Source organism: Microplitis mediator, chromosome 3 (genome assembly GCF_029852145.1).
Source record: "Microplitis mediator isolate UGA2020A chromosome 3, iyMicMedi2.1, whole genome shotgun sequence".
In the NCBI taxonomy this organism is placed as follows: domain Eukaryota; kingdom Metazoa; phylum Arthropoda; class Insecta; order Hymenoptera; family Braconidae; genus Microplitis; species Microplitis mediator.
Window position 1 is genome coordinate 6,307,354 of NC_079971.1, and position 1,021,812 is coordinate 7,329,165.

A 1,021,812-nucleotide genomic window follows, 5' to 3' on the forward strand; every position below is an offset into this window, starting at 1 on the left:
CCAACATTTCTCCCTACTTCCATTCCCATCCGAGATACTTTGTATTTATATATCTATATATATGTTTTTTCTTTTACCCTCTACTCTACTCTCTATATACTATTCTCGTTTCGCTTGCGCGACTTTGCCTTTTCTCTTACCGACACTATAAATGTTGCATGCCTGACCTGATGTGTACATATATGTACAGATACACTTGCGTATATCCATACATACATACATATATGTATTTAAAAAAATATTTTTAACAAAAATTTAGATGTCAAAAAAAAAACTAATGTCAGAGGACAATAACGTATTAATTAAAAAAATATTCGAGTTTGAATGGATCGTTTACGTCGGAATAGATGTTGCAGTGATCATAGACCGAAATTACTCTGTATACATATATATGTGATGCGAATCTTTCCCTCACATTTGTGATTATGCTGGTGTTGGTGTAGTATGAGTATTGGGTCGTATATACATGTATGTATGTATAGGTATAATAGTAATAGTATGTATATAGTACGTGTATATATAAGTATAGTAGGGTCGGGTCGAGGACTATGGGTGGGTCCGAGAGATGAGGGTTCATGCTGGGATGCTCGTAATCTCGTCGGATCGCATATAGCACAGACCTTACGAGTACGGCCGGCAATAGGGACGACTTGAAGAGGCGTTACCATGGTGACTGTTGAGTACTGACTACTCTCTCGCACTCAAAGAGATACCCTGTTCTATATATCCCCCTTGTGATCATGATGCTTACTATTCCCTTGGGCCCAGTACTTCTTGATTCTTCTTAAAATTATTTTTATTAGTGACGTATATGATATTAATGTGGAAATTTTAATAAATTACACTTCTTTTTACTTTTATTCTGATTCATTTAACGTTTCTTTTTTTTACTGAGAATTTTACTCTGTACCACTTTTTTGTATTTGTTATGTATTGTTACTATTAATTTGCAGATTAAAATTTAATGGTAATTTTTTAGTTGCATTGTGAAAAATATTATATTATTTAAACTGAAAATATATTTAAATGAAATTTTATGTGAATAATTATTGTCTGATTACATTTGGATTTGATCAACAACCCAGCAGAGCAGTCCAATTATTTTGTATTCTCTTTACATACTTTCACCATTGTTCTAACTGGCTCGAAGCAATGTCTACATAATTGAAATGTAATGCAGTCATGAGCGAGATGAAAAGCAAAACTGATTGGTTATTACCGCGTTGAATATCATGTTGAAAAAATTTACGATTTTTAAAATATAAATCTGGTTGTTTTATTGCATTGAAACGCCGATACAATAACGAATTTTTTTATAAATACAAGGGAGGCTGAGGTGAAATGTGACACCATATTTTTGCTAAGTGTCAAAGGTTAATAAAACACGATTTTTTAAATAAAAAATAATTACTTTTTGGTTCAAGTTATTGATTACATACAGAAAATAATGGGGCAAATTGATCAGCCGAAATAGTGCCAGCAATTCAAAATTTTAATCAATTTTTTTTTTAATGATTCTATTTAAAACTAGAAATTGCTTTGAGGTAAAATGGGTCACTATTAAAATTTTGTTGATTCGTTAATTTAATTAACTTTAATTGCAACGGATCGAATTTAAAAAATTCAAGCAAATAAATTTTTTAAATTTTTCAATAGTGGCCCATTTTGCCTCAGATTCAGTTTTTTTGGTCTTCAATCGAAAAATTTCATAGACATTAAAAAAAAAAATTTTACTAAAAATTTTGAGTTCCATCGCCTCGGCTAATCAATTTGCCCCGTTTTTTTCTGCAAAACGTAACGAAATTTGAAAAAAAAAAAAAAAGTTTTTTTGTCTAAAAAATAATGTCGCATTTTGCCCTGGTCTCTTTTCTATGGAAATATAATAATTTAAAAGAAATATTAGAGAGACGTCAGCTGACGGATTTAAAATTTAAATTGATCAGACCCTTGAAAAGTTCATTTTAATATTGAACTAGTCAACTATAAAAACATTTATTTAACAAGCAATTAATTTTATTTTTTTTTACAAATAAACCGTTTCTATATTCGTACATACTCTCAGGCTGAATGGCTAGCATAAGTTGTTGAAATTTTATTTTTTTCAACCACTGGAAAAAGCCAGAGAATATTTTAACCGAATAAATTAATATGAATACAACCCGCATTTATTGAGAAAAAAAAGTAAAATGAATAATAGAAAAAATACTGCGGGTTTATTTGTAAACTGAGACAGATAGAAATGTACTAATAAATTTAATATGTCAATTTAAGGATAAGAATAAAAGTTTAAAATGTTGGCGTTTAGTGTAGAAAAAGATACATGAGGTGCATTTACGTGATAAAGAAAAAACGAATTTAAAAAGACTACTGAATTAGAATTCTCGTACACGCGCTTATTCTCTATCCTTGCAAAAATTTTATTTTCTTCTTATCGTCTGAACAAATGCTCGGGTGGAAATCCTAAGAGAAAAGACGGTGGTAATTTGATTACTCGAGTTGAACTTTACTTGTATATTCAGAGAGATGAAGATCATTCACAAGTGAACTAACTTATAAGCACAACTTGTTCACTTCTAGATTCTATTTAAAGTTAACTTTATTTAATAATTTCATTATTCATATAAACATATGTATAAAGATATACTGTATTTATATATGTTAAATATTGTTCATTAAAATTTATTTTATTAAAATATAAATTTTTTATCCTATTCACGTTTCCATACAAAATTTTTCTATAAACATACACCGGAAAAATGAATTTCTTGACGCAAAAAATTTTTACTCGCCCCAAGAAATTTTTTGCATCATGAATTCAAAACGAAAATTTTCTTGATGCAGGAAACCCTTTTTTCCTGTGTACCAAATATGCTATTGTTCAATAGAGTGAATGCGAAACAATATTTTGAGTAAAAAAAGAGGATGCGCTTCCTAAGAAAAAATTGCTACATAAAAAAAGGATTTCTTGGATCAAAAAATTTTAGCTCGACTCAAGAAAATTTTCACTGGCCTCAAAAAAATTTATGAACGATGAATTAAAAACGAAAATTTTCTTGGGGCAAGAAAACATTTTCTTGACGCAGGAAATTCTTTTTTTTTTATGTACCAACTATGCTATTGTTCAATAAAGTGATAGCTAAACAATATTTCGAGTAGAAAAAGGGGATGATCTTCCTGAGAAAAAATTTCTATAAAAAAAAAGGATTTCTTGGTTCAAAAAACTTTTACTTGACTCAAGAAAATTTTCACTGGTCTCAAAAAAATTTTTACTCGCCCCAAAAAATTTTTTGAATGATGAATTAAAAACGAAAATTTTCTTGGGGCAAGAAAACATTTTCTTGACGCAGGAAATTCTTTTTTTTTTATGTACCAAATATGCTATTGTTCAATAGAGTGAATGATAAACGATATTTCGAGTTTAAAAGAGGGATGAACTTCCTAAGAAAAACTTGCTGCAGCAATTTACTTTATTAGTAAAATTACAACATCATATTAGTATAGTAATATGACGTTTTAAAATTATTTCGACTTTTCTTTGACGATCAATAGTAATATTGCTCAGCAATTATAGAGTAAAAATTTAGAATGGAAAAATTGGATTCTTAAAAAATAATTAATTGAAGAAAACAAAAATTTTTTCTAAAATAAGATGTTTAAAAAAAAATAGTTGAGGCTTTTCTGAACGTCACTTTGAATGCCTGTATGTCATCAGTTAGTTAACGAGATGTTGATCATTAAAATAAAAAATGTGATTTTGTCTTTGATAAATTTTAGCTTCGTGAAAAATAAATAAAACGTAGAGCTCTTTGGCTAATGTAATTGGAAGGAAAAACATATCAATGAGGAAGTATTCCGTGAAAAAAAATTAATACAAAAATGTTTTCTTACAGACTTGAAAAAAATTAAAATAAAATTTTAAAAATACCCTCCGATATTTTACCTCGAATGTCAATTATTCGATTTTTAGATTCCAAAATATTTTTCATAATTAGTTTTCATTTTTAAAAATTCTACCATTCAATTTAATTGACAAAATTAAGGCCCAAGTTTTTTTTCTCAAATTTTATTCCATAAAAAAATACCCCCCCCCCCGCCCTTAGTATTTTTTTTTTTTGAAAAATTTCAATACCAATATATTGATAAAAAAAAAAAATTAATCTATAGATTGAATATTAAAAATAAAATTTCTCGTATTGATTAATCCAAATATTGGTCACTGATTAAACCAATTAATTAAATTTTTTTCAGTAGAAGGAAATTTTTTTTAGCTTTGTTTAGTTAACAAGAATAAACTGGTAGCCAACACACCGTAAACATGATACGTTTACGCACCAGTGGTCGCGAATCATTAACGAGTGACATGGACCACGTGCACTCGGTCTCTCGTCTTTCCTGCTACTGTAAATGAAACTTAAAGAGTACGGTACGGTAAGTTTCGTCATCTTTATACTCAACAACTCTGTATATTTTTTCTTATGACTCTCCAGATTCACCGGCTGCTTCTGGACCGAAATTTATGAGAGCTTCCATGCATAAACATGTCTTCCAGTAATTTCTCACAGAAAAAATTTAAAAATTTCAGTACTCAGAAGTCTCCTAACCGACAAAAAAAGTTATGAGAAGAATAAGAAAAAAAAAGTAATAATAAATCTCACTAAATTAATAAAGTCGCATAATATTTTTCTCAATAATAAAAGTTAAAAAGTTAATATTATGTCGAAAAAAAATCTCATAAATGTTGGCTACTTGCCAGGAAACTTAAAAAACTAATTCACCATTTGAACGCATCTGGCATTGGTCAAATTCCATTTTCTATTGCTCATTCTTACTTTGAAACACGATTCTATTTTAAAACATTCCTATCTACTTTATAACTCCAGTAAAAGCTTCTCTGGACATTGGAAACTTGAAATTAAGAGAAATAAAAATAAGTTGTTAAAATCAAATAAAAAATACTTAGCGAGTTACGATCTGTTGGTATCTGGAAGCTTTTAAAATCTATATTAACTTTGTTCTTTACTCAGTATTGCAATAACTTTCTTTGATTACCAAAATACATAAATATATAGACGGTTTATTATTATTATTATTATTATTATTATTATTATTTTACTGTCCAGACCACTGATTAATTCAAAAGTATCTAGAGCATACTGAGTTGAGTAAATAAATATTAAATTGGATGAGTGCTCGTTGATATAGAAAGACTGGGGCATGATGGGATATTCAAAAAAATTTTTATTGTTTTATCATTTTTTTTTTTTTACTCTACATTATTTTATTTCACTTGCACAGAAAAGGATTTGGCGCACAAAAATTTGATTTGACTCAGGAAAATTTTTACTTGTCCCAATAAATTTTTTGAATCATGAATTAAAAACAAAAATTCTCTTGGGATGAGAAAATTCATTCTCGCCTTAAGAAAATTTTTGCTTTCAATTCATAATGCAAAGAATTTCTTGGGGTAATAAAAAATTTCCTTGGGGCGAGTAAAAATTTTTAGTGTCGAAAAATTCTTTTTTTCTGTCTAGTTACAATTTTGCTGGGATATAGATTTAAAAAAAAATTACTTGCAGTTGATATCAATTAGGAGTTGAACGAAATTTGGAAAATAAATTTCAGTAAAATTTTTATCTCAATTTTATAATTCGAGTTTTCAAATTTTGTAGGCTAAAATTTATATACCAAATTTTGTTTGACTCCTAATTGTAAGTAATTTTTATTTAAAATCGATATCAGAAAAATTGTAACTACTTTATCTTTTTTTTCAATTAATGTTTTATTTTTTCTAAGTAATTAATTAATTAATTGAATGTGAATACGGCTACGACTCTTTAAAATAATTAAATATTTTTAAAAAGTGGGGTGGGGGGTAGAGAATACTTTGAAATATCAATTCTTATAAAAATTTTTTTTAAATCGATACTAATCAAGTTATAAAAATTTACATTTTGAAATATATGAAATATATAAGTAAATTTTGTTGATAACAATCAAAACTTTTCGAATTAATTTATGTAAAAATTAACGCTGGCCGATAGGGGAGACAAAAAAACTTTATATTATTTTCATTTAATATTTAATTTAAAATTAATTAATTATTTTTCTTATCCACATATATAATTTCCAAATTTTCATATTTTATTAATGTATTTCTGACATTTCGCACATAAGAATTTAGAAAAAATTCTTATCATAATGGCCCATAGTTGGGACAATTCGAGTAAAATTCAAAAAGTCGATAAAGTCTAATTTTTTTTTAATTTTTGGAAATCTCATTGTACCCCAGTCTTAATTTTCCCATAAATAAACGATAAATCTAATGAATACTCAAAATTCATAAATATAAATTGTTTTCCCGGGCAAATCACTGATTAATTCAAAAGTATCAAAAGCATACTGAGTTGAGTAAATAAACCCTAAATTAAATTGTAAGCTCTTCGATATATGAATGTCCATATATATGAAATAATAAACAATAAATATCTATTATCAGCCATATAAATGATTTAAATTGGGAAATAAACAATTAATATAACCGACCACGACGCTGTTTATTTTACACAACGTCCAGTTTACGTTCAATCGGATCGTAAATAATATTTTACGATAATACGGCTTTCAATTAAAATTAAACAAAACAAATACTGAGAAAAAAAAATTCGACATGTGATAATTCATAGTCGTATTTACTCGCAATAAAAAATGGAGAAAATTTTATATGTCCCGCCAGTCATGTAGGCTACGATACTACCGGAAGTTGAGCTTCGGTCCATCTACAAAACAATTGTAGGTAAATTTTGTTCAAAGACGTCGCCATTACCGACAGTAGATATTGACGCCACTAGATGGTACTGAACTTTGAAATTCAAATTTACCGACAGTGGCGCCGCTGTCGGCTGCTGAGTAAATCCATAAAAATGGAGTCGAATTTTTTAAAATATTTTGGCCTTTTTGTTGCATTAATTAGTGAGAGAAAAATAATTCCTATTGATTAATGACATTAATTATTAATGCCGTATCGATTCTATTGACATTCAGACGACATGCGTGGATTATTTTTAAATATATGTAAATTAAATTATTTTATTTAAACTAGGAAAAATGTCGAGCAAACAATGACGATTGTTAACTAGAGCTTTGATTTTTGTAATTCGAATTTACGGAGACATACCCATATTTCGGCTTCCAGCTGCTTCCATTCGTAGTTCAATTCGCTATTCATCATTAAATTACGTTTTTTTACAAAAGAAATAAATGGTGTGCGGGTATATAATGTAACATTTGATGAGTAACCGGCGATACTGGCCATACGTGCAGTCATGTTGCTGCTATGAGACGTTATGATCTTTGAATTTTTTCGACCGCTCAATTCGCTACTAAAAGGAGTGGGGGAAGGTGACGCCATTTTGACCGCCAAAATTTTTTGAATTAAAATATTTTTAATTGTTTATCTTTTCTATATATATTGATACTATTAGAAAAACTTGTTCTAATTTTTTTCTGTTAGAAAATTAGAAAATTTGAATATTGAAAAAAATATTATTTTTTTTAAGTAATAAATTTAATTTTTTAAAAATAAATCTTCGTTTATTTATTTTTTTTTTTTTTTTGAGGTTGGCCAGAGTGCTCAGTACGATTGTTTTTTTGTAGTTGAAAATTATCGAAGATAAAATTAAAATTTTGATTTCAATAAAATAAAAACTTGAAAATTAAAAAAAAAAAATATATAAAAAAAGTTTTGTTATTTTTTTAAGAGGCACATTTTGCCCCTAACTTACAATTTTTTTTTTTTATTGGCTGAGTAAAATTTTATTGATAATTTATTGAGATGAGTATGAAGTTAGCAGACAATTAAGAAATTTTAGATTTTATTTTAATAAATCAATTAAGAAAAAAAAAATACTAAAAATATGCGCGTGTAGAAAATTAAAAAAGCTACAGGTGCAATTTTTTAAATATTTTTTTTTTTCATAACTTATGTTTTTATAAAAATTCAAAAATTATTAGACGTCGGCTAACTTCAGTAGGGAAGGCATCAAATGCCTACAATATTTTTTCGTACATAATAAATGCATACTGCTCAGTTTCTTACTGCTCAGTTGCCTACCAAATTTTATTGCCTACAGTTCTATTGCTTACAAAAATAAAAAATATATATTCTAATTGCATAAAAAATTTATTGCAGACTGTTCTATTGCCTACTGAAAAAATATTTTATGATGTCCAATTGATTACTATTCAACTGTGTACCCATCAGAGAAGTACCTGATTAATGTAGATAAGCTTCTGATTTAAATCAAGTACTTATTGATGAGAAATGATGAATGTTCAGGACCGATCATTTAAAAAAAAAAAAGCTCAGATGATCTGAAAAATATCAGAACCATGGTAGTTTCCACAATATTAACTGGAAACCTCATTAAGTTTTCTATCAGATTAAAAATTAATTAACATTGTTAATGATTGAAAATATATTTATTTATATGTTTATATTTTTTATTTATGTAGGCAATAAAGTTTGGTAGGCAACTGAGCAGTAAGAAACTGAGCAGTATGCATTTACTATGTACGAAAAAATATTGTCGGCATTTGATACAATCGGCAAAAAATTGTAGGCAACTGATGCCTTCCCTTTCAGTATTATATCATTGGGTAACTAAAAAAAAGTATTAATAATTTTTAAAAAATTTCATGGTCTGGAAGTTAACAGACAATCAACAATTTCTGGATTTTTTTTTCACTAAATGAATTATAGAAAAAAAAAAACTAAAAATATGCGCACGTAGAAAATTAAAAGAGCTACAGGTGCAATTGTTTGAATATTTGTTTTTTGGAACTTATTGTTTTTATAAAAATTCAAAAATTATTAGAAGTCGGCTAACTTCAGTATCATAAAATTTTATCTCTAATATTCAATTTTTTATCCATTTAACTCAAAATATTTAATTTTATCTAAAATATTTTTTCTACTATATAATTATTAGTAAAAAACAAAAATTTTTATTTTTTCATCATAAATTAATTAAAAAAAAAAAAAATTCATTTAAAAAATTCATCATCAAAAAAATATTTTTATATGGTGACTTTTATCAATAATTAAATTCTTCTATAAAAAATCCAGTTCAATTGTCTGGAATATTCAAATATATAAATCAATATTTATTTTTGTTTTATGCACCAGTGATTTAAATGTCAAAGTTTTTTTTTAATTTTAAATTTTACCGCCGATAAAAATTCATGAATTGACCGTTCAATTTATTAATTAAAAAAATAAATAAGTGAGTAATTACACTTGTTTTTACCAATAGTTTATTTCTTTTTTTTTTTTTTTTTTTTTTTTTTTTTTTTCAAGTTAAAAGTCAATTTCATTTATTTTCCCATAATACAGTGAAGAAAAAAAAAGCACAAAACGAATCATTGGGTCGTGTTGGGATTCTCGACAAATATTGTCCGAGAAAATCGAAACTTTTTCCTATTTCTCTACTCAACAATTTCTATCCAAGCTAAAGTACATGACTACTTCGCTATATTGTATACTTATATACTTCTGTCTCTTTACACACTAAAGCACAATAAGAATGTATACAAAAGCACGATAAATCTCCGAGGGTTCAAAGAGTCGATTGAACAAAATTGCTATCCACATATATTTATATAAACACATGTGTAATAAAGTTTGCACTAAATTAGACCATTTTACTTTATATTCAATTCTTAGCATATAAATTTATGTGACATCTGATACATTCTAAAAAATCAGGAGTGAATTTGAAGTTACGTATTTTATTTAAATCCGAATCCACTCCGTCACTCGGAGTTTAAAAAAAATCACTCTGCATACGGAGTAAATGGAGAGTTCGTATTTACAGCGGAGTGATTTCGGAATGATCTGGATTTTATTTAAATCCGCATTCACTCAAATTTTAAATTTTATTATTAAAATTCTGCCTTTAGAAGATGATCTGAAGTTAACTGACGTTCAATAATTTTTTGATTTTTTTCAAAACTACACGGAGAGAATTTTCTGATAAAATTTACTCTACACTTTACAAACCCTGGGCCGAAACAAAATAAATATGAAAAGAATAAAAACTGATTCCTTTTGTTTTAATTTTTACTCTTTTTTATTTAAAAGATACTCGAAATTAGGTTTTTCTACCCCATAATTGAACAGTATCAAGAAACAGAAGAGTACCTATTAGTCCAGGTCCAGTTTTACTCAAAATTAACGAGTAAAATTTATCGGATATTTCTTTTCGTGTATAAATTATAAAGAAAAATATATTTTTAAAATTTGCACCTACAGTTTTTTTGATTTTTTACATGTGCATATTTTTATTTTTTTTGTAATCGATTTGTGGAAAAAGAAATCCGAAAATTGTTAATTGTCTGTTAATTTCAGTAGTAAATTTCACTCCGGACTGAAGTTTCAGTATTAAAATAAACTCCTCTTCGAGTGAATTTTACTCCAAGAAGTTAAAATAACTACGCAGTCATCTACTACGCATTCACTCCGGATTTAATCCGCGTTTTTTCTGCAAATTTTTTACAGACGGAAAAAAAATATGATTCTGAAGTTAGTCGACATCTAATAATTTTTGGAAGTTTTCAAAACCGTAAATTATAAAAAAATTATAGTTTTTAAAATTTTCTACATGTGCATTTTTTTAGTTTTTTTAATTTTTGTAATTAACTAGTTGAAAATAGCATTCAAAAATTTTAAATTGTCTGCTAAATTCAGGATCATAAAAAAATAAACTTTGAAAATTGACGTTTGAAATTACAAACCGGAGCCTGGGTGTCAATATAGGGAACTTTGCATTCCAAACAATAAATTTTATAATACGTGTCATAAATTTTAAATGTTCAAGTTACGATTTTCAAAGTTCAAACATTAATTTTTCCTGCATAGACAATAAAATTTAATATTTATCCTGCAATTATTTACATTTGAATTATAAATTAAATGACTATTGAGAATAATAATGTTTACTGATCTCCTTATCATTATATTACTTGTCGTTTCTAGATTTCCATGGATAATTTTTTTCCGCGCAGTATATAAATACAGATAAGTAGAGTAACAAATGAAAAAAAAATCGATTTAATTCTGAATAAATTTGAAAATGTCTAAAAATATTATAATACATCACAGATATTCGCGAATAAGCCGAGATATTTTTTTAGTTCCCTTGAGAATATGAGAGAAAGAGATGATAGCGAATGAGTAAAGAGATATTGCTAGGCATTCCAGTTGCTCGTTCTCATCTTGCCCTCAAGAACGATTCGTACCTGTCTAATTCAAGATCGAGAAGCTGGGCCACGAGATACTGGAGAAAATTCCACGTAGTAATAAGGGCCAATGAAAAATATTGCCTCTGGGAATTTAAATCATCATCTTGATGAAAAAATTCTCTCTTCTTTTGTCATCGAAAATCTTTGGAATTTTCAATATTTTGTAATAGAAATAAAAATTATTTTAAATGGTGTCAAGCATCTGTAGATTCCGAATAAGGCTAAAAAATCTCTATCGCCATTAAAGGCCAGTTTACTCTTGTTAACCTCGTGCGTTATTTTTTAAAGTAGAACACTTCTATTTCATTTTCGTTACGTTTAAGTTAACTATGGCTACTAGTTTCATTTTTTTTATATATATTCTACTCTTTATGTTTTAAAAAAATAGAGGAAAGGGTAAACGTGGCTTCTAAAAAGGAAATGTCAACAGCGTAAGTTTTTTTTCTTAGTCCCTAAATAAGTAATCGGTATTAATAAGACATGACTACTGGAAAAAATTTTAAATGTGAGGCAAAATAGACCGTTCTAAATTAAAAACTATCATTTCAATCTGAATTTCTTCTTTACTCGAAGTTCCGGAGTTTAAAAACAAAATCCGCATGCGGAGTAAACAAGAATTTTTTTTGAGTGGAGTGATTTCGGAGTGACGCGGATTTTATTTAAATCCGCGAAGTGTTACGATTTCACTTTGGAGTTTTTTTACAATTTCATATTTTTCATGATTTCCTTTCGGAATAAAATTCACTGCGAAGGAGAGTGAATACATAAAAAATTCACTCCACGTTTACTCAGAAATTTTTTTTCAGTAGATTGAACCTCTAGTAGAATCAAGAGAATTTTAATTTAATTGTGTGAATGATAGTTTCCTATGCTGATTTCTGAGTTAATAGTATATTACACACCTAGGGAAGTAAAGTAAGAAATGTCTCAGATCACATGTAATCAACAAACATGTGATCTGAGGCTTTCTTATTGACTTCCCGAGGAGTGTAATATACTATTTGTAAGCAATTTTGAGTAGTCGAATTACCCCAAGACGCTGTGTTGCCTCTATGTGTATTTTTTGAAAAGTGTGTCCGGGTCATTTTGCGTCTTACTGTAACTAATAAAAAATTTTAGTTGGTTCGTTTTGTCATACAAAGTCCGTTCTACCCCTTCTGTCCCTAAATTAAAATGATTCTGAAGTTAGTAGACAATTAACAATTTTTGGATTTTATTTCCAACAAATCGAGTACAAAAAAAAAACTAAAAATATGTACGTGTAGAGAATTTAATGAACTAAAAGTACAATTTTTTTTTTCCATAATTCATCGTTTTGAATAAATTCAAAAAATTATGAGACGTCGACTAACTTCAGTATCATAAATTAAAAACAAATAATCATTAAATTAAATAAAATCATTATCAGAAAATAATTATTCCTATTTAACAAAACGATTTATTTTTTTGTACAAATCTTCCTCCAAAATTATAATTTGCATTCTAAATAATCTTCAATTAATTTAATTGAAGTGCAAAGTATATTTATTATTTTACAATACACATAATAATTTTTCTTTTCTTATTTATAACTGATAAGAATAAAAGTAAGAAAAATAAAGGGAAGATACAGAATAAAAATAGACATGAGTGATAGTCTTATAAAAGTTTTGTCAAGGAAATATTTATAAAAGAATGATATAAAAAAAGAAAAAAGTTTGTGGAAAACTAATGAACAATGATCAATGACGAAGGATGGACAAAGAAGAGGTTAATTGTTGACGGGAAAAAAACGAATGGTGACAAAAGGCTGACAAATAATGCCTGACGAATGATGACTAGATGAAAGAAAGAACCAAATCACCTTTGGAATATAGAGAAAAAGAAGTAGAAAAAGTCGATGTTGAGTAAGACGGATGAGTACCATCGAGGATTGTATCTAAATAAGAACCGACAAAATTGGCTATAAATATTCCAGAAGTAAAATTAATTCTCTGAATAACGAGGGATATTTTACAGTATTGTATAAATGTAAATATAGACTTCTGCATAATTAATTTTTAATTGATTACAAACATTTGTTTTAAAAATAAAATAAGAGACTCAATTAGCGTCAAATAATCACCATTAATTTGAGTTTAATTTGATTACAATATCTTGTAAATATTTTAGAACAAATTAAGACGGTGGAGATCGGGATAGAAAAATCATAGAATAAAATTTTTTGTCTTATTTTAACCCAAATTTACTCGCTTTGCGTCTAAATTTATAATAAACTTTGAATCACAAAAGAACTTTTGATGAATAAATTTTTTTTTTTTTTTGAACAGAGAAAAATATTGGGTCAATCATCATAATTTGTGTGATAGAAACGGGACACACAAAATTTGAATGAATTATGTTGAATTTAAACACTAAATTTATGTCAAAATCAACACAAAGTAACACTTAATAAATGTAATTTATTTTCATTGTGTTAAATAGTAGATCGATTTAGAATTTTCAAGTTTTTTAATTGTGCAAAATTTTGGGGATGGAAAATTTTTTATTGAACAAATTTTTCAGATCGGCAAAATTTCCCATCAGGTTCAAAGTTATATTGAGAACAAAATGTTATTGGTTTTGTATAAATATCTCTGTAATTATTGAATAGCAAGCATAGTATATTACACACCTAGGGCAGTAAAGTAAGAAAGCCTCAGATCACATGTTTGTTGACCTCGGCTTCTCCTCGGCCAACAATTACATGTGCTCTGAGACTTTTCTTATTTTACTGGGTTAGGTGTGTAATATACTATTTCATGATACCAGTATCGAAACTTGAAGTTTCAGTGTCTCTACAGCCCGTCGAAACAAGCGAATTTCAAGCAGATGCTGCAAACAACTGCTAGCGAATTCGTAATTCAAGAATACCTTCATGCAGCGGGCAGAAACATGCGTGTTTCTTCCCAAGGGAGGAAACACAATTGTTTCTACCCGGTGTCAGTAATATTCAATGTTCATTTGCAGCCTAATTACTCTCATTTATTTACTTGTCACTTCCATTTACTCATTTAATTTTTAAAGTGACTGTTTTAATTAACCAAATAAAATTAATAAAAAATGAGTGAAAATAATATTTTTGTCTGATTTACTATTTAACAAGTGACTGTAAATCACATATTTCTCATTCTCTAACAGTTTTCCTTATCATCGGCTTGAAATTAACTTGTTTCTTACTGGCTGCTGACACTGAATCTTCAAGTTCCGATGCAGGTAATCATGAAAAATATAGTGCGTGACTCAGGATAAAACACGATTTCAGATTGCGGGTGATGTCAGTCAACCTCACCCTAGTCTGAAATCGTCTTGTTTCATCCCTTCTCACACAATATACTATTACAACCCGGGTCGAAAAATTTGATCTGTTTCAAGTCAAATAAAAATTTTAAGTCATTTCTACTCAATTTCACTTTTTATTTGTATTTAATTAACGTGAAATTTAATCGATTTTTACCCAGACTATTCCAAATTTAGACTATTTTTAGAGTTCAATAATTTTTAGTCTGGTTTTGGTCGCCTCTAGATCGAAATTAGACTTTTATCTCATAATTAGGGTCAGGATTTTGGCTTTAATTTAAAAATAATAATCAATATTTAATGGTGTGAAATTTTTGATATTACGGCAAAAATATTGGTCGCATAAAAAATTTTTTTGAACAAAAGTTGTAGGAAATTTAATTTTATAAAAAAAATGTCTCTTATAATTTTTTTTTAGGACTAATAAAAAAGCCGTAATTTCAAAATTCAGATTTTTTGTAATAATCAAAAATTTGAATCATTCATTATGAACCTTAATTTCAGAATTACGGTGAAAATATTGGTCGTTTAAAAAAATCATATGAGATTTTTTTTAGAAAATTAAATTTCCCACAACTTTTGTTTGAAAACTTTTATGATAAAACAAATATTTTCGCGGCAATATCAAACATTTGAATAATTCATTTAAAAATTAAGGCAAAAATCTTGTCCCTACTCATAATCTATTGTCTTCTCTTATTTTTCCCCAGACCAAAATCTGACTTTTACTGCCTGTTATTTATATTAGTCTGTTTTTAATCGTCTATAGATAAAAAACAGCTTGAAATTTTGATGAAAATTTAAAGGCAGACCAATTAGTCCAAATATAATCTAGTCAGACTAAAATCAGATCAAATTTTCCGACCCGGGAAAAAGGTATCTTTTGCTTTTTTTCAAACCTAAATAGTTATTGAGATATTTGGAGTTTAAAATTCCAAGACCCAAGCATAGAAATCTGTAATTAAAAATTGCTTGTGGTTTTCGGTGCGCCATGGGAATGCTTAGAGTTAAAAAAAATACGTAGAGTATTAAAATTTATTGAATTTCGAGACAGTTAATTGAATTTTATTTTTATAAAACGGCTCGTATTATCCGAATATTTCATGTCAGTTTTACATGGGATCCATTTAATAACTTTTTAATTAAAATCTGAAATTTTTTTAAGGTAAAACGGTAACTCATTAAAATAAATATGTGTCCAAATATTATTTAAAATACAATGGCGATATTCTGAGGCATGTGTATGAAAAAATATATTTCGTTGAAATATTTAGTCATGAATGATAATATCAAATATAATATAATATAATATAGTAATTAATTTTTTTTCGCAGGGTAGCTAAATTTTTTTAACAATTTTTTTTACAGCTTAATGAGAGAATTAAATGTACGTTCGTAGAGTATTCGGATTAGTTGGCGAGTTAAAAATGCTTGTAAAATATTTTTAAAACTTGGAAGAGTAAAATGAGGGGAAAGAGAACATAGACGTAGAAATTACGTAAATTTGCGGTAGTAGGATTTTCGATTCCACGAGAATTATACCGACTAAATATTTACCTCGTTTCTCTTTAAAATGCTGTCCGCAAACAACACGATATTTCTCTTCCTGTTTTCTCTTTCCTCCAGTCCACTGGCTTAAATCACTCCACTAAAGGATCAGGAATCTTGTGACGTTAATAATGCTCCAGTTTTTTAATATTTTTTTTCCAGACTCCTTTTTTCTGTAACTAAAAAAATTAATTAGTTAAAATTATTATTTTTATAAAAATATATTATAAGGGTTTATTTAAACTTAATCCATTTTTAAGATGAATGTTATCGTTATTTTTGTAAAAAAAATCTGGAAACCGCCTGACCCTGAGGGCCAGTCCCAAAGCTTCCCCCTGTTTTCGAGCTCTTGAGCTCGAAAATACACAGTAAAAAAGGATTCGTCAAAATCAACACTCATCATGTGTAAAACGAACATTTTACACTTATTTATATGTTGTTTTAACATGTTGTGAGTGTTAAAAAAAATTACGCACGTATATGTTAAAAGTAAAAATTTTCCAATAATTCTTTTGTAATGGTCGACATTATTTTTAACATTTTGTGTGTTGATTTAACAGTAACATATGAAAAGTGTTACTTTCGAATAAAATAACATTTTTGTGTGTTGAAAAATCAATCGATTGCGGCAGTTCAAACAAGATAAATACTGTGTGTTAAATTGACACACAAAAGTGTTGAATATTCAACAAAATTTTAACACACGCTTTTTTTTACACTTTGACGATTCGTTTTTAACTGTGTACTATTGTCAATACATTTTTGAACTTTTCAAGCTCGAAAATAGTAATGTCGCACCTTCCATTGCAAAAATTTAAGTAATGAATAATGCCAAAAAAAAAAAAATAATCAAGTAAATCGTTATCTTTTAATTTTATATCAGCAATATCTTTGGAAGTAATGAACCGATTTCGACATTCAAAAAGACATTTGACGCAGTTTTTTGATCTCTAACATTAAAAAAAAATTTTTGAACCATTTGATAAATAATATTATGAATTATTCGGGGAAAATGAAGTACATCGTTATTTTTTTTATTTTTAATCACCAATATCTTTTGAAATAATGAACCGAGTCTGATATTAAGGGTGACATTCAACGCAGTTTCTTCACCACTGACGTTCAAAGAAAAACTTTCAGCAATTAGCCCAACAATTCGAATTTTATTAGAAAAAAACACTTTTTCGCAATTCTTCCAACAACGGTTTCTCTGGAACAAATGAACCGATTTTAATAATTAAGCCAGTATTCGATGCAGCTTATAAAGTTTTAGAGCTGGATAAATTCTAGAATCAATCCATCGAGTAGATTACAAGTTACCCGAAAAGAACGTTTTTGAAAAAATTTTATTTTTGGACCATCTCTGAATATACTGTACCGATTTTGCTCAATTTCTCTCAAATTGTTGAAATTAATGAGCCGCTTCAAACGCGACTTCAAAAAGTGAAATCGGTTCATTCGTTCAAAAGTTACAATATTTACATACATACGTACGTACGTACACACACGGAGAAAAATTTTGACTCGTAACCTACCAATTTTTATTATGCTATCGACCAAACTTGAAACAGGAAGGGAAGCATCCAAAAAATTATTATGCTCATACGAAAAATCATTATGCTGTATCATAATACTTACTATGCGCGAGACACTTATCGATAAGATTTAATAATATATACTTTCATACATTATAATAATTGTGATGCGGCATAATAATTTTTGATTTTAACGTAATAATTTTTTGGATGCTTCCCTTCCTGTTTCAAGTTTGGTTGACAGCATAATAAAAATTTGTAGGTTTCGAACCAACATTTTTCTCCATGCACATACATACTCTCGGACATCTTAAAAATGATCAATATTTTCCTCGGACCTCAAAACGTCATCTGTTGAAAACTCGGTTTTTGAAAACCAGACTGAAACCAATAACTTCCCTTTTTTTTGAAATTTTCAATTTTCTTAGCGGGAAGTTTAAAAATTTTTGTTTTCTGTTTATCTGTTGATTATTTCTTTTTTTTTCGCAAGAAAAATTTCGTGTAATAATTTGCTTATACATATATATTTATAAAGGGGAAAGAAACTCGTGAAAGTATTTTCGCGAATAAAAGAGATAGGATATAAGATAGGTTGTAGGGTTGAGGTACATGTCTTAGCAACCCCTTTTCTTCCTCGTTCAATCGGGGTCGAACGAACGAGCAGCCGTTAAAATCGAGGAGCGTTTACATCTACGTGACGCGCTCGATTAATCGCTCAGACGATAAAACCCATAGGACAGGCATGAAGTAGAGATGAGAGAGGAATGTAAAAGGATTTTCACTAAGAAATGAAATTACTGTGAGAGATTAAAACTAAATTACACTTCATTTTTTATGTTTAGTCGTCTCAATTACAAAATTAAATATCTGTACCTCCATTAACATTTTACTTTTATATTTAATCAACTTTTTTACAATTAAATACCGAGTCAAATTTAATTGAATTCCATTCAATCATCATAACTTTTTTAATTTAATTTCATAATCATGTGAAAATGTTAATTGAATTTTTAATAGACAAACTTTTATTCATTTTTATAATTTCGTCTATTAAAAAAAATTTCACAGGTTATAGATATTCCGTTTTACCCCCGACTTTTTTAATAATTTAAATTAATTAGAAAAATTTTTTTTTACATATATTCGTCTCCACATATGTATATATATATTAGGGTGTGTCATTTTAAGGCTATAATTTTTTTTTTACTCCTACGCCAGAAAATCTGGTAGTATATAGAAAATAAAAAATTGTGCCGCTGGGCTAAAGGGTTTAAGTCCAATAGCGGCTTAGCTCATCAAAAAATTCGATTTCCCATTTAAATAACACGGGAAATTTTTTTTTTCATCTTTGAGTATTTTTAACTCGTGAACAAATCGATGGATCGAATTGACTAATATATATTTTCGTAGGAAATTGAACGCTCTACAAAAAAGGTCTTTTATCATTTTTTGATAAATCCATCTGTTCGAAAGTTCTTAGAGCTCGAAGTAAAGTTGGAGATCTTTTCACTTTTCCGGCGAAACTATGAGGCTTATCATAAAATGTTGTAGGGTATTTTTTGTTGACAATTTTATTCTCTACAAATTATTATCAGCAAAGTTTTTTCAAATTCCGCATTGTTTTCTAGTTATTTTCATTTCAATGTCGAGCTCTTGAAATAGATCAGAACACTACTTTTTTAAGAGCTTGAAATTAAAATGAAAATAACTAGAAAACAATGCGGAATTTGAACAAACTTTAGTGACAATTATTTGTAGAGAATATAATTGTCAACAAAAAAGACTCTACAACATTTTATGATAAGTCTGATAGTTTCGCCGGAAAAGTGAAAAGATCTCCAACTTTACTTCGAGCTCTAATAACTTTCCAACAGATGGATTTATCAAAAAATGCCAAGAGGCCTTTTTTGTAGAGCGTTCAATTTCCTACAAAAATATAAACTAGTCAATTCGATCTACCGATTTGTTCACGAGTTAAAAATACTCAAAGTTAAAAAAAAAAAATTTCCCGCGTTATTTAAATGGGAAATCGAATTTTTTGATGAGCTAAGCCGCTATTGGACTTAAACCCTTTAGCCCAACGGCACAATTTTTTATTTTCTATATACTACCAGATTTTCTGGTATAGCAGTAAAAAAAAAATATAGCCTTAAAATGACACACCCTAATATATATACGTATCATATCATCATATTTCAACAGTATTAACCGACATGAAATATTCATTTTCAATAAGACAATTCTTTCGAGTCAACTGATCTTTTCACTTAACAGAAATAGAAGAGAGTGGACGTGACGTGGTTGACTCGCGACTGCCGGACGCGATTCGAGAATTTCATTTCCGCGGGACGCCGTGCTTGAAACTTCTTAAATTAAATTTCTGAATTACAGCCAATCATCTTAGTAAAAGACGTGAAGGGTATAGAGAAACGAAAATGTATATACATCTATATAAGAGAGAAAGACAAAGACAATGACTGAGAAAGACAGAGAAGCACAAAAAAACAGAATGAATGAGAGTACGACTTGTGCGTTTAACGACATCGACGTGAGAGCTTTTTTTTCTCTCTTAATCTTTTATTCTCGTTAAATTTTCTCTTATGTTTCAACATGAAGGACGATATAGCAGGAGGCTGAATTAGGTTCGATCGTAAATTCTTCGGAAATTTCTGGGACCTTAATGAAACCTCTAAGTTTAGTTCTCGTAGTAGTATAGTAACTTTAACTTGTAACTAAACGATATATATATGTATATGTATATATATATGGCAAGCAAGCGAACGAGCGAAGAAATATGAAACAAAACAAATGACTATTTCCAGGCGGGTGCAAGAATTGTACGAGTTTTAATACCATTGGATTGTATTCGTTGTTATAGCCCAGGATTTGATGATAAATCGGCAGGAAAAGAAAGCTGGAATCGAGTAAAATTGTCGAATTTAATGCGAGTCATTGACTTAAATTTATCGTGAGAAGTCTTTGGTGAGTACGCGAACGCGAATTTCGTTCGTCGAGGTCACTCGCTAGGAAATAATTTGAATTTACCGTTACCGCTGTGCTTAAAGCTATTTTTTGTTATTTTAAATAAATAACTGAAATAGCTATCGCGACAGACGAATTTCAATTAAATTGATACCATTTACATTTTATTATAACGATACTTTTTTAAATATTTTCAATTGTCAAACATATTGTTTTTAATATTAAAAAGAATTCATTTCCGTATAAGTCAAAGTGACAGAAAATAAAAAATATTTAAAACTATTTTTTACAAGATACATTGTTTCCATGAGGGTATCAATATATCATTGACATTTCAATCAATATGTCATATTCAGCTCTGCGTTGTTGTAATTTAATTTTTTTTTACAACTTTTTTTTTCTCTTATATATTATACTGGTGTTTAGCGGGTATAGGTAAAAATATGTAATATATGTCTACACAATTGTAGCACGTACCTCATCTCGAAAATTGCGCAATGACAAAACCTCAATCGATAGGCCTCCGTTAGGTCAACTAATTTTTTCGATGGGTCTCCTTTCGTTTTTTTTTTTTTTTAAATATCCCATAGAAAAATTTACTATTTAGCGCCGCATTCATTATAGAGCTGTCATTTTTCATCATATTTAGTGATGCGGAATGACCGTCATTTTGAGTTTTGGTCACAAGACGGTCCGCTGACGGTTTGTGACCGACGGACCTAAATGACGAGCCTGTTCGAATGCGAAATGACCGTCACAAATTTTTTGGTCAGCGTCCGTCATTTCGGACCGTAAATAGTAGTTTATCTATCGAGTGCGAGCGTCTTAGACTCAATTGTACTAGATAAATACATTAGTTTTTGTGACAGATATTTGAAATTTACTACATTTAGTGCCTATAAATGGCAGATTATAAATCCGCGTTTATTTATTTGGTAAGATTGTTTTGAGAATTTGTTGAAAATTAGAGAGAAGTCGGTAAGTGGACGAATTAAAATGATGATAAATTTTGTCACAAGATGGCTCGTTAAGTTACTTCGATATTTTTTGGTCGTTTGCTATCGCACATGTAACCAAAAAATATTTTTTGATCCGATGATGACGTCACTATTAGAACGATTAGGTATTTTTTTTACCAGCTGTATCTTATCTAATATTTTTAGCTGCCGGCTATAGGCGCTAAATGTCGTAGATTTCAAGTGTCTGTCACAAAAAAAATTTTTTGTCACAAATTTGGTCAGTCGCATCTAGCTAGATGATTTGTGACCCTCATTAAATTTTTGATCACAAATTTCGGCTTGGTCACAAATTAACGCTTAATAAAGAATTTTGTCAGTCACAACCAGCTAGATGATTGGACGCAACCTTTTTTTGTAAATGATTGAAAAATTTATTTTTCCCTTCGTATTCTTATCTCGTGGTATTTTTAAGAAAATGGCGGTTTCAAAATTTGAATTTGCATAAAAGTTATGATGGCTTTTGTAAGATGTCGCCACAACTGTGACGGTCCGTCATTTTATGAACGGGCCGCCGACGGTCTTGTGACCATGACGTGGCGGTCAAAAAATGACCTGACGGTCAGCTTCACATCACTAATCATATTCTATTTTTGTTATGGTTAGGTCAGTATTGGTCAATCATTTTGATCATCATATTCTTTGTTTTAAATATTCAATTAATAATTATAAATTAATTAAAACTCGTGCATAAGCATGTTACAGAAGTCGCAAAATTATGAATTTCTTGATGTACACGCAAAAAAATAAACGATAAATTTTATTCGGATTTTCAATTGATTTTTATTGTTTGAACAATAAACCCGCATCAAAGAAGGTAATTCATAAATAATATAATATTGAAAGCGAAAAAGTATAAGAATGATTCTCTAAAATATATTGATATGAAAAAAAAATAGTCATTCTTGGTCTATAAATTTTATTGTTTGAAATGGTAAAATACGTCATCTTGCCATATAGATATAGCCGCGCATCAGTAATACTTTAGGTTAATTCTTTCACATACATTAAAAGCTTACAAGCACAAGTAAAATTTCGTTGTTTCAAACTATAAAAACTGATGCGCTTAAGATATACTTTTTGACAATTTCAAGAAAGTAATAATTATATACCGTTGTACATAAAATCAATTGTTCGACATTGAAAATTTTATTTATCATACTGAACGTTTTTTTACTTTTTTACTATAAACTTAAATGTTCCAAACATCGAATGTTGAAGCTGAAACGTTAAATTATTATAATTTCATTTTTTTATCTACCAAACAGTAATGTCTATTACTTGTAACATGATTTATTTACATATAAACTTTAAATTTCAATATTTAAATTAACATTATTATAATATATTCATTAAAACCACGAAATTACTGTTTGAAATGATATTAAATTGTGACCACATTTTTAATTTTTAGTTATCGATTACTAATTTTTATAATTCATTTTTTTGCGTGTACTCTCTCTAAACATGAATTAGTGAAATAAGGGAATATTCACTAATCCAGAGTGCAAATCGTACCACTAATTCCACAAAGTGGAACGATTGGCACTTTGAAGTAGTGAATATTCACTACTTATTTCACTAATTCATGTTTAGAAAGTAGAGATCATACGGAATCAATTACTTTTTATTAAAATGATCGAAATCATGGGTCGTTTTGTTCGAAATTTCATGCTCTACAACCCTAGACTAACTTAGAACGTTCAGAACCCCTCAGAGTTTCACAAATCGCACCTAAAGTTCCAGAAGATGCAAATTTATAATTTTTTTGACTTTGAGATCACACGAGAACTCCGATTCTTCACAACACATCACCTTGATATAATATAGCAGCTTCAATTTTACCTCAAATTTATATGTTATTTTACACGTTCAAGAGAGCTAAAAAATTGAACTGAAATAATTTCAAAACTGACGTAGAAGTAATTCCAAAAAATGCATTTTTTCTGTAGTCTCCATTTGTAGCGGCCCTCCTCGATAAGTTCGCATAAGAATAATTACCATCATTATTTCGGATTTATATCGATTACTATTATTATTTTGAAATCGAAAGTCGAACTTTTTAAGAAATTAATAATCATAGAACTGCATACTCCAGACTTTTTATAATTTTTGTTACTTAGAAGAAGATATAAAAAAGACTTTTCGTTTTCTCGGTCACATTTCATCCCTCTTGGAAAAATAGGAAGGAGATAGACATGAAGGAAGAAGACGATGCTGGAAGAATGATTTATTATCCCGACGGCCTCGACCTGGAACAGCTTTTCACCCACTTCTTCATCTCTCGTTCCAATGTATACTCTCATCGAATACATTATGGTCCATCTTTATTTATTAAGAAAATGAAAAAATATTTCATTATCTGAGAGATTCTAAGTTGGACAATAATTGTACTCCATCATTATTTAATAAGACCACACTGAGAAAAGAAATGTTATTTTTCTTCTGAAAGCCGTCATTTGGTTGTCGAGAATGTAACCAATGAAATACTTTCTATTCCAAACAAATCCTATTCTTGAAATTCAAATAACTTGGAATTTGCCGCTCAAAAATTCAAACCTCAAAACCGAATTTCAGGCGTCGTTGAAATAACGACGAGTATTTTTGGCATTAGGTATATATTTTTGACACCACATATATAATTATGTAACTCAATTCTATTGGATATACGAGGATACGTCTGGAAACATTTTCAACAAAACTACACAAAATTTATTTCTGTGCCACGAGTTATTCAAAGAGTTCATTAGTGATCGATTTTTTATCATCAAAGAGATTTATGCAGAAATGCTTTATATCAATTTAAAAAATTCTATTCAATTTATTAGAACTAATGAGGTATCAAATTTTTAAAAATGAAAAAAAAAACTCATTTTATTTTATTTATTCATTTATATTAATAAATAGAAAAAGTATACTTAATAATTTTAAAACATGAATATATATTTAAAAAAAGGATTTGAATTCGCTGAATAATGCTCATGACACGTGATACCTATTAGTGAATAATAAATTTTATTCATTAAAATTAATTAGCGGAAAGAGATAATAAAATGAAACGGAAGACATGATTAATTATTTTCCTCATATATTATGGATTACTAATAATTTAAATAACTAAATAATGATAATAATGTAAAAAACTATCTGATTACGTGTCACATATATTGTTTAAAACCATACTTTAGAATATATTTTCATCATCTAATAGAGTCTACACGGAAAAAACAATATAGTAGTGGTTACTCTCTGGGATAGTACTGAGTACTTTCTGTAAAAAAGAATTCAGACAGTACTGTATACTATCTAGACTGTATCCACTAATGTCCGGGATAGTACTCAGTACTCTCTGGATAGTATTCAGTACTCTCTGGATAGTACTGTGAACAAATTCAAACAGTACTGTATGCTATCTAGACTGTATCCACTACTATCTAGACTATATCTACTCAGTACTATCCAGAGAGTAGTGGATACAGTCTAGATCGCATACAGTACTGTCTGAAATTTTTTTTTTTACAGAAAGTACTCAGTACTTTCCTAGAGAGTCGCCACTACTATATTATTTTTTCCATGTACCATAAAAATCCACGGCATGTAATTGATCTTTCGGCTGTAACTGTTTTAGTTTTTTCAATTCTAATTTGTGATTTGCTCCGAGTGATATACTGATGGTTGTCATGATTATGTATTAGACGGTTACAAAGGTATTCAGGTGTTATATCATTTCTGATCTTATTTATTACGCAACAATTATAATACAATCTTTGTTTTATTGATATCGATCCTGTATACAGTGTCTAACATTAGTTTTATTAATGTATTTACACCAAACACAATCCTCTTTGCTCTATTTTGAAGTTTATAATAATACATAGTTGAAAATTTTGTGTTCTTGTCTATAAAAATTCAATGATTAAATATTTAGTGTTAATTATTGGACACCATCAATCGTACATTTTACTAAAGTTTAATGTGTTGTCTGATTTCAACAAGTTTTAAGCCTGTATTATTGTTTGACACAAATATAATGTGTTAAATTAACACAAAAAATTGAGTGGACCGTTTGGGACATGTGATTTGTGTTAAATTAAACACAAATTTTTTAACTGTGTAATAATGATTTTTCGTTCAAATTTACTTTAGAATGAATATTTTTTTTGAAAACTTGAAATGTGTATAAAAAAAAAAATTAGTTTCCATCGTCCATTGTTGAATAAGATTTTCAGTCAGCTCATAGTTTCTATCACAAATCCGTTTGGTGAACACCAAAATGAGAAGGAGAGTCACGAGCGTCGCTTGAAATAACTCGTGCGTTGGTAATTAGAACGAATAAATGCATGAGTAATGAGAGAACCAGTCTGCGGTACTTTATGGAGCTTTTGGCAAGTGGACGAAGATAAAAAAAATTCTTTTGAGAGACTGGGCAACAGTTTCATATATATACATATATATATAAAAGAGAAAACTTGTAACTGACTGATAAATCCAAAGAAAATAAACCAGTTGATGCTTTTAAACTATTTTCCTAAAAAGTATTCTCTTTTAAAAAATTTTGATTAACTTTCAAATGAATAAAACCTCAGAACTTTTTTTGAATTAATGCACATAAAAAAAAAAAAAAATAAATAGCCATACATAAACTCATAAAATCAAAATATTTCTTTAAAACTTTGCGTGCTCCACTCGAGTGCACAAAGTGCAGATAGGAAAATGTGATTTTTCTAGTGACGATAAAAGACAGTGAAGAAAATAAAAATTGAATAAAAGAGGTTAGTACGTAAAAGGAAAAAAGGCAGAAACGGAAAAGCAAAAGAGAATTTGTTATTAAAACTTGTTTTTTTCTCTTCATAATTAAGCGGAATAAATTCATGGGAGCTGTATTCGTTCATTAAAAAAAAAGGATCAAATGAAAATATTTTCATCGGAATACAATAATAGAGCATCAAAAAACACGATTAAAATTGACTAAAATTTGATAATTTAACCTACTAGCGATTTTAGTATATTTTAAAAATAAAATAAACGAAAAAAAAACAAAGTTAAATAACTAGAACGAGTAAATAATACGAAGGAACGAATGCTGATGATCCGTTGAGCTGGTAGAACATTTTGATGAACGTCCAATCGGATTAAATGGACGTGGATCGATTCATGCCACAGCGATATATTGGAAAATGGCTTAATTAAAAAAAACAAAGTGATCACTTTGGTCTTTGAACCGTTCGGAAATTCTCATAGTGAACAAAAAAATTTAAAAATAGATAATCACTTCGTTCGATAGGTATAGACACGTAGTTATCGAACTGTAAAACAATTTTATTGGACAAACGAGTCACAATGTGTATAGATTGATAAAGGGGTAAGTGAATAATTTACTATCCTAACGATTTGGGATATAAAGTCTGTATGGGATAGAAAACAATAATTTGTGTTGGTTGAACACCAAAATGCAGGATCATTAATTAGTAATCGTAATTTACTTTAAACCTAACGCCAGTGTGTATTATATGTATATATGTATATATGTAATCGATGAATTGATAAATAGTTAATTGATCTGGATGTTCATTACCGTTGTATTTTAATTAAAAATCATTAATGCGGGCAACGGAATTATACTGTACATATATTTATGTCTACCTATTGTTTTCGCAACACCGATCATTTTTATTTACAACGCTTGAGTTTATGCCCGGATGTTGCCAGCATCAATTTTATTCACAAGCCAGAAAAGGTATAAGAAAAAAGAACAGTGGGTTTTTTAAAAAAATTTAAAATAAAATATATAACTACATACATATGCCTGTGGCTACGTAGCATTACCAAGATTACATGAGATTTTTTTTTGAATACAGTTTCACGTAAAATAAAAACCTCGAGAATTATACTACCAGTTTTTCAATATATCTCGATGTTTGTAGGCAACATATATCTGTATTTATATGGATACTTTTAAACGAAGAGATTAAGTTTGTGGTTGAAAAAAAGGAAAAGGGAAACGTTCATTTACTACCAATACTTCATTTTATTTTTCATTCCTGTTTGTGTGTATTTAAAGCGATTTATTTTTAAATTTTATTCATATTTTTCACTCAAAGTATTTTAATAGTAAATGGGGTACAAAAAGTTATTTTTTTTGTAGATTAAAGGCTATAGAGTTTAATTGTATTAAGAGATATCGGACAATAGGACAATCTAATTATTGGTGAAGACTTGAGCAGTCGTCACAGTTCAACTTCGTTTTTGTCATCATAAATATACCGAACAAAAAAAATATGAAAAACGGTTGACCCTGTGGGCCAACCCTATAACTTCCCGCTGTTTTTCCGTACGAAAAAAATGTATATCCAGGATATATACGGGCAAAATTGAATATATGTCTCATATATGCGGCATATATTCAGATTTGCCCGAATATGTACGGATATATACTTTTTCCGTGCGGGATTCGAGCTCAGAAAGCTCGAAAACGTTACTGTTTGAAAATTTTGGGGCTCTTCGAAGTCAAAAAATAAATTTTCTTTATCGTAAAAACCGTGAGGTTATGATCGAAAATAACCATATATCAGTGAACTATTACTGTTGGTAAAACAAATATTGTCAGCTTACATTATAATGCTTGCTGTAGAGTATGTGCGAGAACAATAGTTAATATCAGTGATTGTTATCGATGGCATATCATGATAATTTGAAAATAACTACCATATAATAACCATTATGTGAAATTATTGATAACAATAATAACTGAAATTTCCAGCGTATATTAAATATTTAATGATCGTTATAGTACTGCCTATATAATAAAGAGAAACAGCGCAAAAAATATACTATTTTTGAGAAAAAATATTTTTCACTATTACTATGGCGAAAGTTTGAATTCCTGCCCTGTTTAGAGGGAAGAAAGTTGTTCCTTTTTTATTTTTTTTGGAGAAAACACATGATAAAAATTAGTGCATGCGCCATTCTTCCCGAAAACAGAGGCAAAAATTTAAACTTTCAGGTGCAGGCCTGGTGAAAAGTAGTATACTAACCACCGAGGAAAGTAGGGCGTCCTAATTCGTGTTTGCCACCCTGGCCTTCGGATCTGGCAATCGCACGCGCGTGTAAAAATGTCCTACTTTTCTCCCATGGTGTGTAATATACTATTATTCAACGCAGGTCTGATTTGCGCGCTTTATGACGTCTGCGTTGCGAACCCTAAACGGCTGTTTATCGACCGGTGCAAAGTAGTTGAGTAAAGTCAAAGTAGATGTCCTCGACTTCCACAGGCGTTGTGAAACGTGAGTGTTAAAATGACATTTCGCCACGCGTCTTAAGATTTTTAACTGAGCTCCAGGCCTCAGTTCGTGCATGTGACCCTACGACTTGTGCTGAAAACATTGCACTCACCACACACGGAAAGATTGGAACCCGACTGGTTACTGTTCTGCACCGTACTGAGTCGGGTGCAGAACAGTAACCAGCCAGGTTCTAATCTTTCCGTGCATTAAGACTATCTTAGTAACCTAACTATGCAATATACTATTATGGTTTCTGTTTAATCATAAATTGCAAGTGACTATTTACGTTTACGCTACTAGTTGATCACACCATTGGTCTTAAATTAACTTGTTTCTGATTGGTATCTGACATTGAAACTTTAAGGTCCAATGCAGGTTATCATGAAAAATATTGTGTATGACACAGGATGAAACAGGATTTCAGACTGCGGGTGATGTCAACCCTCGGGCAGTCAATTTCACTCTGGTCTGAAATCGTCTTATTGTATCTCTTGTCACACAATGTACTATTACTGTATCTAGGGCGAGGGCGGCTTCTTTTAAATATCTTCAATAAACATTTGTAAGTAAAAAAAAAAAAATTTTACTTTGCAAAATTTATGAAATAAAATTCTTTCATTAAACTAAATCTGTATTAATAATTTAGAAACAGCACAAGATTTACGATAAATGAGATTACTAAATTTTTTTAATTTTTATTGCTCAATTACCGTTGAATTTAAGTTGACATTTTCACTATCAAATACATGTCTAGTTAACGGGACAATTATTTTGCATTAATTGACGAACGATTCAATTAATTTTCCTCGACAATAATTACAAAAAAAAAATAAAAACTTTACATCAATAAAAATGAAGTTAGTGTATGATAAATGTTGTAACAATTAAAAAAAAAGCATGTGAAATTGTCAAAAATGTTAAAGCTTGTAAGAAAAATATTGATGCGAGTACAGGTGCACAAAGAAGTAGAACGTGGAGGGGTGCAGAGACCAAAGTTAGACAGGAACATAAATTACGTCGATAAATAATTGATGAGCGTCACGCTAAGTTCGTTGTACGCGATCGTAAACACTAGGAAGCATACACATACATAAAGTGACGGAGCAACTTTTTTTCTTTATCAAACTTTCCTTCCGCCTTGCTTTCTCTCCTTTTATCGCTGTCGTTTCTTTTCACCCCGACTCTCCATATATGTACTAGTACTATTACTATATACTATAATACACATGAGTCTCTGCCAGAATCGATGAGAGTGCGACCACTCTATCGAGATGCAATTATCGTCTGTTGTGTGTGTTTATACTTTGACATAAAAGCCAAAAAATCAAATAATAATTCTACTTTGTGTTATTACGCAACTTAACTCATTTACTATTATTTATATTTTAAACATATTTGCGTACACAAAATTTCATTTATTAACAAAAAAGAGAGTGGGTTTAGATGATCAACGTCATTTATTTTCTTCCAATGTATTGCTCTAATTATTTCAAGTAATTTCATGTTTTTCTATCGATAGAAGCATCTTATAATCTAAAGAGCAAAATGGCCATCTCAAAATCATTAGTAAAAATAGGGGATCAGAAATGGCGAGTCGGCCCCAGAAAAATATTGCGCACCTCGAATGCAAAGCGGAGAGCTTGGACTCGACTATCGACCTGTCAAGGTCACGCGATTCATTCGCATTAACTTGTGTTGATTATTTTTATAGCGCGGTAACGTTATGAAAACACATTAATCAGAAAAAACACTAATTAACAAGCCTACTTCTTTTGTCAAGTTCTGCAAAACGTATTATTATGAAAAAAATTCTAATACGAGAATTTTATCACTGCTACAGTACGTAGTTCATAGTTCAAAAATAGGGTACCGTCACTTATTATTCGAAGACAAAAGATCCGTGACAAAATATCCGAATACATTTTATCCGATAGACAAAATATCCCCGGACTAAATACTCGATAGATAAAATATCCCCGACAAAATATCTTATAATATAAATACTTTTCATATAAATAGTACAGTACCCTTTTATCAGAAATGTTTAATATATATTTGCACATAAAATTTGAGTGTGTGATATTAAAAATAGATCAACACATATGCTTGAAATCGTACTGTGCCCTTTTTCACAGATTTTGGATGGGTATTATTTTGGAAATAGGCTTGGAATGGTACGGTACTCGTTTATCGAAAACCATTCATTATTTTTTCACTTAAAATATATTTTTCTGAATAAGATTTATCGACAGGATATTTTGTCATGAATATTTAGTCCGGGGATACTTTGTCTATCGGATAAAATGTCTTCGGATATTTTGTCGGGGATATTTTATCCGCGAACTACAAGTCGTGCTACCAAAAATAGTGTGTAAGCAAGATATTTCGAAAACGACTTGACGAAACGGACTCATTTCTTTTTTACCATATTCAGAATCATGGAGAGTTGGTTCCTGCAGAAGATTACTTCTGTAGTTCTTTTCATTTTTTTCGACAAATCAATTCAGTCAATTTTGATAGTAGTTTGAAACTTTCGAAAACTTTGTATTTTACTGTACCTACAGACTCTTAATCCCGAGGTCGACTAAACATTCCGACTCTCCGATTTTCATTCAAATCTTGGGGTAATTATTTTGCTTTGCTAAACTATAAAAACGACTGGGTCGAAAAATTTGATCTGATTTTAGTTTAACTAGATTGTATTTGGACTAATTGGTCAGTCTTTAAATTTTTATTCAAGTTTTAAGCTGTTTTTGATCTACAGACGATCAGAAGCAGACTAGTAAAAATAATAGGCAGTAAAAGTCTGATTTTGGTCTGGATAAAAACAAAATGAGGCAATAAATTATGAGAAAAAAGACAGATTTTGGTCGCCCTTAGATCAAAATCAGACTAAAAATTTTTGAAAACAAATCTGACAATAGATCTTTTGATTTAAAACAGATCAAATTTTTCGACCCGGGTAATCAAATATTGCACGCCTCATAACACGAAGCGTTTGAGGTAGTGCATTACTCTCAACATGTCCAAGTCAAGCAATTTTCCGGACTTAAATTGCCTGTGGATAGAAATACATTCAATTATATAAAATAAGTAGAAAAACTTACACTAGGAAAAAAAATCTTTCGCTAACAATTTTAGGGTGGCAATTTTGTCCCAATTTCCCTATGTGTTAACAAAACTAAATTTACCACAGCTCTCTAAAAACGAATTAGTGAAATTCATTGCGAATTAGTGAATATTCACTGGGAACCAGCTACAAGTGTACCGTTGGTTGAATTAGTGGTATACATATAGCTGGAGAAATAGTGACTATCCATTGATTCCCAGTGAATTTCACTAATTCATTTTTGGAGAGTAAGCAAATAATTAATGATCTTTAAAAAACAGTTAAAAATTTTAATTCAGTGCTTAAAAATAATTAAGTACTGGTTGAATTTCCATAAAGTGTATAGATATATATATATATATATAAAAAATGTCTAAATAATCAGGGGATTTATTTTAACAAAAGTAAATGAGGACGTTTTTAAACCGCGAAGGATAGAGAAATATAAAGAGAAGAATCATTAGTCACCATAAATTGTTGTACTATTTTATTTTTCATTTTATAATTTTTTATTTTTTTAATTTTCAACAGTTGAGACTTCCAGTTGCTCGATAATGAGGCGGTATCGACTGTAGTGAAGCGAGTGCGGAAATACGAAAGGTCAAATGGTGGAGTATTTAAATTTTAAAGTTTTAAAACTCTACCGAGTTTTTTAAAATTATTTATTTTTTGTTTATTGAAGTAAAAAAAAAATAACAGAAAATGAAGTGAAGAAGAACGAAATAAATGGAATGAGTGTGAACGGTGAGATAATTGAAAATAAGGCAAGCCGATCCTTTGCGATTGTGCTCAACAAATTGCTGATTTTACCCTCAATCTACCCTTGCTCAGGAATGAGAAATTTACCCGGGTAATTTTATCCACCAGTGATTTCTTATTTCATTCAATTCCTTCAATTTTTATTCTAAATAACGTCTTGAATAATTTATACTTTTTTTCCGAAAATAATTATTTTTATTGAATCAACTCTAGCAAAATTATTATTATTATTCATGCCGATGACGTTGTAATTTTTATATCCTTATATTTAATTAGTTTACAAGTTCCGACAGCGCTTCCATATGGAGATTTTCGGGTTTAAACGCATTTATAAAACGAACTCTGTCATCACTTGATTTCGGCATAACAGATATTTTGTAATTCGGATGCTTAGTTTCGGTGACCCTTTTAAGGAAGAGAGAATTTCCATAATTAACAATGCAAATTTGATTAATAGATATGGCTACTTCAGGGTCTTGGAGTGTAAATTGGCCATTATTATTAATTTTGCATCCTATTCCCGGGTCAACGTTACCCAAAAATGACACAAGTTTAGTAGTCATTACAGTTTTTCATCCCCGGACCGAAAAATTTGATCTGATTTTAGTCTAATTGGACTATTTGATTTTTTTTTATCTTTTATACAAATTTTGAGCTGTTTTTAATCTGTTGTTTTAAAAAACGATTGCATTACGGGTAGACAAAACTAGATTAATTTTTGAACTTTAAAAAATTTTAGTTCTGAAAAGTTGCGAGGACTAAAAGAGATTAAATCATGGACTTGTAATATTTTGATTTATGAGCAATATTTATAAAAAAATATATTAAGTTACAGAATTGATTGTGTTTTGTTTACTATTTATTTAGTGTCTTTTGTTTAAGAATGTCGAGAGTCAATGAAAGTTTGACAGCTTTGTTTTAATTGTCTTGAATGAATATTTATAGTATTGAATAAAAGTAATAAAATAATTCTTCATTGTCAAGAAATTTTCCTTATTTACTGGATAAAATCGAAAATATTTTGGCATTAGAAACCATAAAAATTCCTGTGACATCTTATTACAGAAGCGCATTAGCATGTTTCAAATATCAAGAAAATTTAAATAAATTTATAAATCTATATTATTATTATTATCTATATTTGTAAAAAGTCCTGTTTTTGATCTAAAAGCGATTAAAAACAGACTAAAAATTATAGTAAATAAAGTCTGTTTTTGTCCTTAAAAACAATTGAACAAGACCATGAATTATAATAAAAGTCGGTTTTTAGTCTAAACGCGATTTAAAACAGACTAAATATCATACGAAAATAAGTCTGATATTGGCTTGGATAAGGAATAGTACGGGCAAAAACAGATTAAATTCTTATATAAAATAAATACGATTTATAAACTCAAATTCAAGAAAAAATGTTTGAATTTATCATTTATTTTAAAATAGATCTAATTTTTTGACCCGGGTCAAAAGTTGACTTACAAAACTACAATTTCAACTTTAAGCTTCTGTTAGTCTCGAAAATATCAAATTGAGGTCCATTTCTTAGGTAAATTTTTCAAAACTCTAGCTGCTGTATTCGTCCCCATTGTGGGTTTGTTGAGAAATTTTGTCATAATCTATCAAAATTAGTCAAGTAGGTTTTAAAAATACTATTGGTTCAAAAACTTTATATATATATGAGCATTCGTGTTCAAATTTTCCCGGGTTCAATTGAATTATGGGCGCGTCGTAGTGGTAAAACCGAATCGGTATTTCGTATTAAATATTTAAATTTATAAATAATTAATTTATTTTTTAATTCGTAGCTAAATATATATGTAGTTATAATGACTTCTCATACTATTAATTTTTTATCAGCACTCTATGCAAGGGAAACTTAATGAAAAAGAACATGCACAGTAAAATGGCCCATAAAGGGGACATCTAACTTAATATTCTTTACACACGCATTACATCACTTTGCAATCAGATCTTTTCCATCGGGCGACAACAAAAGTCATAAAATATGAATTTATATCAATAAGTTATGTAAAAGATATTATTTTTTTTTATTGAGTCAAACTCACGTGGATAAATCGAAAGTTTTATTGACAAGATAACCTTCTATTTTAATTATCAAGGAGGAATCGGTTATGACTTTGAATATAACAAATGGGGGAATGTTAAATTATAGGTTCAAATTACCCCGACATACTATACGTAAGTTATGTTTCGTATAATGGTAATTTAAACTTTAAATTAATAATTGTGGAAGTAAAGTTCTCTTTCACTTGTTACGTCTTCTCAATATTTGATCAAGACAAAGATAATTAATTAATTTTCAATTAATTACACAGCTTACTTATACAGAGAAATTATATTTTCATACACAGAAAAAAATGGATTTCTTGGCGCCAAAAATTTTTACTCGCCCCAAGAAAATTTTTACTTGGCCTAAAAAATTTTTTGCGTTTGAATTGAAAACGATAATTTTCTTAGGACGAGAAAAAAATTTCTTGAGCCAAGACAAAAATTTTATACCAAGAAATCTTTTTCTTCTGTGTAGGCTATTTAAAACTTCGTAATTCGTTACGTTAGTTAAATAGTTGTTGTAAAATTCATCCAAGGGTTTTTATTCAAACTTAGTTTTATACATGTTTGTGAAATAATTATTCAAGCTTCATTACAAATGTAAATTTTAAAGTTCTGGTAATAAATTAAATTGATAAAATAAACTTAAATTCAAATTATAATCTATAAACGACCATGCACTTATGGAAATTGGCTTTAGATAAAATCTGCTGAATTTTTGATATGTTCTAGTCTATATAATGCTGATCGTATCGTTAAAGTATTATGGTCACAACTGCAAGAAAATAGGCCTTTAGTCTATAAAGATTTTTTGTACACAGAAAAAAAAAGATTTCTTGATGCAAAAAATTTTTACTTGCCTTAAGAAATTTTTTGCATTGTGAGTTAAAAAAAAGTTTTCTTGGGGCGAGAAAAAATTTCCTTATTGGCGCAAGAAATTTTTCTAGTGATAAGAAAATTTTTGTCCCTATTTTAAAATGAAAAATTTTTAGCGCTAAGAAATCCTTTTTTAGCTATAGTACACGGAGAGAAATTTATGGTAATAATTACAATATATTATGGGAATGGTTCCCATAATACATGGTAACCGGTTTTTTTGAAATGTTAATTATAGGAACGGCACCCATATATACTATAGTTATCATTACTATAATATTATAATAATCGTTACCATAATATTATGGTAACCATTACCATAATATGTAGTAACCATTACTGTAATATATAGTAAAGGTTACCATAACATTATGGTAACCTTTACCATAATATACGGCAATAGTTACCATATATTATGGTAATGGCTACCATAATATTATAGGAATCATTACTATAACATTATGGTAACCATAACTATAATATTATAGTAATCGTTACCATAATTCCTTCACATGCGATATGGGAACTGTTCCCATACTTACAGGAACTTTTCCCAGAAAGTATGGGCCTATATCCCATAAATTAATGTAACCATTACCATAACGGTAAGGGACGATATTTCATAAACGTACTAGAAACGGTGACCATAAATTTCTCTCTGTGTACATGCTCAAAATGAAGGCCATTAACTACTTAACGTTGGTCTCATAAACTTTTTCATTAAACACTGATGATTTTTGATTGGTCAGATGCAGTGTTTAATTTTTCTTCACGCACTAATGCATCCCCTCTACCTCTAAATGTGACGAAAATAGGCGTGATATATCCCTACTCTAAAATCCAAGTTATCCAAATGTTAAAGCTGCAGCACTAACAAAAACAAATTCTCTAGAACGCACCATTTATTTAAAAAAATGAAATAAAAAATATTAAATTACTCAGTTGCGTTTATATAAACATATATATTTTATTTCAATAGTCGCATGAAACTGGCTTTGTACTACTTCACAAGTAGCGAAAATATATCAGGCATGCAAACTACTGTGTGGTGGAAAAATTTTAACAAAAAAAAAAAAAAACCAATGCCGTTTATTGTTTATCGTACTCACTGTTAATTTTATTATGCGCTACATTCTTGGTCTATTACACTTAATGAAAAATGTAATTCATTTTTAAATATTTAACAGCGTTCACATCGATTCAACATTAAATTCATTAAATTATTTCCGTAATTTAAACGCCAAGCCAGCTCGAAAATATATATTTAATTACAAACCGTTCTACCATAAAGTCGTCCAATAAATTTAACCGGGTTACTTTTTATTTTTAATATTATTTTTTATAACAAAAATATAAAATGAACATCGAAACGAATAAATAAACAACAAAACACGTTTTATTTCTGAAAAATAAATATATACCGTTTTGACAATGACAAACTCACTAGACAACAAATAATATAATTAACTTCAGCGTGGTAACGTACGTGTCGGTTTTATAAAATATCTACTACCGAACAAAAGAATAAAATTTTAAAAAATTAATGGAAATCACGAGGGCTGACAACTGTATTTTTATGAAAGTTTACTTTTTTTATTTTTATTAAATTATATCTTATTAATAATTATAAGTATCAAAATATATATAGCTTAATAAGTTTTGAATAAGTAGAGAAAATTTTTAACGTTATTATGCCTTATAAATTTATAAATAATACTTATTTACCTCGAAAACTTTATAAAGCTATAGGGAGGTGGAAAATGGGTAGTTTACCCCATCTCAAGTGTGTTAAGTATTAGTTTGGTACTTGATTTTATATTAGCTTTCCCTGCAGCTAATAATACATGAAAAGATAATAAAGCTATATTATATTCATAGCTTTCATTACCGATAAAAATTTTAATGATATTAACAGCACAATAAGCTTATTATGTGCTTTTCAATTTACTTAAAACTTGGATCGGTTTTTTATTCAAGCCTTTGTAGTTTATAATGAGACGTAAAATATTTTCAAATTTTTAATAAGTTTTGAGCTTTGCACGAGGAAATTCTGGACTCTAATAAGAACGCTAAAAAAATAATATATGTTTCATCTTGAGAATATGAACTTATTATTAAAGATATATTTTGATGACTTTTTTGGCGCTATCACTCGACTAGAAATTACTTTGGGATCGCCCAGTGTATGTATCTGGACCTCATTGGGCTCCAATGGGGCATTCCCAATATGGAAATACTTATGAGGGCCCAATCAGAACCCAATCGGGAAATCTCAAACAAAAATAAAATAACTCATGGTCAGTATTTCTCAACTGGGTCCTAAGTGGGGCTTAAGTAGGAAATCCCAATGTAAAAATAAAAAATTATCGTCAATATTTCACAATTGGGACAATGGGGCCCAAAAATATCTAGTCGGGCATATAGATAACACCAAAAAATTTGGATTTTCATAGTAACTAAATTTTTATTTAAAATCTTGTAGTCAATAAAAAACAAAATCAGAAGAAATCCATAAAAGTATGGTTTCATTATATAGTCCTGTAAAACCCCGTTATAAGCAATCTCATGACTCGTATTTTTTTCTATTGTGTTTTTTGTAACAACTTTGAAGCTCCCCTACTTTTTTCGAGCACTTAAATTTCATGTCTTGACGCTCGCTGAAAGCATCAGCGATTCCGACTATTCACGATAGAATAAACAAATGTAATTTTTCACGTCGATGCTCATGTTTATGTTGGGCAAAATGTACCAACAGCTAACAAAAGTAAAATTCCGGCATGATTATGGAAAGCTATCGGATTCGGCAAAAATATATTAATTATAAATAAACAAAGAGGTATGCAGTAGTGATATTCTGCAGAATTTCATTGTTCGAAAATCTGAATATATAGAAAAAAGAATGACTATTCATCAAACATTTCGCGAGTTATCGTATTTATTCATACTCATGCTCATCCATATATGGACGGACTATCAAACGGCAATAAAAAACATTTTCTGATGGGATTGTTCTTTATGATAATTCGTATCGAGTAATTTTAGACTATCAAAAATTTAAATGCAACAGAACCCGTGTAAAAAAATAATCGTTTTCAGAAGATTTCGAAATCGGTCCACGTTTGTCTGAAATTGACAGACTAGAACTTTAAGTTGGACTTTTTTGGAAATGATCAATTTTAATGAGTAAAAATGATGGTTGGTCAAAAATTTTATGTAAACGTATTATGAGTCAGATGACGTCTTTTGAATATTATTCTCAACAAATGCATTTCTACACTTTCCCTTTGTTACTTAAAAGTTACAAAATCTCCAATTTTAATCTTTTAAGCAAACATTTTTCAAAGCTATTGAAAAGATTTTTTACTTCAATAGGAACAATTTTTTGTCCGGTCATAAAATATTCAAAATTTGATATTTTTGAACTTTTTATGAGCGTAAAGCAATTATTGTTTGAACGCTTATTTATAATTTCTTCTCATTTGTAAAATATCATTTTTATCTTGTAGTGAACAAACTAAAATCTGACGTTCCCAGAACAGTCTAAATATGTTCAAATCGTACTAAAAAAATATTTCTAACATAAAATAAAAAAAACTCACTCAAAGTTCAAAATTTGAGAATGGGGAACATTTAACATACTGGGGAAAAATCAAGAAATGCATTTTTGTTAATAATTTTCCAAAAACCTTCTAATTGATTCAAAACTAGCCTAATTAAAATTCTATATCAATAATCATTTTTGCTTTTCAGAGCTTAAAAGTTTGAAAAAGGTCTAAATAGTTTCAAATTTATAACTTTACTTTTCGCGCGTTTTTAAAATTTTATTGGAATTAATGTTTCAACGGTCCATAATTATCAATAACTATTAAATTCTTAGGAAATAGGACCAGAAAATAAATGAATTACTATAAATAAATTGAACGTTTCGTCATTTATTTATGACTTCCCTTCATAACAATAAGTCCGATTATGGCAATAATTTTAAAGTATAAGGGCTTTCTCCATAGTTTCTATGAAATAGACAATTGAATTATGTTAATAAGGTAAACAATCTAACCTAATATATTAAATTATTACATCAATTGTCATGTGCTTACAAATTGTTTGTTTTTTGGATTTTGATTTTAGTTGCTGAGGAAGTCATAAATAAATGACGAAACGTTCAATTTATTTATAGTAATTCATTTATTCCCTGGTCCTATTTCCTAAGAATTTATAGTTATTGGAATTAATTTTTATGATACTGGTACATAATTTTGTACTAATGAACAGTTAATAACATTAGCTATTAAATCTCATAACTTGGTATTATTAAATTTGAAATCTTATTATTGTATATTTGATACTAAACATTTTTAATAGCACTCTTGTGTTCTAATTAAAGAGAAGACCGAGGTTAAATAACAATTAATCATATTACTTAATTATATAACAGCTACTTTACCCATGCTAATTTGATTCTAATAATATAATAACCACGTTTATTCGAGGATGTTATACTAAATATACATTATGCCTCTTAAAATAATTATATATTAATTGTGATAATATTTAACATTGTTTCATGTACTAAATAAATACTCATTACTAACAGAATATAGCAAAGCCTATTCATTTATTTTATCATAAATTATAAATCATATTTAGTATGACGGTAGCGTTAAGTCATCACCGTTAATTTATTTTATTAAAAAGTCATAAAATGTGAATTGTTACTCGTAATCCGTGTATTTTCATATTAATTGTTAAATTGATTTTGTTTTTTTATGTCGACTATGAATACATTGATTTTATTTGACCTTTTGGAATATATGATAATTATGTATTGTTAGTATTTGTCACAAATAAATCAGACTTTATTTTATCCTTTTTTTACGCGATCAGAACTTTTATTACTTTTTTTTCAATTATGAAAATGTTTAATTAATCGGCGCATTCATTATTTTTTAACTGAAAAATGAAATGCCCTAAATTATTTTAATCAGACAAAACAACTATTGCTTAATAGAAAAAAAGATCATTCGGCATCCAAAATGGAAGTAGATTTCTCACTTCAATCAAACCGTTAAAGATAAATGTACCCATTACAACGTTATTTAGAAAAAAATAACACAGAAAACAAGATTTTTTATTCATTACAAAATTTCAAATTGCCACTATTTCTAGAATGCTCAACTGATTTTTATAAAGTTTCAAACTTGATCAAGATAATTACCTAAAGAATAAGTATATATAATTTAATAATCACCCATCAAAAATTTTCAAAGATATAAACAATGGCATTGTCACCATGACACATGAGTCAATTATGTGACTTTGAACCCTTATTAAAAGCAGAACAATTATCGTAAAACAAAAAATAAAGAAAGGAAAATATAGCTTTTTCTATCGGCTATCAAGTTCTTTGTACATAATAAGGATAGATATACCCGTTAAAAAGTTATTTACGAAACAAGCCGAAAAAGTAGGATTTGTCGTTATTTTTGGAATTTCAAATGTCCACCATTTCTAAACTAGTTGACCGATTTTGCTTATAACCTACTCGATGAATTATGATGGATTATGGCAAAATTCTTTGAAAATTCTACCATGAGGACAAATGCAAAAGATAGATTTCTATGAAATCAACTAAAAATCCGGAAATAGTCAGAATAGTTTCTGAATACATTAAAACGTTGAGATCTGATGTACCCGAAAATCGGAACGTTTTTCACGGAACGCAAATAGAAAAACGAAATAAAAAGTAAAAAATTTACTGGATGTCAGCCAAAAATTGTAGTCACCCACAATTACATAAATTTTTTAATTTTCGTTGCGCGAAAAACGTTACGATTTTCAGGTAAATGAGATCTGATGTCAACTCGATTTTTGATCCACCTGAAAATCGGAACGTTTTTCGCACAACGAAAATGAAAAACGTTAAGGGGTAACTGGGGGTGGTCCGCAATTTTCAGCTGACATACTAGCAGTAAATTTTCCACTTTTCATTTCGTTCCGCGAAAAACGTATCGATTTTCAGGTCCATGATTTTCGAAAATCGGGCCGACACCGAAACTTTCTTGGAAATTTTCAATTTTCATAGCGTGAAGTTAAAAATTTTTTTCTAATGATCGACAGATGGAGCAATTTTCGAAGAGTTCTATTACGGGCCCATTATAAATTAAATTATATAGAGTAATTGAGAAATGAACAATTGAAATACATAACAACTTATTATTTATCCTGAAAAAATTAAATAAAATAGGAAAATAAATTGTTGAGATTAAAAATAATTCAACACAAGATTTAATTTACTTTCCACAACAATTCTACTGGATAAAGGTGTCAAACCCAGAAACATAAGTTCGCCTGACCGGCTTTCTGTTAGCATTCTCAGAGAATCGGGCAAGTTGGTTTCTGGTCGCGAAGGCAAACAAATGGAATTGCCATCCAGTTATAAAGAGGATATAAAACCGAATGATGAAAAAAAAACTATTAAATAAATAAGACGTTGATACTTGAGTGTATGTTCGAAGCGTCGATTAAGAATGAAAAATCAATCATCTGAAAGTTAATTCAATACCCGATGCAACAAGGATTTACAGAGCATTTTACCTTAAGTTTCGCCAACAATAAGCAATAACAATAACAGCCCCAGTATTTGAGGAAAACCCTACAAAAAATTGTTTCAGTTTCAATCCAATTGTGTCGGCACGTTTTTATTTTCTCGCACGAGTGAATAAATGTTCGTTCTAACGATCACAAACGAAAATTTTTAGACTGACTAAAGAAAGACGAAAACTTGTTTGTATTCTTTATCATTTTAACTCTTTCTTACTTCCCCTCATATTTGTTGTTTTTTTTTCCATTCAAAATTTCGTATTTTTTTTATTACTCTTTTATTCAAGACAACATCTCAGCACATCAGGGTACTTTATATCCAGCTTTGCGAAGGTAACGCAAAATCGTCGAAAAGGATATAGACGGCAACGAAACGAGAAAAGAGAAAACGTTTTCCGTAACGGCTGCTATTGTTCCGTGAAACTGTGCGACTTTTTTCACTCTTTTGTCTTGTACATTTTTTCTCCCCCTGTTATTTTTATTCCAACATTTTCGTCGTTTTCAAATGCACTCATTCCTTTATTGTACATATGTATATGAGTGTTGCTATAAATGTATTCTACCGCAAATCTCTCAATATGTCGACTTTACACTCACTACAAATTGTCTTTTCTAGCGCACCCTTCTCACTCAAAAGGTTTTCTTCCCCTATTTTCGCGTGTCTTTTAGTTGTAAAATAAGACTAAAAAAATAATAATTTTAAGTGCAGAGACAATGTGCAATAAAAATAATGAGTGTAAGTAAAATATGAATAAAAATTGAGTTTTTGGTTCAGCTTTGACTCAACTGCTGTGATTCCGTGTGTTGAAATTATGTAAAAATGGATTCGATAACGACAATCGATAGTTTGACGTTATTTATTTTTATTGTAATGCAAGCAAGAAATATGAAGAGAATATAAAATTGAGGTAGACACTTTTGAAATAAGAATACTAAACAAGAATAAAATTTTACATTCCAGACATCACGTTGAGCAACTGACAATTCCATAACGCTGGAAATTCACTTTTGAAATAAAAAACTTGTAGTGTACAAGAAAATAAAAACTAAAAGAACTATTCAGTAGATAGACAGATACAATTAAAGAATTTTATTTAAAATCATACAATTGAAATCGAAAAAATGTTTTTGTGGCAGACCCTTGAAATGTACGACATTTAGCGCCTATAGTCGGCAGCTAAAAATATTAAATAAGATACAGCTAGTAAAAAAGATACCTAAGCGTTTTAATAGCGACGTCATCAACGGATCAAAAAATATTTTTTGGTTACATGTGCGATAGCAAACGAACAAAAAATATCGAAGTAACCCTGCTTAAAAAATACGATAGATTCTTATAGCTGTATGTATAAAGCCCTATACTTAGCTATAGCACTTTTCCTAGAACTCATTCATTCTCATAAAATCTCTGTGGGAATTTATGAGGATCTATTGGATTCTGTGAGATTTTCTAAACAGGGAACTTAACGAGCCATCTTGTGACAAAATTTATCATCATTTTAATTCGTACACTTACCGACTTCTCTCTCATTTTCAACAAATACTCAAAACAATCTTACCAAATAAAGAAACGCGGGTTTATAACCTGCCATTTATAGGCACTGAATGTAGTACATTCCAAATATCTGCCCTCTGGTTAAAAATATTGTAACGAATGTGAAACTGATCTTTAAAATATTTGAATAGCTAGAAAACAAATGCCTTCTTCTCTTGTTTTATAGATGCGCGACTAAAGTCAGTCAGTCTTATATTGACAGTTTAACAGCAAACATTGTATTTCAATAAACTATATATTGCTCTTGCTTTCTTTTACTGCTGTTAATTGTGGTGTTGTTATTTCTAATATAAGTGTGTTATTATTGTAGTGTATAAGTAATATTTTATAAGATACCAGTTACTACAATATTGATTGAAAAGAATTGAGAAGCGGTCACTCCGGTGTGATCACATGTGATCACAAAAACTAATGTATTTATCTCGTACAATCGAGTCTAAGACGCTCGTGTGTTGGTACCCTCACCTTCGGCTCGGGCACCAATCTTCACACCTCGCGTCTTAAACACGATCACACTCAATAGATAAACTACTATTATATTTTCAAAAATTTAACAACTGGAATTCTGATAATTTATGAAAATATTGTATTTCTCGTGTTTTGTGACGAAACGAAATGGGGCATAATGGGATACCTCACAAATTTTGTAAAAATTATTTCATTAAATTCAAGTGAAATAACAATATATAAAGTAATTAAAACCAGCAAAAAAATTTTAATAATTTACTTAGAGTGTACCATTGTGCCCCGGATGGTTTTTCTTTAAAGTTAATTTCTTGTAAAGTGATTGATTAATAATACAAAGCTAACTGGTGACGTTACTTTCAAAATCTCACCCTTTTTTAGGGGAACTGTTATCTCACCCTATCGACGGCGACACCCTTGATTGAAAAATATAATCAAGTGACGACTAGGGGTGGACATTTACCGAAGGTAAGTGCAAAAAACTCACCCTAATGACATCTAGTATCTAATTATAACCACCACGAGTCCATACCCTGGGTCGAACACTTTTTCCATCTCAGGAAATAAAGAGAGTCTGGAAGAAGTGGAATGGGAGAAGCCCGCCCGTGGCACCAGTTCACTGTACTGGTCAACAGGCCACCGAGACAAAATGGCAATACCCCTGATTAAAAGAAATGGTTCAAAATAATTCAATTTTAATAATATAGTGCAGCACAATAATTTTTCGGCAACCCAATTTCCTGTTTCAAGTTTCGTCGACAGCATGATAAAAATTCGTATACGGTAAGAAATGCTTGGCGTTCAACACCATGCTGGTATGGTCTCAAGACAGATACTAAAATAGTATGTGAAATATTCCAAGACAATGTTGTAACGAGTCTCAGAAGTATGGCCTTATTTACTATACTGTATAGTACTGGAGCTATTGTATTGCTCACACGTATGCACAGCAGGCACGGCGAAACAGCATGATCCTGAGACCCGTACTACAATGCCGAGGGCACAATGCTACTAGTTTTTCCCGCCATAATTTCTGGCGTGTCAATCAATGTATACTTTCGTACTACCACCAAAACTATATAGATGTTGTTAGACTAGATTTATCGGCCAGAAGCAATGTGGATACGGCAATACAGTAAGGGCCTGACGGCCATACTGACACTGCGGCGTCCGCGACAACTATTGCCAATGTTACTATTCCCGCAATGGTTGAATCATCTGTGCATACAATTTTATAACCTATAAAAATTTTCGATTCCATACAGTACACCGTAAGAAATTTTTTGCGGATATCACTATGCCAGTATGGGCGTGAACGCCATACTGCATGATATCGAAGATATTTATAGGTTATAAAATTGTATGCATAGATGATTCAACCATTGCGGGAATAGTAACATTGGCAATAGTTGTCGCGGATGCCGCAGTGTCAGTATGGCCGTCAGGCCCTTACTGTATTGCCGTATCCACATTGCTTCTGGCCGATAAACCTAGTCTAACGACATCTATATAGTTTTGGTGGTAATACGATAGTATACATTGATTGACACGCCAGAAATTATGGCGGGAAAAACTAGTAGTATTGTGCCCTCGGCATTGTAGTATGGGTCTCAGGGCCATGCTGTTTCGTCGTGCCTGCTATGCATACGTGTGAGCAATACAATAGCTCCAGTACTATACAGTATAGTAAATAAGGCCATACTTCTGGGACTCGTTACAATACTGTCTTGGAATATTTTACATACTATTTTAGTATCTGTCTTGAGACCATACTAGCATGGTGTTGAACGCCATGCATTTCTTACCATGTATGGCGTTCACGCCCATACTGACATAGTGATATCCTCAAAATATTTCTTACTGTGTAGCTTTCTTAAGCCCATTTTTCTCTATGTGAACATCACCGGTACAAAAATATAATGTACAGTTAAAATTTTTTTTGTGTCACAACTGACATCTTATAAGTGTTGATTTTACTTCTAATACTTCCTAAATTTCGTATTCGAATTTCAATTCTAATTTAGCAGTAAAATTAAACAAAAATTTTGTGTGAATTGTTTCCAACACAAATTGCATCCATTGTAACACAACACTTTTTTCTATATATCCTGGATTCTGTAAAGAACTACAGCACTAGTCTCACGCTTTATTTTTACAGAGATTCGAGATGCTGCCATGTCTCTTAATTGACTAATTGAATTACTTTTCTTCCCTTATTGTTGTCGATGACTTGTGTTTCTATTTATTTACTCATTTTTGTTGTAACAACTGTATTTGCATACAGAAATTTATTAGCTTGGCAACTATTGGTTTCGCTCGGTTGAGTGGCAGTCAGTAGAAAGAATGGTACAGAGCAAAGAGGAAAAGGAAGAGATGGCAAAGCTTTGTCCACATCAGCAACTCTCTACTGTTCATTTGCCTCTGACAGAATGGATTAAAGGGATTCGTTGGTCGTCGTAGTTCTCTTCGCGGTGTTCATATATATGTATGTATAAATATAAAAATATATAAGCTTGCTGGCAAGAAATAAAGAAAGATCTATATAGAATATAAAAGAGCTAGACAGGGTGAGCGGAACGAAAACTTCAACAGACAAGAGTGAAAGAGGAACATTCTTTTTGCTTTTCACTTCTACCCGCGTTGTTTGTGGCAACCGCGACGGAATAAAACGAACTTGGTACAGGGTATGTAGACATGAACAAATGGAACCAACCTTTATGCAGACATCCATACCATTCACGCTTCCCTCTTTTCCTCTTGACACTTTTTTCTGTTATTATTATTTTTTATTCTTTTTTTAATTACAATATTTTTTTCTCTTCATTTTTTACGTTCCATCTTCTCTCTCTCTCTCTCACTCTTTTATTTTTTTTTTTAAACACTTTAATGGATACAGGATGTGACACAAGGGTTGTTTCCCCTGTTTATCAGATTATGTACGAATGAACGCGTTTTGTTTTTATTATCTGTTGATTTAATAAATATGGCCATAAATAACGAGAAAAATATTTGACTATTATATTTGTCAATGTGTTCATAAAATAATTTAATTTATTCAAAATGTTTCACACAGAACGGAACTTGGCGGGATACCTGAATGAGCAATTAATTCTTGTAAATTTCTGAGCACCTCGAGTCGAAATCTAAGGCATAATTTAACCTAAATTAGCATTGAAAACCTACATTAGACTTTTTGAGACATAATCATTGTAAAAACTTGAACGGAACCAACTTAGACTTGCAGAGGCTTGAATTGAAGTTACTTATGGAGGTATGAAATAGACCTACAAAGACATATATCGTGGAACGAACAAACTCTGAATTTTTTAAACTAACTCTCTGTTGGCCCCAGGCTGCTAGATGTCATTATTCTACTGGTAAAATCGCTGGATCACTTGCAGCAATTTTTTACTAGCCTTAGAATTTTTTAAATCGAACCTCTGTTAGTCCCAGGCTGCCTGTGGGACCCTACGCACGGAAAAAGTATCTATCCGTATATATTCGGGCAAATCTGAATATATGCCGCATATATGAGATATATATTCAATTTTGGATCACTTGCATCAGTTCTCCAGTAGTCCGCGAATTTAACAATTTTACTTTTTTGTAGTATTCCTTGCAAGTCCTTGTTAAGTCTAGTTGCGTTCGTTTCACGATTTGTGTCTATGTAGGTCTAATTCATGCCTCCACAAGTCTGAGTAAGTTCGATTCAAGCCTTTGTAAGTCTAAGTTGGTTCATTTCAAATTTTTACAATGATTATGCCCTAAAAAGTCGAAGGTAGATTTTCAATGCTCATCTAGGTTCGAAATATGCCTTAGATTTCGACTCGGGTTATTGATATTAATATAATAAAATGTATCAAGTTTTGGTTATTGAAGTGTCCTGTTGATGTTAGTAAGCTGTTAGTGGCATACAACTACGATATAAAATTTATGGAAATTATTCAAGATGATTTTTTAATTTTTATGAAAATTCTAAGCTGTTTTTGATCTAAAGACAATCAAAAACAGACTACCCGTACAGAAAAAGTATATATTCGGGCAAATCTGAATATATGCCGCATATATCAGACATAAATTCAATTTTGTCCGTATATATCCTGGATATATACTTTTTTCGTACGGGTAAAACAATAATAATACGCAGGAAAAGTGTAATTTTGGTCTGAATTAAAGCAAAAGAAGGCAAAATATTTTGAGAAAAGGGTGTGATTTTGATCTACAGGCGACCAAAACTAGACTAAAAATTATTGAAAACAGGTCTGCAAATAGTTTAAATAAGAAATAGTCCAGGCACAATTCAATTAAATTTCATGTACCTCAAGTTCGGAACATTTTCCGTGGAGCAAAAATCAAAGAGCGAAATGAAAAGTAAGAAAACTACTGGATCTAGAATTCTGAAATGTTTCGTACATGCGCTAGTATGTCATCGGAAAATTGCAGGCCACCCCCAACTACCCCTTAAGCAGTCAAATTATATAAATTTTTCATTTTCCTTGCGCGAAAAACGTTTCGATCTTCAGGTACACTAAATTTCCCATGTTAATTAAATAAAAATAAAAAGTAAAATTGAATAGAAATAACTTAAATTTTCATTTTATTTTAAACCGATCAAATTTTTCGACCCGGGCCGCTTGGTTTTAAACGTGTAATTCATCTTTATTCTAACAATACTTTACGATACGTCAATTTCAAAACGACTAGATGTGTTCTGCTAACGCTTACTCGGTCTCTAAAAAAACTTGTGATGTCCGTCATTTTTTTTTAAATTCAAAAATAAATTAATAGCGCCAATGTCTGTTTTTTTAAATATTTAACTATACGTCATTCAACTAAATTTATTTTTAAAAAACGCGACTCACATAAAATGAGAACAAAACAATTAATTGTAATATTTAATGTGTATTTTAAAATTTAATTTACAACTGAGGATCGGCGAGTCTGCAGCTCATTCATTATTTTATTTATCTCGCAGGGACGTTTTTCGACGTCGTTATACCGTCTGTATGGTGGATTTCCCTCACAGACGGTTTCTCTTACTCGTGCGCATATTCGTTTTCTCTCGTCCAGTTTCATACAATATATTCTCTTCAATTTGTATAGAGAATCAGAGGGTGAAAGGAGTGAGTGAAAGAGAAAGTTGAGAATATATGTTGCTATTTATTGATACATTATGTCTAAAGTAAAATAGAGATGGCAGTTCATATATTCTGTATTATGTTCTCGAGATTGCTGCATTTTTCCATATACTATTTATTCACGTTGTATGAACATGTTCGATGAGAGATAAGGATATTTGACGTTAAGTTGATTATAATAAATCAGTTTTAGTTTATATAAATTTTTAATTATTTAGGAAGATACATTATTCCTGATTTAATCCGTCATATATTTGAGACTACTAATGCAGTAATCGATCACTGCCAATAGTAAAATATTCATCAATGAAAATACTTCTCACTAATTTATCCCGGGTCGAAAAATTTGATGGGTTTTAAATAAAATCAAAATTTCAAGTTATTTCTATTTAATGTTACTTTTTATTTTTATTTTATTAACATGGGAAATTTAATAACATTTTCCCCGTACTATTCCTTATTTAGACTATTTTCAGACTTGTTCTCAATAATTTTCAGTCTAGTTTTGATGGCCTGTAGATCAAAATCATACTTTTTTCTCAAAATATTTTGCCTTCTTTTGTTTTTATTCAGACCAAAATTAGACTTTTTCTGCGTATTAAATTTTTTTAGTTTATTTTTGATTATCTTCAGATAAAAAACAGCTTAGAATTTTCATTAAAATTTAAAAATAGATCAACTAGTTCAAATACTGACCAATTAGTCCAAATGCAGTCCAGTTACACTCAAATCAGATCTAATTTCTTGACCCGGGTATTTCAATAGAACAGTCAGGACGGTTTTAGAAATTTTTTCAGGAGCAAGAAATTATTCATGAAATTTATTAATTATGTTAATATCGCGTTACTAATTCCAAAAGAACACATTTTCACATGCCCTTTAGGCTTTCGGAAGCTCCCTAAAGCCCAAGGGGCATATACTTTTTTTTTATTACAAATCGTTTTGGAAACTTAGGGGCCGTTCTTAAAATATATCACGCAAAATTTAATTTTTTTAGTCCCCCTCTTCCCTTCGTCACGCTGTCACATTTTCTGTGATTCCTTCGATCATTATTGCGTCACAAATGATAGACCCCCCTCCCTAAGTGCGAACGTATTTTATGAACGGCCTCTTATTTTGAAGCTTAATCTTGAAAAAAATTTTTGAAAGCCAAAAAGGCATGTAATCAAAGCCATGTGCCTTTTAGGTTTTCAAATTTTATTCTTTAATTTTACCTTCAAAATAAGTCTACCAGTGACATAGCAACGAAATAAAAATCATACGCCCTTTTAGCTTTAAAAAGCTCCCTGAAGCCAAAAGGGCGAATAAAAATATGAGTACTTTCGGAATTAGCAACGCGATGTATATATGTATATATATATATATATATATATATATATATATATAGAAGGATTGAAGAAGGAACATTAAATTAATATAAAAATGGAATAAAGCCATAAGAACATCGTCTAAGACTCATAACTTTTAGTACCTCAAAAGTGAGTTACTACTTTTCCGCTTAGCACGGGAGTATTGTGAGGGTGGATCACACGTGTGCGTAATCCAGAACTAAGCGAACACAGCGGTATAGAAAGAGGCAGGAGTTAAATACCCCGAATGTCCTGCTGTGCTGTGTACTGTAGTGTTGTGCAGAGTGTCATTAATTGTGGCGAGCATTAAATCCGCGTACGTCGATAGGGGATATCCAGCAGGTGCACTCCAGACCTCACGTGATCCTCGATGTAGCCGTCTCTTGGTATCCCCCGGCTTTGACTGACCCTAAGTGCATGCAGAGACCAAACCTCCGACAATTAGTATGCGTCAAAGATTCTGTTTGAGACAGCGCACATCAAGAGAGCTATAGTACGTTAGATAGCTCTGAGAGCTAGATGTATTGTTGTGAGACCTTTCTGTAATAGATTTGCGTAAATCTAATTTGTTCTATTTTGGAGACCTACGCAGGTATACATGCGCTGTAAAAAATTTTTGGTACGAAAATGGTTCTCGATGACTTTACACGGTGTGAAATTTTCTTGGTGTGAAATATTAAACGATGTCTTTTTAACACTGTACGTAAAAAATTAATGGAACAGAAAAATTTTAGAAATTTAGCTGAGATATCGATGGTCGAAGGCAAAAGGATCCTTTTTAGTTTGAAAGCTGATATCTCTGGGACAAATTGTCGTACAGGGCTAAAAATGAAAATTGATGCTGAATAAATTTGCTAACTGACCTATGAATTGGTTATGCTGAAAAAATTTTCCTCAGCCCGTGAACTTTTGAAAGAAAAAAAAATTTCGAAAATTTTTGTCTCACGATATTTCTCATGATTGCGCAATAACTGTAGCTCTGAAAAAATTTTGATCAAAAGATACTGAAACTGAAGATTTTATGGTTTAAAATGCTTTTATTTATTCTTGATACGATTATTTTTCACAAAGTTACTGCCTTTCAAAAATCTCTAAAAAATTTCTGAAATTTTTCTGTTCCTTTAATTTTTTGCAGTGTTTAACCTGTAGTTAAAAATTATCAAATGACGCATAGCCAACAACTTATAACAACTTTGTTTAAAGGTAATATTTTTTATTAATAGAAATAATAGTATTTGTGACGCTATAAAATAGCCTTCATTATTTTTATCATAATTACCTGTATAATTAGATATTAAACGCCGGTATATAAAATATTAAATTCTATGTCTTTCCTAGTTAACATTCCGATCGTCGTAACGAGAACATCAAGCTACACATTAGGGAAGAAATATTGTAAAATGTTATTTCTCATAGCTGCTGGTCTTTTAAACGTCACTGTAAATCATATGTTAGGATATAATGTACCAGTCAGTAATCGGGTTGAAAAATGTGCTCGGAATGCAGAATATGTAAGTCTTAATTGATAAAATTGATTTAAAAAAAGTTTAAAGGAACCTGGGGTAACTTGGGACTATAAAATTTTCAACTGTCTGGCGTTTGATGAGATACAATTTTGAAAAAATAAAGATAGTTTTCATCAACGAAATATTTATTTAGGGAAGGATGGGGCTAAAAGTTCATATTTTAAGTAAATGCAAAATATTCCTGGAAAATAAATCATAACTTAATAAATGAATAATCAATTTCAATGATAAATTTATTATATTTCATAATTTTTTGACTTTACAACTTTTATTTCTTTTAAAACTGAAGTTGTCTATGGCAAATAAAAATGGAACTTTTAACCCCAGCACAGGGCTAGCTGTCCCTGCGTAAAGGCGAATTGTTCTTCATTGGAGAAAGTTTTTGAAGTAAACATATGATAAAATTCAAATTTGACTAAAAAGGCAGACAAAGTTGCGCGATTGATTCAAATATTAACATGCGTTGCAAAAATATTTTCATCTTTTTTCGTTTTGGACATAAAATAGTTGGAAAATCTTACCCCCAGAACTTTTAGCACCAAAAGTGGGTAGAGTAAGTTGTTCATAAAAATAATACGATCAAATTTTGTTATCGATGTGTTCTTTATTAGTGTTACTTTCTTAAATTAAGGATGAAACAAAACGGATCTTCGGGGTGTAATGAATTACTTAAATGAAAATCGTTTTTTGATAAGAATTTCAGTGTGACCGCACTGCCCGGATGGTGATCTTACGCTGCCCTAACTTAGAATACAAGTTTTTGAACAAAATTAAAAAAAATTTGTTATTTTTCTTAAAATGATGTCTCATTTTACCCCTGGTATCGACGTAGTTTTTGTGATAATTTAAACGATTTAATTATTTTTGTTAGTGTGATAATACTTTTAAACAACCATGTTGCAATTTATTAGAGTCATGTAAGCCAACACTTTGGCAAGACTACAAGAAATGTGTAAAAGAAGGTATGAATTTAAAATAATTCTATGTATAATTATATTTCTCTCAGATTTCAATTCTCATGTTAATTTATTTTATTTTTGATGATTAAATTACAGCGGTGTTGGGAGCCGCTTGTGAAAGACATGAAGATTGCTTTGAAATATTAAATGCAGAGTGTTCTTTAGAAAAAGTATGTGTTTGTCCACCAAATTATGTTGTGTCAAACAACAAAACATGCTCACCACTTCTAGGTGCATTTTGTTGGAGCGATGAGCCTTGTATGACCAAAAATTCTCATTGTCATGATTTTAGTTGTCGATGTAAACCAGGTTTTAAATCATGTTTTGATCATATTGATTGTATACCTTTTCAATAAATATTTTTTAATAATGAATTGTATCCTAATCGTTCAAAAAAATTGTGAGAATTATCATCAAAATGTAATGAGTATCTTAGGAAAATCATGCAGACGTTTTTGAAACTACATAAAATACAAAAAACAAATTTCTCTAGAAAGTTCCCTAATGATGTTAACTACAGTTAATGCGTAAAATTCAAAAATTATCAGAAGTTATACTGCAGACATTGATTGTTTTGAATTTTTATAGATATCGAAGAATTGTAATAGAGTTTATCTATCAAGTGCGATCGTGTTGAAGACGCGAGGTGTGAAGATTGGTGCCCGAGCCGAAGGCGAGCGTCTTAGACTCGATTGTATTAGATAAATACGTTAGTTTTTGTGACAGATATTTGAAATTTACTACATTTAGTGCCTATAAATGGCAGGTTATAAACCCGTGTTTATTTATTTGGTAAGATTGTTTTGAGTATTTGTTGAAAATGAGAGAGAAGTTGGTAAGTGTACAAATTAATATGATGATAAATTTTGTCACAAGATGGCTCGTTAAGTTACTTCGATATTTTTGGGTCGTTTGCTATCGCACATGTAACCAAAAAATATTTTCTGCCCTCCGGCCGGAAAGTGGCAACTTTCGGGCCGCTGCCCTAAACGAAGTTGCAACTTTCCGGCTTCGTCGAGCAGAAAAATAGTATACGCACCTTGGCCAGTAAAAAAGAAAGCCTCAGACCACATCGCGTGCCAAATGCCAAAAGGGCGTATTACAGCAGTTAAATGGGGTTCCATGCCAAAAAGGCGTATAAAAAATTTTTTTTGCCATTCTTTTTAGAATCGCTCGAAACGTAAAGGTCTGCAGAAAACAAATTTTACTAACGCCGAAAGGGCGTATCTAAAGATATACGCCCTTTTGGCTTTGGAAATTTTTTTTTTATTTTTAGGCTTAGAACATGTTTACAAAACGATTGGCACCAAAAACAAAAAAATTATACGCCCTTTTGGTTCTTCAAAGCCAAAAGGACGTATAACTTTTATACGCCCTTTTGGCATTTGGCACGCGACATGTTTGTCAGCCTCGGCTTCGCCTCGGCCAACAATTACATGTGCTCTGAGACTTTTCTTATTTTACTGGCCTAGGTATGTAATATACTATTTTTGATCCGTTGATGACGTCGCTATTAGAACGATTAGGTATCTTTTATATCAGCTGTATCTTATCTAATATTTTTAGCTGCCGGCTGTAGGCGCTAAATGACGTACATTTCAAAATCAAATTACCAGAATTGAGCTACTAGTTTATATTTAATAGTTATTTAAAAATAATCTAATGAAAGTTAAATGAACTTCCATCGGATTATTTTCAAATGACTATTAAATATAATTCTTAATTTTACTTATCTTCGAATTTGACCAAAGTACACTGTAAAAAATCGAGAGTGAATAACGATTTTATTCAACTCCAAATTCAGTCCGCCACTCAGAATTTAGAAGTTTGTAGTCACTCGGAATTTAAGGAATAAATAGGGAGTTTGTCTTTTCAGCGGAGTGGTCTGGAATTTTTTTTCAATCCGCATTTACACTAATATTAAAATCAACTCCGAATTTCACTCCGACAGTCATCTTCTCCGCGTTCACTCCGAAAATTTTTTACAGTATTCTTTCAAAAGAGAAAGAAAGTTTGTATTTTCATCGCAATTCATAAAAATTGTGAGTTTAATTCATTTGATAAGCCGCGATAACGCACATATATGTGTGTATATACAAATCGGTATTTCCGGAACCTACAAAAATAATTAGGATATTAAAGTAAATTCCGTAAAAATTTCACCATTAAAACAAATAGAATATCGAGGTTTCGAGAAAATCCACTGAAAAATATTTAAATAAATCTATCTCGTGTAATTATTTTCATTTTTAGACTCGTTTTTGTAGATATAAATGTATGGAACATAATCCTCCAGTAATTGATGAGTACACAAAAAATGATTGCAAAAAAAAGGATACAGTAGAATCGAGAAAAGTTAAGCTTTCAATAATTATATCTAAAGGGTTATAATCCCTCGGAGAGTATAAAAACAAATTTTAATAGTATTACATCGTACTTATTGTTAGTACACAAAGTCTCATTAAAATAGTATTTTGTATTTTTTTTTTGTTTTGAAAAATATTTAAGTGAATGTAAAAAAAAAACAGCAATGAAAAAACCGATGGAAGGGTTGTTTCAGCCTTAGTGGTACACAAAGTACAGTAGCTTTAACGATGTTTGTCGGTAGCTTCCACGAGAATACCGTAATATCGTATACTATACTAACTCACGGTGGCTTCGTTCCGATAATGGTATCGTGGCTTTGTGACCCATCGGCTAATTGGAGTCAAACGAGTGCTGCTGTAACTACACAACCCTTACTAATATAAGTAAATATATAACCCAGTGCCACTCCTTTTACTCATAAATTTATACATATATATTTTTAGAAGGGTTAATAGTGTCTTACTAGAGTACCATTTAAGTTTTTGAAGATAATCTTACCAGGCTTTAAAACCTGTTGAAAAAGTCAATTTTAATTCGATTGGCAATGAAAAATAAACTTTATAAATATAAATATACCCCTATGAAAAAATCCATATAAAAATACAGCCAAGATTCCTCAGTGGGTTCTCACATGTCGTTTTCGGATGGATTCCCATATGGTTTCCTATAGGAATTTTAATCTGTTCTTTCATTCGTAGGCCTATCAATAGACGATAGACATAGAAATCTAGATACCTCGGATTCTATAGAAATGACTTATATAGAAACCCAGATTCCTATAAGAATTTCCCACAAAGAAATTCATGTAAGGTACCCGCGGGTAATAAGGCTTGTCGGGTAATAAGGCCTAAGTGACAGAAATGATATTTAAAATAACCGCCTCCGCTAAAGGCTACTCTAGTAGAAGAGTCTTGCATAAAGATGTTACGACAAGTTTATAGAGTCCCGATACCACGTTCCCTGTCTTCTATATTTCATCATCCGTCATATGATGTCGTAGCGCAGAAGAAATTATAAAAATCAATCTAGTCTTCTGACTCTTAAAAAGGATACTGATAGTTTCAAGTGCTGTTGAACAAAACAATCTAGTCTTCTGTCTTTGAAAAAGTAGTGCTGCTAAATTTAAGTGATGATTCATCTCTAATACCAATTTTATTAAGTACAATTAAACTATTGCAGTTTGTTTAACCCGTAGGCCTTATTACCCTACTGTAGTAGAATAAGGCCTATTTGTATGGTTTTTGTAAAAGTTTAATTTTTTGTTTGTTTGTAGTATAAATTACCATTACTTCATTATATTTTATAGTTAATGTATTGAAATAAAGATTAATGATACATTGCGATAATTAAATGCAATATTTTTGATTCTATTCAAAATCTCCCTTAGCTAGGTCTTATTACCCGCCAGTACCTTATTCAAGTTTCTTATGTCAAGTTCTTATATGGGAAACCAGATACTCACAGTTTCCTATGTAAGTTTCCTATATGGGAATCCAGGTATACCCATAATTTCCTATGTGGACTTTCCATGGGGAAATCCAGATACCCATAGATTTCTATAAAAATCCATACACTACTACATTAATTCCTGTAAATTCTTACATAAATCCATACTTTTCTATATGGATTCCTATGGGTTTCCACGCAATCCCACGAGGATTTTTTTGATAGGGACGAAAACACAAAAATTTTTTGAGGTGAGAAAAAATTCTTACACCAAGAAAATTTCTCCAGTCCTAAGAAAATTTTCGTCTTTAATTCATAGTGCAGATATTTCTTGCACCAAAAAATCCTTTTTTCTGTTTACATTAAAAGTTAAATATCAAGAAGTAAAGAATATAAGTAAAAAAAAAAAGGTACAAGAATAGCGAGAGTTGGATTTGAACCTGAACTTCGATTTTTCATAAAGCTTGCTAGACATCTGGGATTATTTGTCTTACTAGATTCCTCTTTGTTATGTACTCAAGTTACTCGAGTACTACAAAAGATAGGCGAGGAGTGTACAAATGTATAACGATGATGTTAAGAATGATTGAAGAAAGATAGGGAGTGAATGCGAAGGGAAGCATTACCAGGAAGTGTCCGGAACACGCAAAGTTCCATGGAAACTCTGACTGTCTAGAACGTACGTCAAGCCGGAAATACCTCTGAAAAGAAAGGGAAAGAGTCAAGTAACTCTAGTCTTCTCTAGTCCGCCATCTAATCACGGCCTTAGAATACATGCATTGGGGTTTTAAAGGATAGAGTTTAGAGTATGCAGTAGTACGCATAAGCTCGATATGACTTGGGAGGAAACAGGTGGAAATGCCACTACTGAGCTAGGAATATTTGTTCCCTAGGCAACTCAAGTTACTATTCCGAATTATGTGTTCTTTGTTAATATTCTCGAGTGCTGCTACATTCGCAAGCCTGTAAATGTTTGTGACGGTTTTCAACACAATTTAGTATGTAATTATAATCATGTCGGACTTTGGATTAAATTCTATACGGAAATTTCTGGGTCATTGTAATAAACGTGAGTTGATTGAAGTTAATAGTTGTACAAATTGATTATATTATATTGTTAAGTCAAAATCTGTGATGTGAACAGAAACTTTATACATTTCATTGTTGATTTAATGATCTTAATATTCCCACATGGAAAAGCTATATATTGTTAGAAATATATAAAAATATATATAGCGAATATGTGATAAATATATGGCGGCTAAAATATATATATTTATGAATATGTTTTTTACATATATTGGATTATATATTTTTAATAATATATTTCTTTTCATATAATGTTTTATATTCCTCTATATATATTATCTCATATAATGCTCAATATATTTTTGTCATATATGGATGGTATATATGTAATTTATTAAGTATAATATAATAAAATTTATATATATTTTGACTCATATAATTAGTGATATATTGTCTGTATATAATTGATCATACATGGAAGAACTTATATGTTTAAATCTATGGTTTGCGGTATATTGAAGTTATATTTTTCCAATATATTAAAAAATATACTTTTCTCGATATATTGAAAATTATAGTCTTCATATACATATATTTATTGAAAAGCTGCCCGATAGCATAGAAATGAAAATTACAAACTAAAACGCATGGTTTTTATTATGTAACATACCATAGTACGAAAAATATATGGAGTACCATACATTTTGCAATATACTGGAAAATTTATATAAAAAATATACATCATGCTGTATATTAATAAATACACTACTTTCAATACAATATATAAATATATAGTGAAATATACCGAGATATATATGCTAAACATACATAAAAAAGTTATATTGATAAATATATAATTAATATATTGTAGCAATATATATTTTTTCAATATATTATCATATATTAATACGGCAAAAATATAAATATTGTTTTATATATTGTACAATATATTACATTATAATATTCATATATTCTAAAGTATATTTTTTCACGTATTAAGATTTTTCATGCGGGTTACGGCACTTTTTTTTAGACAGGCTCGGGCATGAAGGAGTGATTTTTAAATTTGATAAAAAATGAATTTTATTCGTCTGGTTTCTATAAAATTCATGTATACTTCAAGTTTCAGAGCAACTTAAAGTACTGAAGGCATAAGAAAGTTTCTCAAAAAATGTATGAAAATAAAAAAACTTATATGAGACAAATGACATTAATAGGAACTTAGTCTGTAATAAAATGTTTATTTTTCAGCACATTTTTAAAAATTAATGAAAAATTGAAAGTTATCAATAATTTCAATTGTTTGCCAGATAATTTTGTCAGAAAAATTGATATTTATATGGTAATTTTATTATTGACAAGCAAATTCTTTTATGGTCAATATAATTTATCATAAACAAAAAGAATGTTGTTTTGGGAAACAGCAAAAACCGCAAACTAAATCTTGTAGGTATTTTATTATTTTCTCTTGATTTTATAACATTCTGTGAAGAAAATGAAAAAGAGCCATCTTACAGTTGTTTAGTATATAGTAGCATTTCTTGTTGGATCAAAGAGAATCTCCGAAAGTAACTCAACTTCCTTTATAACCCCTTGAGAAGTTTGGCCCTTTAGCCACAATATTCTTGTAAGCTGAGACTATTTACTAAGTCAAAACTTCGCATTAATCTTGAATACTAAAGATTTTGTTCTATAATAAACAGCGAACTTACATGTTAACATAAATTTCTTTGTTAGTTTTTTAAATATATTTATATAATATCCCTATTAAAAAAATCCACGTGGGATTGCATGGGAACTCATAGGAATCCATATAGGAAAGTATGGATTTATGTGAGAATCCATGCATACAAATGAATATAGAAGTGTAATTCAAGGTTGAAGTTGAGTCAAAACGACTTTAATAACCAGAATAACTTTCGAAGGAGTGAATTTAGCAAAAAATGTTAAGAGACCTTTTTTGTAGAGCATTAAATTTCCTCTAAGAATATGTATCTTGACTAAAAAAATTTTTAATATTTCTAGTAGTTACAAAAATCCAAAATAGAAACAAGGGATTCAAAATCAAATCAATGTTTAAGGCACGGTTACAAGGAAACGGCTCGTTTTACGTCAATTTACTAAGAGATATTTTTTGTAGTGAATTCAGTTTCCTTTAAGACTAGACATTGCTCAAATTTTTCAGATATATGATTTCCGAGTTTCAGGTAAAAAATGAAATTTCCGTCAAAAAACTAATAGTCGTAACGATACACCTCTTAATATCAATATTAAGGGCTCAAACTTGCACAATAATTTTTTTTGGTCATCAGGAGTAATATTTTTACAATATCGAAAAAAAAAAAAAAATAGCCGATTTTTTTGGCCCAGTCTAGTATAGATACATATAAGAATCCATGGGTATCTGGATTCCCATGTAGGAAATCGACATCAAAAACTGTGGGGATCTATTTTCTTAACAAATGAACCAATTTTGATGGTTGAGGTGGCATTCGACGTGGCTTATAAACGGCTGCCCAATTTTAAAACACAGTAACTGACAAAAATGAAATTTTTGAAATATGAATTTAATCATATTCATACGACTCCACTCGAACTGAAAATACTAAAAAATTAATTTTGAAAAATTTGTCCCCTACTGTGTTTTGAAATTGGGCAGAAGTCGTAAAGTTTCAAAGTTCATTAGATTTTGGAATCGATCCATCGAGTACATTACAAGTTATCCGAAAAAAAAATTTATTCTTTGAATATATCTCCGAATACTCCACCAATTATGCTCACTTTCTCACAAATACTATTAATACATATAATTTAAAATTCATGAAAAATAATATATTCGTTATATACATGGAACACTTAAAAAGTATCACATATAAGTATTTCAACACATATAATTTAATATTTAGTATTCATATAAATTAACACATATATACCTAAGTACTTTTAGGTATATGAATATAAAGTTCAATATATGGAAAATCATATATTTAAAAATATAGTTCAATTGGGCACATATATTGTCTCATACTCTATATTTTTACCATATATGGTATTTTCGCACGGGTAATAATTGCTTTCAACAAACATAATTTTATAAAAAATATGTTTTAATAGTATTCTCTAAAAGTTGTGGAAATGAGTATATTATACTCAAAAGCAAAGTTATGAACACACGCCGCAGGCAAGTAATACCAACCAAGTCTGAATTGAATACAAATAATTGAATATGTTTCAATTAATTACTAACTCTGCAATTAATTTATTAAAGTGTCATAGTAAATATTAAGTGAAAAAGATAATAAAAAATATATACATGAATATATTGTGTGGTTAATTAAAATTGATGCAATTGATCAATCGTAATTACGTTCATAGTAATTAATTATTGGTCATATTGGTACCCACCAATATGCCGCATTAATTCACAAATACACTTTCATATATATGTATGTATATATTTATTCGCTTGCTCATCTCTTTCTCGTAATAATTAATAACAAATTCATTCCACTTGATATTTTTTACGCTTTTGTGAATATTGCTACTGCTATTATTTTATGATTAAATACAGTTTATAATAAAACAATTTATTTTGAAACAAGTGAACCATATTTATGCATAATTAGGTATAAAATATTTGCATCGAAAGCTTTTTAAAAGCATTCACTATTAATGTATAATGTAAATTGAAGTTATTTCAGATGTATTCTACGAGAGCGGAGATAATTTCTCTCAATTTATTTCAAGTACATTAATTACACGTTAATTTATATAACTGAGAATGTATGTAATTTATCGGAAAACTCATAGTTTTTGTTGAAATATCAAAAAGTTTTATTTTAAATTATTAGCTCTACAAATGAACTATTTATTAGTAGAGAGAATGGAGTATGACGGTTTACTTAAGCTAGCAATTTCTTGCTCTTTGAAAGTGAATTAGCGAAAATCATTAGCAAATAGTGAAGATGCGCTAATTTTCACTAGTTCAGTTTTAAAAGCAGTGGCTTCGATCAACAAATACAAAATTTTTTCATATATTTTGAATAAATTCAACATTGCTTACAATAATTTTAATATTTTTTTTTTTTGAGGCACGACGACTCACTCCTAAAAATTAAAAAAAAAAGTATTGGATGATTTTTCTAAACGAATTTTCGATAATGTATTAAAATTTTTGCATAAAACATTTTTTTCCAGGCTACGGTAAGATCTACTCAAAAAAAATTAAAAAATAATTTCATTTTTTGAGATCGAGGTGTCTCATTTTACCCCAGATATTCTATTCTACTCCAAAATGTCTAATAAATTTTAAATTACAATCGAACTTTTGATACATGAAATTTCTTCTTAACCAAATTTTCGGGGTAAGCCGGACTCCCGTCTCCCCTAATTATAATTTTATTGGTCGTTATTCGTTACTTGAACATTCAATACTTCAATAATATGCGACCAAATTTACACGACGTATTAATAGATGTATGGTACGTTTAAATTAATTTATTATTGAAATATGTTAATTTCCTGTCGTTTCTGGCTATTAATTATCGAGAAATTATTATTCAAAATTAATTTATAATATATATAAAATTAATTGCCTATAGAATGCTATCGAATAGTAAATTTGATAACTTGAACAAATTTATTTAACAATCGTCGATAAAATTATCTGAATTATTGGATTTTATCTGCGACATCAAATTTTTCGAGTAACTAAATGGATGATTGGAAAATGTCCGATCTTAAATTTACTCATATACTAAGAATTCACAATTTATTGCTCTTACATTTATTTCAATAAAATCACTAATTAGTTTGATAAAATATAATCTAATTGATTAAAATTCGTGACTAAATTTCATTATTTATGAAATTTAATGCCCATAATTATAAGAAACAAATATTTGTTATATGAGATTTATTTTGATAAAACTAGACCTGCGCAATTTTGAATAACGAAACTATATATTTTAGACCGTCTTAATATAATGAAAAATTGAACTGATATTTGAAATCATAAAGAAAATATTAATATCCAATTGTATGAAACCATAAGTTTTCAAAGAAGAAAAGGACGCAAAAAAAATAATTTAGAAACTCGTATATTATTCTTGTTTCCTGTTTTCTTCTATTTTGGGCACTGCTTACTCCAACTATAACTCTACTTTCAGCTCTGGTACTAGTCAAGAATAAGTAAAGCAAAGCAAACCTCTTACGTTTCCATTACCCGACGGTTTTCGCTGGTCCGCCTCGCTCCTTAATTTTCCTTGGCGTTTTCTTACGGCCTTTCCATTACTATCCAAGAACCTTCGGATATCCTACCCCACTTATTATTCCGTTGACGTTTACTCTCGAATCACCAACGCATTTTCACTCAATTTTTTTTTCTTCCTTATTGGTTTTATCAATAAACCGATAAACCATCAACTTCAATTCATTATATTATGAACGCTATTGATTTTAATTAAAAATTTATTTAATATAACAATTAATAACTGTGGATATATATTTTTTAATGCTATATAATATTGTCAATAGGAAAAAAAAAGAATAGTAGAAGAAGTTTCAATCGTATTTGAAAAAAAATCTTCTTATAGTTTCACTGCCTGTTGAACTAATTCTAGAACATTGCAATTTATCTTATTGAAAATCATAAGTTTCTTCCCTAGGGTAAAAAACGTCTAGTTTCCGTTTTCTAAGTTAGTTCTGACTTCATTTCAGCTTTGTCAGGATCGGATTTATTTATTGTAAACCTCTGAATAACGATATTTCATTAAAACTAAACAAGTGGGCAATTGAATTTGAACATGAGCTATTGGTTTTGAATTGTCTCGTTTCGATTGGCTTCAGACGTTTGAACTTCAAGTGTAAATTTAATTAAAACTAATGATTTTCCATCCACGATATCTTTAAAACTAATTGTCTAATTAGAGAAATATCTTCGGCGATCGAAAGATCTCCTTAAAATAAGAGAAATTACATTTAGAAACTAATCAAATCTAAGTCACTGAATAGAAGAAAAAAAAACCGGTTAATTTTCCGATCCATCAGCTCTAGATCAAAATCAGATTTTTTCTTCATAACCTATTGCCTTCTTTTGTTTTTATCCAGACCAAAATCAGATTTCTACTGTCTAATATGTTTTCATGATACCAGCATCGAAACTTAAAGTTTCAGTGTCTCTACAGCCCGTCGAAACAAGCTAATTTCAAGCCGATGCTGCAAACAACTGCTAGCAAATTCGTAATTCAAAAATACCTTCATACAGCAGGCAGAAACATATGTGTTTCTTCCCAAGGGAAGAAACACAATTGTTTCTGCCCGATGTCAGTCATATTTAATGTTCATTTGCAGCCTAATTACTCTCATTTGTTTACTTGTCACTTCAGTTTACTTATTTCATTTTATAAGTGCCAGTTTTAATTAACCAAATAAAATTACTAAAAAATAAGTGAAAATAATATTTTTGTCTCATTTACTATTTAAGAAGTAACTGTAAATCCAGGACCAGATTTAAACTTAATGCCGCCCCTGGGCACCGGAAAAAATCTGCCCCAATACTGGAATTTTACTTAAACTTATAGTTCATATATTTAATTTTTCAAAATTTTGCCGCCCTAAAAAATTTGCCGCCCTGGACACTTGCCCCGACTGCCCCTAGTATTAATCCACCACTGTGTAAATCACATATTTCTCATTCTCTAACAGTTCTCCTTATCATCGGCTTGAAATTAACTTGTTTCTGGCTGCTGACACTGAATCTTGAAGCTCCAATGCAGGTAATCATGAAAAATATAGTGTGTGACTCAGGATAAAACACGATTTCAGACTGCGGGTGATGTCATCCCTCGCCTGCGGCTAGAGCAGCCAAACTTACCCTAGTATGAAATCGTCTTGTTTCATCATTTGGCACACAATATACTATTATTAGTTTGTTTTTGATCGTCTTTAGACCAAAAACAGCTTAAAATTTTTTTTTAAATTTAAAGACAAATCAATTAGTCCAAATACAAACTAGTTAGGTCAAAATCAGATCAAATTTTACGACCCGGGTTTTGATTAAAACAAAGAATTTAAGGAATTTTCATTGTAATTCAATTTTACAAATCATTTTATTTAAATTTTCAGTGTCCAAAACTGGCCCTGAGGAGGCCAAAAACGCTACTTCTACGCTATTCGTTACAATGCACATTATCAATTCTGTTCGATGTATTTAAAAAGTTTCTATATTATCGCTTATTTTCACTGTAATCCCATACTGCCCTCATACTATGACTATAATACTTTGTCCATAAGTATTTATATAAAAAAATACCGCGAAATTGTCTGAATGTCAAAACGTATCAATGATTGAATTTTAATGCGTTATTCAAAATTTAGTGTATGATCCGATTGTAATAATACACCAGTAAAATTATTTTCGTGTATTTATTGATGAAAAAAATTCAATGGGGATTAACAATTGATACATATGAAACGTTTATTAATTAAATTTTTAATGATTGACGTAAAATCCGGGTAAAATTGGCAAGTATGATGTGATGCGAAAATCATAAATTGCAACTACGGATTTGTGTAAATGGACGAGAGAGAAAATAAAATAGAAAAGGAGAGAAAAAGAGGATGAGAAATGGTGGATGTCCACTAGGATGTTAACATACGGACATCACATTTATTAAAGCTTTCAGTTATCGCTTGACGCTAATTGCTAATTAGATAATCTTGTTGCTCGACATTATTTTATTACCATGTATTACTAAGCAATCTGAAAACTTTTGATCCTACTTAAGTCTTATTTTAAATTAACTTTACGTAACATGATATTAATTAATTGATCAGCAGTATCATTAATAACAGTTTGCTATCAAAGAGAATCAATTAAAAATTTTTAATGGATATAATAAAAAATGTTTTTATCGTTAATTATAATTTATAATTAGCAGATTATTTGATAAATTGAGTTATAAATTAGGGACTTAATTATGTAAATATTTAGTTCTGTTGAAATGTAACGTCAATTATTTTAACGGAATACATCAAAGCACGAAATAATTCAAACGTGATTCACCTGCTTTGAGATAGTTTGTACGAGATATGAAAAGAGGGTGAAAGAGGAGGAAAAACTAAAAGAGAGAGAGTGAAAGGTCGCTTATATAAACTCTATATAATATATACACATAAATATGGAGATAAAGTTTTTTAATTTAACCACTTTATAAACAAACTCGACTTGCAGTAATTTTAATTTAGTTTTTAATATATATATGTATATATAATTAATATTCTACGAATAGAAAAATAATTGAGGAAAAATGTATGCAATTTTAAGCTAGTGATATTTATATTGACTAGAACATTAAAATTTTTGAAACTTCAAAGAGTATAGGAAGATAGTAATAGTAAAAACGGTTTGAGTGAACATTATATTAAATTTTTTAGGAATAAAATACCAGTGTATGTAGTGCACTGTAAAAAATTAGCGCAGTGAACGAGAAAGTAAATCAGGTGTGAATACGGAGCGGATGACTGTTTGTTAATTTAATACCTTCGAAGTGAAATTCACCCCCTAGAGAAGTTTATTTTAATACTAAAACTCCAAACAGAAGTGAATCGGGATTGAAGTAACATCCGAATCATTCCGAAATCACTCCGCTAAAAAAAATCTCCCTATTTAGGGTAAGAGCACCAGTATCCAGCCTTAAACCAGTAGCCAGTCACTTCATGTTAAATTACATCTATATATATTTTGAGTAGATATTGAAGTATATCCCGGTTCGTAAAATTTGATATGATTTTAGTCTAATTGAACTATTTGAGCTGTTTCTGATTTTTTATAAAAATTGCGTTAAGAAATTTGTTCCAGTCTTCAGAAAATTTTTGTCTTCAATTTCTTATGCAAAATATTTCTTGCGCCAAGAAATAGTTTTTTTTCAGTCTATAAATCGAGAAATTACTAATTCAAAAATAAGGTGACATCAAATTTTTTTTACTTAAGTTAATGACCCCATTATTAATTATCTATCGATTAAGAACACTGGTATTGTATTACCCGGGTCGAAAAATTTCATCTGATTTTAGTCTAACTGGACTATTTGATCTGTTTTTGATCTTTTATAAAAATTTTAAGCTGTTTTTGATCTGATGTTTTAAAAAACAATTGCGTTACGGGCAGACAAAACTAGATTCATTCTTGAACTTTAAAAAATTTCAGTTCTGAAAATTTGCAAGGACTAAACTAGATTAAATCATAGATTTGTAATATTTTTATTTATGGGCAATATTTATAAAAAATATATCAAGTTACAGAATTGATTATGTTTTGTTTACTATTTATTTAGTGTCTTTTGTTTAAAAATGTCAACTGTTAATGAAAGTTTGACAGCTTTATGTTCTAGTTGTCTTGACTGAATATTTATAGTATTGAATAAAAGTAATAAAATAACTCTTAAAATATCAAGAAATTTTCCTTATTTACTGGATAAAATCGAAAATATTTTGGCATTAGAAACCATCAAAATTCTTGTGACATCTTATTACGGAAGCGCATTAGCATGTTTTAATTATCAAGAAAATTAAAATAAATTTATGAATCTATATTATTATTTATATTTGCAAAAAGTCCTTTTTTTTATCTAAAAGCAATTAAAAACAGACTAAAAATTATAGTAAATAAAGTCTGTTTTTGTCCTTAAAAACAATTGAACACAGACCAATAATTATAATAAGAAAGTCTGTTTTTAGTCCAAACGCGATTTAAAACAGACTAAATATCATACGAAAATAAGTCTGACATTGGCCTGGATAAGGAATAGTACGGTCAAAAACAGATTAAATTCTTATATAAAATAAATACGACTTATAAACTTAAATTGAAGAAAAAATATTTGAATTTATCATTTATTTTAAAACAGATTTAATTTTTTGACCCGGGTATGACCTACTCCGTTTGCGGAGTGACTTTTTTTAAAGCTCCGGAACTCCGAGTCACGGAGCGAATTCGGATTTGAATATTTAAATAAAAAAGCAATCACTTCGAATTCACTTCCGTTTTTAAAGTTAACTACTTTATAACGCGATCGAATTATACGAGTTAAAATATGTATTTTAATCGTATTATCTAGAGTGTTAATTACGAAGGAATTAAAACCGAATTTGATCATAGGAGAGTCTTGGGTCATAGCTTCCAGAATTCTTCACTTTAATAACTTTGACTATGTTGCCTGTAAATTCCAAAACTATCTTCCATCCAAAACTTTGTATATAATATATACATATGTATATATAGCGGAACCCGAAGCCTAATGAGATACCATTTTTGAGCCAGAAACATTTTTTTTTTTTTTTTTAATTTAAAAACGATTTATTACGATTTTTAGAAAGGGTTCAACCCAAGTTAGATTATTCTCGAAAATTTAATTACTGACAATTACTGTTTTGCAGTGAAGTGTGTCATTAATTTCAAAAACTGGTACAAATCGCACTATGAAGAAGTAGAAATCCGATGAGCTCGGAAGAGTACAGCCAATTAAAAATTGTAAGTAATTTTTTTTTTGTTTCAAATGCTGGTTACTTGAATTCTTTACTTGAAAACTGGGAAAAATTGAGTCTTTGGTAAAATGGACCACGATTGTAAACAAAATGTTTACAAATAAATATATAGATATATATAGAAAGAACTGAAGTTTTGTGTTTACACGGTAACTCGTTCCGACCAAATTTCAATCACGTTTTGTGTGCCCATTTATCAGGTCATCATTTCAATTAAATCTTTGTAAATAAAGAAAATCGATTGACCAGTTCGAAATTGTCGGTTATTGTAATCTAACGAGAATTTTTTTTTTTTAATCTACTCTCTATTTGCAACCAAAGTAAAATATATTGATTTTATGCATTGCTTTTTTATTCAACTAGAAATAATGAACCGCAAATAGTTATGCTCGAACAAATATATTGAAGTATATTCGCGTTGTATGGATTAAATTAATGCGCTGTTAATTAATTTAAACAAGATTAATTAAATCACTATAATTAATTGAAAATGCTATTAAATATTCACATATAATATTAGTATGTTTTTTTTTTTATCAAGATAAATAAAAATAATTGTATTTTATTTTCATTGAAAGTCTGAAGACCGACATTCAAAATTATCAACAGTTTTTAGTATCATTTATAAAATTTTTATCATGTGGTCGTTCTGCTCTACACAATAAAAAAATTGAGGAGTGAATGCGACTTGAATTCGGAGTGAATGCGGATTGAAATAAAATGCAAATCACTCCACTGAGAAAAAACCCTTACTCATGCCCTATGCGAAATAATTTCTTTTGATTTCGAGATCTGGAACCCTAACTGACGGAGTGAATTCAGGTTGAAATAAATCCGTATATTCGTTTCGAATTCATTCCAAATTTTTTCCAGAGTAAGCCGTCGATTTGCATGATCTAAAAAAAAAAAGTAGATCTCCCTCTACTTATTGATATATTTTTTGTACAATTTCTTGAGTTATTAAGTATATCCGAAAAATACAATATCAGTGTTATTGATTGATAGTTAATTAATGATCAGGTCATTTACTTTAGTGAAAATTATTTGATGTCACCTTATTAATGAATCAGTAATTCCTCGATTTATGTACAAAAAAAAAAAGTATATCTTGGCGCAAGAAATATTTTGCATAATGAATTGAAGACAAAAATTTTCTAAGGACTAGAACAAATTTCTTCACGCACACTGAGAGAAAAGTGCATGGTTGTGGTAACTAAAAAGGGATGGCTTTGAAAAAATAGTCACCTTAACTAATATTTCTAGTTTCTTGAACTATATCATAGTGCCCGAACTCTTTGAAATTAGTAGTTTTAACTAAGCATTTGTTTTGTTGTGGTAAATATTTAATATTAGTTCTCAGAACTTATGCTTCAGCACTCTTTAAACATAAGTAAGTGAATATTCACTAATTCTGAGTGTTAACCGAGCCACTTTTTGAAATTAGTGGTTCGATTTACACTTGGAATTAGTGAATATTCACTTATTTTCACTAATTCATGTTTAGAGAGCAGAATCACAAATGTTTCAGCAATTGTACGATTATAATTTCATTAATATAGCATCGTTTAAGTCGTCGACGAATATCGCGTTACTGATGCCATATGAGCGTATCCCGAAAAAAATACCCTTGAAAAGGCATAAGGGCGTTCAAAAATTTTTTTCCGGGAATCGACGTAGTTATGCCTGAAACGGGCAGAAATGCAAAATAAAGTGGGTACCCCGGGTGCCATAAGGGCGTACCAAAAAATTTCAAATTTGAAAAAAATGTTTTTTCGTCATTTCTACGAATTTCAAGTAAAAATACGTTGTTTCCCGAAAAAAAAATTTTTGGTACGCCCTTATAGCACCCGGGTGCCATAAGGGCGTATAATAGGCTGATACGCCCTTATGGCATTTGTAACGCGATATAATTAAGGATTTTTCTTCATTATTTTTTTGTAGTAAGAATACTATTTTTTACTTAGTTACGTTCACTATTGTCATTGTTCATTGAACTATAACACAGTTAAAACAACTATGACATCATCGTACATTTTACAACTATATATTAGTTATCTGAACTGAGGGTAATAGTGGAGGCTTCATTGAACTATGTTTTTTATGGTTCAGAAAACCAGTTTTTTCTCTCAGTGCAAGAAATTGTTTTTCATCCCACAAAAAATTTTTGTTTTCATTGATAATAAAAAAAATTTTTTGAGTCAAGTAAAAATTATTTGCGCCAAGAAATCCTTATTTTCTGTAAATACTCTATCAAATTTCTTGACTAAAACCAAAATTTTTATCAGTCATTATTAAAATGAGCTAAAATTATAATTATAATATATAAGTTATACAAATATAATAAATAGTTAAGGAGTGAAAAATGACTAGTAAATTAGACTGTTGAGTATTTCACCCAAGATACGATGAATATTCATATCTTCTTTGTTCTACATAACGCAATTGGGCTAACTCGTTAAATTGATTTCCGTTCTGTTGGGTGACGAAAATTGAATTTCCCTCGCAATCTACCAGACAACGAAAACTGACATTTACTCATTGGACATTGTGTTGTCCTTTTCTTATGAATGACAGTAGACATTTTAGTTTATAATTTGAGATACCAGATACGATTATAAACTGTGACAGCAAATTAAAATTTGTGATAAATACAATTGCAACAACATGATAAATTGAATACATGAATGATTAAAAGTGTGACAATTTAAACCAAGTTCATAACAATGTATAATTGTAGTTATTGTTATCGCCGTGTAACTTCTAAGCAAACATATTCCAGAGAGACAAAGTCACGGAGGGAGGTCGTTACAATCGTTAACGATTTAACGATTGGGATATACGAGCTGAGAACAAATAAGTTAAGGCAAATACTCTGTGTATAGAGAAGTTATATTCTGCTCAACATTGACCTGTCGCTCTCGTTGCATAAAATTAGTAACTCGGTATAGTGTGACGTCAAGCTTACATTAGTTACGGGGTAGAACATAAGGGAGAAAGTTGCCTACAATAAGTTCAGAACTTCCTTTCGTGCAAAATATACACGCGCGGATCTTGTGTATTCTAATAGCTACCATTATGCAATTATACTGTAGATAATCTAGACTGAAGAAATAATCATAGATATCATTATATAATATTCGATTAAGATTTCTATGGTTATTCGCAACATGCGTTATTTTATTAATTAATAATAAAGGTGTGCAGATCGTATTTGAATCGAATTATCCGATTCGAATCTGAAATTCGGATCAGCTTTCGAATATACAGTTTTTGGTAAAAAGGTTAGTTTTTTAAAGTCACTAAAAGTAATTATCTCGTAGATTCGTGTCTGAGTTCTATTTACCGTGGACGAAATAAATTATTGGAAAAAATATTACAACTTTAAATCATTCAAAAGAAAATTTTCGAGTAATTCGAAAGGTTTCGGGTTACTCGAAAATTAACGAATACTTCGAAAGGTTTTGAATTGCACGAAAAATTACAAACTACTGGAAAATTTAGGGATATTTAAAATATGTACGAACTACTGGAAAATTAACGAATATTTCGAAAGGTTTCGAATCACTTGAATATTCACGAATAATTTGAAAGGTTTCGAATTAAACGAAAATTTACTAACTACTGGAAAATTAACGAATACTTCTAAAGGTTTCGAATTATACGAAAAATTACAAACTTCTGGAAAATTTAGGAATACTTCAAAAATGTACGAACTACTGGAAAATTTACGAATACTTCGAAAGATTTCGAATCACTTGAATATTCAAGAATTTGAAAGGTTTCGAATTATAGGAAAGTTTACAAACTACTGGAAAATTTTCAAATACTTCGAATTACTTGAAAATTTCGAAAACTTTTAACGTTAAAATAAAATTCCCGAAAGTTGATGATATGAATTTTATTTTCCATACAGTTTTTTAAAAAATTCTCAAGGGTCTCATATGTATTTTTAAAACTATATTTTATGATAAATCTCCTACAGTTAATTCCACCCCCCAAAGGTTATTTTACCCCTCTTCTTCCCCCTTCCCTTACATTTATTTAAAAGTAGCCTGTGTAATAATAGATAAACAAATTTAAACATGAATAAAGTTTTCACAAAACAAAGGGAAATAAGTAAATCTGCTATCAGACAGTAGTATTTTCTGGTAAATGGCCTTGAGACTAAAAGCTTTATCGTAACTTCAGACGCAGAAAGTTGTACTCACAATAATTTATTTTTAAACTCAATCAGCCAAATGATTCCTAGTAAAACTCATCATCCTAAATGTTGGTATTAAAATTTAAACGGTTAAAATAATCAATAGTCATATAAGATTTAGATATAGATTTAAACTGAGGCTTAAACAGAATCCGTAATTATAATTATCGGAGTCCATAATAAATCCGAAACTCGATTTAAAGAGTTAAAGTAGGAAGTGGGATGAGTGAGTGCAATTATGGGGGCAAAAGTGAGTGAGAGAGAGGAGAGAATAGAAAGCTTGGCATCCTCGAGATTGCACCACGTCGGGGAGCCGTGGTATCCCATTGAAATTCCACGTGGCGACGAGCATTCGCAGCAAATCCGACATTCCCCTGGACTAATTTCATTTTCTCTTATATCCTTTATCCAACCCAGGTGAAAAGTCGGGATAGTTTTCATTGTGAGAACAAAAAAAAAATAATAATGAAAGCTGTAGATGAAATAGAAGGAAAAAAAAATCTTAAAAGAAGAAGAAAAAAATAAAAATGATAATAAAATAGGGAAGTGAAGTGGTTTGAATTAATTTTCCAACTGAAAAAGTTTCACCCTCGACAAATAAATTCCTAAATGGATGATTGCTATTCAATTATTTGATTTACCTCGTCGTGTTATTTTTGTTTATTTAGATATTTTTTTTTCTGTGTTTGTTTTTGTAAAAATAAAAGTTTTAAAAGAATGAGTTTGGTTTTTTCTTTAGATTGTTAATTAAAACAAAGCGTGTTAGTCGGTTACTCACCTCACGAATTCACAATGTTCTCAAACTCACTGTGAGGGGAAGTTTGTAGCGGAAGTAAATAGGTACGTAGATAGGTATGTCGTTGTCACCGACAATATAAAGAGGGTGGCTTGCTCGATTGTCGTTTTACAAATCTAAAACAGAAAATAAAACGAGGGTTACTCTTGTGTCGTGACTATTAAGTTCTTATTCGTGATTACCATTTACTTTGCTCAGGAAATGAAACAAAATAAGAATCAAATATTTCGATTTTTTTATTAATACATTATATGAAAATTGCGGAGTGAACCCTGATTAAATCAGGAAAGAATGACTGTTTATATATTCGATCTCGGAGTAAAATTTACTCCGGAGAGTTTATTTTAATATTAAAAGTCCGAATCAGAGTAAACGCGGATGGAAATACACTGCAAAAAATCAGGGGTGAATTCGGATTTTACTTGAATCCGGATTCGCTCCGTCATTCGGAGTTTCGAAGTTTAAAAAAAAATCACTGCGTATGTGAAGTAAAGAGAGAGTTTATTTTTCAGCGGAGTGATTTCGGAGTGATCTGGATATTTTTTAAATCTGTACTCACTTGGGTTCAGTGTTTTAATATAAAAATAAACTCCCGTTAGAAGTTAATTTAACTGCGAACCGGAGTTTCAAAATTATAATAAGCTTCCCTTCGGAGTGAATTTTACTCCAAGGGAATTAATTAAATACGCAGTCATTCGCTCCACATTCACTCCGGATTCACGCCGTCACTCGCCCGTGTCAAAAAAATTCGTTCCAAAAAGATTCCAAAAAAGTTTCGCATGTGGAACTTCTAAACATGAGACAGATTAGAACTTCGAATAGATCTTTTTCGACACGTTAGTAATTTCGATGGTACACGGAAAGAAAATTATGGGAAGTTTTGCTATGCATTATGGGAATGGTTCCCATAATGGTATGGGAATAGTACCTATACTACTATAGGGATGGTTCCCATATATTATGGGAACCATTCCCATAATAGTATGAGAATTGTTCCCATACCATTATGGGAATGGTTCCCATAATGATATGGGAATGGTTCCCATACCATTATGGGAATGGTTCCCATAATATTATGGGAACCATCCCTATAATATCATAAAAATTTTTTTTTGCACAATAGTGTAGAAATTTCCCAAAATTTGAATTTTCTTGAATGTTTTGTGCTGACAAAAAATTCTTGTTAAAAATTTTAATGATTTTTTGCCAAATACGATTTTTTTTTTCAATGTTTAAATTTTTGTTTTTATGTTTAATAATATTTCTGTGTATTGTAGAAGTGATTACCACACTTCTTGAAATTAATTTTTTCATGATAATATGGGAATCATTCCCATAATATTATGGGAATAGTTCCCATACTATTATAGGAATCATTCCCATAATAGTATGGGAATGGTTCCTATAATATTATAGAAAGTATTCCTATAAATTATAGGAACCATTCCTATAATTATAAGAATCATTTCTATAGTGTTATGGGTATCATTCCCATAATTATAGGAACTATTCCTATAATTATGGGAAACATTCCTATAATTATAGGAACCGCTCCCATAATTTATGGTCGTAATTCCTATGATGGTATAGGAAAAAATTTCACAAAATTATGGGAACCGCTGCCATAATTTTCTTTCCGTGTAGAAAAAAAGTTGTTATGAGCAAATTTAGAGTCAAAAAAGGACGTTTTGGGAACTTTTGTGGAATTTTATATGGAAATTCCTAAAAAGTTACAGAATTACCACTTTTGACTTTTTTATGGACTAAAAAAGACATTCCAAAATCACTACTTTTGCATCTTTTGTAGACTAAAGACGTTCTCGAAACATGCTAAAATAGTTCAAAAATCACTACTTGGAATTTTTTATAAAACTAAAAAAAAACGTCCATAAAAAATTCCAAAAAAGTTCCAAAAACCTCCTTTTCTTACTCTAAATTTGCTCATAAAAACTTTTTTTTTACCATCAGAATTACTAATGTTCCAAAAAAGTTCCATTCGAAGTTCTAATCTGTCTCATTTTTAGAAGCTCCACATGCAGAACTTTTTTAGAATCTTTTTGGGACAAATTTTTTTTACATGGATGGAGCTTCGAAGTTATAGAAAAAATCACTTCGCATACGGAGTAAATATGGAGTTTCTTTCTCTAGCTGGGTAACTTCGGAGTGTTCTGGATTTTTTTTAAATCTGCACTCACTCTGGTTTGATGTTTCAAGGTTTAAAATAAACTCTTCTTCGGAGTAAATTTTACTTTAAGGGAATTAAGCAATTACGCAGTCATTCGCTCAAAAATTTTTCACATAGTAAAATCTAGATCACTCCGAAATCATTCCGCTAAAAAATAGACTCCTCATTTATTCCGTATGCGGAGTGATTTTTACAAATACTCCGGAACTTCGACGGAGTTAATTCGGATCTAAATAAAATCCGTAATCACTCCCATTTTTTTAGTCTAAACATTTAACAATAGCGTTTATATTTATTATTATTATTGTCTGAGAACGAAATATTCTAAAAAAAGAAAATTAACCTTGACTATTATGCTGAAAATATGAATAAAAGTATATAAAGGTTTGAATATTCCCGAGTATATTTTGCATAGCTCTCTTCTAAATATTAAATAGAGTCAATATTTCCTTAATTAAAAAAATAAAAAAACATTGTTTTAGCAGAAAATTAATAAATTAATTTTAAATTCAAAAGAAAATTATTTCATTAAATGAAAACAATTTTTTTTCTTTATTACACAAAGTCTTTCAAGTATTTATTAAAGTCTTGAAATTAATTTTGTGACCTCAATATCCTGATGAAAAAAGCTACGTAAGTATTTTCTCCAGAGACAAAGACAAAGGAGTATGAATTTTTTTTATTTTACTTTATTTCATTTCTCTCTTCTCTGTTTTTTCTTTTCATTGAACATGTCGATAGTTTCTAAAAAAAAGACTTATTGGTCTAACGTCCTAACGTCAACGTTCAATCTATTTTTTATTAGACAGAGTCACAGCCTCAATTTTAGCCTTTCTAGTGACAAAGGATCGAAGAAGAAGTGACGCCATCGATTACACCTGAGAATTTTAACGCCAATCATTTCACTAATCTTTTAGAGGAAATCCAGAAGGAAATTTCCTTTATTAGTGCGATAACGAAGACCGATAGACTAATTACGATGTAGAAGATTAATCGGTTTATAATTACATTAAATCATAAACTGAAAAATTATTGTTAGTTTATATTTTAACGAATATTATAGGGACTTTGCTTCATATTTTGTGTTAAATTTAACACAAATCGTGTGTTGCAGTCAGTCTACACAATCTTTAGTGTTAATTCAACACAGTGCTTTTGTGTTGATCTTTAACACAAATTTTATGTTAAATAATTGAACACAAAATTTGTTATTTTTACTCTCTTAATTTGAATCAGTGGAATTCCACTGGTTCGCCAGTGAAATCTCACTGGTTAACTAGTAAAACTCACTGATCCAACCAGTGGTCTTGGCGGCCATTTAATCCCACTGGTTACTCAGTGAACTTCACTGGTAAATCAGTGAATTTTAATGGCGGACATAAAAGTCACTGATTTATCAGTGAGAATTTCCACTGATTCACCAGTGAGTTTCACTGATTTAACAGTGAGCTGATATAACTTTCATCATAACCCAACTTATACATATAGGGCATGATTATTTACGTAAAATGAATAAATTAAAAAGATATTCACGCAAATTTACTGTATCCAACTTTCATTACATTAACCGTATTAAAATTATTCAAATTAATGTGGAAAAAAGAAATTGCATTCGAACTTTCTTTGAAATTTTACAAATATAATGGTCGATTAAATTATACAAATTATCAAGGCTTGGAGGATAGCTTAAATTAAAAACATAATATAATTTATGTAAAATAGAAAATGCAATAATAGGGTCACAATTTAACTTGAAATGTATTAATTAATTCAATCGACATTAATAAACAAACATCGGGTTATACAAATCATAGGTCGCTGTTGACAACGGACACTCGAGGTACTTAAATTTTTCACTGGTTTGAATCAGTGAACCCAATACTCACTGCATGGTTTACCAGTGAACAACTTTGAATCTCACTGATTCACCAGTGACTTTTTTACTCACTGAATGAACCAGTGGATTTATCACTGATTCAAATTAAGAGAGTACAGAAAATTTTTGTAAATTAAACACTTTTCGTGTTAAAATTAACTAATAAATATAAGCACATAATCTAACCAACTCAAGTATACTGATCTACCGTTAGTACAACTGATGTCAATTTAGCAAGCAATTAGTTCGATTTTCAGTGATTTTTCTAAAAAGCGGAGTTATGAATTATTCTCGCGTAAAATGAGAATAAAAAAATCATTGAACCTGATCATGGAAATATTTAAGTTATCTATGATTATATTTAATTGTAAATCAATTATAATCCAAGTTTCCTTACAGACAATGCTGGTACAATGCTTTGCTTAGTTGTAGTAATGAAGAAATGCGCGGGAATGTTTAGCTAAACACCACAAATTTCGTGTTAATTTTCAAATAACACAAGAAATTTGTTACATTACAGATTTTCTAATCATTTAACATAAAAAATCAGTTAAAGTAAAATAACACAATCGGTTTGTGTTGAATTAACAGATTTCCGAGTTGAAAATCACCACAAAAAATTAAACCAAATAATTTTTTAACATAAATACACAAAATTTCTAACCGTGTAGTATCAATATTGATTATTCCCGGAGTGCCTAAAGATAAGTAGAATTAGTGTAAAAAATATAGTATATTCCAATTGAAAACAGTAGAATAAAATGTCTTACAAAATACCCATAGCGTTCGTATAAAGGAATGATAAAGTATATAGGAATAATAAAAAATTAAGTCGGCAAGTATGTTGGATATGTCAATAGGACAATGAGGCCATAAACTTTTGTGGATAATAAAAAAGAAAGAAAGGACAATAAAAAGGAAGAGTGATTCCCCAAAGAGTAGGCAAGTGACTTGGAAACATCCAAGGGATGTTATATAAAACCTAAAGTACATGAGCACCAGAGTCTGAACTCTCGATCAGTGTCGACACCATCTGGTACCCACCAGATCATGTCCCCGTCACACCGCCGCCTCTCTATCGGGTTTATTACTCCAAGACAAGGTTCCATCGCAAGAACAACCCTTTAGAATAATTACCAAGTACCATTGCCATGTTGGCTCTTAGTCTCAGATACTCTCCAAAAAATTATTATTCATCACTTTAATTGTTTTTCTCTTTCTAAATTTAAATTTGAATATCTGCATTCAGAAATAGTTTATCTCACGTACTCAGCAATAATTTTTAGAAATCACATACTATTTCTATTCGTTGGAAAATGTAGTGTGTAATTCAGGATGAAACACGATTTGTCAGCCAACTTCACTCTGGTCTGAAATCGTTTTGTTTCATTCCTCGTCACACAACCCGCATGAAAATACCATATATGATAAATATATATGGAAAAATATGTAATCAATATGGAACCATATAAGTGGCCTAAAACGATATATATTTTCTTACATACAACAGAGCAAGTTTTGATATAATTAATTATATGCGTAAGTTTATAAGTTAATGCATGTATTATATATATTTATAATCATATATGTAAATTTGTAAGCTAGCACACATATATATATATATATATATATATATATATATTCTGAACACAATGTTTGAATCTTATAACAGAGAGAGGAAGACAGAAAAGAATAGATTTTATTTATTCTTACATATATGGGGTGACTTCTATGGTTCTATTTATCGAGCCATATAATGATGAATTATATATATTATTATATGTATTCTTATTTGTTTCCATATATAAATAACATTTATTTTTGAATATATTAAAATTATAAGTTTTCAAATATATAAATAATATATTGAAGTTATACGGAAATATATGAAATCATATGAGGGAAAACATATATAAAAATATAATAAAATCAGCCAAAATCTATATATAGTTCTATATAAGATTTCATGTATTGTCACATATATATTTATATCTGTAACATATATTTTTTAATATATGTTTACCATGTATGATATTTTCATGCGGGAATAAACTATTAAAAATTATAAGCAGCAGATAATGAAAATTTTTACGCTTATGAATTTAAAGAAATAGACTTTTCATTTTGACAAACTGTCATACACGAAAAAAAAAACTTTAAAAATTACTATTTGAAATTATAACCCGGAACCCGGTTGTCAATATGGGGAATTTTAACATTCAAGTAGTAAATTTTATGATACGTGTCGTCTATTTTCTAAGTATCAGTTACGATTTTTAAAGTTCAAATAGCAATTTTTCTCACATAGACAATAAATTCTCATACTTATTCTGTAATTACTCACGTTTAAATTATAAACGAAAAAATTACTATTTAGAATGATGGTATTTACTGATCACTTTGTCATTATATTTCTTGTCATTCTCAATTTATATAGTTCATTTTTTTTCGTGTAACTTTTATCAACCCTACCACGAGATAACGTTTTATGTTGTACCGAAATATCAAATATTCCCATAAAAACTATGTCACGGAGTAAATAGGGAGATTCTCTTTTCAGTAGAGTGATTTCGGAGTGCTCTAGATTTTAATTAAGTCCACAATCACTCTGATTCGGAGTTTAAATATTAAAATAAACTCCCATTCGGAGTAAATTTCACTCCGGGGGATTAAATAAATAAACAGTCATCCGCTCCACATTCACTCTGGATTTAATCCGCGTCCACTACGCAAATTTTTTGTAATCTACCTGAATCAATTATTCTTCAAAATGAATACATTTTACATAAAAGAGTTATTTCTATTAAATAAATGTTTTTTCAAGTATTAAAACTCTGGACCAGAGTAAATACGAATTGAAATAAAATCAGCGTCAATCCGAAATCACTCCGGTCACAAAAAATCCCAATTAACCCTCGATTTTTAGAGGGTAGTGATGTTAAAAAATAAAAGTTATTCAAAATCTTTATTTTTTCCAACACAATAAAGAGGTGATTTCATCGTAAGGGTCATAGTAGGTGCGATAACAGGCAATAGAGAACCGGAAACCAAGTTGAGAAAGTGGATAAAGGATAACGACCTTTTTTGAGACACAAGACTTCCCTAAAGATCACAATATAAGTTTGTATGTACAAGTACTGGGGTGAGTTCTTTGAGTATATCTAGAGGCAACCTGAAGGTTTAATTTACTCAGAAATAATGTCTTGGTGCCAGGATCGATATCCCGGACATGGTCCTACTTCTTTCTGAACCCTCACCCTTCTCGTCCATCTTCCCTCTTACTCTTCAAACAGCCCTCGAGTCGAGAAAGTTATTCAGACTGTGGTCATGGGTCTGTTTATTTGCAGGATATATTTATACCCGGGCACACAAAAGCTTTAATGGACTATGCTACTCGTAAATTGTTTCGCTCAAATAATCTGCGGATTCGTCAGTTTTTTAAATCTTTAGTTAACAACCTGGACAAATGTCATAGTTTATTTCTTCATTTGTTAAAAATCTGACAGAAAATATTTTTCTTATAATCATTTTCTTTTTTTTTTCACAACAAATTTACGAATCAATTTTGAATATTAAAAATAAAATTTATGAAGAACCAAAGCCTTAATTTAAGTATTGATAAAAAAAACTTCTGCAGAGTTTAAATAATTTCAAATGTATGAAAATAATGGTGGGTTAAAGAAGAAGAAGGCAAAATGGGTCGTCTAATAAGTAAGAGAGGACCCAAAAATTTTTTGTAAAATAAAATTTTAAAAGAGCACATGGAAATGTAGGGTAACTTGGGTAGTTTTTTTTTTTGTTCATAAATTTGATTGTTAATTGAGCAGTGATTGATTTGAATTTTTAAAAAATTATTTATTTTTATAATGCTCGGCAAAAAAAAATTACTTAAGATAAAAAATTTGAAAAAAATATTTTGAAACGTATAATTTTTAGTTACTTGTATTTTTCTTGAAAATAATATATTTTTTAGTCATTAGAGATTTTAAAAAAATACACGGAGAGAAAAAAATAGTTCTGATTCCTATGCTAGAATGGTAACCATTACTATGTTAATAGCAACGAAGATTTTTGTGAAAATCCTGTGTTTAAAATCGGATTCCGCGCGGCTGCTGTCACATTGGCACGTTGAGGTTAGAGTAAGACAGCAGCCGCGCGGAATCTGATTTTAAACATAAAATAAAAATTATTGTTTATGGAGCTAAAGTTTCGGGAGTCGAGACTTTTTTGCAGAAATTTCCTCCTCTTTAAAGATCTTTTATAGATATTCGATATCGCTTATAGTTATAGAGTTATTAACAAAAAGCTAAGATTCTTTATTTTGTTTATGTTTTTTGGAATTAAAAAATTGAAATTTTGATGAATAAAAAAAATAAAAAATACATCTTGCTCGACATTTGATTCCGCATCGAATGAGCTACCACTCATGTTTTTGCCACAATTCCAAAGATTTTTTTCAGCAAATTCACACAGTAATAGTTACCATTCTAGCATCGGAATCAGAACTATTTTCAGGTAGATTCCTTCAGAAATCGGACTATTGCAATGGGTCTCATGATCACTTTATTGAAGTAACTAATTTTGAACCACTGTCGGTTACTAATTATAAATGAATGTTAGCTGGGGAATTGAGTGTCAAGTTCTCAAGGATTAATTTAGGATTGAGTTTATATATATTTGAAGGGTCGTGTCTCACCTATAAAATGACGTCTGATGTCGTAACGAGTTATATCGAATTACCGAGACGCCATGTCACGATATTATGATCCGGCTGATCTTCCTACTCTACTCTACTCAGCTTTCCGGATTCGCCACACGTTATTATACTTTATATTACTATATATCTATATCTTAATATATAGATATATATATTCATCGAGTTCAGCATGTTCTCTTCTCGTACATCCCTTTACTCACCATCAAGCTACTAGAAAGGCGGGTGATAGTCGTTGAGGTAAGGAAACAGCGAAGATGGGGGTTAATCTCGCTAGGAGTCTCGTTATCCGCGATCTTCTCAGTTATTGCACGTGAACTCATAGAATCCTCGTCTAGAAGACCAGGCAATTTCGAAGACGATGAATAGAAAAGAATAAATGAGATCTTTATGATAATATATATGTATATATACTTTGGCTTCCAATTAAAAAACAAAATTTTTTTATGATTTCAAGATTTCAGTCATGGAATATTGCAATTAAAAGATCTAGATAATAAAAACTACTTGAAGATTTGGGTTAACTCTGTTTTTAATGCCAAGATGGGATTATAAAGTTTCTAAAATGAATTTTAATCTTACTGATAAAAATTAGAAAAAATGTCTTTTATTTTTTGTCATTCTCTTCATTTACCGGTGGACGAATTTTGTTAGATGTAATCAGGTTAGAAAAAGCCTATTAATTTTTTTGTTCGTTTTTTTTGTGACTATTCTTTATAGCAGGTGCTATAAATGATTTTATCTAGTCGTTCATTACGTGGAAAATAACATTAAGGTGTAACTATATTCATAAACCTATATTGATTGTAATCATAATAAGTATAATAAAGATCAATTTATTGTGGAAAATAAAATGAAGATTGAAATACAAGATTGACAAGTTAATAAGTGACATTTTATACATCAAAATATCATATAGGGGAAGGGGGTGGGCAAAACGGGGTAGGGTGGGTAACACGGGGTACCCCCAAAATTTTATAAAAAAAGTTATATTTTTTTAATGTTCTTTAAATTGATCAATTCCAAAAAAAATTTTGTAAATATAATTAAGCATTATTTTGAATTTTTTTGTTAAACTTTTTCAAAAATCGACTGTCAGTCGGAAAATATTAATGACTTATGTTTTATGATAAAAACTGTCGGAAAGTTTTTCTTCTTCCTTTGCATACAATAATTGTATAAAATGTCATTGTTCTTCATATAGGGTAGAGGTACCATTTTTGGCCACGGCTCAATTTTTGGACATTTGATGTTTTATTTTAATTGATGAAAAAGTATCAAATGAAATTTCCAGTTTCATAGCGGGTTAAAAGAATCTTTGAATACATTTAAAAAATTTATTTTGTCATTGCACCTTTTACAAATTCATTTATTCAAATTTTTCAAGTGTCCAAAACTGACCCTAAAGTGGCCAAAAATGGTACCTATACTCTAAATTACTTACATAAGAATTTATTCAAATTAATTTAATATCCAGAAATTTTTTTTTTACTTTTTTTTTTTATCGCAACTGAAAATTTCTTCTACTTACTTTAGATATCATTAAGAAAAAAAATATTTAGCGTATTTGGGTCTTCAAAAACTTAGTATTTCTTTAAGTACCCCGTTTTGCCCCTTACTCCCCTACAGTCGGACCTCGTTATAAGACTAGTTCGGAGCTGTAGGGAAAAAAATCTTAGAATCGAGGTTTTCCACTGTCGTGCTTGACGATGTGGAGCCCTAGCCTCACTATAAGACTATTGCCGTTTTGCGTTTTATGTGCATCTATTTTATGTATAATCATAAAAAAAGAGAATTTTTTCGTTCTTTTCCCTTAATCAATTATATGAAACCACGAAATTGTAAGTATTCTTTATGAAAATAAATTTCTTAATCTACAATCTATATGTCCGTACATTTTACCTCAACTTTCATCGTACTGTTCGTTAGTCTTATAGCGAGGTTTCGGCGCAAAATTTTATTGAGTTATTGGTGGGAGAAGTGTTCCGAGCGACTTTCCAAAAATTGAGGGGAAGAGTCTTATAACGCATAGTCTTATAACGAGGTCCGACTGTAGTGTTATTATGGAGAGTTAAAGATAATAAAGAAAAAAAATAAAATAATTGTCAGATGGTTTATTTTGAGCTAAAAAATCTTAATCTTAATGTTCATAGCGATTTCCTTAAATTTTCAAGAATAATCGCGATTCTGACAATCGAAAAATGTAATATATATTTTTTAAAGAAATAAAATGAGACTTAAACACAACAAAAGGATATAAATTGTCAAAATATCTTAACGAAAAATCAAAAAACGCCTTAAAAGGATAAATAACCTAATCTCGATCTAGGAATAAAATTTAAGCACGAGAACGAGCAATTTTTCAATCGTTTTAAGTTCATAAATTATCGTATTTCTGTTCGTATCTATCTACAGACACAATTTAAAACAGCTCATTTTTTACCCCAAAGAATGTGTGTAAAAAAAAGGAAATAAAAAATGCGGACAAGCGTCAGCGAAAAAATTTCGTCTCTTGCTTTCAGAGTTCCAACAAAGTTGTCTAAGTGGATCGCTAACCGATTTCGATTTCCCACCGGAAATTCGCTCTGCCTCTTGCTTGGGGCGCTGGAAACGGATTAAAGATTCAGGCCGAATTGTGGCGTAGGTTTTGTGTCGTAAGTGAAGAGTAAAAGGAAACGAATTGGGTAGGGTACAGTATCACCCGCGTCTACGGAGTTTATCGCACAAGGGAAACATGTGGGAAATGTATCTGCTTTCTCTCACGACAGACGAGTCCCTTGAAACATCCTGAAACTTGCGAGTATCAGTAGTTGAGGTAAAGCAGTGTAGAGTATGCAGTATAACCAGAGAATAGAAGAAGGAGAAATGCAAACTGAAGAAAAGAATAACGGACCTCAAGGGATTTTATTCACGTTAACCTCTTTGCTGGCGATTTTCGATACCCCACAGCTCCCATAAACTGCGCAGAGAAATTATAGCCACCCGGTGCACTTTTAAATCCAATGGAATATCGAGATATCGCATGATAAAAAATTCAAAGTAAAAAAGATTAAACTATTTTTCATTTTTTCAAACTTTCCATCAAATAAACGAACGTGACAATGGATTAATGAATAATTTTCCAATCATAATTGAACGATTTCACTATTTGCTTTATGAATAACTAATCTTTGATATTTAATTTCGAATTCCGATGAGCGGGCATTCAAATCTATTTTAAAAACAAAAAGATGATGAAGAAATAAATGTTTTATTGATTTGAATAAAATTAATTAGGCTGAAAGCGGTCGGTTGAATTCATTTGTCGTTGTATGAATAATATGTATATCCATCAAACAAACGAACTAAGGATCTTTGAGACAACTTTAGCTATTAGTCCAGTAAGTTATCACAGAGTTACGGTCTTACGATCCTTGTTAACTTGTGCTAAGGACATACTAATATGTATATGTGATGGAAAGGCTTCCATATGGATCTTTAGATGTAGCATCCCAGAGCAGGAATTCTAAACCGAGCGATACATCACTGTATGTTTTCGAGTAAGATTGAAACCCCTGAATCGAGTAACACTAGAGGAGCACTGAAGAGCTGTATTACCAGGGTCTATATGATAGTAGCTATATCTTAAATATCCTATAGGGAGCAATTCTTAGGCGCCTTAGACAATTAGGTCAATACGTAAGAGCATCATCCAACGTTTGTCAGACATCAAGTGAACCAGAAAGCATTGTCTCCTCTCTATATCCTATTTCCTCAAACGAAAATTACACAGAATCAATTCTCGTCTAGGGATTCACGACATTCCGGTTTAATAATATTATTGTCTACATTCCAGATATTAATAGCGTCTGTTACGAAAATAGTTAATGGAAAATATTGTTTTTTAATTTACGAAGACAATGTTTTTTTTTGTATAGAAGAATTATTCGCGTAGAAATATTTGAAATAAAATTTTTTCAGTAATGATTAATTTTCGCTGATTAATTGAATACTTATAAACATGATAAGTTTTATGGTAAACATTACCAAGCACCGGTGTAGTGATACTACTTAGCGGTGTTGCAACCGGTGTTTAAACGGTGTATATAAGGAGTAAATTAACTCCGATCTGCGTCTGAGGGTGTAAAAATAAGTGCCACGACTGGTTACCCTCGGACAAAATAACTCCGACAAGATAACCTAGAACAAAATAAGCTTGTAACAAAATAACCTGAAAAAATAACTTTGTTATAAAATAACTAGAAAAATAATAACCTGAAAAAATTCACATAAATCTATAACGATGAAATTTGTACTTGAAAATTAATGTTGTGCAGATTATTTAATAGCAAAGGTATTTTTATTCAGGTTATTTTATTACGAGGTTACTCTAGTTCAGGTTGTTTTGTCGGGGTTATATTGTCTGAGGGTAATTTGTTACGAAACTGTAAAAATAAGTGGTTTTCACCAGGCCTACACCTGAAAGTTTACTGCCCTGTTTAGAAGGAAGAAAGTCGTTCTTTTCTTTTACGAGAAAACAAATGTTCAATATTAGCGCATGCGCCATTCTATCCATTAACAGAAGACAAAATTTAAACTTTCGGTGCAGGTATGGTAAAATAGTATATTACACACTAAGGGAAGAAAGTAGGACATTTTAACCCACGTGTATACTTGCCTACCTGGGCCAAAGGTAAATACTACCTTTTTCCGTGGTGTGTTAACTAGTTTTCATTAGATCTGTACCTGAAAGTTTAAATTTTTGCCTCTGTTTAAGGAAAGGATGGCGCATGCTCTAGTAAATAGTATATTATACACTTAGGGAAGAAAGTAGGACATTTTTACCCGCGTGTAAAATTGTTTACCCGAGTCGAAGGCAAACACGCGGGTTAGAATATCTTTCTTTTGTGTACCTGAAGATCGGAACGTTTATCGTAAAACGAAAAAAAAAAACAAAACGAAAAGTAAAAAATCTACTGGGTCTAAATTTTTGAAATGTCTCATATACGTACTAGTATGTCAGCTGAAAATTGCGGGCCACTATTAACTATCTCTTAAGCAGTCAAATTACATAAATTTTTCATTTCCGTTGCGCGAAAAACGTACCGTTTTTCAGGTACATCTTCTTTTCTCTCTTGGTGTGTAATATACAATTAAAATCTTCAAAAAAGAAACAATAGTAATATTTCGTTGAAATTTCGAATTTATTATTAATTGAGATGAAGACAATTTTACTATCGGTGGAATAAGAAATATCAAGCTTAACACCGCGAAAAATTTCAATATCGCTACGTTTGGGAGTTACATTTAACATATAATTTCAACACCGAGATAGCGTGAGCATACACTGTTTTTTTTTTTACATTGACATTGATGAGGTTCAAATTTTACAAGTACCATTAAAAATCAGATTGTATATTTATTTTTGAAAAATACATATTTATATTTCAATTTTTCCCTTTAGAAACTTTAGAAAAACTACATATGGAATTTTCCTGTATGTCATAAAAGTATGTCACATAACTCGAGATTAGCTTCTCTCTCCTTTATACCATATACTATTGAAAAAAAAAAAAATTCAATATCACGATGATATTATCAGCATCGACATTTCGAAGAAAGCCGTTCTTGAAAAAACATTTTCCTTGAGTTTTCGTCTATTCGAGAAGAACCAAAAATACTCTCTTTAAATCTACACGAAAGTTTTCATGACTATCTTATATTAGTATAAGTGTGAACTTAAATTTCCAAGCATCTTCGTTTCACGCTTGGTCTAAATCGTACTGCAGAGCCCCAGCTTAACCCTTCAACCAAATCTAAACGCTGAGGTGGAACGAGTCATGCATGACAAAAATCCTCTTTTTTCATCCCCATCAGCGATCGTTAAATGCGTCCTTAGAGTCTAATCCAAAAATATGTAAAGTCGAAGGCTTAAATGCTATTGAAAAAAAAAATAAAAAATAATAATAATAAAACGATAATACGTTTTTTTTTTTTACACTAAAGGATTTATTCCGTCGTATTTTTTTTCTTTTCGTACTTTTATGAAAACTCATCTTTAGAAAAACAGAATTTCGCTCTTTCATATTTTATTATTCTTTTCACTTTTTTTTTATATTTTTTGTAGCTAAATTATTTTTTTAAAGTGTAAAGTTGATGTTAGATATAAAATCCCAAACAAAGAGACCTCAGACAACGAATAATCCAACGGTAATGTAAGTCTTACATTTGTGGATGTACTTTACAGAACACGGAAGACCAAGACGATGACGATGCCCATAAGAAAAGGAATGTTAACAAAGCGAGAGTTGTTGTCAGGGTATTACTATGAAATTATTATCGTCTCAATTGGACGCGAAAACGCGTAATGGACGCGCCGGTAATGGTATAATGAGGTGCCATTAGTGCTATGAATACTAGTAGTATCGTTTTTTTGAATATTGTCATTTATCCTCTTTTACGCAAATGCACCAACATTTAATAAATGTGTCCATCCATCAATTTTAAATGCCACATTTATTATCGTTCTTACGATTTTTTAAAACTCATTTTCTTCAATGCTTGTTCTCAAACGATAATGGAATATATGTGCGCTCAAAGTAATATAACAAAAAGTTATTGAATTTATTGTTCACATATAGTGAATCTTAATATAGAATAATTCAGATGCGATGAATGTGCAAGAAGTGAACCAATGACGAACGAAGATACCGTATATGTATATTATATGATGGAATCATTCAAATAAAAGTCTTTTGATCCAACGTTCGTATTATAGAAGCATTGGTATCGATATAGAATGCTATTTGTTGGACGCGATATCGTGCATTACTATCTGCGTAAGATAGATTCTTTTTCTTTTCTTCATTTTGTATTCTTAGAGCTTTTCTTCTCACACGATCGCCTTTTATGCGAATACACTTTAACCGTTTCCATTGGCAACACTCATTCCTTTTTAACGTATATCTCACTTTTCACGACAAATATCTGTATTTCCCTTGAGTGATTTTTGCACCCCTACGAATATACTAAATAACATGTCTGATTCTAATACCGTCTATGTATATAAATTTATTTTCAGAAAATCATTAGTGGGAAAATTATCAGAAAAATATTTAGAGAACGTGAGATCTACTGAAAAATTTGGGTTAAAAGATCTAAATTGATACACGCAGAGAAATTTTTAGTAAAAATTATCCAAAAAATTTGATACTGTGCGGACATGTAGTCAATATCTAAATTTTTTCCATGCACATTGTAAAATATACTACTCGATAGCATGTAAATAAAGTGAAATTTCTATCAACAACATATAGTAAAAATTTGGTTACTAGCTAGATGTCTTTACAGTATCAAAATTTATGAGTAATTTTTACTCAAAAATTTTCTGCGTGTATTGTGACGTTAAAACGCTATTGAAATTTCATAAGTTATACTGTCTTAAGTATGAAATTATTATTTATATTTAGTCATCTTTATTATATAAGGATACAGTAGTATAAGGAATGACAAAGGATGAAACAAGACGATTGCAGACCAGGGTGAAGTTGCTTGACATCACGTGCAGTCTGAAATCGTCTGTCATCCTGTGTCACACACTATATTTTTCATGATTACCTGCATTGGAACTTAAAGTCAGCAGCCAGTCAGGAATAAGTCAATTTAAGAACAATGCCCGGCTCAAAAAATTTGATCTGATTATTGTCTAACTAGATTGTATTTGGACTAATTGGTCTGTCTTTAAATTTTAAGCTGTTTTTTATCTAAAGACGATCAAAAACAGACTAATAAAATTAATAGGCAGTATAAGTCTAATTTTGATCTAGAGGCGACCAAAGCCAGACCAAAAATGATTGAAAACAAGTCTGAAAATACTCTAAATAGATAATACCCGAGTCGAAAAATTTGATCGGTTTTAAATGAAATGAAAATTCAAGTTATTTCTATTTAATTTTACTTTTCGTTTTATTAACCTGAGAAATTTAATCGAATTTTGCCCGTACTAATCCTTATTTAGACTGTTTTCAATAATTTTTAGTCTAGGTTAGGTCGCCTGTAGTTCAAAATTAGACTTTTTCTGCGTATTATTTTTTTTAGTTTGTTTTCAACTGTCTTTAGGTCAAAAACCGCTTAGAATTTTCATTTAAATTTAAAAATAGATCAACTAGTCCAAATGCAGCCTAGTTAAACTAAAATCAGATCTAATTTTTCGACCTGGGTAATGCGGATAAAACTTGATTAAATTTTACATGTTAATTAAATACAAATAAAAAGTGAAAGTGAATAGAAATAACTCAAAATATTAATTTGATTAAAAACAGATCAAATTTTTTAACCCGGGTGGCGCGATCGACTATTAGCGTAAGCGTAAATTGTCATTTGATATTTATGATTAAGCAGATTCAATAATAGCAAATTACGCAACAAGAGAGGAAACATTCCAACCCACAAGTGTGATTTCCTACCCGACTATAGTAATTTTTGATACATTTTTATTTTAATTTCTGTTTGGCGGCCACCACATTTTGGCGATAGTATAACACTTCTAAATGTAGCATTTCCTCAGCCCTCAATAAAAGTCTACATCTAATAAAAAATTATTTGTGAACCAGACCGAAATCAATAGCTTTCCGTTTTTTACGTTAACAGTTTTAACAGCAGTTAAAAAGATTTTTCACGTTTTGATCAACAGAATAGTACTATTCTGCTAGTAAAAATATAATTCCACAATCATTTTATGTGTTCACGCAAGTAATAAAGTTTTCATTTAACACAACAGACTATTGCAGTAAAAAAGTCGATATAACAGTTTTTATTTCATCTTCATCATTAGTTCAAATAATAACAAGTTTTTATTCTCGAACATTTTTCGCAACAAATGAAAAATAGTTTTGAATAATTTTTTTTTTTTTTTTTCAATTATCGCACTCTATGAATGCTTATATAAGTTGAAATGAAGGTACTGAAATTTATCAGCCTATAAAATACCGTAAAATAAAATATTTTATTGGACATTAACACAGATATTAATCTAGAAATGTGATTTTAATGATTTCGTAAATTTTAAGCTGTGAATATTTGATAAAACAGAAATCAATATTGCATTTTTAAGGATAATAATAAAAAATAAAATGTTCTCTCTTAAAATGAATCAGTGAAAAGTACTCCAATAAGTGAATATTCACTGCACAAATAGTCCCAAGTATGTCACTAATTCAATCAGAGATATACTTGGGACTGATTCGCAATGAATATTCACTGACTTTCAAAATGTTTCACTGATTTATTTCAAGAGAGTTAACATGCTCCTTTTTTTCTAATATTCAGTTTCCGCGTATATTAAAATCATTGAAGAAAAAAAACTTCTACACCCACTTCTGCACAGAAAAAAAGATTTCCTTGGCGCAAGAAAGACAAGAAAAAATTTCTTGGTTCAGAAAATTTTTTCTTGCTCTAAAATAATGTATTCTCGCTCCAAGAATTTCAAGTTTTCAATTTATAATTCGGAAAATTTCTTGAGGCAAGTAAAAATTTATTTAGGACAAATCAAAATATCTCGCACTAAGAAATCCTTTTTTTCTGTGTGCATAAGTATAAAAATTTTAATTAAATTTTTTCATCTCTTCTCGACAGTGCTAATTATAATTTTGGTGATGTCTCAAAAATTTCTAACCTGAAAAATTCAGTACGACTATCATGGTCTTTTCTCCGGTTTTATTCCGTATTTATCATTTATTGATAATTTTTGTTAATTCAAAAGTAATTTATTTTTCTACTCTCTAAAAATGAATTAGTGAAATTCTCGCGAATCAGTGGATAGTCACTATTTCTATGGCTATAAGTATACCACTAATTCAACCAGTGGTATACTTATAACTGGTTCTCAGTGAATATTCACTAATTTGAAGTGAATTTTACTGATTCATTTTTAGAGAGTACGCTATGGGGTGATTGGAAAACAATTGGATTCTCACTTGGAATTTTATTTGTTCCTAAATGAATTTTCGTTAAAAATATAAGTGAAAAAGTTGATAGACTTTAATATCTTTCATTTGTCTTTCACCCTCGATATTTTTTCGACCCCTCTATATACTTGACTTTCACACCCTCTTATCGCGAATACTCATTCAATTTTATACTCAGTCCGCGAGTATATCAATAGCCATAGAATTTCCATCGTGACCGCGCTCTTTCAACATTTTCTCCCTCTCGGTGGGTTTTTCTTTTCTATCACCGGCAATTTTATCGCGGCAACTAAGATAAGAATGAGGTGTGGTAAAAAAAAAAGAAAGAAATAGTGCAGAACAAGTTTTAACCCATAAAAATTTTCTTAACAGTGAGTTTTTCCATTATTTTTTTTTCTTTCTCCTAATTATTTTTCTTTTGTGTTGAATTGTGTAAAAGTACTAGAGATGATAATACTCGAAGAATCAGAGAATTTGAAATCACGAGAAAATAGTCGACAAGGGTGAATTTTAAGGATTTGTGAAAGCTCCAATTGAACGCAGGAGTTTGTAATCACGGCTAGAGACTTCTGCGAGTAGGGTTGAAACTACTGTGCTGGCTTACAATCCCTGAGGCACTTGACCCTAACAGTTACTCCATCTCCTTCAATGTGTCTCTCAAACCCTCCATTCTATTTTGTATGATCAAGAACTATAATCGACTGTAAACACGATTGTTCTCTTCCTCTTCGATGTATACGTTTCTATGTAAACTTTAAATAAATATCCTCTATTTGAATCGAACTATGAAATTTACAAGTTACTAAAATGAAACATATTGCAAACAAATTTCATATAATTTCATAAATATTTCAACTGAAGAATTACATCGTAAAAAAAAATCTAGGAAACAGATCTTGTGGGTCAGTCCTAAAACTTCCTTGTTTTCGAGCTTGAGGAGCTTGAAAACATTATTGTGGATGCACTTTTGAGCTCTCCGAGTTCGAAAAAAGTTATGCTTTTTTTTTGCGACTATTTTTGTTTTCACTCCCATCCCGAGACTTTGTTGGAAATACCCCCCGAAAAATTCCCTGAGAGTTTGAGCCTTTAATATTAATATTAAGTACTCGACCACAGCGTGTGAAGATTTCCCATTTAAAATACACGGGAACTTTGATTTTTTTTTTTTTTTAATTTTTATAGCTCAGCGGCATTTTATGGTATCATCTTGTCCAAAAAGGGAATTTTCTCAGAATTAAATGCTCTACAAAAGTGCCCATTGTCGCTAAGTCGTAACTCATACTGGTGGGGTAATACGGACAGCTAAACCGAATTTTTTCATAGGATCCTTGTTTTTTCTCACATTATCTCATAAACAACAAGACCTACGGAAAAAATGTAAATGATGATTTTATAGGAAATTCAATTCTCTACAAAAAAGGTCTTTAGCACTGAATCACTAAGAATGATATTTTCTGAGATATTAGTCATTGAAGTTTACGTGGCATTGAATTCCCATAAAATGTCAAATCAATTCTTAGAAAATATTGATTTTTTATTTAACTAATATCTCAGAAAATATCAATCTTAGTGATTCGGTGTTAAGGACCTTTTTTGTAGAGAATTGAATTTCCTATAAAATCATCATTTAAATTTTTTCTGTAGGTCTTGTTGTTTATGAGAAAAAACAAGAATCCTATGAAAAAATTCGGTTTAGCGGTCCGTACTACCTCACCAATATGAGTTACGACTTAGCGACAATGGGCACTTTTGTAGAGTATTTAATTCTGAGAAAATTCCCTTTTTGGACAAGATGATACCATAAAATGCCGCTGAGCTATAAAAATTAAAAAAAAAAATCAAAGTTCCCGTGTATTTTAAATGGGGAATCTTTACACGCTGTGGTCGAGTACTTAATATTAATATTAAGGGCTCAAACTCTCAGGGAATTTTTTTGAGGGTATTTCCAACAAAATTTCGAGATGGGAGCGAAAAAAAAAATAGCCGCAAAAAGAAGCACCCTAATACACAGTCATCCACTCCGGATTTAATCCGTGTTAACTTCGCAAATTTTTTATAGTGTATAGATTTTTGAGTAAACAAAATAAAAATGTACTCGACTTGTGAATAACGATATTCTCGTTGAAATAGAATACTTATTACACCATTACTGTAGATTATAAGGGTCTCTAATGAGGAATTAAAGTAAATGAAACAGTGAAAAATTTTAAGTGAGAATAGAGGTGTGCAAAATAGAAGTTATTGATTTTAAAAATCTTAATAATAATAAAACACCCAAAGTTACAAGACAATATTGTTTGTAATTAAATAGAAAAAAATATATAAAGAAAATAACTTTGAAAACCTTTAATACAAATAATAGAATTAAATTTTTCACAACGATGCTCAAGGCTGAGAAATCGATGACAATTTTCGTGGAGAGAAATAATATCGAAGCTTGAGTAATATAACAATATACTATATAATACATCAGTCGACGTGCCTGACTTCTCTTAACGAGGCCAATCGAGAAGTTCGTTGTAGGGTCAAATGCGTGCACAAGCAGGGATCGCAAGACGAACAAGAAAAATAAGTGAAAAAGAGATACAAGACTGTGAGTATAAAAGAGATGAGAATCAGACTTGAAGAAAATTGTAGTTGGTAACTACACTCTACACTACACTACCAACGATCGCTCACTGATTTTTACAGACTGTGTATGAGATATATGAATGTATATATCGTACATATATATAAAATTCAGTAGATTTTTATCTATCAAATAAGAAGCAACGAATGAAAATTGACAAGGAGCGAAATGAAGGAGAAACACGAGGCAACGAAGGAGAAAGAAAAGACATGAATAAAAAAATAAAAAAATAGAAAAGCAATCGGATGAGTTGGACTTTGAATCGAGTTTCGTACTGAATTCTCGATGATGAGACGGTAGAAACGATCGAATAAAGAAAAGTTCACCAAGTGAAATTGCACGTCTTTCATTTATTTTTTATTTTTATTTCACTTCAATTCGTAGTAAGGTACATTCCTTTTTACTTATCTTAGCAAGTCGAGGAACTGCCATCATCCTTCGTCTGCTAATACTCTACTTATTCGCGAATCGTGAATGTAGTATAGCCTTCTTTTTTGTTTTCCTCTTTTTTCTTCCTACAAATTTAGATCTGGAGTTTAGTTTTTTGGGAAAGGCGGTTACCTCGATAAATCATGTGACCTTGCAAAAGAGCCTGATAACGAGCCGAGCTTGAAACCAACGAAACGGCTTAACTTCCCATCTAACTCAACCCCTCAACCTTACAACTCACAATCCAACCCTTACTACCAATTAGAGAAAAGTATGATCAAGTCTAATAAATGATATGTTGTCACCGCCTCGTGGCAAACTCCTTTTGCACTCAAGTACACACGAGAATATAAGAGAATAAGAAATAAATTCCGGAAAATAATTATGAGGATCTCATATTGTAAGGAAAGGATTTAAATCGACCTGGGTCACAAAATAATTTTTTACAAGTTCGCTACTTCAAGTAAACATGAGATATATGAAGAAACTAAGTAGTGTCTCGCGCCAAGTATGCGTCTCGGCAAAATCAACCGCGAAACTGCTACTGTTTTTTATAGAACACAGGATACCTTAAATTTTGAATATTCAATTAAAAAAAAATAAATAAATAGTTGCCTATCATTTAGAATCGAAAGTAAAAATAAAAATTGCGTGCAGTATTTATACCGGTCCGTCCTTAGCAACGCCCACGCGCCGTTTTTATCACATTTTTTAATTTATGAATCTGACAATACTCGAATTGTATATCCAACAAAGATCGCTTTCGTGTACATGATTTTATTAATTTAAAGTTTATTATTATATATTGTAGTGTAATGCCATTTAAACCTATGTTATCTTAAGGTTATCTGTAGTTATTAGTACACGGAGAAATTATTCTTGTTTGAAATGCAACGGTCTCAGACTCTCTAAAAATGAATTGGTGAAATTCGCTACGAATCAGCGGATGGTCACTGTTTCTCCAACTACATACCACTCGCGTTATAAGTTCGCTCGTTATAAATCCGCCGACTTATATTTCTTGGAAGACATTCTCCCTCTATGACTACGAAAATAATCATGTACACACTCACACGCTTGCAAAGTAGGGGAAGTGTGAATTACGGCGTTCAACTGCTGAGCAGAAGTGGGGGTATAGGAATTCTTAGAATTATATTCCCCTACTCCCCTGTGGGCGGACTTATAACGCGATTCGACTGTATAAGTATACCACTAATTCAACCATTGGTTCACTTGTTTCCAGTGCGTATCCGCTAATTCGCACTGAATTTCGCTGATTCATTTTTAAAGGGTAGTAAAACCAGACCATCTCGGTCACCAAAAAAAATTCATTGAAACCTACTTGACAGATTGATTCAAGATCTAAAAATTGATCAGCTTTAAGTACACGGAGAAATTATTCTCGTTTGAAATTCGCTGGTGTCATAGTAAAGCCGGACCATGTTGGCCACCTGTCGAAAATTGAAGTAAACACATGCTGAATTACTATGTCCATAGGAAAATTTACAGTCGTTACAGTAAATCTTGATGCGACCATTGAAAATTTACTAGGGTCATAGAAATTTTTGCATGCGTTTATTGTAATTTCCGTCAGGTGGCCAACGTGGTGCGGCATTACTATGACACCGTAGTATTTCAAACGCGATCAATTTCAAAAGTATTTGTATCTTTTTTCGTTCTGAAAATAAAGTGATTGGAAGAACCCGCCCTCGGAACTTTTACCTTCAGTCTCCCCAACTTAATATATGAGAAATTTTTAATTTTCAATCTATAAATCGCACAAAAAATGAATAAAATTAAAATATAATATTCCATTGTAGACACAAAAAGTAAATATTGGACGAAAATAAATAAAAAAAAATGATAAGCATAATATGCAAATATGAAACTGCAAGAAAATGGTTTCGTAATTGGCAATTTTTTATATTTCCGTCAACTCTCATTGATTGAACGCAAAGCAAAAATACGAAATATGTAAAAAGGTATTTATACAAATATAAAAAAGTATGAAAGAAAAACCTTACAAGTACCATGGATATAATGGGAGATCGACGAATGGATCGAGTTGAAAATTGGTAAACGTTTGGCAGTTTCCGGTTTTTCTATTCGCTCCCACACGCGACCTGTCTGCTTGGCTCGTTTTCTCATCAGCCTGTCTCACTCACTTAAACTATTTTCTCTCTATCACTCTCGGACGTATAGTAGTCGTAGAGTACAGTATCGACCGTCTAGTCCTCTCCTGACCAACGAACAAAACCCAGTTAAATTGGGCGATGCCACGGAATTTTTCGTATGTCGTCAACGCGCCCGATTGAATTCGACGAGCTTAAAGCTCATACGAATTTCCGTTTTATCGCCATATCCAGTTTTTCCGGCTTTCTCTTTTACTATAATTTTTTTCTGCTTTCTATTATATATATATACATATATATTTTTTTTTCATCTATATTTTTCGACGTTAACAAACTGAAAACGAATTCTCTTGGGTTGTTGTCACAGCTTTGAACTACCAGCGATTTCTACAACTAGAATCATTCATTTTTATTTTTCTATACATAGTTTTAAATAAAACTTCTCATATTTATTTTTTCTTCAATTATTATTGTTTTATTGTTATTTTCTTGTTCTTTTTAGTTTTACATAAATTCATCATGAAATGAAATTGTTTTACAAAGAATGTATTTTATTTCGCGACAAACAAGAAAGAATTTGAAAAAAATGCGCGTGAATGAAAAATCGCAGTGAAAGGCATACAAAAAACGTTTAGGGTAAAAATAAAAAAAAACAAAGAGAAACAAACAAAAAAATGGTATCCGATTAATCTCACAGTAACTGGCTGTGCAACTGCTACTTCTGATTCACTCATTCGACCCTTTTTGTACTTTCTCTCTCTCTGTATTTTTCTCTATCTACTGTATGCATATACAATATCAACGTACACACGTGATACTTATATTCAAATACATATAAATTGAAAAGCATATCCAAAAAAGGATTAATTTCAGCAAAATAAAAATTTTAAGCATCGTATATTTTTTAACGAAGTGATAACTGAATCTGAACTCGGTTTTATAATTAAAAAAAGCTAAAAATTTAACTATTAAAACCTTCGTGATTAACTACACGGAGAGAAATGTATGGTAGCCGTTCCTAGTACGTTTATGAAATATCATTCCATACCGTTTTGGTAATGATTATTTGGAATTATGGAATATAGGCCCATACTTTCTGGGAATAGTTCCCATAAGTATGGGAACAATTCCCATTATTATGGTAACAGTTCCCATATCGCATGTGAAAGAACTATGGTAATGATTACCATATATTATAGTAACGATTACTATAATATTATGGTAACGGTTACCATATATTATGATAATGGTTACTAGATATATGGTAATGGTTACCATAATGTTATAGAAATGGTTCCTATAATATTATGGTAACGATTACTATATTATCATGGTAATGGTTACCATAATATTACGGTAACGATTACTATATCATTATGGTAATGATTACCATAAAATATGGTAGCCATTACCATAATATCATAGTAATCATTATCATAATATATGGTAACGGTTACCATAATGTTATGGTAATGATAACCTTAATATGGTAATGGTTACCATAATATTACGGTAACGATTACTATATTATTATGGTAATGATTACCATACAATATGGTAATGGTTACCATAAAATATGGTAATGGTTGCCATAAGATATTGCAACGGTTACCATAAAATATAGTAACCATTACCATAATATTATAGTAACCATTACCATAATGTTATGGTAATGATAACTATAAAATATATGGGTGCCGTTCCTATAATCGATATTTCAAAAAAACTGGTTACCGTCATTATGGGAACCATTCCCATAATATATTGTAATTGTTACCATAAATTTCTCTCCGTGTAAAGAATTTTGATTTTGCAATTATTCAATTTGTAATCGCTTATTTTATGTAAAAAAATAAACAGTAGTATTGTTTGTGACACAAGATATTTTTTGTAATTACCTGTTGATTAAAACTTCGAGTTTAAATTTCCATGTACACGGAGAAAAAAGTTGGCTCAAAACCTACTAATTTTGATTATAATGTTGACCAAACTTGAAACAGGAAGAGAAGCATCCAAAAAATTATTCTGCTCATACGAAAAATTATTAAGTATCTGAAGATCGGAACGTTTCTCGGGCGACATAAATGAAAAAAAACTTATGTAATTTTATTACTAAAGGTGATTGAAGGGGTAATTAGAAGGTGGCTGCAATTTTCGGCTGGCATACGAAACATTTCAGAAATCTAGATCCAATAGAACTTCTACTTTACATTTCGTTTTTCACTCAACGGAAAAAAAACTTGGAAAGTAAAAAATCTCCTGAATGACTAAATTTCTGAAATGTTTCGAATTTATATGCTGGTATATCAGCCAAAAATCTTAGGCCACCTCCAATATCTGGAACTACTCTTTAAGTAGTCAAATTACATAAATTTTTTTCATTTTTATTTTGAGAAAAAGTTTCCGATTTTCAGGTACATAAATTTCTCGAGTGAATTGAATCAAGATAATTGAAGTCTAATAGCGCATATATCATATTAGTTGGTTAGATTTACGTATAATTAGTTTGACTGAGGTTTAAAATAAAAAAAAAAATGCGGTTTTTACCCTAAAGAAGAAACCAATTATTTTTAGTCCGCTAAATCGCTTTGGTCTGAAATTGGGTTGTGGTGGAAAATACAGGCATTGAAACTGGTAGTGTCAATGCCGGTGATATAAAAAAATTTATTTACATATTTGGTCAACACACGTGAAATCCTACTTCTGCATATTTACAATATTTGTGAATAGATAACAAGTGAAATGAAAAAAACCAGCAAATAATCCGCAAAATGAATTTCAAGTGATAAAACTAGACTAAAATATGAGTATTAGTACTATAACCTTTACAAGTTATCAATAAAAAAAATAGACGAATTGGGAAAAAAAATCATTGAAAAACCCTCGACTATCGTGAATATTTAAAAAGTAATAAAAAGAAGAACTTGGAAAAATTACGTACCTAAAGATCGGAACGTTTTCCGCACAACGAAAATAAAAAAATAAAACGAAAAGTAAAAAATCTACTGGATGTGAGTCGAAAATTTTAGGCCAACCCTAAGCTCTTTCGCATGAAAATACCATATATGATAAATATATATGAAAAAATATATAATCAATATGGAACATAAGTGGCCAAAAACGATATATATTTTCTTATATATAATATAGTAAGTTTTAATATAATTAATTATATACGTAAGTTTATAAGTTAATACATGTATTATATATATTTATAATCATATATGTAAACTTATAAGTTAGCACATACATGTATTACATATATTGAAAATTATCTATGTAAATTTGTAAGCTAGCACGCATATATATGTATATATATTTTCTGAACACAATGTTCGAATCTTAGAGCAGAGAGAGGAAGACAGAAAAGAATAGATTTTGTTTATTCTTACATATATGGGGAGACTTATATAGTTCTATATATCGAAAAATATACAAAAATTTATAAAGTTAAATACATGGTACATATATCGTGCCATATAATGATGAATTATATATGTATTCTTATTTGTATCCATATATAAATAACATTTATTTTTGAATATACTAAAATTATAAGTTTTCAAATATATAAATAATATATTAAAGTTATACGGAAATATATGAAATCATATAAGAGAAAACATATATAGAAATATAATAAAATCGGCCAAAATCTATATATAGTTCTATATAAGATTTAATGTATTGTCACATATATATTTATATCTGTGACATATTTTTTTATATATGTTTATCATATATGATATTTTCATGCGGGCTGGAACTACCCCTTAAGCAGTCAAATTACATAAATGTTTTTCATTTTCGTTTCACCAAAAACGTTCCGATCTTCAGGTACATGAATAATTGGATATTTAAGACAAGTGGGTTACCCGAAAATTTTCGTGGAAAAAAAAATAACTTTTTTAAAGTTATAGTCAAGAAGGATTTATTGTTACACACCAAACGCGAAGCGACATAAGTTAGAATCCTGTCAAGGAAATCTGCTGCTGTGAAAAGGTTCATTCGATTAATTATCTAATAATCTATAATCTTCAAGAACTTTTTCCAGCAAATAATATAAAAATGGATCTAAAACATCATCGAATCATAGATAAAAGATCATAGATCATGATCTTCATAGAATATATATTACCTCGACAATTAAATGATATTTTTTTCATTGCAATGTGAATTTTAATTTACTATATACTCTGGTGGATTAAAAAAAGAAAAACAATCATCCATATAACATTCCTGATGGTAGCACACCCACCCACCCACCCACCTACACACAAACATATCTCCACATTTATTACCCTTAGTTGCAATAACACGGTTAGAATATAAACAGAGACTATACATTATACATCCTCTATGGACCACAATAGGTCACTCGTTTCTCTCTAACCGCTTCCGTAATTCCAGCTTGGCTTCACGCCTCCATGTGCATTTCCCCAAGCCCATGTAATGTACCTTTTCTCGCTCGCTTTTAGCCTATGTACTTTTCTTCCACCCTATGGATGGAAGCATTATATGGTGACGGTCTGTTGCTAAATTACAACCCCGTCGACGTGTAAACTTTACCAGTCAGTGAGTTTCGTCAAATGCGCAATATTTCAAATTGTAATCTTGATAAAAGCCATTACTCTTCAATCCATTATTAAAATTTTTTCAATTAGTAAATAAATATCAACATTTTTACATCGATGGTGGAAATGTTTTATCACAACTTTTGTGTATTTTTTAAATTATTCCAAACAAATCACGCAGAGATTAGACTAATTGATAAAATAATTTCATTATTTTTAGTGAATAGACTGAATAGAGGTAAAAAAATAAAAAAAAACACCAGAGTTTTCTGTTTCGTGTTTTTGTATTGCGGGTCGCATGAGGGGCCGCTCCGATAGGGTGAAAGTGTTTAAATAATTTTTACGTTGACCCTAACGTTTATTGAGCATGACTGTGACATTTTTACCGATACAATTTTCAAAAATTATTTATGCTGATAAATTATTGGATAATTACTATATAATTATGACATTTCAAAATTCATTAAATTGTAACTACTGATAAAAGATAAGTTTTTTGGTAGAACTACACAGTTAGATATTTAGTGTTAAATTCAACACAAATCATGTGTCGTAGACGGTCAACACAAATTTTAGTGTTAATTCAACACATTGCGTTTGTGACGATCTTTAACACAAATTTTATGTTAAATAATTGAAAACAAAATCTGTTATTTTTACAGAAAGTTTGCGTAAATTTAACAGACTTTTCGTGTTAAAATTAACCAATAAATATGAGCACATAACCCGGGTCAGAAATTTGATCGGTTTTAAATAAAATGAAAATTTAAGTTATTTCTATTATTAAATTTTAGTTTTTATTTTTATTTAATTAACCTGGGAAATTTAATCGAATTCTGCTCGTACTATTCCTTATTTAGACTGTTTTCAGACTTGTTTTCAATAATGTTTAGTCTAAGTTGGGTCGCCTGTAGATCAAAATCAGACTTTTTTCTCAAAATATTTTGCCTTCGTTTGCTTTTATTCAGACCAAAATTAGACTTTTTCTGCGTATTATTTTTTTTAGTCTGTTTTCGATTGTCTTTAGATCAAAGACAGCTGAATTTTTATAAAAATTCAAAAATAGATCAACTAGTTCAAATACAGACCAATTAGTCCAAATGCAGCCCAGTTACACTAAAATCAGATCTAATTTTTCGATCCGGGAATCTAACCAACTCAAGTATACTGATCTACCCTTAGTACAACTGATGTCAATTTAGCAAACAATTAGTTCGATTTTCAGTGATTTTTTTAAAAAACGGAGCTATGAATTATCTTCCGTAAAATTAGAATAAAAAAATCATTGAACCTGATCATGGAAATATTTAAGTTATCTATGATTATATTTAATTGTAAATCAATTATAATCCAAGTTTCCTTGCAGACAATGCTGCTACGATGCTTTGCTTGGTTACAGTAATGAAGAATCGTGCGGGAGTGTTCAGCTAAACAACACAACCTTCTGTTAATTTTCGAATAACACAAGAAATGTGTTACATTACAGATTTTCTAATCATTCAACATAAAAAATCAGTTAAAGTAAAATAACACAAACGGTTTGTGTTGAATTAACAGCTTTCTGTGTTGGAAACCAACACAAAAAATTAAACCAAATAATTTTTCATTACAAATACACAAAATTTCTAACTGTGTGAAACATCGATCCCGCAGTTTAGTAAGTTTATTTTTATCCAGTTTTATCATTTCATTTGAATATTTATTCATTCAAATAGTCTACTATTTCAAGTCCTTATCAAAAACTTATAATTATTGTTGTATTCTATGATAAAAAAAATGATACATTAATTCAGTAGATAATGAATAAAATAAAGAACCCGCTGACCAGATAATTCGTCGAATGTAATTGGAATAAAACAAAAATAGAAGGTTAGATAAAAGATAACAAAATAATATAATGTATATTATAATTCAGCGAATAGAAGTGTGATCCTTGCCTCAGTAGATCGTTTTTCGACGATATTTATCTCTACACGCAAGTTGCGAAGCATCGATGAATCATTCTCGTCTCGGTGAGCAACGACTCGATCCATCATCGGCCAATATAACGAACCCGAGTTAATAACACCGTAAGCCTCGACGTAACCTCGCGGGCAGACCATTAGGATATTGAGCTCATCGCCAACAAACTCGTTAAATTCACGACGATAAGAGAAAACGAAAAAAAAAATAAAATAAAAAATAATCTAATTCAATACTTATCAGTTAAAATTTTTTTCATCATACTTAAACATATTCATTTACGCTGATTAATATACAAGCTATTTATTACTATCATCATTCATAATCAGTGCTCAAATATATACATATACATTTAAAATATAACGTAAGAATATGACCTGTTTTATTTACTAAAAAGACACCATGGAGACAAACTATTGCGTGCTTGTACTGAAACGATAAATTAAACAACACGATAATGGACAAAGTGAGAAATACAAAAAAAAAATAGTAAATAAATTAGTATGAAGTCAGAAATATATATGTCTTTTTAACGACTTTACTAGAAAGCAATAAGGATAATGACAGCAGAGGGAGTGCTTCAGTAAGTACGAGGTCGATTTAAAGCATTCAATATATATATAAAAGAGTATAAGAGAGAAAACCGAAGTATCAATTTGCAATATTCCTCTATTTTACTTTCTCTCTCTTTCTTTCTCTCCCTTTCTCACCCTGTTACTTTATTTGTATTCCATTGACGTAGTACAGGTATTGTATATGTATATATGGATGAATGTAAATGTATATACGCGCGTACTATTCGCGATTACGATTCTAAGTTGCTTTGATGAACCAACGACACCGAACGAGTAACCAAAACCTTCTTTACAAACGTGCATCTAGCATGCTAATATCTAACAATCCCGAGAGATTTCAATTTTCGCTTGTCTTTAGTTACAATTTAAACTTTAACTGTACTAAAACAAACTTCATTCGAGTTTACGTGAAAGCTGTTAAGATAAAATAAATAGAGGAAAGATTAATTATTAAGTAATTGTAGTAAATATATCGCGTTACGGATTCCGGAAGAACGTATTTTTCTACGCTCTGTTGGCTTAGAGAGCTTCCTAAAGCCAAAAGGGCATGTACATTCTTTTTATTACCAATCGTTTGGGAGACTTATTTTAAAGCTCAAAATTTTAAAAAATTTTTGAAAGCCAAAAGGGCTTTAGCTTTCAAATTAGTCTACAAAGCGATTTGCAATAAAAAAAAAATACCCTTTTAGTTTCAAGAACCAAAAGTATACACGCAGAGAAATTTTTAGTAAAAATTACCCAAAAAATTTGATACTGTGAAGACATGTGGTAAATATCAAAATTTTTCCCATGCACATTGTAAAATATACTGCTCGATAGCATGTACAAGAAGTGCAATTTCTACTAAAAACACTGTAAAAATTTAGTTAGTAGATAGAAGTCCTTACAGTACCAAAATATGATGGGTAATTGGTTCTCAAAAATTCTTTGCGTGTAAAAATTTAAGTCCTTTTAGAATTTGCGACGCGATTTATTTTTAAAAATTTGTATAATGAAAGTTTATTGTCAAAATTAGATTTATATGACCGTACACGAAGAAATTATTCTTATGGGAAATGCTGTGGTGTCATGGTAATCCCGGACCATGTCGGCCATCTGTAGGAAATTCAAATGAACGCATGCAAAAGTTACTACGGCCATAGTAAAATTTCCAATGGTTATAGTAATCAGTGATGTAACCGTTGTCAAATTTTCTATGGCCACAATAATTTTTGCATGTGTTTATTTTACTTTCCGTCAGGTGGCCAACATGGTCCGGAATCGCTATGACACCATAGCATTTCCCATAAGAATAATTTCTCGTGTGCAAATAAAAATTTTCTCTACTCCCTAATCAGACAGCTATCGACAAAAAAACATAAACTCGTGCGAGTAAATTTGAATGGACAACCCGCAATTAGGCATTTATACAAAATCAAATTCTAACAAAAGTATTCTCTACATTAAAGAGTTTAAGACCAAGTAAAAATTTAGTTTGCGTGTTAACGCTCGTAAGCTGGTGGATTGTGGGCGCGATATGTCTACGATAAAACATGTATAATATTCTCAAATATAGGTACACGAATAAGCAGACAAGAGCACATATATCTAGTTATCGTGTATAAATATATGTATACACAAAATTACACTAGGCCTTGAAAGTTTGTTGAATAAAAGCCATGACAAGAATGCGGATGAAATCATCGTACTATCACATCTATTTATCATAGTATTTATATTTATACCAAATATAAATATATATACTTGATATATAATGTATACTATAACATTAAACATTAACTTCAGTAACAACAGCAGTCTAAATTAGAAGCTATATTCGAGTGAACCGAAGCAAATTATCGATCTTAAGTAATTCTCGTGAACCTGCACTACACTGTATTATATTATATACCAAGATATATATATATATATATATAATACAACTACTTGGCTATTCACTGGCACAGCATGAAAGCGTAATCTTCACGGGATTAATTATATTCGTCTAATCAGAAGACCCGTCCAGTTCTGATACCCGACTTTGTGGTTTATGCCCAGCTATCGTCAGTAATACGAACGCATCTAAACTATTTTTCATATCTTGTTTCCACTCATATCAGTACTTAAAACTTTTCGTCTCACTTATGTTATGTTAAATTTTAAAATTCATCTCATTCTCTCTTTCTTTTACGTCATGTCTATCACTATCTCTCTTGTCATCAGTAACTATCTTCCTTACTCTTTACTGTTTCGATTAATCCAGCGAATTGCTTCGACGGTTCTCGCGGCACTTACAAGTTTTATCGCGCGCGCGTGTACTCATGGAATTTCTTAAACTTTTCTTTTTGTCTTCTCATCACGTGTTAGCCGTATTCTTTTATTTGTTCTTTCCTTCTTTCTCTTTATCTTTTTTTGCTTGAAAGAATCGTCAATACTCTTGAAAATGTTTCAGGAATAGAAGGTGGAAAAACTCACGCTCTCAAGTTTTATACCCTCGGGATAAATGCTACAGGAAATTGAGATATACTTTTTTTTTATTCAATTCTTTATTCGTGTCCACTGTCCTAAATCGATTCGGACTTTTTACATATATCCTTTATTCAACTTTTTAGTTATTATTATTTTTATTTTTTGTTATCGACTGTGGAATACAATTGCGGGTATTTTATGTCCATATGTAATGCAGAAAAAAAGTACATAAAAAAATATTTGTAAAAATTTTCTATAAAGAATTTTATTGTATAATTTTTATTGAATAAGTTCGATGTTGGAATTTAAAAAAAAATTATAACAGAATGCTAAGAAAAAAAAATTTTGAATGTAAAAGTATGTAAGAAAATTTAAATAACGTATTTTTATTTATTTTGATTTAATATTTTCAGGTATACTTTATGAAATATTTGACCCTTGAACTTCCGTTTATCAAAGTCAAATACACCCATTTCTTATCTCGATAACTCTTCGATACAATACACATCTTGTGTTCCATCATGTCTTCTAGTTTATTTACTTTTTATTTTTTTATTTACTTATTTATTCACTTTACCGATCCTTGTGCTTTCTACGCCTCTTCGGCTTCATCGATTTAATTTTCCACGTCATGGCATTTTTCATTTTTTAAAAATAAAACTCAGTAACACGAGACTCAGTCAAGGATGAAAAAAACCGTACGTTAAAATAAAATTCAAAAAATAAAAACAAACGGAAAATGAAACAATACCAGAAAAAAGGAAAAAATTGTTGAAATAGATTAATAGTGCTGTATAAATATCATGTACATAATATTTAAAAATAAAAAAAATACTATTCGGCATCCGAAATGGAAGTAGATTTCATGTTGTTTATTTATTTTAAATTTTCAAGATAAGATTTAAAAGAGAGTTACTATCGGCATTTTTTATATATTTCGAGGTCAAAGAATTTCAAATACATGATAAATGAAACAAAGTTACTTATTAGCTCTTAAATTGAGATGTTCAGGTATAAAAAGTGTTACACGACAATAAACTTAATTAAAACAGTCTCAGAAATTCAGGGAAAATTAGGTGAGCAAATGCACCAGCTAAATTTCGATAAATACAACTGAAGAAAAAAATTTGTTATCTAAACAAAAGTCAGGATTACGCAATTATTTGTTAAGATAACAAATCCATCTTGGTCAACGCAACGAAGTAACGTTTGTTATGGTAAGTAAAGTGAAGTTGCCGTTATAACAAATGACATGCGTTGAGCTAAATATTAAATTAGGTTTTATAAAGATTTCTTGACTCGAGAAAATTTTACTTCACCTAAGATATTATCGCTTCGCGATACATTCTCTTGAGTCAAGAAAATCACTTCTTCAAGGCGCCCGCCTTTAACTATACTTAGACATATTGGTATACTTTTCAAAATAAATAGCGTTTAATATTTTAGCCATTATTTACAAAACCAATTTATGTCCAAAATCCAAAACTCGTGATAAATTCTTAATGATATTGTTCACCTAATTCAAGCACAAAATTCTATGCGTATTCAAAAAATTTTTCCTCAACACATATCATTTGTTACAACAGGAAATTCACTTTACTTACCACAACAAATGTTACTTCGTTGCGTTAACCAAGATAGTTTTGCTATCATAATAAATAGCTGCGTAATCCTGACTTTTGTTATTATAGCAAATTTTTTTTTTTAGTGTAAATAGGTAATTTTTCTTTAGGAAAAGACTGTTATCGAAGTATAGTAAAGAAAATTGAACCGAGCTCTTTAACTAAAGAATAAGTATACGAAGTTTCATTAAGATCGGTCTAGAATTATGTACCTGAAGATCGAAACGTTTTTTGCGCAATGGAAAAAAAAATTGGAAGTAAAATATCTGCTGGATGACTAGATTTCTAAAATGTTTCGTATATAGATGCTGGTACGTCAGTCGAAAATCTTAGGCCACTCCCGACCTTATGAACTACTCCTTAAGCAGTCAAATTACATAAAGTTTTTTCATTTTCGTTGCGCGAAAAACGTTCCGATCTTCAGGTATGCGTAGAATTGTGGTCCCTATCGTGGAAAAACAGTGTATTGTATCATATTTCTATATTGTAGTAACTGGTAACTTATAATTAATATCACGTATACTACAATAACAATATACTTAAATTAGAAATAATAACACCACAAGTAACAGCAGTAAAAAAAAGACAATCAAAGATATAGCTTATTGAATACAAGACGTATGCTGTTAAGCTGTCAATATATGACTGACTGACTCTAGTCGCGCTTCTATAAAACAAGAGAAGAAGGTATTTGTTTTCTAGTTATTCAAATATTTTAAAATATCAGTTTCACATTCGTTACAATGTATATAATTTTTTGAACCAATGGTATTTTTGGAACCTACACTGTAAAAAATTTTGAGTCCGGGATGTGGGGTCAATGATTTCGTGTTAAAATTTTCAACACTGACGGTGTGAAAGTCACATGACGCATGGTGTTAAATTTTGGACCACGTAAATTAGAACGTTCACACCGCCAATGGTGTAAATGCATAAGTTCTTTATTTAAAACTCGTGATTACTTCGACAATATCGGACTATATTTGAAGTAATAACACCGTACGATGTAAAAGAAAACACTTATACTGTGTTAAAAGAACACTGCTTGATATTTTACACCAAGAAAATTTCGCACCGAGCAGACCGTGTAAAGTTCTCGGGTACCATTTTCACGCCAAAATTTTTTACAGTGGACTCGACTAGCTGAGACAAAAACGCACAAATTTTCGTAAAGTTGCCTCATGAGGACAAATACAATTGCAAGATTTCTATGAAATCTACTAAAAATTAGCAGTGAAATTACAAAATAGAGAAAATAATAAAATTATTTTTCTTAATAATCATAATATATAAATTCATAAAAATGAATGGGCAGAAGATGTAGAGATTTCTAAAAGATATCGTATGATATGACGGGTACCCGCAAGTTCCGGAACTCCTCGGAAGTCCGACGGCATTTCCACCGGAAATGCCAGTCTCAAGAGTCAAGTCAGCAAGAGTGAAGCTAGTAGTATAAGTAACAGTAGTGGTAGTGTACCATAGTGTAGATGAAAAGGAGAGAGAAAGTATAAAATTAAAGCGAGAGCGTGAATACTCCTGTCAGACTTTCTGTAGAACTTTGCAAGCTTCTGAGCTTAGAGATGCCATAGTCTCTACTCACTAGAGTAGTATAGAGTTAAAACCCAAAGGATGTACCACAGCATCAAGACCAAGAACGAGTGAGAGAAATTGAGATGTAGAAAAAGATACAAGAAAAAGGTATCCGAGATATCTTAGAACCGAGACTTTCAACGAGAACAAAGACTTAAACTTTTTTTTTATACACTTTCATATTTAGATAAAATAATATTCTAGATAAGAAAAAAATATGTTTATTTTTTTGCTATGAACAAAAATTTAATATTTATGAAAAATAATTTATAACATTTGCTTTTAATTAATCAGTTGTTCTGATGACGTGTTTGTTTGTGTAAGTATGCTTTACTAAACTGTATTTGTTAATTACTTTAATGAACGTACTTCAAAGTTTACTTGCCAACGTTATTCTGGTATTATATTATGATACAGATAAATTTTCCAACAATTCTCGAATTCAAATACTTTATTTTAAAATAAAAAAAAAAAATAGTTACTGATTTTATGTGCGTTTTAAAATAATACAGAGGAAGAAAGAAGAGAAATGAGTTCTCAAGATATTTTCCTAAGGATTGTACGAAAAGCAAAATAGACATTTTGGGGTAAAGTGGGCCTTCTAATTTCTATGTACAGTTAATTAGTGGCTGACTCAAAACGTTGAGGTCTGAAGACAACTCATGTACCTGAGTAAGTAGTAAGAAATCTACCGGATGTCTAGATTTCAGAGATGTTTCGCATATAGATGCTGGTATGTCAACCGGAAATCTTAGGCCACCCCCAACCGGAACTGCCCCTTAAGCAGTGAAATTACATAATTTTTTTTCATTTTCGTTGCGCGAAAAACGTTACGATCTTCAAGTACATGACAACTCGATTCGCAAAAATCGAACCGAAACCAGTAACTTTCCTTTTTGTGAAAATTTTCATAACGGGAAGTAAAAAATCTTATTGAGTTCAAAAGATTCTTGTTAATTCTTATAGAGAATTTATAAGAGTAAATGAGTTGTATATAAAAAATGGTATCCACTTTAAATATACAGGCATGAGAATCTATCTTTTTTTTTTCATCCTCTAGGAAATATCTCTATAAACTCTTGAATTCCTATTTGAACTTTTATAATTAGTGCCTTTATAAAATAAAAGAAAAATGAAAGTTTCAAAAAAAGTTCGAATATATCACTATTGTTAAAAATATCAGAAACTGATCCCACAAAACTTGATCACGATTATATTTTCTCTTTTTGAATTCTAGTCTTTTGAATACTGTAATTAAAAAATAACTTTTTTTTTTAACTCATAAAACTGCAAAATATCTAAAGTGATAAATTTCAGAGCATAGTCACAGAATCATTCTATATTTTTTTTCTTCTTCATGAAAAAAATTGATCAGTTGTAACTAAAATTTGTATGTTTGATGTATTTTCAACTGTTTTCAAAATTAATTAACTGCTATAATTTCAAAAAGCTTTTAAAAAAAAAACACCTATACATTTTTTTAAATACACACGTATGTATTCTAGCATTTTATTTGAATAGTGTTTCAAGTATTTTAAACGACCTGCATGCTGTGAAGTAAACCATGAAATCATATCTTCTATTTGTATCCTTCGTTTTTTCAATTCTATTTTTTTTTTTTTTTTTATATTATAATGTAAACATTTAAATAACATGATGGGCAAGCAAAAAACATGTAAGCTCATGTATAGTTACGCAAATTTATTAAGTTATGTCTCGGATATAATATATTCTCTTGCATATATTAATGCATTAAATAAAAAAATTTGTATCGAAAAAATGAATCATGCAAATCTAAAACTAGTTCCGTTATAGAAACGCTTATTAAATATTACCAACAACTTAAGAATATTAAATATTAACTTTCAATTTTTTTTATCCTCAAGAAGGATTTACGATAAATTTTTTAAGTTTTTTTTTTACACGAACGACGTCTACATTTTTTTAAACTGATAAATTCAAATGTTTTTTACTGCAATCAAAAGATTTTAAAGAAAAACGAACGGATAAAATTCGGACACTAAAATGTTAAAAACAAAATTTCATATTTTTTAAGTTTCAATTTTCTGAATAATGAGTAATCTATAAGTTCAAGTAATTTAAAAATAAAATGAGATTCAAATAATGGTTCCCGGCTACCGGAAGATTCAATCAAATCAATTGATTCATTCGGAAGACATTATTAGGCAAATGGTAAAAATTAAAGTGATATTTGTTGTTTAACATTTTTGTCAATGATTCGATTAATTAACATCAATTTTGAGGCAATCAAAGAGCCTCGTCGATGCGCAGAGAAATTATTCTAGTTTGAAATTCTATGGTGTCATAGTAATGCCGGACCACCTTAGCCGCCCCGAGTCAAAACACGAATTCTAGTTTAGTCCTCAAAAGCCTCAATTCCTTTGATGTTCTATTTGCCGCCCAGAAAGTAATTCTATTTCAGTACTCAAAATCCTCAATGAGAACTATGAGGTCTGAATTCGAATCATTTATCGATTTTAAATTATAACTAAGATCTTAAAATCTTCAATGAATAAAAAGTTATATTTCGGGCTTTGAAAAATTTTAGATAGAAAAGGGAGGGGAGAGAATACGTCGAATGAGACTTTTGTGGTTCCAGTGTGGATAAAATTATTCCTGCATGTTTTAAGTGTTTGGAGGCTCTAATCCAGATTATGTTATTCCAATTTAGTCCTCAAAGTGGTAAAATTGGTCGTAATTACTACTTTGAGAACTAAACTAGGATAACTTTCTATACTGTTGTCAATCTTAAGATTCTACATTGATCCTCAAAAACTTCATTCAGAACTTTGAGACTCAAATCTGAATTTGTTTTTTGACTCAGGACTTGACGGAAGTTGAAATAAACGCATGCAAAAATTACTACGGCCATAGTAAAATTACCAATGGTTGTATCACGAATTACTGTAACGACTATACATTTTACTATGGACATAGAAATTTTTGTATGCGTTTACTTCAATTTCCGTCAGGTGGCCAACATGGTCCGGTTTTGCTATGACACCATAGCATTTCAAACAAGAATAATTTCTTCATGTACGTAAATCTGATTAATTTTGAAATCTTATCAACCTCCCGGGAAAAACAGTTTAGATCTGCATGGTGTCTACGTCTGCCCAGATCAAATCATATCTGTTCATGCCTATTTGTACATAAATTTTGATCAGACCTGATCAAATTCAATCAGACTTGATCTAATTTGATCCAGACAGATCTAAACTTTTTTCCCCGGGCTGTCAACTAGATTTCAATGACTTTTTTTTAAACTTCATGTTTCCTTATCTCTAAAGTTACTTAATAAATTGACCTGATCTCTAAAGCTTTAGATTTTATGAGCCCTTTCGATTATTACCGCAAGAGTTAATTAACTTAATTAACTAATTCCAAAGATATCGTAACTAAAGTTTGTTTACATCTATAACAATCCCATTAAACTTTCTTACATCACTAGTTTGCAAGTAAGACTTCAAAGCGCGGACATCGTTTACGAATAAATTTTTTTAAATCGAACTTATTGATATTTTTTTTTCTTCGGCTCAAAAACATCAATTTTCTTGTATCAAATTAATATTCAAATAAAATGCAAATTTTACACAAAATTTTTTATTACTAATTTGAAAATCTTTACTATAAAAAGTTTTAACCACACGGAAAGAAAATTATAGCAGCGGTTCCCATAATTATGTGAAATTTTTTCCTATACCATCATAGGAATTACGACCATAAATTATGGGAGCGGTTCCTATAATTATAGGAATGTTTCCCATAATTATAGGAATAGTTCCTATAATTATGGGAATGATACCCATAACACTATAGGAATGGTTCCTATAATTATAGGAATGGTTCCTATAATTTATAGGAATACTTTCTATAATATTATGGGAATCATTCCTATAATTTATGGGAATGGTTCCTATAATTTATAGGAACCATTCCCATAAATTATAGGAACCATTCCCATAATATTATGGGAATGGTTCCTATAATAGTATGGGAACTATTCCCATAATATTATGGGAATGATTCCCATAATGCAATTGGAATGGTTCCTATACCATTATGGGAATCATTCCCATAATATTATGGGAATAGTTCCCATACTATTATAGGAACCATTCCCATAATATTATGGGAATGGTTCCCATATTATCATGAAAAAATTAATTTAGAGAAGTGTGGTAATCACTTCTACAATACACAGAAATATTATTAAACATAAAAACAAAAATTCAAACATTGAAAAAAAAAATCGTATTTGGCAAAAAAACATAAAAAGTTTTAACAAGAATTTTTTGTCAGCACAAAACATTCAAGAAAATTCAAATTTTGGGAAATTTCTACACTATTTTGCAAAAAAAAAATTTTATGATATTATAGGGATGGTTCCCATAACATTATGGGAATAGTTCCCATAATATTATAGGAATAGTTCCTATACCAATATAGGAACCATTCCCATAATAGTATGGGAATGATTACCATACCATTATGGGAATGGTTCCCATAATGATATGGGAATGGTTTCCATAATATTATGGGAACCATTCCCATATCATTATGGGAACCATTCCCATAATGGTATGGGAACTATTCTCATACTATTATGGGGATGGTTCCCATAATATATGGGAACCATTCCTATAGTAGTATAGGTACTATTCCCATACCATTATGGGAACCATTCCCATAATGCATAGGAAAACTTCCCATAATTTTCTTTCCGTGCACCAGATTTATTTTTACAGAAAAATCTGGCATTACTTTTTATGAAAAAATTACAACAAATAGTTTATTTTTATTCAATGAAAAATAATTAACAACACAGTTAATTAAAAAAAAAAAAAAAAAAAAAACCGGTAGTACCAATGAAAGAAAGTTTTATGAGGTTTTAATGTAAAGCAAGTAAATAGTTACTGAAAGATAAATCATTAAAAAAAAAAAATGATTTATTTTTATTCTCGGTCTAACATTTATTCCTTCTGATGACACCTGTAAAACACGAGGAAAGAAGCAACGTAAAAAATAGAAGCTAAGTAAAGACTGAAGAGAAAAAGAAGTAAATATATAAAGTAAGTGCGTTTCTACCCGCGGAAATGGATCGTCCGGAAGACTTCAGAAGCCACAAACTACGCGTACCATTTGTCTAACAGTTTTTTATTTTTTTTTTTTGTAAACGCTAATGCAACAACACGAATACTATAAAAGTTAAAAGTAAAAAGTTCTAGTAAAAAATAAATGAAAAAAGACATTATTTTAAAAGCCTCCGAGGATGCATTATTTACAAATATGACATTAATTTAGGTACTGAAAAACTAAAAATAAAAATTGAAAATGATACTGAAGTTCGCCGATGTCTATTAATTTTATTAATGCGAATGTAGCTGACATTTATTAATTTTGAAATAAATAAATAAAATGATAGTAGAATAAAAATTCAAAAATGCATATTTCGATAATTAAAAAATCCGTCCATGCATTTTTTTAAATTTCGTAATTGTAATTAATTTACTTATTTATTCCAAATTTATAAATTGTCTCATGTCTGCTGCATTCTCTCGTGATATTTTATAAAAATGATAAGAGAATGAAGTTAGCGGACAGCTGACAATTTTTCAAATTTTGAAATAATAACAAATAGAATTTTTATGTAAGAAAAATAAAAAAATGCACGTTTAGAAAACAAAAAAATCAGTACGTGCATTTTTTTAAATTTTGTTTTTTTAATTAATTAATTTTTTTGTACGCGATTTAAAAATGGACTCATGTCTGCTACATTTACGCTCATAAAAACGATTCTGAAGTTAGCGTCAAATAATTTTTGAATTTTTTTAAAACGATAAATCATAAAAAAAAAAAGTTCAAAAAAATTGCACCTATAGATTTTTGCATTTTCTACACGTGCATTTTTTGGTTTTGATTTTTTTTGTAACTGATTTGTCGAAATAAAAATTCAAAAATTGTCTGCTAACTTCAGGATCATTTTATAAAATATAATTCAAATTCAAAAGACGGTCTTAAGGATTTTTATATAAAAGTTGTAATTGAACATTTTAAAAGCTGTATTAGTCGGGTAATTTTATTTAAAGAAGAAAAGAAGACTAAAAAATAAAGGACCATATATAGCGCGCAACGATATCGGTCTGTTGAATATAAGAGGATTCTGATATCGTTTGATCGGTCTTCAAGAAATCCGGTCTAACATGCTTTCATCGACGAGTTGGTCAACTTCTTTCGTGTCGTGCCGAGAAGACGTTGCAAAGTACTCTCTCTTTCTCTCTTTCTGTCTTTCTCTTTATTCTTTTCCTACCGTTTTCGGCTCATGTTTACCCTTCGTGCAATCAACAGTCTGACGATAAATAACCGAATAATAATTTCAATTTTCATTGAAGAAATTATATTTATGTTATCATTAACTTAGGGAAAATTAAATGACCCTGAAGTTAGCAAACAATTGGAAATTATGAGTGTGAATGTAGCAGACATCAGACAAATTTAAAATTATTAATAAATAGAGTGAATAATTTATAAAATAAAATTTTTAAAAATTTGCATTTCAAAAATTTTCAAATTAATAAGTGGATTTTTTATAAATATTATTTTTTGAATTGTTGCTCGATTCATTTATTATTTTAAATTTGTCTGATGTCTGGTCCATTCACACTCGTCTAAAAATTTTCGAATTTTTTTTTCAACAGTTTAATTCAAAAATAAAAAAAAAATAAAAATATGCACATGTAGAAAATTTCTAAAACTGTAGGTGAAATTATTCAAAATATTTTTTTTTTTATAATCTATTGTTTAAAAAAACATCCGAAAATTATTAGACGTTGGCTAACTTCGGTATCATAAAATTATGAACCTGAAGTTAGCAGACAATTAAAAATTTTCGAATTTTTTTTTCCAACAATTCCATTTTAATAAAAAAAACTAAACATATGCACATGTAAAAAATTTTAAGAACCACAAGATGAATGTGAATGTAGCAGACATCAGACAAATTTAAAATTACGAATAAACGGAGTAAATAATTAAAAAAAAAATATTTATAAAAAATGCACTTGTTAATTTCAAAATTTTTTTAATGCGCATTTTTCAAAAATTTTATTTCATTAATTATTTACTCTGTTTATTAATAATTTAAAATTTGTCTAATGTGTGCTACATTCACACTCACACTACAAGTGCAATTTTTTAAAATAATTTTTTTTTCATAATTTATGATTTAAAAAAATGAACCTGAAGTTAACAGACAACTGACAATTTTTGGATTTTCTTTTCAACAAATCAACTAAGAAAAAATACAAAATAAAAATATGCACATGTAGAAAATTTTGAAAACTACAAGTGCAATTTTTTCGAATACCTTTTTTTTTAATAACTTATTGTTTAAAAAAAATTCAAAAATTAATAGACATCGGCTAACTTCAGTTTCATTTAAAAAAAAAAACCCGAAAATTACAAGACTGCTCATTTCAATATCAAAATAAAATATCACTAGTATCAAAATCCAATCAATCACAACAATAATAAATTTAAAAATACTTATGCACTGACTCACCTAAAAAAAATTTCAATTCTCGTAGATAAATATCTGCTAAATTAAAAAGCCACTTAATTATTATTATTACACGTATTTTACTACTAAAACAAAAATATCCTCAAGAAAATAAACAACAGCGAATAATTAAAACACTTGGGATTAATTCACAGACACGTAATACAGATCAAATTTAATCACCAGTACACGATAATTTTCTATAAAATTATAACTTCCATTATTTATTTATTACGTTCAACAAACGTTATTATTAATTTTATTAATTATTATTCAAGTCACAAAATATTAAATATATTTTTTATTATTTGAAAAAATAATTTAATAGACAAGATAATTTGCCGCTCGTTCAAAGCTTCCACGAGTCACTGAACTTTTTATAACAACGCGTTTTTAAAATAATTATTATTTTTTTCACGCGGTTCCCGGGTTTTGAAAATTTAAATACAACGACCGCGTTCAGCTGATAAACGTGAACTGACTGAACACTGAAGTGAACTTGATGCGCACAGCGGACTCCGGCTTTAAAGAGTAACCGCGCGCGTGTCACTTTGCGCAACTGCTTTCGCGCCGGTTAAATTTTCCCCGCGCGTGTTCTCTTCCTTATTCAACATTTACTATACAATTTAGTGTCCTTATCTATTTATCAGACGATCTCACTCGCACGCTCGCCGTGAATCCTTTATCCCCGGAGTTTATTCCCCGTACGTTTTATTTAGTCTGAGTCCAGGTCACGTTTTATTTTATATTTTTTTATAAATTAATAAAATTTTTATTGTCGAAGAATTAAAAATTTTATTCATTTAAATTCAAATAAAAACTTGGGATTTTGTAACTTTTACTGATTAATTAATTTGGGTTTCTAATTAATATTAATGATAAAATAATGTTTTATTTTTAAAAAGTTAAAGAGTAATTGTTTGAACTTAATTTATTATTAAAGACTCTCTCGGGTGTTATTTAATTATTAAGACACCGGCACTTTATTTCATAGGATTTCTCGCGTCCGCAATTTCGCTTGTGGTTTGACCGAGCGACCCAATTATACCAAAGAGAGGATAGGGCTTTCTACCTCACTACACCTAGTGAAAAAGCTTCTCCAACGTTTCCTATATATACTATTTCAGGTAATTCAGGTATTTCTATCATAACATGGGAGCTAAACCGAAGTAAAAAACTTTAAGTACACAGAAAAAAAGGATTTCTTGGTTGGAGAATTTTTTTCTCGCCTCAAAAAATTTATAATGCAATTTAAGGTGCAAAAAAATTCTTCGGGCAAATACAAATTTTGTGGGGACGAGTATAAATTTTTAGCGCCAAAAAAACCTTTTATTATATGATACTAAAGTTGGACGAGGTCTACTAATTTTTGGAGTTTATTTAAAACTATAAATTATAAAAAAAAAAATATTTTGAAAAATTGCACTTGTAGTTTTTTAAATTTTCTACGTGTGCATATTTTTAGTTTCTTTTTTGTAATTTATTTGTTGAAAAAAAAAAAAAACGAAATTTCTTAATTGTCTGTTAACTTCAGGATTAATGATACTGAATTTAGATGGGATCCAATAATTTTTGGAATTTTTTAAAAACTATAATCATGAAAAAAAAATATTTTGAAAAATTGCACTTGTAGTTTTTTTAACTTTCTACTTGTGCATATTTTTAGTTCCTTTTTTATGATTGATTTGTTGGGAAGAAAAAAAAAAAAAAAAGAAATTTGTTAATTGTCGGTTAGCTTCAGGATCAATGATACTGAATTTAGACTTAGTCTAATAATTTTTGGAATTTTTTTAAAACTATAAATCATGAAAAAAAAAATATTTTGAAAAATTGCACTTGTAGTTTTTTTAACTTTCTACTTGTGCATATTTTTAGTTCCTTTTTTATGATTGATTTGTTGGGAAGAAAAAAAAAAAAAAAAGAAATTTGTTAATTGTCGGTTAGCTTCAGGATCAATGATACTGAATTTAGACTTAGTCTAATAATTTTTGGAATTTTTTTAAAACTATAAATCATGAAAAAAAAAATATTTTGAAAAATTGCACTTGTAGTTGTTTTAATTTTCTATATGTGCATATTTTTAGTTGTTATTTTTTGTAATCGATTTGTTGAAAAAAAGAAAACCGAAAACTGTTGATTGTCTGTTAACTTCAGTATCAATAATTTAAAAATTTTGGTGTAAAAATGGCCCCCGAGAACTTTACACGGCCATTGAGTGTAAAATAACGGTGTAAAAAATCCTCAGTGTAAATTATCTATCCGTGTAATTTTCACGCGGTGTAACTACTTTTTTTACACCATTCCGGGTTACCGTAATTTTCACACCAAAATTTCTTACAGTGCATTTACACCGTTGGCAGTATGAAAATTCTAATCCACGAAATGTGAAATTGAACACCGCACTGAAAAAAAAAAATCTCGACTGAAGGTAAACATTCGTGATTCAAGAAAATTTTTTCTGTGCGTGCCTTGTATAACTTTCACAGCAGCGGTGTTGAAAATTTCAACACCAAATCATTCGCACCACATCGCGAACCAAAAATTTTTTACAATGTGTCTGAAATATAAAAATTTTCAGGATTTCAATAAGCCCTTAATCTTTTCTATTTTTATTTTTTAGATATTATCGATTTTTAAAAAATTTTTTTTTACAAAATTTTTCATCAACGAGATTCCATCCGTCTAATCGTGTAGTTTAGCGTCTCAAGTTCGTTCGAGTATCGTTACCGGGAGTTTACTCTCGTCAAGAATGACTAATTGATTAGTACCGAAACTACTTAACAAAGATGCTGAGTGTTACGTCTGACGAAGGAGGACTAGGAATTCACTAGTTCTCTGAATAATTATGTGAATAATTATCGCCATCAAGTCAACTGTATTTCATCTAAATTCAGTATTTTAATTAATATTCAAAAATTATAAGATTTCCATCTTATTTTTAATTATTAAATGAAATATTCTAGCAAACAAATAAAATAAAACCTGATCCAATTATAGGACAGCAGGGAAAGTTGAAAAAAAAAAATTTTTTATGTTCTATGAATTAATTATATAGAATTTAATATTTAATTATCGTTGTTCTTAATTAATTTATTATGTTAATGAGGATTATTATTACTCAGCTGTACACTATTAAATTTTTATTTTATTTATACGGATAATTATCATCGGAATTTAGTCAAATTTATTTATTTTCCCTGGATATCTAATTTTCACATAATTACAAAAATTTACGCATGTTCTCATATGAAAATACAACGTGACCAATTCAAAATAAATATCCTACACGGAAAGAAAATTATGGGAACTTTTGCTATGCATTATGGGAATAGTTTCCCATAATGGTATAGAAATTGTACCCATACTATTATAGGGATGGTTCCCATAGTATATGGGAATAGTTTCCATAATAGTATGGGAATAGTTTCCATACCATTATGGGAACCATTCCCATAATAGTATGGGAATAGATCCTGTAGCAATATAGGAACCATTCCCATAATATTATGGGAACCATCCCTATAATAGTATGGGTACAATTCCTATACCAGTATGGGAACCATTCCTATAATATTATGGGAATGGTTCCTTTAAAATATAGGATTAATTCCTATATATTATGGGAATGATTCCCATAATATTATAGAAACTATTCCCATAATGGTATGGGAATAGATCCTGTACCAATATAGGAAGCATTCCCACAATATTATGGGAACCATCCCTATAATAGTATGCGTACAATTCCTATACCATTATGGGAACCATTCCTATAATATTATGGGAATAGTTCCTATAAAATATAGGGTTCATTCCTATATATTATGGGAATGATTCCCATAGTATTATAGGAACCATTCCTATAATGTTATGGGTAGCATTCCCATAACTTTAGGAACTGTTCCTATAATTATGGGAAACATTCCTACAATTATAGGAACTGCTCCCATAATTTGTGGTCATAATTCCTATGTTGGTATAGGAAAAAGTTTATAGAACTATGGGAACCGTTCCCATAATTTTCTTTCCGTGTGTGCAGGATTAATGAAGACACCGAATTTGAATTAAAAATTTTTAAAATACTGTACGTACGTCCGTGTACACGAAGAGAAATTTACGGTACACAGAAAATTAATCGTAAAAAAAAAAAGAAAGTAAAATCAATAACAACTAGGAATATAATCTTCGTAGAAATATATTATTTTTATCCATAATTCAACCAGCCGGAAATATGTTAAGATGAAGTTAGTAACTGAAGAAAGTATATATCGACAAGGCTTTATAGATCAGCATTAGACATTTTAGTCGCGTACTCACTCGTCGCCCGAGAGTGACTTTAACATCCATGTCCCACGACAACCTCATCTTCTAGACCCACCATAATTCTTAACTTCCTATCCAACGACTTTTTCTTCTTTACGTCCATCCTGAATGTCAATACAACTGTCGTATTACCAATGGTAAATTTTTTTACTCATGCAGTCCATTTTCAACCATTTATTCTCATTCTCACATGACTTTTATCACCAGACAAAATACTACTTACACCTTAAAGAATAAACAAGACCTAGAAATAAAACTAGATGAAATTTAAATTACTATCATCCTTATATATTTTTATATATACATTTTTTTTTTGGCATAAGACATTTTTTCTCACCCCAAGAAAAGTTTCGGTTTCAATGCATGATTCGAAAAATTTCTTCGAGCGAGTAAAAATTTTCAAAGATTTTAATACTGTTAGTAAATAAAGATGCCGAAACAACAAAATTATTGCACGCCAAAAAATGAATTATAAAAATTATTAATCGATAACTAAAAATTCAGAATGTGGTTACAATTGAATATCATTTCAAACAGTAATTTCGTGGTTTTATTGAATACATTATAATAATCTTGATTTAAATATTGAAATTTATAGTTTATATGTAAATAAATCATGTTACAAGTAATAAAAATTACTGTTTGGTAGATAAAAAAATTAAATTATTAGTATATTAACGCATTGAGTGGAAGGTGCTTTCGACAATGAGTGTGATTGGTTCACGAGCCGTTAGACGAGTGTTGCCAACACACGAGTGTCGAAAGCCCTTCCTACTCAGTCCGTTACAATAGTTTTTGCATCGAATGGTAAAAAAGAATGTCTTTTATTGGTAAAAACGGACACTACATTAAATTTAATCGTTTAATTAACCTAAAATAATATTCAATCTTATTAATATAAAATTAATTCCTATATTATTTCTGATGCAAAAGATTGTTATATAATAATAGTAACAATTAAACATGATTTACTTGATTTTTATAATAATTTAAAATTATTTTTATTGTTTTAAAAATATCGATACTCAGCAAAAAATAACTAGAGTTTCGAGTCAAAGTTCAGTTAGTGAATTGTAAATTGTAGTTAAATATAGTAAGATGATTTTCTATAGTTTGAGACTTTCCGTTGTCTTAACTCGAGACAGCTGTTAATTGGGTTTTCTGGTGGATCGTTTAATGACTAATAAATAGTATATCTACACTAGGGTGTCCCAAAAAAAAATATATATTTTTTTTTAACGTCTTATGGACTCAAAAGTTACTTCATATTATAAAAAGAATCCTCACAAAATTTCAGCCAGATATCTTTAAAATTGAGCTATCACAGAGGGGGGTCTCCTTTCCCATTTAAAACACACGCGAAAATTTTTCATTTTAATTTTTCGTTATTAAGACTATGAAAAACATTTTTTTTTTAATTTCGCTTAAGATGATTTTGTAGAGAATTAAATTCTCTACAAAAAAGTGCTGATGCATTATGTACGTCAAACGAACTGGAAAAAAGTTACGGGGCTTCAAAAATAAAAAAAAAAATTTAGTTAACTCAGTGTTGATTTTTTTCTTATTATTTTTCATTTTTATTGCATCAAAAAATTTTTTGTTCAAATTTTGACGAAAATGCTCATGTAGGAAATTTAATTTTCTACAAAAAGTATCTGATATTATATATACGTCAAATGAATGAGAAAAAAGTTACAGGGCTTTAAATGTCAACGAAAAGTGAAGTTTAAAAAATATTAATTTTTTGAACTAAAATGTCAACGGAAAGTGAACTTCATTTTTCGTTGACATTTAAAGCCTCGTAACTTTTTTCTCATTCATTTGACGTATATATGATACCAGATACTTTTTGTAGAAAATTAAATTTCCTACATGAGCATGCTCGTGAAAATTTGAACAAAAAATTTTTTGATGCAATAAAAATGAAAAATAATAACAAAAAATTCAACACTGAGTAAACTAAATTTTTGTTGATTTTTGAAGCCCCGTAACTTTTTTCCAGTTCGTTTGACGTACATAATGCATCAGCACTTTTTTGTAGAGAATTTAATTCCCTACGAAATCATTTTGAGCGAAATTAAATAAAAATTTTTTTTTATAGTCTTAATAACGAAAAACTAAAATGAAAAATTTTCGCGTGTGTTTTAAATGGGAAAGGGGACCCCCCTTTGTGATAGCTCAATTTTAATGATATCTGGCTGAAATTTTGTGAGGATTCTTTTTATAATATGAAGTAACTTTTGAGCCCATAAGACGTTAAAAAAAAAATATATTTTTTTTTTGGGACACCCTAATCTACATATATGTAAAAAGTGTACGTTTGTCATATTTTTCACGAACAATGTAGACATTCTTCGCGATATTTATTCTTTGTAGTGTCAATTTTAACCAATCAGAGACATGCTTTCTTAGCATGAGTTGCAAAAAATAATTTAACGTTTCAGCTTCAACATTCGATGTTCGGAACATTTAAGCTTATAGTAAAAAAGTAAAAAAACATTCAGTATGATAAATAAAATTTTAAATGTCGAACAATTGATTTTATGTACAACGGTATATAATTACACTGAAAAAAATAATCGCTAGCTGCTAGCGATTTTTTTCTTTAGCAGCTAGCGATTTTTAATCGTTAGCTGCAAGCGATTATTTCGCTAGCTGCTAGCGATTTTTTCTTTAGCAGCTAGCGATTAAAAATCGCTTGCTGGAAACGATTATTTCGCTAGCTGGAAGCAATTTTTTCTTTAGCAGGGAGCGATTAAAAATCGCTTGCTGGAAGCGATTTTTTCGCTAGCTGGAAGCGATTTTTTCTTTAGCAGGGAGCGATTAAAAATCGCTTGCTGGAAGCGATTTTTTCGCTAGCTGGAAGCGATTTTTTCTTTAGCAGGGAGCGATTAAAAATCGCTTACTGGAAGCGATTTTTTCGCTCGCTGATAACGATTTCTTTACTAGCAGATTACACATTTGTTCCTTGTATAAAAAAAGGTAAGCATCGGTATAACTCGAAAATAAAACAAATACTGTTTTTATCATTAAAATAATTCATAAATATACATATTCATATATATTTATACATATATTTATATATATATATATATATATATATTTATATATATATAGATATATTTAGATATATATATATATGAATATATAAATACACTGACCGAAAGGTTATCTTGGTTCAAAGAGAATTATCTTGAGTCAAGAGAATATTTAGGAAAATGGAATAAATCTTGGTTGAAGAAAATTTTTTCTTAATTTTGATTATTTTGATTCAAAAAGTTATTTTTTCGACTCAAATGGGTTAATGTTTTAAGTTAAAAATATATGATTTTAGTTCAAAAAGAAAAAATATTTTAAGAAAGTAAATTGTTTTTTGAATTAATATTTTGAATTTCTTCATTCATGTATATTGAATATTTTATTCTATGAAATTTAACTTCTCTACGTAAGGAGTCAGATTTCTTAAACCAACTAGTGGCTATTGCTTGAAACAAAAATAAAAAAAATTCAAGTCAAGAAAATCAAGCTCTTGGTTTTTTTCCATAGCAGCATTCGGATAACAGGAGCACTCGGGTCTATGCAGCTTCTCTACTTCGGACACTACTTTGTGTATACACGTAGACGCCCGAAGATCCCAAAAAAATGAAACGAGTCTGTTCAGCGCTGGCGCCGTATATGTGCAATTATATATTACACACCAATATTCTAATAGTATTAGTTTATTAATTATACAATTAACTAATTCATATACATAAATTGTTTTGAATTGAAGTGTTCGGTAAAAATGTGAGTTATTGTAGTTATTAGTCATTATATCTGGTGTTATTTCCTGATTTAAGTTAAGTTAAAGGGTGTCGTTTCAATCGCGAAAAAAGTAAGTTAATTTTTATTTATGCTGTTTTTAATCATATATCAGATAATCAAGTTTGTTTTCATTTCTAATCCTAAGTTCATATAAAATTGTTTCCTTTTTAGTGTGGTATCATGCAGTTCATAGTGTCAATGAAGCCAGGATAAATAACATAACCTTTAATTTATTTTCATAAACAAAAAAAATTTCTTATTGTAATAAAGAATCAAAATTTATTTTGATAATTAATTGTATATATTCTGAGAATTGAATTTTTAATAAAAACAATTAATTTGAAATTGAACTTATTTATTATATTTTAAAATAAAAGTATTTTTTATTTACATTGATGTATAATTTAGTTTTAAAATGAGTTTTTTATTTTTTAAATCTAAAATTAATCGTTCTAAGATGAAGTCTACATTTATTTTGAACTAAATGTTATCAAATCTTTAAATAAATTAATTTTTACTTGGAGTAAGTTAAATGTGCCTCCGTTTAAAAATTCGATGTATCGAAATGAATCGATATCGACTACATTCGAGAGAACGATGTTTTTAGAATGAGTTGGTATCTTCTAAAACCAAGAGCTAAATTTTCTTGAGCCAACCAAGTTGTTTTCTTGTTCGGAGAAACTAAAAACATTTAAAGCAAAAATTTATATTTTTAAATCAAAATTGAATTTCTTTATTGAAGAGCTTTATATACTCTAATTAAAAAAAAAAAAAATTTTTACCAAGAGAAAATTTTTTCAAACAAGAAAAGAGGATATTTTAATTTAAGAATTTATTTTTGGAAACGATTTTCTTCTTGACCCAAGAATTCCTTTTTTTGTGTGTATACAAATATATATTTTTATATATGTATAAATATATATGAATATGTATATTTATAAATTTATTTAAATGATAAAAACAGTATTTTTAATCGCTCCCTGCTAAAGAAAAAATCGCTTCCAGCAAGCGATTTTTAATCGCTACCTGCTAGCGAAAAAATCGCTTCCAGCAAGCGATTTTTAATCGCTCTCTGCTAAAGAAAAAATTGCTTCCAGCAAGCGATTTTTAATCGCTACCTGCTAAAGAAAAAATCGCTAGTAGCTAGCGAAATAATCGCTTGCAGCAAGCGATTTTTAATCGCTAGCTGCTAAAGAAAGAATCGCTAGCAGCTAGCGAAATAATCGCTTGCAGCTAACGATTAAAAATCGCTAGCTGCTAAAGAAAAAATCGCTAGCCGCTAGCGAAATAATCGCTTGCAGCTAACGATTAAAAATCGCTAGCTGCTAAAGAAAAAAATCGCTAGCAGCTAGCGATTATTTTTTTCAGTGTATTACTTCTTTGAAATTGTCAAAAAGTATATCTTAAGCGCATCCGTTTTTATAGTTCGAAACAATACAATTTTACTTGTGTTTGTAAGCTTTTAATGAATGTGAAAGAATTAACCTAAAGTATTACTGATGCGCGGCTATATCTATATGGCAAGATGACGTATTTTATCATTTCAAACAATAAAATTTAAAGAACAAGAGTGACTATTTTTTTTTTTTCATATCAATATATTTTAGAGAATCATTCTTATACTTTTTTGCTTTCAGTATTATATTATTTATGAATTACCTTCTTTGATGCGGGTTCATTGTTCAAACAATAAAAATCAATTTAAAATCCGAATAAAATTTATCATTCATTTTTTTGCGTGTGAAGATAAATAATTTATATAAAACTTAAATACAGTAAAGAAGACACCGCATGTATTTTTTGTGGCTAGCAATACATTGAGTCCACCGAAAAATTCTAAAAGAAAATTTTGGGACACTCAAAATCATACTTTTATTTTCAACTTGCAGCCTCTAAAACTTGGCAATTAAGTTAACAAAAAAAAATAAAAAGAAGAAAACTAGATATGTATCGACTTTAGACAACAAGAAGTACTTTTGCAAAAGTTTTGCGCCAGAAAGAGACGGGTGACAAGTATATACACAAGTACAAGTGGTTTTGTATACGCGAATTCAATTCTATACATACATATGTACTATTTTCTACTGTTCCAACAGTACAAGCTTCTGTTTTACGTGTAAGTACTCAGTGTCTAGTTTACCGGAAACTATAAGCATCAGTATGCGTATACCAGAGCAAACAATACAATCAAAACCAACTCTTTATAAACTTCATGAGTTTGAGTGTTTGAGTTAACTATGTATGGATATATATGTATATAAATATCAAAAAGTTTATTCCATGTCCACCTAAAAGCTCTTGAGAATGATGATTACACCATTCACTGATTCATGACTCTCTAAACTCAGATACACAGTACCTGTCATTATCCATTTAATTTCAAAAGTTTACGCGGTAAATATACCTTTGTTTTAATTTTTGTTTTACGTTTAACAATTTTTTTTTTTCAACCACTTCATAATTAAAGTACATTTGTCTGGTTCGTATATGTGTGCTAGTCACCATAAACGCATGAAGAGTGTTTTAGGTGTGAGATGTGTGTATAATTGAAAAGCGAAATTTTGCCAGTTGGAATTCTAGAATTAAATTGCATGTGAACTAGTGGCTGGAGAGGGAAAGAGGTAAATTTATTCGGTCATCCGTTTACGAGTTGTACCAAGAGGAATGAGAGAAAGAGAAAGAGAAAGAGAAAGGGAATTAGGGGTGAGAAGAAATAAAGGAAGAAAGGGAGTTGCCAGTGGAAAATACGCAGGAGGTTTACTGCTGGTTAATAGTCTGACAATGAAATGACTCTTCAGAAAGTAAAGAGAAAATTTTTAACGGTACTCATTTGCTGATCATTCGCTCGTTGTTTAAAAAGTTAGTGCTAATAAATAGTGAATGAATGCAAGTAAATCATTTATTTTTGTATTTATTTATTAAGAAGAAACTAAATGTGAATGGAGATTCACTAGGCAAGGTCTCAAACGTCTTGATTTCGCTTAAAGAATTCATAGATATATTACATGAAATTGATGACTTTGAGTTTCTTTGTTGCAAAAAACATTATTTGCATAATCTGATTTTTTTTAGTAGAAATCTATCGATTGTATTTGTCCTCATGGTGAAATTTTCGAAGAATTTTGTCATAGTCTATTGCAATGCATCGAGTAGGTTCCAAAAATACCATTGATTCAAAAGTTTAGGTGCGCATGTATATACAAATACAAATATAAATTCGGTTAAGTTCAAAGATGAGCAAAATCGTTCAATTAGTTTAAAAATGGCGGAAATTTTAAATTTTCAAATTAACGAAAAACGTATCATTAATTATTGAGACAATAACATTTTTTTTTTGTATTTGAAATACAATTCGACTTCTGATACTTGGAAAATAAAAACACTAGTTTCTTGACACCATTTCGCTGGGATAAGATTCAACACCGCTACCGGTGTTACTTTAATACCGTTTTAGTGTTAAATTTAACACTGATAATTTAAACACCAGGATAGCGGGGGCTCACACCAGTTTATTTCAGTATGATTTCATATGGATTCCAATGAGAATTTGGCCGAAAACACCATGAAAATCCATCTAGGAATGAATCTATAAATCCATGAAAGCCCGAGTCAAAGAATAAATTCTATTTTAGCCCTCAAAAACCTCAATTCTTTCGATGTTTTATTGCCGCTCAAAAAGTAACTCTACTCTAGTATACTCAAAATCCTCAATGAGAACTATGAGGTCGAAATGCGAATAGTTTGACGATTTTAAATTATAACTAAGACCTCCAAACCCTCAACGAATGAAAAGCTATAGTTCGGACTTTGAACGACGTCGAATGAGACTTCTGAGGTTCAAATGCGGATAAAATTATTCCTGTATGTTTTGAGTATTTTGAGGCTCTAATCCAGATTATGATATTCTAGTTTTTTTCTCAAAGTGGTAAAATGGGTCGTAACTACTACTTTGAGGACTAAACTAGGATAACTTTCTACACTGTTGACAGTCTCTAAATTCTAAATTGATCCTCAAAAATCTCATTGAGAACTTTGAGACTTAAATCCGAATTTGTTTTTTGACTCGGGAGTCCTTATGGATTTCTTTCACTGTATGATCCAAAATGAAAAGTTATTATAATCAATTGTAAAACTTCTGTTAACTAATTTATGTAATTTGAAAAAGAAAAATGTTAAGCAGTAAAAATATAAATTTAATTAGATACTTAAAATAACACCGTATTTATTTCTGTACCGGAAGTTTAAACATTTTATTAGAAATAAAAAGTAAAAATTTCATTTAACGATTATCTAAATATAACTATTATCGGGCAGTTATTTCGATTTTTATTGTAGCTATTGCGTTATAGCATTCGAGTGTCTGCCACGTAAAGTGTAAAGTCTTATGAAAAAAAATAGTTTCAAAAAAGCAATGTTTTTTATGAATATCATTTTTTTACTGACTCTAGCGGAATGTGTGCCGGAACGAAAAGAGTGCTTAGAAAATGGCTCAACTGTATGTATAACAGATAATAGATAAAATGTCCCTTATTAACCGATGTAACTATTAATCGAAATTAATCAGCGTTTATAATTTTTTTTTTATGTTTCAGTGTACAAACCGCAATGCCTGTTGTTCAAAATTATGTCAATCCAGAGTGTACCCCATACCTATTAAAAGATGCATCCCTAATTCATTAGTGGTAAATAAGTCACCTATTTCTATCGAAACAGAAGACCGTAAAAAAAAAGACGATATGTGCATTACCAATGGGAATCACGTATGTATACAAGAGCATAAAAAATATGGTAGCAATAATTATGTCGATTTAGGGTCAGTTTTTTGAACCGGGATATTTATTTGAGCCGAGCTTGAAGATCTGCAAACATAAGAAAAAAAAGTAACTAATGAAGTGAAATTGCTCATTAATTAATACTCTGAACGTGTATAGGGGAAGGGGGCCAAAACGGGGTACTGAAAGAAATACTAAGGTTTCGAGGACTCAAATATCCTAAATCGTTTTGTTTTTAATGATATTTAAAGTAAATAGAAAAAAATTCAGTTGCCGTTAAAACAAAAAAATTTTCACTTTCGCGGGCAAAATAGAGTACTCCCTAAAAAAGGTGTAAAAAAAAAAAAAAATTTCTGCATATTAAATAAAATTGATTAAATTTAATTTTTTTTGTAAATAATTTACATAAAGAAAAAATACATTTTTATCATATCAACCGCGAAAGTTGAATTTTCAAGCAACATGCAGAGAGCGCAAATTATACGGATTCTGGAAATCTATAGTTTGGTTAACTTTCCTCGAACTTGTATCGAAAAGTAGCTTCTTTCTCTCTATCTGTCTCTAAATTCCTACACGACTTGAAACATTTTTGACTGTTTCTTTCTTAAATTCAACTTCCGCTGTTGATATGACAAAAAATTTTGTTCGATACTTTATGCTTAAAGGTAGGAACCCTGACCTACTGGAAGTGCAGGCACGCGTTTGAGGCTATGGATACATTCTCATCAAGACCTCGTACTATATCCGGTCTTGATAAGAAAGCGCCCATAGCCTCAAACTCGTGACGTCACTTCAAGCCGTCAGAATCCCTACCGTTCCGCATACGTATCGAAAATAACTATTTAGACAATTATTGGATCAAAGGAAGAAAAAAAAACTTTATTGGTTGTTATCGTAAAACAAAAGCCATTAACATTTTTCGACTGACACTCGATTTTTGAAAAAGTTTAGCAAAAAATATTAAAAATGATGCTCAATTATATTTACAAAAGTGATTTTGGAATGTGCAAAAAGCATTACAAAATAAAATTTTGGGAGTACCCCGTTTTTCCTACCCTACCCCGCCCCCTTTCCTTACTTAGGGCTAGTTTTTCAAACCGGATTTATTTTTAATAAGAAAGGCGTTCTTTCCTTTTATGCACCATTCTTCCCACAAACAGAAACAAAAATGTAAACTTTCAGGTACAGATCTAGTGAAAAATCAATACTTCAATCAATTATTTATTAAAATAAATATACTTTTCATAAAAAAGTTATTTCTATTAAATATAAGTTGGCAATCTTCCAACTCCGCTCACAAAAAAATCCCTAGTTACTTCGTATGCAGACTGATTTTTTTGAAAGCCTGAAACTCCGTATGATGGAGTAAATTTGGATTGGAATAAGATTCATATCCACTCGATTTTTTACAGTACAACAACAACAAAAAAACTGACTAATTTTTCATCTGCGTAAAGCAATATCTAATAATTGTATGAAATATTTAATTACCACCTAAAAATTAGATACTTTTTTTCAGTGTACACAACAAAGTCAATGTTGCTCTAAGTACTGTGTAGTTGTAGGATTGATGAATCAACTTTGCATGAGTAAATATGATCCTAATGAACCAGAAGTAGGAAACTCACCCTATTCTCTAACACCGAGATCACAGAAGCCGAAAGTTAAATGTCGATCAACTGGATACTTTGTATGTAATAGAAAAATTAAATAATTTATTTACTTATTGACCAAAAAAATTTAACTCCGAGCAGACCGTGTAAAGTCCTCGGGGACCATTCTCGGATCAAAAAAATAACGTAATTTTGGCGTGATTATAAAAATTGGAAATAAAGCAAATCTAGGAAAATAAAATCAAGTCAAGTTTAAGTTATGTTTTTAATAAATGAAAAACACATTTTAAGATATGAAAAGACATTTGGTTTTGACTTATTATTACATTTGACTGTTGTCTTACTTAGTACCAATTTACGCCACCCAAGTCAAATTAAAGTTACGTCTTGGATTTGACTTAGCTTAAATTTGTCATTCAAGTCAAGTCCAAGTCAACGTGACTTTAGTTTTACTCGAAGTTTCAAGTTAAAAAAGCCATATTGAAGTCAAAAAAAGTAAGTGTAGCCAAAATCAACTACAGTCGAATCGCGTTATGAGTCCGCCGACTTATATCTCTTGGAAGACATTCCCCCTCTATGACTACAAAAATAATCATGTACACACTCACACGCTTGCAAAGTAGAGGAAGTATGAGTTACGGGGTTCGACTGCTGAGCAGAAATGGGGGTACAGGAATTCTTAGAATTATATTCCCCTACATCCCTGTAGGCGGACTCATAATGCGATTCGACTGTAAGTTAAATGCAAGTCAAATAAATAAAAAAGTCAAAATCAAGTCGTTTATTTACCCGGGTTTTCAGACCAAAAATTATTTACAGTCTACAACTTTTTTTTTTACAGTGTTCCGCTCACAATGAATGTTGTTCCCAACAATGCGTATCCATAGGATATCATTCTATCAAAGCTTGTTTTAACTCAACGATGATTGTTGACACTCCAGTAAAAAATTCATTTAATTCTACAATAACTATATTAAACAGTACTCTAGATTATTGTACGCCAAACAATCATGATGTATGTGCATATTAGAAAAATAAAGTACCACAGCCCATCATTCACCAAAAAATTATTTTTTTCAGTGCCATGATTTTAGCCGATGTTGTGTAAAGATTTGTGCTCCTATAGGGTTTACTGGAATTGACTTATGCATTTATCTTCCAAAAAATAAAACATGGACAATAGACCCTCCATCTTCTTCTTCCGTGACAACCAAATCGAATCAAAATTCAGATTACTGTGCTTTGAATGGACATTATGTATGCAATATAAAGTCAATTATTGACATTGCGAAAAAAAAGTTTTATTCAATAATTTTAATTGATTAATTAATGTCTTTTATGTGTAGTGTGTCGAAGATAATGACTGCTGTTCTGAAAAATGTTATTCTATTTTGAACACTAAACTTCACGCATGTATTGATCCATAAATAATTTCAACATCATTATCATAAAAATCCACATGAAAATTTATAAGAATTTTGGGAAAAATTCATGGGACTCTAAATAAAATAATTCATGGGAATATAAAATATTTTTTTATAAAAACTGTTACTATATTTAATCTTTTCACTATGTATTATATATATGAAATTATAATTTAGTGAATTATGAAAACATTTTATAAATTTAAAAAAACACATATTATGTTCAATTATTGATACCTGAGTCAATTATTTATTAAAATAAATTATATATTGAATATAAATTTATTCAAGTATTAAAAGACTGGACTGGAGTGAATACAGATTGAAATGAAATCCGCGTCATTACGAAATCGCTCCGCTGAGAAAAAATTATCTGTTTACTCCATATGCTGAGTGATTTTTTTTCAAACTCCAGAACTTCGAGGTACGCATTAACTCCTGATTTTTTTCAGGGTATGTTCTAATCTGACAATAATTAACGTCGCGTTTAAGATAATGAGCACTAAATTTCCGACTCAAAAAATAGAACCGACATTATAGTTTTCGAAGATTAAAAATTATGAAAACAATGAGCTGTCACTTTTTATTAAAAGAAAAAAAAGAAAAGAAAATTGATCAAACCAGGGGTTGGGAATTTTATTACGGGGTTTAATAAATATATATCTCATTTTCAAGCACTTAATTATACATTGAAAAGTCAAAATTAAACATGTTTTTCTATACGTTTGCACTGTAAAAAAAAGAACAGTGTGAGTCTACACTAGCCCGGTTAGAAAAAAAGAACTTTTTTTTTTGAACTGTCAGAAGTCGACTTGGATTTCATGTACAAAAAAACGTTTTCGTTGTTTATAAAATTAATGATATGACAGATTTATCAATTGACCGAAAAATTCAAAAAATGTTTGCCTACAGTTAAATGTTAATGTTTGATTTTTTTTAAAAAGCGTCAATTATAAAAAAAAATCGGTCTATCTCTAGATTCTAGCAAGCCGCGTCGAATGACACCTCAATGATCAAAATCGGTTCATCCGTTCAAAAGATACAGGTATTTACATGCGTACATACGTACGTACACACATACATACACTCGGACATCATTGTAAAATTAGTCAGAATAGTTTCCTAGAACCTCAAAACGTCAAGATCTGATAGAAATTCGGTTTTCGAAAATCGGACCGAAACCAATAATTTCCCGAATTTTTTCAAATTTTCAATTTTCTTAGCGGAAAGTTAAAAATATTTTAAAAAATTTCACCTTTAGTTTTTTTAATTTTCTACATGTGCGTATTTTTAGTTTTTTTTTTTTTTCGTAATTAATTTGTTGAAAAAAAAACCCGAAAATTATTAATTGCCTGCTAACTTCAGGATCATAATGTTATTGTATAAAATGTCGGAAACAGATTTTTATGATCACACAAGAAATCTTCTGTCACAAGAATTTTTTTTGCTCAGTATATAGACAGCTATAATGTCTTACATTATGCAACGATTTACTGGCTTATTAATCTTATAAAAAACATGTATTCATATATAACTATTTCAAAATATGAATCAATTACTCATACACATGAAATAAGAAGAATGTATATAATGAGTGTTCATTAAGAGATAATAGTATAACGTAAGAGAGAAAATAAGACGAATGTTTATAATAAGCGCTGAAGAGAAGAGCAAGGAATAGCGTAATTAGTAAATCACATAGAGACGTGATACAGCTGAGACTAAACTCTACGAGTGTTGAGTTTTTTCCTCACTGGTAATATCATTGTCATGAGATTTTCATCTCCGCTATATTAAACTTTCTTTTTCCCATCTCTTTCATCTCCGTGTACTTTATGAAAGGATTTGAGTTGGGACATGAGTCGGGAAATATTTTCACCTAATCAAACAAAATCTTTGAGTAGACCTTGTTTGCACAGTATGTAATATATAATCCTTCCATTCCATCAGTTATTTTAATCTTTACCAAATAAATATTTCTTGTCCTAAATTAATAACGGACGTGAGTTTAAAGCGATACCAAATGTCGTTTGTCAATGGTTTGGCCGAATGCCAGACTGGCTACGCTCAGGTCAGAGGGGAATCGCAACAAGTACAATTAGGGAAAGCTTAACTTATGTGTACGTTGACCCAAGAAGTTTACGTTTTAATGCTATTGTTTACTTATTTGTTTAATGTAATCTGTATTTTCATTATTTAACATTTTTATTTTTAAAATTACGTACATGCAGAGAAATTTTTACTAAAAATTATCCAAAAAGTTTGATACTGTGGGGACATGTGGTACATATATTAATTTTTCTCATGAGCATTGTAAAATATACTACTCGATAGCATGTAAATCAAGTGCAATTGCTACTAACAACAAGTAAAAATTTAATTACTGGCTCGATGTCCTTACAGTACCAAACTTTATGGGTAATTTTTACTCAAAAATTATATGCGGGTAGATGTAAAAATCGGGAGAGAATTTGGAGTGATTACGGATTTTATTTAAATTAACATGATCCGGAAGTTAGCAGATGATTAACAATTATCGATTTTTTTTCAACAACTTAAATAAAAAAAAAAAAAAAAAAATATGCACATATAGAAAATTAAAAAACCTATAAGTGCAATTTTTTTTAATATTTTTTTTTTAGACATTTAAAAAATGATTCCGATCCTGACAATGAATTAATTCCAAACCGGCTCCCTGCCTTTATAAATCCGGAATAATTTCTCATCCGAAAATTTCTCAGCAATAATTACTCAAACAAAAATTGATCTGACACAAAAATTTCTTGCTACAAAAATTCTCAAAACCAAAATTACTCACTACTAAAATTTCTCTACGTACCAAATGTATATCATTTTTTATATGGGTGCTACGCTCTCCATCTCCATTTTTTAAACACAAATATAAATAATAATTGTTATAATAACATTAAAAATTTCTATATTTATAAACATTTTCATTTATTACTACAAATTTAACTCACACAAATTCGCCTTGGTTTTGACTTAACTGGTCTTACTTAGTCACAATTTAAGACGACCATGTCTAAATCAAGTTATATTTTTGACCAGGGTAGCGTCACAATTCAACTTGATATGTATTAATTAATTCAATCGACATTAATAAACAAACATCAGGTTATATATAACTAAAACTGCTGATTGTTGCCACTCATCTGGCAGGTGACTGTTGTATTGGAGCTAGTTTTGGTAAGTAATTCAAGATCTGTTATATTTTGACCAAATCAGTAGACTAGTATAGCAACGACAAAGCAAGCACTAGATTTTGACATGGTTGATAACGTGATATATCTATGGTATGTGTTATTGAACTGTTAAAATCAAATGTATTGTTTTGTTTACTTTTATTTGAATTGTTTCCACAGACGCCTGAAGAAGGAATAATAAATTCTGAAACGTTGCGCTAAATAGTAATCAAATATCAACTTATTTATGATCCTAACTCCTCGGAGTATGGTTTGGAATTAATTTTTTTTTTAATTTATCACTCCACAAATTTGTTACATTACAGTGTACAGCGATAATTATGCTCAATTTCTCCCAAAACAAACTCAGTTGAATCCACGAACTTCACCTCCCACTCAGTTTTTATACTTTACTTACGTCATATGAAAAGTGTACTAATTTCCCTCAAGTATTAATAATTAATAAATATCATTAAAAATTGACAAACTAAATTTTCAAATAAAATAAATTATGTTCAATAATAAAAAAAAAAAATCAACACCCTAACATCCAATCGAAATAAATATAAACAATTTTAAACACAATTCCATACAATCCAGTGATTTAAAATTCAATTAGATCTCTCGTATTGATAAAGTAAATAAATAAAACTCACTAACTTTATATTCATATCACGATATTCAAATAAGTATAAATTTACGTTTTTTTTTTTTTATTCATGAATCCTATCATTATCTTTCAATTCTTATTCACTCTCATTTCACGTATCTGTATGTCTATTTTATTCTATTTAAAACCTCGAATGTAGTACTCTAATTATTTACTTCATAGCAGATCGCTGCAGACGAATACTAAAATCACAACACACTCAGTACTACTTCTATTTTGTACCCTACAGTATAATAAAGATAATAGTAAAAAAAAAAAAATAAACAAAGAAGAACAAAGCAAGGTAATAAATAGGAAGGAATAATGGTTTAAAAAAAGGATGAACGTGACTAAGAGCTACGAGCTCAAGGAATCTAGAGGAGAGTTTTCATTTATAAGGTGCTTTTGATCAAGAGTCTATGATGGTGGTAAGAGCCGTGGGCTTTTCGGTAAACCATCCTGTACAAGATTGAGCTTAGCTGTACTCTTTGAGCCATAGCCAACACGAATAATTTGCTACCTCATCACAAAACATGCCATTGGATTCAACCCCAATAGCTTTAGCTTCAGCTGAAACCTTTGGCAAACACCGGGCGCTCCTAATTAGAGGATTTTCCTACTCAATTACATTACATACAAGTGTGATCTGGAAAATTGGGTATCAAACATCAATTACACTGACTAAAGATTCTTGACGAGTTGGGTAATTATTGTAAGCTCGTAATTAGCCTTTTTGAGAGCATTGAGAATGTTGCTCTCATAAACATTTAAAATAAAATTATAGTTAAATATACCCGCGTAAAAAAAATCGTTGAAGACAGGTTGAAAAAGTGTTGACTATTCTAAACTTCAAAACGTGACACAACGATGAACTTTTTCTCAACGTATTTTAAATTTTTAAAAATTCAGGAGAAAAATCAATAAATATCCTAACATTATCAAGATATGCTAAAACAAAAAACGTTGAGAAATAGTTCAAAATCGGTTTTTTCTGAACATATTTTGCACTTAAAAAAAAGATCGTCATTTTGTCACATTTTGAAGTTTAGAATAATCAACATTTTCTTAACCTTTTTTCAGCAATTTTTTTTACATGGGTAAGAAAAAAAATTTTATAACATGTTATATAGGGGGGCAAAACGAGATACTTAAGGAAATACCGAATTTTCGAGGTCTCAAATACGTTAAATATTTTTTTTTTTAATGATATTAAAAGTAAATAGAAAAAATTTTCCCCGACCCCTAACCAGATTACAATTTTTGTTTTAATTGCACTACAAAAAAATATGAAAAACGGTTGACCCTGCGGGAAAACCCCAAAACCTCCCGCCGTTTTCGAACTCAGGGAGCTGAGTCTAGATTTTCTATAGATTTTCTTGGACGGCGATCCTGATTAAAATTAAGGCGTCAGATGGATGCTGAAGGCCTCGGGGATATCAGACAAGTTTTCAGGACAAACGTTAGCCCACAAAAATGAAGGAAAAAATTTTTTTCAGCACCGCGGACTCAAAATTTGTTACAGTGTACATACATGAGATTTTGGTCTATAGAACCCCTGTAGTAGGCGACCCATTGGTATGTTGAAGACAATTGAAATTTCAAACCCGGAATAAGTTTATCTGCCGAATAACAAACTCCAGTTTATCTCTCTCATGAAGAAATCGGGCATTACACCGGTTTTTTTTACAGTACATTATACAAAAAGTTTTATCGAAAAAAACTGAATGATAATACAGTTTAAGATCCTCATTTAAATTCAACTATATTTGAAAAATGCTAACTACAATATTAATTATTTACTGGAAATTATCAACGATAAATTTTCGAAGAGAATCTCAAGTATCAGACAAATGGGGTAATCTGTTAGTGCTTTTTGCCGAGTGTTAACAAATAGGACAGTTGGATAGAACCAAAAACTAATTAGTATCGAGGATGTCGTGGAGGTGTCGCGAGATTTATATTGAATTTCGAGAATAATCGGTAGAGTCCAGCTAGTGTACAAGTGTGCCTTGGCAATCTTCGTAATTAAGGGATTCCATGCGTACCAAAGCGAATTGAAGAGACTACAGTAGACGGATAGTCGCGAGTATAGTATTAGTGAATGTGAATTTGAATTTGAATCCGAATGGCCATGCTCTCGCGCCGAATGTAGAATGGCAATGCAAACTGTATATCGATCGATGGTGCAAATTTACACTCTGCACACGCGACCTTTCCCCTCCCACATATTCTCCCTCTCGCTCTTACTCTGTTCCTCTTTCTCTCCCTTACTCTTACTCTCACTTGATATCTCTCTCATACTCTTGTCCAGAGGACACAATGACCATGCATCGGATATATACACGTTTGTCGGCTTGTAAACGAGACCTATTATTGGTCAATCTTGTTTGCGCGATCAACCGTCCACCCTTGATCGCGTATCTAGTCGTATGGATGTCAAGTAGAATCATTCGGTCGTCTGTCATCCTTTCAACAAATGTCTATATTTATATTTTTTTTCTGTTTTAGACAATTAATTCACTTTATGTTAAAAACACTCTGTGTAATTGAAATAATCTATTATGCTTTTGATCTACAGTAGTCAATTTTTTATCACTAATTTTAATTTTTCTAAAATCTACCTTTTGTATTTGTCCTTATCCCTCATGGAAAAAGATATATCCGGGAATATGCCGGTAAAATAGCATACATACGACAATACATAAGCCGGATATATACTATTTTGCCGGGATATATATTTTTTCGTGCGGGATGGTCAATTTTTCAATGAATTTTCTTATAACCCTTCATAATTGGTCGAGTAGGTTCCAAAAATACCACTCGTTAGAAAATTTATATATGTACGTATGTATCCGAGTCAAAACAGAAATTCTAGTTTAGTCCTCAAAAGCCTCACTTCCTTTGATGTTGTATTTGCCGCCCAGAAAGTAACTCTGCTTAAGTACTCAAAATCCTCAATGAGAACTATGAGGTCTAAATGCGAATAATTTATCGATCTTAAATTATAACTAAGACCTCAAAATCCTCAACGATTGAAAAGTTATACTTCGGACTTTGAAAAATTTTCGATAGAAAAGGGAGGGGAGAGAAAACGTCGAATGAGACTTTTGAGGTTCAAATGTGGATTAAATTATTTCTTTATGTTTTGAGTATTTTGAGGCTCTAATTCAGATTACGTTATTCTAGTTTAGTCCTCAAAGTGGTAAAATTGGTCGTAACTACTACTTTGAGAACTAAACTATAGGATAACTTTCTATACTGTTGTTAATCTTAAATTTCTAAATTAATCTTCAAAAACCTCATTGAGAGCTTTGAGACTTCAATCCGAATTTGTTTTTTAACTCGGGTACATAACCAGCCTTGTTGCCAAAATAGCGCCTACAGTTCTTATAGGATCCTAATGAAATTTTCTAGAACTATTCTATAGGCAATTATCTTGATCAGGATCAAAGATGGGCTAAATCGATTGATTAATTTCGAAGTTATGGTGTTTGAAATATTTCCGATGTTTCAAAATAATCATTTTTTCACTACTAAAGTTTATGTAACTTCAAAACTAAAGCTTATAGACAGTTTCTGTGAAGAGTTTCTTAGTTTGTTTAATAAGCTTCAATTTCTGTCCTTAAACTAAAAATTGTGAGTATTCCTTCCAATAATTTGATAGCCTTGAAAATTTGAACAGTCAAGAATATTTCCGAGACGAAAAATTTGATCTGTTTTAGCCGTGTAAAAAAAATTCGTTCCTAAAAGATTCCAAGAAAGTTCCGAATGTGGAGCTTCTAAACATGAGACAGATTAGAACTTCGAATAGAACTTTTTTGGAATGTTAGTAATTTTTATGTTAAAAAAAAAGTTTTAATGAGCGAATTTAGAGTAAAGAAAGGACGTTCGTGGAACTTTTTGGAATTTTTTATGGACGTTTTTTTTAGTTCTATAAAAAATTCAAAAGTAGTGATTTTTGAACTATTTTGGCATGTTTCTAGAACGTCTGTATTCTACAAAAGATGCAAAAGAAGTGATTTTGGAAAGCCTTTTTTAGTCATTAAAAAAGTCAAAAGTGGTGATTTTGGAACTTTTTTTGGATGTCCATATAGAATTCTAAAAAATTTCCAAGAACGTCCTTTTTTGACTCTAAATTCGCTCATAAAAACTTTCTTTCTTTAGCGTCAAAATTACTAACGTTCCAAAAAAGTTCTATTCGAAGTTCTAATCTGTCTCATGTTTAGAAGTTCCACATACGGAACTTTTTTGGAATCTTTTTGGAACGAATTTTTTTTACACGGGTAAATCAAATTGAAATTCTAAATTATTGCTATTTAATTTTACTTTTTATCCAGTCCAAAATCAGACTTTAACTGCCTATTATTTTTATTACTCTGTTTTTGATCGTCTTTATATAAAAAAACAGCTTAAAATTTTTACAAAAATTTTAAGACAAATCAATTGGTTCAAATATAATCGTAGTAGACTAAAATCAGATCAATTTTTTCGACCCGGGTACTAAATATGGTTTTAGTGACTGATAATTTCACTGCTACTTTGAGAGCTGAAAATTTTTAGAACGTCTTTAGAAAAATCTACTTTCTATTCTGGCTGTCAGATGACATTTTTTTTTGCAAACTTTTTAGTTATGAAAAAAAAAACTTAGATATGGAAGACAGTTTATATTAATTGGGTAGTTAATTAATTGTTAAACGAGACTCGGTGATGTTGATCAAAGAGCACTCGTGGACACAGTAGATTTAATTGCGGATATGCAAGGGCATTTCTATATCGCAATTTAACGCTCCTACTTTAGTTCTGTGCCAAGCTCAAGCAAAACTTGTCTAATTAGTTTACAAACTGTACCTGCTATTGGCTTCGTTAGAATTGGTTTCACACACACAGAAATATAGATATAAACTCACAACCATTTTCCAATAATTTTCATCTGATAATTGGACCACGGGATGTTTACTTCATTCACATGTACGCAGCTACAAGTCTAGTCAATGATCATCAGCCAACAAAACATTTTAGATCACATCACATTTAATTAAATTGTGTAATCATTAATTATTATTATTATTGCCAATTAATAGATTTATCTTACAAATAATATCGTGTTTTTTTTTTCAATTAAACAGTTCAATTTTACTTCACCGTTACCCTGTAAAAATTATAAGTGATTTTTTAAGCCGAATTCACTCCGTCACTCGGAATTCCGGAGTTTGAAAAAAATGACTCTGGGTATGGGGTAAGTAGCAATTTTTTATCAGCGAAGTGATTTCGCAGTGAATGCGGATTTATTTTTAATCTGCATCCACTCTGATGACGAAGTTTTAATGGTTGAATAAATTTATATTTAATAACAACAATTTATTATGCAAAATCATAAATAAATTATTTATGAGTATTAATAATTTTTACTCCTCGCATTTCACTTTAGCGAGTTTTTTTACTGAATTATATAAATGTTACATTATTTTATTTTGAAACCCTATCGAAATGAATTTACTTCGAGAGGATTAAATAAATAAAAAATTATTGGTATTCATACTGGAAAAAAACTGGAGTAACTATGGATTTTTTTTTCAATCCATCACTCGGAGTTCTGGAATTTTTAGAAAAAATTGATCCGCATACGAAGTAAATAAGGAGTCTGTTTTTTTAACGGACTGATTTCGGGGTGATGTGGATTTTTTTTCAATCCGCATTCATTCCGGTTTAGAGTTTTAATAGGGAAATAAACTCCTCTCGAAAGTGAATTCACTCCGAGGGGGTTAAAAAAAATAAAAAGTCATCCGCTCCGAATTCAATCCAAATTTAATATGCATTTCTCCGGGAATTTTTTACAGAGCGCTTCGCATTCAATTTGCGTTTACTTTGACAAATTTTTACAGCGATATTAATTTCAATACACTGATGTAAAAAATGGGGTGTGAAATCGTATACAGATTGAATCCGGAGTGAATGCGAGTCGTATGTCTGTTTAATTATTTATCCTCTTGGAGTTAAATTCACTCCGAAGCGGAGTTTATTTAAATATTAAAATTCCGAGTCGGAGTGAATGCGGATGGAAATAAAGTTCAGTTTACTCCGAAATTACTCCTCTGAAAAAACAAACTCCCTATTTACTCCGTATGCGAAGTGATTTATTCCAAAAACTCCGAGTGACGGAGTGAATTCGGATTTAAATAAAGTTCGTAATCATCCGAATTCACTCCCGATTTTTTACAGTTTAGTGATTACGGATTTTATTCAAATCCGAATTCACTTTGTCACTCGGAGTTCCGGAGTTAGAAAAAAATCACTCTGCATAAGAGTAAATTCGGAGTTTGATTTTTCAGCGGAGTGATTTCAGAGTAAACTGAATTTTATTTCCTTCCGCATTCACCCCGATTCGGACATTTAATATTAAAATAACTTCCTTTTAAGAGTGAATTTCCCTTCGAACCAGGGTTTAAAAATTATAATAAACTCCCCTTCAAAGTTAATTTGACTCCGAAGGCATTAAATAAATAAACAGTCACCCGCTTCATATTCACTCCGGATTTAATCTTCCACTTCGCAAATTTTTTACAGAGTATTAATAGTAATTAATTAAATATATGACATATATACCCAGAAAAGAAGGATTTCTTGTCGCAAAAAATTCTTACTCGCCCCAAAAAATTTTTTTTACAACAAAAAATCAACTGCGCCCAGAAATCCTTTTTTTCCGTGTACATAAAATCAAATATAAGATTTCATATTTTTTTATGTATATTTATCTTATCTCTTTATTTATTTTCCCGCCTTTTTTGTCCACCTATACCCACAATTCCTTTCCATCCACCCTGAAGCCTTTTGACGATCGTGAATGAATGAGGTTTAAGGATCTCGTTAAATTTTTAAAAGTGGCTTTCCATTCTCTCGTTCTTTCCATGTCGCATACTCCTACCCGCATAAGTTCCACCCCCATACATATATCGTTTCTCTACATATACATATATATATATCTATATATATTTGTTTCCCTTTTGTTCTGTATAAATTCAATGGAGTTGCTCATAATATATGAACTTGATCCGCTTCAATCTTCCTCTGTTTTTTATACAAAAAACAAAAACATAAAAATAATGATTCGTTATCTCTCGTCAGTTTGTTATTGTTGTCTATTTTTTATTTTTTTCTCCATTTTCAGGCAAATTGGATAGCAATTAAATGAGAAAAGCCCCACAAAGCTCACTCCTGAGGTATTACAAAAAATATTACGTACATAGCCACGAGCAATATTATGTCCTCTGACCTCTGCGTATCCGTACGACGTCAATAGATAGTTCATTTAGCCGTTTTCCCATGATACCCAGAAGGTTAACAACAGTAATAATATTTACAAATGCAATTTAATATCGCAATTACGGTTAATAATTATTTATTGAACTAAAATACATCCCCAGAGGCGTTGTCATAACATCACACAAAGCAATAATTATTATTGATATTTATTTAGAGTTATTTAGAAAGTTAAGCTTGAAAAAATGTAAAAGAGTTAAATACACCATTAGGTTATTAAAAACTAAATTATGAATGGTAATTTTAGTAGAGAAATAATAATTGATGATCTATTTACTTATTGATTTATGGTCTATTGCGTGACTGACGCGACTAATAATTTTGTATTATCAATAAATCTAATGAAATACATATGTCATTGTACTATTATTATTTATTATCAGTTAAAAGTTTATTAATCTTCAAATAATTAAAAAGGAGAAATAAATTATTGAACTATGAATTTTCAAGTAAATGAAGAATAAAATAACGAGGTGAAAAAATTGCGGGGTGAACGCGGATTAAATCTGGGGTGAATAGGAGGATTATTTGTTCAATTTCCTAGGAGTGAAATTTACTCCGGGGTTTATTTTAATGTCAGAAATCCGGTTTGGAGTGAAATTTAGTTCGGAAGGGAGTTTACTTTGATGTTAAAAGTCAGAATCGGAGTGAATGCGGATGGAAATAAAATCCAGATCACTTCGAAATCACTCCGCTGAAAAAAAACTCCGTACGCGGAGTGATTTTTTTTTCAAACTCTGGAACCCTGAGTGACGGAGTGAATTCGGATTCAATTAAAATCCGTAATCACACGGAATTCACTCCCAATTTTTTACAGTATAGGTGAGGGCGAGGAACGCCAAACCCGGTGGGCAAAATAGACCACCCTAAAAATTTTGTTCAAAAATTATTTTTAAAGGTAATTTTCGGCTCTTATTATTATTTTTGTACAATTTTGAATGTACAAGCATTTCTTGCAAAATTTATTCTTAAAAAAATTTTTTTTCAGAATTTTTCAGTAGACTATGTATTAGGGTGGTCGTTAAAAATTAAATTTTCTCAGGCGCCCCATAAAAAGCTTCTTTTTAGTAAAAAAATACGTGGGGAATTTGGTTTTTTCTTTTTAGGTGAAAATAACACGTGCCTTAGGACGATCAAAGTTCATTTTTCGATACAATCGCGGTTTTTGTTAAATATCTCATGAAATATGCAGATTAAAGGAAAAAATCATGGGAACAATTTTGTAGGAAATTAAATTCTTGACAAAAAAGGTCATGTTGATTTTTTGTATAAAATGTGTATTTATGAAGATATTTAAAAAAAACTTATGTAGATCTTATCAATTAAGAATTTTAAGGATTACGAATGTTTAAAATAAAGTTTTTTCTTAAATATAGACAACTTCATAACTCGTAACATATCAATCATTAATGCTTGTTGTAGGTTCTATATACTTAGAAAAATGTTATTTTCAAAATTTGTAATCATTAAAACGCTCAATTCATCAGTTCTAAAAAAAGTTTTTTTAAAATATCTTCATAACTACACATTTTATAAAAAAAATGCACATGACCTTTTTTGTCAAGAATTTAATTTTCTACAAAATTGTTCCTATGATTTTTTCCTTTAATCTGCATATTTCATGAGATATTTAAAAAAAACGCGATTGTATCGAAAATTGAACTTTGATCGTCCTGCGGCACGTGTTCTTTTTACTTAAAAATAAAAAACCAAATTCCCCATGTATTTTTTTACTAAAAAGAAACTTTTTATAGGGCGCCTGAGAAAATTTAATTTTTAACGACCACCCTACTATGTATTGTTGGCCACAAAAAATACATACGAGATCTTCTTCGCTGTTTTTAAATTTTATAAAAATTATTAATCTTCAGTAATTTTTTTTTTACTTAAATTAGATATAAACAATTTTATTACAATTAAATTTCATTACATTTATTTTAAATAAACTAAAAAAAATGTTTTTTACTTTTTTTTTAGGGTGGTCCGTTTTGCCCAACCAGAAAACAAATTTTTTCTGTGGCAACTAAAAATTTGGTTTGATTACTTCCAATGAAAGTCCAAAAAAGAAGATTTCCTGTCTTCAAATCCACAAAAATTATTTCCTTAGTCATCCAGTTCCACAGGCCCTTCCTATGATATTGTATATTTAACAATATTCCATTTAAAAAAATATATAACCCACTATTACCGATGAAATAACATTTGGTTATTATTTTAAACCGCGGTGATAAAATAAGGGAGGAGAAAACATTATCAGTAAATTGAAGATTTACGTATTCATAGAAATATACGTATGTATTTATGTTACGAGAATAGTATAGGGATTCAGGTGTGTTTATGATGAGTGATGCCTCCGACGATTGGTGAGTACGGCGTAAATTCTCTTGAATCAAAACTGGCAGCGATAAATGTCCTGTAGTATTCGCATCACTTGCTTTTATGTAAATATCTTGGCTATAGGAATATATGTTGGGAGGGTGGTGACGTGTATCGATTTGTCGTCCGAGCATTTCACCCTATTCTCTCTTTCTCTCTCTCTCTTTTCATCAAGCCCTCTGTTCTCTGTTTATGATGCGTTGCCGTAATTTTCACAGCTCCGGAACTCGGCTGTGCGCGAATTGTGGCTACGCACGCTACTAATTCACATTTCTATGCCCAGTTGCGTGTGTTAGTCAAATGGATACTCAACTAATGCGGGTATATATTCACCCACTCTAGTGCTACTTGCATTACCGAAATATAAGCTTGCGATTGTAGAATAACAACAACAGCAGTACCAACAACAACACCAACAACAACACCGACTGTTGTCGAATTAAAATGCATAAGATTTTATCATTATTTACACGCACAAATTATTATCATAATAATAACAACTCTTCAGTCAACATCTGATAGAATTATATAACATTAATTAAAGCTAATTACTCTAATTAATTATCAATACTCGATAATAATTATTATTATTAATTATTTGTTACACGGGAAAATTAATCGGGTGAATAATTAAAATTATTTGATAATTTTGTTGTCGAATATCTAGAGAAGTTTTTAAAATGACAATTAATTGTTTTTTTTTTTTTGGATAAAAATTATTGGGGAAAATAATAATTGTTGTGATAAAGTTGCGAATTGTCGGCAGTACAGAGGGTGCAATATTGATCCCCTGTTAGTCCAAAATGGCGACGTGGGTGGCACACGCGCTCAATCTTTTCCTTCTTTTGCTGACATTTAATGGGAATCCCGGTTTCACAACAAAGACATTCACGTTTCCTGAATATCCTTACAAGGAGACAAGCAAAAATGTAAGTTCAATAATTTAATTAAAAACTTTTATCGTTATTATTATTATTTACTAATTAAATCAGCTATCGAATTCGCCATGTTGGATTCTTGGCGCGAGTGTTTGAATTTTAGTACCTCCGTTAACCATTAAAGTTCATGTAATAAAACTATTTTTACTGTCAATTAAAAATAAATAAATTTTAATTTTATAAAATGAACAGCTAATACAATTTACCAGACAGCACTTAATTAGTAAATTGTTTAAAAAAAAAAAAAAGAAATATGCACATGCAGAAAATTAAAAAAGCTGTAGGGGCAATTTTTTAAAATGTTTCGTTTTTATGATTTATCGTTTCTAAAAAAATCCAAAAACTATTAAACGTCGGCTAACTTGCATTGTAAAAAATCGGGAGAGAATTCGGAGTAATTACGGATTTTATTTCAATTCGAATTCACTCGGAGTGCCAGAGTTTTAGAAAAAATCACTCCGCATACGGAGTAAATGGGGAATTTTCTTTCAGCGGAGTTATTTCGAAGTGATCTGGATTTTTATTTAAATGCGCATTCACTCCAATTTGGAATTTTAATTTTAAAATTAACTGTCTTTAGAAGTTGATTTCACTCTGAACCAGAGTTTAAATATTAAGGGCATTCTCAGACAGTGCCCCCACTTTTTAAAAATATGCAATGACTTTCAACTGTCATAATCGTATTAAAATTTTATTAATTAATTGAAAAAAAATTAAAATCTTAATTGAAAAAAGGACAACGTAGTCGTGATTTCGTTAAGATATAGAATTTAAAAAAAATTACTTACAATTGATATTAATTGGGAGTTAAACAAAATTTGTTGAATAAATTTTAGCCAACAAAATTTAAAAATTCGAATTATAAAATTGACATGACGATTTTACTAACATTTATTTAACGAATTTTGTTTAACTCCTAATTGATATCAAGTGTGAATAATTTTTTTTTTTAATCTATATATCGGCGAAATTACGACTACGTTGTCCTTTTTTCAATTAATGCTTTAATTTTTTTTAAATTAATTGATAAAAATTTTCAACTCTTATGACAGTTGAAAGTCACTGAAAATTTCTAAAAGTGGGGGCACTGTCTGAGAATGGCCTTAAAATAAACTCCCATTCGAAGTGAATTAAACTCCAAGGGGATGAAGTCAATATACAGTCATCCGCTTCGCGTTTACTTCAAGTCACTCTGAGTTTTAGAAAAAATCACTCCGTATATGGAGTAGATAAGGAGTTTATTTTTTTAACGGAGTTCTTTCGGAGTGATCTAGATTTTATTTAAATCCGCATTCACTCCGATTCGAAATTTCACGATTAAAATAATTTCCTTGAGAAGTGAATTTAACTCCAAGGGTATAAATAAATACGCAGTCATCTGCTTCACATTCATTCCGGATCAAATCCGCGTTTACTCTGAAAATTTTTTGCAGTGCACATATTTATTCTTATTAAAAAAAAAAAAAAAAACTTGATATATATATTAAAGTCAAGTATTCACATGTTTTCCTAACGACGATAAAATTAGCATAATTTATATTCAATGTATGTGTACTCTTCATAAGGATAAACTCTATTACTTTGTTTATATTGTTGTCTAGGAGCTGATGTTCCGTGAGTTTGAACAAGCTTGCGAAGAAAGTGGTGCTTGCAAGACATTGTCACAACCACGAAGTAGCGTCGCTAAAACACGATGTATACGAGAGTGTGTGTCACCCTCTTGCTACAGAGAAATTTATCTTTTTGATCAGGTATTTTATCACCAATAAATTTATCAAACTTTAAAAAAACAAAACTATCTAAGATCAAATATCTTAAAACTTATGACAACGTAATATAAAATTTATTTTTAAAGCTTGAAGAAGGCGAAATAGATGTAAGATTGAACTCATTCAAAGGCTGCTTTATGCAACGAAACGGGAGACCAAAAAAATAGCCCGAGGGAAGCGAGAAAAATTCTCGCGTTAAAAATCAAAGATCCACGAGAACGGCGGATCGATTGTTACTGTAAAGAAGACTAAGTGAAGTATCAGGGTCCAATTAATATAGCTCAGCACTTTCTTCTTATACTTATTACTATTACTATTGTTATTAATAAATACTACTATTGTTATTGTTATCGATGCGCACAAAATAATTAATTATTCACTTATCTTCGATAAAAGTTTGATAACAAATATCGAGCAGATTACTATTAAATTTGTCTATTGACATTTAATTATTAAATAGTAATAACGCTCAGAAAAAATAAATAGTTTAAGAGATACACAGAAAAAAATGATTTCATGACACAAAAAATTTTTATTCACCCCAAGAAAATTTATGATCTTGAAGTTAACAGACAATTACTAATTTCTTTATTTTTTATTTCAACAAAACAATTTAAAAAATACGCACTTGTAGAAAATCATGAAAACTACGGGTGCAATTTTTTCAAATATTTTTTTTTTATAATTTATCGTTTTATAAAAAAATCCAAAGGGTATTTGGATTGGTATTAGACGTCGACTAACTTCAGTATCATGAAAATTTCTACTTTTCCGAAGAAATTTTTTGCATCATGAATTGAAAAGAAAATTTTTTTGAAGCGAGAAAAAAATTTTTAGGCCGAGAAATTTTTTTTGAGGTGAGAAAAAAATTTTTCGGGGTAAGAAAAAACTTTTTGAAGCTCGAAAAAAATTTTTTGAGGTTCGGAAAAAATTTTGGCGCCAAGAAATTTTTTTTCTGTGTATATATAATTATATATATATATATATCTCTTTGATAGTAACTAGGATCTAGTTACAGGCTCATTGTCACACGTCCACACGTCTCTATCTCAATTTATTAAAATTTATTATTACATACATATATATATTTATATGTATAATATGATATGTACTTTCTCTTCTACTATTAAATCCTCAGCATGTTCGCGTCAACGAGACAGCCAGAATATACGCGAGATAAAACGCACTAATCCCGTTTCAAGAATAATCCAATAATCCGCGAGAATATTAACGAATATAATATTCAACAACGCGAGTTTAAGAACGTATGAACTTAAATTTTTTACAAATCTTCTTCAAATAAAATATAATTTTTTTTATAATAATAATAATAATTAAGCGATATTACTATCATTAATAAAGTTTGTACAATCACTTTTTCATAGCTAATGCATTTACTGTAACTAGGTATCAGTAAAAATTCATTGAAATTAAAACAATTAAAATGTAATTATGAATTTTGAAAAATAAAATTACTAAAATAATAAATTACTCACTCATTTTTACGCCTCAGATGTTAATTTAGACGAGTAGCGAAATCTGAAAAATAAAATTTATTTATTTACCTAAAATTATTTTGTTTGTATTTCTCATCCTAACGATCACATAGGTCTGAACCCCGGGGAATTTTGAATTACAAAGTCATATATAATATATATGGCTCAAAATATCTCAGTAGGTATTCAGTTTTTAAAAAAATTTTAAGCTGTTTTTTTGTAGAAAATTTTAAAGGCTACAAAAAAGATTTTTTTCTTTTTTGACAGTTCAATATTTGGAAAAAACCAACCGCTAATTTTTTTTTTTAACTTTTAAATTTTTAATGGAAAATTTTTCGCTTTATTTACTGAAATAAATCTACTGTTTAGAGGATTAAACTTTAGCATCGATTCTGTGTCAAAGTGCATTTGTGTTCCAATAATTTACCACAAGATTTAATTAAAAAATATTAAAAGTTGTAACTATTTCTGTACAAAGTTTTTTTTTTCATTTCATTTTTGTCATTATTTTTTTATGACTAATAAAGTTTACGATAAAAATTAATACCGTATTTTATAAAAAATTTTCCACTGTAAAAAATGGGAGTGAATTCGAAGTGATTACGGATTTTATTCAAATTTGAATTCACTCCGTGACTCGGAGCTACGGAGTTAAAAAAAATCACTTCGCGTACGGAATAAAGAGTTTTTTGTTTTTCAGTGGAGTGATTTCGAAGTGATCTGGATTCTATTTCCATCCGCATTCACTCCGATTCGAAATTTTCAACTGTAGTAATCGAGTAAGTAAAAATATTCACACCGAAAAATATTTTAACACCGGGAAATTTTTTTAACACCGGTAAAGAATATTTACACCAGCGACGGTGTTATTTTAACACCTACGTCGCCTGGACTTATCCGGATTTTTTTTCGGTGTAGATGTAAGCGCGCATGCGTATAGTTCACGTTTTAAGGAAGAAGGGGCATCCGTTAACAAGAAAATTCCAAGAAATTTCCGCTCTTCCGTAGACTAACTCTGAGTTAATGTAGTTCGATTATAAAAATGTCGATTTATTAAATTTTTTTTGGTAATCAAAGACGCTGGAGTCCTATAGATCTCTTGCGACCGCTATAATTCGTACCGGAAGTGTGACCATTAAGGATTAAATTTAATTAATTGCAATATAAGGGGGCAGAGGCAGCCGATCGATCACCCAAGTTAAGCAGCATCGAGCATGACCACTACTTGGCTGGGTGACCGCTTAGCCATCCGTTGAGCTCGATCGGAGATCTCTGACCGTTAGGCGCAGGATGAAAATCTAGTGATCGGTACAATGGGAATTTTATCGATCACGAGAGCCTCACCCAAACCGAACTGTACTGGCAATGGTTTTCTCTGTGGTTTCCGTTTCCCCTATACTCCCACAGCCAAGGTGAGGGGTAGGGTATCACCGTAATAGTACAGTACAGTATAAGCACAAGTCGGGCCATAGCCGCACAATGAAAAGTAGGAAAAAGTAAAGCAGTTGGGATATAAAGGCAAAAAGTGTAAAAGGCCGTAATCGCGGCTATACACTAGAAAACAATTAAAAGTAAAAAAATTAATTGCAATATACTCACTTTGTGCTTAAGGTTTTTAAGAATAATCACTGGGATATCGTTAGAAGGATCAAGTTTTTCGATGTGCGTCTTCAGTTGCTTCAATGCTTTTTCAAAAGTACATTCAAACTTAAAATTATCTTGAGAATATTCTTTCATACGGTTTAATTTGAAAGTACCATCGACAAACGAAGAGTGGGATTGCAATCCGTGCTCTAACCATAAGTTAACGAATTTAAAAAATTCTGCTTGCGCGTAATTGTTATCGATGGTTCTGATGATTGTTAAATGAATGGTCATGTCGTCACAGCAGCTGTACAGCGCAGTAGGATAATTTAATTTTATGAATATCAAAAAATTGGTCAGACAATTAAAAGTAAATTTCCATTTAACCGGAACTGCCTGTTGAATTTATCGAAAATATTTTAATTACTAAATGCACAAATTTGAATATTAAATTGTAATTGAATAATTGATTTATTACATTGTTGTGAATTTGTATCATTGAGTAGAAAATTTCATATAAATCTTCTTCGACATTTTGTTGGCAGAAATCAATAATCAAATAGTCGCGGAAGTTTTTTTGGCTCATGAAAATAATATTTAGAAACATCATGGCCTCGGTTGAGACAAATGTGTCTTTGGACAGAGCATTTATGAGCTCGGTCGACGTTACTGATAAAGGCTGTGGTGGCTAAAAAAAATTTTCTATTTAAGGTATAGAATTTAAGGCAAAGAGCCCAATTATTGATATTGTCCCAGTTTCTGACACTTTCAACTTTATTTTAAATTAAAAAAAAAAATTGACTTGAGTAAATAAATTTGTTTTTAATTTTAAAAAACTCATGCTGTAGCTGATTCATACACTCAAAAAAATGAATAATAAAAATTTTTATTTAGTTTATTGTTCAAGCAATAAAAATCAATTAATAATCCGAATGAAATTTATCATTTATTTTTTTGCGTGTAGAAATAACAAAAATTTTTAAACCAAGGGTAGCTGTGGCCATTTTTTAGTCAGAGCTCTAGTGGATCCGAATTACGGTACATTACCGCAATTTTTAAATTTTACGGTTATTTTCAGCCATTTACGGCAAAAATACGGCAACTTACCGTAGATTACAGTGCAATACTTCACTTTGCGATAAAATACCACAAGTTTGCCGCAAATTGTGGTAAAAATACCGGACCTTTGCCGTAAAATGTCGTAATTTACTGCAATTCTTCTGAATACCGTCGTATGAAATTTAAAAATTTAATTTTTTGTGACCAATTCAAACAATATTTACCTTCGTAGAAAATTGAACAAGATTAGCGAAGATATTGGCTAAGCATTTGAAACAGGCTGCTGATAAATCATCATTTGAATCCTGGAATGCTTGATTACGAATCTTATTCAGAATATCCTTATCAGTAATATTAGACGGAACAACTGAAACATTTTACATATAAAGTAACACTCGCAGTAAAAATGTGAAAAAATAAAAAAATAAAACGATACCTCTGCTGTCGTTAGCAGCTGAAGCAACCAAAAACATTTTATTTGTTAATGTAATCAACAAATTTTTAATGTTTAAATCAACTTCCACGTCATCACGGCTAAATATTTTAATGAAACTTCCGACGCATTGGATCGCAAGATCAACTGGAAATTCATCAGTTGATAACTTATTTGCCAGATTTAAAAATCCTTCGAGATTATGCTCTGAAAATAAAAAATTCATAGAAAAGTGAAATTGAACACAAGAACTTAAAAAAATTATTATAAATATGCTTAATATATTATTTTACCATTTTCTTTTTTATAAGTAATTAAAACACGAGGGATTTCCTGCCACACAATTTGCATAAAATCATAGTTCGGATTATTATCTTTTGCGATTTTAATTAAATCTTTGCAAGCTCGCTCTACTACATCTTTGGTTCCAGTTTTTAAAGCATTCTGTGAAGTTTAAACAAAATAAGTGACGTAATAATATATGATACTGAAGTTAGCCGAGGTCTAATAATTTTTAGATTTTTTTTTAAACAATAAATTATGAAAAAAAAATATTTGAAAAAATTGCACCTGCAGTTTATAAAATTTTCTACATGTGCATATTTTTAGTTTTTTTTTTTTTTTGTAATTGATTTGGTGAAAAAAAAATTCAAAAATTTTTAATTGTCTGCTAAGCTCTGGATCATTAAAAATTTTTATAGATCATTAGATTAATCTCTTATTCAAATAATTTGTTTTAAATTTCAAGAAAAATTTGTAACAGTGTAGATTAAGTTTAAAAATAAAAAAAAAAAAAACAATTTCTTCAATTTTGAAAAATAGACATTAGCTTTCAATAATAAATTTTTTGTTTAATCAAACCCTTCATTTTTATTCAATATCGAGTTGAAAAATCTGATTTGACAGCAACCGAATCGAATTTTTAGATATTAAATAAATTTTACTACCATAGAAATTTTTTATTTATCAAAATAACAATTTGATATTGAATAAAAAAAGTTGAGTAAGACATAAAAAAAAAAGATCTTACGATAAGAGAACCAACGACGACGTGTCTGTGACTTGCATCGACTAACGCATGTACGTCACCGTCAGTTTTCAGCCATAATTTAACAACTTGATGCTGAATTTCTCGTGGAAATATTGAATTCTGAAGCGCAGTGACAACCAAAGCCGGATAACATATGTAGCATTTTTCTACTCCCACTTTTTCGAGGATTTCAATAAGATGAGCTAAAGCATCCGGTAAACATTTATCTGAATCTCCCGTCTTCCTTTCCAACATCCATACCTAAAAAAAATATATTAACTGTAAAAAAGTATGATAATAAAGTGGAAAAATCTATTTCCCTACTATTTTATTAAATAAATGCATCAAATTTATTTTATTTTAAACTAAAGTATAAAATTATAAATACTAACGGAAGTAAGGAACCAAATAATTTGTACTGTAGGCACTTGTGGTAAATTTTCAACCGACAATTTTAAAATTTTTTGTGTCAATGGCATCTGGCTGATGACTTCAATCATTTGCGAGCTGAAAAAAATCAGTCTTGTAATAAAAATAAAAAAAAATGAAAAATTTTCAATAAAAAAATTTTACTCAGCAGTCGCATGGTAATGAAAGTAAATGCAAAAAAGAACAGCATCAGCGCTCGCCGAATCGCTCGTCAATTTCCCAGATTCCGCGTAAGATATGAGTCCATTAAAAATAAATTTGCAGAATGCTCGTAGGCCATCTTGCCACTGATCCATTGACAAATTATTGTTTGCAAGATCCGTCAAAACGTATGCAAGACATTTACAAATTGAGTTTCTGCTATCAATCAACGACTGGTTTTTTATTTTCTCAAGAAAATATTTCAAGTATCCTTGAATTGACAAATCCAATGAAAATTTTTTTACACGGTCTGTATTTTTTCTTTCCTCATACAATACAGTCAAAGATGTAACAAAAGGTTTCAAAAAATCTTCAAATTCATCGCTGGATTCATCAATTTCCTGTTGAAGAAAATTAGTATATGTTAACAGGGGGGGGGGGGGGCAAAACGGGATACTTGAGGAAATACTTTTCGGAAACTCTATTTTTTTTTATATTAAATTTTTTTTAAATCAAAAACTTCATTTTTTTATGATATTCAAATAGAAAAAATTTCAATCCGTTAAAAAAAAATTTCATTTGCGGGCAAAATGGGATATCTCCTACAAAGGGTGAAAAAAAATTTCTAGAAATTAAATTAAATTTTCTTATGAGTAATTTACATAAAGAAAAATCTCACATCATTACTGGGTACAAAGGAAGAGAAAAAAATTTTCATAGTTTTCATCATCACGGAGAAAAATGGGCATAAGAAATCTACGAATTTTTATCATCCTGTCAGCCAAACTTGAAACAGGAAGTTGAGTTGCCAAAAAATTATTTACTACATTACAAAATATCAAAATTTTTTTCACAGAATTTTGGGAGTACCCCCTCCCCCTTCCGATCCTTCCATCTTTTTAAATTAGTAATAAAATTTAAAAATATTACTTTGAAATTAGGGATGACAATTTGCAACATCGTTTTGCACGTAATATCTAAAATACTTTTAAATATTTCCAATCTTTCGTTACAATTACTTGCGTACGAGTCTTCCGAGTCACTACTTAATGTTCCTGTGTCTTCATTAGTAACACTAATAACAAAAACGTTCATTATAATTAATTTCATTGCATTAAATTATAAGTTTCTATTTAAATAATTTATTTATTTAAAATACTGACTTAATTCCTGTGCAGCAAATATTGACAACAGTTTTAAAAAGAATGTTGAATGATTCTTTGGGTTCGTTATTTTCCTGTGCCATAATAATTTTTGAAATCACATCTAAAATATCTTTATAAAATGTCTGGATCATCAGCAATCTGTCTAGACTAATTGTAGCAAAATCGACACCACTGAGGACAGTAAAAAAAAGATTCCCTGCACTGACAATCTTAGCAGCATTAGAAACTGGAGCTTTAATATTTAAACTATCGATAAATGTAAATAATGGATCGAAGTACTCAATAATTCTCAAAGGAAATTTTAATTTCTGAGCCCTGATAAAAAAAATTAATGATTAATTGAATTCATTTGTAAAGAAAAATAATAAATATATAAATTTGCAATCTTAAATTACCGGTAAAATATCAAAGAAAGAGTATGAGTCATAATTTTCAAAATAGGCTGCTCTGTTATTTCATTTCTGCCAAGAAATGATCCAGTTTCTATTATTTTCATAATAACAGAAGTCGCTACATTGTTTTTATAAAAATATTCATGTTCTGATAATATTTCCCAGCATACTAATATCGATCTACACAAGTAACAAAAAAAAAATTTTATTTTATTGTGAGAGACATGAGAATTTTTCAAACTTATTCTTTCACCACTGGCGCAAAAAGTTTAAAATTTTGTCCTGTTCAGAAAAAAGAAGTGACATTCTTCTATTGTAAGAAATCTAATTAAATAAATTAATTTACGTACCGATTTATGATTCTGAAGTTAGCAGACAATCAACAATTTTCGAATTTTTTTTTCCAAGTTTAATTTAAAAAAAAAAAAAATTCTAAAATTATGCACTTGTAGAAAATTTAAAAAACTACAGGTCCAATTTTTCCAAATATTTTTTTTTTTTAATTTATCGTTTTTAATAAAATTCAAAAATTATTAGACGTCGGTAAACTTCAGTATCATGCCGATTTTCCTTTGAATGAAGACGGAAATTCAAACTTTTAGGTAGAAATCTGATGAAAATTTATGGGAAAACACACCACTGAGGAAAGTAGGGCGTTAAAATGTCCGACTTTTCTCTCTGGGGGTGAAATATTCACGTCCAGTTTCACTTACCGTTGAAGATTTTCATTGTGCTGCGCCAAATTGTATGTTAAAATAATAGCGATATCAGCTGATATTATATTTACAATAAATAAGTCTCGGTTTTCTCCATCAAGTGAGTTGATTTTTTTAATGAGTTCATTAATTACTGCAACCTGGTTAAATTCGAAAAAGGTTTTAAATTAAAATATAAACTATTAATAATGTAAGAAGTAATAAGAAGCCCAAGAACTAGCACCCAATCAGAGAACCAGTACCGGATCAGGGTCATCAGGGTTTCAAACGAGAACAATTTACTTACTAAAAAAATTATATTAAAATATTGATGACTTTTAAAATGTCAAGAAAGTTCAGTAAATAATTGAATCAATAATTGGTACCCTGGCAAAATTGATTCTTTTGTCTTAGAAGTAATTGGAATTATTTTTAGGTTTTTTTGCAAGAAAAATAAGTTGAAGCTGTTTTTTTTGTGTAAAAATACTCTACCTTGTTTGATTGATTCGTTACTAACAATTTTTTACGAATCTTTTCAATCATTTTGTTAAATTATTACATTAATAATTTAAACAAATTAATTAACGTTGTACTGACGTAATTGTTAACGGTTTCTTCAGTTGTCGATATCAAGCCGTTATGTGGATCGTTTGTAAAGTGCGAGTGCTTTGTCCTTTGTCTTTGTGCTTTTATCGTCACTTGTTTTCTGTTGAGGGCGCTGGTGTTGAACTCATATTTGAATTTAAAAAATTAGTGGGAAAATTAAAGGCTTAAAAATTATAATCTTTTAAATTTAAAAATCAATGTGATTAAAATATAAAAATAATATACATTAATTTTATATGTTACTTAAATTAATCATAATTAATTAGTAATTCATTTTTACCCGCAATATTAAAAAATTCAATAGAAATTTATTTAAAAAATATAAATTTTTTAAATTAAGGGCCAGTTTTTCAAACTTGGTTCAAATAAATATCACTAGTAAATCTATGCATCAATATATATATATTATATATACCAGCAATAATATTTTAAACCCGGTTTGAAAAATTGGCGCTAAATCAAAGTGATTATAAAATTATAAAATATGCACGTAATTTATGAAGTAATTAAATACTAATTAATTAATGATACTCAATTTAGCCGACGTTTAATAATTTTTGAATTTTTAAAAAATGATAAATTAAAAAAAAAAACAAGTATTTAAAAAATTCCACCTGTAGCTTTATTAATTTTCTACATGTGAATATTTTTATTTCATTTGTTAATTGTTAATTGCCTACTAACTTCAGTTTCATAATTAATTAATAATAATTAATAAATTTGATATTACGATATTTAAAAAAACTAAATGAATATTTATTTAAATTTCCGTTTTTATGGCTATCAGTAATTTCACGTGTAAATAAAATAAAATATGAAAGAAAATAAAAATTTATATAAGCTGACATTTTATGATTATAAATTTTATTATTTCTTTGAAACATTTGTACACTACAACAAATTCATTTAAATTATGAATCGTAACCAAATAATGCTGCTTCATACAAAGCTTTGTCCATATCATTAGTTCCACGTTTTATTCTTCTACCAATAGGTTCCATGTCATTGTAGCACTTGTTGAATACCCTTTCAACAGCAGCGGTAGCTTCTTCAATGGTAACACCTCTGGCAGCTAATACTGAGAGCATCGCTCGTCTCTTAACACACTCTTGATGTTTCTGCTTCATATCCCAGGGCGCTGCGTCACCATCAATAAATGAACTCATAAAACTACAATAAGTTAAATTAGCAGCACGCACTTCTGTACATGCCAAGTGATCGAGGTTTTTAAAATCTAAATTATTACGACAGTAATCGAACATGTGAATCATCTCGTGCGTTAAAACACTTCCGATAATTCCTTCAATTCGTGCGTTATTTTGACAAATGACAATTTGATTTAGTTCTGGATCGTAGCCTCCAGTTACTGAAGGATCGCAATCTTCACAGGATAAATGTCTGCGTAAATCAATTGGACTGTAATCATTAAATAATTATAAGTTTAATTTTAAGTGTTCATTTTAATAAAATATAATTTATTTTTAACTTAATACCAACCATCCAGAACTTTTTAATGCTGCTACCATTAATTTAACAAGTGGATCTAGAAAAATAATAATAATTATTTTAAATAAATAAATTGCGATTGTAAGAACTTCGGAAATTCCATGAGTGGGAATGTAACTGACAGTTAGAAATTTTGGAATTTTTGAATAAACAAATAAAATGTGAGTGGAATAAAAATTTAAAAATGCGTATTTAAATACTTGAAAAATCAGCGCGCGAATTTTTTTAAATTTCATTATTTAAAATTTATAAATTGTCTGATGCCTGCTACATTCACACTCATGAAATTTCAATAAATGTGATCATTATTTTTTTTATAAATGATAATTTTAAATCATCAGAATAAAATGTTACTAGTCATAATCTTCAAGTCAGCAGGCAATTGATAATTTTCAAATTTTTTTATCAACAATTTAATTTAAAAAAAAAAACTTAAAATATGCACATATAGAAAATTTAAAAAACTAAAGGTGCAATTTTTTAAATATGTTTTTTTCTATAATTTATCATTTTTATAAAAATTCAAAAATTATTAGACCCCAGCTAATTCCAGTATCATTGGATTCAATTTGAATTTTTGATCAGGAAACTTAATAAAATAATTTCATGCAACCAAATAAATATAAATTACACATACTTTGTTTTATACATTTATATACAAGTTTTTCGCAATGATATCTTTCAATATCCTCCTTGCCCTCTTTCATCAGTAATGTATTTGTTATACTTCTAGTTTTCAACCTTCGTCTCTCAGGATAGAGATCATGTCCCCAAAGTTCCCCATCCTCATCAGGAACTGTTTTTCTTGGAGGTGGTGTAAAAGGTTTCTCTTCATTTTTATCATTTTCGGACATTATCTATAAACTTTCTAATTTTTACCAACAATAATTTTCATTCACAACAATCTTAATTATTATTATTATTTTTTTTTTTTTTATTAATTATAAAATAAATGAATAACCGGCAAATATTTTTTTTTTTAGGTTAACTCAAGTTGATGATGAAATCCTCGAAATTCATGCGTATCGGTAGTAGATATAGACATACAGGGCGCGAAATGTCAATTTTTAATTAAAATTCAAAAGCTAACCCTAAATATTTTTTAAAAAATTTATTATTTTGAGGACACAAAATTATTTTTTATTTACATGGATTTATTTTATAAATATATTTGGATATTTAGATTATTTATAAATTAAATTATGAAGATTATTAAATTTAATATAAATATTTTACTAAAAAATTATATTAAATATGCCCAGAGTAAAATTTGGACAAAATCAAGTAAATTTTATTTTTATTTTTAAATATTTTATATTATTATTATTAACTATCAATAAATAAATTATATATTTAAGGCAAAAACCCCTAGACCCCATCAGTGCCATGAGTCGCTCACTTTTGTAATTTTTTTATAAAAAAATTCAAGTAAAAAAACTTATCATTGATCAATAATTGTGAATCTAAAAATCCTATAATATGACTATCAAAGTATTTTATTATTTATTATAAATTTAAATTAAGTTATTATTTTTAAAACCGCGCGAACATGAGGATTTTTTACTTGAACGTTCGTTAGATTCAGGTTGCGTTGAATTTTTAAATAATTATTAGAGGGTATAGGTAGCATTTTTGGTCTCTTCAAAGCCATTATTGGACACTTGAAAAATTTGAATAAAATAACTTTTTAAATACGCAATGACAATTAATTTTAAAAATATGTGGGAAGATACTTTTATCACACTGTTTCAATGCAAGTTTCATGTTTTATTTTATGCTTTTTCATTATTTAAAATAAAGTATAATCTGTTCAAAATTGAAGCAGTAGCCACCCTGATTCAGAAATCTCATTTGGAATGATTCAATCCATGCTAAAGTGTATGTCTATGTATAGTCAATTTTGCTAACTTGGAATTGTTTCGGATCGTGTTTGAATTATTTCAAATTAGTTTTCTCAATCAGGGCACAAATGCTACTTCTACCCTAATTATATTTAAAAAATTAATTATGCCATTGCGTCTTTTACAAATTATTTTATTTAAATTTTTCAAGTTTCCAAAACTGGTCCCAAAGTGTCCCGATTTTTGAAATATGTGAGAATTGGTATAAAAGAATAAAGTTATATCTTTTATAAACTATTCTCCAAACAAATAAACTTATCCCCGATTAAAAACTCCGATTAAATTTTTCAATCAGATTCAATTAGAAAATGATCATTTTGATCTTTCCGATTTCTGATTTTAACTTTCAATTGGATCAATTTGATACTTTTCGATTAAATTCGATAAAAAGTGATTTAAAGTCGATCGGAATTTTCCAATCGGATTCAATCGGTGTTTCTTATCAGTTCAATTGATATTGTCCTTGATCGAGTAATGACACACCCCAACTTTTAGTGAGCGACCATAGATAGACTCAATTATCTTATTTGGAAAATGAATACTAATTAATTATCAACATTATTCTTCAAATTAAAGTCATGTTCTAATATTTAAAACTCTCAAAAAAAAAAAATGATTTCTCATTTTATTTAGCAATTTATATTGAGTGGTTTAATCCCACTCTAATTAAAAGTAAGGAGCTAATGAGTGTTACCTTTGATGATAATAATTTTTTTAGGTCGATTTACAAAACGAAATAATAAATTTAAAACGACAATTAACGATAACATTGGATGAAAATCATTTGCTTAAAGTTAAAATTCGTAGATTGGAAAATGAAATAAGAAAAAAAGACAAGTATATTGATTATTTTTTTATTAAAAATAGAGAACAGGTATTATTTTATGATGTTTTGATTGAATATTAAATTTTTAGTGTAATTTAACTGTAATTATTTTTATTTTTTAATTAAGAGTTTTGACAACAGAAGAATAATTTACGAAAAAACATCAAATGCTATTCAGAAATTGAAAAAAGAAAATGATGATCTGAAAGAAATGATATTGAAACGTGACATTGAAGATCAAAAACGTGAATATGATATCAAAAGAATGCTTCTTTATGGACAAACTGATAAAGTATTTATCATACATTCATTATTAAAGAAAAATAATAATAATAACGATGGTCAAGGCAACAGACGTCCGACAATTTGTTAGTTTTTGAATAAACAAACTCACTATTAATAGAAATTGATTTTCAAAAATATATTCAGAGGATTTTTTAAAATATTCAAATGTTTCTTTTTTTATGACAAATAAAAAAAAAAAAAAAAAAAAAACAACAAAATTGTCGAAGTCTGCTATTTTTAGTGTGAAAAAAAAATTTGGGATGTTAAGAGACGAAATATCCGATCACTTTTCAGTATAAGAAAATCTATAGAAATTCTATAGAAAATCTAGACTCAGGACTCGGTGCTGAGATAAAAATTTTTTTCTTCATTTCTACAGGTAATCTAGACAGCTCTCCGAGCTCAAAAACAGCGGGAAGTTTTGGGGTTTTCCCGCAGTCAACCGTTTTTCAAATTTTTTTTTATCGAGTAATTAAACAATTAACATGACGGACTCATTATGATACTGAAGTTAGCAGACGTCTGACAGTTTTTGAATTTTTTTAAAAACGATTAAGTATGAAAAAAAAATATTTTTAAAAATTGCACCTATAGTTTATTAAATTTTCTACATGGGTATATTTTCAGTTATTTTTTTTTGTAATTTATTTGCTGAAAAAAAATCCGAAATTTCGTAATTGTCTGCTAACTTCAGGATTGTGGACTCATTACTATATTTTTTACTTGTCGTATAAAAATTATATAGATAAATATGACGTGAAAATTAATCGGCTATAAGACCTTGATCTGTTATTGGGTCCGTTGCTAATTGTAACCAAATTAAAACAATTAAATTTTTACTAGACTTATAGAAAGCCATCACGAAAATCATCTCATTCATTGAATCATGATCTACCTGGCGTAAAAAAACTAGAAAGTTTATCAGATTCAAATACGATATCAAAAAATGTCTATCGTACTTTCGCCGAAAATTTATATAACTTGGAAAGTACTAAAGATTATTTAAATTCGCTGTTTACGACTCGTGCTGATGTTGAAAAACTTGTCGGCACCATTAATAATCTCAAGGAACAACAAGATATCGACAGAAAAATAATTCATGCACGAGAGTATAAAAAATTTCTTAATAAAAAAATTAATTAATTATTTAACATAAATAATTAGTGACTTTTTTTTTAGTTCTGAAATAATTCGACTGGCATCTGAATTAAATGAAATAAAAGAGCAACTGAGTATAGAAAAAATATCAAGCTCTTTATCTCCAATTGTGAAACATGATTACGGCAATTCAAAGAATAAAAAGTTTGATAGAAGTAAACGTTGCACTATCGAGTCTGCTGAGTTTGAATCGAGTCATAAACCAAAAGATATTAAAGTTGAACGGAAACCAATGAAACATAAAACGTAAATATTTTTTTACTTACAGTAAATGTTTAGTAATTGACATTTTAATTTTTTAAAAATTGATAATAGTTCAAGGCGATTGGAGCCAGTGTGGGAATTGAGTGAAAACGAACTGTCAAGTGCGAGTGATAAATCAGAAAGAGAATTATATAATGAAGATATATCAAAAAAGACGGAAATTGAATATATTATAGATTCAGAAGTGAGCTCTGATGGTGAAGACATATATTTATTAAATAATTTGGGTTCTTATCATCGGAAAACGATCGGTACCATGTCAAATAATTGATTACATTAATGGGTTATTTAAATTTATTACCATATTAATAAATATATTTATTACAAATTTATCAGTTATTAAATACTTGATTACAATTATAATTAAAGTATAAAGGGTTTACTGAAAAGTAAAAATATGAGCTTGGAATTTTGATATTAGGTCGCGAATTATAATTTTCTATTTTCCAATTCGATGACACGGGAAAAAAAAATTTTTTAAAAGTGGAATTTTATATCTCGGCAATGGCTCATTGTACATATAAGTTCGGGATATATTTTGTAGAAAATTGAACGATCTACAAAAAAGTCTTATCATTTTTTGATAAATTCATCTGTTCAAAAGTTATTGGAGCTTGAAGTCAAATTTTCAGTAAATTTCAAAATCTTCTTACTTTTGCGGTGAAAATATTAGACACCACAAAATTTCACAGGATCTTTTTTGTAGACAATTTTATTCCCTAAAAATTATCTCTGATAAAGTTTTTCAAAATTCCGCATTGTTTTCTAGTTATTTTTATTTTAATGTCAAGCTCCTGAAATTGATCAGAGCACTATTTTTTTTAAGAGTTTGACATTAAAATAGAAATAACTAGAAAACAATGCGGAATTTCGGGAAACTTTATCCGAGGTAATTTGTAGGGAATAAAATTTTCTACAAAAAAGATCCTGTGATATTTTGTGATAAATCTGATATTTTCGCCGGAAAAGGAACAAGATATTGAAAATTACTACAAAGGCAGTGGGGGTTGAGTGAAAACGAACTGTCAAGTGCTGCAAGTGATAAATCAGAAAAAAATTATATAGTGAAGATATATTAGAAATTGAATATATCATAGATTCCGAAGTGAGCTCTGATGGTGAAGACATATATTTATTAAATAATTTGGGTTCTTCCTTGTCGAATAATAGAAACAATTAATTACATTAATGGGTTATTTAAATTTATTATCATATTAATAAATATATTTATTACAAATAATTATTTATGTTATTGAATACTTGATTATAATTATATTTAAAGTATAAAGGGTATATACTTTTTAAAACGTCAGTTTATTAATAATTAATTAATAAATAAATATCGTTATTTATATAATGAAAGATGATTATTATATTTAAAATATCAACTGATATCAATAAAAGATAAAAATATAAACTTCAATTAGTAGATAATTATCTTGCTGGGCAAGGATGTTTCAGTCTGATAGATTATGACTTAAAGTAATTCCTGATTGCCTTACGTCATTAATTATTATTTTAATTTTTTTTTCTTTTTTTATTTTGATTACAAAGTCAAATAGTCTAAAATATATATTTTAATATTTAAAATAGTATCGATACATTATATTTAATGAGTGAGTGCTAGATGATAAAAAGATCAAAAGAATTTAATAATCGATAAATGTTAAATGACTTTGAATGTTTATAAAATATAAATTACGGTCAGGACTAAATATCACTCATAATATCACACAAAAAAATATCATGTAAGAAAATATGTTACGTTTAATTAGAATATTATGAGCCCGAATTTCGCAGCGTAGTAATATCATAAAATATGTAATATTTTTTTATGATATTGAAACATTGCGATATTTGAGGAAGTGATAATTAGACGTGTGATATTGACTATGATGTATAGACATGTAACCAACATGGTGTCACGACTAAATCTCAATGCCAAGATATTACATAAAAAAATATCATTATAGAAAATATCTTACGTCTTATAAAAATATCATGCGACCGAATTTCACAGCATAGTAATATCGTGCGTAAAAAAATTTTGAAAATCGTGTAGATACAGATATTTAATGACTGGTATATTTTATATTAATAAATATAATATTTTTTGATATGATATTGAAACATTGCGATATTTGAGGAAGAGATAATTTATTATATGATGCTTTGACATGTGATATTTTGTTGTGCGATATTTAGACATGTAACCTCGGTGTCACGACTAAATATCACACAGAAAAATATCAATGCCAAAATATTACACAAAAAAATATCTTATAGGAAAATATCTTACGTCTTATCAGAATATCATGCGAACGAATTTCACAGCGTAGTAATATCATGCGTAAAAAAAATTATGAAAATCGTGTAGATACAGATATTTAATGGCTGGTATATTTTATGTTAATAAATATAATATTTTTTTTTACATGATATTGAAACATTGCGATATTTAAGGAAGCGATAATTTATTATATATTTTTTCGTGTGATATTATGACTGATATTTAGACATGTAACCTCGGTGTCACGACCAAATATCACACGAAAAAATATCAATGTCAAAATATTACTCAAAAAAATATTTTACGTCTTATTAGAATATCATGCGCTGAAATTTCACAGCGTAGTAATATCATGCGTAAAAAAAACATGAAAATCCTGTACATACTGATATTTGATGGCCAGTATATATTTTATATTAATAAATATAATATTTTTTCATATGATATTGAAACATTGCAATATTTAAGGAAGTGATAATTTAGTATATTTTATTTCGGCATGTGATATTTTATCATGTGATATTATGACTGATATTTAGACACGTAACCAAAAATACATGATTAAGTATAGACTATTATTATTATAATGACTAAAGCTTTAAGTACTTAAGTAACATTACGTAAGTCTACGTAATAATTATTAATTATAAAATAATATTTGCAAAAGCGTTTGAGACAAAAAAAAATGTATAAAGTTCTTAATTAATAATAATTAATTACGCTTGCTTAATATTGCGATTCATCAGTTGATTGTATAGTGATTTAAAAGTTGACTGGGCTCGTCCTTTGTGTCGAAGTCCTGGCAATAGTAAAATTACCACCACTGTTTAAATTAATAGAGTGAATTAATAATAATAATTTAAATTTTATTTTAATTTATCCATTTAAATTTCAACTTACGTGTTAAATAAATAAGTAGTAAATTATTAACGACATTTCCTATCCATGCCAAGAGACTCAGGCATAAAGTTATTGATCCGTAGTACTAAATAAATATAAATGAATTATTTTTATATAAAAAACTGTTGATATCATAATTTACTTGATTAGTGATCACTGATCATCAATAAAATCGCGTCATTAATTCCAAAAGAGTTCAAATTTTTTTACGCCCTTTTGGCTTTAGGCGCGAAGTTTAAAACCACAAGCGCATAATTTTTTGAACTGAAAATATTTGGTGTTGATTAAAAATAAAAATAACTTACGAAATTAGGACGATTGCTACGAGCGTTAAGGATAAATTTCCAAATAGTTTGAGCTTGTAACAAAATTTCGCTGACACTTTGACAAATTTCATCTAGTTTACGTTCCTTCTGCCCATTCCAAGCACTAGAGGAAATAAAAGTCGAGGCAACGATCGGCACCAAGTAATCAGCCAAGGCCAGTAATAATAAAGTCATTGACACTATCGTCAAGAACGCGGGTTCCATCATCCAAATCATACTATAAATTAAAATTTTAATAAAATTAATATCAATACAGAGAAAAAATAACTTTTAGAAATATTAGCTCGAAGAGCTCAAAAATTTACAAGTAGTGAGCTTCCTGAACTTGAAAAGTGTGAAGTTTTGGGGTTGTCCCGTAGGGTCAACCGTTTTTTCAGATTTTTTTTTGAATTGTAACTTAATGAGTAACGTCAACCGATTTTCAATTCAATGTAATTCACGGACAAACACTGCACGGAAAGATTGGAACCCGACGTTACTGTTCTGCACCTAACTCAGTACGGTGCTGGAAAAAAATGCCCGATTGTGGTGCAGCACCACACTGATTACTGTGCGGGACCTGACTGGATCGTGTGCGCATATCACTCAGTCAGGTTCTGCATAGGAATTAGTGTGGTGCTGCACCACAATCGGGCATTTTTTTCCAGCACCGTACTGAGTCGCAGAACAGTAACCAGTCGGGTCCCAATCTTTCCGTGTGGAAGCTTAGAGTAGTGAGTCTTAAGGATTTTTTAAAACTTTAACAGAGGGTTTTCATAACGTAACTTTACTACACTTTACCCTGGTTCCGAAAAAGTTAAAAAAACTCTAATTTGGAACTTTTTATGAACGTTTTTTTATTTTTGAGAATATTAGTTTCCAATGTGAACTTTGTTCTGAGCGAGGGTAAAAAAAGTAGTAAACGTTTTGAGAAATGTCTTTTAAAAATGTTATTTTTTTCTCAAAATTCGCTCATATAAAATCCTAGATCAACTTTTTCTTTTACTATCAAAATTACAGAAGTTCAAAAAAAGCTCCACTCGAATTTCTAATCTGTCTCAAGTTTAGAAGCTCCAAATGTCGAACTTTTTTGGAACGAATTTTTTTTTCACGCGTTAAAAATTTCGTATTTTAAAAAATTCTAATTGGTCTCCGAGAAAGAATGTTTTAAAATTCCCCCCCGTTTATTTTCTTGAGTGTGAGAAATGTTCGGTGATGTTTCCCTTTAAATATAAAATAAATGATAATAAAAAATTTTCATTGACTTAACACTTGAGAAAATATTGTTTTTACAAAAGTTATTTTTTTCAGTGTATTGATAATTAACCAGAATATTTATCAGCTTACAAAAATATTAGCGATGTAGCACCAAATATAAGACCAGGATACCAAGATTTTTCCCACAGAAGAATTGAATTTAATGGCAAAATAATTTCTCTCCAACATTCCATTTTTTTTTTAAGCTGCTTCATACATTTATCCTAAAAATTTTTTACATAAATTCAACATAAATTAATTACATCAACCATAATTACATGTGATGACAATAAAGTTAGCGGACATCGAACAATTTTAAAAATTTAAAATAATAAAATAAAATTTTTTTTATCAAAAAAATTAAAAAATGGACTTTCAGAAAATTATAAAATCAGCAGCTGCATTTTTTTAATTTCATCAATCGTTTAATTTTTTTTATATGTAATTTGAAAATTGTCTTGTCTGCTACATTTACACTCATCTACATCTGTAACTTTTTAATGATCCTCAAGTTAGAAGACAGTTGACAACTTTTTCCTCCAAATAAATTACAAAAAAAATATGCACATGTAGAAAATTTTAAAAACTACAGGTACCATTTTTTTTTATTTCAAATTTAATGAGTATGAATGTCCCTGATAAAAAGAAAACAATTAAAATCGATTCGAAACGATTCAAAAAAATGTTTTTTTAATCTTTTTGAATACTTTTAAATAGACTTAATCGACATCGTTTTAAAAACGACTGAAAGCGATTTAATTTTTCAAATATTTTCAAATACTTTTCGAATCGACAAATAATAGTTAAATTCCTGGCTCGCCACGGCGATTTAAAACAATTCGAAACAATTCAATTTTTTAAATTGTTTTAAATAAATTTGAATCGACAAATACTAGACTAATTACTGATTCGTAGGTAGATTCAAAACAAATCGAAACAATTTAATGCTTCGAATCGTTTTACATACTTTTAAATCGACAAATAACAGGTGAACTTATTAATTTCACCTATTAATTTTTAAATTTTTTAAATGCGCATTTTTTTGAAATTTAATTTTATTAATTATTTACTCTATTTATTTATAATTTTTAATTTGTCTGATGTCTGCTACATTTACACTCATCCAAATTTATCGTTTCTAAAAAAAATCAAATTTTCAACGTCCTCTTACTTGAGTGTAATCTTCTCTTCATTTAAAAATAACATAAAAAATTACCTTGTCGTTGTCCAGCATTTTGTATTTCGTATTTTTTTTTACCAAAATTTAGGTGTCAATTATAAATAAACCGGTGATTGTTACAATTCTTCAATTACTTACAAAAAACTTCAATCAATAAATTCAATCATTTTACAATTTGCTGTCAGTTGCTAATAAAATAAAACCAGTGTTTTAATTGTCAATAAAAATAATTCCAATACTCAAAAATAATAAGTATTAATTATCAAATAAACGTCAATAATTAACCGATCAATTAAACAAATAAATAAAGTAGCAAACTTACAATTCTCTGAATAGATTATCACCCAGTAGACAGACAAGTCAGTTTTATTTTGATATTTACTGTCTACAAGTAATTTAATACTGCGTGTTGGTGATAATGATGATAATCAATGACAATGACTTTGATAATGTGCAAGTAATACTGGTAATAGTCGTGGTAATTGTGATCGTTGTCCTGTCGACGCTGATGATGTTGGTAGAAATGAACCTGATGTCGTTGTGATGTTGGTAGAAATGATCTGATGTTGTGTTGAAAATTAAATAAAAAAAAAAAAGTAGTGGGGTCTTGAAGTCTGTGGTGGTAAAAATTTTCATGTGTCATCAGCATCAGTGATAAAATTTACATCTGTGTGAAAGCTGGTGGTGGAAACTGGAGGCAAATTAAAGGAAAAAAAAAAAACAAAGGGAAGTAGGTAGCAGAGGCAAACAAGTAGAGGGTGAAAAGTGTCTTTGGGTTTGAGATTAACTGGAAAACGCATCGTGATTGGTCAGCTGTTCAAAATGTTGGTTATTGCGGGCGATGCCATGCCGATGTTGTGACGTTAAAGATTTTAATCGCTTGCATACACTAGTAATAAACGTATTATTCAGTTGGTTTTTATTTTATTTAACAAACCTGGGGGTGAACATTTAACACCAAGGATGAGTTCGGTAAGATTTTGAGTTTTAATATAACCCGAGTTAATAAATAACATGATATCTTTATTAAGATGCTCGGTTGTTTACCTCTGGGTAAACTTTTGTGCATACGCGAGCATGAGGGCGACAAAAATTTAACGCGGGAGAAATTTATTGTGGGAATTTTTTTTGTTTCAGATATCGAATGTCGAGAATTTTTCACCACAAATTATTCGGAGGGTAGCCAAGGAAATGACAGAACTGGTCAGCCATCCTCCTGAGGGCATTCGGGTTATCATTAATGATGAAGATGTCACTGACATTCAGGCTGTCATCGAGGGACCTGGTGAGTGTCCTTTCACCTCGTGCTATTATTCATTGTTTTTTTTTTTTTTTAATACCGAACAAATGACATTTTGTGAATTAAAATCGTTGATAATTACTATTGGGATTGATGTAAATAATTTTTTTTCAGCTGGTACTCCTTACGCGGACGGTCATTTCAGAGTTAAACTTGCTCTGGGCAAGGACTTCCCACAAGGACCTCCTAAAGCTTTCTTCCTTACCAAAATCTTCCATCCAAATGTTGCGAAAAATGGAGAAATTTGTGTTAACACCTTGAAGAAAGATTGGAAGTCTGATCTTGGGATAAAACATATATTATTAGTGAGTTATAATTTATTTTTTACTTTACGTTTTAAATATCGCGTAAGATAAGAGACCCAGTACCAGATCAGGGAACTAATATCTGATTACTCATGTATTTTTATATCTATATTTACTAAATGTAGATGTACAAATATATGTAGTGATCGAGCACTAGTTCCCTGATCGGGTACTAGTTCTCTGATGGGGTAATAGTTCTCCGATCAAGTACCAGTTCCCTGATCGAGTATTAGATCTTTTAACTTATAAGTAATTTTTTTTTTTTTTTATCTAAAGTAAAAGACTTAGTACTCGATAAAAAAAACTAGTACTCGATCAGAGAATTGATACTCGTTCAGAGAACTAGTACTCGATCAGAGAACTAGTATTTGACAAGAGAACTAGTACTCGATCAAAGAACTAGTACTCGATCAGAGAACTAGTACTCGATTAGAGAACTAGTACCCGATTACTCCAAGTATTTTTGTGCTCGTTAAGTAAATTCACTATCAATTATAATTATATTTAGCAATGTAAAATTTGTTACAAACTTTCAATGTCTATACTCAAACTCTAGATGAAGTCAAGAGTTTTGACGAAACGCGTTGGCAATAAAATAAAAAATATCGCATGTGATAGTACACTTATTTCCCGCTATCATCATTGCTATTAATTAGTCGATATAATTACACTAATAATAATAATAATAATAATAATAATAATTTTATATTAATTATGCAAAACGTTTATTTTTAAAGACTGTCAAGTGCCTACTCATCGTACCTAATGCCGAATCTGCCTTGAATGAAGAGGCAGGAAAAATGCTTCTTGAAAAATACGATGATTATTCCGAAAGAGCTAAAATGATGACCGAAATTCATGCTCAAGTAAGTTATTAGTAAATAAAATAAACCATAATAATCTATATCATTATTCATGTTCATCATAGTCAATATTATATGGTACTGATAGTCCCAGATATCCGACAATTTTAGTCTTTTTATAAAGAAGTTAATTGTAATTAAGAAAAATTATTAAAAATATGCACAAAATTTTTTCCCTATAGTAAAAGATCTAGTACCCGATCATTCATGTATTTGTACATCTGTATTTGCTTAATATATATATACACAAATACATTAAATGATCGAGTACTAGATCTTTTACATTAAATTAAAAAAAAAAGTACTTGTAAGTTCAAAGATCTAATACCCGATCAAAGAACTAGTACTCGATCACTTCATGTATTTGTATATCGATAATTAGTAAAATTTAGTACATAAGGTAAGAGAAGCAGTACCCGATCAGGGAACTGATGTCCAATTACTCATATATTTCTATATTTAGTATATATATCTATACAAATACATGAGAGACTGGATACTAGTTCCCTGGTCGGGTACTGGGTCTCTTACCTTACGAGTATTTTATTTATTTATTTATTTATTTACTTAAAAGAAAACAAAATTAATGTCTGCTACTGTCAGTATTATAATATTATATATCAATAACGGGAAAAAATTCTTAATATGAAATATGTTTACATTACTGTTAACGTTTCGTCTTCTTCAGGACTTTATTTAGCTGACTTTGATAACTACAATTTATATTTCGAAAAATAACAACTTACTACTGTTTATTTTTACTGCGATGTCTTATTGTTTTTATATTTTTTATTTAATTTCATTGTCGAGCTCTGAAGTCAATAATTCCAATTAAACGATTGCAATATAGTAAACATGTTGCATATAAATATATATATATATATAAATATTTATAATTAAATTAAAAATAATTATTTAACAGGGAGGTGGAAAAGGCAGTAAAGTTGGTCTTGAGAGCTGTACCTCCTCCGAAATTGGCGGACCTCTTCCTAAAAAACACGCAAGTGACAAAAAAATAACCGCTGAGAAAAAAAAAATGTTGAGAGATAAGAAAAGAACGCTCAAGCGATTATAAATAAGTTATTAATATTTAATCTAATCCTTATCGATCCTGTCCTTTAAAAAAAAAAAAAACAAAAAAAAAATTCTTTGGTGTGGTTTCAAATATCTAATACCCAATAACTTTATAGAGAAGAAAACCTCAAAAATAAAAAAAAATTGTTTTTTCTTTCATGACTGATAATTATCATTAAGTATTTAGACTTTACGATCAACTAATATTTTGCTTATTAATTTTTTCTCAAGTAATTTTAGAATTTCATTACATTAAATTATCATTTTTTTCACAAGATTTATTTTAAATTGCATAAATTAAATCGTAGCCCTCTTTCATTATGTTCACGTAGAAAATATTTTTACAAACATGTACAAAATAATAATAATAATAATTATATTAATAATAATAATAATGTCGTAATTAGATGAGTTTTACTCATAAATAAAATGCTTTCACACAAATCAAAATTCTTTAAATTATTATCATGTAAACATTTATTAGTAATAAACACAAAAATTACTCGTTTTTTTTTAATTTATTTGAAATTTAATTGTAACGAACCTACAGTCACTATGTGACTGCCAGAGTATTACTGCCAAATTTATAAAATATGATTTGAATTTAACTGTTCATTAAAATCTATAAGGTAAAAGCCCCTATACCCGCTCACTTTTCATTGGAGTGAGATTAAATCACTCAATATAAGTTAATAAATAAAATGAAAAACCAGATTTTTTTTTATAGTTATTTTTTGAAGTTTCGAGTATTAGAATAAAATTTAAGTTTGAAGAATAATAGAGATAATTAATTACACCGGCACACAAAAAAAAATAAGTTCTCTGTACTTTTGACGGGACCGATTTATTCCCATGTATTTTGACCCGCTGAATCCGAATCCGAGGTCCGTTTAACCCGTACACCCTCAGATTTTTAGAAAACTTTAAAAAACCTCAAAAATACACAAAAATCGACCGTTTTTTAAATTTATAAATTTTTTTAACCCTAACTAAGCATGATTTTTATGTATTTCGGTCCTCCACATACTAACCTGAAGTTTATTTAAAACATTAGCCATTTAAAGTCTGAGTAAATTCCAAAAAACCCCAAAAAATTGCAAAAAAGCAAAAAAATTCTTAGTATTGTGATGAAAAAATTTTATAGAGCTAAATAAATAATTATTTTCATGTATGTTTATCTGTCACATATAATTCTCAAACATCCATGGCTCAGATATCTCTAAAATTTTAAATAAATGGCAAAAATTCCCAAAAAATCGAAAAAAATAAAATTTGGTATAACAAAAATCAATTTTTAAATCGAAATAAATAAAAGAAATCATATTGTTCGATCTGTGATATATATATAAAAAATATTTTGGCCTAAAACATAAAAAAATTTTAATATGCTTCAAAAAATTTTTTTCATCACAATACTAAGAATCTTTTTGCTTTTTTGCAATTTTTTGGGGTTTTTTGGAATTTACTCAGACTTTAAATGGCTAATGTTTTAAATAAACTTCAGGTTAGTATGTGGAGGACCGAAATACATAAAAATCATGCTTAGTTACGGTTAAAAAAATTTATAAATTTAAAAAACGGTCGATTTTTGTGTATTTTTGAGGTTTTTTAAAGTTTTCTAAAAATCTGAGGGTGTACGGGTTAAACGGACCTCGGATTCAGATTCAGCGGGTCAAAATACATGGGAATAAATCGGTCCCGTCAAAAGTACAGAGAACTTATTTTTTTTTGTGTGCCGGTGTTATTATTAATTTTTAAAATAAGGTCCTTGAGTGTACCCATAGTCGCTCACTAAAAGTTGTGATGTACCATTACTTGACCAACACATGGCCCTATAGTCGCTCAAAGACAATATCAATTAAACTATGATAAGTTTATTGATTTGGACAAATAATTTATAAATTATACTACTTTATTCTTTCATAATATAAAATTCCATGAATTTTAAAAATGTATTTAATAAGATATAGTTATAAAAAATTTTTCAAAATTTGACGTACCCTAAATTTAATCTAACGAATGAACGTTAAAGTAAAAAATGTCCGGCTGAGCGCGATTTTGAAAACGTCATTTAATTTAAAGTTATAATCTATTATAAAATAATTTGATACGTCATATTTTAATATATTTAGATTCACAAATAATTATTTATCAATAATAATATTTTTAGTTGTAATTTTTTTTATAAAAATTATAAAAAAACGCCTTAAACAGTTAAAGTAAGCGACTAATGGTACTGAGCGGGTATAGGGGCTTTTACCTTACTCTAAAATAAACTCTAGAATATTTTGTTTATTTATTTTAGGATTCGTTAAAAAAAAATCTGAACACAGTCAGACTTTTTTTTATAAGTTGTCTAATATATTTTTTTTCACTGACACCAAATTAAATTTTTTAAATCGTCTTTTTTCCCGCGCAATTTAAATGTAATTCGAATAATTTTGATAAATTTATTCATCTCGAAACTTGGCAATGAAAGGCACAAATTCAAGGAACAAAATTTTCCTTATTCTCTTAATAATATAGATTATATATATGAAATAATAAATTTTAACTGTTTATTTAAAGAAACAGATTTTTAGATATTAAGGGCATAGGTAATGTCCCCCACTTTTAAAAATTTTATTTTGCCTCAAGAAAATTTTTGTTTCCAATTTAAAATGAAAAAAGAACCAAGAAATCCTTTTTTTCTGTGTAGAATTTTGAAAAATTACTTGAGTTGATATCAATTGGGAGTTAACGGAAATTTGCTAAATAAATTTCATTAAAATTTGATGTCAAATTTATAATTAGAATTTTAAAATTTTGTAATAATTAAGTTTTTTTTTAAACTATTTCCCGTGGGAAACAAATTCTTTTTAAAAAGATTCCAAAAAATTAACAAGTGGAGCTTCTAAATTTGAAACAGATTTGAATTTCGAGTAGAACTTTTGTAATTTTAATAGTAAAATAAAAGTTTACCCAGGGCTTTCTATCAGCCAATTTTAAGTGAAAAAAGAAACGTTTTTAAAGCATATTATTACTACATGTTACCCTTGTTCCAAAAAAGTTCAAATTCCTCAAAATTTGAACTTTTTATGATCGTTTTTTTATTTCAATGCAAACTATATTGCTTTCTAATGGGAACTTTTTTAGAACCAGGGTAAAGTATACCAAAAATAAGTTTTGAAACCATTATTTTTTTACTCAAAATTCGCTCATATAAAATCTTAGATAAACTTATTGTGTTTTTACTATCAAAATTACTAAAGTTCAAGTTGAAGTTCTATTCTGTCATGTACCTGAAGATCAGAATGTTTTTCGTGCAACAAAACTGGAAAAAATTTATGTAATGTGACTGCTTAAGGGGAAGGTGGTGACTTGCAACTTTTGGTTGCCTTACCAGCATCTATATGCGAAAGCGAAAATTTTCAGAAATTTAGTCACCTAGTAGATTTTCTACTTTCCACATATCGAATTTTTTTGAAAATTTGTTTTACACGCATCGGAGCTAAAAAAACTTTCTTATGTACTAATAAAAATATGATCCTGGTTAGCAGACAGTTCACAATTTTTTTTTCTTTTTTCAAAAATTCAATTTAAAAAAAAAAAAAACTAACAATTTACACATGTAGAAAACTTAAAAACCTATAAGTGCAATTTTTTAGAAATGTTTTTTTTTTTTTTTATAATTTATCGGTTTTCAAAAATCAAAAAATTATCAGAGGTCGGCTAATTTCAGGATCATATAAAAATAGAGGACAAAATACTAGAATAAATGAAGTCATTTTTTAAAATTCAGAAACCATTTTATTATTTCCTGGCTGAAAATAGTTTTGGATTCAGTCTTCAACCACATTATGGCTTTAGGTTGTTTGTTATGTTATTTTCATGATCCTGAAGTTAGCAGACAATTGAAAATTTCGGATTGTTTTCCTCAATTAAATTTGAAGAAAAAAAAAAACCAAAAATATGCACATGAAGAAAATTCAAAAAACTACAAGTGCAATTTTTAAAAAAATTTCTTTTTTTATAATTTGTCATTTTAAAATAAATTCAAAAATTATCAGTCGTCGACTAACTTCAGTATCATTTATTTTCTCTGTAATTAAATATATTTCAACGCACTCTATTAATTCAAATGCGTTTGTCTCACAACTGTGACATCATTTTACTCATTATTTTTGTCACTTATTCAAACTATCACTGCACAAGTATAAGACAAGAGATTTATGTTAAATTATCTCACAGCCTTAATAAACTATATATCAATTAAGACATGAGATCGCAAGTAAACTTTTAATTATCATTAAAATAATTTAAAATTAAAATTAAAATAAAAAAATTAGATTTAAAAAAAAAATTTATTTAGTTTTTTTATCTTTAAAAATTAATCAGTTTTAGTTTTATGTTAAATAGTTATAAAAAAAAGCTTATAAAATAAAAATGTACGCATACTTTGGATGAAGAATAAGCTCGAGATAAATTCAATCTATTTTTTTTTTTTTTTTTTTTTTTTTACTTTTCAATTAGTACTCATCACACGCAGGTGAAGTTTACATACAAAATTCATAAGTATTTTATAAATTATTATAATCTTTTGTCTTAAAGTCTATAACTAAATGATGTTTCAAAATTGTATCAATCAATTTTTACATTTGTTAGTTCAATTTAAAAAAGAAAAGTAATTACGAAGAAAAAAAAACAATTATTTTCTATCTTTGTTATCATTTAATCAATCAGAAGGTAATTATCTTATTAGATTTACCTTTAATTTTTGTACCATTTCTTTTTTAATTACAAACGATACAATAACTTTTTCAAAATGAATTATGATGAAAGTTCTAGGCGTAATTTATATGCTAAAGTCATGTGTAAGACTTTGAAAATTTATCTCTATTAATAATTATTTAAATTTTATTCGCTTATTTATTAAATAATTAATATCGTGTTCATTAATTATGAGTTATCGACAAACAACACTTTCAAGTGTTCAATCAGAATTATACGCGATATATTTTAAAAAGAAATGAAATATTATTATTATAATTTTAATCCCGACATTTATTAATAGCTGGCTACTTGACTTCTTTTACGTAAGCTTCTAATTCAGCGTCCAACTCTTCGGCAGTTGGGGTTTTTGCTGGTGTTCTAGTGCCTCCGCCTCGTCCACCCGCACCTCGTCTTCCACTCGCACCACCACGACCTGTAATTAAATAATTGACATTGAGTAATTTATAAAAAAAAAAAATCATCTTATCTCCCCCTCCACTTTTTAAAAAAATTACTCTTAGTTGTTACAAAATTAAGAGTTAAACGAAATTTAGTAAATAAATTTATGATCCTGAAGTTAGCAAATAATAAACAATTTTCGGATTTTTTTTTCAAAAATTTAATTAAAAAAAAAACTACAAATATGCATATGTAGAAAATTTAAAAAACTATAAGTGCAATTTTTTAAATATTTTTTTTTGTAATTTATCGTTTTGGAAAAAATCAAAAAATTATTAATCTCGGATACCTTAGTATCATTGAAGTTAGCAGACAATTTTCAAATTCTCTTTTCAAAAATTTAATTTAAAAAAAACTAAAAATATGCACTTGTAGAAAATTTTAAAAACTATGAGTGCAATTTTTAAAAATATTTTTTTCTTTATAATGTGTCTTGAAAAAAATCAAATTGTTAGACGTTAGTTGACTTGAGTATCATAAAAACTTCAGCCTTAAAAATTCGGCATTACAAACTATAATTAACATAGAAATTTTAATACGATCATTACAACTGAAAGTTATTGAATATTTTAAAAAAGTGGGGAGGAGAGACTGTTTAGAAATGGCTTTAATGTAAAGATAACTTACCTCTTGTCGCACCAGCCCCACGAGCACCCCGGAATCGATTCGTCGTTGATCTCTGGGGGAAATTGGTTGCAGGAAGTCTTGATGATCCACGAATGGATGTTGTTACAGGCAATTCAGATGTAGCGACTTGAATGTTCATTTCACGACCTAAACATTTAATTTTAAATATTAATTTTCATGATATTCGTTTATAGTAAATTTATTTATAAAATTAATAATTAGAAATTTATTTACCATCAAGAGGGACACCATTGTATTGCTTCATAGCTTTGATCGCATCAGCTCTTCGTTCAAAAATTACATCAGCAGATCCCAAAGAACGTCCTGATCTGTCATAATGCACTGACGCAGATTTCAATGGCCCGAATTCACTAAATAATTCCTGTAAAAATAAAATAAAATCATCGTTAGACTTTCGCTTTAGGATAAAAATAAAAATGTTCTTTCTTTAATTTGTTGGTGACGTCATAAAGTAATAGAAACTTTAATTACTATGGACATTTAATTACTTGAGTTTACGTACACAAAAAATCAATAAAGTTTTATCATGACATATATCTTGTATTAATTCTATTAGTTTTCATTGATTAGTTCAGTAAAAAAAACCCGAAATTACAAAACTAAGTTTTTTTTTTTTATGAATGTCGTTCAAGTATTGGTAGAAAATTTTTCAAGTTAATTTGTTAACTTAAAATTATTCAGGCTTAAATTTTGTTCACGAAATTTAAAAGAAAAAGATAAGATTACGATATTAAAATAAACAACACAAATATATTTGGGTAGATAATAAAAATAAATAAAAGATTAAAGAAATGATTCTGAAGTTAACAGACAATTCACAATTTTCGAATTTTTTTTAAACAAATAAATTAGAAAAAAAAATATACGCATGTAGAAAATTTAAAAAACTACAAGTACAAATGAAAAAAAATAATTTATCGTTTTGGAAAAATTCCAAAAATTATTAGACGTCAGCCAACTGCAGTATATTTGATCTTGAAGTTAATAATTAAAAAAAAATTCAGATTTCAATTTTACAATAAATAAATTTCAAAAACTAAAAAAATGCACATGTAGAAAATTAAAAAAGCTGCAAGTGTCATTTTTAAAAATTTATCATTTGGGAAAATTTTTTTTTAACAAATAAACTAATAAAAAAACTAAAAAATGTACTTGTAGAAAATTAAAAAAACTATAGGTGTAATTTTTAAAAATTTATCGTTTTGGAAAATTTTTTTTCAACAAATAAACTATAAAAAACTAAAAAAATTCACATGTAGAAAATTAAAAAAACTATCAGTGCAATTTTTTAAAATACTTTTTTTTTATAATTTATCGTTCTGAAAGTGCAATTTTAAAAAATTTATCCTATTGGAAAAATTCCATAAATTATTAGACGTCAACCAACTTTAGTAAAATTTAAAATAAAATATTACCTGAATATCAGAATCGGATACTCCAAAGTCGAGGTTGGACACAAGGAGTTTGGTAGTCCCTGTGCTACCGATTGAACCTCTTCCGACTTTCTTGACGCCCTCGAACATATCATGTTTCCACGCACTATTTACATCACCCTGTGAAAAAAAAAAAAATTAATCCACAATCCTTCAGATAAATATTCGAAAATTCAAAAGCTCAGTGAATTTTATCCAAGTATTTTTCAAAAATAAATTTCCACAATCAACACCCGACGCCATGATCATGACGAGAGGTTAAAAGCCTTGAGAAAATGCAACTCAAAAATGAAAAAAAATTTCAAACTTGAAACTTACTCGTGTGTAAGAAGCAGTCGCTCGTGAAATTCCACCTCGGTTACGTCCTCGCATAACTCCACCACCAGCTCTGGGTGATCCACGCGGACCTCGTCGTTGCAAATTACCGGTGGAACCTCTGCCTCGTCTAGCCGCGCCACGCGATCTTCCTCCTTTATTTTGCTTGATTATATCGTCTAGGCTCATTTCAATTTTGTCTACCATCTTCATTATTAATACACTTTATTTAATAATAAATCAATTAAAATGTTTATTGATTTTTTTTTAATTAAATAATTATTATAGTTAATTATTTAATGAACCAACTGAACACACTACCGAATTGTAATTCACTATAATGCTGTACAACAAAAATGGCGGTGTGCGCACGAAAAATTTTCGAGAGAGGATATTATGCGCGTCTGCGTGTTCGTATTCAACTACGAAAGCCGGATTCTCATGTGATCACAGCAAGTATATAGTATATGTATATGTATATGTACACTTTTATTATTATTGTTATTAAATTGAGCACTGATAAATAAAATAACACAAGTACACGGTAATTTACTTGATAAAATAAAATAAATATTTATCGGACTAACAAGACTCGTCTGAGGCTGACTGAGACTAGCGGAGAACTGAAGTGATCTGAACTGCTCCTCGGCCTTCTTATAGACAATAGGCATCTTGGTGGTAGGGGAGTTTGTTACTAGTTTGGGGGTAGGGGTAGACTGATGCTCATTGGTCCGTCAGCTTGTCTCTGGGTTAATTTTTATGACTTTCAAAAATTTGTGAATCACCGCTATGAATGTGGATATAAGGGGGTTTAAAAAAAAAAATTTTTTTTTTTTATGGTAATCAAAAATTGGAAGTATAAAAAAAAATAAAAATTTTGGTACCAATTTGAGCTCTTAATGATATTAAGGTTTGCCTCAATCTATTTTTGAATTGTCCATTTAAATAACGCGGGAAAAATAATTTTTTTTTTTAGAATTTTTTAGCTCCCAAACTAATCAAAGGATTTTTATGCTCAGAAAATATTTTTGTAGGAAATTGAACGCTCTACGAAAAAAGTCTCTTATCATTTTTTGATAAATCCTACTATTCAAAAGTTATCTAAGCTTCAAGTCAAATTTATAGTAAATTTTAGGATCTTTTGACTTTTCCGGCGAAACTATTAGTCTTATCACAAAATATCATAGATTGTTTTTTGTAGATAATTTTATTCCTTACAAATTATCTCTGATAAAGTTTTTGAAAATTCCAAACTATTTTCGAATTATTTTCATTTTAATGTCAAGCTTTTAAAACAGTAGATTTCTGATTCATTTTAAGAGCTTAACATTGAAATGAAAATAAATAGAAAAAAATGCGGAATTTTGAAAAACTTTATGAAATATAATTTTTAGGGAATAAAATTGTCTACAAAAAAGATCGTATAACATTTTGTGATAACTCTGATAGTTTCGCCGGAAAAGTGAAAAGATCTCAGAATTTACTATAAATTTGACTTGAAGCTCAAATAACTTTTGAACAGTTGGATTTATTAAAAAATGATAAGATACTTTTTTTTGTAGAGCATTCAATTTTCTACAAAAATATTAATTGCGCATAAAAATCCGTTGAGTGGTCTGTGAGCTACAAAATTCTAAAAAAAAAAAAAAAAATTTCCAGCGTTATTTAAACGGAAAATAGAAAAATGGATTGAGGCAAACCTTAATATTATTATTAAGAGCTCGGATTGGCACAAAAATTTTTTATTTTCATTTAAGCAACTTTTTTTTTTCATAATTAACAACCCATCATCTCTAATAAATCAGATATAAACGTCGTTGATACATGAGTGTAAATGTAGCAGACATACGACAATTTTTTAATGACAAAAAAATTAAATAATTAAAATAATAAAATTTAAAAAATGCATGAACTGAATTTTGAATTGTCTATAAACACGCATTTTTTTATTTTTAATTTATGAAAATTTCAATTTAATATTTTAAAGGTTTTCCAAATTATTAGATGTCCGCTAATTTTACTATTATCGTTGACGCTTGATCCTGAAGTTAATGGACAATTAAAAATTTTCGGACTTTTTTTTTTTTGTAACAAATCAATTACAAAAAAAAATATAATTGTGAATGTAGCAGACATTAGACAAATTTTAAATTATTAATAAACAGAGTAAATAATTAATGAAATAAAATTTTAAAAAATGCGCATTCAAAAAATTTTGAAATTAATAAGTGCATTTTTTATAAATATTTTTTTATTAATTATTTACTTCGATTATTTGTAATTTTAAATTTGTCTGATGTCTGCTACATTCACAATCATAAAAAAAAACTAAAAATATGCGCATGTAGAAAATTAAAAAAACTACAAGTGCAATTTTTAAAAATGTTTTTTTTTTTCTATCATTTATGGTTTTGAAAAAATGCTAAAAATTATTAGCCGTCGGCTAATTTTTGTATCATCGTTTACACAGACTCATACTTCATCTGATACATTCATCAATTATAAACTCACACATTATTTTGATAAATCAGACTCTGATAGTGGAACAGTAAGAGTAGATTGGGAAAAACGGAAAAAAAGTAACATCATCAACTTAACAAAAACATTCAATAAAAAACAGCAGTAATTGACACGTGGCCTAACAGGGACGATAGCTGAAAAGGAAAAAAAATATCATATTGAGGTAGAAGTATGAGTATCAATGTAGCTGACAATATATAAATTAAATGTAAATCGAATAAAATAAAAAATGAGCATCTATAGAATTCAAAAATCAGTATGTGCATTTTTTTATTTTGATATTTTTAATTATTTAATTCGTTTATTTGTCTCATATCTGCTACATTCACACTCATGTAGAAGTGCCAGTTTCGGACACTTGAAAAATTTCGATCATATAATTTTTTAAATATGCAATGACATAATTAATTTTTTTAATTTCTCCAGAGACACTTTTATCTCACTATTACAATACAAATTTTCTTTGTACGAAGATCATTTGGGAATTCCCCGAATAGATTTTTAAATACTATGTAATTTATTTAAATTAATGAAATTAAGGGAGCTTAAATGTATTGTAATCTGTAAAATATTTGACAACTTTGCTCACGAAATGGGATTTAAATCGATTTCAATTTATATTTTACATGCATACTAATAAACTATGTTCAAAATATTTAACATTATAATAGCAAATTTTGTCTATTCAAAAGAGATTTTAGAAATTTTTAATTACAAAATACTCACTATGCATAGGGGTTTATTGTTCCGTAATGTGCAAAGTACTAATAACCATCTTTACTAAGTTCTATGACAGTCATATATTTATAGAAAATCTAATTACAATTTAATTATCGCAACAGACATCGGCTCCGTGTCTTTCATGATCTAAGTAACTTAATGGTAAAAGTACTTTTATAATACCAAGGATTTAAATTACAGGCGCCGAGTCTGTGCTTCTCATTTACCTTAGACCATTGTCGTATTCACACTTCGGAAAAACCTATCCGTCAACCTTAAAAATTTTAATACCCATAAAATATTTTTCTTCGATGTTTAATCTGTCTGTGATCATGTCTTTGTCTTTGTCTTTGTCTCACTTTTAGTAATAGGGGCATTTAAATATACGTAAATAAATTTAAAGTAGACAAAACTGCTTACATCTAGATTTTATATTACATTTAAACTTATTGTAAAATTATGAATTTTTCAAATTAACCCGCATCGAAAAGCTATATGTTAAAAATATATATGATGAATATGTAATAAATATATGGCGGCAAAAATATATATATTTATGAATATATAATGTTTTTTACATATATTGGATTATGTATTTTTAATAATATATTTCTTTTTATATAATGTTTTATATTTCTCTATATATATCATCTCATATAATGCTCAATATATTTTTGTCATATATGTAATTTATAAAGAATAATATGATAAAATTTATTTACATTTTGACTCATATAATTAGTGATATATTGTCTGTACATAATTGATCATACATGGAAGAACTTACATGTTTAAATGTACGGTTTGCGGTATATTGGAGTTATATTTTTTCAATATATTCAAAATTATATTTTTCTCGATATATTGAAAATTATAGTCTTTATATACCTATATTTTTTGAGAAACTGAACGATAGCATAGAAATGAAAATTACAAACTAAAATTCATGGTTTTTATTATGTAACATACCATACATATTTTGCAATATACTGGAAAACTTGTATAAAAAATATACATCATGCTGTATATTAATAAATATACTACTTTTAATACAATATATCAATATTCGACTGATTAAAAAAAAATCGACTATTATGCTTCTCAAAAATCGTATCGAAAATATTGTTCGAGATGACGAAAAAAAAATACTGTCGAAGTTTGAGCTCTTAATATTAATATTTACAACTGCCTCATAGCAATTTTCCATTTTTCATTTAAATAATATGGGAAAAATTTTTTTTAAACTTTGGAAATTTATAACTCATCAGCAGATTAATTTATCAAAAAGACCAATACATAATTTTGTAGGAAATTGAATGTTCTACAAAAAAGGTCTCTTATCATTTTTTGTGAATCTATTTTTTCAAAAATTATTCGAGGTCAAAGTTCAATTTATAATAAATTTCAATATTTTTCGACTTTTTCAGCGAAACTAATAGACTTATCACAAAATGTTATAGAAACTTTTTTGTAGATCTTTTTATTTCCTATAAATTATCTTTGTTCAAGTTTTCGAAATTCCTGAAAACTTTTGAGTTATTTATGTTTTAATGTCAAATATTTTTAAAAAATCGTGTTTTGGTCATTTTAATTGTTCATAAAATCGGAAATATTGATTTTTTTAAACTGAAATTTATTAATTTATGATCATAATATTACAGAAAAAAAAATTGCTTATTTCAGTAATTAACTTATTAGTATTATTAATTTTTTTGTCATTGAGAAGTTTTTATTGTTCGAATAAGTAATTATAATTATCAAAATTTTTTAAAAAATTAATGATAATAATTTATTTGAATTTTAAAATTATATTCCACGAAAGAGTAACATTTTAAGTATCATTATTTTCAAGTATTTTATTATCTGCAATTTTTCATAAATAAAAAAACTTTAATACTTAAAAAAGAAATATTAATAATTTTAAAAGAATGTTATAACATTTTAATGGATTTGCTTAAGAAAGGACCAAATTAGGTTGATCTACAAATTAAAAGCCATAAAAAATAATTACCGGCTTAAGGGGGCCGTCGTGCCCCGGTCTCCCCTGTTCAGTAACATGTAGTCATATTTAATGATAATATAATTAAAGTATTAATTTATTTATAGAAAATGAATACGATCGTATTTTTTCTCGCATGATTTAAGTGTAATTCGAATGTTATAGATAAATCTATTTATCTCAATACTTGACAATTAAAAAGAATTTAAACTATGAAAAGGTACAAATTTAAGTCAAGACCTATCTAATGATACCAATTTCGATAACATTAACTAATTTTATTATATAGATATGGCGGGAACAGGGGCGAGAAAAGATTTTTTTGGTCAAGAAATAATTCCTTGCACCAAATAATTTTTTCAAAATTTTCCTTACTCTCTTGAAAATATAGATAATAATGTGATGGTAACGATAATTTTAGTCAACAAGTTCAAAAAGACGAAAAATAGAGATAAAGCTCTTAAAAATATGAGCGATAGCTCATTCGATTCGGAATCACATCTAGAAAAATGTATCTCGAGGATTTATTAGCACATAAAAAATTACGATTGTTATTAACAAATTAAGACAAAAAAAAATGGCATTTAGTTTTTTGGTAATATTTCAAAAACTATTAACATTTTTGAAATTTGGAAAAAAGATCCTTAAAGAGGAGAAAATTTGCAATAAAAAAGTCCCGACTCCCCAAACTCTACCTCTATTATTTATAATTTCAATTTAACGCCGAAAATAGGGCTCCGCGCGGCCGTTACGGCTCGGGCGCACTGCCGCTAAAGAGAGAGTACCACATAAAATAATTTTTTTATAGTAACAAATATTAATTTAAAAATTTGAATAAATTATGGCATCATCTAGACACTTGAAAGAATAAATCCCCGTTGGAAAAAAGTTATTAAGTCAATTTTTCAAAAAGTTATACTTTTGTTAACTAACTAATTTTTTTTCAATCTCCGTTTTCATAAATGACAATGTAAAAGTTTAAATAATACACCTATAAATTTTTGGCTTCGTGGAGCCCTTCTTATATATATACTTAACAAGAACACGCCATAAAAATTTATTAAAGTTCATTATTTTGTTTATAATAATTTTTTTAAAGTTAACAAAAAATGAAAAATCCAAGAAATGTTGTTAAAAAATTTTTTTTCGACAAATTTCATGTTATTGCTGTTTTCGCACCTAACAACAGCATTAAATTACGTTCGAAAAAAAATTTTTACATCATTTGTTAAGTTATTTTTTATAAACAAATAGACAAGTTTAATATTTAAAAAAAATTTTTTTTTACCATTTCTTGGTCTTGGCAAAATAATGATTTTGAAAGCAAAAATTTTTTCTTAAAAAACTTTTGTTATTGTTTATAATCGGTTTCTTTACATTTCGATTGTTTAAATAATTAGTTAAGAAATTATTTTTTCTTTAAAAATCATAATGGTATTTCTTCATAGGTTAACAAAAAAAAAATTTTTTTTTATAAATAATTTCATCGCTTGTTAACTTAACAATTTGTTATAAACAAATTCTATAAACTGTTATATTTTTTTTCTAGAGCGGAAAAAACAACAAAAACAGACCTATGTATGACAGTAATAAAAAATTTTTTTTTCTATTTTTGAAAACACTTTTACATATTACATGAGACCGAAGTTGAATCGGCCTCTTAATTTTTCAACTAACAAATTGATATAACTTATAAACTATTAGAGATACGATAATGAACATTCAAGTGGTTTTTATAGAGGTTCAATTAATCTTTTAAATAAGCGAATGACCAAGTTTGTAACTATTGTTTATCAGCTATTATATGCATTTGTTTATAAAAATGTGAGATTTTTTTGACTTTTTCGTAACTTTTATGACTTATAACTTGTTAAATAATTAAATTACAGCTATGAACCTCGGAACAATTTTATTGAGTGATAAAATATCTACCAATCAACCTTTACATCATATCTATATATCATACAGTTTAAATTATATGCGTGATTTATTAATATTTATCTAACTTGTTTTCTTTTATATATCGTTTTTTGTTTCTTTATTGCATCATTTACCAATATTTTTAATTTCTATGTTTAGGTAATTCTATTGTTTATTTAAAAAAATAGTTTCTTTGATAAAAATTCAAGAAATTCGAAGATAGCTCAATCATTTCATTTGTTAACTTTAAAAAATTATTATAAACAAAATAATGAACTTTAATAAATTTTTATGGCGTGTTCTTGTTAAGTATTTATATAAGAAGGGCTCCACGAAGCCAAAAATTTATAGGTGTATTATTTAAACTTTTACATTGTCATTTATGAAAACGGAGATTGAAAAAAAATTATTTAGTTAACAAAAGTATAACTTTTTGAAAAATTGACTTAATAACTTTTTTCCAACGGGGATTTCTTCTTTCAAGTGTCTAGATGATGCCATAATTTATTCAAATTTTTAAATTAATATTTGTTACTATAAAAAAATTATTTTATGTGGTACTCTCTCTTTAGCGGCAGTGCGCCCGAGCCGTAACGGCCGCGCGGAGCCCTATTTTCGGCGTTAAATTAAAATTATAAATAATAGAGGTAGAGTTTGGGGAGTCGGAACTTTTTTATTGCAAATTTCCTCCTCTTTAAGGATCTTTTTTCCAAATTTCAAAAATGTTAATAGTTTTTGAAATATTACCGAAAAACTGAATGCCATTTTTTTTTGTCTTAATTTGTTAATAACAATCGTAATTTTTTATGTGCTAATAAATTCTCGAGATACATTTTTCTAGATGTAATTCCGAATCGAATGAGCTATCGCTCATATTTTTAAGAGCTTTATCTCTATTTTTCGTCTTTTTGAACTTGTTGACTAGACTAAATGTAGAAAATTTTTCCTCTTTTTTCCACTCCAAAAAAGTCATTTAAATTATAAAATCATTTAGATGACTTATTTGTAATTTACTTTTTGTCATCACTTGTGTCCAGTCTTTTCAGCAGATATTTTTTCAATTACCTAAATTTATGATTTTTTTGTCAACATTTTGGTGTCTTATCGATGTCAAAAAACAGCTTCAAAACTACTATCTAATAGATGTCACAAAGCAAAGTATCCTACTTAGGTTTTGAGATATTTTGCATTATGAAATTTCCGACATGTGTATTTTTTTAGAAATACTTTTTTTTCATTATTTATCTGTTCAAAAAAATTTTTTTATTTTAAATGTCTGCTAATTTTACTATCATATTTTGATGACAATAAAGTTAGCAGACATTTAAAAATTTTTTGATTTTTTTTAACAAAAAAAAAGTATTAAAAAAAATATTTTGAAAAATTGCACGTATAGTTTAGAAAATTTCCGACATCTGCTTTTTTTTAGAAATATTTTTTTTCCATTATTTATCTGTTAAAAAATTTTTTTTTTATTTCAAATGTCTGCTAATTTTTCTATCATGGTATTTTGAGTTCAAAATTTAAAAAATTAGATTTAGAAATCGAGTTTTAAAGAATAATTATAAACATTTTATCAAAGTCTAACAAAGTGCTAAAAATTTCTGTTTTTTCAAAATTCATTGCCTTAAAAAAATTGGTTTTAAATTATCATTTAGTAAAATCAAAGTTCCATTAACGTCTTTGAGTGTAATTAAGACGGGTGTCGTTTCACTCAAATATGAAAAGTAGACAATTAAGTAATAACCTAATGCGCATGCGCGCAAGTTGCGGGGATGGTAGATAATTTTGAAAAAAGAAGGGGAAGCGGTTGGCCCGGTAGGCTAATTTCAAGCACATGTTCCATTTCATGGTCAGTAGTGCGGTGCGGCTGCATGTGTAATAACGTTTGAGTTGTTGACATTCTCGTCAACTATCTAAGTTGACGTTTTATTTGAAATAACATACAGCGCTAGTATCGTTTTCTCCAATATCCGATAAATTAAAAACCCGCAATATTTTTTTTAAATTTAGTATGTGATTTGAAAATTCCCGGTAAACGTAATTAAAATTATGGCACTACTCGATGAAAATAGTAACAAGTCTTTTAATTTGATTGGATTTATGTTTGGGAATATTGACAACAATGGTCAGTTGGAGAATCATTTCTTTGATGATGATGCTCAAAGACATTTGTCGTCACTCGATTCCCTGGGATTTGATTCTGTAATCCAGGATGTAGTGTCACATGAAGAAATTGTCGGGGAATCTTATAGTTATAGTGACGATGATGTGACATTAGAAAATCAAGTGGTCGTGAATGACCGTGACAATGATATCGATCATGATAAATTACCGGGTAACAGTTTTCCTGATGCGAGTGAAGAAATTGAAGATTTGGAGTTGGAAATTCCAGAAGAAAATGTTGATATCCATGCAGATGATGATGAGGCATTTGATAAATGTCATGATACAAAATTGTCACCAGTTAAAACTAATGAAGACAAAGAAAATCATCCTTATTCTTATATATTACCAGCAAAATATGCAAATGTTGATGTGACTGAATTATTTCCTAACTTTCGTCCTAATAAAGTTCTCCGGTTTCACAAATTATTCGGAGAAGGAAAGTTTAGTAGTTTGCCAAATATCTGGCGGGGAGCTCAGAAACTGAAGAAGAATCACAAACAACATAACGAAGAAACAAAAAAATGTACGGATTCAGATCAAGAAGAAAAAGTTATCAAGAGTAAAGGCTGGGTAATGAACTACGGGCCTGATCCTGATCCTGACCAGTGCGCTTCTGATGATGAGCTCAAATTATTGGCACCTGTTAAAAACGAACAACAAGCAGTGACTGGTAATGAAGATGCTAAAGAAAATGTGAAGACAAGTCCAGATTTTAAGGATTGGCGTTTTGGTCCAGCAAAGTATTGGTTTGATATGATGGGGGTACCCGAGACTGGGAGTAATTTTGATTATGGATTTAAATTAGCGAAAGCTAATGAGTCAAATAATAATAAGCTTGAAAAATTAAACAGTGATGGGTTTGATGACGACGCATTTCTTATGGTTTCACAATTGGAGTGGGAAAATAACGTCGTATGGGATTCAAATGATGTAGCGCAGGAAGTTGCGCGTACATTAAATAACAAAAATAGTTCTGCTGGGTGGATACCTTCAAGTTCTAACAGAAAAGCTCAGTCACAGGACAAATTTGACATGAGTTTTCATTCTCGACTTCATGCAGAAAAAAATGAACAGCAAGATGAAACTTTCAGTTCATTATTTCCGGTGGAAAATGATGACCTGGTTTATGGACTTTGGGAAAATGAAGTTATTTGGGATGCTGAGAATATGAAGGAAATTCCAAAGCCAAAAATCTTAACCCTGGATCTAAATGACGACAACATCATCTTAGAAATTCCGGAGGATGTCAACCCAATTAAAAAACAAACTGAGACTCAGCGTAAAGCTAAAAATCCACTTCCGTATTCAAAGAAAAGTAAAACTTTACTGAATCAAATCGGTATTTTGAACATCGCTGAAGAAATTGAGGAAAAAACGCCACCTGAACCTTCAAACTCAACTACACACGATCCTTTCAATATCTCCAATGATGTCTACTACATGCCGAAAGAAAAAGAAATGACTCTGCGACTGAAAACCGGCGGGAAAAATTTAATCCAACACAGTATTCCAGTGATGAAACTAAGTGCGCCTTTCATTCGAACTTTCATGGGTCCCATGAAACTTAGAAACTTTCACAGGCCTCCGTTGCGACGATTCAGCTACGGCCCACTGGCTCATCCAGGACCGCATCCAGTCCATCCCTTGCTGAAATACATCGAACATCAAGCAGAAAAACGTGAACGAGAGAGGATTGCTTCCGGTGGAGGTGACGTATTTTTTATGAGGTCTGCTAAGGATCTAAGTGGCAGAGATGGTCAGCTAATACTCGTTGAATTTTCTGAAGAACATCCGCCGTTGATGAATGCAGTCGGTATGTGTTCGAAGATCAAGAATTATTACAGGCGAAAAGTTGACAAAGATCAGCAGGTACCTAATTATAAGTACGGCGAAACTGTATTCACTTACACGAGCCCTTTTCTCGGATCTTTGGCACCCGGTCAAAGCATCCAAACGCTTGAAAATAACATGTACAGAGCTCCAATTTATGAACACAAGGCTCCGCAAACAGACTTCTTGGTGATCCGAACACGTGATAAATATTTTATACGTGAAGTCGACAATATCTTCATTGCTGGGCAGCAGTGTCCACTTTATGAAGTACCAGGACCAAATTCAAAGCTAGCAGTCAAATTTACCCGCGACTTTCTTCTTGTTTTTATTTATCGTTTGTTTTGGAAGTCAACCGACACACCAAAAAAAGTAAAAATGGAAGATATCAAGAAAGCATTCCCACTGTACAGTGAAAGCAGTATTAGAAAACGTTTGAAATTATGTGCTAATTTTAAAAGAACCGGCATGTATTCAAATTGGTGGGTGATGAGATCTGATTTTCGATTGCCTTCAGAAGAAGAAATCCAAGAGATGGTTTCCCCCGAGCAGTGTTGTGCTTATTTCAGTATGAAAGCTGCTGAACAGAGACTAAAAGACGCTGGTTATGGTGAAAAATTTCTCTTCGCATCTCAAAATGATGACGACGATGATTTGCAGCTGAAAATGGACGATGAAATTAAAGTCGCGCCTTGGAATACCTCGAGAGCGTACATCCATGCGATGGAGGGCAAATGTCTTCTGCAGTTGACTGGTCCAGCTGACCCTACTGGTTGCGGTGAAGGATTTTCGTACGTCCGTATGTCAAATAAACCGATCGTTAACAAAAACGAACAAGAAGTGCAGCCTAAAAAAACACTTAATGGTACGGATGCTGACTTAAGACGACTGTCGCTGCCTAATGCCAAGCAAATTCTTAAAAAATTTCAAATACCCGATGAAAAGGTCAATCAATTAGGCCGTTGGGAGATTATTGATCTCGTACGGACTCTTTCGACGGAAAAAGCCAAAGCTGGGGAACAATGCGAGTCAAAATTTTCTCGGGGTAATCGATTTTCTGTTGCTGAATATCAAGAACGTTACAAAGAAGAGTGCCAGAGAATTTTTAATCTACAAAATAGTGTACTGTCATCAGCTGAAGTACTGAGTTCTGACGAAAATGTAAGTTCGGATGATGAGGACGACTCTGACATTGAAGAAATGGGAAAAAATATTGAGAATATTTTGGCGAACAAAACAACCAGCGAGCAGTTGACGTTGAAACAAGAAGAGCAGGAACGGCAGGAGTTGAAAAAAATGTTTTTGGGTGAGACATCGACAGCTCAAAACAGCAAAAAATCCAAAACTAAAAAGAAAGGTGATACAGATTCTGAACCTGGCGAACGTGTGCTGAAAATTAATCGAACTTTTCGTGATGCTGATGGCAAAGAGTTTACACGAGTTGAAATAATTCGTAACTCAGCAGTAATTGATTTGTATTTAAAAATAAAAAATACCAATGATAAAAAATTAGTAAATGATTTTATGTCACTTACTGACGAACAAAAAGAAGAACGAAGGAAAGAGAAGAGAAGACTTCAAGAAAGATTGAGAAGAATTAATAAACATGAAGAACGCAAGCGAAAGATGATGGCTAATAATCCAGTTTCTGCTGATTCTAATAATTCTCAGGACGATCCATTGTCATTGCAGAGACCAAGTAAATCTTGTCCTGTAGTTCAAAATATTCCGGCTCCAAATTCAGTGAATGTTGGCGTGACTCGAGTACAGGAAAAAAAAGTTGACAAACAATTTAATAGTGATCTTAATTACCATAAAGATCTTGTAAAAGTCGACGGTACTAAAGTCAAATTTTCAACTAAACTTATCAAGGTTTGTACACTTATTTATTTTTTTTTTTTAAATTAAAATTACTCATTTCATTTGAATGCTAATTTTTAATTTATATTAATATATTGCAGCAAATACAAGAGGAGAATAATAACCACAATCGTACGACAAAATCTAGAGATCCTGATACGAAATTCAGCACGAAAAAACGACGAAGAAACACCGAAGACACTATTGATTACAATCAATCAGTGGAGTACATTAAGCCAGCAAAGAGGAGACAAACTGATCCTGTTATTTCGATGTCAGTAATACTGGAAAAAATTATCAATGAAGTCAAACATTTACCCAACGTAGGGCTATTTTTGTTTCCTGTCAATAGAAAGGTAAATTTATTTTCTAGAACAATTAACTTTTATATTTAATTATTAACAAGAAAATAAGAAAATTTTCTGACTTCAGTACTCATTTATTTATTATTTTTGAAGTGATCGGGTACTAGTTCCTTGGACGAGTACTAGTTCCTTGGACGGGTACTAGTTCTCTGATCGGGTACCAGTTCCCTGATCAGGAACTAGATCTTTAAATTTATAAGTACTTTTTTTTTTTAAATCTAAGGTAAGAGACCTAGTTCCCGATCACTGACAGATATTTATATTTACTAAATTTAACTAATTATAGATATAAAAATATATGGAGTGATCGGGTACTAGGTCTTTTACCTCAGACTAAAAAAAAATTACTTATAAGTTAAAAGGCCTAGTACCCGATCTCTCCATGTATTTGTCGATCTATATTTATTAACTATAGATATAAAAATACATGAGTCATCGGGTACTAGATCTTTTACCTTAAATATATTAAATAAATTTACAACTGATACTCAAGTCATGTAAAGACTTTAGTTGCTATTCATTATTAATTAAATAATTTTGTTTTTTTATGTTTTAGCTCGTTCCTGATTACTATAAAATAATAAAACAGCCAATCGACCTACAAACAATTCGAGAAAATATACGACAGTACAAATACGAAACTAGAGAAAAGTTTCTCGCCGATATTAACCGTCTCGTTAAAAATTCATCAATTTATAATGGACCGATCCACCCACTGACTAAGACAGCAGAGCAAATACTTGAAATTTGCGCGCAAAGACTCAAAGAAAAGGATGAGTCTCTCATGAGACTCGAGAAAGCAATAAATCCATTCATGGGCGACAATGATCAAGTAAAACTTGCGTTTCTTCTCGATGATATCGTCAACAGAAAAATCAAGACTATGACAGAGTCTAAATTGTTTCTTAATTTTAAAAAGTTTACTAAGAACACTAGTATTGTCAAAACTCCAATGGATTTAAATACCATAATTCAAAAAATCGCTTCCAGAGACTATCATAATCGCTACGGATTTCTTCATGATGTCAAATTAATTCTAGATAATTGCATTCAACAAAATTCGTCATTTGTACGGGAAGCAGAGATGATTTTTAAAGTTTGCGAACAATCATTGAATGAATATGATTCCTATCTCACGCAGATAGAAAGTAACATAGTAAATAAAAATTCCTATTGGCTGGAAGCAAATAAAAATAAAAATTCTCCAGCAGTTAAATCGAGTTTAAAAAGTTTGAGTTTAAAAAGTATGAGTTTATCTGAGAATGCATCAGTAAAATCTAAATCAGATGATAGCGATTTCATTGATGTCGTTGGTGACGAAGAAAGCCTGGGGTCTGCCACTGAAAATAAAATAAATACCATTCAAGAGCATAAATTTTCCAGTGAAGAAAAATATAAATTAATGGAATCCGAGGACGTCAGCAAAAGCCCGGATTCAATTCCGGAGGAAAAAGTTGACATTTATCAAGATCTTGAATGTTCTGATGATGAGAATGAATTTACTATCGGTGGCCGTAAAGAAGAAAACTTTGAGACTATTTCTGAGAATCAGATTGATAATTTCCAAGATTTTCAATTTTTCAGTGACGGTACATTCAATTTAATGGAACTTGATGTCGGTGGTGGAAACTCGGATATTATGTCTGGCGAAGAAATTACTCTTTATCAATCAGATCTTCAGGGCTCTGATGATGATGAATGCAATTTTGTTCAGAAAAAAGTCTTCCAATGTATCCCCGAAAAAAAAGTTAATCTCCTTGAAGAACTTGAAGTTTCTAGTGAGGACGATGTAAGACAAGAAAATGATCATCAGCAGGAACAATCTTATGATATCGCAGACGGCGAAATTTGGTTTTAATTGTAAAAAAAAAAAATGATATACATATACATAATTAATGAAAGAAATAATTATTAATTCTTAATTAAATAAAAGTACAAATTTTGTTATTACTCATAAATTTAATTTTTGTAATATTACAGATCGATGTACGATAAAATTATAAAAATATTATGAGAACTTAATAATTAGTAATTTATGATCATGTGTTTAAGTCTAATGATTATCATACATTGAAAAAAAACTAATTTTTCATCAATTTATATTTTTTTTATGGTGTAATTTTGTAATTTCGTTGATTATTAAATTGTTAAAGGTTGAAAAAGTTGAATTGTGCCATTATAAAAAATAAATGAAAAATTCTGTTGAAAAAAAATTTTGATTATTTAAAATAATTCATTTTTTAAAAAGTTCGACCAAATCCTTTTTAATTTTAATTTTAAATCAGTAAATAATATTTTTTTTACGAGAGAACTAGTTCCTTGATCGAGGACTAGGTCTTTTAATTATAAGGTAAAAGCCCTTCTACCCGCTCAGTACCATTAGTCGCTCACTTTAACTGTTTAAGGCGTTTTTTTATAATTTTTATAAAAAAAAATTACAACTAAAAATATTATTACTGATAAATAATTATTTGTGAATCTAAATATATTAAAATATGATGCATCAAATTATTTTATTATAGATTATAAATTTAAATTAAATGACTGTTTTCAAAATCGCGCTCAGTCGGGCGTTTTTTACTTTAACGTTCATTCGTTAGATTTAATTTGGGTTAAGTCAAATTTTTTAAGAATTGTTGTAACTATATCTTATTAAATACATTTTCAAAATTCATGAAATTTGATATTATGAAAGAATAAAGTAGTATAATTTATAAATTATTTGTCCAAATCAATAAACTTATCATAGTTTAATTGATATTGTCTTTGAGCGACTATAGGGCCATGTGTTGGTCGAGGAATGGTACATCACAACTTTTAGTGAGCGATTATGGGTACACTCAAGGACCTTATTTTAAAAATGAATAATAATTAATTATCAAGATTATTCTTCAAACTAAAATTTTATTCTAATACTCGAAACTTCAAAAAATAACTATAAAAAAAAATCTGGCTTTTCATTTTATTTATTAATTTATATAGAGTGATTTAATCTCACTTCAATGAAAAATGAGCGGGTACAGGGGCTTTTACTTAAGCAATTTTTTTTTTAATTTAAGGTAAAAAACCTAGTACCCAATCAGGGAACTAGTACTCGATCACTCCGTGAATTTATAAATCTATATTTAGTAAAATTTAGTAATTACTGCATTTAAATGCAGATATACAAATACATAAGTGATCGAATACTAATTCTCTGATCCGGTATTAGTTCTCTAATTGGGTACTATTTTTCTGATCGGGTGCTAGTTCTTCACTCGGATATTAGTTCTCTGATCGGGTACTAGGTCTTTTAACAGAAGTAATTCTTTTTTTAAAATCTAAAGTAAAAGACCTAGTACCCGATCGAGGAACTAGTACTTGATCACTCAGATATTTATATAATTTTAATTAGTAAATTTTACTAAATAAATATATATATTCACGGAGTGATCAAGTCCTAGTTCCCTGATCGGGTAGGAAGTCTTTTACCTTAGATTTAAAAAAAAAAATTACTTATGTTAAAAGACCTAGTATAGTACCGGATCAGAGAATTAGTACCCGATCACTCCATGTATTTGTATAGATATATTTAGTAAATACAGATATTCAAATACATGAGTGATCGGGTATTAGTTTTCTGATTGAGTACTACGTCTTTTATTTTTTATACATCAATACGTTGCTGTGGGAGTAAAAAAAAATATTCTTTTAAAACTAATCACTCTAATACTTATATCAATAATATATAGATATACCAGAAATAATAATTTAGACCCAGACTAGAAATAAATACGGTTTTGAAAAACTGACCCTAAATAAGCTTGAGTCATATTTCGTGGTTTCAGTGGTCATTGGCAAAGAGCGACATCTTTGAATTTTGAGAATTAATAATAATAATAGTGAACAAGACATGAATTTAAAAACAAATTATAGAGGTTAGAAAAATCCCACGTGGAGTAATAAAGTATCATACAATAATGTTTTAAATGTGTGGTAAGAAGTTTAAATAAAATATTTAAAATCAGTGAAAAAAATTATAAACAATGAAAGAAAAAATGACAAAGAAATTATCGAATCGTACTGATGGTAGAAATGATGATCTTGTGGTTAAGAGAAAAGGCGGCGGAAGCATTATTGATAATCGTCCACTTTTTTCCAATGACGGAGAGTAAGTGTTTTATTATAAATATTCTGATTAATATTATTTGTATATTTTTTATTTTAATTTTTATTTATTGCCTAAGAATAAAGAAAGAGGTAAATTTGGAGCTACGTACCAGTAGCTCCCACCCTCTGGCCTTCCCTTCCCAGCATAATAATTTAAGGGATTTAAAAATGAGTTTAAGTAATTAAATAAATTAACAATTGCCTGGTTTTAAATTATTTTATTAATTAAATGTAAGGAAAGCGGCAAATTTTCTGACGTTTTGAAAACCGCGGGATGCCGCGCTGGAAAAATGTTGATTATAAAATAAAAATCACGTGTTTTGTCATCAGTTTCTGATGAGAATTGTCGTTGAAAAAAATTAACAGTTTTTATTTATTTATAAAAAGAGTTTCTACAGGCCCAGTTTATGCTTTAAAAATTAACACGCTACAGTTTCCGACCCGAAAGACCCAATTATTGACTGGTGATTTGAACCAAATGTTGGTCGCAAATGTAGTTTTTAATGCAAGTTATTGCTGCAATAAAAACGATTTGAAAAATTTTAATTATCGACAGTTTAATATATAAAATAAAATTAATTTTTCTTGGACACGTTTTGATATAAATATAGCAACGATAGTAAGCGAAACGTTTAAAACATTATTAATTTATTGTTATTTATAATTTCTCATGTGATATTAATGTTCAAAACTTGTTGTTTGAAAAACAATAATTATAAATAAATTATCAGAAGTATAAACTATTATTTATGTTAACAAATAATTTGATTATTAGTTAAACAGCATTTATTTATAACTGTATAAATTATAGATGCGAAATGTTAAATTTCGAGGATCACTTACAGCAACATACCCGCTAGTTGCTGTACCACTTATTGACCCCCATATTTTAGCGTTAAAATTAATTTTCATTCATTTAATCACCATCAAAAACATAAATATAATCAATTTTAAACATACGTATATATTTTATTTTATTTGCATACTTGAATTATATAAAATTTAATCATTCAACCGGCGAACTCTAACTAGAAGAAAAAATTTACGTAAACGGACACATTGTTCTTAAAAAATTACAGTAAAAAGTTATTGATGCTTAATTTTTAACAAGAAAGTTCAGAAGTTATCACTTTAAAATTTAAAAGGTCAGAAGCCGGGCCACGGTCTATTATTAAGTCATTTACCTTACAGGGAAACTGAATATTGATAAGAGACTGGTAATCGGTACCTTATTTTAGGAATCTTCAATTGATTTGTAAATCGGTATTACTATTAATTAATTTAGTTTATTTTTTATCAATTTAATAATTAATTAATTTGTATTTTTCAGAACACTGTATGTAGTATGGAAGCAAATAATCAGAGCATACAGTACTCAGACGGGCGATTTTGTTCGAGAATTAGAGCCAGCAGAAAACAAAATTACTGGTATCGCATCAACTGAAAATAATAACACGATCATTGGTTGTACTGAAACTGGTGTCCTAATAAACTGGGACTCCCATGGACTCATCACCAAAAACTTGGTACAATTTCATATATTTCACAAGAATAAAATTTATGTTAGCAATAGTAATTCATATTAATAATATTATTTTATATTTTCAGAAACTTAAAACTCACAAAAACGTAAAAATAAAGAGCTTTCATATAGTTAATTACACCAATGTAAAGGGAAATGATACACAGCAAGCTCTGATTACGTATTATGTGAAACCTAATAATGCGATCCAGCTGGTTCTGTTTGATTTAGAAAATGGAAATGATATAAAGTCTACTAGTATTCGGTACAAATTTTTTTGTTTTAAATTTTGACAATTATCATACTTTTTTTTTATTAAATTAAACAATTATTTGATTTCAGTGCCACTTCTGAAGATTATTCTGTAGATATAATTGGAAATTATGGAAATAATTTGATAGCATTGGCCCAAGATCTTGATCTGCATATTTTACAACCAGAGAGAAATTTAACTGGGAAATTGTAAGCATTTATTTATTTATTAAGAAAAAAAACTCGGGTAGTGCGATTAGTTTGAAGACGAATTATTCGTAAATTTTATTTTGAACGACAAAAAATTGTAATATTTTTTCCAACAATTCAAATTCTTGTCGGAAGTAAATAGAGCTCACGAATCTACGAAATAATTATTGTTGATCACTTTAAAAAATTAATCTCTGCCCCAATTTGCACACTTGGCTTTGTGACATCTATTAGATAGAAGTTTTGAGGCTGTTTTTTGACCTATCGACAAGCCACCAAAATGATGACAAAACATAAACTACAAATAATTGTCAACTAAGTCATCTAAATGATTTTTTAAGGGGGATAGCCCCTGATAGGTGATTTTCGGGAATTTTTTTGACTGGGATAATAAAGGAATTTGGGGATCGGGTTTCTTTTGTTCTATAAAGTATACATCGAAGACAATTATCCTAAATTTTTGTTAAAAATTATCATGTTGTTACATAGTTATAAGCATTTTTGTGGAGCACCAAAAAATTTCCCCCATCACGGTCTCATCTCTAACTCAAAAACGGATTATCTGAAACAAAAAAACCAAACCGTGTCGTAATCTGTATGCATATGGTTATCGTTTCACGTAGGGGATTTTGGAAATTTGCATTTGAAAAAAAATGGCGACATATTAAAAATTTTTTCGTTTTTTTTTTCATTTTTTTGGATTCAAACAGCCCGAAAAAATCTTAAAAATCAAAATTTTCAAAATCCCCTACGTGCAACTTTAGCTACTGAATAGACGAATACGGAAAAAAATAAAAGTTGCGAATCGGTTGATATTTATGCAAATTACAGATGCTACCAGTTCAAAAAAAGTAGTTTCGAGAAAAACGCGTTTAAAGTTTTTAGTCGATGCAACGGTCAGTTGACGCGCTGTCAGAATAAACATAACTCGAAAAATATTCGGAATTTTTATATAAAACTTTAGATACATATTTTTGAATATATAAACTTTGATTTAATAAAAAAAAAAAATATTCCCCTTAATTGAAATGACTTTTTTAAATGGAAAAAAGGAGAGAAATTTTCTATGACTCCTAGAACCAACTTTTGTATATCTTATTTATATAAAAAAAACTTGGTTTTGAGACACAAAAATTAATCTTGTCCTTTTTAAAAGACATCTTAATTGTCTCTGCTACTTGGGTCTGCAAATAAAAATTTAATATTTGAAAGCTGATCATAATATTTTGATTCGTATCGAGTAATTTGAAAAGTCACAAATAATTCTAAAACTTTCATATAACTCGATTCAATTCGCACCCACCTAAAAAAAATATTTTATGTATTTAATATTTAAAATAAATAATTTTTCAGGCATAAAATAGGTTTTGGTGGTCGTAAATTCACGTGTATTGCTGGTCATCCCGAGGAAGATTGTGTTGCGACAGGTGATTCTAGTGGAAGAGTTGCAGTATGGAGAAATTTATTTGCTAAAAGAGCAACATATGGTTCTTATCATTGGCACACATTACCAGTTACGGATGTCGTTTTCAGTAGATCTGGTACGAGAACTTAATAATTAATTATCATAAAATTAAGTATTGCACAATATTGCTATATTTAATTAATATCTTTTGTACAGGTGGTCATATGTACTCTGGAGGAAGTGAATGCGTACTTGTAAAATGGACTCTATCCAACCCTCATCTAAAAAATTTTCTCCCTCGACTTCCTGCGCCAATAAAACATCTCACAATAGCCCCGAACAATCTGTACGTCGCTGTTTCTACTCTGGACAACGGAATCATTGTCGTTAATCCTCAGAGAAAGCTTACGGCAGTAATACAAAATTTTACGTGGGGTGTTGGTGTATCGCAAAAAGATCTTTTTCCAGCTGGACTTACTCTGGATCCTCGAACAGGAAGTTTGGTGCTCAACAGTCGAACTGGACATGTTCAGTTTTTTGATACTCAAACAAAAAGTTTACTATATAATGTAAGTGAAATATATTTAGTGTTTATTAACCCTCAGCGTTTACACTTCCGGTATGAATCATAGGAGATCGAGAGGATCCTACTGTTTATTATCAGCTGCAACAATTCAATTGCTCAGAATTTTATAGAGTTACTATTTAAAAATTTTTATCGAAGCTGATGTCAATTTTTATCATAAATTTTAATTTTAAATTCTGATAAAAAAAAAAAATTGTCATGACAAAACAATGGAAAAGTGATTTTTTGACTGAAAATACATTTTTTCAAACATTTTGAATTTAATTTTGTGGCAGATTATTGGAAAATAAATTTACTCTGATCTAAGATCGATAACAAAATTTAATCTTCTATATTTTAGTCAATGAAATTCAAATTTTTTTATCAGAAGTTTAAAGTTACCAAAAAAAGTGTGATTGGTTTTTTTGAAAAGATCTCTGTAAATATTGAATTTTCAAAAAAAATGAATGAGACCATTTTTGTAGAGCTTTAAATTTTCTACAAAAAAGGTATCTTGTACTTTTTTTTTAAACTGAATAGATGTTGAGATATTTCGAATTTAAAGTCGCCTGGATTATTCTGGACCCCTGCTCGTTGTCTTTATCTACAATTTAATTTTTTAAAAAACATAAGTAATATTTAATGTTAAATTAAATTTTCATACATTGATGGTTTAGGTCAACATCACAGCTCAAAATTTTTTGACTCAAGAGCGTAGTGCGATAATTGTTAACACAGAAGTTACAAAAATAGCATTAAATTATGACGGGTCATGGATGGCGACTATTGAGGAACGTGATGATAAAATATCTTGTCCGGAAGTAAGATTAAAATTCTGGAAATTTGACACCGAAAAGCAAGTGTAAGTTTTTTTATTTGATACTTTCTACTCCTGCTATTATTTCGAATAATTCGCACCCTAATCTCTATTTATCTCTACTTGTTTTCAGATTTGCATTGAATACTTCCATTGAACTTCCCCATGAATACGGGGTAAATGCGCTTAAATTTCAACCAAGAAAATCATTAGTCGAAGAAGATGTTTTAGCAGTAACTACTGGCGAAGACAATAAATTCAAATTATGGAATTTATCACAACCGTCATCTATTTACCGTAAGTATTTTTAAATTTAAATTTATGTTACTGTGATATTTTAAATATTAATGAATAAATAATTATTATGTTCAATAGAGAAAAGTAGACACTGGCAATGTTATGGAGTCGGTACATATCGAGGATTACCAGCATCTGATGCTGGATTTTCCCAAGATGGTTCTCTTCTTGGTGTTGGTTTTGCTTCCAGTCTCACAATCTGGACTCCTGACTCGAATAATTTAAAATGCAGTCTAACAAATAATCGTTACCCTCAAGAATTAAAGTAAGTAAATAATTTATTTTAATTAAATGTACAAAAAAATAAATAAATTATTTAAAAATAATAAATTTCAGGCGTATAGAGTTCGGAAAATTTGAAGCCTGTCATCTAGTAATCGCCGCCTCATGTGAACACATAGCAGTTTGGAATCTTCTAACTCTCAGTATCATCTGGAGTGTTCCCTTGAAGCTTAAAACCCTCGCCGCAGATTCACAGTCAGCTTTCATGGCAACATTTACCGAAGACAATACTCTCTATGTATTTACTCCGCTCAATTCGACTCCCGTGTACACGAGGAAAAATATTTTAGAAGAAAACAATTCAGTATTGGCCGCAAGTTTTGTTCCCCATCCTTGCGAAAAACAACTCCCTAGTTATCAAAAGTGGCAACGAAAATCTCAATTATTCTTTTTGGACTCCAATCAAGAACTTTTGACTCTCGAGTCGGAGTCTGAAGCATCGATTTCTCTGGAAAACTTGATAGGAAATGGGTTACCTGCAACAGCCTTTAGCAGTATGGTGGCTGAACAGACGACCAGTAATGTCGAACGTGAATCATCTTTCTTTCACGATCAATTTAATACTTCGAAAAAAAGTATTGCTGAAGAGGTAAGAATTTTAAAAATATTTATCTGGTTACTTAGTCATTTTTTTATCGATTCTTTGGTATTGGAATAGTCTATTGTGTGACAAAGGATGAAACAAAACGATTTTGAACCAGGGTGGTTGGCTGATATTACCCCAAATGTGAAGTCGCGTTTTATCCTGTGCCCTACACTATATTTTTCATATTACCTGCATTGATACTGGGAGTTACAATGTCTGGAGTGAGTCGAAACAGGCTAATTTTTGGCCAATAGCGCGGCAAAAAAATAATTATGTATTTTAAATATATACTTTATGATACTGAAGTTAGCAGACAAAAATTTTCGGATTTCAACAAATTAATTACAAAAAAAAAAAAAACTATGAATGCAATTTTTTTAAACATTTTTTTTTTAAATAATTTATCGTTTTAAAAAAAATCAAAAAATTATCAGGCGTCGGCTAACCAGTAACGATCCTGAAGTTAGCAGACAGCTACAAATTTTTGGATTTTTTTTTTAAACAAATAAATAAATAAATTACAAAAAAAAAAACTGAAAATATACACATGTAGAAAATTTAATAAACTATAGGTGCAATTTTTCAAAATATTTTTTTTTTATAGTTAATCGTTTTTAAAAAAATTCAAAAACTGTCAGACGTCTGCTAACTTCAGTATCATTAACCAGTATCATATGCACTTTTTGATTTTCCAACATTTTTTTTTTTATTTTCAATATCTATATCACTACAAAATAATATCATTCTATAAGTCTTGGTTGTAATTTTAAACGAGTTAATCTGTGAGACATTAAGTAGATCTTGGGCAGGTCACTGGGATGATACTCAGTATCAGCCAGTTTGATCCTTGTGTGTCAGTGTTTTCTTGATAGCCGATAATTTCTGCAACGTCGGACCAAATCAAATTTCCTGTAACGCAGGCAATGCCATTGAGGAATCTGTCTCATGTTGTCGAATGCCTATTCAATCAAAAATTTAAAATAAATTTAATTGTTAATCTCTTATCCGTTTCAAATTAAATATATAAAATATATAAGTCTCAAGTATTTTATATTTAAATTCCTATCAGTTTTTAAATTAATAAAGAAAACAAAATATCTATTTAATTTTTCAATAACTTACGGCATCTGGGTTGCTCACGGGGTATCCGTGGACAACTACGCCGAGAATCGCCAGGAAGAAAAGAAACACGATGCTGAACTTCATTCGCACTATCGTTCAATATTGTTATTGTAAAATACTTTTCGCGAATTTTATAAACTTTTTTAAATTAAAAGAAAATAATTTTTATAAATATTAAATTATATTAATATTTTTTGAATATATCAACTCAACAGTGACTTCACAACTGGTCCTTCATGAGTCTCGGCATCATTTAATATAGACCCTTGGCTCCCCTCTTCTCGAGCCTCTCTTTCTCGTATTTTCTCTTTCTCATTTCTACATACATTTTTTTTCTGTATTTCAATTAAATAAATTCATATTTTTCTTTTTTTTAAATTAACAATTTATTATTAGGGGTGCGAATAGTTCGAATTTACTAATTATTTGTTTCAAATCGAATCGAATAATTCAAATTATTCGAAAATTTTCAAATGATTCCAAAATTCTCTTTCGTACGACATAAAATTTTAATATTTTTTCCAATAATTCAAATTTTTGTCAGAAGTAATTTGAGGTCAGACACGAATCTACAAAAAAAATTATTTTTTTTTACTTTAAGAACTGAGCTCTCCATTAAATAAAAATAAATAATTTGAACCTGATCAGAATTTTCTCATTTAGAATCGAGTAATTTAAAAAAGTCACGAATTATTCGTAAATTTTCTAATGATTCCAAAATTTTTTTTCGTACGACTTTAAATTCTTAAATTTTTTCCTATAATTCAAATTTTTGTCAGAAATAATTAGAGCTCAGACACGAATCTACAAAAAAAAATTATTTTTTTTTACTTTAAAAACTGAGCTCTCCATTAAATAAAAATAAAAAATTTGAACCTGATCAGAATTTTCTCATTTAGAATCGAGTAATTTGAAAAATTACGAATAATTAAAAAAATTTCGAATCATTCGCACCCCTATTAATAAATAATTGAATCTATTGCTAAAAATGATGAAATAATTCATGACTCTCCCAGCTCATAAATTTATTATCCCCTCGGTATATTTCCCCGAAGGTGATAAATCAGATTAGCGCATACGTTAATAATGAACCCGTGATAAGTTTTAGTGTTGTTCCTTATATCTGTCAGTGTTACAGTCCAACAGTAGTAATCGACACGTATATATTTTGATTAAGCATCGAGAGCAGTGACCTGGGGATCACTGATCTGACAATTGATCTGACATAATCTGGTGTTGACACGTAGGGAAGGCGTCAGTAGCTACAAAGTAAACCGTTTACTTTACCAAGTGATCATTCACTTATTATTATTACCAATGATAACATTAAAATGATGTTGCCGGAAAATTTATGTCTTGTTCACTTGGACCATCAATCAGCGCATCGCAGTTTCTAAACACCGGAAATACCTCCGGAGTTACACAAACAAAGACAAACTTTATATCTACAATAAACTTACCAACGCAATAATATTGACGTATGAGTATGGATATATATAGATACATATGCACTTATATATTTAAATTCAGACCGGTTAATTGAAACAATTTTTTTTATCATTGCGACAAACAGTACTAACAAACGTCATAGGATGTATGTGGGTTTTATAGAGATGAATCAACCTCGATTCCAAGCAAATTACGAAAAATTATAATTTAGGTCGCGGCTTTACCTTCAATCCTACTCGAGTTTTTTAAAATTTTATTTTGTTTCATTTTTTGTTCTTTCATAAAACTAATGCATTTATTTTTACACATATATTACTGATACTGTGACTGGAAGTACACTGATAATAATCTCGTCCTTGATTTCAGCTGCTGTCAATCTCACCGCACACGTTGCCTTCTAAGAAGATACTGTATGGACCTTTTGTCTTGTCATTCAAAGCTCATATCGCACAGAAAGTCAAAGTTCAAGAGGAAAAACCTTCAGGGTATGTTTGCAAACACTTTGTAACAATGACATTGTTTATTGTTTTGTAATATTTATATATTTATTTATCGCTTAATGCAATTTACAAAATTTTACAGTATTCATTCGCGTTATCTCAGTGCGAATAAAAAAAAAAAAAATAAACATGAACAGTTATACAGTTTAATTATCGGAATCAGTTTTAAATTTATACAGAAAAAAATTATTTCTTGATGCAAAAAATTTTTACTTGTCTCAGGAAATTTTTTGTATTATAAATTAAAAAAAAAAGTTTGTGGGCTAGGTAATTTTTTCTAGTTTTAACAAAATTGTTTGCATTATAAATTGAAAACAAAAAATTTATTAGAGAATGAAAAGATTTTTTGGAGCGAAAAAAAATTTATGGCGCCAATAAATTTTTTCTAGTCTTAAGAAAATTTTTGTCTGCAATTCGTAATGCAAAATATTTATTGCGCCAAGAAATTTTTTTTTTCTGTGTATTTTCCATTTCCACGAGAATCAAGGGCATTCTCAGACAGTACCCCCCACTTTTTAAAAATATATAATGACTTTCAACTGTCATAACCGTATTAAAATTTTATTAATTAATTAAAAGAACATTAAAACCTTAATTGAAAAAAGGACAACGTAGTCGTAATTTCGTTGAGATAAAGAATTTTAAAAAAATTACTTACAGTTGTTATCAATTAAGGGTTGAATAAATTTTAGCCAACAAAATTTAAAAATTCGAATTATAAAATTGACATGACAATTTTACTGAAATTTCGTTTAACTCCTAATTGATATCAAGTGTAAATAATTTTTTTAAAAATCTTTATATCGACGAAATTACGACTACGTTGTCCTTTTTTCAATTAATTGATAAAAAATTGATACGCTCATGACAGTTGAAAGTCATTGAAAATTTTACAAAAGTGGGGCGCACTGCCTGAGAATGGCCTTAACTTCTTGCATTTATTTAGAGATTAACCTAAAAAATGTAACGATTTTGAATAGTCATTAACTATTTATAGTTTATTTGGGGGTCTACAGTTTCCGTGGCGCCACCAAATGATCGCGAATTCTTGTAGATCTCGACGAAATAAGACTTTTTTTCAAATAGCTGTAACTTCTTCAAAAATGGACTAATTCGGACGTAATTTTTTTTCAAAATTTTAGTCTTCAAATGCACTTTCCGAAAAAAAAATAAAAAAAAATAAAAGATATTAAAATCTATAAAATATTTCACTTTTTTGAAAAAATCGCATTTTTCTCAAAAACTAAGCGAGATATCGAAAAATTTTATTCTTTAAGAAAGTCTTCTTTCGTCGAGTTCTACAAGAATTCACGATCATTGAGACGCGCCACGGAAACCGTAGAATCTCTTTTATTTGTTTTAGTTATGACGTTAATTACTTATCACATTGAATATTTTATTTATAATTATAATTATTATTTTAGGGAAGACATTGAAACGGTTAATGATGAAAGTACTGCTGAGGAAAGTGATGATGAAGATAAAAGTATATCAAAATCCGAAGATTCCTCGCCAAAAGATATTAAATTAATTAACCAGCATAATATCACAAATGATAATAATGACTACGATGATGAGGAATTCGAAAATAATCCAAATCTTGTCAGTTATGACTGGACATGTGTGGCTGATATTTATTCAAATGAAACATTGTGATCTCACAGATGATTATTTCACACGAATTAAATTTAACTGAGCAATTTACGTAATTTATAAAAAATTTTAAATGATATGTTAGTACATAACATTTAATTTTATTTTACATACAAATGCCTATGAATTAATTTTTGTATTAAAATTGTGTATAGATTAAATATATTATTTTTTTTTTTCTTTTTGAAAATCTAAGACCATTTATTGATATTTTATTATTTATTATTTCTTAGATATATTTCTTTAAAAAATATAGATGTTGTAGGGTCACATGTCGCAATTTTCAAATAATTTTACGGTAATATGTTTTATTTTGCCAAAAAATTCCATCAGTTAAAAAGTTTATATATAAAGCGATAACTTAATTTCGTAAAATGCATTTTGAAGTTCCTGAAATCAGCTTTAAGTTCCATTGCATAATTTGTGTTTTATGAAAATTTCTTCCAACAAATTGATGATCTCCATTATTTGAAAAAAATTGCACACCTCGACCGCGAAGCAGAGAGATAGTGCTCTACTGTCACCAAATTTAAATTTAGGTGACCGACCTAATGAACTTTGAAAATTGAACTTTACCAATTTGAACTTGACAATTTGAACTTTTATTATGTTGATGATGATGATGATGATGATGATGAATGAATAAAAAAATAATTATATAAAAAAAAAATTATTTTTGATAAAAGAAATATTAAGTTATTCAAATTTCCAATTTACCAAAGTTCAAATTTACAAAAGTTCAAATTTCCAAGTTTAAAGTGTAAAAGTTCAAATTTTCGAAGTTCATTAGGTATGGAACCTAAATTTACTTTCGCAGCTTCATCTTCTCATCGCTTCTGAATGATGACATAACTCAAATTCGTAAATTTCATAGTATAGCTCATAAAATAGTAGTAATATACACTATTATCAATTAATTTGTAATTTATTATTTCATTTCCTGTAGCGTTTCCACGGAACCAGAATCAATACCATGAGATAGAAATCAATCCTACACAATTATTTTAGTTTTCGGAAGATTAATTGATGATTTTAGAACGTAATTTCAAATTTATTTAAATAATAAATCTATCCTTCCATTCCAGGTAAGGCCGGATGTCACTTTTTTTAATTAAGTACAGGTGAAGAGTTGAGCTTCAGCGATAAATCAACTAATTCCTCAACGATATCTTTGAGAATTGAGTTATATTCCGAATTTATCTTCATAATTTCCGTAACGATATCTCTCCTGTCTTCATACCTGAACTTACTATAGGTCTCTGCATTGTTCATTATTTTAGCGCCAAGTTTACTATCAAGAAGAGTAGTCGGAAAGTAAAGCGTTGCCGTGATAACAGCGCCAAGTTTTTGTTCTTCATACCCATCAATTATTTCTTCCCACGAGGGATATTCTTCTATAACTGGATTCATCTTCAAACACTTTATCAAATTATCATAATAGTATTTCATCATTTCCAGAGTTTTAGAATCACGAAACTTACGAGAAGAGCAGAGATACAGAAACAGAGCAACGTCCGCTGCCAGCGGGGAGTATCGGATAAGTTGAAAATCAATTATACGACAACGCGGTGGTGATGAATCATCAAACATGAGGTTATTAGACCACAAATCTCCATGACTTATAACATTACGTTTAGTCGGTGAAGGTTTTATAGCATCGAATACTTTTTCACAAGTATCAGAAATGAATGTCGTGTCCAAATTCATGTCTTCGGCAATTTTAATCGCGAGATCTACACCAGCGCAATACCACCGGTACTGATTTCCCGTTTTAAGAAAATAATTTTGCTCTACAACATGAGGGTAGACATCAATAAGCGGCCGGCCGAGTTGTTTCTCAATCACCAGAGAAGACGCGTGCAAATTCGCCAGCGCTTGTAACCCAGACTTTATCAATTCTTCGCTCAATAATTTTTTCGGGTGCATTTTGAACCCTTGGAATCCCAGATCTTCGAGTACTAATGCATCCGCTTTTATCAAATAACACCGCGGACCCCAAATATCTCCCGTATATTCAATCGACATCTTCGGCACCAGGTCTTTGAAAAATCCCGTCTCTTGACGAAACACTTCCGTGTCTTTTATGTAAGAAGCCTGGTCCGGGTAATCGTATGGTACAGATTTGACAAAAAAACTTTTTTTAACTGAAGAATTGTCGAAATTGATGTTTTTTACTGTTATGTCCAAGCGCAAGTGTGAAGACAAAAATCCGATTTTTTCTTCAGAATAAGCGTGAATCGAATACTTCAAGACTTGCGCGTGTTTACCAATAGCTTTTTTTGCAACAGTATTGACATCTTCTGTCGTTATGATGCTGCGGAAGTCAAAGGAATTCGGTTGTCTGCAAGACATTGCAACTGATACTTAAAATTTTTTTGACTATTGGCTATCGTCCCAATTGGGTCGCGTGCCAGTGACTGATACTAATCAGTACGTCAAATATTACTGGTATTTATACATTAATGCTATCTATTTATTTAACAAACTTTATCATAAATACATTTGTAAATATAATTAACACATTTAATTATAATATCTATAAATACGGAAATACTAAATCAAAAATGTGTGTCGGCATGTCTTGAATAAATCAAAATTACGATTGATTTATATCTTAATGTTTACTGGTGACGAAAATTTAATCTGCATCGCGACGTAAAAAAAGCCAGTATGGAATTTCAACGATGCTGAGGACACTGGCGCCGACAAAAAGACCCAAAGCACTTCCTACTGAAACTAAATTAACAATAAATTAAATTACTAGGTAAATAAATTGTTTAATTATTTGGAAGCGGCTCGACTCGTTTTTTGACATAAAAAATTGAAAAGTAAACATTTGTTAATGCTTTTGGGCAAACAGTTTTACTCCACGCGCATCGGAAAAAAATTAGAGCGTCTACGAGAAATAAAAATTAAAAAAATTTTCAGGATTTCAAAGTTAAAAAAAATTTTTTCATGTTTTTTATTTAAATTTTATTTTTTTTCAGAGAAATTTATGTTCTGTCGTGTCTAACATTTTTTTGAGCTAGAAGAGAAGAAATTTTTTTTCATTCACTTCTATGTGCTAGCGTTTTTCCAGAAGACTTTTCTGATGCCAAAAAATCCGGTAGAAATCCCAGAGAAATTCTATAGAAAATTTAAACTCCGCTCCGAGTTCGAAAACAGCGGGAAGTTTTGGGGTTTTCCCGCAAGTTCAACCATTTTTCAGATATCTGATTAAAAATACTCATTGAAAAATATTAAATGGAATTGAAATTTCGATCATTTGAATACTTTGTAATTCTTTTAATGGAATTTAAAAGTATTGAAAAGAATTCAATCTTTCATCATTTTAGAAAAAGATTCAGAAAGATTTAAAAATGTGAATTCATTTTAATTTATTTCAATTCAAGTCATAACTTGAAATATTGAACTATTTTGGTATTGAGAAAAATTCAGAAAAATTAAAAATTCTTAATTTCTTTCAATTCTTTTCAATCCTACACTCGATCCAAAATATGGAACTATTTTGGTATTGAGGGAAATTCAGAAAGATTAAAAACTGTTAATTCATTCGAATCTTTTTCAATCCAACTCTTAACCCGAAATATGGAACTATTTTGGTATTGAGGAAGATTTAGAAAAATTGAAAACTGTCAATTGATTCGAATTTTTTTCGATGCTACTCGTAACCCTAAAATTCGAAACTTTTTTGTTATTGACGAGGATTCAGAAAGATTAAAAATATCAATTTATTCGGATCTTTTTCAATTCTTTGGAAGTTTAGAAATTTTTATATTATTTTTAGATTCAATAGAATTTAAAAGTATGAATTTTATATCCAAATGAAAACCTTGTGGAATAGAATTTATTCAAAAGTATTCAATTCTCGTCTTTTTCAATACTTTTCAATGAGTATTTTTAATCAGATTTTTCGGGAAAGTTAAAAATATATGAAACTAAAAAAACTAATTGAAGTAACCGTTTTTTGAAAAATTTTGTATTTTTATTCATCAATCTATCGGACAAAAATTTAAAAAAAAGAAAAAGTCATTTATGAATTTTTTATGGGTATAGCGCGAGTCCAATTTCCAAATAATTACCATCAATTTTTCTGAATGGTTAATATCTAATTATTTAATACCAATAACGTCAAGCATTGAATGAACTGTATAACGTTCATAGCGTTGTACCGGGCCAGGTAACATATTAAACTCTAGTTTAGTGACCGCCCAATCTGGTACATTTTCATCATCCAAAGTATTGTGTTCATGATCAATAACAATGTCTTCACAATCTGGTAGACAATTCGGGTTTTCTACTTGAGCAATAACTTCTTTATTGTTAAACCCACATTTAAGTTCAGTGTAATTGCAAGTACGGAATATGTCCGTAGGTGGGAATATATGACCTACGCACCCACAAGTATCGTTAAATTTTTTCATCTGACTTTCTACCATACACCCATGATAATTGTAAGTTTCAAGAAGAAATGAATCGTGAGTTTCTGTGGGTAATCTGCATTGGCGATCAGCAATCGACAGTGACTTGACCCCAGCATCATTGTACGTCGGTACTTGAGATATATCCCACATTGTCGGGGTAGGCTGGCTCCATTGGACGGTTAAAAACGTATCCCGACCTCCTTTTTGATTCGGATACTCGAATTGATTCGTGAACATCAACTGCAATTATTATTTTATTCAAACAATTTATGAAAAAAATCACCCCTGGTGAAAATTTTTCGGACTTTTGTCCGAAAAAGTCTTTAGAACTCTAGAACTGAGTTTTTCTGACAGAAGTCCGAAAAATTTTCACCAGGGACTTGATTTATTTAAAATAAATTTACGTTAAAAAAAGGATGCGATGAAGACCAGAATTCTGTTTTATTTGGATAAATTATTAATCTTGCCCCCTTTTTATGATGATTCATTACGAACTTAGGTAAGCTGGGATCGTCAGGAAGTTTTGAATGAAAACTATTAAATGAAAGACAGCGACCGAGATTTGTTGTTAGTGGAAAAAATAATTTACAGCAGTCAACTACTTTATCATTCCAAATACAAACACCAAAAACATCTTTGCAGTTGGGTGTGATCTAAATTTTAAAAATAAAAGAATCTTATAATTAATTTTAATATAGTAAATTACACACCATGGGAGGAAAGTAAGACTTTCCAAGCCGGGTGTGTAATTCTACCCAAGCTAAAAGCAAGTCCTACCTTCCTCCGTGGTATGTATATTAATTTTTACCAGAACTGTACTTGAAAGTTAAAATTTTTGCCCTTGATTGTGAGAAAAATGGCGCATGTACAAATTTTTATTACTTGTTTTCTCCCGAAAGAAAAGAGCGACTTTCTTCCCGCTAAAAAGGACAGGAATTTAAACTTTCAAATGCAGGTCTGGTGAAAAATAGTATACACACCACGGGGGAAGTTAGGACTTGCCTTTGGCTCGGGTAGACAATTACACACGCGGCTTAGAATGTCCTACTTTTCTTCCTTGATGTGTAATGTACTATTAATAGTCATATATTGATTGATATTTATACCTGGTTTTCTAGTTCTCTGAGTTCTTCAGATGTTAATGGTGCTTTCAATGCTGCATCGTATCCCATTTTTGCCCAATGGCTCAAGCGGCTCAAAGTATGAGCTTTGCGAGGATTAATGCCTGTAACTCTGCATAAGAAAAAGAATATATAATTTAGTAACAATAATAAGAAATAGTATATTACACACCAAGGGAGGAAAGTGGGACATTCCAAGCCGCGTGTATAATTGCCTACCCGAGCCTAAGGCGAGTCCCACCTTCCAACGTGGTGTGAATACAATTTTTCACCAGATTCACACCAGAAAGTTTAAATTTTTGTTTCTGTTTATGGAAAAAATGATACATGTCCTAGTTTTTGTCATAAAAAAAAAAAGAACAACTTTCTTTCCTCTAAACAGATCAGGAATTTAGACTTTCAGCGCAGGAATGATGGAAAAAAAAAATTTGAATAAAAAATACTTGATCGCGTAATCTTTTGCTCTTGAACTGAAAGAAAAACAAAAATGAAGCGCAGGAAAACTAATCTCCCAATTTAAATAATCAGTAGCCATAGTAATTGCAACTTTACGTGTCACAAATTCATCAATTATGCCCAAAATCAATGAAGTACAGAGCCACCAACTAACACCACAGGCTACTATCCAAAATAGCCTTCAATGAAAAACAAAAATATTATAATTAATAATTATATTTATTAAATTTATCCAAAATACCTTTCGGACCAATGCAAATCATCTTCAACCAAATATCTTATTCCATGTAAACTCGAATTCACAAAAAATGTTTTTATTACTTTCCAAATACTCAAGCTTCTTTTAGTTGTCTTCTTATTATTCTTCTTCTTCTTTTTGCTCTTATTTTTATCCATTGTCTTTTTAGTTTCGCTCATTGTGTTGTCAACTAGTTTTTAAAAATTTTAATTTCTCGTCACTTGTATTATATGTAGTTAATTATTCAGTTTAAATTCATGTCACGAAAGACCGTATAAATTTACTATCAAAATATCTTCACGCGAGAACTACTTTTATCTTTTAGTAAATTTATAATATAAATTATTTATTATTTTCGTAATCAATAATTTTTTATATGAACATAAATTCAAGCTTTTAATAATATATATCAAAATATATAGAGTTTTTTAATTGTGAGGTGTCACAATGAACTCACATTGGTGTAGTGGTGTTAAAACGGTGTATATTAGGGTGATCCAAAAAATAACAACTTTTTTTCTCGCAAAAAGATTTTTATTTTCCATAAGAATAACATGGAAAAATTTTTTTTTACGTCTTCTGATTTTTATAAGTAGCTAACGATGCGCAATAGAAATAATTGGCAAGCATACTAGTAGTAGTAGGGAATTAAATGCTCTACAACAAAAGATTCTTATCATTTTTTGAGGAATCTATTTGTTCAAAAGTTATTTGAGGTTGAAGTCGAATTCATATTAAATTTTGAGATTTTCTTACTTTTTCGGCGAAACTATCAGACCTATTACAAAATATTATTGGATCTTTTTTGTAGACAATTTTATTTCCTAGAAGTTATTTCTAACAAACTTTTTTCGAATTCCGCATTGTTTTCTAGTTATTTTTATTTTAATGTCATGCTCATAAAAAAAAATAGTCTCCTGATCGATTTTAAGAGCTTGACATTAAAATAAAAATAACTAGAAAACAATGCGGAATTCGAAAAAACTTTATTTGAAATAACTTCTAGGAAATAAAATTGTCTACAAAAAAGGTCCAATGATATTTTGTAATAGGTCTGATAATTCCACCGGAAAAGTAAGAAAATCTCAAAATTTAATATGAATTCGACTTCAACCTCAAATAACTTTTGAACAAATAGATTCCTCAAAAAATGATAAGAATCTTTTTTTGTAGAGTATTTAATTCCCTACAAAAGTATGCTTGCTAACTATTCCTATGACGCATCGTTAGCTACTTATAAAAATCAGAAGACGTAAAAAAAATTTTTTCCATGTTATTCTTATGGAAAATAAAAAAGTGCGATGTGGAACCTCTTGGTGTTAATATTAAGAGCTCTAATTTTCACAGGCGTCTTTTTTTATCTAAATGAAACTTTTGAACCTGTTTGCGAGAAAAAACAAAATTTGTTATTTTTTGGATCACCCTAGTGTATATAAGGAGTAATTAAACTCCGATCGGAGTACACTGTACAAAATTTTTGGTGTGATGAAAATAGTCTCCGAGGACTTTTACTCGGTCTGTTCGGTGTGAATTGACGGTGTGAAATTTTTTTGGTGTGAAATATCGAGCGGTGTACTTTTAACACGGTATAAGTGTATTCTTTAACACCATACGGTGTTACTACCTCAAATAGTGTCGGTAGTCTCCGAGGACTTGTACTAGGTCTGCTCGGTGTGAATTGACGGTGTGAAATTTTCTTGGTGTGAAATATCAAGCGGTGTACTTTTAACACAGTATGAGTATATTATTTAACACCATACGGTGTTATTACTTCAAATAGTATCTGATAAAATAGTCTGTAATTGAAAATGATGAAATCATATAAACACTGTAAAAAATGTTGAATCCGCGGAAATCGCGCGCGATGTGATGTAGATGATTTGGTGTTAAAATTTTTAACACTGCCGATGTGAAAGTTACACAACGCAGTATTAAATTTTGGATTGTGTATATTAACATTCTTGATACATTGGTAAATCTGTCGTATCATTAATTTTTGAAACAATAAAATGTTTTTTTTTGTGTTTGAGATACAGCTCGACTTCTGATACTTGGAAAATAAAATTAGTTTTTTTTAACACCGGAAATAATATTAACAGAGCTACTGGTGTTATTTTAACTCCGTTTTCGGAGTTAAACTTAATACCAAGACAGCATTCAAGTTGGAATGACTGCTTTACGACGTCTTTTTGAAGGTGTCCTCAAAAAGTCTTACAATGATTTCTTAAAGGTGTCATTTATAAGAACTCTTAATAGAAAGTTCTTGGAGACTCCATAAATAAGACGTACGTTTTGTGATGTCTAAATGTATTCTTTTTTAAACTTCTTTATGAAGTCAAAATTAGGAGCTCCTTAAAGACGTCATGGTAAATTCATACTGAAGTCTTATTTGCGAAGTCAGAAAAAAGAAGTCTTTTTAAAGACGTCTTACGAAGTTCGCTAGGTGGCTCATTCGACATCTTGAGAACTTCTTCAAGACTTCTTTAAGGTGTTGATGAAACGTCCAAATCATAAATAGAAGTTCATTCAGAACTCATCAAGACGTCATTTTGCTATCTGGGATTCTCGATGCATTTTGGTAAATCTGTCGTATCATTAATTTTTGAAACAATAAAACTTTTTTTTGTATTTGAGATACAACTCGACTTCTGATGCTTGAAAAATAAAATCAATTTTTTTTAACACCGGAAATAATATTAACAGAACTACCGGTGTTATTTTAACCTCGTTTTCGGAGTTAAACTTAACACCTGCATATCGTGGATTTACGCCATTTTTTTTTTACAGTGTAAAAATAAAATTCAAAATTAAAATGGGAAAATTTTCTGACAGCAGTACCTTTGTTTCCAATTAAATAAAACTACTCAATTTTTCACCAGTAGAAAATTCTCAACTTTAATTTTTACCTTTCTATAGTTTATAATTTTTTTATACAATTTACAATTTGATCTGATAAATTTAAAAAATAGTAATAAATAAATTTACATTTCGCACCGACATATGATCATTAGTCTATTAATTTCAATCATTTGACAGCATATTTGTCGTTAAAATTTTTCACAAAAAATGTCTAAACGATTCGATAATCGACTTAATTCAATAAATATTACAAAACATTATTTATAATTTGAAAAATCCAGCTCGGTCAAGATGGCGCCAATTTGAAATACCAAAAATGGTCGACACTTCCCGTTTCCTCTCAATACTTCTCTCTCTCTCCATTCTATGGAATCTTTGGGAACAACAAGTGAGAAAGAAACATTTATTTGAGTTTCGTTATATATTTTAATCGTTGGTCCTACTGCGACATGTAAAAGTCTGCACAGATTTTACTACCGTAACACACAAGGCTAAATTGGACACAGTCTTTAATTTAACTTTTTTTTTACCCAACTTATTACAAAAGTTTACGAATCACTTTATCGCGGTTGCGATAAAAAGTGTATAGTTGAGTTTTTCATAATAAATTTATTATATAATTATTCATAATTGATTCTTTAACAAATAACAACGTTGTAATGGCGTTAAATCCGTCGTACGAAGCAATCGGCGAGGGTTTCGTTCGTCAATATTATGCACTTTTTGACGATCCCGCTCAAAGGCCGAATTTAGTTAATCTATATAGTGTGAGTACTTTGTTTATTTGTTTATTTATTAGTTATTAATTATTATGTCAACAATATAAAATTTATTAACCATCAAACATAACCTAACACGTGTTATCTTTAGGCGGAGTCATCATTCATGACATTCGAAGGCCAGCAGATCCAAGGAGGCACCAAGATTATGGAAAAATTAAACGTAATTATTTATTTTATTAGTAAATATTTATTGACATAAAATTTGATTACTTGACAGTAAGGTAAGCGGCAAATTTTCTGACCTTTTGAAAACCGCGGATGCCGCGCTGGAAAAACGTTGATTATAAAATAAAAATCACGTGTTTTGTCATCAGTTTCTGATGAGAATTGTCGTTGAAAAAAATTAACAGTTTTTATTTATTTATAAGAAGAGTTTCTACAGGCCGAGTTTATGCTTTAAAAATTAACACGCTACAGTTTCCGACCCGAAAGACCCAATTATTGACTGGTGATTTGAACCAAATGTTGGTCGCAAATGTAGTTTTTAATGCAAGTTATTGCTGCAATAAAAACGATTTGAAAAATTTTAATTATCGACAGTTTAATATATAAAATAAAATTAATTTTTCTTGGACACGTTTTGATATAAATATAGCAACGATAGTAAGCGAAACGTTTAAAACATTATTAATTTGTTGTTATTTATAATTACTCATGTGATATTAATGTTCAAAACTTGTTGTTTGAAAAACAATAATTATAAATAAATTATCATAAGTGTAAACTATTATTTATGTTAACAAATAATTTGATTATTAGTTAAACAGCATTTATTTACAACTGTATAAATTATCGATGTGAAATGTTAAAATTCGAGGATCACTTACAGCAGCATACCCGCTAATTGCTGTACCACTTATTGACCTCCGTATTTCAGCGTTAAAATTAATTTTCATTCATTTAATCACCATCAAAAACATAAATATAATCAATTTTAAACATACGTATATATTTTATTTTATTTGCATATTAAATTATATAAAATTTAATTATTTAACCGGCGAACTCTAACTAGAAGAAATAATTTACGTAAACGGACTCATTGTTCTTAAAAAATTACAGTAAAAAGTTATTGATAGTTAATTTTTAACAAGAAAGTTCAGAAGTTATCACTTTAAAATTGAAAAGGTCAAAAACCGGGCCACGGTCTATTAGTAAGTAATTTATTTAATTTAAAATTTATTTCAGAGTTTGGGTTTCCAAAAAATAAATCGTGTGATCACGGCTATTGATTCTCAGCCAATGTTCGATGGTGGAGTACTGATCAGTGTCCTTGGAAGATTGAAGGTACATATATATTTATTTTAAAAACTTTCGGAGCTTATAATAATTATACAAAAATCAGATCAAAATTGATTAAATTTTTTTTTCAAACTGCAAGCAAAATTAAATTTAAAATCCGCTATTTTTATATTGGCGACTTGAAAAACAGAATCTATTAATTGATAATAATAATTGATGAAATAAAGTTATTGTCTTAATGGTTGGGCAGACCGATGATGATCAGCCCCATGCGTATGTCCAGACTTTTGTCCTGTCGCCTATTGGCACCAGCTTTTTCGTGCAGCACGACATCTTCAGACTCGGGTTGCACAACAGTGTCTAGGCTATAAATATTTTTGATCGTCCAATGATCATTATGAATCGTGGTAAAAAGAAAATAAATAAATAATCAAGCTCAAGGAATTTTAATCTTCAAATCACCTCTGCTTGATTCCTAAACTAGTTGACACATGATTTTTATTGTCGTTTAAACTTTTCCTTAGTTAGTGCTTTTATTAATTTGTCAAAGCATGATTATCAATCAATTAATTAATAACTTACTATCAGGGGTGTGCGAATAGTTCAAACTTACAAATTATTCGTATCGAATCGAATAATTCGAATTATTCGTAAGCTTTCAAATTATTCGTTAATTCTCAAATAATTCAAAAATTATCTTTTGAACGACTTAAAATTGCAATAGTTTTTCAAATAATTCAAATTTATGTCAGAAAGTAGTAGAACTTGAACACGAATCTACGAAAAAATTATTTTTGGTTACTTTAAAAAGGTTCCATGACAACTGATCACAGACAACTGATCCCCGACAAGTGATCACATGACAATCGATTCAACAGACAACTGATCCCACAGAGAACTTGGGATCAATATAAGATATTTGTTTAATTATAAGATATTTCATATCATATTAATTATAGATCTTCAAATAAATTTTTTTTTATTATTATTGTGAAAATAATAAATTAATTGTCGATGGGATCAGATGTCGGTGGGATCATTTTTTAGGGATCACTTGTCGTAGTATAGACGGCACACCCTTTAAAAACTCAGCTCATTATTAAATAAAATTTAAATATTCTAAAGCTGACCAAAATTTTCTCGATTTAAATCGAGTAATTTGAAAAGTTACAAATAATTCAAAAACTTTCGGATATTTTGAAAATTGTCAAATAATTTAAAAAGTTACGAGAATTTTCTAAAAATTCAGAAATTCGAATTATTCGGTTTGAAATCCGTTTCGATTCGAACCCGATTTGCACACCCCTACTTACTATCCATCTGTTTTAAAATTATTTTAATTAATCGATATTAATCAGCAAAATTAACATGAGCCTAGAGATTGATAATAATTTCTTAAAGCTTTATTTTTATTTGGACCTCAACGGTCACAATTTCCTTACAAACCATAACGGCCACAAGTCTATCGAACTCCCAAAATTAAAAAAAATTATATATAGAAAAAAAATTTCTAGTTTTAAATTGCTTGGGATTTTCTGGATCCCATGTGACCGTCGTGGGTTAATGGTTTGATTTTGCAGTAAAAAATTTAATGAGAACTTTAAAAATAATCAGTCTCTAGATTCTTATCATAATTAAAAATAAAAAACCAATTTTATCGATTTATTTATTAAATATTTTAAAATAATTATTTTGATGTTATTGCAGACTGATGACGATCCTCCACACATGTACTACCAGACGTTTGTGCTGAAGCCACTGGCAAATTCGTTCTTCTGCCAGCACGATATGTTCCGTCTTGGTATCCACGACGTTGCATAAGAAGAACAGAAGTTATAAGATTGATTTTTAATAAAAAAAAAAAAAAAAAAAAAAGAAAAAAATCTTACATGAAGATGAAAAAAAAAAATGCTCGTTGATTTTTTTATCAATAACAAAATTAACGAAGTCGAGTGACAGTCAAACTACGGGAACTGACCTCGAAAATGAAAATAAAATAATAATATTAATAATGAAACTTACTGACATCTTTAGTTTTTTTCTCGTTTACTCATTAATTTTTTATCTTAATTATTAACTAATTGTTTTTTTTCACTACAACTACATTTCATTGAATGATACCTAGAGTTTTTATACAACAAAATAAATTATAAAGCTTGAAAAATTGTTTAAATAAAGTACAATTAAATTTAAATAGCTTTATTTTTTTTTTTTTTTTTAATTGAAAATAAATTAATATAAAATAATAACCAACGCAATATTGTTAATAAATTTTAACCAGCAATTCTATATCATCATTCATTTGTTGAAATTTTTTTTATATTTTTAAATAAAATAGAAAAATTTTTCAAGTTTATTGTAATTAAAATATTTTATCATTAAATTAATGCTGTGTATTTTTGTAATTTAAAAAGGTTAGATGTTGAATACAAAATATGCAAATGAAATCAATACGTTCGCACTTCTTATATTTAAAACATATATATATTAGACTGCTAAATAAAACATATATTTTTTATTTCGGTCTGATGCGAAAATTAAGTTGAATGTAACATGAAAAAAATTAGATACCAAGTTTAGTCCTCCAACTTAGTTACAAAACGCGCGCTCGTTCAAATAAAATTTCTTATTTAAATACAATGAGAAAATTACTTTTTAATTTTGAAATTTTACAACTCGTTAACGGATCAATTAAATCGACCTTTACATATTTTTGTAAAGAACTGAATATTATAATTTTTCTAGAGCAGGAGGTCGTACTGAACGCATCTGAGCAGTTGTCGCCTTATAACTTCATAATTTAATATTTTTTTCTAAGATTATGTCGCTGAAATCCGCATATTAGCCCGTTTTGGCCCATTTTTAATGCCAATAGCATTCTTACTAAGACTCCATGGCTGCCTTTACGTGCTATCATTATTTTTCTAGTGCAGGAGGTCACATTTAACTCACCTGAGTTCGATAACGCATGTACAACAATGTTTTAGAGCTCAAGGAGCTCGAAAAAAGCGGGAAATTTTGGGGCTGGTCCGCAGTGCCAACCGATGCCCAGATTTTTTCTTATCTTATACTCAAGGTAGTTTTCGTATGGGTCCGAAAAAAAAATCGACTTTATTTGTCACAGTCTAGTATATATAACTTTACACGTTGTTTATAGTATATATAGCTTTGAAGATTAAGTAATTAATCATTTTTATTAAATACATTAATTGGCAATCAAAAAAAAAAAATTCTTTTTCTCCAATGAAATAATTTTTTTACAAATTTCCCCGTCTTTCTTGTTCTTTTTCAATGGCTTCAAATAATGCTTGGAAATTTCCAGCTCCGAAACCCTACAAGTTAATATTTTATTATTTGTATTATTCTTTACTTTACATTAATAAAATCTAATATTAATAAATTACTAAAATATAACTCACGTTGTGGTTTCTACGTTGAATAATTTCTATAAAAAGTGTAGGCCGGTCTTCGACATTTTTACTGAAGATTTGAAGGAGATAACCATTTTCATCATAGTCAATAAGGATCTTAAGTTTTTGTAGGATGGTAAGATCTTCAACTATTTTAGTGCTACTTGATTTCAATTTTTCTCGAAGCATATCATAATAGCTGTCCGGAACATATAAGAATTCTACTCCACGGGCTCTTAAGTTTTCAATTGACTTGATGATATCACTTGTATTTAACGCAATATGTTGGATACCAGGACCTCCGTAATACTCAACGAATTCTTGAATCTGTGACCGTCTTTTTCCTGGCGCTGGTTCGTTTATCGGAATCTTAACTGTTTCTTCCCAATTGGTCATTACAATTGAACGAAGTGCTGAGAATTCAGTGTGAAGTTGCGTATCATCAACTGACCAAAATCTATGAAACTGAAGGCACTGCTCGTACCTAATAATTTTTAATTATATTTAACTATTATATTATGAGTAAATATATATGAGCCATTCCATGGCAAATCGGGTGACACGACCGATGATCCGAGGACAATTGATCCGCGACAATTGATCCTTGCGACGATTGATCCGTCGATAAAATGCGTGTAACATGAAAAAAGGGCGTAATTTTTCATGTTACACGCATTTTATCGACGGATCAATTGTCGCGGATCATTTGTTACGTAATCGGCAAATCGAGTTTTCTTTCCAAACATTTTTGTAAATTTTTAAATTTTTATCTCTTTTCAAACTCGAGTCATTGAATTAAAAAAAAAAAATCAATTAGAAGATTTATGGAATTTTATAATTTTGACAAGAAAAAGAAATTTTTACGCAATAAGGAGTCATTATTTTTGTTTTATATTTTTACTTTTTGATGGAAAATGACCCATGGGAAGTAATAAAATATTTACCACTTGGCAACTGGTTCCATTTGTTGGTCAGGTTGATTACCGACACAATGATCAATAAAATCCAATTTTGTTGGTGGCCTGGAATAATTAATTTCTGTAATTAACTGTAAAAGTAGTTAATTTAAATGTCAAACGTACAAGAGTCTAGTAATAGGATCAGGTTGCACATCAGCATATCCAGGAAGAAAATGTCCATGGTACTTAGTTCTATCAACAAAAGTGTGCAGAGTATCACCGAACTAAAAACAAATTTTTTAAAACTTATTAATAGTTAAGGTAAAATATCTCGTACTCGATCAGGGGACTAGTGCCCGATCACTTCATGTAAAGTGAACGAATGCACAAAAGGATTCTGGTGTAGGTGTGGTGGAATTTAACAGCGAGCAACAATCAACATATACTTAATAATTAGTAGCCTTGATATACTAGCTAATTATTGAGAATATTTCAGCGGAATTATAACACAAGAATAATTCATATGAAGCAAAGCGGTTTAAGAGCCCGAGATTGTACTCTTCATGTATTTTTATAGATATATTTAGTAAAATTTAGTAAATACAGATATACAAATACATAAGTGATCGGGTACTAGTTCTCTCATTGGGTATAAGTTCTCTCATCGGGTATCAGCTCTCTAATTAGGTACTAATTCACTGATCGGTTACTAGTTCCCTGATCGAGTACTAGGTCTCTGATCAGGTACTAGTTCTCTGATCGGGTACTAGGTCTTTTTACATAAGTACTTTTTTTTTAATCTAAGGTAAAAAACATAGTACCCGATCAGGGAACTAGTACCTGATCAAGGAACTAGTATACCCGACCAGGGAACTAGTAACCAATCAGAGAATTCGTACCCTATCAGGGAACTAGTATCCGATCAGATAATTTGTACCCGATCAGGGAACTCTTAATGATTTTAAAAATTAAAGCTTACAGTTTGAACAGTAGCCATCCTGACAGTACCGTGCTCATCTTTTTCTTCCCAAATGTCTTTAACTATTTTAGCGCCTCGTTGCTTAGCAATACGTACAATCGTATCAATATCTTCAACACTAAAAGCAATATCTCGAACACCATCTCCATGACGTGCTAAATGCAGAGACATCTCTTTATCATCTGGCTCATATGCTGATTCAAAAACGAAAACAATTTTGTTCTGTTTGACAGCATGAGAAGCTAATTTCCGTGATCCCGTTTCCAATCCTCGGTAACCTAGAGGCTCAAAGCCAAATCTCGCGCAATAAAAACCTGCTGCCTGCTTAGCATTTCCTACCCACAGTTTCAGGTGATCAAATGCTATAAATTTTCCACCGGCCGGCTAAAATAATTTAATTTGATTAATTTTTTAATTGCACATAAATTTTTGAGTATTATTTAGACTTACTTTTGGGCCTTTATCAGTGTACGTAGTCTGAAATAAATAAATAATAATAAATTTTTGTTAAAAAATATAAGAACCCTCGCAGATTTGAATCACGGTGGAAACACCGTGGAAGTGTAAACACCGTGGATCCACTGTGGTTACACGGTGGGTTTGTTCCATTTCACCACCGGGTATACACAGTGTATCTACTGTGATTACGCGGTGTATCCACCGTGATTTCACGGTGGCTTGACCACTGTGTATACACGGTGTTTCCACTGTGATTACGTGGTGTACCCACCGTGATTCCACGGTGGCTTTGTGCGATTTCACCACCGTGGTTCCACGGTGTATCCACCGCGTAATCACAGTGAAAACACCGTGTATACACGGTGGCATAGACACCGTGGAATCACGGTGGATACACCGCGTAATCACAGTGGTACAATGGAACAAACCCACCGTGTTTCCACCGTGATCCAAATCTGCGAGGGAAGTAATTAGAATTATTAAGTTTGTATAAATAGAGAACATGAACGTAACAATTAAAGAAATAGCAGTAAAATTCATTAAAGAATGCGTAAAAATGGAGGACAAAAGTTGGTCAGAAATAGTGGAGAGGGAAGAAATGAGAGGAATAATGAACAGAAATCCAACAAAATGGGGAAAATCGGTCAAGAAAACTTTAAAAAAGTGTGGGAAGACTACAGTAATGATCGACAGAAACTAAGAAAATGAGGAGATAGATAAAAGAACCGGACGAAGGGATAGAAAAAATAAGAGAAAAATGAAAGGAAGAAGACGAAGAGGTGATTGAGAAATCAACGTATTGCAAGTTGAGCAAAAAATAAAACTGAAGTGGAACGAGAACTACTACTGGAAGAAAGATAAAGTAAAGGGAGAAGATGAAGAAATATGGGCGAGAATAAAATACGGAAATATAGGTAGCGGACAGGAAAGGATGCAGCAGTTAGGGCATGCAGGGTCTGTGGAAAAGAAGATGAGACGTTGGTGCATCTACTGAGATGTAAAGAACTAGCAAAAAAGATGGAAAAAAAATAACAGGGATATCTAAAAATATGGGAGAAATTACAGAAGAGGGGAGAGACAGAGGAAAGCATAGGGAGAGACAAAGGTAGAAATTTGTGAGGTCTTCAAAAAAAATTGAAGAGACTTTAAGAGTCAGGGTAAAGTAACATCTGAGACGCGGGCAATCAAGATGACGTACGAAAAGTTTTTACTTACCCTAAGAAATTTTTCACATTATGAATTGCAAATGTAAATTTTTACGGGTGAGAAAAAATTTCTAGTTCTCAGAAGATTTTTATTTTCTCTTCAGTGCAAAAATTTTTTTTGCGCCAAGAAATCTTTTTTTTGTGGAGGAAAAGATATAAAAAGTAAAGGGAAGTAAAAAAAGAAGAGAAGTAAGATAAATATAAAATATATGAATCGTTTATTTGAGAAACCCCATAAGTCATGTTTTTTTCGAAATTGGGTTTTTTGCATTTTTGGTTTCTTTGGATGTCCCTCTATAGAAATCAATCAAAATATGCATCAAATCAGCGTTTTAAAAAAAATTAACGGGGTGACAGCAATTTCATTTAATTGAGAAACCCCATAAGTCAATGACTCAAATAAACATATGCAGTTTTAGTTTTACAGAAATGATTTTTGTTTTTTTTTACTTAAAATTCGCGCTTTTTTGGAAAATTAATTTCAAATGTTGTTTTATTGTTGACTGTTATATGACTAATTAAAATGTTTAAATTATTATAATTTTTTGTAATTTCTGAGTTTCTAAGTTCAAATATTTATTTAATACTTCATTTTATCAGTGTAATAAATGATTTGAGTGGAAACATTTAAAAAAACAATGATTTTATAACTTTTTTTTCCGTTTGGTTGAGAAACCCCATAAGTCAATGAACTTTAAATAATTTCTTCAAGTAGTTTCAGTTAAAAAATTAAACTTTTCTTGTTGGAATCTTTTTCAGCGACGCTAACATTATTGTATTCAATTATTTATTTATTATTTTAATGTCAAGTTTTTCCAAAAGAATGTTTTTTGTGTTTCCTGAAAAATGTTATTTTCTTGACTTATGGAGTTTCTCAAATAAACGATTCATATAAAGTATGAATAAAACTTTGTAAAAGACAAAGTCGTAGAAATAAAGCCCATTATTATCAACTTACCATAATTATTATAATATATAAAAATTTATTGATGAAAATGCAACTATTTCTTAACACAAACTGAGGACTCAGCTCTGAAGCATTTAAATAAGAGACTTGAAAGTAGGTAGGGCCCAGGATCTAAATCGCAATTGGCTGAATGGTGGAGGCTTGTTTATTAAACAAGTTTCAGCTTTTTATTTTATTGTTAATTAATGCGAGATTATGAATTATCCAGAAATATTAAAACCGGATTGTCACGAAGTAAACGCCTGATTTCTATTTACTTCTTTAAAATCACAGCTAAAACTATTTTTTATTTTAATTACTGATTTTAAAATTAAATTATTTTATTACGAAATTTTTTTAATTCAAAATATTTACAATTTAAAAAATATATTTAGTACTTTTATCTTTTGCTTGAGCTGTTATCAAGTTGCAAAAAAATACGATCCCCAATTTAATTACATACATTTCTATATCTAGACAAACAATAAATATTTACAATAAAAAACTTGTATATTTATTAAATTATATCACTTCAATTGAGCGAAATTTCGATAACTATCGTGACATTTTCAATTAAATAATTTATTATTATTGCAGTAAACAGTAATCGAGTAGAGAATAATTTACAATATTTTCTTTATTTACGTAAATATTTATTTAAAGTACTCAAGGATAATTATCAAATACGTAATGATTTGAGAAATTGTGCGTCAAATCATAAATAAGTTTGATGTTTATTGAAAAATTTAATACAATAACATATTGAATTAAAAAAAACACGAAGAGGAAAATATTTGAAATTGTTTATTAAATAAATTTATAAATGTAATTGTTTTAACTAGAGGTAATCAACTATTGCTAATAACATGTCATTTAATAATTTAAAATCAATAAAAAATGTTGATAAATTTAATATGATAAGTATGTAAATTAACTGAAACCGATCGAACAACCATCAGCGACTAGACGGATTAAGATTCAATTAAATAAAAAAATACGAATTTGTTTTTCTCAAATTTAAAATTACAAGAAAAAAAAATGAAATTAATATTGAATTAGAGATTTTGAAATCTTACGCGAAATCACCCTGAATAAAAACTTCGATTAAATCCGAGTGAATCTGATTTAAATTTTTCAATGGGATTTCATTTGAATACAAATTTATTTATCGTTTATTATCCGATTGAATCTAATAGAAATATTTCAATCGAATTTGATCGGAAAATAATAATTTTTTCTCAATTATTTTTCGATTGAATCCGATTAGATCGAAATTTTTTAATTAGATTCAATCGGAGCATAATAATTTTCTTTCCGATTAACTTTCAATCGGATTCATTCGGAACTTTCTGATTAAAATTGATTGATAGTGACTCGTGAATTTCCGATTGAAATTTTTTAATCAGATTCCATTGGAAAATAATAAGACTTTTTTTTCGACTTCCGATTACTTTTCAATCGTAATCATTCGGAACTTTCCGATTAAAATTGATTAAAATTTTTGAATTAAATTCAATCGAAAAATAATAATTTTTTTCCGATTTCCGATTAACTTTCAATCGTAATCATTCGGAACTTTCCGATTAAAATTGATTGAAAGTGATTCGAGAATTTCCGATTGAAATTTTTTAATCAGATTCCATCGGAAAATAATTATAATTTTTTTTTTTCGATTTCCGATTAACTTTCAATCGGATTCATTCAAAACTTTTCGGTAAAAATTGATTGAAAGCCAATCGGGAATTTCCAATTAGACCCGATTATAGTTTTCCAACCGAATTCAATCGATGTTTTTAATCAGGACAATCACTACTGACTTTACTCGCTCAGCGCCGGGATCAAACCCATGCACAGAACGACTAAAATCGTAAATATTTCTATAAGAATCAGAGTAAAGTATCAAGTTTATTAAATTATAACTAATATTTTTCTTATTATCTAGATAAAATACTGGATCAATTAATATCCATTAACAAAATTAAAATAATTTTCTACAATCACAAAAAATTCATTATTTTCATTATAAAATTTTCTATTACGAAAAATAATACTATCCTACAGGACTAAGATTACATATTGCAGGTCGACTAACAATTATAATTAACAACGATAAATTTATAAAATAATTGAATTTATGTATCTATATAATTTTAAATATTTACCTAAAAAAAATTGGATAATTTATCAGCATCGTGCAAGCAAAAATGGAATGGCTTCGTAATGGACAGTAAAGCTTTTTAAATTGCGACGGATTATTAAATATTATCATTTTAATTAATTAATTAAATAAAATAGTTTAATTAAATTAAAATGATTGTCATTAATTAAAATATTAAGACATTATTTATCACATATATAAATTCACACATTATTATTATTAATATTTTCTTATTACCTTTCAGTAGTAGTCAATTTACGATAAATTCCATAGGAAATAACGTCAAGTGAAAAAATTTTAACTGTCAATGTCATAGTTACAAAAATACACATAGAAAATAGCTCGGGAATCAACCCGATGATCAATAAACAGTAAATTACATCGCAAATATTGCAAATAGTTATTGGCATTTTTATATATATCAGCAAATTCTCAACGAAAATAAGCAAATTGGCAAGGATTTTTTTTTCTTTTTCTATTTTTAATCTTTTATAAAATAATTATTCCGTGGTCACGTTCAAGGCGACGTTTAGCCTTAAGAGGAACGACACCCATAAGATCTGCGGGTGTCGGCAGTCCACCTGAGGCACTGGATGCTACGGCTTGTTGGTAAAATATCTGAGTCTTGCCGCACTGGCTTCCGTAAACGACAGTGTCATCAGTCCTGACAATGATGTCTGTGAGGTTACTGGACTCGGAAAAACGATTGTGTAGTGAGGAGACGATGTCCAGCTCCGTAACACCCCAGAGACCTGAACGGTCAAGAGTATCCCATTGTGGATCGACACTCAGTACACTGTACAGCTCTTTGTGTTCTCCAGATGGCAAAGGATCTAGACAATGCTGCAGACGTGACTCTAAATGTCCCAAAGTGTTCATTGAAGTTTTCCACTGAAAAATAAAAAGACAAAATATTTATTGTGAATCTAGATAATTGTGAAATAATTAAAGTTATTCTCAGGCAGTGCCCCCCACTTTTTAAAAATTTTCCATGACTTTCAACTGTCATAATTGTATTAAAATTTAATTAATTAATTAAAAAAAAATTACAGCATTAATTTAAAAAAGGATGTCAGTGCAATTTCGCTGAAAATGTTTTTAAAAAATTACTTACAGTTGACATCAATTAGGAGCTAAACGAAATTTGGAAAATAAATTTTAGGAAAGTCTTCATGTCAATTTTATAATTCAAATTTTCAAATTTTGTAGGCTCAAATTTATTTACCAAATTTTGTTTAACTCCTAATTAATAACAATTGTAAGTAATTTTTTAAAATTCTATATCTTGGCAAAATTGTCCTTCTTTCAATTAAGGCTTTAGTTTGTCTTTTAATTAATTAATGACGATAAAGTTAGCAGACATTCAAAAATTTTTGGATTTTTTTTAACAAAAAAATAAATATTAAAAAAAAATATTTTGAAAAATTGCACGTATAGTTTATGAAATTTCTGACATGTGCATTTTTTTAGAAATGTTTTTTTTTTCATTATTTATCTGTTAAAAAATTTTTTTTTCAATTTCAAATGTCTGCTAACTTTACTATCATAATTAATTAATAAAATTTATATAAATACGATTATAACAGTTGGAAGTCATTGCATATTTTAAAATAGTGAGGGCACTGTCTAAGAATGGCCTTAAATTTTTTTTAATTAATTAATGAAATTCTAATACGGTTATGACAGTTAAAAGTCATTGAATATTTTTAAAAAGTGGGGGGTATAATCTGAGAGTGCTTTTAATATAATTTCAAGGGATGTGCGAATAGTTCAGTCCCTAATTATTTACACCCTGTAAAAATTTGCTGAGTGAACGATCACTCCGCTGAAAGAAAAATTTCTATTTACTTCGTCAGCAGAGTAATTTTTTTTTTTAAGCTCTGGAACTCCGATCATCGTAAAATCCATATTCACCCTCGATTTTTTACAGTCTATCGAATCAAATCAATTATACAATTCTTTACATCTCTATTTTACATTTTACTTTATCATAAACTTCCTATACGCTCATACTGTCGTGCTTAGGAAAAGGGCAGTAAGTTCACTTACTCAATGTTAATTTAACATTAGTTGAATAGAAAAGCAGTAGGTGAAGTTACTGCCCTTTTTTCTAAGCACGGCAGCATAGCCATTTTATCCCAGTGCCGAATCCATAATTCAAACGCTGAACCTTCTCTCAGATGAACTATTCCAATATTTAAACCCACACAACTCCAAGCAGGACTTGAAGTAAATTAAATTAAATATTAAAATCCGGATTGACATTCGTAAAAATTTGCACATTCCTCATAAATTAATAAAACAACTTACGAGATTGTATATCAATTCAGGATTATTGGCAGTACCATTTTCCATCAAAAGAAACAGTACCATATTATTTTGTCCACAGATAAAAAGTTCAGCCTTTTCACAATTACCCTCTTTATTAGCTTCTTTATCATTCAGCCAAAAGTCTTCCTCATCTTCATCCCCGTTACCAGAAGTCTTAATATTTTCCGATTTATTACGCGTAAATTTACTTGATAATGTTGATAAATCACAAAATTCACTGGGAGTAGTTTCTTTACTACAAAATCCACTTGTCCGTTCATCAGTCGCCAGCAGACTCAACTTAGACATCAAAGGAGTCAATTGAAGACCTTCAAGTTTACGTCGAGGTAAATCGAACGACACTCCAGTTTCTGAAGTTGATTTTCTTCGATCGTCGCTATCTGCTGGTGCATTGAGACTCTTCAGAGGTAAACTCATCGACCTTCGGTAACTTTCCTGACGTGATTTACTATTTAATCTGACATCTAGAGGATTAGATCGCGACTCAGGTAGCTCAGAAATCACAGTATCAAAACCATCGATATGATTTTCGTCATTGGTACTTTTTTTCGCCAATTCCGTTGTCTTATCGCAATTACTGATACCATTGGTCAGTAATTTATTGCGTTGAGAAAATTCAGTACTTTGTTCTTTGACTAATTCTTGATAATGAGATGAAATGTAATGATCGTACAGAGATTGAGATACAGGACGACCGTCAAACCTGAAGACTGGATATGAAGGATCCGTGATGGTATTGAATGAACGTTTCATTGAAAATTTACTTTCTGGAGACTCGATCATTGTCTTCGATTGATTAATATTACAAGTAATACTCAGTATAAATTTTTCCGTAGCGTCACGAGTATTTTCTAGATCAGTAAGACTAGAACTCCGTCGATTCCACGGCTCCCGTCGATTTTTTTTATCAAATTTTTCTCGCGCTGCACTTCGCAGTTTATTAAATCGCTTACATCTCAAGGCTTCTTTGACGACATCAGGAATATCGTCGACATTTTCTCGTGCTTTGACATCTGGCTTCTCAGTAACTTTTTCTTCATCAGTCCCTTTGCAAATAGACACCGCATTACCATGGAGAATTCTATTGACATCCTTTAGAGGCGTAGAACAAACACTTGGAGTCAAAGGGTTTTGATATTTTTGTTTATACTCTTGTTTTCTTTCGAAATTTCCAATAGGAATCGAGGGCGGGCGCTTTGGTTGTGGGAATTCCTGAGGAACAGCCGGTAGTTCCGTATGTTCTGGCTCGCCTTCTTCAGGAACCGTAAAAATACGAGACGTGTCTCTCTTCATACCGGATGGCAAGGACTTTTTATATTTTTTAATTAAATCTGTATGACCGGAAATGTTATTTGATTTAGTACTCGTGTCATCAGGAAGCTCAGTGGGTTTTCGTTGAATGTAAACTCGCAGTAATTGAACACCAACTGGGAGATGAAAGTCAGTTGGTATGCGATCAGCTGGTGCTTTAATTCGATATGGATCAGTTATCACTAATTGTTTAGTTAAATCAGCACTTAATTGAGTTGCGACGACTTTATTATTATAAAAAATTGCGCCACCGAAGACACCGCTCGTCTCTTGGCAGTACTGCAGCACTTGCATTGATTCGAGGAAGACATTACTTGCAGTACTTGGTAATTTAATAATCGGCATGTTGGAAAATAAATTAGCGCTGTATTGTAGTATCGGTAGATAAGTTTCGAACATTTGATACAATTTTTCAGTGAACTTGTTACGGTCGTTATTAAATGACTGGAGAATAGTATCGAGATCACAGTGGAAAAATTTTAGTATTGACTCGAGACAATTAGCACGTCGCTCGAGTATCCAATCCTGTATATTGCGGTCGGTACCAACTGCCAAAATGTAGTGGCTGAATTTTTTCAAAACAAATTTACCCCCTTGAAGATTTATCAGCTGTGGTGATGAAAAACATGTGGATAAAAACTGATATACACCCATGAGTTGACCTGCTAGAGCGAGACGTTGTGCTGGTGAGACCCAGGCTGGATGAAAATACATGACAGCTTCAGCTGGATCGTCTTCTTCTTTACGACACCTTGTGGTATCGTAAATGAAAACTATCATCATTTCTCTGTAAAAATAATTAATTTATGCATTTTAATAAAAAAATATGATATGATTCTGAAGTTAGCAGACAGTTAAAAATTTTCGAATTTTTGTTTCAACGACTTAATTTAAAAAAAAAATAAATATAAAAATATGCACATGTAGAAAATTTAATAAACTATAGGTGCAATTTTTTCAAATATTTTTTTTTCAATAATTTATTGTTTCCAAAAAAATCCAAAAATTATTGGACGTCGGCTAACTTCAGTATCATAAATATGATATTGAAATTAGCCGTCTAATAATTTTTGGATTTTTATAAAAATGATAAATTTGAAAAAAAACATATTTTGAAAAATTGCACCTATAGTTTTTTAAATTTTTTACAAGTGCATATTTTTAGTTTTTTCTTTTTTTTTTAATTAAATTCTTAAAAAAAAAATTCGAAAATTTTTAACTGCTAACTTCAAAATCATATAAAAATTGGGAGTCAATTCGGAGTGATCTGGATTTTATTTAAATTTGCATTCACTTCAATTCGGAGTTTTAGCATTAAAATAAATTCTCTTTAGGAAATAATCTCACTTCGAATCGGACTTTAAAAATTATAATAAACTTCTTTTCGGAGTAAATTTTACTCGAAAGACATTAAACAAATACACAGTAATCCGCTTCGCATTCACTCCATCACTCGTAGTTTTAAAAAAAATCACTCTGCTTACGGAGTAAATAGGGAGTGATTCGGATTTTATTTAAATCTGCATTCACTCAGATTCGGACTTGTAATATTAAAATAAACTTTCTTTCGAAGTGAATTTTACTCCGAGATCAAATAAATAAACAGTCATTCGCTCTGTATTCCACCCGGGTTCACTCTATGATAGTAAAGTTAGCAGACTATTTTTAAAACTTTGAAATAATAAATTAAAATGTTTACAAAATAAAAATAAACAAATACACGCTTAGACGATTCAAAATTCAGTACATGCATTTTTTAAAATTTTATTACTTTAATTTTTTAATTTTTTTACATGCAATTAAAAAGTTTTATGTCTGCTACATTTACACTCGTGTTCACTCTGTTATTTTTTCACAGTAACTTTAAATAAATAAACTCACACGAGCTTCAAATTTCCATTATCTCTAGTAAATATTAATGAATTAAAAAGCGACATTTAGAGAAATAAATAACTGGGGTATGTTGAGAAACTAAAAAAAATTAATAAAATAAAAACTAAAGAAAATATTTATGAAAAAATATATGTGTTCAGGTTGCACTGTGTGTCGTTAGTAAACAATACATTATCATACCGGGTGTTTTAATTAGATAAAGACTTAATAAAATTATTACGCAACGTACTTTGCCATGGTGATGATTTTGTGGACGACGTGATTGTCAACTCAAAATCTATTCAAATATCAATTATTTTATACTTGTCCTTGTGTTAATTATCTGTACAAGCGATCACATATTGATACGTCAGTAATTCTGTCAACATCTTCATTATTTTATGTTATTGTACAATAATTCTTGTTATTATTTTATTTTTTCTTGTTATTTATATTGAACAACCAGCGGCATTGTGCACTTGTCGCGCCATGATGTTATTGATCTAAATGATAACAGATAAGAGAAGACGAGAATTTAGACTTGGGTTAGAGCTGGAGGATGACTATAATCAGGAATACATGCATGGATGCTGCGTAGTAGCCAGATAACCTCCCACATTCATGTTCGATGGGAAATTTTTTTTTTTCATCACAATTCTGTTGATATTTTTTTTTCTTTACGCCATCTTAGAGATGCGCGCGCGTTTTATTTAATTTTATTAAATTACGCGGGAGAAATTTCAATTTTTTTTTTATTAAAACTGATTTTTCATAAGAATTTTATTTTATGTAATTGAAATTGGCCGACGTCAAATAATTTATGGATTTATTTAAAAATAATTTAAGAAATTGCACCTGTCGTTTTTTAAATTTTCTACATGTACATATTTTTAGTTTTTTTTTTAAATTTGTTGCAAACAAAAATCCGAAAATTGTCTGCTGACTTCAGGATCATAAAAAAAGACGAGTGTGAATGTAGCAGATGATACATTTTATAAATTGTAAATAAATAAATTAATTAATTAATTAATCAAAACAATGGAATTCAAGAAAATGCGCCTACTGGTTTTTCAAATATCCAGATACGCATTTTTTAATTTTCATTCTTCTTACAGTTTATTTATTTATTCAAAAATTTAAAAAAATGCTAATTGTCAGCCAAATTCAAGTTCATAAAAAAAGTATGATACTGTAATTAGCCGACGTCTAATAACTTTTGGATTTTTTTTAATCGATAAATTATATTAAATAAAAAGATTTCAAAAAATTGCACCTGTAGTTTTTTAAATTTTTTACAAGTACATATTTTTATTTATTTTTTTTTTAATTGATTTGTTGAAAAAAAAATCAGAAAATTGTCAATTGACTGCTAACTTCACGATCATAAAAAGTCATATTTCAAATTATTTTGCTTAAGAATTTTTCCAAAAACTAATAGATTATAGAAAGAAAAAATTTGAAATTTAAAAATATATAAAAATTATCATACCACTGATTAGTAAAAAACTAATAAAGATTAAAATATATTTATCTCATATTTTTAAATCGAGTAAACGATATCAAGTGAAAGAGAAAGCAATAGCGAGTGAGAGAGTAAGCAATAGAACAAATATAAGACATTGTTTATAATGAAACATATTTTTTAATACTATCTTTTTTAATAAGTACAATTTTATAAAATTTTATTCTAATAAATATAAAAATTGTCAGATTACAAATTATATGTATGCAGTGTAAATAGTACTTATAGGTGTCAATTAATGAATTAAGTAATTAATTGATTGATTGATTAATCATTAAAATAACGCTTTCATATCTCTTTAAAGTATAATAGTAATAATTGTTATATTGTCAAAGTCATTAATATGAAAATCGTCGAATTGCAGTTAATTAAAATTATTTACAAAAAAAAAAAATTCAACGAATTTAGAAATTGCATTCAAGTGTGAATTGAGTCGAATCAGATGGCATTACACCAAACTTTTGATATTCACCGACTTTTTTTTCAAAGAAATTTGTCTTGCCATCAAGGGAAATATGTTCCATGAAGTCAAATGGATTTTCTGAATTATATACCTGTAAAAAAAAAAATAAAACATCAAGTAAAATATTAGTCAAGGTCAGAGACCAAGTACCCGATCACTCATATATTTGTATATTTATATTTATTAAATAAAGATGTAGAAATGTATGGAATGATCGAGTACTAACTTCCTGATCAGGTACTAGGTCTTTTACTTCATAATTACTTTTTTTAAAATCCAAGGTAAATGACCTGGTACCCGATCAGTGAACTAGTATCTGATCACTCATATATTTGTATATCTGTATTTTCTAAATTTCTCATAATATAGATATACAAATATATGAAGTCATTAAGTATTAGTTTGCTGATCAGGTACTAGGTCTTTTACTTGAGATTAAAAAAAAAGTATCCATAAGGTAATGGACCCAGTATCTGATCAGGGAACTAGTACCCGATCACTCCATATATTTATATATCTATACTTAGTAAAGTGTAGTAAATAAAGTAAGAGAACCAGTACCCGATCACATGCATGTAATGACTGGGTTACTGGTTCTCTGATCGGGTACTAGATCTCTTACTTTAATTAAAATTCATTATTTTTATAAAATAAAATAATAATGAAATATACCTTATTACAACCCAGCTCAAGAAGAAGTCTATCAGCAACGAATTCAATGTAACGACACATGAGCTCACAGTTCATTCCAATCATTTGAACTGGCAGAGCAATAGTCAAAAATTCTTGTTCTATTTTAACAGCGTCCTTAATAATACTAGTAACACGCTGCTTGGATGGCTTTTGAATAATATGTTTGAACATCAAACAAGCAAAGTCGCAATGTAATCCCTGTAAAAAAAATAATAATAATAAAGTAAATGGGTAGAGTTTTGATTACTAATAATAAATAATTAAATATAATTACTTCGTCACGAGAAATTAATTCATTGCTGAATGTAAGGCCGGGCATCAATCCCCGCTTCTTTAACCAGAAAATGGAGGCAAAACTCCCGCTAAAGAAAATACCTTCGACGGCTGCAAACGCTACTACTCTTTCAGCAAAAGTTGCATTGTCATTACTTATCCAATTTAATGCCCACTCAGCTTTTTTAGTCACACATGGAAGTGTTTCGATTGCATTAAATAGATAATCTCGTTCTTTGTCATTTTTTATGTATGTATCAATAAGCAATGAATACATTTCAGAATGAACATTTTCAATTGCGATTTGAAACCCATAGAAACAACGAGCTTCAGTAACTTGTACCTCCTGGCTGAATCTTTCTACCAGATTCTCATTGACGATTCCATCAGAAGCAGCGAAAAATGCCAGTACATGGGAAATAAATTTACGCTCGTCATTTGTCAACTTGACCCAATGATCATTGTCCTTGATAAAAAAAAATTACAATTATTTGAATGATTCATTTTTAAAAAAATGATCTGGAAGTTGGCATGAGTGTGAATGTACCAGACATCAGACAAATTTTAAATTATAAATAAATAGAGTAAATAATTTAAAAAATATTTTAAAATTTTACATTTGTCTGTCTGTTACATCCACGCTCATGAGTTGGCAGACGAAAAAAAATTGTCTGATTTTTTTTTTAACAAATCTGTTACAAAAAAAAAAAAACTAAAAATATGCACATGTAGAAAATTAAAAATACTACAGGTGCATTTTCTTAAATATTTTTTTTTCTTCAGATTTATTGTTTTTAAAAAAATCCAAAAATTATTGCACGCCAGCTAACTTCAGTATCATGAAAAATAAATAAGCAAAATTACTTTTGAAAGGTCGATTTCTTCAACTGTCCAAAAAGACGCTTCAGCTTTCTTGTACATGGCCCAAATATCGGGCCATTCTATCGGAAACACAACAAATCTGCGTGGGTTTTCTTTCAGAAGTGGCTCGATTTGGGGGTCGAATCCATTTTCCTGAAAGTCTAGTTTTTTCACTGCCTGCTGGGCGACCTACACCGTGAAAAATTGAGGTTAGTCCGGAAAATTAAATATTTACGAGGTAATAAAAAATAATAACGTAGGCTATAAATTACCTGAGTTTTTATTTCAACTTCACGTGATATTTCAGGCGACATGCAGATTTTTTTAGATGGAGATGCTTTGGTAGGCGATTCAGTTCTTTTGATTGGAGATATCTGAATACAATAGTCAGTTAATTATTAGAATGAGTGTCAATTTACGTATTGTCTTTTTTTTCAAGGTCAGAAATACCGGATACGATTACACGTTATTGCAAAAGAGCTGCGAGTAACTACAGTACTAATGGAAATAAATATAATCGAGAATATTGAGGAAAATAAAATAAATTATTGTTATAAATAATAAATTTACCTCAGTACTTTAATGCGCATATTCGCGGAAATACAAAACGCGAAGAGAAACAATTGAGCTCGACAAAATTCATCAACTTGAGGTTAAATAAACAATAAAATTAATTACCTAGACTATAAATTAATTTTTTTCACTTTAAATATACGAATAAAAAAACAGTTGTCTAGAGAAAATAAAAAAATCGATACGTGGGAAATTTTGTGGAGAAAAAAATTAAAAATGATTATGATTAAAAATAAAAAACGGACTTGTAATAATTGATAGGTAACGAGATAAGAAAAAAGTAAATGCGCGTAAAAGTAAAAGGAAGTTTCGAAAATTCGGGTTTAATTTATAGAGAATTTTTAATAAAATGTAAATAAATCAACTTACATTTTCTTTCAGCTTCATCTTTTCGAGATTTCTGAAGATATTTTCTTTGGTAGATTCAACGAGAGCCATGATAATTATTTTTCTTAGTCAATGTAAGTCACTGGAAGTCTTCCCTCGAGTCTGTTGGGCGGGTAAATGATGCTACGTGACAACTTGAAGAAGAGGCTTGTGAATTCTCGCGCCAAATCCTGAAATAATCGCCGACACATGTCGAGTTTCTTTTTTCTGATTGGTCGACTTGGTAATCAACCTGCCGGCAAGTTTCGCTGACCAATCAAACGCCAGAAGTTTGCCTCCAAATTCTTCGGTTGAAATAATTACCTCAATTATGAATTAATTATGACGTTAAATTAATTACGTTAATTAATATTAAGTTTTTAAGTCATAATATTATCATTCATACATTATTCTAATTCATAAATCTCATATTTGTTTATTGTATATAATTTACCAACAGTTAATACAGTAAATTTTTTGCGCATGTGTATTACGTTTTCTGTAGAATTCCCATTTCGAATACTGAGACTAAAAATTTATGAAATTTTGAACAATTTTTACATCCCAATAGGAATTATGATTTCATACATTTTTATAAAATTTAAAAAATCCTATGAAATTTTACAAAATTGTTTTTTGTTTTCAATCAAAATTTTATACGATTTCGTAAAATTCAATTCCAGTACAAAACAAATTGAGTATCAATTTTATAAGATCTGATTTCTTCTACTATTTAAATATTTTTAATTTTATAAAAATTGTGTAGTAAAATCTTCTTATTTTAATAAAATTTCTCCAGTAAAATTTTATAATTTTTATAAAATCTTTTTTCATGGATGATAACACGACTTTATCTCTCTAAACGAAATCACCCCGACAAAATCTCTCAGGATAAAGTTTCTAAAATTATTTTTATCAGTTCAATCTCTGATAGCCATATTATCACATCAGAAATTTGACGTTCAGTGATTTTAATTAACTTCACAGTAAGTTTATATCAAGTTGTAGCAATTGACGATGATGTCAAATTTGGGCTGGGAATTTCCCAGAATTTCATACATGATTGTGTAACACATTCTATTTATTTATGATATACACACAAAATGTGAAAAAAACCTGGATACGATTCCAGTCATAAGTGTAGAAATCATTATAATTATATAGATTATTATAAGATCTTGTTAATAGAGATTGTGTTCAACGGATTTTGTCTTGGAGAGATTTTGTCGTGGGAAGATTTCGTCTGGGGAGATATCATGGTAGAACCTACATGGATATTTAAAAAAAATAATTTCTTTTTTTTATATATAAAAAAAAATTCCTTACCTTGATTTTATCTATTCGTTCATTAAAATGTTTTTACACAAAACTTTCTTATTTCAGTTTAATTTTTACTTTATAAAAATTATTTTTAGACAAAAATAATTTTTAAAAAATGTGAAATTAAATTTTTTAGAAGTATTATTACCTGTAATTTTAAAAAAAAGTTTTTTTGAATTTAAGTTTTCAATTATTTATGAGTAGCTAATAAAATTAACTGAAAATCGAATGATTAACATAAATTATTCCTGAAAATAAAATTATTGAAAAATAAAATACTAAACAATTTTTTTTTTATTCAATTCATTTAATCATGAGTTTTATAAAACACAATTATTATTGTACATTTTATTTTCTTTATCACATTAAAAAATAATCTTGATCTAGTTCTAATTAAACAAACAAATGGCGGTAAAATACAAAAATTAAAAATAAATATAATTCTTTAAAATTCTAATACTTTCCCGCCATTTAAAATGAGATCCAGATTATTTTTGAATGGACAAAAAAAAAAAATTTCAAGTCTCAGATTTTGGTAGAGATAAAATATAAAATAAAATCTAATTGCTTTTCTCTGGAGGTTTAGACCAATCAACACTCAGAATCAAATGATCATAACCGTAACCATTGAGATGACTGATAGCTCTGGCAGCTTCTGATCTGAATTTAAAGTGAACATAGGCGAAACCTTTGCAGAGATTTGTTTGCCGATCCTTAGCAAGATACAATTTCTGAACGATACCAAAGGGTTTAACGAGTTCTTCAAGATCCGCTTCATTAGTACTTTCAGAAAGATTTGAAATACGAATTGCTGTTGTGTCGTCGCGTCGTGGCATCTGCATGCTGTCACCACGTTTATTACCACCGTCTCGCATACTGGGTGGTACGTATTTGCTACCAGTTTTACCAGGTTCTGCTGAAGAACCTGACACTCCAGGTGGTCCTGCTGGTGTTTTATCATCTGGAACTTTACCACCAGCAAGTACAGTATCTTTGTATGGACACTTTGAAGTCCAATGTTCTCCAGAACAATTTCTACATTTAACGATACCCTTGTCTCCCATACTCTTCAATTTATCCAATGAATCTTCTTCCATTTTATTCTCTTCTTCTTTTGAAGAAATAAATTGCATGAACACATCTTCAGCGCCAACTGTTGTAGCAGGATTAGGACCAGGTCTATCGTTTGCTGAATCACCAAATTTTGGCAAATTTTTTCTTTTTGCAATGTCTTTTGATACGATACTTTTTTTAATTTTATAATGACGAACAACTTTAACTTTTTTATTGTCTTCATTTAATTTATATTCAGTAAGAATTTTCATTCCATTTAAATATTGTTCTGATGGTGAAGGCAATACATCTCCTTCTTCTTCAACTTCATCAGCCCAACTGGACTTAACGTCATACGCTACTGGCATTTCTGTTGATATAATTAATTATTATTAATTCATTGTTTATAATTAAAATATTTTTTAAAATGTTAATTATTGAATTTTCCGGACATCTGGTTTTTCAAGAGTCCGGGGCAATCTGGGCAGGTCTTTTTTGTCCGGGTTTTTTAACGTCCAACTTTTAGAAAGTAAATGATAAAAAACTATTTAGCAAGTTAATTTTTTTTTAAAAGTAGACAAAAAAAAAAGTAAAAAATTAATAGTGTTGCTAAATATCTGCAAGATTATTAAAATAAATTTAATTAAAAAATTTTGATCAATAAAAAAATAATTATTAGATAAAAGTTTCTCATAATTATTCAAAATCAATTTATTTTAATAAAAACAAAAAATGTTGTTCGTTAAAAAAAAAAAACCTGCCCCAAGTTTGTTCATTTTAATGAAATAATTAAAATTTTCAGTTGTCTGGTTTTTTTAATGTCCGGGTCTTTGATCCCTCAGATCCGGAGTTCGAAAAAATTTAATTGGCAACATGAATAATTTTGATAATTAAAAATTTATTTAAATTAAATGATAAAGTAATTGACCAATTTCGGACATTTTTAAAATTCAATAAATAAATTTTTTTTAAAAAAGAAAATTCTAATCCAATTTTTTGTTTTCGAAACTGACTAAAATTTATTATTTAAAATAAGTATTTTTAATATTAAAGAATAAAAAAATTAATGATCCTGAAGTAAACAAACAATTTTTTGATATTTTTTTAAACAAATCATTAAAAAAAAAAAATAATAAAAATAAAAATATGCACATGTAGAAAATAAAAAAAACTATAAGTGCAATTTTTAAAAATATTTTCTTTTATTATTTACCGTTTCTAAAAAATTTCAAAAATTATTAGAAGTTGGCTAACTTCAGTATCATAAAAATTTATGAAATTATTTGAAAGTATAGAAATTAATCCACGTGCGATGTTTTATAATTAGAGGTTAGTTGTAGGCCAATACATTCTGTTTATATATACCTACTTATGGTTATTTAAAATAGAAATAATTTAAATACTCTCTAAGTATTTATTATAATCTATCAATATATGAATTTGATGAAAATTAATTCTATGAAATTATTGAATATTTAACATCAATTGTATGTAGTAAAAAAATGCACGAAAATGACAGCTGGACTCTTGGAGCAGCGTTGACATTTATGAAAAAAAAAAACAAAATAATAATAATAATAATAAACAAACGGGTTTAAAATTTTCCGGTAGATGGCATCTCATGACTAGGTTAGAATTAATCTTGCACACCATGTACATGTATGTAATCAAATATTAATTCATTGCTAACAAAACGGTAACTTTTCAAGTGTTTATCCCTGATTAAAAATACTCATTGAAAAGGATTGAAAATTATTTCAATCCTTTTCATACGGAGGTTTTGGAAAGTATTGAATGGAATTGAAATTTTAATCATTTGTAATTGAATACTTTGTAATTCTTAAAATGGAATTCAAAAGTATTGAAAGTAATTCAATCTTTCATCATTTCAATACCTTCCAATATGGAATTATTTTGGTATTGAGAAGGATTCAGAAAGATTCAAAAATGTCAATTCATTTTAATTCTTTTCAATCCTACACTTGATCCGAAATATCGAACTATTTAGGTATAGAGAAGGATTCAGAAAGATTCAAAAATGTCAATTCATTTGAATCTTTTTCAATCCCACACGTGACTCGAAATGTGAAATTATTTTGTTATTGAAAAGTATTCAGAAAGATTGAAAATATCAATTCATTTGAATCTTTTTCAATTCCTCGGAAGTTCAGAAATTCTTATTTTATTTTTGGATTTAATATGATTGAAAAGTATTAAATTTATCGCCAGATGAAAACCTTGGGGTATAGAAAGTATTCAAAAGTATTCAATTCTTATCGTTTTTAATACTTTTCAATCAGTATTTTTAATCAGGGATATTTATGAATGTGTTATGTAGCATACATCAGACAAATTTAAAATTATAAACAAATAGAGTAAATAATTTAAAAAATAATATTTATATAAAATGTACTTATCAATTTTAAAATTTTTTAAATGCGCATTTTTTCAAAATTTTATTTTAATAAATATTTACTCTATTTATTAATATATTGATGTCTGCTACATTACTGATGCCTGCTACATTCACACTCATTTGATAATTTGTTTTGCGTTTAAATGCAAAATGTATACCCGATGTCCAACCATAAGTTAACGTTTGTATACAACTCATGGTTGGACATCGGGTATATATTTTTCCTAATAGCACAGTTTGCTTAGCAAAAGTTTACTTCACAAAAGTTTCCTTGAACTTTTCCTCAAATGTCTGTCAACTTCAGGCTTTTTCGTTTTTGACGACAATTTTTATATAACTTGCTATGCCATTTGACGTAAATTTGCTACCCGAATTAAAATGCAAATTCACTTCAAAAGATTTATAAAAATTGTCGTCAAAAACTGAAAAGCCCGAAATTGACGGACATTCGACGAAAAATTCAAGGAAACTTTTATCGGGGTTTTCTTCTAGTAAAAAAAATTTACTTCCAAACTGAGGAAAAATTAAGCGCAAATTTGTCTTTCTAACTTTTGCTGTCAAATTTTCGGCAAATTCGGTCAACAAATTTCGATAATTTCCATTGTCAATTTCAAACTTAAGTGGCTATTAGGTATCTGCGCACACGCGAAAAAAATTTTTTCCAAAAAAAGTGACCATTTTAAACTACTTCTATTTTTTTTAAATTTCTAATTTGAAAATTAAAATTTTACTGTAATTTAAATAAAAATTTTTTGAATTTTCGCTCGTAAAACTGCAACCAAACTCTCACGCGCTCTACAGGATAAAAAAAACAACTGTCTCCATGATGTAAATATGCACATGCTAATAAAAAATAAAAAAATTAGCTATTGTATTCAGAAAACAAATATTTTATTGTAAAAAATCTCCTCTCATTAATAAATAAATCCACGATTTTCAAAAAAAAACCATCAAGACACTTTTTAATGTTTTCAAATACACGTCTCATAATCTCCATTTAATGGTGACCATATTACTCAGTTTAATTAAAATAACCCGGTAAAAATCTAACCGAAATCATGAGTATTTTACAAAATGTATTTCGAACAGCTTATAACGTAACGAAAGTCTCAAAAGTTCAATTAAACATTTTAATTAACAACAAACAGACGTTCTCAGTGTTACGCTGCATGACAGTATTTTCAAAAAATCAAAGTACTGTCGCTAAACAATTAGCATCTTCTACTAGGAATTTTAGTTCTGACGTAAGTGAAGACCAACAAATATGTAATATAGGCACAATAGGTCATGTGGACCATGGAAAAACAACTCTCACAGCAGCCATCACCAAAGTGTTATCAGAAGAATACAATAATTGTAAATATGTTCCGTTTGATCAAATTGACAAAGCCCCCGAGGAAAAAGCACGTGGAATCACTATAAATATTGCCCATGTCGGTTACTCAACAAAATTACGAAGATACGCGCATACAGACTGTCCAGGTCACAGTGATTTCATCAAAAACATGATCAGCGGAGCATCACAAATGGACGGGGCAATTTTGGTGGTTGCTGCTGATGACGGATGTATGCCACAGACAAAAGAACATCTTTTTTTAGCCAAGCAACTCAATGTTAAACATATCGTTGTCTTTCTTAATAAGGTTTATATCTTAAAATACTTTCACGCGGTTACTTAATTTTTTATTATTAAATTTGAACAATGATCACTGATTGGATAGTTTACAGGCGGATCTTGTAGATGATGAACTACTGGATCTGGTGGAAATCGAGGTCAGAGAACTCCTGAGTGCTGTTGGATTTGATGGATTGGCTACACCAGTTGTACGTGGCTCGGCACTTCTAGCTTTGAAGGGAGAGAAATCCAAGTTCGGAGTTCCATGTATTATGGAATTGATGGACACTATTGATTCATATGTGCCAACTCCGACAAGAGATTACACTGCGCCTTTTCTATTACCAATTGATAATGTGATAAATATACCTGGCAGAGGTACCGTAGTTGTGGGGACTTTGAAGCGAGGAACAATTAAAAAAAATTCATCTGCGGATTTGTTGGGTTTCAATCAGGAAACTCGTACTACTGTTGGAGATATTCAGGTATTAATTTTACTTCTTTGTCATTGAAAAAAATTAATGTTTTTTTTTTTTGTGTAGATATTTCAAAAAAGTGTACCACAAGCTCTTGCTGGAGAAAACATTGGTGTTCTTTTGAGAAATGTCAAATATAATAATGTTTTTAGAGGGATGATTCTCTGCCAAAGAGATTCAGTTATTTCAACAAATCATTTTGAAGCACAGATGTTTTTAATTGAAACTGCGGAAGGTGGACGACATAGACCTTTACCGGTATTTTTTTTCTTGGATATTATTTATTTTTACGACAAAATATTGAATGGAATTTTTTATTCGATTTTGCATATGACTAGTAATTAAATTACGTGTTCGATTCACGAATTTCACGATCACAATTAATTCAGCAATATAAATAATAATCTATATTATTAAGAGAATAAGGAAAATTTTGTTCCCGCCATATCTATATGATAGAATTAGTTAATGTTATTGGAATTGGTATCATTAGATAGGTCTTGACTTGAATTTGGGCCTTTTCATAGTTTAAACTTTTTTTAATTGCCAAGTATTGAGATAAATAGATTTATCTATATCATTCGAATTACATTTAAATTACGCGAGAAAAAAGACGATCGTATTTATTTTCTTTAAATAAAGTAATACTTTAATTATTCTGTCACTAAATATGACTGAATGTCACTGAATATATAGCTATATTATTTAGATCGCGTTACTTGTTCCAAAATGACAGATTTTTATACTCCCTTTTGGTTTTAGGAAGCTTCTCAAAGCCAAAAAAGTGTGCATAGAAAAAAAAAGGATTCATTGGCACAAAAAATCTTTACTCGTCTAAAGAAAATTTTTACTTACCCCAATAAATTTTTTGCATTGTGAATTGAAAACAAAAATTTATTTAGAACTAGAAAAAATTACTTGGTGCAAGGAATTATTTCTTGACCAAAAAAATCTTTTCTCGCCCCAAGACAATTTTGGTATTTAATTCATAATACATCAAATTTCTTGGTGCAAATTAAAATTTTTTGCGGCAAGAAATTCTTTTTTTATGCGTATTTTATAAATTGAATAGTGATATTAAGGCAGTCACACAGTGATTGCAGGTTGCTCGTTTGTTATTAAAGGAATTACGGCTTTACTAATATGCTTAATAAATTATAATACTTGACGTTTTATTTTAGGAACATGTTCAGAAAAACACTCTAGAAATTGGTAAATATCTAATCAGACGGTTAGTAAATGAAAAGTCATCAAGTTTAATTAAAACTAGAGGAACGAAAGAGTACTAGATACTGCATTTACTTGCGGAGTTTATGAACGCGTTATGGTACTCGAATTGTTCCCCGGTTTATAACTGGGCCGGACCTAACGAAATCTCGGATTTAAGATTTCTAATTATTTATTAATTAATTATCATTACAGCGATTTTTTTAGCTTCCGACAAAAAGCAGAAGTCAAACTGGAAAATTTTTATCATTCGAGTCCCATAAATATTCAAAACGTAATTAGAAATCTAAAATTCGAGATTTCGTTAAGTACGGCCCAGCTTTAATGAACGCAGAGGTTCTTTTCCAGAGTAAATTTCTGAACATGCCCCTAGTATTCTTTCGCTCCTCTAGTTCTAATTAAACCACGTGACTTTCCATTTACTAACCATCTGCTTAAATATTTATCAATCTCCAGTGTTTTTCTGAACATGTCCTAGATTACCTTGATCATCATCAAGACGGTAACTTTAAAACGGCGTAAACTATTGTAATTCCTACAAGTAAACTACATAGAGACCGTTCATAAAATACGTCACCCAAAATTTTATCTTTTTAGACCCCCTCTCTCCTTCGTCGCGCTGTCACATTTTTTGCGATTCCCTATCAAAATTACGTCACAAATGATAAATCTTTCCTCATTATGACAGAAATATTCATACATTTACAAATATGAAACGAATGACTCTGTCGTAACAAAAAAATAAACCGAGAAAAATTTTCAAAGTTTTTTGATGAGCTGCAAACGTCACGTTTCCTTAGACCCCCTGGTTACATCTTGTCACAGTAAGCGACACCCCCTCGCCCCCATAAGTGCGAACGTATTTTATGAACGGTCCCATAATCCTGAGTCTTGGATTATGCGCATTCTTTAATTATTTACTCGAGTATGTTATTGATGGATTTCTGTTATAGTCGACAGGTCATTGCACACCAATTTACAGTTCAACATGGTCAGTACAATGCCGCTTCGATTTGATGCTCGAGGAAGGAAACAATATGTTGATGCCTGGCGAGCAGTGTTCCACAAAACTGACTCTCATCAAACGAATGCCGATGATGATAGGCCAGACCTTTACAGTTCGAGAAGGAAGAAATACAGTAGCAACTGGCATAATAACAAAGATACTAAAACCTCTGGTAGTTGATAAAAAAAAACTAAATCTACTTGTATTGCCTGGATTAAAAAGCAAGCAATAAAAATTTTGTAAATAAAATAAATAAATAAACTGAAATATTGTTGGTTTTTTTATTTTTTAATTACAAGAGATACCTCTAGTTAATATATTTTTATTAAAGACGAACGCGTCATTCATCCACTTGTTTACTTATATATGTAATTTATTTATAGTTTTGTTTTATTATTATTTTTTTCTAACGCGTACGCACGATGGTTAAAATTTTCATCCTGTGAAATTAAAAAAATGTGAATGTGCTCTTGTCAATGGTCGTGCAGTATCGATAGTTATAAACTATTTAAATACTGATTCTCACGTTGACTTCAGCACAGCTTAACGACACTGTTCGAGTAACTAGCTATGAACATTTGAACGACACATTTAATTAAATATATGATGTTTTTACGCTCCAAATGAAGCGAGGAAATCGGTAACAACTTTCTTCAATTTAGCGTCAGATGATTCGCTGATGATGTTTTCCTTGGCAATGGTACCAGTCAGGTCTTTGTGTGATGCTCTGTAAAAATAAATAAATAATTATAACACTGAACTTACGACTGATATAAAATAAATTTTTACCTGATGTGTGCAAGGAATTCTTTTTCGAAGGCAGTGATTTTGCTTGGTTCCATTTTGTCAAGGTAACCACGGACACCACAGTAAATTACAGCTACTTGTTCTTCAATAGCCATGGGTACTAAATTATAAAAATAAAAATATTTAAAACCATTATAAAATATATGAATAAATAAATAAATTTTAAAAATAAAAATGGATTTTTTTATTACCATACTGTCCTTGCTTGAGAAGCTCAGTAAGTCGGACACCACGACTGAGAAGCTGTTGAGTGGCAGCATCCAAATCAGAACCGAACTGGGCGAAAGCTGCGACCTCACGGTATTGGGCCAACTCCAATTTCATGGAACCAGCGACTTGCTTCATGGCTTTAGTTTGAGCAGCAGATCCTACACGAGATACAGACAAACCGACGTTGATGGCAGGTCGGATACCCTTGTAGAACAACTCGGTTTCCAAGAAAATTTGTCCATCGGTAATGGAAATGACATTGGTGGGAATGTAAGCAGACACATCTCCGGCCTGGGTTTCAATAATAGGCAAGGCAGTAAGAGAACCACCACCAAGAGATTCATTCATCTTGGCTGCTCTTTCAAGAAGACGAGAGTGGAGGTAGAATACATCACCAGGGTAGGCCTCACGTCCGGGAGGTCGTCTCAGCAATAAAGACATTTGACGGTAAGCGACAGCTTGTTTGGACAAATCATCGTAAATGATGAGGGCGTGCTTGCCATTGTCACGGAAGAACTCTCCCATAGCACATCCAGAGTAAGGGGCAAGGTATTGAAGAGGGGCAGCATCAGAAGCAGTAGCTGATACAATGATTGTGTAGTTGATAGCACCGCTGTCTGTTAATCTTTTTACGATCTGGGCTACGGTTGATCTCTTCTGTCCAATAGCAACGTAAATACAGTACAGCTTCTTCTTCTCTTCACCAGCATCGTTGAAACGCTTCTGGTTGATGATGGTATCAATAGCCAGAGCAGTCTTTCCAGTCTGTCTGTCACCGATGATCAACTCTCGCTGTCCACGACCAATGGGCACCAATGAGTCTACAGCTTTGATACCAGTTTGCATGGGCTCTCTGACCGACTCTCTGTAGAAATAAAATGATTATTCAAGTTACCAGTTACTTATTTATTATTAAATAAATAATTAAACCACTTTATGTACCTCGGAATAATGCCAGGAGCTTTGGTACCAATACGAAACCTCAATTTGTTGTTCAATGGACCTTTGCCATCAATTGGATTACCCAAAGCATCAACGACACGCCCTAGAAGTTGGTCACCAACGGGAACATCTACGATGGCTCCGGTACGTTTGACGATGTCACCCTCCATGATGTGTCTGTCGTTACCGAATACGACGATACCGACGTTATCGGGTTCCAAATTCAAGGCCATACCCTTTAAACCCGAGCTGAATTCCACCATTTCATCGGCCTGAATGTTTTTCAAACCGTACACACGAGCGATACCATCTCCGATACTCAGCACACGTCCAGTTTCTTCAAGATTAGCCTGGTAATTATTTTTTAAAATAAATATTTTTTTAAATTATGAGCGTTTCAAGATTGAGTGGCTCAGGTGCGCGAAATTAATTAATAAAAAAAAAAATATCTATTAGCTGACGAACCTTTGGGGCTGAACCCATAATTCGTTCTTCCAAGATGGCAGAGATTTCAGCTGATCGTCGGCTGCATGAAACATGATATTTGCGAGATGCAATTGCACTTGCTGGCCATTTAATCTGAAATTAAAAAAAAATTTTTTCATTCATGCCAAAGTGGAAATCTATAGTAGGCTGCATATTGTGTATTACATAACTTGTGACTCTTGTGTTTATGTAATACACCGAAAATTAAGTCAAAAAATAATAAAACTAAATACCCATTATTTATATATGAGATATATAAAAAAATGAGTGGTTTTAAATCATACATATGAATTAGTGGTTGTAAAATGACCGGTGTTACTTATCAAGACTAAAATGTCGGCAGAAAAAATCTCAAGGCAGTGTCCTACTGAAAGACTTTTGCCCCAGGTTTAATTAATGATAATGAATAATGAAATATTACCTGTACAGTGGCATTTGGCAGTTGTTTTGCCACAGCAGCAGCCAAACGGAGGGTCATCAGAGACATGGTTGAATATTAATCGCCCGTTTTACGGACTGAAATTTTATTTTCGATAGACGTCCGGAGTAAAAGCACTAGCGGAAGAACGACCCTAAGATCCCACTTATTACTCCACCGTCGCAGTGTGTCGTCTTGCGCAGAACCATTGATAAAATTATGCGCCGGAAGTGATGCGCGCCTCCTTAAAACACTAAATTTTAAACGCGCGAAATTCAAATGACCCGATCAGTCGACAGACAATTCATAATTTTCGGCTTTTATTTTAAAAAAATCAACTGCCCAAAAATGAAAACTAAAAATATGCAGATGTAGAAAATTTAAAAATCTATAGATGCAATTTTTTGAATATTTTTTTTTATAATTTGAGGCTTTAAAAAATTATTAAACGTCAGCTGACTTCAGTATCGAAAATTTAAAAAATATAAACAGTTTTTTTATTACGATATAATTTTGGAGTCAAATAATTATCATATATTTTAACGAGATATGAATTATTAAATCAATAATGATTTAATAAATATATAAAAAAATAGTGAGTGAAAAAAAGTCAACAAACTGGAAACTGAATGTGGACCAATGAGGGTCGACGCTAAAACACTGCGCATCAATAAAAAATTTTCTGTTTTAGCCCTAGTTGTGTGCAGCTATTACTCTTTTTAAATATTTATTATAAATAAAAATGATCTGATTAATTAATTAATTTATTGGCTAATAATAAACTGACACGAGGTAACTATTTTATTTTGAATTTAAATTAAACTTTTAAAATAACAGTATGTTAATAATTCATAATACTTTCTTTTATTGATGCGTATTGATTGATGTTATATTCATGTGTACATACATATATGTATATATATACATATATATTTGTACATATACATACATACATATTTATAGTATTTAATAATAATCTATCCATGTATATGTCGTATTCTTGCAGCGCGTGTCAGATAAACTGTTGAAAAATGAGTGAAAACAATAAGAACATACTTATGGCGAGTTAAAAATATTTGAAATATTTATGAAAATAAATACGAGTACCTGAACTAATCACGGACGTGGATACGAGTGAGGGAAAATGGATTCTGCTACTGAAACAGAGCAAATAGAAAAATTAGAAAAAGAAGCTGAAAGTTTGAAAATTCGGCTGGAAGATGAAAGGAAAAAATTGAATGATGTCACTCGTAAGTTCCTACTTCTTTGTTTATTATGATAGTTTATGACCCTGAAGTTAGCAGACAATTGAAAATTTTAGGATTTTTTTTTCAACAATTGGATTAAAAAAAAAATTAAAATATGCACATGCAGAAAATTTAAAAAGCATAAGTGCAATTTTTTATGAGTATGAATGTAGCAGATATAAAACAAGATTAAAATTATAAATAAATAGAGTAAATAATTTTAAAAATGAACTTAATAGTTTAAAAATTTTTTAAATGCGCATTTTTTAAAAATTTTATTTTATTAATTATTTACTCTATTTATTTATAATTTTAAATTTGTCTTATATCTGGTACATTTTTTTACAATTCATCATTTCGAAAAAAATTCAAAAATTATTTGACGGCTAATTTCAGTATCTTTGATAATTTAAAGTGTAAGTGTAACTGACAGTCAATTTTTAAATTTTTGAATAAATTAATAAAATGTTAGGAGAATAAAAATTAAAAAATGAATATTTAAATCAATGAAAAATCAGTACGTGCATTTTATAAAGATTTTATTATTTTATTACATTTATGAATTGTCTCATGTCTGCTACATTCACACTCATTAGTTTAAATAAAATAATGATAGTAAAGTTAGCGGACATCTGATAATTTTCAAAACTTTGAAATAATAAATAAAAAAATGGTTGTAAAATAAAAATAAAAAAATCCATGTTTAGACAATTCAAAATTATTTAATTTTTTTATATGTAATTAAAATATTGTCATATGTCTGCTACATTTACACTCATAATAAAATAACTTATTGTAATATTTAAATACTATGATATTCTCACTCTAGTGCTAGATGTTGCTGATAGATTAGAGCCTATAAACTGTATAAATGTTAAGCCTCGAAGAATTCTCAAGGGTCATCAAGCCAAAGTGTTATGCTCAGACTGGTCTCCAGATAAAAGACATATAGTATCCTCATCTCAAGATGGAAAGATGATAATATGGGATGCTTTTACTACTAATAAAGAGCATGCTGTCACAATGCCTACGACTTGGGTGATGGCCTGCGCTTATGCACCAAGTGGTGCTTTGGTCGCTTGTGGAGGTCTTGATAACAAAGTAACCGTTTATCCTTTGAGTCTGGAAGACGACGTGAGCACGAAAAAAAAGACTGTCGGTACTCATACATCTTATATGTCTTGCTGCGTATTTCCCAATAGTGATCAGCAGATTTTGACTGGTAGCGGCGACAGTACTTGTGCACTTTGGGATGTCGAAAGCGGACAACTGCTACAGAACTTTCATGGACATTCCGGCGACGTGATGTCTATTGATCTGGCACCCAGTGAAACCGGCAATACTTTTGTGTCCGGTAGCTGCGACAAAATGGTTCTAATCTGGGACATGAGAAGTGGCCAATGTGTTCAAAGTTTTGAAGGCCACGAGTCTGATGTTAATTCAGTGCGATTTCATCCCGGTGGTGATGCTGTTGCTACAGGATCAGACGATGCCACGTGCCGCTTATTTGATCTACGTGCTGATAAGGAAGTTGCAGTTTATGCGAAAGAGAGCATTATCTTTGGCGCTAATTCTGTCGACTTAAGTGTCAGTGGTCGTTTGTTATTTGCTGGGTACAATGATTACACTGTCAACATCTGGGATACATTGAAATGCCAAAGAGTGGCTTTGCTTTACGGGCATGAAAATCGAGTTTCTTGTCTTCGAGTATCACCAGACGGAACTGCCTTGTCTACTGGCAGCTGGGACGCAACTCTTCGTGTTTGGGCTTAAATATATCCCAATTTTACTCTATTATTTTAATTTATTTATTAAGTCCACTGATTATTATTGATCACGTGTGTGATAAAAAAGTACCAATGTGCATTTAAATAAGTTCTAGATATTGTACATGACACGCGTGTAGTATAATGATGTTGATTATCATATATGTAAAAAAAAAAATAATAATAATAACAATAGTAATAGTAATGATAATAATAACAGCTATGAATGAAAGAATGAATGAACATAAGCTAATACAAAATATGATATGCTAAATTATATTTATGATTTGTTGTTATGAGAGTAAGAGTCCTCACATAAATCATCATGACATGAATACATTTAGAATAAGAAAAATTAGAGTTATTGAAATGAGGATAGTATTAAAATACTTGTATATTTATTTGAAATTTTAAGTTGTATTAACGCACCAATATTACTAAAAGCAAAATATCTACTATGTATTAGGCTGGATCCTCAGTTACTGTTTCTGTAAAAAAAAAGACAAAAAACTTTTGTTTGGCAGACTAGAAGTTGTATTGTTTATGATTCACAAGCGGTGCTGTATAAAAATGAATCAAAATCAAAGAGTAGAAATAAAATATATAGTATGAAATGAAATTGGTATTACTAGTTATTTATATAATAAGTGAATTTAGAAAAAAATAAACAAATGGCAGGTATTTAACTTTTTTTTTATAAACGCGTCTATAAAATTACTTTGAAATTTTATGTTTAGTTTATGTGTGATATTGAGTTGAATTCATTGAAATTGTATTCTAATTATTAATGTTAGTTAACTTCACTAATTTCAACCCTCATGATAAATTTAATTTATGGCCAATTGGGTACTTGCATATTTTGTTCATTTTATCAATCAAAAAGTCTCTTCCTTACAATTGTGTGCCACGCATATCACCAGAGATAAAGAACGACATTTCGACCCATGTGCGTAAAATTGCCATCCTGATTAAAAACTCTAATTGAAACCAAGGAATTCTGATTGAAAGTCTATCGGATTTCAATCGGAATTCAGTGTTTTCAATCGGAGTTTTTAATCAGGGCTTCCATATCCAAATGCTCCCATATAATAGAATCCATTCAAATGGGACAAGTTGACAAAACAATCAGAAATTTTTCACTGAAAAAATATCTGCTTACAAGACTTGACACAAGTGACGACAAAAAGTAAATTACAACTAATGGTTTAGTAATTCATCTAAACGATTTTTTGAATTAAAATGACTTTTTTAGGACGGAAAAAAAAAGTCAAATTTTCTATGACTCCTTGGACCAACACCTGTAGGTCTTATTTATATAAAAAAACTTGGCTTTGAGAAAAAAAAATTTGTCGTGTCCTTTTAAAAGACATCTTAAAGTTGACTCTGTGCTACTTGGGATATCAAATTCTTAATTACTTTAAAATTTTGAAAAATGAGCATTAGCGCACTTGGAATGTGACATCTATAAGACATCAAATTTAAGATGAGTGTGAATGTAACTAGCAAGTAGGAATTTTTCAAATTTTTGAATTGATGAATAAAATTTATGATACTGAAGTCAGCCGACGTCTAATAATTTTTGGATTTTTTTTTAAACGATAAATAATAAAAAAAATATTTCAAAAAATTGCATCTGTAGTTTTTAAAATTTTCTACATGTGCATATTTTTATTTTTTTTTGTAATTTATTTGTTGAAACAAAAATCCGAAAATTGTCTGCTAACTTCAGGATCATATAAAATGTAAGTAGAATAAAAATTTTAAAATGCGTATTTAAATAAATGAAAAATCAGTACGCGCATTTTTTTAAATTTTATTTTATTCATTTATTCATTTAAAATTTATAAACTGTCAAATATCTGCTACATTCATTCATATGAGATTTTATGAGTGTAATGTAACTGACAAGTGTCAATTTTTTAAATTTTTGAATAAATAGATAAAATGTCAGTGGAATCAAAATTTTAAATCACCGAAAAATCAGTACGCGCTTTTTTTTGAATTTCATTATTTTAATTAATTTATATAAAATTTATGAATTGTCTTATATCTGCTACATTCACACTCATGACAAATTTCCCATGACTCCAGGGACCAACATCTTGTCTTATTTCCATAAAAATACTTGGCTTTGCGACGAAAGAAAATTCATCTTGTCCTTTTAAAAGACATCTTGAAGTTGTTCTGTACTTGGGTACACAATAATATACCTATAGGTATATACATATAGGGGTGGCAGTACATGTTGAACCCGAAGTTTTCACTCCAGAACCGAAGATGCCCGAATCGCATACTTTTGCCAATCCAACTATAGCAGAAAGAAAATCAAAATATGGTTAGACTCAATCAGTCTGACTTGGCATTTTACACATAAATAACAAAATCACTCTTCGTAAATTACTATCTTATAAAGTAATAAAATTGTTTTTTTTTAAACTTCACTTAAGTTTTTATATAAATTTAAAAAATAAAAAATGCCCCAATACAAAGGTAAGTTTTAAATAATAATAAAACTAATTAATTAACCTTCAAAAATTTTAATTCTACTTTTGTTTACTGATTTATTATTACAAACAAATATATCAATAATAAATATCATTGTTTTAGTAAAAGTAAAATGGGGGAAAGAGTTATTTCCAAATATTGAAGTAAATACCGATGAAGAGCCAATACTTTTCAAAGCACAACTTTTTGCTTTGACTGGAGTCCAACCGGAAAGACAAAAAGTCATGTTGAAAGGAATGACATTAAAAGACGAGAGCTGGGGAAACATAAAACTGAGAGATGTATAATATTTTAAATAATTCGAAAATTTAATGTCTGATGAATTATTATTTTACAGGCAGTGTTACATGTCTACTCATAACATCTCTACTCAAGGGAAAAGGTTATAACTCTGCTCATTTACTTCTTTACTCAGTTATATCTTCACTCAGCTTCAACTAGAATCAGCGACAACTTTACCCTGATAACCAGGCCTTGCTCAGCAAGTTCTGCAGTGAAAGATTTTCGGCAAACGACAAGTTTCTGGCGAGCCTTGGCTGGATAACACTTGCGTGCAAGTTGATGCAAATCAACTGCCGTCATCTGAATGTAATTTTACAGAAAAACTTGCCGTTAATTTGAAGTGAAACTTTCAATCAACTTAACGTCATTGTCTGACAGTAACACTTGTAGTCAAATTGAATTCAAGTTACAGACAATCTACTGTCAATTTAATTGCAACTGTTTGCTCTCCAACATTTGCTTTTAAGTTGGCTTCAGAATACGGCTGTAGCTTGAAGTTAACTTGCGGGTATGGTGGCTGTCAGGGTACTCAGCTACAGCTGAGTCTAGTTGAAGCTGAATGAAGGGATAACTGAGTAAAGTTGAAGCTGAGTTAAAATATATTTGAGTTGAGGCTGAGTAAAGAAGTAAATGAGTAGAGTTATAACTAGAGACAAGATTTTTGCCTTATTTTTGAAATGAATAGTTTAAATTTTTGATATTACGGGGAAAATATCGGTCTTAGTAAAAAAGTTTTCGCACATAAATTGTAGGAAATTCAATTCTATTAAAAAAATGTTTCTTATGATTTTTTTATACAATCAATATTTTCACCGTAATTCAAAAATTAAGATCCATAATGAATGATTCAAAATTTTGTTAATTATGAAGATCTGAATTTTGAAGTTACGGCTTTCTTATTAGTCCTAAGAAAAAATTATAACAGACATTGTTTTTAGAAAATCATATTTCCTACAACTTTTGTTTGAAAACTTTTTTCATAAGACCAATATTTTCCGCGTAATATAAAAATTCCACACCACTAATTATTAATTATTTTTAAATTAACGCAAAAATCCGGACCCTACTTATAACCATTTCCCTTGAGTAGAGATGTGAGTAGACACGTAACTGCCATTTTACAAACGTATGTAATTTATTTAGGGAGTTACGGTGCTTCTGATGGGTTCAAAAGAAGAAGACGTACCAGTGGAACCAGCAGAGAAGCCGTTGTTTGTAGAAGACATGAACGAAGCCGAAATAGCATCCGCTCTTGATTTACCTGGAGGACTGATGAATCTCGGGAACACCTGTTATCTTAATGCGACAGTCCAATGTCTCAAAACTGTCCCAGAGTTACGAGAAGCTTTGAAAAATTTTTCTGGAGGTCTTGCTCCGACAGGCAGTGACGGAAGAGCATCATTAGTTCCGGCCCAGAGTATTACTGCTGCTTTGAGGGATCTGTATGAAGGTATGGATAAAGGCTCGCCAATCCGACCTTCTATTCTTGTTCACATGGTGCATCTTGCGTTTCCACGGTTCGCTGAAAAGTCTGAGCTCGGTAGTTTTCAGCAACAAGATGCCAGTGAGTGCTGGACTGAATTAATCCGAATGCTTCAGCAAAAATTACCAGCTGATGTTAATCCACTAGCTGACGAAAACAGTTACAAGCCACGTTCATTGATAGAACAGTATTTCGGTGGAACCTTTGATACAGAGTTAAAGTGCGTTGAGTCTGAAGACGAGCCACCGACTAAATCCAAAGAGGAATTTTTACAGCTCAGTTGTTTTATATCAACTGATGTCAAATACATGCACTCTGGATTGAAGAATAAAATGCAAGAGCAGTTAACTAAATTATCTCCAACTCTAGAACGTGATGCAGTTTACACTAAAACGGTAAATTAATTTATTAATATTAGTATTCCGTTGATTCATATCCATTTTAATAATTATTATAAATTCAAATCACAGTTACAAGGATCTATTAGTTGCTATTAATTAATGTTTATTCTGATCATTAATTTATTAATTAAAATTATCAATCGTGTATTTATATATATTTTTCTGTTTAGTCTAAAATCAGCCGATTGCCATCATATCTCACTATCCAGTTCGTTCGCTTTTTCTATAAAGAAAAAGAAGCCATTAATGCAAAGATCTTGAAAGATGTAAAATTCCCCATGGACTTCGATGCATTCGATCTCTGCACTCCCGAGCTTCAAAAAAAACTTATACCCATGCGAGATAAATTCAAAGAACTGGAAGACAAAAAAGTGGAAGAAGCTCAGAGCTTGGCAGACAAAAAAGCTAAGGGCGATGTCACTGAAAAGGCAGTTAAGCCTCTGCCTTTTTGGTTTGAAAATGGTGTGTAATGATAGTAATTATTAAGTAGATAATTCAATCAATTAATATTATTATTGTATTATTTTTTGTAGACTTAGGTTCAAATAACAGCGGGTACTACACCCTTCAAGCTGTGCTAACTCATCGTGGAAGATCGAGTAGCAGCGGTCACTACGTTGCCTGGGTACGTCAAAAAGGCGACACATGGCTGAAGTGTGATGATGATACAGTAAGTGTCGTCACAAGTGAGGAAATTCTTAAGCTTAGTGGTGGTGGCGACTGGCACTGCGCTTACGTTCTTCTGTACGGACCGAAAATTCTTGAGATTCCTATTGCAAACAGCGATTAATTATACTAATAATTTTTTGTCATTAAATTTAGCTTGAAAAAAAATTATTAGTTTAAATTTATATTAAGCATTTTAAATTTGTTTCGCATTGAGAGAATGATATCAGTTATAGTTATAATAATAATTATAATTTTCTTATAAAATAGCAAGTAATTAATTTCTTGCTACATGAATGAATGATTACTAATGTGTTCTTTTGTAAAATTATAATTATACACGTTTGAAAAATTATTTATATTTTTATTTCAATGATCAGTCAAAGATTTATAATTTTTTAAGTACAGTAGGACCTCGTTATAAGACTAGTAGTTTCTCTCTCAAACTATCGTGATACCTGGTTTATAAAAAAGACAGCAGATAGTCTTATAACGAGGTTCGACTGTAATTTTATTAACTCGGATTCCATTATCTTGGAACTTCCCCTCAATCTTGACTCCCAGTACGAGCTACGCTGTCTCCCATCCGATGCTGTACATTTGTATGTGTCGGTATATGGTTATATTTGCATCATACATGTATATTTAAGAGCGCATGCGCCATAGTTGACTTTTTAAAAGAGAAAGGGCATCCGTTAACTAGGAAACTCGAAGAAATTTCCGCTCCTCCGTAGATTAACTGACTGAGTTAATGGAGTTCGACTGTAACACATGTTTGAGCAAGATTTTGGAGTAAGTATCTTGAGCAAGACCTCTAGTTGCTAGTGTCTTTTCATCAAGAAACCTATGTCAAGATTTGTGTGTCTTGCTCATGGTATCCTACACAAGAATATTAAAGATATCTTGAACACGGCGCAATGAAAAAGTGTCTGACGCATTTTTTGCACCAGTAACTTACAGCAGGTACTTACGCATCAAGGTTAATTCTGAGCCTTGAGCAGATCTTAAGCAAGCCATAAGCAACAATTTTCAACCATAGTCTTCCTCCAGAATTGAGTTATAATCTGGCACGAATTTCTAGTGTAAGACTTGCACTAGACTTGCAATTCAAATCTGGTCACAAGTATCTGCAGCAAGACACATACGTAGAAAAAGACACTAGCACCTATTAATCTTGAGAGCAGACTTACTCAAGAATTAAAAAAAATTTTTATATGGGTATACCTACACACTTGAACGTCTCATAGATGTAATCTAAAACGCAATCAGTCATTCGATAGATATTGTCAACTATAAATACCACCTGAGAGCTTATTAAATTAGATAATTTATAAAAATTAATGTAATAACTGTGAGGTTTAATGTGATAAATATGAACAAAAAATTCAATTCTCCAAAAGTAATACGTACTTTTTTCAACCGTCTATTCCGCAGGTAATTTATCTCAATTTAAAATTTAAAATTTTAAATAACGAACTGTTCAGCTGATAATCACGCGGTTAGATCATACAACTGCAATTGATTACATCGATTATAATAGCATTTAACGATAGAAACTTTTATTTTAAACATGTATCCATTTACTAGTCACGATATTTTAAAAATTTTGAATGCGTTATCAATAATTTTTAAAAAATTGTTTTGACTTCAACTATTAATCGTTAAGTTTTAGTATAAATGTTTTTATCCACACATTTTTTTATTTTAATCTTAAATATCGAGTGATAAAGGCATGCGGATACGTCAGATATCGGAATGTTTAACGAAACTAGAGGCGTATCTTCAAGGTCCTTTGAACAATTATCGTTCTAGAAAAGTCTTGGAATTATAGGCGGAGATGAAAGAATTTAATTACAAGGGAAATATAAAATAAAAAATTAAAAGTAAAAAATTTTTTGTAGAAAAAAAAAATCAGGTTTTAAACATTAAAAATCAAGACCTTCGTGGGATCATTAAAATGTTTTCGTGCATATAATACTAGTTGTATAATAATTTTTTAAAGTGAGAAACCAATCGAGACTTGGTCCGATCGCAGGTAGGCAGATAAAAAGAGTAAAGAACAGAAGGATGAGAAATAACAAATGGTCGGTAAGCAGTGGGAGTTAAGGCAGTTGTCCTGCTACAATATTGTCAAAAAGTTATGAGCCATATGTCCAGTAAGAGTAAGTCAGGTGGTGGTTAAAACAAGACATTGCTTTTGTTTGATACTGTACCCGTGAGAAGCACGAAGCCGACAACTGAAAATTTTACTGTTTTCAATCCGCAAATTAATTGTCATGAAAATTTTTTAAAATTCTTGACAGGATTTTTTTAAATTACCTGTCAATATTTTTTTTGTTTATTGAAAATAAATCAAATTCTTTAATGTCTGCTACTTACAACATCATTGAGAAGTTTACCTACACATTACTCATATATACATATATACAAATATCACAAATACTGAAACATTTTCTTGAATTATTATCTGGCAACATCGCATATGTTCTACCAGTTGCTGCAGTGTACTGAGTATCTGTTTAAATTTACCGCTCAAATATTACTATCCATAGTTGTCAGATTTTTTGTTTCTTTCCAATATATTTTGAACTTTGTGTTGCTATTTTTCAAAAATAAGATAGTGAATACTTTTTTTAAATTCAGGACAAATTCATTAATTTTCTACCAGTTTTTCAAAAGTTTCTGACTGTTAGTTTATTTTTTTTTTTTTTAATGGACGCGACTTGAAACGCCTACTCCTTATTGCTCGCAATGTTAATGATCCAAACTTTGATTATAAATATCTCGAATTAGAGATGATCAATCGACTTCAAATTTTAATGTTAATTTTATCTTAAGGCTGGGTCGACTAACCGAATTTTTGAATTTTACTTTGAATTATTATAGCAATTTTTGTAGCTTCCAAAAAAATGAATGATACTGAAAGCAGCAGACATCAGGAAATTTTAAGAGTGTGAATGGAGCAGACATCAGGCAAATTTAAAATAGTTAATAAATAGAGTAAATAATTAATAAAATTAAATTTTTAAAAATGCGCATTTAAAAAGTTTTGAAAATAACAAGTGCATTTTTTATAAATATTATTTTTTCAATTATTTACTCTATTTATTTATAATTTTAAATTCCTCTGATGTCTGCTACATTCACACTCATGAAATTTTTAAATTTATGAACAAATTACCTGTACAATAAAATATTATTTTTAGAACATGGACAAAAATGTTTTTTAAAGTTTTTTATGTGCAATTTTAAAAAGTTTTTTCTATAAGTATTTTGATTGTTTATTTAAAAGAAATAAATTTTTTCGTCTGCATCAAAATGATACCGAAGTTAGCCGACTAATAATTTTTGAATTTTTTAAAAAATTACAAATTTTAAAAAATTTCATCTATAGTTTTTTAAATTTTCTACATGTGCATATTTTTAGTTTTTATTTTTTTGTTATTTACTTGTTGAAAAAAAAATTCAAAAATTAACTGTCTGTTAACTTCGTAAAATTCGAAAATTCGGTCAGTCCCGCCCACCCCAGTATCCAAGAATTTAAAATTTTCTGACAGTGCCCATCTCCCAACTGCCTTAAAAAATGTGAAAGACAAAACAAAAAGAAAAAGAGAAGGCATCCAGATCGGCAAAGTTCGGACGTCCTGACGAAAAAGTCCGAACTAGAGCTAAATTTCCAGCGGAGCTTAGCTTTTATTAGCGCTCCCACCCTGTAAATCTCTAGTAGAATAGTTGCAAACAAGAAAGTAAAAGACAAAAGATATAAAAAGCAAGTTGAAGACGACGACAACAGCAGCAGCACTTGGTCACATTCACCCACCTGCATATTCACTGGGTCTGGGTGTTGTTTTCACCTCGCGCTTTTTCCAACGTTGTCAACCAGAGTGAAATACGTACTGACAATAAGAAAAAATACAGTAAATCCTGATCTGCTATATATATATATATACACATATACATTTACATATATATTTATGTACAAAGTATAAGTATGTGAGGAGGGGAAACGTATTATCAAGCCATAGACCAGTAGCAACTGGTAACTCATGGACAAAATGTTGTATCGGTAGCTCTTTCGTCGGAGCAATCATATAATTTGTCATAAATTATGAATCATTGTGTTAACTATATATATATATAATTCCAGATTGATTATATTTTGTTGGCTGGTGAAAATATTGGTTACAATTTCCACGAACATTAACACAGTGTATATATTTTAGTGCATCTACATCTACATCTACGATTGACGGTTTAAAGGCTTGTACAGTTTGTGTCTTATGTGTGTCCTAGTTGGGCGTGTGTCGACCCCTCGTTACTATATACGTTCTCTCACGTCCATTGATTCCATAATTTTTCGTTGTTACGGCGCATGTGAAAACTATTGGATGGATTACTTTGATCCTTGAAATCCTATTTCACATCCTCGAAAAATTTAAATACATCCATATATCATATAAATATATATAACAATCAGTGTAACTGGTGGCTGCAATGGCTATTGACCGTGCCAAGTTCCTGGATAATTACAATCACAGTTTTAAATTTTTTACATTCTCCTGATACTCATCCGCAATTATTTATTACCAACATCTGTCGATTTATACTACGATCCATGGATAAAGGATACGAGACAATATATCAGACGCGTCGGATGCGTAAAGATAAATATATTAAATCACCCACGTACATTTGTCAAAGAAACGCCCTGTCGTGAATTATATTTTTAAATAACTTGGATAGTTTTTTATTATTTGTCTCTAATTATTAATCAAGAAATTGTATCTGTACTAAAATATATTGTGAAAATATTTTTTTTTACTTTGATATTTGAATAACGTACGTAAAAAAATTAAGTGGCATGAAAAAAATCAGCTGACTTTACCAAAAATAATTAATTTATAAAAAAAAGCAACAGAGGTCGTTTTTTTTGTGTTGATGTTGTTGTTGTTGTTGTTGTTGTTTAATGTGATTTGACAGTAGTCAAGAAAAAAAAATGGGAAACTGTTTTAGCAGCCCGACAGATGCGGAGACAGAAAAGTCTGACAGGATAGGAAATCCTAGTATTGAAGCAGTTGCTTCTCAAGCCAGTCCAGTACCAACTCCTCCACCAGATCCTATACGACCTGTACCGCAAATTCCAGATACAGACGTGCCTTCGGCAAAAGTATTCGTCGCTCTCTATGATTACGATGCTAGGACTGATGAAGACCTTAGTTTTCGTAAGGGTGAACATCTGGAGATACTCAATGATACTCAGGGCGATTGGTGGCTTGCTAGAAGCAAGAGGACCAGACAAGAAGGTTACATACCCAGCAATTATGTCGCTAAACTTAAATCTATTGAGGCTGAACCGTAAGTTACTATTCAATTATTTTTAATATTGATAAATAATTTTTTAAGGTCATATTTTTCGCCTAATTAATTTTCGTTTTCTTTTGAATGCTTGGCTGATGTTACATGGAAACTTTCTCCAAATGCATTCAATTTTTATGCTCATGTCTCATGTGTATTTATAGCTGGTACTTCAGAAAGATCAAACGTATTGAGGCCGAGAAGAAGCTCCTATTGCCAGAGAATGATCATGGGGCATTTTTAATACGTGATTCTGAAAGCAGGCATAATGATTACTCACTTTCTGGTAATAATAATTAGTTTAAAATCATTACTTGTATTATTGGTCCACTGCGTTTTCGTCCCAAGACAATTCATCCCCAACAATTTATCCCCGACAGTTCATTTCTCACCACAATTCACTCTAAGGCAACTTATCCCCGACAATACATTGCCAAAATATATAACAATCACAACAATTACACGGAAAAAAATGAACTATATAAATTGAGAATGACAAGTAATATAATGATAAAGTGATCATTGATCAGTAAAAACTATCATTCTGAATAGTAATTTTTTTGTTTATGATTAAAACGTGAATAATTACAGGATAAGTATGAAAATTTATTGTCTATGCAAGAAAAATTACTATTTCAACTTCAAAAATCGTAACTAATACTTGGAAAGTTGACGACACGTAAAATTTATTATTTGGAAAGTTAAAATTCCCCATATTGACACCCGGGTTGCGGGTTATAATTTCAAACACTAATTTTTAAAGTTTATTTTTTTCCGTGTAGTGACAATGAGAAAAGAAACAAATATGAAACCCGATGATCAGAACAAAAAAAAAATAAGTATTAACAACTCAAACATTATTATCAAATTATGAACACTATTTTTGACAGACTTGCATCTATATTTAACTTATGAAAAACTTAATAACAACATTAATTATTTAAATAAATTAAATTTACGTAGTCATTACGAAATACATACAGAGTGAGATAATTTTTCAAATCAGATAATTTGAATATAAATACAGAAAATATATGAAGAGTTACGCTCACTTTCAAGTGCTCATTTTTCAGGGAATTAGTGTTGATGAAATACTAATTAAATATTAATACAAAGTCTTTCCTTTACAAAAATCCTAATAATAATCGACAAAACAAAAAAAGAAACCAACGATTCTGCCTATTATCGAATGCTCGTTTTTCAGAAAGATGATGGTGATGAGGAATAATAATTTAAATATTATTTATAAAAATATGAATAGTCATAAGGATGAATGATTGCGAGGGATGAATTGCCGGGGTAGAATTGTCCGGGATGAATTGTCTTGGAACGAATAATCGTCGCGCCGTATTATTACTGCTGTTGTTTTTATTGTTGTATGTAATACAGTTGAATGTAAATTTAAAATTTTAATTTAGTCCGTGATGGTGACACTGTCAAACATTATCGGATTCGACAGTTAGATGAAGGAGGATTTTTCATAGCAAGACGCACGACATTTAGAAACCTTCAGGATCTTGTTGAGCATTACAGCAAAGAAGCCGATGGCCTGTGTGTAAATCTCTGCAAGCCGTGTGTACAGGTAATATTTATAACTAAACATTTATTGTAAATTTAAGTAAAATAAAAAAGCGTATCTCTATTATTAGTGAAATTTATCGTGATGATGATAAAACCGTGATGATTAATGCTCGTGCGTGAGTTTACACTTGAAAGTATACAGAATCTAGAGCGATCTCACATTTGTTAGTTTTAGAATCAGTAAGTAAAAATTAGTTGAATGCTGCTGGAGATTTTTACTGAGGGATTTTATAAAATAACAATAATAGTAATTATAAAAATTTGGAAAATCCAAAAGTGCACACCTCAAACGCTCATGCAATATTTTGAGTAGTCAATTTACTTTTGTTAATTACTGTACCACGTATTTCTATTAAGATAAAAAAAATTTTATCTGTTTAATTAACACGAAATATTTTTTGACAGTACGATACTAGTAATTCTTATTTACTTACTAAGAAGATGTTAAATAAGGGTCAGTTTTTCAAACCGGATTTAAATCAATGATTTTGAAGTTAGCAAAAAAATGCGCATGTAGAAAATTAAAGAAACTACAAGTGCAATTTTTTAAAATACTTTTTTTTTTAAATTTATTGTTTTTAAAAAAAAGTTCAAAAATTATTAGACGTCGGCTAACTTCTGCGTCATTTAAATTAATATTGCTAGTATATGGGGCATTCCACGCCAAATCGACCACTTTTGACCCCGACCCCTTTCGATTTGGCTGAAAATTTTTTTTCCTTTTATACCCGATTAAAATCATTTTTCAGAAAATTTTCAAATTTTTTTACCCAACCCAAAAAAAGTTATGAGTTTTTCAAAAATAAGGCTTTTATTTTATCAAATAGCTATAACTTCTTCAAGAATTGACTAATCGGGACGTTTTTTTTTTCAAAATTTTTGTCATTGAATGTACTTTAAAAAAAAAAATATAAAAAAATTTTATGATGATAAACTCTATGAAATTTTCAGTTTTTTTGAAAAAAACCGTGATTTTCTTAAAGTACGTCATGTTTTATTTATTTTTTTATTTTCTCAAAAAAAACTTCATTTAATGCTGCAATTTTTCCCGCCAATCCTAGAGTGGGCCGACTATTCCTTCTATTTTTTTTTTTCAATTGAAAAAAAAATTTTTGCCCAGTTGGGCTTATTTTGCTAAACATCAGTCTGGAAATTTTTGAGGATTTATAGATGACATGCGGCTTTGAAGAATTGAGACGAAAAAATTCATTGATAGTGGTAATCCTCCAAAATAAGCCCAACTGGGCAAAAATTTTTTTTTCAATTGAAAAAAAAAAATAGAAGGAATAGTCGGCCCACTCTAGGATTGGCGGGAAAAATTGCAGCATTAAATGAAGTTTTTTTTGAGAAAATAAAAAAATAAATAAAACATGACGTACTTTAAGAAAATCACGGTTTTTTTCAAAAAAACTGAAAATTTCATAGAGTTTATCATCATAAAATTTTTTTGTATTTTTTTTTTTAAAGTACATTCAATGACAAAAATTTTGAAAAAAAAAACGTCCCGATTAGTCAATTCTTGAAGAAGTTATAGCTATTTGATAAAATAAAAGCCTTATTTTTGAAAAACTCATAACTTTTTTTGGGTTGGGTAAAAAAATTTGAAAATTTTCTGAAAAATGATTTTAATCGGGTATAAAAGGAAAAAAAATTTTCAGCCAAATCAAAAGGGGTCGGGGTCAAAAGTGGTCGATTTGGCGTGGAATGCCCCATATCTATGTATTAAAAATAATCCTGATTTCAAAAACTGGCCATGAAAAGAAAAAAACAAATTTGAATTACCGCGTTTTTCCATAGAAATTGCCATAGTAAAATATACAGTAAAATAACAGCCAATAAAAAAAAAATAAGAGAAAGAAAAGGAAAATTCCCAATAAAAATGGCCGCAGTATTTGTTTCCATGTAAAAATGCCGGTTTTAACAGAAATGATTAATTATAAAAAAAACGAGAAGGACCACAGTAGTAATTTTCGATCAGAACTTTCTTTGCATAATTCTGAAGATAGCAAAAAAAAATTAAGTCATTTCCTCAAGTCGTTCTCGAGATTACCTTGCCACAGCCTTTTTTCGAACCACAAACTAACGGATGTCCATGATAAATTTTTTTTTATTCAACTGTTTTTTATCATAATACGCATCGGGCAACTTAACGAAAGTATCAGGATTATTCATCAGTGTTTCCTCTTTATAATAATGTCTTTTTTATAACGTGTAAGTGTGATATGAAAATAATATACACAATTTAATGTGAGGAAATCGCGTGACCTTGACAAGTCCGTAATAAAGCACAAGCGCTTCGCGTTCGAGGCGTGCAAAATAATACCAACAAAAGAAATAAATAAAAAAAAGTCTTTATCAAAATGAAAAAATGAAATTGCAAATTTGAATCTCTGATTAGATGATGTTTTTTTCTCTGTTATGGCTTGCCCTACTTCCCGCTGGATTTTCTTGGTAAATTTACATGTCCGAATTATGAAATTATTACTGTAACTTTATTTTTTATGTTTCACGTTATTACCTATATTTTCATCTCTCTTTTTCTTGTACTATAAAAATCTATTCATGTTATCCCTCATCTATTTCTATCATTTATTTTGCTACTCACAACACAGCACAAGCCCGTGTTATATGGCATCATGTTTCAAAGATACTAGACATAGAGTAGTTTAGAAAACAATCAAAAAAATTAATTAACCTCGGAACAAATCACAATTCACATGTTTCGCTGTACTATGTTACAAATACGACTCACGTATCAAATCACGGGTTGAAAGCACACATTAAATATATATTTCCAAGATCCCATTACAACTTGGTTATTAAATTAAATGCAATCAGTGCTTCCAATCCATCCATTATTGTAGACATAGTTGTATCATTAAATTTATAAGAAACAAAAACAAAAAAATAATCAAATTTATCAACTTTTATAAATTTATTGTAATTAAATTATCACCAATATTTTTTTCATGAAATCGATTACTTCATGAAAAGTAATTTCCATCCAATTAATATTTATATTCGCGTATATTTTCTGATAAATTTTTAAATCAATTGCGCTTGAAAAAAACTCAGGCTCATTACTATAATCACTTATATTAAATATAACATTAGGGGTGTGCGAATAGTTTGAACTTATGAATTATTCGCATCGAATCGATTTGAACTTTGAAATAATTCGAATTATTTTTAAATTCTCTAATTATTCCAAAATTTTATTTTGAACGACTTAAAAATTAAAATAGTTTTTCAAATAATTCAAATTTTTGTCAGAGGTAAATAGAGCTTAGGCACAAATCTATGAAATAATTATTTTTGGTTATTGTAAAAATTAAGCTCTCCATTAAATAAAAATTGAATACTTGAAAACTGCTCAAGTACACGGAAAAAAAAAATAGTAGTGGCTACTCTCTGGGATAGTACTGAGTACTTTCTGTAAAAAAAAAATTTTAGACAGTACTGTATGCTATCTAGACTGTATTCACTACTATCTAGACTATATCCACTACTGTCCGGGATAGTACTCAGTACTATCCAGAGAGTAGTGGATATAGTATAGATTAGGGTGATCCAAAAAATAACAAATTTTTTTTTTTCTCGGAAACAGGTTTAAAAGTTTCATAAATAAAATAGTCTTCTGATCGATTTTAAGAGCTTGACATTAAAATAAAAATAACTAGAAAACAATGCGGAATTCGAAAAAACTTTATTAGAAATAACTTCTAGGGAATAAAATTGTCTACAAAAAAAGTCCCATGATATTTTGTAATAGGTCTGATAGTTTCGCCGGAAAAGTAAGAAAATCTCAAAATTTAATATGAATTCGACTTCAACCTCAAATAACTTTTGAACAAATAGATTCCTCAAAAAATGATAAGAATCTTTTTTTGTAGAGCATTCAATTCCCTACAAAACATGCCTGCCAATTATTCCTATGACGCATCGTTAGCTACTTAAAAAAATCAGAAGACGTAAAAAAAATTTTTTCCATGTTATTTTTATGGAAAATATAAAAGTGCGATGAGGAACCTCTTAATGTTAATATTAAGAGAGTGTACCAGGTGATTTTCAAATGAACCATTTTCACAGGTAAAGACCCAAATTATTAAACAAAATATGTCATTCGATGCGTAAACTTATTATTTATCGAATGAAATGTTTCTCGTTCGGAAATTGCAGTTTATATCTGAGAACGGCTCATTTGAAATTTCCATTTGCTAATGTAAGTGCAACAAGGACAGTTCCGTTCGTTCACATGTGTGTGAGAAAGAGAATAGATGGCACATCCTCTTAAGAGCTCTAATTTTCACAGGCGTCTTTTTTTATCTAAATGAAACTTTTGAACCTGTTTCCGAGAAAAAAAAAAATTTGTTATTTTTTGGATCACCCTAGTGTAGATAGCAAAGAGTACTGTTTGAAATTTTTTTTTTACAGAAAGTACTCAGTACTATTCCAGAGAGTAGCCACTACTATTTTTTTCCGTGTAGCACAGAGACAATTTTAAGATGTCTTTTTTAAAGATAAGACAATTTTTTTTTGTCTCAAAGTCACCTTTTTTTGGCATAAATAAGACATGCAAATGTTGATTCCGGAAACAGAGAAAATTTGTGATGTTTTTCCTGTCTTATGTCAATTAAAAAGTCGTTTAGATGACATATTTTACCACTATTTGTAATTTACTTTTTGTCGTCACTTTTGTCAAGTCTATTAAGTAGACATTTTTTCGTGACATAAATTTCTGATAGTTTTGTCAACATATTGGAGCCTTATCGATATGTCAAAAAACAGCCTAAAAACTGATATTTTATAGATGTCACAATTTCAAGTGTGCTACTTGGGCATGATCAGAAAAGTTACAAATAATTCAAAATTTTTTGGATAAAATTGACGAATAATTGTAAACTTTTCGAATAATTCAAAAACTCGAATTTTCTTCGATTCGATTCGAATCTGATTCGCACACTTCTATATAAACTGAAAACGACTGATCAAATTAATTGTGATTAATACATTCATATTTATGTTTTTTATTATTCGAATGGTGCTATTTTATAATGATCTTCCAATTTGTATTTTATGTAATTGACTGAATGATTACAAAACAGACAAAATAAATAAAATATTCAATTGTATTAATTAATTTTTCTCGTCCTTGTTAACTATATATGTATGCAGAGAAATTAATGTAAAATCGTTGCTGGTTATTCATTGTCTCATGCTTATTCACTTTGTTTAAGGAGCTTTATAAATAGTATATTTATAGTGTTATATATAAGGTGAGAAACGACGACTTTAATTGGCTTTGTGTAAATAATAATTTATAAATGCACAAGTTCCAGATAATAGTTTTTAATTTATCAGCGATTGACTGGCTCGTACGTGCTTGTGTTGATAGGTGGAGAAACCCGTGACAGAAGGATTGAGTCATCGAACAAGGGATCAATGGGAAATTGATCGGTCTTCACTGAAGTTCGTAAGGAAACTTGGACAGGGACAATTTGGTGAGGTATGGGAAGGCTTGTGGAACAACACAACACCCGTTGCTATCAAGACTCTCAAACCAGGCACAATGGATCCTAAAGATTTCCTCGCAGAAGCACAAATTATGAAAAAACTACGTCATGCTAAACTTATACAACTGTATGCTGTTTGCACAATGGAAGAACCTATTTATATTATTACAGAACTCATGAGAAATGGCAGTCTTCTTGAGTTCTTGCAAGGTAATATATATAAACACTAAAAAAAGGCCATTCGGTATCCGAAATGGAAGTAGATTTCTCATTATTTCTTTATTTTAAAGTTTAAAGACAAAATTGAATTGAAAATTAATTTTTTTTGACATTTTCAATGAATTTCGAGCTCAAAAACTGAGAAATAAAATAATTTGAAAATTTAAATTGCCACCTTTTCCTAAATACTCAACGAATTTTTTAAATTTTTGAATTTGATTACGATAATTGTCTTAACAAGTATGTCAAATTATGATCCTGAAGTTAGCAGACGATTAAGAATTTTTGATTTTTTTTTTTCAACAACTTAATTATCAAAAAAAATGAAAAAAAAATATGCACATGGAGAAAATTAAAAAAACTATAAGTGCAATTTTTAAAATATTTTTTTTTTTAATAATTTATCGATTTAAAAAATATCTGAAAATTATCAGAAGTCGGCTAACTTCAGTATCATGTCAAACTTCATAATCATCCGCTAATAACTTTAAAAAATCAATCATGGAACTTTGAACCTTTATCAAAGTTGAGAAATTATCCTAAAATAAAAAATGATAAAAGGAAAATATACCTCATTTTATCAGCTATGACATCCGTTTTACCCAATAAGGCAAATATCGATTTTCGTCAATTTGAAGATTAAAAATCGCCACCATTTCTAAACTAACTCATCGATTTTGCTAATCTTTGAACGTAACCGAGTTAATCACTTATAGAAAAAGTGTCAAGTTTCATTAACATACATATAAACTTTTGAACCAATGATATTTTTGGAATCTACTTGACAAATTATGAAAGACTCGCGAAATTCTTTGAAAATTCCACCATGAGAACAAACTCAATAGATAGATTTCTATGGAATCTACTAAAACTTTGTAGAAATTATTTATATAATAATATATTGTTTTGATAAATTTAAATTTATAGGAAAAGGTCGAGGATTGAAGCTTCAGCAGTTGATCGACATGTCTGCGCAAATCGCTGCTGGTATGGCGTATCTCGAGTCACAAAATTACATCCATCGGGATTTAGCAGCCCGAAATGTTCTTGTGGCTGATGGAAATGTTGTTAAAATAGCTGATTTTGGCTTAGCCCGATTAATAAAAGAAGACGAGTATGAAGCTCGTGTAGGTGCAAGATTCCCAATTAAATGGACCGCACCAGAAGCTGCCAATTACAGTAAATTCAGTATTAAATCGGACGTATGGTCGTTCGGTATACTTTTGACTGAACTTGTAACATATGGACGAATTCCATATCCTGGTATGATAATATTTCAATTTAATATTTAGTATACTAAGTTAAGGTAAAAGACCTAGTACCCGATCACTCAAATATTTGAATATCTGTATTTACTAAATTTTACTACCTAGAGATATACAAATACATGAAGAAAACGGGTACTAGGTCTTTTATCTTATCGTCAAAAATTTTTTAATTTTCATATAATAGGAATAAGTTCAGTTTCTTGAACAGTAGGCGTTATAATTAACGTTTATTTACTATTTTGGTTCAACGTTTCGTCACTTTTCCGACTTTTTCAAGTACTCAGTTATTAACAAGTCGGGACACCAACGAAACGTTAAAAAAAAATTGTAAATAAACGTTAATTAAAACACCTGCTATCCAAGAAACTGTGAACTTATTCTTATTATATATAAAAAATGTGTATGGATCGTAATAATTTTGACATGTTAAAAAATATTCCTGTAGGTATGACAAATGCTGAAGTATTACATCAAGTTGAACACGGCTACCGAATGCCATGTCCTCCTGGATGCCCGACAGCACTTTATGATATAATGCTAGAATGTTGGAATAAAGATCCAATGAAGAGGCCAACTTTTGAAACTCTTCAATGGAAGCTCGAAGATTTCTTTACAATGGAAGGCTCTGAGTATAAAGAAGCATCCGCATATTGAGTCTCATGTTTTGAACAAATAATTGATTATATAAAATTAACGAACAAATAACATCTAATTTAAATAATTAAAAGAGATATAACCATAAATATTAATTCAGACTGGTAATCTTACTACGATCATCTATATAGTAATGTTTATTTTTATAACGTCGCCGTTATTATCTCGTACTTGTTTACATGATATTCTGGCTGCCATATAACGAAAGAAAATAAGGAATGATTGTTAAGTAAGAGATATTAATAACAGGAGAAGAGTTTCGATGATTAATTATAATATTAAATCTATAAATAATGATATTTATAATCTTAGATTAGGTTAATAAAAAAATATACATTTTAAAAATGAGCAATTTAAATTATAAAATTTGATCTACCATATATTGAATGCTCTTCAATTAAATTACACGATAATTTAAATGGTCAATCGATTTCAAGTTGCATTCAAATATATAAATATGATAATTTTATTGTCGACTGTAGATTGCAATTGAGACGTGTTCATAAATTTATAAAAATTGTGTTTAATTTTTATTATTCATTTATTCTTCCGATGATAAACGCAGCTCAGCTCTATTTCTAATCAGTGATAATGATAATTATTGTGTGTAATATGAGATAATTTACAAACTGGTCCGTCCATACGGCAAAAATGCGACGATTATCATACTAATAGAGGTTATTCATTCGATTTATTATGAGTTTATATTTACCCAGTACACCGGTCAGTGTACTTTTTTAAAAACTTATTTTTTTATTTTTTAAAAAATTTTAAGTACTGATTCAAAATTAACAAAAAAAAAATTACTCATAGCAAATCCTTGCGAAATTGAGTTTCTAATTCTTAAGATCATTATTAGACAGTGCCTCCAATTTTTTTAAATTTTCAATTACTCAACTGTCAATTGCATCAAAATTTTGATAATTAATTAAAAAAAATAGTCGTTGCAATTTCGCTGATATAAATTAAAAAAAAATTACTTACGGTTGATATCAATTGAGAATTTAAAGAAATTTGGAAAATAAATTTCAGTAAATTTTATAATTTGAATTTAAAAATTTTTTAGACAAAAATTTATCCAACAAATTTTGTTTAACTTCGAAGTGATAGCGACTGTAATTTTGTTTTAATTTCATATCTTCGCGAAATTGTCGTTTTTCAATTAAGATTTTAATTTTTCTTTAATTAATTAATAAAATTTGAATGCTATGACAGTTGGAAGTCATTGAATATTTAAAAAAACGGGGGCAGTGTCTGAGAATGCCCTTAATCCGATGCTATTTTTTATCGATTCATTACTTAGAAGTAAGTCGTTTTATAATCTTACATCTATTATGAGAAAGTGATAAAAAATTTTTATATATTATTATTATTCTTATTGATTAATAGTCATCTTAGCGGTGTAATTTTTTTACAACCCCATTTTCAAGCAATCAATGTTATATTAACGTACTATAAAATCAGTTATTGATTTGTCAATTTCCTATAAATATCTATAGTTTTTTTTTATATTAACAAATGACGTCTTAAATAAATCATCAAGATGATGAGACTTGATTACAAATACTTTATACATAAAAGACACTAATTATGTGTGCATTTGTGTAGTATATATATATAAATATAAAATAGTAATACTGGAGAAAATAATGATCATGTTTTGTATAAATTATAAGAAAAATAACTAAAAAAAAACCCATGTGTATGTAGTAAGACCAATAATTTTTTATTTATGACGATTGAGAGGCCTCTACTCATCGCACGTGTTAACTAACTGATCTTTTTTTAATTAATAAAAAAGAAAAAAAAAAAAACATTACATAAAACAAAGGAAGAATAATGAAACAGTTGATTGAGAGCAATTTAATGGATGTAATTGTCATATTTTATGATACTGAAGTTAGCCGACGTTTAAAAATTTTTGGGATTATTTAAAACTATAAATTATAATGATACTGAAGCTAGCAGACGTCTAATAATTTTTGGATTTTTTTCTAGACGATAAACCATAAAAAAAAAATATTTGCAAAAATTGCACATGTAGTTTTTTAAATTTTCTACATGTGCATTTTTTTAATTTATTTTTTTTTTTTTTTGTAATTGATTTTTGATAACAAAAATTCAAAAATTTTCAAATGTCTACTAACTTCAGGATCATAAATAAGAAAGAAAAAAAAAATTTTTTTAAATTGCACTTATTGTTTTTTTAATTTTCTACATGTGCATTTTTTTTTTGATTTGTTAAAAAAAAATCCGTAAATTGTTAATTGTCTATTAGCTTCGAGATCATCATATTTTGTAATGAAACTGAAGTTAGCCGATATCTAATAATTTTTGGATTTTTTTTGAACGATAAATTAAAAAAAAAAAATATTTGAAAAAATTGCACTCATAGTTTTTTTAATTTTCTACATGTGCATTTTGTTTTTTTTTGATTTGTTGAAAAAAAAATCTGAAATTTGTTAATTGTCTACTAGCTTCAAGATCATCATATTTTTCAGTGCGTCATTCCTTCTTAAGCGAGAGCTTAAATATAATTAATAATTTTAGGAACTGTATTCGAACGAAAAAATCTTTCGATACATTATATATATATATATATATATATATATATATTATATTTGCTACCTTGGATGGCAAATGCTTTATTTCCATAAATAATTTTTGTATATTGTGTTACTTAATCATTTAACATTTTTATTAAATTCTACTAAAAAAATAGACATCCACGATATTATAATTTTTAAGATCATATAAATATATATCAAGGTACATTCAAAAATATGTTGACGCCGAAAGTACGTCCAGTGAACATCGATATTTTTTAAAATCATATATTATACGAATTTCAAATAAGAAAATATCTTTTTCTCAGATAGAATTTATGAATTTTTTGAGTTGGCTTTTTTTTCTACTATTGATTATTATTCTTATTTTATAAATATTGATTATTATTAATTATTCAATTGTATTGATAATAAAATCAATGAAAAAAAAGTCATTGTTACTTTTTATGATTAATTATTTTTATTAATTAATTTCTCGTAGATTTATTATATATTTTTATTATCAAGTTTTGTTACAAAGATAAGTAACGACAACAATTCTATGAACGTTTATTGTTTATCAATATCTATAAGTATTGTTTTGATTTAAAAATCGATACTCAATAATATTAAGAGTGTGAATGTAGCAGACATCAGACAACTTTAAAATTATAAATAAATAGAGTAAATAATTTAAAAAATAAAATTTAAAAAAAATGCACTTATTAATTTTTAAATGCGCATTTTTTTTAAATTTTATTTTATTAATTATTTACTCTATTTATTAATAATTTTAAATTTATCTGACGTCTACTAGATTTACTCATAATACTATTTCTTTGATAAAATACTTTAATATTTTTTTTTATGCCAATAAAAAAAATTAAACATTAAAATAATTTTTATACTGTAAAAAAATCATATACATATAAAATATCTTTGATAACTATTTCAGTTTATGATTATAAATATAATTAATAATTCATAAATTTTTAATGATAATGAAAGTCGGCTGCCCAATTTCAAAACACAGTAACTGGCAAAAATAAAATTTTTGAAATATGCATCGAATCATGTTCACAAGACTCCACTGGAACTAAAAATACTACAAAATCGATTTCGAAAAATTTGTCACATACTGTGTTTTGAAATTGGACAGCCGAAGTTACTTGTAAGTAAAGTAATATTTTTCAAATTTGAACGATCAGATTTTTTAAAGTTTTTGATCTGACATTTTTTTAAATTTTTTCTCTAAGTATTTTAGTCGTTTGTTTAAAATAAATAAATTTCTAATTGTCTGTTACTTTATGATCCTGAACTAATAGACAATTAATAATTTTCGGATTTCTTTTTCAACAATTAAATTTTAAAAATAAAAATATGCATATGTAGAAAATTAAAAAAGCTGCAAGTGCAATTTTTTCAAATATTTTGTTTTTATAATTTATCGTTTTTAGAAAAATCAAAAATTTATTAGACGTCGGGTAACTTTAATATCGACTTATTTTCAGTGTCAATTTTATGATAATGAAATTAGCGGACAATTTTTTAAATTTTATAGACAAGTTACTTGTAAGTCAAATAAAATTTTTCAAATATGCACGTGCAGGTTTTTTAAAGTTTACGATATGAAATTTTTTCTCTAAGTATTTTGATGAGTGTGAATGTAGCAGACATCAGGAAAATGTAAAATTATTAATAAATAGAGTAAATAATTGATAAAATAAAATTTGAAAAAAATGCGCATTTAAAAAATTTTAAATTCAATAAGTGCATTTTTGAAAAATATTATTTACTCTATTTATTCATAATTTTAAATTTGCTTGATGTCTGCTACATTTACACTCATATATTTTGGTAGTTTATTTAAAAGAAATAAATTTTTTTATTGTCTGCTATTTTCAGTGTCATAATTTTTAAATTTTATGTTTAGATTTTGTTGTGTTTCTACATTTTATCATCAATACATTTATTTTTTTAGTAACTTTGTGTTCCCCAGAACTCCCTAGATCGTATAAAAACCAGGTGGTTGATATTTCTTGTAGCGTGCAGGTAAGTGAAAAGGCGACAGGTGTTGGTTTGGCCTCAACCTGACCGGTAACACAATTACAGTTGGCTCTGGCTGGCTTTCATATTCATCAAAATTCGCGCGTTCTAATCACATGTGTCCAAATTTAAAAAATACCACATCTTAATTTTTAATTTTTTCATACCGACCACGTATTTTACAAAAATAATATATTTTAGTGAATATAAATGAATTTAATAAAATATTTAAAATAAAATTCTCGAATCCACGTCCGGTTTTCAGTCACGGCCATGGCACGCGAACGTCTCGTAAATTCTTAGACAGTGAAAATAAAATAATAAAATATGCATAATTATTGCTAAGTCGAGTGTGTATGTGTCCATGTGTGTGTTTTTTAAATTGAAATTTTAGTTGGATATTATGAGAAGCGACGTGCGATCAGAATGCGGGAGGAAGAGCTCGAGATATCACTCAAGGTATATTTTTACCTGCATAAATTCTTTCGAGTATTACCTTCAGTAATTTTATTCCCTCCTTTTTTTATTCAAATTAAATGTCTCCGCCTTTTTTCACTGCGTTTTATAAAACAATTATTGATAAATAATTAAATTTTATTGATTTATTTAACGAAAGAATTTCATTACTTTGAATATAATGGAGTATAATATTATTTTTTATTTAAAAAAAATTATATTGTAAAGCTTCTTAATTATCGTTGAGTAGCTCTCCCTCTTGTTCTTAGCATGTATTTAACGGTACTCTTGTTATACTTGGTTTACCAATTCTCACACGTTACACCGTTTGATGATCTTGAAGATCACCAGGTAATAATTAGTACAGATCAATTGCAAGTACAATGCAAATTAATTAATGATCCCTGAATAATAACTGTAGCAAAACAATTTTAATAATTATTCAAATTAATAAACATGCAGGTCATTGCTGTACAAGTAATTTTGTAAATCAATAAATTTCCGAGTTGGACCGGTCTTCAAAAGTAGACCCCAGTGGAATTGTACCTTTTATACAACATATACATTCCATCATTTTCTTGTATACGTGTCCAATGCACCGTTACTGTATATGATCATAATACTTATCTGGACAATTCAATACATAAAAAGTATTAAAAACGGTTGATCTTGTCGACCAACTCTAGAACTTGGCTGGTTTCAAGCTCGGAGCGAATTATTGGTGGACTTTTCAGCTTGAGCTCAAAAAACGGGTTCACAAATATACATTTCGGTGATAAAGTCATCTTGTCCGATGATATCTTGGAACAAATCGATCGATTTGCACGTGTTTCGAAGAGATCGAGAGTTTGCTACGACTAAGATCTGATCAAACTTAGAAATTAATCGGTCGAGAAATTTACGAGTTATGCAAAAATTTTTTTTATTTTTCGTAGAACTTGTAAACTAGTCGATCGACTCTAAAAATGAATTAGTGAAATTCACTGCGAATTAGTGGATACACTTAAAATTTTACGGATTAAATCCGGAGCGGATGACTGTCTATTTATTTAATCCCCTTGAAAAATTTACTCTTAAAGGAAATAAATTTTAAAATTAAAACTCCGAATCGGAGTGAATGCAGATTTAAATAAAATTCAGGTCACTCCGAAATCTGAAAAAAACATTCATTTGAAACAACAAACTCCTTCTTTACTTCGTATACGGAGTGATTTTTTATCAAACTCCGTAACTCAGAGTGACGGAGTGAATTCGGATTTAAATAAAATCCGTAATCACTCCCGATTTTTTGATGTGTATGCACTGAGAACCAGCTATAAGTATACTGATTAAATTAGTGGTATATTTATAGTTCGAGAAAAAGTGATTGTCCACTGATTCGTAGTGAATTTCACTAAATCATTCTTTGAGAGGATCGACAAATCTAATGAACTCTGAGTTTTAGTGGAACCTTTTGATTGCCGCAATTCACGTTCAATTCAGTTAATTTGTTCCAAAAATATCGTCGGACAACAAGTTTACATACACACACTCACACACACACGCACGGACGTCCATCCGGAAATAGTCAGAGTAATTTCCTATCTGATAAAAACTCAATTTTCAAAAATTGGACCGAAACCGATAACTCCTTTTTTTTAAATTTCAAATTTTCATAGCGGGAAGTTCAAAAATACTTAAGCATATTGACACTTAATTTATCTGATAAATTTACTTTTAACATATTTTACTCATTGTTATAAATTCTAGGTGGTCATAGTAGGAAATGGTGCAGTCGGCAAGTCCTCGATGATCCAGAGATTTTGTAAAGGAACGTTTACTAGGGATTATAAGAAGACAATTGGTGTAGATTTTTTGGAACGAGAAGTTGAGTGAGTAAATTAATTTTTACAAAAATGTGTAAAAATATAATTTAAATAAATTTGTTTAAAATAAATATTAATATTAGAGTTGATGGAGAAGACATAAGACTTATGCTGTGGGATACTGCTGGCCAAGAAGAATTTGACGCAATTACAGCAGCTTATTATCGTGGTGCACACGCATGTGTCTTAGCATACTCAGCAACAGATCGAGATTCTTTCGACGCCATACCATCTTGGAAACTAAAGGAAAGTTTTTTTTTATATTACATTATTATTATATCTAAACATATATATGAACATCATTTTATATCTATTTTCTACTTTAGGTAGAGAATGAGTGCGGAGAAATTCCGACGGTCTTGGTGCAAAACAAGATTGATCTTGTCGACCAATGTCAAATTGATCCGTAAGTGTTTGTTGTGAAATATTTTTTTTATTTTGTTCCAAAATTAACTCATCATAATTTAATTACTGTTATTATTAATAAGAAATGAAGCGGAGAGACTAGGTCGAGCATTGGGTTGTAAACTCCTACGCACATCCGTCAAGGAAGACGTGGGTGTAGTCAGTGTTTTCAGACATCTCGCCTCAAGATGTTTAATAGAAATGCGCAGGTGTGAAGACGACTTTCAAGATGACTTGAGATTGTACTCATCAGGACCTCGATCACCTTCTGTTATCAGTAAGCAATAATTTAGAGAAAAAAGCCCGTAAAAAAAAATTGTTGGCTCTTCTAAAATTCAAAATGTGACAGCGATCAACTTTTTTTGAACTGTTGAAAAAACAGCTCTTTTGGTCGTATTTTGCACTGAAAAAAAAAAATTAAAAAATTTATGATTTTTAATGGAATCGAAAAAAGTTTACAAGAGTCTAAAGACGTTCATTTAAAGTATTAAGTAAATTGTTTTCTTCTTTATATTTTTATGTTTAAAAAAAAATCGTCGTTGTGTCACGTGTTGAAGTTTGGAATAGTCAAAGCTTTTTCAACGATTTTTTTACAGTCTTCTATATTTTTTTAAAAAACATTGTACTTAGTTACGGGTTCTAAAACTTGTATATCCGGTGGCTGATCATTAATAATACATTGGCGTGCGCGAGAATTTCCAAGAAAATACGGTTTGTCTCCTAAGACCAGTGGATGCCTTGGTTTCTTATAGAAACACGAGTCGATCAATTGATTCTCTCTTTTTTATCATGTCGTTTGAATTACAGAGACAAGTACGGCCAGAGAAATTCTTGTTGACATACATGGGAGTGCATTAAACGTTAAGATAATAAGTTTATCCCACGACTGTTTATAGAATCGTCAATAGTCTTTATAGAAAGTTTTATTCATATTTTTTATGACCACCGCTCATTGTTATTTCGTGTGATTTTCACGCGACAGAATCAATAGCCTTGACTTTATTAAATTTTCAGCTTTTTTTAAATATTGTACGAAGAAATAAAACGATTGTATCTGAATTAAGATCCTTCTAAATGATTAGGTGGTGAAAATATTATAGTCTGGTTCACGGAGTTTGAGTATAAGATAAATATCGGCTTTAAAATTACCCTCAACATAATCTAGGTCGTGGATGGACAGTTACCTTATTGTAGATTGATGTCACATATAAGCTAATAATAAGATCTGGGTGTATTAAATTTAAGATTTAATAGTATACATACCTATCACAGGTCAATTTGTACCCTAGGGGATTCAAATTGCAGTAAATTACGGTACTTACCATCAATTACCGTATTGATACATTAAATTTGCCACATTTTACGATAATTTACAGAAATATACGGCAGTTTACGGCCAATTACTGTAATTTACAGTAGATTACGGTAACATATTGCAATTTACTGTAGTCTGCGGTATTTGTTTACCGCAAACACGGCACAATACTTAACTTTACGGTTAAATACTGTGATTTTGCAGTAAATACGCACGTTCACGATGAAATTTCGAAATTTTACTAGACTTTTACGGTAACATACCTTTGGATTGCAACAAATTTACGGTAAATTACTGTACCTTTGCCGCAAAACACCGTATACCGGTAATTTACAGAAGTATACCGCAATTTACGACCAGTTACTGTAAATTACGGCAACATACTGCAATTTACCGTAGTCTGCGGCATTTTTTTTATCGCAAACACGGTACAATACTTAACTTTACGGTAAAATACTAGGATTTTGCAGTAAATACGCACGTTCACGATGAAATTTCGAAATTTTACCATACTCTTACGGTAACATACCCTTGGATTGCTACAAATTTACGGTAAATTACCTTACCTTTGCCGCAAAATACCGTATTGCTACGGCAAACTTGCCGCATTTTACAGAAATATACCGTAATTTACAACAAATTACTGTAATTAATTGTAAATTATGGCAAAATACTCTGAATTGCGGAGTTTTTTACCGTAAACACCCTATAGTACTTCACTTTACCGTAATCTACTATAACTTTGCAGTAGATCTGTACGTTCATGATGAGAGGCCGCAGTTTTACGGTAAAATACGCCTGGATTGCTGCTAATTTGCGGTAAATTACCTTACCTTTGCTTCAAAATACCGTATTGCAACGGCACATGTGTCGCATTTTACGGTAATTTATAGAAATAGACCGCAATTTACGACAAATTACTGTAATTTGCAGTACGCCCGCACCATTACATTGAAATACGGCAATTTTACCACAATTTTATGGTAAAATACCCCTGGATTGCAACAAATTTACGGTCAATGACTGTACCTATGCCGCATAATACCGTATTGCTATGGCAAACTTGTTACATTGTACAGAAATATACCGCACTTTACAACAAATTATTGTAATTAATTGTAAATTACGGCAAAGTACTGTAAATTACGGTATTTTTCACCGTAAACACGTTATAGTACTTCAGTTACCGTAATATACTGTAACTTTGCAGTAGATCTGTGATGAGAGACCGCAATTTTAGGGCAAAATGTCCCCGGATTGCTGCTAATTTACGGTAAATTACCACAACCTTTGCCGGAAAATACCGCAATACCGTAAGTTACAGTAAATACCGTAATTTGAATTCGCCAGGGTATAAACAAGTGTTAGTAGAGTATAGACTAATTTATATGATATTATTCAGTTTATAATTTTATACTTATAATTTCTACAAGCGATTAGATTTGCGTGAATATATCGCACTAGATTGTTTGTCAAGATTTAAAATAAATCAGCAAGACTGCATTGAGTTAAATACGTATCAGTGCTCAGATATAATTTGTTTTTAATACACGTAAAAGTTGCTTCAGATGTACCAAGTTTGACTGTATAATCAAGTGTCATTCAATTTTAGCGGCCTGTCGTTTTCACTCCTTAAATTCCATCTATTTAATTTGCTTGAATTTTTTTGTGACCTTTTATTCAATAGTAAAATAACTTTTTTTTTTTAATTTTACTATATTTCTTAATACATTAAGTGACAAGCATATTAACAAATATTTAATAATTGTTTTTTTATTTGCAGGTGCTTTTAGTCCAAATGAATGTACAGGTCGTAACACCGGAAACGGAACAATTGTTCTCCGACCAAGTGGTAAAACTCGACATCACAAAAAGAAAAACTTTGTCAAGAATGCCTGCAGGCTCTTGTAAGACATACAAGCAGTAGTGAAATTCATATTCATTGAATATATATATATAAGAATCAAAAGCAAGATTTAATGTTTAAATATATGGATTCACAAATCACTTCACAGAAAGGCGTTTTCCATCTACTTAAATATTATAAAATAAACTGTACCTAAGTCGTGTTTTGGATTTATAATTTTCTTTATTTTGTACATATGTATATTTTTTTTCTTCTTTCTTTTATATATTTACTGTTACTTTTTTATTCGTACTGCATTTCTATATTAATCAGGACATTTTAAATGATATCTAGTACAGTAATTAGATGTTAATATTTAACGCGGTGAATGTATGACGTCTAACCAAATAAAAATATAAGTAAATAAGTTGTAAACTATATTTTTAAACAATTTTCTATGTTATCAACTAATAAAATAATAGATGAATGAGTATTATTATATAAAAAATGTTTTAATTATTATTAGATTGACGTAAGTAATTAGTGTCATTAAAAAATATCATTAAGATTGTGGTGTAAATAAAATGTCCTTCACCTTTCATGAGACCTTGAGCGGAAAGAGTCAACGCCCGGTTAGTTGGTCCTGCTCTGTATTGAGTTCTTAGCGTTTACTGACGTCGTATAACTCACACGCAACTTTGCCGATACTACAAACATTCTCTCATATTTTATTTATTATATATTTTTTTAATTTTAAAAATTTATTACTGCTCTTTCAGACAATAACAATTTTATGACAGAGATATATCGTTTTGGATAAAAAAAAAAAACATAAATTAATTAATTAAATTTTTGATTTAGTTAAAAAGAAAATAACTAATCAATATTTTATATGAATATCACCGTATATACGTTTACATATGATACAATATTTTATTACTAATGAAAAAAATTTTTTTTCGGAGCTTTAATGCTCGTTTTTTTCAAAAGCCGGTAATGTAATAATTAATAATTATAAATATCACTTAGTTAATAATAATTAAAGATAAATTTACGTAGATTGACTTTTTGGAAAGCACATAAATTTAAAAATATTCAACGTAATGGAGTAATATATCAGTACAGTGGAAAGTAATTAATATAAAAATGCGGGCTTTTTACATTTGAATATTGATTGAATTTTTTTGCTATTGAATTTCCAAAGACAAATAGCAGACTACTTATATTTATATTATATGTTTATCATATTATTTTTGTTTGAAAACTCTAATTAAATTTAAAGTGTCTTTATATGCAGTAGATGGACAAAAATTTATTACAATTTTTATTGTAATTCGAAAGTATGCATTTTGTCGATGTAGTCTAATAAGCCTTGTAGTCTTTTTTTAATACGTTTTTGATCATCCAAAGTGCATCCGAGAATTGCAGTTTCAAAAGTTTTGTCTGAGTGACCTTGCGCATGAGACGAACACGCGTTCATAAAAGCAGCGCAACGTTGACGTGTTGAATTGGGATCGTTTTTTAATGCTATTACTAAACTATCAATCAAACCGTTTACCTAAAATTTTTATATACAATTATTATATATTGTTATTTTATTAATATGAAAAAGTGTTCTTTGACATTTGAAAAATTACTCACTTGATGGAGCGCATCTTGTTGAACGTCATCGCGTTGAACTTTTACCAATACTTCGACAGTTAAACATCTCATAGAAAGTCTTTCTGCGTAACGAAGTATATCCTCACGATCAGCTAAAAATTTAAATGACGTTCACAATTTATAATTGGTGTTATTATAAAATTAAAAATGTAAATAATGATACTGAAGTTGGCTGACGTCAAATCATTTTTGAATTTTTTTCAAAATGATAAATTGTAAAAAAAATATTTGAAAAAATTGCACTTATAGATTTTTTAATTTTCTTAATGAGCATATCTTTAGTTTTTTTTTGTCATTGATTTTTTGAAAGAAAATCCGAAAATTCTTAATTGTTTGTTAATTTCAGGATCATGAGTGTGAATGTAGCAGACATCAGACAAATTTAAAATTATTAATAAATAGAGTGAATAATTTATAAAATAAAATTAAAAAAAAAATGCGCATTTAAAAAATTTTAAGTGCATTTTTTAAAAATATTATTTTTCAAATTATTTACTCTACTTATTTATAGTTTTAAATTTGTCTGATGTCTGCTACATTCACACTCATTTCACATCGTGGCCACAGATTTTTGAGATTGAAATTCCCTGACTTTTCCAGGTATTCCAGTCAAGCAATTCAAAAATTTCTTGACTATGTGTAGTAATATTAAATCATTGGAAATATTTATTCAATTTAAAATAAAATGGTATAAGTCAGTTTAATCAATATTTAATCATTGTCGTTAAATGAAACTTTTTTTTATTATTTGTCAATGTTTATTGTTTTTTTTTTATTTATTTAATGAATAATTTTTTATTTTTGATTTGAAATCCATGTCTTTATACAACTTACTCTATAATAAAATATAAATAAGTTTTTCATTTTCACTTGAATAAATTTCATAAATAAGAACATTTCATAGAATATTAATAAAGTATTAATGGAGTACGCGAATAATAAATATAGTGAAACTTATTAGTTCTTTACTTATGCATACATTTAATGTTTTTAGTTTTTTAACTTGTCAATATGGATGTTAACAGCTTGAAGATTCTGGCGATTAGTTTCTACTAAGACTTTTTTTTCTAACAGCCTTGATAATTCTAACTTCTTCATTTTTTCGCTATTGGAATGAATTTCTACTAATTTTTTTTCAAGATGGTTTTACAACCGCATTTGCGCCACGTCACTTTTTGAATAGTTTTGACAGAAAACTAAATTTGTCGGATTTTTTCAGTCAAAAGAAAGAAAGTGAAAAATTTTCCAGCTTTGTGACGAAATTCCCTGACATTTCCCTGACTTTTCCAGTATATTTATAATTCCCTGACATTTCCAGGTTTTCCAGAAATGTGGCCACCATGTTTCAGGATTATATGTAAAATGATACTAAAGTTAACTGACGTCTAATAATTTCTGGATTTCTTTCAAAACGATAAATTATAAAAGAAAAAATATATTTGACAAAATTGCATCTATAGTTTTTTAAATTTTCTATCAGAGCATATTTTTATTTTTTTTTCGTCATTGATTTTTAAAAACAAATCCGAAAATTCTCAATTGTCTGCTACTTTCCAAATCATGAGTGTGAATGTAACTGACAATTGTAAATTTAAAAAATTAAAAAATAAGCGAATAAAACGTAAATCAATGAAATTAAAAAAATGCGCATTTATAGAATTTGAAAATCAGTATGTGCATTTTTTTTATTTTTATATTTTGAATTATTTAAGTGGTTTATTTGTCATTTAAAATTTGTCTCATACCAGCTACATTCACACTCATTTCAAAATCGCATATAAATATTAACTTATAGTTTTAATATTTAAAAAACAATTTAAACTTTGTCACCGTTTTTTTTAAATGACAAGACAATTATTGAAAGGTGACAATTAAATCTAAATAATTATCTTACCAAACCCTAAAGAATAAAATTAATTTGATCGATAGAAAATTTAAATTTAATTCAAAATAAAATAATTACCATAATTATGTCGCATTATTATCGCCTGCTCTTTACAACTAAAACCCGGGTAAAATAATTATTTTTGAATTAAAAGTGATGATAACATTGAAATAAACAAAGAATGTTTATAAAATTTATCATGTCGAGATCTAGATAATTCGTTACGTTTCGAGATTATTCCAGACGTTTCAAGCTTAACGTATACCGAACGTTGACAAGTTTATGAAAGTAAAATTATCAACTTACAATCATCCAGAGGTTCAAGATGCTCTTCACTATTTTTCAAGGTGTCGAGGGTCGTGAGCATGGTGTCTTTTTCTTCTTCGAGTCTTGAAGCATCACGTCTTAGCTGTTCAACTCGTAATTCAATTTGATCCAAAATACTGACTAACCTATCTTTCGGCTTTGTAGAATATGCCATATCACTACTTTCCATTATATGAGGAAGAGGACTGTCCATCTTTCAATTGCTCTGCAATATTTATGTTACTTACAACCTTCTAAAACCTTTTTTAAAGTAATTATATTTATAATTGCAATTGTTAAAGTCAGTTGTGACTAAACAAATAAACTCTGAATCTGAAGCAGCTGCTAAAAACTCAGATGAAACGACAAAACGAAGATGAAGAGTGAATAGGGAACAAAATTTTTGCGCATGTGCAAAGTAATAAAACAAATTATTATGGTGCGCTAAGCACACAAGTTTTATTCGCGCCCGCTATTATTTGAATTATTTTTATTTTTTATTAGTGTTGATGTAACTGACAATTGGCAGTTTTGAATTTTTGAATAAATAAATAAAATGTAAGCAGAATAATAATTTTAAAATGCGTATTTAAATATTTGAAAAATTACCACGCGCATTTTTTAAAATTATGAGTGTGAATGTAGCAGACCTGAGACAATTTATAAATTTGAATTAAATAAATAAATGGATTAAAATAATGAAATTTTAAAAAATACGCGTACGGATTTTGCATTTATCTATACATACATTTTTTAATTTTTACTCTACTTACATTTTATTCATTTATTCTAAAATTTAAAAATGGACGATAGTCTGCTACATTCACATTCATTTTAAATTTCATTATTTTAATTAATTAATTTATTTATTTTACATTTATAAACTGTCACATATCTGCTACATTTACTCATGTGATATTTTATGAGTGTGAATGTAACTGACAGCTGGCAATTTTTGAATAAATAAATAAAATGTCAGTAGAATAAAAATTAAAAAATTCGTATTTAAATATTTGAAAAATTAATTCGCGCGTTTTTTTTAATTTTATAATTTTAATTAATTTATTTATTTATTTCAAATTTATTAACTGTCACATACCTGCCACATTCACACTTGATATTTTTAATGATCCTGAAGTTACCAGACAATTAACAATTTCCGGATTTAAAAAAAAAATATGCACTTGTAGAACATTTAAAAAAACTGTAGGCGCATTTTTTTTAATAATTTATCATTTTAAAAAAAATCCAAAACTACTAGACGTCAGCCAACTTATCCTTATTTTTACAACAATAATTAATGCATTTTTTTGCCATTTAAAATATTGAATGGATTCAACAAATAAATAAAATGCATATAAGAATTAAAATATTTTACATCTATATATTTTATTTATATATAAATGTATACGTATAATTTATATTGAGCTGACATATATACATTAAAATAATAGAGCAAACAAGACTTAATTAATTTTTTCTCAAGTATGATAAATTTATATATTTAATTAATGATTAATAATTTAAGTTGTTGAATAGGTGAAGGCTACAATGAAACAGAGTCGTTTCTTCTCTCATTTGACATTGCCTTGATTATCATTCAAATCCAAGGGTAATTCTCCTTTTGACTCAACGCGGGCCCATTGTATCCACGATCTGCCTCGCAATTCAATGATTCTCATAGCATGACAATTCTGATGATCAATAGCACAGGTAATCGGGTCAATGTTACTTTGAAAAAAAAATCAACAGAAAATCATGCATTGTAACACTGCCTCATAAGTGGTCAAAGTGCAATTAAAATTAATTTTACCATGTACGTTAAATGTATGTACATACTAAGTATTAATTAACGGTACGCATTAATCACGCAATAACAATAATAATAATAATTGAATGAATTACATTAAGTTGATGTGGCTATTGACTAAATTATTCACAACTGAGTATCAATTTCCAGTAAAAATACCATGTTTATATATTTATAAATTTAATATTAATTACAATTTATTTATCCACAGGACGGATCAACAGAAGTTTTTGATGTTGAATTTTCAACAGCAGAATTACTCCTACCAAATCCACGAGTACCATCGGGTCCTGATGGTAATCTGGTTACATTTTCAGGCAAATGAGCCATCAGGACGAATCCACTATTACTACGAGGACGAAAACCTGAACAAGAATCAGAACCAGATGAACAAGACGAGAGTCTTCTAGATCCTGGATCATAACCAGAATCTCTGCTGCAATTGGAGAGTCTCCTGAGAAATGTCCCACACTCTGCAGACCCACGTCTACCTGTTTGATGATAAAACGGCCCGTTGGGGTAATCAAAGCCGTAGCCTCCTATATTCGGAGGAGTTATATTCGGGGGTGTGCAGCAAGAGAATCGACGAGCCGCTGGTTGACCAGGCCAATAATTAAATGGAGGGTAGAGATTGTGGTGACTTTGATGAGGGGAATGGTGATACAGAGACGAACCGAAACTAGTATCTGAACCAGATGAACAAGATGAGAAACGTCTACCAGAGTAACTTGAAACGTCTGAGCTAGAGCCTGTGCTAGAACACGTTGAGAGTCGGCGGAATAGAAGTGAATTATTTTCTGTCCCGGAAATAGCACATGCAGAAAATCGTCTTGGCAGCCAAGGCTCTGGCGACGGTGGGCCTAAAAATATTAATTTAAAATTTTATTTATTCGACTTGATAAATTTTATATAAATGTAGATCATTATTTTTTTATTTACCATGACAAGTATAAGGACTAGGTAGCGGCATGTCTCTTTTGCCCTGATTAATTCTGCCGGATTTTAATCTGGAGTTCCGAATGTCCTCTTCAGAACTGTTCGGGCAATTTGATGAACTATAAACATTTTCTCGCGCAGCAGACAGCCTTGCTGAAACACTCTTTTTTGACGGTTGAGATTGCGGTTGGTTTTGCTGTTGACTCAACTGCTGCTTACGTTTTTTCTCTCCTGTAGATATCTGCTGAAGCTCATAAATCACAGCATCACCCAAGGTCAGCTGCTGAGCTGCCCGTGCAGCAGCAGAGTCTGTAAACTCTATTAGGGCACATTCTTCATCGGTCTCAAGCTCTTGTCTTTTTGAAATCGCTTGACGAACCTACATGTCAAAAACCAAATAAAAAAAAATATTTTTCTAATTAGCAAAAAAATTTTAAAAAGTATTTGAATCGCCTTACCTCTGCTGGAACCGGATGTCCCGGTCTTAATATACGAATAAGAGCGATTTCGCCGCACTGTCGGAATAATTCAGCGACCGATTCAATGGTCAGTTTCTCGAGCGGAAGTTTAGCTGCGATTACTGTTCTTGATGGCAGTGTTTGGTCATACTGTGGAAGAGGATCTCGTCGTCTGAGTTTAGTACCCAGTTCATTTACTTGCAATTTAGTAGATTTAGCTCGAAGAGCTGCGCCAACAATCCTCCAATCTCGGCTCAAATGTTTAACTCGTTTGAAACTCGAGATAAGTTTCAACGATACATATCCCTCTTTATTTCTTTTTACATGTTTAAGTAAAAACGCATCCTTCACAATATTCTCATCGGAGAAATAAAATTCAACTTGAGCGGCTATTTTTTCAGCCAGTTCGTCACTACAGATTATCGCTGTCTCTTCTTCCTGATTAGACGGCGAATTCGGTGGGGTTAAAGCACTCGCTTCATCACTACTTTTTGAATAATACCCGTCAGATTCACCTTTATTTTTATCATCCTCATTAATATTTACATGATCGTTATCAACGTTATCAAGACACGTCTCTGGTGACTCTGTCGTTGTCGCAGCAGTCGTTACTCTTGATAGTGTTGGCGAAATACGATCGGGTTCATCACCGCCACTTCCTAAATCCGAAAAATCGGCATCTTCACTTTTCGAGCCTCGTCTGTCAAAAGATAAACTGACGTCGCTGTCAATAGACGATATGCTGTCTCGAGTATCGGATTTTCTCATCAACGGCGGCGAGAATATCAGATTTCCCACCTCGTCCATTGATTCCCGTTGAATGTCTGATTGTTCATCCATTTTATTTAATTTAAAAATATCTAATTACTTAAAAATAATAATTAGTAGTTTGTTCATTACCACTGCACTTCACCTTTCCATTGTTATTTGTCATAACACTTGTAAATCATTTTGCAATTACTTAAGTACAATATTTACAGGCAAATGAAAAACTCACTGGTACTTTCTGTAGTTACCCATGCAGTGAAAAAATACAACCGATCAATAAAAGAAATCGATAAATACGAAAGATTTAGCACGATCGCCGTGACAGTCAGGACAAGAATGGCCTTCCGACTCAAAGTGCCGCAACTTATTTAAATACTTTCCCTGGTGCCCGTAGCTTGCGCACGCGCGATACTTTTTTAAATTTTTCTGCCATCGAATTGTAACTGCATCAATATATTTTTCACCTATGAGAGTATTAATACAACCACATTGCTACCTATCATTGGATATCATTTTTAAACTTCCTCCCATCTGTGACCCTCACCACGACGTCTTGCAGGGACGCGACAGGACCTCGATAGCGATTGCGACCTTCCGGAATGCTGGTCAAGAATTAGCCGACATAAATCAACCAATATATAAATAAATAATTAAATAAATAAATATATATATATTTATATATTTATTTATTGAGCTGCTATAATCCAGGATACATTAAACAATCATCGGCAAAAGGATTACGCGTAAATTCAAGGACAATTGATTAATAGCAACTATTACTATTACAATGTATAATAATATATATATGATATGAAATAATTATATAAACAAAATGAATTATTTTCGATTAACTTTAAAGTTTAATGAAATAAGAAAATTTACCCAAGTACATGACCTCCAAAGGCAACCCGACGGTCTTTAGTATCTCGGCGCGTTTCGTGTCGCATCCGGACGCTCTGAGCATAATAAGATATGGGTCAAGTGCGGCTGGTATCATGTAAGGAGTCACTATATTCTATACAAGTATGTAATTGTGTGTATGTGTCAAACGATTGTCTGACTATAAGGCCCATTTTAATATTTTTTCCACGTGTCAATCATTCATTCAGTTAAAATAAAAAATCGCGTCGGCATATATTCGAAAATTATTTTAATAATATGAAGGACGAATTTTTTTTTAATTAACATAATTTGATGGCAGTTCATAAAATATATGTTTTATGTAGTTTTGTCTTACTAAATAATAATAATGCATTTCCGTATCCTTTTCAAGATTAACCAGGTAATAAATATATGTATAAAATAAGTCCTGAAAAAATGGGGACCTTTAAAAATTAACACATTTGTATGATGATTTAAATTATTTTTTATTATTTTTCACGGTAAATTAAACCTCATGAATAATGAGATGGAACAGAAAAATTTAATTTGTATAGCTGTGATTAATAACATATTAATCATTGGGATTATTATTTTTTATTGAAATTTATTTATTAAATTATGTGGATAAGAACAAATAAATAAATTATGAATTTTTAAAAATAACACGAACGAGGATAATAAATCATAATTTTTTAAACGTCTATTTGGCCCAGTCTATTTTATGTTTGCGTTGGAAAAGAGAATTAATACGTAAGAATTTAAAAGCTCATGATACAAAATCACTGCATATGAGATGACACGCGAAGTTAAAGGTGGATAATCGAATTATGTATTTACGTAAGTATTTGAGTCACCAGGGCATTCGCACATAGAGTCAATATTTGTATGGTTTCACCGTTGTTATTATGCAACAGAAATCGTTGACAACAACCGGTTATGACTATAAAGAAATAATCAAGATTTCCTAGTTATTTACGCTTACAATTTATTATTGACAACTTTATATCATGATTAATCTTGTTGATTCAGAAAATATTAATAATTGCGATAAATTATTCAAGTACAGGAAAAGAAAAAAAGATTTATTTGAATTTTATCAAAAGTTTCTGCGCGGTAAAAAATTTTTAAATGTAAAAATTTTCCCAGAGGGTCTTTCGCGGTCTGTTTGGTGTGAATTGGCGGTGTGAAATATCGAGCCGTGTACTTTTGACACGGTAAAAGATTTTTTTCACATCATTTGGTGTTTTTGGCTTAAATGTTGCAAAAAATTGTGGCGTAAAAATGACCCTCGAGAACTATACACGGTCGTGTTGTGTGAAATGGTGTAAATTATCCATCCGCGTAATTTTAACACTGTGTAATCTACTTTTTTTACACCATTCCGTGTTACAGCGATTTTTACACCGAGTTATTTACACTACACCGAGTCCAAAAATTTTTTTACAGTGGACACTGTAGAAAATTTTGGTGTTCAAATGGCCCCTGAGAGCTTTACATGGCCTTGTTGAGGAAATGGTGTAAAAAATCCTCGGTGCAAATTATCCATCCGTGTAATTTTAACGGTGTAATCTACTTTTTTACACCATTCCGTGCTACTCGTTTTAATTTTGATTAATGAGCAACAAATAATCATTGAAAATTTATAACTACTTAATCAATAACTGTATTAATTTTACTTAGATATTAAAAAGTATTTTTAACATTCAAATATTTTAATGATTATTTTTCTCAACGCAAAATTATCATAAATTACACGTTTACACGCTTGACGGTGTAAAATTTTTTAATTCACACCGCCTAAATTTAACACGATATTTGGTGTAATTTTCACACCAAAATTTTTACACCGAATCATTTACACTACACCGATTCCAAAAATTTTTTACAGTGTAAAATCTGTAGTTAAAAATTAATAAATAATATATAAGTTGCAACTCTAGTATATAATTATTATTATTGACGTAAATTATTTCGAAATAAAAATTAAATACCCAGTATCAACGTAATTGAGAGTTTTAAATAGAGAACTCATTCATTTACACCATTGGTGCTGTGAACGTTCTAATTCACACTCCAAAATTTAACACCGTGCGTCGTGTAACTTTTACACCGTCAAGTGTTGAAAATTTTCACTCCTAATTATTCACACCACACCGCGGACTCAAAATTTTCCACAGTGCGGGATAATCGATTACAAATTAGGTGTGATAAATGATTATTTTAATAGATTATTACATTATAGCGGTATGTTGCGTATTGAATTCTCGTATCTTAACTTTTTTAGTGAAAAATCTGCGAGCTATAAAAATCAATAATGCTTTATACTTAAGTAATTATTTACTAGTCGAGAAACTAAACAACAGTCACTAACGCATACATAATTTATGTAATACTACATGCGCTGTGTATCGTGGAAACGTTGACATAACTATCATTACGATATGTATGTATATAGTATATAAGTTTATGATAGTTTACGTTTTTTTTCTATTTTATATGAAAATTCATAGGAACGTTTATACGAGATATTTGAAGGCTACATAACAGAGCATTAATGACATCGATTTGAATCACAGGATCCTGTTATATTTTCGTCCGATGTGCGACATCATTTATGTTCCATTAATTAATTAATTAACTTTTTTTTCAACTAAATTTTCTACAATTTTAAAAATTATTAATTTTTGATTATATTTAAAGAACGAATCTTTGTCGTTTAAGGAATATTATAAAAAATATAAAGACTCGAAATTCAAATTGCAGATATTCGATGACATTTAATGATTAATAGCATACTTGTGTTTAAAATAAATATTTTAAATAAATTAACATATTTAAATACTGACACTTTGTAAGTCATTATTAAATCCACACTAAATCAGTGTTGTTAATTTTTTTATATTATTTTAATAATATATAATATATTACGGTAAAAAAGAAAATTTTTTAAAATAAAAATTTAATTCATTGAAAGAATGAAAAAATTTTAGCTAAATTCAAAAGCAGAACAAAAAAACATTTTTTTTTTTCATCTCAGCAATAATTTAAATATTTTATTGGCATTTTATTGTTCGACAGAGTCTAAATGTCATTCTTCAGAGTGAAATTACGGAAATTTTATCTCTGTAGTTACGTTTAATCATAAAAATGTGATATTGAACTTCAACGAATTACTTTTTTTTCCCGAGTCAAAATATTAGACGTAAATTGAACGTTCTTAACGTTTTAAACGTGAATTGAACGTTTTGAAAGTAAATTAAACGATTTTTTTGTATTTTGGTTCGTAAAAAATTGGTAATTTCATGAGTTATGATTTTAGTTTAATGATAACATTAATTAATTTATTTCAATATTTATAATCACAATTTTCATAACCTTGATACCATAATATATGAAAAGATATAATAGTGTTAGATAGAAGTATGAAACTGAAAAATTTTTTTTTTCAAAATACGAATTTTTTATTTAAGAGCCAGAAAAGCGGAGGACAAAATATTAGGGAATTGGCGTGATTATAATCCAGGAGTACAAAATCGATAAAAAAAATTTTTTGGTATGCTTATGTTTTCTTATTGTGAGTCTAAATAGGTTTTAGTTACGTTTTCGATTTATGATACTCCAATCTACGTTTTGAATAAGTTAAAAGCTGTCAAATTAAGTTTTTAATGTCCAAAACGTTCAATTTACGTTTACAACGTTAAGAACGTTCAATTTACGTCTAATATTTCGACTCGGGTTTATATAAATTTTGCTGCAAGTTATTATATAAAGTGCGATTTGCTGAGTACTATATTTTGGTTTTTACATTTTTATATTTTAATAATACAGTTGTCTATTACTTTTTTTCTTTTTGTATACACTGTCAAAAATTTTTGGGCTCTAATTAAATAATCTATTAAAATAATTATTTATCACACCTAATTTGTAATCGATTATCCCGTACTGTGGAATATTTTGAGTCCGAGGTGTTGTGTGAATAATTTGGTGTTGAAATTTTCAACACTTGACGGTGTAAAAGTTACACTACGCACGGGGTAAATTTTGGAGTGTGAATTAGAACGTTCACAGCACCAATGGTGTTGTGAACGTTCTACCAACAGCTCTCAATTACGTTGACACTGGGTATTTAATTTTTATTTCGAAATAATTTACGTCAATAATAATAATGATATACTAGAGTTGCAACTTATATATTATTTATTAATTTTTAACTACAGATTTTACACTGTAAAAAATTTTTGGACTCGGTGTAGTGTAAATGACTCGGTGTAAAAATTTTGGTGTGAAAATTACACCAAATATCGTGTTAAATTTAGGCGGTGTGAATTAAAAAATTTTACACCGTCAAGCGTGTAAACGTGTAATTTATGATAATTTTGCGTTGAGAAAAATAATCATTAAAATATTTGAATGTTAAAAATACTTTTTAATATCTAAGTAAAATTAATACAGTTATTGATTAAGTAGTTAAAAATTTTCAATGAACGTTTGTTGCTCATTAATCAAAATTAAAACGAGTAGCACGGAATGGTGTAAAAAAGTAGATTACACCGTTAAAATTACACGGATGGATAATTTGTACCGAGGATTTTTTACACCATTTCACACAAGACGGCCGTGTAAAATTCTCAGGGGCTATTTGGACTCGGTGTAGTGTAACTAACTTGGTGTAAAAATCTCTGTAACACGGAATGGTGTAAAAAGTAGATTACACCGTGTTAAAATTACGCAAATGGATAACTTACACCATTTTACTCAACACGACCGTGTAAAGTTTCTGGGGTCCATTTTTACACCAAAATTTTCTAAAGTGTATATTCTCATTTACATGGCATAATAAAAACTAATTTAAATTACCACAGACATTATATAGAAAGTTTGAGAATTTGTATCGTATAGGGATGTGCCGCGGTCGGAAATCTTTGCAAGAGATTGGCGATGAAAGCCGCGACGGGGAACAGGAGGTAAAAATGAAGGACGTTTATATACATGTATTATACTTACGCTAAGTCACTAGTAATGTGTAGTAGAGGTTCAGAGGGCGGTGAGTTCCCCGGGGCGATATATCTCAGCTTGCAAATGTCTCGCAGAACAAGGCAGGAATCATACCCGCACCGGAACTAGGTCAGGGTAGCCCGCCAAATGCGTGGATCAGTTTTATTTTCAATTCGTCACCGACTATCATAAGAGTAAAAGTTGAGATACACAATAAAATGTCAACGTTTTTTAATTTTTTGTACATTCATTCAATTGCTTTTGGTGGCGCAGACTTGACGACTCAACCTCGTAGCAGTTTAATCACATTAGCAATTGGAGCAAACTGACCGTAACTCAGGTGATCTCGATGCAAGGATAAGCGTCTCAATAGGTGTCTGGTATCATTTAGATGCTAAAAAAATATCCAATGAGAGCCACTGCTTTGCCATGAGTCAGTCCAGTACGCGAGCAGAGCCAACAATAAGGACTCGCTGTGTAGTGCGAGGCCCCCGGGGTGATTCGCCAAAATGACCATGACCATATTACGGGACAGAGGCTCCCAATCAACCAGCAATTACTACCAGTAACAAAAAAAAACGTCATCATCAATAAGTCGATAAAAAATTAAGTGCTCCATAATATCCATTTGAAAGGTATTTTTTACTCGTACTCGTACTTGTATTAAATTAATATTGCTACATATTTTCAGCTCGATAGTGCGACACTTGCGAAAAAAATTAAGTAAATCAACTCAACGATCGATTGAAGAAACTCTTGCAACTATAGTTATGTATATATGTATATTAACATCGAAAATTGAACAGATTGAATAATTTATACGCTAGATGTTATTGATGGAAGGCAATAGTATTTCTTTTAATTTTTTTTTTTTCCGTATTGCCGCCTCTACTATACTACTGTCATTCTATGCTAAATGACATATGAATATATATGTATATAATGTCAAGAGGAACCAGGATAGATGTAAAAAACGTTGCGAAATAGAATATTCGCTGGCGGCTACAATCTCATTATCGTTAAAGTTAAAAGAAATTATGCTCTAATCTTGATTCAAAAGAGCGATAGCTTAGTCAATTGTGTAGACGATTGCTACAGCACTTTAAGATCTAATGTTACGTTAAAAATATTATTTATTGTGAAAGAGATTCTGCTATTAAAGACGGATCAGGAGAAACAGAACAGAATACATACAGACCCGGAAAGTTCTAGGAGAATCTCGTACTCATAGGCTGCAAAAAATGCGAAGCGGATGACTGTTTATTTATTGAGTGAAATTCCCTCCGAAGGGGAGTTTATTTTGATATTAAAACTCCAGTCCAGAGTAAACGCGGATTTAAATAAAATCCAGATCACTCCGAAATCATTCAGATAAAAAAACAAACTCCGTATTCGGAGTGATTTTTTATAAGACTCCGAGTGACTGAGTGAATTTTGATAGAAATAAAATCAGTAATTACTCCGAATCCACTCCTATTTTTTTACAGTGTCCACTTACTATCAGACTGTAAGAAAGTTGCGGAATGAACGCGGAGTAAATAGGGAGTGAATACGAAGCGGATGACTATTTATTTATTTAATTTCCTCGGAGTGAAATTCACTCTGGAGGAAGTTTACTTTAATATTGAAAATCCAGATCGGAGTGACCGCACGTTGAAGTAAAATCCAGATCACTCCGAAATCATTCAGCTGAAGAAGCAAACGCCCTATTTACTCCATATTCGGAGTAATTTTTTCTACGACTCCGAGTGAATTCGGATTTCAGTAAAATCCGTAATCACTCCGAAATCACTCCCGATTTTTTACAGTCTCTATATGTTTTAATGATAAAACAAATAAAAAAAAAAATGTACAGCACGAGATTAATAATTGCCTCGGGCTAAGCAAGTACGCTGTCAGACAAACTTAAAATCCCTTGACCCAGTATATATCGTAGTCAACATGTTCAATACTATATACATATAATGTACATCACCCCACCGTCCTTCGATTTAAACCAGAAAACCAACTCCTGTCTACTTAACTTAACTCATTCAATTTTGTTTTACTTATTTATTTACTCTGTTCTTGTTTTCGTCTTTACGCCCTTGTTTCCACCATCAGCTAGAGAAAAAAACCTTCAGTACTCCCTGTTCTCCTTCAGGTTCAGTTAATCTATATATATTTATATATATAATTGATACATTTATATACAAAGCTATATTACCGCCCTTATTTTTTGCTTCATCTTTTATCTCAATTCATGTTTACACACATATATATATTTATATGTATACATGTATGTTTTTTAAAATTAATAATCTTTAAAGATTTATTGCCATTTTTATCTCCTGTTCTCATTAAAACAAACCCACAGTCGTACGTATAAATATTTTTTCACTCTTACTAATTAAATAGTTATATTATAATATATATATAAGAAGCAAAACGTATGTTAAAGTAAGCTACGTTTAATCAACAATATATTCTCAAAATACATGAGTAAATTCAACTCGGCGATTTTTTTTTCTTTGTTTCTCTTAAAATTTTATAGCGCTTGGAAATTTAAGTAAGTGTATAAGAACGATATATATGTATATAATGATGTATCTTTAAGTTTATACCTTGTATGGTTATGGTTATTATCATTATCATTATTATTATTGCGATTTTTATTAGCATTATTAAATTGCGACTAAATGACTAAATGCATGCACACAGAAAAAAATCGTCTTAACATTTTTTATGAATTCTGCACAATCCTGCGATTATTATTTTAGTAATTTATTTGTCTTGTTTTTAAATAACAGTTAAAATTATTTACGTGATATATTTTTTGAGTTATGAAATATTAATGATCATTAAAGATAACGTCGTTTGAATTTTGTCGCGATTGGATGACGGTTAATTAATTAATATGTACCATTTTATAATTTCGTTTTGAATTTGTTTATATATATATACATTGGTAACGTAACACACTACTAGTACTAGTAATCTCATTTCTTGTGCTCTTAAATAGGCACCATACTCGATCTCACGCTTTTATCCATTCATACATTTTTTTTAAATTAAATGTTTTTATATATTTTTATACCGGCATCGAAACTTTGTTTCGGTGTCTCGACAGCCAGTCAAAAGAAGCGAATTTCAGTCCAATGTCGCGAATAAATATCAGCAAACGCGTAAATTGTGAATGCCCAGTCAGAGGGCAGAAACAAACTTGTTTTGCTTGGGAAGAAACAATTAATGTTTCTGCCCGTTGACTGAAGGCTTTCGCAATTTAAACTCTGATACTTGTCTTGTTTATGAGTTATTACAGACCATTTATTTTATTTTCACCATACGTGCGACGAAAGTTTAAATTCCTGCACTGTTTAGAGGGAAGAAAGTCGTTCTCTTCTTTAACGAGAAAAGAAATGATAAATTTAGCGCAGACACTATTCTTCCCAGAGGCAAAAATTTGAACTTTCAGGTGCAGGTCTGGTGAAATAGTATATTACACGCCTAGGGAGAAAAGTAGGACATTCTAAGCCACGTGTATAAGTACTTACCCGAGCCAAAGGCGAATCCTACCTTCGTGGTGTGCATACGATTTTTTACCAGACCTGCGCCTGAAAGTTAAAATTTTTGCTTCTGTTTGTAGAAAGAATCGCGCATGCGCTAATTTTTATCATTTGTTTTCTCATAAATAAAAAGAACGACTTTCTTCCCTCCAAACGGGGCAGGAATTTAAACTTTCAGGTGTAGATCTGGTGAAAAATCATAAACATAACACGAAGAAAAGTAGGACACAATCATACACGCGGGTTAGAATGTCCTACTTTCCACCCTAGTTGTGTAATATACTATTATGTAAATGACAGTTCTCATTTTGTAATTAAGTTTTATAAAAATTAGTGTGAATAATAAATAGTATTTAGAGTTTCTTCTTAATTATAAATTGCAAATGACAATTTAATGATCACACCATTGGTCTTAAATTAACTTGTTACTGACCGGCTGCTGACACTGAAACTTAACGTTCCAATGCAGGCAATCATGAAAAATATAGTGTGCAACTCAAGATGAAACACGATTTTCCTGCGGGTGAAGTCAGCCAACTTCACTCTGGTCTGAAATCGTTTTGTTTCATCCCTCGTCACACAATATACCATTAAATGCCATTTTTATATTCATAATTAATATGCATATTATTTATTAATTTTTTTTTTTATATATTTTATTTTGTATTGATTTTTATTATTATCATTTGTAACATATATTATATCTCTTTCACTGTAAACTATTCGTTCATACATGAATAGATATATTTATTTCATCAGCTATTGTCTATGTACTCGCTTTGACCATTATAAAGAATTTCAATTAAATAAATTATACTTAAAGAGAATCGCATTAAATTTATTCGTTGTGAAAACAAAAACAATATATAATAGTAATAATAATAATGTTTTTTACCTGACCACAGGCATTTCAATTATGCGAGTAATTATTTTTATTGGCTTAAATAATAAAATTAAAAAACAAAATAATAAATAAATATTGTTGATAATAAATTTTAAAACAGCTTCATGCTACTTTGCAATAAATTGTATAATATTTAATCTTATTGTAAAGTAGATCAGCGGTTTTACTTAATTTTCTCATACCTACGGCATTTTCCTTAATAATCTTTTCATTAATATAAAATTAATTTTTTTACAAAGCAAAAAAAAAGAATTATATTCTTTCAAATAACGTACTTTGTTATTACTATTTTTTTTTTTTTTTATGATAATCTCAATTATGAGGAAACTCCGATATATACAGAGATATTAAATTAAAATATATTCGTACGCACTATGAAGTCAACGATTACCCATACAAAAAATAAAATAATTTCTTGCTGCAAAAAATTTCCAATCAACCCAAGAAAATTTTTCATTATGAATAAAAAAAAATTTTTTTTTGAACCAAGAAAAATTTTTTTTGAGGTGAGAAAAAAATTTCTTGCCTCAAGAAATTTTTTTTAGTCCTTATAAAATTTTTATTTCTAATTCATACTGAAAAATTTTTCTTACCCCAAGAAATTTCAATTTTCGATGCAGTTTTGAATGAATAAAAAAAGACAAAAAAGAGAATCTTAAAAAAATAAAACGAAATATTAAATGTAAATAGTAAAAGATAATACGTAACAATGATTGATCGTCTTAATAATGAAAGTAATTATTTAAGAATGACTATGAAGTATAACGAAGAGAATATATACATCAAAAAGTTATACAAACGTACGTAGCAATGATCGTAAATAACAAAAATGATTGAGTAACAGTTATAGATAACATTAAACTCAAAAATACGCACAATTAACTTTTCCAAATAGACTATTTAATTGTGATTCAATGGTTTTTTAATTATATTTTAAACTTGAACACCGTAGTCTTTGGAACGTATCGAGCAATACACGAATAAACTTAAAGTAAAAAATCATTCAAGTTTTCATTAAACTTTTGTATACTTTTAAACAAGTAGTTATTAATTTTATTATTTCGGTAAGTAACGTCATTAAACTATTGCTCGTTACGTACTTTACGTTATCTGATATGAAGTTTATACGCATACCTTACTAACTAATCAAACACAATGATACTCTTTTTAATAGTATTATTATTTTTTCATATACTTAAAATAACATAATTTTTTTTTCTATCATTTTTTATGAGTATGAATGCAGCAGGCATCAGACAAATTTAAAATTATAAATTAATAGAATAAATAATTAATAAAATAAAATTTTGAATATTATTCTTTAAATTATTTACTCAATTTATTTATAATTTAAAATTTGTCTGATGTCTGCTACATTCACACTCATCATTTTTTGTATAATGCGTTATAGTCTGTGCTTATAATTTTTTAATATTATATCATATATTTTATTAATATTATTTGTTTGGGAAGGCATATATATAAGAATTGAAGTAAATTAAATTTAGGATTCGTGTGGCGCGTAATACAGAATAAATACTGGTTGAAGGCAAAAGAGACAGTACAACATGCCACGCGCATTATCTTATTTTCGTCATATTATAATAAATAGACGAATAAAAGTTCGTTATTATGCTAAATATTGTTAACAATTCTTGTTTCATTGAGCACCAACTCGCTTCAATTATTTAAATTCAAGTTATCTTTAGTTTTTATTTATTTAAATTTAAAACTTGCCCGCGTTTTCCTGCTTGCTGAGCTCAATCGCATAAGCAAAATCAGCTTCCTCTTGAGCTTTGCGCCGAGACCGTTCCTCTTCTGCACGCAAGCTTTGCTGCGAGGCCCAAGCGAGTTGCTGTTGTTCTGAGAGCGCCTTCGATACATTATTTCGCCCGTTCCATGTCGCATTCCCGTTATTGTTTTTATTTGAGTGAGTATTATCATTAGTAAACATGTCTTCGAACACCTGAGCGGTATTTCGATCTGAGTAATTTATATTTTTTTCATTTTTTCTTGGTGCAAAAGCTTCATCAAAATTAATTGGTTTGTTAATGGGCCTCGTTGTCTCAGTGATACTATTATTTGAAAAGTCAAATTCATTTATGCTTTTGAATGAATTGTTTTTCGTGTCAGTCATAAAATTATCCACTTTATCAGTATTTTCTTTTATTGAAGAAAATGCCTTTGAAAAGTCGGAATCGAAGCCCTTTTCAAAGGGATCATTGTCCGCAAAAGAATTATTTCCAGGTGTTGCAGTTGTCTCAAATCCAAATGGATCAAGTTTACGGCCGTTGGTGTTGATGTTTCCTTGACTCTTCTTATTAGCATTAGCGTCATCTTCGTCGGCGAATGGATCTGCAATCTCGAATGGATCTTCATATCGGTAGTCTCTGAATGGATCCTCCGTAAAGTCGGGTAGCTTTTGAGTTGGCGTTGGTGTAGCACGTGGTCTGCTTATTGGCCTCGCTGGTGCCGTACGAGTGGGTTGTAAATCCGGCTGAAGCAGGTTTTTTTTTCACGAATCAGTTTGGTTTTACTGAAAAGTTAAAAGAGGAAATAGGGGCAAAATGCCACCAATTATCGTCTTGCTCCACTGGACTGCTGTCTCTTTGCTACATAAAACGATTACATAAAAAAATAAAATAGATGCTGTGATAAAATAAAAAAAAAAATAGTTGATGATAGAAATAAATAATAAACAAAATGGACGTGATTAAAAATAAAAATACCAAAACAATTATAGTCACAACAGCATGCTCCAGGAATCAGGTCTGTGGATTAACTGAAATAACGGCAATTACCTAAATTTATAAATAAATAACATTGATAATTGATGTTTAAAAAAAAATAAAGTGACATACATAAAATATGAAAATAAACAAAAAATATGAATAATCAATCCGTAAAAAAATAACTCATAAAACAATAAAAGACATTTAATTACTAATTATACCTTGGCGTCGAAATTTGCAAAGTCTGCAAATCCAGTAGCAGTTGATCCAAAACCAGGGTTTCCATTGTTGTTATCATTTTGAGCAGCGAATGGATCTGAATTGGAGTTTGAAAATGGATCAGGTGTCGGTGAAGGCGTGGGAGGAACAGGTGCTGCTCGGAGGGGGCCTGTCGGTCCACTAGCAGGCCGAGGAGGTGCAGGCCTTGGTGGTGGTTGTTTAGCTTTTTTAGGTGGGAGTGCAGGACTCGGGCTTTCAGCGCGAGTTGGCGCGTGAAGATTTGCAAAAGGATCATCTCCAAATGGATCTTTTGCCTAATAAATATAAATATTGTTTTATATAACATACATTGTAAAAAAATAACGGGGTGAACCCGGATTAAATCTGGAGTGGATTCGGAGCGGATGACGATTTATTTGATCCCTTAGGAATAAAATTCACTCCGAAGGAGAAATTATTCTAATGTTAAAAGTCCGTATCGGAGTGAATGTGAATTTAAATAAAATCCAGATCACTCCTATATCACTCCGCTGAAAAAACAAACTCTCTATTTGCTCCGTATGCGGAGTGATTTTTTTCTAAAGCTCCGAAACTCCGAGTGAATTTGAATTTAAATAAAATCTGTAATCACTCCGAATTCACTCCAATAACTTCACTTCAATAATGTAATAAATAAATCTTACAGTTTCCGTAGCAGGTTTTTCATTTCTCTTATTGTCACCAAATGGATCATAAGAATCTTCTTTGCTTTTCGCAGCAAAGGGATCACTAGCAAACCCAGAAGATATTCTCCTTCCATCGAAATTAGTAAATGGATCACCTTCACTATTTCCAAATGTATCTTTAGCTTTATTGGACGTAAATGGATCGTTTTGATTTTCAAACCCATCAGATGATCCATTCATTCCTATGAAGGAATTTACAGCCTTAGTTCCTTGATTTTCGTTCTCCAAACCATTCAGTTTCGTCAAACTTTCATTTTCAAATCTAATAAAAAAAAATTAATAACATCATTGATTTTATCAATTATAATTTTTGTGATATTGTATACTAACTCAGGTGCATTAATTTCCGGATTAAATTGTAGACTAGTATCCGGGACAAGATTGGGATCTCCTGCTGCTAAGGCTGAGTCATAAATCGCAATTACATCAGTCATTTGTCGTTGCTGTTCCTCCAAATGCGTTATTTTGGCTTTCGCTTGACTTATTTGGAGCTGAGTATTTTGTAGGTTTTTAGTCAACTCATTTAATTGATCTCTACTCGTGTTTTGTTGCTGCTCAAGCTGCTGTTCTTCTTGACGAAGTCCTTCTAATTCCTGTCGCTTACTATTAAGCTCATCTTCTTGTGTTTTTAAAACTGACTCTTGTTCTTCTGCTTGCTGGCGCAATTTATCCACCTTTGAGAAAAAATATTATTATTTTACGGACAAAAATTCATTGTAGGTGTATATTATTATGATTATTAATAATAATTTAATTACTCTGTATTTTTAATACTTTTAGCAATAAATTATACAGCCGACTACCCGTCATAAGCCTGTCCTTCATAAACCTCTTCCCCTCAATCGGAAGTTACTGAGTCCAGCTTTCCCCACTTAACCACTCTAAAGAGTTTCATACTAGAGAACCCGTTATAAGCCTTCGCTTAAATTGTCAAAATTATAAACTAAGAATAGGAAAAAACAGACAAATTAATGATGATAATTTACTATCTATGTTTCGCGGATAATAATTCGATCATTAGTAAGTAAAATATAATTTATTATTCATAATTGTAATCATGGATTACATTCAAAGCTTCTGTTACAATTAAAAAGTTTTATTGAGCATTAAGTTCATCAATAAAATTATTTTTTTTATTATAACTGTAATCAATACCGTTATCATTATAATTTTTTGCATTTAAATTATTATTAGTGTAAGAAGATAAGTATTTATTTTAGCGCTATAAGCATCAGGAAAATCAAGATAGTCGCGTATGTAACAAAATGTAAATATGACGTCTAAAATCATATAAAATAAAACAGGCTTATAACGAGTAGTCGAGAACAAAACTAAACGCATGGTAGTGGGAAGACTGAAGTTTCAAGAAAAATTTCCCTTACGTCACCTAGACCAGGCTTTTGACGGGTAGTCGACTGTACTGTCATTTAATTTAGTAATCAATTTTATCTTTATTGTTTGCATGCATATTTTATCACCTATTACCTTGTAAAATTGAAGAAAATTATCGTCTATGTTGACAATCTTGGAATTAATGTGTAAAAAAAAATTTATTGAAACAAAACTTTTTTTAAAAATAAATACCTTTTCCTGCTGTACACGGATTTCTTGTTCAACTTCGTTCAATTCTTTTTCTACGTCAGTCCTCTACAAGCCGGAAATACAAATAAAAAAATAAAAGTAAAAAAAAAAACGAACAAAAAAAAAATTAAATAAAAAATAAAATTAATAACTCGATATAGTAAACTACTTTTCAGTAGTTTAAAAAAATGCTGTGCATGCATCCGTGCGCATTCATCGGTTTATAATAATTGGAAATGTTTGATTTGTTGCTTTTATTTACTGAATAAATCAATTCAACACTTACTATTACCAGTGATAATTAAATAAAATGTTACCTGTGCTTTCAAATCATTTAGTCGCTTTTGTGCCTCTCCTCGTTGGTTTTCTAATTGTTTTAAAGTCGCAGCTAACGTGTCTAATTCACTCTGTAGGCTTTTTATTTCACCATTTTTTATCTTAATATCTGCTTCTTTTTGTGCAATATCTTGTTCCATTAGACGTCGCTCACGAGCTAAGTCAGCAATGTCTTTACTTATCATATCGAGTTCGGGATTTGAATAAGTAGGAACATTATTGTTCTCCTGAAAACAAAAGCAATCATGTATCTGGAGATCGGAACGTTTTTCGCACAACGATAATGAAAAAAATTTATGTAAGTCGATAGATTAAGGAGGGAAAGGGTCTGAGATACAAAAGAAAACAACATATTTTTGTGATTTTTTTTCAGAGTACCTTCGTTATAAAAATTCTTAAAATTAGTGACATTATTAAGCATAATTACAAGAATATTCTGCTAAATTTTCATTTAAAAAATTTGAAAAATAAGCCAGTGGTAGTGGGGAGAGACGAGTCACTTTAAAAAAAAATCTCCATGCGGTAGGCAGGATAACTCATGACTGCTTCGTATGAAATTAAAAAACCAAAAAGATTTCTTTAGTACATGAGTTTATCTTGGATTCGAACGAAGGAATGAACAAAATATTCATTTTTGAATTTTTGGTAAAGGTGCAATAAAAAATTTCTGATTTTTGTCAAAAATTGTTCCTTTTGTTTAATTAAAATATAAGTAGTTACTGAAAAAAAAAAAATTCTTCGTTCAAATTCGAGATAAAATTATGTACTAAAGAAATCTTTTGGTTTTTTGATTTCAGATGAAGCAGTCATAAGTTATCCTGCCTACCGCATGAAGACTTTTTTTGAGGTGACTCGACTCTCCCTACTACCACTGGCTTATTTTTCAATATTTTTTTATGAAAATTTAGCAGAAAATTCTTGGAATGATGCTTAATAATGTCACAAATTTAAAGAATTTTAATAAAGAAGGTACTCTGAAAAAAAAAAAAAAAAAAACAATCACAAAAATATCCTCTCTTTTGGTATCTCAGACCTCTTTCCCCCTTTAAGGTGTAGCTTGATGCTTTAAATTTTACTTAATTAATTCATAAATTTTTAATACGGTTATGACAGTTGAAAGTCATTGAAAATTTTTGAAAAGAGGGGGCACTGTCTGAGAATGTCCTTAATAAAAAAGTACATAAAATGTTGCTCTGTAAAATTTTAATTTTATATTATTTAATAGATATTGTCAGCAACTTTGATCTGCCAATAAAATTTCAAAACAAATTTAACAGCATGAACGAAAACATACGTGATGCGTGGAAAAAACAACACGGAAATGATATAAATATCAATATTAATGAATTAGCATATCCAGGAAGCAACCTAACATTACAAAATATCAATAGAAAACTTTGGGATTATTATTATGAATGTCTAAGAAAAAGATATTCTGATATTGGTCCAGAGAAGGCATTACGTCTCTCTTCGTTGTCAGTATTGGAAGGAACATCTATTACGTAAGTTTTGGTGATAGAATTAAATTAATTATGATGTTTTTTTTTTATAATAATAACGAGAAACCTACAGTCCATTCATGAGTGCTCAAGTATTCTCTTAATAACCCAGGAAACCCGAGTTTCAGCTCAGAAATTTAAATGAAACTTTTGACATCTCGATGATGTGCAGTTTATATAAAAAATTTTTTTTTTAAATATTTATTTAGAGTCGCATTAACCTTTGGTCCTTAGCGACTACATTAACAGTTACAATCTATACATGGGTTGAAACTTTAATATAAAACAGAACGGAGAGAACAACATAAATGGCTGCGGTATTTGAATCAGGGTAATGACAAAGGTTATTATACAAAATTTTGTAGATTGAAGTTAATGAGTATCTCCTTGATTGCGTCCAGGTGTTTTACGTTGTTGAGGATTTCTAGTAGATTGGTTGGTAGTTTTAGTTCTTAGTTCCTTTATAGTTCTCAGTTTGGGGCACTTGATGAGTACATGTTCAACGGTTAGGATCTCTTTACAGTCTGGACATTGTTGGGGATCAGATTTACTGATGATATGTCCGTGAGAGAATGCTGTATAAGCTATTCGCAGTCTTGTAAACAGACATTGGACAGTTCTCAATTTGTATTGTGGGGCAATTTCCCAAATATCTTTCCGAATTTTGCTGAGTTTCGTGTTTACTGCGAAACGGTGCAACTTATTTCCCACATGGAGATGATGAGAGATAAGTTGCACGTTCACAAATTTATTTCTTACAATAAATCTCCACAAAATTCACTAGACTTAATTTTACTATTTATTACGATACTTCTAAGTTATTAATATTGTGACTTATTTATCTGAGTAATACTGAGTCGTTGGGTCCTCAACCACTAAGAATCGTGGATTACTCAGATAATATAAATAGTAAAATTAAGTCTAGTGAATTTTGTGGAGACTTATTGTAAGAAATAAATTTGTGAACGTGCAACTTGTCTCTCATCATCTCCACGTGGGAAATAAGTTGCACAGTTTCAATGGCGCTCGAACAGGGACTTGAACCCTGGACCCTCGTCACAACTGATAAAAAATTGTATTTTAACTTTTTAGCTCTTTTATACGTAAAGTAACATGTAAATTTGACGTAAAATTGAAGCTGCTATTTTACCTCAAATTTATTTGTAATTTTACGTGTGGGAGAAAACAAAACATTGAAATGAAATTTTTTGTGTACTAGACGTCATCGAGATGTCAAATGTTTCATTTCATTTTTCGAGTTAAAATTTTAATCATTTAGAGAGTTCTCATCGAAGTCAATTTTTTCTACCTTAATTTTTTATCTCACGTATTAAAATAGTTTAAAATGCAATATCTGCATTTCACCGAACGATGCGTACACAATTGAATCAATTGAATGGTTTTATCGAGATATTCGTGACATAAATCCTGAGGATACGCAAATAGATACACTAGATGAAAATATTGTCATGTCCTCCGACGACGGAGCTCTGACTCTCTATAATGTCCAAACATTTCAAGAAGGTTTATATTGGTGTAAAATGATAAATACTTTGTCTGATTACTATTATCTTTATGTTGCTGACGAGAACGAACCGATTATTACGGTACGACCTGAAGAAGCGATTGAAGCTCAACATCCAGTACCTCCTTTAATACTTTACTCATACGGATTAAAAGTTTTTTCAACATGGTCCCCTTGGTCTCCTTGCTCATTGTGTAACATGATTGGCACGCGAGTAAGATATGGCCACTGTACAATATCTCTTCTAGAACCTCCGCAAGAAAATAATGGTGGGTAAAATTATTTCAATACAGTCGACTACCCGTCAAAAGCCTGGTCTAGGGGACGTAAGGGAAATTTTTCTTGAAATTTCAGTCTTCCCATTACCGTGCGTTTAGTTTTGTTCTCGACTACTCGTTATAAGCCTGTTTTATTTTATATGATTTTAAACGTTATATTTACATTTTGTTACATACGCGACTATCTTGATTTTCCTGGTGCTTATAGCGCTAAAATAAATACTTATCTTCTTACACTAATAATAATTTAAATGCAAAAAATTATAATGATAACGGTATTGATTACAGTTATAATAAAAAAAATAATTTTATTGATGAACTTAATGCTCAATAAAACTTTTTAATTGTAACAGAAGCTTTGAATGTAATCCATGATTACAATTATGAATAATAAATTATATTTTACTTAATAATGATTAAATTATTATCCGCGAAACATAGATAGTAAATTATCATCATTAATTTGTCTATTTTTTCCTATTCTTAGTTTATAATTTTGACAATTTTAACGAAGGCTTATAACGGGTTCTGTAGTACGAAACTTTAGAGTGATTAAGTGGGGGAAGCTGGACTCAGTAACTTCCGATTGAGGGGAAGAGGTTTATGAAGGACAGGCTTATGACGGGTAGTCGACTGTATTTAGCAAGAAAAAAAATTATTTTTGAACTTTGTCATTAAAAAAGAAAAGTCTTATAATATTACACCTACAGAAGAATCAATAGAACAAGTATCTAAAAATATGCTTGAAGATATTAGTGATGAAACAGAAAACGTGGGTGAGCAATTGACGACTGAAGAAAAAATATCGCGTGAACGATTGAAGAGACTGGCAAGAAAAGTATTAAGGATGTTTCAAAATCAATTGCCGTGTCGTTCGTCATTCACTCCTCGGAAAATTAAAGAAATTTACGAAATAAAAACCCGCAAAACAGAAATAATGAAGAAATTTTGTAAAGTTAAATGTCCACACAATGTCGTATATGAAGTACGAGATAGGAATGGCAGAGTAATAGAAACTGCGAATAATAGTGCTGGTATATTTTCTTTGGCTCAAGGAGTACCGGAAATTCAACCATCTGTAAAACGCATTACTCTGTATGAGAATCACGGGTACAGTTTGAAATTAAAATGTCCAGGGTAAGTTCAATAATTAGATTAAATATTTATTCCGCGATTAATATTTTTATATTAAATTTCTAGAAACATGAACATCGACTTGCCCATTGTTTGGAAAATCGGTACAAAAATTCTCAACCCAGAGTCATTACAAAAGCAATCTTACGGACGTATATTTATAGATTCACGTCAACAAATAAATTTTAAGCATCTGCGATATGCAGATATAAATATTTACAGTTGCTGGCAGAGAAATACTCTCGCTGGTGTAATTCGACTTGAAGTATCGTATGAAATGCCTAAGAATCTGGACTACCGAGTTATGATGCTCGGTGCAATTCCATTGATCTCAGTATTTCTTTATGTTTATTATCGCGCTTGGCGAGGGCGCAATCGATTCAAAAAAAGTGAAATTGTTGAAAAATTCTTATCAAATAATAATAAAAATATTTAATAACACAACAGAGATGTCGACTTACCGCTACTCCACCGTCAGTGAATTTTCTTAAAGACGGAGGTATCATTTCCGGCGTGAGTGCAGTAGGAGGATCGATTCCTCTCAACTTTTGTTTTATGAGCCACATCGAGAGAGCAAATTGTTCTTTGTTAAGCTTTCCACTCTGACCCAAATCACAAAGAGCCCTAGACCATAATAAATAAGTTATAGATACTACAAATAAACAATAACTATAATATAACATTTAACTTTACCATATATGAGCGAGTATAGTTTGTGGAAGTCCACTCTGAAGAAACACATCTTTGATCTCAGTACCTGAGACAAACCCGTCCATATCCATATCAGCTTGTAAAAATAATTTATCGGCAGCAGCTTGATCCTCGACTGAAACGACCCACTGCACATGCTGTTGCTGCGGTGGAGGCTAGAGTTTAAAAGTATCGTAAAATCATTTTGTAAATAAACATTAATAAATATTTAAAATATAAAACCGCTGTATCGACGTCTACCTTGACAGACTGCAGACCCACTAAATTATTGATCGCGGATGCATTTGGTAGCGGTGGAATAGGTGGTATAGGTGCAGCTACCATCGCTGGAGCAGGTAAATCAGCGATAAGAGGAGCCTCTTTTCTCTTTCCCGCTGGCATCAATTCTGGTGGCAGTACACTTGGAATTGCATGCTTTTCCAAGGCTTTATAAACCAAATGCATAGCCTAAAAAAACATGGTCACTGTATGATATGTACTGTCAGAGATAAAAGAGTAATTGAGTCTTTCCTGGAGACAAGAGTTTGTACTTAAGTTATAAAACTTAGCGATATTTTACGACTTGATACGATTGGGAAATTTTGTGAACTTTTTGTAAAATATTTTGACGGTAGGCTTAGGCTTGGGGTGACACATGTGGTCACTAAACGTAGCCACGGTCGAATAACGCAGTTCATTTTTGGGTCCAGACAGGGACAGAAAATTTTTATAAGTAAGAGAGTACAAAGTTTAGATACAGAAAGGAGACTTCTTGAGCTTTAGTCAAGAACACATCACGTTATCCTGCTGACCGTGGATTCGTTCTAAAGTTTAGTTTTGATGTCGTGAATTTTGTCAGCTCATCGATTGAGTTCTATTTTAAATTAGTGAATACTACGGATAATTATTTGACTGTAGTTATTGTAAGACTTTAGTTATTTGCAGACATGGAATTTCGAACTATGTCATATTTATAGATCAATCTTCTTGAGAGTAATTTTGTAACGATAGTTATTTCATTGTTTATCGGATATCTTATAATTTAATAAAAATGAGTGACAATAAAAATGATATTAATGGAAGTTCTAAGGCTAGCGAGCAACTACCTGCTGACCCTCTGACATATATGTGTAGATATATATAGACGAATTGGGGAGTTATGGCTAATTCTAAAAATTAAAAATCAATAATTCTTACGACGACAAATTCATGCCTATCGAGCATTCCATCTTTGTCAATATCAGCAAGATCCCATATTTTCCCTAGCGTTTCCATTGGCAGTTTGCTGTCCATTAACAGGCCTTTAACTTGATTACCCGGTATGTAGCCATTTGTCGGGTGTAAATCATCAAATAAACGATCGTATTTAATGCGTTCATGCGGTTTTATCGACCAATCGCTACTGATGACTGCTGAAATAACAGGTGGGGGAGGAACAGCCGGTGTTTTTTTGACGACTGGTTTGATGTCACCCTTAACAAAATAATAAAATTATTATAAGCAATACTATAGTATATTTTTACAGGCATATTTTATTCCTCTGCTTACCATCTTCGGGGGAGGTATATCTTGACTCAAATTGGCGATGTTTAATTCGCGTCCAGCCTGAGCAAAGGCACATAATTTAAGGGCGACAAACATGCCCGTCTTGTCAAGTGAACCCCTAGACTGGGGATCAGCCATGTCCCAAATTTTGCTGAGTATCACATCACTCAGCTGGGACTTTTTGAGAAATCTCGCTGCATCCATCGCCTCAATTCTTCCACATCCTTTCGGATCCGCCTTTAAAAATAAAATTAAACATCATCATCATCTGTAGCGTTATTTACCCTAGTAATACGTGTTTGAACAAGATTCTGGAGTAAGTATCTTGAGCAAGACCCCCAGCTGCTAGTGTCTTTTTCTACGTATGTCTTTCGCAAGATCGTGTACCAAGAAACCTATGTCAAGATTTGTGTACCTCTTGCACATGGTATCCTACGCAAGAATAGTATAAATATTTATTCATTTGGCTATGAAGTCTAAGCCCTTTGCAGTCATCCATATAAAATACAATATAGTATAAAATTATCATCTATTACAATATCATCAAATTAGCTGGTAATACTTAAAAAGTGTTCAAAACACGACGTACGGAACTCTTTAAATGTTAATTTATTTGTACAATTGACTGGTAGGTTTTTTTACGCCCTTATTGCACATACAATAAACGATTTATCATATTTACCACTACGACAACTTGGTAGTGCTAATAAACCTTGTATATATGAGTGAATTTGGCAGACATCAGACAAATTTAAAACTATAAATAAATAGAGTAAATAATTAAAAAAATAATATTAATAAAAAACTTATTAATTTCAAAAATTTTAAAAATGCGCATTTTTTTTTAATTTAATTTTATTCATTATTTACTCTATTTAGTAATAATTAAAAATTTGTCTGATGTCTGCTACGTTCACACTCATGTCGTATATCACCTTCGCAGTTTTGGCTCTAAAATATAAATTTAATGACGAAATAAACCCATGTAACCCATATGAATTCCCTTGTATATTAAACAACAATAAAAGAATTCACGCCTTGTTTTTAATGTACACCACCCTGATTTTATATAATATGGAGTGACATGTTCGTATCTAGAGATATTAAAAATGAAACGTACACATATCAAAGACATTTTGAACACGGTGCAATGAAGTGTCTGACGCATTTCTTGCACCAGTAACTTACAGCAGGTACTTACGCATGGCTCGCTCAAGATCTGCTCAAGGCTCAAGGACAATTTTGAGCCTTGAGCAGATCTTGAGCAAGCCATAAGCAACTATTTTCAACCATAGTCTTCCTCCAGAATTGAGTTATAATCTGGCACGAATTTCTTGTGTAAGTCTTGCAATTTAAATCTGGTCACAAGTATCTGCAGCAAGACATACGTAGAAAAAGACACTAGCACCTATCGATCTTAAGCAGACTTGCTCAAGAATTAAAAAAAATCGTTTTATGGGTTTATCCATCTAATAGCCTTGATAAATCTAACCTGGTTGTAGTAGGCCTCATAAATCGCTTCATGGCTTCCAGCCACCTAAAATAAAAAATGAAGTTTGCATTAACGTGGATCAATAAAATTATTGATGTCAAGTTTATCATAAGACTGTTATAAGTTTTCTTAATACAAATCTATTATACAAGTACTGTATTAAATATATCCATTCTCAATAGTGACAAATTAAAAAATGAAAAATAAAAATTAAATGGAAGGATGTAAATAAGCCGTGTAGAGTTATTTAAAAAATTTGACAGCTGACAGTTAAACGATTAAATATTATGTTAATAAACGGTTGAGTAAATAACTGATGATAAATAAAATAAATCAAACAGCTCTGGAATAAAATTATCAGGCTGATAGGGAGTACGTCAGTTAATGAATAATCTACTGATAAAATCATTGCCTTGGCATAAAAAATTTTCTTTCGAAGGCTCGCTGATAATTTTTGGCGGACAGTAAATAGTGGTGTAGATATTGATGTTTGTTGTCTATTAATCAAAAAATGATGATTTATACCTGTGTGGGTGACGGCAGAGCAGCCATACTTGCATGTAATTCTAGTTTAACCAATCGCACAGTCAATCAATAGCACTAGCCGTTTGTAACGATTTCGTCCCGCATTTCGTCTCTTCTCTGACGGATCTTTATCACCGGATGACGCCACTGAATGACGCTTGTCTTAACGGACGTTGAAATGTACTTGAGATAATATATATTTTTAAAAACTCGACAACTTGTCGTCCTTCTTTCACGTTTTTTTACCAAAACCAGACCACGGTGATTTTGATCGAGCGCGAATCTACACAAAATCGTATATCGTACAAAGCTCTATAGTAATATCACACACACACAGATTTAAAGACATATATGTAAACATACGTAGAAAACTACTATTATATCTTATCGTTGGTGGTGCGCACGTTTAGGCAGGCGCGGCTTACGAGAGAATGTTTCCCTACTGGATATGACACGATGGTATGATTTTCATGACACGATATAAACATTCATTGCCTTTAATCTTTAATTCACATTAATATCTCGACGATAGCGACCTCAGTAAATCAAATTTTGGCGGGTAATCGGCGAAAAATAGAAATTCAATTGTTGAAGTCAATAAATTATTTATAAATGTCACTGCTGTAATTTTTTATCTTCAATTCATAAGTACAAGGGTGTGTACTCACAGGCGAGTAGGTGCCATTGAGACAGAAATTTATTGGACAGCATCGTCATCACGAACATTTTGTTTATCTAGATGTTTACAGGCGTTCATTTTCGGGATAGAATGGGTCGTTTTTGTTTCCTATGAAAAATGATAATTAAGAAAAAAAAGATAATTTTTCATATAAATTAAAAATAAACTGTCTAAGTAATGATATAAATAAATAGAGAATAAAAACAATGACAGCAAATTTTTTAGATTTAGATCATTTATTTTATGCCGAAGCCTAATGGCCAGATGGCAAAATACAATTACATAACATGATTATACAATAAAAATTTCACACAATCTTTATAATAGGTAACTTGAAAAAAGAAAAAAAAAAAAAAAAAAAAAAATTTAACAATTTAAAAATTAACAATATAAAATATTAATTTTGACATATGAGATCATTAATAATTTTAATGATAAGATTTTAATATATTGATTTTCAAATTCTATAAATGCACATTTTTAGATTTTATTTGATTTAAATTAATTGACTTCAAAATTTTTCAAACTGACAATCAGCTGCATTCACCATCATCACTTATATTTTATTTGTTTCAAAATTTAAAAAATTACGACTAATTGTCAGGTGAATTCACACTCATTATTATTGCTGGTATATCTATATATTATTAAAGTATATATATATATACTAGCAATATTAATTTAAACCCGGATAAAAATAAACTCGGTTTGAAAAACTGGACCTTAGTTTAAAAAAAAATCCAAAAACAATAATGTGTGAGTGTAGCTGACAGTCGGGAACTTTTTGAATTTTTGAATTCATTTAATAAAATGTAAGTAGAACAAAAATAAAAATATGATCAAATAAAAAGATCAATGAAAAAGTACGCGCATTTTTCAAAATTTTATTATTTTAATTATTCAATTTATTTATTTAAAATTTATAGTCTCATATCTGCTACATTCACACTCATAAATAATTAGATGTCGGCTAACTTCAGTATCACAATTCCACGGGCCCCTAGATCTTGAAACAACTACAAGGTAGCCGGTCAGTTTTTTAAATTTCGCGCAATTTATAATTCTCCAAACGTGGCCTGCGTGGCCCGAAAAAACATATGTATATATTTAGACATATATAACCTTTATTTTTGATGAGCTCATATATAAATATAAATAATGGTTTATTTTTTTGACAGCAGGTCAAGTGAAATTAACAGAAATTTTTAAATTTAATTTAACAATGACTAGAAACATTTTATCAACTAGTTTAAAAAATGCATATTTTAATATTAATTTTCAAGTAATTAAATTTATATTTTACGCTATAAACTTTACTATTATTATTATTTAAATAATTATTAATTATTTCAGATTTTTTGCCGTGGTCTTACATTTCTTTTAAATGCGTTTGTTATTCGACATGTTGGTGAAAAAGTTCTTGGTGTGATAAACGTCAGACTTCTTTTACTAGAATCGATGATACTTTTGCTATGTCGAGAACCTTTTTTGAAAGCTTGTTTGACAGATTCAGCAGAGCACAACTGGGCTCAAGTTGTCAACATGTTCTGGATAATGTAAGAATTAAGTTAAATTTTATTGCATCGATTTTTAATAGTATATTGTGTGACAAGGGATGAAACAAAACGATTTCGGACGAGGGTGAAGTTGGCTGTCATCACCCACAGTGAAATCGTATTTCATCCTGAGTCACACATCATATTTTTCATGATTACCTGCATCGGAACTTCAAGATTCTGTGTCAGCAGCCAGAAACAAATTAATTTCAAGCCGACGATAAGGAGAACTGTCAAAGAATGAGAAATCTGTGATTTACTGTCACTTATTAAATAGTAAATGAGACAAAAATATCATTTCCACTCATTTTTTATTAATTTTATTTGGTTAATTAAAACTGTCAATTAAAAAATGAAATGAGTAAACTGAAGTGACAAGTAAAAAAATGAGAGTAATAAGGCTGCAAATGATGGTACTGAAGTTAGCCGGTGTCTAATAATTTTTAGATTTTTTTTTAAACAATAAATTATAAAAAAAACAATATTTGAAAAAATTGCACCTGTAGTTTTTTAAATTTTCTACATGTGTATATTTTTATTTATTTATTTTTTTTTTTTTTTGTAATTGATTTGGTAAAAAAAAAAATTCAAAAATTTTTAATTGCCTGCTAACTTCAGGATCATTGCAAATGAACATTAAATATAACTAACACCGGGCAGAAACAATTGTGTTTCTTCCCAGGGAAATTACGAATTCGCCAGCAGTCGTTTGCAGCATCGGCTTGAAATTATCTTGTTTCGACTGGCTGTAGAGACACTGAAACTTTAAGTTTCGATGCTGGTATTATGAAAAATGATTATTGTTTGGATGACATCAATTACAGGATGCCAATTTGGTCAACGATATCAATTTTATCTGGATGTACTTGGCTATACGCACTAACTACTGCTGAAGAATTACCACTGTATTATAATTTCGCAGTCTTAGCAATAACTTTTTCTAGTATTATTTATTTTCTATCCTTAATTACTCAATTAGTATTGAGTTCATTTCTCTTCGTTCGGTGTAAGGTAAACCTACTTTAATTAGCTTACATAAATATATATTAAAATATATAAAATTATATTGTAGATTGTGATTGAAACTATTACAATTGTACTGCGTACTTTGATATTCATTCCAATGGTTTTACATAGACCGGAAAATGCATTATGGGCTTTTGGTGTTGCCCAAATAGTTGCTACTGTTTTTTACACAGTAACTCATTATATTTATATACATTGGTATATTAAAAATAATATAAAACATGATAAGGATAATCATCAATTAATGTCTAGTCAAGATAAAGCGGAAATTAAAAATAATTCCAAGTATCGAAATGAAGATTTTCCTTTTAAATCTATAACAGAATTTTTACCCGGGCAATTAGAAAATAAGGTATTGGAAAAAAATAAAATTTAAAAAAGGTGATTATTATTTACTGAATAATTTTTTATAGGATTCGATGCTTGATAAAAATTTAGTGATATTGACTTGGAGTTTTTTCAAACAGGGTTTTGCAATGCAATGTCTGACTGAAGGTGAAAAAATAATTATGACGGTATGGCCGTTACTATCATTTGCTGAACAGGTAAATAATACAGTATAATAGTGTATAGTATGACGAGGGATGAAACAAAACGATTTTAAACCAGGGTGAAATTGGCTGACATCACCCGCAGTCTGAAATCGTGTTTCGTCCAGAGTTACACACTAGATTTTTCATGATTACCTGCACTGAAATTTTTTCAGTGTCAGCAGTCAGTCAGAAACAAATTAATTTAAGGCCAATGGTGTGATCATTGAATTGTCATTTGCAATTTATAATTAGGCAGAAACATTATTTGTTTCTTCCCAAGGGACGAAACTAGTATATTACAAACCTAGGGAGGAAAGTAAGATATTCCAACTCGCGTGTTTAATTGCCTACTCGAACCGAAGGCGAGATTGGGATGTCTTCTACTTTCCTCCGTGGTCTGTATACGATTTTTTACCAAATCTGCACTTGAAAGTTTATATTTCTTCCTCTGTTTGTGAAATAGTATATTACATACCCAGGACAGTAAAGTAAGAAATGTCTCAGATCACATGTAATTGTTGGCCGAGGCGAAGCCGACACTACTTCTGCATCTTTTGTAGAATAAAGACATTCCAGAAACATGCCAAAATAGTTCAAAAATCACTACTTTTGAATTTTTTATAGAACTGAAACAAACGTTTATAAAAAATTCCAAAAAAGTTCCACTCGAAGTTCTAATCTGTCTCATGTTTAGAAGTTCCACATGCGGAACTTTTTTGGAACGAATTTTTTTTACACGGTCTTTCTTCCCTCTAAACAGGGCAGAAATTTAAACTTTCGGTGCAGGTATAGTGAGTAAGATTGTTTTCGCCCGCTGATTAAAGGCGTTCACAATTCACGCGTTTGCTAATATTAATTCACAGCATTGGACTGAAATTAGCTTCTTTCGACTGGCTGTAGACACTGAAACTTCAAGTTTCGATGCTGGTATCATGAAAATGTATTTAATAATTATTAAACTTTATTTAGGGTACCTACGACATTGTTAACAATCTCGGATCATTAGCTGCAAGATTTATATTTCGTCCTGTGGAAGATAGTGCGTATTTTTATTTTACCCAAACAATAAAAAGGGACAAGCCCTTGATAGAGCAAAACCCTGTAAGTACAATAAATCTCTAATAATTCAATTGTTACTTATATATATAACATATATATTTTGATAACAGGTAAAAGTTCGAGAGAGCGTTGATGTACTGATGCACTTGTCTTCCTTTGTGACATCAATTGGTTTAGTAATTCTAGTATTCGGACAGTCTTACTCATCAACTCTACTTTGGTTGTATGGTGGAGCCAAATTAACTCATCATCTTCCTATTCTTTTAATGCGAGCCCACAGTTTTTCAATATTACTACTGGCAATAAACGGAATAACAGAATGTTATACCAATGCTACGGGAGATAAGGACACAATAAATAGATACTATACTTATATTTTCCAATCGATAGCTTATTTTATTGCATCATACACACTCACTAGATGCTTCGGTCCAGTTGGTTTAATTTTTGGTAACTGTGTAAATATGATAGTTAGGATTTTTTACTCGGTTTCGTTTATTAATCAGAGACATGCTCCATTAAAATACCAACCACTACGCAGACTGATGCCCAAATTATTTTTCTGTGGATCTCTCATTATTTCAGCCATCGTCACTAGTATTTCACATGTAAGTTTATTCATTATTTTTAAATTATAAGAAAGAAAAAAAATATGATTGTAAAGTAAGAAAAATATAATCTTGTAGCAGACAATTAAATATTTTCGCACTTTTTTTTCAACTCAATTTAAAAGAAAAAAAAAAAAAAAAAAAAAAAAAAAAAAAAAAAAAAATATGCTCATGCAGAAAATTAAAAAAACTATAGGTGCAATTTTTTGAAATATTTTTTTTTTTAATTTATCGTTTTTAAAAGAATCCAAAAATTATTAGACGTCGGCTGATTTATGATCCCGAAGTTTGGAGACAATTAACAATTTTCGGATTTGTTTTTCAAAAACTCAATTAAAAAAAAAAAAAAAAAACTAAAAATATGCACATGTAGAAAATTAAAAAAACTATAGGTGCAATTTTTTGAAATATATATTTTTTTAAATTTATCGTTTAAAAAAAAAATTCAAAAATTATCAGACGTCTAAAATAAATTATAAATAATAAAAAAAATTATTTTTTTCATTTTTCTAGACTTATCTATTTCCTGAGTACAAATTGTATCATCTATTTATTGGAGTCGTAATGTTTAGTATCGTATTATCATCATGGATTTATGAATACATGGACTTAATTCAACTGGGTGTTGATAAATGGCGGCATAAAAACTCTCAAGAGCAAACAAAACTCGATTAATTGTACTATACTAGTAATATATATTTATAAAACTATAATTAATACATAATTTTATTTGCGTACTTTATGTGTATCTTTACTGTACACGTAAGAGTTCATTAATTTTTGTTTTAATGTACAAAATATATAATTAATTATCATAAGTTCATTTTATACATAATCAATGTAGTGAAATTATGAAAAAAGAAATTTATTTTTTGAATTAAAGTTATTTATTAAAAATGATTTAATTTTATATTCGCTAATTAAGTAGAATACATGTATCAGCAACTTAATTCTACATACTTCCGGTTGTTAAATAATTGACGAAAGCCTGGGAAAAGGATTTTGTTTAGAAATAACAAGTTTTTTATGCTGGTGTGAAATATATCCTTTGATTTTGCCTTCGTGGATTAAATTAGCAACGAGACATTCAGTTTCATCCATGTCGACATCTTCGACTCCATAAATTTCTAAAGCCGTCAATAAATTGTCCACGGGTATTTGATGAGTACTCAAAGCCAGCCAAACTTTTTTAAAGAGATTTCTGTACGCCAACAGTTTTAATTTTTCGACAATCAGATAAATACCAGAGCCGATGAAAAAACTCTCATGTTCAGTCATCACTGCTTCTAATTTTCTCAAATCTCCTTTTTTTACTGCCTCAACAAGATCCCAAAATTCCATGAGATTGTATTTTTCTAGAAGACTTTTTTTCGGCATGAAGCCCAGCAACATTTTCACAGGCACTAGATAAGTGAGAATTAATCTTTTATTTTTTGCTGACTGTCTGTGGCAATGTTCGAAAGCAAATGTAAGATATTCATCCGCAGATCTGTAATTACTATCAAACATCGCATTTCTTCCCACGAAAAATTTATACGTAACTCTTTGAGCCAATGGAAAGTGATCTTTATAAACAGACGAATCGATGGCTCGTATGAGAGGTTTGCATAAGTGGAGTTTGTTAATTCGAAAGTAAACTTTTAGTAACTGATTAACGAGCGCCAACATTCCCCAACGTTTAGTGTCTTCTTCAGAGCTTCGATTATCTGCTGCACACACTCGGAAACAACCCATCAAACATTCTGCACACTTTTCCAATACTTCGCCAGGTTTTGTGTTTTTACTTTTTGTATTTTCCGCTTGTATAGCCAACAGCCTGAGCTCTAAGCAGACGACGTTCATTACTGGCAGCATCCAGTTTTCTTCTTTTTGGAGCTGGAGAATTTTCGTCAGACTTTGCACAACTGAGCTTTGATAATTGTACATAGTTCGAGCTTCATCTTTACTAGCAGACGAAATGGTCCTAAAATTAATAATTCAAATTTTATATATAACTGAAAATTTAATATTTTAAAGGCAATGTACAGTATAAGAATAATTTTTATGTAATTACTTGAGATGAAGAATAACAAGGTCATCGAAAGGTGCTGAAAGATGTTCCATTGCTTTGGTCATCGCAGATTCTGATTTTAGTTGAGGGATAGATGTATGACTATGCCTTAATGATAATAAGTCCTGGCAAATCAAAAATCCACATTAATTCTTTCATCTTTTTTTTTTTATAAGTTTAAGGTAAAAGACCTGGTACCCGATCAGGGAACTAGTACTCGATCAATCTATGAATTTGTATATCTATATTTAGTAAATATAGATAAACAAATACATGAGTGATCGGGTATTATTTCCTTGATCGGGTACTAGGTCTTTTACCTTAGAAAAAAAAAGTACTTATAAATTAAAAGATCAGTACCCGATCACTCATGTATTTCTATACCCTGATTAAAAGAAACGATTCAAAACAATTGGAAACGATTCAATTCTACTACTATATAGATATACATTCAATATTGAGTGAATCGATTTGTTTAATCAGGGTATCTATATTTACTAAATATAGATATACAAATACATGGAGTGATCAAGTACTGGTTCCCTGATCGAATACTGGGTCTCTCATCTTATTTTATAATTAATATAAAGTTATTAACAATTACTTACTGCAAGTGTTTCACCATCCTGGTTAAGCCACACTTTTCGTAGCTGAAAAATATTATATATATAACCTTCATTTTCTCTAAAATTTAAAAAAAATAATAAATTTGCCAATAATATAATTAATTACCTGCATTATATACGAATCCATAATTTTTAAAATTATTCTATGCTTAGCTTATGATTTTTAATTAAAAATATAATTATTTTATTGCAAACTTTGTTACTTGATTGTAGGTTTGTTTACAACTGTCTCTCATGTGTAAATTTACATTCACTACCCCAATATTCGAAGCGACAAAAGATTATGCTTCGACTTTCATCGGTTTTTCTTTCGTGTGCGAAAATTGTTCGAGTTTTGGACTACAGCTGTATTGTAATTAAGAATCTCTCCCTTCATCCAGCCACAAGTGTGTAAGTATATTAGTCTGACTGAACTTTACTTTTATTTGTAGATGGCGATAGGATAGCTAACACATGTTGGGTATGCAATTGGCGGTATCCAAAGTTGTTTACGTTTTAATTAAACAAAATTGATAAATAATAGTCTATGATGTCAGCCGACGAAGAATTAAAAAAACTGGAGGAAACTCGTAAAGAACTATTGGATAAAGCTATAGAACTCCGAAATAAACTGAGTGAAAATGATAAGTCTACTGGAACTAATAAAATACCAGTCAATCGGGATGAGTATGTCCTCCTAATTTACAAAAATTTTATTGATGATTTAATTAACGATACTGACGGTAGCAAACACTGGAAATTATTTTTGTACATCCTTTAAAAAATTTAATTTTACTTACAATTAACTTGTTTATAAAAATACAAAATTGTCTGACGTCTGTATGAGAATAAAGTTAGCGGACATCTGAAAATTTTTAAAACTTCGAAACAATAAATTAAAATGTTTATAAATTAAAAATTAAAAATTGCATGTTTAGAAAATTTAGAAGAAATTATAAAAGTGATTTGAAGATTTTACTGAAATTTACTTTCCAAATTTCGTTTAACTCCTAACTGATATCGACTGTTAATAATTTTTTAAAAAATCTATGTCTCGGTGAAACTGTCCCTTTTTTCAATTAATGCTTTAGCGTTTTTTTAATTAATTATCAAAATTTTAAAACGGTCATTACAATTGAGTTATTGAATATTTAAAAAAAGTGGGAGGCACTGTCTGAGAATGGCATTAATTAGATTTATTTTTATATCAGAGTAATTACAACAATAGAAGAACTACTTCCTCTCAAGAGTTTACCTAAGAATCAAAATACAAAAAAATTAGGAGAAATGTCAAGCACTGTTGCGGGAATTGTTTATCAAAATACCAGTAAAAAATGGTTAGGAGACAATATTTGGGAATATACAGCCATGATAGAGTTGAAAGATCTTAAATTCAAACTCAAAGTAACGATTGATCAAAAGGTTCATTTATTTTTTTATTATTAATTGTAAGTATGAGCTGTATTTGGATGCTAAAATTTTTCTTTTTTTTTTTTTTATAGAGCCCAAAGAATAATGAAATAGTGGATATAACATGTAAATTTATAAGAACAGAAATTTGTTATCTTCAAGAAGTATCACCATGGGTATTAGATTTAGCTAAACTTAAAAATTTTTCATTTCTCATATCAGGTAAAAATTTTTATCATTATATTCAATTTAAAATTATGTCCAAATCAACTTAATAAAATGATAAGTTCATATTTAGTTGATGAACAAGTTCAAATAATGGGACGAGACGTCCAATTTATGGTCAAAATTAAATTCTAAAGCTTAACTTTACTGTCCGACTCCCTAAGAATTTATCATTTTATTTTTTCGATTATTAAACTGTAATTAAATGACATCATTCTATTGATAGCTTTTAGTGAATACGGTTTTCAATGTGCTGTAAGAAAAAAAATATTGGATAAATTAAAAAATAAAAAAATAGTTACTCTGGAAAATTGTCAAGACGAAAGAGGCGGAATTATCGCTTATATTCATTCATCAAAAACTACTGATAAATCTTACGCTAAATATCTGTGGAGAATACAATTAAATCCTAAAACTATGGCCATGAATCACGTTTTTACAATTGAAGAAGTAGATGATGGTACTTGATCTTACATATATGTATTTCGACGTTCTAATTAGCGAATTGTCTAACTCAATAATTTTAGTAGGTAATTCTGTGCTATTTTCAAATAGTAATAGTCAGAAAAAATATTATTTGAGTAACCTAGACAAAAATATTATACATATACTAAATAAGGAATTGATTTTTAGATAAAAAAAATTTTTTAACCCTTATTAAACAAAACGATTCACTCAATGATGAATCCCAGACAGCATTCAAGTCGGAATGACTTCTTAAAGGTGTCATTTTTAAGAACTCTTAACTAAGAGTTCTTGAAGACTCCATAATTAAGACATCAGTTTTGTGTCGTCTAAATGTATTCTTTTTTTGAACTTCTTTGGTCAAAATGAAGTCAAAATTAGAAGCTCCTTAAGACGTCATGGTAAGTTCATACTGAAGTCTTATTTGCGAAGTCAGAAAAAAGAACTCTTTTTAAAGACGTCTTACTGAGTTCGCTAGCTGGCTCATTCGACATCTTGAAAACTTCATAAAGACTTCTTTAAGATGTTAATAAGACGTTCAAATCATAAATAGGAACTCATTTAGAACTCATCAAGATGTTATTTCGCTATCTGGGATGTATATCTTTCAATTTCTTTTAATCAGGAAAATTACTTTTTTTTCGCAGAAATGAAAGATTTTCTGGTATGAAGTTAGACAATTTGCTAATTAGAGCGTCGATTTGGGAAATTTTTAAATAAATATTTTAAAATTAATAATTAATGTTTTAGGGTTTCTGAATGCGAATCAACAGATAATAGAAAATTTTTGTAAAAAACCACTAAAAAAAGATGATTTAGAAGAACTATGGAATGACTTGTGTATTGCTATTGACGAATACAATCCGTAATAATAATAATTAAAATCTGTGATGTATTATAATGGTAAAATGTCAAAAATTACTGATGTTGTTACGAATTACCTTGTATATTAACCGATAAATTTCATTAAAATAAATTATTAAATAAAATTTTACTATCAAATACAAATTTTTGCTTTACTCATTTTTTTTTTCTAAAGAAAATAACAGAAAATGTTAATTCTCTCTGGTTTTTTAAGCTTTAAAGCGTCTTCATTCCCTGATTAAGAAAAACAATTTGAAATGATTTAAAATAATTTGAATCGACTAATATATAGGTATGCACTTAGCATGGAGTAAATCATTTTTCTTAATAAGGGTTACCCTGTTTAGAAAATCTCATAGAATCCATTAGATTTTCATAAATTCCTATAGAAATTTTATATGAATGAATGAGTTCTATGAGAAGTGCTATAGTTAAGTACAGGGCCTTAAACATACAGCTATAAGAATCTATCGAATTTTTTAAGCAGGTAAAGAGAACATCACTTATAGAACAATGTAATTAAGTTAATGAAAAATAAATAAATTTTTTCGGTAAATCTGTCACTTCGTTCAGTAAATGCGAAAAAATTACTACTGTTTAATAAATTAGCACACGGTGCAATAACTTTGTAATTTAAGCGGTAATTTTTTTTATTTTTTGTTTTTCTTTAATTCAAATTTAAATTTGAGTATACTGCCGATGGGCGTTAAATAAATAAGTAGACAATTTTTCAAATGATCTACGTCATTTGTCCTCTTATCAGCTTTTCAAATGACCATTAAATAGCCATTAAGAGCTCGAACGAAATTTTTAAGTCTATAAATGTATAATTCATAGGCAAACGGCATCTTCCCCAGTGGCGCAATTGGTTAGCGCACGGTACTTATAAGACAGTGAATACGTGAGCAATGCCGGGGTTGTGAGTTCGAGCCTCACCTGGGGAATTTTTTTTTTTAAATTTCTCATTAAAAATTTATTCCCAGCAAAATAAATTTTAATCAACATACTAAAGATTATCCAATAAAGAAACAAACATTGAGATTGTTAATGGTAAATGGGAATTTTTTTAATAACATTCAAACTATATACAGTAAAGAAAATCATTACTTAATTAGATTGTTCAGCTTTTTGAGAGTCTTCTTTGTTTTCATTTTTTTTAGCTTCTGCTTCTTTTTCGGCCTTCATTCTATTTCTCCAAGATATATTATACGTAGAAGGACTAATAGGTAAAAATCCCGAAAGCCCTAAAAGTTCTTCGACCGCTTTTGAAATTTCGACATTTCCTTGGCCAAGCCAAAATTGGATTCTTTCAAAATTAAAAGCTACTAATTTTTCATTATGTTGATTTACCATTGGATCAAAAGTGCCCAATTGTTCAATTGGTGGTTCAAGTTGGTCCAGTACTGTCTGTAAATAAATATTTTATTAAAAAAGTTGTTATTATTAAATTAACATTTCTCTATAATTTTCAATAATGAGTATAATTGTAAGGATAATTACAGGCATAACGACTATGTGGTAAAATGGTCGATTGGCGCATCCATATCTGGCCAAACGTATTACTTTTCTTTGAAGTTCACGATAGACACCAGTACCAGATGAAGGATGCAATGGATATCGTGGCATGTTATATGTCGTGACTAATCAATGACAAATAAATAATTAATAATAATAAAAATACCGGAGACGAAATACTTTTAAGGTTAAATCTTAGATGTTTTTTTTTTCTTCAAATAGAAAAAACAACAGGAAACGCATGTGCCATGAGTTGGTTTGGCTATTGAATAAAAGATATAAATTCCGACTAGTTCAAGAACTTACTTCGGCAATTTTCGGATTTCATGTAAACCAGTGCCAGTTGGTACAGGAAATAATGTACCAACACCACACCGACTGTATTTATTCTCTCTCTTTATCCGGACGTTTTGTTTGTACCGCGCATGCTTGGAAATTCTCTAAATAACAATAGTGAGAACAGAAACGAGAATAATTTCTTTTCGATGTACTTCTCATTTATTTAGGGTCAGTTTTTCAAAATGTGCTAAAGTTAGCCGACTGATAATTTTTGAATTTTTTTAAAAACGATAAATTATAAAAAAAAATCTGAAAACCGCCTGACCCTGCGGGCCAGCATCAAAACTTCCCGCTCAGGGAGCTCGTAAACATTATTACTTGTGAATTTTTGAGCTCAAAAACTTGTTAGGCCGGTAAGACATACCTTCACTGAAAAATTATAACTTTTGTCCGACGATGTCTTCTGATGGAATGAACCGATTTGAACGTTTCTGGTGGCAATCGAAAGGGCTCAACAAGACTTAAAACTGATTACATTTTGAGGCGAATCGGACAAGTGGTTTATAAATTATACACAAAAAACCAAAAACAAAAAAAATTTTTAATTTTTATTCTTCGTATAACTCGTAAACTACATGACCGATCTACCCCAAAATCTAATCAATTCTAATTTTTGGTGAGCTCTTTCGATTGCCACCAATAAGTACGTCCAAATCGGTTCATTCGTTCCAAAAATATCGTCGGACAAAAAAAGTTCACACACACACACACACATACATACGGATGTCTAACCGGGAATAGTCAGAATAGTTTCCTAGGACCTCAAAACGTCGAAATCTGATGAAAACTCGATTTTTGAAAATCGGACCGAAACCAATAACTTCCCTTTTATTGAAAATTTGCAATTTTCTTAGCGGGAAGTTAAAAATATTTAAAAAATTGTACCTGGAGCTTTTTTCATTTTCTACATCCGCATATTTTTAATTCAGTTTTTTTTTTTGCAATTGATTTATTGGAAAAAAATCAGAAAATTGTTAATTTTCTGCTTTCAGGATCATTTTTCAAACCGGAATTTCCTGTATGTAAAGATACCATCAATAATAATTTGAAATGATAGTAAAGTTAGCGGTCATCTGAAAATTTAATAAATTTTGAAATATTGAATTAAAATGTTTGCAAAATAAAAATAAAAAAAAAATTTTTTTTTTATTATAGTGTAGCTAAATGAAATTTTTAATTAAATCAAACTTATTCTTTAGAATTTTCTTTAGACATCGGTGTACTTTTTTTCCACAGGGGTGATTTATGAAATCAGCAAAAATGATTAAAGGTAGGAAAATCCCGTTTTCACGACAAGTCGATTATAGAGCACAAACTCTCCCGCTATCGCGTCCGAGGCGTGCAATATTTTGAAAATTCAAAATTCAGCATACGCATTTTTTCAAATTTTATTATTTTAATTTTTTTATATGGAATTAAAAAATTGTCGTATATCTGCCACATTTACTCATTAATTTGAACCCGATTTTAAAAACTGGCGCTCAATGTTTTATATTAATATAAGTATGCAAAAAGAAAATCTATGCCGTATAACTTATAAATTTCAATAACAAAAAACTTTTTTATCAATTAAATACATAAAAGCTGTATTTCATTTGAAAAACTCTACTATCCCGCGTGCGCGCCAAAGTTGCGCAGAACGGCTTTCGCTCGGAAGGGAAAGAGCTCGAGACGTCATCTGTCTCATTCTATTTGAACGGCTTCACAAAACCATATAAAAATATATAAAATATATGAACTATAGTAAAAACATTAACTGATTCACTGATAAAATCCGAAGCCGCTTGTTTTGCTGTCTGATACGCAACGCGCCTCCATGTATAAAATTTAAACTTTCGGCCGGTTTCCATGTCGCTTAAAATTACGTGCACTAAAATATAGCTTAAGTGTATATATAAATAATCGTTGACGTGAGAGGTGAGAGCTCCAATAAACGCCGAGGACAACAGGTCGGGAGGTAAGCGTTCGTTGTGTGCCGAATAAAATAATTGGCAAGTATTTAAATCACATTTACAAAGGTATAGTTGGTAAAAAAAGGCGTAATGATTTGTGCGTGTACTTTACTGTAAGGGCATCGTTGTTGCATTATATATATCGTAGGTGTAGAGGATAACGCAAAGCGTCTCATTCCGACGTTTTGGTAGGGGATAAAGACTTAGGTCACGTGATTGAGCTGCGTTTGAGCGCACTAACCAGGTACTGTGATTAATACGTTGTTTTTTTTAATATATTTACGCGCGCCGAAGACGTGATAATAAAAAATATAATATAATTAGTGTGTGTGGTATAACCTAAGGTTCATAAGGACGTACTATCAAGTCCCAATAAATCGTGAGTTTTTACCCCAATATTACAGACCGAAATCCGCCATTCTACTTATAACATTCATACGGGCTTTGTAGGAACTTATTGATAGTGTATATGTCGACGACTGCTGCCCGCCGCTAAGACGATGCTTGACAAGCCTTACCCTGAATCCACAAATGGCGTCCGTCGTGCACATGGTCTCTCGGAAATATTACACTTCAACGTTCATTAATTTATGCTGTTAACGCACACTTACCACATACTCTTTTTAAAGATCTATTTATGTTTTTTTAAATTGCGATTACACGAGGGTAGGTACGCGACCAGTGTTTCCGGTAATCACGATATTTTATACAAAAAAAAAAAGCTTCAATTTTTCTTATCAAGTGGAAAACGTGTGTAAGCGTAAAAGCACCGGTTTAACGACGGTCCATTCACCTTGAGACTCATTTCATTGCCGTTTAAATTTTTAAACTTTTTTTTACCGGTATTTAAATACTCGACAATTAATAATATTTTTTGTACCTACGGTTGAAAGGATGAATGCCACGTGATTTAAAAAAATTAATTACTTAGATTAAGACGAAATAAGTCTTTATATAATTGGGTTTTTAAATTAATAATGTGTCTGGTATTGTTGCAGATTGTAAATAGCACGTGTATATAGGAGTAATAGGCAGAGGCGATAGATAAGTGGATTTTGTAGCTCGCTATGAGTTCAGGCAATAAATCGTTGGTGTCCTCCGGTGGGAGAGGAACCAACAAAAGTAAGTCTCAACATCATGGCAAATCAGATCAGCATCATTCTAAGACTACAGATACGGCTAGACATGAAAAAGGACAAGTAAATATTATTTCAGTATACATTTTAACTGTTAATTGTTTGAATAAAATGATAATCATTATTTGGATTTATAATTTCAGTCTAACAAAGACCAGGCGAAACATGCACAAATAATTGATACTCGACCAGGTGGAATTGAAGATCCAGGTTTGAAGGATCAGATAAAGCAAATCATGGAGGTGACTCGTAAATCAGAGGACGAGGTTATCATGGCCCTTCATGACAGCGATTGGGATTTCAATCGTGCTGTGAATGACCTTCTCGAGGGCGTTTCTTCCGAGTGGGAGGTGAAAAAGAAGAAACCTCGTCAGCCAAGTGGTTCCAAGCAGGGCGCTGACCAGTCCGGCGATCATGATGAAAGTGGAGGTGGTGATTGGGAAGAAAGGCGTCATCAGCGAGGTGGTGGTCCTCCTCGTCTTCGGGGTCGGGCTAATCATGATAATCGCGGTTGTAAGTATTTGCAATTAATTGAAACTAATCACTTTTGATGTTTATTTATCATTGAAATTAATACTCACTAGTAATTTCAGGGCGTGGTCGAGAAAATAAGGAAAACGAGAGGAACATGGAGGACAACGTACGCGAGGGTGCTTTCGGTGGTGGCCGACGTGGCCGAGGAGGACCAGGTAGATCCGGTCGCGGTGGAAGAGGTGGTGGCCGAGGTCTTGGCCCACGTACTTTTGCCAATCGCGGTGACTCTTCCTCTGGTGCCCATAGTTTCAACCGCCCTATCGACACCTGGACTGGCAGCGAAGAACAGCAGCAGAGCAATCAAGAAGCTAAAATAGCAAGTGATCCCTGGAACAACTTGGAACCATCGGAGGACTGGGAAAATGAAGAGTACACTGGCTCTTTGGCTGACACCAAGGTTTTTACACCCAGCACATCAATGAACGATCAAGTGACAATGGAAGAATCTAATATTACGTCGGAGACAGTTGTACAATCAAACGTTCAATCTGGTAATCTTGGTGGACTGCCTCAAGAAGATTTATCTAAATTAACTGAAGTTCAGGTAATGCAGTCGCAGCAATCATCAATGATTCAATCACAGTCTTCGCAATCTCAACAGTCTCAACAGGCGCTTGGTATGCCAACGCAGATGCAACTGTCACAGCAGTCTAATACATTAACTGCTGCTCAGAGTCAATATCTCACTCAATTAACTCAGCAGACCAGCGAAAATTATAAGACGGCAAACCAGTCCGCTTTCTCATCCATGGCTATTTCTGGACAAACTCAGAGGCAAACCAAACAACGCCCGCGGGTTCCACCACCATCGAAAATTCCTTCAAGTGCCGTAGAGATGCCAGCTGATACTGTCAACAGCAACATAGGCTTTCTAGATGTACAATTCGGTGCTATGGAGTTTGGTAACGACACCACCACTATCGATGCTACAGCCAATGATAAATACAACTCATCATCTGCAAATATTTCCGGTATCGATGTATCTTCCAATGTGGCTGCGTCAGGTATTGCTAATTCTACAACTTCATCAAATACTTTAGACATTGATACAGCACAACAAGGTGGTTCTTACAATGCATCGTCTCAAATAATCGCATCACCAAACAACGCTGGTGTCACTTACGGCAACACCAGCACAAGTTCAGCAACGTACCAGTCTCAAAAAACGTCATATCAAGGAACTAATGCAGCATCATCAAACAGTTACAATGCGTACTCTTCAACTGGTGGACAATCAGTCCAGTCATCCTTCCCAACGGTTCCTGGTGGCAACACCAACAGCTATACAACGACAACATCAGTTTCGCAGTCTGGTTACAGTGGCTCTTATCCTCAATCGAACGCTTCGACCTTCAGTCAAGCCTCTCCGTCAGCGCCCTCATCTACGGGCACATCTGCGTACAATCAAACTACTGCGTCTAACCAAGGATACCAGTCATCAAGTGGATTTGTCCCGGCAACAACCGCTCAGTATCAAGGACAGCAATCAGCCAGTACTGGAGTTAACAGCAACACTGGCTATCAGGCATCAAACTATCAGGGTACCTCTTCATTCCAATCCACTTCACAGGCCTATCAACCGTCTGCTACAACATTTACATCTCCCATGACTCAGGCGAATAGCAGCGCCTATCAAAATACAGCGCACTCGGTAAAATTTTATTTTATTATTTAAATTCAATAAAAATTACGGTAATTTGACATCTATTTTTTTTTTTATGATATTCAGGTTTATGCAAGTGCCTATGGCAATTATAACACTCAATCACAAACGCCATCGCACACTCACACAAAACTAAGTACTGCATCTGGTAAAGATTCCCAGTATGACAACGTAACAACGAGCAGCAGCTCTTTAGCAACGACTACTGCACCAGCATTAGGACTGTCCTCAACTTCTGTGAATAGTTCGCAGACTAAAGTGTCAAGTTCAAATGGTAAGAGATATTATTGATTGACATTAAAAATAATTAAACGAAACGATTTGTAATTTTATTATAATTTTTACAGCTGTGCCAAAAAGTACATCGAGTGGCAGCACGGGAACAGGGACAAGTGGAAGCATTGCCGGAGCCAGCAGCGCGGGAGGAACTGCTAGTAGCATGACTCCTATGCTAAGTCATCAGTATATTATGAGTCAAGGTGTACCTTATCCGACGTTTCAGCAGCCACTGTACAGTTACGAAGACTTGCAACTGATGCAGCAGAGATTACCCCACATGGTCAGTCAATATATTCTGATAAATAGACTTTAGTCGCGCACGGATGCTCGGTAGAATCGTTTATTCCTATTTTTTTTTTTTTTCTTTTATATTTCGAGGAATGACTATACTATGGAAAATATTTATTTGGTGCTTGGTAGCCGCTCTTATTTTATTACATAATTTTACTCTTATTTTATTTTATGTTAGCATTTACTTTCTCTATGTCAGCACTTTGTGATGCCGATGTATCAAACACATGGAAAATTTTCACAGTATCAAGTAGTTTTTTTTATCTATTGTTACTTTTTGTAACCTGGCGCGATTTCAGCCATTTCAAGGACGTGTCGTGGGTACATGAAAATTTTAGTCTTTGATTACACGAGGTGATATGAAAAATCAGTACAGACATGATTTTTTTTTTTAAATAATTCGTAAAAATGATGCATGTAAACTATAAAATATCACACATTCTTCCTCGTGTATCAAACTGCCTTAGTAATATTAGTTAGAAGTCTCCTCGTATTTGGAGTACACAGTGTATGCATGTAGTTTTGTGTTTGGCCTTCCTGACTAACCTGCAGCCAACTACTGGTTACTATGACGCGGCACTGGGGTATCAGACGACTGGTCCAGCAACAAGCCTCGGAGGTGGAAGGAGCGACGCATTATCGGGTGTTCAAGGAGTCCAAGGTGTCCAAGGAGTCCAAGGTGCCTACACCAGTATAAGTGATGGAAGATTTGCGAGGAACGACAGCAACGCTTCACCAGTTCCATCAACAATGTCGCAACAGGTAGTTAATATTTTTCTGCTGTGAGGTAAAAGATCTAGAACCTGATCAGGGAACTAGTACTCGATCACTCCATGTATTAGTATCTTTTTATTTAGTAAATATAGATATACAAATACACAAGTGATCAAGTACTAGTTCGTTGATCAAGTACTAGTTCGTTGATCAGGTACTGGGTCTCTTACCTTAATAAAAAAAAAAAAAAAGAATTTTTTGATATAACAAAAATTATTTGTAGACTGCAACGCAACATCAGCAACCAATGATGAATCCGGCATTGCCGCCCGGTTACGCTTATTTTACTTATGGAGGTAGTATAATGCCAGGAAGTTTTCAGTATAGTGGACCTATTTATCCAGTAAGCATAACTAATTTATTTATGACACAAGTATATCTAATAGAGAAGTTGCATGAGTTTTTAATCATCACAAATTTATTTATAGATGAAAAAACAACTTTTTAAGAATATGTTTTAATCATTTTTTTTAAGAGGCGTTTGAACTTTTTTCTCTGTCGCACTCAAGTCGACGAACGGTACTATCGTTGTTGCAATTGCGCAGTAAATGGAACTTTGTCCATGTTTTTATCTTAAACAAATGAAAATTTTTGAAATTACAAAGTAATGCATCGAGTCTCGTTCTCAATTTCGCTTGGACAAAAATTACTGTAGACCCTCCTTAAGTCAAAATTTTTATTTTTTTATAAATTAATTTTAAAAGTGAATAAATTTTGGCGCAAAAAAAACTTATAATTATGACGTCATAAGATTCGTTGGAGCTGCGACCCAATGAAAGTTATTCTCCAGTATTTTCTTTTTGTTGTGATTCTGATCGAGTAAACATGGATATTTTTTAATCACTGCAATGGCGCGTAGGTACCGATATAATGACGTCACTAGCGTTTGAATTTCCATTTTTAAATCGATTATTATAATACTTTTTCCTCAATTTTTCTTAACAACTTTCATTAGATTTAAAAAAAAAATTAAAATTACGAAACATGCAACTTCTCTATTCATGATTGATATTTTGAAACAGTACTAATAAAATAACTTCAATTTTCACAGCAAATGGCAACAGCGGGAAATGCCGGCACGAACAGCGGTGCATACAACGCTAAGCCTGGTAGCTACGGTTCTGGTTACGGTGGAGGTGCCAGCTACGATACACTCACTAATGCTGGGCCAACTGGTGACTACAAAGGCGCTGGTAGTGGATATACTGGAACTCAGACTGGTAAGACTGGTACTTCTACGGGCAACAATAATTCAGGAGCATCATCAGCCACTGATATTGGCGCAACGATGTACGCCAAAAGTCACGTTGCTCTTAGCAAAGTAAATGTAAGTTAAAATTTTTCGAGTTTCCGTCATTTATTGCTTTTTTTCTAAGAGTACAGATGTCTAATTTTTATTATTTTTCAAAACAGTCATATGACAAACAGACTTTCCACTCGGCAACACCGCCGCCCTTTGGTTTGACTGGTAACCAGACTGCAGGAATGCCTGGTGGTTATGGTGCTCCGCACTTGTTTATTTCAACAATGCCACATACACAGCATCTTCATCAGCCATTGCATCAGGACGGTGGCAGTAGCTCTGGACAAAGATCTAATACAAGCTCGCAAAATAAAGCACAGGCTAAGCCCGGCTATAGTTCAAACTACTGGACTGCTGGTAATTAAATGTTTTACACGAGAAGCAAAAATTTATTCTCGTGTCTTCCATGTGCTTACTCATGAGGAAGACGTATTTAAAAATTAGAGAAATAGAGTTGGACGTTAACAGATACATATACACATAATTGCGCGGATATGTACGCACGAAATAATAAAAAAACAAAATTTTTTTAAAACTGATAAATAAAAAGTAATTGAAAAAAAAAAAAATTGAAAACGAGCTAACATACGCCTTCGCCGCCCGCGAGATACACAGACTCGAATGAATTCGCCTATTCGACTTAAGTGATACTTGTTTATTATCCGTCTTTTTATTATTATATTTATGTTTATTTCTTTCGTGTATTGTAGAAAATTTTGTAAAGTGAACATATAAACATGTCGGTTGATATCAATTAATCATCGGGAATAAATCATTAAAAAAAGGAAAAAAACAAACAAATTTATTATTTTTTTTTTTTTGAATTGTCTGATTTTTGTGTGGAATTATACTGCGAAAAATTAAAAGTGCAATCGCTAACACGTGACCATGTGGTTAGCGGTAGTTGTAACTAGCCGTTGATTCTCATTATTGATGACTGATAAATATTTAAATTGATGAGTGAGAGGGCGGCTACGGTATTTTGACACGTGGGCTCTCGTACTGTAAATTTGAATCCTGCTACGCTGGATATTTAGATAAAATTTTCCTCGCTGTAGATGACGATTATAAACAAAATATTTTTTACATACTAGTAAATACTTGTTTAGTAGTCGATTTTTTTTCTATATGTAAAATCAGAGTGACAAATTATTAATCGATATATGCACTGATTGCACTTTAATAAAAGATGACACCAAAAAAAAGTAAATTAATTAATCAAAAAATTTTTACAAAAAATCTTCCGTAGACTATTCCATTTTTTTTTCTTACGCAAATTCTTCCTCGCCAAATAATGATTACTTAAGCTTCTATATATTATGTTTATTGTCCATATAACAATTCTTATATATACATATATATCTAATAAAAAAAAGTATAATTAATTTATCTATAGCGATTTATTATAAAAGATCCGTTGATGATATCATTTGTATTGCTCTATATAATGAAATTACTGTTTAATATCTATGATTAAATGTTTGATAATGCACGAGAGTTGTTAGTTATTTCGCTTTATTTATTAAGTATTAATGGTAGTACGAATAATTATTATTTTTCTAACGATTGAAACAGTGACCAAAGCAAGAGAAGAAAAAATAAGGATCGTATAAAATTTATAATGCGGAATTATCTGCTTGGCTTATCGCGGAGAAAATTTAATGACGAAGCGTATTATTATTTTTATTATCGGTGTCATATGACTCTGAATAGTATCGAGAGTCCTGTGTTTTAGTAAACGTATTCAATTTATTTCTTCTGTAATAATTAAATCAAATTTAATCGCTCGATAATTGTTATCCTCGAGGGCGAAGGATTATGAGAGACAATTTTGTTTCCTAACAAATAAAGTATATATATAAAAACAAAAAAAAAAACAAAAAATACAAAAAAAAGTAGCTCTTATTAACTAAAAAAAAAATAAGGAAAAGAAATTTGTCTCAATAATAGAAAATAGTAGATTACACACCTAGGGAGGAGAGTAGGACATTTCAGGCCGTGTATAATTGACTGCTCGAGCTGAAGATGAAGGTGGCAACGACACGGATTAGGACGTCCTACTTTTCTCTGGTGTAAATCAATTTTTCACTAGACCTGTACCTGAAAGTTTGAATTTTTGCCTGTTTGTGAGAAGAATGGCGCACGCGCTAATTTTTATCATAAGTTTTTTCAAACGAAAAGAATGAATTTCTTTCTAAAAACAGGGCAGGAATTTAAACTTCCGGTGCAGGTATCATGAAAAATTAGTGTATTACACACCTAGGGAGGGAAGTAGGACATTCTAACCCGCGTTTTTAATTACTACTTGAACCGAAGGCGTGATTGGGAAGTCCTCTACTTCCTTCTGTGGTGTGAATAAAATTTTTCACCAGATCTATACCTGAAAGTTTAAATTATTATTTCCCAAGCGGCACAAAAAAAGATTGTTGATATTTTGTTACATTTGTCAACAATTGATTGCATGACGAAAAATTGTCGCGCTAAATTTGAAAAAAAGTCGACAATTTTTTTGTGCCGCTTGGGTTTCCTCATAAGAGAAAAGAATGACTTTCTTCCCTCTAAACAGAACAGGAATTTAAACTTCCGGCGCAGGTATGGTGAAAAAAATCTCTTCTTTTTTTTATACAATACAATACAAAAATGTATATGAGTAGAAAATGATGAAATATTAGTTTATGGAGAAGAATATAAAAAATTTATATTAATATTGACCAAGTCGTCTCATCGGCACGTTCAACGAGGCTTATTTAAAAGCAACTGTTTTGATCTGGCTAGTTTGTTCAATTGTATAAGTAAACAATACAGTAAGACTCCATACTTACGTCCTCAGTAGACGGACATTGATATATAATTAATTAGTCACCATCAAGACAAACCAATAACGTCTACTATGATCCTGATAGTGTTGGCAGCTTGGTAATGTGCCCATTTACCAACTCGTCAAGTAAAATTATCCGATCTGTACTTATTATGTACAACGACAGCTCCAGCTTTTTAAATCCCATTCATATATTATACATATATAAATATACATAAAAAAAACACTTAAATTTCACGCTCGCACGTATATACTAAATTTACAAATCATGTTAAGTTGAATCATGAGCCAATGTCATGGATGTAAAATATTCATAAAATTTGAATTTAAAAAAAAATTAAATGATGGATATAAATTTTAAAGGAGAGATCATTTTTTCTTTTAGTTACAAGTATTTTTTTTAAATTAAGTTTAATCATATATAATGTAATAATACGTGATTGATAATTGACAGGCAGTATGTAGTAAGTGTAATGTACGATGAAAATAAAAATAATATCGAATTAAAAAGTGCAAGTTGATTACAGTAATACTTTTAATAGGTACAACACGAATAAGTAATATAATAATAATAATATTAATAATAATGATAATGATAATGATAATAATTAATACATGATAATAGTAAGACTTAAAAATCTGTTTGATACTGAGACGGCGGAGGTTTGTTTCTCATAATGATTGTCATAACATAACTTAATAATTTTTGTATTTTTGTCATAAATTTATCGATCAATTGAAAGTGCAAAATGCATTATGCCACTACCGCTAACTAGTATGTATATATATACATATATATGTGTATGTATATATTTACATATATATATAAATTTGAATATATATATAATAAAATTAATAATACTATTGTGTATAAATATGAATATCTCGAAATAAATGTATCAATAAAAAAAAGTTAATCAATTTTATTTGCGTACTATTTGAAATTATTGAAATATGAAAAGTTGAATTTTCATTCTGTAATTTTATGATACTGTGGCCATTGAGAATTTAGTGATTTTAATTACCAAGTTCTGTCATTGGATAAATTAAAAAAAAAATAGATACGAGATTTTTTAAATTCTTCGTGTGCGTTTTTAGAATCTTTTACTGTCAGTGTTTACTTTGTTTGATAATAAATAAATTTTTTCAATGACTGCTACTTTCAGATTAATCTTATTTTTAAAAACAGTTCAGTTAAATATGAACTGTAGTGTAGAAGAACTAGTACCTGGTCACTTCATGTACTTGTATAGATATATTTAGTAAATATAGATATAAAAATATATGAGTGATCAGATTCTAGTTCCCTGATCGGGTACTAGGTCTTTTAACTGATAAGTAATTTTTTTTTAAATCTAAAGTAAAAGACTTAGTACCCGATCAGGGAACGAGCACTCGATCACTCCGTGAATTTATAGATCCATATTTAGTAAATATAGATATACAAGAACATGAGTGATCAGATACTAGTTCTTTAACTGGGTACCCAGACAGCATTCAAGTTCGAATGACTGCTTTACGACGTCCTTTTGAAGGCGTCCTCAAGAAGTCTTATAATGATTTCTTAAAGGTATCATTTTTAAGAACTCTTAATTAAGAGTTCTTGAAGACTCCATAAATAAGACGTCCGTTTTGTGATGTCTAAATGTATTCTTTTTTAAACTTCTTTACGAAGTCAAAATTAGGAGCTCCTTAAAGACATCATGGTAAATTCATACTGAAGTCTTATTTGCAAAGTCAGAAAAAAGAACTCTTTTTAAAGACGTCTTACTGAGTTCGCTAGGTGGCTCATTCGATATCTTGAGAACTTCTTAAAGACTTCTTTAAGATGTTGATGAGACGTCCAAATCATAAATAGGAATTCATTCAGAACTCATCAAGATGTCATTTTGTTATTTGGGATACTAGTTCCACGAGTTTGAATGTAGCATAAATTCAAATTTATAAATTGTCTCATGTCTGCTACATTCACACTCATTCTAGTTCCCTGATCGAGTACTTGGTCTTTTAATTAAGAAGTAATTTTTTTTTAAACCTGAGGTAAAAGACCTAGTACCCGATCAGGGAACTAGTACCCGGTCATTCCGTATATTTGTCCACTTATATTCACTAAATATATATATACAAATACACGAGTGATCGGGTACTGGCTCTCTTTCCTTAATTCTTTAGTTTAAAAAAAAAATTTCAACCCTTCGTTGTTTGTTCCTCATTAATAATTTTTTACTGTTTCATTCGCACTTGAAACCCTAGTTTTGAAAATTATCTATAAAAGTGAAATTAATTTTTTAGAGTGAGAACAATATAAAAATTTCCATTTTAGAGTAAAATCCATTTACCTTTCGGAGAAACCCGATCAGTTCCTCAGAATAGTGACGGCGCTACACTCGTTCAAATAATGCCACTGACGATAGTGAACTGACATTTTGGTATAGAAAAGCGCGGTAAAATAATATATCTCAGATCTCACAACAATGGATCCTTCTGAAACGACTGAAGTAAAAGAAAATAATGAACCCACATCACCACAAAATATAACTGATTCCGAAATTAAAAGTGAAGTGCCAGATAGTATTCTACGTCGTAAAAATCTTGATTCATTTTTTGGAGAAAGTGATCACTGTACCAATAAAGTTTATCAATCTGAGGTTAGTTTTCTTTTCATATTTTTTTTTTACTATAAAAAATTTTATGTCCTAATTAATTAAAATAAATTTTTAGGTGCCTGAAATATGTAAAAGTGAACCCTGTATGTTAGGAGTCGATGAAGCAGGAAGAGGACCAGTCTTAGGGCCTATGGTTTATGGAATCACTTACATCCCATTGTCTAAAAAGCAGCTGCTTGTTGATATTGGATGTGCTGACTCTAAAACTCTTTCGGAAGACGAACGAGATGGGATATTTGATAAAATCTGTGATAAGCCTGAGGAAATTGGTTGGGCTGTGGAAGCTATATCACCAACTTTTATTTGCAACAGCATGTATAGAAGAAGTAAGTCGTCGTTGAATGAAGTGTCAATGAACTCGGCAATTGGACTGATAAAAGGAGCCATTGAAGCTGGCGTGAATATTGAAGAGATTTATGTTGACACTGTGGGCAAGTCTGGGAAGTATGAAGACAAATTAAAAAGTATTTTTCCAGATATCAAAAGTATAATTGTTGCCAAAAAGGCTGATTCAACTTACCCTGTTGTAAGTGCTGCTAGTATTTGCGCAAAAGTTTCAAGAGACCATGCATTGAGAGCTTGGCGTTTTCTTGAAGGCGATCCAAAGGGTGACTATGGTACTGGTTATCCACATGACACTGTAACTAAGCAGTGGCTAACTGACAATATTGACCCAATATTTGGGTTTCCGCAAATTGTAAGATTTAGTTGGTCAACGGCTGAGAAAATTCTGGAAACTGATGCCGAAAATGTCCAGTGGGAAAATATTGAGAGCGCATCGTTACCGAAAAAACAAAAAATTTCAAGTTTCTTCGTGGCTATTTCTGAAGATGGCCAACCGCAGAAAAAGAAGCATGACTTTTTTGTTAATCGATGTCTTACAAATACCATTAAATTATGATACGTAAATAACAAAATATTAGTTATGTATCATTGTAATATTTTTTATAGGACACGAAAATATTAAATTAAATTTTTTAGTATCATTGATTTTTTTGTTATCATTCTTTCCAACTCAAAGTAATTTGATGAATGTGAATGTAGCAGACATCAGACAAATTTTAAATTATTAATAAATAGACTAAATAATTGATAAAATAAAATTTAAAAAAAATGCACATTTAAAAAATCAAAGTGGATAAGTGTACAGAAATAGGTGGGATAGAATAAGGGATAAGCGTGCGGCACAATAACGTGCCACACGGTAGGCTATTTCGAACACAGGTTTTTTTCTTTATCTTTAGACACTACGTTAAAAAATTTTTAAATCAATAAGTGCATTTTTTATAAATATTTTTTAAATTATTTACTCTATTTATTTTTTCATAATTTAATAATTGTCTGATGTCTGATACATTCACACTCATGTAATTCAACCCAACTTCAACCCAAACAGTACCATTAACTGCTCACTTTAACTGATCAGTAATTTTTTGTTAATTTAAATATATTAAGATATGACGTATCAAAGTATTTTGTAATTTATTTATTTGAATTTAAAGTAAAGTTTAAATGAGTGTGATTGTAGCAGACATCAGACAAATTTAAAATTATAAATAAATAGAGTAAATAATTAATAAAATAAAATTAAAAAAAAATGCACTTATTAATTTTTAAATTTTTTAAACGCGCATTTTTTCAAATTTTATTTTATTAATTATTTACTATATTTATTTATAATTTTAAATTTGTCTGATGTCTGCTACATTCATACTCATAAAGTTTAATAGTAAAGTTAGCGGACACCTGACAATTTTTAAATAAAAATAAAAAAATCCATGTTTAGAAAATTCAAAATTCAGTAAATGCATTTTTTAAAATTTTATTATTTTAATTATTTCATTTTTTTATATGTAATTAAAAAATTGTATGTCTGCTACATTTACACTCATTATTTAAATTCACACTCAGGAGGATGATAAAAAAAAAACAGTCACTGTCGGTATTATAGTTTGACATGCAACAATCATGTGCGTACACGGTCTGCATTTATTTGTTATTAAATAATTGGTGAAAGTTCGTAACAAATTGATGGTATTATAAGACTACAGAGAAATAAAAAAAATATTTTGCTATTATTTATAAACGTCAAGGCGACAACAATAAATTTTTTAATATGAATCAATTAAAAAGTACTTTGTTTCTATTTCAAAGAGGTTATCGTAGCTCCCGAAAATTTAAAACTCCGAAAGTACCACGAGATAAAAATACTAGAGATGAGAAAAAACTGTATCCTAACATCCAAGACACCGATATCCAAATTGATGAAGACTACACTGAACATGATATGGATGAACCCGATCTTTCATTTGCTCATATATCATACGACCAACATAGGAGGTATTTTTTAAATAAATTTATTTACTCAAAATTTATATCATTATTAATTGCATGCATGTATATATTTTGTTCAGGGAATCATATATAGCAAAACATAAGCTAAAAGGAAGAATCGTCGCACAGAAATATTTTAAATCTGAAAATCCAAATTTTATAACGTGGGCTGAAAGAGATCAAATAAAAAGTTTACATAAAAAAGACAGCATTGAATGGACTCCAGATCGACTTAGTCAATCGTTTCCTGCATTACCAGAAACAATATATAAATTATTAAAATCTAAGTGGACCCCAAAATCAGTGGAGGTTGTAGCCAAGTATGACCAGAAAATAATTGAAAATTGGGCACAATTTAAGGCGGGGAATTTAAATGTTGAGCCTCGGCTTGCAGCTCATTTAGAAAATTTCAAAGGCCGTAAAATTCAAGTTACAGATTTGAAAGAAATAGCAGAAAAATTTGTCAAACCACCCCGGGTTTTTCCAACTCCTAAGAGCAAAGTTTTTACAAGCATCGTACAAAATTATATCGAACAAACGAAAGCAGGTGAAGGAAATACTAAACCACTGGAAATTACTGATGGTAAAACAAAAAGGAAAACGAAAATTACAGACATGACTTTGTTCCATTCGACTGATAAATCTAAAGGCGCAAAGTATACAACATATGAAAACTTTCTTGAAGATAACGTTAACAAAATTTCTGATAAAAAAGAATTGGATATTGAGGATCATCTGCTTATTAATGAATACAAACAGCAGCAAAATAAAGTACCGGTTTTGAATAATTTCGATACAAATGTGTCTGTAAAAAATGAAGACAATTCAGTAGAAGAAGCAGCAACGTCAGATGAATCTAAAGTTTCAATACCAGTGCCGGAATTTGATATAGATAAGAATAGTTTGGAAACTGGAATTCTTGAATGGAAAAAGAAAGAATTCGGTGCTGAAGAAGACTATCCAAGATTTATTAAAATACCACGTGCGAAAGCTAAGCTAGGAGTGACTTTCAAAATAAAAGATCGATATTATGACAGCGATGGGGAATTTTTATACAGGGTACCGGGATTAAGATCGTAAATGTCAATGATACTGAAGTTAGCCGACGTTTAATAATTTTTGAATTTTAAAAAACGATAAATTGTAAAGAAAAAATATTTGAAAAATTGCAACTCTAGCTTTTTTAATTTTCTACATGTGCATATTTTTAGTTTTTTTTCTTTGCAATTGATTTGTTGAAAAGAAAATCCGAGGATTGTTAATTGTCTGCTAACTTTGAGATCATTGAATATCATATTTGTTTTTTTTGTATGATATTTTATTGTATATACTTTGTAGTTTATTTTATTTTAATTATAAAACTTATATAAAATAAAAATACAAATATTTGAAAAAAAATTTCCCGCTTAATTATAAAGAACAGAATCCTGAAGTTAACAGACAATTAAAAATTTTTGGATTTTTATTTTTAAGAAATCGATTATAAAAAAATAAAAATATGCATGCATTGAAAATTAAAAAAACTATAGGTGCAATTTTTTAAATACTTTTTTTTTTTACAATTTATAGTTTAAAAAAAATTCAAAAAGTATAAGACGTCGGCTAACTTCAGTCCCATCCTGAAGTTAACAGATAATTAAAAATTTCCTAATTTTTTTTTTTTTTTTTTTCAAAAAATCAACTGCAAAAAATAAAAACTAAAAATATGCACATCTAGAAAATTAAAAAAACTGTAAGCGCAATTTTTTTTTTCATAATTTATCGTTTTAAAAAAATTCTAAACTTATCATTAGACGTCGGCTGTATGAGTGTAAAATGATAGTAAAGTTAGCAGACATTTGAAATTAAAAAAAAAATTTTTTAACGGATAAATCATGAAAAAAAAATATTTCTAAAAAAATGCACATGTCGGAAATTTTATAAACTATGCGTGCAATTTTTCAAAATATTTTTTTTAATATTTATTTTTCTGTTAAGAGAATCCAAAAATTTTTAAATGTCTGCTAACTTTATTGTCATGAGTGTAAATGTAGCTCACGATTGTTAATTTAAAAAATTAAAAAAGAAGGGAAATAAATCAAATTTTAAAAAATACACATTTATAGAATTTGAAAATCAGTAAGTGCATTTTTTTTATTTTTATATTTTTAATTGTTTAATTTATTTATTTGTAATTTAAACTTGTCTCATATCTGCTGCACTCACACTCATGTACAGATGACTCTTGATGTAATTTCTGTTTGAAAAAACAAAATTTCTAAGAAAGTTCTATACTTATGCACATAACACTGACATGAGTATGAATGTAGCAGATATAAGACAATTTATTAATTCTAAATGAATAAATAAATTAATGAAAATAATGAAATTTTAAAAAATGCGCGCGCTAATTTTTCAAATATCTAAATACGAATTTGTCAATTTTTATTTTACTTCCACTTTGTTTATTTATTTAAAAATTTTTAAAACTGACAACTGTCAGCTACATTCACACTCATGACACTGACTGTACCTACAGAACGTAAATAATATTAAAAATGGCGGCTAAAAGTAAATTGGCGGTTTTGTTTTTCGCTAAGTACCGCAAATATTAATTATTTAATGTTATTAATTATTATAAGTCATATCTAATATCAAGTAAGTAAATTCTTTTTTTTTTAATTAATTATAAATTATTTATTTTCCCAAGTATTTTAATTTGTATCAAAAAACTTCGTTATTAGCCGGACCAACATAGACGCTTGTTTATGTGAAAACCAAAATAAACTATAGGTTAAATGCGTATATTAATAATTATAATGTTTCAGATTATTTTGAGTTTTATAATTTATTGCGCACAACAATAACCATACAAGATGATGCCCCGACGTGGTGGGAAGAGAATCCGTATGGATGATCCTGTACCCCCTGAGTACCAGGAACCCATGACACCCATGACTCCTATGACTCCAATGAATGATAATATCGGCGGTGATGGACAAGACAACTATGCCGGTTATTCTTCTTACAATCAAGCGCCACAAACACCATCGCACACTCCACGGTTATATTTTTTTAAATAATGTCTATTTAAATTAATATTTTTCACCATCCCAAGTAGCACACTTGGATTTATGACGTCTATTTGACCGAACGAAATTTCAGTTCCATGACAACTCTGATCACCAGACAATTGATCCCACAGAAAATTTCATAAAATAATTCATTATTAATTAATCACTATAACATGAGTAATTGAAATTCACTGTTATAAATATAAGCAATTAAATGATGTAAATTAGTTGTTGATAAAAATCAATTGTCAATGGGATCAGATGTCGGTGGGATCAATTTTTAGAAATCACTTGTGATATAAAATTGCTAGGATCAGTTGACGGCACGTCTAGAAATTTATGTCACTGAAAAAATGTCGGCTTCAAAGACGATACAAGTGACGACAAAAAATAAATTACACATAACTATCAAGTGTCATCTGAACGACATCATTCGAGGTGACTTTTTCAAAACGGGATAAAGAACAAAAATTTTCTATGACTCCTAGGGCCAACTTCTGTATGCCTTATTTTTATAAAAAAAACTTGGCTTTGAGACAAGAAAATCAATTTTTTTTCCTCCTTTTAAAAGACATCTTAAAGTTGTCTCTGTGCTACTTGGGATGCCTGCACCAAAAGTTTAAATTCCTGCCCTGTTTCGAGGGAAGAAAATTGTTCTTTTATGAAAAACATGATAAAAATTAGCATATGCGCCATTCTTCCCACAAACAGAGGCAGAAATTTAAACTTTCAGGCGCAGATCTGGTGAAAAATAGTATACAGACCACGAAGGAAAGTCGGACGTACTAAACTCGCCTTCAGCTCGGGTAGGCAATTGAACACACGGGTTAGAATGTCCTACTTTCCTCCCTAGGTGTGTAATATACTATTATATAAAATGAACTATTAATATAACGAATAATTGTATTATAGGTCAGAGAATTATTCTTCAGAAAGTTACAGCTCTCCCAGTACTTCTCTAGCTCAGTATCAAGATCAACAAGCAAACAATGACTCTGTCCAATTCGAACAGCCAACAACTCCGGCTGCACCAAATATGAGAATAACCAGAAACACCCGAGCGAGAATGAGAGGTGGGACTGTCAATCAGCCTAAATATCGTGAAGTAGATACTGATTACGTTCCAATTCAACCAATCAGAGGACGAGGCGGTGGTACAAGAGGTCGTGCGAAGCGGATCCCAAATACTACTAACACTGAGGATGAAGCTAGTCTTTATTATATAATTAAAAATAACCGGTCCTCTCTTACAAATATCGTCGATGATTGGATTGAAAAGTACAAAATGACCCGTGACAATGCTCTTCTGATGCTAATGCAGTTTTTTATAAATGCCAGTGGGTGTAAAGGTCGCATTACACCAGACATGCAAGCGAACATGGAACACGTCGCTATCATACGTAAAATGACAGAGGAATTTGATGAAGAAAGCGGCGAATATCCGCTGATAATGACTGGCCAGCCGTGGAAAAAATTTCGTACCAATTTCTGTGAATTCGTACAAATTCTCGTTCGTCAATGCCAGTATTCAATTATTTATGATCAATTTCTCATGGATAATGTGATTTCATTACTAACTGGTTTATCTGATTCACAAGTTCGTGCTTTCCGTCATACTGCAACTTTAGCAGCTATGAAATTAATGACAGCACTTGTCGATGTTGCTCTGACAGTTTCTGTAAATCTCGATAATACTCAGCGTCAGTATGAAGCTGAGAGACAAAAAACTAAAGAGCGCAGAGCCAATGATCGACTAGAATCTCTTATGGCAAAAAGAAAAGAACTTGAAGAAAATATGGACGAAATAAAAAATATGTTGACTTATATGTTTAAATCTGTTTTTGTTCATAGGTACAGAGATACATTACCTGAAATACGTGCAATTTGTATGGCAGAAATTGGTGTCTGGATGAAAAAATTTCACCAAAATTTCTTGGACGATTCGTACCTGAAGTACATCGGCTGGACGTTGCATGACAAAGTGGGTGAGGTCAGATTGAAATGTCTGCAAGCTTTGCAGCCACTTTATGCCTCGGAAGAGCTCAAAGCAAAACTTGAACTCTTCACTAGTAAATTCAAAGATCGAATTGTCGCGATGACTCTTGACAAAGAGTACGACGTAGCTGTCCAAGCTGTCAAACTTGTAATATCTATTCTCAAGCATCATCGTGAAATTCTGACAGACAAAGACTGCGAGCATGTTTACGAACTTGTTTATTCATCACATCGAGCGGTAGCTCAAGCTGCCGGTGAATTTTTAAATGAACGATTGTTTACTCAAGACGAAGAAGCAGTGGCAGGTGTAAAGACAAAGAGAGGAAAGAAAAGACTTCCGAACACTCCACTTATTAGAGATTTAGTTTTGTTTTTTATTGAGTCAGAGTTACATGAACACGGCGCTTATCTTGTTGACTCACTTATTGAGACAAATCAAATGATGAAAGACTGGGAGTGCATGACTGACTTACTACTAGAAGAAGCTGGACCAGAGGAAGAGGCTCTTGATAATCAGAAGGAAACGTCACTGATTGAATTGATGGTATGCTGCATTAAACAAGCGGCGACTGGTGAAGCTCCAGTCGGACGTGGGCCCACTCGTAAAATTTTGTCTACCAAAGAACAGAAACAGGTTCAAGATGACAAACAAAAATTGACTGAGCATTTTATTGTCACTCTTCCTCTTTTGCTGGATAAGTACAGCGCTGACCCGGAGAAGCTGGCTAATTTATTGTCCGTACCGCAATATTTTGATCTGGACATTTACACTAAATCACGGCAGGAAAAAAATCTTGAGACTCTGCTCGAAAAAATTCATGTTATCGTTGAGAAAACTCATGATAATGACGTACTAGATACTGCTGCCAAAACTTTGGAGCATATGTGCGTCGAGGGTAATGCGATATTTACAAAATGTGACATCTCACGCTCAACACTTATCGACACTATTGTTAATAAATACAATGAAGTGATTGATGATTACAGAAATTTAATAGAAGGTGCCGAGGTTCCAAATGAAGATGAGATCTTTGATGTCGTTCATTCCCTTAAAAAAATTGCAATATTTTACAGCTGCCACAACATGAATGGTAAGAAAATTTGGGCTTCACTTTATCGAGACATCGAGGACGCAAAAGACATATCGAAAAATTTTCCTGAAGAAGCCGGCAAGTATGCCATCAGTGCATGTTTTTTTACTATTCTTTGGGGGCAAAATCAGTTGATGGAAAGTGTCGACATGGGAAAACGCGGCGAAGAAGAAGCTTCTCAGTTATACGACCAAATTATTTCGTTTATGGATTCCATGCGTTACTTTGTTGCCGGAGAAGGCAATCGCGTTGCTATTCTACGTGAAGAGGCGTACAATACTATTTGTGATATGCTCGTTCTGTTCTGTTCGCAATTGACGTCTCAGGCGAACCCTTTGCTGCATCAGCTGGTTTATGAAGCAGATGCAATTATGCAGGATATGCTCAATCAGTTTATACAAGAGTACGTTTTTGTTGAAGAAGAAGACGACGAACATGACGAGCACTCGAAAATTGAGGAGCTTCATAAAAGAAGAAATTTCCTTGCTGCATATTGCAAGCTTATAGTCTACAATATTATTCCCACAAACTCTGCAGCTGATGTTTTCAAGCATTATGTCAAGTATTATAATGATTATGGTGACATAATTAAAACGACGTTGGGTAAAGCAAGAGATATAAATAAAGTTAATTGTGCCTTGACGATGCAGTTGAGTTTGAATGCGTTGTATAATGAAATTTTAGCTGAAAAAGATAAAGTAAATAAAAATAGCGAAGAATTTACTGCTATCAAAGAACTCGCTAAGAGATTCGCTTTGTCGTTTGGACTTGATGCGATTAAAAACCGTGAAGCTATCACTGCTTTACATCGAGCTGGAGTTTTGTTTGCTATCACACCACCGGATGGTGTTGAACAGGATCCTACAGGACCGCCACCAAATCTTCCGTATCTGGAAATTCTCGCTGAATTTACAAATAAATTATTAAAACAAGATAAACGTTTAGTGTAAGTATATATATATATATTTTTTTTTTTATGTATTTATTAGGGGTTTGCGAATTGAATTGAATCATATAATTCAAAACTTTTCGAACAACTCGAATTTTTTGAATAATTCAAAATTATTTGAATAATTTGAATCTTCACATATTATTTGAATTTTTTAAAATTATCCGACAATTTTTGAATTAATCATAAATTTTTCTATCCGTTTCCATGATTATTCGGAAATATCAAATAGCAAATATCAAACCCAACTCCACTGTCCATCTTACGGCATTGAATAAATTAATATTTTATAACATCGAATTAGAAAATTTACTATTTTTAAGTATGAAAAAGATCGAAGATTTTTCTATCCATTTCCATGATTATTCGGAAATTTCAAATAAGTTTTTAAATTATTTGTAACTTTAAAAATTATTTCATTCGCATCAATTAAATTTTGGACAGTTTTCAAATATTCAATTTTTATTTAATGGGAACTCAGTTTTTAAAGTAACCAAAACTAAGCCGTGATTTTTATCGGTTTTTCTCGAATATTTGCAGTTTGACTCCCAATTTTCACTTCATATTCGTGTTCAGCGGGAAAAAAAACCCCAGAAAATCATAATCTGACACCCAGCACACACCATTTTTTTTTTTTTTGTGGACCTGTGTAATTTTTTCGTAGATTCGCGTCTAAGTTCTTTTTACCTCTCACAAAAATTTGAATTATTCCAAAAACTATTACAATTTTAAGCCGTTCAAAAGAAACTTTTGGATTATTCAAAAAATTACGAATTCCCTCACCCTTAGTATTCATATTAAATTATTACTATTTACATGAAATTTTAATTTATAAGACATGATTATTTGTATAGATTGAATTTCTTGGATAAAAGATTACCTGCTGGAATGCCTTCCTCACGAGGTGAAGATTGGCAGCCACTTTTATTGTATAGAAACAGTTTATTGCATGGAGAGACAGATCAGGTACCTGTGACTAGTAAACGAGCTTATACTAGACGTAAGAAGGATCATCTAGCAGGTTTGTATTTTTTATTATACTAGTAACAGTCGAATTCCATTAACTCGGACAATTAGTCTACGGACTAGCGGAAATTTCCTCGAAACTCCGACTTACTCGTAGTGGAAATCAAGACTGAGGAAAAGTCCCGAGTTAATGGAATCGCGAACGTGGACTTGGTTTAAGTTTTAAAAAATAATTTATTGATGTAATTAAATTTAATTGTAGAAGAAGAAGAGCCCGAAGAAGCTGAGGATGGTTCAGACCATGAATTCATGGGGTGAGTTTAGTTACTTAATTAAATGTTTGTATTTTAAATAATTATGTTAAATTTATTATAATTATTTGCTTTCAATTATTGTGTGCCTTAGTAATCAGTAATCAATATCACTCATGTTTGCTTTTCATCCACTAATAAATTAATCATTGGCATTGGCTTCACTTATTATGGTCATGCTTTAAAATAAAAATAAAAAAATCGCTAGCATATTGTTGACTTTAATGAAATAATTTAAGCGATCGTATTGATAATAATGATCTACGAACCGCGGAAATCGCTTTTTCTCGCAATCATAAATCGATGGCTCAGTGCAAGAGGGTTCAACACCAAAACATTTACAACGATATTAATTTATAATTATCATCATTATCAAGAAAACCATGGATATAATTTTTCAGGAATCGATGACTTGAACCCTGGCCCCTCCTGCACCGGCTCGTCGAAAACAGTCTGATCTTTTTATCCTGAGAAAAGTACCCGTAGTTGAAAGTTGCAATGGAGCATTAGGGATGATACTATAGGGGATACTCAACTGCGGGATTTTTTTTTATTTTTTATTTCGGTAAAATTTCTAAATTTCTTTTTCTAAAAATTATAATGTTCATATCCTGAAATCAGTTAAATTATTGTATTTTATGCGTGCATATAAAAAAAACGATATTTTTCTTCATAATTATTTAAATTACAAAAAAAATTGTATTTTGGTTTATCGACAATACAAATTGGTTTAATGGATTAAAACAATGATTTTAATTAATGCGAAATCCCTTGATTTTCCCTATTGCTCCTCAATCCTTATTTATTGTTAGTGTAAACTTTAAGCGACTTTAAACTTTCCTTTTAGCAAGCAGAAGAAGAAAAGGCAGCCTAAAAAGTCTCCGTAAGTATTAAGGACTAATTAATTTTTTTTTTAGTGGAATTGATAGTAGAAAAATTATTTAAATTTATTTTCAGACTCAGCGTAACAAAAACTAATATTTCAAGACCAAAAGCCGCGGGTTTTTTTGATAATAATGAAATACCAGCTACTCCTGCATCACCAACACCAACGATTGAGGACACTGCTAGTCCTTCGCAGGATGTAGATGATAGATTTAAAACTTTACAAATACAAAATAAAGGAGGGTATGTGATTTTAATTATTTTAATTAAGTCAAGGACATTCTCAGACAGTTCCCGCTTTTTAAAAAAATTCAATGGCGTGAACTGTCATAATAGTGGGAAAATTTTATTGATTAATTTAAAAATAATTAAAGCATTAATTGAAAAAAGGACAACGTGGTTACAATTGTCGCTGAAATGTAGATTTTTTTAAAAAATACTGACAGTTATTATCAATTAGGAGTTAAAAGAAATTTGGTAAATAAATTTTAGCCTGAATAATTTGACATTCCAAATTATTATGTTGACATAAAGATTTTACTGAAATTTATTTTTCAAATTTTGTTTAACTTCGAATTGACATCAAATGTAAATAATTTTTTTAAAAATCTATGTCTCGGTGAAATTGTCCCTTTTTTTAATTAAGGCCATTCTCAGACAGTGCCTCCCCCCCACTTAAAAAAATTTTTAATGACAGCTGTCATAAGCGTATCAAAATTTTATCAATCAATTTAAAAAATTACTTGCTGTTGACATCAATTAGGAGTAAAACGAAATTTGTCAGATAAATTTCATTAAAATCTTCATATCAATTTTCGAATTCGAATTTTCAAATTCCGTAGGCTAAAGTTTATTCAAAAAATTTCGTTTTACTCCTGATTGATAACAACTGCAGTTATTTTTTTTTAAATTCTACATCTCGGTGAAATTACGACTACGTTGTCCTTTTTTCTATTAAAGTTTTAATTTTTTTTTAATTAATTAACAAAAGAGTACGTTTATGACAGTATATTCTTAAAAAAGTGGGGGGTCTGTCTGAGAATGGTCTCAAATTTTATTAATAAATATAAAACATAAATTTTAATTTTACAAAAAGACGACGAAGTTCAGATCAGCAGGAGCCGCGAGAACTTAGAAGAACAGCGAGAAATTCTGGACGATATGTACAAGGCCAATATATGGTATGTTTTCGTTTCATTTATTTATAATTTAAAACATAAATTTCTTTTATTAAAAAATCTTTTATTTTTTCAGGAATCTGATTCCGAATAAAAATTGACGTGACAAAAATATGACTTTGAAAGTTTATATAATTAAAGTAAATAACTACTTTGTTACTACTATACATTTTTATATATTATTTTATTTTATTTTAGTTTGAGTAATAAGTTAATTGTTACCGTAAATAACTTATATAAATTTTCCCAACAAATATGTTTTTTTTTTTTATAAAAGTACTAAAAATTATAATGACAAAATAATATTATTAATTTTAATTAAAAAGTAGCATTAAGGCATTGAATTATTTTTTATTAAAATTATTTTTTTAACGAACATAAAAAGTAAATGCAACAAAATATTTTATTTTATTATTATTTATCTTTAATTTCTCTCCGCCGCTCGTGGTTTGCGAAAGATGCTGCTAAGTCTGCGGCCTTTTGGAGTAGCCGGCGTATTCTGTCAAAAAAAAAAAATATATATATATAAATATATAAAATAAAATAAAAATTTTTTATCAACAATAATTGTAAAAAATTATTGCAATAATTACAATACGTAAACCATAATTCCGAGGGTAAATTCCATGAATTGAATAGGAAAGGTAAGGAGAGTAAACAAGAGGATATACAACAAATTCATGCATTTTTGATGACTGTGACGTCTTATCCTCACCTCGTCTTGACGTCTTGACAAGGAAGTTGAAAAGAAGTCTTTTAATCGTTTTGGAGTTGTGGTAGTACGTCTTTCACTATTTCTATCTCGTAGTATTCTTGAATTTGGACTTTTCAATTCATTACCCTGTTATAAACAAATACATGACATAACAAAAATACCTTTTACTATAAATAAATGGCTACCAAAAAACATACAAAGACTACACGGAAAAACGAGCAGTGGAAAAATGAGTTTTTAGTGCAAAAACAGGACCTTTGTATAAAAAAAAAACTTTAAGTATTATCAATTGTACTGTAATAATTGCAACTACTTCTTGTAATAGAGTAATTACACTTATAGATACAAAATTTTACAGTTTCTAATGTATTTTTAGTTGAATGGAACTGGAAAATATCGTTTTGAAGTAGAGAGATTTTGCTGACATTTGAAACTGTAATAAATCTTGGATATACATTTAATTTTTCCACTATTCTTTTTTCTGTGTGTACAAAAATTCTATTTAATTTACCTGGAGTGACAATCTACCACCATTTTTACTGGGAGTAGGAGGGCCAGGTCTTTTATAAGAAGTCTATAATTAAAAACAGTAGACAAATACAATACAATGGACTAAACATTTAAACAAACACATAATCATTAAAAGAACAAAAAACTTACCTGTGTTCTGTCTTTCTTTTTGACCTTCTGCCCTGGAAGAAGACTTTGACTGAGACTGTCATTGAAAGTTTCGTCATTTGTTGGACCACTCTGCAGCAAAATTAAAATTAATCATGTCTTGTTCTTTTCAAAATGTCTTAAATTGTCTATGATAAATAAAGTAAAAAACCTGGTGCCTGATTAGGAGACTAGTACTCGATCACTCCATGTAAAAGTTAGTAATTATAGACATACAAATACATGAGTGATCAGGTACTAGTTCCCTGATCAAGTACTAGTTCCTTGATCGGGTACCAGTTCGACGATCAGGTACTAGTTCCTTCATTGGGTACTAATTCCCTGATCAAGTACTAGTTCCTTGATCAAGAACTAGGTCTCTTATCTCATGATAAAAATATTTACCTTGATATCTTCTTCAGTGATAGCAAACGGATGGAAATGTGTTTCAACAGCATAAGCAGATCTAAGATGTGGACGACACAGTGAATTTCGCATACGTAATTCTGACAATCGATCAAAATCAGGACCTGGTTCAGCAGTACGGAATTTGCCTTCTTTCAAGTCTGTTAAAAAGTCATTATTAAAGACTTCGCCTTCTTCATCCTCAACACTAAAAGCATTTCCCATAGCTTGGATACTCTTAACACTGTGTCTTCGAGTGGTAGTTGTCTCTTCCTCAATAAGTTGAACTGCTCGGAAACTTTGTCTTGGCGCATCCGACCGTTCATAAGTAAAATCTCTATCTAAACTTGACGAATTAACTTGACTGTGAGCTAGAGCAAGTGATTGATTAGCTTCTTGCATCGCAGACTGGTATTTTTTTTGTATCTCACGAAGACGTTGTTGGGCCGTTTCTTTTTCTTGTTGCTCTGCTAAAAGTTTTTCACCGACGTTCCAAAACTGTGATGACAATTCACTGACGTGCGCTTTGTATCTGGCGATATCCTCAGAGTATTTTTTGCACTGCTGTTCCATTTTGGTCTTCATTGCCGCTACTTTTTCTGCCATCGCTTGGTCCTGCTCAACTTGAAGTTTACTGATCTGTTCATTGTACGCTACCTTCATTTTTTGTTTCAATTTTTCAAGTTTTAATCCATACTCGTTATGAACTTCTTTCAATTTACTGTCAAAGTCATCGTCCTTTAATTTATTCTCCAATTCTTCTTTCTCTTTATCAAGACTTTCAATTCGTTTTTCCAATTGTTCAATTAATACTGTCAGACGTTCGACTTCTGAATTTTTATCTGAAGAAGACGAAGATACCTCGGCTTTAATTTTTTTATTTTCACTCCTCAACTCGTCGATATTTTTTTCCATCTTAGCGTTTCTTACCCGAGCTGCGTCCAATTTTTCTTTGATATCTTTTTTCTCTTTCGTTATTTTTTCCAGCTGTGCCTGTAACTTTTCCTCAGCACTGGGCTCGCGTTTTACGGCACCCGATTTCATATTCGCTTCATAAGTCATCGACGCGTTTACAAACTCATTGATTTTCTTTTGTACGACATCCAAGTCTTTGCATATTGACTCATTTTTTTCGATCTCTCCTTCCAAAGTCAGTTTTTCATCTGCCAAAGTATCAGCAGATTCATTAAATTCCCTTTTGATCACAGAGACATCAATTTCACTGAGTTTTTCTTCAACCCACGAGGAAACCCGGCAGAGAACTTTTATCAAAGGCTTTGAAGTCTGAGACTGACGGTCACTAATATCCTTTAATAATTTTTCTAACTCCTGTTTCTGCGCCTCAAGATATTTCAATTCATCACAAGCTGAATTGTTTTCATTAAAAATATACTTGACTTTATTTAACGCGTCGACGTACGACCCCTGAGTACTCAAAAGATTTTCTTCTAAATTATCACGACTACTTATTACCTTATCAAGTACATTCTGTAAGTTCTTTTTCTCTCGAACCAGCCGAGATAAATATTCGCTACGATTTTTTTTTTCAGTCGCCATGATGTCTAGTTGTTCTGATAACTGCTCAGTATTTTCTTTCGTCGCCTTGACAGCAGCTTCAGATGTCTCTATTTTTTTTTCAAGATTTTTTTTCAAACTCTCATGATCTTCTTGCAATGTTTTCATTTCATTATTTACTGCATTTAATTTAAATTCAAGTTCTTCTACCACTTTAAGATTTTTATCATTAGAATTTTTCAGAGCCTCGCATTCATCAGACTTTTCTTTATTCTGGATTTTTTGTTCATTAATTTCTAATTCAAGAGTTCCTTTGAGTTTAGCGAATTCCATTTTCACTGCATCTAGTTCTGCAGATCTGTCAGCAAGAGCTTTCGACTGCGCATCTAGTACAGCTTCTTGACTAGCTCTTACTTCCTGTAAATTGACAATTACTTCTTTCATCTTTAACTCCGATTCTATTTTTTCCTTAGTCACCTGCTCTAATTTTGAATTGAGGACAGCGAGTGATTCTTCCTGGATTTTTTTATCCAATTTAAGAGTCTCGCATGTATTCTGCATAGACAAAAGTTTTTTCTCTACAGAATTGAGGAGTTCATTAGAAGCGACCTCGCGTTCTTGACAGCCGGTTACCGTTCGTTCGTTAATCTGTTTAAGTTCTTCAATCTGTAGTTCCATAGTTTTGGTCTCTTCTTTCCGACTTTCTAATTCCTTATTAATGTCATCTAATTTATTTTTCAGTAAATTACGTTCAGTTGTGATGTCTAGTAATCTGTTATCTTGATCGGAAATTTTAGAATTCGTACCGGCAAGCTCGGCAATTAAGTCCTCACACTGAGACTTTAATTCCTGAATTTTTTCTTGGGCAGCTGAAGATTTTTTCTCGTCTAATTTTATCAAGTCATCAAGTCTAAGTTGCAATTTGTCTTTTTCGTCCATACAAATAATAATATTTTTTTGTTCCTGAACAAGTTGACTCTGAAGCTCTTCTCGGAGTTCATTTAATTCACATATTTTTGTTTCCGCACTTGACAGAGCCGACTCCTTGGAATTCAATTTAGTTTCTACTTCTGATATTTTGATGTTTAATAACTCAATATTTGAATTTTTATCTTCAACTTCCTTATTTAATTTTATCAATTCACTCTTCTGTTGCTCCAAAGTGTCTTGTAGCTGTTGCTTTTCTTCTAAATACGTCGCATTAATATTTTCTAACTGTAAAAATTTATTGTTCATTAATTCTATTGTCGATTGCCTGCTTTCCAGTTCGTCATTTAATTTCATCAATTCACTCTTCTGTTGCTCTACAGAATTTTCTAATAATTTCTTATCTTCCAAGTGCGCTGCGATGACATCTTCCAGATGTGAAAATTTATCGTTCATTGACTCTATAGTTAATTTTTTATCTCCAAGTTCTGTGTTTAATTTCATCAGTTCACTATTCCGTTGCTCCAAAGTGTCTTGTAGCTGCTGCTTTTCTTCTGAATACGTCGCATTAATATTTTCTAATTGTAAAAATTTATTGTTCATTAATTCTATTTTCGATTGTCTGCTTTCCAGTTCCTCATTTAATTTTACTAATTCCCCCTTCTGTTGCTCTACAGAATTTTCTAATAATTTCTTATCTTCCAAGTGAGTTGCGATGGCATCTTCCAGTTGTGAAAATTTATCGTTCATTGACTCTATTGTTAATTTTTTATCTCCAAGTTCTTCGTTTAATTTCATCAATTCACTCTTTTGTTGCTCCAAAATATCTTGTAGTTGTTGTTTCTCTTTCAAATATATCGCATTTATATCTTCGACTTGTGAAAGTTTGTCGTTCATTGATTCTATAGTTAATTTTTTATCTCCAAGTTCCTCATTTAATTTAATCAATTCACTCTTCTGTTGCACCAAAGTGTCTTGCAGCTGCTGCTTTTCTTCTAAATACGTCGCATTAATATTTTCTAATTGTAAAAAGTTATTGTTCATTAATTCTATTGTCGATTGTCTGCGTTCCAGTTCCTCATTTAATTTCATCAACTCACTCTTCTGTTGCTCTACAGAATTTTCTAATAATTTTTTATCTTCCACGTGCGTTGCGATGACATCTTCCAGTTGAGAAAATTTATTGTTCATTAATTCTATTGTTGATTGTCTGTCTTCAAGCTCCATATTTAAATTTATCAATTCATTTCTCTGTTGCTCAATGTCCTCTTCAAGTTGATGTTTTTCTTCTAAATATTTAGCAATAGTATCTCTCGATTCTGATAACACGATATTCAAAGAATCCAAAGCCAAGTTTTTATTCTCAATTTCCTTATTCAAGTCAACGACATTACAATTAAGCTGCTCAACAATCTCTTCAAGTTGTTTCTTTTCCTCTGAATTAGACGTAACAACACTTTCTAATTGTAAAATTTTACTGTTCATTAAATCAATCGATGAATTCTTAGCATCAACTTCAATATTCAAATTTACTAAGTCATTTTTCAAAGCATGCATTGATTTTTCCAGTGATTCTTTTTCACAGGAAATTATCGAAATATTTTTTTCTAAGTCTGATAACTTATCACTCATTGAATCAATCAGTAGATTTTTATCGCCGAGTTCTTCTGTCATTTTAATTAAATCCCTACTTTGTTGTTCGCCGATTTCGCAAAGATTTTGCTTCTCTTGAAGATGAATTTTTATTGAATTTTCCAACTGTGTCAACTTGGCATTCAATGAATCGATTGTTGAATTTTTATTAGCGAGTTGATCATTCAATTTAATCGAATCCCTATTAGACCTGTCGATAATTTCTTCAAGCTGTCGCTTATCTTCCGAATGCTTGTCAATAATCTTTTCCAGATCCAATATCTTGGCTTCCAGTGAATCTATTGTTGAATTTTTAGCTTCTAAATCTCGATTTAATCTACGAGTGTCTTCATTTGTATCTACAATTATTTTTTTAAGCTCCCGTTTTTCCTCAGAGTACATGACAATCGTCTGCTCTAATTGCAACAGTGTAGAATTTAGTGAATCGATAATTAAATTTTTGTTGTCAAGTTCATCTTTTAATTTAATCAAATTTTCTTTCTGATACTCAATAGCGTCTTCGAGTTGTTGCTGGTCCTCTGAATATTTTTTAACAGATTTTTTAAGCTCAGAAATTTCTAATTCCAATAACTCAATAGTCGAACTTTTATCCTCAACTATTTCATTCACTTGAACTAAATCTTGTTTTTGTTGGCTGATAATTTCTTCAAGCTGCAGTTTAACTTCAGAATCATTTTCGGATATTTTTTTAAATTCCTCTAATTTATTATTCAAGGAATCAATTATTGAATTCGTGTCATCAAGATCTCTATTAAATTTATCTAGATCATTAGCCTGCTGTTCAATAGTATGTTCAAGTTCTTGTTTATTTTCCAAGTACCTCGTGATGTCTTCTTCCATATTTAGTAACTTGGCATTCAATGAATCTACAGCCAGTTTTTTATCATCAAGTTTTTTATTTAATTCAAATATTTCTTCGGTTTTTTGTGTTACTGTTTCTTCAAGCTGTCGCTTTTCATCAGAATAATTTACAATTTTATCATCTAACTGAGTTACTTTGGTATTTAGTGAATCTACAATTGAATTTTTGTTGTCCAACTCTTGGTTCAAGTTCTTCAGCTCCTCATTCAGCTGACTGACGGTCTCCTCAAGCTGACATTTATCTTTTAAGTACGAATTTATATTTTCTTCTAAATTACGAATTTTCTGCTCTGAATCTTCAGTCAACTCCTGGTATTTTTTAGCTTCGATACTCAAAGAATTCTTTAAGCTGTCAATTTTACTATCAGCTGTACTCAACTGCATCACCAAAACTTCTTTTGTGGTGACGGTTTGAGCCAAAGTATCTTCTGCTGTAACCAATGATATTTTTAATTTATTTAATTCTTCTGCGATAGAAGAAATATGAGATTCCAATTTAAGTTTCGTTTCTTCAGTCTCTTTCAATGTAATTTCTTTAGCACTTATATCTTTTTTGTGTTTTTCTAGTTCGTCTTGCAGATTTTTTTTCTCCATATCCAATATATTTATCTGACACTGACGTTTTTCTAATCTATCCTCCGTAATTTCTAGCGCCATTTTGATTTCGTCTAGACTCGATACTTTTTCATTTAGCAAATCGTTGAGAGATTTAAATTCTTGACACTCCTGCAAAGCCTCATCTAATTTACGCTGGATACTAGATAATTCATCCTTCAGTCTGGCAGATTCTTCATTCGCTTCTTTTAGTTGAATGTCAATAATAGAACTGGCAGCTTCACTGACGTTCAGTCCAGGAGATGGTGATCTTGCACGACGGACGTTGTCCATTTCAAAACTCTGATCAGCATCTGTTGAGTATCGTTGCATATCTTTGATATGACCACGTAGTTCTTCATTTTGCATCCTTAAGTCTAACAACTCATTAGTCTTTACTTCTAATTGTATAGACAAAGATTCCATTCCTCGTTCAAATTCTTCCGCCTTTTCTTTCAAAGTTGCATTGAGTCGATCCTTTGATGCCAAACGACGTTTTAAATTTTCATGCTCTTCTTCAACTTGATTTAACTCTGCCTGTAGTTTCATGTTATAGTTTTCCAAATTTTCAATTTCTTTTTTTAAATAGTCTTCGACATTTTGATTATTTTTATTTTTTCTCACAGACTGTGGAGTTTTTGGACTTGCGTATTCAATTCTCAGTGTTTTCAATTCTTCTGTTTTTTTTGTCAACTGTTTTTGTAAGTTTTTAACTTTATCTTCTAGAGTTTTAATGTCTCCTTGTAGATCAACTTTTTCAAATAACTCAGTTTCCAGCTGAGCTTTCAAGAGTCTCAATTCACGATTACGTTCATTCAACATTTTGTGGCGGTAAGCTGACTGCGCTGCTGGAGATGTTAAATAACTTTTTAACGGACGATCTTTCGGTGTCTTTGGAGGTGTTTTGAGAATCGTATCTCCTAATTCCATTATACTTTCGTGAACTGTTTCAAATGTTAATCCTTTACCATGGGGTAAAAGTAGTTCTAAAAATTTTTTTATCATCACTTGCGAATCATTTTTTAACGAGTACATGGGTCTATGAAAAGCTATTTTTTGTGAGGCACTCAATAACAAGAGAGACATTTTATAAATATGATCAGATGCATTATCGTCGTCATCATTTTTATTAATTATAAAATCTGGATATTCTTCTTCAATAAATTTTGATATTTCATAACAAGAATCTGGATTTTTTTCTTTGACATCAAGTTTCCTACAAAATATGCATTAATTATTAATTTCATAAATATAATCAATAACAAAATTAAAGATCATATCCATGATTTAAATATATATATATGACATTAACAGGAACGTGATCAGTAATAAAATGTTTATTCTTTTACACATTTGTTGCACGTGTGTTGTTATTGTCCACATACTCGGTAACCCTTTAAATGATACCGCGCATTGTTTCATTTTATAATTTTATGTTAAAAAATTTTGATGATTAAATTCTGATCAATTTATTTATGTTTGTTATCTATTAATTTTAATTTTGCAATCCAGGTTTGGTCTGATTTGGGTGTCGACCCCAGGTGAGGTCTGGTCGCAAATTATTAAATTTGGAGAAAAGAATTACTTGGCAGTGTTACAATTCTACTCACATCGTCTCTACTCAAGAAAAGTAGCTACAACTCTACTCACTCACAACTTTACTAAGCCTCAACTCTACTCACACTTTTTCTTTACTCAGGCTTAACTTTACTCAGCTACAACTCTACTCACGTATTTTAGCCTATCGATAAAATAGCAATTCTTTGTGCATAGAGTTGAAGCTGAGTAAAGATATAACTGAGTAGAGTTAAACCTGAGTAAAGAAAAACTGTGAGTAGAGTTGAGGCTGAGTAAAGTTGTGAGTAGAATTGTAACAGGGCCAATTACTTGAGATGTTGAATTTCAAATTCATTTAAAATACATATAGACATGATATTTTATTAAAAGAAATCGTAAGCAAAAGCAGTCCTTAGCTCCTTCAGGTCTCACCCTGGACTAACTTGTCTGAGTACTAATTTTATATAATTACAATAGTAAAGATTGTCACCATTGCATCTCAGGTTACCCTAATGAACGTCACCGAGACTCATGTCTCATGCTGTCATTGGTTTAGACTCGGAAGTATTGATGGCGTTCGCAGAAGTCACTTATCTGCTTTGAGTTACGATTTTTATTTTTCAGCAAAGCAACCAAAGTCGCATACATTTAAAATAATGTAATAATTTCACGAAATAATTAATATAAATTGGTATTGCATACAAACATTGGATAATTCTGCACTAGTTATAACGTGTGTTTATTTTCTAGATGCCTGATGAAGGTCAAATAATTGACCGAAATCTTGCAAAAATAAAAACGTGCTAAAGAATAAACATTTAATTACTGTCGACGTTCCTGTTAATGTCATATATAATAAAATAACACTTCAAAATAACGATAGTATTGAAAATAGGAGACATCAAGAAATTTTTGTTATTTTTGTAGACAAATTACTTGTAAGTAAAAGTTAATTTTTAAAAGATGCACTAAAATATTTTTATGGTTTTTGATACGCAGTCTTTAAGTATTTTATTCGTTTATTAAAAAGAAATAAATTTTTAATGTCTGCTACTTTCAGTATCATAAAAAACGTACAATTGTTTAATGATTTTGCCATAGACAGCTGAATTGTCTTGCAGTTGTTGAATGTCTGACAGCTGGGTTTCATTGAGATTTAAACAATTAATCTGTAATTTTTATACATAATTAAATAAATATATTTGAACATGATAAAATAAATAGACGCCGTCAGTACACATGTAGATAATTTAATTTTTTTAAAGTTCTTACCCATTCTACTATTATTGTACTCCAGTGTTCCATTTTTAATAATAATAACTTAAATAACTTTCAATAAATAAATACAATTACAATTAATATAAAAATATATATAATTTAAACAGTTAAAAATTTAAAAACGTTAGACATTACACTACTGATTTATATTCTCGTCTGTGCAGTGCACCTTGACGTTAGACTCTGATTTTTCGGTTATACACCGGTAACTTTTTTTTAAATTTCTAACCTCAGTTGAAATTTTAATCAAGTTTTTTCCCTAAGCTTGCTACTCATCTCTTTTACTCCTTTGTGCTAAAACATGTTAAACTTGTTATTGAATAAAAATAAGAGTGAGATAAAAGAAATCGTAACGTATAAAGTTGAAATTTATAGTTCAGTAGTTGAGCGCTGTCTGATGATTTAGTATAATGACCAGCAGCTGATGAAATTATTTAGCGCTTAAGAAAATTCAAATTTACTCGTGCGACCGCGACCGGAAAAAGTTGACGCGGAATATTTTTTTTTTTTTTTTTTTTAATTAAACTATACGCCAATTAATTGCTTTTTAAATCCCAAGTAGCAGACTTGGCTGTGATATTTATGATAGAAGTTTTGAGGCTGTTTTTAGTCTTATCAAAGCATCAATATGTTGACAAAAGTATCATTGAATTTATGTCATTGAAAAAATATCTGCTGAAAAGACTTGATACCTCTGACGACAAAAAGTAAATTACAAATAAGTCATCTAAAGATTTTTTAAATTAAAATGACTTTTTTTAAGACGGAAAAAAGAAGACAAATTTCCTATGACTTCTAGGACCCACATCTGTATGTCTTATTTATATAAAAAAACGACGTTGAGACAAAAAATATGATTTATCTTGTCCTTTTAAAAGACAACTTAAAGTTGTCACTGTGTTACTTGGGATGCGCTTCCAGAATCTGCAAACAATAGTAAAGTTAGAGGACATCTGACAATTTTTAAAACTTTGAAATAATAAATTAAAATGTTGATAGAATAAAAATAAAAAAATGCATGTTTAGACAATTCAAAATTCAGTACATGCATTTCTTAAAATTTTTGTTACGTTAATTATTTAATTTTTTTGTATGTGAAAAAAAAATTGTCGTATGTTTACTACATTTACACTCATAATCTAAAATTGTTCCATATGAGCGTGAATTCGGCTGACAATTGTCAATTTTTTAAATTTTTGAATAAACAAATAAAATTAAAAAAGAACGAAATTTAAAAATGAGTACTTAAATAATTCAAAAATCATTACGCGCATTTTTTTAAATTTCTTTATTTAAAATTTACAAATTGTCTCATGTCTGCTACATTCACACTCATTTGTACCACAACTACAATAATTAGTTAATTAATAATTAATTTTGGAATAATTTACTAACCTAAATTAATTCTGCTACAAAACAAAAAATATCCACTTTTTATCAAAGTTTTTTTATGAGTGTGAATGTAGCAGATATCAGACAAATTCAAAAATATGAATAAATAAAGTAAATAATTTAAAAAATAATATTTATAAAAAATGAACTTATTAATTTTAAAATTTTTTAAATGCGCATTTTTTTTAAATTTAATTTTATCAATAATTTACTCTATTCATTGACAATTAAAAATTTTTCTGATGTCTGCTACACTTACACTCAGTTTTTTTTCTTAAAAAATTTCTCTCGATTTTCTTTATCTATTACGCGAAAAAAATTTCTATTTCTGCAATAATTTTAGTAATTAATTTTTAAAAAATGTTAATTGCTGGCTCATAACTTTACCAATTGTCGTTGATCTAATGAAAGTCACGTATTTATGATTCGTCATTGCGACAATTTTATGTTCACCATAATGTCAAATTTTTTCCAGTTACTCGTTTTTAAAATATACCTCCATTCATTGTTAATAAAATTCTGTTATAATTACAAGCGTATAAATATTTATGATACTTAATTATTAATTAACTCATTTATTAAAGCAAATACTTTAATTTTAAGGAAAAAAATTAAGTATATTTTAAAAAATAGTTTTTATTATGGATGTGATGGCGCTGCACACAATAGTTTAATGTTGGCTATCTTCAGAGCACCAATCAAGTATTGAACAGAACATGACTTCAGGTTTCTCAATACCTCTCTTTCTTTCTTGTTCGTGATCGCGCAACAGTAACGACCACAATGGCTGACGTAAGTATTTTTCTTATTTTTTATTAATTAATCTCATGATAATTTAGCAATCTATTAAAAAATTAACTTCTCATTATTCAAATTATTTTCTTACATAATTAAAATATTTTTTTTTACTATTATTTTTCAAAATTTTAAAAGTAATATTCCCAGTACTATTTATTTAAAAAATTTATTTTATTTATTCCAGGGTGAAGAAACTTTGAAGAAGAAGAGGACCTTCAGGAAGTTCACCTTCCGAGGAGTTGATCTTGACCAACTCCTGGATATGCCCAAGTAAGTAGATTTTACATGTCAACTTAACCTAAAAATCATTATCAATCCTCATGGATTGCACGGGTCTACGCTCCAAGTACGTCATTGATTGTTTTTTTTTTTTATTTCAGTGAGCAGTTGATGGAATTGATGCACGCTCGTGTCCGAAGACGTTTTGCCCGTGGATTGAAACGCAAACCAATGGCTTTAGTCAAGAAATTGCGTAAAGCTAAGAAGGAAGCTCCACCAAATGAAAAACCAGAAATTGTCAAGACTCACTTGAGAAATATGGTCATCGTTCCTGAAATGGTCGGTTCAATCGTTGGTATTTACAACGGAAAAACATTCAATCAAGTTGAAGTTAAACCTGAAATGATTGGACACTACTTAGGTGAATTCTCAGTCACTTACAAACCTGTCAAACACGGTCGCCCTGGTATTGGTGCCACCCACAGCTCTCGTTTTATTCCATTGAAGTAAATAAAAGTAATGATCTTTACTATACATAATTTGAACTGTTCATTTTTTTATTTATATTTTTGAAAGCTACATCACTTTTTGAATCCTCAATTTCCTAATTTTTTAATAATAACTTCTAAAAGTAAGTATAGAGTTAATAGTTAATGGTCCATTCGCTACTTTACCAATTAGTATTTTTAAAAATACATTACATGCCAAAAGTTTGAACCGACATCAAACAGTGATGATTGATAAATTAATCTCAGTAAAATAATTGAATTATAAATTACCTGGGATTTTTAATAGTTTTCTAGATCTCTATAGGGTACAAGTACCGTTTGTGGCCACTGTTCCATTTTTGGACATTTATTTATTTATTTTAGTTAATAAAAAAGTATAAGATCTAATTCCCTTTGTGACAGTTCGATAAAAGTATCTGGGTACATAATTTGAAAATTAATTATTTCATTGCGTATTTTACAAATTATTTAATTTTTAAAAACAAATTTCAATTTTTGAAGTAACCAAAAATAGTACCTCTACCCTATCTTTTTCTATCACGTCTATTTTATACGATATTCTATGCGATGAATGATTGTGTTTAAGGCATAAGAGAAGGAATTTATGACTGTGTTTTTTTTTTTCATTTAAAAATGGAATTTTTTTACGTGTTACTAACAATGACATTTAACAGAAAAAGAATTTTTTTTTACTGCATACTTTTTAAAATTATGGACCGTCAAAAAAATATAATGCAGTATATAATTAATAAAAAATTAATTTGTGAGATTTAAGAATTTAATATAATTTCATTCTTTCAAGTTAGATTTTAATACTTTTTCTTATTATCAACTTGAACTACAATCTGCTAATTAGCAATAAGTAATTTTTATGGGACAAATATTACAGGTGCTAGAGCTAAACTTAATTACTAGCGTGATATTCAATTAGTTGAATTATTTTTCGGATTTGAAGGTTTAAATCTTCTCAATCTTCTGCTAATTTGCTCATTCAGTAGGTTTGTGGCTAGAGTTAAAGTGATTCATTAATCTTGTCTCATAGTTGGTGCTAAATCGTTTTATTTTCTATTTAACTGTTTGTATTCCCAGATCTCTGTATAGGATGTTTGGATTCTCATACTAGAAATACTATAGTTGTAATATAAATATTTTAAACTGGGATTATAGTATTTTTTCAAAAGTTTTGTATAATAAAAATGAAAATCAATAAAAGCAAAATTGGTAAGTATAAATATATTTTTTTATTTTATAAAACTTAATTGTAAAATGGTGTGTCTTTAATTTTAGAAGAATGGATATGGAATTTAAATAAAACAAAAAATCAAAATAATCTTTAAATTATTTAAACATTATTTTTTTTATGCGTTGGAGTTATTTTACTATTTGATTTTAATTATTGCACTTTCGTTTTAATCTATTAGGGCATTTCCCTTATCTGAAATTCATCGATAACGTTAAATTAATTTTTTTTTCTTTTTCTCAAATATAATGGTAATGAAGTGAAAACAAATTAATTCACACCGACAAAATATATCGATCTTTTTATAAAAATATTTATAAATTATATTTTGTATGTTAATGATTCATAAAATATGAATTGTCAAATATCTATATAATGGATGTATGTAAAAAATTGTAAGGGAATAATTTATTTACATATTATATTTTAATCTATATTTTTTAAAGTTAAATTTTCGCGATTTTATTGCGTTGATCCGTAATCTTATCATTAACTCAAGTCTTTTCTTTGTTATATCCGGCGATTTGATTAAATAGAATAGAGTTAGATCTCTGTAGTAGGGATATAATGCTCAGGTATTTTTATATCTGTGATAAAACTTTGCTGGGGAGTAATTAATTAATATCATTGAAAAAAAATTACGTTTGATTTTCTTTCTCGTTTGGTCATTGGTCTGTCATTTTTGCAATGTCTTGGTCAACGGGGTGGGAGTTATGTTAAGATTATTAGAATGGAATAGTGAACTTCATAAGTCCATTCATTTGAACTTGAGTATTCGAGGTGTATAATTCATCATCGTGCCTGGTTAAGAACTAAAAATCAACTATTAACTACTATGTTGAATGGTATGTAAAATTTTTTTTACTAAAATAATAAGTTAGTTATTGGGAAATAATTTTTTAAAAATCCAATTATACGGTTGTTTATTGAGTCTTTTAAAATTAAAAAAAATTTAGAAACTTAATTTTAAATATCATTATGAGCTTTTCGAGAGTAAAAAACAGTAGTAGCGTCGTTGGACTTTTTTGGGGGTTCCCCTGTGTGATGGCCTGTTTTTTAATCGTTTTTTGTGAATTTTTTTTTGACAACCAATGAAAAGATGGAACTTTGAATTTTTTATCATTTATTTATTAACATTTTAAGAGTATGTAAAACAAATTTCAAATAAAAATCTTCATCACAACGTAAGTTGTACAGTTCTAAAGACACCCGCTTCAAAAAATAAGTACTCTAACTTCCTCCACGATTCCGGCTCTTCGACTTATCTGAAAAAAAAAAAAAAAAAAAAAAAAAAAAAACGGCGTTTTAATCTGTCAGCCTAAATGCATCGAGTAAACTAATTTTTTGCAGATATTAAAAATCCGATTTTCGGCGGACTTCTGAAAAAAAGTTTTAAATTTCATGATTTTGTGCGCGATTTTCTTATGACTTTCACAACTCAAAAAATCCATCAAATTTTAAATTTCAAATTGTAATAATAATATACTTACATTGAAACTTATTTATTAATAGGATTTTTAATATATTAAAAACATATTATATTTTATAGAAATTTGAAATACTTATTGTGATATTTTGTCCGGGGACCAAAACGCGTGTCACCCCGAAATCGTGGAGGAAGTGAGCGTATTTTTTTTTGAGGCGGGCATTTTTAGAGCGGTACAACTTACGTTGTAATGAAGATTTTTAATTGAAATATGTTTTACATACTCTTGAAATATTAATATATAAATGATAAAAAAAACTCAAAGTTCTATCTTTTCATTGGCCGTCAAAAAAAAAAAAAAACGTTTAAAAAACAGGCCATCACACAGGATCAGGGTAACCACCTTGTAAAGCCCAACGACGCTAATACTGTTTTTTACTCTCAAAAAGCTCATAATGATATTTAAAATTAATTATATTTAATATTTTAAATTATCTTATTCGTAACGGACATAACTTAACTAGTTTATATTTAACTCCAACTTTAATTGCCACAAATTTACATAATAATATATTAATTAAATGGATTACTGTTACTTGATGAATTGTATCAAGTTTTGTTATTTTAACTTTAAAATGATATTTGGACATGAAGAATTTGTATTAAGGTAACATATTATTGAATATAATGTTGGATCACTATACATATATTGCCATTATTTGTTTTTAATTGTATAATTGTTTATTTAGTTTTGCTGATGAAGTCAAAATATAATTGACGAAACGTTCAAATAATTAATGATTTAATTCTTTTATTCAACCTCGTCCAAATTCCCGAGATTATAAATTATTGTGTATTTAAAATTAAGTTTCTAAATTTTTTTTAATTTTAAAAGACTCAATAAACAACCGTATAATCGGATTTTAAAAAAAATATTTCCCAAAAATTTTAAATTTCTAATAATTTTAGTAATTAACTTTAAAAAAATGTTTGCATTGCATGATAGTTGCTGGCTTATGACTTTATCAATTGTCGTTGATCTAATGAAAGTCACGTATTTATGATTCGTCGCTGCGACAATTTTATGTTCGCCATATAATGTCTTAAATTTTATCCGGTTACTCGTTCTGAAAATATACTTCCATTTATTGTTAATAAAATTATGTTTAAAAAACTCTTGAAAAACAGACCATCACACTAGGGAACCCCCTTAAATTTAAAAAATATTGAACTTATGAATGTACTTTTCTTTTTTTAATTAAAGTAAAATTTAAGTTTAAACAAATTGATTAGTTTTAATAATTAATGTACTAATTAAAGTTTTTTTATGTGATCTTATTGAAATGTATTTTCATTATACTAAATTAATTTCAAGTCCTTTAGGCTTTGTTAGTAATATACATACCATCATGCATGATCTTTTTACTAGAAATTGTTTACGTGATTTATGACTCAGAACGTTATAACAATTGAAAATATCCATAGGCGATTATTATTCTTCTCAACCAAGAAGAAGTTTTTTCTTTATATGTTGAAATGAATCATTCGTTAAAAACTTTTAGTTAATAAATCATACATTTTATTTTCGTATTTTAGTGTGAGCGGACATTGTTGATAATTAAAAAAGACTAATGATTATTTTTCAATACAAATTCCTGCAATAAATATTTTCTTTATTTGGATAAAAGTTTTTTAATTATTAACAATTTCCTATGCTTGTAATAATAATAAATAAACGTGAAGTTTTTAAAAATACGTTGAAAGAGAGAAATCAGTGATAAAATTTGATAAAATAGAGAAAAAAAATTTTTTTTTTAATTTTCAAAAATCGAAAAAAAATAGTAGCCATCGAGAACCCTCGACCAGACCGGCCTAAAAAGTTGTGGTTTGAGTAGTAGTTTACTGGAAAAAATTTTGAAGAAAATCAAAATATGCACTCACTTCATAAAATGCAATTTAGATTTTAAAAATCAAAAAACACGTATTAAAACACGAAATAAATTTTTTGTATTTTTTTTCGGAAAGTACATGGAAAATCGATTTTTTTTTATTCAGTGAGTATTTTGATTTGAACCATTCCCTAAGAAGTTATCAGCAAAAAAAACCGTAAAAAAGCGGTTTTTTTCAAAATTTGATATCTTTTGAACCGGTTATCAAAAAATCTCAACGTCTCGGAAAAAGAGTCTTGTGATGGGTACAAAAAAGTAAAAAAAAATTGAGGATATCAAAAACTAAAATTTTTCAAACCGTCCGATTTGGCGTGGAATGCCCCAATAGTATTATCTTTTTTTAATGGAATAACTGCGTATAAATCCGAAATAACTAATATAATTTAATCTGCTTTCTTAAAATGATTCAGTGAAAAGTAGTCCAATCAGTGAATATTCACTGCATGAATAGTCTCAAGTATATCACTAATTCAATCAGTGATATACTTGGGACTGATTCGCAGTGAATATTCACTGATTTACAGAAATTTTTACTGATTTATTATAAGAGAGTGATATTGATAATGTTACAGGGCGTGAAAAACTATATTGGTTATTTGTGAAAGAATAATTCTAAAACGACGCAATTTATTATCAAATCAAAGGATTCAAACTCGTTTAGTAAGAAAGTTTATTGTTGGAAAAATTTTTTAAATTTAAAAATCATAATCGAAAATTATTTTAATTAAAATTTAAACATCAATATCATTATGAACGATTTTCAAGTGATAAAAAATGAAAATGGCGAATATTGTTTAAAAAATGTTTGTGATTATATTAATCTACAGTACAGGGATTTCTACCGGAAATTTAACAAAGAATATATTACGAAGGATGAATTAGATTCTTTTCTTCAAGAAAATGAAACATATCCTGAAGTAGAAGATTTCACATATAAATTATTTTTATTTGAAAAATTTAAATGGATTGAACAAGTTGCTATTTTTATAAAAAATAATAATTTTAATTTAGTAATCAACGATATTTTTATAATTCTATGGATTGCTTTGGAAAAATCATCCAGTGTATGCATTTATTCTTACGTACTGAGATTCATGGGATTTGATGGTAAAAATTCTCAATTCAATTATAGCAAGCAAAGAGCAGAGTTTGTTACATTTTTAAAAAATAATGAAATAAATTATGAACCGAAAAATGCGCATATTTATTTAACCATTGATAATTTTAAAAATTGTGTCATGTTGTTAAACAATTGCAAGGCAAAAGAAGTCAAAAAGTATTACATTGAATTTGAAAGAACATTCAATTGGTATAAAAATTATACTGCTGAGTTAGAAAAACAAGAGCTACAAAATAAAAATGATGAATTGTTAAAACAAAATCAGGAATCGGAAGAAAAATTAAATGAAAAAGAAACTGAAGTAAATGAACTTATTCGTATGACTAATGGTATGGACAATGTTATAAAAAATATTAAAATGAGAAATAAAGATGGCTATATTTATATTGCGACAACGAAACGATACGCTGAAGAGAATCTATTTAAAATTGGATTTTCCGATAACTTAAAAGCGCGTTTAACAGCACTGAATACTGGAAAAATTTCTGCAGAGCGTTTTTATTATTCTTATTATAAAAAAGCTTTTAATGTTAGAAAAGTTGAAAAAATGATTCATGACGTCCTAGAGGACTTTAGGGATTCTTCTAAAAATGAATTTTTCAAATTACATTATACTTTTTTATCCGAAATAGTTAACCTTGTTATTAAGAATATAAATGAACCATATGAATATGTCAATGACATTATTAAACATAGATTGAAAGAAGTATATGAACTACGTGTTGTTGTACCACCAGAAATGCCAGTAGTAGAAAATAATGGATTATCAGAATTAAACTTTGTAGATGCTTTTACTAAACTAATTGGTGTTTATGGAGCCGGCCAAGTTTCAACAATAAAGAGGACGGAATTATTATCAGCTTTACAGAAAGAATTGCAATCTGAATTTAAAAAAATGGAGGTTTGGAAAATATTTAAAACTCAATTTAAATGGAAGTCAAGTGAGATACCAATCTATTATGGGGATTACCAAATAAAAGTAATATATTAATTACTTTTACTTTATAAAAAAAAAAATTATTTACCCATCAAACTATTGAGATTAATAAAGCGTTGATTTCTATATTTCACATTAATTATATTGATAAATTAGCGGCTGAGGCAGCCGTTCGGCACGCACGTGGCTCGCTAATGATGCAGTACAGTCATAAACACGTCGGGCCACAGCCGCAAAAATTAAGTGGTAGAGTCAAAAAGTAGCAAGAAAGTTTGCGCACCTACTTTCGGAAAAATTGGAAGTTTAAGTATAAGGATTGATTAGTAAGTGAAAGAGACTTAGTTTGTAAAATAGGTAAAAACAACCCTGGTAGGAAGGGACCATTGGCCAAGGCTCGGACCAGGCATTGGCCAGTCGTCTTGCCAGAGTCCCGAGCCTTGGCGCAAGCCTTGTCCAAGCCTTGGCTGAACCATTGGGTGAGCATTGGTCCAAGCCTTGGATGATGTCCATGTTCCAAGCCTTGGGAAACAAAATATCAAGCCTCGGCCGAGTCTTGGGAAACGAAAAATTGAGCCTTGGCCAAGGCTTGGGAAACAAAAAATCAAGCCTCGGCCAAACCTCGGGAAGCAAAAAATCTAAGGCTCACCCAATGCTCGATCTAAAATGTTATTATTTAAATTAATAAATATAATTAAAAAAAAGTTTGATCACACTTTTATCGACATTACATTGAATTGTAATTAACTAATTACTGAATTAATGGAAAATAACGAATAAAATTATTTGGGGGCTACCGGGGTTCGAACTGAGATCCTTCTGATCACTAGGCCGGGACGCTATCCACTGTGCTAAATCTGGCGTCCAAATAATCATGATTTTTTTGCTTGTTAATTATTTAAATACAATTTAATTTAAAAATATTAAATCGTAAACATGGGGTGAAATGTAGTTTTATTTAATGAACTTAAAATTGTCTGATGAGTAATGACATATTTTTATCAATTTGTAATTTCATGATTTGATATAAATGAATAATTTAATGCAAAATAATCTGTAATCTAAAAAATCAAAAAACACGTTTTTTGGGTTCACAATAATGACAAATAAAAAATATCGGATTGTTATTTTTTATTAAATAACAATTAGTAATTAAGCTAATCGAGGGAAAACGATTTATTACACCTAAAAAAATTTTTTTTGAGTATTATAAAACCAAAAATAATTGTCAAGAGAAAGAAATATATTCTTAATGTTGAAAACAATTTAATAAAGAAAAAAATTATCATTTTTTGGAGAGGGGCCTCTCTGCCCCACAAAAAAAAATTTTTTTTTGCCTTCGTATCCACCAATGATGTGAAATGTAATTTTTCTTTATGTATATTACATATAAAAAATTTGAATTTAATGAAATTTGATCAACTTTCAGAATTTTTTTTTTCAAATTTTTTAAAGGATACCCCATTTTGACCGCCAAAAATAAAAATTTCATGTTAACTAAAGTTTTGTGCATAGCAATAACTAATTAAATGAAAATTATTGTATATCAAATAATTTTACTTTTTAAAAAATTTCAACTCTTGATATTAATCGTATACTCGGTAGACGGTTATGCCCTGGTCTTCTCTGTATACATATATATAGATACATGCAAAGTTGATAATTTTAATATTAAATAAAAATTTAACCCAGGCTGAGGCATTGGCCAATGGTCAGCTGCCAAGGCTCGGCTTGACAAAAATTAAACTATCGGACCTAGCCTCGGCCGATCCTCGGGCCAATGGTCAGCGGCCAAGGCTCGATTTAACAAAAATTAAACTATCGGGCCTGGCCCTGGCCGAGGCTCGGGCCAATGGTCAGCCGCCAAGACTCGATTTAACAAAAATTTAACTATCGGGCCTGGCCCTGGCCGAGGATCGGGCCAATGGTCACTACCCAAGGCTCGGCTTAATTTAATGAAACCATTGGACCAAGCCTCGGCCTAGACTTGGGCCAATGGTTAGCTGCCAAGACTTGGCTTAACGTAATCAAACCATTGGGCCAAGCCCTGGCCGAGACTTGGGCCAATGGTCAGCTGCCGAAGCTTGGCAAGTGACAACAGGGCCAAGGCTCGGCCTATCGTCAGCCTTGGCGATTCCTACCTGGGAAACAATAAGCGAGGCGAGAAAAAATTTGTAACAAGGGAGAATTTAAATGTAGAGTCTTGTAAAACACGATGAGTGATACAAATAAAAATAAATAAATATATTTATCAATTTATTAACAAATTTTAAAAACATACATCGAAAAAAGGATTTCTTGGCGCAAGAAATATTTTGCATCATGAAATGAAAACAGAAACTTTCTCAGGAGAAAATTTCTTAGCGGAAGACATTTTTTCATGCCTCAAGAAAATATTTTCTCTCCCCAAGAATATTTTTATTTTCAATTCATAATGCGAAAAAATTCTTGGGGCGAGTAAAAATTTTTCGCGCCAAAAAATCCTTTTTTTCTGTGTATTATTCTACTTTCTTCATAAAAAAATTAATTTAAATGATATATATGTACAATTTATTAAATAACATAGACTACAACTCAAGTTTTACACAATCACAATTTATTATGACACTTTCTAGAATTATGTTTATTTTATAGACAAATTAAATATTAATGAAAAAATTTTTATTACTATTTTAAAATAATAAGATTTTAATAATTTGTTGTATTTGTTTGTAATTAAAAATTTTTCGACGTTGTGATTTTCAGTATCATATACAACTTATCGATATACATCCTGAATAATTTGATTTAATTACTGTAATACGTCTGGAGTTATTTAGTATCAAGTATCACATGGATATTTCAATCTTTTGGGGTGCTTTTAGAAAACTACTCTGGAGATCAACTTTGAATCTGAGAGTAAACCCGAGTTTGTGGTCGCTAAACTCTGGCTTAGCCAAAGCGATATTTTTGAACGCAAGGGTTGAATTTTAGTAGACCATGTCTAAAATAATACATTGTTTTGAATAAGCTTGATAATCAAATGATAGGAAGTTTTTAAAATTAGAAAAGGTGATTATTATTGTTCATGTCTACGGTAATTGTACTCTATTCTGTATTTTGTAAATGAGTTATCATCAATCTTACGAGCAAATCGTATATTATTGCCCGATAAATAGATACGTACATTCTGTTTATTGTATATATATTAGGGTGATTCATTTCCGCAAAAGTTTTTTTTTTTTAAGTGCTCAAGCTAAATCTCAATCTACATCGAAAAAAAAAATTCTCAGCAAATATGAGCTCTTAATTCCAATGCTAAGTACTTACTATTCCAATTTGATTTTTTCCCATTTAAAATGCATGTAAAAAAAAATGATTTTTTTTTTCCAAATTTCTAATGCTGAGCTGCTTTTCATGATATTGAGAAACGAATTGTTGAATCTTGTAGGGAGTTCCATGCTCTTTAAAATTGCTTTTGGATTTTTCAATGTAGCTCACGCTGGTTCACCAGTAAGAGCTATCGAACTACATTTTTTAACGAAAAACGTGATTTTTACATTTTTTAGGACGAATCGCTAAGTATAGGAAAACAAAGGAAACATATATTGAAAAAAATTTTATCAATATTTTTATCAATTTTACTAATAAACCGATTTTTTCCTTCCTTACCCCAAAATTTCAAAAATTTTATATCAATAAAGTTTCTAAGAAAACTTTACTTTTAAAAATTCGCACAAAAATAAGAGCGGCTATTTATTTTACACTCATGGATACTCAAGGCCAGACTTGCTAAGATAATTTTTCTCATTAACTGCAATTCTTTTTCTATAATCTCTAATCATTTACTGTAAGTAAAATTTTTTTTTTATTTATTTCCCAAAATCCAATAAATTACAACGCGAATAATTTCGAATGGAGAGTACGATCCCACTCTGTCGAGATGATGAAAAAGGAATAAGCTTCAGCGGCATCTGGAGTTTGAATTTGGAAGGCGGGAAAATTTGAATTTCGGTTGCGCGGGGTTTTAAATTATAGGGTTTTTTTTTAGTGATTATGGATTTATAAGCTTCTATATATTTGTTAAGAAAATTATTAGATAATTACTTTTTTTTTAACTTAGAAAAAATCTATGACTTAGGACAAAATTTTCGCCTTGATTTCGAAATGAATAGTTCAAATGTTTGATATTACGGCGAAGATATTGGTCTTATCAGAAAAGTTTTGGAACAAAAGTTGTAGGAAATTTAATTTTCTAAAAAAAATGTCTCTTTAGATTTTTTTATACGACCAATATTGTCACCGTAATTACAAAATTAAGATTCATAATGAATAATTTAAATTTTTGATAATTATGAAAATCTTAATTTTGAAATTACGGCTTTCTTTTGAGTCCTAAGAAAAAATAATAAGAGACCTTTTTTTAGAAAAATTAAATTCTGAATAACTTGCACTCAAAAAATTTTTTTCTATGGCCAATATTTTCACCGTCATTCCAAAATTAAGATTCATAATGAATGATTCAAATTTTTGTTAATAATGAAAATCCTAATTTTGAAATTACGACTTCCTTTTTAGTCCTGTGAAAAAATTATAAAAGACATTTTTTCTTTTAAATTAAATTTCCTACAACTTTTGCTTAGAAAATTTTTTAATACGACCAATATTTTTTCCGTAATATCAAAAATTTGACACCATTATTTATTATTGGTTGATTTAATATTAAAGCAAAAATCCTGGCCCTATTTATGACACTGAAATGAACCGACGTCTAATTTTTTAATTTTTTTTTTAAACATTACATTTAAAAAAATTTCATCTAGCTTTTTAAATTTTATATTTGTGAATATTTTTTTTTTTTTTTTTTAATTAAATTTTTGAAAAAAACATTTAAAAATTTTTAATTGTCTGCTAACTTCAGGATCATATATTTTTTTAAATTTTTTATTCGAAGATAATTTTTATTTTTTAAAATTAGAAAGTGATATTTTGAATTAAATGTTTGATTTTTATCCTGCATTCATTAACAAATTTGATAAAAATTTAATTTGGAAAAATTAACTAAGTGTAAGTGTATTATATAACTAAAGTAATGAAATTTTTTAAAAATGCATCTACTGAATGTTGAATTGTCTATATGAACATGAATTTTTTTTTTTTTATTTTATAAACATTTCAATTTGTTATTTCAAAGTTTTTAAAATTGTCAGATGACCGCTAACTTTACTACCATAAAAATTTATTACTAGTCTTAAAATAAAATTACTTATATAAAATAATTAATTATATTAAAATAAAAAATATTCATAAATGAAAACAAAATGAGGATTTCGTTTTTTTAATTATTTATTTTTCAAAAAACAAGATTAAACCTATGGTGCATGATCATGAATTTTAATTATGTTATTATTTAATTATTTACAAAAAATATATTAAACTTATTAAATACAAAGTAAATTTTAAAAATATAATTACGATTAATATATACAATTAAATCTTATACTATTTACATGAAATACTTAATATTTAATTTATGAAAATAATAAAACTTAATACAATAATATTTTACAACAAAAAATAACTGGATGATAAGTAATTATATACAAAAAGTTAAAAACTTATTAAAACTACAAAAGCTTACGTCTTTTAGCAGAACACAAAATACTGTCCATGTCATAATTATTTTGACGCTTACGGCTGTCGTTTCCTAGGCCTCCGATTGTTGCGTCCAGATCCGCTTCAGTTGAGGGTACAATTTGACTGCTACTTCCAATGGAATTATCCTGAACTTCTACATCAGCTGGAGGTGAAGAAGTTGATGACCCATCTGACTCCGCAGATTTTTTCTTCATCAGTCTATCACGATACTCGTGATAGCTGATTTTTCGTCGAGTCCTTGGTTTCTCGACTTCAAGTTTACCGGAAACATTTTCTGGATCCGATGAACTGGGGGTTGTCGCTATCCGATTCGCTGCACTCACTTTAACAGATGGATTTTTGAATAATCGCATCACCCGGTTTTTTATTCTGGGTGACATTTTATCCAAAACCGCTTTGAACTCCCTGTCCATCTTTATCAGCAAATCGAAGGTCACCTTGGTATCGAGCAACCAAAACCAAAGATTCCCGTCTATGACTTGGGGAATCTTCCACTGCGACGATTGGATGGTGAAATAAATACAATATGACGCCACAACTGCCGGTTTATATTTCAGGCACATTGATGTCATTTGTAACGTATAATTTGCCATCTGCAGAAAAATCTTGGATAATTCCTTGCAAGCTTTAATTTCCCCACAGAATTTCTTGATGTAATGATGAGGGTGATTAACCCCCATCTTAAATCCAAGTGTTGCCAGAAGAATTCGCTCATTTGAAATTAGAGCCTTGACCTTCTCCTGGTTCTCGGCAGAAGTAGTGTCCAGTTGGTAATCTTTGTACTTGTTTAGGCAGACATGAAGAGCGCTGATGACTGCCTGCGACTTTTGTGGCTCTTCTTCCACCTTTGCCGCCACAAAAATCGCCACCGTGGCAATTTCATATCGGAAAAATTTGGCCAATGAATGGTGAACGTAAAATCTGTGCATGTACACAATGGCAGTATGCACACAGACTTCTGACAATTTTAGCCGCTTGCCCAAATCGTTTATAAGGTAAGCGGCTTGTTGTTTATGATCCAACTCCTTCTCAACGCTGATGCCATCTTTGGAACTTGGAGAGTTCTTCAACTCTTCTTTGTTTAAATACCACTTTGGAGCCATATTGATTCACAATTTTTCACTGTCAATGAAACTTCACTATAAACTTTTTTACTCTGCACTGAAACAGCTTATGCACTTTGAAATCACACAATTTTGTTTTTTCCGTAAGTTTTAAGATATTCTCAGACGAACTGTTCGGTATGGAGTTCGAGAATAAAGTGTGGAAATATTGACAAGACACTGAAATTTAAGGGATTTTATAACAAAGGAAATTGTCACAATAATGGGTATGGGGGTAATTAGAAAGAAATAGTTCGGGGCTGAAGAAATGTACCTGAGGTAGAAAAGGTCATTAGACTAATAACTCAAAATATTATGGTCATTAGGGCCTGCATATTCACGTGTGAACGTAATTACCATTCCTGTGAAAGACCTGATGGCAAATAATTAAGTTTATCATTAAATATTTATGTTGAAGTCTCAAATAATGAATTTAAAATTATCTGAAAATTAAAGTACACAAAAATAAATTAGCTGTGTACATTAAGAGGCTACAAATAATATAATGACAGTCATCAGGAAATATTATCATTCTAAATAGTAATTCTTTTATTAAAATTCAAACGTAAATAATTATAGAATAAATATTAAAATTTATTGTCTATACAGGAAAAATTAATGTTTGAGTTTTGAAAATCCCCGTATGAAAAAGCAATATATGAGCTGCAGTATAATTCAAAATATATGATAAATTATATGGAATTATAAGAAGTCATATATGGAGCTATATACAAAATTTTGCCGAAATATTATATGATTTTATAATTTGCAACATTTATATCGGTATTATATTCTTTTTACATGTTAATAACTTATAAATATTGCTTATAATATTTTATACTATACTTTAAGTTATATAATAAGATATACGATTTAATTATATGACTGACATATAATATTTATACATGTAAATGTATAATTCTATTAATATATATGTTCACATATATTTGTATAAATGTATGTAAATATATATTTATATAAATATATGTTTACATATATTTGCACGAATATAAAGCTAGAGATTTCAAGCTATAAAATGCTTTTTTTAAAATCTCGATACGATTATTTTTCATGAAGTTACAGTCTTGCAAAAATCACTGAAAAATTTCTAAAATTTTTTTGTTCCTTAATTTTTGGTATGAGTTTTTTTTTTTTTTTCAATTATTTATGTATAATAATATCGAAATTATTATAATATTGAAATTATAAGTTTATATATAAAACGAGAATATAATTTGAGATGTAAGATCATATGTATACAATTACACATATTATAAATTGTATGGATTATAATAATATTGAAATTATAAATTAATTTATAAGATGAAACATATATTTTACGTTATAAATTAATATATAAAGTGGACATATAATTTTTGATACAATATCACATGTATATAATCACATATATTATAAATGATATGGATTATTATAATATTAAACGTATAAATTATTATATATGATAAATCATATATTAATCAATATTAATAATTTTGCCGCCATATATGTTCAGTTATTTACCATATATTTTTTATATATTATCGACAGTATATGGTTGTTCATACGGGCATGTTTAAAAATATATGGCTTTCACCTTATACATCCTGTATAATACTTTAGAGTTCCAACGTTGTCAATGATTCACATTTTTAAACATAAAACGCTTGAAAAATTTCATATTTTTTTCAATCACAGCTCATTATAGTTCGTTATCTAATAAAGTATATGTATTTGAAGATCATTGTCTATAATTGTGCATCGGTTATCAGTACTACAAGGGTTAATAGTAAATCTTCGATAACAATAGTAACAGACGTAATTTTTTGTAATGGTCAAACGATCGCATACGCAAAAGTACTTTTTTTCCGGATTGCAATGCTCATTTTTGAAAGTACTCAAAAGTAGAATTGCTGTAGACTGCGAACGGCGCCATCATGATCCCAAGAAGCGCCACAGATACAATCTCGATATGTGCTCATGTTTTACTGTAGTCTAGCTATGAAGTCGTGAGACATATTTAAGAAAAGTGAAGCTAACAGTTAGTATAGTAAATAGTTTTAAACAATTAGTTTTTTCTGAGTCAGAACTCGAACGCCATCTTCAGTTTTCGAAATGTGAGCATGGATATTTTTTTTTTTTAATGTATTACTGCATTTATGCTTTTAATATTTGTTGTTTATTATTAACTATTAATTTATTTATAAAAGTTATTTACATGGGTAGTGTTCATCAGGAACTGAGTGCATCTGGTTTCAAAATTTTGTCGCCAAAATTTTAAATGTACGTAAAGGATTCGACAATGAGGCGACGTCTACAATTATCTAATTACTATAGACTGCAGCTAAAGTTTCATTTAGCCAATATCTTAAAACTTAAAGTATATTGTAAAACTCGGCGCCTATTGTCGAGCCTGAGTGTGAATAACAGCGGGGTGCAACACACTGATCAATGACAATAGCACATGCTTACTATCGAGTGATTTATGTATTTTTATCTTTGAGGCACCGAAGGATTTCGTTAAGTGAATATGGACTTGACGACGTACGCCGTTTATAATCCTCTTATTGAATTACTCTGGCGCCATAACAGATCTTTGGATGATACTTTTGTTGCTAAATTCAAATTGTCCATTTTCGGTGAGTCCTATACTAATTCCGTAAACTATTCATATTTCGAAATTCGTTAACAATTTTTATTGTTACTATTTTATGATTCTTTAGAAAATATCTTCGATGAATTTTGCAATTCATTTCTCAGAGAAAAAATATTTCAGAATACGTATATTTGTCATAAGGATATTGTAAATTTATTTATAACGGAATAAAATAATTCAGAATAAATATTAAAAATTTTTGAGTAAAACAATATTGAATATGATACATTTAAAAAAAAAAAAAGTAAATAAATGAATATGGTCACTATAATCAAAAGCAGACCATTAAATTTAATTTAAAAAATCCGGGTCCTTTTCACAGGTTATTGATTCGTACACTCCGGGGAAAAATGTATTTATAAAATTTTATACTGAAAATGGCCTGGTAAAATTTATAAAGTGTTATAAAATTTTGTAGAATCTTATGAAATCATTTTTTTTCCGGGATGGGTCACCCGTCCAATTAATGTTCCACCTCAATGCCGCTCGAGTTTTGTTATTGATGGATTTTGTAGTCTGCTCCGCTCGTATATTGGCAACTTGTAGATATGAAAAATTCGTGGCTGTATTTATTTTTATTTATTTATTTATTTATTTATCTGGTAAGGAATTCTATCGAGGTGTAAAGACACCTGTTTATAGAACCAGTACAAATGATTATGATTATGATTTATGAACAATTTTTCTTTGAGAAAAATTTCAAATTTTTTTTTCATCATTTTTTGGAAGTAGTCCATCGTTCCCCGGAAATTTTTTTTTTCTTAATTATGGATATATTATGATGGATTTGTCCGAGATAAATCGAAAAAACATGGATATATATGTATATGTATCAGGATATACCTGATGCTTAAAAGCTATACAATAAATAATTAGCTGCTTAGATGAGCTATCGTTTCCCGGCCTCTTCTATGCCATATTACACTACTGTTGACATCATGTGTGTACCAGAAAAGACATTTTATATATAATGTCAATTTAATATTTCATTTAAGAAATAATTTGTTGTAGGAGATTCTAATGATATAATTTTTCACAAGTTTCTTTTACAATTATCACTATCCCTCTGTATTAGAGTAGTCCAAAAAAAAAAGTTTTTTGGCTATCATTCCAAAAGCTTCTCTAAGGTATGAAAAAAATTCCCTCCAGAGCGCAGCTTGATATCTCAATTCTTCAAGAAGCTCAATACATTCATATTTTCCCATTTAAATAACACGTAAAAGAATTTTTTTTACGTTTTCATCCGGTAAAACTACGAAAAAAATCTTTTTCTGTATTTTCCATCAATTATTCTTGTATGAAATATAATTCTCTACAAAAAAGTATTGAAATAGTTTTTTCGTAATCCTAACGGTTAAAAAGTTATTGAGCTTTAAGTACTCGTTACTAAGTAAATTTGAAGGAAGATAGTTTTAGAGCAACTCTTTAATGGAATTGACACCATTACTAGATAATTTATTTAATTTTATAGATTTGAAATAATTTTCAACTTTTTGAAAACTTTTTTGGTGACTTCATGTATTTATTTATTTCGAAATTAATCAAAATCGTTTATATAATTATGAATAAATTTTCTTATTACAATTTGGATATTTTTTCCTATGATCAGCAATTTGTAACAGATATTGTTTCTGTTCTTCATCTTCTGTCCCAAATTCATTACATTTTTAAATTAAAGCTAGTACCTGCGGATGGATACTGAATTTAATTTTCTTCATATATAATCAAATTTTCTTTTATTGCGAATATTGAAAGCTCAATAATTTCTTACCTGTTAGGATTACGAAAAAACTAATTCAATACTTTTTTTGTAGGAAATTAAATTTCCTACAAGAATAATTGATGGAAAATTCAGAGAAAAATTTTTTTCGTAGTTTTACCGGATGAAAACGTAAATAAAATTTTTTTACGTGTTTTTTAAATGAGAAAATATAAATGTATCGAGCTTCTTAAAGAATTGAGATATCAAGCTGCGCTTTGGAGGGAATTTTTTTTCATACTGAAGAAAAGCTTTTGAGATAATAGCCCTTGAAAAAAAAAAAACCAATGTTTTTTTTGGAACACTCTACTCTGTATATACTTAAGAAGCAGTTTTAATACAATATAACCGCTTCTACTACACAATATTCTATAGTAATTAAATAATTTATCGTTTATTTTACAAATTTCAGTCCTACACAAAATAAAAATTTATTTATGACGTAAGTATCCAAAATATGTTGCTAAGAAAATTAATATAAACAATGCGTCTCAGACACTGTAAATCTATTTGAAACTGGCGCCACACTGTCGTGTCGAAATCTTCTATTCAAAGTCTGCATTGAGCTTATTTTAAATGAGGAGTATACAGACAGTCAGTACCTAGAATATTTATCAAAAGTAATCCGGTAAAATTTTATCCGCATATTCTTAAATATAAAGGCACTATGAAATTTTATTGTTTGAACTAAAGGTTACTATACCTGAAAAACTATATGTGTTCATTTACACAGACATATATAGACATATACGTATTTATATATATTAGACTAAATAAAGAAAATAGAATATTTTTTTTCTCAAAACCCCCTATTATTAATTGCGGGGAAGTGAAATAAGATGACTGTTAGAATATGAGCTCTTGATATTAATATTTAGAGGTCACTATAATCACAATTTCCTATGTCCCATTAAAATAACATGGCAAAACTTTTTTTAAATTTAGAATTTTATACTTCAGCAATACCTCATTGTACAGATAAGTTCAAGATCTAATCTCGTAGAGAATTAAATGCTCTATAAAAAAAGTTTCCTATCATTTTTCGATAAATTCATCTGTTCAAAAGTTATTGTGCCTGATATCAAATTCATAGTAAATTTTGAGATCTCTTCAGTTTTCCAGCGAAACTATCAGACTTATCACAAAAGATCATGAAATCTTTTTTATAGAAAATTTTACTCCTCACAGATTATTATCAATAAAGTTTTTTCAAAATCCGCATTGTTATCTATTTATTTTCATTTTAAAGTCAACTTAAAAAAAGTATAGTATTCCGATCGATATCAAGAGATTCATATATGGACTATCGACAATTATTCAGTTCCAAATGAGAATTACTGCCAATTACACTACGTAGAGGTGACATTAGGCAAGATTATTTAAGATTACCTAGAACTAATTCAACAATATATGAGAAATCTTTTTTAATGCACGGCATACATGTCTGGAATTCTATGCCGGCTGATATACCCGTATGAAAAAACTTTATATGTGAAAACATATATGATAGAATATATGAATATTATAATGTGATATATTGCAGAATGTATAAAATAATATTTGTATTTTTGCCGTATTAATATATGATGATATATTGAAAAAAAAAATATATTGCTAGAATATAGGGGAAGGAGGGGCAAAAGGGGGTGCTTAAGGAAATACCAAGTTTTCGAGGACTCAAATACGCAAAATCTTTTTTTTTTTAATGATATTCAAAGTAAATATAAGAAATTTTCAGTTACCGTTGACAAAAAAAATTTTCATTTCTGCCGGCAAAGTGGAGTACCCCATGAAAAGGGTAAAAAAAAAAAAATTTTTTTTTTGAATTTTTTTGTAAGTAATTTACATGAAGAAAAATTATATTTTACATGTTTATTGGATACAAAAGAAGGAAAAAGAATTTTTAATAGTTTTTATCATAAAACAAACATCATTAATATTTTTCAACTGACAATTGATTTTTGAAAAAGTTTATCAAAAAAAATTCAAAGTAACGCTTAATTATATTTACAGAAGTGATTTTGGAATGTTTAAAAACCATTTCAAATATAAAATTTTTTTTTATCAAATTTTGGGGGTACCCCGTTTTGCCTACCCTACCCCCTTTTGCCTCCCCTTCCCCTATTACCAATATATTTATCAATATATGACTTTTTTATGTATGTTTTACATATATATACACTAATGCAAAAAATTAAAGGAGCAGAAAAATTTTATAAATTTTTTAGTGATTTTTGGAAGGCTGTAACTTGGTGAAAAAAAATCGTATCGAAAATTTAAAAAAAGCTTTTTATAGCTTGAAATCTCTAGTTTAGGTGTATTTTTTTTTTTAATTTTTTAAAAGCTCCGATTATTGCGCAAACATGAGAAATACCGCGAGCCAAAAAATTTCGAAATTTTTTTTTTTTTCCGAAGAGTCCACGGACCGCGGAAAAATTCTTTCAACTAAACGAATGCATACATCGTTTAGCAAATTTATTCAGCTTCAATTTGGTTTTTTTTTTAACCTCGTAGGACGCTTTGTCGCAGAGATATCAGCCTTCAAACAGAAAATGATCCTTTTGGCTTTGATCTTCGATATTTCAGGTACCAATGATCGCACAGAAAGTTAAAGGGCGGCGTTGAAAACTTGAATAAATTCTCTACAAGACGCTGTCATCATTTTTAAAAAAAAAAAATTTTTTTTATTTTTAACATCCATTAGAAGAAAGTACAAAAAAATGACTTTTTTTGGTTTTTTAGTAAATCAACCGCTACTCTGCAAATATCGATAAAAAAAATAATGTTGCCAGGGACTTTTTTAGCTTAATGTACCCCCAAGACCCCTATAAATTTTTAAATTGATCTATCGAACCGTTTTTTGGGAATCATCGATCAAAGTTTAGCTAAACAATTAAAGGAGCAAGTTTTGTTCCTTTAATTGTGTAATCATAATCAAAATGAAAAAATTTTTTTTTTTCGACTTTTCTCAAATTTTTGCGTTGGTAACTCAGCAAATGCAAGGAAATGACAAAAAAAATAAAAAATTTCCAAAAAATGTCAAAAAAATCGAAGAAAAAAAAAAATTGAAACTTGTTTTTTGTGTTCTAAATTTTTTTTTGACATTTTTTGGAAATTTCTTATTTTTTTTTGTCATTTCCTTGCATTTGCTGAGTTACCAACGCAAAAATTTGAGAAAAGTCGAAAAAAAAAAATTTTTTCATTTTGATTATGATTACACAATTAAAGGATCAAAACTTGCTCCTTTAATTGTTTAGCTAAACTTTGATCGATGATTCCCAAAAAACGGTTCGATAGATCAATTTAAAAATTTATAGGGGTCTTGGGGGTACATTAAGCTAAAAAAGTCCCTGGCAACATTATTTTTTTTATCGATATTTGCAGAGTAGCGGTTGATTTACTAAAAAACCAAAAAAAGTCATTTTTTTGTACTTTCTTCTAATGGATGTTAAAAATAAAAAAAATTTTTTTTTTTTAAAAATGATGACAGCGTCTTGTAGAAAATTTATTCAAGTTTTCAACGCCGCCCTTTAACTTTCTGTGCGATCATTGGTACCTGAAATATCGAAGATCAAAGCCAAAAGGATCATTTTCTGTTTGAAGGCTGATATCTCTGCGACAAAGCGTCTTACGAGGTTAAAAAAAAAACCAAATTGAAGCTGAATAAATTTGCTAAACGATGTATGCATTCGTTTAGTTGAAAGAATTTTTCCGCGGTCCGTGGACTCTTCGGAAAAAAAAAAAAATTTCGAAATGTTTTGGCTCGCGGTATTTCTCATGTTTGCGCAATAATCGGAGCTTTTAAAAAATTAAAAAAAAAAATACACCTAAACTAGAGATTTCAAGCTATAAAAAGCTTTTTTTAAATTTTCGATACGATTTTTTTTCACCAAGTTACAGCCTTCCAAAAATCACTAAAAAATTTATGAAATTTTTCTGCTCCTTTAATTTTTTGCATTAGTGTATTTTAAAATATTTTTTTTTATATTGATATATTATATTGAAAGTAGTATATTAATTAATATATAGTATTTTTTATATATGTTTTCTAGTATGTTGCAAAATACATGGTTTCCAGTATATTGTAAAGTATATGGCACTTTTTTTACTTTTCTTAGGTTATTGCGTTAGTTATTCAGTAAATGTAAGGTCAATAAAAAGATAAAAAAATAATAAATTTGACTTTTTTTTTGAGGAATTGTGTAGAAATTGAAAAAGTATATTAAAAAATAAAATTTTCAATTATTGCGAAAACTATGAGTTTTAATACATTGGAAAAATATAATTCCAATATACCGCAAACCATACACAGAAAAAACAGTTAACTTGAATCAAGGAAAATATCCTTGATGGAAGAAATTTTTTTTGATCGATTCGGAAAATAAAAATTTACTTGCCCCAAGTAAACAATTATCTTCAAATTTTTATCTTGAATCAAAATTTTTTTTCTCACGTCAACATATTTTTACGCTTAAATCAAAAAATTTTCACTTGTTTCAAGAGTTTATATTTCTTAAAGTAAGAGATATTTTTTTTGGAGCAAGAGACATTATTTTTTTGTAGCAATATTGCATTTTTTTGGTTAAAGAAAATAAAATTTCTCGGAACAAGTACTATTTTTTTTACGCAAGTATTTTTGTATTCTCCGACCAAGAAAACAAAAGATGCTTAAGCCAAGAGAAAAAATTTCTTGGGAGAAAAGATCGATATGGAGAAGGGGAAACTCACTGGTGCTAGGCAGCAGCAGCGGGAGTAGTTCGGTGCTCGTCACGAGATCGCGGCTACGACATGTAGTGTCCCTGATAAGACATTTATTTCAGAAGTGTTATATTCCAAATTTCAATACGACTTTATTCGAGTACTCCTCTGTCATTTGACAGATCAACAAGTACCCTTTTGAATCGTACAATAGTATATCCTATAATACATCATGACTTTAATATTTAATATTAAAGTTTACTTAAAATTCAAGTCTTGAATAATTTTGCTCGGAAAAAAAAAAACAAAAAATTACGTTTCAGATTTCAAAAAAAAAAAAAGGAATTAACATGTCAACCCGTCGGAGAGAGAATACATTTTTGACTAAGAAAAATTTAAGTCTTTATTGAAGAAGCAAACTTTTGGAGCAAGAAATTTTTTTTTCTTGGCCCAAGCAACTTTTATTTTCACTTAAGGAATTTATTTTTCGGAGCAAGAGAATTTTTTTCTTGGGCCAAGAGATTTTTTCAGCGATAAAATCGCTACAGTAAAATCACAAACTTATTAAAAATACTCTTACGATAAATATTTTATTTTAATGATCAGCACAATTTTTTAAATCGTCGTTTGTCAAAAGTTTCAAAATCTCCCATATAACAGTACTTGGGAGAGTCTCATTAAAAATATCATCAATAGAATCTATAACACTATATAATAATTTTTTCCGTCTGAATGCTTTCCGCAAACGAAAAGTAATCATTCCAGCGTAAATTGGAAAAACAGATTTGATATCCAAAACTGAAATAGTTTTGTCACAAACATATTTCAAACCCACCGCCAATCCATGTTCATCTTTAAACAAAGCATCGTGAAACGTAAGATTACTCTCACCAATGTTGATTTTTTTCATTTTCTCAATTTCTTTCACACAAGAATCACGCGCTTTAGTCAAACGATTATTTGTCACTGCTGCTAAATTTTCTTTGCTTACATGCAAATTTGCCGCTATAAGTTTTATAATATGCCTCCTTATTAGCAATTTTACTTTGCCTGGAAACTGTTCTGCTATATCTAACACCGTTTCACCAATGTCGTTTTTTAAATTGACATCTATGCCAGCGTCAAGTAGATACTGCACGATCTTATAATTAAATTTGACGAACATGGCCCCGTAGTGAAGAACTGAACTTTCACAGTCAGCTATAATGTTTATGTCGATTGTATCATAATTCAATAATAACTTTACGGCTTTCGAGTGTTCATGAAGAACCGCAAAATACAAAGGAGTTTGGTTAATATATCCATGCACCGGTACAAAATTAATATTTGCACCATGCGCAAGAAGAATCTTTATAATTTTTAAATTACCACTACCAGTAGCAATGTGTAGTGGCGATACATCTCCAGAAATGTCACTATTGGGATCAGCATTGTGTTTAAGAAGAAGTTTTACCATTTGTTCATCATCTGAGCGAATAGCAATATTTAAAAGTGTTTTGCGATGCGTGAGCACATTAGGATTATCTGACACAAAATTAACATCAGCACCATTTTCCAATAGCAATTCCGCGATTTCGATGTTCTTTTGTAGAACTGCCATTTGTAGGGTTGTAAGCCAAGGGTCCGTTAGTAATTGCAAATTCACGTTGACTCCGGAGGTTATTAGAGTCTGAATAATCTTTAGATTTTTATTCCCCACAGCGACATGGAGAGGTGTTCCCCAAATTAAGTTGTTCAAATTCTTATCTGCTTGTTTGCGCAGCAGATAATCCACCAATTTTTCATCGGAGTTCACAACTGCCACATGAAGGAACGTTGGTTTACCTTCAAATGGAAGCTCCCCATTGACGTCCTTGATGAATCCTTCTTCTATCAACCAAGAAACTTTTGTGTAGGTGAATTTCGAGATGTCCATTGTAACAAAATTTATATAATAGATAAATGTCGATTTTTATAAAGTTCATTTTTTCATTTATATTTTTAAAAGCTACATTACTTTAAATCTTCAATTTCCTAATTTTTTAATAATAACTTTTCTAAAAGTAAGTATCGAGTTTATAGTTAATAGTCCATTCGTTACTTTACCAATTAGTATTTTTAAAAATATATTTATATGCCAAAAGTTTGAACTGACATCAAATAGTGATGATTGATAAATTAATAGTAAAATAATTGAATTTTAAATTACCTGGGATTTTTAATCGTTTTCTAGATCTCTATAGAGTACAAGTACCATTTGTGGCCACTGCTCCATTTTTGGACATTTATGTATTTATTTTAGTTGATAAAAAAGTATAAGATACAATTCCCTTTGTGACAGTTCGATAAAAGTATCTGGGTACATATTTTGAAAATCAATTATGTCATTGCGTATTTTACAGATTATTTAGTTTTAAAATACAAATTTAAATTTTTGAAGTAGCCAAAAATAGTACCTCGACCCTATCTTTTTCTATCACGTCTATTTTATGCGATATTCTATGCGATGAATGATTGTGCTTAAGGCATAAGAAAAGGAGTTTATGAATGTGTTCTTTTTTCATTTAAAAATGGAATTTTTTTATGTGTTATTAACAGTGACATTTAACAGAAAAAGTATTGTTTTTTACTGCATACTTTTTACAATTATGGACCGTCAAAAAAAATATGAGGCAGTATATAATTAATAAAAAATTAGTATGTGAGATTTAAGAATTTAATATAATTTCATTCTTTCAAGTTAGGTTTTCATACTTTTTTTTTTTTATCAACAAACTACAATGTGCTTTAGCAATAAGCAATTTTTATGAGACAAATATTACAGGAGCTAGAGGTAAACTTAATTGCTAGCGTGGTATTCAATTAATAGTTGAATTATTTTTCGGATTTGAAGGTTTAAATCTTCTCAATCTTCTGCTAATTTGCTCATTCAGTAGGTTTGTGACTAGAGTTAAAGTGATTCATTAATCTTGTCTCATAGTTGGTGCTAAATCGTTTTATTTTCTATTTAACTGTTTGTATTCCCAAATCTCTGTGTAGGATGTTTGGATTCTCATACTAGAAATACTTTAGTTGTAATATAAATATTTTAAACTGGGATTATAATATTTTTTCAAAAGTTTTGTATAATAAAAATGAAAATCAATAAAAGCAAAATTGGTAAGTATAAATATATTTTTTTATTTTATAAAACTTAATTGTAAAATGGTGTGTCTTTAATTTTAGAAAAATGGATATGGAATTTAAATAAAACGAAAAATCAAAATAATCTTTAAATTATTTAAACATAATTTTTTTTATGCGTTGAAGCTATTTTACTATTTGATTTTAATTATTGCACTTTCGTTTTAATTTATTTGAACATTTCCCTCATCTAAAATTCATCGATTACGTTAAATTAATTTTTTTTTCTTTTCCTCAAATATAATAATGAAGTGAAAAAAAATTAATTCACACCGACAAAATGTCTCGATCTTTTTTTTTTAAATATTTATATATTATATTTTGTATGTTTACGATTCTTGAAATATGAATTGTCGAATACCTATAATGATTGTATGTAAAAATTGTAAGAGAATAATTTATTTACAGTGAGTAAATTAATAACCTGTTCTTACCATTCTGTTCCTGATATTATATTTTAATATACATTTTTTTAAAGTTAAATTTTTGCAATTTTATCGCGTTGATCCGTAATCTTATCATTGGCTCAGGTCTTTTCTTTGTTACATCCGGCGATTAGATTGAATATCGAATAGAGTTAGAGCTCTGTAGTAGGAATATAATGCTCAGGTGTTTTTATATCTGTAATAAAACTTTGCTGGGGAGTAATTAATTAATATCGTTGATGGAAAATTACGTTTGATTTCCTTTGTCGTTTGGTCATTGGTCTGTAATTTTTACAATATCTTGGTCGACGGGGTGGGAGTTAAGATTATTAAAATAGAGTAGTGGACTTCATAAGTCCATTCATTTGAACTTGAAACTTCGAGGTTTATAATTCATCATCGTGCCTTGTTAAGAACTAAAAGTCAACTATGAACTACTGTGTTAAATGGTATGTAAAAACTTTTTTTTTACTTAAATAATAATTTAGTTATTGAGAAATAATGTTTCAAAAATCCAATTATACGGTTGTTTATTGAGTCTTTTAAAATTAAAAAAAAATTTAGAAACTTAATTTTAAATATCATTATGAGCTTTTCGAGAGTAAAAAACAGTATTAGCGTCGTTGGGCTTTATAAGGGGGTTCTCCCGTGTGATGGCCTGTTTTTTGGGAATTTTTTTTTTTTTGACGACTAATGAAGAGATAGAACTTTGAGTTTTTTTTATCATTTATTTATTAATATTTAAAGAGTATGTAAAACTAATTTCAAATCAAAATCTTCATTACAATGTAAATTGTACCGTTCTGAAGACACCCGGCTCATCGGCTTATCTAAAAAAAAAATCGGTCTGTCAAGTTGACCCTGCGGGCCAGCCCCAAAACTTCCCGCTGTTTTCGAGCTCTTCGAGCTCGAAAATACGTTTGTATGTTGTTGTTTTCGAAAAAAAACGTTTTTCACCATTTTTTCTCCAACGATATATCTCAAACAAATAAACCGATTGAGACGGTTGAGGTGGCAATCGACGCGTTTTGTCAAGTTCTAAAGCTGATCAAATTTTGGATTCGATTTATCGAGTAGTTTTTGAGATATTTCAGATAAAATAAAAATTTTTTTTTATTTTAATTCTTTTGACAACGGTTTCTCTTGAACGAATGACCCGATTTTGATGGTTGAGGTGGCATTCGACGCGGCTTATAAAGCTCTAGAGCCCAGTCCATTTTGGAATCAATCCATCGAGCACATTAAAAGTTATCCAAAAAAAACATTTTTGAAAAAATTTTATTTTTGGAATATCTCTGAACGAGCCCTACCGATCAAGCTCAATTTTCTTACAGCTTCAAGGTATTGACAAGCCGCGTCGAATGACACCTTAAAGTTCAAAATCGGTTCATCCGTTCAAAAGATACAGGTATTTACATACGTAAGTACGTACATGCATACATACATACACTCGGACATCATATTGAAATTAGTCAGAATAGCTTCCCAGGACCTCAAAACGTCGACATCTGATGGAAATTTGATTTTCGTAAATCGGACCAAAACCAATAACTTCCCGAATTTTTGAAAATTTACAATTTTCTTAGCGGGAAGTTAAAAAAATGCGTTTTAATCTGTAAGCCTAAAGGCATCGAGTGAACTAGAATCTTTTGCAAATATTGAAAATTGGATTTTGGCAGACTTCTGAAAAAAAAGTTTTAAATTTCATGATTTTTCTCATGATTTTGTGCGCGACTTTCTCATGATTTTGTGCAAAAATTTATGCACGATTTTCTTATGACTTTCTCAACACAAAAAATCTTTCAAATTGTAATAATAATATATTTATAAATTAAAACTTATTTATTAACATGATTTTTAATAGAAATTTGAACTATTGTGATATTTTGTCCGGGGACCAAAACGCATGTCACTCCGAAATCGTGGAGGAAGTGAGCGTACTTTTTTTTCGGGGCGGGCGTCTTCAGAGCGGTACAACTTACGTTGTAATGAAGATTTTTCTTTGGAATTTGTTTTACATATTCTTGAAATATTAATAAATAAATGATAAAAAAACTCAAAGTTGTATCTTTTCATTGATCGTCAACAAAAAAAAATTCCCAAAAAAAACTTCAAACACAGACCATCACACGAGGGAATCCCCTTAAATTTAAAAAATATTGGACTTATGAATGTACTTTTCTTTTTTTAATTAAAGTAAAATTTAAGTTTAAACAAATGGATTAGTTTTAATAATTAATGTACTAATCAAAGTTTTTTTATATGATCTTATTGAAATGTATTTTCATTGTATTAAATTAATTTTAAGTTCTTGAGGCTTTGTTAGTAATATACATATCATATCATACAAGATCTTTTTACTAGAAATCGTTTATATGACTTGGTGACTTAGAACGTTATAACAATTGAAAATATCCATAGGCGATTATTAGTTATCTCAATCAAGAAGAAGTTTTTTCTTTATATGTTGAAAAGAATTATTCGTTAAAAACTTATAGTTAATGAAAAATACGTTTTATTTTTGTGTTTTACTTTTAGCGGATTCATTTTTTACTTAGCAGTTTAATATTTATCAAAATAAACATTCGAAAAAAATAGTGATTATCCATCTGTACATTATATAATAGTATTATCTTTTCTTAATGAGATAACTGCGTATACATCCGTAATAACTAATATAATTTAATCTGATATTGATAATGTTACAGGTAGTGAAAAACTATATCGGTTTTATCTGTAAAAGAATAATTCTAAAACGACGCAATTTATTATCAAATCAAAGGATTCAAACTCGTTTAGTAAGAAAGTTTATTGTTGGAAAAAATTTTTAAATCATAATCGAAAATTATTTTAATTAAAATTTAAACATGAATATCATTATGAACGATTTTCAAGTAAAAAAAAATGAAAATGGCGAATATTGTTTAAAAAGTGTTTGTGACTACACTAATCTATCGTACAAGTTTTTCCACCGGAAATTTAACAAAGAATATATTACGAGGGATGAATTAGATTCTTTTCTTCAAAAAAATAAAAAATATCCTGAAGTAGACGATTTTAACAATAAATTATATTTATTTGAAGAACATAAATGGATTGAAAAAGTTGCTTCTATAATAAAAAATAATAATTTTAATTTAGCAATTGATGCATTATTCATATTTCTATGGACTGCTTTGGAAAATCCAATCGGTGTATGCATTATTCCTTTCGTACTGAGGTTCATGGGATTTGGTGGTATAAATTCTCAATTCAATTATGACAAGCAATTAGCAGAGTTTGTTACATTTTTAAAAATTAATGAAATAAACTATAAACTGAAAAAAGTGCCACTAAATAAGTTTGGAATAAACGTATCATCTCTAATTTTTTTAACCATTGATAATTTTAAAAATTGTATTATGTTGTTAAACAATTGCAAGGCAAAAGAAGTCAAAAAGTATTACATTGAATTTGAAAGAACATTCAATTGCTATAAAAATTATACTGCTAAGTTAGAAAAACAAGAGCTACTAAATAAAAATGAACAATTGTTAAAACAAAATCAGGAATCGATAAAAAAATTAAATGAAAAAGAAACTAAAGTGAATGATCTTATTCGTATGACTAGTGGTATTGACAACGTTATAAACAATATTAAAATGAGAAATAAAGATGGCTATATTTATATTGCGACAACGAAACGATACGCTGAAGAGAATCTATTTAAAATTGGATTTTCCGATAACTTAAAAGCGCGTTTAACAGCACTGAATACTGGAAAAATTTCTGCAGAGCGTTTTTATTATTCTTATTATAAAAAAGCTTTTAATGTTAGAAAAGTTGAAAAAATGATTCATGACGTCCTAGAGGACTTTAGGGATTCTTCTAAAAATGAATTTTTCAAATTACATTATACTTTTTTATCCGAAATAGTTAACCTTGTTATTAAGAATATAAATGAACCATATGAATATGTCAATGACATTATTAAACATAGATTGAAAGAAGTATATGAACTACGTGTTATTGTACCACCAGAAATGCCAGTAGTAGAAAATAATGGATTATCAGAATTAAATTTTGTAAATGCTTTTATTAAACTAATTGGTCTTTATGGAGCCAACCAAGTTTCCAAAATAAAGAGGACGGAATTATTATCAGCTTTACAGAAAGAATTGCAATCTGAATTTAAGAAAATGGAAGTTTGGAAAATATTTAAAACTCAATTTAAATGGAAGTCAAGTGATATACCAATCTGTTATGGGGATTACCAAATAACAGTTGTTTATTAATTACTTATAAAAAAAAAAAATTATTTACTTATCAAATTATTGAGATTAATAAACCGTTGATTTTTATGTTTCACATTAATTATATTAATCAATTTATTAACAAATTTTAAAAACATACATAGAAAAAAAGGATTTCTTGGCGCAAGAAATATTTTCATGCCTAAAGAAAATTTTTTCTCTCCCCAAGAATATTTTTATTTTTAATTCATAATGCGAAAAAATTCTTGGGGCGAGTAAAAATCTTTCGCGCCAAAAAATCCTTTTTCTGTGTATTAGTGTACTTCCTTTTTAAAAAAATAAATTTAAATGGTATACCATGTATAATACATGTACAATTTATTAAACAATATAGACTATAATAACTCAAGTTTTACACAATCACAATTTATTTATGTTTTTTTTATAGACGAATTGAATATTAATAAAAAAAATTTTATCATTATTTTTAAATAATAAGATTTTAATAATTTGTTGTATTTGTTTGTAATTAAAAATTTTTAGACATTGTGAATTTCAGTATCATATAGATTTATCGATATATAGCCTGATTAATTTGATTAAATTAATGTAATACGTCTGGGGTTATTTGGTATCAAGTCTCACATGGATATTGCAATCTTTTGAGGTGCTTTTAGAAAACTACTTTGGAGATCAAACTATATTTATTCGGACGATTGATAATTCCCTGATTAAAAGAAACGATTCGAAACGATTTGCAATATGTTAATCTCCCATAAGAAAGGCGGGCGATTCAAAAGTATTTAACGTATTCAAAAGCATTAAAAAGTATTTAAAATTTTTTTTTCAAATCGTTTCTTTTAATAAGGGATATCAAATATATATTATAATATGTAATAATAACAATAAGTGGAAATTTATATGACTAACTTTGAAGCTGAGAGTATAAGCCCGAGTTTGTGGTCACTAGACTCTGGCTTAGCCAAAGCGATATTTTTGAACACAAGGGTTGAATTTTAATCTTTCAGAGTGGTTATCTAGAAATGCCCTTGTATTATCTTAGTAGACTATGTCTAAAATAATACATTTTTTTAAATAAGCTTGATAATCAAATGATAGGAAGTATTCAAAATTAAAAAAGGTGATTATTATTGTTCATGTCTACGGTAATTATACTCTATTCTGTATTTTGTAAGTTAGTTGTCATCAATCTTACGAGCAAATCATATATTATTGCCCGATAAACAGATAAGTACATTCTGTTTATCGTATATATATATATATATATACTTATGTAAGCAGATTAAAATTTTTGATGATTTATTACTATAATATCATAATATGTAACGTTTTTGTTTACTTTAATTTAAATTTAGCAAAAATAAAAGAGTAATAGAAGTGATGACTAATATCATATTTTTTTAGGATTAAACAGATTAGTAAAACAGATAATCAACTTCGGTTTTAAAAATTTTTTTTATTAAATAGATGTTGATACTTTTTTTTATAACTCTCGAGTGGACAAACAGTGAAAATTGCCGCGATATAAATTCTTAGATAACTTACACTATAGTGTAAAAAAAATTGTTTGAATTTTCAAAGATTGTATATAACGCAATAAACACATACATTTGTGCTTGAAATTTCATTACTAATTTCATATAGAATTTAAAATACACGTTTTTGAATTTTCAAATTAACACTTTGGATTTTCAAATACTTTTTTTTGAATTTTCAAATAAGTATTATGAAATTTCAAATAGAATTTTTAAAATTCAATATATGTTATAGAATTTTCAATACTTGCTTTGAAAATTTAAAAATCAAGTATAAATTTCAAGTACTTTTATCAAAATTCATATTTTTTTTCTTAATTTTGAATACCAGCTTGATTATTAAATTACGTATATTAAATTTAAAGCTTTTTTCATTGAAAATACAATTCAAATATCTGGTTATGAAAATTCAATTCCTTTTGTATTGTAATTTTCAAATTATTTTTAACAGTGTATGTAGGAGTAATGCATCAAAATTCAAGTTTTATTTTGCATTTAGAATTTTTTTTTGAGAAACAAATTCGCACAAGAAAAATTGAAAACCTAATCGATATTATCATTTAGAAGCCCTTATTGATCATAATTCAAACCATGTTTGACACTCCATACAGCCAGTTAGTAGGGGAGGGTGGGGCAGAGCGGCCCCCCTAAGCCAATTATTATTTTTTGTGGCTTTCAACCATAAGATCACTTTACTTTTGTCCTATTTCGAACAAATTTATGGACATTTTGCCAAAATTCTGAAAAAAAATTTTTTTTTTTTGTGGGGCAGAGCGGCCCCCCTTTAAAAAGTGATAAAAAAATTTTTTTTTTCGTTTTTTTTTTTTTTAAATTGTTTTCATCATTAAGAATGTATTTCTTCCTCTTGACAACTATTTTTGGTTTTATATTACTCGAAAAAAATTTTTTAAAGCGTAAAAAATCGTTCATTCTCGATTACCTTAATTACTAATTGTTATTTAAGAAAAAAAAACATCAATTCTATAATTTTACTTTATTTCAAAAATTTATCAACTAAAAAAAAAATTTTAATTTTTATAAATTTTTAGTGACCAAATTTGCCTCTTACATAGAGAAACGGCCGAAAAATATGAAAAAATAATTTTTTCGGAAGTTTCGACTGGTCCATTTTGCCCCAGGTGTTATGCGTAGGGCTAGAAATGTGGAATTATAACAATTTTTTTTTAATTTGACGATAAAAATATGAAAAAATCACTTTTTCAAAATTTTGGGCTTGTCCATTTTGCCCCAAACGTCATGCGTAGGGGTAAAAATGCGCAAACATATCGGATTTATAGTAATAAGTCGAAAAAAAAAAAATTTTTTTTTTGGTCAAAATTTCAGGGGGGCCGCTCTGCCCCATGGGGGCCACTCTGCCCCACCCTCCCCTATAGGAAAAAAATGAATTATTAAGATTACTTATTTTATTTAGAGTAGTTAAATATAAAAGAATGAATATATAAGTATAGACAAAATTTTATTGCATAAAGATTATAAATAATTCGTTTCAATTGTACAGGAATATCAAAATTTAAATTTTTCATACGATACATACATAATATACACACATATAATAAATACAAATTAATCAAATTAGTAAATTATACATAAAATCGCTACAGTAAAATAACAAACTTATTAACAATACTCTTACGATAAATATTTTATTTTAATGATCAGCACAATTTTTTAAATCGTCGTTTGTTAAAAGTTTTAAAATCTCCCATATAACAGTACTTGGGAGAGTCTCATTAAAAATATCATCAATAGAATCTATAACACTATATAATAATTTTTTCCGTCTGAATGCTTTCCGCAAACGAAAAGTAATCATTCCAGCGTAAATTGGAAAAACAGATTTGATATCCAAAACTGAAATAGTTTTGTCACAAACATATTTCAAACCCACCGCCAATCCATGTTCATCTTTAAACAAAGCATCGTGAAACGTAAGATTACTCTCACCAATGTTGATTTTTTTCATTTTCTCAATTTCTTTCACACAAGAATCACGCGCTTTAGTCAAACGATTATTTGTCACTGCTGCTAAATTTTCTTTGCTTACATGCAAATTTGCCGCTATAAGTTTTATAATATGCCTCCTTATTAGCAATTTAACTTTGCCTGGAAGCTGTGCTGCTATATCTAACGCCGTTTCACCAAGGTCATTTTTCAAATTGACATCTACGCCAGCGTCAAGTAGATACTGCACGATCTTATAATTAAATTTGACGAACATGGCCCCGTAGTGAAGAACTGAACTTTCACAGTCAGCTATAATGTTTATGTCGATTGTATCATAATTCAATAATAACTTTACGGCTTTCGAGTGTTCATGAAGGACCGCAAAGTGCAAAGGAGTTTGGTTAATGTATCCATGCACCGGTACAAAATTAATATTTGCACCATGCGCAAGAAGAATCTTTATAATTTTTAAATTACCACTACCAGTAGCAATGTGTAGTGGCGATACATCTCCAGAAATGTCACTATTGGGATCAGCATTGTGTTTAAGAAGAAGTTTTACCATTTGTTCATCATCTTGGCGAATAGCAATATTTAAAACTGTTTTGCGATGCGTGAGCACATTAGGATTATCCGACACAAAATTAACATCAGCACCATTTTCCAATAGCAATTCCGCGATTTCGATGTCCTTTTGTAGAACTGCCATTTGTAGGGGTGTAAGCCAAGGGTCCGTTAGTAATTGCAAATTTACGTTGACTCCGGAGTTTATTAAAGTCTGAATAATTTTTAGATTTTTACTCCCCACAGCGACATGGAGAGGTGTTCCCCAAATGAAGTTGTTCAAATTCTTATCTGCTTGTTTGCGCAGCAGATAATCCACCAATTTTTCATCGGAGTTCACAACTGCCACATGAAGGAACGTTGGTTTACCTTCAAATGGAAGCTCCCCATTGACGTCCTTGATGAATCCTTCTTCTATCAACCAAGAAACTTTTGTGTAGGTGAATTTCGAGATGTCCATTGTAACAAAATTTATATAATAGATAAATGTCGATTTTTATAAAGTGAAATTCAAAATTAACCAAGTTAGGCACTGAACAATTAGAATAGATAATCACTTCGTAACAATTTAACTTTGAATTAGTGATGAACTTCAATATTCACTTTGTAGTAATGTAAATTTGAATTATTGATAAACTTTTATATTCACTTTACAATAATATAACTTGAAATTCACTTTGATTTTTAGTCTGAGGTCAAGAGCGTGCGACTGATACTCTCAAGATCAAAAATTACTTTAGTTAGATGATCATGGTACCTCCAAATTTAAAACAAAACTTCCACTACTTCAATTTTCTTATTCTTACCTCCTCCCTTTCCTTTACCTATCTAATTATCCAATAGTTAGTCCAAGGGATAATTACTTTTTTAATGATTAAGCTCTACTCAAAATAGGAATCAATGAGTACAAATATTTTGTGATATTAATTACGAGTTCCTTGCGGGTGCATTCAGGATAATGAGTTTGACCATTAACATTATGCCTGAAAGTACTTCTACTGTTAAAAATTGTACCTGGGTCCTAATGACTAATGTGTCATAATAATGTGGTCGTAGTACTTATTGTTATATTTAAATGTTAGCTTAATTTTAACAACTGGCAACTGAAAATGCTGCCATAGCATATATCATTTTGTTACATTTCCCTTAATAACATTTTGATGATTTTATTTTATTTACGCTATCATTTTTTTATTGTTGTCATTTGCATTCATAATTAGATTTTCCATTTACCTAAATATGCATTTTTAAATTCATATTTCACTTACATTTTATTTATTTATTCTAAAATTTTTAAAATTCACAATTGTCAGCTTCATTCATACTCATAAATTTTTAAAAAACGGAGGGAGGTGGGGGGCACTGTCTGAAAATTACCTTAATTTTTACGCGCGGAAAATGATTTTTTAAATTAATGACAGCTGCAGATTACGAGTTTTAGTTTGATTTTAAACAGCATTTGCCCCTACCTATGCTACTGCCCCTAGCGGATTTACTCATAAGTACGCATGGAAAAAAGGCTAAAATTTTCCTTAGAAAATTTTTATTTATGTTTTTTAACCAAACCTGACCAATCACATCATCTTGAATGTACAACGCAGTATGTATACATTTAATACAGTATACAGTTAAGTCATAGAGTCAGTTGTGACCAAAACACGGAGTGTCGTCAGCTATTGTTGTAAAAAAACATTTAGCAATTAAATGTGATCCCCGTGGAGATTACGTTGATGTTGAACATTGACGTGTGTTGTGAATTTTAATTCAAAATTTAAACGGTATCAAAATTTAAGGGCATTACGTCGTTAGATAATAATGTCACATCCAGCACCCGGTGGTTCGAAGGATGACCCAAAGCTTGAAGCTATGAATCATTCGATCTCAAAAAGTATAATGGAGAGTCTAAATATGGAATTTGACGATGGCAAGCCGAAATTCAAATTAAATGAACCGACATTTTCTGCAGTTAACACGCCATATCAAAATAATTTAAACTGCGACGATGACGATGATGATACATCTTTTGTTGTTCTTGGTAAAAGTTCTATGGATTTTATAAATTTAGCTTCATTAGCTGACTATGAAGAAATAAAAAAGAAAAGCTTGAATGTCGTAAGCAGTTGTCATATTTATTTTATAATTATAAAATAATTTGAATTTTATGAGTGTGAATGTAGCAGACATTCAAAAATTATGAGAGTGAATGTAGCAGACATCAGACAAATTTTAAATTATAAATAGAGTAAATAATTTTTAAAAAATGCAATTATTAATTTTAAAATTTTTTAAATGCGCATTTTTTTTTAATTTAATTTTATTTATTATTTACTCTATTTATTAATAATTTTAAATTTGTCTGATGTCTGCTGCATTCACACGCATCAAAAATTTATGAATTTTAAATAAATAAATTTGAAAAATTCGCGTACTAATTTTTCATTGATCTAAAGACGTATTTTTAAATTTTGATCCTACTTACATTTTATTTATTTAAAAATTCAAACAATTGTCACTGGTCAGTTACATTCTCACCCATGAAATTTATGATATTAAAGTTAACTGACGTCTAATAATTTTTGAATTTTTTTTCAAAACAATAAATTATAAATAAAATTGCACCTGTAGTTTTTTAAATTTTCTACATGTGCATATTTTTTTTTTTTTTTTTTAATTGAGTTATTGAAAATAAAACCCGAAAATTGTTAATTCTGTTAACTTCAGGATGATTGAAATTTTGAATTGTATTTTGATAATTAAAAATTACAATATACTATTTTTAGGATTTAAATTCAATAGTTTCAACACTAAGTCAAGAAGAAATTGAATTAAAAGTTGCTGAGCTAATGAAAGAAAATGTTAAACTTAAAGAAACTTTAACTAGAAATAATGATGCCATGAAAAAACAATTCAATACGCTGGTAAATTGGCAAAATGAGCTTATGAAAGTTCATGGAAATCACAAGCAAAAATTTGCAGAAACTTGTGATATGATCTCACTTTTAAAAAAAGAAAACGCTGACTTAAAAATGAAACTCACTGCTACAGAATCGATGTTGACGTCACAATTTTCAATGGTGAATTTTATTAATTATTAATAATAACATTATTATTTAACTAAATTTTATTTGATTAATATTTTAAATATTTCAGCCGGAAAATTCGATGGCTCAAAAACAAGAACAAATTACGAATTTTAAGTTGATGAAAACTGGAGATACGGAAATTATTAATGATGACTGCAATGCTTCAAATCCAAAGGATCTTAACTCTAAAGATTTAGCTTATGAAGTAATTTCACTTTTACAAAAAGAAAATTCGGATTTAAAAATGAAACTTACAGATAAAAAATCTATTATTGTATCGTCACTTTTGTCAGAGCAGGTGAATTTTATAAGCCAAGGGCATTTTGAAACAGTGCCCTCACCCCCTTCAAAAATTTTGAATGACAACTTATAAGCGTATCAAAATTTTATTAATTCATTGAAAAGAGGACAATTTCGACGAGATGTAGATTTAAAAAAAAATTACTTACTGTTGATATCAATTAGGAGTCAAACGAAATTCGTTAATTTTCACAAATATTTTTTTACTGAGTAATTTTTAGTAAAATCTTCACGTCAATTTTATAACTCGAATTTTCAAATTTTTTAAGCTAAAATTTATTCAATAAATTTCGTTTGACTCCTAATTGATGTCAACTGTAAGTAATTTTTTTTTAATTTTATACCTCAGCAAAATCACAACTGTCCTTCTTTTAAATTAATGCTTTTATTTTTTTATAATTAATCGATAAAATTTTTATAATCTTATTACAGTTGAGTCATTGAATATTTAAAAAAAGTAGGGGGCACTATCTGAGAATGGCCTGAATTTTTTTTTAAATTACTCTTTTTTTTTTATTAATTTAATAAAATATTCCAGGCCGAAAATTCAATCTGTCAAAAACCAGGACAAATAATTAATAATCCATCAGTGAAAACTGGAAGTATGGAGACAATTGACGATTCTATTTCTATGAAGACTAGTCATTTTCTCTCAAACGATTTTGATTTTAAAGAACTCACTCCAGATACTGAAGAGATTTCACTGTTACAAAAAATAAAAGCTGACATAAATAAGCAAATGACTGATAAAGGATTCATGATAATGTCTCTATTTTTATCAGAAAAGGTAAATTCTATCATTATTTATATATAAGTCATCTATCACACTAATTTTTTAAATTATTTTAGGCAGAAAATCCAGTCAATCAAAACCAGTCATCAAATTTTTCATCAATGAAAGCTCAAAGCAGTAGTAATTTAATTAATACAAGCTCTGTTGGCTTAAACTCCACGGATTTTAATTTCAAAGAATTACACAAAGACAATATTAAAGAAATTGGAAAAATATTGGAAGTTAGAGAACGTCAGGAGCGAGACATGCATTATTTACAAGAAATAATTTTGTCACTCAAAGAACAATTACGTGCATTAAATGAAAGCGCGTTTACTTCTCTTCTGCTCAAAACTGAAGACTACGAGATTTCAGAACAATCTCAAGATAAGAATCGCCAGAAATTTTTCCAGCACTTCACTTACTACAATGAAAAGCTCAGTGATTTGGCCAAATGTTACGGAGAGCAGACGTCTCATTTTATCAGTATTCAAGATTCTTTGAAACGCTGCATTGACACAATAGAATTATTGCTAAGTTATAGCGAGCAAATGAAGTTGTCTACTGAAACAATCGAATCGTTCAAAGAAACTTTTGAAAATTGCCGACAGCACTTGATCAATGAACAGATTCAAAATATTTCAAAACGGCAGACTTTAATTAAAGCGCAAAATGAATTTCAAAAAATATTTTCTGATTACAATTCTACTCTACACGAATTAGAAATTATTCGAGGTGAGAATTCTAAACCCGTCGAAGTTAAATATAATTTTGATAAAGAAAAAGAGCAAATTGCTTTGAATATTAAAATATTAGAAGATGAAAAAAATCAGCTGTCACTGGAACGTAAAAATTGTCAAGCTGAACATTTGATACTCGAACAGGAAAAAATGAGTTTGAATGAAGAAAAAGCCTCGCTCAATTCGCAAAGTATGTTGTATGAAGCACAAATGAGAACTCTTCAAGATGACATGAAAGTTTTACAAAAACGTCACGATGAGATGTTGTCAGAATGTACAAAACTAAAGGAAGAGCTTCGATTAAAAAATATTGAGCTTGAGGGTGTCAAAGCTCGCGTTGAAAGTTCCGAAGACGACGTTAGTGTTTATTTTTGAATTTAAATTATTAAATATATAATTGATAGCCAGCAATAATGTAATGAAACTTTTATTTGAATTTTTTAGAGCGACACGATTGCTCATTTGCGACATCAGCTCAAACTCTACGAAAGTGATTTCCAAGAAGAAAAGAGAACTAAACAGCAATTGATACATGAGCGAGAACATTTGACAGATCAACTGGGCAAGATACGAGATCATAATCAACAATTGTTGCAGCGATTAAATGGCCCTAATCCAACAGCTATTCCTGCAGAGACACCGAATGGAATTCCCGTAATTTGGTTTAAATTTGAACATTGTTTCAATTTTTCTTCATTAAATTACTGATTTATTTTTTTTTTTGTAGGTCGATGCTTTTTGTGATACTTGCGGCTTATATAAAATGCCGGGACAGTGGCATGGTCCAGGATGGTGCCAACCTATTGATTAAATTCGAACAACTATTAAATTAGTTTATTTAAACCAGCATAATTACGTTAGTTTGATCCTTCATGAACGTTTAGCTGTAAAAAAATATAGCCATAATAATAATAAAGTATTGTAAAGATAAATACTTAAGAATATTGTAGAGAATGATATATTTTTTTGTTTAAATCTCTATTACATTAAAGTTGTCAAATAATGTACGTATTCTATTATATTAAAAAATAAACTAAAAATAACAAAAAAAAATTGTAATTTATACTCTTATGAATATTTTGCTAAATTTTCATGAAAATATATTGAAAAATATACCAGTGGCAGTGGGGAGAGCCGAGTCACTTTAAAAAAAAAGTCTCCATGCGGTAGGCAGGATAACTCATGACTGCATCTGAAAATAAAAAACCAAAAAGACTTCTTTAGTACATAAGTTTATCTTGGATTTTAACGAAGGTTTTTTTTTCCAATAATTACTTATTTTTTAATTAAACAAAAGGAGCAATTTTTGGAAAAAATCAGAGTTTTTTGATTGCACTTTTACCTAAAATTCAAAAATAAATATTTTGTTTATTCCTTTGTAGAAATCCAAGATAAACTTATGTACTAAAGAAATCTTTTTGGTTTTTTTATTTCAGATGAAGCAGTCATGAGTTATCTTGCCTACGGCATGGAGATTTTTTTTTTAAGGTGACTCGTCTCTCCCCTCTACCACTGGCTTATTTTTCAATCTTTTTTTATGAAAATTTAGCAGAATATTCTTGAAATTATGCTTAATAAGGTCACAAATTTTAAAAATTTTAATAACGAAGGTACTGTGAAAATAAAAATCACAAAATTATCCTCTTTCTTTTGTATCTCAGACCCCTTTACCTCCTAAAAGACTTGACACAAGTGAAAACAAAAAGAAAATTACAAATAATTGTTAAATAAGTCGTCTCAAGAACAACATCTCAAGAATTTTTTTGAATGAAATTACTTTTTTAAGATGGAAAAAAGAACACAAATTATGATACTGAAGTCAGCCGACGTCTAATAATTTTTGGAATTGATTCAAAATTATTAATTATAAAAATAAAAAATATTTTATAAAATTGCACTTGTAGTTTTTTAAATTTTCTACATGTGCATATTTAAAAACTTTTTTTTTTGCGATTGATCTGATGAAAAAAAAAATCAGAAAATCTTTAATTCTCTATTAACTTCAGGATAACCTCAAATTATCTATGATTCCTAAGACTAACATCTGTACGTCTTATGTATTAAAGACAATTTGGTTTTGAGAGAAAATAAAATTAGTCTTCTGCTTTTAAAAGAAATTTTTTTGAAATCTTAAAGTTGTTCTGTGCTACTTGGGTATAATATTAAAAAAAAAAAATTATTTTTTTGAAATAGCGCTAAAGTTTTGTCCTTTAGAGGTCAGGCATAGTCTATTCTTCACAGCTTTATGGTCTCTATCAGCTGGTCTACATATGATTTATACTCACGTTTTATCATAAAAACATAACCTATAAAACAGTAATTGAAATATTAGTTAGAAAAACAACAAAAACATGTCCATGCGGCAAGGATTTAATTTTGTTCCCAAGATTCTGAATGTTAACAGAAAACCAGGCCAACCAAAAAAGAAAAGAAAAGTAACTTTAGTATTTGACGAAGATAAACGGAAGTATGTGCACAATATATTTATTTATTTTTTTGTTTAAAGTTGAGCTGAAAGTAAACAAATATTTTTTTCTGCAGAGAATATTTGTGCGGATTTCGAAAAAGAAAACTTGAACGGAAACTAAAAGCTAAACAAGAAATTGAAGCTCAATGGAAAGAAGAAAAGAAAAGGATTAAAAAAGAAGTATGAGTTTTTATTATTAAATTTAGATTTTTAATATTAAGGGCATTTTAGACAGTGTCCCCCAGTTTTCAAAAATCTTCGATCTCAACTGTCAGAAGCGTATCAACATTTTATCAATTGAAAAAAAAATTAAAGAATTATTTTAAAAAAAGGACAGTTGCAATTTTGCTGGTGTATAGAATTTTAAAAAAATTATCTACAGTTGACATCAATTAGGAGTCCAACAAATTTTGTCATAAATTTTAGCCTACAAAATTTAAAAATTCGAATTATAAAATAGGAAGATTTTACTGAAATTTATTTTCCAAATTTCGTTTAAAAAAAAAAAATTAATATTTTAAACAAATGAAATAAATATTTACTTTTGCTAAGAATGTTATGACATGAAGAAAACAATCATAGAAATCCGGATCCTTTTCCATGATTATTTTCGACTTTTTTCGGGTACCTGTTGCTATTTTGGAAACCGCACAAGCAGCAAGTAACAAGTAGCAAGTAGCAAATATTAACTTCGACTCCGCCATCCATCTTACAGCATTAAATAAATTAATATTTTAAACAATTCCAATTGATATCAACTGTAAGTAATTTTTTCAAAATCTAAATCTAGAAGAAATTGTCATTTTTTCAATTAATGATTCAATTTATTTTTATTAATTAATAAAATTTTGCTACGGTTATGACAGGAAAGTCATTAAAATTTTTAAAAAGTGAGCGCTGTCTGAAAATCCTCTTAAGTGCTGATATTTTTTTTAACCCAATCAATCAAGTGGCCATTGTTTGATTTAATTTTATCTATAAAATAAATAAAAGTTGCATTTTACTTTTTTTTACCAAAACAAATTTTCTAGGCTCAAGAAAAGTTTAAAAAACTAGTCTCCCAACGCGATGTCCCTGAGTTAGAGGAGCTGCTTTCTCAACATGAATATGAAACTGATGGAAAGTCTGTGAGTATATTAGAGCTAAATATAAATCAGTTGACACAAAGTGCCAACTGGATAGGAGAAAATAAACCAACTTACGAAGAAGTTTCTGAAAACGATGAAGAGAGTGATGAGGAAGAAGAGGATGTAGTTCCTGGTATGGAACTAAAGAGAAAAAAGTCTAAGATAGTCGATGATGAAGATGAGAGTAAAGTAAATTTATCGAAAAAAGAAAGGTCGCGAGCGATACAAAAAGAAACATTACAAAGTCGAATGAAAAATCAAGTATTTCTGCGTAAGCAAAAAATGCTGCGGATGAAAAATAAAAAACTTGCAATCAGAGAAAAAATGAGGAAAGGTCAATCAGTAAAAGATACAAAAGGCAAAAAAAGAAGTAAAAAATTATCACGCGGTCGTACAAGTGAATGATGAAAAATTTTGTTTATTTGTATTTTGTATAAAAAAATAAATAATTAAATTAAAATTATTTCTTAGATTTTTTATTATTAGAATTTTTATCAGATTTAGCAAAAGGGCAGAGTTTGTTGTTCAAACATTGATCGCATTTCGGACGCTGGGGTAAACAAATCTCTTGTCCAAAGCCGACAAGCATATGATTTATTTCACTCCACAATTCCTTAGGTAGCCAGGATTCTAATTGTTTTCTTGAATCTTCGGGTGTCTTTGCGAATTTTTTAACCCATTCCAAACGATTGCATATTCTGTGGACGTGCACATCGACGCCTATACCAGTGACCTGATTCCATGCTACTTGCATACAAAGATGTCCCATTTTGGGACCGACACCAGGGAGAGCACATAAATCTTCAATGGTGTTCGGAATATCTCCAGCATAAGTATTAATTAAAATTTCTGATGTTTTCTTAATATACTGCACCTTTCTCTGTAAACACGAGCAAATTTCAAACGCATAAAACAAAGTTCAAGTATCGCTAATATTATTTTATGGTAATGATAAGTAAATATAATTATCCAAGTAGCACACGGCTTTGTGACATCAATAAGATTTAAGTTTTAAAGCTGTTTTTTGACCGATCCATGAGGCACGAAAATGTAATCAGAAATTTATGTCACCGAAAAAATGTCTGCTTAAAAGACTTGACACAAGTGACGACAAAAAGTAAATTACATATAAGTCATCTACAGGATTTTTTTTAAGGTTTTTTTCATTTATTGTTGAACTTTGCGTTGCTATATCTCAACAATGAGATGGTGAATACTTGATTTTTTTTTTCTAAATAAAATCAGGACAAATTTCAAATTTATAAATTGTCTCGTCTGCTACATTCCCAATGATATGATACTGAAGTTAGCAGACGTCTAATAATTTTGGGATTTTTTTTAGACGATAAACCATAAAAAATAAAATATTTGAAAAATTGTGCCTGTAGTTTTTTAAATTTTCTACATGTGCATATTTTTATTTTATTTTTTTTGCAATTGATTTGTTGGGAAACATAAATTCAAAAATTTTTAAATGTCTGCTAACTTCAGGATCATCCCAATGATACTGAAGTTAGTAGACGTCTAATAATTGTTGGATTTTTTTTTAGACGATAGAAGATAAAAAAAAAAATATTTGAAAAAATTGCACCTGTAGTTTTTTAAATTTTCTACATGTGCATATTTTTATATTATTTTTTTACAATTGATTTATTGAAATACGAAAATTCAAAAATTTTTAATTGTCTGCTAACTTCAGGATCATCATTCCCACTAATAAAAATTATTAGACGTCGGCTAACTTTAGTATCATAAATTTGCTATGACTCTTAAGACCAACATCTGTGTCTTATTTATCAAACAAAAACTTGGCTTTGAGATAAAAAAAAAATTTGTCGTCTTTTTAAAAGACTTAAAGTTGTCTCTGTACTTGGGTATAATAATGATGTTAAAATATTTACCTTCCAAAAACTAACAGGATAAATGAGTTTTCCAAGAACTTCATCTGATGTTGCAAGAAGATTCTGAGGCGTACATCCATGATCTTTGAGACGCTGCATAGCTGCATGATTAACTTGATCTTTAGTTTGGCTACTAAGCATCAATGATATCAAAGTTTGGTAACGATACGTAGGAGGATCAGCTTTTGGATCTGAACATTTATGACAGCCCTTGTCATCGACTGGTGCTGTGGCTCCTTTTCTCATTTCTTTTATTAAATCCCATGATTCTTTCCAGTTTTTAGGAAACCATTCACTATTTTCTTTCTCATGTCCGGCATCAATGTCATCGACATCCTGATTTTCTTCATATTTTATTTCAATAGACTTACGCTTTTTTCCACTAGCTTTTTTTGATTTTTTCTGTTGTTCCAAAATTTCAGCGACGAAGTATTTTGAGACAACCACTTCCTCTTTGGAATCCTCATCTTTTATTTTTATTTCATCATTAGTTTTTTTTTTACTTGAACGCAGTGACCTTGAGTCTTTTGTGGATGACATATTATAGGATTTAATTTTTTTTCTTAATGTATTGACAAAAACTTTGAACATTAATTCAAATATAATTATTTTATAAATAAAAACATGTGCATATAAACATACACATGTTTACATATTTATACTATCAGACGATCAATGAAAATATAACCTCTAGTGTTTACTATTTTGTGAAAATAAAGCAGCAGCGCTATGGAAAAATATGACATTTTTCAGGTGTATCTAAATTTAAATTTAATTTTTTTTAAGGCCATTCTCAGACAGTGTCCGCAATTTTTGGAAAAATTAATTACAGTTGACATCAATTAGAAGTTAAACACAATTTTTTAAATAAATTTAAGCCTAAAAAATTTAAAAATTCGAAAAAGAAAATTGACATAAAAATTTTACTGAAATTTATTCAACAAATTTTGTTGTACTACCAAACCATCCAGTGAAATTTTTTTTTAGTTCAGGCGGGGATTTTAAACTCCCAATTGATAACAACTCTAAGTAATTATTTTAAAAATCTATATCTCAGTGAAATTGTAACTGCGTTTTTTTTTTTTTTTTCACTAATATTTTAACTTTTTTTTGTGTCCCCTACTTTTTAAAAATTTTCAATGAGTCAACTGTCATGAATATCGAAAATTTATTAATTAATAAAAAAAAGCTAAACATTAATTTAAAAAAAAAGGGCAAGTTGAAATTTCACTAGTTGTAGATTTTGAGAAAATTATTAACAGTTGACATTAATTAGAAGTAAAACAAAATTTTGTGAAGAAATTTGAGCCTACAAGTTTTGAACATTCGAATTATAAAATTGACATCAAAATTTTACTGCAATTTATTTCCAAATTTCGTTTAACTTCCAATTTAATCGTTTATTTGAAAAACCCCATAAGTCAAGAAAACAAAATTTTTCAGGAAACACAAAAAACATTTTTTTGGAAAAACTTGACATTAAAATAATAAATAAATAATTGAATACAATAATGTTAGCGTCTTTGAAAAAGATTCCAACAAGAAAATTTAATTTTTTAACTGAAACTACTTGAAAAAATTATTTAAAGTTGATTGACTTATGGGGTTTCTCAACCAAACGGAAAAAAAAGTTATAAAATCATTGTTTTTTTAAATGTTTCCACTCAAATCATTTATTACACTATGAAAATGAAGTATTAAATATGTATTTGAACTCTGAAACTTAGAAATTACAAAAAATTATAATTAATTTAAACATTTCAATTTGTCATTTAACAGTCAACAATCAAACAACATTTGAAATTAATTTCTCAAAAAGCGCGAATTTTAAATTAAAAAAAAAAAAGTTATTTCTGTAAAACTAAAACTGCATATGTTCATTTGAGTCATTGACTTATGGGGTTTCTCAATTAAATGAAATTGCTGTCGGCCCGTTAATTTTTTTTTAAACGCTGATTTGATGCATATTTTGATTGATTACTATGGAGGGACATTCAAAGAACCCAAAAATGCAAAAAACCCAATTTCGTAAAAAACATGACTTATGGGGTGTCTCAAACAAACGATTCAATTAATATCAACTGTGAGTAATATTTTTACGATCTTAAAGTTAGCAGACATCTGACAATTTTTGGACTTTTTTTTTCAACAATTTAATTAAAAAAACAAAATATCCACATGCAGAAAATTTAAAAAACTACCGGTGCAATTTTTTAAAATACTTTTTTTTTTTTAATTTATCGTTTTTAAAAAAATCCAAAAATTATTAGACGTCGGCTCATTTCAGTATCATAATTTTTTAAAAATTAATTGATAAAATTTTGATGCGCTTACGACAGTTGTCATTGAAAATTTGAAAAAAATGCAGGCACTGTCTAAGAATGCCCTTGATTAAAAAAATGTATATGCAGTGACAATAGAAAGTCATTGAATATTTTAAAAAAGTGGGGGGCATTATCTGAGGATGTCCTTAATACTAAACACTATCAATTACACAAAATAAATAATTAGTTTTCAATGATTAGTAGTAAGAGCAGAAAAAAATACACGTACGTGTTGATTTTTCATTCACTCAGTCTTTATTTCCGTTCATACACTTGTAATATGATAACAAAAAAAGTTTAAAAAAGGAGTCAAATGATTAAAATGTATGATAAAAATCAAAACTTGATTGTAAAATGTAAATAAACTCCACCCATACTTTACAAGCATGGGTAAGTTGTACGTATCAGTGGACGGAATAAAATAAAAGTATAATGGAAAAATAATAATAATAAAAGTAAAATGTATACGGGTTAAAGTCTTACATAAAATTAAAATTATAAGTACATACATTCTAGTACTTAAAAATATTTATAACATAACATCTAAAGTAACAATTGTTAATAGAGTGAATTTTATTCTTTACAATTTTTGTTCATCGTTTTTTTTTTCTTCAATAATTGTGCATTAACTTAATTAACAAGTTAGTTTTTGCTTCCGCAGAATCACAGTTTGTCTATTGTTATCAGTTACATAACAAATACAACCAAAAAAAAATATAATGTGTAATGAATTCAAATGATTAAAAATAAAATCTTACAGAGTAACTGTTTCTCATTCTAAAAAATAAAATGGAGCGCGAGAGAAGATAAAGCTATTTTTTGTGTACGATTTACTCTAAGTAATCATGTACTCAGCCTGCTAATTGATTGGTAGGATGACTGGAGTCACTGGTGACTGCAGATGGAACAGCAGCTGAATCCGGCATGAGCGTGTGCGTCTCCTCCTCCTGGTCTGACAATGGGACAGCTCGAGTCTCGTTGATGATCTGCTTGTTGGTCATCTGGCTCGGCACCTCAGTGAGTACTGGCCCGTACTGCGAAGTGGAACCCACCAGCAAGTCAGTTGATGGATTCAAACCGCCCAACATCTTTCCTCATACGCGTACATAAGGTGTAATAATGAGCAAGGATAATAAACGCCGTAGCAACGAGCATACCGGCGGTATAATAAATAAAAAGCAACACAAAGAAATTAAAACAAAATAAATTAATTTAAAAAAAAGAGAGAGAGAGAAAGAAAAAAATAAGTAGGAGGAATGCTAAGGACTCTGCTATTTAAAGAAAATCTCACCTGTCCGCTGGCACGACTTATTCCGCCTCTCTGGGATTTGCCACCGTGTCGGAAGAAACGTAACCAAGTCCACAGGGCGCCCATCACCAATCCTATTAGAGTAATACTTGCTCCAGCGGCTAACGATCCTTTGTGATCCTGATTAACAACATCCTCAACTTTAGTTGTTGTGTCTGATTTTGATCCGTTTTTTGAATTATCCTGGAATAAAAATTAATTTTTATTAATGTTACATAGAAGGTAAACCCTGATTAAAAACTCTGATTGAAAGTCTATCGGATTTCAATCGGAGTAAATCGAATTCAGCGGTTTCAACCGAAGTTTTTAATCAAGGAAGGCCTAGTACTCGATCACGCATGGATTTGTACATCTATATTTACTGAATTTTACTAAATATAGTTATACAAATACATGGAGTGATCAGGGAACTAGTATCGGATCAAGGTACTAGTTCCCTGATCGGGTACTCGGTATTTTACCTTAAATTAAAAAAAAAAGTACTTATAAGTTGAAAGACCTAGTACCCAATCACGCATGTATTTTAGGGTGGTCATTAAAAATGAAATTTTCCCATTCGCCCCATAAAAAGCTTCTTTTTAGTGAAAGAATACGTGGGGAATTTGGTTTTTTCTTTTTAAATGAAAAGAACACGTGCCTTAGGACGATCAAAGTTTATTTTTCAATACAATCGCAGTTTTTTCAAATATCCCATGAAATTTGCAGATTAAAGGAAAAAATCATAGGAACAATTTTGTAGGAAATTAAATTCTTAACAAAAAAGATCGTGTTCATTTTTTTTATAAAATGTGTATTTATGAAGATATTGTGAAAAAACTTTTTTTAGATTTGATGAATTGAGCGTTTTAAGGATTACAAATTTTAAAAATAACATTTTTCTAAGTATATAAAAACTACGACAAGCATTAATGATTGATATGTTACGAGTTACGAAGTTGTCTATATTTAAGAAAAAAAGTTATTTTTAACATTCGTAATCCTTAAAATTCTCAATTGATAAGATCTAACAAAGTTTTTTTAAAATATCTTCATAAATACACATTTTATAAAAAAAATGAATATGATCTTTTTTGTTAAAAATTTAATTTCCTACAAAATTGTTCCTATGATTTTTTCCTTTAATCTCCGTATTTCATGAGATATTTAAAAAAACAGCGATTGTATCGAAAAATAAACTTTGATCGTTCTGCGGCACGTGTTCTTTTTACTTAAAAAGAAAAAACCAAATCCCCCAGGTATTTTGTCACTAAAAAGAAGCTTTTTATGGAGCGCCTGAGAAAATTTAATTTTTAACGACCACCCTAATGTATTTGTATATTTATATTTACTGAATTTTGTTAAATATATCTATACAAATACATGGAGTGACCGGGTACTAGTTCCCTGATCGGGTGCTAAGTCTTTCATCTTAGATTAAAACAATAGTACTTATAAGTTAACAGATCTAGTACCTAATCAAGGAACTAGTACCCGGTTGAGGAACTAATATCCGACCAGAGAATGTACCTGAAGATTGGAACGTTTTTCGCGCAACGAAAATGAAAAAAATTCACGTAATTTGACTGCTTAAGGTGACTTAAGGGACAATTAGGGATGCTTGGAATTTTCGGTTGATATACAAGCATCTGCAAGAAACATTTTGGAAATTTCGATCCAGTACTTTTTTATACTTTTCATTTTGTTTTTTTATTTTCGTTCTGCGAAAAACGTTCCAATCTTCAGGTACATACCAGGGAACTAATATCCGATCAAGGAACTAGTACACGATCACTCTTGTATTTGTATATCTATATTTACTAAATATAGGTATACAAACAAATGCAGTGACCGAGTACTAGATCTTTACCCTTACCATACTAATAATTAACAATGTATTTATTTTTCCACAATACCTGGACAATTTCCGAAGGTAAAGAACTTTCAGAAGCTATGACATTAACTAGCATAGTCGTAAGCCCAGCAACAGTAGCACACAGTGCAACTGACAGTAGCACCCATTCAAGCCATTTCCTAGTACTGACCTTGTGCCTGAACATTATTCGTGAAAATCCATTTCTTAACCCTACACCACCTCCGACCCCGACACCGCTCTCATTACCATCGCCGTTGGCTTCATAACTATAACCCACTGTTGTAGGTCGATAAACAGCTGCACTATCAGGCATATTTAATTATGTTAAAAAAATATATCTATGCGTAATTTTTACACTTAACCAACTTGTTCTTTTCTCTTTGTTTTTGTTATCTACACCAGCGACCAGGGATTTATCATGATAACGACCAAACGTTATAAATCTAAATAAAGCTCCGTCTTCTAGCAGTACTGTAATTATTTACAAGTTGATCCCGCGTTTATTTTAAAACTTTTTTTTTTTTCATACACTTTTTAAAAATTATTATTATTATTGTTAATTTATGGGTTTTTCATTTTATATTTATCATTAAACACAATGTCAACAATCTTACAACACAGGTATTGCTAAAAGATGACAAAGATAAATTGCGAGACAACTGATTGTCGTTGATGTCGTCATCAGTATCATAAGTGTTGATTTGCAAGTATATGTCAAGTATATATTTGTAAACATGACTTACTTTCTCCTGATATCAAAATTTGATAGGACGTTATCATTAAAACGCGCATTCATTGGTTACGATTTTTCAACATTTGAATTTCCCGCGCTTAGTTCAAATGTTTATTTTCCAGTGACAAGAATGAAAGAGAGTTTCTATTGGTTTAAAAATTTTATTTTGTGACAGTATACGTGTTTTATTTTTGAAAATTAATATATATAAATATATGTAAGCATGAATAATAAAAATAAGACGCGTTTTGTGAGTTCGGCATGTTGCCAATGGGCGGAGCGTAGACAGGCGGGGGCCGTATCGATTTAAATTTGGTTTATCGGCGTATGGCGGTGCCGAGTAAGTTTAAGCTAAAGCTCGTGTCTGATAATCAACACGGCGTTTAGTTGTACGTTTAGTAGCAACAAAAACGTCGTTCCGTAAACTTGAGTAATTAATTTTGTCCAACGATTGGATTTTTTATCAAGAAATAGATTTTAAATACCGCAAGTTAATTATTTAATACGACAATAATTTTAGTAAACGAAAAATGTCAAAATCAGAATCTAAGTCATCGTTACCTGGTGGAAATCACAACAGTAATGAGATAAACCCGACTAATGTTAAAAGTACAGTCCCGAAAATCAGGTCAGTTTAATTTATATTTAATTTAAGTTATTTTATCACTGATTTAAATCATGTTATATCAAACTATTGTGTGTATTATAATACTGTATTTATTCTATTATTATGGAGTATTTTAACCACGCCTTCTATGTGTGACTCAGTACACGGTAATTTTCTGTAATTTACGAGTCATTCAAATTATTACCCGCGTGTGTATTGTGTTCTGTTTAAATTTTAATACAGTGCGTTTTTAATCGATATAATTTTTGTGATTTGAATTTTTGCGGGATTTAATTATCGTTGGATTATGAGGACATTAGATTTTTAATAATAGCTTTGTTTTTGAAAAAGAATCTGATGACAAGAAAACGGAGTTTTAAATTTTTCTTTTATTTCCGATTGTTAGGTAGATTTAAAATCGAGCCATTTGATTGGATTTAAGTCACGTGTATCGTTACTTTATTTTATCCTTTTAATTTTTAAATTTTACTCGTGATCCGGAAATTGACAGACGATCAACAATTTTCGAATTTTTTTTAACAAATCAATTAAAAAAAAAAAAAAAAAAAAAAAAAAAAAAATATGCACATGTAGAAAATTCAAAAAACTGTAGGTGTAATTTTTCCAAATATTTTTTTTATAATTTATCGTTTTAAAAAATCATTCAAAAATTATTAGACGTTGGCTAACTTCAGTATCATGATCCTGAAGCTAAAAGGCAATTAATTATCGGATTCTTTTTTCAATAAATAAATTACAAAAAAAAAAAAAAAAATAAAAATATGCATATGTAGGAAATTTTAAAAACTATAGTTGCAATTTTTTGAAATCCTGGTTTTTTAAAATTTGTCATTTTAAAAAAAATTCAAAAATTATTAGACGTCGGCTAACTTCGGTATCATTTTTACACTTCGTAATTAAATTTAATTTCAAAATTAATTTTTTATACACAAAAAAATAGGATTTCTTGGGATAAAAAAGATTTTTATTAGTTTTAAAAAAATTTTTGTATCATGAATTGCAAACGAAAATTTTATTAGGGGGAAAAAAAATTTTTTTTCATTTCCTAGTGGAAAATTTTTCTTGCGCCACGAAATCATTTTTTCCTGTGTATAGATGAAAAAAGATAATAGTTATCAATAGATATAATAGATAGCCATTTTAAATATGATACTAAAATCACCTGACGTCTAATAATTTTTGAATTTTTTTAAAAACTAAATTTTAAAAAATACGTATTTCAAAAAAATGCACCTATAGTTTATTAAATTTTCTAGACATTCATATTTTCATTTTTTTAATTAAATTGCTGAAAAAAAATCCAAAAACTGTTAATTGTCTGCTAACTTCATTTTTAAATCCACTGATAAAAATATTTTAAAAAATGTCATATTATACAGATCGTGATAAAAATTAAATGTTTAATTTTTTTTACAGGCAGGAATTACTCAAGTGGAATGGATGGGGCTACAAGGATTCGGAGTTTGTTGTCAAAGACGATTCGATTATTGAATTCACCGGTTCACGGTAAAAAATTTTCAAATTGTAAAACAAAATTAATAATTACTTATATTTTTATTTCTCCAATCCAAGTGCACATGCTAATATTTTTAATGACAATCACATGTATTTAATATAAAAAAAAAAATAACTAGAGGACTTTTTTAAGTGAGTAATTATGTTTCGTGTTCTTTGGTTCAAGTGTTTATTTTTTTTTCATTGCGGCGATGTGAAATGTCACTTATTATCATTTACCTATGCCGGCTCTCTAGTTTGTTGTGTTGTGCAATACTTAAATAAACGGTCTTTTTCTTTTAAAAATAACTTATTAACGTCTCAATAGACTTGCTATGTTTATACAATAAATTTTAAAGTTAAATTTTTCAATACTTAAATACTCTTAAGTTAAATAACAAATATAAAAATGTGTTCTCACCTGACAAACATAAATATGAATATATTATATAATTTATTGTGAATAATGATGATTTAAGATGCTAATATATACTCTTATTGTTCAAGGTACCCGATTGGAAACCTACAGTTGCCTTATTTTATGCAATGGGTCATAGAAGTCTTTGGAGTAGATTTGACAAAAAGAACACCAGCACAGTCATTACCGACATCATTTCCTGATCCGATACTTTCTCAGGATTTTTTCGATGCTGTAAATCAGTTGAAAATTTCTTTTTCTACGGATGGATTCGATAGATTATTCCGAGCTCATGGACATACACTTCGGGAAATGGTTCAATTGAAACATGGAAATTTTGAGAGGATACCGGATATTATTCTGTGGCCAAGTAAGTTTTTAATTTTTATTGGGTATATTAAAAAAAAAAATAATAATTTTGGGATCATTCAAAAATTAATTTGGTAATTTATTGAAAGCTTTTAATTGAAATTTAAAATCTTAATATTTAATGTATACAAGTGTAATTAATCGTAGATTTAAAATTAATTTTTAAATTTAAGTGAATATGAATATGAGAAAAAAGTTGAACTGCATAAGTTTTTTTTTTTTTTTTGTATTAAAAAATATTAACTGTTAGTTGTTTCTGATATACAAGTAAAATGTTAACGAATAAGCGATAAGATATGGATGATAATTGGTTCGAAGAAAAAATTCATGAAATTTTTAAACAATTACTATTATCAATAGTTGTAAGAACGAATATTATGATTATGTCTCGGGTTACGTCATAAATATACGATGCCATTTATTGATTTTTATTAAAGTATCGAAGCAGTATCCAGTTCGAAAACTTTGATCTGTTTTAAATAAAATAAAAATTTTAAGTTTCTGCTCAATTTTACTTTTTATTTGTATTTAATTAACATGTGAAATTTAATCGAATTTTTTAAAATAATTTTTGCTCGCCTGTAGATCAAAATCAGACTTTTTCCTCATAATATTTTGCTGACTTTTGTTTTAATCCAGACTAAAATCAGACTTTTATGCCTATTCTTTTTATTGGTCTTTGATCTTCTTTAGAAAGAAAACAGCTTTAAATTTTTATAAAAATTTAAAGACAGGCCAATTAGTCCAGACACAATCTAGTAGACTAAAATCAGATCAAATTTTTGACCCGGGCAATTCAGTTCATAATTGGTTTAAAAAAATCTGAAAAACGTTTGAACCTGTGGGTCAACCCCAAGACTTCACGCAAAAAGTTGTTTTTGTCCGACATTTTTGGAACAAATCGACCATTTGCAGGTCCTTTGCATGCGGCAATCGAAAGAGTTTGTTGAGACTTAGATTTGATCAAACTTAGAAACAAATCGGTCGAGCGATTTACGAGTTACGGACAAGAACTTTAAAAAAAAATTTTATTTTCCGTATAACTTGTAAACTACTCGTCGATCGACTCCAAAATCTAATCAGTTTTAAGTCTTGGTGAGTCCTTTTGATTGCTGGCAAGTAACGTAAAAGCCCCTATACCCGCTCAGTACCAATAATCGCTCACTTTAACTGCTTAAGGCGTTTTTTTATAATTTTTATAAAAAAAAATTCCAACTAAAAATATTATTATTGATAAATAATTATTTGTGAATCTAAATATATTAAAATATGATGTATCAAATTATTTTATAATAGATTATAAATTTAAATTAAATGACTGTTTTCAAAATCGCGCTCAGCCGGGCATTTTTTACTTTAATGTTCACTCGTTAGATTAAATTTAGGATACGTCAAATTTTTTAAGAATTGTTATAACTATATCTTATTAAATACATTTTTAAAATTCATGAAATTTTATATTATGAAAGAATAAAGTAGTATAATTTATAAATTATTTGTCCAAATCAATAAACTTATCATAGTTTAATTGATATTGTCTTTGAGCGACTATAGGGCCATGTGTTGATCGAGTAATGGTACATCACATTTTTTAGTGAGCGACTATGGGTTCACTCAAGGACCTTATTTAAAAAATTAATAATAATAATATTAATAATTAATGATCAACATTATTCTCCAAACTTAAATTTCATTCTAATACTCGAAACTTCAAAAAATAACTATAAAAAAAAATATGGTTTTTCATTTTATTCATTAATTTATATTGAGCGATTTAATCTCACTACAATGAAGAGTGAGCGGGTATAGGGGCTTTTACCTTATATACATTCACACATGAAAAAAAAATAAACTATATAAATTAATAAAAATTAATATTTGAACGTAAAAAATTGTAACTTAAACATTAATATTTATTATTTGAAATTTCAAAATTTTCTATATTGACACCCAGGTTTCGGGTTATAATTTCAAACACTAATTTTTAAAATTTATTTTTTCCACACACACACACACACACATATACGTCCGATCTGATAACTCGATTTTTGAAAACTGGACTGAAACCAAAAATAATTTTTATTTTTTTTTAAATTTTAAATTTCTACAGCGGGAAGTTAAAAGGCAATCAATGATAAATATTTGCATTATGCCCTGTCATGACAAAACGACGTATCTCAAAAATTATAGTTTCGAGAAAATAGCGTTTAAAGTTTTAACAGAATTTGAGTACAATTTAACAGAAAAATTAATTTCTGTTATGACAAAACGTTGTAACTCGAGGTACGTTTTTTGTATCGTAAGAAACTAATGCTTATTTTGATAAATAGAGATGAAATCGTTATGACAAAACGCTGTAATTTCCAATGCAAAAAATATACGTTTTTTTTTTCATTTCTTTTATACGCACATTTGATCAATATTATTGGCATAATTAATTAAATTAGTAAAATTTTGATGATACCCTATTATTAAGTGACACTAAATAAACCTTTTTAGCTTTGTAACAACAAAACAGCGTATCTCGAGATACGTCGTTTTGTCATGACAGGGCAGCTGGTTGTTATTTAATTAAACTTTTCCCTTTAAACTTTATGAACTGAATGTCAATCACATAAGATGACACCAATGTTAACTTATTCTCTTCATATTTCAGAATGTCATGATGATGTTGAGAGAATAATAAGGATATGTGTAAAATACGGAGTCGCCTGTATACCTTTCGGCGGTGGTACTAGTGTCAGTGGAGCTGCTTCTTGTCCCGTACAAGAGCGTCGTACGATAGTTTCTCTCGATACATCGCAAATGAATCGGATACTATGGATTGACCGAGAGAATCTCGTTGCATGCTGCGAAGCAGGTATCATCGGACAAGATCTTGAGCGGGAGTTGAGATCCAGAGGTTTAACCTCCGGTCACGAACCTGATTCGTATGAATTTTCTAGGTAATTTACTAATTAATTTATGTAAAAAATTGTACAACATTAAATTTTAAATTATTTTTTTACAGCTTGGGTGGTTGGGTGGCCACAAGAGCCAGTGGAATGAAAAAAAATACATATGGAAATATTGAAGATTTGGTCGTACGAGTGAGAATGGTAACAGGACGAACACAAGATCCCTCGTTGACTCTAGAAAGAGGTGCGCAGGTGCCACGTATTTCCAGCGGCCCGGATTTCGATCATGTGATTCTCGGCAGCGAAGGTACACTCGGTGTTGTCACAGAAGTTGTCCTCAAAGTCCGTCCGCTGCCAAAAATAGTCAAGTACGGAAGTGTCATATTTCCAAATTTTGAAAGTGGTGTCGATGCGATGAGAGAAGTCGCACGCCAGCGATGTCAGCCATCGAGTATTCGTTTGATGGACAATGAACAGTTCCGATTTGGTCAGGCATTGCGACCTGACAGCGGTTTGACGGATAAAATAATGCATGCCTTCAAGCAAACTTATGTGACTAAAATCAAAGGTTTTCAATGGGACAGCGTGTGCGTAGCGACTCTTCTATTTGAAGGCTACGAGTCAAGTGATGTCGCTGGTCAGGAAAAAAAAATTTACGCAATTGTTAAAAAATACGGCGGGATGGCTGCTGGTGAAACTAATGGAGAACGTGGTTACATTCTTACATTTGTCATTGCGTATATCAGAGACTTGGGTTTAGAGTTCGGAGTACTGTCGGAATCATTCGAAACCTCTGTGCCTTGGAGCCGCGCATTGTCACTTTGCCGAAACGTTAAATCTCGCGTGTCACGGGACTGCAAGGAACGGGGTATCAAGCATTACCTCATGTCTTGTAGAGTCACGCAAACCTACGACGCAGGATGTTGCATATACTTTTATTTAGCATTCAATTATATCGGTTTGCATGAACCTGTTGAGACTTACGAGACAATTGAAGAAAATGCAAGAGCTGAAATAATTGCCAGCGGTGGTTCTATTTCTCATCATCATGGAGTCGGAAAAATGAGAGCTAAATTTTATCCTGAAGCCGTTGGCGAGACTGGAGTCTCACTTTATCGCGCGATGAAAGAACATTTGGATCCCAACAATATATTTGCTGCTGGTAATTTAGATCCTCAATATAGAGCCAAATTATAGACGACCAATGAATTTACTTTTTTTTAATATTAAATAAATTTTTAATTATCATGTGAGATAAAAGTCAGTCACGGGAAAACTTTTAAAAAGTTTTCCCAAGAGATGTCAACTTAAATATTTCAGTGGTGAAAGTTACCAAAGGAATAATTCAAAATGAGTTGTTTTGGTACAAATGCGAAAATGTATTTGCATTGTCGTTTTTATAAGTTATTATAAATAAAGAAAAAAATATATATATATAATATATATCAAGCGTTCTTACGTTCTATTTACTTGGATGAATAATTTTATTTTGATCAGCAGCTATCGCTGGGATACTATAAATAATAATTTCACAAGTTGGTTCCTTTTAACGTTGATAAAAATGCGTCAAGATCATATTCGTCGTCATACTGCTGTTGTTCCCATAGTTCTGGTATTATTTCTAGAACTGATCGGCTGACTCCTGGAATAGCATTAATTCCTCGTGAATTTTCTCCCTCGTCAGCTCTTTTTTCCCGTCCATTTTCCAAAGAAAATAAATCTAATAACTGAAACAATTAAAAGAATAATAAATAATTTGTAGTTTATATTTTTTTGTGATACCAGTATTCATTCTTAAAGTTTCGGTGTCTCTAGAGCCAGTCAAAAGAAGTGAATTTCAGTCCAATGCCGCGAATTAATATTAGAAAACGCGTAAATTGTGAATGTCTTCAGTCAGCGAACAGAAACAATGGTATATTTATACACCTAGGAAGGAAAGTAAGACATTTCTACCTTCCTACGAGGTGTATATACGATTTTTCACCAGATCAGTACCTGAAAATTTAAATTTCTGCCTCTGTTTGCAAGAAAAATGGCACATGTGCTAATTTTTATTAATGATCCTGAAGTTAACAATTTACGGATTTGTTTTTCAAAAACTCAATTTAAAAAAAATAAAAATATACACATGTAGAAAATTTTAAAAACTACAGGTGTAATTTTTTCGAATATTTTTTTTTTTAATTTATAATTTAAGAAAAAAATCAAAAAATTATTAGACAGGAATTCAAACTTTCGGCGCAGGTAAGGTAAAAGCCCCTATACCCGCTCACTTTAACTGTTTAAGGCGTTTTTTTTGCTATTTTTATAAAAAAAATTAAAACTAAAAATATTACTATTGATAAATAATTATTTGTGAATCTAAATATATTAAAATATGATGTATCAAATTATTTTATAATAGATTATAAATTTAAACTAAATGACTGTTTTCAAAACCGCGCTCAGCCGGGCATTTTTTACTTTGACGTTCATTCGTTAGATTAAATTTAGGTTACGTCAAATTTTTTAAGAATTGTTGTAACTACATCTTATTAAATACATTTTTAAAATTCATGAAATTTTATATTATGAAAGAATAAAGTAGTATAATTTATAAATTATTTGTCCAAATCAATAAACTTATCATCGTTTAATTGATATTATCTTTGAGCGACTATAGGGCCATGTGTTGATCGAGTAAAGGTACATCTCATCTTTTAGTGAGTGACTATAGGTACACTCAAGGACCTTATTTTAAAAATTAATAATAATTAATTATCAACATTATTCTTCAAACTTAAATTTCTTCAAACTATTAGTTTTCGTTACGTAAATGACAGTTCTGTGATTAAGTTTTATAAAAATTAGTGTCAATAATAAATAGTATTTATATTTTCTGCTTAATTATAAATTGCTAATGACAATTTAATGATCACACCACTGGTCTTAAATTAACTTGTTTCTGACTGACTGCTGACAAAGAAACTTCAAGTTCCAATACAAGTAATCATAAAAAATCTAGTGTGTAACTTAGAATGAAACACGATTTCAGACTGCGGGTCATGTCAGCCCGCCTACGGCTCGGCAACCAACTTCACCCTAGTCTGAAATCGTCTTGTTTCATCCTTTGTCACACAATACACTATTTCCTTACAAAAAATACTTACTTGTTCGGTTCGCATGGTATCTAACGATGAGTTGTCTGTACTGATGACAGTTTTAGCGGTGTAAAGTTTGAATTTTTGCAGTCCCATAATTTTCTCTTCAACAGTTGATCTGGTTATCAGTCGATAAACATTAACAACTTTCTTCTGCCCAATCCGATGAGCTCGGTCCATCGCCTGGAGGTCTTTCATCGGATTCCAGTCATGTTCAACAAAAATAACAGTGTCCGCACCAGTCAAATTCAATCCCAGTCCTCCAACCTGTGTCGTCAACAATAGCACGTCAATAGACGGGTCGGCATTAAATCTAGCGACGATCGCGTGTCGTTGAATTGCTGGAATACTTCCATCTAGTCTAAGATACGTCACAGTCGGCAAATGAACGCTGAGAAGATCTTTTTCAACAATATCTAGCATGGCTTTCAATTGACAAAATATAAGAGCCCGATGTTGGCTGACGAGTTGCTGTGTCGTTTGCTGACTATCGATTAGTCCAGAAGGCGTCGAAGGTTTTTGTTGCTGGGTTTGACCGATTCCACAGTCCAGGAGTAGTTGTTTCAATGCTGGTAATTTTGCGCTGTGTTCTATGTCTGATAAATTAGTCTGCTGTTGGTCTAGTTGAGCTTGAACTGTTTGATAGAGAGGATGACTTGGACCTAAAACTAATTTTGGATGGTTGCAAACATTTCTTAAATAACGAAGTGCCTCGAAAACATGACCGCGTGAAGGAGAGGATGCCGTTGATGGTGACGTAGAGTTTGACATAAGCGTTGCTGAGTGACGTGTCCGGAAGTCTTCGTAAAGTTTTTTTTGTAGTAACGATAACTCGCAATAGTAATCCTGGGTTATTTTTGGAGGCAGATCTTGAAGAACGTCTTCTTTATTACGTCGTAAAAGGAACGGCAATACCTGCCGATGAAGAGCCTCCATAGCAAGTGCTCCAGCTTCTTGTTCTTTAGGTCCAGCTTTAGATTCTCTGCATGCAAGAATCGGTCTTGAATATTTAGCAGCAAATTGTTTTTCACTCCCGAGAAAACCAGGCATCAAAAAGTCAAAGAGTGACCATAATTCGAGTACGTCATTTTGAACGGGTGTACCTGACAGTATCAATCGATGATACGATCGTAATTTTTTAGCAGCTTTGGCATTTTTAGTTTTTCCATTTTTTATTATGTGGCCTTCGTCAAGAACACAATAATTCCACTGAATTGTTTCGAAAAATTCAAGATCTTTTCGAACGATGTCATAACTCGCTACAATTAATCGATACTGATGAACACGGGGTCGAAGTTTTTCTCGTTCCGGTGGAGACCCAGCGTACTGTAGCACCGGGAGATCTTTCAACTGCAAAAATTTCTCAGCTTCGTATACCCAGTGGCCAGTCAACGTCGGCGGACAAATAACAAGACTCGGTGGTGAATCTTTATTACGCTGGTGATCTATCGCCAGGATACACAAAGTCTGGAGAGTCTTTCCCAGGCCCATGTCGTCACACAGGACACCGTGTAGTCGATAGCGATTGAGAAAGTCGAGCCAGTTGAGTCCTTGTTGCTGATAAGATCTCAGCTCCGCAGCGACTTTAACTGTCAATTTAGTTTCGGGAATGCTACGAGGGTTAAGCAGTTGCTCGAGAAATTTTCGCTCTTGAGTTTTCTCCTCAGCGAGATGCGGGGGATCGGTAATTGACCCAGAGTCCAAAGGTAGCAGCTGTATCAGCGTTGCGAATGTTGAGTTACAGACAAGTCTTACAGCTTGATTTTGATCGGACATCCTGCCAAGAAGCGGAACCATAAAAAGAACAGCGAATGGTACGACGTTGACTCCAAGATTCTCGACAATACATGTGAGTACTTCTGCTGCGCCTTGACGGCGTAAATCGCTCTCAGTTGGAGTTGCCGGGATTCTAGAATTACCGGCATCAGCAGTGTGAGCTTCTAGAAGTGGAATCACAGAACGCACGACATGTCCCATTGTAATTTCGGTGTTCAAAACAGCAAAGGTGGCTATGCACCGTGACACCATGTGTCTTACGGCTTTGTACGGGTGAGCTAAAAGATTACACAGTCTCGGTAAGCATTCAAGTACTGGAGGTAGAATGGATTTATCAAGACTGGACACTACGACTTCTATAACTTGTAAATTAAAAATTAAATTATTGACTTCTTCTGTTCGATTAACGTGACTTTGCAATGACAGATCGACTTTATTTTGATTTTTCATAATAATTATGTCCCAGAGATGAGGTAGACGAGTTGGTAACTGCGACCCGATTAGTTTTACGATGGCTGTCAGTGCAAATGTAGCGCCCCGACGACGATTTCTTGCAGCTTTTGCTTCTGGTTCTTCGTAAGCTAACAATTCCTCCAAAGGTATTTCTGTAGCTGGAGGCCTACCAGGCCCTCGTCCGCTACTTGATCCTCCGATTCCTGTTCCTCTGTTATAAGCGATTCGTTCCGCATGTTTATTTCTATTGTTAAGAGTCAAAATACCATCAAAGACATCCGAGTCACGGTCTGTCACACGTGGCGTGAACTCCATGTCAGAACACAGGAATGTGCACAGATTAGTGGTTATTTTGTTGTTCGGAGATGGTGTCCGATCAGTGCAAAGGTCAACCAGGTGAGCTAAATGTTTAGCCGCAAGTCTCTGCAAGTCTTCGTCTTCCTCTCGCTTGATCGCTTCCATCAAAGGTTTCACTAGGGGATTCAATGGCTGTGGAGGTTCAGGTAAGCAGTGCAGCATCGTCGCTCCACCAGAAAGTGCAGCCATGGCCATGACATTTAGCGATAGTTGCTGAGCAGCCGTATTCGATGCTCCAACTTCAAGTGTTTTCCTTCGTTCCTCAAGACTGGTCACAAGTTTTGGTTTCAATTTGTTCAATGCTGCCCCACCTCCACCAGTACCTCCAGTACTCGTTCCACTATTTAAAGCTTGTAAGCCAATGATAGGCTTTCCTGCAAGACTAGTAATTTGATCAAGAGTTAATACTCCACTTGTATTTTCAGCGGCGATAGGCAACATTAGTTTGTAATGTTTCAAAGTCGCCATGTAATCTTTGCTGTCGTGTAAAAGTCTTGTGAAAGCGCCAGCGATTTCATCGTAGTATGTACACTCACTTAGACATCCTAAAAGTTTATCACGCAGAATATCAGGTACCTCTGGAGTATGAGGATGTTCTAAAGCTGCCCAATGAGCAATCGTTAGGCCTACGACGGTACGCTGGAGAGCAGATCTCGAAGCGAGATGGGCTAGTAGTACTCTGGCATAGCAAAATGCTGGGCTGGGAATATCTGGAGTGTAAACGACACCTGGTGCAGGTTTTACGACATAGCGAGACAACAAACCGAGCATCCGTGTGGCCATTATTCGTGCTCGTACGGAATTTGATAATCGAACTGCTTGAGGCACCGTTTCAATCCCTCCAATGTAAACCTTTAGTTCAGATGCAGACTTTCCTGTGATGCTGATGCTGCTGCTGCCAGAATCCGACTGTCCGTCTCCGTTTGTTTGACCGGTTTTTGGCGCAACTTTTGATGGGCTAGAATTAACATTTATGTTGTTGTAATTTATGAGAAGTAGAGCATTAAATGGAACGTTATCGGGCTGCATCGCTAAGCAGAGCCACGTGCTGATAAGCGGACAAGCCGCGTGAAGAAGTAACTCAAGGTCGCTGTGAACCACAAGATTCTCCCAAACTTTTTCAGCGACTTCTTGAATAGCAGTTACATGTTCAATTAAAACTCGCTGGAAAACATGACGTAGTGCTTCTTGGAGAATTACACTCCCCTCTTCACCCCATCGTTCCTTTCGGTTTTCTTCATTGTCTTTGTCTTCTCCTGTTAACGTTTGTAAAGTTTGTAGTGTTGCCTTACGTACACTTGAACTTGCGTGGCTGAGAAACGGCCACAATCGTGGTAATACTAATGATAATGGTTGTGGTGATAGACAAGCTCGTGCTGCGGGTAATGAAAGTATAGCCGCAAGTAATCCCATAAAACTATTACATGCAGCTGCAAGGTCATCTTGGTCACGAAGAAGTTCCCAGAGTCGTCCTATTACTGCTTGAAGCTGATCGGATTTCAATAATCGCGGCAGTGTTGAAGCTACTGGAATAAGTGCGCTGGCTGCTGCTGCTCCAACATCATCTACAGGATCGGAAAGTCCTCGTATCACTGCTGGAAATGCAGCAGGAAGAATTTGATCCAAAAGATCGTCCCTTACAGCCAGTAAATATTTCAAGGCTAGAAGAGATCCGTGTCTAGCTTCCCACTCATCGTGTTCTAAAAGTTTTAACAAAACTTTGACTATTCCCATGATACCTTTACCCCCGTCATTGGGCAGCAAAAGAACTAGGGAACCCAGAGCTTGAGCGCAAGTTTCCCGAACAGGTGCGACCACTTGGTCGGACACGAAGTCACCAAAACGATCAAGTCCTAGTACACAGAGAAGGCGTAACGCAGCGTCTATTATCCAACGACGATTACTTTCTTCCATCTCCTCTTGAGTTTGGTCACGTGACTTGCCAGCTCCTTTACCATGAAGTCGTACAAGTTCACGCAATGCCGTGGCTGCCCCATGTCTTATCTCCCATTTCTGACTGAAGAGATCTTGGCAGAGGCTTTCACTAAATGACTCCAATGGCCAATCTAATATTGTATCAGGCCAAGAGCCTGTACCATCAGGTACTGCTGAGATACACGTCTCGTCTTTTTTTGATTCACAATTTGAGCTTAAATCTGTTGAGACTACATCCTCCATTTTTATTTTTTTTTTAAGAGATTCTACATTATCATTTGACTGTATTACATTATTTGGTGTCTCAAGCTGCTCATCTGGTTCACGTGATCGCTGTTTAGATATCGACTGTCTCGCTTTGCGTTTCGCTCGATTTATTTCACGTCTACTCAATCCACCAGACTGCTCAAGTGTTTCGCTTACTGATATTTTGTTCGATTGAGCTTGAGATAATTTAACAGGAAGTGCAAGATCCTCGGCAGTAAAGAGTTCCGAAGTGTCAACTCCAATTAATCGCGGATCAAGTCCTAAATTAGCAGCTAATAATTTATCACCCTGGTTACTAAAAGCCTGTTGCTGATCACCCTCAGCAATTATTAGATCGTACTCACTACCCTCTGATCCAGTTAAATGTGTGCTCTTTGCCAGTACCTGGTTCATGTCAAAACTTTCGAATGTCAATTGGTTTTTGGGATTTTCATTACGCTGGAATTTTTCTTTGTCTAACAATTCTTTTTTTATTGGTTGAGGATCCCACACAGGTACTTGAGTGAGTATTGCTTGTATGGCCTGTGCAGCTGATACTCTGGTGTCCCATTGCGGGGACTTTAACAAAGCTGACACACGTGCTAGCAAATGATGTAGCTCGTGTGGGTGAAGCCTCTGAACTTCACCCAACTGTTGAGCAGCTGCTTTTTTTGTTGCTGAATTAGTTCCAGTCTCCAGTAATATAAATAACCGATCGAGCCTAGAAATAAAAATCTACTTGAGAGACCATTCTGGTTTAAGCGGTCAAAAAAAGGCTGTTTTCATTAATTTGTTTAGAAAGGAATTGCTGTAAGTATTTATAAAAAGTTTATTTAGGTTGACGAAGACACTTTTAAAGTACTACGGATATTGATATTTACCGATAAATAAAAAAATGGCGGGCATTTAAAAAAATTTTAAAAAATACGGTTTTTTTTCACTGTTTTTGGGCAAAAGAAAACAGTTAAAATCAAAATTTAAATTCGACCGTAGTTCAGATGAGAGCTACACGTCTACTGAATGTAAATAATTTTTATTTTTTCATTTTGGATCTGTTATTATCGAAATATCACCGCCACAAGCGAACTACCTTTTTTTTTACGGAGTTACCTTCACCCGCCATTTCAAAGTATTAAAAGAGTGAAAAAATAAAAAAATAAACTTTTCTATGTACTTTAAGAGTATAATACTACTCTAATAAATTCATTATTTATATGGGGTAGAGGTACCGTTTTTGGCCACTTTAGGGCCAGTTTTGGACACTTGAAAATTTAAACAAATTAATTTGAAGGTACAATAACATAATTAATTTTTTAAATATGTTCAGAGATACTTTTGTCCCACTACTTAAATAGAAATTTTATTTTACTCTTTTTCATTAATTAAAATGAAGATTAAAAGTCCAAAAATGGAGGTGGCTACAAGTACCTCTACCCTATATCAGCTGAATATTAAATAATAAAAAATACCTCGATGCCATGGCTTTGGATTATGAAATTAAATTTTTAGCATAAACCTGAAAAATAAAACAGCTTTTATTAACTAAATATAAATTAGGCGGAACTAATTATATTGACCTTAAAAACTTAATTAAATACAAGAGTTTAAAAAATAATATACAGAAAAAAAATCGTCAATAAATTTTTTTAGAAGACAAACGTTTTCGGGATCCAAGTCAAGATTTTTTTTTCAGATTTCATGATACCGAAGTCAGCCGACGTCTTATAATTTTTGAATTCTTTTCAAAATGATAAATTATAAAAAAAAAATATTTCAAAAAATTGCACCTATAGTTTTTTTGAGTTTCTACATGTGCATTTTTTCAGTTCCTTTTTTTTCTTATAACTGACTTGTTGACAAAAATCCAAAAACTGTTGATTGTCTTCTGAGTGTAAATGTAGCAGACATAAAATTTTTAATTACATTTAAAAAAATGAAATAATTAAAATTAAATTTTAAAAAATGCATGGACTGAATTTTGAATTGTCTAGGCGTGCATTTTTTAATTTTTATTTTATAAACAGTTTTATTTATTATTTCAAAGTTTTAAAAATAGTCAGATGTTCACTAACTTTACTACCATGTGTCTTCTAACTTCAGGATCATGAGATTTCTACTTTATCTCATAGAATTGAGGTTTGAAAAAATTTTAATTGAATCAAGAATATTCACTTTCAGTCGCGATTTTTTTCTGTGCAATTTTACTCTTCACGTGCACGGAGCATTACGCGCTTGGCTTGGCGATTAAATTTTTTCAGTAAAAAAAATAAATTATATCAACTGTTTAATTTGAAAACCATAAATTGTTTGATAAATAATACGATAGCAAGATAGTATATTGCTTAATTGTTTCAACTTGAGTCACGTCAATATGGATGATAAAGAGTAATTAAAAACAAGTTGTTGTTACATACCTTAAACGGGAATGTCGATTATTTAACTTTATCGTCGTTATCAATTTAAAATAAACGTTTTAATATTCAACTGACCCGCATTCCCATTTCCCATTTTACAGGAACTCCATATATCACATTACGTTCTGAACTATTTAAAATTTTATATCTATATGTTAGATTTTGCCAATTATTCGGAGAGAAAAGCATCTTACAAGCATCAAATTTATACTGACAGCCATATTGCTGAGGGACCTGAGTTTTGTCCCCCTAATTTACGGTGATTGGTCAAGTGATGACGCGGAGACCGCATTCCATTTTAACAAAAACCAATCACAGATTCCTAGACATGTGTAGTTACATACGTGTAAGTATTTAATCATTTAATACCTACGGCGGACAAAGCTACACACTTGTAAACGTTAACTCGTGTTATTTTTACGACCGCGAAAATTTGAATTTATTTTTTAGAATTTTCGATATGATGCTGAAGTTACCAGACGATTTTTTTTTTTTTGACAAATCGATGAAGAAAAAAAAAAAAAAAATTGCACGTGTAGAAAATTTAAAAATCTATAGGTGCAATTTTTTTAAATATTTTTTTTTACATATTAGATAAAGTTATTGATTGATACTTAAATAAATTATCAAGTATCGAATCCTAAATCAATTTAAATAAAAAATATAATTTATATTTTTAATTATGTTAATTTTATTGGTATAATGATTAATTATAATATCTAGTTTATTGTTAACTACATTTTTTATTTTAAGGAAATATTTTTAAGGTTTGACAGATTTCTATTGTGAAGTGTGTAAATAATAATTAACAAATAATTGAATTGTTGACATACGTTTTAATCTTGACATTACTCTTTATTACATTTTTAGAACATTGAAATTTTAATTAATATTCATTTCTACTTGTACAACAACTGGTAATTTTTTAGTGGTACTTGTAGTTCTTGTGGTGTTCTGAAACAATAAATATTATTGGTTAGAAAAAAGCATATTGAATGTTATATATTTTTAAATTAAATTACAAACAATACAACATATTACGGCGTCCATTGTATTATTCAAACTCTAAAGTATTAAAAAAGAGTATATAACAGATTCAGTACACGATCACGCATGTATTTGTATATCTGTATTTACTAAATTTTACTAAACATATCTATATAAATTCATGGAGTGATCAGGTACTAGTTTCCTGATCGGGTACTAGGTCTTTTACCTTATAAGTATTTTTTTTTATCAATGGTAAGACCTAGTACCCGATCAGGGAACTAGTATCCGATCACTCCATGTATTTCTTTAGATATATTTAGTAAAATTTAATATATAAGGTAAGAGATCAAGTACCTGATCAGGGAACTCGTACTCGATCACTACATGTATTTGTATATCTGTATTTACTAAATTTTACTGAACATATCTATAGAAATACATGGAGTAATCGGATACAAGTTCCCTGATCGGGTACTAGGTCTCTTACCGTAGATTAAAAAAAAAATTACTTACAAGTTAAAAGACCTAGTATCCAATCAAAGAACTAGAACCTGATCACTACATGTATTTGTAGAGATATATTTACTGAATATATTTATACAAGTACAAGTAGTAATCGAGTTCGTTCCCAGATCAGGTACTTGATCTCTTACCTTATTTACTACATTTTACTAAATATAAGTATATAAATTCACGGAGTGATCGAATACTAGTTCCCTGATCGGGTACTGGGTCTTTTTCTTTAAAACTTTAACACGAAAAAAAGTATTTGATGAATTCACGACCATTAAGTTAGATAATTTAAAAATAAATACTTTTACTATTTAATCAACGTCTCAAGTATCACGTGATTCAAATTGTTCATATAAAACCAATTCACCTGATACTGAAGTCACCCGACGTTTAATAATTTTTGAATTTTTTTAAAAATGATACATAAATAAAAACATTCAAAAAAATGCACCTATAGCTTTTATAATTTCCTACATCCACATTTTTTTTATAATTGATTAAAAAAAAAAATCCGAAAATTGTTAATTGTCTGCTGACTTCAGGATTATCCAACTTACATAAAATAAATGCCAGTAATTAAATGTAATAATTAGTCGAATATTTGACATCAAGTCTGTAATGCTACGGTTTCAATTTTGAATTATCATCTTTTAATACTTTAGTGTTTTAATTCATGAGCGGGAATGTAGCAGACATCAGACAAATTTAAAATTATAAATAAATAGAGTAAAAAATATTTATAAAAAATGCATTCATTAATTTCAGAATTTTTTAATTGCGCATTTTTTAAAATTTTATTTTATTAATTATTTACTCTATTTATTTATAATTTTAAATTATGATACTGAAGTTAGCCGACGTCTAATAATTTTCGGATTTTTTTTTAAACAATAAATTATAAAAAAAATTGCACCTGTAGTCTTTTTAATTTTCTACATGTGCATATTTTTAGTTTTTGTTTTTTTGTAATTTATTTGTTGCAAAAAAAAATCTTAAAATTATTAATTGTCTGCTAACTTCAGGACCATTTTCAAATTTGTCTGATGTCTGCTAAAATCACACGCATTTTTAATTTTTATGTTAAAAAAATAAAAAAAATACGTACTGGTTTTCGGATAATTAATGACATAGAAAAATATCATGGAGATGCATGTAACTTGAAAGAATGGAGCTACTCCAGCATATTTTGGAAGTACATACTTGTGTTGCCATCGCCAATAAGCTGCAAGAAAAAAATTTCAACTTTAGTTATGCAACACAGGTATTTTAAAAAATGGCTACTTAGAAAATAAATGATAATGAACCTCTGCCACAAGCCTGAGCTATTTTCACTGGACTCAAGTTACGACGTGCTAACCACGAAGGCAGCTCTGCAAGTTTCACTTGACCGAACGGTACGTCAGCTGAAATTTATCAATATTAGCAAATCACATTGACTTAACATAAAAATCATTAAATAGATATTTCAAATTAATTAATTTAATAACATGATTAATATTCACCTTTTCCATAATATTTTGCTGGGTCGAACGGACCGTGAATTGCACGGTCGTATTCCTTAGGATACTTTCCCCAGTTACCCCAATCCATGCCTGCTAATTGTGATGGAGGTTGCATAGATTGATTGAAAAAATTTCAAGTGAATTTAGATTATAAAGTCGTTCGATCTGGTGATGGTTAAAGACCACAGAGTATGCAGTCAATACATGCAGTAAAACGATATTGTTTTAAATTCTCGTAACAGCCAACGCTGCCGGCAGACTTTTTGTCAACTAATTTTCAGGGCGGGAAAAATTCAAATAAAGAAAGAACTAGTTTTTAAAAAATAGATTTATTTTTATTGATAATAAATGGATTGTAATAATTTACTGAGCATACAACTAAGCAATTAATTACATCTAGACTGTAGAAAATTTGCGGAGTAAATTCGGAGAGAATGCGGAGCAGATGACTGTGGATTTATTTAATACCCTTGGAGTAAAATTCACTCTCAAGAGAAGTTTGTTATAATTTTTAAACTCCGGATTGGAGTGAAATTCACTCCTAGAAGGAGTTTATTTTAGTTTTAAAACTTCGGTTCGGAGTAAATGCAGATGTAAATAAAATCCAGATGACTCCGAAATCACTCTGTGGGAAAAACAAACTCTTCATTTACTTCGTATGCAGAGTATTTTTTAAAACTCCAAGTAACGGAGTGAATTGACTGTATATTTATTTAATATCCTTGGAGTAAAATTTACTCCGAAGGGGAGTTAATTGTAATTTTGAAACTCCAGCTCGAAGTGAAATTCACTCCTAAAGGGAGTTTATTTTACTATTAAAACTCCGAATTACACTGTAAAAAATTTTTTGGACCCGATGTAGTGTAAATGTCTCGGTGTAAAAATTTAGGCGGTGTGAATTTAAAATTTTTACACCGCCAAACGTGTAAATGTATAATTCTTGATCATTTTGCATTGAGAAAATTAATCATAAAAATATTGAAATGTTCAAAATACTATTTAATATCTAAATAAAATCAATGTAGTTATTGATTAAGTAGTTAAAAATATTCAATGATTGTTTGTTGCTCATTAATTAAAATTACACCGAGTAACACGGAATGGTGTAAAAAAAGTAGATTACACTGTGGAAAAATTACACGAATGGAAAATTTACACCGAGCGAATTTTACACCGTTATTTCATACTACACGGCCGTGTATTGTTCTCCGGGTCCATTTTTACACCGAAATTTTTTACAGTGTAGAGTCAATGCGGATTTTAAAAAAATCCAGATCAGTCTGAAATCACTCCGTAGGAAAAAAACTCCTCATTTACTCCGTTAGCGGAGTGATTTTTTCTAAAATTCAGGAACTCCAAGTGAATTCAAATTTAAACAAAATTCATAATCACTCCGAATTCACTCCCGATTTTTTATAACGTACTCATTATTGTAGTTGCTATTTTTTAACTAAAATATTTGCTTACTCTTCTCATAAATTAAAAATATTTCATAAGTAATTTAATGGAAAAAATTGGACTATCGTAAATTATTTGAGACTATCAATAATTAATTAGTTAATAAATAAAAATATTTATTCAACTATTGGTCCTTGAGTAGATTTTTGTATTTTTACTCTTTGACTTATTTTTGAGACCTAATTAAATATCTTAATGCGCTATTCGTTAATATTAACGAGTAATTATAATTAACTAAATACTATTCTTTAAAATAATCGTAACACTATTAAGGCCGGAGACATTTATTTTAAAAAATAAATAATAATAAACTATTATCTATATAGAAGCTGCGTAATGTCGAACCATATCAGTCAGTATATCATAAAGTTTTGTTTTTATGGTCAATGGAGTTGATATCTTTGATAAATTCTCAAAATTAATGTATCGTGGACGTCCAATGTGCGCACATTGGTTGAGTAAAGCTGTAAGGTTTTCATTAGTTTTTCGAGACATGAGTAATCCAGGTATTATGATCGTACCTGAAAGTGTCCAGCCAAGGAAAACTTTTTCGCAAACTATCTATAAGTTTGATAAATTTTTATTATTAATATTATTTTCATAATTACACGAAAAAAACAGACATAAAAAATGTACGAATTTTTGTTATGCTATCGATCAAACTTGAAACCGGAAGTTGTCATAAAAAAATTATTATGCTGTACTATAATTATTATTGCGAGCCCCTAAAAATTTTATATATTCTACTGTAATTTTTATTTTAGACAAATAATTTTCCTAACAATTTATCGATAAGTTTTAAGTTTATAATATTTTTTTTACACAGAAAAAAAAAAACGATTTTTTCGCACGAAAAATTTTTATTCGCTCCAAGAAAATTTTTGTATTAAAAACTGGAAACAAAAAATTTTCTTGAGCCAAGAAAAGATTTTTTTGGGCAATGAAAAAATTTCTTGAGTTATGAAATTTTTTCTAATCCTTAAGAAAATTTTTGTTTTAATTTCCTAATGCAAAATTTTTCTTGCGTCAAAAAATTCTTTTTTTCTGTGTAATTCAGCACAATAATTTTTTGACGACTCAACTTCCTGTTTCAAGTTTAGTCAACAATAAAATTTCGTAGATTATTTAAGTCCATTTTTCTTCGAGCTTTTCGAAGATAGATAAATTTTGATTACTATTATTGTTATAATTTATAATTTACCTGTAAGTTGTTATTAATCACAGGCGACTCACAGAGTTTATTAACAGAACAGACAGATTTGCAGTCAAAATAATCACAGTCATTGTGTTTGATACATGTCCGTCCATCTGCAGTCAAACGACTAGCAACTGCTTTAGGAAACACAGCATCAAGATCCAGATATTTGAGACGTTGACCACCAATAGGAAGTCCAAAGTGATAGATCTTAACGTCACAAAGAATAAAAGACTCTGGAAAATTATTCTCTAACTCGTCTATTAGATCTAAAATCATTATGGCGATTTGAAGTCTTTTTGACCAATCGTGCGTCGTGTCTAAAAGAGCTAAGGCAGTTGTTGGATTTTTAATTGGCATCGCATATTCAACAGCATAAAAAGTTCCACATGTTCCAATTAAACGTGGGAATATTTCTCTGTCTTCGTAAAGAATCGAAATAAGATATTCGTTTTCCTGTAGAAGCGACCAAATATTTTCCATTTCAAAGTTACGTCTCGTTTCATCAGTCTCTAAATGACCCAGTCGTAAATGACTTAATCTTTCTAGTTGTCTATTACCAATAGTTATATTGAGCCTTGTAAATACTAAGTCACTTATCATTTTTTCAAATTCTTTTTCTGATGGATAGTGTTTGTATCCAAGAGTATCAATCCAATGGAGCGATTCGTATTGTTCTGATGGCAATCGTTTTCTAAAAACATTTTTTTTTTATTAATGTCGTGGTATTAATAATAATAATTAATTAAACTATACTAATAATTGGTAATTAGTACTTGGAAGATTTAAATACAATTCTCGTAGTCTCCCAATACGCTGAGAAAACAACTTCTTTACCAGAATGCAGATTTTCACAGGTAAAAGAATGAATACTCTGTTTTAAACATAAGGGTTCACATAAAACTCCCATAGCCATCCCATTTTCATAATTATTACACTGAAAAAATATAAACAAATAGTATAAATATTTCTCGCTCCTAAAAATTTTTGTTTTCAATCTAGGGTAACAGTGCCAAATATTGACCGAGTACCATTTTTTGACCGGGTACTTAAACACGAAAATGGGAAAATTGCGAAATTTAATTCATGAAAAATATGTAATTTTCAATTTCCCATTAATACAATTTACTAATTTTTCCATTTTTAGGGTGTTTAGGTACCCGGTCATTAAATGGGACTCGGTCAATATTTGGTACTGTTACCCTGTAATGCAAAAAATTTCTTGACGATTAAAAATTTTTTACACCAAGAAATATTTTGCATTTTGAATTTGAAGAAAAAAATTTTTCTTAGCTTTAAAAAAATTTCTTAGCGCAAAAATTTTTTTCTTGCCCCTAGAAAATTTCTGGTTTAAATTTATAATGCAAAAAATTTCTTGGGTCAGGTAAAAATTTTCTTGGGGTGAGTAAAATTTTTTTTTCGCCCCTAGAAAATTTCTGGTCTAAATTTATAATGCAAAAAATTTATTGGGTCAAGTAAAAATTTTCTTGGGGCGAGTAAAATTTTTTTGCGCGAAGAAATTCTTTTTTTTTGTGTATATTTAAATAAATAAATTGAAGAGCGCGCCAATTATTGGGACATGATTGACAGAACTAATGCGCGGGCGCTTTTTCTCCCATTCATTTTATCTATACTGATTATTGTATTCGTATGTAATAAAAACTCCTGGTTAGCTGTATTTGTGTAGTTTTTATTTTAATAAAAGTAGTGCTTACCACGTCTGACACTTGTCGCCGTGCTTCAAAATTTGAACAGATAATGCCCCAGTGGTAGAGTAAGTAAATAATTAAAATAAATGTGAATAAAATACCGCCGGTAAAATATTTATTGTGATAAATAAATCCTGGAATTCGTCGTATATTCATTTTTAAAATCGGGTGTCATACAAAATATATGTACAGTAAAAATTATTTTATAATCAGACTACTATATGACGTTTTGTATATACAGTGACCCGATAAATGAAACAACAGTTCATCACGTAGTCTTAATTAATAAATACTATTTTAGTTTATATGTCCGCATGTTACTTCATATGATGAGTATAGAGAAATATCATGCGCTTGTGCTGTAGCTCGACTAAATGTATATATAGGCTCAATGCGGTCAAATATACTCTGGGCACTGCAGCACGCGGAAATTTAAGAACCAAATTTTTTTATTTAATCCTACGTCGCTGCTGCAGCAAAGCTGACAGTCCACTTTATTGAAATTTAAACATTTTATTTCACTTTACTTAAATAATTTGTCTTAGACATGGTTTTGCTTGATATAATTATTGACAGTAAATTGTATAAACAGATGTACATTTTCAAAAGTATACTCGATTCCCGCGCATACGAAAGGTAAAATAAATGTTTAATTTTGCTACTGAAGATACGAAATCGGCAGCGTAAATATTAATTCCTCTTGGGCGGCAAACTGACAAGATACTGAAGTCTAATAAGTTTTTGATTTTTTTCCAAAACGACAAAAAAAAAAATTCAAAAAATTTCTATAGTTTTTCAATTTTCTACATGCGCATATTTTTTTGTAACTGATTTGTTTAAAAAGTAAAAAATTGTTAATTGTTTGCCTTCAAAATCAAAACTGACGTAATTTTTTTTTGAAACATGAATATAAAGTGATAAATTAATTAGACAGTAGACGACATCACTGTTAATTAGATATGTTATTATTTCATAGGAAAATTTAGTAAATTTTCAAAAAAATAGTATTTTTGAAACTAATTTCAAATAATTTACCCATAGAAATTCCGTCGCGCACATGATCTGAGATGTCTCGTTAATAGGGTAGATAGTCACTCATTACATTCAATGAATCCGAATCTGCACCTGCGTGTTACGTATTGACCTTGGATGCCCTTGTGTAAGAACGTAGCGACGTGCAGAATAACCCGGAGTGGGGCTTACGCTGATGTTGTGATCATTTGAGTTGTCATGAAATTTTTCGGAGCCGGAAGATAATTCAAAAATATATCAGAAGTGGTTTCAAAAAAAGTTCACAATAGTGACAGTGTTTTTTTTGTGACTAATTAATTGTGCCAAGGCTTTAGTATTAACGGTGAGAAAATACATTTTCAAAAATAACATAATTATTTTTCCAAATTTCGATTAAGCCACAGAAAATTTAATTACTTTCCTTTGAGGGTCAGGAAAAAATTTCTCAAAACATGCAGATAAATTTGAAAATAAATGAGCGATTTTGACGATTTGGAGTAACGTCAATTTGTTAATTAAAGAGCCAATTGCGTTTTATAATATAATAACGCGATGTAAATAGTTATTGCCGTATATTTATCATGATTACGCACTATCCGAGTGTCTTGTAACCCTCGATATAAAACATTTTCTTCGAGATATCGACGCAAACTTTCTTCACTATGGAATATTCCGCGTCTTTATTAGCTTGACATGTTATTATAAATACATGAGAAAACATCACGACGATGTCGTTTTACATGTTTACTAGCCCACATGGATTAAAGTTAAACCGGTTGGTTGTCTATCGTGTTCTTGTACTTGCATTCATTTAAAGGGCCTTTGACCTCAAGGGCCTTTATAAATACCTTTCAAAATTACCTCTATTCTATATTTAAAAACAAGATTTTTGATATTTTTTTAATTTTCAAATTCCCATTATTTTTAGTGTGAACATAAAATACATTAATATTTAAAATTTAAATTACATAAAATAATTTAATATTAATTTTCGAATGTAATAATTTTTTGCACTTATCAGTGTAAGTTTAATTTGTGAGGGAGATTATTTTTTTATTATTAAATATTGATAATAAGTATCAATAGCAAATACATATGCATATATGTAGAAATATATATAATGTTAGTGATGTATATTAAACAATTTAAAGAATGAAAACAAAATATATGAGTGAATTGAGCAACGATTATATGTAAAAGCTAAAATTGAATTTGAGAAGTGCTATTTCCAGCAGACGTTCTTGTCGTCGTCGTCTTCTGGCACATTTCCATCATATCGAACATTTGCTCTTTTAAAATTAAACGTCAGAGCCGGTGGCTTCAGATCAGTATAATAAATACACACAAGTAAATTATTTTAACGCGCATTCAGCGCGTGGGCTGCAGACAATAACCAGCTTTATATGTAGACAGAGTGTGTGTTTTACGGCAGCAGATTTACTCAGTACATTGTCAGATCTATGACCTAGCCATCCAATCTTTCTATTCTATTTATTTTACACCCCCTTCTTCGTCTCATCTTCAGTATCTATTTTTGTATTCAGCGAAAGGTCGTCGCAAAAACAAGTTAGGAAGTACTATATATATACATGAAAGTCACTAAAATATAATAAACTCAGCTGCAATGAGAAATTACTAGTGTAATAAATAATTTTAATTTTTGTTTTTATATATAAATATATTCATAAAAAAAATTCATTTAATTTTTATCATTTTTGTTAACATACTTTTTAATAATGTGACGATTTTTTTACTGCTGACACTTGATTTATTACACAGAAAAAATTTATTTCTTGGCGCTAAAAATTTTTTTGAGTTTGAATTGAAAATAAAATTTTTTTTGAGGCGAGTAAAAATTTTTTACGTCAAAAAAAAATTAAAAATAAAAATGATACTGAAGTAAGCCGAGGTCTAATAATGTTTAGATTTTTTTCAAAACGATAAATAATAAAAAAAAAATATTTTAAAAAATTGCACCTACAGTTTATTAAATTTTCTACATGTGCATATTTTTAGTTTTTTTTTTTTTTTTTTTTTTAATTGATTTGTTGAAAAAAAATCTGAAAATTCTAATTGCCTGTTAACTTCTGTAATAAATAAAAATATTAAAAATACATCATTTTTGTTCTTCTTATTAATATTTAAGACGTATCTGGGTTTTGTTTGGAATTTATTCGTAATAGCCTGATACTATTTTTAAAAAAAGCTTGAGTGCATCGAGACATTTTGAATGATGCATGATTCGGAGTCACTAAAATAAATTTATATCAAACTACGCGCGTTTAAACAACAAAAATTAACATACTTAATAGTGAGCAATAGATGATACTATTAGTTACTGAGTCCAATATATACATATATATATAACTTGAGTGGTTTCGATTAGGGTCAATAGCCTAGTGTTTCTAATAGAAATTTAAACTCACTTGAGATTTAAGACGTAAAAGAAGCAGATCAACTGAAAGAATAAAATGGATATTGAGGTATTACTTTTTTTTTTTTTTTAATCTGTTATGATAAATGAATTCACATGTATGCACACATGCTCGCTTATATTATTTGTTCGAGAAGGAGTGGTTGCTATGTAACGCGGCAGAGGGGTCCTTCAGAAAGACAGAGTTTCATTTAGTTCGTCCAGTTTAGCTCGTTCAAGAAGTTGTTTCGTTGCATCCAATCAGTTGTGAATGTGCCACGCGCACGACGAGTGTGAGAATATTACCGGCTTATCATTTAAATTGCTCATTTAATTTATACTTTATCACTTATTTTTAAGAACTAACGTCACAAATGTTAAACCGCAATCATTTTTATTATCATGATAATTATCATTGCTACTGTTGAGTAATGAGCAAAAAATTTAACATATTGTACGAATTTAAATAATTATTTAACGTACACTGAAATAACTTTTAAACGGCAAATTTTAAATTGCGCTTACGAGACCTTGTTTGCAAACGGAGTACCGGTCAATCGCATGAGTACCTTGACATCAAATTACTGTCCTTACTCGTCAATTTACACGGTGGATAAAATTATTTTTTTTATTGATTCATATTTTTTCACGTCAAAAAAAAAACAACATTACAGTAAATAATTAATTTTTTAATGTTAATATTAATTACGTTCATAAAAAAAAGTTAATAAGATCTGAAGATTAGTTTGCTTTTAGTGTGAAAATAATGAATTACTTCATGTAAATGTTTACATGTATAAATAATGATAAGAATTAAACAGGAGTAAATTCATTTCAAGTTCAAGATCAATAACCCAACCACTTACTGAAGAGGAAAACAAATTTTTTATGTTTGTGGAATAAAAAAAAAGTTGAAAATTTCCATATAAAAATAAAAATTATCTATGTACATATATATACATATATACATATAAGTTGATAAAATAATTGAATAATTATTTTTAGTATTAAATTAAAAATTTCTTGTTTAATTATAATAATTATTTTAATTACTGATAGACGATGACTGATGATCACTCATAAGTCGTATGATATTGCGATTGTTCTTGACATTTGGATTTAAAAACAATTTAAAAATATAAACTGTAAATAAATTCAATTGGATATTTAATTTAGCAAAATATCAAAATATACATTACCTTAAATATATATAATTTTAAATTTAAAATTACATAATAATTGCAATACTATTGTACTCTAAAGTGTCGAGTGCACGTGCACGTGCTGAGATTATAAACGTGCATTGAACCAACTGACGTCTATCGTAAGTCTAGGCAATAAATTGTTATGTAATGATCGAGGTAGTTAGCCTGTAGTAATTCTACTAAGTGTAAAGACGTATTGAACACTGAAATACAAAGTAAATTCACTAGTACGCTATATAGTGTAAAGTAAGTCGATGGTCTTACCGAGCCGAAGACTAATAAAGATAAATACTCTAACCGGCAATCATGGTCATGATTCATGTCAATTGGGCTGAATTGTCCTTGATAAAAATAAAATGATTTACTAATATTATGTTATCCGGTGAGTGAGAGTAATAAATACTAGGCGACTTTAGTTTTGAATTTAAATATATTAAATTTAATCATCGGCGCATAATAATATTCTTATCTAACCGGTCTGTTGTTGATCTGCGAGTACATATTTGTGCCTGATATAAATATTTTGTAATCTCCACGAGTTATTTGCGTGACCAAGTGATTATATAGCAACTAAACATGATTTCGCATAGCTATACATCAGAGGTTTGTCTAATTTTTTTAAAATCTGGGCCTCGGCCAAAAAACCTGTTCACTTTACTACTTATTATTATTCGTCTGGCGTTTTAGCAAATAATATAAAATTATAAACAAATTTTTACTGCCACTATTACTTAGGCTGTCTTTATGCATTGTAAAAAATTGGGAGTGAATTCGGAGTGATTACGGATTTTATTTAAATCTGCAGTTACTCCGATTTGGAGTTTTAATATTAAAATAAACTCCGTTTAGGAGTCAATTTTACTCCGAAGGAACCATCATCCGCTCATGAGTCTGACAAATTTTAATTTATTAGTAAATAGAGTAAATAATTAATAAAATTAAATTGAAAAAAATTCGCATTTAAAAAATTTTAAAATTAATAAATGCATTTTTTATAAATATCGTTTTTTAAATTATTTGCTCTATTTATTTATAACTTTAAATTTGTCTGATATCTGCTACATTCACACTCGTTATCCGCTCCGGATTTACTTCGCTAATTTTTTACAATGTACTGTAAAAAGAGCGTTGTTAAAAATGGACTCGATTTAACACCGCGTGATAATAAAATTAAATAACACAGGTGTAGACGGTGTCAAAATACCGGTGTTAAATCGGCGTAAAAGAAAATTCCACTTATAGAAATTAGAAAAAAAAATGAATTACATATAAAAAAATCGGTCTGTCAGTTGACCCTGCGGGCCAGCCCCAAAACTTCCCGCTGTTTTCGAGCTCGTTGAGCTAGAAAACATTATTGTGAATACATTTTCGAGCTCTTCGAGCTCGAAAATACTTTTGTATGCCGTTGTTTTGTAAAAAACCATTTTTTAGCATTTCCTTCTCCCACGATATCTCGCGAACGAATTAACCGATTTTGATGGTTGAGGTGGCAATCGACGTGTTTTATCAAGTTCTGAAGCTGATCAAATTTTGAAATTGATTTATTTAGCCGTTTTTGAGAAATTTCAAAAAAACCAAGGAAAAAATGTTTTTTGAATTCTTTCGTCAACGGTTGCTCTTGAACGAATAAACCGATTTTGATGGGTGAGGTGGCATTCGACGCGGCTTATAGAGTTTTAGAGCTGATTAGATTTTGGAATCAATCCATCGAGCAAATTAAAAGTTATCCAAATAAAACATTTTCGAAAAAATTTTATTTTTGAAATATCTCTGAACGCACCCTACCGATTAAGTTCAAATTTTTACGGCTTCAAAACATTAACAAGCCGCGTCGAATGACACCTCAACGATCAAAATCGGTTCATCCGTTCAAGAGTTATGAATATTTACATACATACATACGTACGTACGTACGTACGTACACACATACATACACTCGGACATCATCGTGAAATTAGTCAGGATAGCTTCCTAGGACCTCGAAACGTCGACATCTGATGGAAATTTGATTTTCGTAAATCGGACCGAAACCAATAACTTCCCGAATTTTTGAAAATTTACAATTTTCTTAGCGGGAAGTTAAAAATTAAAAAATTTAATGAATATTATCTGGAGGAAATTTAAATTTTGCTATGTACTTATTTAAATAATTACACTCTAAAACCACGGGTGTTATAAGTGTATTATATTAACACATATTGAATGTGTTCTATGTTTAAAGCCATAAACAAAACTATAGTTTTTTGTAGTCATTTAAAACACGTATCACGGTGTGTTAAAAATCTATAGATTGCTTATGGCGTTTCAATGTTATTCGGCAAGTGTGTTAATTTCGAGTACACACTTGGTTTTAGAGTGAATTTATGTTATACGTAATTTATTTAAAAATTACACAATTTTACGCCCGCCATTTCAATCACCAATAATTTAATTAATTAATAAATATACTGTCACAATGTAGTGGTCGAGTAAGTAAAAATATTCACAAAGTTAAATATTTTTAACAGCGAAAAATATTTTAACACCGTGAAATTTTTTTAACACCGGTAAAGAATATTTATTTCAACACCGCTTTCGGTTTTTAAATTTAACACCGAAAATTTTAACACTTACACCGCCTCAACTTACCCCGGTTTTTTTACACTGCATGTCTCGAACGTTTGTTCACCTGGAATAAGTTTATTTTAATCATAGTGTATATTAGATCCTCTATAATATCCACGGTATAATAATTAGTACTTTTATTTATATTTTCAGCGAAACAGAAATCACGAAACCCCATTGGGTGAGGCTGCTATTTCATTTCCTCCGAGTGCCCACGAGATGGGAAGCACAGACTCACCTGACGACAATCATTGTGCCGGTGGTTCATCTTGTGGACTTGTAAGTTCATTATTCCCAACAATTTGCCGTGGTCGTGCCGAAGCATTTGCTCGACGTCTTCATCGCCGATTGACGTCACTTAACGGTACTGATGCAGAAACTAACTACGATGATGACGACGACATCGAAGAGAATTATAATAACGATGAAACATGCAATGAAAATAAAAATTCAAACAAACTCACGACGCGAAATCCTGTAAAAAATCACGTCTATCAACGACAGCCGCATCATACATCAGAGTCTGATCTGTATTTTGACTTTGATCTCTCACCAGACCTAGAAAACGGCGATACAGAAATAGGCTCTCCAGATCAAGTTTTAAATGCTGCAGAGATCGCCAGTTTATTGGTCAATCACTCAGATATTTTAAAAGCGAATAAGGATGTCTGTGATTTTTCATCTCACACTGAGCAACCAGAGCAAGAAAATAATTTAGTGTACTGTGATTCGGAATCAGGATGTGGATTTTCGTCTCCTTTAAACGGCACTCCTTCAGATGATCACAATAACGAAATTTATTTTGATCCAGTAAGTTCTGATAATGATAAGACACGTTCTGACTGTTTTTACGATCCTATTAATTCTTCTGAAAGCGATGTTTGTCATGCGTCTAATGATAAAACCAAATCCGATTCTCATAAGCCACCGGGACGCCGAAGAATAGATTTGCATAAATCACAGAAAACTCAAGATACATCGGAATCAAGTTCTTCTGTTAAAAGTAATCTGCAACAACTGGACGAGTTGAATAAAAAATCAGCAGTGACGTATAGCTCTGAAGAATCTCTTGATAATGCGAGCTCTTTAGACACAACATCGCCAAGTCACGAGTCTCTTTGGAGTACTTTTGATGATAGTACTGTGTCACTTCAAAATGACAGCTTATCAACTCCCCCATTACCTGATACTATTTCTAAGTCATATTCAGACTCAGAACTGACTCCACACACTCGTTTACCAGAAATAAATGTAGAATCGGCATCATCTAGCGATGAAGTTGACTGTTTTTATAGAAATAATCACAATAACGATAAAATAAAATCATCGGATTTAGTTTTAAGTTCAAATGACCTCAGTGCGGCTTCGACGGGTGACAGTTTTTCAACTGACACCAGTAGCATTGATAAACCAGACGCTTTAGTTACCGAGTGTCCATTGGACGAACAATCGCCATCGACAATTAAACCTTTAAATAACGTAGAAAATTTAGAAAATATAAGTGATGAAATAAACGGTATGCGAATACAAGAAACATCATCACAAGACAGCGACCCACTAGTTAATAATAAAGACAAAGCCATAAGTAATCTCGAAATAGAAGAAAATGAGGAAATTGATGAAAAAAAAAATGAAGAAGAAGATGAAGAGGGACATGAGCCGCGACCACTTCGAGTAAGACGATGCTCGTCTCTCAAGACTGGGAAAACACCCCCTGGAACTCCTGGTAGAAAGAAAATTGTCCGTTTTGCTGACGCTCTTGGTCTTGATCTCGCTGATGTCAGAACATTTTTAGATGAAATTCCAAAAGTGCCTAACTCTGCCTTCTCAGACCTAAGTTATGATCAACTTTTCCACAAGGATTCGAGCCCCGGTTTATATGACAGCAGTGGATCTGATTACTCTAGATCGAATTTAAATACTTTAAATATAAAGCCGGTAACGGGTAGTACGGGAATGAAATTTGATACAATGCTGGTCCCGCTTTTTCAACAACCAGGAGGTCTTCCGAGTTTCATGGATCTTGTGCGAGAGCGACAGGTGTGTCTTGAAAATGTTATTGTACAGGATCCACTGTCGATGTGTATCCAAGGAACCGTACGGGTAAAAAATCTCGACTTCCATAAATCCGTCCACATAAGATACAGTTTAGATTCATGGAAAAGTTACAGCGATCTACAGGCACTATATTTACAAAATTCATGTGATGGGTTTAGTGATAAATTTACATTTCAACTCTACTGTCGTCCCTTGAAAGTCGGCGCGAAACTTGAACTCGCGGTACGATTTCAGTGTAAGGGTGTTCAGTACTGGGACAATAACTCAGGTTTTAATTATTGCTTCCAATGTTTACCAACGAGTCAAGCCATTAATTACATACCAATTACGTCATCGCAAAACTGCTATACAAACAATTGGTCGATGAATTTTTACTAAGGCCTATTTGTTATATGAATATATATTTACTTGTTGATTATTCATATTTTACATGGCAATACAAAATATTTTTTTCAATGACTAAGAAGAAAAAAACGATCGCATCGGCTAAGATATTTTTATATAAAAAGAACAATAACAGAATTATTTACTTCCGAGTGTCCGTCTGTTTTAAACTGGAAAATATTTATTAAGTTTTTTTTTAAAGTCATATTTTAACTCATCAATAAGTGAGGGAAACAAAAAAAAGAAAATGCTAAATTCATATTTTTAAGTGTTATATTGGGGTCAAAAAAATTGATGTAGTCTAAAAGTAGGATTTCACCTATTTTTTGTTTTCAAAATAATTCTTTGTGATTTTTTTTTAAATTTATTTTTAAGTTGTTTATTTTAATCGGACGAAAAAAAATAAACTAATCTTCGGCGGTCCACTGGCGAAGCATTTTTTATTTTTCGAACGATAATGACGCACTCAAATATTAATAATTTTTCCAATAATTCATATTTGAGTAAACTATTAAACGAAAGAAATCGAATATTTTTAACGTCAGAAGAAATTTTTGAAAAACCGAAAATAGGTGAAAGATAAAATGATTATCAAAATATAAAAGTAGAAAATTTTTCGTATTTGTGTAAAGAAAAAAGTCTGTGTTAAAAATTTTATGTTAAATATTTAACATTTTTGTGTGTGAATTTAACACACGGTTGTTGTGTTGTTTGATCAGTTCATTTTTAACACAAAAAAATGTTAATTGAAACAAAAGTAACATTTACTCAGTGTTACTTTCCAAACAAGTGTTAACACTTTTAAAATGCAACTTTAACATAGAGCGCGTGTTAATTCATTAAAGTAACACAAAGAATGTGTTAAATTTACCGTAGTCACTTGTTAAGATTAACATACATTTTTATAAGTATCAAAATAACACAAATAAGAATGTTAAATTAACACTTTACGTGTGTTGCAGATAACATTTTAATGTGTAAAAGTTTCAGAACCGGTAACAGAGAATAACATTTATTTGTGTTATTTTTTTAACATTAATAAAAATGTTAAATTAACACTTTACGTGTGTTGCAGATAACATTTTAATGTGTAAAAGTTTCAGAACCGGTAACAGAGAGTAACATTTTTTTGTGTTATTTTTTTAACACAAATGAAAAATGTTAAAACAACATAAAAATTTGTGTAAAATATTGTTTTAACACATAGTTTTGTGTTAATTTCTACAAAATTTTTTTTACAGTGTAACATAATACTCTGAGACCTTTGACAAAATAATAAATAAATAAAAATTTATCGCTTATTAAGACTTTAGTCGCTTATCGGAAATTATTTTTAACATTTACAAAAATATGAAACACTGTTATTTATATCAAAAATGTCTATATGTGTGTATGAATTTAACAAGTATTTTTTAAACAACAAGCATATTTACGAAGGAATTAAATAAATATTTGTTTAGTCTCTTATCATAGAGATCAAGCTTAAAAAAACAACACAATAATGCATACCAAGTGTTACATCACAAGTATATCAGTCATTTACTGTTTAGCGATATACATATATATATATGCATATAAATAGAATCGTTATCAATTTGTTAGTGAAATTAATGTAATAGTAATCTACTTCTAATTATGTCTATAAAAATTTATGATAGTGTTATATATTTTATAGCACGACGTAGTGATTAGCGTAAATATTTTTTTTTTATTAACAATTTGGATTGTACACAGAAGCAGAATTTTTTTCTCTCAAAAAATTTTTTTTTGCTCCAAGATAATTTTCGCTTCCAATTTAAAATGCGAAAAATTTTCTGGGGGCGAGTAAAAATTTTTGGTGGCGAAAAATTATTTCTTTCTGTGTAGTAGAGTAGAATTACCATTTATGGCCAGTGCTCCATTTTTGAACATTCAATACTTTATTTAAATTTTTCAAGTGTCCAAAATTGGACCTACAGTGGCCAAAAACGGTACCTCTACCCTATATTTTTATATATATTGCATAATTTCTTTGTTCAATAGAGTTTTCTAGTCTTGTATTTTTTTTTTAATTATAAACCGGCAATATGTCAAAAAATACATCGGCTCAAATGAAATTTACAATAATTATCAATACTTTTGTGTTATTACTCATAATTATAATATCGTAATTAGGTAATAAGGTTAAATAAAATAATTAATTGTTGAATTTCTTGTCGTATAGATGTTAGAATTTTTTAGATTATGTATATATTTCAATATAATTGATATATATTATCTATTATTGTTGTAACCTCGTGACATTACTTTGTTTCGACAATCGATATCACTATTATTTTTTTCAATTAATTTTATTATAACTATGAATAATTATCTGTATTTTCGTTATGCTCGCAATTGTTATTTTATTATCTAGTTGTTATTTTGTTTGACAGGGGAGGAGGGATTTGTACCTGAAAAATTTATAAGATATTAAACGAAATATTAATAATAATTGATTTAATAACTGAATTAAATGAAATATTTTTTACACATATTAATTAAATTAACTATCAACAATAATTATAAATAGCAATATTACAACGAATGTTAATCCTAAATTATGATAGATAAGAAAGCCTATAAAATAAAGTTAATTATTAAGGAGGGAGAGGGGTCTGAGATACAAAACTAAGAGCATGTTTTTGTAAATTTTTTTTCAGAGACCTCCCTAATTGAAAATTCCGACTGAAACCGCTGAATTCCGGTTGACTCCAATTGAATCCGATTGAAATCCGATAGACTTTCAATCGGAATTCATTGGTTTCAATCAGAGTTTTTAATCAGGGCTTCTTTATTAAAATTCTTAATATTTGTAACATTGTTACGCATCATTTCAAGAATATTCTGCTAAATTTTCATACAAAAGTATTGAAAAATAAGCCCGTGGTAAACGGGAGAGACGAGTCGCTTTAAAAAAAAAGTCTCCATGCAGGAGGCTGGATAACTCATGACTGCTTCATTTGAAATTCAAAAACCAAAAAGATTTCTTTAGTACATAAGTTCATCTTGGATTTGAACGAAGGATTTTTTTTTTCAATTACTACTTATTTTGTAATTAAACAAAAGGAGCAATTTTTGGTAAAAATCAGAATCTTTCGATTGCACCTTTACCAAAAATTCAAAAATTAATATTTTGTTTATTCCTTCGTTCAAATCCAAGATAAACTTATGTACTAAAGAAATCTTTTTGGTTTTTTAGTTTTAGATGTAGCGGTCATGAGTTATCCTGCCTATCGCATGAAGGCTTTTTTTTAAGTGACTCGTCTCTCCCCACTACTACTGGCTTATTTTTCAATATTTTTTCATGAAAATTTAGCAGAAAATTCTTGGAATGATGCTTGATAATGTCACAAATTTTAAGAATTTTAATAACGAAGATACTCTGAAAATAAAATCACAAAATATCCTCTTTTTTGTCTCAGACCCCTTTCCTCTCTTAAATTTAAAATATTATTATTGTAAATGTATGTTTATATGTATTTAAAATTGTATAAATATATATATAATATATTGGCTGAATGAATCTTTTTGATGAAAATAATATATGTAATAATTAAAGTAGATATCACGAGACTGATAAAAAATGAATTGGTAATCAGAGCGCATATTAACTGTAATGTACAATTGTAATATCTGTAATTGTCGTACGTTTATCGATTAATAAATTCAGTGAAAATAAATCATTTTTTTTTCAGAAATTTTATATTTTTTTTTGTTTGACCAGATAATTTCTGATACGTCATGACGACAGTAATTAAATATAAAAATTCCATAGTACTTTGAATATTTATCACTACAAGTATAAATATATATGAAAAATTTTCTTGCCAAGGTCGAATGTCTCAAAAAATATTGTTTACAAATTTGTTTTGTGCTGAACAGCTGGCGAGATGGTAGTAAATGTTAAAAAAATAATGAATATGTAACTCACGGGCAGACGGCAAGGAAATTTTTTTACATTCTATTATATAATTGTGGTGATGATAAAAAATTTTCATAAATTGTAAAGTTCACTCTCGTGACTTTTATTGAGTTATGCGTTTATTGATTAATTAATATTTAGAGTAAACAGATAATTAATAATACACTTTATCATTTATTCATTAAATATCTTATTTGTTGATGATAATTATATAAATTGATAATATATTAATCTAAAAAAATAGTCTTTATATATATCACATGGACAAACAAATATCAATTTATTTCATAATTTTTTGTTATCAACTTTTTGAATTGCGATTAAAATTCTCGCTCTTTCTTTGTCTCTCTCTATATATATTTATATATACACTGCAAAAAATTTGCGGAGTAAACGTGGATTAAATCCAGAGTGAATGCGGAGCGAATTACTGTTTATTTATTTGATTCCCTTGGAGTGAAAGTGACTCCGAAGGGGAGTTTATTTTAATATTAAAACTCCGGTTCAGAATAAATGCGGATTTAAATAAAATCCAGATCACTTCGTTAAAAAACATACTCCTTATTTACTCCGTATGCAGAGTAATTCATTTTTAAAGTGCGAGGGACAGAGTGAATGAGGCGCGGATGATTCTGCATTTATTTAATCTCCTTGAAGTAAAATTCACTTCGAAGCGGAGTTTACCTCAATACTAAAATTCCAGTTCGGAGTAAATGCGGATTGCAATTAAATCTAGATCACTCCGAAATCACTCAGCTCAAAAAATTAACTCCCTATTAACTCCTTATGCGAAGTTATTTTTTTTAACTTCGAAATTCTAAGCCACGAAGTGAATTCGAATTCGAATAAAATCCGTACCCACTCCCGATTTTTTACAGTATATATTTACATATATATCTATATATATATGTATTGTAAAAATATTTACAAGCTATTAGCGTCATTGGTTGTAGATAATTTCAAAGCTCTTAACTGTCTGTGTAATCGTTGTCTGCAAAATTGATAAAATTCAATCTCTCTTGTGAAGTTTTTTCTTACCATTTCTTTTATTTCTTCACTTACTGGAGGTTTGAATGAATTCCGATTAATTTTTTTAAATGAATTCATTTCATCTGTACAAAAAAATAAATAATTATTATATTTTCTACTGGCATAGTAAAGCGGTAATGTGAATAAATAAATTTTTTACCCCAATAAAGTTCAGTCGCACCCTCGAAAAACTGAGGAATGTAATTTTCAAGGACAGTGAGAGTCGTATTAACGTCTTCCAGTACTCCGACGACAGCATAATGTTTTTCTACTGACAACTTGGCTCTTTCTAATGCACCAGCCGTGTTAAATGGCCTGAAAATTTACTGTTATAAATGGCTGGTCTATTTTTCTCCAAGTTCATTATTATTCATTAAGTCGCTAATAGTTACTTGTAAATAATTAAAATTGAAATTTAATAATGAATCAATTATTCGTGATCTGTAATTACGGCGAGATCGATCTTTGCGAAAGTATATTGTTATTTTATTTAAACACCTGTTATTTCTATGCCAACTCTCTATAGATTTTAATTCTCAATTAATTCTAGTATTTATTTTCACATCTACTTTTTAATTATACAAAAATTCATTTATCGTAAGCTACTGACAGCTTCAAATATTAATTTTATTAAACCAAACCATTTTTCTTTATTGACTTTTTATTGAGATGAATAAACAACACACTCGAATAAAAATAATAAGCAAAAATTATAATGTGGAAAGTAAACTGAAACCACCAATGGGTCCGATAATTTATACTTTTGATAAAAGTAAAACGTGATATCATAAATTAAAAATTACTAAGCGTTTATATATTTTATTACGAAAAAAAATTTATTTTGAATCAAGAAAATTTTTTGGAAGACAAACGTTTTCAGGAACAAAGTCAAGATTTTCTTGGGCCAAGAAAATTTGGCTCGAGGAGATTTCTTCTTTAACCGAAAAAATTGAAGAAAGTTTTCAAAATTGACAAAAGTAAAAATTATTGGATCCTTTTTTTTTGTGATTTCTGTTTACTTTCTAACATCACACAGAAAGTAGTGCATCTACTGCACGGAAAAAAAATATTAGTAAATGTTACTGAGATTCTCGTCATCAGCGCGCCTAGACCGAATCTCAGCAAATATTATGGAGTAGAACGTAAGAAATTAATAACAGATGCATTTTTTTGACAAGTGTCTTGTAGTGTTTTGAGGTTTAACTAGTAATTTTAAATCGTCAAGCAGTATATTTCAACGATTAACTGTTAATTATAGCAGTTTAAACATTAAAATCATAATTTTACTGATTGTCATTAGTTATTGAACATAACATAAATATTTAGAACTTAAACTACAATTATTGTCAATCATTTTTTTCCGTGTGCACAGAAAAGAGGATTTCTTGACTCAAGAAAATTTTCTAATATAGAAACTTTTTAATTTTAATCCGAAGAAAGTTTTCGTTTTCAATTTATAATGCAAAAAATTTCTGAGGACAAGTAAAAATTTTCTTAGGGCAAGAAATTTTTTTTTTTCTGTGTACTGATTAAATTTTCTAATATAATTTTAAAATAATTTTGGTAAGGTAAAAGCCCCTATACCCGCTCAGTACCATTAGTCGCTCACTTTAACTGTTTAAGGCGTTTTTTTTTTTTTTTAAATTACAACTAAAAATATTATTATTGATAAATAATTATTTGTGAATTTAAATATATTAAAATATGATGTATCAAATTATTTTATAATAGATTATAAATTCAAATTAAATGACTGTTTTCAAAATCGCACTCAGCCGGGCATTTTTTACTTTAATGTTCATTCGGTAGATTAAATTTAGGATACGTCAAATTTTTTAAGAATTGTTATAACTATATCTTATTAAATACATTTTTAAAATTCATGAAATTTTATATTATGAAAGAATAAAATAGTATAATTTATAAATTATTTGTCCAAATCAATAAACTTATCATAGTTTAATTGATATTGTCTTTGAGCGACTATTGGGCCATGTGTTGATCGAGTAATGGTACATCACAACTTTTAGTGAGCGACGATGGGTACACTCAAGGACCTTATTTAAAAAATTAATAATAATTAATTATCAACATTATTCTTCAAACTTAAATTTCATTCTAATGCTCGAAACTTCAAAAAATAACTGTAAAAAAAAATATGGTTTTTCATTTTATTCATTAATTTATATTGAGCGATTTAATCTCACTCCAATGAAAAGTGAGCGGGTATAGGGCTTTTTACCTTACACTGTAAAAAATTAGCGGAGTGAATGCGGAATAAATGCAGAGCAGATGACTGTGTATTTATTTAATCCCCTTGGAGTGAAATTTACTCCTATAAAAACTTTATTTTAATATCAAAACCCCGAATCGGAGTGAATGCAGATTTAGATAAAATCTACATCACTCCGAAATCACTTCTTGAAGCAACAATCTCTTTATTTACTACATATGCAGCGTAATTTTTTTTTTAAACTTTGGAACTCTGAGTAACGGAGAGAAACTAAATCTGTGATCACTCTGAATTCACTCGAAATTTTTTACAGTGTAAGAACATCATATATTTACTTATACTTACATGCACTTTTCACTGTGACCACAAAAAAATAAAGTTTGTCTTCTGTGATCGCCTATGCCTTCATGATACTCCCCTTCAATATACCGGCATTCGCGATCTCCATTCAAGACACAGCTTTCAAAGTCTTTCTTCAGCCATTCAGGATCAGGAAGCGGCAAATCTGGAAATATTTGTTTTCTCTCGACGTAGTACCAAGGCGCGCGTACGTAGTAATACCAAGATATTACTCGTTCAACCGGATCCCTAACAACATTCATATAAATTGGCTGAGGAAGATTGAACCTATTAAATAAAGAAAGAAATAAACATATTAGACAGAAGATAAGTATAATTTTTATATACACGTTATAGACACAAGATATTAAAGATACTCACTCAGTAAAGTTTGTGAAGCAAACGTGTTTCACGTAGACGGATGGTTCGTTGTAGCTGTTAACGAGTCTTACAAGCTGGCGCTGTACAAATAAAAATTTATAATTACTTTACTTATTTTTTTACCATACTCAATATTTATCTACTATACTGCCGTGACTGTATACCTGCTCATAAGGTGCAAGTCTTATAGTTTCGACGCGTTGCACTTGATCTCTGTTGAATGCAAAGTTATTTCTCACGGAAAGTCTTCTTAGCAGTTGCATGAACGTTTGGGATCCAACTTTTGGTACGCGATTGAAGAAGAGAACGTGTTTGTCAGCTCGTTTCGTATTATTTAGTGCATTTAAATCCAATGGTTCGAGATGATCGTACTAAAATTATATCCATACAAACAAATCAATACATGAATATATAAAATATGTAGATTAGACTGTCAGAAAAACAATTTTTTTTTTTATTAAATACATCTCAAAAGTTACTCTAATAAAAAAAAATCCTAAAATTTCGGCTCTGGACCTCAAAAATTGAGCTGGTGCAGGGGGGGGGGGGTCCTCTTTCTAATTTAAAATAAATTTTTTCCCCGTTTCAACCTCTAACTTTTTTTCTATCAACTTTAAGCGTATGACACAAGAAAACTTTTTTGTAGAGAAATTAATTTCCTACAAGATCTCAAAATTTAAAAAACGGAATAAAAATTTTTCAGATAGTTATTTACAGAATTGAAAAAAAAAATTTTTTTCAATGTATTTTTTTATTATTAAAGTAACTTTTGATATGTATTTAATAAAAAAAAAATTTCTGACACAGTCTAATATAGACATTAGGGTGCTTCGTTTGAAACGAAAATTTTTTTTTTTAGCGGACAAGAAAATTTTGTTGTTAATGTTGAGAGAAAAATTCCCTGAAAATTTCAGCTCTTTATTTTCAATACTTCCTCTCGAGCATCAAAGTTTTCCCATTTGAAAAGCATGTAAATCGAATAACATTTTTTTTTTATTCCTATAACTTAGCCCGATTTTAAGCTATCGTTTTGAAACCCGTTTTTATTTGTAGAGTATTTGTTGCTTTTTAAAATTGTATAAAACGGTTTTGGTCTAACTCGATCCATGTCGATTGTATCAGCTCCGAAAGTCAATTTTTCACTTTTTTCATTTATTTTTGTTAATAGTGAAGAAATGGCTCATCTTACGAAAAATGTGCAAAGGACCAATCTTTTAGGCAATTTTATCTTCTACAAAATTGCTCATGACACTTATATTGCTAAAGTGCACTGTTCATGAGATACATGCATTTTAACATTTTACAGTAAAAAAGATTAGTGCTATAGTAAGCTTACAATTTTTTTTCAAACGAAACACCCTAATAGACATACACTGTAAAATATTGGAAGTGAATCCGGATTTTATTTAAATCTGTATTCACTCCGTCACACGGAATTTCGGAGTCCAAAAAAAAATCACGCGGAATGAATAGGAATTTTTTATGAGCAGAGTGATTTCGGGGTGACGCGGATTTTTTTTTCAATCCGTATTCACTCCTGGAGTTTTAACATTTAAATAAATTTATGTTTAATACGCGTTAAGTCCTCAGGGACCATTTTCACAGCTACCATTTTTTACAGTGAGTTTTTAAATAAAAAAAACCAGACCTCACTATCTATAGATAAGTTTTTACTATGATTTCATTCTGCAGAGTTTTTTTAAATTTAATATTTTCTAAAACTGAATGAATAAAGAAAAAGTCATCTACTCCGCGTTCACTCCGCAAAATTTTTGCAGTGCATACATATGCCTATATATGTAATTGTATGTAATTTTTCTGTGTTAGTTAACGAGCAGACGATTCGACCTGGATACATCTCGATAGCATGAGAGATTGTTCTGCACGAGGTACGTTCAAAGAGAAAAAAATATACGAGAGTACATATGCAAGGTATTTCAAGCTCCCTCTCGTTAGGATTTTGTATTAATGTGTTTAAAAATTATAGTAAGATATGATGCAATATCTAATTTTATTTGCTTCCATAAATGTTAAATGTTTATTTAAAAGTAAATACATAACTTGAAATACAAGATTTAAAATCCTGATATTTATTACAAACTGTGCCATAAATTTTTTATTGCAGTTCATTTACTGAGCTATTGACCGTAATTTTTTTTTAACAATAATTCAAAGAACAGGTTCACAGGCCGGTTGTTAGGTGGTTTACTATAAGTAAAAAGCGCGTATATAATGATGTGCATACAGGTATTTAAATAAACATTATTAGCGGAAGGTGAAATGCATGAGCATGATTATAATCATAATCGTACGATAATTGTTTTGGGTAATTATGCAAAAGTAGGGCTTCACTTCTTATGGTTTGTAAAAAAAGTCGTTGTGGTTTCAGAAGTTTCTAAAAAAGTGATAAATTTCCAGAATTTTCATGTAAATATGACAATTTGAAAAGTAATTAATTTTTTTAAATAGAACAGAGACTTTTTTATAAACTTGTGGTACATTTTTTAATTCATCGTGATTTTAGATATGGATTTTTATTTGAATTAAAAATTTCGTAGAAATTAACACAACTATGTTAAAACAATATTTTACACAAATTTTCATGTTGTTTTAACATTTTTCATTTGTGCTAAAAAAATAACACAAAAAAAATGTTACTCTCTGTTACCAGTTCTGAAACTTTTACACATTAAAATGTTATCCGCAACACACGTAAAGTGTTAATTTAACATTTTTATTTGTGTTATTTTGATACTTACAAAAATTTATGTTAAGCTTAACAGGTGACTACGGTAAATTTAACACGCGCTCTATCCCTGATTAAAAAAGATGATTAAGAATGATTTCACACGTTAAATGTCCATGAGAGACAGGATTAGAAATGATTTGAAGGATTAAGAAGTATTTAAAATGATTAAGAAACAAATCATTTTAAATACTTTTTAATCATTTTTTTTAATCAGGGATGTTAAGGTTACATTTTAAAAATGTTAACACTTATTTAGACAGTAACACTGGGTAAATGTTACTTTTGTTTCAACTAACATTATTTAGTGTTAAAAATGAACTGATCAAACAACACAAAAGCAGTGTGTTAAATTAACACACAAAAATTTTAAATATTTAACATAAAATTTTTAACACTCACATTTTTCTTTACACAAGTACGAAAAATTTTTTACTGTGTAATTGCGTGTTAAATTAATCCACAAAAATGTTAAATATTTCATATAAAAGTTTTAACACAGACTTTTTTCTTTACACAAAAACCAAAAATTTTTTACTGTGTAATTGTAATGTCTACTTATCATGAATAATTTTTGAAGTGCAAATTCAATAATTTAAGCGGTGCTCATATTTTAAAAGTATCGCGCATAGCAATCAAAACGGTATTAATCGCGCGCGTAAAGGAATTCTTCAAAAAAATAAGTGGCGTGATGAATATACTTAAGCGCTAACCGAGTAGTTTACTAAAAAATTAAATTTTATGATCGCACTGCAATACTATACTTTCATGCAGTTTCTCAATTTCATTAAGATCGACAACGATTACTCGATCATAAATATTCTGTTACATTGACCGACATTTATAGATCGATTTACATAAATGTATATTCAGTATCATTTAACGACCACTCTTTTCATTGGTTTGTACATACGTAATTTATGTACTCATATTGAATAATAGTAAATTTTATTTACCAGTTTAACGGTAGAATATCTCGAGCTTTGAAGAGACTGCGTCCCTGTTGTTGATTGAATTTCTTCATCTGGAACACAAAAATAATTTATGATAAAAAACTGTATACTGTAAAAAAAAAACGTAGTAAGTACAGGCGGTGTAGGTGCACAGTAAAAAATATTGTGTATCTGTGTTAAAAACGGTCCATGTTAAATTTTTTGTGTCAAATCAATACAATTTTCTGTATTACTTTAAAATTTTTAATCGATCTACTATTCGATACTTTAAAAGTGTTACCTAGTACAAAAATCGATATTATCAACATTTATTGAGTGTTACTTTAAAATCAACACAAAAAAGTGTTGAAGCGGCGATTGCATTTGTGTTAAAAAAATATCTTTCTTCTATTCACGCGGGAAGCGCCATTAAGCATCAGTTTTGCTTGGTTAGTTAATATTCTTGTGACATTAATTTTATTTATTTTCAATTAGACATAAAAAAATTAAGTTGACAAAATTCATGATTCGTATAGTTTAAAAAAAAAAAAAATATTTAAAGAATTGCATCTGTAGCTTTTTTTCTTTTGTACGTGCGCATATTTTTATTTTTTATTTTTTTTTCGTAATTGATTTGTTGATAAAAAAATTCAAAAATTGTTAACTGTCTGCTAACTTTAGGATCATGTTCACTATCACAAAATATGTAGTTCAATGTTAAACAATAATTGTTGACACTTTTGATAATCTAAAAATAATTTATGGTACAAAAATAAAATGTGAAAGTTAACATTTTTTTTGTGTCGCTATTAACATTTAAAAAGTGTTGAAGTTACTTTTCATATTACTCGAATTGTGTGTTGATTTTAACACAATATTTTTTTGGTGTGCACAGCAAAATTGAAATTTCCTCCAGATAATATTCATTAAACTTTTTATTTTTTTGTATGTAATACGTTTTTTTTTTCTAATTTCTATACGTGGAATTTTTTTACACCGATTTAACACCGGTATTTTAACACCGCCTACACCGTTGTTATTTCATTTTAACACCACGCGGTGTTAAATCGAGTCCATTTTTAACACCGCGCCTTTTACAGTGTATTATAAAGATGAAATGTATTCGGAAATTTAAGACAGCCATTGTTACAATAAACGGTCATAAAAAGCAATATAGTGTATGTACAATATACAAGGTAGAGTAATAATTCTCACGCCTTATTCTTTAGTATGATGAGTTTACTCATAACAATTTCTCGTTGTAAACGAGACGTGACAGTATAAATGTTATACTTAAGACACAGCAGCTTTTACGAAGCCGTTTTTCTTCTAGGATAATATTTTTCCAAGCAAATAAACCTTCACTTGGAGGTATATATTTTATGTTTTCTTCGAAATAAAATTTTATAATATATACAAGACTGTAATTTGTTGATGATATAAACTTATGTAGGATCTTCACGCACTGGCAGAGAAAGTGTACGCGCTCTCTGTAATTTTAAAAATGATTGTAAAACAAAACTTTTGCTTTTTTTATTTCATTGACTCTTGAAATTAACTTTATTTCAATAAACTTTGAATAAATAGACACTTCCTGATTAAGTTTAGACCGGATTGATGGACCTGTTGACCCAGAACTTGAGAAAGTGTGTAGTATGTTGCAGGACGATACTCTTGCGGTTTGTCGGCCCGTGATTATTTCTTCCTGATGGTAACGTCTCGATCTTGTCGTTTAATTGTTTGGAACGGACCCGCCAATCGACTTAGACTTTCATCTTTCTCTAGAAACGTCTTTGCTTATTTTTATTTTCTTTTTTTACGATATTTACTTAAGTGCGATTTCTGACGAAGCGCAACAGATTAGTTTCCGGCATCTGAGTCTTCCACCAATCTTGACCGACTCTGGCAGTCTAGTGTGAAATCGATCTACGATCCGTCGATTTGTCCATGAAATAAGGCTGTAGGCCTTAAGGTTTCATAGTGATCACGTTTCTGCTGGGCTGATTGCAAATCCACTGTGAGCTTGTCTAAGATAGTAGATCAGTTATTAGGATAATCGGTACATATTACTCACGGTTTGAAAGTTAGAGGTTCGATCTGAGGAGAGAATGATGATAAAAATTGTAAATTTGAGGTGAATAAAATCAAGCATGAATAAATTATGCGGAAAATATTAAATTATTATAAAATTGAGCGAACTAGTTTTTTTCAATAAAACAGAATTTGAAAAACTTTATAATATTATACAGTTTAAAAAATTTTCAGAGTTAATGCGGATTAAATCTGGAGTGGATTCAAAGTGAAGGAGGAATGAATTCGGTGTGGATGATTTTTTATTCATTTAATTCCGAGCGGAGTGGACGCAGACTAAAGTAAAATCGATGTCTCTCCCCTGGAAAAAAATCCCAATTCACTTCGTATGCGAAGTATTTTTTTTTTAATCACCGGAACTTCGAGTGACGGAGTACAAAAATCTATATTAACTTCGGATTCGCTCCCGATTTTTTACAGTACACATAATTTTGCCGCAACGAAAAAACTTCCTCGTTATGATAATTATTTATGACATAGAACTGATGAAAAAATAAAGAATAGAATAATTTACCTTCTTAAGCAGATTTCTTTTAGAAACCTAATTATCGTGATTGTCTTAATTATGCAACTTTTAGAAAATTTTGACATAATTTTTCAAGCAGTTTAAAAAATTACGACTGGTTCTACAACTTATATCTACACTTTGAATCCAGAAGTGTTTTGCATGAGGGTTTTATTTCTTTCACAGAAAAAAAGGATTCTCGGCGGAAGTAAAAATTTTTGGCGCTAAATAATCATTTTTTTCTGTGTATGTTTAAATCTTTTCAGATACTGTTAAAATTCTTTAAAGTCGGAATTCGAAGGCTTACTAATAATTAAAAAATTTTCTAATTGTTCAAATTTTGTTCAAACTAACTCTTGTAAACAAATTGATCAATTTGGCTGCATCTTAGAATAACTGATAGCCCGGGAAAAAATCATCAGACCTGATCATGCATGATCATGTGTTAATTTCATGCATGATCATGCCTGAATATTCGCCAGCAATGAGCATGCGTGATCATGCTTGGTCGGGTATGATTATGCCTTCTCATGCATGGTCACGCATGCTCATGACTGACGAATATTCAGGCATGAGCAAGCATAATCATACCCGACCAAGCATGATGGGGCCTGATCAAGCACAATCCCTAGAATTGTACGACTATTCTTTCCTCGTCATGCACGATTGAACATGGTTTTGCATGATCATGTGTGTCTTTGCATGAATCGTACAAAGTCATGCCTTAATCATGCATGATCATGCCTGGATCATGAACGATCATGAATGATCCATGGGAAATCAAGCATGATCGTGTATGATGATTTTTTCCCGGGAGATCATGTCTGATCTTGATTTAAAAAAGTTTTTAAATTGACCGGTTTAGTATTTTACGATATATTGAAAATTAACTTGTAAGCCATTGATTTGATCGATCCATTGTAACTAAAAAAACTTTAATTATTTCCGTGTTCTATAATGTTTAGCACAAAAAAAAAATTACCTTTGAATTCCGGGAGCTAAAAGAATTCAATTTTTTTTAACTCGAAGACATCGAAAAGTTTCAGTCTGACCTGGAGGTCAAACCTTTTTCTATAATATAATTTTACTCATAATAACTTGAAAATGAATGATTCTTCTATCAATTTAATTCGACTAAGAATACAGTTAGAACTAATGATTGTTTTTTCTACGCCATCCAATCATTTTTCCGGCAAAAGATCTAAAGAATTCTACAATAAAACTCTACTTCTTTCTATATCATCTTCAATTGAGAACGCAATTAATAAATCACGAGCTATATCCTTATTCTTAACAATATATTGTCTCAGCTTGACCCATTTTCCATAGTTTTTCTTTTCTATAAAGAATTGTCGAGCACTCGGCAGTAACCTGAATTTATATAACCGTATTAATACACCCGAGGATAATTAATTCCGTGGGAAACGATATAAAAGAAGGCACGAAGACAATAAATAAAAATACTACTTGGGAATACTATCATGTATATATTGTGGTCTCGATACCGATCATTTACGATAACTCGCTCAAAAATATGAGACATATATATGTATATAAACGCCTTTGGCTTATGTATTTCCGCATACTCTTTTACTATATTCAATAATGCTGGCCATAATGTACTTTCAAGACTTGACTCTTATATCCCTTCACCATCGAGGATCACGTTCACCAGCAGAATACAGCATAAGCAAGAACCGTTGCCCCTTATGCACCATACCCATTCGACCTCCGACTAGTGCGTGTTGTGCCTTAAACAAGGCACTAGGCTTGTGTTGACACGCATGCACTCACGCACACTTTTGTCTATTACCTCTTTCTTTACTCTTCAGTGCGGTTTAAATACTTTAAAGAAATTCCATCCACAAACAATTACTTTTATTATTATAATCTTGCTTACAACCCAGAGTCTAATCAGAAGAGTTTTTGATTATCCTCCGACGTTAAAGTAGCCGTTTACTTCTGTCTTCTTCTTGGGTTATAATCGTTGGAGATAAAGGGTCATGGGCATTAGACTTACATATATTTTGCTAGCCAATAGACTATGGTTACTTACTCCAGGAATTTTTCAATTAACATTATTTACAACTGATTAATTTCGTTCTTGTATTTCACTTTAGTTTCGACTCGGAGAAAACGAGTCTCGAAAATATTTATATTTAATATATTTTAGTAAAAAATACTAATGGAAATTAATAAGTGCATTAGTTTTTATATTTATTACTAAGTGTATAGTGAAAATCGAAAAATGTTAATTATTACTGCATATTTGTCTGAGAAATTGCTATTTTTTTACTTTTATTCCTAATTCATTTGTGTTCTTTATTAATAGAGCAGCAATTTTTACAAAAAATCCATTCCATACGAAAAAAAAATGTATATCCGGAAATGTATCCCGGCAAAATAGTATACATACGAGAATACTAAAGATATAAGCTGGATATACTCTTTTGCTGATATATCTTTTTCGTGCGGGGAGTAAATGAAATTATTACTAGTTAACTTATTACATTTCGTTACACGATTTAACGATTTTTATACTATAAAAATATAAAAATTAGCTAAAAATATGCATTAAATACTCTAGGGTATGCAAAACTTACAATCTGTTTAGTAATTTCGGTAAATCAGTTGAATAGCGCAGAATGAACTATTACATATATAAGTAACGTTCCTAATAGATAAGATTACATTTTGGATCGAATTAAAACTATCTTATTTTTTTTTTGCAATTCAATATCTTTTTTAATAGGGATCCCCGGGAAAAAAGGTTTAGATCTGATCACATATAATTATATCTGATCAGATCCGTCCAGATCTCGTCAGATAGAGACAATTTAAAGATCCGACCAGATCTGATTAGATATAATTATATATGGTCAGATCTAAACCTTTCTACCCGGGATAGCAACTAAAAATTACTAAATGGTTAGTAATTTTTCTAAAGCAGATCGATAAAATTAACAATTGGTACACAGTAAAAACAAATTTTGTAGAAGTTAACACAAAACTGTATGTTAGAACAACATTTTACACAAATTTCTATGTTGTTTTAAAATTTTTCATTAGTGTTAAAAAAATAACACAAAAAAATGTTAATATTCTCTGTTACCGGTTCTGAAACTTTTACACATTAAAATGTTATCTGCAACACACGTAAAGTGATAGTTTAACATTTTTATTTGTGTTATTTTGATACTTATAAAAATGTATGTTAATCTTAACAAGTGACTACGGTAAATTCAACACATTCCTTGTGTTACTTTAATGAATTAACACGCGCTCTATGTTAAAGTTACATTTTAAAAGTGTTAACACTTGTTTGGAAAGTAACACTGAGTAAATGTTACTTTTGTTTCAATTAACATTTTTTAGTATTAAAAATGAACTGATCAAACAACACAACAGCAGTGTGTTAAATTAACACACAAAAATTTTAAATGTTTAACACAGACTCTTTTCTTTACACAAATACGAAAATTTTTTAATATGCATTACAACTTCAGGGGTCTCTGCTTAAAGGTGACCGGGTCGACAGACTGCTCACAGGATTCGCACGCAGGAGATCACGGTTCGAATCTCAGTCAAAGTCAAGTGATATTTTTTCATATAAAAATTGAAACAAACACAATACACGTGCCCCCAATTAATAACAATAGTAATAATAAAATCGAAGAACTAATAAAAATTTAACTTTATTTTCCATTGCAATATAGTAAAATTTACTATATTGGATAATAAATTTCACTAAATATTATAGTCAAGTTTACTATTGCAGTTTATATTTATTGTCATACTCAAACACTAAAAATTACTTAGTTCAAATAAAATTTTAATTCTCCAAACAGTAAAAATGCGGAATTGCAATAGCGTTTTAAGTTTACAATATGAATTTATAAATTTAAAAATAAATAAACTTATAATCGTGTATATTTATAAACTTGATTACTTTAGTCTAATTCTTGAGAAGTGAATCCTTTTTTTGTTGTTCTTCAGTACGCTTTCCAACATTGTAATTATCACAAGCGTTGATAAATCTCGGGCGAGAACCCATTAAACTTGCTTTGCTGCAACATTAACGTCAATAATAATTTCACGGGCGCGCTCTAGACCTTTCACTTTGCCTGGTTTTCATCAACATTACTCTATACACAACATGGCTGAGAATAGCTTCGTCCATTAATCTCTTTTTCATTTTGTTATGTTCAATTTATATTTTATTTAATACTTCTTATTTTAAATAAAAAACCGCCATTGAGCGTAACTCCCGCACTGAGAAATTATTATCCCTCAGTTATAAATATATAAGATTATTATTATTATTATTGCTACTAATGTTTTATGACTTCACATAAATATTATTAGAGTACATAATTTTTTTAGTACTTCTTTTGAACAATGATTCACGACTGACATGTATAAATTGCAATTTAAATTATATACACGACAATCATTTAATTGATCCAAAGTTAGCTCGCCAATGGAGTAGTAGGAAATAAAAGTGATTAAGCAGCTCGACACTATAAAGAGAAAGAACTAAATCGACTAATTAGCGAGGGCTGTGCATCGCACGCAAATCAACGTCGACTTGGCATTTTACCGTTACGAATTCAGTGCATGGTTCATCTTCTGGCTGCTGAGTTTAAGTTTCTTCGAAATCCTTGACGGAAACGAGGCAGAAGGAAACCAACTTACTCACGTACATTCACGTATGTACTTAAAGTTCCATGAAGAATTCCAGAGATCTAGTGCGTATGTAAACGCAAACTACTTTGCATACATTTTCGTTCTGCTTCACTTGATATATTTCTAAGTTATAAATAAAAGTTTCCTGTCTTCACATATTGTGAGAACTTATCGCCGTTATTGGTTACGTTTATTTTATTATTTTCCACTTACGTAATCATAATTTTTAAGTGAAGTTTATTTTAAAGGTACTATTGGATAATAGTTAATGTTGTAAATAAATAAAAAAAAAAACAGCCTATTACCTGATGACGGTGGGTTTCCTGAGATCTCGTTCTCGCCGGGCTGTAATCGCACTTCCATCTCACGTAGGCGAGAATGCAGATCTCGTGTGTGAAGGAAGAGGAACAATGTACTGGATAGAGCAACCAGGGCAACCAGTTCGCTAGTCCTATAAACCCAAGTAAAATATTGTGAGATAAAAAATAATATATGTGTATATATTATTTTGTTTGTTTATAGTTTCAGAATGTATATGTTTGTGAAAACATTTATATTTGTTTTGATCGGTACTTATAATTTAAAATAATTAAAGGTCATAAAAAAATATATCAAAAATACATATAAAATATATAAATATGTAGAAAAAGTATACATTTGATAGCTACCTTTTGGCCGATTTTAGTATCTATTTTAAATGTAATTTATATATATTAAAAATGTATCTTTGAATATATAAAAAATACATGTATGAAAATATAAAAAAAATATATCAACATTATATTTCAAACTTATAAAAAATATATTTTTAATAAAACCAACAACAGAAAAGAATTTATATATTTTTTATATAATTTTTTTTTAATTTTAAATGTATTGTTGATATAGTTTTTTTTATATCATCGTACTGATATTTTTCTTATAATTTCCAATGTATGTTGAATATATTTTCATACATGTATTTTTGATATATTTAAATTACATTTAAAATATATAAAATATATACGAAAATTGGCGAAAACTCAGCTATTACAAAAATACTCTATACATATTTTTATATTTTTTATCTTCCCGCTAAGAAAATTGTAAATTTTCAAAAAAAAAGGGAAGTTATTGGTTTCGGTCCGATTTTCGAAAATCGAGTTTTCATCAGATGTCGACGTTTTGAGGTCCTAGGAAGCTATTCTGACTATTCCCGGATGGACGTCCGTGGGTATATGTGTGTGTGTGTGTATGTGTGTGTGTGTGTGTGTGTGTGTGTAAACTTTTTTTGACCGACGATATCTTTGGAACGAATCAACCGATTTGAACGTACTTGGGAAAGGGAAAGGGCTCACCAAAACTTAGAATTGATTAGATTTTGGGGTAGATCGGCCATGTAGTTTATGAGTTATACGAAGAATAAAAATAAAAATTTTTTTTTTGCTTTTGGTTTTTTGCGTATAACTTATAAACCACTCGCCCGATTCGCCTCAAAATGTAATCAGTTTTAAGTCTTGTTGAGCCCTTTTGATTGCCACCAAGAACGTTCAAATCGGTTCATTCCATCCAAAGATATCGTCGGACAAAAATTATAATTTTTCAGTAAAGGTATGTTTTACCGGCCTAACAAATTTTTGAGCTCTTCGAAAAATTTACATGTAATAATGTTTCCGAGCTCCCTGAGCTCGGAAACAGCGGGAAGTTTTGGGGCTGGCCCGCAGGGTCAGGCCGTTTTCAGATTTTTTATACTAAAAAGATAGATTTTTTATATTTTAACATATACTTTTCATACAAATTTTTTCACGGGGGACGTTCGATCTAAATCTATAAAAAATTTATTTATTGTTAATATTTCACCGGTTTTGCGCACCAGCATCCTCAGACCAAATCTACAATATTTAGTAATTAATTTTTTAAAAATTATGCTCGGCTTTATATAATTAATGTTATTAATATAATTATAAGACTTGAATCGTAATATTAAGTCATTAATTATAAACATTTTACTCACAATTTTTAAATTGAAAGAAAAATTTAAAAGAAAAATTTACACGTATAATTAAAAAATATGTATATTTATTTAAAAGACAAGTTTAAAAAAGTTTGTTAGCATGAATTTATACAATTAGACGATTAAACAGAGCATTTGTAATTGCTGTGAGGTGACAATAACTTTACGAGTGACCCGCTTCCATTAAGCGTGAATGTTTATTCTGTTATTACATGCTTTTTAATTAAAAAATGTCAGTCTAATTGTTCGTATCTACATTAAATTTATAATTTTTTATATTATGGAAAATATTGCGTTTCATATTTACCATAAAAATGGCAGGTGAAAGAAGCAAAGTACGATTTAAAATTAGACTATTACATCGGAATAAATTATTTAAAGTTAAAAAGTGAAGAAGGTGAAATTGATGCTGAAAAAAATAAACGATTTAGAGAAAGGTAGTTTATTATTAAAAAAAAAGTTATCTAGTAGCCTGAAGGTGAATTTCTCAAAAAAAAAGAATTTATAAAAACAAATTAAAGTGTGAAATTCTCGCGATTAATTACCTGAATAATTATTCAGATAAATTAACATTAAAACCTCATTAAATTCGAAAAAAAGATCATAAAAAAAGAGGCAGAGAAACGAAATTGAAGCGCAGTCTACAAGCTCTAAATTTTTTTTTTGTAGAAATGAGTTATATCTTCAAATATTATTAAAGAGTTATTTGAAGATACAGAAGAACTTGATGACCACAATTTGTGTATGAAATGACTGATGATAAGTAAAAAAAATTTCAGCTGAACTTAAAAACCATAGAAGTTATGATACCGGAGTTTATTAATCTATAGCAGTAGTAAGATTACTTAAAAATGCTTTAAAATTCATCAAAATTATTAGAAAAAGAAGTTTAAAATCACAAGCGAATTCATTTTTTCAACAGAAAAATTTCTCACGGTTTATGGAAGTTGATGTTTTCGTCATTTTCAAATTTTTAAACGACCACCATTTCGAAACAGGTTTACCGATCCTGTGTGCGAATTTTGATCGAGATATACGTCAAGAAAACAAGTCTACAAAATTTCAGCGTGATCTATTTTTTGTAACGCGATGTGTTATATCTCGTATACAAATGTAGATTTTCAGTCCCACGCCCTGGTCGAAAAATGTGATCTGATTTTAGTCTAACTAGATTGCATTGGGACTAATTGGTCTGTCTTTAAATTTTTGTAAAAATTTTAAGCTGTTTTTTATCTAAAGATGATCAAATACAGACTAATAAAAATAATTTTGGTCTAGAAGCAACAAAAACCTGATGAAAAATTATTGAAAACGAGTCCCCGGGTCAAAAAATTTGATCTGTTTTAAATCAAATGAAAATTTTTATTTTTTATTTGTAATTATTTAAAATATTTTTAGAGTTGTTTTCAATAATTTTTAGTCTAGTTCTGGTCGCCTGTAGATCAAAATTAGACTTTATTCTCAAAATATTTTGCCTTCTTTAGTTGTTATCCCGACCAAAATTAGACTTTTTTTGCCTATCATTTTTCAAGTCTGTTTTTGATTGTCTTTAGACGAAATCTCAAAATTTTCATAAAAATTCAAAAACAGATCAACTAATTAAAACACAGGTCAATAAGTTCAAATACAGTCTAATTAAACTAAAATCAGATATCAAATTCTTGACCAGGGTCTGAAAATAGTTTAAATAAGGATTAGTACGCGCAAAACTCGTCAATTAAATACAAATAAAAAGTAAAATTGACCAAAAATAACTTAAAATTTTCATTTATTTTAAAACAGATCAAATTTTCCGAGCCGCCCTATTTTTGCAAAGGGAGTTATCCATAACTTATTAAACCGATTATATTTTTAGAATCTTCTTGACTCATTTCCTGTGAAATCCGCTTACTAAACAAATCTTTTGTTTAATTTCACTTACCTCTTTGGTACCGTCAGTCGTCTCTGTCTCCACATGTTGTCTTTGACAATCATCATAAACACAATTTATTTTTAAAAATTTTCAACAGAACTACTTAAAAAATACAAATTACTTTAAATAAAGTAAATACTGATGTGAAAAAAATCCATGTGATTTAAATATTTAACGGATATTTAACGCGTTTATCGTAACAAGTTGATTTAAATATGCACTGTAAAGTTAAATGTCCGTGTTGGCATGTCAGTCGATTAAACAATTAGTTTGTATGAGATGAGATATGTTTTTCACGTGGTTACAGCGTTTATACCGGTTATTTTACTATGATCAACTAATGATTCGTGATTTACTATTTTTTCCTCTTTTCCTTCTTCTTCCTCTTCTTCTTCTTCTTCTTTTTGTTCTTGTCCTCGGTCACTCCTAACGACAGCTCGTTGACTTATCAGAGATTATCATCCAATATTTTGTATCTCACAAGCTTCAAGATCAACTGACCAATCAGTTTATCGACTGCACGACGCGGACGTTGCATGACTTTACGTATTTTCGTTCACTATTGTTTAAAATCCTTAACACAAATATTTGATAACCAGAACCGTGGATGGTGTTTTTGGTTTACCTTGACTATAAAGACAGGATTAATGACTGAGTTATGTCCGCCAGGTTGGCTGGTCAATGTGCGACTGCGGTTCCGCATCGTTCTCCACCTCCTGTTGATGCAAACTCCTACTTGGTTCCCGCTAAAAACGAGGCTCTCGCCGGCGATCGGCCCCGTTACTACTACTATACATCAACTTACTACTTTTCTCTATCATTCTCTTCCGCACTGCCGATGCAATTTTACTCTACATACGACGCAGTCGCTTCCTTATTTTTTTATGTCTTCTTTCCTTTCACCTTGTGCTGCTACTGCGACGTGATAATTAACACGTAAGAGAGATAAATGAATGTAGCCAGAAATAGAAGAAAGTACATATATATACACATCATTCATATATATATTGTTCAGAACAGAATACATTATGGGAACAATAAGAAGTAAGGATCGATGTTCAAATAAAAATGTCATTTTGACGTGTGTCAATAATTTTAAGTGACAATTTTTCACAAGTAGTCACACTGTAAAAAAAACCGGGGTAAGTTCAGGCGGTGTAGGTCTGAAAATTTTTGGTGTTAAATTTCAACACCGAAAGCGGTGTTAAAATAACACCACATAAGGTGTAAATATTCTTTACCGGTGTTAAAAAAATTTTACGGTGTTAAAATATTTTTCGGTGTTGAAAATATTTAACTTTGTGAATATTTTTACTTACTCGATCACGAAAGTTAGACAGTGGTTTTATTAATTAATTAAATTATTAGTGATTGAAATGTTGGGTACATAGCAAAATTGAAATTCTCTCCAGATAGTCATTAAATTTTTATATTTTTTTATATGTGATAAATTTTTTTTTCTAATTTCTATACGTGGAATTTTTTTTACACCAATTTAACACCGGTATTTTAACACCGCCTACATCGGTTGTTATTTCATTTTAACATGCGCGGTGTTAAATTGAGTCCATTTTTAAAACCGCTCGTTTTACAGTGTAAGGATCGATGTTCAAATAAAAATGTCATTTTCGTAACCACTTTTGACGTCTGTCAATAATTTTAATTGACAATTGTCTACAAGCAGTTAAGAACCGTAGTTGTAGTGTGAGAATTAACCGAGCGTCTTTAGGATGATATGCCGGAAACATTTAAGTACTTGTACGAGAACTGTAAACTATAAATTGTATGCGACATTATTTATAATCAATACCGGTCAGTAATTTATTCCATTGACCAAGTAATTGACACAGTCCTCGTGCTGGGAATTGGCCAGTAGTTTATTAAATGCAAATGACGACAAGAGGTCGTGGAATACTTAAAAAGGAATGATGTTGAAGGTTAACTGGTGGACCTGTTTGCTGGATCTTCTCATAAAATTCTGAAGGACCGAGTACTTATTGCCTAGCATTCGACCACCTTCGAACAGTCTCTGCTCGTGCTCGCATCAGTAAACTACAAGTTGGCTCCGGTATATACGGCTCGTGATAGAGCCAGTGATTGCAGTCTTTGTCTATCGGCTTGAACTTCCTTTATTTTTAACATTAGATAGACTTCACGACAGGATTCACATCATAAGGTAAGAAAGACACTACCCACGCCGTAGATAATTTTTAAGCGGGTTCATTGCCACGGTAGACCTAACGGTCAGTTGCATCATTCGTTGGATCCAATCTTGATGCTCTTACGCTTTTCTCTAGACTGTTTCAGACGTCACTGCGGATAACGATGAAACGACAGCTGGAAATGTGGCGGATTATTCTGCTTCTGGGAATTGCCCTCGGGGCCAACACTCGAGCCCTAGTGCTCAGACCTGAGCATTATCTTCTGGACATTGACAACGGAATCCTCAAGAACGTCAAGCCGTCGACTGAACCACTGGTCAGCGATGTTGATTTATCCAACCTCGGGCTGCGGTCGGTCGAAAAAAATGCCTTTGATGAGCTTGTCAACATAAAATCTCTCAGTCTTGCTAATAATTCTCTTCGAGAGCTACCGGAGTTCGTTTTTGCTAATTTAACAAGTCTGCAAGTTTTGTCCCTCGCTGGAAATGAATTCAATGATTTTGAAAACAATTTTGTGGGGCTCAGTAACTTAAAAATACTCAATATTTCTGATAATCCCCTCAAGCATCTGCGGAAGAGTTTTTTCTTCGGTCTGACCAAATCAACTGACATTATAACGGAAGGTAACGAATTTTGGAGTATATCGACTGTACTTTTTGAAAATCCATTTCTCAGAGAGCCAACGGACCCTGAACTGTTGAAGAGCGGGTCAGATGAAAGCACTGATAAGAATCCCAGTTTGAGAAACGAATATGATAACGATGACAGTTTAGTTCTTGATGATAATCTGCAAGTGAAGGTTTGCAAAACTGAACAAGGTGTCGTTAAATCTGTTGAAGAACTACAGGAAAATGAAACTTTATCCTCAGAGTGCCGTCGCGCTGGTATCATTTACAAGCAACGTACTTTAGTGCTTCAAAACTTGAGACTAAAAGCATTTGAAACCGGCTGGTATAAACTAAAAAAATTTCCTTTCAATTCAATAGACTTGACCATGAATGAAATATCGAAAATCACTCCTGCATTATTGAATGATCTTCCTGAGAGTTTGGCTTTCGTGAATTTGGCGGGAAATAAAATAGAGAAATTAGAAAAAAACACAATTGTCAATAACCATCTGAAAGTTATAAATTTGAAAGATAATTTGATAACAGAAATCGAAGATGGCGCTTTGGAAAAAACTAAACTTTCTGGTTTCTTTATTATAGGAAATCGTTTGAGGAGTTTATCTTTTGCTTCAACTCTACCCAGTACGCTAACAGAAATGATTATTTCGCAGAATCATATTGAAGAAATTCCAGAAAACGCAATGGCTAGCATGAAGAATTTAGTTTATTTAAACCTTGCGCACAATAATATTACTGAGTTAAAAAGTCAATCACTGCGGGGCTTAACTTCGCTTCAAGTGCTCATCCTTACAGACAATAAACTAAAAAATATTGAAGAAGGGGCTTTTCAAGATACGGTTAATCTCCGAACACTTTATCTCTACCGTAATGTAATCAGTGATTTGAAAAGTGGATTTGCAAGAGGATTAGAGAATCTGAAAGATCTTAATTTAGCTTGGAACAACATCACTAAAATTACCAAGGATACATTCGTTGGATTACCGGACACACTACGAGATCTTCATCTCGATTACAATGAAATCGAGTCTTTGGAGATTGGAAGTTTCGTGGGTGTACCGAAATTTACGCTTTCTCTTGATGGCAATAAAATATCAGCAATACCTCGAGGAACGTTCAATCTTCCTTATCTTCATGAATTGCACTTGAAAAATAACTCGTTGCAGACAATTGACGGGGACGCATTTGAAGGTCTTACTCGTTTGCGTCGGCTTTCTCTGAATGCAAACAATATTAAAAATATTACGAAAGGCGCTGCGAAAAATATGGTACGTGTACATTTGCTTGATATTTCAAAAAATCCGATAGAGCGTCTAGAAAATGGTGCGCTGTTCGGATTACCTAAATCAAAAGGCAGTTTTGTGTATTTATCTGACACTTATCTTAAGCTAATTCAAGGTGGTATTTTTGATGACGTCTAGGCCGATGATCATCCCAGGTAATGGAAGTAAGAGTCAATTTTCTGCTGTGCTGAGGTAACAGCCGATGATTATCGACATTACATATACACATTATGAAAATTGTAATTTATCATGCATGATTATATCAACGTAATATTATTGTCAACGGTATATAGGATAGAGAGAGTATATTATGAAGCGTACGGCATTTATGCTGAATTATACATTGAGAACAATTCTTTTGTGATGATTATTGTAATTTTTTTTATTATATGAACACAGGAAATAAGGATTTCTTGGCACAAGTAATTTTTTTGTAGGATAAATTGAAAAAAAAAATTTTCGTTAAGACTAGAAATAATTTCTTGGGTCAAAAAATTTTTATTTGCCTCAAGAAAATTTTATCTGACCTCAAAAAAATTTTTGTTTTTAATTTGTACTACAAAACATTAGTTGGGAAAAGTAAATAATTTCTTGGGTCGAGTAAAAATTTTTTCTTGCGTCAAGATAATTTTCGTTTTTAATTTATAATGCAACAAATTTCTTGGTGCGAGTAAAAATTTTTTTGTGTCAAGTAATCAATTTATTCTTTGAACGAGAAAAAATTTCTTAGCCCAAGAATTTTTTTCTCACCCCAAGAAAATTTTTTCTTGCATCAAGAAAATTTTTGTTTTCAATTCATAATGCGAAAAAATTTCTTGCGTCAAATTAAAATGTTCGTAAGGCGAGTAAAAATTTTTAGCGCCAAAAAATATTTTTTTTCTGTGCATAAAATAATATACTATATTTTATTTGATATTTGTTCTTCATGTTTTTCATAAATCTAAATGTAATTGTACTATCTCGATGACTGTAACAAGAAATTTCCCACGTATAATAACATTTCCCGTTCCGGTGTTCCGGGGAACAAGACTCCTGGGTAATTTTGTGGCATTGACACCACTACACATTTATTCTGACTTAACATATTCTCAGTTCTCGCGGTTATGAGTTTTAAGATAATTATTATGATGCTGCAAAATTATTCGTTGAGAGACGTTCAGTGGTAAATCTTCGGACGAATCGTTAATTTTGTTATTTCGTAGTTGTTATTTATAATAAATATGATAATGTATATAATCATCAATTATGTGGATTAATGGACTTTGCAAGAATGAACGTTGATCGCTCAGAAGTGAAGACGATAAATTTTGCACATCACCCGACATATATCTATATAAATACGTACATATAAAGACACAGTCTGATGCCTTACCGTTTGCATTACCTGAATATTTCAAAATCAGCAAAGCCGGTTTACTACGAGGATACATGCAGTAGTAGGTGGGTGCCAATGACCGGTAACCCAGGAACCAGACTGACGCAAAGATATCAGAAATAAAATATATAATCGAATGAAAGCCATATAAACCAGAATGATTTTAAACTGGGACATAGGAATACCTTGACTTTCAAGCGGAAATCTTTTCAGGTCGGGTTCGTTGCCCCGACATTCGCGGATCATTCATCCTGCTCAGTACCATGGAGAAACTTTGTGGAATCTCCCTTGGACATAAAAAAATATTCGTAGTCTGTTTTGTTTTTTAATTCTTGCCTTCGTCTTCCAAAAAAAAGAAATTTTTTATGATTATAATTAAATTACATGGGCTATTTACTTTTGTTCAAAATTTCTCTTTCCTCTTCCGGATTTAAAAATCATCTGGGTCATCTCTCAAAAATTAATAAATTTTTAATCATCATTGTAATGACATTAAAAAAATATTATTATGTTATTTATTTAATGTATTAAATTGTATTTATCTTACAGTTAACTTATGTAATAATGAATTATTGTAAACTTATGATATTTAAATGTTGAAATAAAAGTAATTAAGTCATTTTAATAAAAATACAATTTATTAGTTTTTTTTCTTTGATCTGTGTTATTTTATTTCGCGCAATTTTTCTAAGTGTAAAAAATAATGAAAAATGAAACCAGCTGATGGATTATAAACAAAGCGATTATTCTTGATGACTTGTAAATTTTTGAACAATAAAAAATGACACGCAACTACATATATTATTGTTGTCATGTTTGAAAGTTGAGTTAAAAGTAAAATTAATGCGTAACATAATATAACGTTATATCACTTACATATACGTCTAGAAGAAATGATTTATAAAAATATAAACCGTTTAATAAACACATAAATTACATCGTTAAAATTGCAAACTACGCATTTATATATTTATTTTTTTTATGGGAATATTTAACTAGAAAGTACTATAATTTAGAAATACAGATAAATGGAGGCACATCTTGACACGTGAAAGCATCGATATATTTGAAATTTATTTCCATTTTTACGTAAGAATAAGAATTATAAAAATTCAATAATGTTATATATAAATGTTCCTACATGTGCAAAATTCCAGAGTCTTTTTATGTATGTGAAACTGGAGAGCTTCTCACCTGTGCAAAACGATTCTCCGATTTAGATTGCCGACGCAGCAAAACATGGTAAGTGGACTTGTGGAAGTCCACTTGGTTGACTACTAAAATTACATATAGGGATCGCGTCACCTGAGATTACTGTAATAAAGTACTATAGGGCTCAAAAGAAATTTCTTTGGAAACAGATGTTTGATATGACAACGTGGTTTTGACACTACTGAGTTTTGCATCGGTGAGAGTTTATATGAAACCTTCAGCATAAATCGCTGCTTTTTTTTGTATATAAACCGGGATCGAAAAATTTGATGTACTGTAAGTTTAACTAGCATTCGGACTAATTGCTCTGTTTTTGAACTAGATCTATCTTTAAAATTTTAAGCTGTTTTTGATCTAAAGGCGATTAAAAATGGCTTAAAAAATTTATTTATTTATTTATTTATTTATTCACGCCATTCGGCAATTATACATTATTGAAACAATAGGTAAAAAATAAATAATAAACTAAAATTACAAATTGAAGAAACAGATAACATCACATGGCTGATAAAAAAAAGTTATGAGAGAAAAATATAAAATAAAAGTAACAGCAAAAAATAACAGATAACAAATGAATCGTTTATTTAAGAAACCCCATAAATAAAAAAAAACAAATTTTTCAGGAAACACAAAAAACATTTTTTTGGAAAAACTTGACATTAAAATAATAAATAAATAATTGAATACAATAAAGTTAGCGTCTCTGAAAAAGATTCCAACAAGAAAAATTTAATTTTTTAACTGAAACTACTTGAAAAAATTATTTGAAGTTAATTGACTTATGGGGTTTCTCAACCAAACGGAAAAAAAAGTCATAAAATCATTGTTTTTTTAAATGTTTCCACTCAAATCATTTATTACACTATGAAAATGAAGTATTAAATATGTATTTGAACTCTGAAACTGAGAAATTACAAAAAATTATAATTAATTTAAACATTTTAGTTAGTCATATAACAGTCAACAATAAAACAACATTTGAAATTAATTTCCCAAAAAAAGCGCTAATTTTAAGTAAAAAAAAAAAAAGTTATTTCTGTAAAACTAAAACTGCATATGTTTATTTGAGTCATTGACTTATGGGGTTTCTCAATTAAATGAAATTGCTGTCACCCCGTTATTTTTTCTTTAATCGCTGATTTGATGCATATTTTGATTGATTTCTTTGGAGGGACATCCAAAGAATCCAAAAATGCAAAAAACACAATTTCGTAAAAAACATGACTTATGGAGTTTCTCAAATGAACGATTCAAATATCACTTATATATAAATAATATACAGCCGCTTTGCGACCAAGGAAATAACAGTTGATTTTATTACTAAATTTCTAGCGACACTTTTAAATTTACTAGCCGAAACACAAAAAATGTTAATCTCTGTTGACTAACTTTGATATTCTATACAGCAGAGCTCGCATGGAGTAGCGCGTTTTAACTTTCGGGACAACGAGTGCTCTTGATGTTCTCACTCTAATGTTAGGCACCACGAACTTGAACAGACTGACTAATTCAGAGACATCCAATCGGTTACTAGTAATATCAGCACCACAACATAATGTCAGATATTTTCTTCTAACAGCAAGAGGCCTATAGCCTATATATTAATTGGCCTTCGATCGAAAAAGTTTGATTTTGATTTAGATAGAGGCAACCGAAACTAGACTAATAGTACATTGTGTGACTAGGGATCAAACGAAACGATTTCAGACCAGAGTGAAGTTGGCTGACATCACCCGCAGTGAAATCGTCTTTCATCCTGCACGGAGAAAAAAGAATAGTTTTGATTACTATGTAGAATGGTAACTATTACTTTGTTACATAGTAACGAGAATTTTTTGGCGTCGAGAGACACGGGACAGAGTAATCCCCTCCATTTTACATGGTAACGTTGGCTATGCTAGCATAGGAATGATTACCATTCTACGTCGACGAGAGAACTATGTAAATCGACATGACTACAATGTTACCTAGCAACATTTACGATCTTTGATTTATTTCATGTCTAGTAAATAAGGTTATGACAAAATGAATAACTCAAGTAACTTTAAATATATGTAGAAATTGAATTAATCTATTGAAATAATTAAAATATTACTCATTATGAAATATCATTCTTTGATAAAAGATAAAGAATAATTTGAAAAATTAGAATATTTAGTAATAAACAGTTTATTTACTTTGTTGTCTTATATATGTTTATTGAACAGTAATGATAACTATTCAAGCATAAAACTGAGTAACGTTCTACATAGCCCTGATTCCCATGCTAGATAGCGATTTTTGCCATTTTAATTGTTTCGATGAAACATGGTAATCATTACCAGAAAAATGCTAATGAATCCTATGCTACGTAGCGTTATTTACATTTTACTAAAAATGAGTCTGATTACTATGTAGAATGGTAATCATTACTGTTCTTTTCTCTCCGTGATGAGTTACACAGAATATTTTTCATGATTACCTGCATTGGAACTTAAAGTTTCAGTGTCAGCAGCCAGTCATAAACAAGTTAATTTCAAACCAATGGTGTAATCAACTATTAGCTTGAGCGTAAATTGTCATTTGCAAGTTATAATTTAGCAAAAACTATAAATACTATTTATTATTCACACTAATTTTTATAAAATTTAATCACAGTCAGAACTGTCATTTACGTACATAATTTTAACTGCTTACTATTTTTTAACTTCCCGCTAAAAAAATTGTGAATTTTCAAAAATTCGGGAAGTTGTTTTCACCCCGGTTTTCGAAAATCGAGTTTTCATCAGATGTCGACGTTTTAAGGTCCTAGGAAGCTATTCGGACTATTTTCATAATGATGTCCGAGTGTCTTTATGTATGTGTGTTTTTTTTTTGGTTTGAAAAAGATAATATATTTTTTCAAATTTTTCGTTTTACATAGATAAGTAATAAAAACACCTTATAAACAACTTAATCTATAATTTGCACATGCGCCTAGTGGTCATCTGCTGATGCGTTTCTCTAGGACTCTGTATGATTATCAAATGAATGTTTTAATTATAGTAATAGAGATTAATGTTTAATACAGTGAATATAAATGATGGTAAAAAAAAGTATAAATTATAAATACAAAAAATCCATATGTATGTGTGTGTGAACGGTCTATAACTTTTTAACTGATGAACCGATTTGAATGGTTCTCGCGGCAATTGAAAGAGCTTGTTGGCCATCAACTTTCCTGAAAATTTCAGATCGTTTGATCAAGTAGACTCGAAAATATATGCGAATTACAAAAAAAAAAAGAATTGTTTATTTAGTTTTTTTTTTTATACTTCAGAAATGAGTTAAATGTTCGACTTCAAAATCTACTCAACTTTAGAACTTGAGAAAACGCGTCGATCGCAGCCTTAACCATTTCGATCGATTAATTTCTTCAAGAGATATCGTTGGAGAAAGAAATTGTGTAAAACGGTTTTTTTTTTATTATCTTTAAACCGACTTATCCGATAAATTCCAAAATCTGATCAGCTCTAGAACTCAATGAAACGCACCGACTGCCTATATTATATATTAAAAATATTTTTAAATGCATTTGTATCTATAGTTTTCAAATATTAAACAAACAAAATTATAATCTTTAACCGTATTTATTTTTTTTTATTATTAGAAAAGAACATAATCGCTGTTCTAATTCAATAGATGCTCTCGTTTTGCTTCTTCTATGTATCAGTAATAAGAACAAATCACAAAATAGAGTTAGCTGTAGATGCTGTCTGAGGGTCTGGTATTACTGGATATATATATATAGAGTTACTTCGCTATAAATCTATTAGTGTCTCACTTGTACTGGCAGAATTGTTCATTGGTGCGAATATAACACAAATGTTACAACGGACTCCGACTGTGGATATATATATATATATATATATATATATATATATATATATATATATATATATATATATATATATATATATATATATATGTGTATATATATACATATATATGTATGTATTGTAGAAACAGCTTTAAACGATTATTTAAAATTTATTTTATTACGCACCATCTATCACATCCCACATATTACAATTAATATGATAGTAAAGTATTAAATAAAATATATGTATCAAGATTATGAGAATTAGCTAGAACTGTGTTTCATATGTATACCTGTGCAATGCATGTAGTACGATTATATCACATTACTTGTTTGTATCCTTTAGTTCTATATGAAGCTTACTGACAAACAAGTAAAAAGCAAAGAAAAAAGGAAAGGATTGCTGGTGGCCGACTTAAGTACATTTCCGAATAGAATGTACTATATCTTCTGCTATCTTAATTGAATTCAATATTTAAGTCAAGCTGCTATCGCTAATTTATCTATAATAAATTAACGGTCAATTTTAACAAATAAATTACTTTATTCCGTTAAGTATATTTATATTATAAGGATACTATAAAATTAGGTCTAATAGATACATTCGATAACAATAATATTAATAATGAGACAACATGAATCGCGTTACTAATTTCAAAAGGGCGTATATTTTTTTTTAATTGCTAATCAGACTGTGGACATTCTAAAGCTGGGAACCGGAAAAAAAATTTTGAACGCAAAAAGAGCGCAAGGGAAAAGACCTAGTTCCCTGATTGGGTATTAGGTTTTTTACCTTCCACACTTTCGACTTTAAACTTAAGGGGGAAAGGGGTCTGAGATACAAAAAAAAGAAGATATTTTTGTGATTTTTTTTTTCAGATCTTCTTTATTAAGATTCTTAAAATTTGTGAGATTATTAAGGCTCATTACAAGAATAATCTGCTAAATTTTCATAAAAATATGGAAAAATAAGCCAGCGGTAGTGGGGAGAGTCGAGTCACTTTAAAAAAAGTCTCCATACGGTTGGCAGGATAACTCATGACTGCATCTGAAACTAAAAAACCAAAAAGATTTCTTCAGTACATAAATTTATCTTGGAATTGAACGAAGGATTTTTTTTCTCAATAACTACTTATTTTTTAATTAAACAAAAAAGGAGCAATTTTTGGTAAAAATCAGAATTTTTTGATTGCATCTTTACCAAAAATTAAAAAATGAATATTTTGTTTATTCCTTCGTTCAAATCCAAGATAAACTTATGTACTAAAGAAATCTTTTTGGTTTTTTAATTTCAGATGCAGTCATGAGTTATCCTGCCTACGGCATGAAGACTTTTTTTAAAGTGACTCGTCTCTCCCCACTGCCACTGGCTTATTTTGCAATATTTTTTTATGAAAATTTAGTAGAATCTTCTTGAAATGATGCTGAATAATTTCACTAATTTTAAGAATTTTAATAAAGAAGTTACGCTGAAAAAAAATCACAAAAATATTCTCTTTTTTTGTATCTCAGACCCCTTTCCCCCTTTAATGACTGAAGCCAAAAGGGCATATAAAAATATAAGTCCTTCTGTAATTATTAACACGAAATAAAATATTTATTCGTCTTCGTACTCCTGCAGGTGATCCAATTTCATTTGTTTACTACGATCTACTTTGACAAAGTTCTTCTTATCTTTCTTCGATTTACTAATCGGTTTCTGACCCACTACATATTCAGGAAGAATAATTTTACTACCAACGAAAATAGGCGTGTTATCGGGCTCCACAATCTCAGTAAAAGTTTGCTCTTTAACTTTAGGTTTTTTGAATTTTATTATCGAGCTCGATGTTGAACAACTTGACATTCCGGTCGACTTAATATCATCGACTTGCATCCTCAATTGCTCATCAAGTTCATCTTTTGATCTTCGTGCTTCCAATTCTTTGAGAAACGACAGTGCCGTTCTTGTATTATTTTTGTCGCTCATATCAGCATCGGCTACGTCATCCAAAGTGTATCTCTTCCATTTGTGAGGATTTTTATGATAATCTGGGACGCTACGATCGGAGAAAGGAGATGGTAAACTTGCCTGCTTGAAGATACTTTCTTTACCTCGAAATTGTCTGGCTTCGTTTTTTCGACGTTTGCCAGGAGGTGGTGGCCGACGAAATTTTTCGCGCTCAAACTCACTGGTGTCGATTGGAGTCGATTGATCTTTCTTACAATTTTTTTCTGCTTGTGACAGTTGATCAAAAAGTGCTTGCTGTCGATTGTAAAAATCTGAATTTTTATCACTTTGCAGTTGGAAACTCGTCGTTGGAACCTTCATCTTCTTTGTCTCCTTCCCGATGATATTTTTTATTGTTATTATTTTTACAAATGAAGTCTAGAACAAAAATAAATTCAATCACTATATTAATTTTAAATCTATTTATGTAAAAATTTAAATTTTATTATTGCGCTGTCACTTACTTGATTTTTAAAGAAGATGATAATTTTTTAAATCACATTGAAGACTTTTTTAAAGTCGAATTAATTATTAGTCAGTCACAATGTTATGAAAATTGTTTTTGTTTTTAGGTTAATGAGTGTATTGAAATTAAAGAGAAATGGAGAATGAAAATTTTAAACAGCGCGCGCTTTTATCAGCAGAAGTTATGAGCAATAGGTTAGTACTCGTTGATGATAGAGGGCGCCATTGGGCCTGAGTGTGAGTTTAGCAGACAATTCAAAAATTCTAAATAAATAAATTAATTAATTAATTAAAATAATGAAATTTAAAAAAATGCGCGTACTAATTTTTCATTGATCTAAAGACGCATTTTAAAATTTTTATTTAACTTACATTTTATTTATTTACTCAAAAATTTAAAAAATTGCCACTTGTCAGTTACATTCACACTCGTCTATTGTGTTACATATATATCATACATATATGTGTTACATAAATATCAGATTTTTTCAACTTGATCACTGGCCAGGCGTTTTGTTTTATAAAATTGATTTTAAAAAAATGAAAATTTAATTCGAATAAGTTGGCTGGATATGGGATTGCCCAAGGCCTAATAAAAAAAATATATATAAATATATACACATAGATATACCCTTAAATTTTTCTCTTTCGGTTCTGAGATTCGTCATTCGTTCCGTCACCGACCTTAAGAATTTGGTCTGATTTAAGGTGAATTTGATTTTCTATAAAACTTGAAAATTAAATTTGAATTTAAATTCGAATGAGTTTGGCGGATATGTGATTTAATTTTTCTTCATACAAATTATGACCGAGAAATTAGCGTGAGTAAAAATTTTTATTTTTTCAATACTATTAAATGTAGGGGAAAATGGCATACGCAATTGCATCCTACAATTATGTCATTCCCAAGTGGGACAGAGATAACTTTAAGATGTCTTTTAAAAGGTCAAGACAAATTTTGTCTCAAAGCCAAGTTGTAAATAAATACGACGTACAGGTTGGTCCTAGGAGTCGTAGGAAGTTTTTGTTCTTTTTCCCGGTTCAAAAAAGTTGTTTTCATAAAAAAATCGTTTAGATTAAGACTTAATTGACAATTGTTTGTAATTTAATTTTTCTGCCACTCGTATTAAGTCTTTTGCAGGTTTTTTTCCCTTCAAAAGAAGTTTTTTCTTCACTTGTAAAAAATTTAATTAAAAAAAAAAAACCCGTGATGTCATGATTGACTATTTTATTTATATTTTTCGTCAAGTACATTTTTGAATAAACGTCTCTTAATGAGATTTATAAATAAAATGAATTGAAATTTTTTTGCCTATTAAAATTTGTCAATTTCTATACAAAATAAATAATATGACGTCATTTAATTTTATTATAAGAATTACTACATTATAGATTTTTAAAATTGCACTGAATAATTTGAACTCAAGTTGAATAAAATTTCATAAAATCGATTTATAGTTCGATTATTTTATGATAATCAATGAAATTTTCTAGTAGTTCAGCAAATTTCATGAAATTTAATAACAGTTTATAAAAACTTTTATTTTGATAATATATATAGAATTCAAAAATAGAATAATTAAAATTGACGGGTTTTTAATTTTTTATTTCGATGAATATTTTTAAAAATATATATGTTATTATACGTCACAGAAAATATTTATTATCATTTTATATTTTTAGACTCATAACTTACTGCTCTTAGCCAAAATAAATTTACCATTTTAATGCTGTGAAAAAAAAAAGTTGATTATACTTCATGAAATACCGTTTCTATTTTGATCCAATTTATTTTGAGAATTATTTTTAGGTTTCAGCGTAAAGATGAATAATTTTCCCATTTCCTTTAAGATTTCTCATAAAATTCGTAAAATAATAAATATCTTTTTATAAAAACTACTCGTTTATTATTTTCAAAATTTTTAATTTCTCGAATTAAATTCATGATATTAAAATTAGCAGTCTAATAATTTTTGGATTTTTAAAAACGATAAATTTGAAAAAAATTAAAAATTGCACCTATAGTTCTTTTAATTTTCTACATGTGTATTTTTTTATTTTATTTTATTTTTTAAAATATAATCATTTTCATGACAACTATCCGTAAAAAACAAAAGAATTTTAAACCGTGATGGTGTTACTGAAAAATAAAATTAAATAAAGAACATTTGTTTTGGCAAATGTATATATTTATTACATGAATAATGGTAACATGAACTTGATAGCACAACAATATTTATATGTCTATATATTTACATCAACATATTTTCTGAAAAAATTAGATTTTTTAAAACAATAATCAATTCAGTAAAATGAGTTTAAATTTTTATGATAAAATTAATAAATTATCAAGTCCAACAAAAATAAAATCTTTTGGACCAGCCATATAACTTTGAAAAAAATTTTCCAATAATTTTTTTTTTTGCTGACATAATTTTCATGCAAAACAATTTCACAATATAATTGAAACATTTAAAACGCATATAACATCAACATTAAATACACAACATTTACTATATACTCGTCACACGGACTTGAACTAAATCGATTAAAAATTGTCTAATTACACTGTAAAAAATTTTGAGTTAATTCGGAGTAATTACGGATTTTATTTAAATCCGAATTTACTCCTCCATCACCCGGAATTCCGGAGTTAAAAAAAATTAATCCGTATGCGGAGTTGATAGGGAGTTTGTTTTTAGCTCAGAGATCTTATAGTGATCTGGATTTTATTTTGATCTAAATTCACTTTGCCACTCGGAGTTCAAAAAAATGACTTTGCATAGGAGTAAATATAGAGTTTGTTTTTTTAGCGCAGTGATTTCGGAGTGATCTGGATTTTATTTCAATCCGACTTCACTCCGTCACTTGGAATTCCGTAATTAAAAAAAACTGCATTTTAATATCAAAGTAAACTCCTTTTCGGAGTTTCATCTGCTCCGCATTAACTCCAGATTTACTCCGCAAATTTTTCACAGCGTATCGCATACAACAAATTACTGAGAGATGTCACAGATTCTATACAAAACTAATTAATATATTCAATTACGTATTTAGCCATATAAAATTTTAATTATTCAAATAAATCAACACGATTTTTCTCTATTACTATTTAAATAATTATTTGAGATCAACAGGATCTTTTGTATCTTTTCAGTAACAAAAAATAAAAATAAAATAAAAATTGTCAGTCTGATATCACGTTAAGTTTTAAGTAATAAAAATACTAAGAGCTGAAATAAAAATATAATTTAAATAAACCTAATAGTCTCTGTGGGTCTCACATCAGTCGAAAACACAAGCGAGAACTCGAACAACCAAGTCGCCCACGCGAGCGCAAGCTCGCTGACCTTGACTAGTACATTCTTTTCTTCTATTTTTTTTATTATCTTCACGTTCTTTTTTACCAGGCTTTATGCCAGACTTAGCTTTGGTGGGTGTTTTCCGTCGACGAGGTGTCGTCGATAGCCTGTACGGTGCAATACATCGCGCTAATTGATCATTATCCTGCTGGTTACTGTGCCCAAGAATTTTGGCCACGATGGCAGCCGATTCTTCGCTTGACAAAATTCCACTGGCCATCGGACCTTGAATAAATTCTTGATCATTCATAAGAAGATATCTTACACTGTACCAAATTTCATCAGAAAGCGCCGAACGTTTATTGTGAGACGTTGGCTCGATGCCACGTCTTCTACATTCAGAAGCTGCCCACTTCTCAAGTGCTCCGAACAGAACGCTTTCTTTGGCAAGTCTGAGGTCATCTCTAGAAGCGAGACTCGCGATTTCCTCAACAGTCAATTCTTCAAAGCCTTCTTGACGTAGCACTTGATCCGGTGCGGAATCAATTACTGCCAGGCAGGCCATGAGGAGTCTAGTGCATGCTACAGCTGAGATAACAGGATAGTAATGATAATAAGGAACGTCATATATTTTATTATAAACTTGTTAATTATTATAATAAATTTATAACCAAGGTACAGAAGTTTGTGCTCAACAATAAGAATAAAAGAAGAGAATTCGCGGAAATTTCCCTGTATGAAAATGACGATTGCCAGCAAATTTAAGTTAAATTAAATTAAAAGATATTAGATATTAGATTTAAAAAAAATTTGTCAATCAACAAGATAATTAGCAAGACCATCAGCAAGACAATTAGCAAGACCACCAGAATAACAATCAGCAAGACAATGAGCCAGACAATTAACACGACCATCAGCAAGACAATTAGCAAGACAATTATCAAGACCATCAGGAAGACTTGCTAATGATTTTGCTAATTGTCTTGCTGATGATTGTGTTAATTGTCTGGCTCATTGTCTTGCTGATTGTCTTTTTGGTGGTCTTGCTGATAGTGTTGCTAATTATCTTGCTGATTGTCGTATTGGCATATTTTTTTCACAACCTTAATTTTGACGTTCTTTTATGACATTCGATACTTGAATATATCTTTTAATTTAATTCACATGAATTTGCTCGCGATCGTCACTTTGATACAGGGTAATTTCCGCGAATTCTCTACTTTTATTCTTATCTTGGTCATAAAATTTTTTTATGTTATCTTACCAATTTCAGCAGTATCATTTTCGGGTGGCGCAGATGGAATTTGTTCGTTTACATCGACATCAGTTAAAGCGTAAAGACTGAGTCCGTGATAAACATTGAGAACTGTTGATGAGTTTAAATTTTTGATTATGTATTCAACGGCTATTACTGCGAGTTCTGGACATAGGTAGTAATGAGCAGCATCCAAAGTTGCTCGTGCAGTTAAAACAGAATGAAAGTTTATTGGTTCCTCGCGAAAATATCTGATGGATCACAATAATTTCAGTATTATTTATTAGATGTAGATATTATTTTTCATAAATAAAATATGGTAGAGATTAGTGCATACTCACTTGAAGAGATGATCAAAAGCACGTTTTTCTACGTGCTGTAAACAAATAATTGGTGGTGGGTTGCTTGGAGGAGGAGCCATTTCTCCCATAAGTAGAGCGCGAAACCATTCTGACTTATCTGCTAAAGTTTGCCGATCTACGCAGTACTTCCAGGTGTCTCCAGGTAAGCCAACCTTTTGAATTAATTAATTTTTTTTATTAAAGACAATAATGATATGAAAATTATTTCAAGTAATTGAGTGCAAATAATTCGAACTTAAATGATAAATAGTTCGTGTCATTCATATAAATTATACTAATAAATTTTTTATTATTTATTACAAGTCAGATAATCGGATATTGCACATCTAGGGAGAGAAGTAGGACATTCCAACCCTGTGTATAATTTCTTACCCAAGCCGAGGGCGAGGGTGGCAAACATGCGGATTGGGAAGTCCTATAGGTGGTGTGCATACAATTTTTTACCAGATCTGTATCGAAAGTTTAAATTTGTGTCTCTGTATGTGAAAAGAATGGCGCATGCGCTAATTTTTATCATTCGTTTTCTATAAAAGGAAAGAACGACTTTCTTCCCTCTAAACAGAGCAGGAATTTAAACTCTCAGCGCAGATATGGTAAAAAATTTTATGCTCAAAGTTCAAACCGAAGATTTGAAGTCCGATAAATTAATTTGAAAATTTACTCGATTCGATTCGAAGCCTATTCGCGCTCCCCTAATAAATATAGATATAGATATAGATATAGATATTTATACTCACTTCCAATATGACTTTATTGTGAGGATCATTTTCCCCATTAGTAGTTCGGTCTTCAGTTATTAATGGAACCTGGGACATGCTCTTTAGACTGTCCCCAGTAATCGGCGGTATTATGGTTTTAAAAAAAAACTGTTTGAGTGGCCTAAATATGTATGTAGATTCTCGGTGACATTCTGAATAGTCTCCTATAAGAAGTAAAAAAGAAAATTTCTTTAATTAATTATTCACTTATGAGTATATTCAAAATTTGTATTTATCTCATTTTACCGATGCGTATAAATTTACATGGATTTATAAAATGAATCATCATTATTGATTTTTTAACTTTTACTTGGCAATACACATATATAGAGCCACGATTATCGATAACGTTTTATTCAGTGCGTTGCTTAAAATACTTTCTTCTATCTATTGATTTCGCTGAGCGCCAGTAAAACATGTCGCGTTACTTGGTATCTAAATCATACAAGGGTTTGGCAATGTTTGCTACAGATAGTAGTACTTAGGCTTTATTATTTATTTCTTCCAGGTCACATAAAATAATTATTGACAAATATTTTTTATATATTTCTTAAGGGTGTGCGAATCGAGTTCGATATAATCGGATTATGCGTAACTTTTCGAGTTATTTGTCAATTTTCGTATCCGAAAGTTTTCAAGTTATTTGTAACTTTTCAAATTACTCCATTCAAATTGAAAAAATTCTGACCAACTTTCAAATATTCAATCTTTATTTAATGGAGAGCTTACATTGTAAAAAGAGCGATCTTAAAAATGGACTCAATTTAACACCACGTGGTGTTAAAATGAAATAACACCGGTGTAGGCGGTGTTAAAATAGCGGTGTTAAATCGGTGTAAAAAAAAATTCCACGTACAGAAATTAGAAAGAAAAATGTCATTTCAATCACCAATAATTTAACTACCCCCATGAAAAAAATTTATAAAAAAAATATATGTTAAAATGTAAAAAAAATATATAAAATATGTAAAAAAAATATATTTTAAATAGCTAACTTTTGGCTGATTTTCGTATATATTTTATATATTTTAAATATATCTTCAAACGTACAAAAAATACATGCATAAAAACATTAAAAAAATATACTAACAATATATTTCAAATATATTTTCTATATATGTTTTTTATATTTCCATAATTATATTTTTTTATGTACTCTAAGATATATTTTTAATATATTTAAAATATATAAAATATATACGAAAATCGGCCAAAAGTTAGCTACTTAAAATATATTTTTTTTTAATTTTAACATATATTTTTTTATAAATTTTTTTCATGGGGGTAATTAATAAAACTACTGTCGAAATTTAGTGATCGAGAGAGTCAAAATATTCACAAAGTTAAATATTTTCAACACCGGTAAAGAATATTTACACCTTCGACGGTGTTATTTTAACACTGCTTTCGATGTTGAAATTGAACACCGAAAATTTTAACAACTACATCACCTGAACTTCCCCCGGCTTTTTCATAGTGTAGCTCATATTATTACACTGTAAAAAAATTTCGGAGTGAATACGAATTTATATAAAACGCAGATCACTCCAAAATCTTTGAAATTTAACACCGAAAATTTTAACACTTACACCACCTGGACTTACCCCTGTTCTTTTTTTTCGGCGCAGAAAATTTTTACTTGACCTAAGAAATTTTTCGCATTATAAATTGAAAAAAAAAAAAAAATTTTCTTGGGGCTAAAAAAAATTTCTTTCGCCAAATAGTTCTAAGAAAATTATTGCTTACATTTCATACTGCAAAATTTTTCTTACGCCAAAAAATAACTTTTTTCTGTGTGACAAAATTTTGAATTATTCGATTCAATACGAATAATTCCTATGTTTGAACTATTCGCACATCCTAAATATTTTTACTAATCAATTTTAAAATTTCCCGCGGGCTTTTTCCAAGAATTTGTTTATTTATGCTACTGAAAAAATAATATTATGATATGCAATACCGGCTGAATCAGCGACAAGTTGTATACACACTGAGATATACCAACTGATAAAATACAAATTCAAATTTACACTATAACTAAAATCAACTTGGCACATTTTGTTAAAACAATAAAGCTTGCGCACCGAAAATACACCAATTTTACCAATAAACTTTTGTAAAAGATAACAATGAAATGAGATTCAATACAATATTTATTTCTGCTTAGGCAAGAAGTAATGAATACACGGCATTCTCTTGGTCGAGTGCTCTCTTTCAACTACGAGAAATCATGTGTCGATCTGGTACGATACGATATGGTCTTTTCCCTCTGACTTCTCTCTCTATACGACATATATATGAGTCAGTAACTCGGATCGTAGTCGATGAACATTGACGCATTCCGTCACCCAGTCGAGGTTTATCCGTTTGTTTACAAAACAATCCGTAAGGACCATTGAAGCGGGTGAACTCATGAGAAATATAAAAGAATGCATTCCAGGGACTGACTTATTAATGCACTGTCAATTAAAGAGAGTGAAATAGAGGAACACATTATGTAGTAAAGTGTTCAAAAAAAAATAACAGTCAAAAATATAATGAATCTAGTGTATATATATCTATATATGTAAACATATAGTATAGACCAAAGGTCCAAACTCAAATATTACTTCTTAACACTATTAAGTTTTGTTTGTCGCATTTAGCAAACTGACACTCCCGTCATAAAAAGTTTTAGTATTTAATTTTTTCTTTTTTTATCGTTTTTTAAGTAATCATTGATTCATTTGAGTTAAAAATAGGATATGTCTCTAATATAAAAAAAAAAAGAAAATGAAACAAATTTAAAAATTTTAATATTACACAGTTGAAAAATTTGTGTTAAATTTAACACAAAGCACATGTCCCAAACGGTTCACGCGATTTTTTGTGTTAATTTAACACATTATACATGTGTTAAGCAAAATACAGGTTTAAAACTCGTTGAGATCAGATAACACATTCAACTTTAGTTAAATTCACACTTGATGGTGTCAAATAATTGACACAAAATATTTAACCACCGAATTTTTATACACAAGAACACAAAATTTTCAACTGTGTAAATTATAATTTTATTTTTAATAAAGAAAATTAAAATATCTGTTGACTGTAAAAAATTTTGGTGAAAAAACGGCCCCGATGGTGTAAATTATCTATCCGTGTACACAGTAAAAAATTTTTCGTATTTGCATAAAGAAAAAAGTGTGTTAAAAATTTTATGTTAAACATTTGACATTTTTGTTCTTTTATCAGTTCATTTTTAACACTAAAAAATGTTAATTGAAACAAAAGTAACATTTACTGTGTTACTTTCCAAACATGTTAACACTTTTAAAATGTAACTTTAACATAGAGCGCGTGTTAATTTATTAAAGTAACACAAAGAATGTGTTAAATTTACCGTAGTCGCTTGTTAAGCTTAATATAAATTTTTATGAGTATCAAAATAACACAAATAAAAATGTTAAATTAACACCTTACGTGTGTTGCAGATAACATTTTCATATGTAAAAGTCAGAACCGGTAACAGAGAATATTAACATTTTTTGATATTTTTTTAACACAAATGAAAAATGTTACAACGTAAAACTTTTTGTAAATTGTTGTTTTAACACTCAGTTTTGTGTTAATTTTTACAAAATGTTTTTTACTGTCATTTTTAATTCACACCGGCTAAATTCAACAAAACATTCGGTGTAATTTTTACACCGAGTTCAAAATTTTTTTTCAGCACAGATTTAATGTATACAGCCTACTGTTATACGAAGCAAAATAGACGTGTGCCAGCCTTGGGATCTTAAATAAAATATAAGCAATGCAGGTGTTTGACACACAGGCACGAGCAGCCGCCAGCTTTGTCTTCGTCTTGTGTACAACAGCATCAGTCTATAAGATGGAATAATGATCCCGTGTGTATTTTATGGTGCTAACGAGCGTGTCAAGTTAAAAGTGCGGTAAATACCATCACAGAGGAGAGTAAAAATTCAAAATTATGATGATGTTAAACCAAAGAAAATTTATTCATCGGTTGATTGGTCAACAGCCAAGAGTCATCAGTCATCGGCTACTAACTTTACGTTTGCATTCATGTATTGTATATACATCAGTTCATATCTTCTTTTCTTTCTTACAGAGTTATAGGCTCTACCCATATAAATAAATTATTTTATTTCAATTTTTTTTTTAAATTAAATATTTTGTGAACTGGTAGAATATTCAATTTTTACGAAATAATTTGAAATTTTTTCTGCTCGATATTTCATGCGTCACTTATTATAAATATTATAAGATTTTTACGACATAGATAATTATTATAAATATAAAATAATTTTTTTTTTTAAATAGTGACGTAATTCTTGGCTACTTGTCATGAGTTTAAGTTTAAAAATAAACCAATGAGAGTAGACTTATAGTTATTTTATTTAACTACAATTGGAATAATCCAATTGAAGTTAATTAATAGCACCCGCATTTTCGCACTGACGCAACTTCAATTTAAATTTAAGGGAAGAACCTTTCAGTAAAAACCTTCTCAGAGTATTAAGTTCAATAATGGATGTTTGTATTTATTGTTATTATGGCCTGGGTATTGTGAGATAAATGTACAGTTGTATGTATTTAGTATATATGTATATATGTATATTAATGTACGGAGGTATATAAACTGAATGGTATTGAATGAGTCCTTATACTGGTACTTTTATACCAGTTTTACTACAGTAGAATGTCAATGCCATGTATTGAGTCTAGAATACGATTGAATTTTATTTAAAGTCGTAAGTCATGTGATAAATGGTGATCTATCCGAATAAATCAAGGGACGAGGTCCTTACTGTTTCTTTTTAAATTGCCGCGCATATCAGTTACTCTGTTAAATTTTAAATAAAACGATCTGTAATCAAGGTTTACTTTCAAGAGTACGCATGTACAGTAATCGAGAATGATAAATGTATACATTTATCTCGGGTAAAACAAATTATATTATATGATTGTATAAAATTATATGCAATTCAGATCTAATTGTATGTAGTCCTAGACTGAGCCAAAAAAATCGACTATTTTTTTTTTTCGATCCTGTGAAAATATTATTCCTGATGACCAAAAAAAATTATTGTGCAAGTTTGAGCCCTTAATATTGATATTGTCAAAACGACTTCAATAACCTGAATAACTTTCGAAGGAGTGAATTTAGCAAAAAATGTTAAGAGACCTTTTTTGTAGAGTATTGAATTTCCTTCAAGAATATGTATCTTGACTAAAAAAAATTTTAATATTTCTAGTAGTTACAAAAATCCAAAATAGAACCACTGAATTTAAAAAACAAATCAATGTTTAAGGCACGGTTACAAGGAAATGGCTCGTTTTACGTCAATTTACTAAGAGAGATTTTTTGTAGGGAATTCAATTTTCTTTAAGAATATACATTGCTCAAATTTTTCAGATAGATGATTAATGAGTTTTGGGTCAAAAATGAAATTTCTGCCAAAAAACTAATAGTCGTAATGATACACCTCTTAATATCAATATTAAGGGCTCAAACTTGCACAATAATTTTTTTCGGTCATCAGGAAAAATATATTCACAGTAACGAAAAAAAAAAAAATAGTCGATTTTTTTGGCCCAGTCTAATGTAGTCCATATATAATCAGATATAATAATATGTAATTATGTATAGAAAATGGCCCAATGTAGTTATATAAAATTATATATAAATATATCTAATAGTTTTTAATATATAATCATATATTTTAAAAAAACCATTGTATATATTTTATATAATTACATGGGAGCTATTCTCTGTATACAATTATATATAATTACATATTATATCTAATTATGATATATGTATTGTATGTATATATATACATGTATATAATTAGATAGAAATGACATATAATTATATACATAATCATATATAATTAGATATAATTTTTTTTTACCCACATAGATCTTAGATTTTTTAAATTTTATTGCAAATAATTGATATTTTTAAATAAATTACGGAAACCGAATTTTTAACAAAATAAAAATTGATGTGAATGATACAATAAATTGTCAGATTGAAAAAACCTTGCGCAGTAGATTATTTGATGTAAGCAAAAATATGTGGAAAAATTATCCAAGGAGAAAATTGTAAGGACGATTTAACAATAAGACAAATGTGCGAAAATATTCAATATCCATATAATTATTATCTGAACAATTGCGATGATGTGTGAAAAAAAAACGCATGCTCGCTAATAAAATTATTGAGCATTTGATGACTTGTTCCAAGGTTTAAGATTTGAATAGACAAATTATAGATATTAAAATCACTTACGAGATTTAAATTTATCAGAGTACATCCACAATTTGATAACACTCATTTTACTATGTAGCGCAGTGTCTTGAGTAAGTGACAATAGAAAATATGACACGTGCACTGTGGCGGTATGCGGTAAAATAAACGTACGCGTTTCTTTAGATCGAATGAACCGAAACATCCGGTTAATCCGCGGTTACTATCGGAACAGTACTGATGGAAGAAAACCAGAGTAGAAGTAGGGAAACTGCACAATCAAACGACGGAAACTCTGGAAATGTATCATGTGTGAAGGAAAATCCGGAGTTGCCTCAGGGCATTTGAAGATTGGAGCGATTTTTTCATTGTAATTTTATGACAGAATATTTTATAGATGGAATCCTACTCTGACTCATCATTGATGTCTATATATGTACTATATACTGCAATGATATATTTTTTAAATTTGTTATTGTTATGAAAAAATAAACTTGTTGGCTTATCATCACGTTGATGAGTTGGTGTCCACATAATTATTAACAAGTGCGACTTTTTATCTATAATAGATGTCGAATGAGGACATGGATGATAGTCCTGACCAATTCAACAAACAATTGTATAAAAATACTTCATTTTAACCCAATAACTATTTTTTATTTTCAATGCTCTATTTTCAAATTTTTGTTTATTAAATTTTTATGCAGAAAAAAGGGATTTTTTGGTATAAAAAATTTTTACTCACCCGAAAAAAATTTTTGCTTGACCTGAGAAATTTTTTGCATTACAAATTGAAACAGAAATTTTCAGTGTGAATTTCGTAGACAGACAAATTTAAAGTTATAAATAAATAGAGTAAATAATTTTTAAAAAATATTTATAAAAAATGCACTTATTAATTTTTAAATTTCTTACATGCGCATTTTTTTAAAATTTTGTTTTATTAATTAATTACTCTATTAATTAATAATTTTAAATTTGTCTGCTACATTCACACTCATAAATTTTCTTGTGAAAAAAAAATTTTCTTGAGCCAAGAAATTTTTTCTCCACAAGAAAATTTTTGTTTTCAAAAAATTTCGCAATGCAAAATTTTTCTTGCGTCAAGAAATCCTTTTTTCTGTGCAATAAAATTATTATTTGTTTTATATTTATTCTAAAAACTTTTGCTAACTTTCAAAAAATTGTACACACAATTATTTTTAAATCACTTTGGTATTCGAAAAAAAAAAAAAAAGTTTTTAAATTCTTATCTCATACTGTAAAATACAATATTTTATAAAAATTCGACATTGATGTTTCAGTACGGAATATAATAGGCTGAATTCAAGCAATTATACATCGCCAATTATCAGCTTTTGCAATGAGTTCCAGCAGTTTATCAAAATTTATAGCCAAGTGTTAGCAATGAGATGTAAAAAGAGTAAACGTTTGTTTAACAAAAGGGAATGTAAAGCGAAGCACCTGGTACTTTTAATATTATTCATTCATCTCTATTTACCGGCACGTGCTAATAGATGAATCATTTTTTTTTATATTACAGTTATTATATATTTTCCTCTAATTATTCAATTAATTATACTCGACAATATGCTATTGTTGCTACAAAAAAAAAAAATTATTATCATAATTCAATAGCTGCGTAGATGAATCATTTGATTAAGATACTGTGTCATGCACTGTAAAAAATTTGCGGAGTTAATGTGGAGTGAATGACTGTTTATTTAATTTCCTCGGAGTGAAATTTACTCCGAAGGGGAGTTTATTTTAATATTAAAACTCCGAATCAGAATGCAGATTGAAATAAAATCCAGATCACTCCGAAATCACTCGGCTGGAAAACAAACTCCATATTTACTCCGTACGCAGACTCATCATTTTTAACTTCGAGTACACAGTAAAAAAAATTTTGTAAAAATTAACACAAAACTGTGTGTTAAAACAACATTTTACAAAAAATTTTATGTTGTAACATTTTTCATTTGTGTTAAAAAAACAACAAAAAAATGTTATTCTCTATTACCAGTTCTGAAACTTTTACACATTAAAATGTTATCTGCAACACACGTAAAGTGTTAATTTAACATTTTTAGTTGTGTTATTTTGATACCGATAAAAATTTATGTTAAGCTTAACAAGTGACTACGGTAAATTTAACACATTCTTTGTGTTACTTTAATGAATTAACACGCGCTTTGTGTTAAAGTTACATTTTAAAAGTGTTAACACTTGTTTGAAAAGTAACACAGTAAATGTTATTTTTGTTTCAATTAACATTTTTTGTGTTAAAAATGAACTGATCAAACAATACAAAAGCAGTGTGTTAAATTAACACCCAAAGTATTAAATGTTTAACATAAAATTTTTAACACAGCCTTTTTTCTTTACGCAAATACGAAAAATTTTTTACTGTGTAACGGAGTGAATTCGTATTGAAATAAAATCACTCCCAATTCTTCCCACTGTGTGAAAAGAAAATGCTGTAGAATGAAAAGAGGAAAGAGGAGTGAAATCGTACATAACATCAACCCCTCGGAGGTTAATCAATACTCTCAGCGAGTACAGTTTGATATCGCGAAACACTAAACTATACATTCACCCTCTCTATTTTATAAGAATAAAAAAATATCTCGCTATGAAAAATGCGAAAAATAGCAGCAGATAAAGAAGACAATAGGCGGGATTTAAAAATTTAAATTACATTGGATCTAAAAGAAGGATCTAATTGTCAATTTTCAAAGACGTCTTATTTTTTCTCTCCCACACCCAGTGGACAAACGTCATCTTCGTTGCACTAGTACAGTAAATAGAAACTTTGGCCGAGTTTTCCTCGAAAAAAAAGGATGTTACAAAAAAACCAAAACGCACTTCACTAAATTTGACAGGTGCATCATGTGCAGTAGTATGCATTAAAAGATTTTATTTCCGTGAAAACTTTGAATCCGAAAATATCAGAGAAGTCATAACTCTTAACTTATTATATAAAAAAAATAAAATATCAATAATAAAAATATAAACATGTAAAAGACCACGCACGACTTGAATAAATATTGTGTGTATACACACAGCGATAATTAAATACTGCTAACTGAAGAAGGATAATTATCAGCGATTACAAACAGTCGGCGACGACAACAAAAAGAAGTATATAATTCACAAGTCCCCTGTCATATTTTAAGATAATAGTGTATGGCATTTAAATTTTTAATTTTATTTAACTTTAATAACTTAATACGTTATTTTGGCTCGTACTCGAATAATTGCTACCATAATATATTAATAAATTTAGTAATTAACCACAATAAATTTTTACTCTATTGTTGATATTAAATTATTAAATTTAATTCATTTTTTAAAATAAAATAAAAAATTACCTTTTTTGTGACGTAAAATTCCTTGAGTCAAAGCTTTTTTCACTGTAATATTTACTAACTATTCACGATTGGGTAAAATAGTTAAAAATAACACAGAATTTAATAACAAGTTATCGGATATTTGAAATAAATGTAGTAGCGCGGATGGTTATCCGGTAATGTGTATTGGCCGATGACTGGGGCTACAATGAGCATATAATTTGCACGAGTGCGGAACCATACATTCCGGTGGACTATTTCATTGGTGATATTCATAGCCAGTAAGAAGCTACAGCGCGCAGACGCTAGGCATTTTCAGCCCTCTTATTATTATAATACTTTGTATCTTAATAAAGAATATTAGAAATATAATGAAGAAAATATATATTAATAAATGTATAGGAGTTGAGGTCGAGAAACTATCGGTAATTGTGTACCAACAATTCGATTCACGTTTGTCGATGTACTCTGTAATTACTATGGGATTCATTGTTGCTCCGAAAAAGGAGGGGTTAATTTACGTTGAGTTAAGGGTCTGAAGAGATACTTGATCATGGGAAATAATAAAGTCTTTTTTTTAAAAGCAAAATATTGTATTTGTACAGAAAAAAAAAATTTTTGACTCAAGAAAAATTTTTCACTACGAATTAAAGACAAAAATATTTTAGGAGAAGAAAATTTTTTCTCACCCCAAGAAAATTTTTGTCTTCAATTCGTAATCCAAAATATTTCTTGTATCAAGAAACCCTTTATTTCTGCGTATATATTTTTCAGAAAATCTTTTATGGCGGAAGAAAAATTTTGTACTATGAAATGACAACAAAAATTTTTTTAGGGCTAGAAAAATTTTTTTATGCCTTAGGAAAATTTTTTTCCTCAATTCGTAATGCAAAATATTTCTTGCGTCTAGAAATTATTTTTTTCTGCGTATATATTTTTCTAAATTAATTTATTTTATTCATTTTTTAATTTTAATGACAAGTGATATTTTACCCCGAGAAAAAAAATGGTTTAAAAAAAGTATTTTCTTAAGTAATAAAATTTCATATCCAACTTGAAGAATAGTTTGACTGAAAAAAATCAAAATTTAGTGAAACTATTTCGAACAAAACTGAGATTTCTCCAATAAAAAAAATTATTTTCCATAAAATCTTCAAATTTTTGCACCACAAATATTTTTCATTTAAATTTTTTAGTGTAATTTCTTATAGGCAGAAAAAAAAATGTTTCTGAAAGTCATTTTTTCTCTTGCTGAAGATAAAATGAATTTACAAATTGACTAGGTCCATTAATATGCTCATGTGTTTAAAATTACAAGATTTTTAAAATAACTTACCTGTTAAATATTTAAGTAGTTTGGAAATTGCTGCCTAATAAATATACTAATTAGCCAAGTTTTAGTTTTTAGTACTAAAAAACATATATAACATTAATTTTATATACAGAAAACACTTAGAAGTAAAACTGAAAAAAGTTAATGAAGAAAATTAAGTAAAAAATAATAATAGTCATAAATGAGCTCAAGGTCAAGGTCAGACCTATATTTTTAAAACTGACAAACCATAAAAAACTTTTTAAAATAAACTTGAATTAAATACTAACAGAACTATTTTTAAAGAAGATTCATGGCGCGTTGGTGGCAAAATAAAAATTAATTAAAGATAAATAAGTAAATAATTAAGTAAAATTGGATGTGTGGTACTCGATTACTAGGAATTGTAACAAACAACCCTCGTGTAAACTCCAGGACCCGCGTAACTGTAGTGCGTGTATCGATTCTTTAATATAAGAAGTAGGTCAATCCTAGGCCTCGCCTAACTTTCCCAGTCTTTTATAATTCACGAGGGGCGGAAATGGGTCATTGAGGGTAAAAATGATTCATCATTTTTATTGTTAGTTTTTTATACGCAGTAAAAAATTATGAGTCCGCGGTATGGTGCAAATTATTTGGTGTTAATTTTTAAACACCGCCGGTGTGAAAGTTTAATTTTTTCATTTATCATTTATTTAGTCGTAAAGTCTAAGATTTTTGCTGACATACAATACAAATTTTTAACAAACAATATATATGCTAGGGTGATCCAAAAAAAAAACAATTTTTTTTTTCTCGGAAACAGGTTCAAAAGTTTCATTTAGATAAAAAAAAACGCCTGTGAAAATTAGAGCTCTTAATATTAACATCAAGAGGTTCCTCATCGCACTCTTCTATTTTCCATAAGAATAACATGGAAAAAATTTTTTTTACGTCTTCTGATTTTTATACGTAGCTAACGATGCGTCATAGGAATAATTGGCAGGCACGTTTTTGTAGGTAATTGAATGCTCTACAAAAAAAATTTCTTATCATTTTTTGATAAATCTATTTGTTTATAAATTATTTAAGGTTGAAGTCAAATTCACATTAAATTTTGAGATCTTTTTACTTTTCCGGCGAAACTATCAGACCTATTACAAAATATCACAGGACCTTTTTTGTAGAAAATTTTATTATCTAGAAGTTATTTCCAATAAAGTTTTTTCAAATTCTGCATTGTTTTTTAGTAATTTTTATTTTAATGTCAAGCTCTTAAAATTGATCAGAAGACTTTTTTTTATGAGCATGACATTAAAATGAAAATAACTAGAAAACAATTAATAATTATTCCTATGAGGCATCGTTAGTTACGTATAAAAATCAGAAGACGTAAAAAAAATTTTCTCCATATTATTCTTATGGAAAATAGAAAAGTGCGATGAGGAACCGGTTGATGTTAATATTAAGATCTCTAATTTTCACAGGCGTCTTTTTTTATCTGAATGAAATTTTTGAATCTGTTTCCGAGAAAAAAAAAAATTTGTTATTTTTTGGATGACCCTAATATATACGTATATATATATAAATTTTAGAGCATTGACATATTACATGACGTATGGTGTCAATGAAAAAAAAAATAATAATAATAATAAGTTCTCATTTGTGCGAAATAATAAAAAATGGTTTTATAAAAATTTCTATTCTAAGTCTTAATTTTTAATTAATATCAGTAATGGAATCATTAATTTACCCTAGTCTATCTTAGTCAAGATCTTGAAATCACAGTATATATAGATATAATATTTCGCTGTATTCTCCTTGACTTGCTCAAGATTTGCTCCAAAATTGATCAATATTGCTACTAGGGTGTCAACTTTGAACCATAAAATATCATAAAGGTTGTAAATATCAATGGCAAACTCTTAAATTTGAAATGGTGAAAATAGTGACTATTCACTGTTTACTAGTGAAAAGTATGTCAGTAATTTAAATAGTGATATATTTTTCACACAATAAGTCACTATTCACTGCCCTTATTATAAGAAGCGATTTAAGACGATTTGCAATGTTAAATCCCCATAAGAAGGGCGATTCAAAAGTATTCAAAGTATTCAAAAGCATTAAAAAGTATTTAAAATTTTTTTTTTTCGAATCGTTTTAAATCGCTTCTTTTAATGAGGGTGCCGAATAATGATTTTCACTAATTCGTTTTTAAAGAGGTTTATATACCTTTAGTTTGTAATTAATTTACATTCGATAAATCAATACAATGTTAAGATAAGAGACCTGGTACCCGATCACTCATGTATTTCTATATCTATATTTACTAAATATAGATATACTTCATATAGTGATCGAGTACTAGTTCCCTGATCGGGTATTAGGTCTCTTTTACCTTACTTGTAATGAGTAATTTTTTCAATTGAAAATACTTGAGATCATATTTTTTTACTGATTCAGTTATGAATTGTGTTTTTTTTTACAATCATAATTAAAGAAAGTTAATCGATAATTTTTGAAATTGAAGTTTAATTAATTAATTTGAATAATAAAATATTGGGCCATTTTTAACTGCAGATCATACACAGAAAAAAAAATATTTCTTGGCGCAAAAAGTTTTACTTGTCCCAAGAAAATTTTTATTTGACCTGAAAAATTTTTGCACTATGAATTGAAAACGAAAATTTTCTTGAGCCAAGAAAAAAATTTTCAAAGCGACAAAAAAATTTCCGCGCTAAGAAACTTTTTCTAGTCCTAAGAAAATTTTTGTTTTCATTTCATAGAAAAATTTTACTCGCTCCAAGAAAATTTTTACTTGACCCAAGAAATCTTTTGCATTATAAATTGAAAACGAAAATTTCCTTGAGCCAAGTAAACAATTTTCTAGGCGACAAAAAAATTCTCGCGCTAAGAAACTTTTTCTAGTCCTAAGTAAATTTATATTTTCATTTCATAAAAAAATTTTACTCGCTCCAAGAAAATTTTTACTTGATCCAAGAAATTTTTTGCATTATGAATTGAAAACAAAAATTTTCTTGAGCCAAGTAAACAATTTTCAAAGCGACAAAAAAATTCTCGTGCTGAGAAACTTTTTCTAGTCCCAAGAAAATTTATATTTTCATCTCATAAAAAATTTTTCTCGCTCCAAGAAAATTTTTACTTGACCCAAGAAAATTTTTGCATCATGAATATAAAACCAAAATTTTCTCGTCCCAAGAAAATTTTTTTTTTCATTTCATAGTAAAAATTTTTCTTGCGCCAAGAAATTATGTTTTTCTGTGTACGATCCGAAAATGTATGAGTTTTGAGTTAAACACCGGTGTGAAAAATAACATTCACGTGTTAAAAATACACCGCATCTTTCACACCGAGGACCCGTGAAAATTCAGGGACCATTTTTACTCCAAAAATTTTCCATACATTGAGAAATAGTGAAAAATAAATACACCGATGATTTTTTAGTCATAAATATAATTAAAAATAACGAGTTACTAAATAATTGGCAGACTTACCGAGTAATAGGATCGCTGCTGGTACTTATTATGATTCCTTTATATATTTATATATTTATAATTATACTCAACACTTAAAGAAAATCGATAATAAATAATCTGTCTACGTTGACAATAAACGGACAATACTGAGCTTCAGTACCCAAATAAAATCTCATATCTTCCGAGGTCGTAAGCGAATGGATTCTAGTATATTGTATGTTAAATAAAATAAAAACCGATTCATATTATATGAATTTACTAAAAAACGTGTCTTTGACCAACGCGCGTACAGAACAAGAGTAAAAAATTTAATAGAAAAAAAAAAAAAAATAAAACAAGTACGTGTGAACATTGCGAAAGCATTGGAGACCTTTCGCTCCAATATCTCATACATTTTAATAGAAATAAATTTATAATAGTTTTTTGAGTCATACTCAGTAATATAAAGATTAACTCAAGTTATATTGTCTCTATTATATTTACAGATGTCTAATCATGTTTTGAATTACATTATTTACTTGTTTTACATGTAATTATAATTATATTGCCTGTGAATGGAAAAAAAGGCATAGCTTCAATGCAAAAAAATGCATTTTATGGCTTTTTCCAATGCTATAAATCAAAATTAATAAGTGCTGGTTATGTCATGCAACATTGACGATTTGTAAGTGCAAAAAATAAAAAAATTGCGCCCAACGTGGGGCTCGAACCCACGACCCTGAGATTAAGAGTCTCATGCTCTACCGACTGAGCTAGCCGGGCAGGCACGTGTCCAACAACACGTGTTCGTAATAAACAACTCCGAAATCTGTCTATAAAATTCAATATTTTCATTGAATTTATCCACAAATTTATGTAAAATAAGTTAATTTTAACAATAATATTCGAAATATTTACATTAAAATGAATAAGCACAAGAAATTAACACTTTTACTCCAAAAAAATTAAAATTTTTTACTCCAAAAAATTTAGTCAATGCACTGAGAAAAAAAATACTTTTATGAAGAATATTTACTTGATACAAGAACATATATTTTTCGAGAATATGTAATTTTGTTTCAAGAATTCGTAGAATTGATGGAAATAATTTTTATTTAATTCAAGTAAAGCTATTCTTTTGTTTACTCATAATATAATATCAAATTCATATAATAAGAAAAATAAATTTGATGCTTTTTTCTCAAGAAATTGATAATTAATAATAATAGAATAAATATTTTGAACGGGTTTCTTGAACCAAGAAATTCTTGTTTGGGCAATATTATTTTATTTTCTCAGTGTGCGATTTGTTCAGGCGTAAACTTCTTAGACTGCACAGTCAAAAATTTTTCGTATTGTGTAAAGAAAGTGTGTAAAAAATTTTGTGTGTTAGATTAACATACAATTAACATACAACAAGAAAAATAACATCCTCTTTAAATTTCCGAATTCCAGTACAACTCAATATGAATCTTCCTTCGTTGTTACAGCGATACGTCTATTGTAAGAATTACCGAAGGATATTATAAATTCGTCTAGCTTGGAAGTTTTCAAAAACAAGATGTTTGATTATTTATTAAATCTTGATGTTTAATCCTCAACTATTAGTCAATTCTCGTATTTTTATTGTTAGTCTTTAAATTCTTAGCGAACTTACACGATGTAGATTCTTTATAATTCCCTCCTTTTTTGTTTTTTACCGTTATCTCAATGACTCTTAAATTTAACAGTTAATTCTTTATAAATTCAATTATTATATTCATTTATAATTTTATATAGATTCAATTTTATCTATCCTTAAAATATTTTTATGCAAAACACTTCAAATGTATGTAGTTTAAACTGCACAATAATGTAAAAATTCTTATGTATATTTTCTCTTTGCCATTTGGCATTAGCCTTGGCATAATTGTTAATGAATTAAACTAAAACTAAACAATTGCACTGTAAACAATTTTCAGATTTGTGTAAAGAAAAAAGTGTGTTAAAAATTTTATGTTAAACATTTAACATTTTCGTGTGTTAATTTCACACTGCTTTTGTGTTGTTTTATCAGTTCATTTTTAACACAAAAAAATGTTAATTGAAACAAAAGTAACATTTACTCAGTGTTACTTTCCAAACAAGTGTTAACACTTTTAAAATGTAACTTTAACATAGAGCGTGTGTTAATTCATTAAAGTAACACAACGAATGTGTTAAATTTACCGTAGTCACTTGTTAAGCTCAACATAAATTTCTATGAGTATCGAAATAACACAAATAAAAATGTTAAATTAACACTTTACGTATGTTGCAGATAACATTTTAATGTGTAAAAATTTCAGAACCGGTAACAGAGAATAACATTTTTTTGTGATATTTTTTTAACACACATGAAAAATGTTACAACACAAAATTTTTTGTATAATGTTGTTTTAACACTCAGTTTTGTGTTAATTTTTACAAATTTTTTTTACTGCCACTCATCTTTTTGTACGGTTGTTAGAAAACTGGTACTGGATTACAATCATGAAATCCTTATTTGCAATCTACTGTCATTACCCTGTTCAAAATATCTTATAGTCTCCAATAGATTTTCATAAATTCCCATAGAGATTTTATAAGGATGAATGAGTTTTATAACAACTGCTATAGTCAAATATAGACCTTATACAGCTACAAGAATCTATTAGATTTTTTAAGCAGGGTAAGTATCTATCTTACAATCTATCGCTTAAACTGTAAATTTTCTATAATTATCTCTCTTTCATCCTTTATAAAACTCATTCATAGATAGTGGATTAGCGTAAATAAATAAATAAATTAAAAAAAAAAAACAATTATTATAATAATTCGGAGCTCTTAATACTAAATAATTCTTACAATTAAACATATCATTAATTTACTTATAATTATTATATTTATTTTCATTTAACAATAAACATTTTCATCATCGATGACCTTGAACTAGGTAATTTCTAACGCTTACTTATTACCCCCACTCACACACTCGCCGCTCCAAAGCGGGAAAAATTACGATCCTGAAGTTAGCCGAGGTCGAATAATTTTTGAATTTTTTCCCAACGATAAATTATAAAAAAAAAAATTGCGCTTGTAGTTTTTTAAATTTTCTACACGTGCATATTTTTAGTTTTTCTTTTAATTAATTTAAAAAAAGAATCCGGCAATTTTTAATTGCCTGCTAACTTCAGGATAAAAAATCAAATTCAAAAATTACTGAGCAATTGCAGGCTCCAGAGCCCGCATGAACTTGAATTACTAAAAGTTACAAACAATAATTTGTTTTCTTTAAACAAAATCATAAATCGTACGATTTAATCCATAATTCATAATCGATAATTAAAGTATATGATAAATAATATAAAATATTAAATGCAATTGTATAAATATGCAAAAACATAAACAATAACAATGACATGTATCTGACAGCAAGAAAAATAAAATAAGTCAAGTATAAAATGTTTATTGACAACAAACGATTCGTTTGTACATAGCGCAGGAAAATATGAATAAAAAAATATGAGGCGCGTCAGTTGGTAGTCGACCTCGATATCTCTTCGCGTTCGAGATTCATGTCAGCCTGAGCAAGATGTTTCAATAGTAGAGAATAAATTATATTTGTAATGGCGTTACATCTTTTTTCAAATTTAAAAAACACGCGCCATTTGCATTTTTCTCTCCCCCGAAAATAACGCAAGCAAATCCATTGATTGCCATTTGCTGCCATATTTTATGGACCCACTTATTTACACTCCGACAAGTTTTTTCTATATTTTTATCTGATACCTTTTCCTCGCTAAATTTAATGTGACAAATTGTCAGCGCGTGCTCCATTACTATTTCACTGGCGCGAGTAACTACTTGTTTATTTGAATTTCCCGCGACTAGTCTGACCTGGTCGTCTTTATCAAAATTGGCATCGTCCATAACAGACAGGGAAGATGTCTTCAGGTATTTTGAGTACTCATTCAATACTTCATTGGTACCCACTATCGATATTGTTTTTTTATCCTTAACAATATGTTTGAAAATCGTGACACCAAAACTGTGATCGTCGCGCAATTTCTCGCTTCCCAATTTTCTTTTTATAAATATTTCCTCTAAATTTTGCTGGCCAATCAGAACAGCGTCTCCAAAATTAAGACTATTAGCTAATTTTAATTTAGCTAATTTCAGTGACGCGCGCGCATCCTCTGTCGGACAATGACCGCCTTTATGTTCTTGAATTCTTTCATCCAAAAATTCCCGCGCTAAAACTTGTAATTTTGATTTTCTGTATCTGTCACCCGTGATATTATAAATAACTGACGTGTCAATAATATAAGGATGCAACATCTGCAGAGCATGGAGATCAGCGTACAGACTTTGCCCTACGAGAATAGCATCCGGTGGTAATAATTCTCTGATTTTCTCCTGGACATCTGACAGCTTTGTCGTGACGTTATCCAGTAGTTTTTCTGTTATTCCACTGTACTCAGTTAAATAATTTGTTATTTTATTTTCCGGCTTCACCAGAGTTTCATAAACAACATCCATGTCCTCATTGACGATGCAAATTCTCGCGAGTTCGGATCCATTTGTTGTCAGACACATTTCGCAATCAAGTCCAAACATCGGCGACTTGGGAGTTACTTCTAGATAAACATCTTTTGTAAAAATATAATTTCTATATTTTGAAGCTAAAGCACCAGGCCATCGGACAGGACAATTTTCATCTATAAGTTGGCTCAGTGATAAAAGTAATTGCGTACGGGGAAATTTATCACTAGGCGGTAACTCAGGACAAGGATCAGTTGGAACAGAATCATTTTGCTTTACGTGTTGCTGCATGGGAAAGACATATCTGAGTAACTTGACAATGTCTCCCGCCTTTTTCTCTGCCTCTGGAAGAGATCCGTACTTGTCTATCAACTTTTTGCGCTCTGAAGATGTCAATGGAACGGCTGCTAATTGCTCGACTACTGACCCGTCGATTGTTGCCGGGGTCACCACTTCCAGACGATGCTCTAGAAGATTTTTTATGTTGGGAAACAGCGACTCGTATGAGCTGAAGTGATACATAGTGAGACCCTCGACGACAAACACGACAGTGTGCGAAAGTTTGTTGTATTTTTCTAAATGACACCATCTGGATGGTAAATACGGCGACCCATTGCCGACCAAAGAATACATCAGAAGATGTTGGATGTCTGAGAGGAAAATGGGAACACGATCTCTGGGATCGATGTTTACAGTCAGACTTGCGTTTTCGCCAGCGCCTTTCAGACGAAAACGTGGTTTTGATGTCAAGAGTTTTTTTCGCTCTCGTAGCTGCTGCTTCAGTTTCTGGTATTCTTCGCCAATCAAACGAGGCTTCTTGTTAACTTGAGCTTCTGCATCTTGTTGACCGTCGGAATTTTTTTCGCTGGTAATTTCGCAAGTTTTTTCATCCAGGGATTCACTGCAAGTTCGTTTTCTTCTTGGGCTCTGGGCAGACATTTCTTCTTCATTGTTTAAATTACACGACTCGGCCTAAAAAAAAAGTTTTGTTTAGAATTTGATAATTTTTTATAGTAATAAAAATATCTAGATATCGGATGTTATGTTTGTATATATGCATGTGATTATATTTAAAATAATCCTATGCTGCCTTCAGCAATTAATGAGAATAATTATTTTATGCATGCGTCTATAAAAGTTAAGACCGTATTTTGATTTTTGTCCCTCTCTCTATATTTTCCAAATATACAATGACGAATTGTCATAATTATAGTAAAATTTTATTAATCAGTTAAAGTATTAATTAAAGAAAGGACAATTTCGACGAGATATAGATTTAAAAAAAATTACTTACAGTTCATATCAATTAGGAGTTAAACGAAATTTGGTAAATAAATTTCAGTGAAATCTTTATTTAAATGAAAAATTTTGTAAGCTTAAATTTATTTACCAAATTTTGTATGACTCCTAATTAATAACAACTGTAATTATTTTTTAAAAATTTGTTACCTCAGCGAAAATGCAACTTGACCTTTTTTAAAATTAATATTTTAACTTCTATTTAATTAATTAATTACATTTTGATACAATTGTGACAGTTCAAGATCAATGAATACTTAAAAAGAAATGAGGGGTGGGGGCACTGTCCTGATGATGCTTTTAAGGATAGCATTCAAGTTTTGTTAATAAATTAAAAAAAAAATTAAAGCAGTAATTTTAAAAAAGGATAAGTTCAAATTTCGGCGTGATGTAGATTTTTAAAAAAATTACTCACGGTCGATATCAATTAGAAGTCAAACGAAATTTCTTGAATCAATTTCATCCTACAAAATTTTGAAAATTCGAATTCGATAAATGTCATCAACATTTTACTGAAATTAATTTTCCAAATTTCGTTTAACTCCCAATTGATATCAACTATAATTTTTTTAAAATCTATTTCTCAACGAAATTGTTCGTTTTTCAATTAATAATTTAATTATTTTTCAATTAATTAATAAAATTATATCACAATTATGACAGTTCGTCATTGAAAATTTAAAAAAAGTGGAGGACACTGTCTGAGATTGGCCTTAAATAAATTTTATTACATCGATAATAATTAATTAGTTGTTGCTATTGCCTGTGATTACAATGAAGTCTATAAGTGTCGCCCGAGTAACTGATAATTAAAATAAATATAATTAGCACCTGTTACATAAAAGCGTACTTCCAAATAAGTCAATAGAATGGAAGTAAAAAATTTATACAAAAATTAATAATAACAATTTTTGAATGTTGATATGTATATTTTTTACATTTGGTTTTTTTTTTTTTTTTTTAATTAAATAAATCAAAATAATTGAACTTACAGATTTTTTAAGCTCCAGAGCTTTAGCTTTATCCTTATCATTGAGTTTTGCGATCTCTAAAAAAGCAGCAGCTTTTTTTTTTTTTTTTTCTAATCTTTGACGCTGTTTCTCGGTCGTCATTGTAATTATCACGAATTGTCACCCAATGTCTAATTTTAATAAGCATTTAACATAAACCTGAAATTAAAAAAATTACTGCCATTAATTATTCTAAAATTCATAAATTTAAAATACTAGTATTTTTTTTCACTTAGAAATGTCATTATAATGAAAGTCGTTAATGGGAATTCGATAGATTAGAAAAGTTTTTATGATTTATTATATTAGTCCATCTAAAAATATAATAATCTTAAAATTTCTCGTTTTTTAATAAATAATAAATAATATAAAATAAAAACTGTCATGGAAATTCACCGGTTGCTTGGTTACTAATTAGTTATTTAATTAAAAAACAATTGGAATAATTCTTCAAATGATAGTGAAAGCCAACCGATAATTTTGAATTTTTAAATAAACAAATTTACTACTGACAAAAACATATCTATATATATATGTACATCTTGCATTTTTGTGCACATATTTTTGAAAATTTTTTCTAACATGTACTTTGCTTATAAAAACCAAAAAGTATTTGGTTGTCTGCTATTTCCAATATCATTAAACTTTATTGTTTCCATTATACTATTATTTATATTTATATAACTTGACATAAAATTAACAATCAATTGCTTTGATAAATGTGTTGATAAATTTTTTAGGTTATTTTGTTTTCAACAGCGCACACGTGGGGCGAACCTAAATACTTAGAATCATAAAAGTGATAAATAATACAGTAATAATAAATTAAACATTTAGATTTGTAATTAAAACGAATTCACAACATATGAAATATATTATACATTAATAAAGATTTAAAAAAAAATTTTTAATAATAATGAACATCACATACTTTGTTATTATATTATAGTGGGAGAACCAATAGTTTACATGACTTTCTTTTTAATATTATTCTAACTGAATGAAAAATTAATTAACAATTCTACATGTGTAGTTAAACATTGTAATAACTACACTTCTCTAATTCATTGGTGTCCGTATAATTATTTAACAAAACAAGTATGAACTTGTATATTTACTTTCTCCCACTTTGGACAAGGTTACTATTTACATTAAGGAGGATGAGACAAGTTTATGTTGGTTGGTCCCTTTTATTGTCGCATGCCATTTTTTTCTATGAGAACGCTACCATAATGTTAAATTGTTCAGTGGATGATTTCAATGGCGATAGTTAGTAGAGTAAAGAGATTTTTAATTTTGTTACAACTGTTATTTACATATCATTACTTTCATATAATTCTTGAAAAAATTAATAAACCATGGTATCATGCACGGTACAAAAAATATGGTATGATGTTTAAAAATACATTCATGAACAATAATTCAGTTCGGGTAGTTTTGCTTGTGAATAAAATAAAAACTCAATAATAGAACGTCTCTGTATGAAAACTCCTATAGAAAATATCAATATACTAAAAACAAAGTGTAAAAAATTATTCTATGAGTTATGGAGTACATAAAAAAATTTTAAATAAATATTAATGGCTCTTGACACTGATGAAAATTTTTCAGATTTTCGAGGATGATTATCATAGAAATTTAATAGAATTTATTCATTTTATATAAATATCGATTTTTCATGAGTGTGAATGTAGCAGACATCAGACAAATTTAAAATTATTAATAAATAGAGTATATAATTAATAAAATTAAATGTAAAAAAAATGCACATGTAATAATTTTCAAAATTAATAAGTGCATTTTTTATAAATATTATTTTTTAAATTATTTTCTCTCTTTATTTATAATTTGAAATTTGTCTCATGTCTGTGACATTCACACTCGTGATTTTTCATTTGATTTTAAACTATTAAAGTTTAATCTTTGAAAGAAATGCCATAGTCCGCGTTCAATTTGTTTGTATCCATTGAGGTAAACCGTTCATCGTAAGGTAGCGTTTTAAAATTATTGTTAGTAATTATTCAAAGTCCACCTTCGGAAGTTTCGAAATTTTGTTATTTAACGTAGAATTTTATAAATAAAAAAAAAAAAAAAATTGAGGTTGTACCGTTGAAAGAAGATCGAATTCTTGAGGTAAAAATGGCCAAATAAGCATAACCAAATTTATTTTCGCCATTTTTAAAATCGAAAGTTTTTTTGATTTCTTAAAACTAATGCAAAATTCATTATCGTAGTCTTTTGACCACGATAGAAATAAAGGAGAGAAATTAAACGACAGCGATAAATATTAAAAATAAAATTGATTCAGTGAGTTATACTCAAAATTAGTTTTTTATTGTTAATTGATGGTAATTAATTAAATGTTACGTCCCAGCCTGCTCGTCAGATGTCTTTGACTATTTTCAATTACTAATTATTAAAAGACCGATCTGAGACCTAACTAATTAGTTAAGATGTATATTGATAATTTAGCAAGTTGATAATTAATAAGTTACTCTATAATATAGAATAATAATATAATATAATAATATAGAATAATAATATAATAATATAATATTATTTAGAATATTTAAAATATATTGATAAAGTTATTTTTCTCTTAATATTTGTTATGTACAAATAAACGCTGACGCCTCGAGTAAATTCTCGAGACGTGCAGCTGCACAAATACCTATTGTTCTAAGATAACTTTTGTTCATAGAAAAGTGACTCATTTGTTAGTAACAAAAACGGAGAAAGCGTGAGAACGGAGCATGGATCATTCGAGAATATTCATTATCTCGATCCACCCCTCTATATCGAACGATGCGTGGGCCTGATGTAAAAGCGCCTCGTATTGATAAGAAACTTACTCTAGTTTTTCTCGATCAAGAGAAGACAGTCTGAAATATAGAATCATCGAGAGCAGTCAGGCTCAATATTAAAAACTCAATTTCGTTCTCGCCCTTTTGAAATTATTGTTAAGAGTACATTAACAATTTTATAAATTAATTCAACTGTATATTTTTAAATCACTCAAAACTGTTCTTTTGTTATTGAATAAATCGGATTAATATATATTAAGAAATATATATATTCAAACAACCAGTTTATAACAACCACCGAATGGTGGCTGTTCAACCCATACTTAATTACTATTTATAATTATATGTAAGTTCTCATTACGTCCAATTTAAATCGACCGCTCGACTACACCAGCGCCAAAACATCAACCAGGACGTAACATAAATATTAATTTTATGGCTGGAGCGATTGTGGATTCTAAAAGAGCATTTAAAGAGCAATTTTTTGGAATATCAATCATTAAAATATATATCAAATTTCCGGGACAAATTAATAGTGGTAGTCTTTTGTAGTATATAAGTAGTTATTCTTGGGGAGTTCTACAACCCGATAATATCGTGATCTGCAGAACTCGGCAATCGGTAAGTAAGCGTGTGTATGATAAATCTGTAGTCGATAAATCAACATGCAAGAATAATTATTGTAGCTGATGTGAAAATCATCCTTACCGTCTAAGAGTTGATAGAAAGGGTAAGTAGGTGCTCCCCACCACCGGTTTTTTAAAAATATGCAATAACTTTCGACTGTCATAAACGTATTGAAATTTTATTAATTGATTAAAAAAAAAAATTGAAACCTTAATTGAGAAAGAGACAACGTAGTTGTAACTTTATTGGGATACAGAATTTAGAAAAAAATAACTTACAGGTGTTATCAATGAGAAGTTAAACGAAATCCGTTAAATTAAAGCCTTCAAAACTTGAAAATTCGAATTATAAAATTAATGTGGAGATTCAAGTAAGATTTATTCAACAAATTTTGTTTAACTTCTAATTGATATCAAGTGTAAGTAATCTTTTTTGAATCTACATCTCAGCGAAATAACGACTACGTTGTCATTTTTTGAATTGATGCTTTAATTTTTTTCTAATTGATTCGTAAGATTTTGATACGAACGTGGGAGTTGAAAGTCATTGAAATTGTTAAAGAGTGAAAATCACTGTCTGTGAATGGCCTAACAAACAAAAAAATTAGAATAGGGAGTCACTAGTGTCTCACTTAACGAGACTACTATAATTGACTTCATGTGGTGTGATTTATCAACAAAGCTATCGAATATATAAAATTTCTACTGTTGCTACACTGGCATTCAATTGCGATCGGAAAAAGAATTTATTTTCATTTATAAAACTATCCTCAGGCAGCAATTGTTTGTTTAGGATGATTAAATTTTAAATATTAGAAGAGTTATATTAGATAGAATTCTTCTTCATAAGATTCAAAACTAATGCCGATTGTTTATAATTTTATGAATCCTTCAATTCGTTGTAACTGCATACACACGAACAGACCCACAGAGTTCGATGGAGCTAAAAATGAAATCTGATGTTCTTCATTGTTGTTTATGAACGTCCAAGTTGATGAGCATAAGATTGTATAACCTTGGTTACCACTATTTATATTCGTATCCACCTTCAAATTCATTTCATTATCAATATCCATCCTAACGTCTGTCTCCATATCCATGTTGAAATCTATTTCATCATCGATATCCATCCTATCGTCCGTCTTCGTATCCATTTTCAAATCTATTTCACTATCAATATCCATCCGATCATCCGTCTCTGTATCCATGGTCAAATCTATTTCATTATCAATATCCATACTAACGTCCGCCTCCGTATTCACAGCTATGTCTGTATCTACGTCTCTATGCGTACCCCAATCGATATTTGTATCATTCAAATCCATATCAATATCCATAGTATTCTCTTTTTTATAATCGTGAATTCTCTATTTCTTCTGACCTTGTGCAACAAATTCGTAAAAGCTGTGAATTTTATATTTCTCCTTATCGTATAGGTCGGATTTTTTATTTTACCGTATCGTATTTGATGAATCTTTCATTAAAGTGATTTTTATATATCTCCTTATCCTAGGCAGCAAATTCGAAAAAACAGTGGATTTTCTATTTCTCCTTATTGTAAAGGTCTGATGTTTAATTTTAACGTATCGTATTTGATAAGATTTTCTTAAAAGTAATTTTTATAATTCTTCTTATCCCCTGCCGCAAATTCATCAAAGCCGTAAATTTTCTATTTCTCCCTATTGTATAGGTCGAATTTATTATTTCACCCTATCGTATTTAATAAATTATTCATAAAAGTTATTTTTATATTTCTCCTTAACCTATACAGCAAATTCGTCAAAGCAGTGAATGTTATATTTCGATCTCCCTATCGTTTAATTCGGATTTTTTATTTCAACGAGTCGTATTTGATAAATCTTTCATGAGAGTGATTTTTAAATTTCTCCTTATCCTAGGCAGCAAATTCAAAAAAACGGTGAATTTTCTATTTCTCCTTATTGTATATATACAATAAGTTGAAATAAATAATTCGAAATGAATGATAGGGAGAAATATGAAATTGACTGCTTTGACGAATTTGCGACATAAGATAAGGAGAAATATAAAAATCACTTTTAAGAAAAACTTATCAAATACGATACCTTAAAATTAAAAATCAGACCTCTACAATAAGGAGAAATAGAAAATCCACTGTTTTTTCGAATTTGCTGCCTAGGATAAGGAGATATATAAAAATCACTTTAAAGAAAGATTCATCAAATACGATACGGTAAAATAAAAAATCCGACCTATACAATAAGGAGAAATATAAAATTCACAGCTTTTACGAATTTGCTGCATAGGGTCAGTAGAAATATAGAATTCACGATTGTAAAGAAGAGAATACTATGGATATGCTCATGGATATTGATATGGATTTGAATGATACAAATATCGATTGGGGTACGCATAGAGACGTAGATACAGACATAGCTGTGAATACGGAGGCGGACGTTAGTATGGATATTGATAATGAAATAGATTTGACCATGGATACAGAGACGGATGATCGGATGGATATTGATAGTGAAATAGATTTGAAAATGGATACGAAGACGGACAATAGGATGGATATCGATGATGAAATAGATTTCAACATGGATATGGAGACAGACGTTAGGATGGATATTGATAATGAAATGAAATTGAAGGTGGGTACGAATATAAATAGTGGTAACCAAGGTTATACAATCTTATGCTCATCAACTTGGACGTTCATAAACAACAATGAAGAACATCAGATTTCATTTTTAGCTCCATCGTACGCTGTGGGTCTGTTCGTGTGTACGCAGACACAATAACGAAATCAAGGATTAATAAATAATCAGCGTTAACTTCAAAATGTATAAAGGAGAACACTATCTAATGTAACTCGTAGAATATGAAAGATTAATTATCATAAACAAACAATTGCTACCTAATAATAGTTTCATAAATGAACTTGAATTTTTTTTTCCATCGAAATTAAACGCCAGTGTAGCAACAGTAGAAATTTCATATATTCGATAGCTTTGTAGATAAATCAAAGCAACCGAAATCGTAAATAGCCGAAAACTTGACTAAGACATAAGTCACTCCTCATTTTGATTTTCCATTGTTCAAGCTGCTATAGAAATAAAATCTTCGAATAAAAGTACTTTTTATTCTACTCCACCAAATGTCTAAATTTAACGATGTGAAATCGCAACTTATGAGAGCCTACCCGATTCAGAAATATAATTTGTAATAATGTATCCATGCCAAAGTGTGAATCCATGAATAGTCAATTTAGCCAACTTCGAATCGTTTCAAAGCGTGTTTGAATTATTTCAAATTAGATTTCTGAATCAGGGTAGAACATTGTGGAATATGTTAACAGCATGAATGATTAAATGAAGCTATCAATAAATAATTTTGAAAATTATATTCTTAAAATTGAAGTCCTTCAAATGACAACAAGGTCATCAATTGAAAGGGGAAATATAAACTTGACTCATATGAAAGATTTATCAAATACAATAAATTGAAATAAATAATTCGAAATGAATGATAGGGAAAAATATGAAATTGACTGCTTTGACGAATTTGCTGCATAAGAATAAGAGAAATATATGAATCACTTTTTTGAAAAATTTATCAAATACGATACGTTAAAATATAAAATCCGACCTATAGGTCGGATGTCACATCGTTAAATTTAGACATTTAGTGGAGTAGAATAAAAAGTACTTTTATTCGAAGATTTTATTTCTATAGCAGCTTGAACAATTGAAAATCAAAATGAGGAGTGACTTATGTCTTAGTCAAGTTTTCGGCTATTTACTATTTCGGTTGCTTTCATTCATCTACAAAGCTATCGAATATTTGAAATTTCTACTGTTGCTACACTGGCTTTTAATTTCGATGGAAAAAAAAATTCATGTTCATTTATGAAACTATTATTAGGTAGCAATTGTTTGTTTATGATAATTAATCTTTCATATTATACGAGTTACATTAGATAGTGTTCTCCTTTATACATTTTGAAGTTAACGCTGATTATTTATTAATCCTTGATTTCGTTATTGTGTCTGCGTACACACGAACAGACCCACAAAGTTCGATGGAGCTAAAAATGAAATCTGATGTTCTTCATTGTTGTTTATGAACGTCCAAGTTGATGAGCATAAGATTGTATAACCTTGGTTACCACTATTTATATTCGTATCCACCTTCAATTTGATTTCATTATCAATATCCATCCTAACGTCTGTCTCCATATCCATGTTAAAATCTATTTCATCATCGATATCCATCCTATCGTCCGTCTCCGTATCCATTTTCAAATCTATTTCACTATCAATATCCATCCGATCATCCGTCTCTGAATCCATGGTCAAATCTATATCATTATCAATATCCATACTAACGTCCGCCTCCGTATTCACAGCTATGTCTGTATCTACGTCTCTATGCGTACCCCAATCGATATTTGTATCATTCAAATCCATATCAATATCCATGAGCATATCCATAGTATTCTCTTTTTTATAATCGTGAATTCTCTATTTCTTCTGACCTTGTGCAGCAAATTCGTAAAAGCTGTGAATTTTCTATTTCTCCTTATTGTAGAGGTCTGATTTTTAATTTTAAGGTATCGTATTTGATAAGTTTTTCTTAAAAGTGATTTTTATAATTCTCCTTATCCTCTGCCGCAAATTCGTCAAAGCCGTAAATTTATAGGGGAGGGTGGGGCAGAGCGGCCCCCCTAAAATTTTGACCAAAAAAAAAATTTTTTTTTTTTCGACTAATTACTATAAATCCGATATGTTTGTGCATTTTTACCCCTACGCATGACATTTGGGGCAAAATGGACAAGCCCAAAATTAAAAAAAAGTGATTTTTTCATATTTTTATCGTCAAATTAAAAAAAAATTATTATAATTCCACATTTCTAGCCCTACGCATAACACCTGGGGCAAAATGGACCAGCCGAAACTTCCGAAAAAATTATTTTTTCATATTTTTCGGCCGTTTCTTTATGTAAGAGGCAAATTTGATCACTAAAAATTTATAAAAATTAAATTTTTTTTTTTAGTTGATAAATTTTTGAAATAAAATAAAATTATAGAATTGATTTTTTTTTTTATTAAATAACAATTAGTAATTAAGGTAATCGAGGGTGAACGATTTTTTACGCTTTAAAAAATTTTTTTCGAGTGATATAAAACCAAAAATAGTTGTCAAGAGAAAGAAATACATTCTTAATGATGAAAACAATTTAAAAAAAAAAAAACGAAAAAAAAAATTTTTTTATCACTTTTTGGAGGGGGCCGCTCTGCCCCACAAAAAAAAAAAAAATTTTTCAGAATTTTGGCAAAATGTCCATAAATTTGTTCGAAATAGGACAAAAGTAAAGTGATCTTATGGTTGAAAGCCACAAAAAATAATAATTGACTTAGGGGGGCCGCTCTGCCCCACCCTCCCCTATATATTTCTCCTTATTGTACAGGTCGGATTTTTAATTCTACCGTATCGTATTTGATGAATCTTTCATTAAAGTGATTTTTATATATCTCCTTATTCTAGGCAGCAAATTCGTAAAAACAGTGGATTTTCTATTTCTTCTTATTGTAGAGGTCTGATTTTTTATTTAAACGTATCGTATTTGATAAATTTTTCATAAAAGTGATTTTTATATTTCTCCTTATCTTATGTCGCAAATTCGTCAAAGCAGTCAATTTCACATTTCTCCCTATCATTCATTTCGAATTATTTATTTCAACTTATTGTATGTATACAATAAGGAGAAATAGAAAATTCACTGTTTTTTTGAATTCGCTGCCTAGGATAAGGAGAAATATAAAAATCACTCTCATGAAAGATTCATCAAATACGACTCGTTGAAATAAAAAATCCGAATTAAACGATAGGGAGATCGAAATATAAAATTCACTACTTTGACGAATTTGCTGTATACCCGGGAAAAAATGATTTTGCCTAATTATATATAATTATATATAAGACCTTATATATAATTAGATCTAAAAATTGGCCAGGTCTAATTATATATAATTTATATATAATTATATATAGGTTATATATGATTATATATAATACGTTATATATAATTAGATCTGAAAATTGGCCAGGTCTAATTATATATAATCATATATAAGTTATATATACTCATATATAATTAGATATGATTATGTATAATACATATATATCATATTTTATATATAATTAGATCCGAAAATTAGGCGGGTTTAATCATATATATGATTATGTGTAATTTATATACAATTACGTATGTTCATGTACGATTAATATTGAAGTATTCAGAGGGAAGTTTTTTTTTAATTATACGTTTAATTAAACATAAGTTTATTACTTTTTTAACAGACTGAAAAATATAATGTAACGCTTCGTAAATATTTTAAAATTATAATTTATAGTAAAATTGTAATCATTATTTCTGTAAATATACACCTAAAACTATAATGCATTTAACGAGTATTGATTATGAAATATCAATAAAGACCATAGAGCATCTAATATATTAAATAAGAAAAACTAAATATTAAATATATTCTATAAATAAAATATTAACTTATATATATATATATATATATAGATAAATAATTAATTTATATTTGATTATATATAGATTTAAAGATCTAAAATATAATAAAAATTACTATATATGGGTCTATATAGGTCAGGTCTAATCAGATCTAATCATATATAGACCCATGTACAACTATATATGGGTATATACTATTATATATATTCCATATACAATCATATATAATTAGGCAAAATCATTTTGTCCCGGGATATAATTAGATCTAATTATATATAAGGCTATATATACTTATATATAGGTCTATATATAACCATATATATTCTATATATAATCATATATAATTAGGCAAAATCATTTTTTTCCCGGTATAATTAGGTCTAATTATATATAAGGCTATATATACTTATATATAGGTCTATATATAACCATATATATTCTATATATAATTATATATAATTAGGCAAAATCATTTTTTTCCCGGTATAATTAGGTCTAATTATATATAAGACTATATATACTTATATATAGGTCTATATATAACCATATATATTCTATATATAATCAGGCAAAATCATTTTTTTCCCGGTATAATTAGGTCTAATTATATATAAGGCTATATATACTTATAGATAGGCCTATATATAACCATATATAATTATATATAATACCATATATAATTATATATATTCCATATATAATCATATATAATTATATATAATTAGGCAAAATCATTTTTTCCCGGGTAGGTTAAGGAGAAATATAAAAATAACTTTTGTGAATAATTTATTAAATACGATAGGGTGAAATAATAAATTCGACCTATACAATAAGGAAAAATATAAAATTTACGGCTTTGACGAATTTGCGGCAGAAGATAAGGAGAATTATAAAAATCACTTTTAAGAAAAACTTATCAAATACGATACCTTAAAATTAAAAATCAGACCTCTACAATAAGGAGAAATAGAAAATCCACTGTTTTTTCGAATTTGCTGCCTAGGATAAGGAGATATATAAAAATCACTTTAAAGAAAGATTCATCAAATACGATACGGTAAAATAAAAAATCCGACCTATACAATAAGGAGAAATATAAAATTCACAGCTTTTACGAATTTGCTGCATAGGGTCAGTAGAAATATAGAATTCACGATTATAAAGAAGAGAGTACTATGGATATGCTCATGGATATTGATATGGATTTGAATGATACAAATATCGATTGGGGTACGCATAGAGACGTAGATACAGACATAGCTGTGAATACGGAGGCGGACGTTAGTATGGATATTGATAATGAAATAGATTTGACCATGGATACAGAGACGGATGATCGGATGGATATTGATAGTGAAATAGATTTCAACATGGATATGAAGACAGACGTTAGGATGGATATTGATAATGAAATGAATTTGAAGGTGGATACAAATATAAATAGTAGTAACCGAGGTTATACAATCTTATGCTCATCAACTTGGACGTTCATAAGCAACAATGAAGAACATCAGATTTCATTTTTAGCTCCATCGAACTCTGTGGGTCTGTTCGTGTGTACGCAGACACAATAACGAAATCAAGGATTAATAAATAATCAGCGTTAACTTCAAAATGTATGAAGGAGAACACTATCTAATGTAACTCGTATAATATGAAAATTTAATTATCATAAACAAACAATTGCTACCTAATAATAGTTTCATAAATGAACATGAATTTTATTTTCCATCGAAATTAAACGCCAGTGTAGCAACAGTAGAAATTTCATATATTCGATAGCTTTGTAGATAAATCAAAGCAACCGAAATCGTAAATAGCCGAAAACTTGACTAAGACATAAGTCACTCCTCATTTTGATTTTCCATTGTTCAAGCTGCTATAGAAATAAAATCTTCGAATAAACGTATTTTTTATTCTACTCCACTAAATGTCTAAATTTAACGATGTGACATCCGACCTATAGGTCGGATTTCATATTTTAACGTATCGTATTTGATAAATTTTTCAAAAAAGTGATTTATATATTTCTCTTATTCTTATGCAGCAAATTCGTCAAAGCAGTCAATTTCATATTTCTCCCTATCATTCATTTCGAATTATTTATTTCAACTTATTGTATTTGATAAATCTTCCATATAAGTCAAGTTTATATTTCCCCTTTCAATTGATGACCTTGTTGTCATGTGAAGGACTTCAATTTTAAGAATATAATTTTCAAAATTATTTATTGATAGCTTCATTTAATCATTCATGCTGTTAACATATTCCACAACGTTCTACCCTGATTCAGAAATCTAATTTGAAATAATTCAAACACGCTTTGAAACGATTCGAAGTTGGCTAAATTGACTATTCATAGATTCACACTTTGGCATGGATACATTATTACAAATTATATTTCTGAATCGGGTAGGCTCTCATAAGTTGCGATTTCACATCGTTAAATTTAGACATTTAGTGGAGTAGAATAAAAAATACTTTTATTCGAAGATTTTATTTCTATAGCAGCTTGAACAATGGAAAATCAAAATGAGGAGTGACTTATGTCTTAGTCAAGTTTTCGGCTATTTACGATTTCGGTTGCTTTGATTTATCTACAAAGCTATCGAATATATGAAATTTTTACTGTTGCTACACTGGCGTTTAATTTCGATGGAAAATAAAATTCATGTTCATTTATGAAACTATTATTAGGTAGCAATTGCTTGTTTATGATAATTAAATTTTCATATTATACGAGTTACATTAGATAGTGTTCTCCTTCATACATTTTGAAGTTAACGCTGATTATTTATTGATCCTTGATTTCGTTATTGTGTCTGCGTACACACGAACAGACCCACAGAGTTCGATGGAGCTAAAAATGAAATCTGATGTTCTTCATTGTTGCTTATGAACGTCCAAGTTGATGAGCATAAGATTGTATAACCTTGGTTACTACTATTTATATTCGTATCCACCTTCAAATCTATTTCATCATCGATATCCATCCTATTGTCCGTCTTCGTATCCATTTTCAAATCTATTTCACTATCAATATCCATCCGATCATCCGTCTCTGTATCCATGGTCAAATCTATTTCATTATCAATATCCATACTAACGTCCGCCTCCGTATTTACAGCTATGTCTGTATCTACGTCTCTATGCGTATCCCAATCGATATTTGTATCATTCAAATCCATATTAATATCCATGAGCATATCCATAGTATTCTCTTCTTTATAATCGTGAATTCTATATTTCTACTGACCCTATGCAGCAAATTCGTAAAAGCTGTGAATTTTATATTTCTCCTTATTGTATAGGTCGGATTTTTTATTTTACCGTATCGTATTTGATGAATCTTTCATTAAAGTGATTTTTATATATCTCCTTATTCTAGGCAGCAAATTCGTAAAAACAGTGGATTTTCTATTTCTCCCCATTGTAGAGGTCTGATTTTTAATTTTAAGGTATCGTATTTGATAAGTTTTTCTTAAAAGTGATTTTTATAATTCTCCTTATCCTCTGCCGCAAATTCGTCAAAGCCGTCAATTTTATATTTCTCCTTATTGTATAGGTCGGATTTTTTATTTTACCGCATCGTATTTGATGAATCTTTCATTAAAGTGATTTTTATATATCTCCTTATTCTAGGCAGCAAATTCGTAAAAACAGTGGATTTTCTATCTCTCCTTTTTGTAGAGGTCGGATTTTTTATTTTACCGTATCGTATTTGATGAATCTTTCATTAAAGTGATTTTTATATATCTCATTATTCTAGGCAGCAAATTCGTAAAAACAGTGGATTTTCTATTTCTCCTTATTGTAGAGGTCTGATTATTAATTTTCAGGTATCGCATTTGATAAGTTTTTCTTAAAAGTGATTTTTATAATTCTCCTTATCCTCTGCCGCAAATTCGTCAAAGCCGTCAATTTTATATTTCTCCTTATTGTATAGGTCGGATTTTTTATTTTACCGTATCGTATTTGATGAATCTTTCATTAAAGTGATTTTTATATATCTCCTTATTCTAGGCAGCAAATTCGTAAAAACAGTGGATTTTCTATTTCTCCCCATTGTAGAGGTCTGATTTTTAATTTTAAGGTATCGTATTTGATAAGTTTTTCTTAAAAGTGATTTTTATAATTCTCCTTATCCTCTGCCGCAAATTCGTCAAAGCCGTCAATTTTATATTTCTCCTTATTGTATAGGTCGGATTTTTTATTTTACCGCATCGTATTTGATGAATCTTTCATTAAAGTGATTTTTATATATCTCCTTATTCTAGGCAGCAAATTCGTAAAAACAGTGGATTTTCTATCTCTCCTTTTTGTAGAGGTCGGATTTCTTATTTTACCGTATCGTATTTGATGAATCTTTCATTAAAGTGATTTTTATATATCTCATTATTCTAGGCAGCAAATTCGTAAAAACAGTGGATTTTCTATTTCTCCTTATTGTAGAGGTCTGATTATCAATTTTCAGGTATCGCATTTGATAAGTTTTTCTTAAAAGTGATTTTTATAATTCTCCTTATCCTCTGCCGCAAATTCGTCAAAGCCGTCAATTTTATATTTCTCCTTATTGTATAGGTCAGATTTTTTATTTTACCGCATCGTATTGGATGAATCTTTCATTAAAGTGACTTTTATATATCTCCGTATTCTAGGCAGCAAATTCGTAAAAACAGTGGATTTTCTATTTCTCCTTATTGTAGAGGTCTGATTTTTAATTTTAACGTATCGTATTTGATGTTTTTCTCAAAAGTGATTTTTATAATTCTTTTATCCTCTGCCACAAATTCGTCAAAGCCGTAAATTTTATATTTCTCCCTATCGTTTGGTTCGGATTTTCTATTTCAACGAGTCGTATTTGATAAATCTTTCATAAGAGTGATTTTTATATTTTTCCTTATCTTAGGCAGTAAATTCGTAAAAAAAATGAATTTCATATTTCTTCTTATTGTATAGGTCTGATTTTATATTCAAACGTATCGTATTTAATAAATCTTTTATGAAAGTGATCTTAATATTTCTCCTTATTCTAGGCAGCAAATTCGTAAAAGCAGTAAATTTTATATTTTCCCTTTTTATTGACGTTAAATTTTTTATTTTAATTCCTAATATTCGATCAAACTTTCATAAAAGTGGATATTACATTTTACCTTATTTTATTAAGAATTCGTTGTCACTGTAAATTTTCGACATTACCTTATTGTTATATGAAGGACTTTAACTTTAGAATTATAATTTTTAAAATGTTTCAGTGATAGCTTTATTTAATCATTGATGCTCTTTTCATATAGAACAACATTCTAGGCTCTTATTAGTTGCGATTTCACATCGTTAAATTCAGACATTTGGTGGAGTAGAATAAAAAGTTCTCTTATTTGAAGATTTTATTTCTATAGCAGCTTGACCAAAATGGATAGTCAAAATGAGGAGTTACTAGTGTTTCAGCCGAGTGTTCGCTTATTGTTCGTTCCTTTGCTGTGATTGATCTACGAGACTATTATAAATATATAAAATCCCTAGTGCTACTGAATTAACGTCCAATAACGATAGAGAAAAAGAAATGTTTATGATCATTGATGAAACTGTTATCAATTTATCAGTTCTTTGTTTTGGATGTCTAAATTCTTAACACCTAATCTTATAGATAGGATTCGAGCTAGCAAGCAGATTGAGTGGTCGATACAATATATTTTGAACGTCGAAGATTATAAGTACTTACTTACAGTTATATATATTTTTTATAATGTTATTACGCAGTTCCAATCAAGAGTAAAAGCGCTCGTGACGTTACGAGCTGTTGATGTTACCTAAAGGCATCAATATGTGAAAATCTTAATCGAACACTAAAATATTCAATGGGACGAAAATTTTCTGTTCGTGGTTAATTTATCCGAATTGATATGCTAGCAGAAATATAAATTTTTACACAAATTCCAAACATCGTACTATTAAAATGAAAGCTGTTGATGTAACTGCTGAAAATGAGAAACATATCTTAAAAAATATATCCCTGATCAAACAAAACGATTCACTTAATGGTGAACATATATTTATAGAATAGCAAAATTGAATCGTTTTGAATCTTTTTTTTAAATTAAGGATTTACAAACGTCTTTAGGTTGCAAAGAAAGATGAATGATCAAGTTCAAAGTTGGAGATAAAGTTAGAATTAATAAATTTGAACATGTTTTCAAGATAGGAAATACGCCAAATTGGATGACTGAATTTTCTACATTCGAAACATTGCAAGAAACTATTCTTGTAACTCATACACTAGTGGATTATTAAGATCAGCCAATTGTAGATCCATTCGATGAAGAGGAGCTCAGTAAAGTAATGTATCCTTATGTATACTGAGTTGAAATATTAAAAATAAAACGAGGAATCCAATCGTACGGTAAGTGGTTTAGCATTGGTAACCGCATCATCGGGAATGAGAAATCAGATCTGTAAGCTTATATTATAACGGTGGGCCCTGACTATACGTCGTGTTCAGTAGCCACGGACTACAGTCAATTAATTTTCCCGAATAACTATTGATAATTAAGTTTTATTATTAATTGTAAGTATTGAAGTTCTCTGCTGCTGGTCCTGCAAATCGGGAAAAGAATCTCAGATGTGGGTTGACTCTCTTTGAGCCGGACACGCGGCTGAAATGAACTTAACTAAATGACGCTGGTGATAATTAAAGTTAGATAAAAGATCAGATTTATAATTTTATCAAATTTTATTTAACCAAGATTCCCAATCATATACGAAATTCCCCTCTTTTATTATTCTAAATTTATATATATATATATATATATATATATATATATATATATATATATATATATATATATATATATATATATATATATATATATATATATACACGGAAAGAAAGAGTTCCGTCGTCATAACAAAAGACGGGATAGCAAAAAATTTTGTTATACTGACAAACATGATTAGCTTACGGTAACAAATCAATTTGTTATAATAACAAATGAAATTGTGTCATAATTAAGAAGCCTATTCGTTATGAGAACAAATGATATTCATTATATCAATATCATCGTATTTCAAAGCAAGCATTTGTTATTTTAAGTAATCTTAGCTTGTGGAGACAAAAATTTTGTCAGTGCTACAAATTCATTTTGTTATTTTAACAAATCACTTTTTTTACTGCAACACAACAGTTCTGCTGCAGTTACAAACCATTGCTAGGTGCAAAAACATTGTAATCATAACGAATGCTTCGTTATCCGTATATTAAGGCAGAAATTTGTTACTGTAAGTTGTCTTATCTTACGGTTACAGAAAATTTTTTTCCGTGTATATATATGTATATAATCGACGAAAGAAATTTATTCATTAAGAAACGCGTAAATATATAGAGCGTGAAATGCGACAATTTTGTTAAATGATTTTAATATTGGGCTACGTTGAAGAGAGAGAAAACGAATTATAATCCGTAGATCTATATATAATTTGTTCAGAACTTATCAGAATCTTGATCTGTTTACTGACAAAACTGGTCGACGATTCTTCTCGGCTTTGTCCTGGTGATGTTGGTGTCCAATAGGTTCCTCGGGCTCCTGGGATCAGCGTCGGCAGGTTGTTGCACACGAAGAAAAACCACACCACTCACTTTATACTCTTTGGTTTTATTTATTTGACCAGATAAATGAACTTTAGGTGTAATATTAGATTTTGTGTATCAAAGCAACGCCACGTATCTCAATTAACAAGTTAAATCTCAGTTCAAATAAATTATGAAAGAACCAAGCGGAAGGTTTTCGTATTACTTATAATAAGTTAAATAAATTTAGTTTAATATATCAAAAGAAAAGTTCTCATAAATAATTATTTGAGCAGAAAGAATTTTGCGTCGGTGCGTTTTCGCTAACCGAACTCAAGTGTCCGTCTCGGGTCAGTTCTCTGGGCCACCAACCTGCGTTGACCCCACCTAATTATGCGCAGGGACTAATTTGCGGTCTTATGCTGCGCGAAATCATCCCCCAAATTCTAACGCTGAGACTAGACTGCTGCACTTGACTCTCAGAGCAAGAAGAAAGAGAGAGAGAGAGAGAAAATAAATGAAGCGAGAGAGCCACACTCTCACGTCTTACGCTTGCTGCACGGTTACAATATCAATTTTAAAATATTAGAACGAAAATTTACATATTCACAACATATTTATTTATTTATTCTTTTATTTATAAACCTTGATTTACTTATCATTATAAATTCATATTCTATAATTTTGTCTAACCAGTCATCATTTTTTCATCATCATCATCATCATCATCATAATCATTACTATTAGTTATGGTTTCTTTATATCCCCAAGTTAGGGTGTCGGATGAACCATCAATTAATTTTCTTTTATTATCATCCCAGCTTAATGCTAACTTAGTTTGTTTAATAGTTTTTACTTCATGTTTACGGCTTCTTATTAAGAATTGAGGTTTTTTAATCTCAACATGTTCAAAGAGGCATTTTTTGAAATCATCAAACGTGATAGTCCTTAAAGTTGAGCCCTTAACACCTTTCGCTTTTTTTATAGCTTGATTATCATTAAAAATTTTAAATGTATATAGCTTTGCTCTTAAGCCAACAAACTCTGCCATTATTTTCCCGTTGTTTTCATCTTTTATTAGACCTAAAACTTTTTTGTTTTTTAAAGGAATACCCTAAACATTATTCTGTGGATAATCTGAGGTATCAAATTTATGGATATCACGTTTGATAATGTCATAAATATTTGGAACCTTAAACTCATAAATTAAACTATCAGTATCAGTGTACAATAATTTCGATTCATCATCTTTAAAGTTATTCTTTATATAATTATAATGGAAATCATACATAAAAGTCTTTGATAAATCGAGAATACTGAAACCGACATAAATTGGCTTATTAAAGTATACATTTAAATTTTTCATTTCAATGATAACAATATTTTCATTTAAAATATCAAAACTATGGAAATTAGGCTTTGATATTAACGTCTTAGCGCCATTTTTACCCGTCCATGAATCAACTACTTTAACAGTTTTATACTTTCTAACATTTTCCATTGTCTTCCCAAAAACCGCGTTATTCATAAGCTTGTAAAAATTGGTCTCGAATTTATTTTTTGCATTTTTTCTACAATTAGTATTTTTATCAATATACGGTTTTAACCATACTGATTGTTTAAATTTCAACACTCGATGAACTTTTACAAGCTTCATGCCTAGCGTGAGGCATTGCTGCAAATTTTTATAGTGAATTATATATTTTTCTTTTGCATATAAAGTTGTGGCTAATTTTGACTGTTTACTCTTGGGAGGTACAAAATGTTCAGGGCACAATGGCAAGTCTTTATGCAGATCATGTAGCTCTATTGGATAATTTAAATCCACCTCCAATATAAATCCTTCAGATTCACTACAATTAAAAAGAGTTTCCATGTTCTCCTGTGTATATTCAAAATTTTCTACCCATTCAAATGATCCTTGCGGTAAAGACATGCACATTGCGGCCCCGTACAAATTGTTTACATCGAAATACATCAAGTACGATTCATCTAAATTTGGATTAAAATCGTTCTCCATAAAACGATTGTTAGCTCGAGCATAGCGATTTGTGCACTGCGACACACCACCTCTAATACCTTTTTCTATAAACAGTATCATTTCTGAATCGTCTAATAATTCTAATTCAACACCTGTATGCTTCAGCATAGCGTCAAAAGCAAGTCCCGGAGCAGTATAATAATGTAAAGGATCTAACTCATATGTTTGATGGCAACTTTTACGAAAATTTTCAAATATATCAACCAATAGCAAAACATCTGTTTTTAAGTATAAGTCTGAATACTCACCAAGTGTTTTAACGTTGAATTTATTCCAAATTTGTTGAGCATGGTTGTAGTCCTCATCAGACACACTCTCGTCATTAAGTTTGGAATAAAATAATATTTTTTCAGGTAATTGCTTATCATCAAATCTTTTGATTGAGTCCACATACTCATATGGAAATACACCTTTGCGTGTAACTAATTTAAATTCCTCAAGATCGGGATAATAATGCTGTGTAATTTTCTTATCATCATCACTAAGATATGATGCTAATTTTTCTATACTAGAAGCCATGAAACGGAATGAATCAATAAATCTTAACGAAACATCTGTATTTTCGATACTTTTAGTAAAAGCTATATATTTTTCTTTATTTTCCGGTATTATTGTGATTTTACCACTGAAAGCCGATACTAAAGATTTTATTATGAAATGTGAATCATAACCAGACAGATTATGAAATATTACAGGGATCGTGTGAGGTTGTTTATAATTTAAGTTACATGAAATGTGTGCCGGACCTCGATATTTTCCTGTAAAATGACAATGATCGTAACATCTTTCTTCATTGGGAGATATGAAAGGCTTACCGCATATATGACAGTTTCTTGATGTTCTGAAATTATTCTTTTCTGCATCACTAAGTGGTTCCATTTTTTTAACATTTTTTATTATACGATCTAATTTTTTACCGAAACTTTTCAAATACTGTACAAACCACTCAATGCAATCAGTAGAACGATTTATTTCAAATTTAGACAATGAATTGTCATAACTACAATGAATATAAAAAGCTACACTGTGCGGGACATGCTTTTGAACTTCTTCCGGCTCAGATAAAAGTGTACATTCAATATCAGCATAAACAACAAAGGGCACTGATTCTTTAAATTTATAATTTTTAAATCGCATAATTTTATCATCATTTTCTGGTAATCTCATTCTAACATTATTATACGCCGAACAATCAAGTCGATGTTTGTCATAAGCAGTTTTAAGCTTAAAATGACAAATGCAACGATCACAGAAAATTAATTTACAATGAGCTTTAGATAATTGACTCTTAAATAAACGCGATAAATTTCTAATCCAAGCAAAATGAAATATCGGCACATAATTGCTGGGATTTTCATCAATTTCATTACTAATATTTGATGCTTCCAACATTAGCAAATGAATTGTTGCTGTATCTGAATCAACATTATTATTACTTAAATATAATGGTACAATATCACTTGATAGTTCGTTTTTCTTAGTTTTAATAAAATTTGACTCTAAACTGTAAACATTAATAGATAAATCATTAAGTTTTTCGAAAATAGCAATGTCTTTTAGTTGAATAGGAAATTTAATACCTTCATATTTTAAGTTTTGACTAAAATGTGGGTAAGAAGATGGTCTCTCAGGACTTTTAGTTGTACCGGAATATAACGCTGCATTAACGCACCACAGAAAGCAATACTCATCATAGTTTTTAATGTTGAGCACTGCTTTTTTATCACGAATCTCCTTGGGCAGTTCGATGAACGTAGAAACGCCGACTTGCAGAGGTGCATACCTTGAAATATTTGATTGACACATTAAAATTAAATTTTACTAAGAGATCAAGTAAACATAAATAAACATATATATATGTATACATATACCTTGAAACATTGATGGTTAAATTAATTGTTTCCTTCAAACTCCACCCCGAATCTTTGTGAAAAAATTCTTCTACTTTTTTCAGCAGTATATCGTAGACATTATCATTAAACCAATCGTTGAGTGACGTTGCGAATAGAATTTCATGAGTTTTGGTTTTAAATGATTTTCTTTCTTCAACAGTGCCATCACTTTTAATATTTTGAAAATTACTTAGCAGTGTACTACTCACTTTAATGTTCCCTTCTTGATTTAAAATATTGTGTATTTTATCAAGCACAACATTTTTTGCATCATTTAAAAATTCACGCATATCAGTGTGACCAAGGTTCACTATGCAACCAGTTTTGATACGATCTTGGAAAGCGTTTTCTAAATCTCGCCATTTTATTAAATTATTAGGATTCGAATTATCACCATTAACTTGTCTACTTAAGTGGATAAACCTTTCATGGTAATAATGCAAAAGTGAAATATTTTCTTGTAAACACTGTTTTTCTTGAACACGAGATTTTGAATCTGATAATATTGAATTAAAATAATTAATAGTATCGGTACAAACTTTTGCGCATCTTAAACACTCTTCATATGTGACTGAATCGCTCTGACAAATTGTATCACAATAGCCAGCTACTGTTTTAGTCAAATTTTTTATGACTTGAGTAAACGTTAAATCTTTGGCGGGATCCATAATGAAACTAATAGCGACGTACGAATCTTGTAAGACTATATGTGATATTGCCGTGCGCGCGCCTATTTTAACGCCATCTCATAAGATGGAGGACCACTTATTCTTCATTTAAATATCCATCACACTACATTTTTTCATCATGTCATTTCATCGGGATCACATGACATCATCTGCGTCACGTGCTATTATAGGCGCGCTATTCGTTTAAGAAGCTGCTCACTTCTTCTGTTTAATTTATATATCTATAGTCTAAACTCGTTAAAAGCACCTCTCCCTACCGCTCTTTTCGTTATGACTCTACGTCCCCCACTCTTTCGGACGCTCAAATTGCATGTCTGGACGCTCGTTATCAGCATCACTCAGTGTTCGTTTAAGACGAATTTTTAAAACAATAAATTTTTGTGAATGCATAGTATTACAATTAAATAACATTTGTATATTATTAACTTTGATTTGTGAAGAATTTATCACTATTCATTGGTTTCTTAACCTAATTTCAATCGTTACTTATTAGGAACGACTTGCATCAATTCATATCTGTAAAACGCACATGAAGAACGCGATCGAGAAATAAGATGAAGAGGGAGCCTAAATCTCAAATTTTTTCTCCTACACCCTCTGACAACTACTTTAGACGAGCTTGGACTATATATATATATATATATATATATATATATATATATATATATATATATATATATATATATATATATATATATATATATATATATATAATGGAAAAGTAACATAATAAACTAAATAAATAACACACTATTAATTCATTATTAACAATTGAAGTTTATTCAACGACAATGATGAATTAATATTTAAAGTAAAACATTAATAAAAATACGGAAACGCGTGTATACATAACTCGCGGTGATGACTGATTGTGACTAAATAAAAAGTCAGGCACGTTATTGTTAACCCGTCAGCACTCCTGTGGTTTTTAGTGTCTCGCTTGCGCGACAGCGACATCCTATAAGTTGAATAGTGTCCTGTGAGCAAAATGCTCATAACGGGATTGCTGACGGGTTAAGACAATTCGTTTACAAAACAGTTACATACATACATATAGATGATGTTAGTTAAGATTATATGAAATAGATGGCAGTTGACAAATCGATTTTTTAAATTTATAATCAATAGATATTTTTATGTACTTTAAAAAATTAAAATTTTACGAATAACCTGTAAATTAACATATTAACTTTTGAAATTAATATTTTCAGTCGATTTTGTCCAGGCTTTTTAGTCAGAATTAAGATAGATTTATAGATAAATAAAACTTTTGATTAAACTAAATTCATAAAAAAATTTTTAGCATTTAATTTGAGTTTTATATGCTTCTTTTAAATATAATAAGAATAAAAAAAATCTCTTCAAACAATTTTTTATGTTTGTTTGTATTATAAATTTAAATATATTGTACAGAGTATCGTAATATTGAAGTTAAAGTTTCATATTGATCTTCATTTTCATTTAAATGAATCACTAATCGATTTGTTAAAAAAAATGTTACATTTATCGTAGTTGTTGACAATCATTTTTGGCCTAAATTAAGTTTTTACAGTTTTTAGTTCCATAATTTTATATTTCTTGTCCAATTCTAGAGTTCGTTCAGCTTCTTAATGGACAATAATCTTTCCAAGCTATACTGTTTGTTCAATTCCTTGAGATCCATTTAAACTATAAACCAATTTTTAATTTTTTTTTTTAACATAAACCTGTGGGAGTCGGTTTTTCCACATTCAAAGAAAGTTCAAATCTCATCTCGAGATTCTCAACAATAATATTTATTTATTTATCACCACACTTATTGCTAATTACAAAAGTATAATTAGTTAGAATGATGCTTAGTAAGATTGCTATACGATATGTAATGCGTGTCTGGATATATCTAATAATAATAATAATAATAATAATAATAATAATAATAATAATAATAATAATAATAATAATAATAATAATAATAATAATAATAATAATAACAATAATAATAATAATAATAATAATAATAATAATAATAATAATAATAATAATAATAATAATAATAATAATAATAATAATAATAATAATAATAATAATAATAATAATAATAATAATAATAATAATAATAATAATAATAATAATAATAATAATAAAAATGTTTATTCATTAGCAATTTGCTACATCAACCATTTACAATATTGCGTTCATACATTTAAGATTTATGTGACGAGAAGACTCTTACAAGTTTGTCGTCTAAGTCAATTATTAATTTATCTACAATATTTCAAAATTTACACATAATTTTATATGTTCTTTTAATTGTCTTTTAAAACCTGGTAGGGTTGTTTCATTTCTTATTGTAATAGGTAATTCATTATACCAGCTGTAGCCTTTGTATATAAGAGACTTTTCAGCTGTTCGTGTTTTCATATTCTCAATGTTTAATAGATTACTATTCCTAGTATTATACATACTTCTCTCGTTGTTTAGTTTAACGCGATCATACAGATATGATGGTGTTAGTCTATTTATCATTTTATAGATCAATATACAAGTATTATACATGATTCTTTGATGGATTGACAGCCATCCAAGAGTTTGTAACATTACTTTTATGCTAGTATACCTGTTAACGCCTAGAACAATACGCATAGCCCTATTTTGTAATTTTTGTAATGTATTTAATTTATTTTGGCTATAATTTAGCATCACAGTGCTGCAATATTCAAAATGAGGAGCAACTATCGTCTTATATATTACACATTTTGTATAACTACTTACACTATGATTAAGCCTATATAGAACATTGATTTTCTTTGCTACTTTATTAGCTACAAATATTGAATTGTCATTAAACGTCAGATTGTCATCTATCATTACTCCCAAATATTTAGTTTTATTAACTTCTTTAATCACCTCATTGTTCATTTTTATTATACACTTGCCTCTTATATTTTGTATTCTTTGATCATGAATTACCATAAATACTGTCTTTTTAATATTTATTTTTAGTTGATTCTCTTTTAACCATTCTTGTAATATGTTTAAACTCTCATTCAATTTATCTTCAATTAGGCTTATATTATTACTGCTAAAATATATTTTCATGTCGTCCGCAAATAATTTACAGTTGATACCAAGATTTTTAAGTTTTATGACGACGTCATTAATATAAATTATGAATAATAAAGGCCCCAGCTTTGAACCCTGGGGTACACCATGTTTAACTTCTTCAGCATTTGAAAATATATTTTTAAATTTTACTTTTTGCTTTCGTTCCAATAAATACGATTTGAACCACTTGAGAACTGTACCTCCTATACCTAAAACCTGTAGTTTTTTTAATAATTTGTATCTATTAATTGTCTCAAAAGCTCGTGCAAAATCGACAAATAGAACACCAATATGTAATCCTTTATCTAAGTCAATTCTCCAATTTATGAACGAATCTTGCAAGGCTGTTTCGCATGAGTACTTTTTTCTAAAACCTGACTGTTCGTTGTTTAAAATGTTGTTATTTTCTATAAAATTTTCCAAATGTTCTTTTACCACCTGTTCTAATATTTGCTCATATATCGGTAAAGTATTTATTGGTCTCAACTCTTCAGCTTTTATGCTATTCTTAATTTTCTGAATGGGTATTACAATTGATGTTTTCCAATCTGTAGGCACAATTCCAAGTTCCAGGGATTTATTTATCATAGATAAAATCAAATCATTTATTGCTCTCCAGACTAATTGAATAATTTCAGCATTAATTTCATTCTTTGATCCTTTTTTTACGTCAAACTGATTAATAATCATATTTAGTTTAGAGTAAGTAGTTCCATTAAATTCATTCCATCTTCCTAATTTATTATTTTCAATATGAAACTCATTATTAACATTATCACAGCCAATATCACTAATTATTTTTTCTATACTATCAATAAAATACTTATTTAATCTATTTGCAATAATAGATGGATCGTCGATAACTTCTCCGTTAAAATTAATTTCGTTCAAAATAGTAGAACAAGCTTTCTTGTCCCCAATTAAATCTTTTAATGATTTCCATAACCTTTGCATATTATTCTTATTTTTATCTATAATTTGTTCGTAATAACTTTTTTTATTAATTCTTAATTGACTAACCACTTCATTTCTTAATTTTCTATATACAATTAAATCTGCCAATAGTTTAGATTTCCTAGCTCTCCTAAAAGACGCGTCACGTATTTTAATTTTATCGATGATAGATTTATTGATCCACGGTTTTACTTTCCACGAGTAATAAGTTTCTCTTTTTACTAATGGTGCCATGTCGTCTAATGTATTATTAATATTATCAATTATTTCATTGGTCACTAAATTAAATTTATTATGGACAACTGACTCTAAGGCATCCCTAGAGAAGTCATAGCTAAATCTATAAAATTTAAGTAGTAAATTATCTATGAAAGCATCTTCATCAAAACTTCGGTAGTCTCTTTTGTAGTATGATTCCGAAATAACAGTTTTATTTTCTTTATTAATTTCTAGTCTTATTATATTGTGATCTGAAATTTTTGGAGATTCTAACACTTTCGTCATTAAATTGAAATTTGAAAATACCAAATCTATTATTGTATCCGAATTTAGCGTTGACCTAGTCGGTTTCTTAACTTTCTGTCTAAGACCGATATAAGCTAGTTCATTTATCAATTTATTAGCATAGTAATCGTTTTTTTTGACGTCTATGTTAAAATCACCAACAATTATTAAATTGTCGAGCTCCAGTAGTTTGTCAGTTAATTGTATGATTTTATCACAGAATTTACTAACATTGCTACTGGGTGATCTGTATAAATTACATATTGTTAGCTTATTTATCTTTATAATATTCATCCACGTTCCTTCGATTACATTATCTAAATTATATAGAACTTTAAACTTAATATTTTTTTTAACATAAATAATTGTGCCGCCAGTTCTGCAATTTTTAGTATTTGCTCTTATTAAATTATAATTATTAAACGTTATTTCATGATCAGATACATCTTCTGTCACGTGTGTCTCTGATAAACACACAACATCCGGTTTTTCGCAACATAACAATAAATCAACTTGATCTTTACGATACGTCAACCCACATACATTAAAAACAAATACTGATAAATTACATTCATTTAATGAATTTATTCTAAAAAATTTTGATTATTACTACGTAATGTATTAGATTCTATTTTTTCCAATATTTTTATATAACAATTACATTTATGATTTGTAGCTTCATGATCTACGTTTACGTCAGTCAACTTCAATTTCTGAACCATTTCAACACAGTTTATACATTTTCTAAAATCATTTTTACAATCTTTTTCATTGTGCTGTTGTGCACAAATTCGGCAAGTTTCCTGCTTAGTGCAATTAATTTTGAAATGGTTGTATCCCCAACACTTGAAACATCTCTTTACATCGACGTAATTAAAGACCTTATATCTTCTCCATCCAATCTTAATTCTATTGTTCTCTAATATCTTTCGATGAATATCAGGATCAACTTCGAGTAAAACTGTCCCATATTCATCCCGAATTAAGTATCTCTTTATTAATTTCATATCGGCTGGTTGATTATCTGGTTTTTTTAGATCATTTTGATTGCACAAGATGTCCAGAAATGTATTACCGTTCATATCTATAAGTTCTTTCTCTACGCCGACGATTTTTAACTTTGGTCGTTTTTTAACTATTGGAGTAATTTTAACTACGTTACCAAGTTTGGTATGAATTTCTTTTGTCAGAGTGTTTTTATCGGAATCCTTTTCAACGTCAATGATAACTCGACCATCTGATCTACTAGTAACTTTGTTTATCCCGATACCAAGTTGTGCGACATTTACATTAGTTTTTAATTGGTTTAAAGTTACGTTACCATTCTGTTCACTAACTGGTTTAATTATAATGCGTTCAGTGTTTATTACTTTTTTAGGTATTTTCACAGCTGAGCTATAGAAATGAGGTTTTTGATTATCTTTATGATTATCCTTACTTAAGAGCTTTGATTGTTCTGAGCTTAGAATTTGTTTCAGTTCTTCAAATTCGAGTTTCAAATCCATCGAAATTTTTGATATTTCATCAGCAAGAGTCTTTTTAAAACTATCTTTCAATATTTGTAATTCTTTTTTGACGCATTGTTGAATATACTGTTTCAAACCTCCAATATGGTCCATACTTATGTCATCAATTTGTTCACTAATATCATAAGCAATTTTGTTATTTTGTTCAATAGAGATTTTATCTCTACCCTGTGAGCCAAAGTTGTTATAATAATAATAATAATAATAATAATAATAATAATAATAATAATAATAATAATAATAATAATAATAATAATAATAATAATAATAATAATAATAATAATAATAATAATAATAATAATAATAATAATAATAATAATAATAATAATAATAATAATAATAATAATAATAATAATAATAATAATAATAATAATAATAATAATAATAATAATAATAATAATAATAATAATAATAATAATAATAATAATAATAATAATAATAATAATAATAATAATAATAATAATAATAATAATAATAATAATAATAATAATAATAATAATAATAATAATAATAATAATAATAATAATAATAATAATAATAATAATAATAATAATAATAATAATAATAATAATAATAATAATAATAATAATAATAATAATAATAATAATAATAATAATAATAATAATAATAATAATAATAATAATAATAATAATAATAATAATAATAATAATAATAATAATAATAATAATAATAATAATAATAATAATAATAATAATAATAATAATAATAATAATAATAATAATAATAATAATAATAATAATAATAATAATAATAATAATAATAATAATAATAATAATAATAATAATAATAATAATAATAATAATAATAATAATAATAATAATAATAATAATAATAATAATAATAATAATAATAATAATAATAATAATAATAATAATAATAATAATAATAATAATAATAATAATAATAATAATAATAATAATAATAATAATAATAATAATAATAATAATAATAATAATAATAATAATAATAATAATAATAATAATAATAATAATAATAATAATAATAATAATAATAATAATAATAATAATAATAATAATAATAATAATAATAATAATAATAATAATAATAATAATAATAATAATAATAATAATAATAATAATAATAATAATAATAATAATAATAATAATAATAATAATAATAATAATAATAATAATAATAATAATAATAATAATAATAATAATAATAATAATAATAATAATAATAATAATAATAATAATAATAATAATAATAATAATAATAATAATAATAATAATAATAATAATAATAATAATAATAATAATAATAATAATAATAATAATAATAATAATAATAATAATAATAATAATAATAATAATAATAATAATAATAATAATAATAATAATAATAATAATAATAATAATAATAATAATAATAATAATAGCCCACGGTGCATGTTGTGCGGCCAGCGGAGATTTTGATTACTCCGTGGCGCACCGTGGGCTAGATAGGTCAGCCCTTCATCTACTGACCTACTAAGCGCACAACAACCTTCGCATTGGGTTAACTCCCCAATGTGAAGTAAACTGAGTTCAAGACAATCCTGAACACAGAAGTGCTCCCCACAACCGGCCCTTCTCGGATGAGGGCTACCCACTAGCTGGGCGGAGCACCGAGATTCCGAACGATGACGACCTTGGCGAACAACGGACCGCATTTAGGTGGACGGAGGAATTACGAGCCGATCTCCTGATGTGCTATAATAACAGTGAACCGGAGCGGAGAGGCTATATGGCTAGGATGCATGCTCTCTGGAGCGATATGCACCCTAATCATAGCCATTTTTCACAACAACATTTGCGTGATTATGCCTCTCATCTCAGGCGAACACGAAGATCACTGTTAAATAACAGACGGCTATCTCACCGTCTGTCTTTTCCAGCACAGCTACATCAGGAGAGACGCCGTTCTTCCGAAGACGCCGACAATGATTTTGAAAGACGACAAGTATGTGTCTCTAAAAAGACACACTACCCCAAAGACCAACTTGACACGGAAAACCACGAGCTATCTCTTCGGATTCAGGAAGATTCTACTCTACTCACCATCAATCAAGCTGTCTATGATGCTGCTTCCTCACTCTTACCTCCGGCAAGAAATAATACTTCTTCTCCGGAGGCTAAGATGAGAGGTCGCATTGGGCAGCTTTCACTGAAGATTGATGATCTCCGGAAACATGTCTCCCGCATTCAGTGTGTTATTGAGTACGTAAATGCTCGTAAAGCGTTTACGCCTAAAGTCCGCCGTATTGCGGCTGGACTACGATATCAACATCACACACTGAATAAGGAGAATCTTCTTAACATCAAAGAAGGTTCTCTCAACAGGTTGCGGGCTCTGGTGACTGCTAAAAAGTCACTAGAGAAAAAGCTGAAGCGGCTTACCGATAACTCTTTGTTTCGGTTAAGTCCTTCACGCTTTCTGACACCTAAGACATCTGTTTCTGGCGATCCCCCATCTATCGAGCGAGTAGAAGCTTTCTGGTCCGAGTTGTATGGTGATCAACCAAACGTGAATCGTGACACTCCAGCTCTCAACGACTTCGAGGCATTTTGTCGCCACTATCGAAACGACAATGCTGATGAAGAGAGCCCTGAAGTCAGCGTGGAAGAAGTTCGTTTGGCTCTGAACAATGGTAAGAACTGGGCTGCTCCGGGTCCGGATGGCATTAACTTATTTTGGTGGAAGAAACTTACTTCTACCCATAGCCATCTGGCCCGGATATTTACAGCTTTTATCAGAGGCAACGAACCTATTCCGTGCTGGCTTGTAGAAGGGCGAACCGTGCTCATCCCCAAGAAAGGTGACTTGTCTGACCCAAAGAACTACAGGCCTATCACCTGTTTGAATGCAGTTTATAAGGTTTTCACAAAAATCTTGAACAATCGCATTCTGCAGGAGATAGATCCTGTATGGCAGCAGATATACGAACAGCGTGGCAGTAAAAGAGGCCTGTCAGGTTGCAAAGAGAATCTGTTAGTAGATCGATGTGTCATTCAAGACGCAGTCTACTATCAGCGCAACCTGTCCATGGCCTGGATTGACTACCGTAAGGCATTCGATTCAACATCTCATGAGCTCATTCTCTTTTTGCTCAAATGCCTTGGGGTCAATCGCGATACAGTGGGATGCATACAGCGTACGATGCAACTTTGGCGAACACGGTTCCACATTTCATGTGGCAACGACAAACGTGTGACGGAAGTTGTACAGTACAAGCGAGGTGTCTTCCAGGGAGATTCCCTGAGCCCGCTGCTGTTTTGCATCTCACTGCTGCCGATATCTGTTGCGCTACGCCGTACCCGTGGATACTCAGTGGGCCCACCAACTGATCGGAAATATTCGATCACCCACTTACTCTACATGGATGATCTGAAGGTATATGCTCCTGATGAGGAACACCTTCAGACAGCCTTAAATATCGTAGGGGAGTATACACGGGATGTCGGCATGGCTTTTGGGTTGGACAAGTGCGCGGTCGTTAATCTGGTGAGGGGTAAGTGCTCTGATTTGCGCGAAGATATCGAGTTAGTAGATGGGAGCGTCATTGACCATCTTGACGCCGGAGAGTCGTACAAATATCTAGGGATTGACGGGAGTCCTATGCAGGATGTCTCGAAAATCAAAACGACTCTCTGCAGCGAGTATGGACGGAGACTCCGGAAAATCTGGTCATCAGAACTTTCCGGGAAAAACAAAGTCTCTGCAACAAACATGCTTGCTGTCCCAATACTACTCTACTCTTTCGGTGTCCTTAAATGGACCCGAAAAGAGCTTAGAGATCTCGATATCAAGACACGCAAAGTCATGAATATCAATCGGAGCATGCACCCTAAATCCTCAGTCACCAGATTATACCTTTCCCGGAACATCGGAGGGAGAGGTCTACAGAGCTTGGAGTGTCTACACGATCGTTTGGTTTTGGGTTTAACATACGAAGTTGTCAATTTCACTGCAGATGAGGACGACTTCCTTATGCAGATTGTTCATAGTCATGAGAATCTGCAGAAGGGAGCGTTCTTATATAAGGCAGCAAAGTACGCGGCAAAATCCCTAGGTCTCGGAAGAGTAAACCCTCTTATTGAACTCCCTAAGGAGGAATTTAAGAGTGTCGTCAGGAATGCTGAGCAGCAAAAACTGCTCAGTACACACATGGACAAGTCCATGCACAGCGTGTTCTTTAAACACGTGCGTGAACATGGCTTGTCCACCCAGCTGACGTTTTCCTTCCTTAAGTCAGCTGGCCTGATGTCCGAGACCGAAGGATATATTTTTGCCTGCCAAGATGGTGTAATCAATACCCTCGAATACCGTGCGAAAGTACTCCAGATGCAGCTACCCGACACATCGTGTAGGGTGTGTAAGCAACATCCTGAGACGCTTATGCATCTCTTGTCAGCATGTCCTGTGCTGGCAAGAAGTGCATACATCCAGCGTCATAATGCTGCTCTGCGAGTACTTTACTACCACCTTAGACATACGCACGGTATCGATAAAACACCAGTGCTGCCTTATCTGCCAGGAGATATTCCGCAAGTTGTTGAGAATGACCGTTGCCGCATTTATTGGAACGTGCCATTCGCAACAACGCGGAAAATAGATCACAACAAACCTGATATCGTGCTCTTCGATAAAACCACTCGTGACATTTATGTCATTGAGTTCTCAGCACCTGCTGAGTATAATATAACGGTTAAAGAAGAGCACAAACGCGAGATATATCAGGATCTCCTGTTTGAAATTGGCAAACTTTACCCCGGCTACCGTGTCAAACTTGTCGTCCTCATTGTTGGCGTCCTTGGAGGGATGAAACAGTCTTTTGTATCTGCATTGGCTAGAATACCAACTTGTTCAGCGCAAGTTGAGCTTCTGGCATCGAGGATGCAAAAGGCTGTTATTCTCGGGTCCCTCCGTCTCCTAAGGCAACGAAACTTGGCCTGCTGCGCATGCTGATCATCTTGTTGATGAAGCATCGCAGCAGTAACGATTTGGCGCTCAGGTGAGGCCCTCGGTAGAGTCGGACTACCGGGGATAACCCCCTGAGCATTTAACTTAAAAAGAAATAATAATAATAATAATAATAATAATAATAATAATAATAATAATAATAATAATAATAATAATAATAATAATAATAATAATAATAATAATAGTAGTATGGTATATTATATGTAAAAAAGTATACGCAATTCCTTTACCAACTTCTGCCCGTATGGATACCCGCTGTTATGTCCTCAGTGGCCTCAGGTGTCCTCACCTGTTATTTAATTAGTGAACTTGAGGTCCATAAATAGGCGCGCATTTAAATTTCATTCGAAATTATATATTAATATTTTACAACACTTATTGCGTCTTATCGATATTTAGTCAATAATTTAAATAATAAATCGTCGTGGCACATACTTATTGAATTTTATATTTTTATTACAAGAAACTTTAAATAAATAGATAAATAAATCTTTATTTTGTATTCAGAGAAATATAAATACAGTTTGAGTGGTCTTGAAACGTTTCCTGTCACCCGATGCTTAAAACCTAAACAAAACACACGCATAAAAATCATGAATAGGCCCTTGTTCTATAGTTAACAGTAAATATGGTTATAAACAAATGCATACTCTATAAACAAATGAGAAAAGGATATATTTAATAAATAAATGTTACTTATAAATGAAAACCATATCACAAGAACCCAACTATTATTGCTAATATATATACATATTAAATAAAGAGTGACTCGTATAACAAATAAATTAATAGAAATATAGAAACACAACATTAGAATAATTGTAATGGTGTTTCATGATAAATAATAATGTCAATCGTATTAAATAATTAAATATAGAATAATTAACTAAAAGATTGTATTTAAGTACAGGAAAATGGAATATAAATAATATAAGTAATAAGTAAAATCATAGAACGGATAAATAAAGAACGTAGATGTGTAAGCTCATATCTCGTACGTGTATTAGTAGGAAGTATAAATGTATAAGTATATAATTAGAAAGAACGTTGATATGTATAAGTACATATATTGCATAAGTATGTGTGTGAGTATGAGAATGGTGGGAGAAGTCAAAGAGTGGAGAGTCAGAGATCTTTCTGCCGTCTGATGTAACTTCACACTTCACTTCTCTCCGAGAACTATTGACGAGCACAACTGTTATTACTGATCAAATCTTATCTACACTTTATAATAAAACTCAGTCTTCAGATAAAAGTTATTTTATCAATTATATCTATCCTTATCCATAACTTCATTATTGAATTAAATAATAATAATAATAATCATCATCATCATCATCATCATAGTAAACAATAAATTTATCACTGTTTTCAAATTCAAAATTGGTCCCGCGTGACAACGAACTGCCTACTCTGTCCAGAAGGTGGCGTCAGCTCCGATCCTAGTAACCTCCCAGGACATACATAACACGCCAGTTTCAACCATATGTTATTTTATGTCTTTTTCTCATGAACACCAGAAACCGATGCGTCACACATGGTGACTTGAGGTACTAATTTCTTTACCTGCAGAGAGAAGACTTCTCTCTGTTACCTGTATGTACCGAGATATTTCTTATGAAACCTATTAGTTTCGGTAATAATAATAATAATAACAATACGAATTATTGTAGTGAGGTTATTGAGGTTGAATTGATGTTGAGATATACAAAAAATAAAACAAAATTAAGATATGGTAAGGTTATAGAGGTTTATCTGAGGTTGAAAGCAGTTACAGCGGATCCTTGAAGTTCTTCAGGTTAGAAAGCCGGTGTGATTCTCAACTATGAATTTATAAAAAATCTAACAAGATGAAAATGATAAGGTTACTCTGGGTAGTAAATAAGGATCGAAAAGTTTTAAATCCTTCGGAGTATTTATAAACAGGAACGAATTCTGTTGATACGTCCGAGTATTTATAAACCATCTGCATGGTTTAAACTCCTTTAAGTATTTTCATAGTTAAATTGCAATTGGTATCAATTCTTAAATAAATTTAATCAAAAGGGGTCTCGTAATATATTAGATAAAAATCAATCAAGTCTAAACACCATGATTATGACTGAACCTCTATGTACTCAGGATGGATATTTAATAAATTTCAATTGTCTAAAAAACCAACTATTTTTTTTTTTATTACCCGCTATTCTTTATCTATTTTGTACGATAATTCCTATAAAATACTAATGCACTCTATGCCGATTGATTTTAAGGTTACCCATACGAACAATAGTAATTTTATATTTCTGTGTGAAATTCTAAATCGGGTAAAAAATATAGCAATCATAAAAAATAACAAAATCAACATATCGACATATTCTATTGGTAATAATAATTGTTCTCATTACATATACATAAACATAAACCAGAAAACTGGTCTTAAAGCAGAGAATAAATTATATTGTTCTGGGTAAATTCATAATAACATTCTAAAATCAAAATAATCTACATTTCGAATTGATGTTTATTGTCAATATTACGAATCTCATTATGATAGAATAAAAATAACCGACCACTATGGTAGTAAAGAATTAGTGAACGCTAGTATAGATTTTAGAAAAAAATTTGCAAATCTTGAAACAATTCCAGATTTATTAGTGTCTCCTAGTTCAATGTTAAGTAGATTACCAATACTTCAGGTCAGCTCAATAATGAAGGAAACAGAAAATCGTATACTATTAGAGGGTGCTGTTAACAATGGAAAGGTAGAAAAAGAAAAGAAAAAAATACTAACATATAGTATAATGAAATTTAACGTATTAAAAAATGCTTCATTCGAAAATTTAAATACATCGTTAATGAGATTTAATAATAATACAAATAATATGTTAAACATAAACAAATGTCCAATGACTACATGTGAAATATTAAAACAAAGTCACTTAGATAAAAACGAGAAATTGTCAAATTAATACATCAAATATGAAACTATAATGTCATATCGCCGCCAGATATCGGTATGATTTTTCCTCTACGACATTTGTATAATGATGAACACTTGTTTGATGTATTTAAATGTTGTGAAATTCTAACGAAAAATTTCTTACAACCTGGGCACGATATCTTGTCTTGATGTAGATCTCTCTGATGTCTCAATAGATTTGATCTAGTTGAAAAGCATACATCGCACACAGTACACGCAAAGTTTGTAGATGTTTTGTTTGGATGATGCATTCTTAGGTGAGCTTCCAAATCTGCATTAGTAGTGAATTTATAATTGCAACTATCATGTTTACAACTATGTATTGCTTTTTTTGATTGTTTTAATTTGACTTGTAATCCGCTGTTATATATTAAAACGCAGTTTTTCGACAATGGTTCATTTTTATCATCTAGGCACATACACTGAACAGTATTATGTTTATTCAGCAACTCCCAACGAATGCCCGCATAAAGGCACGATTCTATTATGTTAGGTCCTAAATTTATTATTTGATGAAAGATGCCTTCTCTAATAGTTACTACTGTACCCGGATGTTGTATTGTAATCTTATAACCTATGTTGTGAGCATCTAATTCATCAAGTGTAAATATCATGTTACGATGTTCCCATGGAGCAGCGCACGTACCGCCGTTCAAAGTAATAAAGAGTTTTTTCATTTTACCAATACAATCTTCATTTATTATTATCCAAATTTTAGGAGCGCCGGCCACTAAGTATGCTACTGACGGAAAATCTGCAACTTCGGAGTGCATACATGTTACACTACCACAAGACCCAATGTCAAACGATGACGTGTTAATACCTGGGGATTCAGACAAAAAACTATCTGATCCATGAATCAAAGAGCCCGCGTCAGTACATACTTTATCGAGTACTGTAATCGTTGAAATCTTATCGACTTCTCCGCTACTGTTATTCACAATGGATATACCCCCATAATAATGATAATAACTATTGTTACTAGTTGACTTTGATTTTAATGTATTTATGAGTTTATTAGATGTATGATATTTTTTTAAGTTATTAAATAAAATATTTGTATATTTTTTAACATCATGCTCGTTATTTTTACTCCATAAAAACGAGGAAGGTATTTCGAACGCATCCAAGTACATATTCATGGAATCGAAAACCCTATTCGAGGAACGATTATGTTTTAGAATATTATTTTTGTAATAGTCTGTAAAAAATGGTAAATTTTTAAATTGACAATCGAATAATATCTCATTGAGATAAAAATTTATCAAATTACAGTCAATATTTTCATCTATCGAATGATGATATTTTGAAGAATCTATCATTGTATTTTTGTTAGCTTTTAATTCGTTGAATAATTTCTTGGATTTAAATATATTATCCATCACCGGGACGCTTCTTAAGACCTTGGAGCCAGTATCGGTATTAAAATTATCCAATTGGTGAAAAGTGATTAAAATGTTATTCTTTTTAAATTCTTGCTGTAATATTAATAAATTATATACCAGTAATTTCTCCTCTTCAGTTGATAACTGGATGCTGAACATTTCCGAAGTATTGTCCGCTAGGAGATTTCCATGAAGTCTCTTGACAACTTCCTTCAACGATTTTAAAGGCGTTGTCGGTGAAATATCTATAAATATCACAAAAAAATGTAAGTACTTATAATGTTCAATTGTTAATAAATAAAAAAATTGGTCTATCGGTTGACCCTGCGGGCCAGCCCCAAAACTTCTCGCTGTTTTCTAGCTCCTTGAGCTCGAAAACATTGTTGTGAATACATTTTCGAGCTCCTCGAGCTCGAAAATACTTTTGTATCCCATTGTTTTCGAAAAAAACGGATTTTAGGATTTCTTTCTCCCACGATATCTCACGAACGAATTGACCGATTTTGGTGGTTGAGGCGGCAATCGACGTGTTTTATTGAGTTCTAGAGCTGATCAAAATTTGAAACTGTTTGGTTCAGTTATTTCGGAGATATTCGCAAAAAACCGTTTTTTACCATTTCTTTTGCCCGCGATAACTATCGAACGAATAATCCGATTGAGATGGCTAAGACGGCAATCGACGCGTTTTAGTGAGTTCTAGAGCTGATTAGATTCTGAAGTCGATCGTTTAAGTCGTTTCCCTATCCAAAAATTCCCATAGAATCCACTCAACTGCGACCAAAACCGCATAGAATCCTATAGACTGTATTGGTTTCATACCCTATCACCATCGTGATAGGGTTCTGAGAAATCAATAAAAAACTGAAAAAAAAAATTTTTTTTTCGTAACCCGCCAAATTTTCGAATCTACTTGATAAAATGATCTGAAATTCTAGGAAAGTTGATGGCTAACAAGCTCAATTGCCACCTTAATCATCCAAATCGGTTCATTAGTTAAAAAGTTATAGACCGGTCACACCCATACATACACACACACACACACTCGCGCGCGCGCGCACACACACATACATACATACAGACACTCGGACATCATTTTGAAAATAGTAAGGATAACTTCCTAGGACCTCAAAACGTCGACATCTGATGAAAACTCGATTTTTGAAAATCGGGGTGAAAACAATAACTTCCCGAATTTTTCGAAAATCATCGATTTTCTTAGCGGGAAGTTAAAAATAAAGATATTTTTTTTAAGGTTTTGATTCTTTTATAACTAAACCCCTCATACTTACAGCTTTCCATAATTGTAGAAGCTTATATATATTTAGATGTTATTAAAACTTGTAAACGCTAGCAGCACTAGATTAACTGGCATGGAGCTAGAGATGTACGATTCAAGATGGATTCTCCACAGAATCGATTTATTCATGTGCGATTCAATTATTTGAATCGATTTATTTCACGGAAACGATCCGAGAGATCGATTCTTTGTTTTGAAGATTGATTAATTAAAACCAACATGGTGGAATTAACCGGGAATTTTAAAGTCGCAGTGTTATTTTTATTCAAGGAATTTTTTTTTTTTATTTAAATTGATATCAGCTACTTATTCTCTTAGGCAGTTAATTAAACAATTAAATATATATCTATATATATATATATATATATATATATAGATCAATCATCAAATATTAGATAATTTTTTATTATTCATAGAAAGAATAAATAAAAGTATATCTTGATTTAAAAGTCGTGGGACTCTAGAAACAAGTCGGTAATATCTTGTACAGTCGTCCCGATGAAAGCTTGGGATTTTTTTCCCACCAGTTTCTTCCCCTACCACCATAATATTAGAATGGGCGCATGCGTCATTAAATATGCGCATGTGCCAAACCAACATTTAAAGGGTGGGAGAAGAAACCGTGGTGGGAAAACATCCCAAGCTTTTATCGGGACGACTATACTAGTGTTCACTGTTGCCAGAACGCGGACGAAAAGTTCCCCTTTCCAAGCATCACTTTAGCATCACATACAGTCTAAACAATGCTTGGGAAGGGAACTTTTTGTCCGCGTTCTGGCAGCAGTGCCAGTGTTATGGCTTCCCGGGTAAAAATAAATTATACATGAAAAAAGACCACCAGACTTCACCGTCAATCGCATCACCAGCGACAATCAGAAATACAGCCAGACTCTAAAGGCATTTCCACTTAGTATCTCCAAGCAGCTGTGGGACATCATTGGAGACCCACCAACACAAGATAAGTATCAAACTTTAAAAAACACTATCCTTGAACGCTTCTCTGAGTCGAGACAAACCCAGTTACAGAAATTGCTGAAAGAAATGACACTTGGCGACAGGAAACCCTCGCAACTTCTCCGAGAAATGTGCGATCTGGCAAAAAACAGCAATGACAGATGAAGCATTGTACCAGCTGTGGAAAGGACGCCTTCCGGCATGGGTACGTCCATACCTAACAATGTCAAACAACTTTGAGGATCTCAACAGTCTAGCAGAAATGGCAGACTGTATTTTGCTTCACGCTAGCAGCAGTCACGTCATGGCCATCCACCCGCGTGACACAACGCACACAAATCACCATTCATCGAGCTTATCATAAGTCGAATGCCAGCTCTACGAGATTAACCTCACTCTCAAAACCTGTCAACAGGATATAAGCTGCCTGCAAGCGAACCAGCAGAAAATCCAGGCACAGTTACAACACACACTACAACAACCAAAACAATTACACACCAGTTTTCAACTACAAACCCATCAACATCAACAATATGGACAGCACTTCTATAGACATCATCCAAGAACCAGGTTAGTAACGCCAAATCGCAATAGCTACTATTATTATCATATCAAATGGAGAAATAATGCCCGTCAATGCCCACAGCCGTGCAAATTCACGTCCTCACCACCAGGTAAACAGGGAAATTAGACCCGCAATTAGACCCTAATTGGGGCAGTTGGTGACAGCGGCTGCAAACTGTCACCCAAAGAACTCCGCCTGCACATTCATGACTTTACTACTAATCAAAAATTTTTGATAGACTCTGAGTCCGTGGTGTCTGTAATCCCAGCAAAATACTTAAAAACAAACAACTAACAAAGGACCCGCTCACACTGTATGCAGCGAACACATCAGCGATTCAAATTTACGGCTGTAAAACTCTCAAGATCGATCTCAATCTACACAGAACTTTCTCTTAGTCATTCATTATCACGGATATACAAACTGCGATAATCGGGGCGGATTTTTTGACGCACTTCAACCTACTCATCGACCTGAAAAATCAACGGCTGATAGATCCTCTTACCTCACTCTCGACAAAAGGAGAAACTTTGACTAGCTACACCTACAATATATCAACCATCGACTCAACTTTACCTCCGGCGTACGACAGCTCAGACAACTGGAGTACATCTCTCAATTTTCCACGGACGTAGTCTACGTGAAAGGCGAGGACAATGTAGTCGCAAACGCTTTATCACGCATAAACACCATAGAGATACCAACCGTACTCAGCCCAGTAACCATATACAATGAACAACTCAATGATGAAGAATTACCAGATCTGATCCAGAACTCAACATCATTGCATCTTCAAGAACTAGAGATCAAACAAGGCGTAAAAATCTTCGCAGACATCTCATCAGGGGTCGTAAAACCGTACATTCCAGCTTCACTACGCAGATCCGAATTCAACACAATTCACAGTTCAGCACATCCCAGTGGTAGGACCACCTCAAATCTGCTCCGTGAAAAATTTTCCTGGCCGGGCATCCGCAAAGACGCAACACAATGGGCTCAAGAGTGTCTTGCTTGCCCAAGAGCAAAAATTCACCGTCATACTAAACTCCAACCGAACCACATCGAAGTTCTGACTCCAGATTCAACCATCTACACGTTGACATTATTATACTACCAAACGTCTAAGGTTATCAATATTGCTTAACCATGATTGACCGTTTCTCAAGATGGCCGGAAGCAATTCCTATCAAAGACATGGCCGCAGACACAGTGGCAACGACATTGTTCAATCACTGGATCTCTCGCTATGGCTCCCCTATCACCATTACATCAGACCAAGGAATTCAATTCGAATCTGCGTTATTCCAAGCTCTCACTCAACTCGTCGGAGCTAAGAAAACCCGCATGATAGCATACCACTTTCAGTCAAATGGCATCGTCGAACGTATGGACAAAATCTTGAAAGCAGCACTCATGTGCTCACCGAAACCTTGGATTGACATACTTCCAACTGTACTACTTGGTCTAAGAACATCAATCAAGGAAGACAGACTACTCCAGCAGAGATGTTATACGGAAAATGCCTGAGAATACCTGGAGAGTTCTTCGTCTCATCGGATCTACCATCTGATCCACAAATATTCGTCGAGAAACATCGAGAATATATGCGTGGCATCCGTCTAACACCTACAGCACACCACGACAAATCTTGTGTCTTCACACTGAAAGACCTCAAGGACTGCTCACATGTCTGGTTACGCTGTGACCACGTTAAAGCTCCGCTGGAGCCTCGGTGTCAAGGCCCGAGAGTCGTAGAACGACTCTCCGATAGACTGTTTTAAATAAATGTCGATAAAGAAGAAAAAAACGTCTCTATTGACCGACTAAAACCCTGCGATATTAATAAGACTGACCAAGACTACGTTGAAGAACCATCGTCAAAGTCTCATCAACTCGAGCCACATCATTGGGACTCACCTATGGACAAGCCGTCTCGCACTTATAGTCGCACCGTGACTTTTAAACCACCCGCCAAAAGCCACTCGGGGGGTAAATGGTTGTGGCGGACTCGTAGCCTCGCTCACGCCTCTACTGCCGAGTTCACCAACGAAAGCCACCAAGACGCCACCCTACCGACCGAAATAAAAACACACCATGGAGAATAGAGACTCTGTCTCTATTCTCCATGAAACACACCTAATGAAAACACACTAGCGCCAAACACAACACACATATACACCAGCACATACACTCCGTCGCTACAGCTCTAGCATCATTACATTCTTCACCCGACAAGTGCAATTATAAAAACCCTAGTGAAATATTTAATTAAATAATATATTGTACAACATCGGCCAAAAATTCTTGCGTGGTAGTATAGAATCGGGAAAACAGATTTGTCTCTAAATAAAAATCTGTCTAACTAGTTTTCTACAAATCACAAAGTATAGATACAAGGAGTCCGAACGTAATGTGAAAAGCATGGAGAATAGAGACAAGGAGCCCGAACTTATGATTTACGAGTAGCATGGAAGACGAGACGCCGGCGAGCAGTTCTATTATAGATGTCATCCTTATAGCGTAGGCTGTAATCATTGTGGAAAGGGAGAAAAATAATTTTGAACACTTTTGTTGCACAGAGTGTCGGTTAGTTTAGGCAAAACTACCTCTTGGACGGGTGGACTGTATTTTTTTCATTTTTATTATTGTACATTGAGCTAAAATAATCCCGATAATGTACGGCTCAATTGAACCGCTTATATCAATTACTGAAAATGTATTACACTGCAATATCAATGAGGTAAACATATAATTTTATATAATATAAATTTTTAAAAATCCATGCTTGGATTTCAAAGTAACCGATAAGTCGTAATGTTAATGTCCTTGTCCACTTTTTTTTTACAGAATTTTTACACTTTTCAACAATTAATTGAGGATGTAGATAATATTCCGAAACCATCGAAAACTTGGTTTATCTTTAAATTCGAAAAACTCCTACTGTTCATGGAAATATTACCCAATATATATAGTGAACGGAAAAAAATTATTATCACTGATTCAATGAAAGTGAAATATTACTATAAAACTAAACCAATTACTTGGCTTAAGAGTGGAGAAATAAGTAGCATCGAAGATGTTAAGCGAGTAATCGACCTATACGATTTTCTTGTATTTCCTGAAAATTTAGTAGACTAATAGTAACCTTACTAAACATATCCATAATTTATCGATACACTGAGAAAAAAAAATACTATTTTCCAAACAAGAATTTCTTGGTTCAAGAAACCCGTTAAAAATATTCATTTTATTATTATTAATTATCAATTTCTTGAGAAAAGAGCATCAAATTTATTTTTCTTATTATATGAATTTGATATTATATTATGAGTAAACAAAAGAATAGCTTTACTTGAATTAAATAAAAATTATTTCCTTCAATTCTACGAATTCTTGAGACAAAATTATATATTCTTGAAAATTATCAAGAATATATGTTTTTGTCTCAAGTAAATGTTCTTGATAAAAGTATTTTTTTTTCTCAGTGTATTAAACAAATTTAAACAAAAATACATTACATTTGACAAAAAAAAATGTGTAAATTTTTCAAGAAATAATTTTTTAGTTAGCAATGCAACATTATTCAGATAAAAATATGAAAATAGATCTTGTAAATGTTTTATAAAGGGTAAGTATTATTTCAAAGTTTTTTTTTTTATTTTTTTAATAATTATGATTTTATTTAAATTAAATCTAATAATTAGATCTAAACTGTTTCACCTGGAACTATTGAAATGATTATGATTTTTTCATTCGTTTTTTAATGACTAATTTTGTTCTTTAGCCGTTAAAAATCTTGTCAACAGATTAATTTATAAAAATATGGGAGGGAGCCACATTACTACCCAAAATTGTCTGTTCGCCTCGAGTGAAATGTCCCCCACTTCGCTTTTTAATATTGGTCTACGCAATGGTAGCGCTACAAGTGATCAACTTCGGAACCTTTCGAAAGCGCCCCGGTTACCGTTAGAACAGACAAGGTCTGTGTTACTCGATTTCGGGCTCGTTGTCTCTATTCTCCATGATGAAAAGAATGGCATCGATTTAGGGGATCGATTTTTTGTCGGTAGGGCGCGCTACTTTTCAAAAAGTACATACTCGTTTAAAGACTTACGCGGGAATTTTTGTTGCTACTGACATCTCTGAAAAAAAATATTTCGAGAAACGTGGAATTAAATAAAAGTTTTAGAAAATTTGTAGAAACTTTTGAAGCCTTTTCAACCCAACAATATTGAGAAGTTTACAAGATAATTTGCAAAGTTAAAAACATTTGATATTAATAAATAATAATACAAAAATTAGTAGGCACCAAACCATTTTGTTGTTTAAATTGTTAAATAATCAGAAAAATCCTATACCGTTCGGACTTCTTGTATCTATACTTCGGGGTTGATACGAGATAAATTACAAAGAGTTTCCATGAACAAATTCCTTGCTGTTATGGAATTTAAACTTTGTGATTCAAATATTTTATACAAGATGTCACTACTATTGAGGTAAAAGATCTTAAATTTGTGAAGAAATTAATTAAGATTTTAGCGACACCTATAAGAGTTAAATGAGCGTGCGCGAAATTAAAAATTTTGTTGACAGGAATAACTTTAGAAAATTTTGTGTTTGTAAAAAAAAAATATTATGTTTATTTACTGTACTTAAATATTAAAATAAAGGAAATATTTTTTATTATATGCAAGGTATGTTATCTTTTGTTGCTGTTTCATTATCTGAGAATTTCATGTTGCGCAAATAAGTTGATTATTTGTTATTTTATATACAAAATATCAATTTAAGTGCGTTTTTTCTCACTGATAAGTTTAATCTGTAACCAGTAACAAATAATATAAATATTTATTATTTTTACCTCGAAAATTTTTTCTAATATATTTATTTTATACTTTTATGTCTATACATTAATTTATTTTCAAAAATTAATAATGTTGGAATATGTAGATATTTAATACTAAGGGAATATAAATACTAAGAATCTGAAAAAATGATAGTTTTTTTCTATAATCTAATCATAAATTTTAAACACCTTGTTCGTTGGCATAAAAGATTATTATAAAAATTATAATTATGATAAAAAGTATTTATTTTTTTAAAGGAAATCGAATACCCATGAAGTAATAATTACTATCTTCCTCCAATAGCTATGCTATGTGTTGTAATATTTGTTATGAGTCATGTATGAGTGATAAATATCAATATCTCTACATACTAATGTAAATATTCAAACAACTATGATAAAACTACACGGAGAAATTGTTCTCCTTTGAAGAACTATGGTGTCATAGTAAATCCGGACCATATTGCCCACCCGCTGAAATTTAAAAAATCATATTGAAAAAATTACTATCACCATAGTAAAGTTGACAACAATTATAATTTACTGTAAGTATTCCTGATTAAAAACTTCGATCGAATCCGATAATAAATTCGATTGGAAGTCAATCGGAAATTCCCGAATTTTTAAATTTAATCAGATTCAATCGGGGACTGTAAATTATTTACTATGGTCATAGTAATTTTTGCATGTGTTTATTTCAATTTCCATAAGGTGAGCAATCTGGCCCGGTTTACTATGACATCATAAAATTTTAAACGAGAATAATTTCTCTGTGTATACAAATGAAAAAAAAAACAAATATTTAAATCAAAGTATTATAATTAATTTTTTGTTCAAGAAATAATAAAAATAATCCATAAGTTTATCCACCAAAATCGTCTTAATAATCGTAATTTAATGAAATAATTACACATTTTAAAATAATCTGTATTGTTAATATTATTTAACAAAAAATTACTATTAAATAATATTTTTTGTAACCAAATTGCGAAACTATTTAAAAAAAAAAGTGGGACATATCGATTTTTTTTTCTTTGCATAAATATTCAATACAAATAATTAAAAAAAAGTATTTCATTTAGTTAATATGTATACTGAACACGGAAGAGAAACAACTATGCATACGTTTTCAATAAACAAAACTTTGTTATTGTTAACTCAAGCATGTAGTGGTTTTCATTTATTATATCATAATGAGGCTTTAGTTAAAACCAAAACAATATTTTAGTGTACTCGTTACATCCTTATTTTTTATTTTTTTTGTTAAAGCAAAAACTAATAACTTAAAAAACGAAATTTCATGCTACTAAATTTCGAAATCGTTTTCTGAGATTGCATTCAATTTTCTTAAGCTATACCTAATAAATTTTTTTTAAACTATTTCCATTGGTAAAAAAACTACACAGAAAAGAAAATTTCTTGTCCCCAAAAATATTTTGCTTCATAAAATAAAAAAAAAATTTTTCTTTGGCACAAGAAATTTTTTTTTCCCTCAAGTCAATTTTTCTTTCAAATTCATAATGCAAAAAATTTTTGGGTCAAATCAAAATTTTTCCCGCCAAAAAATCCATTTCTTCTGTTTACTAAAAATTAATTTCTTTATTATTCATCAGCGTGCGCGATAACGATTTTATTTTACGCGCTCGAATTTTCCAGTACAACATATAAGAAATTACGAAAGCTAAAAAAAAAATTTTGATTATTTCTCTTCTAATTTTTTGGTAACTTTTATTCTAAACGAAAAACAAAATTTAATTATCGTAAGTATGCAAAAAAATTGTCAGTTATATTGAATATTAAAATAAAGTGATATATTGTATACAGGTAAATGAAAATTTTTCAACTTTGTGCAACTTTTATGCCTGCATAAAATACATGCATTTCACGTTTATTGCTTAATAATGGAAATTCGCTGATGCACGTCCGTAAAAAGCAATATATTGACGATTACAGTTGTTATATATTATATAGAAAGAGAAATGGCATATATACATGTACATATAGCTTGATTGCAAATTGATCGGTCTTAATCTTCAATTTAAAAAATAAATATAAACATTCATTTTTGCATCGATAAAGAGTGAAATATTACTGAAATAACAGCAAAAAAACAAAACAATAAATATTATTTCTGAAATATATGGGTCTCTCCCCCCACTCCTCCTTCATACTTCAATTAAGTAATAAATAACAATATTTAATAAAAATTTAATTTTCCCAGTTTTGGTAAAATATTAAACGGCGGGAATATGAAAATTAAATTTAAAAAAAAAAAAAAGAAAATAATAAATGTAATTACAGTTTACATTAAATATCGTAGCATGGATACTTATTATCTCGAGTGAAAGCGAGAGTACCTCTTATTATTATCTTTATAAAACGTGAATAATATGAATAGATTTTTTACACAAAATAATATGAATTATAAAAAAGCATAATTTAATAATTTAATTATATTTTTAGCCATCATAAGTTATTTGTAATCAAAATTAAACTATTCAATTTGCTACATATATTTAGTATACATATTAAGTTTATATTATTTTAAATAACATACATATATTTACACTTACAGTCTACTTATTTCAAGAGAAAATGTTATTTCAAATATAAATTACGTATTATATGTCGGACTGGAAGCGCAATTTCTTGGTGAAATTGTCGCATGGAAGTCGTACGTCTCCATAGAGCAATCACCTATCATATGTACATAATATACATATATCTCGTGTAAACTCATCAGGTACCTAGGTCAAAACCAGCGCTCGACAATGCCATTGCGTGTTTATACCTGAAATAATTGCTTAACTATTTATTTAAACTATGTTTTTTCTACATTTAATTATTTTATATCCGTTCTCATCAAACGCATTTAATTTTATATGCCGCCTACTTTTAAATTAATTATAGTTTACTACTTTTAATCACATATAACTATTAATAATAATGATAATGATAATTTTGTATGATGTTTTGTATTGCGCATGGTCATGTTGTTTTTATATTTTTGGCTTACATGACCTTTTTATTATTAAATTTTTATGTCGTTATTATTATATTGGAAATCACCAAGACCATGAATATGTATGTATATATTAATATATATTCATAGGAAATTAAATAATAAATTTATGAACTTTTGTGAGTGAATTCAATGCTAGATTTTATTTGAATCCGCATTCACTCCAATTCGGAGTTTAAATATTAAAATAAACTTCCTTCACTCTGAAAATTTTTTAGTGTAATACTGTAAAAAAAACCGGGGTAAGTCCAGGAGGTGTAGGTGTAAAAATTTTCGGTGTTAAATTTTAACACCTTCAGCGGCGTTAAAATAACATCACCGAAGGTGTAAATATTCTTTACCAGTGTTAAAAAATTTCCCGGTGTTGAAATATTTTTCTGTGTTAAAAATATTTTACTTTGTGAATATTTTTATTTACTCGATCACTACAGTTAGACAGTAGTTTTATTAATTAATTAAATTATTGCTGATTGAAGTGGTGGGCGTAAAATTGTGTAATTTTTAAATAAATTACGTATAATATAAATAATTATTTAAATAAGTACATAGCAAAATTTAAATTTCCTCTAGATGATATTCATTAAATTTTTATATTTTTTTCTATGTAATACATTTTTTTTTCTAATTTCTATACATGGAATTTTTTTACACCGATTTAACACCGCCTACACCGGTGTTATTTTATTTTAACACCTTACGTTGTTAAATTGAGTTCATGTTTACACCGCTCTTTTTACAGTGTAATAATAATAATAATAAAAATAATAGTAATGATAATAATAATAATAATAAAATTTAAATTTATATGTAATTATTTATTTTTAATATATTTTAAAATAATGTTTTTAAGTATATTTATTATTAATAAATTGTGAAATTTTATTTTATTTGATATCAAGAAATCTTTATTTATTTTTTTGTTTCAATTTTTGCAACAACCGATTGATTTTTTTTTTTTTTTTTCAAACACGGGGAAAGTAGTAACTTTGCCTGATGCATTTCACGAGTAATTCACTTAACACTTTCGCTCATGACGATCCATCTATCAGCATTATTATATTCCAATAACAAAAAATATATATCCCAGTATAAATTAAATAAATTTCATTTAAAAACAATATTATCTCATGTTTACTTTATTACTACCGTTTAAAAGCACGTTCAAAGTATATATTGCGCATTTCGTATAAAAATATACTAAACGTGTTCTCACGTTTTATTTAATTTCCGGAAATTAATGTACGGTATAATTTATGCCAGCCTTGAAACCAGTAACTGTCAATATTTATGAATTTTTCGATAATTTAATTACTGCTTTACATTTTACTAAAATCTATAAATAAATTGCCCGATTTATCGATAACTTCTGATGTATATTAATCTATATACATCTATATAAACAAACTTATATAAATAATTATCATGATTATAATATTTTAAAGCGTAAATGTAAAACCGGTTTTGTGCAAAGACATAAATATATAAGTAGCACACTAATAGCATCGTGGTCTGGAGTAGGCATAGTATTGTTGCTTTGCTTAGAAAGTTGAGATTGCACTCGGAGATGACGAAGACGGTGACGTGAGGGTGGGGCCCACCACTCTGTCAGTATATCCCATACTGTGGGAGGAAAGAGGAAGGCCCAATGCCCATACCATACCAGCACAGCTCTCTCGTCAGGTGGGGATTACACCTAAGCTACCAGTGCTCAGAATCCTTGGACATTCACTGCTCGGATGATCATCGGGCAATTGACATCGAAATTTTTTCTTCATTCAACTAAATTTTATAAGTGCTGACAAATCATTATAAACAGTTTATATATTTTTTATACTGACAATTTAATTTAAAAACGGAGTAGAAGTTTTAAGTACTCAAGTGTCCTATTTCTCGATAATGGAGAAAGAGCAACTTGATTCCCTGGCTACTGTTACCGTGGGATCAGAGAAGATTCCGCCACCTCACAGTCATTATGCACCCAGTGAAGTTTATTCTTCATCAGAATCACCTCCGGTAAGCAATAATTGGATATTTTTTTTAAATCCGAAAAAATCTACAGAAAATTTCATTATTTTCTGACAGGAAATTTATTAAAATTCATATATTTATAAATTTATATGTAAGTTCATTAAAATTAAATAATAATTAGAAAGTCTGTCGGCTTCCTGCTCGATCAAACTTTAAAAAATTTCTAATGTAATTACATACATAAAATTTATGTAATAATTGTAATTACTCTATTTATTTATAAATAAAAAAAAAATTACACACTTGTCCTCAAAAGAGTTAATTGTCACGCACATAAGAACATTGTTTGCTTTTTTGGTAACGAGATTACGCTTAATTTCAAGGCAAAATGACGTATTCACATTAATTTAGAACATCTATATTTTACTCCAGAGCAAAGATCGCAACCCGAAGCATTTAAATCTCTGTAACATCTATAGTTTAGGTTTACAAAATTGTTATTTTCTTGCTTATTGTCGCTTTCTTAACTTAAACGGAAAGTTTCAAAAGACCATTTAATTTAAAACCACGTCCACAAGTTAAATTGAGTAATAAACGTTTTTTCTTATTATTTACTTTTCATTTTACCATTAAATATTATTTTGTTTCCGAGATTATTGCGTACAGACGTGCGTAGAGTAATCATGAGTATAAAAAAAATCCAAGCAAACTTACGTAAGTTAAATCAAACATGTAATTCAATTCACATTAAACACTTAATTTAATCTATTTCATGTTTCTTTATTGTGTTAAATTTAAAATTTTTTTTTTATCATAATTATAATATGGCAATTAAATGAGTCATTAGGAATACAAAGAGTAAAAAACATATTTATGAAATTTCATTAAGATTACATTAAATTATTTCACTTGGCAACAGAGCTGTTTACTTTTGTATCAGTTTACTTAAATGTATGAGTTTATAAACACCTTGCTATAGTTTGTCTTGGATGATGGCCTACTATCTCCTGGAAGCCTCTCACCCAAGTATCGTCCATCCACATCGAGGTCATAATTAATCGCATCCACAATTCTTCTGTATAAGTTGGTGTCCTTCGTAAATAATAGACTGAGAGAAGATATCCTGTACTGCTCTTAATATAAATTTAATACTTTTCTTAACAGATTTAGGGTCAGAAAACAGTTAGGGCTGCTAAGGATTTCAAACAACACAAGAAAACCGTTTCTAGACATTGCATGTTTTTTTTATCTGTAAACCCGCTAACTCTTTAATGCTCGTGATAATGCCCGAGCTTTCTAGTTCTTGAATCATCTCGTGACTATTAATCTACTCATCTAGAAATTATATATATTTATATATAAGTAATGATGGGAGAGATCAAATGAGAAGAAAACTTTTTTTTACTTTTGTTGGGTTTTTTTTTTGTTGACTTAAACTTTTTATAAATCCTTACTGGTGTGACTCGACTTCGAGAGACCGTAGACTTAAATCGATAACGAAGGAAGCGGTACAGCGACAAAGGCCTCGACTTGGTTGGGTACCAACCGTGAAGCTGGCACGAACATACACAAACATAAATCATTGTAGTCTTTGTCACAGGTTCTACATAGTGTACAACCGAACCATCCACGTAAATTCTATGAATGTAAGGAAGGTCTGTTCAGATGCAATCATTTAACGATATGAGAAAACAGTCATATGTATTTTTTCTGTAATGGAAATGGAATTGATGATTGATAATTACGATGATCATGTGAAAAGATTAATAAAGTAACGTCGGATAATTTGATTTGTTTTGAATCAAATAAAGATTTTGAATTTTTTGATTCAATTTTACTTTTTATTTGTATTTATTTGAATCGTTTATTTGAGAAACCCCATAAGTCAAGAAAACAAAATTTTTCAGGAAACACAAAAAACAATTTTTTGGAAAAACTTGACATTAAAATAATAAATAAATAATTGATTACAATAATTTTAGCGTCTCAGAAAAAGATTCCAACAAGAAAAATTTAATTTTTTGACTGAAACTACTTGAAAAAATTATTTAAAGTTCATTGACTTATGGGGTTTCTCAACCAAACGGAAAAAAAAGTTATGAAATCATTGTTTTTTTAAATGTTTCCACTAAAATCATTTATTACACTGATAAAATGAAGTATTAAATATGTATTTGAACTCTGAAACTCAGAAATTACAAAAAATTATAATTAATTTAAACATATTAATTAGTCAAATAACAGTCAACAATAAAACAACATTTGAAATTAATTTCCCAAAAAAGCGCGAATTTTGAATAAAAAAAAAAAAAAAATGATTTCTGTAAAACTAAAACTGCATATGTTTATTTGAGTCATTGACTTATGGGGTTTCTCAATTAAATGAAATTGCTGTCACCCCGTTAATTGTTTTTTCAACGGTGATTAGATGCATATTTTAATTGATTTATATGGAGGGACATCCAAAGAACCCAAAAGTGCAAAAAACCCAATTTCGTAAAAAACATGACTTATGAGATTTCTCCAATGAACGATTCATTTAACATGTGGATGATTTTCAGACTTTTCGATAATTTTTAGTCTGGTTTTGGTCGCCTCTCAATCAAAATCAGACTTTTTACTCATGATATTTTGTTGAATTTCGTTTCAACCCAGACCGAAATTAGACTTTTTCTGTCAATTATTTCTTGAGCCTGTTTTTGATCATCTTAAGATCAAAAACACCTTAAAATTTTAAAGACAGAAGACAAACTTTTTCAAAAACAGACGAATTAGTCTAAGTACAGTTTAGTTAGACTAAAAATTTGATATTAATTCTATTAAATTTTACTTTTTATTTATATTTAATTGACACGTGAAATTTTACCGCGTTTTGCCTGTACTTGTTTTCGATAATTTTTAGTTTCGATCGCCTCTAAATCAAAATCAGACTTTTCCTCATAATATTTTGCCGATTTTTATTACTATCTGAACCGAAATTAGACTTTTTTTATCATATTCAGATCAAAAACAGCTTAAAATTTAAAATACAGTTCACATTCAATACAGTCTAGTTAGACTGACATCAGACCAAATTTTTCGACCCAGGTAGTGTTCAAAATATAAATATTTTCTCATTTTTTCAGGCATACTCAAGACCAGTAATGAAGAGTACCGCCGTTCAGATCGCAAAGATAATCGCCACAACTTTGATAGCCATTTCCGTTATCATCGGCAGCTTTATTTTAGCCGCAGCTTGGCTTCAAGCTCGCGCATCATGCAGTCCCGAGGCTATCAATGCTATGCAGACCCAAATAAACAGCCAACAGCAGCCGAGCGAATTCATCAAACACCTGCAACCCGAAGCTCTTGTTCAGGTACACCACAAATTATTTTACTTTGTCATCTATCTTCCACTATCTCCAGATAAAATCTAATCCAAATAATGAGTCAAGTTTTTCACAACAACAGTTTTTACAAGTCCATGTCAAGGCGAACCAGACAAACTAGTATTTAATGGCTCACTATTAAAAAATAATCTCTTGTAAATAATTATTTTAACGTATATCTGTTTTTTTGTTTCTCTTCTAAGCGGGAAGAGAACATCAAGTTCTAATAAGTTTTATTTTCACCTTTAACGTGACTCAGAGGGCAATCTTTATGTATGTTCGGCTCATTTGTCGCACATACACGTCGTACACTTAAGTTTACTTTCTACTGAGCACGTAATACTAAGACAGGAAGCATAGGCTCGTGAATCGCATAAATAATAAAATAATCCATCATTCAATTTTGAATTTTTAAATTCTATTCTTTTATTGCGCCGTCTTATTTAGTAACTAAATCTCAAACGCTGTTTTTAAATCTTGATTATGCTCATAAAAGATAAATGTAAACATCAATCAACACACATATCATTAAAAGATAATTCATATTTATTTTATTGTGTATGTAATATAATGAACCATTAGAAGAATCTGTTATTAAATGGTACTCCGTAGTACGTCTGTGCTGTACCAGGTTTATTTAATACTATACCGGTTGAAAAATAAGAAGAAAAAAAAAGAAACATACATACATAAGCTTACCTGTACAACGAATACAATGAAAGTGGGTTGCTTCGATGGCAGTTGTGCCGAGAGGTGAACGTTCGCTGAAAGGATTTTCTCTTTGCCGATTAACTGTACTGTCGAGGATAATAATCTTCGCGTAAATTATAATCGCCCGAGCTAATCCTCTAAAAACAAAAAGAAAAAAAAAGTATAATAATAAATAAACAAAAAATTATTAAGATTTTAATGAGCGTATCGGGTAATGGATCATGAATACTTAAATTAATTCAAGCAAATATGATTTCTTACAACCCACTAAAAATATTTTTCACTCTCTCAATACTTTTTTATTTGCATGACCGATTATATTGTCTGCGAATAACTTTCCAGTGTAAATATCTCGAAACCTACTTACTATGATTTACTGAAACTTTTTACTTTATATAAAATGGGGCTCGAAAAAAATATCATACTTGCGCTGTACTCAAAAAGTTTTAAATCATTTTATTCTGGTTTTTATTTACGCGGTACCGGTCAATCGGGAAGTGCATAGAAAGTTGTCAACAGTTTGAATTACTAAATAATTTCCTGTATATCAACTCTCGGATATAAAATTACTTATGTTTATTGAATGTCCAAATCGAGCGGCATAAACGAGAAAATGATACCGATAATTTAGTATATATTTATTGTTGAATTACAAATGATATGGGATTTTTCAATGGGCATCACTCCCGCATACTTTCCGGTCACGCATTGACGCCAGGTCATAGCGAGCAGTTGGTGAAAGTTAAGTCACTTTGATGATTATTATTAAAAGTCGCGGTAAACTCGAAACGATGGAAATCGAATGCGACCAACCGTTGAATCGTGCAATTAATTTTTAAGAGAACGTAAGCTAAAAAGTTTTAAAGCCAATTGGCTATTAGAAGATTCCTAGACATATTATTAAATTAGTGAAACTCTTAATGTCTATTATTATTATTATGACTATTATTTTTTTTATATTCAATTATCTGTAAATATACAGGATCCCATTGACGCTAAACAGAACATTGGCGAGTCATCCGTAAAAACGAAACCAATTCCATCAGATCCTAAAGAGGAAGAAACTCAAACTGATAATCAGGATGATTCGAAAGCTGACAATGAAAGTGGAAATGACAATGAAAATGAGGATGACTACAGTGACTCGGGATTTTCACCAGTCCACATTAAATTCCCGCTCCAACTTGATTTGGATGATCTCGCAAATGTAAGAATTCATCACTGGTTTAAAAAATTCATTGAATAGAATTTAAAAAGATGAAATATTAATTCATTTAAATTTCTTAATTTTTTCTCCCCATCGATCAAACCAATTTATCTCGATTCTTTTCAATGACTAAATAATTCCTCAATTTCTGGTCTCATCTATAATTCAAAAAAATTAAAATGAATTCACGCCGCCCGGGTCAAAAATAAAACTTGATTCAGGCTCGCTTCGCCTTATTTTCTTTTGAAGTTATCGATTTGCCGACGATTTTTCGATAAGATGTCATCTTTTTCGACCTAAATTTTTTTGAACTTTTTTCATCTTAGTTTCAACTTATTTGTATTTTTTTATCTTAGTTTGAACTTATTTGTCTTTACTTCGAGCACGACGGTCATTCACCTTACTTTTGACTTGCTGAATCAAGTCGAAAAAAAGTTATTTATTCGCCTTACTTCCGCCTTAATATATATAAAAATTATTTTACCTTAGTTTTGACTTTTTCGCCTTATAATTTGAGTCGAAAAAGTCTAAACAAAGTTAATTTCGACTTGATTTCAACTTTTTCGTCTTAAATCGTGACTAAGTAAGCCAGTTAAGTCTAAACCAAGGTGAAAGCTCAATGTATTTCATATCTCCGTTAAAAAAAATTGAGTTTGTCTTGTGAAAAACAGCTCCAAATTTCGACTTGATAGACCAAGTCGAAATCAAGTTTTATTGTTGACCCGGGCGTCGAATTCTTCTCAATTTATCCAACGAAATGAATTCAAAAATATTAAATTAGTTTCAATTGTTTTCAATGAATTTTTGAATCAGGAAAATTTCTTACATCAATTTTTTAAAAATCAAATTATAATCATATTTATTTGACACAATCTATAGACTCTTATGCAGCAATCCCGTGGTCTCGTATCATGTGTAGTCGAACGTCGTAGATCTGACGACTTTAACGATGGTAATAATCAAGTAGACAACAATAATAACAACAACAACAACAATGATTACCAACGTCACCAACGTCTTGGTGGTGAGCGCGTGGTCATTCTCTGTGAATCCGGAGAACCTCGTCGACAAGAGTAAGCTCTCAATGGTTATTTTAATTTTCCATTTCTCTTAAGTAGTCATTTAATAAAATAATTGTCCAGACAACAGGAACAGGATCTTCTTACTCCAATTATTGTTCCGCTTGGCAACATCCAGATTCCGATGCAACCTCACGAACAAGACTACCACCGTTACCAAGTTCAAAACCAGTTTCCCGCACCCGATGCACAAAATCCGTCATTTGTGAATGCGCGTAGAATAAATCAATTGGAACAAAGTCTTGGTTTACCTGAAATAAGAAACATCCAGCAGATGTTGGGATTGGGATCACCGCAAATCCCACAACAGATTAATAACAATCAACAAATGGAATTACGTCCGTTCCCAATTGAAATTCGTACTCTACCAATTGAAATGATCCGCGGGATGAGACCGCCAATGAACCAGATGCAACAACATCAACCACAACCACAACAACAACAGCCACAGCACCAACCCCACCACCCAATGTTCCCTCAAGAACCAAGTGAGCAAGTGTACTCTCAAGAACAACAAACCCAAGGAATGATGCCACCTCCACCACCACCGGCATCACCTGTTATGCCAGAAATGAACCGTGAACCCAGAATCATACCACAAGTCCACATCATCCAGCAACAGCTTGAACAAAAACCTACACAACCTCAAGAAGCTCGTGATAAACCAAACTTCCCTTTCCCAGGGTTACCAATTGATATCATAAGATTTATTCAACAAGTGCCGCTTAAAATTAAAAGCATTATTCAACATATTGATGAAGAAATGAAACCAGAACAAGACATTGACAGAACTCGACAAGAGGTAACTATTAGTTTGGGCTGAGCGAATTTAGGTTCGAATCGAATTGGATATAAATTCGTATTTCTAAATTATTTTAAAAGTTTCAAATTATTTTTAACGTTTTAAAATAATCGATTCGAATCAAGAAAATTCTGATCAGCTTTCAAATATTTAATTTTTATTTAATAGAGAGCTTAGTTTTTATGATACTGAAATTAGCCGCCATCTGATGAGTTTTGAATTTTTTTTAAACGATAAATTATAACAGTAAAATTATTTTGACAAATTGCACTTATAGTTTTTTTAATTTTCTACGGGTGCATATTTTTAGTTTTTTTTTTTTTTTTTAATTAATTTGTTGAAAAAAAATCCGAAAATTGTTAATTATCTGTTACACTGTAAAAAATTTGCGGAGTGAACGCGGATTAAGTCCGGAGTGAATGCGGAGCGGATGCCTTTTTATTTAATACCCTCAGAGTGAAATTTACTCTGAATCGGATTTAAATAAAATCCAGATCACTCCCAATTTTTTACAGTGTAACTTCAGAATTATTAGTTTTTTATTAATTTCGTAAATTTTCATACACGGAGAGAATTTTTCGATAAAATTTACCCTACAATTTAAAGTAAATCTGAGTCGAAAACAAAATAAATACGAAAAGAATAAAAACAGATTCGTTTTGTTTTATTTTTTATTCTTTTTTATTTAAAAATTACTTGAAATTGGATGTTTTTACCCCATAATTGAATACTCTCTAGAAAAGGACGAGTAATTATTCATGCAGGCCTAGTTTTACTCACAATCAACGAGTAAAATTTATTAGATAATTTTCCCCGTGTAGATTTCTGTCTAATCTCTATTTATCTCTGGTAAAAATTTGAAATATTGAAGAAACTATTAAAATTTTAAGTCGTTAAAAAAAAAATTTTAGAATTATTCAATTCGATTCGCACACCCCTACTGACTAATTAAATATTCAAATCAATAACCAGATAACATATACATTATTTCAATAATTTCAGCAAGTTCAAGAGTTTAAACCTTTTCCAATGAATGCTCGCCCTGTTCAATTCAATGGACCAATCCGTCCAATTGAATTGAGAAATCTCATGGAGCATGAAAGCATCGAAGCTCACCGTCAGGAAAACTTAGAGGGGCAGCAACAGTCAACAAAACTTACTGCTGATTCTGAAAGTCAAGAAGAAAACAAAGACGATGAAGATAAGAAGAAAATAGTTGTACTTCCCGAGAGAAGTTTTATCCACCGAATCGAAGAACGTTTATTTCCTAGACCGCAATTTCCAATGCCCTTGAGATCTTTGGAAACATTCCAGGTACCCATTGGAGTGAGTGCTCGCGTAATGGGTAATTCAGACGAACAAGAAGACAACAAAGAACAGAACCAACCACTACAAGCTCAAGTTATGCCTCAATCTGATGAACAGGAAGATATCAATCGTCCCCATTGTAAGGATAATAAATTTATTTTTATATTATCGTAGTAAATATATATATATTAATTTATGGTCATTGTTTTTTCAGATGTTCAACCACGTTCTGTTCGTTAAATTCCTAATGCCTCATAAAATTATCATAAAAAAGAATCCTTTAGTCGTTAAATATTAAAGTAAAATAAAAAAAATTTATATATATATACATAAAGTACTATTTTTATTAGCAGGATTCATAAATAAAATTAACATTAAAGATGCATTCAAGGATACAAGCATTAAAAAGTATGTAAATACACCTACTATTCGTGATGGAAATAGGATACAAGTGATACTATTATTTTGTGTAATAGATTTATCTGTTGATCATTTAATATTTTATCAAGTTTAAGACAACAAAATACGTAGAATTAGTTATTTACCATGGAAATTGCTTTTACTATATAATAATTTTTGAATAAAAAATAATAACTAATGTGATAAATTGTAGTGTTGATATATTTTTTTTTCTTGCCCCCTAAACCCAGAAATTTAATGATAAATTCATAAAAACACTAAAGTTTGTTTTGTTTCTTTAAATAATATTTTTTAAAGTGAACTTTGATTCATTCAATGACAATTGTTCATTATTATTAGTTATTTATTTGCATAAAAAAATTATTGAATACAAGGATAACTAGACTCTAGTTCATTATTTTTAATGCCGCATGATTGAAACCATTCGAAAAAGTAGTAGGTTTTTATTACTTATATTTTTTTTTTAATATAAGACTCAGACGAAAAAAAGGAAGAAAGAAATACAGTGAAATCTGGACAAGCGGGTCACTGATAAGTGAAAAATCTCAACTGATATTTTTTATCGGATACCGGCACCTTCATCGAAAAACCTTTTTAAGGGCAGTCTCAGACAGTGCCGCCAATTTTTTAAAATATTTAATGACAATTATAATGACCGTAGTAAAATTTTGATAATTAATTGAAGTATTAATGGAAAAAGGATACGCAGTTGCAATTGTCGCCAATATATTGATTTAAAAAAAAATACTCCTAATTGTTATCAATTAGGAGTTAAACGAAATTTGGTAAATAAATTTTGGCCTACAAAATTTGAAAATTCGAATTGTAATTTTACTGAAATTTATTTTCCAAATTTCGTTTGACTCCTAATCGATATCAACTGTAAATATTTTTTTAAAATCTATATCTCGACGAAATTGTCCTTTCCTTAATTAATTATTAAAATTTAGATATGTATAGAATAATAAAAAACAGAGAGGATTCAAATTCAGTGTGCGGAAGGATAAGGAAAACTGAAACGAGTTCGTTTGTCAGAGTATCCAGATCTTTAACGGAGTTTAATCACTTGGATAAAAGAGATCCTATTATAGAAGATACCAATTAATGGTCTGATGATAAAAATAAAGGCTCAAGTTTTCAAAAAAACTCAATATTGACAATTTTTGTAGAAGTAATGAATGGTTGGATGGCTTTTGGATAAGAATATAATTAATATGATGCAAAAATTATATATATATATATAGTTTTTATAAAAATGAAACATGCGACTAACCCACTTATCTCACACATTAATTAAATTTTAACTGAATAATAAAATGAGAATCTTCCCATCAGTTTGCAGTATAATTATTTAAATTGATGAGAAATTACTCTCTCTCTTTCTTTCTCTCTCTCTCTCTATTTGTTTTTTTTTAAGCCCGCTCATGATAGCTAGTAATTATTGACAAAGTTTCTAATAAATGAAAATTTAAAAAAAGTTATTGCTGTGATTACAATTTGAAATTTTTAAAGACTAAAAATTCTAATTAACTTGGATAAGTAGTCCGGAAAACATTAAAGAAACGTGTGTGTATAATTATTTGATGACAAGAATACTACTTATTATTTACCATCCGCAGCCAAATATTTTCTCCGGGATCTATAATTTCAAGCTATGAGTCAACTTTTAAATCTCATTATGAAATCGGCCTACTTTTGAACTTTACTATGAGTTTAATAATTTCTTCAACTTAAAACTCACCGAATTGAAATATTTAAAAAAATTGCATCTGTAGTTTTTTAAATTCTCTAGATGTGCATATTTTTAATTTTTTGTAGGAAATTAAATGCTAGACAAAAAAGGTCATGTTCATTTTTTTTATAAAATGTGTATTTATGAAGATATTTTTAAAAAACTTTTTTAGATCTTATCAATTGGGCATTTTAAGGATTACGATTGTTAAAAATAACTTTTTCTAAATATAGACAACTTCGTAACTCATAACATTTCAATCATTAATGGTTATTATAGTTTCTATATACTTGGAAAAATGTTAATTTCAAAATTTGTAATCCTTAAAACGCTCAATTCATCAGATCTATAAAAAGTTTTTTAAAAATATCTTCATAAATACACATTTTATAAAAAAAATAAACATGACCTTTTTTGTCTAGCATTTAATTTCCTACAAAATTGTTACTACGATTTTTTCCTTTAATCTGCATATTTCATGAGATATTTAAAAAAAACCGCGATTATATTGAAAATTGAACTTTGATCGTCCTGCGGCGCGTGTTATTTTTACTTAAAAAGAAAAAACCGAATTCCCCACGTATTTTTTCACTAAAAAGAAGCTTTTTATGGGGCGTCTGAGAAAATTTAATTTTTAATGACCACCCTAATAGATATACTAGCAATATTAATTAAAACCCGGATAAAAATAAACTCGGTTTGAAAAACTGACCCTTACTAATTTCAAAATTTGTAAAATGCGCATTTTTTAAAATTTTATTTTATTAATTATGTACTCTATTTATTAATAATTTATTTGTCTAATGTCTGCTACACTCACACTCATGAAAAAATTTGAAAATTGTTAATTGTCTGCTAACTTCACGATGACTTTTCATGAGCGTGAACTTGGCTGACAATCGACAATTTTTCAAATTTTTGAATAAATAAATAATATGTAAGCAGAATAAAAATAAAAAAATGCGCATTTAAATAATTGAAAAATTAGCCCGCGCATTTTTTCAAATTTCATTGTTATAATTAATTAATTTATTTATTTAAAATTTATAAATTTTCTCATGTCTGCTACATTCACACTCACATTTTTTTTAACAAACATTCAAATGTAAAATAATTAAAATTTTCAATTGCAAAATGTAATAATAGAAATAAAAATTTAAAATAATAAATTCAAAAACAAGATTAAAAAAAATATGGCAGAAATACTTCCGGTACTACGCTAGTCTTACAAAAAATCACACACAAGTCCGAGTGGGTCATTTTAAATATCGAATTATATTTGAATTACAACATAAATTTTAAAAAAACAATTATTTAAATTTTCTGGTAAGTAGTTTTCCATAATTTAACGTAATTTCAAATTTTTTTCTTTTAAAAAAATTCGAAAACGTGTAATTTAGTCAGTGAATAGAAACATAACCTCTCGTGCTATCAAACTGTATCTTACTAGATAGAATACTAGACTTGATATAATTATGAGATTACGGAAGTAAAAAATGGCGTGGCCTCTGATTCGATAAGTTCAATTACCAAGTCACGAAAAAAAAAAAATTGTTATTTTCTAGTTACATAAAGTTGCAAAGTTATTATTTAAATAAAAAAATCGTCAACGTACACAAGAGGAGAGCAAGGTTATGAAAAAAATTTTGGAGTCATCAATAATAATATTAGACGTTATTGTAACAGCGTAATATTTATTGTCATAATGCATGAATTTGTGCTGGCTGCATTTTCTGTAATCTCCAGTTTAATAATTGTTTTTGTCCTCGTGTTGTTGGGTGAGAATCAACAAATCCAACTTTTATTCTAGTACGACGTGTATTTATTTACCAGACTAATTATTATTTACAAGCATGCTCTAGAATTTAATTCCTATTTTTTTTTATTTTAAATAAAATAAAATAATAATTAATTACGATACTGAAAGTAGCAGACATAAGACAATTTGAGTATGGATGTAGTGAGTGTGAATGTACCAGACATGAGAAAAATTTTAAATTACAAATAAACGAATTAATAAATTTTAAAAATGCACATACTGATTTTTAAATTCTGCAAATGCGCATTTTTTAAATTTTATTCGACACGTTTAATTGACTTTTTTTAAAATTTTTAAAATTTAGTTGTCAGTCACATTCACACTGAGTGCAAACGTAGCAGACGTCAGGCAAATTTAAAATTATAAATAAATAGAGTAAATAATTAATAAAATAAAATTTTTAAAAATGCTTGCTTAAAAGATTTTGAAATCAATAAGTGCATTTTTTTTTAATTTTATTTTTTAAATTATCTCCTCTATTTATTTATAATTCTAAATTTGTCTGATATCTGCTACATTCACATGATCCTGAAGTTAGCAGACAATTAATAATTTTCGGATTTTTTTTCAACTTAAATTAAAAAAAAAAACTAAAAATATGCACATGTAGGAAATTTAAAAAGCTATAAGTGAAATTTTTTTTTTCTATAATTTATTTTTTATAAAGATTCAAAAATTATTAGACGGATAATTTGAGTATCATGACAATTTGAGTGAATGTAGCAGACATGAGACAATTTATAAATTTGGAGTAAATAAATAATAAAATTAAAAAAAATGCGCGTACTGATTTTGAAATTTTCTAACTGTGCATTTTTTAATTTTTATTCCACTTACATTTTATTTATTGATTTCAAAAGTCAACGAATTTCCAATTGTCAAGTACATTTTTACCCATACAATTATGATATTAAAATCAGCCGACGTCTAATAATTTTTTGATGTTTTTTCAAACTAAATTACAAAAAAAAACCTTAAAAAATTTTATCTATAGTTTTTCAAATTTTTTCCATGCGCACTTTTATTTTGCAGTGAATTCTTTGAAAAAAAATTCAAAAATTATTAATTGTCTGTTAATTTCAGGATCATAAACAAAATATATGATCCTGAGGATTTTTTATTCCATGTCAATTACAAAAAACTAAAAATATGCACATGTAGAAAATTAAAAAAGCTGTAGGTGCAATTTTTCAAAATATTTTTTTTTTCAAATTTATCGTTTTGAAAAATTATTAGACGTCGGCTAACTTCAGTATCATCAAAATATTTATAATTTCACAACTAAATATTTAATTATTTTCATTTTCTCCACAGGTTGGTATCTCGTTTGGAAATTTTTCCTCTCCCGATTTCGGTTCGTACGTGAGCTTCTTGGTGGCATGAGCGAATCATCATCAGTTAATGATTTAAAAACTGGCCGGTCACGTATGAAAAAACTTCGACGCGACTAAAAAAAAAAACAATTAAATCAAATTGATAAAATTGTTTTCTTAAAATAAATACATATTTTATATAATTATATTTTACCTGAACTATTATAGTAATTATAAAATATATATTATATTTTAATTAAAATTAATTTATAAGTACAAGTATAAATAATATTTATAAATAATGGCAATTAATATACGATGTGCGAATACAAATGATCTTCTTAACATTCAACACTGCAATCTTCAATGTCTACCAGAAAATTATCAGATGAAATATTACCTCTATCACGCGTTATCTTGGCCGCAGTTGAGTTACGTCGCAGAAGACGAGAAAGGCCGAATTGTCGGCTACGTGTTGGCAAAAATGGAAGAAGATTGCGAGGATAATCCTCACGGACATATCACGAGTCTGGCTGTCAAAAGATCCCACCGAAGACTCGGAATAGCACAGAAGCTAATGAACCAGGCCTCCAGGGCAATGGTTGAATGTTTCGAAGCCAATTATGTATCATTGCACGTAAGACGCAGCAACAGAGCAGCTTTGAATCTTTATACGAGCAGTCTGCAATTTGAGGTGTCCGAGATAGAACCGAAATATTACGCCGATGGCGAGGATGCGTACGCAATGAAACGTGATCTCAGTAGCTTTCATCAAGAAAAAAATTCAGCTAAAGAAAATATGATAAAAGATGCAAACTCGACACCGCATACACATACGGGACGGTGCTGTGATCATTAATTCCTTTTTTTATGCTAAAGGCTCTTTCATACCAACAAAAAAAATAAAGTAATAAACAATGAAAGTTGTTTTGAGTTAAATATTGAGGACATTCTCAGACCCCTTTTTAAAATTTTTGATGACTGACCTGTGATGAATATCGAAGTTTTGTTAATTAAAATAAAATTGAGGACATTCTCAGATAGTGTCTCCATTTTTTAAAAATATTTAATGACAATTTGTAGTGACCACAGTAAAATTTTGATGATTAATTGAAAAAATGTTGAAGTATTAATGGAAAAAAATACAGTTACAATTTCGCCGGTAGATTTAAAAAAAAATTTAGTAAATAAATTTTAAAATTCAAATCCGAATTGACATGATTTTACTGAAATTTATTTTTAAAATTTCATTTAATTTCTGATTGATGTCAACTGTAAATAATTTTTTTAAAATCTGTGAAATTGTCATTCTTAAATTAATGCTTTAATTTTATAATTAATTATCAAAATTTTACTACGGTCATAAGAATTGAGCCGTTAGATATTTTAAAAGTGGGGGTACGGTCTGAGAAAAAATAACTTACAGTTGACATCAATTGCGAGTTCAACAAAATTTGGAAAATTAATTTCAGTAAAATCTTCGGATTCCAATTATCAAATTTTGTAGGCTAAAATTTATTTATCAAATTTTATTCACTTCCTCATTGATGACAATTGCAATTAATTTTTTTAAAAATTCAAATCTCAGCAAAATTTCAACTCTTTTTTTGAATTAATCCTTTAATTTTTTAAAATTAATTAATAAAATTTGAATGCAGTCATTGGAAATTTTAAAAAAGTGGAGGGCATCTGAAAATGTCCTTAAGCATCGAGACCAATGATTAAGAATTGAACTCTGGTTAAAACTTTTATTGTCATGAATTAATTGGTAAATGTATATTATCATTTCATTTATTATTTGTCTTCAATAAATCTGTTTATTATCATATTATATAATATTTATTGAATTAGAGAAGCTTAATTAAATATACAAGGATATTCACAAATATTCAGCACAATTAATTTATTTAAACATATTTTATCTTACTTCCTGTCCAAGTATCATCTAATTGCACAATTAAATATCATTATTTCTAGTATATTTTTAATACATAATTCGACGACAGAATTAATAATAAAACTGAAGTTGGTGATCGTTTCTTAAGAATTTTAACAATTATTTAAGTAAGTACAATTGTATGTAATTTTTTTTATAATACAAGATAAATATCAGCAATTGAAGTCTTGGAGATCTTAAACATAATCACCAGCCTCGGAAATTTAATTAATTTCTATAAATATGACTATTTACAAATGTTAAATTAAGTGTTAATTAATTTGTTGTCAACTAGAAGAAAGACATCTTTTAGCTTAAACAATTTAATGTTTAAAATATAAATAAATACTTTGTTGCCATGTATCGATATCACTAAACAAGAAATTTGTTGATATAAAATGCGTGCAGTACGCACACGATAATTAAATATGATATGAATAATTTTATGAGTGTGAGTGTAGCAGATATCATACAAATTTACAATTTTTAATAAATGGAATAAATAATTGATTAAATAAAATTTTTAGAAAATGTGCATTTAAAAAAATTTTTAAATTAATACGTTTTTTTTTTTTAATTTAATTTTTTTTAATTATTTATAATTTTCCATTTGTCTGATGTCTACTACATTATGAGTGTGAACGCAGCAGACAGACAAATTTAATAGATGGAGTAAATAATAAAAAAATAAAAAATAAAAAAAAGCGCATTTAAAAAATTTAAAAATTAATAATTGCATTTTTTTTTAATTTTATTTTTTCAATTATTTACTCTACTTATTTATAATTTTTAGTTTGTCTTATGTCTGCTACATCATGAGTGTGAATGCAGCAGACAGACAAATTTAATAAATGGAGTAAATAATAAAAAAATTAAAATTAAAAAAAAAAATGCGTATTTAAAAAATTTAAAAATTAGTAAGTGCATTTTTTAAAAATTTAGTTTTTTTAATTACTTACTCTATTTATTTATAATTTGAAATTTGTCTGATATCTACTAAATTATGAGTGTTAATGCAGCAAATAGACAAATTAAAAATTTTTAATAAATGGAGTAAATAATTAAAAAAATAAAATTTAAAAAAAATGCGCATTTTAAAAATTAAAAAATTAATAAGTGTATTTTTTATAAATTTTATTTGTTTAATTATTTATTTATAATTTTAAATTTGTCTGATGTCTGCTACATCATGAGTGTGAACGCAGCAGACATATTTAAAATTTTTAATAAATGGAGTAAACAATCAAAAAAATTCAATTTAAAAAAAATGCGCATTAAAAAAATTTAAAAATTAATAAGTGCATTTTTTAAAATTATTATTTTTTTGATTATTTACTCTATTTATTTATAATCACAAATTTGTCTGACGTCTTCTGCACTTACACCCATATAATTTTATGTAATCAAATACTTAAAATTTTCGCGCCTTAAATAATTTCACTATAAACAATTCAATAAAAAATTGTACGTCATATAATATACAAAAGTTGCTTGTAAGTAAGTAATAAAAGCGGCGATTATAAATACTTACAAAATTTTTTTTCGACAGTGGAAGGTTGATGTGATTTTGATAAATAGTTTTTTTGTTCTATAAAATCAGTCTACTGCATGATATAAATACTCTGCAGATATTTAAGTATCGTTGTTACCATTTATAAAAAAAAATTTGTAAGTATTTTATAAAGTAAAATCACCTTAGTTGATAAAAAAATATAAAAAGTGTCGGGTTTTAAAATTCTTATCAAAAAAATTTATATATTTATCACGAAAAAATATCAAAGATATTATTTTGCTTTTGGTTCTTTCTTTTGAAAAAATTTAATTGTAAATATATATTATAAAAACAAAAGTTTCAAAGCTTTTGTCACTATTAAAAATACAAAATTTAAAAGACAAAATTCTAAAAATTTCCAGTTCTATTAATTAGCTCACTAATTATATTTTTTAAATTTTAAATCAACTGATATTCTATTATATCCGAAAGGCCTCTACAATATATAGATTTTTTTTTTATATTAAATCGATGGAACGTATCAAGTTTCATCGTCTACGCATATATGCTTTGGCAGTACTGTATGCTGTAGTATAATTCACCCATTAATTTTTAGGCCACTAAAATCGCTACTGGTGGATCGAGAATGGGATGAGGTATGGAGTTACTTTGAGAGTACATTGGATTTGTACTCAGTCCCGTCAAGGACTATTTGTATTCAATCAGCAGTCGATTGCACGATAGTTTTTTTCTAAGGCTGCTGTGCCGCATGAATCATAGCCACTTTGAGATCTTTGGCTAGATGTGATACGTCAACGACACTATCAACCATCTCCTGAACAGCGGTGACACTTGGAAAAAATTGAGCCGCCTGTTTGGTTTTCAATACGGTCTGAGCAAGTGCTTCACTCAGAGAATTTGCGCATTCGAGTATTTTCGTTCTTACGTCATTTCGAGTTACGTTCCTGTGTACCGTATCCCCGATATGTACCAGCCTGTGTGCGCTGAGGACGACAAATTTGCCGTGTGCCAGAAAAACCTGTTGATAAAAATGATATATTAGTTAAGAGCATTCTCACACTAACCCCTACTCCCTCCCCACACTTTTAAAAAATTTTCAATGACAACTGTCATGAGCGTATCGAAATTTTGTCAATTAATTATGATCCTGAAATTAGCAGACAGTCCACAATTTTTTGATTTTTTTTTCAACAGTTCAATTTAAATTCAGGTGCAATTTTTTAAACATTTTTTTTTATTATTTATCGTTTTTCAAAAATCAAAAAATTATTAGACCGGCTAATTTCAGTATCATAAATTAAAGCAGATATTTAATATATACGTGAGATAAAAAATTGACTGCGATGAAAACTAGATGATCAACATTTTAACTCAAAAATTTATATGAAAACATTTGACATCTCAATGACGTCTAGGATACATAAAAAATTTATGATACTCAAATTAGCCGATAACTAATAATTTTTGGATTTTTTTTCCAAACGATAGATTATAAAAATAAAAATTTGAAAAAATTGCACTTGTAGTTTTTTTTATTTTCTACATGTGCATATTTTTATATATTTTTTTTTGTTACCTGATTCGTTGAAAAAAAAATCCGCAAATTTTTGATTGCCTGTCAATTTCATGATACTAAAAATTTCATTTAAATTCCTAGCTCTCTCACATGTACAATTACATACAAACTTTATGTAAAATAGCAGCTTTAATTTTACGTCAAATGCACGTGCTATTTTATACGTATATGAGAGCTAAAAAGTTTAACTTAAATTTTTTATTCGTACTAGATGTCATCGAGATGTCAAAAGTTTCATTTTAATTTCCGAGTTGAAACTCCGGTTTCCTGGGATATTTTCCTAATTTCGTGTAACTCCTAATTGACATCAACTGCAAGTAATTTTTTCTAACTCTACATCTCAGCGAAATTGTCATTTTTTCAATAACTTAACAAAATTTTACGACGGTCATGACTAGGGCCAGGATTTTTGCTTTAATTTAAAAATAATAAGCAATAATTAATGGTGTGAAATTTTTGATATTACGGTAAAAATATTGGTCGTGTAAAAAATTTTTTTGAACAAAAGTAGTACGGAATTTAATTTTATATAAAAAATGTCTCTTATAATTTTTTCTTAGGACTAATTAAAAAGCCGTAGTTTCAAAATTAAGATTTTTGTAATTATCAAAAATTTGAATCATCCATTATGAACCTTAATTTCGGAATTACGGTGAAAATATTGATCGTATCAAAAAATTTTTCTAATAAAAGTTGTTCAAAATTTAATTTTATAAAAACAATGACTCTTATAATTTTTCATAGCACCAATAAAAAAGCCGTAATTTCAAATTAAGATTTTCGTAATTATCAAAAATTTGAATCACTCATTATGAAACTTAATTTTGGAATTACGGTGAAAATATTGGTCGTTTAAAAAAATCATACGAGAGATTTATTTTAGAAAATCAAATTTCCTACAACTTTTGTTTGAAAACTTTTATGATAAAACAAATATTTTCGCGGCAATATCAAACATTTGAATAATTCATTTAGAAATTAAGGCAAAAATCTTGTCCCTAGTGATGACAGTTTGTCATTGAAAATTAAAAAAAAGTGGGGCACTGTCTGAGAATGCCCACAATATTTGAGTAAAAGACTCATATTTTATTAAAAACAAAGTAAATGTCATATATTTTGATGGAGGAAATGAGTCAGTACCTTTGGCGGTTGATTGTGTTCGACAGTTTGAAGAAAAGCGTCAATGGCGTGAGTCAGATGCGCACCGTGAGTTATCACTTGTGCGACGTAGAATGCCAAGAGCTGTTTATCATTAGGATCCATGGGTGTGGGCGTGGAAGCTGGCATCTGAATAGCCGCATTATCAGCTTCAGAAACAAGAAGATCGTAACTGCTTCGTAGTTCTTGAGGCAAAGTTGCACGCAATTCTTCTCTCTGCTTCGCTACGGTTTCACGCGAGTCGAGATTTACATAATCGTCATCTTCAGTGCTGTTGCCCGCGGTACCAGTCGAAATAATCGACGACCGTTTGAATAAAAGCGTCGAATTTCCCTGTTTAAAATTTAAATCAATTATTAAATTTAACGTATACATTTTAGTCATTTAATATTCAATAAAAATGCGAACCTGAATAAAACTCGCGATTTGCCGCACGTCTTCCGTGAGTGCTCGCGCGCACGCGATCAACTGATCAAGCGGATCCGGATGAATAGAAGAATTGAAAGAAGGGGACGAATTATTTGTTGAAATCGGCGCGTCATTAATCCGCGACAATTTGGCTGCGTCCCATTCCATGGCGTCCAGTTTCCAAGCCGCCTCCTTGACAAGTTTATCTGAATCTCTTAGAGCTTTGACTAGTGGCCTAAACTTGTTCGCTAAACCTTTATCTGGTGCTTTACTGGCATTGCCTAGTGTACCCTCAGCAAATTCCGCTAAATCATGGAGTGAAGTCCTGAGTCTTAGAGCTGCAAGCCTTAAGTCCATGAGAGTTACATCAAGCCGCTGCGGTGTCCGCCATCCGGGACTAACGAATCCTAGAAGTCTCGCAATAGCAGCAGACGCTTCACTCTGTAGTTTTTCGAGTCCTTCTAGCGCAGAATCCAACTCTAATGGTAGCTCTCGGCTGACGGGGACGTCGTAAATTTGCTGTCGCTGGTGCTGCTGCTGCTGTTGTTGTTGTTGTAAATTATGCGAGGAGGGTGAAGTAGTCGATATTTTATGAACGGATGAATTATACTTGGAATTTGATGGAAGACGTGGCCGAGGAATATCGTAATCGGGTGCAGTGATGCTGGATCTGTTGGAGCCACTGAGTGATCCATCATTAGTGAGACTCGAGGCCGAGCTACTGGGGGTGAGGGGTTGGAGTGGCCGAGGAATATCGTAGCAGTCCAGTGGGGTGATACCGGAACCGCCAGAGTGATTTGAATTGGGGGTACAGGATGTCGGTGGTCGTGGAGTGTCATAGCAAGAAGGTGCGGGGCTTGGACTGCTTGCAGGAGACGGGATTACTGGTGTAGCTCGTGGTGGTACGTCGTAGCAATCACTGACGTCACCCCCGCTGTCGATAGAACTCTGCTGGCCGCTGGACAAACGACCTGAAAATAAATTGACTATTAATTTATCCAGCGAGCGAATAGAATCAAATTATTTTTTCAAGGTATCAGCATCGAAAGTTGGAGTTTCAGTGACTTTAGAGCCAGTCGTAGGAAGATAATTTCAGTCTAATGGTCCGAATTAATGTTACCAAGGCATAAATTGTGAATGCCTTTGGTCAGTGGGCAGAAACGAACTTGTGTTGTCCCTTGGGAATAAAAAAAGTGTTTCTGCCCGCCCGCGTCGGAAAATTTGATGATTTTAGTATAATTAGAGTGTATTTGGATTAATTGGCCTGTTTTTAAATTTTTATAAAAATTTTAAGATGTTTTTGATCTATAGACGATGAAAAACAGACTAGTAAAAATAATAGACAGTAAAAGTCTGATTTTGATCTAGAGGCGACCAAAACTAAACTAAAAATTATTGGAGACAGTATCGAAACTCGGTGAAATTTCAATTGTTAATTAATACAAATAAGAATTAAAATTGATTGAAAATAACTGGAATTTTTATTTGATTTAAAACAGATCAAATTTTTTGGCAGAAAACTTAAATTAGATAAAATTTTTCGACCCGGGCGCTGACTGTATACACCCTTCTTAAAAAATCCGATAGATACTTATAGCTGTATGTATAAGGCCCTATACTTAACTATGGCAGTTGTTAAAAAACTCATTCATTGTTATAGAATTTCTATAGGAATTTATGGGAATCTAATGGATTCTATGAGATTTTCTAAACAGGGCAGTCAGTGCCTATAGGCTTTCACAATTTAAACTCTGGTACTAGTTATTTGTTTAATAGTCCCTAGTGGATCCGAGTTACGGTATTTACGGCGAAATTGCGGTCTTTCATGACAAAAGTACGGTATTTGTACAGTAAATTTGCAGTAAAAGACGGTAATTTACCGTAGAATTGCGGCAAGCCTGCGGTATTTTACCGTAAAATGAAGTATTGCACTGTAAAAACTATAAAAATAAAATAGCATACAATGCTTACGGGAAAATGCCGTAAATAACCGTAAATTGCCGTATGTAACCGCAATTCGCCATAAATTACCGCATGTTACTGTAAATGGTCGCAAATTATCACAAATTGCGGCAAATTTGCCGTAGAAATACTGGATTTTACGGTAAATTACAGCCAGTGCGGTAAATTACCGTAATTCGAATCCGCCAGGGGCGTAATTTTAGATGTACCTGAAGATCGGAACGTTTTTCCCGGAACGCAAATAAAAAAAAATAAAAAGTAAAAAATCTACTGGATTTCGATTTCTGTAAAATTTCGCACGTCAGCCGAAAATTGCAGGCCACCCCGAACTACCCCTTGAGTCACCTTTAAAGTCAAATTAAATAAATTTTTTTCATTTTCGTTGCGCGAAAAACGTTTCGATTTTCAGGTACATAATTTTAGACCATTAATTGTATTTACGTAAATGACAGTTCTGACTGTGATTAAATTTTTAAAAAATTAGCGTCAATGATAAATAGTATTTATAGTTTCTGCTTAATTATAAACTGCAAATGACAATTTACGCTTACACTAATAATTGACTTGTTTTCGACTGACTGCTGGCACTGAAACTTTAAGTTCCAGTGCTGATAATCATGAAATATCTAGTGTGTGACTCAGAATGAGCCACGATTTCAGACTGCGGGTGATGTCAGCCAACTTTACTCTGGTCTGAAATCGTTTTATTTCATCCCTTGTCACACAATATACTATTTTAAAGTCTCGGGATATTTTCTACACTACATACTTGTATTATGAAGATGATCTGTAGAGTTAAGAGGAGAATCTCGCCGTGAAGAAGGTGCTGGACTTGATCTATTAACTGGCAAGTCATACAAATAAACGTCTCCACATTTTTGCGGGGTAACAACCTAGAATATTGATTAATAATTAATTATCATTGAACTTTACCATACAGTACTTATGTATTATTGTATATTGTATGTAATTATAGTAAACGATTCTTTGTTCTTAAGAAATAAAGGGCATAAATAAAAAAAAAATGTTTTTACTCTTATGCATTTATAAATTGTACGTTGAGTACAAGTAAATTATAATATTTCCTTTGTTTACCTCGTATTCAAGAGCAGAAATTTATACAAACGAGGCTCAAGTACTGGGATCATTAAAGAAAATAAAAAAGAAACAGAGTGCAGTTTTTTTATATTAACAAAAGAAAATAAAAGAATTGGCGACCGTGAATTAAGCCATACTACATTTTACTATTTCACTCATCATAGTGAAAATATATACGTAGTTGTGGGAGTGAAAAATATATCAGAGTTGATGAAAGAGTGAAAGAAAAGTAGGGGAGAGACGCGGGGTGGACTTGGGGAAAGCGACGGCGTACTATGATGGCAAGTCAGGGGTTGAGGTCGGTCGATACTGTGTGTCGCGGCGTTCTTGCTAAAGGCGTATGACCTGTAGATGTATGAGAAAAATCTACTGACGATATATAGATATACTGATACAGACGATATTAAAATGAAAGAAAAATTAATGGAAATAATTCAGTCCTGGGCTACTAGGGGAGGAAAATTTGATGTAATTTTACACGAAAAAAATTAATTTTGAAAATTATAACCCGGAACCTGGGTTTCAATACAGGGAATTTTTAAATTTCAAACAATGAATTTTACAATTCGTGTCCTTATGATTTTTGAAGTTCAAATATTAATTTTTCCTCCATAGACAATAAATTTTAATACACGCAAAAAAATGAATTATAAAAATTAGTAATTGATAACTAAAAATTTAGAATGTGGTCACAATTTAATATCATTTCAAACAGTAATTTCGTGGTTTTATTGAATAAATTATAATAATCTTAATTTAAATATTGAAATTTTAAGTTTATATGTAAATAAATCATGTTACAAGTAATAGAAATTACTGTTTGGTAGATAAAAAAATGAAATCATAATAATTTAACGTTTCAGCTTGAACATTCGATGTTTGGAACATTAAAGTTTATAGTAAAAAAGTAAAAAAACATTCAGTATGATAAATAAAATTTTCAATGTCGAACAATTGATTTTATGTACAACGGTATATAATTATTACTTTCTTGAAATTGTCAAAAAGTATATCTTAAGCGCATCAGTTTTTACAGTTTTAAACAATAAAATTTTACTTGTGTTTGTAAGCTTTTAATGTATGTGAAAGAATTAACCTGAAGTATTACTGATGCGCGGCTATATCTATATGGCAAAATGACGTATTTTATCATTTCAAACAATAAAATTTAAAGACCAAGAGTGACTATTTTTTTTTTCATATCAATATATTTTAGAGAATCATTCTTATACTTTTTCGCTTAAAATTTTTTATTATTTATGAATTACCTTCTTTGATGCGGGTTTATTGTTCAAACAATAAAAATCAATTGAAAATCCGAATAAAATTTATCATTTATTTTTTTGCGTGAGGGAATTTTATAATTTCAAACAATGAATTTTATAATTCGTGTCCTTACGATTTTTAAAGTTCAAATATTAATTTTTCCTCCATAGAAAATAAATTTTAGTATTTATCTTGTAATCGTAAATTTAAAAATTACTATTTAGAATTATTTTATTTACCGATCACTTAATTAATGTGTTATATATAAACTTGGAGTTTCTCGATTTATATTCACAGAAAAAAAAATTTTTTTGACGCAAGAAATTTTTTGTATTGTAACAATATGACCATGCGCAATCCAAAAGAAACTAAAAAAAAAAGAAAATAACGAAATTTATTATTCAAAAGTATAAACTTTCCGCTAAATTTTTTTTGTACTAAAATAAAACTAGTTTTAAGTATAATCCCACGCAAACAAGTTGTAAGTTGATTGATATTGCTGTACAAAAATATTCGTCCTACGCAAGGTGACCTCGCTTTTCCACCATTCGAATGTTCATTCGATCAAATGAACTAAAAAAAAAACGTATCTTTGAATGAAAAGTTTAATTATATAGAAAGTAAATTCCATTTCCTGAAACGTAGTTTAATTAGACAAAGAAGATTTTACTACTGAGTGAGCGTTTAATGAAATCAAATGATGTAATTGTTTAATTAAAATTTGATTGGTCGGATTAATTCAAGTTGTAGTTGAGTAGAAAAGAAAGATTTTTTGGCCCAAAAAATTTTTACTCGCTCCAAGAAAATTTTTATTTGCTCTAAGAAAATTTTCACTTGCCCCCAGAAATTTTTTGCGTTACGAATTGAAAAAAAAAAAAAAATTTTCTTGGGGAGAGAAAAATTTTTTGAAGTAAAAACAAATTTCTTGTGCGATGAAATTTTTTTTTTAAGAAAATTTTCCTTTTCAATTCATAATGAAAAATTTTTCTTACGCCAAAAAATTATTTTTTTGTGTAGAGATTTTTGCATTCTATCAAAATTATTTGACAGAAAATTGTCTTCTGACAACATGAATCGTTTATTTGAGAAACCCCATAAGTCAAGAAAACAAAATTTTTCAGGAAATACAAAAAACATTTTTTTGGAGAAACTTGACATTAAAATAATAAATAAATAATTGAAAACAATAATGTTAGCGCCTCTGAAAAAGATTCCAACAAGAAAAATTTAATTTTTTAACTGAAACGACTTAAAAAAATTATTTAAAGTTGATTGACTTATGGGGTTTCTCAACCAAACAGAAAAAAAAGTTATAAAATCATTGTTTTTTTAAATGTTTCCACTCAGATCATTTATTACACTGATAAAATGAAGTATTAAATGTGTATTTGAACTCTGAAACCCAGAAATTACAAAAAATTATAATTAATTTAAACATTTTAATTAGTCATATAACAGTCAACAATAAAACAACATTTGAAATTAATTTCCCAAAAAAGCGCGAATTTTAAATAAAAAAAAAAAAATGATTTCTGTAAAACTAAAACTGCATATGTTTATTTGAGTCATTGACTTATGGGGTTTCTCAATGAAATGAAATTGCTGTCACCCCGTTAATTTTTTTTTTAACGCTGATTTGATGCATATTTTGATTGATTTCTATGGAGGGACATCCAAAGAACCCAAAAATGCAAAAAACCCAATTTCGTAAGAAACATGACTTATGGGGTTTCTCAAATAAATGATTCATATGTTTTACGAAATAGTAATAATTGTTGATGTAATTGATGCCAATAAGTTACTATTCATCATTTGAAAACTGGGAACCGAGAAAATACCTTACGGCCCTGAATTAAAGCTACGGTATTGTTAAATCGCTCCAGAACGTAGATGGAGACTTATAAGGACACCAAAAGGCGTTCAAGAAGTCACTCCTCGGGACAGGCGTGAGGTAGGTACATCTCTGACGATCTCGTCCGGTTGCAATCTTATAACAGTTTCTTACATATTTTTTATTATTTTAAATTAAAGACAGAGAGAGGAAAGATGAAAGTTAACTACCGGTTGAGTTGTTGATATGAGATGAGATGAGTCCAATGAGTTCTTGAAACAAGTGGCGAGTAAGGATTTACTTGCTACTCGTATCGAGTCGTTTAGGTTTCATTGACCTGTGTATCGGCTGTGAAATCAACCCGCTGGTATTTTTGTCCTATGAATAGTTGAAGAGTCAGAAAAAAGGAAAAATTAGGAGCTATAATGAAAGAAGGTCAGACAAAGACGAACGCAATCTTAACGATGAAAATAGATACTGATGTATCTGGTAGAAGAATAGCAAGAAAAAAAAGGTCTGAAAAACGGTTGACTCTATGGGCCAACCCCGAATCTTCCCGAGCTCAGAGAGCTGGAAAACGATACTATTGGAAAATTTTTGAGCTTTTTCACGGATAAAAATGGCCTAAGAAATGAACGAATTTTGATTATGCTGTCGACGATACTTTAAACAGGAAGTTGAGTCGTCAAGAAATTATTATGCTGCACTATAATTATTATTGTGAGCCTCTAAAAATTTTCTACTATAATTCCTAATTCAGACAAATAATTTTTATTACAATTCATCAGTGAGTTTCAAAGATACTAAAGTTAGCCGACGTCTAATAATTTTTGGACTTTTTTTCAAAGCCATAAATTATAAAAAAAAATATTTTAAAAAATTGCACCTATAGCTTTTTTAATTTATCATTTTAAAAATAATTCAAAAATTATTAGACGTCGGCTAACTTCGGTATCATCATCAGTTATGAAATAAAAACTTGAAAAAAAACTTTTTTTATTTTTATTTTCCGTATAACTTGTAAACTACTCGACCGATCGACTCCAAAATCTAATCATCAGTTCCAAGACTTAGTAATTTTTTTCGATTGCCGGCAAACGTTCAAATCGACTGATTCGTTCCAAAGATATCATCGGGTAAAAAAAGCTTACACACGCACCCGGACGTTCCTCCGAAACTGATAAAAAAAACTTCTTAGGACCTCAACACATCGACATCTGATGAAAACTCAATTCTCGAAAATCAGTCCGGAACCAATAACTTCCGTTTTTTTGAAAACTTCCAATTTCCATAGCAGAAAGTAAAAAATAGTACAGTGACTCATACATCTAAAAATATGATAGTAACGGAAAAAATATAAATATTATACAGAAGATATTACGATATACTTAAATTGATATAAGTGAGGGCTTTAACTTCTATCGATCTTGGGATAAATTTAGTGAATTCAAAGGGGAGCTATAAGTCGAATTAACAACAATGTGTCAGCTGACTATTTGACGTAGGGGTCAATCTATATACATATATATATACAAAAAGATCATCTGTGGTAATGTCTACACAGCAATCGGTTACCTCTTGGACATATGGCACGCCGACTTGTTCAAGCTTTAAAATTCCCTCTATTATATATGAGGGTTTTGTATTGTGGACTCGGATGAATCATTTATGGCCAGAAAAGTATACTAATATTGTTAAATCATCCTATTATTAGTTTAATTAAGTCAAATAATAGTAAAAAGTCACACGGAAGATTGATGATAATGTAGAGTCTCGCGGTATCAGTAGTACTTAATTTAAAGAGGACTAAAGAGGGCGAGCTGAAGAGGCCTTCAATCGTTTTGTGTGTAACAATTTAAACTTTTAGGACACAAATAAAAGCGGACAATAGAAGAGGGACTTTAGAAAACTAACAAAACCGGATAAAACGAGGCGAGACGGTTAGACTTAACAATAAAAGGATTCAACGATCCTTTAAGGCGTGGCAGCCGAAATGCGGGCACGTGGCTAAGAAATAAAATATACTCGAGATTTAAAGAAAAAAAATATAACAAAATACTACAGTCATGTTTCCGGTCTGATATTATTCTGATTACGCTTTCAAAGAATTCTACACTCCATTGTCTTGAAGGTAAATATTTCTTTTTAATCATAAAAATCGACTAGTTCATGTTGTGATGGATATTGTCTGCGAAGTGTACAGTAAACTATAGAGGTAAACTATTGATTGAATATATATGTATATATATATATAACTAACTCTATTTGGCTGCACGTGCCAACTCCGTCGTTTTCCATGACGTTGTAATCCATCTTCTGCTAGGGTGAGGTCCGCTCTGCTGCCCCCTAGGCATCCTCCGGTGTCGTACTGACCCACTAGCAGTCTTAGTCTATTTCCTGGACATATTCCCTGTAGTAATCATCGTAATATGTATTATTTAGGCTCATTTATATGTACGTATATATGTGTATATAAATGTAGTGATGTATGTAATATGTAATAAAGTAGGGTAATCTCATAAAATTTTACTGAGACTTAGATATAAATGTATATGTATATTTCTTGATGCAATGTATAGACAGATGTTAGCTGAGAAAAGGCTTTCGGCGGCTGCGCGAGAAAACATCTCGTGTGTTTAAATAAATGGCCGATGTTGCAGCTGTTTAAAGGCAAATAAAAATAAATAATTATAAAAAGCCTGGAGATTGTTAAGAGCAAAAGAAAGCAGCGATGAAGAAAAAAAATAGAAATTTAATAATATTCTGACATTTAGATAATAAGTTTTCTGGACTAATTTACTGGATTATTTATTACCTGCCTGCCCCTCAGGGCGCAGAGCCACCATCCTTCCAATCCTGAGGTATTTTGCTCCAAAACTGTCAGGACGTCGCCTTTGCGAAATGCCAGCTCGTCTGGTGCTTCTGCTATATTGTCATACAGCGCACGTGCTTTTACACATTTTTGCTGCAACATAAAAAAAAAATTTTTGTTACTCGGGTCGAAAATTTTGATCTGATTGTAGTCTAATTAGATTGTATTTGGACTAATTGGTCTGGATTTAAATTTTTATAAAAATTTTAAGCTGTTTTTGGACCAGACCAGTGGGACATAGACACAGAAAGACATAGACAGAGACACCCTCATGTATTTTCACCCACCTTCATTCATCCTCACATTGGTCTGAACTCGAAAATAATGTTTTTCTTAGGACTTTTGAGGTTTTCTTCTACAATAGTAGATTACATACCTAGGCCAGTAAAATAAGAAAAGTCTCAGATCACATGTAATTGTTGGCCGAGGCTGACAAACATGTGGTCTAAGGCTTTCTTTTTCACTGACCAGGGTGCGTATACTATTTTTCTGCTCGACGGAGCTGGAAAGTTGCAACTTCGTTCAGGGCAGCGGCCCGAAAGTTGCCACTTTCCGGCCGGAGGGCAGAAAAAGGACATTATAATGAACAAAAAACGTCTATAATGTGATGGGTTAATCCCAACAGGAGCAAAGTTATGGGCCACTCTTGACAGAAAAACCAGGACGGTGCCATGTTCGATTTATTCTCATTTACATTCATGGGGTCTAGAATCCAAAAATAAATTTTTTTTATGACTTTTTGGGGTTTTTTCTACTAGAGGACATCGTAATGAACAAAAAACGTTTATATTGTGATAGGTTATTTCCAATAGGAGCAAATAACTTACAGGCTCCTCTACACAGAAAGTCAGAGATCAGAGGCATCGTGAACCATCTTCATTCATCCTTATATGGGTCTGAACTCAAAAATAAAATTTTTCTTTGGACTCTTTGTGGTTTTTCCCACTAAAGGACATCATAATAAGCAAAAAATGTTGATACTGTGATGGGTTTTTTCCAATAAGAGCAAAGTTACGGGTTTCTCTACATAGAAAGCACTGTTAAAAATAATTTGAAAATTACAATACAAAAGGAATTAAATTTTCATAACTAAATATTTGAATTGTATTTTCAATAAAAAAAGCTTCAAATTCTATATACGTAATTTAATAATCAAGCTGGTATTTAAAATTAAGATAAAAAATATGAATTTTAATAAACGTACTTAAAATTTATACTTGTTTTTTAAATTTTCAAACCGAGTATTGAAAATTCTAAGACATGTTGAATTTTAATAATTCCATTTGAAATTTCATAATACTTATTTGAAAATTCAAATGCTTGTATATGAAATTTCTGCGCGTGACTTGCTGCGCGTTCAGTAATCAAGGATTATGTAGTGAAATATATAATATCTGTGTGAGTAATGTAAGCGGTTTACATCAGACTTTATTATTTTTTAGTTTTTCTTTCCTCGGTAATATAAAGTAAATAAAACTTGTGACTGAACTGAACATCATTGACAGTATGATAAATGATAAAATGATACAGATTTAAATGTGATATACACTGTTAAAATAATTGTTTGAATTTTCAAAACATTGTATATAACGCAATAAACATATACAATTGTGTTTGAAATTTCATTGTAACGATAGTATAGAATTAAAAATACACGCTTTTGAATTTTCAAATAAACGCTTCAGATTTTCAAATACTTTTATTTAAAAATTCAAAAAAAAGTATTTGAATATTAAATAAAAATTATTTGAATATTAAAAAACTTGTATTTGAAAATTCAAAAAGAAGTATTTGAAAATCCAAAGTGTTAATTTGAACACACTATGTTCCGCTATGAACATAATAATGTTACTGTGTACTTTTTCGTTAATTAAAATAAAGTATCAAATGTCCAAAAATGAAGCAGCGGCCGCAAATGGTTTAGACTTAACTGGCTTACTTAGTCACGATTTAAGACGACAAAGTCTAAATAAAGTTTTATTTTTGACCCATAATTCGTTTAAATTAGAATTCATAGTAGAAAATAAAAAATTTTAGAGGCTCACAGTAATAATTATAGTGCAGTATAATAATTTTCGACGACTCAACTTCCTGTTTCAAGTTTCGTCGACAGCAATTCGTAGATTTCTTAGCCCATTTTTTCCGGGTGGTCCAGCTTTACTATGATACCGAAGCATTTCAAACAAGAATAATTTCTCCCAGTATTGTCTACATCTGTGACAACGAATATAATACCGATTGCACACGATGATTAAGATACTATTTGTGTACTTTGATAAATATTTTTGTTGTTGAACAAAAAAAGTTAAAGATTAATATCTCATTTTACATTGTAACAGTCACAAAGTGAGTTCAATTAAAGTGCTCGATATAACTAAAAGAAAACATATATATATTTCGCTTTCGTTACTGCTTCTGTTGAATTCATTCAATTGAAAGAGCGACAGTTTACATCATTATATAAATGCTCTAAATTGATAATGTGCGACGTAATTATTTTCACAAGAATTTTATTTATTAGAGCTTGAGCACTTCATACTAAATGTTGAAGCTCAAATAAATCAAATAATTTATTATTTTAAGAAGAAATGTCTGGAGTATAATTCAATTTCCATTGATCCGGAAATCTTTCAATGCTGCGTAATCAACCTTATAATTGGTCCTCTGAATATTTTATTCTTCAAACCAGAACGGAATAATTAACTCGCGATCATTAAAAGTCAATCGGCTAGTAATTGATCATCCAATTAGTCGATCACAGAATTTTTAACTTAAATTATTCGGTGATGATTAAAGAAAATTTCCAATTTATGTTTCCCGATAAAACGAATTATGAATTAAATGCAATTTAGCATAATTTTGAAATTATGTATGACTTTCTTTTATAGGCGATTTCTGCAAAGTCATTTCTCCGGAAAATATCGAATACTAGGGACTAAAAACCATGAAAGCTATTGTTGATGTTTTGAATTTTTTCAATTTAGCAACTCATTGATTAGATTCAAAACTATCAATCAATTTAGTGTATTATCACTGAGTCATAGTGTATACACTATTTTTACTACGTCACTATTTTTACCAGCTGTAAGTGCACTACTAGAAGTTAGTGAATATTCGTAAATTGAATTAGTTAAATTTTATTATTAGTTGGATTACTTGAGGGCATTCTCAGACAGTGCCCGCCATTTTTTTTTAAATATTTAATGACAATTGTAATGACCGTAATAAAATTTTGATAGTTGATTGAAAAAAAGTTAAAGTATTAGTGGAAAGAGGGCAACGTATAGAAATTTCAATTTCGCTGTGACATAGATTTGAAAAAAAAATTACTTAGTTATCAATTGGGAGTTAAACGAAATTTGGTGCAGAAATTTTAGTAAAATTTTCATGTCAATTTGATAACTTGAATTTTCAAATTTTGTAGGCTAAAATTTATTTACCAAATTTCATTTCTTAATTTACTAATGAAATATTAGGTCACTAAGTAAATCAGTGAAATTTTTATCGATCTATTGTTAAAAAATATTAATTTACTAGTGAAAAATTGAGCCATTGCCAAATTAATAAATTTCCACTGACTGTTCAGTAAAAAATTTGCGGAGTGAATTTAGAGCTGCACGCAAAAAAATAAATGATAAATTTTATTCGGATTTTCAGTTGATTTTTATTGTTTGAACAATAAACCCGCATCAAAGAAGGTAATTCAAAAATAAAATAATATTGAAAACGAAAAAGTATAAGAATGATTTTCTAAAATATATTGACATGAAAAAAAAATAGTCACTCTTGGTCTTCAAATTTTATTGTTTGAAATGATAAAATACGTCATCTTGCCATATAGATATAGCCGCGCATCAGTAATACTTCAGGTTAATTCTTTCACATACATTAAAAGCTTACAAACACAAGTAAAATTTTATTGTTTAAAACTATAAAAACTGATGCGCTTAAGATATACTTTTTGACAATTTCAAGAAAGTAATAATTATATACCGTTGTACATAAAATCAATTGTTCGACATTGAAAATTTTATTCATCATACTGAATGTTTTTTTACTTTTTTACTATAAACTTTAATGTTCCAAACATCGAATGTCGAAGCTGAAACGTTAAATTATTGTAATTTCATTTTTTTATCTACCAAACAGTAATTTCGATTACTCGTAACATGATTTATTTACATATAAACTTTAAATTTCAATATTTAAATTAAGATTATTATAATTTATTCAATAAAACCACGAAATTACTGTTTGAAATAATATTAAATTGTGACCATATTCTAAATTTTTAGTTTCATCAATTACTAATTTTTATAATTCATTTTTTTGCGTGTGATGATTTTTATTTTTTCAATCTCCGTGAAGTGAAATTTTCACCGAAAGAGTAAAATTAAAATCCACATCTGAAATAAAATATAAATAAAATCCTTATTCACTCCGAATTTCCACCCGATTTTTTTCCAGTGTTTTACTATAAATAAAAATCACTATATGTATTGAAAAAAAAAAATTTGAGCTGCGAGCTATTGTCGATTCGCTCAAACGAGACGTCTTTCATTAAAATATTCGGCGTCGCGCCAGCGGCGACTGTGTCATGAGAGGACCAAATCTAGTTCTCATCACATATTTTTTTTCTCACAGTAAATAAATCAATTAATTTTCACTAATTGATTTTCAAATATACTAAATTAAAACTTTAGCACCGACAAAATGAGCCACTGCTCCAATCCGTGAAAATTTCACTGATTCATTTTAAAAGAGTATTCCATTATTTTTATGTCACGGTTAAGAAATAAAAAACTAACAAATTTAAAAATGACATACGTATTTATATATACAAAGGTGTTCTAAAATAAATGAGCTTATAATAGCTAGTTCTCAATACTAAAGTTTTCTTTAGAAAACCTTGAAGAAATTGACTGAAAGGACTGGGATTTAGTAGGCAGTCATAAATATTTCTGTACAGTTATGTAATTCATCACTAAAAATATATAATATACATATATATACTCAGTCGTAAACATTTTTACAGAGTTAATAAAAATGTGTATTATCCATTTTTTTTATCGGGCAGAGTTCTTTTTAATTATAGTCTTATACGGATCCTCATCACATAAATAAAAATAAAAATGATCCAAACTCTAGTGGCGCACATTAAGTAGGCATAAAAAACGGAGATTTTAAATCGGGTTGTGGTCAAACTTGATGATGTCAAGGTGTCTACGCATCATCAATCTTGTTAGATATCGGATTATTAACTATTCATGCGAACGTACTGAACTAACTCTGATCATTAATGGCGACAACCCATCGTAATAGTGAGGGTTGACACCCTATCAGGTCTCCCTTTCATCGCAGTAATAGGATTTTACTCTAGAGCAGATACTAGATGATCAGAGAAAAGTAGTACGCGCCGTATTACATTTCTCTTTGTACAATATAATTTTTTAAAAGCCTGCTTTAGTGTAAATTCAATTTTATTACTCTTATTTTATCTCATTTTGTTCTTTTTTCGTTCTTTCTTTCTTTCATTTCTTGCTCATTTATTCTATCCCACGCTGTAGATTTTATGAGTCTGCCGGGTTCGTACCTTTTCTGTTTGCAGACTGCTCCCGGTTATATTCTTCCTAGAAGGTAAACCTCGAGTCTTAAGTTGTCCTGGTCATACCAACACACAACACAACTCTAGTGGTATACTCGCTTCAAGGACCACTTGAAGCTGTTTATCGGAGAGTCATTTACCGTAGTGTAGAAAACTAGTCTCGGTTGTTACAAGAATTATGACCAGACCTGAACTGAACCATCATGCTGACACATGGCAGCCAGATCTCATTCCTACACACGTCATGTCTTGTCATACTGTTAAATTATCAATAAGAATAAATTCCTCAGTTTCTGATACTTATACTCGAGAAAAGATAATACTAATAAGTATTCAAATGTTGACTCCAGAGTTTTTTTTAGGAATGTGCGAATAATTCAAATTTTTTAAATTATTCACAAATTTTCAAATCAAAACTTTACGAATTATTGGTATGTAAGTTTTCATATTAATCGTAAATTTTCGAACAATTCGAACTCCGTGACTTCGTAAGTTCTCGAATGATTCGTAAATTTTTGAATAGTTGAAAAATTTTCTTTTGAACGACAAAAAATTCTAATTTTTTTTGTCAATCATTCAGATTTTAGTCAAAAGGAAATAAAACTTAGACATAAATCTATGAAAAAATTATATTTTGTTACTTAAAAAACTAACTCTCCATTAAATAAAAATAAAAAATTTTAAAGCTGATCAGAATTTTCTCCATTCAAATCGAGTAATTTGAAAAGTTACAAATAATTCGAATATTTGAATTTCGAACGCGATTCACGATTCACGATCCTCTAGTTTTTTTTTCTAATTGCACATTGTCATTAATTGAAATAATTTTTTCATTTAAAGAAATTTAAATTGCATGATGATGTCAAAATTCATACTTCCATTATCTTATTTTTGCCGTACCTCCTCTCTAGTCATCATCTCTGAACATTATTTACTTTGTACAAGCATGGACTTAAAGTCAACCGCACTTGGCGGTAGGAGGTCTTGAAATGTAGGCAATGTACTCATTCTTAAGACTGTACTTGCCTGTTCAGCAATGTGTCGTTGCTGTTAACGTGGATGTACCGCGTGGAAATCTTTCAACGACTTGTTGCAAGCAAACTTTTTGATTAAGCTTATAATATTCACTTATTTATGATATTTTAAACGATATATTTGACATTCATGACTGTAGATTTACATAATTAAAGCCTGACTAAAATACATATGTAGATAATCCTATTAGAATGAATTATTACTTTCGGGTGTGAATAATGCTACCATAGTAAAATGGATACTTATTGAAAAATTGACATGTGATTCAATTTTTATGGCTTTTTAATACATAATTCGACGACAGGATTAATAATAAAACTGAAGTTGGTGATCATTTTTTAAGAGTTTTAACAATTATTTAAGTAAGTACGATTGTATGTAATTTTTGTTATAATACAGTAAAATATCAGCAATTGAAGTCTTGGAGATCATAAACATAATCACTAGCCTCGGAAATTTAATTAATGTCTATAAGTATGACTATTTACAAATATCAAATTAAGTTATTGTTAACTAGAAGGATGATATCCTTTATCTTCAACATCCCGGGTCGAAAAATTAGATCTGATTTTAGTGTAACTGGGCCGTATTTGGACTAATTGGTCTGTATTTGAACTAGTTGATCTATTTTTAAATTTTAGTGAAAATTCTAAGCGATTTTTGATCTAAAGACAATCGAAAACAGACTAAAAAAAATAATACGCAGAAAGTGTAATTTTGGTCTGAATGAAAGCAAAGGAAGGCAAAATATTTTGAGAAAAAAGTCTGATTTTGATCTACCGGCGACCAAAACTAATCTAAAAATTATTGAAAACAAGTCTAAATAAGGAATAGTACGGGCGAAATTTGATTGAATTTCCCAGGTTAATTAAATAAAAATAAAAAGTAAAATTCAATAGAAATAACTTAAATTTTCATTTTATTTGAATCCGACCAAATTTTCCGACTCGGGATTTTTATTTAGGTCGTTCAATTCATAAATTACTATTCAAACTCCAGCTAAAATATATTTTTGTGTTTGAATAGTTGATTCAATCATTGATTTGAAAATATCTTTACATTTAAGTCGAACTGATATTAAATTAATTGTCAATCTGTGATGAAAAACATCTCTGTTATGTCAAGAAGCGACCAAAGATTATAGACAGTCGAAAGAGCTATCCGTATTAATAAAATTATCTACACTGTAGAGCTATAATAGTAATCTAAGAGCAATATACCTCTTAGTTAAACCAGAGATAGCTTATATATCAGTCTAGCAATGCTAATTACGATACGTTTGATAATATTTACTTTTTAACGTTAAGCAATACTTAAGATTATTCTAACACTTTACACTGTTAATATATATAACATAAATATATTATGTACTTTATTTTTACATTACTCTAAATTTCCAACCCATAAATGCCATCAAAATTAAAATTACAATTTATCTTAATTTAACTCTATTTTTTAGTTTTATTAATTACCGCCATTTTTTTTAAATTAAAAATCAAGTAATAAATTTATCTAAAAACCTTTAATTTTTTTTATCATTAAAAATTCAATAGCTTTTAAAGATTCTAGTTTACATTAATATCATGCAAATATGCCATATTATAAAAAGTTGAGATAAACTACTACAGCTTAAAAGTTATCCTTTTAACTTCGTAAGTCGATAAATTGAAACTAAATTGTCACAACTGTTATTCAGAATATTGAATAAAAATAGGGCCTTAATCCGAGTAATAAAAATAAATATTCAACATAATTTACCAGTAACTTTTTTCTTACAATGTAATGATGCAAAAAATGTATACATGCATATATATTAATAATATGTATATTTAAAAAAAAGAATGTGTGTAATTCCTTCTTCTTAGGGTATATCCATTTACGTTCTGGTAACTATATACACGAATAGTTTATAATATTGTTTTTATATAATATCTTGCATTTGAAAATTAAATACGTGCGAAAACGTTACTAGTTCACGGAGATAAATATTGGCTTGAAACCTACCAAAAGTTATTATACCTTATCACAATTATTATAATGTATGAAAGTAATTGTTATTAAAGCTTATCAATTAGTTTCTTGCGCGTAGTAAGTATTATGATACAGCATAATCATTTTTTGGATGCTTCTCCTGGTGGAAATTTTTCGGACTTTTCTCTGAAAAACTCTTAAAAAGTCTTTAGAACTTTATTAGAACTGCACGGAAAAAAATGAACTTTATAAATTGAGAATGACAAGTAATATAATGATGAAGTAATCAGTAAATGCTATCATTCTAAATAGTAATTTTTTCATTCATGATTAAAAAGTGAACAATTACTGGATAAATTTGAAAATTTGTTGTCTATGTAAAAAAAATTACTATTTGAATTTTGAAAATTGTAACTTATAGTTAAATAAGTATCAGTTACAATCTTCAAAATTCAAATAGTAATTTTTTTTACATAGACAACAAATTTTCAAACTTATCCAGTTATTATTCACGTTTTAATCATATTATTTGGAATGTTAAAATTCCCCATATTGACATCCGGATTTCTGGTTATAATTTCAAACACTAATTTTTTAAATTTATTCTTTTTCGTGTGAGTTTTTCAGAGAAAATTCCGAAAAATTTCCACCAGGGTCACTTCCTGTTTCAAGTTTGGTCGACAGCTTAATAAAAATTGGTAGGTTTTAAGCCAACATTTGTCTCCGAGTTTACTCTTTAAATCTGAAATAGTGTATCTACACTATTTTTCAGTAGTTTTCGCTGCTTCAGCTGTAGAGAGTAAGCAACTTCTCTGCCACTCCACTCTCTTAAAATGAATCAGTGAAAAGTGCTGCAAATCAGTGAGTATTCACTGATTTGCAGCACTTTTCACTGATTCATTTTAAGAGAGCAAAACATGTCTTCAATCTATATAAAAGTAAGTTTGGTTTTCTTTATGATCTATTTTAATATTATTGCTTTTTTTCAGAAGACAAACCTACATATTGAAGATATCTTGTAATTAACTGCATAAGCTATTATTTGATGCCATATTATATTGTTATACTTATGTATCTTACTGTGACTCTGTTATTGGCCTTCTGGCTGTTGGTTCTTATAAATAAATAAATATATATAATTGTAAAACATGATAATTATTAATTAAAGTATCCAATCATTACAATTTCCGTCCTTGGAATTTTTTCGTTTAATATTTTTTTATTTGCATGTGAAACACGAAACGAGTTGTCGTCGTAATTTTCAATACAGTTCCCTGGTATCGATACACGATAATACATTAATCTAATCTTATCACGCATATCTGAATGGTATAAAGTTATACCATAGCATCCTGGGTTCTTTTTAACCCTCGGTTTTGCATGTGAGTCTTTGAGTTGCGAGAGAAAATTACGCGTACTTAATATTGCAACAATTTTCTCATTATCTATATGACACTCGATGATAACTATAATATGTGTATAGAAAATATATAATAAATAAATAAATAAAAAGTAAAGCCAAAGGCGATTGTCCTTGAGAAAAATATAAATAACTGGCGGATAATTTACGTATCTTGGAAGCTGTATGTATCTATTCCTTAGAATCTATAATACGTTATATAAATAAATAGAAAAAAAAAAGTAATATTGTCATAAAAGCAGTTTTGAGATCGTATCATGAACAAAACGATAAGTCGACGCAAATATACTAAACAAATAGCTTTGTTATCAACGCTTACGATAAAGGTGAAATATTCTATTTACAGGTTCTAAGAATATGTGTAGTAATAAAAATTATACTGTACATTTAATATCCAGAACATATTGCTCTAGTATATGTACATTATTCAACGAATAAATGATTGAATGTAAGAATAAATAATTTAAATTATTATTGTTATGTGGATTTTATGTAAAAAGTTATGGTAATTGAGAAAATTTTAAATAGATTCGTTAAATTAAATTTAACATTTGAATAACTCGATTAATGAGTGACTTAAAACCGGTAACTATAAAAATTTTATGGATCTTGAAATGCGTAATCTAAATTTTAAAAAAATTTCAAGTATACGTTTTATTTAACTCAGAAAAAAATAAGATAATTTAATTTTTAGTAGAACCAGAATAAATATTCATAATTATTTTTATACGAATTCTTTACACAGAAAAAAATATTTTTTGATGCAAAAAATATTTTGCACTATGAATTGAAGTAGACAGAAATTTTTTTGGAGCGAGAAAAAATTTTCTAGTCCTAAGAAAATTTCGTCCACTTCAATTCATAGCGCGAAATATTTCTTGATTCAAGAAATCCTTTTTTTCTGTGTATATTTAAAATTTCAAAAACTATTTAATTTTCCGTTATTTTATACACAGAAAAAAAGTTGTCTTGAGTCAAGAAAATTTTTTTGAAGGCGAACGTTTTCGGGAACCAAGTGAAGATTTTCTTGAGCCAAGAAAATTCATGAGTCAGAAATTTCTACACAGAAAAAAAAATTCTTGACTGAAAGTAAATATTCTTGATTCAAAAAATTTTTTTGAACCTCAATTTTATCGGGTACACAAAAAAAATTGAGTCAAGAAAATATTCTTGAAGGCGAACGAGTTCGAGAACTGTCAAGATTTTCTTGATTCAAGAATTTTTTTTAACTTCAAATTCCTCTGATAAAGTAGAAATCTCTGACCAAGATAAATTCTTGACTCAAGAAAATCTTGACAGTTCTCGAACTCGTTCGCCTTCAAGAATATTTTCTTGACTCAATTTTTTTGTGTACCCCATAAAATTGAGTTCCAAAAAAAATTTCTTGAATCAAGAATATTTACTTTCAGTCAATAATTTTTTTTTCTGTACACTAATGCAAAAATAATGAATTTTGGCGAGTGTGAAAGAGACACGACGAGCGTTGATTTGCATCGTCTGCAATTTCATTTTCGCCAAGGCTTCTCTGTGATGTTTCGTAAGTGGCTCTGAAGAGTGACAACAATGCCTGTCACACAACAGCAAGTCTATTGAGTTTCACGTGTGCATACAGAAGTACAAGACAAGTTAAACGACCAATTCTTTTTTTTTCTTTCCATATAATATTCTTTAGTCTTCAGATAGTGCATTTTGTTTCACAGCGAAATATAGAAGATGTTTTGTCATGAATAAAAATAAAATAAAAATGCAGATGAAAGATTTCTCAAACGTTGTACCGACAAATTCTTAGCATTACGCAAAATCTATCGATAAATCTCGTGAGATCATATGAGGAAAATACTTTCTTACATTCGTTAGTGACAGACAGGTAAAAAACAGGTTCAAGTTAAAAAAACATACAAGTACCATCGCGGGCAAGCGAAATCTCATGGCCAAAAATGGTAATGCATATCTCATAAAGTACATCGTCGCAACTCGTCGGCTTCTGTAAACAGTGGTTGTCAAATTTTTCCATCCACCTACAGTTAATATACATAAATAATAAATATGTACACATATAAACATAAACATATTTATTTATACGTATGTGTAACTTATGTTGTGCAGTTAACGGTAAATTAGAATGTTGTAAATTGTCGAACGACCTCTTAACCGTCGACCGCATGATCCTGACGAGTTTAACATACACTAATTTGTTATACTATTCTGTCATGCAATTCTCTCTAAGTTATTGCTCATTCAAATATCATATATATATATATTTACATCCATGTGTAAAAAATTTTTATTACCATGTGTCCATCATATGACGTTTAATTCGGTATATATTGAATCATATTTTCATTTATAAAATATATATACCTATACATATATATGTATATATATAAATGCTGATTGTCAATCCAATGATCAAGTCCATTTGCGATTTATCGAGGGTTAATCGATCAATTAAATTCCTGACCTCATTCTACTCACACTCTCTCTTAAATTTTTATCTTAAAAATGTCTTTCATTTTTATCTTGACGTGAAAAAAAAAATTAACACGTGACAATTTTGAAAACTGATGGATTAGAAAATTTGAAACGAATTATGAATAAAATGCTGAGCAGGACAGCAACGTGAGATTTAAAAATTTTTCAGGATCAATGGCTCCTTAATAGTGGAGATGAGATTAAAGTAGACGGGATACATCTTTTTATATATTTTTCTCCATTCAATTGTATATTTATCGTTCCCATATTAAAATATGTTATTGAATTATCATCTTCAACCTAGAAACTCTAGTGGAAAGTCATTAAATCAACAAAATGTCAATCAGGCTTTAAAATAAACCGATTAAAAGCTATGATAATAAAGACCATCAATCATCGATGTAAGTTATTGATCTATCAGATGTCTTCATACATTTATATAATGAAAGTGAGACTGTTAAATGTGTACACATATTTAACAGTGATTTGTAAAGCTCATGAGCTCATGAAATTAAATATTGATAGACTGGAACCATAGTATAATATGAGATATGACATGAATATGCATGTACTGCTGGCAAGTCTATTGTATTTTACACAACATCGCATAAATATTTTCTATTCTCATATTACACTAAAGATTATGAAATTTATAAAATTAATTAGTAAATTTATATGATACTAAAGTTAGCCGACGTTTATTAATTTTTTGATTTTTTTTAAAATAATAAATCATTAGAAAAAAAATATTTTTAAAAATCGCGCCGTTTTTTTAATTTTCTATTTGCATAAGTGTGAGTGCAAGAGACATGAGAAGCTATAAATTTAAAATAATTAAATTAATTAATTGAAATAATTAAATTTAACAAAATGCGCGCGCTGATCTTTCAAATATTTAAATTCAAATGTTTTAAATATTTAAATATGCATTTGTAAATTTTTATTTACTTATTCAAAATTTCAAAAATTGACGTCAACCAAATTCATGCTCATTTTACACGTGCATATTTTTGGTTTCTTTTTATGATACTGAAGTTCGCCGGCGTCTAATAATTTTTGGAATTTTTTAAAAACAACAAAAAAAATATATTTTAAAAAATCGCGCCTATAATTTTTAAAATTTTCTACAAATGCATATTTTAAGTTTTTTTTTGTGACACTGAAACTAAACGTCTACTAATTTTTGGATTTTGTTTAAATCGATAAATTTTCAAAAAAATATTTTCAAAAATCGCGCTTTTACTTTTTAAATTTCTACATGTGCATATGTTCAGTTTTTTTCTAATCAATTTGTTAAAAAAAATTCAATTGTTTTCTAGTTAGAACTCCAAGATCTTTTTTTCGTAATTGATTTGTCAAAAAAAAATTAATAAAACTGTTAATCGTCTGCTGACATCAGGACCACAACTTTATTGATAATAATATTTTTACCTGATTAAGAGACGTGGGAATAATGTCAGGCGTCTGTGACAGCATCTTAACACCCATCATCTTCCTTGGAATCCCAATAAAGAGTTAACACTTTGGGCGTCACTTATACTCCAAAATCATAATAACAAAAAAAAACCACCTACGCAAATAACATCGACACAAATCGATAACTTGTATACTTCAGATAAAATAATACCTTCCAGTAAGATAACAATTATAATAAACAATTTTTTTTATTTATTACCAATAAATGTCGCGATAAATGTGAGTAGAAATTTTTTTTTTTAAATTCCGCGGTATTTTTAATCACAAATATTTTTCCTTAGTAATTAAAAAATGATTAAAAATAAAATCACTTATTCATATTTAGTGAAATAAATAAATTTAAAATTTTACTAGAGAACAAAAATATGCACGACACTCATCCACGTTCAGCAGTCAGCGAACTGGTTGATCGCCTCGCTGGACTCCGGGGCGATGTTGATCCCTGCCGAAGTATCACGACTGCCAACGGAAATAACCGAGGGTTATTCCCTGTAAAAGTCCTTCTGTATCAGACTACGATCACCGACACCACCACAACTACTATATACTACTATGACACTACACTGCACACCATCAGCATCAACGCTGACGTTGGTATCATGTAGACATGAATGCATGTAGACGTCAGCAGGCTGATAGACGTCTTGGTGTTTTGGTGTGACTGAAAGTTGTGATACACTACTTTCTAGATTTATTATTGACAAGATGCCAGGTTGAGTGTGAGACGATGGTGAGAAAGATACGCAAGTAACTTGGCTGCAGTGGAAACCCCGAGTGAACATCCGTTGAAATTCAAAACTTTTTAATTTTCAGGATATTTTGTCGGGTTAAACTTTCAAACGACAGTTTTATGTTCACTACACAAAAAAAAAATTTCTTGGCGCGAAAAAGTTTTACTTGACCCAAGAAATTTTTTGCAGTATGAATTGAAAAGAAAAATTGTCTTGAGGCAAAAAATCCTTTTTTTCTGGGTAAGATATTTTGAATTGTTTTATAAAATATCTATAAATTACTAAAGGTGAGTTATCATTTTGAAATTCCATTGATCATTCTTTTACAATGACACTTACATACAACTCAGGACAGATGAAACACATGATAAAGGTCGTTAAATATTGTCTACACCTCATCCCGTAGCGTATAGTAGTAAAACCCGACAATTAACGGTGACGTAAAATATCTCGACTCGGCATCACACAGCCTTGAGTCATCAGCCATCTTACTGTTGTAATAATTTTATTTTCTTTAGTTAAATATTATCACCAACAGGTGAAAATAATTTGTCTTTTTTTTGTTTTCTCTCACCTGATGCTCCAAATAAAAAGTTATCAGTAAACAGACAAAAAGAACTTATCGCCTCAAGATAATTTTTCTTTTCAATTTATGATGCAAAAAATTTCTTGAGCCAAGTAAAAATTTTCTTGAGGCGAGAAAATTTTTTCTATTAAGAAATCCTTTTTTTCTGGTTAGCAGAGAATTAACACTTTTCGAATTTTTGTTTCAACTAAATTAACAAAAAAAAAAAAAAAACTACACAAGTAGAAAATTAAAAAAACTACAGGTGCAATTTTTCAAAATATTTTTTTTTTAATTCGTTTTTAAAAAAATCAAAAAACTATTAGACCTCGACTAACTTTAGTATCATTGATCTGAAGTTACTAGACAATTAATAAATTTCCGAATTTTTGTTTCAACAACTGAATTAAAAAAAAAAAAAAAAAAAAAAATGTACATGTTGAAAAGTAAAAAAACTACAGGTGCAATTTTTCAAAATATTTTTTAAAAAATCAAAAAACTATTAGACGTCGGCTAACTTCAGAATCATTGATCTGAAATTACTAGACAATTAAGAATTTTCGAATTTTTGTTTCAACAACTGAATTAAAAAAAAAACAAAAAAATGTACATGTTGAAAAGTAAAAAAAGTATAAGTGCAATTTTCAAAATATTTTTTTTTTTAATTCGTTTTTAAAAAAATCAAAAAATGATTAGACCTCGACTAATTTCGATACCATAAATTTTAAATGTCACCAAAAATTTTACATGAAATTAAATATAAATAATTTGAATATAAACTTGAAGGCTATTGATCTCCTTGTATTCTTAACGCGTTTCGTTCAGTCATTTATTCGAATCACATGTTTCATGTATAATTGTAGTACGTAGTACGATATATGTAATGTAAGTACTTCAAAAGTTACGCTGATAGTAATCAAGATAGAAAGAGACTTCTAAGAAAGGTACGTGTTCCGTGAACATTATACGATTCATCACCATTTCACATGTTACTCCATTGTATATGTATTTTTTTGTATGTACAAGTATGAGTTTACGTTAGAAATATTGTATTGACGTGTAGCATTCTGTAATTACCCGTTGAATCCGGTATCGTGATGACATTCCATTCTTCATTGAGTTTATTTTAAGCCTAATGTAATAATGGAGAATCACCAAAGATATATAGACTCAAGTGACGTCATCGGATAAAAGTGCGTACATATAACGCTTGGAATTCGAATCACGTGCATATGCATCTTTAATATGGACCTGCCGGCTTTTGATGGCGCCAACAAACCGTCTACTTTTTTACAAACTATACATTAATATACAGGGCAGAACAACTTTACCAAAGCGGTACAGTAGTAAGTCCGCTTCCATATACATATAAATGCCTGCAAATTATTATCTTTCAGAGACGACTAATTATTTTTACCGTGGCAAGGCTGTTCTCAACCGATCCTACGACAGACTGGCGACGAGTTATATCTTGTATCACACATATGTACATAAATTAATTATTTGTGCAAATATATATATATATATATATATATATATATATATATATATATATATATATATATATATATATATATATATATATATATATATATATATATTTTTGTCGGTAAAAATACAGATGATCAGAAAATCCTTGAATGAGAGCAAACCGAACGAAAAAATATGGAAAACGGTTTACCCTGCGGACCAGCCTCAAAACTTCCCGCTATTTTTGAGCTCTTCAAGCTCGAAAATTGTAATGTCACATTTTCCATTGCGAAAATTCAAGTAATGAACGATAACAAAAAAAAATATTGAAGTGAATCATTGTTTTGTTTATTTTATATCAGCAATACCTTTGGAAATAATGAACAGATTTTGACGTTCAAAAAAAATATTTGATGCAGTTTTTTGACCTCTTATAGGGTAGAAGTACCGTTTTTGGCCACTTTAGGGCCAGTTTTGGCCACTTAGAAATTTTGAATAATTTGTAAAATACTCAACAACATAATCAATTTTTTTAAATGTGTTTGAATAAATTATTATCACACTATTGCAGTGAAATTTTTTTTAATACACTTTCATTATTAAAAATAAAGTATTAAATGTTCAAAAATGAAGCAGTGGCCACAAATGGTACTTCTACCCTATTGAAAAAAATTTTTTGAAAAATTTGATAAATAATACTATGACTTATTCGTGAAAAATGAAGTAAATTGTTATTTTTTTTTATTTTTAGTCTCCAATATCTTTGAAATAATGAACCGATTTTGACGTTCAAGATGACATTCGACGCAGTTTTTCAACTACTGACGTTAAAAAAAAACTGTCATCAATTAGTTCAGTGATTTGGATCTTATTAGAAAAAAACACTTTTTCGAAATTCGAACGAACCAATTTTGATGGTCGAGGTGGCATTTGAGGCGGCTTATAAAGTTTTAGAGCTCGATAGCTTTTGGAATCAATCCATCGAGTAGATTACAAGTTGTCCGAAAATATCAATTACACACTTAGGGCTTCCTCCGGCTAACAATCACATGTGATCTGAGACATTTCTTACTTTACTGCCTTAGGTGTGTAATAAACTATTTTGAAAAAATTTTATTTTTGGGATATCTCCGAATATTCTGTACCGATACCGTTCAATTTCTTTCAAATTGTTGGAGTTAATGAACCGCTTCAAACGCCACCACAAAAAACCAAATCATTTCGTTCAAAAGTTACAATATTTACATACGTAGGTACGTACATACACTCGGACATCACCTTGAAATTAGTCAGAATATTTTCCAAGGATCTCAAAACATAGATGTGTTGAAAACTCATTATTTGAACGTCGGACTGAAACAACTTCCCTTTTTTTTGAAAATTTTTAATTTTCTTAGCGGGAAGTTTAAAAAAGTAGAGCACAAAATTTTTAATTTCAGTTAAATGAACTATGAAATAAATTATTACGGATTTTTATTAAAATATTAAATTAATCAACTAATAGTTTGAATACTCAGATAAAAATTTATTTTAAGAAATACTCATATGAGAAAAAAAAATAATTTCAATTATTATATATAAGTAGTCTCTTTTTAGAAGATCGCAGGCTACGGGTGGGTAAAACCCGTCATGCCGAACTCTATTCAATGAAATTAAACATAATAAATTACGAAATATTTTTTCTCACAGTGTAAAAAGACAAATAACAAATGACGTGACTCAATGAAAAATCAATATTATTAAGTTAATGCCGTACGCTTTAATAAATATACAAACGTCCATAATTTGTCACCTGAGCAGCGTTAAGTATTGAGAAGATAAATTTCTTCTCTTGAATAATAGTTATAATAATAGTTTAAATACATTGATATGAAGCCGTTAGTTATTAACTACTAGAGCAGAGTCACTCTTGACAATAAATAAAAGTCGTCAATGGGCCAGTTTTTATTGTTTATTAATTGGCCTTGAGTCGATTGCGGTTGGTAATGTATGTTGGTACATCAGTTGAAAAATCTTAAGGTATTTAAATGGCAATTGATTGTGAACATGTTTTTTTAAATTCATTAGTTCATTACGTCCTTTTGGTGGCTTGGAATGATTAATACTTGATCCTATAACTCAAAAGGCAGTTGTTATTATCATCTTTTTTCATTCATATTCATATTCATCGATTCTGTTTCATTTTATGTAAATAATAAAATACAAATAAACGCCGCTCATCGCGTACTGCGTCTTGCTACTGTTCTAAGTTCTTTTTCGATCTCGAACTGACGGACATCCGCTCGCTGAAGGAAATCCTGACGTTCTAAGTATCCGTCTTTGCCACGATTGTGAGTAGTGATTTCTTCGTCAAGATTTTCTTGTTTCTTAAAATTATCCCAGTCGAGTTTTGATTTCTCTAGAGTACTAATTTTTGCCTTTCTGCCAATTTGACCAAGAACTGAAGATATGCCACCGAGACTTCCACCGCGACCTCTTCTAACTGTTTTTCTGGAATCATTGTTCAACTCTGATTGATTCAATGATTTTTCTGTTGAAGATAATATCAGTCGGGCTTCAGCAGAATTGGCAGCTACTTGCTTCTCAACTTTAACTTCTTCTCCAGCAAATTCAAAAATTTTTGTTATTTTTACTTTCTCTTCAACTTTAGGCCTCACAATTTGACTGTTTTCCTGTGAACTGTTCGATGATTTTTGTGGTTTTGGCTTCGATACTGTTCCTAAATAGTACAAAAATCATAAATTTTATTTGTATCATTAAGAATATTCAAAGTTTTTATTTTATTTTCATTGTCAATAACTAAATCTGAATCTATTTTATGTATAATTATTAATAAAAAGAATTTTGTCGTTTTTTTTCCTTAATCAATTATGTGAAACCACGAAATTATAATATAAGTATTCTTTATGAAAATAAATTACTCAATCTACAATCTATATGTATGTTCATTATAATACTGAAGTTAGCAGACGTCTAATAATTTTTGGATTTTTTTTTGGGCCATAAACCATAAAAAAAAAAATATTTGAAAAAATTGCACCTGTAGTTTTTTAAAATTTTCTATATGTTCACACGAAAAAAAAATAATAGTAAATATTATGGAGTAGAACGTGAGAAATTAATAACAGATGCATTTTTTTGACAAGTATCTTGTAGTTTTTTAAGGCTTAAGTAGTAATTTTAAATAGTCAAGCAGTATATTTCAACGATTAACTGTTAATTATAGCAGTTTAAATATTAAAATCATAATTTTACTGATTGAAACGACATTAGTTATTGAACATAACATAAATAATTACAAGTTGAACTACAGTTATTGTCAATCATTTTTTTCCGTGCATATCTTTAGTTTTTGTTTTTTTTAATTGATTTGGTGAAAAAAAAAATCCGAAAATTATTAATTGTCTGCTAACTTCAGGATGATCCTGATTTTTTTGTTAACAAATAAATTACAAAAAAACAAAAACTAAAAAAATGCACATGCAGAAAATTAAAAAAAACTACAGGTGCAATTTTTTCAAATATTTTTTTTTTTATAATTTATCGTTTAAAAAAAAGTCCAAAAATTATTAGATGTCGGCTAACTTCACTATCATAACTCTAGGATCAATGAGTTCGAATGTAGCAGACATCAGAGAAATTTAAAATTATTAATAAATCGAGTAAATAATTAATAAAATAAAATTTTTAAAAAATGCGCATTTAAAAAATTTTGAAATTAAGTGCATTTTTTATAAATGTTATTTTTTCAATTATTTACTCTATTTATTTATAATTTTAAATTTCTCTGATGTCTGCTACATTAACACTCATTTAGGATCAAAAGTTTGTGGATTTCTTTTTGAACAATTTAATTTGAAGAAAAAAAAACTAAAAATATGCACATGTAGAAAATTTAAAAGACTACAAGTGCATTTTTTCTAAATATTTTTTTTTTCATAATTTATCGTTTTTTAAAAAACCCAAAAATTATTAGACGTTGGCTAATTTCAGTATCATAAATTATTAATTGTCTGTCAACTTCAGTATAATAATTTTACCTGTATCTTTCATAAAATCTGCCCAGAGTGAATCTGCCCGTAATTTTTCTTCTTCTTCGCTCACAATTTTTTTCTCACTTTTGTCTTCTTCATCTTCATTATCAACATCCTTGGATTCGATCTTTTTCCGTTTATTACCTTTACTTTTATTTCCTTTTCTTCCTCTTTTCTTTTGTTTCTTAGAAACCTGTTCGTTCTCATCATTTTCATCTTCTGCTCCACTGTCTTCCTCAATTTCTCCTTCAGATTCAGCCTCAGATCCCGCTTGTTCCGCTCCATCAGGAACATAATCTTCATCATCTTCATCAGAATCCGATGGTAATTGATGCTCTTCAGACATATTATCTCCTAAAAAAATAAACAAATATATAATAATAATAAGACAGCAAAGATATGACTTGCAAAAATATAATCAACTTTTTAAAATAACAAAGAAGTTAAAAAAAAAAACTACCTTGCAAAATACTAATATTAGCAAAATTTAATATTGAGTATTACCGGAAATGAAGTAATTGATTCTTTTTAACAGCAGTAGTAACTACACTGACTAATATATCGTATAGTTATTCCAAAAATAAACACCAATAATCACAAATCAATTGAATTACTTGATAAAAAATAGTAATTAAATAATTTATGATAGTTAACAATACAACTGATTAAATTGGAAATTATTTTTAGTAGAAACTATTTTGTACACTATTTTGCTGATGCACCATCAACATCCGTAACCCGTAAACCTTTTTCTCAACCTTACGCATGCCTATATAGAATTATTTCGCATTTATTACTGAGTACTTGACCAGTAGCTCCAGCTTACGACATTTTTTGAAAATATTCATCAGAACTTATTTTAGAAACTGGACCTTGCTGGTAATGTCATATATGTGGTATTCCTATATGGCCAGTCGGGATAAGAGAAAATTTCAACTCAAAATGTACACAAAAAATATGACACTGAAGTAGGCAGCCGTCTGATAATTTTTGAATTTTTTTTTATAAATGACAAATTATAAAAAAAAAAGTATTTAAAAAGTTGCACCTATAGTTTTTTAAATTTTCTACATATGAATATTTTTATTTATTTATTTTTTTTTCAATCAAATTGTGGGAAAAACAAATTCAAAAGTTGGTAACTGTCTGCTGATTTCAGTATCATTAAAAAATTTCATCTAAATTTTTATGATACCGAAGTTAGCCGACGTTTAATTATTTTTGAATTTTTTTTAAACGATAAACTATAAAAAAAAAAAATATATTTGAAAGAATCGGACCTGTAGTTTTTTAAATTTTCTACATGTGCATATTTTTAGTTTTTGTTTTTTTATCATTGATTTGGTGAAAAAAAAATCCCAAAATTACTAATTGTCTGCTAACTTCCGGATCATACATTTTTTGCTCCTCCCACATGTGAAATTACAAAGTATGAACTTGATGTAAAATAGCAGCTTTAATTTTTCGTAAAATTTACGTGTTATTTTATGAGTGTAAATGTAGCAGATATGCGACAATTTATAAATTTTAAATAAATAAAATTTTTAAAAATGCGCGCACTGATTTTTCAATTATCTGAATACGTATTTATTAATTTTTATTTTACTTACATTTGGGTACAGTAGCAGCATAATTTTTGCGTGAAACACATGCGTGTTTTTTTTTAATATCTTAAATATTTTTCTATCATATTCTGCCGCCCTTTTATTTTAACGTATGATTTTTAATTTTTTTCCAATTTGTAGTAATTTATTTTTGAAATATTTAAATTTACCGCGCAAGTAATGAGAATAATTAATAAATCATTGATGAAAATAAAAATTCTCGAGTATATTTTGTAGTCTAATTAATATAATTATTGATACACATAAATTTAAATGAAATTATTAAATTTTAATTTAGAGATTTTGCGCCAAGATGGCGCTACTGCGCGTCGTTGTAATCGACGTTCAAATTTTTGATAAAGTGGGGGGGGGTCGAATGATTGCAAAATCGATTGCTTTGTATCAACTGGCGGTTCGATAGCAACATTCAGTATCATTTGTGCAGTGATAGTAAAATTTATATTTTGTAAATTTTAATTGTGCAAAGTGTTTATGGTGTAGTTAAGTGTTGAGTGTTCAGTGCTAGTGTAAAGTGTTGCGAATTGCTGATGCTGATAACTTCCAAGTTCCTGAGCAAAATCATCTGGCATCGTCTGGTGGGAAATAGCAGTTAAGTGACGTTTTTTTAGCTGCAATGCACTTGGAGCAATTTAATTTAAATCTCCGAGTGTATTAGGACACCCTTCTGCATATTATTTCCCCACCAAAGTTTGTTTAAGCACTTGAGTGTTTTTTTTTTTTAATTTTAAATATTTTTCGATCATATTTTGCCGCCATTTTATTTTGACTTACGATTTTGAATTTTTCTCCCATTTCGAATGTTATTTTTCGAACATTCAAATTTACCGCGCAAATAATACAAATATTCTCTGGGACTGACCATAGGAGTATTAAACGAGTGTGAATGTAGCAGACATCAGACAAATTTAAAATTATAAATAAATAGAGTAAATTATTTAAAAAATAATATTTGTAAAAAGTACGCTTTTGAATTTCAAAATTTTTCAAATACGCATTTTTAAAAATTTTAATTTATTAATTATTTACTCTATTTATTAATAATTCTAAATTTGTTTGATGCTGCTACATTCACACTCATATATATGAATATATATCATCAGCTGTTTACATCAATACTTAAATTTACAACAATCGTCAAAGTAAAAAACTACAACAATATTTAAGAAAAACAAAAAAATTTTTAAATGACAGTAAAACAGTGATTTCAATTTAATAGTTATTGTAGTACAACATGTGGTGTTACACATAAATAATAACATACAATTGAATAATAAAATTATTAATTATTAACTAATTAATAAAAACTCAAATAATTTAATTACAAATTATTTTTGATAAAAAAAGTATCGAGTACTCGGACAGTCAATTCCCGTTGGCCTTAAGGTTATGTTTTGATTGTAGACTACAGAAATAAAATTTATAGAGTTAAATATAAGTATTTATATATTTATTGTATTGTTATAAATATATTAATAAGCTTAACAATGGAGGATCAAGCGTGTCCACGTTGTAAAACAACAAAATACCGAAATCCATCACTTAAATTGATGGTAAATGTTTGCGGTCATACATTATGTGAAAGTTGTGTTGATTTATTATTTTTAAAAGGTACAATTTTAATTAATTTTATCATTATTTTATTAACCCTGAAGTTAGCAGGCAATTAACAATTTTTGGTTTTTTTTTTTCATCTTCAATTTCAAAAATAAAAAAAAAGTAAAAATTTGCACATGTAGAAAATTTAAAAAGCTACAGGTGCAATTTTTCAAATTTTTTTTTTTTTCATTATTTATCGTTTTTAAAAAAATTCAAAAATTATTAGACGTCAGATAACTTCAGTATCATTAAATTGTGGTCCTGAAGTTAGAAGACAATTCAAAATTTTCAATTCTTTTTATCAAATAAATTACAAAGAAAAAAACTAAAAATATGCACATGTAGAAAATTAAAAAAGCTACAGGTGCATTTTTTTCAAATATTTTTTTTTTATAATTTATGATTTCTAAAAAAATTCAAAAATTGTTAGACGTCGGCTAACTTAAGTATCATTTATTTGAATGATCCTGAAGTTAACAGACAATTTTCAGAATTTTTTCAACAATTTAATGAAAAAAAAATATACACGTAAAAATTTAAAAAAATTAAATGTGCAATTTTTTTAAACATTTTTTTAAATAATTTATCATTTTGAAAATAAATCCAAAAATTATTAGACGTCGGCTAACTTCAGTATCACTTATTTGAATATTTTTAAATTCTAATCAATATATCATTTTTTTATAGGCTCTGGATCCTGCCCAGAATGTGATACACCTTTGAGAAGAGTGAACTTCCGGGTTCAAATGTTCGAAGATTCAATGGTCGAAAAAGAAGTGGACATAAGAAAACGTATTTTACGCGATTACAATAAAAAGGAGGAAGATTTCGCTACCCTCAGAGAGTACAATGACTACCTCGAAGAAATAGAAACAATCGTCTACAATTTATCCAACAACATCGACGTGCTGGAAACGAATAAAAAAATCGAGCAGTACAAGAGAGAAAATAAGGATCAAATAAATAAAAACAGAATGAAAATCGGCAGGACTGAAAGTGAGTTACAGGATTTACTGATGATGGAAAAACAGCGCGAAGAGGAGCGCAAACTACAGCTCGCTCGTGAAGAAATCGAAGTAAAGAAGCGTAAAATACGCGATAAAGAAGCGCTCATTGACGAGCTGATGTTTTCTGAGGGCGATGCTAGAAATATCGTCGAAACTTTCGCCACTTCAATGCAGTCAAGTATAGAAAAATCGAACAAAATAGCGCCGACACCCAAAGTGACACAATTCAGTACGGGAATACAATTCGGTAAAGGAAGTCAAGGATTCTTACCGATTCCGAAGCTAGACGACGGCCCGCTTTTCTCATATGTTCCGATCGAGCAGAAAACAGAAGGACCTCCAGCGCCATCCTGGCAGCAAGTATTTTCCCATGGGTATATAAATCATGTAAGAAGTGAGACAAAAATCGAACAAGCCGGAGGATTCAAAGCAACAATCGCGTGTCTGCGAGCATTGCAAGAGGCTATGGCTGGACTATACCACAATCCGTCTCAGCGATCGAATTAAACCAATCGATTTATTTATTTATTTTATTCTTTTATCTCAAGGTATTTTTTTTAATCATAATTATAATTTTTTTTTTTTCTAATAATTGGTGTTAATTTATAATGTACTCTTGTATTTAATTATTTGAGTTTAAATTTTTAAAGCCTCAAGTAAATCTAAGTCTTATACTAAGGATATATAGAATAAAATATTTTTTTTATTTCAAATAGTCGTGATAATTTATTGGTATCGACAGATTCAAAGCCTATCTCATTGATCAATTATTAAAATTTTACGATACAGTTCAAATATTTTAGTCGGCGGATTACAGTATAAATAAGTAATAAATATAAAAGTAAGGGCTAAATCAACACAAGGCACAAATATCTATAGCTTTTTTTTAATTTTTAAATGTATTTATATATATATATATATATATATATATATATATATTTTTTTTTTTTTCATAGTATAGATAAAATTAGATAGCTCTTAAAATATTGCCTCGCTCATACGTATATATTTGTATGACAAACAGAGCTGAGTCCCTTAACTTTCGACAAGTTTGACAGGGCCCTCAACCTTTTTACTCTCCCGGAAACAGATATCAATGAGAGGAGTTAAATACAAAATACGTCGTTAAATAAAATAAAACGTCGGCCGACAAAAACGTGTATACATACAAATATCCATATTTAAGTTTTTAAAGTACGAGAAATTTAAAAAAGTCGTAAAATTTTAAATTATTATACAGGAAAAAAAAAGAGAAAGAAAAATGTATGGTAATAAAATAGTTTTAAAATATTTTTGGACGATTTACTAGATACGTAAACTTAAAATAAGGATTTTCTTAGACGGTGACAAATTCTGAGGTTCGACAGATTTTCTTAGACGGTGACAAATTCTGGTTTTTTATTAATTTTCTATGGATTTTCTTAAACGGTGAAAAGTTCCGGTTTTCAATGAAGTTGTACCTGAAGATCGAAATGTTTTTCGCGCAACGAAAATAAAAAAAATTTTTGTAATTTGACTTTAAAGGTGACTTAAGGGGTAGTTAGGGGTGGCCTGCAATTTTCGTCTGACGTCCGAAACATTTGAATTGTTTATTTGAGAAATTCCATAAGTCAAGAAAACAAAATTTTTCAGGAAACACAAAAGACATTTTTTTGGAAAAACTTGACATTAAAATAATAAATAAATAATTGAATACAATAATGTTAGCGTCTCTGAAAAAGATTCCAACAAGAAAAATTTAATTTTTTAACTGAAACTACTTAAAAAAATTATTTAAAGTTCATTGACTTATAGGGTTTCTCAACCAAACGAAAAAAAAAGTTATAAAATCATTGTTTTTTTAAATGTTTCCACTCAAATCATTTATTAGACTGATAAAATGAAGTATTAAATATGTATTTGAACTCTGAAACTCAGATATTATAAAAAATTATAATTAATTTAAACATTTTAATTATTCATATAACAGTCAACAGTAAAACAACATTTGAAATTAATTTCCCAAAAAGCACGAATTTTAAATAAAAAAAAAAAATTATTACTGTAAAACTAAAACTGCATATGTTTATTTGAGTCATTGACTAATGGGGTTTCTTAATTAAATGAAATTGCTGTCAACCGGTTAATTTTTTTTTAAACGCTAATTTGATGTATATTTTGATTGATTTCTATGGAGGGACATCCAAAGAACCCAAAAATGCAAAAAACCCAATTTCGTAAAAAACATGACTTATGGACTTTCTCAAATAAACGATTCATTTAAGAAATCTAGATCCAAAAGATTTTTTATTTTTCATTTCGTTTTTTTATTTTCGTTACGCGAAAAACGTTCCAATTTTCAGGTACACAATTTTCTTTGGATTTTCTTAGACGGTGACAAATCCCAATTTTCTGTAGATTTTTTATGGATTTTCTTAGACAGTAACAAGCTTTGGTTTTCTATGGATTTTCCATGACGGGGACAAATCCCAACTTTCTATAGATTTTCTATGACAGTGACAAGCTTTGGTTTTCTATGGATTTTCTTTGACGTTGAAAAATCCATAAATACAAAATATCTCGTTAAATAAAATAAAACGTCGATCCACAAAAACATCTATACATATAAATATCCATATTGAAGTTATGAAAGTACGAGAAATTTAAAAAAGTCGTAAAATTTTAAATTATTATATTGGAAAAAAAAAAAAAATAAGAAAGAAAGAAAGAAAAATGTACAATAATAAAATAGTTTTAAAATATTTTTGAACGATTTACAAGATAGGTAAACTTGAAATACGGATATTAGTGTGGTCTTTTAGTGTATAGTCGTAATATTAGCCGTTGACGAGAGCTGGCATGCCTGATTAGCTACGGACAATGAAGCAAACACAGCGCGAGCATAGGGCATGTAACAATACCAATGTACCAAGCAATACTCCCCTCGATATATACCGCTATTTGTTAAGACCACCAGGTTCATTCCTCTTCAGTATTTTCTTCTTTCTCATTCTCCTTCGTAGAAGTCGTAGAACTTATGCATACTTGAATGGGATGATGGGTTTCTGAATGTACCTACAACTACGTACACTAAAACTTATTCTCAAGCGACTCTACACTACACTAGCTCTTCTGGAAAAGCTCTACTCGATTGAGTTACCCCTCACAGTAAAGATAAATAATAATTTATATATACGACCCGAGAGTCCTTCTATGAAAAAAAGGGTTTCTTGACGCAAATAATTTTTACCCGCCCCAAGAAAATTTTCTCTTACCCTAAGAAATTTTTTTCATCATCAATTGAAAAATAAAATTTTATTGAGTAAAAAAAACTTTTTATTCCATTTCTTAATGCAAAATTTTTGATGATACTGGAGTTAGTGAGCTCTGATGATTTTTGGATTTTTTAAAAAATGATAAATTATAAAAAAAAAATATTAAAAAAAATTGCACTTGTAGTTTTTGCATATTTTTATTTTATTTTATTTTTTTTTTTTTAATTTAATTACTAAAGTAAAATTCAAAAATTTTGAACTGTCTGCTACCTTCAGGATCATATTTTTTGGCGCCAAGTTCTTTTTTTCATAACACTGAAATAAAAAAAAATATTTCGGACAATTGCACCTATAGTTTTTAAAATTTTCCATACGTGCATATTTTTATTTTTATTTTTTTTTTTTTAATTTAATTACTAAAAAAAAAAATTAAAAAATTTTTAATTGTCTGCTACCTCCAGGATCATAACTTTTTTTGCGCCAAGAAATTCTTTTTTTCATGACACTGACATAAATTAAAAAAAAAAATTTCGAAAAATTGCACCTATAGTTATTTAAATTTTCTACACGTGCATATTTTTTTTTTTTAATTACATTGTAAAAAAAATTCAAAAATTTTTAATTGTCTGCCAACTTCAGGATCATTTTTTTTCGAGTATGAAAAAAAACTAAAAAAAAAGAAAGGGTGATTTAAGTTAAGTTTTCTAAATCTGATGATGACAATGAGGGTTCTTTAGAAGCAGGTGGATGACGTGGTCTCATTCGTTTCTTGTTGAAGTTAATCACCCTCTGGAACACGAGCGTTCAATTGCTCATTCATATGTACATACCCATGATATAGATATAGACATAAATTCAACAAAAGTATAACGCGAGAGATCTGCTCAAGCGGGTAAGCACCATCACCGTTCCAAGTTACATGACGACGAGGATGTTAATGATGATGAGGAAACTTAAATCTGAAGAAGAAGAAGATGATGAAAAATCTAAATACACGCATGTGCGGAATGTCTATGCAACACATCCATTTGTGCTAAGAGACCGTCGAGTTTAAGAGATCGGTGAGCACGAGCGTGTACACGAGAGCGCAAAGAAATGAAAATACATACATGTATAGTTAGACCAACCTCCCTCGTTTAGCCAATCGCAGTACGACCATCAGCGGACAAGCTCCGCCTGTTGACGAGAAGAGAGGCCTCGTTGCCCTTTTCCTCGTGTTAACCAGCCACAGCGAGCCACAGTACGAATAAGATCGTCCACCGGATGATATCTCGCGTGTTCTAAATGTCTTTTACTTACTCATTTATTACAATAATCAGTTTCCCGTAACTTCTGCTGATACTTTTTTTAAAAAAACTAAAAATTTTAAAAGTTTTAATAGACCGTTCGTTGCTCGGCGCTGTCATTTTAATTATTTATTATCTGTTAGATTGCATGTTGTAACTGGTTTTACATAAATATATATACATATATTTATGTTAATGTTTGTCATTAGAAAATAATGATACTCCAAAGATGTAAAACTCGAGTGAATTGAATTTAAAAGTAAAAAGTGTTTGCTATTTATTTAGAAGTAACATTTAATTTGAGAAGTGATTTGGTATAAAATGAAAAGTTTAAAGCTAGTGAGTAATTAATTAACTGACGGGTGAAATTTTTAAAGCTGTGAGCATACACACAATCGAGGAATTTTCAAGTGATCATTTTTTATATATAATTAAATATAAAAGAGATGCCTCCAAAAGCTGGTAATAATTTTTTCATCATTTTGCTGATATTAGCACGATACCAGTGCGTCAAAGCTAATTGGTGGTAAGTTTAAATCTTGTATGTGTAATTTATATTGTAATTATAAAAGATAAAAAAAGTATTTGATGGTTAAAAGAATAAAAAGTTGCAAGACACTTAGGAGTACAAAACACTAGTAGAGATTAAGACTAGATGTGCGAATAAAACGAGATGAGCGCGTTGATGCAGCGCAAAACGGTCAAACGATCGTTTGAGAAGATTTTATTTCTGACAAACTGGTTCTCTGGCCGATTAATCGTCTCCACTACAGTTACACATTACACATACTTAGGACACATGGACACACAGATACAGAGTCACGCACTATGCAAGTAAAAGGCAGTAGGAGGGAATGGGAGTTGAATTCTATCTCTTAACTCCCGTCACTTTGTCTATATATACATATAACGTATACTTTATTTTATTCTCATTCACCTTGTACTTTTATTTTTGTACATTATAATACCATCAGTGTAATGCAAGTGCCCACATATAAATTAACTGCTAATTAATGCACCGGCCAATTCATTGTTCAAATTTACATTTATCGCTTAATCACTCGTTACATCTCTTGTTCTTTATTATTATTATTTTTATTACACAGGAAATAAAGATTTTTTGGTGCAAGACAAATTTTTAATTATGGAGTGAAAACAAAAATTTTCTTGGGACCAAAAAAAGTTTCTTAATACAAGAAATTTTTACTCGCCTCAAGAATTTTTTTTCTTGGGTCAAAAAATATTTTCTTGACCCAAGAAAATTTTCGTTTTCAGTTCGTAAAGCAAAAAATTTCTTAGGGCAAGTAAAAATTTTTTCGCCAAGAAATTCTTTGTTTCTGTGTATTATTAATATTATTAATACAGAGAAAAAAGCGATTTCTTGATGTAAGAAAAATTTTGAATCATGAAATGAAAACAGAAATTTTCTTAAGACTAGAAAAAGTATCTTGGCATAAGAAATTTTTACTCGTCTCAAGAATTTTTTTTCTTGGGTTTAAAAATACTTTCTCGACCCAAGAAAATTTTCGGTTTCAATTCATAATAAAAAAAATTTTTTAGAACAAGTAAAAATTTTTTGTGTCAAAAAATTCTTTTTCTCTGGGTATTATTATTATTATTGTTATTATTATTATTATTATTATTATTATTATTATTATTATTATTATTATTATTATTATTATCATTATTATTTCTTATCAGTGTTTTAAGACGACACTATAAAAAATTGTGAGTGAATTCAAAGTGGTTACGGATTTTATTTAAATCCGAATTTACTCCGTTACTTGAAGTTTTGGAGTCAAGAAAAAATTACTCGGCATACGGAATAAATAAAGAGTTTTTTTTTCTCAACAGAATGATCTGGATTTTATTTAAATCCGCATTCACTCTAATTCGGAGTTTTGATATTAAAATAAACTCTCCTTCGGAGTAAATTATACTCCGAGGGACTTAAATAAATAAGTCATCCACTCCGGATTTAACGCGCAAATTTTTGACCGTGCATTAACAATGTACCCAAGTCAAAGAACAAATTCTATTTTAGTCCTCAAAAGCCTCAATTCTTTTGGTGTTTTATTTGCCGCTCAGAAAGTAACTCTACTTTAATACTCAAAATCTTCAATGAGAACTATGAGGTCTAAACGCGAATAATTTATCGATTTTAAATTATAACAGACCTCGAAATTCTCAACGAATGAAAAGTTATATTTTGGAGTTTGAAAAATTTTAGATAGAAAAGGAAGGGGAGAGAATACGTCGAATGAGACTTTTGAGGTTCAAATGTTGATAAAATTATTCCTGTATGTTTTGAGTATTTTGAGGCTCTAATCCAGATTACGTATTCCAGTTTACTCCTCAAAGTGGTAAAATTGGTCGTAACTACGATTTTGAGGACTAAATTAGGATAACTTTCTGTACTGTTGTCAATCTTAAAATTCTAAATCAATCCTCAAAAACCTCATTAAGAGCTTTGAGACTCGAATCCGAATTTGTTTTTTGACTCGGGCACTCTCTTAAATTTGAAATAGTGAAAATAGTGACTATTCACTGTTTACTAGTGAAAAGTATATCACTAATTCAAACACTGGTATCCTTTTCACTGGTAATAAGTGACTACTCACTGCCAAATAGTAATTGTCACGTGATTTTCACTAATTCGTTTTTAGCGAGTACGTTAATTTAAATAAAGCTTTAACTAACAAAATAAATATTAAATTATTGGCGGCAAAATTTAAAAATTTTCGTAATTACATTTACGGAACAAAGAATAAGCAATGAAGTATAATAAAATATAAGAAAGCCTTATATATACTATTAAAAGCTAAAATCGTTAGACTTAAATGTGAAGGTATATAAGTTAAATCTCATGAGCGCGTATATATCAAATAATAAGTATTGTATATAAAGTCAGATGCGTCTTATTTTTATTAGTCGAGTTTATGACGGCAATTAAAAGTAGTATTAACGCCATTACTAGTCGTAATACCTATAATGCTGTTATGTTAGTGAAAGCAAAGGTGAGGGGTTGACGGTCTTTTTACAAGGGATCATCTTAAAAAGTAATACTAAATTTATATACCTTGAGAGATTTATATTTCCATCTGAAAGAAAATACGACCACGGGTTTATTCCGCGGTATTATCGTTGCCGTTGACGAAATAAACGGACATATGATGGAGGAGAGATATCGTGGCTCACTATATAGTTGACCTTTATGTTCATATATACATATATACGATTACGTGATTACGTCTGGGGCCTCGTCTAGTGTGTATAGGGTATATAGTCATTGTTCGACAGGCCTCGGTATCACGTCGCCATAAGGGAAACGTTTTTAATGCTCGCTCGTAAAGCTCATATAAGACCCCTCTGCATTGGTGAATCCGTACTTTATAGTAGAGCGGCAAAGTCGTTCCGGTGTATCTCTTCTATTGCTCTCTTTGTTCCCCTTGTCTGGTTTTCTCTTGAAAGAGAAACTGAACTTAAAGTGAAATTGAACTTAAAGCCATACTGTATAGTACAACAGTAGAATACTCCTCATATATTTATATATATTAGGTGGCCCAAAAAAACCGACTTTTTTTTGTTTTCAAGTCTCATGAAAATTTGTTCATTCAACATTTTTTCAGAATCCTCTTCAAATATCAGCTTTAAAAATTTTTAAGGGGTTGCTCAAATTTTGAAAATTCAAAAAAATATTTAAATTCAGATTTTTTTTTCTAACTTTTTTCTTGAGTGACAGCAATAGTTTATGTCTGTAAAATAATGAATTTGATGAAAATTTTAGTCCAAAATTTAAACAATTAAACGCGCTCAAAAATTTAAAATGTTTCCGTCTTTTGACACGAAGAATTTTAGGTTTTTTTTAGCAGATTTCATAGAAATTTAGCTATTGCATTCATCTTCATGACAGAATTTTAGAAAAATTTTGCTACCTCCGGACTCAGCCCAACGAGCCAAGTCAGGAAATACATATGGTTCAAAAGTTAATATATGTATGTATTTATATATTTAATGAAACTCAACATACTTTTTCTGTAGAAGATTTTCGAGATCAAGTTCAAAGATGAGCAAAATCGGTCGATTAGTTTAGAAGTTACAGTATTTCAAAATTTTCAAAATGTCAAAAATTCATATTTTTACTGATTCGTTCCTCAATAATTTTTGAATGTCACAACTTATCGAATTTCTATATAATGCATCTTATAGCTCTTCCAATAGACTTTAATTTTCATGCCTACATATATGCCTAGAGCTAAGAAATTACTTATCCTAGATTAAATGAAATTTTGCTATTGCATTTATTTCTGATGATGTTCAAAAAAACTTTTCTATGGCTTTTCCAATGCCTCCGATTCTGGCTGTATACTTTTTACATATATATATGTATCATGAAATCTACTTCCATTTCGGCTGCCGAATGGCCTTTTGTTCCTGTGTATATGTATCATATTTTATTTATATGCGAGTTTTGACGTTTGTTTTGTGAGTCACGTCAATAGTGTTAAATTTTTCCTTGTATGAAAAAATTTTACGATTGTAGCAAGACATGAAGATTAGAAGTTACATTATTGTCTGTTTTAGGGCGCCCTTTTTCATATGCCTACGTTACGTTTATGGGAACATTGCCTGCGTCCAATATCAAGTACAAACTATACTTCTCTCCCCGTTCTGTACATTAATCCAAAGCATATAATATAATACATATGTATGTATATATATACAATATATATTAGGCCTATAAAAACTAACCTGAGGATGTATGTGTAGTCACGCCGCCTTGTACTGTCGTAAAAAAAATAAAGAAAGAAGTAAAAAAAGGAAGAAGAAGAAGAAAATCGACAAAGGGGATTCTCTGTGGTCTTGGCTCCTCGGTTACTCTACCTCATTTTGCCTCACACTGTCTTCGTTCACCCTAAACTCCACTTCCTCGACGTGAAATATTTGCCTGTTGTATAAACCGGGCTTTTCCTCTTGTTACTTCTAAGTCAATAGTTTATTTCTTTTCCCCCAAAATAATCGATAACAAATGCACTCAAATCTTAGACCGACCAAAAAAGTTATAAACAAAGAAACAACAACAAGTTTTACCTATCCCGAGTCGAAAATTTGATCTTTTTTGAGTAAAACGAAAATTTTATGGTACTTCGATTCAATTTTAATTTAATTAACGGGAAATTTAATCGAGTTTCGCCCGTGCTATTCTTTATTTTGACTATTTTTGGACCCGGGTTGAAAAGTTTGATCTGTTTTTAAATTTTTATGAAAATTCTGAGCTGTTTTTTATCCAAAGACAATCAAAAACAGACTAAAATATAACAATAGGCAGAAAAAGTCTAATTTTGATCTACAGGCGACAAAAACCAGACTAAAAATTATTGAAAAAAAGTCTGAAAATTGTCTCAATAAATGCAAATAAAAAATGAGAATAAGTAAAAATTTTTATTTGATTTAAAACAGGTCAAATTTTTCGACCCGAGGACTTGTTCTCAACAATTTTCGGTCGCCTTTAGATTAAAATCAGACTTTTTTCTCATAATATTTTGCCTTCTTTAATTTTTATCTAGACCAAAATCAGACTTTTATTGCCTATTATATTTTTATTAGTCTGATCCTTTAAATCAAAAACAGCTTAAAATTTTTATAAAACTTTACAGACAGACCAATTAGTCCAAATACAGTCTAGTTAGACTAAAATAATTTCAAATTTTTTTCCCCGTGATGCTGTAGAGTATTAAATACATTTATATATTTAATAAGGTAAAAGTATAATCTTTGTATATTCGATGGCAAAATTCTCTTGATCTTTTTCTTTTTCATCATCTTAAGTATAAGATCATATTCTTAGTTCGGTTGTATTTTAGTTCTCTTACAGTTGTTTGTGCGCTTTAAAAATTTCCGACAAAGAGGGCGGCAGGCTTTGGCAGCCCGCGGGACTTGTCTCGGCCAATGATTCCCTTGGGTTTAAAATATATTGTCATAATGACGATGAGAAGAATCCAGTCAGGTTTGCTGTATCACAAGCCTTCGTTCGGTTCTCGGCCTTTCTCTATACACACCTTCGATCCTCGTCCTTTCTCCTTTACTCCATTAGCCGAGTAGTTTTGCTTTTGGTTACTTTTATCATCAGACTAGGCGTTAGTCTTCTACAGGAGTATTCCAAAGCCTTATTATTCAAACACTCATCTAATAGTATATATAATATATGATTCTCATCTGTGAGCCTGTGAGTGGTGAGGTGACAAAATTTTGTGTTGATGGGTCCTCAAGTATCTTTATATTACAATACAAGAATCTGCTGTTCAAAAACAGTTTATACAATACAATATAATATACAAGTTTGAAAGGGAAAGAAACTCTAAATCTTTGAGATAGAGCTGCGACAGGTAGTAGCCTACGAAAAACTGACCCTGTAAGAATCAAAGCCACTCATCCGGTTATTCTACAACCAACACTAACATATAACAATATATCCATCTGCCTCTACACATATCTATATCTCTGCACTTGTTTTTGTTGTTTAAATAATAATAATAATAATAATAATAATAATAATAATAATAATAATAGACTGCAAAAAATTAGCGGAGTAAATGCGGAGCGAATGATTGTATTTATTTAATCCTTGGAGTAAAATTCACTCCGAAAGGGAGTTTATTATTATTTTTAAACTCCGGTTCCGGGTGAAATTAACTTCTAAAGGGAGTTTATTATAATTTCGAAACTTCAGTTCGGAGTAAATGCGGATTTAAATGACATCTAGATCACTCCGAAATCACTCCGGTGGAAAAAAAACTCCAATTTACTTCGTATGCGGAGTTATTTCTTTTTAAACTCGGGAATTCCGAGTTACGGAGTAAATTCGAAGGGGATGAGGAGCGGATGTTTATGTATTTAATCCCCTGGGAGTGAAATTTACTCCGAAGGGGAGTTTTATTTAATATTGAAACACCGGGTTGGAGTGAAATTGACTTCTAAAAAGAGTTCGTTTTTATATTAAACCTCAGAATCTGAGTGAATTCGGATTTAAATGACATTCAGATCACTCCGAAATCACTCTGGTGGAAAAAATTTCTCATTGACTCCGTATGGGAAGTGATTTCTTTTAAAACTTCGTAATTCCGAATGACGGAGTGGATGACTGTTTATGTATTTAATCCCCTCGGAGTAGAATTAACTCCTAAAAGAAGTTTACTTTAATATTAAAACTCCGAACCAGAGTAAATGTGGATTTAAATAAAATTCAAATCACTCCAAAATCACTCCGTTGAAAAAAACTCCCTATTTACTTTGTATACGGAGTGATTTTTTTAAAATCCGAATGACGGAGTCAATTAAAATCCGTAATTACTCCGAATTTTTTACAGTGTAATAATAATAATGATAATAATGAAATAAATATAAATGAATAAAGTTCGATGGCTTGTCTTTGTATATAATACTGACAAGAGTCGTGGGCATTCATAAGTCAGGCTTCACAATAATTATGTTAGCTTTGTGTATCTATATTCTATATACATATATATGTATAGAGTGGAATGAGTAACATGATCTTGAACGATCAATGAATCTCGTAGTGTTCTCTCACAAGCTCACTTAAACTCATTTACATCTTAAACTTATAACTTTATTTGTTTAATATATTTATACTCCACATGTCTAATAATTTAAAAAGCTTTTATTCTAACAGCAAACAACTTTTTAACATATATTGACAATCACACGTATATATTTATAATAACATTACTATCGCTTAGAAAATTTTCTTAATTCAATACAATAAAATTCTGTTATTTTTTTCGGGATTTTTTTTATTTGTACTGCAGTCAAATTTAAAAACAATGCGAATTGTAAATATTTATCAGCCATTTGTTATCTTATTTTTTTGCGGATAAAAAATATATACATTTGATTGCCCTGGTAATTGTAATGAAAAAAAAAAAAAATACTTTTTCTTAACTAAATATATGTATTAAAAATATATACTCGATTGGTACTCAATATATGCCCAGAAAAAAAGGATTTTTTGACGCAAAAAAATTTTACTCGCCTCAAAAAAATTTTTCTTTTCAATTTATAATCAAAAAAATTTTTTGACGCAAGTGAAAATTTTCTTAAGAAGAGTAAAAATTTTTTACGTCAAGAAATACTTTTTTTGTGTATATATATCATCATTAAGATGTATATAGATGATCAAATATCATCGATATAGATTGAATTTATACTTGGCACACCTCTTCACAAATGAAGATAAAAGTAGTCTTCCATTTCCGGTGGATTATATATATTTATATACATGTATATACTGCTATTATTTTTAATAAATTGTTTTTTAAAATTTTTATAACAAAATTTATGATAGTCTTGATCAACTATCTCCTACAAGCACACACTTGTTGAACACACGTGGTTTATCTTCCGTCATAGATCACTTATATAGAGTGTATATATAACTCCATCTATAACAGCTACACAGCTTTAGAGACAACGCGCCGAACGTGACACACACGGTTTATAAAGTTACTGTTATTTATTGTATTAAAAAAATTAGCAGAGAAAAATAAAATCTCGCATATGTTTAGTTAAGTTTTTAAATGTTTATATGTTGTTTATTTTTTTTAAAAATACACACAACTTTCTGGTACGGCTGTTATAGCTTTTTGTACGTGTCATAAATTTAATAAGACTCTAATAACTGTATCCTTGAAACTGCTGCACGGATTAAATGCCAAGCAAGGTACTTATTTTCATACTAAATATTAAAGAGTATACTCTTTATGAGTTAAATAACATCAGGATTATCTTTAAATGAACATTTTTTAATATCTAAATTTTGTTCTATCGTTTTAAGTTTAAATAAACAAGAGTATTAAATATGACTTTCATTCATGCAAAGAAAAAAAGGATTTCTTGGTGCAAGAAATATTCTGCATTATAAAATGAACACTAAAATTATCTTAGGACTAGATAAAATTTCTTACATCAAGAAATATATTCTTGTTTCAAATAAATTTTTTCTTGCCTCAAGAAAATTTGTACTCGACCTTAGAAATTTACTGCATCATAAAAATAAAAAAAAATTTTTCATACGACCAGAAAAAATTTCTTATATCAAAAAATTTTTACTGACCCGAGAAATTTGTTGCATTAAAAAATGAAAACAAAATTTTCTTAGGACTAGAAAAAATTTCTTGAAATAAGAAATTTTTTCTTGCTTCAAAAAAATTTTTTACTTGACTCGAGAAATATTTTGCATAATAAAATGAACACAAAAATTATCTCAGAGCTAGAAAAAATTTCTTACATCAAGAAATTTATTCTTGTCTCAAATAAATTTTTACTTGACCTTAGAAATTTATTGCATCATAAAAATAAAAAAAAATTTTTTCATAAGACCAGAAAAATTTCTTATATCAAGAAATTTTTTCTTATCTCAAAAAAATTTTTACATGCATGACCCGAGAAATTTGTTGCATTATAAAACGAAAACAAAATTTTCTTAGTACTAGAAAAAATTTCTTACAAGAAATTTTTTAATGCAAAAAATTACTTGAGTCAAGTAAACATTTTCTTGAGGCGAGTAAAAATTTTTTGTTTTAAGTAATTTGTTTTTTTTTGTGTATACTTCTATATTTATATGCATATATAGATAGATAAATATTTTGTTTTGTTTTTTTGATATTTGCAAGCGGCGGTCACTGTAAGAATAACCACAATTGGCCGATACGAATACATATTCAGCAATCTAGAGACAAACAATACATAAAAATAATATGGAGGAGAATAAGAGCTGTTGTCAAGCCCATGGTTGAGCATAAATTAACCGTCAGTTAAATCTCCTACGGCTTAAATCCATCATAAATAACTCGCGGTGCAGATGCGTGCAGTATATATACTCGGCGGTGTATTGCTTCCCCTAAATTATTTCGAAACGATTGTAGTAACTCCCAGCGTGGTCACAGCCCCCAGCAACGTGTGTCCACGCATTATGTCTCTCGTCACTCCCCTTCATCGTGTAAATACATAGTTTACACAACAACTATGGTGTAATTGAGCAACTGGGTGTACTTTTATAGTTTCCTAGAAAATTAACTAAATATATAAAAAGAAATATAACTATTGATTTTTTTTAATGAGTCATACTGTTTATTTTCATTTTAAATATAATCTAAATTTTTAATTTGTTGTTCATTAAATTTTGAATATTTTTTTTTGTAAATTAGGGTACTCTGGACATCTTTTTTAGAAAGAATGGGAGAGCTTAGGGTGAAATGCGACACCATTTTTTAAACAAAAAAATTTATTTTTTTTAAAATAATTATGGGTGGGAAAAATTTTAGTAACAAAAGACATTTATTTTATTATTCCATTGAGCACTGGGTAGTTTAAACCTGAGGTAAAACGGGCCATTCAAAAAAACGGTTTTTTTTTTATTTGATCTATTAAAATCTAACTAATGAATTTAAATATCTCGCACTACTTAGGCTGATCAATTTACCCCGTTATTTTTTACAGATTAATCAAGAATTTTTTAACAAAACTATTTTTCTTTTGTCTCAAAAATGGTGTCTTATTTTCCCACAGACTCACACCAATAATATGGTGTCTCGTTTTGTCCCATCTTTCCCTACATAAACATAATTATATATCGTGGTATTAATTCCAAAAAGGCTTACATTTTTACACCCATGATTTTTTTTTCATTGCCAATTGCTCGGTAGATTTATTTTATAGCTCAAAATTATAAAGAAAATTTGTGAAAACCAAAAAAGTGCATGACAAATTATGTGCCTTTTTGAGTTTCCAAAATTTCGTTTAAATTTTCAGCTTTAAAGAAAGTCTCCAAAAAGGTTTGTAATAAAAAAAAATAATAATGTGTCCTTTTTAATCTAGGATACTCCCTAAATCCAAAAAAGCGCACAAAAATACGTCTTTTTGAATCATAGTAACGCAATATATGTATCTAATTAACACATGATTTATTAAAACCGGAAGCCTTAAAGTTTATTGAAAAAAAAACTAATGAATATATAAAAAATAAAATTTTATTATTATTCTAGTAAAATGCCCCTATTTTTTCAAACAATGTGGAATGTACAAGATTATCTATACAAAATAAATTGTTGATTCAGTTGATCTTCGAGAACTTAAGTAGGATTAAAATTTCCGACTAAACATTTATGTTTTTTTTTTTTTTCCTCAATACACTAAAAACTATTTTTGTTCACTTTTAAGAGTTTAATGGAATCAAGTTATAAAAAAATAACAAAGTTTTGAAACAATAGTCATATATGTGTTGAACTTTTTCGAAAATATATAAAACAAATTTAACAACGCTAAATATATGTATTTTTAAAATTTATGTAGGAATTAATAATGAAAAAGAAAAACGTGACAGTATTTATGACATTTGGCTAGAAATTTAAGTTTGTTTTGAAATTTATATAAGTTATATAGATAATAAAATAAGATTATTTTTATTAAGATTATTGGGATTAACAGTGATATTCTGTCATTGAAATCTATATATAAAATACACTTATTTTATTCATAACATATTAATCGCCACCTACTCTTTTCAAACGACAATTTAGATTATTTATTACAAAATTATACATTGTTGTAGTTAAGTTAAATCTATAATAAAATTTTGAATAATTGTATAATTGATATATGATGAAATTTATCATACATAAAAATGTATTATAAAATCAATTTTTTAAATACATAATTTTTATGTATTTATTTACCCTGTAAAAAAAACCGGTGTAAGTCCAGGTGGTGTAGGTGTTAAAATGTTCGGTGTTAAAATAACACCACCGAAGGTGTAAATATTCTTTACCGGTGTTATAAAAATTCACGGTGTAAAATATTTTTCGGTGTTGAAAATATTTTACTTTGTGAGTATTTTTACTGACTCGATTTCTACAGTGAGACAGTGGTTTAATTAATTAATTAAATTATTGGTGATTGAAATGTCAGGCGTAAAATTGTGTAATTTATTAATAAATTACGTATAAAATAAATAATTATTTAAATAAGTACATAGCAAAATTTAAAGTTCCTCCAGATAATATTCATTGAATTTTTATATTTTTTTATATGTAATGCATTTTTTTTTCTACACATTAAAAAAAATTTTGTAGAAATGAACACAAAACTATGTGTTAAAACAACATTTTACACAAATTTTTATGTTGTTTTAATATTTTCCATCTGTGTTAAAAAAATAAGACAAAAAAAATTGATATTCTCTGTTACCGGTTCTGAAAATTTTACACATTAAAATGCTATCTGCAACACACGTAAAGTGTTAATTTAACATTTTTATTTGTGTTATTTTGATACTCATAAAAATTTATGTTAAGCTTAACAAGTGACTACGGTAAATTTAACACATTCTTTGTGTTACTTTAATGAATTAACACGCGCTTTATGTTGAAGTTACATTTTTAAAGTGTTAACGCTTGAACACTGAGTAAATGTTACTTCTGTTTCAATTAACATTTTTTAGTGTTAAAAATGAACTGATCAAACAACACAAAAGCAGTGTGTTAAATTAACACACAAAAATGTTAAATGTTTAACATAAAATTTTTAACACACTGTTTTCTTTACGCAAATACGAAATTTTATTTACCGTGTAATTTCTATACGTGGAACTTTTTTTTACACCGCTTTAACACCGCCAAATTACACCTTCTACACCAGTGTTATTTGATTTTAACATAAATATAAATAAGACGGTAAACAGCTGCTGCAGTGTCTACAAGTATCTGAGTATAGGCCAGCGCGGGTGGGCTTATTATCCCGATGCTCCGTTTTGTTCGGCACAATGTGTGTGGGAGAGTCAAGATAATACGCGATTGATGCCTTTTGGTCAACTGCTACTCTTCCAGCTACCTTACAAGCTACCAGTTTCATTATATCTACTCTTTGTTTCAATTTACCATACGAATATCATTAATACTCGGTCTTTTCTTCTATTATTATTTATTTTCCTCATGAAAAATCGTCTGCAGCAACTGCCGCGTACTTTTCATTTTAGACAATGAATTCAGTAAACCAGCCTGCGGGTTCTCTTGATCTTCTCCTTTTATAAACTTTCCAATTTACTTACTGCCAGGATCCTGGAACGAATCGCTTAAATTTTTCACGCCGATCTACCAGTCCCATGAATTCGTAGCCACGTCAATTTATATATCACACTGCATTTCTTACTTTGTCTACATATATATACATATATATACACAACTTTTCCAGCAATTCTTAGAAGAATTCTCTTTATTCTTTGTTTCCCCACGACTCTTAAACTGACTTTTCTTATAAATATACAATGCAGCAGTTTTTCTTTTGCATGATGCTCGTGTTTATAGCAGCTTCATTTTTATCAGAAAATGCTTGAAAAATAAGTAAAAAAAAGTAAAAATAAATAGCACAAATACCCATACATATACACGTTGATTAAAGAACAAGCTTTATTTTTTAGATGAAAAATTGGGGATATAACAGTAGATTGCGGTAACTGGGGCGAGTCTCTTGAGTTTTGTTAAGTTTCTAGTTTTTCATATTTATATCGACTTTCTGTTTTACGGTGTAAAGTAAAAAGTCGTAGAGTAGTATATATACACAAACATATACATAGACCGAGAGTCAGACAGAGATATACTGAGACCAAGTGACGAGAAAGAGAGAGAGAGACAGTGGAAGTAAGAGCCAAAAATAAAAAAATAGGAAAACTCACTAACGAGCTTTTGAGGTCCTTTTTACTGAAATCACCTTATATATTTTTTCTTCTTGCTTTCATAAGTAAGGCTGATGAAGTCGAAGGACACTCGAGAAAAGTCAAGGGCTGCTTGACAGCAATCATTGACGATGGCTCACTGCTCTCATGATGATGCCACGAAACGTCACACTGCGCACTGTGCTGGTGGATATGATATGCATTTCTCTGGACCATACCAGAAAAAAACATGTACACCTACAACAAACCAGCCTCCATCTCTTGATTCTCGCATGCTGTCGAGTACCCTCTCGGCCGCTCCACCCTACTGCCAACGATACTCACTTGAAAATCCAACCCTCTTTGTGGGAGGCCGGCCAATTGGCGTGTCGTACGGTTATACGTATCCCAATTAAACCACGTATGTTCGCCTCGATGGAGTACCACTCGCCAAGAGAATACGAAAGAAAGACATCTCTTTTCTCCATTGCCTCCTACACTTGTTCAATATCCCACTTTACTTGTCATCCTCATCCACCGACTTGTTAATGCACTGGAGTACTGAGACAACTACTATACGGTTTTTCATTTCCTCTTCGTTACGTACCCTAATCTTATAACTTTTATTACTTACACGACTTTGCCCCACTACAATCGCCCTTACTTTTTAAATATATTGGACATTTTAATGCGCATTCAACATATTTATGATATTCTTTGCTATAATTAGTAAACTTACTGTACTTACTCAGCTGAAAATTTTGTGTTCTTGTATAAAAATTCAATAGTTAAAAATTTTGTGTCAATTATTTGACACCATCAAGTGCAAATTGAACTAAAGTTGAATGTGTCATCTGATTTCAAATTTTAAACCTGTGTTATTGTTTGACACAAGTATAATGTGTTAAATTAACACAAAAAATTGAGTGGACCGTTTGGGGCATGTGATCTGTGTTAAATTTAACACAAATTTTTAAACTGTGTAAGGGCAATTCAAAACAGACGATACAAAACCTTTCATCTTATTGATAGATTTTAATTAAGTTGTGACACCGAATGGTTACTGTTTATTATATTTATTTTATTTTAATTTAATTTAATAAATTTAATATACCTGATAAAAAAATTCCTCAAAAAACGGAAAAAATCAGAGACGGGTCACTGAAAGTCAGTTCATTTAGACTAATTTATTTTTACGAGGAGAAAGCGTGACGTACATGACGATACATCTTAAAGATAATATAAACACTTTATAAAAGCTTTTCTCAATATTTACTGATTACTTTTTTTATAGCCAATGACTATAAATGATTCATACGACGAGATTATGAAATCCATGTCATCAACTCAATCCTATCTTTAGCATACAAACAAATTATCTTTGGTATCATGAAATCTCACATACACTGTTGAGTAAAATCGGTGTAAGTTTCATACAGTGTCCGGTTGTAAGGTTTTTGGTGTTAAATTTAGCTTCAGATGTGGAGTTGAAATTAACAATGATGAGGGTCTTATTATTTTTGTTTTTACTGTTAATTGGTGTTTAAACTAAACTTAATTAATACACAGTTGAAAAATTTGTGTTAAATTTAACACAAAGCACATGTCCCAAACGGTCCACTCAATTTTTTGTATTAATTTAACACATGATACTTGTGTCAAACAATAATACAGGTTTAAAACTTGAAATCAGATAACACATTAAACTTTAGTTAAATTTACACTTGATGGTGTCAAATAATTGACACAAAATTTTTAACCAATGAATTTTTATACACAAGAGAACACCAAGAGACGTTCAGACCGATTAGCTGCTAAAAAGAATCATATAAACTTTAAAATACCACCTTTCACGACTACAAATTATGAGAAATCTTTTGTTATAACTGCCGTGCGCTTATGGCATGAACTACCGTCTGACATTGTCAATTCATCTAGTCTTGAAGTATTTAAAAATAAAATTTTTGATCATTTATTAAGCTTAGATGCTTAAATTATAAAACTGATCATATACATCGAATATTCTCAATGTGAATGTATATATCATATGAACTTATCAGAAAAATCTAAATCTAAATACTAAAATCTAAATATTAAAATCTCATCATTAAAATGATTGATGATGTCAAATGTCAAAATTAATTTTTATATTGTTAATTTTTAAGTTACCTATTTTAAAGATTATAAAGATTATGAAGATTGTGAGAAATTTGTGTTGTACACAATGTATTTTATAATCATGTTATGTAATTGTATTTTTTTTTTGTTTTTTTATTATTGCCATTTTGCCATTAGGTTTTGGCATAAAATAAACGATCTAAATCTAAATATCTAAATTTTCAACTGTGTAAGTTAGGATATTATGATGTACGAACAAATCGTAATTTGTGAATTCAATATTGTCCCGATCAGTTAGAAAAGTACAATTTACTAATTATAATATGGCTACACTGAAAAATACCGGGTTGGTTAATTTTAACTCGCAGCAACGTTGAAATTAAGTCCATTTCAAAATACTGCCTTTTTATACACAGAAAAAAAGGATTTCTTGGCGCAAGAAAAATTTTGCATTCTGAAATGAAAACAGAATTTTCATAATTGACTTGAGGTACTCCATGTATTTCATTTGATTAATACAGGAAAATATTTTTTTATGCCCAATTAAAATATTAATCTTTTAAGAAAATTTTTTATCACTTTTGGAGTCATAAAATTTTTTAGGACATAAAAACTCCCGTCACCAACGTTCTCATAATCAAGTCTATTACAACCGTGCACAAGTTATGAAGTTGTAAATATTAATGTTCTCATTGAAACTCAATTTTTCTTTAACAACTATTTTATAGAGATAAATTTCATGCTCTTTAATACATGTATGTAGAACATATAAACCAGACACCTGATATTAGTTATGTGGATTTGAAGATTAAGATTTGTATGGTTAAGCAGAAAAAATTAAAAAAAAAAACACGAAAGTGAAAGGAACATATATAAATATTATATTTTCAAAAATTGCAGAATTTACATCAGTGTTCTTTTTAAAAAACAACATAATTACTAAAATTTTTTTTAATCACCAAAAACTACTTTTACTTTCATTTCGAGTATAAAATGATTTGTAAATGTTAATAGTAAACGGATATTGGTTGATCTTAGCAAAAAATGTTAATTACTCGAAATCAGAAGTATTCCAGTGTGCAAAATTTATGTAAAGCGATAAAACATATACAGAAAGTATATAAATATATGTCCGCGCAAAAAAACAATGTTACATAATTTTGACGCATATATACACTATAAAAATTTTCCGCGGTACAGGTGAATGATTTGGTGTTAAAATTTTCAACACTGCTGGTGTAAAAGTTACACGACACACGGTGTTAAATTTTGGAGTGTAAACTAGAACGTTCACACCACCAATGGTGTAAATGTATAAGTTATTTATTTAAAACTGTCGATTACTTCGACACTAGGCTATAAAAAATTTTTGGTGTGAAAATGGTCCCCGAAAACTTCACACGGTCTGCTCAGTGTTAATTGACGGTGTGGAATTTTCTTGGTGTGAAAAGTCAAGCTGTGTACTTTTAACACGAATGAATGTTTTCTTTGACACCGTTCGATTACTTCAAATGTTGTCCGATAATAAAAATTTACACCATTGGTGGTGTGAACGTTCTAATTCGCACTCCAAAATTTAACACCGTGCGTCGTCCAACTTTCACACTGTATTGAAAATCTTAACACCAAATCATTCACACCAAACAGCTGATTCAAAATTTTTTAGAGCGTTTTTGAAATATTGTTATGTTCATAACAGCAATTTTAACAATGCGTGAAAGTAATTTTCACAGAGTCCATATTAGCAATTTTACCGCTCAAACTCCTAATTTTACGACTTACGTTGCTATTTTTATGATTTCGGTAGTATACTTTTGAATGTATGGGTTGTAAATTTCAGCATTTGACTATCAATTTTCATAGGATTAATATTTATTTTAACTCTTATATATATTATAGATTTGTTGAAGTTTATTTTACGAGAAACAGTCAGTTCTATTGTCGTAAGTAATTAAATTATGTTGAAACCTTCTTAGCAGGTAAACTATAACTGATAGTGAAAAACTTATTTGAGATAAAATTATATCTCTTCAACCTGTTTGAAAAAGGTTTAAAAGTACCTTTTTTGTACAGGTTAAAGATAAATTACTATCTTGAAGAATTTTTCTATCAGTTAAAGTTTATCTCGTAAAAATAAACTTTCAAATTCGTAGCTCACATTTCAAAAACAGCTGCTGTAATTGAGGTAACTTTAAGTTGGAGTAAAGAAATTTCAACACCAATTTTGAGTAACCTCAATCACACGTGTAGTAACGTCAACTACAGTCGTCAACGTTTACTACAAATTTATTTGTCAGTATTATTTAAATACCAGGTACTCATTATTACAAATTTGAGTCACCGCTACCATAATTGCATATAATTTCATACATATGAGATCGGTATTTCATAATTGATTACTTACAAATGCGATAAAAATTTATAAACTGTTCTGGCCAATCAACTTAAGTGGAAAAATTCATCAAAAGAGCCGACCTATGTATAGAATTATTATTAAATGGTTTTAACTTCCCTCAAACAAAATATAATACTCATCATAATCAATTATTTTTGGGCAGATGTATTACTACCGTATTATCATCTTCTACTACACGGCCTAAGGTAGAACATATACTTGCATCACCTTACTGATGAGCCCAGCAAATAACATCTGGCTGAGTATTCTAATTATAGTTTTTGAAATTTTTCAGTCAACTGTAGATATTTTTCTATATATCTATCCTTGTTCTGTTGATGAATTTTAAATTGGCTTTTTTTATTTTTCTGGACAGCCTGTCCTAGCCAACCACATAAACTGATTAAACAGGATAAGAACGGAAATTCCTTTTTCTTTTGTAAAATTAATAAACACCGAAATAATTAGAAAATAATTTATTATTAATTCTGACTTATAATCATTATCATAAATAAAAAATTTTTTGAGCGACGAGGTTCAAATTATATCAGTTTTACAAAGAGGATTTTTAATAATTTCTAAACTCATAGAGTAAAAGGTACACGGGAAAAAAAAATAGGCGCTGCAACAGGACGCATTCCGGTGGGAGCAATAGGACAAAATTCTGTTGTAGCAACAGGATTTTCATGTTACAGCAACAGGACAAATCTTGTGAGAGTAACGGGATAAAATCCTGTTGCAGCAACAGAATTTTTCGTGCGAAATCAATAAAATAAGGAACAAGTTTCATGTACTAATTTTTTTGTCAGTATAATAAAATTTCAAAATTTGAAAAAAAATTAAATTCGGGAAAAAATTCCACTTTTGAAATTTGAATTTTTTTTTTAATTTTGAAATGTTACTATACTGACAAAAAAATTGGTACATGAAACTTGTTCCTTATTTTATTGATTTCACGAAAAATACTGTTGCTGCAACAGGATTTTATCCCGTTGCTCTCACAGGATGTGTCCTGTTGCTGTAACATGAAAATCCTGTTGCTTCCACAGTACTGCGTTCTGTTGCAGCACCTAATTTTTTTTCTCCGTGTAACATTGAGAAAATAAATTTTGTGTTTATAGTTTTTGGTTCGAAAAAACTTATGTGTAAAGTAAGCGATTTTACATTTAACTGAAAGTCAGAAATATGAATATTTAAAATATGAGAAGCGAATAATTTATCAATTATTCATTATTATTTGAGCTATAAATTTCATAAATTTATTGAAATATATATATGTATATTGTTATGTGTATGCATGTGTATACAGTATATTTGCATACATACATAAATTATTTAGATTTTGATTAGGATATTGTTGCAAATTTAATGGACGGCGATCGAATTTCCATGATAACAATGTTGAAATAGGGTATACGCTCATTAACCATAGAGTTACTTGGCTTTTTTACCCGAGGGCTTCATTAAGTTTTGTTCAGAGAGCAACATCAGGCTATTAGGGGATATAATCACCGAAAAGTTGAGATGAGTTGAGTGAACCGAGACATAAAATCTCTTGTATTCGTAGAAAAAAAAATACATATATACCCGCTTATAAACGATCTATATATATCTTTATACACTACACAGAAAAAAGAAGTTTTCTTGGCGCAAGAAAAATTTTTTCTCGCTCCAAGAAAATTTTTGTTTCCAATTCGTAATGCAAAAAATTTTTTGGGGCAAGTAAAAATTTTTTTGTACCAAGAAATTCTTTTTTTCTGTATAGATCTAAAAAATTTTCCATTAAATGGTATATATATATATAAAACAACTATTTATTTATATATTTCCCAAGCTCAAAATGCATATGCATACAGATGAAAGTAGAAACAAACAAGAGTTACCCGCGTGGATCGTTAAACATGCCGGTGAACCACCCCACGAATTGTCTCGTGAATTTTACACGACTTCATATTCGTTTTTAAATTGCCTATCTCGTGACGTATATTCACATGAATGCCACCCTCTTATCCGTACCATTTTTTCATCCTTTTCTCTTAAATATCTATATAAATATATATAAATATTGTATAGCAGTTCATACCCTATAGCTTCATCTTATCCATAACTATATGTAAATAATTGACAATACATATAAATATCTATATCCATATCCATACATTGTTACTCGAGTTGTAAAAACAAATCGATATTTAAAAATAATAAAAATTACAAAAGACATTATCCATATCATGTTTGTTTTAATATCGCGTGAGCCGTCAATTCGCATTGGTCCGTAATTCCACACAAGCTCCGCCCTTAGTTAACTAACCCTCTTTGCTAATTACCGCATATGTACTAGGGCATTACACTGCAAGTACGGAGTAAAGTATACCCGTTGCAAGAACAAGAGCGAAAGAGAAAGAAGTATATACATGTATATATATATATACATGGTAGATGCGAGGGTTGTATAGAGTGGGCCAGGGTTCCCATTGTATTGTATTATTTCGCTCCCATCATCCAGGGCGAAACGTCGAACGATGGAGCTTGTTTGCCACCGGCGATATAATGTGCCCACTCTCCCTGAGGGAGATAACCACAACAGGAATGCATTTACTCTCTACCTCTCGTTAATTCTATCTCTTTTAATTAACCAATTATCAACAATGCTCCTGGCTATTATTTTACGTCAATTTACGTCCTAGTATACCTATACACATTTACCTATCGCAAGAATAGTAATATTCTCAATGTTTTCTATTGCTGAAAAAAAATATATTCCATGATAACTGAATTGATAGTTGTCATTGGAAGTTGTCTGGTAACCAGAAAGTACTTAACGAACGAAAAAAACCTGTGATTTTTTTATTTTGCTTTCCAAACTCATTAAACTCGGGACAAAAATGTTAACCAATCAACAAGTCGATTGCCGAGGCAAAGTACGCACATCTGCTTATATATATTCACGACATAAGAGATAAGAATAAGATTTCTCGTGTGCGCCACACCGCTTCTTTATATTAGCTCTGCTTTTGAGGATGAGGATACTCTGCACAGCGTTCCAGATTACGCTGAGTGGATTCCACGAAATTGCAAAGCTAAAGTTGGTAATCAAAGTAAAAAATACGATAACAATATGTCTCATTTTTTTTACTCATATACATGAATATGTATACGTACATATACACAGAAAACAATTTTTACTTGAATCAATTTTCTTTTCTTTGAAATTGAATTCTTGTTTTGATTTCTTAAGTCGAGAAAGTGTTCAGTTGCATTGAAAATGGAAAAATAATTTACAGGAGTATTTTAATCATACATGGAAAAAATTTATTTTTGGATCAGAATCACAATATTTTGAACCGTTACTTCATTCTTTAAACAAGAGCGCGATACTCTTGTCTAAAAAATATCATTCTGTCGGGATATATATTTTTTTGCGCGGATTGCTCAATATTTTTACGTTCTAATTTTGTTTTTGAAAAACGCTGACTTCAGACGGGATTGAACTCGCGTCCTTTGAGTTAGAAGTCTGCTATGCACTAAGCTGGTATAGTTTTTCGAGATACTGTAGCATTAAATTTTAAGTATAGATACTATAAAACAATATGTAGGTCTCTATGTTTTTCGTAATTTAGAAAGTCAGGGGATATTGTAAATTGAGCAAAATTTTACGTGGGTCAAGAATTTAAATTTATCAATCAAAGAAATGTTTTCTCGAATCAAGAATATCAACTTTAAGAAAAGAATATTCTTGATTCGTTAGTTTTTTTTCTGTATAAGGTAAGAGACCCAGTACCTGATCACTTATGTATTTGTATATCTATAATTAGTAAGATTTATTAAATATCGATATTCAAATACATGAGTGATCGGGTACTAGGTCTTTCAACGTACAAGTTTTTTTTTTAATCGAAGATAAGAGACCTAGTACCCAATCAGGAAATTAGTACCCGATCAGAGAACTAGTACCCGATTAGAGAACTAGTACCCGATCAGGGAACTATTAAAAGGTCACTCTATGCATTTGTAGATCTATATTAACTAAATTTTACTAAATATTTCTATACAAATACATGGAGTGATCGGGTACTAGTTCCTAGATGGGTCTAGTCTAGATCTTTTACCTTATATAAATACCTATTCATAATATACCTAATATATTAAGAGTTGAATTCAACGATCGAAAGTAATTTCTGACAATAGAAATTCAAGCGAGTTATTCAGTTTAAAGTATATTTCAGTGTTCTACACACATATTTAAAAGGAATTTCTTGTGGTATAAATTTGTTTAAAACTTGGGTCACATGTACCTGCCGAAAAGATTTATTCAAGATAGCCATGTTGAAAGCACTCGACTCGTATAAAGATTTTAAATTCTCATAAGCCCCGAGTCGAATTTCGCCCCGTTTCACATCTCGACGAGCATCCATCGGACATCTATGTCAATCATGCACGGTTTGCTGCATTTTCTTACTCCCAATACCGATACAATCGGCTCCAATCTCCTCATCCGCGTCTGCAATTAATATCATGAAGTTATTAAAATCAATTTTCGTTTATCAGACAAAAGGGAGCAAAAACTAAAAAAAAAACCATACATACATTCACAGACTCCATTTTTCACTTCAGTATACATTTATAAATATTTTGGCAATTTGTACTAGACTTTAATATGCGAAATATTTATAATTTGCCGACAAAGAATTAACGGGTGTTTTGACTCTACGAAAAGTGCATCATCAGCTTGCACTAACTGACGATATTTTTGGATTTTTAAACGAGTGCTTGCAACATATATACACATATATATATATATATATATATATATATATATATATATATATATATATATATATATATATATATATATATATATATATATATATATATATATATATATATATATATATATATATATATATATATACATACCGCGTATTGCCAAGAATAAGATGAAAAGCAAAGAGATACAAATACTCGGTAGAGAAGTATGATGACAAGAAAAGATTACCGAGATATATCAAGCAAACGTTTTATAATAATAAGTAATTCATTTTTATATTTATTTTTTTCATTTTACACTCGTCATATTACTTTACTCTCCGTCTTGTAATACTGACTTACAGACAATGCCATTGTTACATTGTTTAACGAGCAAACGAAGCTTATATATTTATAAATCACTAGTACTTTCTCACAGATCTTTTTATACATAGCACTTCAATAATGTACTTAACATTTTAAATTTATATCCATTCAAGATATTTTACATGTGTGCTTTTTTTCATTTACTCCAGTTATTGTAATCTCTTATTATTTTTCTCCGGTCTATTCAAAAAATTTATTTTCAATGCAATATACGTGTATATTAAATGTATTAAATGTACATAGCAGGAGTGCACTTGCTCAGAAAAAGTTTGTTCCCAAACTAAAATCTGAGAGAAATAAAAAAAGCTGACAAGTGGATGTAAATTATTGTGGTATTGACAGAAACGACGAGGAGGCAATAGTAATACATTTGGTGTTACAGTCAGTTACGGTGACTGTTGGCACGGTAGAAGCTAGCCTTTACTGTTTAGCTGTAGCCTTTGAAGGATGCCGACGACGAGGCCGGCCACCACCACACCGCCCAATAAAATGCGTTCACCATAAACCGCAGCCGCGTCGCCGGTAAACCGTACAGCCAATGCCAAAGGCATCACCATCAAAACTTTTACCTATAAGGCCCGGTAATGCAAGCCTTTAATTCTTTTATGTAACCGACACATTTATCGCGCTTTGTCATTTCATTATTAGATATATGTATATAACAATTCAAACTACTTTATATTTTTAAATATCACCTGTCATTATTATTAATACTTTTTTATTTTACCTTAAAATTTTTGCTAAAATTTTTTATAAATTTCTGATACCAGATTTATATAGAAAAAGAAAATTTCTTACGCAGAAAAAAAGGATTTCTTGGCGCAAATTTTTTTACTCGCTCCAAAAATTTTTTTTGCAAACTATTTGTTGAATAACGGGGACATTTTTATCGTTCAGTAAAATAGTGAACATGAATTTTTTTCAATTATTTAGTAATCAGATATGAAAAACTTTGAGTCAAAAAATCTAAAATTTTCATTTTTACAAGTAATCAAAATCAGAGCACGATTTTTTTGAAGAAATTGTTGTTTTGCAAATAATTAAAGAGCGTATCGGAATTTCGAAAAATTTTTGGAAGATAATTTGTAGGAAATAAAATGATCTACAAAAAAGGTCCTTTGACATTTCGTTACAAGTCTGATAGTTTCGCCAAAAAAGTCAAGAAATATCGAAATTTATTGTACTTTAAACTTTAACCTGAAAAAACTCATGAATAAGTAGAATTATCAAAAAATGATAGGAGACCTTTTTTGTAGAGCGTTAAATTTCCTACAAAATTGTTTATTCGATCTATCGATCAGTAAACGAGTTAAAAAAACTTACAGCTTAAAAAAAAATATTGCTCTGAAATGAAGCACTCTAATATATATATGTACAGTATATGTATGGTAACACTCAAAATGTCGATAAAATATCAGCTACACAGTATGTAAACTTTGAAGAAGTTGGCAGAAAATTGAAGAAGCTCTTATACATTTTTCTTACTCCAATTCTTTCTATTATACTCCTTCAGTTACTATAGCGTATAAATATATATACATATATGTATACAAAGATATTCATGCTCCACGAGTTCAAATATTTGAATTTCACTAGAATATAAATTGACATATGCTCGTAAAAAATTGTATGTGATTTATTACGTGATACCAAAACACACAAGATCTGAATTTAAATTCAAAACTCGAGCGAAATTTCCCCGCGGTTTTATAATTATTTAAACCGCGCTCACATTTATCCGGAGTTTAATAAAATTTTATTTACTTTCGGCTGTGCAAAACCAGTAAGAGGAGAGAGTACTTGTATGAATAAATGTTATTTGCACGACGCGAAAGTTGGTACGATCTGAGGTCGTGCGATTCTTGAAAAAGATGTTGTTTGATGTCGGCCGCGCCCGCACCGGAATTTCCTCAGTTAAGCGCCTCCTTCATCATAAAACCGGATGTCGCACGATTGACGGAGATCAAAGACCCTGCGTTTAGCCCTTCTATCGCGTCTTTTCGAGTTCTCCGGAAACTATAAACATTGAGAAAAACGAAAAAATAACTTGCGACTTACATCGGACGATAATAACTAGAAAAAAAATATATTTTTTATCCATAAAAATATACATCGCATAACGCAAAAAGATAAATATAATTAAGCAGAGAACATTCTTGGGTAAATTGAGCTTTTTTTTCCCGAGATAGAATCACCCCGACGCGGCGTTGTCGTGATATGAGCAAACTTTTCCTCCAACGAAGTAGTGCTCCGATATAAACACAAAAAAAAAAAAAACAGAAAAACCTAATCAGACTTTATTGAAGACTATATAGAGCAGTGTCTGCGGGAGGGACTCAATGACCCATCAGCCCATGTACCTGCTCATGTATATCCTGTCTCCAATCTCGCCCTTGTCTCCACAACGACTCCCTCATCTACTTATCTTCCTCTATTTACATACTTTAATCCGAGGTATTTTTTAAAAGAGAGAATGGAATAGAACCAAGACTACTTATATATATACATATATAACAGAAGATACTATTGCATAAAGTTTAAATGAATCTAAGTAATCGAAGACATTATTTACTTTAAGAATAAAATTCCGAGTAAATTACCGTCGTCATCACTTTCATAATTTTTAATATTTTTTTCCCGCTCTTATTTCGCTTTGTTCCACGAGCAAGAGTTAATCCTTTCTCGAAAATGGGGAGTTGTTGAATCTGGGATCTGATGTCATTCAATGGCACCCAATGAAAAGTTTATTATTGCACATTCGAACCTCATACTCGTGAGTTAAGTCAACTCGCGTCTCGTGTGTTGCGTGCTGTGAACCATGAGAAGATATATCTTACAACAAGATAAGAAAAATACATATATATGTGTATGTGTGTGTGTGTGTGTGTGTGTGTGTGTAGCAGTTCGTTGTATAGCTGAGAGCGCTCGTCTTTGCTACTTTGATCACACGAGTACGCTAATTGCCGTTGGCCTACGCACGAGTAGTTTTTTCACTCGCCATTATAATACTAGAGAATTAATATGCATCATCGTTTCAGCACTTAGTACATTTTTACTTATATTATATACGCAATTATACATATATATGTATATAAGTATACGTTGAAGTTAAGCCGTTAGTCGGAAATTTTGATTTCGGTGTTTTTTTTTTAATTACTCCGGAACCGTAGATGATAAAAAATTTTTAAAACCAGATCTGAAAACTAGACACTTGAGCCTGCAATTTGCATTTTTTATTTTTTCTGTACGACCATTTTCCTCCGAGTGACAGGCTGCCTGTGGAAAATCAGTTGAAATTTAAAATTTTTTGAATATTCCGCAAATTTTGTGACTAGTGTGCACAGAAAAAGAGAATTTCTTGGCACAAATAATTTCTACTCGCGTCAAGAAAATTTTTACTTGTCCCAAGAAATTTTTTGCACTATGAATTTAAAACAAAAAATTTTCTTGAGGCGAGAAATGTTTTTTTTCTGTGTATATATTAAAGTTAAACCGTATGAGTAATAAACAATTAACTCATCATCAATTAATTTATGTATACATAATGGGAAAGTTGAATTTAATTTGGACGTGGAATTACATTTAGTATCAGTATTATGTGGACAGCCGATATATATATATCGATGAGTATTCCAGTCGTTGATCGAACCACCAGCTATTTGTATTCCAGCCCGGGCCACCCTGAAGGCTCCACTATGGACCGTTAACCCGGCGGTGTTCATATACCAAAGAGCTCGAATTAATTGACAAATTAATTATAAACAGAGCCGCATGGGAAAGCGTCGGGTATTTATACGCCTGAGGGCGGACAAACTTTATACGACTGATGAGGTACTACATATAATAAAACCCAAAAAAAAGTACTTTTCAAACTAGACGTGTAAAATATATACACTCACATCAATTATTCAACTATCAAATTTTAAGTTTTTCTATAACATTTTTATGTTGGCTGCATTCGAGACCGTAAAAAGAGCAGTGTTAAAAATGGACTCAATTTAAAACCGCGTGGTGTTAAAATGAAATAACACCGGTGTAGGCGGTGTTAAATCGGTGTAAAAAAAAATTCCACGTATAGAAATTAGAAAAAAAAATGTATTACATATATATAAAAAAATATGAAAATTTAATGAATATTATCTGGAGGAAATTTAAATTTTGCTGTGTACTTACTTAAATAATTATTTATGTTATACGTAATTTATTTAAAAATTACACAATTTTACGCCCAGCATTTCAATCACACTCAGAAAATTAAATAATAGGAATTACTATCTATGGTAAAATTTTTAACCATCAATCCGATAGTAGTGAATATTATCTAGATGATTGTATACATCATCTAGATTGTAACATTCACCATATTTATAATAATTGTTACGATCCTGTATGTTAACTAGAGTTAATTATTATTATTATTCTAAATAGTTATATTTATAATCCAGATGGTAACAGTTACCATCAGAAATTATAATTGTTACCATCCTGATAGTAACTGTTATCATCCTGATGGTAAATATTACCATCCTGATAGTAACTGTTACGAAATTTATTGCAGAAGTATATATTACCATCCTGATAGTAAATATTATCATCCTGATAGTAACTGTTACGAAATTTATTTCAGAAGTTATCATCCAATAATTATTAATTCTATTAAAAAAAATTATAACACTGACTATTTTTGGATTTAAAAACGTTCCAATCATTCTAGATGATTGGAATTAAAAATTTAGCACAATAAACACAATTACTTAATTTTCTGTATGTAAAAATACTGTCTAACTGTAGTGATCGAGTAAGTAAAAATATTCACAAAGTTAAATATTTTCAACACCGAAAAATATTTTAACATCGGAAAATTTTTTCAACACCGGTAAAGAATATTTACACCTTCAACGGTGTTATTTTAATACCGCTTTCGGTGTTGAAATTTAACACCGAAAATTTTGATACCTACACCGCCTAGACTTACCCCGTTTTTTTTACAGTGTAAGAATTATTATAGTTACTTACAAATATTCAGTGGTGAGAGCCACTTTTTATTTACTCTCACAAGGATATAATTGAAGGTTCTCTATATGTGTGTGTGTGAGTATATGTCCGCTATAGTGTAAAAAAACAGGAACTCACAAAATTAGTAATATAATTATTTTAAATTGGACCTGACTGAGAAACTTGAGTTTTTCGTATACACATCAGTAGATATTTCTCAGCATCGACTTTCTTAAACGTGTCCGACGGGTGTTATGTTGGTTTCGATTATTTCTTAGAATCGCACTGGGAATCGATGAGTCGTCAAATGATGAAAGTAGTCGATCTATACTATTACTGCTGGAAGATAATGATGATGATGATGATGATGGTCCATTCACTGAAATTTTATTATACGGTTAAGTAGTTTCATTATTTAAATGCCCATCAATTTTGCTGGCGTATCTATAAACTAAAAATAATATATATTTATACATGTGTTTGTATATGTATATATCAACTCTATTCGACTCGCAGTACTTGTACATATTGTATATATGTATATATATTAGTTTGCTTGAAATGCAAATACGAGACTGCGATGTATGCAAATGCTCGAGCCACTCGATGGAGTAAGACAAGGATACTAAGTACATTACACCTCTAGCGATTCCCCAGCGTTTTCACGCGCCAACGATATTTAACCCTGATGTATACATGAAAGGTTAAATCAACAAGGGATGTGTAAGTGTACATGTGTCTACTTGATGATAATATTTCTCTTGGGTCGGATATCATCATTCAATAACTTTCGTCTACAGAAAAAAAAGATTTCATCCACGGAGAGAAAAAAATATTTTCAAATCTTTGTATTTTCTTACCACTAGAAATTATGCTTTTAAAAATTTTCTATCTAATATTTTTGGCGCGAAAATTTGAAGATTTAATGTAAGGCGAAAAAGTCTAAATCAAGTCGACACTGACTTGACGTAGACTTATTCGACTTAAATTATAAGTCGAAAAAGTCCGAACTAAGGTGAAATAATTTTTATATATTAAGGCGAAAGTAAGACGAATGAATAACTTTTTTTCGACTTGGTTTAGCAAGTCAAAAGTAAGATGAATGACTATTGTGCTAGAAGTAAAGACGAATAAGTTGAAACTAAGATGAAAAAAGTTCAAAAAGTTTAAAAAAATTTAATTTAAGTCGAAAAAGTCGAGATCTTATCAAAAAATCGTCGGCAAATCGATAACTTCAAAAGAAAATAAGGCGAAGCGAGCCTGAATCAAGTTTTATTTTTGACCCGGGAAATGCAATAGTGTCATAAGTAAAGCAGGTCCATGTTGGCCATCATTCAGAAATTGACATAAACAGAAATCACAAATTACTGTACCCATTGAAAATTTTACTATGGCAAGAAATCATTTTTTTCATGAGTGTGAGTGTAGAAGACATTCGTCAATTCTTATAATTTTCAAATAAATTAACAAAACGTAAATCGAATAAAAATAAAAAAATTTACATTTGTAGAATTTAAAAATCCGCATGTACATTTTTTTTATTTGTGTCTTTTCAATTGTTAAGTTCGTTAATTTATAATTTGAAATTCGTCCCATATCTGGTACATTCACACTCATTTTTTTCTGTGTATGAAAAGTATATTCACTGTGACAATATTTTATAAACACCATATATTACATATTATTTAATATATATATTATTAAGCTGGCAAGATCGCGTGGAGTATATGTCATCTCATATATTAATACATAAATAAGATATGATATGAAATACAGTTGAACATACAGAGCCTTCGAGAAATGTAGTTTATCGGACTAATTAAACAACAACTATCCAAGTCAAGACACTCATTCGACATGCTATGAATAATAAACCTTGTACGAGAGTCTCGATGAATAAAAATGAAAACATATATGTTTATACAGTCATACATATATATCAAAAGTTATAATATAATTTAAAGAAGATATCAAATAAAGTGGTTTTATCTCTACGACTCCATAAATAACTCAATCTTGGTAATTTTTTAATTTAATGGCGTGCCGTATAAGAAAAATAATATCTTGTCTTAATATTGTATATGCTGTTAATTTTTTTTCATTTTCAAAGATAATTGTCATTGAGATTTAATTATTTTACGTCTATATCTATATGAGTTTTTCAATGTCACTACACAGAAAAAAAAGTATTTCTTGGTGTAAGAAAAAATATTTTGCGTCAAGAAATTTTTTCTCGGTCCAAGAAAATGTTTTTTCCCAGAGTTCTGGAGTCTTAGAAAAAATCACTCTGCATACGGAGTAAATTGGGAGTTTGTTTTTCCAGCAGAGTGATCTGGATTTTATTTAAATCCGCATTCACTCCGAGTCGGAGTTTTAGTATTGAAATAAACTCCCCTTCGGAATGAATTACACTTTAAACTGGAGTTTAAAAATTATAAGAAACTCCCCTTCGGAGTAAATTTTACACCAAGGGCATTGAAAATATACACCGGATTTAATCTGCATTTACTTCACAAATTTTTACAGTGTAATCATTGATAAATTTTTTTTATTTTTCTCGCTAATTTAGTTTTCAAAGAGACTTAAACCATAAAAATTTGTTTGCCATAGAATATATTTTATACCATAACATTACACGCAGAAAAATTTTTAGTAAAAATTACCCAAAAAGTTTGATAATGTGAGGACATGTGGTAAATATCTAAATTTTTCCCATGCATATTGTAAAATATACTACTCGACAGCATGTAAATGAAGTGTAGTTTCTACTTACAACATAGTCAAAATTTAGTTCCTGGATAGATGTCCTTACACTACCAAATTTCATGGGTAATTTTTACTCCAAAATTTTCTGCGTGTAAAATCAAATTGCGGACAAATATTCTTTGGATTTCTCTATAACCCGTACGAAAAAAAGTATACCTCCGTATATATCCAGGCAAATCTGAATATATGACGCATATATAAGACATAGATTCAATTTTGCTCGAATAAATACTTATTTCGTACGGGAAATTCTTAAATCCTCGTATCATTAATTTTTCAAACAATAAAAATTTTCTTATGCATTTGAAATACAATTCGACTTCTGATACTTTAAAAAAAACTACTCTCTAAATCTGAAACAGTGTAGGGGAGGGAGGGGCAAAAGGGGGTACTTAAGAAAATACCAAGTTTTTGAGGACTCAAATACGCTAAATCTTTTATTTTTTTAATGATATTCAAAGTAAATAGAAGAAATTTTCAGTTACCGTTGAAAAAAAAAATTTTCCATTTCTGCATGCAAAGTGGGGTACCCCCTAAAAAAGGTAAAAAAAAAAAATTTCTGGATTTTAAACGAATTTGATTAAGTTGAATTTTTTTGTAAGTAATTTACATGAAGAAAAATAATATTTTACATGTTTATTGGATACAAAAGAAGAAAAAAAATTTTTAATAGTTTTTATTATAAAACAAACGTCATTAATATTTTTCAACTGACAATTGATTTTTGAAAAAGTTTATCAAAAACAATTCAAAGTAACGCTTAATTATATTTACAGAAGTGATTTTGGAATGTTTAAAAACCATTTAAAATATAAAACTTTTTTTTATCAAATTTAGGGGGTACCCCGTTTTGCCTACCCTACCCCCTTTTGCCCCTCTTTCCCCTATAGATACACTACTTTTCAGTAGTTTTCACTGTTTCAGATTTAGAGAGTACTGGTTTTTAACACCAGAAAAAATTTTAACACCGCTACCGGTATTATTGTAACCATTTCCGTATTCGAATTCAACACGAACAACCTTAACACCGGGATAGCGTGGACTTGCACCGTTTTTTTACAATATCTGTCGTATCCAGTAGTTTGCATGTCGTCTATGATGACGTGCTCAGAACCGATACACACGAGAAAGTATTAGCAGAAAGTAATTCGATCTGTCGGGTATCAATGGGACACGAGGGCTGATCGATCATACGACCGCAGCAAAATTCAGTCGATGGCTGTCATCGTACTTGTAGCCTCGCTCATCTGAACAACATTACCCTCATTTTTTTTTACTTAATATACAATCAATTATGACCCACAAGTCCATTAGACTATACTACAATCAATTGATTTCCGTCATGCTTCTGATATTTATCGTAAATCTGAATCTGTAACCTCGCGATCTGTTTTCCCAAAGGCTCCACAATCATACAGATCATTAGCTAATATCATTATATATATATATATATACATACACGTTTTCATATATTTGTTGAGAAACGTCATTGCAAAATTTCAGTAGTAAAACGTATGGAAAAATTACGATCAACATCAAATAGATTTATGTAATAAAATAAAAAAAAGATGTTGTTATTTTATACCTGAAGTATAACGCAATAAAATCAGTAGCTAGAATATAGTGACGGTTTTACCTATATATCAAGGTGTATGTATAGGACATAGGAACCTTTTTTATAGACATTAAAGCATTGTAGGTTTTAGAGATTTATTCCATTATGAGCGGACCGATGAATGTTGGGTAAAGTAAATGGGCCCTATCACTGTCGCGTTAACAAAGCCCACCACTGACGTGGTTATGACGGCAATGACAGCAACAGGATACTTCTAGTCCTGACAGGACGCGGGTCGGGGGGGAGTGCTCTTGAAATAATAATCATTATTCATGTGCAATAATGATGATAATGGAAGGGGGGCCTGTACGAAGTATAACTGCGGCCGAGATTTTTTTTTTTTTTTTTTTAATGAATAGAAATCCTCTCTCGTCTCTCGTGGTTCTTGCTCGTATGCATCATCGAATCTGAATATGGATTTTTTCATTCACTTGGCTCTTTGTCAAGCTGTCTCCACCCACTGTCATATTACTCCTTATTACTCTTGGGACGATTCCTCTCCCTCGTTTATACGCTTATGCGTTTCTTTCCTTTCTCTTATTATTATTTTTATTTTTTTTTTCTATATTGTCTTTGCGATATGTACTAGCTTATTGTTATATATATTTATATTTTATATTTAAATAAATATGAATATTATATATATAAACTATAAAAAGACCGGTGTTAAAAATGGACTCGATTTAACACCTCACGTGTTAAAATGAAATAACACCGGTGTAAGCGGTGTAATTTGGCGGTGTTAAATCGGTGTAAAAAAAATTCCACGTATAGAAATTAGAAAAAAAAATGTATTACATATAAAAAAATATAAAAATTTAATGAATATTATCTGTAGGAAATTTAAATTTTGCTGTGTACTTTTTTGAATAATTATTTACGTTATACGTAATTTATTCAAAAATTACACAATTTTACGCCCAGCATTTCAATTACCAATAATTTAATTTATTAATAAAACTACTGTCTCACTGTAGTGATCGAGTAAGTAAAAATATTCGAAAAGTTAAATATTTTTAACACCGATAAACATTTTAACACTCTGAAGTTTTTTAACACTGGTAAAGAATATTTACATCGGTGGCGGCGTTATTTTCACACCGCTTTCGGTGTTGAAATTTAACACCGAAAATTTTAACACCTACACCGCCTGGACTTACCCCGCTTTTTTTTACAGTGTACATATACACAGTAAAAAAAGATTCGTCAAAATCAACACATATCGGGGCAAAATGGGCCTCTTAAGAAAAAAATTTTCAAATCCTCAGTTTTTTAATTTTTTTTTCCTTCTGCTGAGTTTTTGGTGTTAATTTGCTGTGTCTATCAAAATTAAAAAATCCTGAAAAGTTGGGTAAAACGAGCCCCTAACAAAACTCAATGTATGTTTCTCGCTTGTTTTATGTTTTGAAACTTTTTCCTATGTATTTAATATAAAAAAAAATTTGATAGTGAAGATTTGGGCCTTAAAATAACTTATTTCAAAGTTTTCTGTTGAATTACTATTCGATCATTTCTGTTCAAGAAATTTTAGGAACCCATTTGGCTAAAAAATATTCGTAGGTTTTCGAAGTCTAGGCAGCCTATTTTACCCCCCCCCCCTCCTTCCCCTATATGTTGTTTTAACATGTTATGAGTGTTAAAAAAAATTTACACACGTATATGTTAAAATAATGTATTTTGTGTGTTGATTTTACAGTAACATATAAAAAGTGATACATATAACAAGATAAGTACTGTGTGTTTAATCGACACAGAGAAGTGTTAAAGATTCAACACTCAGAATTTTAACACACATTTTTTTTTACACTTTGACGATTTGTTTTTTACTGTGTATGTTAGTGTTTCAAAAAAAGAACCAACATACATATGTATATGATTTTTTAATAGTTTTTCTTGGTATTATTATTTATATAATAGAACGAAGATATTTAATATATTGCGATGTTTATTTCGATATTGCATGATCGAGGACTCTGTATAAATCGGCAAAGCGGCTTGCAAAGCTAAATTGTCAACACGGACTGGCACGACAATAACTGAACCCGAGCTAAATCTCCTTGACTATTTTTACATAACGTATTTGTATAACGTATTAATGGAAATATCGTATACAGATTAGATGTACTATGAGCTTTATTGAAATGACTTGGACTTGGCTTACTATTGGAGCCGGTGAATTTACTATTGAGAGATACAGTCAAACAAGCAGTAGTTTCAAGAGAAACCCACTACTCTTCGTCTTTGAGGACATGCTAACTCTCATGTGAGTTTATGTTGGACACATAAATAGCGTGAATGAATCCGCGGACACTCCTTACCTAATGTACAGGATAATATAATATATGAGGCTTGAAATATTAATTCACATGGTAGAGTTTTAAATTTCGATTCAAAAAACTTGACTAAAAATTTTTAAACTGCTACCAGACTGTAAAAAAAAAGGTGTAAGTCCACACTATCCCGGTGTTAAGGTTATTGGTGTTAATATTTTTCCCGATGTTTAAAAAGAACAGTTTTATTTTTGAATTTACTCCGCACTGAAAAAAATAAATTTTTTGGCGCGAAAAATATTTTTCATTTTGAATTTAAATCAAAATTCTTCTCATGACGAGAAAAAATTTCTTAGCGCAAAAAATTTTTTCTCACCCCAGTAAAATTTTTGTGTTTTAATTCATAATGCGGAAAATTTTTTTAATAAACGGGAAAATTTTTTGGGCAAAACAAATTTTTTTTTATGTGCATGTACACCGATGTGAAGTGATATTAACATCGCGTTTTTTTAACAATGAATTTATTTTTCTATTAACATTTTCATTGAAAGTGAATTTTTTTAAGTAACTAAAAAAAAAAATTTTTATAAAAATACTGGGATAATTATAGAAATTTTATGAGAATTTAATTTCACAAAAAAAAAAAATAATAGAATGTAAAAAGGAATTTAATGAGTATTTTATCACCTGACGCTATAAAATATACATACCAATAAGAGTGTTAATTACTTTCAACTCTTGTACATTTCATTTACATTAACAAAAATCCAATGCATTTAAACTGAACATTGCGATCTGTAAGATATCATAATTTATATTTTTTTACCATGCTATTAATTTTTATGAAATTCTTTCATCCATAATACGATGGAATTGTTGATTAAAAACCATAAAATTTTTTTTAGAATATACTCTCTCTCACAATGTGATTTTTTTTGAATAGTTGGTTTTGATATTACAAAAAAAGTTTGTTGGACAAAGACAAATAAACCGACAAGCCGAACATGCTTTTTAAATTATGTATGTTTTTCAAGTACCCATGGAGTTTAAAAATCTTTATAGTTTTTAAAGTTAAAAAAAGAGGTTTTCGACCTAAACTAATATTTTTCTGAACACCATAGTATTGAAAAGTAAAGAAATATTCTTTAATCTCTTTGAATCTAATCATTTTTCAATGCTGATTTTTTTTATTTTTTTTGAGGGAGGAAAGGGGGGGCTGGTATTCAGCTGCAAGTTTACTTATTTTTGTTTTTTTCTGTAGAGTAGACGTACCATTTGTGGACACTGCTCCATTTTTGGACACTTAATACTTTATTTTAATTAATGAAAAAGTATAAAAAAAAAATTCCAATCCAATAGTATGACAAGAGTAATTTCGAACACATTCCAAAAATTAATCGTGTCATTGCAAATTATTTTATTTAAATTTTAGAAGTGTCCAAAACTGGTACCTCTACCCTATATGGTATTTTATTGATAACTATAAGTGTTAAAATGAAACTGAATTATTCGGGAAGACATTAATTGCCTACGTCATTTTTTTCTGAATGTATAAAATGTCTACAATATTTTTTCATATACGAAAAAAAAATTGTCTCGAGTCAAGAAAATATTTTGGAAGACAAACGTTTTCAGGAACCAAGTCACGTTTTCTTGAGCCAAAAAAATTTGTCTTGGTCAGAAGGAAATTTCTACTTTATCCGAGAAAATTGAGGTTTTCAAAAAAATTTTCTTGAATCAAGAATATTTACTTTCAGGCAAGAATTTTTTTTTTCTGTGTTAATGTATACATTATAAATTATTGCTGCCTAACGAAAATTTTCTTAAGATTAGAAAAAATTTATTGGCTCAAGATTTTTTTTCTGCCCCAAGGAAATTTTTGTTTTCAATTGATAAAAAAATTTTCTTGAGGCCAGAAATCTTTTTCTTTGTGCATAAATTATTACCTCGTTTTTAAATAAAATTTCTCGTTATATAAAAAAAAAAATTAATAATTGTTTAATTTTTTTCAATTGAGAAAATTACAGATAAAAGTAATTTAAAAAAAACGCACTGTAATTAATTAAATGATATTTGAATTAAAAATGAATGGATTTTACTTAAACAAATGAATTACGGTGACACGAAAAACATTTATACTAATAACTGCGGTATCTCTACTGAATCTACACATCAATTCATCACCTCATCAGTGCATGCCTTCGCATAAGCGCGGTTGTTCGTCGAGCCTCGATAAATCTATCCAGACTCGTTAAGAAGACGATAAAAATGCTTGGAAGAAATTTTTCGTTGTCCACATCTGTCTAGGTCTTTTTTTTCTTATTATATATGTATATATATATATAATGAGTGAGTGTGTGTATTTTTTCTGACTTTAGTTCCTTAAAAGTCTTGACTTCTTTTCTCTTAATACGTTCCCGCATCAGCTTACCGCAGTACCTTTTTCTCGCGCCTTCCACTAATTTTTGTAAAGTAAAGGCACCGCGCGCGTGGTTACGCCTCCGGAGGAACAATTTTACCAGCCGACCTCTCGGTTTGCGACCTGTAATCTTAACCCAAAACACGCCTGCTCTAATTATATAGTAGCTTTATAGCGTACTAGAAAATCTCTCTTCCTTCATTTTTATCTTATTCTTTCTAATTGCGATTATATATCTTACAATATCCTCGTATTCACTATAATATACACACATTATATATATTACACTAAAAAATTTTCAGAGTTAATACGGATTAAATCCGGAGTTAATAAGTTATTAAATCCCCTGGAGTAAAATTCACTCCGAAGGGAAGTTTATTTGAATTTTTAAACTCCAGTTCTAAGTGAAATTCAATGCTAAAGAAATATATTTTAGTATTAAAATTCCCAATTCGAATGAATGTGGATTCAAATAAAATCCAGATCACTTTGCTGGAAACAAAACTTCTTATTTACTCCGTATGCGGAGTCATTTTTTTGAAACTCCGGAACTTTGAGTGACGGAGTAAATACGGAGTAGATGATTGTGTATATATTTAATGCCCTTGAAGTAAAATTTACTCCTAAGGGAGTTTATTTTAGTATTGAAATCCGGTTCAAAGTGAAATTGACTCCTACTTTATTTTAATTTCAAAATTCTAAATTCGAGAGGTCGTGGATTTAAATAAAATCCAGTTCACTCCGAAATAACTCCGCTGAAAACAAATCCTTCCATTTACTCCTTATTCGTAGCGATTTTCTCTAAAACTCCGGAACTCTGAGTGAAGTGAATTTGAATTTAAATAAAATCCGAATTCACTCCCGATTTTTGACAGTATAAATAATAATAATTATTAACGGATTATAAAAATCATTGAAACAAAAAGTAAAATATTTTTTCAAAATTTTTGTTGGTCAGGTATTTGGGTCTGGAACCACGACTAAATGGATTTGAAAGTGGTACAGGAGGTACTGATGGTATAACGCAGATTGGCGCAGGTGTTATCGGACCAGCAAGTGCCGAAAGGAATTGCAAAAGCTCCCACTTGACAATCAAACAGCAGGGAATATGTTCACGCTCACCTCCAATTCTACAGGCAAGTAGTTATTTATCTTTTTCATTCTTCACTCTTTTCATTCTCTTTTCTTCTCTACTTCTCTTCTTTTCCTTTACTCTGTCAGGGCTCGCTCGCGACTACGATGGCTATACCATACGGCTCGTGCTTACTTACGTATACTATATATGATGAAAATAAAAATATAACTTGAGACCAGATAACCAAAGAGTTGGGACACGGGCCGCGGCATTCACGAAAGGAAGCACTGGGCGGAGTGGTTTGACGCTTCTTATTGCATTGGTCATCATTTATCGCTGGCCCTCCCTGTGCGCCTTTTTACGATGATAAAAAATATATATGTATATATAAATAATAATAATATAATAATGATCAAATTTAAAAATGGTAATTTTTACTACTTAGTAGTAAATAGTTGATAGATTTAATGTTGATAATAAGCTATTTCCTAAAATATCTTAAGTTGATCTTCGTGTACCTCAAAATTTTTCCGTTAATGTAAAATAAAACGAAAACGTTTAACACAAATTAAACATTTAATTTCGACATCGACAAATGTAATTTAACTAATGACACATGAATATTCATTTTTAAATATATATTAAGTCAAATTAAAACCGCAGGATATCTTTCATTAAAACGAATATAATTATAAAAAAAAAATAAGCATTCGGTATCCGAAATGGAAGTAGATTTATCATTATTTTTTTTTTTTGAAGCTTTTAGATAAAATTGAATTAAAAATTAATATTTTTGGAGATATTTTATGAATTTTCAATTTTAAAAAGAATTATGAAATTTTAGGCATAACAGAAAAATTAATTACAGTGTAAACTCTATATATCGACACTCCATTTAACGTCAAACTCCGTATAACGTCCAAATTTCTCGACTTTGGTTGGTTTACATTGTTGTCTATACAATAATACACTCCATATAGCATCACGCTTACTCTAATTAACGACCACAATAAGGCATTACTAATTACTAGGAAGTACTGACTAAGTTGCCGAAATCAATGGAAATGTAGTTGTGTATGTTTTCTTTTACTGACATACCGAAAATTCTAAGAAATGCAGTCGTATGTTTGTTGTGTGAATGAAGTTACACATGTTTACCTCAACTACTCGGCTTTCGTTAGTTACATGTTATCATAATCTCTCAGTTGCCTACAAACCCTCAAACTACAAGAATGGCGAGTAAAAGAAAATCTTTGTGTGTTGACGAAAAAGTTTTATTAATACGTGCTATAGAAGCTGGTGAAAAAATTAGTGATGTGAAATTTACAAACCTACATAGAAGTTGACGACAGTCTGGTTACAACAGTTTCATTGACAGATGAAGAAATTTTAAATTCTGTGAAAAATACTGAGGAACAGCAGGCGGATGAAGATGAAGATGAGAAAGACGACCCTGAGCCTCCACCAAGCATTAACGAAGCACTTAATGCAGCAAAATTGTTGGAAAAATATTTTTTATTTAATGAAGTTGATATGACAGTATCTCATGATATGAGTAAAATTTATAATAAATTACAATTAGAATATTGGTGCAACAAAAAATATCAGACTAAAATAACCGACTATACGCAATAAGCGTTGTTATTTGTATTGTATTGTTGTTATTTGTATAATACACTCGTACATGTTAGAACGTTAAAATAATGCAATTTTTTCTTTCTTTCCATTTAACGACCACTCTCTATAACGTCGAAAAATGCACGGTCCCTTAAGTGACGTTATATAGAGTTTACACTGTATGTAAATTTAATCCTTTATTAAAATTTGAAAAATTATCGTACCAGACAAAGTAAAAAAAAACAACAGTATTGAGTTTTGACGTTTTTGTACATAAAAAGGATAAATGTTTCCGGTAGAAAATTTATGAAGATAAAAAAGCAGAAGCGGAATTCGGAATTAATTTGAAAATTAAAAATTGCCGCCATTTTTTAAATATTCAATGAATCCTTTTAAATTTTGAAATTGACCAATTGTCTGAAGAATGAGTAGGGTAGAAGTACCATTTGTGGCCACTGCTCCATCTTTGGACATTTAATGCTTTATTTTAATTAATGAAAACGTATTAAAAAAAAAATTTCATTGCAATAGTGTGATAAAAATATCCTCAAACATATTTAAAAAAAAAAATTATGTTGTTGCGTAATTTACAAATTATTTTATTCAAAATTTCTAAGTGGCCAAAACTGGCCCTAAAGTGGCCAAAAACGGTACTTCTACCCTATGTAAAATTACATATAATCATCCCTCAAAAACTTTGAACCATATAATAGTGACAATTTCACCATAACACCAAAATTGATCACGTAACTGTGAACATTTATCAAAATTAGAAAAGTTGTCGGTAAACAAGAACTAAAAACACTAAAATATATATGTTTTTACCAGCTCTGACCTTCTTTTCACATAACAAGGCTACATGTTTTCATTTAAAAGTCTGCGAAAAAAACCACAGAATCATTTTTCGTTATTTTTGGAAATTCAAATTTCCATTATTTCGGAATTAGTTGACCCGTTTTTCTCGTCTTCAAACTTAACTGAGATAATCATTGATAGCATAAATGTGCCAATATATATATATATATATATATATATATATATATATAGGCTCATTAATTACTTTTAAGTAAATGAAAGTATGAAGTAAAACTAAATTCAAAATCTATTATATGACAGACTTTTCAAAATTTGGGTGACCGGGGTGACCCCATGCTCCTCTATACTACTCAGTAGGCTGGTCGTGAAAAGTTAAATTTTCTCTGACGCCCCATAAAAAGCTTCTTTTTAGTGAAAAAATGCGTGGGGAATTTAATTTTTTCTTTTTGAGTAAAAAAGAACACGTGCCTTAGGACGATCAAAGTTCATTTCTCGATACAATTGCGGTTTTTTTTAATTATAGCATGAAATATGCAGATTAAAGGAAAAAATCATAGAAACAATTTTGTAGGAAATTAAATTCTCGACAAAAAAGGTCATGTTCATTTTTTTTATAAAATGTGTATTTATGAAGATATTTTTAAAAAACTTTTTTTAGATCTGAAGAGTTGAGCATTTTAAGGATTACGAAAATTGAAAATAACGTTTTTTGAAGTATATAGAAACTACAACAAGCACTAATGATTGATATGTTACGAGTTACGAAGTTATCTATATTTAAGAAAAAACGTTATTTTAAACATATGTAATCCTGAAAATGCTCAATTGATAAGATCTAAAAAAGTTTTTTAAAATATCTTCATAAATACACATCTTATAAAAAAAATGAACATAACCTTTTTTGTCAAGAATTTAATTTCCTACAAAATTGTTCCTATGATTTTTTCCTTTAATCTGCATATTTCATGCGATATTTAAAAAAAACCGCGATTGTATCGAGAAATGAATTTTGATCGTCCTGCGGCACGTGTTCTTTTTACTTCAAAAGAAAAAACCAAATTCCCCACGCATTTTTTTAGTAAAAAGAAGCTTTTTATGGGGCGCCTGAGAAGATTTAATCTTTAACATCCACCCTACTACTCAGTTGCGGCAGTTTTTAGGACATCGGTATTTTTCATAGACAAGTCCTGATATATATATGATGTCCTGAAAACCGATGTTTTGATCCTGAAAACTGCCGCTATTATCAAATGGCTGGGGGCCGTCCTGAAACCCAACCCAGCTCCTGATATCTGCCGTACCCATTAAACTTTTGATCCAATGGTATTTTTTGAACCTACTCGATAAATTATAACGACTACGGCAAAATTATTTCAAAATTTCTCCATGAGGACAAATGCAATATATAGATTTCTATGAACAATACTACTAACTACTAACAATAAGAACTAAAATCGTTCATTACATTTATACTGAAGATATATATTACGTAATTTTTTACTATAATATAAGATATTTATTTGAAACTGTCATTGGCATTCAATACCAATTGATATTTGTGTCATTTACAGGCCATCAGTGCTGGAGCCAAGCTGGCCATCGAGGAATGCCAGTACCAGTTTCGTTCGGCTCGATGGAATTGCTCAGTGAGTCCCGAGAACCCGGAAAATATATTCGGCGGGGTAATGTTAGTCAGTAAGTATACATTACTTAAAGTTATCATTAAATATATACGTAAATAATAAGCATTTTTAATTTACAGACAGTCGTGAGGCCGCTTTTGTCTACGCAATATCAGCAGCGGGTGTCGCTTTCAGCATAACCAGAGCTTGCTCGAGAGGTGAATTGACTGATTGTTCCTGCGACAATCGCGTACGAACACGTCATCCCAATAATTGGCAATGGGGTGGCTGTAGCGAGGTAATATATATACATACATATATATCTGTTGTTATTCTAGTTTTCCTATTTTTTAACGGTAAAAAACATTGTCGTCATTACATGAATGGATGCATTTCACGTCAACAGATGACCCCTTGTAGACATTGCGAGCTTACAAGGGGATTGAGCGGGCTAAGCTTGTTAAGTTGCAACAACCCTCCTTAGATCCGTGGATCCGTCTGTATATACGTCATAGTTATATATCCAACATATATATATGTATATACAACTGTACTTTGAAACAAACACCAGTGATATTTTATTTTCTCCTTTTATTTTTTTCTTTATTTTTTTTTTTTTGTACATTCGCTGGGGTTGAGTGCAAACGTATTAGTTCTCCGGTTATGTTTATCCACTGACGGAGGATTTGTTGACGTGAGTCTCAACATAAGATGGTCGACGTCACTCAAGTATTCGAGTGAGGATAACAATGTTTACTTCCACCACCAAGTGACTTAACAGCTTGATTCTGTCGTTCTTTGTGTTGTAAAATGTCTCTTAACGTTTACAATCGTTTAGTCTTTTATATTTATTTATTTGTATGCCTCCTCATCTTATATTTATTGTAGGATATTCATTTCGGTGAAAAATTGTCGAGGGAGTGGTCGGACGGTGCTGAGATGCCAATAAAAGAAGGAGAATTAAGTGGACCCAAAGGATTGGCAGGACAGCTGATGAGAAAACACGACAGCGAGGCTGGTAGACGGGCTGTACGTTCACGGATGCAACGTGTCTGCAAATGTCACGGTAAAATAATCCTGATTAATTGCGTGCTAAATCTAATAATTCACGCTGTGTACTCGAGATTAATAGTTTCCTTTTCAAATAATGCTTAATTTAAATTATTTTATTTTTTTTTTGTTTAACCTCAGGCATGTCAGGGTCTTGCAGTGTACGAGTCTGCTGGCGAAGGCTCCCAGCGTTTCGCGGAGCAGGTACAGCTCTATCGGCACTTCACGAAGGTGCTGCGTTGGTACGTTTAGTACAGAGAGGCGAAAGACGACCGGCGAGACTTAGACCCGCTAGACCGGATCTAAAACGACCGAATAAAACGGACTTGGTCTATTTGGAGGACAGTCCTGATTATTGCGAACGAAATTTAACGTAAGTGTAATATTATAGTGCATCAATACGCATTCAAATATGGGGGAGAGACGGGCAAAATGGGGTAGCCCTAAATTTTATAAAAAGAGTTTTTTGAAGATTCAAAAATCACGTGAATATCGCGTTGTTAATTCCAAAATTACTCATATTTTTATGTCTCTTGGCTTTAGGAAAATCTCTGATACCAAGAGGGCGTGTAATTTTTTTTTAATTGCAAATCATATTGTAGATGAGAAGCTGAAAATTGGAAAATTAATTTTTAGCTTCAAAATAAGTCTACAAGATTGACAGTAAAAAAAATTGCACTCCCTTTTGGCATTGGAGTTTCCTAAAGTCAAAAGGGCAAAGAAAAATTTAAGTTCCTTCGGAATTAGTAACGCGGTATAATTGAGCATTACTTTGAATTTTTTCGTTAAACTTTTTCAAAAATCTAGTGCAGTACGGCCAGTTCATAAGATAAAATTCCCCCTCCCAGCATTACACTCCATGCAATTTCACCACGGGAAGGGGTAAAAATATCCCACGATCTGCCTGCAATGATCTGGTGTCAGTTAAAAAATATCAATGACAAACTAGAAAATTTACTTTTCTTCCTTGGCATCCAATAATTATATGAAATATAATTTTTCTTAGTGTAAATTTCTTTATATCCAGAAATTTTTTTTTCACCTTTTTTAGGGAATGCCCCATTTTGCCTCAAAAAAATTTCACGTACTTGAGTCTCCGAAAACTGTACCCCGTTTTGTCTCCCCCTCTTTTATATTAATAGTCAGTCAATAAATTTATGAGAAATTTATAGATATATAAATATGGAATTATTAATAAGATTGTTACATTTTTAGACTTGGAATTCCTGGAACACGAGGTCGAATATGCAATCGTACATCTCTCGGACTCGACGGCTGTCGACTTCTCTGCTGCGGTCGAGGTTATCAAACTCGAGTGCGCGACGTCACGGAGAAGTGCAAATGTAGATTTGTATGGTGTTGCCGGGTACAGTGTGAGCTTTGTCGACACACGCGTGAGGAACACGTTTGTAATTGAGCATTCCTTCCTCATCCATTTGCAATTATTAGTCCATAGCGTTAAAGGACGCATTGCGAAAGTGATAAAAGAGATAGCAAGATTTCCCTTTAACTAGTTCTATCTCTTCTTGTGGCGGGTTTTTATCGGTTGTATTTATTATTTCTATGCCAATGGTCATTTTTTAAATTATATATTTACAGCCTCGAGATGGAATCTCGACTTAGCCAAAATAAAATATAAGACTCCTCGTCCGACGTAAAAATATTAAAAATAATAATTAAAAAAAAACAATTTTTTAAATATCTGCCAATGAATGTACATATAATCATTTTTTAATCTTATATCAGTTACTCATGTGTATATATATTTATAGTTTATAAGAAGTTTTACGGTTACTTATAGCGATTCTCGAAGAATTTCATTGAGTACTCGCTCGCTTAATAAATTCGCTATTCTCTACAACAAACTTTAAAAATTATTCGTCCACACAGAAAAAATTTTTTCTTGGCCCAAGAAAAGTTTTTCTTGCCCTAAAAAATTTTTCATTATGAAATAAACACAAAAATATTCTTAAGGGGAAAAGAAGTCTAAGATACAAAAAAAAGAGGATATTTTTGTGATTTTTTTTTTCAGAGTAACTTCGTTATTAAAATTCTTAAAATTAGTGACATTATTAAGTATCATTACAAGAATATTCTGCTAAATTTTCATAAAAAAATATTGAAAAATAAGCCAGTGGTAGTGGGGAGAGACGAGTCACTTTAAAAAAAGTCTCCATGCGGTAGGCAGGATAACTCATGACTGCATCTGAAATTAAAAAACCAAAAAGATTTCTTTGGTACATAAGTTTATCTTGGATTTGAACGAAGGATTTTTTTTTTTCAATCTCTACTCATTTTTTAATCAAACAAAAAAAGCAAGTTTTGGTAAAAATCAGAACTTTTTGACTGCACCTTTACCAAAAATTCAAAAATGAATATTTTGTTTATTCCTGCGTTCAAATCCAAGATGAACTTATGTACTAAAGAAATCTTTTTGGTTTTTTGATTTCGAAGAAGCAGTCATGAGTTATCCTGTCTACCGCATGGAGACTTTTTTTTTAAAGTGACTCGTCTCTCCCCACTACCACGGGTTTAATTTTCAATATTTTTTTATGAAAATTTAGCAGAATATTCTTGCAATGATGCTTAATAATGTCACTAGTTTTAAAAATTTTAATAACATAGGTACTCTGAAAAAAAAATCATAAAAATATCCTCTTTTTTTTGTATCTCAGACCCCTTTCCCCATTAATCGAGTACTATTTCCCTGACCGAGTACTAGTTCTCTAATCTGGTACTAATTCTTTGATTAGGTACTAGTTGCCTGATCAGGTACTAGTTCCTTGATCGAGTACTAGGTCTATCAGCTTATAAGTACTTTTTTTTTAAATCTGAAGTAAAAGAACTAGTACTCGATCAAGGAGGCGAGTAAATATTTTTCGCGCCAAAAATTTTTTTTTTCTGTGCACATTTTTTAAAATTCGTTATTTTTTTTTATTGTTCATATAGAGATCGTGATTTATATTAATAAGGCTAGATAAATATTTAAGTATTCTAGAGCCTAAAATATATAAAAAATTAATTAATTACGATATGCGAGCGAGAACTCGCTGCAATGATGATATACAAAACGCAGTATTGACAAATTGTAATTTATTTATACATATAAATATAAATATATAATAATAATAATAATAATACATTAGCTTACTTGAATGTGTCAAATATTTCTTAGTAAAAGCAAAGCACTAGGCTGCGGTATTTTTAGCATGAAATATTTGTATGTATATGTATTTCCTGTATTCTTAAGTATATTTATAAATGCATATAAAAAATGTCCATGTATTTATGAATTTATCACTGTAATTCATTTTAATGTTTTAACATAACATATTTTATATTTATAACCACATATCAAATTTACCGATTATATTTTTTTCCCTTTACTTTAGTTAACTTGTTATCTTTACTTTGATAATACCAAGTCAGTACGGTAGTTGCGACAAATAAAGCACCCACTGTAATACCAATAATTAATCCATATAAGAAATTAACGTCCTCAGTAAATGTACTTATATTTATGTCTCTTCCCACTGGCCAATAATCGATCATCGTTTCTTTATTTCTAGCAGCGTAACTGAGAGAAAATATCAGTCTATCAGACGCTGGTGCTAATTTGTCTCTAATAGCCAGTGATACTTTTCTTGCGACTTCACGATATTTAACATTTTCATTTATTTCGTAAAATGTTTTGTATACATTTTCAATTGTATAGTCATTATTTAGCGGTATACTTATTCCCAATTCAATGGCACGTAAATTATTATTTTTTTCCTGTGAATTTCGGGGGAAACATATCACTGGCGTGCCGTGAAATTTAGCCTCCAAAAGTTCAGTATCTGCACAATGACTAAATAATATTCGTGTTCTTGAATAGCCTATAAGTTATTAAAAAATTATTAATTAATATTTATTACAATAAAGAAAATAGTATTTAAAAAAAAAATATTAAATAAATATAATTTATTAATTACTTATTTTATAACAAATTTATGAGCTTTATCAACTTAAAATAAATAAATACCTATAAGATCTTGACGATCGACATCTGCATTTATGAATACGTTTTTTTTATTTGTTTTCTTTACTATTTTACTCTTCCATACGATCGCTTGGCCTTGTCTACCTTGAGGAATCTCCTGGGCCAACTGTTCTATGAGATCTATAAATTCCGAGTCCAGAGTAACGACTATCGTTCCTAGTTTGAATTCTATCAGTTCTTTCTGGAGAACAGGCGGTAGGGGTTGTACGCCTCTGCAGTGATGGCAGCCAATCTTGAATAAAAATCACCATTAGTATAAAAAATTTTAAATAAGTGAAGTAATGTATATCGAATAAAATTTAAAAAATGGGTTCCGTGACATTTGACCCGTGGACAAAATAACCGCGACAAAATAATCGAATGAAAAAATTACCTACGACAGATTAACTGTTTGAATTTTCACAAGGAGTAGCTTCATATTGAAATAAATTGAACATACCGATTTCTAAATTAAATCAAATATATCATTTTATAAGTTACATTTATTTCTTTTTAGTATATGTAATTGCCATCGTAATAGTTTTATATTATTTATTATAATTGAAGTATATCAAGTAATTATCAAATCTTACTATTTATATTCATACTGTATCTCAGTAATCATTAAATATTAAATAACCGAATCTATAGAAAAATATATCGATGAAACATTATACGCGGGAATTTGAATATTACAGTTATTTTTTCGTAGGTAATTTTGTCATATGGTTCTTTTATCCTTCGGTTATTTCGTCTTTGATTATTATGTCGCGGTTATTTTGTCCGGGGGCGACTAATTGCGGCACCAAAAAATGCGCGTTTGCAAAATTATTTGTATATTTTGCAGTTTAAAATTTTTTTTATATGATAATTTGTTTGGTGTCTTAATTTTTTTAAATAATTCTACATAGATTTGAATTTCGCGCCACATAGTGTTTATTAGTTTTTTTTTTAATATTTTGAACTATTAAGGCCATTGACAGACAGTGCCCCTCCTCCCTCCACTTGTTAAAAATATTCAATGACTGAATTATAATGACTGTATTGAAATTTTGATAAATAATTTAAAAAAGTCATTTACAGTTGATATCAATTAGGAGTTTAACGAAATTTAAAAAATTAATTTCAGTTAATTCATGTAAAAATTATAATTTTTAATATTATAGTAACAAACCTCGATTAGCTGGTGAGTCAACGGAGCAAAATTAACACGTAGAATAGGATCACCTCCCCAGAGAAACACTTTAACATCGGAGTATAAATCATCTAATTTAGTATCTTGAAAATTTTTAATGTACGTCTTGATTAATTTCAGAGCTTGATTAACATAATTATTTTGAGCATAAGAGGAAATAGATTTAAGATTTAAATTAATTAAAAATCTGTCAAAAAATTTTGCAGTTTGAAATGGAATCGCCATTCGTGATTTTTCAACAGCGTAATATTCATCTTCTTGCCCTAGTGCCCAAATTACCGGTATTGATTCTATTGATTTTGCCCAAGGAATAAGACACGCATCATGTCTGAAATAAAATAATAATAATATTTGTAATAGTTACTTAAATAAAAAAAAAAAAAATTAATTAATCATGAGTGCAAATGTAGCAGACATGAGACGATTTATAAATTTGAAATAAATTAATTAATTAAAATAATGAAATTTAAAAGAATGCGTGTACTCATTTTTCAATTATCTAAGTACTTATTTTTTATTTTTATTTGTTTATTAAAAAATTTACAAAATTGTCAATTGTCAGGTACATTCACACTCGTTATTATTCACTTGTATTCAAATTTTATTAAAACTTTTTTTTTTAAAATAAAAATGAGTGTAAAAGTAACCGACATCAGACAATTTATAAATTCAAAATAAATAAATAAAAACAATGAAATTAAAAAAAACGCGCGTACTGATTTTTACAAATTTAATTTTTAATCTTTATTTATTTATTCAAAAATTTTAAAAATTGATAATCGTCAGCTACATTCACACTGACAATAAATAATTACCTGATTGCCGGAAAAATAGTAAATGTCGGCTGAATTTCTCCTACTCGTTTAATGACATTTTTATCACTTAAAAAAGTCTCGCAAGCTTTTAAAGCTTTTTCCTCTCGCTTATCATTACTTCCAGTTGTAAAATTGAGTTTTATAACTTCCACTTGCACAAGATGTTCATAAATATCTCGTGAATTTAACGCTGGAATAACCAGAGTCACATCGATACCTTGATCGGAAATGGTGTTCGCTAGCAGAGAAAGATCATACACGTTTTCAAATCCAATAATCAAGGCAGTTTGTGGTGGCGAAGCGAGTATTGATGCTTGGACACTTAAAATTGCAGTACTTAGCAACACATAATTGATAATCATTTTGTTATAATTTATTATTAAATGTTTTTTTTAAATAAAACGTAATTATTTGAATAAAATTCAGTATTAATTTATACTCTAGTGAACGAAATTTATATTTAACCGGCGTAAGAACATCACCGTCAGGACGAACTACCGCCAGCGGATTGACTTCGGCTACTTGATGATGAATAATTTAATGCTACTTTACTACATAAATATGTGACATTTATCACTTCGCATTCTACGCATAGAAAACATAACACATGATATTTATAATGATCCTGAAGTTAGCAGACAGTTGATAATTTTCGGATTTTTTTTTAAAGAAATGAATTAAATAAAAAAAAAAACTAAAAATATGCACATGAAGAGAATTTAAAAAGCTACAATTGCAGTTTTTTAAATAATTTATCGTTTTAAAAAAAATTAATTAGACGTCGGCTAACTTCAGGATCATTAATTATTTAAATGTCGGTCATGAGTGTGAATGTAACTGACAAGAGGGAATTTTTTAAATTTTTGAATAAATGAATAGAATGTAAACAGAATAAAAATGTATATTTAGATCAATGAACCATTAGTACGCGCATTTTGTCATTTATTTAAAATTTTTAAACTGTCTCATGTCTGCTACATTCACACTCATCCTGAATTTGAATTTTGAATGATCCTGAAGGTGGCAGACAATAAATAATTTTCGAATTTTTTTTTCAACCATTTAATTTACAAAAAAAAAAAAAACTAAAAATATGCACATGTAGAAAATTCAAAAACTACAAGTGCAATTTTTTCAAATATTTTTTTTTTAAATTTACCGTTTTAAAAAAAAATCCAAAAATTATTAGACGTCCACTAACTTCAGTATCATATTTTTTTAAATTTTTAAATAAACAAATAAAATGTAAGTAGAGTAAAAATTCAAAATTGCGTACTCAGATGATTAAAAAATTAGTACGCGCACTTTTTTAAATGTAATTATTTCAATTAATTTAAAATTTTAAAATTGTCTCATATCTGCTACATTACACTCATATTTATTTAAAAATATTTTTAATAAACAAATGTTTCGAACAAGAATTAGGTTATGTGTACATAAATATATATTTTATTCAAATATATACGTCGGTAAAATATCAGCTGTCACTAATTCACTAAAAAAACTACGTCTTATATTTTTTTTATGTAATCCATGCGTCAGTGATCCAAACATCATAATTGCGCGGCATTCGATATCAAGGTAAATACCTAATATTTATTCATATATTTAGAAATATGCTACAATACAATTTATTTTACTCGCATGAAAGAATCCAATCTCTCATCACAATTTCACAATAAACTTCCACTAGTATATTTTACTCAACAGAACTTTGCATTGAAAAGAATCATCAGTACTTTGAGGTTACACCCAACACGAGCTGCGAAAAATTTTAATAATGAATTTATTCGATCAGTCAAAAGCTCCAGCACCAGCCGCAGGAGGTACGTAAATGTCTTTCTCTTATTCATTCATTTAAAGAAAAAGAATTTAATGAAGACACTGTAATTTTTTAGCTGCTCCCACAAATTTTTTCAATGCCGCTGCTGGAGATCCAGGAAAAACCCTACCGACATTGACAGCAATGCAACCACAGGATAAACCAGGGTTTGGATTCGGGCAGGGTCTGACCTTTGGATCAAATCCCGGTTTCAATCCGGGAACTCAAATGGCAAACCAGCCACCAATGACTCAGTCAACGTTGCCTACATTCAATGCACCCGCAGCAGCTCCAAATACAACTGTTCCTTTTGGAATGGCCACTAGTACTCCAATTGGCATGGGTGGTTCCAATATTCGGATGCCTGGAACCACTGGATTTCCCTCTACTACCACCAGCGCAGCTCCAACTCCAGGACTGAACTTCGGTATCGCAAAACCAGCAGCTACTGGAACTGGATTTACATTGGGATCCACAGCGACAAATACCACGGCACCGAATCTGTCATTTGGTGCAACGGCGATGTCAACTCCAGCACCAGGATTTAATTTAGGCGGTACCACAATTTCATCAGCACAACCGTTTGGATCAGTTCCCACATCTTCATCAGCAACAAATACTCCTCTGTCAACAGTACTGGCTCTAGCGTCGAGTTCCACACTTGGTAATTTAGCGGCAACAACTAGCGCGCCTCCAGCATCAACTCAGTTATCATTGGGTTCAACTGCGCCAAGTACTACGTCATCATTAACTGGGTTTTCATTTCCCGGAACGACATCAGCAGCCACTACGGGATTCAATCTCAATAGTGCGACAACTGCAGCTTCCACTGGAGGATTTTCACTGAGCAAATCAACTACTGCAGCTACTCCTTCTACTACACAGACAACTGGATCAACACAAACGTCATTAGGAACATCGACAACTGTCACTGCTTCATCAAGCAGCAGTCAGACAGGTGCTATAAATTTTTGTCAATTAGAAGAGTCGATAAATAAATGGACGTTAGAATTAGAAGAGCAAGAAAAAGTTTTCATGAATCAAGCAACGCAAATAAACTCCTGGGACAAATTACTTATCGCTAATGGAGAGAAAATCGTCACGCTGAATGACCAAGTCGAGAAAGTTAAACTTGAACAGCAACAGTTGGAGCACGAGCTTGATTATGTTGTGGGACAGCAGAAAGAACTGCAAGATTGTCTGGTTCCACTGGAAAAAGAACTTGCGAATGTCTCGGTATCGGATCCAGAACGGGAGTATACTTACAGACTTGCGGAGAAACTGGACACTCAACTCAAGCAAATGTCCGAAGATCTCAAGGAAATAATCGAGCATCTCAACGAAGCCAATCGTGCTCAGGATTCCAGTGACCCGATTGTCCAGATCGGCAAGATTTTGAATGCGCATATGAACAGTCTCCAGTGGATCGATCAGAGAACTTCGATTCTCGCACAAAGAATCCAGCAAATCGATCAAATGCATCAGAACTTCAGACAAGAAAACGAAAGAAGTTTCAATTTAGCGTACAATTAATTTAATAATCAACTAGATGTTCTTTTGTAATTCAATTTTTTTTTTATTTACGTTCATTGAATTGCTTTGTCATAAAAAAATAAATAATCTAATTTTTTTTAATTTACTTAATTATTTATACAGATTAATTGATTTAATTTTATCAGTCGATTGCTACTGCTGGTATGAAATGATGGACTTTGATGTTATCGTCGAGATTAATGTGCAAGTAGACAAGTCGCTCGTCAATAATATTGCATTTGACTGAATCAGGATGGACGGCATCCCAGGCATGAACGTTGAAAAAACGTTTGATGTCAACAGATGCTGAAATATTTTCTCTTTCTGACGTGTCTGGTTTCCACACTTGGAGATTCTGAAAGTGTGTTGCGACACTTGCTGCATCTGTTTCGACTTTTAATACGAGTAATCCGTCATTGTTTACTATTAATCTCAAATGAGGCGACATATTTTTCATTCTTTCAACGAAACTTCTTATGTACTTCAATTGAGGTAAATCTATGGAAATCTGGTTAAATAGACATTGATTTATTAGTTTTTTTATACTGAGTACTTATAAGGTAAGAAAACTAGTACCCGATCACTCTTGGATTTGTATATCTGTATTTACTTAATATAAATATAAAAACATGTGAAGTGATGGAGTACTAGTTCTCTGATCGGGTACTAGTTCCTCGATCGAGTATGTACCTGTAGATCGGAACGTTTTTCACGCAACGAAAATGAAAATAATTCATGAAATTTTTGTCTAAAAGCAACTTAAAGGGTAGTTGGGGGTGGCCTGTCATTTTCGGGTGACGTGTGAAACATTTTCGAAATCTAGATCCAGTAGATTTTTTACTATTTATTTATTTTTTCTTATTTTCGTTCTGCGAAAAACGTTCCGATCTTCAGGTACATGATCGAGTACTAGTTCTTTGACTTTAGATTAAAAAAAAAAGTACTTATAAGTTAAAAGAACTAGTACTTGATCAGGCAACTAGTACCTAATCAAAGAATTAGTACCAGATTAGAGAACTAGTACTCGGTCAGGGAAATAGTACTCGATTAAAGAGGGAAAGGGGCTGAGATACAAAAAAAAGAGGATATTTTTGTGATTTTTTTTTCAGAGTACCTTTGTTATTAAAATTTTTAAAACTAGTGACATTATTAAGCATCATTTCAAGAATATTCTGCTAAATTTTCATAAAAAAATATTGAAAATTAAACGCGTGGTAGTGGGGAGAGACGAGTCACTTCAAAAAAATTCTCCATGCGGTAGACAGGATAACTCATGACTGCTTCATCTGAGATAAAAAAACCAAAAAGATTTCTTTAGTACATAAGTTCATCTTGGATTTGAACGAAAGAATAAACAAAATATTCATTTTTGAATTTTTGGTAAAGGCGTAATAAAAAAATTCTGATTTTCACCAAAAATTGCTCCTTCTGTTTAATTAAAAAATAAGTTATTGAAGAAAAAATTCTTTCCTCAAATCCAAGATAAACTTATGTACTAAAGAAATCTTTTTGGTTTTTTAATTTCAGATGCAGTCATGAGTTATCCTGCCTACCGCATGGAGACTTTTTTTAAAGTGACTCGTCTCTCCCCACTACCACTGGCTTATTTTTCAATATTTTTTTATGAAAATTTAGCAGAATATTCTTGAAATGATGCTTAATAATGTCACTAATTTAATTAAGGAACTAGTACCCGATCAGGGAACTAGTACCCAAAATATAAGTCCTATTAGAATTAGTAACGCGACATCCAAATACGACGAATGATCCGGTTCTAGGTCTTTTACCTCAATAGTTAATTTTTACCTCATTAGTTAAATTTATATTAATAAAAGAATTAAAAAAAATTGAAATCTTACATGAAAATCAGGTATATTCGGTGGTTGAAAAATATTCCATTCATTTCTCGACAAAACTTTAATTGGCACATCGTGGATACATTGCCAAGAATCTGTCGTCAGTGACGGTAACTCAATTTCTAGGGTCAGACAAGGATGTTGTTTGTTTGTAAGTTTCATTTTAACGCTTCTAGCGGTTGCCTTTAGTGTTGTCAAACTTTTAGCCAGCATTTGAGCGTCGAAATCGAATAATATTTTGTTGTTATGCTCGCCGAGGCCCACCATAAGATACTCATTAAAAAAATGATACCGCGATAGTTCGACCCAAACTGTGGGTGAACGTCCGGACTCATCGAGGACAGTAAAACAAATTTGATCATTGGTTAATTCAAGTACGCAGTGCTTTGATGTTTTGGAGACCGCAGTTACAATATCTAAATATGTTAAAAAAATTATTGTCAGTAGATATTTATCTAAAATAATTTAAATAGGTTATAATTACTTGTGAAATCTCTCATTGCAACTGCGTCTGTCATCTTACAACGAAATCTCATTGTTATTGTTTTTGTTTTCTAAATAAATTACAAATTAAATCATAAAATATTTAGTGAAAAATAAGACAGGAGTGAAAACTGAATGTTTTTCTATATATCAGTAATTTACTGTAAGTAAATGTAACTTTTAAAAATTTGACACTTGATGTTTACAAAAATTTGTCCGACAGCAAACCTTTTGGCGGGAAACTTAACTGGACCTAACCTATGAATTGACAGATATTTATAAATTGAACTTGCCGAGATGTTGGTACCACTAATTTTTTTTTTAAATATTATAAAATTTTCTAAATTTTTTTATGAGGGTGAATGTAACAGGCATGAGACAGTTTATAAATTTTAAATCATGAAATTTAAAAAATATGCGCGCGCTAATTTTTCATTGATCAAAATACGAATTTTTTTATTTATATTCTGCTTACATTTTATTTATTTATTCAAAAATTTTAAAAATTCCCACTTGTCAGTCACATTCACACTCATATTTTTTTCATTCATAATAAATACTTTTAAATTTTGTCATTTATGCAGATATAATAACAGAAATTAATTTTTTTTACTCTGAAATAATTTATTTTGAAATTGAACCCAAAAATAATTATCTCTAATAATTTTTTAATTAAAAATTTTGTAGTGATGCTGAAAGTAGCAGACATTAAAAAATTTATGAGATGTCAGCTGACGTCTAGTAATTTTTTGATTTTTTGATAAACGATTAATTATAAAAAAAAATTTTACCTATGGCTTTTTGAATTTTCTATATGTTCCGTTTTTTTTTTTTGTAATTGACGAGGGAAAAAAAAATCCGAAAATTTTGAATTGTCTGCTAACTTCAGGATCTTAAAATTTTTTTTATTTCCAATAAACAAAATAAATTCTGGCGGGCGAAAATTTTAAAAATGCATTTGAATAATTTTCAAAAATTTTATAGTATTTTTTAAAAAAATTTTGTTACGACTCAGTAATTTAATTCTTGAAAATTTTCAGATATCGGATACTATCAGTGTCATATTTTTTGAATATTTATAAAAAGATTTTAATTTTCTGAACTCAATGATTTATTTATTCAAATTAAAAATTCAAATAAAACCGCGCGAAAGCCATGCAATGATGGTACCAATCATCAGTTTGCTAATTTATGACGTAAACTTTTATTTGACATATGACATATTTATGTATCTAATTTTTAGTGTAAACATGTCAGTGTTTAAGATAAAAAAGAAATGATCGCATTATTAAATATTTGAAATTTTTAAAAACAAAAAAATAATTATGATTGTGCAAGTGACGATTTTTAAAAAAGTATTTTAATTGCTAGTTTTTGAACTTATCTACAATCACATTGGTTTTTTTTTTCTTATCAAGTGATAATTGTTGACAAACACGCACTCATTTGATCAAACAATGAAAGTGTCGCATAAAGTTCAAGAAATTCCATTCGTTTCCAAGTAAGTTTTAAGTCTTAGTCACTTGCTAAAATTAATTATTTCAAAAACTCATCAGTATCAGTAAATTAACTAAAAATTTTAAATCAAACACATGAGTGTGAATGTAACTGACAAGTGAGGATTTTTAAATATTTGAATAAATAAATAAAATATAAGCAGAGTAAAAATGATCCGGAAGTACAATTAGTAATTTTCGGATTTTTTTTGTCACCAAATCAATTATAAAAAAACAAAAACTAAAAATATGCACATGTAGAAAATTTTAAAAACTACAGGTGTAATTTTTTCAAATATTTTTTTTTTATAGTTTATCATCTAAAAAAAAATTCAAAAATAATTAGACATCTGCTAACTTTAGTATCATGAGTAAAAATAAAAAAATACGTATTTAGATAAATAAAAAGTCAGTACGAGGATTTTTTTTTAATTTCATTATTTTTATTTATTTCAAATTTACAAATTATCTCATGTCTGCTCCATTCACACTCATGCTAGAAGACAATTAACAATTTCCTCATTTTTTTCAACCAATCACTAAAAAAAAAAATACATCTGTAGAAAATTTAAAAAGCCATAGGTGCAATTTTTTAAAACAATTTTTTTTTTAATTTATCGTTTCTAAAAAGAGAAAAAATTATTAGACGTCGGCTAAGTTGAGTTTCATTGATCTGCAGAAAAATAATAAGATATTATTATTATTTAAAATAAATTGTCAAGTGACAAAAAATTATTTAGACACATTGGGTATCTCCAGGTAGCTCTCGATGCCGGCACATTCATCGGCTATACCGGCTGTTAAAAAATATATTTCTCCTTTTTTTCGGTCGTTTCTCTTACTCTGGGTTATATTGAACGCCTAGATGAAACAGGTGGCAGGGCACGTGGCACGCGATGAATGCACACCAGCCTTCTGTACTTGGGTTATTTCCATTTCCATATAATATAAAACATCATGTATCCTAAACTGCTTACTTGGATATCCCATTTTTGAAATTATTCATGTATGGATGGGTTGGTTCATCATCTTCACCGTAGTTTGGGTGTCTGGTGAGCAATATCAGGCATCATTCATGCTAGATAAGTATAAAAGAGAGGGAGTTGACGGTGAAAAACCTTGGAAAAATAGCGCAGGAGTGTGGCGCGTGCATATGCGAGCAGCTGCTCATACTCCCCATCATCAGAGTCACACAAATGACTGAATGTCTGGGTATACATTAAGTTTACCAAAGAAATTTCATTCTTTAAAGCCATCTTGCACCATCGTTAACCAACTAAAGAAAACTTTTTATTAAAGATTATTATATATCATTATGTTTATATATATATAATAATGTATAGAAGAGTAAATGGTTATTTATTATATGTTTTGGTGAAACCTGGCTTATTTTTCAGTGTATGTATCTGGTGTCCCAGCGAAAAAGTGACAGAAGGACGTATTGGATAACCCAAAGATGGTTCAACTTTCCTGTGGAGAAAAGTACAAGGGCAACCCTATCTATCTAAAATCTCACGAATATAAAATATCAAAATTTATCAACTAAATATTATTTTGTTGACAAAAACTTCATATAAGCTGGACACTGACGAAAAATAATTTTTTAAAGTAAATTTATAAAAATTATAACATTTACGCGGTAAAAAATTAGCGGAGTGAACGCGGAGTAAATCCGGAATGAATGCGAAGCGGGTGAATGTTTATTTATTTAATCTCCTCGGAGTGAAATTTACTCCAAAGCGGAGTTTATTTTAATATTCAAACTCTGAATCGGAGTGGATGCAGATTTAAATAAAATTCAGATCACTCCGAAATCACTCCGCTGGAAAAACAAACTCCATATTTACTCCGTATTCGGAGTGATTTTTTATAAGACAGAGTAACGAAGTAAATTCGGATTTAAATAAAATCCGTAATCACTCCGAATTCACTCCCCATTTTTTAGTTTATTAATTTCATATCTGATTTCAAAAATAATTTTCTTGACAGAAAGAATCAAAATTTATCCACGGAAAAAAGAGCAGTGGAAAAATTATTTTTCAGTACAAAAACAGAGCCCTCGTGTAAAAAAACTTGTGGAGAAAAATAGGTTTAATAAATCTACGAATTTTTATTGTGCTGTCGAGCAAACTCGAAACAGGAAGTCTAAAAAATAATGTAATTTTTACAGTTTCAAAGTAGAGGGACTCGCTAATATTTGAAATTGTAATAAATCTTGGATATACATTCAATTTTACCACTACTATTTCTATTTTCCGTGTTTACAGTATTCAAAAAAAAGACCAGCTGAACATATTTCGAGCTGAGCACAGATTTCTTCGATTAAGGAAATAATTTTGAATGAAATTTTGAAATTTCTGCACTAAAAATACAATGGATTTAAAATTTCCGACAGCATAATTTTTTGTGAGAAGAAAATAAAATATTTCTAAAAGTTAATTTATCTCTCATCTAGTGGAAACTCCGAAATAGGAGACATTTCTCTAATGGCGAAAATTTGGTTGAAGGTCTATGATGTCACCCACAATCACCCCAGGGGTTAATGAGAAAAAAAATAAAAACTGCTCCAAAAACCGATTTTTTGCGAATATTTCATAAACAAAAAAAAAATTTGTAAAAAACTTTCAAACAAAAGTTGTAGAGAAAAAAAATTCACACAAAAAAGTATTAGAAATTTTTTTCGTGTCTATAAAAGATAACAGCTATAAAAGATAAACTTTTGAAATTTCGAAGCGTAAATTTCCATTGGAAATTTAAATTTATAAAATATGATAAAGTGTTAATTGAAATAAAATAAAAAAATCTCGTTATGTCATACTATTATAAAATTTGCGCTCTGTAGTTTGTCAATCTAACGTTTCTCAAGTTATCAATATTAAATTTCCCCTTGTGAGATACAAGTAGTGACGTCAGGGCCCAGTCCCGCATAGCAACCGAGAACAGGACGGAAGGACAAGCTGTTAAGTTGGCTCGCACATATACACGCATATTTTATATGTATGAATAAATGGACCCCGAGTTTTCGTGTTATGTTATGTTATATATTATATTATATTATATGCCACCTAACCAGAGACACGCGATACGATAACGATGAAGAGTATAAAAGTTTGCTCTTGATGATGGTACTTGTCGGCCAATACCTATTGCTAATAAAAATAAAAAAAAAACCCGTACCAGCTGCTGATGTAATATGCGCATGCATGTTCTACGTGTTACGACAAATCTACCACCACCCTTAAGTTTTTATATAAAATTCGAGTGCTGAGTATACATCGTAGCTTCTTCAAGGGTTGATTTTACAATGCGTTCAAACGAGATCTACATTATCATTTATTTTTACATAAATTTTATATCAAAATTCCATTAAATACATATTTCAATCTTTAATTTTTCAATATATATATTAGTGTTTCAAAAAATCGACTTTTTTTTTTTCTCGAAGAACATTGAAAAGTCGACAGAGTATCTCTAGACAAAGACCCTGTTAAAATATGAGACCTTAATATTAATATTTAAAGGTGGCGATTCGCGATTTTCTATTTTCCATTTAAATAACATGGGAGAAAAAAAAAAATTTTAAGTTTGGAATTTTATACCTCGGCGATGGCTTATTGAACAGATAAGTTTAGGATATACTTTTGTAGGGAATTAAACGCTCTACAAAAAAAGTATCGTATCATTTTTTGATAAATCCATCTGTTCAAAAGTTATTGGAGCTCGAAGTCAAGTTAGAGTAAATTTCAAGATCTTTTTACTTTTCCTTTTTACTTTTCCGGCGTAACTATCGGACTTATCACAAAATGTTATGAAATATTTTTTGTAGAAAATTTTATTTCTAACAAATTATCTCTGATAAAGTTTTCTAAAATTCCGCATTGTTTTCTAGTTATTTTCATTTTAATGCCAGGCTCCTAAAAAAATAGTGTTCTGATCGATTTTAAGTCTTTTTGATCGGTTATAATTTTTATGGGGTGTAAAATAACTGGCAACATCCGATCTCATTAATAATTTTTTATTTTATGGTGACATTTTATAACCCGTAGTAGAAAATCTACTGAATCTAGATTTCTGAAATGTTTTGCATAAGTACTAGTATATGCCAGCCGAAAAATGCAGCCACCCCCCAATTACCCCTTAAGTCAATTTTAAGCAGTCAAATTGTGTAAATTTTTTTAATTTTCGTTCAGCGAAAAAGGTTCTAATCTTCAGGTACATAATTGATTACTACTTCATAATTTAATGTCTTAATTATTCCGCGTATAAAGTCCGCGGTGGCCGAGTAGTTCAGGCGTTAGACAGTGAAACTGTCCGTCTCTCCATCAGTTTGTCGCGACCTGAAGTGGAGTTAGAGTTCAATCCACTTTGGTAACCGATATAAAGGTGAATTAGTTTCAGAATTTATTGAAGTACATCACAGAAAAAAAAATTCTCAACTTTATTTAATATTTAAGTACTCAGTAGACTTTGTTTGTGTAAAATTATATAAGATCATGACGTATTCTGGTGAAATCTATTCTATAAAAAATTTAAAAAAATTCTTAAGCAAGATGTTTTTTTAAGTAAAAACCACAAGTACCATCAAATACAAAACACAAAATAAAAGTCGTCTTTATTTTTCGTGGTGTTCGTAACGGCATGAAGGAATTCCACGCGATTGTTCATCTCTTTTGCTCTTAACATTACCGCTTACCTTCATTCTTTCTTACTGTTTCGTATAATGTAAGCATAGTCGGGCACCGGCTTTCGTCGATTCGCGTCTCTTCCCAGAACCTAGCACTCGCTTGAATGGTCTTTTCTGTTAGTCCAGTATAATCTTAAGAAAAAACTACACTAAATAATCTGTTTACTCCGTAAGCTGGTAAAATAACGAAAAAAAACTCGATTTTCAAAAATTTCACGGAAACCAATTTCCTTTTTTTAAATTTCAAATTTTTATGGCGGGAAGTCAAAAATTTAAATTATCGTAAAAAATTCCTTTCAAATCTCACTTGTTCTTCCGCATTATTATTTTTTTGAATGATGAATTTAAATTTGACGTTTCTTACTTAATATTCAAAACACGAATGCATTTATCGTAATTTCTTTATATGAGTTTCGTATTTTATTTAAAAGACATATGTGGTTTTTAATATATATGTATATACTTTTTGGCCTCATTTAGTCGCATTAATTTGCTTGTAAAATGGGACATCTGCTTAAATTATTCTTGAGTCATGAACAAAACGCATGTACTTTAGTTGCTGTTCTTAATGAACTAATAATTTATATTTCTTAATTATTACATTTATGTTCAACTCCATTATTAATTAGACATATTTATATTTAATTTTTATTCTTTATCATCTTGATTGAGAACAAACAAAAGTCAAAAGCTGAAAAAAAAAATTAATGCTATTCGCTTGTGGTGCATAGTAACTATTAACAGACACGTTAACGAAGAATTTGTGTGATTATAAATAAAGACTTGGCAGTGACGACTAGTTGGCTGAAATGGCTGTCCGAGGGGCAGAGACGAGAATTTAAAATAAAAAAAAAGCCGCACCTTTAATCGATAGCTCAGAAATCAAACTCGGTAAATAAAAAAAAAATAAAACTCATAAATTAAAAGTCTGATAGTCTAGTTAATATGAAAGACTTAAGACCCTTGGAGACCGGTCGTTTATAACTTAAATTTGATCTAAAAATAAGTGACTCAATAATAGCATGGTTGTTTTCCATCTGTTTTAGACCAATGCAGCTTGATGGATTTTTTATTCTTTTTCACATTATTCTTATTTAAATCAACGGATCGTTTAATTACATTATTATACATGCGTCCAACAAAGTATAGATATATTAGACTGATTCAAAAAAATCGACTGCTTTTTTCCAGGACACACTCAAAAGTTTCAGTAGGATAAAAGAAGACGCCTGTTCAAATTTGAGCCCTTAATATTAATATTTAATATTCCCTGATATGAGTGCGAATGTACCAGATATAAGACAAATTTTAAATTATGAATGAACGGATTAAAAAAATAAAAAAATGCACATACTGATTTTTAAATTCTATAAATGTGCATTTTTTAAATTTTATTCTGTTCCCATCTAATTCATTTATTTCAAAATTTGAAAAATGACAATTGTCAGCTACATTCACACATTCCCTGGTTGCGATTTTCTATTTCCCATATAAATGACATGGGAAAAAAATTTGAAATTTTGAATTTGATACGTCAGTAATGGCGTATTGTACAAATAAGCCCAGATACATTTTTGTAGGAAATTTAACGCTCTACAAAAATCTCTCATAATTTTTGATAAATCCATCTGCCCAAAAGTTATTTGAGTTTGAATTCAAATTGATAGTAAATTTCGAGATCTTCTTTTTTTTCCAGCGAAACTATCAGACTTATCACAAAATGTCATAGATTCTTTTTTGTAGACAATTTTATTCCCTACAAATTATCTTTGATAAAGTTTTTCAAAATTCTGCATAACTTTCTACTTATTTCCATTTTAGTGTCAATCTCATGAAATCAATCAGAACCCGGGTCAAAAAAATAACTTGATTTTGACTTTTTTGACTTGTTTTTGACTTCAGTAACTTGGTTTTGACTTGCATTTGACTCTTAACTTGATTTTGGCTACACTTGGTTAAAAATTTAAGTCAACTAAGTTAAATCCAAGACAACGTGACTTGAATTTGACTTAGTGGGCGTGAATGGGTACTAAGTAAGACAACTAAGTCAAAAGCAAGTCAAAACCAAATGTATTTTCATACCTCAAAATATGTTTTTCATTTATTAAATAAAGGAATTTAAACTTGACTTGCTTTTGTCTTCCTAAACTTGCTTTATTTTGAATTTTTAAAATTACGTCAAAATCAAGTTATTTTTTTGAGCCGGGAATACTATTTCTTCAAGGGCTTGACATTAAAATATATATACCATAAAATATATAGTAGATGAAATTTGAACAATTTAACTTGCGATTGAGGTGAAGTAGTGAATCCAAGTCAGCACATGGCGCACTTGCATTCATCAGTTCTATTACCCACGAGTTTCCTTTGGAGAAGAGCCCTTGGGTTCTTGGATATACTTTTACCTCGACGCAAAAGTATCCCTCCAGAACTTCGTATATTTTCGGGTTTTTTCGGTATCATACTTATACATGTATTATTATTATTATTATTCTTGTGATATACATGCTAGCATACCATGGGTAAGTAATATAAGCAAAGCTTCATTTCTTCTCTTTTTCTCTTATATATATGTATATAACAATTGTTTCTCTCCTTTTTTCTCAACTTTGACCATTGATGTTGATGCCGTTTTGATACTTACCCAGTTGTAATGCCTCTTTGTTGCTCTCGAGTCGAGTCTCTCCTCTGAACGCCGCGGTTGGTCGAAGTCTCACCATGTATTAGTGATCCCCACTCTCAATAAAACAGTTCTCTTTACCCGCGTGATGTGAGTTCTCGATGCTTTAGACCCTCGATCTCATACTCACAAACAACCAGAATGTAACGTTGCCGCTGCTGCTGCCGCCACCGCATGTGAAAAATACGTCGGCTTCGGGCTGTTGTTCGGTCGAACCTCGAGGTTGCTTTAGTCGAGATCGGGCAAGCGGCCGCCACTGTACCCGCGTGTACTGAAATTTTTTTATCGTATTTTGCCCCCGAAAATTCCCTCCAAAATAATTTAAATGGAGGATAAAAATATATTCACGCAGTGGCGTTCGTAATATTGATATTAATATTTATTTATTTATATACATATATATGTAATTAAATATATAAATAGAAATAAACTTTTAAATTTAAATAATCTATTGTTTGTTGAGTTAAAATACAAAAATAAAGAGCTCGCGACTGCGCAAGCTCAGTTTTCAGAACAAAGATTGTACGCAAACGCGCATTAAAAGACCGTTTCGGACGCTGACGAGGCCAACGATCGATACTCGGTTCTTTTTTTAAATAATTGTTTTTAAAATTTAAATATTGTTTATTAAATTTTTAAAATTATTTAAACTTCCGTGTATTTAAATTAAATATTTAAAAATAATCGCAGTGATAAACAGTTTCTATGACAAAACGTCAAGTTTAATTGGACGTCATGTAAAAAAACACCATTTTATTAAATTAATTGATGTTACGTACATAAAATAATAAACTTTATACTCAGCAGTTAATTAAAGTTTTTAAATAAAAGTGTATTTATTGTGAAAGCTAACGATGATGAATAAAAGTTATATTATTTTAAAAAGTACGTACTTGTTTTTGAACAAGTGTTGAAACGTTTTTATCTGTGCCATGGATATCGTGTAGACATATTGCAAGTACGGAGCTTCTGGATGTTTCAACTTTACTAGTGCATTTATTTATTTAAATTTAACAAAGCAATTTAGTTTATTTATTAAATAATGCAGCGTTTACCAGCGGATTTGCTTGTACCGTCAAAAACTGTAGATATTTCTACTTATCATTCGACATTTTATTCACCACCACCGACAGAAGCGTAAGTTTTTTTTTTTTTTTTATTTATTTACTGATATTGAGTAAGTATTTATTTTTATGAGTATGAATCTAGCAGACAAGACGAATTATAAATTTTAAATGAATGAATTGAAAAAAAGGCGCGTAGATTTTTTAAAATTTGAATACGAATTTTTTAATTTTTATTTTATTTATTTATTTGAAAATTAAAAAAATTGACAATTGTCAGTTACATTCACACTCATTTTTTTATTAATATTAATTGAGTTATTTAATATCATATATTTATATATATATAAGCATTTTAATTACCGATATTTAAATGTAAACAATACGTCATTTTTCAAATTTGCCATTTAAATTCTTGTACTCAATATAAAATTTTATTTATTTAAAACTCTCAATTTCCACATCAAATATTACATTTAACTATTCATATATATACAATATATATATATATATAGTCATACAAAAAAAAAATGTTCACGTGCATTGACTCGTGTCAATGTAATAAAATTTTAATATCCGACTAAAAGTTGACAGAAAAATTTAAAAAATTCTACGTAGGCAATAAAAATAAAACTTGAAGTATTGACTATTTAGTTGAGGCTCGAAGTCAGTAAAGCTGATAAATAGTAATGCTTCACTTAGTATTCTTTGATGTGTGTGTGTGTGCGTGCGCACATGTACACAACTATCTATGTAAACATACAAATGTATGTGTTCCCACAGATCACCACAGACGCACACAAGGACAGATTTTTTTCTAAAGGCTGTCGTGCAACATGTACTGATTGCATATTTTAATGTACACTTAAACTTAAACGTAAATAATGCGGTAATAATTATTCTAACCGCGGAACAATAAAAAATTTAAATCAAATAATATTAATGTGCTGAATTAAAAATGTTTATATTTTTCAAAGATGAAAGATTTGAATATTTGTAATTTATGTACGGTTGTTTGTATAGATATATATAAGAGTAAGTGTGAGAAAAAGAGGGGATTTATTGAAACCTGCTTCAAGTCACTTTAAATATTCTTTTAAATTCCAAACCTGAGCACTTGTAATATTTTTTTAAAAAATAACTTTTGTAAAAACAAAATTTACTTAAGTAGTAAATCAATGAAAATTTTTAAATTATTAATTTCATATTTAAGTTGAAAAATAATTTTTTTGACAGAAGAAAATCATAATTTATTTCCGGTACTCAAAAAAAAAAGTCAGCATATCTTGAGCAGAGCTCAGATTTCTTCGATTAAGAAAAATATTTTCTGTGAAATCTTGAATTTTTTCCTGTAAAAATTTATCAGATTCAAAATTTAATAGCGTAATTTTTCGTGAGTAAACAAAATTTTTAAAAGTTAATTTTTCTAGGTGTAGGTTTAAATTTTTTATTGTTAATCGGATGGTTCAATTCAATTTCTACACAGTAACAAATTTTTCGTATTTGTGTAAAGAAAAAAGTCTGTGTAAAAAATTTTATGTTAAACATTTAACATTTTCGGTGTTAATTTAACACACTGTTGTGTTGTTTGATCAGTCCATTTTTAACACAAAAAAATGTTAATTGAAACAAAAGTAACATTTACTCAGTGTTACTTTCCAAACAAGTGTTAACACTTTTAAAATGTAACTTTAACATAGAGCGCGTGTTAATTCATTAAAGTAACACAAAGAATGTGTTAAATTTACCGTAGTCACTTTCAAGCTTAACATAAATTTTTATGAGTATCCATATAACACAAATAAAAATGTTAAATTAACACTTTACGTGTGTTGCAGATAACATTTTAATGTGTAAAAGTTTCAGAACCGGTAACAGAGAATAACATTTTTTTGTGTTATTTTTTCAACACTAATGAAAAATGTTAAAACAACATAAAAATTTGTGTAAAATTTTGTTCTAACACACAGTTTTGTGTTAACTTCTACAAAATTGTCTTTACTGTGTAAGTTGATTGATATTCAATCGGATAATTTATGTTACTCGATTACCTTAAGCTTTGACCGGAAACAACAGACTGATATTAATATCAAAGGATGCGGTGTTATCAGAGTCAGTACTCCGATTTCTACCCATTCAACATCTCATTTATTATTACGAATTATAATATCAGTTAAATTGTGTTATCAGTAAAGATATTTGTCTTCGAGGTCAGCCAGTAGGTTTTAAAAATTTGTCCTTCAAGACTAAAGATGACTTTGTCAATACTAAGTCGTAAAATATATGATGTATAGACGAAGCCTGAAAGATTAAATCCAAGAATGGATCTTACTATTTCAGTCTTTACTTTGTCACCAAGCAAAGTAGGTCTTTTATTTCATTCACTTCTTTTAGGCTGAAGATTTTTCATACTGGGAAACTTTAAAGTTCTTTCTCAGTGTCCTCTCTCAAAAGGATCCTGAGGAAGAAGAGTATCGTCAATCCGGTTTGGCAACATACCTTTTTTCTTTCTCTCTCGGTCATCTGTCAAAATTTAAAAGCAAATTCACGATGGTTAATACTCAGATATTTTTTTACTTTTTTTTTTTAAGGATCCAGAGGTGAAATTTTTTTAAAAGTCATACCGCCAGAGAACCACTGATAACTAATTTGAATTTAAGATTAACATTTTTGCGAAACCGTTTAATTGAAATGACAAAATTCATACGCGAAATGAAAGTTTTTATTTCTAATACTAGTTTTTTTTTTTTTTTATTACTGATAATAATCTTCATTACCACAATCAAATAGAAATGTCAGCTGCAACTTGAGGAAAAATTAAACTCGTGCAAGAATTTATTTTTAAAGTAGGATCTGGTTTATTTAAAAAAAAAAAACACGATGATGAGTAAAAAAAAAAGTCCTTAAACTTAATGGAGATACTTGTAGCTTTAGCCGCACATCCTCCAACAAATTTAGAAAAATTTTCCCGGAATTTTCGATCATATGGTACATAAATTTTATCGAATACATATGGTCCTGAAGTTAACACTATTTAGATTTTATTTTCAACGACTTCATTGAAAAAAAAAAAAAATTAAAAAAATGCACATGTAGAAAATTAAAAAGTCTGTAGGTGTAATTTTTTGAAATAATTTTTGTTTTATAATTTATTGTTAAAAAACAATTCAAAAATTATTAGACAACTAACTTCAGTATCAATGATCCTGGTCAGTAGACAATTAACAATTTTCAAATTTTTTTCTCAACAAATCAATTACAAAAAAAAAAAAAAACTAAAAAAAATGGACATGTAGAGAATTTAAAAATCTATAAGTGCAATTTTTTAAAATATATTTTTTTTTTTATATTTATCGTTCTGAATAAATTCCAAAAGTTATTAGTCGGCAAACTTCAGTATCACCGAATACATCTGCTCCCTTGATGACGTTCAGAAGCGGATATTTTTTTTTTTTAATTTTCCGGCGCCTTATCAAACTATTCAATAATACAGGATACGTTTCCACGCGGGAATTAGATGAGTTCGATGAGGGTAAAAGTGACTGGAGGCGTGGCTAAAAAAAAAATAACACGTGCATGGTCATCAGAATAAACAGTTGTGAGTATTTATTTGCAGTATATAATATTCCCACGGCTGAATTAAAGATTCACACGGAAAATAGGATCTTACACACTTGTCATGGGAACGAACACTGAGTAAAAGGGCAAAAGTGCACACAAGGGGGGATGATGGTAACATAAGGTGTAGAAAAAAGTTAAAAGGGGATGATGAAAGCCCTCTCGGAAATCCTCGGAAACCTTCGGACTTTTGCACCCTTCTGTTTCTCGTTTTTTTTTTTATTATCGTATTCTCTGGCATAGTCTATATAACATGGGTGATTGAGGTTGTATTATAATAATACACAGAAGTTTATACATTATAGGTCGATGCTCTGGTATGCGTAATGCATTTAAAACACGACTCATGCGACGTGGAATCATGTTGGCATCGGTGTATTTTAATACCGGTGATCTTGGGACTTTTTTACTGGACAAGTTAAAGGGAGAAATAAATAAGAAAAGAAAGAAAGAAAGAAAAAGAGGGAACGAAGTAAGGCATCAAGGCAGGTGGTGACCAGATGTCCTATAAGGGGTTCAACCCTGATCCTCTCTCTGTACGTGTCGATATCCGTACTTAGTTTTAACTTATTTTAGCGACAAGGTTTTTTTTATTTATTGCCAGCAACAATTGATCCTGAAGTCACCAGACAATTAACAATTTTCGCTTTTTTTTCAACAATTTAATTTTTTAAAAATATGCACATGCAGAAAATTTAAAAAACTCCAGGTAGAATTTTTTTAAATATTTTTTTTTCTTAAATTTATCGTTTTTAAAAAAATTCAAAAATTATTAGACTTATGCTAATGATCATGAAGTTGAGAATTTTCGGATTTTTTTTCAACAAATTAATAACAAAAATATAAAAATATGCACATGTAGAAAATTTTAAAAACTACAGGTGGAATTTTTTAAATAATTTATCATTTTAAATACAATCCAAAAATTGAATTTTTTTTTGTGTACAGAAAATTCTGTTATTTTTATATAATGATCGATACGAGGTCATATGAAAGGTAAAGAACACTAATGTCTAAAAAATGAATATTTACTTATATTTTTATATACAAAAATCTGCTATAAAATTAAGATAAAAAAATATGGCGCGAGGGGTTGCTGTTGCGTTTACTCACTCTAGTCTCGTAGGGTTTATTGTTACATTCAAAATACATGTACATGAGAAGCGCTCAAGAAGGCGCGAAACGGAAGGGAAGCGGAAGGGAATGGAAGGAAGTAAAAAGGAGGGTAAAAAAAAGTTAAAAGGGGACAGAATTATACAACTGACTCTCACTCTTTCTCTATGGGTACAAGACACGGCTCTGGTAAATAGAGGGGAAAGTCCCAGGCAGACGGTAGCACACCCTGCAGATGCCAGTAAAGTTAGATAGCAAGACTTCAAGGATCTCATGCTGATTTTTATGTTTTATTAAAATAGTAACATTGATCATACGGTAATTTTAGAGTTTACTATTTTTTACCTGTATCTTACTTATGTAAGAAATTTATCATAACATATGAGGCCCAAATGATACATAACTAAATTATGTAATTTTAATGCAAAAAATTTAAAGGACCAGAGAGTTATTAAGTCAAATATAGGATAGTTTTGTCATATTAACATAATAAAGTTAAAAGGAAGATGAAGAAGGAAAAGAAAAAAAAAGAGAAAGCTCAGCTGACCGTCAGATCCCGAGATTCCTTGAATTTAAAGGGCCAGGTATAGTCATTATATTCACAAGTATAGCAGTTGCAGGATCTAAGCCAAAATATATAAGACATCGACTATATTATAAAATTACGTATACATTTTCATACACGATTAATTAAAATGTATGTAAGGTAAGCCTAGTACCCGATTACTCATGTATTTGTATATCTTTATTTATTAAATATATCTATACAAATACATGGAGTGACCGGGTACTAGTTCTCTGATCAGGTACTAGATCTTTTAACTTATAAGTAATTTTCTTTTTAAATTTAAGGTAAAAGACCTAATACCTGATCAGGAAACTGTTACTCGATCAGGGAACTAGTATCCAATCAGAGAGCTAGTACTCGATCAGGGAACTAGAACCCGATCAATGAATTAGTACCCGATCAAGGAGCTGTAGTAGTACCCGATCAAGGAACTAGTACCCGATTACTCATGTATTTGTATATCTATATATACTAAAAATATCTACATAAAAATACATGGATCGACTGAATACTAGTTCCCTGATCGTGTACTAGGTCTTTTACCTTCTGTATAAAAATAAAAAGATGAATAAAAAGTAAACGATAAGTCAGTGAGCTTTGAGGATGCGGGTGACTTTATCGCCTACCTCTATTGAATAGCTTAGCGCACGCTCATGTTCTTTATTATTTTCAACATAATACTGTCAAATAGACGCAATAAGCGCAACCAGCTGCCACATAACATGTCTTGAAACATAGCTTACGATTGATGATCGACTATTGCCTTAAACATAGAATAACCAAGTAATGTAAGAAAGAGAGTGAGAGAGACCCAGAGACAGCTGTCGAGTCACGCACCTGCTCATAAAGAGTCTTACCACCAATATCAGGGGTCTATGTCCGTTTTGTAACAGATTATCAGCCTATACAGTAGTACACACATCGACATTGTTTTATTTTATATGTACTTTCAAAAGATTTAATTTACCACCGAAGTAAGTATATCTAAGTGTCAGTATTAACAAAAAAAAAAAAATGGGTAGCAGTAGCATTTCTGACCACTGCTCCATTTTTGGACCATTCAAAAAATTAATCGTGTAATTGTGACCTTAACAAATTATTTTATTTTAATTCAGGCGGCCAAAATTCGTACCTCTACCCTAGACAAAAAAAGGATTTCTTGGCGCAAGAAAAATTTTGTATGCATTATGAAATGGAAAAAAAAATTTTCTTAAGACTAGAAAAAGTTTTTTGGCGCAAGAATTTATTTTCTCGCAGCAAGAAAAATTTTCGTGTTCAATTTATGATGCAAAAAATATCTTAGGGCAAAAAAACGAATTTTCAATTAAAATGACGGTTTTTTAAACAAACTACCAGCTTTGAAATTGATATTTAAATTAAATCGACTTAAAATCAAAAACACAATTATTGATATGAAAAAAAAAAAATAAATAATTTAAAATGCACAGTGATTTTAATTTTTACGACATCCATGACAAAAATTCAAAGTAATGTTAAAATAAAGTACACATATAAACATGTTAATTTATATTTATATTTACGACTAATTTGAAGTTGATAATTAAAAGTAATTTGTTTGAAATCCCACCGAAAATTTCAAACAGGATAAAAGTGAAGAACTAAATTACTATTATTATTATTATTATTATTTTTAACAAGATTATTTTAATTTAAATAAAGCATTTTATCAGATGTAATCATTATACTCAAGATGAATAGCCTGGGTATCAAGATTTACAATTCAAGGATATTGCGGTGACCGTTAAAATAATAATTTAAATAAATTTAAATTTCATAAAAAAAAGTTGCCTCAGTAGAACAAATGTATACATAATACATTAATAATTATAATTATCGTATGATTTAAATTCTAGACAAATAGTGAATTTAAAAAATTTACCTTTTGATGTTTTAAATAAAAAGGATGTCGTGTTACTAAGGGACGAAAGAAAAGAAGCGAGTGGTTTTTGCCAATCAATACGTGGCTCATATATATGCTGTACTCGGTTGGTATATGTATTACTTTACATGTATTTGGGAATCGGTGTGTACATAGACACAGACATGCGAGTAAGCAAAATAACGCTCATAATACTTGTCTCGCCCCCTGCACAGACAGCTGTGCCAGGCAGTACAACCCCTAGTATTTCTCTCATTTCTCGCTTGCCTCGTCTCGTTTGGGGGAGGCTAATAACAATGACTATGGGACACTGAAAGTGCACATGCCATAAGCATATGCTCCCGTGAGCGTGCGAGCTCTCACAGATGGTTCGATAAGTAATAAAAATAGACGAAAAAACCAAAAAAAGGAAAAAGATACCGAAGGTGTTATCATATTTATATATGAATATACTTTTAAAACCCCTGATTAAGTTATTTATCACAATAAATTCACTCTTTTATGTATTATATTATTTATAACGTAAATATTAATTCATTCTTAATGATATGCCGGAAAAAATTACTGTTGTGATATGAATTTTAATGATCAATGATCATATACATATTATTAAACTTGTTTTCTACAGACATGCATATATTGCGTCAGAAATTTCTCAGGATATAAAATTTATTGGTTATTGATTGAACATTTTAATTAAAATATTTATTTTATTGTAACATAAATAATTTTTAATCCTGATTAATAGGATATAAATTTTGAATTTAATTCAAATATTCGAATTTTTGTTGATAATAAAAATGATGCATTTGTATTTTTATTCACTAGTATAATGATGAGATTCAATGCTTGAATGTACATCTGTTTTTTGATATATATATAGGGTCGAAGTACCATTTGTGGCCTCTACTCCATTTTTGGGCATTTAATACTTTATTTTAATTAATGAAAAAGTGTAAAATAAAATTCTCATTTCAATAATGGGATAAAAGTATTTCTGAAAAAATTTTAAAAATTAATTATCTGCGTATTTTACAAATTAGTTTAATTAAAATTTCCAAGTGGCCAAAACTGGCCCTTACATGGCCAAAAACGCATGTACCTGAAGATCGGAACGTTTTTTGCAGAACAAAAATAAAAAAACAAAATGAAATTTAACAAATCTGCTGGATCTTTATTTTTGAAATGTTTCGCATTGGCGCTAGTATGTCAGCCGAAAATTGCAGGCTACCCCCAACTACCCCTTAAGCAGTCGAATTACATAAAGTTTTCATTTTCATTGCGCGAAATACGTTTCAATTTTCAGGTACATAAAAACGCTACTTCTACCCTATATTAGGACTTTTAAAAAAAAAAATTTCTTTTTCTCGGAAACAGGTTCAAAAATTTCATTTAGATATAAAAGTTCGCTTGTGAAAATTAGAGCTCCTGAGGGAAAGGCCGCCCTCTTTCTCAAACTCAGAAAAATAAACAGGACTATCTCTGTTGCAACTCGTAGAGTAGAGACGAATTAGAATTTTTGAAAATTCGCAATTATTAGCTCTATGTTGAGGTTTTAAAAAACACTAAACACTCTATTTTTTCCAGTTTTTGTCCATGAATTCAAACGAATTGAAAATCGGTATTAACCCCTTAGCATTAACATTAAGAGGTTCCCGTACTTTTCTATTTTCCATAAGAATAACAGAAAAATTTTTTTTTTATTCTTCTGATCTTTATAACTAGCTAACAATGCGTCATTAGAAAAATCTGCAGACATCTTTTTGCAAGGCATTAAATGCTCTACAAAAAAGCTCTCTTGTCAAAATTTCACAAAGTCAACTATTTTAAAGTTATAGCCGATCAAAAGTTAAAATACCTATAATTTGACCTTTTTTTGAATTTTCCCTCCGAATAATGGAAAAATTGTAGACTTTATTATAATTTATCCATAGAAATCATCTCTAAATTTACTTTCCGTTCAACTTTTTTATCAAAAATTACATTTATTGTCATAATATGTTAACTTTTCTTTAGTTTAAAGAATAAAATTAAAGAATTTCTATAGTAATAAATAACATTCCTAAGTTACCATATTTTTGTTTATTTTTCTTGATCAAATGGTATCATATATATCACTGATATGATATTTTAATATATGTGCATTTTTATGTTATTGACATAATTTTTTTTTTTTTTTCTAAGTAAATATTTAAATAGTTATGTAATATAAAGATTAGAGTTGATACAGATAAAGGTTTTATGAATGAATTCCGGTTTCGAAGAAAGCCATTTGTCAAACGTGTGTTCAACGACTGAAACATTAGACCTATGGATAGAATAAGACAAAGACTGTAATTTACTAAGTGACACTTGAATGATTTTATTAACGTATTTAGGAAGAAGATATAGTAAAAGAAAAACCGGGAAGGAAGTTGACGAGGTGTACGTAGGTCGCATTGATAGACAGGAAACTAATTAAACCCTAAGACTACACACTTGGGAGTAAACTTACGGACAGGATGTGGTTGTTGTATCCGGGGATTTAAGGGATAGAATTAAACCAGTAAAGAAGAATAATATAAGGCGAGAAGTAGACAAAAACAAAACTAAAGAACTTGTATAATCCGATTACAAAAATAATAAAAAAAAATATATATGAAACTGTAACGATTAACAGGAAGGATGTTTACCGAACCGTAAGATTTTGCCCGCAAAATTAGGATGCTTCCTTACTTGTCTTTTTATCGTTAAGTTTTCGGGCGACTTCTTTTAGTTTACTAGTGGTGTCAAATTACTGTAATTTTTATGGTCAGTTAGGGCAGATCTGGAGAAATTGACTGTCAACTGACGTCAAAAATTTGGTAAAAATTTCGGTCAATCATTTATAAAATAATTTTTTGGGCAAAATTAAGTTTTCGCGGGAACTATAATTGAATTCAAAAAATGACCACCCGCACAAAAAAATATATAAATAACATATATGTCCCATATAGCCGATACATCGATGCATATATGTCACATATATATTTTTTCGTGTGGGCATTGGTCAATTTTTCGATAGTCAATTGTATATGTACCTGAAGATCGGAACGTTTTTCGCAGAACGAAAATAAGAAAAAAGTAAAAAATCTACTGGATCAAAATTTCGGAAATGTTTCGCACGTCACCCGAAAATGGCAGGCCAACCTCAACTACCCCTAAATTCTGACAATTATCAGATAATTTCTTTGGGTTATACCACTAGCCTCTACACAGAAAAAGGATTTCTTAGCACAAAAAATGTTTACTTACCCTAAGAAATTTTTATGACCCTGAAGTTAATAGACAATTAAGAATTTTAGGATTTTTTTTTAAACAAATAAATTACAAAAAAAAAAAAAAAAAAATTACAAATATGCACTTGTAGAAAATTCAAAAAACTATAGGTGCAATTTTTTCTTTTTTTTTCTAATTTATCATTTTTTAAAAAATCCAAAACTTATTAAACGTCGGGTAATTTTAGTATCATAAATTTTTTGTATTATGAATTGAAAACAAGTTTTTTTGAGGTGAGGAAAAATTTTACACTGGAAATTTTTTCTCGCACCAAGAAATTATTTTTTTCTACGTTCGTTTAATTATTCATATAAATTTTATTTAAAAATATTAATTGAATTTTTTTTTTATTTCAGCTCGAGATCAGGCTACGATTCGAGTAGTGGGGATGAATCAGAAAGCGATTATCAAGTGGCTTCTTATTCATCAAATGCCCATTCTGTAAATCAAACGACAACTACAGCAACAGCAACTACGACGAGTAACAGTACGAGCAATGCGCAGTCGAAGCATATTAACAAAGGTCGTTGGACCAAAGAAGAGGTAAAGTTATATTTTTGAATAATTAATTATTGAAATTAATGTTGATGAATAACATAAACCAGTGGATGAATAACATACTATACGTGTTGATATATTTTTGTCCGGTTAAAACTTGCTCGTATATTCAATACATATACATATATATATAATAATGACAATAATCTTGACGGCTTTTATTACAATCTATGACGATATAACAATGAATCAAAAGCATTGTTAGGGATGATCCTGTTGTTACCTGTCCTTTTTTCTCACTAGCACGCGCGATCAAATATTATGTAGTACAACTCAATGTATGAGGTTTCTCATGGGAAAGTTGGCGAACCTCTATCCCACGTGCTTTCATTCGATGTAAACTTTTAATATACTTCTACATAAATTTATCCCGATTTCTACGAAATTTTTTTTCGAATCGAGGGGAAAATGAAAATCCTTTTGTTGCAAAAGAATTTAATTATTTTTAAAATATATGGAAATTTAATTTTTTAATGTACAATTTTAATTAATAAATTATTTTATTTTTTAATATTTCAAAGAATTAAATGAATATTTTTAATAGCACGGGTCAAAAAATTTGATCTGTTTTAAATAAAATAAAATTTTTGAGTTATTTATATTCAATTTTACTTTTTATTTAATTAATATGCGAAATTCAATCGAGTTTTGTCTGTACTATTCTTTATTTAGATTATTTTTAGATCAAAAACAGACTAAAAAATAATTAATGGGCAGAAAAAGTATAATTTTGGTCTGGATAAAAACTAAAGGCAAAATATTTTGAGAAAAAAGTCGGATTTTTATCTACAGGCGACCAAAATCAGACTAAAAATTTTTTTAAAAAAGTCTGAAGGTGCAAATAAAATAAAAATTATTATTAGATTTAAAAGAGATAAAATTTTTTGACTGGGGGACTCGGTCTCAATAATTTTCGGTCTTGTTTTGGTCGCCTCTAAACCAAAATCAGACTTTTACTGTCTATTATCTATATTATTAAGAAAATAAGGAAAATTTTGTTTCCGCCATATCTATATGATACAATTATCTATCTATATTATTAAGAGAATAAGGAAAATTTTGTTTCCGGCATATCTATATGATAGAATTAGTTGATGTTACTAAAATTGGTATCATTAGATAGGTCTTGACTTGAATTTGTGCATTTTCATACTTTAAACTGTTTTTAATTGCCAAGTATTGAGATAAATAGATTTATCTATATCATTCGAATTACATTTAAATTACGCGGGAAAAAAGACGATCGTATTTATTTTCTTTAAATAAATTAATACTTTAATTATTCTGTCACTAAATATGACTGAATGTCACTGAATATATAGCTATATTATTTATATCGCGTTACTTAGTCCAAAATGACAGATTTTTCTACTCCCTTTTGGTTTTAGGAAGCTTCTCAAAGCCAAAAAAGTGTGCATAGAAAAAAAAAGGATTTATTGACACAAAAAATCTTTACTCGCCTAAAGAAAATTTTTACTTACCCCAAGAAATTTTTTGCATTGTGAATTGAGAACAAAAATTTATTTAGAACTAGAAAAAATTACTTGGTGCGAGGAATTATTTCTTGACCAAAAAAATCTTTTCTCACTCCAAGACAATTTTTGTATTTAATTGATAATGCATAAAATTTCTTGGTGCAAATTAAAATTTTGTTACGACAAGAAATCCTTTTTTTCTGCGTATTTTATAATTTTAGTAGTGATCTTTGGGCAGTCACCCAGTGACTGCAGGTTGCTCGTTTTTATTAGTCTGTTTTCGATCGTCTTTAGATAAAAAACCGCTTGAAATGTTAATAAAAATTAAAAGACAGATTAAAATCATGATTAATTTTTTTCTTTTTTTTACGTAGGATGCATTATTGAAGCAATTAGTGAGTAATGCGGAAAAACATCGCACCGGACTCAGATGGGACTCAGTAGCAGCGCATTTTCCTGATAGGAGTGACGTTCAATGTCAGCAGCGTTGGGCTAAAGTTGTTAATCCAGAGCTCGTCAAAGGCCCATGGACCAAGGAGGTAAAAAAAAATCTCATTATACTTCAGATGACTACAAAACGAAAAAAAAAAAAAAAGAATTTTATCTAATAGACACTGTGATATATTTCGGTAAGGACTTTAATCCTTTTAACCCTTATTTTTTTGAAAGCGGATTCACTTCAGTTGGACTTTGGCCATAATGAGACGGCGATGGCAAACCAGCAGAACCGGTTTTATTTTAAAATTTTCCGATTGTAAAGAGAAGGATACAGGACAAGAATTCGCGGGTCTCTTGTGAATACACGTGGACGTGCTTGTTATTTACAACAGTCGGCGTCTTTCCGGGTTGCGCAATCATTTTAAAGAATCATTCATTGAGTTTATATTCACGGTGTTAGTCTTGAAGAATTTAGAAGTGATTATAAACCATAGTCACTCATCTTTGACCCTGTTTACATCATTTAGAATGTTGTTTTTTTTTCTTTTTTCTATCTAACATCTCATTCATCATTTTTTTTATTCGAAAAAATTTTTTTCATCGTTGACTCATTTGTACAGCGACTTATTTTTACTGTATATAATTTGTAACAAGAATATGACATAATAATTAAGTAAAAACTCTCATGTAAGTGAAGTATTTATTCATCTAGTCAATTTCTTGGTGCAAAATTTTTACTCTTCCTAAGAAAATTTTTTAAATATGAATTGAAAACAAAAATTTTTTGAGGTCAGAAAAAATTTATTAAGACAATAAATTTTTTTTTACTCCTAAGAAAATTTTTATTGACCCTAAGAAATTTTTTGCATTACGAATTATAAAAGAAAATTTTCTTGGAGCGAAAAAAAATTCTTGAGCCAAGAAAAAAAATTTTTCTAGTCTTAAGAAATTTTTTGCATTATGAATTGAAAATGAAAATTTTCTTGGAGTGAAAAAAAATATTCTTGAGTAAAGAAAAAAAATATTTTCTAGTCCTAAGGAAATTTTTATTTTCATTTCATAAAGAAAAACTTTTCTTGTAACAAAAAAATATTTTTTTCTGAGTACATAAAATAAAAATGATTGTATTGAGAACTGAAACGTTTTCTTCTCTGTTCTCTTGAAGATTATTCCGACTATAGCAAAATGTGTTGAGTACAGTACTGTTGCTCTGCATTGGAGTTGCCTCAGTGGCAATGCACTCAGCAACAGCCAAGGGCATACATATTACACTGTTGATGTTTGCGTGGGGCCTCACTGCACACCCGCTTTGCCCGCCCGCTCGGGCTCCATTATACTGCTATTCCAAGATGCCTTTCGAGATGTTAACTTGTACCCATGTAACTCGGATTTTCTTTTTTTCTCATTTATTTTATTATTTTTTCTTTGTCGAGTAGTTGCCCTGCCTTGCCTTGGAGCCTTGAGCGGTCGCATTCAAAGATATTCTGCGAAATTTTAACTTACACTGACACTGAAGCTGCGGTACTCTGTCTGCACCGGTATTTTTTTTTTCTTATTTTACCGTGAGACATACATTAAGTCCAATTGCTATGTACGAACAAAAAACTTTTAAAGACTATCAAGATGATCCATTTAATTTAAAGGTATTTTATTAATGATTTTTTTTTTTTAAATACCAACAGGAGGACGAGAAAGTTGTAGAACTTGTGGAACGTTACGGGCCGAAAAAGTGGACACTTATTGCAAGACATTTGAAAGGTAGAATTGGAAAGCAATGCAGAGAAAGATGGCACAACCATTTGAATCCAGGTATCAAGAAAACTGCGTGGACTGATGCTGAAGATAAAATAATTGTTGAAGCACATCGGCGCGTTGGTAATCAGTGGGCTAAAATTGCAAAACTTTTACCTGGGCGAACTGACAATGCTATTAAAAATCATTGGAACAGTACAATGCGGCGAAAGTATGAGACAGAGGAAGGAAAAATTACTGGGACTAGAGGTAAAAAATAATAATTATATTAATCAATTTAAGAAAATTAATTTAAGATTAAATAAAAGACCTAGTACCCGATCAGGGAATTAATTCTCTGATCGGGTACTAGTTCCTTGATCGGATACTATTATAGTTTCTTGATCGGGAACTAGTTCTCTGGTCGGGTTCGATTTCCCTGATCGAGTTCTAATTCTCTGATCGAGTTCTAATTCTCTGATTGAGTACTAGTTCTCTAATCGGGTACTAGTTCTTTGATCGGGTACTAGCTCATTGATCGGGTGCTAGTTCTCTGGTCAGGTTCCAGTTCCCTGATCGAGTACTAATTCTCTGATCGAGTACTCTCTGATTGAGTACTAGTTCTCTAATTGGATACTAGATCATTGATCGGGTGCTAGTTCTCTGATCAGGTTCCAGTTCCCTGATCGAGTACTAATTCTCTGATCGGGTTCTAGTTCCCTGATCGGATACGAATTTCCTGATTGAGTACTAGTTCTCTGATCGGGTACTAATTTCCTGATTGAGTACTAGGTCTTTTACATTAGATTAAAAAAAAAAATATTTATAAGTTAAAAGATCTAGTACTCGATCAGAGAACTAGTACCCGGTCACTCCATGTATTTGTATAGATACATTCATTAAATATAGATATACAAATACATGAGTAGTCAGGTATTGAATCTCACCTTCCACTCATAATATTTACATACTGTTTTTTTTTTACTCAGGTCGTGGTAGAAGAAAAACAACGGAAACTTCCATGAACGTTAAAAAAGAACCACGAGTTATGCATGATGAATCATCGTGTCCGGATAATTTGTTTAAAGATGAAAATAGCCGAACGGCAACGATAACATCTCAGAGTCTCGACATGAGTTCGTTGGATTGGTCAGGCGGTTGGGGACAAACGCATCATCAACAAGTACAGCAACAATCTCAGCAAACTACTTTATACCATCATAACATAATGTCAGCTGAGCAGTCCGATGACCATCACCTGGACTCACCTCAACTGCGACACGAGACTCGAATAAAACGCGACCCTTCGCCTTTTTCGAAGTATTTCAACCTGGACATGGGCGCTGAAGCCAGTGGTTCTGGAACATCAGATATACGTCTGGTGCCCATGCCTGATCTTGAAGATGAGGATGACCGTAAGAGCAGTCCGCCACCAATCCTACGAAGACGTCGTTCTTCACACTACAGTATGATGCGTGCCGAGACTACTAACGACAGCGGAAACCAGTCCGTCGACTATTTATTAAGTCAGCAATCATCATCATCACAAATAGTTACAACCGCTCCTTCAACGCCAATAAAACAGCTTCCATTTAGTCCGTCTCAGTTTCTCAACAGTCTCGCAAGTCCAGAAACCTCTTGGCCACGTGCCAGTACTCCTAAAGGTAGTCCTGGAACTCTCACGACGCCCCAACCTTCAGGTTTACGTCGTAACCAAGGGGATGGCAACACACCACGTACCCCAACACCTTTCAAAGACGCTCTTGCCGAAATAGAACGACGAAGTGGAGCAACAACTCAGTTACCAGCAACACCGAGTCGTCTTGATGCACTTACGGAAATAATCAGACAGGAAACTGATCGTGAAAGTCTCACTGGCAGTAGTATTCTTCAAGACTCTGGATACGGCACTGGTCGCCGGCGTGGAAAAGAGAACAGCGCACCGGGTGGAAAACGAGCACGCAAAGCATTATGTCAAGCTTGGGCTAGTAGTAGTCATGACCACTCGGAAATGAATTTCGCTGTCGAGACGCCGGTTTGTTTTCATTTATTTTATTTTAAAATCCGGTCAGGGAACTAGTATTCGATCTCTCCGTAGATTTTTATATCTGTTAGGGTGATTCGATTCCGGTAAATTTTTTTTTTTACACTCATAAATTTTTTTTAAATTTCAACTCTACATTCTAAATTTTCTTGAACTATTTTTTAAAATGTCTTCAATGCTCAGCCGCATTTCAAGTCATCAAGTCTCCGTTTGCTGCATTTTATAGCCAATTTTTCAAAAGTTTTCGAAGTAATTTTACTGTGACTTAAAATTTTTTTTCTGTATTGGCTCCAAAAGTTATTTTTCTAATGATAATTTGAATTTTTATTTGATTTTGACTAAAAAAAAAGTTTACATTAAAAATGCAAATAAAAAATTTTAAAGATTTGATTTTCTGCACAGAAAAAAATAATTTCATGTCGCAAAGAAAATTTTTCGCATTCAATTCATAAAAAAGAAATATTTTTTCTGTGCTCACGCATTGAGACGTCGCATCTAAAGTTAAAATTTCTGCTTCTAGTTATCAGAAAAATGGCGCATGCGCTAATTTTTATCATTAATTTTCTCATAAAAACCGAGCAGGAATTTAAACTTTCAGCCCAGGTATGGTGACAAAAATCACCAGAATCGAATCACCCTAGTACATTCAGTAAAATTTATTAGATTTAAAAATCTGAGTGATCGAGTACTAGTTCCCTGACCGGGTACTGGGTCTCCTACTTCAATTACCCAAATTTATTTACCCATATATTTTTTAAATTTACAGAGCAAAAGTATAGACACATCAGTGTTATTTTCACCGGCATCAATGGCCCTAGAGGACAGCTTTCTAGCGGCAGGACCCAGTCCGTTGAAGGTAGAGCACCAATCCCAAAGTCAAAGTCAAAGTCAAATCCAAAGTCAACCTGCCTTATCCTGGTTTTACTCTCGCACCAATCGCCTTTAGACACGCTAGCCGGCCTTTTTCTTTCATTATTATTAACTATTTTTTAACTTTTATGTGTTTCTTTTCTATCGTTTTAATATTCTCTCTATCGTTTGTTCATTGTTGAAAATAACATCTCTCTTTTTTCAAAATTAAATCTCATCCAAACTCTTGTACTCTGATGCCAATCGATTACATACTGCAAGAGTTTGGATTTATTTTCTAACACAAAAAAATTATATATCACGCACGTACATTTTATGTTGCGAAAAAAAATCCTGTCCCCCTTCCTCCAAAGATTTTTTTTTCTATCGTGCTAATGTATATATATTTATGTATGAAAACGAAAAAAATCCCCGATATTGTTCCCAGAATTTATTAATTAATATTAATTGATGTTAAAAAAAATTTAGTTATCAATTAGTTCGTCTGTTAATTATATTTATAGAGGCGCGAGATTTAATTTATTAAAATTAAAAAAAAATTAATTTAAAGTAATTAACACTTCGGTAATTATTCGGTTTAATTTATTCGGGTCTAAGACATCGAACTTATTTATTTTTGTCTTTATAATTAATTTATTATTATTATGTTTAAAAGAAATACATCACCTCAATTTAATTAACGATCTGGCAAAAATTATCAAGCTTTAGTGAGTGATGTATTTTAAAAAATTAGTAATAACGTTTTATTGTTTTTTTTATTAATTATTTTAATATTTATATATTTTTAAAAAATGTTTTCTTTTTTTTTTCTCGTTACGTTGGGTTGCCATGACAGTAAAAGTTGCGGACGTCTGACAGTTTTTAAAATTTTAAAATAATAAATAAAAATGTTTGTAAAGTAAAAATAAAAAAATGCATGTGTAGACAATTGAAAACTCAGTACATGCATTTTTTTAAATTAAAATTTTTTTTATATGTAATTTAAAAATTGTCGTATGTCTGCTACATTTACCCTCATTGGGTTGCCGCATGTCTGCACTAACGAATAACTCCTTGTACAAAAAAAAAAAAAAAGTTACAGGCCTGGCCTAGCGTACCAAAGTACCTCGATTGTAATTCCCACCTTTACCTTAATCCCGACCCGACCTACCTCGTCAAGGCGCTCTTTTAAAGATTGCAAATGTACGAGCACCCCAAAGATACTGAGCGATGGCTCAGTAGCCGCAGCGGCCTCGGCAAGATATTTTCTAAGAATTTTCACCCATACCAAATACAGAGGCTCGCCTAGTCACCGCAGCAAACAATTATACAAAAAAACTACTATTTTATACTATTTTTTTATTTTATTTCTTTTCTGTTTCACTGATGTAAAAAAAAATTCAATGAAAATTACCTTACTTCCGACCTTTTTTTTATGTCTAAATATATATGTATATATATATATATTTTTTTACAAGGAAAGTGGAAACTGTGTATACATATGCATGTAAATATATGTGTATGTATATATGTGTACTTTCAAAAACTCTGAATTATTGACAATCTTTAGAAAAAAAAAATATGTATATGTATATGCTATCAAATTTAAAATTTCTTAAAACTTGCCGGCTGTAGCTAGTGTGTCTATCCTTTCCAGACTCCCCAAGACTTAATGTCAGTCCAGAGGAAGTCCACCGCCAAGAGGGCGATCTCGTTTGACGCTTTTGACAGTCCAAGTATCAGCCCGTTGCTTATTAGACCACATAAACGTCCGAAGGTTTGTTTCTATTGACAATATCATAGACAATGAATTGAGTTGGAGGTTCTGATAAATTTGTTGGGTCCAGGGGGTTCCTGATTGAAAAGTTCGATTGAATATGATTGGAACTCAATGGGATTTTTGTCAGATTCAATTGGAAATAAAAATTAAATTAGAAGTGTTGGGGAGAGACTCATCCGGTTTTATTTAAATTGGATTTTGGCGGAAAATAATACATTTATTTTCCATTTAAATCCGATAGAAATTTTTTAATCGGATTTCTGATCAACTTTCTATTGAATTCATTAAGAATTTTCCGATTAAATCTGATTAGAATTTTCCAATTGAATTCAATCAGCGTTTTTAATCAGGGGTGAGAATCTCAAGTATCTGATTGGTTTTTAATTGGATTTAATCGAAAAAAAAACTTATTATTTTCCAATCAGATTGAATCGGATTTCATCAGAAAATTAATTTTTTTTTTCAATTTTCCAATTGATTCTGATTAAATCCGATTGAAATTTTCCAATTAGATTCAATCGGAATTTTAAATCAGAGTGAATTTTTGCTTTCGATTGAATCTGATAGAAATCCAATTGAGTTTTAAGGCTCGGCCGTAGCCAACGAAATCTCGAATAATGAAAATCTTCTGAGGACGTTTGTCTTCTGCTTTTTGTCGGAATCTAAGTCGATAAATCGCTTTGTCGGAAAATCGCTGTTATAATAATTATTTAATAAATAATTAGAATTCTTAATTTCGAGATTTCGTTTGGTGCGGCCCAACCTTAATGGGAATTTTTAATCATGGACCATCTGGATCCAAGGTATTCCTCAGAACCTTAAACTTAATTCATAAATTACTGGACCGTAACCATAAATAATTGTATAAATAATCATTATTTATTTTATTTTGTAGGTACAATTAGAAGCACAGTGGACGATGGTAGCATGTGGACGAACACAAGATCAATTAGAAATGACACGTGCGGCTCGTCAATTTCTTGATTTTCATGGATTGCCAGCTTTACGTCCTCGTTCTTTAAATTTTTAATTTAATAATTTAATATATATATTTACCTATATATAAATAAATATATATATTTATTAATAATAAAATTAATAAGAAATCAAAATTGATGAGATGGGCTGATCGTTTTGTTGATAAATGAGTATTTAACGACACGAGATGCCGATATTGAAACTAGTCGGAGCGCGTAATTTTTTTTACGTGTTTGCTCTTTTAAACTTTGGGGTTTACAAGCGTCGTATGACTGCTTCTCTGTTGTTTTTAATAGTTTACAGTTAAGTGAAAAAAAAAATTAAGTAATAAAAAATTAAAATTTAAAAAAGAAAGAAAATGTTTTTAGTCAATCAATTAATTCTGAAGATTTAAAAATCTTCCATCAGTATTGTAAATTTGCCAATATTATAAATATATACTCGGATCAATATTGTACTTTGATTCACAATATAATTTGGTATTAAAATTGATTTATTATTCTCTTTTGGAAAGGATTAGAAAGAATTGCACCGAGAATAAAATGTATTAAATAATTAATTGGATTATTTGATAGGACATATATATATATATATATAAATATATATAACACTATTCGGCCATTACGTACAAAGAGCCTTTGTAATTGGTATTTATCTTACATTTTAATAATAAAGATCGCACGAAAAAAGACGAAATATAAAATAATTTTTTTTTTTTGTATGCATGGGAAGAGATAATTTTTTTTTTTAAATACTACAATTTTATTTTTCTAGTGCAGTATTTTTTAAAATTCCCGCTAAGAAAATTGAAAATTTTCATGAAAAAAAGGAAGTCGTTGGTTCCGATCTGATTTTCAATAGATCTCGAGGTTTAATATTTGAAAACTAAAATATCCCAAGTCGAAATATTAGACGTAAGTTGAAAGCCCTTAACGTTTTGAAAGTAAATTGAACGATTGTTTTGTATTTTGGTTCATAAAAAATTGGTAATTTCATGATTTATGATTTTAGTTTAATGATAACATTAATTAATTTATTTCAATATTTGTAATCACAATTTTCATAACCTTGATATCATAATATATGAATAGGTATAAATATATAGTTTTAAAGATAGAAGTATGAAACTGAAAAAAATTTTTTTTCAAAAAAAGAATTTTTTAATTAAGAGTCAGAAAGGTGGACGACAAAATTTTACGGAATTAACGTGATTATAATCCAGGGGCGTGTTCAGAATCACACTCTGGAAGAGAAATATTCAACTCCTGCGTTCAGAAATATCCTCTAGTCGAACCAGAGATGCGATTTAACATTACAAAGGTACTAATCACACCTGGATAGGTAATTTTTCACTTCCAGAGTGTATTTCTGAACACGCCCCAGGAGTACAAAATCGATAAAAAAAATTTTTCGGTATGCTTATGTTTTCTTATTGTAAGTCTAAATAGGTTTTAGTTACGTTTTCGATTTATGATACTCCAATCTACGTTTTGAATAGGTTGAAAGCTGTCAAATTGAGTTTTTAATGTCCATAACGCTCAGTTTACGTTCAAAACGTTAAAAACGTTCAATTTACGTTTAACATTTCGACTCGGGATCACTTGTAATTTTTGATCCCGCGCGTTTTTATCCCCCGACAAAATATCCTCGACGAAATATCCTCGACAAAATATCCTATCAGCAAAATTTCTCTTTTTTATTTAAATGTTTTATTTGTACTATTCACAACTAATTTAGGTGCTTGTTTTTCAGGAAAATTGTGAAAATTATATCGAAAGATATTTTGACGGGGATATTATGTCCGGAGATATTTTGTCGGGGGATATTTTGTCCGTAAGATATTTTGTCGGGGAATGAAAACGCGCATTACCGTAATTTTTTTATTAATATTTCATTTTTCAAATTATTATATTTACTATAACTCGGAAACTATGGACTTTAGCGACTTGACTCATAGGACTTTTTTTGAAGGGAATTAAATTTCCTACAAAATTCCCATTAACATTTTTAGTGTACTTTCACTGGTTTACGTTCTGCAAGCCGATAAAGGTCAATTTCATAGGAAAAATGACTTCCGCAACGAACACAAGTGAAACATCTTGAATATTTAATTAATTAATGGAACGGGACCTAAGTCCACCTTCGCCGATCGGAGACCGAGACCTCACTCTTTTGGGCATAGCCGCGCTGCGAAATCCCTTCTTTTCTACCATAATGCGAAACATTAAGCAAGATCAATATTGGCGAATATTATAACCCTTAAGATCAGAGATCCTTTGTATTGCGTGTAGGTGCCGAACCAACAGCCACTACGAGTCTTTGCCCATCAAATCCTAGCTTCGGTTTCCCTTAGCCGGCTTGGATGGATTTGCCCATAGTATCAATTCCATGTATTGGTCGACATACCACTTGGTCGAGAGGGGACGTGGTTTCTTCCCCTGCCTTCCTGAGAAGACACCCAGTAAACATCTTGAATAACAGCTGTTACTGTGGGCACTTTTGAAGAACACTAAGTTCCCTACAATTTGCGAAAAATGGCGCTTTGATATCATAAAAAGCAGCTGAGTATTAGAAAGTTAAAAAAAAAGTTACTTGATTTACGTGTTTTTTAAATGGGAAATCTTTGAAATCAAATGGAAACTTAGGCTTGAAATTAAGAGGTCAAACTTGACAGGAATTTGTGTTTCAGCATAAAGAACAATATTTTGCTTGATGAGCAACGAAAATCAAATTTGCGCCGGAAACGAAGCACCCTAAGATATAAGACCATCATTGAGTGAATCGTTTTCTTTAATCAGGAAATTTATTCAAACTTCCCGCTAAGAAAGTTTAAAATTAAAAATAAAAACAAGTTATTGGTTTCGGTTAAATTTGCAAAAACCGAATTTTCAACAGATCAGAGGTTTTGAAGTCCGAGGAAAATATTCTGACTATTTTCGAGTAAAATAAAGAGCGGGAAATTTTGGGGTTTGTCCACAGGGTCAACTGTTTTTCAGATTTTTTTGTTAATATGCTCAGGAAAATAATTTTTTATTTCAATTGAATTTTTTTTTTAAATACTAAAATTTTATTTTTCTAGAGCAATTTTTTTTTGTTTTTTCATTTCAAAGAAATGGAGCATAATTTTATATTACAATTAATTCACGCGCACACTATTATGCTGATACGCTATCATATTTATAAATAACAATAATTGAAATTTATTTAAATATTTTACATTCGGAATGATAATAACATTTATGGAATGACAAAATGGAATTACTGTTTCAAATTTATCATTAAAAAAAAAAACTGTGATTATAAATGCAGCTTCATCTTATCTTCCATCGAAGCTTTGATGGATTTCTTCATGATTTGTTAGCAACTATCAAAGTTCAAACGTCAGATTAAAGTAATTAATTAATATTAAAAAAAAAAAAACAAAAAAAACTTAATAGTCAAAGCGTCAACAGAATGTTTGGCTACAGTGCTTTCAAATATTTTTTAAAATTTAAAAAAATAATATTACGTGTAACATAATTAAATATATTAATAACAATTTGTAAAACGATAAAAAGTATTCACAAAATTATCTAATTCTTCACCATCTGGTGTTGAAGTAAATAACGGGAAAATTTTTTTCTAAATTATTTAGTTGACTTATGTAATAGCCATCAGATTTTGTATATCAATTTTGATAATAAAATCATTAAGCTTTCGGAACGTTTTATTGAGATCCGTTGTCAGCAGGTTGTTCTTGATCACCAGTACCACTTCCACTCGCTGCTCCTTCTAGATTATCAGGATCTATTGGCAAATTAATTAATCAATTAATAAATACACTGTAAAAAATTCTGAGTCATCGCGGATCAAATTCCCGAGGAGTGAAATTCCGTGTAAAAAAAATTTGACATGTGGAACTTGTAAGTTTGAGAAAAATTAGAACTTGAGTGGAACTTTTTTTGTACTTTTGTAATTTTGATAGAAAAAAAAACATTTGCCTAAGTCTTTGTATGAGCGTCAGTCTGCCGTAGGTCGTCATAATTCCTCTACTAGGTACCAATAATACAGGATCGAGTTCAAAAATTTTAAAAATCGGTTATTTGGGAAATGGCGGGAATTTCAAATTTTATAGATAATGAAAATTTCTGATTCTGTGATTTTTTGTCGAATTTTGAGTAAAAAAAAAAAATTTCTCAAAACGTATTTTTACTACTCTATGAAAAAAATCCATGAATTCCCACATCGCGGTTCCGGGTGGTATCGATATGGTTTCCTATAGAAATCTAACATAGATCTCGATATAGACTCTCACATGGGTTCTTATGGGAATCTACAGATGCCAAATCTATATGGGAATCTACAATGGATTTCCATGTGGATTTTTATCTTGATTTCTTATGGAAATCTGCACCATGTCAAAATGGGAATCCAGGTACCCACAGTTTCTTGTGTGGATTTCCTATATAAATCCATACCACTCCTACATTAATTCCTATAAATTCTTATATAAATCCATACTTTCCTATATGAAATTATATGGGTTCTCATGCAATCCCACATGGATTTTTTTGATCGGGTATATTTTACCCTCGTTCGATAAAGTTCCCATTAAAAACCAATAGCCGAATAAGAAGAAAAAAAAAAAAAACGGACATAAAGTTCCAAATTGTAAGTTTTTGAACTTTTTCGAAACGAGGGTAAAATGTAGTTTTTTATTTTACTACCAAAATTACAAAAATTCCACTCGAAGTTCTGTCTTAAGTTTAGAAGTTCCACATGTTGAACTTTTTTGGAAAATTTTTTTCACATGGGAGAGTTTATTTTAATATTAAAACTCCGATTTTTTTTTAAACTCCGGAACTCCGAGTTTAAATTAAGGATTAAATTCGGATTTAATAAAATCCATAATCTCTTCGTATTCATTCCCAATTCTTGGTGTAAAAAGAAAAATATTTATATTAGATTAGTTTGAGAATTAAATTTCAGTACCTGGACACGGTGACCCTTTGATTCTACATGTATTATAACTGCCACAGTTTAAACATTTTAGTCCAACAACATGAAATTTAACAGTTGATTCCTACAGAAAAATAATTAAATAAAATTAATGACTTAATAATATAACATATCAATAATTTATAAAATAAAATAAAGAGTTACCTCATGACAGTCTTTACATAAAATTTCTGCTTTGTAATCTTTATACTCCGGCGGCATTGGAGTAAGTGATACCTCAACGTCTAGAAATCTCCAGAGATCTGTCATATCAAGAAGAGAAACTTGACAAGTAGGACAGGCATAGTGCCCGGAGTGTAAAAGCTCCTCGAAGCAGGTACGATGAAGTAAATGCCCGCAATCAGGAATGTGACAGGGTATGCGGCTCGTGTGAATGTCTTCTAAGCATACAGGACAATTTGCATGTGAAACATTTTCTACGCACTAAAAAAAAAAAATAATTATCATTATTATTCATTAAATTGTAATAATATCAATTTACAAAATAATTTATGATACTGAAGTTAGTCGACGTCTAATAATTTTTCGATTTTTTTGAGATAAATTATAAAAAAAAATTGCACCTGTGGTTTTTTTAATTTTCTACATGTGCATATTTTTAGTTTTTTTTTTTTTTTTGTAACTGAAACGTTAAAAAAAAAATCCAAAAATTGTTAATTGTCTGCTACCTTCAGTATCATTAATAATCAGAGTGGCCACAAAGAAATGATTTCGAAATTCCCAGATATTTCCCGGTTTTCCAGTAAAGTTTTTTACATTTTCCCCTGATTTAGAAATTTTATTCGTATCATTTAGATATTCAAAGTTTTTATTATATTTTCATTTTTAATAATTAAATTTGATAATTAAATCATGGGAGAAACCATAAAAAATGGCAATAAAATAAATTAATATTGCCTACTTTTGATTACTCGATGTTAAAAATGTATAAGTTAAAATATTTAATAAGAAATTTTATGATTCAAATAAATTCAAAATACACTGGTTACAAAAGTTAAGGGATATTAAAAAAATTTTAAATTTTTTCGTAATTTTCAACAGTTTTTGTCTCGAAGGAAAATGGTCGTACAATAAAACCAAAAAGTCAAACTATAGCTTCAAGTGTCTAGTTTTCTGATCTGGATCTTTAAATTTTTCTATTATGCTCGGTTCCGGAGCAATAAAAAATCAATCATAATTATCGAAAAAAATTTATTGAAGCTCGAAGACCGTTTTTAAGACGAGCAAAAATTTGGTAAATTTCTTTTTTGATAGTTTTCTTAGGATTACTCCGGAGCCGCACATAATAAAAAAATTTAAAGACATGTTTAGAAAACTAGACACTTGAAGCTACAATTTGCTTTTTTTGTTTTTTTCGTATGACCATTTTCCTTCGAGTTACAATCTGTTGAAAATCACTTTAAAATTTGAAATTTTTTTAATATCCCTTAATTTTTATAACTAGTGTATAATTTAAAATTTTTTAAATTTTGAACTGTTACAATTTAATTCCCGGATACTTTTCGAAATTCCCTGACATTTCTATGATATTTCCCGGTTGCATTAAATTCCCTGATCATTCCCGATATTCCCGGTTTTCCCGGTTCGTGGCCACCCTGAATAATTACACTGTAAAAAATTTTGCGAGTGAATGCGGAATGAAATTCACTCTGAAGAGGACTTAATTTTAATATTGAAAGTGAATGCGTTTAAATAAAAGAAACTCCGAATTTACTCCATATGCAGAGTTAATTTTTTTAAAACTCTTGAGTCTGGATTTAAATAAAATCCTTATTTCCTCCAAATTTTTTCCAGTGTATTGAGATAAATTTTGAAAAAAGTAATGTACCTTATGTCCATTCTGTAACTGTACTGGCAAACACATATTACATTTTTCGCAATGAAAAAATCGATCTCTTCCACCAACTCTGCAAATTCCACATCCATCACAATGGTATTGATTTTTGTCTTCATCATCAAATAAATTACATTCTAAACACGTGTACTTGCCAAATCGACAGTGACAATTCTGACACGTGGCTTGTACGGGTTGACGAGTGTCACACAGCACGCATATTAATTCAGTAACTTCTTTACGATTAACTGTATGTCCTTCTTGTTCATCATGACAAAACCGACATGTGTATACTTTGTTACAGCAGGGTGTCTGTAAATATAATTTATTAATTAGTTAACTCTCTATCAGAGCAGAGCTGCCGTTTTTGTCCTCTTGAAAAATTTTATAAAATAATTTTCAATGTCAGCAATGTCATAATTAATTTTTTTAATTCATGCAAAGACAATTTAATTAGTAGTATAATGAAAATTTTTTTCATTAATTAAAATAAAATATTAGATGTCTAAAAATAGAGCAGTGGCCGCAATTCCACTTCTACCCTCTAACGATTTAATTATTAGTGTCGTTTAATTGACATTAAGAGGACTGGAGTAAAATTAAACAATTTGTTATTTCTATAAATAGTTTTAGATATATCTTGTAAAGTATTCATCATACTATGAAATTTGTATTGACATTATTTCGAGAAAGTCGATAGCTCGATTTTTTTATGAAAATAAACATTTTTTAAGTTTTAAAACTTGAACAGTTGGAAATTCATCTATTGCACTGAGATCATTTTTATAGAGGACTTCAAGCCCTACAAAAAGACCCCGAAGATGAGTCGATTGTTCAAAAATTCCCTGAGTAGGAACTTTTTTAAAAACATGTGATATAGTTCCGGTGTGCCGTCAACTGATCCCAACAATTTTATATCACAAGTGATCCCTACAACTTGATCCCATTGATATTCGGTTGAAAATGATGAAGATGATGATAATAAAAGTTATAAAAATTTTGATGAAACTGATGAATTAGGTCAGTTGTCAGTTGGATCTAGTCTGTGGGATCAATTGTCGGGGATCAGTTTAAACGGAACCTTTTGTCCCATGATTTTTAAATGGGAAAACTTGAAAATTAAATCGCGAGCTTTTAAAACTAAAATTAAGGGTTCAAATCTTCAGGAAAATTTTTTTCTGTCTTCTACAATAAAATTTTTATGAGCTAAGAAAAAAAAAATTTGTTTACATTATAAATTAAAAGCAAAAATTTTCTTGAGCGAAATAAAGGGGATTCGGTTTCCGTGGCGCTGCCAAATGACCGCGAAATCTTGTAAAACTCGACGAAATAATACTTGATAATTTTAAAGAATAAAATTTTTCGATATCTCGCTCAGTTTTCGATAAAAATGAGATTTTTTAAAAAAAGTTAAAAATTTCATAGATTTTAATATTTTCAATTTTTCTTCGTATTTTTTTCCGGAAACTTCATTTAAACACAAAAATATTTAAGGAAAAAACGTCTGAATTTGTTCATTTTTGAACAAGTCACAGCTATCTGAAGAAAAGTCTTATTTTCTCGAGTTCTACAAGAATTCGCAGTCATTTAGCGGCGCCACGAAAACCGCCGACTTCCCGAAATAAATTTTCTGCGTCAAAAATTTGTTTTCAGTTCTAAAAAACTTAGTCTTCAATTCATAATGAAAAATATTTTTTCCGTGCATATATAGATATATATTATCATCCTGGACTAATTATTGATCCATTTTTATTCGCTTGCGTGCGGTCAACAATTTTTTAGTCAACAATCTCATGTGTAAATATCAAGCCTCAATAAATAAATAAAATATATTAACCACAAATTTTGATTTCCTTTTGTAATGATCACAGCCATAGTGTTCCTCAGAATCGTTATCTTCTACATCAGGACTTGTCGATGCATCAGCTTCTTTATTGTCATCAATATCATCACCAGCATTCGTCTCATTACTCTTCTCCATGGTTCTCTCTGTCTCTCCCTCTTTCTTTATCTTATTCTTTGCAAACTAACTCAAGCTGATGATTTGTCTGGTCAATTAGCACAGTCTGCAGTCAAAAATCCGCGGAAAGCTCAATGTCTGCGACCTTGTATCTGCACACAGGATCCACGTATTAGCTACAAGTAAAAAAACAAAAGTTTTTAATTTTTTCCATACAAAATTTCCTGATAATCATCAGCAATTAAATAGCAGATATTTCTAAATGTCAATGACATGATTTACATAAAAAAAAATACTTATTTATATATAAATTGACATTTAATTCAAACTTAATAATTACGATGCTACATTTCATTACTTCATTTCTTTTCTTTTTAAATATTTAACTTTTCGTTGGTATAAATTTTTTTTTTTATCCACAAAACATCAGTATTTTATGTATAGATTTTGTTTTATTTGGATTGTAATGAGACAGTGGCACGCAAATAAATAGATAGTGGATGACATAAATAAAAAAATATTTACCAGCGTAATTGTAATAATTCCGAGTATTCAGACACTGATAGTTTTATTCTGTACTGATATATGACGGGTACAGACATGATGGCACTCACGGTGCGTATTTATAATTTCATGTCGAGAAATAAAATCATCAAGTAGGAGACACACCAAGAAAAAGAAACACCACACGTTTTTATTAATACTGTAGATATCAAATGGTTTTTATATAATTTTATAAATATAAATTTTGATTGATTGTAATAAAGTTACAGTGGACCAATCAATATACATTTTTTACGTTGGAAATAAAGTTGAGTGGAGGCCTTTAACTTTTATGATCCTGAAGTTAGCAGGGAATTAAAACAAAAAATAAAAATATGCATGTGTAGAAAATTTAAAAAACTACAGGTGCAATTTTTTCAAATTTTTTTTTTTTTCAATTTATTGTACAAAAAAAATCCAAAAATTATTAGACAGCTAACTTCATTATCATTGAATGTAGCTGACAGTTTAAAATTTTTTTAATTTTGAAATAAGTGAATTAAATGTAAATCGAATAAAATTTCAAAAATGCGCTTTAATATAATTTGAAAATGAGTATGTGGATTTTTATATTTTTAATTCGTTCATTTTTAAATTAAAGTCGGTCTTAAATCTGCTACATTTACACTCACGGTTTATTGCGCATTGAGTTGTTGAGAACGAACCCGATTGATGAAAAGAAAGTAGCAGACGTAATAAGACTGGAAAGTACTGACAGAATTTTTTAATTTTACTTTTCTTTTGATTTTATAATCAATCATTAATTCAGAGCTTAGGAAAAATGATACTGAAGATAGCCATGAGTGTGAATGTAGCAGGCATGAGACAAATTTCAAATTACAAATAAACGAATTAAATAATTAAAAATATAAAAATAAAAAAAATGCACATATTCATTTTAAAATTCTATAAATGTGTATTTTTTAAATTTTATTCGATTTTTATTTAATTCATTTATTTCAAAATTTTGAAAATTGACAATTGTCAGCTACATTCACACTCATCTAATAATTTTTGGACTTTTTTAAAAACGATGAATTATAAAATTAAAATATTTAAAAAAATTGCACCTGAAAATTATTAATTGTCTATTAACTTATGAGTGTGAATGTAGCAGACATCAGACAGTTTATAAACTTTCAATAAATTAATTAAAATAACGAAATTTAAAAAAACGCGCGTATTAATTTGTCATTGATCTAAAATACGCATTTTTGAATTTTTATTCCACCCGCACTTCATTCATTCATCCAAAAATTAAAAAAAACTCCCACTTGTCAGCAGGGTACAGAAGTTTGTGCTTAACAATAAGAATAAAAGAAACGAATTCGCCCAAATTTCTCTATATAAAAGTTACGATCGCGAGCAAATTCACGTGAATTAAATTAAGATATATTCAAATATCGAATGCCATAAAAGAATGTTGAAATTGAGATTGTGAAAAAAATATGCCAGTAAGACAACGAGCAAGACAATTGTCTTGCTGATTATCTTATTGACATATTTTTTTCACAACCTTAATTTCTACGGCTTTAATGATACTCTACATTTGAATATATCTTTTAGAAATTTCTTTGAAAAATTTGCGTTAATTTTTTTTCTTTTATTCTTATTGTTGAGCACAAACTTCCTTACCCTGCTTGTCAGTTACATTCACACAAAAAAATTTCTTTTAAGTAAGTAAATAAACCATTTTTTCAAAAAATTTAAAAAACCTTTCTGTCGTAATTCAAAAAATTTTATTTCACTCACAAGTAACTCGTTTACAAAATCAAAATTTTCTGACGTCTGCTACTTTCAGTTTCGTTTTTACCAGACCCAGATTTCAAATTTTTTAAAATAATTACTAATTAATTACCAATTAGTAATTAAAATAAAACCCAATTATGGACTTTGACATTTCTCTAGTATAAGAAATTAATAAACAAAAATTAATTTTTTCAATTTCAAATTTTCCCGCCTCTACTCGATGCTGATCAATCGGTAACACAGACAGCCACCACTGCAATGAAGATGTCATCAATTAAGTTGGCAAAACTGTCAAAGTAGTTATCAGTAATGCCAGTAATTACCGAGTGATGGAAGTGAAAAAAAAAAAAAACAAATAAATAAAATAAAAAGCTGATGAAAACTAAAAACTGTCAAGACTTTTACATCAATGCGACAGTAGTTATTTATTATTACAAAAAATATACAATCGTTGACAAGTAGTCGAATTATCCAACAACTGAAACAAAAATTCGGATACAGAAAAAAGTGTTTTGGTATTCATATGTTGCAATGAATCTCTGGTACGTAATTTATGGGGCCGCTAGAAAACTGGGATTATCGCAATCCGCCCCGCACGGGCTTTCATTATCAACTGATTGATGATCAATGGCTTTATTTGAGAAAAAACACACAAATAAAGTGTTGTTAGATGATACAGAAACATTGACGAGCGTAATTGAAAATGCAAGAACTATTGATGGTCATACGGTAGAGTAATTTTATTATTTATTTTCAAAATTTTAATTATATTTATTCAATGATCCGGAAGTTTGCAGACAATTAGTAATTTTCTGATTTTTTTTCACCAAATCAAATATAAAAAAACAAAAAATAAAAATATGCACATGTAGAAAATTTAAAAAACTACAGGTGCAATTTTTTTTTTTATAGTTTATCTTCTAAAAAAAAAATTCAAAAATAATTAGACGTCTGCTGACTCCAGTATCATATTTATTTATTTATTTATTTATTTATAGGAATACGTAATCAGAACACAGAGAGGTCCTTTACCCGAAAAATCGTGGCGTGTTAGCAGACGATACAATGATTTTGTACAACTCAATGGAGCACTTTCTGCATCGGGCTTGGACCTGCCTTTTCCACCTAAAAAAATTATTGGTAATATGGATGTAGAATTTATATCACAACGACAAATCGCCTTGCAAAATTACTTGAACGTCGTACTAATGAATCCCATATTAGCTTCGTCGTTGCCTATGAAGCATTTCCTTGATCCCAATAATTATGCCATTCCACTACATGGTAAGTAAAGTAAATTGTCTATTATTTAAATTCTTCATTATCCGTATCCATGCACTGCAAAAAATTATGATCCTCAAGTTGCCAAACAACTGACAATTTTTGAATTTTTATTCTACTGATTAATTACAGAAAAAAATAAAAATAAAATATGCACATGTAGAAAATTTAAAAAACTATAGGTGCAATTTTTAAAAATATTTTTTTCTTTATAATTTATCGTTTTTTAAGAATTCAAAAATTATTAGACGTCAGCGAAATTCAGTGTCATAAAAAATTATGAGTGTGAATGTAGCAGACGTCAAACAAATTTAAAATTATTAATAAATAGAGTAAATAATTAAAAAAAAAAATTTATAAAAAATGCACTTATTAATTTCAAAGTTTTTTAAAAAATTTTTAAATTAATTAAGGTAAAAGCCCCTAACCGGCTCAGTACCATTAGTGGCCCACTTTAACTGTTTCAGGCTTTTTTTTATAATTTTTATAAAAAAAAATTACAACTAAAAATATTATTATTGATAAATAATTATTTGTGACTCTAAATATATTAAAATATGATGTATCGAATTATTTTAAAATAGATTATAAATTTAAATTAAATGACTGTTTTCAAAATCGCGCAGAGCCGGGCATTTTTTACTTTAACGTTCATTCATTAGATTAAATTTAGGGTGCGTCAAATTTTTTAAGAATTGTTATAACCATATCTTATTAAATACATTTTTAAAATTCATGAAATTTTATATTATGAAAGAATAAAGTAGTATAATTTATAAATTATTTGTCCAAATCAATACACTTATCATAGTTTAATTGATATTGTCTTTGAGCGACTATAGGGCCATGTGTTGATCGAGTAATGGTACATCACAACTTTTAGTGAGCGACTATGGGTACACTCAAGGAGCTTATTTTAAAAAACAATAATAATTAATTATCTCTATTATTCTTCAAACTTAAATTTTATTCTAATCCTCGAAACTTCAAAAAATAACTATAAAAAAAAATATATGGTTTTTCATTTTATTTATTAATTTATATCGAGTGATATAATCTCACTCCAATGTAAAGTGAGCGGGTATAGGATCTTTTACCTTATTTACTCTATTTATTCATATTTTTAAATTTGTCTGATGTCTGCTATTTCACACTTATAAAAAATTGGGAGTGAATTCAAATCTTAATCAACTCCAAAAACTCCATCACTTGGAGTTGCAATTTTTTTTTTAAATTACTTTATATACGGAGTGAATTTGAAGTTTGTCTTTTCAGTGGAGTGACGTTAATTTTATTTAAATCTGCATTCACTCCGACTCGGAGTTTTAATATTTAAATAAACTCCGAACTTAACTCCGAGAGGATTTAATAAATGAACAGTCATCCGCTCTACATTTACCCGGGATTTAACCCGCGTTCACTCTCTCTCTATTCCAATTAATTAATTTATTCTCTAGTCCTATTTCCTACGAATTAATTATTATTTAAATTAATTTATTTAAGGACATTCTCAGACAATTCACCCCGACTTTTTTTGTAGACTTGTTATTTTATAAAAATATATTTTATAAATTAACGTATGTAAATTTAAAAAAACAATTAATTTTATAGAAATAGCATTGCAACAAGTGTCTTTAGCACTAAGAAGTGATGCCAATTTTGAAATCGGAAAGCCGATAGCGGATATGGGATGGAGGTTAAGGAAACACTATTACACTGTTAAAAATCGACAGAATGTAAAGCAGGAACTGCTTCTAGCTTGGGTGGAATTCGGACCCGACAAGCACTTGCATGACAGAGACATTCACGGTGTCTTCAAAAGTCTCGGAACTCTGAAGCATAATTGCATCGAGGGTATAGTTCATCAGCATGTGTCAGAAAACGGTGCCCTGACAATTAGAAATTTTTATAGCAACGGCACCTTGCGCGACGTTCTCTGTAATTCGAAACCAAAGCAACCGTTCATTAAAAAATACGGTAATCCAAAGCAGACAAAGTCACTGATAACATCGGAAATTGCAACGTACGCGTATCAGATTCTTGAGGCACTGAGTTATCTCGCTGAAAAAGGGCTGCCTTATGGACATTTACACACCGGAAATGTTCTTATCACACCAACAGGAGCTAAATTACTGGATATAGAAAATGGGTTATTAGGTTTACCAGCATTCTATCGCCCTTATGTCGTTCAACGGCGGAAACTCCATGCTACAACTCAAGTTGACGTCTATTCATTCGGTCATGTTTTGTATGAAATGGCTTTTGGTAGACCGCTTTTGGAGGCAACTTGCACTGACATTCCCTGCTGTGATGTTCACCTGAAAAATCTTTTGGAAGTGATACTTTCGCCTGAAGCACTGAAACAAGATCTTCCGACTATTCCTCGGCTTATAGAGCACCCGTTCTTTGAAAATCCAAGACGTGCTTCTGCGTTATCAGCGGGTAGTATTGAAAAGCCGCACTTTAAATTAAGTAGTCATCTTAAGGATGCTCTGTTGGAAGCAGCCAATAAGGCGGAGCAAAGACTGAGAGATGAACAGAAAGTTGTAAGGCATCAGAAGAGACTTGTGAAGGTCCAGGAATTGATGAGTTCGGAAGAGGAGATGAAAAAACGAAAACAAAAATTGGTAATTAAAATTATTATTTATTTATGTACATAGGTAATTTAATTTTGTGTATTTTTATTAGAAAAAAGAAACTAAGTTGGCTCAAGAACAACAATCGTCAAGCCAACATGCTACTGAAGTTAAACAAATCAATGGCAAAAGTCCGGAAAGGTCTGATAGTCCTACGAGTACATCCACGACAACTAGCGTTGGTACTTTTACGCCTCCGTCACACGGTAAATTTTTTACTAATTAATTGAGTAATTTATTTAGTTTCTAAATTTTATACATTATTTGGACTTTTACTAATCAGCTGGGCACAGAAGTTGATGGCGTTTGCGACGTTCGATGACTTAATGTAGGTCCGTCAAATAATTTTTGACGATAGTTATTTATTAACATTTGTGTTGTTTTTTCTTTCTTAGGTTTGCATGATTATTAATTAAAGACGTTCTTAGACAATATTCCCCACTTTTTAAAAGTATTCGATGACCAACTGTCTTGAAAGTATCAAAATTTTATCAATTAATTAAAAAAAAAATTAATGGATTAATTGAAAGAAGGGCAACGCAGTTACAATAGAGCTGAGATATAGATTTAAAAAAAAATTGTTTGCAGTTGATGTCAATTTGGAGTTAAGCAAAATTTGGAAAATAAATTTTAGCCTAAAAAATTGGACATTCAAATTTATAATTCAAGTTTTTAAATTTTGTGGGCTAAAATTTATTTACCGAATTTCGTTTGACTTCTAATTGATAATAATTGTAAGTAATTTTTTTTCAAATTTATATTATGGCGAGACCGTAACCACGTTGTCCTTTTTTCAATTAATACTTTGAGGGCGCAATCAGACACTGCCCTCGACTTTTTAAAAATTTTCAATGACTTCCTGTCATATGAGTACAGGGTGGCCACAAAGAAATGATTTCAAAATTCCCTGATATTTCCCGGTTTTCCAGTAAAGTTTTTCATATTTTTCCCTGATTTAGAAATTTTATTCGTATCATTTAGATATTCAAAGTTTTTGTTATATTTTCATTTTTAATAATTAAATTTGATAATTAAATCATGCGAGGAACCATAAAAAATGGCAATAAAATAAATTAATATTGCCTACTTTTGATTACTCGATGTTAAAAATGTATAAGTTGAAATATTTAATAAGAAATTTTATGATTTAAATAAATTCAAAATACACGGGTTACAAAAATTAAGGGACATTAAAAAAATTTCAAATTTTTTATTAATTTTCAACAGTTTGTAACTCAGAGGAAAATGTGCGTACAATAAAACCAAAAAGTCAAACTGTAGCTTCAAGTGTCTAGTTTTCTGATCTGGGTCTTTAAATTTTTTTATTATGCACGGTTCCGGAGCAATAAAAAATCAATCATAATTATCAACAAAAATTTATTGAAGCTCGAAGACCGTTTTTAAGACGACCAAAAATTTGGTAAATTTCTTTTTCGATAGTTTTCTTAGGATTACTCCGGAACCGCACATAATAAAAAAATTTAAAGACCTGATTAGAAAACTAGACACTTGAAGCTACAATTTGCCTTTTTTGTTATTGTCGTATGACCATTTTCCTTCGAGTTACAACCTGTTGAAAATCACTTTAAAATTTGAACTTTTTTTAATCTCCTTTAATTTTTATAACTAGTGTATAATTTAAAATTTTTTAAATTTTGAACTGTTACAATTTAATTCCCGGATACTTTCCAAAATTTCCTGACATTTCCATGATATTTCCCGGTTGCATTAAATTTCCTTCCCCGGTTCGTGGCCACTCTGGAGTATCAAAATTTTATTAATTGATTTAAAAATAATTAATGCATTAATTGAAACAAAGACAATTTTGTTAAAATATAGATTTTTTAAAAATTACTTACAATTGTCATCAATTAGAAGTCAAACGAAATTTAGCAAATAAATTTTAGTCCAAAAAATTTTGATTCGAAAATTGACATCAAGATTATACTGAAATTTTCCAAATTTCGTTTAAATCCTAATTGATGTCAACTGTAAATAATTTCATTTTTCAAATCTATCTCCGCAAAATTGCAACTCGTCCTTTTTTCAATTAATGCTTGAGTTTTTTTTTGTTAAACCGGGTTGTCATTGAATATTTTCAAAAAGTAAGAGGGAGTGGTAGTGTCGAAGATTATCCTTAATTAATTAATAAAATTTTACGACGATAAAAAGTGGGGAGGGGGGTCAGTTATACATAAATAATTTTTGTTTAAAGATAAATTTAGATATTAATAATAAGTAATAATTGTGATATTTAATTTATAGGTTTTACGAAAATATCAAGCAACACAACGTCCGTAAAAAATAATGAAAAAAACAATGTGCCATTCACGGAAGCATCTAGTGGTGCTGTAGATACACCAAGTTCAGGTGCGAATGATCGGTCTGCCTTATTAGGCAGTATATGTAACTTTAACAAATCTAAATTACGTAAAATTACTAATGGAAATAATTAGCATTTTAATAATTTAACGGCTATACTGTATATAAATATATATGATTACAATAATAGTGAAGGCTAAATTTAGTTGCCTAGCCACTGAAGTCAAGTCTTGTCACTTTAAATATACATAGAAATACTTTCTTCTTCTCTTTATAAAAGTAAATCCAAAAAATATGTACCTATAATAATAATTAACGTAATAGCTTTCACTATTAAAATTATAAAATAGTTCATTTTATCATATAGTAAATATGCCAATGATCGTTATTATAAATATAAATTTTTGCATCGGGTGGGAGAAGGTGTAGCTCGTAGTGGGGGTCGAAATTCAGGGGAAGTTCCGAGTTAATGGAGTTCGACTGTACAACTAAATTTTGAGATCCGTTTTTTCCGTGTAGAGTTAATTGATTTGATGTTGATTGATTTATTTGATTTTTAGTTTAAGGCCATTCTCAGACCCCTCCCCCCACTTTTTAAAAGTATTCAATGACTTAATTATAATGACCGTATTAAAATTTTGATTATAATTTTTAAAAAATTATTCACAGTTTACATCAATTAGAAGTTAAACAAAATTTGGAAAATAAATTTCAGTAGAATCTTCACGTCTATTTTCGAATTTTGAATGTCAAATTTTTTAAGCTAAAATTTATTTACTTAATATCGTTTTACTCCTGGTTGATGACAACTGTGAGAAATTTTTTTAAAAAACTGTCTCGGTGAAATTGTGATTTTTTCAATTCATACTTGAATTTTTTTGAAATTAATTAATTAAGGTCATTGAATATTTTTAAAAAGTGGGGGCACTATCTGAGGATGGCCTTAAAATGTTATACCCATTATATTGGGAGATTTGATAACCAAAAGAAAATAAGATTATTATTTTTGTTGTTAATAATTTAAGAAGAGAATTCCGATAAATAATATATACAATAGAGTGGTCGTTAAAAATTAAATTTTCTCAGGCGCCCTATAAAAAGCTTCTTTTTAGTGAAAAAATACGTGGGGAATTTGGTTTTTCCGTTTTAAGTAAAAAGAACACGTGCCGAAGGAGAAATCCAAGTTCATTTTTCGATACAAACGCGGTTTTTCTTAAATATCTCATGAAATATGCAGATTAACGGAAAAAACTATAGAAACAATTTTGTAGGAAATCAAATTCTTGACAAAAAAGGTCCTGTTCATTTTTTTTATTGAACGTGTATTTATGGAGATATTTTAAAAAAACTTTCTTAGATCTTATCAATTGGGCATTTTAAGGATAACGAATGTTAAAAATGAAGTTTTTTCTTAAATATAAACAACTTCGTAACTCGTAACATCAATTATCAATGCTTGTTACAGTTTGTATATACTTAGAAAAATGTTATTATCAAAATTTGTAATCCTTAAAACGCTCAATTCATCAGATCTAAAAAAAGTTTTTTTTTTAAATATCTTCATAAATACACATTTTATTAAAAAAATGCACATGACCTTTTTTGTCAAGAATTTAATTTCCTACAAAATTGTTCCTATGATTTTTTCTTTTAATCTCCATATTTCATAAGGTATTTAAAAAAAAAAGCGATGGTATCGAAAAATTAACTCTGGCACGTGTTCTTTTTACTTAAAACGAAAAAACCAAATTCCCCACGTAACAGAAGTTTATTATGGGGTGTCTGAGAAAATTTAATTTTTAACGACCACCCTAATATACAATAATAATTATTTAAGGTGTTTACGAACTGTAATTGTACTATCGCCGGTTGCTAGTCGTCCGCTAAACGGGTGAATAATAAATATCCATTTTTCCGATAATCGGACCATTCATTTTTTTATCTCGACCGATAATCGGATGATTAATTTGTTTTACTCGATATAAATATTTTCTATTCGTCTGATAAAAAAATAAAAATAAAATAATCGTAAGTTATTTGTTTGATTATCGTATTATCGTATGAATAAAATAAATTAATCGTCCGATCATAAGACGAATAAATATTTATCATTCATACGATTAGCGGCTTAGACGCAGTAAAAATTATCATGTTATCATTTATTTTACACAGATAAGTTTTTAGTACGTCATGTTTTTCGTTTTTCAACGTCATGATATTTTTACAAAATAGTAAAATTCTCAGAAATGAATATGCATGTTTTTAAATTTGTTATTTAAAGTGTTGAAAAATATTTATTTTTATGAATATTTTTCATTACTTATAACTTGAAAATTTTCAGTTTTATTTTGAGTTCCATAAAATTTTTTTAAATCCCATAATTTTATTTAAAAACTAAAAAAAATTATATGGCTTTAATTTAATAAGAATAATTTTTCGGCCAATTTTCAGTCTCTTTCAATAAAATTTTACTGTAAAAAATTAGCGGAGTAAATCTGGAGTAAATGCGGAGCACGTGACTGTTTATTTATTTAATCCTCGCGTAAAAATTACTCCAATGAGGGTATGATTTAAAATTGAAATTCCAGGATAGAGTGAAATTATGATCCTGAAGTTAACAGACAATTAATAATTTTAGGATTTTTTTTTACAAGAAATTTATGAGAAAATAAAAAACTAAAAAAATGCACATGTAGAAAATTTAAATAACTATACGTGCAATTTTTCAAAATATTTTTTTTTTAATTATTTATATTTAAAAAAAAAATCCAAAAATTATTTGACGTCGGCTAACTTCAGTATCATAGTGAAATTCACTCCTAAAAAAAGTTCAGTTTAATTTCAAAATTCGGAATTGGAGTGAATGCGGATTGAAATGAAATCTAGTTCACTCTGAATTTACTCCGCTCAAAAAAATTCTCTATTTACTCCATATGCGGAGTGATTTTTTATAAAACTCCGAGTGACAGATTGAATTAAAATCCGTAATCACTCCTAATTTTTTACAGTGTACAGTTTCGGCCAAATATTTTTGCCAGATATTTATAAATAATGTTCCCATTAATATTAAAAAATGTTATGTTTCATAAAATATTATTTATATATATTTAGATAATAAATATAACAACACAATTAGATCTCGTAAACATCGTAAATAAGAATAAATCTAATATATATATAAAATATGTATTTATTATATATTCAATCCATGAACATTAAAAAATATACATATATATATGTGTATATAGATGTATAAAATTTATCTACTTTATTTATTATAATTGGAAGCATTTTAAATGGTCTATTATTTATAAAAATGAATGTATATAATCAAAAAGCAGTAAATAAATTTTATTTTAGGCTTAATAACTTTTTTTTATACCCAAAAATATACACGATGTGATGTTATTTACAGGATAAAAACAAATAATTGATATGTCAATGTAATATAACTACTATAGCTAAATAGGTTAATGAGTAAGACTTACGCATGATTAAAAAGTATGTCATGTAATTTTATGACGCGTTTAATTTCATTTATGCTATATCATGTTTTTTAAAAATATTTTTGAATAATTTTTCGTTATACTAAAGTTCGCATTAAAAAAAAAAAATAAATAAATAAATTTATTCTATTGTAATTTCAAATTGCCGAGCACTTATAAAAACGACTTGTTTATATTGTCGACCTTGTTATTTAAATTACATGAAATTGATTAAAATTGAATACTAGGTTGAGTTATGGCAACGTCAAAGTTTAACATGCAATTCTTCGGTTTTTATTTTTAATCTAAAAATAAATATAAATAGTTAATTGTTGTAAGTAAATTAAAACATAATAGGGGTGAGCGAATAGTTTGAACTTTTGCACGAATTATTCGTATTGAATTGAATCGAACTTTAAATCGAATAGTTCAAGCTTTTGAATAATTTATTAGACTGAAGTTAGCCGACGTCTAATAATTTTTGAATTTTTTAAAAACGATAAATTGGAAAAAAAAAAAATATTTAAAAAAATTGCACCTATACTTTTTTCAATTTTCTAAATGTTCATATTTTTAGTTTTTTTTTTTTTTTTTTTTTTTTTTTGTCAATTAGTGTTGAAAATAAAATTCAAAAATTTTTGTCTGTTAACTTCAGGATCATGAATAATTTGAAATTTTTGAATTATTCGTAAATTCTGGAAAAATTCAAAAATTTTATTATGAACTATTTAAAATTCTAATATTTTTTTCAATAATTCAAATTTTTGTCTGAGATAATTTGAGCTCAGACACGAATCTACGAAATTTTTTTTTTTTACTTTAAAAATTATTGATTCTGAAGTTAACAGACAACTAAAAATTTTCCGATTTTTTTTACAACAAATCGATTACAAAAAAATAGAAACTAAAAATATGTACATGTAGAAAATTTAAAAAACTATGGGTGCAATTTTTTAAAATGTTTTTTTTTTTTTATTATTTATCTTTTTACAAAAAATTCAAAAATTATTAGATGGCGAACTTTAGTATCGTTTTTTTTTAATCATTTCCCAAGTAGCACACATGCCTTGAGACATTTACGGTAAACGGTGATATCTATAAGACATCAGTTTTTAGGCTGTTTTTTGATATATCGATAAACCAACATGTTGACAAAACGATCAGAAATTTATGTCACCGAAAAAATATCTAAAGAGACTTGACACAAATGACGACAGTAAATTACAGATAGTGGTATAATATCTCATCTAAACGATTTTTTAATTGACATGATCTTATTAAGACAAGAAAAACAACATAAATTTTCTATGTCTTCTAGGACCAACATCCGCATGTCATTTATACCAAAAAAGTGACTTTCAGACAAAAAAAAATTTGTTATCCTTTTAAAAGATATCTCAAAGTTGTCTGTGTGTTACTTGGGTTAAGTTAAAAAAAAAAAACTAAAAATATGCACATGTAGAAAATTTAAAAAACTAAAAGTGCAATTTTTCAAAATATTTTTTTTTTTATAATTTATCATTTAAAAAAAATTACTAGACGTCAGCCAACTTCAGTATCATAAAAATTAAATTCTCAATTTAAGAAAAGAATTTAAAAGCTGATCTGAATTTTCTTAATTCGAAAATTTTTTCATCATTTTTGATTACGATTCGCACACCCCTAATAAAAGTTACACATTTTACCTGAGAATTTCAGCATCAATACGATCAGTAATGACTTTCCTTGCTTGCACTTCATCAGCATTAGATGCCCGTAATTCCGCTAATAATTCACTAAAGTCTATTGGCTCTCCGTAACTAATGGTAACCTTTTTATTAAACTTAATGATGTAAGGCGGTTCATTGGGTAATACATCATCCATTCCTACATGATAAATTGGCACGACAATAGGTGTGATAGGTGATTCAAGTATTAGTCTTCCTATTCCCCATTTTAACCTGTGAATTGAATCTGCTGATTGATATTTTAAAATTAAATTATCGCCTATAAATTTTTAACTCATGTTAAATCAAATTACAAGCCATTTGTATCATTTATTCGAACCTTATGTGTTCCTTTATCATATTTACTTTTCCCTCTGGGAAAACATGGATCCAGTCACCGCAGCCTAATTTTTCTATACAAAAATTTATGGCTTCTTGATAGACTCCATCGCCTCTGACTATCGGTATGCACTTTCCTAACATAAAAAAATACGAATGCCACGAGTTTGTAAAACAAATATCGTGTGCTGCCAGTGACCATCTCATTGTCCGCCTTTTCAGTACATGCCGAAAATCCAGAGTTGCTGTAATAAAAAAAAAGAAGAAAAAAAGACAAAATTAATTATTGTAGAAATGACAATAAAATAAAATGCCGAAGATTTTTTGACACGGTAATGAGTTTTTTTCACAGACTTATCAAGTATTTGATATCACAGAATGACATTACAGTCAAGCTCACCCTGTGTCACAAAACTATAAAGTTTATATATAGTCGCTGAACAGTTAATAATCACTTAAGTGATTGATTGCACTGGTTGCTCGGCAAGTAGTGCCATAAATAATCAACAATATAAGTAGCAAGAAGTAAGCAGCACTTGACTAAGTGTCTGGCGAACCAGACGTAAACCCACCCCATATGCCAGGATCATCAAAGCAGCTATGATGATTGGAGACTGTTATGAGTGGGACATTCCGTGGCCTCTTGTCCAACGCATTTGTGAGAATGTGTCCGTTATAAACTGTCGTCTTATTGAGCCAATCTGCAATTTTTTAAATTATTAAGTTACAATGGGTGTGAATGTAACTGACGATTTTTATTTTTTAATTTTATAATCAAGTAACACACAGAGAACTTTAAGATGTCTTTTAAAAGGTTGACAAATGTTTTTTTGGCATAAATAAGACATGTGGATGTTGGTCCTAGAAGACATAGAAAATTTGTTGTTTTTCTTGTCTTAATGAGGACATGTCAATTAAAAAATCGTTTAGATGAGATATTTTACCACTATCTGTAATTTACTGTCGTCATTTGTGTCAAGTCTTTTTAGATATTTTTTCGGTGACATAAATTTCTGATCGTTTTGTCAACATGTTGGTTTATCGATATATCAAAAAACAGCCTAAATATTGATATCTTATAGATGTCACAAAGGCAAGTGTGCTACTTGGGAATAAATAAAATTTGAGTAGAATGAAAATTTAAAAATGCGTATTTAGAAAATAGAAAAATCAGTACGCGCATTTTTTTAAATTTCATTATTTTGAATCTATAAACTGTCTGATATTTTTTACTTTCACTCATTTTCATTTTTGAAAGAAATTTTTCATAAAATTTGAGTGCAAGTAAATAATAATGAGTTTAAATATAACTGACAATTGTCAATTTTTGAATAAATAAATAAAATTTTAGTAGAATAAAAATTTTAAAAATGATCCTGAAGTTAACAGAGAATTATTAATTTTCGGATTTTTTTTTCAACAAATTGATTACTAAAAAAACAAAAAAATAAAAATATGTACATATAGAAAATTTAAAAAACTACAGGTGCAATTTTTTCAAATATTTTTTTTTTTACAGTTTATCGTCTAAAAAAAATTCAAAGTTTATTAGAAGTCTGCTAACTTCAGTATCATATTTTAAAAAGCGTACTTGGAAAATAGAAAATTCAGTACGCGCATTTTTTTTAATTTCATTATTTTGAATTTATAAATTCTCTGGTATTTTTTACTTTCACTCATTTTCATTTTTTAAAAAAAAATTTTTAATAAAATTTGAGTGCAAGTAAATAATAATGAGTTTAAATGTAACTGACAACTGTCAATTTTTTAATAAATAAATAAAATTTGAGTAGAATAAAAATTTTAAAATGCGTACTTGGAAAATAGAAAAATCAGTGCGCGCATTTTTTTAAATTTCATTATTTTGAATTTATAAACTGTCTCATATTTGTTACTTTTACACCCATTTTTATTAAAAAAAAAACTAAGTTTTTAATAAAATTTGAATGCAAGTGAATAATAATGAGTGTGAATGTGAGCTGACAATTGGAAATTATTTAAATTTTTGAATAAATAAATAAAAATTTAATAATTCGTATTTAGAAAATTTTAAAATCAGTACGGGCATTTTTTAAAATTTCATTACTTTAATTTATTTATTTAAAATTAATAAATTTTCTCATATCTTTTACTTTCACTCAGTTTAATTTTTGATATAAATTTTTAATAAAATTTGAGTGCAAGTGGACAATAATGAGCGTAAATGTAACTGACAATTGTCAATTTTTAAATAAACAAATAAAATATGAGTAGAATAAAAATTTAAAAATGCGTATTTTAAAAATTTTTAAATCAGCGCGCGCATTTTTTAAATTTTATTATTTTAGTTTATTAATTTATTTACTATAAATTTAAAGATTGTCTCATATCTGCTACATTCACACTCGTAATTATAAACCATGAATTTAAAAAACTTTACTAAGGTTATATTTACATCAAACATCATTTCGTTCAAGTTTTTTTAAAAATGAAATTAATAGGAAACTTAGAATTAATTTGCTATAAAAATAATTTAAATTTCTAATAAAAATGAATAATATTTACTTACTGATTATTATTTTCGAAACAATTCCTACTGCAGCAAAGGTAAGGGTACTTGCAAAATTCCATAGCTTGGTTGGACTTTTTAACTTTGGTATAATCCACTTAATGTCGTAGACCATCGTGCGTTTGCTGCTGTATGCACAGAATAACAAAAATGAAAATGTTCGACGTTTTCTAGCGAACGCAGCGGCCTTGCTTGGAAAATTGCCCCTGAAAAAAACGTCTACTCTTTCGTAATTCGAGTCAGCCATCGTCATACCATTTGTCGTGGTGACCAGTCGAAACCACTGCTTGTCACGTGGTGGCTCCTTCTTCTTCGTTCTACAGTTAATAGAATCGAGTACTTACGGAAGTTTACGATCATCACCGAACTATTCGAAAATATATAGTCAGTTGAGTTACTCGTTTGTTTCGTGGTCTACTTTTTTTAATTTAATAGAATATGTAAATAAATATGACTGTAATGTAGCAGACGAGACAATTTATAAATTTTAAGTAAATAAATTAATTAACTAAAATAATGAAATTTTGAAAAATGCGCGCACTAATTTTTCAAATATTTAAATACGAGTTTATTAGTTTTTATTCTACTTGAAACAATTGCCGATTGTCGGCCAAGTTCACGCTGATAAATAAATATATGTCAGTATTAGTTTTAAATTTATGCAGTGGTCTTGTAACTTAGAGTTATTACTTAAAATTTATTACAGGTAATTAAATAAATATGTAGAAATTATCTAAGCACAAATTTTTATTTATGTGTGCGAATGTCTGACGGTCATTTTTTAAAATTTTTGAATAAATAAATAAAATGTTTGTAGGATAGAAATCTAAAAATTCGTATTCAGATAATTGACAAATCAGTACGCGCATGTTTTTAAATTTCATTATTTAAATTTATTTATTAAAATTTTTAAATTGTCTCGTATTTGTTACTTTTACTCATTTTCATTTTTTAAAAAAAAAGTTTTTATAAAATCAGAGTGCAAGTAAATAATAATGAGTGTGAACGTGAGCAGACAATTTCGAATATTAAAAAAATTTTTGAATAAAGAATTAAAATGCAAGTAGAATTAAAATGCAAGTAGAATAAAAATTAAAAAAAAAATTCGTATCTAGACAATTGACAAATCAATACGCGCATTTTTTTAAATTTCATTACTTTAATTAATTAATTTATTTAAAATTTAAAAATTGTCTCATCTGTTACTTTTGCATGAGTAAGAATGTAGCAGACATCAGACAATTTTTAAATTATAAATAAATAATTAAACAAATAAAATTTATAACGAACACACTTATTAATTTTATAATTTTCTAAATGCGCATTTTTTTTAAATTCAGTTTTATTAATTATTTACTCTATTTGTTAATAGTTTTAAATTTGTCTGATGTCTGCTACATTCACTCACTTTTATTTTAAAAAAAAGCTTGAATACAAATGAGTGATAACAAAAAAGTAAATATTAAATATCAGGTAATAATGCAAAGTAATGAAGTCTTAAATAAATAGCTTTGAATATTTTGAAATATTTAAACATATATTCGCAGCAAGATTCTGAAAGTAGGAGTCATTAAGTAAATTATTCGTTTTAGGGACAAGATTTTTGCCTCACTTTTTAAATGAGTTGTTCAAATTTTTGATATGACGGCGAAAATATTGGTCTTATTAAAAAAGTTTTCGAACAAAAGTTGTAGGAAATTTAATTTTATTAAAAAATGTCTTATGATTTTCTTATACGATCAATATTTTCACCGTAATTCAAAAATTAAGACTCATGATGAATAATTCAAAATTTGATCAATTATGAAAATCTTAATTTTGAAATTACGGCTTTCTTATTAGTCCTAAGAAAAAATTATAAGAGACATTTTTTTAGAAAATTAAATTTCTTACGATTTTTGTTTGAAAAATTTTTTAATAAGACCAATATTTTCCCCGTAATATAAAAAATTTCACACCACTAAGTATTAATTATTTTTAAATTAACGCAAAAATTATGGCCCTATTCATTTCCAATAAAAAAAGTTGATACTGAGTGAAAAATTTTAAAAAATGTATCTGAAAAATCTCAAAAAATATTCTCGTATATATTTTTTAAAAATGAGTGTGAATGTAACTGACAATTGTCAATTTTTTAATTTTTGAATGGACAAATAAAATTTGAGTCGAGTAAAAATTTGAAAATGTGTATTTCAAAAATTTAAAAATCAGCGCGCGCATTTCTTTCAGATTCATTACTTTAATTTATTTATTTAAAATTTATAAATTCTCATATTTGTTACTTTCATTCATTTTCAACAAACAAAGTAAATACCGAGTCAAAAATTTTACAAAATCTATCTGAATAATCTTCAAAAATATCTTGTATATATTTTTCAAAATTTTTTCTTACCCTTAACTTGGTAATTAAACCACTAAAATTGTCAGCTGTCGTCTACTTTCAGCTCCACATTCTCAGTGCATCTTTTGTATCTTATTGTAGTACAAGTGCCCTAATATAAATACCGACATTACATAAATTAATAAATTTTATTAATCTACTACTTTACTTTTCAACTTCTCTTCTTCATTAACAAAAAACAATTAAATTCTTCATCTCTATTTAGACTTCTCTCTCATTTTTTTTTTCCATAACATCAATTTCTAATTAAAATTTTTTTAAAACTGATTAATATTTATCAGTAAAAAAAAAATGTACATTAAGTGAAATATTGTAAAAAAATTGTTAAAGTATTAATGAATTCAATGTTAATATTCTATTTTGTTTTATTAAAGCGTATTTAACTGTCTTTGACGATGAATCCAACCTGTCTGTGAGTTCTTGTGAACGGTTGCAACCAGGAGAGGTGGGTTTCCAGACCGGCAGGTGGAGATGGTAGCTGGCGAACAGTTTCTGTGGAAGGAGAAACCAGGGGACCTCATCTTAAGAGTGAGGAGTCCAAGTTTAAGTGTTCTACGGCGTGGTGAACGTTTACCTGTCTCGACTCACCGAAAATTACACCGTAAGATCAATACACATATACATACATACATACATTTATACATAACTAGTTAAATGAAAAGCTATATCGCGAATTTTCCGCGAGGTTTTTAGGAGTCGTTATACATGTATTGCTGATGTACGTTAATAAATAAGGCTTTCAATCGAGTAATGATTGCGTGTATTGTAAGAAGCTTATATACTCTCGTGTGTGGAATGCACGATGTGTTTTAATGGTTTTGCTAGATCTTCAGGATAAAATAGCCGCTTACGGCGACTGTTCTCGTGGTAGTTTGTGTCCAAGACGCCGTCGAGAATCCCAACTGACGAGCTTACTTATTATACAATTGACCATAGTGGAGATAAAAAATCTAAAACAAAGAAAAATAATAAATATGTCTGAGTAAGTGAGTGATATTCCGCATACTCGGTCTCTATTTTTCCATCAGTACGCACTGGGTTCCATTTACTTTTACCGGTTCACTGACATTGTCCAGTTGTCATCGATTACCTTTTTTATCTCGTTATTTTCCTTCGTTAAACAATATAATATTATATAAATATATAAATATATAGCGCGTACTCAGTCTTTGTCAATAAGTGAAAATGATATTGAGAATGAAGTAGAGCGTTGTCTTGTCTACAAGTGAACCAACCAGTGTTACTCAGGGTTTATAATAGTACGCGTGAGTAAGAGAGATGATGTCGTTGGAAATGTCGAGACTCGAACGCCGGGGTATCGAACAACATCCTGATCAAATACCAAAGCTTCTCGCGGGTTTAATACATACGCGGGACACTTGTTCTGCTGAATACTTTGTTGGATTTCGGTTGTTTATACTGCAATTAGTGGTTTTAAAAGTGTAATTGTTGGTTGTTAATGAGTTTGTGCTGTTTTACCATTTATATATATGTTGAGAGTGTCTTATATATGTTTTCAGTTCAAATGTGAATAATTTATTGGTGCATGTGGACAAATATTAAACAAGTTCTTGAGTGGTTTGCGATAATCTTCGGAAGAAAGGAGAAAGTCGGATGAGAAAAAACTACGGTCGGCTGCATCTTTTACGCACACACTTTAAATAACCAAGTATGTAAATTTATTATATATATATATAGATGTATACTCAATTAGAAGTACTAGTGCATGTAAGATGCATATAAGTATTTTTCACAGCGTTAATTATTATTTTTAATGTGTCATTAATTTAGTATAATAAAATTGGCGCATCTAAGCTCGTTAACGAGCCGTTTTCATATGAAATATAGGACCGTAATGATAATAATCCGCGTACAAATTCTCAGTGGCTTCTCAATCGACAGCCGTCGTGATGACACAGCAGAGTACTCTGCAATGAACCTGCGACTACTACTTGTGTGTGACTAAAGATAGGGAAAGCATTCGTTTGGCGGAAGAACCGGAATTCCTTAAGAACATTAAATATTTAAAAATGCTAAAATACCAGTGGTGGTTCACATCTTATATGTATATATGTATATGTACCAAGTAACTTTACACGTTAAGATAAACCTGATCGACGATGCATTAATTATCGATACATGAAAAGATATAAGGTCATTGTCCCATTGAACATGGAAATGGTAGAACTTGTATTGACTTACTGCGTCCCCACGATGATGAGGAGTAACCATCATATATGTACACATATATGCTGGATAGAGAGTTTCGTACTGAAAAAGAACCGGGGCAAGTACAGGCGGTGTAGGTGTTCAATTTCGACACTGAAAGCGGTGTTAAAATAACATCGTTCAGGTGTAAGTATTCTTTACCGGTGTTAGAAAAATTTAACGGTGTTAAAATGTTTTTCGGTGTTGAAAATATTTTACTTTACACCGTTTTAACATCAGTATTTCAACACCGCCCACACCAGTGTTACTTTATTTTAACACCGCGCGGTGTTAAATTGAGTCCATTTTTAACACCGCTCTTTTTACAGTGCAATGATACATATAATGACAAATATATGTATACGTATATATATTTACTTGTCATACTTTTTTATTGATTAGAGTATTTGATGATTAAATTTCGTCTTACTAGATTCATTACAGTATTCTTTACACTGTAAAAAAACTGGGGTAAGTCCAGGTGGTGTATGTGTTAAAATAACACCGTCGCCAATGTAAATATTCTTTACCGGTGTTGAAAATATTTAACTTTGTGGATATTTTTACTTACTCGATCCCTACAGTAAGACAGTATTTTTATTAATTAATTAAATTATTGGTGATTGAAATGCTGGGCATAAAATTGTGTAATTTTTAAATAAATTACGTATAACATAAATAATTATTTACATAAGTACATAGCGAAATCGAAATTTCCTCCAGATAATCTATATTATTAAGAGAATAAGGAAAATTTTGTTCCCACCATATTTATATGATAGAATTAGTTAATGTTATTGAAATTGGTATCATCAGATAGGTCTTGACTTGAATTTGTGCCTTTTCATAGTTTAAACTCTTTTTAATTGCCAAGTATTGAGATAAATAGATTTATCTATATCATTCGAATTACATTTAAATTACGCGAGAAAAAAGACTATCGTATTTATTTTCTTTAAATAAATTAATACTTTAATTATTCTGTCACTAAATATGACTGAATGTCACTGAATATATAGCTATATTATTTATATCGCGTTACTTATTCCAAAATGACAGATTTTTCTACTCCCTTTTGGTTTTAGGAAGCTGCTCAAAGCCAAAAAAATGTGCATAGAAAAAAAAGGATTCATTGACACAAAAAATCTTTACTCGCCTTAAGAAAATTTTTACTTACCCCAAGAAATTTTTTGCATTGTGAATTGAAAACAAAAATTTATTTAGAACTAGAAAAAATTACTTGGTGCAAGGAATTATTTCTTGACCAAAAAAGCTTTTCGTGTCCCAAGACAATTTTTATAGTTAATTGATAATGCATAAAATTTCTTGGTGCAAATTAAAATTTTGTTGCGGCAAGAAATCCTTTTTTTCTGCGTATTTTATAAATTTAGTAGTGATATTTGGGCAGTCACTACGTGACTGCAGGTTGCTCGTATTCATTAAATTTTTATATTTTTTTTACATGTAATACATTTTTTTTTCTAATTTCTATACGTGGAATTTTTTGTTTACACCGATTTAACACCGGTATTTTAACACCGCCAGATTACACCGCTTACACCAGTGTTATTTAATTTTAACACTGCTGCTTTTACAGTGTAGAGATACAACTAAATACCAGAAATCATCAGCTTGAATGTCCTTGCCCTCAATCGACGTGGTCAAGATCTTGATGATGAACATCTTTATTCTCTTATCATTATTAGTTATACTTTTATTCGTTAATAATTCCTGTACGGAGCGTAGTCTCTTCTCCAGCAATTACGGAAGAGACCGCACGGAAGACGCTCCTTTAAAACAAGAAACTTATTCCTTTCTGGGAATGTTAATTGGTCGTTTCTTGAATTACCAACACACGTTGTCGATGCAGGCGACGGTGACATCGTCGACTTATAACGAGGCATCAAGAGCAAGAGAGAGCTACAACTGAGCGTTACATTACAACTATTAACATACCGCAGATAATCACGAGAAATGATGAGTTCTGCTTTCTATATCTGACTCCAGGAACCAACAATTCGGTAAAAACTCACTAATTACACAAGCACGCAGTCCCTTATTTGTGTCTTACTCGCGTTTTAGCTTTTTTTTGTATCCACTTTTATTCTTCTTACATCTTTTACTTCCTACAAGTGCGCGTTACCTCGTGTATTAATCGGATTGAAAGATGAGGAGAGAGTTTTGCACGCAAGCTCTTGAGTCTCATCTTGAGCGTGGGCATTTTCTTAGTCATATACACATATATTATATGTATATATGTATATACATATAAACTATTTACATGTCATGACTTCTTCAAGGTATTTTTCACTCTTGTCGATCTTATTTGATATATTGGCCGTATAAACTGTCATTTTTTAAATTTAAAATAATTAAAGATCTTGATACGACTATAAAATTTTACTACAAGCCGTAGAGAAACTACTGCTTATATTTAAACACCGATTTAATATTCAAATCACCTACTGAAAATAATTAAAAGAACATTCTTCAAATTTTTATATTTATATTTTTAAACGTATGATTTAAATTTTATTGGTTTGCTATTAAAATATTAAGCTTTATATCATTAAATTATTTAAACATATACACGGAAAAAACAGAATATCAAAAATTAATAATTGATAGTAATAAAAAGTGGAATCTGTTATTAATAATTAGTACTATTATGTACTTAATGCAAAGTAGTTTAGTAATTTTTGTAGATTCCTAAAAACAACTATCAATTATTTCAAAAAGTAAGTAAATATTATTACTTTTAGGTATATAAATACGTGACTTATTAGTGAAAATTAATTAATTTATGGCATACATTTATTAAAAAGCAATGATTGATCAAATTAAGAATTGCTATCTTAGATACTGATTTTTCCAGCCGAAAAATTGCAAAAGTTACTAACTTTTATTTTATAAATTCGATATCACTGATCAATTATTAGCTTAAAATATAATTTATTCATCATTATAAATTAATTAACAATATACATAAATCAAATAAGTGGTAAATAATAAAATGAAAAATTAGTATACTAGATACTGATTTTTTGCTCATAAAAATACCGAAAACTTTTAACTCTTATTTTATAAATTCTATCCTATTGACTAATAATTAATATAAAATGTTATTTATTTGTTATTAATGATTATAAATTAATTTATTATATACATAAATCGAATAAGTGGTAAATTTTTCAAATTTTTCTATGTTCATTTGAATAGTAATAAATAACTGTCGATACCAATTTATCGATTCTTTTTCATATTAATTTAAATATACGAAATTACAAATTTTGCTCTTCTATGTGTATCAAATTTGAATATAAATAATATCCATTTTGTTATATATAATGATCCTGGTTTGATATTAGTATACAAATATCCCTGATTAAACAACTGAATTCGACCGAATTAAAAATTTTAATTCTGTTATCTTCTGTCGAATTCTGCAAAACAGAATTCAACTGAATTGAAAATTTGAATTTGAATTAAACAGAATAAAACCAATTTAAAAATTTCAAATTCGTTTTAATTCAGTTTAATTCGGATTCAGAACCAGAAATTGAAGAATTATTTTCGAATTAATCAGAATTAAACCGAATAGAATTATTTAAATTCGTTTCAATTTGGATCAATTCTGGTTTTCCTGCCGAATTAGACAGAATTCATTTTCAAGTTAGGTACCGAATTAACAGAATTTATCTGAATTAAATAGAATTAAAAATTTAATTCTGTTTAATTCGATCGAATTCAGTTGTTTAATCAGGGATACTAATTTTAAGTCAAAAATAAACTACAAATTATTAAAATTTTGAGCATCATTTTTTTCCGTGTAGTTAATTTATAATTAATGAAAATAAATTTAAACACTGACGTGTTTTACGAATTAAAATATATATATTGGTTTAGTTTAAGAAGCTGATAGATATTTATTGTATTAAAAGTGAACTGTGAAGATTCACAGTTTCAGTCTGTAATATCGTCGAGGGAATTTATTTATTGCCCACATTATCGCGATGTTATTATTTATAGTTAATTTTTTATACTTGATGAGCGTAGTATTTATTTATTTTTTATTCTTCTGCACTACAATCACTGGTTTACTAACAGCAGCAGCAGCAACAGCAAGAGTCGGTGCAGGCAGAAATCGACTGGCGAACAAATTTATCGCGATGCTCATGGGCTCGTATTTCATTGTCGATCCCGTTGTTGATGGTGGATCCCAACACACACACATACACATACATAAAGAAATCCGAAGAAAGCTGAAGAATGGTATAGCTGATATATAAGTATGCAATGACAATGACGGAGACGAGCTACGAATCTCGGTTGGGTGTGGAGACAAGGGAAAAGACATTGAATGGCGTATAATGTGAGCATACTGATCAAACGACGGTCTCCACGCAGTTGAGTTCAATGTATGTTATATTTTTTTTCATGGTTTTATTGCAAGATCGGGGATTTAGCTTTTTTTTTATCAAGAAAAAGGATTAACAAAAATATATTGAGTATATGAAGAAACAAGGAAGATACAAGTAGTTGACTTGGTATATATATATATATGAGAGAAGAAAAGATAATTGCCTTGGTAAGGCCTTGTATACCTATACTACATATTCTCGGTTAATCGAGCACGATCGAAGGCCGCGTGGTGATCAAGGTGGTTTATACTTGGTACCTTAGCTGTGCTGTAAATGTACTAGTCTTGGCGTCATCGCGACACCATGCTAGCGCGTAGCCGTTAATTATGCACTTTGGTTATTAAATCGCTAGCCACGCGCAATTGCCACTTTACCCCTTGATTCTTTTCTTTTATACGCGAGTGATATGTTGATTAATTCGCGCTTACTTCAAAGTTATTTTAGAGTTTTATCTTAATTATTCAATTAAAAGTAGAGGTTCATATGGGCGGTGGATGTTATTATGGTTATTATTATTAATAAAGTATATAATAGTTAATAATTTAATTTGAGTTTCAGAATGCTCTCAGCCAGAGAGACCAGCGGTCAGTGGTCCAATGCTCCGACATCTGTTCACGGTGCGCCGTGTAGTCAATGCAGAGAGCTCTGTTCTACGGGTTACGTCCCTCATTTCTGGCGGTGAGTTTATTTTCACAATTTATTTATTTAGTAGTACGGCAAGTGGCTGTATGCAGTTAGATATATGATGCAAGTATACATATGAGGAAAACTGTGAGTTGCAATTAAATATATGGTTGGCTGGAATTAAAAATTTAAAAAATTCGACTGATTCGAGAGAAGATTTTTGATATTCTATTGAAAAACTGAAAAAGTCCCCCATAAAAGAATATATAAATATGTATAAAAAATATATTTTTGATAGCTAACTTTTGGCCGATTTTCGTATATATTTAAAATATATAAAAAATACATGTATGAAAATATACAAAAAATGTATTCAATATATATAGAAAATTATAAAAAATATATCGATATTATGATATAAAAAAATACAATGAAAATATATTTGTTATACATTTTCTATATATTTTTTTTATTAATTTTTTTCATGGGGGTTTCACCTAAAAAATCGATGGTTGAGTTGAAATCATAAAACTATATGGAAGATAGAGGACGAGACATAAAAATTATCAGCAGTTGTAGTTTTACGATTACGCTAAAAGTCTTATTTACGTTTTCCGCCGTCAAATACGTTTAAAATACGTTTTAATCACCATTTACGTCTTCAAATATCTAAATTGCGTTCTTAACGTCAAGGACGTTCAATTTATTTCGAATTTCGATGGAACCCTAATATATATGTTGTCTCTAAGAGTTTTTTGTACTTCAAAAAACTGTGTCCTCAGCTTTTGTCTATTTATCTCAACATATTTCATATATGTATATATATATAAATATATATAGCGCTGCGACTACATATCCGCAGATAAAATAACCGCACGGCAAAATATTCTTGAGAAAAATTTAATTAGGAAATTCTATTGCTTTTTGTAGTAAAAATATCAATAATATAAATTTCCTGTTATTAATAATTTAAAAAATCGCGCGCTAGTACAATACTCATTTATCTGATGGTGGGAATTTTTACTAAAATTAATATATATATAAAACCAACTCATAAATTTCCCAGAATTCTGACATATTACATAATTTTTCTACGTAATATTTTAACTAAAATATATGTAGAAAATCTACAATCGATGGGAAAAACTTGAAGTAGGATATTTTATCTTTAAGATTTTTTATCTTGTACAAATTCGAATCGAAGCGTCATGGGTATTTTATATTCGTTCAGTGTTCTTTCGCAGTAAAACATATATATGTAAAATAACCCGTAAAAAAAAAAAAAAAAAAAACGCGTCGACTATTCTAGACTTCATACCGTGAAAAAACGATGAACTTTTTTTACTTTTTAAACTACAAAAAAAATTTTCGATTGCATATTTTGAGCAGAACTCAGATTACTTCGATTAATAAAACGATTTTGAATGAAATCTTGAAATTTTTGCTCTAAAAATATATCAGATTAAAAACTTCTAGCATAATTTTTTGTAAAAAAAAAAACACAATTTTTCTAAGTGATTTTTTCTCTGTGTAAAATAAAACTGGAATTATATCTTATAAATTTCGGTATTAGCGGCACTAATATATAAGTGATGTTTGAATATCAAGACACAAGATAAATATAATACATGCTATAAAAAATACATGTTTTATGTCAGTGTCTATATACAAGACGCCAGCATTGATAACTCACTTATTTTTCTATACAAATTAGTTAATAACTTAATATTTTCATTTTTTTCAAATATATTATAATATATTATAAAATCGAGGCATAACATATTCATATTTTATCACTTGATAATTTATCAATCAATTGGAGAATAATTTAGTGGCAGGGAGAAGTAGTACGTCAAGGTAAAAAGCTTTATTAAGATAAATTGTAATAAAGAATCGGTATAATTTTACTCTTGTTCATCTCTCTTAGCGTTTAAGTTTCTCTCGTTTAATATCCTTGTAATCGTTGGCAAGGTCTCGTTAAAACCTCTAACTATCTCTGAAGTGGTTCGGCTTTCTAGCCATGTGCGAGTAGCAGTTATTATATATATATATATATATATATGTATATGTATGGATACGAAGAACGTACGATAAAGAAGACTGAAATGAATAAAGAAGGCATTGAGAAGGCAAGATTGATACGAGAAAAATTAAAGATGAGAGAGTATAAAATAAGTTCGGTGAAGTTTAGCGAAGATGAAAATAAAAAATAATGAAAAATAATAAGAAGCAATAAAAAAGGTGAAAGAGTTGGATAGAGGAAGAGGAAGAGGTTAAAAAGAGTTGGACAATCGTTTCCCATGAGGTTATAAGGTCGATACTCAAGTTAGGTATCAAGTGAATCGCGTGCGTACGACGGAGATGAGATATATAACCATGTATGTAAGGGTGAACAACAACTCTTGATTCTTGTTGGAGTTGGATTCTTGGCGTCTACGACGAATCGCCCCGACTCTCGATGCCAAGTCCAGACGGAGCCTGGATGCTGCGCGTTACTGCGCGTTGCTCTGTAATTAACATACCAAACCTCCCTGGCGATGCCTCGCTGAATCTCCCTCACTAAGACTGACTAACGCTTCTCAAACTTTTCTCGCACATCGAAAAATTATTTGCATTCAGAGGATTTTCTATAAAATGGAAAAGTATCGCGGAGGAAAAATATAGGGAACTTTACTCACGCAGACAAAATGGATTTCTTGGCGAAAAAATTTTTACTCGTCTAAAAAAAATTTTAATTCTGTGCATTATCAATTGAAAGTAAAAATTTTTTTCTTCAATTCATAATGCAGAAAATTTCTTGCATTAAGAAATCCTTTTTTTCTGTGTAAAAATATGAGTTTAAATTATATGAGTACGCCAGTAAATATAAACCGCATTAGTAAAGTTTACTATATGATTGGTAAAATTTACTCCAATATAGAAAATTTTACTAAATTAGAACGGAGGTAAATAAAATTAAATTTTCATTAGTTTTTCAACTCTTTATTATTACTGTTACTATTGACGGCATGTCTAGTGTTGATGTCAATTTTTATATTTAAAAATAACTTGACTTGACCGAGATTCGAACCCTGATCTCCCGCGTGCGAATCCTGCCCTCAGTCTGTCGGTCCGACGTCTCCTTTAAACGAAAGTCTCTAAACTTGTAATACATATTCGTGTCCGCTATCTCTACCAATTGTTAATTTTATCGATCTGCTTTCGAAAAATTACAAACCGTTTAGTAATTTTTAGTTGCTGTTTAATACTCAATACTGCGCTATTCATCTGATTTACAGAAATTACCAAACAGATTGTAACTTTTGCATATTGTAGAGAATTTAATGCATATCTTTAGTTAGTTTTTATATTTTTACAGAATAAAAATCGTTAAATCGTATAATGAAATGCATTACTCAACGTTTAGTAATAATTTAATATACTCTTTATAAAAATTGCTGTTCTATTAATAAAGAATACAAATTAATTAGTAATACAAGTAATAATATAGCAATTTTTCATATAAGCATACAGTAATAATTAACATTTTGTGATTTTTACTATACATTTAGTAATAAAAAGTAAAAGTAATGTATTGATTAATGTGCATCAGTATTTCTTACTAAAATATATTAAATACTATTATATTTTCGAGACTCGTTTTCTCCGTGTAACAGTCGTTTTATACCAGTGTCCGCGTTGTATTAAAAATAAAGATATATGAGCTCCTTTTATAGATTTCATTATATTTCAGAAATTAATTTCTTATACTTTTATTTTTTATTTATCAATATTAATTGACGATACAATCTATGTTAAAATATGGCGTAGAATATATCAAGTATACGGTTAACGCTATCGAGAGAATGTATTTATTTATTATTATTGTTATTTTCACTCATTCTTTTTTACTTCCACGAAGCATCTTGATAGTCTTACCATCAATATTAGATCCATCTATATAATTATAATGTATATTTCATGTTTAATCGCCTATACCTATTATTTGTAGATAAATCATTAGTTTTATTTTCGTGTGTATGTGTATAGTATTTAATTCCATAGCGGTGATCAAGTGAATTATATATAAAACATGAGAAAAGGATATAAAAAATGTATCATCTTTGCTGTAAATGTTTATACGTTAGTATAACTAAACTGACACTGGCCAATGGCCGAGACGAAGTCCTACTGAAGCAATGGCAAGATCGAGGGAAAGAAAGAATGTCGTTTGTGTTTCGTCCGACAAAAACCAGAACCCCCTTTCTGCTCCGGGCACTTTGATCCAGTAAGAAAGGAAGAAAAGAGACCAACAAGCTTCTTTATATCCTCTGAGTAACAAACTAACTTTCAAGTGTATCTTCAAAAGTACATTTAATTTATTCACTATTAAACCATTTAGTTTAGAAAGTTTCCTCAGTTGAAAAGACAAATTTTCCTGACTTTGTTTTTTTTTCTTCAAATAAATTAGTCGTTAACTCTATTAAAACTTTCAGATACTTTTAACGGTAAATACTAAAAGGCGATTTTATTTTATTTTTAAGTATTTTTTTTTAGAAACATAGCTATTGTAGGGTCGCATGTCGCAATTTTTGAAGAATTTTACTGAAATATGTTTCATTGTGCCGCGAAATGCCATCAGTTCAAAAATTTATATACCCGGATCAAAAAAATAACTTGATTTTGGCGTGGTTTTAAAAAATTGAAAATATATTAAGTCTAGCAAGACAAAATCATGTCAAATTTAAGTTCCTTTTTGAATAAATAAAAACAACATATTTTAAGACATGAAAACACATGCGGTTTTGACTTATTTTTAATTAAGGTGTCTTAATAAGTACCGATTTACGCCAACTAAGTCAACTTAAAGTTATGTTGTCTTGGATTTTAATTACTCTCTAAACATGAATAAGTGAAATAAGTGACCACTTTTTGAAATTAGTGGTTCGGCTTGCATTTGGAATTAGTAAATATTCACTTATTTTCACTAATTCATGTTTAGAGAGTGGTTGTCTTAAATTTTTGAGTCAAATAAGTCAAACTTGACTTGAATTTGACTCAGTTGACTTAAATTTTTAAGTTACAGAAGTCATATTGAAGTTGAAAAAAGTATTTGCAGCCAAAATAAAGTTAACGAAGTCAAAAGCAAACCAAATAAGTCAAAAACAAGTTATTTTTTTGACCCGGGTATATATAAATATATATATATGATATAACGCGCCATACACGGAGAAAAATGTTGGCTCAAAACCTACTAATTTTTATTATGCTGTCGACCAAACGTGAAACAGGAAGTGAAGCATCCAAAAATTTATTATGCTCTTATAAAAAATTATTATGCCGCATCACAATTATTATAATGTATGAAAGTAATTGTTATTAAAGCTTATCGATAAGTTTCTCGCGCGTAGTAAGTGTTGTGATACAGCATAATAATTTTTCGTATGATCATATCATTGTGCTCGAGCACAATAATTTTTTGGATGCTTCCCTTCCTGTTCCAAGTTTGGTCGACAGCATAATAAAAATTGGTAGGTTTCGAGCCAACATTTTTCTCCGTGTAAATGGATGCTGGCTACAATTAATATCGGATCTTAATGAAACTTGATACACTTATTCTTTGGGAAATTACCTTGATCAAGTTCGAAGATGAAGAAAATCGATCGAATAGTTTAGAAGATGTGGTTTGAAATTTTTTTGATTTTCGTAAAAATAGCATTCTTTATTTTATCCCTAAACTTTTGAACCGAAAGCGATAACTTAATTTCGTAAAGTAGTCCTACATCTTGAAGTTCGTAAATTAGCTTCAATTTTCACTACATAACTTGTGTTTCATAACAATTTCTTCTGACAAATCGATAATCTCGAATATTTGAAAGTAAATGAATAAAAAACAGTTTTTTTGGAAATTAGGAAAATTTCCTTCTTCCACGAGTTTCAAAATAATCGATCGATTTAGCGCATCTTTAAATCCGATTAAAATAATTACCCAAAAAGTAACTATAAAATTTCATAAGTAAGAAGTATTTCTTTCCATTCCGGGTATGGTCGAATGGCTCTTTTTTTATTTTTCGGAAACAGTTAACTTCTGAAGATAGAAATAAAATATTTTTTGTTTCAAAATACCATGTAACAAACGTACGAAAAAATTTTTTTCTGATGAGGTATTTTAATCGCCGTATGTTTACCTTTTACATATATTTTACTTGTTCAATATAATGCGCGTAGTCTAAGAACCAGTTGACCACTTGACCATGAAATTGAATATTTATCGCAAATAAACACTAAGTGTAACTTGGCTTATTATATATATTTTTAAAAGATAAAAAACATTTTCAAAACGTACAAATGGAATGAGACTAAACGTTTACCAGGTCTACTTTTGTTTTTTACGAGACACCATAGCTCCGCCTTACTGTTTGTTAATGAATTTCAACGATTTTATATACATTTTATTTATCCGCGTAATTTTAATATTAAAAGGTATTATAAAAAATAAAAAATTAAAATTAGATATACTGAATGACAGGCATAAAAATAAATATGAAAATAATAGGCTAGAATATGGGCAAGATATCAATACGATAAACGTGGATCGTAAATTTTATTGATTTTATTGAAAGATCCAACTCGCTTTTATGAGACGCATTACGAAATATATGTAGTTGGTTAGGAATCCGACATTCTATAACAGCAGCAACAAGTGTAGTTCGGTGGCTTTGAAAAAAAAAAAATATGTATATATATTTATCTGCTTTCATAGGTTTCCGACGGATATTCCCATGGTTAAGATAAGTCTTGATAGTTAAAAGTATTATTATATCGTTTTAAACTTGTGGGTTCGTTCAATAGTAATGAAAAAAACACTAAACTGTACATTTAAACATTTATTGCTACTTAACGGTATTTTATTAAGTTTTAGATGCATTGCATTCTTATACTTTACTGTATATTTTCAAATATTTATAGGTATAAAAACGAACTAATTCTCTCATATATAAATATTATTAACTCAAATGTACGTGTTAATTGTCACTTAATAAAAATTACAAGAAATTTGTAATGTGCATTGGAACAAAAATTTCTTTCACGAGAATGTTGGTGCTAATTATGTAAGTTTTATCGCGCATTTTATTTAATTAATATGATAAGAATCTTAATGTATGCAAAATTTAATGCACGTAAGGGAAATCTGGTGCGATGGGGTATGACCGGTGGCCAAAGCAGAACGGGTATTTTTTTAAATTTATATACGTACATTTCATAATGGCACAATGAATATCATTAAAAAATTAAAGTATGAAAATTTTAAATTTTTGTAGGAATTGAAAAAAGGAGTTGAAAAAACTCCTAGTGAAGTTTCCTAGTGAGTAAATAAAAGGAAATAATATATACACTGGAAAAAAAGCCTGGTTATCGCAACGATCTAAAGTATTGCTAATGGTAGTTAGTTATCATACACGGAAAAAAATGAACTATGTAAATTGAGAATGAGAAGTAATATAATGATAAAGTGGTCAGTAAATACCACACGGAAAAAACATAGGTGCTGCAACAGGATGAAGTCCTGTGGGAGCAACAGGACAAAATTCTGTTACAGCAACAGGATTTTCATGTGACAGCAACAGGATTTTTCCTGTGGAATAAATAAGATAAGGAACAAGTTTCATGTACTAATTTTTTTGGCCGTATAATGAAATTTCAAAATTTGGAAGAGATTTCAATTAAAAAACAAAAATCAATTTCGAAAACAAATTTTTATTTTTTCCAAACTTGGAATTTTTTTTCAAACTTGGAAATTTCATTATACGGAGAAAAAAATTAGTACATGAAACTTGTTCCTTATCCTATTTATTTCACAGGATTTTTCCTGCTGCTGTAACATGAAAATCCTGTTGCTGCAACTGGATTTTGTCCTGTTGCTGTAACATTAAAATCATATTGCTGCAACAGGATAAAATCCTGTTGCAGCGACTATTTTTTTTTCCGTGCATCATTCTAAATAGTAATTTTTTCATTTACGATTGAAACGTGAATAATTACAGGATAAGTATGAAAATTTATTGTCTATGAAAGAAAAATTACTATTTGAACTATAAAAATCGTAACTGATACTTAGAAAATAGACGACACGTTTTATAAAATTTACTATTTGAATGTGAAAATTCCCTATATTGACAACCGGGTTCCGGGTTGTAATTTCAAATAGTAATTTTTAAAGTTTATTTTTTTCCGTGTAACAAAATGTATCTCTATATTAACAATACGTATTGATGTATTTACATTCTGGACTGCTGTGTTAACAATTTGGATTGCTATAATAGCACGGCTGCCCAATTTCAAAACACAGTAAGTGACAAATTTTTCGAAACCGATTTTTTAGTATGTTTAGTTCCCGTGGAGTCTTGTGAACATGATTCGATGCATATTTAAAAAATTTTATTTTTGTCAGTTACTGTGTTTTGAAATTGGGCAGCCGAGCAGTCTATAGGAATCGTTCCAACAGCAATACCAAGTATGGGGAATATAACCCAAGAATATGGTTATATTAACAATACTTTCATTCAAAATTGAAGATAGTTAATACAGAAATCTAGTATTGCCAATTTAACGATACATTTTGTTATGAAAACTATCTACCATTAGAACCCTGTTTAGAAAATCTCATAGAATCCGATAAATTCTCATAAATTCCCATAGAGAATTTATAAGAGTGAATGAATTCTATGAGAAGTGCTATAGTTAAGTATAGGGCCTTATACATTAGGGTGGGTTGAAAAAAAACTTTTTTTTTGTTTTTCTTAGCATGGGGGTAGAATTTGTACCTTATAAAAAAAAAAAATTGTTCAAGAAAAAAAAAATTTTTTTACTCAACATTTTGAGGTGGCCCACTTGTTTTTTAAATAAATAATTGATTAAACGGGATAGTTCCAACGAAAAGAAATTTTTTTTGTCCAAAATCGTGGAAAACATCTAATAATTGTCGAATGTGATTTTTTTTTACTTCACTTTCATTATAATTCAAAAGAAAATGCTTTTTATTTTTGGATTTTTCACTTAAATTACAAAAATAATAGGAAAAAAATTTTTTCAACCTCTGACTTTCAATTAGCTTTCAAGGGAACACCCTACAGATTCTAGAACACCATGTAATTTTTTTCGTTGAGACTACCCCGTTTGATCAATTATTTATTTTAAAAACGAGTGGGCCACCTCAAAATGTTGAGTAAAAAAATTTTTTTCTTCTTGAAAAAATTTTTTATTTTATATGGTACAAATTCTACCCCCATGCTAAGAAAAACAAAAAAAAAGTTTTTTTTCAACCCACCCTATTATACATATAGCTATAAGAATCTATCGGATTTTTTAAGCAGGGAAATTACTCTAGCGGATCCGAATTATGGTAAATTATCGTATTTTACCGTAAATTACCGCATTTTACTGTAAATTTGTCACATTTTAGGTAGAATAGGCAAATTCCGGTAAACGCTAGTAGTTTGCGGTAAAAACACGGTAGTTCATCGCATTTTTACCGTAAAACAATGAAATACTTCGCTAAAGTAAAATGCCGCGCTTGTCCCGTACAATACCGTAGTTTACCGCAAAATAACCGAAATTTACCGTACACGGAAAAACAATAGGTGCTGCAACAGGACGCCGTCCTGTTGTGACAACAGGATTTTCCTGTTACAGCAACAGGACACATCCTGTGGTAGCAGCAGGACAAAATCCTGTTGCAGCAACAGGATTTTTTTTGTGGAAGCAGGGTGTGTCCGGTTGCTGTAACAGGAAAATCCTGTTGCCATAACAGGATTTTGTCCTGTTGCTACAACAGGATTTTGTCCTGTTGCAGCGCCTATTTTTTTTTCCGTGTAGTTCTTCCGAATATCGTAATTTGGATTCGCCAGGATTAATACTTCAGATGGTTACGATAACCAAATTTTTTTCAGTGTATATTCAAAATTATGGAGTTATGAAATCTTTAGAAAAAATTTCGTTGACCCCGAAGATTATATAAAAAATAATATTTGATTTAATGGGCAATAATATTTTTATATCTGTCATAATACTTTTGATATCGAAGCCACTCACATTTCGTTTTATGTGCTCTCTTAAATTTGAAATAGTGAAAATAGTGACTATTCACTATTTACTAGTGAAAAGTATGTCACTAATTCAAATATTGGTATACTTTTCACTGGCAATAAGTGACTACATTCACTGCTGAATAGTGATTGTCACGTGATTTTCACTAATGCGTTTTTAGAGAGTGCACTCAGAAAAGTTTTTCATGTACTCATAAATACTTTATCGTACTTTTGGCAAATGTTCGTTAACTATGATCTTCAAACACAAAACAAATGAATCAATGCAGTAATAAAGATCAAATGCTTGAGCTTTTCGATGTTACGTAATTAATTTTATTAAGCCGAAACGGAATTTTCAGGCAGTTTTTTCTTTCTGGTTCTAAAAAAATGCCACTTTGACACTATATTGTATGCATAGAGGGGTGCACTCTGTTTACACGGTGTATCACGTGCTCGTTTGTCAAGCATTAAACACTGTGACCAGTCTCACTCTCTTTGTCCCCGGAAAAGGGGTGGCGTCTCTCTTGATTAACGAGACATTCCTGTACATATTTGTAGGGTCTACTCTGCGTGCTTACCCCTTTAGTATTGTAGCCAGTGTTTTACTGCATATTGCTTTGATTATTTGCCGAAATCACTCACGTTTATAGTGATGATCCACACCTGTCTGTCGTAACTCTTTACTGCAAAATTATGTAATGGTACATGAGCAGAGATGCCCGTTGATGCCGAGTCAAGTTCACTTTATTTCATCAGTGCGTTCTATTCTGTGGTTAGTTATTTAATTCAGGTTTAAGGGTGTAAGGTTAACCGGTCGTAACCACATAATATGTATACATGACTGTGTTTATAGTAGACTATAAACAAGCTGGATACACACATATTTGCATATAAAATGATAAAATCTGTCGGCTTATCCATTATGAATGGAGGAAAAAATTTTGACTTTATCAGAGCTTTTGCAGGTTTAATCGGTATCAGTTTACACTTAAGTAGATAATATTTTTTATATTCTTACGAGTAACGTAATATTCTGATAATGTGGCAATCCTTTGATGACTGGATGTCAAGAGAGAGAGTGAGGGAAAGAGGATTTGCCCTCTCATATAAACCCGTGGGATGCAATACGGCATGCATGCATCAGCAGAACACAGACTCACGAGAGGATCGATCGTTGCCCCATCGTGGATTCATCGCGTTTAATGCCCCAAGTATAGAAGTAGAGGAGCAAGAGGAATGAACCAGAGAGCTCCATCGTATACATGTGTGTCTGTGCATACTCCCGTGATAATCGATGGCTTGCGATAAGCCAGATAAGCTATTCTCTGTTTCTATCCCCGTGAAAATGGCTTCACTTTTGTTATCGACCGATACATTTATATAAAACTCGGTAAGAGAAGCGATAAAAAAAACAGAGCTATCGTCAGTTCAATGAAAACAAATATAATCAATAAAGTAAAGTGGATAAAATAACCAGGACATTTTTTTTATTCGAAAATGTTTTGACTATCCTCGAAGGATTATTTTACTAATAACAGGATTTAATTGAAAACACTGGAAAATCGGGAGTTAATTTGGACTGATTCCGGATTTTATTCAAATCTGAATTCACTCGGAGTTCCGGAGTGAAAAAAATCGCTTCCCACACGGAAAAAAATTCACTGTTGCTGCAACAGGAGGCATTCATGTTGCAGCAATAGAAAAAAATCCTGTTGCAGTTGCAGGAAAATCCTGTTGCTACAACAGGATTTTTTTCCTATTGCTGCAACATGGCTGCCTCCTGTCGCAGCTGCAGGAAAATCCTGTTGCTACAACAGGATTTTTTCCTGTCGCTGCAAAATGAATGCCTCCTGTTGCAGCAACAGTAAATTTTTTTCCGTGCATACGGAGTAAATAGGGCGTTTGTTTTTTCAGTGGAGTGAGTTTGGAGTCATCTGAATTTCATTGAAATCCGCACTCACGACGATTCGGAATTTTAATATTGAAATAAACTCCAATTCGGAGTTCATTTAACTCCAAGGGGATTAAATAAAATACACAGTCATCCATACGCTGTAAGAAATTTTCGGAGTAAACGCGGGTTAAATCCAGATTGAATGCGGAGTAAATGACTTTTTACTTATTCAATGCTCTTGGAGTAAAATTCACTCCAAAGGGGTGTTTATTTTAACATTCAAACTCCAAATCAGAGTGAATGCGGGCTTAGATAAAATCCAGATCACTCCGCTGAAAAAATAAACTCCCTATTACTCTGTGTGCAGAGTAATTTTTTTCTAAAACTCCGGATCTTCAGGTGACGGAGTGAGTTAGGATTTGAATGAAATCCGTAATCACTCCCGATTTTTTAAATGCCAAATTTATGTAAATTGCAACATTGATATTTAAGGCGGTAATTTCTATAGAAAAGTGTATAAATATCTAAATAAAATAATATGACAGTACAGTGTTCAGTACTTGATGAAAAGTGTATAAGAGAATGGAGTATCTGCGATATCATGTTAGCGTGAGGGCGGAAAATTAAATAGGGTGAACTCTTGATTAGTTTGGCAATCCACTCTGACGACGTACTGCCCTACCACTGAGTACTCCCACGCTTAATCCAGCATTATGAATATTTTCTCATTCTATGCCGCTATAATGCTCGAGGGAATATCCCTATTCAGGTTGCATTATATTTTTTCTTCACCCTTTTTTGCTTTAATTTTATAGTTTTGACATACTCAAGTACAGTTACTGGCCACGTGTGGGCACATTCTGGCCAAGAAACCATCTTACGGTCTTACGGCAGTTTTAGGGTATTAGCTGAAAATGACAAAGATTAAAGCAATGAAGGAAGAGAAGAATAAAATATATGAAAACACTCACATGCGGACTTTTACGACAATCCACCTTCTGAATTACGATCGCATAGTCCTGCAATAAATGCTCGTGTATATAATACTATATAGTAGAACCGCACACTTAATATCTGTTTTTTTTTCTTATATGATACTTCTTTTGTCAGTGTGTTCGTTTTTATGATTTTGTGTGAAAGTTAGCAAAAATATTGAATGACCTGTAGATTATTTTCATTTCTACTACAATTATTTTTCTCTATATTTTCTAGAGACGATAAATAAAAAGTTACTTTTCTTTTCTGTTAATTGTCATACAAAAATTTATACGGGTATTATTGCGCTGTACTTTTACCCCTCCATTGTATTGTTGTAGTTACCTTTCTTGCTCACATATTTTAGGTTCCGTTATTTCAAACTTTTCGAAGCTCCTGTAAGCTTTTGCTGGGTTTTCTCATTGAAGATTACTTCCGCTAAGAATGCGCGCCATACTCACTGGTCGATTAGTCCCTGTGGTGAATTTAAGTTTCAGTCGAATTGCCAAGAGTCGCTCCGTTGCTTTCGTTTCAATGTTTTCCAGAGCCATGTCTCTTTACGAGAATTTCTATCTTTAATTGTTCATCCACCTATCCAATGAGAGAAATAAAGAGAAGAATTTTGTTACAGGGGAAGAGAGTAAGTAAGAAAGTGGAGCTTAAACGACTCCGGAAAGTAATCTGCCTAATTACCCTGCAAGAGATTCATTCTTGCCCGTCGAGTTGGCCAGAGGGTGTACCAACAATAGCATTCTATATAACCGTCACTTACACGAAATATTACACCGTGATGCATTCAAATATTTTTTATATACTTTATCCAACTTATTTTTCCCGACTTACAATATTGAAATTCAAAATTTATGGTAATTTTATATAATGCCCCCACATAAAGGAAATTTAAATAATGGTAACAGACATTGAATATTATATAGAGAAAGCTTTATTTAACGGATATCGTAATTTATATATTATATAGCTATGATTTACATGGCACATAATAACAAGTGTTAAAGACCTTAAATATACGGAGAAAACAAGTCTTGAAAATATAAGAGTATTTGATATATTTTAGTAAGAAATACTGATGCACATTAATCAATGCATTACTTTTCCTTTTTATTACTAAATGTATAGTAAAAATCACAAAATGTTAATTATAACTGGATGCTTATATGAAAAATTGCTATATTATTACTTGTATTACTAATTAATTTGTATTCTTTATTAATAGAACAGCAATTTTTATAAAGAGTATATTAGATTATTACTAAACGTTGAGTAATGCATTTCATTATACGATTTAACGATTTTTATTCTGTAAAAATATAAAAATTAACTAAAGATATGCATTAAATTCTCTACAGTATGCAAAAGTTACAATCTGTTTGGTAATTTCTGTAAATCAGATGAATAGCGCAGTATTGAGTATTAAACAGCAACTAAAAATTACTAAACGGTTTGTAATTTTTCGAAAGCAGATCGATAAAATTAACAATTGGTAGAGATAGCGGACACGAATATGTATTACAAGTTTAGAGACTTTCGTTTAAAGGAGACGTCGGACCGACAGACTAAGGGCAGAATTCGCACGCGGGAGATCAGGGTTCGAATCTCGGTCAAGTCAGGTTATTTTTAAATATAAAAATTGACATCAACACGCTAGACATGCCATTAATAGTAACAATAATAATAAAGAGTTGAAAAACTAATGAAAATTTAATTTTATTTACCACCGTTCTGATTTAGTAAAATTTACTATTTCGGAGTAAATTTCACCAAACATATAGTAAAGTTTACTAATGCGGTTTATCTTTATTGGCACACTCAAATAATAAAAAGAGCCATCCGGCCTTACCCGGAATGGAAAGGTAGATTTCTTATGTAAATACAATAAAGCTACAATAGTGTAATTAATACTTATTTTGTAAGCTTAAACATGAATTTCAAGGAAATGAGTTATGCCTTATCATTTAGAAGTTATTAGAAGACTAGCTGCAAAAATAAGCTTTTTTTATTTTGTGTGAAATTTTCGATAGCATCGAAATTGTTAGAAAATATGTTTAAAAAAATCAAGTACTACAGTGAAAATTAAAGCGAATCGTCCAAATTTTGAGATACTTTTTACAGAATCGAGTTATCATTTTCGGTTCAAAAGTTATTTAACGATAAAGCCAGAAAATTCATTTTTATGAAAATGAAAAAAAATTTCAAACACCCACAACTCCCAAACTAATCGACCGATTGGGCTCATCTTCGAACTTGATGAAGGTAATTGTCCAATAAATAAGTGTATAAAATTGTATTAAGATCCGTCAAGAATCGATATGCATACATACATACATAAACTTTTGAGTGAATAGTATTTTTTGACTACTAGGTAAAATGAGATATATGGTAGCAAAATTCTTTGATAATTCGATCACGAGACCCATTGCAATAGTCCAATTTCTAAAGAAATCTACTTAAAAATGACTAAATATAAATAAAAATTTAATTCTCAAGACTGTAAAAATTACACAATTTTATTAGCTTTTCAAATTTACAATAAGAATTTTGTAATTTTACTCATATTATTAACTAAAGTACCCTACATTTTTTCTTCATGTACCGGACAGACAACTGAAGTAGGTTTAATAAACAAAACCACGTGCCATGACATTAACTTTGTGTGAATATCTAATATCCTGTCTTATAACGTTGACTCTTTTCCCCTTTCTGTCACGTTATATATATCTACTTTATCATTTCAAAGATAATAACAATTGAAACAAATGTATACAACTTTTCTAGGAAATATTTAAGTAAAGTTGTATATTTTCTTTGAAAATTATCAAATTACTGTGGATAACAAAAATTCTTAAATAAATGTCACTTGTAATAATGACTTTATTAACAATCTACTTTTTTTTCGATAGAAACTTCAGCAATATGCAATCCTGAAACAACTTTTTAAAATTATTCGCAAGAAACTTTTGAAATTTTATCATACTCATTCTGTTTATGTGGCCGTTTAAACTTTTTTTTTTTTTTTAAACTAATTATATCGTAAAACCGGTTATTTAAATCATCTTAAAGTATCGTTTGTTAGACTTCAATAGTGAAAATTTTCAACATAACATATAAAATATTAGTAACTTGAAAAAATATAAAACTCAATGGCTTTTGATGATAAAAAATATTTTTTTGTTTTTTATTTTTCTTTGTTTAGTGTATTTTCATCTGTTTGTTGAGCTTTTTACTAGTGTCTGGGCATTGTCCTCCGTCGAATTGTCGTCTAGGAGTGCTGGCGCCCGGCAGCGTCGCGACGCCAGACGTCCATATACCCAGACTCCATTCTAGAGCCAAGTTTTTCAGTAGATGCAAAAATGAACTCACGATAATAGTCAGGAAAAAAATAAATGTTCTACTTGCAGCACATAGTTGACGTTAGAAAATATTTCTATTTATAGTAAACGTTTACGCTGCATTTGACAAAAAATTTTTAAAGCATTCAATCAGTTCGATTTCTTTATAAAAAAATACTATAAAAGATTATTTTTTATTCCGCTAATAAATTTTCGGAGAAAAAAGTTAAATTTTGATTTTGCAGTAAATTAATTACAGTTAAAATAAAAAATCGTCAAGTCCGAGGGACTCGAGGTCGGGATTCGGTTATTAAGGCAGTACATCATACTTGTGGGCTTACTCGTCCTGAACTCTCTTGTTTTCGCTTTCTCTCATACTAAAATCCAGTTCTTTTCTCACTTTTACGGTCTCAGACACAGGCCTTGCCCCTGTGACCCCCCAACCGTTAAATACAGATTATCTGCAGCCTCATGCCAGAATGTGTGGCATGAAAATTGTGATATATATATATTGGGGTAAGCTCGCACCATACTGGCCAATTACAGATATTGGAAAGCCTGCCTGCGAAATTGTACAACCTCGTTTCAAAGACTAATATTACTTTAATTCAGATAATCCACATAACCTATCAATGTTAATTTTCAAGATTGTTCATCATAATTGTATACGTTCAATGGCTAAATTTATTTCATATATACACTTTGAGAATTTTACGGTATTTTTTACGTAAAAAATTTATAGAAATACATACTACTATTGTGATAGTAGCATGAGGACAGTGTGGAATTATAGGGCAAATTGGCGATAACATAAACGTTTTTTAAATGCACCGAACACAATTTACAATGAGCATTGCAATTTTGACAACGCAACAAATTAAGTTTTATTTAACCCTGGTGGATCCGTATTACGATAAATTATAAAAATTTACCGCATTCTGTCACAATTTACCGTAAATTACGGTATGTCTACGGCAAATTTGCTGGAATTTACGACCATGTGCGGTCATTTACGGCGGGTTGCGGTAAAATTCGGGAATTTACTGCAATTTGCGGTATTTTTACCGTGAGCACTGTATGTTTTTTTATTTCTACAGTTAAATACAGTAAAATATCGCAGGCTTGCTGCAATTTTACGGTAAACTACCGCTCTCTCACTGAAAATTTACGGTAAAATCCCGCACTTTTGCCGTAACTACCATGCGTTTACCTTAAAATACTGTAATTTTTTCGAATAGTGTTATCTACAGCAAATTACGGTAATATAGATAGATAGATAGATAAATATATTTATTTGATCCTAGAGTCGTAGCCCCCTGAGGACCATCAAAAAAATATAAAAAATCTTATAAAATATATACACGGATAGAAATTTTCTTTGAAAATTACCGTTAAATTCACTGTAATCGTGGGACATAATGCGGCGCTTTTACTTATTACCATTTTTGAAATAAAAATTTCGAAAAAATTTATTTATTTTGTGGTAGACTTTATAATATTTACCGAAAACCGAATAAAATTTACTGTAGACTACGGTAAAATTTGTTGAAAAAAATTTAAAAATTACCTCACTTACCGACAAATGATTAAGTCGTGTCATTCGTCCCATGATTACAGTGAATTTAACGGTAATTTTCAAAGAAAATTTCTTTCCGTGTACATGTTTATGTTTTACATTTTTGAACAAAAAGATTAATTAATTAATTATTAACATTCAAAAAATGATTAAAACAAGCGATCTTAAATTCTACAAAAGTTTGCATTGTCGTTAGTTCTGGCGGTAAAGAATTCCATCCATGCAAACCATGGATTAAAAACGAGTTTTCATATATTGATGATCTAAATTTTGGTATTCTTAAGTAGTCTTGCCTAATATCTCCTCTACGTAACAAAACAGGCAGAAACTCTAATTTCGATCTAAATAGTTGATTAAAGTTCAAATGTATTTCTTTATAAAATAGACTAGCAATAAAAAAAGTCTTTCCCCGATTTTAACTTTAACCAACCTAATCTTTTATTATACGCACTGACATGTTCAAACCTAGCAATTTTATAAATGAATCTAACACACGCATTCAGTTTTCTTTGTAATTTAAGTTGTAATCTATTTGTAATATTAGTGAAAGCTGCAGTACAATAATCAAAAATTGGAAAAATCAGTGTCGTTACTAATTTTATCCGCATGTGCTCATTAAATATACCGTAATCCGGATTCGCCAGGGTAGAAATTTTTACCAGCGACATCGCAATTGATTATGCTAAGTTAGAATATTGCACACCTCGAATGCGAAGCGTAAAAGTTGGACTCTCCTGTCAACATGTCGGAGTCACGCGATTCACTCACATTAAATCGTGTTCATTATATTTATAACGCACTTACACGTTACAAAAAGCACATCGATATTGAGAGAAAACACGCATAAAAAAATCTTACACTTTCATTAACTTACATAAGACCTATTATTATAAAAAAACGTCCCATAAAAAAAGTTTATTGTTGTCGCCTTTTAGTCTCTGGTCAAAAATAGCCTGAGAACAAGATATATTCCGTCAAATATGTGAAGATCATGTTTAAATATCTGCTCATATTCGGCCACCGCATATACGAATAAATCATAATATAAATATAGCCTTTTATTTATCTAAAGTCATTGCGCTCTAAATAAGGAACGACTATAGATTTGGTTGTGACTGTGAATAATAAAACGAATATAGAAGAACGCGGTATATTTATACTAAAATATAGATGTAAGTGAATAGAGAAATGATTTAATGGTAACGTCGGAATTTAAGTTTACCGATACGAAGGGATGTATAAAGGTGGAATCTCTGGTGTATTTCCTTTCAGTAGTATTGTAGGTTTGAATTGTTGTTGGGTTTTGCGTGTTTCATTCTGTTGTAACATGTATATATATAGAAGTAAGTAATGTATATAAATATCAAGTATGGTAAACCAATAGGTTTTAGAGACAGTAGAATGTCATCGAGGTATTCTAGATAGATTCCGAGTTAGTTTCCGCAGCTGTGGTTGATTTACATACTCAGAGAATTATATGACATTTTCTATTCTATATATTTAAATACATGGAAAAATTATTGTTTGAAATGCTATGGTGCCGTAGTAAACCCGGACCGTGTTGGCCACCTGCGGAAATTTAAATAAACATGGAAAAATTATTATGGTCATCGTAAAATTCACAACGATCACATCTGAATGATTGAAACCATTGTAAATATTACTATTATGGTCATGGTAATTTTTGCATGCGTTTACTTTAACTTCGGTTCCCGTACAAAGTCGCCGAGCTTCGAAATTTTCCCATAGATCGGCCGATACCTGGTTTGCAATGATTGGCCAATAAATGGTTAACTATACTGGCCCATGCATGGTGAATCATTGGCAGCCGTCTTTTTGCTCATAAAAACGGTGCACAATTAACCGCCGTTCGTTGGCCAACGGTTTGATCAAGTGCTTTTGATACCAAACTTTGGCCGATGATTGATTGTTATGATTGGCCAATGCTTGGCAGCCATTCACGACCCAGTAATGGGCCGATTCTTTTTTTTTGTATAGGTTGGGTGGCTGACATAGTCCGGCTTTACTTTGAGCCCGTAGCATGTCAAACAAGAATAATTTTTCTGTGTATAAATAGTGTTTTATCGTACTAGATCCCTTTTATTAAAACGCCCCGAAATAGTATCAGTGTATAATGTTAATTGATTCTCGCGGATGCCTCTAGAGAATGTAACAGCGGGAAGCCAATGATGTAAGGAACGAGAATGAGTCTTTCAGTGTGGTTCCATTAGAGGAAGGAAAAATCTTCATGACAGCTTTTTTTCGAATGTCGATTCATCCGGCCTTTCAAAGTTTCCTTCTATATACTGCTGGTACTAAAGTGGTGTAGTGCTCAAGACAGCCAGGCGATAATGCTCTACTATGTACGTACGCAAGAGAGAAGAACAGAGTGGATGAGAACGAAAGAGTGTGAGTAGAGGGGATAGCGTAGGAAGAAGTACTCAAGAAAGGCAATGCAATGAGGGAGTGAGGAAGATGAGCACAAGAATAAGCCAAGAAAAAAGAGGTGTACTCAGCCAGCAGCAATGCTGTTTATAAGATCAGTGGCTCCCAATCATTCTCACTTTTTCACAATCTTGGAATTTACATTATGCATCTGATGTATAAATATTATAGATACATTTTACTCAAATACTTATATTTAAAGGCTATTTTATTCTTTTCATTCTCTATTATCGTAGCAAAAAAAAAGCAATGAAACTTCGCATTGCATTTACATAATTGACATTTCGAATATCATTACGAAACTCCTTTTAAGTAGATCTCATAGAAATCGAGCTATTGCATTCATCATCGCGGAATTTTTATAGAATATCGCTGTGATCTGTCTTAATTAGTCGAGTAGATTCCAAAAATACTACTGGTTCAAATGTTTATATGCATATGTAATATAACGCACTTTGTAGCATCGATAGCCACCACAATTCTATGCGGATCTTAATAAAACTTGGCATACTTCTATGCCAATTCTATGAACTATTACCTCAATTGAGTTCGCAGATGAGCAAAATCGGTCAACTAGATTAGAAATGGTGGTCATTTAAAATTCAAAAATCATATTTCTGTGAGTTTTCAGAATTTATTTTTTATCGAAAAAGTCGCACAATTCTGTGAAAAAAGGCCAAAGCTAGAAGATAAAATAATTTATATTTTTTCTTTCTAATTTTTGTTTTATAATAATCTTTCAAATTTTAAGAAGGTTCAAAGTTAACGAATCAATGAATCAATGAACGAATCAATCGATTTGAACGTTCTTGGTGGCGATCGAAAGGGCTCATCAAGAGTTAGAACCTATTATATTTTGAGGTAAATCGGGCAAGTGGTTTATGAGTTATATGCAAAAAACCGAAAACAAAAAAAATTTTTTAACTTTTATTCTTTGTATAACTCGTAAACTACATGACCGATCTACCCGCCAAAAAAAGTTTACACACACACACACGCACGCACGCACACACACACACACACACACACACACACACACACACACACACACACACACACACACACACACACACACACACACACACACACACACACACACACATCCACGCGGACGTCCATCCGGAAATAGTCAGAATAGCTTCCTAGCACCTCAAAACGTCGATATCTGATGAAAACTCGATTTTCGAAAATCGGACCGAAACCAATAACTTCCCTTTTTTTGAAAATTTGTAATTTTCTTAGCGGGAAGTTAAAAAAGAATCGGCCCATTACTGGGTCGTGAATGGCTGCCAATTTTGAAGCATCGGCCGAATATCTCAATTATTTAATAACAACTTTACTAAATAAAAATGATGAACTCATATTTATTTTTATTATAAAAAATATTATGATCATGGATACGATTATGATAAAAATTATAAATATTATGATACAATAGGTTATGATTATATAAATAATTACAATAATAATTACAGAAATAATTGTTATTATTAGTATTTTCACAAGCGCTTGCGCAGAGAGCACTCGATCAAACCGTTGGCCAACGAACGGCTGTTAATTGTGCCCCATTTTTATAAGCAAAAAGACGGCTGTCAATGATTCACCATGCACGGGCCAGTATAGTTAGCTATTTATTGGCCAATCATTGCAAACCAGGCATCAGCCGATCTATGGAAAAATTTCGAAGCTCGGCGACTTTGTATGGGTTAACACGATAACGAAATCGATCACCAAGTGGCTATTGATTTGTGGGTCTCTTAGTTTTATGTCGAGATAAAATATATATTGGATGTTCCTTAAAAGAATTCTCAAAATAATTTCGTTAGTCGGCCATGTCTTGAGAGAAAAATCCCGTAGGACGGCAAGGGTTCCCCTTTGAATTCACGTAGGAGTTGACTTAGTTTTCTTTATCCTCGTCTTTCTTTATACATTGATGCGTTTATACAAGACGGTGAAAGATGTCTTATAGATAAACCTATAGATTATACTGTCTACATAGAGGATGCCGTATTCTTTTATCTCAGCTAACATTTTTGGACCTTGAATTTCTGAACGCGCGTGACCTTGATCTGAAAAAATTATTCGGCCTTTCACTTGTCATGCCTTATAAAATATATGGCTTATTTATATACATTTATATAAACTGATTAAAGTATGTATATAAAATATAAGTACTGATGATCAATATATTATTTTATTTCACGGCATCACGGCATCACAGCGTAAATGTGTTCATGTAGACAAAGAAAACAGGATGAGGTGTACGATAAATTAGTTATTGGAAGTTGCATTTAGTGTATGTAAGATTAAATAGATAGAACATAATAATGTGGAACGTGTCGAATGGATGATGGAGCATTGCTAGACAATTTTTCAAAAGTTTTAGTTATATATGTGTATATGCTATATATTATATGTGCTCGAGAAGCGAGAGAAACACATCGGTTACGTCCACCGGTAATATAATAAATGTGATAGCGAGTATAGAGTAGCAGCCGGTGTTCGTGCCCTCGACTCTCATCTTGCTCTTGAAAGTCTTAAGATCTCGCAGCACGTTCAGTGCAGATATAGAAAGGAAAAGAGTATAGAGAGGTTCAAATTGCTCTCATTTCCCCGAGCCCTCGATGCTGGCTATTAAATCAAAAGAAGACAAGACAAGGCAACCCATGAGGGAAGTAACACACTGGAGTATATATATAATACTGCTACAGACAGTTTCTATGCTGTGTGAGGAACTTATTATCCTAAAGCTTCAAAACGTCAATGAGTGCTATGATAAAATTCCGATCGTTTGAGCTAAAGAGAAAGACACCGTCAAGTCTTATGCAGGTTGATCTCTAATAGATGAGGCTAGAGATGTACTACCAAGGGCTGACGTCTTACAAACGTCAACATGGAAACAATGATTTAATATAACATGGACGAGATACGTTGGTTAAAACAACAATCATAATCTTGTATATAATGTATTTACCCAGGTAAGAAATTTCAAGCCAAAATAATGATAGAATTTTTTGTCAGCCGAAAAGTGGCCGACAAAAGACCCAGGTAGTCAACATGAGGCTGAAAAATGGCTGACTGAATTTATCGGCAAATTTTCGGTCTATTTATTAAGAAAAATAACGATTCGGTGTGTTTTCGGCTTTTTCCAATAAAATTTCATAGCTGCAGCATGATTTCGGTCAAATTTAGGCGTTTTTGAATAAAATTCGATGGTTTTGGCGTAATTTCGATCAAATTTAGCGTTTTCGGCGTGTTTTCGGTTTCTTCCATTAAAATTCTACAGCTTTTGCGTGTTTTCGGCCAATTTGCGACTTTTTCCAATAATATTCTACAGCTTCTGCGTGTTTTCGGCCAAATTTAGGCTTCTTCAAATAAAATTCTATGATTTCGGCGAAATTTCGATCAAATTTAGCCGTTTCGTCGTATGTTTTGCCAGATATTTTTACTCGGATATTTATACCAAAGGCTGTATTGTATGTCTAGAGCGAGTGAGCCACATCCAGGCTACTGGGGAGCATCGACTGTATAACTTATTTCAATAAAAAAAAAAAAAGCAGTTGCCCTTGCAGTTATTTTTCTATTATATAATCGTGGGAAAATAAACTTTTAAAGAAAACGGAGTGATAATATATAAAACTCTGAAAACGCCACAGTCAGTAAGTTAAAAGATCAATATTTGCTTGAAAAATTCGTAAAGTTACATAAGAAATGTTGAGTCGTAATTTGACAATAACAGAAGAGAGTAACAACTTTCGAGAGAGCTATATATCAAAGCGAGGACGCGCGTAGGGGTTCAACTTTTACGTTTAATAAGTTGCTACGATTTTTCACCCTCTCTAATGTAGTTGAGGACCAAAAACGAGGGTTAGAGTTAAACTGAGATCTTTGTTCATAAATCAAAACTCATTAAACTAGACCAATAAGGCTCTTTACTTTTTTATTCAAGCAAAAAAATCTTATAATTAATTTCAAGTATTCTAACTCAAAGGAAAACTGTATTATTTTTATTTAATTAGGGTTAAATAAAAGAAATTTAACTGTTTGATGATGTAATTGCCACCGAAATAAAATAATATCAGTTGTAATCAATTTATGACAAGTCAAACTTGGTAGTACAGGGAAAGGCATATCAAAGGAAGACGTCAAATTGAGAAGGAACAAAGGCGGATGTGATCGGGAAACAAAGTCGAACATGCTCTGCGTACAAGAGAGAAAATGGAATAGGAACTTGGATAGAAATGGAAAGCGAAATTCGTGGTGAATTTCAATGCGACAGATCGTGCTTGGAAAACTGCTTCCATTCTCACTCTCGATTCTCTGGTTTCGATCGAAAGCCCATTCGTTTGGTTTACGTCTATCTTTTAATTTTTAGATATTTTTTTATCTCCGGTATAAATTTATGTCTCACGAAAAGCTGAAGTAATGTGGGTTGAATTTTCAGGCATTGGGAAGATTAAATGTTCAAAGGTTATCTACACAGTAAAAAAGAGCGGTGTTAAAATGCTGGTGTTAAATCGGTGTAAAAAAAAATTCCACGTATAGAAATTCGAAAAGAAAATAAAAAAATTTAATGAATATTATCTGGAGGAAATTTCAATTTTGCTATGTACTTATTTAAATAATGATTTATGTTATACGTAATTTATTTCAAAATTAAACAATTTTACGCCTACCTCTTCAATCACCAATAATTTAATTAATTAATAAAACTATCCCCAGTCGAAATTTAGAGCTTATATAGGCCCCTCTGGCCCGAGATAGATTCAATTGAGAGCCCTATAGTCCTCTAGCTCCAACTTTGAACCCAGAGTTCAGGGACCAAAATTGGACCTAATTTAACATGGAAACAGACTTTATTTTGAGCCTCCAAGTCCGAAATAGATTCGACTTTAGAAGATTCAAAATGGGCTCTAAATTTCAACTCGGGTACTGTCTAACTGTAGTGATCGAGTAATTAAAAATATTCACAAAGTTAAATATTTTAAACACCGAACAATATTTTAACACCGGTAATGAATATTTACACCTTCGGCGGTGTTATTTTAACACCGCTTTCGGTGTCAAAATTTAACACCGAAAATTTTAACACCTACGCCGCCTGAACTTACCCCCCTTTTTTTTACATTGTAATTCGGATTGAACTAAAATTATTAATTACTCCAAATGCACTTCCAATTTATTGCAGTGTAATGTAAGACTTCAAGTGCCTAATGTTAAATTTAGTTGTTCTAGAGCGTCAATGAAATACAACAAACTATCTCTCTCTCGTGGAATCAGGTCTTGTTTACCTTGGGAGTACAAGACGTGTTATTGACGTGTCGTCTGAGAGCTTGTACCACTGTGCTGTCTTGTATATATTTTCTCCTCCTATAAGAATGAATTGAGACATTTCGTAGAGTAAGCGTATCCATTTTTTCCAATATAAATAAAATATTAAATAACATACATTTGTATACATTGTCTTCCGACATAATTTTGCACGTATCTGTATCTATATAATCTAAGTTTATAAAATGATTGCTTACTTCAACTCGAATCAAGCAATTTTACGAAATAACCGAGTCCCATAATTCTTACGGGTTCTTAAGTTTACTCTGGCACTTGAGAGGCGTAAATGAAGCTGAAGGAGAGAAAATAGCCCTGGCTGGATTTACCATAAGAATGGCTGGCATTATTCCATAGATTCAAGACGGGAGATAGCCCGAGTCGAAAATGGCCAAAGCCAGCTAAGGGGCTGGTGACAGATGCTCTGTATGCAAATTCACAAAGACCTCCCAAGGTGGAAAGTGCCTGCAACCCTCACATCGCGAAATTCTCTTCCTCTCGCAACCCCCTTGGAGTCTTCTTCGACTAAGGCTGCGTGATAAAGACCTCCCTCACTTTCCCTCACTCTCACTCTCATTCTTATTCTACTTGTCGGGAATGAACGAAGGGAGGTGTGCTGGTGAGAAGGGCGTTAATTGAAACGAAACCCATGCCAAGATCTATAGAAGAAAGACAGTGTCTTGAAATTTTACTTTTTTAATTTCGTCAAGTTTTTTTACTAACGAATCATGAAAACCGACGTATTAATGCCGGTCCTTAAAACCTCGAAGAGAGGGTTGTAGAAATTAATTTAATTAGTGGTTGGATTGGTTTAGTGAAACTTGGGTTACATGCTCATTCATAACACCTGTCGTTTATGGTTAATTTCAAATTGTGATTTTGATTTTCCGTATAAATTATTGCTTTGCCGTCAGGTTGTTACGTCAATTTCCCCTTTTTTAGTCTCTGTATTTTTATCTTTTATTATATTTTATGATTATCTCGTCGTCTGAAACAAAAACCGCAGACAAGATTTTCACATGTCACATAAAAGTATAGTATACTTGAATATACCAAAAAGGTAACACGTGCAGATTACCGTTTCTGGTGTTTATTATTCCCTTTATATTTAGTGTCTTTGGGAATACGCCAGTGGCATCGAATGCTAAGAAACTGCAAATATACTAAAAGAACGATGTCTTTGATAAAAATAAAAAAAATTGTTTTAGAGAAATAACCATGATCGTTTGGAAGACAGTTGCGCAAGTCTTTGTCACCGTTATTACTACAGGGATGGAGGAAGACGAAAAAAAATAAAATAAAAAAATAATAGAAAAATGAAGAAAGGGTGTCTGATGAAATATTCGATGGAAAGGGGACATTTCAATTAAAAGTAATTTCCTAGACTTAAGAAAGTGCTTACCTAAAATCCCAAAGTATTATGAGTTAAGTGTTTTTACTTAAAGAAAACAATTTAAACTTAAATTTCATTGATAAAGAAAATAAGTAATAAATTTATGTATACCTGCATGAAAATACCATATATGATAAATATATATGGAAAAATATGTAATCACTATAGGACCATATAAGTGGCCAAAAACGATATATATTTTCTAATATATAATGTAGTAAGTTTTAATATAATTAATTATATAGGGGAGGATGGGGCAGAGCGGCCCCCCTGAAATTTTGATAAAAAAAAAAATTTTTTTTTTTTCGCCTAATTACTATAAATCCGATATGTTTGCGCATTTTTACCCCTACGCATGACATTTGGGGCAAAATGGACAAGCCCAAAATTTTGAAAAAGTGATTTTTTCATATTTTTATCGTCAAATTAAAAAAATATTATTATAATTCCACATTTCTAGCCCTACGCATAACACCTGGGGCAAAATAGACCAGCAGAAACTTCCGAAAAAGTATTTTTTCATTTTTTTCGGCCGTTTCTCTATGTAAGAGGCAAATTCGGTCACTACAAATTTATAAAAATTAAATTTTTTTTTTAGTTGATAAATTTTTGAAATAAAGTAAAATTATAGAATTGATTTTTTTTTTTATGAAATAACAATTAGTAATTAAGGTAATCGAGAGTGAACGATTTTTTACGCTTTAAAAAATTTTTTTCGAGTAATATAAAACCATAAATAGTTGTCAAGAGAAAGAAATACATTCTTAATGATGAAAACAATTTAAAAAAAAAAAACGAAAAAAAAAATTTTTTTATCACTTTTTGAAGGGGGGCCGCTCTGCCCCACAAAAAAAAAAAAATTTTTTTTCAGAATTTTGGCAAAATGTCCATAAATTTGTTCGAAATAGGACAAAAGTAAAGTGATCTTATGGTTGAAAGCCACAAAAAATAATAATTGGCTTAGGGGGGCCGCTCTGCCCCACCCTCCCCTACGTAAGTTTATAAATTAATACATGTATTATATATATTTGTAATCATATATGTAAACTTATAAGTTAGCACATATATGTATTACATATATTGAAAATTATATATGTAAATTTGTAAGCTAGCACACATATATATATTCTGAACACAATGTTTGAATCTTAGAAAAGAGAGAGAAAGACGGAAAAGAATAGATTTTATTTATTCTTATATATATGGGGAGACTTATATAGTTCTATATGTCGAAAAATGTACAAAAATTTATAAAGTTAAATACATGGTACATATATCGTGCCATATAATGATGAATTATATATGTATTCTTATTTGTTTCCATATATAAATAACATTTATTTTTGAATATATTTAAATTATAAGTTTTCAAATATATAAATAATATATTGAAGTTATACGGAAATATATGAAAACATATATGGAAATATAACAAAATCGGCCAAAATCTATATATAGTTTTATATAAGATTTCATGTACTGTAACATATATATTTATATCTGTAACATATATTTTTCAATATATGTTTACCATATGTGATATTTTCATGCGGGATAGAATGAAAAAAAATTCTATTTTCCTTTTAGATTCTCTATTAGTAGTTTGTCCCTCTTTTGTAAAAGGATCGAATATAAACAAGATGACCTTAAGTCTCGTAAATTTAACATTTGGAAAACAACGCGGGAAATTCGATCGAAATCGTTTGAATTCCTGTCCCAACGGGAGATGAATCGTCGACACGATTTTGGAATGCTAATGCAAGTCTACCAAAGTCGTTCATACTTCTATAAGGGGGTGGTTTTTTTTATATTTCACATTTTTTTTTCTCTTACTCTCCTTTTTTATTTGTCTCTGTCAAAGACGCACAGAGTCAAAGTACTGCCATAGGGACATTTTAAAACGTCCCGTTAAATTTACGAGGCGTTGCGCGCGCCTGAAAAGTGCTCCCGGGAATTGAGAGATTTTTTCTGTTCGCTTGTGATACTGACTACTTTTGTCGATTTTTTATTTTTAGTAGCTAAGTAAATTTGGCTGTATTCCAAAAAAAAAGTTTAATGACAGACAATTGTCTTTATTTTCTTTTCCTTAATATTTTCTGATAAGCGGTTTATTCTTGAATTTTTTTACCAATCAGAAAATAGATTTCGTTATCAGTCCCATCAACGCCGGAATACCCAATATTCAGAAGACATAAACTATATAACCGGTTAAAGTTTCAAAATACGACGTAATCTTGAGAACAAGAAAAATATATCTGGTGGATGGCAAGCAGGGGGAGAGAAAAACATGTAATAAAAAGCAACGAGTGGCCATCCAGTTGCTCTATATAAATGCAGGAAATGAAAGTCTTTGTCCTGGCACAAATACTTTTTTTCTAGACTCTCTTTTCTTCTTTGCTTCGTCGAAAATTTCACTACTAGTCTTTCGCTTGTACTCCATTTCACTTTCTCTCTTCAGTTCCATTAAATTGTCGAGGGTTCAAGTCTGCGTTTTCCACACGCGATTAGCAAATACAATTTGTGGTATAGAGCCTGTGTGCGGTCTCTTTCAAGACTGCTGGAAATGCTAGAATATATATCTTTCGATGCCATTTTCTTCCCTCGGTTGCATGTTCACTGATATTCATTCGCTCTAGAATAAAAGCTTGCAAACTTCTGTACATATTCTTATTGTTTTCATTTATTTTCGCTGTGATTGACGATACTTACATATAAAAAAAAAAAAACATTTACTGTATTTACCTATGCAATAAAATTCAAAAATACGTTTTTAAATATATATAGTTTTCAAGAAAATTTTTTATTGTCACGATAAAAATGACGTTTATCAAAATGACAGACAAAAGGTGAGAAAATATCCACTTGTCTTAGGTCATTTTTATTTCACAGCAATAAAAGTGTGCGTGTGTGTGTGTGTGGAAGAGAGAACAAAAGTTAGTGGTTTTTATTGGTTTTTCGAGGACCGAGGTCCGTATCTTGTCCCTTAGGACAATTGAAACGATACATCAATGCCGATGAATTGGGGTGCTTGTTGGGAACACATCTGAGGTGCCAGAATGTCGTACGTGCCCTCAAGTGCACACAAACCTCTAGAGACACAAATCAAGGTGCAAGTGGACGTCGCCAAGGAACAGACTTCCGAGATATGTATGTGTGTCTTGGGGATATAACCGTGGGTATTTTCGAAAGCTTCGAGCTTCTTAATTGAACGGATCTTTCGGTTGGCTTCACTTGGCTTTCATTCGTGACTGTAATCCTTAAAACCCTGGGCGTTGTCTTGAATCCTTTGAACCCCCAATCATTTCAGTTTGTCTTTGTATAAAAAGGGTTACTATAGGGTATTTATTCACTTGACAACTTATTGCTAAATCTGCGGTTTTTATTGCTGTGTAAACATTTTCAATTGGTGTTTCAATATAGCTGAAGCCTTATTATGAATAGTCCCATTCATCATTTAATTTTCCTTTAGCCATTTTTACATCTTTACGCTGTAAGAAATTAGCGGAGTAAATCCGGGGCAAATGTTTATTTATTTAATCTCCTCGGATCGAAATTCACTTCTAAAAAGAGTTCCCGAGTCAAAAAAAAATTTAGATCAATTTAGAATTTTAAGATTGACAACAGTACAGAAAGTTATCCTAATTTAGTCCTCAAAATCGTAGTTACGACCAATTTTACCACTTTGAGGACTAAACTGGAATACGTAATCTGGATTAGAGCCTCAAAATACTCAAAACATACAGGAATAATTTTATCCGCATTTTAACCTCAAAAGTCTCATTCGTCATATTCTCTCCCCTCCCTTTTCTATCTAAAATTTTTCAAAGTCCTAACTATGACTTTTCATTCGTTGAGAATTTTGAGGTCTTACTTATAATTTAAAATTGATAAATTATTCACATTTAGATCTCATAGTTTTGATTGAGGATTTTGAGTACTAAAGTAGAGTTACTTTTTGGGCGGCAAATAAAACATCAAAGGAATTGAGGCTTTTGAGGACTAAACTAGGATTTGTTTTTTGACTGGGGTTCAGTTTAATATTAAAACTGTAAATTGGAGTAAATTTGGATAGAATTAAAATCTGTGATCACTCCGAATTCACTCCCAATTTTTTACAGTGTAGAGTCATGTGAGGCATGTGTTTCATTCCATTATACTACTCGGCATTCCTTTGAAAAAATATATGCGCCTAAACTTCAAAATGCCTAAAATCTATGAAGTACTGGTTATATATTCTGTAGCACGTTCTCAGTAGATCATATATCTACAAAATAGCTGCATTTAGTTACCAGATTATATCCAGAGGGTTCAATTGTTCGTTGATCAACATTTCCTCATTTCGGGGAGAGTGACGTGCAAAAAGAGGACAATGGAAGTGTCTATTTAATCTGGAATCGATTGACTACGTAAACTGATCGTGATTGTATGAACAGACACATTTAATATGTACAGTAAAATTTTGTATACGAATATCTATATGTAAAAAAAAAATTCTCGAAAGCAATATGCATTTCTACCATTTGAAATTTCCACGTTGGCAAAGCATCACGTAGCTGTCGAGAGGGTCAGAATATACATCAGACAGGGCTCATCAACCGTGCTCAAGCCAACTGAATACCAATTGTGTGGTCGACGCGTCGGGAACGTCAATTGACGCTTAAGCAACCCTAGGTTTGCCAGTTGCTCGCTTTAACTCGGGAAAAACCATTGACTATTATTACCAAGTATTGCTGTAATATATTACTTTGTAGTAATATATCCATATATATATGTTTGTCAAGTTGTTGAAACTAAAATAGTAAACAAAAAAATGGTTGGAGTCCAAAGTGCTCGGCTCAAATACTCATGTTGTAAAACAGACGCTAACCTTTAAACAAAATAAAAAAAACAACTGACAGCTGATTCAGTTCTTTTCTAGGGGGCGCTACTAGTACACACATGAGTAAAATAGATAGATTGTATACGTACTGAAAACAGAGTGAGATTTACATGAATGTAAATGTGGAAAATAAAGACAGAAAGACCTACGGACGGATTTAAAGGAACGATCGAAGAAAATTCATCGATTTTTTACTGATATCTTTTAAATGGGAGAGTTCTGCGGTCCTTTTATAAGTTAATAAAGTGTGTCCGCAGATAAATGCTAACTTACAAAAGGACTGCGGGCACAAACACAAACATGACGCACACATATGCAGAAAACCGAGCGATCGCCGAATAAAAGAGTAGTAGGGGAAACCCATTTCGAAGAAATTTTTCTCCTACCAACCCCTAACAGTAAATTATAACCAGGTTGTACTGTACGGTGACACGCTTAGATATCCGCAAAAAAATATTCATTGACAAAATATTCATCAGACAAAATATACGCGGACAAAAAATCTGTAGACAAAATATCCGTAAAAAAATTCAATTGATTAAATATTTGTCGATAAAAACTCAATCGATATTTGATATTTTATGTGTGGCTTAATTTTTGTAATTGTAAACACACAAAATTCTTAAAAAAAGAGCGCTATGTTTCATACCTATTTTTGAATGTATCAATCATATGTATTTTCGCATGAAGTATTTAATGAATTAAATGATAAATGTTTATAAAATATGATTTTAATAACTTTCTTCTACTGTTATTTTAACTATGAAAATTTTCATCTGATGAATTCATATCTCTGGTACACTGAAAAAAATAATCGCTAGCTGCTAGCGATTATTTTTTTCAGTGTATGTTCATTTTCAGGATATTCTGTACGTAGATATTTTATTCATCGGATATTATTTCCGCGGATATTTTGTCGTGTGGTTATTTTGTCTGCGGATATTATGTCGCGGATATTTTGTCCGCGGATATGTTGTTACGCAACCGTACTGTTCATCCTGAAAGACGTCACTATAATAAACTTTTTAACTGAATTTTTCTTTAATTATGAACAATTATACATTTAATACAAAAATTGACCATCGCATTAATCAGACTTTAAAGTTTCCGAAAATCATTAATAAGAACACAATCGACTAATTTGAGTTATTGAAATTAGTTTATGTGAGCATTTTGTGAAACGGCAACTATTCGACAGTAAATCCCACCTAGATGCTTCGCAAATGAGGTGTACAAAAAGAGAAAAAGTAATTTGCTTATTTCAATATGTACTTTTATACTTGAGACCTATTATGATCCATCTATCAATCACTGTCATAATAATGTCAATCTATATATAAAGATTTTATTTGTTTCTCTTTAAATCTTAATGGAATCATAAACATATACGTCTTATGATTCAATATAAATCGTTATTATTATTACCGAACTTTCACTGTTAATGCAACGTTGAAGTACGCAATAAAACGCGGTAGGACATACGCATAAGAGTGAAAAGAAAAATAGTTGGCTGAGAGAGAGAAAAAAAAACTATTGCCAACGTGTGTTTTACCGATAATTTACGCGGCTACGCGAGGGAGAGTAAGCGAGATGAAGAGAGAAAAAAGAGAGTTGAAGCTAGATAGTCCTGTGTCTCGGTTTATTCTGTCACCTCCTGCTGTACGTTTGCAGGGGCGGCAAATTTGACATTGGCGCAGGAACCAAAGCTCTTTAGGGGTTGGTCGCAACTCCACGTGCTTTCTGGCGAACTTCTACGAACTTAGACGACGGTTCTCGAACGACGAATTTCGAGTTGCAAGCCAGACTGTCAAGGAATTTTCTACAATGCTCTCAGTTGACTGCTCGCGCGCGATCCTATCCGTGCAATCTCACATCCGACATCATTTTTTTGGTTTTTTTTGTTCAGTATCATCTCAGTGTGTGAAGTGAGGTGAAGGTCATGTTGTAAACTATTTCAAATTATCCATAAAGGTAAAGTTTGTCATCGTCACTTCTAATAATTATAATAACGTATTATGTAAAAAATTTGATTTAAAAAAAATTTTTAATTAAATTACGTTCTAAGATTTTATTTTTCATTTAATAAAATAAATTTTGAAATTTTCATCGAATTTTTTTTTAATCTATTACATATTTTGTTTGACATATTTTTAAAAACTCTAATAGTTTGAAATTTTATTAAAATACATAAAAAATAATGAAATCAAATTTTTGATGATTTGTTTATTTATAGAAATTCTAGCGGCACAAAAAAATTGTTGATTTTTTAATTAAATTTTAGTGAACAATGAGTTATTATGTGCCAACAACTTTTTTTGTGCCGCTTATGATAAATGGAATGAACATAAAAAATAAATGGGATTTAGTGATTTTAAAAATCGATTATCTGGACGCTGATGTACAAAAATTAAAGAATGTTCTTATTGTCGATTTGGAGATTATGTGTTTTGTGGATAAATAAGACCGACTATCTAAGTAACATTTTCCGAAACGATGTTTTCTAAATACTACTTGACCGGTACCTTAAAACGTCAAGTCTTTTATCTATGGGTTATCAAAATAAATGGGTTTCAACTAAAGTTGATGCTTTTTAAATTACTAAGGGGATACAAGAAATGATTCAAATCTTTCTTAATTTTTATCACGACAAAACATTCGTAAACATTTCAACAAAACAGAAGTTGTTATTTTATTTTTATTGTATTACTTAGTATCCATTTAATTAAAAAAAGTCAAATTTGATTTGGTTTTGATTTAGTTGACTCAAATCTAAGTCGAAAAAGTCAACTCATTTTTTTTGGGGGGATCGAAAGATTAAATGTTTTTGGTCTTTGATATTTTTTTAAATTCAGTGATCTATTTTTTAATTTTTTTAAAAAATATTGCACCGCTTTTAGTCTGCTCTGTTAAAAAATTACTACATTTTAAGAGAACAAAACCAGACTTAATCCAGAACTTTAAAAAAATTTTAATTCTAAATATCAGGCAGGACAAAATTCGTCTAAAATTTTCACTCATAATGTTTATATTTATGGAAATTATTATTATTATTTTATATGCTATATCTCAAAATGGATTCGTATATATACAATGTTACACAGTTTAAAAATTTGTGTTAAATTTAACACAAATCACATGCCCCAAACGGTTCACTCAATTTTTTGTGTTAATTTAACACATTATACTTGTGTCAAATAATAACACAGGTTTAAAACTTGTTGAGATCAGATAACACATTCAACTTTAGTAAAATTTACACTTGATGGTGTCAAATAATTGACACAAAATATATAACCATTGAATTTTTGTACACAAGCTATACACTAGCTACACTGTAAAAAATTTGCGGAGTTAACCCGGATTAAATCTGCAGTGAATGCGGAGTGAATGTGAAGCGGGTGACTGTTTATTTATTTAATCTCCTCGGAGTGAAATTCACTCCTAAAAAGAGTTTATTTTAATATCAAAACTCCAAATCAGTGAATGCGAGTTTAAACAAAATTTAGATCACTTCGAAATCACTCCGCTGAAAAACCAAACTCCGATTTAAATAACATCCGTTCCCGGGTCAAAATATCTAGCCTCAATCTAGCCTCATCAAACCCAAGTAAGCCTCAATCCAGCCTCACTGAGTAAAGAAAGCATTTTGAGCCTCAAATGATGTTCAAAAAGCCTCAATGAGCCTCAAATGAACCTACTACTCGACTATGTAATTTAAATTCGATTAGTATTATTTGAGGATCTTTCATCACCATTTGAGACTCATTGATGCTTTTTGAACATCATTTGAGGCTCAAAATGCTTTTTTTACTTAGTGAGGCTGAATTGAGGCTTACTTGGGTTCGATGAGGCTAGATTGAGGCTAGATATTTTGATCCGGGTTATCACTCCGAAATGACTCCTAATTTTTTACAATGCATAAGAATATCGTTAGGCATAAACTCATAGCTAGAAGAATAGTGAGTATTCACTGATTCGCAGTAATTTTCACTAATTCACTTGTATCAGTATAATTTAACGTGTCAATTTAATTTAGTTTTCTCAAGAATTTGAATCTCAAGTACAATAAATTGACTGCACTGTATTTGAGTAATTACCATTAAACTTTATAGTAGATTTTATCATTGTTACTATTATGGGTATTTATAACTGTGCATTTACAGTATTAATGTTTAATTGTTTGAATAATTAATGGTTGTTAATTAAATAACGTTTATTAAATTATCACAGGCACAATATTTTATAATATTTAATTAGAGTATTACGGATTCATAACAAAGAGAATTATTAAATGTGATTACTGAAACCATGAGACCGAATAAGATTCGTCGGCTTCAGTTTACAATTTCGTTGAGCTTCTGTACTACATTTATTATCAGTGTATGGTTTATCCAGGGAAATAAGATACACAATTCTAAATGCCTGTCTACCAGCTGTGCATAACACGCTCTTGCGTGACAACGCACCGTTAGCGACTATCATTTTGTCTTGAAACATAGTTACTTTTACGCCCCCGAAAAAAATATATCTGAGAATTAAATTTTTATATTCTGCAAGATGAAATTCAGAAGAAGTTTTTTTTTAAAAAAGTATAAAACATTACTTTTAAATATTTTTACCGCAAAAATCGCTGTAATCATTTAGAAATTTATTTTTCGGTTCCTCTTAATGTATGTGGACTTGATTAATTTAATTTTTCGCTATCTGACGGGTGGTCTTAATGAAAGCTAATGTAAGATTTATTTTAAAACATTTCCAGTGGCATTTAACTACCGCTCGGCAAATTCCAATAAAGATAACTTGTTTTTTTTATTAATCTTCGATAAGGTTTTATTTTTGTTTCCGTCTTATGCGCATCCTTATTTCTTTTTGGTCATATAGCCTTCGTGTTGAGCATAAAATTCCATGAAATTTGTGTTAAAAAAAATAAATTAACTTCACGCAACTATCAATCTAAATATTCAAATAGCGTTTTTGTATATTTACTTTATTTATATACATTTATAAAACGGTAATGTAGTTTTTTTAAATTTATCCACAGAAAAAAAAGTTTTCTTGAGTCAAGAAAATATTTTGGAAGACAGACGTTTCATTGAGCCAAGAAAATTTGTCTTGGTCAGAGGAAATTTCTACTTCATCCGAGAAAATTTGAGTTTTCAAAAAAATTTTCTTGAATCAAGAACTTACTTTCAGTCGAGAATTTTTTTTCTGTGTCTGATAAAATAAAACTTTCAAAGATGGTAAATTCATTTGTCGTTTTACACAGAAAAAAAAGGATTTCTTGGCACAAGAAATATTCTGCACTATGAATTGAAGACAAAAATTTTCTTAGGTCTGGAAAAAATTTTTGAACGCAAGAATTTTTTTCTCTTTTCAAGAGAATTTTTGTTTTCAATTTATAATGCAAAAAATTTCTCGGGGTAAGTCAAAATTTTCTTGGAGCGAGTAAAAATTTCTTTTTCCAAGAACTTCTTTTTTTTGTCTTTGTGTCTATTCCTAAAATTTATCTTCAGTCAAGAAAATTTTGAACCAAGTCAAGATTTTGCTCAGCCAAGAAAATTTGTCTTGTTCAGAGGAGATTTCTACTTTATCCAAGAAAATTAAGTACAAAAAAGTTTTCTTGAATCAAGAATTTTTACCTCCAGTCGAGAATTTTTTTTCCCGTGTACTCATTGAATTTAAAGTAATTGCAGCTCACGTATTTTACAACGCATAAAAAGTGATGTTTCCGTAAGCAGGAAGGATGTGATTTTCCTGATCGAAGAAGTGTAATTTACAGGTTTTACTCGACCAGTATTTTAACTAAAATCGCATATTATAGTGTCATAATTTAAGGATTGTCAAGAAGAAGAGGATCATCGACGTAATCCTGGTGTGCTCTTATTCTCAACTTCTTTTCTTATCGTAACATTGCAATCCCTCCTCTATAGCAAGCAGTGTCGGTCCACTATTCGTCGAGGGATTACTTTCCCATTAGGATCTTGTCTCTTTACTGACAAATCGTTCGAGAACCCGTCGTCGCTTTACTTAAATTGCACAAGAAACTATCTGGATTTTCAAACTTGTTCTATACTCTTATATCTACTCTCTGATCTTTCGTGAATTATGTGAGTTTTACTACTACTGAATACCGACATTACGAGGTTTACATCAGAACTATCCTTTTTTTTAGTTCTAAGAATTATAAATATTTAAATTTCGTTTCATGTTCGTAATTCCGATGAATAATTGCAACTTTGCGACTCAAAAGAACATCGATCATCAACGAGGATATTAGTTTTTGAATATAAATAATGATCTTATTTTGATTTAAGTTGTTTTTCTACCTCTAAATCTAATTAATCAGCATTCGCGTGCCACCTAGGGAATGGCCTCATATTTTGTCTCTCTCTCTTTCTCTCTCTCTCTCTTTCTGTTGTTTCACGCATTATATTTTGTTGAATGTGCGTACTCCAGTTATGAATATTAAACGTTCAAAGACTATGAGTGCTTTATTCTCATGATTATCCAACTTGAGTCTGGAAGGAGGCAGAGAAGCTTGAATAAATATATACATATATATGCAGTGGAGCTGTGAGATTCTCTAGAGAACGACTTACTCCCGGAGATGATAACGACATGCATTTGTAACTTGTATAATGTTTTAGAACTGAGGTGTATCAAGACTAGGTCTGTTTAGTAATTTTTTTATTTATTTTTTTTACTTTATTTTTATGAATAGTCCCTTCAACCAGTTATTTTTATAAAATTAAAACTGTACTTGAAATCTTTACGTCCGGAAACTTGCATTTAAAAATATCAGAGCAGTCTACCATACACGTGCAACTGAAAATAGACGATTCGTGTTTCTCGGTTGGTAGTTATAACTCTGTAGAGTTTGATTATTCATCTGTAGGATACATTTTAGTTCATGAATGTCTATTATTTTATGCATTGTTTTAATTATTTTTTTTTTAGAGTTATTTTTAGGCGGTCAGACATAAAATATACTTTTGTTGTCTTTTACATTTGAATAAATATTTTGTTTTAGTTGAAAAATTTTTTACTCAAGTTATTAAAAATAGTATAAGAAATATTATAAAATATATTATTTGAGAAATTTTTTTATAGTTGATAATTTTCTATGCGTGTCAAGATTTTACGGAGTAAATGCGGATTAGATTTTTTATTCATTCCCTCCCGTTGGGAGTGAATTTCACTCCGACAGCCCGGGTCGAAAAATTAGATCTGATTTTAGTGTAACTGGGCTGCATTTGGACTAATTGGTCTGTATTTGAACGAGTTAATCTATTTTGAAATTTTTATGAAAATTCTAAGCTATTTTTTATCTAAAGACAATCGAAAACAGATTTAAAAAAAATAATATGCAGGAAAAGTCTAATTTTGGTCTGAATAAAAGCAAAAGAAGGCAAAATATTTTGAGAAAAAAGTCTGATTTTGATTTACAGGCGACCTAAACTAGACTAAAAATTATTGAAAACAGGTCTGAAAATAGTCTAAATAAGGAATAGTACGGGCAAAAATCGATGAAATTTCCCAGGTTAATTAAATAAAAATAAAAAGTAAAATTTAATAGAAATAACTTAAATTTTCATGTTATTTAAAACCGATCAAATTTTTCGATCCGGGAGAAATTTTTTAAAAATATGAATTTAAAAAACTCTGCAGAATGAGGTCGTAGTAAAAATCGCGGTGTAAATTACTAGTACATAGTGAGGGTATAGGTAGTTTATATCTTGAAATTTATATTGAGTATGCACTATATAAAATTGGGAGTTAAAAAAAACATCACTCTGCATATGGAGTAAATAGGGAGTTAGTTTTTTCAGCGGAGTGATTTCGAGGTGATCTGGATTTTATTTCCGGATGTTAAATGAGTTCAATCCGCAAATTTATTACAGTCCGGAAATAATTATCAGCTCTCTTTACATACGTTCACGCGAAATAATTTTAAAAAATTATAAGCAGCTGAAAATGAAGACTTTCATACTTATGAAGTTAAAGAAATAGAGTTTTCATTTTCTATCATCACGGAAAAAAGAGCAGTTGAAAAATTACAGTTTCGTATAGTAGTAAGGCGCTCCGAGTCTGAAACTGTAAAATTACATTTTTTATCCAGAAATAACGAATATTATAGTTTCAAACTCGATATTGTCGATTTAAACTGTAAAATTTGCTGCTTGGAATTGTATTAATTTTATTACTGTAACAAATTTCTATAATTACAGTTTAAGCTTTAATGTTTAAATATTTTTGCCCGGAAGGTCTATTTTTACTGTAGAAATTGTAATTTTTCAACTGCTTTTTTTCCGTGATCAAATATGTCACAAACTGTCATGACTTAGATCAACCATACCACGAAGCATCATTTTATGTTGTACCGAAATTCAAAATATTTCCATAAAAACTATGTCACTAACTATTAGATAATTCAACGTTTTTACCATGTACTATATTTTTTTAAACCCCAGAAGTCTAAGCGACGGAGTGAATTCGGATTGAAATAAAATTCGGATCCACTCCCGATTTTTTACAGTGTATACATTCAATGACGTCATATAAACAAAGTATATATGAGAACAATTTTTTAACATTGACTTATAAATATAATTTTTCAGAAGAATTATATGAGCAATAAATTTATATTGATTTTACATAAATTGATTCGAGGGTCTCTTCTTTTGACTTGAAATATTTATAAGCGTGGATATATGTGTGTCATCCTTCAAAAAGTCCAAAAGCCCAAGTCATGGTTGTAAATTGCTTTCCGTATACCTCTTACGGCTTTAAAGCGTATAAAAACTTTTACAAAAATTATATTTTAGATGCAAGTTTTTCCTCCATTAAAAAAAAAATGTTGATCGTCTTAATTGAAACAAACGTAGGTCTTTTTTTGCTTTCATGCTATTAAACTTAATGAACATCTTTTTTAAATATATGTTATTATACATTCTTCTAATTTTTTGACATCAAACATAAACATGAATATTCATTTCTTATTCGATACTAAATTATGTTAAATAAAACATTTTTAAAATTGTAGAAAAAAAAAAGCAAAAGGGTCAATTATTGATACTTTAGATAAATTATAGGGATGATAATATAATAAAATTTAAAAAATAATTTCATTCCACGGTATCGAATTTTTCATTAGTAATATTTCAATGAGTAAAATAAGTCTAAAAAAAAAAACATACCATTGGATCATTGGTAAATTGTATTATATTTTAACAGTATATACTTGAAGTGTATTTTTTCCGTTTGGGGACAAAGAAGTCGCATAAGTAACTCATTCAACTATTTGTAGTTCAATGAGTTCCAAACATTAGTAAGGAAGGGTGAGGCAAAATGGGGTGTTTAAAAAATTTGAAACCCGTACACTGTAAAAAATCGGGAGTAATTTCGGAGTCATCTGGATTTTTTTTAAATCCGCATTCACCTGATACAAAGTTTTAATATCAAAATAAACTCATATAAGAGTGAATTTTATTCTGAAGGAATTGAATCAGTACGCATTTTATTTCTGTTTATTAGAAACTCGAAAAATTTTAAACCTGTCTTAAAAAAAAATTTTAAAATATCGAAAAATTAATTTTCCTCACGACGAATCTTACAGAGTGAGCTAAGGCCTTAATATTTTTATTAAAAATTATTATCGACTATAAATACAACTTCTTAGAACAATAAAAAAAGAAAATGACCCGTAATAGCGTCTGAGAAAAGTCATGAGATACTTTTTACATAATAAATATCTTCATTGCTTCTGTAGCGTATTAATTTTGCTCAGTTCATTCTAAAATTACACTAATATATACATCGTTCTAAATATTCTTATATAAAATCAACAAAGGAGAGATTATTTTTCAATTTACATTTTTATCTGTGTATTGAAGTCGAAAGAACAAAGAAAAAAATCAATAATCTCATGAAAGAAGAAATAGTCGCTATATAAAACCGCTGCTATCTCACATGAATCATCAAATTATTACATCTCATGAGTATATTTGACAACCAGGATATTAAATTAACACGAAACAAACCAAACAAATGCAGAAAATATCTTTCATTGCTCTCCTCCCCCTACAAGATTCCAGATATTTTTTTATTTCAATCAGAGGCATAATTTTTACGGAGAAAAAATTCAAATTTGAATCCAAATTTGATTTATTCTCATTAATATGAAATTCAATTACTTTTTGCGCAATTTAGTATGAAAATTAACTATAAAATATTTTTATAAACCTCCATAATTAAAGTGAAAATTAACTAACGTAAAAACAATCAATAATTGCACACTTTTTTTTTCTTTCATATTAAAAAAAAAAGAAAAAAAAAGCTTTTTGAGTAAAAAGACTCGTCTAAAGTAAAATATAGCTTTCCCTTTCATGCTAATTGGGCATAAAAGAGTTGAGGGTGGCTCACACATCCATCGACAAAGTCTATACAGCTATGACTATATGTATATATATATATACGTCACCCATACAAATATAAAATATTGGTTGCCTTGAATGTCTTTGGGTTGTGTGACATAACATGTGTACCTTTACTCGTGAATTCTTAGTCATAGTCTCTGATCAAAGTGTGTATGTGTGGGTACTCATATATGTGTGGTAGCGTAAAAGTAATCCCCCTCTTTGTCATTGAACGTACGAAATATAAGGGAGAATCCAGTAGTGTCAAGCGTGTTAGTGTTCTCATATGGGGGGCACGTTCACTTTTCGAGGGGTTGTACCCCTTAGATGACGCGCTAGTCTTCCGAACGCCGTGGTCAGACAAAGTTTCGTATGCATCAGCGAGAAAAATACGTGTCGCAAGACAATATAACTTATAAAATAAAGTAAAATAAAGTTAAGTAAATATGTGATAAATTCGTTTAAATAGTGTCTGTTAACGGACTCGTAGAGCGGTCAATGTGATAGAGTATGGGGTGTGACGTGGATGTTTTTACGATCTCTCAAAATAATTAAAGATGCGTCACACTACTCACTATTTTTCTGATTGTCCAAGATGGCAGATGACCAATGTTTATCGCCCTCAAATCAAATTTGCCACCATCAGGTACATGATAATAATTATATATAATCATAATTTTCTTGATTGTTTCCAATTACTGCCAAACAATATTTTTGAATCACTGTAAATGTCATTCAAGTGTGCGCAGTAGAAAATTTTGGAACAATCAACACAAAACTGTGTGTTGAAACGAAATTTTACACTAGTTTTTATGTTGTTTTAACATTATTCATGTGTGTAAAATAACAACACAACAAAATCTTAATACTCTTCAACACATAAAGTGTTAATTTAACATTTTTATTGGGGTTATTTCGATACTAAAAATTTATGTTAACATGTGACTACAGTAAATTCAACATGTTCTTTGTGTTACTTTAATGAATTAACACGCGTTTTATGTTAAAGTTACATTTTAAAAGTGTTAACACTTGTTTAGAAAGTAAAACTGAGTAAATGTTACTTTCGTTTCAATTATGCTTTGGAAAATCGGGAGTCAATTCGGAGTAATTAAGGATTTTATTCAAATCCGCATTGATTCCGAACCGGAATTTTAATATTAAAATAAACTCCCCTTCGGAGTAAATTTCACTCTGATGGGATTAAATAAATGCAGACATCCGCTCCGCATTTACTACAAATTTGATCCGCGTTCACTCCGCAAATTTTTTTCAGTGTAACATTTTTCTGAGCTAAAAATGAACCGATCAAACGACACAAAAGCAGTATGTTAAATTAACACACAAAAGTGTTAAATATTTAACACAAAATTTTTAACGTAGACTTTTATCTTTACACAAAGACGAAAAATTTTTCACTGTGTCTATTATTTGTTAACTGAAGTATTATTGGTTATTATAAAAATAATCATTTGAAATTAAATATGACATTACTACTCTTCGTCATGTATTTTAATATTCACGATTACATGGCTTCATTGAATCTCCTGACTAATTTTGTGGTTCCACCAAACTCAGAATCAATAACCAAAAAATAAAAAAAAAAAGAAGTATCGTTTACGGAGTGTAATATAATCAATAACTGGACACCTGTGGTTCTTAAATTCAAAAACTTTTATTCAACTATAGAATATTATTTTATATATATACAAACTATACATCTGTGTATATATATTTTTAACAAACTTAATTCATATAGTTCAATTACGAACCTATTTACCCTTTAATCAAAGAAATTTTTGAACCAAAAAAAAAATAATTAATTAAAATATGGAAAAATAACTTGAGCCGCGTCTAAAAATATATAAATCATTTAATATTAATGACAAAAATATTCAAATTAACTCATTATACTTTCATTTAATATTCAGTGTATTGTTTTGAAACTTTAGTTTCTGTTTAATGGAATAAATAAAAAGTTGTGAAAATAAAAAGGAATTTAAGTTTTAATGAGTCGGATTTCGTTGTAATGAATAAATTTAAAACTTTTTTTATAAAAATGGTTTACAATCGATTAAATTTTTCTTCAAATCAAATACTGGCATCAACTTAAAAATACCGATTTCTAATTTTTGTAACCAATTTTCGCTGAATTTTAATTTTGAATTTCGGGATCTATTTGCAACGTCTACTTGGAAAGTTTCAATTGCTTTGAATTATTTAATTTTGAGCCTTTGTCGGCTGGGAAAAAATTTTATTATTATTTCAGCTTGAAAATTTTTTACCCGGGTTTGATTATAAATAACAGAAAAATATGTTTCTTCTTTTGAAAATATTTTCATCATACCTTCGATGACTATTTGATTAAAGAAGTGATGTAGGTTTGTTCAAAGTATCGATATTCAAGTCAAACACTATTACTCCCTTGAGACGTTTAGATCCTGACGCAGAATCCCCCAAAGTTTTGTACTTGTTTCACGTGGAATTCGGTATTCAGATGGCGGAGTCCTATCAAAACTTATGCGGTCAGAGGGCTTTGCTTGCCTCCTTATTGGATTTCTTAGCTAAACTAACAGCAGGGTCGTCTATAAGCACCTCCAAACACCCCAAAAGTACCAATTATATGTCTTTGCCGTTGATTTTCTAAAAAGATAAAGCATCTTTATTCTCATCTTCCATTCCTCATCTGTCTCTCCCTGAACTTTGTCATCCGCCTTTATCATAATTCTTGGTGAATGACAAAAGCATCTCCTATCTTTTACATCCCCAAGAAAGACATAGAGTAAGAGACAGGGTAGCAAAAAAGTATGCCTGAAGGCGTTTCTCGTCGAGACGTACACTGACTAACTTTTCGCATATTAAAATTTTTCTTCATTCTAATATTAAAATATCGTTCTTTTTTCTATGTTTTAATCTAAAATTTAGTATTGAAAAATATGAATTTCTCATAACAATAACTGTCTTCTCTATATTCTAGACATAAATTTTAAAACTTTGAAATTATACCAATGAATAAAAATATTAATTCTTACGTAACCGTTAATCTTTTTTTAGATATATTTCTTTTAGAAATATCGCTATTGCAAAGGGTCTCATGTCGCGACTTTCAAAAATTTTTTATAATATGTTTTATTTCGTCGAGAAATGCCAACACACCATTGGCACAAAAATTTGTATATACACGTAAAGAAAAGTGTAGTCCAATTTATTACAATTGGACTCTCTTAAAATGAATCAATGAAAAGTAGTCCAATCAGTGAATATTTACTGCACAGATAGTCTAAAATATATCACTAATTCAATCAGTGATATACTTGGGACTGATTCGCAGTAAACATTCACTGATTTGCAGAAATTTTTACTGATTCATTTTAAGAGAGGAGACATATGAGTAATTATGTTACACAAAATGGAGTAAAAGCTGCCTCACTGAATGGTTCAAGTGACCACACGAGCAGTAATCGTTACATATAGTGAGTTGCTAAGACCACAAGTGTGGTTGTCGATACTACAGATTTTTTTACTCCAATTGATTAGTAGATATGAATAGTCCTGCTGTTGTAAGTGCTATATATTGTCATTCAGTGACAAATGGAGGTTAGGTAAACACGCAAGTTCAATTCATACTAGTTCACTGGAGTAACTGTTACTCCATCATTCTTTACGTGTATATGTGATATAACGCCGCATTTCAGAGTTATTATTTGCTCTCTAAACATAAGTAAGTGAAATAAATGAATATTCACTAATTCTGAATGCCAACCGAACCACTTTTTGAAATTAGTGGTTCGGTTTGCACTTGAAATTAGTGAATATTCACTTATTTTCACTACTTCATGTTTAGAGAGTGGGCGATAACCTTGATTAAGTTCAAAGATGAGCATAATCGGTCGATTAGTTCGGGAGTTGTAGGTATTCAAATTTTTTTTTGAATTTTAGAAAAATGAACTTTCATTACTTTATCCATGAATAACTTTTGAACCGATAGATAAATTGTTTTTAGATCAAAAACAGCTTAAAATTTTAATAGAACTTCAAAAACAGACCAATTACTCCAAATACAGTCCAGTTAAAACTATAGAATAAAATCAGATTCAATTTTTCGACCCGGGTATAATAATCGATTTTGTAAGATCTCGATTAAGTCTATATCGCTCTTTCTATATAAAAATCTTGAAAGATAAAAATAAGTGATTTTACATAAGAATTTTTTTAGTTGACGTATAGTGACTTCACTGAACCGAAAATATTAAAGAAAATTAATTACTTCTTGAATGTTATTGTAAAATCAATTCGAAATTCAATTTCTGTATTAGAATAAAAAATACAATATGCAGATTTTTTATGAAGTCTACCCAAAAATTAAATAAATCAATTTATTAAAACATGAAATATCTCTCCCTTCCCGGGTATGGCGGATGGCACTTTTTTTTCATTTATTTTCTATTATTTATGTTCATGAATCAAATGTCAAACATAAAACATCCCTCTTACTTTCCGGGAATTAAAAATATTATTTGTATATTTTTCAGTATTACTATAATCGTGGATAATTGATAGGGATCTTATCATTCCTTCCCTATTTCTAATCTCCAGTTTCTGCTTTATACCATTCGATATTTGAAAAGATGAAAAATGACGTCTTTCAGGGTAAAAAAAAATGATAAGAGCTTCGAGAAAAGAATAAATTGCTTATGACGTTTTTGTTCGGAATTTCTTAATTTAGTATTTTTTTTTTTTTTTTTTTTTCACTTATAAAGCAATTTTGTTACCAAAAAAGTTAATAATATATAATAAACACGAGTTTAACATGAAAATTAATGAGTAATTATATTCAAGGAAAAGGAGTGGTCCTTCGGTAAAGGACGTTGACAAATGTCAGTAAAAAAGGAAACACGTCGCACTACTTGTATCACGAAACCTCAGAGTCCACCAGAATCCTATTAATATACTGACCGTAGAGCTGACGCCGCGTGCTCTTCTTAATTACACAAAAATCCAATTGGTGGTCATTTTATATATTCAAGGCCGATGCACTGTCGTCATCACGTCTTATCAATTTATTTTTCAATTCTTCAGTCCCAGCAGACTGGAAACCTGATTACTTTATATTTTATTTCATTTTTTTTTGCTTCCTTACACATCAATGACTTTAATGTGATATCTGGTTAGTTTTATTTTATTAGACACACAGGAGAAAATATACTGGGAGTTGAAAAAGTAAAAATCGATTCAACTGTATCAAAATTTAATAAAATATCGTTGAATCGTATCATCCCTCTTGAGTGATTTCTGTATACAACTTCATGGCTCCCTTTTCGCGTCAGCATATTGCATTATCACCTTGACTTATGATATCCTGTATTCAATGAGGCAGCCAAAATTTAAATCCCAAACTCTACAAACTTACTTTCATCATAAATATACTGATATATGTATACGTATATATGTTTACTTACCATACTTTTTTATTGCTTCGAGTATTTGATGATTAAATTTCATCTTTCTAGATTCATTACATTATTCTGGGATAACACTAGCACATAGAAGTGAAAAGAATTTCTTTAAATACCGAACCCCTGGTCTAGATTTTCTATGTATTTTCTTTATATTTTCTACGGAATTTCTTAGTCTTCTGGAAGAATGCTAACAGACAGAAGTGGAGGGAAAAGGTTTTTCGTGAATACAGTAGGACCTCGTTATAAGACTAGCTCGGGGCTGTAGGGGAAAAAATTCTTGGAATTGAGGTACCACCACTATTGTTCTTAACAGCGTTTGCGCCTAAACCTCGCTATAAGACTATCACCGTTTTGCGTTTTATTTCTGTATTCGGTTCAACTCTACTCTCTATTATACAGCGTATCTATTTTATATATAATCATAAATAAACAGAATTCTGTCGTTCTTTTCTGTCAATTAATTATGTGATACCACGAAATTTTAAGTATTCTTTATGAAAATAGATTATTTAATCTAAAATCTTTATGTATGTACATTTTTTCTGAGTGCTACATTGAACATCAAAATCTTTCAATTAGTTTAAAAGATATCGACGACGAAGAGATGCATATTCCTTTTATGAAATTAATTTACTATCGAAACACGACGTCATTTATCTCAATTTAATGACAGTCGTCGTATTAAGGTTTTATGATGTAAAAAAAATTTTGAAAATCACAACCGAGATATCAAAACCTTCATACTATTTGGTATTCTTGTTACGTCCCCGTGTCCACGGCTAGTCTTTAAGGCGTCGAATGAAGGGGAAAAAATTGTGATTGAATTTTAGGGCGTCGTCGTCTGGAGTCCGACTAAGAAAAGCTGCCCCTTGAGGTCTGCTCTACAAGTATCCTTATTTTTGGGTCATGTGTATGCGACCAGTACATTCAATGAAATCCGGCAATAGTTTTATTATAGCACACGCTTGCTTATAAATGGCACCGAATCGGCTTACCTAAATCTTTTACTCTGTCGGGAAATAGCTTCATTTAATTCAACGGGAAAATAAGTTGATTATCACTTGCTTAAAAAAAAACAAGAAAAAAAGTCAATTCAAGGAAATTTATAGATGGTATTTCTGTTACAGCACCATATGTCGTCAATTGACTATATAGTTCGCCGAAAAAGATATTTCACTTTTATACCTTCTTTGCAAAGTTTTTTTCATAAGTTTAAAATTGAAGAATTATTTTCTTCCCATAAGTCCACATACTAAAAATTTATTTATTATCATTTTCAAATGGACGTTATGACACAAGAGACATATATAGACTGTAAAAAAAACTGATGTAAGTCCACGTTATCTCAGTGTTAAAATAACACAGGTAGTGGTGTTATGAAATTTTTTCTAGCTTATGCGGAGTTAAAAAAAAAGGGGTTTCGTTTCCGAACTATAAAAAGTCGAAGTGTATTTCAAATACAAAAAAAAATTTTTATTGTTTCAAAAATTAATGATGCGACAGATTTGCTTATTTTTGGAGAAATCAAAAGAATATTTAGTAAAATTTTCTTGTGGCATGTGAAACGTTTTTGCTCCAAGAAATCCCTTTTTTCTGTGCGCATGTACACTAGGGTGCTTCAAAAAAAAAATTTAATTTTTTTTTTCGCTCTTACCCCCTGAAACGTTAATGGTTGCCGAGACAAAAATCCTCCCAAAAGATGGGCTTTCTAGCTCAACTCTAAGAGCTCGCTATTTTAACTTTAATTTCCCATCTGATTAACATGTAAAAATTTATTTTTTCATTCGACTTGTGCTAATGACTGTTCTGCATTATTACTGTGATGCCCTACTACCTCCCTTATGGAATGGAGGTGCAGTAGCGTAGGGAAACCACAGAGAAAACCTAGCCAGTACAGTTTGGTTTGGGTGAAGCTCCAGTGGTCGATAAAATTTCCATTTTATCGATCACTGGATCTTCATCCCGCGCCTAACGATCAGAGACTTTCGTTCGAACCCGACGCGTGGCTAAGCGGTCACCCAGCCAAGTAGTAATCATGCTCGATGCTGCTTAACTTTGGTGATTGCCCGAGCCACGTGCGTGCCGAACGGCTGCTTCAGCCGCATATTACTAATAAGTATTTTTTTAATTAATACGCGACTTGAGTAACTGCAATGGAAGGCCGAGGGACATAATTTCCTTGTCAGTCATTGATTTCAAGTTTGGAAAGTAATGGAAAACAGCTTCCCAACAAATGTCTGTGAGTTTTGGAATCCTGAGCCAAGTTGAGTGTAAAGCAGAACCTCCATATTCCTAAAATAAATTACCAGTTTTAATTACTCAAACATTAATAGCATCAACAAGTAATAATTGTAAATAAATTTAATGATAAATACTTGTTCCACGTCGATATCAGACATATCACTATCAAATAAAACCAATTTTCCAGCAGGAGAAATGGTCATTGAATGACTATAAGCGTGATAAGGCAAGACAGTACCAAATCTCTCGAGACACGTCCATTTTAAACTTGTGAGATTCAATCTCCAGACATCAGAAAGTTTAACATAGACATCACATTCACGATTATGAAATGATCCTCCAGATATTATTACATTTACTTCACCAGAATCTGGGTCAGTATAACTCGTGACACAGACTTCATTTCTATCAGTTGGATATTGTGGTGTGTGATTTTCATCACCATAAGTCTCTATTATTTTCCAGCAGCTTTTTTCCAAATCAAACGCCCATATTTTCTAAAATAAAACATTTTACATGAATATTGGTTTTTATAAAAAAATTTGTCAACGTTATAAAAGTGCTTACGAGAAACGAAAATGGACCCCTTCTGCGACCAAGACCACAATCACCGAATATATAAATCATATTGTTACTATAAACCAAAGTATGATTCAAACCACCACCAACTGGTTCATTAGCATCAAGTCCTCGACAGATGTAATCAACTTCCCATACATCATTTTCCATATTTAATTTATATACATCGAAAAAGGTTTTATTATAATCTCTTTCGATTCCGACAATATACAAATATTTTCCATGGCGAATGAAATTATGTCTAAATGAATGATATGGAACTTGTCCACTTGTCCTTCGAACAATACTACTTTTACTATTCAAATCACAAACATGTAATTGACATGTGCGGCTTGACAGTTCGTCATTGAAAGATCTTCGTCTTGTGTTTTGCCTTGGTAGTGTGCAAATAACTAAATAATTTGATTCAAAAACAGTACCAATAATTAAATCATTAGTATATAGTGAATTGTTTAGACGCCTTATTGATATCAATAATCTCCATTGTTGTCCAGCTAAATTGTACTCCCAGATATTATAAAATTCGCTATTACTTGCAGACTTGCCGATAAAATATGAATTTTTACCATCACAGCATATTATTGCTTCCATTTTTTCTTCAGGTTTTGTAATACTGTATATAGAGTGTTTAGTAAACACATGCGGCTTGAATGCGTACATTTTTTAAATAATTAATGATCCTGAAGTTAACACAATTGACAATTTTCGGATTTATTTTTCAACAAATCGATTACAAAAAAATTAAAAAAATAAAAATATGCACATGTAGAAAATTTAAAAAAACTACAGGTGCAATTTTTTCAAATATTTTTTTTTTTATAATTTATCGTTTTGAAAAAAATTCAAAAATTATCATACCTCGGCTAACTTCAGTATCATAATAATTATTAAACTTTTTTATTCACTTTTTAAAATAATAAAAAAAAACAAAATCTCCGTGCAATTTTAATTGATAAATTAAAATCTTATTTGAAGTAATTTATTTTATTTTTTTTTATGTATCACTTCAAAAGTTAACTGATTTTATTAATACGAAACACACGTGGATATGTCGACAACAGCGACCTCAGTAAAATACATGGGCCGTATAACTATTGTGGTTCATTCCACAAACATTGGCTGTACGAAACTTTCAAAGGCCAGCTGGGCACAAAACTCAGGAAAAGAAAAAAAAAAAATTGTGGTCCCAGTAAGAGAATAGATCTCGGAAAATTGCCCCCACTACCTAACATTTATGATCTGCGCATGCGCACAGAAAAGCGGGAGAACATTTAACACATAAAACATCCAGAGTGGGAGTAAAAACCGAGGTCCATTCTCTTGCTGGGATGACAATAGAAAATTAATTCTTAAAATCTTTAACTCATTTTCACCCCACCTAAACCGGAAGTGCAAATTGCTGCCTTGTTTGGAGGGAAGGTAGCCGTTCTTTTCTCTGCTGAGAAAAAGGAAATGATAGAAACTAACGCATGCGCCATTCTTCAGACAAACAGAGGCAAAAATTTAAACTTTCAGATACAGATTTGGTGAAATAGTAAATTGTGTGACTAGGAATTGAATAAAATGATTTTAGATCAGGGTGAAGAATACGTAAAAAAAAATAGTAATTAAAGAAAAAAAAATCTGTCTATCGGTTGACCCTGCGGGCCAGCCCTAAAACTTCCCGCTGTTTTCGAGCTCCTTGAGCTCGACAACTTAGTCGTGAATACATTTTCGAGCTCTTCGAGCTCAAAAATACTTTTGTATGCCGTTCTTTTCGAAAAAAATAGTTTTTTACCATTTTTTCTCCAACGATATCTCTCAAACGAATAAACCGATTGAGACGGCTGAGGTCGCAATCGATGCGTTTTATCAAGTTCTAATGCTGATCAAACTTTGAATTCGATTTATCGAGTCGATTTTGAGATATTTCAAAAAAACTAAAAAAAAAATTTTTTTTAATTCTTTCGACAACGGTTTCTCTTGAACGAATGAACCGATTTTGATGGTTGAGGTAGCATTCGACGCGGCTTATAAAGCTCTAGAGCCCAGACGATTTTGGGATCAATCCATCGAGCACATTAAAAGTTATCCAAAAAAAACATTTTTGAAAAAATTTTATTTTTGGAATATCTCTGAACGAGCCCTACCGATCAAGCTCAATTTTCTCACGGCTTTAAGATATTGACAATCCGCGTCGAATGACACCTTAAAGTTCAAAATCGGTTCATTCGTTCAAAAGATACAGGTATTTACATACGTACGTACATACATACATACATACACTCAGACATCATCTTGAAGTTAGTCAGAATAGCTTCCTAGGACCTCAAAACGTCGACATCTGATGAAAATTCGATTTTCGTAAATCGGACCGAAACCAATAACTTCCCGAATTTTTGAAAATTTACAATTTTCTTAGCGGGAAGTTAAAAATTAACGTTTTTTTTTGAAGCACTCTAATGTACACCCTTTTTGCACCGGTTAAATAACACCCTGACACCGATGTTCTCATTTTAACACCTCTTTTTCTACAGAAAATGCTTGCAATTTTTTTTACAAAAATGCATAAGAACCCTAAGCTGGAAAATTGATTTTGAAATTTATCAATTCTTGCCTATAATGAACTTTTTTTTTACAGAATGAATAAAACTGTTTCTAATTTCTAATTTATATCAGAGTCAAACAAAAAATTTGTTTCTTGCCAATTTCTAAAATTGTGATAATTATAAATACAACTTCAGTTTTTTTTTAAGACGTACTTAATTTTTTTAGATATAATGTTGGTAATATTGCTATTAACAAACAAGAGCTTAAATTGTGCGCTATTAAATTTATTAGTTGCTATTATTTCAGTCTTCGTTTTGTACAGAGCGAATTGAAAGACTCAGTTAATATTTCTGTCCACATATGTTGAGAATCTCAGAAAGAACCGACACGAGGGTGTGATTCAATGTTTGGGACGTTGGTCGTAACAGTGTATTTTTATTATTGAAACGTGTGCACGAACAACCATATTTATTCTTTACTGTCGAATGTGTAAGACATATGGAGATGAGGGTAAAATGAACTACCGAAAAAAAGAGTAAAATAATGAGTGTATAAAAAAGATAATAATATAGTTACATATGTGGTAATAACTTTTTAATGGCTGAAGACAATGATCACAGTACTTTTTTTCTGTAATATGTGACATTAATTTTAACCTCGCGATTTTAAAAAGCAATAAACTTTTATGCTATTTCGTAAATTTTATTTATATTGTGTTATATTATTATACATAAAAGCTAAAAAAAAAAAAATAACGATTGTGAGAGATAAACGTGATAGACAGCTGGTCCTTAGCTATTGTGTTTACTTAGATAGTCCAGACGCGTTTTCAAGATTGATGAAAGTTTGCCGGAAGGAAATATTCTTTCAATTAATTCGAGGGGATGTTTATAGCTGAGGATCGTAAAAGATGTTGACCCTTGGGCTTTTGCAATGACGACTTGCTTCTTTGGATTGTATAGCGATACTTATTTCTTCTCTTTCATCATTCTTCGTTTTTTGGCCTCATTTCCCACTTCTCATATATCACTATCTGTTACCGTATTATCTCAGCTATCGATATGAATATTTAGGATAGAGAATATTCTAAATACGGAATAACGATTATTCACAGCAAGTGGGGAGAAGTACATTACACTAATTTGAATTGAAAGTATACTTTTCATTACGAATTAGTGATTATTTACTGTTAGTAAAAATGTTTTTTTTTTTTTGAGAATACACTGTAAAAAATCGAGAGTGAATAGGGATTTTTTTGAGCGCAGTGATTTCGCAGTGTCACGGATTTTATTTTAATCCGCATTCAATAATAAAACATAATATTTTGTTTTTAATTTATAAAATGTTTAAGTAACTCACTAAATTATAATTACATATATATAGGGGAGGGAGGGGCAAAACGGGGTACTTAAGGAAATACCAAGTTTTCGAGGACTCAATACACTAAATCTTTTTACTTTGATGATATTCGAAGTAAATAGAAAAAATTTTCAGTTACCGTAAAAAAAAATGTTTTTATTTTTGCGGGCATAATGGGGTAACCCCTAAAAAATATGGTACCGTCACTTATGATCCGAAGACAAAATATCCGCGACAAAATATCCGCGACAAAATATCCGAAGACATTTTATCCGATAGACAAAATATCCCCGGACTAAATACTCGATAGATATAATATCCCCGACAAAATATCTTATAATATAAATACTTTTTATATAAATAGTACGGTACCCTTTTATCAGAAATGTTTAATATATTTGCACATAAAATTTGAGTGTGTGATATTAAAAATAGATCAACACATATGCTTGAAATCGTATTGTGCCCTTTTTTCACAGATTTTGGGTGGGTATTATTTTGGAAATAGGTCAACACATATGTTTGGAATGGTACAGTACCCGTTTATCGAAAACCATTAATTATTTTTTCACTTAAAATATATTTTTCTAAATAAGATTTATCGACAGGATATTTTGTCACGGATTTTTTGTCTCTTGAATATTTAGTCCGGGGATATTTTGTCTATCGGATAAAATGTCTCCGGATATTTTGTCGTGGATATTTTGTCGCGGATATTTTATCCGCGGATTACAAGTCGTGCTACCAAAAATATGATCCTGAAGTTAGCAGACAGTTAGAAATTTTTGAATTTTTTTTTTAACGACTTTATTTAAAAAAAAAAAAAATTAAAATATGCACATGTAGAAAATTTAATAAACTATAGGTGCAATTTTTTCAAATAATTTTTTTTTTTATAATTTATTGTTTAAAAAAAAATCCAAAAATTATTGGACGTCGGCTAACTTCAGTATCATTAAAAAAGGTAAAAAAAAATAAAAAATTCTGGATTTTAAATGAATTTGATTAAATTAAATTTTTTTGTAAGTAATTTACATGAAGAAAAATTATATTTTACATGATTATTTCACTGAGAGAACAATTTATTTGAGCCAAATAAATAGATTTATTTGACTGATCAAAATCATTTATTTCATTCAAATATATATTTGTTTATAGTTAACAAATCTTGATTGAAAAAATATTCCAAATGAAGATTTGTTAACTATAAACAAATCATTATATCATTCAAATCAACCATATCTGTGTCTCAAATAAATACGAATTGGGTCCATTCAAATATGGGATTTATTTGCCTGAAACAAATCTTATTTGGCTCAAATAAATTGTTCTCTCAGTATGTATCCATGGATACAAAAGAACAAAAATAAATTTTTAATAGTTTTTATCATAAAACAAAAGTCAGTAATATTTTACAACTGACAATTGATTATTGAAAATTTTAACAAAAAATATTCAAAACAACGCTCAATTATATTTACAAAAGTGAATTTGGAATGTTTAAAAACCATTTAAAATATAAAATTTTGCGGGTACCCCGTTTTGCCCCCCCCCCTTCCCTTAATATACAGTGAAAATATTAAATTATTGAATAGCTATAGTAACATATTTTTTATGGGAATATTCTATATTTCGGTACACCATAAAATGACATTTCGTGGTATGGTTGATGTGAGTCATATGACAGTTTGCGACTCAGTGAAATTATATTAATGATAAAAAATGAAAACTCTTTCTTTAACTTTATAAGTGTGAAAGTTTCCATCATCAGCTGCTTATAGTGATTTCGCTTGAATATATGTAAAGAGAGCTCGTAATTATTTCCATACACAGTATAAATGTCAATACAAAAGAGACCTAATTTCACTATGTATTAGTAATCTAATCCGCGAATTATTACGATTTTACTTTGCAGAGTTTTTTTATAATTGACATTTCCCACAACTCCCGTTTGGAGTGAATTTCACTCCGAGAGCTTGAAAAAATCATTCACTCTGCGTTCACTCCGCAAATTTTCTACAGTGTCTATCCGTGAATTGTGATGATTTAAATGCAATCGCGTTGAGTACATGAACAGTATTCCAACTCTTATAGATTCGACAATAAATCTACCCTACGTTTTTGTTACGATTCACTCTCAATATTCTTATTTTTCTCTCGTTACTTCTTATTTCAAATAAGTGCTCTTACCAAGATGTAAAAAAAACCTGTACAAAGTAAATCTACACGGTTGCAGGAGAGATTTTCCATTCTTCATCTATTTGCTCCCATTTTCAAACTCTTCTCTTTTCATTTCATTTGATAACAATCAGCAAATACTAACGTACAGGCGAATGAGGGTATTTTTTTCCTCATGAGGAAATCAACCTTATCTCTGGTCCAGTTGAAACGAGTGAAAAAACCGGGGGTGCTATAATATTTTAGTTTAAATTTAACCGACCACGGACTACCCCTCTGATTTAGAGGCTCGACATTTTCAGACAGCCTGCGGGCGTCGGTTTCGTGAAAGGGAGCATGGTATGTATTCCATGCTGTAGATGGTCACAAACGATAAGCTAAATGCTCACGGCCTTTACATATTTTAATGGATTTGGTAGTGGGTATTGTTACCTAGCCTGGAGCAAAATAAACGATCCTGTGTCACCTTGTGCTCTTCTAATTCCGATTTATTCCATGAATAACAAACTACTAAATTCATTTATGTGAATGTATGTCTTGATCATATTATTTCTGTGACATATTTTGACAATAATCCTAATATGATGTATAATATGTATCTGAAATGATAACCTAATCACTGGAATGAAATACAACCAATAAACATTCCAGAAGTTATCTAAAGATGATCCGGAGGTAGTGAATTTCTGTTCGATCTCCTCCATCTGTACTCAACTTGGGCTCAATTTCCGTTATGTGGTTCGGGGGATGCATCCCTAAATTTAAGATAACCATCGCAACTTGTCCCAAATTTCCCGGGACTCCTTCCCCGTTACGGAAAAACCCAACCTTGTCAACCTTTCCTTCTTATCACAGACACTAGGAAAATAGATAAACTCTCGTTGCTTGCGAACGATCTGACGATACTCGAGGGTCGGCTTACCAGTGTACTGGGATTTAGTATTAGCATATGCCACCCTCTAGGCTTACCCGAAATTGCCTGAACCTCTTTGAATTTTATACCAGTATTTATTTATACCGATTTCCCGCACCGCGCAGGAACATTCTGGGGGTTTTATAACAGAACCACATTACCCGTTTTATATATTTTCTATACATTTGTAATATACATCACATGTGATTTTATCAGAAACTCCCTATTCCACATCGTAATAGCAAAGTCTTTTTATAAATATTGTTGGTATTAAAACAGAAGATTCAAATCTTCAGATGGCATCTGCTGCCTGCTGTACCGATTGTGAAATCCCGAAGGTATAGATTGATGGTAAACCAACAGAAGAAACCGGTTTGTAGATTGCGGTTGTTGCTGAAGAAGACGGCCGGTTATAGGGTTACAGGTTTACCTGAAAAGTACACCTGCATTGGCGCACTCTTTCGAACTTATCGCAAACTACGTCAACACTTTCGCTGTATTCTGAATTCCATTTTCGAGATTCTCAATTACCAGCGACGATAAATATTAGTTTTGATCAGTAATAAATAAAGGATTGTTTTACTATCGGATCGAAAAATTTGATCTGAATTTAGTTTAACTAGACTGTATTTAAACTAGTTGATCTGTTTTTAAATTTTTACGAAAATTTTCAGCTGTTTTTGATCTAAAGAATCAAAAACAGAGTAAAAACGAATAATAGACAGAAAAAGTCTAATTTCGGTCGGGATTAAAACAATGAAGGCAAAATATTTTGAGAAAAAAGTCTGATTTTGATCTACAGGCGACCAAAATTAGGCTAAAAAATTTTTTCTGAACCCAAGAAAATTTTCGTTCAATTTATTCTGCAAAAAATTTCTTAGGACAAGTAAAAATTATCTTTTCTGTGTACAAATAAAAAGTAAAATTGAATAGAAAACAGATAAAATTTTTCGGCCCGGTAATTTACTTTGAATTCTATTACAGTTTTGAATTTCTCACTTGCGGATTTGTACAGCCAATCAATATTAAATCCAGCTAAGGTAAACATAAATTTTATTTATGTTTTCGCAATCTATCGAAGCTTCTTCAGTAAGAAGATTTAAAAACGTGACTAGTATAACTTTAAATATTTTTCCCTTACGTTTTTTTTGTTCCTATACGCATAAAAACATGCAACATGAATAATGGTTTATAAAATCTGGTATCTCTCCTCTCCTGAACCGAAAAAAAGATATACTCCATCGAATGTAGCAAGGTATACGCCATCTCCTCGAGTTTACGGGACTTTTTATGCATTCATAACGTTATATCACCAGTGGGAAAATTCAGTGTCTCTCCCTTATTTTTTTCCGCTCATTTCCAACTGAGTAAACTTGCCGTGGCAGTCTCGTCAACGAGCAACAAAAATGACTTTAAAAACTCATGCTTCGCTTTCGTATACCGAGTTTTCTAGCCCCTCTGCTTTTTTTACTGTTAAACACTTATAATGAGGGAAAGTAATTTTCACATTTTTTACCCTAGTATCAAACTATTTTTCCCAAACGTTTCATTTGGTAGTCACCAATTATGCATAATTTTTTTCTAAATCCTCAAGTTATTCTATTTCTTTTTGTTTTATTTGTAAAAAATTTGCGCATTTACTCTGAAAGAACTCCGGAGTAAATACGCAGCAGATGACTATTTTTTTATTTTAATGAAATTCATTTTGAAAGGGAGTTTATTTCAAAATCAAAACTCTGAATCAGAATAAATGCGAGAAAAAAAATATACATCACTCCGCTAAAAAAAACTCCTATTTACTCCGTATTCGAGGTGATCTTTTTAAATACTCCGAACTCCGAGTGATGAAGTAAATTCGAATTTAAATAAAATCCGTAGAAAATACAATAAATATTATTTTTAAATATTCGATTATTTAAACTTCTAATGATTAATACCGTCAAGTTGTAATTAATATCTTCACCAAACTAACCCGAAATACAAAATAGTCTAGTGTACAGGTAAACGAGCACCTAGGGAGTAATTGCACTACCCCTTGTAGACTCTTCCACCCCTTCACTGATCACTAAATTATTATTGGCATACATTACATTTATACTCATACTATATACAGAAGTATACTTCTATGCATATATATTTTTACACAAATATATTCTGTATAAATTACATTATATGGAATTTTTTCAGTAGTATTATTGTCAGTCTGGCACATTCCTAAAGAACATGTAGAATTTTCGCTTTGCGTTGGGTTCTCTCTTTGTTTATCATGCGTAGACTCCACACTCGACTGTTCCACAGAAATTCCATTACACAGGCGAAATGAAAGTCGGATCCGCGATTAATTAACCAGGACTTTTTTTACGTTCTATCATACCAAAGGGATTGTATATTTATTTACATGCATACCATCCTCAAATCTGTAAAAATACTGCGTGAGTTGCTACCATATTTACTTGAAGCAAAAAAACTCACTCATGACGAAAGTACTTGTTAATTCATGTTCATTGGAGAAAAAAAGTAAGAGAAAAAAATATTGAGAAGTGAAGTTTTTCTCCGCTATAAATCAATTGGGACACGTAAAGAGACGGGTTTGATAATATAAAGACTCTAAATCAAGATTGTAGACAGTTGCCCTCGTCACTGGGTTTCGTTTTTTCAACAGATATGTATTCGTGTCTCCCTCGTTCGTTTGAAATACAATGGCAATTTACCTTAGCTTTTCTCACCCAGACTATGCGTGAAATATGATTTAGTGTTTTTGACAGGATTAATAATTTCAAACAGCCTCTTGGTGGTAACAGATGCCGAGACATTTTAACGCATTGCCTTTGTCTTTTCTTCACTTATCCTTGTTACCCTAGTACAAGTCAAGTTTTAGCTTGAACCGACGGTTACGTACATATACAATTCCTTATAATATATATACATAGTGATCCACAGCCCTGAGGTTCATCCTACACTCTGGAAATCACCAAGAGATGTCTCTTGGTCTCTTGAGAGACATGAACAGTAAGCGAATTTAAGCCGACCTCGCTGCGGTAGTCTGTATACTTATAAGATCAAGAATGATGAGAAGGTTGATAATCAAGGAATTAGCATTGCCCTTAAGCCCACAAGGCTCGCCCTCATACTCTTAGCGAGATGTCACAATAACTGCGATGCTTAATAAGCTAGAAAAATGGACTCAATTTTAACCCTTCACTCGCGAGTTTTTTGTATCTCATTTCTGCGGCACTCTATAATTTGAATAGTGTCGTATTTAGACTATCTTCAAACTTTTTTTCAATTTTTAGTCTGGTTTTGGTCGCCTCTAGATCAAAGTCCGACTTTGTTACTCACAATGTTTTGCCTTTTTTGATTTTATCTAGACCAAAATTAGACTTTTTCTGTCTGTCATTTTTTTTTTAGTCTGTTTTTGATTGTTTTCAGATCAAAAACAGCTTTGAATTTTCATAAAAAAATTCAAAAACAGACTAACTAGTCCAAATCCAGTCTAGTTAGACTCAAATTCTTCGACCAGAGAAGCCATAGTATAATTAGTAAATTACCGGACACCGGATGGACTATTTGTCGTTGTGTTTTTCACAGTATAAATATAATAATATTTCAAACAAAGCAATAAAATTAATACTATCATTAATTGACATCATATATAGGTCGTGATTTATACAGGAGGTATAATAACGTTCTGAGTATTAGAGAGATAACATCTAAAATAATTTAATGTGCATAAGTCCTTAAGATTATTTAAGATACTCTAAAGGGATTTCCTCACTTCTATTATCTTGTATTTTCGTTAACGACGTTACGAACAATACGAAGCGAGGCATTAGGGAAATTAGCGCACCTCTCAGCTATGTATATTCCTAGGCCGTTACAGAGGATTAAACGTTTGCCGAACTGAGTTGTTCCATTCTCTTGCTTCCAAACTCTCCAAGATTTTACTTTACTCTATCCCAAACCTCGATACATTATTATCGTCGCTTTAATTGATAGTAATGCGTCTAGGCTTTGAACTCTAATAGTTAATCTCTTATGAGAATCTTGTTACCTATAGATAATCCATTGATCAAACTCTAGTCGTATGATATTCTACTCTAATATGGCTGCTACCTTTCATATAAATATTTTTCATATTATCCGCATTGAAACTGAAAATTTTAATGCCCGTTTTGCCAGTGGAAATAAGCTAATTTCAGATCAATGCAATTTAGCGAGTAGAACTTTTTGATCAGTTTCTTCCCTATGGAAAAAAGTCAATAGTTTCTGTCAGTTAAATTAATTTCTGACTCGATATCTTCCTGTCAGGATTGCATTGGTTTGTCGTAAAACTCTAAACATTTATGTCATCTTAGTAACCAACCGAACTGACTGTTGTATAAACAATCAAAAAGATAGCATGAGTTCCAATAAAAAAATCTGCCTATCGGTTGACCCTGCGGGCCAGCCCTACAACTTTCCGCTATTTTCAAGCTCAAGGAGCTCGAAAACATTGTTATAAATATATTTTCAAGCTCAAGGAGCTTGAAAATACGTTTGTATGCCATTGTTTTCGAAAAAAAACCGTTTTTTACCATTCATTTCTTCAACGATATCTCTGGAACAAATTAACCGATTGAGATGGTTGAGGCGGCAATTGACGTGTTTTCTTGAGTTCTAGAGCTCATTAGATCTTGAAGTTGATCGTATAAGTCGTTTCTGAGAAATCAATAAAAAACTAAAAAAAAAAAAATTTTTTTTTTCGTAATTCGCCAATATTTTCGAGGTTACTCAATCGAATGATCTGAAACTTTCGGGGAAGTTGATGGTCAACAAGCTCTTTCGATTGCCACCTCAACCATCCAAATCGGTTCATTAGTTAAAAAGTTATAGACCATTCACACACATACATACAGACACTCGGACATCAATCTGAAAATAGTCAGAATAGCTTCCTAGGACCTCAAAACGTCGACATCTGATGAAAACTCGATTTTCGAAAATCGGGGTGAAAACAATAACTTACCGAATTTTTCGAAAATCGTCAATTTTCTTAGCGGGAAGTTAAAAATTTAGAAAATTAAAAAACGTTACTATTTTCTGGTTCAATTGCTTAAATTTACATATTTCGGACCCGGCATTTTTTTCTGCTGCACTATGTCAGAAATTAGCCTGTTTTGACGCTCCCGGCATTGAAACTTTCAGAATCAATGCAAGTAATATGATAAATAGTGTAGTGTGTAGCACAAGATGAAACTCGATTTCATACTTTGGGTGCGATGTCAGCCCTCGCTTTTGGCTCAAGTCAACTTTTCCTTCATCTGAAATCGTCTTCTAAGCTTCACTAAAAAGCTTTGGGCTACAGAATATACTAATTTGGTCAATTCCAAAATGATATTTTGTTCAAAATAAATGTATTGCGTAACGAAACAATAAATTACTACTTTTCCATGTTTGAGTCGTCGTAGTTCAGATTAATGCGTTTTTTTTTTCAGTGCGGAAATCTATTTATAGTAGAATACAATCCATGTGTAGGTTTTTCTACAACCCGTAATGTTGTATTTAATTTGGTTTTTATGACCCATGGATTAGAACTGAATTTTTCACAGCTTGATATTATTTTAATTTTAAATAATATTAATGATGAAACTGTAAAGTATTCAAACACGTGGTAACAAAGTAACGTGTGTACACATCCTGTATCCTATATTTGCTCCTTCATCTAACCCTCCAGGCGATAATTCACGCTGACGCCATACGGAATGCTGTGCACTTTTGTTACTGTACACTGGTGCTAACTTGCATGATGCACGGTGTTATAAGCCAAGTGTTTGCAAGTGTTGCCATGAGTGATTCTCTTGGTAGCTTAACTCTTCTCTTGTACTCTTGTGTGCTGGCTGGTTCTTTTCAGCGCAATCAGCAGTCATCGTACGGTAGCATTAATTCTTGAGGATAATATTTAATATTCGCAGACAAGAACTATTACATAAACATGAGGAAATGAATTTCTCGATCTATAAGCAAATTGGCCCATATAATATGTGCATATATTTTTTTCATTTTATTGCTATGCAGATAATTTATGTAAATATGAATAAATTACTTATCATTTTAGTTATATCACCCGCTATGCACTTTTTTTAACGCATGCATTATTCATAAAATTTTGTAAAATTATTTTTAAAAAATCTTTTATTAATTCGGCTTTAATATTGTTGATATTGAAGAATAAACGGCTCGAGGTTTTTGTTATTTAATCCTGATTTGGGCCGGGCATATCCGATTTAAGCGGGTGAAGTATGTAACCGAGATGGATATTCTGGGCCTGATCATGAGCCTGCAGAAATACTTGACGCAGTCTTGATGAGACTTTCTTGATTGAATCTTGAGCTTGTCTTTGTAGCGTTCCCTATATGGTTGACATGAGGCGTAATTCATCTAATCCAGATAATGAAAAAAAAGTAAATTCAATTTATTTAATGGAATAACATCTTTTTCATTAAAAAAAATTTTTTAATTGGCTAGTGTACTCTGATCAATCTTAGACTTATCTGTTTTAATGTCAAAAAAGATTTCGGAATTATTTTGATGGTAAACCCGGGTCGAAAATTTGATCGGTTTCTAAATCAAATGAAAATTTAAGTTATTTCTATTTAATCTTTATTGAACTAACCTGGGAAATTTAATCGAATTCTGGCCGTACTATTCCTTATTTAGACTGTTTTCAGACTTGTTTTCAATAATTTTTAGTCTAGTTTAGGTCGCCTGTAGATCAAAATCAGACTTTTTTCTCAAAATATTTTGCCTTCTTTTGCTTTTATTCAGACCAAAATTAGACTTTTTCTGTGTATTATTTTTTTTTAGTCTGTTTTCGATTGTCTTTAGATCAAAAATCGCTTAGAATTTTCACTAAAATTTAAAGATACATCAACTAGTTCAAATACGGCCCAGTTACACTAAAATCAGATCTAATTTTTCGACCCGGGAAATAAACTTCTTTCTGGAGTTAATTTTACTCTGAAAAGAATCAAATAAATAAAAAATCATCCGCTGTATATTCATTCTAGATTTAATTCGCGTTCACTTCGTAAATTTTTTGCAGTTTATATTACAATGTATATACAATGTATATATATTTGTAATAGAAAATTCAATTTTCTCTATAATCATTTCTTATAGGCACAATAATCAAAATAATAGTTTTACATTCATGGATATTGGAATTCATCAGAAATTTGTATAAAAGATATGAATATCGCTTTTTATAGAAATAGTTTACGTTCCCTATGAATTGAATTTCCTATGAATAAGATCTAAGATTGAATTTTATATTGTCTTATTATTCCTGATATTACCATTGCAAAGAATTGATAAACTTCTAGATAATGATGCCAGAAATATTTTCAAATAATTGTGAATTATATATTCAATTGCGAAGCAATGAGATGTGTTCTGCTAACGCTTACTATGCCCCAGCTGATTCACTCACGTAAAAGTCATATTTACACTTATTCAAAACTGCTCAACTAGAACAAAATTTGTACCATTTGAAGGATAATTTATTAATGAATAAAACGAACACAATTTCAAGTCACTTTTTTTAAAAATAGTAATTGAAAAAAATAAAATGTTGAAAAATTCTGATGTCCGTGAGTTCGTACGGATATTAGTAAACACAATAACCTAAAAAATACACAACCGATCGATCTATTTTTTTTTTTATTACATTTGAATTCTTGAATAGAAAAATTCCATAGAAAATCACTATCCAAATTCCTTTAGTTTTATGATAAACAATAAAAACTTGAAACTGACAATTCATGAAAAAATTTAGCTGCCATGTTTTTTTTTATTACTTTCTTGTATAAGAGCGCCGTCTATTAATCAATTTTTGAATGAGAAAGTGAATCATACACAGTTCGGTTTCCCAACTTTTTTGGTTTATTGTTGTGGAAAATGATTACTAAGCATTTGAAATGGAAGTTAATAAAAGAAACCTTTTTCGAAACTGTGTATAAACTTGAGTTTATTTTAAGAAACTGAATCATTTAAACGCAGTTATATGACATTTCTTTAAAATCCTTGTAAAACGTTTTTATGTGTAAAGTATATAGATATATCCTTGATCCTAAAAATATGTTTAGCGATCGAATGGTTTATTCGTCTTTTATAGTTATTAGGTTCTTAACTATCTTCAACGAGATGGGATCCGGATACCCTCGGGCTTTATAAGATGCGTCCACTCTACTGCGCTGTACATAATTCCGAACTTAAATTCGGTTGAAAACATTAAAAATAATTTCATCACAATTTAAATAATGACACGAATAAAATTTAATCATTAATATCTTGAGGTGAAAACCGTTTTCATGTTTTTATTGTTTTAGTATACAAAGTTAATGTACAAATAATGGAATTTAAGATGTAAAGAAACCGATTCTCACGAGACCACAGTATGGTTCAAAAAATTCTTGAGTAATCTTCCATTTTTTTTTTTACTAATCCCAGTTGAAAAAATTTTTGTCGATACATAAAAAAGTGACAAATGATACAAGACACAGTATGTTCTTCTACAGGTGAAAGGAGCAATTACTTTAATAAAAACTTATAAATCATCAAATGTTATTTTGATTTAATAATTTTTTTTTTTTTCTGAAACACGGAACAAATTGGTAATAACACTGGATAAGACGATTAGACGAATTTTTTTCTTTTGGTCATCTATTCTTATCTTCTTTCTTACAACTTTTTTATCTGGTTGGACATCCGCTGGACCACCTTAGCAGAACAACGCGATTCGGTACGGCGTACGATGAGGAGCATCAGCGAAACTAGCCAACCGTTAAACATGAGCCCGCGGGAACTAAAGGAAAAAAGGGAAGCATGGAATTCCACCGGTTTCTTGATCAGCACTTGCTCTTATACTTTTATTATGCCGGGCTTCATTTAAACTATTACATGTTCTATAAACATATAACACACATACATACACATCTCGGTTAAAGAAACAGTGACTTTTAAAATTTAAAAAGCAATTAGAGGACTGATAGAATCTCTGACCGAGAGCTACGATCCTATAGGTTGGTATCGTTTATGATTCACATAAGAGAGAAGTAAAGAAAACAGTGGAAGCGACACTTAAAAGCCGATGTCGGTTTACGTAATCTGAGGGTAGCACGAAAGATAGGGCCCCTCGGGCTCATTCTCTTTCTCTTAAGCACGGATCCTTATATTCCACCAGCTCAAAATTACAGTCTCGATTTCTATACCTGGAAATAAGACCTTGCGGTTTCCTGCGCGCACGCCCTGAAGCCTGAAGAAAGATAGTTCTCGAAAAATCTACTCTAAAAAACCGTTCGACACTTGATTGCACCTCTGGTTAATCCCAGTTTTACAATATTATCCTTTATTTTATTTTATTCCATTTCTTTTTATTGCGTGTCTGCATCATCTAATTGGCTGCGCAATAAAAACCGAGATAGAACAAGAGATTCATATACAATGCCACTCAATAAACTAGCTATCGTAAAATAATGTTTACAAATAAGAGCCTTTGGGGTTATAATATGCGTAGCTATTTATTCAATTTGTCCTGCACTTACCTCCTTATATTGCTTCCATCGGATAATTACGTCCACAGGGTAAACCAAGCTGACTATATATACAAACATGATCGTCGTCACGCGTCGCTCTTTATATTCTGTTCGAACATTATTTTTATTCCATACGGACGAGTTACCGCAGAATAGTATATTAGAGGGACATGGCAAGAATTCTTGTGGTCTTAAGGAATCTAATCGGGATATATCCTGATTCTACTGTGATCATGATGATGTGAAAGTAAAAAGAGGTAAAACATGTGAAACAAATATATATATAGATATATAGACGTTGTATAAATGAGATACGGTATATATACAACAGTTGAATTGGTATTCCGGTGGATGGCTTGACCAGTTTACTTCAACAGATATAGAATGTCAATTTGATTTATTCGTGTTGCGTGAATTACGATTCGTGTGCGTGCATATGCATAACGAGTTCATGATATCTACATTATTTTCATTTAGATTCGTGTATACATATATGTATATATGATGGTAATTTTTCATGGTGACTATAGGGGTCTAGCGACTTCTCATGGTTATCCCATACTACGGTTTTGCGACACCATCAGCATTATATAGTGACGTTAAGACGTCGGTTGGACACTTAAAAATGGCGCCCACGACTTCTAGATCGTAAAATATAATTACCCATCTCCGCAAGAAATGGTCGGCGCACCAATGTCCAGATCGTGCATTCCTATGTATTTTATGTGTCTTGTAAATTCTCTCGCCATTTTGTTTATAAGTAAAAAACTAAACAAAACAAAACGAACAATAAGATTTTGAGTGAAACAAATCTATTCTAATTAAGACTGCGCCATTACAGTCAGTGGGAATTAACTATACGTTCTAATTATTATCTTTCGAAGAGTTGTAATTAAAAGTAAAGATACAAGCAACATATAAATTCAAAGTGTAAGCATCAATTCATTGAGAATCGTAACCTGTAGAATGTTTTCATACACGAACGAACACAGAGGAATAGATCTAGAGATAAAATTTTTAATAAGTATCTTATTTTGCTCCATATAAATTTTGAAACGATTAATTACTTGAAATTTTCATCCCTGTCATCAAACGTATAAATATCAGGCTGATAAGTGACGAAAGTACAAATCGTACTGACATGTCAAAGCGAATTCTATTTGTTGACTCGGATATCACTGGGTCTACCACCTGGAGTGCAGGATAATCAACGCCGGTTTACGATACGAGATTTCAAGGATGCCAATGTCCTCCGGATACTCATCAAGGCCACTGCACTCACTCGCAATATTCATGCAGTTATTTCATACTTTTCTTCGTATATATTATTCTTTATTTATTTTTTTTTTTTATTGTTTTTATCGTTCGAAACTTTCCCATATCAGACTTGAAGTGTGTCAAGTGTATTAAAGTTTGCATTTAATATTCACTCAATCTACATATGCCGCATGTATATATGCAAACGTCTTATGAATTTTGTGTGACTTTTGAACGCAGTACTTTGTCCGAGAAACTGTTGGATGTTTATTGGACAACATAGGTAAACCGGATCTCTGGCAGCTGATCGGAATCACACACGAGTATGTCTGATGAAAGGAGAGGAAAGGAGAAAGCCATCCCCGAGGAATTCAAATTAAAAAAGATGATGTTTTATTAATAATCTACGTAATTCTAGAAGGAGTTTCGTCGAGTAAATTAAATATAACTGTAATATATATATACATATATATATATTTACAAAATGATAAAGTATCAATTATGAGAAATAACTTGGGAAAATAAATGTTTCTACACTGATTTCATTTCAGATGTGTGTATGATGCATTATTTAGTTCCTCACTCGAGTCAAGGATACCAATATATGTTCAGTATATGTATGTATATATACAGCGCGTCGCGGCACGTCCCGACAGGATCACGTAGGTCCGAGCCTCATCAAGGCCCATCAGAGTCGAGTCTGCAATCTGCATAATTTCATTCTAAATCTCTTATCCTTTTGAGCAACTGCTTGTATATTACTACTTGCATACTCCTGGACATGGTATATAGACTCATATGCCCAAGGGCATCTCTTCCACAGGAATTTTACCTTTCATTTCATCCCAGCTTCTGGATATATATTCCTTCCTCCTGTCAAAGAATAACAAACGGCTTTTTTGGATCTGAAGGCTACTTTGCTGCGTCGTTTGGTATACGGTAGTGGTAACACGATGTCGAAAACCCAGTTATGTCAACAGCAAACTTACGAGCCAGCATATTTGCCGACTCGTTAAGAATACCCACGAAAGTGGTGACAATAGGGTGGATGGTAAATATTGGAGGATAAGATTTTTACAAGAGTCACTTTCTCATCTGCAGACCCTTTTCCTCTGGGTATCAGCAGAATTTATCCGAGACATTTTTAAACGCCGTGATTCAATAAGATTGAAATATGACCCTTATTACTTTAAATTCACTTATTTGTTGCTTATCGAGTATCATCTAATGATATGGGTATTTAATTTAATATTATAAAGTGTTGGTGATTTTATAGACTCGTACACCAGTTTAGCTCCACGGTACTCAGGAAGTTGTAATGAATGCCAGGAGCTGTGGGAAGAGGCCAGAAGGTTTCCGACTACTGCGCAACTAACGTAAACCGTGGAATCGCAAACGCGTGCACATTTTATAATACTGTATCTATTTATAAATATATGTGTGTATATATTTCTTCTTGTACACCTGTTTTAATCTCCATCTATGTGACACAAGCCTCTTGAGGCGCGATCTTTGACCTAAGATGATTTGTGATAAGATCTAGAATCTTATTTCATCCTCGGTAACTCTGAATTGCCTGCTCGCGCTCGCATAAAAGAAGAATGTGAAGCTGCTCTCACTTCAAAGGCTTCTAAAAGATACAGCCGACAGATTTTAATAAAACTCATGTCTATCAAAGAGTCCAATCATTTTTTTTTACAGGATGTAATGTTAAATTTTTAAAACACTGCATAAAAATCTATTATTGAACGGGGTATTAAAATAACTCATTGATAATAAGCTCATCTAAATTATATATTTTTTTGCAATTACTATGTTGCAAACAATTTGAAAACAGGTTATTTGATTTTCGCGATAATTACAATTGAATATATCATTAAATTTGTTGATTTTCTCGTTGTGGACTAGCGCGCGCACTTATCCCCACTATTATATTCTACACGCACCAAACACCGGAATGCAATGACTTTTCTTTATCATATATAATGATCTTGAAAAATACTATAACTATGAAAATATTTCTTGAAGGCTATTTAATTGTCTGTAATTAGCATGAACTTTTTCAATGGAAAATTTTATTTCACTTCATTTTTTTTAACCGCTACCATTTATTATTACACAGAAAAAAAAACTTTTGTAAAAACAATATTTTTTCGAGTAATGAATTGATGTAAATTATTACATTATTTAATGTCATGTGTAACGCAATGAATCATTTTCTTGACACACAGAAAAAAATAATTTCTTAGCGCAAGAAATATTTCGCAGTAAAAACTGAAAACAAAAATTTTCTTAAGAGTGGAAATAATTTATTGGCCAGAGAACTTTTTTCTGGTCCCAAGAAAATTTTTATTTTTAATTTGGGGTAAAAGACCTAATACCCGATCAGGGAACTAGTACCCGATCACTCCATACATTTGTATATATATTTATTAAAATTTAGTAAATATAGATATACAAAACATGAGTGATCTGGTGCTAGCTCTTTTACTTTATAATGTAAAAAATTTCTTGGAACGAGTAAAAATTTTTTACGCCAAGAAATCCTTTTTTTCTCTGCACATGGAAAAAAATAAATAGTACTGGTTACTGGTCTGTGCAGAATCGACAAAAAGTATAGGGAAAAATACATTTTAATATGACTGATTCATATTAGAAGAGGTGTAAGTCATTGTCCGGATCGAAAAATTTGATCGGTTTTAAATAAAATGAATATTTAAGTTATTTCTATTTAATTTTACTTTTTATTTTTATTTAATTAACCTGGGAAATTTAATCGAATTTTGCCCGTACTATTCCTTATTTGGACTGTTTTCGATTGTCTTTAGATCAAAAATAGCTTAGAATTTTTATTAAAATTTAGAAATAGATCAACTAGTTCAAATACAGACCAATTAGTCCAAATATGACCCAGTTATACTAAAATCAGATCTAATTTTTCGACCCGGGTGCTTAACACGTACTTTAACTTTTTAAACAGTAACCAGTGCTGCGCTACTCAGTACATCGTTCATAGTTCAAACCTCTCAGCACAGCTCTTGTTGCTGTATAGAATTTACTATTTAGTGACAGAAATGGTTACTTAGATCTCGTAGATCTCATTAACCTCCAGAACAGTACTCAGTCCTCTGACATGAACGGCTACTAACTTCATATGTGTCTGTAATCAAGAATAGTAAAGACATATTCTGCAGAAAAAAATCTAAATTTATTTACATTACTGCCAAAATATCACGATATCTTGAAATAATCTTCGGTTTCTCCAATTAAGAAAATGATTTTGTCTGAAATCTTCAAATTTTTTCACCAAAAATAGATTAAGAATTTTTAAGAGCATAATTTCTTGTAGTAAAACTATGCAATGACTAAACTTTTTTTTTCTCAGCCTATTAAAAAAAAAAAAAAATAAAAACACATTATTTATATAAACAATCGAGTCCTGTCAAATTCAGTATTAAGTGATTGCTTTTTATCCGAACGGAGACTTTGAAGATTTCATAATAACACAATAAAAAATGACTTGTTTTCTCGATATAGACTAGACAGGATCTATGGAGATCGATTGACTCGCAAGACACAAACATGCCTCTCACGTTTGGAGCTTACTCGTTTATTTTGCCCAAGGCGTCGGAACTCCAATACACCATAAATATATATATATATATATATATATATATATATTCATTTCTAATATATAAATATATACATATATATTGGTGAAGTAGACAGTGGTAGTGATGTTGCGGGAAAAAGAGGAAAAGAGAGGGTAGGCGTAAACGCTTTTAGTTCCACACATACATATTTGTATCCAACGTTCTCGTTATCTCTTTCTTTCAGAAGGTGCCGAGTTAAAAGACTTTTTCCCTCTTTCTTCATCACGGACTCCCTTCCTTAAGGCCCGCGGGGCCCCACTATACGACTTGGGGCTGAACGACCAAAGAACACTCTACTCAGTGTCCGCGCAACCGTAAGCGATCGTGCAAGTTTACAGTGAGTTTATTACCGAGTTAACTCCATTGTATTACGCGGCCCATCGTCTCGTGGATCATCGCGTCAGTGAAAAACCAATGATCGAACTGTTTTTCAAAGGAATGTCTCCATCAGTTCATATCAGTCATTACTTTTAACTGTTTTCACTTACGCGCAATCAAGTGTTTTATTATAATTGATACGGATATTTTTTAAGGATAAATGATGATATTGAGAAAAAAATAAGTTATGGTACCTAATGAATAGCGTGCAAAAAAAATAGTAATTGCAGACAGTGAGTTGCATCTCTCGATACAAAGATTGACTAATTTCGATGTGAAACATAAAATAAAAAGGAGTAAATAGTAGTAGTGGGATGAAAAACGACACGCGAGGCAATCACGTAAGAAAGCAATAGCCGGCTGGCGATTCACGATGTGAGTGGATACGAGTGGAGAAATAAACCGAGAAGTGAGCCAACTGCCGACCAAGTGGCTTGTCTGGAGTTCGGAGATACGCGACTCGTATTAAAACGTTAATCTTTGCTCCACTACCGGTTATATATACATATTTCTACTTGTTTTGTTTTATCTCGTACTAACTAAAGGTGTAGTATTTTTTGACACAGGCCCTGCCCTGATATTCTTCCACAACTTTATCTTTATTGCATTTTCAATGTAGTGTATTTATATATATGGAAGACATTACATCTGCCAAGTGCAATTTCGCGCCTGCAAAAAGGATTATTGCTTCTCTTTTTTTTTGTTTTATTATCAAAGGAGACTAGATAATCAGCAGAGAATATCGTAAAGATATCAGCAGATTTAAGGAAGCATCGACTGGGAAAAAAAGTTATTGGGGAGAAAAAGAAGATAAGGTGTCAGAGACGATAAGGAAGGATGCAGCCATTGGATTATCCGGAAAAGAGTGTATCGAGATGTCGAGCTTGGCTAGAAGGAGGCAGACAAGTTTGCTCTTTGGCTCGAAACGCTGGTGGGCAACAGGATGCTGGGCGACACGCGGCCATCAAGAAGCTTATTTGCGAAAGCTCTATGGCAGAAAGAACACCGAGGCGAATGTCAATGCTGCCCTGGATCTCCAAGAACCGGCAAGTTGGATTACCTGCTCGTCCCCGTCTTCAAGACCACCCTTTGATAATCATGACAAGCCAGGATGTTACCTCGAAGACATTATAAGAGGCAATGGAGTGGCAGGAGGCGAAGACTGTGCTGGTGCGAGTGAGGAAGTTGCTGGAGCTTCGTTGCTGGCCAGCCCGCGAGCCAGTCCCACAGAAAAATGCGTTCAATTTCTTACCGGTGCGCGTGTCTGCGTTCCGCACGATTACTTAAGCGATTCGGTCAATCATCAGCTACGGCAGAATCCAAGACTCTCAAGGTGTACTGAATTCAACGAATATAATATTGATGGCGTTGTTAACTCCGGCTATCAGGATGAGTAAGTCCATTTGCTATCATCATCCTTTTGCGAATGGAACCAGACTTTTTTTAAAAGAACGAAAGAAAAAAGGAAATAAAAAAGAAGTTATAATAAATGTATATACGGGTAAAACAAATTTGTAGTAACAGAACCGTGACGCCCCTTTACTTTTTCCCTCCTCGTGGGAATTTACGTTTTCTTTTCCAAGGTCATTGTCGTTCAATAAACCATAGTAATTTTTAATATCTCCGGGATATTTATTTTATTATACTTGAAAAATCTACCATCGGCAGACGATCGACAGGAATATTAATTCTCTAAAACTCGAATAGTTAACGAGTTAACCTGCGCTCTGTAGTACTCGTTAGGACGAGCACCCGCGGCTTCATCTCGAGGTTCATGATTTTATTTCATGACAGCTCTTATATGTTTTGGGTTTCCTTTTTCATTTACATTAATTCATCCCTAACTTTTTTTTGCTACTCTGCGTTATCTCGTCCCGCATTTATCGCTTCTTGGCCTTCTTCAGAAGGGCTGTATATTAAGTAAGATTCGATTTTATTAAATTGGATCCGCACGCGCGTCTTCATTGCGCAATAGCCGTTGATTTACTGGCCGCAAATCGCCCACAGCGATTAGACCAGAAAATTATCCCGCCGTAAGCTTAATTGGCACGACGCCCTTCAAGATAATCTTAATAAAAACAGCCAACTATACGTGACTATAATCCAGCCGTATATATCTTTTATTAATACCGGATTTAAACTAGTTTACAATATAATTATAATATTACTATTTGCTCAACAGGAAGGTGTGCAGAAGTTGCAGATGTCCGCGAGAGGACCATCACCGAACGAGTGTCAAGACAGCGGACTCATCGATGGCAATGGCAATGGCATTTCAAAGCAGCAGTACGTCATCTCCCAGCGGCGGTACTATTCCTCCTCATCAAGAGCCGTTTAAGAGTCCGATTGAAGCAGCACCTGTACTTCAAGACCCTCTTATTCATCACCATCAAAGACTTTCTCAGAGCGACGATGATAGCGGCTGCGCACTCGAAGAATACACATGGGTACCACCAGGCCTCAGACCCGACCAGGTAATTATCAGCATTATTTTTAAGTATTTTTCGCCTGAAAAACTGCCTGAGTAACCGACAAAACTCAACCGTTTTTACCTGTAGGTTCATCTATACTTTAGTTCACTACCTGAGGAAAAGATTCCTTACGTTGGTAGTGCGGGGGAAAGAGAACGAGTGAAGCAGCTGCTACAACAGTTGCCGCCTCATGACAACGAGGCGAGGTACTGCAGTGGTCTTAGCGAAGAGGAAAAACGAGAGCTTCGCGTGTTTGCTGCTCAAAGGAAACGTGAAGCTCTTGGTCGAGGACATGCGAGTCAAGTAGAACGACCTCACGGTAACGATTGTCGTGAATGCGGCAGGCCAATAACCGCAGGAGAAATGGCGATAGGTGCCAGCAGAGCTGGACCCACGGCACTTTGGCACCCAGCATGTTTTATTTGCTGTATTTGCAAGCAGCTCTTGGTTGATCTCATTTACTTCTGGCGTGAAGGCAGACTTTACTGTGGAAGACATCACGCAGAAACTTTAAAACCAAGATGCTGTGCTTGTGATGAAATTATTCTAGCAGATGAATGTACTGAGGCTGAAGGCAGAGCTTGGCATATGAGGCACTTTGCGTGTCTCGAATGTGATCGACAGGTATAATTTTACTATTTTTGCTTTGGATTAATACAAAAAATCTGAAACCCACCTAACCAGCCTTAAAACTTCCACTATTTTCGAGCTCTTGAGGTTCAAAAAGGCATTTGACGCAGTGTTTTGACCTCTAACAGCAAAAAAGATTTTTGAAACATATAATATTATGACTTATTCGGGAAAAATGAAGTAAATCCTTTTTTTTTTTTTATTTTGGATCACCAATATCTGAAATAATGACCGATTTTGACGTTCAAGGTGACATTCGACGCAGTATTTTAACTACTGACGTTAAAAAAACTGTCATCAATTAGTTTAATGGTTTGGATCTTATTAGAAAAAAACACTTTTTCAAAATTCTTTTGACAACGATTTTTTTTGAACTAATGAACCGACTTTGATGGTTGAAGTGGGATTCGGCGCGGCTTATAAAGCTTCAGAGCTCAATAGCTTTTGGAATCAATCCATCGAGTAGATTACAAGTCATCAAAAATAGTTATTTTCGATACGTATGCGGAATGGTAGGGATTCTGACGGCTTGAACTGACGTCACGAGTTTGAGGCTATGGGCGCTTTCTTATCAAGACCGGATAAAGTACGAGGTCTTGATGAGAATGTATCCATAGTCTCAAACGCGTGTCTGCACTTCAAGTCTGTCAGGGTTCCTACCTTTGAGCATAAAGTATTGAACAAAATTTTTTGTCATATCAACGGCGGAAGTTGAATTTGAGAGAGAAACAGTCAAAAATATTTGAAGTCGTGTAGGAATGTAGAGACAGATAGAGAGAGAGAAGTTACTTTTCGATACAAGTTCGAGGAAAGTTAACCAAACTATAGATTGCCAGAAATCGTATAATTTGCGCCCTCTGCATCTTGCTTGAAAATCCAACTTTCGCGGTTGATATGACAAAAAAAACATTTTTGAAAAAATTTTATTTTTGGGATATCTCCGAAGATGCTGTACCGATTACGCTAAATTTCTCACAGATTGTTGGAAATAATGAGCTGCTTCAAACGCGAGCTCAAAAAGCCAAATCGGTTCATTCGTTCAAAAGTTACAATATTTACATACGTACGTACATACACTCGGACATCATCTTGAAAATAGTCAGAATATTTTCCTAGGACCTTAAAACGTCGAGATCTGTTGGAAACTCAGTTTTCAAAAATTGGACTGAATCCAATAACTTCTCTTTTTTTGAATTTTCAATTTTCTTAGCGGGAATTTCAAAAAATTAATGATACTACAGTAGTTTAATATTCTTTTTCTTCATGTCCAGCTCGGCGGTCAACGTTATGTTATGCGTGAAGGTCGGCCCTACTGTCTTCACTGTTTTGACGCCTCTTTTGCCGAGTATTGTGACAGCTGTGGTGAGCCGATCGGTGTAGATCAGGGTCAGATGTCACATGAAGGCCAACACTGGCACGCTACTGAAGCCTGCTTTTGTTGCGCTACTTGCCGAACTTCGCTTCTCGGTCGACCTTTTTTACCACGAAGAGGCGCAATTTATTGCAGTATTGCCTGTAGCAAAGGTGAGCCACCGACGACACCCAGTGATTCGTCTGCTGGGCCTCCACTTGCGCCACCGCCGCCCTCTTCATTTCCAAAGTAAGCTAAAAATAAATTATCACATCATCATCATCAATGCATTTTTATTATTTTAGGTTTAAAATTTATTTTTTTTACTTAATGCGGTATTTTATTTCAGACAAAACAGGAAACCGCCGCCTCCAACACCAAGTGAAGGATCTTCTAGCCCGCCATTATCAACTACAAGGCATCACACTATTGCATATACTTCCGGTTCGGCTAGAAATTCTCCTAGAGTTTCAAGAAAACACTACCAAGGCTCTACATCACTTGCAACAACTCCTACACAAATTTCTTGCCTAGATTTCCCATGTGAAAGCCTACCAAATGCTGGATCACGATCTGGCGGCTTGGATCGAGTAATTTTAGAACGCAATCTCGAGAGGCTTTTGCAGGAGCGCAATACACATACGGAAGAAACGAACCCAAGTGAACTTGGAAGGTATATTTAAATTTTTAAATCTTCGTAGCTAATAAATTATTTTGTTTAATAAATCGTTTAAATATTTTATTTATTTATTTATAATTTTCAAAGGCTAATGCAGGCAAGAGATCGTGAACCTCTACGCTGTGTACAAAACTCAACGCCGACTCATGCATCGAGTATGCCAGAGTTACCTCCACCCCCTCATTTACTACCACATTCGACGACAGTATCACCGCAAACGCCTCCGCCTCCGTCGCCACCGCCTCTCCCTCATTTAATACCAAACGTACCGACTGACACGACGGACCTCTGTGGTAATCCAGCTCCAATAACAGATCCACCTACGCCAACATCCAGGCGAGTTAGATTTGAAGGAGACGAAGCGCAAGGAACTTCATCTACGATGCCACTGGCGAGTGCCTGCTCATCTTCGCCGTCCAAACCCAATGTTCCGCGGTCGCGGAGTTTGCAGCCTGAACAAGTAGCCAGCACATCTTGGGGTGAATATTTCATTTTCTTTTGCGACATGTTACTTTTTTAAATTATCCATAAAAAAAATTTTAAAAACGATTGACTCTGTGGGTCAACCCCAAAATTTCACGCTTTTTTTGAGCTCAAAAAATGACTGGACCGAAAAAATATACATTTCGCTGAAAAAAAGTCATTTTTGTCCGATGATATCTTTGGAACAAATCGATCGATTCTACGGCAATCGAGACTTAGGTTTGTTGAGAGTTAGATTTGATCAAACTTGCACGGAAAGATTGGAACCCGACTGGTTACTGTTTTGCACCCGACTCAGTACGGTGCTGGAAAAAAATTCTCGATTGTGGTGCAGCGCCACACTGATTACTGTGCGGACTGAGTGATATGCGCACATGACTCAATCAGGTCCCGCACATAATCAGTGTGGTGCTGCACCACAATCGAGCATTTTTTTTCAGCATCGTACTGAGTCGGATGCAGAACAGTAACCAATCGGGTTCCAATCTTTCCGTGTGGAAATAAATCGGTCGAGTGATTTACGAGTTATGCAACAAAAAATTTTTTTTTATCTTTATTTTTTATATAACTTGTAAACTACTTGACCGATCGACTACAAAATCTAATGTTCTAAGTCTTGGTAAGCCCTTTCGATTGCCGCCAACAAAAGTTCAAATCGGTTGATTCGTTCCAAAAATATCGGCGGACAAAAAAAGTTTATGATACTGAAGTTAGCCGACCTTTTACAATTTATCGATTTTTTTCAAAACAATAAAGTTGCGAAATTCCGCCTGTAATCCGCAGGTGATCAGCTGAATATCATGTGGAAGTCATATTTTGACACAAATATGAATTTCAGATGATTTTCGGATGAATATCAAAAGATAATATGGAAAGAAAGTTAGTAATAGATTGTAATGATTTTATTATAAGTTGACACGTAAAATAAGAGATATTTTTTTTTTTTTAAATTAGCAGTAACGAAGTAATAGGGGAGCCTGGGGCATGAAGGCCTCCCTAAAAAATTTAGTAAAATTTTTTTTTTTTCATTTTTGGTCAAATCATGATATCTCTGATATTTTAAAGATATTTTAAGCTGATCTGCGATATCTGGGGCATAATAGACCACCTGAAAAAAATTTTCTACAGAAAAAAATTTTTTTTTCTAAACTAAAATGAATTTGAAAAATTTATTAATTAAAGCTCTTTTAGGTCAATACACTAAAAAAAATTCGCGAAGTGTTTAACAGTTTAATATAAATTAATATAAATTCATTAAAATGTTAAAACTCCGGACAAGGGTGAATTGGGAGTGAAATAAAATCCACGTCACTCCGAGATCACTCCGCTAAAAAAAACTCCCAATTTCCCCGCAAGAAAAAAAATTTTTTTTGTAATAGAATTTTTCATACAATCTATCACTAGAACTATATTTCTATACTATCTTCGAATATTCATCAGGAATTCATCCGGAATTCATATTTGTGTCAAAATATGACTTCCACATGATATTCAGCGGATCACCTGCAGCATACCGCAACTTTTTTACACTTTTTTACATAATTTAAATGATGAAAAAACTGCATCTATAGTTTTTTTAATTCTCTACATGTGCATTCTTTTAGTTTTACTTTCTTTTGTCGTTGACTTGTTGAAAAAAAAAATCCAATAATTGTTAATTGTCTACCAGCTTCAGGATATAAAAGTTTACACAAACACACACACGCGGACGGACGGACGTCTATCCGAAAATAGTCAGAATAGTTCCCTAGTATCTCAAAACGTTATAAGATCTGATGGAAATTTAATTTTCGAAAATCGGACCAAAACCAATAACTTGCCCTGTTTTAAATTTTTAATTTTCATAGCGGGAAGTTAAAAAATGTATAATTTAATAATAGATAATTTAATTATTACAGAAAATGTTGGCCGAATTACAAGACATGATGATGAAGAAAGTTGTTGTTCGACATGTAGCTCATCTAGTAGTTCTGACGAAGCAACGGCGTACGCATTGCCACCTAGAAGAGCCTATGGGGGTGTTAGAATATCTTACGTACCCAATGATGCAGTTGCATGTGCAAAGAGACGCGGCCAAACTCTGTCACAATCTCAAAAGGAAGCTGACAAATGTATTTTATCCTGATTACTGTTAATTTTATTATTATATTTTATTAAAATTAATAATAATGATCAAATTAATTGTTTACTATTTGAATATAAATACAGTCGAATTCCATTGACTCGGACAGTTAGTCTCAGGCATCTTATTTTACATCCCTGCAACTTTTGAATAGGAGGTTTTGAAAAAAAAATGGTCGATTTTTTTGAATCAGTCTAATGCGCACACAGAAAAAAATTATCGACTGAGTACTTATTTTTGATTCAAGAAAATTTTTTGAAAACCTCACCTGATAGCCACCTTAACCACAAGTTAATTTCAAGATACTGCTGTATTCTGAAGGCAATTTAAAGGAAAGTATTGGAGAACAAGCAGTTACCTTTAAGTCGACAGTAAATTGTCTGTAACTTGAATTCAAAATTTGGCTACAAGTGTTACTGTCAGAGAATGACGTCAAGTTGGTTGAAAGTTTCACTTCAAATTGACGGCAAGTTCTTCTGTCAAATTACATTCAGATGACGGCAGTAGATTTGTATCAACTTGCAAGCAAGTATGATCCAGCCGAGGCTTGCCAGAAACTTGTCGTTAAGTTAGCCGTAGATGTTTCACAGCAGAACTTGCTGAGCAATTATCTTTAAAGTGTCGCTATCAGAGTCGATTTTCTCGGATAAAGTAGAAATCTCTTCTGATCAAAACGAATTTTCTTCAATCGAAAGAAATTTTCTTGGCTCAAGAAATCTTGACTTTGCTCTCGAAAACGTTTGTCGTCCAAAACATTTTCTTGACTCAAGATAACTTTTTTTTCTTCATATATATATGTACACAGACACATACAATTGTATAGGATCGGGTGGGAGTCAGCGTAGCGCGTGTGGGGGTCAAGATTGAGGGAAAATTCCGAGTTAATGGAATCCGACTTAATGGACTTCGACTGTACATAAAAAAAAAATTATTTAATTGATTATTGCATATCATTAAAAATAATTATGTAATTGTATTATTTGCTTTTCATAAGCTTTTGTATATAAATATAGCATTTTATTTCTTCTATACTTTTAATATTAAGAAGATAATTTTAAATAGTTTATTTTAGTGTTAAAATCATATTGATTTTTTTGTAAATATAAATGGTGAATACATTTACATTAATAATGTATTAAAAAAAATTTCCTACTACTTATATATCAATAGATTTTTTTATTTATTTTATTACCTAATTTGCTATGGATTATTTACAAACCCCAAATAAAATTAATGACTTTACAGATTAAATATAAATATTGTTATCATTTATGAATTGTAAAAAGCAGATTATCAACTTTCTTTTTACGACAAACCACAAACACTTCGATATTTTAAGTATTTGCAGTTTATTGTATGGGATTGTAAAAAATATAATAATCAAAACCTCATAAGAAAAAAAAATATTAAACCGTCTGTATATTATATGACATTAAGGCCCGAAAAAATTCTTTTTTTTGGATATTATTTTTATCGAGGCAGTCTGGTGACTGTCGGGATGCCATAAAAGCTTCAATTATGGGGCATTAAATTTGAAAAAAATCGAATCGCGTGTGAAATGGAACCAAATGATACAGTAATTTTTTTTTATTTTATTTATTAGATTATGAATTAAAATATCGACAAAACCTGCAGTTGTTTTTTTGCAATAAATTTTTTTATCCTTTCTTCTGTTAAGATGAGAAAGTCGTAACTCTACTTGAGAAATTGTCGGTTTATTACTTCAGAATTTAACGAGGCTTGACATTATAGTTGGTAATGATAAGGAAAAGATTCAAGTAAATTTTTGAGGAGCTACAAAAAAAATAAATTTGTTGAAACCTGAGATTTCTCGTGTAACTTAATATGGGGGGCCATTCTCGAATAGTGAGAATGGCCCCCCACTTTTTAAAAATATTCAATGACTTTCAATTGTAATGACTGTATTAAAATTTTGATAATTAATTAAAAAAAAGTTTAAGCATTAATTAAAAAAAGGGCAACGCAGTTACAATTTCGCCGAGACATATACACAAGGAAATTTTTAGTAAAAATTACCCAAAAAATATGATACTGTGAGGACATGTAGAATATATCTAAATTTTTCCCATGCACATTGTAAAATATACTACTCGATAGCATGTAAATGAAATGCAATTTCTACTAACAACATAATAAAAATTTAGTTACTGGTTAGATATTCTTACAGTACCAAATTTTATGGGTAACTTTTACTCAAAAATTCTCTGTGTGTAGATTTTAAAAAAAATTATTTACAGTTGATATCAATTAGGGGTTAAACAAAATTTGGAAAATAAATTTCAGTAAAATCTTCATGTCAATATTATAATTTGGAATGTCAAATTTTTTACGCTAAAATTTATTTAATAAATTTCGTTTAACTTAAGTTAAATAAGAATTCTTATTGATTTTAACTGTGAGTAATTTTTTTTAAAATCTATATTTCGGCGAAATTGTAACTGCATTGCCCTTTTTTCAATTAATGCTTCAATTTTTTTTAAATTGATTAATAAAATTTTAATACTGTTATAACAGTTCAAGGTCATTGAATATTTAAAAAAGTGGGGGCTCTGTCGAAGAATGCCCTTAAGGGGATACGCTACCGGACCTCTTTCTCACACTCAGAAAAATGAACGGGACTATCTTTGGTGCACTCGTAGAGTTAATGATAATTTTAAAACAATTTTTCTTGGAAAGGAATTAGAATTTCACATGTGAAATTTTTTCGGTGTGTAATATCAAGCGATGTATTTTTAACACGGCATGAGCGTTTTCTTTTACACCGTCTTTTACACCGAAATTTTAAGTAAAAAAAGAAAACTTAATATCAAATCGATTTTCAAAAATCAATTTCTCAACAGATGTCATTACAGGATCGTAGGAAGTGTTTCTGACTATTTTTAGAATGATGAGTGCGTCTGTATTTAGCATAGATATTCCATCACTATGAAGTAAATAATTTAAGAACATTTTTATTTATTTAAAAAATAATAAGGAAATACGTGAATCTAAGCAAGACCATTCTTATCAATTAATTCGTTTAAAAGCTATCTTTTCTTTTTCACAAAAATTTTAAAATTTATCAATCTCTAATTTGAATAAATATTTTGAGAACAAAAAAGTAGTTTCCAATTTTAGACATTTTAAAAAAAAAATCAATCTGTTACGAAAAATTGTAACTTTCATTTTTTAGCTTTTATAGTATTAGAAATATATATTTTGAATCTTTAAAATTTTTTTTTAAAACAATAGAAATTTAAAAACTGAACAAAGTTGACCGTTTTTCACAATTTTTTTTTGAATTATTTATACTCATTTTTTTTTGTTCTGTACCAAACTACTTCTATTTTATTCATCAAAAAAATTTCAACTTTTTATTTTATCATTAAAAGTTCTCGCTTCATTAAACAATCATTGTAAAAATTCAATAAAATTAAAAATTTATAGTATTTATCTGTCGATTAATATTAAATTTAATTTAATACTCAATTTAAAATCAAATTATTGAACCCGAAATCGACTTTTATTACAATTTACAGTCATATTTTTATCGCCAATAAATAAAATAAAATACTAAAAAAAAAAAAAAAGGTGAAAAACTTGTTATGTAAACTTAAATTTACATACCGATAAAAAAACATAATAAAAAATAATATCTGAATTGATACTTTCATAACTAAAAAATTAGGAAAAGTCGGGTTTTTTTTTATATCAGAAATGAAAGTTATCTTTTATATTAAAACAAACTAATATAATTTTTTGTCGTTAAGATAAATAAGGAAGTTGTTAATCAATTTACATTTCGGCACGTGGCCCTTGAAGGGACGATGTAAAAAAAAATATCATCTCACATTAACAACATAAAGATATTAAAAATAAAAGATAAAAATGAAAAATTTTTTACAATAACAAACACAAAACCGAAAATTAAAAACAAAGAGACCAGGTGTACACATATGTTTAAAAGCACATACGATTTACGATTGGCTCGAGACTTATTAAGAAAACATCTTAGTTTCTGGTAGTGGAAAGATTCAATATTTAGTCCCGCCTCAAAAACCCGCCCTATGACTAATTTTCCGCCTTTTCAATTTTTTTTTCCTTTTTTTTAAATTTTTTTCTCATTCATCGTCATCATCATTTTGTGTTCTCATTTCTCGTAGCACTCCAGCATCCACTTAACGCCTCGAGCAATTAGTTACGCTTGTTTAGTGAATCCCATCAGTCTTTTTGACTCGATTTCTTTTTTTTTATTTCTTTTAAGTGTCAGTTTCTGTTGATACCAAAAATCGAATTGATAAAATTAACATATAAAAATAATTTGAAATTTTGAAATAATAAGAGTGACAATGCCGCGAAAAAGGAGAATGTCAACAAGTTATTTAGACGACGAAGATTATTCTCTGGATGATAAATACAGCAAAGATGATGGTGAAGTCCGTGCTCCGAGAAATGCCGCAAATGCACGTGAAAGAGCCAGAATGAGGGTATTGAGTAAAGCATTTTGTCGTCTTAAAACAACTCTACCTTGGGTACCAGCCGATACAAAACTCAGTAAATTAGATACACTTCGTTTGGCTGCTACTTATATCGCTCATTTACGTGCAGTTCTTCGTGAGGACAATGATAGTCATTTAGATTCAACGAAACCTTTATCTTTGACTCTGGTAAGTTAACAGAATCTTTAACAATCGTAGTTTTTAATTTTCCATCATAGTTTTTAATTTCATTCTTCATTGTAACAAAAAAAGGTCTAAGTCCACGTTATCCCTGTGTTAAATTTAACTCCGAAAATGGTGTTCAAATAACACCGTAGCGGTGTTAAAATTTTTCCCGGTGTTAAAAAAAGTAGTTTTACTTTACGAATATTCAGAAGACGAATCGTATTTCAAATACGAAAAAAATTTCATGGTTTCAAAAATTGATGTTACGACAGATTTATCAATTTATAGAGAAATTCAATGATTATTGAAATTCAATGATTATTGAAATTCAATGATTATTGAATTTGTCCATAATTGTATGTTGGTGTTATTGTATAAAATATGGGGGGTAGATTTCTATTATTCGAGTCTCTGCAAACTAAATCAGCGAGAAAAATAAAATGATTAATTTATCATTTGTAAATCAGTTATTATTTTATGAGAAACATCAGATTAAAAATTAATGCAATTTGTTTAGTGCAATGAAAGTGACATTTTTTATTTTATACACTGTAAAAAATTGTGGTGTGAAAATAGGCCCCGATAACTTTTACACTCCCGAGCAGTGTAAAATTACAATTTAAATTATGCATCCGTGTAATTTTAACACGGTGTTAATCTACTATTTTACACCATTCCGTGTTACTCGTTGTAATTTTGATAAATAAGCAGCAAATGATCATTGAAAATTTTTAACGACTTACTCAATAACTATATCGACTTTATTAAGATATTAAACAGTATTTTGAACATTTAAATATTTTTCTTAACGGAAAATTGTCATAAATTACACTTTTGACGGTGTAAAAATTTTTCATTCACACCGCCTAAATTTAACACAATATTTGGTGTAATTTTTACACCGAGTCCAACATTTTTTTACAGTCTAGGTTATTTTTTTATCTCAATTAACGATAATTTCGTAATTTTAATAGAATATTATCATTATTTTTTTTCTGTCTTGCAGGGGCAAGGGGGGAAGAGTGGGCTCCTTAAGAAAAATAATTATAATATCATTAATTTTTTTTACGCGTTTACTTCTTTTCAGACCCTTGATACTTATTTTCACTTCATTATGCTGCGTCCAGTAAAATTGAAAAACCGAAAATTAGGGGCAAAGTGGGCCCTCCAAAAAATTTCGGATTTGATATTTTTTATTCTTTACACGTGTGATATTTGCAAACAACTATAAAACAATTGTATTTTAATAATATAAAAGTCATTTTAATAGTATGCTGCGATATAACTTTAAAACGTAATTTTATTATCTTTAACTTTCTTAATAAATTATATTTAATGAACAGTTTTGGTGGTCTATTTTAGCCCTTATCATATAAGAAATTTCGATAAGCTTATTGTCCGTCCGAATTTATTGGCGTATAGAAAATTTTAAGGGGTCCACTTTGCCCCGATTTTTTTTGAAGTTTTGAAAATTTTAAGGAGCCTACTTTGCCCCCTCCTCCCCTACTTAAAATACTTCTATTTACACCCTCATATTTCAATCGAAGTTAATTAACTCCTTATATACGCCATTTTAACACCGGTTGGATAACACCGCTAAGTAGCACCGCTACACCGTTAGGAGTTCATTTTAACACCGCTTTTTTTGCAGTGTATACATTAAATTTAAAAAAAATTTGTAGAAAATAACTACGCCAGCAGGTGGATTAAATCTCAGTGAGAAATTCCTGAATAAAAGTCATGTATGTTTACTTTCTACCAGGTGGATCGAATCACTGTACATACTCGTTTCGTAGTTTTATTTCATTAACCATTTCTGCTGTTTCTTATTATACTTTGATGTGTTAAAATTAAAAAAATTTATAAATATTTATAATTTCATTATTCAATTAAAAAATTTAATTATAAAATTTCTTCTTTTCAGTCATGGCCTTTTGCTTATCAAAATAATAATTCATCTTCAGTTATCGTCAACACAAATTGCACAGTATCATCGACATCCGAAACGTCACATTTCAATCAATATTGTCTTCGGTCGCAACATGAAGCAAATGATCTACAACGTTACCAAAATTCGTCTAATCGATATAATCATGAGTCACATCAAATTTACTATTGATTACATAATTACTTATTATTTATCTCGTGTGTGTGTGTTTTTTTTTGTTTTAATAACTAATATATTTTAAAACTTATTTATTAATCTTTTATATGAATTTCATGAAAGTTGACTAGTCGAACTATATATTTATTATATATGAATTTAAAATAATATTTTTTACTATACATATTTTTATTTAATGTAATAATTGACATCCGGTTAAAAACGGAAGTACTAAAGGATCTGTTGTAGATAAAGATTGACAGAAGGATCAAAAAGACTAAGTTAAATAAACATAAAAAAAGAGCCTTTCTATAAAATTGAATGTAAAAACAATATATCATCTTCCAAAAACAAGCATAACAGTACTTAAAGGCCTCTATTTATTTTAACTTGTTATCTATTATATTTTATTTACCACATTTTTTTTTACTCATCTTTCGAACCCCTACTTACCAGATTACTGTCGTAAAAAATTATAATTTTATCAAAGTTGTGTAATTAAAAATTCAATATTTTTTTAAAAGAAAACAATTTTTTTTTGTGTACACTGAAAAAAAAAAGAAAATTTTGGAGAAAAAATGCTTAATTAGAGTATTTTAGTTATTTGAAGGGGAAAAAGGGTCTGAGATATAAAAAAAAGAGCATAATTTTGTGATTTATTTTTTTTCAGACCTTCTTTATTAAAATTTTCAAAATTTGCGACATTATTAAGCATCATTCTAAGAATATTCTGCTAAATTTTCATAAAAAAATATTGAAAAATAAGCCAGTGGTAGTGGGGAGAGACGAGTCACTTTAAAAAAATTCTCCATGCGGTAGGAAGGATAACTTATGACTGTTTCATCTGAAATTAAAAAACCAAAAAGATTTCTTTGGACATAAGTTTATCTTGGATTTGAATGAAGGAATACACGCAAAAAAATAAATGATAAATTTTATTCGGATTTTCAATTGATTTTTATTGTTTGAACAATAAACCCGCATCAAAAAAGGTAATTCATAAATAATATAATATTGAAAGCGAAAAAGTATAAGAATGATTCTCTAAAATATATTGATATGAAAAAAAAATAGTCACTCTTAGTCTTTAAATTGTTTGAAATGATAAAATACGTCATCTTGCCATATAGATATAGCTGCGCATCAGAAATACTTTAGGTTAATTCTTTCACATTCATTAAAAGCTTACAAACACAAGTAAAATTTTATTGTTTAAAACTATAAAAACTGATGCGCTTAAGATGTACTTTTTGATAATTTAAAGAAAGTAATAATCATATACCGTTGTACACAAAATCAATTGTTCGACATTGAAAATTTTATTTATTATATACTGAATATTTTTTTACTTTTTACTATTAACTTAAATGTCCCAAACATCGAATGTTGAAGCTTAAACGTTAAATTATTATAATTTCGTTTTTTTATCTACCAAACAGTAATTTCTATTACTTGTAACACGATTTATTTACATATAAACTTTAAATTTCAATATTTAAATTAAGATTATTATAATTTATTCAATAAAACCACGAAATTACTGTTTGAAATGATATTAAATTGTGACCACATTTTAAATTTTTAGTTATCAATTACTAATTTTTATAATTCATTTTTTTGTTTATAAACAAAATATTCATTTTTGAATTTTCGGTAATGGTGAAATCACAAAACTCTGATTCTTACCAAAAATTGCTCCTTTTGTTTAATTACAAAATGAGTAGTGTTTGAACAAAAAAATCCTTCGTTCAAATCCGAGATAAACTTATGTACTACAGAAATCTTTTTGGTTTTTTAATTTCAAATGAAACAGTCATGAGTTATTCTGTCTACCGCATAGAGACTTTTTTTTTAAGGTGAATCTCTCCCCTCTACCACTCGCTTATTTTTCAATATTTTTTTATAAAAATTTAGCGGAATATTCTTGAAATGATGCTTAATAATGTCAAAAATTTCAAAAATTTTAATAAAGAAAGTACTCTGAAAAATAAAATTACAAATTTTTTTCTGTGTATCGAAGTTTGTCATTTTAACAATGAATGCAGTGAAAAATTTTGTGAAGTGAACGCGAATTAAATCCGGAGTGAATTTCAGTTATAAGTTATAATTGCGATAGAAAAAAATAAATTTTTATACATCTTACATCTGTCTTGTAATAAAATTAAAAATAAATCTAAAACTTATTGTATTTCATTTCCTTGGAGTAATAAATTTTATTAAAAATAGTATTTGGTATAAGTGCTAAAGTAAATTAAGTATAATTTAATCCTATTTAATACTTAATGACTTTTCGAGATTAGTTTGAGATGAGGAGAATTTCTTTCAGATGTTAGGATCGGATCCTGCAACTGGGATGCCCGGTGTGACCGATATGACCCCAATATATCTCGTTACAAAGAGACGAAAATACTCCGAGAATGGTAACGATAGATGATGGTACTCCGAGCTTCTTTGTTTCGTAGAAATGTTATTGAGAATGCAATAAATTATTGATTCTTTAAAAGGAAAAAGAAAGTTTTATTTATTTTTTTTATAAATATTTAGTGAAAGTTGTGATGTCTATTGTTTTTTTAGCAGCTTTTTGTGCATTAACCCCTACAGTCATTCCTTGACGTTAAAAAATAAAATCTGAAAAACGGTTGACTCTGTGGGCCAATCCCAAAACTTCCCGATGTTTTCGAGCTCGGAGAAAAAATACATTGAAAATCTATAAAAAGTCAGGACTTGACAGCGAACAAGAAAATTGTGAATTCAACATGTTGAATTGTGAAACTGCAGTTGAATTCACCATTGTCGTTTTGCTTTAAGATCTACTGTCAGTATATAAGAAAGTCAATCTATGTCATCAGAATTTTGGTGATTGATTATCTGTATCATCCCTGATAGCCAGAGTTTCTGATCAGAAAGTTGGTGTGAATAAGTTGCGACCAACTTGATGACAACTTCCAGTTCTTGTAACTGTTGACTACAAGTTGTTACCAACTTTCTGAGAAAATTGAAGGCAACTTTCCGCCTACTAATGTATAATGCTGACTTTTTGCCACCAACTTTCTCAAAAAGTTTCCATCAACTTATGGAAATGCCAGTTTTTGCAGCTAACTTGGAAACAGGTTGTGGCAGTAGATTGTCGCCAACTTGCTGCCAACTTGGCTATCAGAGATTATCTGCATAATCGGGAATCTGTTAGAGGGAAATCTTGATATTTGGGATCTGAATTACCAGGATCTGGACCATCAATACATCAGCGTCATCGGAATCTGGTGTAATAGACATCTGCTAAGGCTCTGTATCATCAATAATACAGATCCCGATGGTATGGATTCCCGTTACACAGATTCCCCATGATAAACCCTGATAGCCAAGTTGGAAAGAAACTGACGTGAAACGACAGCCGCAACTGGACACCACGTTGCCCGCAAAAGTTGATACTTCCAAAGTTTATCGAAACTTTCTGAGAAAGTTGGTGGCAAAAGTTGGAAATTCAATAAGTTGACGGTGAGTTGCCTCCCATTTTCTCAAGAAACCTACATTCCAGTTGCGGCTCCATACTGGCGTAAACTTTCTCAGAAAGTGGCGGTAACTTGTAGCCAAAAGTTGCAAATGCTAAATTTGTTGACAGCTTGGCGTCAAGTTGGTCGCAAACTAATGAATACCAACTTTTGTACGAGAAACCCTGGTTATCAGGGTAAGATGATCAATCACCCAGATCCCGATGATACAGATTGACTTTCTTAGTTACCGACCGAAGATCCACAAAAATTATTGAGTGTTTCAAATTTAAGTAGACAGCGCCAAACTTTTAATATTTAAAAATTTTCAGCAGCCTTTAAAAAATATTTTTGGCCTTGCAGAAGATAACTGTAATGATGGCTCGTGAGATAGTTTAGAGAGTATAGAGTCTAGAGTTATACAAGCTTCTAGGTAGTCTGTAAGACCTAACGGAGCACGGGAAATTGGCCATGTTTCGTCTACGATTACGCAACCTCTAATGACGTTTTCGTACGTTAACTACATCTGAAATACATTTTTACGGCTATATTTACGTCTTCAAAGGTTTAATGTACATTTTCAACATCTAGTACGTTCAAATACGATTTAAATTCTGACTCAGGAAAAATAAAGTAAAATAAAAATGTGTAGTAACATTCTATATTCATAGTTTTCAGTTAATTAAGAACAGGAAAAAAATTTAAACCAGTATTATCTATTTTTAGTTTTCTAAAAGATAAAAAATTCATTTTTTCTTTGTCTTTGTTTTGTTCTCTCATAGACGTCATTAGAACCGCAGGCTAAAACATTAAATGGTTTTATTATAGATAACTTTGTCATCATTTATTTCATGTTTTTAATATTAAATAATCTACTAAAAGTAATCGTTAAAGTCGGTCCGCAGCAAAAAAAAAAGTAAGAAAAATTAATTATTTAATATACAAAAATTTTTATTATAAAAACTATAAATATTTTTTATTTTTTAATAGATGCAAAGCTTACGTTATATTTTTTCATTGCTCTTTTTCGGCTTGTTAATATACAATAACAATATTGTTTACGGATGTTTCTGTTACCCACCAAGTACAAATCAAGAATTATATTGCAAAGCTGACTTTGGTATTTTATAATTTTTATTCTTATTCGTTATATCATGAACATAAATACATATGAAAAAATTTATGAACATCTTACCTAATGTATAATTATTGTATAGTTATAAAAATGAGATTGGAAAGAACAGTAGGGGTTCAGTATTCATTTTTCGGACCAACAGTACATCACATCAATATTACAGAAATTTTTAAGGTAAATAGAGAATTATTATTATTAATTAAAAAGATTAATTAATGCAAAGTATAAATAACTTTTTTTTTAAGGCTACTGATGGTGCTAGAAAGGCTTTGGAATCCAATATGTTATTAGATTTTAGCAGTGGTACAAGTTGTGAAGTTTCCTTGGAACGCAATGAAAGTTATGTTATTGGAGGAAGAATAGATAGTTCTAAAAACGCTAGAATACATCTTTGTTATTTATTAATTCATGGTATTGATCAAATAAATAAAGAATATGAAAATCTTCGCGAGCATTATCTTGAAAACTGTAAATAATTAAAAAGATAATAAACAGTATATGAAAAAAAATGAACTATATGAATTGAGAAACGACAAGTAATATAATGATAGTGGTCAGTACATTCTATCATTCTAAACAGTAATTCTTTAATTTATAATTAAAATGGAAATAATTGAACGATAAATATTGAAATTTATTGTCTATGCAAGGAAAATTGATATTTGAATTTTAAAAACCGTAACTTAAACATTAAAAATTTATGGCGGTAATTGTAAAAATTTATTTTTTCTGTGCAGAGTAACCTCTGATTAAAGTTACATAATAATTATATTTTATTATCTTCTGTATTATTGTCTATACTAAAGTTGCATATTCAATAAAATATGTAATAAAAAAATAAAAAAGAAGTAGGGGAGGGTGGGGCAGAGCGGCCCCCATGGGGCAGAGCGGCCCCCCTGAAATTTTGACCAAAAAAAAAATTTTTTTTTTTTCGACTAATTACTATAAATCCGATATGTTTGCGCATTTTTACCCCTACGCATGACATTTGGGGCAAAATGGACAAGCCCAAAATTTTGAAAAGTGATTTTTTCATATTTTTATCGTCAAATTAAAAAAAAATTATCATAATTCCACATTTCTAGCCCTACGCATAACACCTGGGGTAAAATGGATCAGCCGAAACTTCCGAAAAAATTATTTTTTCATATTTTTCGGCCGTTTCTCTATGTAAGAGGCAAATTTGGTCACTAAAAATTTATAAAAATTAAATTTTTTTTTTTAGTTGATAAATTTTTGAAATAAAGTAAAATTATAGAATTGATTTTTTTTTTTATTAAATAACAATTAGTAATTAAGATAATCGAAAGTGAACGATTTTTTACGCTTTAAAAAATTTTTTTCGAGTAATAAAAACCAAAAATAGTTGTCAAGAGAAAGAAATACATTCTTAATAATGAAAACAATTTAAAAAAAAAAAAACCGAAAAAAAAAATTTTTTTTATCACTTTTTGAAGGGGGGCCGCTCTGCCCCACAAAAAAAAAAAAAAAAATTTCAGAATTTTGGCAAATGTCCTGAGCATAAAAAAAACTTTTTTTAATATCAATAATTTTAACAATAATTATTATATAATAATAGTTATGTACTCATAATAATTTTAGTATTAAACAATAACAATATAATATTTTAAAAGTATAAATTTCTATTGTTTCTATTATTAATAATATTAATTGTGCAGTTATAATAATAATAATATTTATTATTATTATTATTATTATTATTATTATTATTATTATTATTATTATTATTATTATTATTATTATTATTATTATTATTATTATTATTATTATTATTATTATTATTATTATTATTATTATTATTATTATTATTATTATTGTTATTATTATTATTATTATTATTATTATTGTTATTATTATTATTATTATTATTATTATTATTATTATTATTGTTATTATTATTATTATTATTATTATTATTATTATTATTATTATTATTATTATTATTATTATTATTATTATTATTATAAAGTCGGATACAGAGGTTCAAAATTGGAACTAATTTTTATTCCTGCAATTCCGACTTTAGACCCCTTAATGGTGAAAACGGAAATTTGTAACACTTGGAGGTTCAAAATCGGACTTCATTTAACATGGGACTAGCTCCGACTTTGAATCCTCAAGTCCGAAATAAGTCCGACCATAGAAGAGTTAAGGAAGGCGCTAAATTTCGACTCGGGTAAACACTTGACTTTGTTGTAGATATTGATTTTAATTAATAATCGGTAGTCCTAAACGACCTTCCCACGAGGAAATTTTTATTCTAAAATAAATAAAAACCACATAAATAATAAACAATCCGAAAAATTAAAAAAGTAGCGTTAAATCTCACACAGGTGGAACAGTAACCAATTTAAATAATTAATTCACGAATATTTAATTAATTAAAAAATTTCTAGTACTAAAAAACATGAGTGCAAGTAATTTTTAAATTTACTCAAATAAAAAAAAGCTATATGTGAAACACAATTCAACCAGCTGTAAAGAGCCACAAAAAATCTAACACGGTTAGCACGGTGACAAAATGGAATAATTGATTTATTAACGAAAATAGTTGAAACAAATTATTGTTACACTGAGGAAAAATTTTCTCCTGACAACTAAATTTTAGTTATGACAAGAAAATGATAATGGATATGTTAAGAATTGGCCAATGAGAATTCTTGATTGAGGCGGGAGAAGCTAGATTTTGCAACTGCAATGCTTTTCAATCCATGTTCAGTGAGACTTCGAGTCATTGCAGTCTTTCTCCATGGTCTGCGTGATGTTGAGGACCTACTTTTAAACAAGGAGATATGTAGATCATTGTCATCATTTCCTTTTTTTTTTTTACGGAAGATTTTCAACATCTCCTTTTTGTGATAGGAAATATAGATAAGTTTTATTATTTCCATTAAGTATTTATTAGAAATATTAAATGTTTTGATCATCTCCTTTTACGAACAACTTAAATAAATAAGGGTTGACGTTTGGCCAATCAATACGTGTAAATGTTTCTGGAAGGCTTACCTACACGCATCTCGTGTGTGAAAGCAACATATGAAGGGACTTTGGCGGTTAACCACTTGCAGATCGCGAAGCCAGTCATGGACCACGCTCGACATGGCTGGTTCCACGTCACAGTATACCACGATCACAAGTGGTTGTGGTGATTGTGGTGGATATGGTTGTGGTTGCACCGGGGCAGGCAGCTGAAGCGGTGGTGTTTGTCGCTGTTGCGGCGGTGGTGAACGGGGCTGATCACGCGCTGGTGTTGCTGGGCGAGGGGGTGAAATAATCCGTATCACAGGAGGGGGTGCTGCCATTCGCAGATCGGGCGCAACCGCCTGATTTTGTCGAAGCCGTGCATTTTCGGCTTCTAACTCTTGGATACGGCGGCGCTGATTATTCACCGTCTGCTTTGAGCTGCTCTCTGACCCTCTTCCAAGGGGTTTGAAGGCCAGGCAACGGCTCTACCTCCCGTTATGTGCTAGGATTTCGGCTGGCAGATCTTGGTCGTTTCACCTCTCGAAGTGTTATGGACTGCTACCTCCTCTCATAACGCCCGGTTTTGGAGGCTGCCACTTGTGAAAGGAAATCGTCAACCTCCCGGAAGTTAACGGAGCTTTGGCACATAGAACCATAAGCACCTTTGGCAGGGTCCCAACGAGCGATTTATCATATAACTGCAAATAGTATCCAGTAATTTGTACTCCGCGAGCGCTCTACTTTCACTAGAAAGGCATCTCTTAAGATTTGACAATTCAATCATGAATGCCTTTCCGGCGCGGGTGTTATTTAGTTGGACATATGCGGACCCATGCCTGGAACATTGAGTCCTGTCACGCATTCCGTTCCAGGCATATCCACGACTAGAACCAACTCTTTGGTTACTTTGTGTCTTTGTAACAAAAAAAAATTTTATTTTTAAAATCCACTGTATTTTGCCCGCAAAAAATAAAAACTTTTTATCATGGTTGCTGAAATTTTTTTCTATTCATCACTCTGAATATTAATTCAGGGTAATTTTTTCGACTATAAACTTAATTGTGAACATGACAAGAATGAAAAACATCGAAAAACAAAAAATTCCGAAAAAATCATTTTTCATGAAAAAAAATTTTTTTTTTTTTAATTTTTCTTTTAATTAATGTTTTTGATCAAAGAAATAAGCTTTGTCGCTGGAAGGAACCTTTTGAAATGGAAGGAATGATCGAAATCCGAAGAATCGCTCATTAGGGGAAGGGGGGGGGCAGAGCGGGCCCCTTAAGGGAAATAATTATAATATGATTAATTTTTTTAACGCGTTTACTTCTTTTTAGACCCTTGATACTTATTTTCACTTCATTATACTGCGTCCATTAAAATTGAAAAAATCAAAAATTAGGGGCAGAGCGGGCCCCCCTGAAAAACTTCCGATTTGATATTTTTTATTCTTTAATTTATTTTAACAATTAATTATAAAGGAGAGGGTAAAGGAAAAAGCAAATCAAAACAATCGGTCGATGATACGGCTTGTATTTTTTGTGCCAAATTATACTCGGAATCTTTAGAGCCGTGGATTCAATGTGATCAACCCTGTGGAAAAGCTCTCATAAATTCTGATAAGATATTGAATATTTTTTATGAGAATCTATGAGCTTCGAAAATATCTATGAGATTTAAAAAAATTCTCATATGAATTTTTATGAGAATCTATGAGTCAAAGCTTTTGATGTTTTCCTATCATGATTTCCGTACTAGATTTTTAAAAGAATGAGTAAGATTTTTTAATTTATGAGATTTTGTGACTCGAATTCCGCCAACGATTATGAGATTCAATAAGTACTTTCACTTCTATAAGATTGTTACAGTTTATTCTGATGTATTTTCAATAAGAATTGATCAGGCGAATTCCGATGTTATAATACTTACAAAATCGCAATAAGATTATTTTTTTATACGAAATTTTCAGAATTTATAAGTTTTAGTAAGAGTTATCCTAGGAGATAATATCTTATTGAATATCAAAAAATGTTTGTCATATTTTATGAGAAAATATTTAACATGTATTTCTTCGAAATTTTATGAGACTGAATCAGGAATCACATGGACAAATGCAGACCTTTTTCTCATAAAAATTTTATGAGAATTAGTAAGAAAATCTATAATCGAATTAACTTGTAAAAACTTGAAAGATTTAATTTTAATTTAAAAGCTATGTGATTTATGAGTTTTTGTAAGTTTTATTTAGAAGGCTATTACTTATAAAATATTATGGAGTACTTATGAGATTTTATAAATAATTTCCATTCACATAAAATATTAATTTTATCAGATTCATTTAAGAATAATTGCTTAACTTCAGTTTTTTTTTACAAGAATTTACACCAGAAATACTAATATTATCACTTTTTCTTGTACTTTGAATATTTTAACTGTTCGGAGATGAGTGAAAATATAAGTTTTTATGTGATTTTTTACAAACCCAGTAATGTATCTTGCCCCATTTTTTTTTTTGGTGCAAGATACATTATTTTTTTGTAGCAATATTGCATTTTTTTGGTTAAACAGAATAAAATTTCTCGGAACAAGTACTATTCTTTTTACGCATGTATTTTTGTATTCTCCGACCAAAATAACAAAAGTTGCTTAAGCCAAGAGAAAAAATTTTTTGGGAGAAAAGATCGATATGGAGAAGGGGAAAGTCACCGGTGCTAGCCAGCAGCAGCGGGAGTAGTTCGGTGCTCACCACGAGATCGCGCCTACGACATGTAGTGTCCCTGGTAAGACATTTATTTCAGAAGTGTTATATTCCAAATTTCAATACGATTTTATTCGAGTACTCCTCTGTCATTTGACAGACCAACAAGTACCTGTTTGGGTTGTACTATAGTATATCCCATAATACATCATGACTTTAATATTTAATATTAATGTTTACTTGAGTAATTTTTGATGAATAAATAAACTGACTCAATTTCATTGATTTTTCGCGAATAGATTGCTAAGGATTTTCGGCATAAATACTCATACAAATATTCTTGAGTATACATAATACAAACTTTTTGAATTCATGCTAAAAAATCTTGTATGATTACTTCAGAAATCGTCTCATACAATCTTATTAATTTCCAAAATCTACTCAATTGTAAACTTTACATTTTTCGAAAACTTATAAATACTTATAATCACAATATTACAGCTTCTGTTTCTTATAGATTCTGATGATTTATATGAGAATTTTAAGAAAAATTTTTTTTTGATGCACCATCTATGAGAAAATAATTGTATAAGAATTTTTGAGATTTTTCGTGGACAAATACTGATCGTTTTCTCATAGCCAATTTTTTTTATGAGATTTTATAAGACCTTTTCCACAGGGAATGTAAAAATTGGACCCATGATTCATGTGTCGGTGTTCACAACAAAATTGTGCGAAGCTACACGTGTGATATTTTCAAAGAACTATAAAACGATTGTATTTTAATAGTATAAAGAATCATTTTAATAGTTTACTGTGATATAACTTTAAAATGTAATTTTATTATCTTTAACTTTCTTAATAAATTTTTATGTTTATATTTATATAGTAATAATAAATATTTGATAAACAGTTATGGTGGTCTATTTTAGGCCTCATTAGGGGAGACCGGGGCAAGGAGGCCCCCCTAAGCCGGTTATTACTTTTTGTGGCTTTCAACCATCAGAATAGATTAATTAATAATTATAATTAAAAAAAAGTTCTATATTTCTTTTTTTGCCATTAGTTTTAAACCAAAAAACGTGCTTTTTAATTTTTTAGACTATTGATAATTTTACTTTATTTCAAAAATTTAGCAACTAAAACAAAAATTTTTAATTTTTTAATATTTTTAATGACCAAATTGGCCCCAGACAAAGAGAATCAGCCAGAAAATATGAAAAAATCGTTTTTTCAGAATTTTCGGCTGGTCCATTTTGCCCCAGGTGTTATTCGTAGGGCTAAAAATGTAGAAATATATGAATTTTTTTTTTTAATTTGATAAAAACATAAAAAAATCATTTTTTCAAAATTTTCGGCTGGTCCATTTTGCCTCAGATGTCATGCGTAGGGCTAAAAATGCGCCAATATATTGGATTTATAGTAAATAGGCGAAAAAAAAAAATTTTTTTTCATTATCAATATTTCAGCGGGGCCCGCTGTGCCCCCATATTTTTTCAAGTTTTGAAAATTTTAAGGGGCCCGCTTTGCCCCCAGGGGCCCGCTCTGCCCCCCCCCCCCCCCCTCCCCTATGCGATTTTTCGAAAAAACGAAAATTTAAAGCTTTGGAACACTAAGAAAGAAAAATCGCAGCGCTTTGAAATTCTCAGGGTTTTTTCAGGACACTTTGAGGTTGAAAAAAAACCGACGGTATCTTTTATTTATCCGTTGTATATCTAAAGTTATAACAAGATTTCTGAATATCCTTGAATATGCGAATTTTTTCCTGTTTTTTAATAAACATTATCGCTTCAAATAAAATTTTTCCATCAAAAACCACTAATTTTGCCTCATAGAAATGTTTAGCAGTTTTCAAAACCCTACTTCTATTCTCTGTACGACCAACATGTCCGGAGTTATTGATTATCAAAGCCAAAATGGACTTTTTTGCTTTGATCAATGATAACTCGGCGCCAAATCATCGTAGAGACTTTTTGAGGTCGGCAAATTAAAGGGCATAAAATTTCCTAAAATAGTCTTAAGGTCAGATTATGAACAAAAATTTATTGAAGTCCATAGACTTGTTCGAAGAGGAGAAAAAAATTGGAAAATTTTTTTTTCTTCCGTTTTCTTAGGATCACTCCGGAACCGTGCATGATACAAAATTTGAAGTCTAGATCTGAAAATTAGAAACTTGAGGCTACAATTTTCTTTTTTTATTTCTACTCTACGACAATTTTTCACCGAGTTACAGCATGTTGAAAATCACCCAGAAATTTATAATTTTTTTGATATCCCTTAATTTTTGTGACCAGTGTATTTCTAGTGTCAAAAATAGTCACATATGAATTTTGTAATAATTCATGTCAGAACGTGATAGAGTAATGTTCTGAATGTTAATGCGATATACGAGATGTAAGTATAATCATCTCCCCGCTATATAAGTTTCGAATTCTATATACGGTAATAAAAGCTGTGCTGAGAGAATTGTATACCTTGATTAAAAATACTCATTGAAAAGTATTGAAAATTATTTCAATTTTTTTCAATCCACACGGAGATTTTGAAAAATATTAAATGGAGTTGAAATTTCGATCATTTCAATACTTTCTAATTCTTATAATGGAATTCAAAAGTATTGAAAAGAATTCAATCTTTATTCATCATTTCAATACCTTCCAATATGGAACTATTTTAGTATTGAGTCGGATTCAGAAAAATCAAATCAACTTTTTGAAATTAGTGGTTCAGTTTGCACTTGACATTAGTGAATATTCACTTATTTTCACTTATTCATGTTTAGAGAGCAGGTTTAAGTAAAGAAGGTATTCTCTAAACATAAATAAGTGAAATAAATGAATATTCACTGATTCAGAGTGCCAATCAAACCACTTTTTGGAATTGGTGGTTCGATTTGCACTTGGAATTAGTGAATATTCACTTATTTTCACTAATTCATATTTAGAGACCCATACGAAAAAAATATATCGCCGGATATATCCGGGCCAATCTGCATATATGAGACATACATTTTTATATATGTCGTTTATATGCAGATTGGCCGGGATATATCCGGATATATATTTTTTTCGTATGGGGAGTATAAGAAACGAAAATTTACATATAAGTAACAAAATATGTATTGATGAAAACTTATACAATTCATCGGAAATTCGAGATTTATTAAATTTACTTAAATTATCCAAAATGGCGCAAACGAATATTTAGAAATTCAAAAATGAAAAATGAAATATTAAGCTCAAAGATTTCTCATGGAATTGGTAGAGAATGATGGTAAATTAATAATCAAATAGGTAAATACCAGTTATAATTTAGATTTAATTATTATTAATAAGTTTAAATACGAGAGAGGTTAAAGAGTATATTTATATTTTAATAAAATGCAACGTTTCAATAATGTATGTGTGATATTAATATTTTTCTTTAATATACTGTGAAACTTACAAAATTTTCGTTAATGTTTGTTTCGCTATTTTGAACAAAGCAAATTACCACTGGAAACTTTTTGAAAAACTTAATTGGTTATAGAGCATAAAAATGATCAGTTAATTTCTCTTATCAATTAGAAATAGGTGTGACAACAAATATAAATTAAAATATCATTAGATTTTAATATATTAATTTAATATGAAAAGCTTATACATCTTCAATAGTTACTAAATTGTACAGATATGAATTTTTCATTATAATTATCATAATCTAGATCAAATCAATGACAATAACTACATATATCATTATTTTATACAAACATTTATCAATGGAGCTTATTTTAAGAACGTAAAAACACAAATTAAAACAATATTCAATTACAGAATAAACAAATTTTGCTATAATTTATACAACTTTGCTGGCATCATCAGCATCATGTTAACATTAGTCAATACTCATGTTTATACGTTAATATCAAATAGTATTACCGATCTGGACTTCATACTGATCAGTTTTTTGATAAGATATTAACTTACATAAAATGCAGTTCAATGATTTAATTATTATTATCACTAGACAAAGACATATCTCTTAAATTAATCTGAACCATTTCTTCAGCAGATATAGGATGATTAGTAGAAATTGACGATGGCATTATATTGTCGGATGATGAAGGATTGAATATTAAAGGCGAAGCATAATAAGGTAACAAAGGGTATTGTGTAGGTGTTAGATAAGCAGGTGGAAATAGACCTTGCCTTTGGGCGATTTTCAGTCGAGATGTCAGTTGTTTTTTCCATTTTGTTCGTCTATTTTGGAACCATGTTTTTATCTGAACTTCAGTTAAACTTAAAGTTTTCGATAGTTCCATACGCTTGCTTACACTCAAATACTTATCAACCTAGAAAATAAAAAAACTCAATTTTTATTTATTCTCAAACTCGCGTAGCCGATTTCAGACCAATGCGATTTAACGACAAGGAATTTACAGTTTCTGATGCGGCATCTACACTGTAAAAAATCACCGGGGTAAGTCCAAACGGTATAGGTGTTAAAATTATCGGTGTTAAATTTACCCCCGAAAGCGGTGTGAAAATAACGCCGCCACCGGTGTAAATATTCTAGACCGGTGTTAAAATAACGCCGCCACCGGTGTAAATATTCTAAACCGGTGTTAAAATAATGCCGAGACCGGTGTAAATATTCTAGACCGATGTTAAAATAACGCCGCCGCCGGTGTAGATATTCTTTACCAGTGTTTAAATATTTTTACTTACTCGATCACTATACTTGTTAATAAATGATATTCTTTATTAATTTTCATAAAAAACTGACATTTTTTGTGTTTTATAATCTTTAAAGTTAATAATCCAAGCGGACGCAATTTACCCTGCCTTTACACCGGTTATCCCGCTTTTACACCGATGTTACTCCGTTTTTACACCGGTTACCCCGCCTTTACACCGATTTTACTCCGCTTTTACACCGGTTACCCCGCCTTTACACCGATTTTACTCCGCTTTTACACCGGTTACCCCGATTTAACACCGGTATTTTTAACACCGGTGTAATTTTATTTTAACACCGGGCGGAGTTAAAATGAGTCCATTTTTAACACCACTCTTTTTACAGTGTAGGATAAAACACGATTTCAGACTTGGGATGATGTCAGCCGTCGCTTTCAGCTCCGGTAGCCAACTTCATCCTCGTCGGAAATCGCCATGTTATAGATACAAAAATGTCCATACAATAAATTATCATTAAAAAATTACCTTAAATTCAGCTTCAAGTCGTTCTAGTTGTTTAGCACTATAAGCTTGCCTTGGTTTTCGGTCTATTCCAGGTTTTCTTGACCTTCTTCCATTTGATTTTGGTGCTAAAATTACAAGACATATTGTACTATTTAAAAAAAAATCCGAAAAACGATTGATCCTATTGATCAACCCCAATACTTCCCACTGTTTTTGAGCTCAGAAAACTCGAAAACGTTAGAATTGGTAAACTTTTGAGCTCTTCGAGCTCGAAAATTCTCTTCCACGTGTAAGTTTTAACGAGTTCGAAAATTGTGTTTCACTTTAGTCTACGAAAATTCAAAAAATCAAGTTCTTCAGTGCCAGTAGCTATTCAAATTAGTTCACGGAACTTCTTTTCCATACTGATCCGTCGTAGTTTAAATTGCTATCATTTCAGAGACTTCCTGTCATTTAAACAGTTAGTTGTCAAAAAATTATTATTAATATGTATACACATTTTTTTAATAATTACTTCGCTCATATTTATAAATAATTTATGAAAAAAAATACATATTTGACGATTATCATTTAAGTGTGAAAATATATTATTTCCGTATTAGTTACTTATAATATATAGTAGTAAACATCGTGATAAAAGTTGTCATATAAAGGAATTGATAATATACTTTAAAATACATGATAGGGGAGGGTGGGGCAGAGCGGCCCCCATGGGGCAGAGCGGCCCCCCTGAAATTTTGACCAAAAAAAAAATTTTTTTTTTTTCGACTAATTACTATAAATCCGATATGTTTGCGCATTTTTACCCCTACGCATGACATTTGGGGCAAAATGGACAAGCCCAAAATTTTGAAAAAGTGATTTTTTCGTATTTTTATCGTCAAATTAAAAAAAAATTATTATAATTCCACATTTCTAGCCCTACGCATAACACCTGGGGCAAAATGGACCAGCCGAAACTTCCGAAAAAATTATTTTTTCATATTTTTCGGCCGTTTCTTTGTGTAAGAGGCAAATTTGGTCACTAAAAATTTATAAAAATTAAATTTTTTTTTTAGTTGATAAATTTTTGAAATAAAGTCAAATTATAGAATTGATTTTTTTTTTTATTAAATAACAATTAGTAATTAAGGTAATCGAGAGTGAATGATTTTTTACGCTTTAAAAAATTTTTTTTGAGTAATATAAAACCAAAAATAGTTGTCAAGAGAAAGAAATCCATTCTTAATGATGAAAACAATTTAAAAAAAAAAAAAACGAAAAAAAAAATTTTTTTTATCACTTTTTGAAGGGGGCCGCTCTGCCCCACAAAAAAAAAAAAAAATTTTTCAGAATTTTGGCAAAATGTCCATAAATTTGTTTGAAATAGGACAAAAGTAAAGTGATCATATGGTTGAAAGCCACAAAAAATAATAATTGGCTTAGGGGGGCCGCTCTGCCCCACCCTCCCCTATATACTTATATGAAATGTACATAAGTTGATATTTAAAGATATTTTCAATGTAATAAAAAAATAACCAATCTTGAATTCAATATTTATTTAGGATTTTTAACGTCTCTTTTAACGACATTATATTATTAACATAAAAATGGCCACTCATAGTACATGAATCGCTGTCTCTGTATAGTTTACTCCGATAATTAACTGGCAAGTGTTCAAACAATCAGTAAACAATAAAATGTCGCGTATTTAGTCAAGACCTTAAGCGTTTTTATACAACGGATTTTAAGTGGACGTCCGGTAAAAAATTTATATTTTTCATAACAACAAAAAAACTGTTGATTTAACACAGAACTCGTCGATAAAATCATCGGTTGATACTTTTACGAGAAATATATATATATATTATTAGAGTATGTAAAAAGGAGTATTGATGTGTAAGATTAATCTATGACTTAGTCATACAATTTCTCAAAAGTGATATATTCTATGAGTATTTCCATGAAAGACGAGAGCTAAAAGATTTACGAGTGTGCAAAAACATTTAGCACTTCTATGGAAGATGGTTAGAGCAATGACGTTGATAAATGGGATTTTAATACGATGTAGGATATTTTAGGAAGGAGTGAATACGTCAGTGGTCAATATTATTAAAAAAAGAGTCGAGATAACAGTTAGTGCTATAAATTTTAAAAAATAAATAAATAAACGGGTTGGCTTTAAAGGCGCGCTTTTGATCTTTTCACTGTCGCTTGAAGCTCAAAAAACTAAATTACATTTTGGAAAAAATTAGTCAAAGAAGAAAAGGCTTTGAAATTCGCGATGACGAGGTACCAATCCATAAATTTAGCAAACAAGTTATTATTAAATTGTAAATAATAAGAAAATTATGAAACTATTTAATAAATTTTTAAGAGTAATAAAGCCTGAAAATCTGGTAATTCACATAAAGTTTTCCAATAAACACGCCACAGAAAGATAGAAAAGTAATTCTCCACAGACATTGATGCTACCTTTGCGTGCGTGCTGACCATTAACAACTAAATATGTTGCTTGTAATATCCAATTTCCTTTTGATTTTACCCGTAACTCCTATTTCTATTGTTCGTAAAACATAAAACTAGTCAGCAGTAACTTACATTTACTATATAAATATATTTCAAATTTTCCAAAGCCTCTAACCATGAAAGAAATTGAATGTAATAGTTTTTTGACTCTCAAGCAGAGAAAATTCAAAATTTTCAGAAAATAAGAATGTCATTTCTCCGAAAACGAATTCGTGAAAATCATTACTTGGTAGTGAATATTCACTTGTTGCTAGTGAAAATTATACCACTTTCCTTGTTTTTTCTCTAAAAATGAATTAGTGGAAATTCATTGCGAATTAGTAATGCACTGAGGACCAGCTATATAAGTATCCCACTGGTTGAATTAGTAGAAATTTATTTTGAAAAAAGGTTCACTTATAACTTTCAATTTATGACTCTAAGTAGATTCTAACATCATATTTAATACTTATGTTTTTGCGCAAATAATATATAATAAATTGCATTCATTTGATTTCAATAATTACGAGCTATAATGATGTTATTCACTATTTCTTATGGCAAAATCTAATCGACTGATTAAACTGTTCAATACAGCAAACATTTTTTTTCTACTTCCGATAGATTTACTTTCAAAAAAATTCGTGATCTTTTAATTACTACATTTATTATGACGTCCTTCTAATTCGTATCTGTAAATCTATTGAACCAAATTCAGAACATTTTTCAAAATAAAAGATTTTCAAAATTAAAGCATTACAATAACCACTGGTTTAAAAATTTTGACAGCCAATAACCAAATAGTGCTATATGTCATAATCTTTTCTATCACTGATATTATACAAAATAGAATGAAAAAATAAAAATTATTATAAAAAATTCAACGAATTCTAATCCACGTATTTTATTTAAAAACCGCTCAGTTTCAAACTTCAATCACATTTAATTAAGTAACTATAACTAATATTTAATCGTGTAAACTATACATATATCGTTCGCTAAAAATGATTACCTTGGAGCCCAAATAATTGATTAGTTTTTGTTTGGCTAAACCAGCTGCTATAAATAAGAGATGCTGATGCTAATGAGGCTGCAGAATATCCAGGGTCTCCGATTCCTTCGAACGTTATTCCATTTGGATAATTTCCACCACCTATTAAATATCGTTATTCAATAGTACTTCTTAAAAAGATGAAAACAAAATAAAAAATAGATCACTTACTGTGATCATAAAATAAAGTCGTAGAGTTCGTAGGTATGCTCAAAGGTCGTACTAAATTACCTTGATCCTTAAACTCTTGATCACTTTTAAGGATTTTTGCATCACAATTTTCATTAATTTCTACTTCAGACTCACGTTTTCGATCATCTTTTTTACCCAATATACTGTCAATAGAAAAAACACTTGATGTGCAAGAAGAGATTAATCGCGAATTAGTTCTTTGGTCATTAATGACACTATTATCACTTGAATCACAGTAACCCGGATGCTCTGAAGATTGATTCGACATTTCAGGATCTTCTTTCATATTTTTATCTATTTTATAAGGTATATCATGTGAACTATAAACCACTTCACGAGGGCATTTATCACAATTCATATTTCAATTCATTCATTAAACTATTAAATCAATAATTTTAAATAATCTAGATCAAATTATGCACAATAAGTGACTATCAAAGTCATACACAAAAGCAAAATCACTAAATACTGTGATTTTCATCAAATAGATGCTAATCTCGTTTGTGGTCTCGTCACCAGCTAATCTATTACTAATTCCCCAATGCCTAACTGAAAATCTTGTACCAAACCTCTGACAGGTAACACGTGTTCGTGGTACAGCTTACAAACTACCCTATATTGTTCTTTTCCCACTTCTACTTCATCACAAAAGAGGCTGGTCGAATCTTCGCCCTCGAAATCCCAGCAAACGCACACCCGCATCCCCACTTATACCTGACCATTTTTCTCATACTTATACCCTAGTATCATCATTTTTTTATTCCTCTCTCAAATGTTTACAGTTTACACTGTTATTCGGTAGAGTATTAGAGATAGTTATTTACTCAATAATATAATAATAGAGCATTCGCATTTTTTTTTTTTATTATTAACATGATCTACATACAGTAACTATTTGGTTGTGTGTTTAAAGAATTTATTGTTTTTAAATTAGATGAAATTTAACACTAACAATTATGAAAATGTCTACACTAGAAAAAATAATCGCTAGCTGCTAGCGATTTTTTTCTTTAGCAGCTAGCGATTTTTTCTTTAGCAGCTAGCGATTATTTTTTTCAGTATGTAGGCTGAAGTGAACAATTTACTAATAAGTATAGAAATTTCTTATTAATATTTCCAATTATGTTCATTAAATTATGTATGCATTTTGTGCAGCTACTTTTCAAACAAAAAACAATATTTTATACTAACTAAATACAGAGGCATAGATAATATACATATATATGATTTCGTAGGAAATTTTATAAATCATAAGATAATTTAGCTTCTTTTGGAAGAATAATCAAAAATACAACAGTTTTGTAATAAAGGATGAACTTATTTGTAGTTGAATTTGTTACTGTTATTATTTTAGTAATCCTGTCTGGTAGTGTATCCTATAAAAAATAAATTTCCGCATGAAAAGTAAATATAAAATTTTAAACAATAATGGATGAGGCAAAAAAATAATAATAATTGAAGCATATAAAAAAACTAAATAAATAAATAAAAGAAATACTTACCTAATTTTGTTAAAGTGTACGATTGGTTAATACCTGCGCATGCCTGTTAAAATGTAAACGCCCACAAGCATAACTGGTCGTTGGCATGTACAAAAGATCGCAAAAAAAATATGCACTTTTGTATAGATGAGCTAATGGCTTTAAACAGAATATAATTCTAAAGCATTTGCGCTAAGAGATTTTTCCTTGGAGAATTCTACGGCTCCAATATTAAAACCCATAGTCAGAGACAAATTTTTGAAAATTAAATTTTTTGTTGCAAAAATGAAAAATATTCAGCATCCAGAATTTGTTCCTTAAAAGTAAGTAAAATAATATACTTTCTAATAAATAAACATGTAAGTGCTGACAGGTTAATTATCAAAAAAATTTAAGTCCTAGAAAGAAAAATTCATATGAATAAAAATTTTGTTTTGATCAATCGAATTCATTCGACTTTTTCTTATTTCATGACGAATAAACAAAATAATCGTTTGTTTAAGAAGAAAAGTTTTGAGATATTTTTGAAAAATGTAAAAATGAGATTCGATTTCAAATTTCAATGCATGAAAAATCTATAAATATATTTATCTATATATAGATCACAATAACCCTACGAAAAAAACATATATTCGGGAATATATGCCAGCAATATATACATACGACAATACTGAGGATATAAGTCACACATATACTATTCTGCTAGGGTATATATTTTATAAATTAATTTAATCGTTAATTAGCTGGAAAATTTACCTTTTAATTCCGTAACTTATTTCCAGTCTTATTAATTTGTTTTTGTTTTACTCATCTAAATCAATAGAAATAACTTAATACTATGAATCAGACATTTTTATTCCAACCAAAATAATTTTTTACACAATAGGTAAATATTTATCATATTTACACTCATCGAAATCGTGACATTCCAATTGAGTATATAAGTGATTAATCAAGCATCAAAGAAATCGAGGGTGAGCTTATTATATATCTCACCTCATAATATTTTTCCCATTTTTCCCCCGAAAATAATGTCTAACATAAAAAATAAATCAATAAAAAAATAGATTTACAGTTTCAATGGACCCTAAATACGTCCATTAAATACCTTGTGCTTTGAACAATTTATTTAGTTTCATTTTAAGTGAATTTATGGAAAAATATATCAAGTAAAAAACCTCAATGTGGAAAGTGGGCGATTAATGTTATAAGCTTTCAAGTGGAAAGCTATGAAACAGCACGAACATGCCGTGAAGGAATATAGCCCACTCTCCCGAGATATTAGACAGGTGAGCACGTTCCCAAGGTAACAAAAGGTCCTATCATCTACTCTGTTTGGCATCCCCTACAACGCTTATACTATTACGATTTGCTACTATCTAAAACAGTTATAAGAGCTATCTAAGTGGTTTTTAATAAACTTATATTTAATCATTGGTGTCGGATTTCAAAATGTAAATTTATCAGTCTTAGAACCTAAAAACAGATATGAGGGGATTATGTAAAATTTGTTTGCACGTGGGCTATCCTTTACTATCTACTTATATTACTTGAGATTCATTACGACCAATATTTGAGAACAAGTTTTTTTTTTTATTTATTTTAAAAATCAATTTTTTTTATTTGATATAGCAACATTATAAGTAATTAAATTACGTTACGAAAGTGGAATAGTGTGATTTCAATTGAAAAAAAAACACACGTGACGTTTTCGTAATATTTATTAATTAAATAAATATAATTAATTTAATAATAATTTATTATAAATAAATTCTGAATCGGTAATAGGAATAATTAAATCGTGAAAAATAATATAATTCGAATAATTGGTGACCGGGGTCTGCGGGGGGGGGGGGGGGGTGTATAATGACACCCCAATGAGACCCAACCTGGACTTTAATGATAATAAAAATAACTAAAAATATTTTAATTAAAACTGATCAATTTTCAGATTGTAGCACAAATATATAGATATATAAATACGACTTTTTGAATTACGATACAATAATCAAATTTATATACACGCACTGCCTTTTTGCGGCGGCAGTACAATGTTTTAAATAAATAGGGTAAAAGTACCATTTGTGGCCACTGCTCCATTTTTGGACATTTAATATTTTATTTTAATTAATTAATGAGTGTAAAATAAAATTTCCATTTTAATAGTCGGATAAAAGTATCTTAGAACACATTTTTAAAAATAAATTATATCATTGTGTATTTTACAAATTATTTTACATAAATTTTTCAAGTGTCCAACACTGGCCCTAAAGTGGGCAAAAACGGTACCTCTACCCTATGTGCAGCTGTGTTACGGTGCTCTCTTAAAATAAATTAGTGAAAAGTGCTGCAGTGAAAATTGACTGCAAATCAGTCCTAAGTATATCACTGATTGAATCAACGACATTCTTGGGACTATTTATGCAGTGAATATTCACTCATTGGAGTACTCTCTTAAAATGAATCAGTGAAAAATGCTGCAAATCTGTGAATATTCACTGATTTGCAGCACTTTTCCTCGATTCATTTTAAGATACTGGTGGTGCGATGTTGCGACGGACAAATAAGTTTTTCGAGCTTCAGTAATTTTTATCTCAGCAACTGTTCGTCATCAAAGTTCATTTTTTTCGTTATTAAATCTTAAACACAATAATGATACTAAATTGTCTCGATAACTTCTCAATAGTTTCCGAGATATTTCATTTTACTCTTTATAAATATGAATAAGTAAAATAAGTGAATATTCACTAATTCTGAGTGCCAACCGAACCACTTTTTGAAATTAGTGGTTCGGTCTGATGCACTTGGAATTAGTGAATATTCACTTATTTTTACTAATTCATGTTTAGAGAGTACATCTATTTTTTGTATAAAAAAAAAAATTATACGTCTACCGGATTTCGATCGACTTTTTGTTTCGTATTTTCAATAAAAAAATTTCAAAATCGGTTCATACTGACGGAAATTATGATCTTGCACCGTTTTTTTGTGCACATCGACTGGACTAAAACTAGAATTTAAAATGATTTAGTTTTAGCAAGAATTTATGAGATACTTTTTTACACGACTGTAGACAGTGTTTATATACAAACTCTAGTTAAAAAAGACTTAAATGTCAGCATTTATGCACCAGCGCAGTTACAGTTAACATGATTATCCAGCGTACAAAGCAATTATTATAAGCACGAGCGTGTCACCAAGGTTTTTGGAGCAAGTCATTTTTAACCGTACTCTTAATAAAGAAGGATGCTCAAAAAACACTAAAATTCTTTGTAAAATGTTTCTATTGATATTTATAGTGATTATTGATAGTTTGGTCGCAGAAGAGTGTTATTACGACGGTGACGATTTTTGTGTCAATCAAGAAGATATACTTTCAGTAGATCTGCTACCTGGAACTTTTCTACTATCAAGTTTATACAAAAATGAAAGTGGTAAAAGCCAAAAAGAAATAAAAATCAACGGAACATATGAAGCAGCATTAAAAGAGATGAATTATCATAGGTGATTAATTATTACTTTTATAACGTCGAATTTATATATATTTTTTATTATATCGTCTTGTAAAAAAATTAAGTCATTAAAGATCGAGAAAGAAAAATAATAAAATACTGCTTCGAATATCGTGTGACATCCACTCACGGATTTCTCTAGTAGTTTTGATTTTGAGATTATTTTTTAATTTAAAAAATAACCACTTTAAAAATTTTTGGAAATGTTGTAGAAAAAGGATGAATGAGTATTTATGTCACGGATTTATGGCTGAAGGAATATTTCAAGACATGAGATCGATACGGGTTAAACGACGTCAAGATTCAGTATCTTCAAACTCTATGCCAGACTTTTTAGGAGATGATAACATCACAGTGCATGACAAGCTATTATCTGACGAGGGTAGTAGTAAATATAAAGAATGGCTTCAGAGGTAATATTTTTTTACTCAAAAAACTATACACTGTAAAAAATTAGCGGAGTAAATGCGGAGCGCATAGCTGTTTATTTATTTAATCCCTTCACTCTTAAAAAGAGTTTATTTTAATATTAAAACTCTGAATCGGAGTGGAATAAAATCCGGATTACTCCGAAATTACTCCACTGAAAAAACAAACTCGATATTTACTCCGTATGCAGAGTAGTTTTTTTTTTAAATTCCGGAACTCTAAGGGAGAGAATTCGAATTTAAATAAAATCTGTAATCACTCAGAATTCACTCTCAATTTTTTACAGTGTATTGCACAATATAACTTGTGTTTAACATTAATTTATAACTTTAAATGTATTTCAAATAAAAATCATAGAACAACGACCCTGAATGACGTTTATCAACACTACGCTCCAAAACAGAAAATTACTAAAAAATTCGGGCAAAATTATATCCATGGGATTGAAGAGTTTGATGGTGAAGTAACAGGCTATGCTATGCCTGCGCCAATATTTCCAGATAAGATCAGTTCACAATACGATTCTTCTGATTATGGTACTTCTCGAAAATAAATTTTCTCAATCAGAAAAAAAAGAATATACACTTATCCAAAAAATTAAAGGAACAAAAAAATTTTATCAATTTTTTAGTGATTTTTCGAAGGCTGTATTTTCGTGAAAAATGATCGTATCGAAAAAACAAAAAAAAGCAAATTGAAACTTGAAATCTCTAGTTTGAAGATCTTCCAGCAAAATAATTTTTTGAGCCACGGTTTTTGCGGAATCATAAGAAAAACGTCGAGACAAAATTTTTCCAAATTTTTAGTTTTGTTTTTTAGGTCTACGGGGCCGGGAAAATTTTTTTCGAAAAAACCAATTCATGACTCGTTTAGGAAATTTAATCAGCTAAAATTTGCTGAACGAGTCATGAATTGGTTTTTTCGAAAAAAATTTTCCCGGCCCCGTAGACCTAAAAAACAAAACTAAAAATTTGGAAAAATTTTATCTTGACCTTTTTCTTATGATTCCGCAAAACCCGTGGCTCAAAAAATTATTTTGCTGGAAGATCTTCAAACTAGAGATTTCGAGCTTCAATTTGCTTTTTTTGTTTTTTCGATACGATCATTTTTCACGAAAATACAGCCTTCCAAAAATCACTAAAAAATTTATAAAATTTTTTTGTTCCTTTCATTTTTTGGATAAGTGTATTTAATATTAAATCGTATAAATTTTATGATTAGATGACATATCATCTTCTCCAACTGGACATACGTACAATCATCACGGTCCTCCTCAACACCATGGTCCTCCACAGCATCATGGCCCCCCACAACATCATAGTCCTCCACAACATTATGGTCCCCCACAACATTATGGTCCCCCACAAAGTTATGGTCCTCCACAACATCAATCCTCTCATGATGATGTGGTTCCAGTAATTCATGAAGAGCATCATTATCACTCACCCAGTCATTACGATGAAGAGGAATATTGGCACAAACCATCTTACCATAAATCAAAAGGAGAATTATCAATAAAAGACTTTTTTGAAATAGCATTGACTGCTTTAGCATTTCTGGCCTTCGGATTATTCATTATTCAACTTCTCATGGCAATTGCGGTACTTTATTTTAATAATTAAGACATTTAATAACCGTAATTGATAATTCAAAAAGATTAAGGAGATAAGAATAGTTTTTCGCGGGATATTTAAAAAAGTTCAGCTGAGGATTTTATCGGTTTCAAATTTAAAAATAAAAAATATAAGAAAATAGTTGGGCTTGCGAGCTTGATCTGATAATTTCTACTGACATTGAACTAAAAAAAAACTTTTTTTTCGTGTTAAAACAATAACATATAAAAATATATGAGAACTAATAACTTTTTTGAGTTATCGTCCAAATTAACTCTCGAAAGAATCAAACAATTTAAATTTTGGTATTCGCTGAGAATGATTTCCAAAAATCAAATTGAAATCAATAACTTCCCTTTTCTATTGAATTTCAAAATTTCGTAGCGGGAAGTAAAAAATATTTCAAATAATTGTCAAGAGCAGTCTCACAATGTGTGTATCCTTATGTCCTAATTAGATTAATTGGAATATTTTGCTTAGAATTCCGGAACCACAACAGTTTCGACTGACGATTCGCCGAGATTTAAACGCAACGCGTCACCGTATAGTAGCAATGCAGAATTAAACGAACTCTCTCATCGAGTGCTTCAATCTATAGAAGCAATTATGGTAGCAAATAATGATTCAGGTCGTTGCCTTCGATGGACTTTATGCAGAGACAATAAACATTCGATACAAACTTCAAGTGCCCAACGATTGTGGTTACCAATCTGGAGGTAAAGTTTAATTATTTATAATAATTTTACTCTCTCCATAGTTGATTATTTTTTAATTTTTGAATCTTAATAATGAAATCATAATTACCTTGTAGTTTAGGAACGAGCTGGTTATCAGGGCAAATGTTGAAACAAAAAACATGGCTGGCTATGTTCGATTCTATTAAAGCATCAGTTCTTGGATTAGGCGGTGCTGATTGTTCGATGCTTTATCCAGGATGTGATTTACTCAGTGAGAGAACTAAACGACGTCGTCGAAGAAGAAAATAAACTTTTTTCAATTTTCTTATTATTTTTTTTTTTACTAATAATGTACTAGGGAGAATGATAAAACTTGACTAGTAGGGGAGAAGGGGGCAAAGTGAGCCTCTTAAAATTTTCAAAACTTCAAAAAATATGGGGGCAAAGTGGGCCCCTCAAAATTTTCTATCCGCCAAGAAAATTCGAACGGATAATAAGCTTATCGAAATTTCTTATATAATGAGGGCTAAAATAGACCACCAAAAATGTTCATTAAATATAATTTGTTAAGAAAGTTAAAGATAATAAAATTACATTTTAAAGTTATATCGCAGCAGACTATTAAAATGATTTTTTTAATTATTATAATACAATTGTTTTGCAGTTATTTGCAAGTATAACACGTGTAAAGAATAAAAAATATCAAATCCGAAATTTTTTGGAGGGCCCACTTTGCCCCTAATTTTAGGTTTTTCAATTTTACTGGACGCAGCATAATGCAGTAAAAATAAGTATCAAGGGTCTAAAAAAGAAGTAAGCGCGTAAAAAAACTTAATGATATCATAATTATTTTCCTTAAGGAGCCCACTTTGCCCCCCTCTCCCCTAAATGATATATATAACATATATTATGGCTGACACTTTCAGAAATTTAAACAATTTTGTGTACTTTATAAGATTTATAAATACGCTGAAATTGTTGTGTGAAATTTTATCAAATGCTTCAAAATTCAATGAAATTAAATAGTTTCAGAAGTTTTATAGAATGACCTATTTCCGGGTCAGTGAAGTTTTGTAGAATTTTCCAAAAATTTATAAAACTTCATAAAATTACATAAATTATATAATTTGGTTTGTAAAAAAAGTTCTTCTGGAAGTTACATATCCTCGTTCTCTGTAGAACACAGCCTAACTTTAGATTTTTGCGAAAATTACTTTCTTCTGCATTTCCTGTTTTCAAATTTTTGAAAAATATTTTTTCCCGGCACTGTTCCCAGTGGTAAAAAAGATTGAAAATTTTTCTAGTTGTCGATAAGACAGAAATCTTTTTTTTCTAACATATTGATTGAGAAATTCCAAAAAGTTGTGTTTTTATTTAAACTTAATGAAAATTTAAAAATTTTTAATTCAAAACATTCTTATAGAATTTTAATTTATATTTTTAATACAAAATTCGTACTCGAAGTGATATCGGGAATTCCCAAACTTTTTTTCAAATTTTCGTGATTTCTTTGACATTTCCTTTAACCTAAAAAATAATTCGCTTCTAATTACATATTATTTGAAATTATAAATCATATTCTCTGAACCAATTGTCTTTTTACTTATTTATTAAGCCAAAGTGAAGCTTTAAAAATAAATACAATAATTAAAGATTTAATAATTGACACCTTGATTGTTTAATTTAAAAATATCCTTGAACACATGGACTATAATGAAATTATTTTTGTATATCATATGAAATTGTAAATAATAGTTAATTCTGAACAAATAAACCAGTAGACAGCGAGATAATGAAATAATAAAAAATATTTATTATGTTTATGTTATTGATACACTTTTCCTAGCAGTAAATTTTTTTAAACAATATTTTTATGTGAAATTAAAACAATGTTTATTGTCACGAAACAAATAGACAGTGAGAATATTAGTAAACTATGTCGAACTTGTTTAAGAGAAGATGGAAAAAAAATGATTTGTCTTTTTGTTGGTCCTGCTGAGACTTCACTTGCTGCTAAATTACGTTCTTTATCCTGTTTAGAGGTAATATATGCAATTAATAACTATTCTGTATTAGAATAATCAATCAGCTTTTTAAATTTTTAAATAGAAAATCTGTTAACAAAATATGTATTGATTTAGGTATGGCAAGGGGATGGATTACCAGAAAAGTTATGCGATCGCTGTGTAACAAGAGCTGAATCAGCCCTTTTATTTCGAGAGCAATGTCGAGCAGCTGATAGAGCCTTAAGACAAGCAGCAGCTCGAGTAATTATTGCTTTAATATAAATTCATAATTACTTGTCAATTTAAGGCCATTCTCAGACAGTGCACTCTCCTCCACTTTTTAAATATTTTCAATGACTTTCAGGGCCAGTTTTTCAAACCGGATTTAAATTATAATTGCTGGCTAATCTATATATTATTAAATTGTACTAGCAATAGTAGATATTGTAGTATCTGGTAACTTATAAATTAATATCACTTATACTACAATGATAACACACTTAGACTAGAAATAACAACACCCCAGATAGCAAAATGACGTCTTGATGAGTTCTGAATGAGTTCCTATTTATGATTTGGACGTCTCATTCAACATCTTAAAGAAGTCTTTAAGAAGTTCTCAAGATGTCGAATGAGCCACCTAGCGAACTCAGTAAGACGTCTTTAAAAAGAGTTTTCAAAGAGTTCTTATTTCTAACTTCAATATGAATTTACCATGACGTCTTAAGGAGCTCCTAATTTTGACTTCATAAAGAAGTTAAAAAAAAGAATACATTTAGACGTCACAAAACTGACGTCTTATTTATGAAGCCTTCAAGAACTCTTAATTAAGTTCTTAAAAATGATACCTTTAAGAAGTCATTATACGACTTCTTGAGGACGCTTCAAAAAGACCAAGTAAAGCAGTCATTCCGACTTGAATGCTATCTGGTACCACAATTAACAGCAGTAAATGAAAAGGCAAGAGAGATATAGTTTATTGAAATACAGATGTATGCTGTTATGCTGTCAAATTAAGACTAACTGACTCTAGTCGCGTTTCTATAAAAACAATAGAAGAAGGCATTTATTTTCTAGTTATTCAAATATTTTAAAAGATCAGCTTTACATTCGTTACAATATACTGGCAATATTAATTTAAACCTGGCTTGAAAAACTGGCCCTCAAATGTCAAACATATTAAAATTTTGTCAATTAATCAAAAAAAAATGAGGCTTTGATTGAAAAAAGGACAACGTAGTCGTAATTTTGATGAGAAATAGATTTGAAAAAAATCATTTACAGTTCATATCCATTGGGAGTTGAACGAAATTTTGAAAATAAATTTCAGTAAAATCTTCATGTCAATTTTATCATTAAAATTTCGTAGTCTAAAATTTATTCAAAAAAATTTCGTTTAGCTCCTTATAGATAAAAACTGTAAGACAGTTGAAAGTCATTGCATATTTTTAAAAAGTGTGGGACACTGTCTGAGAATGTCCTTAATAATTAAAATAATTTTCAGGTCTCAGGACTGACAAATTACACAACAGTATCAGGTTGCAAATTATACCAACAAAATCAAGGATTAACACCAATAGAGAGCTCGCAAAAGACACTAAAATGTAGTGACTGCGGTGCCGTATTCATAAATTATCAAGAGTTACAAATCCACAGTCGCATCCATACTCCTTTTATTCAAGAATCAACTTCTTTGTCTCATATGCACATTGTGGAATCACAAAACCCATATTACAATCCAGATACTTCAATCTCTCCATCAATAATCGCTAACAATCATCATGAATCGATCGTTAATTTAAGTAGGCCCAGTTCACTGTCAACTGAACTATCACAAAAAAATGAGAGACCAGCATGTGCTCTCCACTGCTCTCTATGCAATCATACATTCCCCAATAGAAATCAACTGATAAATCATAACTTATCACACTGTCCCAACAATGAAGACACATCATGCGATGATAGCATAGAAATCGGTGATGATTCAAATCCAATAGCAGAAAATCTCAGTTTTCAGGCAATCGATCTCGCATATCCACGACACAATCCTTCAATTGACTTCAATTATCCTGAAAATTTGAATATTTCATCAGCTGATCCAACGGCAAATGATTTAGTAAGAGGAGGATTAGAAATCCAAAATTCTTCGTCTAATTTATCAGACCAGATAATTCCATTTCCAAGATTTTCCGATGATCTGAACGATGAGACTTTGAGTAATGAGAAAAATTTATCTAGCAATGGGAGTTTGCAAGTACAAAATAATTCAAATCACAATGAATTAGTGAATTTATCGCAGAAAAAACATAAATGCCTGACGTGTAATAAATTATTTTCACAAAAATCGAAGTTGAAAACTCATGAGTTTTCTCATACCGGCGAGAAACCATTCAAGTGCATCAATTGTGATAAAGCCTACACTTCAAAGAGTAAACTAAATGCTCACATAAGATTACATACTGGATCTAATATTCATCAGTGCGACGTCTGTCAAAAAACTTTCGCTTATCCCTCCTATTTGATAGAGCATTTGAAAATTCATAATGTCAATTCAAGTTCGCGGGTCAACATTTCAAATGAGACAGCAACAAACAACAGCAAAATTAAATTAAATTCTGAAAAATTTGAATGCTCGATTTGTGGAAAAAAATTCAGTATGAAAAAAAATTTGCGGTTACATTTAAAATTACACAGCGGTAATGGTTTATTTAATTGCGAAATTTGTGATAAATTATTTAGCCAAAAGTACAATCTTAAAGTTCACATGAGAGTTCATAAGAGAATAAAAGTCCATAAATGTGAATATTGTGATAAATCTTTCAGTGAGAAAGGTAACTATAAAGAACACTTGAGAATACATACGAAAGTTAAACCGTTCGTATGTAAATTATGCAATAAAGCCTTCTCACAATCTAGTCATTTAAAAAATCACGAAGCCTCTCATGATAATCAACGGCCTTATCAGTGCCGACTGTGCGGCAAACGATTTAAACTTTCGTCGCATTTAAAGAGACATGTTAGTTTACATTCGTCAGTTAAAACTTTTAAATGTTTACAGTGTGATCAGATGTTCACTCAGGCGTTTAGTCTTAAAAGACATTTAAAAAAACATAATGAAGCTATTTAATGATTTTTGTAATATAGTTTTTATCAACGTTAATATATTATTCGAGTTTTTTTATAGATGTGTTTATTTACTTTAAAAATAAAACATTAGAGAAAGTAGGAATGTTCTGTTTGGCCAACAAATTAGGATCAAATTAATCGGATTTTTATTATCATTGTGTAGATGTTGGATAGGAGCCTAGTTATTGAGAAACATTTCATGACAATATTTTATTTACTGTTTAAACAATCCAATAAGTTCTAGTTCATACTTATGAAATCCAATAAAATTTTTATGAGGATAAATAATTAGATATTTTCTTTTTCATTTTTAAAAGCTCGTATAAAACTCAACTATGGTAAGAAACCTAGTACCCGATCAGGGAACTAGAATATGATCTAGGAACTAGTACCCGATCGGGGAACTAGAATCCGATCTAGGAACTAGTACCCGATCAGGGAACTAGTACGTGATCACGCATATATTTGTATATCTATATTTACTAAATATATCTATGCAAATACATTCCGGTTCAATTTTTTAATTGATTCCACTAATAAATGTGTAAAGTAAATGACATTTTTACATAAAAAAAAATATCGAATTATATGGAAAACTGAAAAAAAAATATTTTAATAATTTGTAATAATAAAACTCATGTGATACTTTAGTTTATAGACATCATAGAAATATTTCCAGTATTAAAAGAGTTTATAAATGCATAAATATTCCACCGTAATACAGAAATGTATTAAAAGAAATGAAGTGAAACAATCCAACAAAGAAAATTATTCTTTAATAATTGAGTAAAGTTGTTTTAATAATTTCGAGTCCTTCTCTCAGCTGATCTTCTTTGATAACAAGCGGTGGAGAAATTCTTAGTAATTGTCCGTGAGCAGGTCTTGTTAACAAACCATTATCTCTCAGTCTTAAACATACGTCCCATCCACTAGCGAAATCTTTATTAATATGAAGACCACAGAGTAATCCACGTCCTCTAAAGTCACTTGCAATTTCTTTAGGAATTTTTTCCAATTCTTCTTTCACTATTTTCCCAAGTCGTGCAGCGTTTTCCGCGAGTTTTTCTTCTTCAATAACTTTTACTGCCTCCAAAGCTACTGCACATGCTAAGGGACTTCCTCCAAAAGTACTGCCATGACTACCGATATCCAAATTCAGAATTATCTACAAAAATTAAAAAATGTGAATATTTATTTTCTAAATTACAAAGTTTATCGATTATTAATTATTTTATTTACTTCATGAGACGAAAGTACTCCAGATACCGGAAGCATTCCACCAGAAAGAGCTTTTCCTAGAACTAAAATATCTGGCTTTTGTTTCTCATGATCGACAGCTAGTCTGTATCCAGTTCTACCAAGACCTGTTTGAACTTCATCAGCAATCCAAAGAACGTTGTATTTTGTACACAAATCCCTTACGCCTTTCAAATAACCATCCTACCAATTTTTATTAAATAAAATAATAGTATATTACACACTAGGGTGGTTGTTAAAAATTAAATTTTCTCAGGCGCCTCATGAAAAACTTTATTTTAGTGAAAAAATACGTGGGGAATTTGGTTTTTTCTTTTTAAGTAAAAAGAACACATGCCTTAGGACGACCAAAGTTCATTTTTCGATACAATCGCGGTTTTTTTTAAATATCTCATGAAATATGCAGATTAAAGGAAAAAATCATAGGAACAATTTTGTAGAAAATTAAATTCTTGACAAAAAAGGTCATGTTCATTTTTTTTATAAAATGTGTATTTATGAAGATATTTTAAATAAACTTTTTTGAGATTCGAAGAATTAAGCATTTTAAGGATTACAAATTTTGAAAATAACATTTTTCTAAGTATATAGAAACTACAACAAGCATTAATGATTGATATGTGACGAGTTACGAAGTTGTCTATATTTAAGAAAAAACTTTATTTTAAACATATGTAATTCTGAAAATGCGCAATTGATAAGATCTAAAAAAGTTTTTTTAAAATATCTTCATAAACACACATTTTATAAAAAAAAATGAATATGACCTTTTTGTCAAGAATTTAATTTCCTACAAAATTGTTCCTATGATTTTTTCCTTTAATCTGCATATTTCATGAGATATTTAAAAAAAACCGCGATTGAATCGAAAAATGAACTTTGATCATCCTGCGGCACGTGTTCTTTTTACTTAAAAAGAAAAAACCAAATTCCCCACATATTTTTTCACTAAAAAGAAGCTTTTCATGGGGCGCCTGAGAAAATTTAATTTTTAACGACCACCCTATTACACACATAGAAAGGAAAGTAGGGCATTCCAAGCCAAGTGTATAATTGCCTACCCGAACCAAAGGCGAGATTGGGAAATCCTACTTTCCTCCATGGTGCCTAAACGATTTTTCACCAGATCTGCACCTGATAAAGTTTAAATTGTTGTCTTTGTTTCTGGGAAAAATGGCACATGCGCTAATTTTTATCATTTGATTTCTCATAAGAGAAAAGAATGACTTTCTTCCCTCTAAACAGAGCAGAATTTTCTGTTGATTTTCTATGAATTTTCTACAGATTTTGTTCAAAGCTTCGTAAAAAGAAAATTCCAAGTTCTCGCGCTTAAAAACAAATATGCGCATCGACATCTGCGCACGCGCGAAAAAATTATTTTTCAAAGAAAGCGACTACTTTCAGGTGCAGATCTGAGTAGAAAATCACACACGCGGGTCAGAATGTCCTACTTTCCTCCCTTGGTCTGTAATATATTACTTAAAAAAATCAAACATAAATTACTTGGGGTATTTTAACTCCAGCCTCGCCCTGAATAGGCTCCATCATAAAAGCACAGACATTCGGATTATTTTTCAATGCTTCTTCCAATGCTCCCAAATCATCATAAGGAATTTTTTCAAAATTCGGTACAAAAGGTCCAAAGTCCGTAAAGCACATGGGCTCAGTTGACGCCGACGCAGCAGCTATTGATCTTCCCCAAAAATTATTCTTAGCAAACAATACCGTGGCCTTATTACTGGGTATTTTTTTGTTACGATATCCCCAACGTCTCGCTAATTTTATTGATAAATCCCCGGCTTCAACTCCTGCAGATTAATATCAATTATTAACATTACCTCAATTTTAATTATAAAAATTCAAAAAATTATGTTTTAATCATCTGATTTAAATTCATAATTAAGTCAATAAAATATTTTTTATGTTTTCTATTTCTAATTAATTAGATATTTATAAAAAATAAAATAATTACCAGTATTCATAGGGATAAATCTATCAAATTGAAATAGTCGTGTTAAATATTCACAAAGTTCACCATGAAGATCCGTAAAATATGCTCTTGAAGTATGATGTAATTTACCGCATTGATCTCTCATCACTTTGACTAATCGTGGATGACAATGGCCTTGATTACAAGTTGAAAAACCAGCGAGAAAATCATAATATTTTTTATTATCAATATCCCATAGCAAAGCGCCTTCACCCTTAGCTAAAACCACTGGCAAAGGTTTAAAATGATGACCACCATACTGTTCATCTCGTTTTATTATTTCCTGTTGTCTTGTACTGATTAATCGATTTACTTGTTTAGCATTCCGAGATGCGGGAACAATGGAACTTTTCAATGACTGCATTATTTTATTTGAATAAAATAACTTTCAAACTCGTGTCATTAATAATTAAATATATTTATTTATTATTTATATTTTTACTTCAATAAATTGTATCAGCCGAGTTCAAATGAGTATCTGAGGCTCGTATTGATAATAGCTTTTATTTATAGCATTTTGCAAGTATATCTTAATTGTTTTATAAAAATATATGTACGCAAAGTAGATAAAAGTTTGATTAAAATTATTCATTAAAGGCAATAATAATTGATATTGAAGATACAGTTGATAAAAAAATTATTAAACAGGCGCCTGATTGTCAATAGCAAAAAAATTATCACCAATCAATAAGTCTTATCAGGATTAAATCTTAGGAGTATCTCTTATTCTTATTCATTTACTTTTAGATAAATTATTAAATTCTTATGATTTATTTTGAAGCTTAATAAATTAAATGAACTTTTAATTTTTAATTATATCCTAATTATGTTTTCAGATAAATAAAAATATTTTTGTATTATGTAATTTTTAAATATTTATTTATTTTTATGAATGCTTATATTTGTTACTATTTTTCAATTATGTTATTGATTAAAATTTATTAATTATATATATATACAATACTGTGTAAAGAAAATACAATATGAATTAAGGTCATTCTCAGACAGTACCCCCACCCCCACTTTTTAATAATTTTCAATTATTTTCAACTGTCACAAGTGCATCAAAATTTTATCAATTGGTTAAAAAAAATTATAGAATCTCAGGTAAAATTATATATAATTATATATACAATGGTTTGTTATATATAATCGTATGTAATTATATGTGATTGTATGTAATGACAAATAATTATATATGAGAATATATAATTATATTCAATTCATATCTCATCATATACAATCCATATACCATTAGATATAATAATATGTAGGTATATAACTATACATGAAAAATGACCCTATATAATTATATAAAATTATATATAAATATATACAATGTTTTTTTTATATAATTATGTATAAATTACATGGAATTGTATATAATTACATATAATAACATTGGACGATTTTCCATATATAATTATATATAATCGTATATAATAATATATAATTTTTTTTACGTAAAAAAGGCAAAGTTACTAACTACCCAGACAGCATTCAGGTCGGAATGACTGCTTTACTTGGTCTTTTTGAAGCGTCCTCAAGAAGTCTTACAATGATTTCTTAAAGGTGTCATTTTTAAGAACTCTTAATTAAGAGTTCTTGAAGACTCCATAAATAAGACGTCAGTTTTGTGACGTCTAAATCTATTCTTTTTTTGACTTCTTAATGAAGTCAAAATTAGGAGCTCCTTAAGACGTCATGGTAAATTCATACTGAAGTCTTATTTGCGAAGTCAGAAAAAAGAACTCTTTGAAAACTCTTTTTTAAAGACGTCTTACTGAATTCACTAGGTGGCTCATTCGACATCTTGAGAACTTCTTAACGACTTTTTTAAGATGTTGAATGAGACGTCTAAATCATAAATAGGAACTCATGCAGAACTCATCAAGACGTCATTTTGCTATCTGGGTAATAATTATATGTTTAATTATAAAAAATGTATTAAATTTGAAAACCTGAATTTAAAAATTTGCTACAAAATACGTCGATTCAAAAAAGAAAAGTGTCCCTTTAATTTCTTTTTAATCCCTGAAAACTGTGTAAAATGTAAATATAAGTAATAATATATAATTATATGTATTTATTTTATATTGTTTTGCATTGCGCATGGTCTTATTGTAGTTTGAAATTTTTTTTTTGGCATATGTATTTACATGTAATTATATTGCGTCATTTTTCACATATAATTATATATAAAACACATAATTTTTTTACCCGGAAGGGGAATTCCTGTATAAATAAATTACGATTTCAAGTTAAGAATGACTTTAGACATAATATCACAACATTCATAAATTTGTTCCTTGTTTATAACAAGTGGCGGCGCAAGCCGAATAATATGACCATGTGTAGGTTTAGCAAGTAAGCCATGTTCTTTAAATTCTATGCAAATTTTCATGGCGTCAAATTTTTTATTAATCACAATAGCATTAAGAAGTCCTTTGCCTCTTACCAAAGTTACGATATCTTTCGGCAATTTATTCAATTCTTCTCTTAATATCACGCCAAGTTTCTGCGCATTGTCCGCTAATTTTTCTTCTTCCAATACTTTCATTGCTTCCATAGCAATTCGGCATCCTAAAGGATTGCCACCATACGTGGAACCATGTTCTCCAGGTTGGATGCACAGCATCACTGGATCGTTAGCCAGAACTCCAGAAACGGGGTAAAAACCACCACTCAATGCTTTGCCGAGGATCAAAATATCCGGCTTCACATTTTCATGATCAACCGCAAGACGTTTTCCAGTTCTTCCCAGCCCTGTTTGCACTTCGTCTGCAATCCAAAGTACATTGTACTTTGTACATAACTCTCTCACACTCTTTAGATAACCATCCTGCAATAAATAAAATAAAAATATTAATTCCAAGTATCTGATAAATTTTAATTGTTAAATAAACATTTAAGATACAGGTCTTAGATAAAAATTTATACATTGAATACTTGTAGCATTTAATTTAAATTTAGAGCAATAACAATTATTATCAATTTCAAGATAATGGAGGTATTAAATTATATATTGAGATGTAAATAATGGAATCATCAAATAATTAGTATCCTTACTTTAGGAACAACAACTCCTGCTTCGCCTTGAATTGGCTCTACCATAAAAGCACAAACTTGCGGATCCTTGAGCTTTTTTTCCAGTGAAATTAAATCATCGTAAGGTATTACTTCAAAACCTGGCATAAATGGGCCGAAACCAGAACTACAAGTAGGATCTGTACTTGAAGAAACTGCACTCAATGTTCGTCCCCAGAAATTATTTTCAGCAAATAATATTTTCGCACTGTTATCAGGAATTTTTTTGACTTTGTAAGCCCATTTGCGTGCTAACTTACAAGCTGTTTCACCTCCTTCTACTCCAGTATTCATTGGTAGCCATTTATCATACCTTTAATTATATAATAAATTGTTTTTAGAAACGGTGGCATGACCGATAACTAGACAATTGATCCTAGCGACGATTGATTCGAGACGTAATTGATCTGAATAATTGATCGAATGATATAAATTTCGGGGGTAGTTTATTCTTGGACTCAATTCTAGTGTCAAGTGATTTTACTAGATAATTTTTTCAGTACAGTTGCAAGTGTGGGTGTTAAGATACTATTGTAATTACGCACACACAAAACCAGTAATATTGTATGCATTGTCTGTGGGATCAATTATTAGCGGATCAACTGCCGCTTGGATCATGTACCTGAAGATCGGAACGTTTTTCTCGGAACAAAAATAAAAAAACGAAATGAAAAGTAAAAAAAATCTACCGGATCTAGATTTCGGAAATTTTTTGCATAGGCGCTAATTTGTCAGCCGAAAACTGCAGGCCACCCCTAGCTACCCCACAAGCAGTCAAATGACAAATTTTTTAAATTTTCGCTGCCCGAAACACGTTCCATGACAAGTGATCACACGACAATTGATTCCACAGACAATTTAATAAAATAATTAATTATAAATTAATTACTATGTCATGAGTAATTAAAATTCACTGTTATAAATATAAAAAATGAAATGATGTAAATTAATTACTGATAAAAATCAATTTTCGATGGGATCAGATGTCGATGGGGACAATTTTTAGGGATCACTTGTCGTCGTATAAAATTGTGGGGATCAATTGACGCACACGTCAATTCAATCTTCGCGTAGATCAATTATCGCGGATTAATTGTCTTCGAAGCAACGGTCAGGTAATTTTCGAAACAATCTAAGTTGAGTTAAAAATAAATTAGTAGCTAATAAAAAAAACACCGGTTAAAATAATTTTGGCTGCATCTATTAAAATTTTTTTATTTTTTTTTATAATTATGACATTTCGAATGTAATAATAGGTAAAACAGAAAAAATCTAACACAAGCTCTGCAAATACATTGCATACCGTCTACGTTCAAGGAATACTGATGATGTTTACACTCGATACAGGATAAATAGTCTGCAGAGTCGTAGACAGCGTGCTGACTTAATCCATTTTTACAAAACAATCAATGGATATATCGATTCCCCTGAAATCTTGGAACAGTTCAGTTTCATCTGCTCAAGACCAGATCTAAGATCCCGAAGGCTGCTGTATTCAATAAAAACAACAAAAAACTACGTATGTTATCAGGGTGGCCACAAAGAAATGATTTCAAAATTCCCTGATATTTCCCGGTTTTCCAGTACAGTTTTTCACATTTTTCCCTGATTTAGAAATTTTATTCGTATCATTTAGTTATTCAAAGTTTTTATTATGTTTTCATTTTTAATAATTAAATTTGATAATTAAATAATGCGAGAAACCAGAAAAAAGGACAATAAAATAAATGAATATTGCCTACTTTTGATTATTCGATGTTAAAAATGTATAAGTTAAAATATTTAATAAGAAATTTTATAATTTAAATAAATTCAAAGTACACTGGTTACAAAAATTAAGGGATATTAAAAAAATTTCAAATTTTTTAGTAATTTTCAACAGTTTGTGACTCGAAGGAAAATGGTCGTACAATAAAACCAAAAAGTCAAACTGTAGCTTCAAAAGTGTCTAGTTTTCTGATCTGGGTCTTTAAATTTTTTTATTATGCACGGTTCCGGAGCAATAAAAAATCAACCATAATTATCGAAAAAAATTTATTGAAGCTCGAAGACCGTTTTTAAGACGAGAAAAAATTTGGTAAATTTCTTTTTCGATAGTTTTCTTAGGATTACTCCGGAATCGCACATAATAAAAAAATTCAAAGACTCAGATTAGAAAACTAGACACTTGAAGCTACAATTTACCTTTTTTGTTTTTGTCGTATGACCATTTTCCTTCGAGTTACAATCTGTTGAAAATCACTTTAAAATTTGAAATTTTTAGTGTATAATTAAAAGTTTTTTAAATTTTGAACTGTTACAATTTAATTCCTAGATACTTTTCGAAATTCCCTGACATTTCCATGATATTTCCCGATTGCATTAAATTCCCTGATAATTCCCGGTTTTCCCGGTTCGTGGCCACCCTGGTTATGGACCATTAAACAAGATTGCGAATCTAGTTAATAATCATTGTACTGTTAGATAACTTTGGTGGTTCACTCTCCTCCTTTACATCTCATGTAAAAAACTTGTTACTACTCTATTAATCTGTATTAGTCTGTGCAAAAATTTTCTATATAATTATTAAATACATGCATAAAAATGATGCTATCTAATCATTTAATCATTTAATCTTGTAATAAAAACTTTACATGTATACAGCCGATTGGCGTTTATTCTATTCGAAATAAATAAACATTTCTCACTTACCCAAATAATTTAGTAATAAATTCTTCAAACTCTCCAAGAGCGTCAGAATAAAAAGCCCGGGAAGTCAAAGTTAACTTTTTTCCTTGATCTATCATAGCTTTATAAATTCTTGGATGGCAATGCCCTTGATTAACTGCAGAGTAAGCACTCAAGAAATCATAATAACGTTTTCCCTCGACGTCCCACATGAAAACACCTTCCCCACGGCACAGTGCAACAGGTAGCGGATGATAATTGTGTGCTCCATACTTGTCTTCTCTAGTAAAAATTTCCTGCGATGTAATACCGCGAGTAAAATTTACTTGGGATATTTTAATTGGTCTATTGATGAATCGCGAACCGATGGATTTAAAAGTTGATGCAAGAGGTTTCATTTCGTCAGAAAATATAAATATATTCTATTTGCGGTAGAGATAAGCGTCGTATTGATTTGTGAGCTACACCTGCACTAAAACTTTTTAAATTACAAATATTTTTAGCCGCTCTCATAAATTTCGAGTTGTTTATTTAACAAGTTTGAATAATGATAAATATTTAAGAGTAAGTAATACCATAGATTTATTTCAACGGTTATGAGAGAACTGATTCGCCACTGGTGATATTGTTTGGTTATTGATTATTTCCCGTTAGTTTGCTCTCTACTAAGGAACTGACGGTTATTTTTTACTAAATTGATATCGTATCATAACTATTATCTATTTAACACTTTAGATTTTTTAAAAATTACAAGATAATGTATAATATTATATCATTTCTTTAAACTTATATAAAGAAGTATTCAATTTAATGTTATATACAATAATTATCGTCTGGACCTGATATTTATAACTCGTCCGGACGAGTCTTAGGTTTGCAAGCCGGTTGTAAATGTGGAGAAGGACATAAACCACCTGCCGAAATGCATTACATTGTAATACAATAAATAATATATTTTATAAACTATTATGACTTTATAACATGATTATTAATTTTGTAATTTTTTATATGGGCCATTCCACGCCGAATCGGACGGTTTCAAAAATTGTTGTTTTCGATTTTTTTAATTTTTTTATATTTTAAAAAATAGTAATCATGGAAGGCCCACTACCGGACAGGGCTTAGAAGTTGCAGGATGGATAGATGTTTAAGATAGAAAATTTTCAAGAAAATCGAAGGATACACAGTTTTAAAAACATGATTGAAAACAAAATTCAAAAATCTCGGTTAAGAACACTTCAAATACTTGTTTTGTATTTTTCTGAAAAGGCCATCTAAACACGAAAATTTTGAAAAAAAAAAAACATTGGATTTCGACTATTATTACGAAAGTTATGATCAAAAATCCATCAAAAGAGCGGTTTTTTTGAAAATTTAATATATTTTGAACCATTGATCAAAAAAATGTCAAAATTTGAGGAAGCCTCTTGTGAGGGGTACTGAAAAATACCAAAAAACGAAGAAAATCGAAAACAACAATTTTTGAAACTGTCCGATTTGGCGGGGAATGCCCCATATATACGCAGATGTTTATTTATTTATAGGGAAAGAAACATTGTGTCATTTATCATTATTTTATATCTCAATTATTTAATTATAGGTCTGATATTTTAAATTTAACCAATTGAGGTAAAGTAATGGTAATTTGAATTTTAGATTTTATTGTAAATTTGAATTGGTATGAATTTAATCATCTAATTAAGTTTTTACTAACTTCCCTATCAAAAAAATCTATATGGGAATGCAGCCTAGATTCCTGAGTGGGTTCCCACATGGCGTTTTCAGATGGAATATTAATCTGTTGTTTTATTCATATATATATATATATATCAATAAACAATAGACATAGAAATCCAGATATGCCAGATTTTATAGAAATTACAGTAGGACCTCGTTATAAGACTACGCGTTATAAGACTCTTCCCCTCAATTTGTTGAAACTCACTCGGAACGCTTTCCCTACGAACAACTCACTAAAAGTTTTGCGCCAAGACCTCGCTATAAGACTAACGACAATTACGACTAAAATCGAGATAAAATATACATACATAAAGATTTTAGATTAAATAATTTATTTTCATAAAGAATACTTAAAATTTCGTGGTATCACATAATTAATTAACAGAAAAGAACGACAGAATTCTGTTTATTTATGATTATATATAAAATAGATACGCTGTATAATAGAGAGTAGAGTTGAACCGAATACAGAAATAAAACGCAAAACGGCGATAGTCTTATAGCGAGGTTTGGGCGCAAACGATGTTAAGCACAATAGTGGGGGTACCTCAATTCCAAGAATTGTTTCCCCTACAGCCCTGAGCTAGTCTTATAACGAGGCCCTACTGTATTTACATCGAAACCCAAATTTCTATATGAATTTCCCATAAAGAAATCCATACATCCAAGTTTCTATATGGGAATCCAGATACCCAAAACTTCCTATGTGAATTTCCCATATGAGAATCCAAATACTCATGGTTTCCTACACAGATTTTTATATAAATCCATACACTACTATATTAATTCCTATAAATTTCCATGCAATCCCAAGAATTTTTTTGACAGGGTCTTTATTTTATCTTATATTTTATAAATTGTATTTTACTTATGTCTTTCAGAACTTAATCAAGTCCCGAAAAGAACGAAACGTTATACAATAATTTTGAATAAACATTAAATAGCAACAATAACCCTGAGTCCAGTTACCTGTGAGTAATTTTCTGATGTTAAAGAACAGAAAAGAACCAACATAATCAACATTTTATTAATTTAATTGTATTCTAAAAAAATATAATTTTATAACTGATAATTATTTGTCTATAAATTACTTCAAAGCAGTAATTAGATAACAACGTGGAGATATAATTGGATCAAAAAGACGTACAACTGATACTTTTGAACACTTGTTACTCTTAAGTAAATAAACTACACGGTCTAGAATTAATGCCGACTCTATTAATGAGCCTAAATGGACACGTAGGTATTGGAATGCATTCATTTTCCATTCGTAATCAGCATAAGTTTCATATAATTCATTTAAATCATCAGTAGAAGGTATTTTATTTTTCTCAACTCCTATTTTTTTTAATGCCCACGTCGCATAAACTGGAAAGTTTTCTGTAGGAGCGCCTCTGCCTACTCTAGAATCAGGAATTCCTGAGGAAAAAAATTCTTGTTATTTATTTACAACAGATTAAATTAAAATACTAAAAATAATAATTATTTTTTTATACCTAGAGATTGGAGAAGTATTTGAAGTAGTGCGCGGTAAAATACTGAAGGCGATGACGGTTTGTATTTGTTGGAAATTCTTTCAACTGATTGCTGAGCAAGCATACGTGCATTTTTAGTAAATGTATACTTATCAGTTAAACATTCCTCTGTTAAATGATAACAGCATGAAATTACGCACAGAGTTGTAAGACATTGAGAATTTAAAAATGATTTTATCATCGCTCCAGCCAATGACCCGCAAGTGTGCAGTCCTGCAAGGAGATAATTATCGTGACCATTTAACTCTGGGAATGACGACTTGACTAATTCTGAATAGTCTGTTGTTTCGTTTATATATTTAACGGAATGCTGGACCTAAATAATTAAAATAATAATGGTCATAAATAAAAAAATATATGTAGAGCAATAGAAATTAATCGACACTCAGTTAGTTATTCTAGAATTATTGTAATAAAATTATTATGTAATATCTTATCAGTAGATAGCGTAATAATCAAATCAAATTGATGACCGAATAATATAAATATGAATATAAATATTACATAAAAATTTATTTATATATAATTTTAATGAGTGCGAATGTAGAAGACATGAGACAAATTTAAAATTATAAATAAATAGAGTAAATAATTAAAAAAATAATATTTATAAAAAATGCACTTAATAATATCAGAATTTTTTAAATGCGCAATTTTTTTAATTTTATTTTATTAATTATTTACTCTACTGGAAAAAAAGAATTAGGCGAGGAAAAATATTGGGAAGGACACGAGCTAAAGAGTGAGGAGAAATAGCAATGGGCAAGGCTCAGATGCAGAAACCTGGGTAATTTAGCAGCCAAAGGACACCAGGACTTGCAGAGTATGCAGAAAACATGAAGAAACATTAGAACATATATGGGAGTGCGAGGAAACACAATAAAATAGACCACATACTATCAAATAAAATCAAAGAGAAATTCATACAAAGAAAGCAAACAGAACAAGCAAGAGAGAGAATGAAGGAACTAGGGATAGTAGAGCCAAGCAGAGAAGTCATAGAGTACACAAGAAAATTTGAAAGCCTAGCCAAGAAAAAGACAAACGAAGCAAAAGAAGTGTAAATAGATAAAAAGTGATAAAAAAAAAGGAATAAAGCTACAGTTATATAATATAATAAGTCAACAGTAGAGTAATTTCAAGTATAGTACTATACACCCACGAAAATTAGGGAACAAATTACACTAACAAAATATGAATGATTATAATGATACTGAAGTTAGCCGACCTCTAATAATTTGTTGATTTTTTTTTAAGCAATAAATTATGAAAAAAAAAATATTTGAAAAATTTGCACCTGTATTTTTTAAAATTTTCTACATGTGTATATTTTTATTTTTTGTATTTTGGTAATTGATTTGTTGAAAAAAAAATCCAAAAAATTTTAATTGTCTGCTAACTTCAGGATCATATGATTGTAAGAGTGCTAAAGCAGGTATGAATAACATCAATCAATGTAAATAAGTAAATAAACTAAGGATAAAAAAACAAAACTGTAAAAAAACGGAAGTTGTACAGTATAAAGACAAATAAAGATTATTATTATTATTTACTCTATTTATTGATAATTTTAAATTTGTCTGATGTCTGCTACATTCAAACTCATAATTTTATTAAAATAAAAAATTTTACCAAAGGATAAGAATGATGCGTTTTTTTAATCAGCAATTTTTGTCGACTTATTGCACTTTTGTGTCTCGACTCACATGAGTCGACAGCTAACACCGGTATTTTATAATTCTGATATAAACTTGTGCCCAAATATCCTTTGCCAGCACCAACATCAATTACCAAACTTGAATTTATTTTAGACAAATAACCGATGACTTTTGAAAAAATTTCAATTTCATATTTTTTTTTGTCGTTCATAAAGTTCTGTTCGACGTTACTGTCATTATTGTTGTGATAAAAATCTCTCCAGTTACAATGATCATCAGATAATATACTTGATATGTCTTCAAGCTTTAAAAGTTGTGGATTGTTTTTTAAATTTAAATAATTTACGTGGTCAATAAAATTATCTAATTCATTAAAATCACTATTTTTATTTTTATTATTGTAATTTGTTAAGTCGACTTTCAATTTCTCAAACTCTTCAAGTTGATTTTTAAAATTATCAGGCAGACACTTTTCCCACAAATTTTCAGTTATAAAATCAACCAAATGACAGTTTATTAATTCACTATATTTGTCAATAAATGACAATATTTCAGTAAAAAAATTCTCATATAAATCCATTGTTTGAAAAATAAATTTTCATATATTTATATATATATTTTCTTTATATAAGAATGTATAAAATCTATATACAGTAAAAAAAAATTGATACTGACGTAAGCTGACGTCTCATAATTTTTGAATTTTTTTCAAAATGATAAATTAAAAAAAAAATATTTAAAAAAATTGCACTTATAGTTTTTGTAATTTCTACTTGTGCATATTTTTATTTTTTTTTTCTTGTAAATGATTTGTTGAAAAACAAATTCGAAAATTGTTAATTGTCTGGACCTCAGAATCATTAAAAAATTTTTCTTGTCAATTAAAAATCAAGTTTTTCAGCTTCTGGATAAGCTGCGTTTATTTTTGCTAATGAACAGAGCTTAGTAAATTTAAATTTAATATCCTCTGAATGCTTTATAATATCAAAAGTTTCATCATTAGTTTTAGGAAACTGTTTAATTTCATCTTTTAATTTCTTAGCCTGTTCGATAGCTTTAGATGATAAACTTTTTTCATTCAAACAGTACTCGACTATTCCACTGTAGTATCCCAACTGTGCAGCTAAAACACTAGCTCTGTGATAACCAAGATGATATCCTTTCAACAGTTGACTTTTGCCGGCTTCAACGCCTTTTTCAAATCCAGTTTTCTCGGCAATGTCTTCAGCCAACAGTAAATTTTCAAAAACTTCATTTACATCAATATTGTCATTATCAGACATGACTGTCTCATCTAACAAATAAACAATTTAATTAACACGATTATATATAAATTTAATATGATCTTGAAGTTAGCAAACAACTAAAATTTTTTTGACTTTTTTTTTGAACAATTAAATTTGAAGAAAAGAAAAAACTAAAAATATGTACATGTAGAAAATTAAAAAAACTATAAGTGCAATTTTGGAAATATTTTTTTTTTTATAATTTATCGTTTTTTAAAAAATCAAAAAATTATTATATGTCGGCTAATTTCAGTATCATAATTTTTAATTACACTATTATATAATAATTAATGATACTGAAATTAGCTGACGTTCAATAATTTTTTTAAAAAACGACCAATTAAAAAAAAAATATTTCAAAAAATTGCACTTATGGTTTTTTTTTATTTTCTACATGTGCATATTTTAAGTATTTTTTTTTTTTTTTTTTAATTAAATTATTGGAAAATAATTCGAAAATTGTCAATTGTCTGCTTATTTCAGGATCATAATAATTAATGAAATGATAAATATTATGTTTGTATTTACTGTACAGTATAAATTTACTAACCTTGTTCTTTATAACGCATTGATATATTGTGTTTTTATTTTAAATTATTAATTCCAATATTTTTTTTTAAATTATTAATTGTACGACTCCAGAGATTTATTTATTTACTTGTGTTAAATAAATGTCATTTATTTTTTTTTAAATTAAAGGTTAAAAAAATAGAATTTTAGATCAATGCTACCAACTATTTTTACGATGATGAATGTATGAGTGTGAATGTAGTAGACAATTTATAAATTTTAAATAAATAAATTAATAAAATGAAATTTCAAAATTGCGCGTACTGATTTGTCATTGATTTAAATTCGCATTTTTAAATTTTATTAAAAAATTTCAAAAATCCCCACTTGTCAGTTGCATTCACACACGTATTTTTTCTTACAATTTAAAAAAAGTTCTATGAAGTATAAATAAATTTATCAATACTTTATTCTATCGTTAATTATTAATTATTATATTAATAAATTAAATTAAATGCAAAAAAAAAATCAATTACTTATTTAATACATTAAATTTTAAAATATCCAATGACATATGAGTGTAACTGACAAGTGGGAATTTTTGAATTTTTGAATCGATAAAAAGAATGTAAGTAGAAAAGAAATAAAAAAATGCGTATTTAAATAAATAAAAAATCAGTGCGCGCATTTTTCAAATTTCATTATTTTAATTAATAAACTTAATTATTTAAAATTTATAAAATGACTCATGTCTGCTACATTCACACTAACTGACAGAAGTTGCATTAAAACGGCGCGCATTATTTTAAGGCCAATTTTCATCAAAGAACGCAATATTTTTATAGTCAATAATTTAAATAATAAATAAATATTTAAATATTCAAATATTTTGTATTATAAATTTCAAAAATTAAATTACTTTCTACTGCAATATAAAATTCAGTTGTTAAATAATTTTGTTACATGAAAATAAAAATTTAAATCAAGATGGCGTCTTTGTACCTACAATTCAGTACGTAGTAAAAAACAGCTAACTTCATATGATAGTATAATATTAAGAAAATTGTGATGTTTGCGGCTGGTACGGCATTGTTACTGCGGTGTTTCTCGACATAATTTTATAATTTAACCAAATATCTTGTGAAAAATGTTAACTCTACAACCGAAAAAAGACGGTGGACCCAACACGAAATTTTTTGAGTCCGCTGAAGTATTAGCGCAACTTGATGGAGTTAAGCAATGGCTTTTGAAAAATTGCAAAAAGGTAACTACTGAAACCCGGCGTCCCAACCCCATCAATATATTTCCAAGCTTCTTATCAACTTGTATATTTAAACATTTATATTTTTGTTGCTTTCATATTTTGCAGTTCTTTATTTTTTTTTTTTTTATTATAAAATTCATTTATAAAACTACTAAATATACGAATCCCTGTAGAAATTAATATTAATACGTTGGAATTATAATTGTGATGGACAAATCCAGAGACATCAAGCGTTGAAAACCAAAACAAGACCATCTTTCATCTTTATTTTAAATTATCATGTTTTACTTTAACTAATTTTTTTATTTTAATTATTATATTTATTTATATTTTTCAGTATGTGACGACGGATCCACCGACAAATAAAAGTTTGGCTACGCTGATTATTCAGCTTATTCAATTTCAAGAAGATAATCTTGGAAAAAATGTTTCAAAACCACCTATGGCAAGACTTCCTGTTAGTATTATTCATTTTATTTTAAACTGTCATACTGAAATTACCCGACGTCTGATAATTTTTTGATTTTTTAAAAAATTATAAATTATAAAAAATTGCACTATTTTTAAAATTTTTTACATGTGCATATTTTTAGTTATTTTTTTTTGTAATCGCTTTTGAAAAAAAAAAAACAGAAAATTTTTAATTGTTTAGTAACTTCAGGATAATTTTAAACTCACCAATAAATTGGCTTAATATCTAGTTGCTAGTTTTTATTAACAATGATAATTGTTCAACTAGTAATATTATAAGATAACAAGTAATTATTTTATAAAATAAAAATTAATTAAAAAAAAAAAAAAAAAAGAAAAACGCAATAAACTATTGTTGATACAAAAATTATATTTATATTAAGGTAAAAGACCTAGGGCTGCGTAACATTTGACCCGACGACACAATACCCGCTGCCAAAATAGCCGTGATAAAATAATCGCAAGCCAAAATTTCTATAAATGAGATACTAATAGATGTGGAATATCTTCAAAAATCAAAAAGATAATTAAACAAATATCTAAATGCACGCACTTGCAATGATATTGTGCCCTTTTATCGCAGATTTTTTTTCGATTATTTTACCATTAAGTCATTTTCTTTAGAAATGTTTTGTCATGTAGATATTTTGTTTAAAAATATTTCGTCATGAGGATATTTTGTCGGGTGATATTAACGCGTGTCACTTCCCAACAGAACCGTTGGTAATTTGATTTAAGTATATTATCAAGTAATTTATCCATTCAAAATGATAGATACATTTATTAATAACGTAAAATATTTCAATTTGCGGGTATTTTGTCGTGGGTATTTTGTCACGAGTGTTCTGTCGGGGGTGTTTTGGTTTGCAGTTATTTTGTCGCGGGTATTTTGGCATTAGGTCAATTGTCGTGTTACCAAGACCTAGTACCCGATCAGGGAACTAGTACTCGATCACTTCATGTATTTGTATATCTATATTTTATAAAATTTGATAAAAATAGATATACAAATACACAAGTGATCGGGTACTAGGTCTCTTAATTGATAAGTGGTTTATTTTTTAAATCTAAGGTAAAATACCTAGTACCCGATTTAGAAACTAGTACCCGATCACTCCATGTATTTATATATCCATATTTATTAAAATTAAGTAAAAATAGATGTACAAATACAAGAGTGATCGGGTACTGATTCCTTGATCCGGTAGTGGGTCTCTTACCTTATATAGATAAATATATTTTATTTTTTTTTATTTCGACAATTATTAATTACTCCAATTTTAATAATCATTATTTTATCTTTGACAGATGAAGTGTTTTCTAGACTTCAAACCAAATGGAGGACTTTGTCACATACTTGGAACAGCATACAGATTTAAACAAGAACAAGGATGGCGAAGATTTGATTTCCCCGTAGGAAAAGTATGTCTAATAATTATATCAAACTTAATAATTTAAATCTTGTTAGTTTAGCCCACAGAATAATCAACCAAAAATTTAATTTCAGTCGACTTCACGATTAGATCGTATAATTGAAATGCTCATGGCTGCAGAGCGTGCATTGATACAGAACCGATGTATAACTGTCCCATGTATTTATATAAAACCTGAAGTAGACAAAGCTACTGCGTCAAAAGTTAAAGAAAGTATTCGACGTCATCAAGGTACAGTTGCTGAAAATGAAGCTGATGCAACGCACATAATTTATCCACCTGTAGATCCTATGGAAGAAGAATACGCACGGCCATGTTTACGTCGTGATCGTTCTGTGTTACTCCACTGGTACTATTTCCCTGATAGTTATGACTCTTGGGTGAATTTCGATTTGCCATTTGAATTTCCCGAAGGTGGACTAGGTGGTCCACCACAAAAATCATCGTACAAAGTATCGGCCACGTGGGCTTTAGATCTAGATCAGTATAATGAGTGGATGAATGAAGAAGACTACGAAGTAGATGACAATGGACAAAAACGTATTCACAAATTTAGATTGTCAGTTGAAGACATGATGGCTCCCCCAGCAGCACCTCCACCAGCATCAGCTAAGAAACAAAAACGAAAACGGTCACCAAGTCCTCCCCCAAAAATAGGGAAACGTAAGAGTGGTCGTGGACCAGCCGGCTTAGCAGGAACATCAGCAATCGTGACACCTAAAAAAACTCGCGGTGGTATAGACGAAGAGGAAGATTTGACTCAGGGTATGGAAGATCCACCTGCTGAACCAAGGATCGTTGAAGTCATGGCCAATCCAACGAGTGCTCCAATTTCTGGAACCGGTGGTGGCTCGACAGGAAGTCTTACGTCGAATAAAAAGCAAGACAGCGAACTTCAGCCGCTTAAATCCGGTAACATGGCAGATCTTGATGAGCCGATTGAGTCAGAGAAAGGCTCCCAGGGGACACAAGATCGTGAGGAACGAGATACAAGTAAAGAACGTGGTGACAATGGAAAAGATGAGCCTGAAGACAACGTCACTGAACAAACTCATCACATTGTCGTCCCCAGTTACTCAGCCTGGTTTGACTACAACTCAATTCACACAATTGAAAAACGCGCGCTTTCAGAATTTTTCAATGGAAAAAATAAATCTAAGACTCCGGAAATTTATCTGGCTTACAGAAATTTTATGATCGATACTTACCGACTCAATCCAACTGAGTACATAACTTCAACAGCATGCCGACGTAATTTAGCTGGTGACGTCTGCGCTATTATGCGCGTCCATGCATTTTTAGAGCAATGGGGTTTAATTAATTATCAAGTTGACGCAGAGTCACGTCCGACTCCCATGGGTCCACCTCCTACGTCTCACTTCCACGTACTGTCTGATACTCCGTCTGGTCTCGCTCCAGTCAACCCTAATCCTCCAAAGACTCAGCAGCCATCCGCTGCAAAGACTCTGTTGGACTTGGAAAAGAAACCGGTTGTCTCAGTGGAAGAAAAAGGTGCCGTAGGAGCGATGGCTAATTTCGGATTGAAAATCGATCAGTATGCGAGAAAACCTGCGGTTTTGAAGAACAAACAGGCTGCTGGCGCTACTAGAGATTGGACTGAACAAGAAACTTTACTTTTACTTGAAGGATTGGAGCTGCATAAAGACGATTGGAATAAAGTATGTGAGCACGTCAGTTCACGAACCCAAGACGAGTGTATTCTTCACTTCCTACGTCTTCCTATCGAGGATCCGTATCTAGAGGAAGGCGGACCTGAGGGATTGGGACCGTTGGCTTATCAACCGGTACCGTTCTCTAAAGCCGGTAATCCTGTTATGAGCACCGTCGCTTTTCTTGCATCTGTGGTAGATCCCAGAGTAGCTGCTAGTGCTGCGAAAGCGGCCATGGAAGAGTTTGCTGCTATAAAAGATCAAGTACCGGCAGCGCTTTTGGATCAACACTTGAGAAATGTTCAAGCCAGTGCTAATGCTGATGGTAAATTTGATCCCGCGGCAGGATTAGCTCAGTCTGGTATTGCTGGTACTGGTCCACCAGAACCACCTGAAGATACCTCAGCAAGTTCGACTCCTGGTGCAACGGCGACTTCACCATCTGCTGCAACTTCTGAAAGCAAAAAAGACGAAAGTATTGAAAAGAGAGAAGGTGATGAATCGACTTTATCTACACCAATTGTTCCAAAGAAAGAGGAAGGAACTGATGCTGAGAGAACAGATCAATCAGAGAAAATGGATGTCGATGTAAAAGAGTCAGATACGGAGGCTAAGAAAATTAGTGATAGTCCAGAAGAAATTGAGGCGAAAGAAAAGAAAGATAAAGTAGTTCGTGATGCACAATTGCAGTCTGCTGCAGCTGCTGCTTTAGCCGCTGCTGCTGTCAAAGCTAAACATCTTGCCGCTGTTGAAGAACGCAAGATAAAATCACTCGTTGCTTTACTGGTTGAAACCCAGATGAAGAAACTTGAAATTAAGCTCCGTCACTTTGAAGAACTAGAGACCACTATGGAGCGCGAGCGCGAGGGTCTTGAGTATCAGAGACAGCAGCTCATTACTGAACGACAACAATTTCATTTGGAGCAACTGAAAGCCGCTGAGTTCCGTGCAAGACAACAAGCGCATCAACGACTAGCCCAAGAACAACAGCAGCAACAACAACAGCAGCAGCAGCAACAACAAGGCCAGCATCCGCCCTGGCAACCGGGTTCCCAACCACAACCACCCCAGCAGCAACAGCAGCAGCCACAGCCGCAGCCACCACCTCAGCAGCAGCAACAGCCACCAAGTCCCCAAGCTCAACCCCAGCCACCACCACACACCCCACCACAGCAAGCGTAATTTGTATGAATTTAAATGAAATGGAACTAAAAAATTTTAAACAGTCGCATAAATATTTTTTTTATCTTTTAATTAGTTAACGCATCCAGCGTTGTTGTAATAATAAGTAATTAGTTTAATAAACTACGACTGTTAGTATCGCAATTTATAAAATCATTCACTCGTCGCTAAAGTCAAAAGATAACTTTTTTATTTGAAATTTTCAGTTTATATTAAATATGGGGCATTTTCATAAAACCACTTGGAGATTAAACGGTTAATAATCGAAAGTATCGTGACTGATTTTAAACTAGAGTCTGGATTTAAATTGGTAATTTTTTCGCTGGTTTAACTGGACAAAATTTCTGAACGCGAGAGTTGTATTGTTGTTTAATCTCTAGCAGTAGTTTTTTAAAAATGCCCATATATTTTTTTGCGCAATAAGTATTACTGATGAAAAATAAAATGAATGAAAATAACAACGGTCATTTTAATAGTTATACGCTTCTGCGATGACTATCATTCCGATTGAACTTCACGTTTTACTTGTACACAGAAAAAAAAATTTTTACTTGTGCTAAGAAATTTTTTTCATTATCAATTAAAACCGTAAATTTTCTAGGGATAAGAAAAAATTTTTAGAGCGAGAAATAATTTTTTGGTGTAAAAAATTTTTACTTGTGCTAAGAAATTTTTTTCACTATGAATTGAAAATTTGAATTTTCTTGGGACGAGAAAAAATTTCTTGGATCAAAAAATTTTTTTTTCTGTGTACAAAAAAAAAATTTTGATACTGGACGATTAATTATTATTGACCATGATAAGAAAAAAAAAATATATATATATATATATTTAACACTATGTCTTTGAATTATAATTTATAAAATTTTTTTAATTTATTAATAATTATAAAAATTATAATAATAAACATTAATGATTGTTAGCAATGAAGGAGTAAAAAAAAATTTGACAATTGTAAAACAGTAGTAATGAAGTCCTCGTTGATAAAATTCAACATTTTGTATAGCTATTGAAAGTTCCGTTTTATTATTTTACCTAATATTCAAAATGTTATTATTAAGATTTAATTAATTAATTAATTATTAGTTATAGAAATTTTTATTCTAAATAAAACAATAAAAGCAGTGGAGTATTTGAATACAAAATTATTGATTGAAAAAATTTAATTCCCATTAATCGATAAAAAAAAACTGTTTGTTAATGAAGAAAATTCTTAGAGTTATTAATTAATCAATAATTATAACTTATTAATGACTAATAATTATATAGGTAGTAAAGTTATAGAGCTCGATTTTGAATCAGCTCAAGAACTAGTTCAGTCATCAATCGAGCACATTCATCACCACCAGGAGGCGGCGCACGAGGATTTCGAACTTCTTCTGTGTTATCTCCAGCTCCTTCATACAGATCAGGTGCATTATCACTGTCGCATGTACTGATTGGAAGAATGTCTAGTGCAATTCCAAATCCAAAACGTCCACATTTCCGTACCTCTTCATTTAATCTATAGAATTAATCTCATCAACTTTAATTGTCTTTAGAAATATTTTTTAAATATTCATATTTTTGTATAATTTATTTTTTTCACCATACCTGCGCCGAAAGTTTAAATTCCTGCCTTGTTTAGGGAGAAGAAAGTCGTTCTTTTTACTTATGAGAAAACATGATAAAAATTATCGCATGCGCCATTCTCCCCACAAACAGAGGCAAAAATTTAAACTTTCAGGTACAGATCTGGTAAAATTAGTATATTATATGAATAGGGAGAAAAATAGGACATTCCAGCCCACGTGTTTAATTGTTTACCTGAGCCAAAGGCGAACCCTACCTTCCTCCGTAGTGTGTAAGCAATTTTTCACCAAATTTACACCTGAAAGTTTAAATTTTTGCCTCTGTTTGTAAGAAGAATGGCGGATGCGATAATTTTTATCATTTGTTTTCTCATAAGAAAAAAGAATGACTTTCTTCTCTTTGAACAGAACGAGAATTTAAACATTCAGGTGCAGATCTGGTGAAAAATTGTATAGACACTACGGAGGAAGGTAGGACTCGCCTTTGGCTCGGGTAAACAATTACACACATGGGTTGGAATGTCTTACTTTCCTCTCTAGTCATATAATATACTAATTAATTTTAGGAATAAAAGATAAAATAATTCGTATTACAGTTCCCATGTAACAGAAGAATCTCGAGATTGCTGTGGATTTAATGTATTTAGAGCTTTCATCAAGTGCTGGTGATAATGAGCCAGTAATGAAGTCATATGAACTCGTCTAACTTGTCCGGATGTACAGCAATACAATAAATTTACTAAATCCAGTGCTAATGAACCAACGCGCAATAATTGAAAATCAACTAGATAAACAGCCTGGAATATCAAATAAAATTAATTGGTTTCGTTGATTAGTTAACTCTAGACTATTGCCATGAATGAAGATATTATTTTTAATTTTTATAATTTATATTTTATTTATAATTTTATTTTTAATTTATATTTTATTTATAATCTTAAGAAATCCCACACAAAAAAGGATTACTCCGGAACCGTGCATGATAAAAAATTTGAAGTCCAGATCTGACAACTAGAAACTTGAGGCTACGATTTGATTTTTTTATTTTTACTCTATGACCATTTTTCACCGAGTTACAGCATATTAAAAATCACTCAAAAATTTGGAATTTTTTTTATATCCCTTAATTTTTGTGACCAGTATAGATCATCAGTACGGTCTCACATGAGACTTATTTTAAAAACTAAGTAGGGCAACTCGACCAATAAATACATGCCCTTGCAAAATTAAACATTTGAAAGCTGATCAGAATTTTTAAAATTCGAAAATTTATGAATAATTCAAAAAGTTAAAAATAATTCGAAAAATTCGAATTATTCGATTTTATCGAACTATTCGAATACAATTCGCACACTTCTAATATTTAGTTGTATTGTTTCTTTCAAAAACTAAGTACAAGAAACAGCTTAACTATCGTTTATTGGTCGACTTACCCTAGTATCGAATAAAATTATTTAAAATGTAAAAATGAAAAAAAAAAAAAAAAATTTATCACCTCTTCATCAGTATCAGATTCTGAAAAGAGAAAATTATTAGTCCAGCAGTCCCCATGACAAAAAACAGTAAATGGTCCTCGAGTCGAAGCCAATTCACACATTGTATGAAAAAAAACATCTTCATGTAGAAAGTTTTGTAGTTTCCCTAAAACTTCATTGCGTTTGTGTTCATGTTGGATCGGCAGAGCTTCCGACACCATCGTTATCGCATTTTTAACAGCTACGCGATAATAATGCCGATACCAGTCTTCATATTCTAACCGGAACAAACCTTCACGTATACTTTCTGGGTCATTTTCATCTGCCAAACGCTCAAAAACTTCTGGCCTATTGAAAAATTTATTCATTTAGATTCTTCTCAAAGATTTGTTTTCACTGGCATGAATTTGTTTATTTTTAAATACATCAAAATGAAAAATAAAAATACCTCAAATCACGAAGCGTGAGACTCAAAGCGTGAAAACCAGCAAGTGCTTTAAGCACAAGCTTTAGTCGATTTAATTCCAATCCTTGACGTCTATCTGCCATCACAAATCCTCTTATCTTCAAATCTTCCATAGCAATAAGATCAGATCTCGCGACATAAATTTTAGCAACTCCACCAAATACTTTTTTACCTGTTTGCAATTCGTTTAAAGCCGGCCACACTTTGTTATAAAAAACCACTTCATTTTTAAAAAGCGATTCACTTTTAAATGCTTCACGTCTTGCCTTAGATTCCGGCAGTACTTTATAAATAATAGCCGTGTTCCAAGCCACCAATTCTCCAGATTTTAATCTTTTTCGGCCGTTAACTCTCATCCTGTACAACATTGACGTGTAATTGTCGCCACGTCCCGATCCTGGTTCTTCATCTAGACTCAGAATTTCAACTTCCGGCTCGTCTTTAGAAATCAAATCGCGAATAAGCTCCCGGGTGAGTTTTCGACCATCAGGGTCCATATTGAGACGTTATATATTTTTATGTTATTTCACTAGGTATAAATTTGATACACTCGCCAATGAAAAGAGAATATCATCTGGATCGAAGAGATACTTTCGATCCCTCGGGCTTTTAAACAGCACAGAGCAATGACGTCCGATGCAGGAAATAAGTATTTTAAGTTGAGATAGGGTCGCAAAATATCCCACTACTATTAGTTCGAGTTAATTTATTCATAATTTTATTCATTAGGAAAGGAGATCCCCTGAGCTCAAGGGGCAAGGACATTGATGCATGTCAATCAAGAGTTAATTTAAACACTCAATCAATTGATTCATTTTTTATTTATTTCCTACGCTTATTTACAGTACAATTATTTGAATATTTTTAAAAAACATTAATAAAATTTTTGTTTTTACTTTAAATATTTATGTAAAAAACATTTAAACTACTGGTATTTTTTCGGGATTTGTTACTATTGTGGAATTAACAAAACCCTCCAAACGAGCCTGATCCCATTTGGTTAACGATACATTGGATTGAAGTTTAATAGCCATAGCTGATGTATTTTGGAATCCATTTTCTGCACAATACTGTATTAGATCCTGCAATTTAAAAGTATAATATTTATTGTTAAAAAATATGAAAATATGAAAAACAGTTGACCCTACGGAACAACCCTAAAACTTTTTGCTACTTGTAAAATTTTGAGTTCTTTGAGCTCAAAAAACTGTTAGATCTAAAGAACATTCGTTCCATTGAAAAAAATAATTTTTGTTCGACGATATCTTTGGAACGAATCAACCGATTGGCGGCAATTGAAAGAGCGGACCAAGACTTAAAACTGATTAAATTTTGAAACAAATCGGACAAGTGGTTTATGAGTTAGAAAAGAATCTACAAAAAAAAATTGTTTAATTTTTATTTTTCGTATAACTCGTCAACTACTGGACCGACCAACATCGAAATCTAATCAATTCTGTCTTGGTGAGCTTTTGCAATTGCCGCTAAGAATCACCGAATCGGTTAATTTGCTCCTAAGATATCGTCGGACAAAAAAAGTTTACATATACACACACTAGGGTGGTCGTTAAAAATTAAATTTTTTCAGACGCCCCATAAAAAGCTTCTTTTTAGTGAAAAAATACGTGGGGAATTTTGTTTTTTCTTTTTAAGTAAAAAGAAAACGTGTCTTAGGACGATCAAAGTTCATTTTTCTATACAATCGCGGTTTTTTTTAAACATCTCATGAAATATGCAAATTAAAAAAAAAAATCATAAGAACAATTTTGAAGGAAATTAAATTCTTAACAAAAAAAGTCATGTTCATTTTTTTCATAAAATGTGTATTTATGAAGATATTTTTAAAAAACGTTTTTAGATCTTATCAATTGAGCATTTTAAAGATTACAAATTTTGAAAATAACATTTTTCTAAGTATATAGAAACTATAACAAACATTAATGATTGATATGTTACGAGTTACGAAGTTGTCTATATTTAAGAAAAAACGTTATTTTAAACATTCGTAATCCTGAAAATGCTCAATTGATAAGATCTAAAAAAGTTTTTTAAAAATATCTTCATAAATACACATTTTATAAAAAAAATGAATATGATCTTTTTTGTCAAGAATTTAATTTCCTACAAAATTGTTCCTATGATTTTTTCCTTTAATCTGCATATTTCATGAGATATTTAAAAAAAACCGCGATTGTATCGAAAAATGAACTTTGATCATCCTGCGGCACGTGTTCTTTTTACTTAAAAAGAAAAAAACAAATCCTTACGTATTTTTTCACTAAAAAGAAGCTTTTTATGGGGCGCCTAAGAAAATTTAATTTTTAACGACCACCCTAACACACACACGCACACGTACAATAACTTCCTAGGATCTCAAAGCGTCGAGATCTGTGAATTTTTTTTAATTGTCTAAAATATGTGAAATTATCATAATTTATAACCATCGATAATTTTAATTTTAAATAAATTTATACAAAATATAAAATTAAAATATTGATAGACATGATTTTGAAATAAAATTATATAAAATATACTTACCATAGCAGGTGGAACAAAACATAGTGAAATTAAACTGTCTAGTATCTCAGTAACTTGTTCAACATCTGGTATTCCAATAATCGAATCTTGGTTTTTCAATAAATATGAAATAACTTTAGCAGATTTGTCAACTTCATCAGCTCGGACACAGAGAATAGCTATGTCTGCAAGAATCGTTCCATCCCAATTTAGTTTTTGAATCCTTTTTGATTGTTGTGTCTATAACAGTATTTAAAATATATCTTATAAATCGTGACACGTAAGCAATTATTAAAAATTCATTTTGATTCAATATTCAAGGCCATTCTCGCACCCCCCTTCCCACTTTTTAAAATTTTTCAATGACTTGTCATAATTGTATTAAAATTTTATAAATTAAATAAAAATTTAACATTTGACGACAGTAGAGCACTACCTCTGCGCTTCGCGCTCGAGGTGTGCAAAAAATTAAAGCATTAATTGAAAAAGGAACAATTTCGTTGAGATATAAATTTAGAAAAAATTTACTTACAGTTAACATCAATTGGAAGTTAAAAAAAATTTGTTAAATAAATTTCAGTAAAATCTTCATATCAATTTTATAATTCGAATTTTCAAATTTTTTAGGCTGAAATTTATTCATCAAATTTTGATTAACTCACAATTGATAACAACTGAGAGTAATTTTTAAAAATTCTATACCTCGTTTTCTTTTTTTTCGATAAATGCTTTTAATTAATTAGTAAAATTTTAATACGATCACAGTTGAAAGTCATTACATTTTTAAAAAAAAGGGGGACACTGTCTGAGAATGCCCTTGAATTAATTATAAACTGATGTATAATAAAACCCACCGTGACGAAGTCCCAAACAGTCAAACCAGCATCAGCAAAAATTTTATTAAAAGGCGAATCTTTATCCGGTTTGCAATGAACTCGCATCAAATTCAATGCTTTCGAAACAAGATTCTTTCTCTCCAAATGATCAAATTGTATCATATGCGTCCATAGTCTTGACAAATACTCTCTACTCATAGTCGGATCATTAGCTTCCAAGGCATTCAGTATAGTTTCCATAACAACCGGCTCTGGAGTATAAATGTTCGGTACAAAAACATCATAGTAATTATTCATGAACACATCAATCGATTGATTTTTGACTTGCAGCAAAAAGTAATGCTTGTAATAATTATTTTCTTTAAAGCCGTCTCCAATAAAATTGTAATTATCACCAGTCAGTAATAATTCATGAACTTTATCGCTCACTACCGGATCCTCTAAATTGTTTGCCGCGACACCCATCGCAGTTAAAAAAAAAGCTGTGTCATTTTTGTCTTCAGCAGTAAATTCTTTGTTATTTATTTCCTGAAGAATTTCACGTAATAAATTACATGGCCCGTCATCTTTTCGATAAAATATTTTCAATGCATAATAATAAGAAGCCAGTGACGGCGCGATGCCAATATTTTTAAACTCAGTAAACAATGACCGGCACAATTCTTTGGCCGTTTCTCGATGAGTAACTGCGCTGGCAACTTTCAAACTGCTATTGAAGGTACCGATATTCGGCTGGATCTCCAGAGTCTTCATTTTATTCAATAAATGGATCAATAATTCTCTTCGTTCTCTCCCCCCTTCTTTCAAAGCCGGTATCAGATTAATCACTGAATTAAAAGCTTCGGCAGTCAGAGGAATATTTTTACTCTCAGCTTCTTCGAATAATTTCCAAGCTCGATCAACGTTCATATATTTAGCGTACCCACAAATCATAGTTATGAAAGCTTCAGCAGTTACTTGTCCTCCTTGGTCTTTTAAAAAAGCAAAGAGGCTGTCAGTAGTGGAGCAGGGTTTCCATGAAGGCTGTCTCTGATCGTTTCTAAACCATTTTTGCTCCATAAATTCTTCAGGCAGAGGCTCTTCATTATTGTAATAACACAATAATTGCAATAACTCCAATTTTGTTTCAGCGGAAACTTGTTCTTCGAGTAATTGGTAAATTGTTAGAGCATCAGCTACGTTGCCATCTTCAATTACATTCTTGAGAATGTCTTCTGACACTTGATCTTTACTCTTATACTCCGTTTTTGGCAGGAACGATTCAATGACAGGATCAGCGACCCGGTGTTGGAATAAATTCGCGTGTTGTTGACGAATCCACATGGCAGCTTTACGTCCGGCTTCTTGGGCTAAAGCGAATGAACGTTTTGACATATTTGATAGTGGAATTAAATATGGATCATCGTGATATTTGTAACGTGGAGCTGTTGGGTCACGTTTTATTGTCCGTTCAAGAGCTCGAAGTATATCTGTGGACCCACGTTCTTTGTAAAGGGGAATCTCGATGTTTACTGAAGAATTTGTTGCTCCACCGGCTACTGATGATTGTAACCTCGTTATTACGATACTAGAGGATAGACTTGGAAAAGTTTTTTGTTAATTAACAGTTTATAAATTTTTAATGATTGACAAGGAATTTGACAGGTAAATACTTACCGATTAGACACGTGACGACTCAATGAATTCATTTTTTAAATTTAATTTATTAAATTGATAAATATAAAAATGTATATATTCATGTAATTATTATTTATATATTTATATTGATATGATGAAACTTTGAGGTTATCATTGATGGGAATCGGAAGAGACCAGTAGCGGCTCTCAGATTGGTTTTAATTTTATTTTTTTTGTTTCTAATAATTATGCGAATTCTGAAATTATTGTTTTAAAAATATTTTTAAATTTTACTATATAAATATTTTGTTTTTTATTTAATGATATTTATATTGAACGTATCATAAATATATGAACGATATTTTCAACGGTTAAAATATATGAGTGTGAATGTAACAGATATGTGACAGTTTATAAATTTTAAATAAATAAATTAATGAAAATAATGAAATTTAAAAAAATGCGCGTACTGATGTACAATTGTCTAAAGACGTAATTTTTATAATTTTTATTTTACTTACATTTTGTTTATTTATTCGAAAATTTTAAAAACTGAGAGTTGTCAGCCACATTCACACTCATGACACTTTATAAATTTTAGATAAATAAATTAAAATAATAAAATTGAAAAAAAATGCCCCCCTTAGTTTATATTTTATCTGTCATCAAATAAATAAAATATTCAACTTATTTTCAAAAATCAATGATCCTGAAGTTCGCAGACAATTAACAATTTTCGAATTTTTTTTAAACTAATTACAAAAAACTAAAAACATACACAAGTAGAAAATTAAAACAACTATAGGTGCAATTATTTGAAATATTTTTTTTTACAATTTATCGATTTAAAAAAAATTCAACAATTATTAGACCTCGGCTAACTTTAGTATCTTAAAAATTATATGGTGATTTTCTATGAGTGTGAATGTAATTGACAAGTGTCAATTTTGAAAATTTTTAAATAAATGAAAGATACATCCGCGCCTTTTTTTAAATTTCATTATTTCAATTAATTAAATGAGTGTGAATGTGGCAGACACGAGACAAATTTTAAATAACAAATAAACGAATTAAATAATTAAAAATATAAAAATGAAAAAAATGCACCTACTCATTTTCAAATTCTATAAATGTGTATTTTTTTAATTTTATTTGATTTTTATTCAATTCACTTATTTCAAAATTTTGAAAATTGACAATTGTCTGCTACATTCACATTCATATACTTAATTAATTTATTCAAAATTTATAAATTATCTCATCCTCTACACACTCATTTATCTTTTCAACAATCGTTTAAATTTGATCCTGAAGTTAGCATACAATTGACAATTTTCGGATTTTTGTTTCAACAAATCAATTACAAAAAAATAAAAAATAAAAATATGCAATTTTTTAAAATATTTTTGTTTATAATTTATCGTTTAAAAAAAATCCAAAAATTATCAGACGTCGGCTAACTTCAGTTTTGTTTAAATTTGAACAATTTTCTACCATTCAAAAATTTTCCTGGTCTTTTAAATTGCGCGCCACGGCGGAAACTGCGGTAAAATCTAGAACCAAGTCATTGCGCACTTACTGTACCAATCTCTTCACATATATACACACAATATATACATATTTAAATGTATGTATCGTTCTTACTCTAATTTCACATACAATCCACACGCACTCAACAATTGTACGTTTTCTGTTCATTTTGGAGCATCACACAGTAATTACAGACAGACGTAATTCATGGTGTATTACTCTAAGATGTAGCTTTTGGCATCTTAAGTGTATAATTGTTCATATATTATAATCGTTGCGCAATTAGTTATTTAATTATTGTTATTATTAATTTAATTAAAATTTGTATTTAGATTTATCGAAACAACTTAAACTATATATACATATATGTAACTATCTCTTAAACTCATAAGTGGTTGTTATAAAATAGTGAAATTTATTTATTCCATGACTCCGTCATCTAATAATACGTGAGTAATTCTCACGGGGGTATTATTTTCACCACCCTGTTGTTTTAAATATTTTATAATATACATATATGTCAAAGCGTCTCGTGTAAACTGTATATTTCATCTCGTTCTCTTTGGCATTTTTATTTTTTTTTTTTACGCAGATGCTCGTGAATTTTTCTCGCATTCAGTTGACCATCGACTCAATCGCAATAATCATCCACTTATTTCCCGTAAATATCATTTGTATATTTGATTGGAATGTCAATTCTATTTTTTTTTTTTTTCTTTTAATATTCTTTCGTTTTTTTTCTTTTTTTTTTCCAATTTCTTTTAACTAATTTATTATTTCAATCATTTTTAATTAACAAAAAATAAATAAATTATTTAGTTATAATAATGATAATAATTAAAATAATTATTTATTATTATCATGATCATTGTTCATATATTAGTTAATTGGCATATTTTATTTTAGGTTAGCGGAAAATGACAGTATTAGAGGCAGAAGAAGATTCGGATGAACGATCCGTTCCCCCTAGGAAAAAATTTTGCTTGTCACTTTCACGACGCGATCATAACATTAACAAGACAATTACACAGCCCCCTCACTCGTCTACACGAGGGGGCTTCTACGAAGATCAAGATCTTCCTTACAGTAAGACTTTATCAGACATTATTTATTTTTTAGTATCACTACTCTAAATACGTCATGCTGCAGTACTTGATTACTGTTGATATCCCGCGTAAAAGAAAATTTTCTTCATAATTTATTAATTTAGATGTTAATTTCATCAGGAAACTCCGATCGTGACACAAATATGACTTTCATCAGGAATTCACTTTAATCATGACAAAATTATGATTCAGTCAAATTTATCCAAGTGATCCGAAGTTCATTTCAAACACGTGGTAAATTGTTTTGACAATCGATACTGACTTGATAGAAAGAATTGATTCAAAGTTTTTGAATTTAAAAATTTGACTGAACGCTTAGATATTAAAAATTCAGCCAAGTATTCAATTAATTTTAAAATTGATATTAATTTACTTGATGGAAAAAATTTATTGGTGATTTTCGAATTGAGAAATTTGACAAAAGATTTAGTACAGTAGAAATTCAGTCAAGTTTCTATCAAAATCATCTCAAGTTCAATTCAAATATTGATTCAATTATTTTGACAATCGATACTGACTTGATTGACAGAAAGAATTTATTTAAAGTTTTTGAATTTAAAAATTTGAATTGACGCTTAGTTTAGTAGAAGTTCAGTCAAGTTTTCCTAAATGTCATTCTGTCCATTTCAAACACGTACTCAATCAATTTTAAAATCGACACTAATTTACTTGATAGAAGAAATTTATTGGTGATTTTTGAATTGAGAAATTTGACAAAAGATTTAGTATAGTAAAAATTCAGTCAAAGTCATCCCATGTTCAATTCAAATATGCATTTAATTAATTTTAGAATTGATACGGATTTACTAGATGAAAAGTTGCTGGAGCAAATTCATGAAAGTCATATTTATGTCATGATCTGATGAAATTCACATCTAAATTCATTATGAACAAAAATTTTTTTTATACGGGATTAACTACAGTAGTTTGGAGTTTTTTTTTTATAACTCAAAATTAGCGATTGTACTTTTTTAAATTTTTAATTACAATCTAGAAATTGGTATTTCCTTTAAAAATTACGAAACTTTATTTTTTATATTTAAAAATTAATATTGCACTCATAAATTAAATAATTACAAGTATTATAGATTGAACATGGAGTTCATAAATTATAATCTTAATTAATAATTAAAAATAAAAACCTTGTATTTTAATAATAAATAGTAAATAATATTACTATTAATGAGAAATTTAATTATCATGGAATTGAATATCTCGTTGGCAAACTTATCTCATATATAGATTGAGAGATATCGTTGATTGAAGTTATAAGAGTTTCACGTTAATACCAATCGCTAGATAGTAGACTATTGATTTTAATTGAGTATAATGTTTAAAAAGAATAACAGCAAACAGTGTGGGTATTTGATGGGTTTTTTTTTTTTAATTTTAGGCACAAGCAAAATGTTGAATGGATATCGAAGTCAATTGGGAAATCATCAAGACTTATCATATGACATTATTGGAGGTGGTTCAGATGGATTGAGAATAGCGACTCTTTGTAATCTTGGAAATACATGCTTTTTAAATAGTGTTATTTACACCCTACGCTTTGCACCCTCATTTTTGCATAACTTACATCATCTTGCGACAGATCTGTCCAATCTTAATGACAAACAATTACAAACAAAGGTATATCTAATTACATGAGTGATCGGGTACTAGGTCTCTTACGTTACTCTTTAAAATTATTTAATATTATATCTTTTTAATGATAGGTGAAATCATCCTCTCTTGGTCGCACTGGGGTATCCTTGACATCAAGTGGCAATAGAAGTTGGAGCAGTAAAGATTTATCAGCTTTATCAGGTATCAGTGAACTAAACAAACCAAGAATACAAGTTGCTACTGAAAAGCTTCACGAATTATTCGCGGCTTTAAGGATCAGTGAAACAAAGGATAGCTGTGAACCTTATCAACCTGATGCTTTTCTTCAAGCTTTGAGGTATAAATTTTATTTAGTTTTATTTAAATATTTATTTAACGCTTTCCGCAATTCACAAAATTTTACAAAATTCATTCGTCTTATCTCGGTGCGAATAACAGAAAAAGAAATAACAAATGATCCAAAAAAGCAATAAACATGAACAGTCAAACAATTAAATTATTAAACTCAGTTTTCACTCTACTTTCCATTTCTACTTGAATTGACTTCTCAATTACATTTAGAAACCCACCAAAAAAATTTACCGATTTTTAGTAGCAATCATCTAATTTAAAAATTCTATATCTGAGACCGTTTTGTATAAATGATCTATTGGACTATGGAATTTTTAAAAGTTTATTTTCCCAGATTCTTATTCGGGATAAAAAAATTAGTGTAACGAGACCGAAGTCCGCCGTTTTACGAGAGGTCGTTTCCTCACCCTATTGGGTATCTACGCGCTGTGTAGCTCCTACCTCTTTCCAGACGATACTTAATCGAAAAATATAATTAAGTGACTAAGGGTAGACTCTAACCGAAGGTGATCAAAAATCCTTACTGCTTTTGGTATTTAACCACAGCCACCACGAGTCCATACCTCTTTTGGGTCAAATACTCCTACCATCTCAGGAAATAAAGAGATTCTGGTCTTAGAGGGCTAGGAGAGACTCCCCGTGGCACCAGTTCTCTGTACCCGAAAAAGGATCCCCTCTATTATCCACTTGTTCAATCCCCGATGAATTTTCTGCTCTTCGAGACTTTTGTCACATTGATTTTATGAGACAAAAGTTGGATCTTTGCTCGTCAAAACTTACTCGGGATATTGAACTTGATATCTGAAAAAATTTCTGGAAAATCGATCGTATTATTTACTGCCTTGAAAAAGAAGGTTGTCTGTTATTACACGCCTGTAAGATAATTTCATGACCCCTAAGCTGGCCTTGACACCCTCAACACTTATCACTACACTTTTTGTCTTCCAATACTTAACTATACACTTGATAAATATATTATAATATAATTTTCTAGGGATGTTAATCCAATATTTGAAGGTAATCAGCAACAAGATGCACATGAGTTGTTGGTTTGTTTACTGGACAATATCCGCGAGACATTTCAATTGCTAGTACGGCATAGAGAAAGTCAATTTGGTCAAAGCAATGGTGGTATGATTGATTTTACAATGGATCGTTTTATTGATATGCAATTCGAAGGAAGTGGATCTGGTAAGCGAAGTATGCGTAAGAAGAAACAAAAAAAGTATCAGTCAACTCGAGGCAGCGCTACATGTTTGTCGCAATCGAGTGTAAATGGAACCGCAGTAGCTTCAAAACTTGAAAATGGTCATGCTGAATTTATGGGAAATAATGGCGAGCTGTTGTCTCATCGACCTGAAAGCAAAAAGTGTTTTATTTCCGAAGATTTTGAAGGTGTCAGCCTTCTACGTACTACTTGTCTTGAATGTGAGCATGTCACAGAACGAAAAGAAACTTTTTGTGACATTTGCGTGCCGATTGAAACCGGTAGATCCAATGAAAAAGGTAAGAAACCACGCTGAGGTTTTTATTTTTCATTAGTAGATTTTTAAAAAAATTATCCATTAAATTTTTTTATTATTCATTCACTTTGATACATAAAAAAAAAAAAGTATATCGCGTTACTGATTCCAAAAGAACTTATATTCTTCTTCGCCCTTTTGGCTTTAGGAAAAATTATTTTTTCCAAGTGTTTGAACTCGAAAATGCAGGAAAATTCCCTAATTTTGGAGATTGGGCCAACTTTCAGCGGTTTGAGGGGCCTGATATAGTGAGATAAAGTATCCAGGCGATTCGTAGCACCTCAAGACATTACAGAATGCACTCAGAATGCCGCCCGTTCGATAAAATATTTTTTCCGAGTCTATGAACTCGAAAATACAGGGAAATTCCCTAATTTCCAAGTTTGGGCCAACTTCCAGCGGTTTGAGAGGCCTTATATAGAGTGATAAAGTATCCGGGCAACTCGTAGCATCTCAAAACATCATAAAATACACTCAGAATGCCGCCTGTTCGATACAAATATTTTTTCCGAGTCTATGAACTCGAAAATACAGGAAAATTCCCTAATTTCGGAGTTTGAAACCTAAAGCTAAAAAGGCGTATAATTTTTTTCCATTGCCAATCGTCTTGTAGACTTATTCTATAGCTAAAAACTTAAAAAAAAAAAAATTTCAGCTCTAGAATAAGTCTCACTTCAACATAAGTCCTTTTGGAATTAGTGTCGAGATATATATTATACTAGTTAAGTCCTAGACTTAATGATTGAAATTAATCTCTTGTTCTTGCAGATGAAAATGGTAAATCGATAGACGGCAGTGAGGTATACAGGCACTCTGTTGTCACCAGTGAGCTTCTGTGCGGTAGGGACAAATATTGGTGCGCCAGCTGCTTGAGATATAACGAAGCACGGCGCGCCGTCAGTTTTCCATCTTTACCTAGGCTTCTAGTTCTTCAACTCAAACGATTTGCCACTGCAGCTGGGTAAGGAAAAATTTTAAAATAAAAAATATTGTTATAGAAAATGAAACTCATCAGTATTTATCATTACAGTTCTATGGAAAAAATAAACAACTACATGCCAACACCTTTGACATTGCAATGTTTCTGCGAAGAATGCAACAGTGACTCAGAAGAGAACACATCGTCAAGCCGTAGTCAAGCTTCATCCGAATCTCGACACGTGTATAAACTTTACTCAGTGATAATGCATCAAGGTGCAACATCCACTGCTGGTCACTACATTGCTTACACAAAAGTCCCAGAGGAGTCAATGTTTACTGAATACTTTCACTGTGATCGCGATGCACGTCGTCAAAATGTCACCCAGAGTAGTAGCAGCAGCAACTCGGCCACATCAACATCCTCAAGTATCCTCAAGTGTTTCCGCAGTAAATCAAACATAAGTGAGAGCAAGGAACACTTGATAAAAATGGGCTGCAGGAGTATGGAGTGCTGTGGAATACGTCGTGTTAAAAATAATGCTAACACATGGCTTGAGTGCGACGATGATCTAGTCAGAGCCATACGTGAACGTGAATTACTTGATAAACTAGCCCCCAATCCTCGTAATTCAGCGACACCGTATCTATTATTTTACGTGAGGTCTACGACGTAAAAGCATTCCTTCCTGACATTGCCTACCTGCCACTATCTTTTCCTAATAAAATGTATCAAATGTCTTCATTTTAAATTAAACACTAAATGCCCATTAATGAATTATCTTTTTTTGTATAAATTTAAATTTAAAAAGTGGGTAACATTTATTTTCACAACTTTTCATCGGTTTGGGTGATAATTGTTATTTTAAATCGACAAGGATTATTGATTTTTGGTAAAATCAATACACTAAATATATGTCTCGTTAATGTAAAGTTATAATTTTAATTATAAAAGTATTTTTTATTTGGCAAAATGGAGTAAATATTTAAAAATTAAATATTTTTTTATTCATTTTTATTTAAAAAGAAAATTTTAAAATTTTGTTTACTAACATAATGGCTCTTAGAATAATAATTTCTTTAAATAATTTTATTTTGAGTATTTTGATTTGTAAAAAATTTTAAAATAAATTTTAAAACATTATACTTAAAATATTTTATTATATTTTTCGATAGCAGAAAATCAATAACGATACTAAATGTATGAAGATAATGTTTGCATACTCAAAAAAATATGTATATATACCATATATACACAATCGATTTCAAGCATATACTTTACAATATAATATTGATTGCTTTCTATTAGAATTTTCATACTTTTATTAAAAAAAAAAATGTAATATTAATTTATTATCACAAAAATATTTGAATAGCTGATTTAAATTTTAAAAAACTATTAATATTATTTGTATTATTACAAATCAAAATATCTATCAATGAATTTTTATAAATCAATATCAATAAAAATACGAAAGGCTAAATAAAATTCTTAAGAGAATTTTCACTACTTTTTAAAAATTCTAGATCAATTTTTATATTTATTAAGTTACTCTGTTTACAATAAGACGGGATAGCAGAAATTAATGTGCAGTGTTAATTAAATTTTAAATCAAAATTAAATCCTATAATCCTCCCACCCTTCAACTAATGAATGAAGTATATATATTATATATATATAAAGTCCTCCCAGAAAGTAAGTCGCCACTGGGAATTGTCAGAAATTTCGGGTTTGTATTAATGTGTTGTAACGAAGATTAGACTTGTTTTCAAATAGTGGGAGTAAAAACCGACGACGACTTACTCTCTGGTAGGACTTTATATATTAGACTGATTCAAAAAAATCGACTATTTTTTTTCGAAACCTATTAAATAGTTGCAAAGAGGCGAAAAAAGATGAGATCTTAATATTAATATTCAGAGGTCGCTCATCGCAATTTTCTATTTCCATTTAATGAACATGGCAAAAAAATTTAAGTTTGAAATTTTATACCTCGGCAATGGCTCATTGTACAGCTAAACTCGGGATATAATTTCCCAGATAATTAAACGCTCTGTAAAAAAATTCTCTTATAATTTTTAGATGAATCTGTAAAAAAATTATTGGAGCTTGAAGTCAAATTTACAGCAAATTTCGAGATCTTACTTTTCCAGCGAAACTATCAGACTTATCACAAAATCTCATAGGATCTTTTTTGTAGACAATTTTATTCCTGATAAATTATCTCTGACAAAGTTTTTTAAAATTCCGCTTAGTTTTCTAGTTATTTTCATTTTAATGTCAAGCTCTTAGGAGGGGTCTGAACTTTTTGCTCTATCACACTCAAGGCGACTAACGGCTCTATCCTTGTTGCACTTGCGCAGTGATTGGAAACTTTGTCCACTTGTTTCTCTGATGCAAATGAAAATTTTTGAAAAATGAAAACGTAGACTGCTAGATTATAGATTACAGAGTAAAGCATCGAGTCTTGTTCTTAATTTTGCATTTAAAGGATTTGTTTTAGAAAAAAGCTGTGACAAAAATTACTAGAGACTCTCCTTAAAAAATTAGGGTTGTGATTAATTTCAAGAGCTTGACATTAATATGAAAAATTACTCGAAAATAATGCGGAATTTAAAAAAACTATCAAAGATAATTTGCAAGAAATAATAGAGAGTTTCGATAAAAAAAGTAGTCGATTTTTTTAAATGTCTAATATACACATATATTTATATATATATATATATATATATTATCAGAACAGTAACTAATAAAATATATACTACTAATAAAATGAAAATGCCTTTATAATATCAATTTAAAAGTAAAAATGATCAAAATGAAATATAAAATAAAAGCAAATCAAATATTTTTCGTATCACCAAAGTGATGAAAAGATAAAATAAAAAATATCTATTAAATAAAAATATAGCGTGTAAATAATTGTATGTACTATATTATTTACGTGGCCTAAAAAAAAATGTATCGGTTGTCAGGATACCATTTACTTATGACCACGTATGTAAACATTTAAACACACGTAAACCCTAGTCTAGGAAACATCGTAAAATGTGACAATTGTAGTTAGTCAGCCAGTCTCTATGTCTATGGAAAAATAAATTTAGGTATGTAGATGCTCGTAGTGAATAATCATACCAACCCAGTTATAGTTTATAACATTGCGTCGATCATACGTGGCTACATCCATATATCGATTCTTTGCTATAAGGGTTAGTGGTGGAAAACTGTCCACTGTCCAGGTCTGATACATCCTCATTTCTATCACTTAACGACCAGAGTCTAAGCCATTCGCATCACTCAGTTTTAATCGATTCATTTATTTTCTCCAGCACGGCGATGCTCGTACTGTTTTTCTTTAATTAAGGTACGTAATTTAGAAAATTAATTATTATTTTATTACTCTTGGTATTATTTAAATTTTCCTTTTTATTTTAATTATTTTTTATTAGTCGTGTTTTCTAGACAAATGAGACAGAAATCGATTTTTCATTTGAATAATTATACTTAGTTTAGTTTTTATTTTACCATTTATTAATTATTTTTTGTTATTTAATTGAGCCGTACATCGGATGATTTACCAGATTAATTTCGATAAACTTTTTTTCGAGTGAAATGGGTAAGTAAAAAATAATTTTATTTATGTTCAGTTTTATTCACTTTCAAGGGCACTCGGTCAATGATTTCACCTTCAAATGGTACTGGTTTATACTATGAATAAATTTTTTATTTTTATTGGAAATTTAAAGTATATGAGTACTATTTTTAATTATTCATCAAATTTATTAGTTTTGTTTTTTATTTTTTGTTTTTTATAAATAATTGGTTGTAGAAATCAATATGAGTATCGGGACTGTTTCAACCCTGATTAAAAAAATTATGATCCTGGAGTTACTAGACAATTAAAAGAAAACTAAAAATATGCACATGTAGAAAATTTAAAAAACTATAGGTGCAATGTTTTTAAATATTTTTTTTTTTTATAATTTTTTGTTTTTAAAAAAATTTTAAAATTATTTGACGTCGGCTAATTTAAGTATCATGAAAAATGATTATAATTCATGAGTTCAAATCATTTCAAATCAGGGTTACTTTTATTTGATTTTTAAGAAAGTGAATATTTATATATATATATATATATATATATATATATATATAAATATATATATATATATATATATATATATATATATTCATGGTGTCATTCATATGAAATATGACTTCCGACACATTAAAGTCATGGTCGATAATTTTCTATGATAAATAAACAATCAATTTCATGAATAAAAATATTAATTTTCTCCTCGACGGGCGGAAAGCGTCAACTTTCGTCCCGCTGTGCAAAACGAAGTTGCCGCTTTCCGCCTCCGTCGAGGAGAAAAATAGCATACACTCCTCGGGAAGTAAATAAGAAAGCCTCAGATCACATGTTTGTTGACCTCGGCTTCGCCTCGGCCAACAATTACATGTGATCTGAGACATTTCTTACTTTACTTCCCTCGATGTGTAATATACTATTTTTTTTTTCTTTTTTTTTTTTTTTTATATTTTTTGTTTATGTTCAATTACATTTTATTTTATCATAATATTTATTCACTCCAAAATTTTTTATGGTCAACCTGGACAACTTAATCCATTTAAAATAATGCCCCCACCCCTAGAATAATATTCAAAAATTACTCGAAAAATTGTGTTCTTTATACGCGTAATCAGCGAATTATAAAAAATTAAAAAATCCTAAATTTAATTAAAAGAAAAGCGTACATAAATTTTTTAGAAAAAGAATAAAATTACTCTGAGAAAATTTAAGTATCTTAGGTTGACTGTAATTAAAAATTTAAATTTATTATGGGTTAATAAAAATATTTTGTAATAAATTTATTTGTTAAAAAAATTAAAAAATAAAGTTAAAAATGTTTCAATAAAAGTAGAATTTTTTTTGCAATCAATATTTTTAGCATAACTATAATTATAATCATAAATAAATGTATTGATTCAGCGGCTTTAATAATTTTCTATTTTTAAACTTGAATTTTTAATCACAAAATTATGATTCTATTAACCCAAATTTTTAACTAGTGAATCTAAAAGCCTAGTTGTTATAGAATAAGCTAAATAACATAATAACAAGTGTCAAGCGCAGTAGTACAATCGATGATGTGACCTCTCTTTCCATAGGTATAATAAAATATTCATACGATGAAACATCAGCAGGTAACAGTGGATTTTCTAAGCATGGTCTTTTCCGCTGCTACTTATTTAGCATTAGCGGGGGCGGCTTGGATTTTTTTACGTCTTCTTCAAGCATGCTTTTGGTTACCACGTCATCTTAAACGGCAAAATAATCTGCAAGACATGTTACAAGAAAAAGTAAATAATTAATTAATAATTCTATACTATTAATGATTTATTATACAGCATTAAGGACATTCTCAGACGGTTTCCCCACTTTTTAAAAATTTTCAGTGACTCAACTGTCATAAGCTTCATCAAAATTGAATTAATTAATTAATTAAAAAAAAAATTACTCACAATTGATATCAATTGGAAGTTAAACGAAATTTGGAAAATAAATTTCAGTAAAATTTTTATATCAATTTTCGAATTCGAATTTTCAAACTTCGTAGCCTAAAATTTATTCAAAAAATTTCGTTTCACTCCTAATTGATGACAACTGTAAGTAATTTATTAAAAAATCTCTACTGACAGTTGAAAGTTTTGACAGTTAATAGACAATTGAAAATTTTTAAAAAGTGGGGGCACAGAATGGTCTTAAGATGAAGAAAAATAATCGATTGTTTTTATTTAAACAGGTGAATAGTTATGAGAAATACATATTGGAATGTGAAGAAAAAGAAAAAGCTGCTGCGGCTGCTGGTGAAAGTGGTGAGGGTGCGATAGAAGACAAAGATTCGAATGAAGATAGTGAAGCGAAACCTCTTATAATAGATGAGAAGAAATGGAAAGAGCGTAGAGAATGCTTAGATATGTTGAAGAAAGAATTGAAGAGAGTTAGTGATGGTGGAGATCCTTATGACTGGGAACATCTTCTTGAAGAAGAGGATGAGGAGGGTGCTAATGAAGACAAAAAAGATGAGAAGAAGAATGATGGAGATAATGAAGATCTGGATAGCGAAAAATTAGATGATGTACCTGAAAAAGGCCTTGAAGAAAAGAAAGAGCAGTGAAGTGTTACTGACTTAGTTTTCTTTGCACCATTTCAGGGTCGTTTTGAAAATTTTCACGTGACCTTTTTCATGAATTCCTTAATTATTATTGTACTTTAATGAACTTTTTTTTATTTATAACATATATTATAGTCAATATTAATGTTAAGAAACAATAATATGTATATTTAAATATTAAATTTATGATAATGTTCAATCTTGACTAATAAGTGCCTTCATTTATGGATTTTAGCACATCGTGTGATATTTTTCTAATAAAATATTTTAATATTAATAATTGACGCTGAATTGACAATTGATGTGTGATTTTTGAAGTGAATAAAAATTGTTATTTTTCATTTAAAGTTGTGTTTATTTATAACTATCAATGTTTTATGATTTGTTATCAAAATTGATTTTTAATTGATAAGAATAAAAATATTGTAGACTACACACACAGGGAGGGAAGTAGGACAGCTTGCATGTGTAATTTAAGATCAAAATCCGACTTTTACTGCCTATTATTTTTATTAGTTTGTTTTTGATCTTTAGAAAAAAAAAGCTTTAAATTTATGAGTGTAAATGTGGCAGACATCAGACAATTTATAAATTTTAAATAAATTAGAATAATGAAATTTAAAAAAATGCACGTACTAATTTTTCATTGATCTAAATACGCATTTTAAAATTTTTATTCTACTTGCATTTTATTTATTTATTCAAAAATTTAAAAAATTGACACTTGTCAATTACATTCACACTCATTTAAATTTTATAAAAATTTAAAGACAGACTTATTTCAAATAAAATCTAGCTAGACTAAAATTAGATCAAATTTCCCACCCGGGTATACATAAGATTTTTTGCCGCCAATTTTCAAATTAACTTTCTTTCCATGAGTGTGAATGTAGCAGATATAAGACAAATTTTAAATTACAATTAAACTAAGTAAGCAATCAAAAATATAAAAATAAAAAAAATGCACATACTGATTTTCAAATTCTATAAATGCGCATTTTTTTAATTTCTTTCAATTTACATTTAATTAACTTATTTCAAAATTAAAAAAATTGACACTTGTCAGTTACATGCACACTCATTAAAATTTTGTAAAAATTTAAAGACAGACCAATTAGTCCAAATAAAATCTAAGACTGAAATCAGATCAAATTTTCCATCCGGGTATGAATATAACTTTTTGCCGCCAATTTTTAAATTTTCTTTCCCTACCATCAGCCGATAAAGTCACTTTTTATTCAAATAAATATTTAAATTTCCCTCGATTGGCACATCGTCGTCCTGTGGCTCCATCTACTGATGTTGTAGTCTTAAAAAAACTGTTTTCTCTTGATCACAACATGAAGAAGGGTGTTCTTCATCTAACAACAAGTGTAAATAAAATAATTCTATAAATCTGGCATTCTTTCTTACTCCAGTTCACTTAAATTCACTTCAAATGAATAATTAACATGTGCGTCAGCATAAATTTCATCAACATAAAAAAAATGAAGACTTTAAGGTAAATTTAAATAAAAGAAAGTAAAAGTTGTGTAAAAAGTGCCGGGATACAGCCATGATTATAAATTCCTCATGGGGCCCAAGATTATTGACAACAGCAGACCCTATAGCCGGATAATGCCCATAGATAACATGTGAGTAATTTAAATTTTCATTAACAAAATTCAGAAAATTAATTATAAAATATATTGAATTGACTGGTGGTTATTTTTGGCGGGCTGCAATGCGCAAATGCTGAAATCCTATTTGTCAATACTATTCTTATCTGACATCACATGCGGAATATTTATATATATATATATATTTTTTTTTTTTATAATTTATTCAAATAATTTAAATTTAAATTATCTATGGATTTATTGGGTTCATGATGATGAATTATTGTCATTATTTTTGTTTTTTATTGTAACCGAGTTATGTAAAGTCGGAACAAAGTTTCTTCCCTTAGATTATTATGTAATTTAGCGAATAAATGGTATGGATTTGTTGCAAATGTCAGCTATGACGGTAAATAGATGTTTTATAAAGTTTACGGTTACTGACCTCATCTATGACGTCATTGATTACGTAGTTGTCAATTCCCATACGTTTTTCTATCATCCTCAAGTTAGCAGACAATTAAAAATTTTCAAATTTCATTTCTACAAATTATTTAGCAAAAAAAAAAGAAACTAAAAATATGCACATGTAGAAAATTTAAAAAACTATAGATGCAATTTTTTCAAATATTTTTTTTTTATAATTTATACTTTTGAAAAACAATCCAAAAATTATTAGACGGCTAACTTCAGTGTCATGTTATTTTTCTGTGCTAAAAAATATTATGGTACAGAAGATAATTTCTTGATGCTCTGAATTTAATTTTACGGACTTGCTAATTGTGCTTATAATTTTTTCCCATTATATTTTAGTTATATATGACTATTTTTTCAAAATTCCACTCTCTAAACATGAATTAGTGAAAATAAGTGGATATTCACAAATTCCAAGTGCAAACCGAACCACTAATTTCAAAAAGTGGATCGGTTGGCACTCAGAATTAGTGAATATTCACTTATTTCACTTATTCATGTTTAGAGAGCACTAAAATTATATTCATAAGTTTAAGAAGAGTGTGAATATAGCAGACATCAGGCAAATTTAAAATTATAAATAAATAGAGTAAATAATTAATAAAATAAAATTTTTAAAAAATGCACATTCAAAAAAGTTTGTAATTAATAAGTGCATTTTTAAAAAATTTTATTTCATTAATTATTTACTCTATTTATTAATAATTTTAAATTTGTCTGATGTCTGCTACATTCACACTCATAAGTTTGTCTCTTCCCGGATACTTTTCGAAATTTCGCGACATTTTCATGGTATTTCCCGATTAAATTAAATACCCTGATAATTCCCTATATTCCTGGTTTGTAGCCACTGTTTCATTTCAGAACTATGCCAAAACAATCACTTACAGCAAACCGCCTGCGGCTCGGACAGCCAACTTCACCCTGATCCGAAATCGTTTTGTTTCATCCCTTGTCATACAGTATACTATTAAATAACCAAACAAGTTATTTACTGAACTATAAAAGGAAAAATTAATATTTGAACTTTCACTTGAACATTCAAAATTTATGGAGCGTATTACAGAATTTATTGTTTGATATTTCAAAATTTTCTTTATTAACACCCAGGTTCCAGGTGATAATTTCAAATATTAATTTTTAAAGTTCCTGTTTTTCCGTGCGGACCATGTTGGCCACCTAACAGAAATTGAACTGAACACACGTAAAAATTACTATGGCCACCGTAAAATTTATAATGTTACAGTAATATGTGATACAACCGTTGGAAATTTTACTATGGTCAACCTAATTTTTGAATGCATTCACTACAATTTCCGTCAAGTGGCCAACATGGTCCGGCTTCACTATGACACCATAAAAATAATTTCTCCGTGTAAAAGTCCCTTTTTAATTCGAATAAACCAATTTATTCCAACAATGAATAAAATATGTACTCATATATATTTTTTTGTATGGCAAGTGAAAGTTTTTTTTACTTAATGATAGTAATTTTACGATATTTTATTTGAAAAGTATTCGTAATAACACGTAATTATATCAGGTAACAAAAGCTTAAATTTAGTTCATTCATATTTTACAAAAGAATAAATATGATAATTATTACCAAACAACTGTATTGTGAGTATCAACTCACGCTTGACGCTTTTTTAATTTATTTTATTTTTTCGTCGTATATAATTTTCATAGCAGCTTTTTCTCACGATTTTATATTTAGAATCACAAGAATTTTACGTGTTACTGAAAAATACTTTTTTTTTTTTTTTTTTTTTCAATATTTTAGATTTTAACGACAAAATATTTTTAGAAAAATAATTTCTGCTTGCTAATACAAGTGATTGCTACCAATAATAGACTGGGTTATCAGAAATCGTTTTGAATAAATAAAATGTATGATAAACTAAAAAAAAATGTGAGTTCCCAAGAGATTAAAAGATAAAACTAATTTTATCATCAACTATAACATGACAAGTATCTAAATATGAGTTATCTTTTATCTTGACAGCTCTATACAGTAATCTTGACCTCATTTGGTCGTAAAATTTGCATGGACACTACCGCAAGGGGAGCCCTTGGGTATATCTATCCTCGACGAACTTATTTACCTTTTTCTATTCATCGTGAATGACTCACTATTTTTAACAAATAATAATAATAGAGCGTACATTTTTAGAAATCTTCTATATTATTTATAAACATTTTTTTTAACTCGTGTATTTAAAGTTCAATACTTGCGCGTTGTGTAGCGTAAGTAAAATAGTAATTTGTCGTGATAGTTGGCTAAACTATAGAATTCATTTTTAAGTATACTTTTACAAATTTTAATTGAAAATTAATATTAATGTCTTAAAGTAGCCCGGGTCAGAAAAATAACGATTTTGGCGCGATTCTAAGAATTGATAACAAAGCAGGTCTAGCAATACAAAAGCAAGTCAATTTTAAGTTCTTTTTTAAATAAAAAATACATTTTCAGATATGAAAACACATTTGGTTTTGACTTGCTTTTGATTGTTGTCTTACTTAGTATCGATTTACGTAAATCAAATCAAATCCAAGTCAACGTGAGTTTAATTTGAGTTAGTTGACTCAAAGTTCTAAGTAATATAAGACAAATTCAAATCAGACTTGGCAAATTTAAGTCAAATTCAAATCAACGTGAGTTTAAATTGACTTAGTTGACTCAAATTTGTAAGTCAAATCTAAGTCAGACTTGACTTAAATTTAAGTCACTTAAGTCAAATCCAAATCAACGTGAATTTAATTTGACTTAAATTTAAATCATTTAAGTTAAATCTAAGTGCACGTGAGTTTAATTGGACTTAGCTGACTCAAATTTTTAAGTCAACTCCAAGTCAGACCTGACTTTAATTTGACAGTTGACTCAAAGTTTTAAGTCAAATAAGTCATTTCAGACTTGACTTTGATTTGACTTAGACGACTTAACTTTTTAAGTTAATCGGTAATTACTGCTGAAGTTGTAATAAAATCATAAAACAGATTTGAAAAATTTTTAAACAATTTTTGTTGATAAAAAAAGTAAATGGCTTAACAAATCACACTGAAATTGAATTATTGTTGTTAGCTACTAAGGGCATCTTATTTATTAAAAGTATAATGACAATGCCAAGATCAGCAAAATAGTTTCAGAAATAAGATTATTTTTATTTCTTATAATGAAAAAATAATCATCCTTTTTTTTTTTTTGGAAAATTTTCAATTTTCTTGGCACGAACTTAAAAATGTTGGTATCAGTTTAATCTGCCATCAACTTAAATGCAACTGCTAGCCATTAAAAAATTCAGTTTCCAGACACAAATTCAATATTTCCCGAGTTTTATTATTTATAAAATATTTGAAAAAATCCTGCGCAAAAATTTCTGTGCAGTATAATCTTTATTACAGTTTTTAACTAAAGAACATTTATCTTCCATTAAAAATGTAAGGTGACAATTACTTTATGACAGTCTAAAATTTCCATGGTCATAAGACTCGTAGGTTACGTGTCAAAAACAGACACGTTTACGCAGCTCTAGTTTCTATCGATTTTCTGAGTTATCTACTCTCTACCCCGCCGTCAGTAAGCTCCCCATATTCTCATCTCTCTACCAAATGCTTGTTCATCTCACAGAGAATCCGCGAGTCTGCCTCTGCTCAGCTTCAATGATAAAAGGATGTACCTATTCATATGTAAGGTATGTGTAGGCATCATCGATTCATCGAACTAGAACACCTGATATAGTCTTGCATATTCTCGGACCGCATCTCTTTGCAAAACTGATGTGTGGGAATACAGTCTGTAGTTTCTACAATGTCCTGACGTTTATGGATGAAATGGATCTGTCTCAATACCCAATATAACGAATAGTATGCCAGCAGGTCTTTTATTGTTAATAGTCTATTATAAAAAACGGAAAAACACGTTGGTAAATAGATAACATTTTAATATAAAATAAAAATGTATATTTATAGATATATTGATTTGAAAAAGACCTTTCTTAAAACTAACCGCCATTCTGTGCGGTGTCGTAATATATATTTTATACGCTCGAAAAGAAAGTCTCCTGAACAATCAGAAGTGTTTTTCAACAGATGTTTACTGTTTGCTATTTTAGAAATACATAATTTATAAACATCATTATTTTCACAATAATATCTTTGTACAGAACTATGATTATGAAAAGAAAATTTTGTTAAACGATCTTTAGATAAATGAATTGTCATAACTTGACTTTCACTAAATTTGAAGACAATGCAGTAAATTAAATTGTGAATTAGCTTATCCCTGCTTTCAGCTTGAGCCGCCGTCACTCGTTTAATGATACTTTTGTGCTTATGTAGATGCAATTGTTCAGTGTGAAAAAGAGCTTCTTTTAAGCTTTTGATGAGCTTTCGAAATTTAATCAGTTCTAAACCAAACAACTTTATCAAAGGTCAAATGATTTATCTGAATCCGTTCGAGAGATGTTCATAAGAAATGAAATAATCAAATCTTTTCTGTATTTTTACTCAATAAATTATAATCTGCTGGTATGATTGATCTCGGAGATATATTAAATATCCATTTTAACAAGTTTTGTAGACTATTATGAGAATTATTTGAATCGGTTCATTCAATAGAGAAATAGTTGACGGAAAATTTCAAAAATGACAATTTTTCTGAAGATTGGTTCCAAAATCATGCCGGAGTATTACACTTAAACTCTAGATTGTCACAAGATTCGTTTCAAACGATTCAGTTTTTTCAGAGAGATATCGTTCAATACATATTTCAAAAATTTTGTTTTTGTCAGTTGAATCGTTTATTTGAGAAAACCCATAAGTCATGTTTTTTACGAAATTGGGTTTTTTTCATTTTTGGGTTCTTTGGATGTCCCTCCATAGAAATCAATCAAAATATGCATCAAATCAGCGTTTTAAAAAAAATTAACGGGGTGACAGCAATTTCATTTAATTGAGAAACCCCATAAGTCAATGACTCAAATAAACATCTGCAGTTTTAGTTTTACGGAAATAATTTTTTTTTTTTTTTATCTAAAATTTGCGCTTTTTTGGGAAATTAACTTCAAATGTTGTTTTATTGTTGACTGTTATATGACTAATTAAAATATTTAAATTATAATTTTTTGTAATTTCTGAGTTTCAGAGTTCAAATATATATTTAATACTTCATTTTATGAGTGTAATAAATGATTTGAGTGGAAACATTTAAAAAAACAATGATTTTATAACTTTTTTTTCCCGTTTGGTTGAGAAACCCCATAAGTCAATCAACTTTAAATAATTTTTTCAAGTAGTTTCAGTTAAAAAATTCAATTTTTCTTATTGGAATCTTTTTCAGTGACTCTAATATTATTGTATTCAATTATTTATTTATTATTTTAATGTCAAGTTTTTCCAAAAAAATGTTTTTTGTGTTTCCTGAAAAATTTTGTTTTCTTGACTTATGGGGTTTCTCGAATAAACGATTCAGTTACTGTGTTTTGAAATTGGGCACTCGATTTGTTTTAGAATATCGTGAATAAATATTCGAAAAATTTCTTACTTACTAACTTATCTTCATTTTTCAATGCCGACATAAGAATAAAATATTTGAATTCAAAAACACTGGATTCAAAGTGTATGTTTAAATTTGACGAGCTCAAAATATCTACGGATAATAATATTTTCGAGCCATGTAAGTTTGAACACAATATAAAATTTTGAGATTGGCTCACAGAATCAACCGTTTTTTAAATCTGTAAGTTATTGATTTAAAAAACCATAGTCGTTATACATATGCAAGTTGTTAGATAATGATAACAATTATCATGGAAAAGATCTTTTGACGTTACTATAAAATGAAAAAAAATCGTTTATTGGATAATTTAACCTGCAGATCAGTAGTCTCTACTAGCAAAAAGTTACCTAACGTTTTCTCATCTTATCCTTTTTATTTTTTTAATAACAATAAAACTAAAAAATTTAAGATCTTATCGGGAATTTTTGAGCTTATTCATAAACATTTTATAGGTATACCTATATATGTACCTTATCGAGTACACTGCTAACTTCCTGCTAACTGTGAAGTTAACGGGCTATCAACGTTATTGCTCCGCGCACGCTTGTACATGCGCCTCTTATATTAGTATAGGCCATCAAGTAGTTACGTAGATTAAGTTTATACCTAACGTCCAATGTATTATGAATTTAACTTTTTTGAACCAGCCAATGGTTTCGTTGCTAATTTTACATCCACCTTTTTTTCAATTAATAGTGCAAATTACAATAAATTTGTATTAGAAGTTATTTAATAGTTGAAATCAATTAAAAATATTTAATGTACTAAATAATGCTCTAGAGCGATGAATGGAGCTATAAAAATCGGTTATGCAATAATCCAAATGTCGACGACGGCTGTTTTAACGCATGACACGTGCAGTTAGGTAATATCGCCGTCATCGTCATCTAGATTTTACATCAGAGTATTCAGTTAAAGTATAAACGTGTTTTCATTACCACGTCAATGCATTTTTCAATAATTTTCTCTGCAGTATTTTGAAGTTTGAGATATAAAAAAATTTTCTAGACAATTCAAAATAGAGGATGAAGTTATTAGTGACCATATTAAATGAACCACGTCTTCGACGTATTCTTCAGGTCGAAAATGACGTAAATAATGGGGGAATCGAAATTGTTTGCGTAATGAATCGACTTCTTTATTGTTTTCTGTTGATAAAGTGGATTAACTTTGAGTTCTGGTGGCTCATTGGTGATGGTCCTTTTACTATGAATCGCTGAGTCAAAACTATATCGATTTCGATGAATGAAGATTCGGAACAAGGACTGACAGTTTCAATTTCCGCTTTGGATGAATGATTTACACATACGTCTTGAAGCGATAGATTATTCAATTGTCAAGTTGTGTTTAGAAGATAGTTTATTTATAGTAAATAATTGAAATGTGCTTTTATTAATGATATGATTAATGTGTTTGATAGTTGTAGAAGATTATATAAAATATTGTCATTGTTATTTTGAGTTATGAAAAAATAACAAATTTAATACACTAAATAAATGATTAAATCCATAGACATTTTTTTGAGATTAATTATTTAAATGTCATATAAACTGATAGAAAATAGCATATTATACACCTAGGGAGGAAAGTACGACATTTAAACCCGCGTTGGATTTTTCACCAGACCCGCACTTGAAAGTATGAAATTTTTGCCTCTGTTTGTGGGAAAAAAGTTGTTCTCTTCTATGAGAGAACAAATGATAAAAATTAGCGCATGCGCCATTCTTCCCATAAAAATAAGGCAAAAATTTCAACTTTCAGGCACAGATCTGATGAAAAATCGTATACACACCACGGAAGAAGGTATGGGACGTCACTATCTCGCCTTCGACTTAGGTAGGCAATTACACACATGGGTCGAAATGTCCTACTTTCCTCCCTAGGTGTGTAATATACTATATTATGTTTGCTAGATGGTGTTTTGTTTTTGTATTATTATATTACTGTAAGCCGTTTGTCAAGTGTCAAAAATAAACTTGTTCAATATACTCGGGTTATATTGACAAATCCAGCACGTGTTGCCTCAGCAAAAACCGTTTTGTCTGTTCTCATAAAATTGTACACAAAAATAAATTTATTGTAATGAACACGCTATTTTTTTTCCTTCAACAAAATCGATAAGTTAATTTAATAAGTTAGTTACGAAAAACTATCATAGATATGTACTTATAGAGCGATCTGGAGACATCCCGTGCCTTGCGTGACTAACTATTTTGAGATTCGGTACATAATCTTGTTTTGCCTTGCCCTCGACTTTCTCGGTAAATCGATGACCCAAGGTCGCTGCAGATGTAGATTCTTACTAAACTAAAATATTTAAAACTTTCATAAAAATGGCTTAAATTAGTTTTTCTACATTGTAAAAAGAGCGGTGTTAAAAATTGACTCATTTTAACTCCGCCCGGTGTTAAAATAAAATTACACCGGTGTTAAAAATACCGGTGTTAAAGCGGGGTAACCGGCGTAAAAGCGGAGTAATACCGGTGTTAAAGCAGGGTAAACTGCGTCCGCTTGGAGTATTAACTTTAAAGATTATAAAACACAAAAAATGTCAGTACTTTATGAAAATTAATAAAGAATATCATTTATTAACAAGTATAGTGATCGAGTAAGTAAAAATATTCACAAAATAAAATATTTTAACACTGGTAAAGAATGTCTACACCGGCGGCGGCGTTATTTTAACACCGGTCTAGAATATTTACACCGGTGGCGGCGTTATTTTAACACCGGACTAGAATATTTACACCGGTGGCGGCGTTATTTTCACACCGCTTTCGGGGGTAAATTTAACACCGATAATTTTAACACCTACACCGTTTGGACTTAGCCCGGTGATTTTTTACAGTGTATATCCCAATTCAAAAATTTTTGATATCTGAATTTCAAATCTCTAAATACTATTGGTTTATAATGAGGTACGTGATAAAATCTAGTCTCGTACATACTCTTTTTCTCTCTTATACGCATGGTACCAAATTACAGTATAATATTTGTTGCACTTTCAAGCTTAAAACTTGAACCTCAAATTTAGGCTGCACATAAACGTATCTTAGAACCTCATTTGAAACTCTATGCTCATTATAGAGGTTCAAACGAGGTTCTATTTTTGATTAGGGTGATCTTTTCTTTCACTTTTGAAATTTTTTACTAATTTATTCACGTAAAATCATAACTACTGTTTATTATACCACACTAAAAAAGTATATAATAAACATATGATTTAAAATGTAACATGCTACGTAAACACATATGAAACAACATTAGTTAACCAGTATAATAATATTACTAACATGATTAAGATTTTTACGACTTCCTATATACATTTCTAACAACGTGAAAAGAAACCAATAGAAGGTGCAACTTACACGTTGCAGTACAAGAATAATGAGGTCAGTTGAATAATACAGCTTATCCTTATCATGATGTTCAATGCTTTTAGTCGTGCTCATAATTTAACCGAGAGTCTTCAGTAGCACATGACAATTATCTTAATGCACTTGAGTTTGGAGATTCGCAATTCAAGTTTCTGAATTCTTGATATCCATAACGTGCTCTGGTAAACCCATGATATTAAAAAATGCTCTTTACTTAGTATTCGGTGAACTTTGAAGGAAAATGGTATAACAGAAATTACGAAAATTACTGATACTTTTTTTATTTTTGAATCAAAAGATCTCAAATACTAATTAATTGATTACAATGATTCTTATCTTGCTTCGGTAGTTTAAGATGACAGAAAAAAAGGATTTCTTGATGAAAAAAATTTTTGCATTATGAAAATTTAATATACACGGAAAAAAATGATGCTCAAAATTTTAATATGTTGTCGTTTATTTTTGACTTAAAATTAATATATTTGTATACTAATATCAAACCAGGATCATTATATATTACAAAACGGCTATTGTTTACATTAAAATTTGATACACATAGAAGAGCAAAATTTGTAATTTCGTACATTAAAATTAATATAAAAAAGAATCGATAAATTGGTATCTACAGTTATTTATTACTATTTAAATAAACATAGAAAAATTTTAAAAATTTATCACTTATTCGAGTAATGTATATAATTAATTAATTTCTAATAACGAATAAATAACATTTTATATTAATTATTAGTCAATGGGATAGAATTTATAAAATAAGAGTTGAAAGTTTTCGGTATTTTTATGAGCAAAAAATCAGTATCTAGTATACTAATTTTTCATTTTATTATTTACCACTTATTCGATTTATGTATATTGTAAATTAATTTATAATGATGAATAAATGATACTTAAAGCTAATAATTGATCAGTAATATCGAATTTATAATATAAAAGTTAGTAACTTTTGCAATTTTCGGCTGGAAAAATCAGTATCTAAGATACCAATTCTCAATTTGACCAATCATTACTTTTTAATAGATCTATTTCATAAATTAACTAATTTTCACTAAAAAGTCACGTATTTATATATCTAAAAGTAATAATATTTACTTACTTTTTGAAATAATTGATAGTAGTTTTTAGGAATCTACAAAAATTACTAAACTACTTTGCATTAAGTACATAATAGTACTAATTATTGATAACAGATTACACTTTTTACTATTATTTATTAATTTTTAATTTTCTGGTTTTTCCGTGTATCGATATTTATCAAAAAAAGGTGTCAATTTTTCCGATTGATTTCAAATTTGCACCAAATCCAAGTTTTTGCGGACTCCTATCGTCATACAATTGACCTTAATAGGTTCTTTTGATTGAGAGATTTATAACATTTACATATCGTACATACATTAGTAAAGTTTTTGAAGAACTCGGAACGTCAACTTCTGTTAGAAACTCGGATTCTGATAGTCTATGAATTATTTAAAATTTTAATCCAATCTAAGATCCATTATTTATTCTTTTACAGACATACATACATATTCATACTGCGATTAAAAAAGTGTAAATGCGCTATCAATTTATTTTTATCTATTCATTTGCTTAAATGTTTAAATTCATGCCAGAATAAGTTTTCATGAGCTTTATTTATATATTCTACGAAATCGTTGAAAAATTTCTTCTCTCAACATCGTTCGTCAACCTGATTCCATTTTTTCATTTTTCCACGAATTCAACACGAACTTCTTTACTATTTATAAGTTCTGACATCGTGAAAAATGAAAATTAGCAATCTACTAAAATATTATAAAACATCAGCAAAATTTCCTTGAACTCACTGGTTTTTTTTTCTTTTTTTACTCAGTACTTCAACATTTTCATCTATTGATAAACAATAATTTTAATGAACTCACATAATTATTATTTTAATTACACAGAAAAAAAAAATTTCTTGGCGGCAAAAAAATTTTGCACTTTGAAATGAAAATCAAAATTTTTTTAGGACTAGAGAAAATTTCTGGGCGGGAAAAAATTTTTTTTTGCCCAAGAAAATTTTCGGTTTCAATTCATAATGCGAAATATCGCCAAGAAATCCTTTTTTTCTGAATAGTAATAAATATAAAAAATAATTACATAAGAAACTTTTATTCAAATATTTTGACATATCATTTTATATATTACAATTTTTTATCCTAGCGTCATAACTTCCTTATATTTTTTAAACTTCTACAAAGCGATTTATTTGAGACTATTTTTTAATGTTTATTTTCCATGATAAATTTTTCTGTATCCCGCTGAGATCGTTCAATAATTTTTTAGATAATTTGTTATCTTTCTTTGTCATATTTTTAGATATAATCAATTTGTCTGAAACATTTCAAATATTAAATTTGCGAATTTAAACTCTGAGATTTTCGCGTTCAATTTGAATTCAACTCAGAGATAGAAATGAAATATTTTCACTAAAATAATTATTGAATTTTATTTCTACATGAAAGTTTCAGTTCAATTATGGATTTCTCAATTTTTTCAACTTTCGCACTGGAAATAAAATAAAATCAAGCTGTTAATTTTTCTCAAGCATTAAAAAAAAAAAAACATTCAAGTTGTCTGGAAGAATAGTGATATTTTTGTTAAGTACGTTAGCCTATATATGTGTATAAAACTTGGTAGGGGGTGAAAATGCAGCGCGTGAGTTCGCGGTGGGAGGGACAAGTTCGCCTTCGGTGGGGATGGCGTCAGAGTGGTCGACATCCAGCGGTTGGTCCTCTTTATTGCAGTCAGTCGACAAGCAGACTTTCTCCAAGTGGGTTCTTTATTTACATGTTCGTGAAGTTCAATTATCATTTTTTATCATTACTAATCCACCAGTGATCTTAATTATTTTAAATATCGAAAATACATCTAAAAAATTCAAATTGACTTGAAGCAAAATTTTAAAATTTGCATCAAAATCTATATGTTATGTCTTTGGTGCTTGAGTAAAATTATTTGCATACATTAAATAATAATTATTGACTTCTGAACTTGGGTTATCGAACTTTTATTGTCTGACCACAAGCAAATGATAAAAGTAGATACGGATTCTCGATTCATGACACGAAGAGTCCAGTATCGGTGAGCTTGAACACGCGACCTAGATCAGTACATTGAACTGATCTTCTCTCTATAAAGTAGGTGTGAATAAAATAATTCATCTATTATAATATTATAAAACACACAATAAAATAGCCTACTTACTTGTTAAACCGTGATAAATATATTAGTAGATCTATCAAGATATTTTGAAATTTATTGAGTAACTTTTAGTGAAAGTTTTTGATTCAATACAATTTAGTCTATTGATATTTTCGAGTGGGTGTTGATAACACAAATGAGTGATTGAAGTGATAAAACTTGTGTTTGATTTGAAAAACACAAAAAAAATATAAAGGAAATTGAGTAACTCGTTGAAGTTACGGAAGACAGTACAAAAATTATCGGCAAACTGAAAGACAAGTTGGAGGTCAAAAAAATTTCAGCTATTATGCGTAAAGTGAAGGAAGTGATGAAGAGTAAAACTGTCAGCTGACTAGCAGAGTTATTCCGCGTTCGAGCGGGAGTTAAAGAAACAAATCGTCATCAAGGCGACAGTGAAGATAATCAGCAGAACAAAGATCCCAGGTGCTCGGTAATGACTTTCGGCACGGCTTTTCACACCGACAAATCGGGTTTTGATGATCACTCAGTCATGCATCGGTATAATTTATTTGTTTACTTTTTAATGATAACATTATAGTAATCTTAGTGATTAATTAATTTTTTTAGTTGTTATTTACTGCTATGAATTGTCAATAAACATTTAATATCGGAGGTATCTTGAATTAAATGTTTTTTCTTATTTAATGTTGATCATCAACACAATTTTGTTATGATCAATAATAAGTAAATTTCTACGTGAAAAAAATAATTGATGAAGATTAAAATAATAATGGGTTAAGTTAAATCATAAATTTTCGAATCTTTAAATTGTTTTAGGATTTTAACTTTACATAAAGAAATGATTCGTGTTCTCAATAGTACATTTGGGTCTAAAGAAGAAATTTTTAAGAAATTTTCAAGTCAAATCCAAGTCGACGTGACTTTAATTTGACTTAGTTGACTCAAAATTTCAAGTCAAATCCAAGTCAGACTTGACTTGAATTTAACTTAGTTGACTTGAATTTAAGTCATTAAAGTCAAATCGAAATCAACATGACTTTAATTTGACTTAGTTGACTCAAAGTTTCAAGTCAAATCTCAGTCAGACTTGACTTGAATTTGACTTAGTTGACTTCAAGTCATTTGAGTCAGATCCAAGTCAACGGGACTTCAATTTGACTTTAATCTTTGAGTTAAAAAAGTCATATTGAGTTTAAAAGAAGTTGGTGTAGCCAAAATCAAGTTAAAAAAATCAAATGCAAGTCAAAAAAATTATAGAAGTCAAAAGTAAATCCATTAAGTAAAAAAAGTCAAAATCAAGTTATTTTTTTGACCTGGATAACTATATAAAAAAAATTGATTTTTCGTTTTATTTATCTATTTACATTTAGTGGTTTAATCTCGCTCCAATAAAAAATGATCGGATAATAGGTCTTTTACCTTATATATATATTGTTTTGCTCTGACATATACTTTTCATGTGGGCACATATAACCAGTTATTGAATTCCAAAAAAAACATTACTTTCTTTGTATGAAATTGATAGTAATTAATTATCATTTAACAAAAATTATCTTACGTTCTTTCGGAACCGATCATAAAAAAATATGGTTAGTCATTAGTCATTAGTATTTACAGTATCTTTTATTGATAATCAAAACAATTGAAACCAGTCGATAAAAAATTATGACATGACAAAGTATAATTATATTTACAATAATGAGTATATTCAATTAAAAATAATGTTACCAATAAACGTTACATGAATTACTTCTTATAATTAATATTTCTTTCATTAATAAACACTATAAAAGTTTCTTTATTAATTTCAAAAACAAAAGTATTTGAACATGAGTAAACGAGGCTTAAAAATTAATTTCCAAGCTATTAAATTGTCGTTACCTCAAATTATTTTTAACATAATTAGAAAATTCGAACGAAGTTAAAAATCTTGTAACTATGAGCGGCCATTAACATCATTGGCGTAAATGAACATTAATTGAGACAATGAGAATATTCTCACGCAACACACAACATATCCGCATACGCTATATAAGTACATATACTTATATATATATTATGATTAGATTCTATAATTGGCAAATCATTACATTCAATTATCATAAAATAATCACTTAATTATAATCATAATATTGTTCATGGAGGAACTGAAAACGCGGTATATAAAAGGTTCAAATTAATTATGAAAAATCTTTTGTATTTAATTTACTCTGATATATATGTGTAAATTGAAATGATAAAATCATATGAGAACATTGGTCATGGTTTTTTTTCAGTAGAACATAACATTCATCTACGTCACGACGGAAAAGTTGAAATAAACTGTGTTAGCTATTGTTTTATATCAGTTTATTTAATAGTTATTTTATTCTTTTCCTCAATATCTACTGAAAATTTACTGTTATTATTTCTGAAATATGTTTCTATTTAATAGTTAAATAAGAAATAATAAATATACAGAATGAAAGTTGAAAGCATAAACTTGTAGTTAATATTCTGACTCCAGAAAGTCGTGGTCGTACATCTTGAGCCGGTTATCGACCTCGTCTCAACGCATCTGTTCATAGGGTTTTTTTTTTATTTCTCGCACACTTTTTTAAAAGTTTTTTAGCCCTATTTTTTGCTGGTATACGGGTGTACTTATGTTTTGTTTTCCTTTTCAAATACAAGCGTAGAGAAGTAAAAGCTCCAGTTAAGGCCATCAACAAATACCATTATGCTGTACATTTCCTCGTTTCTATTTTTGTTAAACAATAAAACTCATATTGTTTGCAGTTATGTTCATTACGTTTAAACACAAAAAATTTTCAAAAAATTTTAAGGGTATTATCAGACAGTGCCTCCACTTTTTAAAAATTTTCAATGACTTTATTGTCAATTTTTTTGAAAAAAGTCAACTTTGCTATTTTATTACACGCTAATGTAATAATTTTTGACTTAATATGAACAAATATGTTTCACTGGCTCTATATAACTTCTGAATGGATTGTCAGAACAGTTGTAAATGTGAAAATAGAAACATAAAACAATTATTTATGACAATGATCCAGAGCATTAGTCAACAAAGTTTCGCGGTAGCAGTGATATATTTAGTGACAATGGCAGTATTTTTTTATTCCACGTACTGTGAAATGGAGTCGTACCATGAATATCACTGGCACGATTTTAGAGTTGATAATTTAATTTCAAAGCAATTGTATAAATAAAAGTTGGGAATTTAGTCTCCAAATAAACTTGACGTTGCTTCATTTTTAATAATACTATAATTTTTCCATCAACATTTGACGAGCACTATAAGTATACAGATACGAGCCATTATAACATTTTATCTTTGTCTATTCTTCTTATTAGTTAAGCAATTGTCATTATCCTAAAGGTTGTTATCCCAAATAAAAGACCTTTTATCATCATTATCAACATCATTGTCATTTGTATCTTTATTATGAACATTAGAACTTTAAAAAAACTTTTGTAAAAAGAGCATTAAAATATATTGCATTTGTGAATAGAAGCAACTATTATTTATTGAACAAAAACGAACATCACTAAGCCCGGCAACTGATCATTTAATAATGCAGTTGAATAGGGCAGAAGTACCATTTGTGGCCGCCGCTCCATTTTTGGACATTTAATACTTTATTTTAATTAATGAAATAGTATAATATATAATTTCCATTGTAGTAGTGTGATAAAAGTATTTTTTTTACCCATTTCATAAATTAATTGTCATTGCGTCTTTACAAATTAGTTTCATTAAAATTTTTCAAGTGTCCAAAAGTGGCCAAAAACGATACCTCTACCCTAATTATCAATACAAAATGAAAGTGAATGATGATATCTAAATATATGACGTCGCATTGGAGTTTTTTGGGGGATCCTATTGAAATCCCTCTTGTCTAATGATGTGAAACGACCCTTATTTTTTTGTTGGACCAAATCTTGAGTAATTGATTGACAATAGCTCGTCAATTAACATCAAAACTTTTTCTTGAACTTTTCGGTCATTTTTTATATAATGATTTTTTTTTTAGTATAATATAGTCATATATAGGAATAACGTAATTAAATTACTACTCCAAATCCATTTTTTTTCTTAATTATTTGATGTCAAATATATGCATCGAATAATTTTACTGTTACATAAAATTAGATAATTTTTTCGATTATTTTTAAAAAATTCTCAGAACTAAGAGTATTTCGGATATTATCAATCTGTTCTTTTCCGTCAACAAATTAATACAGCCTTGAGTATTTAATGCCTCTACAATTAAATATTTTTATCTACATCTCTACTGCTGAAAATAAAAAAAAATAATATAATAAAATACAAAATTGTCTCTGTGATAAAGATGATAGTGATCTTGATGCGAATCACAGAAATAAATAATATGATTTATAAATCTACCCAATAGCCTTGATAATTTATTTATGTGTACATTTGTTACTGTCACGGTTCTCACTTCAATTGATCATTGTATACACAACGTTAATGTTTTATCTCCGTTACCACTTGTGATATAATTTAATCAAAAAATTTTTTTTAATCTTCAATTCAAACACTAAACCAAAGTACACTCTCCAAAAATAAAGTAGTGAAAATCAGTACTTGGCAGTGAATAGTCACTTATTGCCAGTGAAAAATATACCAATATTTGAATTAGTGACATACTTTTCACTAGTAAACAGTAAATAGTCACTATTTTCAATATTTCAAATTTAACAGAGCATGAAATCGTATTCGATTGATTACAGTTTTGTAAATTTAGCAAAAGTTATAGTAAACAAATTTTATTTAAAAGTTTATATGATACTTTTTCAACGCGTATCTAGAATAAAACCACTCGAAAACAAAAAAAATGGTTCGATCGACTAATCCTATGACCCATCATCATCTACGAGCTCTTCGAACTTGAAGATAATATTAGACATGTTTTTGAACTCGTTGAACTACGCACTCCCACTCTAACGTCAACTTGAAAAAGATTAAAATCGATTTTTTCAGCTTTGAAATGTAAAAATGTCAGCAATCTGACGTTTGAAAATTGGACTGAAACGAACTATTTTGAGTTTTCTATTAATTTCTACAACCGGTTGTTCAAAATTAATGAATTTATTTTTATTTGAATTAGTAATTTAATATATAAAATATTTACAACATAAACGATGATAATTATCAGTATTTATTAGCTCGTTAGCTTATCATTACGTTGCTTAATAACTAAAGTTCAAGTGGGAGAAAATAAAAAAAATTTCATAAGGAATATAGGCTGTACAATCATTTCGATTTAGTCTTTTTGTAACTTTCATGACGGAAACATAAACTCATATTATTTTAAATATAATATCTAATAGTAAATAAGATAAGAAGTGCTGAGTGAAAATAGAGTTTTTCATTTTTAAATTATTGCTTAGCTGCAATGTATTTCTTATATTCAAATCTGCTATAATAGTTTTGAATAATGTGTTTTTACAAAATTTTTCAAAATAACTGGCTGATTGTGCCAAATAACGATAATGGAACTAGAGTACTGCAAAAGCCTCTATTTCGACGAGAGTAAGTTGAATAATTTTGAAAAAAAAATTTTTTTTTAAAACGAATGATTTAAAATTTTCTCGACTTTCTTTGTAAGAATTTAATTCTACATTATCTTTATGATTTGTTATCACAGCCACTTTATTTGTATTAGTAATGAAAATTTTTATCGAGACTGATAAAAAAAAGTCTCATCTAGAAAAATTAATATTTCATATTTTAATTAAAATTACATATTTAATATAATTTCCTGAGAATTCTTAATAATTAAATTATCTATTTTTTCTCATAATACTCATAGACAAAAGGTTTCTTTAATACCGTTTATAAAATACCTTATGACCGGAAAAAAGTTTAAGTATGTAATTACAGGCTCATTAGCTGCGTTAAACAAAGAAAAAAATCGAGGGAAAATATTCGAGAATAATCACGCTTAGAAGAAATAAACGGAAATTAGAACAAAAGAATAAAATCTTTATAATTTCCATCAACTAAAACAGGGAGTAATTGCTAGAAAAAAAGTTCAAGTACCTGTGGGTAGTAGTTAATTGATTATAATTTTCATCGGCGCAATTACTTATGATACCGCATTACTTAATTAAGCTATAGCGTAATTGCTTCACTGAAGTTTTATTCTTTTAAATTTTTTATGGGTTACTGTTCAAAATCAATATAGTTTTTTTTCAATATTATTTTACACGCAGATGTTATAATTTTATCGGTTTTAAATTGCCACCCATCCCAAAGATAATAGGACAGTAATATCAAACAAAGTGAGTTATCCTGTTTCAATCCCAAATAGTGTTGTCAGCTCATCAGCAAAAAATACTTTTTTTAAGTATATGCTTGTACAGTACTGAGTAAATATTTGTCTAATTATAGCAAAGATATAGGGGAGGAGGGGGCAAAGTGGGCCTCTTAAAATTTTCAAGACTTCAAAAAATATGGGGGCAAAGTGGGCTCCTCAAAGTTTTCTATACGCCAATAAATTTGGACGGATAATAAGCTTATCTAAATTTCTTATATGATAAGGGCTAAAATAGACCACCAAAACTGTTCATTAAATATAATTTATTAAGAAAGTTAAAGATAATAAAATTACGTTGTAAAATTATATCGCAGCAGACTATTAAAATGACTTTTATGTTATTAAAATACAATTGTTTTATAGTTATTTGCAAATATCACACGTGTAAAGAATAAAAAATATCAAATCCGAAATTTTTTGGAGGGCCCACTTTGCCCCTAATTTTCGATTTTTAAATTTTAATGGACGCAGCATAATGGAGTGAAAATAAGTATCAAGGGTCTAAAAAGAAGTAAAAGGGTAAAAAAAATGAATGATATTATAATTAATTTCCTTAAGGGGCCCACTCTGCCCCGCCCCCCCCCCCTCTTCTCTACTCCTACCAATATTTTTTTAAACTAATTATAAAAATTCTAAAATAAAAAAAAAAATATTAGTTGGTTGAAGTATATCTTTACAATGATAGAATAAAAATCTACTTGGTACACCGTAAAAAATTTTGAGTCCGCGGTATGTTGTGATTTGGTATTAAATTTTGAAGTGTGAATTAGAACCTTCACACCATCAATGGTATAACTGTTAAATACTTCTATCAATAGAATCATTAATTTATCAACTTTGAATTTTATACATATATATAGAACATACATATATACATAATTTTCAACTACAGATTATATGATCGGGTAATATTTAAGCCGATAACACCGAATGGTGTCAAAGAAGACACTCATACCGTGTTAAAAGTACACCGTAGATTTCACACCGTCAATTCACACCGAGCAGGTCAAAGTCCTCGGGAACAATTTTCACACCAAAAATTGTTTACAGTGTACAATAGAAGCATATATATACTTAAAAGAAGTGTTTATACTTGAGAAGTTTTTTTTTTCTAAGCTCATCAAACGGTGATTTCTTGTAATACGCAATTTCTTTGTTACATCTGTACAACAAATTGTTTTTACTCAAAACATATAACACATATACTGTTTGTTGTAACACATGATATAATTTAAATTGTAATGTTTACACATTGGATTAAAACCTTTTAATCTAAATTCCATTCATAATAAAATAGCTTTTATTGTTCACAATCGGTAACTTCGAATAATATTTTATTCATAAAAATTGAATTTTCGAGTATGAGTAAAGTACGATTAATGTTTCACAAAGTATGCAGTATAAGTTCATGTCAAATATTATTATGATAACATATATTATGCATTAATCACCTAATGCAATATTAAGTGTTTCCATTCCATTATTAAAATTATGAATTTATCATGTTTTAGATGTTAAGATAACTTATTTTACCTTATCAATTATCACAATGAGTATATAAAGACTACAAAAACACTTTATGAAATTAGAAACATTACCAAATTACTATATTGATATAGTGTCAGTATATACTCACGATATATATCACGATTCTTATGAATAACTATAAAAAGTGTTGTACAGAATCGTTAGTTATTTGAATTTTATTATTATTCGCACATGGCTTGATAAAATATAGAGGCTATGTAAACCTTATATTCTATTTTTGAATAAATTATTTGATCAATTGTTACTTTTACATTATCAACAATCACGTATATATAGTACACTAAAAAGTTTTGGGTTGACTGTTTTGCCAAAGTTCCTGTATTAATTTTGTGATATTTATATCCATGCTTGGAACACAATCTACGCAAAGCTTATACTGAAAAGTAAACGTGATATTTAAGTTAAAACCAATACAAAAGTATGACAAATAAGTCTACCGACGAATTTTATTAAAAATTTCTTACTGCGTATAAACAATGATGACAAATATTTTTTATTTTTACAGACCTAGTACGGTTTCAGGAGAGGAAGGAATGTTAACCGGAAGTTTAGGAGCCAAATTAAAATGTTCATCACCGATATCACGACTGAGAGTAGAAAAAATCGAGGGTGGATTGATGGTTGCTGGCGTTGTTATAGCAGCGAACTGTCAGATTGCACTTCCTGCTTTCGGTTTTCTCTTCATGTTTGTCGGAGCAGTTTTAACTGGTGAGCAACTTGTCCCATTTTTATATCTCTACACTTAATATATGTACAATTTCTTATCTTTTTAAAAATTAAAAAAATACAAGCTATGTTTTTGGCAGTAAAAACGGTTCTGTTATCAAGTGTATCATCAATCATGCATGTAAAATTATGTAAATGTGTTTTTTTTAACTAATTATTTTAAATGGAGGTTTCATTTTTATTCAAATATAGTCTCGATGTTTGAGAATTGAATTACAATATGCAAATTAGTTGGAAAGCTCTTGAACACATCTACAAGTTTTGATTATTCCCTATTGAAAATTTTATAAGTTTCGTTTATGTGCAAACTTTATATAAAATATGTTGCATAAGTTGTTCAATCAACATACGTTATTATTCTAGAATGTCCGTAAACAAAAACATTAATTTTGATCTCATTGTTTTTGTTGTTAAGAAGAAAAGTTATAGTTAATACTCATTAAATTGCATACCTTGAATGCGAAGTGGAGAGTTAGCGCTTTCTTTCTTTCTTTATTTCTTTTTTTTGTTAAATTGAACAATTGTTATTATTATACTGATTTAGAGGACATTGGCTGATTAGTCATAAGCCTTATAAAGAAATTGCTGACCTACGTGAACTTCTATTTAGTGATTAATAATGGTTAGTCATGTGGCATAATGGCTGACAGTAATTAGTTCAAATCATTTTTGTAGCACGCACTCGAAATGTACGACATTAAGCGCCTACATTGAGCACCCAAGGAGCACACTTGCCTTTGTGACATCTATAAGATATCAGTTTTTAGGCTACTTTTTGACATATCGAAAAGGCAGCGATATGTTGACAAAACGATCAGAAATTTATGTCACCGAAAAAATGTCTACTTAAAAGACTTAAGTGACGACAAAAATTAAATTACAAATAGTGGTAAAATAAGTCATCTAAATGACTTTTTAGTTGAAATAAGACAGGAAAAACAACACAACTCTTCTCTGTGTACGGAAACAACATTTGCATGTCGTATTTATGCCAAAAAAGATGACTTTGGGACAAAAAAAAATTATCTTATCCTTTTAAAAGACATCTTTAAGACATCTTAAAGTAGTCTCTGAACTACTTGGGCAGCTTTAAACATTATACATAACAGCGGGTAATAAAGATGAACTAATCGTTCGAATTTTGACAATCGAATTTCTTAGGCGGTGATTCTGACCAAAATTAAGGTATCCGCTGAAGGTGAGGAGGGCTTCGGGGTATCAGAGAAGTCTTCTAGAAGAACCCTAATACATAGAAGTGAAGGAAAAAACTTTTTTTTCTTAAAACTGACCCCTAAGTTCTAGATTTTGAATCAATTTTCTATCGAATTTCTTAGACGGCGATCCTGACCAAAATTAAGGCAACCGTTGAAGGTTGGGAGGCGTTCAATATAAAGCATAGAAATGATTTACGGTGAAAAAATTTTATTTTTAAAATCCCGTGAAAGTAGAGTACATTCGACGCTTCGCGTTTAAGGTGTGCAAAAGTAATTCTTGTACAATTTCTCTTAAACTATTTAATAAACTTGTATCTGTTTTACGGCAATTGAAGAGGCTTATTGAGGCTTCGATTTTATCACACACTGATACAAATTGGATCAATAATTTACTAGATAGATGACAAAAATTGTTTTTTAATGTCTATTCTGTGAATTACTTGGCTTATCGGCTTTAAAATCTAGTGAGATTTAGCGTTTGATAAACACTTTTGCTCGTCATAAAGTGCTTTCGAATCGGTTGATTTATTCTCGAGATATACGACAATTAGTTTACACAGATACAAAAGCACACACACGTTTGTCTAAAAATGGACAGGAACGATTCTTCAGACCTTGAAACATCGAGGCCCGTTGAAAACGTAAGTTTTTAAAATCAGAATGAACTCATGACTTCCAGTCGTTTTTTAAAAAATTTTAATTTTCGAAGCGCGAAGTAAAAAATGTAAATGAATTCTTCTATCGGAAATATTATCTTATTCAAATATATATTAATAATAACAAGTTCTTATATTTAATACAAAGAACATCCTTGTACGAAATTAATGCAGCAAAAATAAGTAATACTAAAAGATGTTTCACATAGCAAGCTTAAAATTTATATAATACAACATAGTTACTCCTTTTACTGATGAAAAAGAAGCAACGAAGATGTAAGAGCCCCGAAGGACTTTTGAGACTTAGAACAAAAAGTGTGGCCTGGGTTACTAATGATAAAAGAACTGAAACCTCACAGCAACAAGCAGTAGCTTCCAATATTATATCCATTGATCTTTGAAACCATACGAAAGTACAAAACATTGTAGCTTTTAGATTCTCATAGCAGAAAAAACAATTCAATTTTATGTGAATTAGAGTTTTTGATGTACGATTTTTGAGAAAAAACATGGTATTATTGCACTACGTTATTTGAATAGACAACCTGTTTTCGAAACGGGTCATAAAAAAGACTACATGTAAAAAATATATAATGAATGGATTATGGATGACAAGATACAGAAGATTTAGCTCGTTCACTGCTAAGAGCTGATGATACTTTTTATACTTTTTAAAGAGTTTTATACCAATTTAATATTTAAATTCAGTTGATGTCTTGAAATAAATTAATGGACGGTTGTAAATACTTGGCAAAACTACACAAGAACTGTATTTATAAAAAAATACACTGACAGAAAAAAATTATTTTTGAATCTTATACATTTTTGGCGCAAAAATTTGAAGATTTAATGGAAAATAATTTTCTTAATCGAAAAAACCCGAGTTTATTTCAATGTTTTGATCTTTTTTGGCAGTAGTGTAAATAAATTTTGATTTTCTTCTGTCGAAAAAATGATTCGCGGTAGATATGAAATTAATAATGTACTGATTTGTTACTCAAAAGAATATTGTTTTCACAAAAGTTGTTTTTTTTTTCTGTGTATTTTGCATACTTTAAAAAATAATAAAATATTAAATTACATATTTTGTTTACATAAATCTACAACTTAGTGGTTAAGTTGGAAGATCGAGATATCTATTGTCTAACTTTCATAGAATACCGGAAGTAATTTAAAGTTGTTAGATGTGAAATCGCGGTAATTATGTGTAATTAAAATTTATTTTTTATTACAATGGTTATCTCAATATCTCAAGGACAAGTGTGTTTATAATAAAAATAAAAAATACGATCTGATTGACGTTGTATTAAGACACTTGATATACTTAAGCAGTAAATTTGAGAACCGCTATGGTCGTTGTAATTCGAGGCCAGTGAACCTCACGATAGCCTACTCCACTCGCATCGTGTCTCGTATGTAAGATGGTAGTAAAGAAAGCAAAAGAACAAAGAACAAGTAAAAAGCAAAGAAGAACTGAAGGATAAAGATGAGAGAAAATGGTGGCGGCGATGATGACGATGAACGAGAGACGAAAGAGGTGAAGGGTCCACTTGTTCGCCATATAATACAACAGCTGGTCATTGCACCTATACCTTCTTCCCCGTCGTTGTCATCTACTGTACAGTGCATCCTGATCAGGTCTGTTGTTGCTAACCGATTTATCAAGACCGGTTAGACATTTTTTTTTAAATTCACTTCTTTTTACTTCTGCCTTGACGACTGCTAACCACGAGACTCCACATGAAATTCGCTTTCATTTGTATTTACTGTTAAATTCAGAAGATATTTATTTAAACTCACTTTTCAATTCATTGCTATAATTAGTAAAAATTATGTTAATTTTTATAATTATTTTATTGTTTGTTTTGCATTGCGCATAGTCATAATGTTGTTTATATTTTTGCCACAGATGTCCTTTTATTCATTAAATTTTGGTGTCTTATTTTTCTTATATTGGAAAATCACCCAGAACTTTCACGAATATAATGTACATATATATTGAGTATATATTTATAAGAAAATTTAATAATAATTATATTAATTTTTCTGAACCAATTTAATATTAGAGTCTAATGTCAAGTGAGGCAGGTATGCGCTGTGAGTAAATGTGCGCAACTCATTAATTTCGGACTGAAATTCATGGGTCTGCGCACACGTAACCACTGCGTACACTTGCTTATCATGATTCTATCATATTTTCATTTCATTGAATGAAATTAAAAGATTTTGATAAATAAAAAATAACCAAATATTAATATGATCCTGAAGTTAGCAGACATTTTAAAAATTTTTGAATTTTCGTTTTTCAATAAACCAATTGCAAAAAAATAATATAAAAATATGCACATGTAGAAAATTTTAAAAACTACAGGTGCAATTTTTTCGAATATTTTTTTTTATGTTTTATTGTCTAAAAAAAATCAAAAAATTATTAGACGTCTGCTAACTTCAGTATCATAAATTATTGTAGTTACATTTATTATGAAAAAAAAAATAATATATATTACGATCTACTAATTTGTAGGACAGTTGAAAAACTTCCCAATTATAAAATTTAATGATTAGAATTAAGTAAAACAACCTCTAAAGAAGTTGGAGCGGAACTAATGAATCAAAATAGTGTTAGCTTTTGTAATTTCTAGTGTAATCATAAAAATTCATGATTTTAATTTATGATAGAATGCAAAGAATTTATAAATTAATAATTATTTTGTATTTCATAAAAAAAATTAGTGGAATAACTTATATAGTTACCATTTATGTGCACATGCCGTCCGGTAAAAAGACGTGGCAACAATGCACTTTTTTTATGTTTTATTTCGAATTGTATACTGAGTCAGTATGTATATATTATATATGTCTTAAACTTGTTTTTTTAGTTTGTAAAATTGAAGGATGAATAGGGAAAAATTTATAAAAAATAACAGCGAAAATTTTTTCAAATTTTCAAAAACATTTTCAAGATACTGGACATTGAACCATTTTCCTTTGTAACAACTACCGAATTTGAAATTTTAAAGTCGGAAAATTGTTTTTTTTCAAAGTTTTGTAGACATTAAAATATTTACATGTAAATACTGCAGTGTTCTCTTCTGATTTTCTTTCCTCTCAGAAAAAGAGAGGAAGGTAGCTTCCTACTCTGCTCTCTTTAAAAGAAAGAATGTCTGTATGCGTCATCGTCAAACATTGCCTTAATGTATTTGAGAAGAAAAGTTGAGACCTATGAGAAATAATTTATAGAATATAATCAGGAGTCAGAATGAAAAAAAAAAAAAATACCAATTGACCCATAGAGGAGATGGACATCGAAATGACATCGACATGTATCTGTGGAAGGTTTAGGGTTCGAAAAATTTTTTTCCTCCCGTAATTTCTATTATTTTACATTTTGAAAGCCTCATAAATTATGTGGGATGATAATCAGTAGTCAGAATGGAAAATAAAAAATACCATAATTTTATATTGAACATATATAAAAAAAAAGTACACTAATTTTAAGAGGGCATTCCAATAAACAATTCTGCCATCCCTGATTAAAAACTCCGATTGAAACCAATTAATTCCGATTAAAAGTCTATCGGATTTCAATCGGATTCAATCGGAGTCAATCGGATTCAATCGGAAATCAGCGGTTTCAATCGGAGTTTTTAATCAGGGATAGTTATAAATTTTTCACCATAACCGCGCCAAAAATTTAAATTCTTGCCCTGTGTAGAGGGAAGAAAGTCTTTCTTTTTGTTTTTATGAGAAAACAAATGATAAAATAGGACGTCCTAATCCGCGTATTTGACTCGGGTAGGCAATTATACACGTAGGTTTAAATGTCCTATTTTCCTCCCTAGGCGTATAATATACTATTTTGTATGAATTGTAAATATTTAAAATTTTTATTATAACTTTGATTGGTTTTTTATTGATGTATTAAATATTATTTCAGCTGCATCCTACCGAGGTCCAGGTGAAGATGAAGATAAAGATTCTTACGCAGCTAGAATTGCATTTACCGGGAATTCACGAATCTTAGGGCCAATTTGCATTGTCGTCGGTGCATTGATGCTAGGACTTGGTGTCTTGCTATGCATGTTAACAAGGCGTGCAAGAAAAAGGGAACGACGAGTGGGCTTCCATTGTCCGTTGCATGGCGACTTTTATCCACTTGGGCCTGTCAAGGGTGTAGGAATCCTCGGTAAGTCAGAAAAAATTTTATTTGCCGCAAAATATATCATCCAGTTCAAAAAAATATTCCGGGATTCACATGAAAAATATGATGAGTTATAGCGAAAAATTTACATCCATATATATTCATACATTGTATATACATGCATACAGAGATCTGCATGGAAGCGTATCGAGAAATATAGCTCGTTAGACGGCTGTTTCCTGTGCCAAAGGGACTCGCTCGTTCAATAGTACAAAAGGATGCAACGAACCGGTGTATATTCGCGTAACGAGTATAATATAGTCTAACGAAAAAGATTATAATTAACCGTCGGTATGCAGGTTAAATTGAGAGATAAAAATAAAATGGAATGATGGAAAGACAAGGTCGTTTAAAATTACCATTGTCCATCGATCTGCATTTTATGTCTTGTTGATTTCATGTCACAAAATATGGGACAATAAGAATCAGATACACGCATATCTCAAATATATTTAATAACCGCTTATTATATTCGTAATATATATAATCATACTTTAAGCTTCATATATATTTTATTCTTTGTTGATACAATGGCATCTAATTGTCACATTCCCTAACAATTATATCGGCAATTGTTTACGTAATTATTATTTTTGCCTTTAATTATTCTTATTAATGCTAGTTTTAAAAAAAATATTAATTAAAACCTTAGGGTAAACTTCACTTTTTATGAAAGTCATGAAAACTTTTTTTGTCATAATAATTGAAAGCAACTGTTTCTAGAACTGTCTTTGTACTTTAAAATTTTAATAATGCAATAAAAAGCTAGTATTTGCATTCACATCTGAGTTTTAATATTCTGTTGATATTTTTTTTATTTCTGTTTTATCTCAAGAATAGCTTTTGAGCATAGCGTTGGTATCTTATTTTCTCATTTTAAATTCCTATAATTTTTTTTCATACAGCACGAGGGACTCATTATTTTTTCGCACTTTATCACAGAATTATTTTTTTCTCGTAATTTTGAATCATAATTACGGTTTTATATTTTTATTACATTAATTATTGCTTTCATTTCCTCGCCGTCTGTTGCTTTTTTAATAACGCAATTTTATTTTTTCATCTTGTATGATACACATATTTTTTTTAGAGTTACATTTCAACAGATAAATTATCACATTTTTTTAGTGGTGGTAAACATTTTTAATTAAAGTGTACGATATATGAAACATAAATTATTTGTATTTCTCATTCTCATAGTCATGACTATTATCAATTGTATAATAATATGACATTCAGCTCTATTTTGATTCATTCACACTTTAGAATTAGAGAAATAAAATTTTGTTATTTTAATTAACATGAAAAAAAAGTGATCGAAGTGTAAACATCTCATTCAATATTATAAGCTTAAGAGCAAGTGTCAAAAGAGCTTCGACAAGGATAACTAGGCCGAGTAGAACACTTACAAGAGTACACGACAACTGTTTCCGGCGAAAAGCTGTCAACCTCATTCCAGGTCATTTAGAAATAAAAAATAAAGCCTTCTATTTTTTATTAAATTTAAATTTCCATCGACTTTGAAATTTTGCTCTTTTTTACCTGTGTAAAAAAGATTCAAAAAAAGTTCCACATGTGGAACTTCTAAACTTGAGACAGATTAGAACTTTGAGTGGAACTTTTGTAATTTTGATAGTAAAAAGAAAAATTTATCAAGGACTTTATATGAGCGAATTTTGAGTAAAATAAGAACGTTTTCAAAACATATTTTTACTACATTTTACCCTTGTTTCAAAAAAGTTCAAAAACCTATACTATAATTTGGAACTATTGTGAACGTTTTTGTATTCTTTTGGCGTTATTGGTTTCTAATGGAAACTTTTTCGGAACGAGGGTAAAATGTAGTAAAAAATATGTTTTCAAAACCTCATTTTCTTACTACATTTTACTCTTATTTCGAAAAAGTTCCAAAACTTCTTATTTGGAATTTTTTCTTCTTATTTTTTAACAACGTTTTTTTTTTCATTCAAAATTCGCTCATATTAAGTCCTAGGTAATTTTTCTTTTTACTATAAAAATTCAAAAAATTCAAAAAAAGTTCCACGTGAAATTCTAATCTGTCTCAAGTTTAAAAGTTTCATAGATTCATTTTTGGAATCTGTTTTGAAGGAATTTTCTTTACACGGACATATGTATCATTTTAATGAATTTTTTTATCATAACCATCGAAATTATTATCTAAAATGAAATGCTATTTTATATTTTTAAACCTTGACCTCTTTCGTCCTTCGTTGTCTATGTTGACCTTTAGTATACCATGCAAGTGCTGTACGCACAAGATAAATACAATCCTGTACGTATTCCGTATTGTACGATAGAGCAGTCCACTGAGATTTATTCGATTAGCATACGTACTTACTGTACTACTCTAAATATCGTCTATGTATGCTTGACCCCGTTGTAAAGGTCACGCAAATAGACCGTAGTATTTTAGAATGGAAATGTGCTTTGCTATTTTAATAATGCACTAAATTACAAAGGGGTTGAATTCGAATGCAAATAAGTCTGAGGCAGAGCAATACAAGTACTCAAAAGTCAAGTAATTAATTTTCACTGTAAAAATTTGAATAACACAGAAATTTTGAGTTTCTCTTTAATTGATATCTATTTTTTTATTGTGAATAAAAAATCATTACGAATAAAATGAAATAATTACAGCGATTATTTATTTCTATTACTGTATTTACTGAATAAGAAAGTGACTTTTCTGACGTTCAAAAAAGCTAAAGTGTAGTGTAGGTATAAGAAAATAGAGGTCACAACTCTCACATACGATATAAATATCAAATGTAGACATAGTCTTATAAACTGCATTTCACAATTATAAAACTGACCAATAATTATAGAAAAAGTCTTTTTTTGAATACTTACAAAAATTATTTTTATGTAGAAATTATAATGAATAAATTAATTTATAATTACTTCTGTGAAATCGCAGTCAATTTTATGGTATTTAAATTTAAAAAAATTTTTAAATTGGATAATTTTTCAAACAATAGATAACAAATGATGAAATAACATGATTCGAAAAAAGACACAGCACATATTTTCTTATTTTTTGAGATTTATCATTATTTATTTTCATTCTTATTGAAATACAGAAGTTCTGAAAAGTTACTGGTGATGGAAAGATTTGTGTAGGATCAATCAGAATTTCTAAAATTCCTAAAATTACAAAAAAAGTTACCGTATATTTTTATTTCATCACTACTTTGTTTACAACTCATTAATAATTATAAACTCATCTGTCAAAAACTAAGTAAAAGTATTAATATTTAGTTACCATTTTGAATTTTTAAACATTAAACAAAAAGTAACACCAAAACTTTTCAAAATTACATTGTAAACTTTTCTGTAAAATTTCTTTTTAGAAAGGACTAAAAGTTCTACAAACGTCAAAGAGTATGCAAAAATAGTAATTTAAAATATCATTTTGTCGGAACTTTACATCATGGGTTGAGGTGAGAATGAAAAAAAAAAGTGACTTCAAACAAAGCACCCTAATATATACATATATAATTTTCAAAAGATGAAATTTTTATTTATGGATAGAAAGAGGTCTCAGAACTTTAAGCGGTTTAATTATACTATGAACTATAATCACATGCAAAACTGTCTGACATATTTGGCGAGGTCTCAGAATGACGCTTTGAGGAGCTGCGGCTAATTTTTAACTTTTTTTTTTTCTTCAACAATTGAGATTTCTCAATATATTTTTTTCATTACTTAAATATGTTATACTGACCCTAAATTGGTCACTTCTCACGACGGCTTCAGCCAGACCGTGTAAGACATATATTTTAGCGTCATGTATTTTAGGCTGCGACATTACCACGAGCTTTTATTATACCACCGATAGATCTTGGAAAGTAGGGGAGCTTGGACTACATTTTGGCACCATCGCAGGAAAAAAAATCTACTAATGCTTCTAGTCACGTCATGATAGAAGTGCTGTAATCTGTTAGTCTTGCCATTTCTTTTTTTTCTTCCCAAGTTTACAAGCTTAAGTATAACAAAAAAAAATATAAGCATCATATTAAGTAGGGTCGGTAGTTACTTACGTCCAAGTATTTCGCTCAACCAAAAGCTCCGAACGCAAAAATGAAGAACGAAACTCGATGCATTGGTTCATAATCTCTATCTATCAATTTACCCTTTTATTTTTTTAAACTTTTTATTTATTCAAGAGAAAAACCTAAAAAAAGTTGCTGTTTAAACCAAGAGGTCATTAGATCCTAAATAGTACTTGAGAACTTAAAAGTACTTGATGAGTTTCTAGTTAACACCTACTAGAGTTTTAGTAGAACTTAAATTTTTACTCAGGGTTCAAAAAATTGAATCGTCTACAAGAAAAAGTTTTTAGTTTTGTTACGAGAGAACTAATATTTTCATAGTTGAACGAAAAAACGTCGAATTCCCCATGATATAAACATCAGATAGTCAATTATTTTTACTAATTGTTAAGAGTTTGGTATACAGAAAATTTTTGTAAAATTTGGTTCTGTATAACTCGATATTGAACAGATTTCTGTGCAATTATTTGTCATATGGTCAAAACTCTGCCGAAATTTTCAAAGTCATGAACCTGAAGATGGAAACGTTTTTCGTGCAACGAAAATAAACTAAATTTATGTTATTCGACTGCTTAAGGGGTAGTTCCGGAATGACAAACCAGTATCTAAGGTACCCGTGGGTAATAAGGCCTGTCGGATAATAAGGCTTAAGTGACAGAAATGATATTTAAAATAATTGCCTTCGCTAAAGGCTACTCTAGTAGAAGGGTCTTGCAGAGAGATGTTACGACAAGTTATAGAGTCTCGATACCACATTTCCTGTCTTCTATATTTTATCATCCGTCATATGCTGTCGTAGCGCAGAAGAAATGATAAAAAACAATCTAGTCTTCTGACTCTTAAAAAGAATACTGATAGTTTTAAGTGCTGTTGAGCAAAGCAGTCTAGTCTTCTGACTTTTAAAAAGTATTGTTGCTAAATTTAAGTGATGATTCATCTCTAATACCAATGTTATTAAGTATAATTAAACTATTACAGTTTGTTTAACCCGTAGGCCTTATCACCCTACCGTAGTAAAATAAGGCCTATTCGTATGTTTTTTGTAAAAGTTTAATTTTTTGTTTGTTTGTAGTATAAATTGCCATTACTTCATTATATTTTATGGTTAATGTATTGAAATAAAAATTTATGATACATTTCGATAATTAAATGCAATATTTTCGATTCTATTCAAAATCTCCCTTAGGCTTTATTACCCACCGGTACCTTATATGTGGAAAATTTCAGAAATCTAGTCATCCAGTAGAATTTTACTATCAATAGTTTTTTTTTTTATTGCGCGAAAAACGTTCCGATCTTCAAATACATTAAAAGTCGAAGAAACCGAATCTAAACCCTGTAATGTCGCGCTCATTTTTCTGTAATTTTTTGCATTTAATGACAAAAAAATCGATTTAATTGACCTTAGTATATCTTTTAATTGAAATTTTTTTTAATTTTCAGCAATAATTAAATAAAATATTTCATTACTGATCAAAACTTCATTAAATTCACAATACATTTGTTAAATATAAAGTAAAAGTGATTAAAAGTAATGAGACTAATGATCGGGATGAATTATTCCAGGAGGCAAAGAAGTTGGTCGATGGCCAAAAATTCCTTGTTTAAAGGGACGCTCAGATACTAAAACACTCAACAGTTTTATGGGATCGCACATGGGTCCACCACAATGTCCACATTCAGTTCTCAGCAGCACCAGAAGTTCTGTTAGTAGTTCACCATTAAGTCCTTGTCCAACACCAATGCCATTTCTCGTGACATCCGGATCTGTCAGGTAAATATTCTTAATACCACACATATATTTTAACATCAATTTTAGTATTCATATCATACATCTCTACAAAACTTTACCTTTATTATCAAAAGAACCCAAGATCGTAACAAAGATTACTACTAGGGTTTTTTATTGTGGGTAAAATCTATAACTTTTATGAATAAATAAAAATGAAGTTCCAGTGATGTATTAAAATTTCATATTTAAAATTAAACTTTTATGAAGTGAATTTTAAAAATTTCCTAAATTGAAAACAGTTATAACTTTTTTTAATTTTTAAGTACTGTTTCTAATAATTCACTCTAAAATGCACTGGGAATTATCCAGTATTATACATGTATATATGCATATATATATATATATAGAAAGTTGTCCCTCGCTTATTCTAAAAATATCACTAAAGCTTCATATTTATTTCACGAAACTCTATATCAGTCACGTTTGTCGTAAAACACCCTCTAGGTCTTTGTTCTATTCCCTGACCCTGTGTGACGTAGATGAACTATCACATCACGTTTTACTATTACAAAAGACATTTACCACGTCAGTAAACTTTATATTTATTTATATATTATAAAATTTAATATTAATTACTATTTTTAACATAAAAATAATCCAAGTCAGCGAATAGTGTTCAAATTAAATCAAATTTGATTATCCCGTGTAATAAAAATTGTTGACGGTTTCAAACTTCAAAACGTGACTCAATGACAAACTTTTTTTGAACAATTTTCAAACTCCAAAAAAAAAAGGACTTAATACTATAAATTAACGTTTTTAACTCTTTTGTAAACTTTTTTCGACTCTCCTGTAAAAATACTAGGGTTCATTATTTTTTTCAGTGCAAAATACCTTCAGGAAAAACTGATTTTGAACCATTTCTGAGTTCGTCGTTGTGTGATGTTTTGAAATTTGGAACAGTCAACAGTTTTTCAACATTTTTTTTACACCGGATACTCAAATTATTCAAACTATTAAAAATACTCGTGAATTTTCGCACTATTCAATTCAAATTTGAATATTTGGTTCCAAGTGAAAATAAAATTTTTACCTTCCTTGTGATAAATTATAAAAATATTTTGAAAATTTACAAAGACTGAATTTTTTCAAAATCAATTCAAATTTTGATTCGACACAAATAAGTCTTGAGTTCGAATTATTTGCACACTTGCCGAAAATAATTATAATATCAAAACTTACTCCTTATTTTTTCAAAAACAGTAATTCGCTTTTTTTATATAAACTAAAACAAAAAATTTAAAATATATTCACTATCAAAGGTCAAAGATTGAACGTAAAGTACAAGTGGATTTTCCGTATAACAATAGCGCATGTTCGATTGTTTGCCCGAATGAGTACTTTGTATCCTGACACGAAGTCGACACTTTGAATTATTCATAAGTGATTTTGGACCATAGTCAGACCTTGTCGTATGTACATTTAAGAACACAGTGTCTGTTACTCTTACACATGTAAAACAAACACTGGAATACTTTGTTTGCGTATTTGCATTAGATTATTAATTTGAATTTAGTATCGCAAAATATGAGGCTCTATGTTTTTATCTACGGTGTTAGAAAAAGGCAGGATCATTTATTCTTTCAAACAATTCAGTTCTATAAGTGTTTATTAACAAATTGAAAAAATATTTGTACGGTCTCCATACTTTTTACATATGAATTCTAGTAAATAAGTAATTTTATTTCAAAGTAAAAATCAATTTTTTTTAATAAAATTTTATACATAGTAAAAAATATTGTGTTAAAATCAACATAATCTGTGTGATAGAAACAGTCCGCATAATATTTAGGTTATTTTTTAACACAGACTATTTGTGTTAAATTTAAACACGAAATTCGGGTATCAATTAATTTATTTCAAAAAAATCAAAACACTCTTTTATTTAGAGAAAAAATAACTTTAACACTAGATGAAATAATTCGAAATTATAACTAAATTTTTTTATAGAATGATAAAAATTCCAGATTTTAGTAAATGGTTATTCAATTTAGCAAAAGTTAATTCAATATATCAATAACAAAATTTTTGAAGTTGAATTGATATTCATAAAATGTCGGGTTCACTTTCATTTTTCAAATAATTCTTCCCGGACTTTAGATCGAGTTTTTAACTTAAATTCTGTCTTAATTTCAACGTAACACTTTTAAAGTGTTAAAAAGTAGATCGATTTGAAATTTATAAGTAACGCAGTGAAATCTGTTGATTTAACATAAAAAATTTAACATGGGGCGGTTTTAACACAGATACAAAATATTTTTTACTGTGCGAATAATGCATTATGCATTTTATATTTCGAAAAATCTATCTTTTTAAATGCATAGAATTTATTATTATAAAGTGATTCAACAATTGAAGTGAGGTTGAAATGGTTTATCAATGTATAATATATATCATCTCGAAAAGCTGTAATATCTCGATATGAATCTTGTAATTTAACCACTTTTTCTTCATTTATATTTATATATGAAAATTGAGTTTTCTTAAAATCATTGTAATTAGACACTCTATCTACTACTTGATTTGTTTTTTCTTCTATAGTTTGAGTAAAACTAAAAAATCCGATTTGTCCATAACCCGATGGATCATCACGAAGTTGACAAACAATTGGACTTGCACAATAATCCTATATTAAAATATATACATTACTAGCTGATAATAAATAAATTTATCAATATCTAAAAATTTTACCTTATACATCATTTCAGTATCATTAACACTGATACTACTGTCAACAACCTGTGTATAATTACCATTATGATTTCTATAGGAACCAATTATTCCATTGGTAATTTTCGTTTTATACGAAGCTGCTACAAAAACTATAAACAATTATCAATATTATTAAAAGAAAAAGTAAAATTTCGTTCCGGCCAAATCTATATGATAGAATCAGTTGATATTAAATTTGGTATCGTTACAAAGATATTAGCTTGAATTTGTGCCTTTTCGTCCTCCATGAAAAAAAATTATAAAAAAAATATGTTAAAATATAAAAAAAATATATTTTCCATATAACAAAAAATATATAAATATGTATAAAAAATATATTTTAACTGTATTAAAAATATATCTTAGAACATATCAAAAATACAACATAAAATAAATTTATTAATAATATATTTCAAATATATAAAAAATATGTTTTTTAAATCTTATGAATTGAGCGTTTTAAGGATTATAAATGTGAAAAATAACATTTCTCTAAGCATATAGAAACTATAACAAGCATTAATGATTGATATGTTACGAGTAACGAAGTTGTCTATATTTATGATAAACCGATATTTTTGACATTCGTAATTCTTTAAATGCTCAATTAATAAGATCTAAAAATTTTTTTTTGTAAATATCTTCATAAATACCCATTTTATAAAAAAAATGAATGTAACTTTTTTGTCAAAAATTTAATTTCCTACAAATCGTTCCTATGATTTTTTTCTTTGATCTGCATAATTTAATGTGATATTTAAAAAAAACCACGATTGTATCGAGAAATGAACTTTGATCGTCCTAAGACACGTGTTCTTTTTACTTGAAAAGAAAAAACAAAATTACCCACGTATTTTTTCACTAAAAAAAAGCTTTTTATGGGGCGTCTGAGAAAATTTAATTTTTAACGACCACTTTATAATATATATATAATTAAAAGAGAATAAAAAAAGTTAGTATATGCCATGTATTCCGGGATGATAAAAATTAAACAAATTTAATATGTTATCAGTGAAAAAAAATATATATTAGACGACTAATAGAAAAAGTTTGATCGTGTGTAGATTTTTTTTCATAAATATCATGATTGTACAATAATCGAAATCAATAAGTTTGCGAGGTAATGATGAAATTTGTCTCATTAAATTTTAATGATAACAGAAATAAATTAAAGATTCTCGAGTTGATTTACGAGTATAGATTTTAATAAACAGTTAAATGGAAATCATATTTTATAAATTTGGCAGTAATACTCGGTCAGTCACGTAGTGACTGTAGGTTGCTCGTATTTTATTATGTATTTTACAATCTTCTCAAGTATTTAAAACTTTTGACTTACCGTACTTGAACTTCTCGTCAATACTTTCTGCAGTAGAAACGTTAGAAAAATCAATGGTCGCAGCGTAAAAATAACAATTGCTATCAAGTATTAGATCTTTACTCTTGACTAATTTAATCACATTTGTGTTATCGTTAATAGCAAAAGGTTTTTCGAGAAACAATACAACATTATCTCCTCTAGAATAAATATTTGAAATGGTTCTCTTTTGGCATTGATTCACTGATTTGGATCCATCTATTATCGATGGACATCCAGCAATACAATACTTTTTATTTGCTCTAAAATGAATTTTATATTTAAAATTTATAATAAAAAAATAAACTATAATTTAATATTTTCAAATTTACCTAATTAAATGAATCTCGTTCGACGTTAGAACGGCTTGTGAATGAATAAGAGATCCGTAATGAGCCTCTGATCCTTAAGATTATGGATTTAAAAAATTGTGATAAAATCATTATTTATAAACGATTATTAGATATTTACTTACTAATTGATAATGGGCAATCTTCTCCGGCACAGATCAGTACAACCCACGATGATAAATTTTTATTATTTATTTTTTGAATATTATTTTTATTACCAGTAATACAAGACTTACTCACGGAAACAATACTTAATATAACAAATGTTTTAATTAAAAAATTCATTTTAGAATTATTTTTCAAATCGCTGAGTTTAATTTAAAAAAAAAAAACAATTTATATATTTTTCGTGTAGCAGTAAATCAATATAATGCCATCAACCAAAATCGTTATGATTAATTACGAACTAGCAAGACTTATATATACATGTAAGACGCATCGTTAAAAATGCCACGTATTTTTTTTTTTTTTTTTTTTTTTCAAAAAATTATCAAAATACAAGTGGATTTATTTCATTGGTGCAATAATAGTGATAAGTTTTAAATGCCACATAAACTTTGAAAAAATTCGAATCATAAAAAAAAGGATAATTGTCGGTATAAAAATAAGAGTAGGAGTGGGCACGAAAAAATTTTAACGGTAATTACTTTTAAATTCACAATTTTATCTATCAATTTGTGCGAAACATTCTTTATATAAAGTTTTCTTGTGGTTTAAGTTTAGAAAAAAAAAACAGATTTCGTGGCGCAAAAAATTTTTACTCGCCCTAAGAAATTTTTGCACTACAAATTAAAAACAAAACTTTTCTTAGGGCGAGAAAAAGTCTTCTTGGAACTAGAAAACATTTATTGAGACGAGAAAAAAATTCTTGCGCCCAGAAATTTTCTTTAAATAACACAGGAAACTTTTTTTTTTTTTCAAATTTTGAGTTTTTTTAACTCGTCAACAGATAAATAGATTGAATAGACTAATACATGTTTTTGTAGGAAATTGAACGCTCTACGAAAAAGGTCTCTTATCATTTTTTGATAAATCTACCCGTTTATAAGTTTCGTCAAGTTGAAGTTTAAAGTACATTAAATTTCGGTATTATTTGACTTTTTTGGCGGAACTATTAGACTTATAACAAAATTTTCATAGGACCCTTTTTTTGTAGTCAATTTCATTTCTTAAGAAAATTTTTTACTTCAATTCATAGTCTAAAATTTTTTCGCGTAGTAAAAAATAGATCGATTTAAAATTTTTAAGTAACGCAGTGAAATCTGTTGGTTTAACATATAAAATTTAGCACGGAGCGGTTTTAACACAGATACAAAATATTTTTTACTGTGTGAATAATACATTATATATTTTTTATTTCAAAGAATCCATCTTTTTAAATGCATAGAATCTATTATTATAAAGTGATTCAACAATTGAAGTGAGGTTGAAATGGTTTATTAATGTATAATATATATCATCTCGAATAGCTGTAATATCTCGATATGAATCTTGTAATTTAACCACTACCTTTTTATATCCATGCAAATTTACATATGAAAATTGAGTTTGATTGAAATTATTGTAAACGAACACTCCATCTACTACTTGATTTGTTTTATTTTCGAGAGTTTGATTAGACCTAAAAAATCCGATTTGTCCATAACCCGATGGATCGTCACGAAGTTGACAAACAATTGGACTTGCACAATAATCCTATATTAAGATAAATACATTACTAGCTGATAATAAATAAATTTATCAATATCTAAAAATTTTACCTTATACATCATTCCAGCTTCATCAACACCGAGACTACTGTCAATGACCTGTGTAAAATTACCATTATGATCTAGATAGGGACCAATTGTTCCATTGGTAAATTTCGTTTTATACGAACCTGCTATCGAAGCTATAAACAATTATCTATATTAGTAAGAGAATAAGTAAAATTTTGTCTCGGCCAAATCTATATGATCGAATCAGTTAATGTTATTAAATTTGGTACCGTTAAAAAGATATTAGTTTGAATTTGTGCCGTTTCATGGTTTGAACTTTTATTGAATAAAGACCATCGTACTTATTTTCTTTAAGTAAATTAATATTTTAACTACTCTGTCACTGAATATATATATATATATATTAGGGCGATCCAAAAAATAACAAACTTTTTTTTTTTCTTCCAAACAGGTTCAAAAGTTTCATTTAGATAAAAAAAGACGCCTGTGAAAATTAGAGCTCTTAATATTAGCATTAAGAGCTTCCTCATCGCACTTTTCTATTTCCCATAAGAATAACATGGGAAAAATTTTTTTTACGTCTTCTGATTTTTATAAGTAGCTAACGATGCGTCATAGGAATAAATGGCAGGCATATTTTTGTAGGGAATTGAATGCTGTACAAAAAAAGATTCTTATCATTTTTTAAGGAATCTATTTGTTCAAAAGTTATTTGAGGATGAAGTCGAATTCATATTAAATTTTGAGATTTTCTACTTTTCCGGCGAAACTATCAGACTTATTACAAAATATCATCTGACCTTTTTTGTAGACAATTTTATTCCCTAAAAGTTATTTCTAATAAAGTTTTTTCAAATTCCGCATTGTTTTCTAGTTATTTTTATTTTAATGTCAAGCTCTTAAAATCAATCAGAAGACTATTTTTTTATGAGCATGACATTAAAATAAAAATAACTAGAAAACAATGCGGAATTCGAAAAAACTTTATTAGAAATAACTTTTAGGGAATAAAATTGTCTACAAAAAAGGTCAGATGATATTTTGTAATAAGTCTGATAGTTTCGCCGGAAAAGTAGAAAATCTCAAAATTTAATATGAATTCGACTTCAACCTCAAATAACTTTTGAACAAATAGATTCCTCAAAAAATGATAGGAATCTTTTTTTGTAGAGCATTCAATTCCCTACAAAAATATGCCTGCCATTTATTCCTATGACGCATCGTTAGCTACTTATAAAAATCAGAAGACGTAAAAAAAATTTTTCCCATGTTATTCTTATGGGAAATAGAAAAGTGCGATGAGGAAGCTCTTAATGTTAATATTAAGAGCTCTAATTTTTACAGGCGTCTTTTTTTATCTAAATGAAACTTTTGAACCTGTTTGGAAGAAAAAAAAAAAAATTTGTTATTTTTTGGATCACCCTAATATATATATATATATTAAATGAAAATTAAAAAAATTTAGTATATGCCATGTCTTCCCTGATAATAAATGTAAACAAATTTAATATGATATCAATAAAAAAAATATATGAGACGACTAATAAAAAAAAGGTTGGCCGTGTGTACATTTTTTTTTATGAACTTCATGATTATAGAATCATCGAAATCAATAAGTTCGCGAGTTAATGATGAGATTTGTCTCATTAAATTTTTATGATAATAGAAATATACAAACAATTTTAGAGGTGATTTGCGAACGTAAATTCTAACAAACATTTAAATTCAAATCATATACGGAAAATAATAAACTTTAAAAATTAGTGTTTGAAATTATAACCCGGAACCAATATGGGGAATTTTAACATTCCAAATAATAAATTTTATAATACGCGTCGTCTATTTTCTAAGTATCAGTGACGATTTTTAATGTTCAAATAGTAGATTTTCTCGCATAGACAATAAATTTTCATACTTATCCTATAATTATTCACGTTTTAATCATTAATGAAAAAATTACTATTTAGAATGATGGTATTTATTGATCATTTTATTATTATATTACTTGTCGTTCTCAATTTATATACTTCATTTTGTTCCGTGAATTTTATAAATTTGGCAGTAATACTCGGTCAGTCACGTAGTGACTGTAGATTGCTCGCATTTTATTATGTATTTTACAATCTTCTCTAGTATTTAAAACTTTTGACTTACGGTAATCCGAATAGTCGGAATGACTTTCAACAGTCGAATCATTGTTGAAAAAATTAAACGTTACAGCGTAAAAATAACAATTGCTATCAAGTATTAGATCTTTACTCTTGACTAATTTAATCACATTTGTATTATCATTAATAGTAAAAGGTTCTTCGAGAATCAATATAACATTAACTCCTCTAGAATAAGTATTTGAAATGCTTCTTTTTTGGCATAGAGTCCATGTCATTGATTTATCTGCTATCGATGGGCATCCAGCATAACAATTTTTACTTTTTCTGAAATGAATTTTACATTTTAAATTTATAATAAAAAAATAAACTATAAGACAATGTTTTTAAATTTACGCATTTAATTGAAACTCGTTTGATGTTAGAACAGCTTGTGGATGAATAAGAGATCCGTAATGAATCGCTGAACCTTTAGATTATGGATTAAAGAAATAACGATGAAACCAATATTTATAAACGATTATTGAATAATTACTTACGAATTGATACTGGGCATTGGTCTCCGGCACAGACTACTACAACCCACGATGACAAATTTTTATTATTTATTTTTTGAATATTATTTCTATTAAAAGTAGCACAAGATTTACTCGCAGAAACACTAATTAATAAAACAAATGTTTTAATTAAAAAATTCATTTTGGAATTATTTTTCAAATCGCTAAGTTTAATTTAAAAAAAAAACAATTGATATATTTTTCGTGTAGCAGGAAATCAATAAAATGCTATCAACCAAAATCGTTATTATTAATTACGACGAATCAGCACTTATATATACAGCTTGGAGCATTAATGTCTGGTCTTTGGATCTAATCTAAAAGATATTCTAATGACCAAGCATCAATCCTCCAAACTGTACATGTATGACTCATCCTTAAAAATTCCACGTATTTTTTTTTCAAACAATTAACAACATATACGTGGATTTATTTCATTGGTGCAATAATAGTGATATATTTTTAATGCGACGTAAACTTTAAAAAATTCGAATCATAAAAAAGATAATAATTGTCGATATAAAAGTAAGAGTGAGAGAGGGCACGGAAAAATTATAACGGCAATTACTTTTAAATTCACGATTTTATCTATCAATTTGTGAGAAACATTCTTTATATAAAGTTTTATTTTGGTTAAAGTTTAAAAAAAAAACAGATTTCTTGGCGCAGAAAATTTTTACTCGCCCCAAGAAATTTTTTGCACTATAAATTGAAAACAAAACTTTTCTTTGAACGAGAAAAAGTCTTCTTGGCCCAAGAAAACATTTATTGAGGCGAGAAGAAAATTTTTACGCCAAGAAATTTTTTTCTAGTCCTAAGAAAATTTTTGTCTCCAATTCATAATGCAAAATTTTTCTTGCGCGAAGAAATTCTTTTTTTTCTGTGTAGTATTTGTACATTAGGGTTTGTCATTTCGGAGCAACATTTTTTTTAGGCTCATTGAAAAACTCAATTTTCCGTTTAAATAACACAGAAAATTTTTTTTTTTAACTTTTGAGTTTTTTTAACTCGTTAATAGATAAATAGATTGAATAGACTAATACATATTTTTGTAGAAAATTGAACGCGCTACAAAAAAGGTTTATTATCATTTTTTGATAAATTACCCATTCATAAGTTTCTTCAAGTTGAAGTTTAACGTACAATAAATTTCGGTATTATTTGACTTTTTTGACGAAACTATTAGACTTATAACAAAATTTCCATAGGACCTTTTTTGTAGACAATTTCATTTCTTAAGAAAATTATTGACTTCAATTCATAGCCCAAGATTTTTCCGCGCAGAGAAATTCAATATATCAATAATAAAATTTTTTAAGTTAAATTGACATTCATAAATTGTCGAGTTCACTTTCATTTTCAAAATAATTCTTCCGGGACTTTAAATTGAGTTTTTAACATAAATTTTGTCTTAATTTTAACGTCACACTTTTAAAGTGTTAAAAAGTAAATCGATTTAAAGTTTTAAAGTAACACAGTGAAATCTGTTGATTTAACATAAAAAATTTAACACGGAGCCTTTTTAACACAGATACAAAATATTTGTACTGTGTAAATATTATTCATTATATATTTTTTTTTTTAAAGAATGTATCTTTTTAAATGCATAGAATCTATTATAATAAAGTGATTCAACAATTGAAGTGAGCTTGAAATGGTATATCAATGTATAATATATATCATCTCGAACAGCTGTAATATCTTGATATGAATCTTGTAATTTAAGCTCTAATTCTTCATCTAAATTTTCATCTGAAATTTGAGTTTGATTCAAATTATTGTAGTCGAACACTCCATCTACTGCTAGATTTGTTTTATTTTCTATAGTTTGATTAAAACTAAAAAATCCGATTTGTCCATAACCCGATGGATCGTCACGAAGTTGACAAACAATTGGACTTGCACAATAATCCTATAAAAATATGTAAATTATTAGCTAATGATAAATAAATTTATGAATATATAAAAATTTCACCGTAATCAGCATTTTACTCTTATTAACACTGGCGTTGTCAACAACATGTGTAAAACTACCATTATGATCTCTATAAGAACCAATTATTCCATTGGTAATATTCTCTTTATACGAAGCTGCTATCGAAACTATAAACAATTATCGATATTATTAAGAGAATAAGTAAAATTTTGTTCAAGCGAAATCTATATGATAGAATCAGTTAACGTTTTAAGATTCGGTATTGTTAAAAAAGATATTGGCTCAAAATTGTGTCTTTTCGTGGTTTAAACTTTTTTTTATTGCCAAGTTAATTAAACAAATTTATATTTTAACTATATTTTGTCACTGAATATATATAACTATCATATACTAGGGTGGTCGTTAAAAATTAAATTTTCTCAGACGCCTCATAATAAACTTCTGTTTAGTGGAAAAATACGTGGGGAATTTGGTTATTTTTTTTAAGTTAAAAGAACACGTGCCTTAGGACGATCAAAGTTCATTTGTCGATACAATCGCGGTTTTTTTTAAATATCTCATGAGATATGCAAATTAAAAGAAAAAGTCGTAGAAACAATTTTGTAGGAAATTAAATTTTTGACAAAAAAAGTCGTATGAATTTTTTTTATAAAACGTGTATTTATGAAGATATTTTTAAAAAACTTTTTTTAGATCTTATAAATTGAGCGTTTTAAGGATTATAAAAGTTGAAAATAACTTTTTTTTAAGTACATAGAAACTATAAAAAACATTAATACACAGTTGAAAAATTTGTGTTAAATTCAACACAAATCACATGTCCCAAACGGTTCACTCCATTTTTTTGTCTTAATTTAACACATTGTACTTGTGTCAAACAATAATACAGGTTTAAAGCTTATTGAGATTGAATAACACATTCAACTTTAGTTAAACTTACACTTGATGGTGTCAAATAATCGATACAAAATATTTAACCATTGAATTTTCATACAGAAGAACACCAAATTTTCATCTGTGTGATTGATATGTTACGAGTTATGAAGTTGTCTATATTTAAGAAAAAACGTTATTTTTAACATTCGTAATCGCTGAAATGCTCAATCGATAAGATCTGGAAAAGTTTTTTCAAAATATATTCATAAATACACATTTTAGAAAAAAAATGAATATGATCTTTCTTGTCAAAAATTTATTTTCCTACAAAATTGTTCCTATGATTTTTTTCTTTAATCTGCATATTCCATAAGATATTAAAAAAAAACCGCGATTGAGGCACGTGTTTTTTTTTAATTAAAAAAAACAAATTCCCCACGTATCTTTTCACTAGAAAGAAGCTTTTTATGAAGCGTCTAAGAAAATTTAATTTTTAACGATCACCCTAATATATATAATTAGGAAAAAATAAAAATAAATTTAGTATATGCCATGTATCCCATGATAATACAAATTAAACAAATATAATTTGGTATCAGTGAATAAAAATATATTAGACGACTAATAAAAAAAAGTTTGATTGTGTGTAGATTTTTTTTCATGAATATCATGATTATACAATCATCGAAATCAATAAGTTTGCGAGTTAATGATGAAATTTGTCTCATTAAATTTCAATGATAATAGAAATAAACAAAAGATTCTCGAGTTGATTTTCGAATATAGATTTTGATAAACAGTTAAATTGAAATCATATTCTATAAATTTGACAGTAATACTCGGGCAGTCACGTAGCGACTGTAGGTTGCTCGTATTTTATTATTTTTCAATGTTTTACAGTATTTACAATTTTTGACTTACAGTACTGGTAAAGATGTTCGGTAGTAGAAGCATTGTTGAAAAAATCAAACGTTACAGCGTAAAAATAACAATTGCTATCAAGTATTAGGTCATTACTCTTGACTAAGTTAATGACATTTGTGTTATCATTAATAGCAAAAGGTTTTCTGAGAATCAATATAACATTAATTCCTCTAGAATAAGTATTTGAAACGCTTCTCTTTTGGCACTGAGTCATTGGTTTATTTACATCTATTATCGATGGACATCCAGCAAAACAACAATAATTTTCACTTTGTCTAAAGTGAATTTTATATTTAAAATTAATAATAAAAAATAATCTATGATTTAATATTTTTAAATTTACGCAGTTAATTGAAACTCGTTTGTTGTTAGAACAGCTTGTGGATGAATAAGAGATCCGTAACGAGTCACTGAACCTTAAGATTATGGATTCAATAAATAATAATGAATGCATTTGTTATAAACAATTATTAGATTATTACTTACTTGGTGATATTGGGCACTTGTTTTCGGCACAAATTAGTACGACCCACGATGATAAATTTTTATTATTTATTTTTTTAATATTGTTTCCATTACCTGTAATACAAGACTTACTCCCAGAAACAATAATTGATATAACAAATATTTTAATTAAAAAATTCATTTCGGAATTATTTTTTAAATCGCTTTTAAGTTTAGTTTTAAAAAAAAAACAGTTTATATATTTTTCGTGAAGCGCGAAATCGATAATATTCTATTAACCAAAATTGTTATGATTAATTTCGACCTATCGACACTTATATACACATAGATGAAGCGTTAAAAATGCCACGTATTTTTTTGTTAATTTTTATTTATTTTTTAACAATAATCAATATACAAGTGGATTTATTTCATTGGCGCAATAATAACAATTAATTTTAAATGCGTGATAGACTAAAAATAAAATTCGATTCATAAAAGAGGATAATTGTCTGTATAAAAACAAAAGTGAAAGACCGCACTGAAAAATTTTAACGGCAATAACTTTTAAATTAACGATTTTGTCTATCAACTTGTGAGAAACATTTTTTATATTAAGTTTTATTGTGTAATAAGTATTAAAAAAAAAGATTTCTTTGCGCGAAAAATTTTTACTCGCTCCAAGAAAATTTTTGCATTACAAATTGAAAAAAAAAATTTCTTGAGGCGAAAAAAAGTTTTATTAGAACAAGAAAAAATGTATTGAGGTGAGACAAAAATTTTTGCGCCAAGAAATCCTTTTTTTTCTGTGTAGTATGTGCACATTAGAGTGCGTCACTTCAAGCAACATTTTTTTTTTTAAGTGCTTGTAAAAAAAAATCATAGTTCAACACAAAAGAAAAATTTTCGCGCAAGAAAAAAATTTCCATCACGATTACAGATCTAGCTCATTGAGAAATTTGATTTTCCCATTTAAAACCACAGGAAATTTTTTTTTCAAGTTTTATGGACTTTTGAAGATCGGAAGGTTTCTGGCTTAACGAAAATGAAAGAAATTTATGTAATTTGACTGAAGGAGTAGTTGGGGGAATCTTGCAATTTTTGGTTGACTTGTGAAACATTTCAGAAATCTAGATCCAGTAGATTTTTTAATTTTCACTTTGTTTTTTTTAATTTCGTTTCGTGAAAAACGTTCCGATCTTTAAATACATCAAGCTTTGAATTTTTTAACTTCCCGCTAAGAAAATCGCTAATTTTCAAAAATTTCGGGAAGTTATTGTTTTTACCCCGATTTTTTAAAATCGAGTTTTCATCAGATGTCGACGTTTTGATGTCCGGGGAAGCTATCCTGACTATTTTCAGAATTATGTCCGAGTGTCTGCATGTGTGTGTGTGTCTCGAAGAGCTCGAAAATATATTTACACTAATATTTTCGAGCTCCTTGAGCTCGAAAACAGCGGGAAGTTTTTTTTGACTGGCCCGCAGGGCCAACCAACGCCCAGATTTTTTAACTCGTTAACAAATTAATCGATTGAATAGACTAATACATATTTTCGTAAGAAATTGAACGCTCTACAAAAAAGGTTTCTTATCATTTTTCAATAAATCTACCCGTTCATAAGTTTCTTCAAGTTAAAGTTTTAAGTACAATAAATTGCGGTATTATTTGACTTTTATGGCGAAACTATTAGACTTATAACAAAATGTCATAGAACCTTTTTTGTAGACAATTTCATTCCTCAAGAAAATTTTTGTCTTCAATTCGTAGTCTAAATTTTTTTCACGCCAAGAAATTCTTTTTTTTTGTGTATACGAGTATAAGTTCATAAAAAAAAAAAAATATTGTATAAAAATTATATTGAATGTCAGTGAATAGTTTATAATAAAATAACTGAAACATATTATCGATTGATATATTAATATTATAAATAATATTATTATTTGTCATTCATAAGACATGAGATATTCCATTGTATACATAACAAAACAACGCATCAATTTATCATCTAGACACGATCGAATATGAAATGCAAATATGCACACTCGTTTTTATTAGATACATTTTATTGAACACGACGTTGAATACTATTTGAGTTAGATAATCTAAGCCAATGTTGGTTTTTACTGTTTGTTATTCTAAAAAAATATATGTAGGATATACTCATTATTTATTTGTGCTCAAAGAAACGCTTTAAAGTTTATTTTAAATTTTACATACAATACGAGTAAAAAAAGTATAAATGTTATGCACCAAGATTATAGTACGGATAATTCTTACACCTTTTTTTTATTTAATTATTATAATTATATGAGTATATGTTTAGAAAAAAAAAATTGGCGGTCTACTTAAACTGACCGGAAACTTTCATATTTTTTACGGTAATTATATGAGAGTATTTATTATAAGACATGTATGATTGGATTATTCACGCGATCAGAGACAAGGTCAAAGATAACTATTCGAATATTGGCTCTCTTTCCCCTTTGGTCGTCGCGTCAAACACTTAAATAAAATTAAGCTCAATGAAGTTTAAAATTTTAGCTTTCAAAAAAAATGTCAAAGTTTATTATAAATTTGTAACGAGAATAGAAAATTTACTTTCTGTAAAAAATTTTTGGACTCTGTAAAAATTTCGGTGTGAAAATCACACCAAATAATTTATTTATTTAAATTAACAATAATTTATTACTTATAATTAAAATGATAAAAAAATAAAAATATTCTAGCAGTGGAATGGTACAAAGCGTCGGAGCAAATCTGTCGCCAGACCAGACTTTTGGATCGATCCGATCTCTCTCGGTGACCCGAGAAGTAGCAAGCTTCCCACTATCGAGAACACCAACACCACCGCCTCAACACAGGTCTGTACCCTTTATTACTACGCTTCACATTAATGTAAAAATGAATTTTTATATTATCATTACACTGTAAAAAAATGGGGGTAAATTCGAAGTGATTACGGATTTTATTAAAATCCGAATTCACTTGGAGCTCCGGAGTTTTAAAAAAATTCACTCTGCATATGGGCTAAATTCGAAGTTTTTTTCAACGGAGTAATTTTGGAGTGATCTGGATTTTGTTTGAATTCGAATTTACTCGCAGTTCCGGAGTAAAAAAAAAAAATTCACTCCGCATACGAAGTAAATTCGGGGTCTGCTTTTCAGCGGAGAGATCTGGATTTCATATAAATCCGATTCAGAATTTAAATATCAAAATAATATTTCAGGAGAGAATTTTACTCCAATTCGATGTTTCAATATAAAAATAAACTTTCCAGAGTGAATTTTACTCCGAAGGAAGTCAATAAATAAACAGTCATCCGCTTCACATTCACTCTAAATTTAGTCCGCAATTTTTTTTACAGTTTATTCTGTATCATTACTTTTATTATCTATATTAATTTAAATATTTTCATTACTTCACTTTATAAACTAAATTTTTTTTTTTAATTCAAATATCTATTTACTTTGATTAATTTGTATAACAGCATTGACATTGGTACCTACAATATCGAGCTTCGTATCAAATTATTCATTTTACGTAACTTGTAAAACACTTGCCGTCAACACGTGGCACATTATGTTTATGAATAATTATACAACTGAATACTTACAACTATAGAAGATAATAAAAAAAAAAAACAGTTAAACTAAAAAATAGAAATTCTCCAACCGAAAAAAATAAATAAAAATATAAAGATTTGATACATTAATTTTGCAGTCTAAATACATTTAAATAATTTATTAATAAAATATAAACGACACTGCAATTAGCCGACGTCTAATAATTTCGAATTTTTTAAAAACGATACACATAAAAAAAAGTATTCAAAAAAATTGCATTTGGAGTTTTTAAAATTTTATACATGTGCATAATTTTAGTTTTTTTTTTTAAATTTGATATAAAATGTAAAAATCTAATTGTAATTTAATCTATCAAGTATTTACTTCTATTCAAATTGTTTATTTTGATTGTTTTTATAGGCCACCCACTTCAAATACTGAAGATTTGATCGGAGTAAATAGTCCGCTTCGTGAATCTTCGCCTCGACCAGAAATTCGAGTAATAGCGCCGTCTCATCGACCAATATCGGCCTTAGCAACAAATTCATCGTCCAATGGCAGTATTCAATCAAACCGTAAATCTGTAAGCATTTTACTTCCGGAATATAATTCCTCTGGATGACCCCAGCATGGCTTCGTCCATCGCTGCGACGAGGCGCCGCTTTCCATGTGAGCTCGACAATTTCCAAAACTGCCTTGCACTGCATTATCAGTTATGGTTTATAAATAAAAATAAAAAAATAAATGACATTACATTACATCTTAAGAGGAAATAAAAAGAATCATCACAAGTAGAAACAACACGAGTGATGAATAAGAAACATTACCAGTCGCAAGATTATTTATCTTCATCACTAGCTAAGAGCAATGCGAGTGAGAAGTGAAAAAATAAAACTAACAAAGACTAGATACAAATAAACAAGTGTAAGTCAAGAGATATTGATAAAGGTCATAAGTTAACAGCCCGACATTTTTGTAATTCTATTCCTGACGTAATAAGGTGGGTCATGATTAAGTTTATAAACTGGATTAATATTATTGATCTAATAAAACAAGACGTATTAAATTATATATATTATATATTTAATCATATTTCTGTTACCATATTATATGGTATTTTTATTTATATTATTGCGATAAATAATTTGTCTAATTGTTAGAAATATGATCAATTAAATCTTGAATGAAATTAAAGATGAATAATTAAATTAATAATAATATTTAAAAAAAGACAAAAAAAAACTTGTATTACTTTTATACACAGAAAAGAAAACGATTTTTTGGCGCAAAAAATTTTTATTCGCCCCAAGAAAATTTTTATCTGCCCTAAGAAATTTGTTTGCATCATAAATTGAAAACAAAAATTTTCTTGGGGCGAGAAAAAATTTTCTGGAGCCAAGAAAAAAATTTTTTTGTTCATTTGATAATGAAAAATTTTTCTTGCATCAAGAAATTATTTTTTTCTGTGTACTCAAATTACAGTCTTACATATCGCAAAAGTCACAAGCTTCGCAAGCTGACAATAATCAGTATAATAAAATGGTTTTTTCAGTTATTGCTATTGATCTTTGGTAATAGACAAGTTTATAAAAAATTATTGGAAAAATATTTTTAAATAAACAGTCAATTTTTCTTTCTTTTTGCTTTGGTCAATGATTGCGATTTAAAAAAAAATAAAATTTATTTGCTATAGTGAAGACAAATATAATCATTCAGTTTGGATATTTCATAACTTACTGAATTCTTATGTAAATAAATTTATACAGTTGATAACTTTATTGAATACCAACGGAAATAATTAAATTTTATAATGCTCTTTTTTAATTGAAAAAACTTTTTCTGCCCTCCGGCCGGAAAGTGGCAACTTTCGGGCCGCTGCCCTAAACGAAGTTGCAACTTTCCGGCTTCGTCGAGCAGAAAAATAGTATACGCACCTTGGCCAGTAAAAAAGAAAGCCTCAGACCACATGTTTGTCAGCCTCGGCTTCGCCTCGGCCAACAATTACATGTGCTCTGAGACTTTTCTTATTTTACTGGCCTAGGTATGTAATATACTATTTTTTTATTTTTAAAATAAATTCATTCATTATATATATCCTGACATCAAAGTTAAATTTATTGTTGAGGTTTAGGAAATATGATAGTTTATTACGACGCTAGTATTTACATAAAAATATGTTTGTATATAATTATAATGTTTATTTACGTAAGTTTTTTTTTACGTAATTTTGCTTGAACGCCCTCAGGTAACTTTTAGTTGTAATAAAAATTCAAATCATCCATACAGTTACAATTATTAAAATAATAGTCGTTCACAAAAAGTTAAGAATAAGTAAAATAAAACTTTTTATCTTAAAGGGCATTCTCAGAGTACCCCTTTTTTTTTTTTATAAAATATGCAATGACTTTTAACTGTCATAGTATTCAAATTTTATTAATTAATTAATAAACAAATTAAAAGCTTAATTTAAAAAAAGACAATTTCACTAAGATATAGAATTTAAAAAAAATACTTGCAGTTGTTATCAATAAGGAGTTAAACAAAATTTTGAAAATAAATTCAACCCTTCGTCCGTCGCGTTATCCGAATTTTTATTAAAAGATTATTTAAAAAAAAAAATTTCTAGTTTGAAATTTTATGAGTTCTTCTGCTATACTTTTTAGTATCGAATGAATTAATGATAATTATTTTAAAAAAGTTTGGTAAATCCAAAAGTGCACGACTTTGATGCTCATTTGCAAAAAAAAAAAAAAAAAGAAAAATGTACGATAAAAGTTTCAAGGACAAATTTTTTTGTTTTTTCCTTTCTGTTACACTAGAAATTTCAATTTCGCTCCGAAAAGTAGTCAGATGTATTTTTTCACGTAAGCGCGACTGGTGTGACGAAAGTATATGTAAAAAAACATATATAGATATACAAAATTAGTTGTTCTTTTTATTAATTATAATTAAATGGGGCCGAATTTGATGGCCATTTATGTCACACTTCTTCTTCGGCCCTAAAATGATCTTTTAATAAAAAAAGTGATCCAAATAATGGCTTTTTTCTCGAGGTTTTGTGTTTACGAGTTTCGGGCGCTTTTTCTACTGCTTGACGGGAAAGTTTTTTTTTTACATTTTGATGTTTTTTTAGTTATTTAATACATCAAATTGGTCTTTATAAGTAATAAAATTAATCCTTATTACATTCTCTATCCGATGATGTGTAACTTGGTTAAGCTCCGTGGACTAACAGGAGTAAAACAGTAAAAACAGTAGCGAAAAAGAGGCAAACTGAATTTTTCAATCGTAAAGCACACTCTAATGCTTCGCATGAAGAGTCGTGCAATATTTAAAAAATAAGGTTTTTTTGGAAAACTTGAGAACGCGACGATTTGCTGCTGACGCGAGTAAAACAGGCGTTGAATTTCAATTTTCTGCGCAATTGCCAGTTAGCACCAGCGACACATTTCTAGTTCATTTAATTCATCTCTTTCTTTAATATTTTTATTTAATACAAATTTCTTATTTTAGTAAAAAATATTACGGTTGTCTAGTCGTATAAACTTGTGTAATTATGATTTTGAAAAATCATAGTTATGGTACTTGACAACACCGCAGTATTAAATACATACCGGCGCGACGGAGGGTTAAGTCTGCAAAATTTGAAAATTTGAATTCGAAAATTGACATCAAGATTTTACTGTAATTTATTTTCCTAATTTTGTTTAACTCTCGATTGATATCAACTGTAAGTAATTTTTTTAAAATTCTACATCTCGGCGAAATTGTTAAATTTAACATAAAATTTAAAACTGTAATTAAAAATGCTTCAAATATTTGACATTCCAACTTTACTATATGTGACAATCAGTAATTTATAATAAAACGTAACATTGACCATAGAAAAAAGAATGACATAAATTGAAATACATCGATATTAATACTCATCTTTCTCAATAATTATCTAATTATCTAAATCTTGGATATGTTGGCTTGAATAAATGAAAAATGAAATTTTGAAATGAGTGAAATAAAATTAGGGACGATAGTGATGATGATAATCAATAAAGACAAATAAATTATTTTATTACTAAGGTACTTTTATTTTAAAAATGCTTGTAATGATGTAATTTAACACGAGGATTTTCATTAATCATTTATGTAAATTTATTTAAAATGAAAATTTGTTAATCTCATTTGTAATTAATTTAAGTTACTTTTAAGCTACTCCATATTTTGTATTATGCTTATTTTTTCTGTCTGTTCGTTTAATCACAATAATTATTGAATACTATCTATAATAATTAATTAATTAGATAAAAAAAAAATAGACTAATAGACTCATGAAAGAAATTACAATTAAAGTGACAACGATCAGACAGATGAAAAATTGTAATCGATAAGAGTCTAGTCTTGTATATAATTAGTTAAGCAAGGTGATAAACAAACAACGTGATTTGATGATGCAGGTTTTAAATTTAACCTTTCGTCCATCGCGCTATGAGGGAATCCCCGGTTTTTTTTTTTTTTTTTTTTTTTTTTTAAATACAATTTTAGAAAAACGAATCATAACTTTCCTAAACTGATTCAGCAATTCGTGTAATAATGTCTTACTAATCGATATAAATAATCGAGAAATCACGTCGATTTTCTCACTGTGCGACTGATCTCGTAAGTAAAATTTGAATTGCAACATTACCATATTTATAAAAAATGTTGGAAAATCCAAAAGCGCGCACCTCAATCGCTCATTTTATTTTAAATCATTACTTCTATTTTATTTTTTTTAAATATCCCGCCTTTTTGTCTTTTTTTAAATCCAACTATTACGCTAGTGCTGCCACCAGTAGTTGATAGAGAGAAAAAGGAAAAAAATAATAATAGTAAAAATAAAAATGGCAGCTAAATTTTTCGTGAGTAATCAATTTTACGTTTTTAATTAATTACAATTAAACTAAAAGGATTTGGATAGAGATTTTCTATAGGGTTCTTGTGATCACAAATACAAAGATAATAAAAAAAAAATTAGGCCGATTAATTGTGTCTATTAATAGTTATCGTGATTACGAAGTTTCATACACAACAGTTGACAACTCGTGTCTGAGATTCAAAAATGGAACTATAATTTGTTCAAAAATATGGAGCTTAGTCGTGTAAATAATCAATGACTTTCATGTAAAATATTTATTTCAGAAAAATGTGAATAAAAAATTAATAATCTGATCAAAAAAATTAGAGAAATTTCGAAATCGACGTGGCAATATTGCACTAAAATTAACATTAGGGCGATTCCCTCACTGGGCGGAGGATACGCGATGGACGAAAGGTTAAAAGACGAGAATGTGTCGAAGTTTATAAAATAACTAGTACTGAACAAAAGGGTCGTACAGTCAAATCCGTCCGATTTTTTTAATAAGTATCGAGAGTTAGTTAATTTATATTAAATTTGTTTTTTAAGCAATTTTGATACATAGTATAAATTATTTGATTCAATTGCTGATAAATTAGACATATATTATTATTATTATTATTATTATTATTAATAAGAAACTTTAATTAATTGTTGTAAAATTTCTAAGTAAAATTGATGGTAAATTTTTGAGTTAATTTCTTAATAAATTTTTATAAAATTTAGTTTAAAAAAATAATGATAAAATTTAGATGTCTAAATTTGTTAAAGGTGATATTTTTTAATCAATAGACAATGATATAATGTATGTGTAATTAAGATATAGAAATTAAAAATATGATTGACAGAAAATTTTTAAAAAATTATATTAATGTTGATTATTAAAATTTTGTGAATACTTTTAATTTATTTTAAATTTAAAAAAAAAAAAAAGTATCAAAGCTCAATGAACTTAAAGCTTACGGGAATAAATTTTTGAAACTTAGAAAAAATATGAAAAACTTGCAAAAAAAAAAATAAAAGTTAATTTGTATAAAATTTTAAATAAATAAAAATTAACAAATTATTTTAATGAGTAAAAAAAACTTGAACTATCACTTAGTTTAGAAAAAATACTCTCGATACTCTTGACAAAATGAAATACGATGGATTTGATAGATGAAAATATAATAAACAATGTAAGAAGGAAAAATGATAATATGGGAATTTATTAGACAATATCTAATACGAGTTTATTAAGTAATTTTACCAATATTCATACGTAGCTCAATCTATAGTAATTAATTAAATTTAATAAAAAATATATAGACATAATTAAGGGAAAAAAATGAACAGTAAAATTACTAACGTATAGTGATCATAATAAAACTGAACTATGAATTTATTGGCGGATTGATTGGATGGAATAAAATAAAAAAAAAAAAAGCGTGTGCCAAAATACGCCGATGCTGTTAGAAAAAGTAATAAAATAATTCCCATAGGAAGTTGATTTAAAAATAATTACATCTCTTGGGTAATCAAAAAATAAAGCCTACAGTTTTGTAAGCGAATGAGAGCTTTTATTGCTAATTGTTACTTTGCCTTCGATATCATAAATATAATTATGTTATTACTTATATTTTATTTTAAATTCAATTAAATTGTATATTCATTATTTTTAAATCATCAAGACTATAATTTAATCATATTAGGCTATTGATTTTAATTATCGTTTTTATTATTTTGTACTATATTTGAATAAAAAAAGTTAACTCTTAGCCTTTAAAAAACTATTATTATAACAGAATTATTCGAGCAATAAGAATTTTAATTTTTATATTAATAGTAGGGTAGAAGTAGCACTTCCGGTCACTGCTCTATTTTTGGACATTTAATACTTTATTTCATCAATGAAAAGGTATTTTAAAAACAATTACCATGTAATAGTGTGATATAGTTGAGTCCATAAAAGAATGATCTTTTCTCCCATCAATTTTCTACAATTAAGTCATTACTGCGCATGCGTATTAGTGCAAATTCATGGGCTTTATGGTCAAGTAGTATAGAAGAAAAGATCCTTGGTGGATCTGAATTACGGTAATTTACCGCACTCTGCCGAATGTCACGGTAATTTTCAACCGCGTGTGGTAATTTACGGCGAATTACAGTAAAATGCGAAAATTTACGGTAATTTGCGGCATTTTCACCTTATGCACCGTTTGGTTTTTTATTTTTAGAGTTTTTACAGTGCGATACTTTACTTTATGGTAAAATATCGCAGGCTTATCACAATATTACGGTAAATTTCCGCTTTCTTACTACAACTTTATGGTAAAAAATAACGCACTATTGCTATAAAACACCGCACTTTTGCCGTAAAATGCCGAATTTTATTTGAATTGTGGTATTTTACCGTAAAATACTGCAATTTTTCCGTAATGCTTTAGAATATCGTAAATTACGGTAATTTACCGTGATTCGGATGTGCCAGGGATTATTTTTTTGCGGACTGAACTATAGTTCTTTCGAACACATTTAAAATTAATTGTATCATTACGTATTTTTTGCATGTCTTAAGCGCGAGCGTAGGTATGCTCTACTCTCGCCTAAGAATTTTACAAATTATTTTATTTAAAATTTCTAAGTGGCCCAAACTGGCCCTAAAGTGGCTAAAAATGGTACTTCTACTCTACACATAACATATGATACCTTTCGTTATAATAATTTATTAAATATTTTCAAATTTCAACCATTACTTACAAATAAAAATCAATGAATTTGTATGAAACAAATCGAATTTCATTACATTAGAAGGAATAACAATATATATATATATTTTTTTTTTTTGGATACTATTTTCACAATAGTAATTGTGAAGATATAAAATATATAAAAATTATAATTCTTATTGCTAAACACCACTGGCTATTTATCGATTAATTATCGACGAGTTTGTGATAGTAACTTTAATAATTTTGAATAATAATTAATTAATTATTAACGATAAGTAATTGTTTAAATAAATCAAGTTATTGGTAATAGTAATAAAGAAATTAGTTATAATTTTCTTCCCTCAGATCACAAAGTCGTACTATGAGATTAATAAAGAGCGAGGTTATGTCGTCTTTATAAAGTAAGATTTAAATCAATTTTTTATAGTTGTTGATTATAAGAAAAAGAGGCTGATTATGTTTAGAACGTTCTAACTAATCCGGGTATTAAATATTATAAAGCAATTAATCAACATTTTGAACGATACAAATTATACTTATTAGTATTATTTTTATTTTATTATTCTTTATTATTACTATTATTCTAAAGTGTACTTCTGGGAGTTTATAAGATATTAAGCTAAATATAATAATAGGAATAACTCCAATGTATTAACTTCCCGAAGGGTAATATTATAAATAAAATGTATTGGATATTTAAAAAAATTGTAAATATATATTTACGTCCTCCTTTAGTCCTCTGCCATTATTTGAATCAGCAGTTATAATAAAATTTTTTTTGTACAGTCGGACTCTATTAACTCGGTACTTCTCCTTAATCTTGACCCCCATTATGAGCTGCTTTGTCCCATAGAAATCTAGACCAAGAGCTCGGTACTTGAAGAAAAAATTTTTTTCCTTCACTTTTATGTGCTAGCGTTTCTCCAAAAGACTTTTCTGATACCCTCGAGACCTCCAACCATTCAACGGACGCCTCATTTGTGGTCAGGATCAAGTCTAAGAAATTCTACAGATGATCTAGATTCAACTCTCGGAGTTCAAAAATAGTGGGAAGTTTTGAGGCTTTGCCGCAGAGTCGACAATTTTCCGATTTTTTTTTTTTTGCGGGAATACAGAAAAAAATATCTGTTAATCCAATTAATTATATTTAGATCGCTTTATTGTCCTTTTATAAACATACAATTGACAACATTTTATTACAATCATTATACCGACACCTTTTTTTAAAAGGACACGAATTAATTTATTAGCATTAATATTTAGTACGTAATTTAATTATCTAATTACGTATGAAAGACAAATTTACGATGATATTAGTTATTGGCGTAACTAGTAGGGTAAGTGATTCATAATGTGTCAGCACGATGCGTTTAAACACATCGCGTCTAAACACATCGCGGGTGACGAATTATGACTTACCCTACATGTTGCGCCCATAGTTTTATTCAACTCATATGCGCTATTCACGTTTTATTAATCGCCTAAAAAGCGAAGTCTCAATAGCTGTTTAGTGACATGGTGAAAAAAAACATTCGGCATCACAACCTTAGCTACTCAATGGGTAACAACAGGGAATTGTAATTACCCCGTATTCAGTAAGAGCTTGAAAGATAGTTACGATAATTTTCATTACGTCACAATGGCCGGGATAGTAGACATCTTTATTGCGTTTTGACAAATAATTTTTCACCAGTCGGTAAACGGCCATTTAGGGTTCGCATTTTAGGCATGATAAAACGTGAATAGCGCGCATGAGTTAAATAAACATATTTATGTGTATTAATTTTTAATACCATAATTTATTATCAATTTTTAAAGTATAGTGAAACCTAAACTTACAACTAACCATCTCAATAAGACAATTTATAAATAAATTGAGAAAAATATAGATAACCCGAACTGGGATTCGAACCCAGACCATGTCGGTTACGCGCCGAGTGCTCTAGCAGTTGAGCTATCTGGCCCTAAGTTCAATTTGATCTATAACTTATTGAGACACACTATCCATCGTACGGACCATTGTCAGACCTTGTCGTATATACATTTAGAAACACAGAGTGTCTGTTACTCTTACACATGTAAAACAAATACGGGAATACTTTGTTCGCGTATTTACATTAGATTATTAATTTGAATTTAGTATCGTAAAATATGTGGGTCTATACTTTTATCTACGGCGTTAGAAAAAGGCAGGGTCATTTATTCTTGCAAACAATTCAGTTCTATAAGTGTTTATTAACAAATTGAACAAATATTTGTACAGTCTCCATACTTCTTACATATGAATTCTAGTAAATAAGTAATTTTATTTCAAAGTAAAAATCAATTTTTTAAAATGAAATTCTACACGTAATAAAAAATATTGTGTTAAAATTAACATAATCTGTGTGTTAGAAACGGTCCGCGTAATATTTTTTAGCACAGACTATTTGTGTTGAATTTAGACACAAAAGTTGTGTTTAAATTTCAACACGAAATTCGGATATCAATTAATATCTTTTAGAAAATCAAAACCACACTTTTATTTAGCGAAAAAATAATTTTAACATTAGATGAAATAATTCGATACTGTAACTAAATTTTTTTTAGTAGAATGATGAAAATTCCAGATTTTATAAATTGACATTTATAAAATGTCGAGTTCACGGTCATTTTTCAAATAATTCGTCCGGGACTTTGGATCGAGTTTTTAACATTAATTTTGTGTTAATTTTAACGTAACACTATTAAAGTGTTGAATAGTAGATCAATTTAAATATTTAAAGTAACACAGTGAAATCTGTTGATTTAACATAAGAAATTTAACACGGAGCGTTTTTAACACAGGTAAAAAATATTTTTTACTGTGTAAATATTGTACATTAAATATTTTTTATTTTAAAGGATCTATCTTTTCAAATGCATAGACCCTATTATAAAGTGATTCAACAGTTGAAGTGAGGTTGAAATGGTTTATCAATATATAATATATATCATCTCGAACAGCTGCAATATCTCGATATAGATTTTGGATTTTAAGCACATTTTTTTCATCTAAGGATATGTATGAACAGTGAGTTTGATTAGAATTACAGGAATCGGACACTCCATTTGTTTTTACTCTTATAGTTTGATTAAAACTAAAAAATCCGATTTGTCCATAACCCGATGGATCGTCACGAAGTTGACAAACAATTGGACTTGCAAAATGAGCCTATATTAAAATATATACATTACTAGGTGATAATAAATAAATTTACAAATATCTAAAAATTTTACCTTAAGTATCATTCTACCATCATCAATACTGAGACTACTGTCAACGACCTGTGTAAAATTACCATTATGATCTATATAGGGACCAATTGTTCCATTGGTAAATTTCGTTTTATACGAAGCTGCTATCGAAACTATAAACAATTATCTATATTATTAAGAGAATAAGTAAAATTTCGTTTCGGCCAAATCTACATGATAGAATAAGATGTTATTAAATTCGGTATCGTTAAAAAGATATTGGCTTGAATTTGTGCCTTTTCATGGTTTGAACTCTTTTTGAAAAATGAAATTAATATTTTAACTATTTTGTCACTGAATATATATATAACTATTATATATTAAAATGGTCGTTAAAAATTAAATTTTCTCAGACACCCCATAATAAACATCTGTTTAGTGGAAAATACGTGGGGAATTTGGTTTTTTCGTTTTAAGTAAAAAGAACACGTGCCTTAGGACGATCAAAATTCATTTCTCGATATAATCGAGATCGTTCATTTTTCGATACAATCGCGGTTTTTTTTTAAATATCTCATGAAATACGCAGATTAAAGGAAAAAATTATAGGAACAATTTTGTAGGAAGCTAAATTTTTGACAAAAAAAGTCAAATTCATTTTTTTTTTAAATGTGTATTTATAAAGATATTTTTAAAAAACTTTTTTAGATCTGATGAATTGAGCGTTTTAAGGATTACAAATTTAGAAAATAACATTTTTATAGAAACTATAATAAATATTAATGATTGATGTGTTACAAGTAACGAAGTTGTCTATATTTAAGAAAAATAGTAGTTTATCTAACGAGTGCGATCGTGTTTAAGACGCGAGTGTGAAGATTGATGCCCGAGCCGAAGGCGAGGATACCAACACACGAGCGTCTTAGACTCGATTGTGCTAGATAAATACATTAGTTTCTGTGACAGATATTTGAAATTTACTACATTTAGTGCTTATAAATGGCAGGTTATAAATCCGCGTTTATTTATTTGGTAAGATTGTTTTGAGTATTTGTTGAAAATTAGAGAGAAGTCGGTAAGTGGACGAATTAAAATGATGATAAATTTTGTCACAAGATGGCTCGTTAAGTTACTTCGATATTTTTTGGTCGTTTGCTATCGCACATGTAACCAAAAAATATTTTTTGATCCGATAATGACGTCACTATTAAAACGATTAGGTATCTTTTTTACCAGCTGTATCTTATTTAATATTTTTAGCTGCCGGCTATAGGCGCTAAATGTCGTAGATTTCAAGTGTCTGTCACAAAAAATAAACTTCGATCGTCCTGAGGCACGTGATCTTTTTACTTAAAATAGGGAAAACCAAATACCCCACGAATTTTTTTCACTAAACCGATCTTTTCATGGGGCGCCTGAGAAAATTTAATTTTTCACGACCACCTAAAAATATTTACATATATATATATATATATATACATGGGACATTCCACGCCAAATCGACCACTTTTGAATCCGACCCCTTTAGATTTGGCTAAAAATTTTTTCTCTATTTCTACCTCATCAAAAACGTTTCTCGTAATTTTTTCAAATTTTCTCACCCAAACGCAAAAAATTTGTAAATTTTTGAAAAAAAAATTTTTAAATAAAAAAATTCTTTTGACCATAAAGCAATGAGTGTAGAAGAATTTTCTTTTGAATTCCCAGCATTTGTCGAAAAATGAACCAAACGAAAACTTTTTTTTTTCATTTTTTTCGTTTTTGAATGTAGTTTTCAGAAAAAAATACAAAAAAATTATTCAGAAAGTCCTTCTATTTTTTAACTTGATTTTTCGAACAAAATTCAAATTATATCGATGATTACCATTTGAATTTATTGTTTTTATTTTTTTTTCCAAATTTAATGTTCTCTGAGCACTCTGAAAAATTTCGGTAATGGTCTAGAAGTGGGGCTCCACATATTTTTCAAAGTTCCAAGTGCTTACACCTTAAACATCTATAATTAAACTTTTTTCACGTGTTCAGCTACACGGCGTATTAAATTTTCTGTATGTGTTTTTGTCTTTAACACAGATATCTATCCGAGCCTTGCAATCAGAGTGTACAAAATTGATAAAAATAACATAAAATCATGCAAATTTTCCAAAATAAATTTAATAAATTTTCTAATAAATATAAATAATTGATTTTATTAATACCGTAAGATGGACGGTGGCGATAGAAAGGTCTAACTAAGAGCTACAAAAATTTTTTGAACTCTTGTATAGTGAAAATTGGCATATTTCTGTTATTTAAATACTTTAACGGTGTACAACAGCTCACCTAACATTTTGTTGCAAGTAGTTTGGACGGTATCCGCCTTCCTTTGCTAGCATAGTGTCTGGCTGAAGCCCACAACACAGTTTTACGCCGGCTCGTTCTGGTAAGAGATGTAGTCTAAGGCAAGAGTACGTTAACATAGCCTTACTGACGAGTCCGTTAACGTACTTAGGACGAAACTACAGAAATTATGGCAAATAGGCATATACCTTAAATTTTAGTGTTTGACTTAAGAGTCAATACACAAAATGAAATGAAAAATATGTCAAATAATGCAGTGTTGCACGGAACTGAAAATTCATGAACTTAACATCTAAATCAAGCATAATTTATACCTTTGGTATACACTTACAACTTATTAAGGCTCAAATAACACCTAAAGGAGCAATTATATCTTCAATCCGCCGACAAATGCTAGAGAATGAAACTGATTTCAAAGCAAGTTGTCTATAATTGGATTTTTGCTTGATATAAACAGGTGGAGCCCCGATTACAGACCATTACCAAAATTTTTAGCTGGTGTTATGAGAAATAAGGCTATTAAAGAAATAAGGCTATTAAAGAAAAATTTTTTTCTCAATTGGAAAAAAAAAAACATAAATCGAAAAAACATCACTTTGAAAAAATTTGAGGATTTGTAGAAAATATCAAAGTTTTATATAAAAAAATCAAAAATCAAAAATGGTAAACATCGAAAAATTTTTTATTTTTTCCAAAAATAATTTTTTTGTATTTTTTTTCGAAAAACACATTTAAAAACAAAAATTTGGAAAAAAAAAACGTCCCATTCAGTCGAATTTTAAAACAATTATAGCTATTTAAAATAAAAAAAGCCATTTTTTTCAAAAATTTATAACTTTTTTTCGGTTGGGTGAAAAAATTATCAGAAACATTTTGATAGGGTAGAAAAAGAGAAAAAATTTTCAGCCAAATCTAAAGGGATCGGGTTCAAAAGTGGTCGATTTGGCGTGGAATGCCCCATATATATTAGACTGCTTTTTTTTTGCGACTATTTTTTTTTTTCGCTCCCATTCCGAAATTTTGTTGGAAATACCCCCGAAAAAATTCCCTGAGAGTTTGAGCCCTTAATATTAAGTACTTTCGAAGAGCAGATGAAGATTTCCCATTTAAAATACACGTAAACTTGGGTTTTTATTTTTTAAACTTCTATAACTCCGCGATATTTTATGATATCATCTCGCCCAAAGTCGGGATTTTCTCAGAATAAGTTTGCGAGTAAATGATGAAATTTGCCTCATTAAATTTCAATGATATTAGAAATAAACTCAAGATTCTAGAGTTGATTTACGAGTATAGATTTTAATAAACAGTTAAATTGAAATCATATTTTATAAATTTGGCAGTAATACTCGGTCAGTCACGTAGTGACTGTAGGTTTCTCGTATTTTATTATAATATATTTTACAATCTTCTCCAGTATTTAAAACTTTTGACTTACCGGACTTCAAACTGTCCTGGATACTTATTGTAGTAGAACCATTGTTGAAAAAATTTAACGTTTCAGCGTAAAAATAACAATTGCTGTCAAGTATTAGATCTTTATTCTTGACTAATTTAATTACATTTGTGTTATCATTAATAGCAAAAGGTTCTTCAAGAATCAATATAACATTAAGTCCTCTAGAATAAGTATTCGAAACGCGTGTATGTTGGCATTTATTCACTGATTCGGGTCTATCTATTTCCGATGGACATCCAGCGAAACAATGAAAATTTTTACTTTGTCTGAAATGAATTGTATATTTATAATTTATAATAAAAAAATAGACTATAATTTAATATTTTTGAATTTACGCAATTAATGGTAACTCGTTTGATGTTAGAACAGCTTGTGGATGAATAAGAGATCCGTAATAAATATCTGAATCTTAAGATTATGGATTTAAGAAATAACGATGAAATCAAAATTTATAAACGATTATTAGATAATTAGTAATTATTAGTAATTAATTACTTACTAGGTGATAGTCGGTTTTCGTCTTTGGCATTGATCCGTACAACCCACGAAGATAAATTTTTATTATTTATTTTTTGAATATTATTTCTCTTATCAGTAATAAAACAAGATTCACTCACAGAAACAATAATTAATATAACAAATGTTTTAATAAAAAAATTCATTTTGGAATTATTTTTCAAATCGCCAAGTTTAATTAAAAAAAAAAAAACAATTTATATATTTTTCGTGTACCCGGAAATCATTAAAATGTTGTTAACCAAAATCGTTATGATTAATTACAACCTATCGACACTTATATACATATGACGCATCGTCAAAAATTCCACGAATTTTTTTTTCACACAATTATCAACATACACGTGGATTTATTTCATTGGTGCAATAATAGTGATACATCTTAAATGCGACGTAAACTTTAAAAAATTCGAATAATAACAAAGAGGATAATTGTCTGTATAAAAATAAGAATGAGAGAGGGCATTTATCTATCAATTTGTGAGAAACATTTTTTATATAAATCATATTGTGTAATAAGCATAAAAAAAAAATCCAATTTCGTGGCGCAAATAGTATATTACATACCTAGGCCAGTAAAAAAGGAAGCCTCAGACCACATGTTTGTCAGCCTCGGCTTCGCCTCGGCCAACAATTACATATGACCTGAGACTTTTCTTATTTTACTACTCTAGGTATGTAATATACTATTTCTTGCTCCCCAAGCCGAAAGTACTGTCTTTCTGGTCGCATTACACTCCAGAAAGAGCCGCTTTTGTGGCTTGCTCGCAATGCAGAGAGCTGTCACTAGAGTGCGCTTATTTTAGTATGACTCGGTTATGTAGCAAATATACAAAGATTTTTCAATAACAAACAAATTAATTGAGAATTTAAAAATTCAAAATTAAAACAAATACACTTACAGATTTTTTAATTTTTTACATGTGCATCTTTTTATTTTTTATTTATAAGACATTTTATTTTATATTTTTCAATCATTAAAATGAATAAATATCTGACAAATACACGACAATATCGTTGGAGAAAAAATGGTAAAAAACGTTTTTTTTCGAAAACAACAGCATACAAAAGTATTCTCGAGCTCGAAGGGCTAAGCTTCAAGAGGTAAGCAAATTTATACATGAACATGTCTACAATTTTAGGGTAAAAATACTTTACAAGTTGAATTAACAATAAATTAATGTAATATTTTGCCTGAAAAATTTTTTCTAGTCAGCTTTTGTAGTGAATTTGCATTCTAATTCGGGTAGTAAATTTACGTGGAATTGTATTGCAAGTTGTATAGAAATTGTCGCTAAAAACGGAAATTTCCGAAACTGACGAGGATTTGAGGAAGAATTCAAGGAAACTTTTGTAAGTAAATTTTTGCTGAAGCAAGCTGTGCTATTAGGGCAAATTCACTTCAAAAGTTGACTATAAAAAATCTGTCGTCAATTTTCAGGTAAATTTTATGTCAATTTATTGTTAATTTGACTTGAAAAATTGTTAAGTATTTTTTTACCATAAAGTTGAAGACATTTTTATGTATAAATTTGCTTACCTTCTGAAATGATAAGAACGAACGTTACCAACTTTTTTTTTCTAGTAACAAAAGATTACCTCTAAATCGAGATTACCTACTAAATCGATTACCTCTAAAACTTGACCGAAAATTTTTCTCTCCAACTTTTACTGTCAAATAGTTGGCAAATTCAGGCAGAAAACTTCAACTGATGTCAAATTACAGTCAATTTCAAGCTAAAGTGGCTATTACGGAAGTTAACTTGCGGTTAAGGCTGGGCCGCACCTAACGAAATCTCGAATTTGAGAATTCTAATTATTTATTAAGTAATTATCATAACAGCAATTTTTTTAGCTTCCGACTAAAAGCAGAAGACGAACTTCCTCGGAAGATTTTCATCATCCGAGTCCCATAAATATTCAAAAAGTAATTAGAATTTTTAAATTCGAGATTTCGTTAGGTACGGCCGAGCCTTAAGGTGCCTATCAGGGTAAATTTCATATGAAACTATAGTAAAAAATATAGACTGGAGCCCCGCTGGTGGCGAAAAAATTAATTATTGCTATAGAAAAATTATATATTATTTACTGAATCATGGCATTTCTTACAACTTTTTATTCTCTGGCAGTGGCCTTTTCGCATGAAAATATTTGTAAAATTATTAAAAATGGGGGTGCTATAGTATATGCTGGCCTAATTGAATTATTCAAATTAGTTCTTATAACTAAAATGGGTAAAGTGCCATAATTTTATGACGAACAATCATCTTCGACTGAAAAAGGAATTTTCTAAAAATTTTGTTTTTTAAAAAAATTTTTAAAAATTAGAGCTACCCAGGCGGCACAAAAAAAAATTGTTGACTTTTTGTTAAGTTTAAGGCAACAATTTGTTAGAGTGTAACTAATTGTTAACATAAAGTTAACAATTTTTTTTTCGTGCCGCCTGGATAAATACCGTTCGGTTTACGGTAGGGATGGGTGATATTGAAAAAAAACATCGATATCGTAACATCGATAGTTTTAGTTTTCTATTATCGAGTATCGATATACCGTCTCCAAAAAATATCGATAGAAAACATCGATACTTTAGAAAAAAAACATCAATAGTTGAAATATCAATAGATATCGCCCATCCCTAGAGGACACTTCGGCTCGAGACCGACAACGGCGCGCCACGTGCAAATTAAGAATAACCTAGCTACTTCGAAAAATATTATTATAATACAAAATAATTGCGCTAATTGTGATTGTAACCGAGGAATCCAGTGTCAAGCCAACGCAAAAAAAATTTCAAGTACAGTTTCGTTGAATAAATTTTTAAAAAAATAAATAATGAATAAATTAATTGCATTAATTTTATTCATTAGTTTTTACGCGTGTGAGTCAAAACTAAAATCTCTAGAGGACCAGGACTACAGAACTCTTGATAGTGAATTTTTATTGGAAATCTTGGGTTTACCGAAGAAGCCAGCTCCTATTTATTTAATGAATATTTACTCAAATACTGTTAACAAAATGAACGCTAGTTACATGATACGCTATGACCCGAACGATTATCAAAAAGTTAATCAGAGCGATACCTTAATAGGTTATATTGCTCAGCACAAAACTCAAACGAAAACAATTCGGCGAATGTGGTTTGACGTTTCGATAAATAAAATCCAAGAATTGTCATCTGCTGATTTACGTCTCTATCGTGATAATTCACAGAAATTAAATCGTTATCAGGGTCTTTCATTCAACATCACAGTCTACAAAGTTTATATCAATGACAACAACAATGAAACCAAGTATATTTATGCTAATTCTCAAATTGTTGATGCTAACTATCAAGGATGGATTGTTATCAACATCACCAGTTGCTTCCAGTGGTGGATAGACAACCCGACACTCAACGATGGCTTGAAGATCGTAACGATCCCAATCTATGACAACCAGTATGTTAGATCAGAACACAATCCCGGTCATAGAGTTAAACCAGAGGCATTAGGAATCGCTGGATTTAATGGAGATCCAGATAAATTTGCTTTCGCTGTTGCTCACTATAAAGATTTAAACATTTAATCGACTACTCGAACAATAAGACCGCGATATGAAAGAAGTTATTTTATCAGTGAAGAACTGAACGACAAAGAGAAGCAGGTGGTTAAAGATCGGACGGTGTGATGCCAGTTACGGGATTTGTATGCTGATATAAAAAAATCGAGTATGATGACTGGATTATTACGCCGAATGGAATCGACGCTTCGGATGGTATTGGCAAGTGCGAATACCCTTTCGACAGCACCATCAATGTTACTACACATGGTCACCTTAAGGCTCTGATGAAGATTGTCTCATCTGTTACAGCTATGCGCGCCGATAAAATATTCCGAAGCAAGCGTTTTGTTTTGGTTGGCTGAAGATAAGGTCATTCATAAAATTTTGAGAAATGTGAACGCTACTAAATGCGGGTGCCGCTAATTATTTCATTTTAAATATTAGTAGAAATGATTATACTAACTCGATTTTATTTTGTTATAAGGTAAATGTCCGAATACCGGAACAAGGCCCAATACCAGAACGATTTGATAATCATTATATTGTATTTTAACTTGTATGCAATGAAATTAAATAAAATTTTCTTTATTTAAAACCTTAATATTTTTAGTTACAAAATAGAATATAAAAAAGATTTTAGAATATATCCAAAATATGAAAAAAAAATGTTAATTACAGCAATAGTCTCGGATTCATGACTTTTTCATGGCTCTTAATGGTTTTGCTAAGAAATCAGTCAATGGTCTTACACGGGAAAAAGTGATGTTCAAAATTTTAATAGTTTGTAGTTTATTTTTTACTCAAAATTAGTATATTTGTGTACTAATATCAAACCAAGATCAGTATATATTACAAAATGGCTATTATTTATATTAAAATTTGTTACACATAGAAGAGCAAAATTTGTAATTTCGTATATTAAAATTAATATGAAAAAGAATCGATAAATTGGTATCTATAGTTATTTATTACTATTCAAATAAACATGTAAAAATTAAAAAAATTTACCACTTATTCGATTTATGTATATAATAAATTAATTTATAATAACGAATAAAATGTTGGAAAATCCAAAAGTACACACCTCAATCGCTCATTTTATTTTTAATCATCACTTTTATTTTATAATATTAATTTCTTTATGTTATTATGATTTTTTATCTAACTTATGAATTATCAATTTGGATTTTTTATTTCTTATTTTCAGCTTAATATCTTTTTATTTACATTTTTTTTAAATATCCCGCCTTGTTGTCTTAGATGCTCTTTTTTTCAACCGTATACTGGTACGCTAATGCTGCTGCTAGTAGATGATGGAAAGAAAAAATGAAAAAAATATTAAAAATAGCAGCTAAATTTTTTATGAATAATCAGTTTTACTTTTTATATAATTACAATTAAACTAAAAGGATTCAGATAGTGATTTTCATAAGAGTTTTGTGATAAAAAATACAAAGATAATAAAAAAATAATAAGTATTAAAAAAATAAAAAATATAATTAGACGAATACTTCTTACAAAATTGAAAAAAAGTGTTTTTTAACATGTACAAGAATAATTCGGACATACACTCATAACAATAATTTCATATATTTTTTTAACAATAATGGAATTTTAAAAAGTAAAAGTTCAAAAATTTAACCCTATTCAAAAATTCCCATTGAATCCAATCAAATGCGACTAAAACCGCATAGAAACCAATACAGTCTGTAGGGTTCTATGCGATTTTTGTCGCAGTTGAGTGGATTCTTTGGGAATTTTTGAGTAGGGAACGACGTTGGTCATCATAATATTGTCTAAGAGCAAATTCTTCCGTGTTGCCAACTATGCTATCAATTCTTGAAGCACAGTTTATTGTAATAGGTTCAACAGCCTTTGTGAAAACTTGGATCATACAATAATGTACTTTTGCAGTGGGACCAAATGAAATGGGGCCAATTGAATAGGGACCAATTGAAACGTGACAATAATAATTGCTCACTTTTTCGCAAAGAGTTTGAATATAGCTAACCGCAATTCTATACCGTCGCTCATCAGAAGTAAGTTGTAAAGTCGCACCATAAATTTCTTCAACATAAATAAATTTTTCTTTGTCGACATCATCTGGCAATATCTCTATAAATTCCTCAGTAAAATTTCGAACCTCTGGATGATCTTTTGGAAGTATAAAGGTGTATAAAATTTCATCTGATGATGTTGTAGTTCTAATTCCGTGTAATAGTATGCACAACATTAATATTTTATACACATAATACTTATTTAACATTTTGAATACTTTTATTTATTTTTATTATTAATTAGTATTATGCAGTTTATCACTGCTGTAAAAGACTGTTAGGTCAAAGAAGGTTACAAAATAAGTAATTGATATTGTTTGTACACTTATGAAACGTGGCTACTATTAACACTGATATAAAAAAACGAATTCGTCAGCAGTAATTATTGTTGAAAAGCTATTAGTCTTCGATAAATTGTAAAAAAAACAAGACAAAAAAAATTAATTAAAAATAGATAAGAGGTATTTTATTAAATATATTCTTTATATTTTTTATTGAAGAATAGAGTGAATACATCGATAGCTGGACAAATATTATTTTAATAACCGACTATATTAGGGGAAGGAGGGTGGAGGCAAAAAGGGGTAGAGTAGGCAAAACGGGGTACCCTCAAAATTTTATAAAAAAAAAAATTTTGTATTTTAAATCGTTTTTAAGCATTCCAAAATTACTTTTGTAAATATAGGTTTTAGAAATCAATTTTCAGTTGAAAAATATTGATGACTTTTCTTTTATGATAAAAACTATCATAAATTGGCTTTTCTTCTTTTGCATCCAATAATCGTGTAAAATATAATTTTTCTTCACGTAAATTACTTACAAAAATATTTAACTTAATCAGATTAATTTAAAATCTAGAAAAATTTTTTAACTTCCCGCTAAGAAAATTGTAAATTTTCAAAAATTCGGGAAGTTATCGGTTTCGGTCTGATTTACGAAAACCGAATTTCCATCAGATGTCGTCGTTTTGAGGTCCTAGGAAGCTATTCTGACTATTTTCAAGATGATGTCCGAGTGTATGTATGTATGTATGTACGTATGTAAATACCTGTATCTTTTGAACGGATGAACCGATTTTGAACTTTAAGGTGTCATTCGACACGGCTTGTCAATATCTTGAAGCTGTGAAAAGTTGAGCTTGATCGGTAGGGTTCGTTCTGAGATATTCCAAAAATAAATATTTTTCGAAAATGTTTTTTTTTTATAACTTTTAATGTGCTTGACGTATTGATCCCAAAATCGACTGGGCTCTAGAGCATTATAAGCCGCGTCGAATGCCACCTCAACCATCAAAATCGGTTCATTCGTTCAAAAGAAACCGTTGTCAAAAGAATTTAAAAAAATTTGTTTTTTTAGTTTTTTTGAAATATCTCAAAATCGACTCAATAAATCGAATTCAAAATCTGATCAGCTTTAGAACTTGATAAAACGCGTCGATTGCTACCTCAACCGTCTCAATCGGTTTATTCGTTTGAGAGATATCGTTGGAGAAAAAATGGTAAAAAACTATTTTTTTCGAAAAGAACGGCATACAAAAGTATTTTCGACCTCGAAGATCTCGAAAATGTATTCACGACAAAGTTTTCGAGCTCAAGGAGCTCGAAAACAGCGGGAAGTTTTAGGGCTGGCCCGCAGGGTCAACCGATAGACAGATTTTTTTTTACTGGAATATACCCTGGTTAAAAAAGAGAATTAAAGAGGATTAAAAATGAATTGAATCCTTTTTAATTCTCTTCAGAGAATTAAATAGAATTAAGGAGAATTCATAATTAGAAATTTTCAATACTTTTAAATTCTCTTCAGAGGATTAAATAGAATTAAGGAGAATTCATATTTTGAAATTTTTAATACTTTTAAATTCTCTTCAGAGAATTCAATCGAATTGAGGAGAATTCATATTTTGAAATTTTTAATTCTTTTAAATTCTCTTCAGAGAATTAAATAGAATTGAGGAGAATTCATATTTCAAAATTTTTAATACTTTTAAATTCTCTTCAGAGAATTAAATAGAATGGAGGAGAATTCATATTTTGAAATTTTTAATACTTTTAAATTCTCTTCAGAGAATAAAATAGAATTGAGGAGAATTCATATTTTGAAATTTTTAATACTTTTTAATTCTCTTCAGAGAATTCAATCGAATTGAGGAGAATTCATATTTTGAAATTTTTAATGCTTTTTAATTCTCTTCATATTAATCGAAAAGAATAAAGAACTATTCTCAAGAAAAATATAGAGAGCCCGAACTGGGATGGATATCCCGAATTGTCCATGGGGAAGACCACTGGTTATACCAAAAATAATATATTATCTATACCAGATATATATATATATATATATATATATATATATATATATATATATATAGGACGTGGTGCAGGGTATACTGCGCCACTACCAGTAGGTACTTCCCACTCTGCTACGCAGAGTTCACTTGGTATAGCAGTAGAGTGAAGACTGACGATTAACGTCCGCTGCATTTGCTTTTAACATTTCTACTATAAGTGTCCATATCCAAGAAGCCCGCACGCTCTAGCGGTGAGCGCGGAACTAACTTTCGCTCACTTACTCTCTCCCGCCAGATTGTCGGTCGGCGAGCGTCTCAGGATCACTCTTACATTTTTTTCCCGTTGCCTTTTTCTCTTTTAATTACTTTTTTTTTCCACAAATTTCTCCATAAAAAAAAATAAAATTTCACGTATAAAATTATTATTTCTTTTCTTTCCCAGAATAAAATTTTAATATTTAAATAATTACTAATCATTATTATTTTGTTTTTTCAAAGTTTAAGGCCATTCTCAGACAGTGCCCCCCACTTTTTAAAAATTTTGAATGACTTTCAACTGTTATAAGCGTATCAAATTTTTAGCAATTAATTAAAAAAAAATTGAAGCATTAATTGAAAAAAGGACAACGTAGTTGTAATTTCGCAGATATATATATATGAAAAAAAAAAAAATAATTTACACTTGACATCAATTCGAAGTTAAACAAAATTCGTTGAATAAATTTTCGTGAAATCGTCCTGTCAATTTTATAATTAGAATTTTTTAATTTTGTTGGGTAAGTAATTTTGTCTAAATTCTATATCGCAACGAAATTACGACTACGTTGTCCTTTTTTCAATTAAAATTTTGATTTTTTTTTAATTGATTAATAAAATTTTAATACGGTTATGATAGTTGAAAGTCATTGCATATTTTTAAAAAGTGGGGGGCACTGTCTGAGAATGCCCTTAAAAGAAAAATAATTTTTTTTGTTATGGTTACAATTCTCTCGAATTCCCAGCGAGAACAGGAATTGCAACATGACTTTGAAATTAAAAAAAAATAAGATGGAATATAACTTTTTCGAATCCTGGTTTATTCTCTCGAATTCTCGGGAAAAACAGAAATTGCAACATGACTTTAAAATTAAAAAAAATAAGATGGAATATAACTTTTTCGGATCCTGTTTTATTCTCTCGAATTCACGGGAAGAACAGAAATTGCAACATTATTTTAGAATTAAAAAGAATTAGTTAGAATTGAATTTTTCCGAATCCTCTTTTATTCTCTTGAATCCTCTGCGAGAACAGAAATTCAAAGTTATTTTAGAATTAAAAAGGATTAGTTAGAACTAAACTTTTTCCAATCCTCTTTTATTCTCTTGAATCCTCCACGGGAACAGAAATTAAATATTATTTTAGAATTAAAAAGAATTAGTTAGGATTAAACTTTTTTGAATCCTTTTTTATTCTCTTGAATCCTTTGCGAGAACAGAAATTCAAAGTTATTTTAGAATTAAAAAGAATTAGTTAGGATTAAACTTTTTAGAATCCTCTTTTATTCTCTTGAATCCTCCACGGGAACAGAAATTAAATATGATTTTAGAATTAAAAAGAATTAGTTAGGATTAAACTATTATGAATCCTCTTTTATTCTCTTGAATCCTCCGCGAGGACAGAAATTCAAAGTTATTTTAGAATTAAAAAGAATTAGTTAGGATTAAACTTTTTCCAATCCTCTTTTATTCTCTTGAATCCTCCACGGGAACAGAAATTGAATATTTTTTTAGAATTAAAAAGAATTAGTTAGAATTAAAATTTTTTGAATCCTCTTTTATACTTTTGAATCCTCCGCGCGATCAGAAATTGCAATATTATTTTAGAATTAAAAAGGATAAGTTAGGAATAAAAATATTTAATCCTTTTTTATTCTTTTTAATCCTAAAACGATAATAATTTTGTCGCTAGATGATGGAGAATTAAAAAGGATTCATTTTATGTTCGATCTGAATTCTCCGGAGAATTAAGAGTATTAAAGAGTATTAAGGAGTATTAAGTATGTGTGCTTTTTTAATCCTTTTTAATTCACTTTTTTAACCAGGGTACAGAAAAAAACGTTTCTCAATCCGATAAATTATATTTAGATCGCTTTATTGTCCTTTAATAAACATACAATTAACAACGTTTTATTACAATCATTATACCGACATCGTTTTTTAAAAGGACACGAATTAATTTATTAACATTAATATTTAGTACGTAATTTAATTATCCAATTACGTATAAATGATAAATTTATTATAATATACATATTTATGTGTGTTAATAGTCTGGAGACGAACAAGAATATAGTCTGAACAATATCTTGATCAAATGAATTTCTTACAGTCGAATTCCATTAACTCAGAACTTCCCCTGAATCTTTATCCCCACTACGAGCTACGGTCTCCCACCCGATGCTATAGATTTATATATGTTGTGTATATTTATATATGCATCAATCACGTCGATGTAAAAGCGCATGCGCTGTAGTTTACTTTTTAAAAGAGAAGGGGGAATTGGATGTCGGAATTCTGGGAAATTTCCACTTCTCCGGAGATTAACTGTCTGAGTTAATGGAATTCGACTGTATTTTATAGTCTAGTAATTAGTAATATTTTTATAATCAATTCTAAGATATAGAATACTATGATATTTACAATCTGAGCATTCTTTGTGCTATTCAAATAAAATTTTTATAATTATTTATGTTATAGATTCATGTCGGGAAAGTGTTCGCAGTAGGTAAGTGTGCGCACACTTGTCCCACATGACTCTAAGTGTAAAGTTTTTCTTATTTTTATAGAATAAAAGTTATAATTGTGTTTATATTATTTAAAATCAACGAATAAAAATAAATCGACGGATAAGAGACATGGTTCAAATCCACGGACAGACTTTAAATATAACATATACCAAAGAAGCTAATAAAAATAGTAATACAGTTAACAATTATTGTAAAAGTATTTTTAGTTGTGTTTATGTTTTTTTTTTTTTTTTCAAATGCATCACAGATATGTCGTTGTTTTTAAGGAAAAAAAGAAATTGAAGATATTAATTTTTTCAATACGTTATTTAAATTTCGTTAAAAAATTTAAAACTGTGTTTTTTTTTTTTATTATTAGTATTATAATTATTTTTTTTGCAAGTATGTTAAATCAACATTTACATTCAACATTTGTGACTACTAAATACAGTATAACACTTAATATTGTTTAACAATTCATTCTTTTATGCGCTTTACTTATAATCATAATTAATCTTTTAATGTCAATAAATATAATATTAATACTAAATAGTGATTTTTTTTTAGATTTAAATATTTTTTTTTCATTTTAATAATTTTTAGCATTTTTACGCAGAAATTTATAATAGAAATATTATTTAAAAAATTAATGACGTTACACAGAAAAACAATTCTCATTCTCCCAACCACAATATTCTAGTTAAACATTGTATAATTACGTCTGTAAAAGAATGATCTTTTCTGCCACCATTTTTCTACGATGAAGTCATTGCTGCGCATGCGCGTCAGTATAAATGAATGGACTTCATCATAGCCAAATAGTGGCAGAAAGGCCCATTTTTTTTGCAGACAACTATAGTTCAGTCTGTAAATTGATGATCTTTTTCCAATCATTTTTCTACAATTAAGTCATTACCCTGCTTAAAAAATCCGATAGATTCTTATAGCTGTACGTATGAGACCCTATACTTGACTATAGCACTTCTTATAGAACTCATTCATTCTTATAAATTCTCTATGGGAATTTAAGAGAATCTATTGGAATCTATGAGATTTTCTAAACAGGGTACTGCAAATGCGCGTCAGTACAAATTTATAGACTTCATCATAGCCAAGTAGTGGGAGAAATGCCCATTCTTCTGCAGACAACTGTAGTTAAGTCTGTAAAATAAGAATCTTTTTTCCCATTAATTTTCTACAATTAAATCATTACTGCGCATGCGCGTTAGTACAAATTCATAGACATTATCATAGCCAAGTAGTGGGAGAAATACCTATTCTTCAGACTTAACTACAGTTGCATTGACAACTAAATATTGTAGTAAATATTAATGATTGTAGTTGTTGTTACTACACGTGTAGTTGAGGTTATTCCAAGCTGAAGTTGACGTTTCTTCACTCCAACTTGTAGTAACCTCTACAGTTGATGTTATAGCAACTACAATTTTTTTTTCGTGTAGTTTTTTAAAACTATGAATCAAATTTTTCTTATACATTCGTCTTAATTTAAAAAAAAAGCAACAAAATAATAATTACGAAGCTTTTATTATAATTCTATTTGTATACAATAGCAGACTATTTATAATAAATATTTTTCTGAGATTAATAATATATCACTCTAGCGGATCGGCTAAATGGATTCAAAGAGGTTTAATTTACGTTCCGGTTTATCTTACGCTTAAAATTTATGGTAAACTGTAAGTAGAAGTTTGATTCTGCGAAAAAATAGTACATTGCAGGGGAACTCTATCCAAAACTTCCCATAGATTCCATTCCAATGGATCAAAAATCGCATAGAATCCAATAGACTTGGATGGGTTTCTATGGGGTTTTTACCCATTTGAATAGATTCTATGGTAAGTTTTGAATAAGGATGGGAAGAACCAAAAGGATTTCAGACGAGGGTCTTATAATTTTTTTCACACATTTAAACCGTTCGATTAGGGTTTATATCGCGATTGTTTGAATCCGCTAGCGCATATAATGAGGAAAGATACATTTACGTGGCTCGAGCAGCTATAATCTAGTACTACTCATCAAAATTAGCGTTTCGTCCTGAGTTACAACAAGTTTTTCATAAATACCTGCACCGAAACTTTAAGTTTTAATGCCAGTAAATTGAAACAAGTTAATTTCAGATAAACTATGTATGATTGAATAACATCGATAATTGTCAAAGTTAATTATCTGAAGTTTGTTCAATTTGGTTGGCTCTATAGACACTGAAACTCAAAGTTTTGATGAAGGCACTAGAAAAATTGAATAAACACTTATCTGCGTAAAAACGTATAGGCCACTGAAAAATTTATATAAGATTTATTATTAACAAAGAACAAATGCTTTTATTAATAAGCATTGACAAATTTAACTGCGTAAATTTAATTACTTGTTATTTTATCTCCATTCAAAAATCAACTTTTTTCACTGTAATAATATTGGATATGTAGTTAAAACAGGTAGATTTATTGTTTCTATTTCCACTTTTGGTAATTGATTAGATGTATGGCTCAATATATTTTCAACTTTAAAAAATCGAAAAATCAAGTTACCAAAAAAATTTCAGCAAAAACCATTGCATAGGAACCCATAGGAATTCGTATAGAAAAGTATGGATTTATGTAAGAATCCACAGAAATTCATATAGGAGTGTATGGATTTATATAAGAATCAATGTAGGAAACCATGAGTATCTTGATTTCCATATGGACAATCCACATAAGAAATTATGGGTACCTAGATTCCCATATAGGAACTTCACATACACGCAGAGAATTTTACGGTATTTTTTTGCATCAAAAATTTATAGAAAAATTACTATTGTCATAGTAACATGGGGACAGTATGGAATTATTGTACAAATTACCGAGACTGTAGAAATTTTTAAAGTACATCGAACAGAAGTTACTAGGTGCATTGTAATTTTAACAAAGCAACAGATAAAATTTATACTAACTGCATAGTAAAATTCATTAGGTTAAATCAGAATATTTAGTATGCAGTTGGTATGAATTTATCGGTTGCTTTGTCAAAATTACAATGCACCTTGTAAATTCTGTTCGATGTATTTTTAAAATTTCTACAGTATCGGTAATTTGTACAATAACTCCATACTGTCCTCATGTTACTATGAATATAGTCATTTTTCTATAAATTTTTGATGCAAAAAATATCGTAAAATTCTCTGCGTGTAGGAAACTAGATTTCCATAGCAACCCATGTGAGAATCTATATCGGGATCGATGCTAAAAAGAAACCATATGGGAATCCATTCGAAAATCCCATGTAGGAACCCACATACAAATTTAAATTAGATTCCCATGTGGATTTTTATCATAGGGATATAGAAACCCATCCTAGATGAATTTCCCACAAAAACCCATACATCCAAGTTCCCATATAGGAATTCACATACCCATAGTTTTCTATGTAGGTTTTTCATATGGGAATCCAGATACTCATAGTTTTCTGCACGGATTCTTATAAGAATCCATACACTCTTATATTAATTCCTATGGGTTTTTACATAAATTCATACTTTTCTATATGAATTCCTATTCCCATGCAATCACCGGATTGTTTTGATAGGGAGATAAAAAGAAGGGTCACCTGAATTTTCAATGGATTCATGTCCACCGCAGAGAAGAACAATTTTTAAAATTTAATTGATATCCTCCTTTCGATTTTTTGTGTCCAAAAATAGGCGAGGCCGCATCTAAACAATTCCCTCACTTTTTATTATTACGTTTTTTTTTTTTTTTTTCTAAATTTTTAAATATTATTTCCATTTAAGTATTATGTTAGCTTATTAATTTTTTTTTTTTTTTGCCACATGCAATTAAAACCGGCACTCATTTGTACTTGTGTGTTGCGTCAGCAACGCGGCAAAATTATCATTCTTTCTCCACTAGTGCCAGTAATTGAATATTAAACTTACGAAACAATAGTTTAAATAACTGAACACATTAAAAAATAAGTATAAAATTTAATAATAGTACAAAGGTATAATAATATTTAGTGTTGATTTTAGTTTAATAAAAATAAATTTCAAAAATTTTTGTCTTTAGCTTCGAATTAATAAATAAATCAATAAACTAAACTAAAAATAATATTTAAATCACACTAAAGTTTATAATATTGAGATTCTCGACCCGAGATTAAAATTATTTAAAGCCGTAAAGTTCATTTCAGTCTCGTCAATGATAAGTATCAATTGAGAGACAGAGAACTTTTAAATTTCAGTTGTGAATGAAAGAGAAAAAAATATTTTTGAAAAAATGTTAGAGAAAAAAATAAATAAACTAGGAGTTTAGTCGTAATTCTCAGACTCCTGTTGCACAAGTTTAAAACGACGTGGACTTTTAACCGCCATAGAGCCATGACCTTCTAGTGATAAGCGGCCTTTTGTTTGAAGGTACTTGGTAATGTATCGTGATATTAAAATTTGTGGTCTCTTCTGCCACTCTTCTAAGACTTCCTTAGGTGCCATTAACTGAGTACAAAAAAAAAGTAAGAAAAATCAAATATATATAAATAGTGTATTGTGTGACTAGGGATGAAACAAGACGATTTCAGACTAGGGTGACATCATCCGCAGTCTGAAATCGTGTTTTATCCTGAGTCACACACTATATTTTTCATGGAGACCTGCATCGGAACTTGAAGATACAGTGTCAGCAGCCAGTAAAAAACAAGTTAATTTCAAGCCGATGATAAGGAGAACTTTTAGAGAATGAGAAATATGTGATTTACAGTCACTTATTAAATAGTAAATAAGACAAAAATATTATTTTCACTGATTTTTTATTAATTTTATTTGGTTAATTAAAACTGTCACTTAAAAAATGAAATGAGTAAACTGAAGTGACAAGTAAACAAATGAGAGTAATAAGGCTGCAAATTAAGGTGATCCAAAAAATAACAAATTTTTTTTTTTCTCGGAAACAGGTTCAAAAGTTTCATTTACATAAAAAAAGACGCCTGTGAAAATTAGAGCTCTTAATATTAACATCAAGAGGTTCCTCATCGCACTTTTCTATTTACCATAAGAATAACATGAGAAAATTTTTTTTTAAGTCTTCTGATTTTTATAAGTAGCTAACGATGCGTCATAAGAATTGGCAGGTATTTTTTGTAGGTAATTGAATGCTCTTCAAAAAAAATTTCTTATCATTTTTCGATAAATCTATTTGTTCAAAAGTTATTTGAGGTTGAAGTCGAATTCATATTGAATTTTGAAATCTCTTTACATTTCCAGCGAAACTATCAGGCCTATTATAAAATATCACGGGACCTTTTTTGTAGACAATTTTATTCCCTAGAAGTTATTTTCAATAAAGTTTTTTCGAATTTCGCATTGTTTTCTCGTTATTTTTATTTTAATGTCATGCTCGTAAAAAAAATAGTCTTCTAATCGATTTTAAGAGCTTAACATTAAAATAATAATAACTAGAAAACAATGCGGAATTCGAAAGAACTTTATCAAAAATAACTTCTAGGGAATAAAATTGTCTACAAAAAAGGTCCCATGATATTTCGTAATAGGTCTGATAGTTTCGCTGGAAAAGTAAAGAGATCTCAAAATTCAATATGAATTCGACTTCAACCTCAAATAACTTTTGAACAATAGTATATTACACACCTAGGGAAGTAAAGTAAGAAATGTCTCAGATCGCATGTAATTGTTGGCCGAGGCGAAGCCGAGGTCAACAAACATGTGATCTGAGGCTTTCTTATTTACTTCCCGAGGAGTGTATACTATTTTTCTCCTCGACGGAGGCGGAAAGCGGCAACTTCGTTTTGCACAGCGGGACGAAAGTTGACGCTTTCCGCCCGGAGGTGAGAAAATAGATTTATCGAGAAATGATAAGAAACTTTTTTTGTAGAGCATTCAATTCCCTACAAAAATATGCCTGCCGATTATTCTTATGACACATCGTCAGCTACTTATAAAAATCAGAAGACGTAAAAAAAATTTTTCCATGTTATTCTTATGGAAAATAGAAAAGTGCGATGAGGAATCTCTTAATGTTAATATTAAAGGCTATAATTTTCACAGGTGTCTTTATTTATCTAAATGAAACTTTTATATATATAACTGACACCGGGCAGAAACATGCGTGTTTCTTCCCAAGAGAAGAAATACATGGGCAGAAACATGTGTGTTTCTTCCCAAGAGAAGAAATACGCATGTTTCTGCCCGCTGTATGAAGGTATTTTTAAATTACGAATTCACTAGCAGTTGTTTGCAGCTTCGGCTTGAAATTAGCTTGTTTCGACGGGCTGTAGAGACACTGAAACTTCAAGTTTCGATGCTGGTATCATGAAAAAATAATTATTAGTTTATTTGTTTACCTGATCGCCTTTCAGTCTGTCTAGCAACGTAACGCATACAATAGCAGACCTAATACCTGCGTGGTGTGTGAGCGCTGCGAAAGCTACAGCTTCCATTTCGATATTTACAACACCTGCTTTTTGTAACTTTTGAAGGTACTCCATTTTATCGTTCTCCGTAAATTCGCAGAATGCGCCGTCAAGACGACCTTGGCCTTCGTAAAAGTCGTGTGTACACATTGTTTTGCCGATCACTGTATCATAAGGATCTTCAGGATGCGCCATTGCATTCAACTCCTTTATTAATTGTTTGTCTAATTTTGCTGGCCGTCGAACCATTTTACCCAACACTGGCTGTAATTTTTAATTAAAATTTTAAATTTGTTTATTAGTTTTTTTTTTTCATTTATTCTCTGGTATATAGTCTTCATAAATTACTCTAATAATAACGGCAATAGCAGTACTATTTCGAACAGTAGTAAGTACACGGAGAAATTATTTATGTTTGCAATGCTATGGGACCATGTTGGCCACCTGACGATTAACATTAATAGAGTAACTATTACTGATTGTGTCACGATGTCCTCAAAACTACTAACTGCAGTTTAAAACAGTAGCTATTGCTGTCAGAGTAATTCTTACACCGAGAAAAATGGGCTTAAGAAATCTACCAATTTTTATTATGCTGTCGATCAAACTTTAAACAGAAAGTTGAGTTGCTAAAAAATTATTATGCTACGCCCGAGTCAAAAAACAAATTCTAGTTTAGTCCTCAAAAGCTTCAATTCCTTTGATGTTTTATTTGCCGCCCAGAAAGTAACTCTATTTTCCCGAGTCAAAAAACAAATCCTAGTTTAGTCCTCAAAAGCCTCAATTCTTTTGATGTTTTATTTGCTGCCCAGAAAGTAACTCTACTTTAGTACTAAAAATCCTCAATGAGAACTATGAGATCTAAATGCGAATAATTTATCGATTTTAAATTATAAGTAAGACCTCAAAATCCTCAACGAATGAAAAGTTATATTTCGGACTTTGAAAAATTTTAGATAGAAAAGGGAGGGGAGAGAACGTCGAATGAGACTTTTGAGGTTCAAATAGGGATAAAATTATTCCTGTACGTTTTGAGTATTTTGAGGCTCTAATCCAGATTATGTTATTCCAGTTTAGTGCTCAAAGTGGTAAAATAGGTCGTAACAACTACTTTGAGAACTAAGCTAGGATAACTTTCTATACTGCTGTCAATCTTAAAATTCTAAATTGATCCTCAAAAACCTCATTGAGAACTTTGAGCCTTAAATCCGAATTTGTTTTTTGACTCGAGTTAGCATTCAAAATCCTCAATGAGAACTATCAGGTCTAAACGCGAATAATTTATCGATTTTAAATTATAAAAAAACTAAGACCTCAAAATCTTCAACGAATGAAAAGTTATATGTCGGACTTTGAAAAAATTTAGATAGAAAAAGGGAGGAGAGAGAATACGTCGAATGAGACTTTTGAGGTTCAAATGCGGATAAAATTATTCCTTTATGTTTTGAGTATTTTGAGGCTCCAATCCAGATTATGTTATTCCAGTTTAGTATTCGAAGTGGTAAAATTGTCTAAATTAGGAATTAGAGTAGAAATGTAAAATTTTTCGAGGCTCACAACAATAATTACAGTGCAACATAATAATTTTTTGACGATACAACTTCCTGTTTAAAGTTTGGTCGACAGCATAATAAAAATCCGTACATTTTTTGTCTCCATTTTTCTCCGTGTACTCTATTAAATTTAAAATAGTTAAAATAGTGATTATTTACTGTTTACTAGTGACAAGTATGTCACTAATTCAAATAGTGATTGTCATGTGATTTTCACTAATGCGTTTTTAGAGAGTACAGTTCTATAAGATATTTTGTTATTTTGTATATTATATTAACTGTAATTTAGCTGTAATTTACGCTAAAATACCTATTTTAGGTAATAAACACTGGAATTTATAGTAAAATAACCGTGATTGGAAGCAAAAATACCGAAGATAATTACTGTAACATACAGGAAATGCGGCGTAATTTTACCGCAAATAGATATAAGTCAGTAATTTGCAGTATTTTATTATAAATTCGAGTCCGTTAGGGTAAGTATTAAAATGAGTAGGTGTATAAAGTAATAGAATACTTTTCGTACCACTTCGTAGTATGGTTTGAGCATTCCATCGACTGCCTCTTCACTTATAACGACTGTTCCACCTTCAAGGCCAACTCCACCGCATGTTCCGATTCTAATAAATATGGGATCACGAACTTTAGCATGATACATTAGTTTGATAACTTCGTGCAACAATATCCCTACGGATGGGATCCCCATTCCATGCTAGAAATAAAAATATTTTATCTAAATTATTATTATATTATGATTCTTATTTTAATAATATTATAAACATGTTTTGTTACTCTATAAATAATTATTTATATCAATATTTATTAACAATTATCGTTCGTAAACACTTTAATAATATTTATTTATTATCAAAACAAGTGAATAAAAACAAGAAATAAATTTAAACTTTTCTTAAACAAACAAAGTTAAAGTAAAAAAAAAAAACAAAGTACTTTAGATAAATAAATTATTCAAATAATAATAACGTAAACGTATTCATCATATTTTTAAAAAATTATGATTTTTCTAAAATCCCATGAATGATCACATTGAAATTAGTGACGCGATTTATAATCAATAATATAGTATTTATTATCCAAACATTTGTTTACGTGTATGAGTATGTTATTATTGATTAGTAATATGAGAAACTTGAGAACATATTGTTTGATTTCTGCCATCACTTTTACTCGCGTATATGTTTAATTTTTAGTGCATATTTTTCTCTGCTCCAGTAACTATTATGACAATGGTAAGATATAAAATTTCGTGGTAGTTTAAGTATCAATAAAAAATTATAAATAATTTCAATGCATACCACAATAGCACGGTAACAATTACTATGATAGCATGGTAAAGATTATTATAATATTATGGAAATATTTCACATACCGGATACCCTGGATTATATAGAAATTACTTACATAGAAACCCAGATTTCTGTATGAATTTCTCACAAAGAAATCCATACATCCAAGTTCTTATGTCAAGGTTCTATATGGGAATCCAGGTACCAACAGTTTCCTATGTGAATTTTCCACATGGCAATTCAGATATCCAGTTTCCTATGTGATGTTTCTACATGAGAATCCAGGTACCCGTGGTTTCCTATATGGGTTTTTATATAAATCCATATACTCCTTTATTAATTCCTATGGATTCTTACATAAATTTAAGAATTAAATTTCTATTGAATTCTTAAATTTATTCTTCTATATGAAATATACTAAATATTCTTCTATATTAAATTAATTCTTTTCTACACTGAGAAAATTAAATAATAGGAATTACTATCTAGTTATGGTAAAATTTTTTACCATCAATCCGATAGTAGTGAATACTATCTAGATGATAACATAATCTAGATTGTAACAATGATTATAAATATGGTGAATGTTACAATCTAGATGATTTATACAATCATCTAGATAGTATTCACTACTATCGGATTGATGGTAACAAATTTTACCATAACTAGATAGTAATTCCTATTATTTCATTTTCTCAGTGTATATGAATTCCTATGGGTTCCCATGCAATCCCACATGGATTTTTCTGATAAGGCATTCAAGTAAAATTAATAAATTTTATTCAATTTCTATGGCAATTATCCTTCAAAATCAATGAACTTGTTATCAATCGATACCATTATTATTTTATTATAATTCATTTTTAAATTATTAAAAACATACCATCAAGTATCAATTAAGATATAAGGTATGTTTTATTCAATATCAGCCATTCTTTGTTATTTAAACTGTCAATAATGATTGATATACTTACGCTGATTGATAAAACTGGACCAACTTTGTACATGGAATAGCGATAAGAGTACTGGCTGATATCCAGTAAAGTAGTACCAGTTGGAAGCTTGTGACCTATTTCTTTCATAATAAAATAGGCGAAGTTCTCCATCCGCTTTGGTGTTCCCCCCATGCAGACGAACTGTAAGTTAATAGAGAAAAAAAATAAGGTCAATTTATGCACGCATACTTATTGTTGTAAATGTATTTGAAAATGAAATTTAAACTCCAAGTATTTGAAAGTACTGTAAAATTAACGCTCTCGGTGATTGTTTATATAATTAAATTTTTTACGTAATTCATATTACAAAATAAGGATTAAATGTTAATCGTACGGAACATAATATCAGCTTATAAATTATGTCAGTGATTAAAATCACCATGTTTTTTATTTATTGGATTTTTAAATAGTTTTTATAGTGTAAGAAATTAAAAAAAATAAAAGTTAATTACACAATTTTAAATAAATAGAGTGATATCAACTTTAACCGAAATCAAGGCATTTAATACGATAACATTAAACTCGTTATTGCATATATTATTATTAAGATTTATCAATGGTCGTAATTTATTGCTAAAGAATTCGAGGACAATATTAAATGAAATGAGATAAAATAACATAATAACGACTTATACTAAATAAAAATAATTAAAGTTATGATAAACAGACGATAATGAACCGATTAGTGAATGACTTCTTGGTATTAAACATTTAATAATATAATTATTTATATACTGAATCAGGTTGCAGTGTATAGCCTTTTTCGGCCTTGTACACTTTTGCCTTTTATCTCGCAAACTGCTTACTTCTTCCTTCTGCCTTCATTGTGCGACGCTGGGCTAAGCGGTCACCCAACCAAGTAGCAATCATGCTCAATGATGCTTAACTCTGGTGATCACCCGAGCCACACGCTAATTATTTATATACTATTTTATTAGCTATTTATTTATACCTTAACATCACCAAACATTTCCACCAGGTCATGAGATCCACTTCCAAGAGCTAGATGATAAAGAATGTCTTGATCCATCAACTCAATATTTGGATTTCTGAGTCGGACTGATCCATCGCTGTATCTAAAAATAAAATTGGTTGAAAAATTAAATATTTATTACACTGTAAAAAATCGGGAGTGGTTGCAGAATTTAAGTCCGGATTCGACCCATCACTCGGTTCTGGAGTTTTTAAAAAAATCACTCCGAATATGGAGTAAATAAGATGATCCTGGAGTTAGCAGATAATTAAAAATTTTTGGATTTCTTTTTCAACAAATCAATCAGAAAAAAAAACAAAAATAAAAATATGCACTTGTAGAGAATTTAAAAAACTACAGGTGCAATTAAAAAAAAATTTTTTTTTATAATTTACTGTCTAAAATAAAATCCAAAAATTATTAGACGTCTGCTAACTTCAGTTTCATTAAATAAGGAGTTTGTTTTGTCAGCTGAGTGATTTCGGAGTGATCTGGATTTTATTTAAATCTGCATTCACTCCGATTCAGAGTTTTAGTATTGAAATAAACTCCCCTTCGGAATAAATTTCACTCCGAGGATATAAAATAAATAAACAGTCATTCACTCCGTATTTAATCCGCGTTCACTCCGCAAATTTTTTACATCAGTGAACTTAATTTACAAAACAATTATCGCAAATATAAATAATTAATAGAATACCGATAAAATATCAATTCATTAATCCTATTACGAGTCAAATTAATCCACTAGAATTTATTACGCATAATTTCTACTTAATTTACTAAAGTAAATTATTGTTCCTAGTTTATTACGAAGAATAACTTTAATTTAATTTAAAACTGTACAAAAGACTGTAATTTTATGTAATTAAGTTAAAAGTGGCTACTTTTTCTTTAAAATAAAAGTTTTTTCAAGTTACCCGGACACTAACGAAATATATAAAAGTTTAAATGTTATAAAAGAAAGGAAAACATGAAACAAATTTTGACCCAGAATAAAAATAACGGGAAAAAAAAAACTATTATTTAGTCTTAGGAATAAAGTGTTCGTTTTAAATTTATTTTTTCTATTAAATATTCAAATTTACGCCGCGTAAAAAAATTAAATTTTTAAAAATACTTTCGATACTGAAAAATATTTCAATTGAATTCAATAATTTATTGAATGAAAATTTTGAATTTGTAAATGGTCTTATACTTCGTTATTTATTTACGTTTTATAATTTTAACTCATACCTAACAATGCTATCAACTTTTTCCGCAATACTTCCTTCCTTCTCTGAATGTGATTCACAATCATTTGAAATTTTCAGTTGACAAATATGAGTATTCAACTCGTCTTCAGATAAATTATTGCACGTGCAAGTCGGCATTTTTATATAAATAACTAAATTTAGTTTAATAACAACAGTATTCACAAAAAATCATTAAAGTTTCTAATAGTTAATTTATAAACTCGATGGGTTTATAGTTTAATTAAAACTTTAAAAGTTTAGTTGATTTAATAAAGGCTTAAACGACTACAATATTACTATATACAAATATACTGGCGCGCTTCGAATGAACTTGTTCGATTGTGACGGTAGGTTTTATAACACACCCCACTTTTTCCAATTCTTTCAATGTCCTTCACTTCTTCACAATTATATTTCCCCACTGGTTTGACTACCGTTATTATATTTATTATTTTGATTTTTCTTGCAGTTGCAGTGTTTACTTTATTCTATACTCCGAATGCTACATAATATTTCATTTGTTCTGCTATGAAAAATAAAAAACTCTATTTTTTTTTCTTCTTTCTTTTGGCAACATAATTTTTTTCAATTGAATTTATTTTTATGTTATGCCCCTCTGCTCTATATATACATTTGCAACAATTAGTTTTTTGTTTTTTTAATTATTATTTTTACTATTTAGTACACGGAGAGAAATTTATGGTAACCGTTCCAGTGGAGAGAAAAAAATAGTTCTGATTCCTATACTACCATGGTAACCATTACTATGTTACATAGGAATGAAGATTTCTGTGAAAAACCTGCGTGAATATGCTGGAAAATATCTTTAGAATTGTGGAAAAAATATGAATGATAGCTCATTCGATACGAAAACAAATTTTGAGCAAGATGAGTTTTTCATTTTTTTTATTTATCAAAATTTCAATTTTTTATTAACAAAAAACATAAACAAAATAAAGAATCTTAGATTTTTGTTAATAACTCAATAACTATAAGCGATGTCGAAAATCTAAAAAAAAGATTTTTCAAGAGGAGGAAATTTCTAAAAAAAAGTCTCGACTCCCGGAATTCTAGCTCTATGAACATGAATTTTTATTTAATGCTGAAAATCGAATTCTGCGCGACTGATATCTTACTCTAACCTCAACACGCCAATATGACAGCAGCCACGCGGAATCTGATTTTCAACATAAAATAATAATTATTGGTTATGGAGCTAGAATTCCGGGAGTCGAGACTTTTTTTCAGAAATTTCCTCCTCTTTAAAGATCTTTTTTTAGATTTTCGATATCGCTTATAGTTATTGAGTTATTAACAAAAATCTAAGATTCTTTATTTTGTTTATGTTTTTTGTTAATAAAAAATTGAAATTTTGATAAATTAAAAAAAATGAAAAACTCATCTTGCTCAAAATTTGTTTTCGCATCGAATGAGGTATCACTCATATTTTTTCCACAATTCTAAAGATATTTTCAAGCATATTCACGCAAGATTTTCACAGAAATCTTCGTTCCTATGTAACATAGTAATGGTTACCATGCTAGCATAGGAATCAGAACTTTTTTTTTTCCCTCCGTGTACGTTTATGAAATATCATCCCATACCGTTATGGTAATGAATACATGAAATTATGGGATATAGGCCCATACTTTCTGGGAAAAGTTCCCATAAGTATGAGAATAATTCTTATCATTATGATAACAGTTCCCATATCGCATGTGAAAGAATTATGGTAATGGTTACCATAATATTATGGTAACGATTACTATAATAGATGGGTGCGGTTCCTATAATCAACATTTCAAAAAAACCGGTTATCATGCATTATGGGAACCATTCCCATAATATATTGTAATTGTTGCCATAAATTTCTCTTCATGTAGATTTCATAGAAACCTAACTATTGCATTTGTCCTCATGGTGCAAATTTTCAAGATTTTGTTATAGACTATAATAATTAGTCGAGTAGGTTCCAAAAATACCATTGGTTCAAAAGTTTATATAAATACACGGTTAAAAATATTGTGTATATGTGTTGAAAACGGTCCATGTTAAATTTTTGTGCTGACAATTTTGTATGAAATCAACACATTTCATAGTTTTACTTTAAAATTGTTAGTTGGTCTACTAATTAACGCTTTAAAAGTGTTACTTAGTACAAAAATCGATAACTCATATTTTCATCATACCTGCGCCGAAAATTTAAGCTTTAAGGTGCAGGTCTGGTGAAAAATCGTATAGACACCACGAAGGAAGGTGGGACTTGCCTTTGGCTCGAGTGGGCAATTATACACGTGGGTTGGAATGTCCTACTTTCCTCCCTCGGTGTGTAATATACTATTTATGTGAGTAAATCAGCTGGGAACGAGTAAGCATTAGCAGAACACATCTCATTGCTTCACAATTGAGTTGTGCAATAGATAATATAATTTTCAATAATTTTATCCAATTGATAATTATTCATAAACAATTTGATATATATATTCTATGTATAACCGTATCTGTTCATGCATAATTATATATAAATACGTATATGATCAGATCTGGCTCATTGTCGGTGCTAGTCATACAATCATGATTACACGGAAAAAAAGTTGCGGTTCTTCTAACCACAATATTGTAGTAGCGAGTACTCTAATATGTAGTAAAGGATACTACATAAATAGTACTGACATTACTACACGTGTGGTTGAGGTTATTCCAAGTTGGAGTTGGCATTTCTTTACTCTAATTTGGAGTAACCTCAACTACAGCTGCTGTTATAGCAACTACAATTTTTTTTATGTGTATAGATATAACCATTTTGGTTTGACAGAATGTTTTTGCAACCTATTGGCTGAGTGCACGAAAATACTAATACTATTAAACTATCAGTGTAAGTCGTATACATGCATAATGACAGCGCCACCAAAAAAAAAGACCGGAACTTTTTTGCGGATATTCGTATGCGCAATACACACTTATTTATGTAGTAGTTATACATGTGCGCACATGGCCAATACTGCAATAATTGAAACTTGTATACTAATAAAGATAGTGTACAATCTAGAATAATTAATTTAGTTGTCAAAAATGTAATTACAACCTCATTGGCTCAAAAATATCTGATTCGAAACAGGAAAACCGCACTTATAATGCGATTTGTAGTTTGGAAATCGGAACACCGTAAGCGTAACTTTGATTTATTAATTTTTTTGTATCCCATTAAAGCTTTCACTAATTATCCACCATGTTTATAAACAATGCTAATTATATTATATTAATAAATTTTTAAAATTGTTTTTCATTATTATTTTTTTTTTTTTTCAATAAAAAAATTATAAATTATGACTCGAATAAAATGTAGTTGCTATGTCAATATATTAAGGGTGTGGCATATATATTCTTATTGAGGTCTTTTATTAAAATTCTAGGGGTGTAAAAAGTGACAAAGTATAAAAATGAGGGTAGTGCGTGACTTTCTTCCTATTTAGTTTTCCGTTTTCTCCGGTATAGATAAATCTAAAAATACACCCCAGTCACACATTTTGTTATAATTAAAACTAAACTTATAACGTAACATAAAAATACTTTAAATTGATTGGATTTTTCTATGTATCTATAATAGAATTGAAGGAAAAAAAAACTTTGAAATCTAATAATTTTTTATAAATGATTAAAAAATGTGTCTTTATTTGCGAAAAGTAATAAATTTTCTTTCTCATGTTATTTGATTAGCGGATGTTTTTTGAGAATCATAAATTTTCATTGTATATGAGTCGTTTTTGAAACTCGTATCAATTATTTACTATTAATTATCGGGTTATTTATAAACTATTCGTATTGATAACTCATTTAAGCTTTAGAAAATTTATAGAGATTTAAAAAAATATCTTTTGTGCTTTAAGTAAACTCTTATTAATAGACGAAGATCGATTGAAAACTGTTGCCAACCAATCAATTCAACCTTTTGTTATTTTACATTTAACTCAATGTAGTAATATTTAGATGGACTATTTTTATTCATATCTATATCCATTATGGGACTCTGAGTAAGAGTAAAATAAATAAAAAAGTATATGAAAAGTAGATAGACACAAATAATTAATTTTCAATTTTGAAAAGTTATTTTGAAACATATTACCAAATTTTATTAATTTAATGTTTTCCACTTTATAATATAAGTCATATTAATTATTCGACATAGTAAATATAAATCGAACAAATTTTCATTAATTAATATCCCCGATTAAGAGAAACGATTCAAAATGATTAGAAATAGAGCGATTCAATTTTACTATTACATAGATACACATTCATAATTGAGTGAATAGTTTTGTTTAATCAGGGATGATTGATTTTTATTCTTTCACTTTTTTCTCAATGTTATAAAAAATAATTAAATTTTTCAATCGTTAAAAAATCAGTTTAATTAATTTACTAAAGCTTCTATTGATTAAATTATTTTTCTCTATAATTAATATGTTAGAGAACAAATACTACTAAGTAGTAAAAATAGAACATTGAAAACGTTGATGTAAAAAAAATAAAAAAGATTTTACTGTAGAATTATTTTCGATATTCTATATGTCAAATGCGTTCACATGTCAACGATTCATGCTTACTGAGAGCCATTTAAAAAATTAAATAAAAATAGAATATTATATTTATATCTATATATATTTGTATATGTCATACTAAACATCATTGGAAACCAGTTTATCATATTTACTCATCTACATATGACACTTGACTCTAATGTCAAACGTATGTTTTTAAAATTAATGAAAGAACATAAAATTTATTATTATTAATTAAATTTAATTCAAAGATGACTCGAAAACTAATTACTGCATCTTTTAATCAACAATTATTTTATCGATCTTTAACACATTTTACAATAATAGACATAAATTACGATAAAATTAAAAGAAAAGAACAAAAATTCACTACATCCCTGATGTAAATTTTTTGGACTTTTCTCTGAAAAACTCTGAAAACTCTTTAGAACTTTAAAACTGAGTTTTTCAGAGAAAATTCCGAAAAATTTCCACCAGGGATAACTGGAATAAAAAAAAAATAACGCTGAACTAAAGGGGTATAAGTGACAAAAAAATTATTTTTCTAACGTTTATTTTGAAAAAGTAAAATTTCATTCTCAAATCCGCTTTCAGTTGAAAGAAATTTTTGTCACTCATTCCTCTTAAGTTCTAACTTGTTAAAATTATTTAATAATTTATAAAAAAACTTACTCGTCAACTTCATCTTCTTCAAGTAAAAGACTCATGATTTATTTATTTATTTATAAATATTAAAACTTTGGCAGAATTTATATTTATTAGATTTTTAACGAAAAATTTAAACTTCTTTGGCAGTGATTTATTCCATGAATTTTATTTATAATATTTTATATTTATTACTAAAAAGTATTTAGTGAAATTAAAAATTTACAGATACAGAGTTTATAGTTTTTATTATTCAAATAAACAATCGATAACACTTGTAATTGAGTGCGATACGAAAATTAAAGAAGATAATTTTTGTTACTATTAAGGGTAATAGGGAACTTGGTATATTAGTAAAGTGTTACAGACACTGTCATCGTACGTAAGGGCACTTGTATTGAAAATTAGAGAGAAAATAAAAAGGGGGATCGCGCATGCGTTGATCCCCACTTTTTGAATTCGCATGAGCAGAGAAAATAAGGCATGAGTAAAGATTAAAGATTCTTCCAACCATCCCTTAACTTGTAAGCTGTAAATTTACACTTTATGTAAACCAACCCCAAAATTTTGAATTACTATTACGGTATTGTCCAATAACTTATTGTTTTAGTTGATAAAATATTTTTTAACAGTATAACTTTTGTCATTCGTACTATTTATATTTATATTTATATTAATAAGAAGAATTTGCAGTCAATAAATTGATTAGTCTAGCGGCCTTGAATAGGGGTGCATTCGGAAATGCTCTAGCTCTAGATCTAGCCAAGCGTTGCCATGTAGCGAGAGCGGGAGCATTTCCGAATGCACCCTAATTGATATAATTATTGACACAAATAATTTTTAACAAAATGATTAAATTTCAATTTTGAAATTTCGCGCCGTTGGCGCTACTGCGCGTCACTGTATTTGACGTTCAAATTTTTGCTAAAGTAGGGGCGGTCGATGAATCGCAAAGTCTATTGTTTTGTATCAACTGACGGTTCGATAGCGACAGTCAGTATCATCGACAATGGCAGTTGTAGTCCAGATCTTTCTTTACGTTTGAATTGAAACACAGTATTGCTGTGAATGGCTGACTGGAATAATTTGTTTGTACGAGAGTATTTAAAACTGACCTATGACTCAATTCTTTCCAGAAAACCATTAGATGACTGCATCATACCACTTTACTTTTTTTATCCTCATGTAATGAAGATGGTTTCTAGAGCTTTGCAGAAAAAAAAAGTCGACAAGTCGTTAATCAGTTTCTGTTTGGAGTTGATGGCTGTCTTAGTCCATTGCAGTGACTATCAAACTCTAAAGAAGACGTTTGAGTATGTATTTATCATTATAATACAGTTGAAACTCTATTTAACGAAAAACTCGATATAACGTAGAAAATACCAAAGTTTGTTTGGTTTGCATTATTATCCCTATACTTATACACTCTATATAGCGTCACAGACACTCTTCTTAACGAAATAATCCGCTTAACTTCAAATGCAGTAATCGACTTAAAACCATAAATATTTCTAGGAAATATTATAAACTGAGTATTGTAATTACCAAAGTAAATGTATATTACTATACACAGAAAATATCGTTTGATTTCTATGCTTCTCGTTTACATTCTTACAGCCTTAGGTCTTTCAGATCACGAAGTATAGATACAAGGAGTCCGAACGTAATGTTGAACGAATGGTCTCTATTTAGGGGACAGATTTTTTGTCGGTAGAGCGCGCCACTTTTCATGAAGTACTCGTTTAAATCCTTACGCGGGAAGTTTTGTTACTATTGACAGCTGTGGAAAAGAATGTTCTAAGAAATGTGGAATTAAATAAAAGTTTTAGAAAATTCTTAGAAACTCTTCAAGTTTTGTAAGCCCAATAATATAGAGAACGTTAAGAGAAAATCTACAAAGCTAAAAACGTGTGGTATTAATGAATAATAATATATTAATTAGCAGAGACTATCCCATTTTATTCAATGAAAAAAATATAGATGAATGCTGAGAAAAAATTATTTAAATAAATAAAGTTAGTAACTACAGATAATCTTAATAAATTTAATAGTTAAAATATTTAAAAAAATTGCCAAATGCCAATTAATTTCAGTATTACGATAATAATAAAATATACTTATGAAAAAATTTAATTAACAAGTTATTATCAAACATATTATTTATTAAAATAGCATAAGTTACAAACAAAACATGTTTAATACTTATTAATAGTCAACGCGAGTTAATGAAATTTAGAAATCTTTCGAGATTTTTTAGATTTTACTTTTCTCTCTGTAGGACTTTTATTAAAACATTTGACTAGAAAATGCCCCCGCATTATTAAAAAATTATTAATTATTTTTTTTGTTAATTCTTTCTTATGCTCATCACACCCAACAAAAATAGAGATATTTTTTTTAGAAACATCATCTAGTATTTCAAACATTGTGTCAATATTAACTGTTTTTGTCCCAACTACCATTAACACAACTTCTTCTAAACTTTTAATTAAATTAAATAATTGTTCACTAGGATAAATCAACGCACCTTTATCCATCAATTCTATAAATTTGTCATGAGCCTTCACTACTCTTGACTGCATAGACTCTGTGCAATCAAAGCATTTCGAAAACCGACCTGTTTTACGGGCTACATATCCCGCAATGTAGGAAATCACATAGTTGCTAGTTTGAGCAACATCATAATCATGTTCATATCTTGAGTCCACCGAGTTCAAAGACAGTTTATTGTTATTATCATCACCCTCATAATCACTTTTAGTGTTATCAAAATTATCATAGTCGTTATCACTATTTGTGCAATAATAATTATTATTATTATCATCATCATTATTAATAATGTCATTTTTATAGCCATTAACATCATTAATATTATTATTATTATTATTATTATTATTACTATTATTATTGTTGTCACTTGCATTATTAGAACCTGTATGCTCATCGCCAGTCTTCGCTTCTGTACTACTGGGATTTCTAGATGCATTTTCAATGATAGAATCAATTTTTTTACTCCAGCTTTCTTTGTTCACATTGCATGCTTCAAACGATTATCTGGTCTGCATTAATGAACCTAATAATTCTCCTGCAGTCACATTGGATCCTTTTTTGTGTATTAAGTTTTAAACTTCAAGCACATACATAAATATATCACGCTTTTTCAAATTCACAGTGTTTGAAAGAGCCCTATCTCATGTCAATTATTAGCAATTAATATTTTTTAGTTGCAAGATGTTACTTAGAAATTAAATAAAAACAAAACTTTACCGTGTGAACAACCCGATTAAGCTTTCTGCGTTGTAAAATATAGCGATGTTTGAAATTCATCCATCGAGCATCATTATTTGTTGTCTCCGTCTTACGTTTTTGAATCAAACGTCTCAATTTTCGGCAAGTAATACATCTGTACTCCACAACTTTTTTTTTATACCTTTCCTCCGGCAATAATATACCTGTACAAGTGACTGAACATCTATAAAAATAAAACATTAAGATTCAGTTACATGTTAAAAACGGTACTTGACATTTTAATTACTAAGTAGTGATAGCATTAGTTATTATAAAATAATGTGTCTAAATTAACGGTTACTTCTTGTCATTGTATCCAGTTCCACTGCAGAAAAAGCTATTTTCTAAAGATATTAATAACTGCCAAATACAAGCAATTGATGAGATATTTACATTCATATCAATAACGATATTAGTTTTTGCATTCATTATCTATAACATAAGAAAAATTTTAATACTATTTAAATAATTAAATTAAGTCTGATTATTGCTATTGAAGCTTCTTACCGTTACATTTAAATCCATATCAATTTTTATATGACAAACTAATTCCAGTTTCGAGCTTATATATGACAACGAAATAAAAGAATTTTTTATGAATGTCCAACTCCAATTTTTACGTAGTGGCTGAGTTTCAAAAATTTCTTTGATTGAATAAAAAGAAAACTCCTCAGTCTTATTTATAACCAGCAAATTGTCATTTTCAATAGCAGTATTTGCACCGTCAGGAAAATTCGTGTTTACTAAATTTATATTTTCAGGTTTAACTACTTCATTTATAATTTCATGAACGGTACTTGTTTCAACTGAATTAAAACTACAGTCACCAATTATTGCGTGGTCAATTATATCAGAAGTGTTTGGAAGCTCATTATCTGATAACAAGCTATTATTATTGTCATTGCTGTCATTAATAATATTTGACTTTGGCTCAGCTTTCTTCTTCAAATGAACTTTCTGATATTCATACACGTATATACTACCATCTTTCAAAATCTCTCGATCACTTTTAATCACATCCTCTGGATTAAAATGTAATTCACAAATAAAACTGGTAGCTTTCAATTCTTGGCCCAGAGCAGAAATCCATTTATTACGCAATTCTACATCCTTCAAAAAAAATTTATTTACATACTTAAAAAAATAAATAAAAATACAAAATTTTTTGAATATTAGTTAAAAATTATACAAGTTTATAAATTAATTATTAATTACACGAATTTTTAACATATATTATTTTGAGGTTACTCACTTTTGGTACTTTAAATAAAGCCACTTTTCGTACACTTTTACTTGCCATTCGGCCACTAACACAACCATGAACAGCACAACACCTTCCCATTTTTTTTATGACTGCTAATTTTAAATAAATAAATTTATATTTTATATTTAAATAAATTAAACATTCGCGAGCCAATGCGTGTTACGTGTAATAATAATAATAGCATCGGTACGTCCTAAATTCTAGCGCAGCCAGTAGCACAAAAGAGAACTAAGATCTGGGTTTACTGTTGTGACCATTAATACTATGGAAAAGCCTATTGGCAGGGTGTGGAGTATAGGGTGGGGACAATCGAATCGATTGTAGCGCCTGCAGTGGACGAAATACGCGTTAAATCGCACTTGTCTTGTGAATAGTTAAATGAAAGCAATGTTAAAAAATAAGAACAAGTAGTTGTTGTGTTGTTAATTGCAAAAATACTGACAGAAATAGTAATTGCAAGTTTTATACATTTCCATCCATGATATTCATCTTTGGCTAAAAATTATTACGGGGAATTTTTTAAATTACAAATTTTTAACCCAAAGTATTTTTAATTGTTGAGTTTTAAAATTAAAAATTACGAATAATTTAAATCACTTCAATTTCTTTACTTAATGCAAATTAATAATTTTAACTTTGAAAAAATTATAATTATAATTATTTTAACTCATTTGTTATTATGACTATTATTGTTGTTATTATTATTATTACAAGCTAACCTTATGTCGTTCAAAATATTATTTATTTTGTATTTATTAAAATTTTTTATACTTATTTTTTTCAGTACAATCTACTCTATATTTTTCCACCTTTCAAATGTGGTATCACACATATATTTCGCAATCTTTAAAAATTTTAATTATTTGTTTATAAAAACTTTCCGTATTCTCTCTGTGCTTTTTGAGGATGATTTAATGCGGTCGACAGATGTCGTTTTCGTCGCGCACCTTGCCAATACCGTTCGGACTCCTTGTATCTATACGTCGTGTTTCAGATCTTCAAGCTTTCATTATGGCTACTAAAAGAAAGGCTTGATGTGTAGATGAAAAAGTTTCTGTGATTCGAGCCATCGGAAATGGTGAAAAAAAAGTGAAAGTATTTTTTCCAGCTAATACAACTAGTGTCCTACATCCAATGGACCAAAGTGTAATTAAAAGTCTCAAAAGTCATTACAGAAAAAGGTTATTGATGGAGCTTACAGAGTCGGACGAAAAAACTTCGATCAACATGTTGCATGCCGTTAATTTTTTATCCAAGGCCTGGGAAGAGGTAACACCAACCACTATACAGCACTCTTTTCTTTATGCAGGGTTTTGTGCTAGTTCTCCGGAATTTGAGCACACGATTGAATGTGACAACGAGCATTCCCTGATCGAATGGAGTCAACAATTCGACTTAGACAGTTACATCGAATTGGGCAGTTATATCGAGGCTGATGAAAATCAAGCCGTTACAGCTACTCTTACTGATAGAGAAATTCTCGATTCAGTGAGAGCAAAAGAAGAGGAACAAGGTGATGAATGAGAAGAAGAAGAACCAGCTGACGTTGAGTTGAGCATTGACGAAGCATTGAATGCCGCTAAATTATTGGAAAAATTTTTTTTATTTAATGAAGATAATCCGACAATATCGCAAGATATAAATAAAATACAAAAAAGGATTCAGTTAGTATATGCAAGGAAAAATGAAGAGTTCCTCGAAGCGATGAACCAGCTGTTGAAAGTACAAAACCACCAAAGAAAAAATTCTGACTAAGACGACAATGATTCTGACGATTTCAACGATTCTGGCGATTTCAACGATACCGACGAAGAAATGACATCAAAACCAGATGACAGCATAAAAAATACAAGATCTAGTCCTTATTATAATGATATTTTACAAATTAAAATGCGAGTTGAAGTAGTTGCTAGACGGTGTACTAAAAAATTTGTCAAAAATACTAGCCAATGCTTGGAATTCGCCAATTATTTAATAGAGAAATGATATCAGATATTACCTTTGGTCAGTAATCATAAACTCTGATAATAACATTTATGTAACAGTACTGCGGAAAATCATTTTAAGCAAGTGAAAGCCGAAAAAGAACTGCGCTGAAAAGTCGGATTTTTTATTGACAATCGTTATTTGGCCATAACATCTGCGTATAAAGAGTTACATTTATCCAAGCCTTCGGTTTATACAAGAAAACGATCTTGTCCTATAATAAATGAGCCTGATAATTTATTATCAATGGAAGGCCGGAAAGACTGTAAAAAAAAAAAAAAAACAATTAGATCAATTTATCATCAGAAATCCAAAAAACTGCAGAGCGTTTGTAATTTTGAAACTGATTTTTAATGATAATTCTATGATTGGAAATCGAGATTATTATTATTATTTTAATGATAGTAGGAGAGATTATTTTGTAGCATATATAAAAAGTGTTAACGATGACAATTTTTACATATATCTAAGCGGTGAAGATTACAAGACTCTTTATGATCAATAATGGTTAGCGAATTTCATCATCGATTATTGTTGTAATTTGTTCATACTCGAATCGTCTGAACAAAAAATTGGATACACTATACACTTCATGTCAGATGAGTCTCATTATATTACTCAACAATTATGAAAATGTTGATAACACTTTTTACCTTGATTTAAAAAAAATTTGGAGTACTCAGAATAAATTTTTTTTTCTCCTTAATAATTATAAAAAATATAGAGTATCCATGCCAGCAAGATAGTTATAATTGTGGGATATTTGTGCTTCATTATATAAAAGAAATTGACAACGGTAATTCAAGTGAAATTAGTAATATGATTCCTGATGAATTAAGAGAACAGCTTAAAAAAGATTGTATAAAAAAATCGTTAGATGTATTAAATCAATGTTTGGCGTGTGGTCAAGGGGAGAGCCAAAGAGAGCCAAACTGGGTTTTATGTGACCTTTGTCATAAATGGGCATATTATGGTTTGCATTACTTGAATAAATCATTGAATGAAATTCAGGATGAAAAATTTAAATGTTACTGCGATCTATGTCGTCATTAGTTAAAATGTAAATAAACAGCAAAATAAAATAATTAAATTATTGTATATAATATATACTATTAGCTTATAAATTTTGTTATGAATAATAAAATAAATATTGTTACAAAATTTAAACGTTTAAACCAATAATTATTTATAAGTAAATAATAAATTAAAATATTATTTATTGCTTTCATTATCAAAATCAATTGATAAAATAATAGAAAACATGTTCTGTTTGGTAAAAATAAAGGTAATAATAATTTATTTTTAAACAACTTTCGCGATTTAATAGTTTTTATCGTATTTTGGAGTAATTTTCTTATAGTTCTCAAAATATCAACGGTTCTATTGAAAAAAAATTATAGTAAGAACATGCACATGTAGATTTTATCGGAAGAAAAAAGTGCCTTCTTTTATTTAAAAAAAAACTGTCTATCGGTTGACCCTGCGGGCCAGCCCTAAAACTTCCCGCTGTTTCCGAGCTCAAGGAGCTCGAAACTATTGTTGAGAATACATTTTCGAGCACTTCGAGAAAATACTTTTGTATGCCACTGTTTTCGAAAAAAACCGTTTTTTAGCATTTCTTTCTCCTACGATATCTCGCGAACGAATTAACCGATTTTGATGGTTGAGGCGGCAATCGACGTGTTTTATTGAGTTCTAGCGCTGATGAAATTTTGGAGTTGATCGTTCAAGTCGTTTCTGAGGAATCTATAAAAAACTAAAAAGAAAAAAAAAATTTTTTCATAATTCGCCATTATTTTTGAGTCTACTCGATCAAATGATCTGAAATTTTCAGGAAAGTTGATGGCTAACAAGCTCTTTCGATTACCGCCTTAACCATTTAAATCAGTTTATTAATTAAAAAGTTACAAAGAGTATACATACATACACATACATACAGACACTCGGACATCATTCTGAAAATAGTGAGAATAGCTTCCTAGGACCTCAAAACGTCGACATCTGATGAAAACTCGATTCTTGAAAATCGGGGTGAAAAAAATAACTTCCCGAATTTTTCGAAAATCATCGATTTTCTTAGCAGTAAGTTAAAAAAAATTATTTTCAAAATGTGTATCCGCAACAGAAAATAAAAAAAAAAAAATTTTTTTCAATATCTTTGAAAAAAATCGAAAAACCAAAAAAATAAAAGAATGCACATTTAGATTTTTCAAAAATCTACAATTCCCTTTTTTTTTTTCTCAAAAAAGTTATTTATCAAGTAGCTATGACATGCCAAAGTTTCTAAGGTGAAAATGAAACAAAAAAAGAGGCACAATTAAATACTAACAAAATAGTCAGAACTACCAGTTTTTGCAGCATTGAGATAATTAACAACTCCAAGAGAGTATTCCAAAAATTATTTTTTAACATAACAAATTAATAGTTAATAAAAAAAATATCTAAAAACTATGCACTTTTTAATTTATTAAAACCATACATCATCCTGCATTCAAATTTCTGGTAACTTTATTTTTCCCAATGATATCTCGAGTTAAACTTTATTATTGTCGGATGTCTGCTACTTTCAGGGTCATGTGTATTAGGACACCCTTCTGCATATTATTTCCCCGCCAAGGTTTGTTCAAACAATTGCGTATTTTTTTTTTTTAAATATTTCAAATATTTCTATCATATTCTGCGGCCATTTTATTTTGACTTACGATTTTAAATTTTTCTCCAATTTCTAATAATTTATTTTTCGAGTATTTAAATTTACCGCGCGAGTTATAAGAATAATTAAAAGATCATCAATGAAAAATAAAAAATTTAGAGCATATTTTTCAGTCAAATTAATATAGTTATTGACACAAATAAATTTTTATAAAATTATTAAATTTCAATTTTGAAATTTTGCGCCGTTGTGCTTAACGTTCAGATTTTTGCTAAAGTGGAGGTGCGGTCGATGAATCGCAAAATCGATTGCTTTATATCAACTGGTGGTCCAATAGCGGCAGTCAGTATCATGAACAATGGCAGCGGTAGTCCAGATTCTTCTTTACGTTTGAATTGAAACAATATTGTAGTGGCGTCGTGTAATTATCCATAAAATTTTTTGCTCATAGTTATTGTTTAATTAAATTTTGCAGTGCTTGCAAAATTTTAATTGTGCAAAGTGTCTGTGGTGTTAAGAGTTGAGTGTTCAGTGCTCGTGTAAAGTGTCCTGAGCAAACTCATCTGGCATCGTCTAGTGGGAAATACCAGTTAAGTGACGTTTTTTTAGCTGCAACACACTTGGAGCAATTTAAATTAAATCTCCAAGTGTATTAGCACACTCTTCTGCATATTATTTCCCCGCCAAGGTTTGTTCAAACACTTGCGTATTTTTTTTTTAAATATTTTAAATATTTTCCTATCATCTTCTGCCGCCATTTGATTTTGACGTACGATTTTAAACTTTTCTTCAGTTTCTAATAATTTATTCTTCAAATATTTAAATTTACCGCGCAAGTAATGAGAATAATTAATAAAAATAAAAGAGTATAGAAATAATTTAATGTGAGTGAATGAGTCTAAAATAATAGATCGATCATAAAAATTTGATTTATTCAATTACTTTTTATTATCTTTATTATTAGTTATTATATTTATTTTTATCATCATTATTATTATTATTTTAACAATAGATAAATATTAACACCATAAATCAGTGCTTTTGAACACCAATCAACACCCATATAATTATAAATAAATCATATTGATGCAAGTATTCTCTAAGTACGTTTTGAACTTATTATCAATTTTCAAAAGATTTTATTTCAAATGTAATATTATCGATAAAGACTACAGCAGAAAAAAAACATTTTTTCCGCTGGTCTTAAACCTCTGTTATTATTTGTTAATTTATTCTTTATTACCGAACAATAGAGAATACCAGCAACGGGCAGTTGTTCACTATGTCAGTGGTTTTGACCACTAAGTTTTGCAACTGCGTTTTTGACACGTCAGGGTTAATTATATAAATATATTAACAACATAAATTGATGCATATTTAACAGCATCAACTACAAAAAATAAAATTTGAAAAACGATTGACCCTGCGGGCCAATCCCAGACATTCCCACTGTTTCCAAGTTCAGTGTTCGAAAACGTTATTGTAAATTTTCGAGCTCTTCAAATTAAAAAAAAACATCTAAGTCTTGATAAGCCCCTTCGATTACCAGACACATGGACGTATATCTGGAAATAATCAGATGAGTTTCCTAGGACTTAAAAATGTCGAGATCTGATGAAAATTCGAAAATCGGACCGAAACCAATGGATGCATTCGGAAATGCTCTAGCTCTAGCTAAGCATTGCCATATAGCGAGAGCTAGAGCTAGAGCATTTCCGAATGCATCCAATAACTTGCCTTTTTTTGAAAATTTTCAATTTTCATAGCGGGAAGTTCAAAATAATTCAAATTATTTACAGTTAATGCTTATCATTATATTGTACACGGATAAATTTACCATTTAAAATGCTATAGTGTCATAGTGTCATAGTCAAGCCAGACCATATTGACCACCTAACGGAAACTTCAATAAACGCATCCGAAAATTACTATGGCCATAATAAAATTTCTCATGGTTACACTAATTCGAGATATAATCCTAGTAAATTTTACTATGGCCATAGTAATTTTTCCATGTGTTTATTTCAACTTTCGTTAGGTGGCCAACATGGTCCGGCTTTACTATGACACCATAGAATTTCAAACAACAGTAATTTATCTGTGTATTGATCATACGAACACTTTAATCAATTCATTAAAGATAGGCATCAATATATGTTATATAAATTAGCACCAACGTGTCAAAGACGAAGATGTAAAGCTCAGTGGTGTCAAAACCACATTGACATAGCGAACAACCGAGTAATTTGAGCGAGCGCAGGCAGTGAGCAGTTTAAACCTACGTACACTGTATAGTACTTTTGGTTACAAAATGAGCCAGACACATGTTCCTTATACATATTATTGAATCTGATCACTATTAAATTAATTACTTTTTGTTTTTTTCCATTAGTTTAAAAAATAATGTAATGGAGGCTCATGTCTCTTCCTGTAAATACGTAACGTACACACGTGACATAGGGTTTTAAAAATAAAAAAATAATATAAATGTAAATCGTTACGAATGTAGATAATACAAAAATCTAATATTGATTATAAATTTGCCGAGAAAAAATGGTCAGACATGATAAATATTTTATTAAATTATACATGACTATATTTATTAATATATGATCCCACAGAATTTTTAAAATCTTCAAAACAATAGAAATAGTTATTTTTAAATTATATATTATCACCATTTATATTATAAAATTTTATTCGACATTTATTAATATACTCATCTACCAAAAATTAATAAATATATCGATACTAATTTGCCGCTTTAAATTTCCAAACTTCGAATTAAAAAGTAACCGCTCCATTTTTTGTCAACTTTCCAATGTTTATATTAACTTATAAAAAATGTACAGGTCATTTCTTGTGTACTCGAAGTCAAATTTATAACAGAATATTTTGAACTTTACTCAAAAAAAGAAAATACATTCCCAAGCTTATTTTTCTATTTAGAAAATTCAGAGCGGCTATATCCTAGTAGCAATTTTCATTAAATCTGAAGCAAGTCTGCGCAAGACAAATAAAATACAGTAAAATATTATCTATATATATTATTTTTTAAAGATGTTGACTAAAATTGCTACTAGGGTACATTAAAAAATGGCAGTACTGGTCCGTTAATGATATAAAGTAATCAGTGCCATCAAAACTTTTAATAGATCTCTCAATAAAATTCATACTTCTTTTGCACGGTCTTCATGAAGTTCATGAATTTGCACTAGCGCGCATGCGCAGTAATGCCTGCATTGTAGAAAAATGGTGGGAGAAAGGCCCATTTTTTTGCAGACTTAACTATAGTTGTCCATAAAAGAATGATTTTTCCTATTACCGTTTTTCTACAATGAAGTTCATGAATTTGCAGTAACACGGATGCGCAGTGTCCATAGTTAAGCCCATAAAAGAATGATCTTTTTTACAATTGCGACATGACTGCGCATGCGCATTAGTGCAAATTTATGGACTTCATTATAACCAAATAGTGGGAGAAAGGCCCATTTTTTTGAAGACTTAAATACACTATAAAAATTTACGGAGTGAATCCAGACTGAATTTTTTATTTATTTACTCCCTTTTGGGGTGAAATTCACCCCGAAGGGGAGTTTTTGCAGAGTAGATGATTTTTTATTTATTTGACCCCCTGGAGCGAATTTCATCAAAACTCTGGAACCCCAAGTGAATTTGAATTTAAATTGAATTCGTATTTACTCCTGTTTTTTACAGCGCTGGTGGAAATTCTTCGGACTTTACTCTGAAAAAGTCTTTAGAACTTTGAAAAAATCCTGTTTTATTACAGCTGTAGTGGATCCATTTAATCCGTTTTAAATATAGTGGAAACCTAAACATCCACTAGTGGATACATTTTGCAGAGAACTATATAAAAAGTTTCGATGATACCAGCCACTTTAACACTAATTTTTAAGAGAACATTTTTCTCGTATACTTAATAATGTAACAAATATTACCATTGTAAATAATTTATTTAAAAAAAAAGACCTATTTATATTTACATATTTACTAACATAAGTTAGTTTTGATTTTTTATTATAGTTTTATGAAAAGAGTTTTGCAGATTGTCGTTATAGGAGATTGATATCAATACGTTATCGGCTATTTATTTTTTATTAATTAATCACTAAACGATTTATTATGTTATTTATTTATTTATTTATTTAAATATTACAATAGAATAAAAGTACCGATTGTCGGCACGGTACCATTTATGGACACTCAATACTTCATTTCCATCAACGAAAAAGTATAAAAAAAATTTCATTGTAACAAAATGTAATTTAATTATCTTTGAACACATTTTTAAAATTGATCGTATTATTGCGTATTTTTAAAATTATTTTATTTAGATTTTTAGTGTCAAAAACCAGCCCTAAGTGGACAGAAACGATTTCTTCTATTGTCATTTTTGACAGATGAGTTATAAATAATAGCTTTGAAAAAATCTAACATGACATTAGTGATAAGACGAAAGTAAAAATAATTATTTTTATGATTTTTAAATTTTCAAAATTCTGAGTCACCGCTAAAACTTTTATGATCTCGTTAAAGTTTCAGGATCCTTATTTCAGTAAAAATCAACATTTTTCGCGACGAGATTTTTTTTATCCTTATATTTTTGTACATTATATATATAATATATGAAAGGATAAGCTACATAAAATCTATGTTTTTTTATGGATACCACAAAAAGTTTAACGTCAGGCAAATGAAATCATTCGGTAAAAGACGAGCGCTCGGCCTGTGGATACAGAGGTGTCATTAATTTTCAGATTTACTATCATGTTTTTGATTACTCCCCATACAGAATGATTTCTCATCATTAGTTTTTTTAGTCTTATTAGAAGCTTTAGGATTTCTAATGTTTATTTTTTAGTAAATTGAATATTGTGGTACCGAGAGCTGTAAAAATATTTAACTGTTTTGTAATAAAACGGCAAGTCTTTTGTAGAAAATTATTTTCAATTTTCGATTATATAAAAAATACACAAAGATAATTAGGGGTGTGCGAATCGTGTAGGAATCGATAACTATTCGATTTAAAATTTCTAAAATTATTCATTAATTTTCGAACTATCCGAAAGTTATCGAATTATTTGTACACAGAAAAAAAAGGATTTCTTCTTCTCCATAAAGAATTGAAAATAAAAATTTTCTTGGGGTGAGAAAAATTTTTCGTGAGCCATAAAATTTTTTCTAGTCCTAAGAAAATTTTTACTTATCCCAAGAAATTCATTGCATCGTAAATTGAAAACAAAAATTTTCTTAATGCGTCCTCAGAAAGTTTTTGTCTTCAATTCAAAATGCAAAATAGTTTTCGCGCCAAGAAATCCTTTTTTTCAGCGTAACTTAAAATTACTCGATTCGAATCGAGAAAATTTTGATCATCTTTCAAATATTCAATTTTTATTTAATAGAGCTTAGTTTTAAAAGTAACCAAAAAAAAATTTTTCGAATTCACATCATGTTTTAGTGTAATTTAAAAATAATTAGCGGCTTAATAATTAAAAAAGTTGTGAAAAATGACACGTTGGTACACAAATGTAATCGTATAGAAAAAGTATATAAAAAAAAATAAATAATTTAACAATGTTTTTTTATCTTATTTTAAAAAGCACTTTAAACAATTTATTTTATATAATATAGATATCTAAAAAAAAAAATTACCATACATACTTATATTTGATCGTACGACAAATAAGTAAAATTAATAACTAAATATACTCATATATATATAAAGGATAAACTTTTGAAAAGTCAAACCCTGGCTATACACACGCAGTATACTTTATTTAATAAAACAAACTGTTTATTTGTACGTTGAAATAGTGAAAGTGCAGTTCTTAAAATTAACATTCATCAACAATAATTCAATAATTCATCAAAAATTCGTTCAGGGATAAACGTCCTTGATTTAATTAATTAGAAAATCTGTAAAATTTTACCTTAATTTGAGGTCAGCCATTTACGGAAAAGCCCAACCATTATAAATAATAAGATTATTTAATTTAGTTTTCGCATACGTTTATAAATATTTACATATGAGCATATTTTACAATTTATAATTAATAATAGACTATATATAAATATAATCATATATATATTTTTTATATTTACGAGAATGTGTAAAAAATAAGCCCATGATCAACTGATCACACATGACCATTTTAGCTCGGATTAAAGGACAACCCAAATGACACATTTTCGTCCAGGTCACGACGAAAATGGGAGAGACCAGTGAAAAAAATTTTATAGTCTCTCCCATTTTCTTATTATCTATTTACATTAAATAGATGTCGTTTCCTAATTATTTCGTAATGTAAAAGATTTTATTATTATTATTATTATTATTATTATTATTATTATTATTATTATTTTTATTATTATTATTATTTTTATTATTATTATTATTATTATTATTGTTATTATTATTATTTATATTATTATTAAGGGCGGGGTGAATGAAATATTTTTATTCGTCACAATCTTCTTAATCTTCATTATTTCCTTTTTTCTTTTATTTCCTTTTCTTTATCTTCATTGATGCTTACATACATCCTATTCTATGTTTCATTTTTTGTATATATTATATTTATTTTTATTTATTTGACTGGCAATTTTTTAATCACGATTTAAAATCATTAATTTTATCTCAAAAAATTTAATAAATTGCATAAATATAATAAACTTGTAAATATATTAATAATACTATTTATTAAATAATAAAATGGCTGAAGTATCCCTGTGTTGTCACTTATAGTATATTTAGCGTCTTTTTATTTTTTTGAATTATTGTTACACTTCAAATATTCGACGATCC

At 29.9% G+C, this 1,021,812-nt stretch overlaps 89 protein-coding genes, 6 long non-coding RNA genes and 2 other non-coding genes across 166 annotated transcripts; 47 read left to right on the forward strand and 50 right to left on the reverse strand.

Moving 5' to 3' along the window:
• Nucleotides 1-15,655: 15,655 nt before the first annotated feature.
• On the reverse strand, nucleotides 15,656-159,285 carry LOC130664646 (uncharacterized). Of its 3 annotated transcripts, XR_008989438.1 has the most exons (17): nucleotides 159,132-159,285; nucleotides 158,658-158,800; nucleotides 157,948-158,124; nucleotides 157,550-157,867; nucleotides 157,317-157,461; nucleotides 156,390-156,787; nucleotides 156,209-156,323; nucleotides 155,817-156,077; nucleotides 155,080-155,230; nucleotides 154,790-154,993; nucleotides 154,578-154,720; nucleotides 153,773-153,982; nucleotides 153,310-153,690; nucleotides 151,711-151,753; nucleotides 73,750-73,883; nucleotides 16,174-16,343; nucleotides 15,656-15,765 (listed from the first exon to the last, which is right to left on the reverse strand). XR_008989438.1 is itself a non-coding variant. In XM_057464657.1 (15 exons), exons 1-14 carry the CDS (start codon nucleotides 159,180-159,182, stop codon nucleotides 151,736-151,738), a joined length of 2,715 nt encoding a protein of 904 aa, XP_057320640.1. In that variant the 5' UTR covers nucleotides 159,183-159,285; the 3' UTR covers nucleotides 126,693-126,834; nucleotides 151,711-151,735. The 3 variants fall into 3 exon arrangements, 1 of the variants encoding a protein (XP_057320640.1); XR_008989437.1 differs by lacking the exon at nucleotides 15,656-15,765 and having other exon boundaries at nucleotides 15,796-16,343; XM_057464657.1 differs by lacking the exons at nucleotides 15,656-15,765; nucleotides 16,174-16,343; nucleotides 73,750-73,883 and adding an exon at nucleotides 126,693-126,834.
• LOC130664661 (uncharacterized) lies at nucleotides 132,457-133,773 on the forward strand. Its single transcript, XR_008989444.1, has 3 exons — nucleotides 132,457-132,615; nucleotides 133,380-133,553; nucleotides 133,619-133,773. It is a non-coding gene; the product is annotated as an uncharacterized LOC130664661 (long non-coding RNA).
• Nucleotides 148,258-151,508, forward strand: LOC130664659 (uncharacterized). Its single transcript, XM_057464682.1, has 3 exons — nucleotides 148,258-148,436; nucleotides 150,047-150,196; nucleotides 150,301-151,508. Exons 1-3 carry the CDS (start codon nucleotides 148,311-148,313, stop codon nucleotides 150,379-150,381), a joined length of 357 nt encoding a protein of 118 aa, XP_057320665.1. The 5' UTR covers nucleotides 148,258-148,310; the 3' UTR covers nucleotides 150,382-151,508.
• Nucleotides 159,286-160,087: 802 nt separating the features above from the next.
• On the reverse strand, nucleotides 160,088-161,757 carry LOC130664654 (mitochondrial inner membrane protease ATP23 homolog). Its single transcript, XM_057464676.1, has 3 exons — nucleotides 161,389-161,757; nucleotides 160,743-160,788; nucleotides 160,088-160,661 (listed from the first exon to the last, which is right to left on the reverse strand). The coding sequence occupies exons 1-3, from the start codon at nucleotides 161,603-161,605 to the stop codon at nucleotides 160,157-160,159; spliced, it is 768 nt and encodes a 255-aa protein (XP_057320659.1). The 5' UTR covers nucleotides 161,606-161,757; the 3' UTR covers nucleotides 160,088-160,156.
• A 91-nt stretch (nucleotides 161,758-161,848) lies between these two features.
• LOC130664652 (uncharacterized) lies at nucleotides 161,849-168,918 on the forward strand. The gene is made up of 6 exons (XM_057464674.1): nucleotides 161,849-162,035; nucleotides 163,371-163,526; nucleotides 163,606-163,770; nucleotides 164,607-164,872; nucleotides 164,943-165,167; nucleotides 165,237-168,918. The coding sequence occupies exons 1-6, from the start codon at nucleotides 162,006-162,008 to the stop codon at nucleotides 165,454-165,456; spliced, it is 1,062 nt and encodes a 353-aa protein (XP_057320657.1). The 5' UTR covers nucleotides 161,849-162,005; the 3' UTR covers nucleotides 165,457-168,918.
• Nucleotides 166,491-171,596, reverse strand: LOC130664657 (ADP-ribosylation factor-like protein 6-interacting protein 1). The gene is made up of 6 exons (XM_057464679.1): nucleotides 171,440-171,596; nucleotides 171,154-171,305; nucleotides 170,028-170,161; nucleotides 168,681-168,918; nucleotides 168,376-168,460; nucleotides 166,491-168,298 (listed from the first exon to the last, which is right to left on the reverse strand). Exons 2-6 carry the CDS (start codon nucleotides 171,169-171,171, stop codon nucleotides 168,192-168,194), a joined length of 582 nt encoding a protein of 193 aa, XP_057320662.1. The 5' UTR covers nucleotides 171,172-171,305; nucleotides 171,440-171,596; the 3' UTR covers nucleotides 166,491-168,191.
• A 273-nt stretch (nucleotides 171,597-171,869) lies between these two features.
• LOC130664656 (ubiquitin-conjugating enzyme E2 S) lies at nucleotides 171,870-174,760 on the forward strand. The gene is made up of 5 exons (XM_057464678.1): nucleotides 171,870-172,089; nucleotides 172,255-172,402; nucleotides 172,532-172,722; nucleotides 173,460-173,588; nucleotides 174,508-174,760. Exons 1-5 carry the CDS (start codon nucleotides 172,081-172,083, stop codon nucleotides 174,658-174,660), a joined length of 630 nt encoding a protein of 209 aa, XP_057320661.1. The 5' UTR covers nucleotides 171,870-172,080; the 3' UTR covers nucleotides 174,661-174,760.
• A 4,229-nt stretch (nucleotides 174,761-178,989) lies between these two features.
• On the reverse strand, nucleotides 178,990-182,892 carry LOC130664653 (THO complex subunit 4). The gene is made up of 5 exons (XM_057464675.1): nucleotides 182,270-182,892; nucleotides 181,934-182,071; nucleotides 180,732-180,879; nucleotides 180,498-180,644; nucleotides 178,990-179,844 (listed from the first exon to the last, which is right to left on the reverse strand). Exons 1-5 carry the CDS (start codon nucleotides 182,477-182,479, stop codon nucleotides 179,717-179,719), a joined length of 771 nt encoding a protein of 256 aa, XP_057320658.1. The 5' UTR covers nucleotides 182,480-182,892; the 3' UTR covers nucleotides 178,990-179,716.
• Nucleotides 182,893-191,288: 8,396 nt separating this feature from the next.
• LOC130664645 (transcription initiation factor TFIID subunit 1-like) lies at nucleotides 191,289-197,806 on the forward strand. Its single transcript, XM_057464656.1, has 3 exons — nucleotides 191,289-195,296; nucleotides 195,386-195,640; nucleotides 196,206-197,806. Exons 1-3 carry the CDS (start codon nucleotides 191,478-191,480, stop codon nucleotides 197,505-197,507), a joined length of 5,376 nt encoding a protein of 1,791 aa, XP_057320639.1. The 5' UTR covers nucleotides 191,289-191,477; the 3' UTR covers nucleotides 197,508-197,806.
• A 1,723-nt stretch (nucleotides 197,807-199,529) lies between these two features.
• On the forward strand, nucleotides 199,530-210,637 carry LOC130664647 (WD repeat-containing protein 75). Its single transcript, XM_057464658.1, has 12 exons — nucleotides 199,530-199,799; nucleotides 201,129-201,324; nucleotides 201,407-201,585; nucleotides 201,663-201,782; nucleotides 203,136-203,323; nucleotides 203,404-203,756; nucleotides 204,430-204,614; nucleotides 204,703-204,866; nucleotides 204,945-205,131; nucleotides 205,203-205,737; nucleotides 208,672-208,790; nucleotides 210,230-210,637. The coding sequence occupies exons 1-12, from the start codon at nucleotides 199,675-199,677 to the stop codon at nucleotides 210,459-210,461; spliced, it is 2,583 nt and encodes an 860-aa protein (XP_057320641.1). The 5' UTR covers nucleotides 199,530-199,674; the 3' UTR covers nucleotides 210,462-210,637.
• On the reverse strand, nucleotides 206,412-208,807 carry LOC130664660 (uncharacterized). Of its 5 annotated transcripts, none has more exons than XR_008989442.1 (3): nucleotides 208,530-208,807; nucleotides 206,857-207,191; nucleotides 206,412-206,693 (listed from the first exon to the last, which is right to left on the reverse strand). It is a non-coding gene; the product is annotated as an uncharacterized LOC130664660 (long non-coding RNA). The 5 variants fall into 5 exon arrangements; XR_008989441.1 differs by having other exon boundaries at nucleotides 206,857-207,174; nucleotides 208,530-208,806; XR_008989439.1 differs by lacking the exon at nucleotides 208,530-208,807 and adding an exon at nucleotides 208,317-208,331 and having other exon boundaries at nucleotides 206,857-207,174.
• Nucleotides 210,631-212,890, reverse strand: LOC130664651 (uncharacterized). The gene has a single exon (XM_057464673.1). The coding sequence runs from the start codon at nucleotides 212,808-212,810 to the stop codon at nucleotides 211,566-211,568; it is 1,245 nt and encodes a 414-aa protein (XP_057320656.1). The 5' UTR covers nucleotides 212,811-212,890; the 3' UTR covers nucleotides 210,631-211,565.
• A 49-nt stretch (nucleotides 212,891-212,939) lies between these two features.
• On the reverse strand, nucleotides 212,940-220,082 carry LOC130664648 (pickpocket protein 28). 2 transcript variants are annotated; one of them, XM_057464660.1, is made up of 7 exons: nucleotides 219,604-220,082; nucleotides 216,701-216,887; nucleotides 216,447-216,638; nucleotides 215,989-216,115; nucleotides 215,287-215,535; nucleotides 214,582-215,122; nucleotides 212,940-213,194 (listed from the first exon to the last, which is right to left on the reverse strand). In XM_057464660.1, the coding sequence occupies exons 2-7, from the start codon at nucleotides 216,874-216,876 to the stop codon at nucleotides 213,097-213,099; spliced, it is 1,383 nt and encodes a 460-aa protein (XP_057320643.1). In that variant the 5' UTR covers nucleotides 216,877-216,887; nucleotides 219,604-220,082; the 3' UTR covers nucleotides 212,940-213,096. The 2 variants fall into 2 exon arrangements, with proteins under 2 accessions (XP_057320643.1, XP_057320644.1); XM_057464661.1 differs by lacking the exon at nucleotides 216,447-216,638.
• On the forward strand, nucleotides 219,974-223,463 carry LOC130664658 (probable nuclear transport factor 2). Of its 2 annotated transcripts, XM_057464681.1 has the most exons (5): nucleotides 219,974-220,323; nucleotides 220,427-220,498; nucleotides 221,527-221,625; nucleotides 221,831-221,987; nucleotides 223,288-223,463. In XM_057464681.1, the coding sequence occupies exons 1-4, from the start codon at nucleotides 220,216-220,218 to the stop codon at nucleotides 221,942-221,944; spliced, it is 393 nt and encodes a 130-aa protein (XP_057320664.1). In that variant the 5' UTR covers nucleotides 219,974-220,215; the 3' UTR covers nucleotides 221,945-221,987; nucleotides 223,288-223,463. The 2 variants fall into 2 exon arrangements, with proteins under 2 accessions (XP_057320664.1, XP_057320663.1); XM_057464680.1 differs by lacking the exon at nucleotides 221,831-221,987 and having other exon boundaries at nucleotides 219,988-220,323.
• Nucleotides 223,464-223,858: 395 nt separating this feature from the next.
• LOC130664655 (4-hydroxyphenylpyruvate dioxygenase) lies at nucleotides 223,859-229,605 on the reverse strand. Its single transcript, XM_057464677.1, has 7 exons — nucleotides 229,491-229,605; nucleotides 227,319-227,345; nucleotides 226,869-227,252; nucleotides 226,073-226,173; nucleotides 225,935-226,012; nucleotides 225,000-225,474; nucleotides 223,859-224,912 (listed from the first exon to the last, which is right to left on the reverse strand). The coding sequence occupies exons 1-7, from the start codon at nucleotides 229,491-229,493 to the stop codon at nucleotides 224,838-224,840; spliced, it is 1,143 nt and encodes a 380-aa protein (XP_057320660.1). The 5' UTR covers nucleotides 229,494-229,605; the 3' UTR covers nucleotides 223,859-224,837.
• A 563-nt stretch (nucleotides 229,606-230,168) lies between these two features.
• On the reverse strand, nucleotides 230,169-237,830 carry LOC130665034 (BLOC-3 complex member HPS4). Of its 2 annotated transcripts, none has more exons than XM_057465278.1 (3): nucleotides 237,160-237,315; nucleotides 233,947-236,065; nucleotides 230,169-232,527 (listed from the first exon to the last, which is right to left on the reverse strand). In XM_057465278.1, the coding sequence occupies exons 1-3, from the start codon at nucleotides 237,213-237,215 to the stop codon at nucleotides 232,126-232,128; spliced, it is 2,577 nt and encodes an 858-aa protein (XP_057321261.1). In that variant the 5' UTR covers nucleotides 237,216-237,315; the 3' UTR covers nucleotides 230,169-232,125. The 2 variants fall into 2 exon arrangements, with proteins under 2 accessions (XP_057321261.1, XP_057321262.1); XM_057465279.1 differs by lacking the exon at nucleotides 237,160-237,315 and adding an exon at nucleotides 237,401-237,830 and having other exon boundaries at nucleotides 230,171-232,527.
• Nucleotides 237,831-238,958: 1,128 nt separating this feature from the next.
• On the reverse strand, nucleotides 238,959-242,065 carry LOC130665523 (ribonucleoside-diphosphate reductase subunit M2 B). The gene is made up of 6 exons (XM_057465958.1): nucleotides 241,905-242,065; nucleotides 241,235-241,336; nucleotides 240,966-241,151; nucleotides 240,103-240,567; nucleotides 239,808-240,026; nucleotides 238,959-239,226 (listed from the first exon to the last, which is right to left on the reverse strand). Exons 1-6 carry the CDS (start codon nucleotides 241,971-241,973, stop codon nucleotides 239,077-239,079), a joined length of 1,191 nt encoding a protein of 396 aa, XP_057321941.1. The 5' UTR covers nucleotides 241,974-242,065; the 3' UTR covers nucleotides 238,959-239,076.
• A 1,475-nt stretch (nucleotides 242,066-243,540) lies between these two features.
• Nucleotides 243,541-245,829, reverse strand: LOC130665525 (eukaryotic translation initiation factor 3 subunit G-like). 3 transcript variants are annotated; one of them, XM_057465961.1, is made up of 2 exons: nucleotides 245,640-245,829; nucleotides 243,541-244,644 (listed from the first exon to the last, which is right to left on the reverse strand). In XM_057465961.1, the coding sequence occupies exon 2, from the start codon at nucleotides 244,640-244,642 to the stop codon at nucleotides 243,782-243,784; it is 861 nt and encodes a 286-aa protein (XP_057321944.1). In that variant the 5' UTR covers nucleotides 244,643-244,644; nucleotides 245,640-245,829; the 3' UTR covers nucleotides 243,541-243,781. The 3 variants fall into 3 exon arrangements, with proteins under 3 accessions (XP_057321944.1, XP_057321943.1, XP_057321945.1); XM_057465960.1 differs by having other exon boundaries at nucleotides 245,644-245,828; XM_057465962.1 differs by lacking the exon at nucleotides 245,640-245,829 and adding an exon at nucleotides 245,488-245,624.
• Nucleotides 245,830-247,523: 1,694 nt separating this feature from the next.
• LOC130665522 (elongation factor Tu) lies at nucleotides 247,524-251,616 on the forward strand. Its single transcript, XM_057465957.1, has 4 exons — nucleotides 247,524-248,333; nucleotides 248,419-248,790; nucleotides 248,848-249,039; nucleotides 250,962-251,616. The coding sequence occupies exons 1-4, from the start codon at nucleotides 247,749-247,751 to the stop codon at nucleotides 251,244-251,246; spliced, it is 1,434 nt and encodes a 477-aa protein (XP_057321940.1). The 5' UTR covers nucleotides 247,524-247,748; the 3' UTR covers nucleotides 251,247-251,616.
• On the reverse strand, nucleotides 251,282-254,060 carry LOC130665521 (ATP synthase subunit alpha, mitochondrial). The gene is made up of 6 exons (XM_057465956.1): nucleotides 253,881-254,060; nucleotides 253,439-253,552; nucleotides 252,974-253,323; nucleotides 252,013-252,896; nucleotides 251,804-251,921; nucleotides 251,282-251,741 (listed from the first exon to the last, which is right to left on the reverse strand). The coding sequence occupies exons 1-6, from the start codon at nucleotides 253,944-253,946 to the stop codon at nucleotides 251,627-251,629; spliced, it is 1,647 nt and encodes a 548-aa protein (XP_057321939.1). The 5' UTR covers nucleotides 253,947-254,060; the 3' UTR covers nucleotides 251,282-251,626.
• Nucleotides 254,061-254,462: 402 nt separating this feature from the next.
• On the forward strand, nucleotides 254,463-257,509 carry LOC130665524 (guanine nucleotide-binding protein subunit beta-5). The gene is made up of 3 exons (XM_057465959.1): nucleotides 254,463-254,669; nucleotides 254,884-255,127; nucleotides 255,954-257,509. The coding sequence occupies exons 2-3, from the start codon at nucleotides 255,022-255,024 to the stop codon at nucleotides 256,895-256,897; spliced, it is 1,050 nt and encodes a 349-aa protein (XP_057321942.1). The 5' UTR covers nucleotides 254,463-254,669; nucleotides 254,884-255,021; the 3' UTR covers nucleotides 256,898-257,509.
• Nucleotides 257,510-259,204: 1,695 nt separating this feature from the next.
• On the forward strand, nucleotides 259,205-262,496 carry LOC130665528 (ubiquitin carboxyl-terminal hydrolase 14). The gene is made up of 5 exons (XM_057465965.1): nucleotides 259,205-259,380; nucleotides 259,498-259,676; nucleotides 260,821-261,555; nucleotides 261,732-262,023; nucleotides 262,095-262,496. The coding sequence occupies exons 1-5, from the start codon at nucleotides 259,365-259,367 to the stop codon at nucleotides 262,349-262,351; spliced, it is 1,479 nt and encodes a 492-aa protein (XP_057321948.1). The 5' UTR covers nucleotides 259,205-259,364; the 3' UTR covers nucleotides 262,352-262,496.
• Nucleotides 262,497-262,595: 99 nt separating this feature from the next.
• On the reverse strand, nucleotides 262,596-263,975 carry LOC130665529 (uncharacterized). The gene is made up of 3 exons (XR_008989550.1): nucleotides 263,638-263,975; nucleotides 263,456-263,537; nucleotides 262,596-262,989 (listed from the first exon to the last, which is right to left on the reverse strand). It is a non-coding gene; the product is annotated as an uncharacterized LOC130665529 (long non-coding RNA).
• LOC130665527 (tyrosine-protein kinase Src42A) lies at nucleotides 263,083-279,469 on the forward strand. 2 transcript variants are annotated; one of them, XM_057465964.1, is made up of 7 exons: nucleotides 263,083-263,661; nucleotides 267,244-267,582; nucleotides 267,747-267,868; nucleotides 269,001-269,164; nucleotides 274,565-274,886; nucleotides 275,823-276,158; nucleotides 276,609-279,469. In XM_057465964.1, the coding sequence occupies exons 1-7, from the start codon at nucleotides 263,600-263,602 to the stop codon at nucleotides 276,815-276,817; spliced, it is 1,554 nt and encodes a 517-aa protein (XP_057321947.1). In that variant the 5' UTR covers nucleotides 263,083-263,599; the 3' UTR covers nucleotides 276,818-279,469. The 2 variants fall into 2 exon arrangements, with proteins under 2 accessions (XP_057321947.1, XP_057321946.1); XM_057465963.1 differs by having other exon boundaries at nucleotides 263,585-263,661; nucleotides 274,559-274,886.
• A 1,953-nt stretch (nucleotides 279,470-281,422) lies between these two features.
• Nucleotides 281,423-287,773, forward strand: LOC130665848 (ras-related protein Rab-23). Its single transcript, XM_057466460.1, has 6 exons — nucleotides 281,423-281,868; nucleotides 283,615-283,736; nucleotides 283,814-283,980; nucleotides 284,061-284,136; nucleotides 284,219-284,412; nucleotides 287,234-287,773. The coding sequence occupies exons 1-6, from the start codon at nucleotides 281,836-281,838 to the stop codon at nucleotides 287,359-287,361; spliced, it is 720 nt and encodes a 239-aa protein (XP_057322443.1). The 5' UTR covers nucleotides 281,423-281,835; the 3' UTR covers nucleotides 287,362-287,773.
• Nucleotides 287,774-287,810: 37 nt separating this feature from the next.
• Nucleotides 287,811-291,528, reverse strand: LOC130665849 (BAG family molecular chaperone regulator 2). Its single transcript, XM_057466462.1, has 3 exons — nucleotides 291,150-291,528; nucleotides 288,938-289,050; nucleotides 287,811-288,854 (listed from the first exon to the last, which is right to left on the reverse strand). The coding sequence occupies exons 1-3, from the start codon at nucleotides 291,361-291,363 to the stop codon at nucleotides 288,621-288,623; spliced, it is 561 nt and encodes a 186-aa protein (XP_057322445.1). The 5' UTR covers nucleotides 291,364-291,528; the 3' UTR covers nucleotides 287,811-288,620.
• A 1,009-nt stretch (nucleotides 291,529-292,537) lies between these two features.
• Nucleotides 292,538-301,139, reverse strand: LOC130665845 (uncharacterized). The gene is made up of 4 exons (XM_057466457.1): nucleotides 301,008-301,139; nucleotides 294,354-295,723; nucleotides 293,899-294,274; nucleotides 292,538-293,819 (listed from the first exon to the last, which is right to left on the reverse strand). Exons 2-4 carry the CDS (start codon nucleotides 295,191-295,193, stop codon nucleotides 293,161-293,163), a joined length of 1,875 nt encoding a protein of 624 aa, XP_057322440.1. The 5' UTR covers nucleotides 295,194-295,723; nucleotides 301,008-301,139; the 3' UTR covers nucleotides 292,538-293,160.
• LOC130665850 (uncharacterized) lies at nucleotides 297,189-302,977 on the forward strand. Its single transcript, XR_008989595.1, has 3 exons — nucleotides 297,189-297,217; nucleotides 300,866-301,633; nucleotides 301,690-302,977. It is a non-coding gene; the product is annotated as an uncharacterized LOC130665850 (long non-coding RNA).
• Nucleotides 302,978-303,014: 37 nt separating this feature from the next.
• Nucleotides 303,015-320,152, reverse strand: LOC130665844 (epidermal growth factor receptor substrate 15-like 1). 2 transcript variants are annotated; one of them, XM_057466455.1, is made up of 13 exons: nucleotides 319,729-320,152; nucleotides 319,204-319,248; nucleotides 317,715-317,948; nucleotides 317,364-317,639; nucleotides 316,428-316,634; nucleotides 316,170-316,342; nucleotides 315,938-316,100; nucleotides 311,022-311,267; nucleotides 310,708-310,770; nucleotides 309,454-309,797; nucleotides 309,082-309,385; nucleotides 308,401-308,712; nucleotides 303,015-307,944 (listed from the first exon to the last, which is right to left on the reverse strand). In XM_057466455.1, exons 1-13 carry the CDS (start codon nucleotides 319,753-319,755, stop codon nucleotides 307,174-307,176), a joined length of 3,165 nt encoding a protein of 1,054 aa, XP_057322438.1. In that variant the 5' UTR covers nucleotides 319,756-320,152; the 3' UTR covers nucleotides 303,015-307,173. The 2 variants fall into 2 exon arrangements, with proteins under 2 accessions (XP_057322438.1, XP_057322439.1); XM_057466456.1 differs by lacking the exon at nucleotides 310,708-310,770.
• On the forward strand, nucleotides 311,204-315,943 carry LOC130665847 (uncharacterized). 2 transcript variants are annotated; one of them, XM_057466459.1, is made up of 5 exons: nucleotides 311,204-311,338; nucleotides 312,266-312,542; nucleotides 313,879-314,333; nucleotides 315,053-315,479; nucleotides 315,543-315,943. In XM_057466459.1, exons 2-5 carry the CDS (start codon nucleotides 312,319-312,321, stop codon nucleotides 315,910-315,912), a joined length of 1,476 nt encoding a protein of 491 aa, XP_057322442.1. In that variant the 5' UTR covers nucleotides 311,204-311,338; nucleotides 312,266-312,318; the 3' UTR covers nucleotides 315,913-315,943. The 2 variants fall into 2 exon arrangements, with proteins under 2 accessions (XP_057322442.1, XP_057322441.1); XM_057466458.1 differs by lacking the exon at nucleotides 311,204-311,338 and having other exon boundaries at nucleotides 312,211-312,542.
• Nucleotides 320,153-321,382: 1,230 nt separating the features above from the next.
• On the forward strand, nucleotides 321,383-325,955 carry LOC130664902 (protein RFT1 homolog). Of its 3 annotated transcripts, none has more exons than XM_057465084.1 (9): nucleotides 321,383-321,506; nucleotides 321,586-321,689; nucleotides 321,761-321,963; nucleotides 322,788-322,974; nucleotides 323,036-323,341; nucleotides 323,403-323,534; nucleotides 324,492-324,623; nucleotides 324,692-325,189; nucleotides 325,703-325,955. In XM_057465084.1, exons 2-9 carry the CDS (start codon nucleotides 321,630-321,632, stop codon nucleotides 325,862-325,864), a joined length of 1,680 nt encoding a protein of 559 aa, XP_057321067.1. In that variant the 5' UTR covers nucleotides 321,383-321,506; nucleotides 321,586-321,629; the 3' UTR covers nucleotides 325,865-325,955. The 3 variants fall into 3 exon arrangements, with proteins under 3 accessions (XP_057321067.1, XP_057321068.1, XP_057321065.1); XM_057465085.1 differs by having other exon boundaries at nucleotides 321,488-321,506; nucleotides 321,589-321,689; XM_057465082.1 differs by lacking the exon at nucleotides 321,383-321,506 and having other exon boundaries at nucleotides 321,520-321,689; nucleotides 325,703-325,954.
• On the reverse strand, nucleotides 325,901-328,249 carry LOC130664903 (PCI domain-containing protein 2). Its single transcript, XM_057465086.1, has 4 exons — nucleotides 327,972-328,249; nucleotides 327,848-327,889; nucleotides 327,243-327,364; nucleotides 325,901-327,152 (listed from the first exon to the last, which is right to left on the reverse strand). Exons 1-4 carry the CDS (start codon nucleotides 327,990-327,992, stop codon nucleotides 326,159-326,161), a joined length of 1,179 nt encoding a protein of 392 aa, XP_057321069.1. The 5' UTR covers nucleotides 327,993-328,249; the 3' UTR covers nucleotides 325,901-326,158.
• A 36-nt stretch (nucleotides 328,250-328,285) lies between these two features.
• On the forward strand, nucleotides 328,286-330,926 carry LOC130664904 (uncharacterized). Its single transcript, XM_057465087.1, has 5 exons — nucleotides 328,286-328,531; nucleotides 329,056-329,266; nucleotides 329,347-329,476; nucleotides 329,706-329,939; nucleotides 330,695-330,926. The coding sequence occupies exons 1-5, from the start codon at nucleotides 328,392-328,394 to the stop codon at nucleotides 330,811-330,813; spliced, it is 834 nt and encodes a 277-aa protein (XP_057321070.1). The 5' UTR covers nucleotides 328,286-328,391; the 3' UTR covers nucleotides 330,814-330,926.
• A 732-nt stretch (nucleotides 330,927-331,658) lies between these two features.
• Nucleotides 331,659-331,752, forward strand: Trnai-uau (transfer RNA isoleucine (anticodon UAU)). The gene is made up of 2 exons: nucleotides 331,659-331,696; nucleotides 331,717-331,752. It is a non-coding gene; the product is annotated as a tRNA-Ile (tRNA).
• A 91-nt stretch (nucleotides 331,753-331,843) lies between these two features.
• LOC130664905 (probable 28S ribosomal protein S16, mitochondrial) lies at nucleotides 331,844-332,595 on the reverse strand. The gene is made up of 2 exons (XM_057465088.1): nucleotides 332,309-332,595; nucleotides 331,844-332,215 (listed from the first exon to the last, which is right to left on the reverse strand). The coding sequence occupies exons 1-2, from the start codon at nucleotides 332,432-332,434 to the stop codon at nucleotides 331,916-331,918; spliced, it is 426 nt and encodes a 141-aa protein (XP_057321071.1). The 5' UTR covers nucleotides 332,435-332,595; the 3' UTR covers nucleotides 331,844-331,915.
• A 1,874-nt stretch (nucleotides 332,596-334,469) lies between these two features.
• On the forward strand, nucleotides 334,470-344,333 carry LOC130664445 (protein lingerer). Of its 7 annotated transcripts, none has more exons than XM_057464337.1 (10): nucleotides 334,470-334,619; nucleotides 335,613-335,813; nucleotides 335,894-336,263; nucleotides 336,335-337,935; nucleotides 338,014-338,221; nucleotides 338,295-338,506; nucleotides 339,070-339,279; nucleotides 339,515-339,634; nucleotides 340,343-340,618; nucleotides 340,705-344,333. In XM_057464337.1, exons 2-10 carry the CDS (start codon nucleotides 335,682-335,684, stop codon nucleotides 340,957-340,959), a joined length of 3,384 nt encoding a protein of 1,127 aa, XP_057320320.1. In that variant the 5' UTR covers nucleotides 334,470-334,619; nucleotides 335,613-335,681; the 3' UTR covers nucleotides 340,960-344,333. The 7 variants fall into 7 exon arrangements, with proteins under 7 accessions (XP_057320320.1, XP_057320319.1, XP_057320318.1 ...); XM_057464336.1 differs by having other exon boundaries at nucleotides 334,505-334,653; XM_057464335.1 differs by lacking the exon at nucleotides 334,470-334,619 and adding an exon at nucleotides 334,670-334,858.
• A 1,458-nt stretch (nucleotides 344,334-345,791) lies between these two features.
• Nucleotides 345,792-347,068, forward strand: LOC130665540 (ribonuclease H2 subunit A). Its single transcript, XM_057465983.1, has 2 exons — nucleotides 345,792-346,060; nucleotides 346,134-347,068. Exons 1-2 carry the CDS (start codon nucleotides 345,887-345,889, stop codon nucleotides 346,977-346,979), a joined length of 1,020 nt encoding a protein of 339 aa, XP_057321966.1. The 5' UTR covers nucleotides 345,792-345,886; the 3' UTR covers nucleotides 346,980-347,068.
• A 935-nt stretch (nucleotides 347,069-348,003) lies between these two features.
• On the forward strand, nucleotides 348,004-349,694 carry LOC130664594 (uncharacterized). Its single transcript, XM_057464577.1, has 2 exons — nucleotides 348,004-348,418; nucleotides 348,493-349,694. Exons 1-2 carry the CDS (start codon nucleotides 348,195-348,197, stop codon nucleotides 349,490-349,492), a joined length of 1,224 nt encoding a protein of 407 aa, XP_057320560.1. The 5' UTR covers nucleotides 348,004-348,194; the 3' UTR covers nucleotides 349,493-349,694.
• A 1,199-nt stretch (nucleotides 349,695-350,893) lies between these two features.
• Nucleotides 350,894-359,147, forward strand: LOC130666168 (cohesin subunit SA-1). 3 transcript variants are annotated; one of them, XM_057466974.1, is made up of 9 exons: nucleotides 350,894-351,049; nucleotides 351,220-351,455; nucleotides 352,378-355,497; nucleotides 356,355-356,521; nucleotides 356,729-356,780; nucleotides 357,625-357,660; nucleotides 357,735-357,905; nucleotides 358,759-358,843; nucleotides 358,917-359,147. In XM_057466974.1, the coding sequence occupies exons 2-9, from the start codon at nucleotides 351,268-351,270 to the stop codon at nucleotides 358,932-358,934; spliced, it is 3,837 nt and encodes a 1,278-aa protein (XP_057322957.1). In that variant the 5' UTR covers nucleotides 350,894-351,049; nucleotides 351,220-351,267; the 3' UTR covers nucleotides 358,935-359,147. The 3 variants fall into 3 exon arrangements, with proteins under 3 accessions (XP_057322957.1, XP_057322958.1, XP_057322959.1); XM_057466975.1 differs by lacking the exons at nucleotides 357,625-357,660; nucleotides 357,735-357,905; nucleotides 358,759-358,843; nucleotides 358,917-359,147 and adding an exon at nucleotides 357,179-357,547; XM_057466976.1 differs by lacking the exons at nucleotides 357,625-357,660; nucleotides 357,735-357,905; nucleotides 358,759-358,843; nucleotides 358,917-359,147 and adding an exon at nucleotides 356,872-357,172.
• Nucleotides 359,148-359,170: 23 nt separating this feature from the next.
• On the reverse strand, nucleotides 359,171-369,510 carry LOC130666167 (repetitive organellar protein-like). 3 transcript variants are annotated; one of them, XM_057466970.1, is made up of 7 exons: nucleotides 368,997-369,499; nucleotides 368,802-368,893; nucleotides 360,618-367,383; nucleotides 360,216-360,305; nucleotides 360,067-360,129; nucleotides 359,556-359,681; nucleotides 359,171-359,339 (listed from the first exon to the last, which is right to left on the reverse strand). In XM_057466970.1, the coding sequence occupies exons 1-7, from the start codon at nucleotides 369,027-369,029 to the stop codon at nucleotides 359,265-359,267; spliced, it is 7,245 nt and encodes a 2,414-aa protein (XP_057322953.1). In that variant the 5' UTR covers nucleotides 369,030-369,499; the 3' UTR covers nucleotides 359,171-359,264. The 3 variants fall into 3 exon arrangements, with proteins under 3 accessions (XP_057322953.1, XP_057322955.1, XP_057322956.1); XM_057466972.1 differs by lacking the exon at nucleotides 360,067-360,129 and having other exon boundaries at nucleotides 368,997-369,504; XM_057466973.1 differs by lacking the exons at nucleotides 359,556-359,681; nucleotides 360,067-360,129 and having other exon boundaries at nucleotides 368,997-369,510.
• Nucleotides 369,511-371,034: 1,524 nt separating this feature from the next.
• LOC130665341 (40S ribosomal protein S15) lies at nucleotides 371,035-371,950 on the forward strand. Its single transcript, XM_057465675.1, has 3 exons — nucleotides 371,035-371,186; nucleotides 371,377-371,462; nucleotides 371,573-371,950. Exons 1-3 carry the CDS (start codon nucleotides 371,178-371,180, stop codon nucleotides 371,919-371,921), a joined length of 444 nt encoding a protein of 147 aa, XP_057321658.1. The 5' UTR covers nucleotides 371,035-371,177; the 3' UTR covers nucleotides 371,922-371,950.
• Nucleotides 371,951-373,788: 1,838 nt separating this feature from the next.
• LOC130665340 (uncharacterized) lies at nucleotides 373,789-381,196 on the forward strand. Its single transcript, XM_057465674.1, has 2 exons — nucleotides 373,789-374,005; nucleotides 377,108-381,196. The coding sequence occupies exon 2, from the start codon at nucleotides 377,285-377,287 to the stop codon at nucleotides 378,644-378,646; it is 1,362 nt and encodes a 453-aa protein (XP_057321657.1). The 5' UTR covers nucleotides 373,789-374,005; nucleotides 377,108-377,284; the 3' UTR covers nucleotides 378,647-381,196.
• Nucleotides 381,197-384,195: 2,999 nt separating this feature from the next.
• Nucleotides 384,196-385,329, reverse strand: LOC130665238 (cyclin-T-like). Its single transcript, XM_057465560.1, has one exon. The coding sequence runs from the start codon at nucleotides 385,327-385,329 to the stop codon at nucleotides 384,196-384,198; it is 1,134 nt and encodes a 377-aa protein (XP_057321543.1).
• A 337-nt stretch (nucleotides 385,330-385,666) lies between these two features.
• Nucleotides 385,667-396,354, reverse strand: LOC130665239 (putative ankyrin repeat protein RF_0381). Its single transcript, XM_057465561.1, has 2 exons — nucleotides 395,275-396,354; nucleotides 385,667-385,702 (listed from the first exon to the last, which is right to left on the reverse strand). The coding sequence occupies exons 1-2, from the start codon at nucleotides 396,352-396,354 to the stop codon at nucleotides 385,667-385,669; spliced, it is 1,116 nt and encodes a 371-aa protein (XP_057321544.1).
• A 1,882-nt stretch (nucleotides 396,355-398,236) lies between these two features.
• Nucleotides 398,237-402,375, forward strand: LOC130664626 (uncharacterized). Its single transcript, XM_057464626.1, has 2 exons — nucleotides 398,237-398,475; nucleotides 400,735-402,375. Exon 2 carries the CDS (start codon nucleotides 400,894-400,896, stop codon nucleotides 402,298-402,300), a length of 1,407 nt encoding a protein of 468 aa, XP_057320609.1. The 5' UTR covers nucleotides 398,237-398,475; nucleotides 400,735-400,893; the 3' UTR covers nucleotides 402,301-402,375.
• Nucleotides 402,376-403,325: 950 nt separating this feature from the next.
• On the reverse strand, nucleotides 403,326-406,803 carry LOC130665240 (putative ankyrin repeat protein RF_0381). Its single transcript, XM_057465562.1, has 2 exons — nucleotides 405,724-406,803; nucleotides 403,326-403,331 (listed from the first exon to the last, which is right to left on the reverse strand). The coding sequence occupies exons 1-2, from the start codon at nucleotides 406,801-406,803 to the stop codon at nucleotides 403,326-403,328; spliced, it is 1,086 nt and encodes a 361-aa protein (XP_057321545.1).
• A 1,118-nt stretch (nucleotides 406,804-407,921) lies between these two features.
• On the forward strand, nucleotides 407,922-412,291 carry LOC130665333 (optineurin-like). The gene is made up of 7 exons (XM_057465666.1): nucleotides 407,922-408,455; nucleotides 409,124-409,417; nucleotides 409,494-409,724; nucleotides 410,265-410,513; nucleotides 410,576-411,595; nucleotides 411,683-411,892; nucleotides 411,966-412,291. Exons 1-7 carry the CDS (start codon nucleotides 408,159-408,161, stop codon nucleotides 412,047-412,049), a joined length of 2,385 nt encoding a protein of 794 aa, XP_057321649.1. The 5' UTR covers nucleotides 407,922-408,158; the 3' UTR covers nucleotides 412,050-412,291.
• A 1,244-nt stretch (nucleotides 412,292-413,535) lies between these two features.
• Nucleotides 413,536-415,257, forward strand: LOC130665390 (uncharacterized). Its single transcript, XM_057465731.1, has 3 exons — nucleotides 413,536-413,705; nucleotides 413,780-413,885; nucleotides 414,737-415,257. Exons 1-3 carry the CDS (start codon nucleotides 413,590-413,592, stop codon nucleotides 415,235-415,237), a joined length of 723 nt encoding a protein of 240 aa, XP_057321714.1. The 5' UTR covers nucleotides 413,536-413,589; the 3' UTR covers nucleotides 415,238-415,257.
• LOC130665389 (endonuclease III-like protein 1) lies at nucleotides 415,219-417,968 on the reverse strand. Its single transcript, XM_057465730.1, has 2 exons — nucleotides 416,734-417,968; nucleotides 415,219-415,712 (listed from the first exon to the last, which is right to left on the reverse strand). Exons 1-2 carry the CDS (start codon nucleotides 417,322-417,324, stop codon nucleotides 415,293-415,295), a joined length of 1,011 nt encoding a protein of 336 aa, XP_057321713.1. The 5' UTR covers nucleotides 417,325-417,968; the 3' UTR covers nucleotides 415,219-415,292.
• Nucleotides 417,969-419,289: 1,321 nt separating this feature from the next.
• Nucleotides 419,290-422,913, reverse strand: LOC130665391 (uncharacterized). 2 transcript variants are annotated; one of them, XM_057465733.1, is made up of 3 exons: nucleotides 422,259-422,913; nucleotides 420,349-420,549; nucleotides 419,290-420,091 (listed from the first exon to the last, which is right to left on the reverse strand). In XM_057465733.1, the coding sequence occupies exons 1-3, from the start codon at nucleotides 422,529-422,531 to the stop codon at nucleotides 419,909-419,911; spliced, it is 657 nt and encodes a 218-aa protein (XP_057321716.1). In that variant the 5' UTR covers nucleotides 422,532-422,913; the 3' UTR covers nucleotides 419,290-419,908. The 2 variants fall into 2 exon arrangements, with proteins under 2 accessions (XP_057321716.1, XP_057321715.1); XM_057465732.1 differs by having other exon boundaries at nucleotides 419,290-420,145; nucleotides 422,259-422,911.
• A 344-nt stretch (nucleotides 422,914-423,257) lies between these two features.
• LOC130665388 (alkyldihydroxyacetonephosphate synthase) lies at nucleotides 423,258-430,202 on the forward strand. The gene is made up of 5 exons (XM_057465729.1): nucleotides 423,258-423,579; nucleotides 424,996-425,085; nucleotides 425,581-425,861; nucleotides 428,517-428,805; nucleotides 428,871-430,202. The coding sequence occupies exons 1-5, from the start codon at nucleotides 423,482-423,484 to the stop codon at nucleotides 429,952-429,954; spliced, it is 1,842 nt and encodes a 613-aa protein (XP_057321712.1). The 5' UTR covers nucleotides 423,258-423,481; the 3' UTR covers nucleotides 429,955-430,202.
• A 62-nt stretch (nucleotides 430,203-430,264) lies between these two features.
• Nucleotides 430,265-439,304, reverse strand: LOC130665387 (TATA-binding protein-associated factor 172). Its single transcript, XM_057465728.1, has 4 exons — nucleotides 439,079-439,304; nucleotides 438,134-438,180; nucleotides 431,907-437,385; nucleotides 430,265-430,484 (listed from the first exon to the last, which is right to left on the reverse strand). The coding sequence occupies exons 2-4, from the start codon at nucleotides 438,142-438,144 to the stop codon at nucleotides 430,287-430,289; spliced, it is 5,688 nt and encodes a 1,895-aa protein (XP_057321711.1). The 5' UTR covers nucleotides 438,145-438,180; nucleotides 439,079-439,304; the 3' UTR covers nucleotides 430,265-430,286.
• A 590-nt stretch (nucleotides 439,305-439,894) lies between these two features.
• LOC130665396 (putative ATP synthase subunit f, mitochondrial) lies at nucleotides 439,895-442,275 on the reverse strand. The gene is made up of 4 exons (XM_057465745.1): nucleotides 442,084-442,275; nucleotides 441,886-441,984; nucleotides 441,687-441,803; nucleotides 439,895-440,032 (listed from the first exon to the last, which is right to left on the reverse strand). The coding sequence occupies exons 1-4, from the start codon at nucleotides 442,196-442,198 to the stop codon at nucleotides 440,004-440,006; spliced, it is 360 nt and encodes a 119-aa protein (XP_057321728.1). The 5' UTR covers nucleotides 442,199-442,275; the 3' UTR covers nucleotides 439,895-440,003.
• Nucleotides 442,276-442,410: 135 nt separating this feature from the next.
• On the reverse strand, nucleotides 442,411-451,472 carry LOC130665394 (divergent protein kinase domain 1C). 4 transcript variants are annotated; one of them, XM_057465742.1, is made up of 5 exons: nucleotides 451,339-451,472; nucleotides 451,069-451,277; nucleotides 445,513-445,673; nucleotides 444,743-445,430; nucleotides 442,411-444,102 (listed from the first exon to the last, which is right to left on the reverse strand). In XM_057465742.1, exons 3-5 carry the CDS (start codon nucleotides 445,650-445,652, stop codon nucleotides 443,860-443,862), a joined length of 1,071 nt encoding a protein of 356 aa, XP_057321725.1. In that variant the 5' UTR covers nucleotides 445,653-445,673; nucleotides 451,069-451,277; nucleotides 451,339-451,472; the 3' UTR covers nucleotides 442,411-443,859. The 4 variants fall into 4 exon arrangements, with proteins under 4 accessions (XP_057321725.1, XP_057321723.1, XP_057321724.1 ...); XM_057465740.1 differs by lacking the exons at nucleotides 451,069-451,277; nucleotides 451,339-451,472 and adding exons at nucleotides 446,452-446,579; nucleotides 447,481-447,600; XM_057465741.1 differs by lacking the exons at nucleotides 451,069-451,277; nucleotides 451,339-451,472 and adding an exon at nucleotides 447,481-447,614.
• LOC130665392 (glycogen-binding subunit 76A) lies at nucleotides 446,373-459,824 on the forward strand. Of its 5 annotated transcripts, none has more exons than XM_057465737.1 (2): nucleotides 446,373-446,510; nucleotides 453,832-459,824. In XM_057465737.1, exon 2 carries the CDS (start codon nucleotides 453,898-453,900, stop codon nucleotides 456,112-456,114), a length of 2,217 nt encoding a protein of 738 aa, XP_057321720.1. In that variant the 5' UTR covers nucleotides 446,373-446,510; nucleotides 453,832-453,897; the 3' UTR covers nucleotides 456,115-459,824. The 5 variants fall into 5 exon arrangements, with proteins under 5 accessions (XP_057321720.1, XP_057321719.1, XP_057321718.1 ...); XM_057465736.1 differs by lacking the exon at nucleotides 446,373-446,510 and adding an exon at nucleotides 446,931-447,081; XM_057465735.1 differs by lacking the exon at nucleotides 446,373-446,510 and adding an exon at nucleotides 447,658-447,799.
• Nucleotides 458,873-479,684, reverse strand: LOC130665395 (heparan sulfate 2-O-sulfotransferase pipe). Its single transcript, XM_057465744.1, has 8 exons — nucleotides 478,920-479,684; nucleotides 475,311-475,456; nucleotides 467,748-467,815; nucleotides 464,210-464,416; nucleotides 464,046-464,125; nucleotides 463,671-463,952; nucleotides 461,253-461,407; nucleotides 458,873-461,175 (listed from the first exon to the last, which is right to left on the reverse strand). The coding sequence occupies exons 1-8, from the start codon at nucleotides 478,973-478,975 to the stop codon at nucleotides 460,988-460,990; spliced, it is 1,182 nt and encodes a 393-aa protein (XP_057321727.1). The 5' UTR covers nucleotides 478,976-479,684; the 3' UTR covers nucleotides 458,873-460,987.
• A 1,060-nt stretch (nucleotides 479,685-480,744) lies between these two features.
• Nucleotides 480,745-484,972, forward strand: LOC130665267 (leucine-rich repeats and immunoglobulin-like domains protein 1). Its single transcript, XM_057465590.1, has 2 exons — nucleotides 480,745-481,086; nucleotides 481,208-484,972. The coding sequence occupies exon 2, from the start codon at nucleotides 481,236-481,238 to the stop codon at nucleotides 483,117-483,119; it is 1,884 nt and encodes a 627-aa protein (XP_057321573.1). The 5' UTR covers nucleotides 480,745-481,086; nucleotides 481,208-481,235; the 3' UTR covers nucleotides 483,120-484,972.
• Nucleotides 484,973-490,272: 5,300 nt separating this feature from the next.
• Nucleotides 490,273-492,012, reverse strand: LOC130665268 (protein TSSC4). Its single transcript, XM_057465591.1, has 2 exons — nucleotides 491,861-492,012; nucleotides 490,273-491,774 (listed from the first exon to the last, which is right to left on the reverse strand). Exon 2 carries the CDS (start codon nucleotides 491,715-491,717, stop codon nucleotides 491,004-491,006), a length of 714 nt encoding a protein of 237 aa, XP_057321574.1. The 5' UTR covers nucleotides 491,718-491,774; nucleotides 491,861-492,012; the 3' UTR covers nucleotides 490,273-491,003.
• A 2,544-nt stretch (nucleotides 492,013-494,556) lies between these two features.
• On the reverse strand, nucleotides 494,557-507,404 carry LOC130665170 (BTB/POZ domain-containing protein 6-A). Of its 4 annotated transcripts, none has more exons than XM_057465463.1 (5): nucleotides 507,172-507,404; nucleotides 497,518-497,702; nucleotides 496,760-496,932; nucleotides 496,428-496,669; nucleotides 494,557-495,751 (listed from the first exon to the last, which is right to left on the reverse strand). In XM_057465463.1, exons 2-5 carry the CDS (start codon nucleotides 497,593-497,595, stop codon nucleotides 495,147-495,149), a joined length of 1,098 nt encoding a protein of 365 aa, XP_057321446.1. In that variant the 5' UTR covers nucleotides 497,596-497,702; nucleotides 507,172-507,404; the 3' UTR covers nucleotides 494,557-495,146. The 4 variants fall into 4 exon arrangements, with proteins under 4 accessions (XP_057321446.1, XP_057321443.1, XP_057321444.1 ...); XM_057465460.1 differs by lacking the exon at nucleotides 507,172-507,404 and adding an exon at nucleotides 503,840-503,900; XM_057465461.1 differs by lacking the exon at nucleotides 507,172-507,404 and adding an exon at nucleotides 499,499-499,760.
• A 4,977-nt stretch (nucleotides 507,405-512,381) lies between these two features.
• LOC130665106 (RNA exonuclease 5) lies at nucleotides 512,382-520,179 on the reverse strand. 2 transcript variants are annotated; one of them, XM_057465385.1, is made up of 3 exons: nucleotides 519,700-520,179; nucleotides 518,751-518,927; nucleotides 512,382-517,431 (listed from the first exon to the last, which is right to left on the reverse strand). In XM_057465385.1, exons 2-3 carry the CDS (start codon nucleotides 518,868-518,870, stop codon nucleotides 515,533-515,535), a joined length of 2,019 nt encoding a protein of 672 aa, XP_057321368.1. In that variant the 5' UTR covers nucleotides 518,871-518,927; nucleotides 519,700-520,179; the 3' UTR covers nucleotides 512,382-515,532. The 2 variants fall into 2 exon arrangements, with proteins under 2 accessions (XP_057321368.1, XP_057321369.1); XM_057465386.1 differs by lacking the exon at nucleotides 519,700-520,179 and adding an exon at nucleotides 519,001-519,094.
• On the reverse strand, nucleotides 512,628-512,700 carry Trnak-cuu (transfer RNA lysine (anticodon CUU)). Its single transcript has one exon. It is a non-coding gene; the product is annotated as a tRNA-Lys (tRNA).
• A 15,886-nt stretch (nucleotides 520,180-536,065) lies between the features above and the next one.
• On the reverse strand, nucleotides 536,066-541,773 carry LOC130664599 (uncharacterized). Of its 2 annotated transcripts, XM_057464585.1 has the most exons (3): nucleotides 541,662-541,773; nucleotides 540,201-541,426; nucleotides 536,066-540,112 (listed from the first exon to the last, which is right to left on the reverse strand). In XM_057464585.1, the coding sequence occupies exons 2-3, from the start codon at nucleotides 540,887-540,889 to the stop codon at nucleotides 537,403-537,405; spliced, it is 3,399 nt and encodes a 1,132-aa protein (XP_057320568.1). In that variant the 5' UTR covers nucleotides 540,890-541,426; nucleotides 541,662-541,773; the 3' UTR covers nucleotides 536,066-537,402. The 2 variants fall into 2 exon arrangements, with proteins under 2 accessions (XP_057320568.1, XP_057320569.1); XM_057464586.1 differs by lacking the exon at nucleotides 541,662-541,773 and having other exon boundaries at nucleotides 540,201-541,487.
• Nucleotides 541,774-554,762: 12,989 nt separating this feature from the next.
• LOC130664921 (uncharacterized) lies at nucleotides 554,763-558,067 on the reverse strand. Of its 3 annotated transcripts, none has more exons than XM_057465120.1 (3): nucleotides 557,619-558,067; nucleotides 556,447-556,574; nucleotides 554,763-556,347 (listed from the first exon to the last, which is right to left on the reverse strand). In XM_057465120.1, the coding sequence occupies exons 1-3, from the start codon at nucleotides 557,626-557,628 to the stop codon at nucleotides 554,950-554,952; spliced, it is 1,536 nt and encodes a 511-aa protein (XP_057321103.1). In that variant the 5' UTR covers nucleotides 557,629-558,067; the 3' UTR covers nucleotides 554,763-554,949. The 3 variants fall into 3 exon arrangements, with proteins under 3 accessions (XP_057321103.1, XP_057321102.1, XP_057321101.1); XM_057465119.1 differs by having other exon boundaries at nucleotides 554,763-556,145; nucleotides 556,218-556,574; nucleotides 557,619-558,066; XM_057465118.1 differs by having other exon boundaries at nucleotides 554,763-556,574; nucleotides 557,619-558,066.
• A 335-nt stretch (nucleotides 558,068-558,402) lies between these two features.
• LOC130664735 (uncharacterized) lies at nucleotides 558,403-562,573 on the forward strand. Its single transcript, XR_008989452.1, has 3 exons — nucleotides 558,403-559,150; nucleotides 559,227-561,885; nucleotides 561,993-562,573. It is a non-coding gene; the product is annotated as an uncharacterized LOC130664735 (long non-coding RNA).
• A 6,180-nt stretch (nucleotides 562,574-568,753) lies between these two features.
• Nucleotides 568,754-578,063, forward strand: LOC130664911 (bromodomain-containing protein DDB_G0280777). Its single transcript, XM_057465097.1, has 7 exons — nucleotides 568,754-569,026; nucleotides 572,107-572,337; nucleotides 574,043-574,267; nucleotides 575,147-575,340; nucleotides 575,410-576,148; nucleotides 577,151-577,595; nucleotides 577,671-578,063. Exons 1-7 carry the CDS (start codon nucleotides 568,910-568,912, stop codon nucleotides 577,694-577,696), a joined length of 1,977 nt encoding a protein of 658 aa, XP_057321080.1. The 5' UTR covers nucleotides 568,754-568,909; the 3' UTR covers nucleotides 577,697-578,063.
• Nucleotides 578,064-580,814: 2,751 nt separating this feature from the next.
• On the forward strand, nucleotides 580,815-584,566 carry LOC130665141 (N-alpha-acetyltransferase 11). 4 transcript variants are annotated; one of them, XM_057465430.1, is made up of 2 exons: nucleotides 580,815-580,934; nucleotides 582,742-584,566. In XM_057465430.1, the coding sequence occupies exon 2, from the start codon at nucleotides 583,042-583,044 to the stop codon at nucleotides 583,597-583,599; it is 558 nt and encodes a 185-aa protein (XP_057321413.1). In that variant the 5' UTR covers nucleotides 580,815-580,934; nucleotides 582,742-583,041; the 3' UTR covers nucleotides 583,600-584,566. The 4 variants fall into 4 exon arrangements, with proteins under 4 accessions (XP_057321413.1, XP_057321412.1, XP_057321410.1 ...); XM_057465429.1 differs by lacking the exon at nucleotides 580,815-580,934 and adding an exon at nucleotides 581,056-581,417; XM_057465427.1 differs by lacking the exon at nucleotides 580,815-580,934 and adding an exon at nucleotides 581,056-581,386.
• Nucleotides 584,567-584,698: 132 nt separating this feature from the next.
• Nucleotides 584,699-612,922, reverse strand: LOC130665133 (breast cancer anti-estrogen resistance protein 1). Of its 2 annotated transcripts, XM_057465418.1 has the most exons (8): nucleotides 612,539-612,922; nucleotides 612,295-612,433; nucleotides 598,304-598,453; nucleotides 597,749-597,898; nucleotides 592,063-592,186; nucleotides 589,332-590,302; nucleotides 588,906-589,256; nucleotides 584,699-587,207 (listed from the first exon to the last, which is right to left on the reverse strand). In XM_057465418.1, the coding sequence occupies exons 2-8, from the start codon at nucleotides 612,352-612,354 to the stop codon at nucleotides 586,920-586,922; spliced, it is 2,094 nt and encodes a 697-aa protein (XP_057321401.1). In that variant the 5' UTR covers nucleotides 612,355-612,433; nucleotides 612,539-612,922; the 3' UTR covers nucleotides 584,699-586,919. The 2 variants fall into 2 exon arrangements, with proteins under 2 accessions (XP_057321401.1, XP_057321400.1); XM_057465417.1 differs by having other exon boundaries at nucleotides 612,295-612,921.
• Nucleotides 612,923-616,806: 3,884 nt separating this feature from the next.
• LOC130665138 (craniofacial development protein 1) lies at nucleotides 616,807-619,912 on the reverse strand. Of its 2 annotated transcripts, none has more exons than XM_057465425.1 (3): nucleotides 619,644-619,912; nucleotides 619,146-619,493; nucleotides 616,807-617,824 (listed from the first exon to the last, which is right to left on the reverse strand). In XM_057465425.1, the coding sequence occupies exons 2-3, from the start codon at nucleotides 619,483-619,485 to the stop codon at nucleotides 617,322-617,324; spliced, it is 843 nt and encodes a 280-aa protein (XP_057321408.1). In that variant the 5' UTR covers nucleotides 619,486-619,493; nucleotides 619,644-619,912; the 3' UTR covers nucleotides 616,807-617,321. The 2 variants fall into 2 exon arrangements, with proteins under 2 accessions (XP_057321408.1, XP_057321407.1); XM_057465424.1 differs by having other exon boundaries at nucleotides 619,600-619,912.
• A 2,048-nt stretch (nucleotides 619,913-621,960) lies between these two features.
• On the forward strand, nucleotides 621,961-624,046 carry LOC130665137 (CDK-activating kinase assembly factor MAT1). Its single transcript, XM_057465423.1, has 2 exons — nucleotides 621,961-622,372; nucleotides 623,048-624,046. The coding sequence occupies exons 1-2, from the start codon at nucleotides 622,249-622,251 to the stop codon at nucleotides 623,872-623,874; spliced, it is 951 nt and encodes a 316-aa protein (XP_057321406.1). The 5' UTR covers nucleotides 621,961-622,248; the 3' UTR covers nucleotides 623,875-624,046.
• A 3,743-nt stretch (nucleotides 624,047-627,789) lies between these two features.
• On the forward strand, nucleotides 627,790-673,197 carry LOC130665136 (protein Wnt-1-like). The gene is made up of 7 exons (XM_057465422.1): nucleotides 627,790-628,433; nucleotides 666,300-666,477; nucleotides 670,421-670,544; nucleotides 670,612-670,769; nucleotides 671,360-671,537; nucleotides 671,663-671,894; nucleotides 672,737-673,197. Exons 1-7 carry the CDS (start codon nucleotides 628,354-628,356, stop codon nucleotides 672,936-672,938), a joined length of 1,152 nt encoding a protein of 383 aa, XP_057321405.1. The 5' UTR covers nucleotides 627,790-628,353; the 3' UTR covers nucleotides 672,939-673,197.
• Nucleotides 673,198-674,597: 1,400 nt separating this feature from the next.
• Nucleotides 674,598-678,976, reverse strand: LOC130665135 (putative UDP-glucuronosyltransferase ugt-58). Its single transcript, XM_057465421.1, has 5 exons — nucleotides 678,829-678,976; nucleotides 677,553-678,137; nucleotides 676,717-677,065; nucleotides 675,546-675,795; nucleotides 674,598-675,399 (listed from the first exon to the last, which is right to left on the reverse strand). The coding sequence occupies exons 2-5, from the start codon at nucleotides 677,912-677,914 to the stop codon at nucleotides 674,882-674,884; spliced, it is 1,479 nt and encodes a 492-aa protein (XP_057321404.1). The 5' UTR covers nucleotides 677,915-678,137; nucleotides 678,829-678,976; the 3' UTR covers nucleotides 674,598-674,881.
• A 112-nt stretch (nucleotides 678,977-679,088) lies between these two features.
• LOC130665134 (nuclear pore glycoprotein p62) lies at nucleotides 679,089-681,009 on the forward strand. 2 transcript variants are annotated; one of them, XM_057465419.1, is made up of 3 exons: nucleotides 679,089-679,133; nucleotides 679,263-679,378; nucleotides 679,451-681,009. In XM_057465419.1, the coding sequence occupies exons 2-3, from the start codon at nucleotides 679,333-679,335 to the stop codon at nucleotides 680,905-680,907; spliced, it is 1,503 nt and encodes a 500-aa protein (XP_057321402.1). In that variant the 5' UTR covers nucleotides 679,089-679,133; nucleotides 679,263-679,332; the 3' UTR covers nucleotides 680,908-681,009. The 2 variants fall into 2 exon arrangements, with proteins under 2 accessions (XP_057321402.1, XP_057321403.1); XM_057465420.1 differs by lacking the exon at nucleotides 679,089-679,133 and having other exon boundaries at nucleotides 679,246-679,378.
• On the reverse strand, nucleotides 680,941-683,513 carry LOC130665140 (checkpoint protein HUS1-like). Its single transcript, XM_057465426.1, has 3 exons — nucleotides 683,248-683,513; nucleotides 682,767-683,179; nucleotides 680,941-681,415 (listed from the first exon to the last, which is right to left on the reverse strand). Exons 1-3 carry the CDS (start codon nucleotides 683,297-683,299, stop codon nucleotides 681,050-681,052), a joined length of 831 nt encoding a protein of 276 aa, XP_057321409.1. The 5' UTR covers nucleotides 683,300-683,513; the 3' UTR covers nucleotides 680,941-681,049.
• Nucleotides 683,514-684,516: 1,003 nt separating this feature from the next.
• Nucleotides 684,517-714,222, forward strand: LOC130665132 (myb-related protein B). 2 transcript variants are annotated; one of them, XM_057465415.1, is made up of 8 exons: nucleotides 684,517-684,747; nucleotides 704,023-704,209; nucleotides 706,074-706,238; nucleotides 707,820-708,138; nucleotides 708,858-709,903; nucleotides 710,679-710,768; nucleotides 712,419-712,538; nucleotides 713,437-714,222. In XM_057465415.1, the coding sequence occupies exons 1-8, from the start codon at nucleotides 684,704-684,706 to the stop codon at nucleotides 713,569-713,571; spliced, it is 2,106 nt and encodes a 701-aa protein (XP_057321398.1). In that variant the 5' UTR covers nucleotides 684,517-684,703; the 3' UTR covers nucleotides 713,572-714,222. The 2 variants fall into 2 exon arrangements, with proteins under 2 accessions (XP_057321398.1, XP_057321397.1); XM_057465414.1 differs by lacking the exon at nucleotides 684,517-684,747 and adding an exon at nucleotides 692,229-693,243.
• Nucleotides 714,223-716,638: 2,416 nt separating this feature from the next.
• LOC130665398 (RING finger and CHY zinc finger domain-containing protein 1) lies at nucleotides 716,639-723,126 on the reverse strand. Its single transcript, XM_057465747.1, has 6 exons — nucleotides 722,837-723,126; nucleotides 722,189-722,487; nucleotides 720,346-720,663; nucleotides 718,662-718,940; nucleotides 718,491-718,581; nucleotides 716,639-717,305 (listed from the first exon to the last, which is right to left on the reverse strand). The coding sequence occupies exons 2-6, from the start codon at nucleotides 722,330-722,332 to the stop codon at nucleotides 717,226-717,228; spliced, it is 912 nt and encodes a 303-aa protein (XP_057321730.1). The 5' UTR covers nucleotides 722,333-722,487; nucleotides 722,837-723,126; the 3' UTR covers nucleotides 716,639-717,225.
• A 1,771-nt stretch (nucleotides 723,127-724,897) lies between these two features.
• Nucleotides 724,898-734,080, forward strand: LOC130666157 (PX domain-containing protein kinase-like protein). Of its 4 annotated transcripts, none has more exons than XM_057466954.1 (6): nucleotides 724,898-725,332; nucleotides 725,602-725,887; nucleotides 727,496-728,511; nucleotides 728,573-728,726; nucleotides 728,804-728,852; nucleotides 730,786-730,842. In XM_057466954.1, exons 1-5 carry the CDS (start codon nucleotides 725,231-725,233, stop codon nucleotides 728,818-728,820), a joined length of 1,575 nt encoding a protein of 524 aa, XP_057322937.1. In that variant the 5' UTR covers nucleotides 724,898-725,230; the 3' UTR covers nucleotides 728,821-728,852; nucleotides 730,786-730,842. The 4 variants fall into 4 exon arrangements, 3 of the variants coding, with proteins under 3 accessions (XP_057322937.1, XP_057322938.1, XP_057322936.1); XM_057466955.1 differs by having other exon boundaries at nucleotides 728,804-728,848; XR_008989615.1 differs by having other exon boundaries at nucleotides 728,573-728,852.
• Nucleotides 734,081-734,268: 188 nt separating this feature from the next.
• On the reverse strand, nucleotides 734,269-739,223 carry LOC130666159 (tafazzin). Its single transcript, XM_057466958.1, has 5 exons — nucleotides 738,921-739,223; nucleotides 736,945-737,073; nucleotides 736,374-736,617; nucleotides 736,013-736,267; nucleotides 734,269-734,632 (listed from the first exon to the last, which is right to left on the reverse strand). The coding sequence occupies exons 1-5, from the start codon at nucleotides 739,171-739,173 to the stop codon at nucleotides 734,593-734,595; spliced, it is 921 nt and encodes a 306-aa protein (XP_057322941.1). The 5' UTR covers nucleotides 739,174-739,223; the 3' UTR covers nucleotides 734,269-734,592.
• A 197-nt stretch (nucleotides 739,224-739,420) lies between these two features.
• LOC130666156 (protein prickle-like) lies at nucleotides 739,421-829,950 on the forward strand. 9 transcript variants are annotated; one of them, XM_057466945.1, is made up of 10 exons: nucleotides 739,421-739,626; nucleotides 741,696-741,922; nucleotides 742,842-742,990; nucleotides 748,503-748,628; nucleotides 823,194-823,485; nucleotides 823,570-824,106; nucleotides 825,384-825,712; nucleotides 825,813-826,136; nucleotides 826,230-826,621; nucleotides 828,524-829,945. In XM_057466945.1, exons 4-10 carry the CDS (start codon nucleotides 748,510-748,512, stop codon nucleotides 828,748-828,750), a joined length of 2,220 nt encoding a protein of 739 aa, XP_057322928.1. In that variant the 5' UTR covers nucleotides 739,421-739,626; nucleotides 741,696-741,922; nucleotides 742,842-742,990; nucleotides 748,503-748,509; the 3' UTR covers nucleotides 828,751-829,945. The 9 variants fall into 9 exon arrangements, with proteins under 9 accessions (XP_057322928.1, XP_057322927.1, XP_057322932.1 ...); XM_057466944.1 differs by having other exon boundaries at nucleotides 748,509-748,628; nucleotides 828,524-829,944; XM_057466947.1 differs by lacking the exon at nucleotides 739,421-739,626 and adding an exon at nucleotides 740,310-740,393 and having other exon boundaries at nucleotides 748,509-748,628; nucleotides 828,524-829,944.
• LOC130666158 (kelch domain-containing protein 10 homolog) lies at nucleotides 797,787-800,301 on the reverse strand. The gene is made up of 3 exons (XM_057466957.1): nucleotides 799,161-800,301; nucleotides 798,728-799,090; nucleotides 797,787-798,644 (listed from the first exon to the last, which is right to left on the reverse strand). The coding sequence occupies exons 1-3, from the start codon at nucleotides 799,830-799,832 to the stop codon at nucleotides 798,477-798,479; spliced, it is 1,203 nt and encodes a 400-aa protein (XP_057322940.1). The 5' UTR covers nucleotides 799,833-800,301; the 3' UTR covers nucleotides 797,787-798,476.
• A 2,468-nt stretch (nucleotides 829,951-832,418) lies between the features above and the next one.
• Nucleotides 832,419-837,746, forward strand: LOC130664729 (musculin-like). The gene is made up of 2 exons (XM_057464805.1): nucleotides 832,419-833,414; nucleotides 835,336-837,746. Exons 1-2 carry the CDS (start codon nucleotides 833,097-833,099, stop codon nucleotides 835,528-835,530), a joined length of 513 nt encoding a protein of 170 aa, XP_057320788.1. The 5' UTR covers nucleotides 832,419-833,096; the 3' UTR covers nucleotides 835,531-837,746.
• A 1,764-nt stretch (nucleotides 837,747-839,510) lies between these two features.
• Nucleotides 839,511-841,651, forward strand: LOC130665148 (uncharacterized). Its single transcript, XR_008989514.1, has 4 exons — nucleotides 839,511-839,919; nucleotides 839,994-840,123; nucleotides 840,221-840,312; nucleotides 840,384-841,651. It is a non-coding gene; the product is annotated as an uncharacterized LOC130665148 (long non-coding RNA).
• A 7,812-nt stretch (nucleotides 841,652-849,463) lies between these two features.
• On the reverse strand, nucleotides 849,464-855,433 carry LOC130664826 (homeobox protein engrailed-2a-like). The gene is made up of 4 exons (XM_057464939.1): nucleotides 854,708-855,433; nucleotides 854,498-854,638; nucleotides 851,020-851,123; nucleotides 849,464-850,148 (listed from the first exon to the last, which is right to left on the reverse strand). Exons 1-4 carry the CDS (start codon nucleotides 855,084-855,086, stop codon nucleotides 849,804-849,806), a joined length of 969 nt encoding a protein of 322 aa, XP_057320922.1. The 5' UTR covers nucleotides 855,087-855,433; the 3' UTR covers nucleotides 849,464-849,803.
• A 744-nt stretch (nucleotides 855,434-856,177) lies between these two features.
• On the forward strand, nucleotides 856,178-863,410 carry LOC130665742 (uncharacterized). 2 transcript variants are annotated; one of them, XM_057466290.1, is made up of 6 exons: nucleotides 856,178-856,532; nucleotides 859,934-860,134; nucleotides 860,508-860,686; nucleotides 861,372-861,751; nucleotides 862,244-862,479; nucleotides 862,575-863,410. In XM_057466290.1, exons 2-6 carry the CDS (start codon nucleotides 859,941-859,943, stop codon nucleotides 862,747-862,749), a joined length of 1,164 nt encoding a protein of 387 aa, XP_057322273.1. In that variant the 5' UTR covers nucleotides 856,178-856,532; nucleotides 859,934-859,940; the 3' UTR covers nucleotides 862,750-863,410. The 2 variants fall into 2 exon arrangements, with proteins under 2 accessions (XP_057322273.1, XP_057322272.1); XM_057466289.1 differs by lacking the exon at nucleotides 856,178-856,532 and adding an exon at nucleotides 859,148-859,713.
• Nucleotides 863,411-864,182: 772 nt separating this feature from the next.
• Nucleotides 864,183-868,529, forward strand: LOC130665741 (zinc finger protein 808-like). Its single transcript, XM_057466287.1, has 3 exons — nucleotides 864,183-864,482; nucleotides 864,582-864,707; nucleotides 865,951-868,529. The coding sequence occupies exons 1-3, from the start codon at nucleotides 864,330-864,332 to the stop codon at nucleotides 867,571-867,573; spliced, it is 1,902 nt and encodes a 633-aa protein (XP_057322270.1). The 5' UTR covers nucleotides 864,183-864,329; the 3' UTR covers nucleotides 867,574-868,529.
• On the reverse strand, nucleotides 867,768-871,306 carry LOC130665745 (ornithine aminotransferase, mitochondrial-like). Its single transcript, XM_057466293.1, has 4 exons — nucleotides 870,802-871,306; nucleotides 870,333-870,637; nucleotides 868,812-869,012; nucleotides 867,768-868,737 (listed from the first exon to the last, which is right to left on the reverse strand). Exons 1-4 carry the CDS (start codon nucleotides 871,181-871,183, stop codon nucleotides 868,348-868,350), a joined length of 1,278 nt encoding a protein of 425 aa, XP_057322276.1. The 5' UTR covers nucleotides 871,184-871,306; the 3' UTR covers nucleotides 867,768-868,347.
• A 152-nt stretch (nucleotides 871,307-871,458) lies between these two features.
• LOC130665743 (ornithine aminotransferase, mitochondrial) lies at nucleotides 871,459-877,287 on the reverse strand. Its single transcript, XM_057466291.1, has 4 exons — nucleotides 877,149-877,287; nucleotides 876,598-877,051; nucleotides 873,889-874,219; nucleotides 871,459-873,661 (listed from the first exon to the last, which is right to left on the reverse strand). The coding sequence occupies exons 2-4, from the start codon at nucleotides 876,969-876,971 to the stop codon at nucleotides 873,068-873,070; spliced, it is 1,299 nt and encodes a 432-aa protein (XP_057322274.1). The 5' UTR covers nucleotides 876,972-877,051; nucleotides 877,149-877,287; the 3' UTR covers nucleotides 871,459-873,067.
• A 1,971-nt stretch (nucleotides 877,288-879,258) lies between these two features.
• LOC130665744 (probable methyltransferase-like protein 25) lies at nucleotides 879,259-882,234 on the reverse strand. Its single transcript, XM_057466292.1, has 3 exons — nucleotides 881,481-882,234; nucleotides 879,810-880,164; nucleotides 879,259-879,732 (listed from the first exon to the last, which is right to left on the reverse strand). Exons 1-3 carry the CDS (start codon nucleotides 882,084-882,086, stop codon nucleotides 879,401-879,403), a joined length of 1,293 nt encoding a protein of 430 aa, XP_057322275.1. The 5' UTR covers nucleotides 882,087-882,234; the 3' UTR covers nucleotides 879,259-879,400.
• A 15-nt stretch (nucleotides 882,235-882,249) lies between these two features.
• Nucleotides 882,250-883,832, reverse strand: LOC130665747 (uncharacterized). 2 transcript variants are annotated; one of them, XM_057466296.1, is made up of 3 exons: nucleotides 883,528-883,832; nucleotides 883,343-883,449; nucleotides 882,250-882,800 (listed from the first exon to the last, which is right to left on the reverse strand). In XM_057466296.1, the coding sequence occupies exons 2-3, from the start codon at nucleotides 883,359-883,361 to the stop codon at nucleotides 882,388-882,390; spliced, it is 432 nt and encodes a 143-aa protein (XP_057322279.1). In that variant the 5' UTR covers nucleotides 883,362-883,449; nucleotides 883,528-883,832; the 3' UTR covers nucleotides 882,250-882,387. The 2 variants fall into 2 exon arrangements, with proteins under 2 accessions (XP_057322279.1, XP_057322278.1); XM_057466295.1 differs by having other exon boundaries at nucleotides 883,343-883,831.
• Nucleotides 883,833-884,323: 491 nt separating this feature from the next.
• Nucleotides 884,324-890,260, forward strand: LOC130665739 (SWI/SNF complex subunit SMARCC2). The gene is made up of 4 exons (XM_057466284.1): nucleotides 884,324-884,566; nucleotides 884,904-885,023; nucleotides 886,346-886,459; nucleotides 886,545-890,260. Exons 1-4 carry the CDS (start codon nucleotides 884,450-884,452, stop codon nucleotides 889,320-889,322), a joined length of 3,129 nt encoding a protein of 1,042 aa, XP_057322267.1. The 5' UTR covers nucleotides 884,324-884,449; the 3' UTR covers nucleotides 889,323-890,260.
• Nucleotides 890,261-890,285: 25 nt separating this feature from the next.
• LOC130665746 (uncharacterized) lies at nucleotides 890,286-893,457 on the reverse strand. Its single transcript, XM_057466294.1, has 4 exons — nucleotides 892,817-893,457; nucleotides 892,389-892,716; nucleotides 891,488-891,690; nucleotides 890,286-890,826 (listed from the first exon to the last, which is right to left on the reverse strand). The coding sequence occupies exons 1-4, from the start codon at nucleotides 893,329-893,331 to the stop codon at nucleotides 890,601-890,603; spliced, it is 1,272 nt and encodes a 423-aa protein (XP_057322277.1). The 5' UTR covers nucleotides 893,332-893,457; the 3' UTR covers nucleotides 890,286-890,600.
• Nucleotides 893,458-893,636: 179 nt separating this feature from the next.
• Nucleotides 893,637-898,012, reverse strand: LOC130665740 (protein PTCD3 homolog, mitochondrial-like). Of its 2 annotated transcripts, none has more exons than XM_057466286.1 (4): nucleotides 897,844-898,012; nucleotides 896,206-897,754; nucleotides 895,373-895,591; nucleotides 893,637-893,916 (listed from the first exon to the last, which is right to left on the reverse strand). In XM_057466286.1, exons 1-4 carry the CDS (start codon nucleotides 897,873-897,875, stop codon nucleotides 893,755-893,757), a joined length of 1,962 nt encoding a protein of 653 aa, XP_057322269.1. In that variant the 5' UTR covers nucleotides 897,876-898,012; the 3' UTR covers nucleotides 893,637-893,754. The 2 variants fall into 2 exon arrangements, with proteins under 2 accessions (XP_057322269.1, XP_057322268.1); XM_057466285.1 differs by having other exon boundaries at nucleotides 896,206-897,766.
• Nucleotides 898,013-899,477: 1,465 nt separating this feature from the next.
• LOC130664916 (ubiquitin carboxyl-terminal hydrolase 1) lies at nucleotides 899,478-905,614 on the forward strand. 2 transcript variants are annotated; one of them, XM_057465105.1, is made up of 8 exons: nucleotides 899,479-899,783; nucleotides 899,927-899,995; nucleotides 900,241-900,420; nucleotides 901,834-902,072; nucleotides 902,159-902,385; nucleotides 903,394-903,905; nucleotides 904,691-904,883; nucleotides 904,953-905,614. In XM_057465105.1, the coding sequence occupies exons 3-8, from the start codon at nucleotides 900,252-900,254 to the stop codon at nucleotides 905,515-905,517; spliced, it is 1,905 nt and encodes a 634-aa protein (XP_057321088.1). In that variant the 5' UTR covers nucleotides 899,479-899,783; nucleotides 899,927-899,995; nucleotides 900,241-900,251; the 3' UTR covers nucleotides 905,518-905,614. The 2 variants fall into 2 exon arrangements, with proteins under 2 accessions (XP_057321089.1, XP_057321088.1); XM_057465106.1 differs by lacking the exon at nucleotides 899,927-899,995 and having other exon boundaries at nucleotides 899,478-899,783.
• A 2,395-nt stretch (nucleotides 905,615-908,009) lies between these two features.
• LOC130664917 (nucleolin) lies at nucleotides 908,010-911,370 on the forward strand. Of its 4 annotated transcripts, none has more exons than XM_057465107.1 (3): nucleotides 908,010-908,205; nucleotides 910,017-910,208; nucleotides 910,652-911,370. In XM_057465107.1, the coding sequence occupies exons 2-3, from the start codon at nucleotides 910,038-910,040 to the stop codon at nucleotides 911,024-911,026; spliced, it is 546 nt and encodes a 181-aa protein (XP_057321090.1). In that variant the 5' UTR covers nucleotides 908,010-908,205; nucleotides 910,017-910,037; the 3' UTR covers nucleotides 911,027-911,370. The 4 variants fall into 4 exon arrangements, with proteins under 4 accessions (XP_057321090.1, XP_057321093.1, XP_057321092.1 ...); XM_057465110.1 differs by having other exon boundaries at nucleotides 908,013-908,205; nucleotides 910,053-910,208; XM_057465109.1 differs by having other exon boundaries at nucleotides 908,014-908,205; nucleotides 910,050-910,208.
• Nucleotides 911,371-912,368: 998 nt separating this feature from the next.
• LOC130664716 (uncharacterized) lies at nucleotides 912,369-968,975 on the forward strand. 3 transcript variants are annotated; one of them, XM_057464786.1, is made up of 6 exons: nucleotides 912,369-912,657; nucleotides 933,625-933,827; nucleotides 939,653-939,901; nucleotides 945,556-945,763; nucleotides 961,491-961,625; nucleotides 962,748-968,975. In XM_057464786.1, the coding sequence occupies exons 1-6, from the start codon at nucleotides 912,596-912,598 to the stop codon at nucleotides 962,947-962,949; spliced, it is 1,059 nt and encodes a 352-aa protein (XP_057320769.1). In that variant the 5' UTR covers nucleotides 912,369-912,595; the 3' UTR covers nucleotides 962,950-968,975. The 3 variants fall into 3 exon arrangements, with proteins under 3 accessions (XP_057320769.1, XP_057320768.1, XP_057320767.1); XM_057464785.1 differs by lacking the exon at nucleotides 912,369-912,657 and adding an exon at nucleotides 925,189-925,767; XM_057464784.1 differs by lacking the exon at nucleotides 912,369-912,657 and adding an exon at nucleotides 930,633-930,784.
• An 11,500-nt stretch (nucleotides 968,976-980,475) lies between these two features.
• Nucleotides 980,476-981,024, forward strand: LOC130665257 (bone morphogenetic protein 7-like). The gene has a single exon (XM_057465582.1). The coding sequence runs from the start codon at nucleotides 980,476-980,478 to the stop codon at nucleotides 981,022-981,024; it is 549 nt and encodes a 182-aa protein (XP_057321565.1).
• An 11,052-nt stretch (nucleotides 981,025-992,076) lies between these two features.
• On the reverse strand, nucleotides 992,077-1,005,967 carry LOC130664995 (uridine phosphorylase 1). Of its 2 annotated transcripts, none has more exons than XM_057465229.1 (6): nucleotides 1,005,823-1,005,967; nucleotides 999,336-999,459; nucleotides 998,363-998,524; nucleotides 996,608-996,793; nucleotides 994,460-994,792; nucleotides 992,077-992,597 (listed from the first exon to the last, which is right to left on the reverse strand). In XM_057465229.1, the coding sequence occupies exons 1-6, from the start codon at nucleotides 1,005,855-1,005,857 to the stop codon at nucleotides 992,415-992,417; spliced, it is 1,023 nt and encodes a 340-aa protein (XP_057321212.1). In that variant the 5' UTR covers nucleotides 1,005,858-1,005,967; the 3' UTR covers nucleotides 992,077-992,414. The 2 variants fall into 2 exon arrangements, with proteins under 2 accessions (XP_057321212.1, XP_057321210.1); XM_057465227.1 differs by lacking the exon at nucleotides 1,005,823-1,005,967 and adding an exon at nucleotides 1,000,593-1,000,919.
• Nucleotides 1,005,968-1,008,825: 2,858 nt separating this feature from the next.
• On the reverse strand, nucleotides 1,008,826-1,010,591 carry LOC130664996 (uncharacterized). The gene is made up of 5 exons (XM_057465230.1): nucleotides 1,010,336-1,010,591; nucleotides 1,009,591-1,010,193; nucleotides 1,009,385-1,009,515; nucleotides 1,009,063-1,009,267; nucleotides 1,008,826-1,008,981 (listed from the first exon to the last, which is right to left on the reverse strand). Exons 1-5 carry the CDS (start codon nucleotides 1,010,423-1,010,425, stop codon nucleotides 1,008,946-1,008,948), a joined length of 1,065 nt encoding a protein of 354 aa, XP_057321213.1. The 5' UTR covers nucleotides 1,010,426-1,010,591; the 3' UTR covers nucleotides 1,008,826-1,008,945.
• Between the last annotated feature and the right edge of the window lie 11,221 nt (nucleotides 1,010,592-1,021,812).

Coding starts and splice junctions, on each gene's coding strand:
- LOC130664659 (XM_057464682.1), top strand. CDS start 148,311: ATGGCGACGTGGGTGGCACACGCGCTCAATCTTTTCCTTCTTTTGCTG. Junction 148,437..150,046: donor ACAAGGAGACAAGCAAAAAT/GTAAGTTCAATA, acceptor ATTGTTGTCTAG/GAGCTGATGTTCCGTGAGTT. Junction 150,197..150,300: donor AAATTTATCTTTTTGATCAG/GTATTTTATCAC, acceptor TTATTTTTAAAG/CTTGAAGAAGGCGAAATAGA.
- LOC130664646 (XM_057464657.1), bottom strand. CDS start 159,182: ATGATTGAAAAGATTCGTAAAAAATTGTTAGTAACGAATCAATCAAAC. Junction 157,868..157,947: donor CTTTCTTTGATATTTTACCG/GTAATTTAAGAT, acceptor TTTTTTTATCAG/GGCTCAGAAATTAAAATTTC. Junction 156,324..156,389: donor CATTACCATGCGACTGCTGA/GTAAAATTTTTT, acceptor GATTTTTTTCAG/CTCGCAAATGATTGAAGTCA.
- LOC130664654 (XM_057464676.1), bottom strand. CDS start 161,605: ATGTCCGAAAATGATAAAAATGAAGAGAAACCTTTTACACCACCTCCA. Junction 160,789..161,388: donor ATATAAATGTATAAAACAAA/GTATGTGTAATT, acceptor TTATTTTTCTAG/ATCCACTTGTTAAATTAATG. Junction 160,662..160,742: donor GCATTAAAAAGTTCTGGATG/GTTGGTATTAAG, acceptor TAATGATTACAG/TCCAATTGATTTACGCAGAC.
- LOC130664652 (XM_057464674.1), top strand. CDS start 162,006: ATGCCCAGAGTAAAATTTGGACAAAATCAA. Junction 163,527..163,605: donor TTATTAAAAATAGAGAACAG/GTATTATTTTAT, acceptor TTTTTAATTAAG/AGTTTTGACAACAGAAGAAT. Junction 164,873..164,942: donor AAAATAATTCATGCACGAGA/GTATAAAAAATT, acceptor CTTTTTTTTTAG/TTCTGAAATAATTCGACTGG.
- LOC130664657 (XM_057464679.1), bottom strand. Junction 168,919..170,027: donor GCTACATCGCTAATATTTTT/GTAAGCTGATAA, acceptor TTTAATTTATAG/TATGATTTGGATGATGGAAC. Junction 168,299..168,375: donor ACTACTTATTTATTTAACAC/GTAAGTTGAAAT, acceptor TAATTTAAACAG/TGGTGGTAATTTTACTATTG.
- LOC130664656 (XM_057464678.1), top strand. Junction 172,403..172,531: donor GGCTGTCATCGAGGGACCTG/GTGAGTGTCCTT, acceptor ATTTTTTTTCAG/CTGGTACTCCTTACGCGGAC. Junction 173,589..174,507: donor TGACCGAAATTCATGCTCAA/GTAAGTTATTAG, acceptor ATTATTTAACAG/GGAGGTGGAAAAGGCAGTAA.
- LOC130664653 (XM_057464675.1), bottom strand. CDS start 182,479: ATGAAGATGGTAGACAAAATTGAAATGAGCCTAGACGATATAATCAAG. Junction 180,880..181,933: donor TATCCGATTCTGATATTCAG/GTAATATTTTAT, acceptor TTATTTTTACAG/GAATTATTTAGTGAATTCGG. Junction 179,845..180,497: donor TGGGGCTGGTGCGACAAGAG/GTAAGTTATCTT, acceptor ATTTAATTACAG/GTCGTGGTGGTGCGAGTGGA.
- LOC130664645 (XM_057464656.1), top strand. CDS start 191,478: ATGGCACTACTCGATGAAAATAGTAACAAGTCTTTTAATTTGATTGGA. Junction 195,297..195,385: donor TTTCAACTAAACTTATCAAG/GTTTGTACACTT, acceptor AATATATTGCAG/CAAATACAAGAGGAGAATAA. Junction 195,641..196,205: donor TGTTTCCTGTCAATAGAAAG/GTAAATTTATTT, acceptor TTTATGTTTTAG/CTCGTTCCTGATTACTATAA.
- LOC130664647 (XM_057464658.1), top strand. CDS start 199,675: ATGAAAGAAAAAATGACAAAGAAATTATCGAATCGTACTGATGGTAGA. Junction 203,757..204,429: donor CAAAAAGTTTACTATATAAT/GTAAGTGAAATA, acceptor TTGATGGTTTAG/GTCAACATCACAGCTCAAAA. Junction 208,791..210,229: donor CAAGAGGAAAAACCTTCAGG/GTATGTTTGCAA, acceptor TTATTATTTTAG/GGAAGACATTGAAACGGTTA.
- LOC130664651 (XM_057464673.1), bottom strand. CDS start 212,810: ATGTCTTGCAGACAACCGAATTCCTTTGACTTCCGCAGCATCATAACG.
- LOC130664648 (XM_057464660.1), bottom strand. CDS start 216,876: ATGAGCGAAACTAAAAAGACAATGGATAAAAATAAGAGCAAAAAGAAG. Junction 216,116..216,446: donor GCAAAAGATTACGCGATCAA/GTATTTTTTATT, acceptor TTTCTTATGCAG/AGTTACAGGCATTAATCCTC. Junction 213,195..214,581: donor TTCAATGCTTGACGTTATTG/GTATTAAATAAT, acceptor TTGTTAATTTAG/TTTCAGTAGGAAGTGCTTTG.
- LOC130664658 (XM_057464681.1), top strand. CDS start 220,216: ATGGCGTTAAATCCGTCGTACGAAGCAATCGGCGAGGGTTTCGTTCGT. Junction 220,324..220,426: donor ATTTAGTTAATCTATATAGT/GTGAGTACTTTG, acceptor TGTTATCTTTAG/GCGGAGTCATCATTCATGAC. Junction 221,626..221,830: donor GTGTCCTTGGAAGATTGAAG/GTACATATATAT, acceptor ATGGTTGGGCAG/ACCGATGATGATCAGCCCCA.
- LOC130664655 (XM_057464677.1), bottom strand. Junction 227,253..227,318: donor ACACTGATAAAGGCCCAAAA/GTAAGTCTAAAT, acceptor AAATTATTTTAG/CCGGCCGGTGGAAAATTTAT. Junction 226,013..226,072: donor GATCCTATTACTAGACTCTT/GTACGTTTGACA, acceptor TAATTATTCCAG/GCCACCAACAAAATTGGATT.
- LOC130665034 (XM_057465278.1), bottom strand. CDS start 237,215: ATGTCGCTTTTTAATTCATTAATATTTACTAGAGATAATGGAAATTTG. Junction 236,066..237,159: donor AATGGAAATTTGAAGCTCGT/GTGAGTTTATTT, acceptor TTATTTTTACAG/AGAAATGATGATAGTTTTCA. Junction 232,528..233,946: donor CTGAATTGATATACAATCTC/GTAAGTTGTTTT, acceptor TTTATTTTTCAG/TGGAAAACTTCAATGAACAC.
- LOC130665523 (XM_057465958.1), bottom strand. CDS start 241,973: ATGGCTCTCGTTGAATCTACCAAAGAAAATATCTTCAGAAATCTCGAA. Junction 241,337..241,904: donor AGATGAAGCTGAAAGAAAAT/GTAAGTTGATTT, acceptor TATTGTATTCAG/ATATCTCCAATCAAAAGAAC. Junction 240,027..240,102: donor AATTAATTTCTCGTGACGAA/GTAATTATATTT, acceptor TTTTTTTTACAG/GGATTACATTGCGACTTTGC.
- LOC130665525 (XM_057465961.1), bottom strand. CDS start 244,642: ATGCCAGTAGCGTATGACGTTAAGTCCAGTTGGGCTGATGAAGTTGAA.
- LOC130665522 (XM_057465957.1), top strand. CDS start 247,749: ATGAGTATTTTACAAAATGTATTTCGAACAGCTTATAACGTAACGAAA. Junction 248,334..248,418: donor TCGTTGTCTTTCTTAATAAG/GTTTATATCTTA, acceptor GATAGTTTACAG/GCGGATCTTGTAGATGATGA. Junction 248,791..248,847: donor CTACTGTTGGAGATATTCAG/GTATTAATTTTA, acceptor TTTTTTGTGTAG/ATATTTCAAAAAAGTGTACC.
- LOC130665521 (XM_057465956.1), bottom strand. CDS start 253,946: ATGTCTCTGATGACCCTCCGTTTGGCTGCTGCTGTGGCAAAACAACTG. Junction 252,897..252,973: donor GCTCCTGGCATTATTCCGAG/GTACATAAAGTG, acceptor TTATTTCTACAG/AGAGTCGGTCAGAGAGCCCA. Junction 251,922..252,012: donor TCTCAAGCAAGGACAGTATG/GTAATAAAAAAA, acceptor TTTATAATTTAG/TACCCATGGCTATTGAAGAA.
- LOC130665524 (XM_057465959.1), top strand. CDS start 255,022: ATGGATTCTGCTACTGAAACAGAGCAAATAGAAAAATTAGAAAAAGAA. Junction 255,128..255,953: donor AAAATTGAATGATGTCACTC/GTAAGTTCCTAC, acceptor TTCTCACTCTAG/TGCTAGATGTTGCTGATAGA.
- LOC130665528 (XM_057465965.1), top strand. Junction 259,677..260,820: donor GAAACATAAAACTGAGAGAT/GTATAATATTTT, acceptor TAATTTATTTAG/GGAGTTACGGTGCTTCTGAT. Junction 261,556..261,731: donor ATGCAGTTTACACTAAAACG/GTAAATTAATTT, acceptor TTTTCTGTTTAG/TCTAAAATCAGCCGATTGCC.
- LOC130665527 (XM_057465963.1), top strand. CDS start 263,600: ATGAACAAAAAATTCAATTCTCCAAAAGTAATACGTACTTTTTTCAAC. Junction 267,869..269,000: donor TAATGATTACTCACTTTCTG/GTAATAATAATT, acceptor ATTTTAATTTAG/TCCGTGATGGTGACACTGTC. Junction 269,165..274,558: donor TCTGCAAGCCGTGTGTACAG/GTAATATTTATA, acceptor TTGTGTTGATAG/GTGGAGAAACCCGTGACAGA.
- LOC130665848 (XM_057466460.1), top strand. CDS start 281,836: ATGCGGGAGGAAGAGCTCGAGATATCACTCAAG. Junction 281,869..283,614: donor AGCTCGAGATATCACTCAAG/GTATATTTTTAC, acceptor TATAAATTCTAG/GTGGTCATAGTAGGAAATGG. Junction 284,137..284,218: donor GACCAATGTCAAATTGATCC/GTAAGTGTTTGT, acceptor ATTATTAATAAG/AAATGAAGCGGAGAGACTAG.
- LOC130665849 (XM_057466462.1), bottom strand. CDS start 291,363: ATGGACAGTCCTCTTCCTCATATAATGGAAAGTAGTGATATGGCATAT. Junction 289,051..291,149: donor TCTTGAACCTCTGGATGATT/GTAAGTTGATAA, acceptor TTAAATTTTTAG/CTGATCGTGAGGATATACTT. Junction 288,855..288,937: donor AACAAGATGCGCTCCATCAA/GTGAGTAATTTT, acceptor TAAAAATTTTAG/GTAAACGGTTTGATTGATAG.
- LOC130665845 (XM_057466457.1), bottom strand. CDS start 295,193: ATGGATGAACAATCAGACATTCAACGGGAATCAATGGACGAGGTGGGA. Junction 294,275..294,353: donor GACATCCGGTTCCAGCAGAG/GTAAGGCGATTC, acceptor TTTGACATGTAG/GTTCGTCAAGCGATTTCAAA. Junction 293,820..293,898: donor TAGTCCTTATACTTGTCATG/GTAAATAAAAAA, acceptor TAATATTTTTAG/GCCCACCGTCGCCAGAGCCT.
- LOC130665847 (XM_057466458.1), top strand. CDS start 312,226: ATGTTGCTCTGTAAAATTTTAATTTTATATTATTTAATAGATATTGTC. Junction 312,543..313,878: donor TTGGAAGGAACATCTATTAC/GTAAGTTTTGGT, acceptor GTATTAAAATAG/TTTAAAATGCAATATCTGCA. Junction 314,334..315,052: donor ACCTCCGCAAGAAAATAATG/GTGGGTAAAATT, acceptor TTACACCTACAG/AAGAATCAATAGAACAAGTA.
- LOC130665844 (XM_057466455.1), bottom strand. CDS start 319,755: ATGGCTGCTCTGCCGTCACCCACACAG. Junction 317,640..317,714: donor ATATACCTCCCCCGAAGATG/GTAAGCAGAGGA, acceptor TATTTTGTTAAG/GGTGACATCAAACCAGTCGT. Junction 307,945..308,400: donor TTGCAAATTTCGACGCCAAG/GTATAATTAGTA, acceptor AACCTGCTTCAG/CCGGATTTACAACCCACTCG.
- LOC130664902 (XM_057465084.1), top strand. CDS start 321,630: ATGACTAGAAACATTTTATCAACTAGTTTAAAAAATGCATATTTTAAT. Junction 323,535..324,491: donor TACTATCATTTGCTGAACAG/GTAAATAATACA, acceptor AACTTTATTTAG/GGTACCTACGACATTGTTAA. Junction 324,624..324,691: donor CCTTGATAGAGCAAAACCCT/GTAAGTACAATA, acceptor TTTTGATAACAG/GTAAAAGTTCGAGAGAGCGT.
- LOC130664903 (XM_057465086.1), bottom strand. CDS start 327,992: ATGGATTCGTATATAATGCAG. Junction 327,890..327,971: donor TGGATTCGTATATAATGCAG/GTAATTAATTAT, acceptor AATATTTTTCAG/CTACGAAAAGTGTGGCTTAA. Junction 327,153..327,242: donor CTTGTTATTCTTCATCTCAA/GTAATTACATAA, acceptor TATTAATTTTAG/GACCATTTCGTCTGCTAGTA.
- LOC130664904 (XM_057465087.1), top strand. CDS start 328,392: ATGATGTCAGCCGACGAAGAATTAAAAAAACTGGAGGAAACTCGTAAA. Junction 329,477..329,705: donor TTTTTCATTTCTCATATCAG/GTAAAAATTTTT, acceptor TTCTATTGATAG/CTTTTAGTGAATACGGTTTT. Junction 329,940..330,694: donor AATTGAAGAAGTAGATGATG/GTACTTGATCTT, acceptor TTAATGTTTTAG/GGTTTCTGAATGCGAATCAA.
- LOC130664905 (XM_057465088.1), bottom strand. CDS start 332,434: ATGCCACGATATCCATTGCATCCTTCATCTGGTACTGGTGTCTATCGT. Junction 332,216..332,308: donor ACCACATAGTCGTTATGCCT/GTAATTATCCTT, acceptor ATTTATTTACAG/ACAGTACTGGACCAACTTGA.
- LOC130664445 (XM_057464337.1), top strand. CDS start 335,682: ATGAGTTCAGGCAATAAATCGTTGGTGTCCTCCGGTGGGAGAGGAACC. Junction 338,507..339,069: donor AGCAGAGATTACCCCACATG/GTCAGTCAATAT, acceptor ACTAACCTGCAG/CCAACTACTGGTTACTATGA. Junction 339,635..340,342: donor ATAGTGGACCTATTTATCCA/GTAAGCATAACT, acceptor CAATTTTCACAG/CAAATGGCAACAGCGGGAAA.
- LOC130665540 (XM_057465983.1), top strand. CDS start 345,887: ATGGATCCTTCTGAAACGACTGAAGTAAAAGAAAATAATGAACCCACA. Junction 346,061..346,133: donor ATAAAGTTTATCAATCTGAG/GTTAGTTTTCTT, acceptor ATAAATTTTTAG/GTGCCTGAAATATGTAAAAG.
- LOC130664594 (XM_057464577.1), top strand. CDS start 348,195: ATGAATCAATTAAAAAGTACTTTGTTTCTATTTCAAAGAGGTTATCGT. Junction 348,419..348,492: donor TCATACGACCAACATAGGAG/GTATTTTTTAAA, acceptor TATTTTGTTCAG/GGAATCATATATAGCAAAAC.
- LOC130666168 (XM_057466974.1), top strand. CDS start 351,268: ATGATGCCCCGACGTGGTGGGAAGAGAATCCGTATGGATGATCCTGTA. Junction 355,498..356,354: donor AAACAAGATAAACGTTTAGT/GTAAGTATATAT, acceptor TTATTTGTATAG/ATTGAATTTCTTGGATAAAA. Junction 356,781..357,624: donor TCAGACCATGAATTCATGGG/GTGAGTTTAGTT, acceptor CTTTCCTTTTAG/CAAGCAGAAGAAGAAAAGGC.
- LOC130666167 (XM_057466970.1), bottom strand. CDS start 369,029: ATGGAACACTGGAGTACAATAATAGTAGAATGG. Junction 368,894..368,996: donor GTACAATAATAGTAGAATGG/GTAAGAACTTTA, acceptor TAAAAATTACAG/ATTAATTGTTTAAATCTCAA. Junction 360,130..360,215: donor AAAAGAAAGACAGAACACAG/GTAAGTTTTTTG, acceptor TTTTAATTATAG/ACTTCTTATAAAAGACCTGG.
- LOC130665341 (XM_057465675.1), top strand. Junction 371,463..371,572: donor CAACTCCTGGATATGCCCAA/GTAAGTAGATTT, acceptor TTTTTATTTCAG/TGAGCAGTTGATGGAATTGA.
- LOC130665340 (XM_057465674.1), top strand. CDS start 377,285: ATGAACGATTTTCAAGTGATAAAAAATGAAAATGGCGAATATTGTTTA.
- LOC130665238 (XM_057465560.1), bottom strand. CDS start 385,329: ATGGCTCCAAAGTGGTATTTAAACAAAGAAGAGTTGAAGAACTCTCCA.
- LOC130665239 (XM_057465561.1), bottom strand. CDS start 396,354: ATGGACATCTCGAAATTCACCTACACAAAAGTTTCTTGGTTGATAGAA. Junction 385,703..395,274: donor AAGATGAACATGGATTGGCG/GTGGGTTTGAAA, acceptor ATTTGCCATCAG/GTCTTTCACAGGAATGGTAA.
- LOC130664626 (XM_057464626.1), top strand. CDS start 400,894: ATGAATATCATTATGAACGATTTTCAAGTAAAAAAAAATGAAAATGGC.
- LOC130665240 (XM_057465562.1), bottom strand. CDS start 406,803: ATGGACATCTCGAAATTCACCTACACAAAAGTTTCTTGGTTGATAGAA.
- LOC130665333 (XM_057465666.1), top strand. CDS start 408,159: ATGTCACATCCAGCACCCGGTGGTTCGAAGGATGACCCAAAGCTTGAA. Junction 409,418..409,493: donor TGACGTCACAATTTTCAATG/GTGAATTTTATT, acceptor TAAATATTTCAG/CCGGAAAATTCGATGGCTCA. Junction 411,596..411,682: donor TTGAAAGTTCCGAAGACGAC/GTTAGTGTTTAT, acceptor TGAATTTTTTAG/AGCGACACGATTGCTCATTT.
- LOC130665390 (XM_057465731.1), top strand. CDS start 413,590: ATGTCCATGCGGCAAGGATTTAATTTTGTTCCCAAGATTCTGAATGTT. Junction 413,706..413,779: donor TTTGACGAAGATAAACGGAA/GTATGTGCACAA, acceptor TTTTTTCTGCAG/AGAATATTTGTGCGGATTTC. Junction 413,886..414,736: donor AGAAAAGGATTAAAAAAGAA/GTATGAGTTTTT, acceptor CAAATTTTCTAG/GCTCAAGAAAAGTTTAAAAA.
- LOC130665389 (XM_057465730.1), bottom strand. CDS start 417,324: ATGTTCAAAGTTTTTGTCAATACATTAAGAAAAAAAATTAAATCCTAT. Junction 415,713..416,733: donor ATCCTGTTAGTTTTTGGAAG/GTAAATATTTTA, acceptor TCGTGTTTACAG/AGAAAGGTGCAGTATATTAA.
- LOC130665391 (XM_057465732.1), bottom strand. CDS start 422,531: ATGCCTGATAGTGCAGCTGTTTATCGACCTACAACAGTGGGTTATAGT. Junction 420,550..422,258: donor TACCTTCGGAAATTGTCCAG/GTATTGTGGAAA, acceptor TTTTTATTCCAG/GATAATTCAAAAAACGGATC. Junction 420,146..420,348: donor TAAGTCGTGCCAGCGGACAG/GTGAGATTTTCT, acceptor GTATGAGGAAAG/ATGTTGGGCGGTTTGAATCC.
- LOC130665388 (XM_057465729.1), top strand. CDS start 423,482: ATGTCAAAATCAGAATCTAAGTCATCGTTACCTGGTGGAAATCACAAC. Junction 423,580..424,995: donor AGTACAGTCCCGAAAATCAG/GTCAGTTTAATT, acceptor TTTTTTTTACAG/GCAGGAATTACTCAAGTGGA. Junction 428,806..428,870: donor GATTCGTATGAATTTTCTAG/GTAATTTACTAA, acceptor ATTTTTTTACAG/CTTGGGTGGTTGGGTGGCCA.
- LOC130665387 (XM_057465728.1), bottom strand. Junction 430,485..431,906: donor ATACCATGCGAACCGAACAA/GTAAGTATTTTT, acceptor TAATTGTTTCAG/TTATTAGATTTATTTTCTTT.
- LOC130665396 (XM_057465745.1), bottom strand. CDS start 442,198: ATGCAACCTCCATCACAATTAGCAGGCATGGATTGGGGTAACTGGGGA. Junction 441,985..442,083: donor AGCAAAATATTATGGAAAAG/GTGAATATTAAT, acceptor GATAAATTTCAG/CTGACGTACCGTTCGGTCAA. Junction 440,033..441,686: donor CATTAATTATCCGAAAACCA/GTACGTATTTTT, acceptor TTATTGTTTCAG/AACACCACAAGAACTACAAG.
- LOC130665394 (XM_057465739.1), bottom strand. CDS start 446,601: ATGAATATACGACGAATTCCAGGATTTATTTATCACAATAAATATTTT. Junction 445,674..446,451: donor GGCGACAAGTGTCAGACGTG/GTAAGCACTACT, acceptor ATATTTTTTCAG/TGTAATAATTATGAAAATGG. Junction 445,431..445,512: donor ATTGTATTTAAATCTTCCAA/GTACTAATTACC, acceptor AAATGTTTTTAG/AAAACGATTGCCATCAGAAC.
- LOC130665392 (XM_057465734.1), top strand. CDS start 451,651: ATGATTTCGCATAGCTATACATCAGAG. Junction 451,678..453,831: donor CGCATAGCTATACATCAGAG/GTTTGTCTAATT, acceptor TTATATTTTCAG/CGAAACAGAAATCACGAAAC.
- LOC130665395 (XM_057465744.1), bottom strand. CDS start 478,975: ATGATGATTGTCAAAGACAACATGTGGAGACAGAGACGACTGACGGTA. Junction 475,457..478,919: donor CGACTGACGGTACCAAAGAG/GTAAGTGAAATT, acceptor TTGGGTTTATAG/GACTAGCGAACTGGTTGCCC. Junction 467,816..475,310: donor AGGAAACCCACCGTCATCAG/GTAATAGGCTGT, acceptor TTTGTGTTCCAG/ATGAAGAAATTCAATCAACA.
- LOC130665267 (XM_057465590.1), top strand. CDS start 481,236: ATGAAACGACAGCTGGAAATGTGGCGGATTATTCTGCTTCTGGGAATT.
- LOC130665268 (XM_057465591.1), bottom strand. CDS start 491,717: ATGAAGGTTCCAACGACGAGTTTCCAACTGCAAAGTGATAAAAATTCA.
- LOC130665170 (XM_057465461.1), bottom strand. CDS start 499,595: ATGTGCCAAGTTGATTTTAGTTATAGTGTAAATTTGAATTTGTATTTT. Junction 496,670..496,759: donor GCTTTTGATCATCTCTTCAA/GTGAGTATGCAC, acceptor GTGATCCATCAG/ATATTTTCGCGAGGAACCAA. Junction 495,752..496,427: donor AAATGATACTGCTGAAATTG/GTAAGATAACAT, acceptor CTGTTATCTCAG/CTGTAGCATGCACTAGACTC.
- LOC130665106 (XM_057465385.1), bottom strand. CDS start 518,870: ATGACGACCGAGAAACAGCGTCAAAGATTAGAAAAAAAAAAAAAAAAA. Junction 517,432..518,750: donor CTCTGGAGCTTAAAAAATCT/GTAAGTTCAATT, acceptor CTTTTTTTTTAG/GCCGAGTCGTGTAATTTAAA.
- LOC130664599 (XM_057464585.1), bottom strand. CDS start 540,889: ATGGATCCCGCCAAAGATTTAACGTTTACTCAAGTCATAAAAAATTTG. Junction 540,113..540,200: donor TTAACCATCAATGTTTCAAG/GTATATGTATAC, acceptor AAATATTTCAAG/GTATGCACCTCTGCAAGTCG.
- LOC130664911 (XM_057465097.1), top strand. CDS start 568,910: ATGGAGAAAGAGCAACTTGATTCCCTGGCTACTGTTACCGTGGGATCA. Junction 574,268..575,146: donor ATTTGGATGATCTCGCAAAT/GTAAGAATTCAT, acceptor CACAATCTATAG/ACTCTTATGCAGCAATCCCG. Junction 576,149..577,150: donor TTGACAGAACTCGACAAGAG/GTAACTATTAGT, acceptor CAATAATTTCAG/CAAGTTCAAGAGTTTAAACC.
- LOC130665141 (XM_057465430.1), top strand. CDS start 583,042: ATGGCAATTAATATACGATGTGCGAATACAAATGATCTTCTTAACATT.
- LOC130665133 (XM_057465418.1), bottom strand. CDS start 612,354: ATGATGGGTGTTAAGATGCTGTCACAGACGCCTGACATTATTCCCACG. Junction 592,187..597,748: donor GGCACGTGCAGCCAAATAGA/GTTAGTTATATA, acceptor TCAATATTCTAG/GTTGTTACCCCGCAAAAATG. Junction 587,208..588,905: donor AACACAATCAACCGCCAAAG/GTACTGACTCAT, acceptor TTTTATCAACAG/GTTTTTCTGGCACACGGCAA.
- LOC130665138 (XM_057465425.1), bottom strand. CDS start 619,485: ATGTCTGAAGAGCATCAATTACCATCGGATTCTGATGAAGATGATGAA. Junction 617,825..619,145: donor AGATTTTATGAAAGATACAG/GTAAAATTATTA, acceptor TGTACTATTTAG/GAACAGTATCGAAGCCAAAA.
- LOC130665137 (XM_057465423.1), top strand. CDS start 622,249: ATGGAGGATCAAGCGTGTCCACGTTGTAAAACAACAAAATACCGAAAT. Junction 622,373..623,047: donor TGATTTATTATTTTTAAAAG/GTACAATTTTAA, acceptor ATTTTTTTATAG/GCTCTGGATCCTGCCCAGAA.
- LOC130665136 (XM_057465422.1), top strand. CDS start 628,354: ATGCCTCCAAAAGCTGGTAATAATTTTTTCATCATTTTGCTGATATTA. Junction 628,434..666,299: donor TGCGTCAAAGCTAATTGGTG/GTAAGTTTAAAT, acceptor TTTGTTGGTCAG/GTATTTGGGTCTGGAACCAC. Junction 670,545..670,611: donor CGGCGGGGTAATGTTAGTCA/GTAAGTATACAT, acceptor TTTAATTTACAG/ACAGTCGTGAGGCCGCTTTT.
- LOC130665135 (XM_057465421.1), bottom strand. CDS start 677,914: ATGATTATCAATTATGTGTTGCTAAGTACTGCAATTTTAAGTGTCCAA. Junction 677,066..677,552: donor ACTATTTTTCCGGCAATCAG/GTAATTATTTAT, acceptor ATTTTATTTCAG/ACATGATGCGTGTCTTATTC. Junction 675,400..675,545: donor CGATCGTCAAGATCTTATAG/GTATTTATTTAT, acceptor AATAACTTATAG/GCTATTCAAGAACACGAATA.
- LOC130665134 (XM_057465419.1), top strand. CDS start 679,333: ATGAATTTATTCGATCAGTCAAAAGCTCCAGCACCAGCCGCAGGAG. Junction 679,379..679,450: donor TCCAGCACCAGCCGCAGGAG/GTACGTAAATGT, acceptor GTAATTTTTTAG/CTGCTCCCACAAATTTTTTC.
- LOC130665140 (XM_057465426.1), bottom strand. CDS start 683,299: ATGAGATTTCGTTGTAAGATGACAGACGCAGTTGCAATGAGAGATTTC. Junction 683,180..683,247: donor TGCAATGAGAGATTTCACAA/GTAATTATAACC, acceptor TAACATATTTAG/ATATTGTAACTGCGGTCTCC. Junction 681,416..682,766: donor CGAATATACCTGATTTTCAT/GTAAGATTTCAA, acceptor CTATTTAACCAG/ATTTCCATAGATTTACCTCA.
- LOC130665132 (XM_057465414.1), top strand. CDS start 693,149: ATGCAGCGTTTACCAGCGGATTTGCTTGTACCGTCAAAAACTGTAGAT. Junction 706,239..707,819: donor AAGGCCCATGGACCAAGGAG/GTAAAAAAAAAT, acceptor AAATACCAACAG/GAGGACGAGAAAGTTGTAGA. Junction 710,769..712,418: donor CAGGACCCAGTCCGTTGAAG/GTAGAGCACCAA, acceptor TATCCTTTCCAG/ACTCCCCAAGACTTAATGTC.
- LOC130665398 (XM_057465747.1), bottom strand. CDS start 722,332: ATGGAGAAGAGTAATGAGACGAATGCTGGTGATGATATTGATGACAAT. Junction 718,941..720,345: donor AGTTACAGAATGGACATAAG/GTACATTACTTT, acceptor TTTTTTTTTTAG/TGCGTAGAAAATGTTTCACA. Junction 718,582..718,661: donor TATGTAAAGACTGTCATGAG/GTAACTCTTTAT, acceptor ATTTTTCTGTAG/GAATCAACTGTTAAATTTCA.
- LOC130666157 (XM_057466953.1), top strand. CDS start 725,231: ATGGCTTTATTTGAGAAAAAACACACAAATAAAGTGTTGTTAGATGAT. Junction 725,333..725,601: donor GAACTATTGATGGTCATACG/GTAGAGTAATTT, acceptor ATTTATTTATAG/GAATACGTAATCAGAACACA. Junction 728,727..730,785: donor TTTTACGCCTCCGTCACACG/GTAAATTTTTTA, acceptor TTTAATTTATAG/GTTTTACGAAAATATCAAGC.
- LOC130666159 (XM_057466958.1), bottom strand. CDS start 739,173: ATGACGATGGCTGACTCGAATTACGAAAGAGTAGACGTTTTTTTCAGG. Junction 737,074..738,920: donor TGTTTCGAAAATAATAATCA/GTAAGTAAATAT, acceptor AAAAAATTGCAG/ATTGGCTCAATAAGACGACA. Junction 736,268..736,373: donor ATGATAAAGGAACACATAAG/GTTCGAATAAAT, acceptor TTCAATTCACAG/GTTAAAATGGGGAATAGGAA.
- LOC130666158 (XM_057466957.1), bottom strand. CDS start 799,832: ATGTACGCATTCAAGCCGCATGTGTTTACTAAACACTCTATATACAGT. Junction 799,091..799,160: donor GGGGTCCATTTTCGTTTCTC/GTAAGCACTTTT, acceptor GTTTTATTTTAG/AAAATATGGGCGTTTGATTT. Junction 798,645..798,727: donor CTGATATCGACGTGGAACAA/GTATTTATCATT, acceptor AATTTATTTTAG/GAATATGGAGGTTCTGCTTT.
- LOC130666156 (XM_057466943.1), top strand. CDS start 821,887: ATGTCGAGCTTGGCTAGAAGGAGGCAGACAAGTTTGCTCTTTGGCTCG. Junction 822,405..823,193: donor AACTCCGGCTATCAGGATGA/GTAAGTCCATTT, acceptor TTTGCTCAACAG/GAAGGTGTGCAGAAGTTGCA. Junction 826,137..826,229: donor AACCCAAGTGAACTTGGAAG/GTATATTTAAAT, acceptor TAATTTTCAAAG/GCTAATGCAGGCAAGAGATC.
- LOC130664729 (XM_057464805.1), top strand. CDS start 833,097: ATGCCGCGAAAAAGGAGAATGTCAACAAGTTATTTAGACGACGAAGAT. Junction 833,415..835,335: donor AACCTTTATCTTTGACTCTG/GTAAGTTAACAG, acceptor TCTTCTTTTCAG/TCATGGCCTTTTGCTTATCA.
- LOC130664826 (XM_057464939.1), bottom strand. CDS start 855,086: ATGAATTGTGATAAATGCCCTCGTGAAGTGGTTTATAGTTCACATGAT. Junction 851,124..854,497: donor TCAATTATTTGGGCTCCAAG/GTAATCATTTTT, acceptor TTGTAATTTTAG/CACCAAAATCAAATGGAAGA. Junction 850,149..851,019: donor GACTTGAAGCTGAATTTAAG/GTAATTTTTTAA, acceptor TTTATTTTCTAG/GTTGATAAGTATTTGAGTGT.
- LOC130665742 (XM_057466289.1), top strand. CDS start 859,487: ATGTTTCTATTGATATTTATAGTGATTATTGATAGTTTGGTCGCAGAA. Junction 860,135..860,507: donor TATAAAGAATGGCTTCAGAG/GTAATATTTTTT, acceptor TAAAAATCATAG/AACAACGACCCTGAATGACG. Junction 862,480..862,574: donor TTGTGGTTACCAATCTGGAG/GTAAAGTTTAAT, acceptor ATTACCTTGTAG/TTTAGGAACGAGCTGGTTAT.
- LOC130665741 (XM_057466287.1), top strand. CDS start 864,330: ATGTTTATTGTCACGAAACAAATAGACAGTGAGAATATTAGTAAACTA. Junction 864,483..864,581: donor GTTCTTTATCCTGTTTAGAG/GTAATATATGCA, acceptor GTATTGATTTAG/GTATGGCAAGGGGATGGATT. Junction 864,708..865,950: donor TAAGACAAGCAGCAGCTCGA/GTAATTATTGCT, acceptor AATAATTTTCAG/GTCTCAGGACTGACAAATTA.
- LOC130665745 (XM_057466293.1), bottom strand. CDS start 871,183: ATGCAGTCATTGAAAAGTTCCATTGTTCCCGCATCTCGGAATGCTAAA. Junction 870,638..870,801: donor ATTTATCCCTATGAATACTG/GTAATTATTTTA, acceptor ATTAATCTGCAG/GAGTTGAAGCCGGGGATTTA. Junction 869,013..870,332: donor CTGGAGTTAAAATACCCCAA/GTAATTTATGTT, acceptor AAAAATTGGTAG/GATGGTTATTTGAAAGGCGT.
- LOC130665743 (XM_057466291.1), bottom strand. CDS start 876,971: ATGAAACCTCTTGCATCAACTTTTAAATCCATCGGTTCGCGATTCATC. Junction 874,220..876,597: donor TTTATTACTAAATTATTTGG/GTAAGTGAGAAA, acceptor ATATAATTAAAG/GTATGATAAATGGCTACCAA. Junction 873,662..873,888: donor CAGGAGTTGTTGTTCCTAAA/GTAAGGATACTA, acceptor TATTTATTGCAG/GATGGTTATCTAAAGAGTGT.
- LOC130665744 (XM_057466292.1), bottom strand. CDS start 882,086: ATGGATTTATATGAGAATTTTTTTACTGAAATATTGTCATTTATTGAC. Junction 880,165..881,480: donor CGCATCATTCTTATCCTTTG/GTAAAATTTTTT, acceptor TTAATTATTTAG/GTCCAGCATTCCGTTAAATA. Junction 879,733..879,809: donor AATACTTCTCCAATCTCTAG/GTATAAAAAAAT, acceptor TTTTTTCCTCAG/GAATTCCTGATTCTAGAGTA.
- LOC130665739 (XM_057466284.1), top strand. CDS start 884,450: ATGTTAACTCTACAACCGAAAAAAGACGGTGGACCCAACACGAAATTT. Junction 885,024..886,345: donor CACCTATGGCAAGACTTCCT/GTTAGTATTATT, acceptor TATCTTTGACAG/ATGAAGTGTTTTCTAGACTT. Junction 886,460..886,544: donor TTGATTTCCCCGTAGGAAAA/GTATGTCTAATA, acceptor ATTTAATTTCAG/TCGACTTCACGATTAGATCG.
- LOC130665746 (XM_057466294.1), bottom strand. CDS start 893,331: ATGGACCCTGATGGTCGAAAACTCACCCGGGAGCTTATTCGCGATTTG. Junction 892,717..892,816: donor CTCACGCTTCGTGATTTGAG/GTATTTTTATTT, acceptor ATTTTTCAATAG/GCCAGAAGTTTTTGAGCGTT. Junction 890,827..891,487: donor TCTTCTGTTACATGGGAACT/GTAATACGAATT, acceptor TTAATTCTATAG/ATTAAATGAAGAGGTACGGA.
- LOC130665740 (XM_057466285.1), bottom strand. CDS start 897,875: ATGAATTCATTGAGTCGTCACGTGTCTAATCG. Junction 895,592..896,205: donor CTGTTTGGGACTTCGTCACG/GTGGGTTTTATT, acceptor ATACTGTTATAG/ACACAACAATCAAAAAGGAT. Junction 893,917..895,372: donor GTTTTGTTCCACCTGCTATG/GTAAGTATATTT, acceptor TTTAAATTGCAG/GATCTAATACAGTATTGTGC.
- LOC130664916 (XM_057465106.1), top strand. CDS start 900,252: ATGACAGTATTAGAGGCAGAAGAAGATTCGGATGAACGATCCGTTCCC. Junction 900,421..901,833: donor AGATCAAGATCTTCCTTACA/GTAAGACTTTAT, acceptor TTTTAATTTTAG/GCACAAGCAAAATGTTGAAT. Junction 902,386..903,393: donor GCTTTTCTTCAAGCTTTGAG/GTATAAATTTTA, acceptor ATAATTTTCTAG/GGATGTTAATCCAATATTTG.
- LOC130664917 (XM_057465107.1), top strand. CDS start 910,038: ATGAAACATCAGCAGGTAACAGTGGATTTTCTAAGCATGGTCTTTTCC. Junction 910,209..910,651: donor AAGACATGTTACAAGAAAAA/GTAAATAATTAA, acceptor TTATTTAAACAG/GTGAATAGTTATGAGAAATA.
- LOC130664716 (XM_057464784.1), top strand. CDS start 930,690: ATGTGTTTTTACAAAATTTTTCAAAATAACTGGCTGATTGTGCCAAAT. Junction 930,785..933,624: donor AAGCCTCTATTTCGACGAGA/GTAAGTTGAATA, acceptor TTATTTTTACAG/ACCTAGTACGGTTTCAGGAG. Junction 961,626..962,747: donor ACACCACCGCCTCAACACAG/GTCTGTACCCTT, acceptor TTGTTTTTATAG/GCCACCCACTTCAAATACTG.
- LOC130665257 (XM_057465582.1), top strand. CDS start 980,476: ATGAACGCTAGTTACATGATACGCTATGACCCGAACGATTATCAAAAA.
- LOC130664995 (XM_057465227.1), bottom strand. CDS start 1,000,729: ATGCCGACTTGCACGTGCAATAATTTATCTGAAGACGAGTTGAATACT. Junction 999,460..1,000,592: donor AAAGTTGATAGCATTGTTAG/GTATGAGTTAAA, acceptor TTTTATTTTTAG/ATACAGCGATGGATCAGTCC. Junction 996,794..998,362: donor GTCCAGTTTTATCAATCAGC/GTAAGTATATCA, acceptor TTTTATTTCTAG/CATGGAATGGGGATCCCATC.
- LOC130664996 (XM_057465230.1), bottom strand. CDS start 1,010,425: ATGGGAAGGTGTTGTGCTGTTCATGGTTGTGTTAGTGGCCGAATGGCA. Junction 1,010,194..1,010,335: donor CTTTATTTAAAGTACCAAAA/GTGAGTAACCTC, acceptor TTTTTTTTGAAG/GATGTAGAATTGCGTAATAA. Junction 1,009,516..1,009,590: donor ATATGGATTTAAATGTAACG/GTAAGAAGCTTC, acceptor CTTATGTTATAG/ATAATGAATGCAAAAACTAA.